The 902,424-nt window shown below is 39.0% G+C and overlaps 76 protein-coding genes, 11 long non-coding RNA genes and 1 other non-coding gene across 238 annotated transcripts in view; 42 read left to right on the top strand and 46 right to left on the bottom strand.

Moving 5' to 3' along the window:
* Nucleotides 1-7,257: 7,257 nt before the first annotated feature.
* LOC127061917 (uncharacterized) lies at nucleotides 7,258-20,850 on the bottom strand. Of its 25 annotated transcripts, none has more exons than XR_007781026.1 (13): nucleotides 18,120-18,282; nucleotides 17,791-17,936; nucleotides 17,523-17,608; nucleotides 17,200-17,350; nucleotides 16,337-16,416; nucleotides 15,433-16,254; nucleotides 14,928-15,079; nucleotides 14,664-14,749; nucleotides 13,517-14,565; nucleotides 9,691-13,423; nucleotides 8,353-8,441; nucleotides 7,579-7,607; nucleotides 7,258-7,500 (listed from the first exon to the last, which is right to left on the bottom strand). It is a non-coding gene; the product is annotated as an uncharacterized LOC127061917 (long non-coding RNA). The 25 variants fall into 25 exon arrangements; XR_007781020.1 differs by having other exon boundaries at nucleotides 8,353-9,081; nucleotides 9,751-13,423; XR_007781007.1 differs by lacking the exon at nucleotides 18,120-18,282 and adding exons at nucleotides 19,931-20,446; nucleotides 20,533-20,850 and having other exon boundaries at nucleotides 7,258-9,081; nucleotides 9,751-13,423.
* Nucleotides 20,851-23,018: 2,168 nt separating this feature from the next.
* Trnam-cau (transfer RNA methionine (anticodon CAU)) lies at nucleotides 23,019-23,090 on the bottom strand. The gene has a single exon. It is a non-coding gene; the product is annotated as a tRNA-Met (tRNA).
* A 724-nt stretch (nucleotides 23,091-23,814) lies between these two features.
* LOC127061519 (protein sickie) lies at nucleotides 23,815-107,342 on the top strand. 10 transcript variants are annotated; one of them, XM_050988493.1, is made up of 24 exons: nucleotides 23,815-24,159; nucleotides 32,413-32,508; nucleotides 52,184-52,301; nucleotides 52,546-52,598; nucleotides 63,244-63,413; nucleotides 69,711-69,874; nucleotides 78,551-78,704; nucleotides 78,782-80,573; nucleotides 80,670-81,082; nucleotides 84,545-84,836; nucleotides 86,935-87,270; nucleotides 87,419-87,700; nucleotides 87,770-88,184; nucleotides 88,329-88,470; nucleotides 88,800-88,826; nucleotides 90,007-90,251; nucleotides 90,400-90,551; nucleotides 101,461-101,544; nucleotides 102,694-103,359; nucleotides 103,442-103,986; nucleotides 104,144-104,674; nucleotides 104,775-104,977; nucleotides 105,049-105,416; nucleotides 105,502-107,342. In XM_050988493.1, the coding sequence occupies exons 2-24, from the start codon at nucleotides 32,443-32,445 to the stop codon at nucleotides 105,658-105,660; spliced, it is 7,377 nt and encodes a 2,458-aa protein (XP_050844450.1). In that variant the 5' UTR covers nucleotides 23,815-24,159; nucleotides 32,413-32,442; the 3' UTR covers nucleotides 105,661-107,342. The 10 variants fall into 10 exon arrangements, with proteins under 10 accessions (XP_050844450.1, XP_050844448.1, XP_050844446.1 ...); XM_050988491.1 differs by lacking the exons at nucleotides 23,815-24,159; nucleotides 32,413-32,508 and adding an exon at nucleotides 43,512-44,587 and having other exon boundaries at nucleotides 78,782-78,833; nucleotides 78,888-80,573; XM_050988489.1 differs by lacking the exons at nucleotides 23,815-24,159; nucleotides 32,413-32,508 and adding an exon at nucleotides 43,512-44,587.
* LOC127061539 (glycosaminoglycan xylosylkinase) lies at nucleotides 106,020-110,685 on the bottom strand. 4 transcript variants are annotated; one of them, XM_050988556.1, is made up of 7 exons: nucleotides 110,425-110,685; nucleotides 110,227-110,345; nucleotides 109,081-109,446; nucleotides 108,664-108,964; nucleotides 108,307-108,575; nucleotides 107,943-108,169; nucleotides 106,020-107,872 (listed from the first exon to the last, which is right to left on the bottom strand). In XM_050988556.1, exons 2-7 carry the CDS (start codon nucleotides 110,311-110,313, stop codon nucleotides 107,644-107,646), a joined length of 1,479 nt encoding a protein of 492 aa, XP_050844513.1. In that variant the 5' UTR covers nucleotides 110,314-110,345; nucleotides 110,425-110,685; the 3' UTR covers nucleotides 106,020-107,643. The 4 variants fall into 4 exon arrangements, with proteins under 4 accessions (XP_050844513.1, XP_050844514.1, XP_050844515.1 ...); XM_050988557.1 differs by lacking the exon at nucleotides 110,425-110,685 and having other exon boundaries at nucleotides 110,227-110,358; XM_050988558.1 differs by lacking the exon at nucleotides 110,425-110,685 and having other exon boundaries at nucleotides 109,843-110,345.
* Nucleotides 110,686-110,711: 26 nt separating this feature from the next.
* Nucleotides 110,712-112,586, top strand: LOC127061558 (60S ribosomal protein L7a). The gene is made up of 6 exons (XM_050988608.1): nucleotides 110,712-110,878; nucleotides 111,119-111,233; nucleotides 111,324-111,473; nucleotides 111,581-111,801; nucleotides 112,016-112,138; nucleotides 112,335-112,586. The coding sequence occupies exons 1-6, from the start codon at nucleotides 110,864-110,866 to the stop codon at nucleotides 112,515-112,517; spliced, it is 807 nt and encodes a 268-aa protein (XP_050844565.1). The 5' UTR covers nucleotides 110,712-110,863; the 3' UTR covers nucleotides 112,518-112,586.
* Nucleotides 112,229-115,775, bottom strand: LOC127061536 (28S rRNA (cytosine-C(5))-methyltransferase). Of its 2 annotated transcripts, none has more exons than XM_050988551.1 (7): nucleotides 115,507-115,775; nucleotides 115,042-115,309; nucleotides 113,882-114,138; nucleotides 113,676-113,791; nucleotides 113,412-113,584; nucleotides 112,647-113,332; nucleotides 112,229-112,557 (listed from the first exon to the last, which is right to left on the bottom strand). In XM_050988551.1, exons 1-6 carry the CDS (start codon nucleotides 115,630-115,632, stop codon nucleotides 112,662-112,664), a joined length of 1,611 nt encoding a protein of 536 aa, XP_050844508.1. In that variant the 5' UTR covers nucleotides 115,633-115,775; the 3' UTR covers nucleotides 112,229-112,557; nucleotides 112,647-112,661. The 2 variants fall into 2 exon arrangements, with proteins under 2 accessions (XP_050844508.1, XP_050844507.1); XM_050988550.1 differs by having other exon boundaries at nucleotides 112,655-113,332.
* Nucleotides 115,776-115,792: 17 nt separating this feature from the next.
* On the top strand, nucleotides 115,793-121,998 carry LOC127061524 (protein RRP5 homolog). 3 transcript variants are annotated; one of them, XM_050988509.1, is made up of 8 exons: nucleotides 115,807-115,914; nucleotides 116,929-117,040; nucleotides 117,121-117,220; nucleotides 117,307-117,369; nucleotides 117,435-117,999; nucleotides 118,105-121,422; nucleotides 121,505-121,670; nucleotides 121,759-121,998. In XM_050988509.1, exons 4-8 carry the CDS (start codon nucleotides 117,307-117,309, stop codon nucleotides 121,928-121,930), a joined length of 4,284 nt encoding a protein of 1,427 aa, XP_050844466.1. In that variant the 5' UTR covers nucleotides 115,807-115,914; nucleotides 116,929-117,040; nucleotides 117,121-117,220; the 3' UTR covers nucleotides 121,931-121,998. The 3 variants fall into 3 exon arrangements, with proteins under 3 accessions (XP_050844465.1, XP_050844466.1, XP_050844464.1); XM_050988508.1 differs by having other exon boundaries at nucleotides 115,793-115,926; nucleotides 116,929-117,220; XM_050988507.1 differs by having other exon boundaries at nucleotides 116,929-117,220.
* Nucleotides 121,999-122,147: 149 nt separating this feature from the next.
* On the top strand, nucleotides 122,148-125,997 carry LOC127061549 (pre-mRNA-splicing factor 38B). Of its 3 annotated transcripts, none has more exons than XM_050988588.1 (6): nucleotides 122,148-122,948; nucleotides 123,179-123,462; nucleotides 123,874-124,037; nucleotides 124,565-124,969; nucleotides 125,273-125,521; nucleotides 125,583-125,997. In XM_050988588.1, the coding sequence occupies exons 1-6, from the start codon at nucleotides 122,924-122,926 to the stop codon at nucleotides 125,644-125,646; spliced, it is 1,191 nt and encodes a 396-aa protein (XP_050844545.1). In that variant the 5' UTR covers nucleotides 122,148-122,923; the 3' UTR covers nucleotides 125,647-125,997. The 3 variants fall into 3 exon arrangements, with proteins under 3 accessions (XP_050844545.1, XP_050844544.1, XP_050844546.1); XM_050988587.1 differs by having other exon boundaries at nucleotides 122,644-122,948; nucleotides 125,580-125,997; XM_050988589.1 differs by having other exon boundaries at nucleotides 122,651-122,948; nucleotides 123,886-124,037; nucleotides 125,580-125,997.
* A 32-nt stretch (nucleotides 125,998-126,029) lies between these two features.
* Nucleotides 126,030-129,712, bottom strand: LOC127061548 (uncharacterized). 6 transcript variants are annotated; one of them, XM_050988586.1, is made up of 9 exons: nucleotides 129,435-129,579; nucleotides 129,259-129,283; nucleotides 128,928-129,186; nucleotides 128,683-128,843; nucleotides 128,403-128,593; nucleotides 128,050-128,308; nucleotides 126,855-127,946; nucleotides 126,397-126,724; nucleotides 126,030-126,329 (listed from the first exon to the last, which is right to left on the bottom strand). In XM_050988586.1, the coding sequence occupies exons 3-7, from the start codon at nucleotides 129,176-129,178 to the stop codon at nucleotides 127,615-127,617; spliced, it is 1,194 nt and encodes a 397-aa protein (XP_050844543.1). In that variant the 5' UTR covers nucleotides 129,179-129,186; nucleotides 129,259-129,283; nucleotides 129,435-129,579; the 3' UTR covers nucleotides 126,030-126,329; nucleotides 126,397-126,724; nucleotides 126,855-127,614. The 6 variants fall into 6 exon arrangements, with proteins under 6 accessions (XP_050844543.1, XP_050844541.1, XP_050844540.1 ...); XM_050988584.1 differs by having other exon boundaries at nucleotides 128,928-129,267; nucleotides 129,341-129,712; XM_050988583.1 differs by lacking the exon at nucleotides 129,259-129,283 and having other exon boundaries at nucleotides 129,435-129,704.
* A 12-nt stretch (nucleotides 129,713-129,724) lies between these two features.
* On the bottom strand, nucleotides 129,725-141,499 carry LOC127061543 (antichymotrypsin-2-like). 9 transcript variants are annotated; one of them, XM_050988567.1, is made up of 9 exons: nucleotides 141,334-141,499; nucleotides 139,531-139,649; nucleotides 139,266-139,445; nucleotides 138,954-139,164; nucleotides 138,662-138,876; nucleotides 138,394-138,579; nucleotides 138,187-138,322; nucleotides 131,507-131,676; nucleotides 129,841-129,990 (listed from the first exon to the last, which is right to left on the bottom strand). In XM_050988567.1, the coding sequence occupies exons 1-8, from the start codon at nucleotides 141,356-141,358 to the stop codon at nucleotides 131,525-131,527; spliced, it is 1,224 nt and encodes a 407-aa protein (XP_050844524.1). In that variant the 5' UTR covers nucleotides 141,359-141,499; the 3' UTR covers nucleotides 129,841-129,990; nucleotides 131,507-131,524. The 9 variants fall into 9 exon arrangements, 8 of the variants coding, with proteins under 8 accessions (XP_050844521.1, XP_050844524.1, XP_050844522.1 ...); XM_050988569.1 differs by lacking the exon at nucleotides 129,841-129,990 and adding an exon at nucleotides 131,028-131,153; XR_007780886.1 differs by lacking the exons at nucleotides 129,841-129,990; nucleotides 131,507-131,676 and adding exons at nucleotides 135,529-135,737; nucleotides 136,951-137,190.
* A 2,768-nt stretch (nucleotides 141,500-144,267) lies between these two features.
* On the bottom strand, nucleotides 144,268-145,912 carry LOC127061557 (serine-aspartate repeat-containing protein I-like). Of its 2 annotated transcripts, XR_007780887.1 has the most exons (5): nucleotides 145,555-145,912; nucleotides 144,874-145,484; nucleotides 144,560-144,768; nucleotides 144,446-144,479; nucleotides 144,268-144,378 (listed from the first exon to the last, which is right to left on the bottom strand). XR_007780887.1 is itself a non-coding variant. In XM_050988607.1 (4 exons), exons 1-3 carry the CDS (start codon nucleotides 145,601-145,603, stop codon nucleotides 144,583-144,585), a joined length of 846 nt encoding a protein of 281 aa, XP_050844564.1. In that variant the 5' UTR covers nucleotides 145,604-145,912; the 3' UTR covers nucleotides 144,268-144,479; nucleotides 144,560-144,582. The 2 variants fall into 2 exon arrangements, 1 of the variants encoding a protein (XP_050844564.1); XM_050988607.1 differs by having other exon boundaries at nucleotides 144,268-144,479.
* A 328-nt stretch (nucleotides 145,913-146,240) lies between these two features.
* On the top strand, nucleotides 146,241-146,814 carry LOC127061560 (EKC/KEOPS complex subunit TPRKB-like). Its single transcript, XM_050988611.1, has one exon. It carries the CDS (start codon nucleotides 146,255-146,257, stop codon nucleotides 146,807-146,809), a length of 555 nt encoding a protein of 184 aa, XP_050844568.1. The 5' UTR covers nucleotides 146,241-146,254; the 3' UTR covers nucleotides 146,810-146,814.
* Nucleotides 146,815-146,898: 84 nt separating this feature from the next.
* Nucleotides 146,899-159,524, bottom strand: LOC127061533 (nuclear protein localization protein 4 homolog). Of its 3 annotated transcripts, none has more exons than XR_007780885.1 (13): nucleotides 159,375-159,524; nucleotides 158,833-158,913; nucleotides 158,533-158,737; nucleotides 158,319-158,472; nucleotides 158,102-158,239; nucleotides 157,734-158,037; nucleotides 157,487-157,624; nucleotides 157,239-157,386; nucleotides 156,959-157,119; nucleotides 148,227-148,378; nucleotides 148,012-148,150; nucleotides 147,286-147,918; nucleotides 146,899-147,210 (listed from the first exon to the last, which is right to left on the bottom strand). XR_007780885.1 is itself a non-coding variant. In XM_050988536.1 (13 exons), exons 1-13 carry the CDS (start codon nucleotides 159,393-159,395, stop codon nucleotides 147,186-147,188), a joined length of 1,986 nt encoding a protein of 661 aa, XP_050844493.1. In that variant the 5' UTR covers nucleotides 159,396-159,446; the 3' UTR covers nucleotides 146,899-147,185. The 3 variants fall into 3 exon arrangements, 2 of the variants coding, with proteins under 2 accessions (XP_050844493.1, XP_050844494.1); XM_050988536.1 differs by having other exon boundaries at nucleotides 147,599-147,918; nucleotides 159,375-159,446; XM_050988537.1 differs by lacking the exon at nucleotides 146,899-147,210 and having other exon boundaries at nucleotides 147,379-147,514; nucleotides 147,599-147,918.
* On the top strand, nucleotides 148,501-156,811 carry LOC127061534 (uncharacterized). 5 transcript variants are annotated; one of them, XM_050988542.1, is made up of 4 exons: nucleotides 148,501-149,488; nucleotides 151,527-151,844; nucleotides 152,300-152,449; nucleotides 152,591-156,811. In XM_050988542.1, the coding sequence occupies exons 2-4, from the start codon at nucleotides 151,527-151,529 to the stop codon at nucleotides 153,953-153,955; spliced, it is 1,833 nt and encodes a 610-aa protein (XP_050844499.1). In that variant the 5' UTR covers nucleotides 148,501-149,488; the 3' UTR covers nucleotides 153,956-156,811. The 5 variants fall into 5 exon arrangements, with proteins under 5 accessions (XP_050844499.1, XP_050844498.1, XP_050844497.1 ...); XM_050988541.1 differs by having other exon boundaries at nucleotides 148,503-149,517; XM_050988540.1 differs by lacking the exon at nucleotides 148,501-149,488 and adding an exon at nucleotides 149,545-150,077.
* A 149-nt stretch (nucleotides 159,525-159,673) lies between the features above and the next one.
* On the top strand, nucleotides 159,674-169,249 carry LOC127061535 (uncharacterized). Of its 5 annotated transcripts, none has more exons than XM_050988544.1 (12): nucleotides 159,674-159,821; nucleotides 161,885-161,990; nucleotides 163,706-163,797; nucleotides 165,359-165,468; nucleotides 165,569-165,691; nucleotides 165,924-166,076; nucleotides 166,143-166,321; nucleotides 166,424-166,720; nucleotides 166,826-167,016; nucleotides 167,112-167,300; nucleotides 167,890-167,946; nucleotides 168,166-169,249. In XM_050988544.1, exons 1-12 carry the CDS (start codon nucleotides 159,804-159,806, stop codon nucleotides 168,397-168,399), a joined length of 1,749 nt encoding a protein of 582 aa, XP_050844501.1. In that variant the 5' UTR covers nucleotides 159,674-159,803; the 3' UTR covers nucleotides 168,400-169,249. The 5 variants fall into 5 exon arrangements, with proteins under 5 accessions (XP_050844501.1, XP_050844505.1, XP_050844504.1 ...); XM_050988546.1 differs by lacking the exon at nucleotides 159,674-159,821 and adding an exon at nucleotides 160,146-160,268; XM_050988545.1 differs by lacking the exon at nucleotides 159,674-159,821 and adding an exon at nucleotides 161,151-161,416.
* A 148-nt stretch (nucleotides 169,250-169,397) lies between these two features.
* On the top strand, nucleotides 169,398-173,279 carry LOC127061531 (sodium-independent sulfate anion transporter-like). 7 transcript variants are annotated; one of them, XM_050988530.1, is made up of 11 exons: nucleotides 169,398-170,264; nucleotides 170,340-170,535; nucleotides 170,665-170,885; nucleotides 170,976-171,138; nucleotides 171,236-171,400; nucleotides 171,474-171,635; nucleotides 171,738-171,878; nucleotides 171,968-172,113; nucleotides 172,298-172,468; nucleotides 172,531-172,705; nucleotides 172,772-173,279. In XM_050988530.1, the coding sequence occupies exons 1-11, from the start codon at nucleotides 170,040-170,042 to the stop codon at nucleotides 172,918-172,920; spliced, it is 1,914 nt and encodes a 637-aa protein (XP_050844487.1). In that variant the 5' UTR covers nucleotides 169,398-170,039; the 3' UTR covers nucleotides 172,921-173,279. The 7 variants fall into 7 exon arrangements, with proteins under 7 accessions (XP_050844487.1, XP_050844484.1, XP_050844485.1 ...); XM_050988527.1 differs by having other exon boundaries at nucleotides 172,199-172,468; XM_050988528.1 differs by having other exon boundaries at nucleotides 169,398-170,535.
* Nucleotides 173,280-173,440: 161 nt separating this feature from the next.
* On the top strand, nucleotides 173,441-181,606 carry LOC127061551 (probable RNA-binding protein CG14230). 3 transcript variants are annotated; one of them, XM_050988596.1, is made up of 9 exons: nucleotides 173,441-173,660; nucleotides 173,804-173,974; nucleotides 174,048-174,250; nucleotides 174,333-174,595; nucleotides 174,688-174,927; nucleotides 174,996-177,737; nucleotides 177,854-178,130; nucleotides 180,838-181,130; nucleotides 181,202-181,606. In XM_050988596.1, the coding sequence occupies exons 1-6, from the start codon at nucleotides 173,553-173,555 to the stop codon at nucleotides 175,148-175,150; spliced, it is 1,140 nt and encodes a 379-aa protein (XP_050844553.1). In that variant the 5' UTR covers nucleotides 173,441-173,552; the 3' UTR covers nucleotides 175,151-177,737; nucleotides 177,854-178,130; nucleotides 180,838-181,130; nucleotides 181,202-181,606. The 3 variants fall into 3 exon arrangements, with proteins under 3 accessions (XP_050844553.1, XP_050844552.1, XP_050844554.1); XM_050988595.1 differs by having other exon boundaries at nucleotides 174,996-178,130; XM_050988597.1 differs by having other exon boundaries at nucleotides 174,996-178,130; nucleotides 180,838-181,134.
* On the bottom strand, nucleotides 175,274-179,275 carry LOC127061544 (farnesyl pyrophosphate synthase). Of its 4 annotated transcripts, XM_050988574.1 has the most exons (9): nucleotides 178,005-178,072; nucleotides 177,292-177,363; nucleotides 176,988-177,159; nucleotides 176,770-176,910; nucleotides 176,466-176,669; nucleotides 176,227-176,391; nucleotides 175,918-176,130; nucleotides 175,588-175,827; nucleotides 175,274-175,420 (listed from the first exon to the last, which is right to left on the bottom strand). In XM_050988574.1, the coding sequence occupies exons 1-8, from the start codon at nucleotides 178,055-178,057 to the stop codon at nucleotides 175,627-175,629; spliced, it is 1,221 nt and encodes a 406-aa protein (XP_050844531.1). In that variant the 5' UTR covers nucleotides 178,058-178,072; the 3' UTR covers nucleotides 175,274-175,420; nucleotides 175,588-175,626. The 4 variants fall into 4 exon arrangements, with proteins under 4 accessions (XP_050844531.1, XP_050844530.1, XP_050844533.1 ...); XM_050988573.1 differs by having other exon boundaries at nucleotides 175,274-175,827; XM_050988576.1 differs by lacking the exon at nucleotides 178,005-178,072 and adding an exon at nucleotides 177,463-177,564 and having other exon boundaries at nucleotides 175,274-175,827.
* Nucleotides 179,431-180,362, bottom strand: LOC127061562 (uncharacterized). The gene is made up of 3 exons (XM_050988613.1): nucleotides 180,154-180,362; nucleotides 179,688-179,805; nucleotides 179,431-179,603 (listed from the first exon to the last, which is right to left on the bottom strand). The coding sequence occupies exons 1-3, from the start codon at nucleotides 180,187-180,189 to the stop codon at nucleotides 179,458-179,460; spliced, it is 300 nt and encodes a 99-aa protein (XP_050844570.1). The 5' UTR covers nucleotides 180,190-180,362; the 3' UTR covers nucleotides 179,431-179,457.
* On the bottom strand, nucleotides 181,391-182,239 carry LOC127061563 (probable protein BRICK1-B). Its single transcript, XM_050988614.1, has 3 exons — nucleotides 181,942-182,239; nucleotides 181,736-181,818; nucleotides 181,391-181,630 (listed from the first exon to the last, which is right to left on the bottom strand). The coding sequence occupies exons 1-3, from the start codon at nucleotides 182,060-182,062 to the stop codon at nucleotides 181,604-181,606; spliced, it is 231 nt and encodes a 76-aa protein (XP_050844571.1). The 5' UTR covers nucleotides 182,063-182,239; the 3' UTR covers nucleotides 181,391-181,603.
* A 251-nt stretch (nucleotides 182,240-182,490) lies between these two features.
* On the top strand, nucleotides 182,491-187,212 carry LOC127061527 (spermatogenesis-associated protein 20). 5 transcript variants are annotated; one of them, XM_050988518.1, is made up of 14 exons: nucleotides 182,491-182,540; nucleotides 182,643-182,738; nucleotides 183,023-183,190; nucleotides 183,322-183,709; nucleotides 183,782-183,925; nucleotides 184,022-184,111; nucleotides 184,192-184,437; nucleotides 184,519-184,698; nucleotides 184,797-185,006; nucleotides 185,101-185,293; nucleotides 185,402-185,570; nucleotides 185,734-185,942; nucleotides 186,237-186,436; nucleotides 186,525-187,212. In XM_050988518.1, the coding sequence occupies exons 3-14, from the start codon at nucleotides 183,048-183,050 to the stop codon at nucleotides 186,783-186,785; spliced, it is 2,433 nt and encodes an 810-aa protein (XP_050844475.1). In that variant the 5' UTR covers nucleotides 182,491-182,540; nucleotides 182,643-182,738; nucleotides 183,023-183,047; the 3' UTR covers nucleotides 186,786-187,212. The 5 variants fall into 5 exon arrangements, with proteins under 5 accessions (XP_050844475.1, XP_050844477.1, XP_050844479.1 ...); XM_050988520.1 differs by lacking the exon at nucleotides 182,491-182,540 and having other exon boundaries at nucleotides 182,563-182,738; nucleotides 182,999-183,190; XM_050988522.1 differs by lacking the exon at nucleotides 182,491-182,540 and having other exon boundaries at nucleotides 182,573-182,738; nucleotides 184,195-184,437.
* Nucleotides 187,213-187,839: 627 nt separating this feature from the next.
* On the top strand, nucleotides 187,840-243,082 carry LOC127061520 (voltage-dependent T-type calcium channel subunit alpha-1H). Of its 6 annotated transcripts, XM_050988499.1 has the most exons (38): nucleotides 188,082-188,579; nucleotides 189,051-190,556; nucleotides 202,087-202,198; nucleotides 202,727-202,860; nucleotides 203,837-203,934; nucleotides 204,744-204,915; nucleotides 207,915-207,953; nucleotides 214,179-214,282; nucleotides 214,772-214,947; nucleotides 215,221-215,313; nucleotides 215,495-215,673; nucleotides 216,143-216,315; nucleotides 216,969-217,324; nucleotides 217,852-218,073; nucleotides 218,340-218,469; nucleotides 218,633-218,937; nucleotides 219,765-219,916; nucleotides 221,025-221,228; nucleotides 229,166-229,322; nucleotides 231,444-231,599; nucleotides 232,198-232,332; nucleotides 232,537-232,827; nucleotides 233,071-233,222; nucleotides 233,310-233,456; nucleotides 233,661-233,826; nucleotides 233,958-234,298; nucleotides 234,364-234,556; nucleotides 234,638-234,787; nucleotides 234,900-235,280; nucleotides 235,369-235,561; nucleotides 235,644-235,905; nucleotides 236,187-236,317; nucleotides 236,389-236,538; nucleotides 236,637-236,929; nucleotides 237,018-237,285; nucleotides 237,398-237,666; nucleotides 237,737-238,043; nucleotides 238,109-243,082. In XM_050988499.1, the coding sequence occupies exons 2-38, from the start codon at nucleotides 190,066-190,068 to the stop codon at nucleotides 238,735-238,737; spliced, it is 7,911 nt and encodes a 2,636-aa protein (XP_050844456.1). In that variant the 5' UTR covers nucleotides 188,082-188,579; nucleotides 189,051-190,065; the 3' UTR covers nucleotides 238,738-243,082. The 6 variants fall into 6 exon arrangements, with proteins under 6 accessions (XP_050844460.1, XP_050844456.1, XP_050844457.1 ...); XM_050988500.1 differs by lacking the exon at nucleotides 229,166-229,322 and adding an exon at nucleotides 224,368-224,488 and having other exon boundaries at nucleotides 188,083-190,556; XM_050988501.1 differs by lacking the exon at nucleotides 207,915-207,953 and having other exon boundaries at nucleotides 188,083-190,556.
* Nucleotides 243,066-250,041, bottom strand: LOC127061564 (tetratricopeptide repeat protein 39C-like). Its single transcript, XM_050988615.1, has 16 exons — nucleotides 248,743-250,041; nucleotides 248,107-248,244; nucleotides 247,829-248,030; nucleotides 247,436-247,643; nucleotides 246,915-247,115; nucleotides 246,661-246,829; nucleotides 246,398-246,596; nucleotides 246,028-246,320; nucleotides 244,849-244,984; nucleotides 244,661-244,764; nucleotides 244,437-244,566; nucleotides 244,235-244,366; nucleotides 244,042-244,157; nucleotides 243,545-243,712; nucleotides 243,375-243,467; nucleotides 243,066-243,310 (listed from the first exon to the last, which is right to left on the bottom strand). The coding sequence occupies exons 1-16, from the start codon at nucleotides 248,905-248,907 to the stop codon at nucleotides 243,197-243,199; spliced, it is 2,568 nt and encodes an 855-aa protein (XP_050844572.1). The 5' UTR covers nucleotides 248,908-250,041; the 3' UTR covers nucleotides 243,066-243,196.
* A 139-nt stretch (nucleotides 250,042-250,180) lies between these two features.
* On the bottom strand, nucleotides 250,181-252,081 carry LOC127061547 (soluble calcium-activated nucleotidase 1). The gene is made up of 4 exons (XM_050988579.1): nucleotides 251,457-252,081; nucleotides 251,187-251,390; nucleotides 250,965-251,122; nucleotides 250,181-250,878 (listed from the first exon to the last, which is right to left on the bottom strand). The coding sequence occupies exons 1-4, from the start codon at nucleotides 252,079-252,081 to the stop codon at nucleotides 250,666-250,668; spliced, it is 1,200 nt and encodes a 399-aa protein (XP_050844536.1). The 3' UTR covers nucleotides 250,181-250,665.
* Nucleotides 252,082-253,585: 1,504 nt separating this feature from the next.
* Nucleotides 253,586-486,354, top strand: LOC127061541 (protein rhomboid). The gene is made up of 10 exons (XM_050988563.1): nucleotides 253,586-253,732; nucleotides 255,684-255,925; nucleotides 256,567-256,590; nucleotides 256,678-256,842; nucleotides 395,817-395,929; nucleotides 420,486-420,603; nucleotides 460,484-460,626; nucleotides 468,506-468,618; nucleotides 476,309-476,464; nucleotides 479,679-486,354. Exons 2-10 carry the CDS (start codon nucleotides 255,746-255,748, stop codon nucleotides 479,924-479,926), a joined length of 1,260 nt encoding a protein of 419 aa, XP_050844520.1. The 5' UTR covers nucleotides 253,586-253,732; nucleotides 255,684-255,745; the 3' UTR covers nucleotides 479,927-486,354.
* On the bottom strand, nucleotides 342,563-345,343 carry LOC127061566 (uncharacterized). Of its 5 annotated transcripts, none has more exons than XR_007780892.1 (5): nucleotides 345,243-345,343; nucleotides 344,343-344,487; nucleotides 343,098-343,787; nucleotides 342,882-342,999; nucleotides 342,563-342,800 (listed from the first exon to the last, which is right to left on the bottom strand). It is a non-coding gene; the product is annotated as an uncharacterized LOC127061566 (long non-coding RNA). The 5 variants fall into 5 exon arrangements; XR_007780893.1 differs by lacking the exon at nucleotides 345,243-345,343 and adding an exon at nucleotides 344,777-344,859; XR_007780891.1 differs by lacking the exon at nucleotides 345,243-345,343 and adding an exon at nucleotides 344,676-344,833.
* On the bottom strand, nucleotides 354,613-397,807 carry LOC127061568 (uncharacterized). Its single transcript, XR_007780895.1, has 7 exons — nucleotides 397,675-397,807; nucleotides 396,897-397,262; nucleotides 395,397-395,952; nucleotides 394,556-394,764; nucleotides 389,699-389,840; nucleotides 360,075-360,171; nucleotides 354,613-354,905 (listed from the first exon to the last, which is right to left on the bottom strand). It is a non-coding gene; the product is annotated as an uncharacterized LOC127061568 (long non-coding RNA).
* A 1,224-nt stretch (nucleotides 486,355-487,578) lies between the features above and the next one.
* Nucleotides 487,579-503,877, bottom strand: LOC127061545 (uncharacterized). Of its 2 annotated transcripts, none has more exons than XM_050988577.1 (6): nucleotides 503,618-503,877; nucleotides 499,277-499,648; nucleotides 496,306-496,772; nucleotides 494,227-494,390; nucleotides 490,067-490,251; nucleotides 487,579-489,726 (listed from the first exon to the last, which is right to left on the bottom strand). In XM_050988577.1, exons 2-6 carry the CDS (start codon nucleotides 499,373-499,375, stop codon nucleotides 489,424-489,426), a joined length of 1,218 nt encoding a protein of 405 aa, XP_050844534.1. In that variant the 5' UTR covers nucleotides 499,376-499,648; nucleotides 503,618-503,877; the 3' UTR covers nucleotides 487,579-489,423. The 2 variants fall into 2 exon arrangements, with proteins under 2 accessions (XP_050844534.1, XP_050844535.1); XM_050988578.1 differs by lacking the exon at nucleotides 503,618-503,877 and adding an exon at nucleotides 503,452-503,593.
* A 1,626-nt stretch (nucleotides 503,878-505,503) lies between these two features.
* Nucleotides 505,504-543,166, bottom strand: LOC127061526 (caskin-2). 3 transcript variants are annotated; one of them, XM_050988517.1, is made up of 7 exons: nucleotides 542,447-543,166; nucleotides 510,948-511,247; nucleotides 510,552-510,875; nucleotides 510,147-510,484; nucleotides 509,526-509,912; nucleotides 508,907-509,380; nucleotides 505,504-508,805 (listed from the first exon to the last, which is right to left on the bottom strand). In XM_050988517.1, the coding sequence occupies exons 2-7, from the start codon at nucleotides 511,237-511,239 to the stop codon at nucleotides 508,536-508,538; spliced, it is 2,085 nt and encodes a 694-aa protein (XP_050844474.1). In that variant the 5' UTR covers nucleotides 511,240-511,247; nucleotides 542,447-543,166; the 3' UTR covers nucleotides 505,504-508,535. The 3 variants fall into 3 exon arrangements, with proteins under 3 accessions (XP_050844474.1, XP_050844473.1, XP_050844472.1); XM_050988516.1 differs by lacking the exon at nucleotides 542,447-543,166 and adding an exon at nucleotides 538,887-540,003; XM_050988515.1 differs by lacking the exon at nucleotides 542,447-543,166 and adding an exon at nucleotides 519,766-521,616.
* LOC127061567 (uncharacterized) lies at nucleotides 513,281-519,759 on the bottom strand. Its single transcript, XR_007780894.1, has 2 exons — nucleotides 515,478-519,759; nucleotides 513,281-515,386 (listed from the first exon to the last, which is right to left on the bottom strand). It is a non-coding gene; the product is annotated as an uncharacterized LOC127061567 (long non-coding RNA).
* LOC127061565 (uncharacterized) lies at nucleotides 540,478-541,208 on the top strand. Its single transcript, XR_007780888.1, has 2 exons — nucleotides 540,478-540,549; nucleotides 540,618-541,208. It is a non-coding gene; the product is annotated as an uncharacterized LOC127061565 (long non-coding RNA).
* Nucleotides 543,167-543,870: 704 nt separating the features above from the next.
* Nucleotides 543,871-547,796, bottom strand: LOC127061537 (NAD-dependent protein deacetylase sirtuin-7). The gene is made up of 5 exons (XM_050988552.1): nucleotides 547,677-547,796; nucleotides 547,421-547,582; nucleotides 547,177-547,274; nucleotides 546,694-546,909; nucleotides 543,871-546,611 (listed from the first exon to the last, which is right to left on the bottom strand). The coding sequence occupies exons 2-5, from the start codon at nucleotides 547,517-547,519 to the stop codon at nucleotides 545,447-545,449; spliced, it is 1,578 nt and encodes a 525-aa protein (XP_050844509.1). The 5' UTR covers nucleotides 547,520-547,582; nucleotides 547,677-547,796; the 3' UTR covers nucleotides 543,871-545,446.
* Nucleotides 547,797-548,100: 304 nt separating this feature from the next.
* LOC127061556 (histone-arginine methyltransferase METTL23) lies at nucleotides 548,101-549,386 on the top strand. 2 transcript variants are annotated; one of them, XM_050988606.1, is made up of 2 exons: nucleotides 548,101-548,407; nucleotides 548,656-549,386. In XM_050988606.1, exons 1-2 carry the CDS (start codon nucleotides 548,243-548,245, stop codon nucleotides 549,238-549,240), a joined length of 750 nt encoding a protein of 249 aa, XP_050844563.1. In that variant the 5' UTR covers nucleotides 548,101-548,242; the 3' UTR covers nucleotides 549,241-549,386. The 2 variants fall into 2 exon arrangements, with proteins under 2 accessions (XP_050844563.1, XP_050844562.1); XM_050988605.1 differs by having other exon boundaries at nucleotides 548,238-548,512.
* A 25-nt stretch (nucleotides 549,387-549,411) lies between these two features.
* LOC127061559 (acyl-CoA-binding domain-containing protein 6) lies at nucleotides 549,412-550,354 on the top strand. Its single transcript, XM_050988610.1, has one exon. It carries the CDS (start codon nucleotides 549,558-549,560, stop codon nucleotides 550,266-550,268), a length of 711 nt encoding a protein of 236 aa, XP_050844567.1. The 5' UTR covers nucleotides 549,412-549,557; the 3' UTR covers nucleotides 550,269-550,354.
* Nucleotides 550,355-550,471: 117 nt separating this feature from the next.
* On the bottom strand, nucleotides 550,472-557,669 carry LOC127061525 (rho GTPase-activating protein 44-like). Of its 5 annotated transcripts, none has more exons than XM_050988513.1 (10): nucleotides 556,244-557,669; nucleotides 555,560-555,713; nucleotides 555,046-555,331; nucleotides 554,634-554,858; nucleotides 554,259-554,556; nucleotides 553,944-554,183; nucleotides 553,022-553,851; nucleotides 552,763-552,938; nucleotides 552,292-552,339; nucleotides 550,472-552,207 (listed from the first exon to the last, which is right to left on the bottom strand). In XM_050988513.1, the coding sequence occupies exons 1-10, from the start codon at nucleotides 556,294-556,296 to the stop codon at nucleotides 551,914-551,916; spliced, it is 2,604 nt and encodes an 867-aa protein (XP_050844470.1). In that variant the 5' UTR covers nucleotides 556,297-557,669; the 3' UTR covers nucleotides 550,472-551,913. The 5 variants fall into 5 exon arrangements, 4 of the variants coding, with proteins under 4 accessions (XP_050844470.1, XP_050844469.1, XP_050844467.1 ...); XM_050988512.1 differs by having other exon boundaries at nucleotides 550,472-552,339; nucleotides 556,244-556,630; nucleotides 556,766-557,669; XM_050988510.1 differs by having other exon boundaries at nucleotides 550,472-552,339; nucleotides 556,244-556,988; nucleotides 557,500-557,669.
* Nucleotides 557,670-559,096: 1,427 nt separating this feature from the next.
* Nucleotides 559,097-565,423, bottom strand: LOC127072396 (uncharacterized). The gene is given in 15 exon segments (XM_051012818.1): nucleotides 559,097-559,383; nucleotides 559,477-559,596; nucleotides 559,679-559,983; nucleotides 560,060-560,324; nucleotides 560,407-560,569; nucleotides 560,711-560,967; nucleotides 561,888-561,962; nucleotides 561,964-562,096; nucleotides 562,452-562,624; nucleotides 562,696-562,815; nucleotides 562,919-563,223; nucleotides 563,280-563,547; nucleotides 563,662-563,824; nucleotides 563,913-564,169; nucleotides 564,306-565,423. Coding segments are annotated over 15 exon segments (2,832 nt in total). The 5' UTR covers nucleotides 564,363-565,423; the 3' UTR covers nucleotides 559,097-559,212.
* A 140-nt stretch (nucleotides 565,424-565,563) lies between these two features.
* On the bottom strand, nucleotides 565,564-569,428 carry LOC127061550 (uncharacterized). 4 transcript variants are annotated; one of them, XM_050988590.1, is made up of 5 exons: nucleotides 569,252-569,428; nucleotides 566,483-567,048; nucleotides 566,231-566,397; nucleotides 565,876-566,059; nucleotides 565,564-565,793 (listed from the first exon to the last, which is right to left on the bottom strand). In XM_050988590.1, the coding sequence occupies exons 1-5, from the start codon at nucleotides 569,286-569,288 to the stop codon at nucleotides 565,602-565,604; spliced, it is 1,146 nt and encodes a 381-aa protein (XP_050844547.1). In that variant the 5' UTR covers nucleotides 569,289-569,428; the 3' UTR covers nucleotides 565,564-565,601. The 4 variants fall into 4 exon arrangements, with proteins under 4 accessions (XP_050844547.1, XP_050844549.1, XP_050844550.1 ...); XM_050988592.1 differs by having other exon boundaries at nucleotides 567,475-569,423; XM_050988593.1 differs by having other exon boundaries at nucleotides 567,507-569,423.
* A 156-nt stretch (nucleotides 569,429-569,584) lies between these two features.
* Nucleotides 569,585-574,643, top strand: LOC127072390 (uncharacterized). Its single transcript, XM_051012804.1, is given in 15 exon segments — nucleotides 569,585-569,886; nucleotides 570,197-570,271; nucleotides 570,351-570,402; nucleotides 570,493-570,698; nucleotides 570,814-570,975; nucleotides 571,253-571,534; nucleotides 571,604-571,902; nucleotides 571,975-572,179; nucleotides 572,252-572,455; nucleotides 572,520-572,735; nucleotides 572,839-572,995; nucleotides 573,087-573,418; nucleotides 573,485-573,646; nucleotides 573,687-573,875; nucleotides 573,953-574,643. Coding segments are annotated over 15 exon segments (2,895 nt in total). The 5' UTR covers nucleotides 569,585-569,790; the 3' UTR covers nucleotides 574,211-574,643.
* A 369-nt stretch (nucleotides 574,644-575,012) lies between these two features.
* Nucleotides 575,013-578,370, bottom strand: LOC127061529 (zinc finger protein 569-like). The gene is made up of 4 exons (XM_050988523.1): nucleotides 576,847-578,370; nucleotides 576,229-576,695; nucleotides 575,944-576,131; nucleotides 575,013-575,845 (listed from the first exon to the last, which is right to left on the bottom strand). Exons 1-4 carry the CDS (start codon nucleotides 578,066-578,068, stop codon nucleotides 575,401-575,403), a joined length of 2,322 nt encoding a protein of 773 aa, XP_050844480.1. The 5' UTR covers nucleotides 578,069-578,370; the 3' UTR covers nucleotides 575,013-575,400.
* Nucleotides 578,371-578,404: 34 nt separating this feature from the next.
* LOC127061552 (ribosome biogenesis regulatory protein homolog) lies at nucleotides 578,405-580,124 on the top strand. Its single transcript, XM_050988598.1, has 5 exons — nucleotides 578,405-578,658; nucleotides 578,831-579,089; nucleotides 579,259-579,560; nucleotides 579,627-579,806; nucleotides 579,886-580,124. Exons 1-5 carry the CDS (start codon nucleotides 578,510-578,512, stop codon nucleotides 579,992-579,994), a joined length of 999 nt encoding a protein of 332 aa, XP_050844555.1. The 5' UTR covers nucleotides 578,405-578,509; the 3' UTR covers nucleotides 579,995-580,124.
* An 849-nt stretch (nucleotides 580,125-580,973) lies between these two features.
* LOC127061555 (ELMO domain-containing protein 2) lies at nucleotides 580,974-583,480 on the top strand. The gene is made up of 2 exons (XM_050988604.1): nucleotides 580,974-581,214; nucleotides 581,295-583,480. Exon 2 carries the CDS (start codon nucleotides 581,376-581,378, stop codon nucleotides 582,315-582,317), a length of 942 nt encoding a protein of 313 aa, XP_050844561.1. The 5' UTR covers nucleotides 580,974-581,214; nucleotides 581,295-581,375; the 3' UTR covers nucleotides 582,318-583,480.
* On the bottom strand, nucleotides 583,084-585,412 carry LOC127061553 (uncharacterized). Its single transcript, XM_050988599.1, has 6 exons — nucleotides 584,541-585,412; nucleotides 584,152-584,337; nucleotides 583,832-583,970; nucleotides 583,582-583,743; nucleotides 583,355-583,480; nucleotides 583,084-583,252 (listed from the first exon to the last, which is right to left on the bottom strand). The coding sequence occupies exons 1-6, from the start codon at nucleotides 584,743-584,745 to the stop codon at nucleotides 583,102-583,104; spliced, it is 969 nt and encodes a 322-aa protein (XP_050844556.1). The 5' UTR covers nucleotides 584,746-585,412; the 3' UTR covers nucleotides 583,084-583,101.
* Nucleotides 585,413-586,039: 627 nt separating this feature from the next.
* Nucleotides 586,040-586,889, top strand: LOC127061561 (succinate dehydrogenase assembly factor 2, mitochondrial-like). The gene is made up of 3 exons (XM_050988612.1): nucleotides 586,040-586,176; nucleotides 586,261-586,409; nucleotides 586,494-586,889. Exons 1-3 carry the CDS (start codon nucleotides 586,144-586,146, stop codon nucleotides 586,762-586,764), a joined length of 453 nt encoding a protein of 150 aa, XP_050844569.1. The 5' UTR covers nucleotides 586,040-586,143; the 3' UTR covers nucleotides 586,765-586,889.
* Nucleotides 586,890-587,452: 563 nt separating this feature from the next.
* Nucleotides 587,453-590,876, bottom strand: LOC127061532 (zinc finger FYVE domain-containing protein 1-like). 2 transcript variants are annotated; one of them, XM_050988533.1, is made up of 6 exons: nucleotides 589,634-590,876; nucleotides 589,248-589,514; nucleotides 588,771-589,143; nucleotides 588,417-588,678; nucleotides 587,907-588,345; nucleotides 587,453-587,774 (listed from the first exon to the last, which is right to left on the bottom strand). In XM_050988533.1, the coding sequence occupies exons 1-6, from the start codon at nucleotides 590,088-590,090 to the stop codon at nucleotides 587,551-587,553; spliced, it is 2,022 nt and encodes a 673-aa protein (XP_050844490.1). In that variant the 5' UTR covers nucleotides 590,091-590,876; the 3' UTR covers nucleotides 587,453-587,550. The 2 variants fall into 2 exon arrangements, with proteins under 2 accessions (XP_050844490.1, XP_050844492.1); XM_050988535.1 differs by having other exon boundaries at nucleotides 589,643-590,876.
* A 358-nt stretch (nucleotides 590,877-591,234) lies between these two features.
* Nucleotides 591,235-596,229, top strand: LOC127061530 (dolichyl-diphosphooligosaccharide--protein glycosyltransferase subunit STT3A). The gene is made up of 12 exons (XM_050988525.1): nucleotides 591,235-591,395; nucleotides 591,856-592,042; nucleotides 592,127-592,294; nucleotides 592,384-592,544; nucleotides 592,659-593,048; nucleotides 593,124-593,277; nucleotides 593,358-593,596; nucleotides 593,669-593,833; nucleotides 593,947-594,135; nucleotides 594,338-594,557; nucleotides 594,645-594,833; nucleotides 594,923-596,229. Exons 2-12 carry the CDS (start codon nucleotides 591,946-591,948, stop codon nucleotides 595,066-595,068), a joined length of 2,118 nt encoding a protein of 705 aa, XP_050844482.1. The 5' UTR covers nucleotides 591,235-591,395; nucleotides 591,856-591,945; the 3' UTR covers nucleotides 595,069-596,229.
* Nucleotides 595,596-603,362, bottom strand: LOC127061522 (tyrosine-protein phosphatase non-receptor type 23). 2 transcript variants are annotated; one of them, XM_050988505.1, is made up of 16 exons: nucleotides 602,950-603,350; nucleotides 602,494-602,696; nucleotides 602,098-602,420; nucleotides 601,889-602,001; nucleotides 601,406-601,812; nucleotides 600,981-601,328; nucleotides 600,664-600,887; nucleotides 600,323-600,552; nucleotides 598,355-600,227; nucleotides 598,116-598,286; nucleotides 597,517-598,049; nucleotides 597,157-597,438; nucleotides 596,904-597,088; nucleotides 596,533-596,834; nucleotides 596,039-596,185; nucleotides 595,596-595,910 (listed from the first exon to the last, which is right to left on the bottom strand). In XM_050988505.1, exons 1-16 carry the CDS (start codon nucleotides 603,034-603,036, stop codon nucleotides 595,792-595,794), a joined length of 5,547 nt encoding a protein of 1,848 aa, XP_050844462.1. In that variant the 5' UTR covers nucleotides 603,037-603,350; the 3' UTR covers nucleotides 595,596-595,791. The 2 variants fall into 2 exon arrangements, with proteins under 2 accessions (XP_050844462.1, XP_050844463.1); XM_050988506.1 differs by lacking the exons at nucleotides 595,596-595,910; nucleotides 596,039-596,185 and adding an exon at nucleotides 596,259-596,366 and having other exon boundaries at nucleotides 602,950-603,362.
* A 2,829-nt stretch (nucleotides 603,363-606,191) lies between these two features.
* LOC127061569 (uncharacterized) lies at nucleotides 606,192-613,137 on the bottom strand. Its single transcript, XR_007780896.1, has 2 exons — nucleotides 612,940-613,137; nucleotides 606,192-606,752 (listed from the first exon to the last, which is right to left on the bottom strand). It is a non-coding gene; the product is annotated as an uncharacterized LOC127061569 (long non-coding RNA).
* LOC127061540 (6-phosphofructo-2-kinase/fructose-2,6-bisphosphatase) lies at nucleotides 606,294-613,272 on the top strand. 3 transcript variants are annotated; one of them, XM_050988560.1, is made up of 7 exons: nucleotides 606,294-606,442; nucleotides 608,849-609,276; nucleotides 609,508-609,879; nucleotides 610,275-610,376; nucleotides 610,546-610,780; nucleotides 611,506-611,633; nucleotides 613,137-613,272. In XM_050988560.1, exons 1-7 carry the CDS (start codon nucleotides 606,370-606,372, stop codon nucleotides 613,191-613,193), a joined length of 1,395 nt encoding a protein of 464 aa, XP_050844517.1. In that variant the 5' UTR covers nucleotides 606,294-606,369; the 3' UTR covers nucleotides 613,194-613,272. The 3 variants fall into 3 exon arrangements, with proteins under 3 accessions (XP_050844517.1, XP_050844518.1, XP_050844519.1); XM_050988561.1 differs by lacking the exon at nucleotides 613,137-613,272 and adding an exon at nucleotides 612,050-612,372; XM_050988562.1 differs by lacking the exon at nucleotides 606,294-606,442 and adding an exon at nucleotides 607,031-607,289.
* Nucleotides 613,273-616,659: 3,387 nt separating this feature from the next.
* On the top strand, nucleotides 616,660-618,710 carry LOC127061554 (solute carrier family 25 member 35-like). Of its 3 annotated transcripts, none has more exons than XM_050988601.1 (5): nucleotides 616,660-616,995; nucleotides 617,345-617,726; nucleotides 617,942-618,160; nucleotides 618,226-618,340; nucleotides 618,418-618,710. In XM_050988601.1, exons 1-5 carry the CDS (start codon nucleotides 616,946-616,948, stop codon nucleotides 618,609-618,611), a joined length of 960 nt encoding a protein of 319 aa, XP_050844558.1. In that variant the 5' UTR covers nucleotides 616,660-616,945; the 3' UTR covers nucleotides 618,612-618,710. The 3 variants fall into 3 exon arrangements, with proteins under 3 accessions (XP_050844558.1, XP_050844560.1, XP_050844559.1); XM_050988603.1 differs by having other exon boundaries at nucleotides 616,660-617,052; XM_050988602.1 differs by having other exon boundaries at nucleotides 616,660-617,088.
* LOC127061538 (solute carrier family 2, facilitated glucose transporter member 1-like) lies at nucleotides 618,618-625,185 on the bottom strand. 2 transcript variants are annotated; one of them, XM_050988553.1, is made up of 8 exons: nucleotides 624,974-625,185; nucleotides 623,784-623,854; nucleotides 620,726-620,857; nucleotides 620,310-620,583; nucleotides 619,952-620,242; nucleotides 619,470-619,876; nucleotides 619,124-619,395; nucleotides 618,618-619,013 (listed from the first exon to the last, which is right to left on the bottom strand). In XM_050988553.1, the coding sequence occupies exons 1-8, from the start codon at nucleotides 624,990-624,992 to the stop codon at nucleotides 618,914-618,916; spliced, it is 1,566 nt and encodes a 521-aa protein (XP_050844510.1). In that variant the 5' UTR covers nucleotides 624,993-625,185; the 3' UTR covers nucleotides 618,618-618,913. The 2 variants fall into 2 exon arrangements, with proteins under 2 accessions (XP_050844510.1, XP_050844512.1); XM_050988555.1 differs by lacking the exon at nucleotides 624,974-625,185 and adding an exon at nucleotides 624,025-624,639.
* A 382-nt stretch (nucleotides 625,186-625,567) lies between these two features.
* Nucleotides 625,568-639,096, bottom strand: LOC127061719 (probable chitinase 10). Its single transcript, XM_050988994.1, has 29 exons — nucleotides 638,763-639,096; nucleotides 636,819-637,156; nucleotides 636,479-636,738; nucleotides 636,346-636,396; nucleotides 635,645-636,261; nucleotides 635,375-635,560; nucleotides 635,148-635,292; nucleotides 634,716-635,081; nucleotides 634,152-634,642; nucleotides 633,845-634,073; nucleotides 633,583-633,771; nucleotides 633,212-633,506; nucleotides 632,884-633,119; nucleotides 631,922-632,304; nucleotides 631,458-631,823; nucleotides 631,202-631,370; nucleotides 630,904-631,115; nucleotides 630,501-630,837; nucleotides 630,015-630,419; nucleotides 629,603-629,929; nucleotides 629,306-629,517; nucleotides 628,946-629,224; nucleotides 628,685-628,870; nucleotides 628,300-628,588; nucleotides 627,826-628,217; nucleotides 627,250-627,690; nucleotides 626,678-627,163; nucleotides 626,379-626,504; nucleotides 625,568-626,282 (listed from the first exon to the last, which is right to left on the bottom strand). The coding sequence occupies exons 1-29, from the start codon at nucleotides 638,784-638,786 to the stop codon at nucleotides 626,124-626,126; spliced, it is 8,196 nt and encodes a 2,731-aa protein (XP_050844951.1). The 5' UTR covers nucleotides 638,787-639,096; the 3' UTR covers nucleotides 625,568-626,123.
* LOC127061726 (uncharacterized) lies at nucleotides 630,318-630,897 on the top strand. Its single transcript, XR_007780940.1, has 3 exons — nucleotides 630,318-630,452; nucleotides 630,519-630,685; nucleotides 630,766-630,897. It is a non-coding gene; the product is annotated as an uncharacterized LOC127061726 (long non-coding RNA).
* Nucleotides 639,097-643,440: 4,344 nt separating the features above from the next.
* On the bottom strand, nucleotides 643,441-648,467 carry LOC127061721 (cyclin-dependent kinase 11B). Of its 3 annotated transcripts, XR_007780938.1 has the most exons (10): nucleotides 648,292-648,467; nucleotides 646,741-647,115; nucleotides 646,160-646,654; nucleotides 645,880-646,071; nucleotides 645,468-645,796; nucleotides 645,058-645,384; nucleotides 644,630-644,894; nucleotides 644,297-644,527; nucleotides 643,786-644,210; nucleotides 643,441-643,697 (listed from the first exon to the last, which is right to left on the bottom strand). XR_007780938.1 is itself a non-coding variant. In XM_050988998.1 (9 exons), the coding sequence occupies exons 1-9, from the start codon at nucleotides 648,381-648,383 to the stop codon at nucleotides 643,916-643,918; spliced, it is 2,601 nt and encodes an 866-aa protein (XP_050844955.1). In that variant the 5' UTR covers nucleotides 648,384-648,467; the 3' UTR covers nucleotides 643,441-643,915. The 3 variants fall into 3 exon arrangements, 2 of the variants coding, with proteins under 2 accessions (XP_050844955.1, XP_050844956.1); XM_050988998.1 differs by having other exon boundaries at nucleotides 643,441-644,210; XM_050988999.1 differs by lacking the exon at nucleotides 648,292-648,467 and adding an exon at nucleotides 647,381-647,647 and having other exon boundaries at nucleotides 643,441-644,210.
* Nucleotides 648,468-648,607: 140 nt separating this feature from the next.
* Nucleotides 648,608-651,363, top strand: LOC127061723 (60S ribosomal export protein NMD3). The gene is made up of 11 exons (XM_050989001.1): nucleotides 648,608-648,920; nucleotides 648,985-649,119; nucleotides 649,197-649,347; nucleotides 649,459-649,593; nucleotides 649,714-649,822; nucleotides 649,986-650,136; nucleotides 650,211-650,353; nucleotides 650,450-650,601; nucleotides 650,673-650,788; nucleotides 650,862-651,044; nucleotides 651,138-651,363. The coding sequence occupies exons 1-11, from the start codon at nucleotides 648,871-648,873 to the stop codon at nucleotides 651,334-651,336; spliced, it is 1,524 nt and encodes a 507-aa protein (XP_050844958.1). The 5' UTR covers nucleotides 648,608-648,870; the 3' UTR covers nucleotides 651,337-651,363.
* A 32-nt stretch (nucleotides 651,364-651,395) lies between these two features.
* On the top strand, nucleotides 651,396-654,442 carry LOC127061722 (sphingomyelin phosphodiesterase 1-like). The gene is made up of 8 exons (XM_050989000.1): nucleotides 651,396-651,777; nucleotides 652,036-652,346; nucleotides 652,442-652,825; nucleotides 652,912-653,084; nucleotides 653,172-653,372; nucleotides 653,457-653,808; nucleotides 653,890-654,080; nucleotides 654,162-654,442. Exons 1-8 carry the CDS (start codon nucleotides 651,705-651,707, stop codon nucleotides 654,259-654,261), a joined length of 1,785 nt encoding a protein of 594 aa, XP_050844957.1. The 5' UTR covers nucleotides 651,396-651,704; the 3' UTR covers nucleotides 654,262-654,442.
* A 128-nt stretch (nucleotides 654,443-654,570) lies between these two features.
* Nucleotides 654,571-656,447, bottom strand: LOC127061725 (ubiquinol-cytochrome-c reductase complex assembly factor 1). Its single transcript, XM_050989009.1, has 6 exons — nucleotides 656,271-656,447; nucleotides 655,843-656,058; nucleotides 655,576-655,648; nucleotides 655,293-655,459; nucleotides 654,888-655,082; nucleotides 654,571-654,706 (listed from the first exon to the last, which is right to left on the bottom strand). The coding sequence occupies exons 1-6, from the start codon at nucleotides 656,301-656,303 to the stop codon at nucleotides 654,608-654,610; spliced, it is 783 nt and encodes a 260-aa protein (XP_050844966.1). The 5' UTR covers nucleotides 656,304-656,447; the 3' UTR covers nucleotides 654,571-654,607.
* On the top strand, nucleotides 656,442-661,260 carry LOC127061720 (zinc finger protein 800). 2 transcript variants are annotated; one of them, XM_050988996.1, is made up of 9 exons: nucleotides 656,442-656,559; nucleotides 657,297-657,647; nucleotides 657,724-658,032; nucleotides 658,237-658,414; nucleotides 658,503-658,643; nucleotides 658,731-658,882; nucleotides 658,987-659,173; nucleotides 659,255-659,527; nucleotides 659,702-661,260. In XM_050988996.1, the coding sequence occupies exons 2-9, from the start codon at nucleotides 657,300-657,302 to the stop codon at nucleotides 660,904-660,906; spliced, it is 2,793 nt and encodes a 930-aa protein (XP_050844953.1). In that variant the 5' UTR covers nucleotides 656,442-656,559; nucleotides 657,297-657,299; the 3' UTR covers nucleotides 660,907-661,260. The 2 variants fall into 2 exon arrangements, with proteins under 2 accessions (XP_050844953.1, XP_050844952.1); XM_050988995.1 differs by having other exon boundaries at nucleotides 658,987-659,527.
* A 306-nt stretch (nucleotides 661,261-661,566) lies between these two features.
* Nucleotides 661,567-690,734, top strand: LOC127061724 (tetraspanin-1). Of its 7 annotated transcripts, none has more exons than XM_050989004.1 (10): nucleotides 661,567-661,910; nucleotides 676,528-676,614; nucleotides 678,068-678,166; nucleotides 686,155-686,283; nucleotides 686,391-686,465; nucleotides 686,747-686,854; nucleotides 686,934-687,098; nucleotides 687,192-687,333; nucleotides 688,423-688,506; nucleotides 689,711-690,734. In XM_050989004.1, exons 2-9 carry the CDS (start codon nucleotides 676,555-676,557, stop codon nucleotides 688,455-688,457), a joined length of 813 nt encoding a protein of 270 aa, XP_050844961.1. In that variant the 5' UTR covers nucleotides 661,567-661,910; nucleotides 676,528-676,554; the 3' UTR covers nucleotides 688,458-688,506; nucleotides 689,711-690,734. The 7 variants fall into 7 exon arrangements, 6 of the variants coding, with proteins under 6 accessions (XP_050844961.1, XP_050844963.1, XP_050844964.1 ...); XR_007780939.1 differs by having other exon boundaries at nucleotides 661,568-661,910; nucleotides 687,467-688,506; XM_050989006.1 differs by having other exon boundaries at nucleotides 661,567-661,831; nucleotides 687,467-690,734.
* Nucleotides 690,735-693,568: 2,834 nt separating this feature from the next.
* On the top strand, nucleotides 693,569-705,945 carry LOC127072588 (uncharacterized). Its single transcript, XR_007785534.1, has 25 exons — nucleotides 693,569-694,321; nucleotides 694,416-694,572; nucleotides 694,633-695,019; nucleotides 695,080-695,223; nucleotides 695,290-695,453; nucleotides 695,514-695,658; nucleotides 695,725-695,888; nucleotides 695,949-696,092; nucleotides 696,159-696,322; nucleotides 696,383-696,527; nucleotides 696,594-696,757; nucleotides 696,818-696,961; nucleotides 697,028-697,191; nucleotides 697,252-697,396; nucleotides 697,463-697,626; nucleotides 697,687-697,830; nucleotides 697,897-698,060; nucleotides 698,121-698,265; nucleotides 698,332-698,495; nucleotides 698,556-698,700; nucleotides 698,767-698,930; nucleotides 698,991-699,140; nucleotides 699,201-699,363; nucleotides 699,460-699,868; nucleotides 705,848-705,945. It is a non-coding gene; the product is annotated as an uncharacterized LOC127072588 (long non-coding RNA).
* Nucleotides 705,946-712,655: 6,710 nt separating this feature from the next.
* On the bottom strand, nucleotides 712,656-721,744 carry LOC127061910 (mediator of RNA polymerase II transcription subunit 14). 5 transcript variants are annotated; one of them, XM_050989413.1, is made up of 26 exons: nucleotides 721,578-721,744; nucleotides 721,072-721,193; nucleotides 720,770-720,925; nucleotides 720,517-720,649; nucleotides 720,264-720,437; nucleotides 720,061-720,186; nucleotides 719,791-719,970; nucleotides 719,531-719,724; nucleotides 719,331-719,448; nucleotides 719,111-719,252; nucleotides 718,820-719,024; nucleotides 718,573-718,732; nucleotides 718,283-718,490; nucleotides 717,395-717,603; nucleotides 716,984-717,230; nucleotides 716,711-716,854; nucleotides 716,471-716,614; nucleotides 716,157-716,329; nucleotides 715,892-716,086; nucleotides 715,556-715,813; nucleotides 715,227-715,473; nucleotides 714,769-715,139; nucleotides 714,512-714,670; nucleotides 714,158-714,427; nucleotides 713,724-713,987; nucleotides 712,656-713,607 (listed from the first exon to the last, which is right to left on the bottom strand). In XM_050989413.1, the coding sequence occupies exons 3-26, from the start codon at nucleotides 720,916-720,918 to the stop codon at nucleotides 713,443-713,445; spliced, it is 4,635 nt and encodes a 1,544-aa protein (XP_050845370.1). In that variant the 5' UTR covers nucleotides 720,919-720,925; nucleotides 721,072-721,193; nucleotides 721,578-721,744; the 3' UTR covers nucleotides 712,656-713,442. The 5 variants fall into 5 exon arrangements, with proteins under 5 accessions (XP_050845370.1, XP_050845368.1, XP_050845372.1 ...); XM_050989411.1 differs by having other exon boundaries at nucleotides 712,657-713,607; nucleotides 720,770-720,961; XM_050989415.1 differs by having other exon boundaries at nucleotides 712,657-713,607; nucleotides 717,395-717,567; nucleotides 720,770-720,961.
* Nucleotides 721,745-721,937: 193 nt separating this feature from the next.
* LOC127061911 (1,4-alpha-glucan-branching enzyme) lies at nucleotides 721,938-725,417 on the top strand. Its single transcript, XM_050989416.1, has 10 exons — nucleotides 721,938-722,154; nucleotides 722,251-722,420; nucleotides 722,577-722,824; nucleotides 722,898-723,107; nucleotides 723,186-723,493; nucleotides 723,571-723,771; nucleotides 723,927-724,279; nucleotides 724,560-724,744; nucleotides 724,816-725,104; nucleotides 725,188-725,417. Exons 1-10 carry the CDS (start codon nucleotides 722,042-722,044, stop codon nucleotides 725,193-725,195), a joined length of 2,085 nt encoding a protein of 694 aa, XP_050845373.1. The 5' UTR covers nucleotides 721,938-722,041; the 3' UTR covers nucleotides 725,196-725,417.
* LOC127061915 (mitochondrial import inner membrane translocase subunit Tim29) lies at nucleotides 725,416-726,654 on the bottom strand. The gene is made up of 3 exons (XM_050989423.1): nucleotides 726,069-726,654; nucleotides 725,882-725,983; nucleotides 725,416-725,817 (listed from the first exon to the last, which is right to left on the bottom strand). Exons 1-3 carry the CDS (start codon nucleotides 726,211-726,213, stop codon nucleotides 725,432-725,434), a joined length of 633 nt encoding a protein of 210 aa, XP_050845380.1. The 5' UTR covers nucleotides 726,214-726,654; the 3' UTR covers nucleotides 725,416-725,431.
* A 667-nt stretch (nucleotides 726,655-727,321) lies between these two features.
* LOC127061914 (dr1-associated corepressor) lies at nucleotides 727,322-728,830 on the bottom strand. Of its 2 annotated transcripts, none has more exons than XM_050989421.1 (5): nucleotides 728,639-728,830; nucleotides 728,316-728,388; nucleotides 728,105-728,198; nucleotides 727,824-728,003; nucleotides 727,322-727,754 (listed from the first exon to the last, which is right to left on the bottom strand). In XM_050989421.1, exons 1-5 carry the CDS (start codon nucleotides 728,678-728,680, stop codon nucleotides 727,457-727,459), a joined length of 687 nt encoding a protein of 228 aa, XP_050845378.1. In that variant the 5' UTR covers nucleotides 728,681-728,830; the 3' UTR covers nucleotides 727,322-727,456. The 2 variants fall into 2 exon arrangements, with proteins under 2 accessions (XP_050845378.1, XP_050845379.1); XM_050989422.1 differs by having other exon boundaries at nucleotides 728,316-728,416; nucleotides 728,639-728,815.
* A 385-nt stretch (nucleotides 728,831-729,215) lies between these two features.
* On the top strand, nucleotides 729,216-730,757 carry LOC127061913 (translin-associated protein X). The gene is made up of 2 exons (XM_050989420.1): nucleotides 729,216-729,560; nucleotides 729,763-730,757. The coding sequence occupies exons 1-2, from the start codon at nucleotides 729,542-729,544 to the stop codon at nucleotides 730,629-730,631; spliced, it is 888 nt and encodes a 295-aa protein (XP_050845377.1). The 5' UTR covers nucleotides 729,216-729,541; the 3' UTR covers nucleotides 730,632-730,757.
* Nucleotides 730,758-730,991: 234 nt separating this feature from the next.
* Nucleotides 730,992-733,449, bottom strand: LOC127061912 (aprataxin and PNK-like factor). 3 transcript variants are annotated; one of them, XM_050989419.1, is made up of 6 exons: nucleotides 733,281-733,449; nucleotides 732,557-732,631; nucleotides 732,170-732,352; nucleotides 731,858-732,057; nucleotides 731,464-731,766; nucleotides 730,992-731,382 (listed from the first exon to the last, which is right to left on the bottom strand). In XM_050989419.1, the coding sequence occupies exons 1-6, from the start codon at nucleotides 733,377-733,379 to the stop codon at nucleotides 731,034-731,036; spliced, it is 1,209 nt and encodes a 402-aa protein (XP_050845376.1). In that variant the 5' UTR covers nucleotides 733,380-733,449; the 3' UTR covers nucleotides 730,992-731,033. The 3 variants fall into 3 exon arrangements, with proteins under 3 accessions (XP_050845376.1, XP_050845375.1, XP_050845374.1); XM_050989418.1 differs by lacking the exon at nucleotides 733,281-733,449 and adding an exon at nucleotides 732,726-732,951 and having other exon boundaries at nucleotides 732,170-732,346; XM_050989417.1 differs by lacking the exon at nucleotides 733,281-733,449 and adding an exon at nucleotides 732,726-732,950.
* A 2,862-nt stretch (nucleotides 733,450-736,311) lies between these two features.
* On the bottom strand, nucleotides 736,312-744,221 carry LOC127062011 (WD repeat-containing protein 20). Of its 6 annotated transcripts, none has more exons than XR_007781045.1 (5): nucleotides 743,139-744,218; nucleotides 742,139-742,321; nucleotides 740,199-741,590; nucleotides 738,275-738,431; nucleotides 736,312-737,995 (listed from the first exon to the last, which is right to left on the bottom strand). XR_007781045.1 is itself a non-coding variant. In XM_050989561.1 (4 exons), the coding sequence occupies exons 1-4, from the start codon at nucleotides 743,406-743,408 to the stop codon at nucleotides 737,929-737,931; spliced, it is 1,908 nt and encodes a 635-aa protein (XP_050845518.1). In that variant the 5' UTR covers nucleotides 743,409-744,221; the 3' UTR covers nucleotides 736,312-737,928. The 6 variants fall into 6 exon arrangements, 4 of the variants coding, with proteins under 4 accessions (XP_050845518.1, XP_050845517.1, XP_050845516.1 ...); XR_007781047.1 differs by having other exon boundaries at nucleotides 736,312-737,991; XM_050989561.1 differs by lacking the exon at nucleotides 738,275-738,431 and having other exon boundaries at nucleotides 736,312-737,991; nucleotides 743,139-744,221.
* A 5,068-nt stretch (nucleotides 744,222-749,289) lies between these two features.
* On the top strand, nucleotides 749,290-767,992 carry LOC127072562 (enolase-phosphatase E1-like). Of its 4 annotated transcripts, XM_051013067.1 has the most exons (12): nucleotides 749,292-749,603; nucleotides 757,053-757,091; nucleotides 757,885-758,112; nucleotides 758,801-758,889; nucleotides 759,022-759,311; nucleotides 763,452-763,490; nucleotides 763,670-763,714; nucleotides 763,909-764,712; nucleotides 765,273-765,342; nucleotides 765,461-765,676; nucleotides 766,088-766,334; nucleotides 766,786-767,992. In XM_051013067.1, the coding sequence occupies exons 1-12, from the start codon at nucleotides 749,529-749,531 to the stop codon at nucleotides 766,933-766,935; spliced, it is 2,292 nt and encodes a 763-aa protein (XP_050869024.1). In that variant the 5' UTR covers nucleotides 749,292-749,528; the 3' UTR covers nucleotides 766,936-767,992. The 4 variants fall into 4 exon arrangements, with proteins under 4 accessions (XP_050869026.1, XP_050869027.1, XP_050869024.1 ...); XM_051013069.1 differs by lacking the exon at nucleotides 757,885-758,112 and having other exon boundaries at nucleotides 749,290-749,603; XM_051013068.1 differs by lacking the exon at nucleotides 763,452-763,490.
* Nucleotides 766,958-775,004, bottom strand: LOC127072584 (uncharacterized). The gene is made up of 2 exons (XR_007785532.1): nucleotides 771,288-775,004; nucleotides 766,958-770,779 (listed from the first exon to the last, which is right to left on the bottom strand). It is a non-coding gene; the product is annotated as an uncharacterized LOC127072584 (long non-coding RNA).
* A 1,760-nt stretch (nucleotides 775,005-776,764) lies between these two features.
* LOC127072581 (uncharacterized) lies at nucleotides 776,765-781,417 on the top strand. The gene is made up of 3 exons (XM_051013098.1): nucleotides 776,765-777,022; nucleotides 778,886-778,946; nucleotides 780,377-781,417. The coding sequence occupies exons 1-3, from the start codon at nucleotides 777,013-777,015 to the stop codon at nucleotides 780,714-780,716; spliced, it is 411 nt and encodes a 136-aa protein (XP_050869055.1). The 5' UTR covers nucleotides 776,765-777,012; the 3' UTR covers nucleotides 780,717-781,417.
* A 1,228-nt stretch (nucleotides 781,418-782,645) lies between these two features.
* Nucleotides 782,646-786,449, bottom strand: LOC127072382 (transmembrane protein 192). The gene is made up of 5 exons (XM_051012796.1): nucleotides 786,434-786,449; nucleotides 785,558-785,574; nucleotides 785,029-785,163; nucleotides 784,517-784,913; nucleotides 782,646-784,439 (listed from the first exon to the last, which is right to left on the bottom strand). Exons 1-5 carry the CDS (start codon nucleotides 786,447-786,449, stop codon nucleotides 784,195-784,197), a joined length of 810 nt encoding a protein of 269 aa, XP_050868753.1. The 3' UTR covers nucleotides 782,646-784,194.
* LOC127072575 (uncharacterized) lies at nucleotides 786,201-791,529 on the top strand. 3 transcript variants are annotated; one of them, XM_051013090.1, is made up of 3 exons: nucleotides 788,975-789,492; nucleotides 790,256-790,596; nucleotides 790,896-791,529. In XM_051013090.1, the coding sequence occupies exons 2-3, from the start codon at nucleotides 790,263-790,265 to the stop codon at nucleotides 791,132-791,134; spliced, it is 573 nt and encodes a 190-aa protein (XP_050869047.1). In that variant the 5' UTR covers nucleotides 788,975-789,492; nucleotides 790,256-790,262; the 3' UTR covers nucleotides 791,135-791,529. The 3 variants fall into 3 exon arrangements, with proteins under 3 accessions (XP_050869045.1, XP_050869047.1, XP_050869046.1); XM_051013089.1 differs by having other exon boundaries at nucleotides 788,977-789,424; XM_051013088.1 differs by lacking the exons at nucleotides 788,975-789,492; nucleotides 790,256-790,596 and adding an exon at nucleotides 786,201-787,258.
* A 70-nt stretch (nucleotides 791,530-791,599) lies between these two features.
* LOC127072561 (U3 small nucleolar RNA-associated protein 25 homolog) lies at nucleotides 791,600-794,201 on the bottom strand. Its single transcript, XM_051013066.1, has one exon. The coding sequence runs from the start codon at nucleotides 794,066-794,068 to the stop codon at nucleotides 791,768-791,770; it is 2,301 nt and encodes a 766-aa protein (XP_050869023.1). The 5' UTR covers nucleotides 794,069-794,201; the 3' UTR covers nucleotides 791,600-791,767.
* A 189-nt stretch (nucleotides 794,202-794,390) lies between these two features.
* Nucleotides 794,391-796,772, top strand: LOC127072574 (ataxin-7-like protein 3). Its single transcript, XM_051013087.1, has 2 exons — nucleotides 794,391-794,894; nucleotides 795,041-796,772. The coding sequence occupies exons 1-2, from the start codon at nucleotides 794,678-794,680 to the stop codon at nucleotides 795,811-795,813; spliced, it is 990 nt and encodes a 329-aa protein (XP_050869044.1). The 5' UTR covers nucleotides 794,391-794,677; the 3' UTR covers nucleotides 795,814-796,772.
* Nucleotides 796,773-796,908: 136 nt separating this feature from the next.
* On the top strand, nucleotides 796,909-800,805 carry LOC127072564 (armadillo repeat-containing protein gudu). 2 transcript variants are annotated; one of them, XM_051013072.1, is made up of 10 exons: nucleotides 796,909-797,035; nucleotides 797,137-797,440; nucleotides 797,577-797,780; nucleotides 797,861-797,947; nucleotides 798,032-798,280; nucleotides 798,343-798,774; nucleotides 798,860-799,264; nucleotides 799,350-799,571; nucleotides 799,637-799,752; nucleotides 800,684-800,805. In XM_051013072.1, the coding sequence occupies exons 1-10, from the start codon at nucleotides 796,983-796,985 to the stop codon at nucleotides 800,706-800,708; spliced, it is 2,097 nt and encodes a 698-aa protein (XP_050869029.1). In that variant the 5' UTR covers nucleotides 796,909-796,982; the 3' UTR covers nucleotides 800,709-800,805. The 2 variants fall into 2 exon arrangements, with proteins under 2 accessions (XP_050869029.1, XP_050869028.1); XM_051013071.1 differs by lacking the exon at nucleotides 800,684-800,805 and adding an exon at nucleotides 799,853-799,999.
* Nucleotides 800,218-802,787, top strand: LOC127072577 (rRNA 2'-O-methyltransferase fibrillarin). The gene is made up of 5 exons (XM_051013092.1): nucleotides 800,218-800,344; nucleotides 800,684-801,027; nucleotides 801,108-801,281; nucleotides 801,545-801,790; nucleotides 801,874-802,787. The coding sequence occupies exons 1-5, from the start codon at nucleotides 800,332-800,334 to the stop codon at nucleotides 802,042-802,044; spliced, it is 948 nt and encodes a 315-aa protein (XP_050869049.1). The 5' UTR covers nucleotides 800,218-800,331; the 3' UTR covers nucleotides 802,045-802,787.
* A 100-nt stretch (nucleotides 802,788-802,887) lies between these two features.
* LOC127072565 (centrosomal protein POC5-like) lies at nucleotides 802,888-805,065 on the top strand. The gene is made up of 6 exons (XM_051013073.1): nucleotides 802,888-803,286; nucleotides 803,357-803,459; nucleotides 803,571-803,834; nucleotides 804,054-804,314; nucleotides 804,412-804,611; nucleotides 804,692-805,065. The coding sequence occupies exons 1-6, from the start codon at nucleotides 802,904-802,906 to the stop codon at nucleotides 805,038-805,040; spliced, it is 1,560 nt and encodes a 519-aa protein (XP_050869030.1). The 5' UTR covers nucleotides 802,888-802,903; the 3' UTR covers nucleotides 805,041-805,065.
* Nucleotides 805,066-805,138: 73 nt separating this feature from the next.
* Nucleotides 805,139-815,575, bottom strand: LOC127072579 (GTP cyclohydrolase 1). Of its 3 annotated transcripts, none has more exons than XM_051013094.1 (6): nucleotides 814,934-815,575; nucleotides 814,465-814,680; nucleotides 812,223-812,432; nucleotides 809,474-809,639; nucleotides 808,737-808,853; nucleotides 805,139-807,471 (listed from the first exon to the last, which is right to left on the bottom strand). In XM_051013094.1, the coding sequence occupies exons 2-6, from the start codon at nucleotides 814,619-814,621 to the stop codon at nucleotides 807,342-807,344; spliced, it is 780 nt and encodes a 259-aa protein (XP_050869051.1). In that variant the 5' UTR covers nucleotides 814,622-814,680; nucleotides 814,934-815,575; the 3' UTR covers nucleotides 805,139-807,341. The 3 variants fall into 3 exon arrangements, with proteins under 3 accessions (XP_050869051.1, XP_050869050.1, XP_050869052.1); XM_051013093.1 differs by having other exon boundaries at nucleotides 814,913-815,573; XM_051013095.1 differs by lacking the exons at nucleotides 814,465-814,680; nucleotides 814,934-815,575 and adding an exon at nucleotides 812,586-812,919.
* A 4,682-nt stretch (nucleotides 815,576-820,257) lies between these two features.
* Nucleotides 820,258-825,857, bottom strand: LOC127072570 (saccharopine dehydrogenase-like oxidoreductase). 6 transcript variants are annotated; one of them, XR_007785527.1, is made up of 9 exons: nucleotides 825,639-825,857; nucleotides 823,580-823,763; nucleotides 823,273-823,448; nucleotides 822,828-823,144; nucleotides 822,567-822,716; nucleotides 822,394-822,481; nucleotides 822,034-822,293; nucleotides 820,796-821,952; nucleotides 820,258-820,420 (listed from the first exon to the last, which is right to left on the bottom strand). XR_007785527.1 is itself a non-coding variant. In XM_051013082.1 (9 exons), the coding sequence occupies exons 2-8, from the start codon at nucleotides 823,749-823,751 to the stop codon at nucleotides 821,847-821,849; spliced, it is 1,269 nt and encodes a 422-aa protein (XP_050869039.1). In that variant the 5' UTR covers nucleotides 823,752-823,763; nucleotides 824,532-825,394; the 3' UTR covers nucleotides 820,258-820,420; nucleotides 821,845-821,846. The 6 variants fall into 6 exon arrangements, 1 of the variants encoding a protein (XP_050869039.1); XR_007785528.1 differs by lacking the exon at nucleotides 825,639-825,857 and adding an exon at nucleotides 824,532-825,401 and having other exon boundaries at nucleotides 822,567-822,713; XR_007785524.1 differs by lacking the exon at nucleotides 825,639-825,857 and adding an exon at nucleotides 824,532-825,392.
* A 345-nt stretch (nucleotides 825,858-826,202) lies between these two features.
* On the bottom strand, nucleotides 826,203-840,744 carry LOC127072559 (chromodomain-helicase-DNA-binding protein 1). 7 transcript variants are annotated; one of them, XM_051013056.1, is made up of 16 exons: nucleotides 840,534-840,744; nucleotides 836,803-836,915; nucleotides 835,803-836,084; nucleotides 834,917-835,105; nucleotides 834,636-834,805; nucleotides 834,383-834,546; nucleotides 834,138-834,297; nucleotides 833,628-833,940; nucleotides 833,334-833,541; nucleotides 830,904-833,198; nucleotides 830,509-830,628; nucleotides 830,173-830,400; nucleotides 829,637-829,966; nucleotides 829,044-829,537; nucleotides 828,842-828,955; nucleotides 826,203-828,743 (listed from the first exon to the last, which is right to left on the bottom strand). In XM_051013056.1, the coding sequence occupies exons 1-16, from the start codon at nucleotides 840,603-840,605 to the stop codon at nucleotides 828,527-828,529; spliced, it is 5,469 nt and encodes a 1,822-aa protein (XP_050869013.1). In that variant the 5' UTR covers nucleotides 840,606-840,744; the 3' UTR covers nucleotides 826,203-828,526. The 7 variants fall into 7 exon arrangements, with proteins under 7 accessions (XP_050869013.1, XP_050869015.1, XP_050869014.1 ...); XM_051013058.1 differs by having other exon boundaries at nucleotides 826,203-828,731; XM_051013057.1 differs by having other exon boundaries at nucleotides 834,639-834,805.
* A 545-nt stretch (nucleotides 840,745-841,289) lies between these two features.
* LOC127072573 (hsp90 co-chaperone Cdc37) lies at nucleotides 841,290-843,479 on the bottom strand. The gene is made up of 5 exons (XM_051013086.1): nucleotides 843,310-843,479; nucleotides 842,737-842,870; nucleotides 842,133-842,577; nucleotides 841,758-842,063; nucleotides 841,290-841,623 (listed from the first exon to the last, which is right to left on the bottom strand). The coding sequence occupies exons 1-5, from the start codon at nucleotides 843,340-843,342 to the stop codon at nucleotides 841,423-841,425; spliced, it is 1,119 nt and encodes a 372-aa protein (XP_050869043.1). The 5' UTR covers nucleotides 843,343-843,479; the 3' UTR covers nucleotides 841,290-841,422.
* A 165-nt stretch (nucleotides 843,480-843,644) lies between these two features.
* Nucleotides 843,645-848,155, top strand: LOC127072560 (integrator complex subunit 7). 2 transcript variants are annotated; one of them, XM_051013064.1, is made up of 14 exons: nucleotides 843,645-843,940; nucleotides 844,137-844,232; nucleotides 844,366-844,685; nucleotides 844,759-844,983; nucleotides 845,062-845,311; nucleotides 845,392-845,465; nucleotides 845,544-845,689; nucleotides 845,767-846,112; nucleotides 846,178-846,437; nucleotides 846,534-846,734; nucleotides 846,816-846,909; nucleotides 847,025-847,128; nucleotides 847,212-847,707; nucleotides 847,785-848,155. In XM_051013064.1, coding segments are annotated over exons 1-14 (2,889 nt in total). In that variant the 5' UTR covers nucleotides 843,645-843,939; the 3' UTR covers nucleotides 848,061-848,155. The 2 variants fall into 2 exon arrangements, with proteins under 2 accessions (XP_050869021.1, XP_050869022.1); XM_051013065.1 differs by having other exon boundaries at nucleotides 843,645-844,232.
* LOC127072582 (uncharacterized) lies at nucleotides 847,892-868,435 on the bottom strand. 2 transcript variants are annotated; one of them, XR_007785530.1, is made up of 4 exons: nucleotides 868,308-868,435; nucleotides 867,304-867,462; nucleotides 857,143-857,466; nucleotides 847,892-848,037 (listed from the first exon to the last, which is right to left on the bottom strand). It is a non-coding gene; the product is annotated as an uncharacterized LOC127072582 (long non-coding RNA). The 2 variants fall into 2 exon arrangements; XR_007785529.1 differs by lacking the exon at nucleotides 857,143-857,466 and having other exon boundaries at nucleotides 847,893-848,037.
* On the top strand, nucleotides 848,285-868,694 carry LOC127072568 (lachesin-like). The gene is made up of 9 exons (XM_051013079.1): nucleotides 848,285-848,641; nucleotides 860,139-860,228; nucleotides 861,856-861,977; nucleotides 864,663-864,848; nucleotides 865,620-865,812; nucleotides 867,095-867,223; nucleotides 867,306-867,425; nucleotides 867,520-867,690; nucleotides 868,098-868,694. Exons 2-9 carry the CDS (start codon nucleotides 860,144-860,146, stop codon nucleotides 868,601-868,603), a joined length of 1,512 nt encoding a protein of 503 aa, XP_050869036.1. The 5' UTR covers nucleotides 848,285-848,641; nucleotides 860,139-860,143; the 3' UTR covers nucleotides 868,604-868,694.
* A 726-nt stretch (nucleotides 868,695-869,420) lies between these two features.
* On the top strand, nucleotides 869,421-870,661 carry LOC127072576 (leucine-rich repeat, immunoglobulin-like domain and transmembrane domain-containing protein 2). The gene is made up of 3 exons (XM_051013091.1): nucleotides 869,421-869,626; nucleotides 869,711-870,067; nucleotides 870,158-870,661. The coding sequence occupies exons 1-3, from the start codon at nucleotides 869,421-869,423 to the stop codon at nucleotides 870,546-870,548; spliced, it is 954 nt and encodes a 317-aa protein (XP_050869048.1). The 3' UTR covers nucleotides 870,549-870,661.
* Nucleotides 870,662-871,425: 764 nt separating this feature from the next.
* LOC127072569 (RNA-binding protein 47-like) lies at nucleotides 871,426-875,865 on the bottom strand. Of its 2 annotated transcripts, none has more exons than XM_051013081.1 (5): nucleotides 875,124-875,865; nucleotides 874,428-874,602; nucleotides 873,915-874,219; nucleotides 872,952-873,081; nucleotides 871,426-871,537 (listed from the first exon to the last, which is right to left on the bottom strand). In XM_051013081.1, exons 1-5 carry the CDS (start codon nucleotides 875,799-875,801, stop codon nucleotides 871,521-871,523), a joined length of 1,305 nt encoding a protein of 434 aa, XP_050869038.1. In that variant the 5' UTR covers nucleotides 875,802-875,865; the 3' UTR covers nucleotides 871,426-871,520. The 2 variants fall into 2 exon arrangements, with proteins under 2 accessions (XP_050869038.1, XP_050869037.1); XM_051013080.1 differs by lacking the exon at nucleotides 871,426-871,537 and adding an exon at nucleotides 872,236-872,806.
* A 451-nt stretch (nucleotides 875,866-876,316) lies between these two features.
* Nucleotides 876,317-880,894, top strand: LOC127072583 (uncharacterized). The gene is made up of 4 exons (XR_007785531.1): nucleotides 876,317-876,457; nucleotides 877,521-877,745; nucleotides 880,009-880,229; nucleotides 880,692-880,894. It is a non-coding gene; the product is annotated as an uncharacterized LOC127072583 (long non-coding RNA).
* Nucleotides 878,443-880,057, bottom strand: LOC127072580 (protein MIS12 homolog). Its single transcript, XM_051013096.1, has 4 exons — nucleotides 879,829-880,057; nucleotides 879,170-879,339; nucleotides 878,962-879,099; nucleotides 878,443-878,882 (listed from the first exon to the last, which is right to left on the bottom strand). Exons 1-4 carry the CDS (start codon nucleotides 879,914-879,916, stop codon nucleotides 878,619-878,621), a joined length of 660 nt encoding a protein of 219 aa, XP_050869053.1. The 5' UTR covers nucleotides 879,917-880,057; the 3' UTR covers nucleotides 878,443-878,618.
* Nucleotides 880,895-882,655: 1,761 nt separating the features above from the next.
* LOC127072567 (protein CEPU-1-like) overlaps nucleotides 882,656-902,424 on the top strand; it is a 67,985-nt gene continuing 48,216 nt past the window's right edge. The window contains exons 1-2 of the mRNA XM_051013078.1: nucleotides 882,656-882,833; nucleotides 883,010-883,094. Of these exons, the coding sequence (XP_050869035.1) occupies nucleotides 883,046-883,094 (49 nt within the window). The 5' untranslated portion in view covers nucleotides 882,656-882,833; nucleotides 883,010-883,045. The remainder of the gene's footprint in view (nucleotides 882,834-883,009; nucleotides 883,095-902,424) is intronic.

The following is a 902,424-nucleotide window of genomic DNA, read 5'->3' as shown; positions in this document are numbered from 1 at the left end:
AGACGCAACCCAGACGCAACCCAGACGCAACCCAGACGCAACCCAGACGCAACCCAGACGCAACCCAGACGCAACCCAGACGCAACCCAGACGCAACCCAGACGCAACCCAGACGCAACCCAGACGCAACCCAGACGCAACCCAGACGCAACCCAGACGCAACCCAGACGCAACCCAGACGCAACCCAGACGCAACCCAGACGCAACCCAGACGCAACCCAGACGCAACCCAGACGCAACCCAGACGCAACCCAGACGCAACCCAGACGCAACCCAGACGCAACCCAGACGCAACCCAGACGCAACCCAGACGCAACCCAGACGCAACCCAGACGCAACCCAGACGCAACCCAGACGCAACCCAGACGCAACCCAGACGCAACCCAGACGCAACCCAGACGCAACCCAGACGCAACCCAGACGCAACCCAGACGCAACCCAGACGCAACCCAGACGCAACCCAGACGCAACCCAGACGCAACCCAGACGCAACCCAGACGCAACCCAGACGCAACCCAGACGCAACCCAGACGCAACCCAGACGCAACCCAGACGCAACCCAGACGCAACCCAGACGCAACCCAGACGCAACCCAGACGCAACCCAGACGCAACCCAGACGCAACCCAGACGCAACCCAGACGCAACCCAGACGCAACCCAGACGCAACCCAGACGCAACCCAGACGCAACCCAGACGCAACCCAGACGCAACCCAGACGCAACCCAGACGCAACCCAGACGCAACCCAGACGCAACCCAGACGCAACCCAGACGCAACCCAGACGCAACCCAGACGCAACCCAGACGCAACCCAGACGCAACCCAGACGCAACCCAGACGCAACCCAGACGCAACCCAGACGCAACCCAGACGCAACCCAGACGCAACCCAGACGCAACCCAGACGCAACCCAGACGCAACCCAGACGCAACCCAGACGCAACCCAGACGCAACCCAGACGCAACCCAGACGCAACCCAGACGCAACCCAGACGCAACCCAGACGCAACCCAGACGCAACCCAGACGCAACCCAGACGCAACCCAGACGCAACCCAGACGCAACCCAGACGCAACCCAGACGCAACCCAGACGCAACCCAGACGCAACCCAGACGCAACCCAGACGCAACCCAGACGCAACCCAGACGCAACCCAGACGCAACCCAGACGCAACCCAGACGCAACCCAGACGCAACCCAGACGCAACCCAGACGCAACCCAGACGCAACCCAGACGCAACCCAGACGCAACCCAGACGCAACCCAGACGCAACCCAGACGCAACCCAGACGCAACCCAGACGCAACCCAGACGCAACCCAGACGCAACCCAGACGCAACCCAGACGCAACCCAGACGCAACCCAGACGCAACCCAGACGCAACCCAGACGCAACCCAGACGCAACCCAGACGCAACCCAGACGCAACCCAGACGCAACCCAGACGCAACCCAGACGCAACCCAGACGCAACCCAGACGCAACCCAGACGCAACCCAGACGCAACCCAGACGCAACCCAGACGCAACCCAGACGCAACCCAGACGCAACCCAGACGCAACCCAGACGCAACCCAGACGCAACCCAGACGCAACCCAGACGCAACCCAGACGCAACCCAGACGCAACCCAGACGCAACCCAGACGCAACCCAGACGCAACCCAGACGCAACCCAGACGCAACCCAGACGCAACCCAGACGCAACCCAGACGCAACCCAGACGCAACCCAGACGCAACCCAGACGCAACCCAGACGCAACCCAGACGCAACCCAGACGCAACCCAGACGCAACCCAGACGCAACCCAGACGCAACCCAGACGCAACCCAGACGCAACCCAGACGCAACCCAGACGCAACCCAGACGCAACCCAGACGCAACCCAGACGCAACCCAGACGCAACCCAGACGCAACCCAGACGCAACCCAGACGCAACCCAGACGCAACCCAGACGCAACCCAGACGCAACCCAGACGCAACCCAGACGCAACCCAGACGCAACCCAGACGCAACCCAGACGCAACCCAGACGCAACCCAGACGCAACCCAGACGCAACCCAGACGCAACCCAGACGCAACCCAGACGCAACCCAGACGCAACCCAGACGCAACCCAGACGCAACCCAGACGCAACCCAGACGCAACCCAGACGCAACCCAGACGCAACCCAGACGCAACCCAGACGCAACCCAGACGCAACCCAGACGCAACCCAGACGCAACCCAGACGCAACCCAGACGCAACCCAGACGCAACCCAGACGCAACCCAGACGCAACCCAGACGCAACCCAGACGCAACCCAGACGCAACCCAGACGCAACCCAGACGCAACCCAGACGCAACCCAGACGCAACCCAGACGCAACCCAGACGCAACCCAGACGCAACCCAGACGCACCCCAGACGCAACCCAGACGCAACCCAGACGCAACCCAGACGCAACCCAGACGCAACCCAGACGCAACCCAGACGCAACCCAGACGCAACCCAGACGCAACCCAGACGCAACCCAGACGCAACCCAGACGCAACCCAGACGCAACCCAGACGCAACCCAGACGCAACCCAGACGCAACCCAGACGCAACCCAGACGCAACCCAGACGCAACCCAGACGCAACCCAGACGCAACCCAGACGCAACCCAGACGCAACCCAGACGCAACCCAGACGCAACCCAGACGCAACCCAGACGCAACCCAGACGCAACCCAGACGCAACCCAGACGCAACCCAGACGCAACCCAGACGCAACCCAGACGCAACCCAGACGCAACCCAGACGCAACCCAGACGCAACCCAGACGCAACCCAGACGCAACCCAGACGCAACCCAGACGCAACCCAGACGCAACCCAGACGCAACCCAGACGCAACCCAGACGCAACCCAGACGCAACCCAGACGCAACCCAGACGCAACCCAGACGCAACCCAGACGCAACCCAGACGCAACCCAGACGCAACCCAGACGCAACCCAGACGCAACCCAGACGCAACCCAGACGCAACCCAGACGCAACCCAGACGCAACCCAGACGCAACCCAGACGCAACCCAGACGCAACCCAGACGCAACCCAGACGCAACCCAGACGCAACCCAGACGCAACCCAGACGCAACCCAGACGCAACCCAGACGCAACCCAGACGCAACCCAGACGCAACCCAGACGCAACCCAGACGCAACCCAGACGCAACCCAGACGCAACCCAGACGCAACCCAGACGCAACCCAGACGCAACCCAGACGCAACCCAGACGCAACCCAGACGCAACCCAGACGCAACCCAGACGCAACCCAGACGCAACCCAGACGCAACCCAGACGCAACCCAGACGCAACCCAGACGCAACCCAGACGCAACCCAGACGCAACCCAGACGCAACCCAGACGCAACCCAGACGCAACCCAGACGCAACCCAGACGCAACCCAGACGCAACCCAGACGCAACCCAGACGCAACCCAGACGCAACCCAGACGCAACCCAGACGCAACCCAGACGCAACCCAGACGCAACCCAGACGCAACCCAGACGCAACCCAGACGCAACCCAGACGCAACCCAGACGCAACCCAGACGCAACCCAGACGCAACCCAGACGCAACCCAGACGCAACCCAGACGCAACCCAGACGCAACCCAGACGCAACCCAGACGCAACCCAGACGCAACCCAGACGCAACCCAGACGCAACCCAGACGCAACCCAGACGCAACCCAGACGCAACCCAGACGCAACCCAGACGCAACCCAGACGCAACCCAGACGCAACCCAGACGCAACCCAGACGCAACCCAGACGCAACCCAGACGCAACCCAGACGCAACCCAGACGCAACCCAGACGCAACCCAGACGCAACCCAGACGCAACCCAGACGCAACCCAGACGCAACCCAGACGCAACCCAGACGCAACCCAGACGCAACCCAGACGCAACCCAGACGCAACCCAGACGCAACCCAGACGCAACCCAGACGCAACCCAGACGCAACCCAGACGCAACCCAGACGCAACCCAGACGCAACCCAGACGCAACCCAGACGCAACCCAGACGCAACCCAGACGCAACCCAGACGCAACCCAGACGCAACCCAGACGCAACCCAGACGCAACCCAGACGCAACCCAGACGCAACCCAGACGCAACCCAGACGCAACCCAGACGCAACCCAGACGCAACCCAGACGCAACCCAGACGCAACCCAGACGCAACCCAGACGCAACCCAGACGCAACCCAGACGCAACCCAGACGCAACCCAGACGCAACCCAGACGCAACCCAGACGCAACCCAGACGCAACCCAGACGCAACCCAGACGCAACCCAGACGCAACCCAGACGCAACCCAGACGCAACCCAGACGCAACCCAGACGCAACCCAGACGCAACCCAGACGCAACCCAGACGCAACCCAGACGCAACCCAGACGCACCCCAGACGCAACCCAGACGCAACCCAGACGCAACCCAGACGCAACCCAGACGCAACCCAGACGCAACCCAGACGCAACCCAGACGCAACCCAGACGCAACCCAGACGCAACCCAGACGCAACCCAGACGCAACCCAGACGCAACCCAGACGCAACCCAGACGCAACCCAGACGCAACCCAGACGCAACCCAGACGCAACCCAGACGCAACCCAGACGCAACCCAGACGCAACCCAGACGCAACCCAGACGCAACCCAGACGCAACCCAGACGCAACCCAGACGCAACCCAGACGCAACCCAGACGCAACCCAGACGCAACCCAGACGCAACCCAGACGCAACCCAGACGCAACCCAGACGCAACCCAGACGCAACCCAGACGCAACCCAGACGCAACCCAGACGCAACCCAGACGCAACCCAGACGCAACCCAGACGCAACCCAGACGCAACCCAGACGCAACCCAGACGCAACCCAGACGCAACCCAGACGCAACCCAGACGCAACCCAGACGCAACCCAGACGCAACCCAGACGCAACCCAGACGCAACCCAGACGCAACCCAGACGCAACCCAGACGCAACCCAGACGCAACCCAGACGCAACCCAGACGCAACCCAGACGCAACCCAGACGCAACCCAGACGCAACCCAGACGCAACCCAGACGCAACCCAGACGCAACCCAGACGCAACCCAGACGCAACCCAGACGCAACCCAGACGCAACCCAGACGCAACCCAGACGCAACCCAGACGCAACCCAGACGCAACCCAGACGCAACCCAGACGCAACCCAGACGCAACCCAGACGCAACCCAGACGCAACCCAGACGCAACCCAGACGCAACCCAGACGCAACCCAGACGCAACCCAGACGCAACCCAGACGCAACCCAGACGCAACCCAGACGCAACCCAGACGCAACCCAGACGCAACCCAGACGCAACCCAGACGCAACCCAGACGCAACCCAGACGCAACCCAGACGCAACCCAGACGCAACCCAGACGCAACCCAGACGCAACCCAGACGCAACCCAGACGCAACCCAGACGCAACCCAGACGCAACCCAGACGCAACCCAGACGCAACCCAGACGCAACCCAGACGCAACCCAGACGCAACCCAGACGCAACCCAGACGCAACCCAGACGCAACCCAGACGCAACCTAATCTGCGGAGAAAATCTTCAGTCACAACCTCAAACACTACCTCGGACACAACCTCGGACACAACCTTCAGACACAACCTCGGACGCAACCTTCAGACACAACCTTCAGACACAACCTTCAGACACAACTTCGGACACAACCTTCAGACACAACTTTCAGACACAACCTTCAGACACAACCTCGGACACAACCTTCAGACACAACCTTCAGACGCAACCTCGGACACAACCTTCAGACCCAACCTTCAGACACAACCTTCAGACGCAACCTCGGACACAACCTTCGGACGCAACCTTCGGACGCAACCTTCAGACGCAACCTCGGACACAACCTTCGGACGCAACCTTCGGACGCAACCTTCGGACACAACCTCAGACCCAACCTTTAGACACTACCTTCAGACACAACCTGCAGACACAACCTCAGACCCAACCTTCGGACGCAACCTTCGGACACAACCTTCAGACTCAACCTCAGACCCAACCTTCAGACACTACCTTCAGACACAACCTGCAGACACAACTTCAGACTCAACCTTCAAACACAACCCTCAGACACAACCTCAGACACAACCTTCAGACAATACTTTTTCTACAACTTTTACAGATTTTTCTCACAAGTTTTACGCACCTGTTACGTAAGTCTCACACAACTTTTACACACATTTTGGACATCTCACACAACTTTTGCACAACTCTCATACAGTTCTTATACGTCTCTTTTACAATCTTTCCACAGCTTATGCCGCATAATTTAACATGAAACAGAAGGAAGTCTGATAGAATACTGAACGCAAATCAGACGTACTGCAGGCGGAATGTCATCGAAGCTCAGTCGTGTCTCTTATTCAATAAAGACGCAAGCTTGATGTAACCGTTTTCTTTTTAGACGATTATTCAAAGGCGTCGTATAAATGATCAATCACAAACATTCAAATTCTGATGTCTACTTATAGTTTCTCCTCTGTTTAATATTATATAATAAAATCACACAAATATCATGCAATAAAATTAAACAAATAGTATATATTAAAATGAGACAAATATTATACAATAAAATCAGGCAAATAGTATACAATAAAATGAAACAAATATTAGACACTAAAATCAGTCTGAGAGTGATTACACGGAAATTACGGAGGCCTGCTACCTGTTTTAGAAAATGGCCGGTAGAGGCACTCTACGCTCTCATTCGTACGTACACACTTACGTTCACACCCATATGGCGGTGCCCCTGGGATTATGCAAATATGTTGTCATTTATCGATTCTACGTAATATTTAGAAAAATAAGCTGGGCATTACAGATAAACAGGAAAAACCAATCGATTACCTAAGAGAGAGGAGCATAAGAAAAATAATTACTTCATATCACTGGATGGTTTTTATGCGATTACTGTGGAATTACGTCGAACCACTCTAAACCACCATAATACGTACTAGAATTTTTGCAAAATTTGTAAGGGTTACATAGAAACGAGCTTTATGGAAATGCTGGTGGTTACGCCGATTTTTCGATAATAACGCAAACGCCCCACGGACTATGCTAATTGCTGTTTATTAAATAACTACGTTAATATCTAGGATTAGTAAGTTGGTGGATGAAGATACCATGGAAATTACACGGACATCTAGGAATTATGCAAAATCGACAAGCATTTTGACAAGTATTAGGTAGAAACAAATTTATTCGCTTATGCGGACACTATGACGTTACGCCTGACGCTCGGAGGCCACCTAAATACGTTCTAGGATTGACGACAAATCTATGAGGATATACAGAAATGCTGCACTTTATGAAGACGCTGGTCGTTACTTGATTCGTAGGAAATAACGAATATGCCCCTGGGATTATGCAACCATGTTGTCGTTTAAGTAACCTCTCTAGAATCTAGGGAAATAAGATGGGTAACCTAAAATTACGTCGGTATATTAGTAATTATTGAAGACAGATATTACATAAGAATAAAAAATAAAGCACAAATACTTACTTCAAATCGCCAGTCGGATAAGCCAAAATCTGTAAGGGTTACCCAGAAACGATGAGCTTTATAAAGATGCTGGTAGTTCGTATAGTCTACGTAAATAATGCAACCGCCTCAGGGACTATTCAAAAATGCTATCGACTAAATAACCTCGTTAATATCTAGAATTAATAAGCTGATCGTTACAGATATCCTGGAAATAACACGGTCATCTAGGAGTTAGGAAAAATCGACATCCATTACGGAAAAACAATATACTTGAGCGAAATCACGAGATGGTAATGCGGAAAAAAATGAGATTACGGAGAAAGCTCGGAGGACAAAAATATCGTTTAAGTAACCTCGCTAGTATCTAAGAAAATAACCTGGGTATTGCTGATAAACCTAGGAACTACGTCGGTACGTTAGGAATTATTGAAAAACCGAGGGATTACCTAAAAAGAAAACGGACAAATACTTCTAATCACCGGATGGTAAAGCGAAGACAGTGGGGTTATGTCCCACGCTGTAGATTGCGTACTTAGATTTTTGTAAAATCTGTAGGTTACGCAGAAATGCCGGACTTTATGAAAATGCTAGTAGTTACGCAAATTCGTCGGATATAACGAGTGCCCCGCGGATTATGCAAAAAAAAAAAATGCAGTCGATAAAATAACCTCGGTAATATCTTCGATTAATAAGCCGACAGTTGTAAATACACGGGAACTACACGGTCATCTACGAGTTATCGAAAACCGACAGGAATTTACACAAGTATTACGTACAAAGGCAAGTACTTACGCGAAATCACAGGGTGGTAATGCGGAAAGAATCAGATTACGCCGCATTCTCGGAGGCCACCTAAATACGCCCTATTACCGACGCCAAATCTACAAGGATTACACAGAAACGCTGCATTTCCTGAAAACCCTAGTATTTACGCAGATTCGTCGGAAATAACGCGAGTGCCCCTCAGATTATGCAAAAAAAAAAAAATGCAGTCGATCATATAACCTCGGTAATATCTTCGATTAATAAGCCGACAGTTGTAAATACACGGGAACTACACGGTCATCTACGAGTTATCGAAAACCGACAGGAATTTACACAAGTATTACGTACAAAGGCAAGTACTTACGCGAAATCACAGGGTGGTAACGCGGAAACAATCGGATTACGCCGCATTCTCGGAGGCTACCTAATACGCCCTATTACCGACGCCAAATCTACAAGGATTACACAGAAACGCTGCATTTCCTGAAAACCCTAGTATTTACGCAGATTCGTCGGAAATAACGCGAGTGCCCCACAGATTATGCAAAAAAAAATGCAGTCGATCATATAACCTCGGTAATATCTTCGATTAATAAGCCGACAGTTGTAAATACACGGGAACTACACGGTCATCCACGAGTTATCGAAAACCGACAGGAATTTACACAAGTATTACGTATAAATGCAAGTACTTACGCGAAATCACAGGGTGGTAACGCGGAAACAATCGGATTACGCCGCATTCTCGGAGGCTACCTAAATACGCCCTATTACCGACGCCAAATCTACAAGGATTACACAGAAACGCTGCATTTCCTGAAAACCCTAGTATTTACGCAGATTCGTCGGAAATAACGCGAGTGCCCCACAGATTACGCAAAAAAAAAATGCAGTCGATCATATAACCTCGGTAATATCTTCGATTAATAAGCCGACAGTTGTAAGTACACGGGAACTACACGGTCATACACGAGTTATCGAAAACCGACAGGAATTTACACAAGTATTACGTATAAATGCAAGTACTTACGCGAAATCACAGGGTGGTAACGCGGAAACAATCGGATTACGCCGCATTCTCGGAGGCTACCTAAATACGCCCTATTACCGACGCCAAATCTACAAGGATTACACAGAAACGCTGCATTTCCTGAAAACCCTAGTATTTACGCAGATTCGTCGGAAATAACGCGAGTGCCCCACAGATTACGCAAAAAAAAAAATGCAGTCGATCATATAACCTCGGTAATATCTTCGATTAATAAGCCGACAGTTGTAAGTACACGGGAACTACACGGTCATACACGAGTTATCGAAAACCGACAGGAATTTACACAAGTATTACGTATAAATGCAAGTACTTACGCGAAATCACAGGGTGGTAACGCGGAAACAATCGGATTACGCCGCATTCTCGGAGGCTACCTAAATACGCCCTATTACCGACGCCAAATCTACAAGGATTACACAGAAACGCTGCATTTCCTGAAAACCCTAGTATTTACGCAGATTCTTCGGAAATAACGCGAGTGCCCCACAGATTATGCAAAAAAAAATGCAGTCGATCATATAACCTCGGTAATATCTTCGATTAATAAGCCGACAGTTGTAAATACACGGGAACTACAAGGTCATCCACGAGTTATCGAAAACCGACAGGAATTTACACAAGTATTACGTATAAATGCAAGTACTTACGCGAAATCACAGGGTGGTAACGCGGAAACAATCGGATTACGCCGCATTCTCGGAGGCTACCTAATACGCCCTATTACCGACGCCAAATCTACAAGGATTACACAGAAACGCTGCATTTCCTGAAAACCCTAGTATTTACGCAGATTCTTCGGAAATAACGCGAGTGCCCCACAGATTATGCAAAATAAATGCAGTCGATCATATAACCTCGGTAATATCTTCGATTAATAAGCTGATAGTTGCAGATACACATGAAAGTACACGGTCATCTACGAGTAAAACCGTAGTATTTACGCAGATTCGTCGGATCTAACGAGTGCCCTACGAATTATAAAAAAGAAAAAAGAAAAAATGCTGTCGTTTCAATAACCTAGCTAGTATCTACGAAAATAAGCTGCTTAGAGTATTCTACGAATAACGCAGCTGTTAAGAATGTCAAGAAGAAAAACCGACAAGCATTATGAAAAAAGAAAAAAGTACTTTCGACAAATCTCGGGATCGTTATGTAAAAATACGCTACGTTACACTAGGGCTTTCAAATCGTGCAAAGGTTTCGCAAAATCGCTTGGCGTTGTAAAGAAGTTTGACATTGCAACGATTCATCGGAAGTACCCCTGGGACTATGCAAATATTCTGTCGGGAAAGTAACCCATCCAGTATCATGGAAAATAAGCTAGGGCTCTAAATACCCTCCAAATTACTATATACGCGAAGAATTACGCGACGAATAGAGATCACGTTAAAAAAAAAAATACGGTCGATAACTAAGTGATAATGTGGAAACGTTAGAGTTAAGTAGACACGCTAAAATGAAGCTAAATACACGCCACGGTTTAAACAGAGACGTTAGGCTATATAAAAACGCGGATTCTTCGGATAAAACGAAAATATCCCGAACTATGAAAAAAAAAATGCCGCAGTTTAAATAACTTCGCTGGTACCTAGGAAAATAAGCTGCGGGTTGCAGATACTATGCAATTTACGCAACACGCGTAAAATTACGGAACGAACATAAAGGCATTAAGTGAGAAAAATACTTACTGCAAATCGTTGGGTCGCGTCTGGATTACACCGAAGTTAGACCACAGAAGTTCGGCTGAATACACGCAAAGGTTTACACAAAATTTGTAAGGATTATATAGATACGCTGGGCTTCATACAAAAAATAAAGAAAAACTACTGATTACGCGCATTCGTTTAAAACGACGCAATGCCCTTAACATTATGCAAAAAAAAATACCATCGCTTCAGTAATCTCGATAGTATGTAGGTAAATAAATAACTCCGAGGTTGCAGATAACCTGAAAAAGACAAAACTCTGGGTGTCCACGTTGGACGTTGCGAAAAATCGATAGGACTTACGTGTAAAAAAACCATACCTTGCCAAATGGATACTTACGCCAAACCACGTAGTCGGCGAAATCGCTGGGTTGCGTCTGGCAGAGCCAGAGAATTTACCTAAATAAGGGTTAGGGGTTTACGCAATATTTCTAAGGGTTACGCCAATCTGTTCGGAATTACGCAATACGCTTAATTACGCACGAATGGATTCACGGTAGTTGAAACGCTCTACCATGCCCTAAAATTTCCGGTACACGCGTTGGACCGCGTTGAACCGCGCTAAACCTAGATCATTTTTATTTTTTGTCGTTTTACAATCATTTAAGCAATGTACGCTACATATGTACGCTCGGTAGTATCAAACTAATATTTACAGAATACAACCCCGCCGCTCAAGCTTTATACCGCTCGTAGTACGTAGAAAATAATTTTAATCGAACGTTTCGCAGAACAGAAATCTGCTTACATACTGCCTTCCTTTTTTTTCGACGCTTTCTTATTACAATGATAAAAATAATATTTTTTCTTTTTTAGTATATGAGCATTTCAATTATTCGCGAAGCTGGGGTCACGCGATATCCTAAGAATTGTCTAAAAAGATGTTTCTTGTTACGGATAAATACTGGACGACGGTTTTCGATACGCCCAACGGTGGTCTAAAATTCTCTTAACGCATCAAATTTATGTATGCTTTCTATCACTTTACAATTATTTAAACAATTTTACAATATACGTTTGTTCGGTATAAAATTATAATTAAACGATAATTCTCTCAACGCATCAGAATTTATGTATACTTTCTATTAGTTTAACTAATTATTTGAACATTCTATACTATACGTTTACTCGAGTTAAAATTATATTTAAATATTTTTCTCAACGCACCATTGTTTATATACGCTTCTTATCACTATACAATTATTTAAACGGTTTACAATATACGTTTGTTCGATATAAAATTATACTTAAATAATAGTTTTCTTAACGCACCCAAGTTTATGTATGCTTTCTATCACTTTACAATTATTTAAAGAATCTATAATATACGATTGGTCGATATAAAATAAGATTTAAACAATAATACAACCGCTTAAACGTTGCACCGCACGTAATATCTTGTGAAGTATAAAACAATTTTATGTTAACATTCCGGAAAGAAAAAATCAACTGATGTACTACCTTCCAATTGAAGTTTCATTTTTTCAACGCTCTATAAACTCCAACAATATTATAACAATGATTCTAACAAATTTGTTTCTATCTTGTAATTTTTCGTAAAACATCGTAATTATGCGCAAGACTAAAGCAGGGGAATCGTTTGAAATGCTGGTGGTTACGCAAAACGCTGAGAATTGAACAGAATACGACGTTAGGGATTGCGCAGGTACGCTGAGGGTGTCGCAGAAACGCTCAGGGTATCATGCAAGATCGCTTAGGGTATCCAAGGTACGCTCAAGGTAGTGTCACAGAAACGCTCGGGGTGTCGCAGAAACGCTCGGGGTGTCGCAGAAACGCTCGGGGTGTCGCAGAAACGCTCGGGGTGTCGCAGAAACGCTCGGGGTGTCGCAGAAACGCTCGGGGTGTCGCAGAAACGCTCGGGGTGTCGCAGAAACGCTCGGGGTGTCGCAGAAACGCTCGGGGTGTCGCAGAAACGCTCGGGGTGTCGCAGAAACGCTCAGGGTGTCGCAGAAACGCTCAGGGTGTCGCAGAAACGCTCAGGGTGTCGCAGAAACGCTCAGGGTGTCGCAGAAACGCTCCAGGTGTCGCAGAAATGCTCAGGGTGTCACGCAGAAACGCTTAGGGGTGCGCAAAATCGCCGAGAATTACGTAGAACGTTGGAGCTTAAGCAGATTTAAAGAAGCAATACGCACGAAGGAGAGGCGAGTCTTCTTTCGGTTCGGTAAAATGAAGGAAGCGTTGTTTTCGTGCTGATTTTAACCCAGTGGAAGATTCTTCAAGATTCCATCCTTCGTTATTGCTTCCATCGCATCTTCCTGGCTCCTTTCCTTTCCTCTCTCATCTTCATATTCATGATAGATCCTAGAGGAAGGAGGCTTTCCTATTTTAGGAAAATAATAAAAATGCAGTATTGAAACCTATAATAAAGTACATGGCGATAAAAAATACTAAAATATCATTAAACAATGCTAACCGTGAGTCGCAATTTTACAAAGACCATTTCCAACTAGAGCGTTGAATTGTTCTTTTATCCGTATCCAAACAGTAGAACGAAATTACAACATAGGCTTCCTAAAAGAAAAAAAAAAAAATTAACAAAGTTAATAAAAATAGTGTTATAATAAAAATATCAAAATGTTAAGTATTCCTCATCAGACAAGAGAATAAAGAACCATCTTGCTCTAACGAGCGTGATACTTAGGAACTGCTATCCGGGAATCCACGACCCAATTAACACATATATTTCGATGTAAGCAGTGTTCGTTCTGTCGTATACTATCGACGAAAAGCCTATCGTTTCTATTTCGCAGCGATATTTCAAGAGAGACCATATGATTCGTTGAAATAGTGTTATTTAAGACGCGTTCGCTTACATAGATTTTTTCATCGATTAAAGGAATGAAGTTACGATAACGTTATCCAACTTGAATAAACTTTGAATTATCAGCTACTCGATGTATATTAAATGAAAAATGTAATCGGAAGAAAAATATACTCCGATGTAAAAGTATCGTTAATAGAACACTGTTTAATCGAAGAATGAATGTGTAAACAGATGTCAATTCTGTTCGACTGTAACTAAATTCACCATGCTTATTTCAAGGAACACGGGCCACGATGCATTGTTAACAATAACGGACGAAATCGCAATGCCTATACCCTGAAAAAATAAATGTAGAATTAGCTAAACGTTATCGTAAAGGGTAACGTGAAAATAAATAATAATATATGTCAACTATTGCTTATCAGTTGTCGTCCTGTGTCCAATACCATTGCTTATCATAGATAAGTAAAACTGATGACGAAAATTTTGAACTTCATACTTCTTTCTTTCTATCATCGAAAATAATGATTCCTTAGCTGGTTGTTAGATCAAGGAACGCTTCCTTCCACGATTTAAGTAGCGTTCGTACTGTCAAGATGTCAATTCTGTTTGAATGTAACTAAATTCGTCTTGCTTATTTTTAAGAAAATTAGCCACGATGTAATGTCAACAATAACGAAAGAAATCACGTCTACATCCTGAAAAAGTAAATATAGAATTAAGTAAACGTTCTAATAAATATTATACTAAATATTATAGTGACAATAAATAACTATTTTTTTCAACTAACGCTTACCAGTCGTTGTTGTGTGTCGAACACCATTTACTATCGTAAATAAGTAAAATTGATGACGAAAATCTGGACGTCCTACCTCTTCCATTCTATAATTGAAAGTAACGATGACTTAGATGGTTATGTTACGTTAAGGAACGTAGTAAAATATGTTATATTTCGTAATTGAGCGTGATCGATGTTAATAAATTTACCAGCGAAAATTGTTTTCGATATTCTAGCGGTATATAAAATAGGAGTGTACGTTAAATAAAATATTCTAATTACCTGCAATCAACGAGAAAAAAGCTTGGTCGTAACACGTGCCAATAATTATTCAAAATGATGGATTCTGAGGCAGCAAGGGGGCTGTGGACCGCCGCGCTTGCGCATTACGTCACCTTTGCAATGGCTTCCCCACGTGCTTGTAACATTTCGATCTATTTGTACGAAAATATCGGAATATTAAAAATATGATATAAATTTTTCAATTTAATATCTCTCAAAATAAAGCTCCTAGGCGTGAAAACTATATTTTTAAGGAAAATGTACATAAGCCTGCATGCAATTACATATTTCTCCTAGATCATTTCTATATAATATCTTGTAGAATTTCTTCTAAGATCATATCTAAGTAGAGCGCAGGTCTGCACTATTAATGGTCGAAAAAAAGAAAAAAAAAGAATGAAATCAAGAAGATCGGTTTTCTGAGAAACCCACAATAAAATAAACTGAAGAATACAAAACGAAATACAGCTGCAGTAAAAGTATGAATAATTCAAAAATATCTTACGGCTAAAGAACTGTCAACCGCATTACAGCAATCAGGAAACGATCCGTCGAATGATACATCCACTCCGTGATTTAAGCAGTATTCGTTCTGTCATGTACTATCGACGAAAAGTCTACAATTTTTATTTCGCAGTGATATTCCAAGACGGACGAGACGACTCGTTAAAATAATGTAGATTAAGCGCGTTCGCGTACATAGATTTTCCCATCGATCGTCCTCGACGTGAGATCAATTAACGACATCTGAAGCAGGTCTAAAAAATAAGGAGGAGAGTAGAATGTCCTCGGTTATTTTATAATGCTGGACGAGGGCAGAGCAACCAGCGTAAATGCACAGAAAATGGTACGAGACAAATCTCGACCATAAACACGTGCTCGATAAAAAGTGGGTTGCGTCTAGAAAGATTCAACTGCGCGGTGACGACCGTGCAAAACTCCTCCCTATCCTGATGATGTCGATTATTAATCACATGACGACGATGAAGGTTGAAAGAATCTATATAAAATCCACTAATGTAAAATTAAAGAAATAATGTTACATCAACGTTATTCAATTTGAATGAACTCCGAATTATCAACTATTCCACGTATATAAAACGCACTTCCCAAAAAATGTACAATCGAACAAAAAATATACTCTGACGGCAAATTACTAAAAGAAGTTTCGCTGAAAGAACACTGCTTAATCGAAGAATGAATGTATAAACTTAAACGGAAGACGTCTACTCTGTTGAACTCTAGTCGAATCCATCTTGCTTCTTTCCAGGAACAGAGGGCACACTGTATCGTTAACGCTGACGAACAAATTCACAGAATTTACATCCTGAAAAGGTAAATATAGAATTAACTAAACGTTCCCGAAAAGATTACAGTGACAATAGCAATATTTTTTAACTACTGCGTACCACTCGTCGTCCTGTATCGAATATCACTTCTTATTGTACGTAAGTAAAATTGATAATCCGAATATCGTACCACTTCCATTCTATAATCGAAAGAACGATGGCTTAGATGATTATGTTAGGTTAAGGAACGCAGTAGAATAAGTTATATTTCGCAATTGAGCGCGATCGTTATTAATAAATTCACTCGCGGAAATCGCATTTTTGGTATTCATCGCTGTATAAAATCTGAGTGAACGTTAGATAAAATATTCTAATTAACTAATAATTCTAATTAACGAGAGGACGAAGCTCGAGTGCAACGCTTGGCACGAAACAATTTAGAATGGCGGATTAAGCGGCAGGAAGGAAGCTATGGACCGTCGCGCGTATGCATACGTCATCTTTCCAATGGCTTCCCCGCGTGTTTGTTGTTTCGATCTATTTGTATGAGAATATCGAAACGTTAAAAATATGATATACGAAATTAAAAACTATCTAAACGGATATCTTGTTACACCAAACTGTAAAAATTATTCGTTTCAATTTGACGCCTGTATAACTAAACGTTCATGTAGAGACTATTGCGACGATAAAAAATAATCTTTTTCAACTAACGCTTACCAGTCGTCGTTGTGTGTCGTACATCATTTATTATTGTAAATAAGTAAAATTGATGAGGAAAATGCGAACGTCGTAGCTCTTCCGTTGTACGATCGTAAATAACGATTGCTTATATGGTTATGTTACGTTAAGGAACGCAGTACAATTTACGATTCGCAGTTGAGCGCGACCGATGTTAACAAATTTTATCGGAAAAATCGCGTTTTCGGCATTCGATCGGTATATAAAATAATGGTGCACGTTAAATAAAATATTTTAATTACCTGCAATTAATGAGAGGACGAAGCTTGGTTGTGACACGTGTCACGAACTAATTCAGAATGGCGGATTAAGCGGCAACAAGGAAGCTGTATCGTCGCGCATGCGCGTTATGTCATCCTTCTAATGGCTTCCCCACGTGCTTGTTGCTTCGATCTATTTGTATGAAAATATCGAAACATTAAAAATATGATATACAAAGTTAAAAACTATTCAAACGGATACCTTACTACATCAAATTATGAAAATTAATCGTTACGACTCGACGAAATGTTCATGTAAAGATTACAGCGATAATAAATAAGAATGTTTTTCAATTAATGCTTACCAGTAATCGTCGTGTGTCCAACACCATTTCTTATTGTAAATAAGTAAAATTGAAGACGAAAATCCAGACGTCGTACCTCTCCCATTCTATAATCAGAAGTAACGATGGCTTGTATGGTTGTTAGGTTAAGGAACGCAGTAGAATAAGTTATATTTCGTAGTTGAGCGTGATCGATGTTAATAAATTTACCCACGGATATCGCTTTTTCGACATTCGATCGGTATGTAAAATAATGGTACACGTTAAATACACTATTCTAATTACCTACAATTAACGAACGGAGGAAGCTTGGTTGCGACGCGTGCCACGAAACGATTTGGAATGGCGGATTAGGCAGCAGGAAGGAAGCTATGAACTGTCGCGCGTACGCCTTACGTCATCTTTCCAATGGCTTCCCCACGTGCTTGTTTCGATCTATTTGAATGAAAATATCACAACATTAAAAATATGATATACGAAGTTAAAAACTATCTAAATGGATATCTTGTTACACCAAACTGTAAAAATTATTCGTTTCAATTTGACGCCTGTATAACTAAACGTTCATGTAATGATAATTGCGACGATAAATAATAATCTTTTTCAACTAACGCTTACCAGTCGTCGTTATATGTCGAACATCATTTATTATTGTAAATAAGTAAAATTGATGACGAAAATCCAGACGTCGTACCTCTCGCATTCTATCATCGAAAATAACGATGGCTTGTATGGTTGTTAGGTTAAGGAACGCAGTAGAATATATTTCGTAGTTGAGCGTGATCGATGTTAATAAATTCACCCGTGAAAATCGCGTTTTCAACGTTCGATCGATATACAAAATTGGAGCGTACGTTAAATAAAATATTCTAATTAACTGCAATTAACGAGAGGACGAAGCTCGGTTGCGACGCGTGCCACGAACTAATTCGGAATGGCGGATTAAGCGGCAGGAAGGAAGCTATGGACCGTCCCGCGTACGCGTTACGTCATTTTTACAATGGCTTCCCCACGTGCTTGTTGTTTCGATCTGTTTGTATAAAAATATGGAAACGTTAAAGATATGATATACGAAATTAAAAACTATCTAAATGGATATCTTGCTGCATCAAACTATGAAAATTAATCATTTCGATTTGATATCTGTAGAGATAAAGCTCGTAAACGTGAAAATATATTTGTAAGGAAAATGTACGTGCGCCCGCGTACGATTATTTTTCATATAAATGTATGTTATTTTCGATGTTAGTACGCGGAAAGTATTAATTTGGAAGTTTCTGCTTTTAGAAAGAGAGAGTAACCATCCCATTCGTTCAAAGGTCCATTTTCGTTGACAGTCCATCGCTCGTTGTTTTATGTTGGTTTACGCCAACGATAAATACAGATATAATTTTTTAACGATTTTCACGAACGAAATCGCTTCAAAGATGAATATTCGAGTGAGAATACGATTCTTCCGAACTTTCGAATACGCGCTTCGTTTTGTTTGAAAAAATCGTGTCAAAAAATGATGTTTTCTCGACGATAATTCGTGCATGAAAGTAAAGGATAAGGTTAATTTTAAAACGTTTAAATCGTCGTTATAGCGAAGTCTCGTTACGCGCACGTAAGTTTGGCTGTTTTTGAATACATACAAGAGGCTCTTCGTAGAAAGAGAAAGATAACATTAGCATACAAATAATAGCTTAAAGGTTCTTCTACCTATTGTTTCCGGCAAACAACGAAAGAAAAACCAGTCGAGCGTGATATATTGTTCTTACTACGTGTATATATTGTTATTACTGTATATATATACATCGTACGATTCGGAGAATTTGGGAAGCTTGTAGAGAATAGTATTTGTAAATAATCAAAGGACGACGGGAGAGATCGACTTTCTTCCATTCGTTATCCTTACTAACGTGTCGTTAATACGCAGTATTCGTTCCTCTAAGCAGCTAGCTGGACGTGTTTTATCTAGACAACGAATGATTCTAACAACGCTTGCATCGTGTAAGTATTATATTTCTTAAGTATTTCTCGTAATTTAATTTACATTGATAATTCAATTGGCACTGGATATAGCTTTACTCAGAATGATAAAGATTATGTTTTTCATTAGTAATGAAATTCAAGTTGCAAGACGTTCGTAACTTGGTAGATTGTCGCATGTGCGCGTACATCGCTAGTGCATTGAAATTCAAAGAGATAGATGGAAACACGATATTGTAATTGTTGAATTTCTTATCGATCTTTAATGTATACATTATAAATAAAAATAAAAAAGCTTTTATAATGAGGATTAATTTAAAAAATACTAAATATGCTCTGTGTAATATACTTAAATTTAATAAAAAAAAAATGAACAGTTTATACACTTAATTGTAATTGTATATTCTGTAAAAAGTAAAGATTAAAATATAATTAGTTTGATATTCATGATTGTTTACCGTGCACATAAATTTCCAACGATGTCCAGATGACAATAGAAGAATTCGTAGTTCTAGGATGCAATATATATGATTATGTAAAACTTAACCTCTTCGATTCTTAGTAAATATCAATGAAAGTCTTAAGCATTATCTTTTAATAAAAGTCTTAAGCATCAATCCTTCTTATCTCGATGATGTCGATTACTAATGAAACGTCAACAATAAGCATTGAAAGAATCTACATTAAATTCATTAATACAAAATTAAAGAAATAAAATTACAAGAATATTATGAAAATAGAATGAATTCAGAATCCTCAGCTATTTGACATATGTACAATACATTCAATAAAAAATATATAACCGAAAGAAAGTTTCGATAAAAGAACACTGTTTAATCGAAGAACGAATGTACAAACTTAAAGAGAAGATATCAATTCTGTTTAACTATAACCAAATCCATCTTCCATATTTCTATGTACATACGTCACATTGTACTGTTAACGATAACAAACCAGATCACGACGCCTACGTCCTGAAAAAATAAATATAGAATTAGCTAAACGTTCTCGTAAAGGGTAAAGGAACAGTAAATAACAATATTTTTCAACTATTCCTTACCAGTCGTCGTCGTGTCGAATACCATTTCTTATTATAGATAAATAAAATTGATGACGAAAATTCCGAACGTCGTACTTCCTTCGTTCCATCATCGAAAATAACGATTGCTTATATGGTTATGTTAGGTTAATGAACGCAATGCAATAAGTTACATTTCGTAGTTGAGCACGATCAATGTTTAGATTTACATATAAATAAATCTTAGCTGGACAGATCAGTGAATAATTTCAATACAACAAATATTTTTTTTTAGCCTTCTCTTTACAGTCACACTTTTGTCCTCCTTTGTCTATTTGTCTTCGTTCTGCAGTTAATAAAACGCCAATTGCAACGTAACCAACTTTTCGCGACAGGTACACCAACACCACAATTCGTAACAGAAAAAGTATGGGTGCGTTCTAATGCGTTCATTTATTCTTGCACAATAAGCATCCTATCTCAGGATGATGTAAAAGGATGCACTGATACAAAATATCACCGCTGGTATAATTTAAAGAATTGTATTTATAGAATAGAATTTCTGTGTACCATCAATACAGGTGACATATTGAAAGGTATATTATTTCGAAATATTAATTATAGATAATATCTAAAATTCCTCATCTTTTGTTAATCGAATTAGTAAAAGCTAAATTATTTTGAAATATAGCAGAACCATTAGTCTACAATATACCAGGACAATTTCCTATCTAATGATAAGCTTGATGTAATGTAAAACTACTACATGTATGTATCTTTTCTGTTGTTTGCTATTATTTTCCAGCACTTATAATTCTTGGAAGCAAAAGAAATTTAGGATTGGATTAATAGGACTTAAAATTAATTGTGTGTGTTTATATAGGGGATAACCTTATACGGAGATATACATAGATATTTGTGTGTCGTGCGTGTGGTATAAAAATCGAATGTTATACGAAATACGATATATGAAGTATAATTAATGGCAAATTATTAATTGATACATCGTTAAACGGTAAAGGAAGTATTGATACTACAAAAATAAGACAAGTTAATTAGAAATAGCCAGCTTAATTAGAAATAGCCACAGAAGACGCCAACTTTAATTTTGCGGATATCTCTTAGATGGAACGATATCACGACTGGCGGATATTTGCGCGCAGAATTCGCATTTTCGACAATCGATTGATATATAAAATAAGGGTGTACGTTCGAAAGAAAGATTCGATTATTATTAGGTTTTATAAATTAATTAATTATCGATTGCGCAACTAATAGACCCTTCGTATCTAACGATGACCGTTCGTTTTTTTTCGAAGCGAAAAGGATTATCATATGCATATACATATATCGTTAGATAGTGATATGATTCAAGTCAAGATTTCAGGTGTGTATCCGAAAGTGTAGTTCGAGCAATTAAATGTGATAAAGGCCAGAAGACGGTTGGGATTACGAATTTGTGTTTTTGTATTGACCGTTCGATCGTAAGTGGCAGGCATCGCGATAGCGCTGTTTACATTCATGTGTAAAAAATTTCAGAGCAATAACTATAATTGTCGTTATGCGCTCGGTTCTATCGGCACGAATCGAAACAAGCGTTGTCGTATTGGTTGTCACTTCCATAAGATTTTTTTAATGACTCGTACCACTCAACGGTTAAACATGTATATGCATATGCACATATATATATATATATATATATATATATATATACACGTGTACTTAATCTTGAAATAAATAATCTTAAATATTGCAAGCGTACAAGTGCGCTTCTTGAAAAGTTTCATAAATTTTCTGCATATTTTTTAGAACGAAATCAATACGGAGAAACAGCAGATAAATATATTATTATATAGTAGTAATAAAAAGTAATGTTTTTATCCAGATATAAAAATCTTAAAAAAGGCGCAAAGTGTGATAAAAGGATTGCGAAGTGAATCTACGTACATAGGAATATAAAAAATATCTTGTTGTTTTTCACGTCCCAAACTGTTTTGAAATTCATTATTTCGCAAAGAGGATGTTTTATTGATATCATCAATAAAATGTATTATACATTTTAAAGACTTTTTTTTTAATATGTTAACTTTGTCTAACCTATACTTATTCAAATTATAAAAATTATGTGCAAGCAATCGACATAAACATTGTATCCATGAAAATGATTTCAGGTATTAAGTATTCTTATTTAAATTTATTTGTACGTTTTTTTAACGTCCGCCTGCCCGACAATAAATTGCTAACGCAATAAAATTTCAAGAGTATAAAAAATTTAGATGAATTAGCAAGTTAATAGAAAACGAAGATAATATCGGAAGTTTGGAAAGATATCGTTTGCCCGAAATAACACTATTCTTCCATATAATCTATACGTATAGAATATTATTTCTTATAGAGAAATTAATTTTTATAAAAAATTGGTTACATAATTATTTAATATATATTAAAGAATAATAAAAGAATAATATATAGCAAAAGAAAAAAATAAATGTTTTAATAAAATAAATAAATGTGTCAAAAAAGAGACATAGCAGAGCATGGTTTCGATCCACGGACCTCTGGGTTATGGGCCCAGCACGCTTCCACTGCGCCACTCTGCTTCTTGCTTCCATGGTTTGCTAATAGGATATATATTTACGTAGTTTGTCAATGCATGACTATATCGTGCAACATGTAAATAAAATCTAATTTTTTATTTACATTCTATATAGATAACGTAATGCTATTAACATTTCGCAATATCGAAAAAACCATTCAGTTAATTTTTTTAAGGATGTCTCATTTATTTTATTTCTGTTATATAAAATGACATATATTCTAAGAAAAGGGTTGGAAAAAATATAATCACGAATGTATTTTTTTCTCTGTTTGTTGCATCAATCGCGTGAGAGGCTCCCCTCCCTTGTTCTTTTGCCCCCTCTCCAACTTCTACGTAGGATAATTCTCTGGCGCTAGAAGGTAAGTACTTACGCGGGTGCGTGGCAGTGGGAGTGCGAGCGTAGCCGCGTCGACGATGCGTACGGACAGTGTGTACGGTACTCGGCCGTCGCCGTTGCCGTTCTCGAGGATGTATTACACCTACGTCGCTCGTAATAACTACAGTGTATGTGCTCTCTATTCTCTCTCTTTCCGATCGTCAATAGTTGGCTCGCGCGGCTGCCGTGAGGGTAGATACTTTTTCTCTTTTTTTGCTTTTCTCTTCTTTTTTCTTTCTCCCTACTTCTAATCTTTTTTCACTTTCTCTCTCTCTCTCTCTCTCTCTCTCTCTCTCTCTCTCTCTCTCTCTCTCTCTCTCTCTCTCTCTCGCACTTTCCCTCTAGACTCTTTTTCCACTTCGATCGTTACTCGCCGGTCATACATATTATCGTTGCTACGACGCTTCAACGACAGAGGAGTGTGTGAAAGTGCTATACTTCTTGTGTAATCCGAGGTAACGAGAAAGAAGAATTGAACATACTTGTTGGAAACATATCGCAACGATAGGCAAAGAGACGGCCACGCACGAGAATTACGTAGATGCATAAATGAACACTCCCGATTGGCCGGCCGGTGATCTATCGAAGAAATCGACGCATATCAAAGTTCGGCTGTTTAAAGAAAGAAAGGAAAAAAGAGGATTTGTAAACGAGATTCGTCGAGGTTGTTTATCAGGTGTCAATTTCTCATCAGGTAAAAGAATTATTGTTTTGTGACTTTTTTTTTTATGTTTTTATTTTTTTTAATAAACGCAAGATCGTTCGAACTAAACCTATAGATTTTGGAGGTTATAAAGTCGCGCGTGTGTGTGGTAACGTATGAACGTACAACTTTTGGCGATTTGCCGATCTATAATTTTCACACGAATTGTCACGTGTTATACACGTGTTGCGAATGAGAATCGCGCTTAAAACTAGATGGATCGTTTCAGAAACTCTTGTCTCATGTATATACAGTCATGAACATACAGTACTGGAAACGTAATCTTTTATCGTAATATTCGCGACGTTTGAATAAATTATACGTTGTAAGTTGGGTAGAACACACACATATATATACACAAAACATATTCTTTTTCTTTATTTTGAGAAAGATATCTAAATAGAGTTTCGACTTATCTTCTTGTTCTTGTTGAGTTTACAATTTTTTTAATTTTCCGAAATTCCAAATTAAAAGAAAAAGTATTAAGCAGTTGAAGTAATTACGTTATTAATATAATCTTGCCACTTTTCTATTTTCCTTATGTAAAAGTACGTTTTTCTTTTACGTTGAATTGATCGATCGTTGAAATCGTCAGAATAATGTTGAGAGAGAAATAATAGAAATCACGATGGAAGTACGCATCATAAGTTTTATTGAGTTTACCATTACGAAACGAAAGTATGTTCGTGTTCATGCGATTGCAGGAAAGAATGATATTAATTTTCTTTATAGCATAAGAGTGAGGGAGAGGGAGAGGGAGAGGGAGAGAGAGAGTGCGTGACGTATCTTCACGTTTCTTTTCGATATCTCCTCCATTTTATTAAAAATTCGAGAACTGGTCGATCTGACCAAATTTGGTGAACTTTTGTCGAAACAAGTGGGACACCGCACGGATATATTGCGTGATAAAATGACTGTATAAAGAAGTACTTAGTTTTTTTCAAATAAACGTCGATAATGACGCGACGTAACTTTGTATGATCCAATCAAATTGTCGTGCATCGATACCTAATAAAAATTAAAATAAAAAAAGTCCAATTTTTCAAACTTATTATCGTCGACATAAAAATCGTGAAATGATGGATTATCGAGCGAATAGCAACGCATCGGTGAATCTTTGATCGCAAAGACGCATACGTTTCAAATATGTACTCCAAACACTTCCGTAAAGCCAGGCGCGTGGCGTGCCGTACCGTGTCGTACCGTTGAATCGCTTGGACCTAGGGCAGATGCTGGGCGGCTGTTTTTACACGTTCTTCAAAATGTAAACACGAAGATCGCTTCGAGGTCTTTCGTCCCTGTGCTTCAGTTTATACGTGCACGCATGTCTCTATGTGCATTCATCTGTAGAAGATATAGAGAACGAAAAAGGCTCATAAAGAAATGCAATGCGTTTGCGGCTAACGGCTAATTTTTTTTTTGGTTTGCGTTTCTTGCACGATAATGAGAAAAAAAGGGAGGAAAGGCAAATATACTCTCTTTTTATTTATGCATATATGTACGTGCCTTCTTATTTTAACTAGGATCCTCCTTTTACGTACATATGTAAATATACCTACTTCATATATTTAACGACCTTCGTATTGCCACGAATTCGCACATTTCACGTTCCCCATGGTAGTTTAATGTTCGGCTGCTCTCTTCATTTTGATTAAATCCCTTGACTAGCATGAACGGTAACGCTACCGTCTCGCCTTGACAAATTGATGCTCATATAAATAACGCGCGGGCGCGCTCGTATCCATATAATCACCCAATAAAAACTCAACAAAAGAAAAGCTATCTGCTATTTTGCGTGATCTATTTCTATTCTTTTTCCTTCTTCGCATTAATATCGACTTTCCTTCCATTCGAGAATGAACAATGCCATTAACCCATCCGACTCTATCACTATCCGATGAAATTTTGGTAGGGTCCCTATTGAAACACGGGAACCGTATCAAATTTCTACAATCTTGTGTACTTAAGATATTCATAATATTAAGAAATAGTGTTTAGTTCAAGATATATCAATTTATTTGATAAAGGAATGGAAGAAATAAAAGCTTTCTCCCTCTCTCTCCCTCTCTCTCTCTCTCTCTCTCTCTCTCTCTCTCTCTCCTTCATCGTTCACAGATTATCTTAAATAGATTTCATCGTTGTGTGGCAATAAAATATGGATAGCATAGTAAGTGGCAACATGATGGGTATGATCTCGACGAGAATGATACACTCAACGAGTTGCGTGAACACGAATCAACTACTTTCTTTGGTCCTTTCTTCATTCGTACGTGATGTATGTATATATGTGCATTTATAGTTGACGTTTTACGTCTTACGTATTTTCCAGATACAGAAGACAGTAGGAGAAAGAGAGTTTATGGTAGACATAAAGCGATAAAGACATAGTAAGTACGAACATATGAGTGTCATCGTACGGCCGAGTATTTTTACGCTATCATTTGGTTGACGTCCTAGTGGTAAAGGAGCATGATAAGAAGGGAGAAGGAGAAAAGAAGTCGGAGAAAAATATCCGTTTGCTCGAGATCGAATCACATTCGGTCTTCTTTAGGGTCAACGTGCTTTCGGTTGAAAGATCTTAGAAGCTTTTAAATCATATCAAAAAGATAGATAGAAAGAGAGGAAAAAAAGAGAGTCCTTCGTTGGTGGCCTATGCTCTCAACTAAAAGTCAACTAAAAATCGTTATTAATGACCGACGTCTGTAAGAACATCTCTCGCGACTTATTACAGTTTACATTCTTGATCGTTTGTCTTCCCATCGTAGCGTTTATTTAACGACGAAAGAAAGAGATGAAGAATGAGTACTAGGCGTTCGAACATTTTTTTGGGCGTCGCACATTCGACGTATATAGGTAAACGTATATGAGATAAAATGTATTTTTTTACCTGCGTATGTATGCTCGATCGGTTGTTTGTTTCTCTTTTTCGTTTTTACGATTGCGACACGTTAACATCATCAAAATATAAATTAAATTACAGTAGCAACAGATATCACGATAACAAACTAGTGGGTTAAATCAAATCAATGATCGTAAGTTTTGTAGTGTGGGTTATTTTGCATACGTACAAAAGTATACATATATATGTATGTACTCATGTATGATAGCTATTTAGAGATCTAACGCGTACATCTCGGCCCACCGTTACCTGTCGTTGCGATGAAAATAGCAAAGCTTTTGCAAGCGATATTTCACTCACGGCGAAACGTAAGGAGTTCTCTCTTAGGTAGTAGAGGGTTTAAAAGAGGATGGGGTGAAAAGGGATCCTCGCGGAACAAACGGTTCTTCGAGACATCGCGTGTTCCGCGACATAATCGTAGAGAGAGTGGACTACAAAAGGCCTAGACAAGATAGAGATAGCTTTAATTTACTCACTCCAAATGCGTTTAATCGTATATCGTCGTATGCGACAAGCGTTTACATTGACCCACGTTCGTCGTTTTCCGTAACAACAACAACGGCAACGTGCAAATACTTCCTTACCCTCTTTCATTCGTCATTATTACATTCGTCCTACATTCAGTAGGATCCAATTTTATCGGGTGTATCACGAAAGAAACTTGTGTCATCTTGTGTTTCAAGTACAAGGGCAAATTCTAAACAAAAAGAAGAAATATCTAATCGCATTTCGTCGCGATGGTCATTAATCACTTAAGGCAGGAACGAGCGATTCGTGAGCCGCATGCGACTCTTCTACTCGCTTATTTCTGTAAGGTGTGAGGAGACGATCTCCGCCAATCGACAGTCCCGTATCGCTCCAAGCTTCGTGAGCTATGCGACTCTTTTTTTCTTTTTTAACAAGATGCATGGAGTAGTGGTTAGTAAACTTAAGTAGTGGGAGAATGGATTGATTGATGGTGAGAACCGCGCGCGCGTTTGTGGCTCCTGTCACCGCTTTCGTACGAAAAAATGTTATTACACAGTCTCGATTTATTTTCTTTAACTGAATTATCCCTTTAGCCAGTGCTATTATGATCGACGGACAATTTTGTATTTTTGTTTCAAATAAACCTTCCGAAGAAAGAAAAACGAAGAAAGAAAGGAAGAATATGAACGAGTGACTTCTGTTAGGGTTCGGCAAAGTCGAAGGTGGTGCAACGAGGCTAGAAAGGGCGTGTTGTGCGTTAGGTAGGTAGATAAATGGCTCGCTTCGCTGAACTTGTCCGATAGAGATATTAATCTTTCTCACGAACGTGCCAACCCACGCTCGCTTCCTCCCTTACGTCCTTCGTCTAGATATCATCTTTGGTAGTCCTTCTTTCCATGTATTTAGCTCTCGTCTTTCCTTTCTCTTCTTGATCTATCTCTCCCTCCTTCATCCACCATCCTCCCCTCTCGTTCTCCCTACTATCACTCTCTCGAGTAGTACGACCGTATGAAAAGTGGAATACCATATGTTCGAAGGGGTGGAATTCGAGTTACGAGTGCTTCAGGAGTGTATAGCCTTTACGGAAATGGCCTTTAATCTTGTTCGATGAAAGTCAAGAACGATTTTTTTCGCTCGTTTTGACGCAACGATAAAATGCGACGGCCACGGCGCGTATGCTTTGTTAGTACGATGTTTTGTCTTTTGAATTTTGGCTAGTCCAAGTTTTATGCAAATTGATAAATCTCTTGTAAACGCGTAGATAAATCATTTGTTAAAAGCATTCGAAAACTGATAGCAGGAATCGGGATTGTACATGTAGATATATATGAAATTATCTATGGTTTTTTTCTCTTTTCTCGTATAACAAATGTATCTATTAAAAACCATAGACATGTATTTTAATGTAAATATTTAATTTTCTCTTTAAAATGAATCATTCATTTGATACGGACGAGAATGTTTTAACGTTTGAATAAAGATTTTTTTTTTTTTAATCCGTCTATTTTCTTTTTTTTTTATCAACACTTTCCTATTAGCTAACGGTCAATAACATAGTACGCTAAAGAGAGAAATTCTTCTAACTTCCAGATTGATTGGAGATCGATACTAGGTCGATTGACTCGTTGAGAAAGAACTTAAAAAAAGTAACTATGCAACGTAAAATCAAAAACTCCCACGCGAATTCGTAGCGAAAGGTAAGCGACACGTTGTTCCATGCCGTTGATGGTGTCATCGAGGGCAGGTGTGAGGTGGCGGCTTGCATAACGTATGTGATAAAAGGGGTATGTAGAGGGGGAGAGTAGATCGGTTGTGCGTGTACTTACACCATGGCGGAAACGGCAGTGGAACGCATCGTGAACGTACACCGGCGCAGCCCTGTACGAGCGCTTAATATAAGCTAGATATACAAGAACGTGGGGACGTGGATGTGTAGGTACTAGTGCGATATGTACGAGAGGGCACGAGCGCACGAGCGCACGAGCGAACGAGAACAATATAGAATGCGCCATGGGGGTGCATGGTGTGGTATAGTGCGTACCGCGCCATATCGTTGAGCAAGGGACAGATCGATAACGTAAGGGGTCTTCCAGACCTTATGGTGCCTCCTCCACCTCTCTCTCTCTCTCTCCGTCCGTCTTTCTCTCTCTTTTACTACACTCACCCTTCCTCTTCCTTTTCCTCTTTCACCCCTCCTCCTATCAACTTCGTTTTATCGCACGAAATTAACGCGCGTTTCCATCCTTGATTTTTTCTCTCAGAATTATCGTTCTTCCTTTGGAATTACCTCCACGCCGCGCCGTCGAGCTTACATGCGTTAGCTCGTGCAAATAAATTTTTCTTTGCTCATTTTTACCCGCTGCACGATCGTAATGATTATCCTGATGGACTATGTAAATGTCCATGTCGGTAGGTCTCTAAGACTTTATAAAAGACCAATGCGTGTGACATCGCGAAAGATTTTTTCGTGAGTCATCATTTTGGAGAGAAAAACAAACTACTAGAAAGGAGGACAACTAGAAGGGAGCAAGGAAGGAGGGTGTAACTTTCTCAGGGTCGTACGTCTCCTCCAAGTTGCATTCTCCGAGTTGTTTTCTGCCGAATCTTAGTCAGGTTCGTATGAAAAACGGTTTTCAGCGGCGTACGAGAACGAACGACTTTCGGATATGGCGATTAAAGCGATACTTCCGGTGCTCGTCATCGAGCTGCAAAGATAACATCGAGCTTCTCAAAGAACGCGAACCCTCGCCTTTCATGAGCGGAAGGCATCATACAGATGCGTACCATTGCGAACCGAGACCAAAGTCTTCGACATTTTGGACTTTCCTACTTTAAGTTTCTTGCTTCTAATTCTAACGTTATTTCTAATTCCAATCGGATAGCAATTGATGCACGATGCTGATAATTTCGGATCGGGGGAAGATCAAAATATATATACAAAAGGAAAGAAAAAGAAAGAGAAAGAGAAACTGGATTAGCAATGGGTCTTATCGTCGATAGGTTCCTCGATTGATTTTCTAATGAAAACGATTAATACGGTTGTTAACCGATTCTCTGGAGCATAGCATAACACTTTGCTCGATCCGATCTATAATTCGTTCAACGCGAACGAGTTGGCTCATTGATATGACGTTGGTTTAATGATGTCGCAACTGGTCCGGCACGGCGGATGGTCGCACGCCGGATTAATTCATATTATGACGGTGTAATGCGCGAGCTTGGTTTGGTATACATAACTTTCCATGGGTAAACGGAGCGTATATAGGAACATTAAAATACGAGACTGTACGCTTTTCACGTATAGTGACGTACAGAGCGCGCTTGTTCACGGCACGTTCAACGACTCGAACGTGGATTTCACGGTGAAAATGTCGAGGGAGGGGGGAGGGAGAAGGCTGGTTATCACGGGAGAGTCGCAGGACGGACGAGTAACCCTAGCTGCGAACGGCCACGGCCGTTCGGGCTCATTAGACGATATGGGAGCCCGTACATCGTCCATTTCCCCCACCCCTTATACCTCGCTCGATCCTCTATCTATCGGTTCCGATCGTGACTTCCAATTTTTCCTTCGAGCGCTGTGTCGCAAATCTCTGACCGAGATCGATTTCGTACGAGATATATTTTCTTATTTCTCTTCTTTATGTTTCAAATCGTACTTATCTAATATATTCAATGTATAATTCAATCTATATTCCCATATTTCTGTATCTGTTACACAAAAACTGTTAAAAATACAGACGCAATGGAAATATCAAAAACTCATTGGCCAGAGCCCGTCGAATGGGAGAGAGTAATTTCCACCGACCATTAAAGGTGTTTATGCTTACCGGTAGTGTCGATAACGCGTTCGTTATTAATCACGATGAATTTGTCTTGATTAATTATGCTTTTCGCTCGATTAGCTTCCCTATATCGGAAACCGTCCCTTTCCATCTCCTTTACTCCTTCATACCGTTCGCGTTTTCTACCCTCGACGGGCTTTGTTTTCTCCACCATCTCCTTGTTCCTCGCGAACGCGAATAATCAAGGTTTTTTTTTTACTTATTATGAATCTCTCGATTCTCTCTTTTCTTCCATCTGGATATCTTCACGAATTCACTCGGAGAGGCACTTTTTTGTTTCGTCGTTTATCCCTTTTTTCATTTTATGATTTAAAAACGTAGTTTGAACTCCAAAAGTTTACGAACTTTGCAAAATCGTCTCTATACTCGTCCAAATACGTACGTTTATTTGAAGGCTATTTGAAATGATACGACGAAGGACATTGCGTACAACGTTCGATTGTGTTGTCGGAAGTTATCGTAGAGAAATGTCGATGGACGACGATCGTTAAGGGTAGGAGAGAGAGGGGGAGGAGGGAGATGGAACGAGAATGTTCGTTCTTTAGTACGAGTTCGTACCGTTCGTTATTTAGTACCTGGGTCACGTACTTGTTCGTATTGACAAGCAGACCACCGCACCGACTCGGCACGATTCGGCTCAGCAGGGCGTCCCCTCTATCCTTCTTGCGAATCTCCGATTTTTGTTCCAGGCTTGGTTTTATTCGAAAACCGCTTGAAACTATCGCTCGTTTACTCTTTTGTTTTTGCTCTTTTTTTAATGCGATTGAAAGAAATATTAACGTTTTCATATTTGAAAAAACTTATCTGTCCTCGTCGACTTATTTGAAACGCTTCGTTGAATGATATAATTCGATTCAATTATACAATACATACAATTGAATTTGTTCTAATAATTGGACAACTAATTACAATCGATTAAAAATCGGAAATTTCTTTGAAAATACTCTATATACTTATTTCTATCTGATGCGTGCTTTATATAAATTTTGTTCCTTTCTTCCTAACATTGAAGTGGAGTTTTTTTTTTTTTTTTAGGGTACTCGGTACTGCAGTTATGAAATAGCAATGAGCCTGCAGGTTCAGGCCCATGTGCAACGCCCCGCGAGGTATACGCCTCAGGAAACCGTCAAGGTAAGGATGATTATTTGATTTTATTTCAACGTCGTTTTCTTCCTATAAAATTTATCTTCTTAGATTTTGGTTGGATCTTTTCAAAGACGAAGAAAAAAAGGAAGGAGGAGCATTTTCTCCGAGGATACTCTTTCCTAAAGATATTTACTTCTTTCAAGCGCTAAACGCTTGTTCGAAAAAGAAAGGAATACGTTTCGTTTATAATTTTTTGTTTGTTGAGTTTGTGCGCACTCGATAATAAATTTAATAATACCTACATACATAAATGTAATAATTTGTTGAAGAAAAGATGGGATGTGACATCGATTACGAGTTGCTCCGTACAAAAATTTCTTTCTATATCTAGAATCGATATTCTTCATAAAAACGTTCGATCACGCGTTGCTCGCTTTTTCTGGAAATTCTCGAAATTGCGGGCTTAAAGCTCTACGAGCTTTGAGCTTGATTTGTAGGCAAGGAGAAAGTAGAAGAGGGGAACCACGCCCCGACGATGAAGGAGGGATAAATAGGGAGGAGCAAATTTTTAAAGACGAAAACTTGAGGGAGTACCCTATATAGCTGGATCGAAAAAGTCGACACGTTTGTTTGCTCACGAGCTCCCTCCTTAGATATTCGTTTCCATTCGTAATTTCATTCACATTCACTACTCGAACGTACGATAATATCATGAAAAACCGAATGGATATTTAATAGTCGTAGAGGAACAGAGAAAGTTGTAAATGTAAGAAATCTGTCTCGACACCGTAGAGGAAAACGCCTTTTTAGCTCGCAAGATGGGCATCCCTCGGAAGGCGCGAGTTTGCGGTCGGCTTTTGGGTTTACGTCCCTTGGCCGCGTAGATATAATTAAAGATACAACGCCTACGCGTCTCGTGGCTATCCGAAGGAGGACGAGACTGTAGACACAGCGGGAGATGAAAGAGGGTGTACCTAGTATAGGTATGCTATATAGTTGGCTTGTATATCGCTATGGGGAGCGAGAAACGGGTCGAGCGAGCACCTTAAATTGGCTTACGTCAACGGATTCTTACTACGGCGTGCGCGCGTTCATTCGACTTCCGAGAGTAGTAGCGTCACCCTTCTTACTCCCACTCTCTCGTCAATAGCTTACTGCATTTTCGGCACCCTACATACTTCCTTCGATCGTCCTCGCAAATTTAGCGGAAGAAACTAGAGCCGTAGCGCCGTGCAGCGTCATTAAGCGTCGAAATCATCGATTCGGATCGATCGACGGAAGATCATTGGAATTTCGTACTAGTTCGCCTTTTAAATAAGTCAGTACGGCTTTTTTTTATCGTGCAACTAGATCCGTATGCGATTATCATCGGAGGATTTCGATCAAAGTCAGAGTGATAAGAAAGATACACCGTGTAGCTCTATTACAGACGTATATCACGAATGCCACAAGTTACATAGCTCCGACCGATACGAGGAGAAAAGAAATGTGAAGCTCTCGAGATAAGGGAGTCCCTAGACTTTTCACGCTGCCGAATTTTCCGCATTTTTGATCAGACAGCACGATAAGCCGTCTAATCGAAGATTAATATTTTTGGGGTCGTTGGACTCACCCTCCGTTAAGGTTCGCCATTAGAAATGTCGACCGACCTTACGTGCCTTCCCGACTGTGGCTATTTTTCTTGCGTTTCGTCCCACTCTCAGAAACTGGAAAATTTTCATTTGAATAAAAGATAACGCGTGACATAGTGACTATTATTGGAAACAACGACCTGAGTATAGTGGCTTATCATTGGAAAATTTATAATTGGAATTTACATAGGTAAATATAATATATAAAGCTATTTTCTAAATATTACGTTATCTTATGATTACGGTTAGAAACGTGTAATGGATACGATAGGCGGTAACGATTTGGACGAAGGAGGGAACAAAACTAAATCAATTCTTTGTTGGAACGATTAATTATCTCGTCTTATTATAACAGCGAATTCATTATCCTTCTCATTTTTTCTTCTTCCTGTCTGTGAATTCTGTGATTTCTTATCATACTGGCGAGGGAAATATCGCGTTCGAAGACTTTCCTTCAATCATAACTAGGTAGCAATGGCGAAACTTGTTTCGTCATAGTCGAGTCGAATCTATCGTCCCACCTCTCCCTCTCATTATCCCCCTTTATCTTTTTCGCTCGCGCAAGAATTGAGAATCGATACCGTGCTGGAAGAGTTTCTGCGACTTTACTCACCAAGTTTGGAAGGGGGCGGCAAGAAGGGATGGAACAGCGGGTTCTCAAAATGTAGGGGTTTCGGGATATTTATGTGACAGGAGCTGTAACATTCCAACCCTTGGCACAAACCCTTGGTTCGGTTAGCACGGGTCATCTCAAACTCTAAATCCTAATACGACTTTCTTTTTCCCGATGACGAACGAAAATCCTGCTCGTCCGTTAATGTCATTAACGAACGACGATGCACGGAGATCCACAGCGAGTAAGAAGCATTACGAACGGTTTCGTAACGAACGTTCGTAATATCGATATCGATCACGTTCACGTGTTATTCGTACCTATGTACGTACGCACCTATGTAGATACGTTTACGTATAATACGTGCGTCGTATACATAGGAACATTCAAAGGTGTATATTTCAAACGAAGTATACACAGCTGTCCACTCGTTTAAGGTAATTATCTCGAGTGGCGTTGGATAGAATTACCTTTCGAAAAGGGTAAAGGGCCGTCGAAAGAGGTACTGGAAAAGGATTCGTTCGGATGATTTTAAAATGCAATACCGAACGTCCGACCACGGTCCCCCTATTTACGACCATCAATTAAGAAACTTCTTAAAGGGTCCCCTCCTCCCGTTTCTCGACTAAATTACTATAAGAATTTACTTAGCATATCTGAGAATCGCAAGGGAGATCTCGATTCTTCGGGCAAACTCGACCGCTCGGACGGTGGTTACGTATGATAAATCTTCGAGGAAGGTGCGTATCGCGTAACTGCGCGTTTGAAAGATTCAACGATTCACCTGTACCTAAAATTTACCTGGCGTTGGATACCATACTGATACAGTATTTCGATAAATCGATGGATAAACAACGGTAGACGCCGAATCATGCGTCGGCCTTCTTCCACGGAAACTATTGTATTTGGCCGTGGCGTTGGCACGGCGCACTTCTCTTTTCATCATTTGGTTTATTTATTTTTTCGCCTTTCCAAAAATATGTCGACACCTGCAAATCGGAACGTTGCGAATCCAAGTTCTAAGAATAATTTAATAACAACGTTCGAGCACAACCAGCATAAATCCTATGCACCTGCGATCGGTAGTACAAGGGTCAACAGGGGCAAAAACCAGTCTGCATGCGAAGGCAGACCGCTCATAGGGAAGCGTGACAGTATACCTGTAGCGTATACAGCGAAAAACAGGAATAGCGTCTGTGAGGATTGCGAAGTCCTTGGCAATGCAGTACGATATAAACTTGGAACGAAACTTCCCACTTCGTTGATCGGGAAGACGAATAGTTAGAAGGAAATAGTCGGAAAAGGGCCGAGATTCGGAAAATTTGGTGATCGGGTGTTTGTATACGGGCGCACGTCGCCGCGCGCGCCCGCAACGTGTTCCCCTTGAAAGTTTAAAGTTAACTTTCGCTTTTCCAACGTCGATTAACCAGCCCCACTCAACTTCTCAGCATCGTTCTCCATTCCCCTATTTCGTAGGAGTCAAGGTAATGCCTGGCCGCAATAAACCTGCCTGCTGCTCGACGGACAGGACAAAACTTTGTCCGACACGTAACGCGCATGATCCAACGGCCACGTGGGAAAATCCACCCCCGCGAACGTGAGACCGTTACGCCAGCGGGTACAGCTCGTTCTGCCCAAAAAGCTTTGCTTCCTCCTTTCACGGACCTCCACGAGTCTTCGCCCGTGGAAGAAATCCGATTTCAAGGAGACGTGTCGTTTCGTAAAGAGATACGCTCGATCCTCCCCGAAGCGCCGCCTCGTTTCCTTTTCCTGTTTAGCCTTCAAGATATTCCATTTCTCTTTCTCATTACGCTCTTTCTCTTATCGAAAATTCCATTTGGTCCCGTTTTCGAGAAAAAATTCCGATCGTAATCCCTCGAGATCTCGTAACTACCTCGTCGATAGATTAAAACGAACGACATTTGTTCTGCGATATATTAATCTGATTTTACATTTACACTTGGATGATATCATTTAAAGTGAATATTATAGGAAAAGTAGTTGTGTCCCTTTTTTACCGAGATATTAAATCGAAAGATAGGTATAATCGTGGGCAACGACGGTACGGCATCGTAGAAAAGAAGTTCGAATACGTTGAATATGGCTGGTTGGCTGTTTATTTTTCCCAGAGGGTAGGGATAAGACCTGTTTCCCGTTGGCTCCCTTTCTTCTCCCTTTTCCGTTTCTTTTTCCTTTCCTTTCGAAAAATCTACAGATAGTTTCAACGCGATGGGAACGCGCCTGAGGGACAATTGTTTCTCGTTCGTTTCGATTAATGGTAAATCCATAGTGGAAGAAGCAGAGCACGCGTAAGCTCGGCTCCGGATATCTACCCCTCGTTCTCATATAACAACCCTCGTACGTTTGGAGAGCTCCATCTATCGAGGAGAAACGGCAAATACCAACGGTAGCGAATCTTCCGACGGACAAGTTTTTATCCGCGGAGATAAAATGTTACTCGGTCGGTAAGAGATTACTGTTTAAACAATAGGAAGGAACTTTGATTCTTCGGCGGTGGCCGTCTTCTCGTAAAGTTCAAGCGCTTTCAAAGAACGTGATTTCCAAATGCATTCTTCCAGTTTCATTTTTAATTGGAGCTTGATCGATCAACGACACGACGATTGCCGGTAATAACTACGTAATATTTCATAGAAAAAATACCGATCCTAAGAAAATCAGAAGGAACGCGCCGTGTTATCGCGCGTTAATGCGAGAATTTACCTGGCGACAGCGTCCTCGTGGAATAAGCTCGATCCGCTTCCCGCTAATCCTGAGCACCGACGGAGTAGCAGAAAATTGGATCTGACGTTTGGAAAATTTGTTCGGCTCGGTGAGACCGAGAGTTATCGTTTCGATCGACCGCAACCACTGTGCGATCCTAGCTGTTTACCCGAATAAGGCATTCTCGAAATGACGGCCTGGGATAAACCGGGGCGACTATCGAGTGTTTCTCGAGAGCCAGGACTCGATGGGGGGATATGAGATATCGCGGACTGTGCGCGTTCACGCACCATCGTGCAAGCGTAATCTGCAAGCTCGAGCCGAGGAGGGGTAATCTATAACGAGATACACCGGGATTATAAGTTGTAAGCCTCGCGATTGCAACCTTCCAAAATACCAAAATCCCACTTACGTTGGCCCGGCAAGGAATTAATATGACCTTAAATCTTTATTAGAACGCGACGAACAAAGGACGTTCATGGTTGTTCAACGCTTTACTCTTAAGATTTCAGAAGGCGTCATTTTCGAAAAATTATTTAGAAGAGAATCGATTCGCGCTATAGCAAGTAATACCGTACTGACAATCGGTAATATTGTATATCGCATCCCGGTATTGTACGCGCGCGTTACCATTACATTAGTATCGAGCATTACACTACTCTACCAGTATATTGTTATATTACTATGTGTTCAAACAGCCACGTTACGTTTTTAGGTACACCCATAGCCGTATTTAGCGGGAGTTAAGCGGGATCGATCATCCGTATTAACGAACGCAAAATCATAATCACATAAGCTGGCCGTCGTAGCGTGACGAGCGGATTTGATTACGTCGCGGTTATCCCTTCCATGACGTAGCCGTCAAAATATTGTATTTCGAAACAACTGCCGTGCGCATCCAAGTCGTCATGCGCGATCATTCCGCTTTCGTACCTAGCATAAAAGCACGCTGGTGTTTCGCGGTAACCATAATAATATAATAGATACGTGGTAGCGACAGTAGGTTGCACTCTACAGAGGGGCTTGAGAGACCCCTTCGGCTGCCATCCAAACGTATGAGATAGGTTTTTATGCAAACACATTGACGCGCGAAAACTCTTCGCACTGGTGCCATTGGATACAGTCTGAGAATTTGATTATATCTCGATGCTAAATCCAATTCTTCTTTTTTCGAAATGATAGATCCGTGGTACGTATCGAACTCGCAAAACTTTACATACGTAGCTCGGTGACAAGTCCGTATCGGCACGTAGGAGGATCAGGAACCCACGCGACCGAATGTAATTAGTTTTTAGCCCCGCAGCCAACTATGATAGGGGGAACGAGAGAGGACGGGGCATTCTCTAGGAGTCGTCGTCGTCGTCGTCGTCGTCGTCGACGAATGTATCTCCCTACGATTGGCGATAGCTCGGTCTCGTGCGCGATCTCATAACGACGGAGGGCTGTTTCTAAGGGTAGTTTCAGTTCGCCCCTGGCACCCCTAGCAAGTGCATCTATTGTTGTCGAGTCGAAGAAACCGAAAATGCGCTTATCGCTCGGCCAAATCGCATCACTGCCCGTTCTCGTCTCTTTCTATCTTATTTATAATAGTTTTACGTTTTTCCGGACATTTTATCATTTATATCGTGATTTCAAGGAAGAACACTTCCCTTTTGCGACGTATCTAAATCTTCGTGCGCATGTAAATCTATTTTTTATCGAGGACGTCTACGTGTTTCAACGCACAACCCTTTCGAGATTTCCAATATACGTGCACGTTTATGCCTAGGCACGCAGTTTGTGTCAACGTTAATGCAAGGAAGAGAGAGAGACAGAAACGCGTCAGAAAGTAAAAGTTGCGATTTAGATTGGAATGACTTCGAGAAGAAGAACGTTTCACGTGGACTGGGACTCGCCCAGCCACGAGACTGGGACAGTGAAAAGACGGCCGGTTTCCATTGGTTTGTCCTTTCCTTGTGCTAAAAAGCACTTGAAAAGTGTGGAATATTACGGCGATGGGAATCCAGGGAATATGAAATCCGTAAGCGTTACCGATAGCTACAGTAAGTATAACTTCGGAACAAGTGAAGGCGATGATCCTGTTGCTCAAGAAGATGGGAGAATTGAAAAAAAAAGAGACAAAGAAAGAATCCTTGTCGAGTGTGAGGCCGATGAACGTCGAGGCACGATAAAAGGAATGAAATGGGTCGACGTAAATGCAAGTCTTGTAAAGACGGGTACAAGAACGGTATTCGATTTGAAATCATTCTCTGGGAAGACTATCGAATCGAGATCAAAGTCTTCCAATATCAGAAATATCGCGAGAACCCGAGGGATCTCGTCGAGAACGAGCTTGATCCCAAAACCGAAAACAGCAAAAGCTTCCTCCGTATACCGAGGACTTGCGAATTCTAGCTCGGACAGTTCGGGAATAGGATCGCCGTTGTCGCCGTTGTCACCGTTGTCACCTCGAAGGGATTCTTCGATCGATTTAAAGGAGATACCGAAAAATATTAAATTCAGTGAAAGCAACAGCTCGGGTCTGGGATCTTCCGATTCCTTCTTATCACCGGAGTGTCAAATCTACATGGCATTTTCCTTGATAGAGCAGCAGCAGCAGCAGCAGCAGCAGCAGAAACAGCAACTTGAGAAGTCGAGAATGCCTTGTACTTGCAAGATACGACAAGTCCAGGTAAACAAAATTACGATAGATGGATATCTATCATTGTTTTTACTCAAACGGATGAACGGTAGATAAGAGGACGTTCGACGCGCAGTTCTTCTTGGAATAATTGGAAAAATCGTTTTGCGTTGAATTTCATTGATATTTTATAATCAGTTTAGAGGATATGGAGGTAATTGGATAGATATCGAGGGAAACGCGCGTAGAGGAGAAAGCGGAAAAAGCGTTATTACCGACATATGTACTTACGCGTTCTAGGCGTTTTACACGCGTATTGCTTTAGGATCAATGAGTTTGGACGAAAGTCATAAATCTTGTGAGTCACGGTGATTCGTGGCCGACCCCATGAGCGTGCAACCACGCACGATGCAAAGGAATTACGCGCACCCCCTTTCTTGGTATAATCGCGTGTCTACGTTAGGATCGCGAACGTGAACGGAGTACGAGTAATACGTAACTATATATATTGCGCGTCAGCTTGGCCCTCCGTTCGTGAAAAAAGGACAACGGCGTTTTCGATAACGGTATATCGAAGTTGAAACGACAACTTGTTCTTTAAATCAAGCTCGAGGGATCAATTTTCGAAGCTTATTACGTTTTCAATGCGTTTTCAATTTTAGCCGAAGCTAAGATCACCTCTACTCGTTCTTACATGACTAATTGCGAAATTTGCATACCTACATAGATATAAATATAAATATTATAATAGTTTGTGCAACGATGTTGCGCGCGCGCAACATCGAGTGAAATTCTCCTTTTAAATTTCTTCAAAGCTGCTGTACGGCGTTACCCCGTTAGAAACGAGCATGGTAGAAATTCCCATGAGACAAGGGTCCTTTTACGGCCTAACACCGACGTACGATTGCGACGGATATCATCCTTCTCGCCCGCTCGTCTTCCTTTATTAAGGGCTCTATTCAAACGCACGCATTAACGAACGATCATTCGTTGATAGGTTCGATGAAAATCGTTTCGATAATTAATTTTGTAAATTCTAACGTACGTCAAAATTCACAGTCTAATTAGTCTGAAAAAGGAAAATATGGTGACAGATATGGTGGTAGAATCTTTGTAGTTGATAGCAAGTAGATACTCGTTGTTGGCGATAAAGTGTCAGAGCGAACGAAAAAGAGAAAAAAGCTCGCGCGACACGCTCGCGGAGGGTCCTTTGTGTACGCGAGGGTCCTTCATTTTCATGTGGAAAAAATGATTCGCTATAATCCTAGAGGCAGTGACATGGCAATAACGTTGCCGTAAGCCACCCTTCGCGACGTAGAAGATTCTGAGAGTGGTTCTTCGGCGATTCGTTCGATTCGTTTCTTTGAATGTTCAATGGAAAATGGCGTCGGAACGAGCCGAGGGAGAACCTCTGAGAGTAAAAAGGGCTAAGCCGCAGGATCGCGAGAGCACGCATTATTATATTGAATTTGTGGAAACGGAGAAGTAACTCGTAAGTCGTGAGGTCGCGATGTATGCATGTATGAAACGAGGAATAACCCGAGCACCGCTTTCTCTCTCTCTCTCCCTCTCTCTCTCTCTCGATGACTTTACCAATAATCAAGCGGATTGCATCGAGGCTGCTTGGTTCGTAAGCGTTTAGATCGAAATCTTTCCTACCGCAAGTTCTTCGATAGAAATCGATTTAAAATCTCACTGAAGGCTATCCTTCCCGCGGACGCGTGAGACGGGCGGAAATTTGATTTTTCGTCGAAAGAATGCGCCTCGTCGAGCGACGCGCATCGATATACCTACATATCGTTCACTTTATATAATGTTCCTCTAGATCCGCATAATTAAATTGTCGCTCGCTTTGTCATTATTAAATTATAAAAAGATAATGACAATCATGAAAATTATCTAGCAACGCGAAGAGACGAACTTGAGAAAATATAAAAAAGTTTCTTCGATAATCAATTCCGCTAATATAAAAAAGGAAAAAACGGTGGCGCGTTCTCGTTTTAGTGCGCCGGGTATGGCGTACCGAGGAAAAGAGAATTTTCGCTACCCTGAGCTACCACCTTCTTCCACCAGCGCACACGTAATCTACTCCTTCCAGTCTTCCACCTCATACTCCTGTTCCTCCTCCCCAATCTCCGCGTAGCTTCATAGGACAGGCCTCGGTTATTTAGCATGCATCCGAAATCTTCTGCTGTGACGAGCATTCCCTATAAATATGTAGATTTCGCTCGCGCCGAGTCTCACTACGAGGGACTTTTTCAAGGGTGCTTTCCTTTCCCGGACGACTTTCATCAGCGATGTCAACCGCATCAACTCGTGTACCATTGCGAGTGACGCGAGCGAGTCCGATGATATCACGCTTACGCGGCTGCGAGAGGGACAAGACGGTGGTACTCTCCGAGATAATGAAACGACGTACTTACATTTTTGGAACGTTTCCTTCCTCGATTCGTCCCGTTAATTTTGATAATCTAAAATTTGGATTCTCTAAAACGCCGACAGCAAACGTCCTTCGACGATAAACTTTGTTCAAACCCCATGCTGTGGAGTTTGGATCAATGCGATTAATAAGCGTAACCGTTTATAACGCTTTTTCTCGAGCGAGGATAATTTAACGAATTTTCGAGATTTTCGTACGGAAGCACTTTCCAGCGAACTACATTCTTTCAACGTCTCCTTTCAGCAAACGTCCGCTTGTCGTTTCAATAGGGATCGAGCCGGTCGTCGATTCTCCCAGAGTGCTTTTATAATATTCACCCCTAATGTACATACACGAGGGCTTGATGATTTTCTCTCGCTCCGACACCGTAAAACGTTTGCGTGACTTGCCGCTTGAAATAAAAGGAATAACGAGAAAAGAGAAAAGAAGAAAGAAAAACTAGAAATTTCACTCCTTTGGGAAAATAGGATAAATTTTCGCATTAACCATTGAATCACGACGAGTATAGACCGCAGATCGAATACTGCGGTACGACGAGGAATAATTGTAAGAACATCGTGAAGCGTATAGCGATCGAGCGTCGACTATAAGCATTTTTGCTCGGTTATTAGGTATATTCGCCGTTTCATGTCTTTCGCCACGTACCTATACACCTCCGAGCGTGTCACTACCACTTGGCTTCCATCCAAACGACTCATTCGTAAAATAGGCGTAAAGTAGGCGATTCGTTAAAACGAGTGGACGCGCTCGAAAGTGATTACGCTAGCTCGTAACTCGAGTACTCGTGGAGGCGGAGGGAAGGAGGGTGAAGAGCGGGAAACGGGGAAATAATTGACCGATTCTCGTCCCTTTTCATTTCACGCTCAGAGAGACTCGGACATACCTGGCTGCGCGTAGATACGTAAGTACGTACGTGGTACGCGCGGCGCGATAGTGCGCGGGCGCACAACGCAGTCTCTTCATCCTGCGGCGCGTTCGACGCTTCGAAGCATCCTCCTCAGTTCTCCCGAGAATCTTTGCGGAGAGCCGTCCGCGCGTTTGCCCTTTTGCCCCTTCTATCCCTCCCGTTCGATCGAGTTTCGACACGAGTTTCGATCAACCGCGATAATCGCTCGTACGATTCGCGTATTTTTTCCTCTCTCTCTCTCTCTCTCTCTCTCTCTCTCTCTCCCATCTCTCTCAGGCCTTTTGTTCAGAAAACTTTAATCCCGTCCTAAGGATCGGCAGTGCTCTTCGACCGGTAGCTAGAATCGAGGAGAACAAAAAATGTGGCTAGAATGTCCGGCGCGTCAGAGATCAAGCTACCTGTGCTTTACGCGAGAAGCAGCAGCAGCAGCAGCAGTAGCAACGGCAGTAGCAGGGGCGGCAACAACAACAACAACAACAACAACAACAACAACAACAACAATATCAACGGTGCAAGAGCCAAGAGCAAGTCGTGCGCCAAGAAGCTGACCGGATCGAAGTCCAGCGTCCAATCGGTAGACGGCGGATGTACGGCGAATGGATCTTTGGAGACGAACGCGGTGGAATCATCTTTTCCAAGTGCTCTAAGATCTCGAAACGCCTTTGGTTCCCCCAGAAAGATCGCGAATCAGAATCTGGATTGTACGACGATCAAGAAGTCACCTAGAAGGTGTCCACAGTCGGACGATCGACAGTGTTCGCAGATTGGTACGAATCGTTCGCCGAGAAGACGAGAATCACCTCTCGCCGAGGACTTTGATCGAGACGAGATGGGTTCGACGTTTGACTTTTATCCGAGAAACGCGGAGAAGAACGAGCCTTGTTTGTCGTTCCTCGAATTCGAATCTCTCTACACTATGGAGAAGCAAATGTTGATGCAACCTCGTCAAACTTTTCCTCGTTTGGAAGGGAAAGACGACTTTCTTGGTAGCAGGAGAGGCTTATACACGGAATTACCGGATACGGATCCGTTGATCCGACAACGATTGCATCACCGACAACAAATTGGTGCGATCGGCCCGGCCAAAAGACTCTCCCAATTTCCCGCGGAAGGCTTCAGTTTCGCGCCAGGCTGGGCCCTGAATGCCGACCATTTTTATCAGTGGCAGCATCGAGGAAAAACGACTCAGCAGGTACTACGAAAAATGCAAATTTTTCCAAAGATTTCGCACGAGGAAGTACTCGGCGCAAATTTATTATCCTCGTATTTCTTCCATCTCTCGGTATCCTGCACCTTGGAGATTTCAGACGTCGAGTTAACTGTCCGTTAGCGCGATAATCTCATTGTCCTCGATCTCGAATATATCAAAATAATGCACGTACCTCGTTCGAGGATAGTAATTTCCACCACGTCGAACGATCGTGCATGGCTTCTTTAATCGAAGGTATATTAAATAATATAAAGTTCAATAAATCGAATGAAATTGTCACAACGATCGTAAAAACATGGAGCTATTAGTACGTATCCACATACGTAGAAAATAATCCTCCGGATATTTTTACGATCTTTCGCGATCGAAGAACCGACGGCAAAGCGTAGAGCGTACGTCGAGCGAGTTTATTCGTTTAATGAAAATGAGCAGCTGCGTCGGTGACACAGGTTACGGATAGTGTAGGTAGGTATTCTCGCTTGTCGCTCGATCGCATCTTCTAGCTGGCTCTCGATCACGTTTGCAAACCGCGTTTCGAATTAATCGAAAAACGGAAGCAATTTCGACTCTCGTTTCCAAACGCTACCTTCGATATGCGTTTAGCGCCACGTTTCTCTCTCTCTCTCTCTCCCTCCGCGTTATTCTCTCTTTGTTGTGCTCTCCGCTGCTTTCCTTCCCGCTTTTACTTTCACCGTTACTCCTCGCGTTTGGGTATCCCGTTTCGTTTTTCGTTTCGAGCTTCGACGCAGTTCGCTCGATATTCTCTCTCTCTGCCTGCTTCTCTCGCTCCAGCCCCCGAGGCAAAATCCTACGAGAGAAGCGATTTTCACATTGGTCCCCTTTCGCCCCGCCTCTGCCCCCCTCGTTGGGATTCCCCTATCCTACTAATTTCGGAAATCGTGCGGCGAGCGTGCGGTAGGACGCTATCGAATTTTACAGCATTTCGTTTCTCCCGCGAGCGATTTACGCGGAACTTTATTTACCTCGCTTTGATAGACGCCATATCATAATACGGTGCCGATCGAAACGCGCGCGAGCGAGCGAGCGATTCTCCGTTAAATTTGAATTCACCGGCTCTTCGCTCTTTTCCTTCCTTTTGGTTTCGTCCGGGCGCTCTCCTGCGTACGTACGTCGATGCGTTTGCTTTGAGAAAAGTAACGTATCGAGGATCCTCGGTGCCGGGAGGATCTCCGTGAAGACTATCAAATAGCTGCTGCCCGAGGGTGCGAAGGTACTTTGATCAATCCCAAGAAAGCGTAGCTACTCCTCTTCCTTCGGTCGGTCTCTTACTCGATGTTTACTTTAAGGGATCCAACCGACTACCAGCATCTCTCGAAAGGAGCCACGCAAAGTGGTTCGTGATCGTGCTTTTTCGTCGCTTATGCATATCGCGGACGAATTATTCCCTGGCTCTCGAAGCTCTCACGATTGATCCTCTCGATCAGAGTTCTCCGGTATTTTCGATTTTTCCTCCTTCGGATGTTGACCCTCACGTTCGGTTTCGATCCTTGTTATTTAAAGCATAGCAAAGTTCTCAGGAGATCTTCGTGGAAGAATGAACGGGTTGGCTTATAAAGCGAACGATTTGAATTTTTGGAAAGTCCCGTATACGCGCGGAAGAGCGGATATCGATTCGCGCGTTTGATACTCCTCCTCTGGGCGATACGGGCTTTCCACGAACGCGACGCTCTGCGCACGATGCGTGAGTCATCGTGGACGAGTCCGACGATTCGATTAAAGATCTATTTTCTTGGTAAGATAGTTCGATGGGCCAAAGATATTTGCTTTGCCTTGGGGTAGGCTCATCCCCGAGCAAACTCGGGGAAGGTCTCCGAGCGAGCGTGCGCACGTACGCGACCTAAATCATTTAGCCTGCAATTGCCAATTCGTAGCCCTCACGAAATCAGCTCGCCCCTCGTACCGTTTCTCTCTTTCCTCTCGTCCCATTTCCTGTTTCTCTTTTCTTTATTCGCGTCGTAGACCGGTCCCCTTTGTTTTCACTCCTTGCTAGCTCGTTCTCGCGAGACTCGCGTTAGTTTGCAGAACGGCGATTTTTCTTCGGGAACGTTTCATTTTCGTCGCTCCTCGTGAAAAGCGACGAAAAGGCAAGCGCCTAAACTCGAGACACGTTGAAACAATGGAACGCGATTGCTCCTTTCTGAAAGCACACGTTTCTCCCCTCTCGCGAACGTCTTTTCGTTGGTTTCCCGTTGAAAGCGGGAGATACGCAGCGAGAGGGAAAGAGAAACGGCCGGGAGAAATCCTTTTTTCGTTTTAGCCAGGCAGGTCGCAGGGAGCACTCGGAATCCAAGGTGGTTTCCTAATACCCGACGTGACTTAATACAACGAAAAAGGGAACGTCGAGGCTCTTTTTTTGGGCGGGTCACCCACGTGGCAAGTTGCGTATACGAAATTGAAACGTGCGACGTTATCGACACGGTAAAACGAAGAGACTACGATCGAGGCGCGATCAGGCTCGATGCGGACTGGCGTGGGCCATCGGTCGGTCGGCGCGTAGAGGAGTCTGGACCAAACGGAACGACGGGTACAATGGAACGCAGGGTTGGGCTCGCTCGCGCTCGCCTCATCGCCATTCGGGACGACTCGTAGGTATTGCTCGTAGGTAGGTATATTTAGCTCGCGTGCGTCGTAACGCGACGCGTAGGTGTAACGCGTCGTAGGTCATTCATAAAACATGTTCCACGTGGCGTCGAGTGCCGTGTGCCGTGTGCCGTGTGCCGTGTGCCGTTCAAGGAGTAAGAAGGAAAGCAACGTCCTCGAATTCGTCGATCGAGCCCGACGAATTCGTAAGATAACAGATCTCTTATCGCGAAGCGACGGCGTTGGGTCTGAGTTCTCCAATCGTAAAGTCCTCCATTCCTCTCGCAGCCAAGTCGAAAAGTAATTTCGTCTGGCACTAGCTGATCGTATCCATGACGACGGTTCTGCTTCCTCGAACTTGTCGAGAGGACGCGAACGCGCGAGACGCGTCTACCGAGCCCTCACGCAGGACACGTACGCTCGCCTTCCCTTTCCGTTCCGTTTCCTTTCGTACCGTTCCGTATCGTTTCCGAGAAAGGACTTCCGTTTCTTCCTGGGGGGACTGTAACTCGGTTACGACCGCTCTCTCAACTTCTAGCCTAAAACCGGCCGCGAGGTTCGATTCCGATCGGATCCTGCGCTTTCTTAGCCTCGCGTTTCTAAATCGGCTAGCCGCGTTTTGTCGCGTAAGGGACGGAAAAGGAGAAGAATTTCGCTCTTCGTTACCATTTCGGTTACGCTCGACGATTTATTTTTCAATCTCGACGAGGACGTATGAATCATGTCTCGGCGATCTCCGAAATTTACTTTTCTTCGAAAAGGTTTGTTTGGGGAACGTTTCTTTTTTTCGTTTTCCTCTTTTTTGTCCCTTCTCGTCCTCGGACCCCTTCTTCCTTATCTTTCCTATGCTCTCCTTCTTTGGCTTCCTCCCATCCTCCCTCTTTCCATATACGTGACTCTTCTGCTCCCGGTCCTTCTTCCTAACCGTCGCGCCTCACCGCGGTAGGACCTCATCACGATGGCACAAGCAAGACAAACCAAATTTCATCTCCCTGTTCTCGGTGCGTTCATCGAGTAGCCCCTTTCGCATTAGACCGACAAAAGGCCGCTCATCCCTTTTGCAGCCCTTTTTGATGGGCAAACGCGTCGGCCCCGCAAAATTGTCGTTGCGAAGGAAAAGCCCCCTTAAATCTCGCACGAATCGCCACGACAGGTCAGAGCAGAAATCCATAGCAGTCCGCCGAACGAATCCTATCCGCCGAGAATCGGGCTCGCATTTACAGACATATGTATCTATGTACGTACGTAGGCGCACGTATCTCGAAGAGGACGCGCGGATCATCGAAAGCCTCGCGTCTCTTTGACGAAACGCGAGCTTCGCTCGGCGATGCTTTATCGTAAATACCTCGGGATATCGATTTTTTCTTCGTCCAACAACGAATAACTCACGGCACCCGACGAAAGTATTTCTTTACCGTAATTAACTTTGTCGTACGATCGTTTCGAACCAAAAGAAGTCAGTCTTGAAGCGAGCAACGACTCCTAAATCGAATCTAATCGATCGATTCTTTGCTCGTTGATTCGTTTTCCTCGTTCGGGCTCACTCGTTCTTGCTAACAAATTTACGAGCAATTTCGATCGGACCTAACGAGGCGACGCGAGCGAACAATTCGTTCCCACTGTTTCTCAAAGTATCGAAATTGAACTCTTTCTTTCGTGGCACGTGGTCTTTCGTCGCCTTTATCGTAACGCGATAACTTTTCTTCGTCTTTGTCAAAAGTATCCGATCCGCGGCTCAACCGACATCTTCGACGGTAGCTTCTGTCTTAGGCCGGAAGTCGAAACGTATCCGTCCTCTCCGCCCGGTTATCTCCGACTAAAATTCTCCCTCTCGAACAAAGTTGGCTCGTCCGCACGCACTCTCTTACCTCGCATCCGTTCGCGTACAGGCATTCCTGCGACCTTCTCCGTATATGCGCTCTTAGAATTTATTCTTGTTTATTTATTCTCGATTCCTACCATAAGCGTATCGCTTTATTCGCTCTTTATCCGCGCCTCACGTGTCACCTTGTTTTGTTGCAATCGTCTCTTTCGCACGCCCTAACAGCACAAATGATAAAAATAATAGTAGCAGTGGAAGTAGTAACGGTAATAATAGCGAGTAGCAATGACGTGTGCAGGAAGCGTGGATGGTAACGACGGGAAAAAAAGGTTTGTTAGCCTATAGGTACATTCGCCCTGTGCTTTATCGTGGTGTAATCTTTGCACGCGGCGCAAGAGAATTCCTCTTCGCCGAACGCGGCCCGCCTGTTCCTCGTTATTGGCCGCCATATTCGAGAGAACAGAAATTTCGTATCGGCTTCTTAGAAAGCGAAGCGATATCTCGCCGCAATATCGATTATCGTTCTCTCGCGCTGTTAAAGAGCGACCGAATCGTCCTTGCGATCTCTCTTGTTCGAGTCTCATCCGGTGTCCTTGAGCGGACGATTAATATTTCTTCGCGCGCTGTCGCTACACGACGCAAGTTCTAATTCTGCTTACGTAATACGAAATTCTAAGAATTTTCACAAAGATTTAAGACAATATCGTATCGTCATTATTATATTTATATCTCATTTCGAAAAGGATAAGCTTTCTCTGTGTTCGTAGAGGTCGTATTTCATTCGCGCACTTCGATTCATTCGTATTACGATTAATATCACACACGCAAGGTGACACACGCGTATACGTACGTAAGTAAGTATGTATCGCGTACGTGTTTACTCGAACCGCCGGATAACGAGTTAACGGAGTTTCGAGGAATTAATTCGAGTCGTCGATGCGTCGTTCGGTTTACACTTGGCTCGTTCTCATGGCCGGGCGCAACGCTTTGTCAGCTGGCATAACGAGCGCGCTTACGCGTTTAGTCGAGAGTCCGTTAAAGGATTCGCGATTTATTCGAAACGTCGCATAGACTTATCTCTCGTATCCTCTCGCATTGTTTGCAAGCTTCTATTCGAGAGAACGAGTTGATGCTCGTTCTCTCGAATACGATAGGCTTAAAAAGGGATAAGATTCTACGCCGGATATATCAGGTGGAAAGAAGGAAGGTAAATAGATCCTCGTGTCTTTCGGAAGACACGTTGGCGCGAAAGGGTAAGAGGATGGAGAAGAGAAGACCGCGCTGACCCGAAAGAGCGAAGAGCCGAAAGTAAAACGAAACGAGTCGTTCGAAGGTAGAGAAAGCCTCAGACTATTACGGGAGCAATTAAACGAGGTATTGTAATAAAGAGAGGAGAGAGAGAGAGAGAGAGAAAGCGAATAAGAGCGAGCGGGAGAGTGGGAGTAAGAGAGAAAGAGAGACGGAAAGGAGGGGATAGGGTACGCACCTACGCGGGGATAAGTAGCCGAGGCGTGTATTCAGTTACGTCCGGTGCGTCGCGCCGTGGGGACGCGTTGCGTCGCGTCGCCTCTCGTCGCGTCGCGTCGCGTCTCGTCGTTTCGGGAGAGCCGCGAAAGAAAAGAAAGGAGAGGAAGAGAGGATAGTCCATCGTGGTCGCGCGCTCACGATGCGCCTCGAGCCATCTCGTTCTTCTCTCCGCGATCGCACGAAGAAGGACGAGGACGCGAACCCGAAGACAAACGCAAAGGCAAACTTTGATCCGAACGATTCGACGAAAAAAAGAGAGGCGAGGGAAGAGAGGAGGTGTCGCCGACGTCACCCGCCGAGGATGAGAAGGAGGAGGAGGAGGAGGAGGAGGAACGACGCGTTACGTTTTTCCGCGTCCCGTCGGAACGATCGAGGAACCGATCAGGGAACGACGAATCACGATCGCCGATTATGATCGCCGAGTATTTCTCCGCCTCCCGGGAGAGCAGTAAGAAGGAAATCGTCTCCTCGTTCTTTCTTTTCTTCTTATCTTCCTCCGTTCTCCTCCAGTTTCCCCTTTCCCCGGGAACGTAAGAAGAAACGCGAGAAGGTTGCGAGTCGCGCGCGCGCGCCAGCGGAACGTCCTTCCTTCGTTCATGCAGCCGAGTTGCCGCGGTTTCTTTCCTTTTCTTATTTTTCTTCTCTCTTGTCTTCTTCTCGTCGGTGTCCCGAGTGCGAAAGAGAAATAGACGAGAAAAGAGGAAGGAAGGAGGTTGGGAGAGACGATGAAACGTTGAATGGGACGAGCGAAGAGAGGACAAGTGTCTCGGTGAAAAAAACAAACGTCGTTCGTTTTCGATCCGAGTGGGATTCCGCAGTGTGCGAGTTCTCGATCGAAGTGCAATTGCGTCTGGGTTGCTCCGAGGGAGCGCGTAGCGCGGATAGATTTGTGGTGTCTCTATGATCGAAGGACTATAATTAGTAAGGTGCGATCGGAATCATGGCTTGTATCAGGGCACCGAGATCCGTGCGCAGTTCCACCGACGATATTAAAGCCGATTCTACTCGCAACATCGTACAGGTATACACGTTCCTTCCGATTTCTCTATCAACGCGCCCAGAGCTTTCTTTTCCTCTTCTTCTCTTTCCTTCGAACGTACGTTAGACTTTGTTTTGTCTTTTTCTTTCTCTTTCCTCTTTCGCTTCTTTCTCCTCTTTTCCTTCTTTTTCTTTCGACGTTCGTTTTCCGACCGTTGGTAATTTATCTTACTCGTTTATCGTCGAGTTGCAAGGGTTATTGCAAGAGTAAGTAGAGCGAAACGTCGGAGGAGGACCGTTTCGATCAGACATTCGGACGTTTACTCCCGACGTTGCGTGGCTCGTCGTCGTTCGACGACGCGAGACCGCGACGCGAACGTGCCTTCGCCTTCGGTGGTTACGTACGTACGGTTAATGATCGTAAGTGCGAGTACGTGATGGGACGTGCGATCGTGCGATCGACGTACCAATGAGATCGCCGGTTACGTTCCTTCCACGAACCTCCCTCGTCTACGCACGGACTACGAACGACTACGAGACAACGCTATGCGTATACTGTATCTATTGCCTAGGTGTATAGGTACACATATATATGCGCGCGCGGGGTTCGATTCGTCACATAAAATTAGATCTCTCTTTATCATCCACAGATCTACACCGACTGGGCGAATTATTATCTCGAGCGAGGCGGTTCGAAGAGACGCGTCTCCGACCTCCAAGCCGATCTCTGCGACGGAGTGCTGCTTGCGGATTTGGTGGAAGCTGTCAGTAAGTGTCTCGTCTCTTTGCTCCGGCTTACTTCGTCGTCGTTGACGATCTCTCTCCTCGAACGACACGTAAACCGATTTGACGCGCACGGACGAACGAGTAACTGTACCTACGTCTACTCGCGCGCGTCGATTCGCTTATGGAATTGGACAGTTACCTACAACGAATGGCTATAAAAATTGCTCTACGTAATCCGTGCACACGTACCTATACGTATTCGCTCGTGCTTTTTTTTCTTTTTCAGCTAATCAAAAGGTGATCGACGTCAACCGGAAGCCCAAGAGCGTTCAACAAATGGTGAGCACGATATCCTCGATAATGTTACAATACGTTACGTTTCCTATCGACTTCCTGACGCGCAGGACGTCCTTACTCGCTTCCTCGGCGAGTCCATTAAAGTGCCGTTCTACGGCGGCTTACGAGTTGTCCTTTAAAAATAGAAGGCGTGCGCGCGCGTTTAGGGCGCTTAAAGAAAGTGTCGCGATCCGTCCTGCCGTCAGCTACGGCAGCCATGTATCTACGTGCGTATACGTATCCTCGTTTTTTACTCGTTCATGCTCGTGGGTACGTCCGATCGAATTTTTCATATCCCGTTGTCCTAAAAGTTCCTCGAGCCCAAATGCATAAAGAAGAGCAAACGCCTCCGGTGCTCGACGTGTTAAGGCGCGCGAACGCATCGCACGGTAAAACCTAGTAAAATCGAATCGTAAATAATGTCCTCGTAAAACTGGTCTCGCGTTAACTCGCGGTTCGTGTTACTCCTCGAGTCTCTCGCAATCGGTATATTTCCATTCGAATTTCGCGGTCTCTGAAAGGGCATCGGTCGATCGAGCGGTAATTAAAATTAGGACGTAGAGAGGAATACCCCAGAGGAGTAGCTGGTACCGAAGGAACCAGTAAACTGCTTGGCAAAAGGAGGATGGGACGGGGAGAGACGCTCGATGGAGATGCGCTAGCGCATGTCTGGGATCGCCGCGTAGCTTCCGGATGAGAATCATAGACGGATTACATTTCCAATTGCGTAGCGTTAACCTACCGTCCGCATTTGCATAATCCGCAGTTGACGTCTGCGCTGGCCTCTTTCACGTTATACAGGGACAAGGGATTGCATTACGAAAGAGATATTTACACTTGTTAGGAATTCCGCTCGCCTTTGGACCCTTTCGTAGAAACGTCGAGCACGTGGGCAACGACCCGTTTTTTTCTTTAGGGAAAAGAAAGCGTTGCTTCCTTGGAATATTCGTAAAAGGAAAAAGGGAGGAATAAGAAGATACCAAATAGACCCGATAGGTCGGATACCGTTCGCTTCGACTTACCAAGCCAGCAGCGTTCGCGATCGGATGTAAGCTGTAATCGGTTAAAAAAGGTCTCTTTCTTGCGCCGAGAAAAGTAGTCTTTGGCGCTCCGGTGCCACCCCGCTCGATCGTCGTACGAAACGAGCGCGTGCTCTCCTCCGCGTGGTAGACCCGCGTCGGTCTGCCTCGCCGATTTCGCGGTGTCGAGGGTGGACGCGAAGATGAGGAAGAAGAGGACCGAGAGAGAAAAGAAGGGCTTGGGTCTATAATTAAAACGCTCGCTCGCTCGCGCACGCGGGTATCGCTACGGTTGAACGCGCGAGCGCGAAAGTTAAATCACGTGTTTTGCCTTCGGGCTAACGCGCAGCACGCGACTTACATGCGGTCCCGTCTCCTCGCTCCCTCCCTCTCTCCGTCCTCTCTCTCTCTCTCTCGTCGTAGAACGACAAACAGCTGTACTCCGCAACGAGAAATTGGCAATTTTATCGACGCTTTCGCAATTTCTTCTGGAATACGAAAGCGCTCGTCAACCCGCCGTATAATCGTCGATCCGTTTTTCGACTCACGGATCCAATATCGATCGGACTTTATTAGAAATTTGAAAAGGTAACGATCCAAGTGGAACTCGAGCAGCGAGGCACAGCGCCGTATATCTTCGACCGCGTCCACTCGGTTCGTCGCGATCTATTTCTATTTCGCAGAGTGGTCCACTCGTTTCGTCGCATGGCTCTGACTCATTCTCCGTATATATTAGTCAACCACCGCTTCGGTTCTAATGAGACTCTACGCGATAATTTTATAAATAAAAGCTCGTCGCACCGTAGGTAAGATCTCTCGATATCTCTAATGGATCTTGCGATTTTTCCTCTTTGTTAATTTTTTGTTTCTTTTTATTTTTCGAGATGAATCCATCGAAGACAAATAGCCCTTGTAGGAACATACGTGCGTACGCGCGTAGGAGCTTCGTCGAGTGTTTGACCAATCGCTAGAAATCTTTCGATCGTAGATCCACGGAAAAGAGTCATTTGTAAATATCCGTCGCGAGTCGACAGAGATTTCAAGGAAGGCTCGTTCTCTCTCGCGTTCGTATAAATGGATTGTAAACGGATTGTTGACAGAGTCGAGATCGACGAATGGAAGAGGTAAGGCACCGAAAGTGGACTTCCTGTCGAACGTTCTCAACTACCGAGCGAGCGATTACCAACGTGCTTGTTATTAATCGTTGCTATTCGCTTCGTAACGCACGGATTTTTCGTACGTTCCGTTATAATTCGTTTTAATTCGTTATAATTATGTAGCTTTAATAACAGTGATCGGACGTTCGATATAACGAAGCAAGCGTCGTAGGGACGCGCGGCATCGAACGAGCGACGTGTAAGTAACGTGCAATTTCCGACGAGACCTCTCTTCGCTCTTCCTTTTCGTAATGATTATCCTTTCGTGGACATGTCCGCGCGTGGATATATTCCAGCGATATGACCGATGCATTCCCTGTTGCATCGGTAATAATTGGTCTAAATACTTTGCGACGTCGCGTGCCAGAAAAATTCCGTGCAAATACAAAGACGCGTTCGCGAAGTAACGTCGTACGGCATCCATAGGCGGACCAATCGCGTGACAGAGTCGGCACGGGAGCCACGTGGATACCTGCTCGGATGTTGCTTTATGGCTCGCACATGAGAACGAATTATTCTCCCGGAGTTCCACCGACACACCGACGCTCGCGTTTCGTTCTTTTCTCTCTCCCTTTTCTTCCGTCCCTCTCTTTTCCGAAGTATCTCTCTCTCTCTCTCTCTCTCTCTCTCTCTCTCTTCTTCGTCCCCCACCCCATCGCCGTGTACCTTACCTCTACCTCGTGCTCCGCGCGTTCTCTCTCTCTCTCTCTCTCTCTCTCGTCGGTCGGTGTCTTACCGTGGGTCCAGTAGTAGCAAGACTGCCGAGCAGCGAATCGGCGAGATCGTTGCTGCTGTTGCCGCTCGACCGGTGATTCCTGTCCGGAAAACGATACTGGAAAAGTTTGCGGAGAGAAGAGGAAAGAGTATTCGTCTCGTTGGAAATACTCGGAAATTTTGCGAGCGCTCGACAAGGTGAGAACGTCTCCTCGATGCCAAGTCGATCCAAGTATCCGAGCTAAGAAGGTTGGAAGACGCGTCGATCAACGAGATGGACACGAAGTAGGAGGAGGAGGAGGAGGAGAAACGATCGTACGTAAGGGAATCTCGCGATAACGAGTCGTTGAACGTTTCTCGCGTGGAAGCGTGTACTTTTGACGAGTCGACGATCCCAGTAAGTACTTGTAAAGGAGAGAACGTATTTCGCAGGAACTAGTTTCTGCCGCGTTTACTTTTTCAATATGAACGACGAAGAAGAGAGAGCCAGAGAGAGAGAGAGAGAGAGAGGTGTCTTCTTTAAGAAGATTATAAATAGGTGCGAGGACGGTTTCGAAGCAACGTTTTCACGCTCGATGAAGCGACGATTAATTGGCTCCCAACGAGGACGAGAGGCAATATTTCTCTTTGTGCGAATATTTCTCTTTGAGCAAGTTCGTGTAGCGAGCGGCGACGACGGTGCGGTCCGCGCGAGCGCGATCACGATAATCGTGGGTACCGATGCTTTATCTCTCGACGATCGACCGATAAAAGGGAATAGCGTGCAAGACCAGTGGCAATCGATATCGTCCAGGTCGTTTAGACGGACCGTCCGAGTGATCTCGCTCAAACGCCCCGCTAGTTTTCGTCGTCGGTGTAGCATAGCGCCGAGTACCACTTGGCGGGAAATAAGTTTTACCTTTCTTTCGCGATCTTTCGAGACAATGCTGGTAGAACGCGAGCAACGACCGATCGAGTCAAATAACGTGTTTCTAGTCGAATCGTTTGGTCGTTCCAATTTGAAAACCGATCTTTTTTCCTCTAGCATACCGATTACTTGATCTTTAACGGTGCCGATTCGAATACTAGACCCTTCTTCTCGTACAATCTTAAAAGAACGTTTTCGTCGTCGTCGTCGTCGACGAGCAAGTTCAATACGAGCGACGATTCTTCCAACGAGATTGGATAATAAGAAAGATTAATCTGCATGCTCGCTCGGTGGAATATTTGTGCGTTAAATGAAGCGAGCATTAATTGGGGACAACGATGGCAACGCCGTGAAGATTCTTCTTCCGACGAGAAGGAATTCGCGATCGCCTCGCCTTCCTCGGCGTATAATTGGATCTTATTCAAGGATCTATTCTTCGAACGATGGAAAAACAATGAGAATTCGATTCCCACGAGCTAGCGTCTCTCTCGCTACGTCGTCTTGTTCGAACGTTTATTATTTCACTCTCGGCGATAGAGACGAATCGAATTCTTGAGTTTTTACTCGAGTCTGATTATCGCGGGAACGTCGTAAATATGAATTTTACGATGAACGATAGGCAAAGTGCTTTCTAAAAGTTCTCGTAAAAGATAAACTCGGCGTATCGTCGAAACGTATAGGGTATCCGTCTCTTTTATAGTTATCGCAAAATGCTACGTTGCGCCGTACGTACGAGCGGTCGTCGAGTACCGTCGTTTCTCGGTTCGTTCGTTCGGTCGCTCGTCCGCTCGCTCGTTCGTTGAGAAAATAAGAGAGGGGAAAAAAAAGAAAAGGAGTCGCATCGAGGCGAATGGTGGCATTAAAAAATGGCAGGCGCGTCATCGCGTCGCGTTGAAACAAATTCCAACGTTTCCGGCCGGAGCGAGGTCTGTCTCCAAGTTGACGTTAGCGCGTTCGTCGAAGCGGCTTGGCATCGGCAGAAGCCGCTTTCTCGCTACGTTTTGAAAAAGCTCTCACGTGCGTTGGAATCGACTCTTTCGCGTCGGTTCGCCGTGCCTCGTTGGTCCGCTACGCGTCGGCATCTATTCGCCTACTCACGTTCGATCGTCGAGCGTGCGAATTGGCCCGACTCCGAGCCGTCGGAGCCGTCTGGGATATCGACGTCTCCTTTCTTTTCTTTCTTACGTTTATAGATAAAACAGGAAATAATGGATCCATTTTAGGCCTTCGGCTCGTCCGATATCGTAACGTATTTATTAGAAAAACCGAACCGTAGGGAAAAGGTTTTGCAACGACGGATGGCCGGAACGAACGAACGAACGAACGAACGAACGAACGAACGAACGAACGAACGAACGAACGAACGAACGAACGAACCAACGAAAATGTGAAATGCGGACGTTAGAGATAGCATTCGCATATCCGGTATGCAAAAGTCACAGCGACTACGAACAGGGGGAAAAACAAAGAGCTGGGATAGGTGAAAGGGCGTTGGGTTCGCTCGTTTGCCACGGTACGTTGTACCTTATTGTGCAACTCGTGCAAATCCTTGACATCCATTTCGCTCGTCTTTTTCCATTTTTCTTCGAATATATAACGTAGCGAGCGTTATTCGCCTCTATTTCCTATTCCCGTTAGCGGAGATAGCTACACCTATGAAATTATTCGATCGCGCGTAAGCGAGCCGAGATATAACGCACGGAGCAACTCGGAAATTGCGACCTCGGAGATGGATTCGACCTAGTCGCGAAGGTTTTGTCGTGACGACTCGTGACGCGCTGCGCCGTCGAGAGAGTTAAACGAGAGATATCCTCGTCTATTACGAGTGACACGATAACGCGTCCAACGAGTCCCCGCTTCTCGCTACTTTTCGTCTCTCTTACGATCGATGCAACGTGCCCGTAATCTCTTCACGGATTTTATCCTACTCGCGTCTTTCCACGGCTCCTTATAGCGCGCGTATCGTCCCTTTCTCCTTTACTTTTTTTCATCTTACTTTTCTCCTCGAACAGGGCGTAGGGACTTGTGCGAATAAATCGCATCGAGAAAGAGAAATTGGATCGAGCTCGGAAATTCGTCAGATATTTTATTCAGCGTTAGCTGGTAGCGCGGAAATTTCTCCTTTCCCGATGGCACGCAACGACCTATTGGAGGAATATACTACGAGCACGAAGGATTTCGAGGCGCATTCCCGGCGCTGCCGCGAAAAAGGAGAATTCCCCGAGCTAAGGCGATTCTCGCTTACCGTCGCGGCGTTGAGCTGCCAGCGAAGAAAGAAAAAAGGAAAAGTTTCTCCGTGCGTTAGCTACGACGTAGGTTCCTTCGTTTCTTCTCTCGCTCGAACGTTCGTCCGGTTGACGTAACGTACGTAATCGAGTAAGTACGTACGCGAGTACGATCTCGCCGCGATCAAGGCCGAAGAAACTGCTCCAACGAAACGGTCATCTAGTTGATTCTATAAAAGAAATCGAGTGGACCGAGCGAGAGCATAGGGGCCAAGGACGGCGCACCTAAGTCTCGAGATACGATCGATCGATTTCCTCTCGATCGTCTTCTTTTCCTTCCCCTCTTGCTCTTCTTTCTTTGAAAACCAGAGCGAACTTTTAAGCGAGCTGGAGGACACAACGGAGCTTTCGACGTTGCTCTCTCGTCATTTTTCCTCGGTCAAAACCGTCGAGAGAGCTTTAAGAGCCTCGAAGCGTCCAAACTAGAAGCAGGACGAGCCACTTAAAATCTCGTTCGCTTGTCCTAGTTCGCGATCGAGTGTCTTTTAGAACGTTAAACGACTCTTAATTGGCAACAATTCGTTATACGTTTATCGGGTCGTTTTTCGATGTTCGATTCGTCGAAAGATTTTCCACAATTCAACGAACGTTTCACGTATTTTCGACTCTCGAGGTACATCCTCGATTCGAAACGATCGCCGACTCATAATTCGATAGACGCGTACGATACGTTCGAACGCGCTCGCGAAGATTTCACCTTTTCTCGTCGCGACACCTCTCTCGCTCCCGAACAAATGTAAACATCCAATGAGAAGAGATAGGATACGCTGAGAAATATATTCCAGTAAAAAAAACTCGGCTTTCTTTCTCTTCGTCTTAATCTTTCGCAACAATTACGTAAAGTTTGGTAGCGTCGTCGCACATGGCCCGAGAGAAGAAAAGTCAGGCAGTGTCTGTCCGTACGCGTGGCCGCTCATGAATCGGATGACTGTAACATCGAGGAAAGTCCGGAAGGCACGAGTCGTCTAAATATAATCCATCCTTACCCTCCTTGTACCGACGCGGCGCCTTGGTCTCGGGATTCTCTTTCCTCTCTCCCTCTCTCCTCGTCTCTCCCGTTTTTCCGTGATAAGGCGTCGGAACGGCCGGAAAGTCTCGAAAGAGAGGACGATTAATTTGACGTGCCTTGCGATTAATTTTAATGCGATGGAAAATGACGTTTAGGACGCCTCGGAAGGTAGCGTGCAAGTGTTCCTCTTAAAAATAGTGTGCGTGTGCGCGCACACAAGGCGCGTGGCCGAGCCCTACATCCGTAAATCGCTTAGAAAGAAAGTTCCTCTAAATATAAATATAGCCATTGGTAGAAACCAACCAGCACGACGTGCGCCGGCGCGCGTACGCGTAAAAGTTTCTTAGCTTTATTGGACGAATAAAGAGATATTGCGACATCGAGCAAGAAGTTGCACTCTCGCGAGGACGGCAACGCGTGTCCGTCTGAAAAGTTTAAAGACGGTTTTTAAGGGAGCAATCGATTTCAGAGGACGGTCCATTTTTATTTCGTTCGGTCGAACGAAGGAAACATTCTCAAATTCGTTCTTTTTCGAAATAACGAAACGTGGGATAGAATCGAGATTACTCGGCGTCGAAGCCGTTGGTAGTCGGTGGTAGGAGTGTGTCTTGGAGTGGATGCTCAATTAGGACCCTCGCGAAGACATTTATCCGCGCAGGCAGGCATCCGCAGGGCAATCATTGCCTTTTCCCAGTGGCTCCGTTTCTATGCCATTCTCGACGGTATATACCAGCTACGTGGTACACGTGGAACGGAGCCGTTCTTCCGGCTCGAAGAACCGAACTCGCTCGTTTAAACGTTTCCACCCGCTAGTGATCTTCGAGTCTCGATGAGGCGTAAAGCTTCTTTTAGCGAGAGTTACATCTCCATTTTATTCTTAGGCACGCTTCTCTCGATAGTCATCGTCTCGTCGTAGGCGTAGCAGCGGCATCGCGGAACGCGTCGGCGTATGAAAGGGAGAGGAAAAATGCAGCTTGCTGATTTATGCGCGATTCTTCTTTTCCCATTTCTCTCTCTCCCTCCCTCTCTCTCTCTCTCTCTGCCTCTCTCTTCTCCTTCCTCCGAGCCGGTCCGCTGGGAGAAGCCAAGACGTTACCATAAGGGGACATCTCTGGCCATCTTTGGATCTCTCTCCGCCGCGCTCTCCTTCTTTTCCCGACTGGTTGCGTGGACTCTCGCGCGTTCTCTCTCGCGCACAGACTTTCTCGCTCGTATCCTCGATCCTTCGTGTAAATCGAGCGCTATTTTTAATCGATCCGTAATAAGGAGAATCGAGAACGTTCCTTCCTCGGCCCTCTTCGGCGACTCTCGGCTTTTGATTTATGGCTTTTAGAGACCAAAGATCGCCGATACCGTCGATCTACGGTAGAGAGATCGACGAGACTTTCGAGTCGTCTCACGATCTCCTCGTTATCAGAATTCACTTCGCGAATTGCTCTTCCCTTTGCGAGTCGCTCTACCTCGGTTCGCTTTTCTCGTTCGCGTGAGATCTCGACAGAGAAGAGCAAGCCGCAGAAAAAGATAGAGATTAAAGAAAAAGGGCCAAGACGTCGATCGACGTCGTCGGATCGAGCCGATGCATTGGAAAGACGGAAGGAACGCGTTAAAAAGATCGCGCCATCGCCATTTACGGCTGTCGTCTCGCGTCGATGTAAGAGATGCGGGGGGAGTCCGCGCTTGAGAAGCCGCAAGCCGATACGAGAGTACTTCTTACGGAGATGTAACGCGAATACGATAATGGCCCTAAGAATCTCGTACATGCGTCTTGCGACAGATACCCGCTGGCATCGAAGAGAGAAAGAATCTTTTTCGCGAGCAAACTCCGAACGCGATATAAACGGAGAAGGCTACGTTTCTTTTCCTCCGACGATCGGTCCTTACGTTTCCATCGCGTATGTAAATATTGCATAATATATGAATCGATGATCTTATTTGCTCTTACACGGATGTACGCAGTACGTATGTGAAAGTATTCTGTAACGCTTAACGCGAGCCTGCAAGTACGTATATGTTTAGAGAGTGGCGCGCGCGCGCGCGCGAGAACGCGTATACAGTTGCGTTATACGAGCCAACGGGCACAGTCCTGGCTCACCTAGCTGTTGCGCGCGAGCGCAGAGCACCCGGGAGGATATCATCGGGTGAGTCATCTCGCTCCCTCCCTTTGCTCTTCGCGTGCGTCCACACTTTCCTTCCCAACAACGGAGAGAGAAGAGAAAGAGGGTCGGTGGTATCGGTACGTCGACGTTCCTCCTCCTCCTCCTCCTCCTCCTCCTCCTCTTATTCGTTGTCGCGTCGCCGTCATCGTGGCCCGTGCGAGCACGCTTCGTTTTCTGGGTAAAAGCCGACACCGACGTGGAGACAAAAGAGTACTCTTTCTCTCTCTCTCTCCCTCCCCCCTATCTATCTAGCTCTTTCTCCGCGTACTACTGGGCGCGCGCGCGTGCATCGGAGTACAAGATGGCACTACCACGATACTGCCCATGACCACCGTGGTCACGTTTCGTGGAAGCTTCTCTCCACGAGAGAGTGTCCCTTTGTGTTACGAGACCACCGAGTATGAGTTTCGAGTGTAACGCTCCTATGCGAGCTACGAATGTACCGCGAGATATTCGGATAGCGATCGTTCGAGACGATCTCGTGTTGCTTTTCTCGTACTCTCGTTGTCTCCGTTGCACGGCCCTTTTCTAACTCTTCTACGTCGTAATTAGTCGACGTTGTGGGTGAACGAGCGAGAAAATGCATAGGTTCGTGCCTACGTTCACACACACACACACACGTGTGTGTATATACGTACGTTTAGGTATGCACGTACGTATGTGGTACCTGTTGCCCGTCCCTATATTACGTGTACCCATCGTCCGTAGCCATTGTTGACACGTCGATAACGATACGATCTTTGGCGTGCAAATATATCGTATTTGTGGAGTGCGAGTACCGTACGAGGGTACTGGCACCGCCTGGACGAAAGATTCTTCTTCGTTTTTCCAGCTGACATCTTTTTCCTTCTTTCGTTCGGCAAACGATTCGATAGCGTAGAAAACGCCTAGGCTCTTCTCTTACGATCAGATTCGAGAAGGACGACGGGTCTGAATCGTACGATTCTCTCGAATTCGATTCGACGGACCGTCGAGGTCGCTCGCGGACCCGAGCTCGAGAGCTTCGGGAACGAGAAGGGAACGATTTGACGTCAACTGCGTTTCGCTCGACGTTCGGAAATAATTATTCTACTTCGTGAATATGGATTACATTAGGGGCTCGAATACACTACGACTCGATCAGTGGTCGTAACGGTAACGTACGTCCATTCGTAAATATGAAATAAACGCGATTAAGACTCAACAGGGCCGCGCTATTGCTCGAGGAACGTTAAAACAATCTCGTTGTCAAAAGTATTCGTGTTCGTACGATATGCGTTCGTACGACGCGACGATAACGTTTCCCATGAGACGGCCACGTGGCAGGTGGCAAAGCTGCTTCGCACAGCTCGCGCTCGCACGTTCATCTTTTCTCATCTTCTCTCATGATCGATCATAAAGGTTCGCTTTTGTGTTGCGCAGGTCGAGAACGTGAACTTGTGCGTGGGAGCGCTCCGAGCGCTCGGGGCGGACGTGGGGGCTGTGAATCCTGGGGAACTAGCGGCAGGATCAACCCTCTGGCCGGTCCTCGCCCTGCTCTTCGCCCTCTCGCGCTACAAGCAGAGAGCGAAACAACTTCAAGACATGCCCAGGTAAACTCGTCGTACACTTTCGAGCCGGCAACGTAGAGATCCGATCCAACGTGGTACCGATAGCGCGGCTCCTTCGAGACCGACGCTCACCGTCGGTACGGAGACGTTCTTCGATATCGACGTCGCTTTATCAACGATCGTTAACGGGCCTAACTCTCCCGATATCCTCTCTTGTCGACGTTCGATACGACGATCCACGGTAGCATACGACGGAATACGATGGAGTCCAAGATCGTTGGGAACGGTCGAGTACGAGGTCTCGTCCATCCGACGAGATACTCCGAAGAGAACGGGTGATCGATAATTATCGTGTCATCGTCGTGTGCACTGTCGCAATGTCTAAAGAAAAGCGCACGATGATCTTTTTTACGAAGGTCCTTGCTCTTTGCGACGCGCGCGAGAAATTGTGATTAAGATTTGACAGAAGATTGATTGGAAAAAGAGTTGGGGAGGAGGTTCCATTTGACGACATAAATTTGAAATACGACGTCTCCTTTAATCTCCAGGCAGGAGAACTACGTTGGCACGGTCGGCGTGGTAATTCAAACGAGTCCTAAACGAATAGAAAGTGGATCGAAGATAGGAGGACTCTCGTTCGACTCTGGTAACAGTCCTCCTTACCTGGTTTCAGAGATGCAACCGTGTTCAAAGATCGCGTCTCTGCAATTACGAAGGAATAGAAAGATTCCGGAGCTTTGCTCTTCGCAAACGAAAGAGCAAAGGCACGGATGCAGAGGCAAAAAGAAGGTTTTCGACCTTTCGCCGGAGTCGATTATCGCGGATATGCTCTGGACGAAGGAGGGGGCGGTAAAGGGTCACCCACGCGACCGAGAGAAAGAGAAGAAAAAGCCGAAGAATCCCTTAATGATCTAAACCAGGCACGATTTTGAAATTCGATTCGTTCGCTCGTTCGCTCGCTCGCTCGCTCGTTCGTCAAAGCGAATCGACTCGACACTTTGCGAATCTTCGTTTCCGCAAACGGAAATATCCCGAGCGAGCTTTAATCGAATGCAACGTCGCGAGCTTTGCTTTTTATCCCAACGGCGGATCGATACTCGCGAGCGTTACTTTGGTCCAACGAGCGAGCGCGTTAATCGAGCCGTGCGTTTCTCGCTCGCGCGTACGATGTGAAAGGAGCTATTTCGCCTTATTTCACGTTTTACGCAAAAATCGATAGGACTTAGGTACGCGCGTGACATGGGTTGTACGTACGGACGTGGACGCAACGGCGTTCGTCCGAAGCGTGCCGTCGATCGGTAAGCTCTCGGATGCGAGCGATCGCCTGGCTCTACTTACCCCCCTCGACGAGGGACACCACGAACGCTCCGAAAGGGAACCTTTCGAAAGGTTTCGAACGAAGGAGAAAACATTGATACGAGCGAGGTGCGCCCACGCTCGTAACAATAGTCTTCTCCTGGAGCGAAGGAAGGAAGGAAGGTCACGTGCGCAGGCGCCCAAGCGAAGGAGCGGTTTGTTGGCATAAAAATGGCTTTAAAATTGCCACGGCGATATCGAAAGAGCGCGGCGCGAGAACGAGGGAAAGGAACGTGGCGCGAGAGGTGCTACTGACCGAAGGAGGACGAAGGAGGACGAAGGAGGGCGAAGGAGGACGAAGGAGAACGAAGGAGGACGAAGGAGTACGAAGCGGTCAGAAGGGCAGAAGGCTGGAGGAGCGAATCCGCCGATCGGCACGGAGATTCGACGATCGAGTCGAGGAAATGGGTAGAAAGGGAAGGACGGACAACGCCGGTCGCGAGAAGAAGAGAGAAAGCTCGCTGCGAAGGTTTGACCGATGCTGCGAGCGAGCGAGCGTGCGGGCAGAGGGGAAGAGAGAGCGAGAGCGAGAGCGAGAGGGAGCTACGGTCGCAGGAGAGAGGACGCAGGATAGCGGTACTAGCGCAAAGGGGACGGTGGGGAAGCCGGCGAAGCTCGAGCTGGAGCGAGAGAGCGAGCGAGAGAGAGTGAGAGAGAGAGAGAGAGAGAGAGAGAGCGCGCGCGGCGGAGGCGGAGACGGTCAAGAGAGAGAGAGAAGCCACGTGCTACGGGGAACGGGAATGGTGTTCTCTCGGGCCTCAGTTTGAAACGGGCCATCAACGATGCCTACGCACCATGGCCGCACCATGAGCAGTCGTACGGAGTCTTCGTGCTCTTCGTAACGTTTCGGTTCTCGTTCTTATGATTTACGACGGATTAACCTTGATTCCTTAACCGCGAAGATGTTCGGTAGTAGGCGAGAGATAATACCTCGTCGTCATCGTCGTCGTCGGACGGTCGCGATCGCTCCGAATCGTCGGTTCGATCGATAGGAAAGATCGTCGATCGTCGCGCGACGCCTTCGAAACGATATTCCGCGAGGGAACAAAGAAAGAGAGAGAGAGAGAGAGAGAGATAAAGTCGTTGGATACTTTTGAATCGTCCGATCGTGCGATGGAACAGCCTCGAGCGTGATCGAATAGCGTGCCGCCTGCGACGCTAGCTCTCGCGTCTGGGTTGCGTTCGCTCGCTCGCTCGCTCGCTCTCCTTAACGCCCCGTCGAATGTGTCTAATCGCGTTTCTTCTCGCGACGCGATCGATCGATCGGTCGATCGATGCTCTCTCGATCTTTCCCTTCGTCCACGAAGACTCGTAGCGTTCGCCGATAAAACGTCTCGAGGCAGGCGTCCTCTCGATATGGGTAACAGCGGAAGCAGCGGCAACAGCAGAAAGGCACGAAGCTTGCCGAACTCGCCGGAAGCTCACAGGTATTCCTTCCTCTCGTATCTCGCGCGTTCGCCTCGAGGATACTCGGAGAAGAGAACTTCTAAGAAGAGAACCGATGTGCGCGTATCGGTCGGTGCGGTGCCCGCCGTTTCTTTCGAACGTCAACGCAATCGCGTTCCGACCAACGTTCTCATTCGCCGTCGTTCCCTCCTATCGCTTTCGATCGTCGCGATAGCAACGAGGCGACCAAGACTCCTACTGGAAATAACAGCTGCGCTCGGCGACGGTAATACAAAAGGCGAGAACGTCCTTTAAAAGCCGAACGACGTGCAGCCGGTGATCCGAGTCGAAGTCCTACTCCCTTCTCCCCGTTTCTTTTTACGAGTAGCTTCGGTACGAGCCGTACCCGCGCGACGACGCTTTTCGTTCCTAACTTCGTTCCTACGAAACCGCTACGAGCGCGTTCCCTTTCCTCGTGTACGTACGGCTTCTTTCTCGCGTCGTACGGTTGCACGAACGAAATGACGTACTTGTTGTCAGCCAAGTATCGTACGTATCGAGCGTTTGTACGAAAGATCCGAGCACGCTCGTCCACGGTTTTTCCTCTTTTCCTCCTCGAAACGTCGTAAGGGAACGAGCGCGAGAGCGCTTTCTCTCCAAATTCGCGTCGTTATCCCGGCTCGCGCCTTCCGATTCTTTGTTACTCGCGCGAGACTCTCTCCAAAGACGGCTCTTTTGTGAGAGACGGTAGGCGATCGCAAGGGGTTGCTGGACGGTGCCGTGGCAAGGGACGCGCGGGCGTGGGCGCGTAATAATCGAGCCACGCAAAGTCCCTCTGCTACGATCTATATCGAGAAGGAAAACCAGATCCCTCCCTTTCTCCCTTGCTTGTCGTTCGCTCGCTAGCTCGTTCGTTCTCTTCTCGTTGGAGGGCCTCGAGAAGACCGGTTAGACCTTGGCCGTCGTCGCCGTCGCCGACGCGCTCGCCACGTTCCTCGAATCTTTACCACCGAGCGCGTGTCGCCCTTCTTTCAAAATTCATCCTTTCCAAATTCCCTTTTAGTTTTTCCTTTGTCTAGCGTTTCTCCCCTTCGACCCCTCGTGCGTCATCAAGAATTTCAAGATGCTCCGGAGCAGGATTCCGATTCCTTCGACCTATAGACCCGTCGAAATTCTCGATTACGATGACGAGCACCGATTTGAATGCTCGGCATGGCAGTTACGTTGGCACGAGTTGTTTGTCCTCGATCTAGTCTCGTTGGAAATTCCAAGGAGATAAAGGAATTCGAGATGAAACATTGGCGAGCCTCGACTACTGCATTTTCGAGTTTTCCGCTCGATCTGCTGGCTCGATCGTGCCCGAGACGAGTTAGAAGAAGAAAGATGGGATAATATCTGTTAGAAAGAAACGAAACTTGATCGATAAGAATATAGAGAGTGAGCGAGCGAGGCGACAAGCGTAACGAGGCATGTATCTTTTTCTACCCTTTCGTGGCCTCCTCCAGCGGCTTTTTGTCACTCGAGACCACTCGATTTCGCTGATTTATGCCCGGGATTCGTGCGATTATTTCACGCTGCTCTTCTCTCTCCGTCTCTCTCGCTCGCTCGCTCTCTCTCTCCCTCTCTCTCTCTCTCGCTCCGTCAGCGCTTCTCTTTATTTAGCGTGCGAGTTCAAAGACATCACCGACTCCGAGAGTGACTCAATGTTTTCAATGTGAATGGTCGCAGAAATAGATCCTTCGCAGAAAAAGAGAGAGAAAAAGAGGTACGAGTGAGAGAGAGAGAGAGAGAGAGAGAGAGATCTTCAAGATCGCACGTTGGACCGTTGTATAGAATCGGTTTATAATGGAGGATCACTCATTCGGGAATTACCCGACGAGTGATCGAGCTTCTTCTGTACTTTTAAAGAGTATCAATCTTTTTTCCTCGATCCTCGACGATGTACCTGCGTTAACGAATCTCGAAAGTACGCTTTTTTCTCTTTAATTCCATTTTCTTCTTTATCGCACTCTCCGGACTAATTGTTTCGTTAAGTTAAACTTCGAAGAGGATGATATACGTGGTACGCGGTCGTTTGCCTGCTTGTAAACGCTTTCGAACGAGATCGCGAATTCGGCTTTAAAGAACGTGAGAATAGTTTTTATAAAACTACCGATGCGTTATAAAGAACGTAGGAGCTCGCGCGAGCATTTTGCGTTTCTGCGTATTAAAACTCGTGGAGGACGGAACGGAAGGGGATTATGACATTGCGAAAAAATTCTTTCTTCGTCGCTCGACAAAGCGGAATTTCATTTCGAAACGTCTCCGCGATCGCTCCTACTCTCGTTGTTAATCCGACTGGAAGAAAACGATAATTGGTACGTCTTCGAGAAAGCGCAATCGAGTATCCGCGCGTTCGTGGAACGTCTTTTCATTCTAAAGTTACAGTAAAGCGTGAACTCGACTAGAGCACAGTTTTCTACGTGTATCCAACGATACCGACTAAGAAGGCTCGTCGTTACGATTATTCGGGTATAAAGGACGCAGAGTCTTAATTCCGTGCGAAAAAGTAACCTCTTTAAGAAAAAGAGCCTCTTTAATAAGAAAAGAGGATTAGGAGGGAACAAAGAACAGTGATCGTTCGAGCCTGGAGTCGATCGTCTCGTCGAAGCAAAGTACGACGAATAGTTATCCGGTGTTGAGGGTGAAAAACAACGACGAAGCGTCGTTATAATAGCATCATCCGGCGTAGGTAGCTAAACGGCTCGGTTTTCCTAGAAGCACTCGGTCCTTTTTTTCTCTCGAGATTATCTAAATTTATCTCTCGAGAGCTGAAACGCAACGTGCAACACCCGCTTTCTCTCTCTCGCTCTCGCTCTCGCTCGCTCGCTGGCTCGCTTCTGCTTCGTGTGCTTTCTCCGTCGTCGTCATTATCGTCTCTTCTCGTCGCAAACTGGACCCGAGAACCGGCCTGACATTCGCTGCTGTCTCCTATCACCAGCAATTATCCCCAATATCTCGCATGGTTTACCGTTGCACCGTTCCGCACCGAGCCGCATTCGACGAATTAGACCGATCGAACGACTCTCTGCGTTCGACAGGGTGTGACGATATACGTCTTCTTACGTAAACGTACCTTTCCTTCCGACAGATTCGGCCAAGCTCGGAGCAACCAACCCTCTTTGGATTTGGCATCGAGTTCGGTATTACCATATAGCGGTGGAATGCCCGTCGATGCGATCCATCGTTCTCGAATATAAATAAGGAAATAATTTCTCGGATCGGTCGTTCGTACGAGGAACGTTCGTACGAGTCCGCAGGGTGTCCACGATGTCTCCGAATAGAAAGAATGCGCAAGGTGTGTCTCCGTCCACGACTCTTTCTCGACTACGTGGGTGTCCGATACGCGTTAGCTTCGTGGTGGCTCGTAAATTAGGCTCGCGCGTAAAACGAGAAACGAGAATGGAAGTTGCGTGTCAAGAACGTACTTACTTGCTCCAAGAGATATCGCGCTGTATGCGTAATCGTGGTGCTACAGGCGCTCTCAAAAAGCACCTCGAGCCATTCTCGTGGATTTTAAAAGTCGATTCTTAAATACTCCCAAATCCTGTGTTTCAGATTACCATCGCCGTACAACAAGCAATCGGGTGTCGGTGGTGGTGCCGGGGTTGGGCCAGGGGGTGCCACGAGCATACCTTTACCCGCGACGGTGGCCGCAACGAGACGATGTCCTCCGGACAAAGTCAGACCTGCCCCGGCTCCCACGCATCAGTCTCCTCTCGGTAAGTTTCTACGTTTCTTCATCCAACTTTCCTCTTGCCCGTCGCTCTGCGACGCAGTACACAAAGGCGATCGTTATTCGCGAGAATCGAAATTATTCCCGTTTGTCGAACGTTCGCTTCCGACTAAATAACGAGACTACGACGTAGGATTCTCGATGGCGAGGGTTGAAACAAAGGCACGTTAGCGCGTTGCCACTTGACTGGTCAGCCGCAAGAAGAGCACCTTAAATATCATCGAGCTCGGAGCAGTAACGGCATGGGCACGGCAAGGTGAAAGCCTGCTACGGAATAAAAGGCACCACGAAAGCCACGCAGAGAGAGGGAGAGAGAGAATGTAGAGAAAAGGGAAGCCCAACGAGATCATATTTTCTTTCTCTTTCTACCCTCCTCTTTTTTTTCGTCGACCCTTCTTCATCCTATTCGCGCAAGCTGCTTTTAATGGAAAGTCATTAGCAGCTGACTCCATCCAACGGTTACTACGGGCGAGAGATATCGTTCGAGCATGCTCTCTTGATGTTGACGGCCCGTCTGGTTGCTCCTCCGACTCGTCTCTTCCGTCAACAGGCTTCTCGTTCGCGATATTCTCTCCCCCTCTCTCTCTCTCTCTTGCTTCATCCTCGTACGTTCCACTCTATCATCTCTTTTGCATTTACTGTCAGTCGATAGAACAGATATTCAGGGACGTTCGCATCGAGCTCGCGTTTTGTCGACTCGACGACTATCGGCTCTCTCTCTCCCTCTCTGTTTATCAAGAAGTCGAGAAAAATAAGTTCGACCGACAGTCGATTGGCGTTAATTAGGTATCGATGTCGAGTTAGAGAAAGTTAGCCGAGTTGAAAAGAGACCATTAACCAGCGAGTCTACGAAGAGGTTGCCTCTAGCAACCCCTTGCGCGTTTCTGGCCGCTGCAGGAAAACGTCCGGACCACCATGGAAACCGGCTATAGGGAGTTACGGGGGGTACGCGAGAGATATTCGTCCTCTTCTTTAAATATATGGACTCTCACGCACTCTGATCGTTTCGCGACTGCTGCCTGCACGTGCTGTATTTTGTGCGCGCGCGCTTGCGTGCTTTGGGTTCGCGTTCCCCCATCTCGCGTTGCTTGGCCCATACGCACGAAGATATTACCTACATCCATTGTGTAGGTGAACGTTCGTAGGTAGTTGGTACTCGCAGGAGAGAGAAATGGGGTGCCACCCCATACTTTATACTTTACCCTCGACTCCCACGTTTCCAGGGCGTCCATGGCCAGATGTGCAGGCCGATTTACAGCGGTACTCAATTCTCTCTTTCTCTCTTCCACGTCCGCGTTCAATCGATTCGTTCGGGATACGTGATCGAGAAACAACCGACAAGAACGAGCCTTTAAGTGGGTACGTTTTGAAGAGGCACGTGGAACAAGACTGCTATTTTTCTATTCCACGTTATTGATTCTGGCAATAAGGAATACGTTAATGTAACCGCGCGAACTGAGAATTCTGCGATTCTCTGTTTACACGGTTGAGCGTCTCTATCAGAGCCGAAGCTTTAAGGGGATGAGCCTGTGCCAAAGTGCGCGTGCCTGGCCCCTTCCAAGAGAAAACTCTGAAAACTATGTGGCACAACGTGGAACGCGTTCGAAGTTGCTTCGAAACGGACCCTTTTTAGCGGCCTTCCTAGCTGGAGAGTAGGGCCGGTCTAATAGAGAGGAGCGCTCGCGTCGCTCGTGCACTTCTCCTTTCTTCCTCGTCTCGTTGCTCGCGATGAATCGCCTTTCGTTCCCGCAACTTTGCCAACGTCCCGAATAGAATCGCGACGGTCTCTCGAATTCGTCGAATTCGAATGTCGAAAGACGATCCGTTGATCTAGTACGTTTGTTAGCTGCAGCTATGACTAATGCCGATGAAATTTGGAAAAACGTTCGTAACGGGCTTTAAGAAAAGTAACGATGGCTGTAAAAGAGAATATCCCCTTAACAGCCAACGCATCGTTCCGGATTCGAAAGCAAGCTATTCGTTGACCTCGAAACGGAGCACGCGACGGACGGAACGAAGATAGGATCTTCTTTGAGGAGCGTTAAAAAGAAGTCGGTTTCCGAGCGAATGCAAACTCATTGCGTGACGGCCGTTTATTTTAATCATACCGACGCCGGACATAAATACACGGATACGTTCGTACTTGTACGAGGTGGCTCGCGCAGGACCCTAAAGATTATTTTTACAAAAATCGTTGCGACTGTTTTGTTTTCGAATAGTCTTTATCGGATACGATAAAGATTATTAAAACATAAAGTAATTTATATCTCGTAAGATATACGGCTAGACCTACTCCCTGCTCTTTGATGCCGATAAAAAGGGTTCGTCCATGGGGGCCACCCCGTTTGGATCAACCCCGTCCAAGTACTCGAGTACATATGCGCGAATGGAAAGGAGGGAGAGAGAGAGAGAGAGAGAGAGAGAGTGAAAGGAAAGAGAGGTCGTTTATATTCGTTGCGATCTTACCTTAAGCTCGGTAATCCTATAGGAATCTACCCCGAAGAAAGAAACGTCAAGGGGAGAAAACGTGCTGTCGTATTCGTCCGCGATATAAACTGTCTTTCGTTGGTTCCTTCTTTCCGCGTAAACGGGGCATGGTGGAAAAAAGGGAGGAAAGAAGGCCAAGAAAGACAACGAGAAAAAATTCAAGCCGTGAAATCACGAACGCGGACACACGTAAGACTCGCAACCGGTCTTTAACCCCAAAAAGCGAACGAGGAGTATCAGTGATTCTCACCTCCTGCGATAGAATCTATCACGGGTGAGTAAGAGTTGAAAAGAGGACAAAGAAGCGATATCCTATTTCGCGTATTTTCTTTCTCTCTTGCGTCATATACGAAAACCGCTCGAAATTGACGCTCTTACGTTTGGACGACGGGATCTCGATCAGAAAATAACGTTCTCCCTCGAAGAATAAAGTACGTTTCGTAATATCATTCGATACGAAATCTAATAAAAATTGAACGTTGGAATGGACACCTTCGATCGACGTTGCACGATGGTTGGTTTTGCGTAAAGATAAAAACAAGAAAGAACCACTGACCGAATGTTCAGCGACCCTTAAATCTCCCTCTCTCTCTCTCTCTCTCTCTCTTTTCCTCCCTCGTTTTCTTCAAACACGAGCGCACGCGCTCATTCTTTTTCTCCCAGGGTGCCCTCTCTTTCCCTCTCTCTCTCCTTCTCTCTCTCTCTCCCTCGCTCTCTCGCATAGGTTAAAAATACTACCCTACACTAATTTTTCCTCTACCGGTTTGGTGCTACAGGTTTCGAGAATCTTACTGGCGATGATTCGTTCTCGCTGGGCGTGCAAAGGAAAAAAGAAAGGAAAGTTGACTCGCGACACGAGAAGAGAGAGAAAAGTCAGGGTCGAAGTAACTTTTAGCGCGAAATACGGGCCGACCGGTTGCCTTGGTTTTACAGGATGATTCAAAAGTACCGCATAAATATCGCGTTTATTATTAGCGATTCGTTTCCTTTTCACGATCTTAGTAACCTTTCTCTCGACTTTTTCCTCCTTCTTATTCAGGATCAAAGGCGTGTGCTGCGCGCAAAAGTCGATTTTTTGTTTACTTGTTTAACGGCGGCGCGAAAGGACATTGAAAATAAATCTCTTTCGTTAAATATTATTAATAACGAAATAAAAGTAACGCGCTTGTATAGGTAGATATATGTCGACGCATATGCTATAAAGAAACAAAAAAAAAGAGTTATCGAATTAACGACGAACAATATGGATGTAGGTATTCCGCGTACGTTATCGGATAGCAGATCTTCGACATCGACGTTCGTATTCGTGGAGTGCAGCGGTGTAAAACGGCGCTGGGGTACGTCGTCGTTGACAGCGAGGACATGGAGACCGCATACGCAATGTAATTTGTGTCTTTAGAAAAGCGCTTTCCACCCCGTCTACTACCCTCGACGCTGCGCTCCTTTGTCCGACCATTGCGCGTTGGAATATCATCGTCGCGCTACTACGTATCGAAGGGTCGCGGAAAGGATAGACGAGAGACGCGCTCGAAAAGAAATTGAGTCGTGTCTATGGAAATTTTATTCGCACCGCGTCTCTCTCTCTCTCTCTAGGCTCTTTCTCAGCGGAGAGTAAGGGAGATAGCTCGTTTCCTCTAGGATGCTTGGAAACAACGCCTTCTTTTGTTTACGTAAAGTTGTTATCACCGTTGCTGAAAATCGCACTACGCGCAGGTAGATCTTTGAAAAATCCTTGAAAAAATGAGAATTTAATACGAATGAGAAATAATGCGAGAGCAAATAATTAATCTCCAATTCCTAAATCAAAGTGAAAGCGTTCGAAATGGCTGAATGAATCGTAAAGACTCTTTGAAGGCCCAGAAGATGAAATACCCGTATCAGTGGACTCGCCGTCGATCGGTTTGGATTTGGAACGTAGGCAGAGCATGCGCGTACTTCCGCGTCTCTTTTCAACCTGGCTCGCGTACCTACCTACCTACCTACCTACCGTAGACGTATCGTACGTCCATAGCTACGCTTAATCTCGTTGGCCGAGATGTGCCGTCGCGACACGCGCACCCACACGTTTCCGCTTTTAAGGACATCGCGTCTCTTTGGTATAACGAACTCTCGCGCGCTCCTCGTGCGAGGATAAACGAGCCGTCGGAAATTATAAAGTCAGTTTCTTCGCGACGCGACGCGCGAGCACAGGTGTGCGCGAGAACCTTTCACGCGTCTACACGCGTACACGTATCTAATTCGAATTTCTTTCTCTACCTCTCACTCGTCTTCTCTTTCTTTCTCTTTTCTTTCGCAGTACCTCGATATCACCCGACGAAACAATTATTGACGACAAGCGCCATCACGCATATCTCAAGTACGTACCCCGATTAAAAATATTATCGCATTAGATGGAAATGTACATGGAGAGAAAACTCTTTCTTTATTATCGTCGTCGTATCGTCGCACGTGTATCGTCATAAGTACGCTTTATTTTACGTTACGCTTAGCATCTACGTTTATATATGATGAATTCATTCGAGAAGAGTAACCCACCGGAGTATCCGCCTTTAATTTTCATTTTTCCTATCAACGTCCGTTCCTGCAATTTGCGAGTTTGCGACCCTCTTGGTCGGTCTACCCAAACGGATCGCAAAGTATATCCTTTCGCGCGGTCCGCAACTATTTAGTTAAGTAGGCGAACAAAGCGGTCGCTCCTTTCGTTAGTCCCTATCACGGATGAGATTGCGGACAGGTGGAGATTTTATCGGAGTAGCGTATACGCGACGTAAAGGCACCTGAATACGCACGCATGGTAAAAGTTATGATACATCCTAGTATAGATATAGCCGGTAGTATATTTGCCAGGCGGACACGGGCGTCGAGCGGCGAGAAACTGCGGAAAATGGAGACGCGAAGAGAAAATAACGGTCGTACGGGGTGAGGGCCAAAAAGAACTGAATCCCTTCCTCGTCTTCTCTCTTGGCATCCCTCTCGGTGTCCCTCTCTCTCTCTCTCTCTCTCTCTCTCTCTCTCTCGTCTACGTACATGCTCTCAGTCTCTATCTCTTTACCTTTTTCCTTTATACACGCGTGTACCGTCGGCCTCTTTCCCTCTCTCTCTTTCTCATCGGCTTTTTTCACCCTCTCGCTTGCTTGCTCGGTCGCATCGAGACACAGGTACTCTCGCAGCGTCGCGTTGCGATTCGCGTCGAGGGCCTCCGCGTGGTTTTTACACGGCTTATAGACGTCGTGCTCGGCTTTCGTCAACGACGACGACTACTACTACTACTACAGGGAGAAACCCGAGCAACATGCTCCCTCTCTCTTGAGAGAGAACCGACGCTTTCGCGATTTCCTCCGTCATCGTAAAATTTCCAAGCAGTCGTTCACCGAACGTCAACTCGTTCATGATCCCACGGGAAAAAGGAAATGTTTTGCGTACGATTCGTACGCGAGAGGAACATTCGCGAGGGTGGTGGTACGTCGACGACGACGAGGACGCTGGCAACGGTTCGCTTTCTTCGACAACGACACGAGCTCGAGCCCGGTGAGCGAGTACCTACATATATGTGCTTTCCTTTTTCTTCCAACGACCGAGACCCTTCTTGTCTCGTTTACCTACCACTAAACTCCCTTTCTCTCTCTCTCTCTCTCTCTCTCTCTATCTCTATCTCTTTGCTCCAGACTCGAGGAAACTCTTTGGCATCGGTGTCGTTATACGGAAACGGGCATCGTCGAAGTAACGAAGGAATTTTTTTGTCTTTTCGACAGAAATACCTACGTACGTTTAGAAGAACTTTATGTAGTTCTTTATTCGATTTATTTATTTCTTATTAAACGCTCCGATATTGATTCTGAAACAAAAAATGCTTGGTTCTAATTTTCTTAATCTTCTTAAAATCTTCTACCTTGAGATGGATCATCTTACTTTGTTTTGGTTGATGCGGAGGAAGATGTGCACTGGATTCGGCTAATCCTTCGAAACGAGTTTGAGTATGTCAACGTAAGAAAGAAGGAAAAAGGGAAGAAAGATGCTGAACTTATAGAATGTGTTCGAGTCGATGGGTGAGTCACGATCGTCGGTGTGACACCCTTCGGGACTTTGCTTCGAATCCCACGGGAGAAAGTGAGAGAGAGAGAGAAAGACAGAGAGAAAGAGAGAGGCGAGAAACGGACGCTTTGTCGAGACAACCCTCGTGCTAATTCCTATTGACGGCCGCACGTGCGTGAGCTTCTCTGACGAGGAGAAGAGAGAAAAAACGCAGCTGACCGAGCCCACATCGAAATTAAATTGATTTTTTGAGGACGACCGAACCGAACGAGGGCTGGACCTGTTGTACGCATCTTCGCGATCGAGAACGTATCTACTTTCTAAGGGAATTGCCGAGTGACATGCGTAGACATATCTATGTATAGACTCTGGAATATTTGGAATGCAGCTTTCACGTTTTTACGGTCGCGTTATCGTAAACGCGTACCCATTAACAATAAGAGAAGCTTTCCAACGGATACTTGTACAACGGATCAGACGGACGATTAGCCGATAATAAGTTCTTCCTCGAAAAAGAGGGCTTAGTCATCGAGTTCTCGAGTCGTTGTCCGAACTGTAGAGAATGCGTAATGTGTCTGTCTGCCTGCGTGTCCGTTGAAGCGAGAGAGAGAGAGAGAGAGAGAGAGAGAGAGAGGGAGAGAACGTCTCGAGCCGTACGGAAAGTATAAGGGCTCTTCTAATCCTTGACACCGGTTCGTTGTAAGATAATCGAGCTAGGGAGTGCGCAGTAGTAGTCGGTGGTAACGCGACTCCCCGGCTGATCGGTCCGTTAAGACCGATAAGACGGACGTGTCTCCTCGATAACGAAAACGGAAGGCGAAGAAGGCTGGGAGGCAATTTGTACGAACGTTTCGTAGCATTTCGAGATACAGTTGCACGAGAGGTGCGAGTTCACTTTCGATGCATTCGCGAGTATACCAAAACGGAATCGTTTTCTTTTTTAAGATTCAAAGTACGAACGCGTAATGGATATCCGATTCGTGGAAAGAGAATCCGGAGAGAAATGTAAATCAAGTATCTCCATGCGCCGTTCGCGATTCGTTTCCTTCATCGAGTGCTTCTCAAACACACCGTTCGTCGGTGAAGAGCCACCGCGCGTCACGAGGCTTTTCACGAGAATCACGGTCGGGATGGCGCGTCGCGTGGACGGGACCGTGTTTTCAATCTCGAGGAAAAAGTTGACGAAAGACTACGAATAATTTTCTCTCCGCGTAGAGCTCGCGGCGCGAACGAAGCGAAAGCTTTGGGAAAATTGTAAAGCGAGAGGAGAGCTCGGTCAAGCCGAGACGATATTCGCGCCGTTGTTACGCTCGAGTGCTTCTCAAACAGAGGCTCGTTAAATCACGATTTCGTATCGCAAGGCTCGCTGATCGGTCGATTAGCCAAATCCGTCTCGCTAATATCACTCGTTGCCGATGTTCGAGATCGATGCTGTTTATTATTTCCCTTTCCGCTTACTCCGCTCGATTGGGACTTTTATAACGGGACGAAGAGTTTATACCAACGACCGCGCGATGTTTACTATCGAACGAAATCTCATCGCGACGGACGCGTAACCCCCGAGCGATCGATAACGTTTGAAATATCTGCATGCGCGGCCGATGGTAGTACCTACGAGGGTGTATAAATATCAACGCGGAGGTTTATTTCGTCTAGCAAGAGTTACCATCGAGATTTACCGTGGAACGCGGGCGGACGAGAGCGTAAAACGAGCTCGAGCGATCCGCTCGACGCGATTTTCAACGGGCAGAGTTAACAGCGTTCGCGCGATATCAATTATTACTCGAATAATTATTTTGCCAGAGACGATAGTCGGAGTAAGTTTCGCAGGAGGAGTTTTAAACTTGGTCGGGAACGGAACAACGGCCGTGTACGATACTTGTCGATATATCGTACCCGGGCGAGGAAGGCCGCGCGTATCGTCGTTTTATCGAGTCGTTTATACGACGGCGACCGGAGAAACAAGCGAGATCGCCGCCGACTCTATGTCGTGTAAACGAATTAATCTTGCGCGCCGAGACTAAACTGGATAATACCGGTAGAGTTGGCGGCTACGAGTCTCGTAAGCGAGGAATAATGGACGCTTATTGGAACGTGGAAAAGGGGATTCGTTGTTATCCTTTATGCGTTTTTAACCTTTCAGGAGGTCTGAAGCAAGGGAACGGTGGTGTGGGGAGCGCGAGCAGTTCGAGGAGTACCAGCCCGAGTCAACAACAAACACCGCAGACCGGTCTGTCCTTCATTCCTCAACCGAGGAGTCAGAACGCGAATCGGCAAGGCACTGGCGGTACCCCAAGGTGACACGGAACGTTTAGAGTTAGGCGACGGGCGAGTAATCGGGGCGAGCGTCTAAATTTCGTCGTCGAATTTTCAGTCCTAGAACGTCGGCCGTGGGCAGACCGAGTGGCATTAGGACGACGACGACGGCGGCGGCGGCGGCGGCGGCGGCGGCGACGGCGACGGCGACGACGACGACGACGCAGCCTTGCCCGTATTCCGGTAGTGGAAGTACCACGGCGCAAAACAAAAACTCGGTTCTCGACAAGTTCAAGCTCTTCAACAACAAAGATAAAAATCAGGAGAGGGGAAAGGCCACGTCGGGCGTATCGAAGCGTACGTCGAGTTCGTCCGGTTTTTCCTCGGCACGCTCGGAACACTCGGACAGTTCTACGTCGCTCTGCGATCAGGGCAGGATCCAAGTAGAACCGCCGAAGAGCCGAGCGTTAAAGTCCAAGTTGCAATCGAGCAAGCAGACGGCGAAGCAAGCTAGTCCGAAGACCATCAGGAAGGAACAGAACAAGACTCAGAGCAGCAAGATCGCCCGTACGAAGGGATCGATACCGGAGAAGCTGACGGGTTATACAAATTTGCCGTTGGACGATGTCAAAAAGGAGGGCGGAAGGATCGCGAACGTCTGCGCCAAACTACCGGCGGACAAAAAGTCCTCGAACTTGCAAGATCTATTGAAAAATCATACTTCTACGCAATCGCAGAAGGGAAATAATACGACGGCGACGACGCCGGCGAAACATATCGGTCAACAGGAGAGCAAAAATATATCGAATTCGAGCAGAAACGAGCTTGCGACGAAACAAACGACGCCTCGGCCGAAGATGGACCTTCCGGGAAAGATAACGGATCCGAAAGTTCACTTGCAGGCGCTCAAGGTACCTCCGAACGGGGTCAACAAGGACGTGCTCCTACAAAAGAGTTTGCTATCCAACGCGAACGGGATCATATCGCGAACGGAGCAGGAAGACGCGAACGTTCCGAACGCGCGAAACAATCCTAGCCCGTTCGATCGGCATACGCAGTGCATGAACCAAGCGAATATGCCGTACGAAAGGGCCGTCGAAAAGGACATCAACGTCGACGTAGGCGAGTCGAACGCCGTACCGAATCGAAAGCAGGACTCTTCGATCTCGGACAACTTAACCGGCACTTCCCCGTGGAAAGCGCAAAACGCGACTCGCGAGGAAGAGAGGATACCTGCGGACTCCCCGGAGGAGGAGGAAGAGGAGGAGGAGGAGGAGGAGGAGGAGGAGGACGAGACGGAGGCTTCGGCGGTGGCGGAAGAGGAGGAGGGGGAGGGGGAGGGGGAGGAGGAGGTCAAGAGGAACGGTTTGCCCGCCTCGAACGTATCGAAGCCGAGCTCCTCGCGGGACGGCCCCGGGACGCGATCCACGTCCGAAAGCAAAGATTCGAGGATCAAGGAAGATAGCACGAATCCCGAGCCACCTACGAATCAAGTGCAAAGCGCGAACGTCCAGACGTTTCCAGGAAAACAGATCCTAGGTGGCCCGTTTCAGGGGCCTACGCTCTCCGTAACCGGTCCCGGTTCTAACATACCGAAGCCCACGGCTTTGGTAAAGGGTACCTCGAAACCGCCTAAAGAAAACAACGGGCCGAGCGTGCCTACCCCGACCAAACCGAAGGGCGACATTTTGCATCGAGCCAAGCTCGATCCGAACACGGTCGCGATGGTCTCGCCGATGCCAAGTATCTCCGATCTCATGTCCGAGAGCTCTCACAGCAATTCCAACAGCACGGGCCAAAGCAATTCGAGCGACAGCAGCGTCATTTACCGACCGAGCAGCGAGAGCGGTAGCGAGATCAAGACGATACCTAATCGGAAGATAGACACGACCTTCGAACAAATGGAAAAGGTACTTTAGCGTTATCAATCTCGATCGTCGGTCGACTTCTCACGGCAATGATCGACGAAGCTTCCCCTCCGTTCTATCTCCTCTGTGTCTCGGCAGGTTTTATCGGAAGGTTCAACGTGCGGCAGCAGCAGCGGCGTCGGCGGCGGTGGCGGCGGCAGCGGCGGGGGAGGTTCGTTGGCCGACGACGAGGCCGAGATGACCGTGAAGCCGATGCAGCCTCTTCTTCGTGGTTACACGCCCGGTGCCAGAGCCCTGCAAACCCTTCCGAGCAGAACGACGGCGCGACAATACACGATTCTTCATTCCTCCTCCCATCATCACGTCTCTCACGATTACGCGGACATCGACATAGCTTCGGGTTATCTCAGCGACGGCGAAGTTCTCCGAGGCGGTGGTATGAGCGTCGGCAGTAGGACTCTGTCCGATCTCTGCGACGGTTACATGTCGGAGGGAGGCGCTTCCTTGTACGCGCGTAGGATCAATCCCGCTTACGGTCACGATCGCGAGAGGTAAGCCGGAGAGGGAGAGTCCACGACCGCCCATGACCGCTTATCGCTCGGCTGCTACTTTTCCTACGCTTTTAGCCGCGTCTTTTAGGAGAACGAAGTAAAATTTACGATGTCTCGACTGGACACTATCTTCGTTTTCTTCGGACGGATCGCGTCTCGTTATATCTCGCTCGCACGTGCTCTCGTCGTCGCATCTTACGGATACGGGGAATGAGTCACGCTCTTCTCACGTGAGAGAGCTTCGAACGTTTGAATCGTCGCTTTTGTCGAGCGTGCGCGCGCGCCTCTTCTCTCATTCGTCTCGTTCCTTCCTCTACTCCGCTACGTCGAAGAGAGATCGCTCGGACGCGTACTAATGGCCTTTAATTAGACGAAATTTTCGCTACTAATCTCGTACCCGCGTTGGACGCTCTCGTCCTCTGCGTGCGCGCGAGAGAGAGAGAGAGAGAAGGGAAAAGGAAAAAGGACATAAAGCGCGTTCGTAAACGCGTACGAATCGCTCGCGAGACGAAACGACGTCCTTTGATCTCGTCCGCGCGATATACCCATTATATGTCCCGTGCTAGACCTCCGTTCTCGATGAGGAAGAAGAATTCCGAGAAATTCCAAGGACAATAGCACCTTGGAATTCTATGCGATCGAAAAGGTCCCGTCCAACGACGGACGGGGAGGGAGAGAGGAAGTTCGAGAAACGCGAAAACTTCTCTCGGGTGTCTCTCGCTCCTCGGCGTCGTCGGCGTCGTCGAAGCCGAAGGACGAGAAGGTACACGTTTATCTACGGAGCGAGTCGCGACGAGGCGCTTGCGCTCAAAGAGTACATCCGCGCGTGAGTTTAAGGAGCGATCGATCGACCGACGGCACGGTCGGTGGCGCGATCTGCCGACGAGATAGCGGAGACTCGGCGAGGACGGTGGAGGCACCACCGTCGCAGGACGGCGAGCCTGTTTTCTTCGGGGGTTGTTCTCTCTCTCTCTCGTAGAAAAGGTCGCGAAACGGGAGCCACCGTAGCAGAGCCGTTCTCCTCCTCGTCGTGCGAGCGAAGTGCTCGAGTGCCTGCGTGCGGGCGTGCGTGCGTGCGAAAGAGAGAGAGAGAGAGAGACACTTTCCTCGAGAAGAAATTTCCAACCGAACGAACCATTTTCCATCTCTTCCTTCTCCTTGCGTCCCTCCGTCGTTTACACGGACGCACACGCACCCGCGCACGCACACGCACGAGTCTCGGACGTATCAATCCTATCTTGGCCCGATCCTTCGCACCCTGCTGCCTGTCGCATCGTCTCGCGATCTTGCTCGCTCTCGGATACGACTTTGGAACGTTTCGTGCGCGTTCTGCGAAACGAGAGGAAGCTGTCTCGAACTAAGAGAGAAAGTGAGGAAAAGGGGGTGGTGCGCGTGTGAGAGACCGATCTCGAGGATAGCGGACGTCTCGCGGCACGCCTTCCTCAGGAGTCACGGTAAATTTCAACGATAACTTTTTACACGGCTCGATTAGAAATTCGCTTAACCTAGACGCGAGATAAATTTAAACGGGTTTACATCTCCGTACGTTCGGGACACGATCCATCGACCTATCGTTTCGTTTCCCCCTTCGTCTTCTTACTTTCGCCGGGCGTTCGCGAACGCGTAGGCGTCGATATACCTCGCTTGTTCCCTCGACGTTTCTCTTCGTCCACCTTTGATCCGTCAACGGCAATATCGATTTTTTTCGACGAAATTCATTTATCGAACCCAGGCTCGAATGTCCTCGTCGTCGTTCTCCTCTTTCTCGCCAAGGATTCCCCTCCTTCGACTAGGCGACCTCCAAAAAAAAGGAACCCGATGCCTTTGACGTCGACGTCGCACTTTCTTTACTCGGCCAACCTACGCTCTCCCCCTTTCTTCCTTGACATCCCCGTTTTATTCCTTCCCTTCGACTTGTCCAGTACCACTACGAACATTAAAATATGTATATTTATCGATTTATCTTTTCTCGCGTCTCTCTTCCTATCCGTTTCCAACTCTCATACCGTTCCGTTCTCATTTATTATGTTCGACGCTCTCCCATACCTTTTGTCTAGACTAGAAGCTTTCCGTCTATTCGTCGTATCTTTCTCCTTCTGTGACAACTCCGAACGTTCTCCGGAGAGAGAGAGAGAGAGAGAGAGAGAGAGAGAGAGACGGAACAAAAGTGGCAACAATTCTAAAAGCCTCGAATAGAAGCCTACTTTCATCGATAAACTTGTCGACGTAAACGTTATTGGTGAACGTCGAGCAGAGTTTGAAAAGTGAACGCTTTTGACGTAAGAGACAAGTTTAGAAATAGTCGAATTACGTCTTATCGCGGAGAAAGAGAGAGATGAGGATTTATGTGCTTCGAGATATCACGTATCTGACATTTCCATGCATCTTTCGGTTCAGCGATCTTTCTTTCGAAGGGACCCGACTGAGAGAGTAATTAAGAAAATTTCGTCAACGGCCGACCTTTCGGGGGGAGGGAGGGTAACCTTTGGTACGAGAATACGCATATATCGTTTACAAGTTACATCATCGAGATGGATCGCTCCTTCGTCTTGGTTCTTCCCCTAACACGCTACGTTCATACTCGTACTCTGTAAACACGTCTACGTGCGATCACGCGCGAGCCGAAGAAGCGATCGATGATGAATTTTTAACGAGAACCATTCTTCGATCGTATTTACGCGGATGGAACGTTACGTTTCCTCGGTATTCCTTCGAAGATACGGCTAGCCTCTGTTGCCCCGATTAATAGAATTTCGTCGCTTTTCATACGTTCGACTATACGCGCATACCTCGCGTATATCGTACGGTGTACGTCGTATGCACCTATATACCTATACACGTGTACAACAGGTAGATACAAGCGCCGCGAGTTATAGTTGCCACTTTAATGGCTTCGCCGTAGCATCCAATGATCGACGTATTTCCCTCCGCTATTATATATGTATCTATTTTCTCGAATATGCAAAGTTGACTGCGCGGCGAGAGCTCTTGTTTACACGGAAACCTTGTTAAGAAGTTTAGCCTGGTATATACCTAGCGCGCGAGCGTGTACCGTCTTTCGATCTGATAAACTTGCGACTGGCGAGTCGTTGAGAGACGAGCTGAGATCTTCTGAAATTACAAAGAAATCGCTCATCCGTCGACGCGAGGTCAACGCGAACACGGTGCGCGGTGTGCCGGTCTACGGAGAGGAGCCTGTCCTATTCGTCGCGACCAAAACTCGGTCCGAAAAATAAATTATTACGAGAGACATGTGCCCGCCTGTGTGTAGCGGACACTTTGACGAATTCGATAGAGACATTTGAACGAGTGCGACGGTAGGAGGAGGCTTATGAAAATGCGGCTTGAAAAACCGCGAAATGCCCGGGAATGGAACAGAGTTTGTTTCTAATAATAGGCGACTTATCGGAAAGCGATAAGATGGGATAATAAAGGAGGGGGTTCTATGTGTTCTCTACCTAGGTACGTTGGTGGCTCGCGACGAGAATTGTCCGGGGTGAAGGAACTGGTGAGCTCGCGAAGGGTGCAGAAGAGGCCGTCGGCGAACGCGGTGAGGTCGGATGGAGCCGGAGGAGGCTGCATCGTCGCCGGTACCGTCGGTGGAGGTAGCCTCGTTGGAGGAGCAGGAGCCCTGTTAGGCGCTTGCAGCGGTGGGACCGACGCATTGGCCGAACTCACCATCGAGGAGCTGGCCTCGATTCCGGCCGGAAATCACACCTCCGCCAATCACACGGGTCATTCCACTCATCACAAGGTCAGCGAACCTCCAACCTCCGCGACCTCCCTCTTCCCTCTTCCGTCTTCCTCCTTCCCTAGAGCAGGAGCATCGTGCCGATCGATATCCTACCACCGAGACGCAACGTCCACCGACGATCCTCAAAAATCGTCGAGTCCCTTCGGACTCTCCGGAATCCAAAGTCCGAATCGGTTCGATCGTCGCTGATGCTATCTTCGCCGTTTGATCGTCCGACTTTGAGTTTCGTCTACCTACCGCGACGAACGATCACTAGGGAACGGGCTAAAGCCAGAGTACGAAGAAAAAAGGGAAAAGAAAGATCGGCCTACGCGAGGCGACTCCGAGTTATGTAGCCGGGTCACGACAGCTCGTCTCGTCGAATGAAATCGATATTTGCCAGGCGAAATCGCAATCGTTCTCCCCGCCTTTTCCTTCTTTCCTACCTCTCGACCATTTTCTTTTTCCCTTTTTCAAATTTTTCTAACCGTACGCTAATAAGAGCGAAAAGTCTTCCGTGCTCGTCGACGATTTCTTTCCGCGTCAGCCTGTAATAAAACGTGGTAGTGGTGTTTGACGTCAGGTACGGTTGGTTAGAAGTGCCGGTATCGTAGCGTAAGCGCGATTATGGTGGGGGCTTGAGAAAAGGGGGTGGCGAGCGATGAATCGTCGAGCGTGCGCGCGCGCGCGCGCTCGTCCACGCTCTCGGCAGTTACGTTAAAACGTTGCTCCCGTACGCGCGTACGCGCATGCCGAACGCGAGACCCGTGAGTCATTCATTTTTCAAGCCCAAAATTTCACACGGTAGATACGCGCGTGTGCGTATACATACGTATATTTGACCGTCTATTCGCGCTACCTCGGACCATTATGCCGCCTCTTTCTCGTCCAATCGAACGTTGAACCGAACCTCGCCGTAGTAACGCTTTCGTCGTGCGACGAGTACGAAGAACACGAAAGACGTTTACGGACCTTCCAGACGATACGACGCCACTTTCATTGTCGATTCAGGTGTCCCCCTCGAGACGGTTGGTCGTCGGGCAAACGAGTGCTTTGCCATAATAATCGTTAAAATCGTTTGAAATTATCCTTGTCGTTATTATCGACCCAGCTATGCGGGGAAAGTAGCGATAGGAGACCTTCGGAGAAAGATCATGGTGAGTTCCTTTGCGATTACGATCGAAAGAGCTCTTGTTTAAATTAATCGAGATTACATCTAAGAGGAAAGTCGTTAAGTCGTCGATCGTCGACGTCGCTATAAAAGTAGGAGATTTTTTGATGAAGAACAACGTAGGCTTTCCACGCGTCAATGTGGATTACAACAAATAAATCCGTAAAATCCAGGTGGAGAATTAAAGAGGGATCGCGTTAGAACCGCCGCCGCCGCCGCCGCCGCGACCGCGTTTCTTACGACCGTAAAGCGTTCTTCGTTTATTTTCACATCAGTGCCAGGGACGTGGTTCAAAGGTACTCGTCGTCCTGCGTTTATTGTTTCTCGGCCGTCTCGGGAGCCCATAAGATCGGGCCGACCGCATACCGTAGCGACGTCGGACGTTGAACGAAATTCAAGCAGTCGTCTCTCGAACGCGCCGCTTTACCACGCGCGCGACCCCCTTTGTTTTCTCTCGACGAGGAATAAAAGAATATTACGATATGGTTGAAAAAGTATTAGATGCAAGATCTAAAACTTGTCATTTTTCTTTTTATTCCTTACCGATTATCGCCGAGTCAAACGGTCTACCACAAAGATATTCGTTTAGCGTCGTTATCTACCCTATCTGTGTCACGTGAGTCACTCGCCGAGTCGTGGATTCACCTAAAGCCAGTTAGCGAAAGCGAAACGTAGTTACGGAAAGGGAGGGGAGAGGATCTAGCGGTCGCTTGATATTCGGCTACCCCTCTGAATCACGTCGAGCCCGGAGCTTCGAGTATTCCCCTGTGCAACGTCGTGTTCGTCGTTATGCGTAGTAAATAATGCAGTACGCGGATGCACGTCGTGCATAATCCGCGCACAACGTACTTTCGCAAGATTCGTCTATTAGCCCTTGAATCTAAATAAAATAGTAAATTTTCGAGTAATTTGGTAAATCAATAAAATGGCTATTTATGTTTGAAACAGAAGGTGCCGGGCGGCGGTGGCGTGATCGTGGGGGGTGGCGGTAATTCGGCCACCCCCCAAGGCGCGCAACAGAGTAATAACCTGGTCTATCGTGTGGTGAGCTCGAGGCATCCCGGCAGTGGTCACCATCCTCACACGAAAAAATCCGATAGCTCCCAGCAGACCGAAAGTTCGGCGTTTAAGCATCAGCAACAACAGCAGGGATCCAACGGTTCGTCCAACAGCAGCTCCAACAGTCAGCAATGGAGAAAGTACATAGAGGCTGGCGCGGCGAGAGACCGAGAGAGAGACAAGGAGGGCGCACCACCGAGCCCTAGTCCCTCCAGAAGATCCCAGGTAAACCGGGGAATATCCTTTCCCTCTTTATCGTTATTTTCATCTCCGTTCGAAAAGTCTAAGAGCGATAGAAAAGTAATAGTGATGGTAAATCGTCGTTCTTCCAATATTCAGTTCGCAGATCGGATATCGTATCTTTCGTTTTCAGGATAAACATCGGAAACAGACCATGGCCGAGTATGCGAATGGCGAGAAGACACAGAAAGTTTCCTCGGGAACGTCGACCGGTAATAGCAGCAGCAGCGGCGGCGGCGGCGGCGGCGGCGGCGGCGGTGGCGGCAGCAGCAACAAAGTCAGAGGAGTGCCTCAGAGTTTCGGATACGTGAAACGACACAGTGCCGGTACCAGTCCTAGTCCGAACGGTGTTCAAAATGGTAGCAAAGACGCGGCGACGAGAACGGCTCAAGTCAGTGCGGTTCCAAGGACGAAGGTATTGTTTCCGATCGAGAGAGATCCGAATCGATTCCAGTACCTCGTTACGGCTCGTGCCTTTTCGCAGGTTAAAGTGTCCGGCGGAACTCAGACGTGCACCACGGAGCTACAGGCAAATTCGTCGAGTTCCAATCAAGGTCATCACTACAAAAGTTACAGTCTCACCGGGCCGAGCGCCAGTCAATTGTCTCAATCCGTTCGAGATCGTTTGTTGCTCGGTTCGCAGAGCCTACCGAAGCCAGGAAGTCCCGAATTCACGGCTCTCTTTGCCGCGGCTCATCACCGCGAAAGAGGAACTGGCGCAGGACCGGTCAGCGCCTCTTTCTCGCCTCGCGTCCTTAAACCTTCCGATGGAAGCCTCAGCGATACCTGTAGCAATTACGCCGCTCCCGATCTTCCAGGTTACTACACCCCTAACAGTCCCTACGCCACATCCTGGATGAGGCACAGCAATACTTATACTCCCAGTGGACGTTCGCAAGGTACATATCTGCCGTAGACGCTCGACCAAGAACGTCGCGACGTATTGTTGGGATATACGCGTTATATTTCGTAAAATTAGTTAAATTAGGATTATTACCGATGTACGCGTGCTTGTAAACGATCGATTCGATGCTTACTCGTAGGTATGGGATTGTGCGAAGCCGACAGCGTAGAATCTCTAGGATCGCATAGAGCGAGCTTAACGCATGCTCGTCTGCTGATGCATCAAAGGGACTCTACGGGATCCCCAGCTCCGCCGAGACTCAATAGGAGTAATTCGATTAGGTGAGCCAACAATATCTTTTTCTTTCCACTCGCGCCTCGTCTTTCTCTTTCGTTATTTTTTATGGTCCGATCCTCTAACGACGAATCGATCGATCGTTCATCTAGTTGCATGCATAGAATACGGCAAGATAAAAAAGTTATTACGAAAGACCGCTCTTGTCTAATCGCGATGTTACGTTTCACTTGTTACGATAGGCTTATATTTTCATGACTTGTCATATGTCGTAATGATCGGTCTTGGCTTTCTTCGAATTATTCAATAATTATTGTCACGAAAGTTAATTGTTCGTTACGATGAAATAACGTTGAAATATTTGATACCGTTTTAGCCATCTACGGGACAGGACATTTCCAAGGTAGTGCGACTATCCAGTACATCATATACATTCGTCCGCCCTGCCTTCGGTGCATAACTTAATCCTCTCCTCATCGTGCGCGCTACTATCGTAGACGCGAGTTTACAAATGGTTTGCCGAGAAAAAAGAAAATATGTGCGCTCGTACCGAGAAAGGATTAAAAAATGCAGAATCGTACGGATCACACACGTTGGATAGATTTACGGATCGGACTACTTGCCTGCATCACTTCAAATAGCTTCGTCGTTTTCATCGTTATACTCTTTCCAAGATCTTCACCTGATATCTTTGTCCAAAATCGAATAATACTCTTTCGTATCTATGTCAGTCGTTGAAAACGGCTCGTAAAGATATTCGTAGTGATCGATGGCAAGAGGTTCGGCTTACATAAGAGACTACACCTGCATCTAACAATGTATATATTATATAGATATTCGTTTTTATCGTTTATCGTATATCGTTTATCGTTTATCGAACGTAACACACGTCGTTCCCAAGTGCAGCGCATTAATGGCCGATTATTGTTAATCCGAGTAGGTATATTCGTCTCGTCTTTTGTATCTCGTATTTGTGCCTCTGTTCTGCGCTTTTTGTGCGAACGCATGTATGAGCTTTCCCCGAGATCTCCACGATGAGGTGAAAGAGAGCGAGAGAGCGAGAGAGCGAGAGAGCGGGAGAGAGAGAGAGAGAGAGAGAGAGAGAGAGAGAGAGAGCAAGAGCCGATCGATCTTGGCACACGCGCGATTTAGTACGTATGTAGATACTCACGGTGGGTGCTCTCGAAGCAAAAAACATTTTCGTATCTAATCGCCTAGCTTCAGACGGAGGTAACACTCACGATTATCGTTCAACTACATAGATATATCTCGGAGAAATTGTTTTCCTTATGTGCAAAGCCCGACGCTATTAGCTATATGGTAACGTTGTATATATATATATATACGTAACGTAGTCAATTTTGGAGAAAGAGCTTCTTTATGTCAGCTGCATTATTGCGATCTCTTCACGAATCTCTTATTTTTCTTCCTTTTCTTTCTATTCCATTATACCTTACCTCCATACGGGGAAGTACGAGGGAATAGGTGTGAATACGGGGGGGGAGGCGGGGAATACGGAGGGTGGGACCATCGACCGTGAGTTTCGTGAAAAAGTTAAAAGGTGCACGGCTTTATTTTCACAGATCCACTAAAAGCGAGAAAATGTATCCATCGATGCTAGCACGAGGGAGCGGTACGTCGTCGTCCGTCGGCGAGGAAGCCGGTATCGGAATTGGTATTGGCGTGGGCGTAGAACCATACTACAGTGTTCCAGTTGGCTCGGCGGGATGCACCGGCCAACATTGGTCTCAACCGACTTCGCCGACACCGACGCATACGTCCCGACAACCACCTAATTTGTATCAACACGTACACAAAGACGACGATAGTTAGTGCCTTTGTATCCTTGTTTCGAGACACCTCAAGTACCCGCTAAATCGATTCGAAATCGATTTTAAAACCGTCCAAATCCTTATTATTCTTCCAAAAGTGATGTCGAAAGAGAATAACTTGCTGAGTACAGTTTTTCATTTCAGTACACGGCTCCTCCGTATCCCTAGTGTCGACAGCAAGCAGTCTCTACAGTTCGGCGGAAGAAAAACAGGCACACGAATTGAGAAAGCTACGTAGAGAGCTGCTGGACGCCCAAGAGAAGGTTCACTCACTGACCAGTCAACTATCGACCAACGTGAGTTAATCCACTATTTGCCACGCGAACGTCCTTATCTCTCGATCGGCTCCCGATAAGGACAATAATCCACTAAAAAATCGAAATCTACGAAGCGTCGACTTTGATATATTTTCTATCGGGTGTAAAGGAAAATGTAGCCGCGAAAATGTAGCGTGTGCGCATATATATGCATACGCGCGCGCAGACACAGAGGTAAGTAGGTATATATCGTGACGAGCGTTAAGATTTCAGAGCTACTTTCTCGTTTCTTTTCTTCGTATATCGCGACCACGCGAAAACACCCACACACCTTGACTCTTCCAACGTGCGCGCTCTTATCCTCATTTTAACTCATATATACCGTTTAACGGCGCGATCTTTCGTATTTTTTTATTCCTCCCCGGCGTGTAGCACACCAAGTTCATCGTGACTCCTTACCGCGTCCGTTACACCGACGAAGCGAGTTGCGTGCCGATACTCGCTCGAAAGGCTCATATTTTTGTCTCTCTCCTTGGCTAATATCTCCTCTTCTAACTAGAACTATGTTCGTTCGTTTAATTCTTCGTTAGTTTGCAAATACATATGCGCGATAAGTCTCGCATGTGCGCGTACATCCATTATCCACGCATCGCCGTTACAATGATATCGCCAATTTATTCATAATTACCAATTATATCTTGATCTTTAATCGCTCTTCTTATTTACTTTAACAATAAAAACATTTATTGTCGTCGTCGTCGTCGTCGTCGTCGTCGTCGTCGCTATTCAGATTATAAAGAATCGGATGTAATTAAGAGCACATAATTAAGAGCACTAGACGTCGTTAAAAGGTTTGTTTTCGGCCAAATAAAATACGGCCGTTGTATTTGGCCATCGACACGTCTCGAAATCCTTTGAAATTTCTATCTACGTAAATAATAAATCGATTCGAGCGACGCTACTAAAAGTAGCAGCAATTCGAATAATGGATAAATAGCTGGCTCTCGTTCGGATGTAACTCGAGCGCGATTGGCCGACGAGTCGGTCGTCGTAAGAGCGCAGGGGGACTGAGATCGACCAATCGAGAAGCCGTACGATCTTCCGCCGCGCCTGCCTGAATCGCCTTCGCGCCGATCGGTTTCTTTAGTTGGTCCCGTGCAACGCGACGCGTTCGTTCCTCGTGCCGTTCTCGTTTCCTTCTAGGCGTCTTCTACGCGTTGCGTCTGTCGCGGCTCCGGACGCCATCCGTTCTCCTCGTCTTCCTACGATCCTTCTTCTCGAAAAGACGAGAGGACAAAGGAGAAACGGAGAAACGTTTCGAGTGGTGATAACCGACGTCGAGGAGAATCTAACGTTCGGTGCTACGTGAAAAACAGTGTGCTACGCGGTTTCTCGATCCATCCTGGATTAGCGGTGACCGAAAAAAAAAAAACACGAACGATCTCTATCGGTATCGTGAAATCGTTCGTCCAAGCTCGTTCCATCGGACGGTTACGATTTTCTCCGCTTATCGAGTTCCTCACCCGTAATCCGTCCCGTTATCGAGCGTCAAAATTGAGACGATAGGTACCCTAGATAAGGTACGCTATCTTCCCTCGGTATATTTAAGAAAACTTGGAGAAACACGAATCTCGGATGAGAGCAACGCGAGACACGGCTGTGCGTTCCTTCCTTTCTCGTAGAAAAGATCATATCTATCTTTCTATCGTATCGATAAAATTCGATACGAAAATAAAAGAAAGGTAAACGATGCTCTCCGATAAGGACTTTGATAAATCTCCGAGTCCGATGAGTATCGTTCGATTCACGAACTCGACGAAAACTGAATATCCATTCTCCGTAACCGAAAGTCCGTTCGAAGTGGCTTACGCTTAGACGCGTGCGAGATAGAAATCTTGTTCGTTTTCAACGGACGAGAGGTTCGCGGCCGTGCGTCATTACGGATAATTAATCGTGCTCTTTAACGATGAAAATCAAGTCATAGAGATCGAATAAAATAATATCGTTGGATAAAGGCAGAAAGAGACGATTCGTTTCTTCCAAGGCGCGACTTCCAAGGCTAACGAAATCTTTTGATTGGACGAGGAGGCTCGACTGTAAGGGTTCTTAGGAGTGCGGCGAAGGAGGAGAGGAAAGAGACGCGCACTGGGCGGCTACTACCGCGTTAGAACCGCGTTTTCCGCTACCTGTTCCTCGTCGGCCGATCGACCGATTTTCTCGAGCACCGTATTTTTCTCGCGTTTCCATATCTCTGCTCGTCGACCGAGGGCAACGACGAGCGCCCGCCACTCCGACAAGCCTACAGTACGTATCGTTCCTCGTCGTCGAGGATGGCCGATGAGATCTTTCTCATTGTATCGGGAAAGAGAATACCTTCTTTTTTCGCAATGTCGACCGATTTACGATTCTTTGAAAAGAATTACGATCCTTCTCGGATAACAAATATCCACGTATAAAGCGTTCGCGTACGTATCGATATAATTTTCTTGCCGGACGTTAAAGGCGATCTTTTACATTGGCTTTAAATTTTTGGTTCTCTTTGTAAAACTTCTGAAACAGATCAACGAAGGGGTTACATAGACATTTTCTCAAAAGCGCGTAGGTATTTCAATTACGGAGACGAGCGTCCATTATCTCGAGTATTATTTTACTCGACTCTCTCGCTTCGACGCCTCCCGAAAGTCTCGCTGCGGTTGCGTTCTATCGAAGGGATGCGCACCCGAGAGCCATGTGGACGTTTTCCTAGCGGGAAAGAGAGAGACGGAGGGTCGCTTAAGGACGAGACAAGATTTACGGTTCCGTCTTACCCTTCGCCTTTACGGCCGTGTTCCTCTTCGAAGAATTTTCCCTTCGTCTTGGGAAAGACGCTTTTCTCCCGATGCTTACGTTCGAAACCTTTAGAAAAGGAGGAGAAAATCGAGAACGAGCGGGTATCGGATAAACGCACGTTTTCTTGCGAAGCGCATTTTCTTCCTATTTTTATTTCTTCTTTTTTTTCGACCCGGATCCTGCGAGAAGTTTTGTGTCACGAGCACGTGCTTTCTTACTCCTTTGTTCGTTCCGTCGAGCTCGTTGCTCGAGCACTCGCCGGCCCCCATCTTCTCTCTCTCTCTCTCTCTCTCTCTCGTCGGTACTCGCTTGCTCCCGATTTCGCGCGTCTATACTTTTCTACTTCTAAAAGCGAAATTCGTTCTCGATGATCGACGGATAAGAGCGAAGAATCATTTTTCGACGAGTCGTCGAGACCTTAAACTCTTCTCTCGAGAATCGAACGAGACGAATAAACAAAAAGGGCAAAAAGTCAGTGTCACGACGACGTATGACAGCGACGATACGTAATGGCAACGATGATAACGATTCGCCGCTCGCGATGGATTTTAATTCTGGTAGGCAAACTTGGTTGCCGCGAGCAAAGACCCTCGGAGACACGACGAAGACCCCGAGACATGATTGAACCAACTATCCAGCCAATCCCGTGGTCTGCCTTATTAAAACACGCGCTGTTGTTTTGCCTTTTGTCTCTCCTTTTAATACCTCGCATTAAGCGTCCGCCTTTACTCGCTTCTCTTATTCGTCCTCTCTTCGAGTCGATCGTTCCTTTCGACAACGTATTTCGCTCGTCCCGAAGATAAATGCGTGTCCGTCCGGCCTTGTCGTAACGCATTCGAAACAGTTCCCGTTTATTACAAAAGCTCTTACTTCGATACACCTATCGCAACATTCAACGGCTGACCGAAGCTTTTCTCTTTTCCAATTCGTCTTTAGCCAGCTCGTAAAGAATACGCCCAAAGTCATCTGGTTGATTCGATTGACCCAGTGCCTCGTAATACCCTACTCTAAGAGTGTTTCAATTTATATTCGAGGATATTACGTGAGAACGGAAGAATTCCGTGCACGAGCACGTCACGCCGCGAGGACGCTTTCAATTACGTTTAGAATGCAAAGAATCGCGAACGTGCACGAGAATATCATCGACGTCGTCATCGTCTTCGCCTTCGGCTTCGCCTTCGCCTTCGCCTTCGTCGTCCATTTCGCATTCTTTGCGCGACGTATTACGACGGAATAAACACGACTTTTTTTCCTCGTCGATGACGTCTTCCGGCAAAATCTTAACCTACCTTTGCATCCGATCGATCTTGGAAGGAACTTTGAAAAATGTTTGGTCGAAAGTTGACTCGCGCGGGCTGGCGCGTAGCGCGAAAAACGTCGATGCGCACGCGTGCTGCTCGTAGGAAAGGCAACGAATGGATATCGTTTTAGATACTTTTCCAGTACGGTGCACGTGGAAGAGGGATTTAAATTGCCGTTAATTAGCGAGGTGCGCCAAGCGTTCTCGTCCGTATCAGACGCGGAGAAAGGTCTTGGATTCGAGTCTCTCTTTCTCTCTCGTTCCATATACCATAGGTACAGACGCTGTACGTAGAATCTACGTGTGGTACGTATAGAAAGCTCGCGCGTGCGATCTATATTCTCTTAATTTGACTCCTCGACTTTAAAAAGACAACGCGTCTACTCGTACACGCATATCGATGCGCGCAGAACGTAGATAAAGTCTTCGCTTCTTCTCGTCGAAGGCGACGCACGCCATTAAAGTCGCATTAAAAATGCGTACGCTTTGACTTGGCGTTGGCTAATCGTTAAATATAGACGCGCTACAATACGATTCTCTCTCCCCCCCCCTCTCTCTCCCTATCCGCGCTGGTTAGTCAAAAAAACGCAACGGGCACCGAGTCGCGTTACCAATCGGCTTGGAAAAGTAGATTCCGTATCGAAGACCTCGTCGTTGACCTTTTTACGAAATACGATTCGAATAGATTCGGACGGACTCGTCTTTCGCGTATCACTCGTCGGATCGAGGAGAGAGTACGATTCTACGACGTTACATCGTAATAAACAGAGCGCAAAAACGAATTCGCGCGGAGAAACAAACGTTCGAATTCCTATGCGACGCGTAAGGCTTTTTGCTACCGGAACGTATCTCGTTACTATCCGTTTCTCTACCGTTTGTTTTCTTCTTCCTCTTCTTCTTCTGTTTTCAAAGAACTCTATGTACGTATCCCTTGAATACGAAAGATAGTTTGCTACTAGAATACGTCAGCAGGTACTATCTTTCACAGGCGATAGACGCACGTTCGTCAAATGTTGAAACGAAGAGACGCGACGGGACGAGGGCGGCGCGCGGTGGATGACGCTTCTAATGAACTCGTTATGTTAATAATCGCCGTCGAGCAAAGAGACGAGCTTTCGTGACGCGACCAAACGCCAACGAAAACGATCTTCGTTACGTCCGAGATCGACTTCCGTTCCACGTAGAGAATATTCGCGACATACTTTTGACGATTCCAAGATCGAGATGCGTTCGGCTACGCGTACGAACGTTCGAACGAAAGGAACGTAGGTGCAGAGGGGAAGACTCCGGACGATGCGAATGCCTCTCTTTCAACCTTTATGTACACTCGTATTCCGAATGAGTCATGCGTATGTACATGCCTGTATTGACGTTATTGGTTTTGTTAAACCGCGCACGCATGCAGACGACACACGTTGCGCGCCGCATCGTCGTGCCGGACACAAGACGCACGTGCAACCGCAGCAGTGTAGTCCTTTCAAAATAGATACGAGCCGTTCGTCGCGAACTTTTCTTCTCTGCCAGCGCCTTCTCCTTTATAATATCTGCGTTCTCTCTTTCGTCGTCCTCCATCGTTCGGCACCGTTAACCGTTCTTAGAACGTATACGGTAGCTGGCTACGCATCTTCCTGATCCCGATCGTACGATCTCGTCGTCGAGGTTGCGTAACGCTATAGTCGCGCGTTGCGAACGATACGAATCCGTGCGAAGAAAAGGGCTCGGCCGACGAATAAGCCCGTATCGATGGCAAGACTAGCCGATCGAGGAATCGACTCGTTCCGAGGGAAGGTCTTTCCGGGCGGGCGCGAGAGCGGTCGACGCACCAAAGTACGCGGCAGGTGCGCCAAATGATGGTCGAGCAGGTAGGATCTTTGGTGTCGTTGCTCCTTCGACGCGATCGCACCTTGCGCCGTGTTCTATCGTTACGTCGCGTCGCTACGTATCGTACATAACGTCGCTCCCGTCCTGTCGTTCGCGCCGCGCCGAACGACGACTCGATCGCCGAAGCCGGAATAAAGCCTGCGATGCAGCGAACGGGGTCGCGTCGCTCGGTTCGGTCCGTTTCGACAATTTATCGGAGAAGTCGTTAGAATTTTCGCGAGAGTCTCTAATAAAGGCATCTGGCGATAGAAGCCGCGAACGGCAGATGGCTTTAATCATTCTCTTCCGATCGCACGCGCGCGCACGCACGCACACCGAGTCGCGTCGTCGTCTTATCGCTGCTCGAGGACTGCTCGCGAGAGGTCGTATCGTATCGTCGTATTGCGTCTACGATCGTTTCTATCCACTCGAGGATCGATTTGGGTCAGGGAGCCTCGTTATATCCAAGACCTCCATCCTCTATACCCTATCCTCTTACAATTTTGACATTACTTACAATTAGCCCGAAACTCGGCCACGGAAGGGAGCTCGAGAGAGAATACGCGACGGAAAGGAAGCGGATCGAGATGTAGATTCCCGATCTTAGATGTTCATTTCTAAGAACAGCCGTGTCCTCCGCGTTGCGTATTTTATCCTAACGAAGTATTCCCTGCAGCTACACGCGTATCTATTGGTTGGACGTGGAGCCGTGGCACGACGACGAGAGTGCGTACTCTTCGTCGGGTTAGAACATTACAGGTACGAGAGGTTTAGGAGAAAATTATGAAAAGGACTTTACTCGTGGCCTTTCGAACGATCTCGATCCATCGACGATGGATTTGAAGGTATGTTCGCGACAAGTTCACGACGGCTACGCGACGATAAGGTCGCGCGGTCGGAGCAGGCCACGTCCGATTACCGATTCGGAGGAAGGCGGCACGGTGGCGGACGGTGGTGGTGATCGTTGCGCGTTGGGCCCGCGCATCGATCGGATTTCGGCTACGAATTTCACCGACGACGAAGTCCGTCGAAGGTCGCGCGAACGATCGGACCTACGTCGGAAAGACGATTGGAGCTGCGTTGGAAAGAACGATGGAAAGACGATTCTCGAGACTTACGGGACTTTACGGATCGCGTCGAAGAGGAACGATGCGAGGCGTACGGGTGAAACGGCTCTGAAAACCTTCCGCAAGGTCTCCCAAGAACGAGAGACTTTGGCCGCTCGGAACGATGGTGCGCGGAAGGAGCCTCGAAACGTACGAAGGAGTCGCTCGTGCGTGATCGTCGATGAGAAGAGGTGCAACGTAAAGAACAACAACGAAGGTTTCGTCGTCGACAAAGCGGAGAAACGGGGGATTGATGGGGATCGTGCCGAGGAGGAGCGGACCTTGAGAACGTTCTCTCCCGTCGACGATAGATCGGCTCGACGCGTTATCGTCGCCCGACCCAACGCCCTTCCGAGATCGAAGATCGTCCAATCCGGTACGAAAAGGTCCGTCGTTGTTGGTACCGTCGATCGGAAGCCCGAGTCGCGCCCACCGAGAGGCGACTTTGGAAGGATGGGTTCGCTCGATAAGGATACCGAGGGGAGCGAACCCATCTACGCCCTGCCTAACAGCGCTTCCACCTCTCGAAGCAGACGCGATCGTCGAGCCGTCGTTGTAGATGGAAATTACGTTCAGAGCGGAGACCTCTATCGTACCACCGTGAAATACATCGAAGACGTGAATAAAAATATAGCTGGGATCGATAAGAGTTACAAAATATCGGACGAGTCGAGCCGCTCGAGCTACGGGGTGATCAACGAGATAGCGAAGGGCGAGACGCTTTGCCTGTCCGACGATCTCTGCGGTTACCTCAGGAACAGAGGTGGCATGGTACCGATGCCACCGATCTCACCGAATTTTGGCGAGAATTTGGCCGAAAATTTCGTCGAGAAGCACGAGAGTAACAACGAGCCGTCCCTCCACGAGCGAAGGATCGAGATAGCGAAATCGATACGACGCTCGTCGTCGTCGTCGTCGTCGGCGGCGGCGGCGGCGGGTACGCGTCGGAAGGTGCCGCCTAGCCCCTCGGTCAGATCCTCCTCCTTGTCGAGTACCTCGAGACACTCGACGGGATCCACCACGACGTCCTCGACCAAGTCGACGGACTCCCTTCACGCCATCGACGAGTCCGCGAACGAGAAGGCCCACCTCCTCGGAGAAAGAAATCCCAGCGAATCGGCATCGGACGGCATCGAGTCGAACGACGACGATCGATTCTTCGAGATCTCCCGGTGCCCGCCTTGTCAAAATACTCTACCACCGCTGGACGCCGCAGGCAATCCAGAAAAGAGAAAGAATCCTCTTAATCCGCTCGATCGTAACGGAACGGGTCTCTCGAATTTCCACGCTCGGGACGACGTCCTCCCGGCGAATTTCGACGAGAACAAATACGGAACTCTTCCGTATAGAAGGTCGAAGGAGAGAACGAACGGCAGATCTCTTCACAAGTCCACCGAGGATGTGCTCGATAGGACGTTTCGCGAAGAGGTCGAGCCCTCGTTCAGAGGTTGCTCCAGCAGTATCGACGTCAGCGACGGATCCTCCTTGACCAGAGATTCTCTTTGTCAGATCGATGCCACCGACGTCATTCTCAGGGGCCAACTCGAGAGATCGCGTCTGAATCTGTCCGCGGGAGATACTTTTTCAACGACGATCTTCGCGGTTAATGCCCGAACCAGACACGATTCTCTCAAGTTGGATCCTCGAAACGAGGATGAATCTGGAAAGTACCGGCACGCACTTTTCGCCACCTTGCCGAGAAGAGGAAGCGTGTCCAGGGATCAGGTTTCTAACGATTCTCCCAGGCGTCTATCCGGGAACGTGACGTTGCTCGAACCGCTTTACGAGCACGCCGTTAGCGATCCGGTTAAGCCACGGAGTACGGATAACGTGATACCCTGGTGGGAACTTGCCACGAGGAAGTACAGACACCGGAGTTGTCCTTCTCTTCAGGTAAACGAGAAAATGACCCATTTACAGTCGGTCGCGTCGATGTCATTTCGTGGGTCCGGGTTTAGACGACGGAGGATTTTACGACGGAAAACTAGAAAAATCTGAGAATGCTCCGATCGGCCGGGATAGTACGGATATCGATGATTCTGATCGATCGACTCGCATCGAAGATAATATTCTTTTCCGAGTCGTTGAGCGAGACTCGCGTGACGTCTCTTCCGCTTCTCGTTTCAAATTTTCCACCGTCGAAAGGGACTGCCTTGTCGTCGTTTCTGAGAAAAACTTTAGGCGAAAGAGGGAGGAGTCGTGCCTTAAAGACCCTTCGACCTCGCTCTCCTCTCGGATTGTCTCCTTCGGAGAGACGAGTAAAAAAGAGTTCCCCATCGATTTCGAAGGATAAGCGACTTTGTTTTCCCTTTCCGACCAGGTATATCGCGTGCGTACAGGTATACGCGTGTACTTTTCTTTTTCAATCAATCTGTACGTTGAGTATCTGCGTTATTCAGTCGCATTCCGCACAAACTTCTTTCGTCGACATCGAAATGTCATTTCCTGCGAATAGTTCCCCCCGCGTGAACTAGAAGGCCCTGTGTACACGAGGAGTATTCCCCTCGTAAACGTATCGCGCTACGAAGGAGAATCGTAGTTCCACGGTCTGGGAACTGTTGGGACTGTAGCAGCAGCAGCAGCGACGGCAGTCAGTTTCTTAGCTCGGCTCGTAACGCTTCAAGGAGTATGCCTCGTTCGCACGATACGCCTCTTCCCGGAGAATCGCTCTGTTTATCGTATTTTCAATCCGAGCGAAATATATTCGACGATAATTCGGCTTTTTGAAAGAACGATTGGCAAAGGATCAGTAAAGCATCTTCGTAAACTCTATCGATTCTAGAAGAAAATGCGTTTCTCCGTGGTACATCGAAGACGAACTAAAATCTCAAAGACTCGTGTCCGAGGGTAATCCCGTAAACGATGCGCGCTCCTCGTTTCTTTTCGCCTCTCCGGGTCGCCCCTCGCTCGCTACGAGCTCTCGCTGCGTTTTAGATGCGAACAAGGCGTCTCACTATGCACCGCCATTCGTTTTGCTCCTATCATCGGCATCTACCGTTTTTGCCGAAGGTTTCCGGTCCAGTTTTTAGTACTATTCGACGACTCGCTCGCGGCTTTCATTAAGCTCCGTATACAATAAGGCAACACACAACTTTCCCCCCACGATCTTGCGAACGCGATAAGCGTTCGAAAGCGAATCTCGAAACGCATAAGAATCTAGCTATTTTTCTTTCTTACGAAAGATCGATCAAGAGTCGACGAACGTTCTTCTAAAATCTAATCTAACCTTTTAACGACAAGTTGGAACCTTACCTGCGCGCGGATTGTTTCTAGTTCAAAAAAAAGAAAAAAAAGCAACTTTGTCAAAATCTATGGACGTCTTAAAATAATGATCTCGGTCGTTTGGTGACTTTTCTGTTCCATCGGATGTGTGTGATTATAATTATATACGTATATCGTATCGTACACGCACACGCAGACCAATGCAATTATTTCTTTCACGTTTACGTCGCCTATCGCCGTATCGCCGTATCGCCGTATCGCCGTATCGCCGCATCGTCGACGATCAATGGCAGTGACAATGGCCGTTTCCTCTTTTCCAAGGTTGTGCGTGCGTAAAATATCGTAGCTTATTGTTATTTTAGTCAGCGAGTGTACGGTACGAACCAACGCGTGCAGGTCGCGACGGTCCTGCGTCTGGGCTTTCCATCGCCACGAGGTAGCAAGATTATCTTTATTCTCTCGATATTGATAGAATAAAATTGAAATGGGGTTATTTTTGTCAGCAACCACATTAATAGCAGGTCGAATATCAATCGATCTCTATCGCGATATGTACCATGACGTAATAATCTCTAGATTCGACACATAGGAAGGATACTTTTAAACGATAATGGTGAATTTTTTGTTTTAGGCACACGTCGTGTCCGCCTTCGAACAATCCCTGTCGAACATGACGCAACGATTGCAGCAACTCACGGCAACGGCCGAAAAAAAGGTAAGCGTCGGTAAATGAAATGTTCCACACAATTTTTGTCACATCTATGTAAATCCGTGCCCGGGGATCTCTCGCCGACGAATTTCAACAAAGACAAAATACGATCGATATCCGAACGTTTAACGCAATTCCGATGTCAAACATGCCAGGCGTCAAAATTTCAAAGTTTTCGTCGCGGACATACCGAAAAGTATGAAACTTGGCGCATCTCCAGTGATGCGTTCATCAAAATGTTAAAAAAAAGAGGTTGCCTTCCTTGCAACCTTGGGTACAAATCTGTGTAGATAGCTCGTTGAACGTCAAGTAACCAAAAAAGTTACAAATCTCTCGCTCCCGGCGACGCGCGATTAAAATTGAAAAGTCACGCCGGCCGATTAATTCGCACCGAGTAGAGTAAGAAAAGAGGAATAAGGAGGAAAGAATTCGAAAGGAAAAAAAATCAGGAATTACGATGCCTCGACGGTCGATTAACCGAATCGACGAATGATCGAATGATGGATCTTAAAGTGCCGCGTTTTAACGCGATCGGCAAAAAATCAAACGCGCTATCCGCGAATAAAAACTCGACTCCGATATCGTCGTCTTCGATCAAATCGAAAGTATTGAAATTGAAGAACAACGGTCGAACGGTCGAAAAGTCTAACAAAGTGTCCGGTAACGAGTTGCGATCGAACAAGTCGAAGGACTCGAAAAGATTGAGCGAAAAGACGTGTGAAAACCGTGTCCCTACGACGACCGTCGATAATTCGTCGCAAAAGGGCTTCCAAGTGGAAAATTTACGAACGAAGAGGAATTTGATTCCTAGCGTAGCGGCAAAGACCTTCTATCGAAATATCAACGTCGGCGAGTCGACGACGATGAGAAGGAAGCCGGCGGCAAAGGAGCTCGACAAATCGGACAAACTCGGGCAGGAAGCGAGTTCCAAATCGATGAGACAATTGTTTAGCGTAGCCGATTCTTGGAGTAGCGATTCCGTGGTCAGCCATTCGGATAGTTGCACCTGTTGTCACAAGAAGGAACAATGTCCCGTTCACGGAACGAACAGTATCGCGGATAAGGGATAATCGACCATTTGATCGTTAAGGATAGGTTACAAAGTGAAAATTTGTCTTACCTTTAATAAGAATTTTTGTCCGTTGCCTCGCACAGGATTCCGAATTACAAGAGTTACGGGAAACGATCGAGAGGCTTCGGAAGCAAAGCGCGGAGGCTGGATTGAACAACGGGCCGGGAGGATCGGGCAACAACAACGGACGTCGACACACTCTTGGCGATTCGGATTCCGGCAATACAGGATGCACGGGCGGCGGTAACGGTGGACATCATCAGGGTGCATCGATGGCGAGACAGCTGTCGGCGGACAGCGTCACTTCGCTCAACTCCTTGAGCAGCGCTTGTTCCGCGAGCAGTAGTCATCAGAAGAAGAAGGGTTGGTTGCGTAGTTCCTTTTCGAAAGCATTCTCCAGGTCGCGAAAGAACAGGCACGGTTCCGTCTCCGATGCCGAGGATTGCAAGGACGGTGCCAGCGGAGAATTGAGCGTCCCGAATAGCCCGAGATTACCGACGGCCTCGAAACACGAAAGCGCGAGGAATCAAAGTGCCGGTAGGAGCAACGGACAAAAATCGCCGGAACCTGAAAATCCACTCACCGGGAGCAAGAGCAGCTCGGCTCTTTACAAGAAGGAAGACGAGGACGTGGACGAATTGAAGAAACAACTCAGGGAAAAGGATCTCGTTCTCACGGATATCAGGCTGGAGGCACTCTCCTCGGCCCATCAATTGGAATCGTTGAAGGACACGGTCATCAAGATGAGAGTAAGTTTTCTTGGAGTTTCGAGCTTGGCGAGAAATCGCTCGAGATCGTTTCCATCAATCGACGATTGTGTCCTTTCTACAGAACGAAATGCTCAATCTGAAGCAAAACAACGAACGCCTGCAGCGGCTGGTCACTTCGAAATCCCTTACGTCCTCGCAGTCGTCTCTCCCGAGCGATCCCGACAGGCGTTTCAGTATGACCGAGGTGGCCTCGAGCGTTGCTGCCCTTTCCAACGGCGACAGCAGTTCGACTGCCGATCAATTGGAAGATCTCAACGTGCCCGAGCACTCCGTCGTACCGTCTTCGGCGACTTCGGCTACGAGCGGCGAGCCGGCGTTAGACCACGACACGGACGGAAAGAGAATCAACGTTGCCGTCTATCTTGGGAGCGAAAAAAATTTCAATTACAATCTAATATCGGGTAACAACTCGGACAGTGGCGTCATCGGCGAGCCTCCGCACTGCGTTATCGCGAACGTTTGCATCAGCAACAAGACCAGCTGGGACGCTTTGGACTCGATCGTACGACGATGCTTCAAGGAATACGTGTCGAGGGTCGATCCCGTCACGAATTTGGGTCTCGGCGTTGACTGTGTCGCCGCTTACCATCTCGGCGAAGCTTCGAGGTTAGCTAAATCTCTTTCGTTTCGTCGGGCATACGGAATTGCCTCGAAGCAATTTCATAATCTTATAATCTGGGTACGCGTGCGTACGCACGTGTGCGCGTGTATACATACATATACATATATATATTTATTTTTCGTTTTTCGTTCCTTTCAACAGGTGTACGACGGACTCTCAGCACCCGGAATTACTACCGTGCGGTTATCTGATAGGACACGTGAAAACTATTTATCTGGTGCTCTCGGGTTACTCCTGGCTCGCGATCGACACTCTGATACCACGCTCCATCGTTCAACGACTAATATCTTTGTTAACGGAACATCGCAGAGTCATCCTTTGCGGACCTAGCGGCACCGGGAAAAGTTACTTGGCAGGAAAATTGGCCCACGCTCTCGTGGATGCCGATACGGACTCGAAAGACGCGGCCGCCGTGGCCACCTTCATAGTCGATCACAAGTCGAGCAAAGAACTCAAGCAATATCTCGCTCATATCGCCGAAAGATGCGACTCTAATGCGGCCGACGAATTGCCGAGAGTGATAATATTGGAGAACCTTCAGCATGCCGCCTCTCTCGGTGAACTTTTCAGTGGTCTTCTCGGTACCAGGCACTCCTCCTGCCCTGCGATCATTGGCACCATGAGTCAGGCTACCTGCAGCACCACGAATCTTCAATTACATCATAACTTCAGGTAAACGAAAGCGTAAGCTTTTCCTATATCGAGTCCTCTTATTTCTCTGAAACACAAGCAGTTTATTGCGCGTATCGCGCCTTTTTACCTTCTACTCCAGGTGGGTACTATGCGCCAATCACATGGAGCCGGTTAAAGGATTTTTGGGCCGTTACCTCAGGCGAAAGCTACTAGAACACGAATTACGTGAATCAGGTGGCACGAGAAACGCAGAAATGGCCGCTGTCGTGGAATGGTTGCCACGCGTCTGGCTGCATCTCAACAAGTTCCTAGAAACGCACAGCAGTTCCGACGTAACGATAGGTAAGATCGCTACTTGTAGGATCGCCGCTAGAAAATTTCTTCGTCGTCACGAGAGACACGAACCTTTTTAGGCCCTCGACTTTTTCTCTCTTGCCCCATGGAAGTGGCAGGTTCTCAAGTTTGGTTCACGGATTTGTGGAACTATTCCGTAATACCGTATCTGGTTGAGGCTGTCAGGGAAGGCCTAACGTTGTATGGAAGACGCGCGAGCGGAAGCGGAAATGGCGAATCCACGTGGGAAGATCCTGCACAATTCATTACCTCCAGTTATCCGTGGATCTCGACGCACGCCGTACACGATGGTAGCGACGCTCTTCTTCGCTTGAGGCCCGAGGACGTTGGTTACGACGTCGTTACCTCGGGACATACCTCGGGCGTAGGTGCGTCCAGCGTAAAGAGCCTCGGCAGTACACACAGCGACACCGAAGGAGATCCTCTTGTTTGTATCGTTGAAACGCTTGCGCTACGTCACCCCTTCCCTCTCCATCGTTATACGTGCCAATTTTGCTTTTTCTCTTTTACAGTTGAACATGCTGATGAGACTTCAGGAAGCCGCCAATTATTCGAGTCCCCATAGCAACGACAGCGATTCCGTCACTTCCCTCGATTCGTCTCATACTCGACATTCGGAGGATCTCAGTTCCTCGACGTCATCCTCGAGGGGCGTAGAATCCGCGCTCTGAAATAAAAAATACGACTCGAGAATATCGTCTAGAAGGGAGAACGTTTAGGAAACAATCGGGATCGTAACAAGATCATGATTACGAAATTACGAGATAATTGTAGGTCAAGCGATCGAGTATAGAACGAGACCCCGGAAGGTGAGCGACGGCCGATCGATAGATAAATGAGCGATGAGAGCGAGCTACGCGATCGAACAAGTTTTTCTACGAAAAAAGTGTCGCATAAACGTATCCTGGTGCGGCATACATTTCCAACGTGAAAATTAATAACGTTAATGTATGTATAATCATACCAATATTATTATTATATATTCTCGGCCATCCAACAACTGTGTATGATACGACTATCGTGCAGGGAGTTTCCTCTTTTTTTTTCTCTTTTTCCTTTTTCTTTTTTCAATTTCTCTTTCTTTCCTTTGTGTCTTCTTTCATCCCTCCAAGTAACTAAATTTAAATCGCATGCAAAGTGATGTCTCATATACATTTAAAAACATCTTTATTACCTGTGGTTGGCCTATATCCAAGTTCTACGTGCATCGAGCACTTTGGTGTGATATTTAATTAAATAAGTAAACGACAACTATGTAAGGGATGATTCCGCCTTTTTTCCGAGGAATAGAGGTGACGCGGAGATAAATCGTACGTCTCCATGCAATAATCAACGCTGCCGTTACCGAAATACGAATTTGTTTCGAATGAATGCATTTCTACGATCGAATTGTTATACGAGAGTCATGCAAATACAGCCTATAAAGAAAAAAAAGTGATATACTCAAAAGTTTTGCTGGTATACAGTATTATCATAGAACGTAGAAATATGGACTAAGCGAAGATGTAGGAATGGCAAAGCCGCTATTCCACTCGTCCAATATTTTCAGGTAATCTATAATCTATGTTTTCTTAGACGGATCTCATGGACGGATGGTTCGATGCAGCATATATGTATTTGTTTCGCACTCGAGAACGCGAAGCAATTCGAGATAATCGTGCGCGCGAGGATAGTCTATTTATACATACTTTGCTACGAAAGCTCTATTTAATTATAAAAGAACAAAAATGTTATTATATATAATATACACACGTACGTCTCGGATATACGCATACGTACACGTACCACACACACACGTAATACGCATGCGCCTGACATATACATATACACGAACATACGCGAATGACGGCGCTAGATATGTATTATGAACAAAAACTGAATAATTATTCGATAAGATATGTGAGTAATTCTGGTCATGTAATGTTGTAAATAAAGTATATAAGGGTTATTGTGCGAAGACGTTGAGGAGGAAGGAGCTAACGTGGAAACTTGACTCAAAGTTTGGTATCATAAGCTTGCGAGAAGTCTTGTGGTAACAGAAAGGAAAGTAGTCGAATGCTGCGACATTACGCTGACTTGTAGCTTGTTTCGCTCCCACAAGTTTCTCTTTACTGCAAATCCCGACGAGTACCACGAGCTACATTCGCTATACATATTGTACATGTTATCGAACTGAGAGTATTCTCAGATCCCAATCTGTGACACGAACTTTAAAGTATGTTAACGATTATACAATCGTATTAACAGGTTTTTTACGTTTGTACCGTATTTATACGCTGTACGGCGCTACATTCAAAATTTATCCAAATAATGGTAATTATTGTGACATAAAATAAACCACATTAAACTCTAACGATCTCTAGCATTAAATCATTTTACGTCTTACACGTTACGTCGTCATCCAAAACAATTGTTTCATCGTCGATTCAAATATATTAAATGTCGTTATATAAGATGTAACATATAAAAAAAATACAACATACATACATATCGTGTGTGTGTGGCTGTGTGCGCGACTGTGTTCACATATCTATCAAATTTATTATTTACACATAGCTGCTGCAAAATTCTTCTACTATTTCAAATCAAATTCTAGTATCATCGGTAATTAACCGGATAATCGATCTATAAAATATCTTATTTCTTACTTCATACTACCGATGATCTAGAATTACATTAGAAACGTATCTCTTTTTCTTTACACAGTATTCAACGACAGCGTAAATGGTAAGAAGCCTTCTATCCATAGCGCTGAGATGTGCATCTGAAATAAGCGGTAGAACATCGGCCATTATCGTCTCGCGAGCAATAAGCTTTTCCAATGACAAGCTCAGTGTACCACCACTGAACATTTTTAAACGATCCCATGTAGTTTTATGTATTCTAAAATGGAAAATGTTAAAATTCATCTTTGATATAATCTAATTTTATATCAAAAAATTCTGATACATACATGCAACATTGATAAAGTGGCGCTAAAATGTCAAGATGATCAACGTCCGGATTACCAAGACTCTTCCCATTGTCTATCAATAATACAGCAGGATTGTGAAAATTATTTTGCGCTAATTCATAATGATGCCGATCACCGTTATCCATCAAAAAGTCAAAAACTGCTGTATCTACCAAATCCAATAGCCTACTTGAAAATTGTGGCGAGTATGCTTTAGACTCTTTGACCTTGTAAAAATATATATTGTTTTACATATAATAACAATGCGTTAAACATATCCATTATACTGGATACATTATAGATCTATTGTTTGTGTACATACAAATATATAGATATATAATATATACAGATAAACAAAATTCACCTTCTTGCAATAATTATCATCCATTTCCCAAGGTGCAAGTTTTTTTTTCTTGTATGTCCTCTGCCATGGATGTCGATGTTTTACGAGATGCAAGTAACGCGGTAACCAAAATATCAATGCACCTTCCAAGATATCGCCTGTTCCACAAACTGGATCGTTCGAAGAACAGTAATGACAAACACCGTACAAACACGTATCATTACCCTCCTGATACATAGTAGTATATAATTCTGGTGTTGCATGCTTACGAATCTCATTGTTAAGATCAACTGAAACGTAACGAATTACTAATCATTAACGCAACCACTCGTTACTAGATTGATATCATAGAAATATATCGCATTTTATTTATCATACGTTTTCGAATAACAGCAAGGGGTACTCTTCGTAAAGCAAGTAACGAGGATAAATGAAATGCTACGATTTCTGCATTATGACGATCTTTTCCGTAATAAACGGGTCCACGAATAACTGTATCTCTAGAATACCATTGCGGTTTAAATACAGCCTTTGCACCATTCTCCAGTGTCAGCATAAGTTTCAATTGTGTACCAAGGACAGCGTTGTCGGCATGTTTTACTTTTGCTTTCCTCAAAGCATTGAGTATAGTCCCTAATTCCGGAGCCGATGGCGGTATTAACTGGTGAGCATCAGGCCACTATACACACGACGTTACGTGTGAGTTATCAGCATCCAATATCTTTATACATGAAAAATTATCGTAAACGTAATGTTAAGCTATAGATAATAAATATAATAACAAATAGAACTAACATTGTTACTAGGAATACTCCATATATCTTCATGCGCGTTGTCCATAATCTTCAATTCGGACAATAACCGTTCGAGTACGATCAAGTAACTCGTATTTTGTTTAAAATATTTTGAAGGTAATATTCGTGTCTCTTCTTTAATTTTTTCATTGATATCTTCACCGACGGACTTTTGAAAATTTCTCCTATTTTCATTCTTGCGTAAAGACGACCCTGGAAGATAATTTTCCTCGACTAAAGGTAAATTTTTGAACTGTGACTTTTGTGAAGAATTCTCTACGATTATGCGAATAAAATAAATGTTTACAGTAATCACAAGGATCAAAAGGATGCCAAGGGCAAGTAGAACACAACGCCTGCCAATCATCTGCAAAAGAAAAAGAAAAACATGATCGAAAATTAATCTTCGATAGATGCTAATTGACAAAGACGATATTTCTTTTCTTACATGGTATAGTAATTTGTCGATATACGATATACGCAACTTCTACAATTTATTTTTCTTTCGTCAATATTTACTATTAAATAATAGTCATTCTGAGCAAACTTTATAAAGATTCTAATATACGTAAAGGCAAAAAAAATTTTTATCAAAAATTACCTATTAATAAATTTTATTAATTTGATTAATAAATTTTATGCTCTTATTTCTAAGATCTTTTGATAGAGGCGTTGTAATACTTCTACGTAGTGAAACAATAAAAATTGTATTAAAAATACTTAATAAGAAAAAAAGAGTGGTTAAGAAAATTTGATGATATACCTCTAATTCTTGAAATGTTCGGATTAAATTCAATTATCCCATGGGAGACTCGTAGTGTGACATTTTTCAAAGAAATTGTTTTTAATGAAATTATCGACTCGGTACAATACTGCAATTATTCACACCTATAGATGATCGATAACATTCGATACTTGAAGAACGGAGACAGGCCATATTTTTCTTTTCTTTCTTTTCTTTTTTTACATTTATTTTCATATTACACTTTATTTTTCATAAATACCGATACTTTCGTGTAATTTTACAAAAGCTGCATTAACGAACGATATCCAACAGTGACGCCTTAGCAATAACGTCATACGACGCTTCATTCAGTACGTCTTTCTTTAATTAGAATAAAGATAGTTTTAATAAAATATTTCATACTTCAACAATTACATACGCGTTAACAGCACTTCTTTGTATTAATCCACTTGATTCATCGATATCACTTCTCGATCGGACATATTCCATTCGATACGTACACCATTATCATAGCCGTACCACTATAATCAAATGAATAACTTATCTCACGACATATTTTTACTATTTAGAATATTAATGAAATATTGAAGTAACAATTACTTAGATATTATTAACATGCTTTTATTTGATAAAAGTCTTAATTATTCTTTTATGAATTAAATAAGAAAGTATAAGAACTATTGAAGACGTAGGAAATACTTTTGTACGATTTGACATTGATTAATAAAAATTGTTATAATGAAAGGTGAAATATGACAGAGGGCTTATCAAACATCTCGTAAATTTATGATTTAAATATTTGCAAATTGCAGAGCGTAAGTATTTTTAATGAAAACGAAAAGCTATTGGATGATCGACCATGACTAGCGTATTCTAAAAGTTAGTATTTACTGTGTAAGTGTGAGCGCGACCCAAAGTGGCGCTATCGTAGCTACGTTCTTTTTACACTTTCGGTATTAGAAAGTGGCATGTTCCTTGTGGACTCTTATTTTATATCCTAAAATATTAAAGGAAATCCGTTCGGTTCTTCGCCAGAAAAATGGTTCAAAAGAAGGTAAAAATATTTTGTCGCCGTAGAATGTTTATATTTTTTGTATATCTCAAAGTAATTCAACTTGTCCATATATTTAACCTTTTTTATGCGTTCGATAAAAGCAAACAAAATTGTTCGTAAGAAAATATTTCAAAAATACCAACACTGTGAAATAATAGTTCTTTGTACGGATAAAGGATAAACATTTTAATTAAATTGCATCGGAACAATTAATATATTTGTTTAATATAAAAATTCTAGCCAAAGAAGAAGGTAGGAAAAAAAGTAGCTGCAGCACCTCTAGCAGTAAAGAAAGTTGAAACGAAGAAAGTAACTAATCCTCTTTTCGAAAAACGTTCCCGAAATTTTGGTATCGGTAAGTTATATCTGATATTATTTTTACAATGCATATTGTTTGCTTAGTGTTTGTCATTTGAATGAGATTTAAGTACGCATTATGATATAGGTCAGGATATTCAACCTGCTCGTGATCTCAGTCGTTTTGTAAAATGGCCCAAATATATACGCATCCAGAGACAAAGGGCTGTTCTTCAAAAGAGATTGAAAGTACCACCTCCGATCAATCAGTTCAGTCAAACTTTAGACAAACAAACGGGTATCGTTATAGTATTAATTTTTTATAGAAAGATCGTTAGAATTTTTCTCTTTTCTCTCTATCCAAATAATTTCAAAAAAAAGAAATACAGTATTATAAAATTATAGCAACGCAGTTGTTCAAGATATTGGAGAAGTATCGTCCTGAATCGGCAGCCATGAAAAAAATGAGACTAAAAGCTAGAGCGGAACAAAAGGTTGCAAAAAAGGAAGACGTGCCCACCAAGAGGCCTAATGTCTTACGCAGTGGAACCAATACTGTTACTACCCTTGTAGAACAAAAGAAAGCTCAATTGGTTGTTATTGCGCACGATGTAGATCCAATTGAGGTATGTTTAAGTATTAAATATATTTTTTATTATGTAAGGTCATATATATATCGCTGTGATGTAAGAATTTCTTCACCTGAGAATAAAACTGACGATGTCAGTTTTTTTAGCAAGATGAAAAGTGACTCTGAGAATTTATTTCTATACGAATCTTAATCTTTACTTTCTAATATAATTCATTGGTACATTAATATTAATTTTTATTTGACAATAGATCGTACTTTTTCTACCTGCCTTGTGCCGTAAAATGGGTGTTCCATATTGTATCGTAAAAGGCAAAGCGAGATTAGGACGTTTAGTTAGACGTAAAACGTGCACTGTCGTAGCTATTACACAGGTATGTATTATATCAGATATAAATCCTATTATGTGATATGAGAAAAGTCTGTGTATGATGATTATAAAAAAGAGCCAATCCCATGAAAGATTATGATATAAAAAACTTAATATTCTGACATTTTATTATGATGAAAATACAGTAATAGATGAATTTGCTATTGCTCGTATAAAATATTTTATTATTTGTTTCATAGGTTGATTCCGGTGATAGAGCAAACTTCTCCAAAATAGTAGAAGCTATTAAAACGAACTTCAATGATCGACAGGACGAGATTAGACGTCACTGGGGAGGTGGTTTGTTGGGTAGCAAATCTGCTGCTCGAATAGCAAAACTGGAGAAAGCCAAGGCTAAAGAACTTGCTCAGAAGCAAGGTTAATCTATGTTTAATGTACATCCTGTATAACATCATATACAGACTAAAACAAAAAATAAATATTAAAATCGATTCAATTTTGTTACTTTATTAATATTTCATACGTTATTTAGCGTTATAGTTTCTACATACGATCTTACAGATTGCTTATGTTTTTGATTTCTTCATCAAAATATCCTTGGAAGTACTTTTACGTTTTCTTTTCGATGATCCTTGAGAAATAATTGCGTCATCTTTATCATCAATTTCTTCGATATCAACGCATTCTTCTTGTCTCTCCGCGGCGCTATCCGCGCGTTTCTTTTTCTTACGTTTTTTTTTCTTTTTAGACGATGAACCATTGTACCGATCTTCATTGTTCTCTTGATTATCCTTTTTTTCCTTTTCGTTCAAACTTTTACATTCCGCTCCTTTGAACATATCATACGTCCGAGGAATATATGCCGGTAAAGGAACATCAAAATTTCTTTTAAATAAAGCAACAAAGAAACCATTACACAGATCTATTTGGGGTTTAGCATAAATACATTTTTTCCCACAACCGCTATCCTCTGAACTGTAATTTATCCAATCTTTTTTCAGTAACTTTTCGATCGATACAAGCTTATACGCATCTCCAACGTTAGTTAGAATTTCATCTATTACGTCTTCGTTTTCTTCTCGATTTATGGAACAAGTACTATAAACAACTCCTTTTACAGATGGAAAATTTAATAGAGCGTGCCGTAAAAGAAATACTTGGAATGCTTGTAAATTTTTTAAACGTCCTAGCTGATATTTACCATCCTTATTACCCACTTTTGGTCTATCAACAATACCTGGTTCGTAAAGTGAACAATTAGAAATCGCACATAAATTACTGTCTTTTTTGAGACTTTAAAAGCTTAAAATTATTACCTGAACCGGAGCAACTAGGATCAACTAAAATATATTCAACGTTTGGACAATGACTTGGATCAATGCTCAAAGCATCATTATTCATAGTCCTAACACACTGAGAATTAGTCGTTGTTAATAATTCGCATAGCGTTTGATATCTTCTCTTTTCAATTTCAATAGCATAAATAGTTCTAGTAACAGTAAATTATTAAATAATCAAATAAAACCCATCGGTTTTCATAAATAACTGCAAATAAATAAGATCGATGTATTAAATTATACCCCCGATTTTGTAATATGGCAGCCAAGTGCGAGGTTTTCATCCCTGGAGCTGCACACATATCCAAAACAACAGACCCAATTGGTGGATTTAGGAGGTATGAGGGAAGACAACTTGCCTAATTTAAATATGAGAAGAAATATACTATTCGGTTGTAGGATAATATGATTTAAAAAAAAAAAAAAAAAAAAAAAAAGAACAGTAATACCTTATCTTGCAATATAACTTCCCCATTTTTGTAACTCGGATGATTAAAAAATGACGTTCCATGTGGAAAAACAAGCAATTCGGGTATGTGATAATCTTTAGTAAAGTACGGTTCTGATAAATTTGATATTAATTTCAAATAAGATGAGTAATCTGTATATTCGAGTACTAAAGACCATCCTTCGTATTCAAAATTTTGTACAACTTCGTTAACTGATAACAGCAAAGTATTTACACGAACATATCTTGGTTTGGATACTGAAAAAAATATAAAAAATATCAACGATTTAATACAACTGATACAGAAGAAATGTTTGCGTCATCGATATTATTTAAATGTTAGATAGGTATCAAACAATACTCGTAATCAATTCTTAATCTACATTTATTTTTATTTTTAGGATTTAACTTTAAACCTTGTTTCTCTATGTGAACATAGCATGTTATAATATTAAAGATATATAATATAAAATATGGTAAATAATATATAAATAATTATTTTTAGTTTTATATATTATAGATATAAATTTAATTAAATAAGTGCATGATTATTATCAATTTTACTTTTACATATCTATTTTTATTCATGTGTCTGTGTGTGTGTGCGCGCGCGCAAGTGTGTGTGTACACATATATATACATATATTATTAATCCTCTTTAGTACTAAGATTTTTTTTTAATGTGTTTATATTGCTAGTGATACTAGTGTCTGATTCATCATCTGGTTCATGAAAAGCTTTATAAATGTAACAAAATATTATTAAATGCACAGTAATGACAGCAGCTGTAACTGATATACAATGAGTGATGAATCTGTCGGTATGAAATTCAGTCGTTATAACGTGCTGTACACCAAAAAATGCTATAAGAGGCAGTGTGAACATAGCAATACTATACAAAGCAAATGTCGTTAATATAGGTAACCGACACATGATTGACATATTGAAATTAAATGAATTATTTAATAACGACTCCTTTCTTGACTTTTGTATACGCAAGAACAAGCTTCTTTTTTTTAAGGTTTCCAATTTTTGATAAAATTATATGAACTTTCCCAACTTGTTTGATAAGGATTTATAATCTCATTGAAGTCAATGTAGACATATTTCCCAATTCTGCAAAAAACGCATTTATAATAATAAAAGATCCAAGTTTTTTACCTGTTTTTTGAGGTATGGCTATGTCAGACGCATTAATATTCTTCAATGCATCGCGTAAACGACTTTCATAATTCAGTACTGTTTCAACAGGTTTAGCATTGCCGGTTAACCGTTGCTTTCCCCAAATAAGTTCTGTTATTAAAATTCTGGCTAACCAAGGATCGAAACGTGGTTCATTTAAAAGTATTTTGGTTTCATTAATAAGCTGATTTAATTGATCACTTTTTTGTAGAGTATTTAATGTTAAAGCATACAATCCAGATACATTCTACAGAAACAAGTTTAAAATCTATATAGTAAGTATATCACGTATATAATATGCTTACATTACTACTTCTCATACAATAATGCGAAGAAAATTTTATTGACTCGAAGCAATGCGAATGAGATAAAATATAAAATTCTTTACTGACGAATGATATTCGTAATAATCTGTTATATTATGTTAAGTATCTATTTACTTACAGGATGCTTTTCGGAAAAAATTAATGTTTTCAAACTGGCTCCATTCTCTTGAACATCTCGTACAATTTTCGAAGCTATTTTATAAAGCCTAGGAACTTTTACAGAATGTACAAATCCTTTAGACATATTACACCTAATACTGTCATAAGACTCCAAGTAATTAAAGCAATAAGGTTGTTCGCTACTTTTTGCTCGTAACGTATAAAATTTCAGCGACAGCTATGGACAAAATATGAACTACAAGCGATAGTGAAGCTTTCCCCCCACTAGGCGCCCATAATATCGGCGTAAGTTGTGTGGGTTACACTCCTCTCACGCGTAATCTCCACAATCGAGTTAGGGTGTGACACAATTTTTGTATATAGTCGAAACATTTGACAAACCATCGTTATACTTCTCTACAGATAGGTTAATTGAAAAGTTAATTGTTCAAACTTTATATTTTTTATTTCTAGTTAAACATAGAAACAACGAAGACATTCGAGCGTTCGTTTTTGACGATATCACTTGCTGGCAACGACCTCGAGTTCGGAATTTAAATATATTGAAATATTAAATTAAAATTATTTTATATTTTATATGTATCGCGTTACGAGTTACACACTTTTTAAACTAATGTACAGGCTGATTGTTATAAATTATTATATCTAACTATAAATAATTAATAGAGCACACTAGAGTGCTATAAATATCTTAAATGAATGTTAAATAATCGAAGAAAAGGTTTATATTGATACACGAGTACGGTATAAGAGACTTGCGACGTTTACTGTAAGAAATTCTACGATAAACTAATTATTTGTCACCGATCTAAGTCGTTCAAACCATTTCTTCTTCGTTATTATTTACATTGCTCACTTCTTCGTTATTGTCTACAATTCTACAGCAATGAAAAGTATCAATTGTTCGAGCTTATACGGAAAAGAGAGCTGACATGTTTACTAATAGAAATACGAAAGATAATTAACTCGAGAATTATCAGCGCGCATACGAGTAAAATTAACGTTACATTTATGAACGTCCTTCGAAACTTTTCACGAAAAATGTCGGAAACAGCGTTCCGGCAACAGCGATTCCAGGCATAATTTTTAGCACGATTTTGATGAAAAACGTCGCGTTTTAAAGATAAAGGTTTAAGCGAGAACGCGTCTTCTTTAAATTAAAACAAAATTTTATGTATAAACTATTCTCGGAAAAATACCATTTTTTGACACGATTTGTTTTCAAAGAAAATACAGCTTTTTCAAAACAATATCCTCGCTTAAATCTTCGTCTTTAAAATGAGATCTTGTTCATCGAAATCGTTCGAGAATTACGTCTGTATTCATCGTTGGCATGAATCGTTATAAAACCAATTTTATTTTCACGCCACGTGATTCGGCTTCGTGTTATTTATAGTTATATATGTATGTGTTATTACAGTTATTATATCTAGCGTTGGATACAGGAGGACGCGAAGGAGAAGGGATAGCGACGACACTGCTAAACTTAACGGTGGTGGATCGACGAATTAAAATTGCGTGCGAGCGAACACGTGGGTAACAAAATTAAGATAGGTTATGTGATCCGGCTTGTGACCTAACTATTTTTTCAAATTAATATTTGCCAATTAAGGTATACAAGTGTGCGAGCTTCGTTCGTCCAATCGAGAATAGAATAGTATATCTGTCTGTTATTCGAAGCGTTATAACAGATTTATAATCTTTTTATCACGGTACGTCATCTCGAGTATTATTCAGATTAATTTCATATAACTCCTATTATTTGTAAAACTTTTCTATTTCCTCGGAAATTTTTCAGATGACTCTGCAAAGTTTTCCAAGAGGAGGTGAAAAACATAAAAATATAGCAACTTCCGCACAAGTGAGTTTTTCTTGTCGTTATTATAATTTTATTACAACTTGAACTAAATAAATGTATTTTGACAGCTGTTTCATAAGAATACTGAACATAAGAAAAAAGGAAAGAAAAAGAACAAAAAGAAACTTGCTAAAGAATCTGATCAGGAATTTAACTTTGTTGCTCATACGGCGGAACGTTTATCTAATGCTACGTTATGTGAAGGTCTAACGATCTTAGGAAGAATTTGCCAAGTCAGAGAATATGAATTAATTGTTTCATTACCAGGTGGATTAAACGGTCAATTGAAAGCACCTAATATTAGCAAATCGTATAACGATTTGTTAGTAAATCTGGTCAGGGGAGAATTAAATCACTTATCTCAATATGAACCTTTAACGGAATTATACAGTGTAGGAGAATACGTCGTATGTTACGTTCAAAGTACTCAAGCGAATGGAAAATGGAACATACAATTGTCTCTAGAATCCCATTTAATAAATCAAAATGTTGATATTAATTATTTGGTTATTGGCACAAGATTAGTTTGTTCTGTAAGCAGCGTAGAGGACCATGGTTATATCGTAGACACAGGCATTCCAAATGTAAGAGCATTCATTTCTAATAAGGATGTAGACGCGGATAAAAAATATTGTAAGTATTATTAATTGCAGAGTTTACGATCTGATGCATTATGCTTGATTAATATTGAATGATATAAATATTGTGATTACACAAGTACATTATAATATGTATTAGTTCTAGGTAAACAGGTCTTTTGTTATATCAAAGAATTACAAACAACAAACAATGTTACAACCATTAACCTATCGACCAAGCAGAAATTAATTTGGAAAGTTATCGATTACGAGATAGAATCGCTAGATGTTCTTACACCCGGAACAAGAGTTCCGCTTCGTGTTACAAACATTTTATCAAATGGATTACAAGTGTCGTATGGCAAAGGACATGTAGGTTATATAAATAGAATTTATATGGATAAAAGTGTGTCGTCTTATACGAAAGATATGATGATAAACGGAACATTAATGTATATTATGCCAACGGTAAAATTTGGATATTTTAGTTTAATTACAAACAAAAAGCCAGAAATGGAAGCGCGAAGTGACAATATGAATAGGGGAGACATCGTTGAAAAAGCCACTGTCCTATTTCGTGAATCTAACGGTATCGTCTTAAGGTTAAACTCGCACTTACGCGGATTCGTATCCTTACACAGAACAGGCATTAGCTTCGACAAAGTGGCAACTAAATTTATTCCTGATTCTGTACATAAATGCAGAGTATTGTTCTATAATTGGATGGAGAAAATGTATACGTGCACGATGCAACACGATGAATTACTGGAAAAACATTTTACGGAATCCGATCTTTCTGTAGGCGATATACTACGTGTACAAATCAGAAATATCAATACTGAAAATAATTATATGACCGTGAACGTAGGAAAAATGATTGGAACCGTTAGTTCTGATCACATATCTGATTTTGGATCAAATATCATGGGAACGTTGAAAGTCGGTCAATGGATCGAAGCCAGAGTTTTAAATATAAACAAGGAAAAAAATAAAATACAGTTTACACTGAAGGAATCATTGTTAAGGAGTAATTTTCCCATATTGTCAGATATTCGTAATGCTAAATGCGGTTCAAGGCATCATGGCACTATCGTTCAGATTAATAAGAATGGTTTATTAGTAAGATTTTTCGGAGAAGTCAAGGGTTGGCTTCCGTGCATATATTTGGAGAAAGGTACTGCTTCTGTAAACTGGAATTACTCGGTAGGTCAAACAATTGCGGTATATATTGAAAGTGTGAATGAAAATGAAAAAAAAATGAAATTGAATTTAATTAGCAACATTGCTAATATCAGGAAAAATGAGTTATTGATTGGACAAGTGGTAGAAGGGAATGTGATAGAAGCTTCCACCGAAGGGATTCGTTTGCAAATTAAAGATAAAGAGGAATATCCTCAAGAAGGATTTTTACCAGCAGGTCATATGGCGCCGTGCATCGAGATTGGCAGACTTCTGGCATCGAAATGTATACCTGGCGATGTTATTTCTGCTTTAGTATTTGCTACCGAACCGTCTTTGTTACTAAGCAGAACGTTCTTATCGGACGAAAAACATCGAGAATTAAAACAACTCAAAGCCGGAGATTCTATACCGAGCTCGGTTAAAGATATCGCACAAGATGGTGTTAGAGTTGTACTACCTATTAACAATTATAAAAAGTATGGATTTGTTCCATATAATAAGATTTCCAATTTTGACATGATACAAGCAAATCAAATGTTATTCGTGAAGATTACTAACATCGATAAAAAGGAAGAACAATTAAATTTAACTATGTCATTGGAAAAACTGTGGATGCAAGAAAGCGACGAAGGTCTGAAGATAATGGGATCGGTGGATCTCCTTAATCTTTACTTCAATAAGATTAAAGAATTGGTAAGTAATAGTTACTACAAAGGGAGACCGATATCAACTGCAAGTATAGGACAAGTGGTCACTGGAAGAATTGATAAAATTACAAATCATGGACTTACGTTAAAATTACAAAACAATTTGGAAGGTACAGTACGCGAAGAACATTACAGTGGAAATGTAAAAGTGGGGGATGAGGTATCGGGAAAAATTTTATGGATCAATTATGTGCATGAATTTGTCGAAGTAACATTATTACCGAGTATCGTATGTAAGATTAATTCTAAACAAAACACTAACGTACCTACTAAAACTTTATTGCGTGGAGAAATCGTAATGGTTTCACAATGGTTCATTTTAGTTCTATTAAAAGGTAAAGGGAAAGGCACATTGGCTGCTTTACCTGCTCGTCGTCATGTGAATGACTTACGACCAGACTTAAGACCATATATATTTTTATCTCGCATCAGATGTTACGCCATTTTAAATAAACAGGAATCTGATATCATGCCCATCTGCATGTTAAAATCAGCATTTGAAATATCAAGAAAAGCTGCTTTATCTAAGGTAATGCAAAAACAACGAGCTACGTTGAAAAGAAGATCAGAAATCGTAAGTATTGATGAAGATGACAAAACTGAAGAGCTGGTAAAAATGCAAAATTATCCAAAGAAAAATGCTTTCAATACGATGGTATCGAACAATGGTATCGAACGATCGAACGAAGATCAATCCCCACGAAAGAGAAAGCTTGAGGAAGAATCTGTTATGTGTAAAAATAAAAAGTTAAAAAAGAAAATTCAAAATCTTAATGCTATAGGTAAAACTGAGGATGAATTCGAAAATGCAAAAAATGCAAAAGATCGTAATAAAAGTGATAGAAATAATCAAGATAAGAGCGATAATAAAAAAAATATAAAAGTAAACGATGGAAATGTACTTGGTATACCTCAATGTGGTTTTTATTGGGACACGATGCCAGACTCAAGATTAACAACTGATATTCGAACGTCTAGCGACAGCGAAGACGATGCCGAGGAACAAAAAAAATCGAAGGTGAAAAAATTAAGCGCGGCCCAACGTAGGGAACAAGAACGACAAAAGGAACGTGAAATTAGAGAACGCGAAGAAGCTTTAGCAAGCAATCAAATGCCAAACTCGGTAGATCAGTTTGATAGATTGGCGTTAGCAAGCCCAGATAGCTCGTTAGTTTGGTTGCAATATATGGCCTATCATTTACAAGCAACGGAAGTAGAAAAAGCAAGAGCAATTGCTAGAAGAGCTATTAAAACGATAAATTTTAGGGAAGAAAATGAAAAATTAAATGTATGGAACGCGTGGTTAAATTTAGAATCCAAGTTTGGTACGCCTGAAGCTCTCAATGACGTCTTTCAAGAAGCTGTAAGAACTAACGACGCTTTAAAAGTCTATACGCATATGTTAACGGTGCATGTTGAAGCAGGGCGACAATTTGAACTAGAGAAATTAGTTAATACTTTTATCGGAAAATTTAAACAAAATCCACAAGTGTGGGTGGAATGCGGCAGTGCGTTGTTAAAACTTGGCTTGAAAGATAAATCTAGACAAGTAATGCAACGTGCTCTACAATCTTTGCCATTGTCAGAACGTAAGTGATCATTAAATACCTTACATTAAATTTGTTTGCAACGTTTAATCTAATGATTTTTTATTTAACATTTTACTATTAGATGTGAGTATAATGTTACGTTTTGCAAATCTTGAAAATCAATTTGGAGAAAAGGAAAGATCGCAAACGTTGTTTGAACAAATTCTAAGTTCATATCCCAAACGTGTTGACATATGGTCATCTTATGTAGACTCTTTGGTAAAGTCGGAAGAAATTTTTATTGCAAGGTAAAAAATTGTTCTCCTTTAAATCATAGAGATCTGAAGAGTATAATAATATTTGTATATTTATATATGTGTATTTATATATTTACAGAAAAGTGTTGGAGAGAGCAATTGTTCAAAATTTACCACCAAAGAAGATGAAAGTACTTTTTAAGAAGTTCATTTCCTTTGAGGAGAAACATGGTACACCAGAAGATGTAGAGCATGTACAACGTATTGCTACCGATTATATAGAGAATCAATGTGGCGAACGCGTAAATTGATTGTTACAATATATTTATAGCATCGTTCTATTGTATTGGAAAAAAAGAGAACACCATTAATAGTAATAGTTTATTGTGTTTTATTACAGTGGTGTCTTTTATATCGTAACTTATAAAAGTTTGTGTTAAAAATTGTGTACTTGTGAAACCAGATATTTTTTCATACGTATGACGAAACCTTTAAACAATATGAAACAATTCGTAACTGTGCTAGTACTTCGTTTCATCATTTTTCAGGAATAAGTAAATAAATTTCTACTGAAATTCTGAATTAAATGAAATTTTGTTAGTAATCGAATTACAATTTAAATTTTTTTAAATTCAAGATAATATAATATTTAAGTTGACGCTTAAAGAAAAAAAAAAAAAAGAAAAAAGAAAAAAAAAGGAAAAACGAGACATTCTTGTTGAAAAATATCTTTCATAGATAGTTCTATCGGAAAACACAAGACGGACGCCATCTTTCATTCCTATTTCGATCATCTCTTTTCTAAAGGCTAATTTACACTTATTGAAACGCGTTATGAGAAAACATCATAGTGAGAAAAAAGACTTTTAAGGTAATTTTTTGTAGGATTAAAATAAATGTTGGGCTAAACATAAACGCTTGAATCTATTTTATAATCATTTCTTTCTTCATAAATAATATAAATTGTAGATTGTCATTAAAAAATAAAATAAAACTAGTGCATGGTAGAAATACGCGATCATGTGCGTATACCTTGTTACTTCTTTTTTCTTTCGTTGCGTTAGCGTTTGCATTTGCGTTGCGTTTGCGTTTGCGTTTGCGTTGACGTTAGTTCCTCTCTCTCTTTAGCACGCTGGATATTTTATTAGAGTTTCTGATAAAGTTTGTTGCGTTGATAATTTGCTGAGAAAAAGTTATTCGTTTATGAAAACCCTAAAAAATTTACATTTATTAGGCATAGATCAACACGCATAAGTCAAGTGCAGTTGTAAAAGTTGAGACTCCAAGAGTCTCACAATCCAAATATGCAAGAAGTGGAAGGTACAGACGGTAAGTGATATTTTCATCGTTTCGATGTAACAGTTTTAAATGCGCATTATATCATTTTCAAATGACTCAACAATGCGATGTTGTTGTATTAACGTGAAAGTCACTTACAAACAGTTTCATGTTTCGTAGCACACTTAACCTCACTTCATTGTACGAATTAGCGAAATCAATCTAGAGTCTATAAGTTAAATATTTGATGAAAGGTAGATTAAAGTTATGTCTATGCGTAGGTTCACCATGGAACAATTCCAGTGGCTGTGAAGAAGAGCGGAGATCGAATCAAAAGGAGGGTAAAAAGTCTAATGTTTTACCATTATGGGGTAATGAAAGAACCATGAATCTGAATCCATTGATATTGACAAACATACAATCTTCGCATTACTTTAAAGTGAATTTATATGAATTGAAGACTTATCACGAAGTAATAGACGAAATTTATTATAAAGTATCACATTTGGAACCATGGGAAAAAGGGAGCAGGAAAACGGCAGGCCAAACTGGCATGTGTGGAGGCGTGAGTATGTTTTTTTCAAAACGTTGTTGTTACTTTATGTTACTAAGGTATTTATTGAATCGAGACAAAAATTACAATTGGATATATTAGCTTTGTACTTTCACTTTATATCATCATCGTTTCAAACTGTCTATGTATCAATTGAAACAAAATCTGACGGTAAAAGCCTGCATTGAAAGATATTCAAAACAGGTTATATCGCGTACAGATTTTTAATATGACATATCAGATACGTTAATATATATACTATATATATTGCATCAGTGCGGAAAAATATTAATAACGAAAAAGTTTAAATCTATACAGTGAAGAGCATTTAATACGACGCCTATTGCAGAGTAGCATGTTCTTGGTTGATATGTTATATTATAATACGAGCGTGATTAACTGACATAGTGGGTGTAAATTTAGCGGTTCATGCAGGTACGAGGCGTAGGTGCTGGCGGTATCGTCTCAACAGCTTATTGCCTTTTGTTTAAACTGTTCACGTTGAGGTTAACCAGGAAACAATTGAATGGTCTAATTAACCATCTGGATTCACCGTATATCCGTGCCTTGGGCTTTATGTATATCAGGTAGGTCATTTTCAACATATAATTGGAATAAAAACTTGATTATCCAGCATGCACGTCTCTGAGGTTTTTTTGCAATCGAGCTGTTATCATCAGTAGGTCGCAATTATTCCTTCTATTATGATACAACTATGACATACTATGCTGAATACAAATGTCAATAGTTATTAAAAGGATGCAAAGGTATCGGTACCGAAGACCTTTTAATATTATGGAAATCATAAAACAGAGCGACTAATAGTTACGTTCCAGCCGAGGACTTAAGAATGGTATGAGCCAAGTTAATTTAAACTTGTTAAGAGAGATATCCTTTTTTTGGAGAAGATTTATTTAAGAAAAGAGTTAATTTTCAAAGTTTCGTCTAAAATTATTAGAAATAAAAAGTTACCTTTTGTCTTATCTACTGTAACCTCGGCAGATTAAATACAGTTCGAATTAGTTTGGATAATCGAGTCGATATTAAACTTATTCATGAATATTATTATTTTTATCTTACGCTTTTTATTTCATTGGAATGTTAATTACAACAGATATACCCAACCGCCAGCAGATTTGTTCAGTTGGTATAGCGATTATTTAGAAGATGAAGAAGAAGTAGACGTAAAGGCGGGTGGTGGTCAAGTGATGAAAATGGGTGATATTTTAAAACAGTTTTTAACAAAATTGGAATGGTTCTCCACGCTCTTTCCAAGAATACCCGTACCTATACAGAAGGAACTGGAACATCGATTAGCAGAAAGATTTCCACAACAGACTATTAACGCTCGCAATGCAAAGCCACCTATTACGTTAAACAGTCATGGCAAATATAGTAATAATAGTACTAGTGGTAGAAGAGATAACGGGAATCTTATGAGAAATCAACAACCACGTCATATCCCAGACAACGAAGCTCAATGGGGAGAGGCAGAAAGAGCAAGCCACTGGCGAGCCAGGTGCGTCTACGTGGTATGAATACAATCACGTTACTAATTATCAGTAGATATATTCAATTAATAAAACTATCTTTGAGATATCTTGATTTATAAATGCGTTACTTACAATGTTGTATTAGTACTTTGATCTTTTATCATTGATTTATTTTACTATCATCTCCTTTCAGTAATGAAAAAGAAAAATAGTCTGTAGTACGTTTTAACTTTCGAAAAGTATTGAATTAGATAAGAGAAACAATATGAAACTTGAAAAATGCTTAGCACGTTGCATCAGTACTTCCCTTCGAACGTATCGTGTTACAGGTCTGATGAAGATCGTAAGGATAAATACAGAAAACGAGAGAGAGAACGGGACGCGGATAGAGACAGAGTTCGAGAACGAGAAAGGGATAGAGCACGCGAACGAGATCGAGAGAGAGAAGGACATTTTAGGCATTCGAGTAGTCGCGATAGAAGTCGAAGATCGAGAGATTACAGAAGTCGTAGTAGAGAGAGATCGTATAGAGACCAGAGTAGGGACCGTCATCGTGACAAGGATCGACACCGAAGCAGGTAATTTTAGAAAAGACCTGTCTTTCTGAATGTCTCTGAATAAATGTTCTTGTTACAGAAGAAGTTCCCCATATGACTATACCGCAGCGCTCGCTTGCGAGAAAGAACGACAACGAAGAGAATGAGATATAAACACAGTTGCAAAAAAATCAATTTATGTGTGTATACGGATATTGGTGGCGTATGTATGTATGTATGATTGCATTGGTGCGTAAGCATGCGCGAGTTATGTACCTATATGCGCATGTACATAAAATGCGTGCTGCTGCCACCATTGCTGTGCGTGCGCGCGCGCACGCTGTGGGGCGCAAATAAAAACGTCTTAATATAACTGTGGAAGTGAACACGATTTAGAGCCGAGCCATTCTTAGAGCGACATCTCCAACAACAAAGTAATATCCAAAATTTGATCCAACTATGTGCAACACATGTAGTTTCCATGTTTTTATAAAATAAATTGTGGAAGACATTTATAACTTGTTATTTTTTAATAAAATTGTCCCCTATATATATGTATATATATATATATATTTGTGTCTATGCATATACACAAGTATATAGGATAAAATAAATGGATAAGCAATACTTTTTGATTACAAAATTGTTTATAGAGTTACATCGTTTGGAACTACGTCCTACGTAAGATTTAAATCGACGAAAAAACCTTGTAGTTGTATATTGTCGGATATCTTGATATCGATATTGATTTATTTTTTCATACGAGTCGAGAGAGATCTTTCACGTTTAAGTAATGAAATTTATCTAAAGCACTGCCAATGGGTCAGCGAGTCTTAGTTTGTGAAATATACTGTAAAAGTTAAAGATACGTTGTCATCGTTATTCGTATATAGGTAGATATTATGCACGCGACATACTTGGTCATTTCGCTGTATCTTTGGCCGTAATTTTTTGTCGACTTGAACCAATTTGCTTCAGATAATAAAGAATCCTTTGTCCAAAATCCGATCTCTTGCGCTCTCGTCGTTGGTATTCTGTACATATCCGTTGGTCCAACCGGTTTCCATAAACCCTTCTTTCTTTGCAAGTACATGCGCTCGTTACTTCCGTATGAGAAGCCATCGGTAGTACCAAGAATCGGATCAAGCTTGTTATAAACTTCGCTAAAACTCCGATTTTTATGACGACGTAAACGTTCTTCTAGAATCTCTTTAATATTCGGCAATATAACTGGTTCTTGATAATCTACAAATTTCGACATATGCATTAATTATTCCATCACCGTGGAGATGGAAAACTTCTCTAATTACGATCGACTTTAATAAATATTAATGATATAATATAGAAGAGAAAAGCGCCAATACGCAGATTTTACCTTTGTTTAACGTTTCGGTGAAATAATTGCCGTAACCGGTCAAAGTAAGCCCAAACATCTCCATGGTTAAGATATTACGCGCGTATATAAGTACGTCGTATAATATAAATAGAAATACAAAAATTAAGGTTGAATTAAATCTATATAGCTTTGTACTACACATACATATATTCACAGTATCAATTTTTCTTAATCACAGAACTAATGTCACTTTCAAATATTTTTCTATACTATACAATGTTACTATACTAATATTATAACCATACGATACATCACATTAATTCAAAAATTAATATATTATGCGAAATGTTGAATGCTAAAGTAATGTCTCATATCTGACTTGTAATGTTACGATAGTGAGATAACATAAAAATATATCTTTATTTTTTATAAATATATAATAACACTGTGATAAATTACTTAATCTAGAAAAACAATTGTATGAAATGAAATTAGCTTAAAATCTACACAAAAGTATAGATCAAAGAAATTAGAGATTATTTAAGAAATTGTGCGTTTATAAAAATTCCATGTTTTTAGTGAAAACAAAATGTCAAATGCAGTTTTGACTATTTATCTATCAACAAAGCGATTTCGAGAAAGTTCATTCAGAAGAATTCTGTGAATCTTAAAAAAGGCATTAAATCTCTAATACAATTATTGTTAATTATTTCACATTTTTTTATCGCTAGTTACACACATACGTTTACTTATAGATGTAGTACTGTCTGCGAACTAAATGTTCATTATTGATATTATATTAATCATAAGCATCTTCGAATCGATCGTCGTGTTCCCATCCTTTGTTCCTACTACTGGGTTTAGGTGACATTGGATTTGCGAAAGGTTTAGAGTTATTTTTAAAGTTTTTCTTTGTATTATTTGCGCCAGGTCCTCGTATCGCTCTTGGAACAGTATTTTCTGTTGTAAAATTCTTTTTATTGGTATTCATTGCCGCATAATCCCTCTGTTCGCAATTTTCATCTTTGACCATCGCTTCCTGTTTGGACTGTAGCATCGAGGTACTACTTGCCTCGGATTCTTGATTTGTATCGTTTTTATTTTCTCTCAAATTTTTTACACTTTTTAAATCTAATAAGATATTAAATTATAACGCTATATCATCTTTACTATCATACACAAAATACGACTGACATGCCTGAGATAAAAAAAGAACAGAGTCATTAAGTACTACCTTCATTATTTTCAGCATTAGTAATATCCCTGTTGTGTCTTTGTAGATATATCAAAACTGTTGTACCAAGATGGGACGTATAATAATCGTATAAATTTACAGGCAGTGAATTAAATTGTTGATTAGCTAAATCAATGATCAGTAACAACATTAACTTGGCTGTGTACGACAGGCTATTATTTGTAAGAGTTTCTCTTACATTTAACATAAATTGATCTAATTCCGGTCTTTTATACATGCCTTTACCATTAATAATAACCTAAAATGAAGTATGCAAATATAGGATTAAAACTTTATTATAAATTAATATAATTTAATGTAACTTTGGTGCAAATAAGACTGAATGATAAAACCTGTGTAGCGACAAGTTCAATGTCTTCCTCGGTTGCAGTTTCTAACAACATGCTCCAATAATCGAGTAATGGTAATTCCAATATTCTTAGAGGTTTACCAGTTATTAGCGTCATTTGATAATAAATTTCTCCAAGTAAAGAAGCAATGTTTTGAAATAATGTAGCACTTTCTTTTCTAATTTCTTCTCTTCCTGCAAAAAAATGTCCGTTATTGCATATTGGGGTTATAGTACTAAGATAAATAAGAAATATAAATTTAAAATTTTAATAAGGGACGCACTCTTGTAATCATTTTGCAAAGTACTCAGCAATAGATATCGCATAGTTTGGTTCTCATTAACCTCGATGGTAAAGAATGTTACGTCGCTGAATAAACTTGCTAACTTTATACCAAAGATTTTATCTTCCAAAGCACGTTTATATAGAGTATCAAACATGGACCTGAAGCGTTCTATCTTTAGTTAAGAGAAAGAGAGAGAGAGAGAGAGAGAGAATATCGTTTTAAATAAAAGACAAAAATAATACTTTAATGTTTCTTCATCCTTTGTAGTACGAACAAGATGAACTATTTCATTTATTTGTTCCGTTGGTATTAATTCATTTATAGCAAGATTATTTATTCCCTCTATAATATCATTGCATACGAATTGATTGTATTTGTTGGATGCATTTCCTCCAGGTCTTCTTAATGGAGCCTCAACTACTTTTACTCTTCCGCGTGATCGGCCTCCGCTCCACGATATCATGTTTGGATTATTGGAGGATGGTAATGCCATACTATATTCTGTATTTCACACAAATGATATTTAAAAAGATACGTCGAATACTTGAACAATCAATCATAATACTTGCGTACACAGGAATCCTACTTTGAATATCAACTGTATTTGTAAAAATAAAAGAAATTTAAAAGATAAATTTTTGTAAAGTATACATACATCGAAATAATAATGTCAATACATATTTATATACACGTTCTAAATCACTCATTATACTTGGAATCGCATGGGCGATTAAACGATTAATACGTACTTATTTCAAATCGATTCGGTTTACAAACAGTAGACTATTCCATATTGATAAAATCATACTTTTATTTCATCGTGTCAACTACCGTCAAAGAGAAGGATATATATCGTGTTTTATTGATGTATAATTATAATTTTACGTGCTACCGGTAGAGTGCGCGGTTGTGTATTGCCGGCAATATAACGAATTCGAACGTCTTCATTTTCATTTTTACGATATTAACGATTACATAATTTCCTTCGCTAATAAAAGATAAATTGTCTTATTTAAATAATTTTCTACTATGCATTCACTTCATTATAAGAGTTTTTTTTATTTATGTTTCTTCAAGCCTTATCTGTACATGTGTTTACAAAGAACTTTGAGATGTTTTAGATAAATTTCATTAATAAAATCAATCAATTATTAGGGTTTGCTAGATGACCGGTAAATAAAGAGATGATGGCTTTCTGTTTGGTTTGATTTGCCGCCGACATTTTCTTTATGATGCTGTAGTAAAATGGACGATCGACCTTAAATGTCATAGGTATGACTAAACTAAATGTAGCTATGACCACTCCTGCAACAGAATTATATGATCATAGTAAATAGATTAAAACTATATTAATTTTATATAAAGTCAATTAAATGAATGATGTAGCTATGAGTGAAAGCGCGATCTATATATCCACAGATAATCGAGTGCCAAAACATTGAGAGATGTGGCAAGTATAATTTGATTTCATGCAATGAGTTTGAAGAGACATACATATGTATATGTGGTTGTGTGCACATACGAATATAGATACTAAACAAATACAAATACACACAGAGAGATAGGACAAGAACTTTTGTCCCGCGACGAAATATTTTGGTTATTTTTAAAGTATGGAAAAATGTACATACAAAGCTTGAATGATATGGAAGGGAACATAATAATTGCGATATAAATATTTTTTATGCAAGTGAAGACTTCAAGAAGAGATTTCAAGGTAATCTCTCTCTTTTTTTTTTTTTTTTATGGAATGCTATATTCTTTTTTGTCATTGTCTGATAGTTGCTGTTGTCACGATATCAGCGTTCTAACATTAAAGGTCATTCAAGGTTAAATGTAATAGTAAAATAAACTTTTTCTACAGATGTTCAAAGTGGTGATAATTTGTATTCATGCAACATTGCAATATTTTTATTGCTGAATCACGAGCATATCCTATGACCTCAGAACTTATTAACGCAGCACATGTCAAGCTTAAAATCTCCGCGTAAAAAGTATTTACATCATATTTTGCTACCCTCCGTATAACTCAAATTTTGTATATAACATTTTTCCATATTATTACGTATAACGGAAATATGTTAGATGGACAAAGTTTTTATCCCATTCCGTATATATAAAATTATATTTATTATTTAATTATAAATATGAATATATATGATATATATGATATAAAGCAAAAAAGATATAAAATGTGAATTTCTATTTTAATAATTGAGATTGGGTAAATGCGAATACATTATTTTATTAATAGGTTACATAATCGCGGACTAATTGGAGTAATCGATATATACATAGCTGTAAGCATTAATTCTTCGGCTCGGCGACATGACCTAAGAATAAGGATATTGGATCATTGGATTCGTTTCCACCGTTTCCGGTTACTTTGATGATAGCATAGAAAAATGGATGATCGACGATAAATTCAAGTTCGGAGACCAGAGCACTCTCCACGAATAACACTGCAACTGAGTCGGAGGAAAACATGTAATCATATTGAAATTGACACTTTCACTAATCTAGTTAGTTATGGTATCGATAGGAAGTATGATCGAACAGAACAAGATGACGAGTTAGTAGGTAAAGATACACGTGCAAATGCAAATACATAGACGTATACGAGATGTCAAGAATGATCGATCGAAAAGATAAATGCGCAACAGAAAAAAGAAAAAAAGAAACAAAAAGAAAAAAGTCGCATGTGATTATGTTAATATTTACATTTGGTTTAATATTATCATTTGATAAATAATTTTCATTTAACTTCTAATCTCATAAAAAAATCATTTGTAAAAAATAATTTCAGAGCTTCTATAGGTACCTATATAATATTAGAAGATCAAGATTTAGGTTCGGTGATATGTCCCTCGAATAATGGCGTCACGTTCATATCGTTTCTTCGATCTTCTAGACGAACGATACTATAGAAAAATGGATGATCGATCATAAAGTCTACTTGGATCGGTATACTCGCTAATGCCACAAATATTCCTGAAACAAATTATTCATTGGCACGATTGAAATTTCGATAGAAATCTTGGATTTTGCAATCTTTCATTAAAATTTGACCATCACAAAAGCTAGCGAGGTGTCGGTGCAGCGGTAAAAAGAATTGACTGGGGAAATTTGTCAAATTGAGGATCTGTACATTGGTATATTGAATTTTGATATGAGATAATATTATCAGAAGAGCGCATTCAATTTAATTTCGCAAAGAAGAGAGAAAAAATTGAAAAAAGAGATAATCCTTATGGATTTAATTAAGCGTGTTTAGTTCAGCCCCTGAACGGCATGTTATTCATTTAGATCGCTCTTTTTCTTCTTTTCAGCGAAGTTTCTTTTTTATTGTTCGGATTGATTGGTTATGCGGCCAGCAAATAATCTTAGCTCTTATCTCGAGATTTTTCTTTATTTATAAGAGAATTTTTCTGATACTCCGGATTGCTCCTAACGATGCTTACACGAAAAGAATGTTCTTACGCGAAAAATTGTCTTCGGTTAAAATAAAGGCGCGGGTCGAAAACTGTCGAAGAACGTTGTAACTAATCATCGATCATAAAGACATACGAGTATTTTTATCACTCTTCAATCTTCTTTTTTCCGAATGATTTTCAAATGACATTATTACTATCATACATTATATAACGATATCATTGCTATCACACATTATTATAGATTTTCTTTTAGATAAGGATAAATCTGCATTCGGAGAGATAATAGTAAACGGATAATAGTAAAGTACTAAAGGATTTTCGGATCTATTGGATGATCAAATCGAAAGGACGATCACAAACATAGATTCTTCTTGCGAAGATTTATTTTCAGTAATTTGCCACTTATAATATTTATTCGATTCAATGTTTTCGGAAGGATTTGATCTCTTTTACAGCAGAATAGAATATACGAGTTATTATCCTCAAGTTGACATTTATAACAAGAATTTTAAACATGACGCAATGTACGATTTAATACTCTATTGGATATATGTTCTATTCGGTAAGGCATTATCAGAGGAGTTGGTTTTAGAGTTGATTTGACGGATCGATCACGTGTGCGGTGAAAGTTCATAATTTTTTTATTCGAGAATCCGCGGTTTTAACGATACTCAAATGAAAGGGATGATCGACATGATAACTCTGTCGCCATTTGTAATACCCGAACGTTTCATCTGCCGACATTTAGTTATTAATTTACCTGTATACCTATATCTCATAACGCTTCATAGATAAACTCGACTCGATTTCTTTCGTTTCTTGTATCAACTCTTGTTGTACTCCATGCGGCAGTGTACTTACAGAGGCGCTTGATCGCGTTCTAACTAATAGATTTCGATTGTAGATCCCTTAGGCTATTGCGTTGGATACATTGATGATTTCAACGTTTCATCTTATTAAAAGTTTATTCGCATAAGTTAGTGTCTAGGTGAGGTATTTCGTGAAAATCAGCACGATAAGCGTTCACATAAGTTAGTGTATACGTGAGGTATTTCGTGAAAGTAAGCACTTAGTAACAATTAGTTTAGCCATTATGCTATAAGTTAGTAATGCGAACGTAACGATTTTACAGAAAAAGGAATGATTAATTAAAATTATCGTAATTGGGAATCGAAAAATCTGGATGGTATTTTCTTTTTTCTCTCTCTCTCTTTTTTTTTTCTTTGTCTTTATTTATAAACCCATTGCCAGCTTATTTCATTTCCCTTTCTTTTATTCTCTTCGATAGCATAAAAAGAGACTCGATGAATGTTTCAATTAATTTTCGAATGGAACAATATGTCTATTTCTTTCCTGGTTTAAGTTCGCTCGCGGTACCAATGAAAAGCAACAAATTGTTGTAAGTGGATCTTATCACAAAGTGGAAAGGCCTGTCCACCTTGAATATAGCCCTCCTGACTGGAAGACCGGGTCTCACTGGTCTCACTATACCACCTAAAATAGCCATTGTTAGTCATATAAAACGTAGTTGAAAAAGTTTTCAAATGCTTCGCACACTTGGAATTAAACGTCGCATCCCAGACGCACCTATCGATGACAAAAGGGAACGAGATGAATGGTCTTTAAGCATCGAACATATGTATAAATGCAAAGGACGTCGAAGGAAATTACTTCTTTTTCTACGTAGCTAGGGAATGCGGTCCAATAGTAAAGATAAGACGCGACGTCCCTTTTTTTGCGTTACCGTAAAACCGTGTCTTAACAATTTGCTTGGCGAAGGGCGATAGAACATCAGGAAATTTTTCGACGATGGAACGAAAGATAGTCTCCAACAAATCGCTGTTTGATAGAAATAGAAACCTATCAAATGAATTTCGATATGATCTTTCAATTTTTCTTCAATTTTACGCTCCGAAAGAGCAACGTCGCGATCATGGATTTTTTGACTTATTGAATTAATAGATATGCGATAAATGTGGTTAGTAATTATTAATGGAGTAAGTGATTTATATTCCGTTTTTTTTTCTCTTTTTAAACAAGTCGTTGCGATAAAATGTCTAATTCTCTCATAGAATTGGTATACCTAGTTTTGCAACTTTTGCTCGATTTGATCTCTGATAGTAAACAAACACTTTTGCAAGCATCTTTTATTTTTACGTAATCTCGATACAATACCAGAGCACTTCTCTTTCCGTGCTTATTGCGACACGATTCGCGCGTGCGCGAGAGAAAGAGGAAGAAAGAGAATTATCTTGAAAAGAGCGGGGGGTGAGATAATCTTTGTCATCTCTGTCTACTTGGCACCGAGACCGGCACTTCTCCCACCTACGTTTCCAGCGAATAAGACAATGTCATTGCGCCTTATCTCAAAGTGGAAAGACCTATTCGCGTTAAATGTTTTCCTGTACAGTGGGTGAGATGCTCCTACTATTTTTATATCTATAACAATCACGGGTAAAATTAATTATTTATTATGACATTGCACCTTTGTAAGAAAGAATTGAAGCGAACGAGTTTTCAAGCATAGTGGATATTTTAAAATTAATGGATACGGAGAAATATGTTTGGATATTCGAAAGCAAAAATAAGTTATCGATTTTCATAGCCGAGAGACAACGTTGAAACAAAAAAGCGACACAGTCATCGAAATCTTAATTATGGATTTTAAAGAATGAAACGAAAGATGAGTTCGACTGTGACAGAATGTTCTACGAGATGTGAATAGAATACGAGGAATGTTAATTAAACATAGCGCATAGAAACGTGTATAATAGTAAAAAGAAATGAATGAATAAATAATGAAAAAAAAACGATTCAACGAATCTTTCGATGATTCCTTCTAAAAGGATCGTTAGCTCGTATTATCGATATACTCGTATTTATTATCGTTCAACGCGCATTCATTCGTATCATGGCTTTTGAACTTTAGCAATAAACAAAGAAACATTGTCTCTCTGTATCATAACTAAGAACGGCCTGTCAATGTAGACTGGATCGACCGTAGATGTTCCTAGTCTCTCTTGAATGTGAACACCTGAAACAGTATTGCAGTTTTCCTAATAACTAAAGAACCAAGGGAAGAAAAAAATCTTCGTTAATCCAGCCGTCACCATCGAAGAAGAATTCAAAGTGCATTGTCCTTAACTATTGTATATACATTCGTATAAATAACCATTAAACATAACCCATCAAACACCAACTAATTGTAAGTACTTTGTCAAGCTAGCATAATAAATCGAGAAGAAAGCGATGACTGCCGAACGATCGTCAATAGCGACATCGTGTAACAGTAGTGACATTCAACTACTGACGTAAGTGTAACTATCGCCAAGATTTTAAAACGTTCCACGGAGGATGACACTTTGGTCGCATACGCATATGTACGTGTGTATTAAAATTTTTGATCGAGTTCGAATATTAAATGATTTATTTATTATCGGTTATACGTCGAGAATAGCTCTATCATTTATTCTAGTTATTTTTAATGAACACTCGGATCCGTAATGTGAGCAGCGAACAGTTGTATGCCTTTGTACGTTATCGTAGCTAAGAATGGTCTGTCAGCTTTCATCAATGGTTTAGGTCTAGGACGTCCTGATTTAATGCCGATATTAACATCTGAAAAGACATGAAATTTTGCTCTAACGCGTTCCTTAACGGAACTACAAGGACGAAGCGAGTTGAGTTAACGCGATCCATCACCATCCATAAATAAAAGAAACTGATCGAGACGACACTATCCTGGATAAAACGAAATCATTCATTTCGACAAAGCATGAACGATGACACTTCCAGCGAATTCGTCGAAATTAATTTGCTTTTTTTTTTCCGATAGCAACACCACAAAAAAGGAATGCGTTACGTCACGTCAAGCTGATCACCAGATAAGAATGTAACGGACAACAATTTTAACGAATACTCCGACATTTTCTATAGCATTTTATGCATACATACGTACCTCTCGATGTCTTCGAAGCAGCATCTACCTCATTTCAATGATACTCTCTATATATACTTTACTTGGTTGATAAATTTAATTTAGGAATGATCGCTCTCCCAAAAGAAGATATTATTTTGCTGTACAATGTATTTTTTATTGAAACTATTCGTTTATGCGTGTGTATAAATAAATGTACGTTCCAACGTGTCATACGAATCTATGCCAATAAATTACACGATATACTAAAAAGATTTTTAAAATATATAGACGTCTAAAAAAAGTTTTGTCTTAGAAAAAAAGAAAGAAGGAACAATTTTTATATCGATAAAATTAAAAAATGTTAGAGAGCGAAACGCGATCTGCGGGAACTGCGAGAGTTGGATGGTTTGCGTCTATCTACATATATGAACGATGACTCATATCGAGCCAGCTTCGCGAGGAATACGCTCCCGTTGGATCAATTAATTAAAGTTTATATTAAATCTACGACAAATTATTAAAACGGCGATAAGAGCGAAATTAACGAGCAAAGAACTACGACTATTAAATAATCGACCAGTGAGCAGCTTATATCGTCGCTCTTAAAGGTTCTACAGTAGCTCCGACATAAACGTACTCTTGTTGAAATGGGAAACGAGAAATGTTTGTGAGATTCTTACGCGACATGTGACGCTTATCGATTGACCGATAAGCTTGAAAAAAAAGAATGACATCTTATCTTTAGAACTATGTGTATATACGCGTGCATGTACTTGTGTGTGTGTAAACAAATGACTTATATAAAAACAAAACAAAAATAAAACAGAACAAAAATTAAAAAATTAAAAAAAAAAAAACAAAATAAAAAGCATTGAAAAGCATGTTAGAAAATGCATGGCACTAAATACATACAAATGCGTGTATCACATGTCCGGTAGATGTTATCTAAAAACGGGGAGAAAAAAAAGAAAAACGGAGAAAGCCGCGTGCTAAATTTGTTGCGTCAAAACGGAGGTCACGATTACGAGTTGATTTTCGCCTGGAACAGGACGAGATCTCCGTATTTAATGATCGCCAGAAACGGTCGATCGACATTGAATTGAACCGGCTGCGGTGGAGACCAGGAGCTCGAAAGAGGCCTGATACTGATACCTGTTAGAAGAATCAATGAAACAGAGTATTATAGACTCGACCGATTCAAGTAAATAATAAATGGGATGGAAGAAAAATAATGTGGGTGAAAGAATATCGAAACGAAATATATTATTTACATATAGACGATATGGAAAGGCCCTGCGAGAGTTTGCATCCGCGTTGATGAATATCGATACGACGAATCTTTCTACGACGTTTTATAACTCTTTTGCTTTACTCGACTTTTCATTTCGATGGGATCGAGTCGCGAGTTAGAGTAAAGAGTTACTCATGAATTTATCAGGGATTCTCCTCGATAAAACGTCGAGAGAACGATACTTTCCTTCGATCGGGAAAATATAAAGATAAAATAAGGTCTTCACCGTTATCGCGTCAAGATACGATCCGACAATGAGACGAGATATAACGTTGTCTGTTGTTTGACGAATCAAGAAATACACATACGATTTTAAGAGAGCGATAGTGATCGGATAAAGTTCTTAAAGAGAAAGCAGAAGGAAAGGAAAAGACGCGGTTCGGTACAAGAAACACGCTCGAAGGATAAACCTCACACTTTGATAGAAAAAAGAAAACATGAAATATTGCAAATACGATTGCAGGATGCATTAACATTTAAAAACATTTAGAATCGCAGAGCTCTCACACGCAGAAGCACATATACATACGTTATACGCGCCATACCTAATAGGTACCGAGGAAATTCTGAGAAAGTGAATGCGATAAGCAAAAAGAAAAGGATATAGAATCGATTGTTCGTTCGTTCGTTTCTTTCAGCGACGATGAATCGTTAAATAATGACAAATGTGAATTTCGACAGATCGTTTCTCAGAACTTTGTGAAAGCGAAAGAAAAAAAAATAAATAAGAGAAGAGACAAAGTCATCGTTGACGATTCATCTCGATAGACTTTGTCCACTTCCATTTCGTTAAAATACAATATAAACAGCAAACAGCACGTAAATACTTGCTTACATACTTGCTTGTAAGTACTTACCACTTGCTCCCGCAGCTTCGCTACCTTCCTCGTTAACTTCGATAAAAGCCTTTTGTACGACGTCGGAGATTTTGAGCTCAACGTCAGAAATACCTTTGAAGTTAGCACTTTGGCTAAAGGCCTCCTTTATTCCCAACTAAACAAAAAGATTATAATGTTTTGATGTTATATGTACGTCACCTTTTCTACGCAACGTCTAATACGCACGTTTTGAAGGTGTCCATTGAGATTGAGAGTGCTTTCGATCTTGAATTTAGGCAGATGCAGCATAACCTCGGTTTTATATGCCTTCTTGAGAAGTTCGCCGATATCATGTTGGGGCAATTTCTCTTCGAGTTGAGGCAATCCGTCGATATCGTTTGGCATGATGATGACCATGCTGAATTCTTCGCCCTGAAGAAATAAGAATTGATTTAAGAAATTATTTTGTCAATTAATCGTAAAATTTGACATCAACGTGCACGCGCCAAATTACTTTGTATGGAAGCTCGAGTAACTTTGCGTTCAATTCGGTAAGTTCAGCGTATTTAAACTTTCCAGACATGTACATGGTGGGTACGTTTATAACTTCGTTCTTGGTGACGTGGAAAGGTTCGTTTTTAGTAAATTTGGGATCAAATTTGGTTTTCCAATTGCCCTTGAAGTATACAGCATTGACGAGCACCATGGCGGTAGCACCATTTATTTTATCTTTAATTGAAATAAACATAGACCTGTTAGAAGTGCGATAAAGAAGGGAGAGAATGGAAGATTACAATTAAACTAACCTGGTTTAATAAGATCTTTGATGCGTTTATTGGTTTGTTCCTCGACCCACTGATTGATGGTACCGGCAGCTTGGAGATTTTGAGAAAAGTCCAAATTTTCCGATGTCGATAAAAAGGCAGATTGAGTCAATTCTTGGAAGCTCGGTTTTACCGTGAATTGCTTGTTAATGAATATTTTGTTGGCGAGACGAAGTTCTACGTCTTTGACGTTCTACGGGTGTAGTTTCGAATAAAAAATTAGATCAATATTATAATCTTAAATAGAAAAAAAAAAAGATTAATAAAAGTAGAAACTAGGTAAAAAGATTTTACATTAAGGGTACCGATGAGATTTGAATATCCACTTCTGGCTACGGACTCCTCTGGAAGGTGAAGTACTTGTTTGAATTCTTTCTCAGTATCTCCGCGCGAGCCATAAGCAGCCATGGAAAGAGCAATCGAGGCGCTAAGAGGAGACGTGATCAGATTGCCACTGTTTCCCTTTCCGACTTCCTAATGACATTTGTTAGACGTATGCGAAGGTGCAATTAATAAAATATAAATTATTTCAAGAAAAAGAGAAAATTATATTTCTTACTCGGAAAAATAACGATGAGAATCGATTGTTTCCATCGGTGATAGTCTGAACAGCCCTGTTTTCAGTTGGCCCTGCCATGCTGCTTGCAAGGCAGACTACCAAAATGGCTAATCCTTGTACTGGAAACGATTCGTTCAAATTTGATTACATTTTCTTTCGATCAAATCAGATTACCTCGATGACGCAACTTTAATCAATTACTTATAATAATTTGTCTATAACCTACGCTACGGACGTTTATGTACGTACATAGAGATATTCTTGGACGACCTAACATAATTTTATCGTAGAGTTAACAGATTCGATCTTAAACGTTTAATGCATAATGTTTCAGCGAACAAATTTTACCGCGGGAAGAATGAAATAAAAAGAAAAAAAAAAACCAAAGGAAAAGAAAAAGAACGGCAGATAAGACGTAATCGAGAATAAAGTGCTACATGAAAATAAGGTCAAGATCGTTCGGTACGAGTACGATATTTTCGAACTTCGAAAGGAATTATCTCTATTTTCTGATTAAGGTCACATTAAATAGTTAGCGAGGAAGGTTAAATGAAAAGATAAATAAAATATAATTATAGAATATTGTAGAAATGATATTGTAATTTATTACGTTATCGCGTCGATAGAAAACTCGGGGATGATAAAAATTGACGAAACGATCGGCATCCCTTATACGCATGCGAATGCACAATTATGAGTTATCGATAGGATTGAAAAATCTTACATTACGATAAGTTCGTCGTATCGAGTACGACGAATGTTATTTTTCGCATATACGCGAAGAAAAGGAAAAAAATATTAAAGCGATTCTAATCGAAATAAAATGTGCAAAAGGACAATGTACAAAATACGTATATGCATAAGAATGTGTGTACATAGTACTATCCAATATTTCCCGAGTCTCATCGGGAAAACCCATCGCGTCGGAGCGAGGAGGGGCAAGAGATTCTAGCATAATAAATAATAAATGCCGTAACGTGCTCTCTCTTACAAGTCTTAATAACTCTAAAGAAACAAGATGATGACGTGTATTTAAGTAAATTACTTGCGTCTACGTATATACGTACACACATACGATCGTCGACTTAACGATGAATCAATCGTCCGTAATCTCTTCCCGCGTATGATTTCTAAAAATCCAAAATTTCTTACGCTCTCTTTATATTTCGATGTATAATATTTTGAATTTTAATTTACTTACTCGAAAAGAAGAAAAATATGACAGAGCAAAGAGGAGAATAGTAAAGTGTCAACAAATGCTATGTATTCGTTCGATGTGTACAAACATGTATCAAGAAAAAACGTACTACATTCGTTCAAATCGATTCATGAATGAAAAGGATCGTGCCCACGAACACGTTCAATTACATGAAGTGTGTTTATAAAAGCAATAAATAAATAATCGTATCGTTATAATTAAGCGTAAAATGAAATATACAGAGTAAATGTCTTCATCGAATTTCGCGTAATAGAGAAAGCTAATCAAGAGGATCGCGGATGATAACAAATCGATGCGGTACAATCAACGTTCACTCTTAAATACTAATGATCCGTGTTGACGTAGGATCCTAACTAGAAATCATTATCGATAATATGTTATTCCGATCGGAAGACGTATAATTGAAACGTCCTCGAAGTGCCCAATGACACGACATTGAGAAGCTCGGCTCGTAAGTTATACGTTAAATCTCTTTTAAAATTCGAAACACGGCTCAAAGTCAAAGTTCGAAGTGGTATATCGAAGGGCATATTCGATTTTAGGAAAGATTCATATTTAAAAAAGTCTACAAGACTCCTACTCACGTGTATACATGTTGATCGGTTTCATCGATCGTCTCGTTTCGAATGCCGAACGTTGACTAAGAAACGAGTACTCGGTACGGTTATATAAAAGAGTGTTGCCCGAGGATCCGCCAAGAGTCTCCCGATGACGGAATCGACGCCGCCATAGAAGCTACGCGAAGATCAAACTCGAAGCACCGATTTCGAGTACGAATAGCCAATCGCGTTGTTCGAACGACAAAAAGATGAAAAGATAAGCGCGCCAGATATTATCTGTTTGAATCTGTTTTGAATCTCCGTTATATCCGATCGACGAGCGCGCAGGGCTGTCAAATGTAATAATCGAATCAGATCGGATCAATGAGAGATCAATGAGAGATCGATAAAAGATCAGCGAGAGATCAATGAGAGATCAATGACAGATCTTTACCTCCTTTCTTCGCGACTCCCTTCGATCGATCGATTCACAACACACATTATAAATAACAACATTCATCGTTTCAACGAATTCGTCTAATGATCCATTCTCCGTTCGACTACAAGAATACTCGTTTATATTTCTCATTATCCGAGATCATTAATTATCATAGTTTAAAAATTGTAAAAAAAGGAGGTAGATTATCCGTGGAAGTTACGATATCAATAATATCATAATGACGATATGACGCCAACAGATTACCTCTCTTTTTCAAGAAATTTTCTTTTTTTTTCTCTTATTTATCGCGTCGAAAGAATTTCAAGTTCGTATTTAAAGATTTTAAATGGAAAAATGGTATCTATTTTAATATTTTTTTACTATATTTTCTATGTTGTTATTTAATAACGCGAAGATTGACGCAGGAGATATAATATTTAAGACGCAATACGTTTCACTTTCTTTTTTTTTTTTTGTCAAATTGACTACCTTTTGATCGAAATCTTTTTATCGGAGTTTGCTGTTGCGAGTTTTGTCAACAAGTTTAGGCTTATGTGGAAAAATTGCAAATCATCGATGCGTACGATTATATCTTTGTAAAGTTAAAAGAATAAGATATACGATCGATATAGAATTTGAAGTGAGATAAAATTGAGTGGTCGATGAAATTGATTCTTGTCTTTTAATCGATCGCATACTTATCCGTACAGAATTATCCAGATTGAGGAGGAAGAGGAGAGAGAGAGGAGGGCGGGGTGAGGGGAGGGAGAGAGAGAAACGACAATTTGTTCGTTTTAAGAAATTTCACTCGATCGATTCGACATCTGACTATCTCAAACGATCTCATCTACAAAAAATATACATTTAATAGAACGTTCGAAACAATATCATTTTGCTTTTGTTAAAAGACGTGTCGGACGATAATAGATATTGAGAATAAGAAAAAAGAAGAGCGTTGGAAAAAATTTTGGATAAAACACGACGAAAAAGTGTGATCGTAGCGATGGTAGATAAGTGAATACGCGATGTGGTATAGAGCTGGCAGGTACACGGTTGCGATACGGAACAAGATAATCGTTTAAATAAGACGCATGAACGCGCGTACAAACATGCACGAACGCCAATGCCGGTAGGAATTCTAGCAAGAAATACGGGCATGCGTGTTGTCCCATGAAAAAGAATAGCGAGAATTCATCAATGACCTCGAGATTGTCCCCCACCCGTTGCCATATCTTATTACCATTGCTATTCTCGTTCTCTCTTAAGAAGAATCATACACCATTTAACGAGGAACCGACAACGCCCATACCATGCTTTCGAAGCAACGCATGCGCCCATGTGTCACCCATGAATCGTTACGAGATCTTGCCTCAACGATAATGCTTTATTTGCTTATTTATTTGTATTCGAAAGTAAGGTATAATAGAAGAATATTTACCCAGACGAGCACTTGAAATTTCTTCTTAAATATAAGTATAATTGTGGAAGGCACACACTAACGAGAAAATAATATTTTTTTCTGCCATATCCGTATAAGCCAACAATGCTCATGAGTCACTCTATATACCAGTGGTAAAAGGCGACAGAATCTCAGACGTTGGTTAAAGCGACGCATCGATACGTCGAGGACGTCGCTAGAATCGTCCCTCGAAATTGGATTAACATTCGAAAAGCGCGAAATTAAAAATATCGATGGGATATGGTTAAAATGTTAGCGACGATCGACGTCGAGTTTGAGATTCGACGTTGTTTCTAAGTATTACGTAAACACGCGTTATCCGACGATTTATCGTCAGAAGAAAAGAATTTGATTAGCTCGAAAGCGAGACACGATAATAGTTTATGTCGTTGTTAATTACATTCGATTTTATATTTGAACTTATAAAAAAGAAAAGATATTTCGTCGACTCTTTTAAAAATAAATCCAAGAGTTCGCCGTAACGATTATATTTCGTAGCGATAAGAAAAGATTATAGGTTTCCTGTACGTTCTACGTTAAAAATTGAGATTTTTCTCGGATATTACCACATCCATATCCGCGGATCTAAATCTCGATAAAAAAAAAAAATGGGTATCGAGTGTTTTTAGTGATTTTCACTTGGTTCGTCTTGATTTTAAGATTGCGCACATCGACGTGATACAATATAAATCGTTCGAATTGCGTCATTTTATTAAACGCAATATAAAGATTTCGATACGATTGATTTTTCGATAATTATTTCAATGGCCGCGTATTAAATAACTCACCAAAAAGAAGAATTACCGTTCGAGTTAAAGAGGCGTATTAAACGATTATATATCGCGCACGAAACTGACTGGAAAATCCAACAAATTCGTATCATCGACGCATGCTCTTCGATAAGATTACTTGCTTTGGAAGGTATTTCAAGCCAATGGAAATAAATACCTAAATTTAACCTTCCGCGATTTTTCAACGGTTGTTCGACGACGAATAACATTTCCGGTAGTCTCTTACCATTCTAACGTATAAACGTAGAGTTCGAGTAAGAGTAATTGGGTTAAAAAAAATATGTTGGCAGTTCTTACTCACAATTAGACTTTATCTTGTATAAAGATTCGATCCAAATAGATATTATGTCAGAAAAAATGTTTCATTATTATCGTTAATTATCGTCGTTATTCGGTGACCACTAAAAGATTAATACGATTTTTAATGAATGATAAGATACATTCCATGAAATAGATAAGCAACGATACCGTCTACGCGTGTTCTCCTCCTATCCTTTGATTCCTACGAAAAGAGTACATCTAATAAGTACAAATAGTTGTAAATTTTACTTTTAAATATGACTAATGCGCGAGGATGCATACATATATGCTGTCCTATCCTCTTGTCAAGCCTTTTCGAAATGTCTCGGTGAAAAGGTTGCCCTCCGAAATTCTTCTCTATGATCGCAGCACTTATCATTAGGATATCCCTTTTTACACAGATCACAGCCGCAAATGGGTTCTCGAGGCTCTTCGTGATAAGGTGGACAAGGAGCAGGTTTCGTCTCGCAACAGCAAGGCGCACAAGGATCCTGTCGTGAGATAAGACTGATTCACAAGAAAATTTCTTTCGAAACGTCTAACAAATAAACGTTGCTGGAAGCTAAATCGTCTTCTAATAGTTAACGCGCATTAACCTGCATTTTAATGAAACAACAAGATGGTTCCTGTGGCGGACACATTCGACTAGGTATTATGTAACCCTGTGGTTGTCGATCTGGATCTTTAAATTTCTCTCTCTCCGCTATATCGGTGCGAGGATCGGTGCGAGGATCGGTACGTGGGTCGGTAGGAGCATCGGTACGAGCATCGGTACGTGGATCGGCACGTGCGTCAACACGTGCATCGGTACGTGAGTCGGTAGGAGCGTCGGTACGTGGATCGGTACGTGCGTCGGTACGCGCGTCGGTACGAGCGTCGATACGTACGTCGGTACGTGCGTCCGTATGTGCGTCGGTACGTGCGTCGGTACGTACGTCGGTACGTACGTCGGTACGAGCGTCGGTACGAGCGTCGGTACGAGCGTCGGTAGGAGCGTCGGTAGGAACGTCGGTAGGAGCGTCTATACGAGCGTCTATACGAGCGTCGGCACGAGCGTCGGTACGAGCCTCGGTATCAGCGTCCGTACGTGGCTCCGTTCGTATATCGGTTTTTCCTTCGGGAATAATTAGCTGACTTTCTTCCTTCTTTCTTCTCCAAGGACACGCCGATTTGATTTGCTCTGTACTCCATTGAATACCTCCATTTACTGACAATTGCAAATATACGATTAAGATACGATACGTTAGCTAGATACGTGACAAAATATTCTTCTTTACCGGTATAAAACATTCGTTCCACGATATTCGATCGCGGTTTGTCTTCCATGCTAATAGACGATGACAATGGTGTCCCTCGAAACTTTGGGACCTGCCGTATCGATCAGAGTCCCATTTTTTTTTTTAAGATGATGCAAAAAATTTAATTTTATACGTTACAGCCGAAAATGTAAATGGTTGAACGGATGATACTCGATATATCGATTATTTCTTACGAGTCGATCTACTCGGAGACACGAAAGATACGAATACATTTTTTTGTAAATTCTATTAATTAAGAACGTTCGTCGATCAACCGATCAAACAAATATCTTCGAAATGATATGTCTCGTGGATCGTTATATATTTTTTATTTTTCTCGCGTTATATGTTGCCGCCAATAATATCAAAGTATCAGCGCCATCGAAATCGACGCACAGATAAGAAATACATGTCGGTTATAAAATTGAAATACGTATAGGGACCCTCTGGCGCGTATCGACGCGAATTGGATCGCAATTGATAGGATCGTGACTCGAAACCAATCGAAGAGCGAACGAAACGTATCTCTCCTCGCTCCGAGAACGTTCGCGGATAAAGAGACTTCCGTCCTATGTAACACGTACTCCGTGACTTTGTCTTATTTCGCGTAGCGTGGCTTCGTTTTTCTTTAACGAGTTCGTGGATTTTGAGGTTAAGCGCGACGTTCACGAGATAAAAGATGACGGATAAAAACGATTACAGTGTACAGCTGGATCCGGAAACAAAAAAGCATTGTACGTTGCATTTGTTCAAAAACGTAGAAAATACTGCGGAAATAAGAAAAAAAGTTATCTCTGGCGATCTCGCATGTTGCATTCTGAAACTTGCATATATAGCGGATCCATTTCAGATCGTAGTAGCCGCCAATAAAGCGGCTATCAATGAAAGTTGTAATCGGTTAATTACAAAAAACAAATCTACAGAGATCCTGTTTTATCTCTCGATAACCAAAAATATATCGAAATCGTTAACGGACTTCGGAGCAAGCGACAACGATAAGAATATATTGGTCGTAACGATTCACGAAGCAGAGGAACGAGACACCGTTTCAAAAATGATCGTCGATAACATAAAAGGGGAAAGACTAGCGTTAGAGGAGCTGAAAGAATTGACGAATTTGGAACTTGCAAAGAGATATTATAAAATCGATAACGAGGAATTAAATGTATCCACTTGTACGGATTCGATAATATCTAGGATCGCTTGCAAAGACTTTTCTTCGTCGAGATCGTAACAGGTTGCATCAGAAGCGAGAAAAGATCTTCGACGATAGATTCGTATAAATTTAAGAAATAACGAAAAGAAAACGCAGAATGCAAAATGTTCTATGCTTACCAAACCAAATTGATATTTTATTTTGTTCCTTCCGTTTAAGGAAGTCGACTAACTCTGATATAAGAACACAATAGAACGTATACAGAACCAAACTCGAATCGCAGTTTATATCTTTAAATCGACTAAAGCGAATATTTCGCTTTCCATCGCGCTCGAGCCAAGTTTTCAACAAAGACTTTAAGTTCTATAGCACGAAACAACGAGAATCCAAGTTGCATCGGTACTACTACGCCAACCGACGTTTCGTAGATCTCATTTCAGAATTTAGAATCCAGCTACGAGAAAACATCTTCGTCGTCTCTGTAAGAACATAAAGATTTAATAAATTTTCATATTTCCTTTGAAATATGTCTTTGGGAAACGGACAATCGGTACATCGGAAACAACTTGCGGGTTTCTTTACAGTCCGGGTGTGAGACGGCTGTAAACGAATGGTCGTTAGGTCAAAGGAAAGCAGGGTAGCTAACGTTAGTCGGAAACATCCTTTGTTTTTTTTATTATTATTATTGTTATTATTATTATTATTTTTATTCACTCATAAATAAGGCCAAAGATGCGTAGAAAACAATCATAATATCCGCGAGGATACAGGACGAGTCAAATCCTGCGGAATTAAACAACGATTTAAAGAGAACACCCTTAAAGAGCACGCGGCGTTTGTAAAATACGGAGACTTTGTTAGGAATACCTTGGTAGACTGCACATTTCGCATATTGAAAATTCTGCGCCGTTGATAAAAGTGCAATGAGGACAAGTCCACAATTCTTGGTCAGCGGACGAATTCGCAGCAGCTTCCGTGCCAACCGCTACGCTGGTACTAGCTGCTGGCAAGGAAGAAGATGGTCTGATCGTGCCGCTATTAAACGGTACTTGCGTAACTTGCGACGTAGACGCTGCGGTCGCCGATATCAACTGTTCCACCGTGGCCCAATGTTCCGAACGCGCCCATTCCATTGCCATTTGTTTATCTTTGTTGCGTACGGCTTCGAGCAACGGTACCATGTGATCCTTAAATTTGTCAAAATAAACGAAAAAAAAAAAAAAAAAGGTTAATTCGCGTTTGGCACGTGACGCAATCGTCGAAGAAACATTGCCGCGTACCTTCATGGGCAACATATCCATGGTAGTAATGAACAAAAGCAAGTGGAAATCTGAAATCGCTTCGAGAAATTGGTCCGAATTAAATTGCTGCATATAGGCGCATAACGAACGAAACTCTTGAACTTGTCCATCGATCAATCTGTAATCAAACGCTCCGTTACTGTCTTTTTCTTTTTTCTTTTCTTTTTTCTAAGCGAGATATTACGACGAATTACCTGTTTTCGATGAGGAACGGAGTAATATCGTCGTTCGCGTAAAAAGTAAATTGTGGAGTGAGAGGCGTGGACGCGGGTACGTCCACTAATAAATATTCCACGGGAAGAGGTCTTGCTAGCCTTGGTACTTCATTACCATAGCTGTCCTTCTCCTAAAAAGAAAGAGAATATCGTAAAACGAATGTCGGAAGAAAAAAAAATGAAGGATGTTGGAAGGAAAAGGGGGAAAGGGCGGGAAAACGTTGCAATCGAATCGAACTTTAAGGCGAGTCCAACGGCGTTGGAGATAAACGAAACGTGCGCGCGCACGACGCATGAGAAAGAAAGATCGAGAGAGGGGAACGACAAAGATTCGAAGAAGGGCCGATGGTGTCGCCGCAATGCGAGGAACCGTCCAAATGACGCACGCGAAATATCACTGTCCGATTGGTCGATGGCAAGAGAAAGGAGAAAGAGAAAGGAAGATGGAAGGATCGAGACAGAGAGAACGAGGGTGAGAAAAGGAGAGAGAGAAAGAGCAACAGCGTAAGCGGAGGAGTGCGCGGCTGTGGTGCGTGTGTCGGTCGGTCGGTCGGTCGTCGCCGCTATGCTAGTGGTTAGTTTAGTGAACCAAACATCATGATGTGGCAAAACGTTCTCACGAGCTAAAAGCTGGAGCAACGCCGCGTTAACCGGCGCGCCGTCGTTATGTTATCCACAATAACTCACGAGGTTCGATAAAAAGCGTAAACATTGTTAAACGCGAAAAGTACAAACAAACAAACACAAGCAAACAAAAAATCTCCGCGACTAGAGTTTCACGGCAAGGAAAACGACGACGACCACGGCGACGGCAACGATAACAGCGACGGCGACGGCGACGGCGACGAGGACAAGGACGACGACAAGGAAAACAACGTACGGTCACCGGTACTATTGCTACGACGACGACGACGACGACGACGACGACGACGACGACGACGACGACGACGACGACGACGACGACGACGAAGACGACGACGACGACGAAGACGACGACGAAGACCACGACGACGACGACGACGACAACGGTGGCAGCGGCGACGGCGACGACGACGACGACGGCGACGACTCGTTCGTGCTTCTATGTTCGCAAGTGGGATTCCGCGCTATGTCAGTCCCGATGTAAATTAAAGTTGTATCGTATGCGTTGGAGTGAGAGAATTACGCGAAGAAGATATAACCACCCTTGCAACGATATATCTCGGAAGTGACGAGTGTCAACGATCAGCCTCCATCGCGCGGTAAGGAGACGATCACGAGCGTATACACGGTACGAAGCATTAAGATGATTCTAATAGAAAACGTTCTTACGAGAGAAAGAGTGTACCTCCCCTTTCTTTTCCTATGCATATTGCGTATAACGAGAACGAGAGAGCGGAGAGAGGAGAAGAGAGACGGGAAGAGCGAGCATGTATGAACATATACGTCTCTACGTAAGCGGGAAGGCAATATGGCGCGCGGGCGCGCGTAAAATAGCGATGGGAGGGGAAGGAGAGGGAGAAGCGAGACGAAGCGCGCGTAAGCGACACGACGGAGGAGAGAAGAGGAGGCGCGTTCCCGCGGATTCCCTCGCTGCTGACACGTAGTAACTACTTTGTGAATCTCTTTGTCGTTCGGGAGAGAGAACGCGTGTGCCGACCGATAAGTCGCGGGAATCCACGCGTCGTCCGATCCGCGATCGTTTATCGGCTTTCTCTCTCTCTCTCTCTCCCCCCTTCTCTGGCTCTCTCCCTCTCCCTCCGGTTTCGTTTCTACTCGTGCGGTGCTCGTCGCCGCGATATGCCTGCCTGCCTGCTTGCCTGCTGCCTGCCTGTCTACGTATACGACGAGGTATTCGAGTAGCGATAGAAAAGTGCGGTATTCGATACGTTCTTCCCTTATCGGATCTCCTCTTCGCCCCTTCTTCTCGCGTCGAGCGTCGTCGCGTTAACGAATGGCGAGTGTACCGAGTGACTTGGGCGATTCGAATCCTACTTGTTTTCCCCCCTCCAAATCCTATTCCTTTCTCTCTTTCGTGGCACACGCATAAGCGCGCGCGCGCGCGCGCACCAACACATTCGCTCGCTCGCTCGCTCGCTGTACTTTCTGGGATAGCACCGTGTAGCTTTTGGCGCGATTTCACGCGCACGCGCCTTCCACGCGCGAAAAAATGTCATTTTTCGATCGTTCGTGTCGATTTGCTTTCGTAATGACTTCGTCGACGAATAGACTGTTCCGTGACGAACGATGACGTCTTCTTCGAACCTACTCGAGAGTATATAGTTTAGTTTGTAAGGCGAACGTGCGACTGGATTCGACGATAGTACCGGAAAACATCCTTTGAAGATGCGCGTTCTCCTTTCTCGGTTTACATCTTCGCCGAAAGAACGGTTCTTCGTTTTGCCGCGGCCGACATGTGTTTACGAGAGCGATGCACGTGGTCGCACGCCGTATTCTTCGATCGTTCGTCCGAGAAGATACACGATCGGAATAGTCTTGCGATCGTAAGAAAATTGTTTTCGATAGTACGATTTACGCAAATGTTTCGAAACGTTCTAAAGAACATGATCGTCCTCGCCGGAGGAGACACGTATAAAACGACTCGAAATACTCATTGGACGCAAAGTTCGAACGAACAAAGAACGGTGATACGCTCTACTTTTTTCTTATTCGTAAAAGATAACAGTAGTAAATAAAAGTGAAATTCGGTGATTCAGCTTGGTGCAAAAAATATGTATAAGAATAAAGTGAAATGTATTGCAACAACGCGTACAAAGTGTTTTATCAAAAGAGCCATTTTTTGGAACTATCTGCCAACTTTTTTATTTCATTGAACGAATTAAAAGAAGAAAGAAATAAGAGTAGTCCTTTTTGGGGCAGATATCCATCTTATAAATGTAACGCGTACATGATGAGTTAGCGATTTAAAAGAATAACAGAGATCGAAGCGCTTTACATTTTATATAAAGAGAGAGAGAGATTCTACGTCGAGCAAGCTGCACTGCCCTTTCTGCGGTTTTGATTATATCTCTCCTTTCTATCCATAGAGCGAATTTTCTAGTCGGTGAAATCGTTTCAAATCGCTTTGGACTCGTCGAAAGGATAAATATCATACTTTTGCTTCGCGATACAAAATCTGATTGATTCGAGTAAAAGAGAAGAAAGTAAATAAGTTTGACGTACAGTCTTCTAACGTTACTCAGTAGTCGACTCTTTTTCCTTTCGATAAGAGAAAAGTTTCCTCGAAACGGTCTTGTCGTTTCTTCGCATAGAAATAATGGAATGCCGTTGTGCTTTCAGATGTTGGATCCAAGCGTATTGACGGATTTGGAGGAGCTGACGCTTTGCAATTACTGCAAGCAGAAGTACAATGATGCAGAGCAATGTCCGAAATATCTTAGCTGCAAACACTACTTCTGCTTGCGTTGCATAGAAAACAATTTGTTAAAGGGGCGTGATCTATTCTGTGCGCACTGTTGGAAGAGGACCGATCTCGGAGATCAAGGACCGGACGCTTTGCCGACTCATTCTCCGCTCCTTGCCCTAGCCAACAACTTGTCTCATTTAAAGATCACATCGAACAGCACGTCTAATAAATGCGTCGACAAAGAGAGAAAGGTATAATGAAGCGCGTAAAGCGAAGATACGTCGCGTCTATCGGAGAGATAGAGAGAGAGAGAGACAGAGAGAGAGTCCGGTTTTCTTTAGAAATCCATCGTTGCATTCGATTTTAGATTATGGCCGCTTGCCTTCGTTAACATTGTTCTTAGATGCTTAAAAACAAAATTCTTGGGCACATACGTGCATTATAAAGAGGAAAGAGTACCGGCGCAAGCTACGAAGCCATATCGAGAAAGATTCTCGTGGTAATAGGATCACGTTATACGACGTTACTTTTTCCTTTGCGTGGTGGCGCACTTTGTCCCTTTGCTACGTTCTCACGCTGTTTTTTCTTTTTTCGACTACGAATTTGACCTTTCTTTACATTTTTTTTCACAGCCTCTTTTACCAAAATTTTATTCGATCGTTAACAACGAAGCAACAAATCTATCATAGGATTAATTTCTTTGCAGAGTGAAAATTGTCACACTCATGGAATGCCTTTGGCTCTTTGGTGCGCAACATGCTGTACGGCACTTTGCAGAGCGTGTGCAACGCCTCAAGAACATCCGGGACATCAGATTAAGTCGCAAACCGATGCCAAAGAACAACTTATATCCGATGTAAGTAGTCTCTCTATCTTCCTCTCTCGTGGAAAAAGATAATATCCGATGTGCGTAAGCCCTATCCGCGCATCGTGGGCCTTAATTTCGAATATCGGAGCCTCGGCGAAAGGTCTTTCAACAACGGCAACTTGTCGATAGGTCCAATTGGAACTAGTCGCCATGGGGAAGCTGTCGAACGAGATACAAAGACTGGCAATGCAACAACGAGAATTCTTAATAAAAGTTTTGGAGGCGTGTGTAACGCTGAAGACGCACGTGGAAACGGATCTACAAAACGGCTGGAGTCATTTCCCAGAAATTACGGATGCCCGTGAAACTTTAGGAAAAGCAAAGGCCAGTCTGTCGATGATCGATAGCCCTAGCGACGTTTACAGCTTGCACTCTCAATTGATCGTCGAGAAGCAAAGGTTGCAATCCAAGTACCAAGAGATGATGTTGCAATGTCAGTTGGACGATCTGATAGGAAATTCCGGAGTCGTTTTCGACTTTGCTCTTTTGAAACAAGCTTTGGCGGGTATACATACAGGAGAATCGATCGTTTCTCAAACCTCTGGCAACGGCGGTAGATTGGCCAATCATCTGACGGCTTCGCAAAATCCTATACTGTTCCTCGCGAATTATTGTATGTCGCAATTGTACTCGAGACACCTCGTTAGCAAGCAACACATGCAAAATGGCTCGATCGAATATCATTCGGGTATGATGGGCCCGCAACAAGCTCCACCTGGGCCGGTTCACGTTCATCAAGGTCCACCACAGCCGTCTCAAAACAATCCTCAGCAACAGCAGCAGTCGCAATCGCAACAGCAGCTTCTTATCCCACCCGGTTCGCCGTCCGTAAAGCCCGTTCCACCTGCACCACCTAACGCCATGTTGCATCCGCAACAACAGTCGACGTTTATGCCAGAAGCAGTCGGCGCTAGCGGGGCAAGTCTGGTAACCGTCCATTCGTCCCCTCAACCACCGTCCACAGGAATGGCGGCGTCTCTTCGTGGCCCATCCAATCCCTATCCGCTTTACTACTTCAATATCGAAGTAAATGGATCTCCTCACGGTCGTATCGTCATCGAAGTGAGACCGGATGTCGCGCCAAAGATGGCGAAGAATTTTAGCGTGTTAGCGACCGGCGAGGTCGGAGTCGGTTACAAAGGATGTACGATATTCCAATGCTGGGAAGGAGAGTCAGTGATCACGGGAGACTTTGAGCTTAATAATGGTCGAGGAGGCAGGAGCATATTCGAAGATGGGTACTTCATGCCAGACGACACAAAGTTTCCAGCGGTCAGAGGAACCGTGGGAATGAGAAGAACGCAGAAGCGTCACGATAATCTCGGCATGGTGGGCTCTCAATTTCGAATCATCCTACAAGAAATGCGAGGATTCACGGGAATCTTTGGCCACGTCGTGGAAGGGCTCGATCTAGTTGAAAAGATATCAACGTTTGGTGATCAGACTGGCAAGCCTACTAAGAATATTCTAATTACGAACTGTGGTAAATTGTAACGGCTTCTCCATTACGTTTGGTACCGAATGGTAACGAATACCTAATCATACCTTACGTTTTTTCCCGTTCTAGGTAAACTAAAGGAAGTGTCGCGACGGTGTCACCGAGAGAAAATCAAAAAGAAAAAAAAAAGAAACGGGCTTCTTATGCATATTCTTTTTTCGTTTTTTTTTTTCCTAGGTGCGGTATAGGAAAGTTATACCGACGATAATATGTATGGAGAATCACGCGCGTATACGTAATATCTAACGAAAAGATATTAAATCTCCATACGTAAATTCTCATTGGAAGACACCGTCGCGACATATAGTTCCAAACAAATCGCGATGCTCCGTATGAAATCACACAACTTAATTAACTATTTACAATAGAATCTAAAGATGTTGAATCTATTTTTAAACGTGGACGCGTTAGAGAAAATGATGCTGCTACTACTAATGATGATGATGATGACGACGACGACGACGACGACGACGACGACGACGACGACGACGACGATGACGACGACGACGACGAGGACGATGACGACGACGACGACGACGACGACGACGACGACGACGATGACGACGACGACGACGTTGATGACGATGATAAAGATATGAAAGAAAGAAGAAAAAAAAATAAATATCCATATTTTGCTATTGATCGGGAATCACGAAGATTCTATGTCTACAATAACGACGATGATCGACACATACGTACCTCAGATCGATCGTGATATCGATACGACTTCTAGCTGTACGGTATTTGTTTTAGAAGAGGTTCGACGTTTATTTTTGGCTATCGGCGTATTGCTACGTATAGTTTATAGAGCGTGTCGCACGCTGCGGAGTGAAAAGTCACGTGGTATGTCAGGAAGAAAGAGAAAGGTGACAGCGAAACTTCGGCGTGCGCTTCTAATGTCTTAGGTCGTAGATAGTATAAATCGTGTAAACGGGAAATAACTAAGAAATCTTTTTTTGTTTTGTTTGTTTTCTTGGGACAGACGTGCTTACGTGTGTATTTTCTGCGTACACACGTATACACGTGAACAAAAGAAAACATATTAAGGTCGGGGATTAAAATAAGGGTCGAAAGACGCGCTTGACTTCGAATTATCCGGTAACTGTGATTCCGTACGCAGGATCGTTTTAGAAGTTTAACAAAAACTATCGAACGATACGTAGGCAAGTAAGAAGACAATTCCGTTTCGTCGTCTTATAAACGATCGCGTATCGTTCCATTCCGGGAGGAAGAGAAAGGAGCCAAAAGGGAAAAAGAAAAGAATTATTTGGGCGTTAAACGTGTACGTTTATCCGAATAGCATAGAAGGAACGATAAAGATATATTTTGGGTCCCACCGAGTGAGGCTCCAAGAGATTATTCCCTTTTTGCTCTTTCTGTCGACTAGTAAAGTCGTCGTAAATTAACTGTATTTAAGGTTAGATCTCAACATGCAAATGTATACAAGGCCTAACTACTACTATGTAGACCGTAAGCCTCATCGTCTGATCCAGAAGACAAAACGAGTGGAATTAATGAATACATACGTACAAACATACACACACACACACACAAGTACGCAGGGATAAATACGTACACGCATATACACGGTCACACACATATACATATTAAACGAAATCATTCCTCGATGCTGTATATCGAAGTATTACGATAATGTAATGCGTTATAGTATTCGTCTAAATCCACGTAAAATCCCATCGTTATATATCGTACTATCTCGTGTACAACGCGTGCGAGTGACGCGTTTCTAAAAGGAAAAAAAAAAAAAAAAAAGAACGTGTAAGAACGAAATGTGCGTTAAAATGACAAGGCACATTACTTTCACACGTATGTAGGTACATATATGCACGCCCTCGTCGTCGCGGTTGCCTTTTTTGAAGAGAGCCTCATTCGATGTTGAACTTGAAAGTTTTAACACTTGTTGATTAGCTGAATAATGCGTCGCGTGCGATAGGAACGCATTATCGCGGCGACGAACGAATGTAAGAGAGAATTGCCGTTAGAATAATTACACGAAAGAAAAAAAAAATTACACGCATACGAAAAAGAAACAAACAAACAGCAAGCACGCACGCAGGCACACACCACACACACACACACACATACACAAGAAATACGTACGACGATAAGGAGGGTGCTCGTGCTCTCGGGTAAATTTTTCTCGTTTCGGTGCAAAGAAACAAAGCGAAAGCCGAATAATAGTATAGTATAATTTTTTTCTCCAGCTGAGAAGAAAAAACATACGTAAACAAAGTTCGTATATATCACCGAAACGAGCGAATGCTACAAGACCCACCTCTATATACACAAAATGAAAAAAAAATATCCCACACGCGCGCGTATATATACTACATATATTTTTATGAACGTGAGATGAGGTAACAACGCATAGCTTGTAATATCGATCTTAAACGACCGACATTGGTTTACCCTCGCCCCTCGCGTTCGAATTAAAAACGATTGAGCGGCTATAACTCTTATTAAGTTTTCCCTTGCGAATCTTCAAATTCCTTTTTCCTACCTCCGTATCCCGTGTCCTTCTATCTATCTCTTTGTTTACAACGACTTTCGTCTATACATCTATCTATCTATTTCTCTCTCTCTCTCTTTCCTCTTCCTTATCCCTACCCCTACCTCTCTCCTTCCTCCTATTACCTTAAGGCGTAATGAGCATTATAAAAAAAATCGAAATATTTTGTTTATAGTCTACGGTAAGCGTATATCCGTAGGGCTCTCGCTTAAACAATTTTATTATTTCATTATACATGCGTACGAGATGAACGTTCGTTACCCAACTTAAATGTACTTTTAATCGATGAATTTTGAGTTATAAACTGTTTCTCCCTTTCAAACTTTGTGAGTAACTCTGAATACATTATCCTTTACCTACCTCCACGAGAACACGTATACAAAGATACGATTGTGCGAGCGAAATAAGTCTTTAAGAGTATATAATTATAATTTAAGAGTATATAAATAACATCAAGTCACACACTCACCTTGTAGAAGACATCTGGAACATATTGTTTATCGGTCGATTCGATTACATAGCCCAGCTCCGGTGCATCTTTCGTAGGGACCAAACATGCATCGCGTACCAGTGCAGAACATTGATTTGATACTTGATAGCCTTCCATGTGAACCTGATTTTTATCATCGCCTGCAAATAGTAACGATAAAAAGTGTTATTACCGATTCGTACATAATACAGTTTTTTCTTCTTTTCCTTTTTTTTTTAATTGCAATACGATAATGATACGATATATTTTCTGAATTTACCTGTAACGCAAACAGTTACGAACTTGGAACCAAAATAACCACTGGGTGAAAAACGACAAGGATTAAGAAATTGATTTTGGAAGTACCCTGCCATAATGCACTCTTGCGCCGATAAGAAATGGCTCTCTATATTTCGGACATGTTTCACCTAATAAACATATAACGTATTATGTATATTATACCGTTTCACTGCGACCAACGATCGTTGGTCGTTATGAAATGTGCTAAGGCTACGTGTAATGTTATACCGTTCCTTTCTTCACATCATCGGCTATGAGATCCGTGAAGATCCATCCTATTCTCTTCAAATTGAGAGATCGAGCTAACTCATCGACTAATGCCTCTTTCTCGTCTGGCAAAAGTTTTATAGAATCCTTTGTACTTTCCTGAAAGAGTCAAAAAGTTCATACGTCGATTATTATATCGTCTTAACGGAATGGATCGGTAAACGATTTAGTCGATATTTTATTTTATTTCATAATACGTCGCACTCACTTGCGGAGGTTCGTATATAGCCGCGACAACTGCTCTAATCCCTAACGGTACATCCGTGTGTATCTCGTATCGTCCGTATAAATATCCAATACGTTGATGACCGGTACTTCTCCAGTAGTTCAAAAAACGTTCGACTAAACTAGCATTCTCGAACATGACGTTGTCTATGTGACGATAAGTTTGACGATTCAAAGTGATAGAGCTAGGTTGACACTTGCTACAAATACCCCTAGGCCATGGAGGATGATCTTTGCAACCAGTCTTTACTCGGCAGCATATGTCGTCTAATTGTATAAATTTGCCCCTAGAAAAATAATTGGAAGAATAGAATTCTATACGATTTTATCTTTTATAACAGAGAGTTTTACCTATCAACGCCGGCAGTGAGTTTCCTGAGATACGAGTGAAAGGATAAATGTTTGATATTTTGTTCCTTCATATAAAGCTCATCGAAGGGTTCCAAAGGAGAGCAGTGTACGCAACATCCATTTACGCCATGACGACAACTGTACAAGAAGTGTATCATATGTGTATACATATATATTTCTTTTTTTTCTCGCTACAGATATATCTCCATTCGCTTACAGTTTTTCATCGCGTTTTCTCTGTATTTTTCCATCCAGTTTCCACAATTGTTCATCTATGTCGTCTTCCGCCACATTTGGCAGGCTACGAAGCGAACCGATCACGTTTGAACTTTGCACGACACGGTTTGTATTGTTTCCTGCATCGGTCGGTCCTATTTGACGTTTCAAACGTTAGTATACATCATCAACATAAAATTATAGACATTACGAACCTGCGAAAGAATTATGTGAATTATTACTGGCAGATGGAGTATTCCAAAGCTGTGCGCCGTTAAATGGCACAAGGTAGAGCATATCGCCGTGCGAAAGACCTATCTCGGAAAGCGTTTTGCTGCGAGTACTTATGATTTCGTCTTGATGATTTCGTTGCTTGTAGAGTCCAAACGTAAAACTCTTCAAATTGAAAGCGTTAAACACCTGAAAGAATATAATCAAACGTAGACTTCGTTACCACGGGGTATAAGAGAGATATAATCAAGGGATTAGGAAGACGTTGGACGAGCAATACCAACTTTTTCAAAGAGCGTAAAGACGACATCGGATAAATACACATCCACGCGCTTCGTCCCTTCCGATGACTGCACTCGTAGCGTCTACAAAGAATGAAACGTGTACACGAGTAGAAAGGTTTTATCGCAGAATAATCGATATTGATTTGTTAGATAATTTGAAATTCTTTGAATAGGTGGAACAGAAATGACAACGCAGACGGATTCCTTTTATATAATTTTTTGGAACTTCTTAACAAGTTTATAGCGAACGGAATAGAATATTTTCAAATAAAAACATTTTATCATTGGTCACGCGTACGTATATTTAAGAGAAATCCGTAAAGAATGGATGCAAAGAAAATTTCGGATCGCGAGATGACACAAGGTTTTGGAATTTCTTGTACGCTACTGCAATAATACCGCGTGGAACGGTCTCCTTTTAATTACATGTGCAGGAAAAAGTAAATCATCGTTTAGTCGGGAAAGTCGGAGAAGCAAAAAAGCAGTTAACGAGTAGCATCCACCTTTTCGGAATCTTAACCGTTTATTCAGGATCAACTTACGATTTGTCTCGATTTTGACATTTCGCCGGTGTTGAGTAAAACATCAGCTGTTCAATCCGTTGTTCCTCTTGCCTGGGCAAACGCAAAGTCAGAAAATTCCCTAAAGAGACGCGAAAAAATTGTCGAGTCAACGTTCGATACCCTAACCTCTTGGCGCTCTCTCGTTTAACGGTATTAGTCGTATTTCGGGGGAGATTCGAGACGTTTTGTCTTTCGAAATAACGCTTCCTTTCTATCGGTCCTTCCCAAATAAATTCACCTTTTGTTTCGAGGAGAAAAGAACGATCCCGCGAGACGCTCCGCGTCGAGCAACAAAAGCCCGCGTTTCGACGCACGTCCCCGTCGAAAGAAACCAAAGGAGCAACGGTCGTCACCAAACGGTTACCGTCCTGCCACTGTCAGCGCTAATCGCACGCAGCAGCCATCACGATGACGGATAGAAAAGAGGTAAGTCTTATGCTTCGCGTTGCTCGCGATTCTTTCTTTTTTTTTTTTCTCTTTTTTCCTTTCTTTCTTCTCGACGACACTCTATCTTTCTCCCTCCTTCACTTTTTCTCGACAGCGAAGCTTCCGAGGTTTCTCGATCTTTATCCGTACTCCCAGACTGCTCCCTTCGATTTATCTTACTTTCTTTGCCGGACCAATTCGTAGCTCCCCTCGACGGTATGCAACCCTCGTTACCGATCGGTAGATATGTTTTCAGGCGGAAGGTGCTCCTCGAAACGTTTATCTCTTTATCTCTTCGTGTCACTCGTTACCTTCGACTTGGGAAGGGGAAATATAAAGTAACGCGTCTATCGCGCTCGCCTCTCCTTTATCGTTCGTTGCCCCATTTCTCGTTTTGTTCCGCGTTTCATTTCACGTAGTTACATTTCTTTCTCGCAGAGAGTCAACGTAAGTAACTAGTTATAACATCGAGGATCTCTATTAGATGGATGCGAGATCGATCTTTCAATCCGCGTGACGTCCTCTCTTTATTCGAGCAAACTCGGATTCGATCTCGCATCGTCGAATCGTTACTTACTGCGTCGAGTTACTTATATGTGTTTAATAAGGAGCATTTGAATCTCAAGCATCGTTCATTCGTAACGAATACGACGACGAGATTACGAAGATATTTCTCTTTTTCATTTATCCGATCGAACGGGCCGTCGATCGAAGGTCGATCGCTCTTCCCATTCGAGAGGAAAGAAAGCTGGCAAAGATGACGCAACGTTCTCCTTTAACTCGGATTAAGCGGCAATGCTCGTGCGTTTCGTAGTTGGTCAAGGCCACGGTAACGTCGCTTGCCAATCACCAGGTGATCGTACGACCTTTGATCGTAAATAAAGCGGACATTGACACGTTATATCCTTGAATTCAATATGTACTCGGGAAAGCGATCGTTTCCCGACGAAACGATGAGAGCTCGAAAACGCAAGGTGGGACGATTTTCTATTACGCAACGTCATGATCGAGAAAATCCAAAGTCGATCGATCGATCGATCGATCGATCGGTCGCACGACGAATGACCGATCGCTCAGCGACCGTGGCATTGACAGCCTTTGAAGCGTTATTCGCATCGTTATTGGCAGAGATAGGTAGGTAGGCAGGTGGGCAGGTGGGTGGGTGGGTGGGTAGGTAGGTAGGTAGGTAAGTAGGTAGATAATAGACAGGCGCTGCCTTCGCGCGATGACCCTCTTACCTCTTTACCGTTTCTTCCTGGCAAGAACGACTATCGCGCCGTAACGCCGTACTCGTACGCCGTGCGAAGAGATTTCAGTTGCGAGGTCAGTTGCATTTGCTAGCACACCAGTAGCCATCTAGCGAGAGCCGGAAATCGTAGGCCCCAACTCGTTCGATCCACCAACTCTCGTTATCGTTTTTATTTTTCTACACTTTGATCTTCCTTCATCCATTTTATCGTTTTATTTCTATACGCGTAAGATTCCGTGTAAGGAGAAATCGTTCGATCGATAATTATTTCCACCCTCGAGGTGGCTTCGAGGGATCGATAGAATCCACCTGTTAACGGATCGACGATCGATCCGAAAACGGAAAGGTAAGGAGACGACGTTCCCCGGGGTTGCTTCGAAAGAACCACCGTAAAAGTCTACCGTCTTCCGATGCCGTCGGCTCGTATCATCGGAACACCGTGCTCGATCCTTAATTCTCTATCCAATTTTCTCAAGGTTTATCCATAGTCAAAATGACCTACGTATATCTCTGCGCACGTGACATTTTTTTACTCGATTTTCATCGTTTCGTCGAAACTCGTTGATCGGTATCGAGAGAGTTCCTCGAAGGGGACGAATCTTCGAATTCCGCGCAAATCTCGCGAACATTTTGAATTGGTTGAAAATCAGGTGTCCGAAGGGTAACTCGGAAGCTAGCTCGAGTCTTGCGGCCGATCGATGCTGCTTCGTCTTTTTAAAGATCGAAGGATTTCGTACCGAGCGATAAACTATTTATCGTCTGGACCAATGACGATAAGAAATGATTAATGGCGAATTTGGATTGTTTAATACAGATCAGCGGCGAAATGGATAACACGGAGGATGTAAGGACAACGGTCGAATTGTATATCTACGATCTGACGAAAGGCATGGCAGCTATGATGTCTCATATGTTGATAGGTAAGCGTAATCGACGAAGGAACTTCCGATCGAGAACATTTTTTTCTTCGATGTATTTTTGTGCTCGCCAGTCGATGCTAGCTCATTCGGATCGTGAATCATACGATGGCATCTTTGTTTCGATTCAATGACGATCGCTTCTTGACGTAGGTGTTGTGTCAAGTTGGATAGGAGAAAGAGACGGACGATGCGATGTAAATACGATGTTAACAAATATTCTCTTTGTGACGTCAGTGCACGCGTGGAATCCAAATTTAGTCGAATCCAATGCGACGTATCGGATTGGAAACGACCAAATTCTATCTTATTTTGAGATTAGATCTCTTCCGTACGGCGATCTCACGTAAATGATCTCGGCTCGGTTGTCATTTTTCTTAGTTAATCTTAATCATCTTCGTTCGTTAAGCTTTGCTCGACAACGATCCAATATGTTACAGGGTCTACGACGATTTTCCTGATATAAAGAATTATTCCTCGTTCCAATTGAAGCCATCGTTGTCGAATAGTTGAATCCTGTTGTTGATTTTATTCGAGGCGAAACTATTCTTTTTTTTTCTAACTAAATAAAAAAATGCTAATAAAAATTCAAAGAAGCTTCGGAAAGGAGTTCTTTATTGCGATCGTTACTCGAGCAGCCATCGCGTAGAGGTTACTGCGTAGAAATGATCCCATTCGTATAATAACGAACACACATTCGTTTGTATAATTCATCGCGAAAGTATATACGTTCGTGCGATCGGAATAGAGCGAATCTTTACAAAAGCGGCATGCAGTCTTTCTTCTCCACGAGAAATTCGCGCGTCACGTGATTCGTTCGCGACGCTTACTCGAAGATCTCGCGAATCTATTTTCGATCGCATTCGCCGTGATTATCCGCGAAGATTCTTTAGTATAACCAGAATTGGCATAGATTCCCGTGCACGTACGTTATTTATACGCGCACGTGCGCATCTCTGCGTTTATCGACGTACGGATAAAGGAAGCTACAAGGTTGATAACCGACGATAAGAAACGCATTGATTTTATCAAAAGATCTTTCTCGCCAACTGTTACGCGTTAACGTTGTTAACGTCGATTGAGCCAATTTGACGTCGGTATCTTTAAATCCATCTAATCTCTTCCGCGCGCGCATTCGTATTTTGCATAATAAGAAACACGAGTGCAGACTCGTACGTTCCTTTGATAAATTTTTCGAACGTAACGTTCGTACGAAACTAATTGGCAGTGATTCATGATTACTTCGCGTGGGAGTCGAAGCGTTCGTTAAAGAAAAAAACAGTCGTTACAGTGATAAAAGGGTCGACGCCTATGAAAAATGAATATTACGTTCGACGAATTTCACTTTTCAAATCCAGCGAAAACGCACTGTAATAAGAATATCGTGAACGCTAACAGCTATTTCCGCGTTAAGAAAGTAGGTCGAAGGAACGACTATTCGTCTCGAGGTTTCCTCTTCGAGCTTCGTACGAGATGATTCTGGTGCATATTTCGTTTTACGAGCGAACACCGGTGGACTTTATTTTCGAGACGAGAACGAAAGCCAGCGTCTCGTAGATCATGCCTTCCGACTTTGAGTCGCGTTCGCGTTCGTTCTACGAGCAACCGATTTTGTTGCTTCTCTTAGCTTCCTTCGGAAGATTCCAATCAAATTCATTGTCCTTGCAAATAAAATATCAAAGTTGATAGATTTTTGTTAATCCTTAACGTATTCGCAGGCAGACATTTGGAGGGAATATGGCATACGGGGATCGTTGCCTATGGCAGAGAATACTTCTTTGGTCCTGTTGGGATACAAAGTGCCAGGCCGGTAAGTGTACCAGCAAAGTATGAACCTAAAAGAAATCTTTATTACGATTACCTCCTTCTACGTACGATATTTCGCGTAGGAAATAATTGGCGAGATGCCCTTAATAAATAAGTATAAATAACTTTTGTTACATGGACAAACGTTTCTTCTCCTTTATACATCTTTATGCGCGATTCTACATTATTGCGCACATTTTTTTCGAAAAACTTCTTGCACACTTTTTTTTTCTTTTAAGATTAAGTACCCGTTTCGAGTTTACAGTTTTATATTCATTTTAATTTTAAAACATCCTAAAAATTGTAGTTAAACCTTCCAATTTATTATTTCAATATATTTTTGTTTATTTGAGAAGAATACTTCATTTCTATTTGAAGATTTTTCTCTCATTCAAATTCGTTTCTTCTACGTTTCTTTTACGTTTGCGGCTTTTCCTAAGAACGAGACGTATTGGCTCGTCGTTGGCACGTAACGTGGCTATCATCGTAGGGCCCGATCGTAGTAACTCGTCGCTCTGGCCATATGATACGCTAGAGACGAGCAGGTACTAAATTTGGTCTGGTCTAATCTAAAAATAATTTTCGCTTTGCTTCACACACGCACACACACATACGAACGTGCGCGCGCGCGTATACTTTCACTCTCATAGCTCTTTCCCGTTCTATGTTTTACCGTCCTGACTCTACGGAGGCGAAAGCATCGCCAAGTTCGTTCATCCACGTCCGTTCAAACTCGTTCCTACGTTGTGTAAAATTTCATTAGTGTTGCGTTTATCGTGTTTCTCGAATCGTATATTTCGAGCATGAACTGCGAGTGCAAACGTACGTAAATATATCTACTTTGAAAAAGAAAAATGAAGGATATCAAGAAAGAACGCTAACGAAGCAGATCAAATTTCGTGCTTTTGTACGTATTAAAGCATCGATGCCTTTCTCTTTCTCTCCCTCTCTTGAAATTCGTTCAATCGGTTGTCCCGAAATTTTTGCGCAATTTTCCAAGGTGTACAATTTTGATCTATACGAACCTTCGGCAAAAAATAGATGTACATTTCATGAGAGTCCTTCGTGCGTTGGTGATAGATTTGAAGAAAATTATCATATCTTTTCTACGTGTCAATGAAATTTATTTATGCAAGAAAAAAACGATATAAAGTATTATGCCGTCTTATCATTTATCTTACATTTTCCATCGCTTTCTTCCGCCTTTTTCTATCCTTCGCTTTTCATGCCACAAACGCTCACGAATCTGACGCGCGCGTTAGCAAATAGTTATTTTGAGCGTTTCACGTAGGGAAGCGTGGATTTGTCGTCGTTCTAAAATTACGTTTGCACTCTCTGGCGTATCTCAGAGCGAGCAAGAGAGAGAGAGAAAGATAGATAGAGAGAGAGAGAGAGAGAGAGAGAGAGAGAGAGAGAGAGAGAGAATAGGAGGGTTGCGAGAAATTCGTGGCGGATGCATCGACAGACGAGAAGCCAGTTCGAGAAATTGACATTGACGGAACCTGGAACGAGTCTTCTTTCTTTTGTCTCGTATATTAAAAAAAAACATTTTCGGATAATTGCAGGGTGGTACCTACTTGCGCGATCCGCAGAAAGTCGAGAAGATTGGTGAGACCTATCTACCTTATTCGGTCTTCCTTGAATACATCAACGGCCTGGGAACATCCACGTTCGCGTGAGTGTCTGGATTACGTCTAGTTGCTTTATGATATTCGTGATAGAATGGTGTCGGTGTAAGAGATTTCAATGAAAAAGAACGAAACGAATCTTTTCAGGCCGGGCACCTACAATCTCTTCAAGCACAACTGCAACACTTTCACGGAAGAAGTAAGCAACTTTCTGGCGGGAAAGGGCATCCCCAAATACATACTCGATCTTCCAGAAGAGATACTGCAAACGTGAGTCAGATCGAAAAGATTTTTAAGCGACACGGACCGCTGGATCGATTTTATATATTAATAATTATACTAATCGCGATGTGGTCATACATCTAATAGAATATTTTCATATATACACACACTCACACACACAGAGAGAGAAAGAAATGTATATAGAGAAATTTCTTTTGTATCTGTAAAGCGATCCTCTCTCTCGAGCTTGAAAATAAATAAATCGCCCGATTACATTTAGGCCCGTCGGACAAGCGCTAGAACCTTTGATAGAAAGCTTAAGTAGCAACGCAAACGCGGGTTTCACGGTAGGCCAAAGATTCGTAGAAGCGAGAATCGAAAGAGAGGCTTCGCCGGAATATCAGCTTTTGAATACGGCAATCGAGGAGGCAAGGTACGCGCTATCTGCTCTTCCATCGTAATCGAATCGAATTTAACTTTAATAATTGTTAAACGCTAGATTGAACTCGATCGCGTTAGAGGAAAGGAGAAACGTGATAAACGAAAAGCTCGCTAAGAAGGATAGAAAGAAGAAAAAGAAAAAGAAGGAGAAGAAGGAGAAGGGAAGCAAAGACGGTACAGGGAGCGACAGTAATAGCACAGGGACGAGCTATTACGCGGACATGGCGGAAAGCGAGGGTGAACCTTTCTATCTCTTTTTCTTTCGCGATCCTATAAAGTTTTCTTTACGTAGGACGTTCGAGTGTTTCGTCGAGAGATAATCGATAAGAATAATCGTAGGTGCAGTGAGCGAGATGCAAGCCGCGAATGGTGCCACGATGGAGATGTTGCCGTCCGATAGGGTGTTGCAAATGGAGGAGGAAGAGAAACGGGAACAGGAAGAGAAGAAACGGCAACGCGATCCTCCTATAGTATTTAAAGACACCGTCGACGTGAAGGCGGAATACGAGGGGTTAGTCAACTGTTTAGAAGGGAAATTAAACGACGAGGAGAGAACGTGCTTGAGCGAACTTCGACAGTACGTTCTAGAGAACGAGGGTTCTTGGGCTTTGGGAGATTATTTTTTAAATTTTGTGGGTAAGCTCTTTTCGAATGATCTTCGATTTCTTTATCGAAACGATAGAATAAATCGAAAAATGTGGACCGTTAATAAATACCTTTCGTCGTCTATTAAATGTGCAGGACGCGTACTTTACGACAAATCGTTAGCAACCGAGACAAGGGTGAAGCTCCTCGATGTACTTTCCGTTGCCGCTTTGAAGGACGACGTAATACTTCTCCTGCATCAGGATAGAAGGGAACACATTCTTATGAACTATGCCTTCGATATAGATCGTCATCCACCGGAAGAACAATTACCGCTCGCCGAGTTTGTAAGCGCATAGAGTTGCATTGTTCTCTTCCTTCCGTTCTTTATCTAAAAAAAGATGATAATGATAATAATTAGAAATAAATTTGTACGTTCTAGTTGGCGAACATGTTCGAGAATTTGAGCAGTTCCGAGTGGTTACTTTATATATCCGAATGGCAACATCAGAATCAGAGTATCAGCAACATAAGGGTGACGACGAAGGTGGCGGTCCACTCCTTGCTGTCCAATTCTTTTGAGTTGCAAACTCGTGGTGCGGCCATCATCCATAACTTAGCCTGCAAGGAGGTAAAAACTGTGGTCTGTATCTTTCCTGTTCGATTAACCATCGTCCAAAAAGACGATGCTTTATGCTCGTGAAATTTCTCCCGATTCCTTTGAAAGAAGTTACATAGGTATATCTCGATGGTCATCGATTTAACCAGCAATAATCTTTATCATTCGATCATCCGATATTTGATTGTTGGATTAAAAATGATTAACGATCGATTCGTTATGGAAAAAGCACTGCTAAAAATACCTACTACTAATATATGGTAATCGGTAGATAAATAGGCGTTAAAGCTACGTCTCGCCGTGCTTCTTTCGACGATTTAATGCTAATTGCTAAATAAACGCTTCTTCGTATCTATCTATATATCCGCACGAGATTTCCTTTTGGTTAGGCCAAAGATATCGAAAAATGTCAAGATCTAACGACTTCCCTTAACTTTGACGTCGACAAATCCGCATAATGTATTATCTATTATACACTTCGCATATTGTGCTTCGTAATACGGGATAACGCTTCGGGACTAGCTCCTTCGTAATATATGCGTTGCTGCGAAACAGTTCAGTTGATGGATATCTTCCCAGAGATCGGCTACTATTTTTTCAGAAAATGAACAAAAGCAAAAATCTACGGAGACTTTTACCAAAAGGCAGCATTTCTAAGGTACCTATATAAAATACGTACGTAAAATATGTGACTCGAGTCTAATTCGAGTTCCCTGCAGTGAATCGTTTATGATTGAAAAAAGAAAAAAAACAAACAAACAAAAAAGAAACGACAAGGTATCCAAACATTTGCACAACGATATTCGGAAATGTTTATGTACTATATAACTGTTCTTATTAACGACATAACGATCATTTTATGGCGTAATAATCGTAGGTATTCGACGACGTGGCCGTTGAACTGACGATGGCTTTGCTACAATATTTCAATGGAAGTCCAGCCGAGGAACAGCTTTACGCGTGCATGAAGTCCTTGGCGCGTTTCACGCAAATCAGTGGACAGGATGTACCGCAATTGATACAGATGATCGGACCAGAGCCAAACAAATTTCGTGGAACTTCCGAGAGAGTTGACAAACTAATCGATCAAGTCAATAAGAAGCTACGTTGAGGTATAACTTGCTAAGTTTTTTTCGGGGTCTAAGTCTTTATATTCCAAATAGGATGAAGCATACGAGTGTTGTTGACTGACAGCTGAATAGGATGAATTTTTACATAGAGATTTTATTTCAAGCATCTATGCTTTTTTAATAATTATCTGTTATTAATTATTATCGATATTATTATTATTATTATTTTTATTATTATTGTTATTATTATTATTATTATTATTATTATTATTATTATTATTATTATTATTATTATTATTAATGTTATCGTATAAATTGTTATCTCTATTATCATTGCAAATTATTAATAATATTGCCATTAAATTATTATTAATATTGCTGCGACTAGTATTGCGATTATTTTTTATGAGATAATTGGCGTTAGTCAAGGTTGCGTTTAACCACGTTTCTCTTCTTTCGCTTTTTTATTAAAAATTTGTAATCGCGTTTGGAATCGTGCGAAAGCCAAGTTGAGAATCACTACTACGTTCTAAAGCTACGATATTCGATGGAGCGTACACGTATGTAAGTTACTACCGTTGGCAGGCACAATAATCTTTTTATAAACCTCTAGCATCTTATCTTTTCCGTAACCACATATATTATTCGTACCGATTAAATCTCGTCGAACGACACACGAGAAGATCTTTCGAATTTATTTCCAGATCTTCTAATCTTGTCAAACAACGGGCATGATATAGAGATTAGATAAATAAGAATATAAAATTTCCGATTAATGCGAAATACACAGAAATGCACAAAGATATAGCCTTTAATATTGAAAACAAAATTATGTATGATATGTAAAAAATTAAGAATCAAACAAACATATTTTTTCCGACAAGACGATCACATGGACGTTGTTTTCTTTTCTGTCATAAATCATTTTCAGTTATTAATCAATGATTCTTTGCAATCGTGATAAAAATAATCGAATATAAAACGATTGTTTGAGAAAGATAAATGACGGACATAAGAAAGACAAAAAAATATAAAAACAAGGAATGATTTTCGGTATATGTCTAAATATATGTTCTTCGGTATTTGTTTAGGAATTTTCCATACATGTTCAATTTGATCTTTAAAAGTTACCGATACTCGAGTGGATAGACAATTGGCACGTATCGTGATAGTGGCTAATTTGATTTTTCGCCTTAAAAAAACGAACAAGTTCATCGATAGAACGATCCGAATCGTTATAATTATCTGTCTCGGTCCAAGGTTTTCTTCCTCATTTTGAAAATGTTTATCAATGTGTCAACAGAAGAGAGTTATTAAGGAAGGAGAAATACGGAGAAAGAGAGTACGTCGGTGCTCGTTAGCGAGAAAAAAAAATAATACGATCCAATAGAAAGAAGAAGATGGCGTTTACTTACAGCTTTAATGAATAGGTTTGATGATAAGGGTTTGGAAGACACGAACGATACCTACTTACAAAATGATATGCAAGCGATTCGTATTTCCGTGCTGGCCAGATAAACCTTGTTCCATTGCGCGTTCTCTCCTTGAACAGAGATCATTCGCAGAATCGCAAGAATCGGATCGCGTCAATTTTGAAATGAGTTAACTCTTGTCGCGAAATCTCTTTCAGTTTATATATCTTCGATAGCCGCCTGTCAGTGCCCGAGAAGGATCGCCAGCAATGTCAGTGCCCAGGAAGGATTCCATCTCGACGGAAGATGCCAAAAGGAAGAAAAAAAAGAGGAACTTTAGTGCAAACTCGAGAAAATATTTGTTGATACTACAATGGCTTCCAAAGTACAATCAATTTCAAGCTATATCCGACGTTATAGCCGGTATTACGATAGGACTCACCATGATACCGCAGAGTATCGCTTACGCTGCACTGGCTGGATTAACTGCTCAGGTATCCTTGCTTTCCCATTTCTATCGGGGGAAAGGAGAAAGAGAATGTGAATTCGACTATTCTGTTAATTCACAGTACGGCCTTTACTCGTCGTTCCTCGGTGGTTTCATATATCTTCTACTCGGAACCACCAAAGAGGTCTCCATCGGTCCTACATCTTTGATGTCTCTCTTAACGATGGAATACACGCATGACATGCCGATAGACTTCGTTGTACTCCTTACATTCTTGGCTGGATGCGTAGAGTTAACAATGGGCTTGTTGAACTTAGGCATGTATCCAAAGTGTATAACATTTATCAAAGAGTTTCGAAAGATAAGAATCTTGTAAAAATCAAAATCCGAACGATCGATACGATTCAACTTTCTGGTTTAATTGACAGAAATATAAATATGTCCAGGTTTTTTGGTGGACTTCATTTCCATCCCTGTTACGTCGGCATTCACTTCGGCAGCGGCAATTATTATAATCGTTGCCCAGATTCAGGGTCTCCTAGGTCTGAGATACAAGTCGTACAACATAATCGATACTATGAATAAAACGTTTAAAAACATAGAGAAGGTTCATTTGCCCGACGTAGCACTCAGTTTTTCTTGCATAGTTTTTCTTTTACTCTTCAGGGTAAGTTATCTCACTCTAGGGGGATATATCTTTTTTAACGAGCTCGTGGCGTTAACGTTCGCGCACTAAATCTCCCACGCATTTTCGTAGAAACTGCAAGACTTTGGAAACAAGACCGGGAACAAGGAAATTACGAGAACGAAAAAGATTTTGTGGTTTCTTTCCATTGGTCGCAATGCTCTTGTCGTCTTAATAACATCAATTATATCGTTTAATTTGACATTGCAGGAATCTTCTCCATTTACTCTTTCAGGTTGTCATGCTTTCTCGAGATTTTGCTAGAAAGTAGAGCGTTTTGTTCCTTAACTTATCCTTTCTTTCTTTCTTTGTTTTACAAATACGCTCTATAGGAAAAGTGAAACCTGGATTACCCGCTGTATCTGTACCGCCGTTTTCGTCCCAAATCGGAAATCGTACATACACATTTTTCGACATGTGCTCCCATTATGGATCTGGCATATTTATGATACCAATCATCGGTGTCTTGACAAACGTGGCGATTGCAAAAGTATTTGGTAGATATAAAGAATTCATTTTCCTATTTATTGTTGTCTTTGAAAAAGAAATAACGAATTTGATCGATTTTAGCAAGCGGTAACTCGTTAAACGCAAAGCAAGAAATGTTAACGCTCGGCATTTGTAATATACTTGGAAGTTTCTTTTCGTCAATGCCAACTTGCGGAGCATTGACAAGAAGTGCAGTAAGTGCTGCGAGCGGTATACAGACGCCTATGGCGGGATTGTATACAGGTACAAGACCATCGTATTGCTTTTCCAATAATTATTATTTTCTTTTTTAACTTACTCGCGACACGATACTTTATTTAATCTCTCCCATAATTTTACTTTTAGGAATCTTAACATTGTTAGCTCTTAGCTTTCTAACGCCTTACTTTTACTATATACCACGTGCGACACTCGCAGCGGTATTAGTAAGCGCCGTTTTCTTTATGATCGATTTACGAATATTCAAAGTCCTTTGGAAAGGATCCAGTGAGCAATTTTTACTCTTTGTAGCTTCGAGTGCTTCGTCTATTATTAATTTTATTAAGCTTACTCAATACCTATTTGAAATCTTGCAGGAAAAGATGCAATAGCAGCTATAGTGACGTTTGTAGTTTGTATAGTTTGTAACATTGAAGTAGGACTTCTCCTTGGTGCAGCGCTTAATATAATTTTTTTACTTCATCCATCGGCTAGACCAAATCTAAGCACCATTGAGTGCAAGGTAAAAATAAATGTACATTTCATTACATAAAAGATTTCAATTGATGAGAATTCTGTACATAATATATCTGTCACACATCATACAGCACACTTACATACCTACATACCTACGCACGACACGCGCACGCACGCACACACACACCATACATACATCATACATACATATATATATATCTCCCTCTCAGACAGATTTGGGAAATGAATACCTGATACTTAAACCTGACACAGGATTTTATTATCCTGCAGTAGATTTTCTTTCCAACAAATTAGAGACAATAGCTACCAAATATGAGGAACAAGTACCGTTGCTCGTAGATTGTGAAAGATTTCAAGGCTTTGATTATACCGCTATAAAGGTATTTAACTATTTTTCGTTATTAAATTTATATTCTCCTGTAGTAATTCTAGCTTTTTATAGAGTATGGAAAGATTATCGAAACAATTGAATACTAAAACGCAAAGATTATGGCTATTAAATGTTAAGCCAGAAGTTATAAAAACTATTTCAATATTAGCAGACAATAAATATTTTCTTTTTATCAATGATCATAAAAGTATTAAGTCCTTTGTAGATGAAGTAAAAAAAAATACCGGTACGTACGGAAACTAATTTCTCTTTAACCATTGGCGTAAATAATATTTCTTATTCTTTTGTAAAGATGAACAAAATCTTGTGGACGAGGAAAATCAACTAATGAAAAATACTGAAAAAGAAAATCTAGAAATGGAAGGCTATGAAGATTCTAATGGAATATTTAAAAAGAGAAATGATGATATGAAAGAATCTGATAAAGTGTCATTGCATTAATAAAACGCTTGATAGAAAGCTTGGATAACTATTATGTGTACAGCTGAATCGTCATAAGAATGAATAAATTATTGATAAATTATACGTAAGATCGTAGTAATATTGTATCAAGAAATGTTTACATAAATTAGTCAATGATATCAAATTTCTATCGAGTGCTTCTTAGTTATATTAATTAATTCAACACACAGAACTTATTGTAATGTATCATAGGAAAGATGGACATTATTACGAAAAAAAAAAGCGTTACACAAGTAAACAGGTACAGAATTGAAGTAGTGTAGTAATAGGTTTTCGAAGCATTAATGTGCCCATGAATTAAACATTGGTTTATTAAAAAATTGAATACAGAGAAAAAATGGAATGTGTTTTTATTTTCCCAATATATGTTAACAACTCGCCATATTCGTGCTCATTTTCTTTCTTTCTTTCTTTTTTTTTTTTTTTGTATTATTCCTGTTTTTCTTGTAAATTTCAACATTATTTTTCTCTTCGTTTCGTAGATGGCGTGGTGGCGTTATTATACGCCACATATTTTAAGACCATAATCGTCCATAACCATAATTTATTTAAAATTTATTAAGAATAGTTGATAGGTTGATATAATAGTGGAAATATATTAATTATTAAAAATGATTGGACATATCGAGGCAGAAAAAAAGCGTTTATTATCATTGAAAAGAAAAAAAGAAGCATTTAAAGTTAAAGAGCAGCTTATTCGTGACGCATTAAAAGGTTTGGTAGGTGATTATTAAATGATGTTCTGCTTTTTTTTCTCTTTTTCTCTTTTTTTTTTTTTTTTTTTTAACAATCACAAGCGCAATATCTATACATTTAAATCATATATTGAGTTTTTAACGAGTGAACTAATTGATTTTAATAGGATAATAAAAAAGCAAATAATAAGATCGTCTTCGACGATAGCATTGAAAAAAATATTGCTACTGAAAAAGAAGAGAAAAAATGTAAGATTTTATTTGATAATGAAGATGACGACGAAGAAGTTACTTGGAACGATGATAAATTCAAAACGAAAAAAGATTTGGACGAAAAGGTATGGTCTTTTTATTGCGCGGAAACTTGAAACTTGTATAAAATTTTATTCGTACGGTTTATATATCTTTCAGTATATAAAATTACAAGCAAGTTTTGGTAATGACTCTCGGTTTACCTTGGACAATCGTTTTATCGAAGAAAATGTACAGAATGAGGAAGGTAAAGAAGTCAATGAATGTGACTTAGAAAATGAAAAAGAATGGCAATTTAATATACTAGAAGACGTTTTGGGTGCACCGATTGCGACAAAGCTTAAAAATGAAGAAACAGTCAAGTATAAATAAAAATGTTAAAAGTTATATAAATTTGAATCATGAATAATAATAATAACAAATATTTTTGTAATGGCTTTGTAGAAAATTTGCAATGATACGATATGATCCAACGGAGGACAAACATAAACAATACGAACTTACAATGGAAGAAAATAAGTCTAGTGCAAAGACTAAAAAGAGAAAGAAAAAAATAGAAATTGGAGTAGAAACCAACAAAGATGAACCGGTTGTAGTATCAAAGGATGTATATTATTCGGTGTCCGATTCATTGACCAAGAGTTTAAATCAACAACAAGGAGAATTTAGTTTATTGAAGACATATGGAAAGGACATAGACGAAACTGGTACATTTTGCTAGTTTGCAGATCGTTCCGTTGAGTCCCAGAATTATTACGTTTAAATAAAAATTTATTTTCTTTTTCTTCTTTTTTCTCAGATAAAAAAAATGTAGCAGCAGTCAGTACAAAAATTAACGAAGAAATGCCCAAAAAGCAAAAATCGTTTTTAAATTTCGACTCGGCAAACCCGTTTAAATACGATTCATCGGATGACGAAAATGGTATTAAATTGGATATTCAACGGTTAAGAGATCACAAAGAAGAGAAAGAATCAAATCATTTATTTGTAAAAGATAGCGATAATTTCTTCTTTTCAAGGAATGATAGACGCTTCGAAGGTACATGAGTAGAACGCATTAAACCTGTTGATCGGTCGATTATACGAATACAACAATATGTGTTTCAGATGCCTTGGATTTCTTTAAAAAGGAATTTGCTCCGAATAACGAATTTAAAAATTTGAGACGTGAATTGAAACAAATCGTACGTGCGAAAGTTCGTAAGAACGTTAAAAGGACTGAAAAATGGGGAAGTAGAAAAAAAATTAAAAAACTATTATAAATTATATAAAGAGAGGAGGAGTTATATATTTTTGCAATGATATTATTTGATAAAGGCAAGTTACTTAAGATATACTGTATAATTGTACAGCTGCAAAGGTTCGTTGTACAAAATTACACGATATTCGGAATCATTTTTCTATTACACATCCACATGCGCACAACCCACAGATGTTTCTACGAGCATGCTTTGTTGTATAATTATCATTTATTTTTTTATCAAACCACATAGTAAAATCGTATAAAATATTATTAATCTATCACCAATATTCTGCAATCAATTTATATAATTATAATCGTACACATATAACGTACATATATTAAGTTTCGATGATAACTATTGCACCTCAAAGGATAGTAGATAGTAGGACGTAGATGAAAGGGAAGGTAGTCTTAATATATAATAATTATCATAACTTAAGTTGATAAATTTCTTACGCAATAATCCCTGTGACAAAATGATTATAAAAAATATATTTAGTTTTTCCTATGATATATCTTTCTCAATATATCAGAAAAGAAATTCTGTGGTAAGCTGTTTGGTAGTTGTTTTATGTGGGCCATAATCAGATTATATGTTTCCTTTTCAAATATGGAATAAGCGTTTGGCAAATCTAAATCATCGTATAGATTTTTCACTCGCCTGACTTTTTCCAAATCTTCAGAGCCATAACATTCCTAGGATATGTTAAAAGCATTAATGGTGACAAAACATTAGGAGTATTTATTTAAAAGATATTGTTAAATAATTGCTTATATCAAGCCTACTTCTAATATTTTTCTTTGTTCAGGAGTGACACGTTGCAAAGCAGAAACTATTAGCCACGTGCATTTTCCCTCCTGTATATCCGTAGAATTTTTACCAATAATTTTTGTATCGCCATAACAATCCAGATAATCATCTTGAATTTGATAAAAGTGGCCCATCTCTAATAAAAGTGCTTCTACTTGTCTGTGCAGTTCTGGATCTTTCACGTTCGCCTATAATTTGTAAAAGTGTATTTTATAAAACAATTGGATAAAACTATTACGGTTAGCTAGCATATGTAATTTTTATCCAATTCGAAGTTTACTTACTGCACACATAGCCAACTTAACTGGTAGCACAAAGGCATAATAGGCCGTTTTGTTCTTGATGATTGAATTATATCGATCCATCGTAAATACATCTAAATTTGCTGTCTTACCAAAATTGGTCGATAATAGATCTAAACATTGTCCTATTGTCGTCTTCAAGATATACTATTTATAATGAAAATAATAAGTTTGTCTAACGGTTTAACGTGCCAAATAAATAAAATAAGACGAGTACATACGTCATGAAATAACTCCACTAAGTCGACATAATATTCTTTTTCTTTGAAATAAAGTTTTAATATTTGATAAATAGTGTTTTCTATCATAAATCCATCGTTAATGGCTGCTAGACCAATATCATCAAAAAGATACCAACAAGGTTGATTTCTTCGTATTTGAGATTTATCTTGAATATCGTCTATTATCAATAGAAATCCTTGAAGCTGTACATACATATATATGTTATTAACGTTAAAATATTAAATTTATCATATATATATATATAACGAGTGTATTCACAATAAGTCAAAAAAATGCACAAACCAATTCCATGCACCAGCCTAGTATACGCACTAGGTGAATATTTTCATTTGTCAGTTTTTCTTGAGGTGTAAGCATTTGATAAGTACGAATCAAGGTCAATGCTCGCCTTTTCCTTCCGTGGAGAACATTATACTGCAATGACTGAAAAAAAATTTCGCTCGCATATTTAAATTTAATTCTGGAGAAACGTCTGTTATTACAAAAGGTTTAAATATTACCTTGACCATCCACTTGGAGACATCAGGTAAATCTAAGTAATGATCTGTATTAATAAGATCGTGAAGGAGAGCGGGCCATACATTCATCAATTCGCTAATTTCGTGTTCGTTTATTGCGTTGGTTGCTTCTGTCATGAAATGCGCCGTCATCCGGGTCTTTGTGTTCGTCATTCTAAAAATAAGTATCAATTTATTCGCACACGTATGGATGAATTTTTTTTTTTTTTCGTACATATAATGTGTGTATATGTATATACAATAACATCGTATATATAATAATGATACAAGAAATATTTGTTTTTACCGTAAAAAGAATTCGACAGTAAACGCTACTCTATATCTCCAAATTCGAACATAGATAGCCTCGGTTGGGCCTCTTGAATTTATACCGGTGTATGAGCATGTAAATTATAATGACAATACAGTAGGTCGTAGAAGAGATCATATTTAGAATTAAAAACGGATAAAGTTTTACATAAATGTAACGCTTCTTTTTCTCATCTCTTTTTGTCATTGCTTCACATCGATAATATCGGAAATATGAATGTCGTAACGTATGACTAGGAGAAGATTTCACGCGTAACATTTGTGATTATAAGATAAATTACGAAACTATGTGATTTCTAATCGAATATATGAAGTTTATTTTGATAGAACGTATATTACGAAAGTATGTCCTTGTTCGAAGAAAGTGCACAAACGAACGCTATTTCCGAAGAAAATATCAAAGAAAAAAGTTTCGGTTACGAGGTACGATCAAATTTATCAACAACAACCGAATTCGAAATTCCTTGCAGTCATCGGTTTCGTTAAATTATATCTCATTTAAATGTAAATTTATTCAAACTCGTTAAACGTATAAATAGAAAGACGAGCTAATTGGAAATATAAGCGATTCTTGGACAGTAATCGTAAAGGCGATAACGCATCGTGGAACACAGACGATAATACAATGTAATCCTAATTTAACAAAGGAGGAGTTTATTGACATGCTCGTTAAGACGAAACTATAAATACCGCACGGAACACAGCAGTATCGAGTCTATTATTTTTTTTTTGTTTCCTAACATTATCGAGATACGCCGCCATCAAGCAAAACGGCACATTTAAACACGCAAGGACAAAAATATATTCTATATATAGGTGAGGTGATATTTCTGTTTAAATTATAGCTTTTTCTGTTATTTCCCTATCTCTTTTCTGATATTTTATGTTTCTACTGAATTATTTACTCATTTTTTTAATGAAATATTAAAAGATATAAATGTTAACATTGTGCAACGCAAATAATGGCGAGTAGATAACACGAAAGATATGAATATATTTTATAATAATTTATTTTACTGTTATTGTCGAATAAATTTAAATAAATGAATAATTCATACTCGATGTCGCGCATCACGAAACAAGATATATTAATATTAATGTTCGGCTCTTATCCGTCGATCGATCGACCGATCGATCGACCGACCGACCGATCGATCGATCGATCGATCGGTCGGTTGATCGACCGACGTGCTTGAAATAATGTAATACCTAATAACGCACGACGCTTATAAGAGCACAAACTTACCCAAACGAAGGTATCTTGGCGAGAGGTGCGAATTTCGTGCCTTTGTGGTAAAATCCATTGCTGCAGAGGACAAACAATCTCCTTCTTATAGCGGAGGAGAACATGTTCAACGTTCTCTTTGAACGTACGATACGCACGTGTACGTGTTGTTCGTAATATTTCCTATTGTTCTAACCTCTTCTCGTCGAGCGTTACACGAGCGTACGACACGCGCAAGCGAACCGAAAGCAGATTGCGTTTTTTCGTTAACGCGTCGTCGCTTTTCTACGGCTAAGATATGGAGAAAAAGAATCTTTACTTTCGATACGAACGGTAGTACGAAGAGAAAAAAATCTCGATGAAAATCCAAAGGGCGTCGTCGTTAGACCTTCTCCTTAAGACAGAGATACGCGCAGTTCTATATGCTCACTTTTCTATGGTAACGTTCGATCACCTTGCTTTATATATATATACACACATACACACGCGCCAAGAAGAGATATACCAGTTGCTTAATATATTTACTGTACGTTGTACGAGCGCATATATTTTTTTTCCTTTTTACCTTCTTATAAATTATCACATTTTTTATTTATTTCTTATTTACAAAAGACGACTCCCATCTAGAAAATATTCAAATGAATTTTATATCGCATTTTGATATAAAATTTATCTATTTAACGAGTTTTTCTATCATCGTTAAAGATTTATACGAGTACGAACGATAATAAAAGAAGCCATGTTTTTTACTCGTTCTTTGAGCATATCTTGCTTATTTGTATTTTTTCTTTTTTCCTTTTCTTTTTTATTAAATACTTCTCATTCTATCACAGTTTTCTAATGGGAACTATAAACTCATTTCCTTCGATTTTTTCTGCCATTAACAATAACATTTCTTTTATAGATTTAAATGGTTATTTATTGCTTGAAAGGTTTTTTATTAGAAGGAGCTGGTAATCTATATTTTTCTAATTCCACTTCTGCTTCTGCGAACGAATCTACGTGGTAAGAAAAGTATTCTGGATTTTTATATTCTTTATCTTTGGATGCACCGGGTCCCACGGCTAAAACAAGACAGGAGTCTTTCATCGGAGCCCTTTTATAAATTACAAATATTGGTCTCGAATTGAAAACGTTTCGTCTCTTACGTGTTGTAGGAAGTTTGTAACATTTTTCGCTAAGGCCTGGTACGTTTGCATCTGGTTGCTTTTGATCGGATAAAGTACGACGTGCGTCGAGTGCTCCCAGATGAACTAATGCGACGTTCTGAAATATAAAATCGTCATGCTTCTATGACAAATATAAACCATAATCGAAAAAGAAACGTTACGTTATAATTACCAAAACGAAGCTTCCCTTTTTGTTCAAGCATGATGTAATATTAATATCTAGGCAATGAGATATCTCTTAAAAGATGAATATCTTCTTAAAATATGCATATAGGATTCATATACGTATTACATCATGTTTAAATTATTTACATTGAAAAATGATAAGTGAAAGATGCAAGTGAAATGAATTGAAATTCGAAAATGTTGCGATTATTATGCCACCTCATTTTAATCAATTTTTGATTCAATTATAAGAAATAAAGAAATCACGTATGATAATTACCTTTGGTAAAGTTCTCTTAACGATCAGATGCAACATTTTACAGTTTGTATTCTTTACGAAATGAAAAAGATAAATAGATTCGTATAAACTTCTCAAGGACTGATCGAAATACTTTCATAAGAGATCAAAATTGATTAAATCGTTGCTTTTTTCTTTAGCCGAGGTAAAGTCATTTTTACTTGACCTGCGTAAATTAGAAAAGCGATTTTATCCGTACATTGCTCCTCATTGGTGGATACTCTTCTAAAGGGAGTATTGGATTGGTCGATGTTATGTAATAATGCTCTATCCTCTCATATGGTGGATCGTGTAGTTTCGGTAACATCAGTGAGAAGACTCGTTGGAATAAGCGGACGCGAGTTTCATTCTAATGTTTTAATTACATAATTTAAATAAAGAAAAGTAAATATATTATTCGGAAATACATGTTCGACGGTTGTTCATTTTATGCGATGAAATGTCGGTTGTTCAATAATTCTTTGGTTACGTCGTATAAACGAGAACAAAATGGTTATGTAGTGTTGAAAAAAAAAGAAAAAAAAAAAAAAAGGATCGAGATATTTTATTTCTCTAAAATAAAATATCAATTTGCGTTCTTTTAATCGTATCTCTTATTAATCGTAATTTAATATTTTTCATTTCAATTTTAAAAAATTTTATTATATATGTATATATGTATTTTAGCAATTCCACGATGTTCATTGATCTGAAACAATATAACTACAATCACCGGACCGAAGGAAAGGAGCCTTTTCAGAAATTGATAGGACTAGGGAAATATGCTTACATCGGAGCTTGCGTGACAGCTGCGTACGAATGTAGCGTAGTACGACAACCGCATAATTTTAGAATGGCCTTTGTTCAGGGTGGAAAACACTTTTTAGTTTGGTTGGGTGCATCTGCAACGTTTACAACCGCAGTACTGTGTTTAACAAATATCAGAAAAAAGGATGATCCATGGAATTATTTTTTTGGCAGTAGGTAATATTTGTTAAAAACATTAAAAATTAGAATATCCATTTTAATCGGTTGATATAACTTCTTGCAGCATTAGCTAGCGGCGGTTTTGTTTACTCCTTTCTTCAGAGGGGTCAGCTCGTATCCTTTCTAACTTTATACGCAGCCGTAGGAGCAGCGGTATGGAAATATAAGCTCATGCATGGTTACAAACCGTTGGATCGCAACTTTAAATTTCGAATTTCTGCGCATTACTTTAATTTTGATAAAACACCAGATGTAAGATACGAGAAACCGTATTAATTTATTCCTTATATGTACAATGAAAAATTATTGGATTACAATAATATCGTTTGACTGGTCTATAAGGTCAGCTCGAAGTAACGTTTATGGGATACATTCGAAGTAGTAAAATGCTGTAATTCCTCCACGCATAAATGTACACCGCGTGAGATCCATAATAAAGATGTCGACGATGGCTTGTTACTGCAGTTTATGTTAACGTTTCTCCTTTCGTTACCTGTTCGAAGGCATAACGGATTGGATAAATTCTATGGACGTTTGTACGAACGTTTGTATGGACACTTGTATATAGAGGAAGGGTGGAAAATAAGCGTTAACTCACGCAAGCTTCGAGATACTCGATCCTACGCTCGAGCGTCGTAAGTTTCTCATTTAGGACAGCTATTCGCGATCTACAGGACATGTCTGAAAGAAAATGAAATTGACAGTGTTTTTAATCGACAACTATTCTCACAAATAATTCTTGTCCATTTCTACAAACGACAATGAAATTTAAAAACTTCTTTAAACAAACCTCTCTCAACCTACCGAAAGAATTAAGAAAATCTGTAATTTTTTTAATATTGCCGGTGATGACCTCTATATATTCCCGATTTGCCCAATCCTGTTGTATTTGTTTCTGGATCGCTTCCCGATGTATCGCTGCCATTGCGTTATGTTTTAGGTTATCGGAAACTTCGTCTACAACTGGAAAAAACACTAGAGAAGTTTTCTTTACGAAAGGTATAAAGTATAAACGTATATTTGATATTTCTTTTAAAGATAACTATTCTCTCATTCGACGAAAGACTCGTTACATCGCGGCGTGAGAATGACAAATACGAGTCTATGTAGGTAAACGAAATGTGGAGACCTCGCGCTGCGCCATCTAAGGATACTTGGGCAACTACTTTAACCGCGGAAATTTCATTGCCGATACTTTGTTATCGTCGTTTCAGCTGATCGGCTTGTCGACAGGTGTTATTTCAATACGTTTCTTCCTTTTTTTCTTTTTCTCCTTTTCTTAATTAACTAGCTTGCTCAGAAAGCATGAAACGAAACGTTGCAATTTGGCCCAAGAGGCTGCTTCGAAGCATCGCCGGCTTCAGACGCCTTGTTTCAGATCACATCGGAGTAGCGAAGCAGAGGCAAGTATCGGTGACTGCGTAGAAGCGAGTCTCCTAGATTTTTTTTCTTCGTTATACCCGATTTTTTAATCCGTATGTCAAATATCATCGTATCTTTCGTAGCATCCGTATCACCAAGAAGCGACGTCCATAGTGCCGTATAATTTTGAGGAAGAGAAATATCAAGATTCGTGTCGATATATCTCGATGTCGTTGCAGGTTAGAAAATTCTGTTACGTACGTACGTATGCTCTTTATACTTTATCGTTCGCACGACGCGATTTATTGGTACGGTTTTGCGTACGAACGAAACTAATTTCGCATTTAAAAATAGAAGACACGAACGTTTCTGTCCTTCGTGACTTGTAAGATCGTACGTGCGTATATGCATCGTCGATGCAGCGCAATTCGGGAACGCGCCATCTTAAATCTCCGCATACCGCGAAAATAATGAAATTTGATCTTACGCTGACACGCAGATTGAAAATAAACAATCGTCGTAGATAAATTTTCTATGCTGCGCCTGTTATGCTTTTGGGAAGAAGCAGCCTGTTATCAGCCGTACGATATTCGCTCGAATTATCCAAGAAGCAGTACGGTCGCAGTCGTTGGAGAAGTAGCCGTTCGATAAAAGTTTATCCTTCGGTAATTGCTGGATCGCAGTTGTGCAGGTAAACTTTACGGACGCATACGTGCGACGTTAAGATACGTAGACGTAAATTAATAACGATTCTTCAAATTATCATATCGACGTACGTATCGCGCGTTGGTCGTATGACAATTTGGAAGCATTTATTTTTAGATCGACTTCTAATTTACGAATACCCTTGTCGTTATCCACGAGAATGGCATCCTCGACGAAAGACGACGCGAAAAGTACGGACGAAACGTTCGTCAACAAGGGAGAAAATCGACTGGCTCTGGAGAAGTCACCTTATTTGTTGCAACACGCCAGGAATCCCGTACAGTGGTATCCTTGGGGAGACGAAGCTCTCGAGAAAGCGAAAGCGGAGGACAAGGTGATTTTCTTGTCGGTCGGATACTCGACGTGTCACTGGTGTCACGTTATGGAGAAGGAGTCCTTCGAGAATCCACAAATCGCCGAGATCATGAATAAGAATTTCGTTAACGTAAAGGTGGACAGAGAAGAGCGGCCGGATATCGATAGGATATACATGGCATTCGTGCAGGTATCGCTCGAAACGAGACGAGCCGTTAATGCGTGTTCCCCGATAAAAGTAATCGATCGATCGGTCTTGTAGGCTATTTCCGGACACGGTGGTTGGCCGATGAGCGTTTTCCTCGCACCGAATTTGTCACCGATCATAGGCGGAACGTATTTTCCGCCGGAGGACAGACACGGATATCCCGGATTTAAGACCGTTCTGCTTGGTATCTCTAAAGAGGTAGCTTCGAAAAGTTTCGAATAATTTTCGATAGCCGCGTATCGTATCGCACCGCATCGCACGGTACAGCTCTATCCTTCGGATTATTCTTTACAGTGGCGAGAGAATAAGAGCGAACTAATGCTACTCGGCGGGAGCATTATCCAGAGATTGAAGAACGCAAGCGAGAACAAAGGCGGGCTGATCGTAAGCGAAAGAAAGACAATGGGTATAGAGTGTAGTCGGGTAGGATCGGCCTTGGCATCGACTCATTCGTCTTTTTCAAGCAGGACCGATACGTGCCTTCGGAGGAGTGCGCCATGATATGCTTTCACCAATTGAAGAACTCCTACGAGCCTAACTTCGGCGGATTTTCGGACGCGCCGAAGTTCCCGCAGCCGGTCAATTTCAATCTTCTCTTTTATATGTACGCACGCGATCCATCCACCGACCTCGCTCGGGAATGCTTGGAGATGTGCGTGCATACGCTGAAAAAAATGGCACTCGGGGGAATACACGATCACATCGGTCAAGTGAGTTTATTGCGTTCGCGCTTACTCTTACGGGTGTCGGCCCTCTCCGTTTTCTCACCATTATCTTGAACCGTGTCTAAGGGTTTCTCAAGATACTCCGTCGACGAGGAATGGCACGTACCACATTTTGAAAAGATGCTCTACGATCAGGGCCAGCTGTTGCAATCGTATACCGATGCGTTTTTGACCACGAAGGATCCGTTATTCGCTGAAATAATCGACGACATAGCTACTTACGTTTCTCGAGATTTGAGACACAAGGTATCGCTGGCGTTAGTCACTAGAGTTATCGCTCTCCTCTCTGAAGCATATACATTTAAAGTATAAATCTAAAGCCTAAACTGGGATCGTTGTCGCAGGAGGGCGGCTTTTACAGCGCCGAGGACGCGGATTCGTATCCTACGAAAACGTCAGGGGAAAAGAAGGAAGGTGCCTTTTACGTTTGGACGTTCGACGAGATCAATGCGCTTTTGGCTAAAGAAGTGGCCGATAAGAAGGGCTTGAAACTGAGCGACGTCTTCTGCTTTCACTTCACGGTCAAGCCGAAGGGAAACGTACCTCCGCGTCGAGTAGGTAGACGCGCGAGACGCCTCGAAGTCCTAGATAGGTCAACGGTCCCGAGTACGTACGAAAGTTCTCGAACTCGAAAATTCCCTCTTTTAGGATCCCCATGGAGAATTGAGCAAGCAGAACGTACTGATCGTTTATGGTAGCGTCGAAGATACGGCCAGGCACTTTGGCATAACGGTCGAGAAAACGCAGATTCTTTTGAAAGAAGCATCGCGAACACTTTTCCAAGCTAGAGAGAAGAGACCGCGGCCTCATTTAGACGATAAGATTTTAACGGCGTGGAACGGTGAGAAATGAGAGGATATTTCGGATATTTTATGTTTCGAGCGATCGCGACAACAATCGATCTCCTACGATTCCTGTAATTCGTTCCCATTTTTGATTCCTAACGCAGGCCTGATGATAAGCGGTTTAGCACGAGCCGGGTCTGCTACCGGCAACAAGCGATACGTCGACTTGGCAACGGACGCTGCCAAGTTCATCGAGCGTTATCTTTACGATAAATCCGAACGTTCGTTACTTCGTAGTTGTTACCGTAGCGACAACGACGCCATCGTATTAACGTAAGTATATTCGCGACTGGCCTCGAACGGCGTCATTGACCCTTTATCGTTCCGCACCCTGTACCGTTTTTTCTTAAGCGTTGTCGGGTCGCGGTCCTTAAAGGGTTAAGCATCACGTTTAAGAATAGACGGGAATATCGATGAAGCGAGCGAAAAATCGTAGGAGCGTGCCTATAAGGGGCTACCACGCGGACTATGCCTTTGTGGTGAAGGGATTGTTAGATCTGTACGAGGCTAATCTAGACCCTCATTGGTTGGAGTTCGCCGAGATACTTCAGGATATCCAGGACGAGCTCTTTTGGGACGCCACGAACGGCGGGTACTACTCAACGACCAAGGACGATCCTACGATAATTCTTCGACTCAGGGACGGTACGGTCAAATGTATTTTTCTATGTAATTTTAGCTCGTCGAGATTAAAGCCTCGTGGTCACGCGAAACGCTCAGCGGTTTTGATTCGAGAAACCTCTCGTTTCTCCAAAGAGAAGAAGCCGTGCTACGCGCTAGCAAAGACCATCACGTCAAAATATTTATAGCGGCGCGTCTGCTCAGTGTTTCGCCGGGGTGTTCGAGTCGTCTTGTATGAGGAGGAGGCATCGTCAAAAAGCCGAGATATAAAATATCCTTGTGCTTGTTATCGTGACTTTTATGATCTCGGGCTTGCAGATCACGATGGAGCGGAACCGTGCAGCAACTCGATTGCCTGCGGAAATCTATTGAGATTAACGGCTTACTTGGAACGCGTCGAATTCAAGGACAAAGCGGAACGTCTTCTTTCCTCGTTCAAGGAACCTTTGTCGAAGGTACCGAGTTCCGTAGCGGAGATGGTGAGGGCGTTGTTGCAATATCACGACAGCTCCACGGAGGTACGTATGTTTCTCTCTTCTACGACGTGGAGAGAACGACGGAGATAGCAGGATCGAACGATAACGAGGAAAGTTCGTCTTCTTTCAGATCTACGTAATAGGAGATTCGGGGGCGGAAAATACGAACGAGCTGCTGCGCGTGGTACGCGAACGTCTGATACCGGGACAGGTTCTAATGTTCGCGGATCAGGATCAATCCGATAATATATTGCTTCGCAAGAACAAGATCTTTGCCAAGATGAAGCAGGACAAAAACGTACCGAGAGCCTACGTCTGTCGGTATCGAACGTGTTCCTTAGCCGTGACGACTCCGGCCGAACTCGCGGATCTATTGAGCACGGAACGATGAAGGGATCCTCGTTCGTTTCGTCTCTGCCTCCTATTGCGAAGGGAAGAGAAACGCATATAGTTGTAAAGTGCTGTTGTACAAATTTTCTAGAACGGTCAAAAAGATCTTTCGAAAAAGTAATACGTGTACGTATGTTATAAAGATAAAGCCGTATAACGGCTACCTAGTAGTTTTCGCGTCTTCCTCGATGCGATCCAGGTTGTTGTTGCGCGTTGGCGAAGCTCGTTCGAACGCAGAGATTAACAAATACGTCTAGATCTTGCTACGGCCGTTGGACGTTGCCGTAATTTTCCTGTAGATCGGAGAATATTATTTTTGAATCTAAGAATATTTATGTAGTTCTTTAGTGCTGCTACGAGAGGACGATATATTCTCGAACGTCCAAGCACTTTTCGCGTTCGAATAAAGTTACGATATAGAAAGACAATCGAGTATCTGTCGCATTTCTCACTGAAACCCTAACACTAATGAAATTCCCAAACGAAGATCCTAACGTTTCCGCTACTTCCTTTCAATCGCATTTTTTTCTTTCCGAGATCGATCGACATTCGATTGAGATTCATCTACCGTGTAATCGAAGTACTTCCCCGCTCTTTGTCGCGCGAATCGAGATTTGTTAGGCGTTGATTATCGAGGGACCTCTGGCATCGTCGAGAATCACGGTACAACGATTCGCGGCTCGAAAAGCCACGTTACGGATTCCAGCCGAAAATAGACGAACACGCATACTCTGACGCGGTGATCGGAGGAGAATCTCTCGCTCTCGCTCGTTGCTCGAGGATACCAGAGGCTCCAGTTTTAATGCGATGCACTCTTGCTAGACGCGGACCATTCCTCGCTTCCGCTTCATCTTTCGATATTACGAGATATGGATAGATAAGTTTTAACATTTCCTCCCCGATGAATACACAAATGATTTCGAAAAGGATTTCAACATTGTTACGTTTTAACGTCATGAAGGAGGGTCTGCGTTTGATCCGCGTAAGAAAAGTATCGAGATCACGATTTCAACGATTTCCCCTTATTTCGAATAAATAATAAGACACGTATATATAAGAGATATCTCATACGTATCTTCTGACGTCCGTTAAATCTAATTCGTTCGACGCTCCGATATTTGGAAGATTTATGTCGAGGTTGTGTCGCACGGAATCTCAATGTACGATAAGCGTAGCGAACAGGTGATTTCAGGTAAAGGCGGAAGGTTACACGCGACGCTTAGTTCTCGAAGAAAGCGAAAGCGAGGATTGGAAGAAGTAGAAAAAGAAAAAGAAGAAGAGAAAGATCTCAAGGACTCGGGGAGATAGTGCTCTCCTCTCTCTCTCCCTCTCTCGAGCACTGTCCAGAGAGAAGGAGGTGTTTTAAGAGAAGAAAAGAGGATGAAGCAGTGGAGGTGATGAAGTATAGAAAGAGACAGAGATACAGAGAGGGGCGAAAGGAAAAGCAGAGGCAGAGGCAGGAGGAGGATCTTTGGATCTTCTCGAGGGAGGAGAAAGAGGAGGTTGGAGGTCACGAGGTGGCGTGCTCGCGCATGCGTTTACGCCTCGACGACGAGGATGTTCGACGTTTTTTTCAGTCACCGGTCGACGCTGCGCCGAGCACTGTCGACACGTACGTTCCCGACGTACCTACACGGGGCACCACCACCAAAAACACCAGCACTACCACCACCAGTGCCGCCGTTACCACCACTGCTACTACTACCAATCACCAACCATCACTACCACCACTACTACCGCAACTACTACCACCGCTACCACCGTCGTGTCGTCGTGAACAAGAACGGCACCACCAGTTGGTATCAATTCCCTTCCAACGTCAAAGTCGATCGTGCGCGGTGGAGAAGAGGAAGGGTAGATGGATGGATGGATTGGATGGATGGATGGATAGATGGATGGACTGATGGATAGATAAATAGATAGATAGATAGATAGATAGATAGATAGATAGATAGATAGATAGATAGATAGATAGATAGATAGATAGATAGATAGACAGATAGATGAATAGATGGATGGATGGATGGATGGATAGAGAGACGGACGAACGGACGGACGGACAGACGGACAGATAGATAGATAGATAGATGCAGCGGTAATTTTGCGAAAAGACGAAGGAGTAGCTCTGCGCGATCCACGCGCGAAACGGCACGCGGTTGGTCGCGCGAAGAACGTCCGAATTTGTCCTTCCTTTCGAAAACTCGTGTACATAGATATATAGCGCAGGTAGATACGAACGCGTATATACGTAGATAGAAAAAATAAGTTTTCAGCGATATATCTGAAAAAGAAGAGGTGAAAGAAGGAATAATCCAGTGAAAGAGGGTAGCAGCGAAAGAGAGGAAAGTGGTAGCGCAGGTGGAGCAAGAAGGGAACCGGGCAGGCGCGTCTCGTGCTGGACGGTCACGCATTTGGATCCTGCTCTGACTCTTCCCGACTTCTACTCTCTACGGCGCAAGATGCGGCAGGCCGATATTCGGCCGCTTCTTCGATCTCGAAAATCCGGAACGACGTGGCCTCGACGTCGACTCGACGTGACTTCTGCCGGTAGAATTACAGAGTGAGGAAGACAGAGATCAGAGAAATAAGAAGAGAATCGTCGTGGTTGTTGCTTTTGCTGCTGGTGTTGGTGCCGCTGCCGTTGCCGAGTCTCTCACAACGGCGTGAAAATAAACCGAGCTCTGCTCGAGCTGGAACATCCTCGATGACGACGTTGCTCGAACGCTCCGGGTGCGAGCACAGTTGACGTAAATTTCGCCTACGGTGCGACGTACCAACGAACGGAGGGTGAAACAAGACTCCTTTCTTCCTCCCTCCCTCTCTCTCTCCCTCTCTCTCTCTCTCTCTTCCTCCGTATATTCTATTTATCTTTCTCTCTCTCTCCCCTCCGTTCTCCTTTTTTCTCTTCCTCTCTTTTTCGAGGGGACGAAGGACCGACGCGAGAGAAGAGAAAGAGGAAGAAGAAGAAGAAGAAGCAGAAGAAGAAGAGGAACGGTCCGTCCTCGATGTCACCCTGGCGACCATTCTTGTCGCTCTCGAGGGAGGCCGTGTTATTACCATCGAAGAGGGCTGCTAACCGCGTCGTCTCGCGTCTGCCGATGAGGAAAGCGTGAGCGAGTCGTAGATAAGAGATCGAGCTACGACGACGTGGACGAAGAGGAGCTGATCGAGGTCGCCTCGACGCTCGTCGGAGTGTCCTTTTGAGAGGACACGAAGCAGCTGAGGAAGAAAGGGGAGGAGAGAGAGAGAGAGAGAGAGAGAGAGAGAGAGAGAGAGAGAAAATGTCCACGCATTATCCACAAGGATATCGGTATCGTTCGCCGACGAAGGCTACGAGTGGCGAGCAAGGATCGGACAGCGACGTGGCGGAGTTGAGCGATCTGGAGGACGACGAGGACGAAGACGGAGCTCATACTACGACCGATCGTCGACCGGTCGTCGGCCGGGAAACGAACGAGCTCGAGGATTTCGAGATCGACGAGCGACAACGTAGGTTCAACGAAAATCGTCGAATACGTAACATGGACGATGAAGAGGACGAGGATGAAGATGAGGAGGACGACGACGACGACGAGGACGACGACGACGACGAGGACGACGACGACGACGACGACGACGACGACGACGACGACGACGAGGATGACGATGACGAAGACGACGAAGAAGAAGACGGCGACGAGCTACCCTATCCAGGTTTTGTGCCCGTTGCTCTTCGTTATCTCGAGCAGACTACACGACCGCGCAACTGGTGTCTCGCGCTCATCACCAATCCATATCCTTTTTGGAAGCTTTTTATATCGATGCCGATAGGGAGAAAGAATACGGAAGTATAAGCGTATGCAAAGGTATTTATTGGTGTTAACGTCACCTTGGAATACGAAATCAAGATCTGATTATGACTTCTCTCGGTGAGTCTGCTTTTCTCTATACAGGAAAGATTTTTTTGTTTTTACATCATCGAAAGTATTTCTTTAAGCGCGGTACCTCGTTACTTCAACGCTTTCGACGTCGTGATCACGCGAAAATAAACTTAACGGTTGGATACGTAGATACGTACGTAAGGATGTAAGGCGATGCTTTATTTTTTAATGGAATTGAGAGAGAAGGAGAGAGAGATAGATAGATAGATAGATAGAGAGAGAGAGAGAGAGAGAGAGAGAGAGAGAGTGTTGCAACTGGAATTCTCGTAGGTGTCGTTCGTTCCTCTTCCGACGTTTGTGATTTTCAAAAAATTCTTATCTCTTTTTCGTTTCCTCTAGGCGCTCGTACTCGTCTCGTTTCGTTGACCAAAGTACCGAATTCCCTCGTGCAAATCCGTAAAAGTTCTTTCGTTCCGAAAGCCGCTCACGCTCCATCGCTTCCCGCGTAATGTGTTTTCCGTGTAAGTCGGCGCGGCGCGAGGGAAAATTCTCTAGCGCGCTAAGAATACGACGGCCGTGCGCGCCTTCTATAACGTTTTTCGCTCGACTATCCGAGATCACGAGGGAGGAGAAACTTTAAGGAAAATTTTTTGAAAATTTACCGCTGATTCTCTAGAAACGTAATTCGCTTCTTCGAGATTACGAAGCACCGCGACGCTTGCGATTTCGCATTCGAGCTTTCGACGTTTCAACTTACGCGCACCGAATTTCTTCGGACTCGTATCTTGTCGCAACATTCAACGTAAATATTCACGTTCCAAGAGTCCTTTTACGAATCGGTCATCGCGAAAGCTCGCCGTTCTTGTTTTATTATCTCTAATTTTAGCGATGCTTACCCATCGCTAAAACGTCCATGACTACTACTATTCCTGCCTATTCGCTTAGATGCTTCAAAGTTTTCCGGATCCGTCCGTCCGTCTCTCTCTCCCCCCTCTCTCTTTCTCTCTCCCTCCCTCTCTCCTTCCTTCTTTATAATACCAACGTATATTTCCTATCCGGCTAAACAAAACGATCGAAAGGCAGGCACGTTAAGAGCAAAGTAGATAGTGTCGATCTAGACAGCCGTTTCTCTCCACTCGGAAACGTATTCGAATATGCAGCCATCTAAGTAGACAATGTCGGTTGATGGATAGACACATCCACGATTCGTGTTGGATTCTTCGCGAGGTATTCTTATAAAATATGTCTAAAGATGGAAAGAAAGAAGGAGAGGGAGGGAGGGAGAGAGAGAGAAAATCGGTAGTGGTTCGTCCTACAATTATTTGCATGAAACTAGCTCGAAAAGGAAATCCAATGAAGTCGAGTCTCTTCGAAGAAAGGGTCTACGTCACGACGACGTTCCGGAAAAGAGGCGAAGCGCAAACCTTTCCATTCCTTTCTCTCTGTATCTCTTGTTGCGCGCGCGAGCGGAAGCTCGATATGCGAAGCTGTACTGACATCGCCTTAAATAGGTCATTGATTGACCTATCCCCAGGCGAACCCTACCATGCGCGCGTGATTACCACCTTCTACTGTTGCACGGTTTCTCCTCTACTTCTCCCACTCTCTCTCTCTCTCTCTTCCTACGTGTCCTCCCACCCCAGAAGCAACCCAGTCTCGGTCCAATTTCTCTTTTCCCCCTTATTTCAGCCCTCTCTTTCTCTACCTTCGCACGTTTCTTCTCTATATCCGTCTGTAGGCAATGGCGCGCGCCTACGTATCCGTTTGTGCGCGAAATTACAGGGTTACGGTGCGGGACGCACGTGGTCCGCGGGCAAAGTTTAGTCAGCTCCAGGATCGGCGCAACAAGCGCTAGTAGAAAGATCCCCATTGTGCGCGGGCGGACAATGGGTGACTGCCGCGAATGCGGGCCAAGCATTTCGCGATTCGTCGCGTCTTTTATTCCCTTTTTGTCTTCGTCCCTCGTCTTCGTCCTTCTCCTTTTTTCACTATTTCCTCCGTTCGACCGATTCGTCGACCGAATCGATCGATTAGATTTTTCCTTCCCGTAGCGAGCAAAGGCGATTGCAAAAACGAAGAAAAATAATTAAAGAACGAGCCGGTCCAATCTTGACGGCGAGTTTCGGATACCGGAAGCTCCACTCGATTGAAACAATTTGCTCGCTCGTCCTCGTCCGCTTGATTGTCTATTAAGCTTCGCGTAAATGAGCGAGGGAGCGGCGTCGTCGATAGGAGACGACTTATCTGTACGTGTACCGCTCGGTTTTGCTTCTTCCGTTTTCCACTTTCTTTTTCTTTTCATTCGCCGTCGAAGAAGAGACCAATAGAAAGTTAGATTCCACGTCGAACTTCTTGGAGAGTAAATTTCGGTAAACTTCCAGGAATCGTAAATCTTCGATCGACCGTTATCTAATCTCTCCTCGTTTTATCGTACAACTTGATACCGTCGCGTTGGCAAGTTTGGCTGTTTTCTAGCGGCAACGATGCGCGAGACAAATCGATCGATCGAAGGTCGTGTAGGATGATAATTAGACGAGTTACAGGAGAACCGTAAATTGGACGTTACGAATATAGCTTGGCTCGTCGCGCGGTTTAGCGGAATTATCGGTATATTGTCTTGCCGAGCTCTCCGAGCCGATAAATTAATTCGATTAAAGTGCTCGGATCGTATCGTCAATTTTCTCCATATGACGTCCTCGTACACGTATATCGATCCTTTTAATCTCCCGTCGTAGAAATGAAAAGCGACTCTTCAAAGAAATCGTCTTGCGGCTAAACGACTACAAACGGTTTATTGCGTATCGGTACGAGTAATACGATCTAGTTTCTACGATGTAAATCGCCTATGGGTCGTGCGCGTTACACAATCGTTAAATATTTGAGAAGCGAGGTCCGAAGCGAAAAAGTCGATAGTACCTATACGTGCTACGTAGAATACGTATATACGTTTCTACGTATCTGTACGTTTGCGTACGAACCAATACGTTTTTTCGAAATACCAATCGGTATTTACCAATCGCCATCTCCGATTTGTCCTTCGAGGAAACGAGCGAATGAGAATGAGAGGGGCGGAGGCTGGAGGGATCGGTAGAAAGGGAAGGCTTACTCGAAATTTCGAGGAAGGGAAGTAGGGCGGATCGTCGCGACGAGCGACGAAACGTTGGAAGACGAGAGGAATATGAAATAACGTCGTATTCAATAGGAGCTCTAGCCTCTATCTACGTATCGTCTGTACGTCTATATCTACGTTCGAAGGATTTGATTCGAGGCCGCCTCTCTTTCGAGATCGTCCTGCGTGATTGATTTCGTTGAACAGGATTTTGACGCGTACCTCTGCGAACGCGCCTCTGTGCGTTATCCTATTCCTTTTTTTTGCTTTCTGTTTTTTCTTTTCCCCTTTTTTATCACGTTGCAGACCGCGTCTCTGTCGGACGGTCGTAGAATTTTCTTCAATCCGGTCGAACTAAATTTCCAACTTGCCTTTTGCACCGTCAAAAATAATCTCATTTCCAAGAGAAGAACGCTTTAAGGTATCTCGATTCTCGCAATGAGAAAATATGAAATCGCTCGTTTCGCTGAAAGAGCTCTATATCTTATTCCAGTGAAAACCGATAAAAGGGATTTCTTTCTTTTTATCCTCGTTTGTCGTCCGTAATGCGTTGATCGCTCGCGCGTATTCTTCCTCCTCGTCGTTTCCATCTAATTATCGAAATTATTACGGCGCGGTTAATCGCCTTGAGACATATTTTATCCCGCTTTCTCGCAATCACCGAGTTACAAGTTTTTCGACAATGGCGAACGAAAAGAAAAGCCGGAATATTTATGCGCGTTCGTCGAGGCTCGTATTTTCGTTTCGTCGCCAATAAATATACAAATTCGATCAAAAGTTCGGAGCACTCCGGTGATTTATTCGATAACGTTTCGCTACGATTTCGTTACGATTTCGCAATGGTTTCGATTGGACATTTTTCGTCCGTTTCTCTCTCCTTCCTTCGGAGTATTTTTATTCGAATAATTGTACTCGCGACAGAGTCCAAATTTTATTTAAAAATTCCTGAACGCAGCACACTTTCGATAGAGATCGTCGTTGACAAGGGTTGAAAGAGAGAGAGAGAGAGAGAGAGAGAGAAAGAGAGCGGGGGGGGGGGGGGAAAGGATATCGAGTGACAAAGGACCGGGGTATCGTATTTCTTCGAATAAGAGACTGAGAGAAAGAGAAATTGGCTCGTCGCGATGTCGTTATAAATTTTCTGCAGGTAACCGAGCGTGGAAAGTATTACCTACTACTTTCTGATTTTCTTCTTTGTTCCTATTTTACGCTTCTCGTCGTGCATGCTTCCGCGTCGAGATATTTCGCGAGAAAAGGAGCAGGCAAGCGCGGAAGATGGACGGAGGGAAAGAAGAGAGGGAAGAGGCGTCAAGAAGGGAGGACTAAAAGGCAATATAAGAGTGGATTTTTACGGCGATTTAGGTCTCCAAGCTCGGTCGCTGCGTTGGATCGATCGTCCATGTCATCAGCCGTCGGTGAATTCCTAAGAGTACGGGCCCTGATCGATTTCCTCGCTACTTTCCGACGATCCTCCTCGTGTTTACAGAATATACAACGACGGCTTATACTCGATTTCCTCTTTCATCATTTTCCTTTATTTCTCTCTCATCTCGCGAAATTTTCCAAACAACGCTTACATTTTCAAGCAACGCCACGAATAATTGCACTTATTTAACGGACAAGTTTCTTAATGGGCAAAGCTGCGGATTGGATCGAGCGAATGAATGATCGTTGTTACTACTTGCGGTTAAGGATACCTCGTTAGTTCTAGCATCGGTATAGCTTCGATGGCGGCTAATTGTAAGTGCTACTATAGCCAAGTGTCTCTATTTCACGGATTCGCTCGCTAACTCCCATCCGTAGCTACGAGCAAGTATTTGCTTTGGAGTACCCCGACTCGCGCCACCCCGGCTTCGTTTGCATTTCGGTCCGAGTGCCTTACATGTGTGCAACCCACGCGCGAGCGTTTGGTCAAAGTAAGAAAGCTTTTCAACTTGTACGCTTCATTCTTTGCTATTACAATTCTTTCAAAATATTCACTTTGACGATCACTAGTTATTTTTCTTTCAATATTTTGCCAATACTCTTTGATAAATGGTCACTTCATTCGTTAGTCGTAGGATGTGTTTCCATGCGACTGAATTTTTGCATATATCTGTTGCTTCGTGCGCGCGTGTTTGGTTCGAGTAAGCACACCGGTTGCTAATATTGAACCCGTCGTGTCTAGCGAAAAAGTTACATCAAGCTGTGTACGCTGGGAGAATCCCGCGCAGTCGCAGATACGTCTATATTTTTTATAATATTCACAATATACTCAATATTTGCAGATATACCAAGCAACAATTTCTTCTTCTTCTTCTTTTTATTTAAACGCATTTTTACGCGGACGAGTAGTATCGCAACGATCCGTCATTTTGTCAAGAAAATTCATTTACTCGTTGCTTTTTCTTCAACCTACCGGTATATTAAGCCAGCGAATATTTTAATCTAGAAACATACGTTTTGTCTAACGTTCGTGCGCGTTGCGAAAGAAACATGAGCTTTTATATTTTATTCAACTCGAGGAAAAAAACGCAGCCCTCGTTCAGAACGGGTCAATTTTTCGTCGCGCGTGTGAAGAAAAGAAAAAGAAGGAATAGATAGGCGGGAAGGAGGAAGGGGGGATTAAAAGAAGAAAAGGAAGAAGAGGGATAAGGAGAAGAAGAATAGGAAAGAACAGCTCGAAGGGAGAAGATATCGATATATCTCGTGGCATTGATCGAATATGATAATGGAGAGAGTCAGCGATGTGAACGATTCTGCGCACGCCTGACCTCTCTCTCTCTCTCTCTTTCTCTCACGAGCCGCTAGATCCATTTTCTCTTTCTCTCATATTCTCCGATATCTAGCCGCGTATCTGCGTTCTCCCATCTTTGGCCAAACATTCCCCACGACATATTCTCGCGCCGAAAAGGCCGAAGGTCTTGCACCCTCGTGTTCTCTCACGTTCGAGCCACACGATCGAGCTACGCTCGGAAGTGGTTCTTTTCGATAAAACGTTCGCTATCGCTTCCGATAGATTGAGAGAAAGTGGATGAAAAGAGTTGGAGGAAAACATAGACCGGTGATGAGAAAGCAAGAGAGAGACAGAGAGAGAGAGAGAGGGAGGGGGAGAGAGAGAGCTTTTTTCCGCCTAGAAGTCACGTCGCATCTCACGTTTTTACGTTTAAAGAGCCGTGACGAGGCGTCCAAGATGCGAGCGAGATGGGACAGAGATGAGAGAGAGAAAGAGAGGAGCCTGGCGGAGGCGAGTCGTTTATTGATCGGACACACTCCGCACGTTTGTAGAAAGTAGATAACGCAGGAGGTTTCTCACGATCTACCTGCTGCCTGCTGGCCACTGGAATCGAGCTATCCTTGTAATATCAAGGGCTTGCCACGACGACTCCTTGGATTAAACCGAGATTTTCTCACGTGGATTCGTGGGAGTCGAGGGTATTGTTCTTTCGGCTTTTATCGACGATATCCCCTCGTGTCCGAGACACGAGGAAGGAAAATGAAATACTCTTTATCGATATTAACGAACGTTCGGCGAGTAAACGTGTCGTCGTGAAATACCTAGGTGAAAATAGAAATGTTCGCGGTGATTTATTTGCGCCGAGATCGGTGATGTAAAAGCGTCGATACCCCTACGAAAACAATTTCAGCTTCTACGATGATAAAAATATGACTGTAAACTTTTCTAGACATATTCCGTTTTCTCGAAAGAACGCAAGTATAAATTCGATAAAAAAGCTCGGCTCATCGAAATTCGATCGTCAAAGTCTTCGGTTCTTCCATCGTCAGATTTTTAGAGACAACGTCGAAAGATAGCGTTCGCGCAGATACGTACTATACCAGCGCGCTCGCACGTTGATGGGGCCATTCTCTGAGATCGACTGGATTCTTAGAAACGAGGAAGATGAGGGGAGAGAGAGAGAGAGAGAGAGAGAGAGAGAAGCGAGAAACAGATGTTCGACGGATAAGAAGGTGGACGGGCGTAGCCACACACGCTTAAGATACGTCGAGATGCATCTCGCGTCGACGCGACCGTGTGCCTTCTTCTATGGCGTCTATCGAAGAGTAATTGATCAGGCACTATATATAAAATCGTGTAGGTTGTAACACGGGAAGCGAGGAAAATCCGATACCAGCTGGCTTCTCTGGTCGCGTTAGGTCAAACGCGCTGTCCACGCGTTACTTTTCACAATGACGCTCTTCTCATTCACACGCACATACGTGCTTACGTATACGTGGGTATACAATACGCGACCGCGTGCGTTTTATCGAACGCAATTTGTATCTACGTACCTAAGTACGTACGTTCGATTTCTCGTCCGAATGCCAGTCGAGAATGCCTTTTCTCCTTCTTCCCCTTTTTTATTTCTTCTCTCGCAACGTTACGTCCAACGTTTTGTTTGGAATTCGTAACCGCTATTCTATTTGCCAGGTTATTTATTTTTCGACGCGAGCAGAAATTGGTATCTTTTTATCTCGGTTTTTATCCATTTCTTCATTTTGTAAATAAAGAGATATTTTGGTAATGTTACTCGTTCGTCTATATCGCCGAAATACTATTATAGCAACTCTCCCAAGCACACGCGATTTCCTTAATAATATAAATAATTCCTTTAACTCTATGCCCGAACGCGCGTAGAACGTAGGTAGATATTTGTATTTCGTGCGTGCTAAAGATGAGGTCCCTGCCGTTTCGTCGTTCGGCCCGTATACCTCGTTTCCTCTGGAACGACGTAATTAATACAAACTTTGGTCGTTTGAAAGTTTTTCTCTCTCTCTCTTTGCCCCGCTGGTCGGTTTGGGTGGATTTAAAGCGAGACTCCTATAACTGTTTGCTGACACACTTGTTCTATTCGTATTTACCCGCTCAAAGACCAGAATTCCCGTACGAAGAGAAGGAATAAGGAGAAAAAAGTAGGAGACAGAGGAGAAGGGAGGGCGAGAGGGAAAGGGGTAAGGGACAAATGGCACGACATTATACGCAACATTGCTACGACACAACTACCAGTTGGTAAGCTTGCCCGACGTATGATTTACCGATGGCGCTTTGAATACAGGCACAGAGTACGTTTTAATGGAGGTTGAAATCATGGTACGGTACGCGCCGTTGGCCTATGAAAAAAGATTGAAATATTTCAAAGATTTGAGACAAAGTGAAAGTGAAACGTCGAAAGACTATGGAAGATGTTTTAAAACGATGATTTTTCTATCATATCGAAAGTGAGAAAGGCGAGGAAATGAGATGGTAGTAACAGCGATGGAACAAACGAACGGTAATTGTCTCTTCTTCCTCCTCCTTCTCTTTTTCTTCTTCTTCTACCGGAGAACAAAGTTCCGCCTATTCCCTCCACAAAAAGAAGGTAGATCCTCAAAGGACAATAATTCTCTAATAGTCTTCCAGCCTGGCAAAGTTTTGCAGGATCTTCGAGAGGAATGGACTTTATAGGCTACCGCGTGAAAGATAAAGGGAGAGAAGTTTCACGGGCTTTTGCTTAAGGAGTGCAGACGCTATTCTCTCTCTCTCTCTCTTGTCCTTCGCCTAACAAACTTTCTCCAATGCGCGTCATTGGATTTAATAGGCGTGTGTTCTTTCGTGGAAATGTCGTATTTCTGGGCTTTGTGCGAATCTACACGTACGTGGCTTCGTTTCATCCAACTTTACCGTCAGCGAGACGTCCTCGCGCGGATTTTTCCGTCTTATCGTAACGTTCCTTGCTCGTAAATAGTTTCGATAACAAAATCCAATTAGAAATCTCGATGGGAGATTGTTCAAAAAAACGAGAAAATTCTTGCGGCGATGAGACTTTCGAAGATGCAACAAAGATCTCTTCTCTAACGAAATGGGGATGGAAAGAAACGAAGAAAGAAGAAAAGAGAAGCGGGGAAAAAAAAAGAGAGAAAAACGTTGATTTCGTTCCTGCGCGTCGAGAAGAGAGATCTACCTTTCTATATCCTCCTTTTTTAAGTAACCGATCGTACGATATCTAATTCGACGACGGAACTCTCATAAATCGCGTACAAACGGGGACTCCAAGTCAAGCGGAAGAAAGCGGAATATTCTTGCTGCAGTAGTTTCAATCTTGCACGTCTCCTCGCGCGTCTCGGTCGCCCATTCTCGTGCTAAAAGTATCACTGACCTAGAAAAAAAATTTCGTCTCGCTGCAAGCGGGGAATACATATCTCGAGCGAAACGCCGCTAAACTTATTTATCGCCTATCGTTCGTTTAACGTTTCGCGGGTAATCGCTTCGTCGAACGAATTATAACAAATTGATCGAAAACAATGCAAAAGGAAGATTTTTTTCGTCCTTTGTCCTTTGAGACGAGTTACTCCATGACGGTAATATAATTTAATATTAATGTCGGGGACATTTCCTTCTCCTTTATAGAGAGAAAGAGGGACGGAGAGAAACAACGTAACACTTTCCAAATTGTTTGCTTAACCCGCGAGCGTATTTGAATTTTCCATCCAATTATGCTAACGCCCCGGGAAACGAGGCGCATTTTTATTACGGGAACAACGAGTTTTAACGGTTTCTAGACGGTGCGCTCGAAAATTCGTTCGGAATAAGTCGCTGGCTTGCGTCTTATAAATTCATCCCGTTCGTACATGCATAGATACGTAAACGTTGGTACGTAGATGTCGTTTTATTAAAATCGTAGCGACGCTCGTCGCGCCCCGAGGGAAGGAATTTACGATCGAGCGTGCACGGTAACGGTCACGCGATCTCCCTTCCAACGTTATATATTGTCGTACCGTAAATCAAGAGGGCCAACTACCTCTTAAAGAGCGTTCCTGCATGCGACATCGATGACGCTTCTATCTCAGCCACGATCTCTTTCCAATCTTCATTTTCTCTCGGCGTTCCGACACGCGCCGCGTTAACGAACGAAATGGCCGTTATTACGACCTTTTACCTTCTCGCTCTCTTTACGAATGCTCACCTTCGACGGAACGTCACCCTTCGAAGCGACCCCTTTCCGTAGATCCTCGAAAGGACAGTCAATTCGGACGATCGAACAAAGCTCCATTAACGGCTTCAACGCCAGATCCGATGGTAATGCATTTGGACGGAGTTAAATCGTCCTATCGCGAGCGAAGTGTTTAGATAATAGTCACTTGGCAACGGCGATCGACCAGAAGATTATGGTCGAACATCGTTTCGTCGATCGATACTCCGCGTAACGAACGTGAATGGGGAACCGGTAAAGGTCCTCGTCGGTTCCTATCCAAACTTTTGCCGGTTTTCGATCGTACAGGACGCGCACTCAAGTTTTAAATTCGGCCATGGCACTGCCAGAGAAATCCTTTTCGAGCTATGGACAGATCGCGCGGATACGTACGTACGTGTGTACCCGCACGTATACGCGCACGGAGGCTAAAAATATGTCGGCTTGCGGAAAGTCAAAAAGTCAATGCTGCAAGTAAGTAAAAAGGACAGCTTGCATTATTCTAACCGACTATTACCTATAATCACCGCGATGCGTGGTCTCTAGACAAACACGTAGCGTGGTCGAAGTAAGTTAAATATAAGACAAATGGAACGAACTTTTGTCCGAAACGTTAGAAAAGAAAAAGAAAGGAAAAGGAAGGAAAAGAAAAATAAAGAAAAACAAATATTATTAACGCGAAGCACATCCGCATAAAAATAATTAATCCGGGGGAGAAAAGAGAGATAGATGTAAAGGAAGATAGGCATCGATTTTGAAAGCGCGCCACCGTCGCGAAGAATGTATCATCGGCTCGACGATAAGAGAGAATACGGAATCGCGTATCGCCGTGAGGCTTCTTCTTACGATGCATTTAAAACTTCTCCTTGGCCACTCTCTTTGTCCATTCATAATCTCTGCTTTCATTCGATGCGACTCCTTTCTAGCAGAACCAGCGAAACAAATTGAAGCATTGTAATATCACGAAATTCTTAACCATTGTTACGCCCATTGTATCACCTACTTGGCTTTCACAATGGCGTAATATTCGTTGTAGGAGGCTAGCTATCGACGATTCGCGATACACGCTTTTCGCACGACAACCGACCAGTTGCAACATTCCGCTCTTTCTCTCTTTAACATAAACAACTTCTCACAATGAATCGTCGTTGTACGCCTAGGTACATATAGGTATGTATACTCTTAACGTCGCTTTAACCTACATTTTATGAAAGCGCTTTTGAACGCTCCTATGTTTTTAATTACGCCCCGTTCGAGCGTTCTTCCATCTTCTAAGTCGAAATAATTTCGTTGCGCGTTACCAAAAAGGGGAGTCTACTCTTGTCCGTCTTACCGTTTACGAAGCTATAACGCGCCCCTAGAATACGTATTCGTCGTGACTCATGTTTTTCCTTAACCGAGATCCACGTGGTTCGAAAGAGTGAGCATGATGGTGATTCTTCTGAACTGCATAACGCTAGGAATGTACCAGCCTTGCGTGGACGACCAGTGCGTGACGAACAGGTGCAAGATATTGCAGGTAAGCACGCGCGACGACGGATCCGCGATCTCAAGCGACGCGAACGCGTTACGTCCTAAACATTTTACGTATTCCTTTCCAAGTGTGCTTCGACGAGCTCGATATCTTAACGAGACGACATTGACCGATTTGTCCCATCCTCGTAACGAGCAACTCGTCGCCCGAAGGGCGATCGAACCCTTTCGAAGGCGCGAGGAACGATCGAGGTAATCAACGATCGACGAATCGAGTCGAATCAACTGATTATCCGTGTCTCCGTCTCCGACGAGGGAGAAAGCTTCTTGCGTCTCCCAAAATTGATACTCGGAATAGAATAAAGGATGGAGAAGATACGAGGAACGCAAACACGATCCATTGTCGTACGATGCTCGTCGATAATCGAATCTCTCGTCGAGTGCTCTCGATCAATCACGTTGGATACCCTCGATGGACCTTCCCGATCCAACCTCTCCTTCTTCCTACATCGAGCGTCAGGCCCTCGTGTTCGAGCTTATTCCCTCGCCGAACTTTTTCCTTTTCTTCTTACAGATGTTCGACGATATAATCTTCGCCTTCTTCTCCTTGGAAATGACGATAAAGATGGTGGCGATGGGTATATACGGTAAAGGGACTTATCTCGCTGACTCCTGGAATAGATTAGACTTCTTTATAGTAGCAGCCGGGTAAGTGGCACTTTGTTATTTCTTGTTTTCGGAGTTCTCTCTATTCGAGGCGAGTACTTTTAAGAAGGCACGATTTCGCGTCTACCCTCTTACGATGTACCGTCCACGATCTTTCTTCTTTCTCTCAACGACTTCGCACGGCCTCGTATCTCGCAATTTCGCTTTTCCTTTTTCCCCGATCTCGTCGAACGGATTCGTCGAAACGATCGGGAATTTGAAAATGAATACGGAGTACGATGATATCGGCTTTATTAACGATGAACGCGATTATACTTCGCACGTTCTAACATATTGATTAATCTCGATTTTGGTGCACGGCCCGAGTGGAGACCGGACGAATAGAAAATCTTAATTGAAACGTCGGCAACGAGAGATTGTAAGGAAGGCTGGAAAGATATTTCTCTCTTTCTCTTCTTTCTTTTTTTATTAGTTTTTTTTTTCTTTTCCCCTTTCGTCGAAACATTCATCTTCGTTCGAATTCGCAGACGTCGCGGTAAGAAAATTCAATTTCATTCCGATTTGCGAGATTTTTAATGAAATTCGTCGTACGCTCGTGAACCTTTGATCTCGCGCTCGAGCATGTAACAACGACGCGTACGAGCGTTCCCTTTTTTGCCCTTCTCTCTAGTCTAAGCCTCGCTTAATTAGAATAGCGAGGAAGAAACTTAATTAGAATAGCGAGAAATTCGCTGAACGGAAGGAACGTCTACGACTGCTTGTTAAGGAAAATTGGAAGGAATGCGATCGAACGAGGTCCGAAAATCGAATAAAAGGAAATTGATGTTGGATCGTTAATAAACGGCCATTGAAAGTCGATTGGTTTCGAAAGTTTTCGAAAGTCTGATCCAATAGCAGTTTGCTTTTAATATCCATTTTTGGAGCTCTCGAGGTTCTTGAATTCGTCGAGGGTTGGAACGTGCCGATGAATATATGTAATTCGAGGGAAGGAGAGAAAAATGATTTCGGTCGTTTGCAGCGCACTAGAATACTGCCTAAACGTGGAGAACATGAATCTATCGGCGATACGGACGATAAGGGTTCTAAGGCCGTTACGAGCGATCAACAGAATACCGAGTAAGTACGAAAGGCGCGAGGTTTCATCGCGCGTCATCGTCGATAGGCGCGTCTTTCGCCTACTCTCTCTGCGAGAGAGTGTGCGAATAATCTCGGTTTACTCTTGCCATCGATCCGTCTGGGCTTATAGTCGCTTTTACGGGCACGCGTGAAAACGGTCGGACGTTTCGTTAAAAGTCTCTCTCTCTTTCTTTGTACGTGCGCGTTATGTAAACGTAAACAAACAAGCTTCGTTATTTATACGCGATTTTCCCATCATCTCGCAAACAAGCATGCGCGCGTGCGATCGATTCCGACTACACAACGACGGCAACGGCAACGACAACAACGGCAGCGATTATATCAATTTATTTAAATTGCTCGTCGTTGGGTCCCTTTGTACGAAAAATCATCTCGCTTGTAACGATCGGTTTTAATGCCTCGTAGCGTATCGTACGTGGAGAAAGCGTTCGTTCGTTCAAAATGAATGCGTTCTTTAATATTGTACGACCGATTCGAATCTTCGATTGGTGAGCTCGCGAAGCGTTTACAGCGCGAAATTTATCGAGGCAATTTAACTGCTCAGAATTTTCCTCCTTGTTATCGAAAGGATTTATGACATTATTACGAAAGAATATTCGTTACGAGCAAATATATACGAGTACGGAGCGCGGAAATGGAATGGATCTCGAACGTGGGAATTTGGAAGAGAACGAGAGAGAGAGAGAGAGAGATACATTTATCGAATCTCGAGGAACGTATACCTCTCTCTCCTTCTTTAAAGCGATAACAAGCCAATATCTAACCTTTCCAAATCGATCGTCCAACAGGTATGCGAATACTCGTGATGCTGCTGCTCGACACTCTTCCGATGCTAGGCAACGTCCTCCTCTTGTGCTTCTTCGTATTTTTCATATTCGGTATCGTCGGCGTCCAGCTCTGGGAGGGAATCCTGCGTCAACGTTGCTTCCTCAAGGCTCTTCCCAACGTCAAGTATCCCGAGTAAGTACAACTAAAGTCGCCGTCTGGCCGACGAACGAAAAGACGAAAGCGGGAAGAGGGGAACAGATAGGAACGATAAAAAACTCCGCATTTGTCCTTCGGCCAGACTTTTCCGTCGGTTTACTTTTCTTCTTTTTCTTCTTCTTCTTCTTCTTCTTCTTCTTCTTCTTCTTCTTCCGCTCCTCCTTCCCTGCCATTTGTTTCGTTCCACATCCATGACCACACTCTCTCCGACGTTCTTTCTTTCTCCATTTCCACTCGTCGTCGTCTCCCTTTTCTAACCTCCTTCTACTTTTCCCTATTCTCTAGTCCATTTTATTTCCTCGACTTTTCCATTCACCGACGATTCGATAGAGTAGCGTCTCGAATTTATCGACATTTTTTTATTTCATTCGTTGATTAAGGATTACGATAGAGGAGATAATAACGATAGAGATGGCTCGCTTCGAGTTTCTCATTATATTATACTAAGTTTAACTCGTGTCTTTATAGTTGCATTATTACGGACGCTCTCTACGTTCAATCGTAATCATTAATCAGAAATTTAATGGAATTCCACGATAGATTGGCGTTCTTCCTCGGCGTCTGGGTGCCTCTACCGGGGCGTCTACGAAGGCCGGCGTCTTATCGACGACGTCTATGTCGGCGAACGTCATTGATTCTCCGCTTCCGGAGAAAAGACGCCGAACGAAATGCGTCGCGATGTCTCGCGATATATCTCTCTAATGAAATGACTTTGGAGATCCGATCGGGCAGCTTCGTTAGACGCGACGCGCGACCAACGAACTAGGGAATAATTATCTCTCGTCTTTGTTCCTTCCCTCTTTCAGCATTTTCGAGCCCGAAAACAATAAGAAGCGACCCGCTTGGCTAGGGCGAACGTTCGATATTCCTTCGATGATATTACCAACGAGCAAAAATTCCTCGACGATAGAGAGAACGGTCGATCAACGCTATCGACCACGTTGATCAAAATTTAACGATTTCGTTAAAACCTCAACGGAATTTCGACGAATATTTTCCCGCGACTACGCGACTCGTTATTTTTTTCTTCCCGCGAATTAACGTACCTCTCTCGACGCTTTAACTTTTCGAGTCCTTCTTCGCGTCGAGGTTATCGTCGATCGTATTTTTATCAAATTTTTTCGTTTCGTCCCTTCCGATATCGAAATTTGGTTTGTCTCGATTAACCGCGATGCGATATCGCCTACCCTAATCAAGACCAGCGATTTCCTCCTTGGTTCTTCTACTCGTCATTTTCACAGACGCTACTCTCTTCGCGACTATGCTCACGAGTAGTCGCGCGTATATCTTGTTTTTCATGAAAATGACAATTTGCTTTCCTCGCGACAGAAATTCGTCCGTACCAAGTTCGGTTTATAATACATCTTATTACACACTTACTGCCACTTGTTTCAATCCGTTCGCATGCACTCGAGAGTCTTTATACTATTATACCTCTATATCCGCCTACATACATACTTCTATTATATACTTATATCTATATATATACATATTTAAGCATGCACGCGTAGAACTTCGCGTATCGAGGCGTAAAACGTTCTCTACGTTCTATACATTTCAACGATTCGCATCACTCTATTGGATGAAATATTTTCTTTGCCTCGCATACGACGGCTCGTCGATCTCTCCTTTTGCAGTAAACTAACTTGCTTCCTTTACGCTTCGCAATTGATGCTTGCCAGTTTGTGATCGTTACTTACATAGGTACGACAGGATGATTTTTGACGAACGAACGAATACGATTTCCAAAGTCGTGCGAGAGAGAAGGTAACGACCGACGATATTTTTCAACCCACTCCTCAAATACAGGATGAACCGTATAAAGCGACTTTTCGAATTGTTGCGATTTCCGAAAAAGGCGATTAAAAGAACGAAAGTCTTTTAAGATTTATCGCTAGCTTCTGGATCGAGTAAATTATGCTAGGAGAAGAGAAGAAATTTCAAAGCCCGTCGAGAAGAGAGAACCTTGCGAGCGTTCGCGTTTGCGGTTCACCCCTCAGATATACTTGCATATACCTACATACGATACATTAATACTACGTTAAATATTGCGCATTTACAGCAAACTAAAGTGCATGAGGGAAAGGCTCGAGTTAGTCGCAAAGCTGTCGCTTGTCGAGACTTTCGCGGCGTATATCTCTCGCTAAGCTACTCTACGCCCATTTTTTCTTCTCTCCGAGTCTCTATCTTGCAAGTTTCTTCGTACGAACGCGTTTCGTCTCTTCGGTTTTTCTCACGGTAGTGCCGGAAGGCGTCCTACGTACGTATGTGTCCCGACACGTATGCGATACACACACGCACATACACAGACATATATATATATATAAACTCTTCTTCCCTCTTTCTCCATTCGAGTCGATTTATTTATTACGATAGTGGGATCAAACTTGATACGCAAGAGCAGATTCGTTTATATCCAAGCGTGGAAAAGGTAACGTCGCGCGATAAATTAACGAACGCAACAATTCCGCGATATAAAACCATCTACGTATTTTCATAGTTTCTATTCTAACGAGCACTAAGCGGTGTCTGGAAAGCCGCACTCAATGCGAGCCGCAGGAGGGAGGAAGAAGGAAAAAAATGCACGCGGAGTTCATTAAATCCAAGGTCGTGCAAAATTCAACCTAGCGTGTTATGCAAGTGTGTGCTCGCGTTTCGTATTCTTGCGCGCGCACAAAAACTCATCGATATCGACCAAGTAAAAAAAAAAAAACAATTTCGAGCAAGCTCCAAATATAATAATAATAACGTGCAAGTATATATTTTTTTATTAGCGAGACGAAAAATGTCTCAACGTTATCGATTTAGAGAGAAAAAGATACGATCTGTTTTCGGCACCTTTCAACCCGACCACCCTCTCTACTATTTTTCGTTTCCTTTACTTCTTTCGTAACTAGAAAGCTAAAAAAACGTAGAAATATAATAAGTATGTAACACTTGGGGAGCAGTGACAGGCTGTTGTTTCGCTGTTGCAGGTTACTCTCGGACGAGTACTCGGTTCGATCACGCATTTAGTAAGCTCTAGTAGAGAACAATGTGCTGTACATACACATACACACAAATAAACGCATACACGCGCGCGCGCGCACACACACACACACATACACACATATATATATATATTAACTTATGTTAATTATACTACATAAATATATCGTCGGATATACATACACGTGCATCCATATGTAAATAATTGTACGATAGAAGCAACTATATATACATAGTATATAGATAGATGAAGCGAGTATATATATATGTATATATACACATACACACATACACACACAGATATATATTATACACACCTATTTGTTTCTTCGCAAGAGCGTTTGCGGCTATGACTGTAGTGTGTTAATCAAGCATGCTGCCTGACAACGGACAACGGGTAGAGTACCCGATTCTGGTTCGTGCGTCGTTCGCTAAATATATTCGAATTTTCGAATTTTCGAACGTCGAGCGGACAGATATGCCGTATCAAGACGTCTAACGTCTATAAATGTACATATATGTATATCGAGGTCGAATGACGACTCTACGCTCGTGTTGAAAACAACGGAGCAATATTTTCTCGATTATCGTTCGAGCTATTTGTTTCGATCCTACCTCTCTGTTCGAAACTAGATAGATATAAACGAAGATTTTACGCATGGCAAAAGTGATTAGGAGAGTTTGGATCGTTGTATAACGCCACGTGAATTTCGTTGATTCGCGCGACGTAAAAGAGTACGTCGACGTAAGAAACGTCCGATTTTTATACAATTTTTTCCAGTTTTTATCAAATTCTTTTTTCAAAAACTAAGCAGCGAAACGGAGAAACTAGGTGATTAACGTCACTATGCCATAGATCGAATAATATTCATTCGAACGATCGTCGCGCGAGAGATTTTAAAGTAAAAATAGTATTTTTTCCTTAAGTCGATCCTTGACCTAACATACTCGTCGTCGTTCGACGAATGGTCGAGTTAGGACGAGACGCGTATCGCTTCTTTACGGTACGGTTCTACGTAATAACACGGCACGCGGATTACGATCTCTGACGTTCGTAGGAAGAAAGGATGAGATTCTGAGCGGATTCGTTCGTGAATCGATCGTCGCTCTTGTCCATTTGGAAAGAAATAAAAAAAAACGGATCGTCTCTTTCGTGCTTTCAATTCTCTCCTTTCGATCGCCGAGTCGATACGACGAATGCCTCCGACAGGTTTTTCGATGCACGAGTCGATGTGTTCTACTTCTTTTCTCTCGATTTATATATCTATATCTATATCTACATCTGTATCTATATCTATATCTCATCTATATCTACATCTATATCTACATCTATATCTATATCTATATCTATATCTATATCTATATCTATATCTATATCTATATCTATATCTATATCTATATCTATATCTATACTTTCCATGAAATATTTTTCTTGATCTTTGAAGATCTAAAGGAACGTTTGATGCTCATCGCATACTTTGTCCCTCGTATTATGCAACTTTATGTTCTCTTCCTATTTGCGATAATAAGAAAGATATTTCAGCTACGAACGTTCGTTGGATAATTTTGTGTGACACACACAAACACACACACACACACACATTCTTGTACGCCGTGTCTGTCACCTCTTTTCTTTGTACGTCTCCGATTGATCTATTTATACATACATACATGTATACATATATTAATAGGACTCAATGCATTGTTTGTTTCTCTGTGCATCCCCTTTCTCAATCTGATCGATGTAACTATCTTCTTTCATCTTTTATGCGTGTTCTCTTCTTGATTGGGATAATCTTTTTCTACCGACTTCGTATCGATCTCGAGTCATTTTCTACTCCCTATCGCAAGATCGTCTAGACTTACTTTTCGTTTACATGGTCGTTTTGCGCTCTCGTTTATGCTCGAGTATTAAAATGTAGAATAAGGACGGGTCGTTAACTCCGTTCTTCGTCGTGCTGACTATCGGACGATCACACAGACGATATTCTCGTTAATTTCGAATGCTTTTTTCTTTTCCTTTTCTCTTTCTCTTGTATTAATACGCGCAGTCACGTTCGAGAGATTCGGGATTCCGTTCGTAATGGCGGATTAATTTCAACGTCGAAGTCGTATTTTCCGATCTCTTATTTCGAGATTCGATCGTCGTCAAAGGTCATTAAGGATTTAACGAGATGACAGAACGAGGACGAAAATATGGACTGCATGGGTTCGGAAGAACCGAAGGAAGGAGCTTGACGATTATGCCGTGCAGATTTCAGATATTTCTGAAGGAGGCTCGAAGGAAAAAAAGTCATCGAAAAATAGTACATTTCCTTTGACTGTGTTGCAATAATCATCAACATATACTATTTTCAATCGGTGCGAGAGAAGACAGGAGGAGAGAGAGAGAGAGGGAGAGAGCGTAGTCGAAGCGATTAGAGTCGATGACAAGTTCGACGACGAGGAGTTTTACGTCGAAAGTAAACGGAGCAGGAAACCTTGGCGGCTTTCCTTGAGACGGTACTGCTCGGTAAGCGTGCTCAAAGATATTTAACTACTCGTAGGTAGCACTCTCCCGTGACTAGGAGACCTTTCGAAGCAACAGGCTATATGGCGTAGCGATTTCACAGGAAGAACGTCGTCTTGAAAGGTGATCTTTCCGATCTTCGGTTGATCGATTAAAGGACGAACGACGCTTATCTCGTGGGCGAGAAAAAATCCCCAAGTTTTTCCTTTCTTCTGACCTTTTCCCCTCTCGGTTAAAAGCACGCATACGTACGCGTATACCTATACGTTATAGTTCCTTCCTACAAATTATCGCGAGCAGTACCGTCTTATAATAGCTTACTAAAAATAACGAAACACGTATTAACCGGATTTGTGATCACGGAAAGCAGCCGAAACGAAAGAAAGGCCGCCGGGAAAAATAAACGCTTCCATTAGCTTCCATCGTCTTTTTCGAATGAAAGTTAGTGGATCGACCAGAACCGAACCGAACCGTCAATGTCAGTTTCGTTTGAAACGCTAAGCCATCTTGGAACTAGAAACGTAAAGATCGACGTTTCCTTGTATCGTTCGATAGTCTAGCGAATAGAATCGGAGCGCGAAATTTGTAAGGCTTCGAGAGCGAGCGCTAATGAAAACTCGGCGATGGAACGCGAAAGCGGAACGTTTCCTATCCGTTCCATCGAGCCAACGCGAATTTATCGATGCTTACCGCTATTTCGAACGGCTATTTTCGAACGTTTATCGACATCTGACCGCGAGCGTCGCGTCGTTCTCTTCTTCTCTTTCTCCCTTTTTCTTCAACGCTGAAGAAATTCGAAGGAAAAGCTTTTCTTTTTCTCCAACACTGGCGCGCTACGCGTATTCGTGCATCTGGGTTGCGCAACGCGCCAGCCGAGATACTCGAATACAAGAGCAAACGCGCGCTATCGCCGGAGTAGAATGCGATGCTGTGCGGTTAAGTCGCTTCGCTGGAGGACACCCTTTTGCTCTCTTTAACTTGAAGGGCTTTCGCGGGATGGCATGTACGCAACTTTGAATTCGAATCCCTTCGCACTCCAATTATTCTTAACGAGTCTGCCTTTGAGACTGTTCCAATTCGTTTCGTCTTCGTTCTTCTCTCTCTCTCTCTCTCTCTCTCTCTCTCTCTCTCTCTCTCTCTCTCTCTCTCTCTCTCGCTCTCGCTCTCGCTCTCGCCCTCTCTCTACTCTTCATTCTTCCCTTCTTTCCCTTTTCAACAGTTTCATTAGCCACGTCCGCGATCGCAAGGAGAATGGACGCATACGTTTCCTTACCCTTCAAGGACCGTTATTATTTGTTTACTTAGTCCCAAGAAGCAAAGGATGGATAAGAGGGTCGGTTATCAAAACGCGAGGGGGTTGATAAACGAAACGGGCCAAAGATGTCAGTGAATTTTTCATGACCGAGAGATAAGATGCCTGTAAAACGATGAGAAGAAAAAGCGGATTAACGCGACGGGTAGATATACCTTGTAAAGATGCGAGAGTGTGTGCGTGTATAAAAGTATTATCACCAGACCTGCATGCGACAACGATAGAATGAATTTAGACGTTATTAGACGACGATAGCGGCACGATAAGTCTACTGTTACCTCGCATTATCTCGATTGCGACGAGAAACTATCTTTCCATGGAATTTAATCGCACTCGACGACCGCGCGAGATAGAAATTACCATGAGAATTCTCAAGATTCTGACCAAAGGTATTTGCATACTTTACGACGGCTCGCGCGCAAAGTTCACTTTTCAAGTGGCTTAAATCGTTTTTATCGAAATATAATATTCATTACCCAGATAGCAGGTTACGTTATCGTACGCATATTTTATTTCAAACGTTATTCTCTCGGAATATTCTTACCACGATCGATTAGTTTTATAGGAAATTCGTAATCTATTCGAAATTCTCGGTTCAAGTCGCTAACGAAACCGGCTATGCTGATATCGTTCGTTTCCTTTATAATTAATTAAATTCGTTTAGTTCTTGCTCGCTCTCGCGCGTTTTCACACGTCGCGTGTACTTTCTCTCATTGGATTTTATTGGGTTCTCTAATTATTGATACGAGTTCGTGGAATTGAAATTCAAACACGTTTTCACGAGTTTTCTTTCTCTCGCGTCTCCTCTCGGTCTTTATAGTTTTATTCTATCGATAAACACGATCGAGTCTTAGATCAACAAATATCAGAGAAATAAACAAATTGGCTAAATTGTTTTCTAGGTTTATAGCCGTTTGTTTTAACGAGAGAAATTTATAATACAATTAGTCTTATAATATGTTAAGTCTTTTGAAAACGACGTCACGTATACAAAGGTATAATTTCAAAGTTTCAAACTAGGAAAAAGTTTTAATGAACACGCGTTTGCAAACTTCCTGTCCCTGAGACGTAACCGCTTTTTTCATCTTTATATAAATGTAGCTTAGAGCGAATATTATCTATTTTGCGCTTCGAGGTACTCGAGTATGCCATTTATCTGTTTCATCGATGTATTTTTGGAATATCGAAATATCCTTGGAAAGTATTGAGAATACTCATAGAACGTAATGGTGCTATTTGGGTATTCATTATCGTTTTGCTACGGAAGATAAAGAAGGGACGTAAGAAAGAAATGGAAGATGGAAAAGGTTAAAACGATTATGATTAATCGACCTACGCAACGTTAAAATGACACGATATGGTTTCACCCTAAGAGATTATTAATTGACCGTGCCGCACTAATAAAATGTGCTAGTTGGCACACGATGCATAATGCAAGTTCGGAAATGTTAAATTAGATTAAAAGACTCTACGTGCCTCTCTTTCTCTCTCTCTCTCTTTCTCTCTCGTTCTCTCTCTGCCGCTAACACACATTTTACTTTCTCGAAAACGTACGTTATCTGATCTTATTTTGAAATTGATTCCACGAGAAAATATCGTTTACATATAATACGTTTACGTATAAGTAGGAGAGAAAGAGAGGCGCGTACATCACTAGCTAGAAATTCACGCTTAAAGACGTAACACGAGCTGTAAAAACGGAGCGAGAAGAACGCTTCTTGCACTTTCGCGATAACGCTCGAATCCTATCGACGCTATTTTCTTCGTTTTCTTTTCTTCGTTGTTTTATGTTTCTCTTCTCTCGCATCTCTCTTGATTTCTTCCGTTCAACGTCGCCACCTGTTCTCGCGTGCACTCTGTCTCGTGTCGACACATGCATTTGGCTTAAACTCTTCGCTACTGACTCGTCTATGTCGTTGTACACAGGTATGTACTTGCACGTGAGCGCGTGCGTACATATACGTATACGTCGCTGTATGCTATGTATGTATATGTATATATCGCTATATAAAAATATTCTACTTACATAAGTACGCGCGCATGTGTGTGTGTGTGTGTATATATATATATATATATATCTACACACACACGCATACACACACATATGCATCGGCAGACAGGCACAAGAGTCCGTTCGATGCGTATGTATACATGGAGGTAAATAAAAAGGAGGATACATGTATATCGGGCCACCCTTACACAATTATACGCATAAATGACAGGGTGTAATTGTGACGCATAAACGAAGCATGCAACGAAAGTGCATCCGTGCATTAGTCCGTGCATAAAGCATAAGTTGCACACGCAAGCCTTTAGATTCGAAGAGACACACATGTATGTACTTACCTATTGTACGTACGTATTTTGTACGAGCGAGAGAGCGTGGCTGAAAGTCGATCGATTTAATTCCGATCCTCCTTGATTTTCCAGCGACCTGGAGAAGTACTTCGAGTATCAGGGTCAGGACTACATTTGTTCGCGTCCCGACGACAGCGGTATGCACTCTTGCAGCAACTTGCCGCCGCTAAAGTTTGGCAAGTATTTTCCTCGGCACATTTTCGTGCCGTTTCCCACTATCTCCATGCGTATAGCTATACACGATCGTGGAATTAGAATCAAAACTTTTCGTTTCGAATGAATTCGATATATCTTGTTTCGAACGTCATTAAATCGTTTAATCGTTGTTTCGTTTACGAGAGGAAAATCTTTTATTCCGTGGCCGATCCCGAGAACGAACGAATCAAATTTTCCTCTCGGAATTGAGACGGCTTTTTTCATTTTCATTTTTCCTTTTTTTTCTTTTTTCAATTTTTTGCTATTCTCTTCCTTTTTTTTTCTTTCTTTCTTTCTTTTTTTTTTTTTTTTTTTAAATAGATCTCTTTTTTCTCGTCCCGTCGAAATGGCCAATCTCGCGATCGCCACTTCGAAAGCAATTTATATTCCTCATCGTCGGCGTGCAGATATGCAGATCGATGCTGGACACGTCGTTTACGCATCGTTAGAACTATCGTATTAATTTTCAGGAAATCTGGTGTGCAATAGTACAGCTTTACCGAACAACAATACGACGTTTATCAGCAACGACACCTGCGTTAACTGGAATTACTATTATACCGAGTGCAAGGGTCAGGGCAATAATCCTTTTCAAGGCACAATTTCGTTCGATAATATCGGCTTGGCCTGGGTAGCCATATTTCTCGTGAGTGACATCATTCATTTTAATCTAACGAATATCGTACGGGTTCGCTCGCAATATCGATCCGTTCCTAACGTCTAGCGTTAATTCTTATAAATTTTGTACTATTGGTAAAGATTATCGTCGTCGCGATACGACCGCACAGAGAACAAAAAGTATAACGTAGAAATACATCAAAATGATCGTTGATCGCGATCGTTCGATAAGCGTTAGTCGCGAGCTATCGAACGAACGATAAACGGTTCGATAGATGATAACGAACAGAGCCTCTCGCAGGTGATCAGTCTGGAAGGATGGACGGATATAATGTACTACGTGCAGGATGCTCATTCTTTTTGGGATTGGATATATTTTGTCCTCTTGATCGTCGTAAGTACATCTTCGTTTAACGCCGCTTTTCTTTTCCTCCCTTATTCCTTTTCTCCTGCTTTTGTTTTTTTTCGTTTCTCTTTTTCGTTTATTTACTCTCGCGCATCGTCTTATATCTATCTATGTACGTTCGTACAGCGATGGTCGATTCATCGTTAAAATCACTTTCTAATTCTCGTAGATCGGCTCCTTTTTTATGATCAATCTTTGCCTGGTCGTGATAGCGACGCAATTTTCCGAGACGAAGAAACGGGAGATGGAAAGAATGAGATTAGAGCGCGCTCGGTTTCATTCGACTTCGACTCTGGCTTCGTCTACGAATACATCCGAACCAACTACCTGTTACGCCGAAATTGTCAAGTAAGCGCTACGTCAACATACGTAGGTTTAACATCCTCCTTCCGTACGAACGTTCAAAACATTTGTAAAAGAATGAGCGACGACTCGTAAAAAAGGGTCACCCGACCGATCTTTTTTTTTTTACTAACGTATGTACGATCGAATGATTTCATTAAAGCACTTTTATTTTCGCTCGATTTACGAAACGTGCACGAGATAAAAAAGTTCATTTTGTTTCGTTCTCAAAACTACTGGCGGTTTAGGTGACCTGCTTTAGATATTCTTTATTATTTAATCGATTATCTCCGAAAGTTGGAGAATGATTCGTCGTAATCTGCCCGTGACTATTTTATTCCGAGTTCTTCCTATTTTTCGAATTTTCGCTAGAGTCACGTATCATAATGGAAATCTTCATTAATGTTCATCCGCGTTGATTACGTCTCGTGCTCGAGGGATTTGAATAAGAAAAATATTCTTCTCGCGGTATCAGATACATAGCTCATCTTTGGAGAAGAGGTAAAAGAAGACTGATGAAGAGGTACAGATTATGGAAGTACAGAAGGCAGCAGAAACGCGAGCAAAATTTGCTTAAGGAACAACAACAAGGTCAGCCGTTCCGGTCGGCTCCCAGCGGAGCAGGCTCGAACAGAGCAGCAGCCGGTGGTGAGTGTTTCTTATCGATCGCTTACCCTATTGTCTCTCTCTCTCCCTCTCTCTTTCATTGGAGAACATTTGCGTTATATCCACTAGGTACGCATGGTGCACTTACGATCGCGACGTTTCGGACAGATTCGTATTAAAGGAAAAGAAAAAGTAAACCGTCGTTCTTTTTCCTTTTTTTTTTTTTTTTTGTCGAAAAGAAAGGGAAAATACGCGATAATCCGATTATGCGGTTTCGAAATGCTCGCTTATTTGAATTTATATCGAATCGTACGAAAGTATAAATCGGATACGTGGGTAGGCTTGTATAAATGTTTCGAATAATAAAATCGGCCTGGGATTGTACGTCGTTAGAATTATTAAGCGTTAAGCAGTAGCTTTAAAGCGCCTAGCTACTTTTCAAGGATGCTTTAATTAGGCCGGCTTACGCTCTTTTATTCAGGGAGATTCGCTTAACCAAAGCTTCCCTTTCTCGCTTTTTTTTTTAATTTTTCGTAATTTCAAATAATCGTTAAATTCGTCTTCGAGCTGTGCCAATGATTTCCGATAGTTTTCATCGGGGTAAAAACTCTTTCTCGCTCGCTCTCTCTATTTCTCTCCTTTGATCGCGATAGACGAGCATTGAGCGACCTCGTTTGTTCTCCGGCAATTTTCAGAGAGAAAAATTCATCACGGAAGGTGCCCCAGACTATTGGCAGCGTTAGAATACGCGGAACAACAGCAGCAGCAGCAGCAGCAGCAGCAGCAGCAGCAGCAGCAGCAACAGCAATCATCCGGGATCTGCGGTAGCGTCGGAGAGTTTGCAACGAATGGGCCGGCCTCGCAGGCTGGAATTACCACTGGCGTTTCCAGTAACGGCGCTGGCAACGGAAACACGGGTATCGCTCCACGCGCGAGTCCTGAAGTTTCCGAGGCTGAAATGTCGAGCAATTCGTACAATCGGCCGGGATTATATCGCGCCGCCTCCGTCTCCTGTAACGGCAGCGACAATATCATTTCCAACGCGACAGACGTGAGTACCGATCCTTGTTGTTACACCTTTTACCCCCATCACCTCGATATACCTTTTATTTTTATCTTTTCATTTAGTTTTATCTCTTTGGTAGATTAACGTAGCTTCGAACATCTCTTCGGAAAGTTTTTACTAGTCCCTATTTTGGAAGCAGTGCTTTGTCGGAATTTCTTCGAGATTGCTCGTCTCTATAGCTTTAATCATTCTCTTACGCGTTTCTATGAAATTCAAAGCGAAGAAAAGACGTTTCCATGATTCCAGTCCATATAGTTTGATGTAATTAAAGCATTTTTAATGAACTCGAGACGTTTCTCGAAACTTTCGGCGAGAGAGACTTGCCGAGTTTTCTTTACATATTTAATGCCGCTCATTGACTTAAAACTTTGAGACGGCGCAAGGATCAAGGGGAGATTTCTAAGAATCATGTAAACCGAGTACTCGAACTTTGACGACGAAAGAATGACTTGGAATGGGGAGCAAGGAGAAGGTGTCAAGGATTCATTTGGTCTATTTCTCACGCGAATTAGACGAATAACGCGTTGCTGAGCCCACCGTGTACTCACTACCGACGAAGGAGCAGCGTTATGTTCAGCGACGTGGTCTTGCTACACGGTAGCAATAGCGTTGGGAACACGGTGCAATCTGGTCCCACGGTCGCTCCTACTGAGCGTAACGTTTGTTCGAGTGAAAAAATGACGCAAACCGGTGACGGCAATGTTTGGTCTAGCCCGCTGTCCGACCGTGCACAGGTATTCTCTCTTCATTTTCCGTACCAATTATACGTAGAATACTTTACTTTAGAGTTGTACCTTTTCCTTTTCTTTTCTTTCTTTTTCTTTTTTTATCAAATAGGAACATTACTTCCTTCTTCTCTCTTATTTACCTTCTTCGATCGACGATCATGTAGCGTTAGATTCATCTCAGTCGTGCTTCGTAGTAGAGTCAAAGTTCGTCGTATCTCTTTTCCAATTGGCTCGATCTCCTATCAACGTTGCGTCCTTTCCATTTGTCCCAGATGCAAGTGGAATTGGGTACGAACGAAGCAATGACGTGTCAAGAATTACTGGCGCTCAGCGGAGCTCTCAGCGCTGCCTTGCCAACCGGTCAATTGGCGCTCGACTCTTTTTTAAATTCCCTTACGAAAGGTAAGAGAAGTATCTTTGCCAATGGAGTCGGAGAGTTTGGAAATTACGAAGCGCTTAATTAGTTCGGATAATCGAAATTTTCTACCGCGTGGGAAGAAACGTCGGATACCACGGCGGTGGCCGCGAGGAAGAACACGAAAGTGAATCTGTCTTGATCGAACAGGTATCACCGAACGGCACATTATTTTGGAGGATCGTGCACAATGGTTGTCTTCCGATTTGGAAAATTGTTCGTGTTGCTGCGACGCGCAAAGCGGGCTCGATCAGTGGCCGGAGAACGGCGAAAGATGGCGAAGGTCCTCGAGAACTCGAAGGTTCTTCAGGACTATCGGAAATCGTTGCATCTGCGGATTACGTTGCATAAGACGTTGGATCAAGAAGCTCGTCGAACACAAGTATTTTCAACAGGGTATACTCTTGGCGATTCTCATAAACACACTGAGCATGGGTATCGAGTACCACAATCAGGTGCGTCTACGCTTTTTTTTTTCCAATTTATCGCGTAGATTTATTCTTCCTTCGTTTCTTCGATCTACGAACATATCGGTTCTTCGTTTCTACGGACATTATCGTAATCACGATCGAGTTTCCTAATCGCTTGTTTCTAAATAAAAGCTTGCTCGAACTTTTCCAAGAAAACTTCGAATTCTATTTTCCTTTACGATCGTTCGTTCTGGACTCGCACAGAGAAACGACCGTGTGCACGTAATTACATAGAAGTAATTACGGAGCGATTGGATTCACTTTACGGCGGCTGCCGCGCCTCGCCGCATCGATGATTAATTTGGAAACGTTCTACGCTTTAATCGCCAGCCGCGACGCGCCCCGTTCGAGGGAAGGAGAATTTTTTGTTTCGTTATTTAGGTACGACGACGTAATCCGGTCAGCGATCGCCTTCTCCTCGTCGCGCATTACGCGTTTTTGATCGTGGCTGAACGGTAACTGCTCGCTGGAAAATATCCCGAAAGCTAATAAAACGGTAAAGACGAGATTATCCCGTCGGAAAATGCGGGTAATAATCGTTTCGGATCGGTAATAGCATCTTCCTCGTCTCGGAGCCTTTTATTCCCAATAGCTTTTCAGCGAATGCCTGCGCGGCGCGTCTAGTATTTACCACCTAAGCGGCAGATCTTTTCTTGATAATCGCTTCGATTTTCAAGTTTTATACTACAATACCTACTTACTCCTACGAATCTCTCTCTCTCTCTCTCTCTCTCTCTCTCTCTCTCTCTCTCTCTCTTATCTCATTGGAGTTTTTCGTCCCTCTCCACCACTCTGCTTTCACCGATTTGTAGCCGGAGCAATTGACTGTGCTCGTCGAGATAAGCAACATCGTCTTCTCTGCCATCTTCGCCGTCGAGATGCTACTCAAGGTAATAGCCGAAGGTCCGTTCGGCTATATCAGCAACGGCTTCAACGTCTTCGACGGCATCGTCGTGATCCTTAGGTAGGTATTTTTTTAATTCTACTCCTTTGCTCTTTTCCATCGCACCGACTGGAACGTATCGTCTTCTAAGTCGCCATAAGAGCGAGCCTTTCTCAAGAGAGAAGCGATCGATACCTTTTGATACATCGATATTTCTATCGCCTCGAGTATTATACTTATCAAAGCGAAAAAGCGATCGAATCATCGATCAACGGGCAAGACAATCGAACGCTTCGATACTTTTCTCGCGTATCCGCGTTTATCCGCGTACGTTAACTTTCGAGGAAATCGACGGATCCGCTTCTTACGAAAAAGTTCGCTCTAAATGTTTCTGAAAAGTAGAAAAAGTAAATAGGTAATATCTCTATTGTTAAATTTTCAATTCGCTCCTTCTTACTCTTGGCGGTGGCGTTTCAATTCCATCTTATCTCGGAATGAGAATTTTTCCTTTCGGATGGAATTTTAGAACGTAATTTTTAAAAGTTTAACAAAGTTGGCGAAGTTTTACATCGCGCGTAACGAAGAAACGAGAAACGGATAGCGCTCTCGTTGTACGTATACTTACACTGGATTCGCGATCCGATGCAGCGCCGAAGACAAATCTTTCCTTTATTTTCTGTCTAAAACACATAAACGAGCCCAAGGGACATTAGTTTCCTTTATATAAATCTTTGCTCCTTACCCGCGAGACATCCATTACAGGCACGCGCGCGCGCGCGCGCGAACACTTTTAGTAGGTCAAATACTAGCTGACCACTGACCTAGAACGTTCGTCTATAACAACGTTATTTGCACGCGACGCGTCGTTTTTCTTTCTCTTATTCGGATCTCATATTTTCCATCGAATCGTAGCGAGATCAAAATGACTGATTTTTTAATAAAAAACTTGTAAAGGAGAGTATAGTTTTTCTCACATTTTCATCGGCGTATCGTCCATTTATGGGTAAAACATTCCGTGAAAAGTTCTGAAAGAAGTTTCCCTATTGAAACTTTGGGAGAAGAGGAACAACTGCAAGAAGCAGAACTTTTCTCGATGGTCTTACCCGACTTTCGTCTCTCTCCCTCTCTCGCGAGAACGAATAAATATAGACTCTAAAATTTCTCTTTAATACGCGTCTACGATACGCAGCATCGTGGAGCTCTGTCAATCCTTCGTGGAGGAACGAGGCGGAAGTTCCGGTCTGAGCGTCCTTAGAACCTTCCGGTTGCTGAGGATTTTGAAGTTGGTTCGCTTCCTGCCAAACTTGAGACGTCAGCTCTTCGTCATGCTACGTACCATGGATAACGTTGCCGTATTCTTTTCCCTTTTAGTACTTTTCATCTTTATATTCAGGTAAGTCCACCCATTTCGATACTTTGCGAGTGATAACTACTTTTTCGTCGTCGTCCTCTCCTTCGACAAGACTAATTTCGATCGATGAGATCTCTCTAATCCGTTACGCCATTCTAGGATTTTTTATCGCCATTTTAGGAGATCGTATTTAACGACAATATTTTATTCGCGACGCGCGAAAATCAATCGACTTTCATTCTTTCATTTAAGCTTCTACCCACCTTCGTTAGATCTTTCTCGTTCACGATTTTTTCTCCTCGAGCGCTCGGATAATTCAGCGAGCCTGATTTTATTCGTTTGTATCACAACGATCGTTCAGATTTTATATCTCAAAAGAGACGTCTCTCTTCACATTATTTCAGTTTCTTTTCCGGAATAAGTACGAGACGGTACGCGTATAAAAGAGAAGAAAAAACCAAACGACTCGCTTTATTATTCCAATGGGGGAAAAGATCGCGAGTACAGGAAGATTATATAGCTACTTAAATTTCGAGGATGGCGTAATCCTTGGAGAAACAAAAGAAGAAAAGTAAAGAAAGCTAAAGGAAGGAAAGATCTTTTGCTTGGAGCAAGAGAAGCATAACGAAGGAACTCGAGACACTCGCAATAATCGGCTTTAAAGGCTTCGCTCGAGAAGGCGCGCTTCCTAAACTCCTATGCGTCCTCGTCTACTAATTTTGTCCTTGAAGAATCGCGATTTCCAAGTCGAAACGATGCCATAACGTCTTCCGACCTTGCAATCGCAATTTCTCACGTACTTATCTCTTATGGATTCTCCCAGATATAATTGGAACGATTCAAAGCTCCCGGATTTCGGATTTCAAACACAGCGACGACTTCTCTCTCTCTCTCTCTCTCTCTTTATCCATCTATCTATCTATCTCTCTAAGGCTCTTGCTTACGAAGCCTTTAGAAAGAGAAACAAATCGGTGTCTAACCGTTCGGTAGACTGGCAAACGATAACGAACCGACTCCATTCTCTTCGCATTCGAATCATTCTCGTAAACAATCGAGCCTTTCCATCATTGTCATCTAAATTTCAAAACGGTTCCATTTCGATTACTGCTAGAACTTTTCGCAAAAGCTGTCTGTCTGTCTGTCTGTCTCTCTCTCTCTCTCTCTCTCTCTCTCTCTCTCTATCGTTCTCTTGTTCTTTTTCTCTTTCTCGTTTATATCTTCGTTCTTCCATCTCTATCTTCATTTCTCTCGTTCAGGAAAATTATCGTTTACTTTTTCGCAATTTCTTTGTTCTCTTCTCTCTTCATTCTCTCTCTCTCTCTCTCTCTCTCTCTCTCTCTCTCTCTCTATTTCTTTCTTTCTTTCTTTATCTCTCTTTCTTTCATCGCGAAAATCATCGCACACATTCGTGACGTGATATAGAAAATATTCGATGGAAAGCGTACCAAATTTATTTTTGCTCACGTGTTTATACACGTTTAGGTAACGGCAATTAAACGTTAGAAAGGGTGTGACGATACGCGTGCCTATCTATATAACGTGTGCACATATCGTATTTTTATATGTGTATATATATATATATATACACACGTATGCTATAGGTGCACATCGTATATATACGTGGCACGTGCTTATTTACGTAAATCTCTGCGCGTGTGTGTTGCGTGCATGCATGGTGCTTTGTGTTCTCTCTCTCTCTTTTCTCTATCTTTGGACGTATCTCTCTCTTCTCTCTCTCTCTCTCTCTCTCTTTCTCTCTCTTTTCGTACAATTAGCGCCGAGTATGAAAGCTACTTTACTTATCGTATAATCTATCGTATGAAAGGTTATTATGCTATGTATATATGTATATATATGTGTGTATATATATATGTATATAATACATACACACACATATATGTTTATTACGAAATAAATCTCTTTCACCGATCTTTCCTACTCTACGCTCTTTTCTATTTACTTTGTGCTTCGTATGATTTGACTGACAAGCGCCTATTTAAGCGACATACGCTCGGTGTGCGCTCGTCGATATTTTAGAAAAGCTTGCGAATGTACGGCGTATCTTTATTTGTCAATTTGTCTATCATTTCTGTTTATTTCTTTTTTTCGTTTAGAACGTAGGTCGAACGAAATCTGTCATGGTCGTTTACCGGTGTGTAGGTATTACCTTACTTACAATTAGTATTCGTTCGAGTAGATAACGATAAATTTCGTAGCTTTCGACGTTGGATCAATGACCTCGTTATCCAATAACGCGTGAGAAGTTACTCGTTCGTAGTATTCGTTATTGTAACACGATTATGAGCAACGAGGTAGAAGAAACGAATGTCCGAAACGTCAGCATTATAAACTACTTGGGATTTCACAAATCACGGATAAAGATACTTGGCGGGCGGTCCAACTCGGCTAATGCGAAAGTTATCCCTTTGAGAATCGTCGTCGTCGTCGTCGTCATCATCGTCGCCGTCGTCGTCGCCGCCGTCGCCGTCGTTCTATAAAGAGGAAACATTAAACGCTTTTGTGACGTATGTATGTACATACGATTTATAGGATATCACGTTTTGTAGATGCTTACGCAGCTACATATATACTTACTTTGAGCCGTTTCCAAAGGTTACGTTCAAGTACGACGAAGGCGTTAGACTCTCTTACGGACGTAAGTACCCGATGAAATCGAAGCGAGGACCGCTTTTAGAGCGCTCTTTCGGATTTGCAAAAACGTTGAGAACTCGAAGTAACGTTAGAGAGTTCTTCTCTCGCCGACACATACGGAGAAACTAACGGGCCTCGGTATTTGCCACTGTGTTTACGATATATGTATATTTAACGCAGAACGAGTATACTTTGGAAGTGGGCATCGAGCGCTCTCGATGCTCGAGTATATACTAATATGTATACGTGGTATATGTGCACGTTACGTCGTCGCCATGCTTTGTAAACTCGTTATGTTAGTTTATCGGACTAAGCTTCTTGCTCTTTATTTTTTTTCTCTCTCTTTCTCATTCTTTCGTTTATTAGTTTCTTAAGTTTTTGTCTTTCCCCATTCCATTCTTTTCTCTCTCTCTCTTTCTCTCCCTCCCACCTATCCTGTCCCTCCCCTCTCTCTTTCACTTTCTCTGTCTCTTCATATTTCTATACTATATGGATAAAGAAGTACATTGCACGTTTCGTTGTGTTGTAGTATTCTCGGGATGAACCTGTTTGGTTGCAAATTCTGTGAAACGATGAAAGGCAGCTCTGACGTCGAGTGTGATAGGAAAAACTTTGACTCGTTACTCTGGGCTATTGTGACGGTGTTTCAGGTACCTACAAAAGGATACTTTCCCACGTATCTCTCAAGGGCTTTCTATCTCTCTCTCTCCCTCTCTCTCTCTCTCTCTCATATTTTCATTCTATCCGTTTCTCTATTTCTCTTTCCCTTCTATTTCTATCTTTTTCTCTTTTACTCTCTCTCTCTCTCTCTCTCTCTCTCTCTCTCTCTCTCTCTCTCTCTCTCTCTCTCTCTCTATCACATACAAACACACGCATAAACACATCCGTATGGGTTGTTATTGGTACTATCAACGTTTTACCACACGTACTTATATGTCAATCACATATATAGATTTATGTATGAATGTAAATGACCACTCTGCTTGATCAAAACAAAAAAAAGAAAAAAAAGAAAAAAAAACGAAAACAAAAAGAAAAAGAAAAGAAAATAGAAAAAAAGAAAGAAGAAAGTAAGAAAGTTAAGAAAAATCACGAAGATGTAAAGAAAACAAAGCACATTGCCGCGAGCCTGTTTATGTTCACCGACATACCACCACTGTTATTATTATTTACTATTACTATTCACTACTATTACTCTGCTACTACTATTATTACTACTATACTACTACTATTACCACTACTACTACTTTATGATTTCGCGAGAGGGCCCATAAGGTAATGTATACACATGAGAGATACGCTTTTTTTTCAATAATGGCATGCCAGCCGTTTTATGTCTACCTTCCAAGCTCGATCGATCGATCGATCGATAACGTTTACTCGCGCACGCGTAAGCGCTTATCACGAATCTTTTGGTCTGCGAGCTGACACGAGCTTGAACGCACCTGCCTTTGCGGTTTCGACGTTCGCCGCTTTGGCATGCTGCCGTTGCTGACTCGTATATATGTACGTATATACGTATATGTATGTGCATACGTATACGTTTTTATATCCGTATAAACGCGTCTATACGTGTCGTTTAGACGGATCTTTGTCTTCTTTGTAAGTTTTGTTTGTCGGTGGACGGACGAAGATGGATTAGTTAGCGGATTTAACTTCGATAATCAGTTTAATAATTTTGTTATCGATCCAAACGTAAAGACGTTTAAAACGCGACAATCCAATTTCTCCGTCCACCCGTGCCGTATCTTTGCTGTGTGGCGAGTATATTTTTCAGGACACTTTGTAGTCACGCGAATGATTTTACGTCTCCCCTTTGCGTTGTTTACAACGTAAACGGGTGAAACCAATTTTTTGGACACCGTTCGACACCTTAATGTGCACGTCAAAAAAAGCATAAAGAACTGCGTCGAGCGTTGACCGTACGAAGAAAGAAGGGGAAAGAAAGGAAACGAAAAAAAGAAAGTCCTCGTTCTCGGTCGTATATTTTTCTTATTTGGTGCTTTGCATGCGTTTTTTCATTGTGTTGTCATTGTCGTTGTCGTCGTCGTCGTCGTTGTTGTTGTTGTTGTTGTTATTGTATTATTGATATCTATTTTTAAAAGTGTTTCTTCTTTCGCTGTTTTACGATCGCTCGCTCTTTCTCGCTTTTGTCGCTCGCTCTCTCTCTCTTTTTTTATCTACCTATGTATATCTCTCTCTTTTTCTCTCTCTGTCTCTCTCTGTCTCTCTCTCTCTCTCTCTCTCTCTCTCTCTCTCTATTTATCTACCTTTTTCTATCTTTCAATATCTTTTCGACACGTATAGTATATCTATGCTATACACTCAATTCATACATATAGATTTTCACGAGGGTATCAACATCTAAAGCAACACTCTAACAGGATCACTAAATTATTCACCCGTAAGTCGAACGAGACTCGAGATACATATATTCACATGCACATATACGTTGTACCAGCGCGTTTTCTTTTCGATCAAGTCGCCGGTGCAGAAAATTTTCGATCGGGCACGATTAGCACCCTTTTGAGAGAGATCAATAGGGTTAACGACGTTACGATGGACAGAAAAAGGAGTCTTGGCTTCGCGCTATTTCCTACATGTTTTTTACAATGTAATCGCTTTCAATTAATCGTACTTACACCGATACTATCTCCTTTCTTAAATTTTTCCTTTTCCTATTACTCTCTCTCTTTCTCTCTCTCTCTCTCTATCTCTCTCTCTCTCTCTATCTCTCTGCCTATCTTTTCCTTTCTCTCTCGAACTACGACTTATCTCAATATTCCTCTTTCCCCGTTTCTCTCTTTTACGTTTAATTCGACCGCGCGAGACAAACCTCTTTCGAAACGCTACATTAACGAGTAAATTGAAGATTTAGAGAAATCGGACGTTATCGCGCTCTTCTCAAACGAAACCACCCGATCATTTTCGTAAATACCAACGTGCCAACTCTTTAATTTCGCGCATCTCGACATGTACGCAAGAACGTACGTACGAGTTTACGTCTTTAGGTAGACTCGTAATCAGGATATCCTCTCATCTCTCCCAATGCTCGTACGAGACACGCCACTAATCAAAGTCCTGGTAAAATTAGTAATTAGCGTTTATCCACTGAAATCTATACAGTTTACAAAAAAAAAAAAATCCATTAAACGATCCGTACCCAATGAATGTTATTTCGTTTATATTTTTACCAAATATATCATTAAAGTATAAATATATAATTATATAATACGTGTAGTAATACGTATATTTATATTACGCTTTGTAGCTTGTCGGCGAACGTTCGTCTTGACGTTCTGCAACGGCGGGTGTCTTTTTGTTTCTTCCCACTTGCATTTGTCGAGTTCCATTGATTCCTGCAAAATCCTTTGAAATGTACGTGTCACGCAAGCAACAAACGCTACGTGTACTTTTAATCGCCATACGAAACAAGCACGAAGTATTATAATCGTTCCTCCCGATCTACGTGCGAAATTTTCTGTGTTGCCGATGTTCGATATCGTAAATATACGTACAACTTTGAAATTGGAATACTCGTTGGACGATCAGTCGTATACGAGTAACACCTGCGTGTTTGTGTGTGTCTTGTTCGGAGCCATGTATTATCCTTACATACCTATATGAAGCAGCTCGACGTTGGCGTATCCTATTACTTTAACTTTTTTATCGTCGGTTCAACGTCTCTCTGTCTGGCGTAAGAAAATGCGAGACGACCGGTCCGATCGATAAGGTACTTGGACTACTGTCAGTAGACACGCTCGTTAATGATCCGACTCGAATCAATGGATCGATTTTATAGTCTCAGCCAGGTTTTTTTTTCTTAAATAATATATGTTTTATTTTATCGAGAGCACGTACATTTCATTTCCTTGACATCGTCGATCACTCATTAAAACGAGCAAAACGTAAAGTCGGACTAACATCCAAACGTTTGAACGTGATCGTCTCGGAATACGATACGCCAATACGAAATACCCCTATGTACAATGTTGCAATGTTGAATATACCAATGTTCGGTCATCGTTGATGTTTCGATATATCTGCATATCATCGTTAAACGCGACATCCTCGAACTGCATACCGCAATCAAACACTGATACATCAATTGGCAATTTTCTCATTCGTTGCTCCATTTTACTCATTTTGCACGCTACCGACGAATCTAACACCTATTATATATACATATACTCGTATTAAATATTATACTCGCTTTCTTTCCACACAGATCACAATCACGTTCACCTCCCGACACGTAATATATAGATAATTGTAGTTTTTATATGGATAGACGCATAATATATCGTAATTGAATCTAAACGCAGACACGTGCTGTACTTGCGGAATGTGACCGTGTCGAGCTTCGCGCGAAATTCCTTTTCACTGTTCGTCCAACGTACTTTGCTTGGATATTGCTGTCGGCGGAGGGTCTTTGCTCCGTTTAAAATTGTTAATCGATAAAGTTTGAATTTTTCTCGTCCGTCTTGTGTTTTTTACGAAGCTACGAACTAGACGAATGCCTCATACTTTCACGAAGTGTGCTCATAGTTTCTAATACTCTGATTCTAATACTCGAGATCTAATTCAGCAGTCTAATTCTGACTCGCGACAACGAGTCGAAATCGTTAGACTCGTTAAAGATTAACAAAGCTTTCTACCGTTGAACGAAACACGGCTGGACGATATTACGCGCTTAACACGCTTACGAACATTACAATTACTAGACAATACTGATACGCTTTTATGTTTCGATCTTTGATCCGTAGAGATATTAGACGAGAGTATGCTATATACCACTGACGCCGTCGAGATTAACTTTTCTTCGAAGAGTACATTACGTAGATACATACTATATATATACATACGACGGGGTGGCCCACGTGTGGTATTGCAAAAGTTTTTTTATCGTGGGCCACGCTGCATATGTAAGTATTATTTACGTTTCGTTATTATCACGCTTCGTAGTAAATCTCTAGTTCCTCGAAGGAGGGAAAGAAGGTCCATCGCTAGACAAGAACGGCGAGCAGGAGCAGAGACGCTTCGCGGCACGTCGGCCGAAGATATTTCAAAGAATCCTTTTTCGTTTCCCCTTGACTCCTCTCTCTCTCTCTCTCTCTCTCTCTCTCTCTCTTGTTTGTTCTTTTTCTGTCTCTTTCACTTTCTCTTTCTCTCTAATCTATCTAATCTCTGTCTCTCTCTCTCTCTCTCTCTCTCTCTCTCTGTCTCTCTCTCTGTCTCTCTCTCTCTCTCTGTCTACATTCTATCCCGATTACCGTCGATTACTGTCACGGTGGTAAATTTAGGCCGGCGGATTGTCTCGGTTGCAGCATCCTAGGAATGTACCTGTTCGGGGGTAAGTTTTGCATGTGGGCGGACCGGAGTCGGCCCTGCACCTGTGCCGAGGTGGTCTCACGGCACCCGATGTGTCGCTGTGATCGCAAGCATTTCAACGACATCGTCTGGGCCCTTGTCACGGTTTTTCAGGTATCACCTTTCAAACCCCCAACAATATTTTTCTCTTTTTCTTCTTCTTCTTTCCCTATTGTAATTATACGGATAGAAATATATTTATATATACACTTGGAGAACTACTTGTATATATACATATATATATATATACACACGAAATACGCCAAACACATGTTTACACGCTTTAAAAACGTGTACGAAAAAAATGTATTATTATTATTATTATCGCTACTAGTTACCTAATATCGTTTACTCTTAGTACGTTCATCGATCGCACATCTTGTTTATTCTCGCTTTTCCTCTATTTCTCTTTCTCTTTCTCTTTCTTTTCTGTCCAATTCACTTCTATCTGAGATTTCTTCGCATTTCTCTTTCTCTATACCTTTTTCTCTTGCTTTCCTTTCTACTCTCTCTCTCTCTCTCTCTCTCTCTCTTTCTCTCTTTCACTTTTATCATACTACCTTGCCTTTTCTGAACTATCTCTTTTCGCGCTGATCGTTTTCACCGACTAATTTCGTTAAAGACCACGAATTTCTCTCGTATCGGTCGATAAAGTAACGATGTATCAAGAAAATAATAGTAAAAAAAAAACGTCATTTTTTTGAAGCTTCGCTCGAGTCTCTCTGCGTTTCTCAAGATCCAATTACGTGCTATTAGACTCACGTTAAAACCAAGAAGATAAAAAGAAAGCCTTCCCTGGCGCTTTTGATCCTTTCGTTTGCACTGAAATTGTTCTCTTCGTCAATGAACACGACGACTAAAAAAAAAAAGAAAGAAAGAAAGAAAGAAAGAAAGAAAAAAACAATAACGCCTCCGTCCACCGCACGGAAAAGCTTTTGTATCGTTCTAAGCGAATGAACCACTCGCAAAAAGTTTGAGAAGCTGCCTGAAAACTCACGTACGTAGAGAAGGGGGAGGGAAGGAGGGGAGAGAGGGGGGGGGGGGGGGGGGGACTGGCGAGCGAACGCGCGTGTACCCGCGGAATTTTCTTTCTTCCACGCACAATGTTTCTAGACAAAAAAAAAGAAAAAGTACGTTTTATTTGGTATCATAGAAAGAAACATCCACGAGTTGTTTATTAAAAGTGCACCCATTTTCATTCTACCTACGGGTTAAAACGAATACAAATTTTTTTCATTTCTATCTTTTTTTCAAAACTTAACGAACGAGTCTCAAAGTTAGAAGGAAACTCGGATTCGAACGCGGAGAAACGCAGAGAAGAGCCGAAGTAAAAATTTTTCAAATATTTTTAACGCACATCCTCTTTCACGGAATATTTGGAAGAAAAAAGAAAAAGAGGAGCGAAATAAAAGCAATTTGTTCGTTCTTTCAACGTTCTCGCGTCAAAAAGGAGAATTTCGTAAGGAAATCGTAAAGAGTAAGACGAATCCATGGAGCAATACGTTGAACTTGTTAAAGCAAAGGAACGGTATATAAGGTAAGTATATGATATACGGAATGCGCAAGAAACGGGCAATCTAAAAATGGAACAAAGAGAGGTGGCTTTGCTTGCTCCGACGGTGGTGTGGTTACAGCGGAGGAGGAGGGAAACGAGGATAAGCGAAAATCTCATAAAGAATGTTCCGTATATACGTGTATAGATATGGATGTATATGTATATATACATACATGTACGTATGCAGAGAGAAAGAGAGAAATTCGTGGTACGCGATACGAAAGTATGTACATACGTATATACGCTGAAAACGAGACGATATCGATTGGCAATACGTTTTTGTAACCGAGGCTAGATATGGAAATATGGACGTGTCGGGACGGTTCCAAAATTTAACAAATTTCTCCATCGTCCTTGCCCCGATTGTCGAAATGACGAATGAAGCTTCTCGGAGCTTTTCAATGGTACTTTGGCATCCGGGTACGCCGATCGTCTTCTTTGGATTCCTCCTTTCCGTGCTCGCCGAAAAGTCGGTCGTACGAAGAAATCGGAACGCAGGGATATCGAGCGCGTGGATATCGTGGTTACGAGGCAAAACGTTTTAACGAGAAAGTATATTCGCTCGTACGGCCAAGGAGATTTCGTTTTGCCAATCGATGGAGTAGCACGATTCGATGAATATTCCAGGACAATTAACGATCTCTAAATTATGTTGCCACTGTTTCCCCACGGCGAAATAGATATTAACGCAAGAAGATTGGAACGTGGTGCTTTTCAACGGTATGCAAAAAACCTCCCACTGGGCTGCCCTCTACTTCGTCGCTCTGATGACGTTTGGAAATTACGTTCTCTTCAACCTTCTCGTGGCCATCCTCGTCGAGGGCTTCTCTTCGGAGGTGAGCGAGAATTATCCGTCGCCGAGAGCGAAGGAGAACGCTAATTCGATCTTTAACCGAAAAAGGCCGATATGTTCTAATTACGAACGTTTGCGATTTCACCCTTAACATTTAGTCGCGATTTTGCGTAAACCCTTTACGATCGATTTGACGAGAAAAGAAAACACCGTGAACGGTACACGTAAGCCCTCGTAAGCGAGGATATTCAACCGTAAGAAGTAGGTAAAGCTATCTAAGGATCGGCCAATGTATTCATTCTATGCTACCCACGCTCTTACGTCGCCGTCGCGTGGCAAAAGTTTACGCTCTCGTGCTAATGCGACATTACGCCATTGGCATCGAAAAACCTTACGCGCGCCCTCCTACTTTAAGTCTTTCTCTATGGAGATTAATAGACTGGAACCGCTTCGTTATCGCTCTCGAAATTGCGCTATATAATTTATTTACGTTCACACGCGAGGAAACTCGAACGAGGCTTCCTCGTTCCATTACATCTTGCTTCTCTCTTTCTTTCGTTGGGAAATCTATCCTACGTGCGGTTAAACGGATTCCTTTAAGGTTAAAGGATGGCTTCTCTGTTGTCGGGACGCGTTCGCAGAGGAACGAGAGGAGGGAACGAGAGCAAAGAGAGATGGCCAAGTTGGCGGCGAAGGAGGCAGGAATGGGTAGCGAGGAAGGATCCTCGAGGGTGTCGAGATCTCACTCGATCACCGACAGCGACACGTATACTCAGGTACGAGACAAATGGAGCCCTTCTCGGTACGTTCGCGAGATCGTGATCGAAACTTCGATCCTTTCCCTCGTCGACGCTATCGACCGTCCCCTCATAAATGTCCTGAAAAATCTCCCGGAAAATCCAAATCTGTCCGGACTAAATCTATCCGGGGATGGGGGAGAAAAGAACGATCGCGTTTCTTACGCATCCGTGTGCCCTTAGGAACGGAAGAACTCGTGGCAAAGCGCGGAGGAGCTTAGAAAGTACAAGGACAACAGTTGTCGGGAAAAGCAAAACAGTGGTTGGAGGCATCGAATGGACGAGCCAAAGTGCAACATTCAAAAGGAAAACAAGATGATGAGCGGCGTCGGTCAGCCACCGATAATCACACACACGGCCGCCACGCCTCAAGACTCGCCGAACACCACGCTCGATGTTGGTTACAGAGACCTTAATTATCGTGCGGTTTTTCCAACGGCTGCCCTCTCCTTTGAGTCGATAGACCGGACCGGTGTACGTACTCTATACGCTCTTTAACCCTCTCGAGCCCGTGTTCCCGCACATTTACCTAACTACGTCGTCCTCGGCAATTCCGCTTGACCCAAGGCCGATCCTCGTTTCCTCGCTAAAGACTCTCTTTTCCCGATCGAACGCGCGTCATCGCGTCTAGTGGCTACCTGAAACCAAAAGCCCCGTTGGACGCATAATTCGTTACAACGTAACGCTTGTAAATTTACCAACGAACGACATTTTCAGAGTCAATGTAGCATACCATCCGGATTATTGAAGCTACCGGACAATGCTAGCAAGTTTTCGACCAACAACTTGATAGCCGGACAATTTCCCAGACGAATAAGCCTCGTTACCGCGGTGGTAAATCCTTCCTCGAGAGAATTCTCAAACTCCAGGTAAATAGGATCGGCGGCGACTCGGTCGGTTATCGTCGCGATTCGTCTTTGTTCTCTTTCTATTATTACCATGTCCCGTTCTCTCAGTCCACCGAGAATACAGAGAGGATACTCCTGGCGTTTGTCTCGGCCATCTCTGCGAAGGAAACGTTGGTCCCAAAGCGACGAGGAGCAAGCCAGTCGAACGATCGTTTTGAACAATGGCAGAAGTGCCTTCGGCGGTTCCAATTACACGTAAGTACGAGAGTAAACTATAGCTCCGAATCGGAGTCTCGCGAAAGCTTTTTTCCCCGATCCAGCTTTCCCGGTTGATGTCGTTGTCCTTCCTTCCTTCCTTCCTTCCGTTCCTTTCTTCCCTTTCTTCCCGTTCTTCCCGTTCCGTCTCTCCTCGATTCGTTCGGAGCAACCCCGAACGCTACGTCAATATTTTTTTTCCAGCTTCAACGGTGGTTACTTGCACGGCTCGATAAGAAACGACACGCAATGCGACGCGCCCAATAATCGAACGACCGTCCTAACGAGCAATAATCGCAGCCTCAGCCCCAACAATTCCATCGAAAGCCACGGTTCATCGATGCGCCGTTACACGGCCACGCCTAACCAGGCGAGTATAAAAAAGAAAAAAAAGAAAGAAAAGACGTTCCTCGTCGATAATCGGATATCAGACCGCGATCGACTTAGCACGGCTTTTCAGGGGTGCAGGTTGATTAAAACGTCGATGTGCGTTTTAAACAGATGCGATGGATCGACGAACTCTCGCGAAGGAACTCCTTAAGAGGGTACGAGAACGTTCAAGGTACGGTTAGAAAGAGTATGCTGTCGGAGGATATGCCGTGCTCGACGCCCCGAACGATAAACAATTTATCGATGGAAACCGGAGCACTGCCGAGAATTAAGCCTCTTCCGGATCAGGAGGACGATCACTCGCGTACGGACGATCAGACGCCTCCATCGAACGGTCACGGTAGCGCCAGTAGCGTCGAGAGGATCAAGAAGATATTTATGTTCTTCGAGCCAAAGGGTTGTCTCAAGGAACGCGACGATTACGCACTGTATATATTTTCGCCTAATAACAGGTACGAGCGTTCCCTTTTCTAAGTAGCTTTTATCGCTTCCAATAACGCGCGAACGACTTTGTCAGATTCCGAGCTCTCTGTCGTTGGTTCGTCGATCAAAAGTGGTTCGACAACGCGGTCCTCTTCTTTATCGGCTTGAACTGCATCACCCTGGCGATGGAGAGACCGAACATACCGTCGCACAGTCGCGAGAGACTCTTCCTCATGACCGCCAATTACATCTTCACCGCGGTATTTGCCGTCGAGATGTTTATCAAGGTACATCGACGCTACAACGTACGAGCACTTGAAGGCTAATATCCATCGTGCCTCGACTATATCCCTTTTATTTCGTTTCAGGTCGTAGCAACGGGTATGCTTTACGGTTCGGACGCTTACTTCACGTCGGGCTGGAATATCATGGATGGGTCCCTAGTCACCATCTCCATCGTCGATTTAATGATGTCCCTGATTTCTTCCAGTAGTCCAAGAATATTTGGAATTTTGAGGGTGAGCTTTTTGATTCTCTTTTCTCTTCTCCTTATTTTCTTTTTTTTATAGATTAAAAAGGAATTCAATAGTCGTCACGTGCCTCGAGCGAATAAAAGCTTTTCTTTCGCAGGTTTTTCGTTTGTTGAGATCGCTGAGGCCATTGCGAGTGATTAATCGTGCTCCGGGATTGAAGTTGGTCGTACAAACGTTGCTGTCGTCTTTACGACCGATCGGCAATATCGTTCTGATATGTTGTACCTTCTTCGTGATATTCGGAATTTTGGGCGTTCAATTGTTCAAGGGTGCGTTTTATTATTGCGACGGTCCAGATATCAAAAATGTTCGCAATAAAACGGACTGCCTGGCGGATAAGCGAAACGTATGGCTCAACAGGAAATATAATTTCGACGATCTCGGCAAGGCGCTCATGTCTTTGTTCGTTTTGTCGTCGCGAGACGGTTGGGTCAACATCATGTATACCGGATTGGATGCGGTTGGCGTGGATCAACAGGTAACCTCTTCGTTCGACATCCTGCGCCCGTTATACGCGTCCTAGTCTCTAATACGTAGGACAGATCGATATCTTAATCTTGTCGCAGCCGATCGAGAATTATTCGGAATGGCGTTTGCTATACTTTATCGCGTTCATCCTTTTGGTCGGATTCTTCGTCTTGAACATGTTCGTCGGCGTCGTCGTGGAAAACTTTCACAGATGTCGAGAGGAACAAGAGAAGGAGGAACGAGCGAGGAGGGCGGAGAAGAGGGCTCAGCAAATGGAGAAAAAACGACGAAGTTTGTCCAATCAAAATTCTCGCGATCGATACCATTTACGTGATCTTTTGGCGGATAAAGCAACGCTTTGTCTTTTTTTCAGAAATGCACGAGCCACCGTACTATACGAATTACTCGAAAACGCGGCTCTTCATTCACAACGTCGTAACTTCCAAGTATTTCGATTTGGCGATAGCTGCCGTAATCGGCTTGAACGTCGTCACGATGGCCATGGAGTTTTACATGATGCCGAAGGCACTCACCTACGCCCTCAAGATATTCAATTACTTTTTCACCGCCGTTTTCATCCTGGAGTCGCTCATGAAGTTGTTGGCCCTTGGTATACATCTTTATCTGAAGGACAAGTACGAGCATTCATATATCCCTTATCGTTGGAAGATTCGTTGTCTCTCTGTAACTTACGAACCATTGGCGATTCGTAAGATTCTATATCTTTATAAATAAAACTCTTGATCGATTTCATCGTAACCTTTTCATTGCCATATTTTCTCTCTCTCTCTCTCTCTCTCTCTCTCTCTCTCTCTCTCTCTCTGTCTGTCTGCCTGTCTTCTTCTCCTCCTTCTTCATTCGACGCTTTGCTCGATTCTCGATTCATCGATCTCATCAAGATCTTTTATCTCCGTAGATGGAACCAATTGGACGTAGGGATCGTTATATTATCAGTAGTCGGCATCGTTTTGGAGGAAGTCGAGTCAAAGATCATACCCATCAATCCGACCATCATTCGCGTTATGCGAGTTCTCCGTATAGCCAGAGGTAAGTCCTCGGAAAAATCGTGTCTACTCGAGGTCGATAAGACCGACAAATCGTTCCTTTATCTGTTTCAGTACTGAAACTTTTAAAAATGGCCAAAGGTATACGCGCCCTCTTGGACACGGTAATGCAGGCGTTACCGCAAGTTGGCAACTTGGGTCTGCTCTTTTTCTTACTGTTCTTTATATTCGCGGCCCTGGGAGTGGAACTATTTGGCCGATTAGGTAGGTCGTCTCGTACGATGATTTTTTTTTTTTATTCGTTGTACGAATCGTTGTCTTTTACAAGTATTACGTAGAGCGTAAGATAATTTGAATCGTAGAGTGCAGCGACGAAACACCTTGCCAAGGCCTCGGCGAGCACGCGCATTTCAGTAACTTTGGTATGGCCTTCCTTACCCTCTTTCGCGTAGCCACCGGTGACAATTGGAACGGCATCATGAAGGATACTCTTCGAGACGACTGCGACGAGTCGACGGATTGCGTGAAGAATTGTTGCGTCAGCACGATCATCGCGCCTATATTTTTCGTCATTTTTGTACTGATGGCGCAATTCGTTCTCGTCAACGTGGTCGTCGCGGTGTTGATGAAACACTTGGAGGAGAGTCATAAGCAGGCACGCGATCTTTGTTCCTTTCGATCTGTAACCTCGATACGGGACGCATAGGACTACGGGGCGTAACTACCAAGATTTACGATTTTAGATGGAGGACGAGTTGGACATGGAGACGCAGCTGGAAAGAGAGCTGGCCGCCGAACGCGAGGAACTTCTCGAGGTCGAGGAGGAGGAGGAAGAGGGTGGCTCGCTCGAAAGACGGAACATCGGTGAAGACCTGGACGAGGACGACGAGAGAGAATTCGAGTCGATGATGGGAACGAGCGAGAAGATTCTCGTTAGACCGGGCCTCGCAAAGGTTCGTTCCTTGCCGGCCAATTTCATTTACAATCCGCCAAAGGAAAAGAGTTTGGACGGTAAGTTGGTCGAACGACGAACAAGTGTCAGGTAGATACCCGTGGTAGATTTATCGGATCGAGACGAGTCGAGGAGAAATTGAAAAATTCCAAAGATAATCCTTTTCGTCAGATACTTCCGTTTCGGTGGCGATCAACGTCAGAGAGAGACGGCGCAGCTCGTGTTTCCGCTCGTACCCGAGACCGTCCAAGTTCAAATCGAAGCGCCGACAGACCTTCCACTCGAGCAACCAACGAAGGTCCTTGCTGCCGATGCACTTCGAAGTCACCGAGGTCTTCGAGAAGCCCGTTTGCAATTTGAGCGTCCCGCGGATCATTCCTCGTCGTATTTACGCGATGGAAGGTCAGGAAGCTATTCCTCCGGAGAGCCAATATCTTCGAGTAAGCGATAAGATTGATCGAAAAGAAAAGATGGCGAAGTAGATGGGGTAACGCTAATTCGATTTCGAAGGTGACAAGCAATAACAAGGAGAACAAGTCGTTCCTCTGCGCGAGCAGACCAACGGCGAGTTCTTCGCCCGTCACGCCCAGCGGCTCGACTTCGACGCTGACCACCGCAGGCGGCCTGAGATATCAGAACGAGCGTTACTTGTTGCCGACCGCCGAGATCTATCCGTCTAAGGCGTGCTTCGCCCGAAGGATCTCGACCGACGCTCAGTCGCAATCGGAGACGAGCACGAGCGTCGCCGCGGGAAGCTGCACGAGGACGCCGAGCAACGCGAGCGAGTACGCTCCGAGTATTCGCGCCAAGGGCGAAGGTGAGCACGATTCTTCCGCCGCGAATCTCTTTTCTAACAGCCGCGTTCTCGTTGCGCGTGTTTAGGACTTACGGAAAATGCGAGATCGTCGAAGGAGAAGGACAAACAACGGGCGACTCAAGCGGAGGAGGAGGATCTCGACGTGCAATCGGTGATCAACGAAAGAAGGCCGTCCAGGCTGAGGAGTGCCACCTCTTCCGGTACATCGACGACCGGGACGAGCGATCAGTGCGCTCAAATCGTGCGCGTCGAGAGCTTCGCCCACATTTACGCGGCGGAGGAGCTGCCGGACGAGCCGCCGGACGAGCCGCCGGACGAGAGTTCGGCCTTTGAAAACGTCAGCGAGACCGACACGAGCGGGAGCATCAACGGGAGTGGAACTGTGAGTGGTAGCGACGGTAGTCGTAGCATTAGCGGCCTCGTTCAGGTCGTCGAGTGTACTACGTGTCCTGCGATCAGCACGGACGTTAGAATATACGTCGACGACACGGACTCGATCAGCAGCAGCGGACACTTTGGGAGAACTTTTGCCGAGGACGACGACGACGACGACGACGACGACGACGAGACGCCTGACATCACTATGTCGATATCGGCGCCGATCGACCTCGTCGACGAAGAAGCGGAGGAAGATAACCTCGGGAAAACGGAAGACGAGCCACCATCCTTGCCCGGCCCTTCCGATCCCTCTTAATGACTAACGTTGCTGCCGTGACATCGTTGCTATTCCACGACGAGGAAGTATGAAAAATCGACGGCGTCGACGACGGGCTCTAAGAAAGACTGTAGTGCATGACAATATAGTCGTTATATTCTAGTCACTTTGCCGCCGTGAACTTGCCAAAGAAAAAACAGACGGGGAAGGGAAGGAACGAAAGAAATAAGCGGGACGAACTCTTAGAAAATTCGTCGTTCGAGTGGTAACAAGTAGAAATAATACAGTAGAAGGAAAGTATATACGAGAGAGAGAGAGAGAGAGACAAGATGTTATATTTTCACGTCGATCTCGAAACTCGAATTACTGTCCGAGGCTAAGAACTAAAGACGGGGATTAGAAGTCGCTATTTTCGGAACTGCTCGATCGACTTCTCGACGAATTACTTTCTCTCTCTTACATTCGATTCTTTGCTCGTAGTCCAAGAGATGTTATTCTTTCATCGAGATCGCGAGTCGGTTTCTCTCATCGGTCATTGTTTGTTATTACTTTTTTACGTTGACAAACGTTGCTCCGACAAAGTTTTGCCTCCTTCGACGTTTTGTCCCGACACGATGATATTCTCCAAACGTTCTTCTCCAAAGTTTTAATGAGAAATCGAACGAAAAGTCGATCGGTCGGATCAATGGCAACTCTATTTTCGTCCTAACGGTCTCGTTACATTTCGTCACGCGAAATACAAAGCAGGCGACATACACAACACGTATAACGCACTGGAAACCTATGACAATCTCTTATTGCCAGCGGTATCGAAACTCGGTTCCCGCTATGAAGCGTCATGGAAATCATTCGTAGGAATTGGTAGAGAAGAAACACGACGTATATAAAGTCGCGTCGTAAAAAAAAAAAAAAAAGATGAAAGAAAATAATAATTTAACAATAATTTAGCGAATTTGTAGCTCTTAGGTAGATTTATCGAGTCTACGTGACAAATTGCAATTTATCGGACCACATTTCCTCGCCTTTCCTTTTCCTCGCGTTGATCGCCGCCAGGAGTCGTAGAATGAAAGGATTAGACGATATCGTTAACGCGCGTTTAAGACGATCGCATAAATGTTCTTCGAAACGCGAGTATATCCTCGTAGGGAAAATTTCTTTCTCCTCGTTAGCTTTCTATTCGGTGGAAAATCCAGCGACGTTCGCTCGATGCACGTTCGATCTAGTCCAATGCGTTTAGATAAAAAGTTCGTTCGAGTATATGTACATACGTTCGTACGTACCCTAGATACATAGCGTCTCTCCTGGGCGATCACGAGTCAAATCGTTCGATCCTCCTCGTTTCGTTCTCTTCGTTTTTCTTTTTCTATCCTAGAACGTTCTTCTCGTTAACATCTGTGATATACTTTAATCGTAGTGTATTTCCTATAACGACAGCAGCAAACATCGGCAAGCGAACGGGTAAAACGTTAAAAGATGGCGCAGAGGAGGAAAAATTTAGAGAGAGAGAGAGAGAGAGAGAGAAACAAGATAGACGCTACGTAGACGAGAGAAGAGAGAATAGCGAGAGAGAATAGCTGAATTTTTCGATAAAACGAAAGAGATTAGAAAACGGAGATGAAAGATCCGATCGAGGAAGAACAAAATGAAAAAAGGAATAGAAATCTTCAATTGTACATACATACATTTATGAAAACTCTATACTCTACATTTGGTGCGATTTATTTTGATACTACCGCGTGCGGTATTATTTAAACGATCGTCGGAGTATAAGTCCAAGAAAAAGAACGGGTGGATAAACGAGCAAAGCAAATGTTTAAGAAAAAAAAAAAAGATAAATTCTATGCCTTTCAACGAACGTCGACGAACGTTAGTACGACGGTGGTGTTTGCCCTCTACAGGTACAACAAAAACAAAAACAATCCCGGTACGTAGAAGCTACTGCTGGCGATTTCAATTGATTTTTCGACAATTTTAATTTCGTCGAAAAATTAACGACAGACTTCGTATAAATTATATTCCGATCAATCGATAACACACTCTTAATTTCTTCGACCAAAAAGCTTGAAAAATCAATCGATGCCCGACTTTAGATTTGACCGGGGAGAGGGGAATGACCGATGTAAGGACAGAGATAGAGGGAGCCACCCTTCGTGCGACCGGCGAAGACGTTTGTTTCTAAAATACACGCACGTACACGCAAACGTAAACTGAAACAATAGAGAGAAACAAGAAAAGCAAAAGAAACAAGAAGAAAACGTAGTAAAAGTTGAAAGCGCCGTGCGCCGTAATCGCTTTGGAAAAGTAGTCCGAGTACCCATGTACGTTTCTTAGACCAAAGTTGCGTAGTGCTCCGTTGGCTATCGAATAATATAGTCCAAGTTTTACCCTGTTCAAAATGTCTGGTGGGTACGCCGACCGACGCGAACCGCTCTAGTCGTTTTTCAAACGGTACGCTATAGCCACGACGAAGTCAATTAGCGCGTATTTTCTATGTACAAAAGACAAATTATAGATGAGATAGAAGGGGAAGAGATATCGAGAGATGGGGGTTAAAGAGGAGGAAGAAGAAGAAGGGAACGTCGATAGAAATATCAAAAAATAAATAAGTACACACGCACGCTCGCAGCCGTACCCGAGGTATGCTCTCGGTACGTTTCTAAAGGGGAAGGGTGACAAAAAACAAAAAGACAAAAAGTGGAAGAGAGAAAAAAAAGGAGAAGAAGAAAATGTCTATTATTAACCTTGACGGGAGCTTTTCTGAAACGTTTTAACGAGGTTTAAATTTAAGACTCTCGTGTGTGTATCGATGTTCGTTAGACGATTTGAACAGAGTATGTATTTAGATACTTATATACTCGTGTATATCGAAATGCAGACGATGGTACGAACGCGCGAAGCGTTCTTTTTTGCTTCTTGTTTTCCCTTTTTCTTCTTCATCGTTGACCGTGGGAAAGAATCGAGTGTCCTTCGACGATTCGCGATCGGTCCACGTAGATCTATATCTCTAGAATATCATTGAGAGAATGGTTGCGTCATCGTCGATCATCTACTCATCCGTTTAGAAACGATACAAAACTCCGACCGACGCGAAGAAAAAATCGCGAGGGTCGAAGGACGTAGAGAGAACTCTTTGCTTCTCGAGCAATCTTTGATTTTTCCTTTTTCTAAGAGAACTTTTTGACGAGAAGAAAATTAAAACGAAGATTAGTCCGATCGTTAGGGTTGCGTCTATTAAAATATTCATCTTCACTCGAGAGTCCCACATTTCCTTCTCGCAATACTCGACAAAGACAATCGACGTTTCTCGTGGGAGGCTCGCGTTCGGTGCTCTCCCTCGGGAACGTAAAATAATTAAAGAAAAAACAAAAAAGAAAAAGAAAAAAAAAGAAAAAAGAAAAAAAGAAAAAAAAAGAAAAAGGTTCGTACCACCGTTGCGTCATCATCGTTTCTCCGGCACCACGACCGAGTCTCGATAGCTCGATAGCGTTATTAGGCGACTGACCTCCGAATTATAGTTATTCTAGTCGCACTGTGGATTAAACGAAAAGAAATCGACATTCGATCCGACGGACGGAAAGGGGGAATCGTAAATGTTTTATCGTTAAAAAAGCAAAACAAACAAAAGAAACTAAAAAAAAAAAAATGAAAAAAAAATAAAAAAGAAAGAAGAAACATAGACAAAGAGAAGAAAGAGAAACGTAACGATGTAAAACTTCTTCGCCACGTGCCTCTCGAGTCTGTTCTTCGCCCGTAGAGAAGGCAGTGCGTAATCGTCGAACTATTAAAGTGTCTAAGCAAAAAAGATTAAGCAAATAAAAAAATAAAAAAATAAAAAAAATAAAAATAAAAAAGTAAGAAAAAAAAATGATGAAGAAGAAGAAAGAAAAGTCACCGGTCGTCGTAGGCCGGGAGATATGTCGTGCTATTTTAATTACAGTACAGGTTAAAACAAAATAAAAAAAAAAAATTGCGTGTAGTCCTGTAGGGCTGCCAATAAAGAAGCGTCCTTTCTTGTCTGCCTGATTCAATAATAATATACGTATCTATGTATGTGTATAAGTTCTCTAGATGTACATACATAAATGCGTATATCAAAGTTATAAATGCCTGAATGACTGAATGCCTGTGCACGCGTGTATGCGATATTTGCGAGAGTTCGCCGTGGAAGGAGAAGGAAGATTCGGCGCGCTTCTTTGGCCTTGGCCTGAATTTCAGAAAAGTAAGGAAAAAGAGAGAGAGAGAGAGAGAGCGTCTTTGAGCGCGAGTGAGTACGTATCTGTGCGCGTGAGAGAAATGCGTGGTATCGAGAGGGTGCGTTAGTTGCGTAGAAGGAAACTAAATATGTACAAATGTAATAAATTAAACGACGATTACGTTGAATCAATTCATTTCGTATTTTTCCATTTTATATTCTTAGCAAAATTAATCTCTTTTTGTATACAAGTATTAAGTGTTAAGAAACGGAGATTCCCCTTTATTCGCGTAGAATATTTCTTTTTTATTGCCTAAGAGTACCGTGAATTCGTATCCTATAAACGCAGGTGTAATCGCGATGACCACTATTCGAATGTATCTTCACCTCTACGATCTCGTATGCTTTCTTCCCATTATGCTATAAAAAATAACAATAACGTCTCCTTATCTTATTAAACAACGATCGAAATGCGTCAATTTACTTGAACTTCAAAGTACTGTATCGAAGGACCGGTATTGTCGTAGACAAATTCGCCGAAAAAGAAACTTTCCGTATCTTCGACGCATTCCAAGCCCTACACAATCGATCGAGATAAATCGTTGAGGAATGAAACATCGTTCGACGCAAAGAACGACGAAAGATACGATTTACCCAAAGAGAAAATTCCTTGGGAGCAGCCATGGTCTCGCCGGTTGGTGATATAGAAGGGGAAATGTGCTCGAGGCTAATACCGGATATGTACACTGATCCTAGTAGTTGTATAACGACGGTGCCACTGGAACCCTTGAAAGCCCAGCATTCTCCAGGAAGGACACCTGTCTAGTGCATACGAAATCAAGAAGCCGTCACGAGGTAAGAGTGTACACACGACGTGCTACACGCGCGCGCGCACGGAGTATTTCGTTCATCTTTACTTGTCATTTGCCGCGATAGAAAAAAAATGCTCCGGGAAAAAGTCCATTCGAGAGAGGGAAATATATATGCACCTTTTATTAAGCCGTGCAGGCGGCTAAGGCGAATAACGCATTTCTACGTTCCCCTTTTCGAACACAACTTTTTATAGGCAGAATTTTCTATCGAGGCCGGTAAACCTAACGGAATCGAGATTTCATTTCGATAAATATAAGAAAAGAAATAATCGCAGCAACCTGTATCACAGCTCGTGGAGTGTTTTGTTGAATACAAATGGGAATACCAAAAAGAGTCAAACCCGGAGAACCCGCGGTATAGTCCTCGGTATTTCTCGTCGAAAGTATAGCACCACCTGTTATATAGACTATCGTCAATTTCAAGATTCGTTTCGATAGAACCTTCCTGGAAGGTTCGATAGTTTCAGAGAACCTGAAGTTTCCAGCGCATAATCGGTCATTCCTGTCTTATCCGCGTCGTAGATTTGCAACTCGCTCCTCACCATCTTTCTCACGCTCTCCGGCGATAAAATCTTAATCATATTCTCCGTATGTATTCCGATCCCTGTAGAACGAAAAATTAGGAGTAACTGAGATAAATGGTAAAAAATAATTTCTCTCGTAGTTTCGCGCACCTTTCTTACCCTCGGTCACCTCGTCTCTCAATTTAAGAATAGCTTCCGATATCTTTGGTATCGCGAACCCGACCTCTTTCAGCTTGTTTTGCAAATTGTCGCGAGTCTCTAGGACGTTCTTCACTTCCATCTCGTTAAATTTAAGAACGACGATAAGCGTTACGACGCACGGGTCGAGTCATATAGTGTTAGAATCGAGATTACCGAAAGAGTTAATCGTTTACCGAAAGAGTGTTCAGATGTCTTCGCAAATTTCCCAAATCAGCCTTGACGACTTTGAAGGACGAACTGGCGGAATACTTATCGCAGATGTGAGACACCGACATAGCTAGGGTTACGTCGAAACGAAGGATCGTTATCGTTACTTCAATAAAAAATTTCGAAAGAGCGACCAACGATGAAATATACGTACCTAAGAGCGAGGTTATGATACAAAAGGCAAGCGGTTTTATGAATTTGTGGTACCAGGAAGGACGTAGGCAGGGATTCGCGACATTGGCTTGACAATTTCCTCCGTTGACGCAACAATAAGCGTTTCGAACGCTCATCTGATAGGCACCATAACAATAATAAATATTACATAATAAATTATACGTGACGGCAGCAAGCTTCGTTGGATGTTTTCAAAGATCGAGCGCAGTCATGGTGTTCTACGCGGCGTGATATGAAATATTCTACGAAATAAGGTACAATCGCTTGATCGAAAACTTTTATAAATTGCTCAAACATAGGTAGACAGAAATAGATACATTTCTTTTTCGACTATACGCAAAACTATATGTATATGTATATGTATATGATAATAAGAATAGGACGAGCGGATACACGTACATCTATATCTATAGCTATATACATTTATCGTATAAACGTAAGGACGCACTTCGACTTTCTTCTCCTGGACGAAGTAACGAGGAGACTTGCTCTCGATTCGAATTCTCCAAATGTTTTTGTAGACGGAATGAAAGAACACTCGTGGCAAGACGGAATTTCGCAGAAGAAAAATATATATCTATGTATAGCCATGCGCGTGGGACGCAACCGGCATCGTTAGAACCGTGCGAATATCTGCGCATTCGTTCATCTTTTTATCTGTGTACGCAAATACGTCAAACGCGCGCGTGTGTCTCTGTGTGTGTGCTGGAATTACGTAAAATTTGAATCTTAGCAAAGTACGACGTAATATCGTCGTTAATTCTTATCCACGCTGTGAATTTTTTATCTCGTATTATTTGTCGTCAATGAAGATCCCTCAAGGCCGAATGTATGCGTACGTTTAACCTACTCTCGAAATCGTAATCTCGATATTGAGTTTGGGCCCTTAGCAAGAAGCTCTTACCTTCCTCGATATTCTGAAACGAAAAATATTACAAGTGGCGGGTATCGGATAGCCAAGGGTACGTTAACGTTTGAAAGATATACTCACGTCAATGGTGCAAAGGCTACTACCTAGCTCGTAAAGAGCAAACGCGCTCACGTGTTGATCGTAAACGTCCTTGTTCGGATTGCGACGTTTCAAACAGCTTCTGTAACTTCTGATGGACGCTTGTCTGTCGCCGAGGTACGAGTAGGCCGCGCCTTCGATCAAATCGGCCAATCCTATCATCGGCTCTTCCGAACGGTTACCCTTGCAATCCAACAAAATCCGTCGGAGTGCCTCGATGGAACACGACGGCATGGCGTTCCAAAGATACAACAGCTCGTAGACGAGTAATTTGTAATACAAGATCGTGTAAGCTCGGCCCGTATCCTGATCGACCAGTTTCGGTGCTCTTCGTAAGATGAAAAGACCGAGTTGCGTTTCCTTCGTCGTGCCAGCGACGAACTGAACGATCTTTCGATACATCGTCATCAATTCTTCGAACTTGCCGTTCGATCCGCAACAGACTGTCGATGAAAAGAAGTTTGGAAACGTTTGCGTTTTCGAGAAAAACTAGGCTATAACGGTTTTAAACGATGATCACCTGCCGCCAAATACGCGTAGAAACTTTTCGACCATCTCGACTGTTGCTGCAACTGTGTCAAAGATCGATAAGCTTCCTCGTAACTCAAACGAATCAGATGACACCAGGCGACCTCGTGTAGACACAACAATCTCACTTCTCTTTGGCTGGACGCATCCACGGCTTTGTCGTAAGCTTCGAGGGCGGCGTTAACGTTCGACTGTAACACACAACGTAACGTTAACCGCCGATCGACGGCTTCTCAATGGTCCTTTAAAAATTACCTCGAGGCGTTCCACTCGGCCCGCGAAGAAGAGAAAAAGAGCGGAATTTTGAAATTCCGTGCGACACTCCTCGATCAATTGTTTCGCTGCGTTCACACCGGCCTTCACGTTGGAACCGTCGAGAGCGAAGAACGGTCGCACTATCGTGTGATACCAGAGTAGCGACAATCTGTCAACAATTATTTAGAGATTTTTATTATGCCCGCATATAGGTCAACGTAGACGCGTCTGTATTATCGCGCTTATGTACTCACGTCGCCAATGGAGCACGCATATCCTCGCTGACCCGAGCGTACATGAGGGCCGTCAGTCCGGCACGTCGATCACCCTCGAAGCCCAGAAAGTGAATGAGTTTTAACAACGAAGGCGGCAACAGACTCACGCAAAGTTGATAAATCCCATAGCCAAAGCTCACGGCCGACATCAATCGGGCCACTTCGGTCGGTTCGACAAAGCTGAGAAGGAATGTAATTCGATCGATCGTTACATTTTTCTTTTCTTTTTTTTTTGTTTTTTTTTTTTTTTTTATCAATTTTCCCTACAATCGCTTCTTCCTCGTAGAGTGGATAGTATTCGTGGTAGTCGTAAAGAAAAAGAAATACTCACAAAAGTTGAAAAACGTGTTCTACGAAAGTGAAAAACGAGAGTAAGATAAATATATGAAATGAAAAATTGATCACAGAGTAAAAAGCGAAAGTGTCGAGTAAAGAGTAAGTACGATCGGGTGTGGTGTAAAAAAAGAAGGATAAATTTTGTAAGAATAAACAACAATTACGGTGTCTGTTGTTCGGACGTGATGCCAGTGATCGAGAAGAACATTGATAGGGAGCTTCGCAGACCTGATGGCGAGGTGATTGGCGTTGAGTTGGCGGGCGAACCGTTGTAGGACGGAATCGACCATTCCGAGGAGCCTGGACTATGCGGACTTTGGAGCGAATAACAAGAACCATTGCTCCCTGCCACGCTACAGTTCACCTCGAAATCTGAGAGAAACGAAATTTCAGACGATTGAAAACGAAACGGGTACTAGCTCGTATTTGACCTTTTCCAAAGGATTAATATGTAACGACGAAAGGTCTGGAAATGGGTCAAAATCGATCTGGTACCTTTACGCGAGCTCTCTCGTTCGAGGCTCATAAATTAGCTAGATTGAAAATAGTTTGTATACCAGATGGCACGGTGCCGAAGGTACGCCTATAAAGCTGCAATATTTGCACGTACGCGTGCTGATAAACGCGCCAAGCTTTACGCAGCATCCAACCGCCACGAACGTAGCCGGTGAGCTCTTGTTGGAGAAGAGTTAATATCGCTGAGCAAACTTGCGAATCCGCTAGTACTATCTGCCTCTCCAGCTTGTTGACATATTCCTTCTAACGATACCGATTCATATTCAATAGTTGAAGGACGATCAACAAAACCATTTCTTTTCTATTTTCTAATACTTACGGAACTCTCTTCCGCCCTAAATACCCTGTTCTTCATTGATTTCAACCAGCCAATGTCGTTAGCGCATTCCCTTTCCATGTCTCTCAACAATAGCATGGCTTGTTGAAGTTTATCATCCTCGAAGCTCATCAACGCGTTCTGTAAAAGAAAATCAGTGCATTCTCCTCGTCGAACGTGACCTAAAACGACACGCTCTCGAAACCGTCGAGTTATCCGTTATTGCCTGACCCACTTAAAACTCACTTATACCGATTCTTTGACACGCGATTTCGATTATCAATCAAACTTACGAAACTAGTATTTTTCTTTACAAAAAGAAAACTACAGGCAAGTCTACGTCCGTGTTATTTGAGATAACGTAATAATAAAAAATCGAGCACCGGGTATGTACGAGATGCGCGCACACATCCACACACACATACCCGGCGAACAAAAGAGAAGCACCGCGTGCGTTTCCTGTCTCTCAGCTAGGCGCGTTAATATAATAAAGCCTTCATCCGTTTATTCGATAAACCTTCGAACGATCAATCTCGTAATTTTTCGAGTGCGAAGACAACCAAGGACTTTGACGAACGCTTGAATATGTAATAAATATGAAAATAAAGAAGTTTTCTATCTTTAGAGGTAATTACGTACCATGAAGAGAACGAAGCAACGACCCGCTTTAACGTGGAAACTATGAGGGTGTCCAGTGAAAAGTGCCTCGGCTTCCTCCGTTTTGTTGTTTAGCAACAAAGATATCCCAGTTCTAGCGATGTTCCATTCCGTCGTTGTTGGTCCTTTGTTCTTTGTCGATGCCATCCTATCTTCCTTTCTTTCTTTTCCTTGTAAGAAAAAGAAGAGGAAAGAGCAGCCCTTATCTACGCTTGCATTCGATCATCGGCCAACGTGATCTTCCTTTTCTGACGTCAAGCACGTGTTCATCGTTCGTGCGAAACATTCCACTGTATTCGATCGAGAATAAGGAGTATGTTTCCGTATAAATCTAGGTGGTATGGACTGGTCGTACTCGCGAACGATACGGTGAGTTGAGTTTTCACTGGCGAAAATGAGGACAAAATGTATAGAACGAGCGATTCTTCCTTACGTTTACGACGTTACGCTCGTTGTGTCATCGTCGTCCGTGTAAGTATTACACGAGTGTGCTCGAATATTAGAATACGGTTTAAAGATATGCAAAGTCAAGGTGCCAGAGGAAAGTGTGTCTTCTCTCGATAAGATAAGCTTGATAAATCGTCGTAGATTCGTTCACCGACTCGCCGATATTCCTTTTAGAACGTTCCTTTTACAGCTGATAAGATTCCGCCAAACTTTTTTCGCTCGTCGAGCTGACAAATAAAAAAGAAATATTTTCGCGACTCCGTCTTCCGTTAATTCTATCTTTTTCAACACCTTTTGTGACTTTATAATCGAATCGTTGAAAGAGCCGAGCCGGTGTCGTTAAACCTCTCGTACACCGAACGTCGATCGAGAGACGATCGAGTTACTTCGATCGTTCCGATGGACCAGCAAAACGTAATCGGAGGAAAGAACGGTCGATTTTCTGTGGGGCGCGAGGACGAGCTCTCGTCGTGGCGCGATGGATAAACTAAACTCTCCGAGCGCAGAACTGCTGCCACCACCTTCTTCAGAATTCATATATAGGTGTTTATTGATTTTATCCTAGAAATACTGCGACCTTGACAACACCAACACGACACGTTTTTACTTTTGGTGTTAGTATCGTTGAATATATAATCCAGAATTTTTGATATTCTTTAAATATGACATGCAAGAACTATATGAATAGTTTAGAAAGTGTGATCGATGATGCATTCGCGTTCCGTTCGTAGCTACGTTCCGTTATGCCCACCAAGAGGAAACGATCGAATTCGTCGACTTTCGGAATTCCACGAAACGACAGGGTGCTGTAACTTTCCAAGAATTCAAATTTATTCGCTGTACTACCGTGCGACGAAACACGACAAGTTATTATCTCTTGCATCGAGGAAATATTTTCGCTTGATCTAATATATTAAGAAATACTATATATATAATATATTAAGATCGTGGCTAAAGTAAGCTTAAAACTCTCTCAAATTCGACGAGTATTTATATTTTCATAACATCGTTAACGTTTGCCCGAGAAAACGATATGCTTATTACGAGTAATTCCATTGGAAACGTACGAATCCATTGGAAAGCGCGACGATGAAAATTTTTCGATGCATATATATATATATGTATATACACATATACATACGTGTGTGTACACACACACACACATATACACACACATACGCACAAGTACGTATGTAAATATTTACAATATTCTTTAGTTACATGTTGATAAATTTGTACGTAAGACGTGACAGACGTAGTATCTCGAATCAACTATTATTATTCTATATAAATGAAAACATAAGTGGTACCTCTGCTCACGCGGTAGGACAATGCTCGAGTATTGTTACAAGTCGAATAGTTTTCTTTTCCTGTCTCGATATAAAATGATTCCCTAAAGAATTTTTACACTTATTTACAATTTGTCCTATAAATAATGTACTACAATCATAGGAGTCGTCATATAAATTCGAGTCCTTCGAATTTCTTATCCATTACTTTCGTTTCTGGCATTATAATAGTACCATCTATCGAGAATGCCATAATATACGTTGCCGTTTTTCCTTGATACTCTTCGGTTTTTAACGCGACTATGATAGTGTCTTCGGATCCTGGTAAGAACTTGAAACTCGAGAAGCCTCTAACAGGAATTAGTTCACCGATTTCTTTAACCTATAAATTAAATTTATTCTTTAAACGAATGTATTACAACTTAACGATTAAAATTTATCTAAATATCATTTAGCTTTAAGCTTAACCTTTATATCTACAAAGTTTTCATCCGCAGTTAGGAGAACGTTACAGCTCATCGTCTCATCTTTGGTTTCATTGTAGCGTTCTTTGGAACATCTTCTCGGTAGAAAGAACCAACTTTTGTGTATATCGCTCCATGCTCCTGATTCGTGTATCATATAACCTGTGGAAAGGACAATCTGTAGTCAATTATTCTTATGCTTTTACGTTATGACAGATTAGCCTACCTGGATACTCGATATTAATCGCTTGCCTCAATCTTTTGTAATTTGAAATCCAATTAATGGAGTGAATTTCCCCTCTAGGGGAAACTATTTTGATCCACTGAGGATTATTGTGTTCGTATTCTCCTGAAGGAGTAGTCCATTCTTTACCCATACTGCCTACGTACAACTGCTCGTCCTTAACCGTTGCCCATTCGGACTTAAAACCTATAAAGCGTAGAGAGAAGGTAAACGTATAATCCATTCGGCATATAGTTTCGCGAGATATCATACCTTTTGGATTTTTTCCATTGCCGTCCAATAAGATAACCCAAGGATAGGCCTGATTGTCTTCGATGTAATAAATCATCCCAGTTCGGTCGTCAAAGGATAACAGATGGCCGTCGAAGGTGATCAACTCCGACAATTCCATACCTCTGGCTTTCATAGCCAAGGACGAAGACAAGACAAGAGTCCTGTCGTCCCAAAGAATCGAAAGAAAATTTGTAGATGGATTCCAGAAGAGACTACCGGTCTTCATAAGACTATACCAAGTATCCTTTTTATCTAAGGCTTTGGAGTCGTGATCTAAATCGCTGACTATAGCTATTCTGTAGGTGATACCTTTAGACGTTCTGACGGGCGAAGTGGCTGGATAAGTTTTATTGTATCTATAATAACGACATTGGGACAAAGGTTGATGCGTGACGGGCGTGCAAATGACGTTTCGGAAAAAGGGATAGACCAATAGGAAGATCGGAACGCACAATAAAACGCATATCAATGCCAAAAATTGTCTTTGAATGTAAAAAGTACTATTCGCCACTCTGTAAACGTGGGGAGCACGCAAAGCTTGCCTCCAGTCGCGCAAATACGACATCGTTTCTCTATTTCCGTTCTTCATTCGCGATCTTTTCATATACCAAGTTGAAGGAAAAAACCCACGTCAAGAGGTGTGCATGCTCGCGTACATATCGGAGAGACACTCGAAAACTTAACCTAACAAGTTAACCTGCTCAAAAAGCCATCGATCTACATAGCGAACGTGGAACGTAACGTGGCGCCGTTTGATAGATAGCGAATTTTTGACAGCTGACATTTGACGCAACTGTGTCAACTGCGCCTCCCACAGTTCAATTTCTCCACGAGATAACAAAAGTAGGTTGGAAATAAAATATGACATTTTTATCTCGTTAACCTTATACGGGGCACACGTAGGACGTATACGATGTAATTATTAACCTAATTACGAGTCTTCGTCGTCTTACGTCGCTGGTCGATCGTATTAATCGTAATAAGTGCAGCAAACGATAACTCAAATCGTCGTCTCGGGATCGACGTCAAAATCGACGAGGAGAAAGAAGCAAGGAAAGAAGGAAGGAAAAAGGAAGGGAAAAAAAGTGGCTCATCGATAAGCACGAGGGAATAGATGCAAAAGCGACGACGCGCGTGCACGAGTTCGAGTTGACGCTTTCGTGGGAGGGTGAAGCGAATTGGTTGGGGTAGGGGGACGTTGTTAGGGGGTGGCGGTGGAGGGTCGAAAGAGGGGACGGTGGGTCAGCGGACGAGGGCGGCAAAGGCCTCGTCAGTCGCGTCACGCGTTTTCCATCGGCGACGTCGCTATAACACTATCGGGGACTCGCCAACTCGAAAGATCAGCGATCCGAACTCGTTTCCTCGTGCTCGCTCCTCTCCTTTTCTCTCGTCGCACTTCGTTCCTCCTTTGGCCGTCGCTGTCGTCTGGTAAACATATTAGACGCGAGGAAAGAAAGAAGGCGCACGTGACGCTTCGCCGTGATCGGTCGAGCACGCCGCGGTAAAACGCGTCTCTTATCGATCGAAATGTGCCGCGCAGCACGTTGCCGCAGTTCCGCATGGCGCCTTCCACCTCCACCTTCACGATTTTCGATGCTATCGCCATCGAAGACACGAGGATCTCGGCTCTAACAGACGACGAGTTAAATTCTTTCAAACGCGTTCTCGCGCCCGAAAGTGGAGTCCCGACAGAACCGATTCGAAAAAGACTTTTATAGTACGAGGATCCTCGATCCTCTTTCGAAGGCCCGATCCTTCCGACTTTTCAAATGTCGCTTTTTATATGAAAAAGATATCTTTATGTTCGGATACGTCCGATACCGGCAAGTCAATTCTCGATTGTCGTTCGACTCGTTTCGTGCCTTTCGCAGATTTTTAATCCTACCAGTTATAACTCTTCAAGCTCTTTTAGAAAATATATACACTCGCGCTTTTATATAACTTCGAACAAACGTCGTTCCAACGACGATCGATGTAACGTTCGCGATAGGTCGACGCCTTTCGAAGGAACTACGGACGGCCAATGGGAATCGCGCTTTCTCCCGCCAAAACCGTGGCGCGTCGAGAATCCGATTCTCGTCTCGGGAGCGAGGTTGCGCGTGCGTTTACCTGCGGCGCTTCAAGATTCTTTCACGAGGTTAATCGAGGAACGAAATAAGATCGAACTCCGTTATCTCGAAATCATGTCGATACGATCAACTTCCGTCTATGCTTCCTGTCGCATTTGTCCCAAGAAGAAAAAATCCTCGTAACAGGTGAGCGAAATCATTTCATTCGTTACGATTAAAAAATGCGATAACTCGACGAAACTTTTTGACTCTGAAATACCTATCGATCTAGCATTGTTTTCTCCGTATAAGCCTTGATAGAGAGATCAGCGAAAACAAGAACAGTCGCACCTCGTCTCTCGCGCAACGCGTTTACTTTATTATTATGTTGCAACCGGTATGTGCCAACGGAGAGCTCGCGTGACGACGCGTTTATTTTTGTTCTCATCGTTTGAGACGAGCTACGTCGCAAATCGATTTTCTTTTGTTTTTCTATTTTTCATTTTTCTTTCTTTTTTGGTTTTGCTTTTTTCTTTTTTACTACAAATCAAAACAGATATCGTAAATCTCTCGCAATGTTTCGTACGAGTTTAGGTCGCGTGCGAGGCGTCCTCGGGTAACGCTCCAGCGCACCGTAGCCTCGTTTTCTTTATCTTGTTCGGTCTGTTGCGTGCGCGCGCGTGTCACGGTTACGGAAGGTTCGCCGTCTTCTTACATATACGCGCGTACGAGTATCTAGTATCTCGAGTAGATACAAACTCGAAGGAGAAGGTTCCGTCCATAAAAAAAAGGCGCTTCACGAGCCGTAACATAACGCTCGTACTAGTAGGGTGGCTCGACGTAGTAGACGTAAGTAGATACAGGCGAGGGTGTTAGGCGAAGCACCTTCCGTAACGATACCTGTCCAACGTTGAACGTTCTTCAAGGTCAACGACCTTAAGACATCTCGGGTGAACGTCCGCTAGATTTTCTTACGTCTCCCCTTGTTCCTTTTCTTCGCGAGAGGATAAACAAACGAAACGAGAAATATACGTAAGTATATAGTCGAACCGCGTCGAAACGATCTCATCGTTTTGTCGGATTATAATACTCTAGTCGACGATCGATCTACAACGGCGAGCTAACGACGCGACCGATCCATGTAGGTAAACGTATACGGGTGCAAGTAGGAGAAAAGTAGACAAAGTCGAAGTAGCGTGAAGGAGAGAAAAGAGAGGGAGAGACGCGGTTGAAACCACCGGTGGGGTGGAGACGACTACGACTACGACGACGTCGAGTCGACGTCGAGGGGTGAGTCTTCGTGGGTCCGCAATGACGTTGCACCGAAATGAAGGGTGCCGAGCGAACGAAAGGAGCAAAGAAAATGGCGCGAAGAGGGGAGACTATTGCGGGATTTAGGAGACTGCGCCGAGTGCATTGCGTGTTAGGGCTCTTGTCGTTTATCCTCCCTCGAAGGATTTTATATCCCTTTTTCGCTTCCGGATCGCTTCGATTACAGAATCCGTTTCTTAGCGACGGTGTCGAGCGCAGTTTCTGAAAAAATTATATCGATCTGTTTGATTTCGACTCGAAACGATTGAACGAGGAGAGAGTGTTTGAAGGGTCTCTCTTTCGTACCGATTTAACGATTTAACGATTTAACGATTTAACGTTTTAAGAAAAGTTGCTCGACATGCGGGGGGTGATACGCTTTTGTCGGTGTCCTTCTTCGATCGTCGACGCAATCCTCGAATTTTATCGGTCGAGATATGGGGCGATCGCAAAAAGGACAGATAGAGAAAGAGAGAGAGAGAGAGAGAGAAAGGAGAGAGGTGGGTAAATAGGCGACGTATCTCGTTCCTTCCCAGACGAGCAGAGTCGATGCATCGCCATGGAAACGGCGCCATCGCACTTACTAGTATAACGCGATGTGCACCCTAGTATATACTAGTAAGTACTTAGTTTGTTTCAAGGGTATTGCTCTAACCAGCCCTAAGAAGAGGACGCGACCGATCGATGTTATCGAGTGAATTGGATACGAGATGCTCGAAGAAACATCTAATTTCTTTCGTTAACCGGGACTCTTTTTAGTTGTTATCGTCGTTTTTTGTTTTTTGTTTTTTTTCTTTTCGCGTCGAGTATTCTCCAAAGAGTAGAGCGTTCTTGCATGACGTTTCAGAAAAGAGACGGAAGAGGGAGGAATGAGGAGATTCGTCCGGTGACGTTGTGCCACGCGTGGTAATGCTACTGGCAAGCGGTGCCTCGATACCGACCATCGCCGGTGCCGTCGAGGAAGAAGAGGAGTATGCGCGTAGCGAGGCTAATAGCGCGCACTACGATGGATACGTCACCGATCATACCGATCTCGCTTCGGAGATCGATATCGACGAGTCCGAGTATAGAAGGGAACTTCTCAACGACGTAAGCACGCACCAAGCTTTTCTTCTTCTTCTTCTTCTTCTTCTTCTTGTTCTTTAGCCTGTCTTTACTATTATTATACGTATTTGCAAACTTACCTTTACCTTTTATATCGTTTGATCGATTTACGCGGTCTCTTAGACCTCTGCGACGTATTCTCGATCGTGAAAGAACGAACCCTGACCCATATAAACTGTCGGAAAATATTTCTTCTTTCTATGGAAAGAGGGAAGAAGAGGGGAGCAAGGTAGGGGCAAAAATCCTTCGTTCTTGCATTTTGGCACGTATTCGAGAGTTTGGAATGCCGGGAAAAAAAAGAATGTTCGCGACAGGTGTCTCCCCAGCCAATTTTTCAGAATCCAGAATGGGATAACTTGGCTTTCTTCTTCCGTGTACGAGCATCAGAACGAACGACCGGATTATCGTTTTCAAAGGCGGATTTCCTTTCAATGAACATTTTTGGGTATAGATACCTCGATATAAAGGGAACCTACCTTTGTACCTTTCGCCTTAGCATTCCGTTCAAGACGATTTTCATAGAATGTTCTAGATGCTTTACATTGCGTATATTCGTGTTCATAAATATTTTTATCGGTTTTTATCGGTTTTTATCTTCGTTCCTTTCTTTTCTTTTCTCTTTTCAGAAATGGCGGATGCTGTTCGACAAGGTACGACGTTAGACAGCTTGATTTCTGAAAAGAAAAATCTCTGAATAGAAAGAAAAAGAATTAAATGTGCTATGCCCTTGTAATTAGTTCGATCCCGAGGGTTTCGGAGAGATACCATTGGAGGACTTTCTGGTAGCATTAAAAAGTGCCGAGTGGAAAGCGGAAATACCAGTGAACAAGAGAGATATCCTGCTCGCGAGGGCAAAAGAATCGAAGGTCGACGCTATTACTTTTCAGGATTTTGTCAATGTGGTGAGTATTCCTGTTCTTATCTTTTTTTTCCTTTTTTTTTCCTCGAGATCGAAACATCGCCATTTTTTGGTTTTCATACGTAAGTCGCAAAACGTACGACAGCAACGGTTCGTAGAGAAATAGTTTTGGAAAAGTTAAATCGTGGCTAACGAACGATATATATTCTTGAAAACCGTGATATCGATTATTCGATTTTACTCTGGAAGATTTTAGTAAGCTAGAAAGCGACGAATTATCCCAAGAGCAATGGCGCTGTCGCGGCACAGACGGTGCTGCGGCCTGCTCGACCGTTCGAGAAAGTTATTTCAGGACTCTGCTGGCTCGATGCTCGGTCGACCGAAGCCAAATCCTTCCTTATCGATGTCTCGCGATACCCCGTACCGTACGCGTCCTCGTTAACAACGTAATCGCTACCCATCCGACGATCTCGTAGATAAAATTTGACAAAAGTAATTTTCTAAAAGATCGACGAGTTATCGAAGTATCCCTTATGGTCAGCGGGACGTCGAAATGTTTCTAAACGAAATAAAGAAATCGTCGGCAAAAGACGCGGACGCGACGTAGCACCGGCGCGCAGCGTTTCAATCGCGATTCACGACTTAACGATTACGACCGACGATAATATCATTATTCCTTGGCGTATCGCGAGCATCTGGCCGAAAAGATCTAGGAACGAAGTGAGTCGTCGAAAAGGGGAAACCGTCGATTTTGTAAAAAGGACCGATCGAGGTGGCCTCGTAGCGGTTAAATGGACCGACTGTAACGTCGGTTGCCTCCGGAGTTTTCCTTTGTTCGCCTATTTGTCAACTACGAAAGTACCGGTATTAGAGGAGGCCAGAGGAGCGGGGTGAAGGGTATGGCTTATTCGTCGTCGTCTGAGAAGCCACGACAATGGTTTTTCGAAAACGAGGGCAGAAACTCGAAGATAAATATCGAGAAAATGATAATCTCGCCGTTTGGGAATGCGATGCGGCGACGGGAGGATCCATTGTCCGAGCTCAAAACTCGCTGACAAGTTCTTCTTTTTCTCCCTCCACTCCCAGTTGCCCATAGAAATTCTCTTAGTCGAACGGAAACGACGTTTGAGTGGCGGAAAATCGAGAAACGATCCGCAATCGCGAGTTAAACGAAGCGCGAAGAAAGGGAAAGGGAGCGGGGAGACCCTTCCGATGACGTTTCGCTTAATTGACGATGCAAGAGCGGCTAGTTGGTTTACCTTCCGCATTATATCCCCGCGAACGAGAGAAAGAGGGAGGCGTCCTTTTTGAATGAAACCCGATCGCTTCGATTCCTCCGCTTAGTCGCGTCTCCGTGAGAGGCTAGGTAAATACTCGTGCACTTACGTCCGACGTAGTCGTGTTGGCTGTTCGGAGAAACGTAATTCGGTTTAGCGATATTTCGAGAACGTTAAAATATCGTCGAAAATTCTCGAAATACCTGTTAGATCTTTCCTCGGACTTCTTTCTCGTGTCTCCTTCTCCCATTCTTCCTTCTCGATGGAGAACCCAACTTGTCAAAGGCTGATCCGTTTATCTGTTTTCCTCGGGCCGCTCGGTTTTACGGGTAAAAGATGAAATCCACTTGGAGATTATCGTCGAATCTCTGACGGCTTTGCAAATGCTTCGAACCAAAGGGGAAAGAAGTAGAAGTAGTAGAGGAGAAGAAGAAACCGTTGAAATCCTTTTCCAAAAGCAAACACGATCTTCTTACGTCGGACGAGAGAGTATACTGTACCTTCGCGTTTCGATTTCGCGCTTTCTACCTTTCCCGTTCGTACTCCCTTACTCGATCGAATAGTCTCTCGTGGTAAGAGCTTCGCGTAGCTACGAAACATAAGAAAGTTCGAGTACGAGTTACTCGAAGCTCGCCATTCGTTCTTGCGATTTCTCTCGCGGATGATCGCTCTCTGCCACGGTCCTGCGATCCTTACTAAACGAGAGGAGAAGAAGAAGAAGAAGCAGAAAACAATTTCCTTTCTTCGGCCTAATTTCGTCGCGCTCCAAAGTTTCCCTTCGTTATCACGGCTTGCGATCGATGTCTCGTCGACCGATCGAAGTAACCCTCTCGTGATTTCTTCGCAATTAGTATCATACAAGGACGGCCCGAGACGATCGATGGAAACGATAACGGATAAACGTTACGAACGTATCGGATAGGAAAATCGTATCACCTTGCGATTTTTTCTTTTCGCAATAATTACTTCCTCGTTCGCAGATCGACCATACAAAAGATAGATATTTCTTTCTTTTTGGTCTTCCGACGGTGTTACCGGCTCGTTGAAAATTTTCATCTATTACCGCGCACGAGCCAGCGTTCAATAATTGGATTAACGCCGCAGGTGGTTGAAGGTAGATGCAATTATTCAAGAGAAACTAGAAAGAGAGAGAGAGAGAGAGAGAGAGAGAGAGGAATTGCAATCGCGCGTTCTCTCTAACTGTAGCATGATTTACGGTCGAACGAGGGTAACCTGGATTTCCTCGTTCCTAGCCGCGATTCGTAGCACCTTACACCCTTCTGCATACTTATTATCTCGTCGCGATAGCGAATAAAACGGTAATCTCGTTTATCACGCTACCTGATCGTACGTGAGCATATTTGACTACGTTTACGTCATCGGAATTGAACGACCGATTACGACTTACGCATGTTACAAATGGAACGCCGCTGACGTTCCCTCGAAGCTGGTTGAAGAAGACGGATCGCTCGATATTCGGAATAAAAATTTTCTTTCGCGAGATGAAGGTCCTATTAGAAAAATCTCTGTGTTAATTTTTAACGAGCGAAAAAGGCGGAGAGATCTAGAAAGAGATATATGAACGGTGTGTGCGGGAGATCGAAAGGAAGGAGAGTGGCGAAGGTCCCTTCGGCGCATCGTACACGACGATTAGCAATTAGCACGGGTCCAGAGGGATGGAGGGGGTGTGGTCAGTCCGTGATGTTTGCACAGGCCGCGGAAGCCGAGGATTAGAGGGAAGGAGACGTTAAAGAGGAAGGAAGGAAGGAAGGAATCGACCGCGTGCACGTTGCCCTGGCGCTTAGCTGGTCATCTTTCTCTCTCCCTCTCCCTGCTTCGCTCGCCCTCTCTCTCTATCGTTTCGTCGGCATTCGAGAAATAAAGCCGACCAGGCGATTCTCGCGCGCGATCGCGGTGGTCCACGGGCCGATCCTTTTTTCTTCTCGCTTCTCTCTCTCTCTCTCTCTCTCTCTCTCTCTCTCTCCTCGATACCGTTAAAGGTCATTTTTCCTCTCCGTCTCTCCCGCTTTTGGACCACCTTTGTCGTCCGTTCTCTCCTCTATGTTCCTTCCCAGATATCAATTATGTCTCCGTGGGCCGCACGTAGGACCCACCGGCGTGTGTCTCACCTTTACGAAAAGGGACCGAGCGAATGAGAGAGTAATAGAGAGTGAGAGAGATGGGGACGGGGAAGGGGGGACGAGAGTGCCTCGTTATCCCTCGCCGTGGGCGTCGAAATCTCTGTGTAAGGTCTCTCAGGAGCTACAAAGTGCAATTTAAGGAAATTCTCTCTTTTCTCATTCTATCTTTCTTCTGCCATTTCTCGTTACTACCTTCCCTCGTTTCTTCCTCTTGTTCCTTCGCGCCAACGATAAATCCCATTCCCCCTTTGCCTAGTCGTCGACGGATCCATTCGCTTTGCACTCTTGTCTTTGTGTGTGTAGACCGCTTTTATGCTCTCCAACTCTTTATCTCTTTTTCGAGTAGAGAAACATAACTTTCCAGTAGCAAAAGATAGCTTCTACGATTCGAAAAATTGCACGATAATATTTCAAACGTAATTTCGCGCGATTCGAGGGTGGTCAAACTTTGCTTCATCGTCCATCCACTTTTTTTTTTTTTTCCTTCGAAAATCGTATCGGCGTCGTATCCGCGCGATGCTTTCGAAAGTTCGTTGGAACGAATCGAGAAACTGGTCTTAAATAAAATTTCGATACTCGACGATTTTGCCGTGGTTGCTTCGTGGTCGATTTAGCATCTTTTTTCTCTCAAACCTTTCTCCTCTCTTTTTACCGAAAGACGGAAAAGGAGCTGCCGCTCTAAGGCTATTACGCGCGACTCGTAATATTAGATCGTCGAAAGTCTGGACCGAGCAACGTTAAGCGACGAGCGCGGACGAGCGCGCGCGTGTATCGTGCGTGAGAGAGCGAGCGCGAAAGGTCCTGGCTGGAACAAGCGAAAGGGCGTCGCACTGGCGGCGAATGCAACACCAACGACAGTCGGGATCCCTCGAGGACGAAACTACGCAGCGTCCACACCCACATCGGTACCTTAAATCTCCATTCCAAAGCGAACATCCTCGTCTTCGCTCTTGTCTCTCTCATCGAAGCAGGCCGGGGGTATCGATAAACGAGCAATTCGTTTTACGCGGAATATTTACGATACTTGGCTCCTTAACTCGAGAAGAAGAGAACGGTATAAATTAACGAGCGACTCGATACATCAGTTCCAAAGGTCCTCGTTGAATTTCTACGAGTCGATAGAGTCTATTATTAGTCATCGACGATCCATCATCCGGCCGGTTTCCGTCACGAACGAGGAGAGAGATTTATTTCCATGGGAGTAACCGATCGTCCGTCAAAATCCCTGTCAATTTTCGTAAATCGCCGTGGTTCGGTTACGGAGGAGATACCTCGTCGAGAGGGGAACAGGGACAGGATTAACCTATTAAGGCTAATTTGGTCTAAGCGACCCATTGAAAGCGTTTCTAAATACGTGGGCTTATCGGGTCGCATCGTTTGCCTTCTTTCGGTCGATGATTCCCTTAAACGTCTCTTTTGCCGGGTCGAACGCTACCGAGAGATTCTACGGATAAGCTAAGAATCGATGTCGGAGTAAGGCAGTTTTCATTCCTTGTCAAAGTTATCGCATTTTCACGGTCGCGACGATAGTCGGTTTGACAAATTTCCTGCCTTCGGATAGTACACACTTTCGAGGATCTGCGAAGAAATATTTAGCCAGAGAATTATCGGAGCTTCGATTGGCTCGTCCTGGAGGCGCTTTCCCTTTCGCTTATCGTCGAGTCCATCTCGTTCGACGAGCTACGATTCGTTTGGAACGAGCCGAGAGTCTAAACGGCTTCTAATTAGGAGAGACACTGGAAATAAAACATGGCCAATCTCGTGAACGTTCGAGATAACGGAGCCTAGTTTAAGAGACGTAGCACTTTCGATGGTCCGAACGGTTAAACGTTATCTTATCCTTTTCTCGTTTTCTTAACGGATCGCGTCTGGGGAACGGAGTTTATCGGTTTGTGCTTCTCGGAAAGAAGGTAAAGGTATTATTTCCTTTACTTGCTCGAACAAGAAGTAAAGTAATGTTTCTCCGAGTTAATGGTAAAGGACGCGAAAGTTCTACCGGTAGAAAGGATAAAAACGTAGGTAGTTAGTTATTGCCAGCCGATGCATTCGTTGCGCTCGAAGATGTGTCTCCACCTGTTGTGCGAAGGAAGAAGGTGCAAATGCGGTTTATCGCAGCGCCGACTATCGGAGACGATGTAAAAACAAATTCTCGAGGGTGTTTGTCCTTTTTTCCCCGCGATCTCGAGCTTACCCTCGACCTTACCACCCTCGACCTCCGTGACTCCACAGGTGTTCGACCGGTAGCCCTATACTCGCACGCTTTTTCCTACGACATCGGCTCTATTAATCTAGTCGCTGGTCTTAAAATTTTTAAGGAGGTCACGGCTTCCTCCCGAACTTTTCCTCGAGCTTATTCGGACCGCTCGATCGAGCCGATCCGAGGGAAGCTCTCGATTCTTTCTCGGTACGCGTGCGAGAAGATTCTTCCAGAGAGACGTAATTCTCTTTGAAGTTCCCCGCGGGAAGAAGATCGACTCTCGGAGAGCGGTAATCGTCGCGATAATAAGAACAAAGAAGCGTGCAAGTTGACTCGGCCATCTGTCGTCGAGTCTCGGGGGCTCGGGCACGGTGCCGGCGCGATGCCGGCGGCTTGCGACAAAACAAGCAGCTCGCCAATTACGACCGCCTGATTTTGAGTCCTCTCGACATAATTTGGCTGCTCGCCGAGGACAAAGGCGGCCTCGGTCTCTTCCCTCCACGCCCATCATCGTTAAGCCTGCCTCTCTCTCTCTCTCTCGTCTCGCAAGGGAACGCTCCTCTCTGCTGTCTCTATTTGCACTCCTCCTCCTCTTTCGTCCCCTTTCGACGGGCTACCCTTTACGCGCCGTTTCCTACCCTTTCACAGACGCGTGCCAATTCTCTTTTCTTGCTTCGCTTTTTGTTTCGACTACTCGTAAAGCTCTTTTTCCCTTGGCAAAGATTCGATTCTCCGATCGAACGACTCGATCGAATCGATCCCCCGCTCGGCATAATTTATCGTTTTTCGCCTATCGACGATTCGCCTCGTACAAAATCTCCTCGCGAGCGTGGGGTGATTTCGTGCGTTTCTATTTACACGAACGCAACATCAATTGCGGAATTTGCGATCATTATCTTTCGACGGTGCCGATTGAATACCGATGATGATCATATTGGCACAACGGCCGGTCAAGCGCACTAGACGATCGTTGCATAAATCATGGACGTGGATCGTTAGTAGTACCGCGATTACGAACGAGCGTAGAGCCATTCTTTTTTCCAACGAAAAAAAAAAAACTCTCGACGAAGAAACTCTTTCGGTTTTTCCACGTGGTTTTCCTTATCGCGTGTAAACGCCGTCGATAACGAGCGATAAATCGGTAGCGATGGCCAAAGAGATACAAGAGGAAAGGAGAGAAGAAAGGGCGCTAACCGTCGGACGAGAGAAAGCCATGGATCAGAGCCGCAAGCACGGTGCACTATCGGCGCGGCGCGTAACAAATTTATTTAGCCTCGTTCTTACATTTTTCTCCAGAGCCAAAGCTCATCTCGATGCTGGCTCACGTACGGCGCGCCTATCCACGTCGTATTTTCGTCGTCACGATTTTTACGCCTTTCCCTTTTCCACTGCCTTCCATCCCCGTACGTACCCGTACCCCTCTTCTACCCTTTCTCCTAGCCTTGGAATCCTAGATTCTCGTGAAAAACGCCATTCACTTCGCGCCAACCATACGTACCTGTCAGTGTAAATAATAGATTTTCGGCCCGCCCTCAGACACGTCGCCTCGGAGATATCTGCCGCGAGAATGCGTTCGCATTTCTTATGACGATGGCGTTCTACGCGCGCGCCCACACACACGCGCGCACACGCTCTAGCGGACAACCTTGCCAAAGCATCCCCTCCTGATCGGTACGTGCAAAACATTCGAAGTCGTCGCCGTACTCTTTCCTCTTATTATTTACTAATACTTTCCTTCGAAGGTGCGTTACACGAAGGGTGATAATATAGTGGCAAAGAGCCATTTAATTCGCTCGAAGGTGTAAAATTATCGAGTCGGTGCCGGTTCGGCACGCCAAGGAGCAAGATTATAACGGGGAGAATTTAGAGACCGTAATACGAAGGACAGTGGTACAAGGGCACCGAGGCCATTGTGTCGCTGTATGGACAACGATCGGCGAGAGAGGGAGAAAACAGGATGCATTGTCGTTGCAGTAAAGTAGTCGTCTAGTCGGCCTTCTTTGCCAGGGGCTAGAAAATCAGTTTAACTTATTCCGAATCACGAATCGGCCATTATGGGTTTATAGAAAAGTCCGACTAACCGCGTAGTTTCTCGAGGACAATCGCATTTGCGGGGGCTAGTTTGTAAATTTATGTTTTTTGAACGGATCGTTGAATGGACCTCGAGTTTTCTCGGAGTGACGGTGAGAGGGAGAACGGGAGAGTGACCATTGAGAACCCATTGAGTTTTCTCTATACGCGGCACAGCCATCGTTTCTACCTACGTATGTTCGAGGACGCTTTGCGGACCCTTAACTCCCTCGCTCTTCTTCTAGACCTTTACCATACGACCCACGGACGTGAACGTGATAGAGATGCGAAAGAGGAAGGTAAGAAGAAAACTCTGCGCCCGAGAGTGGTCATCTCGCATAAAGGTGACTAAAATGGACAGGGGTGAGCTCGCTCACGACGAGGACAACGAGGGGAAGATTCGATCGACGGAGCGAGCGAGTCGTGAGAATTACCAGAACATCGTGCGTGCTCGGTACTCGCTTCCGAGGATTATCGGAGATGCATCCCCGCGGGGTATCTTCCAGCTAGACGCATCGTACACGTACATACTGTCGTACACAGAGCCACGTTCAGCTGGTACCTGCCGATATCGCACGTGTGTTTGTATATATACATACATACACATTCATGTGTATCTAGAAGAGATAAAGGTGCGACACCGAATTTTCCCTCTTTTTTACGATTCTTATTCCGCTCGTACGTCTGCGATTTCTCTTCTCTCTTTCTCCTTCCTTTTCGTGCTTCGAATGAATTTGCTTATTCGAGGGTGGAAAGATCTTTTCGTATTTTGAGAGGAGCGAGTTTATCGTGAGATTATTTTACTATGCCATTACGCCGTATACTCGTCGTACTCCCAGCCAACGAAAGGTAAGAATCGATCAACGATCAATTATCCTTTCGAAGGAACGTTTACCACTGCCTCGTTAAGCCATGACGACGAACGGAAGCAATAAACCTCTTCTCTTTGAATCGCCATTAAAACCGCGTTCCTTTTCCTTGTCCCTTCCCCCGTTGCATTATTAAGAAGCAAATCGATTTTCTCTCTCGATGCAAGAGGATCACGCGAGATCTCGTGTCTCTTTCTTTGTTTCTAGTTCTTCCTTCTTCTCTTTTCTTTATTTCTTTCTGCGCAAACCTCTGTCGACGATTGCACCTCGAAATACAATGCTAGATAATTTTGTAGTATCCTCTTGATCATGAAACGGCTTCGAAGGAAAGTCAAAGCTATCGGGAATTTCCATACGCTCGTCCATCGTGAAAAATCGACATCCGAGCGACAACTCTTTTGTCGCGCGACGAGCTGCAAACGCCGCGTACGTCCAAGTATACAGCTGCGAATGCCATTTCAATAAGCACTAGCCGACTAGAAAGGATTTTCGTGCTCCTCGTCGAGCGTTCTCGTTCTTTGATCGAAAACACGCCCGGTGGGCCCCCTCTTCAAAGTGTTCGAAGAATAAATTCTCTCTTTCTCTCTATTTTCCGTTGCTCTATCGGCCTCCATTCTACTCCAACTGCGGGTATTCTCGCAAAAAGCAGCGACCGCAAATCTTCGTCTCTATTCCTCTCACGCTTTCATTTCCCTTTCTATTTTTTTTTCTTTTTTCTTTTTTTTCATTTCCCACTTTTGATGGCTCGAGGCCGTCGATTTCGTCGCTTACAAGGGAGGAATCAAAAGTGATACCGCTCTTGCGTCGTGCTATTTATATCTCGACGTGGTTCCGTGCTTGGACGTAGACGACTATGAGTTGGAAAAAAAAAAAAAAAGGAAAAAGGACGCGACCCGTGTTCGAACGTTGGTTCTGATCCATGCCTGAGCCTCCCTGACTTCTTAAAACTTTGCGAGATCGCGAACGCGTCCGCGATGGGAAAAAATACCACGATGGCATTGAATTTTTAATTTCGCTCTCGCGCTTCTATCCTCGCTCGTTTATTGCGCGTTACCGACTTCCCCTACTATTGGTGCCCTCTCTCTCTCTCTCTCTTTCTTTCACCCTCTTTCGTCGAATGGGTTCGAAAAACCGGTGAAAAACGCTGAAAAACGATGGAGCACCGATGAAAGAGAATATCGCCTCGTGGCTGCTGCTTAGTGCGAGAGAGAGAAAGAGACAGATGGACGAACAGTTAGGGAAAAAGAGAGAAAGAGAGTAGCTTCTGAGGCCGCTGCAGCGTGCTCCGATCACTGTGAAAAAGAGTGGAGCGGAGGAGCGAGAGGAGGACGTAGAATCCCATCTGTCGGCACTTTTGCATCGACATTGGGCGCCTGTTTATATCAAGAGCGTTGGTGGGGGAACGGGAGTCCACGTTATTGCCATATCGGCATATTGGAACGGACCCGAACCCGCAGCCCGATCAACTTTTATCAGCCTTTTCGACTTGTACGCTCTTTCCTTCTTCCTTCATTTCGTACGCTTCCGTTTCCGTTTTTTTTCTTTTTCTTTTTCTTTTATTTTTTTCTCTTTTCTTTTTTTTTCTAACGCGGAGTCTTTAAGCAAAATGCCTCTCGCGTATCGCCTACAAACCTGGTTGTTGGTTGCGCCAAGCTACTTTATCATAAGCTTGTTCCAATAATTTCTTTGTCGTTTGGAATATCGATTAGAGGAAGTGTATACCCTGGTAGTGATGGATTTCCTTAAAACATTTCTAATCACTTTGAACATGGAAGGAAAGTTTCAAAACGCTTTGGATATTATCGAGACACCGGAATTCTCGAATGTCTCGAAAGTTTGGGTATATTAGCGTCGAAAGTTTCTCTCGAGGATGTTAAGAAGGCGGTAAGAATAGTATCGGTACGTTGAATTAACGAGAGTTTTCGTTTTAAAGAGATTGCGTATCTATCCGAATGATAGAAATAAAAAAAAAAAAAAACGAAAGGAAAAGATACGTTCCTTTCGCGCGGAATGCCGATGAAAAGCGTGATACGCTTCTTCTCGCAAGGAATAGAGCGAGCGGGGCGTGTCCCGCAAGAATGCTACGACGACCGAGTGTTCGCGATATAGGATGATTACGATCGGTGCAAAAAAAGGCGCGCCGGCAAAAAGGGTAGGAAAAAAATAAGACAAGGAGTCGCTCGCGTACGCAACCCTTGTAGTCCAGGTGGTATGCCTCTCGTTCTCTCCTTGGTAACGGGATACGGGGGTGGATCGCGCCCGAGGAGCGACGAGCGAGAGCGAAAGGGCGCGTGCTGCTGCAAGGATAAAGAGGGAAGGAAAGTTTAGGTGAAAAGAAGGAGGAGACGACGCCGTCTGGGTGCGGAGCCAACCTGCCTGCCTGCTTCTTCTTTGCCACTCCTGCCAGATGTTCCATTCTCTCTCTCTCTCTCTCTCTCTCTCTCTCTCTCTCTCTCTCTCTCTGTCGCACTCTCTCGAAACGGAGAGTATCGAAGGGCTAAGAGTCCGTACTTAGCGTTTATAAGTTGGCCGAGAACGCACTCTTTTCCAAAAGTTTTACCAATTTTTGTCGACGAGAAGATTCTTTTTAAAAGCGATTCACAACCGTTTCTTACGAGGGGAGAAAAGTGAAAAGGAGAGAGACGTTGAAAATACGTACAAATTCTTTTTTCTTAGAGCGATCATAGAAGGATAAAAGACCGAAAAGGGAATGACGAACGATTAGAAAATTAAAGGAAGATAGTAGAATATTACTTGGCAACTTCCTTCGTACCGCTGTTTTCGTTCGTCTTATTTGGCTTCGCCAAAGTTTGCAGCCATTCTTTAAAAGGCGTTCCCTTTTCATTGAAATTCTTGTGCTTTGAAATTCATCCGAGAATTTCCATCGAATAATATTGTCCTATAAGTTTTGTAAACTTGTATTTTATCCGAGTAAAGATTTACCGTAAGATTTTTAGTCCGAGTCGTATAGAAGAGTAAACCTACGCGCAAGCGCGTACGTATTTGTTATGGACCGGGCCCCTCCAGATTGGGCCAGGTCGGTACGGGCAGTGGTGCCAACGCGGGAGAATTGACGAGGGTCCAATTGGGTGTTTAGAGCTCCATTAGAGATGTCGGTCCAGATACGAAGGGTTGAAGAGGAAAGCCGCCGCGAGGGCTGTCGGAACAAACCTTTGCCTTTCCGTCCTTTTTCTCGCATTTCTATAGCGATTTTTCTAACCGATTCGTATTTTGCCGAATATAAAACATCCTCGATCTTCTACCGTGCAAAATTCTATCACCCGAGTTTTATTTCGACTCGTTATCGACATTACTCGGAATATTCTGGAAAAAGAATGCTTCGGAGGAAGTTGTAGAAAAAGGAAAAAGACGTTTAAAAACGACATGTCGTCGTTTTGGAATCGCTCGAATATGCGATTGCTCTTTTTAATTTTCTCGTACGAGAGGAAAAATTCTGCTCCGGTACGATGTATCCAACGATGACAGGGAAGTATCTCGTTTCATCGCTATTTCCCGACGGCCTTTCTCTCTGCAAATAAGGATTTGAAGAAGAAAAGAAAGAAAGAAAGAAAAAACGTAGGAAAGAAAGAAGCAAAGACAGTAAAAAAAAAATAAAGAGAGAGAGAGGAGAGGTATTAAAGAGCTTCTCGATCAGCGGAAATACCGTAACAGAGCTGTTGGCAATCGATCTATCGAGCACAGACACATACACGCGGACGAGCTGCGTGGATAGTCAGGGGTGGATAACGAGAATTCGGTTCGATTAAGCGGAGGTAATCGAGCGAACGAGAATGGAACAAAGGAGCTCTCGCACGCAGCTTTGTTTCTTGGACGATAGGACGCAGCAAGGCCAAGGAGAACGTCGTTCTTGTGTCCTACCAGACGCAACCACACACAGAGAGAGAGAGAGAGAGAGAGAGAGAGAGAGAGAGAGAGAGAGAGAGAGAGAGAGAGAGAGAGAGACAGAGATTCGAGATTGCACTCGTTTTCCTTCTAATCATCTCGAAAGTAGTTGCGTCGACCCGAGAACGAATAAAGCGAGCGAACAAACAATGCGCTCCTTCTCCCAGATGCTTCCGGTCTCTTATTTCAGCGGATAGCCGCACAAACACGTGCCCTTCTGCTTCCTCCTTCGCTCATCTATGGCCTCTCCTAGCTCCATCTCTCTTCTTCCTCGATATCCTATTACGATCGTTCGATCATCGATCGCAGAGAAAACGCTCTTTCTCTCTCGTATCAATTTTCGCGTGTCATAGTCGATTCTCCGACCGACGACCCGTTATCGTTGGCCCTCTTTCTCTCTCTCTCTCTCTCTCTTCCCCTCTCTCCCCCTCTCTAGGAGTATAGAAAAGTAAGGCGGAAGCAAATGTTTGCCCCGAGACCCGAACGACTAAACGACTCGTGTCGCGCAGCCATTGTGCTTTCTCTCGAACGGTCTCGCGTACTTACTTACGAAGATCAAGGCTATGCACACTCCGCCGGCGAGCGGACCACCTGGAGGATGTCGCGTGGCACGCGTTTAACGAAGATATCCAGGAGACCGTGCTTTCGGCGATAAAAGGACCCCGTCTTGCGTACGAGTCGAGATACGTCGTTTCCACTTCTTCCTCTTGCCCTCCTCCTTCCGGCGCTTCTCGCTTTTTGGCCGTCCAATAAAATAACGGAGATCGCAGACTGCTGAAGGAGAACCCTACGCTGGATCGTTTCCTGGAGGGCACGCGACTGACCAGCTGCTTCCTGTCTGCTTCCTCTTCTCCTCTTGCGCCGACCCACGCATTAGGGTCTCGGCTGACTGCCTCTCTTTCCCTCCCCCCTTGTAATGGGTACATCAAACGCGTTCGCGAGATATTTCTTCTCTCTCCGGAGAGACAAAGTAAATACGTCCTTCGCGTCCTGCCTTCCCTGTTTGTTCTTACGCGTCTGGGTTTCGTTAACCGCTCTACGATCGTCGAATTTCAGCCGCTGCAGTCTCTCCGCAACCTTTGTCTTTATTCTCGATCGAGAGAGCAAGCGTTTTTGTTGAAAATCCCACCGATGGCTCGCTATTCTCGTAGTCCGCTGTATCTTCATAAAGGAGAAAAGCACGACGAGTCGATCAACGAGGACGGACGTTCGTGCACGCAAGGTAGCGGAACGTCTCGTTGTTGCCTTCGTGTCCCTGGCATTCCTTGTAGGGGGGTAATGCAGGAACGGCCACGGTCTGGTACCAGCAGGTGGCGACACAGGTACGCTCGGCACGCGCCACCCCACTTGATTATATCCTCGTTTCAGTGACGAACCAAGGGCGTAGGTATCCGTCTTTCCACGGCCGCGGTGTTTCGTCTTATCTGCTTTTGTTATAACCCGCAGAAAAGTTACTCGTTGTATTACGGCGTAACAGGGCGGGGACGGCTGAAAGATCTCTCGAAACGCGATACCTTCGAGCAAACAAATTGGATAGATAGAGTACGCGTCTACGTATAGGCGGAGATTAAAGAAATGGGATTTTTTTAATCGATCGGAGGGATCAAAGGTATTAAAACGAGGAGAAACAGGACGGAGGCGTGTACTTCTCGATGAAAAATCCATAGCGATAGAGTTTTAAAGGAACGGCATCAATGAAGCCCATTCACGTTCGGCTTGGTGCACCTGTGGCACCTGCTTTAACATTCTTATACGTCGCTCGGAGCCCAGCAAAGTTCCTACGCAACTGGCATTCGGTATTGCGTTTAGAGGGAAAGAGAGGACGCGCACGCGCTCGTATCGTGCACGCCAAACAATGCACGCGCGTTCTTTTACTTTGTTGTTGCGCGACGCGGAGAGGCGCGCATGCGCGCCAACCCGCGATTCAAACGATATCGATTCTCGCAATTAACTGGCCGCGCACCGAGCGCGGTATTCATTTCCGTTATGCGTGAACCTATCTCCGTACATTCCGCTAGAACGAAGATTCGTCCGCAATCGTTGCTTTTCCTTTTTCCTTTTTCGATATTCTCGATGGTTTTACGCACCATTTCCTTCGAATACTGGAATGCTGTAACGTTTTGAAAAATAACTGCTCGCCTATATATATACTTGCCTTCCGATTTCACGTACATTATTATTTCAAAGTACGATCGAACGTTTTTTCATCTACGTGAATTATTTCTCTTGCGGTACCATTACGATGTGCTCTCGATTACGATCAAATTTATAATTTAAGATGGACGAATTCGGATTTCGTTGGAAACTTACATTTTATATTTGATTAGTCAAATTCTATTACGAGTCGTCGAATCGTAAATAGTTGGAGCGCGACATATCTTTCGGCGAGAAAATAAAATTTCGCTCGGAGGACTTTTCTCGTTCGTTCGTGTAGGTCGCGAGAGCAACATGGTCGCGTTGGCGGATAGAGAACACAATCATAACGAGGGATTTTCGAGTTCGTCGCTTTTCCTTCCTTTCCTCCGCGCGTTATTCTTTGCTGGAGGATAGGTAAGCCTCGATGCTTTTACACGATTGCTATATTTTCTTATGGAGGATAGAAGCGTCTAAATTGTCTGCTTCTCTCTCTCTTTCTGTGTATGTGTGTGCGCGCGCGCGAAGAGGAGGAGGAAGGGAAGGTAGGATGGACTTTCCAGAGTGGAAGTCCCGGCCAAGATAAGAGGATCGAGCGAGAGTATTAGGTGCTCTCTTCTTTCCCATCCTAAGAAGAAGTGGACGTGATAGGTGCCCGTCTACTTCGTCGCACCTATCCGTATTAAGTCGATCTACTGTCTTTGGACGTGCTCCAATAACAAGCTCCACTCAACATTTTTCTCCCGTCTTAACGTCATCGAGGTCGCTAACAAAAATGGACGGTTTTTAACCCTTTTAATCGTATCGCGCGATGACAAAAAATGTAAAACATATAAAGAGGATTAAAAGAGAAACGGGAAGGAAGGAGAACCGGTAAATTCGCACAGACTATTTGTTAAATGCGTATTTCGTTGGCAGAGAGAAAGAGGGGAGAACAACGAGTTCAGTTTGCTGTCTCTAATTCTACGCGATATTCCGTCGAGAGCTCTGGCCACATTATCTCTCTCGGCACCGTTGAATTCTCGAATCGATGCTTACCCGACAGTATACTGTGGTTAATAACAAGGACGATTATATGGATAATATCGTTAACCACATTTCTCTCTAATGTCACGGAAGCATTAATATCCGTATAATTTCTCCGGGCGTTTCGCCGCCGCCGCCGCCGCCGCCGCCGCCGTCGCCGTCGTCATCGCCGCCGCCACCGCCACGAAAGTATTGTATGTTAAAACGCTAACCGCATCAGAAATTTAGTTGGACGTGGAAGCGTCGAAAGAAGGAAGGGCTATGTGGCAAACGACTCACGGAACGAAACTTTCCCTTGAGGATAATTATTTATTTTGTCAGACCTGCGCGCTGCTGCGCGCTCGATTCGTAAAAGAACTTTGGATCGTAAAAGGACAAAGAGATTAAATGATTTATTGTTCTAGCGATGACGAGTATAAAAGTTGAAGAAAGGAAATACGAATAAAATAATATAAAAATAAGTGGGTATAGAAATGGATATATGCATATACATATACATACGTATACATTTGTATGTGTACGCGTACGTAGCAGAAAGACGAAACTAATTGTAAAACTGTAGCAGCTTTAACGAGTAGCGAGGGAAGATGGAAGTTCGAAATTGGAAGAGAGTTTCGAAATCTGTTTTCCCCAAAGTAACGGTGAAAAAAGGAGATAGATAGGCAAGGAAGAGAGTGGCAAAGCGCGTGCCAGCGGGGGCACGGGAAAACGATTAGTTTTTAATTTGGTCCAGGAACGATTCGATCGCGTGAAATTGCGGCAGGAAGGCTCTCTCAATGGATTTCGCTTTGAATTTTTCGCAGCTCCGGCTGCCATTGCGCTCGTCCGTTCGCTTCTTTTTTAGGTGTCTCGCTTCGGCTCGAACGGTTGGCTACCTGCTGTACACGCTGCTATCGGCCATAGAGAATACATCGGAATTGGAATTGGATCTACCCGTAACGCGCGAGAGTCCTCCGCGAATCGTTTCTATTCCTCCTTTTTTCACGCTTCTCAAATTATCTCATTTTTTCTTTTTGCAAAAGGACGAATTCAATCATTTTTCTACTGAAAATATATTCTCTGTTCGGCTTGGGACAAGAAGATCTAAACTTGTAATCATTAAACGTGAAACTTATCGTTTTATGAAATTTGTAGGCGAATTTAATTTCGAGTCGGCGGATAATAATCTATGAGGAAAGGTCGGGAGGATCGTTTTAAGAAGTTCGAACCGTACAGGCTGGTCGACCGGTGTTCTCCGTTTCTTGGACGCGGCTTCGTCGCGTGCAATATGTCGCGTGCAGGCACGTGCTCCGCAATGTATAATCTGATCTGTGCCCGGAGGCGGACTACGGGCTCCGATATAAATTCTAAACGAGAGTTAAGAGGAACGAAAGGGAGAGGAGAGGGAGAGAGAGAGACGAACGGACAGACAACAGAAAAGCAGAAAGAGAGGGAGACGGAAAGAAAGAAAGAAAGTTTCGGGCACGAACGCACGGTGGCCAAGTATCCGAGATACGATCTGGCTCTTCCACGGCTATACATAATATGCGGGTTCGGCTTGTTCGCAGAAAGTCGACTTTCAACGCTTTCGTTGTGGATAACTCGAGTAAAGTGTGTCCGCTGACAAAGGGACGGGAAATCGAAAGAAAACCGAAGGAAATTAGGAAATTGGAGGTGCTACTCGATCCTGACAGATGCTCTCTTTCCTTTCGAATCCGACAGAACGTATTATACTTTGGAGAGTCTTTAAGAAATATTCGACAATTGATTTTAGCCGAAGCTTTCGAGGCAAAGCATGCAGTGGAGTTTTTGCCGGTTAGAAATGGGCTTTCGGCCCGTCCTATCGATTTCTTCGAGCCAATCGGCTTTGCGGTGGTTCGGTGCGTCGGTACCGCGATTATCAAGTTCGTCGATTTTTCTCTCGTCGCGCTCGAAATGTTTCGTCACGAGTTAGGCGCACGTACCTATTACTCGCGGCGCATCGCCGAGACTGTCCTCGCGAGACGGACAAACGCACGGTCTAAATTCTACGACACGGAGGCACCTCTATTCCGAGGGCGTTGCACGCGAGCCACGAGGGAAGAAAAAAGAGGGTAACAACGAACCTTGTCTCTCGCCTTTATAAAAATGCAAACGGCCGATCATTTGAATACGTATAGTCGGTAATTCAGACGGCTACTCGCTCTCCCGCGCTTGTATTTGTGCGCGTGAACACGAAAGGAAAAAGACGATTGCACGCAAAGGAGATCGACGGAGGGAAAGTCGAGAGGGATAGGGAGGACGAATACGTCCGGACCCTCCCACTTTCTTCCTTTCTCCTTAATTTTTTTCCCCCTTTTTTCTCCTTTTTACTTTTCCTCTTCCCCCGTACCGATATAACGCCGCTTTCCTTTTTCTCCGTCGGATTTTCTTGAAATTTCGATCTTCGCATTTTTGCATTTCTCCTTGATACCTTTTCGATGCGACGTTAAATAAATTCTATCCTACTCGTCCATCCAGAGTCGAACCTTTTTAGAAGAATCCTTCGACGTTTCACGAAAGTCGGTTTAAAAATATATCGAGGTGGTTCGGGCCCGAGAGCTATCTTCGTGGAAGCACGGAGCGCGTTCCTTCTTCCTTCTTCGTCTTTGTTTTTCAAATTCTCGTGCAAACGTCCGACGTATTACGTGACCACGGGGACCGAGAGAAAAAACCAGAAGAAGCGAAAAGGCACCTACCTCTTTTACGAACGAGAAGGTCGTCAGGCGTTAGCACCGATCCGTATCTTTCGATAGTCAATGTCGAAGGCAAGGACGCCTCTCTCTCTCTCTCTCTCTCTCTCTCTCTCTCCTTTGTCGGACCTCTTCGCGTAAAGTCTTTCTCGATCTTCTCGCGAAAATGGAGACGCAGAGAGAAATAGCGTATCCTCGCTCACGGCGATGAGAGACGATTTTCTTCTTTCCGATCGCAATCGAGCATCTTCTCTTCCTCCCTAGAGAATCTCGGGAGGGATCGTTTAATTCGATATCCCTTTCGAGTAGTTCGATTCTATATTCGGAAAACGTTGAACCGTCCTTCGAAATCCATTTATTCGGGGATCGTTTTTAGATTCGTGACTCTCGAAAATCGACTTACGATCGATGCCGAGCGTAGCATGGCCGAATAGCAGTTCGATGCGTAGAGAAATTGGTAATTAGAAATCGGATCGATTCTATCGACTTTGTTAGAAATATTTTTCAAACGTTTCTTGGACGCTTTCGTCGGTATTCACGTATACCTACGAATTTTTCATCCGGTTGATGAAACGGAGTAAAAAGATCGCATAAACGAAAGGCATTCTTTTTCGTGCTATTCTTCCTCGCGGTTTAATTAAAATCTTCTCCGTCCATTTGCAATATTGCGCCCATGATAGAGATAGAGAGAAAGAGAGAATCGCGAGAGTCTTCCTAGATATCTAGCTGGCTTCGAGAACGAGCTATCGACGTTTTTACGAAGAATCCGCGTCAAGAATTCCATCGCGGAGGAATACCTTGGGGGATATTCGTTCGTTTACGGACTGTCGGGCGGAAAGCGGTGATACCTCGATCGTTTTTATCGGGCGAAACAGTAGATATTAAAAAATACGATTATATTGTAATATTCGACGTATCGTGTCTTTCGACTCGAGGAGTAGGAAAATAACGCGCGTCCCGAGCGTCTCTATTCTCTCGTGCAGACGATCTCGGATCGCTCGACGGGGAATGATCGCTTTTGGAATCTATTCGCAAAGAAGATAATAACGTCGATATTAGTCATTGGAGAGAGGACGGAGGAATGGACTCGTCGTGGCTCGTACGATAGAGTCGAACCAAAGGGGCTCTCTACTAGGAGAATTACTTTCGGGACTCCTCAAGGGAGGAGAGCGTGCGGATAATGGTGGATCACCATATGGACGCGTTTCTACGTTGTCGAAACTGTAATTTGCATGCGCTCGGCTGATGCGTCTGCCGTTTGCGCATCCCGCTCGCTCTGGAGAAACTCGGCGAAAGAAAGAAAGAGGAAAGGCCGATGCGCGAGCAGAGAACGGTCGGTAGCTCGAATCGGCAACTCGTTGCAACATGTGCAAGACGAACGCACGCGAGCGATCGAGCGAGCGAGCGGCCGAGCGAGCGAGCGAGTGGCCGAGCGCATGGTCCCCGAATTACTGACATTAGCGTCGCTTCGGGCTCGAGGGTTAATCGGCTTCATCTTTTCCATTCGTTTCTCTCTTCGCGACTCGAACTTTTCCTCGACCATTGAATTTCGTCCTAACCCATCGACGAGACGGAATAAATACCCTTCGTTCACCGGACGACGTAATCTTTGCGCCGTCCTAAACAGTCGCGTCGTTATTAGCGTCGGGCTTAGAAATATTTCGCGTTGAAATTTCAGAAACGGAGAAAGATAAAGAAAGGGAGAAACCGTCGTCGACGCTTCTGCTTGTCGTAGCTGAGAACGTAGGAGGAAAAAGCCGACGGAAACAGTCGTCCGAGGAAACGGGCGCGTGCCTTTGTTGGAAACGCGACACGCGGTGGCAGTTACCCAACGTTAGTGCCAAGCTTTCCGAGATATTAAATTCCGCGGAATGCGCGACGGGAAATGTAGCATCGAAAGAACGTTGACTGCGAGGACGCGACGAACTAGTCTTTTCTCTCTCTCTCTCTCTCTGTCCCTCTCTCGCTCCGCGACGAGCGGGATACCGACATTGTTCGCGGCTAGTACTCCTATATGTACATATGTGGTACATATATATGTACATATGTACGAACCTGCTCTTTCGAATAATGCCCTGGAAAGTCGGAATTGGACGAGATCACGCAAAGTAACTCGAGCACGCTTCTCGACAAAGTCCGAGAGGCGTCTTGAATTACCAAGATGGACGATTTTAGGCCTCGAACGACACGATCGTCCTTCTTGCGGGTACGTACGCGTCTGGACGATTAATCGTCTCACCGAGGGAAAACGTTTTTTAAAGATTTAGGTACTAGCCGGTATTCGTTTTGTAATCGATGCTCCGTTTTCGCGGTGATTTCTGACCAAGGGATCTGGCAAATCGTCGCCCCGAGAATACCGTACGTACGTAAAGCTCCGCGAAACGGTGCGCGACATCTCATTTGCCGCTTCGTATCACGGAGAAAGCACAGAGTTCTCGCATTTTCATCTCCATTTCTCTCCGCGTAATTAACTTTAGCCCGGTCCGCTAAGGTTCAGGAGAGATAATACCGGCGTCGTCCATGCGCGGAGAGGACTTTCCGCGGCAGTGCTCGAGAGTTCGCACCGAGATCTCACGGCGCAATTACGAGTTTATGCATTTTTATGGATATGCGAGCGAGCGCGGCCACGGTTCCGCTTTTAAACGTGCGCTGACGGAGAAGGGTAAAGGAGAGGCGAGGAAAGACTCCGAGTTGCGAGTTTCAGCCCGACTCGAGGATAAAATCGTTTATACTCCTTTTTTTCTTCTCGACGCGCGTAAGTACTCGGACGTTGATATCCATCGTCGATCAATTTCAGAGGGATTCCCGCGAAATGAGGAAGGAAGAGCGAGAAACGAGAGAGGGAAAGAATCTATCGCGATCGGCGTTAAAATTCTGAAGCCAAACTCCAAAGGCAATCCCGATAGGGGATCTCGCGAGGATTCGTACGAGACAAAGAACGCGATGTTACCTCGTGTATAACGGGCCAACGAGGAACGAGTCGAAGAACAATCGGCACGAAATTAGCGTAAAGCGATGAGGGGAGAATGAGAGAAGGAGAGAAAGGGCGACGGTCGAGGAGAATTTGAAAGGCGAGTCACGTTTCGTGCTCGCGAACGATCGAGCGTTCAAAGTGCGTCCAAAAAATTTGATCGACGATCGCGATATACCGCTTTCGGAGTGTCCACGGGTGTCGAGGACGATCCTTATCTTCTCCGAGGAAGGAGCTTCCTCTCTTCTCTTTTTTCGTAGGATCGTCGAGAGGAAGAGAAATCCTGCGGCGCGGTCGTGACGATCGTCCTTTCTAAATCGCATACGAAATCGTCAACCGTATTCGTGGGCGTGGACGTATCTTTATTTCGAAGTTAAGTGGCGCACCCCTCACGAGTTCTCATAATCGTGCGTCGTCCGCGCGTGGGGAGAACTGGATTAGGACGTTTCTCGTTCGACCACCGACCGGGCGCCCGATCGTTTTCCTAGAAAAAGGGATGAAATCGTTGATGAAAATCGTATTAATCGGTTACGCCGACTCGGTGCAGGCGGAGCCGTATGGTAAATAGAGGTCACACTCGGTTTACCTTCTTTCGTCTTTGGTACGTCGAAGCGCGTAATTCCGCGCGACCTTCGAAAGTGGATCGACCACGGCGAGAGGGAGAACGGGAGAATGCCGGATCGGAGAGAATAAAGGAAAAAGACGAAGACGAAGACGAAGAAGGACGAACGTCTAGCCACCTATCGTCGTTCACGCACGGCTGCGCTCGGCGCGTCTCGCGCAGCCGGCGCTGACGCGAATATAATGAGCCACGATGGCAATTTGGTGCTCGCCGAGAAGCGAGACGGAAGCTGCGCGAGCGAGCGAGAGAGAGATAGAGATAGAGCCGGACCACCGCCTCGACGATTATCTCCCCTTAGAGGATACGTCCAGCTGGTCCGTCGGACGATGCACCACCGATGCCGGAGGATCGACGATAGAAATTAATAGATCCCGCCAATCGTTCCGCGAATCTGCCGCGCTCTCTCCTCTGCCTCTCGTTACGATCTTTCTTCCTCCTTATTATTTCGCAACTCGCAGTGACGAAACCGCCGGAGTGGAAAAAAAGAAAAGAGTCCGCGCGCGTGCGAGCAGAGATCGTTTCATCGGCGAGCTAGATTTCGGCTTCCGAGGGTATCTCTTGGTCTCTCTCTCCCGGTGGTGGTCCGCTCTTGCCTCCTGCCACGGCGATATTGTAGGTGTGGTCGAGCGGCCAATCCTCCGGAATCCTTCCTTTTCATCTCGCTCTCTCTCTCTCTCTCTCTCTCTCCTCCGCACCCCCTCGAGAGCTCATTTATAACGCTCACCTGGGAAACACAAAGGAACTTCTTTCATCCTCGCGCTTTAATGTTTTCTCTCCCCGTCTCTATACTCGTGCGCCACGCGTTGCCCTTTTTACTCGTTATTTCGTCGTCACCGCTCCAACCCTTCTCTATCGAGCATTCCTTATTCCTTTCTCTCTCTCTCTCTCTCCTCCTTCCACTCTTATTCGTCCTTTTGCAACGACGTCTTGTCTACCGACCTACAGGGTGTGCCCTCGAGACGAAAGCGTGATACTAGATGCTATGGTTCGCTCGTGCGTGCGGGATTAGAAGCGTGAGCAGAGAAATTTCTTTCCTTTCTCTCTCTCTCTCATGCTTTTTAAACTCTATCGCTTTTTTCGTTCTTTCATTCTTATTATGATATTCTCATTCTTATTATAATATTCTCTTGTTCCTACAGCATTTTTCTTTTTATTTTTTCTTCTATGTTCGCAACATACGGTCGTTCGATCGTCAGCTGCCGGCTGGTTAAAGTTTAATGAACCGCTAATGATTCTCGAAGATGGTATTAAAAGAACTCGCTCGTGAATCGATAAAGGTCGTTGACCGACTCCTTGCAAATGAAACATTTTCAAGGGAATACGAACTCGTGTAAAAGCTATATCGACGAAGAATCGACGTTTCCTATGGATCGAAAGATTTTTTGATAACGCCGCTTTAATCGATCGACTCTTGCACGCTTTTGTTTTTCCGACGAATCGATGAAGCGATACTCGAGTGGTTATTTAAAAGACCTTTATTATCGCTTCCGTTCCTTTATTCTTCGGTTTTCCGAATTGCGACCCGAATGAAAGACGGCCGAACCTTTGTAGCAGGCCGCCAATGAACGTTGCGTTACTTATCGGCTTCCTTTGTTTAAGTTTTCTATGAGCGTTCGAGCTTCGACGAAAGCAATGATCGAACAGCGGTTTGGTCGTCGTACGAAGTCGTTCGAGATCGGCGATCGAGTGTCGCGACCCGTTCTACCATGTTTCTTTTAATAAGTTATGCATGCGTTAACACAAAAAAAAAAAAGGGAAAAAATCGAGTCCCACGGGACGTACGTACGTATATATTTCTTTTTAAATTTATCGTAATTTCCAAAATTCATCGGGAATTAGGGCGAGCGCTTTTGTTTTCCGCCGTTCCGAAATTCGGAAATGTCGAATTTCGCGAATGATTTAACGACATTCTTCTTCTATTTTCGAGCCCCTCTAGCGCGAACGGTCAAAGATTTATTCGGTATTCGCTCGTTTTACCACTCCTCCGTGAACATGTGTGATGCACACAAATACGTGCGCGCGTATAGGTATGCGAATGTCGCGTCTATACGTTCGGGCAATGGAATTCGGTAATATTACTGGCGTCGGTAATTAATGCATGTGCCCGTACACATATTTTCCGGCATACTGGAAATCGGTGTGCTAATGTACGGCGTTCTACCGGAATAAATGTCACGTTTTCAGAAACATCGCGCGTCCGAGCACACTTTCGCGTTTAGACGCGCGAACGGTAAACGGACCAACGGCGATACGCTTATCCGAATATCCGAAGAATATGCACTTTTTTATTTCATACGCTCGACCTTTGGCGAGTCAGCGACGAAGCTGCGACAAATCGCTCCTACGTAACCATCTCGTTTACGCTAAAAATCAAAATTCAAGGAAGCGCGAGGAAATCGTGTAGCGAATACCATCCTCGGTTCTTAGGAATCTTCGAACGGTTCTCGAATCTGGATTACGATCTAGAATCCAAAGAAACGATCGAGAGTCCGCTCGGTGATGTTTTCCCTATCCGAGAGAGATCGAAGGTTCCGTCGAGGCGATTTACGTAATTTCTATGGAGGCAAGAGACGAACCCACTGAAAAGTTATGGGACGTCGTTTTGCATACGAGCACGAGGGATCCATCTTAATCGAACGCTTCCTCGAGTTCTTTCCCCGACCACTTATCCATTCGTTTTGCTCAAAGTTCATAACGCGCATGTCTTTGACAAGAAATTTTCTACGATTTTACAATATTTAAAGACAAATTCTTTCGAAAAGTAGCCTATCTCTCCTTCGTTTTACTATCGTTTCGGCTTATATTACCATCCAGCGGTCGTGTTAGCTTTGAAATCGCGGCGAGTATTACAACTTTGGCTTTGAGTATCGGCAAAGAGAATTTTCTATCAGTGTGCAGCCGAACGAACCTTTCGGTGTTCGTTGACTTATCCGTTGCTATTAAATGAAAATAGCCTAGGTAGTCTTCGGAGTTGGACTCGATATGGGCTAAGGCCGACTACGACGCCGCCGCGACGCCGTTGCCGACGACGACGACCAAGAGATACGCATTGCCCGCTTTCCGTGGCTTTAGAACGATGAAAGAGCACTTTCCTAATTCGCGATAAAGCCCCTATGCTCTTACCCTTATACACTCGTACGTTTTCATTATCGCCCGTTACTTTGTGCAATCTTCCGATACTACTTACACGGTTACGAGCGCGATATCGATTTGAATCGTCTGAACAATTTTTTCTCTCGATCATCTTCGCGGTGTTTTTTTTTAGACCCATTCCTCGTTACCATTAAATTTTCGTTTCCAGCTTCGGGAAAAGCGAGAATATCGCAGAAACGGCCATTAAGTATTAAATAATTGCAACTATTTCAAATTCGAGTTAGTAAGAGGGATCGCGGTAATGCGAGAGCAATGATATTTTATTAGTCGAAAAGGAGCGAAAATAGAAATAAACGCGTTATAGATCGTACGATAATTGACAGATCTACATTACCTATCAAGTGTCGCAAATTATTTTCAATGGAAAAGGCTATCGATCGTCGGCTCCACGCTCGCGTCCTTCTCGGAAGAGATGACTGTTAATCGAGAAATCGAACCGAGTAGAACGAAGAACGGAGTGCATGAAAGAATGAGAGACGGAGACAGAGAGAGAGGGACAATGAGGATATTACAGAAGCTATTATCCTATATAGAATAATTTGTTCGCTTCATTGAATAATGTTGTCTTGGCGCCAGGCTTTGACCCGGTTCTTTTTAACGTACGCTTCTTCCATCGTACGTTCGTACAGTCGTACTTGCGCACGTACGAGACGAAAAAGTTCGATCGAAGCGAATTTTCCCTACTCGTATCATCGTTGCTCGTTTTATTAATCACGCGTTTTACGTTCGCTGTACTCGAAGCGTGCACCGTTTTTCCTTCCTCTTTTCGTTGCGCGCGAATGCGCGCGAAAGAGAAAGAAAAGAAACGAGGTATTAAATATTACAGAAGGAAGACCGTTATCGATGCTCGTTATTTGATCTTTCCTTGCAAGTCGCGTGCAACATCCTATATCTCTTTCTCTCTTTCTCTCTTTCTTTATACCGTACTACTTTTCAAGGAGCAAACTCGTTCCAAAGACCATTTCTTTTTCTAATCGCAATGTTAAATAGCTACCGCATTTTTCTGCCACGAACCAGGAAGAGTAGCAGCGATCTTTTCTACTATTTTCTTCGTGTGGTCGTCGGCTCGTCACGTTTCGCACGGTAAATTGCCGAGCAAAGGTCTGGCACGCCACGAAAAATAGGGTTCGCTCGGAAACATCATAGATGAGTCTCCGAGCTTGCACGGTGAAATGGCACGAGGCACGTTCGACGTTTCTCGATGTGAAACTACCTCCGTGTTGTGTGCGTGTAAACGCGCGCGGTAACTGCGTTGCTACCGTTCCACGAATTTCGACGATTTTTGCCTCGTCATCTCGTTAGAAAAATCTGACGCGTTGAGCGACGGCACCGTGCAATTCTTCTGGAATTGTTACCATTTAATTGATAAGAATTCTCTCTCTCTCTCTCTCTCTTTCTGTTTCACGCGAAAACGACGGGATCGATAGAAAATTGTATCTCTGAGATAAATCGGAAATTCGGTGCGGAACGAACGCTGAGGAAGAGAGAAAATGTCGATAAGGGGACGTCGTTCCTTCGTCAAAATCCATCGTCGTTGCCTCTACCGACTTTACGTCCAATTTATGTAAAGAGAAAAGGAGAGGGGAAAAAGATAGACAAGTCGATCGTTCCATAAAAATCTGACGTTCAGTGAGCGCAAAAGAGAGAGAGGGAGGGAGAGGGAGAGGGAGACGGAGAGAGAGAGAGAGAGAGTGAGGACAAACTCGTCGAATCGATAACAAATTTCAGTAAATCTATTGAAATTTATGCGCAATCTATGCGAAGTGCTGACAAGACGGTAACGGATTTTTATAAAACCGACGGAATAAAGAAAAGTAGGCTTGTACAGGATGGTTCGGGAGATAGGACGGGAAAAAATTATTTTTCCCGAAGGACGTATGCTCTAGCAAAGTAACGACACGAGCGAACGAAGAGGGGTTTGTGTCCGCTTGCGAATCAGCAGAGTAAATTTACAAAGCTGCAAAGAGAGCTGTTGCACAACTTCAAACGGATATGCTTAACGTTGTCTCAGAGAATCGCCCCCCGGTCTTACATTTTTTTTCTCGTTTTAATTCTTTGTGTCAAGAAAGTCATCGAAGCCGGACGATCGCGAGAAGACAGCTCGTAAGAATTATTTCGAGTTCGATCGAATAGCGTAACGGAGCCATGTGGACGAATGAACGAATGGTTGGCGCAAAAAGGATTAATATTACGTAGCTCGTTCCCCTCCTCCTTCTCTCTTCCCCTCTTCCCCCTCCCACTCTCTCTCTTTCTCCGCTACCTAAACTCGCCTCGTCATTCTCCGACGATTTTTGTTCGACGAGATGAACCAGAAGAGGGAGAGGACCACCATCGGTGTGAGTTTCGAACAGAACCCTCGTTTCCAAGTAAAACTTCCTCTCTTTATCTCTCTCTCTCTCTTTACCAACACTTTCAAAAACTAGTCTCTTTACGAGAAAAGCGAGCCAAACGTGGTCTCTTTCGAAATTTCGCACGACAAAGCTGAGAGATCGTCATGCTACTCTCTCTCTCTCTCTCTCTCTGTATTTGTGTTTGGTCAACGTTAATTGGCAATTTGTAGGCTCGACCGCAACACCTTCGTGTGTGTTTGAGAGGGAGAGAGAAAGAGAACGAGGACTTCTCGGAGAGAAAATTAAACGAATCGCTGCTCGTCGTTGATAGGAACGACACTTTGAAAAAAGGATCGGTGACGATGTCGTGCCTTGTAAAGCGTTCGTTCCGATGTCCATAGATACGAATCGAAATGACGCAAACTCTCTGCGGTTTGATTGAAGTCAACCTTCAAAATGGCAAATCAATCGAAAACACGCTCGTTCATTTCCATCCAATAGCGAACGCGTTTAGTATGTATTCTATGTAGTAGGTATCGCATCCATCGTAAGTGCTTCGACGCGTGGCTCACCAATTTCAGTATTTTTAACGATTCTTCACGAATCAATCGAACGATCCAATTTTGCAATCACTATTTAATTTTTATAATCTGCTCGCAACAACGATATCAAGTGGAATTATTTTTCGTTAAAACGGTGTCGGAATTCATAAAATCTTCAAGCTATTGTTCGCGCAAGTTGTTTTTCTTCCGCCGCGAGTTCCATTTTCATATATAAAATGTCACTCGGGATGACATTTCTTAAATTTAATTTAGAAATATCATGCTCTCTTACGGATAACCACAAGTAAGCACCATCGAATAATCTCGTTAATTGCAACGAACGTGGAGAAAAAGAAAAAGAAAAGAAAAGAGAAGAAAGTCGATTCGTTTATCGTTATCTTCGTCGAAAAGTCAAAATTCAGAATTAAGAGTAATCTCTGGATTAAACGGCGGTGATCCTGCAGTAAGCATTTGCGGCAAAGCGATCTAGATCCGATAACGTTATCGTTTTCGAGTCGGCAACTTTCACCGACCCGTGTTCAGATAAGTAGTTTACTACCTTCACCCGAAGGGTTTTACGCAAGTTCTCGTCCCGTAGAAACTGTGTTTCCCAACTAAGGAGCGTCATACGTCTAAGAAACTCCGCTTCCTAGAACCTTTCCATCGCTTACTCTCTGTTTTCCAGAGAGAAAGATAGACCCGCCGTAATTTCGGTTGCATCTATAATTAACGAGGTTACGGTGCTCGACGAGAGCTACGAAAGTGAAGGCAAGTATTTTAATAATAGAAATATTTATTACATAATATTTCACCCGATGGATGTCTCACGAACGATTTTCAAACGAACCGAATCTGTCCTTGGAGGCGTCCTGCGGCGGTAAATAACAAACGATATATATATGTGTGTGTGTGTATCGTAAAAGAAAAGTTTTGTCGCGTTCGAAAGGAAGCGAACAGAACGTTAATTACATTGTTTAATCTTGGACGAGAGACTTTGCTCGATCCTCTTCGATGACAGTAATCGTTCGAGCGAGAATTCCCGCAGGGAAGGTTAAAAAAGTACGATTCGAAGAGCCACGGGAACGTGGGAACTGAAAACACTCCTCTCTTCCTCCCTTTCGTCCACTCTTTGCTAACGACGATTTCGCAATTTCAAGCACTTGTCGATTTTTCGAAAGGTCGATAAAAACGTCGATGGGAAAGAGAGAACTCGACGAAATCAAAGTATCGTCCTCGCGTTTTCCAACCTATTCGAATTTCTCGATTGCGTGCGAACGTCAAAGGTCAAAGAAGTTTTCTGTATCTAGTATCTATGTTATTAAAGCCGCGATAGATAGACGAAAGGACGGAGAGAGTCGAGGAGATAAAAAAATGCTCGATAAATGGAACGTAGGATTACACGCAGTGCCGACTCTCTCCTTCTTCCCTTTTCTTTTTCCGCTTTTGTTTCTTCTTTCTCTTCCCGCAGTTCTTCTCGCAGAGTGTTCTCCTTCGTTTATTCCATAGCAACGTTCTCGTGGATGGGGCTCGTTGTATAAGCCGTGCTACGGCTTCTCGAAACTCGTGAACTCCCTGCAGCGAGTCAGAAAAGATAGAATTGTGAGAGTAGAACGGACCGCGATAGCTCGACGAAAAAGTGCATTACTTATCTCCGTTGGCGTGCCGCGCGTCAGGAGCGGGAAAGGAAAGGGGATGTTTGCGAAGGATATACGTATATACGCGTTTACACCCGTGCACGTACTTACGTGTTTATGTACGCGAGTAGTACGGTATACACGTACGTAGGCGCGGCCCGAATTCGATGAAAACATTTTCTACCTTTTCTTTTTTCCTCGCTTCGAGTTCGATCGACGCGAGTAGATTATTTTTCGTGTAGGTGCGACGAATCCATCGACACGATATTTCGATTATAATCAAGAAGGAATGCAAGTAATTCCACTTCGGTAGCTGCACCTGCCGATTCGAGTGTGACAGCGTGGGAGGTCCAACGAACTCTCCGACTCTCAAGACCACCCTCCTCTTCCACCTCGTTCGATCATCTTCTTTCTCTTCTTTCTCTTCTTTTTCTTCTCGCGAATGAATAAGACACGCCGGATTCCTATGGCTCGCTCGAGCGCGCGAGAAGGAACGTCACTTTAACCGTTCGAAAATACCTAATGCAACGCGGTTCGGTAAAATGACCTATCTTGGGTATGCTAGTAAGAGAAATCCTACCGATAAGTATCGATTTTACGAGAAGAAGGCGAAAATGAAAGATACAAAGTCTACGCTTTTAGATCAGGTCGGTCCTATCTTTCGCGTCCAACTCTTCTCGTCCGTCGTCCGCGGTCAGGAGAGGGAGGGAGGGGGAGAGGGAGAGAGGAGAAAAATAAAAACGAAAAAGAGCGATTCTTGGAAGTCTCCTCGAAGGACGCTGTAGCAGCGCGTGCTGATTTTGCTCGTTCGGGTGCGCCGGACGAATGGATAATTAGCTCGTTAACCGCCATTCAAGTCACCCGAAGATGCAATAAAACACAATTTCTAAATACTCGATACGTTTCCAAAGAGCGGACCAGGGCGCGGACGCCAACAATAAATAGAAAAGCAAGGTAGAGCCTCGTGGAAAACTTTGGTAAAAGTCAGAGGACGTCGCGACGCTTCGACTGCTATTAAATATTTCATTTTCTAAAAGCGATTAGACGTCGCTTCTAATAATTTCGCTAATTGCTTGCTGAACTTTCGAGTCTCCGGATATATTCCGTTCTTTGAGCAAAGATAAGGCCACGCGTTGCAGCTAGTTGCTATGCGGAGACGGTACTAGGGTTAATCCGTCCGCTTCTTTTGGCGGGTCCCCTTTGCGACGGAATTATAGAAAGGACGCGGACCGTGAAAGAGAAGGATGCAGAAGACGAAAACGTGTCGGGAGAAAAGCTTCGAGTAATAAGATCAAGTCGAGCGATTCGATTTGTAACGAAACGTTTCTTAGAATCGCAGTCGGCCCTCATTGAAATAGGATTGTATTTACGGACGAAATATTTCCGATCGACAGAAATTTAATATCGAGTTTGATACGCGAAACCCGCGAAAGCACGTCATTTTATAAATAGGTACGATCCGATTATCGTACGAAAGATCAAAGATTCGATCTGATACGATATTATTATTTTCTCGAATCTATTTTCTTTCGAAAGGCAAACTCGTCAAAGGTTTAGACGCGTTTTCGGAAATCGGACCGCTCCCTTCTGGCCGTTTTTCCCTTATTTCGTTCGTTCTGCTCCGTGCCGCGTTCTCTTTCATCTCTACGCGCTGCTGCCAACGGTACGTACCGGATGTTTTTAACGAGATCGGCCTACTCGTTTATACGCGTACCTACGGTTAGGCTTACGACACGATCCGGGAAAAATAAAGCCGCGGTATATGTCCCGTATCAACTCATTCCTCTCTATCGAATCATCCCTTCGTTTGAAGGGATACTACGAAATATTGATAAACGATACGAAAGAATAGAAATAATAGCAATGAACGAGGCATTGGTATTTACCGGATATTTCGAAAGATCGTGGACGTCGGAGCGTGGCGTCTCGCGCAAGTTGCCGCCTGCCCAGGAGACAACATCGTAGAACAAAGGAATCGGGACGGAGAGACTCGATCGAGGGTATCGAGATTGGACGGATCGCCGAGCGTTCTCGATCGATTTCGAATGTTATTTTTTGGAGCTCGGAGAGAGACACGCTCGAGGAAGTCGTTCGATCGTCCTCGAAAAAGCGCTCGTTCCCGTCGGCGAAAAGCACGCAGGAGGCAGCTGCCGCGCGAAGTAGAAGAGCGTGTCGCATCTCCCGGGAGGCAAACGCGTTGGAACCTGTCGGGAACGCGTCGCGAAAGAATTTATTCGATGATTCACTCCGTGAACGAGACCGTTCGTCCGGTGATGCGTGCGTGCAATCACGCGCACACATAGCCGTGCACGCACAGCCGAAGCGCGGATGGATGCGCGTAGGTGAAACTAAAAGGCAGACTCGTGAATGAACGCGAGGAGCGGAAGCGAATGGACGCGATCGTTGCAGCTACGCTTCGTACATACCTGTCCGTAGCTATCACAGGCGCACGCACAGGCACACGCACGGGCACGGGCACACGCACACGCGGATACTCTTCTCTTCCCGTGAAAGCCTGCTCGTGGATACACCGTGGCTACCTTTCTCGATCGACGAGACGCGTTTTCCTGTGCCGACGCCGGACATCCGGCGCGTTCACCGGAATAGTTAATACTAAGCCCTACGAAAGAGAAAGAGAGGTAGACGAATCCCTGTGCGCGTACGAGAGCCAGACGAGCCAGCAATCGAGCCGCGTTCGAACGCTTTTACGAGTTCGTTTTCATCGATCCGTTTCCGGAAGTGCATCTGGAACGTACCGACGACTCGAGACAACGAAATCCACGACTCGGAGTCTCTCTGGTCTCGATCGGACGAACCCATTTCCCTCGGACTCTTCCTCTTTCCAACCTTCATTCGTATTTTTTTCGACTTCCGCCGATGTCCCATTCGATCCGCGGGAAAGTTCTCGTTAGAAAAAACCGACGGCCAGAACTCGTCGATGCGAGAAGCGACGACCTTCCAGTTTGCCAGCAGTACTCGCCGACACAAAATTGTTTAATAACGGATGAAACTTCCGGCGTCGCTTCTACCAAACCGGATGATCCGCAGTCCCGTTTCCGTGCCGAAACGAGGGAGAGAACGAACGTACGCGGCCGATCCGCTCAGCCGGTGACATTGTGCAAAATATCATTGTTTGATACGGTTTCCTACCAACATCGACCTGGGGAGAGCTACAACGGCGCTGACGTTTCCGCGCGAACGGAATCAAAATCATTGGAACGTTAAGTCTATTGTTTTTCTTTTCTTTTTACGAATAATGGAAGAGCCAGTTTTCCCCGTTCGAAAGCTCCGAAGCGTTCCACTTTTTTAGCCGACGGATCGGATTATGACGCGTGCGCCTGTCTCTAAATGTTAAATTCGTTTAAACGTTAACATTGATTTCCCTTCGGTATCCTTTTCCTCTCCTTTGTTAACTTTGACAAATATTTTTTAAAATCCTTTCGCGATAAAAAATACCCTCTCGTAACGCCGACGCGGACTTTCGTCAGCGATTCGTTTGAAAATGAGCCAAAGTCGGCGGCTCTTGTTCCTTTGCGCTTTAAATTTACAATTAGCCGCGAGAAAGGAAAGGGATCGCTTCGTATCTCGTAAATACGTTATGTCTTTCGAACGTTACCCTTTTTTTCCCGAGAACTTCTACTTTCTTAGCCTTGACGAGCTTCTCTCTCCTTCCTTCTCGGCTCTTCTACTCCTTCGGACGCTTTCTTTGCTTTCCCTGTCTTTCCCTCCTTCCCCCTCCCCCCTCTCTCTCTTCTAGTTTCAAGAGTTATCAGTGGAACTTTTATGCTCGAGACGAAAGAACCGATCGCTCTTGGGAAATCTAAGAGAGCATCCGAAAGTAGAGTCGAAAAGAAATAAGAGAGGGGGAGAGACAGAGAGAAAGGGAGAGGGAGAGGTCAATTAAGCGATTCGATATGGTAGCTCCATTGCACGCGATCGTTATCCATTAACCATTGATACCCATCGCAACGGCAACGAAAAGAAGGAAGCGTCGAATATTAAAAAGTACCGTCATGATATCGAAGAAAAGGAAAGTAATATAGATGCAAATACGTTTCTCGAGCGGTCGAGTATTTACTCGTCCTTGAGGATGATCGATCGGTATAGAAGCGATACGATGTAGATATATATAGTACATATAGTTGCTTTCACGATCGAGGATAATTGGCGAGCGGTTATGTCGAGAGTGCTTTTCATTATATACGCGCATTAAGCTGACTGGTACGATCATGGTGCCTCGTCGAAAAGGTTGATAAACGCTGAAAAGTCGGCTTGGTCAACGAGCTCTATCGTTCGTTAATTGAATTATATATGTTAAATGCGGAAAATATGAAAGAGAGAGTCGGAAGGAGGGAGAGAGAGAGAGAGAGAGAGAGAGAGAAAGGAGGGGGAGAGCGGCTAAAGTACCGGCGGACATAGAAACGCTGGACGAACAGAGAGATATCTACGCGGCGTACTCCGTATCCATCCATTTCATTTGAAACCCAATTTCCAGAGCACCGACAAACAGAGAAAGCTCTACGCGCACCCTCTCCGACGTCCTCCCCGATATCCACGCCAACATTCTGCCAAAGCTGTACCGTTGCATATTCGGGCCCGCAAGCATTCGACGCATCCCGATCCTGAATTCTAATTACCGGCGCTGAGCCCGTTAATTAGCGCCGGTGCCCATCCGACCACCACCACTACCACCGTCTCCGCCATCGCCATCATTTCCACCTTCCTCGCCATCTACGACCTAACGTTGATTACAATTGGAAAGTCCTTCTCTACGATTTTGTCTCCTCCGAGTCGCGTATAACGAGCTTCGTGGATGAGAGCACGTACCGGCGTGACTAGAACAGAGGAATACCTAACTAGCGCGTGCGCGTGCGTGTGCGTGTGCGTTTGCGTGCGCTTCTATGCGACAAAGAGACGTAGAATGCCTGATTAGGCGAATAGAGTTCCGACTTTGCGATTTTTTCCCAATTAGTCGCTTAGACGGACCTACTTTCGCCGTTCAAACGAAAACGTCTTGTTAACGTTTTCGATGAATTTCTTCGACTCGCGACGTCGGATAAACGCTACTACTTATCCAAACGGCATGCGATCGTTTACCTTTGTAGAAATTTTATCGTCGAAAACAAAATTCCTTCTAGGCGCTCGTCTCTTCGTGGAATCGACAAAGTTTCGTACGCACCATCTGTTTCGTCTGGAGTAGCCTGAAACCTGCGAGCGCGCGCGCGCGAGAGGGAGAGAGAGGGAGAGAGAGAGAGAGAGAGAATCAATATACCGACATTATATATATTATGGTAATGTCCGATATTATCGTCCAAGTCATCGAACCGTACAAAATTCGTATAACTCGCAACGTATACGCTTTACCTCCCCTCTCCTAAAATAATGGAAACGTGTTCTTTCTCGGTCTATTTCCCTGGCTCACCAAGCAGACGAGAGAAGAAAAAGAGAATCGAAATAAAAATAAGGAAGAAAAAAAGAAGGAAAGGAAAAAAAATAGAGGGAGAGGGCAAGAGTTTTTCGTCGAAACAGTTTAGTATAATTTCCGATGGCCGGTGCCGGACATCGAGCAATTTTCAAGCGACCGTATTCCCGCTTCGTTTCCCGCTCCGTTACCCGCTTCGTTTCCCGCTCTTTTTCCCTCTGGTATTCCAGGGACCTAGTGCTCTCTCGGTGAAACTGGCGTCGAAATCAACTGCAAGCTTGGCTATCGGCCAGCCGTGATCGTTCGTCGATTCGACTTGCTTTTACCTTCTCTTTTTAAGCCTTTCTCACTCCGTCCCTCTTTCTCTTCGATTCTTCAAATACGAGAAACGCACGGATTATTTCTATCTCTGGCCTTTTTTCTTTCTCCTCTTCTTCCTCTATCATCGCTGCTTATTCCTTCCTCTTTCCTTCTTCGGTAATTTATCCAATACGGTCGGGGGTCGATACACGCGATGGAAGGATACATCTTTGTATGAAATCTCAAGCGAAATATTTGATTCGTTGCTCGGTGTGGCAATTATGGTAATGCAGAACGTGGTTACCACGCTTTGCCGGTGGTCGTGCGGTGTAATATCTCGTTTCGCGATAATACATTGCAGAATACATCGCAGGATACATCGTATGTACGGTCCGCGTATTGTACGTACCGGTTCGACTATTACCCTGATTACAACGGCTCGTTCCTTAATTGGAATACGCATCGGATTACAAAGAGTTAAAAGTATCGAGCGTACAACCGAGTTGTCCTTTTCCATTTTCCAGACGGGGAGGAGAATAATCTAAACGCGCGTTTTTAATAAGCGTCGGACGAGTGACGTATCAGGTTTGTCGATCGTTTGATTAATTAACGTCGGCCCGTTAAGTAGACGACGCTACGTTATTGACACTTGCTTAGGCGGTAGCCCGTTAATCATCGTACTCGTTGATTACGAGGAAGGAACGCTAATTGCGAGACCGATTAGGATCCGGAATTCTATTTCGAGAAGGCCTGTTCCCTTCTATTTCGAACAAAAAATTTCTCCTCTTCGAGGATTTCTAGGTAGGAGGATTAGTAGGTGCTTTTATGTTCGTGCGCGCTCGTCCCTGTTTTGCCCTGTTTCGCTCGCGAATCGTAGGAAAATCGAATAAAGGTCGAAAAGATTCTCACCGACGATACCAAAAATGTTTAGAATTTACGTGCATTCAACTTTTAACCTAGGAATATAGTGTTACCTCTGAGCTTTTCTCGGAACTTTTCAAATTCTAAGGGAGTACAAAGTAATTTTCGGTTAATTCCAGCGCGCTGACTAAAGCGCACCTTTAACGAATTTCCGCGGATAGTTGGTAGTTGTTCAGGGTTGCATTCTTTCACGCGTACGTCGATTTCGAACGACCGCTCTGAGCACGAGAGACTTACTTTCGCGATATTTCGAGATTCCTGAGAGCTCCGAAACGGTGCGAGCTTTTCTGGTTGCCCTCGCGAATCGCGCGAGAAACTTTCTCAGCGTGAAATTCTACGCTCTAGCCTCGATAGGGTGTTGCTCGTCCGACGGGGTACACTTTTATCGTACTTTTTCACCGCTTTATCGCGTATTTCACTATTTTCCTTCTTCCCTTTTCTCTCTCCCACGGACAAGTTTTATCTTTGACGCGCGATGCCTTCGACGCGGAATCTCGTTACTTTCTTTCGCATCGCGGAACGTTAAAAGTCGTCGGAATGAACTTTTCGAGAAAGGGGAAAGAGATATCGATGTTCCCGAAGAATCGCGCAATCGCTAATATCTCGTGCAGCGCTGGCTCGTGAATCTATCACATGCTAACAAAAACAAAGAATAAATAAAAAGAACAACGAATGAAACAAGAAAAAACTCGAAAAAGGAAAAAAGACGAACGGTAGGCCGAGACTCGATCTTTCTCTCCAGCCTGGCATTATTATATTCGCAGCGAGCGATTCTCGTAAGCAAGACGGATGATATCCGGATCCTAGAGGAAATCTTATCGATGGTATTCCATCGGGGATCATCGCGCGGACGAGAAAGAGAGGGAGAGATCATCCCTATGGAAGTACGTGAAAGTCGCCTTCCCTAACCAACCACGGAATCACGCCCGTAATTTTTCTTCGACGCAGCTTTTACGATTCTTGCGGGACGCGAAAGGCGAAAGAAACGAAGGTGAATGAGTGGAAGAGGGTAATAAAGCATCGTTTTAGCCTTCTCCTTCCCCGTCCCATCTCCAGCCATCCTCGCTTACTTACTTCCAATCCCTTCTCTGTTCTCGCCCTTCCCTTCGTTCGTTTCCGTATTTTCTTCTTTCCTCTGCCCCCCTTATAGCCCTGGGAAGGTACTCGCAGCACGAGTTACCGTGGATGCTGCCAGCTGGACGTGAGAATTGATGGAGCTCATAATTTAAAAGAAATCACAATTTTTTGAAGAAGCTCTTCGTACAATTTTTTTTACTTTCTCTCGCTTCGTTATTCCTCTGTACGGCCCTTCTTCCTGCTTCCTCTCTTCCTCTTCCTTTTCTTCCCCCATCCCTCCCCCTCCCTCCCTCTCTCTCTCTCGCTTTCCACTCTTTCTTCAGACCCGGCTCGAAGAGATAGGATAAAAGAGGAAGATAGGAATAAAATAGCGATAAATTTGCATTACACCATAAATCCAAGCGCACGAGAAAGAGAGATATACTCTGTGTGCTCATCTTCTCCTTTCTTTTTCTCGTACTTTTTCCTTCTAGACGAAAAACGAGAAAATACCTTTAGAAAGAGTTTCGAAGAACTTTGACGGTTGTGACTATCTCGACAAGGTGGAAGGAAGAGAACGAAAGAGAGATATAAGGAGAGACGAGAGAGAGAGAGAGAGAGAGAGAGAGAGAGAGATCCGTCTTTTTGCCGTCGAAACCATGCCGCAACGGTGAACTCGTGTTTGGGATCCACGAATCGATATGCATATAGACTTCCGACTGAAAAATATTCGTATAAAAGCTTTTTATGATTCTCCATCGAAGATACGAGCCCGACTCGTCGTTCCAATTTTATATTTGCTGATGTTGGAAACGTATTCGTATCGTTTCGTGCGGGCACCACGGTATAGGGTAATATTTTACGAAATAACCGCATAGGAATATATGCGCGTGACTCGGAGACACGTCGTACCTTCGGACTCGGAGACTCTCGTCGAGGTTTTCTTCTCGAGTAGTCGTCGTCCTTGATCCCTTCCCTCTTAATTACCGCTTCGGTAATTGTCCTTAATCGAAGTGGAAGTCGACGGGGATTGTTGCTATTTAATTACGGTAAAGGAGTCATTAACGAAGAGGAAGGCACCTATCGAGAATAACACGGCAGCGACACCACGCGACACCTGCTGCGAGGGAAATCGAGACGGAGTCTCGGGATAACGAGAGGAACGAGAAAGACGGGAGAGGAGGGAGTCGAGCACTCCGCATGCCGACAGGGAAAGAGGACAGGCGCTGGATCCTTTCTTCTCCTGCCCACCCTCTCTCTTTTCGCCGTGTATATTTTCACGATTCTCTTTGAAAAAGAGCGTTGAAAGTAAGAGATACAGCTCGTTACGTTTGCTCCGGCATTGTGTCGTCTTTGTGTCACTCGAGATCGTTTGCATGCAACTACCCGGCGCACGAAGCCGCGCGATAAAAGAAGAACGTTCCTGGATGGGGAAGGGTAAATGGGAGGAGGTCTTGAGTTTCGTTCGTCTCTCTGCGTGCCCCTTCGTTTCGTCACAATTAATGCTCCCTCTTCTTCCTTTTTCCTTCCTTCCTTCTTCAGGATCGTTCGTTAGTAGAACGTAATTTAAACGAGCGCGACTCGGAAAATTAGCCTCGCGTTTTCCTCCTTTTTCGATAATCGCTCGAAACGTCTCGAAACGTTCTCGTTCGATCGCTCGAGAGGTGCAATGCTCGCGCGCGAGCGAGCTAAAGTCGTCCTTCTAAAAACGATTCACGATTCTTCGAGGATAAAACTGGAGCAGAACCGTTCGCTCGGAGCAAAGAAACGATCGATTTTCGTTATCGCGGGATATTTTCGTAAAGCGAAGATACGGGAAACGTAACCCGCAGAGAAAAATATCGAAATCGGAGAGAATTTAATCGGATCCGCGGGACGGGAAGAGAGCCGAAAATAATAATAATAGCCGAATTCGAGATGGAACTAGAAAGTCCCGCGCGAGATAAACGCTCGCCCAGTTGGCCAGCGGGGGGAAGCCGTCCGGTGGAAAAAGAATGGCGAGAAATATTTTGAATATCCCCGGCTCGAAGGTTTCGTCGGTAAAACGTCCTTTCGTGGGTTCGTGCGTTTCGAGTCGCACGAATTCGACGTTCCAAGGCCATTTGTTCACCCTCCTCCCAGGCTCTCGAAACGAGCGAAACGAGCGTGCGCGATATCGTCCGCGCGGTACTCCTTTCGCTTTTTTCGCTTTTTTTCTCATCCTCTCTTTTTCCCCGGCCACTGGGAAAAAGCGCTGACGAAGACGGAGAACCGACGCGCGGCGAGCAACGCGATAGAGCGTGAAGCCGCGATAACGTTTTTAACTCGCCTCGCATGCCTCACGCACCTATCCTTCCAATTTCGTCTCCTCCCTTCAACGGCCCCTCCTCGCACTTTTATCGATTCGCCTATCCTCTTCTTTCCTCCTTTCGACGGCCCGTCCTCGCCGATCGTACGCGACTACGCGCAGCTCCACTCCATCGCCTTTCATCCAAAAATTTCGTTAGAAACAAATGAAAAGGTAATATCGTTTGTTACGCTCGGCGTATCTGCATACGTTATCGCGCGAGGGAGAGGTCAAATCTCCGAGCAGGTGCCTCGACGAGGACGCGGATACTGAAACGGGATTTTACGAGAGACCGTCGAAATACGACGTGTTTCGCTTCGTCGCGTCAAACAGCTGCACATGGCGCTTAGGTACCTACAAAGGATCCAACTTAGCGGGATGTGTTCTTCGCACAAAGGCTTCGTTATACCTTCCGGAATGGCATCAGCATACAAACTATATCGAATTATCCGATACAAATCCTGCCAAACGATGTCCGGTTTGCTACGGGCGACTACGAGTACACGAGACCTTCCAACGTTGACTTTGGAGTATCAAGGGGTACGACGACAAAGCGACGAACGAAATTTTTTACCTCGTTGAAACGTGTCTTGCGGTTCTTCCGACGTTTCGAAGTAACTATCGTCGCGCGTTTCGAGGAACGAATTACGAGTTATTCGAGAAGAGTCGGTCTTTGCTCGAAGAGAAAACAAAAAAGAGAAGAAGAAAAGAAAAAAGATTAAAGGAGAAAAAGAAAGGAAAGGAGAGAGAAACGTACTCGATAGGGTTGTAGTCGTCGGGGGAGGAAACGTCTGGCAACTTCCGTGGCAAAGAAAAATTCTTCGGCAGAAGGCGAAGGAGAGAGGAAGGAGGCGGTCCAGGATCGTCGAGAGAAGGGGAACGTTTATAACGGGGTACGCGTGCACTTCGATCGAGTGGGTATCGCAAGGCGAACTCGCACAAAAGAAAATGCCTGGACCTGCCCCTTTGGTACTTCCAAGTGGAACGCGCGTTACGCATCGGCGTACCGCCTAACGGTCGATTTTCGCGTCGGGATATCGTACAATGGTTTCCGAGGGACTCGAGCTCCGCGCGTCACCGTTCTTCGCTCCGAATAAGAACACCTTTATCGGCTCTTGGTCGATTATTATTTGACCCATACCTGTGTTGCAAAGGCTAGACAGAAGGGAATTGTCTAATAAAGGAACTCGTTCGAGATAAGCTCCCGACGTTCGACTTATACATCGAATTATCGTCGAAAGTGAGATTATTTCTAAATGATGATAATCGATGCTACGACGAGATCGTCCGTGGCACCGAAAGGATTTCTCGAGTTAATTTCACTCGCGGCGTTAGCGTCTCTCTCGGCCTTCCATCGAAGTTAACGTCTTGATTCCCGCGTAGTCACGTAGGTTGCGATTAAATGACGCTTACGCGGCGAGCACGAGAGTCGCCCGTAATTGGATGGTACGTACCATCTCCGTTCCGCGCGAGAAATGGCTAGCGTGAGAATTAATCCGTTTGCTACCTCGCTCTTTCCCCTCGATCCTCTCCATTACGCGCGAGCAACGCGAGTGCTCGCTTTTATAAAATTTTATCTATTCCGTTTTAACGAAGAGGAATGTTCAATATCATTAAGAGAAGGAGAGAGAGAGAGAGAGAGGAATCGGGAAAGATATCGTTCTCGAGCTAAAGCATTATCTTGTTTCAGAAAGAAGTCGGACTGATTGGAGCAAAACTGAAATTTAATTAAGACCGCTGTACAACGAGTGTTTTAATAATAAGCTTCCTAATTATACGAAGCGTAAAACGGCAGAGAAAGAGAGATAACCTTTCTTCTCGCGCGATCGAAAGATTAAGAAAAGAGAAGTCGGTCGCGTATTTCGATCGAAAACGGAGATGGCGGAGGGTCGGAATCGCGACGGACGTCGTCGGGACGCGGCCGAGACGCGGCCGAGACCGACGCGCCTCTTTTCAGGGACACGTTCGCGTGGGTCGGACCGGAACTGGTATGATTCACGTCGTGGCGTTAGCCGTGAGACTGGCGGAATACCACCGACTCCACACACGTGCACCGGCATCGTTCGACCGAGAGCTCGATCTTCTCATCTCCCTTTAGTTTCTCTCTCTCTCTCTCTCTCGATCTCTCGAGAGATCAACGTTCGCGCGTGCACGCAACGACGGCGACGGCGACGACGACGACGACGACGACGACGACGACGACGACGACGACGAGGAGGCGCCTGCTGTCGTTCTTGGAACGTCTCGATGACTTCTTCTTTTGCTTGTTCTCTTTCTTTAATTCGCAGCGAAAAATTTTTCGGTTACCCCACTCGTCCTTTGAACGACGAAAAGCAACGAAACGAGGAGTAACGTTTTTAGCGAGAAAATCGTCCGACTCGCGTCAAAATGGAGCGAGGATAAGGGAGATAGGAGGTCGTATCTTTTAGCGGGACGCGCTTTCTAATTCGAGCACTTGCCGGGAAAGGAATCCGAACCGCGCAAAACGAGTAGCTAGCAGCGTACGGAATTCGATCGGTAGATAAACGGGACGGAACTATCGTCGAAAGGAATCAGCATCGAGCCAAGTTTCACTTTGATCCGATGAAGTTCGAGTAAATGGGCGAAATCGAGATCTTCTCGGAATGGAACTTAAATTCGGATCGAGTCCTAATCAGATCCGAGCTATCCCAAGAGTTCGACGTCGAGCTCCAACTTTTTAGACGATCGCGAATCCGTTCTCTCGGTCCTACTTTCCAACGAAATTATTTCTTACGAATCGAACGAGATCGACCTATTACCTACGTCGGAGTTTACGCGAGTCGCGCCTTAGGACTATTCTATTCTATCTTCGTTTTCAACGTTGCCCTTCGTTCTATCTCGTTTTGCGCAAATACAAAATTGCTGAATATTTGCTCGTAACGTTAATAGCTTCTATTAATCGGCAGACGTATTTACGTACTATTCGTCGATATTCGAAGGTACATTTACATCGCGTCGAGAACGGTAGAATCCTCTGGAACGGAACGAAACGAAACTCCCGAGGAGTCTTTCTATCAATGAAATCGAGTATCTGCGAGCGTATATCTCCCCGTCCCTCTCTCTCCCTCTCTCCGTTAAAGACTTTCCTTACGTCAGGCAACGTCTCCGAAAAGGAAGACAATGGCGCGTGGGTCGATGGTTACGTGTCCGGTCGTGTATGCGTGCCACGTAGGTAGTCGTAGGGCGTAGTACGACCGTACTGTAGCCGTAGCACGATCATAGACTGACGTAACGCGAGGCCCGCGGTACTTAACGATCGCTGCCATTGCGCGTTAAAACGATTACTTCCGCTCTAGCCCGAAGCTAGAGAGAGAGAGAGAGGGAGAGAGAGAGAGACACACTTAGGTTCGCCCTACTAGCTCCTACTCGGTCGTACTCTACGTGCTTACGAGCCATCCAAACAACATCCTGCTTCCCCCTTTACCTTCTCGATGGATGGTACCCTCGCACCGATAACGCTGTCCAAGGCGTGCCTCTCTAAACGATTCATGCGATCTCCTTCGAATCCGGATCGAGTCTAATGTGACCTGAAATCGTAACGTCGGAACCAATTCGAATTTTGACCTTTATAACGTGCACCGAGCAAAGTTAGTCGTTTCGACGAAGGTACGTGACGAGTACTCGTAATGACTCCAGTTAATTAACTTATATTATTTTTACTCTTTCGATCGTTTAGTAGCGACGATAAATCGCTGCATAAAGTCGGGATTTACGAGCGAGTCGATGCATAGATCAGATTCGAGTATTCGCGTGGGACGTGAATCGTGCTTTCGAATTGTACGAAACGCGAGTGCCGTACGAATAAACGACCGGAATAATCGACGAAAATTTGGAGAAAGATATTTAAAATATCGTAGACGGATCGTGATCTACGTTTTCTACGTTCCCTTCGACGTTACATTTTAGCCTTACGACCTTATCTTCGCGTTAAGTCAAAACGAGCAACACCTTGAGACGAGCAGCTCACCTTATTCCGATAGTTCGGAGCGAGTTAAACGCGCCCAAGTATTTCGCTCTTGTATACCGCTCATAATCGAGAACACGGACGGTTGCGGTTTAGCGAAACTGCAAAACGTTTAGACGCATAACCCGGTCGGTAGCCCAGCGAGAGTAAGAGAGGGAGAGCGATAAAGGGGAAGAGAGAGGGTGGAGCACTTTGGGAAGAACGGCCGAAGGGTGATGATGGTGTTACGCCGATACGAGTCGAGCGTCGAGCGTGTATCCGTTATGGTGTACACGTGTAACTATTACCGAATGGCCGACGAGCGATATACGCGCCGGTATTCCGGCATTCCGCATTCCGCGAGCAGCTTGATTTCCGATCCGCCCTTTGACCGACGCCCTTCGTCCGTTCTCTCTCTTTCTCTCTCCCTCGTTGCCACTCTAGTAAATGAGGATAGCATTAGCCCGTTTCCAACGTCTCGTTAGTCTACTATATTTATGCCGGTGCGAATGGAGAGAGTGAGAGAGAGAGAGAGAGAGAGAGAGAGAGATCGCACTCCGATAACCTCCGACGACCGATCCTATTCCTATTTCGCGCGATACGCAAAATCATATTACAGTTTTTCTCGCGTAAGCTCCGACGGAGGATTTGACGTCTCCGTCGTGCGCATCGACGTTGTTATCGCTAGATCGCTGCTTCGAGTACGCGAGTTTCGCACGGACTCACCTTGAAAAGCGGCAAGTATGAATAGGCAGTTATATTCGAGTTAAGAAGGCGCGCTTTACTCCTCCGCGCTGCATTACGTGGTGAGAATAGCATTCCGATGCGAGCGTCGGCATTGTTCTCTCGCATCGAACCACTCGCTACTTCCTCCATCGGATATCTCTTACGCAACGCGAGAATTATCCGAATCGATCCGTGCACTTGGTCGAGGAGGATGAACTTTTCTCTCAAAGTCGCATGAATCATCGCGAGTTATTAAAAATACCGCGCGTTCTTCTTAGTTTCAACGACTGCGGAATTACGAACGAACGAAATCCGGCCAATCGTCGTTCATCGCTTCGCGACAACCCGACATGATTTTATCCGGATCGAAGACGAAAGATCAAGTCGGTCGATAGAAAAAAATCGTCTTTTAAGGCGATCCTATTCGGCGTTCGACATTCGTCGCGAGTCATACGACGAAAATAGTCGTGATTCGCGAAGACATATATACTCCAGTTGTCAAGAATTCCGTAATATTATTTGTGCTGGAGCGACGATCGTCGGGCGTGCCGATCGCAACGCCTACTTTTACGTTTCTCAAGTGTCCTTCCTTTTACGAGAGAGATTCGTAGAAAAAGGAAAATACAAAAGGAATCTGCCTCGACAAGCAAAGGCGGCGCCTCGATGGGCAAGATAGGAGTAAGGCAAACTCGACGAACGACATGATGCGGTCAACGACGTGTCCTCCGACGCGTTTGCGCGCGAACCCAACATTCCGTGCGATGATTCGATCATCGATACGAGCGCCCCGAGAGAGCGAACGGCCGAGCGACCGAGAGAGAGAGAGAGAGAGAGAGAAAGAGAGAGAGTGACCTTCGCGCGATCACCAACCCTTCCGTTCTTAACTCGTAGTTCAAGTACGACCAGATCTACGAGACGAGCAACATACAGGGTGTATCACAATACGTCGACGCGACTGTAGGGGTTGTTGCACAAGACTCCCATTATTGCTCCATAAAAATCGGTATGGCCTCGTTAAACCAACCAACGAACATTCTCTCTCTCTCTCTCTCCTTATCTCTTTGTATCCTCTAATCTTATCCAGCAAACGAAACGGTCGCCGACGAGCTTAACTGGCGCGACATTAAACGGTATCGCCAAGGATTCCTCGGTGTAATTCGAACTTTCGATATAATTCCTAGAGAAGCGTTTCGTCGCATTGCGCTAGTTCGAGAACGACTATCGTACGGATAGAGGCAACTCAGAAAACGAAGCAGTTGGATATGCAAATGGCGATGGGGAAACTTGCGTACGAGTTTCTCTCGAAAAAGTGCGTAGGTATAACGGAAGTCGGTCTCGCGTCGTCGTCATTAGAGATGACGCTCGTCCCGTTCATTTCTCTCTTCCTGTATCCTATGGGAAATCGTCGGGAGTCGTGGAAACTGCCTTCCATCGTCGAGAAACCGTACGGATGCTAATGCATCTCGCGCATCTCAACTTTCGAGATGGATTTTAATACGGGTAATGTTCTATCAGCACGCGTTCGTTCGATACTTTGGTCAGCTTGGACTCTAAATGTATTTCATTCGCGCATGTTTTCTCTGTACGACGAACGTACAAGTTGATCCTGTTAACATTACAATTGGCATTTAAAATAAATCTCCGTCCATCTCTCTACCGGTCTCTTTCTCTCGCTAGCGAGGGATACGCGTCCGGTGGTCCGAAGAATGATCGATCCTATAGGCTCTCCGCTCTTCGTCCTTCCATTCGATTCGTTTCGACGGGGCGTGGATGGATAGGAAGTAAAATATGTATGTGCAAATTTTATTCGAAGCCCGACCTCGATACGCTTCGTGATCGATCTCGCTTGAAATAAGTAGAAGAAGGGCGAGGAAGGGAAGGAGGGTCGAAGTAAACTCGTCGAGTCGATCCTTGCCGCTTGTCGTTTACTTAGCGCGACAGGAGAGAGAGGGAGAGAGAGAGAGAGCGCCAGCGGCTTGTTCCAAAGTAAAGATTCTCTTTGACACGAAACATTATCAACATTCTCAATCGTTATCGAATGAAAAATATAACGACGCGCGCCTTCGAAATCAATCGTAAAAGACTCTCGAAAGTATTATACTACGTTTCTCCGAGTTTCGCGACGTTCGTCTTTCATTCGTTATAGATAGAAGTTAGCGGCGATGCGGACGTATAACGGGCAACAAGAAGCATCCCAGGAGCGTTTTATTCTCAGGAAAGGCCGGAGATAGTTCTCTCGTAATCGAGAGCAACGGAGAGAAAGAGAGTGCGAGAGAGAGAGAGAGAGAGAGAGAGAGGGAAAGCAGACTGTGAGCTAGAGACAGCCGTTTAATTCCCACGCGTACGATCACCCTTATCGAAGCATTCTCCTTTCTCCATCCTTTTCCTTTCTCTTTCGTTTCTCCAACGTTTTTCCAAAGAGTTCCACAACCCTCTTGCTCCGTCTTTCTATTTCTGCGAATTATACGCACGATCGAGCGTGGAAGAACAGAGTATCGCTCTTAAAGAAGAGCGATCCTCGTTTGCCGCTCTTATCGAAGCGAGTACGTTCGCGATAACGAGAATATCGCGAGAATTCTCTTCTCCCTCTCCCTCCCCCAACCCGCCCACTTTGGCTTATCGACGATTTCTCTTTTGTCGTGTATGCGCGCGCGTGTGAAAAAGTCGAGAGTCTTTCCCGAATTTCTCTTTTCTTTTTTCTCTTTTTTTAACGGCTTCGCCTACTCGCGCTAACGGTGCCAACGGGAAAAGAGCTCGAGGTGAGTCTCTCGAGACTCGGAACGCCGTACGATACAGGTACACGCGCGACACGGACGACGAAACGAATTTCTTATCTCGTAGAATTCGTGCGTCTCGATAGCGAGTTTCCCACGCGAGGATCTACCGATCTCAAATATTTGAAATCGAAACGCTGTTGCTAGTCTGTCTCCCCACCCCCGCTAGCTCTCACTTTCTTTTACGACGGACGTATCGCGGAGCTGGCTGGAAAGATTAACTAATTCCACGTTCTCCTTTGATTTCTCCTTCCGAGATCTCGCAAACGAAAAACTCTTTCATAACCACGGACATGCAACTATTTAAGGTCGCGTATTTGCATGAAAATTCTTGCCAAGATTGCCGGTGCCAGTTTGCATGTCAATGCGAACGAGCGAGTAAAAAAGATCCGTCTGCTGATGGCGCGGATATATTAGAAGAACGCCCCGGCATTTTAGAGTGGCTTAGTAATTTTCTAGATTTAGATCGCGGACCGCGATGTTGTCGTACACACGCTGAAAGCTCCGAGCGGATTTCCTTTTAGTATAATAAAGCCAGGAATAGAGCGGCGAGAGGGCAGAAGACAATAAAATATTCGAGCGAAACGCGTAAACCCAACGAACGTACATAAGTTTGGAATAAAGAAGCTTGTTCGTGCTTCGTAGTAGCGATAATAACAACAATAATAATAATAATAACTATAATAATAGATATAATGGTGATACAAAGGATCATCTCTCCTGCCGTTTTACACCACGATTCAATCCTCCCAGTCCCGCCCTTCTTTCTTTCTTTCTATTTTCCAATAATACCGGAGATCTCGCGATAAATATATATACGTGTGGATACGTACGTACATATATATATGTATATATTGTGTGTATATACATATACTCATATATATATATATATATGTCGGGTAGAGTAGCTTTAGCGAAAGGCCGATCGTTGCTGGAACGATCGCGGCAGGCATACGCGAAGGATCGTTGGTACGTGAAGGCTCGCCGGTGTATCCGGAAACGATAAGTCGTCGTCGGGCCCTTTTCTTCGAAAGCTTCGCTTCGCAGGAAAACACCGATTGGGAATCCAATCGAAGCGGTTAACGTATGAAAATCGGTGATGCTTATTGCACGTTCGAAAACAAAGAAGAGAACCGAGGAGCTATTTTCTTTCGAGATAGAAAGGGAGAAAGGATTCTTCGAGTTTAATTTCGAGTTAGAGAATCGAGGCATCTCTGGTAGGAGGTCCACCTTTCGTTGGCCCTTTTCTCTCGTGTCTTTTCCTCGCTTCTCGTTTTACGAACGACCAGTTGCACGCGAGGTAATCGTAGCGCGCAACGAGATTTCGAGCGTGTTGCGCTTCTGCCTCTTGCACATTTATACCTCTCTACGCTCGAAAATATTTACCGTTTAGCCAATAACCGAACGGCTCGGCGCAGGACGAAAGGATTCTCGATATGGAAAAGAAGATATCTCCTCGATGCTCGAAAATTCATTCGATCTCGTAACGGCCGTTTTGCGAATCACGCGGCAAATTTAAGAAATTTCTTCGAGATTGGATCACGTTGATACGATTTTTATTATCGCACTGCGTTCCTTTTACCGCGCGTTTTCTACCGTTTAACGAAAGAAAACGTTCTTCCCATTTTCGGTGATATCGCGTTTCGCGCGATCGATATACGCGCGACGTTCACGAAGCACGGACTATTCAACGTTCTTGTTCAAAGGTCTCCACGAAAGCGTCTCTTTATCTCAAGTACGAGAACCGAACGATTAAACGAGGAGAGACCGTATTATATTACGCCATAAAGGGTACGTCCGAGCTTTCGCGTGCGTTTCGAAGGTACCATTCCCACAATCCAGCTTTCCCTCTCACCTTTCCTATCCTCGAGCGTTATTTAACCGTGTCGTTCGTTAACGAGCTTGGTCAACGTGCATGCGCGCGCGCGCAAACACCTTCTATCCGATATTCTTATCGTCGTAAACTCGACGACGTCGGTTTATTACTCCGACGCGTAACATTTAATTAAAATATCTAATTAGTTCGTTGCGCGTTCGTTGCCAAGAAACTGCAAATGTTGACTAAAGTTCGACGATAAAAAAACGGATCGTTTATCAAAATAATAAATTTACTTTTTCTCATCGATCGCAGCTCGTAGCTGTAAAAGGGATAACAGCGAGTTTAGAAGGCAACCCTTGTAATCTCTGGGTTCGTGCTCGCGATCGATAATCAGGCACTTTGGGTTCTTGCTATCGATTATCCGGACGGACGTTAACGAGCGACTCGATCTCTCTTTCGTTAGCAGCGTACTCGCGGTATTCGTTCCCTCTCCCTCTCCCCCCCTCTCTCTCTATCTCTATCTCTCTCTCGTGGCGCACGGCGTTGCGTAAATCTTGGCGAGTCTGAGAGCCCCGAGGACCCGGGAGTAACACCTCTTGCTCGTAGGTCGAAGCGCCGGCCATAAATATTTGAGAGTTCGAAGCGATCCTGCCCACCCGGGACGCGATGGTACTTTTCTCTCGCTCTCGCAGAGACACGCGCCCACTCCGGACCCACGCCCACGCCCGCATACCAAAGGCCCTTTAACTCTTTCTCTTCCTTACCTTTTCTTCTCTCCTTCGCACCGCGACAACAGACTCCCTCCGCGACAACGGACTCCCTCTCTCTTTCCCTCTCCCTCCCGCTCTCTCTCTCTCTCCCTCTCTCTCCCTCTCTCTCCCTCTCTCTCCTCGATCGCGAACGTCCTCGTGTTTCGGACGCGCCGACGTAACACCTTCATCTGCTTCGGCTCCGAATATCTTAGCTCGTCGTGACTGAGAAAGAGAGAGGAGTCTGGGAGGCCGTCGATGCCGAGCCTGGGAAAAACGCCCACGCATGCGAACGCCACGAGATAGAGACAGATTCAAAAGGACGAGACACGCCTGACGTCATCTTCGCGAAACTCGTCAATTACAGCGAAATATCTCTCGGCTTCCACATCATCGATGGTGAAACGGCACGAGATAAGGACGTTACGTGGACTAGCGAGTAATCGAGATCGCTTGTTCCATCCAAAGTCGGGAAAAGAGAAAGAGAGAAAACTACTCGTGGAAAGTTTTCGCGAAGTCTTAGCCCAAGTTTCGAAGGTAATCTCGTGGCCGAGTCTCGCGGGAAGCTAGCCTTCTCTGGAATCTCTCTCTCTCTCTCTCTCTTATTTATCTACCGTCGCGTGGAAACGGGGGAAGGAAAGAAAGAGAAAGAGAGAAGGACTAAATTTAATTTAGGAGTTGATTTGCATTCGACGAACCGTAACGTTCGTCGCCGTTACGCTCGACGGACCCGTTTTCTCGTTCGTTCCTCTCCTTCGAATCAAACTTTCGCGCGGTCTTGTATTCCGAACGAAAAGTGAGATCGATCGCGTACTCGTTTCCTTCTAATAAACCTTAACTTAATCTTTTAGATATCGAACGCGTCTCTCGGAGCGACGTTACGCCATTCTCTTTCTCTCTTCCTCCCTCTCGAGTTCGTCTTTCGAGTTCAAGGCGATATTTCGCGAAAATCGAGACTATCGAGCACGCTGGCAAAGTACCCGTCTAGATCGCTTTTTCCTTTAAAAGGGTTTTTCTTCTCTCTCGCTTTCTTTATAGTCCCTCTAGGAAAGGCTATCTTTACTTTCGCGTTTCCTATGCCGTCGACCACGAACAGGACAGGAGACATTCGCTGGAATCGATTTCGTGCGAACGACAGAACAAATGCACTTGGCCGTGACACTTCCATTACTTTGCGTCGTTGTGTATCTCCTGTCCGTTTAGCTTCGTTTCCCGACACCTGTCTCTCTTATTCAATCCTTTTATCCGTATGATTCCCCAAAACGGTCTTGGATCGAGAGAGAACGTTTTCTAATTGAACGCTACTCGTCCAACGAAACCTAGATGATCGAGCCTTTCGAAAAAACGAAAGATCGTAAGTTCCAGTTAGTATTTATAGTCGGACTCATTCGCCATCGTTATAGGTAATCTCTGGTGGGAGGAAGTTGGAAAGAGGAATAAAAGATAGGAAAGTGGAAGTAACGTTGGCTATTTCCTGGTAATGGGAATAAATATCGGTGGAAATCTTACGCTTACGTATATGTATGGGGAAAGAGGGAGAAGAGAATCATAGATATACCAACGCACGTTCGTTCGGAGTTCCTCGAAGCTACGAAGAAAGTTTTTCACTTTATACGAGCAGTCAGCCTTGAAATCGTGTCCAATGAAACGATCCACGGGGGACGGACCTTCCGTCGTGCCCGTAGATTCGTTTCCTCTTTCCGACATACGTTTCTCTCTCTCTCTCTCTCTCCCTCTTTTTCTATCTTTTACCCTCGATTCACCGTACACCACGTACCCGCGCGATAATAATGAAAATAGAGGGCAAAAGGTAGCTCCCTTTATACGTCCGGGACTAACTGCGATACCTCTCCTTCGAATCGTCCCACTGCGATATTGGATCCTGTCGTTTCTCAAGGAAAGCCGCGTCGTCTTTTTGCGAAGGTCTACTACGTTCTCTCTCTCTCTCTCTCTCTCACACACACACACACACACCGAGGCGCGCGACGACGCATATAGGGGAACACACAATTTCTAGCTTTCTCCTTCCCATCGCGACCATTATTCTTATTCGGTCGATGGAACGCGGATACGTGTACCTAGAGAGGAGAGAGAGAGAGAGAGGTTCAAAGATCGGTAACGTTGTTCCCTGCTTTTAACGAAAATCGAAAAGCTTTCTCCGCGAGCTATAACCGTCTCGACCGATTAAATGGAATTTTTGTCCCAGCTGACTTCGCAAGCTATTCGTATTTCGAGCTAGTACGAGAAGCTAATGCGGTTAATTCTATTCACCGGACGGACGGACTGTGTTTGCTTTAAACGTCGGTCATTAGGGAAAAGATCGAACGGCACTTCTCCGTTGTTTAAAGTTCCTACACGAGAATCCTCCAGGAGAATGGATTCCGGCGATGCTTTGCGGATAAGCCGAAGCTCTCGGTGGTTACTACTAGTTGAGCTTAGAGCTATCTAGTTTCGCCATAATGTGGGAGATAGAATCACGAGTTTCGTAAAATATGAAGACGGTTATACGATTTATCCGGTGGTACCACTTTCGCACACACGCCCTATCCTCTAGATAACGACGATGTAGCGGTGAGGTTGCTTCGTGAGATAAAGAACGAGCACGAGAGACACCGAGAGAATCGGAGAAAGAGATAGAGATAGATAGAGAGAGAGAGAGGAGGAAGTGGACCGTGGAATAGACATTTTTCACGAGTCAAAGATCGCGACGATCTTTTTCGGTCGTAGATGAACGACTAAAATGCTTTCGAACGTAACCAAGGAAAGTGCAATAATACGGTAATCGATGTAGCGGAACTTTTATTATCCACGATCCAAAGATTCTAGAGACGCATTCCAGAATATATGTGTACCTATCTATAACGACGCTAACGCAATTTTTCCTTCTCCGTGTTTCAGGTGAGTCGCTTTCGATGACTTTGACCGTTGATCCGAAAGAGGAGGACCTGAAAAAGCCTACGAGTATTCAGACACGGATGCGTTATTAAATAATGGAATAGTTTTTGTATGAAAGCGCAACGAATTTATAGGGATACTCGTAAAGGATTTAATAGACATCCTTGCCTTATGACATTTCTCGGTCGAGAAAAAAAACAGAGAGCGAGAGAGAGAGAGACCGAGAGAGGACGTAATCCTCGGTATTATCGTAAAGAGAATTTTACAAGTGTCTTAGAGGAATATCGCGAGAATGTCGAGTGGAATTCCAAGGAGTGTAGTTTTGCCGCGAGTAAAGTTAATTTCACGTACGCGAATGTACTAACTCGGTTTCCCCTTCCGGAGCTCATCGTCCAGCTCTCGTAGGTCCGAGTTAGCCGCGTCTCGAAAGAACTCTCTCTCTCTCTCTCTCTCTCTCTCTCTCTCTCTTCCTCATGCGCCTGAAGTACGGACAATTGGTGGGGATGAAAATAAGTAGGGAGGATAGCGATGGAGGGGAGAGGTGGCGCACGGCAGGCGCGTGGCTCCCACGGGTCGCCTTTGCCTCTCTATCCTTTTTCCTCTCTCCGCGAGTGCTTCCTCGAGACGAATAAAAAGAGAAAAAGAGAGAGAGAGAGAGAGCGATAGGTCGACGCTACGTTCGACCGCTAGATTCCTCCTCTTTGATAAGCCACGAGCTACGATTCTCGGATTATTGCATCGTCCATCGATTTGGTTACCCACTCGCTACCGTATTATTCGCGATTCGATCGAACCGTTATTGAGACGTACTTTTGTAGAAAATTAAAGAACGGCCTTATGGGCGGCCTTTTTTCATCGAGATAGATTTCAGAAGACGAGGTAGAGGTCGCGAAGGTCGAGAAAATAACGAGCCGGTCGATTGGATCGGTACCGTGCCGAGAGCGTGGAAGGAGCCGAGGCTAATTGCCAAATTGGCAGAGGCAGCAACGAAAGAATCTTTCGCAGCGCCGTGGTTGCCCGGCACCGAACGGAAAAGGTTCAAGAACCGAGCTCCGAAGGTCGAAGCTAATTACTTTATTTCGCCGTATAAGTGGCCTTCCGCGAGTAAGGTTCGTGCTCGCCGTGTATACCGAATTAAATGACCCCTTCTTTGACTCTCCATTAGAGTCGATTCGTTCACGAATTCGCGTGAGTCCTTCTTATTAAATATCGTACTTTTATCGATTCCTTTTTATTTCTCCGTTCCACTTGGACGGAAAAGAGGAGCGCCCTTGGAGCTTCTCTATTCCTTCGTTTATCTTACCCGAATGGAACCTTTCCCGGCTTTTCTCCTAATAATCTTTTATGCTACGAACATCCATTAGTCTAATTAAAGGTTAAAGAGCTTACGTTCGTTGGTCGAACCAATTAGCGATTCCCTTCTCTCATCGACGACGAGAGTCGTTCGTACCGAAAACAAGATTCTGAAAACTATCCTATTTATCCGCCCTTCTACGAACGAAGAAAGAAAAGAACGTTCGAAAGAATAAAACGACGACGATCCAACGTCGGCTCGCTCCTTTTTCTTAACGTTGAATCTCCCCTGCCTATTGGCGATCTACTCGATTCCTTTTCCGCCTCCCTGCACGGCCAACCATCCCTTTGTCCTCTCACGAATCTATTCTTTAAGGACGATTCGCAGAGCAGTCTCTTTTATCCTAGAATCGACGAGAGCTGACTTACCGGTAAAGTCGGATCTCTCGACGGTTCAATTTTAACGTCTCACCTTTTAACGCGTATATGTTCCTCGAATGCGTCGATCGATCCTCTTCCAGCGCGGGCCTTCTCTCTCTCTCTCTTTCTCTCTCTCTCTCCCCCTTGTCCCTCTCTCATTTTAGGAGAACTAACGTGGAAGCAGCTTTATCTAACGCGTCCATAACTCTTAGCCGGTCGCGGAACTACGGCTGACCAGGTCTCTCCCAATAACGCGTCCGCAGTCGTAACGGACCAGGACGGTGCGGAGAGGGAAAGAGGCGAACCGGAGGGCCCCCTTCTTGGCTCTTATGGAATCGGGAAAACTTACGACTCTGCAAATGAAATCCAAAATGCGACGTCCCAATAGCGGCGCCGACCTGAAATTGTTCACCAGCCTGAAATACGAGTGGCTCCGCTCTCCCGAATCTTGCCCACATATTGGACGAAATCTCTCGATCGGGACTGTCCAACTTTCGACTTTAATTTCGGAAAGCTCTCTTTCTCTCTCTCTCTCTCTCTCTCTCTCTCTCCCTTTCGGTCATGATCCTGCCGGTGTTTTCGTAAAAAGCTCGACTTGGTACCATTCACCGATTCGAACTCTTCCGTCGATCTTTCGCGTTAATCGTTCTCTTACCGTAAACGAATAGAGATATATCCGTATTTTTTGGCATCGCGTCGGTAATACCGCGCGCATAATCGTCCAGTCCGCCGAGTATTCGCATTATCGATTTATTTCATAATCCTAATATTCGCATACATCAAAAGCTTAGGTAATTTGGTAGAAAACGGCGAGTAACTTTGGAGAGCTTCGCCTACGCTGGTATCCTCGCGGTATTCCAGCGTCACACGTGCAAAACCGATTAATTGGCTCGTATTTAATCCGCTATATCGTTCGAACGAACCTGTTACGCGAAAGTCGGCGATACGTGCCTTATCTCTTTTCGTACGTCGTTGAATTCGTCCTTTCGCCATTTTCACGCGGCATTTTATTCAGCGCGAAACGAAACGTAACGCGCTCGGCAGCATCGCACGATCTACCTTTTATTATTATTTTACGCGTGTTTGTAAAAAAAAAACAAAAAAAAGTTAACGAAGCTTTTTAACTTTGCATACAGGTATTAAATAAATTCGTCCTTTTTGGAAATTTGGCCGATCTCGCGGTCGTGGTACGGTCGAGGTCGCGAACTCGAACTACTCGTCGTCCTCTCCTCGAGATAGATACAGAAATAGAGATAGACGCGAAGGGAGGACGTTTCGGGCAGCGTGGGTGGTCAATGGGCGATTCAAAGCGAACGTTGCGGTACCGCGTGCGAGAGAGAGAGAGAGAGAGAGAGAGAGATCTTTATGGTTTATGGTCATATCTACCTACCCATATGGACGCGCATGCCCGCGGTACGTTTGCCTACGTGCCTTATAAAGTCGCGATCCGGACTCGTTCTAACAATAAGAGCGATGGCTCGCTTAGAAGTTTATCATTATTCGCTTTCGCTGCTCGCTTCTTTTCTCTTCCTTTCTGTTCGCCCGACGACGAGAATAAAAAATAAATTCGTTCGACCAAAGAAGGTGGAAACGAGATTCGCAAAGTCGAATCCGTTGTAAGCTCGACGACGAGAGCCGAGCGTAGGAGAATATTTGATCGTCGGTGCTTGGGAACTGTTATTAAAAGTTTAACCGCGGCTTAAAGCGACGACAGAGAGGCGCGTCGGGGTGGGCAGAAATCTCGGCGCGCTTGTCTGCGAGTGTATTCGCTGTAACCTTCGACCCTCCCTCCTTGTATCTCTCGCTCTCCGTCGTCCCTTCTCTCTCTCTCTCTCTCTCTCTTCTCTTTCTTTCCGAGCCTCCTCGCCTTTCTCCTAGCTCGCTCGAAGACGATGCGCGTTTCTGCCAACGATCGCGCTGCCGATATCGGTAATTACAGCTTGCGTGCCACTCGCGTGCGCCTCTTCTTCCACTTTGTCTCCTCTTCTCTCTCGCTCGGCTTGTCGCGTCCTACGGCTTCACGGCCGTAGACCGAACTACAGATTCCTCGCTCATTAAATTATCTCTCGGCTGCGCCCGCCGAGGAGAGACTCCCTACGCGACTTTCCTCGACGCGATGCGCGAAGACGAACAGAGAGAGAGAGAGAGGCGTCCGAAATACTTTGAATAATTCATCGTAACGAAAGTGAAGTTTTACGAGCACGTGCGTGGGCATAGGCCGAAACTATAAATCGATTATTAAGCGCTATTTGTATGGAAAAAGAACGTCGGCTATCCTCTCGGTCTTTCCAGACGTTTCGAAAGCTCTTTGTGTTCGTTGGCAGACGCAATTACGAGAACCGCGACGCGTTCGGATCGCGTCCGGATCGCGCGTCGCTCTTATCCGCGATCGCGCGAGCTCGAACGATCGTACGATCGGACCATCTCCGGCAAGGTCTCCTCTCGTCGGCCCTTTTCTTAGTCGCTCTCCCTTTGATGCTTCTCGAAGCGTCCCGCGGTGTTGCCTCGGTTAATTGCTTCTCGTTTGTCCCACCTAAGGGACACCTTCCCTTCGTTTCCACTTTTACCGTGCTAATTACGGACGACGTAACGACGCCGCCCGTATACTTGCCTTTACGAGGGGGAACGTCGCCCGGGCAAAAGGGTTTCGTTCTCCTCCCGCTCCTCGACCTTTCTTTACAACGCCGAGATATCGTCGTTATTAAGCAATTAGCGAACTCGGGATTCGTATCTCCTCGCGTTTCTTGCGTATCTTATCGTCCGCCAAAAGGAAAAACCACGGATCCTTGATTTATGATTTACGATCGGTCTCGCGCGTTCTTACCTTTTTGTTCGTCCAGAAGAGCCGTTCGAGCTCACCGATAATATTCACGTCCATTGCCATTGAAATTGTATGGACGGCGAACACTGCGACGAGTAATCCAGGCTTTAACCGTCAATCAAGGAAATCGCGGCTCAACGAATCACGTCTCGTTGGGGATTTAATCGTTTCTCCGTGGCCTCTCCTCTCTTTCCTTCGATCTATCCATCTCTTTTTCCCTTCGCCCATTGCCTCGTAGGAAGAAAAATGCGGGCTTTCCCTTTATCGGGATTTATCGTAGAAAGAAAGGCAAGTTTCTGCGATCCTATCTTTTTTCTTTTTTCTTTTTTCTTTTTCTTTTTCTTTTTTTTTACGATCGAAGGTACGTCTCTCCCTCGCGAGATACGACAAATCGAAAGTGTCGCCACTAAACCGTGATTTAAATACGAGAAACTTCATATTTCTCGACTATTAATCATGCGATTAAGGTTGGCAATCCTTCTTGTCGTTTCGTATACAATATCTTCCCGTCATCTCCCTTTTCTCTCCCTTTTCAGGATCATCTTTTCACAACGAACTTGGGCTTCCTTACGATTAATTTCTTTCCACGTCGTTCACCTTCCCCTCTTTATTTCTTTCTTTTGTCGTTAATTTAGTCCGTCCCTTTTCCCTTCTTGCACCTCGTCTCGTCGTCCTCGTCGTCGTCGTCGTCGTCGTCGTCGTCGTCGTCGTCGTCGTCTTCGTCGTCGTCGTTTCGCCGTAGCACCGTCAGACTTAATAACAATCGCAATTTTTACCATTCCCTCGCTCCAAGCTCCTCGTCGTCAGGATAGATACGGATCTTAACGAAGTACCTCCAAATGAAGCGTCCTAAATCTATACGCTTTCGTCGTAAGAAAAGGACAATTATCGAAATAGGAATCTCATTTCTTCTTCGACGTTCGTGGGGATTACCGAAATGGCACGGTCAGAAGAAGAATACGACAATCAGCGTCGTTATGTTGATTAGCTAACGGGACGTCGATCAAATAGTTTCCTGGGGGATTCGGTAAATTTATCCCGGTCGTGTCGCGGATGTTTCTTGCAACTCTGACGCACGACATCCGACACCGCCTCTCTCTCTCTCTCTCTCGCTCTTTCGCTCGCTCGCTCGCTCCTCGTAAGAGTCGTAACAATCGAGGAGCCATTGTCCAGCCATTGACATTGTTACCAGTCGATCAAACAACACGGTCCAACGACTCCGAGAGCCGAGGCTAGAGGCGAGAGATATCATTTCGGAAAGTAGTTCGTACGTCGCACAGGTGATGCTCTACGTAGCGTTCTCTCGCTCGCTCTCTTACCAGCCTTTTATTTTCTTCGTTCTCCGTCGCTCCTCGGCGACCGACTGTGTTTCTGACTCCGACTCTACCGGCCGTGGTCGTTCTCACCATTGTCTAGGGCAGAGGTTCCCAAAGTTATCGTTTTTTCTTTTCTTTTTTTTCTTCTGGCGAGACAAAAAGCGATATTATTTTAATCAATCTCGTTTGGAACGTCGCTCCTATCGCGTCTCGCATTAAATCGCGTTAAATCGCGTGGCTCGCGATTACTCCTTGTATTTTACGTTCGTATCGTTCGGCATCGCTCGACCGCAGCCAAGTTCCTATCTCCGAGGAAGGATTCGAACCACCGAGCCATTAGCAAAGTTCAAACGAGCCGTTCGATGGAATTAAATCGACAAAGGGCCTTCATCAACGATTGGCAACCGCTGCTTTAGGGACTTGCCTCGTCCCTCTCGACCATCCACCATAGACGTAACGATCCAACCACGGTGGTTTACGGTTTTATAATGCCCAGTTGCTCGTCCTCGGTTTTCGTCTTTCTTCGGTCTAAGTCGATCGAGCGCCGTCCGGGTGGTCGACCAAGGGATTCCTCATACTCGACGATTCTCCTCCTCGATAATTTTTCCCTCTTCCTCGCTCGTCGTTAAATCGTCGTTCTTTAAGGACTTTCATCGAAACGACGCACGAGCGAAGCCTGCTCGCGTACGATTTAAACGCAACGGTAAAGAGAATGCGCGTATAAAAGAGACGGAGAAGCAAAGGTAGCCGATTTATCCTTTGGAGATATCTCTCTCGCCAAGCCACAAAGTCGTTTCAGTCGAGCCAAGTTTCGAGTCGGCCGTTCCACGTAGCTTCGTAACCGCGTAGCGACCTCCGCGGTACGACCAAGTCTAACGCGATATCGTCCCGGTCGCCGCGTTTAACAGCGAACCGAGCGAGGCTCTCCTTTCGACTAGTACCCTCTTCGCATTAACTTATTAACGATACGTATCCAGAAACAAAAACAACTCGGAGATCTTTCCCAAGAGCGTCCGCTATTTCCAGGAATATTTCAAAGGACAAATATTTACTTTAGATCCGAGGGAAGAATGCGTAGGATAATCGAGCGAAATAGTAAAGTGTAAATAAACGTCGTAAAATGTAAATAAACGAGTAACATGGAATTTTATTTGATGACCGGAGAAACGAAACGCGTCGACTTGAAGGATCGATCGAATATATCGGATCGAAGTTTGCTCCTGTTTCGAGATTAATTCCAACTTGACCGTGGAGTAATCGGCGTCAAAGAGAAAACGAGAAAGAGAGAGATATTTCAACAACGATCTCGCTCACCGAAATATCGTTTACCTTTTCTAATGGCTCTCACTCCGCGGTGGTAACGCTCGCCGATCGAGAAAATTACACACGAAACGTACGAAAGCGGCCTGCTCGATTCTTATCTAAAAAGAAAGGGTGATGGTGGTGGTGGTAGTGATGTAGCATCGGCGGGAAGAAGGGGAGGTTTAAAATCCGCTCCTCTCTTTCTTTCTATACTCGTGTCTTTTTCTCTTCGCAGTTGAAGAAGAAAAACGCGATACGATCTCGTTCCGGCCAGCGGCAGGTCGCTCAACGAAGAGAAACCGTCTCGTGTTCTCTCTCTCTCTCTCTCCCTCTCCCTCCTCCTCCTCCTCCTCCTCCTCGTAATTACGAAATTGCCTCTTTGAAAGATCCGCTCCGCGCTCGATTCTCTCTATTTTCTTTTCCACAACGGGCGTCGTTACACCCGTCTTTCTTCTCTTCTTCCTTTTTTTCCCTTCTACTATCTTTCCTTCTTCTTCGGGTCTTACACATTGGCCGAAGCAGAAGCGGCACGGTCCTTCTCTTCGCAGTCTTCTTTTCTGCTCGCCGTCATCGCGAAATCGGCAACGCATTATCTCATCCTCCCTCTCGATTATGCGCCTCCTCTCTTTCTTTCCCTATCTCGCTCTCGCTCTCTTCCTTCCTCTTTTTCTCATCCTTCTTCAGCCCCTTCTTCGGTTTCGTTTTCTCGAAACGGGTCCACCGTTTCGCTCAAGTTACCGCGATAGGTAATTTTAACGGGCGAGCAGCTTCTCGTCGAACGACTTCATCCAGCGGAACGGCTGTCGCGCCGTGCACGATCGATGTCCAAAGTATCCTCTCTCTCTCTCTCTCTCTCTCTCTCTCTCTCTCTCTCCCGCTCTCTTCCTCCTCTACGCTTTCACGGGCCTTCGTTCGTTCCTCTCGTAACCAAAGTCCCCCCCTACCGAGTCGATCGACTGTGAGAACTTTGGCCGGAGATCGATCGAGGATCGAAAAAAATTTGTCTTCGTCGAAAACGAAGAATCGTCTCGTCGTTCGACGTTGTTTCGACGTTGTTCCGACGTTGTTTTGTCCTAGTGGACAGACACCCGAGTGGGGGTAGATACGAGGGAAAGGACGAATCATTAACCTGCGTGCGCAGCCTCGCGAGAATTCCCTTGCCGACGACGAACTTTGCACCTGTTTCGAGTCTCTTCCTGCCAAGCTACGAGAAACGTCACGCTTCGTGCTTTTTCTTTCCAGTCTTCTTCTTTCGTCTATCTCTAGCCCCCTCCTCTCTCTCTCTCTCTCTCTCCCTCTCTCGCCGATCGTTTCGTTAAATATCTTTCTTCCTCCGCGATCACGGACGAGTTCGAGGTCGTTCAACGTCCGCGATAATCCGACTAATTTCGTTGAGCAAGGACGAGGCAAGGAAATTGGCAAGGATCGTGAGCAGCGTGCATGCGTGGAGACGGAGGAGCGAAAACAGAGATGGACCGATCGAAACGTGCCCCTATCGAGGGATGCACTCGTCGCTCGAAACGATTGAAAACTTTCGAAAGGACTTTCGATCGAACGCTTGACAAGGCTGAAAAACTTTTTTAATAATCATGACGTTTCGTCTCGATCGAGGATATTTTTCTTTTCTCTTCCTTTTACTTCGCCATCGAGCTCGGATACTTATTATGTTTACCGAGATAGATATTAGCTTTACAGTTTATAAGTTATACACCGACGTTTTTAAGGCTAATAAAACTCATTGACTCGTTCGACGCTAACGTACGAATCGATTTACGACGCTAAACGATTCAGTCAGCCGGTAAAAAGCTCGCATTATTTACTTTGTAGATATATCGGTCTCGACGATGTTACTCGTTACGAGATAGATATTGAAAAAAGCGTAGGTGGAGCGTTTGAGGGGGAAAAAAGGATGCAAAAGGGAAAGGTAGTAATCGATTTTACGTAGCGCTACGAATACGATACTCGTCGCTCGATAATGGCTGTGGTTGCCTTCGAAGCTTGCGCGCGAGCTCGACACGTTCTCTTGCGTTTCTGAAAGGCGAAGCAAACGACGATGTTGACAGGAGACAGCGACCGCCTGGCATGGGGCTTCGAGTGTCGAATATCTTGGGAGGGTTCGCCAGGACGCTCGGTTTGCTTCGCGAGTTTAACTTTTCACTATATTTTCTCTTCTTCCCTCCCTCTTTTTACCTTCCTCGCGGATCCTCTACCATATCTCTCAAAGAAACTTGGAATCGTTCGCTTTATATCACGTCGTCTCGTAAAGTTTCTCAGCGCGACGACCAACATCGTTTTCCTCTTTATCGGGAAAATTAAATATACATCGGAAACGATCGTTATTAAAGAAGAATCGCCGAATGGCTGGAATCGTTACTACACATATATATATATATATATGTGTGTGTGTGTATCTCAAGACAGAGAGAAAGAGAGAGAAAGAACTTTGCGATAGTCTCGAACTCCTCGATAATCTCGTTACGCGATTTCACTAACGTTCGCGTACATCGATCCGTTGCTATCTTAAAAGATCGATCGAACCGAGCTCCGACCGTCCCAACAGATTTATTATCGCTTGCGGCCTCGACTTTGTGTCTCTAAAGATAGGAATGCAAAAAAGGGTACATAACCGGAGTAAAAATAAGAGCAAAGGGAGAAGAAGAGGAGAGCGGAGAAGAGAGAAGGGAAGGTCGATCGGGTGCGGCGCGTCCATGCAAATAATCGTCGTCGGAGGCGCGTTTCCGTAGCTTCCAGGTGATTAATCGGCCTCTCGTAGGCCTCGTGGCCTGCCCCAAGCTTTGACCGGCTTGTATATCGGTGTGAAGAAAACAGGACCGACGGGACAGACGGGTGATTATTTCGCGGAGATCGCTCCGTCATCGCATAAGTCGGCACCTCTGATCTGCTCTCCTCTCGTCCTCCTCCTGGTCGGGAGGGACCATAATCACCTACTATCCTTCTCTCTCTCTCTCTCGCTCGCTCGCTCTCTGTCTACGGTAGAAAAGGATCCTTTAGCGAGCGGCGAACCACCACGACGATGACGACGTCGACGATGTCGACGACGACGACGACGACGACGAGAGAACGCTCCGATGGAATCCGCGGCCTCCGAGCTGAACCACGGCAAGGTCGCTAACTATTTTGCCGCGAGATCCTCTTTCTCCTTTTCCGACTACCCCCTACTACTCTCCTTTCCTTCCTTTCTTCCTCCCTACCTACCAACCTACCAACCTACCTACCTACCTACCTACCAACCTATCTACCTACCGACCGACCGACCGACCGACCGACCAACGACGCCTTGCTTACCGCTTTGTTTCGTGGTCGGCCTTTCGCGTATTATTTATCTTGCCGACGGAACCTGTATCGCAGAACGTTCGAAATTTAACTTTCCAGTCGTTAGCAACGTTTATCGCGTTTAATTGCCCCCGTCCATTGTTACTATCGGTATTACGAACTTTACGTTTGAATCTTTTATTTCTCTCGTATCTTTTCGATACCGACAAGTAAAGCGAAGAAAAGAAAGAAAGGAAGAAACGGGAAAGTCTCTCCTTTGCGAGAGACTCCTCCGCGTATCTTTCAGCTATCAAGTTTTTTGTAGTCAACGCAAAAGGTCTCATTATCCGGAGGAGGGCTTTGAAGATGTATACATATGTATGTACGACGGATCGAAAAGCACGGATGGTTTAAAGGTCGTTTACGAGCTGTCGTCGTTGTCGTAGATTCGACGAGGGGGAGAGAGAGAGAGAAAATAAGAGAAAAATGGAGTACCGGTGGCGATTTTCCGGTCGAAGAGTTCAGACTCCTCGGAGCCATCTCGGATGGTTAAAAGGACGAACGAAGGGAGGCAAGCGGGTTAACGAGTCCTCTTTGAAAGGAGAATCGAATGCACACTCTCGATCTTCGCTCGGCGAGCTCTCCACGCGTAATACCAACTTTGATTGCCAATCGTTTCTCATCGCTGCAAGAAGGTTATTACCTATCCACTTTGCTGAAAGTTCTATTTCTCTCTCTCTCTCTCTCTTTCTCTAGTTCTTACAGTCCGCCGCTACGATTCATTTTCTCTCTTTCTCTCTGTGCCTTTCGAGAAAAATATCGAGACTCCTCCTCGGGAAGTTTGCAAAAATATTAGTTCCGTGCAAAGCGTTATCTCTCCATCTCCTTTAGCCGCTCGCTCGACTTTGAGATTTTTCAGTTTGTCTTGTCCCTACGAATCTTACGATCCTCCCGGGGAGCACCGTTTCTTTCGAGGCACCGTGGAAATTTTAACGCTTCGAACGATCGCAAAGAGGAAACGCTTTTTATTTCTCTCTCTCTCTCCCTCTGCGTAAAGGATTATTATTTTACAGCGCAGAATTTCGAACAAATTCTCACGGCACGCTGAGAAGAAACGAAGGAACGCGCCAAAGTTGAAGCTTCTCTTTTTTCTTCGTGGCCGATCGTTCGATCATCGAGCATCGCGAAGCACTCTCGAGTTTTTTTGATAAGGAAGAATTGAAAGCTCGGCTCTCGCTTCTCCTTCCCTTGGTTCGGCCTTCGGGGATAACCTATTAAAATTTGAATAATCCTTCGCTCGAGTTAACGGCCTTAATTAAAAAGTTTCCTATTTGCATCGAGGAAACGTAGGAGAATGGGCTTTTGTAGCTTTCCCGCAGGTTCGCCGCGAGCTAGCGAATCTTCTTTTTCCCCTTTCTCCTTCTTCCTGTTGTACGAGGCTCGCGGTCGTCGATAGTTCGGCGCTTAATGTCCCTTTTTATCATTGTTACTTTTGGAATTCTTTCCGCGTAGGAACGATCGAGGAGAGAACGCGCCGAAGGTAATTAACGAAAGATACTAGCTCCCTTCTTTCGCGTTTCTTACTTTCTCCGACGTCGAGAAGAACGGAATCGTCCGATAAAATTTATCTCTCCTCGACTATTTCGTTTTTCCACTTTCTCACGCGAGAGAGACATCGTCGACCTGCCGAAGAATGCGAGTCCTTGGAATCTCTTCGGCTTTATAATTTTCTTCTCTCTCTCCTCTATACTTAAAAGGCGCGGGCAATTAAGTAGCGTCAAAGAATTCGCCTCTGTCGTGACCCTACGACGTGTATTCCTATATTTCCACGCGCTTTTATCTCACGGTAAAACGAGCGAGAACGCCGAGTCCTCCTTCGCACCGTCTATTCTTTAGTAACTCCTTTCATTTTCATTTCCCTTTCTGACCCTTTTATTTCTCTCCAAGGCGCATCTTGGTTAGCGCGAAGGAATTAAAAGTTTCTCCGACGTAACTCGTAGCCTATTCATTCGCAGAAGGGTCTCTTTGGATCTCGGAGGTACACAAGTTCTTAACGGTAACTTTCGTTCCCGTCCTTCTCGAGGGTCGTTGGTTATACGTACGGCGACTGGAACGCGGCGAGCCTAAAACAGGCCACATAAATAACCGCTTTATTTTTCAAGACGAAACAACGATCCTTTTAATCCGAGGATCCATTTTTTACCTTTAATAAAGTTCTACGATCCTTATCGAGTTTGAATTCCTTCGTTTTAAAGCCGTTAAATCTCGTAGCATGCATTTTTCATTTCGCGCGTCGACTTTGCGCGGCGACGATGAAACGAAAGAAAAGGAATAAAAAGAACGCACCTTTCCGTCGTTTACTTCGCTTCATGCGGAAAACGCATTCGGACTCGAATTCTCGGTAAACCAACGTGACATTTGGAAGTAAATTCTACGCTCGGTATGCTCGAGAAGCGCGGCCCCTTTCTCCGATAGGAGATGAGGAGGAGGAAAGACGTTGCAAGAAAGCAAGAAAGGAAGAGCGAAGGAAGGAAGGAGGGAGGGAGGGACGGAGGGAGGAAAGAAAGAGAGAAAGAAAGAGAGAGAGAAAGAGAGAAAGAGAGAAAGAGAGAAAGAGAGAAAGAGAGAGGAAGGAGAACGAGAAGATGGAGGTGCCAGCAGCTACTGGCGCGGCGTTCTCAGGCGAACCATTAAACCGTGTCGTCCTCTGCGAAGGAGTCATGGGATCATCCAAAGTAAACCTCGCGGCTTACGACCTCCTTCTCCTTCGCTCGCTTGCATCGGCCGCCCACTCGCCTGTTCTTCTTTTCCTCTTTCTCTCCGCGTTCGTCCGTCTCTTTTCTCTCGTCTCCTCCTCGTCTTCCTCTTTCACGCTCGAACGGTCTCGTCTTTCCTCTCTGCAACATCCCTCGTGCTTCGCGCGCTATCGCGTCGCTTTATCGGTACCTAGAGCTTTGTCCGCCGGTAGCTGCCGATAGGAGACACCTTCCCTGATAAACGATCGCCTCCTCTTAACCACCGTGGATACATGCGTCGAGTTTAATTAAGAACGAACGATCCTACCGTCCCTACCGGGCTATCGAAGGATTCCATGGCTCGATGGAAAAGCATCGCGCGGAGATAGCTCGAGAAGGTAATCGCTACGTAAATCGGTACTCTTTTACGCGACTCGTTATTTTATCTCGAACGCCGCGCTCGTTAATTCGCGATCGCCGTGCCGAATCGTTCGAGCTCGAGTAATCTTATTCGTTGACCCTTGTCTCTCCGTCGATGTAACGCGCATAACAAAGAATAATATAATTAATGGAACGATAAATTCATTGTAGACGAATTTTTACGAGATAGCGCATATCGTTTATACCGTAGTTACGTGCGATATAAAAATCTGATATCGCATCGAAGACCCGTTCTAATCGTAAATCAAAAGTAAATATAACCTTTGGCCGTGCGATAAAACTGCGAGCAAGACTTCGCCTATGAGGTATTTTATATCCTTTATTTCCCATCGTTTTGTAGACGGTTGGACCGTTAGAACGAATTCGATCGTCTCGAGTGTCCTAACTTGTATCACGTGAGCATTCACACTTTTTGTATCCTTCAACTATCCGTAAAGAAAGCACGAGGAAAGCAGAGAGAGAGAGAGAGAGAGAGAGACGAGGAATGGCTCCGTTAAGGAGGGTCAAACATCGAGCATTACGAGCTTCGCCTCGCGACGGGAAACAAGCCCGTACGAGCTCGTTCCTTGCTCGATCATTTCCTCTCGTTTTTTTTTATTTTCGAAAGAGAGCCCATACCATTCGGTAAGCTTTTACGCGACCATTTTCTAACGCCGTTACGAGTGTGGTATTACAACGCGTATACCGTGTCTTGGAACGAGTGGAATACGGCTTAGATCTTACGATTCCCGGATGCTACTAAGGAGAGACCATCAAACCGCCTTCTATGCGATGCCCTTTCTAAAGCCGGCTCTTACTCTTTTTCTCTTTTCCTCCATCGATGCGATATGCATTCGCACAAAGTGAAGCTATTCCGTCCTTCTTCGACTATATATTCTTACCTTGTACCATCTTCCTATCTTTCTATCAAACGTTTATTTTCTTTCGAGAACAAGGAAATTTGCATAGAGACGCGGCAAACTCTCTCGAACGTCGAACGGCGGAACGGATTAAAAGTTTGCCGCCCAGCGATCGAAAAAGACACTTTATTGCGTAATTTTCTTACCTTTTACAACGAAAGATTTCGAAACGAACCATCGAGAAACCCAATTTCGTCGAAGCGAGTAAGAAAGGATTAACGTCGACTTGGCGATCGACGATCGAAATCGTTGAGACAAACGTACGTTTTTCGCGTATTTGTTGAAAGGTTTATTGAAAATTTATAGCGCGTCTCGTTCGGGATTCGCGCTAATCCATTTTACTTTCTCACTCGGACAACATCGTTATTGCCGGCGCTAATGGATTTCAAAGGTTTATGAAATTTGAAATAATTATTAATATCTCGCGTCGAACGTCCGATTTATAGGAATTCGACTGTACCGTTTGGTTACGTTAATACGCTTACCGGGAGCATTTAGGAAGATCGGAGTAAGCTACATAAACGATTCGACGATTCGAATTTAATGGATTTATCCGATAATCGGTATACCGTCGTAAATTCGACTACCGTTTATCGCAGATTATTATTTCAAATTCCCGATTCGAAATTAGATTTTAGCTCCATGTACTTATTCGAATAAAAAAGACGAATCGATCGGTATCGTCGTGCGACCGCGTATACTCGTGCCCGGCCAGAACTCGTGAGAAACCTATGGCGATCGTAAAGGCGCGAGTTCGAAGTTTTATGTTCGGAGATAAGTCGCTTATATTTCAATGCGGCGAAACGAGAGAAACCGCGAAGCGTCTTGAAAAGGTTTTCCTGTTCTCCCCAAGCGACGATAAATAATCCACGGAAGAGAGCAAAATTAACTCGAATGTAAGGTCCATCGCGTTTCACCGTTCTCGCGAGAAACAACTGGATTCGAGCTTTTAGCATCCCTTAAGGAAATTCCCCGAGACATTAATATCGTTTTATACTCGATAATCGTATTACGTAGGTACCGTGTACCTACGGGCACACGGTACCGATGAAACAAAGGACTTGAAAAATTTTTGAATATTTTTTATCTCCCTCCCCTCTCTACGGAATGAAAAATGCGTAATCATTTTTAACGCGATATTAAAAATTCATAAAAAAGAGAAACCCGAACGTTCAATCGCGAGCGACGTTACACCGTGTATTTTTTCTCTCGCTCTCTCGCTCTCTCGGTCACTGTTTGATGCAACTTTTTCTTTTTTTAGCACCGTCCGCACATTTTCGCCCGCGTAGATCGATGCATCGATGTAATCTCGTGTTTATCAACTCTCTATATCCCTCTTCTCTCCCTTCCTCGTTCTCCCGCGAATCCACTAGCGAAGCTCTTTCCATTTTACAACCGATGGAAAAAGAACGTGCGGAAGTACGAATGAAAATTTGATTCGCGCTAGGGCGCCCGCGCGCTCTCTCTCTCTCTCTCTCTCTCTCTCTTTCTATTTTTTTTCTCGCGGAAGTTCTTTCGACCAGGAAGTGAGATCGACCAAGCGCGAGTGTAGTTTCGTTTCGGTCTGCTTTCAGGATTAATTAAAAAAAAGAAAGAAAAACAAGAAGGAGAAAATAAAGAGGAAAGAGGAAGGATGTTGAAAATGCGCGAGCGAGAAAGATATAAAAAAAAAATAAAAGGAAAAAGAAAATAAATAAGAAGAGAGAGAAAGAGGGAGAGACGTAAAACTACTTGATGCGTATCCAGACGCAGGAGTGGAAGGGAAAGGATAGAATAAAGCGTTAGGAGGCGGAGGAAGACTAATTACGTTATTTATAAGCAGCGTAGGCGCGATTCTCGTCTTTAAATCGTGCTCGAGCTTGCCACGAAAAAATACAAAGTCCGCCAACGTGCGTCCGAGTCTATCGACTACGAACACGAATCGCGGCAACAAAATAAAATATGAAATTCTATATTGAGGTTGGGAGAAAAATCGATTCAAGGAAAAACTCATTATCTCCGTATCACGCTACGTTTTGTGATTCTTCGAGTTTCGTTAAATAAAGAATCGATGGATGGTTCGATTGCTCGTTCCCCTTGGAACGATGACCATGTACATCGGATAATTGCGTTTATTAAAACGTTACGCGTTCTAGTTCTCGCGTGCGCGTTCTCCTTTCACCCTCCCGCAGAATCGGCCTTTTATAGAAAATGCGTGCAGTCTACCGTGCGAATGCGGAGGTTAAGTCGCTGCCGAGACTCGCGCGACGGGAGAGAGAGAGAGGCGGAAACGACCTTTCCGAATTCGAAAAGTTTCGTTCGTTTACGTTATACCATTCAATATCTTTCGTTTCTTGATACTCATTCGCGATATCCGTCGAGCATACTATTTTGAAGTAATTCGCTCGTTATCGATAACCCATTAAGAAGCATAGAATAATTATCTAGTTATAAGAGCGCGAACGAGGTAGGTCGATTCACGTTCCGCCTTCTTTCGGCACTTCTCTCTTCCTTCCACGAGCATCGTACGAGGTCTCTTAATTAAATTACGACCCTCGGCCTCGATTTAATTAACATTAACTCGGTCTCGCGCGTTCACCTTCTCGCACGTGTCTCGAACTCTTCCTTCCTTCTTTACTGCGGGATGCTCTCCTTTCAAGGACACGGACCTATAGGTGCTTCCCGTTAATTAACGACGCGCAAATTGAAATTCGCGAAATCTTATTACACTCGCTCTCGAAGGAAGCGTGGACAACGGAGTATCAGTTTTTGATCGACTATTTTTGAAAATATTTCTCTAGGCGTCGTAAAAGGTGCGCCAGCGACCGAATTACACTCTCGTCCGTAACGAAGAGGGCGAACACGCGTCACAATTTTTCATATCACGTGGCTGTGCTTGCATTATGTCGTTACGCTTCGCCGTCCCGCGTGCGGCCTCGCAGAAAGGGGTACATGCATATGTATGGACATACTATGTACGTAAATATGTATACGTACGAGTATATAGGAGAAAAAGAGTATAAGTAATGGAGCACTCTCTTATTGTTGTCGGCTACCGCGCATCTGCATAAGGTTTTTAAAATTCAACGAAGATGTCCACGCCTCGATACCGGCCGCAAAAATGTACTGCGAATTAACTCGCTAGGAATGCACGTGTGTGCCGAGGAATTACAATTTTTCACGTTTTCTAACGTAATCGCATTCGCTGAGAAATATTTTCTCTCTCTTTCTCCCTCTCTCTCTCTCTCTCTCTCTCTCTCTCTCTCTCTCTCTACCTCTCTCTCCATCCCTCTTTTCCTCGTTTCTCATAAATCTATAGATAAATCTATAAAGGAGGTAAGATGGAACGCTACCGGTCGCTGCGGATCTCAATGACAGTAGACAACACGCGTATCCATAAATTATATTTTCGAGAGTTATCCCGTAGGACGAAAAAAGGAGACAAAGAAACAGGATTCAAGAGAATAGATTACAAGGAGATGGATCTAAAAAGAGAAGGAAGGATGGAACAAAAACGGGGGAGGGAGAGAGGGAGAGAAAGAGTCGTACAGGGTAGGGAGAGAAAAAGAGATTAGACTACGTGTCCTGGCGAAATCCTCGGCCATTATTTCATTTGGTGGACCCCTCTGTGTGTACGTCCGCTGCTAGAAATGAATATGCAAGAACCTACCGGGGTGAATATTTACGAGCAGCTCATGCGCGCGCGCGCACATGCGAGCCACAGCGAGCGAGTTTGAAAAGACGAAGCCGAGCAGAACCAACGGGAGACGGCGCTTCTCTCGTTCTGGTTCGCTCCGCACCGAACCATGTTGTTCCTTTCACCCATTTTTCGTTCTCTCTTTAAACACGCGAGTCCCTTGTAAATCGACGTACAGAGTAGAAAAATGATACGTCGCCGTTTTACTATCCGCTTTTTCTATTCTTTCTTATTTTTGTTTTTGTTTTTATTCCATCCTTGGTCGACGTCCTTTTTCCCGTCGTTGTAATAAACACGCGATACGTCGCTTTTCGAAATTTTTATTCCAATACGCTTTACGAGCGTACGAGAATCTCGAAAATTTTGATCCGCGATCGTCCTTTGCGAACAATAACGTCGAGAACGTAAGAGCTTGCTCCTGGAATAATAGAAAAAGACCAATTAGGGACGTTGTCAAAGGGCCACGTCGTCGTCGAAGAAAAGCAACGTAGCTCGGTCGGACTCATTATCCGTCCGTCTTATTTCGGTTACTTCCGGAACTTCTTTTCTCGAGTATATTTCGCGGAGTTCCCCTCTAACGAGAAGAAAGCGTACCCTACGTATATACACCTCCACTTGTCGTTGAAGGCTCATCGTCGAGAAGGACGATGGCTAAGAAAACGTACAGACTCGTTTTGCCGTTCGAGCACACTCATCCACCTCGTTCCGACAAATTCCGTTTCTCTTCCGTTCCTTTTCCGTTTCGCCTTCTTTTTCTTCGGTAACCTCCGACGATCCTCCGTAATCGCCAACATAAATTCTTTTCGCGTAGTATCATGGCTTTCTTTGGTCTTTATCGAACGAACGTAATTGCTCGATCTTTGTACTCGACCAAATCGAGATACGTAGGTCGGATATAATCGTTTCTTTTTTCAATCGGAAAAGTGTTATATCTTACGAATGGGCTTACAGATGTACCTATTAATCGCGTGTACCGTTGCGCCCCGTACGAAATGACTCGTAGTTTTTATCAAATGCAGAGAGGTTTCGTAAGCGCGAACGTTTGAACAGGAAAGTCGGGACGAGGAGCGACCGGAAACATACTTATTTCTGTTCTTCAAGAAGTCTCGCGCGATGGCAAGGAGGGAAAAGGAAAGAGAGAAAGAAGGAGAGCGAGAGAGAGAAGGAGCTAGAACCTTCGACGCTTTTATCTCGAGTAGCCGCGATCGAAAGGTGCTGGGCACGCGCGAGCTTTCTAAACATAGTAATGTCACTTCTTTCCCGCTCCGGGAAAGAACCGACTTGGTCGTTCCTCTTACAGGAAAAAGAGAAAGAGAGATAAGTAGATAAATAGTAGAAGAGTAAGAAAGAGAAGTGGGCTGAAAAAAGCTGAGAAAGAAAAACGAAGAGTCCTCTCTTCTTCTTTCTTCCTTCTTCCTTTCCCCCTTTTCAACCTTCTTTCAACTCTACGAATTCGATTAAGCACCACCTACGAAGGGATGATCTAATTAACGCTCGGTCTCGTTAGCCGTTGCTTCCTCCTAGTCTTTCATCATTACTCAAAAGCTCGTGCAGCGTTTCCGCCTTTGCTCGTGCGAACGAACGTATCAAAGAAAGTCAGGAAATTTCGATCTCGCTCGCCGGTGATAAAGGAACAAAGTGCATTCGCGTATATCCCCACTCGCTTCTTTCTCTCTCTCTCTCTCGCTCTCTTTCTCCCTTTCTATTTCGTTCCAAAATAAAACGCGACGAAAGAATGAGACGAATTACGTGGCACCCCGCTTTCGGCGAAAACGAGCGAAAGGACTAAGACGAGCGTCGCGTTATCGCACGGCTGACATACCTGCGAGTGTAGGCTGAGAGAGAAAGAGAGAGAGAGAGAGAGAGAGAGAAAGTGCGTAAGAGCAAAGAGAACATAATTAGCGAGCCGAGTTGTGAATGTTTCTATTTATACGAGCGCGACGATTTATTTTCTCGTGCAAGAGAATTGTTTCAGTGGTTCTCACAGTCATTAACTGGCCCCTTCGTTCCTCCAATTACATGTATGTACTAAAGTACTGTATCAGTATGCGCAATGTGTACTGTACTTTCTAAACGTTTTAAATATCAATGGATCCTATCGTTGAATCGGACGGAAAGAATACAGAGGAATGAAAAGGATAAGACGATTTCAAAGACAAGGAGCGTGTACCGCGAAAAGATCGAAGAATGGTAAATGAAGCGAGAATATCTTCGTTTTGGAACGTTTAACGTTTCAATGGTACTCCAACTCGAAGTGCTCTTGCGAAGTAACGAACGAACGAAATGGAAAGAGGGAGAGGGCAAAGACGTGTAGCCGTAGAGAAAGAGGAAAGGGTGTAGCTGTCATTAATCGCGGCGGTCTATTACACGAGTACTCTCGGAGTAACGAACCATCGTTGTTGTCGACGAGTCTCGAATTTTTCCTCGCGTTTGCTTTTCGAGCTCCTACTCCGACTACGCGTTTCGTCGTTCGTTCTCGATTCGCGGCCTTACGAGAAAAATATTTCGCGGTATGATTAACTTTGCCCGTTCCACTTTTTTCCTTTTTCTTACTCGACTCTCCCACGAGGCGTTGTCACGTAGAACTCGAATCGAAGGGAGGAATATATAGTTGGTCGATAACCACCGTGAATATTAACCGGGGAATATCGTGCTCGCGCATGCAAAATTGCAACTAGAAATTTCTTTTTTTTTCCAAGTTGCTCCCTCGGGAAAAATCATCGCTCTCGCACTTTTTTTTTCGAAATCCCGCGATCGTTACTCGACGAGATATTCTTTGACGTTTTGACTCCGTTTCGGAAAAGAGAATAGAGAGCGAGCGAGCGAACGACGGCTCGTTGGACGTTGGATAGTTAAGAACGATTCGTCGTTAGAGGATAAAATTAAATGGTACGACGTACGATGCCGCGTCGACGATGAGATCATTTTTTAAATACGCGGTACACGGTTAAACGTGCAACGTTGTTTATCTTTCCCTCGTCCGAAAGTCCATTTACCGCGACATTGGCGTCTTTCTATTAGTTCGAATAACGGATTTAGCGGCGCAATTTGAAAAGTCGAAGGGAAGAAACGTCACGACCTACTTTTCAAACGGCAAACGTCTTTTCAATTTGCGGAAAGAGACGGTCGGAGATAAGCGGAGCGTGTTTCGAGAGAAACGCGTCAAATAAGAGGGCGCGAGGCCCTGCACACTTCTCCTTCTAGGGCGAGGCCTTGGATCTTCGCTTAAACGTCGTGACGGGAAAAATTTGACTTGGCAAGCCTTACCTTTCGCCCGGTGGTGGTTCTCTTCGCGAAGTCGCGTTCGAGACGTCTTTCCTCTTACGAAGGCTCTCTAGTAGTCTCTCGCAAGGAGGCACGTCATATTTACGCGACGTATTTGCCTCCGTTGATTACTGTTTGACATGCTCGGCCACCTTCCTCCGCATTCCTTTCCATTTCTCTTTCCTTATTTTATCTCTTTTCCCTTCTCTGGATTAGGAAATTCGTAGGGAAATTGAAGTGGAAAAGAAAGAGAGGCTCGCTGAAACGTCGAACTTTGACTTTGCACGGATAACACGATTATGGTTCGCTTCGCGATTACTGGATCGCGAGTTGCATGGTAGTCGCTTTATCGGAGGAGGGATTATCGCAGTGCGGAGAGCTTGGAATCTGACTTTCCGCGCTTCGTGTAATTAGAATTTACAGCTTAACGAGATTATATGCGGTTAGAGACAGTTATTTGCCAGTTGGAAACGACCGACGGAGGACGGGCCGTCTACGGTCTAATTGATTCGGGTTTCGTGAACTTTCGAACTCGCTACAAATCCTATAGCGTGTCATTATACGTCGATTCGATTACGTTACACGAGGAATTGGTGATATAGTTGGAAAAGAACGTAATTTCCTGTCTTTAAATCGAGTAACAAAATATTTGCAGATCTTTCACTTCGAATCTTGCCTACCGTTCTTCGTTGTCGCTAACGATGCTGCTCGGCATTTCTTCTCTATCCGTCGCTCTCTCTCTCTCTCTCTCTCTCTTCCGTTTTGTCTTTAGAAAGGAGGAAAAGGATGGAGTAAGAAAACGGAAAGGAATAAAGAAGATAGATGTTAAGTAAGAAAACTTGGGAAGGGAGAACGGAAAGTGGAGGGAAGGGCACCTCGGAGGCACGAGCCAGTGCAGCAGACAGATTCGAATACGATATGCAAGCTTCTTGAAAAGATTCTGAAAGAGGAAGGTAAGAGGAAGGAGACTGAAAGGCATTCTGTGGGCGCGCTCGTTGCGAGAGTAAAGGAACCCGTGGAAAAAGAAGAAAGAAGGAAGCAGTGTAGCCTTCCGTGAGTTCTGCCTTTGTCTCTCTCTCTCTCTCTCTCTCTCTCTCTCTCTCTATTCTGCACAAAAGAACGCACGCATTTGTTAATTTTTCCCGTCTCGCTTATTTTCGTTATCCGTGATAGCTTCGTACCGCTGTTATTTCTGCAGAGATATCAAACGAATGGTAGATTACTAACCTTAGGAGCAAATGTAACGAGTCTTGCGATTCGTTGTGCTCGAACGAGAAACATTGAGATACTTTCGATATTTCGTCTTTCCAAACATTTAACTTTAATCATAATCTAGAGACGATACGACCGTCGTTTTTATAGTACGTGTTATTAATTCGCATGGTTTCGTTTGGGTCGAATCGAATGGAAGGTTGTTGCAGTTGGCGTGGAAGGTGGGGTGAGATGGAAGCGACGGAGAAGAAAAATTTTCATTCTACCTCGAGCAACAAGGACGACGACGACGACTAGCGGGGGCTTCAAAGGCGCGCCACGCGATGTATTCTCGATTCGAGCTCGTAAATATTTACGCGGAACGTGCGCGCCCGATTACATTTGCATTTCGGATTCACGGCGATTTCTAAACGGCCGCTTTGCGATACCACGGCGCAGTGCTAGTAGCTACCCTACCTCGACGCCGTCCCACTATTCCCTTTGCGATTATGCGTCGCTCGTTCCATTTAAATAGGCACAAGTAGGTTAGTCCGTTCACGCACGCCTCCGCACACACACACACATACGCGCGCGCGTGCTATGCGTGCTATCCGTCAATCTCCTCCGTTAAGAAAAACGCGAAACAACGCTTGCCATTTCACCTTCCAAGAATTGATTTTCGATCGAATTTTAGATTATTATTTAAACGACCTTGCTGCAAGTACGAAGTTTCCTTTTTATCGTTATTTTCACGGTGCGGAGCGATGCTTTTCCGAAAATAAGTTCGAGCTTTAACGCAGAGACGAGCTTTGCTATACGCTCGTCGGTGGTCGACGGTGGTCTGTATCTCGGTGGTCGGTGGTCAGAGTTGAAGGTTCCACACTGAGTAGAGAGTAACTCGCAAGAGTAGCCGTTAGTTCTCGAGTAGCCAACGAGTAAGTAGTCACCCGAGTACTACCGTGAAAATCTGTACAGCTAGGTTCACCTTCTTGCGGTAACCAACCACGATTTTGTACCTGTCTCTGTTCAATATTTCTCTCTCTCTCTCTCTCGTCTTTAACTACGGTATGCTCTTTGAAAGAGTGCCATAATCACAGTGGCCTCACGAAACCGCGTCAAAACATTTACCTTTCGTTAGATACTCGCACACCTTCGTCTCTTAATACGATTTTCTCCGAACAGTCGGTGATATCGTCCTACAAGGTTCGTTTTCGATCTTTCAAACTCGGCGAAGACGTCATTTTCCTAGCGGATTGCCTATGCAATAATACCCGTGCAGTTACGGTAGAAGGTATATGTCATCGAATATGACGCTTTGGAAAGGACGGTAGCAAACGACGGCCCGTCTACGCTCGCTCGCGTACGCGCTCGAGCGTAAAAGTAAAGCCGCGCGAAGGCCGTTCTCATGAATGAGTGTTCAATGGGCGCCGGTCATTACTTTTCCCGTCGCGAGAACGAGTCGGACTCGGCGCGCGCCAACCTACGTTCGGCGTGCGACGAGCAAAGGTGCATTCGTACGTACGTTAACTTTTACGTAGGAACGTTCTCTCCTCGAGACGATGAGGGAACAGAGAGAGAGAGAGGAGGGGAGGGAGCGAGGGAGGGAGAGAGGGATAGGGAGAAACAGCACGCCTTTGGACGACCGTAAGGAGAAGCAGCGTGACTCACCGCAGAAAGACGCTATTATATCGCATGGCCGTCTTGAGTCCGTGCCTCGTGCCTATCTACACAGTGTCATCTTATAAATGATACTTCAAAAATGGTATAATAAGGGAAATTAATTCTGAAAGGGAAAATATATATATATAAAACTCGTGGCACGAAGGGTGGCCTTATTTGGTCTTAATTGGACGATAATGATGTTACGAAGGACGATAACAAGATGTCTTGTAAGATAAATAGTAATAGCCATTATCTACTCGAAAGCTTATCGCTCGAATATTATTACGGTCGAGATTCGATCGGATCTCGTCATACGTCGCGACGCTTGTTTCTTTTCGTCGAAAGTTATCCTAGGCGTATCGTTTCTTTTAACGAATAACTCAATCGTCGTGTAGTATTTTTTATAAGCATCGAAAGTCGACTGAAAACACTATGCCCACCTTGTATAAGTTTACGCGTCAACGTTACTCCACCTACGTGCTTTGCGAACTGGGTGTCGATCCGGACCGTTGTAGTTTTATAGAAAAATCTACGATGACGTTATCTTGAAATAGGATACGCCATTCGATTTAAACTCCTCCGTTGATTGTAGAGAGAGAAAGGTATACGATATACCTACGCGATGTTAATTATTGCGAAGTGATTGCGCGGATAATTGGAAATCGAGATGGATTCGAAATAATATCTAAACGTATTCGACAAACAATAGCAGAATGCGTAGTTCGATCGATCGAGGTGAAGCATCGATTATGAAAATTTTCTCCGTTAACAGCTACGTTAAGTTCGTCGATAAATATTTTCTCTAATCCCGTACGTACAACGTCGAATCTTGAAATAAAAAAAGAAACGAAGAGTGCGACGAAAATGATCGTGCACAGCCTCGCCTCGTAGGACATACATATGTACGTACGAGCAAGCATAAGTATGCCAGTGACGATGTCATCCGTTTCCGGAGAATCAAGTCTTTTTTTTCTTTACGTGGAAATAGCGTGGGTACGACGAGTCGCGTACGGTACTTCGAGAAGTAGAAGAAGAAGAAGAAGAAGAAGAAGAAGAAGAAGAAGAAGTGGAAGAGAAGGGAGAGGAAGAAAGGAAGGATTCGACGCCACACCTCGTCGCACCCCGATTCTCTCTTCCCTCTCGCCCTTCCACGAGTTATGGCTTTACGGTTGGTTGCGTCCAAGATTTATGAAGCAAACGATCATGCCAGTAGATCGGAAGAAAGAAGAGGTAAGGAAAGCGGAGGAAGAGGATAAGAAGAGAAGACGGAGGACGGTAAAAAGCGTAGCGACGAGACAGCGAAAGTGACGAACCTTTCGGCCCTTGGACCTGTCTACGTACTTTCCAAGAGCGACGGTTACGTCTCTCTTTCTCTCTCGTTCAAAGTCGATTCGCCCGATTCTCGTCGTTCCGTCGATGATTATTTTTCGCTCTGAAAATAGAAGGTATTGAACGGCGAACGTGCGCTACTCGTATTTCCGAGTTCTATCGAACTAACGACTACATCAGCGAGCCATTATACGGTACTTTGATTATTTTTCACCAAATCACATTTCGCCCGCAACACATTCGTTTACTTCGAAACTACCTTGTGTATAGAGCCGAACTTTACGCGCTAAATTCGAAATAATTCTTTTACGGTAGTAAAGTCACATTAGCGACCCCGACCAAAAGGAATGGCTGTGGGTTTGTTAATTATAGTAAAAGCAAGGTAGACTCGGACGCTATACTTTTCTTTATCGTAGCGGACGTAATGGGCCACGAGGAAAAGAAGTAAGACCGTTATTTATCGCGTCCGGTGTAATACTCGCGTATCATAATTGAAGTATCGAACGAGAATAATTAACGCGAGGCCATATGTCGCCATACGTCGAGCAGATCGATGAACGAACGCGTACGACTGCGCGTCGAACGCGAGATTCGACGACGTTCCCACGTATACGTTATTTAACGTATTTCCATGCATCGTGATAATGTCGCGACCGATTTCTTATTCCAATGCGAAAAGAGAAAACGAGTTTAACCCGAAACCATGCGACTAACCGTCCGGCCCTTAATCTCCATTATCCAAAGATCGATAAGCAAATCCGCCATGCATCTGCGTTTACGTATAGGTACCCTCTACCTACTCGTTGCCAACCTGTGTATTCTCCTGCTTACGATCGTAAATAACGATTAGCATAGGCAAGATTAAACAGGTCCATCGGTTCGAAAGCGCGTTACAAAAACGAGATAATCGGTCGATACGTCATCCCTCGCTAATATCGCCATTCCTAATGAACCATCGACGATAATAGAGGAGGACGGATACGAGGCAAACGAGATATCGTTATTTCAACGGAACGTTGCCTTCGACAATAACTTCCTTCGCCGTTGTCGAATGAAAGATCGTCGATTCGATTAATAATTCTCGCCGGCGAATTAATCATTATTCTTTTCCTCGGATACCGAGCATTTTTTGCGAGAACATTATACCTCATCGATAATCGTAAATATTGAATAACCGTTAAATTTTCAAGAGGATTACAAGAGAACTCGATATCTCGCGGGTTCCTAGATCGATAAACAAATAGGGCCACGGAGGAGCCCTACGCGCGATATACGTCTACATAGGGGTCGTAAATAACGATTAGCTTGGCAGCAGACGGTCGAAGACCGCTGAAATTGGTCTTTCCAACGGCATGAAAAACGAAACACGATGTATCTTCGTTTGCACGCTAGATCGGGTAGGAGTCTGCGGAAGGTCCACGCTTCTTCCTCTTTCTCTTGCTTCCTTCGACTCGGTATCGGAGTAGCTCGCCTTAGCCGGAGGTCAATGTCGACTTTGCTGATACCGGGGAGTCGAATTGCTTCGAGGAAACGACAAATTAAGTCTAAAGATGCGCATGCTCCTCTCTCTCTCTCTCTCTCTCTCTCGAGGTCCGCGAACGACGACCACGACGCGTTACCGTCCCTTAAATCGTTATCGTCTTCGATCGAGAGGACACGAATTACCGATCGTTGCGTGACAAAATTTAATACGACACTCGGAAGAAGAACTTTGCAAATTCGTCGACGTTAAACGAATTATAATTACTAACGAGGAAGGATAGAAGTAATTAATTCATTCATTCAATATTTCTCGTCGCCAGAGGGGATGATGTTGTCCCAACACCTTTCAGCTATTACCACGTGCCGTAATTCTAAATTATCCCGCTCGTTTTACGCCTTAATAATAGGATGCGGAGGTGGATGCGAGCTGTAACGGGACCGAGAGAAAGGCGAGACGGTGGGAGAGAGTGAATGAAATAGAGAGAGGGAGAGAAGGAGAGAGGGGGTGGGTGGAGGAGAGAAAGGGGACAATAAGAGATTCCTTTAGCTCGCGCAACGTGCTTTAATTAAACAGGATACGTTAGACGATGTAACTGTTGCGAGCCACCGCACTTACGTACGCTTATTAAGATAAAACAAGCAATTACCGGGGCAAGAAGGTCAATACACCTTCTTCTTCTTCTTCTTCTCCTTCTTCTTCTTCTTCTTCTTCTTTTTCTTCTTATTCTTCTTCTTCCCGCCTTACTTACTTATATCCTCCTTCCAGCAACCGTATACGGGTTTCTTACGACCGTACGCACGTACACGCTTGCGTTCAGAAATATTTTCTTCGCGTTCCACGAGTGGAAAGGAAAGCTCATTAACGATCGAGTATTCAAAGGATTTTTTCCTAAAAGTCAAAAATATAGTATCCGATTTAGCAACTGGAAGCGTTGCGCGTCGTTGCGAAGGAACGCGCGATATTGGTTATCAATTGTGTCAAGGAATAATCTAGGAAGTTTCCGAACGTATGCAGAGCTATGTAAGCTATACGTTATGCTATCCGAGTCATTCAATCGCATTTACTCGACGACCGCTTTATCCTTAACGAGAACCGGAAGAGCGTAGGTGTCGCGCGTGTTTCTCGCGTGGAACGAGACGCGAGCGCGTCCTGATTCGCCGATAATTCCACAGGAAAGAGAGAGAGAGAGAGAGGGAGAGCGAGAGAAATATTTCTTTATCTCCGAGAGAAATATTTCTTCGTCCCTCGAAGAGAAACTTTCGATTTCGCGATATTTCGAACGATCGTATCGTAACGATCGGATTCAGGATTTGTCTGTCCCCATAAAATCCCCATGGAGCACCTAATTTTATTGCTCGTCTATCGCGAGAGATACGTCTACTATGAAATAGAAACACGTTGAAGATCCGACGCAATCGCAAACTAGGTACATCTAAGGTTAATCGTAGAACGACGGAGGGGATAGCGAGGGTTAGATGGTAGTTTAATGCGAGTCTGACGCGAATCGGAGAATTCCGAAATTCCGCGCATCGAATTTCGAGACTCCGTTTCGGCACTGTACGCGGGGTATTATCGACGCACACGCGTGCGTTCCGCATTCGACGAAAACGTGCCTTCCATACCATCGAGATATTTCGAATTATCCTGCCCTAAAATAAGATGGACAAGGAAAGGACCGACGTGATGTTCGAGCTTCGCCCTTTTCGTCTTTCTACGTTCTCGTCTGTCCGCGAACGTGGAAGGAGGTTACGTGGAAGATAACGTGGAAGGTAACGTAGAAGGAAATTGGCTGCAGTCACGTGGCCGACGTTTCCGCCCTTGGAAATTCTAGAAATCTCTCGTCGAGACGACGTCTGCCTTGGGGAAACGCCCGACAACCGTCGCTCCCTAATTTGCATCGCACGTCCATGTAGTACATACGTCGTTTTACGATATTTTCTACCAGCACGTGGATATACGTAGATACGTTGCAGGTATAGGCGGGGCTGGACCACGTAATCCGTTAGGACTTTATCAAACGGACAAAAAATTTCGCTATAGCGTAAGTTCTTGACAGTAGAGGGAAGGAGACGGAGGAGAAGAGTCGTGATCCACGACTTCCATTCGCGCACGCGCTACGTCGAAGAAGCAAGAGCATTTCGAAGAGGAAGGGAAGAGAAAGATGAATAAAGAGTTTGTAAGCAAGAAAGAGAGAAGGAGACGGAGACGTCTCGAAGCCGGTCAAAAATAGCGAGAAAGAACAAAGCGCTGCCGCGATCGTCCGTCTTCCTTCGCATCTCTTCTCGGTTTGTGCTTTCTCTACTTTTTTCGTTTCCAAACTACCGTTCGGATATTTTCTTTTCGTACGTACGTCCTCTGGTTCGGTGCTTTTCTCGGAGTTTCGTCGATTCGCGCGTACACGCGACAACGGAAAATTAATTCGAGAATGGAATCGATCGTAGCGCTAATTCTTTGCGTACGCGTTTCGCTCGCTCGTGTTTCTATACGACCGATCGCGAAAGATGAAAAACGATAACATTATGGAAAGGAAATAAAGTATCTCGATTCCATCTCGATCCACTCGATAACGAGATAGAAGCGACGAACAAAAGGAAGAAGCACGCGCGGCGATATCGGGTAAAAGGTAAAGCCTATTGCCCGTTTGTATTCTTTCCGAACGATCCCAAACAGTTCCTCGATTTTCGGTCGGATACCGCAAGCCCTCGGGCCATGCGCAAGGTAAACGAGATAGTCGACCGTTCGACGAGCCAACGGCGAACCTAATGCGACCGGAAGTATCGACGATTTCAAAGAATTACTCTGCCAAAGAAAATTGGAAAGGCACGGAGTTGTATCGAAAGAAAATACGTGACAAATATTTTTCACCTCTTTTTCGGATCGCCGTCGGAATTAATTTACTACGAATTCGTACGTTCTTTTCGACATTTGGGAGAGTGCATCGTTTCGATCGAACCTTTCTCTCATCGATATCCACTTGCTAATTCGTCCGAAGCAACGAACAATTCTTCGATTTGAAAAGAGAGAGAGAGAGAGAGAGAGAGAGAGACGGGGAGGGGGAGGGGACGAATAAAAGAGAAAGAAAAAAGAGTCGAGTTTCGACAATTTTAAATGGCTCCCGTTTATTCTCCCTCCTCCGATGCGCGCGCGGAAATAAAATCAAAGTGGTCGGGATAGGGGTTGGGAGAGGGGGGAGAGAATCAGCGCGAGTTTTATTTGCCCGCTGCGACGTGAATTCATCGGTTTTCCGGTTACACGCCGATCCGAATGCATTTATGTAATCGATGAAATAATATTTAACGGGTAAACCGACATGGCAACCGATTATTCGTTCGGCTCGTTGAAAATAGACTCTCCCTTTTTCGAAAATAAAAGAATCGAATGGAATAGTTAGATGAGGGAAGGAGGATGGTAAAGCAGTTCGATGCTTCCATCCGTGAGCTTTCTTTATTTATCGTTTTTGCATTCGATAAACCAAAGGACTCGATCGATTTCGCCTCCTTTTATTTTTCAATCGACCCTCCTCCATCTCTTTCGAGCACTCGCACAAGCACCATCTTCGCGTTAAAGCGAGATTTAAATCGTCCGGATTCATCGAAGCCATCTCGCGTTAATAGCTTCGCTGTAATTCACTCGTATTCGCGAGGCAATCGTTTAGAGATTCGGAGAGGCATCCACGATGGCCATTTCCATCGATATCTTCCTCTCCCCCCCCCCTCTCTTTCAACAATACGACCGATCGTTCGATTAAAAATAATATCAAGCTTCCAGAAGAGTGGCATAAGGGATACGTTGCCGTTATTTTTACGATACACGATACGGCGTAACGATAACTGGTATCCTCGATTAACCCTTTACGTACGTATGCGTGTGAATTTAGACGACATCGAGGGGGTAAGTGATAATGCCGATAGTCGGCTGCGGCTTAAATATATCGTTAGCGTGCAACTACCTTTGGCAATATTGCCGGATAAAGTAATTGAAGCCCATCGAAATCACGTGGGATAATGGAATAAGCGTTGGAATGCATCGTTTCACAGATACCCGCCGTTTCGATCGCAGTTCGATTGAATATTGCCAATGGATAAGAGCTGCGTCGTAAGTTCATTAACCTTGCCTATGAAACCGTAGATGAAGTCGGAAAAGCTACAAAGAAAGAAAAAAAGAGAAAAAGAAACGGTAACAGATCGATATACAAATCTCCGTTGAGTATTCTTGACGCAACGTGTAGAAAAAGTCGGAGGAGAAAAAAGGTGTTTGCAGAATCCGCTGGGAACGTCTTTCTTTCCATGTTAGATCTATCTTGTAAAATACGTAGGACAGGACGCTATAAATAAACATTGGCCGCACGACGCGTGTGTGTCGTTGGTGAAGCTCCGCCAAATGAAAATACTAACTACTACGAAGAATTTACGTTTTCCCCTTGACCTCCTAGCGTTGTTTGGAAGCGGAGCGAGATAGAAAGGAGACCGAACCGTGCTCAATGACGTTTCGTGTAACATCGACCTTCCGTTCTTCTAATCTGCGTGAGCCACGGCCAAAGACGCAAACTACCTAAAAATAGTTTCCTCGCTCTTGGTCACGCGAAACGCGATTAAACGCGAGACGAGAAAATTCACGAGACGCGTCTCGTCCTATTTTGCGACGACCTCGATCGAGTCTGGAAGATATAATTTATCTACTCTACGGTCAGAAGCGGCAGGTTTACAAAACTAACAACGATTAATAACCTATAATAATTTCTTGATTTCTATTCGTGCTAGAACTCTAATTATTTGTACCAATAGAAATATTCTGCATATTTTCCATACGTTTCTCAAGGATACACACACACATATATATATATATATATATATATATATATATATATATATCATAGTATACGTTTAGGTATGATCAAGCACAAACAATTTTGAAAAGGCATTAAAATATGCTGCCCATTACCACGCCATTATTCGCGCTACACAATTGAATTGGATCGCAAGCAATACCGATTCACCGTGCGAAGGTTACTGCATACCGCGCTCCCGGGCTAAGATCAAACATTCGAATTAATTGCGTTTAATAAGTCTTTCGATTTAATTTATAAAAGGTTCATCGACCACAATTTTGACATATGAATTTTTTCACGAAGGTCCAACTTGCCTTTCCGCCGTTATTCCAAATTTAAATTCAAATATAATTTGTAGTTTCCCAACGTGTAATATACCTCGTAATAATGCTACTTTAATATGCCATTATTAACAAACTTTCAATTATTCTCACGACATTTCTCTATTGTCAAATTAAAAGTTGAAAATCATTAACTCGACATTAAAAAGTTAAGAAACGCAATTGGAGCAGGAGGAAGATACGTTGAAATGGACTCGTCTTTCTTAAATCGATTATTGCGCTACACTTGTCTATACTGTCGACCACGCTGTCTATTATAAATATCAAAATTGTATGTTTTACTTTATTAAAAATTCTCAGGCGACTCTATTCTAGAAGCGGCTAATCTAATTTATTAACGCGACTGTATCTTGTCCCTTGTAGCCTAGGATCTACTTAGCGCGAATATCTTCTTGTTCGTTTTCTATCAGTATCTAATCAGATGGCACGTATGTCTAAGGTGTTAAACTTTACATAGATTTTTTACGGTTTGTTAATTTCTTAATTTCATGGGAAAGAAATGAAAAATAACATAATTACGTACAGTTAATTATCAATATCATCGGTTGAAATGCTATAAATAAGCATGCAAAATTATGAAAAAGCAAACTTATCGCTCACGAGTAAACTCACGAAAGAATTTACTCGTGGTCGTGCTGATCAATAATCGATATAAAAAATTACAACCAGTAACCCGTGTCGATTAGGTCTTTTCATCCTCGACACGATGGGCACTAGAGGGACTTTAATCTTTTCACTCACTACTTTGGAAGTTCTCCGATGGCTCCAAAACACTCGTCCGCCGTGTAAGTGGATATCGAGATGGGTTGATCCGTAGTAGGTTGAAAATAAGCTAGATCAACGTCGAGTCCGGCTGAAGGTGTTGTAGATTGATACGAAGCAATTGCAATGATCCGAAAAGAAAGCAAAACCCCTATCCGTGTTATAATGAAACATTGCAAACTTATATATAACATTTTAAAATCTACTTGCCGATAATCCTCGGAAAGATATCTTCAATAATCTTCTTCGATGCACTGACTCTAATTTGATGAAATAAAACACTGACTCTAGTAGGCGTTAATTACGTTCTTTTACTACGAGACGGACATTAAATCTATGATCGCATTGCGCGCAATCATTTATTCTTTAATTCAAAAATCGCGGAACGCGGAAGAATCTAAATTCTCGAGCAAGCACCGAATTTATATCGTTGCCTCGCGCGCCGTTGCAATGAACTGAAAAAGACAAAAACAAAATAACTATTATCTACGTTATGATTTAAAGTTATAACATAATTAATTGCAAATATTATTTACTAGAGATTTTGTAGATCCTCGCACGATTAATCAGCTTCAAGATGATTCAATTACTGACTTATCTTCTAATTACTAGATCACAACAGTAAAATTACACTGAATCACTATCGCTGCTTTACTTAAAAGAAAAAAATAAAATAAAGACATAATCGTTATTAATGATATTGCAATTAAAATTGATAAAATTATAAAATTAAAATCTTGAAATTTACTTACTCGAGACTTCGTAGATCCTTGCTTGAGTAATCAGCTTCGAAATGACGTAAGATGATCGAGCTCGAGCATCATGTAGGATGATTGATTAACTATCGTTTCAACTGTTTGGCCGATAATAAAAATTTATCATATAACAAGAAATATAAAATTCTACAAAATACATTTTTCGAAATCATTTTCGATGGCAGAGCAACGAGATAACACAAAGTTTCGTTTTTTTACAAATTTGTAAATATTTTAATTCTTCGATATACTATTATTATAAAAAAAAAAAACATATATTTTTGAAACGTGTACCAAAGTACAAAGTCACTAGCACGGTAATATTTACGTTGTATCGTTGAATACATTGCAAACAATATCACTTTTTCAGATCGTATATAACTTACATATGGAAACTCAATTGTTTACGAACAAGTAACAACAAATAAATAAAACTGAATTGAATACTCTACGAAGAGTACACGAATTTATCTCTCTTCCTTTCTGTATATCGCATTATTGAATAATAAAAGAATTAAAATGTTTGATTAATTATAATGGAATCATTATTAAAGTAAATTAAAATATTATACTTATCTTTGTCACCGAAGTCCATTTTAACACGAATATTTGACCATTCTATAGCAACGAAGGTGGATTTATAAATTCTGTTTCGTTGATATTCCCGCACAGATGAATTTCCCAAACCTATAAAATAAAATAGTCAGAAGTACATTTTTATATCATTTAATACTTATTACTCTAATCCGAGCGCTGTTTTAAATTTTATAAATGTTAAAATATAATACGATATAGAGAATAGAACTGCATGAAAGATAATTTCTGTGCTGCGTACTGGTAATAAGCTGTACCAATTTATGGCACAAAGTGAAATCCGAAAAATACAAAATTCTTTTGATAGTATTAAATAAAATTATATATAACATTTGAACAGAAAAAAGTATTTTTAGTTCGATCGATCGCAGTTAGTGAATTATTGATTATTTTTGCTAGCACATTTAAGACGTAGAAAAAACATATACATATATCGCGAAGATAAGAGCGAAGAGTTTGAAAAAAAGTTATTACGCAATACCATTCAGAGGGACGTCGAGACGTCGCTTATTTTCGCAAATATCTCTTAAACGCAACGTATCACCGATTTGCGAATAACGAGTCGAATAATAAGAAAATGTTGCGTTCGGGAATCGATTGTCATATTGCAAGAGACTACACGAAACATACAAAAAAATGCTAATTTACCTGTCATTACGAGGAGACGTAATTCCGTTACAATTCGAAAGTGTTCGCAAAACAAGTATGGCTCTTATTCGGAACACTGTAGGGGATCGGTGATGCCAGTGATGTCGATAGTGCTTTCAAGGGTACCACTTTACCAATGGCCATCCTGAAAATTCGTTATTTTACGATAGGTTCTACGAAAATATTGAAAGTTAATAAATATGACGTATAAACGTAAAAACCCTCGAAACGAATACTTCGTCGGACCAAACTGCGAAAATAAATCGTTATAATTTGATATCTATAGAAATGAGACCCGAAAACGCGAAAAAAATTCTAAAGACACGTACGTACATGAGAATATTTCTTATTCGCGACATTACCGACACTCGCGCGTAACGCGCCATAAAAATCACATATTCGACAATCGATTGAGACACCGAAAGAAAGCGTACCGTTGGAAAAATATGGCAATTGCCTTTAACCAAATCAACGTAGAAAAATTCCGTATTATTTCGATACAGTTTAACGAACGAAGTCGAGCCACACTGCTATTGGTTAATCGGTAATACCGAATCTCTGCATAGTGCGCCACTTCGCGTATACGGCCGTCTACGAAATTACGTAAATTTTCGATCCATTGTTCAAAAATATGAAAAGTTTTGAAACGCGATACGCGAGCGTGAAAAGCATCAAAACGAGAGAGATATATAAACTCAGCCTATGAAAATTAATAACAATCGTGCGATATTTGTAAAAATAAAGGATGAAAAATACGAAGAGAAAATACGACGTAAAACGATTTTCATCGCGAATATCTTTTATTCGCGTCGTCGCTATCACTTACGAAAAGCACGTTATAAAAATATAATCGATTAATATATTGAAAATGATATACGAAAAAATATCGCAATTACGTACCCGTCGTAATCGCGACGGAGAGATCGTTTCCATGGCGTCTGCCGAACGAAGGCGTCGTAATAAAGACGAATTCTCGAACGCCGACGAACGTAGTCGACCGTTGACGATTCCTACCGAACGTGTATATCGCGCTACCTTGCGTATGTCCATTCTACGACTACGTAATGTCGCGGTCTATTGTTCGAAATATGGTGTACGAGGAGGTAAACCATCGAAACGAGTACTCCCTTGGCCTTAAGCAGAAAACTAAGTGAGTAAATAAAGCAGTAATAACAATAGAAATAAGGAAACAAGAAAATAATGAAAAACGCGACGTATATGTGTGTACGTGCGTATATATCGCGAAAGGATCAAAAGAGGTTATGAAAAGTAGAAAAGAAATACGCGTATCAACGAGAATCTCTCTTCCTTTCCAAAAGTCGAAAAGTTTCGAAGGAACTCGTCGATGAACTTACAAACGAGAAAATCGTACTTGGTTTATCGACGAGAGCACGTAGAGCGATTGCGTTATATATTATAGAAAGAGATCTAAACTGCGAAACTCGGAGTAGTTCATTTCCTTTGTACGGAATAAAAGAATCGACCTTTGTACTATCTCTCTCTCTCTCTCTCTCTCTCGCTTTTTCTCTCACTTATCTTAAAAATCTTTCATCTCTGGACAAATCGATTTAAATCCGTCGAATGAAAACTTTCTTTCTCGACGGATTTAACCTTTCTCTTTCTCTCTCTAGCTCCCTCCGTCCGACTATCTTTCCGATTCGTTTCGCGATTCGTTAACGAATTAATTAGCCTTCGTTTTTCTACTTCAATTTGTCCTAGACTCGTTCCCCTTTCTATAACGTTATTGCGATACCACCCAAATTGGAACTTCGATAAAACGTCATTCGCGAGGATAGCTGCTCGAAGGACGTCCGTGCGTTGCTAACACGATTTGTGATCAATTGGAGGAGTAGGTATATTATCGACTTTATTTAGCTGCGAACAACAAACGTGTGTTCCGAACGTAGATCGTCGACGCTGCGACGACGTTTCTCTCTTTTCTTCGTCGCATAGGTACATCGTAGTATGTAAAATAATATTGCAAGTTTCTTGTTTCTCTTTGGCTCTCTCGCATTGATTAATTAAGCAAGTAGATGGTTAAGAACGATACGATCGAATTTTTTTCTCTTTCGCGCGAGTTCGAAGAGCAAAGATATTCGAGAAGACAGAGACAAGCTAACTCTATGATTATTTTATGATTCGGTCGATCTACTCTCGAGGTATTCGCAAGGAGGAAACTTGCACGGCAATGCTCGTATCGTTCTATCTATGATTGGGTTGTAAGCGTATGCATGGTTCGTGCCTGCATTTCTTGGTTTCCGAGTCTCGCGAAATAGTTCCTATCATATCCCAGTGAAATCGTCTTTTGGGATCGTTCGGATAATTCTGGATATTGTTCGCGTAGGACAAAGTAGTCGTTGAATAACGCCGCCTCTTCTTCAATGGCATTCTTTTCTCATGGATATTTTACAATGAGTACCTACGTATGTAGAAACCTACACACACGCACACACACATATATATATAAAATGTGTGTATGTACCTAGAGGGACACACGTACGTACCTATGTCGTTTGTTTCACCCACGTTACTTTTGCATGATTTTCTGAAATACTTGCGATCGCTTATTCACATCCTCCTTTTGTTAAGAAATTCTACGACGCAGACACGAGAAATATTACCTCGGTCTCGGTTTAACGTGCTTGCTGCATGCCGTCGTTCCTAGAGTTATTTCAATCTTCCATCTATTCCCGATAGAATATTCCAACAAAATGAAAATCTATTAAAAGAGTCGAAAGTATGGGTAATTTTTGATTTACATTATCCTTTTCTTATCTCGGTATTAAATCTATGAAACATCGTTACATGTCGCGAACGCGAAACATCGGGGATCTCTCTCTCCCTTTCCTCGTTTCAGTCGAGGGATCATTCGTTAACATCAAAAAACTCTGAAAACTTCGGTACGGATCGTTGTTCTACGCCGTACCGAAATTCCTTCCCCGATGGAGATCGAGCGAAATATTTAATCGTTGAATATTTTCTGAGTTGCAACGCGAGTCGCGAATAAAAAAGCGAAAGATCGGAAACGGCTCGAGAAGAAAAATGTACGCGCGAGATGGATCTTTGACTCTTTCGATAATCGTTCGATAGAATGGGAATGTCTGATGGAAAAAAAAGAAATAATGAAAAAAGAAAGAGAGAGAAAAAGTTTGATATAACGTTGTCATCTCGATGATGAAAATCGGTCGGTAGATCGAACGTTGAATTCGGTCGTCGATTCGGTCGAAGAGAGTCCTCATCGAAGTCGACGTTCGAAAGTCTCTTTTCAAAGTTGATTCTCGACGCGACACGCGATATCGTTGGGTGCCTTCGAGCCGTCGGCTTTTCGAGCGAACGCTCTCGGATTATTAGATCGACGAAAAATGCGCGAATCGGAAGGGTGCTTGCTTGAAAAACGAGCTTTCGGAACGCGTCCCGTATTGATCGTTACAAATAGCCGGCGGCGAGAGCTCCTTCGCCCGCGCCCAGGGATTATCCCCTTTATATCGAGCTATTAATATTACTTTCTGCAAATCTTCCTCCGGTCCCTCATCGACCATATCCGAATTCTACCGTACGTGCTAAAAATCCATCGCTATACCATTTATATCGAACGACTCGCAAAGATTTGTCATTTTCCAAAGCGAGTCTCTTCGCGCTCTTCTCCCGTACGATTCCTTCGAAAGAAAAATTCGATCAACGAGTCGGTTCGTAGATCGATAATTCGACGAGTCAACGACGATTAAAAGGAAAACCGTATCGCGAGGGATAATATATGACGCGTTCTGTTTCGGTGCGAGTGTCACGTGGTTACGCTTCGCGCACGCGTTCTCTTTATAATTCCATTAAAAGGAAACTTGGAAATTTCCCCGGGGACTCGTCACTCTCGGTAACTTTCCGTTTCGCGCTCTCTCGGATGAGAAACGGGAGAGGGCTGGTCGTCCAAGGGTAGACCTCATGGCCTCCGCAAGGCGTGCCGTGGCATTACGTCCGACCCCTACAGTCGCTACTACGTATCGAACGATACAGCTCGATACGCTCTTCCTAAGATCGGAGATGCAATACCGAGAACATTGCTTTCTCGATGGGACGTGTATAGAGTGTATCGTAATATTATACGGGAATGAGTTTGCGAAAATAATTCAAAGAATTTCCGTCGGTGTTTACTCGACGTAAAGAGATAGAAAGGATTCTCTACGCACGGGTCATTGTTGGAAATAGAACGCAAAGGGTAGGGAAATGTTCGTTTGGAAAATTTTAATGACTTGGTTAAGTCGATCGACCGACTTATCTCGCTCTCGAGTCTGTATAATTCGATGCGTCTCTTTGCTCGGGAGGAAAGGAAGTGGGAAGGGAATTGGTAAGGACGGAGACTTGTTCTTGGCTTAGGTTAAGTAAACTTGGAATCCGAACTGTCTGCTTGGAGAACCGGAAGGAGAAAGAGAGAGGTCGAACACGCTGGTGGTGCCAGAGTTCCGTGTCGCTACCACCGCAAAAGGATTTGCACTTTGTAGTCGGCGCACCAGTTACGGACGCGACACGTGCGAACGAAGGTCTTCGTAACACGTGCCTCGCGAATTTCTACTCGAACGTCGATTAAAGAAAATCGACCTCGACCGGTCCTCGAATGCTCTGCGAGATCCCTCGACGAGGTTGGATCGTTCGGGACGATCGCGTTTCCGTTCGCGTCGAGCGTACCTTCGAACAACGAAATCGACGAACGCCTGCAAATAGAACTTTACCTTTCGTTATTACGTAAAGCAAGTTGTCTAAAATTAGAGAGAAGGATGGGTTAGGGTTAGAGATCGAAGAGACAGGAAAAGGAGAATCGCGTGCGTCCTCGCTAACTATAGCGCAGCGAACGTGCGAGAGGAGATTGTCTCGAGGATAAGTCGAGACCATTAACGGGACGTCCGTTGCTCTTTCATTAGGTGCCTTCTCTTGACAGGTAGCCACGAAAGCTCCTCCCTGACCGCGACTACGGTTTACTGGCATCGCACGGCCAAAGTATCGGAGGAGAGAGGGTAGGTATATAAAGGGGAGAGAGAGAGAGAGAGAAGACTCGTCCGAGGGTGGAGCGAAGGAAGAGCTTTGTTCCGGGCAAGCCGCATTGCGGAGACATCGGCCGAGCGAGGCGGACGAAAAAGATAGAGATAGAGAAACAAAGTCGGCGCGAGCGAGAGAGAGAGAGAGGAAAGGGTGAGGTACGTCGAAGGTCTTCCCTCCTTTTTCTTTTTTCCGTACCTTCCGACCACCGCGACTCTACCGAGAATTTAATTGGAACGCGTTCGGCCCATCGACGGATCGTTTCGTGATCTTCGACGGTATCTTTTCCTCCCACGATCGATCGATCCACTCCTCTTTAATTTTGCCGATATTAATTAGAACTTCCTCTCCGAATACATTCTTCCGTGTACTTTCCGCTTTCTTCTCGAATCCGAGGAAAGATTCGCGAATATCTTTACCTCGATCGTACATGCTCGGCCGAGGAAAGAGGTTCGACGGCGATGCACGGTGATGGTAATAAAATCTTTGGGAAATCGATCGTTTAAAGAGTAAAGAGTCGGTTTTCTTCGGTACGATCGAATTTCTTATTATTCGAAATCGTCGTAAGAAAAATTCTCGAGTACGCGACGGTAGTACCCACCGTAAAGGGTAATCCGCACGAAGTGATTTGCAAGATGCGCGTCCCTCTCGAAGGTCTCTGTCTCTCGAGGAGAGACAGAAACGGAGATAAAGCTAAATAGAGAAGTTGTCGAGGGAAACGAGCTGGAGTGGGTAGAGAGAGGTAAAACGCGGCAGAGCGTGTGTGCGACACGACCAGGGACACAATGGTAACGGCACTCGGCTTGACAATGAACGTAAGTGGATGTGGGTGCTCCCATTGGAGACCGTCTTAACATACTACGAATCACCGAGTCTCTCCCTCTCTCTCTCTCTCGCACACACGCTTACACGCGCGCCTAGCATTCACGGAGGAACGGGTTAATGCGCTATTGTCCTTCGTGAACGCGCCTTCCTACGTGTGCGTGCGTAGCTGCGAGGATTACACGTACTGCGACACCTTATTCGCTATGTAAGGTGTTTACGTAATATATGTAGATATATGTATATATAGGAACGTAGGTATTGGTGTACACGCGCGTATAGCGCGTGTGTAAATATGTGTATATATCTAATACGTAAGTTGTATATAGAGGGAAGCGTATAAGCAGGATGACGGAGTATAACGCGAACCGTGACATGTGTTACCTGTATCCGCTGCGTACTCGGTCCTAGAGATGCCTCTGGAGCGGAGAGGAGGAGATACGCGTGCGACTTACCAACGGAAATTCACTCGGAAAGTGCTTGTCTCGTGGTATTAGACGAACGTACCCACGAGCCTCTATCTCTCTCTCTCTCTCTCTCGTCTCGATCGATCCGTTCCCGTGAAATTATTACCGACGACGAAATAACGTGATTTTTTTCGTTAAAAAAAAAAGAAGAACGGAATGATCGAAATAGAATATCGCTCATAGATAAAGGTTTCCCATTCGCCCCACGCGAATGATCGTAATACGAGTCGTGTAACGAGATTCTCCGAAGCATTTATTATTTGTTATCGTTCCCGAGTTACGGTTATCGTTTTCGAAACGGAGTCGTCTTCTTTCGGTTTCTCTTTTTGTTCTTCTTTCCAATTGACACACATACGCGCGTGTACGTCGCACGAGCATACGTTCGCGAGAAAAGTTCTCCGTTTTACAGTCGGATGAATTAAAATTCGAAATAGACGCGTCGAACGTGTACGTGCGGAGGTACTCGCGTACGCGAGGGATAAGAGAGACGATACTTACGAGTTCAGGTACCTACGTACCTATATCCGTTTGTGAGCCATGACAATCTGAAAGATTAACGATCGTATTTATCGGTGCAAAAAAGAGAAAAGGAAAAACACGAGAAAAAGAAAAATATCGAGCACGCTCGTTGGTAAAATTGAAAGGAGAATTTTTACCGTGATACAATGGAATATTGCCAGGCGGTAAAAGCGGCACGAAAATATCGAGAGATTTCTGCGTACTCGACGGGTGATTATATCGTAGAACATTAATAACTTTCGCGAGGCATTTCCACCCGTTCGAAAAAAACAACGCACTCCGTTACCTTCTCCTCTTCTTCATCCACCCGGGCGCAAACCATTTTTCCATTTTTCTCGTTTGGTAACGGCCGTCGAGCGAAGATATTATCTTACTTGGTAATAATTAAAACGCAAAACAATGTGGACATGTATGTACGGTAGATACGATGTATCAAATCCGACCGTATCGGATTGTCCCCCTTTCCTTCGGTATCATTCGCTTTTTTTCGTTTTGACGAATCTCGCGGGCTCCATTCGACGAAAATGAAAAAGTCAATCGATCAAACGCATCGCGATAAAGATCGTGACGTTCTTTTAAAATAATATCGTCGCTTCGTCGAGTTTTAAACTCGTGCAAAGTCTTACGAATAGCGAATATAGATCTATTATTTATAAACCATGTTCGTTCATTCGTCATATCCGCGCGGAAAGAAGGAGATTTTTTCAAATGAGCTCGTATGCGTACTCGACGTAACGTCCACGTACGCAACGGCACGGCGTTTTATTGATAAATCCATATGATAATGGGTGAGATATTTTGATGTCTAGTAATGTCATTAAACTTTCATAATTTACATCGATGTAGAGCATTCGCTGAAACCTTTGACGGTACGATTAACTTCCACTTTGATTGAATTTCGACGTACTTTAAAGTAAACGCGGAAAGCGAATATGATTAATTACATTCTTTTTGACGATTATTAATAATTACGATCGACAGCGTTCTATCTCATTAAGGTTATTAACGTTAATATTCGGTCGTCGTTGTTTACGCGTAGGTACGTTTACGCGTTCGAGTATACGAAAGAAACGTAGAAAACTGAGCAGCATAGGTATGCGTCGAATAAATATTTAGAAAAGATAGGAAGAGAGAAAGATTTCGCTGTCGAATATTTACTTCCTCGGTTACCACTCGGTTAAGAGGACGACGATGGAGTATCAACGAACGATGTCCTAATTATCGGTTTCCATCGTCGAACTCTATTAAGCTGACTTCGATTATAACTTTGGTAGAAGTTGGCGGAAAGTTTTACAGAAGGGGAGCGAGAGATTCGACGAGTGAGAGGGAAAGAGGAAAAGGGAGAGACCGATTATACCTGCGATCGGTCTTCGAGCAGCTTGCCGGAGTACATCGAACCATCTGCCATCGTGATTGCTCCTCTCTCGAGTAGTTATCTACGATTAATTCGAGCCCTTTTACTTCGAACAAAACTTGCAATAATTAGCACGTCTTTCGTAATTCGTCGTATTCTTTGACGATTCTCAAACCTCGTTTATAAATCATTACAGATTACCTAAATAAAAATCAATCGGCCTAGTTCCTAAACGACCGTCCTTCTCGTGCTCTCTTGCTCTCGGTATCGCAGTATCGTCTTGGACAAGGGCTTCTTCGAGCAGCAGCAGCAGCATCAACGAAGAGCCGAGAGAGTTTAGCAACGAGAACACCTAATTCAAGCTCTATATGAACGGGTGCCGGTGCACCGACGACCGCGCTTTCTCGTAATATGTGGCATTGCGGTAGTCTGCCCTATTAAATGCCCGACATTTATAATACCGAAAATCTACCTAGCACCACGGAAGCTGTCTACCTCGATCTTACTCCTCCTCTTCTCCTCTTTGTATCTCCATCTTCCTTTCTCTCTCTCTCTCTCTCTCTCCCTCTCTTTACTCTCCTTCCTTCCTACACTCCATTATGATTCGCATCTCCTCCTACGTGTTTCCTCTCTCTATCTCTTTCTCCTTCCTTTTCTTTCCACCGGTTGGTATACCGCAGATATATACACAGCAAGGGGTTGCGAGCTCGCCTCATTTAATTCCACGCCGTGGATATTCCGCAGCGTATTTGTTCTATGGCACGAAGAGGACAGGAAATGGGGAAGAGGAGAAGAGAGGGAGAGAGAGAGCGAGGGAGAAAGAGAAAGAGGAGAATAGAGGAAAGGGATTGGCGTCGGGGAAAAGAGTAAGTTGCCTTAATGAAGGAGATAATGGATAGTAATGCTGATGAGGTTTAACATTCCGTCGTGGCAGAGCACGATATCTCCCTCTCCGCTTCCTTGCCACGCTAAGCGCGAAACTTTGATCGATTTTAACGAGATAGGACCATTAATGAATTTCGTCGAGGCACTTTTGCCGAGCCGTTAAAATTACCGGGCAAACGTTTAACCTTCTCGACGATCGGTCGAATAAATCGATCGTCGATTCTCTCGTCGCATATCGCGCGTAGAGATCAGGATGCCCGTAATCGACACGATTGACAACATTTTTTCTTCGTCCATAAATCCCCGTTCTCGAAATGGTAATCGACTCGTATAAGCAAACGAATCTCCCTCCCTCCCACTTTTGTTCTCTCTATAGTTTCTCGACGAGAATGCTCTTCCCCGTTGCGCTACGTGCCGTGAGATCCAAATATCCTGACACCGCGCCGCTGTTGGATCATCGGAATTCATTGCTTAGACCTTTAAAACGCTTCTGGAAGGAAGGAAGGAAGGAAGGAAGGAAGGAAGGAAAGGAGGGAGGAAGGAAGAAAAGGAGTAAAGGAAGTCCATCCATTTCGAACGACTCTTTCCTTACGTATACACGTAGTCGCACACAGACTTACACGCTTCTCGCGATTCATAATACGGAAGACTCGTAGAGGAAACGACTTTGGGTTTGAATAATCGAACGGGATCCTTCGCATTTATTTCATCGCCGGAATAATTCGAACGATGCGACCGGAATATGGAAACGATGAATTCTATCGGTTGCTTGGAAATGAGACGCTTTGTTTCTATCCACGATCGGGTGGTCTCATTTTTATTCGACTATATTTCGTCTCTTGCCTCCCGTCGGAAACGGAATAACAACGAGGCGTGCGATAACGATGAAATATATTAATAACCATCTTGATTCTTTTGTATATCCGCTCGAAACTCGACTATTACCTAATATCCGAGAGAAATTTTCCATCGATGAAGTCGTTATTTTTTTTTTTTCCCCCCCCCCCCCCCCCTCTCTCTCTTTCGGGTTAAGCGAGAAAGACGCGACGCGATCTCGAAAGTAGAATGCGAAAGAAGAGGACCGATCAATGGGCTTTGGGGTATAAATAGATAGGGGAGTCGAAACACGATGTAGTCGTATACGTGTGTTCTCTCGAGAGGAGATGACGAAGGAGGAGAAGGAGAAGAAGAAGGAGGATGTAGAGATGGAGGCGTCGAGGGAGAGGACCGGTGCTGAGTTAAAAGGGTTTAGCTAGGCATTTATTTATTTATTGCGTCTGGCCGCAGAAAGGCGAGAGACGCGTGGCAAAGGTACATTGCTCTTTTCTCCTCTTCCCCGTCTCGCTCTTTCCCCTCTCCTCCTTCCTCATTTTCCTTCGTTACTGGTACGAGACCGAACGCCAATGCCGCGTCTCTCTTTTTCTCTTCACACCTTGGACGCGTTAACCACAGCTTTCGTCACAATCGTTGAGATTCTCGTTCTCGGTTTCTCTGCCAAAAACAGGATTTTATTATTAAACGTTTCCGTCTGTCTAATCGATCAGCTTCCGTCGACGATCGATTTATTCTCTACGTCGAGGAAAGAAGCATCTACGCGATCCATATGCCATATGTATTTCCATCGATTGACAACGGTATTATTGCTTTTTCATTCCGTTCTGTTTTATTTTTCTGTGTTTTAAGCTTCCTACGCATATTTTAGATTTCTCAAATTAGTTTGCCGAAAGAGAAAGGCGAAAGAGTATTTGTTCCCTTTCACCCTCTTCGTATCGTTCCGGCCGAAGCGAAAATAAAGGACAGCAGGAAGGGTGGTGGAGAAAATAGAAGAGTCGTAGCTTTCCGTGAACAAACGAGAGGAATGGAGAGAGAGAGAGAGAGAGAGAGAGGAGAAGGGGAGAGGGAGAGAGCCGTTACCAGGCAAGATTCCACTACAAACCACGCATTTCAGCATTCGCTGAAATTAGAGGGGTTGATACGCGTAAAAAGCTGGCGCGAGAGAGAAAAGCTCGCGGGGTTGAAACGAGTATCGAGTTCCCCCCTCCTTGGCCCTTTCCATTTACTCCACTCCACTAGCTTTCGTTCATCAGCCATCCGTATCACGGTGCTTTAAATGCTTTCGGGAAAATTAATTCGAGATAATTATCGCGATGAAAAGTTGCTGGCAAATTAATCGTGTGATTGCCGGAGCGACCACATTAACCTCCTTTTGTCACGTACCGCCACAAGCAACACGGGGATTGGCGTTGCGGCTATGATGGCGGACGATAACCGGCCGGCTGAATAACTGGACAATGGTTCGCGTGTGCGTGCAAATGGGTGAGCCTATCGAAAACTATAATGCGACTTTTGTAACTCGCAGTAAATCTCCCCGCGTCGTGAAATTCATTGTCCTTTTGAAGAGCCGTCAACGCTACTCGATGAGATACGAGACCGGCCTTGTTGTCGCGCCGCTAATAATTATTGCGAAATATCTTTAATATTTCCGACCGAGTTAATTAAAAGCGACATTTTCAGCTGACACGATGAAACACGAGATCCGTAATCCAGCCTTAATACGCGACATCAAAGCGATTCCATTTTTCATATTTCTTTTTCAATGGAAAAGTTTACACGGTAATTCAACGATCGCGCTACAACTCCAAGTTGTAAAGGGAACGTTTCTTCGTCGAGAAAAGTAATTATGTCGAACGTCGTCCATACGCGATTCTAATCTATATTCGAATTGGTAAATCTGATTTTCTGAAAAGAGTAACCTCGACTGGGAAACGAACAGCCTTAATTATTCCACCTATTTTTCGGAGAAGTAATTGATGACGCGAGATCGGCTATCGATTTAACGGAACGAGATAACGTCGGGCGAGCGTATTTTCGGGATATACCCGAATGGAATTTAGTGGAGTAAGTAACCCCTAGCTTTTGCCCCTCGTGTCGTACATATTAGGCCGTCAGGGGTAGCGATTCATCGCTTTCGAGGGACGCGTGGCTGACTCCGAGGGTCTTGAAAAGCGAGGACTGCTACGCTAGGAGGGATTTTTGCCCGTGATATTGCGGGTCTTCCGCGACAACGGATTATGCAAGCACGTCCGACCCAACGGCGCGCGCGCGCACACACACACACACCTCGCTCCGTCTTCTTCTAATTCACTTACGACCCTTTAGTCCCCGCAACTTCGTTGTCTATTTTTCTCACTCTCGCCGGAACACGATATCCGTCTTGTTTTCGACGAATCGATCGTAACAGCCCCTTCGTGTTGTTCTTATAAACCGCTAAATCATTACGTTTTTTTTACGATCGTCATTTCCCTTTCTTGTCTCGCAGAAATAAATTTTCATATAAACGATAAAGTTGGACAGAATAGAAAGAAAAAAGTTGGAATATTTTCCATTGACGTTACTCGTCGCGTCGTTCTCCTTTCTCGATTCGTTTCGCTTACGTGACAACGGTACGGGAGATACTAAGGGTTATTGTACCTAAAACACGGCCCAAGGCCAATGAAATTTTCATAAGCTTCAACAACGCGATGGCTTTCGCGGAGGTATGTCGTCGATAATCGATTTTATAAAGAATCGCTTTGCCTTTTCGACGTCGTACGTATTTAGGTATACGCCGATAGTTTATCTTTATTATAATCTTTTCGAAAGACGCGCGATCGTAAACAGGAGTAATTCGAGAATCACGACGTTACCTATACAAACATCGTAAATGTTGCGTTTATATTATTTAGAAAAAAAAAGAAGAAAAGAAAAAGAAAAACGAGATATCTCGTCCGTATCAATGAACACGGGAAAAAGTCGGTCGGTACGAAAGGACGAAGAGTATTTTCCTCTTTTACACTCTCCTCTAACGAGCTAAGAACGCAACTAAGTTTATATCCGTGGCTCGTAATACCGGCGTTTTATCTCTCTTTAATTTTGTGCGCGTACGCAGGTAATTTAGTCGTAAATACCGTGGGAATTCCATATCGCGCGATTTAGCCCGGGCAACTACCGTGCGGCGATTCGGTTTCATTGCGACGATAAAACATGGCCGGCCGTGCGCGCTTTTACCATGCCGCAAGTGCGCGTAAACAATTACGCGCCGGTCGCTCGCGATGCAGGTAATAAAATGCTAAGGCAAAATATATGACGCAACAAGTGAGCGACGTCCTCGCCGTTTAGTTGCTAGTCGTCCACCGTCTATCGCGTTAATTACGCGATTATTGTGCGAACCAATCGAATATCTTTATATGCTCGGCCATGTTTCATCGACGTTATGTAAAACCTATTGTATCTTCAAACGCGACGAGTTTTCAAAGACGAAGCTTGATCATACAGCTACATAATCCAGAGAAACCTACGAGTACGATCTTACCGAGAAGATGTTTGATTAAAAAAATTCCAAAAACATAGAAACGCGTGATATTGTTTCGTTGCTCGAATCTTATCGCACTAGACGATACATTCGTCTTTTGGTACTCGGAGCGTTTGATACGAGAGAGACACGGAATACGTTCGAATTTGATTTGAAACGTATTTACGTCGACGTTGTTTTCTCGACGATTTTATATCTCGTTAGGAATCACGGCCGAGAGAAAAGTGCAACCTCATGTTCGTCCATTTTTCTGGAAATTGTCGAACATAATGGAGATATAATCGCCGTTAACGTCGTCGCGGTTCCATTCTGTCAGAGCTCTCCTTTCTCTCTCCTCTTTATTTTCGAGGATGACATCTTTCACGGAAGACAAACGATGGATGGTCACGAGAATCTGGCCAAAGGGTCGCTCCGCGGAAATGAGAAAACGTCCATCTTACCCCGGTGCTATCGGGAATATTGGTCTCGCGAGCCGGCTCTGTCTTTTCTCGGCTTCTCCTCTTCTCTCGGTCCTCTCTCGGTCGTTTGAATTTATTTTCGGCTGCGACCCCGTACGTGAGACGAAATTTTCAATGGCCCGTCGTCCTACGCTAAGAGAAGATAAAAAAAAAAAGAAAAGAGACGGAACGAGAAGAAGAGAGAAAAAGGAGAAAAGGGACCGAGACGATCGTTCACGTCGAATCCACTTCGACGTACGAACTAATAATAAAGGTACTGGATGATAAAGTGCGCTATATATTATCTTAAATAAATATTTTACATGTACGTAACATTCCGCGCAAAGAACGATATTTATCGTTAATTTTAACGTTAAATATATAATTACGTTGCAATTGGTTCTCGAGTAAACGAATGGAATTTAATATTTTTGGAAAATCCAGGTTGTAGGCAAAGCGATCGATCGATTGTGTTAAATAAACGATATCGCGTTATGCATCAAACGTTTATATATTTATTAAAGGATTCGATTTTACGGAAAATGAAAAAAAAAGGTAAAAAAAGAAGAATTTACTCCATTTCCGATAAAACGCAAGTTATTACGAAGGTAAAGCAAGCTTTCGTCGGTTTATCAAATTTTGCGTAACCGAGGTAAAAGTTAGTCGGGTCGGATCGCGGGAGAGTATAATCGAGAATAATAGGTTGCATAGCAAGCTCGAGGAGCACTACTGAATACGTAAGTTAGAGGAAAGAAGGAATAAGGAAAGGTGAAACGCATTCGTACCAGAGAGCCTTAAAAAAGGATTGCCCAGGGAGGCTACCGTTTATCAGCTGCAAGCTCGGTGCGGCTGACAAGCTATTACTGCACGTGAGATCGCCTTTGCATCGAGATTGAATAGATCGAAGCTCCTGGAAAATAGCTAACCGAATGGAGAAAGAGATGGAAAAGAAGGAAGAGATAGATAGAATCGAAGAAAAGAAAAAGGAGAAGCGCTTGGAACGAGGTCATGTTAAATTCGACCAACGTGAATTAAAGGACAAGTTATACGTTTCTTTTCATCTTCTTACATCTCTATTGGACTAGGGTTTTCTCTCTCTCTCAATTTGACCAATCGATAAACGGAACTCTCCTAGTCTCGAATCTAATAATTCTTTCGATCGGTCGGTTTCTTCGTTCTTCGAACGGAGAAGCAATTTTCGAGATAACTCGACGGCACTTTCGTTTCGATATCGTTTAACCTCCTACGAAGATGGCTCGTTCACTTAATTATCGTCGAGTAAACTTCCGCGTGATCGAGCTCGACTTGGAGCTTCTCTCCTTCTTCCTTCTTGTTACACATTACAGCGTTCAATAAACAGGATATCGGGCTGGGTTTATGTCTCCTATTAAACTTCGACTCTCCGGCCATCTCTCTCTCTCTCTCTCTCTCTCTCTCTCTTTCTCTCTTTCTCTGCCCTTTCCTTTATCTTTCCTACTTATACTTTCTATCTCTCTTATGTCGTATCACCAAGCTGTCTTTTCTAGAACGATTAATCTCGAAATGCAATCAGCTATCCTCACGAAGCTATCCAGTTATATCGCGTTGTAGTTTTATAGCAAAGTAGAAAAGAATGTAAAAGGGGATGGGTGTACCTAAGTGTCGTTGTAGTCTGCCCTTTCTCGAATATACTCGTATGTAGTATAGCCGAGAACTGTTACACCAGCTAGCAGCACGTCGTCTTGCACGTTAAACTCGTTTCGAAAGATGCTCGACGCGAGAGAAGCAAAGTGAAGAGAGGAGAAGCACGTGCCAGCGGTTTACGAGCGAGAAGGGTCGTACGCCGGTCTTCGTGCTTTTACGGCCGTTAGTTACTCACGGTTCGTTACTTACCTACCACGGCAACCTTCGACGAAGCTGACCGAAGACTTTACGTCTCATCCTCGAGCACATCGACAACTTCGAACTCTCCTTTTATTACTAGATGCACCTGCAACGTGAATTTTACGAATTTACACCCGCATTCGAAGTCATACGGAAATAAGGAAGTCCTTTCCTAACTTTGCTCTTTCTTCCTACGAGTTCTTCCTCTCTTCGGCTTACGTATCGGCGATTCGTTAACGAAACGACGAGTAACGTGGGATGTATTCGTATCGGTTTCGAATTTTACATTTTCGTTTATATTAAAAGATATCTATGGTAACGAACTTTGGAAAAAAAAAAGTAATATCGCGTTGGTCATCCGTTAGAGTTAGCGATCGTTACGCGGCCCGATTCCATTATCGATATCTCATCGATCGGACTTTCCGAACATCGTTACTCGTAAATCAAGAAAAGTATCACTTCGCGCGAAAGTGGAGCTTCTCTTCGCGTTCGAAAGGCACTGATTTCGCGCGTCATATACCTCTTTTTCTTTTTTGCCTCTCTCCCTCTTTCTCTCTTTTCCTCTCCCTCTTTCAAATAAACGCTTTGGTAACACAAAATGGCTAAGAGAAATCCTCGACGATTTATCATTCGCTTCGCTTTCGAAAAGCATATCGCAGTTTCACGATCGATTCTACATCGAGCGCGCACCCTGTTCTTGTATCTACACGTAGCTATGGTGAGAGGGGGTGGAAGAGAGGGAGATGGAGAGAGCGAGAGCGAGAGAGAGAGAGAGAGAACAAAAGTGTAGGCACGCTCGACACACGCGCATACATACGTCTCCAACGTGTTCCGCACGAACGCACATTCGTTTTTCTCCTCTCGATAGCATTGCATTTTTCACGAACCCTCTTCCACCTCCATTTACCACCCTCTCTTTTCTCCTTTCCTTCCTTTTTATACTTCCATCCTCGCGTTCGTTCTTTCGATTAGATCTTGAATATTTCGTAAATTTTGCGTTCAAGCGAAACGTCGTTCTACGAACGTTTTGCACGCGCTCTAGAAAACCTTATACTCTCTATAGATTTTACGGTATAATTAACTATTTCGTTACAATAAAAAAAAAAAAAAAGAAAATTAATAATAGGTGAGAATAAACAAATAAAATTTTATTGGTATTCTCTAAAGTTTTGATAAACCGTCAAGATCGATTATAATTATAAACTTTAGCTCGATCGTAATTTGAAGAAGCGAGCCAAGAAGGATCGAATCGCTTTTATTTTCCTTCCATCAAAGATCCACCGTCCTTCCTTTTTTCGTACGTTCGACTTATTCTCTTTCTTTTTTTTCTTTCGACCGCCGAGCTTAACGATAACGAGCGAAGAGGATAAGAAGGGAGGAAAAGGCGGTAGCGAGGGAGGAGATAAATTCGGCGCGTGACTGTGAAACGGAATTTCGAGCTTCCGAATCCGGCATTGCCTTCGAAAAGGAAACCTCCGTTCCCGATGCAGAAAAGAAATTCCCAAGCAGTTGTGAGCCGGAAGATGTACCCTCCTCTTTTTCCTCTTCTCTTTCCTCTCTACGTATATATGTGTACACCCACCCACCCACACACACACACACACACACACTCTCTCTCTCTCTCTCTCTATCTCTTTCGAAGCTCCTTGACTATCCTCCTTCGTAACGTCACGAATTCGCACACTCGTAGCGACAGATTTTCTAAAGAATTTTCTTTTGCGAAGAGTCCCAAGAACGCCTGGAAATCGTTTTAAAGACACTCGTATAAGAAAATTTTTATACTCGCTGACGTTCATATTTTTTTATTCCGAGTCGAAGATCATCCAAGGTGAGACGAAAGCGAGTAGCGAGGAGCGAAGATCGAAGAAACTTTAATAAGCTTAGCGCCTGGTAAAAGCGATACGACCGCAACGAACTTCGAAAGAAGTCTTCGACCCATCGTCGTAAATAACAGCGGACTACCGGTAAAAATTTATGCGCTCGTCGAAAAGTCGTTCTCGCGACCATCTTCACGCTGACCTTCTTAGAAAGACGACCAGAGTACACGGAAATAGACTTACTCGCGGACAAAGACTACGGCAAAAATTATTAAAAATCTTGCGATTTTTCTTCTTCTTTTTTCTATGACATCGATTTATAGCGTATCGGCCATCGTTACCATTATTTTCTAGAAACGAACGTAGCACGAGTTAAAACAAATGAACGTTATCTTGCGATTAATTAAACGTGCCTAGGATTAAATTCAATTTTCAAAACTTGGACCGAAGAATCGTTCTATTTTTAAGGACGGCCTTTACAGATTGACTCGGGTAAATTATTCCCATAAATGGCTTGCTGCGTGCCAGAGAGGTAGAGAGGAAGGAAGGGAGAGAACGTTTACGTGGTTCGCAAAAAGGTACGTCGTAGCACGGAATAGAGTGAAGTAAGTAAAGAGGAGAAGAGAAAAGAGAGGAGAGAGGTTTGTTCCGCAAGCGAGCGCCGAAATACTTTATGCTAAACTGAGTTTATGCCGCGAGCGTTATTGAAACTCCGAGTGGGGTTCCGCTAGCAGCTCGGCTAGAGGCTAAGGGGGTGAGCTGCCTTAAAGGTCAGAAGCGAAACACAATATCCGCGGACTTATTTATCACGTCGCGGCCCTACCCTTTTTTCCTCCTTTTGCCTCGCCTTCCCCACGGTAAACACTATTTCGCCTTTCGAAACTTAAGCTCCGCGTCGTTTCCGCATATCGCGACACCGATTACTTATCGCTCCTCAACGTTTCTTCTTTATCTAATATTTTCTATATGGATCGTTGTTTCTTAAATTTTTAAATTAAACGCATTTGTCAAGTCGAGGGACGGAACGATACCGATCCATCGAAGGAGAATAGGAACAAGAGAGGAGAACAGAAACAATGCCGGGCTCGAAGAAGCTTATGCAGTGCGAGATAAAAAGGCGCTTCCTTCCGGGCAGGAGCTATTAAAATCGTACCATTACGGCGGTATATGCGAGGTGTATCCTCGTCGACGGTTTTATTTCATTACGTCGTTTGCACGGTTAACGAAATTACCGCAATTTCGCGGCGTGCCGGCCGCATGAGCGGAGCGGAGACGCTACCAACACGGGCCGAGCTTGTTTTACCGTTTCTGCCCTCCTGCAACCGTGTAAAGCGCGTATGTATGTATCTCTATCTCGCCCGGAGGATCTCGTCCTTCCGTTTCCGCTTACACTGCTTTCGAGTTCCTTTACTCCCTCGCGCGCTCTCTCTCTCTCTCTCTCTCTCTCTCTTCCCTCGCGCACTCGCTATCGCTCCTTCCTCTCTTTTCATCGATCCGTAAGAACAACTACCAGCAAAACAGATGATTAGACCTTGAAAGGAGATACGATCTCGAGCAAGGATTCCTTTTGATTTCTACCGATTAAAAATTCAAAAGTTCTCTCTCTCTCTCTCTCTCCATTTCTTATGGAATTCACTTTATTTATCTCATACAATCTAATATCCCGTCCAAGACGCGGAGAGCTCGGGAAAAGAATAAAAATGAAAGAATAGGCGGAAACCGAGCGAATTCCTGTGCCATTCCGTCGGAGTTAGGCGCAGCTAGGTCGCGATGCAAGCCGATTTACGTGGCCGTAACTCGTAAGGGGTTGCTTGAATATGAAAGAGTATAAATTATAGCGGCTACTAGGACCCTCTTGCCACTGGAGAAGCTGAAAGAAGAGGAAGAGGAGGAGGAAGAAGAAGAAGAAGAAGAAGAAGAAAACGAGCTGCTTGACGGTGGAACGAATCACCGAAAAGGTTTTGCTGACTCGTGCCCGAAAGGGCGCACAAGCCCTCCGGGCTTTTAATACGGCATCGTTGCACCTAAAGGCTCCCCGGGAAATTAGTTTTTCCCTGACACTCTCTCGTCCGTTCCCTTCTCTTCTCTCTCCACCCGATCGCACCATCATCGCCCGTCTTCAGTCGAGCTTCGCTTCTTCCTACCAACCTCTTCTCCATTGACCTGACGTATTACCCTTCGACCTTTTGTCGCGCGACCTCCTTCTCTTTTTCCACACGGTGAATGTCAAAATACCAGGAGCATTATCGTCTCTTTTCATCCCTCGTTCTGCCTTTCCCGTCAGCGAGCCTCTATCTTTCTTCCTTCCTTTTTCGGTTTATTGAATCCCGCGAACGCGAATCTTTCTGTACAAGTTCGACGAGTGCTCCGTTTTTCATTCGTGCATATTTCCACGTGGCTTTGTCGAATCCGGTTCCTGGAACATGGATCTTTTCTCTTCCTTTCTTTTTCTTCTTTCTCTTCTTCCCTCTCCCAAACGACTAAGAATTTGGAGGGTCGGGCCACTCGATCGGAGCTCGAGCGACTATCATATTTTTGCACTAACTTTTTAAGGAGCGACTTATCGTACCTGAACACGTTTTTTAAATTTAGATGACTTTTTACGGTGTATTATCATTCGAGAGGGTATATTGCGATATCACAGGCATTGACGTCGTCGATATCATTGACGCACGGCGTTCATTTCATCGGAGATAAGTTTAAATATAGATGGAATTTTTTTTTTCGACAGGACGGCGCTCGCGCGCGAACGCGAATATAGATAGTTTTCTATTCGTAGTAGATGCGTTGCTTATTTTCAGTAGAACATTTATCGACGTCGTTCCGTTGATGCGTCGTTAACGTCATCGTCAACGTTCGTTTATTCTCGTTTGGTTTCACGCAGGTGGGTTCATGGGCGGATATATTTGGGTAATGTATTTCAAAGAATCCGCAAAAGCGATCGAACGTAGCTAACTACCGTAAAATCGTTGAAACTATATTTACGAAGCGTTCAAATTGCTGGAAAACGACACCGCGAATGCAATGACCGTCGACGACGAACGAAGTAGGCATACGGATAACGAAACCGAGACCACGCACGAATATTTTGATTTTTCAAACGTACAAAATCGCGCGACCAATGGCGTCGTCCCACGAGTATCGACGTCTACGTTCGCAAGAGAACTCGACGGTGCTAGGAGCGAAACGATTTCTCGCTCGAGTCGCGAAGGGGAAAAGACAGGGAGAAAATATTTTCCAAGCTTCTTACGGCTTCTTTCTCGGCCGATCGACTTTGCAACCCCCTAAGGACAAAATTGTGGTCCTTTAACCGATGTCACCCTCGCACGGGAGGGTAGTTGCATACGGCGTCTTCCGCATCGTCCCCTTTTTCGCCCTCGCCCTCGCCCTCGCCCTCGACCTCGCCCTCTCCCTAGCGCATATATCCGATGGTGACCCCAATTTCGATCGAGCTCCGGAGCCACTCGGCGCCACATTGTCCTCGCATCTCGAGAACCCTTTGTACTCTCCGCTCTCTATCAACGACGATGTCGTCGTTGTCGTCGTAGTCGTAGTCGTCCACCATCTTCTCCTACTCATCGTCCTGCTCGTAATAATAACGGCCGAGTCCTGTTCGTAGTTAAGCTGGATTGGTCGTCGGACTACTAGGCAAGACTCTCCTAGTGCAATCATCCTGGATTACTGCGAGACCTTTTGACCGACGTATTTGAAGCTTATCGTCTGGTACATTTCTCTTATATTCTTGTCTCTTGGAATTTAGTCGAAAAATTGTGTTCCGCGAATTTTGGATTTAAAGGTACGTACGTAGAAAAGAAAAAAAAAAAAGAAAACAAAAAGGAAAAGAGACGTCCAACGATGGAGCTCTTCAACGGTATCTCGAGCCGAGAAACATATTTCGTGTTCGAATCGCGATCGGAAAATGCGTTATCCCAAAGGTCGAGTCGAGTTTAATTCCGCTCGTGTAGAAAAAGGATGAACGGACTTGTGTGCGGCTCGAAAACGCAGAGAGACTTCTTTTCTCCTTCGAAGTCGGGGAAAGCGTTATCGCGAATTAAAAGCGATTAAAACGAAAGGTATTTTTGCCTTTGACGGAGCCGTCGAGTTCGAGGCGCGAAAATCGAAAAACGATTCGGGATCATTGGCGAAGAAAGGCCGTTAATCTTCCCGCAGGAGGAGGGAGACTAGACGCGGTACTCTCTCGTGCCTCGTCTCGAGACGAGGCAGAGGCGCCTCGTCATTAATCACCGAGGGCGGCCGCTCTTCTTATCGAACGCGCGGCTACGCTCGAATTCAATAAGCGCAAAGCGTAATTTTGCGCGGGGGTTATTAGGGGCACCTCCAAGGCGAACCTTCTACCTCAAGATCGTTAATCGAATTGCGCCTCTTGGCTGCTGGAAATGCGCCGCTACGATGCTTCTTGCTTCGAAGAAGAGCCGAGTCGGGTCGAGCCACGTTACGTCGGTCCTTTTTCCTTCGAAAGGACTTCCGAGAGGATCGTCAACAGGTTCCTAAGAAACTCTCCGTTCTAAGACGAGAGTCTCGTCGAGTAGAGCATTACGAAAGAACAAAAATAGAGGAATGTATCTATATACGGCGGAATAAGAATTGCCCGCACGCAATTCCCCTCTTTAACCCGTCCGACCGTTTATCTTTCCCTTCTTATATTTTCACATTTTCCATTTAAATAAGAAAAGCAAAATGACGCGCGTGAACTTGAGTTATTCCTAGTATATACGTATGTAACTAAATTCAAGGGAGTGAGCAACAGGCAGCGTGGCTTTATATGATAACTTATCAGCATGCACATATTTATATGTCATTTACTTGAAAGGGTATGAATACATATAACAAGAAGCATATGTACCTAGGTGCGTTAAAGCGATAGCTTTGATTTATGGAGCGTATAATGTCCTCAAATTTTTTTCGATTCTAAAGTATTTCGATTGAAAATCATAAATAAGAAAGGGACCCCTTTAAAGTATGATAAATGCCGTGAAATGCGCGAGTAGATTTTCTAATATCCACGATCTACCTTACTTAATCGAATGCCTCCTTTTATATAATCGACGGGAAGAGACGAACGATCGAAGTCACGGACCTAAGCCACTCTTATTCTCGGCGGCAGGATCGACGGAAAAATGAACTTGGCTTCTTTTCGCTTAAAAATAATCTTTAAGAATCATTAACCTAAATCCCGAAGAAGGTTCAGCCACGAGGCTTAACTCTCTCTCTCTCTCTCTCTCTCTCTCTCTCTCTCTCTCTCTCTTTCTCTGTCTCTGGCTCATACTCATTTTCCTTCTCTCTTCCCTTATCGCTTTCCCTCGACAGGAAATTTCGAACTTCCTTACGGGGGTAGTTTCATCTTGCGCTCCGATCGAGCTGAAAATTGCAGACCCGCTGCATTTTGTCAGGTAATCGAGAGCATCGGATTTCGAATCGTTCACGCGATTAAGTACGGATTAGCTGAGAGAAAAGAAGAGAAAAGGGTAAAACTTTTCCTCTTGCATTTGTCGTATACTTTGAACGAGACAGTGACGTATCGGTCGGCGTTTGATACCGCGCGTCCTGGCGAATGACTCGCAATGTCCGTTAGATAATATCATCTTTTTTAATTTTTGTTTTTTGAACAGGCGCGTAGTCTAAATGAATTTCATCGTTCGCCGAGCTTCTTCAAATTCTCTTGCACGCTTTCAAAAGAATTAAATCGTCGTACATAGGTACGTACGTGCCATGTGCATATGTACTGGAAGAGAAATCGACGATAAATGGACGAGTTGAAAAGCAGGAATTATTCGTGCGTATGATAAAATAAAGAATGAGAGTTGGCATTGTTCGTTTATCTTTGATGCGTCGAGCCAGAAGGGTATGCGCATGAAAAGAGAGAGAGAGAGAGAGATGGAAGGAGAGACAGAGACAGAGAAAGACGGAGACAGAGAGAGAGAGAGAGAGAGAGAGAGAAATTGCCTTCGGAGATGTATTCTCTCTGTAATTTGTTCAAGTCTATTCGCACTAAAGAAATTTGTAATATAGTTTTAACCAATGGCAAACGTTGAATGTTCAATTAAGTTTTCGTTCCGCGTAGAACAATGCCGCGCATTTAAACGCGAGAGCAACCGGGCGATCCTCAAAGTCGATCTTCGTTCTCGAAAATGACGACTCGAATGCAAAACGAAATAACGTTTCTCTCGTTCGTTTCTTCCTTTTTTATCGGGAAGGAATTTTTCACGTTTCTGTTCGTCGACACTTTAAAAATTCGCTCGGAGTATGGACGTTGAAGAGAAAGATAGAAATCCCGTAGGAGGCTAGGGGAAAAATCGAGAAGAGGCAGATTGCGCTTGAAGGTTTCCATGGAAAAAACGGAGAACGCATATCGGTAAGAACCAAGTTCTAAACGGCCGCGCGAGAAATGCGGTCGACGATCGCGAACGCGATGTTCTATTCCTGTGGAAAATGCGACAGGAAATAGCCAAGACGAAAGCGGCCTCGCTTAGCTATGCAAAATCGAGAAAAACGCTTTGTTCGACGGCGAGCCGTCTTTCGCGGAGATCGCCAACTCGCAAAAGCGGCCAGACGAGACGAAACGAGAGTGGACCAGACGAGGGCCAATGCCAAATCTTTGCCAACCCTGGCTGCCCACGGTCGACGGTATTTTTGTTCCTTCTTTTAAAGGACAGAAACGTTCTGTCTCGAAACGTTGCGTCCTTTCGTTCGCATCTTTTTTATCCAGTTGCGTTCGATCGCGCGAGCTTATTCGATCGGAAAGAACGAGTATAGGTACGCGCGATCTGTCGCGCTTCGATTCGCGCAGCTTGCTCCTCTCCGAAGAAAGATAGAAATATGAAAGGCGAGAAGGAGAGGAGGAGGAGGAGGACGGGGACGAGGGCCAATGCCAAATCTTCGACACGGTTGACAACCCCAAACGCAAGAGACTACGCGAGAGACGACGATAGAGGGAGAAGAACTAACGATAAAACGAACGAACGGAGAAAGTTTTAAGCCACGTTCATCCCGAAACATCGCGAAGCGAACGGATCGAGAGAGGAAGGAGAGGCTAGAGAGAGAGAGAGAGAGAGAGAGAGAGAGAGAGAGAGGGAGAGGGAACGAAAGAAGAAAGAGGAGAGAATTCTGGACCGACTTTGACTACGATTCCGAAGAAAACCGGTGCTTCGCGTAGAAACGCTACGAAAAAGAGGGATAGAGAAAGAAAGAGAGTAGGATTCGTCGACGAAACGACGTTCTTGAAAAACTTTCCTGACGCTTCTACGCTCGCGGTTGTTAAAATAAAAGAAGAGGAATCCGTTTTCTCTGTCTCCCTTTCTACTGAAAGAAGAACGGAGAAAGGACGAAAGATAGAAAGAGCTTCGACCGTTTGGGAAATGAAATGCCACGGAATTGGAAAAGTTTAAATGCGAGCAAAAAGAAGGAAAAGGAGGAGGCAGAGAAGAAGAGCGTTTTACGGAAATCGTCGCGCTCGTCGCGAGAGCAACCTACTCGCTCCAAGGAAGAAGGTAGATCCTTGGCGCGGAGATGTCTCGAAAAGTAAGAGCTTTGCGAGTAGTTTCGCGAACGACGAAACGCGTGTGATTAAGATCCGCGCGAAGCCAAATTTCTAATCCTCCTTTCGCTTCGGGCTAACAGCCGTCATCGATGCACTCGCGAAAGCATTTCGCAAAAGACGTTTCGCGTCTGATCGGTTGGTTGCGCTACGGTGTGAACGTAACTTAATGCGAAAAGGAGAAGAAAAGTGATGGAAGGTAGAGGAGGACGGTCGATGAGTGCGACGGGTCAACGAGAGCCAACACCAAGCCGGGATCCTCGCGCCTGACTCAGTCGACGACTAAAAGCCGACTATAAGCATGGCCAGCGTGCAGAGCTTTCTATTCCTGGCGAAGATCCACAGAGTCGTGGACCCCCACGAACTCGAGCTCGCTCTCTTTCTTCTCCCTCTCTCCTTATGCACCGGTCCAGACTTAGAAGAGCATCTTTCCACTCCTAGCTGAGACGACCATACTCGATCTTAACGAGGAGACCTTCGTTCCATTTCCGGGCGAACAAAAACCGATCTACCAGTTCATCAAGGACCGCGGCTATCGATTTTTTATTATTAGCGCGCGAATGGATCGCATCTTTTTTCGGACGCTGACCGCGCAAACTTTTTTAGATTTTTAAAAGCATTTTGGCATTACGTTTCGACGTTAAGAGAGACGAATTAATCAGCTGTAACATTCTCCGACACCCGGCGCAAACAAGGCTCCGTCGTCCACTTGAAAACTCCGTACGAGTGCCGTACGTTTGGAAACGCGCATCGACGGTTCGAACTCGGGGTGATGTTCGATTGGAAAACGACGGAATGTTACATTGAGCGTTATCGTATAAATAATAGGATAAGACAAAGTAATTTGCGTCAATTCCCTCCTCCGCGAAAAAAAAGAGGTATTCGCGATAATATCGAAACGATGCTCCTCGACGAGAGAATGTTTGGTTAACCGACTTTTGATTTAAAAATAGTTCATCTCTCCGTTTATACCTGCATTCATTCAAGCTCGTATTTTCCATTGAACTCGAGCATGCCACGCGTCTCCCCTTGTGCGGTGCCGTCGGAGGCACTAACGACGCGTCCTCTTTCAATAATTTCTACGTCAAAGCGATCCGCCTTGAAACGTCGTACTTCGAAAAAACGAAATCCTTGGCTTTTGTCGGATCTACCGCGATCTAGAACGACAGAGCCGAGTAGTTCGACTTTTCCAGAACTTATCGCGTAAATAACTTTCCGCGACGCGAATCGATACCAACGAAAAATATTCTCGAGGCAAATAGTAAATGTTGCAGGAGCGTTTGAAAAAAATTGTTGACTCGTTGAAATTATTCGTAAATATATCCGTGTACAGCTACGATAAAACTTCTTGTTACTTTTTTAGCTCGATTATTATCGGACGAATCGAATCGTTGTCGCCTGGAATAACTCTTTATTCGCTTATTTCGACCGAAGATATCTAATTTTCGTAAACCGTTATTTACCGTTTCAATATCGATAAATTATTACTCCTCCGTTCTATATTTATTTTTTAAACATCTTTTCAGAAATAGGATTACCTACTCGTAACAATTGTTTCAAACAATCGGTAGAATTATTCGAGCTAAGCGAAGCGGCGTAATTCGTACTTAAAATTTCTTGATAATTCATTATAATTCTCGTAGTTGGAATGAAACGATCAAAGTTTCTTCGAACTTGGATGTTCCTTCTGTCTTCGATGCTCACAGCACCGAAGAAAAGGAAATCTCTCGGACGAAAATTTTTGTTCCCGGTATTAAACGCGTCTGCCGTCCAAACTTCGCGGCCGTTCTCTTCGCTGCATATTTCATTCGGTGTCGACGAATTCTTAACCAAATAATCCGGGCCACGCGATGAAACGTGCTTTTCGGTTTAAAGTTAGTCTTAGTCTTAAGCCCGCTCGTCTCTCGTCGGAAAAAGACGGAGATGAGGTATATCTGGCGATTTTTCTACCGGAGCTAATAACGTACGTATTAATAGATTAGAGAATAACTAGACCGAAATATCAGCTATAGCATTTTCCTCCGCGAGAGGAATCCGACTCGATCGAGGGGACTATGCCGCTCTCGATCGTATATTTACCATAAAGGGGGGTATGATTTGATTGGGCGAGCGAAAGCAACGCGGTAGGACGTTCCCGATCGATGCGAGATTAAATCGAAACTGTCACGGTTCGAGGGAGCTTTCGAAGCTTTCGCCCGAAGCGACCAGCCACGCACGCACGCACGCACGCACGCACGCTCGCTCGCGGTAAAACATCATCGATGTATGTTCCGTGCGTAGCAGAGATGCGTTTCGCGTCCCATTCGAAATGGCCGATGCCGTGACGAAGAACTCCGAGAAAGCTTAGCGCCGCGTTACCGATTGTTGGTTTCATAGGGAACCCGTACCGCCACCGGGGATAGTCCACGCAACGTTTCCCATATTCGAACCGATCGATCGGTTTGCTAGCAAACGAAGCAATGTCCAATTCGCCTGCTCTATTTGACGGATACGTATTAGCGATTGGCCTCCGGCTACTCTCCCGCCCTCTCCCTGCCTCCTCTCATCCCATCTTCTGAACATCTTCTCCTCTCTCGCTCGCTGTCTCTTTCTCGCTCGCGCGCATACATATATGCGGAAGATATTCGTATGTATATCAGCTTCTCTGTACGTTCTCTTAACTGCCTACGGGCATTGCAGGAAATTCGAGCTACCTTACGAGCGATGCAAACGAGGTCTCTTTTGGCGATGCTCCATTATTAGTCGATCCCTTTACTCGCTTCTTCGATACTTTGTAGAATCAACCGACTAACGAATTAATTAACAACAAAGAGGTTTACGCGCGCGGTCTACGCTCGCGGTCGAATTTTCCCTCACGAAGATTTTAGCGATAGAATGTTTTACGAGGACGAACCGATAGAACGGGAGGAACTAGCGTCTGCTTTCTCGCGGCTTCCACACATCTTTGACTTGATTTACGTATCTCGAGTTCGACGCGAACCTTCAGAGGGGGAGAAGTTTGGTTCGCTCGCGACTATATCGGATAAGCGCGATACATATTTCTCCGAAACTTCGCCGCGGAAAGCCGGCAAGAGGGAGGAGGCTACTCCTTCGTTTCCTCTTTTTCTTTCTCTCCTTTCTTCTTCCGCGTTATGGATGACTGATCGAAGAAACGGAGCTTGATGCGGACTTCCGCGAAAAGATAAAGTGGCGAGTCATCGTTTTAGCGGGTTCAAAGGATGGCACGGATAGAGATAGAGAGGAGGGAGAGGGAGAAGAGCACTCCCGTCGGTTCGGGAGAAAAGAAAAAAGGGCAAGGCCGATTCTGCTTATTGTGCTCTAATGCGCTTGCCAGGAATAGGGTTGGTCGTTCTTCTTCTCTCGTACGCGTTTTAAGTCCGTGCCGCGAGTGTCAAGGTGGATGCGATACGTGAGTTCTAGAGAGAGGAAGGGAGAGGGAGAACGACGTCTTTCTTCTCGTTGACCTTTTCACGTACGAAACGTCGTGGTATACGTAGGTACGCGTACGTTGGCTAGTTTGCCATTTAATTTCCCTGAGGCATTCGATATTCGCCTTTGTGCTTATGGTATGACTTCTCGCGAGTCGTGCGTATGAACTTTCAAAAGCGATGGTTTATCGATCCATGAAAATACTTGTTAAATTATACCATTCGAATATGCGATATATCAAACCTTTTCTCTCGTAGAATCGTTATTCGCGAGTCGTCGGTTCGAAACGAGAGGAAATGAAAAAGGAAAACGTATACGTACGTGTGATATTAAACTTAAGCACTTTGAAGAGAGATTCGTGGAAAAAGGAATAGTCCGTGTTCGACAAACATCGTTCTCTCGTCTTTCCCGCGTTTCTTGGCGGGAAACATAATTTCATTTCCTCCTCGTCGCTGAAAGTCGCCCGCTGAAAGCCGCTAAAGAAATTGTCGTCGGTAAAACGTTCGATAAGGAGAGGGAGAGAAGAAAGAAGTGGAAGCAGTAGGTAGTAAGTGTGGGCGACGTTTAATCCAGTTAAATCGCAGCCGCCGCCATCGCCAAGACCGACACCAACGAGAACACCGAGAGCACGTCCACGTCCGAACGAGAATGGTTAAGTCGAGTGGATCCCACGAAGGTGACGAGAGACTCGGGAAAACGTTCCTCTTAAGCGCCACGAATTTCACGGGGTTTGACTCTCGAGTGCTTCCTTCACGAGGAGACTTCTCGCATTATCGCTTCGAGAACGGTGACGATCCTCTTGCCGCGACAACGACCTTCCAACTTGGACTACGTCTCTTTCTCTCTCGCTCTCGCTCTCGCTCTCGCTCCCTCGATCTTGGAAATAACTATATATTCTCCTCGCTTACTTTCTCGCCGATAGAACGTCGATTCGAATTTTAGGTCGACACAAGCTTCGCCTCATTTTTATTACAAATATAAAAGTTTCGACCGTCTCCTAATCGAATTACCGTCCTATCGAACTCGTGATTTTAATTGAGATAGAAAACACTCGATACGTAATTATGGATGACACGCGGCGATCCTTTGGGAAACAACGAAGGAGTTCTCCCTCGAGCTTCTCCAGAGAGTTTCTTTCGGTTTTCGCGACCCTCCGAGTCGGAGGGTTCACGACCACTTAAGAAACGTTCTCATTAACGTTCGCTTATCGAAGGACGACATCGGGATGGGTCTTAAAGAAGGCTCGAGAACCTCGCGACGTGACCTGTCGAGCGTTCGAATATGGCCGCTCCTCGATTTATTTCCTTCGAACGTGCTCGCATTTACCTACTTAAAGATCGTACTTAAGAGCATCCTCTCGACCGTTCCTTCTAATATTCTACCAAGAGAGACGTATTATACGAGTCTTTGGAAATAAATATTACATATCTCGAGGCTAATCTCGTCGCACTTAACGTCGATATCTTCGGATGAATTACGTCGCGATAAAGTAAATATTCTCTGTCGTAAATAACGAATCGATTTCTTTTTAAGGATCGTCGAAACGTCGGGACGGAAAGTTTTATCGCTCGATTTAACGAGTGCTAATCAATTTTATAATCTTTGAGAAAGTACGTAGATATAAATACGTGGTTATATGCAAGTGTTTACGCAGCGATAGGCGCGCCGTTGATGCATCTTATTACAGAAGCTCGAAGGAAAAGCCGAACCGTGACTTCCAAGTGTTTGCCAAAGGTTCGTCACTTAAGGTAGCTATTAATTAATTTCGCAGTTGCCTAGGGCATACCCTGCTACTACTCTCTTCGTAAAGCATCCGCCTCGGTAAATTCGGCAAGAGTTTTCTCTCTCTCTCGCTCGCTCCCCCTTTCTCGTTCTCTTCTTGGCTCTGTGAACTACGCGTCGAAACTACAATCGCGTTGGTTTACATCGTACGCGTTTAGACGCCGTTAATAGCTTGCACGGAGGAAGGAGATTCGAAAGACGACGTAATGAACGCTTTGTCTCTTTCCGTCTATCAATCTGTCTCCGTCTCTATTTGTCTACTTTCCTGGCAAATCGTTCTATTAGAATTTTCAAATCAAGGTCGATCCGGCAGTCTATCGTTTAACTCTCCGTCAGGATACAAGTTCGAAGCTAAACTAGTTGCGAGGATAACCGTCCTTCTACTTTTTTAGCCGTCCGTTCTTTTTCGATTCGTCGACGGAAGGTCAAAGTTCCGGTACCGTCTTTCCGGACGCTCCATCAATGCCAAAAAGTTTCGGAGCTAAAGATTCAAAGCTTCCCGAAAGAGAGAAATCTTTAGAACGGTTGGAGCCACTTGAAATCGGACGCTATGCAGCGTCCTGAGAGTTTCTTTGGAAGCAACATTGTTGATCGATGAAGTCGAGAAATAAAGAAAGGGGAGAGGAAAAGCGTTTTTGGTCGTTGGCCCGTTTAAAAGCGAGGGAAATTTATGGATCGCCATGAAATTTCATAAACACCGAGTTTAATAAAAGTATATTAGGAAAGTAAGGATGGGACTCGTCGCAATGGTAGAAATCATTTTTCACTTCGGGTAAGCGAAGATATATGCGCTCGTTGGGGGATATAAAGCGCTAGTGGAATATTTAAAGCGTCGCAATGCGGGATCGGATCTATCACTCGGGATATATAAAGTCGACTTTGCCGTCCCTTCGTTAGAAATTATTTTCTCGATTTCCGCTAAATCACGCGTAGCTAAACCATCGAGAGATACGCACTCGTCGAAGAAGTCGTACCGGAAGAGTCGTACTTTCGATTCCTTCGGTAACACGAACGAGTGATTCTTTTTCTTTTTCTCCTTTCTTTTGTTTTTTGTTTGTCGCGAATCTCGAAAATAGGCAAAGCGCGTTAATCCCTCGAGCGAGGGGAACGAACGATCTCGTCGAGCGATTCTCGATGCAGCTGCTTCCCGATGCAGAATCACGGATACGCGTGGCGACGATCGTTAGGCGTGTCTCGCGAACCGTATCGCAAGAGGCGCCTCGTAGACTCCCGCTAGACGGGAAAAGAGAAACGCGCGTAAAAGACTTTATCCTTTGCGCTTCATCGCGAATAATTCAACGGGTCCTCGTACCTATCATAGTCCCTTGGAGATCTTTTCTGAAATTTTTACGAAGCTCGTATCGTTCGGGTTGCGTACGAGTTTACTTCCTCCCTTCGAATTCTCGATGACGCGGAACGTTCCATCGTAGTTTCTGAAACAACACGAATTCGGGCCTCTGACTCGAGCTCGTATCGAATGAAATTTGTTCGTTAGGTTCTCAGCTTCGAAGTCGAAGGTATGGAACGTGACGTAGGAAAATGTGCGCGGAGTACGGTCTTTCCGTAGCAACAAATCTTCGTTCGCAGGCGGTCTCTCACCGCGCGCTCTCCCATCGGAGTACATGAACTAGATTCGAACGAGCTTCGGTTATTCCGAAAGTTCGCGGAACGTTGACGGAACTGGGAAAGGCGTTATGGAAAATGGTAAAGGGACGTAAAGTGCGAGTATCCACGACGGGTCTCATCGTTGTAGTTCGCGCGATATCTCTTGGTCACGGCTCCCGTGGGATCGACGCTGAGCCCGAAGTCGTATAAGTAGTACATTTGTCATACAGCAGCCAGTAGATTCGAGCCACCTAGATGGTAGACCTTTACATACCCGCGTACGAGCGTATACGTCTGGGAAGCTCTCGGCTTCGCGCCAACATTTTTCGTCATTTTTCGCTATCGTTTCCACTTCTCTCCGATACCGACGGAGCCGATACATCGATTCGATCGGAGAATTAGATTTTTCCAAAAGCGATCCGGTAAGTTAAAGCGACATCGATCGGGAAACGACGCTGGTACGGTCGAACGAAAGCCTAACTAATGCGTCTAGACGAGATCCGTGGAACGATGTTTCGCTTTAACCACATCGAAGGTATGGATACCACCTGCGTTAGAATTACCGGAGAGCTCGTTGTAACTTCCGAAGAGCGCGCCCGCGGATTGGCTCCTTGCCATCGTGCGACTTTTTATCGTCTCCGCTTCGAAGAACCTTCCGTTCTTGGCTAAGTCCATTTCGCGATCATATAAAAGAGCTACTACGGCTTTATATAGCTTTACCGCGAGGAGCAATAACAGCGAATGCGAAAGTACCTTCGCCGCTTTTCCCTTTCTTCCGTACGTCGAAGTTAGCGACGGACGATGGATCGATTATCAATTTTTTTGCCGAGCTCGATCGAATCAACGCGCGGTTTTCCTACCATTCCTCATCTCCGAGATCACTTTTAAATCTCGATTATTTCGATAGAAGAAGTACCGGTCGAGCTACGGGACGTCCCTGTAGACGGGGAACTCGCATTTCGCGACATTGCAGACACATAGTCAGACGGTCCTCGCTATTTATAGGCCCGGATCTTTAGTGAGACCGCGTGCGCGAGACGGTACGAGCGCGAGTCTAGCGAAAGGAAGAGAAAGATATCCGGCGCTGCTGCTCGTTCGCTAGCTCGCTCTTTAAGCCTGATTCATCTTTCGTTCCGGCGTATCTTTCGTCGAACCGTGAAATAATCCTCTTGATTATCGTCGCTCGTTACGAGAAAAGACATTTTCAACAGGCGACAAATCGACCGAATAAACCATACGCGTACGTATACAAGGTATACCGCGTCGTTTTCTCGTTCTTTCGGCGACTCTTTCATAAATTCCAATAGAAAAAGGTAAAGAAGAGAGGAGAGAAGATTTGCTGAAGTCTACGCCATGGTCGCCATGGAAATTCCAAAGGACGAAGCTTGTCGAATAAGCTCGTCGAAAACGATTCCAGAGCTGTGAAACGAGCTTTAGGGGAGAAGCGTAGCGTAGCAATCGGGGCGCCAAGTGACGGACCCCCGACGTTGCCGGCGTCGAAACCGACGCTCCGCCGTCGCGATGCCGCCGACGACGTTGCTGCCAAGACGCTGGCGCTAACCCAAATCGTATACCCAAGTATTCTCCTCCTTTTCTACTTTCCGCTCTCCTACGACGGCGCTTCTTCATCCTAACGCGCATTTCGAATCGGTCGAGCACGGTGCGTTACGTTATAAAATTAGTGTCTACGATTATTGCCTGCGTAATTACGATCTCCGACGAAGTATTTCGAAAAGTCACGTTTCTTCGGATTATAAGGGACGTACGTTCGTTCCTTGTACGAGGAATTTCGCAAAAGTCACCGAGCAACCAAGCTCCGTGGGATTCGCATTGATTTCAATTCTTCTCTTCGGAATATTTTTTTCGACGAATCTTCTGCCGACTCGCGCGACGTCGTAAATCATATGGGATCGTGAATCGTCCGTTCGAGAGGGGAAATATCGGAAATGTCACGAAGCTTCTATCCTCGTCTTCTCCGTCTCCTCGATGGAGAAAAAACTCCTCATTAGCTTGGATTTCGAAACGCAAGCTGATCCAGTCGAATGATTTTTCCGTTCAAAAGACGCGCATTGCGGTGGTAATTAAACGGAAAGCAAGTAGGAGGGTACGCACTGCGGAGGTTACAAGAAAGCTGACTTCCGTGGTACATTGGACACGGAGACGTCATTATGATTACGTCATTATTAGTCGACGTTTTTCTGATCACGAGCGAACGAACGGTGATTCATCTCTCCTTGACTAATTACGATTGCATAAGATGCGATTGAAACGCCAGACGAGCGAGCTACCTACTCCGAGCTACCTATTCCGAGGGAAAAGATCGACCGACGATCGCGCAAAAAGCACGCTGCTCCACGTTATGGGGAAAAGGTCCTCGAGAGCAAAGATAAAAATGTCTACTTGCTAGTAACAATCATTTCTTTTTACTCTCGTCTCACTGTAATTCGAGTCGTCGAATTCGTTCGTTCGACCCTCGACGGAGTGGCACGGTTGGAAAGCGAGCGGAACGACGCTCGCGAGAAAAGGACGGGGGGGCAGGAGGAGGATGCGATGGACGGAACGGTGGCAAAAAGCGCTCGCCTCATGATTTTTCAGGACGATGCTCGCGTCGTTTACCAAACAATTCCCAATTGCCTTGTCAAAAAGTTCCGTCCAAAAATGGCCGCTGATTTATAGGCCGCGGATTTGTCGCTCTCTCTTTCTCTCTCTCTCTCTCTCTCTCTCTCTCACTCTCTCTGTCGTGCTCGAGAACGAACCGAATAAAAGAGGGCAAATAATAAAGAGGAAGAGAGACAGCAGGACAGAGAGGTTTGGTTCGTTTTCGAGAGTATTTTAAACTCTCATCGGTCATTAATACACATCCGGTCGATGTACGAGCGAAGACCGGACGGGTCACCCGTTATACGAACAGGAGTGCGCGTCCGCGAATGAATTATAGGGAGACGATGCAACGAGCACGAAATCACTCGGAATCGCTTGTCCTCCATATACCGCCGCATACAGCTAGGTAGGATATGCATGTACCGTATACGAGCGTACACCGATCCTATCTCGCGTCATTTCACTTTCATATTGGACGCGTACGGCCGCGTACTCCGGAAATGAGCCGGCCCTCGATCGAAAAAAAGGTGGGGCTTCGCGATCTTTCGGATCTATCGGGCGATCTTTGCTTTATTTGTCCCCTTAGAACGATATTAATCGGGAAATCGATGCCGTAATCGTATCGATTGGAATATCCGGATGGGATACATCTTTCGACGAAACTCTTTCATCGGGACCGAATGGAACATTTTCATCGACGATCGTTCGATTAAATAAAGTAACGTTCGAAGGAAAACGTTGAAAGATCGAAGGCGAACATCAACTAACGATCGGCACTCATCAATCTCGCCTTTCGTTGAAAAAGATTCTTCGAAATGAAACGGAACCTCGTATTCATATCCAGAAACCTACTCATCCATTCGATGATGGGTAAAGGGCGGGGATGAGCGAAACTCGATAGAGGGGATGATAGAGAACGGAGAAAATATTCTCGAGCGTGCGAGCCGTGTCAGACGCGTCCGATATATCATCACCGCGGATCATCGACGATATATTCACCATCGACTGCCATACTTTATTCCGTCTCGCTGGCTCGTAAATCTGAAAAGATGTTCGAAAAAAGCGACCTCCATCGATTTGCCGAGTCCGACGCGTTCTCCCCCCCTCTCTCTCTCTCTTTCTCTTTCCCTCTCCTTATCGCACTGACTTTTAAAATTTAACAAGGAGAAGGAAAATGTCGAAAGAAACGCAAACGTTGGACAGCCTCGAGAGTGACTCTGGGAAAGGAGCGGACAACGTCGAGGGTACGGATAATTTATGCGCGTAATTAGGCGGCGGCGGGGACCTGTGAATTAATTGGGAAGATGGTAGTAAAAGTTAATTTGGTAGATAGCCAGAGCCCTGGCAGTCGTTTGGCTCAGGTGGCGCGAGCGGAGTGCCTCGTCGACCGGAGTGGAATTCGTGGGAGTCGAGGACCGAAGAGGAGTGAGGGAGAGCGAGAGCGAGAGCGAGAGAGAGAGAGAGAGAGAGGGAGGAGCAACGGACACATGGAATGCCGTTGCAAAGTGCAGAAGATGCAACTAGCGCCGTAGAGAATGGAGGGAAGAAACGTAGGGAGTAAGTGTGTGAGAGAGAGAGAGAGAGAAAGGGACGATATTGAATGTGCTAGGTGCGCGGTAGGAGGATATTACTTTGCTCTTAGTATCCGAGTCTCTGTCAAGGCTCGAGGACACGTTCGTAACGTTTATAAGCTCTAACGCTCGATGCAGCTCCCAAATACGCGTCGATACACATAACGCTTGGATCTCTATGCCGTATCTTCGTCGTTAGAGAGAAGATCCTTCCTCGTTCGTATCACGAAACGATACCGTTGCCTTCTAAAGTACTTTCTAAAAGGAATCGTTCCTAAATAATTTTTTTATATCGTGATACTCGATATATATATATATATATATATATATATATATATCCATAAAAATATCGTTTAGTCGAACGGTTACACTCGACGCGTGAAAATCGTTCGTTTCCACAGCATTCTTCGGAAGAATTTAGTAACTGTATATGCAAACACGTACCCATATATATCAACTCGACCGCATATATTCCGACACTGTCCGCGCTTTTCGTTTGAAGCACCGATCGGATCATTTTAACGCGAAAGTTCAGCAACATGAATAGGCAGAGGGCAACGGTCGGGCTGTATAATCGATCGCACGGACCTCGTCGCGAGTCGTTAGATATATCGAAACGTGCAAACTCGTAGCTCACTCGGCGTAGCCTCGTAAAGCGAGACCGAACGGAATTAGCGTCAACCGCTCGGGGCAATCGGGAAAGTTTGACTTTACTTCACGTTGCGATTTACCGAAATTAACTCCAACAGAACGCTCCTTTCGTCTCCTTTCCTCTCTCTCTCTCTCTCTCTCTCTCTCTCTCTCTCTCTCTCTCTCTCTCTCTCTCTCTCTCTCTCTCTCTCTCTACCCGCCTGTCCATCTCGAGCTGTCGTCCTTTTTGCCTCTAGCAACTTTTACACCGATGCGTCGACACGTAGCGCCGGCTTGAATATGTTAAAGAAGCGTCAAACGGATTTTAATTGATTGAAATTACGCGGCGTCTTCGTCTAACCAACGTCGAAGCTCGGATACGTCGACGTCATCTACGCGAGTAAATGTCCACGTGCAGAAATATAATCGGACCTATGTCGTGTTATCACTTTGTCAACTGCATACATTAGTTCGCCCGAAGATTAAATACCGCTCAAATTAGATTTGATGTACCAATATAATACATAGGTATATATTTGTTATTTATAATGAACATTATAAATGGTGAGCATATCGAATGCCTGTAATGAATATTCATATATCGTGTTTATTAACAAACACGTAGGTATGCCATACGTGAACGTTATAATCCAGTATCGCGGGTAACTGTGAACGAGCGCTCGCAAAAACGGAAAGGCGCCGGCCAATGGGGATGTTTTAACTTATTGACTGGCGCCATTGGATGCCGATAGGCTCGAGAAACTCGAAGATACGGTCGGAAGTGGGGGGTAAAGAACCGACATAAATTTCGTGGGAATCCTTTCCTTTCGTTCCGGCTGTAATTTTCAGTTACGTCGAAACGAGCTTCTTTATGAGCGTCGGATATCGAATCCCTCAGCGAGATTTCCGAACTGGCTAGTTCGAACGACAGCTTACCTTCTCGACGATTTCGCGGCTCCCTTTCGGTCTGGAGGATTTTTCAACCTTCCCGAAGAATCGTAAATTTGTCCATCTTGCTCTTTCTTTCCTTCTGTCTCTTTCGCGGAGTTATTCCTCCAACTTTCTCCATTCGTTCTTGGTCGTCGTCGAGTAAGACTCGAAGGAAAGCAAAGAAACGATTACTCGCAGGAGAAGACGTTCGGTCGAAGAATTCGCTCTGGTGATTCTCGAAATCAGATTGTACTTATCGGCCGTGGAAACAATTTCGTGGCTCTAATTGAAAAGTCTGGAAAAAGACGCGTGCCAGAGCGAAATTTAAATCGAATCTATGTATCGCTAATTAATATGACGATGCATACGATACGTTCGGGCAAATAGATTTGTTAATTAAATTTCATGCTCGATGTTCAATTTAGCCTCGAAACCCCTCGACAGAAAGGTTCGTTTTATTTCGAACGAACTAAGAGAACGTATCAAATATAATTGATATTTTCCGTCAGCTTCATAAAGCCTGTTTGAAAAAATGCCAACTTTAATAACTCGAAAATGATTTTTGGTTTTTGCCAAAAATCGTTCATACGCGTAAAAAGCGTACGAAAAGCGAGTTTGGTTCTCGATCGATGTCGGGGAATCCGATTAACGGCCCCGATCGAGAGGATGCACTTTGTATTATAAATTGGCGCTGAAAGAGGAACGCCGTACCCGTAAAGACGGGAATCGAACGAATCCGTGATTCTCACGCGATTTCCGTAATTTCAACGTTTGCCGTTCGAGGAACTCAACGACTCGCGGCGCCGCGCCGGAAGCGAAGAGTATTAAAATACCCAATTAAGAGTTTGCTCGCGACCAACGAAGTAGCCAGATACTAGATACCGTAAATACCGTTATTCTCTCGTTTGTTTACGCGTTTTCTGTTTCACAGATATTGTCTTTTTATTTTTTTGCTTTTTTCCCCTCTTTTCCTTTTTTTTCAATATTTCCTGTCGAGTATCCCCTTTCACAAAAAAAAAAAAGATTCAACGGGAATATCCGTTTAATATCTCCGTCCATAAATTTCACCGATGAATCCCTTCATCCGCCATTTATTTTATATACGTCAAGCTTTACGCCGAGAGCGATCGGAAATCATTTCCAGTTTCGAAAATATTTGAGAAACGCCCCAATAGCACGCGCGCCTGCGCCTGCGCCTCCACGATCCCCACTTCGACGATCCTATATATTTTTTTATGTGCGCTTCGAAGAACGATCACGCTGTTCGGAACGGACGATATTGCATTTCTTTTTTTTTTATTTTTTTTTTTTTTTTGTTTATCATAAGAGAACTCAAACGTTAAAAGTACATATATGAACGATTCTTTGAAATCATTTTCCAGGTCTTGATAATTCGAAGAAACGTTAGAACGTTAATTTTATTTTTTAAGCAAGAACACGTGCACTTACTCGAACTTACGAATTGCTAACAAGGATAAAACATTGGTGCCGTAAGCGTCGAAAAAGATTCGGTAGATTCTTTGAAACATCAAAACCGACAAATTTGACGCAAAAGTTAGACTAAAGCACTCGCACGGAGCATACACGTGACATAGAAATTACAACGTAAGACATTTGACTCTTCCTCGCTTTTGGTAGCGTTCCACGCGCACGTAAACTTTCAAGTTATCCGAGCTCTCGCGTCTTCGCGGTCGTAACTTTCACGAATCTACCTGAAACTTCGAAAAGGGTGGTTTACTTTGACTTCGTTTCCGTCATTTACCGTCATCCTCGTCTTCTTCGTCGTCGTCGTCGTCGTCGTCGTCATCGTCGCCATCGTCGTCGTCGTAGTCGTCGACGCCGTCGTTGTCTCCTCCGTAAGGGTAGAAAGAAATTTCTCAAAGATTTTTATATTCAACAGGATGCCAGTAAAAAGTTTTTCAAAGAAAGAAATAGCAATTTGTACAATGTTTGTACGTTAAAATGCAAGTATACCAAAGAGCCTTCGAAATTTATTTTGCAGTAAAATTGGACGCACCGTACGGCACGTAGTTCGTTTGGACACTGTATACATACATTTATGTACCTATGTACCTACCTATGTAACTTTCTACGTATGCACGTAGGTACGTACGTACATACGTACGTAGGTATTCACGTGACCATCTTGATAGCGGCGATTTCCAAACTTGTACAACTTCTAACGCGTTCCGTAGAGACGACTTTTGCAAAGTTGCAATAAAGTTTGAAAGGGTATTACGTGAAAGGGACGAAATCCGACGGACGTTTGACGGTACCACTGCCTCGTAGACGTGCGTTCTGTTTCATCGATTACATATTAGCGTGTTAGCCAAGACATTTCGAGAAAGTTCGTTCCTCGTTGAAACGATTTCGTGATATCTCCGTGAATGGAAGCGATTTAGGAAAGTAGTCGATGTTCGAGTCACGAGAATCAGAGCGACCCCTACTTTTTTCCTATTGTCGTGAGATTCGATCTCGAAATTCGAAATTCGACGAAAATAAAGAAAGTCTCGTCTCCGTCGATCCTTCTTAGACACCTAGAGTGCACGTAATAAGGGATGAAGATTTAAAGTAACGTCGGACGCGTCGAAAGATCGTGTATCGTAGGACCAAAGGGTTAACAGCCGATAATTATTATCGGACGATCGGCTAAACTCGAGCAAAAAGAGGACGTACAAGCTCGCCGTCCCACCTCAGCACCGGACTTATTTCGATAGAATTTTTGGCATAATCGTTGTAAGGTGCTGTCGAGCCTCGAGCCATGCCGCGATATCCATTATAACTTTATAACAATTTAATGTAACAATATAATTTTATTACCGGCCCGGTAAATACCCGTACCGTTTCATCTCCTCCTTCTGTTCTCTTTTTCTTTCTTTCTTTCATCTTCGTCCTCCGTTCCTTATCCTCCTTTTTCCTTTTCTTCGCATTGTTTTCGTTCTCCCAAGTAAATTAGGGCAGCTCACCAATTTTATTTCTTGGCCAAAGCTTCGTCCGATCCTTCTTATCGAAATTACTAATATCCGGCTACGTACAAGATAGGGATTACTCCTCCGTTCGACCAATCAATTTGCCGAGCTCCTTGCTCTTCCTTTTTATTCAGATCGGGAAGCCGGTGAGTCGGTGGAGAGACAGAGAGAGAGAGAGAGAGAGAGAGAGAGAGCGTGTGCACGCGTACAGGTGTTCGTAGAGTAAGTACAACGACGAGAAAATAAAATTGGAATCGGTGGAAAGATTACGATGACAAAAAGAAATACGGTAACGTTATTCGATTATTGAAAGGAAAAAAATCTACTTCGGAGAAAAATTTCTCTCGTTCTTTTTCTTTGCACTTATATGCCATGGCGCCGCGCCTCGCGTTTTCTTTTTCCTCCCTCGATTCCTTCTCTTTTTTCTCTCCTTCTCCTTCTTTTTTCTCCTCGAAGAACAAGCTATCGTGAGTCCTTGCCGGCAACGGAGAGGAGTTTCTTGCCGAGGTGAATTAAGTCGTAATGAAGTAAGGAGTAAGAGCTTCTCCTCCCTTTTTCTTCCTCGTTCTCTCTTTTCAAGTCTCTCAGCAAAAGTGGATGGATAGACGCGTTGCCACGCGAAAGAGGTAAAGGAGAGAGGGGAAGAGTGGGGAGGCGAGGAAGAAACACAGAGAGAAAAAAGAAAAAGCTTTGCTTTGCGACGGGAAATAAAATGGACCAAGAAAGTGGAGCGGAACGAGAAAGGAAAAGAATGCTCTCCTCTTTTCTCTTATTTCTCTCGCGCGATGCTTTACCGTGTCATTAAATCGCGAGTCCGTTTAGGATCCTTTTTTCAAGAAAAATTTGTCTCGATCGATTCTTCGCGATTAATGCCGGATACCGCACCGTCGTGACAACGCGCGATTCCTTTTTTATTCGTCGAATAACAGCAAAGGTAATAGCGCTTCCCAACTAAATCCAATTAACTCGGAAACACGACTCTCTTTCCTTATTTATAATATACTTTTAAGCGGTACAATTGTGGCTCCTGCGTAATATCGTACTGACGAATACTCGTGATGAATAATTATTATCTCCGGCGAGCGTTGCGAAAATTGTTAACCACGCTAGCGGGCACCTCGCAAGGTAACTATATACGAGCGTGTACATGCATATACGTACATGTTTGCTGGGAGAAAATGTGTATACACTTTAATCAGGCCGCGGCGGTGCTACTTCGCCACTACCAACCCTGCTTCGTCTCGTTACGGGCCGGTGTTAAATATGTTTACCGTTATTCGATGCTTTTATCATTGTTATATTTCTTTCTTTTCTCTTTTCTTTTCTCCTTCTTTGTTTCTCTCTTTTTTTTTTTATCTCTCTTTGACACAAATTTACGTCGGCGAGTAAAACGTATGTACACGCATATAATACGAATGAAAATCTTTTTTTTTCTGCGAATGAAAGCGTCGATACGTCTAATAACGCGAGTTCCTATCGTTTCGTTTGTCGGTAGGTGATTTTTTATCAAACGATCGATCATCTTTCGCCGATACAAATCGGTCTCGTCCGGTCCAAGTGCAGCGTGTTCGTCTTGATTAAACCAATAATGGAATTACAACGTTTCCATTCGACGTCTCCTCTCTCCGCTCTCCTCCATCCCCCCCCCCCCCCCCCCTCCTCTTACCCTCTCAGCTTTCGATACAGCACGCCGTGTTACGATCATTGTATCCGTAATTCACTTTGACGTATAGCCCGAACCACGCGTCGACGGCTTTGCCATTATCGAAACTCGTGCCAATCGGTAGAACGATGGTGTCGCGCGTTTTCGAGAGCATAAATTTAGAAACGAGCGAGGCTAGTAAACCTCCACGTCGCGTTCCTTTTGAAGCGGCTTCCTCGTACTCTAATCTACGCTAAACTACACTAAACTCGTTGAAACGACGTTATCGTCGATCCTTGGAAAATACGACTGGTACTTTCTGTCGGCTTAACTTTTATCGCTACATAAGTAATTCTCCTTTCGATTCGCCGAGTGACGGGAACGTAAACGTCGATTTCACGTCGGATAAATTTTATCTAACGTGTGTAAGAGGCTATGAAAGAAGGTTCGATAATTTTACTTGTTCCGAAAATATTCTCCCTCTCCCTTTCTCTCTCTCGTAAATCTACATCTTCCACGTTTGATGTATCCACGCGCAACCATCGCGCAGGATATACGACGAAATGAAATTTTCATCCGTGCGCTCCTTGGTCTCGGACTACGGCCTCTTTCCGCCTCCTTTGTCCATCCTTCGCGTTTATCGGATAACCTCGACCCGTTCGAAATTCTTTCGTTATCGATTCCGAGGCTCGTCCTTCGTGTTCGTCCCGTCGTATCCCAAAGATCTATCCGTCGGTTCGCTCGTTCGCCCGCTTCGTTGGCATTTTGGATAGAACGTCGGGTAATCATAGTAAGACGTCGGACGAGACTTTAATCTTGGTGTATCGTCGTCCATCGAAAAATGACGGTTCTTTGTCGAGACTTTTCCGAGACAAACCTTTTTCAGCGAGCACAATGTTCGGTACGATATCGAAATACCTACTTTGAGTTTCTACTTGATTTAACGCGTCGATGATTCATTAAAGCGAACTTTGGCTCGTTTATTATCGTACCCTTCTTCGTGATTTCTGAAAGAGAAGAGAACGGAACGGTGGGAGAACGGAATTTTTATTTCGCAGCGGTAATCGACCGCAGCTTTATGCCTTCTTTAAGAGATGGCTAAAAATACATATTCGCCCGTTATGCCTTCGACCTTCTTTATTCGATCCATTTTACCCTTCGCCATTCTCTCTCTCTCTCTCTCTCACACACACACACACACACGCCCCGTTCTTTCTATCTCACCAGTCTTTTGTCCAAGTTTGAGCGACTTCACAATACCTCGCCAACTCCCTACCACTTCCTTCCTTTTCTTCGACCTTTCTTCTTCCTTCGCTATCGATCCGGAACTCTCTCTAATTTATACGACTGTCAAAGTACTTAATTAATTGGTACTTCATCGGTAATAAACCTCGATGCAACCGAGGGTCGTATCTTGATTTATTTCATACAAATACCCGTCTACTCGGGATGTCCTATTTTAATTGCTATATGTTATCGGTGCAAACAATAATTAACTTTCTATAGAGGAAGATTGATCTATCCAAGATATGTCTTTTTCCAAACCATTTCACTTCTATATAGAATGTTAATTTCTTGGCATAGCTATTAAATTGTGAAAGATATTTGCATGGATCTATTGAAATTGGATATCGGATACTGTATACGGACTGCAGTTTATCTATATTCAAAATACCATCGTAGCGTACGATGAACGTTCGTCGAATGAGAGTCAATTAATAGCAACGCGATCGATGCGTTCGAAAAAAAAAAAAAAACAGAAGGGGAGGCGTCAAAGCGTTAAACGAAACGAAGGCGATCGTCGAACGAGAAGAATCGATCGATCGTTCGCGTCAACGAAGATCGACGATACTCTCTGCTTCGAAACGTGAAATTTATTCGTTTCGTTGTTTTCCACCTCTATTCCCCTTTCTATACCTCTTTTTCGCTCATGGCCTTTCCGTTTTCAAATTCCCCTTTTAACTCATTCGTCACAATTAGCATGGCCGGTTATCCCAACGTCAAGGCCGTGCGAATATTTATTTGTAACCCTTTGACGTGCATCTCCTCAAGAGCGTACACGGTGTATATATGCATATAATGGACGCACCAATATGTGTGTGGGTGTATATATATATATATATGTATGTATGTATGTATGTACATGTATATAATGGACGCATTAACGATAAGCTCTAATACCAACGTACTCGTACATTCAACGTTATGAGAAACCAGGCATGGTTAAGCTAACGTCGCAAATTAGTTTGCCGAAATGCTTTCAAAGTGGAAACTTGAATAACGCGTCTAATTGCTCTTTCCGGATAAAATGTAGCGCAACTTTTGGAGCTGGCAAAAAATGGTACATAATTTCTTTACATATCGAAGTCCTTCGCTTAAGCAATTCGTAGTTGGCATAGAAAATAAAGCAACGATCAACGGGAGAAACGTTTGTACGAATATTGCAACGTCCGCGTCCGTTCGCTCGTTACCAGAGCCGCCGAGCCAGAGAGTTCTAGCTGATAATAATAAGGCACTTTCATAATTACCGATGTAATTAGAGGGAAAAAAGGAGGTGCAGGAAGAAGAGAAGGCGAAGGAAGAAGAGCGGAGAAGGAAAAAGGATGCAACGCATTTCCTTCGACGATGACTACTATACTTCGTTCCGGCTATGTAACGTTGTTTTCGCAAGCGTCGGCTTTCGTTACATCCTTTCTCTTCTATCGCCTACCTTCACGGTTCGATACTTTTCCACCACGGTATGTCTCCCGTTAACTCGATTTGCACGCATCTACCGCGCTCCTATTTAATTGACAAGTAATATATACGATGTCGAATATTGCGTCGAACCTCACGCGTAAAATTCGCCTCTAAAATCCTCGTACAGTGGCTCTCTCGGAGATAGGCAAAGAACTCGATCGTTTCCTATTTCGTTGGAGCAGAAGTTCGAACGATCGTTCTCTTAATAATTTTATCGTGTCCGCGTGTAAAGCGTTACGAAAACATTGGGAAGGCCAAGAGGATATATCGATCTGGACGTTCTCGAGACGCTCTCGTCTCTATTCGGTGGAACGCGCGATTCCTAAAATATTTACATGTCCGAGAGGAAGACCTAGAACTTACTCGGACGAGGAGTCGGGAAGGGTGGCGTCGATCTCGTTCTCCTCGGGCCGAAGCAACCAGCCGAGAGTCACGAAGCTTCCTGCCGTCGGGCGTACTCCCGAATCCTCGCTCGTGACAAATCCCGATCTCCTTTCTCAACCACCTGTGGAAGAGAAAAGCGTAGATCTTGAAAGTACAGTCGAGAGCGATTCTTTTCGTTACCATAATATCAAATTTTCGAGAATGAAGTTTACGGCGGGTGAAGGAGTCTAATCGATCGAAAGAGTCTCGACTCCCCAGGACTAGCCAGGAAATTTGCTAGATCGTGCACGATCGATATTTGAATCAGTTTCGCAACGACATAATATCCGCTATCGAATCCGGCTTTCAATGTCCCGCAATGCGTCGGTATTCGAGCCGCACGACGGGAACTACTAACTGGATTCTCTATCCAGAGACAAACGTAGAGGGGAGGCAATCGGACAGTTTCTAGCGTCGAAACAGTGTGTGCCAATTAGATGTACTTATCGGAACAAGTAACTAGCTACGTTGCAACTTGACACGCAGCCATGTCAAAGTGCTTTGCACGTTCGTAGCGATGCAGTAGCGCATGCCATAATCCTTACTAACGAGGGATTAGTGTTCTCGCGGAATCCCTGCCGCCGTACGCCCGCATCCTCCTTCTACCTATTTGCTTTTGTTCTCGCTCCTATATCGCTTCTTCTCGGGGTTCCATCTCGACGTACTCTCTGACGTATTCACCGACAATAAGACTCCTCTCTATTCGTTCTTTTCATCGGTTCGTGCGATATGAACGTTCATTAAACGTTTGCGAGAGCTTACACGCGAGCGATCTCAATTTTCGATCGTTCCGTGTATCAGCGATATTACGGAAAATGCCGAATATTACGATCGACGCGTAATAATTCGACGAGAAAGGAATTTTCCTCGTACAAAGGACCGATAACGGGAACGTAGTTGTAACGGGTAATGGATAAGTAGGTATATCCGGACCGACGGATATAACGGGAGGATCTTCCTATTGGCCGGCTAATAAACACGTAGATCGTTCGCGTTCCCGTGCGTCCCACGGCGCTTATAACTTCGGAGCTTATTTTCGCGGCGGTACGTGTTCTTTCCTCGAGCGAGCGAGAGCACGAAACGCCGTCTAACGGTGCCATCTTGACCCCGGTCACGCATCGGGAGGGAGTGGGTGGGTGGGTTCGTCGTTAGGAGATAGAATCTCGAGTTGCTCGCGAGCCGTAAAGGAACCTTTTCTTTCTCGCTTAAAACGCCCTTCCTCCTCGGAAACGGATTAAGACAACGTCCAATTACTTCGCGTTCAGGGAATTAACGAAAGAAAAATGGTCTTCGTTTCGTTCGCGAGCGATTAATGTTTCTTGTTTTCCTTCTTCCTTCCTTTATGTTCCTCTCCTTTCTTCGTTTCCTTTTTCTTCTTCTCTTTTTCTTTTCTCTCCTCCCAAGGTAGGCTCAATCAATGATCCCAGTCCATCTCGCGCAAGGTGACATCCGTTTGGCTCGTGGCAACGGGCGAGCTAGGAGTTTCGATCGTACTCTAGAAAAAAGTGCTGGCGGGGCGGAGGGGAGTAGAGGTAGGGGCGAAGGGATGCAAGGCGACGGCGAGAAATTTACAAGCGAATATGCGGTGAGGCGTCGCGCGGAAAGCGGCTTTTCACGCGCGTAACGCGCTTCGATTTCCATAACGGAGCTTCTCGATGTTTACCGCGCTTTAAAGCGAAGCCCACGGCTCTTACCTTCCGGATCCTCCGCTCGCTCCTGTTCATCGATCCGAACGACTACCCCGTCGAGCTAGATCTCGGAGATTTCATCGAGACACTCGATAATTATGCAGATTGACGTGCAAACAAAACGCCGCTTCTCCGCTCTTGCTATCGCCCCTCTCGTTATTGGAGCGTACATTTATGATATTTTATCGTTGCCAGCTACGACGACGTAGGAGCAACGATGGCTTTACGATCATCGATCGTTTGATAGCTTCCTTAACGTTCGGTAACCGAAAGGGCGCTGCGTTTTCTCGCGAAATTAGAGAGAGAGGGGGGGGGGGAGGATGAATCCAGAGTCGGAGGGCAGCAAATTTGCTCGGACAACAATTTAGCATACCGAATCGTCCGGCCTGACGGCGACTCGTTGGATAACCCTTGCGTTCTCCCGCGCGTCCGTGTAAACGCAACATAATGAAATCCGTGCCATTAGGCCCGGCACGAAGGGTAAACGCGATGCACCCTCCTCTCCCACCGCCCGTACAAACGTCGGTTTCCGACTCGCTCGTCGCTCGACTCGATTCGATCGAAATCGGATGGATTCGCGGTTCCTGATAAAAAATTGGGAAAATTCACGCTCGACGCATCGACGAGGCGAAGCAGCGTCGAGTAAACCCGCGCAAACATACTTAGGAGACGTGGATGGGTAAATATCAAAGCGCTCGTCGCGATAAGCGCCCCACGTAGAGAGATCGATGTTGTCACGAAGGATTCGATTGTCGATCGTTGACGCATTCGTCGTTCGATAAGTAAGTACAACGTTTGAAAATGAATACGTAACTCGCACGAGCGAGATTATCCATCGTAAGGAGCATTAGTCGGGGAAGCGTGCGGATCGTGCAGTTGCCGAGAGAATGGAATAGAAACGGCGAACTCAGGATGCCGGACGATCGAGCAATCCGATGATCGCGCCCTAATCGAATTAAACTCGGCGCGTGTACTCTCCTGTATTTACGACGGGCTGACTCGTCGCTTCGGATTTGCTACGTTCGCGCGATAATGGCCGAGCTTGGTGGCGCGTCGCCGTACGACCACCGAACCGACCTCGATCTCTCCTCCGCCACTCTTCCGAGCCTTCGGCGAGTGCACGTCTCGCGCTGATCTCGAAAGGATTACGTCGGATGTCCGGCTGGTTCGCCGCGAGGATCTCGAAAATCGGCAAAATTCCTTCCAAGTGTGTATCCGCGTCTACGCGCGCGCACCCACCGTCGCGAGGTCGTCCGAGTATCGATTCCTCTCGATCTTTCGCCGATAAAATGCCTCGACGATGTTTTCCAAATCGCTAATCACGATTTTCATCGATTATCGCGCGAGACGAGTATTTCGATGTACGAGCGCAGGTCCATATTTATAGCAGGCATTTACCTAACGAATGCGTCGTACGTATATAACGCGTAAAATGGATATACCGTAGATACATGCATACTAAATGTACCACGTGTAAATACGTATCTCTTGATAATAGTTACATGTACGTGGATAATATAAGCGTAGGTACGTACCTACGTATATATTATACGGGACAAGCCGTATTAACGTATTCAATCGTATTACATCGATGAAACGATCGAGCAAAGAGAAACAAATGTCGGCTCGATTCTCCGCGTTCGACTGACACCGTTCGTTTATCCACGTACGACGCGTACAACCACGAGCGTCTGTCTATCCACGAGTTTTTTCGTCGATGAGAGATGGACGAAAAAAAACAAAGGGAAACAAAAGAAAAAGGAAAAAGCAAAGAATCGTCGAAATTCGAGAAGGCAGTGCTCGTCGAGACGTAAAACTCCTCCTCTGTTCTACGATATTCAAAGCCGAAAGATCGATATAGGCGAGAACTCCCGAAACGAATTTCTTCCGAACGAAATGATCTCGAACGGAGACTCGAAACAGGAAAGCGCGTTCAAAGGAAGAATATTCCCTCTGTTTGCTCGAATATACGCGGTTAAAACGATGCGCTTTGGAATATTCATAGATCGGTGTAGCTACCGATAAACCGAACGCGCGAGCCTTTGCGAGGACGTTCCATTTTGACGCTTAAAAGATGCAACGTTAATTGAATTAATGAATCATTCGTCCTACAGAGGGAAAGAGGAATGAAGCGAACGTAGGCGCGCGCAGTAACAGAATACTTATTTGGATTACGAGATAATGGTACCGTTTGGTATTATGTAACTATCGTTAAACATTTCAACGGGAGTTAGTAAACGGCTGGATAATCTCGTTCGAACGAAGATCGACAAAGTAATGCATGATTAAATAATGGATATTGGATAGCGAAGCAACGCGAAGGAAAAATCGCCTTCCGTATTTGCGTTACTTAATCCGATAAATGATGCATTTTCACGTTTGTGCTAGAGGCTGATTAATTAATTATATAATGATCGCATTACGAGCTGACATTAATTTTTCGAGCTACCGTACTCTTTGCTCCTTTTCGAGGGATGATTTTTTACACCGACGTATCTATTTGTTGCAAAATTCGGAGGGAAATGTGGGCAAGGGCTTCGCGATAGGCAGCGTATTAAAATGCATCAGGTTGCATATAGCTAGCGAGAAGGATCGATCCTCGAGCATCCCTTAGTGACTGTCAAGTTAGTAGAGTGGCACGGTGAGGCAGACTTTTCGTAATCGAAGAGCCTCGAGAAAGTAGACGGAGAGAACGCTCGGTAGATGGAAGGAGGAGCAGGGAGAAACTCAGCTGCAAGGTGGAAGCGCCTAATACCACTATTATAGACAGCCGAGTAATCCCGCAGATGGGTCCTCCTATGACCGTGATTGCTCGTTCGAGACGACCAACCTACATACAAGCTGTACCGACGTTCTACGTGTTTTCGCGGAGACAACTTTCTTCGAAAATCTACCTTCTTCCTTTTCCTTCGGCCGTCGTTGCTGTTTAGCGAGAGAGAGAGAGAGAGAGAGAGAGAGAGAGGTAAGTAGGGAGAATCGTTAAACGTTCTCGAACGAGCAGAAAGAATGAAAAATCGACGAAGCGGAGAGGAAGAAGGCCAAAGTAGCTCTCTCTCTCTCTCCGCCCTGACGAGAGAGGAAGGACGATTTGAAAGCAAATTAAATTTACCTCCTGTCACGAGCTTTCCTCTCCTTCTTCTTCCTCCTCCTCCTCCTCTTCTTTTCTCGGCCTTCTTTTTGGCAATCAAACGTGCAAGCAAGGAGCAAGCGCATGCGCGGTCCTACCGAGCCACCCCCGGCAGGCCCCGTCCTGGCGCATCCCCCTCGTGGTAGCCGCAGCGAGACCGAAACTCGATCCTCGTCCTCCTTCGCCTTCGTCTAGAGCCATAAGGAAGTTCAGTGGCGTCGTAATCAGAGGGATACGAGCGACCCTGCCGAGACGGCGTTTCGAATTATAACGATAATACTCGTAGGTATGTACGAAATAAGAGAGTCTCGCGTTCCCTCGCGTCGAAAGGCGAAACTCCTGGGGGAGAACGCCGGAGGGAATATTCCGTGCTGCGGATAGGACGGCTATTTTGCGAATCGCGCCGGGATCGATCTCCGTTCGTTCGTTCGTTCGTTAGTTCGTTCGTTCGTTCGTCCGTCGAACGTTAGCCGGTCGATTACTTCGGTACGTAATCGAGCCCGGCTCGTTCGTACCGATAATTCGATATCTTAGCGGTAATTTCCAGGACGTTACCGCGAAACGTTCCGATATAAATTTAGGATTCGAGGAGCGAGGCTCCCGGATCAGAACGAATTTCGACAAATTTTCCTTACGCGTTACTCTCCTAGGAGATTCTACGCTACTGGTCCGCGTACTTAGCTTTGTATACACGAACGCAAAGTACCGGTATAAGAGGACGTTCTTGTGTTTGACCAGAGTGCGCGCGCGCGCAATCACCTGCTTGCTCTCGACGTTAAGAGAAGGAATACATACATACGTATGTACTTACTTGCATACATACCTAACCGAGAAGAGCGCACACCTACGTAACTTAACGTCTCGGAGTTTGCTGCGAGCGTTCTTGCTTACATTTGCCTAACAGCGTTAACGGATCCTGATCCAAATATCAGACTTCGTGCTTCGAGGAAGACCGCAAGCGGCCTTACTCAAAATGATCTTGCCAAAGCTCCGGGAAACCGCCTCGTTTAGCAGCCTCTTCGGACTCCCTCGACTCGCGTCTTCTTTGATAGCAGCCGTCGGATCGTTTGATCTAGAGAAATTTTATGCGAGGGCAGCGTGCCAAACTTTTCTTGCCCCCGAGCCTCTCGATTTTCTTTTTTAGAGAACATTCTCGAACGCTGCTTTCATTGTGAGATTCCTCCAAACTCGGACTACATTTTCTTATTCTACACGTTTTTGTTTCTTTTTTGTTTGCTTCCAGATGAGCGGCAAACGGACGAGGAGCTTCAAATGCGCGGTCCACCATCGGGACCGCGAGGTGTGCTCCGAGAACGACTTTCATCTGCTCGTGCGCGAGCCGCCGTTGTTTCGCAGGTAACGTCCGATCCCTGATCGACCTTTTTATCACGAAGCGAATCGGTTACTCCTTTTCTCCGTTCGACTGGAATTAAAAAGGAGAAAGAAAAGAGAAGAAAGAACGCGGCTAAGGGCGCGGTATAAAGGGCCGAGTTTGGATAAATCGATACTATCTCTCTCTCTCTCTCTCGCGCGCGCGACATCGAAACGGTAAAGGAGTTCGCTGGAGGGTAGAAAGGGAGAGAGGGTTCCTCTTTGGGGTGGAAGTGGAAGAAAGATGCGCAAGGTGAACGGATAAAATGAGAAAAGAAGAAGAAAACCTCGAGGTCCTGTGTTTTACTATTCCACTGGAATATCTTACCGTAGGATAGGACTGGAGAACAGAAAAGGGTGGGGGACGACCGTTCTTACTGTGTTTCTGCTCTGCATTTTATACGCCGCATCGTTACCCATGCGAAGGAATCTTGAGCGTGGGAGATGGAGGAGGAGGAGGAGGAGGAGGAGGAAGAGCGGCGACGTAGCTTGTATCTCGTACGACCCGCGAAGCATCAACGTCTTCCTGCTCCTCTTGGCTCAACGACGAGAACGATCTCCCGTTCTTTATTCCTTCTTACCCTCCTCTCCCCTCCTCTCTTCTTTTTTGCTCTTTTAGCTTTTCCTCTCTTTTTCTTTTTTTACCCGTCTTTCTTCGATTCGCGAGCGAATTGGGAGGAACGTCTGGCGCGTTATTTAAAGATTTAACTTCGCTCCGGAAGAATATGACCGGGGACGAACGGATGCCCGTTCGAAGACGACGGGCAGTCGGTCTAGAGAGACGTTAGACGGAACAACCGCGTTAACGCGATATCGTCCCGAATCGCAAGAAAGAGAGTATAATCGATCGGCCGATGAAGCGTTTTGCTCGCACGTTTATTTTCGACATTTATCTTTGGATCTTTTTCCTCTTTTTTCTTTCTTTTTTTTTCTTTTTTTTTTATTTACTTACTCTTCTTTCCACGGGGAAGACCGAATCCTCTTTTAACCTTTAACGAAACTACCCCGAGAAAAGATGCTCCTCTTATCGTTCTTACTCGCTTCGCAAACGATAGCCTGCCGGAGGAAGCTCCTTGGTGTTCTTCTTCATTTTCCAAGACTAATTACGACTTAAGCCAAGGCTAAGAAACTAATTGTATGTAACGTCCGATCCTTAAAGCTCGTTATCTTCGTGATTAATGATGCAGAGCTTCTCTTTTCTCTCTCGAATAGAAGTTGGAAACAACGTGGGTGCCTCTCTCGCGCGTTCGCGCTTCCCTCGAGTTTCGCGACTTTCGAGTGCTCCTCGTACTTTCTCCTACTTTTCCGGAACGAAATGCTTTAGAAAAGAGAGCCGTTTTCTTATAAAATTGCGTTCTCGACAAATGCCGGAATTTACTTCCTTTCGTTAAAAAGGAAACGGACGAGATGGTTGAAGTATAATTAGGAAAAAGAAAGGAAAAGGAGGGGGCTTTCGGCTTTGAATAAGGAAATATTTTTGGCTAGAAATCGAGTTGCTACCGCGATACTCGTATAGTCTTAACCGGAGTCTTTTTCATAAACTCGAAACCATGAAAGGGAAGAGAAAGAAGAAGAAACGGAGGTGGGGTGGCGGTGGTGGTGGTGCGTTAGTGGTTATAGCGGCGGTAGTGGTAGTCGATGGAGAATGGGAGGACGTAAGAGGACGAGGGTGTACGGGCGAGAATAACCGCGCGAGTACGCTAGTGCCGAGACTTAAGGCTTCTACTCACAACGAATTTCAAGCGCACGACTCGGAACCTGCTCGGAATATCCTCTCTTCATATTTCCGTCGAAACTCTTCTCTTTCTCTCTCGCTCGTTCTCGTTCGTTCTTAACGCCGCTACAACGATTTCCTCGGCCCTTCTGCCTCGACACGAGACGATATTTTATTTGCGAGGAACCTGCCTGCAGGTTGCCGTGCTTCTCTCTTATCTTGTGTACACAGGAATTTCATCGCGGCACGGAGATTTCGTGTTGTTAAAGTCGGAGAGATAGACCGTGAGAGAGCGAGCGAGCGAGAGAGAGAGAGAGAGAGAAGGGGGGATACTCTGTCTCTTTCCTCGATCCTTCTCCCCCCACGCTTCTCCTATCTTTCATTAACTCTCTCGTAGGTTTCTTCGACTATCTCGCGCGCGCTCTCTCTCTCTCTCTCCTTTCGCGCAGACGATACGATGAATTATTTATGAATAGCAGCCGGGAACAAGTCGAATCGAGCACGCTCGAGAAACCCTGGCACTGCTCGATGTTTGATACGCATCCACCTTCCACATCGTGGTTGAGTTTTACTCGACGAAGAGACACGAATTTTCTCTCGAATTCTGCCTGGACCCACCACCACCTTGCCACTTTATAAAATTCCAAGAAACGTATCCGAGAATATTTATAATCGATAAGATCGAAAACAAGGAGGTACGTTCGTTAGAAATTCTTTTTCCTGGTCCTTCGAGATACGTCAACAACGTAGGATTTTCTCTCGTTCGAAAGAAAGACGACGACTTTGTAACGAGTTACGTGACTTCTCTTGTATACTCTCTCGATCGTCGAAAGATTTTCCTCCAAAAAAAAAGAAAAAAAAATGAAGAAAGGAGAAGAAAGAGAAAAATGTACCTCGAATAATGCGAAACGCGTATATTTTCAGATCTCGAAGAAAATCCTAGCGATAAAAGCAGATATTCCTTGAAAAATAGCGTGAAAAGGCGACGCGATAGCTCGTTTCCTCGTTCGTCGCATTTCGTTCTCCGTTTCTTTCGCCGAATGGATAGGAAATTTTCTTTGACAAATATAACCAAACGCCTTTACGTAGTCCATCGCCAAGGACAAAGAAGCGATTTCGCACCCTATAAAATATTACAAACAGCGGCTATTATATCGCTGGAGAGCGTTTGCGAGAATTTCGTGCGTTTTCTTTTTTTTCTCTCTTGCTCACTTTTTCTCGCGTAAAGCATAAAAGGAAGATCGCTCAAATAGTTGTTGCTCCTTCAAGAAGATTTCGTCGGCGACGAAGCAAAATCGCTGCGAAGGGATTTGAAGGAAAGGAGGAGAAGTTTCAAAGGGGTACGCAGAATGACGATGATCGAGTAATATATTGCAAATGTATTTATTGAGTTTTTCAAACAAAAAAAAAACAAAACAAAACGTTTCGTACAAAGCAAAACGAAAAACCTTTTACAAAAAAAAAAAAAACTGTCACAAACAGAAAGAAAAAGAAAAGAACGATCGGTCTTTTACGTCGATCTCCGATCGTTGATAAAATCCTTAAAGGGCACGTTTTCGGAGGGTAGATTATCCGTGGCAGGTCCGAGTGGTCACGCAACGAACGTGTCTCGAGTTAATAGAGGGATAACGTGAAAGGTGGCGTGGCCAAGTGGCCCACTGGTTCGTGAAAAATACGCGAGAGACTCGTCGAGGGTGGCGAAAACATCTTGCACCTGGTTTTCGTTGCCACCGTCGTCGCGTCGGTCTCGCGCTCGAAAAACATCTTGCGTTCGGGACACGAAATATTTTATCGAGCTCGTCGCCCCTCCGAGATGACCGAGGAACAACGAGGAAACTCGCGTATATCTTTTTCCACCCATGCGTTACTTCACCCACGTGTTCGACGGTTCGGTTTACATCGAAACGAGACGACACTTTGTAGTTTTCGACACGGAATTTCTACCGATCGAATTCGAACGCGCACTGGCTCGACGACGAAACGACGACTCGCGAAACACTTGCGCGACGCAAATAAATATTCTCTCTTCCTCTCTCTTCCTCTCCCTCCCCCCCTCCCATCCTCTCTCCCTCCCCGTCCCCCTCTCCCTTCGGTCGTTTGGTTCTGACAGGAATATAGAGAGGGCGAGGGAACGGGGAAAAAAAGTCGAAGAAAATAACGTCGGTGAAAAGTCGACGACGTGCACCGCGCGAGGTGCGCCGAGCGAATGCCGTCCGTGCTCGGAGTCGCGGGGGTCGAGCGGCGGCGCGTACGAGCGGCGTGGCTCGCGATTGGCGCGTCGAGGTCCCCACCAAGGTGAGAGACCGGCGGGGGCCTATCGGCTGCGCGGTCTCCCCACCCAGCGCGTAGGACCGCGTGTGCACCCACGCAGGGCGGCTCGTGGCCGCTCGTCGCTCGAGGCTCCAAGCAGTCAGTCAGTCAGTCAGTCACTCAGTAGGCCCGCGGCGCGCCACGAGGTGGGACCTGCGAACGTACGGCATCGTACGCGCGACGACACGTTTCTTGCCCGCGACATATATCGCGCGCGCGCGCGAGAGAAAGAGAGAGAGAGAGAGAGCGCGCGCTCCTACACCTGTCACCGAAGCTTCCTTCCGTCTTCGTCCATCGGCCGAACGATCGAATTCTACGAATCGTTCTCTTTCTCTCGTTCGACGATAAAGAGAAAAGTCGTGCACGTCGAGTAGTTAACGAGGAACGGGCCGGAATAGGCGCGTAATCGAATTCCTCGTTTCGTCGAAGAAGAACGTACGAGAGAGCTCGCGCGCCCGATCCCGAAAGGACGTTTTTGACGAGGATCGGCAGAAGCGGCCTCAGAAAATTACGTTACGATCCGCCGAAGGCGTCGTTACTCTTTCGTCTGCCACGAGAGGTGGCTCGACGAGTCTTCGTCGCGTCGTAGCACCGTATCGCTCGAGAGGAGCGCGTGACCTTCGCGCTATCGGAAAGTGTCGCCGACTCCTCGCGCCGGTGGTACTCTTTCGAGAGGTGCCGCCGGAGGTGCAGCCGCTCCTCGAGAATTCCTTGGTGACTTCTAACGATCGCGGTGGTGTGCTCGTCCGCGATCGTACCTCCTCGCCGGCAACGTGGAAACAAGACGTCGGTGGGACAATGTGCTTGACCGCTACGCCACTGAGCGCGACCAAAATTGTGAAGAACGATGCTAGAGAGGCAGCCGCTACCAACGCTACCAACGCTACTGCTATCACCATTCCCGTCGCCCCCGCCAACGGGCAGGTGCAAGGATCTCACGACACCTCCAACCATGTCGTTGCCGAAGCGGGCAAGCCGCAAAACAAGACGACCACGTAAATAACTCACGTCTTCTTTAAACTTTGTCGAGTGACGATAACTACGCGATATTCGATAGACGACGATACCTTCCCCATTCTCCTTCGCGGGCTAACGTCGAGACATTTTTACGTCGGCCGTCGTCCACTGCTCTCGTTTCCGCGACGTTCGTTTCTTCTTGCGAAACCAGGATGTTGGAGTTTCGAAACGAGAAGCTAAAGACTCCCGAAATATAGGAATCGAAAATAGAAACGTCTCCGAGAAACCTTCTCCGAACGAGTCGCCTGATAACAATGATAACGATAATAATAATAATAATTTGATCAATCGGATATGTTTACGAGTCCGTAACCGTCGCAAACTATTCGATATTCGTTAACCGTTCTCGTCGTTCTCTTCGAGAGCTTCGTCTCGAAGAAAAATGCAGGATCGCCCGACTATCGCGACGCCGCGACGTCTGCTTACTCCGTTAACGTTCCAACGCGTTACCGAACGATCTATCAAATAAATCCCTCTTCGTTTGGAAACCCGGTTAGGAAAGACGACTCGTTGACTCGGTATTTACGTTTAATTCCATCGGTATAATTTATTTGTATTGCGAGACCGAGGAGAAGCATTGTTTTCGTAGAAGAGCCCATAGAAATCGAACGACGTAAGACGAAATAAAGGAGACGGCAACGTGGATAAACAACGTACGATCTTTTCAAAGTCGTTCGTTCTTTGTCGGTCTTCTCGTTCGGCCGCTACGGTTACGTCGATCGCGCGCTTTGTCTCACTTTTTCAACGGCGACCCAAAGTGTAAATCTTACTTTCTTCTTTTTGTCCTTCCGTCTAAACGGAAGAAGGCGCTATCTTATCGTTCGGCGGTATAGCGTCTTTTTTTTCCCTTTTTTCTTTCTTTCTTTTTTTTTTCTTTTCTTTTCTTTTCTTTTCTTTTCTTCTTTCGCCGAATCTTCCGTCGCAGACGGAAAATATGAACGATAGAGGAACGAAATATTGACGGGGCATATGTAGAAATAATTTAATGTCTCTCTCTCTCTCTCTCTCTCTCTCTCGTGTAACGCGCAGAATGTATCGCTCTTTAATCGATTCGGAATGAACACTTTCTGTTGGTGTAATCACGTTTTAACATTTATTCGATAACTCGAACGTTATTTATTCGAATCGATAAAGGTATTATATGTACACATAGGGTAGTACGCTACTGTGTACACTCGCGTATATCCAAACTAATTGTTTGCGAAGCATTTGTCAGGCAACAAACATCTTTCTCCTCTCCATCCATCTCGATGGAATGTTAACGCGAACGCGTTCGGGAGGCGTCGAAGAAAGATAGTCGCGGAAAAATGGCGCGGAATCGCTTCTAGATGGGTTTAGGGTAGGTAGATTCGTGAAAAAAAACGCGGAGTTTTCCTCGAGTCGATGCGTCTCAACGGACTTCATCGTCCGTCGGCACCATCTGTCGAACGAGATCTCTCTTCCTCTTTTTTCTCCGTGACATGGAAAAGCGAGACGCACGAAAGAGGCCTGCCGACTCTCTTTTCTTTTTTTTTTTATTTCGCTCTTTTCTCTCCTCTCCCGCGCACACTCGTTCGCTTTTCACGTCGCGCTTTCTCTCTCTCTCGTCCATCCGATCGAACCATTAGTTCCGCGTTATAAAATAGTATCGTGCTATAAATTGGAATCGCTCGGCGAAACTTTTCGGCCGATAAAAATCCTTTTCCGTTTGTTGTTGCGTCCGTTCATTCGTCGTCGCCGAGAAACGTTTTCGAGAACGATGGAGCGAGAGCACGTTCTCTCTTCTTCCGAACTTATTTTGTTTTCTCTTTGTAAAGCTTCGAGATACGAAATGTCTTCGAATTATAACGCGCGCGCTCGCTCGCTCGCTCGCTCGTGTTACGTCAGAAAATAATGTCTCCCGACGACGATTCATGCCGGGTAGAAAATTGCAGAAAATGCGCGAAGGAATTTAAAACCGACGAAACGTCGGGTTGCTCCTTTTTTCTTTCATTTTCTTTTTTATTTTTTTAAAAAATTTTTTTCTCTTTTCTTTTTTTTATTCTTATGACGTGTCCGCGTACCAACGGGTTTGAATTTCCTTTCAAAATCCATTCTTTGTTATCGCAAAAAAATATGGAATTTAACAATTCATTTTTCCGCGTTGCAACGTTCGTCTTTCCGAGAAAAGCGTATCTCTCGTAGAGATTTTTTCCTATCGGTAAAAACGATGGAAACGTAAAGATTTGTATTAAAAGGTTCAAAATGGTTATCGAAAATATGCGAATATACCTTAGTAACAAGACTCCGTAATGGTTAGTATTTTCATGAAACGATTCGAATAGAACGTCAGTTAGAAAAGGAGAACGATTTTCATTACGCGTTTACATATATCGCGTAGGAATAATGAAATGAAACAAAAGAATTTCCAAATAAAAATGCAAATGCAAATAACTTGCAATTCGCTTACCGTATCGTAATTTATTTGATTCGACAAAACAAAATGTATAAATTGTATTCCTCAATTTCGCGATATATTATCGACTTTTCAAATTACATTATATTTATTATATCGACGAGAGTCGTCTCTTTGTCGTAAAAAATCGATCTTATCGTTGGATCGGAAGAGATAATCGTAGTGCCCGATCGATCGATCATTGCTTTTCACTTCGCTCTCGTGTAAACGGATAATAAAAAAAGACGGAAAGAAAACTGAACGAAAGCAAGCACGCGACAGGTTGGTGCGTCACTCTATTATCCTGACTAAGGAGAAAGGTAAATAAGGAGGACGATGCTTGTGTTTCGTTAGTGTCTCGGAAGCGGACGAGAAGAACGAAGCCCCCTCTGTCTCTCTCTCTCTCTCTCTCGTGTCCAATGCGAAACAAAAACATGCGACGGACAAAAAGTTCAGCTCGATATACACACGGTGGGGGAAATAGACGATAGATATTACGTTCTAAAGGACGAATAAGGTAGGCGTTTAATCCTTCGCTGTTTTATTCATTCTCTTACCGTCCCTCGTGCGATAAGCTCTTTCCGAAAGATTTCAAATATTAATAAGTTCTCTTCCGAACGGATCTTGGACAAAATCTTGTTGAAAAGCGACGAATGACACCCGGTAGCGTTTGTTTCAACGCACGTAGGATATATAACCGAGCGCAATGTCGATCACGACCAGACACTCAAATATCACAAAAGTGATTCTCTTGGAAGATTTTAGCGATTATTTTTATCCAGTACGTAAAGAATTAATACTTTTAATCTCGCAAAAAAGAGAGAGAGAGGGTAAGTGGGGGGATTTCGCAACATTTTTAATTTGCTCGTAAAATCGCTCTCATCGTCGTCAAAGGTTTATTAAGGAGGATCGTCTAGCGGCTCGGACGATCGACGGGTGCGACGGAAGGGCGAGAGTTTTTCTCTCGGAAATCAGCGAGCCGCGCGTAAAACTCGCGAACTAACTCCAGATGAAAATCCTCTTACGATCGTTTATCCCGATGGAAATAATCTCTTCCTCTTCTCCGATGGGAGCTACCTACGGCGACGTGGACCTTCGTGGTATTCAAAAATACAGGATTTACATACTTAAATGTAAAATAGGGTAAGAATTATCGAACTACTTGAAAAATGTATGCTAATACCGTCGATTATCCGAACCGACTTTGAAAAAGACTTAGGTTTCGTTAAACGTAATTGCCAAGTTAAATTCGCCTCGAGGTTAGATTCGATGAGAGTAAAAGCGATTTTTAACTCTTTTCTCGCTCCCGTTATTATCCCCGACGTTATATTCGAAGAAGTTTACGTTCTATTTCTCCTGTCTATCGCAGAAACGCGCGGAGATTATCGGTTTTACGAAATCGTAGGCGCGTGTTTTCGGAACGTCATTCTTCGTTCGTCCCGTCGACACTTTTTCATTTATAATACGCGAGCGATCGCATATATACGTATGGTGGTGGCCAATGCACGAAATATTTTCCCTATAGGAACGTTTTAAGAGAAACATAAAATAACGATAAGCGGCCAAACGTGTATCCGATCTGCTACCATTTATCATACGAGATTTACAAACGAAAGCTTATCCGTTTTTCTTTTTTTTTTTTTCTTTTTTTTGGATTTGAGAGCCGACGTATAAAGCGAATTTTTACGTTTAAATACGTATCTATGTGGCGTGCACACGTACGCGAAAAGCTACAACGAAATAAGGCGGACTAGCGGCGATCCCTTTAATATCTCGCTTTACATTTTTACAATGGTGGAAAAATAATCTTCCCATTGGCTACAAAGGAAAATGAAATATAATCTCCGCGAAACTTTAGCGGAAAGAACTAGCGTACTTAACCAACACACCAACCTAACGCGTCGACTTTCTAGGAAGATTAAGAATGGTCACATATTATTATTACGTGGATCGATGTACGAGGCGAAATACGGACGTATAAACGCGACTTTTTAAAATTCCTCGTAGAGCGCACCCTCCTGAAACAAGTAAGTACTTGCTCGTAGCGTTGTAGATCCGTAGGACAACGGATGGGAACGGAAGGATAACGTGTAGGCTTTAAATTGATAAATCGCGATGTCGTCCGGTCAGGGTTGCGATGCGGTTTGTCGTTAGGCAGCCGTTGATAGAGTTACTACGATCGCGTTCGCGCTAATGATCAATTACGTTCGTACGCATCGATTTGTCATTACTACCGATCTGTTTTGCGGATTGCGCGGCGTGTTTAGCACAGCCGGTCGTTACAAACAACGTCTCTGAAACCATCGCGACTATCCACGAAGCCTATTTTGCACGATCCCGACAAAACGACCATTAAATCGTCGGCGTTTAGTCGAATCGAGCCATCGGCCGTTCCGTTCGCGTTGATCGATTACGAAAGGATCCTTCGTCCGTCGCTCGTGGAAAAGCAAATTCGTCGCTAGTTCGACCAAATTTCGTTATCGACGAAAACTCCCCTTCGAAGATATTTCTTTTTTTCTCCATCGACTCTTCGACAAATTCGATGATTACGTTCGTCGAACAAGGACGCTTCGTTCGAACGCTTTTGTCGATATTTTTCAATTCAGCGATTTTTCGTATCTTCGCGCGCAACGTTCTTCGCTCTCGCGGTGCAAAGTGCTCTTATAATTACTAAGAATACGAATTAGCGGGGCAGACCTGCGGAAATCGAAATAACAATTTCGAGTTAAAAGATTTAATAGCTTGGCTGCAATTTGCCAAGTAGAACGACAGCGTAGGGGTTTATAACGAGTGAAAATTAATTGCAGTTTTTGATGCTCGCGTGTGTCTTTCGAGTGGGAAGGAACGAATGGGTGCGGATAAAATCGAGAGAGAGAGAGAGAGAGAAGCAGTCTTCCAAACTACTTTGCGTGCCGTTGTGTTTCTTTTCCACTTACGCCTACGCGTCGAATATTATATTTGTAGGTCGTGACATACGGAGGCGACGACTAATGTAGTACGATAATGGTAAATTTTGCTTGGCAGGTCCCGAAAACGAGGGTACGGGGTAATAATCCAAAGCTCATGCGAAAACTCTCTTTCCATCCCGTTGCACGCTCGTGAATTCGCAAATTTAATATACTCCCGCCGCGTATTTACTTAGCCGTCCTCCGTCGAGTATTTTACTTGGACGCGAATCGCTCTTGGGACTGCGTTTGGCGTTGTTACCTTCGAGAGAGAAACCAAGAGAATCCTGAGAGACTAAAGCACGAAATTGTGTACCATTTCTCTTTATCTTTCCTCTCTCTCTCTCTCTGTCGCACGCGCTTTCTATCTATCTCTAGTTCTTATCAAAATATTGCAACGCACGGTACGATAATGTAATCGATTTTATTCACGCGGAACAAATCGAAAAAATGGAGGAAACTGCGAAACACTCATCCTACGGTACTGCGTCGAGCTTTAACGTATCCTGAAGGTACGAGGTACAAATACGCGCGATGGTCGATCGAACATCGGCACAGAGAAAAAGAGAGGGAGAATACAGCGTCAAAAATCGTAGAACGTTGGGAAATAAATCGGACGGAGTTGGTCGAAGCGAACCAAAAGCGCTGGCGCTGGCTTCCGGACGAACGATTTTATTTGCATTTCGGTTCTCGATCGTTGGGACATACTACTGTTTCTCTTTCTCTCTTTCCTCCTCCTCCTCCTCCTCCCTTTCACTCGCTTGCTCTAATCGCCAAAATAATTTGCTTCGTAACACTCCCACGGCGTTAAGCCTAGCGTATTTAATTATCTACCTCGTCACGCGATACGCATATATATGCCGATGATAAAGCGTACCTACGGTGAATGGCCTTTCCTAGCGCTGTCGTGTTCTCTTTTAATCTTTTTATCTTTGTCTTTCTCTCTCTCTCTCTCTCTCTCTCTCTCTCTCTCTCTCTCTCTCTCTCTCTCGACCGTTCTATCTCCATTTCTATCGCCGTTCCCTTTCGACGACCGGCAAACTCGAAAATCCCAAAGTGTTGTCACAAACCAGTGCGTGAAATAAAATGACATTTTATCGTCGAGCCATTAATAAAATCCGTTAAGCATGGGCCCATTGTTTTCACGAACAAATCCTATTTATTGAGCTTGTCGGACGAATCTTGAAAAACTCTGCTATGGCTGCCGATTCGTAGAGACTCGATCGTTATACCTATATATATATATATCTCGCTCGCTCGCTCGCTCGCACGCTTGGAAGAGTAATTTCGCAGAAGCATGTGTTGGCGATACACACGAGCGAGAGGGGTGAGCGCGTCGACGAAATCGTGCGAAACTAGCCAAACACGGTGCCGTTTTAGGAGCGCATGTTCGCGTAAGTGCCCCGAACGACAATGGCGCGATTTAGAGTTTGCACAGGCCGCTGCCCCGTACCTATCGTTTGCCCGTGTCCCTGACTCCCATCCTCTCCTCTTCTATTTCTATCTCCCTCTCCCTCACCCTCGCTTCACTCCTCTTCCTCTTACTCCGTCTCTAATGAAGCAGTCTCGCAATCGCGAGTCTTCGCTTTCCCGATTAACTCTCTGCGATGCGATTGTGCTTTTGCGAATATCTAGGGAATAGCAGTTCGAAGCAACCGTTTAAAATAAAAATGATAAAACTGAAAGAAATTTTGCTTCAATGATATCAGCGCGCATGTATCTCTAATGGACGTACTTTTCGCGAAATGACTTTACTGAAATTTAGAGAATACGGATCGATTCCAGAGGAAGAAAATAGACAGTTAACCGTTTCTCGTACTGCATACGTGTAAAATACGCGCGCGCGATGTGTAGATAGTGGCATTGCGAATGGCAGCGACGACTCTATGAATATTCCTGTATATATTCGTACGTGGTCACGCTACATATAAAGAAAGAAAAATAGAAAGAGAGAAGAGATAGTTGCGCGTTCGCGAGAGCGAGAGAGAGAGAGAAGTTGGTTGTAAATTTCCCGCTTGCAACTGAATAAGTAAAAGCTATCTCTAGCCGGATCAAATTTTTCTCCCGGTTTATACGATCTCGTTCCGAAGGAAAAATACCGACGGTTTCTTTCGCTTTTTTATCATTCCACAAAATTTTAACAAACAGGTATATCTACTTATTTCTGAGAGAGTCGCGTCTGAAATACGATTGACCCGAACCACTAGTTACTCGGGTCTATCCTTTCTTTCGGGATCGAATCGAATTTAGAAAAGGAAAAGTCCGAGCGAACGCACAAGCAACTTTTTCATCCGTCCTGATCTCTGGACGATAAGGGTCTTCCAAAGAATGTGGACGGAGCGGAAAGTCGTTATCTTTCTCGTGCCTTAATAATATTTTACGGGACTCTACCGATGGCGAGGGAGAAAGAGGGGAAAGAGCGAGTAAATAAAAGGACTCGTCGACGGGAGAGGACCGGTCGAGCTTTCGACGTTGAAGTGCCTTTCGAAAAAGCTCTCGTCCGTTGGCAAGGCTTTTCGAGAGGAAGAGAAAGAGAGAAAGATGGAAGGACAAGCTGCCGTGGATAAACCGGGCAACGGGACAACCAACAAGACGGACTTGGAGGGGTTAGGGCAAAGGGAAGCAGGCTGCTACCAAGCTGGCACCTAACAAGTGACAATTACCGGCGCTAACGAGCACCAGGATTCGTGGTGTATAACATCCGCTCGGCTTCGCGTTCGAGCTCTCGCTAGCCCGTCCAACCGGCTCTCCTCGAGCCCTTTGCGTCTTTCCTATTTTCACCGCTATCCTTGCTCTCGTTGGTCGCTTCCCGTCGAGTGTCTCGTCGTCTATCGAACGTTCGACCAACCTACGACCGAGAACGCCTTCTCGTCTCATTTTCTTTTTTCTCTTCTCTCCTCTTTTCCCCCATTCTTTCTTCTTTCCCTTCCTCATCAATCTCTTACGCTCACGTCATAATCTTCGCATGGAATCATTTTTAAAGAGAATTAGCTAGAGGGTAATTTTAGATATCGCAAAGGTGTATATACGTTTGATCTAAGATTGGATTACGCTATCCTAAATTACGCTTTCGGGGAATCACTCGAACGAAGGCGTCTACTCTCCTTTCCTCCCCCTTCCCATTTCTTCCCTTTCACGAATCCTCCTCGTTATCGCGATTCATGCAAATTTCTACATTTTCGTCACCCGTTTCTGTCTCTGTCTTCTCGAGCGACACCGGAGTATTCGCTTTCGTAGGAGGAAGAGCCCCTTTAGAAATTCAACGAGAATTACCTACCGGGCGTATTTGTGCCGGGCGACATGAATTCGGAACACGATTCGTTCTCGCGCAATGAAATGTATCTACCTACTGTTGCGCTCGATAAGAAAGAAGAATAATACGCGTGATCGATAGGAAGCGGAGTAGTTTAGCTCGGATCGATCGAAGGTGTCGAGAGGATTAATCGACGATAGAGAGCTGTTCGAAATTTCCGAAAATTATCGGATGCCGCGAGTGTAGGCGCCCGATGGAATATGAAATCGCGAGATGGTGAGAATACACTTCGCCGCGAGGAACAATGGCTCGTTTGGGGTCGCGTAGCTATGCGTACCTATGACGCATGGCCCAATATCCTTGGTACACGACGGTACGGGCGTACGGCTCTGGCCTCACCCACACCCTCGTCCTCTCACCCCTGCCGCTTTCTCCTCTTCTCCTCTTCTCGTCTATCGCGAAGCCAGACAAGGCCTGCCCGTTTACGTTCCTCTCGCAGAAATTCTCATCGTGCTAGCGACCCTAGTGCTCGGACCTCGACGCCGAGCGCGGACCCGATCAAAGTTGCGCGACGACGATCGTCGCACGTGTATGAGCCCAAGGGCTACTCGATATACCCCGCTTGCCCTCGAAAAAACCTTTTCTCCTTTTTCTTTTCCGCCTCGCTTCTATTCGATTCTTCCATTTCGAGAGTCTCTCTGTGTGTATCGCCCGTGACGGATCTAATGTGCGAAAGAATAAATCGTTTGCTTTAGAATAACCTGGACGGTATATAATCTATATATAGATATAACTGTCGGAACGCGTTGGAAAAAGACGCTGGATAACGAATGGGACGTGGCTGGAAATTAGACGCTTATAGAGCTTTCACAACATCTGATTTGTCTGTACGAGACGTACCAAAGTTCTACGTCGTTCACGGATTATGATTTATTGGCTTCTCGCGCGACGTAGATTTATCGCTCGGTCTTTTCTCCTTAATCTTTCTTACTTATCGAGAAGGTCGCAGTAGTATCTCGAAATTCAAAAGATCTTTGTAGGGTCGGCTCTAGATCTGACCGTACCGTAGGGTTATATACCACTTTGCAGCTACGGTTTCTCAACGTTCGACGATCGCGTCGATGAGTCCTCCTCGGGGCCAAAGGATCGACTTGAGTAAACGTTCCTTGCAACAGCCCCTCTTTCGCTATATTCGTAACGACTCCGACTGAAAGATAATAGCCGACGTTTCGTGGAAATAAGAGACAAAAGCCAGCTATTATTTGCTTGTCGTTAATTGGAAAAAAAAGAAAAAAAAAAAAGAGAGAGAGAGAAAACAGTTGTCTGTGCACCGGTAACTGCGATTGGTATATTTGTAAGCCGCATGAAAAGAAGAGGACCGAGAAAAAAATTTCTCGTGATATTAAATCTCCATGGTAGTGCGTGCGGGGATCTCTCTCGAAAAGAAATCTACATGAAAGGGAGGAAAATTCCTCTCGAGCGTTGCTTTCTCTTAACGGAATCCCTCTGAAAAAGGTTTTCTCTTCCCCTTTCATTATTTTCTATCGAGATACCAGTGCATATATATCTCTACGTGTACGTGGACGTAGGCACGTATCGGTCCGGCGAACGAAAACGATTTAATCCCAACAGAAACACTTTTTCGAGCCGCAACGAGCCGTCGTTACGACGAATGGTTCGCGGCTACGATTTTCAAAAAACATTCCGCCGATCGTTTATCAGTCGCTACTGAAAGAGTATAAAAAGAAAAGCATCGTTGTAGGTACGTATCGTGTACCGCACGCGACCGATTTTCCGACCGATAGTCGCTATCTGTATGATTCGTTCTACGGCATCGAGGAAGAATGGAAGAGCACGTTTGTGCCTGGCGGTTTTGGTGGATCGAGATGCGCGAGAGGGGTATAAAAGGATCAAGATAGTTCGATCCATCGCGATGAATCACAAACGAAGGGATGAAAAACTCGATAAAGAGCTTTCGGTGTCGCGCATCTTTGGTGCGCCGACAATTAGCGTGGATTGCCGGGCTTGGAATGCGGTCTGTGGAAAGGGCCATGGATATATACGTGTACTATTATATAGAGTACGTAGGAGGAAGAGAAGGACTACCGGCGAAGGGTAAGGGACGGTCGTAGATTCTGCTTCGCTCTCGTACGTCCCCACGTATTTACGCGAGTGCGTCTGTGTTCGTGTTCTACGTCTATGTAAGCGCGAGGGTGGGTGCTGTTGGTGGTGGCGGCGGTGATGGTTTACCGTACGGTCGTACATCATCGGCCGAGTTTGCGCCGATTTAACCGCCCCATCCGCAACTGCGACATACCGTCGGCTATGCGACCGACTATGCGAGCGACTATGCGAACGATCGCGCGAGCCAGCCGAGCTACTACTACGTTCTATCTCGAATCGCCCTCGGCCAAGTTCCTCCGACCAATAGCTCTCTTATTATTTACATTAGAACGCGACTAAAGTGGAACTCTATCGAAAGGAACTCACCGTCTGACCCTTTCTTTGTCTTCGAAACTGATATTTTTCGCTTAAGAAATAGATATCCGTATGTAATATTTGTACGATATCGATGGTATAGCGGTTTCTTATATATCTGTCTATATTCGCGTATGCAAGCAAGATATAACTTTCAAAACGAAACGAAAGAAGTAGGAAAATATATCGAAATCTTGGTTTACTTTATCGATCCAGCTGTTAACAAGTAGTCATAACTATCGAGGCTCGATCGATCTAGCTCGCTCGCTCGCTCGCTCGCTCGATCGACTCGTCAAGCGCGAGGTGTGTTTATTTTAAAGACGAGAGAACGGTATGTACAAGGAAAATTGTAATTATCGTATCTAATTATTTCTACCGAATGTTTCAAGAGTATAACGAGAAAAGAATGGTGGACGAGAATAGGGACGAGATCGAGAAGAAGCTAAGAAAAGAGAGAAAAAAAAATTATAAGAATTTCCGGTACAATCGTTTCAATGAGATAGAGATCTCTCTGGCTCGACGGTACTCCCCCGATACATCGAATTTTTGTACGTAGCAAAAGCTACGCCGGAGGGATATGAGATTGGATGGATGGAACTATTTCTCAAAGGCATCCTTCGGGATTTCGTCCTTCTTACGAGGCAGTTCCGTACGCTCGAGTGCACCTTCGTGTCCAGAAAGTATCTGAATATTCTGATATTTCGAGCCGATCTTGCGCGCAACGGTAAGAGAGTGCGCGGTGTGACAGTAGGAAGGAGAAGAAGAAGAAAATGCCGAAGGGAGAAACGCAAGGCGATCCTTTGATCCGTTCCTTCGGCAATTTACTGGCTAACTTGGTTCTTTCTCTTTCCATGTGTCTCAGAAACGAAAGAGTATGAAGAATTTTACTACGTTTCTTGCGTTTGTTTGTCTCTCTCCGTTTCTCGTTTTCGCTCTCTCGTCCCTTTGGTTCCGTTGGTACTTTTCATTCTCTCTCTCTCTCTCTCTCTCTCTCTCTGTCTCTCCGTAGCGAAAGATCACTCGATCCTTAAACGTGATCCATATTGGATCGTTACTCATCTGCCTCTCCCCCTACCTCTCTCTTTCTCTCTCTCTTTCTGTCATTAGATTTATATTTTTATATTTGGATAAAAGGAAAACGCGGAAAGGGATGTAAAAGTATAACGTGGCTTGACAAATCCGCGGCTCGATTCAATTTGCCTATGAAGGATTGCATTTTCGGAGGGGAAAAAAATAAAAGTAAAAAAAAATATTGCCATACCTCGCGTCTGTCTCCGACGGCTAGACAAATTGACGTTCGACGCGATGACGAAGTATTTTCGGTAAAAACTCAAGGGAGCAAGAGAGAGGGGAAGCTATTTCGCCTCGGGATAAAAGTGCTGTGTTCATTAAAAAGAACGAGACAGAGGGACAGAGAGGGAGAGAGAGAGAGAGAGAGAACGATGCACAAGGCAAGGAAGGGACAAAGAGGAAAGAATAATCGGATCGTTAACGGGAGTGGAATGACCGGTTGATCGTGCGAATTTGCAAGAATCGCAGGATTCTCTTCTCTCTTTGTTTCTCTCGCTGTATCGTTGTTGCTGCTGTTGCTACTTTTCAATAGGATGCTGTCAAAGGCATCGTTCGGACAACTAGACGAAACGCTTTTCACAAAATTCCTAATAAAGCGAAAGCGTGAGATACATGCGGATCAGTATTCTACGTGCTACGACCGATTGTTTCCTATCAATGCCGATGAACGCGTTCTTATCGGACGTTCTCAATTTGTTTGATCAAACGTTATTCGCAAGCTTTTCTATCGAATTCTCTCTGTTTTCGCTTTTACAAGTAAAGATATCAGCTTTCATTTGACCTCTCTCTCTTTCGAGAAAAAGGAAAGAGGGAGGAGAGCGGCGTTGCAGAGGGGTCGATACGAAAGGACGAGCGTGCTTTTCATCGAATGCGAGAGAGTCGAGGCGAGATTAGGAGGTAAGCAGCTATCGTTGATTTCGGCAAAGTGTTTGCAGGTGTACGAGCGTCGAGTAGCCGTGTGTGTGTGTGTGAGAAAGAGAGCTTTTTACGTGGGGCTCGAAAGCGAAGTACGTTTACGAACTTATGGCACGACGTGCAACAGCGGTACAGACAGCATTATCGTCGCCGTATGTAGTCCGAGCACGCGTCCCTACCTGCCAGAAGTCAATTTCCTCTATCTCGAGAAAACTCTCGCCCCCTCCTCTTCTCTCTCTTCTTCTCCTCCTCTCGTAGCACGATTGTCCTACTGGCAAATGTGTCACTCGGTAAAAACTCCGTGCTTCCGATGATTTCGACATTTCTGCTTTTAAAAGTCGATTTTCACAAACTCGAGAAAAAACGATTGATATCGTAGATATCGTCGGACGAAAGGGATTCGAGATCGTTGCATCGTGAAACTCAATCGGAACATTAAAGGGTCTTCTGATCGGCCAAGCGAAAATCTTGTTTCCCTCGAAGGACACGATCGGAAGAGAGCTTCGAAACGCGTTTGATTTATCGCGCGAATCCCTCGCATAATTCTCTATAAGGGAATGGCCGTATAGAGGGCGTCGAGAGACGGCGAAGGAGCCAAGGGAGGAAGTGTCGAGCAAGAAGGAAGAGGGTTTCACGTCCGTATATACGCTGGAGGAGTTCTAATAATCTAATACGGCACGATCTAGCCGCAATTTCATGCATTCTCGGGCACACACACGGCGTGGTCGAACGATGCGATCGAGACGCCACGCATTCTTAGCATGTCCCCTTACGTGTATGTACGTCCTCTTGTGCGCGAGTATGCGCGCTTGTGTGTGTGTGTGTGTGTGTGTGTGTGTGTGTGTGTGTGTGTGTGTGAGAAAGAAAACTCGATATCACGATAAGACGTCTCGGCGATCATCGTCGCTAAAATTCACACCGAGGACAATTTTCATGCTCATATAGACACCTGCTCTCGCCTCGTCATCCCGCGTTTTCTTTCTTTCTACAAAATCGATTCCGAGTTTTTCTATTATCTCAAATACGGCGACGCGATGAGCATAACATTGCACTCCGTTATTAAGCGACGTATTAAAAATTGATCGGAGCTAGTCGAGAAACGTGTATTGCTACGTTCTTCGAAACAAGATTTATTAGAACCCATCGATTTCCTCCGTTCGATAAAGAGAAGATCGTTTCCGAACGGTGATAGAAACGGTATTACTACGTTTTATCGTAAATCTTACATTTGCCGCGATCGTTTGTTTTAGCATCGATAATTCGAACAGTTATATACCGTAGCATTCATCGCATCCTTCACGCGGAAACTATCTATCTTATAATCTTTCCCTCTTTCGTTCTTCCATCCATCTATCGTCGAACCTATTTCTACGTTTCGTTCGATAGACGCGATATGGAATACGTCCAACGATCACGCGTAATACGAGAAACCGAGTCGCGTTTTTTCCTTCCGATTTAGCGCTCGCGTGCACGTTAAAAGCTGGTATATACGTATTTTACGTGCGTTTGTATATCGACACACACACGCGCCGTAGCAGAGGGCAAGAGCACCTTGCGTATTCTATTCCGACGATCTACACTCGATCCGCACGCGACGATTTTCGACGATCACGAGGGGTTTCACAATTACTTTTGATCGTACCTCGGTGAAATAGGGTTTAAGGGCTTCTTACCTTTCTCGGATATTTTTCTACGAGGACGTTGCCATATTCCTCACTTCGGGCGAAGTAAAAACCCATAAAAAAACCCAATAAAAAGACTTGAACAAATTTAGAGAATGTTGAGTTAATAAAAGGGGATATTTGGGATTTGAATTTTTAAATCATAATTAACTCTACCGGCGAACGTAACGGTACAGGAAACGAAATAAATCATGTATTTTAGTGTTTTACGATGAAAACGTTTTTCGTATTCCGTAGAAATGTTATATTTTTCTTGAAATAAAAAAAATCTAGTCCGATTATGGTACGATAGCGGTGATAATAATTAATAATTACCGTTCTTCTCTTTCTCATCTCTTTTGTCAAGGATAAATACGAAACATAATCTTTGATGATTACCAGAAGGATCCAAAGGAATAAACGTAAGGGGCGGGAAGACAGAGATGGGAAAAAAGAGGGTCAAAGTTGGCTACTCTAGCGGTAATCGCGAGAAGGGTCTCGCGATGACGCAAGCCCTTTTCCAACTCGGATTAATTAGACGCGATAGGTCGAGTAGGTAGCTAAAGTCGTTGCCGACTCGGTTACTCCTCGCTACGGTCAATTTCTTACTTTCCTCTTGCGGATCATAGAATGAAAGAGAGAGAAAGAGAGAAAGAGAAGGAAGGAAGGAAAGAGAGAATGCGCTAGTCTCCTAAGTTTCTAGAGACGCTTCACGGAAAACTCGCGTGGAACCAATTTGATAATATCGTTGCTGTCGTCTTTCGTGGTTGTACCTCTTAGAGAACTGTGAAAAGAGAAGGAGGAAGAAGATAGAGAGAAAAATGAAAGGAAAAAGGAACGCCTCGGGAAGTTCCGGAGACAATAGAGTTATGTATATATCTCTCTAGGAGACGCATCCATGTACATGGTAGAGAAAGAAGACTCGCTACAAATGCGAACGCCATTGTCCTTCACCTCTACCTTCCGTCCTTCCTTCCTTCCTTCCTTCCTTCCTTCATTCGTTTCTTCCTTCCTTTTCCTTTCGTCCTGCACACCAGAGATAAGGATAGAAGACGTTGTGAGAAATGAAGAAACTCTCTTTCCAACGTGGCTCTCTTATATGTACGAGACAGAACGGTTAGAGAGGGATTCGATGCAGTTCGACGCTCGAAGGTTTTCTTCCTCTTCGTCCTCTTTCGACCGACCGTACCTATCGAAGAAATTTCATCCGTATTCGAGGAACGTGTCTTTCGATTTCTCGAATATGATCGAGAGAACATTTTTAACGGGACGGGAAGAAAAGAAGCAAGTCGCCTTTTCGCAGTCAATGCTCGCGGTATTTCGAAGGTTCCTTCGAACGCTCCTACATGAAAATTCTCCGAGAACGAGACATTTAGTAGACATTTTTAAGAGATAGGAATTGTTCGTCGATAGATCAAAAAAGAGAGAGAAGAAGAAGAAGAAGAGAAGAGAAGAGAAGAGAAGAGAAGAGAAGAGAAGAGAAGAGAAGAGAAGAGAAGAGAAGAGAAGAGAAAAGAAAAAGAGAAAAATCGGACAGACATAACGTTGCCGAACGTAATAATATGAAAAGGAGAATTGAAATGACAGTTTAAATTGATAGCACGATCGTTGGCAGTGATCGAGGTACCGGGTATAGTCAGACACAGGGTTTGACACTCCGGATCTTCCATATTCAATAGCCGTACGTGCAAAAGGAAACACGTCTATAACGAATAAATTCGAAATAGCAGTAGGAAGAAGGAAAAGGTTGAATCTTTCGTGGATCGGGACTCGAAGGAAGAAGGATGCGAGAGTACGTTTCTCTACGTAGATGCGGAAGGGCCCCGAAGCTTCGTCTCCGACGCGGTAATTCGATGGCTTCTGTTTCGCGACTAATTACGCCCTTGAGAGCTATCCGATCACCCCCGTACGGCGCACGGACGCTCGTTATCGTGTTTCGTGACACGTAGACGTATAAATTCCGAAGTAAGCTATATCGTATATTATTACGCTAGTAGTACGCGGTCTCCTCCTAGACGAGCTTCGTTCAGGTTGTAGAACCGCGGAGGAATCGAAACGTATGTAATACATAGATATATACATTTACTATATTGCATTACACACATACGCGCGCGCGCGCGGTAGCGTATATACGGACGTATACAGATACATACGTATGGATATTTGAAAGCAAAGTCGTTCCCGAGGGTGACGCCTTTGGTATAGTAAAGGCTTGGAAGGAGAATGGAGAGGACGAAAGGGAGAAGAGGGAAGGACAGTTTATCTCCGGCACCATAAACGTGCTAGATATTATGGATAGTGGACTGAGTTACGGGCCAATATTTCTTCGTAATTATTCTACGTTCCTCGGTAGTAGATAGCATCGGGGATAACGGCTATACGGCTTGTACGAGTCGACTCGCGCGCGAGCGATCCCCTTCTCTTCTTCTGCTCCTTTGCTAACTTCCTCTTCTCCCTCCTCCTAGAATTTACCTTCCAATTTTTTTATTACCCCGATGAGACAGACTTTCGAACGCGATATTGGACTTCTTTTTTCATGGCTTCGATCCAAAGGATTTATTGCCGGCATTTATATCCTCGCACCGAAATGAACGATATGAGCTCCTTTCACCCCGTCTCCCTCTTCTCCCCTCCGCTCTTTCTCTCTTTTTTGCTCGAACGAAGTAGACTTTATCGTTTCGATCAAAGTTCATTTCGATTCGAGCTCGTATCGATGATTTTTTTCAAATAACAAGTGGCAATTACCTATAGTAAAAAAATTTCAAGACGCGGGATAAAAAAGAGATGAAAGTTTTTGACGAATGGAAGGGAAGTGAAAGACAAAAAATAAAGGGAAATAAAAAATAGGGGGAAAAAAAAAAACCTTTTGATATTTAACGAAATATCTGTAGATGGTAGATACGCGAGGTGATTCAACGAACGAGCATTGAATTCGTTATGATCGCGGTCGATTAAAAATGAGCGAGCATCGAGCCGGTGAATCGACATTTTTGCAGCGCGCGAAAGCGCTCCTTGTTCAGCGCGCTTACGAGTGGCGCTAGCTGTTACTAGTAGCGCTTGCGAGGTGCTATTCTAAGCGTACGTGAAACCGATTTAATAGAAATGGCTTTTTACATAACGAGATTTTCATGTACGCCAGGAAGCGCGCTAGGTCGTGCTTTGACCCGTTTTTATCGCGCGAGTACCCGTCTCTCTATGTGTGTGAGCGCGCGGGGGTGGGTATGTAGGTATTATCGATGTTCGTCGTCGCTTCGCTCGCAAGATCGATGGTGTTTTATCGAGGAGCGAGACGTTGGCTGACCGCGGCTTATGCCGCGTCGAAGCGAGTAAATAAGCGTGCGGATGACGGCGATACTCGACAGAGGAAATCGAAAAACGAAGAGACGAACCAACGAGAAGAAAGCTGCGAAAGCCGTGCGAAACTTATTTCCTTAGCGAGGCGTTCGAGACGCCGTAAAAGAGAGAATCCTACGCTCTTCCTTTTTCTCTTCTGATCCATCCCCATCCATCCAATCCATCCATATATTATATATGTATTTTCGATCGTTCGATCCAACAGATCCGTCATTTTCAAAAAGAGTTTTTTTATTGTTACCCGTCCATTTTCTTTCAGCTTTATCTTACCGTCATTTTTTTCTTCTTTGTCTCTTCCTCTCTCTCTCCTTTCATTCATATCATAAATCGACCGAAAGTAAAAAAAAAGTCCCTCGAGCACTTCTTTACTTTTAAGACAATGCTTTTCAAAGAGAAGCCTGATCCAAGAACTATTCGTTCCATTGTATATTTATATTCTTTGAATTCGCACAATACAAAGCGAGTTATGTAACTTTTGGCGGATGTTTTGATAACATTATGCGAGATACCAACAGCAAAATTGAAGGAACTATTTTCTAACTGGTATAATTTAGTTCCCTTATCAAAAGTACCGAGGCCAATTTATGAGAAATTACGTGAATATTTTATACAAAGTTATGTACCCGTATTTTCTCTTTTTATTCGAGATAATTTTTATTATTACGTTGTTCGTATCCGTTATACATCATATATGGAAAGGCGGTGATATCTGGAAAAAATTATTTTCATACGCGTAAAAAAAATATCTTCTTTTTTCCTTCTTTTTTCTTCTTTTCGATATATTAATTAAAATGCAGATACGAGAGTGAAAAGAGGAGAAAAATTTCGCGATTTCAATGAACTCGCAAACGCAGACGTGTCGACCCCTTCCGCGATCGTTTTCACTGGCCGTAGGGCAAAAGGAAAGGTATACTACTCGAGTATTGGAAGGAGAAGGTAATGGAAACGATCGATGGCAAAAGTTGCGCGTAATTGTTCGAAAATGTTTTCCCTTTCTTCTTCGTTCGGTCGCGTACCGTGGAACGTAAAGAGAGAGGGTGGGTGGATGGAGGTGTACCGGGAGACGCACGAGAAAGTTAATTCCTCGTTATTTCGCTACCCCTGGCAACGATTAACGAGAAAAGAGGTGGAGAGCGGATGATGCCTTTTCGTGCGAAAATCCTTGGAACGCCGGCGATTAGTCGAAGAAAAGCCCCTTCGGGCTAAGGATTAATTTTGGAAGTTCGACTCTCGTTTCCGAAGCAAGACAATTATGTCGAGATCCGAACGATGATAATGATCCAATCCAATTTTGGAATTGCTCTCTTTCTAGGGGTTTTACTTGTCCCGATAAAAAAAAAGGAAATGAAAAATAAAAAAATGGGCGACGTGTCGCAAGAGCAAATTTTAATCAGAATGTTTTCGTTTCAGAATGGTCCGGATGATCGGCGACGAATTCTTGACGAAGGAACGGGACCGAAAATACTACGCCGACCATTATACGTGCTGTCCACCGCCTCTCTTCATCATTCTCATCACCCTCGTGGAGGTGAGTGGGTAGAAGCGAGTAGAGTAATCCGTAGTCTGTAACGAGCGTTCCATGCTGTACAGAGGCTAGAGCACCGTGTTTATATAGACGGACTGCTCTTTGATCTTGGACCGTGCACGCGCGAGCCTTGATTAGTAAAATTTTAACGAGACTAATTTATACACGGATGGACCACCGTCTCGCCTACGCGTCCACGAATTCACGTAGTGCCGTCAACGTGGCTGCTTTGAAGGTTGTAGACCTTCGTCTATACGCGAAAAGAAGACCTGACATTAGGTACTTGCTTTTTCTTTCTTTCTTTTTTTTTTTACCCTACCTTTTTTATACCCTTCTGTTCGTTTATTTATTTACTTTTATATTCGCGCACTGTATTATTTTCGCTTATAAATTATTATGCGAGACGTAAGAGTTAAAATCCAGCTTTTCTTTTTTTTCTTTTCTTTTCTTTTTTTTTTAAATTGGCAAACGACGAAGGTTTCAACGGTCGGACCCTATCGGAGCGCTCACAATCGGCAAAAGAACGTCGTTGGTATACCGTATCAATTTACCAATTAATGGAGATTTCGTTCTTCCTATTATTTGGTTGAACTTTTTTTTCCCTTTGCTCGGAAGGGAAGAACTTCTCCGAGCGAACCAATTAGCAGATTGTCGTTCGAGCGTGCAACGTGTTAACGTTCCAGTCACGATCGATCCGAACGCGAATACGGATATTCGAGGTTTGGAATGCCAAAGGAAAAAAACTGGCTTTGGGATTGGAATCTAGATGCACCTGGAGGAAGAAAGGAGAAACGACGACTAAGACGACCGGAAGAACGTTGACCGGTAGTAATTAAATTCGAGATTTAATATTGATGAACGAGCGTGTATATTCGACGCAAATATCTTGCGCGTTTACTTTCGAAAGCGCTCTCTACCTTTTTCTTCGATCTTCTTTTCTCGGTTTTATATTACCTCCGTTTCGTATTACGCGTTCGAGGAAAAAGTTGCTGTAAATATACGTTTAGTCGTATTATTATAAAATGCGAAGGGAAAGTAGTAAAAGGTTATATTTCATCTATTCTAAGAAACAGATATACCGAACAGTAACGCAGCCACGTTAACAAATCTGCTAATAGCGCCGAGAATATTTGCCTCGGTGGTAACGCGAATACGTAGCAGGAAGACGACTACGTGTACATAGGTGTCCTAGCTCGCACACGTACTCTGTAGAATATATTGTTTATACGATAACTAGCGCTGTCCGCTTCTCGAGTATCCCTTGCCACCATATTTCGCGGCAATGAGCGGCGGCAAACTTTTATCTCGACCGAGGGCTGATGTATCGTTTCTCGCGCGCACCGTTTTCCAACGAGCGTGTGGGTCGAAGGTGCCACGGTGCCTTTCGCTCGTCCTTTTCCTTTCTTCCTTTTCGTGCCAACGCGAACAACGGAGAGAAAGAAGGAGAGACGAACGAGTTGGAAGGACTCTCGCTCAAGGGTATACATATCGGTAAAGGGAGAAAGCCGGTAATCTTTCGTGCGGAACAGACCTTTATTTCTGGCTGTCGCATATTTTCTTTCTGTCGGCCGGTGTTCGCTGGTAACAGAGGGCAAGAGAGAGAGAGAGTCTCTTTTGCTCGTTTCGAGAATCGATAATCTTGATCCTACTTCTTTCTAGCCGTCCTATCTCTATCTTTCTCTTACCCGCCTTTTCTTCTATCTTTTCTACTTCAATTTTTCTTTCCTTTCTTCCTGCATCTTTTTCTCTTTCTCTCTGTTTACATCGTATCGATATCGTAGCGAATACACGGTTATCTAAACAACCGTGAGGCTTTATCGATCGATACATATTCCTCTTCCTCTTTCCTCCCATCTTCATCCACCTTCCGCTTCCGCGCTCTACAACTCGTTCCTCACCGTCGGCGTAGTTTACATCGTCTCGTCGTACGTTGAACGTTAGCCTCGAGGCTACGTCCACGTGACGATGTTCTACTTTATTCATCCACATTTTTTCGATTTCTTTTCCTTTCCTTTTTATTTTTCTTTTTTTTTTTTCATTTTCGCTCACTTTGAAAAATTTTCTCGAATTGATACGGCGGCGATGAAACAATTATTCGAGGAAAATTTTATCTGGAACGATCGAATCGGTTGTTATCAGTTGTTCTCGTTTCTTTACCACGGCTCGAAGAGCGTCGATCATTAATCCTTTAGAAGGTCAAAGAGTCCTTTGAATTCGCTCTTTCTATTCTAAAGCTTGAAACGAACTTCGCTCAAAGGTATAAAGTTCTTCGATAGATAGAAATCAAGCGAGGACAGACGGATTTCTGGTTTGTAGCGAAAGGACGACCTTGAGATAAGGATGCCGGATATTACGTAGGGACGGAACCAACCGTTCCCATCTCTCTTCCTCCTTCCCTATCGCTAGTTCTCTGCTCCCTTTCCGAAGCAAGCTGCGACCCTATCTATACTCCGACCTCCCTTGCTCCTCCCCTCCTCTCTCCCTCTCTCTTTGCCACCCTCGACAACCCCTTCACCGTCATCCGACTACTCCCCGACTAAACTAACCTCGTTACAGAGGAACGATATTACAGGAGCGAACGTCGTAGTCGCGCTTAACTGCAAACCGTTGGAAGGACGGATATTAAGGGCTCGTTTACCGTTGCGAGAAAAATATGGCTTTACCTAGTGGAAAAAGCTTCGGCTGGTCGGGCGATTAGAAATTTGCTCGATCGGCGTTAATCGATAAGAGAAAAGGAAATGCGATCGAAATCGTTCCCCCTTCCGCCTCTCTAACAATATACTTTAGTTTTTATGCGTGTAGTGTTTTCGACGAAAAGTTAAAAGAAGGATCGAAGATACTTAACTACGTGGAAAACGTTATATATAGAGAGTCACGCGCGGCAGAAGCGTTTGTCGTGATCTCCTTGACGCCGTAGGGTCTATGGAAATCCACGACAATCCCTCGCGGACACGTCTATTCCATTGTCCCTGTGATGTTCCATGGGATCCGAACGTATAGATTCGCTAACAAAAGAAGGGCAACAAGAGAGAGGGACGAAAAAGATAAAACGAGTCTCTCCCCATCGACAGGAACTAAATTATATCAGTAATACTAATTTATTCGATAGGTAACATCGAAGAAAAGCTAATCAAGAGGGTCGTTAAGATATTTGTTCGCGAAGAAAAATCGCAAAGAGTCTTTTGAATCTCTTAATAAGATTATAAAGAAATAACATCGCGAAAAAATATCGCGAAAGGAGCATTCGTAGAAGGAGAAATTCATTTGGCAGGTTGAACGTAGTTATACAAATATTCATTTAATCCATGGCAGCACAGCCTATTAGGAGAAAAGTCAATAACAGCTAGACGAGTATTACAATATTACTCTTAAAGTTCTCTTCGCTTTCTAAATACAAAGGCCGCAGAGGTAGTAATTAAGTATTCTTAAAGTTTGAACACTTTCTATGAAGCTTTGAATATTTCTTTCTCTTTCTCTTTTATTCCTTTTAACAACGAGTTAACCCAATTCGATTTTAAATGCGCATCGTCGCGTTCTAGCCTCGGAACAGTTGCTCCGAGGAAACGGACTTGTTCCTTCGAGGAGCTCGACGTTGCTCGTTTAATCCATCGAAGAATAATCGAAATTGGCGAAGCAGGAAGAATCCGCAACGCGTTCTACAACCCCGTTATGTCCGTGAAAATAGTAATTTCGCCGTGCTCTCGGCCGTGGCCACGGGAGAGATAATATTTTACTCAAAACTTCTTTTTTCTACTCCGTTAGGGAAAAGTCGTTACTTCGAAAGTAGCATACTGCCACCGATTGTAACAAACAAATCGCAGTAAATTTTCACGGTCTAAAAGTACCATTAACGATGATAAAAAGTACGTATTATTCTACACCCCCCTCCCTTTCTCTTTTTCTCTCAATCTTTTTCGCGAGCAAGAGTCGCGATGCCAGAACGTGCACGGTTTTTTTCTCTCCTGCAACTGCAACTTTATAATTTACTACGACGGGGTAATAACTGTAACGAGAGTGGAAAGAAGTAGGAGGTGAGAGAGGAAAAGGGAAACAGAACAATATACGGTAAAGAAAACGGTATACTTTGTTCCTAGCGATTCGAGTTATTACGGAGACGAGGAAAGAAATGCAGGTTGATGCACGATCGGCCTTGTTCCGCTAAGAGCGCATTTTTTCTAGCGAAACAATTATTATTCCGCGATAGTGCGTGTTTTACGTAGGAATAGTACGCGCGTATGCGTATCGTGGATACGCGTCTCGTCGTTTGTGCATAATCCGTGACCGTGCACTCGCCGTGTCGTCGTAGTCCGTAGATAGGAATTTGACTGGAAGCGTGTCGAGTATAGAGGTCTCGTTCGACGCAACGCGAAGATCGGATCCTCCTATCCGTTACCTATACGGATCGTTTGCCTCTTTTCCCTCTTTTCTTGCGTCCGGCTCTCCCTCCTTCCCCCTACTCCTCTTCTCTCTTTCTCGTCGCGCTTTCTTAACTTCTTCGTATCAGAAAATCTACTAGGACGGTACGGTTCGTTCTAGGAGTCTCTCTTCTTATTCGGATCGTCATAACATGGAAATTGAAAAAAAAAGCGTAAAGCGCGATATCGCGAATAGCCTATAATACGATATTCGTGATAATAGATCATTACGTATTCGCAATTCTGAGGATTAATTTCGAACACCTCTAACTAAGCTGACTTTACACAAATCCGTACGCCAGTAATACCACGCGTTACGTAAAGCAAACTTTCCCGCGTGTTCTCTCGAGTCAATGAAATCTCAAAGGAGCTTCCCGAGTTCTCTCTATCCTTCCTTACTGTGTACGCCCATCCAGTACCTACGTTGAGAATTTACGAGAAATTTTAGAACACCGAAAACGGCTCTGGAAACTATCTTCATATCTTTCTCTCTCTCGGTTCTCCGTGCGTAGAAGTTAATGATGCCAAGAATACGTGCGCTTAGAAAATAGTGAAAAAAAGAAAAATTCCTGTTTGCCTTCATTTCTTGTTTCATTCTCGGTAGAAGAAATCGTGCGTATATGTCATTAACGAAGCGAAAAATAGTGTCTAACATCGATCCTTCTTTTTTCTTTCCATCGATAAGAGAAGTCAAATCGAAGCAAAGCAACGTGTTTAAAGGTATCCCTAAAATTGGTTAACCTCGATTATAGAACTAGGAACGTACTAGCGTGCCTTTGGCGAGGCGGAAGTTTCGTGATAGTGGCAAAGAGGCGCGCGTTTACTTTTGACAGTTCCACTCCCCGCGGCGCATCTTTAGTCTCGAGGCGGACGGTGCGCTCTGCGTGTTACCGTCGGTTCGCATACCTGCGTCTCTCTTCTCTCTCTCCCTGCCTTGAAAGCGTGCAAAGGGAAGTGTGGCAACATACGGTGGCGAGGGACGTTGACAGTGACTGAGAAGCTGCTGGAGGAGGTATAGGAAGGGACTGGTTGCATCGTGAACGACGGCTTTGCAACCGTACGTATGCATCCACCCACATGCCCGCGCGCATACTTACACAAATGCACACACAGGCGAACGGAGACGGAGTATACGCAAGCCTATGCGTAATGCTCGTAGGACGGCACCCTCGTCGTTTATGTGTCGCAGCCACTTGAATAAACATCAATTTGATATCGTTGGATATTGTGTCATCCGCGTGCATTCGCCTCTGACGCTGCACAACGCTCATAAATACAAAGGGGCGTGCGCCTGTCTACACCTGTGCTCGCTTTACTCTCTCTCTCTCTCGCTCTCTCTATCTCTATCTATCTCTCTCTCGCATACACGCACACGCGCGCATACACACTTATCACCATAATGACAACAACGACAAGGATGGACACACGCGCCTGCGTTTCCATGCTCGAACGAGCCAGGACCGTGAGAGAGTCGTCCGTTGTACTAAGAGAGCTTCGGCGGCCATTCTCTCGTCCTCCGGTGCTTTCAAGTTTGTTCCGAAACTTAATTAGTCGCGTAAATCCTGCGTCGTAACGACCGTTCTTTATTTATAATCGACCGATGTTTCGCTCGTAGGAAAGAAAACGTCAAATCGAGAATAACTTTGTATCGCGACGGAGGTGGTTGGTTGTAACGAAGCGACGTAAGAATCAATATTGGAAATCTCGGTCGAAATCTTAATAGATATGAAAATTTGGGTTGTCGCGCGCGTGCGCGTGCGTCAACGTCTCGCCCTTAGGTTGCGCGCTAGCGTTTCCTCGCCTTTCCTCGCCTCGCGAGCCACTTGAATAAACATCAATTTGACGAGGCGCGATATGCACCGGTACAATGGGACGAGCTCTCGTGATTGTGCGGCTATGTTTGTTCTCTTTCTCTCTCTCTCGCTCGCTCGCTCGCTCGCTCGCTCCAATAGATATACGACTACGTGTACGCGTAGAGTAGTTAGATATCCCAGCCTTCTAAACTCGACAGGGATGTATTGTAGTAACGCGTTTCACCGTCCCGTGGCGCATTTGTGAAATTCTGCCAATTCGAAATTCGGATTACGTGGCTCGTTCGGATCATTGGATTCGAATAGCGCCGATCGAGATTATGCGATTGATTTTCTAGCCGAAAGTTTGGCAATTCGAATATTTGACCGTCGTGTTGATGGGTCGTGGAAAGGGAAATACGTAGGTGCCGAAAAGAGAGCGGAGCAGACCTTTCCGAGTTTTTTTTCACTTTTTCTTTTTATCCCCGTTTGTTTTCATGGCTTTTACGAGCTTTCGTCAAAAAGCACAATACGCGGCAAGTACACAAAGGGAACGATCGGGTTGCGTAAAATACGAGGTGGAAAGAGAAAAAGAGATGTGGGGGATCCTTCCCTCTCGAGAGGACACAAATTCGGTTGGACGGGAAAAAGAGGGTTCTATGGGGTCGGCCCTTTGGCGTCTTTCCAATTTCGATAATCTCATCGCGACGATCATTATTATGCCCATTATTGGTCTCGTTATTTAGTACTCGGTAAATCCCAGGAAACCGCATCCGGGTGCTTCGCCCATTGAACGGTTAAACGCTGGATCGAAGAGAAGCTCCGACTCGAACGAGTTTATTGTTCGTGCGAGGAATATATTTTCTCGAGAACTATAACTCGCGGCTCGTGTATAGAGGTAGATAGGTAGGTAGGTACTCGTACGTACGTGCGACATGGGCGACGAAAAGTGTCTCTTAAAATTGCACGACTTTCAAGCGTGGACATTTTTCAAACGTCTCCCTTTTTTTTCTTCCGTAACCCGTCTAGGTATCCCAGAAAGAAGAAGAGGAAGAGGAAGGAGAAGGAGAAGGAAAAAGAGAGAAGCGCAGAGAGGAAGGGCCTCCGAGGAATATATAACTTTTCTAACGAGCGACATGTAAAGTCAAAGGATTCCGTACCGCGGTACAAAGCTCTATAAACATAAACTTTTTCCATTGCAAGGCACTCGAAAGTCTTCGGGAAATAACTTTCTATGAAGAGTCGTAAAAATAGTTCGACCTCTTTTAATAAATTTTCCAAGCGTGACGCGCCCCACTCGAGATAGTTTCGTGTTCGTCGAGAGAGTGCTTTCCAATGTTGTTTTTACCCCTGTTCCTTTTCTCTTTCAAATAATCGAGAAGATCGAGTGCTTTCCACTCGAACGTATCTCGCTCGCTAGAGAAATCCATTTTTTCAAGACACCGTTCGAGCTTTTCTTTTTTTTTTTAACGTTCACGAAGAATACGACATTTTCTGTCGCGTTAAATGCCATTTTGAATGGCATCGTCCTTATTACGAATGATATCCAACGATGTTTTTGCACGCGATTTAGAAAATTAATCGTCCGCACTGTTTCGCGCACGAGTTTTTCTTCTGACATTTTCATCGAAATCTTCCGCATTTGACAGAATCGTGAGCGCGTTTAATTATTATTATTATTCGACCTTTTTGTAATATAATATCATTGTTCTTCCTATTTTTGCATAACAACTCATCCACGCGTTGCACGCAATGCGCAAGAATTCCAGCGGATATATAAATTCGGCGATAATCCGAAATTACGCGCGTCCATAACTATGTTCATGCAAATCGCGGCGTTTATAAAATGTTTTCCACGATCGGAGATCGTAATTCGAACGGTCGAAATAACGACCGGTCTGCCGCGCTTTATTTTATCGTACCTTGCGTAATTTCTATTATTCGCTCGTGCTTTTAGAACGTGCCATCTCATGTGCGACTAATATTTCGATGATAAATATCTCGTGGGCGCGTGCAACGCAAGATACTGGCTTGGAAATTCCGTTATCGATATCGATTACATCTGTCGCAACGCGTGGGCGCTTAAATACCGTGTATGTATATATCTCGCAATAGAATTATTAATATTGTTAATTAACGATAACAATAACGTTTTATAGCGTCGCGTAGTTGGCAAATAGTGGATACTGTTACGAAATTCTGTTCGAAGAAAAAGCGTCGAGGAAAACTCGTTTCTTTCATCGACTCGTTCCTTCTATTCTCTCGTTAAAAGGAAAACTATTTTACGAGAGAATTGTTGCGAGAAAGGACGGAAAATTCCATTTAAGGGAGTCGTTTGACGATTAATAATTTTTATCAAACCGTTACTAACGAACGGTTAAATAATCTTAGGGGACTCTGATTAATCGACGGATAATGAAAACGCTCGAGTACCGAAAATAGATATCTAAAAGCACGGATCCTCCCGATGGAAGATGGACAGGGGATATCAGGTGACGTCGAAATTTCTCGGTAATTGATATGATGATTATACCGGACGTTCTCCGCTCCCGCGAAAGTTTGCTAGATATTCCAGGGATATCACCATCGGTAACTGGGGACATAATCGTAACGATATTAAGAGAATCCTATTTCCTTTGGGAGTAAAACTGTAATACGCTCGGCTGAATTCCTCTCGTGAAATGCGGCAAAAGGATGAGTGTGCGTGCGCTTATGCATATATATATATATATATATATATATATATATATATATATAATTATGCGGGAAACGTAGAGCGATTAGTAAAAAAAGATGATTGGAATTAAGCGAGTTAAAAGTGTCGAGGTACGATTTAAAGGAGTATATCGCGTTGTACGCGTCGACGAGTAGACGATAGTCGAAAGAAAAAGAAACCAACTCCGAAGGTGTTTTGCTTTTCCTCGAGTTCTTTCAAAAAAAGAGGACACCCTCTTTGGGTGAAAGAGAGAGAGAGAGAGAGAGAGAGTAACGTGAAACCTCGTTGATACACGAATGTAAACACATTAGGAGCGCGTGTCCTCGGGAGAAAGAGACCAGAAGCCCATTCTCCGAATTTAGAGAGTGCGAGGTACAAGTGCCGGAGAGAAGGTTTTTATCGGCCGACGAGAAAGCTCGTGAAAGTACGCGCCGAGAGATCTATCGTCGCCGTAGGGCGCCTCGCGCCCTTAAAAGTCGATCGGCTTATCGGAAGACCGCGTTTATCTCTTCGCGACTCGAATACGATGCTCTCTAGCATCGATCGCGCGAACATCGATATCAACCTACACGCTTCCGCGTGCCGGAATCGATTCGATCAACGATAAACCGTCTTCCACGTTTGTACGTCGCGTCGCTCGATTATCACCTTGATGTTTCTACTACAACGAATAGCTCGTATCGCACTCTTTTACGTGGATGTTTCATTTACAAGCTCGTTCGTTATTTAACCTTCTTCTCGTCGCAATCGATCTAATCGAGAAATTGTCAAATGTACGTTCGTTTCCGAGTGAAGGAATTTCTTTCGATTCAATATTATCTTTAATTACTATCTACCAAACAGTTCGGTGAAATTCAAGCAAAGCGAGATATTTAAAGAAACAGATATCGTAGTCCATCGAGGTAAACGTTTACGTCGACCGAATTTAATTATACGATCGAGAGAACAGAGAGAGAAATTTTCGAGCGTTAGCAACCATTTCGTCGCTAATTTATTTCATATAGCATTAAATCCTCATGAATACCGATAAAAAATGTATTAATTTCCTTTTTCTTTTTTTTTTTTTGACGTCAGTAGTAATTTTCTAAAAATTAGATTCGACGTTTCATCATACTTGTTATTCGCGGTTCCATTAACTCCCACATTGAATATCTGCACTTCTAATTGGAATACGCTTTCGTTTCATCTATTTCGGATTCAAACGAAATGGAATCGCGAAAACGTAGATACTCGAAATTACTCGTTGCTAATATACTCGCGTTTTAAATAAACACGCGTGTGATTTTATACATTTATATTTTTTCGAGAGATTAGATCGATGAAAACGATGGGAACGTAGTTAGGTCCGTGGCAATAAGATTCCGTCGTTGGATAGGTCGATTTATAGGAAATAATACTTACAACGCGTACTTGTACGGAAGTTTTATCGAGCGAACGTTCTTCTTCTCGTGAAAATCGCCTCTTCTCTCAACCTGTCGCCTAGAGACACTCGTTCGTTTTACGATAGGTGATCGTTCGCGATTAACTCGTAAAAAAGTACAACGTACCTGGACCCCGACCGTATAGCAGCGTTACTCGGGCAACGGCTCATCGTATTCCAGCTCGTCATAGAATTCGAAACGTCGATTTAATATTCTATAAAGTCGTCGGAGGAGGTATCGATACCCGATCAAACTACACGTATCACGCACGGAATGACATCGAGCGTTCCCGTTACCTCGTTACTCGAATTGCACTTGAAAAATGCACGACGATGGCTTACGTACGGACGATAAATTAAAGAAAAGAGAGAAAGAAAATGTTTAGCTGGATATCTTTCTCTTCGCGATCTTTACGTCACTCGAATAGTATCGAAGAAAACGGTACGATCGTCGATAGGATATGTCGCGATCGAGGGCACGCACACGACGCGACGAACAGGAATGTGTTTGCTTGCGCGCGTGTCGCCTGACAGGATAAAAGAGGAGAGAGAGAGAGAGAGTCTGTTTTCCTTATCTTTCTCTGAATTTTTCTTCTTGTCGTTTCTTCTACAAAGAAACTCGCAGACTCGTCGTTTCGCGTCGAAGTAAACGCTTAGAACGATCTACCGATATCTTTGACGAGCGAAAAATAAAATGAATAATTAGAAGAAAAAATAAAGATGGAAAGTCTTGCAGGAAGCTAAAGGTAATATTTCGCTTTCGTTTAATTAAAAAATAGCAGCAGTGTCGAGTAGAGAGCGAGGTCGCCCGAGTTGTAATTTTGAGCGTAGTTACGTATAGCCGGTTGATTATTTAATATTGTATAATCCACGACTGCCTATTATTCTTCATGAAAAACGGTTGCTCCTCCGTTCGAGACAGCAATTTCCTGAGCGATTAGCGCAACGAGCATTAAGTATGGAGAAGCCGGAAGGCGTTTCTTTTTAAAGATTCACGACGCGCCACGTCGGGGATGATGGTGGCAGCGTCGACGGTGGCGGCGGCGACGGCGACGGCAGTGGTGGTGGTGGTGATGGTGGCGACGGCGGCGGTCGAGAGGCACGTACTAAGTGCGTGATGCGTCGAGACGACGACGACGACGACGACGACGACGAGGAGGTCGGTGGTACCAAGCAACCCCCCTTGGTGGCATTCGCCGCGTCGACGTCGACGACGACGTCGAGCTTGGTGCCGTCGCCACTTGCCGTTGAAAAAGAATCGATGTCGTCGTTTTTATCGAGCGACATTCCACCTGCACCCTCTCCCCGCCTCCGCTTCTTCGTGCTTCTCATTCTCCTTTTAATACACCCCATCGGCCTCGCCTTAGGTAGATTCCTCTTTCTACTCTTTCTACTTTTTTTTACTCGCTTTTTATTCCTTCCGTTCGACCCTCCTCCGTTCGTCTAATTAAGGTGCCAAGCCTGCCTCCCCCCAACGCACCGCACAACCCTCTTCCTTCTTCTCTCGGACTCTCCCGGAGTCCTTCTCTCTTCTTATCGCGTTTCCTCTCCTCGTCTCTTTTCAACCAGACCACTCTTTCTTTTCCTTTCTTTTCTTCTTCTTCCTCTTCTTTTTTTTCTTTTCCCTCTCTTCTTTTTCTCCTTTTTTCCCTCCTTTCTCCACTTGCACTTTTTTTCCTTTCTTCCCTCGCACGCCGCTACTTCTGTCCTCGTCATCCTCCACTCAAGCCGCCTTACGTTTTTTCTACTTTTTACTCCTTTCTACAACCCCCGCCTTTCGCCTCTCTTTCCTTTCGACCACTCTTGCGACCTGCTTCCTCGGACTTATTCCCGAGTCTGGTTATCGTTTTAAACCAATTTACACGGAAATTCGATTGTTCGCGAAATACTCGCTTCCCTGCGAGACCGCAGGTGTATATCCATATTAGCGAAGGAAATTCGAGCATTCGGAAAATAGCAGCCGCGTGTCGCGCTTAAGAAATCTTTCTCGCTCGATTTCATTCCTCTTGCGCGATCCTTCGAAATCGCGTGTTCCTCGGCGACGCGATTTCTTTTCTAAGAAATTATCAAGCTATTTCCCGAACTTTATTTCAAAATCTTTCGTCCTTTCCATCGCTGTAGCATCTTATTATTCAACTTGTTATCGGACTTCCGCACAGAATTCACAGGCTGACTTCTCCGAGTCTCGGCACATTTCCGGCGTATATATTCAGCGATTCTTGAATCTTGTCATAACTCGTTACTCTTTCTTACAGGCTATCGTCGTCGTTGCCGTTTCTCCTCCTTTTCCTCCTCCTCCCTCTTTCTCTCTCCGCTTCGACGATTTCCTCTTCTACCAGTCCGACGTTCACCACCCTCGTCGTCGTTCAATTATACACGACTCCGCCAAGTTAATTTCAACACTTGGACTCTTCTCGTTCCTTTCCTCGCGAATAATCTACTCTTTCCACTAGGTAGGCGATCACGCCCACGTTATAAGGAACGACAACGAATTTCATTTTCCCCGCGAAACTACATAAATTTGTGGAAAGTCTCTCTTTCTCTCGTTCTCTTCATTTTCGATCGAATCTCTCCCACGAGTAGTTAGTTTCTTTATTCCTCGCGTTGCGTTTCTCGAGAAGACGAGACTAGTGGTTGAAATCCCAAGGATTAATCGCGTTCGAATAGAGCACGCGAATCAACCGTTCGATCGATATCGTTATTATCCCGCACTTACTCTGGATTTTCTTTAAAAAGCTTCCTTCTACTTTCCACCGTGGCTTTACGCTCGAATTCCTGTTTTCGGCTAAAATATATGTACAACTTTCGGTCGAGAGAAAACGAGAAAGGCTGGAAAGAAGTTCTAGCCTTTAACCAATGAAAAAGTAAAAAGGAGGAGAGTGAGAATAATCTATAAAAGTTTTTTGTTCCACGGCGAGCTTTTCGATAACCAGACTTTTCCGCCGGAAAGATTATCGGCCATGACGATCGGCCAGAGAGTCCTCGGCCAGTTTAAAAAGAAACGTATGGAACGATACCTTCTTCGATCGTGAGTTCGGTCGATCGACCGAAAGGAAACTTTCGAGCTTTCCTTCTCGCGTTCGCGTTAATCGCTTCTAAGACTGCCAAGTTCCTCGGACCCACTGGCGTCGGATACGCCGGGAAACTTTTTTGTTGTCGTCTACATACTACGTACTTTCGAAGAAATCGAAAGGAAGCAAAGTATAATGCGAAAGAGGAGAAAAGGAGGATCGAATTTACCGAAAGCGAGTTATCGATCAAAACTTTTCGTCGTTTCGAAGGACATTGATACTATATAGATTTTTATATAGATGTATTCGTTTTTATTTCTCCGTAATAGAGTTTGATGTAATTCAGGAGTAAAAGTTTCTCTCGAGCTTTTGATATTTCCGGAAAGAAATGTCGAGAAACCAAAGGGGTATAATCTTCGAAGGAGCAAAGTAGCTACGCCATTGCGGCCGGCGGGCTCCTCTCTTTCTCTCTTGCACTCTCTTACGTAGGAATTACTCGGTTTACACTATCTTGTAGCCCCGGCGCTCTACTCGACTCTTCTTGCCTCTCTCTCTCTCTCTCTCTCTCTCTCTCTCCCTCCTTTTCTTGTCGAGACTTGGTAGTGTAAACTACGCAGGTCCAATAAGCTTTCGGAAAGCGGTAAGCGCCGAACCGTGGCCTAGGATATACTCTGGCGCACCTCGTTTGATCCTGCTATACTCCGTTGGGGCTTTCGAGATCACGGAGCTACCGCAGAGAGAATACGGGATATGGTGCTGCGGCAAAGGAAACGAGCAGCTTTCGAGAAGGGAGTCAAACAGGAGCAGGAAGAGAGAGAGAGAGAGAGAGAGAGAGAGAGAGAGAGAGAGATAAAAAGAGTTTAGTCGGCGTTAGGATACCTCCACGATTTGTATTTCGAAGAAAGTAAAAGAAAAGAAGAAAAGCAAGCAAACCGAGTTCACGAAAAGTTTTTCCAATTAAGCGCGACCGTTAAGTCCAACTCGTTCGCCTTTATTAACGCGAACGTCGATTAGAAAAACGATCGGTCCACGTTGCTGTACAAGTACACGAGTCAGAAACTTTCTTTAATCTCTTTTGCAAATGTTAACTACTACGCTCTGCGTCGATCGGTGCGAACGCTGATACCTTAGCTTTTATTCTTTTTGTCCTTTTCTCCGTTACGCCAAATAAAAGGAACGAAGGCAAGAGAGTCGACGTAGCAGCGATGCTAGCTACTCTCATTAGTATTTTCTTCGACTAATCTAGAAGATATCGTCCGAAGGACATTCCGAAACACAACGGTAGGATCGAATTAAACGGAGATGGTGGAAAGGCGAAGGAAAAAGAGGAGAGATACGACGGCGCGAAATCGTGGAAAAATCGAGAAAACAGGATCGCTCTCTTCCCTCCGGACGTAAGGAGGAAGAGGACCGCCCTTGGATATCGCTCGAATACACCACTTAACCCCCGTGTCCCGTCTTAGCCTCGAATAAGAGAAATTCGAGGGTGTAAGGGCCGGAGAAAGGTTGGATAGCTCCACATCGAGGGAGACCTTGTTCTAATCTCGCGACCTCTTAGCAGTCACCCGTGCGTGTACCAGCTTGAGAATCACCCTCGTATCCGAGTCGATGGAAGAGGAGCGAAAACGTCTTCTAGGGACTCTTTACCTAAGGACTGGAAGCCCTGCGCGTGGATGTTTCCTGTTTTTGATGAAAACGCGAGTAGTAAATTTAGGAAACCTCTCGTGAGGGAGAAACGAGAGGCAGAGGGATAAGATGGCCGGAAAAGAAGATCTTAGGGGGTAGACGACTTAAGAGGATACCGAAGGAGATCGAATGGTCCGCTGTCAATTTTTCTCTTTTTTCTCTCTCTCTCTCTCTTTCCCTCTCCCTCTCTTTCTCTCCCCTCTAAAAAGATCGTGAGTATCACCTTCGTACGCTTTCGTTGTCTCCTAAGATCAAGACTTTTCTTTACGCGCTAAAGATAGCCCCCTTGCGGAGATAGTAGTTTCGTTAAGTAACTTTCAGAGACTTCTCCGAGCTTTTCCTTCCTACCTTTTGCACGTAAAAGCAATTTTTCTGCTACGTCCCTTCGTTTTTACCCGGCCACGAAATTTTCGCGATTTTCTTCGTTAAGTGTCCAAAGTGATTCACTTTAAGAGATAACGTCTTTTCCTGTCGAATTATGTTTTTTTTTCCTCAAGTCGTCCAAGTAGAGAAACTTTTCTGCGGTCTCGGAGAGCACTCGTCTTTTTGTCACGAGATCTGTGCAATAACAGGAACCGGGCGTTAAGTATCCAAATACATAGGACGCATTGTAGCTCCAAAATAGCCGCACTCGAGCGACACCAAAATTCTCGCTGTGTGTAGTCATAACTGCGTTATCGATTAACCCTTTAAACACCGAACGGTCGCGTTTGCAAGGGCTAGAGGAGGGATTTACCGAATGCCGTTGACGTTTTTGCGCTTTAACGAGAACGAAGAGAAGCACGGATCGGTGTAAATTTTCATCGGTGGCTATGCTACAAATACGTTGCTTCGAACCATCAAGTTCTCTCTCTCTCTCTCTCTCTCTCTCTCTCTCTCTCTCTCTCTCTCTTTTTCGCTTCGTGGCGCGTTTCGGCCATTGCCGGGCATAAACGATGCCCGGGACTATTCTATCGGCGGATTAATCATACTCGCGTTATCGCGCGAATCATTTCCCCAGCTACCGATGGAGCATCGTTAGTCGCAAGTGTTGTTAACTTGGATATCTCGATGGGACCAAAATTCGATCTCAACGATCTCCGAGAGTTACGAATTCGATAGATAGAGATTCTGACGATTTGATTCTAAATGTAATATTAGATGCGTATAGACTAGAAATTTATATTTATTGCACATTCAACGATTCTAAAGTTAATTACATTATTCATTAAATTGGGGTAAATTTGTTATCCAGGGATTTATGAAAGATTTGTTTTTTTCGTTCGATCCCGCTGGGAATAAAAAAGAAATCGAAGGAAATTTGTCGTCGCGCGAAAAGATTTCGTTGGAGCGCAATTATGTGTCGTAGAAGTCCCAAGGTGAGCCAGAAGTCCACCTCAGACGTCGTAAATTTCGACTTTTCATGAATTTTGGTCACGCATCTTGAATTATTAAGATCGGTCTTCCGACGTGTATGTATGTATGTACGACGTGTGTATATATATATATATATATATTTCCGATGCCAGTCGATCTGACCGCTCCATCGTAAATCCTCGATGAAACGTACGTTTCTAAAGACGATTCGTATCTTGGTTTCTTTTTCGTTAAGCGTTTCGATAAAAACGTTCTACGAAAGATTTCGTTGAAACACGAAAACCATAAGGCACGACGAAAGATAGAAGGAAAGAAAGAAAGAAGGAAGGAAAGGAAGAAAGAAAGAAAGAAAGAAAGAAAGAGCGTACTCGGCCGTGAATTTTCGTGGATTTTGTTCCCCACAGATTTTTGGTCGGTCGTCTCGAATTTACGGCCCAAAATTAGACGAGTCAGGAAGCTGCGTACACGCGGTCCACATGCCGGTAATTCGTTTTCGAAATCGCCACGTGCCACGCGTTCTCGTGAGAGAGAAAGAAAGAGAGGCGAAGAGAAGGAGAGAGAGAGAGAGAGAGAAAGAGAAAGAGAGACAGAGTGAAACGTCCCACCGCTTTACATGTGAAACGCCATATGGCAGTTCCGTGGCGCGTCCGACCCACGTGCCGACGACTTTCCATACCCATGTATTCGAGGTATGCACGCGACAAAATTCGACATGCTGCCATGATATGCAAGCGATTTTTGTGTCCACCATTCCACAGCCCTCATTTCCAATTATCGTCATCCTATACGCGTTCGTTCTCCTATTTCTATCTCTCATAAACGTATTGTCTTTGAGAGGAAAATTTGTTAGCTTTTGAAGCTACGATCGATCAGACTTGTCCCAAGCAATTATTGGGATAATCCGTTCGCGAGGACGCTCGCTAGAATATGGCCGAAAAATCCTTTTCGTCTCTCTCTTTCTCTCTCTCTCTCTCTCTCACTCTTTTTCGACCGCACACTCGGAAGATTAGTTTAAAATATTACTGCGCGAGCCATTTGTCGAGCTCGTCTATATCCGTGTGCGTCGTTAAAGAGAGATAGCGCTAAAGTATAAATTTGATCTTACGTTTAGATAAAGCTCTCTCTTTCTCTTTTCTCTTACCACCGTGAGCCCGCGATATAGAGAGAGGATGAGAGAAAAGAAGAAAAGAGTAGAGGAAAAGAGAGAAAGAAAAAGAGAAAAAAGTGGGAGGGAAAAGTGTAAAAGAGCCGGCTTGGTCGCCCCTGTTTTCGTACTTGCTTTATGAATCCGTACGTTTCACCTCTCTCTCTCTCTCTCTCTCTCTCTCTCTCTCTTTCTCTCTCTCTCTCTCTATCTCTATCTCTCTTTCTCTCTCTCTTTTTCAAGACCAAAGGAAAGATAAAAGGCTGGATAGACGAGCGTCGAGAGATAAACGAACGCTTCGAAAACTCCGAAAGGAGGGTGGAATTGTAACGGGAAAGATAAAAAGGGTGGTCTATATCGCTCTCGACGATTCGATCGAGACGAGAAGAGAAGAGAAGAGAAGAAAGGGGGAGGTTAGAGAAGGAAGAAGAGAACGATGACGAAATAGAAGGTTTAAAGTTCGCGAAAGAAACAAAAACTCGGACCGGCTTAATTCTTTCCTTTTTACGATACCTACTATTTTCCGCGAGCGAGAGGAAAAGAAAAACAAAGAGAGAGAAAGAGATGGAGAGAGGGAGAGAGAAAATGCGATACAGGCTTTTACCGATCGTTGGAAATCTTGGTTCAGGGTGCTTTCTCCGAAACCCTTCCGGCTATTTCGAGACTTTATTTTCTCGACGAATTAAAAGTACTCTCAGCAGTTTCGCACAACGACGACGTCACCCATTCTTTCTCTCCCAATCCATCCATCCATCCAGCCATCCATCTATACTTTATTTTATTAACTCTCTTTTACGCGACGTTCGCTTTCTTTTTCTATTTTCCTTCTTTTTTTTTTATTTTACAACTCGTACCACGGAAACACAACATTCGTTTTCTCGCTAATACGAAAAGCCGAGGGTGCGCGTGAACAAACTCGTTAAACCATATTCGCGATCGATAAGCGAAAATTTGTTACTCGTCGAACGTTGTTATCGTTCATTATTTCGCACGGGAAAGATCGATCGATTACCTTTTTCGCTGGAAAGAAGGAAAGGAAAATGTAATATCGTTAATTAGATAATATTACACGTTGAAAGAGTTCACGAGCAGAGCTACTTTCGAAAAAAACTTGGCGAAAGATAAAGAAAGCTGGTTTGTTGTTTCGACCTTAGAATTCCGACCGTAGCGAGCACGTCGAATTCTAGCTTGGAACCACTACTCTCTTAGTGCTTCGGATTCTCTCCGTTGGAAATTCGATTCGACTCCATTTTACCGTTTGTAATGCAAGAACGCTTTCGAACGAGGAACCGGAGAACGATGCCTTATTCGGTGTACGACGCGTACGCTTTTAGAAAAGTAACGCTGTAAGCAACTACGATCGAACGAAATGGATGGATAGATGCGGAGAAAAGTAATGAAGAACAAAGAAAAAAGAAAGAAACGACGGATTTAAAATCCGTCTCGTTTTAATTATCCTCTTCTTTAATTTCGCTTCTTTTCATTCCATTTTCGTCACACTGAGATCTCACCGATTTCTTTCTCTTTTTCTTTCTTTCTCTCGTCAACGCGACAACGCATCGCGATTATCACGATGCTCCTGAAAAGTCCTTCGAGTTTCGAGTCATCGAGGTTTCCTTTGTTTTTTCTTGTTTCTCTCGAGGCAAAGATACTAGCCGCGCCGGCAGAGACTTTCTCGCGAGTCATACCTCCCGAGATGAGCACAAAAGTTGGAAAGCATGACTAGATATGGCGGAGAGAGGGGTGAGATGAGGTCTGGATAAAAGTGAGATAGCGTTCTCTGGATTATGCAAAATCAACGAGTCAGACCCGTGTCAGCAAAACGACCGTTCCGAACAGTCGTCCTTGTCCTCTCTCTCTCTCTCTCTCTCTCTCTCTCTCGCCCTCTCCTCAACCCCTTTTCTTTTCCTTTTCTCGCAGACACCGACTACGTCTACGTCTTCCTGTTTTAAACTCGCTACACCTTTATCGGGAATAAGATTTTTCAAATTCGATGAAAAGAGCAAAGGAGGTTACCGAGAGAAATCGATAAGGTCGAACGTTTTGGAATTAATGGAGAACGATAAAGATAACGATAATTCTCATATCTGTATGCGCATAATGGAAATCATTAAAAAGTACCTAAACGGTGGGGGTGTACGATCGATTACGAAAAATGTTATTTCAGAGATCCTTTACCGTTTCTATTCTTCTTTTCCCGTTGAATACCTCAAGAATTTATCTTCTCCCGTTTTCCGAGTATCTCCGACGTATCTCCGTTTCTTTTTCGCCCTTACGACTTGTCGTAAGAAATATTCAAAACGATGGCATTCTTCCCCTTTTCATCTTATCTCCATATTTCCGGAAGTTAAATCCGAGCTCTCGAGTCCGGCCCGAATAGCGGCCGAGCGATTTAAAGTTGCGTAAAACTCTTGGACCGAGCAAGGATCTCTTCGCGAATTTCCATCGTCAGTTGCATTTTTGAAAATCTTTTGAGATCGTCGTACTTACCAGCGTATACAACGAGACGTACATACTTATCTGTAACAAGAGGATATACTATATTACATAAAAGGTACGCGCACACGTAGTTAGTGCGTAACATAAGCGATAACTCAACGAGCGAAAACCGAGATGGTAAAGTTTCGAGTATACGTTGGTTGGTTGGCTTCAGCGATAAGGGACCACCAAAAAAAAGGAAAGTCTACTTTTGTCTCTCTCCCCTTTTCTTTCTATCCGTTCTTTTCTCTTCGGATACATGAACCAAGGAACGGCTTTATCCGCGCATTCGATTCTTATCGTTCTCGTTCTCGTTCTCGATGCGAAAAGAAAAATGTTACAGAACAAACCAGACTTTTTTCTTCTACCTTTTCTCTCTCTCTCTCTCTCTCTCTCTCTCTCTCTCTCTCTCCGTCTTTCTTCTTTTTTTAACCTTTTTACTTGGTCGTAGATTGCATTTCTCCGCTAAAACCGGAAGGTACCTTCATTTGGACTTTGCCCTTTAAGCCGGCATAAAGCTCCCGAGAAGGTTCCCTCGGATTTCATCCTCCTGTTCCTCCTCCTTCGTTCGCCTGGATGCTATTACATAAATTCGAGTAAGACTAAGATCCGTGTAAACGTCAATCTCGTCGAACGAGGGCGAGTCCTCGTAAAGGGTCTATGGCGGCGTTCTCTCGGCCATCTGACCGAAGTCGTAAAATAAAAAATGAATGTTGGACGAGAATAGCGACAAAACGTTGCGACTATTATTTTTTCAGTTTATTCGTTCTTTTCTTTTTCTTTTTTTTTGTTTTCTCCCTCTATGCCTTTTATATTAATCCTTATCATAGTGTTTTGCATCGTTGTTTGCGTTCGCGGCTCGACGTTATTACTTTGTCGCTATGAAATCGATGTGATAATACAAGGGAGCCCTTATTTCCTCTTCGAAAATTGCTTTTTCGTTTTTCTTTGTTTCGTAATACACGTACGTCGACGCAAAGGATATTCAAATTTCTCATTTTTATCTTAAAATGCTTTCTGTACAATGTTTCGCGTACATTTTCCGATCGATTTAGGTAATTATTTTAAGGGAACGTTAATAGCGCGATGACTGAAAACGGAGAACGCTGAGAAACACTACTGGCATCCGCGTTTTAATGATTTATTAAGATTTTAAGCATGTAATCATATTTGCGAACGATGGAACGTTAAACTTGCCTCGTATAAGTAACACCTATTCGTTATAAGAGTTCTTCTACGTACAGGGAAAAGGATGTTATATACCTTCATAACGACGTAACGAAGCTTAAGAACAAGCAAGAGTCCTTAGGGACTTGGGTCTCTCTCTCTATCTCTATCTCTCTCTACCTCTCTCTCTCTCTCTCTCCTCTCCTCCGAGAGGAGGAGAAAAGTACGAAAGAGAGACGCCTCGCTTAATCGGAGAGACGATAATAATTTCGTGAACCCGCACTCGGGGTATTAAGGGATAATTCCATTCTGGACTTTTTCTAGATAACACAAATACGGGTCCTTTTACTCCCACCACCGTTCGTTTAATCCTTTTCTCGTTTCCCTCCTATCCTCCGATATGTGTCTCCTACCTCTCGAAACGACACAAATAACTTTTTTGTTTTCTTCGTTGCCGGGCAATCCCGGTCTTGTCTCTAGCAAATGCTCCGAGACCATCTTCTCATTAAAATATACGGGTGTAAAGTTATATAATTTAAAGTAAATACTCGAGAGAGAAAAGAAAATAGAAAAATTTTCAACGAAACTTTGTCACCGTTAAATCCCAACGTGGTTCTCGTAATACGTACTCGTGGTGGAAGGAAAGTTATTAATCTCGATTAACCGGATATAATATCCCCATTCCCGAAAATCGTCGATTTAATAAGCGAAATTTTGTCTTCGCTCGTCCGATCGATCATTCTTTTCTAGGAACGCATAATTGCATATAGTGCTGCAATAATAAGAACTAGCGTTTCCACGAATCGACTTCGCGCTGACTTCGTTCCGAGCAAACTCGACGTGACTATTTCGAACGAACGTAAATATCGTTCTTCCTAAGATTTTCTACCTCTCTTTCGCTGATCCATCATTTTCCAAGCTTTCCACGCGCCCATCCTCGTCTTCGTAAGGTGCGAGTATAGCGGAAAGCGAAGCATTACGTTTCACGCTCGAGTCGATTCCGAAAGTTAATCGAACTTTTTACTCGCTAACGTGGAAACGTTTGGAATCTACTGTGTTTAGGTTTCAGCAACGTACGCGCCTTTCAGTACGAATTATATTCCTTTATACAATTCTTTGATATTCCTTGCGTACGCAAGAGGGAAGGTTTCGATGAAACGATACGATTTCGCTCACGCGAAAGTTGCATTCGCGATTGACGTGCGTAAAGAAAGCCGAAGTCGCGTGTCCCACGGCTATTCCGTCGCATTCTTTATTACCATTTCGTAGGGGCCAGTAGCACCAGACGAGGGAGAATTCGTCGACCTCTTTCTCTCTTTCTAACCCTTTCCTCTTCCATTGTAGAAAATTATGTGGATCGTAGACGTGAACGTCCAGGGAAATCCACGGAAAGCGTGTGTATCGCTGGCACATCGTCTTTGCAATTCCGAGTGGACACGTAAGGCTCGTGTACAATGGAACGAAGCGTCGTAATCAACTCTCCGCTAGCGAAGAGATCCGATCGATCGTAAAACTCGTGAAATAAAATATCTACCGATGTATTTATGTCCGGTCTTTCGTGATATTTTCTTTTCTTTTTTGTTCTCTCTATCTTTTATTTTTCTTTTCTCTTTCTCTCTCTTTTTTTTTTTTTTCAGAAAGCTTTTTCACGAGAAGAAAAATTCGTAGGACAATATGGAAATGTCGTATCTATAATTTTTAGCGAGAGTACCATCTGCGAATGCGCCAGTAGTATAGAGAGTAATACGGAGACGGCTCGAGGGAGAAAGCGTAATTTGATTTTCCTGTTTTTTTTTCCTTTCTTTCTTTTCTTTTTTTCATGCACGTCTCGAGCGCGTAGCACACATTAAGTATATTCTTTCTTTCTTCGTTCGATTAATCTTTCATAAACGATAAAGCTTTCTTTAAGATACGTACTTTTTTTCTTCTTTCTTCTTTTTTTTCTCTTTCTTTTTTTTCCCTTTAGATAATAAATTCCTTCCATCGGTTTTTCTTTGTAACATAAAGCACTTTCGTTAATAGTTCAGCATGATTTGCGACGAAAAGGACTTGGTCTACGTAAAATCTTGGAGAAAGCCAGCCTTTTCGCTCTCTTTCTTATTTCTTTGGACTTCGTCAAAGATCACGTATTTTCGTCTGCTCCTTTGTATAAATAGTTTGGCATCACAGTCTCCGTAGAGAAAAGAAGCTTATAAAAAGATGACGGGAGGCATAGCAACGAGAAAGGACAATACGCGCGAGAGCTTTGTTTGTATGTATAACGGAAGATTATTTATCTCGAATGAATCTTACAACAGCGACAATCCTCCTTCTCCATCCTATCTCTCTTTCTCTCTCGACTTTCCTTTCAGCGAACAGACTAGCATGAAAAGCAGCGGGAGATAGATAGAACGAGAGAGAAAGAGAGAGAGAAGGAGACTTTGAGCTCGGATTGTGATTATAATACGTTCGAAGGCTTTCCGTTGTTTCAACGAGTCGTGCCACCATAAAATAGACGGGGCGATATTTCATCGAACGTCCGATTCTATCCACTCTTGTTCTCCTTTCCTCCATTTCCTCTTACCGTGCCTTGCCTTGCCTTGCCTTGCCTTGCTTGCCTTGCTTGCCTTGCTTGCCTTGCCTTGCCTTGCCTTACCTTGCCTTGCCTTACCTTACCTTACCTTACCTTACCTTCTTTTCTTTACTTTTTCCCAGTTTTTACAAACGAAGAGTTACACAATCACAGAGGTATAAGCAGGATAAACAATTTCTTTGCTTTCTTTTCCCTTCTTCGAGTATCGATCCACCTCTCGTCGTATCCATCCGTGCGATTGAAAAAGCTATACTTTTTATAACTACTAAGTACACACATACATACCAATGTCGAATCATCGAAGCAACGATATATAAAGAACTCAAAGTTATTAAAGTCTGTTTTTGTCGATAAAATCGAATCCCATCCCGAGTTTTTGTTCCATCGAAAGAAAAGAAAGTTAGAAAATAAAAATGATATCGATACAACTTGACAGTAAATTAGGAGAATTTCTGCGACGACGTAATATTTGTTCCGATCATCCGCAAATCTTTCCTCTATCGTCGATCGCGTCTTATTTTTGTATGTTTTTAAAAGTTAGATGCGTGCGCACCTAGAACATATTCGACGCGTGTCGTTTTCAAAACCAATCGCAGTAAAACTCTCCGTCGCGGCCTCTTCCAGTTTTTCTTATTTCAAAATGTTCCTTCGTCGAGCCATTTTCTACTCTTGCATCACTACCAACACGTTCGAACTTTTATATTTTTCTATATGTTTCCTCTCTTTTTATCCTTCTTATTTCGTTTTCATTTTTTTCTCTTCTTCCACTTTCGATCTTTCTCTTTACGATCTACCCGCGGCAATATTTTCGTATTTCGCACCGCCCAGAGAAAAAGATACGTTCGTCCTCGTTTCACAGGGAGCTCTGTAATAGTAATCTCGTAACCGACGTTTCATTTCATGTTTTCAAAATGATGAAATGGGATCGTTATATTTCCATCTACCTATGTATCTCTTATTTTTTATTACTCCCGTTTACTAATTACAATCGTTCGAATAACATACGGCACCCGAGTTGCGCTTTTAATCGATAAACCAACGGTTCGGAGTAACTCGGGCAATATTTTCGATCGCACAGATATTTTAATTGATTAAATAAATTGAATGGTAGCAGAACTAATAATGCCCGATCAAAGGACCGAGATATCATTTATCTATTCGATGATACCGTAACAGAGAGCGATGATAGATAGAGAGAGAGAGAGAGAGAAGAGGGAGGAGGGAAAACGGAATAGCTGGAGAGGGAAAAGCAGGAACGAACACTCAAAGCGTCATTGTATTTCGTTGATGCACGGTGCCTTCGTACGACCACGGTATGATACACGCTGGATCCGCACAAAATTAGTAGCTCGTGCGGTGTGTTTGGTCGGAATAACGTTATTACTTTCTACGAATGGCGTGTTCTCGCGTAACGAAGTGACAGAGGGATCGGAAAGGGGTGGGAGAGGAATTGATATTCGCAGATCAAATCAAAATCCTAGTTACGTGCAAAATACCCGTTGCTTCTACGTCTCTCTATTAATATCGTCGGTACACATTGTAATAATATAATGGAACAAGCGATTAAGTGATACGTTTTGCGTCGACTCATTATTATCGACGATAGCCGCAATAATGGATATCGTTACGCGGTAACGATGTTAATTGTACCGATTGGGGGAGCGAGAAATTGGTAATTAATTCATTATGCCAAAGAGAGTCTCGATCGCATCATTTTTGTAATACTTTTCCTTGCGAAAATCTTTAGTTTCCGTTGTAAACGATTGACACTGTTGTCGAAACATCCTCAAACGATTATTCTTTTAATATCATCGGTACTTGTCAAAGCGTTCTTTGAAAAAGGATTAAAAAGAGAGAGAAAGAGAGAGAGAGAGAGAGAGAGAGAGAGGAATGAAATAAAATATTTCCCTCTTTCCTTGTATCACTCGCAAAGAAATAAATAAACCTTATATTCCGTGCGCTTTTTGATACGACGTAAAAGGAAAAAGCGAGTATTAGAATCCTTTAATAAAGTCGAGCCCGTCTGGTAGAAGGGATCAAACAAACTAGCAGTCGGCAAGCAAGCCTTCCATGTCCTCCTTTTCCTTTCACCGAAATTAATTTTTCGTAGGGGCCTTTTAAAGAAAGAAACATCTCTGAATGAAAATGTAGCAGCGGTGCGTCGCGTTGCGTTGCCTATTTTTTCCGGGCACGCGCGCGAGCCTCGAGGTAAGAGCCTAATTGAAAAAATCGTAGTAGCAAAGAAGAAGCCGGAGGGCGATGACAAAGTTAGCGAGAGCCCGCGACAACGTCGAAATGGCTTTTCATTCGTAAACGCAAAATCATCCAGATATACCATCGTCGTCGTTTCTCTCTTTCTCTCCTCCCTTTCTCCGGCCTTTCTCCGGCCTTTCTCCTTTTACCCGACTGAAGCCGCTTCCCTCGTTTGGCATTATACGAAGTTGAATATTTCGAAGGACGCGTGGAAGTCGCGTTTGTAGATCGTAAAATTAGCATGGAGCGCGGCGGCTTTTCCTACGAAATTTAACCTTTTGAACGATGCTCCAGAGCGGGCATGCGCTTGTGTTAATAATGTGGGAGAAGGCGCGCGCGCTCGATGTAGAGAGAAAGAGAAAGATATAGAGAGCAGTGTGTCGCGTGCGTCTAGTACCGCCATGTACCATGCAACTTTGTGCGTTGCATCGTTGGCGCAAGCGTTCGTCGTGTTTAAGCGCTCGTACGTCCGCTAATGTATATCCATACGTATGTACGTACCTACCTAGCTACCTGTATCCTCTCCACATAGACATAAAACACACGTATACGCGTTGCCAAGCAACGTTAAGGAATCGCACAGACAATATGCACCCGCGCGCATCGTAAGATAGATGCGTCGTGGTTGGCTCGTACGTAGGCGTGTGTATATACTACGTATACACGTATATACGACAGTACGCGTAGATTTCGTTAGGTTGCGCGTACGTGTAAATTCGTGCGGGACAAACGCACGTGTACACCTTTATACGTTCTCTTTTGGACTGTGTTGACCTAGCAAGGGGTAAACGGGAGGCGAATACGAGTCCGGGGGAGAAACTAACGCTCGGCCGGGGTACCATATAAACTTGGCCGCATACAAATTTGCACGGGATCGCGTTAAACCGTTGCCGGTGGCCTCGAATGCGAACGACGCTGCGAATACCGCGGTCGTGGAAAGACCGGTGAGAAAGGGAAAGAGAGATATAACGGTAGGCGTGTCTACTGTATTTCGCGTTCGTTCTGTTCAAGACCTTTTCTCGGTGACCCGTTATTGCTTTTGATCCAAACGAAACCATTCTCTCGTAGGAGTAACCCAGCAGCCGTCCATCTCGCAGCACGAAACGGCGAAACTCTATCGAGCGATCGATGTAAGAGAAAGGGAGGAGGAGGAAGGGGAGGAGGAGGCTGTCAAATGGGAAATGGCATTTTTAAATAATAACATTGTTTCAGCGAGATGATAGAATTTTAAAACGAAAATTCCTAGTTGAATTAACAAACAGCGAGCTTTCGACAGCGGAAAAGTGAAAAAAAAAGAAGAGTGAAAGAAAAAAATATAGAGTTTGATAATATTTCTTACGTGCGTGCATTTCGTTAAAAAGAAAAAAAAAAAAGAGGAAAGGAAAAGGGAAAAGTAAAGACTTTTTAACGCTCAGCGATTTTAGTTGGTTTTGCAGATAAATCAATAGAGAAGCTTTACAGAGGGAGATAGGGCGCTCCATGGTAATTTTGTTCCCGGTGTAACGACAAGAACGTCTCCGGCTACTTCCCCTAGATTAAACGTTCCGCCTGAAAAGATGAAGTAAACAAAACGTAAGTCTAGAGGGCTCGGACCCCGTGGCTGGGCTCGCCGATAACGAATTTCTCTTCGTTACCGAAACTCGTCGAACTACGCGCACTCTGCCACGTTCGATAACGGCTGACTCCCTCTAGTCTCTGCCTACTCGTCGTTACGCGACTCATTACCGGAGACAGTAATTAATTGTCCGAGGCAAAGCCTGTTGACGCGTGCCACCGACGGTATCCGCTTCTCCTAGTTTAATCCTGCCACTGTTAAATATGTCTATACAGGCGTTTCGTTCGACCGTCTTAGGACCGTTCGGTTAATTACGATTTTACGTTTGTAAGCTAATTAAGAGAACCGAAGCACGGATTCCCTACAAGATCGATACGATTACTGGTGCTGATATCGCTCCTGTCCTACCAAACTCCGACTCGTACCACTCGATCGATCGATCGCTCTATCAACGACTTTGAAGATTATTCGACGAACGGTCGATAAAAGGAAACGTCGTTTTTCCTCAGCGACGACCTAAGTGAATTATTTATGAAAAATACTTGCATTAACGTCGCTCGACTAGCAGTAACTTTTTGATTCGAAATTCGCGGTTTGCGAATAAACGAATACGAGGAGTGACGCGAGTGAAAAAAGAGATATCGACTACTCCGGAAAATTTGCGGCCCGACAAAAATTTGCATGCAACGCGCAGGACAAAAATAGTACCGTTACACGGTCATCCATCGATTTTCATCCGGTGCGAAGAGACTGAAAACAAAATTTGAACTCGCGCGTCTCGTGCAACAAAATACCGGCGAAAAAACCGAGAGAGAGAGAGAGAGAGAGAGAGAGAAGAAAAAGAGCTGCGGAAAAAAGTTTGGGAGCGTGCGCGCTCGCGTTTGTACCATACCACGCTAGTTTATGCCGAGCAAATATTTTTTTATTCTACAAGAACGGCGGCAAGCGCGGACAGATTAATTTTCGATACGCGACTCGTTGCCGATATGCATTCCAACACACGGCCAACTTTGCAACAAATACACGAGTAGACGTGTACGCTTTCTCCTTGTGTGTTTCGTCGCTCTTGTAAACAAGATCGTCCAATATTTTTTCTGCATATCGATTCCTCTTCGTGATCCGGTATCCGACTGCCGTGCCATAGTGCAATGAAGTACGTTCGGATCAAAAGTAAATAATCAGATAATTGCTGCTGTCGTTCGCTGGCTGGCACACGATGCTTACAACGATGACCGATTATATCGCGACCTTTACTACTTCGGAGCGCTCTCCGACGTTCGGTAGTCACGCCAGGGCATAAATCAGACACGGTAAAACGCTCCTCGACGATCTTTCTAACGATTCACCGGCAAACGCTAATTACAAAAGTTTATTCCTCACGATACGACGTCGTCTCGCGCGATGTCTCGCGATAAAATTTTTCTCATCGATTCTCGATAAAAGCGCGGAGGAAAAGACCTCCGATGAACCGAGGAGAGGAAAGTGCCGGAGTTTGCGAAAGGTGTAAAGTCTGGAATTATCGTTTCCAGCGAATAACGATCTTTATATGGGCGATATATATGGAATATGTACGCGGTACTATTGTTAATCATCATCGTCATCGTCGTCGTCGTCGTCGTCGTCGTCATCGTCATCATCGTCAACCATTCTTATGAGATATAAATATAATTTTAAACGAATCGTCGTGCAATTCGATCGAATCGTTCGGCACGTTCGACGATGATGTATCGGCGATACTTTACTCTTAATATTTTCGACATCGGATACGAAAATACGAAACGCGAGGCAGGACGAAAGCCGCAGTTACAGTAAATCGTCGAACGTTTCGGACTAGTTTACGAGGTGCGCGGAACGTTTGGAGAAAAACGAATATGCGAAAGAGAGTAGGAGGCGGGGGTCGGGGTAGAACGAACTACGAGAATACCCAAGAAGGCGCAGAAATAATTTTCGTGCCCTCCACCCCGCGACTAGTTCTCTCTCTTTCTCACCCTCCATCGGGGTTTAAGCTTTGCGAATATGGCCCGGGGTAGTCGAAATAGTCGTGGAAAAACGGCTAGGAATTCGAATCGATATTTTCGCTCGTCGCGACACTCCGAATACGAGCGAACGAGCGTAGGTTTCTCCACGACAGGGATTTCGAAACTCGAAGGAAACTCGTGGAGGAAAACATGGAGACGTAGTTTCTTCGCTTACCTCGCTCCCTCCCTTCTCCTTCCCACCTACTCCTTCCTTCCTTTTATACAGATTAATCATAGAGAAAGAGAAAGACGGAATGTTCGATATTCGGAAGGCAATCGGTATGTAATCAAAGGGTGGATTTATGAGCCGATATTTTTATCATTCACCTCGGATTCCACGCTAGAACTTTTGCCATCGAATTCTAAAGGCGATTCCTTCCTTCCTTCCTTCCTTCCTTCCTTTCTTCCTTCCTTCCTTTCTTACTTTCCTTCCTTCCTTCCTTTCCTGTCCGCTCTTCATCTCCGTTATTCTCTTTCGACGTGGATAAAATTTTCGTTTCCGTGTCTTCTCTCAATCGAGAGACCACAGTCAAGAAGACGGTGTCCTTAGCTATCGCCTTAGTCGCTCCTCGCCAACTTCTTTATTCTTTTTTTCCCTTTCTTTCTTTCTTTCTTTCTTTCTTTCTCTCTTTTCTTTCTTTTTTTTCTAAAGTCCGTTACAACTCCCGGAAGTTCATTAGAGCCTTTCAATGCTTTCATTTGCATACCTAATAATATTATAGCGCATACCCGACGACGATAGATCTCCCCGTAGCTTTTACGTTCTGTTTTCTTGTTCGGTGTAGTAAGTTGAAAGCGAGAAGAAGGAATGGTAGGAAATGGGAGAAGGAGGTAACAGGATGGTAGCGGGTGAATCGTACCTCTCGCAGAGCGACGTTTTCGCGTGAAAAATAATAAAAAGAAATATCTCGGGTGGGAGGAGAAAGAGGAGTTAAGAGGGAAAGAAAAGTAGTGGGATGCTTACACGAAGATAAGAATGATACATTTTGGTGGATTCTATCGATATTACGGACAACGTCGATGGAACTTCCCTCGACTTATTCGCAAAGGAGAATAGATCCACATAGGTTTTCGTATTATCGGAGTCCATCCGTTTTCTCCAGCGAGCAGGCGACAAAAAGCACCTAAGCCGGGAAAGATGGCGAAGGATCGTAGAGCGTGAAAGAGGCTTTTTGCTATCGACGACGACGACGAGAAGGTGGATGAAAGGGAAGAGGAAGAGGACGGCGAAGACGACGCGTTAAGAGTAAAGCAAAAAATGGATTAAAGTTTGATTCGCTCGCGCGTAGGTACAGATACTGCTTCGATAAGTATGATACGCGTTTGTAGACAATTTTTCTTATATGAACTCTCTGCGTATTCGTACGAAACGATCCTAAATTCGTATCAAAATTCATTCCACTAAAATACATCTGGCATCTTAAAAGAGAAAAATTTTTCTTCTATTTCACATTTCGTATTCATTTAAAGAACACGATACTCGGACATGATTTATTTTTAACTCGCTCCTTCCCCCCTTCTCCTCCTCCTCCTCCTCCTCCTCCTCCTTCTCTTGCGTAAAAAGCGTAATGTCTCTTAACGTTTTTTTCTCTCTCTCTCTCTCTCCTTCGTCTCTCTGAATTTCGCTTCTACTTAATAGCGAGGAAAAAAGAGAAAAGGGGAGAAAGAGAAAATTCTTTCTATTGTAGAGATAATATAATGAAAATAATCATTTAAATCCCGCATTAGCATCCAAAAGTGATTAAAATCTGGCTTAGCTTAACGGAAAGACGGTATCTCCGTTAAAAGAATGTTTAAAGGTCCGAGGAGGATAGACTCACCGTCCAGTTTTAGAGGACACCGGGGACAATTAAATCGAACGAGTACTTCCACTATCATACGCGAGAGGCCTTTCTTAATTACAATGCAGGAAATAAAGTACTCCCCGTTAAAGCTCTCCGTTCTTTTTCCTACACTTGACATCCTTTCGCGTCTCCTCTTTCGTCATCGAATTAAAAGATTTTTCAAACGAATGGATACTCGAGAATATCTCCCAACGCCTTGGAACGAAGCGTTTCGCAATGAAAATTGTCGATTAATTAAACGTAATTTTAATTGTTTTCGAGCCCTTTTATTAAACAATCGAGGTGTGTCGTACGTTTAGAAACCTTTAAAATAGACGATCCATTCGAGATATCGTGCTTCTGTGTTTTCAATCAGAGTCATCTCCCCAAAGTGTGCTTCTCTTTTCCTTTCAAAGTAAATACAAAATAGTCGCAAGGGAAAGGAGTCCCTCTCTCGATATCGCGATGCTTCGATACTTAAATCTAGCGTCGTCTCGGCCGGTAAATACACGGAACTTCACTTAAAAGATGCCACTCCACGTCCCGTCTCCCTTATCATCGTCCCTTTCGCCCTTCGTCCTATCTTCCGTTTCTCGATGCTCTCTTTCACCGCGGCTGCCCTCTTTCAAGAGTCCTCGTTCGCTCGCTCTTTTAGCCAACGATCGTCGTAGTTAACTAATTAGTTACATAATTAATTAATCATCCTCTTTAATCTCGCTGGAGGCACCGCGAGCACCTTTTTTCTCTCTACCTTCTAAAAACGATCTCGCTCTTTGTCCTTTGTTAACTCTCCGAGTTATATATTTGTAAAATCGTTTTTATAAAATTAAGTAAGAAGATGTATGAAATTTAATTATAAAATCGTAAATTTTTATATCACGTATTTATTAATCGAATAATTAAAATTATTTCATTCAACTTTTCTTCCATCGGAGTATCTCTACGAATATTTTATTAGAGAAAAACTCTTTTAACTTTTATTCGATGCACGTTTGATCGTACTTGCTTGTTCGTGGATTTCTTTTTTATATTTTTTCAACGATTGTTTGTACGTCTATTGTCTTAATACACAGGCATGTTAAAACTTTCTCTCTCTCTCTCTCTCTCTCTCTCTCTCTCTCACTGGTTACATTACTATCTTTACTCGTACGCGTATGCAACGTTACCATCCTGCCACGAGTTCGTTCTGATTTGTATCCAAAATGGAAACGAATGAATTGAATTATTTTACTAAACTAGATAGGAAGTTTATGAGTACTCCGCATAATTCAGTTTCCCGATGGTGAATAGCAGATTCCCTTTTTGCAAGCTTCTCTCGATGCGTATATCATCTCTCGAAATAATTGGACTCAACGGATTCAACGATATCGAAGAGTATTTATTATTCGATCGTCCGGCGGCTACCGGATCGCTACCCCTGATTAAAATTCATCGAGAGCACGGCCAAACTTTAATGTAATTCCGAGATAGGTCTTTAGTTACGTCATCGTCGTTCCGCGTTAAAATTCATTAAACTTCGTCGGGGACTTAAGGCGATCGTAAGATTGTGGAGTTATTCGTTATTCGAGTATCTTCCCTCTCTCTCTCTCTCTCTCTCTCTCTTCTCTCTCTTGCAACGTGTCAAGCGGATCCATCGAGGGTGTATTTAATTCCTTGGTAAATGAAACATTAATTCGATTAAACGTTTCCGAGGTGTTCTCATGTTTCTCTATACTCGAGAGACTCGCACCGACGCACCGACGCACGCATGGACGACGCAACCACGTTCTTTTTATCGACAAAATTTCAAGCACGTACCCCAACGACGACACGACTACGGGCACCCACAAAAAGCTCCTCCTCTCCCCCTTTTTTGCTTTAGTTGCCGTCACGTCGCGATGAGACTTTTCCCTCCACGCGATTTTTATCCGCGTCGTGGCAAGCATTGTAACGCTATTTCGGCCCATTCGTTCATTTTCAAAGTACCTTCAACCGCACGAACCGTCTAATTAATTAATCTTCCTTTTAATCTCGCCTGGCCCATTATTTCGTCTCTTTCTTCCCTCTTTCGATGATCCTGCCTTTGCTTTCTCTCTCACCCTCTCGTTTTGTTTCATTCGGTTCTAAAGAGCTTTAATAAATTAGTTCTCTGTGCCCTCTTCCTCCCTCCCTCTCTCCCTCTCTCATTCGTTCGTATCTCGCTCTTTCATTTTATTCGCGGCTTACAAATCTACGCAAAGATTCTCGCAACACCGTCGAGAGAGCAGACTACTCCACTACCCATAGCGCGATAGCGATCGCGAATGCGACGGGTGATCTGTATTTTCTTTTCTCCCTCTCCCCTTCCCACCCCTCCCCTCTTCCCTCCTCCCTCCTCCCTTTCCCTCTCGCGCCTCGCTTAAACAGCTTTTAGTATAATTTCTAATATTGTGATTAAAAGTCTACAAAAGAATAGACCGACGAGATTAACAATAATAATAATTATTATTATGATGATAATGGTAATGCAAACGTTCGTTGGGAAAAAAATTGGTTGATGCGATAGCAAATTCCAGTTTTCCATTTAAAATTGGTAATGTTGCAAAATTGTCTGGGTGTAAGAGGTTTTGAAATAAGGGGAAAGAAAGAGAGGAAAAAATGCGAGTAGAAATAATATTTTTTACGTCGAAAATGACCTGTCCTTTATTATTTCTTTTTATATCCCTTTCTCTCTCGCTCTCTCTCTCTCTCCCTCTCTCTCTGTCTCTCTCTCTTATCTATTATTCTTTTTTTCTCAGACGTAATGGAACAAGAAGAGAAAAGTAGATAATAAAAAAAGGAAATAGTATAAGAAAAAAAGAAAATAAATAGAATAAAGAGAGATAGAGATAGAGAAAGAGAGAGAATGCGATTTCTAAAGCATTAGAGATATACACTGCTTATAATTTGCATTTTCACGTGTACGCGTAGGATGGAACAAGAAAATCTATATATAACCTTTCTCCCATTCTTTCTCTAGTTCTTGGGTATAGTACGAGTAAACGAAAAATAAATGAAGTATGAGGAAAACAAATTTGTTTTTAACAGTCTTTTGCCGAGAAGAGCGCATTGAAAGGAGGACATGCCACCGGAATTCTCCGTCGTGCTTTCCGCGCGTAAAAGCCAGCAACAATAAGCAAATGCTGTAGAGAGAGATGCGGTCCGAACGCGATTCCGTCGGAGAGTTAAGCCGCCGGATAAAAGAAATCCCATCGCGGTTTCTTGACAAAGCGAACGCGTTCTAAGAACAAAGAGTAAACAGAAGAACGCCTTCGTGCGATGTGTCGTTCTGTTTGTGTTTGTACGCGTAGAGTTAGTAACACACAACATTTTACGATTTTAGTTTTTCACTTTTGCCGAGCTTTATATTAGAATTCTTTGAGTTTATACCGGCTTTTAAAATTTCTATAGGAGCGTGACGGATTTCGTAAAGGAAAAGAAATAGGTATAAAAAAATAGAAGTTAAACATTTTCTCCTTTTTATTAAATTACGATCAGTATTTTCTCTCTTTTTTCTTTTTTTTTCTTTTTTTTTTTTCGTTGGTATTTTGTTCTCCCATTCGCGCTACGCTTCTGCATTTGATTCGTCGTAAAGTCTGAATTGAAAGCGTACATCGTGGACTATCCGCGTTTACGGTTAAGATAGATAATCGTTATGCCATGAATTGTATCGAATTATTATGCTCGACGAACTGAATATGCAGATATAGCTATGTATATACGATAGTATACGAAGAGAAATTGTAACGCGGTGTTCTAACACAACGCACGCGTGTTCGATACTTATTAAAGTACCTCTCTTGTTCTCTCTCTCCCCCCTCCCCTCTCTTTCTCTTTCGTTCTCTCATTCTCTTCAAACTGATTCAAGGCGCAATTATAATCGTTATTTAATCGTTCTAATGCGCGAAATCGCGCGACATAATATCGTCCCGTCCTCGCGTTCTAGCTTACACCCTCCCACATTATAGAGAAGTTTTCGAGGTCCCGAATCACGACGGAGAGGTAGTCGTTCGGGTCGTGCTCGAAATTCAGAAATACTTGGCTGTTTTGTTTCGGAGTAGCGCGCAAGCAGCAATGTCTTTACTCGAAAGTTTCAAATTCTCTGTAGCGTTGGAACATCGTCGTCGTCGTCGGCGTCGTCATCGTCGTCTTTCTCTTTCTCTTTCTCTTTCTCTTTCTCGTTCTCTTTCTCTCGTGGAAAACGGGTGCACACTCTTCGCAAGAGAAAGAGAAAGAGAGAGGGAGAGAGAGATGAACGCAGACTCAGATTCGGGTTAATTACTCTAGGCGGACGAATCGTGACTCGGAACATGTGTTTCGAGATAGGAGAATGTGCGAGAGCACCCGCGACGACCGTAATCCCTGCATTCTATACGCTGCGCGGCTACACGCTCGCTCGTCGCACGCACGCACACCACGCTATTTACAAGGAAGAAGAGAGAATGGAGTCTACGATGGAATTCTCAAATCCAGATACGACCAATTCTACTCTCCGTGAATCGACTTTCAGCCGTTTCTTTTCTCGTCCTCGAAAATTCCTCGACGAAGAGACTACGAGAGAACTAACGATCCATCGGCGCTCGCTTCTTACCTTTCAGAGAGAATTCAAAGAGAGGGAGAGAAAATGAAAACTCTATCGAGCGAAACTCTGTTTGGATTAATCGAATCGTTAAAATTAATCCGCATGCGAGCTTCAACGATCTACACTGGGCTATCGGAATATGTAATATGTTATTCGGTTAAAACGAATTCGTTAATTATTTCCATCGCGAAAGTTTTTTTTAAATGCAAACGTGCCTTTCAGGTAGGTAAGTCATTTATGTTTTCCGCTCGACGGTCAACGAGACTCCGTTCCTCTCTTCAACTCGGAAAAGTTTTCAATGACATACGTAATTCGTTGAAATTATAAAGTGTCGATAGAAGTCCTCCGTTGAATAGACGTTTATTGCACGCTGGAATGAGGAAATTAGGGAAGCCAAGCCAAGAGGAAAACGAAGTAATTAGTCAAAGTACACTAGTGCTAATAGTAGTAACGTAAGACGTTAGAATTCATTCGTCATTTCAGTTAAGAAAAAGGTCAAATGAAATACCTTATGCCGGCAGAAATTAACTCGTCATTGTGAAATCATTTTTCCTTACGAAGTTACTTCGTCGAAAAAATTGATTTTGACAATTTTTAATTATTGATACGGCAGTGGAAATAATATCGAAAGAAACTGAAATGTCGAGCGAATGTGTGGATAACAAATACGTATCGTTCGTATCTACGAACGAAGTACATGCCTTCCGTCGTGCTACGTACGTTCTCTATTTAGAAATTCAGAAAAGATGGCTGCTCGTTCCGAAGGAAACTGTATGGGAAGAGAAGTTGATGCGAAAGAAATGAAGCAATTAGCCAAAGTACCAGCAAATGAAGCTTAATAAGGGTACGCTCGTCCTCTCATGGTTAAAATACACTTACCACTACGCGACCGGCGACTAAAAAAGAAAGACGAAGGTAGAAGAGCAAATATAACGAGAGGGAGGCAGAGAGGGAGAATTATGGAAGGAAAAATGTAAATTTTTTAAAAACCTTGACAGACTTTCAAATATTATTTAAAAAAAAAAAAAATATTAAATCGTTTGCTGCGACAGTCTTGCATACTTAAATATTATGCATAAATAATCTTTAAAAAGGAAATAAATGTCCATTTCTTTCGATAGATATGCATAAACGTATATATTCATGCACGTATGAAACAAATGGACTGAAATAAAAAGAAGAAAAGAAAAGAAAAGAAAAGAAAAAGAAGAGACAGAAAGAAAGAAAATCATAAATTACCTTTGTGAGTTCTATATAATCCAAAGAATCGTACATCGAACTATCTTAGGTACGTCAAAGGGAATGGTTGACCTCGTTATTTCGAGCTCCGTGAAATACAACAGATTCTTTTTCTTCTACGTTTAGAAGCAACGTAGAAAAGAAAAGAGTAACTCGGTGATGGCCAAGGATGTTTATTACGTCATAATGATCCCGATTGTTAAGCGAACGTAATGTACCAGTGTCGTACGAGATTTCTCCAACCTCTTTTCCCTACCTCTCTCTTGTACGCGCTCGTTCCCTCGCTCTTTGTCTGTCTCTCTCCTTCCTCTCTCTCTCTCTCTCTCTTCCTTTTTTCTTAGACGAGCCCAAATGACCGATATAAATCAACGCTCGCAATATCGTCGCGTCGTAGACATCGCCTTCTGCTAAAAGTAGTAGCGAAGCAAGGATAGGCGTATTGTTTTTCCGCGTGATAAAATATATCCACGTGGATGGCACCGTTTAAATGCCTCATCCTCCTTCTCTTCCATCGGCACACTCCATCACAGGTACAGCACTAAATTTGGTGGTCTCTTTAATGTCGCCTCCATGATTCTACTAGATTTAACGCGAGTTATATCGTCGACGGTTTTTTCCTCTTTTTTTCTTTTCGATTATTTCACTTATCGCCAATGTATCCTTCCGTTAATCTCGCACGCTATTATTTTTCGAATCGAAGCGGATTGTCGTTGTTTTATACGATCGAAACACACATACGGCACCACATTCGTAAAAAAATGAATTATTTGCAGCTTATTGCTGATTCCAAAGATAATTCTACAAAACCAAACAAAAAACAAAACAAAAGAAAAAAAGAAGAAAGCATAGGCGAACTATCACGAACGTGCATTTACCTCTGCGTTTATATCAAAGGGATAAATAATTTCCTGCGCTCAAATGCGATAAAGGCAGAAAAATTTGCGAGATATCGTTACGGGACAGGTTTCGTGTCGCTGGATGGATAACAAGAAGAAGAAAAAGTAGAAGAAGAAAAAGCAGAAGAAGAAAAAAGAAGGTAACGCTTCGAATCGAGCGAAGGCACGTAACTCCTCGAGAATGGAAACATCTTCTATCGAAGAAAGAAAAAGATGGCGATAAAGGAGGGAAGAGGGGAAAGAGTTGAAAGAAACGGAAAAAGAAGGAAAGGGTGGAAGACACAGAGGAATGCAAATGGTCGTGCACGCTTCCTCGCTCGCTCGCTCGATATGCAAAAGAAGAAATATTTGTGCCGTACCTAGAGAGGGAAAGAGAGAGAGAGAGAGAGAGAGAGAAAGAGAGAACGCTGTGTTCGAGAGCCGAGGGTGTGCGTTCTTCTCTACTTCGTGCAATGGAAGACTGGAAAGAGTAGAGGAAGGAAGAAGAGGAAGGTGAATAAGGAAATAAGGCTGCTCGTCTTCGATCGTTCGAATTTCTCGTGAAAAAGAAGGAGACGCAATCCAGAGAGCGAGGATATGCATAGCTATGTCGCCTGCGCGCGCTCGTGAGCGAGCAGGAACGTGCGCCGTTTTATTTTCACGGAAGACGTACTCGCGAATGTCAATTAACAGTCCTCGTCCTCGGTCCCTTTCCTCTTTTTTCCTTTTTTATCCCCCCTTCTTTTTTTCTTCTTTTTTCTTCTTTTTTCTTCTTTTTTTTTCTTTTTTTCTCTTTTTTTTTTTTTAGATTACAAAGGACGCCCGAATGAAATTTCGTTCGGCTCACGTTTCATTGGCGATCCGCGTCACGTTCCCTTGGTAAACGCACCGCGCTTAATCGTGCGTTCCACCGGCACGTTTTTCCGCCGAGCGGAATGTCCTAATTAACATGGCAATTTCGTTCGTCGCTGCACATTGGATTTCCACGGGAAGAAAAGAGGGAGTGGAGTGGAGTGGAGAGAAGACGAGAGGAGAGGAGAAGAGAAGTTCGACGCTCTGTCGTCGACGTATTCTTCTTTAAAGGCAAGAGAGAGAGAGAAAGAGGGAGGGAGAGGAACTGACGAGTATTGGACAATGATTTCAAACGGAAGAAAAAAGAGAGCGCAGCGTAGTGAATAATTTTCTTTCGATTTCGCACACAAAACCCACGTGCAGTTACGTAATTTTTGTATTCGCTCCTTTCGCGACCAGATGCGTAGACGCAATAAAAGTTTCTCTTTCCGTCTAACGCAAAAAGACAATTTCGTTTATTATAATAAAAGCAGGAACGGCGGGGCGGGGCGGATGCATATTTATGAAACTGGGCGGGGAAATTTAGTGCCGAGCGCAAGCGTACGAGTTTTCACGCAAGGAACGCGTGTTCACGCACGAGAACGGAAACGTTTATAGCTCGTGCAGGTACAATCCTATGAAAGACACGATGGAGGTAAAGGGAGAGGGGAGAGTCGAGTCGAGCTGGAGTTACGACACGAGTTTTATTACAATATCGTATATCGGTCGCTCGAAAATATTGATTCTCGAATCGATACTCGATACTTTTGTACAAGACATTCCGAAAATGAGGACGCGTCGAGCCGAGAAATTGTAACTTTTGAGTCACGCATATCGGTGCTATCAGGAACGGTGAGATCAAATTTTATAGTCGTTTAAAACGGGGGAAAGCTTTTGAAAAGTTCCATCGAAATCATCCAACGCGTTCTCCATTTTTTTCTCTCTCTATTTTCAGTTGTGCTTCTTCACTTATTACACCGTGATAAAGGGCGAGGTGAATCCCTCGGGTCCGGTACCGATCGACAGCGTCTTCATCTACAGGCCGGACAAACGCCTCGAGCTTTGGAGGTTCGCCTTCTATATGTTCCTTCATGCTGGGTAAGTCTTTTAAAACCTTTCTCGAATCGACCCTACATCTTTCTCTTTCTCCCTCAAAAGTACTATAACGTAACGAGAACGTACTCGAGCGTTCGCAAAAAGCATTAAGAGAGAAAGAAAGAGAGAGAGAGAGAGAAAGAACGATAGTTTAAAACGTAGGATGGCATTACAAGAGCGACATTCAACGAGAGATACTCGTTCATGAAAACGCTTTAAAGGGCCCTCCTGGAGATCGGGTAATTTATTTAACATCGATACGATTCCCTGACACTCGAGATTGGCTCGCTCGTAAAAGTTTCGCATCGAAAATATTTCGTTCGAAATTTATTCCTATCGCGGTTCTCCTCCTTGACGATATCAACTTCGATAGATAAAAGATAAATATTTTTCGATATATCGTTAATTATTGTCCCTTTGTTTCCTCGCAATTTCATTTTATTCATCGGACATTAATCAGAGAAACGCGATACTCGTGTCGTTTTCAAACCTTTCTCTCCTTTCTCCTTTCTCTCTCTCTCTCTCTCTCTCTCTCTCTCTCTTTCTCTCTTTCTCTCTGTGCGTCGCGAAGCTGGCGTTGCAGAATCGATTGAATTTCCCCGAACAAGGGGAATGACATTACATAAGTGTACCGGCACGCTCACCTTCTCTGACAATAGAAAATGGCCGGTCTCTCCCATTTTCCCTATTTTTTCTCTCTTTCTCTCTTTCTCTCATTCTTTCTGGTGTATATGTCTGTGTACGCGCGCGCGCGCGCGCCGTACCGTAGTACCTATTTTCTCGCGAAGCGTTTTCCTTCTTTCGTTCGCATTTCGCTTCTCCTCGCACGACTTGCCATGCTACGTCGGTGGTTTTTCCTCTTTTGTATCTCCTCTCTCTTTCTCTCTCTCTCTCTCTTTCTCTCTTTCTCTCTTTCTCGTTTTCTCGCGTTCTCTTGCATACTCGCGCGAAGAGTGCGAGACCGGTACAAAAGTTTTCAGCACGAAGCTCTCTAAATTATTCATGGAAACGCCAGATAAGGCGACCGTTTTCCCTACGTGCGTATGGAAGCAGCGATAAGAGTGACCCAGCATTTTCCACGCGGCGCGAGAGCACCTTTCCGCTTTTCTCTCTTCAGCCCTTTCACGACTTCCTTCTCTTTCTCCCCTGTCTATCCCTCCTGATATAAAATCATTATGTAACCCTTTGGTACTCCATGTCAAGTCGAACTCGACGTCTCGTTTGACGAAGCGTGTCACGATCAACTCTAACGTATATCTTCTCTGTAGAATATAACGAAAGATATATCGATCAGCGATATTCTATAGCCATAATGTTAAATAAAGGATACGCTGTATAATGATATTTATAACGAATGAATGATCAATCGATGGAGAGTGCTGTGACGAAGCATTGAGAATAAAACGGAGACCGAAAAGAATTAATTATCTCTCGACGCGCGTGTGTATGTACGCGCGCGCGTCTTTCGTTAGCCAATTAATAAGATGAAACGAATTTTAAAACGTTGTAACATATCGGCGAACGAAATGTCCGGTGCTTCTCGGTAACAAAGGGAAGGGAACGAAGTAGGTAGTAGGCAGTGGCTGTGAGAAAGGCAGAAGTAAAGGAAAAATCGAGACAATCGCGGTAATTGCAGGAAGCCAACGTGGCACATAGAATCCAGATCGGACAATGGTATCGCCGAGTTCACGCTACGAGAGCAATGTCGAAAAAGGACGTCTCCCATTTTCTCTTTTTTCCTCTCGTTTTCTCTCTTTGCAATCTCTATGTCCCTCTTCGTCCTCTATCGATCGACCCAAGATCTCGAAAAGAACGCTTTGTAATTCTACCGTGGAATATCGGCTCGCAGGAATTTTGGATTGCACAAAATTGATCTCTTTTCTTATCGCGAAAAATCGACTTTCGTATAATATTAATTCAGCGGTAGCGAGCGTTCTTTACTTTGACCAAGAAGCCAGAAGTTGTATTTGATTAACCCGTTAATTTTCTGATAACGTAGCATAACGTTGCCATTAACAGAAGTTAACGTCGACATGCTTAACTTTACCGAGTAGCTACCGATAACTCATTTCCCTTTAATCATCATATCACGAGTTTTTAATTAGATGCATATTAGTATCAACCGAATTTCCGATACAACGTTGAAGTCAAAGAAAGGATCTGAGAGATGCGGGGATGGTAGAGTAAAGAGGGGGATAAGAGTAAAGAGATACGCTTTACAGATATTTTGAAAGCGCGCTTTGGTAATGTTGAAAAGTTTGTCCAAAGTCCTCCACCTCTAGGCGCTTGACTTTAATGTTTGTCGTAAATTTCGCGGAAGGTATAACGCTTCTTCTTCCTCTTGCTCTTCTCCTCTCTGTTTGGAGGTCACGCGCGCACACATGTACGAAAACCAAAGAGCCTGGTAGAACGAGATCGTTCTTCCCATCTCCGACGACTCGATTAGACGCTTTTCTAAAGTTTGTTTCTAATACGGTGCTAAGAAATTTATCCGAAAGGTAGGTAATATGAGAGACAGAGAGAGAGAGAGAGAGAAAGAAATTGATAATAAGTTTATTGCGAGTTATTCGTCCCTCATTTTTCCTCCTTGTCCTGATACGAGTCTTGAGCATTATGCATGCGCGACAAGGGCTGCTCACCGTCGTCGTCGTTGTCTTCCCCCCTCCCCCTCCGCCTCGTCTCTCGTCGCCATTATACGAAAGTCTCTAATGTCGCATAAATGGAGCCAGGGGCTTGCCTTTAATATCGTCTAGTCCACGTTTACCGCGTATATATAAGCGAGTCTCTCTCGACCACCGGTAGCAACGAGGACGAAAATGACGTAGCGAGTCTCGCGCATCGGACGAAAACTTTCTTCGTCTACTAAGACCGAGCGTACAAATTATAGCGAGGGTGAGTAAGAGCGTAGAGCTTGTGAAAGTAGCAGTTCGAGGGTGGAACGCGCGTTACTCGTCGAAGGAAGGGCTCCTTCTCGGGCTTACCACCGTCTAGAACCGAGAGAGGAAAGGAGGAAAAGCTTGGATTTAGTCGGCATGCTTTGCAATTAGCCGTCAGGTTGTGGCGAACTTACCGTGCTTCTATCGGTTACGACGCGGTTTCAAGAATTAATGCCTTTCACTCGAGCTTTCCGCGAGTACTATGTCTTATTCGATCTTTTTCTTTTAATACTTGGGTACTTTTCCATCGACCCTTTCTCAACTTGTTTAACTTTCTCATATCACAATGGAAAACCATCCTTTTCCTCCTCTTATCGACAACGATTTCAACGAAACTTAAGATATATCGTTATTTTTATTATTTCTTCGACGTAAAAAGAAAAAAAAAAGGAAAAGAGAAACAAACGTGTCCAAAAATAAATCGCGAGGAGGAACCTCTCGAAGCTAATTCGTTGAAATAACAACTTGTTACGCATGTACGAGGAAAAAAGTTAATGGGCAGACGATATCCGATTCGCACTTTTCGATTCGAGTCCGCGCATACGTCGAAAATACATCGATATCGAAAACTCGAGCGTTGTTCGACGAATGGAAAGTTTTCGATACCTTAATTAATTATCGTTGCGTGCGATTAAATTCGCCTAGGCCACTTGACTCTTCGGACCGTCGATACAAACTTTCGACAAAGCTTTGTTTATCTCATATTCGATCCGATCGGATTTCTAAAAATCTCTCTCCAATTCGGTTACGTAATATCTCCGACCTCGATCGTATCACGCAGAACGTATAACCGATAAATTCGAGAGAAAGTAACATAATTCCTACAATCTATTTCTCCTCGAATATCTTCATTTTCTAATTACTTTAAATGTCAGGATTAGGCTGATTTCAATGTCGAGGGTAACTCGAGAAAATTCACGAGGGCATCGAGAACAAACGCGTTCGAGTCACGCGAAGATTCTCGATCGACTACGTCGATTACATTTTAATTGGACGTTAATTAATAGCCGGAGCAGTCGCGTTGTTCTCCAACGCGAGTTATCCCAAATTCCCTGAATTTAAAACCGATCGACATCGTCGATATGAAAATAAATGATGATTTTTTTCTATCGATCGCATTACCATTCCCTTACTATTTTACGTTCTCGTTTACTTTGTTTATATACTATGTAATATACAGGGGTACTATATATATACATTTATATTATATGGGGATGACCAAAGAAAGGGAGGAATCGGTAACATCGGTCCGACCCTTCTTGCCACGCTCCATTTCGACGATTGCGTAGTTACTACAAATCGATACCGATATATCTTGGACGTCTTCGAACTGGTAAAATTATTTCATGGAAAGTGGGCGACCCTTCTTATACCCCCGGCCGCCCGTCCTTCTGTTTTCGTTTCTTTTTTCTTTTCTTTTTCTTCCCTTAATCCGCACCATTTTCCGGTAGTCGCTTATTTACATTAATTGTTGATAAATTGTGCTCCAAGCTAGACTTTTATTATGATCCGACGCGTAATTCCGCATGAATTAACGATTAAATTTTAGCCCGAGCCAAATGAAATAAATGATAATACCTCGTTTGCTCGATAGATATATTATGCACGCGTATGTATCATTGGTACGCGAGTGAGTATTCCTAAACGAGAGAAAGAGAGACGCGTACTCATATATTATGTAAGATCGTATTTGAGTATATAATACTTAGGTATAATCTATCATCTATAAAGAAAGTCAGAGTATTAATACCAACTATAAGTTGCGGTAAGCTCGTAAATGAGACTAACGAAAGCTGGTTCTTTCGTCGCGATATGAATATACGTATAAGAAATATAGAGACGCTTTTTCAAAGCGTATAAATCTTTTATTTTTATTTCTTTTTTTTTCGAGCGAATGAAATGTTTCGAATTTGTGAGTACGCTTAAAGAAATTAATCGGCTGTATGAGGTATATTAAAATCGAAACATAAAATTCTTCAGCGACGATTGATTGCAAGAGCGATAAAAAATAAAAGATATCGGATATTTTGCGCAGGTAAACGATTTGTTCCTCTAAAAGTAAAATTAACCAGTGCGTAATCTATGAGGATCGTATGTTCGTTCGGACGCGCTCGTTGAACGCGTTCGAGCGGACTTTGAGTTTCATATGATTACCGATTTATTTGCGCGATAATGGATGGACGGTGTATGCGACCATTTTCACGGGTAGCACGCGACGCTCGAGCGATTTAACGTTGCCTTTTTTCGTGCGCGCGCGCTCCATTTCAACGATTGCGTACCTTCGTCGAATCGATTCGGAATTTGTAGAGTCTCCATACTTTTCTCTTTTTTTTTCTGTTTCCTTTAATAAAATATGACGAACTAAATTTTTCCGATTTCCCTAGCGCATTTTGTTTGCAAATCTAGATTATCCCGATATCAATTGAACGTATGAATTCCTTCGTTAACGATAAAATTATAATTGTTTGATTTATTCAAAGTCCATTTTATTTTATATGAAGTCATATTATTGAAAGTATACTTGGCTTCTGCTACGATGAAAAATCTCGCAAGAAAGAAGAAAGTTCGATTCAATTGGGAAACGACGAGAGACCTTAAGAGTGATTGCTTTCTCGTTGACCGCATTTTACAAATAGCAGCGACACTACACTTTAAACTCATAGCCAATGCAAATTGCCTATTTCCTAGGGCCTCGTTTCAACAAACGGACTTTGAGAGAAACAGAAAGAGAGAAAGAGAGGGAGAGAGAGAGAGAGAGAAAGGAAGAAAGAAAAAGTAGAGATCTGTATTTTCAACTGGATCCTAGGAATAAACTTTATTTTCATTTTCCGTAAAAGATAAAAAAAATGAGAAAAAGGTTGGAAAACTTCTAACAAGTTGCACATCGAAAGTCAACCATGCGATTGAATTTAGAAAGAAGAAGGTAGTAGCCGTCGTACCAGTGGTTACTGAAAGTAATTACACGTTTGAATTAGTCGAAGTAAAAGTATACGAACGAAAGAATTTTCTCTGTAACTTTGCAAATTGCTTCGACACTTACTTCTTTTATACTTTCACATGCTCTCTTGTATTTATTACTATGTAAAATCTCCATGAATACAAAGTAATTTTAAAGTAGCGAAATCAGTATCAAATTGAAACGATATATAGAATAAATGGCGTAATAATGTTACAAATAAATGACTAATATTTAATATCGATTTACGTAATGCGTTCGTGAATTATTTAGAATTTCGTTCTATCAAAATTTAGTAGTTGGAAATAATCGAAATTTATTCTCGTTGAATTTTATTCATTTCTGACGAATTTCATTCGAGTATTCGATAGTAAGACGAGAATATGCATGGTATAGTAGATCTTTGTGATTTTCCACGCTCCCGAGTGTACGACATGCCGGATAAGTAGTTAGGATCTCTTCTACATATCCAACTCTCTCTCTCTCTCTCTCTCTCTCTCTCTCTCTCTCTCTCTCTCTCTCTCTCTCTCTCTCTCTCTCTCTCTCTCTCTTTCTCTCTCGTTCTCTTGGGAAAGAAACTTTCTCTAGCTCACTCGCGAGATAAGATGCATAATTGCTCGGATTTTCCTCTCACGCGTTTCCAAGCCACTATCCACTTTTCGTTCTCTCGCTCGATAGACACGGTTCGTCTGACTGAACCTCGGACTAACGGCGTCGCCCTTTCAACTTTTCACTACTCTCTCTGTTTTCTATCTTCGTCCGCTTGACGACTACATTCCCTATTCATTTTATACTTCTCTCTTTTACCATTGCAATCGTTTCGAATGTATCTACCTAAGATACGCCAAGTCGAGTTGAGTTTTATAAAATGATTTAACGCTATAAACGTCCCTCGGAAAGAAAATACGTCTATCCGAATATGATTTAATTGATTCGATAAATCAATGCTTCTATAATCGGTGCAAGCATATTGCTTCACTAAAATTCTGAAATAAAATCAATCGATCGTGAGTGCTTTTTCCTCTTTTTTTTTTTTTTTCGTTTTTTTTCCCTTTTTTAATTTCTGTTTTATTCCATCTTCGATATTTTATAAAATTATAAATATGTGCGTGTGTGTATGCGTGCGTATATATCTTTAGACATAGATATAAATTATATTATACTTTAGAGAGTTATTCTTTTCTCCATTACTATACTTAATCCTTAAAGTATCGTCATTTTTCAGGGTGAAATGTTCGAGTATTCTCATTTAAATGAGCCATCCTTTATAGACACACGAACACATACATATGTATGCTCTAACGACGGCAAACGAGGATGATGAGCAAGGGTATCTTGTCGACTATCGCTAAGAAATTGAAGATCTCCGCTTTCGGAGTGCGAAAAAAGTATATTACATCTCGTTTATCGCGTTGTCTCGTTCCGCAAAAGCGTCGCCTTTTAATTCTTTCATCCACCTTAATCCTTCTTCCGTGTCAAGCGGTAACTCTTTTAATCTTCCCTGGGGCTAATGTACGACCCCTTGACATCTTTTTGCTAAATGTTCCTAGCTCTGTTTTCATTTTTCTCGTCTAACATAGAGAAAAACACCGCAAAGTCGGCCACTTTACCCATCCACCATCTTTTCTCTCTCTCTTTCTCTCTCTCTCTCTCTCTCTCTCTCCCTCCGTCTGTCCCTCTGCCTCTGTCTCTCTATCTCATCTTTTCCGGTACTTATTTTTCAGCTTCCTCATTTCCGTCTCGTAATCTTACTATGTGTACACTATTCTATTCCTTTTTTTCTCTCCAACTCACTCTCTTCTACTTTTCTTCATTCTCCTTTGAAAGCGTTCAAAAACGCGTGCCACTCCGTGATATTATTAAAATTATGGTTGACATCGTTATTGTTGGTCAATCTCCTCCTTTTCCTTATGCAGAAAAAATAATAAACTAAAGGATAAAACAAATAAGAGGAAAGCAGCCTCTCTCTAATGCGTTGAAATTTTTTTAGATGGCTTCACCTGTTGTTTAATCTGGGAGTGCAAGTAATCGTGGGACTTCCACTCGAGATGGTACACGGAAGTTTGAGGATCGCCGCAGTATATATGGCTGGAGTCCTGGCTGGTAAGTTAATAATTATGATTATATATCGCGACAATAATTATATTCTCTATTAATTTAATACCTCTCTCTCTCCCTCTGTGCTTGTTCAATTTTTTCATCAATTTCTTTCTTTTTCCTTCTCTCTTTATTTATTTATCTATATATCTATCTCTCTCTTTATTCCAATAACGAAAGAACGCGTATTCATACCATGCCGCGGTATATTAATTTCAAAATAACACCGCGTTAATTAGAAGGCCTTGTAATTGGAGAATAACATTTGTTTCAAGCGTCAGTATAGTGTGTTGATTTAAGTTTGCATTATTTGTAATTATATTAATTATGGAATAGCATCGCGTGCGTTTCCCGAAAGAACAATTTTCTCTCTCTCTCTCTCTCTCTCTCTCTCTCTCTCTTTCTCTCTTTCTTTTACATACATATAGGTGTACATTTAGGTAAACGCACTATTGTGTTCACTGCGACACGACCGTTTCATACTCTCTATTTCGTGCCCGACCCTGTTTCGGGATTTTCAGCAGAGGTGGTACACCTCCTCCTCCTCCTCCTCTTCCTCCATCTCCTCCTCCACCATCTCTTCTTCCTCCTGTCCCATCTCTCTCTCTCTCTCTCTCTCTCTCTCTCTCTCTCTCTCTCTCTCTCTCTCTCTCTACACGAAGAGACAGTAACGTGGTCCTGCTCTCTCGTCGTCTATATGTATATTCGTGTACACCTAATTGCCATTTGCATAAATTCGATTAGACGCAGATCCCTGGTTATTAGCAGTCATGAAAGTAAAACGTTGCAAAATAGGGCACATGAATAATAAACCTGACCGGGAGATTCGAGAGTAGACATTGGACGTTCCCGGGAAAAGGCAGGAATGTTCAAGGGTAAAGACGAAGGGTAAAACTTTAGGAACGAAACGATCGGCTTATCGCCTTGTCGTTTTAGATAATGCCGAGTCTGTTATTAGAGAAATCGTTAACCGATTTACTCGATATGCGTTACGGCACTACCTTTTCTACTTGTCGACGATTGCGTATTAAAAACGATATTTCCCTTGCTCGCGCTTTTCGAATTTGCTTCCATTATCGCGAATAAATTTAATCCGGTAAAAAATCCATTAAACGAATAGATATTTCAAGGACTTGGCGTGGGCGAATATCAAAATCTAATAGAGACGATAAATGGACATTTCAACGGGACGATCGTTCGATGCGATATCTTAGTCCAAACATTTTCGAAATGGGTCTCTATTGTTAAAATATTAAAATCTTTCGGATATTAAAGAGCGCGTATTTTTTTTCTCTTTTCGTTCGGTTCTATCCCGTTATTTCTATTATATCCTTTATGACCATTATATAAGGCGATTTTGCTTCTTCCATTCGTACATCTATTTTATTTAATCAATTTTTCCTTATTAATTATAATTAATTCGTGGAATCGATATTTGCAATTTGAAACGCTAGTTTCGTAAACATGGTAAATATTGTCTTTGGTCTCTGTTTCTCTCCCCTCTCTTCAGAAAGGGCGACAGCTTGTCTGGGGCCACCGCGACAAGATTACTTCGTATGCATCGCGGTCGCGACGATGTAATGCGATTGCTGTGACGCAAGTGCAACGACATCTACCCTCCACAAGCCTTCTCTATATCTTCCACGTTGTTTCCCTCGCCGTCGCTATTCCCCTATCCTTGCTACGCGTTTCAACCCTTCCATCACTTTGAATTTCTTCTTTCTATACTTCGCGTAGCTTTTTCCTCTTTCGTTTCTTTTTTCTCCTTTTGTTTCTTTCTCTCTTCTTTCTCTATTTTTTTTTTTCCTACTTTTCCGTCTCTTCTCCTAAATATCTCGCATTTTCTATTCGTCGTCGGAAAGGAAGCGCCGAGTCTGCCAGAAGAACGGCCTTGAAGACAATACCAGAATGTTTGATTAATCGACGTTTATCGATTAGCTTTCTTACCGGAACGTGTACGTACGTACCTTTGTCCTTTAGGTTTCGTTCTTTACGATCCGATTCTCTCTCATCGTCCTCTTCCCTTTCTCGCAAACGTTAAGCAAAACGTTAAACTCGTCAAGGAATTACATTCTTCTCTCTTCCTTCGCAGTAATTCACGATTAGAGAGACGCGACGCATATTCCATAAATTTACTCGCGTCGAAGTAAACGTATCGATCGGCCTACGTACATGTCTCTCTACTGTGCATTACGTGCGTATTTTATGTGTATTCGTGATAGAGCGCGCTTTCCGTTCCACCCGAGACCATTTATAATAATATAATCCGTGAAATAACGCTTATTTCGTGATAACAGGATTTTGTAAATTCAGCAAAGTGGTCACTCGATTCGTTCGACGCGACGTCGGAACATTGAGAGGGATATTACGAGAAGGGCTAGGAAGGGAAGGGATAGAAAAGAGGCAATTCGCGTTCGATCGGTCGCGTGTTCGTCGGAGATATTCGCTCGTGGACCACTGCCGTCGCGCTCGTTATCGCTTCTACTACTCGACCGTGCATAGGCCGACCATTTCTACTTGATAATTCGGTACGCCAGAGCTCTATTGTGAAACGTTTACGTATAACGCGAAGGTAGCTATTCGGTACGAAATGAACGACTGAAATATGAATGGCCATTGCTCGAAAGTATTAATTGCGCTCCGATACCGACGTGGATACGTTCAAATCGTGTTCCTACAACTTTCATGTAATTACCTTCGATTCACCGTTTGTGAACGATAGATACATACGTATTCAGTATCCACTGGGAATTTGTCAAAAATGTATGTGCTTGGAAGTGTCTCTTTGCTTTCGCCTCCATTTAAATTAGCTTTTTATTCCGCTTTTTCCTTTTTACCCTCTTTTTCGTTTCGTGCGTGTGCGCGTTTGTGTACGTACGTATAGGTGGTACGTGTATATCAACCGATCGTAACTGGATACAACGCTTTAATCGACTACGTTGCAACGTAATTTTGAAAACTTATCACGGTCGAGAAGTAACGTCGTTTTTTCTTTACGAAGAAAAAAGAAAAAGAAAAGAAAGCTAACGGTAAGGGACGATAGTAAAATAAAATCGAAAGGGAGAGGAGAGGACGCAACAATTTCAATCGTATGCTTCGGGATTCAAACTCGCTTTTGTATTCCATCGATGCCCCGACATTTTTCCCTTTCCTTCTGTCTGGTTTAATATTTCCATCGAAAAAATGTCGAGGGCATTTCGAGCACCAAAAGGATATTAAACTCGCGTGTTGGTGAGAAAGGAGGAACGGCGAAGGGAGAATCATTCGAACCGTGGAAACTTTGCACGTTACACGTTTGCGCTCGCGTTTCGTGCGGGAAACCGAGAACATTGCTACGGACGATCGCGTCTACGATAGGAAAAAGGTTCGATGCAAAAAGAAGAGAGGGAAAGAGAGCGCGAAAAGATAAAAGAGCCGGATGGAGGCCGATTCTCTCTCTCTCTCTCTCTCTCTCTCTCTCTGCCTATCTATCTCTTTCTCTTTCTATCTATCTCTCTCTAGCTCTATCGACGAGTGAGATAGCGAGATGCGCCAACTGATAAACCAAGAATTGTAAAGGATGTGAAGCAACGACGCGTAAATGCGGCTCGTACGCGCGTTCTGCTTTAAAAATAAAACCGAAAAGAAAAAGAGAAAAAACGCAGGGAAAACAAACAAGAAAAAACGACGGAGTGCGAGTTCTCCTTTGCCGTCGCGATAATGGTAGAAAAAGGCTCGTAATGAAGAACGGCGGAAGGAAAAGAAAGGCGGGGAAAAAAGTCGGACGAAAAAGGGAGGAAATGATTCATCGATGATAATGTTGAAATAATTCAATAGCCGACGCGACAAAAGAGGAAGGGTGTGTAACGTAATAACGACACGGCAGGGATCGAGTTCGATCGGAGTTCGATTTGAGAGCGAATATTTTTCGGCGATACCGCAGCAAATCCACTCACTTTTCCAACACTTTCGGGGGCTCGAACTGTATTTTTTTGTGCGTTCGTATCTCGATTTCGGCCCGCGTATGTAGTTTTCAAAGTATAGCCAAAATCGAACTGTCGTTACAAAGAGACAAAAAGGGAAAAGCGTTTTATCCTACGCGTACCGCGCGTAGCATATTTTAAACCGACTGCAAACGTCTGCTTGATAAGGGACGCTGGATTCCCATCGTGGATTACATACATTTATCGAGCGGGAATTAAGGGAGCTTCGTGTCACGAATGAAAGCGAGAGATAGCATCGCAATCCCATAACCCTACATTTTCCAATATTTTTCTTTTTTTTTTTTTTTTTACCTTTTTTTTCGTTTTCTTCTTAAAAGACCATCGATCTATCCGCATCGATTGGATATTCTCACCGACGTACCGCGCGTATATGTGCGCGATTTTTATATCAAGTAAAAAATCAAATTTATAAAAAGCATATTACTCTAACCGTAGATTCTATCAACGATTTATCAATCGATTTATCGCTCGTTACAACCAAGTAAGTACCTACTCCATTTACCTGTTTCATTGGGGGCAAAAAAAGGAGTAACGAAGAAGCGGGATAATGTTGACTCGCTGCGAACGTATTGTGTAAAGCGAAAATAGCGTCTGCCGTAACACGTTGGTACTGTTTCTTTCGCGATGGTGACACGCAGGCGATTCGCAGAGACACGAAGGGTCCCCGGAGAGAAGCGTGGAGAAAATACAGGAATAGTAAGCAACCATGGCTAGCAGTGGACAGTATTCACGGTGCATCGTGCCGTAGCCTCGATCCGCCGGTAACGACGTAACGACGTCGAGACTCGTCCTTCCCTTGCGCTCCCTCTTTCTCTCTCTCTCTCTCTCTCCCCCATACATTCGTCTATCCATCCAACTACGTTTCTCCCTCGCTCACCCGGGCACATCGTACACCGTTTGCACGAGAACGATGCAGCTTAGAATTTCGCCTCGCGTCGCGCCAGGACGAACACGTAATGGCGGTCGATGTACGGAAATAGGAAAGAGAGGCCCTATCCTCTCTCTCTCTCTCTCTTTCTCTCTTTCCCTTTCCTCTCCATGATACACGAGCTTCACGCCATACTCCTCTTTACGGATGCATCGTTGTACTACTTGCACTCACCGACTTCTAACTACACGCTCAATTTTCTCGGTTGTACATAGTCTAGAGACTCGAGATACATCGTACCTCCTCGTTTCGCATTTCTTTAGAATTTTTCTTTCCTCGCGATATCTCCTTCGATGATCGTCTACGTCCTTTCTTCTCTCTCTCTCTTCATCTTTTGCGAATACACCCTCACGCACACTTTCTTCGCTGCGCTCGCTATCTTCTTTTTACCTCGATATTATTCGAGAAACGAATTTCCGCGTTTTCCCCTCGAAAATCGAATGTAATTCATGTAAAAATATTTCGTGAAATATTCAGCTGGAAAGGGAGAAGAGAGAGAGAAGTTTCTCTCGATCATGGTTCGCTTAGAAGTCCGCCTTCCGATCACCTCTCCTTCCTACTTTATGTCGAATAATATCCTGCAAGGATACACGTATATGTATGTATGATACGTGTATGATATATATATATATATATATATATATATATGTATGTAGATAGATAGATATTTTTCTTTCGTTCGTTCCTTCGACCGCGCCAACGTTCCTCTTCAACTCGACTTCGTTTTCTCATCGTACCTTCTCCTCGCGTGCCTGCTACTTTCTTTTTCCCTTTTCGCTTCCCCTCGTGCACGGTAGCTCGCGCCTTTACACCGAGATAAGCTATGCGCGTTCAATTTTCTCATCATATATACCTCGGATCGCAATCTTCATCTCTTTTCCTTATTATCCGCTTTTTTCTCTTTCTATTTCTCTTTTTCTCTCTTCTTAAAAAAAAAAAGAAAAGAAAAAATAGAAGGAGAGCATAAATTTTTACGATCGCGTATTCTCTCCTAAGGGACTCCCCGTGGCTATATCGAAGAGAAAGAGAAAAATCAACAAGATAGTTCAATTTAATTTGAAATTTCGAAATAATCAAAGAAGCTCTCAAACGCCTATGTTTACGAACCCCTTTAGAGAGATCATCGAAATATATGCGTTTGACCGCTTTCGTGCTACCTTCCCCTCCTCCCTTCTTTCCTTTTCCCTTCCCTTTTTTCTTTCTTTTTTTCTTTTTCCCCTTTTCTTATTTTTTCCTTTTTTTTTTTATACAATCGATTCCGACAGTGGCACACGATCCGCTGCACCTGTTGCTCGCATCGTCGTAGCCCGGATACGTTGTATCCGGAACTACTACCGCGGAAGTCGCTACCTCGTTAAACTTCGTTTCGTTTCAAGAACGCGAATGTGTCCGCCGTTATAATAGTATTTTGTTATTTTCAGTCGAGTCCAGTTCGGTGCAATGTTTTGAAGCATTAAGATCGAATCTAATGGGACACGACATTGTCCTCGTTCCATCGATCTTAACATTCCCCGACAATTTGTCTTTATTTTAAAATCGTCGACAGATCTCTCGTAGGATTTTCTAAAGGAACATTAGTAGAGTATATATACGTAGTTGTTCATAAAGAACACGGCTGTAAGAAGTAAGCGAGGACTACGGGAAACGTGCATGTAAAAGTCGTACAAGTCGGGAGTAGGTCGTTGAAATATTAGTTCGCGTCGTCGCACCAGGCCGGTACTTTGCACCGACCCACTTCCCTTTTCTTCTTTTCATCCTTTCTTTCCTTCTTGGCGCTAAAGGCAAAGGCGCACCTAACGAGGATTCAAATGAATTTCATAATCCCGGAGAAAGAGGGAAAATCGAGAAAGGGAGAGAGAGAGAAAAAGGAGGGTTGACGAGACGGAGGAGCTGGGCAACGTCGAGTTACTCGAGTTTATTAGAGGATTTTTACTTCTCTATCATCATCGCGAATGCGACTTCTTTTCCTTATCCAATAAATACCGCCTCGTCGACTTTACTTTATTCGATTTCTTTTTATTACTTAATTAAACGGGAAAAGTACCTATATCGAATTATAAAGAACGTTCGAGTGAAAATCAATCGGTCAATTTATATGTACGTACATTCAGTCACTCAATTTAATCGAATCGCGAGTATGGACGGACGCTCGCGTAATTTAATTTATTTGCCTTCTCGAAACTTGGTCGTCTTAAACCAATATCTCGAAAACCAAGTCAATCCTAGTTAGGCAGCTCTCGGATGGACGAGCTCGAGAAGTAACGTTGAGGGAGGTAGAGAGAGAGACAGGGAGAGGGAGAGAAAAAGGTAGGATGGATCTAAATTTCGAGGCTACATAAGAATCTACGTAAAAACTATCGGTAAAAGAGAAATAAATCATCTCTCTTCCCTTCGCGCAAAGAAAAAAGAAAAATGGTATAAAAATGAAGCTCTTATTATCTTTCTTTGATATCGCTCCACAACCTATATATATGTATACATGCACATATATATGTGTGTATGTATATGTATAAGAAGGATCGATTCGCAAGTTGTTCGACAAGTTCTTAGAACTACGTAAAACTATAATATCTAATTTAAAGTCTTAAAAGGAAATAGTTATGTCAGGTGTCGGGTTGCGAAAGAAGAGAACCAAGTAAATTCCCTTTACAATTTTCTGTCTTTCGAAAGTACCAGCGGGTTAAGGAAGTTCGACTGGGGCGAAGCGACCGCGTCGACTCGCAAAACAGCGTGCTTAAACTAAAGGTACTTTCAACTAAGTTATACCTTGCTCGACTGTCTGCAGGTTCCCTGGGTACCTCGGTGTTCGACGCCGAAGTCTATCTGGTTGGAGCGAGCGGCGGCGTTTATGCTCTTCTAGCGGCCCACCTCGCCAACGTTCTTCTAAACTACAACAATATGGAGTTTGGCATAGTTCGACTTATCGGCATCTTCGTCATCGGTAAGTGAAGTAGTATCGCGGGATCGGCCGAAAGCCAGTGAACCACGATCTTCCCTTTCTCCTCCACTTGGTCCGCCAGGACATTCACGGTGATTCACCCTACCTCCTTATCTCTCCCTTCGCTCTCTTCCTCCCTCTCTCTCTCTCTCTCCCCCACCCATTTTCTTCTCCAACGGGAAAACGTTGCTTTTACTCCGATAGAAACTTTTGACATCCGTCGAGAAGATTCGCCGAAACTTCTTCGAGCACGAAGTGATTTAGACAACGTTGAAATTTAATTTCGCGATATATTCGATTCGAAGAGACGCCCGAAAGAAACAGTCGGTTACTTTCGCGAGAGCACGTTTTATTCTCGTGATAATTTTATTCAATGTCGTGCACGTTTTCAATTAAAATTTATATCAAAATGCTCGTTATAAATATATCATCAATGAGCGCGATCGGGCATATAGAGGTCGGGCCGCGAGTGATACGCGTAACGTTAATTGAAATATTTTCATTGGGCAGCTCGTTTTTCTTTATTTTCCTTTCTTTTTTTAGTTTTATTTTTATATCGTTTATCGTACAGGATGCAAAATCCTTGCTGTCATCGCGCCAACGCGAGGGATACCGGTACGTCGCAAAATATACGCTTGATTTATTTCTGGGACAAATTTAATCCGTCGGATTAATCGACTTGGGAAATGATATCGATTCTTTGCGGAATTTTTTTTCTTGCTCTCGCGCTCTCTATAGAGATTCCACTAAATCATAGGAAATGTTTCTCGTTAATCAAGCTTTCTTTAGTTCTTTTTCTTGTCTACTGTCAGCGATTCTTCTCCGAGTGATGGATACTACGGTTGAAAGTCTGAAACAACAATGTCGATTGTCCTACGACTGGTACGCAGCGAGTTCACGAGCAGAACGTGCACGTGATGGAAGCGAAAAAGTAGAGCAGGAAATTAGTGGCGAGTCCGCGGAAGTTTTAATTAAAAGATAGCTGGCTCGGATTTTCTCCGACCGTTGCTAAAATCATCGTTTTGGTCGCGATTGGTTCTGACATTTATGATATTAGTTCGGTAATACCTTATATATAAAATCTTTTACCGGTGACAGGGTATCCCGACGTGAAATAAAAATAATTATTGGAAACGTTGAGTTATAAATGTAAATGGATAGATGTACTGGATATCGCGAGAAATTACGAATAATTTCGTTTATTTATAGTATCCTATTAAAATACACATTTATAACGAAGTACCTAGAGCGTAATAATATGTTTACGTTTAATTCATTTAATCCGCCGTTTCCAAACATTTCGTAAACGCGCGCGTTCTCTCTCTCTCTCTCTCGCGCGCGCGCGCGCGCCCCGCAATGCTTATCGCCTTGTCGTTAATCCAGAGTCCAGTTAGAACGAGATAAATAAAGGAAAGAAGAAATGGAGGAAAGCAGCTTGTAGAGCATACCGATCGCGATTGGAAAGTTTTAATTAAAAGATAGACACCGGGTGTAAGAGTAGCGCGTTTCCACCGACATTGCGATCAACGTAAATTCGCAAACCTTTGTTCGTTCATCTTTTTACCAACGAAACTTCAAATTGGATTTAGCCCGTCGTCCGATAACGAAATCAGCTTGTCCTTTCGAGGATGGTACGCAAGTTGTACGACGCTTAATCGACGTAATCTCCTTACGATGTACTTAATCGACAACGATATCGATTATCCAATTAATCCCACTTTTAGACATTCTCGTCGAATATAAGTTTCATTTTAAATCGCTTCGACGGATTAAGCGATAAAAGTTGAAATCTTCCAAGCGCCTTATATTAAAGGAAAAAAAATATATATGTGTACGTATATATATATATATATATCGATGGGAAAAGCGATAGTTTATTTTTATACGTCGAAAATAAATAACTGATCGTTAGAAGCTTAAAAATACATTCGTTCGCATGAGTCTCGTGTCGGCGTCCAGCATCGGTATCCTCTATCGGGCCGATTTCAATGGAAGGGACGAGAGAAAGGGTCAAATGGGTGGAAACAAAAGCGGAAAGCGCGAGGCTCGGCACTATTCGGAAGTTTTAATTAAAAGATAGACGATGACCGTCGCGATCGGTGGCACCGTAGGCGGTGCGCCGCGCCAGTTCTCTCGCTTGATGAAAAGCACCGACAATGAGAATACCCGAAAGAGAAAGAGAGAGAGAGAGAGAGAGAGAGAACGAGAACGAGAACGAGAGCGTATAGTCAAACAGAGCGAAAAGCTTTTTGGCCTCTCGATTACGAGGCAACGACGCGTGAACCCACATACGCGCGCTCCAAGTTAGGACAACGTCGGTGTGTCTCCTCTTCGCAAGCGGCCTGGTCTTCTTTTCAAATTGGCCAACCGCTATTACGACTCGAGTACTCACCTCGAAAGCGCCTAAAAATGGTGGAACGTGTCGCAACGCGATGTCGTCGCGCGTTCGTCCAACGGTAATAAGAAAAGATAGGATCTACGACTTGATCTTATGGATTCAAAAGAGAGGGAGAATGCGTACGTGTCTTCTTCGAAAGAGAAAGAAAGACGTGTGTGCGTGTGCATGTGTCGCTGCTACGTGGACGGACGGCGTGCGAGAGGGAAAAGACAAGAAAAGAGACGAGATCCCAGAGTCTGAACGGTTCTCGTGTGGTGGGACCTTTTGTGTGTACGCGACGCGCGTGTGTCGTGACGATGACGACGACAACACACACTACCATGACGATGGCAGCACGAAGGAGCAAGCTGTTTGCTATTTACACCCCTGAGACCACGACCATCCGGCACCTGTAAAAAAGAAAGATGCTGAAAAGCTCTTCCCTCGACTACGCTTTGAGAGCTTTCCATGAAATAGCCACCGGCTGTGATACCCTCCGGCAACCCTCCTCCTCCTCCTTTTACTTGGACTCCGTCCTCCTTCGCGTCTTCCTTTATCTCGCAGCACCTTCGAACCACGACGCTGGCCGCGCTCTCCATTCGCGTTTTCACTACTGCCACTCTCGCGACGTTTAATAATTCCTCTTTTATCCCTACTCGGCACTCTTTTTTCAAAGATCAGATTTACTCGCAAATCGTGGGTACGTTCGATCGAACGCGGCGCGATAATCATTTACTCCTGGAGAATTCCAAAGAAAAAGGGGTATTTGGAAAAGAAAGAAAAGCGACGATCGATCGATTCGTTTATCACCCGACTAATCTTGAAACGATTGTTTTTCAGCGAGCGCCGACGTGGGCTTTGCCATATACGACAGGTATGCTGCAGGAGAGATCTACGCGGGTCTACCGGTCTCTTACGTTGCCCATCTGACGGGTGCCCTGGCCGGGCTGACGATCGGTCTTTTGGTCTTGAAGAATTTCGAGCAGCGATTGCACGAGCAATTGCTCTGGTGGGTGGCCCTTGGCGTTTACGCAGCCTGTACGATCTTCGCGGTCATGTACAATCTAATGCATCCGAACCATCCATGACGCGAGGGCGGCTTCGCGCACAATCAACCGAGAAACGTAACGCGAAGCTGGTAGCCCTTGGAAGAGAAAACGAATAAAGGAAAAGGAGGAAAGGAGGATCATGCGAAAAAATTGCGTCGGAAGAAGAATACGTCGAATTGTTTTAACGGAACAACAAGTTTCCTCGTCGTCGAAACGATCTCGACACGAACACGCTGCGAATCATCGAAGAACGAGAAGAAGGAGGAAGATGAGAAAGAGGATGGATGGGTGAAGTAGGGGAGGAACGGCGGCCGGGTCACACGTTCGTCGACGCGTCTCGATCTCTTCGTAGTTTTCCTGCGTTAAACCAAAGAATAGAGTATATACACACAGGGAGATATATTTTTGCAGAACGACAAGGAAGACGATGCGCGAGGTTTGCCCTTTGCGCACTTCGACTATAAGCGGAAGATGCGAAAGCCAAAGAACCATAGTCCGTACGCAGGAAGATATTCGAAAAGTTTCACGTCGACCACGATCTCTCTCCGGCTTTTTACTCGTTAACGCGATCCCTTCGAACCAAATCAAGAACGAAAAGAAACGAAAAGCGAAGGACGCCTAACGACATTCTTTTCTTACTGCTCTTGTATGTTATTAAGTATCGACGTCGATCTCGATGACGTGTTACCCGCGCAGTCGTTCATTGTATACCGATGTAAATAGTCTTGTAAATATTAACGAAAGAAAGATGAAAGAGAACGTTACGCGTATATAGAACGCGAGAGAGCAAGGGGAATCGGAGTGAGTGAGCGAACGAGAGAACAAAATAGTGCGTAGAGCGTGGACGAAACAAGCAAAAATAAAAGAACGAAAATTTCGGAAACGAGAGAAGAGGATGGCGGGAAAAGATTCGTCGACGAGAAGCAAATATTTTCCTTCGCGATTTTTCCTACTATCTCGTCCTTATTCCTTCTTTGATATACTTTTTAAGAACGATGTTGGAAAGAAACAAGAAAATGGCTATTGCGTTACCAAATTTCTTTCCTCTCGATACTGCCAGATCTTTTCTTATTTTTTTCTTTTTTCTTTCTTTCTTTCGTTCCTTCGTTCGTCGATTCGTCCGTTCGTCTCAATGAAAATTCCTCACGCGTAATACATAACTCGTTACCAATCCGTATTGTATCATAATCGTATTACGCGTAAGTTTTCTTTTTCGTTTTGTCGTATTTGTCCATTTGTACAGAGCAACGACATATATCTGTGTATGCGGAAACGAATCGTTAGATAATCTTCAAACGCATCGATACGCCGTTTATTCGCTCGATCCTCTTACTCCCTTCCTCCTTCTCTCTGACACAGCGACTCTTCGATATTCTCAAAAGAACGATTCTCTTCTTTGGTGATTTCAAAGTCACGGCTCTTACGTATTATTTAATATATAAATATATAATATATATATATGTATATGTATATTATATGTGTATATCTTCTGTATAGTTTCTAAGTACGTTGATCAGGGTACAACTAGATTCTTCTTTTATTTGCTATTTATACATCAGACAAATTTCTTTTTTTTCTCTTTTTTACGGAAGGCAAATGGCCACGGTAAGAAAATTTGATTGTCGATTATAATCGTATATGTATATATATATATATATATGATATACGATATATGATATATGATATATATTATATATATTATATATATGTATTGTTCTAGGTTCACACGTTTACGCGATGCGCTCATCTCATTGTTACAGACTTTTTTTCTGTCTCACCAAACGAAGCAGTTTCTCTCTCTTTCTCTTTCTTTCTCTCTCTCTATATATATATGTGTGTGTGTGTGTATATATATATATATGTCTCTTTCTTCCCTTAATTTCGTTCTTAATTTCATACAAGAAAACAAGTCTTATTTATTTTTACCAAGTGGTATTTTCTTATTAGAAATTAGTATGTCTTGGAACGACTGAAGAAAAATAGATACGAAAGGAAGGAAGGAAGAAGGAAGCAAAGAAGGAAAGAAGGAAGGAAGAAAGGAAGGAAGGAAGGAAGGAAGGAAAAAAGAAAAAAGCGAGATCAAAAACGAGAGTGATGAACGATGCTAGTCAATTAGTACCCACGAGAAAGCTACGTCGGGTTGTAGCTTAAGGTACTGCTATGTTGTAACTCGCAGAAACGTCGAGAAAAACGGTGGGAGAAATAGAGTGAAAAGCGACTCGACTGTGAAAGGGTTGTGTAAGAAGAAAAGGAAAGAGAAAGAAAGAGAGATAAAAAGAAATGGTCGGTGACGAAGGTATCCACTTTAAATAGCTACAATGTTCTGTTACAATGCAAAGAGAAAAGAGAAAAGAGTGTGTGTGATAGAGACAGAGAAAGAGAGAGAGAGAGAGAGAGAGAGAGAAAGGGAGAAAAACAGTACTACAAGGAGATGCTGAAAATTGCAGAGACGATGACACGATTGTCTTGTCCTACGTTGCTGCTGAGATAGTACCAATACTCGAATAATTAAATTCGCATGAGTTCGAAAGGGAAGAGACGAGAAAAAGAGCTACATCGAACCATCGTTTGAGGTCGTGGTAACACTCTTTTACTCTCTTCCTCTCTCTCTCTCTCTCTCTGTCTCTTTCCGTCTCCCTCCCTCTTTCCCTACCCACCTCTCTCTTTTTCTCTCATCTACGAAATTCGATTCTCCATGCGGCTTTATTTAACAGAGAGACTGTAAATGATTACCAACGTCGTTTTTGACGTACTTGTGAGTTTCTCCGTTATCTCATTAATAAATGGTAGTTCCATTAAAGGACTCCTTTTCTCGTGAATATATATATATATATATATATATATATATATATATATATATACATATATATATTATAGTGATATCGAATGTAAAGATTCTTCGATACACGGGATGTTTCGTTTTTGACGAATGTATTACAGAAATGATTAATATCGTAATAGTTCGCGTTAATCATTTCGTATCCTACAAAAATGGAATATACGATTGGTGCTCTTCAATATTCTATGCAAATGAGCTTAGGAAGATAATGATTGGAAAACCGTACGATCCTTTTTCAACGTCATTTGCATGTTATTGAAAAGCGGCGCGGCGCTTTGGTATTACATTTCGGCCGATTTATATCATCGTAGGCTCATTGATATGTACTTTTTACGAGCGATATCACTTGTATAAATGAATGAGAGAAAAAAAAGCAGCGGAAGAACAATGAATGAAAACGTGGCTTGTCGTATTGTTTCTATATTTCTACGGCCGGTAAAGAGCATTTAAAGAGTTTCGTTCTCGAGCAGACAACACTGCCCTTCAAAAGGAAAAAGAAGAAAAATGAGGAAGGAAGGGAGAATTTCGTCCAAGTATCCGAGCGATTATTCCCTTCCCTTTGTTTCGTCTTGTCCGTTTTTTTTTCTTTTCTTTTTTTTTTTTCTTTCTCCTTGCTGTTCTTTTTATATATCGTCCACTCATCGTCACCGTCATTAAATTAATATTATTATTTATTTCCGCGCGAAATCAATGGGGAGAGGGAGGTTTTCCTCCGTTCGACCTCGATGCACCAATTCATCGCTTTATGTTCGTTGGTTTTTAATTATCACGTTCCATTAACCGATATCCGTAGGACGACAGTATTGTTCCCGGAACTACTTTCCATTTAATTATCGCGATCATCGTGAAAGTTTCTTCGAAAAAAATAATCGAGAGTACTTTCCTTCGGATATATTTTGTTCGTTCTTTTTTTTTTCTTTTTCTTATGTCGTTTTTAAAATGTTTTCTTTTCGTTTTTTCTCCTTTTTTTTATCATCGTCGTCGTCGTCGTCGTGGAAGCCGATAGGAAAAAAAAAATTCGATCGATCGTCTTTTCCGCCGTTTATTTCGACGACGCATCGGGAATCTCGATTTTTCGCGAGGTTAAAAAAAATTTTTAATTAGTTTAATTAGTTCCCGTTGCGTCGCCTACACCTCCTGCGTGTTTATTTTAAATGTCAGAAAATATGGTTTATAACACTGCCACAACACACAATTTTCAGTTAAAACCCACGGAAAACGAATTTTCCCTCTTCCCCGCCATCGCCGTCATCCCTATCGCACGATCATCGACTTTACGAAGCTAATTAACGGGACACGATCATCCAGGTTGAAAGTCTAAACCGATAGCGGGAATATGTGTGTGTCGTGCTTGTGTTATGCCTGTGCGTGTATTACGCCTGATGCGCGCTAAAATACGATAGCGATATATATATACATATATATATATACATTGTGTGTATATATATATATATATATATATATATATATGTATATATATATGTATATATATATGTATATATACATATCAGAGTAAATACACGCTGCGATATCAGCACGAGAAGAGTTGCGACTAATGTTAATAATAATTTATACTGCTTACGGTTAGTCACGAGTATCCACAAGCCAAAGAGGTGGAGCTAGTAACAAAATTTCAAGCGATTACTAATTATTATTATTATTATTATATTATTATTATTATTAATATTATTATTATATAATTATTTTTATTATTATTATTGTATTATTGTCCTCACCATCGTCATAGAAAATCGTTTTTATTATCGTCGAAAGAATCGACGTTGCTCAGCCGAAGCCGAGCCGTTTATATTCGTTCATCTCCTGTTATTGAGCGTTCGAGACAATTAATCATTCTGCTCCGTACAAAACGTGATAACGTCAAGTCCTCGCCTAGAATATTTCGCATAGTATTTCTGTACGCGTTCGCCGCCAAAGGAGGTGCGTTTTAAAGATAGAAGAAAGTCTGAAGAAGAAGAGTAGGCGGAAGGAAAGGGAAACGACGGTATTTAATCGATAGATCGAAATATCTTGTACGTGCATATAGTATATATACGTCTATTAAAATATATAAGGGTCTCCTCAGAAACATTTTAGTCGACTCGATTAATCTAAACTTACTATCTTATTGCTATATGTATGTTTATATATGCATACATATATATATATATAAATATATATATATATGTGTATAAAAAATAATTATACTATATATCGCCGAGCGTACGTAATAAAAAAGATAAAACATAAAAAAGAAAAAAAAAAAAGAAAAAATAGAAATAATTTTATTAAAATCGAGTCGATCTAAACGAGGTACTTTCTATATACGTCTTATGTAAGTACGTATGCACACGCATATATTTTTTTGAAAATTCAGTGAAAAACAATGTGTTATTTATTATTTTTTATTAATTCCAACGTCGATATCGTAAGAAAGAGCGACGAAACGTCTGCAAGAAAAAAGCGTCGTACGTTTTCGAACGTTTCGATCGTCCACGTCGGACAATAACGAAAACATGGACGAAAAAATGTACTTTCGTTGTTCTTTCGAGTTGGAACGCGTTAAGATTTCCCGATCGGTGGTGATCGTAACTCGCGAGGACACGAACACTCCACTCTCTCGATGTCCTCTTCTTCGGATTTAGAAATATCGACCAAAAAAAAAAAAGAAAAAAAGAAAATGATACTTTGTTCGGTCCTAATGCGTCGAACGAGAATGAATTCGAGCTGGGTATCATTGTTTTCTCACTCGATAAATCGATGGAACATAGTAAGGTAATCGATACAATTATTACTTATTAAATATTGCTTAGCGATTTGTTCTGCATATCTCAAATTTTTTCCAATGATCGTGTCGCTATGCGATAAGTAGATAATTGTATCGTCGAGCCTGTAATATAATTTTTCATTCCAAAGATTAATAGCAAAGCGTTGTTTTAGTCGGGCCTTTTTTTTCTATAATACCACTTCGCGAATGAGATGTAATAACGACGATCGATGCCGCGTTAAAAGAGAACGTACTATTTTATCGATAGGAGGACGAGCTTTTTTTACCGTTAATGAAAAATAATATCTACCGTGAAAACGTTGTCGCGGGGATCGGATAATGAAAACATTTTTCGAAAGGAGAAACATTTTAAGCAGATTGTTTATCAGAGAATACTCAAAGCGAGAAATCGATTACCGTCGATAAAGGGGATGATTTTGATTTGAAGAGCGACCCCGTTTTGGACCAGTCCTCTTTACGAAAAAAAAAAAAAAGAAAAAGAAAAAAAAAACGTCGCGGTTAGGTAAAGGCACTTACCAAATGCGCGTATCGATAACGCGCAAGATACACGTTCCTTAGGTTTTAAACGATATTATCTGCCCGATACCGTCTCTACTATGAGAATGTTTGAAAGAGAAAGAGCGATCGATTTATCTTTAATCGCCAGGGATACGTATGACCAACATTCGATAAAGGTATGCGTCCGTGAGAATGAAAATGAGAGAGAGTGAGTGAAAGAGAGAATAAGAGATCAAACTTAAAGAAAAAGTATGATAAGAAAAGTAAGAGAAAAATACCGTCAAGTCGGTATCGCAGCATTTATTTCTGTCTGAAATAAATCCATTAAAATAATTACTGTAATTATATCGTTCGTCGTTGTCAATTATTTTCCACACATCATTGTCCCTTATTATTGCAGATATTTTCTACGATACGACGCATCGATACGACGCGTGTCAGGTGTAGCAGGTAATACGTTCGTAACGGGAATGAATGATCGTTGAATCTTTTATTAATTTCTTTCTTTTTTTTTTTTTTTTTTTACAATACGCATGAATACACAAGACACTTTTTAATACGTTTCAATTATGTATTTCATGTTAAATTCCTGTTCTTATAATCGATAAACGCATCTCTACGATCTCGGAAAATGTTAATCGTCTACGAAAGGACCTTATGTAAATCTACGAAGCCCCTTTTGCGAAAATAACGGCACAAGAAATACATAATCGATTAAACGGTAATCACATTACGACACGACAAGAAAATCTCGAGTATAAATGTTTGATCGCGGATTATCGTGCTTTTCGTTTCAGCGTATCATCGCAATTATATGCGCACGATAAGTTCGTAGGATTAAACGCAATTCCATTTGATCAAATCCTCTCTGAAAAGTATAACTTGAAAATAGAACAAAGTTTTCCAATTAAATTCTCACGAACGAATCGTTTCACGGATTATTCTCTCGAAAGGAGAAAACGAATGAATGCGAGAGCGCGATCCTCGTTCCTCGTCTCTTCGTTCGTCGTCCATCGAAAGCCAACAAATGTTCCTCCTCGAGAAGAGAGGACGGGGAACATTGAACACCGAAAGATTATAGCGTTTTGCAACGTGCACGAATACGGAGAGTCGTCGAAAGGAAGATATAAAGGTGTCCGATGATAAATATATATTTGATATATTTGCTTCTGTGCGATCGGATATACAAATTGGCCTATATATATCGTTATGAAGGAACTCGTACGATTTTCTACAACGTGACCCTCTCTCCTCCCCTCCCTCCCCCTCTCTCTCCTCGTCTATCACGAATCATTGCGAGTTTTTTTAACGAGTGCATAAGGCCGCCCGTTCTTTTTAATAAAAAGTACATATCACGCGATTGCACGCTAGTATTCTGAGCTAGTATAAATCGAAGCTTTTTCTTGATCATACCGAGCGATCCGCGATTCTCTCTAACGATACAAGAGAGACGATTACAAAAATATTGATATATTGTACACGAGTATCCTAGCGTTATCTTCTTCGGCCAGCAATCATACCGTTCTATCATCGAAGCTACGACGCGTTGGCAATGGTTAGAATATCCAACGTCGTCACGCGACACCGAAGCGTTTTCTATCTTTTTTTTTTCTTTTTTTCTTCTTTTATAGTGTCGTTTAACTTTCAAAGCGATAGGTACGTTTCTGCGATACACGAATGCACAACGACGTTAATAATTATAAAATAACGCGACTCGCGCGTTAGTTATTATATCAAGTCGACGAAAATATCAAATCTATATTCGAATGACGCGACGCTTTCGTCCTACGTGATTTTTTGTGAAACGTTCGTTAGAAAAACGGTGCCCTTTTCTTCCCTCTTCGCTATCTTTCTAAACGTTCTTGAGATTACATTCGTTCGATTGTACCGAAAGAAATCGATCGATAAACGTTGCTACGTGATTTAGTCTCGAAAAGATCGTGTAACCGGCTAATACATCGAAATAGAGATTCAAATTCACAAATTCTACGTTCGTAACTTTCATCGTAAAGACTATTAAAATTCGAATCGCGAAAAGCGAACCGTCTCGAAAAGTAGAATCGTCGTAAGATCTCGCTAATCGAGTAAAATTTCATTGATCGACGTTCGAGTCGTGTTTCGAGTCGAACAGGCAACAAGTCGAAGAAAAATCTATGGAGAAATCGTTTTCGAATCGATCGATCTATAGTACGTTTAAGTGATTAACTGCGTTGTACATCCTCGCGCTACTACATCTAGTCACCGTCCATCTAGACTCTCCTAGTTCTCGATAAAAAGATCATACAAGGATAACTGGTGCGACGCACAATCGTTGATAAAACGTGTACGCGTATCGATAAAATATAAATAATACGATAATAATACATCGGGCGTCGCTCGATCAGCGAACAGCCGATCGCCCCTTTTATCGCGCTTTACGCGTCGTACCGATCTAATACCAAGCTAGGCTCGATCCTGCCAAGTGTGAAAATATATAATATTTCGCGATATCGCGATAAACTGGGCTATCATCACATAAAATATTTTCACGCGTCCGAAGTAAAGTTCTATTACGCAAGATCTATCCCTTAGGAAAAAATGTACGTTCGTATATTTTGTCAACTCGATTAGAGATTTAATCAACGCAGCGCGGTGTCTGTGAAATTTTCAGACCCAGACGAAATTATAAAACGAGACGTAGTAGAACTTTACGAGGAACTCGCGATTAGAACGAATCTAAGACCCGACGTACGTGATTACACATATATTCAAAATATACAATTCTCTATCTTGTCGGGTCAGCGACGACCGTCATGGCGCAGTATAACTACATCTATGAAAAATCGAGATCGTTCGTTGACGTCGAGAGCTTGGGGGCTCTTGTCGTCTCCGATACGTTCGATACGACGCATTTCGGCATTGCGGAACAACGCAAGACGATCAAAATATACATACGCGTATATCCCTTTTCGCAAAGAATTTTTCGGAAAAAGATTGATTTTCGGAAGAAGACGCATCCGCTTTCGTACCGGCGGCAAATACTGTCGGGAAAAAGAAACTCCTGACGCGCGCGGAGAAAAAGGGACAACTTATAAAACTAACGATACAAACGTCTAACATCGAACGACAGTATTATGGCTTAGAATCGATTCCCTTCGCGCGACGAATCGCCGACTACATTAGGCCATGATTATATCGTTTGGCATCGGAGCGTCGTTATCTCTATACCTTTCCGTCGGAACGGGGTGAACGTTGATAGGCGAAAATTAATCGAAGGTCAAGTATCTCGTTCGCCAATCATTCTCCGTTAAGCGACGAATCGAAGCGACGATCGGAACGCTCCGACGACCAACGATAGTAATCGAGAATCCTCGAGGAGTGTAGCGAAGCAGGGTCCTTCGAAAAGAGAGACGATAGATCAAGGAGCTCGAAGGGCTAGAGGTGCGCGAGCACCTCGACCGCAGCTATCGGTGGCGTTTGATCGCCGCTGAGGATTACGGGATCGGCCTCCGTTTGAACGATCCTGACGAGATTCGCGTCCTTCTTCGAGGGCACCAGATTCGCGTTCGGCGTAGCGTTGCCTCGCGCGCAATAACTCGGTGGTCTACTTTCTCGAACAGTACCACCAGCAGCCGCCACGATGCTACTGGCATTCGACCTGTAGGTGGGTGGCGGAGACGAAGTTGGCTGTAGCCGGTCTAGCAACAACAGCCGTAACCTGTACTCCTGCATGCTCGCCTGAAATTAAAGAGAAAAGTTTAGTATCGAACTTGGAAGAGAACTTTCTAAGCGAAGCGACGGCACGTATTCGAACAGAGGTCTCAACCGTACGAATCGCGAGTCGATCGCGAAACGCATCGTGTATACCAGAACGGTTTGCTCTTTCGCAATGCAAATCGCGATCGACCAGAGAGCTACGTAACGATCGGCGTCGACGCGAAGAGAGAAAAGAGAAGGCGTCGTAACGCGCTCGTATCGATTTCGTCTGGATTTGCAACGACCGCGACTCTGGAGAGATCGTTTTGCCCGGTCGTAACGTCGAATCTTCTTCGCAGAGTCGAAACGATAACAAAGTTACCTGGTAACTCGGTGGTGGCGTTCTAAATTGGAATTCCGGATAAATCATGGCAGCGTACGGGTGTATCGGCCTCGCCGGTGGAATCCGACCGGTGATCCCCGTGAAACCGAAGAAGCTGCCGCAATTTTCTCGGCTGGTCACTCGCCACGCCACTGCGCTAACGCTCACCAGGACCACTCCTATTCCTGCAAACGTCGGACGATATGCTCGTGTACAGTGAAAAATAATGATTTATGACGGATAAACGCATTCTCTCTTCGGATTTACCTCACTTTCGTACGATATTTATTACGCGTTGATCATCGCGCGCGATAGAACAAACGAAAAAGAAGAAAATAAAAAGGAAAGAGGAAAAAGAAAATGAAAAGAAATTTTTTAACTTTCTTAATCGAATAGATAAGAGAGATCGTTATTCTTTCGAACGTATCACGTACGCTCGTTGCGACTGGGTTGCGTTCCGCGCATTAAAATTAAAATCGGTGAAATCCATCCCGCGTTTTTCGAGAGAAAATCCCATCGACCGACGAGCGACGAGATAGCGAGCGATGAGAAAAAAGGCGGCGCTCTTCGTCGCCGCGACCGACCGACCGACGGATTCTCGCGAAGATCGTAGCTCGCTGTGAGAAAACACTTTCGACCGTCTCTCTGAGGCTCGACCGATAGAGAAACTCGATTGATTTTAACGGAGAGATTCCAGGGGAAATTTTAAAGCGTGCGAGCTACCCTTTCATTTCCGCGATTAGATAGACCTAGCTCCGACATTATACAACTAAGTAGCAATGTTGGGCAACACCCGATCCAATTAACGATTTTAACGCCATCGCGATCTAAATATTTGTTTCGTTATCAATCGGAATTATACCCAATAAAATTGTTCGAGTTGGATTCGTGCGAACGGAGAAATCGAAAATTGTGAGGACTCTTTTAATTAATTAATTAATTAGAAACGTAGAGTCGTCGTCTAATCTTCGTCTCGCTCTCGCGATCTCACGGTGGGTGAACGCGCGCGTGTGTAGGCGTACGACATCGATCTCTGTAGGTTAGAGCAGCAGCGTTCTCCCATTGTGAGAGAGGCATTCTGAGCGGGTCGCAGGTTACATGCCCACGTTTAGAAAGTAACTGTTGCGAGTGTTCGCTCTCGGCCCCCTCCTCTTCTCACTATCTCGCGCATTCGTACGGTGTTTTCATCGGCGCCGGACTTTGTCTATTTTTCTTATCTCTTTCTCGCTCTCTCTCTCTCTCTCTCTATCTCTCGGGCGTACTACGATGACGTATTATTACCCACTTATATTTTATTTCATTTTTTCCCTCGTACTCAGTCCCATAACTCTGTATCTACAAACGTCGTGAAAAAAAAACCATAGATATATGCAAACAAATGACGTATCGAAGGCACTATCTCTCATCGACCGATTTGTAGCACCTCCCGTCTACCCTCCATCCCCTCTCTTCGACCCCACTCTCTCTTTACTCTGAATGAATCCGGTCTACTCTGCCTAGCCTCGCTTTTATCTCGCTACCGGCTGCGCTTATGGAAGAGATCTGCTGCTCTTTCGTTAATTCGTGCGAAAGAAGCGGACGGAGTAGTCGTGAATGCTCGCGAGCGAAACAGGTTTCCGATCGGCCTCTTCTCCTCCACCCTCTACCCCACTCCTCGACCGACCCACCTCGAAACCAAGCAGAGGAGGCTAGTCTCCTACCTCTCTGCATCGTCTTTCTTCGTGCATCTTCTTGACTCAACGTTGCCGTGTATCTTTCTTCTTTCCTTCGATCGTTCGTACGTTTTTCTTTTACATTTCCAGTATATGTTAACAACGACAAGAAAAAAAAAAGAAAGTACAAGACGAGTTTTTTTCGCATGATAGAGTTTGGTTGCAAAATGGCATATACATATATATATGTATGCATGTACGTATGTACGTAGGTAGGTAGGTATATCAGCGTTCTTTCACACTTTTTCGCGTTTACTTCGTCAAGGAATGGATCGTAGGACGATCGAGCGAAATAAAAGCAAAAGAAAAATCTAAGCGTTCGTCGAAACTCGTTTCGAATGTTAACGACGTAACTTCTTTATAAACCATAGGGAGTAGACGATGAATTATCCGGTACCATTCATATTACCCGTATCGAATTCTACGAGCGTACAAGAGTTCCGTTATATTCGGTAACGTCTAGCCTTTACGATCGTCCTTGTAAATACCCTGTTGTCCCGTCCCGACCAGAGGCCGAATCTTATCGTTCGACAAGGACCAAGGAACGACGAGCAATTGAGAATGAAAAAAAAAAGAGAGAGAGGGGGGAAAAACGAAGAAACGCGAAAAGAACGAATCGAATAACAAAAATAAAAAGCGAGTACGCGCGTGGACATTTTCTTTCTTTCCCTTTTTCTTTTTGCTTTTTTTTCTTTCTTTTTTCTCCTCTTTTTCTTTTCTTTTCTTTATAGATATTATATGAAATGCCGAGCGAGCGTGGGAGCAAACGATTTAAATTTCAAGAGGACGGCATCCTGCATATTTCATGGTCTTACGAGATTTTACTTTTTGCAGCTTCGACGAGGACGGACATTTCTGCGTTTGTATAAATCGAACTCGCGAGAGAATAGAAATGAAATGTCCCTCGGAGGACGGGGAAAAAGTAAAAAATAAAAAATAAATAAATAAATAAATGAATAAAAAGAAAAGAGAAAAATAAACAAAACAAAAGTAAAAACGAAGATTTTCATCTTCTCTCGGACGTTGTACCGACGCGACGATTATTTTCGCTTATTAAAAAAAAAAAAAGAAAAAAGAAAAAGAAGTACTTTGGTTAAATTTTTCTTCTAGGCTTCTTTGAACAGAGGCGAAACGATCTATTCTAACCGGTCGGCACGCCGTATTTGGAGGCGTAGCGAGGCGTTGCGAGAAGAACACGGCGTAATTACGTACAATCTCGAGCGATCACGATCGTCTCTCGATCGATCGTTATAATTCTTTCGAGCATATATAGGCGTCTCTCCGATTTGCATTCGCATCCTGCAATTCGCTTCGCAAGGTTATCCTTTTGTGAAACGAAACGACGCAATTCGCCGCCAACGCCGGCGAAGGCCGCTACGTGTTCTAATTAATAAGAGATCGGGTCTTAGCATCTAATCTTGGTTCCGTCGATCGAACGATAGTTATCGTGATTCGTTACGGGCTGCATTTTTGATATTATATAGAACGGACGGTCGAGAACCGAGTGAAAATGAAATCGCTTTTGGATTATTTCCTTTTTTATATAAAATATATAATTATGGCCGAGGCTAGACACGAAACGACGATAGGAACGAGAGCGCCGAGCGTAAACGTTACGTAAGTTCGCACGAGTTTCTCCGATTCGTAGCGAAGACACCCAACCACTAAGAATCGAGAGGAAGAACGCGCGAGCGAGAAAGACGAGCGAGCAGTCGTGTCGGGTTCTCATGATTTTCCACGGTACGAGACACGTTCTTTCGTTCGAGCTTAGAGTATCGAAGCAAGGTGATTTCTCGTTATCCTAAACGATTCATTAACGCGACCCTGATCGTTCCTCCGTCGTCGTAAAATCGATTGGATACTCTCGTGAAATGCCATTGCCGAGCGAAATGGCATAACTCGTTCGCTAAACCGGAAATCGCTGGGCCCCCGTAGGCGAACAAAGATCTCCGAGGATTACGACCTGGAAACGTAGGAACGGCTCGAGCGTATTCTCCGCTGGCGTCCGTCGTTTAACCGTTAACAGTATAATTCGATCGGTTCGTTCGGACTTTGAACGAATATACGAGGACGTCGCGCGAGCTTTCTTTCTCTTTTCTTCTGCCTCCTCGAAAACGTAAATCTTCGTCGAAATAAGCCATCATCGAAATTGCCTCGTAATTAGCGATAATGGCCAACCCGTTCTTTTGTTCTTTTCAAGAGAAAAAAGAGAGAAGAGGAGGAAGAAGAACTATCGTCGGACAGACCGTGCGACGTTTTCTGCGAACTACAAATAACGTAGTGTCCATTGTCTTTCTTCGAAAACGGTTCTTCGACGGTCTTACAAACGCTCGCGCGCATTATCTCGCGCGGTGGTATCATTCGTAGCTTACGATATCTCTTGAAAGAAACTCTTCGAGCGTCGCGTAAGATCGCAGAGACGAGGTTTCTCCTCTTACGCGAACTTACCGATCATGAGTAGGGCCACGGCGATGTGATCGCGTCCCGAGGCCCTGAGAGCGCCCAAAAGGGCACCGGCACCGGCACAAACCAGACCCACCACTCCCACGCCGAGTATGGACCAACGCACCGGTGGCGAACCTAAGCCGCAACATTGCTTCGGTACTGCGTCCCTGAAAGACAAGAAGCGATCGTCAGAGAACTGACCCACTGACACACACTCCTTTTCCTCCTCTCCCGGTTGCTCGGTGGCCGCTAAGGCGACGAGACGACGAAGAATCGTGAGAGGCCAGCCGTTACACGCCACCTTCGAGGAAGGCACGGACGCGCTCCAAAAGGGTGTCCATTCCTTCCTCTTCTCGCTCGCTCCCTCCCATCGATCTCTTCGAGTTCGATCGAATCGTTCGTAAAACGTAACGCGTCGTTTCTTGCTTCCTGTAAATTATCCGACTCTGCCACGCCGATACTCTCCGCTGATAAGTCTATAAAACGGAATTACGACTCTTGAACGATCCAAGAAGCAGTTACCAAGTATGAGAAAAAGCATCGTTTTTCTTCGAGATCGACAGTAACACGGGCTTAATGGTCTTCCCTTCTCTCTTTCTCTTCATCCTCCTTATTCCCCCAACTTTAATGGGACTAATCCCTTGCGTAAGATGCATCGGTCAACGCGACGTATCGTCCCCCTTTCTACGTTTCCACCGCCACTCGTACGACGAAACCTCGTTAAACCTATCTCCTACAAAGCGACATTGAAAAGTTCATCTCGGTATGAAAAAAAAATCGTACGATCTAATCTTCTCGATATTTGGCCGCGAGATGCTTTACGAACGTGGGACGAACGGACGGACCATCGCCAAGACTATTGGGCGATGGAAATGGGAGGAAGGGTGCCAAACGATGGAACAAAGTAGCGACTTTGAGAGATCACAAAGCTCGAATCGACTCTTCGCGGTGCGGAATGGTGGATTTACGAGTCTCCTTGTAACCGGTGCTGGCCGTAACCGAGCCAGTGCGGCTCGGCCCTATTTCGCTTGGCTCGGAGAACGGTTCTCGATCTCTCGGCATGCGTTGAACTTTACTCGGCCGGATAATTGACGCCATTCGCCGGCTCATGGTCCGTTGCACGGATCACACGCACACGAACGCGTGTAACACGCTACCTTCCTACCTCTCCTCTTCCCCCCTACCGCTACCTTTCCTCTCGCGGCTCAAACTTCATGGGACGTGATATCCACGTTAAAACTTCGACCCCGGCGGGCATTTGCGCGTCTATAATCCAATTATCTCGCGCGTTTCCGCTCTCTTGTCCGTCCGAAGATAATCGTCATTACGTTCGCCTCGACGCCATGGTCGCGATACTCGACGCGACTTCCCGAGTGAATTTGAAAAAGAAGTACCCTGATAACTTCTACTTACGTAGCGTAGCGGAGAATGAAAAAAATATATATATATATATATGGAGGAAGAGAATGAAGGAATATAATTGAAAGAAGAGCTACGAGCGGATCGATAGACGCTCGTCCCTACGATCGTAGTCCCCCTCGGTGTCTATAGCATGGCCTAAATATGAAAATCAACTACGGAGACGCGAGAAAGGGATAGAGAAGGATCGGACGACGCATAGGACGAAGGACGGGCTCGTTTTCGAACCCCTCGAGTACGACGCGACGCTCTACTCCCAGCTCGAAGGCTTCCGTTAATAGGCCAGACGCGCGTAGAAAAAAGAAGAGGACCCATAGAAAACGACCAAGGGGAAAGATTCGGGACGAAACTCGTAGTTATCGATCCTATCTTACTTGGGACGCGCGTAGGTCCTACCTATATGGCGGACCCTTCGCGTTCCTTCACGGCTCGCCGATTGGATAAGGAATCTTTTCGGAAATGGTCACGCTCGACTACCGATCTTGGGGGAGAGCCTTTCCTCGCTCTATTCCATCTTACCGTAGTCCGTAATAAATCCTTTGGGCTTGAGAGATTAAAGATTATAGGACGTATCGATACGGTATGCGTGTCGCAAATACAAAGTGTATCGCGTACTCGCGTAAAAGGAAAAAGGAAGAGATCGATAAACGAAAACGAACCGACCTGCCGAATGCCGAAACGCTGGTAGGTACGGGAAAGGGTAAGCCCAAACTGAGTCCCCTGAGTCCGAGATGAGGTGGCGGCGGGTGAAGAAAACCCCTCGCAGGTGGCACCAAAGGCACTCCGGGAGCGTTCGCGGACGCGGGGCAAGCACCGACCGCGACGGCCGCGTTCGCGGCACCCGGATAAGTCGGTGGGAGCGAGCAACTCCTCAGGGCCCGGCGATGCTGTCTCCGCATTCGCCTCTCGCGGCGACGCGCGCCACGTGACTCGCTCGCCAGCTCCTCGAGGACCTCGGGCCCATTCTGAAGCGCCACCTCCGTTTGTGCTTCCGTCGAGGTGAACGACCGAACGTTGTTGCCGTTGGCACTGCCGTTGCCGTTGCCGCTCCCGTTGTTGGGATTATCGTTGGGATTACTGTTGTTGTTGCTGTGCCGATTGTTGTTATTGTTGTTGTCCCCCCGCGGTTCCTGCGAACAATCAACATTTTTGCGGGATCAACGATCGAAGCACGTTCTTCTTGCGAAATATCACGGATTCTCGATTACTGACCAAACCATCGCCGTCGCCATAGATCGTCTACCTCCCTCCCACCCGTGTGTCCCTTTCTCCGTGCCATGTGCTTCCCACACGGAACGCGAGCCACCGACCGACAGTGGTTCCCAAACGTTTTACGCATTCTTCGACGAGCTACCTCTACGCTATTATATCGTCCTTTTAACTTTGATTCGCGCCCGTACCAAACGCCTCCCACTCGCGAGATCTCTTGCGTTTACTTATTCTATAGGAAAAAGGAAAGTACGTTTTACGCTCGAAATTACGGAGGAGCGTCGTAATTAATCATGAGAAGAGATAAGACTGAGACCCACGCGATCCCGCATTAACGAGAAATTCAATTCTCGGTGCTTTCCTAATTGTGCGAAGAAAAAATGGAGTTAGGAACGAGGGATCCTCTCTCTGTCTTTTCCTTTTTCATCCTACTGGGCCTTGGGCACATGAGAAACCAACTGTCTCTCTCTCTCTCTCTCTCGAGGTTTTCCTATTTTTCTCTTTTTCCTCTTCGGTGTTAGATAGACCGAGCCCTGCCATTGTTATGGATGCAATTACGTTATTTACGACGCAACCGCGAAGATCGCTCGTTGATAAAGAGTTTAAAGACCCGAAGCGCTATGCGAGTCCCGTATTTCAACGGACCGACATTGTGTATAGCAAATGCAGGCAGCGGTACTTGGACCAAAAAAAGGAAAAGAAGAGAAAAGAAAAAAAAAAGAAAGATCGTAAAATCTTCCCTAGCATCGCGTTATACCGTGACCACGCGCGCGCCGTGATCAACGATACGCTATCGTTCCTGGCGTGTTATCAATCCTGGTGCATCGAGCTATCCACCGACGAAGCGAGGTCGTGCATCGCTTCTCTAGCCAGATCGCTCTACTCGATATCAGAACGCACCGAAGGAAGGATGCGGAACAAACCTGTCGAACATTCTAATCCAAGTTTCACGAAATTAGAAGGACGGAAATCGCGTGGAAAATATTTTTTCATTTCCTTTCAACATCGTCACACTTACTTAATGAAAAATCTTTTCACATAGCATACTTTTCCTTATACACGCAACGTAAAACACACTGGCAATGTTTACTCGAAAGGAAAGCTTATACACAGGCTGCGTATACAGGCATCTGTCTATCCATCTATCTATCTACATATACATACATACATACATCCATACATACATACATATATATATATATAGAGGTATAAAACCCTTCGGAATCCGGAACGAACGAAAAGAACCGCAATCGTTTTCGCGCTGCGAAACGCTCGACTTATCTCTTTGCGAAGATTCTAAGGAAAAATAAGAGAAGAAGAAGACGAAGGGGTAGACGAGGATGAACGGAAAAAGAAAATGAAAAAGAACAAGAAAAGAGAAAAAAAATCCGCGTAAGAAGAAAAAGTGGGTCGCGACCGTAAGCAGTCTTATAGAAATATCTGCATGGGCGAATCGTCCTTAAAGCAAAGGCTTCGCCGAGAGAGAACTCGGGCTTTCGTTCGAACGAAGCGAGTGGATGAAAGTCAGCGTGAAATCGGGACGCCTCTTTCTCTCCTCCTCCCTCCCTCCTCTCTCCTCTTTCCACCATTCCTCTTCCTCCTTTACGAGGGGTGGCGGAAAATTTAATAGCGAGCATCCAAGCACGATCGCGATTCCTCCCGCGCGATGTATACTACGAGAGAAGGAACGCGGTTCCATCCTGTGCGTGCAGCTATTAGGGCTGCGACGATTTAAAAGGGGGAGCCTGCTTTGATCGAGGAAATAAATTACGTTCGTGTCGGCGCATACTCGTGTACGTCGTGCGCGCTTCTACACGTTCGGCAGTATACCTACGTAACGCATACGCCCGTAAGCGAGCGAAGTTAATTAAGGTTCAACGAGAAAAAAAAGAAAGAAAGAAAGAATGAAAGAAAGAAAGAAAAGGAAAAGGGCCGTCGTTAAACGTATACGACCGATTATGATTATAACGAAAATTCACTCGTGACGTACCCTTTCTACGTATATGTCATTACCATAATACACCGTTAGAGCGTCCGGGAAATTTCTTTGTTTTCTTTTTCCATTTCAAGAGGCAACGCATTACACGGCGGCTACTCAAATTCGAACGACTAATCGACCTGGCGAAACTCGCGATATCGAACCTCGGTAAAGGCATTGGATCGAGCGATCGAGACTCGGAGGAGGAGGAGGAGGAAGAGAAGGAGCAAGAACGCTCGAACGAATCATACGGTCTTTTATCTTTTCGTAAAACCAGAATCCTTCGAGGACGTCGAATCCTCCGGTCGCGTTCCCAAGGAGAAACGAGTTTTCAGTCGCGGAAAAACAGCTTAATTGCGGTGATCGAGGCATCCCTTTCGTCGGAAGCCGTAGATCCGCCTAGAGAAAAAAAGGAGAAGAAGAAAGAAAAAAGAAGGCGCGTCTTACCTGATCGTCCGCGTTGCTCCTGACAATTACCACGGTACTACCGTCGACGCCAACGACGCTCACGGGCCTCGGGGCATTCTCAGACAGGGCCCCGGCCATCGTACGGTCCTGCAGCACACATCGGGGATCTCTTCTTTCTCTTATAACCCTTTATCCTTTCTTCGTCGCGTTCGCCACGTTTCGCCACCGTTTCATCCGCTCTCCTTTTCCAGCAGACACGATCAACCACCGCTCTTTCTTTCTTTCTTTCTTTATTTCTCTTCCCTCTCGCAAAACGAGATCACCCTTCTGTTCTTCACCCTCGTCTATCCCTTTCCTTCCCACTTATTCCCAATGTCGTGGTCCTTCCTCCTTCGCGTCCTTCTCCCTCCTCTGTATAAGCGAAATACATGGATAGATACATTGGTATAGAATAGAACTATAAATATATATACGTATGGCGCTTACGCGCGCGTGTCCCTATATATATATGCGTATATATATATATATATATATATATATATATATATATATATATATATGTATATATATCCCTCTTCCCCTGTCCTACTCCGTTTTCATTTCTCCGACAAAACTCGCATCGCTCCCCCACGACTCTCTCTCTCTCTCTCTCTCTCTTAGCTCGTACCGCTCGACCTCTTTCACTCTTCCTTCTCGCGCGCGCGTTTCTCTTTCACTCGCACAAAGTGCGGCCTCGCGAGCGGAGCCTCTCCTTTGTTCCGGACGAATCGCCGGAGAGTAGGACGGCGGCCGTCGTCGTCGTGGTGGCTCCAAGACCCAAGCATATCCCTTTAACGAGCAGCCATCTAATCGAGCACGGAATTACCAGCACCATCGCCAATGAGAAATGGAAGCCGAGCCCTCCTCCTTCTTCCGTTTTTCCTTCTACTCGCCCTCCTACTCTTTTTCTTTCTACTTCCAGCCAGTACTACTCGTAATGACCAAAGAGAATCGTGCACGGAGATAAGAGCTCGCTTTCGTAGCTCGTTTGGAGAAAATCAAACATACCCCCTCCTCCCCCCGTGTTCGATCTCAGGCTATCCGATCCAAATCGCTGCCATACCACGCTACTCTCGTTCTACCATCCGTTTCTCTCCCTTTCTTTTCGATTCGAGCATCGACTACGCTACTCTGCTCCAACGATCGGTTTATCAACGACTCGGCCATGTTCGGCCGCCATCGGCCGATGCTGAAAATCAATCTGATGCTCCACCGACTCGTTTACGTACCTAGGAACGATTTCCAACGAAAAGTCGGTATTATTGTTAACTCGTTCGTCCTTCCTCCAATTCTTTCTATCGACGATCGAGAATTTTGATAGAAATATATCGGCGAAACATCGGAGAAATCGAATTTGAATAAGAACGCTCCGGATCCCAAGGTCCGGGTAAGCATCGATTATTTTCGATAAAAATTCTCCCCCTTCGTACGTGGACGTTTGTCGGACGTTTAAAGCGTTAATAACGTACGAGTCGCAATCGTATGGACGAGGAAAATAAAGGAGAGAGAGAGAGAGAGAGAGAGAGTCCTGTCGCGATTCCGTCCGTTTTAGCGTCGGCCAAACGATTTACCGTAACGATAAAATACGCGTCGCGCGATTAAAATAATAACGACGATAACGAGCTATCGGAGAAGGAGAAATAATTCCTTGGGATCCTACGTAGACTCGAGTCGAGTCTAGACGTCTTATTACGGTCACGCTGACGATAACCGTTCGGTGTCTTTTTTCTTAGGGGAAACGAAAAAAAAAAAAAGTCAAGTGGATATAACGATGCGGAGTACCACGAAAAAAATGAATAAAGAAATTCATGCAAAGATTACTCGTAAAACTACTCTAAACTAATAAAAGACCGTACAAACTATTTGAAATAATACATCGACCGCAAAGACGTAATAAGATAGATTTTTCTTTCTTTATGCTTGGAAAGTAACTAAACCACGAAGGTGTCGCTGCAAGCTCGGTACACTTGTCTGCGGAGCACTCGTCTGAGAAAAATGGGCTCTCCCTCTCTCTCTCTCTTTCTCTCTCTCCACGTCTCTAGGGCAGTGACAGCGATACGATTTGGTATTTTCTCAGCGAGCCATGCGTCCGAGCGCGACGCTCGGTAGGCGCGAGGAGCGTGTACTACGTACGAACGTATACGCCTGTTACAAGACTAACTGTATGGCGACGTTTACGTTGCAAATTACAGTCGCGCTCGTTCACGACCGTTTTGAGAAACGGTACTTCTCGCGCTTGTCTCTCTACGTTCTCCACCGGGACCGATGACAACCGATCGTTGCTTTTTCGGTTACCCCATGAGAATACTCCAATTATATTCGTCGTAAACTCTCGAATCTTGGAAAAACAAAGTCCGGAAAATCTAGAAGCTCCGCTGCGCGACGCGCGACGCGGAATTGATAGACGACCCTCTTCGATATTTTATCGAGACGAATTTATATCGAGAACGTTACAAATATATCTCTAGGCGATATATTTATGATCGGACCTTCTTTGCCATCTTCTTGGAACGGTGAAAGACATTCCAGAGAAACAGATTATTAGTGGCTCGTTGAAAAAAGGAAGTAAAAGAAAAAGAAAAAAAAAAGAAATAGCGACGAACATAACAGTTTTCACACACAACAACATTCACTCGGCCCAGATTCGTAAGATCGCGTCCGCGCGACCATCGACGCGAACGATCGTTCGGCTTGAATAATCGCACCAACAATTTCTCGGCTAACGGTTCTACGCCAATAATTATTCGCCCAGGAAACGTTCGAGCATAACTATCCCTCTTTCTCCAACCCTTTTAGACGGGTCTCCGCTTGATCATTATATTTAGAACGTTTTTTATTATTATTATTATTATTATTACTATTAACGCTTAAACGTAACGCTTTATTTCTCTTTCCACGAATCTCACTTCCCGTTAACGTTTGACATTTAGTCGAAAAGATTTACGATCGGCTTCGTTATCCGGGATTTAAAGTCGACCAAATGTACGAACGACGTCGTCGTTTCTTTTCTTTTCGCGCGAAACGTATTTTCAGAGGTTCCAATCAATCCGACCTTCTTTACGTCTGAAAATAACGTTTACATTCGTATATCGATACCTTGCCTAGAGTAAACTATAAAAGACGACAATGTTCTCTCCGGGGTATACGAATATATTTCGATTTCATCTCGAAAAAAAAAAGTTTCCAACCGCTTCGTAAGCCGTTCGAACTTAACAGGAAGTCGCGCCTAAAGCATAAATGCTGACCGTACTACTTTTCGGGCGAGCCTATCCTCGAAAAGATCGACGAGCGCGCTCGTGAAAGAGATAGAAAGAGAGAGAAAGAGAAACTGAAAAAGAAAGAAAAAGAGAGCGCTTGGATTTCGGAGGGGAAACCACTCCTCTATTATTTTCTTTTCACAGAGGAACGAGCACGAAACGTCGAAGCACAGAAATCCACGGCGCGCAACGTCCTCGTCGTCGTTTCGAGGGAAAGCGTGCGAGTTTCGAACCGAAAATCATCCTCCATTTCTCTCTCCGTCTCTCTCTCTCTCTCTCTCTCTCTCTCTCTATCTCGCTCTTCTATTCCGTCTGTCTCTTTTACTCCTCTGAAATTCGATCGAACGTCGAACCGATCGAGCAAGTACAGCGATTTCCAACATCGCGCGCTTTCGAATCATCGAGATCTAAATGTTTATTACAAGGATTCGTAATTTGACATTGACGAGAATACGAAAAAAACAAAAAAGAAAAATCACAGACGAACGGAATTAATGAATTAAATCGAAGGTATCAACGATCTCCATTGCGTCCTTTTTCTTCTTCTTCTCCTCTGAAAACTATACGATACAGACGATCGTAGTCGTTGAATCTTTTCGATTGTCAAATAAGTAAGCTTAGTAATCGATTGCGACTATGGATTCGCTCGCGAGTACACGACGGAGGCCGAGAGAACGAAGAATAAACGTATTCGTTCTCGATACGACGAATATGGAAAACCGTGATCGTGATTTTCAATTACGTAGGAAAATCTGTTCGATACACGTTCCTAATTATCTTAACGAATCTACCAACGCGACGTTGTAATCGCTGAACTGTCTAGAGTAACAGGGTGACTCGATGTGAGTGAGAGAGAGAGAGAGAGAGAGGTAAAGTAAGAGATAGAAAGAGAAGGCTACGATTGAAAGAGAAAAACACCTGAAATCTCATCGGCAGTGGTTAGGCTTCTTCGAACACTGGAATAAGGACGAATAGTGCGTCGGCATCCGTGAGAGGAGAAAAGGAGAAGAGAGAAGGAGAAAAGAACGGGGAGAGAGAGAGAGAGAGAGAGAGAGAGAACCGTCAGTCGATGGCTGTGCAGTACCTCCGCTTTCTCGGCTACATTCTCTCGTACGTCCACACTTTTCTCAGGTTTCTTCGCACTCGCGAGATCTGGCAAAAGCACTAACACGTAGAAACGAAAAAAAAAGAAAAGAAAGAAAAAGAAATAAAGGACGAGAATGGCAGGCGAGTGGTGGCGCGCGCGCGCGCGAGCCAACACGCGCGACGCGGACCCGTTAAAAAGAAAGAAACTACGAAACGACGCTACCCGTACCGAGGCAACGAGTCGACTGACTTCTCGCGACATGGCGCGCCGTGCAAACGCTCACCGACGCCATCTTGCGACCGAGCGCGGAACCACGTGACGCTCGCGAGCCAATCGGATCGACCCGTGGAAAGCGTCGCGCTCTCCAAATGAGAGAGAGAGAGAGAGAGGGATAGGACGACGTAGGTCAGAGCGAAAAGAAAGACACGATTGTTTGAGAAAATACTTTTGCTTTTCCTTCGCGTCTCGATATTCGATATTATCTCGCGTTTTAATCCCGTCGATACTCGTAAAACGATGCTCGTTGAATATCTGTTACTTAAGTAGCTCGGAAATCACTACGAGTAATTGCGAAAAATGGTTGAACGTGACGGAAGACAAAAATGAACGAGAAGTAAATATCAAAAGATTCAAAGAGACAAAAGAGCTTACCAAATCCCGGTAAACGAGCGAACATCATGCTCCGTCGAATGCGTATAAAGGAGCGCGTTGAAGTTCCCCGCTTGGTAGAGATCGACTCGTTCCGTGTGTGCGCGTACGAGTCTCTCTGCTGGAGCCGTTTCAAAGAGCGTCGTGAAACAAAGGGAAAAAATGCGGAAGTTGGATTGTGGATATAAAGAACGGGGATAAAGTACACGTTTTCAGAGACGTATCGGACCTTAACGCGTCGTACATTTTTACAAAAATACGGAAGCAACGGCGGTAAAGGGGGTTGAGTAAGAAAGAAAACGAGAGGGACAGAAGCGTGACAAGTAATAGGACTGCGAAAGAGGAAATGCATCGGCTCGTTTTTCCATCTATTTATCTTTTTTTAAACGAACGAACTCGCGTGACACGGTGGTTTCTCGGAAACGCTGAGAAAAGCAAATCTGCGATTGAAAGTCGTCGTCGTCGTCGTCTTTTTTTTTCGAATCCTGTTTACGAACGACGTTTAATTTCATCCGAATTGGACGATCGAAAATCGATCGCGTTTTCGTTTCGCTCTGCAACGCAAATTGCTTTTGCGAATTGCCCATCGATAAGCTCGATCTTTCGTTTTTGTCTATTCCGAATCACTCTCGTTTCGATATCGAGCGCTCGATGGATCTCGTTTCTTCTGCGTTACTGAAAGTTGAACTTTTTTTTTTTTTCACGAACCAAATAAAGTAGTACGAGGGAAAAAGAAAGAAGAAGAAATTAGCGAAATTAAAAACGCTTCGGATTAGATACGAAACTCGCGTTATCTTACGATCCTTTACATTCGCTTTAATAAAAGATATACGAAATCTCATGCGATACTCCTTCGTTAATTTATCCCACGTACGCTTATACACTTTTCTACTCGTACACGTATCTACCACGCATCACTTTCTCTCGATGCAAGATAGACGCAAGGCCGTTGCATGCGAGATTGCATTTTTTATCGACGCACGATGGAAGAACTTCGATATCGTAATAAATGCACACGGAGAGTCGATAAAAATTTTCTCTATTGGCATATCATAAAAAATAGACGAGCCAATAATTTTCTTATACCCTTGACGTAATACGCCGTTCGAAGCCTCCCCTCGTAAAGGATGATTCATCGCAGCACTACTATCGCAGCACTAAATATCTCGTAACAAGTAGAATGATGCAAGGAATATTGGAATACGATTCGGATAAAAGATCCGGCAAATAGCAAGTAGGTGCGTCAATTGGCTTTATTTAAAGAGCAATCACCTTTCGTTCGTAATCGTTAAACCAAATAATATATTTAACGCGCTTTTAAACCAACATGGAAGGGAGAGGGGGTTGTACAATGCAGCTTAGGCGGGCATCGTGCTCGCTCGAGCGAGACCGTGGCAACGCATACGTTTGTACAAAATCTATAACTCTAATTTAATATATATATATATATATATATATATATATATATATATGTATGTATGTATATATATATATATATTTATATGTCTATAATATGTATACACCATGCAGAAGCAATGCTTTCAGGAAACTCTTCGTTAGCTGCCTATGTTTCCGTCATCGAACACCGTCCTACCAAATCGCTTGTTAAACGGCGTGGACATTAAAAAAAAAAAACGCAGATCTAATAACGTTCTCTCTTTCTCTCTAATCATGATTAACTAACTACGAGGAAGTACGACTGATCGATCGTTTATAAAGTATACGATATGGAAGATGCGTTCTTTCCTTACGGAAGAAATCCTACAAATATTTGTAACGAGAGGAACGAATGAAAAATTAAGGGGAGGAAAGATCGACGTTCCGTCGATCGTTGTATACAATCAATCAATTACTCAAACACGAGTTTTACAGAGCGTGTTGGACGCGCGCGCGTATAGTCGATGTCCATTTTTCTTCGGACATCGTGATAAACGTACGTTTGACTCGAACGAACATCGTTTCGAAAATCCAGATGAAAAAGCAAAAGAAACAGAGTCGCTCGTAATCCTCTAGCACCGCAAAACACGACCCCCTCCCCCAAAATTCACTGCTCGCCAATGGTATATATATATATATGTATATATAAATATGTATGTATAGAACTATATAACTACAGTAGTTAACAAGACAAGTCTGCGGACTGCGCTTGGTCGGCGGGCCCGATTTTTTAATCCATTAATTCTAAGTTTAAGTGTATCTCATGTTTTCTGTGTATGTTCTACCGTGTGTTTCTTGTCATGTCGGTGGAACGTAATTGGATCCAATTAAGAGCAATGACCTGCGTCGAGGCAAAAGAATGGAGAGTGCATCGGAGGAGCGATTACAATGGTACATCAAACGTGTTCACTCGCGGAATCACGCCTTTTTCTTTTCTTTCGTTCTGTTCCGTTTTCCTTGTTAGTCGATAGGGAGGACTGGTCCATACGGAGACCTCGACAGGCATTTCTTACGATTCGCCGAGTACGCGCGAGATCGTTTCTCATATTTTTACCATCGTTCCTTTCAAACATGACAATGAATACTTAGTCGACGGTTCTCTCTAAAATTCACGTTCTATAATACGTTTATTCCTTTAACTTGTTAATTATTTATTTATTTTTTTTTCCTTATTAAATTTCATGCTTCTTAAATCCTACATAGAAGTCTCAGTACGCACCAGCATTCGGAGCAAGAAGCACCTGGACACTGTGTCTTACATAACGTCTCACTGCTACGATTACGATTTGATTTGATACGCATGGATACTCTACGCACCACACGGCCGCACCACACGGTAATAGTGAATTACGTACGTCACTATGTTTATTAGTACAGACAATAAATATAAAAGGTTAATTGGCATACAGTAATCACGCGTCGTCGCTAAACCGTATTGCCTTGAAAAATTCGATCGCCGGCTAAAGCCTTCTCTTCGTCGGTCGGCTTTCTTTTTTCTCGATATTATTATAAAGTGTCGTCGTGGAACTTCGTCGAAGGAATTCGAGACGAATGGAGATGCAAAATTCGTTTTCGAGTTGTGTCGTTCCTCGCACAGATATCGCGATTACGTCGTGTGACGATTCGTGAATACGTATGTCGCGTAGCATCGAAATGTTGGTAACTACATTTTCGTATCGCACAGCTGTAACGAGAACGAATGATTTACGATGGACCCGAGTACGGGACGCGAAACTTTCTTTCCTTACAAATAGTATATTTGAGTGTCAACGGTCATCGAAGGTCCCGGTCACGCTATATAGTTCTACGGAAGGACGGAAGTGAAAAAGGAAAAGTCGATGGTTGGAATGTACGTGATATCTGTTGCAATGAAATTCCCAGAGAACACACGCGCGTCAGTCTTTATACGACGAAAAGGTGCAAAGCTTCGAGTATTAACTTCGTAAGAATAAAATTCGCGAGGAATTAAGATCGTTCTTCGCGTCGCCGACGCTTTCTCGCACGTACATACGTTTCTCTTATTCTTAACAAAATGCTTTCGCGAACAATAGAATGCAATGTGCGCGACGAACCTATCGTACGGATCGATTCAAAGTACGTCTCGATCGTGTCTCGTGCTTGACCCGAAAAAGAAAAAACAAAAATGAGAAAGCAATAAAAATGACGCGGAATACGATACGACCGCTTTCGAGTCAAAGAAAAAAAAGAAGTTGTGCAACGGTGCTGCGACACCAGCTTATATCTCTGGAAACTTCGAAGGAAGTCCGCGATATTTCCATAGAAAAATAAAGATCTTCCCCCTCCCTAACGAAAAAGGATAAACCAATCGAAGAATACGAACGCGCGGGAAAAAGGCATCGGAAAGTTTCGCCGCATCGACTTACGAGAAGTTTTCGCGCGTAGAAATATCCTTACCCCGTGACATAGTTTACTACCTGCCGTTAAGTCGATGTAGCGTAAACGCGTTAAACAACGTCCGTCGCCAGCACGTCGGGAACGGACGTTCTCTTCTATCCGCGAAAAGTTTCGACGGCGCAAGGGACTCGCGTCGGCCCCGTGGATCTTTCTTTTCATCTTTTTTTCCAGTTTCCTTCTCTCTCTCTCTCTCTCTCTCTCTCTCTCTCTCTCTCTCTATCTATCTTTTCCGTTCGGCTCGTTCCCAGCCGCATTCCGTCTGCTCTCAAAACGGCTAGTTGTTTCGCTTCCGGTATCTTTGCCAAGTTTCTACTCGCGTATCTAGGTATTTGTCGCGATTCGAAAGAGCCCGCCGTCGTTTATGGCAACGCTAGTAAATAGTAAATTGAAAAAGTGCAAAGAAAGGCAGTGACGATTATGAGTTCAGGCCCTGACGCTTCTCCTCTTCGAGCATCGCGTCGAGTTCGTCGGTCAGAGTGGCAAGCATATTTCCAATGTCGTTGAGAACGTCGGCAGGTTCGCCAACGCCACCGCCGCTGCCGGAATGATGTCCAACGATGTGAGCACCGATACCACCACCGGCACCGCTCGTCGCGTATTCTTGAGCCCGAGCAGCTCTCTGCTTTATCGTCCCGGCATTCTCGTTCGCGAATGGTAACGAGTCCGATTCTGTACTGGAACTCGACTGCAAGGATATTCGAACGACACGGACGTTAATCGATAAGACAAACCATAAAGACGAGATAACGTATCTCGTGGTAGGTAGCAAGCGTTGAACCGGAGTACCTTGAAGCTGGCATCGGATCCATTTCGATGTTGCAGAGCGAGCGAGGCAATTAATTCGTGTTCCTCGTTAACGTTGACGCTGACGCTGCCCCAGGAACGTGACATCGAGGACGGCGGCCGATTGGCTTGTTGAGGAGTGGAGGACGCCGGCGCCGGTGCTGGCGGCGGAGGCGGAGTGTGATGAAGATGATGATGGTGCTGAAGATGATGATGCTGCTGATGCTGATGAATGTGATGATCCTCGCAGGAAGCGGTAGGCACGGGGCCGCTGCAATCTATAACGACGTCACCGACGGTCGAGCCACCGACGGTCACGACGGTCGGGCCAGCCGTGTCTCTCGAACTTTGTCGCCTCGGTGGCGAGGGTGGACAACGCTTAGGAAGATGGGGACTACTCTCCAGTCCGTACGTCAATTGATACTTGTTGTCGAAATCTCGGGGCAGCGACTTGAACTGCCCTGGCGTCGCGGTGACCTACATCGCAAAAACGGCGTTCGTCCGATCAGTTCGTTACGCCTTTTCATCCGCCTCTGCCATTACCATCGTCGAGACGTCCTCTCGGAGGAACGGTCCGACGACGGAGGGGCAGAGAGGGAGAGAGCAATAAAATAAATAATACCTTTGCAACCGGCCGCGGACGAACCAGGCAATGTCTGGGACGTGGAAGAGTTCCCCCACCAGCGTCCACCGCGGAAGCGTCGTTCGTAGGAGTGAGATCGCCGTCCTCGAAGCTCCGCGGACGCCAATCCAAAGGCTGAGGATGCGACTGTGGCGCCGGCGAGGGCGGATAGCCCAGCGGCGCGTCTTCCAAGCTTTCCAGAGACTTTCCTCGGGATCCGCCTCTTCCCACCGTATTGTAATCGCTCGGTAGAGCCGCGTACATGCTCCTCCAAGCGGCACCGGTGTTCGCTTCGCTTCCACCCCTCTGGAAGGATCTCAGAACGGGCGAGGAGCAGTCCTCGTCGGGCGACGGCAAGTCGGGACCGCCTCGTTGAATAACGACGTCCTGAGAACCGATCAAAATGCAAATTTTACGTTACCTTCCGTTCCGTCGAAGGCAAACCGTAGCCTCGAATAAAATCGAGGGGCTGCGGCTCTTCCAGAATCGGAAAGATCCCGATGTCTCTACGACGTTAACGCTTTAAATAGTTTTCTTAAAGGAGAACTTTCCAAAAGTTTCAGACATTTCTCGACGGCTCCGAGCGTAGAACGAAATTTTCATCGACGTCGTTTCAATCACCTGCGTGTGTCCAGGATGAGGAGGCAGACGCGCCAGATCCAGAGGCTGTATGCGCTTGCCCGCACGAATATCCTTGACTCTCTTAATCGCCAAGAGCAACTTCTTCTGATGACCCAAGCGCACGATACCGATGTCTTCGAGATCCTCCCAAGTCAAAGTCGTGACGTCCTCGACCGAACGCATGCCCTGTTGATGAAGCGCGCCGAGATATTCCTCCAGTCTGAGAAGTCTCAGCCACTCCTCGAGCGAGCCAGGCACGTGCTCCGGTAATCCATCTCCGATGTTCAAATTATCTATCTCCGCTTTCAAACGCTTCCTGTGATTGGGCTTCTTAATACCTGCGGAACAAACGGGTCCGACCTCGTAAGCTTGCAAAGTATCTCGCGACGACCGCGTGGTACGTACCTATAGCCGTGAGGTCCTCCGGCGTCATGCGCGTTATGGTAGCAAGGTCGTAACCCGCCGAAGCGAAGAGGGGAAAGTATTCTTCGAATTGTAGCTCGGTCAGCCAAGCGTGAACGACGTCGAGATCCGCCGGTCTGTCGGGATGGCTCCCAAGGGAGCTGATGGAACACCTCGGCGATGACGCGAGAGCACCGGGTCCGCGCGGACCCAAATGATATCCAGACGCTCTTCCAGAATCCAAAGAGGCGGTTGAATGTCTCGAACCCGAACCAGATCCCGAACTGCCGGGACTATCTCTTCCGGGACTTTGCGTCATGTCGATGCCTTCGAATTGAATAGATATTTTTCGGTCAAACGAGTCTCGTTCGAGAAATCTATCGGTCGAACGGTAGGTACCTTGATCCTCCGCGTGGGCGTATTTGCCGACGACCGGTGGGAAGGCAAATCCTGGGTGCGTAAAAATAGGTCCCGGACTTTTTCCAGACGGCATCCCATAAGAAGCATCGTCGGTGGCCGGGCCGCCGCCGCCGCCACCGCCGCCGCCGCCGCTTCCAGGGAGGAAGCAGCTATCCTCGCTGCTCGCATATCCGGCCGATCCGAAGGAAGAGCCAGAATGTCGAAAGACGTCAGGTACGGCCGGCGGCGCTACTTTCTTCGCCTGAGTGACGGCTTTCGATGGCCGGCTCATACCGCCAACTGGAACACGATCCACGAATGAAATAATATCAAAATCGCTCCCAATTCTCCCTAACGAAGAAAGAAGAGAGAAGAAAAAAAGAAACAAATTAGACTTTGATATTCGACGGTCTCGTCCTTTATCTTGCGATCGACCGCGTACGTAAATTTGCATGATCGATGAGGCCTCGAAATTTTGCATCGAACTCTCAAATAAACGAGACCTTAATGATCGCGCTCGTTGAGAAGTAGACTCGATTGGCCAGGATCGGCAAAGACCGTTCCAAGAATGGCGCATCATTTTCACCAGCAGAAGCACATTACGTTAAGTCGTTTAAGAATGCGCCGTAATGAGAAAATCGATAAAAGTTTTTACTGCAGCCCATTGGATCACCGCCAATGCATGTGCATATACTGCCTACTACCTACTACCTACCTACCTACCTACCTACCTACCTTCCTCCCTCTCTTTTTCTATAAAGATAACGAGGCAACGATTCGTTGCAGTTCGCTGATTAACGCGACTCTTCCAGTGATGGAAAGGACGAGAGAGAGAGAGAGAGAGAGAGAGAGAAAGAGAAAGAGAGAAAAAGAGGTAGAAGGAGATGCAATCTCGATGAATCACGTCTTCCATTGTGTTTCGCCGATGTTGCGTCCTCGCGCGCGTAATATAAAATTCAACGACACGTCGCGCCGAGAAGAAATTTCGTCTCTTTGAATCGTTACGACGCTCCCCTTTTCTCTCTTTTCTTTCCTTTGCGTCACTCTTGATGTAACGCGACGGTGACGACGACGACGACGACGACGACGACGACGACGACGGAGACACCCGTTCTAATTATCTCAATACCAGAATGTCGTGTCGTTCGTCGCGCCGACGAAAGAGGCCGAGTGCGCGCGCGAACGCTACATCTCTTTCTCTTTCCCCCTAATCATTTCTTTTCGCGGATATAACCTACAGTCGTGGCTCGTCGACAATGACTACCTTTCTCGTTTCTCGAAAGACGAGGATGCGAGGGTGGTTTTGTACAAAGAGAGGAAAAAGAAAAGGAAAGGAGTAAGGGAAGGGGGAAGAGAGAGAAACACAGAGAGAGAGAGAGATACCGAGCGTCTAAATTCAGCCTTGCTTCTCCGTCTCTTTCTCTCTTTCTTTCTATTTCTCTACACTTGGCCTCAGGGTATTCCGGAAACTCGAAGGTTTATTGCTCCAAGCGTTTCTTGGCTGACCAAACCCGTTGCCTTACGTCAGTCGCGATAAGGGAACGGAAACGCGGCGTAAAATTTTACAATGCCAAACATCCTCGGACCTTTCATCTCCGTAACTAGAAAAGAAAAAAAAAGGAAAAGAGAAAAAGAAAAGAGAGCAGAAATTCGCACGACCGACTCTCATTCCGAGGTCGCTATTATAGCTCCGCCTTGAGAAATATAAATCAATTGAAACGAACGAGTTGGTCGAATCAGCGAGAAAGGATTAGAAGCGCGAAGAAAATAATAGATAAGTTTCGGGAAACGAGGGGCCATTTTACGAGCCGATTAACATTATTCTTTCACAAGATTCCACGGCTCGTAGGTGGACGAGAAAGACTCTCTCTCTCTCTCTTTCTCGTAGGTGCGAAAGGAACCTGACTCGAGGGGATATATAGGACGACGAAGAAGAAGTGGAGGTGCTGGAGGTGGAGGTGGAGGAGGAGGAGGAAGAAGTGGTATAAGAGGAGGAGGAGGTCAAAGTCAACGGGCTGTGTCAATTGGTTGCGCAAACACAGAAAAACTGATGCCTTTGGACGGGACAAAGAGACGAGGAGGAGCCATCGTGTTTCTTTGATACTCTTCCGAGAACCATCTCTTTCTCTCTTTCTCTATATCCATCTCTCCGCATAGTTACGTGGCGGAATAATGAAGAAGACGAGAATGATAGAAGGAAGAGAGAAATACGGAGGAGGACTTTGGGGACACCAGGGAACCACCGAGCTTGCTCAGAAAATTTAAATACTTTGCCTCTCGTGTCTCCCGAAGAAGAAACTTCTTTTTCTTTTTTTTTCTTCTTCTTCTTCTTCTTCTTTTTCACTCTTTTCGCTTCTCTAGCCGACATCGCGTTCTCTTTTGATGGGATTGAAAGAACTCGACTGGAAATGACAGTTCGCCCATCCTATTCTTTTTCTCTTTTCTTACTTGTAAAATAACGACTGCGTTCTCTATCTCTCTTTTTCTCACAAATCGTTCAAGGTAGTTCTTTTCTCGTGAAAATTTTCTTCCATTATTTCTCTTTTTCTTTTCTTTTCTTTTTTCTTTCTCTCTTTCTTACCCATCACCCGTCCGACTTAATTACCAGACGATATAATACTTTTTATCAGGGACGACAAAGCGAAGATAAAAGCGGATCTAAAATGTAGATCCTTAATGTGCTAAGCGCATTTTATACATACATAGACTACGGAGGCAAAAACGAATGAAATGAAATCCGAGCAGCGTGCTATCTTCGGCATAGATAGACGTGGTATGCGAGACGATGATGGGCGGTACGTCGTTGCATTGTGAGAGACCGACCCACATCTAGCTCGTGCATCTCTTGCAAAATTGCATTAATCTTCTTGCGCGCTTTATTTCTTTGTGCCGATTTTGTCGGTTTAGTGGAATGTATCTGCATACAGAAAACGATACGCTCGCAATTCTTATCATTATCGTTACCATTATCGTTATGGATTCCAGATGTTAATAAAAAAAAACAAGCGAGAGAGAGAGAGAGAAGGAAAGAAAGAAATACAATGTATCGAATAAAAAAATACGATAAAAAGGAGAAAGAAACGAAGGAGGACTCGAAAGCGAGATAAAGTTGCAGTATTTTCGCGAAATGCAGGATACTTTGGTACGTCCGTACCAACGTACGTACAAAGTCGAACGTGAACGGATCGGCCGTGGCACGAACGCGAGCGTTTACAAAAGTAGGATAGAGAAACCGCGCTCGTTTCGACACGCTCCTCTTATGTCTTTTATGTATTACTCGTGGACTTTTCGTCGTCGATGAACGATCGTCCAGAGAAGTAGTCTCCCAAGCTCGTCTTCTTGCGTGCGTACGACGTACACACATCATATATACATACATACGTACATATATACATCATCATGCATGCATATCCTCTACGCTAAGCGTTTAACTTGCCACGTGTTCTCGATATGGACCTACCAAAATACGAAAGACATTACATTATGGTATTCTCATCTCCATGCACGCGTACACGCCTACGTATCTACGTAGATAGTAACACCGATGTCTTATTTTGAAAAAGCTTTTAAAGGCAGCACGTACGTTTGTATCCACATCGAGAGGATCCTCCGGTCACGTAAATATAGACGCGTGTAGATCTCCGCACGACTTACTTAAAAAGAAATACGATAAGCGTTCGTAAATAATCTTTCCACGAACGTGCCGTATATACCATCATCCTCGATCTTCCTCGAACGATGATTACTATTCCTCGAAATAAACTCGCTAATTAAAGTAACCAGTCCACTTGGAATCAAACTTTCCAAAAGGTCTCGTGCTTCTATTTTCTCTCTTTCTCTCTTTCCCCCTCTTCTCGACATTGCTTTCCCCAAAGACATTTTCAATAACTTTCGAAGAAATAAACTCTATCGGAAAATGAAAGCGAATCGATTCGGTTTCTTTTCGAAAAATTATTTTAATTTACGATCGAAAAGACACGAAAAGAACATTTGTATTTTTTCTCTCTTTTATACTCTCTTTTTCTCTCCGCCCCCCCCCCCTCTCTCTGCTCTATCTCTCTCTTTCTAAAACACGAATAGATAAACATAGAAAAATATCAATTACCATGTGAATTAGTCCTATTTCTTTGACAGGCCATGAGCGAAAGAGTACTCCCTAAAGGCAATACAACGGCTTGAAAGTTAATCGAAAAGTCGCTTGGTTTATATTCTGCTTCTGCTTCGTTTACGACGGGATACAAGGAAGAGGAGAAGAAGGAGGAGGAGGAAGAGGAGGTGGAGGAGGTGGTGGAGGAGAGGGTGCAGCGTGCGATCTAGTTCACAAAGTTCACTCGAGTCCTCGCATCGGCATCGAACGTGCCAGTTTCCAGATCGTTTCTGCGAAGGTCCCTCCTTACTTACGTGCGCGCACATACGTATACCTACGTATGTATATTTACCTACAAAGCACACATACATACATACATACACACACACACGACCGCGTCTACACAGTCGGATACGTGGCGCACGTAACGAAGGTTTACTTACAATGCGCGTACTGTGCCGATCGCCTTGCTTCTTTTCCACGCGATACTGGCCGATGGACCGAGCGTAATTTACGAGCAACCTAGGGACGGAATTACAGTATGGAAAGAGCGCGCGCGCGTTCGATCGATCGAGAACGAAAGTCTCGTTATTTCGATCCTGCGTTTCACTTACTCGACGTTTCCAATTGGACGAGTTACAAAACGAAAACGATTAGAATCGATTTCGACACATATTTTTTTCCGATATTTCTTTTTTTTTTTTTTTTGAAAAAAGAAGAAAAGGAATAAAAAAGTAATAAACTGACCGTTCCGACGAAACGAAGTAAAATAAATTGTTGCTTTTATACTCAGCTGAGTCGCATCGTTCTCATTCCATACATGCACATATATATATATATATGTGTGTTGTATGTATGTACAATCGCATACCTACTACTACGTTTATACTCTACTCGAAGAAAATACAAAAAGGAAACGAAAAAATCGATTTTTTTTCTCTTTTTTTTCGAAGAATAGAGTAGATACTCTCTTAAGGCACTTTCCATAGAGTAAAGTCGAAGAGACGTCGTCGTTGAAGAGTTAAAGTCGTCATGCAAATGACTAGGCTCTACTTCAAATATTGAATCGTCTATTTCGCCTTCTTCTTCCTTTTTCTCTTTTTTTTTTCTTCTCTTTTTTCTCTCTCTCTTTCTTTTCTTCGAGTTATAACGACGGTCAGGCGGTAAACGCAACTGGAAATAGTTATGACAATTCAAAGGCTATCATTAGAGAATTACGGCGTAGGCGTGTTAGCACGTGTCAACGTGGCACATGTGTCATTCCGTGTACGACACATCGTCATGGCGTCACTCCGAACACAAGACAAGACTTATCGCGTTCGCAGTCATGCCGCGTTCGCTTTTCCGTCGCGGAACGTGCACCGTTTAATTAACACGACGAACATACGCCTTTTTTGTGTATCCTATCAACGCTCGGATCGATATACATAGAAGCTATACGACGATCGATAGAAAATCTTAAAGCGTCGTTTATCGTACGTTTTTTTTTTATCTTTTCATTTTTTCCATGTATCTAAATTACGTTTCAGTTATTTAAAACAAAACATACGATAATTATTATTATATGATATCACTTACGTATATGTATAGAGAGAGAGAGAGAGAGAGAGAGAGAGAGAGAGAGAGAGAGAGAGAAAGATACGTATATAAGTCGGCGTCGATCGACCCTTTTCCAAGAATCTTCTCCGACTCGCTCGCTAATTAATTCGGGGAGATAATCGTTGAAGAAAAATCATCCCATGAACGATTCGGGAATAAACGATAGGGGAATAAACGAAATAAATTCATAATCGAATAAAAGCCAGTACACACACTTCGTGCCGATCGAGCCATGGCAAACGTCATTAACCACGATAAGAGCCAATATACTACTTGAATGTCAATTTAGCGAAACAACAGCCGGTGTTCTGCAACAGGAACACACGGCCATGCTAGTTTAGCCGGACGGATATTGCTCCCTATTATTATCGAGGAAGAGTGGAGAGAACGAGACGGAATAAAGAGAGAGAGAGAAACAGAAACGAAGGGACTCTCGTACGTCTCGTCCCTTTTCTCCCTTACCTTTTCCTCTCTCTCTCTCTCTCTCTCCCTCCTTTTCTATGCCATTTTCTTACTCTTTTTATCGCGCACACGTAGTCGCGTGTATATAGGGAGGAACGATAAAACCGACATCGCTCGTACGAACGGGTTTCTCTCGATTCTCAGAATTGGGCAGACAAGACCGAGCAAGAAATAAAAGGACGCGTCGATGTGCTCGAACGCGTCTAAAGGAACCATATAACTAACTTCCTACTCCTCCACCGAAGAAAAGAAGAACCGTAGGTTCGTGACCTCCCGACGACTATCCCTCGACGATTACGTTTGAAATGGATCAATCGAAATGGAACATCCTATATATGGTCGATCGATTTTCCGCGATCGGATCGTGCGAATCCAAAAAAGGCCAACGAAGTTACGGAAAAAGAAGACGATGGAGTAGATGGAGGTGGTGGAGGAGGACGCTCTCGTTTCGTGCGTCGTTGAGATCGGTCAAGCTCGGTTACGAAATCTGAAAAGAAGGTAGGTAAGCCAAGAAGCCGGTCGACGAAGGTGCTGGCACGAATAGAGAAGGGACGCCACTCGAAACGGGTTCGTAAACTCGCTTCGAGAACGGAGCGAACGATCGTCATCGTTGTCGTCGTTTCGCTAACCAAAGTCGGCCGATTTCATTGCCGTTCTCCTTTTCTCTCTCTCTCTCTCTCTCTCTCTCATTATTTTCCGCTTTTTTCTATCGCCACAATGCAGAACAAATACCTACCAAGTATACCTTTGTAGGAATAGTAACAGCTACCTCGTAAAACTCGTTACTAATTGAACGCTAGAAATAGTAGCGATTTAACAGTGATATGTGAAATATGTATATGTAATTCGAAATGAATGCAAAGTGAAGTATCTTGATCCTTGTATTGATTCTCCATATATATTATATATATATATATATATATATATATATATATGCTATAATTTTCTACCTGCAGGACTCGATCTCTTACTACAATAAATATTCTTCCCTTTCTCTCTGTCTCTGTCTCTCTCGCACACACAGCACGTTTACTCCCCCTCTTTTACCGTGCTTGCAAAATGATTCGATCGAACGATAATCGACAAAGTTACGTCCCTCCTCATAGACCTCTCTCATCGTTGTCGTCGCATGGTCTAAGCTCGGCCTGTCTCCTGGCAGCTGGCTTTGCCGATATATGTATAGGTTCGCGAGAAAATGCGCCTTATCGAGTAATGCCACCGAGAGCAGCCAGCTTGGAAGCCGCTGCCGGCAGTACCGCCGTCGTCGACGACGACGTAACGATGCCCTCTCGTTCTGCCTTCCCATTGGTTCTCTCTCTCTCTCTCTCTCTCTCTTTCTCTCTCGATCGCCAGAGTTCAGGTTCCGTTCGCGCGTACACATGCATACATGTACCGCGAGATATATACGGTCGAGAGAAAAGAGAAAGAGAGAGAGAGAGAGGGGGGGGGGCATGAGAGCGCAATCGCGTTCCTCGTCGACGCCCACCGTACTCGTCGAACGATGCATAAAATGTGACGATAAATGAAAAAGGATCGCCGATAAAACCAACCGATTCGGACGAAGACTCGGATATTATCTGTATTTCGCTATTACCTACTCCCCTTTTCCTCGATTAAAAGCGAGTCTCCGTCAATCCACGTTTTTATTCCATTCTGTAAAAGCCGTTAAACGCAACCTTTCAGGTTGCGCCAAGCGTGTTCGCGAATCGGACATACGTACGTATGATACGTTGGAAAACGTTTTAATGCTTTATCGACGAATGGCGGCGGCGGCGGTGACACGATCGTTGGACATTCGGATCAAAAGTTTTCTCTTATTAATGCGATAGTGCGTCAAATGAGACCTTGATCATTCGTTTTTATCATTTTCCATTCTTTAGCGTTTATACGAGTATCGAATCGGTAGATATTACGACGAAGAGAAATAGTACGTTTTACAAATGGATGAAAAGATATTAATCAAAATTCAGTCATAGTCCATCAGATTCGCGTAATCTCTAGCTATGTAAATACATATATTCCGATGTCATCGAAGAAAACAAAAGATTCTTCTCATATGGAAAAAAGAGAGGAAAAGGAAAGTCTTGAACGGGCATCTCTCTCTCTCTCTCTCTCTCTCTCTCTCTCTCTCTCTCTCTCTCTCTCTCTCTCTCTCCCTCCCTCTCCCTCTCTCTCTCGTCTTTCATCTCCCCCACGCTGATTCTACGAAGAAGTCGCAATCTCGTCGGTTGTACTTTATCGATAGACCAACGAACAGTGAGCAATTAGTCGCGCAAGGAAAATAATAAAGAAGCGACTATCCATCTCCGAGTCGTCGTGGGTTCTCCGAGCGTTACGCGTATCGGAGACACGCTATCGGGACAGCTATCGGGACAGCTATCGGGACAAGGAGGGTCAGGGTTCGTCATCTCTCGTCGTTCCATAACCATAAACAGGCTCGTCGAACGGCTTTCCATCGATCTCGAGTCCAAGCGAGACGGCAGAGGCAAGCAGACGGCTCTGGCTAGCTGGCTGAGCGAGCTGAACAAGCTGAGCTAGCTAGTCAGCCAGCCAGTCAGTCACTCGTGCCGTATGTGAGTACTTACTCTTAAGAAAAAGAAGACAGGGCCGAAGCGAGAGCGAGAGAGAGAGAGAGAGAGAGAGAGAGAGAGAGAGAGAGGAGACACTTACGGTGCATGAGGTTCCGCCAGCTGCCGTAAATCGCTTTGATGCACTTGTCGAGCGGAGTAGCGACCAAATTCGTGCCGGTTTTGCGAGTACCGAGATTCCCCTCGGAACGACTCCTGAAGAGTTTACCGCTAGCGAACGTTCCGATCGTGGGTGTTCGTGGTTCCCGAGGGCACAGCTTCGTTTCGGCTTTCTCGATTATTCCGTTCGGTAGCCAAGATTCCATCGCTGGGTCGCGAAAGCTTCGATACGTGGACGAGAGTTTCTTCGAAGATTTTTGAAGGAAACGTTTGCCTGGTGGCAAAGGTGGTGGCCCTAGGCAACTCGTAACCGCCGTGATAGCCATACTCGGAATTTTATTTTTTTTCTTCGATGATTTGCTTGCTTGCTTGCTTGCTTTCTTTCTCTTTCTCTCTCTCTCTCTCTCTCTCCAACGGAGAGAACCTTTCTTTTTTATCGCAACACTTTCTACCAAGTTCTTGCCGTCACCCCGATCGACTCCCGATGACTTTATTGTCGTCGTCCGTCATTTCCTTATCGAACGTCTATCCTTTTACGGAAACAACGAAATCTTTGCAAGCACTATCACCGGTAGACCGGAAACCTGTCTCTCCTTGCGTGATACGATCTCCGCGCTAACGTCCAAGAGTCAATAAGTTTCTCTACTCGCGTCTGCCACCGGACTACAGGGAGTTTAAGTTTATTGGTCGCCGCAGTTAACGCGGCACCTAATGATTCACCAACCAGTTTCCGAGAGGCATACGGAAGAAGAGATCTTTACGGATGCAACGTACTCGAGATATATATTGCTTCTCTTCTCGCACCTTTCGAAGAAGAAGATCTCTCGAGACGATCGAAAACGTACGACGACGCGTTTTCCCTCGAGTAGTTTGTCTTCCTTTACTAAATCGTCGCGCGAAGATAGATCGTCGGAGCGAATTAGCAGAAGCTACGAATTCACGGGATAGGGTACACTAGTCACGATGAAGTAATAGCTAATGATTCACGAATACACAAGAAATTCTCGCTCACTGCCAAGTTTCTTACGGCGAGGCTGAAATCTGAACAGAATCTAAAATGTAATCCGAGGCCGAGGCAAACGTATTACTTTCGTTCGTAGCGCGATCGATCGAACGTGAAAGAGACGCTCGAATCTTTGGAAACGTCGCTGGTAACCGGATAAGAAAGACTGTCAGAAATGTTCGCCGAATAGCCACGGCTATCTCGCTTTCTTTCTTTTTCTTTCACTCTCTCGCGCTCTCTCTCTCTCTCTCTCCTCTCTCTCTCTCTCTCTCTCTCTCTATTCGAGCCTTTAGTCAAGTAGTGGTGGCGAATGCAAAGGGGCGAGGTCGAAGGTGGGTGAACGAGTTCCCGGAGAGAGACCGGCGGCGTGGGCCGCCCCTGCATTTGGTCGCGTGGGTTTCAAAAAGCGCGACATGTGAATCGAGACTCGCAGCGTATGGAAATATCGAGAGGAGGACGGAAAAAGGCGGACCGAGGAGAGGGAAAGAGAAAGAGAAAGAGAGAGAAAGAGAGAGAGAGAACGTTATGCAGCAGGAAAAGTCCAGACGACGAGATTTCATTGATCGAACGACCGGCGGCAGCGAACGATTTCGCAAGAAAGTCGTTTACAGAAAACTGCCTGACGTTTTCGTTATTAATAAAGGTCGTCGATAACGATTTAAGCGCCTCCTTTCTATATCGCCAACATTGGCGCATGGCTACTCGATATGTTAAACGCGAGTCGTTCGTTCGCAGAACCGTTTTACGAATGTTGTTTCGCCTCGTTCTTTTTTACTTTTTTCTTTCTTCCTTTTTTTTATTTTCCTCTTAGCTAATTCATATTTATATTCAATATTTCTAGTCATTTAGTAAAAGAAATAAAGAGATAAAAGCTTCTTCAAATTTTATCCTACTTTTATAAAGGAACGTTTAATAATAGGCGGTAATAAAGGAAGGATTAAAATCAATGACGTAATTCCTAATGACTTTATCGCGCTAATTCAAAGATCGAGAACGACCAGAGAAGGATTCCATCTATCCTCTATCTCGCTTTCCTACATAGACTAGTCCCGATTAATACTACTTCAATTTGAAGAGTCTCTCGTTCCCATTTCCACAGGCGACGGGCGATATAAGCTAACCGGTTGAAAGCTACAACAAGAACGTCTCCAGTATATATCGCATACCGTATTGTGTTCCTGAAATATTCGCAATGCCGTATTGTAAGAATTTCATTCTCCTCAGGCTATCGTAGATCCTCGACGTCGTCTAAAGACCATCCGTTTCACCGTTTCGTCGCTCGGTTCGATTTCCGTTGTAAACGAAAGCTCGAGAAAGAAGTTCTGTTCGCGGACAGCAAGTTGCCAAGAGAAAGAAAAAGAAAAAAGAAAGAAAGAGAGAGAGAGAGAAAGAAAGTTTGGAGGGGGGAAAGAGGAGAAGCAAACACAACGACGGCGACGGCGACGGCGACGACGACGACGACGACTAGCACGAGGGCGAGAACGACGTGTGTAGGGTCTCTTTAAAAGAAAAGTAAGAAAGATCGAGAGAGCTCTCGCGAGGAGTCAAAGAGAAGAGAAGAGAAGAGAAGAAAAGGAAAGAGAAGGAAGAAGGAAGAAACGCAACGCGGCTACGAATAAAGGATAGAAACGGGTAGAAAACGATGAGCGAAGAGAGGAGAGGAGCGAAGAAAGGTGAAGGGAGGAGATGCATGGGGAAGGGAGGGGGATTAGTCTGCCAAGGGATGTTCCCGCTCGATATGCATTGTCTGCCCTGTCCCCCTTTTCAGTTTCCACTCCTCTCTTCCAACGGCCTAGCCCTCTCTCTCTCTCTCTCTCTCCTCATCCCTCTCGCCCTCCTGCTTTCACCTCCGCCCTCGCACGCACACACAAGCCAAAGCAACCAGTCTGTGCCAGCTAGGATTCTCGCGGAACGAAGCAGTAACGATCTCGTACACGAGGGCACGCGGCATCGTAGCACATAGGTATATACATATGTACGTACACGTAAGCACCGTAGATACTATATGCTTTCTCGCTCTCTCTCTCTCTCTCGCTCGCTCGTGACACACGTACGTTCGTTAAGAGTTACACGCGAGAGAGAGACACCCGCGGCTATTTCTGCATTATTACGACCTGCAGAGCCTTTGTCCCTGTGCTAAAACACGAAATTACCTTGTAAGCTGCTCGCGGATGCGACTGCTCTGCGGTGACTTCCATATCGAACGACTACGCGACGCGACAAAGAACGACAAGTCGCGTATTGTAGTCCAGTTCTCCTTTAACTTCCAAAGACTTTTCTTCCGTTTGATCTCGGACCGCGAGAAGATCATTCCGACGTCGTTTAACGCCGCTGCTACAAATTTCCTACCCGTGTAACCCAACGTAACCATTTTTTTCACTTTCCCACGACGCCTTTGACAAACCGTGCGAAAGAACGATTTAAGCGAAAAGGAAATCACGCAACTCGGTACTTTCGTTGTTAATACGAATTTAAAAGATATTGACACACGCGCGCGCGCGCATACGTATACGCGTGAAAGCCGACGAACTATCGTTTTAATTACTCGCATTCGCTTCTTTTATCTTTTAAAGACTTGCAGAGGTAAAAAGTAAAACGCTTCGTCGAGTAAAATTTCCTTTCTGTATAAAAAAAACTCGACGATCTTGTTACGCGTATATTCCCTTTCCCAATTGACATGCGATTGCAAGCGTATGCAATTAAGTATTTACACTCCGTACGGTCTCAAGAATCAAACACGTTTAATTAAGAAATAAAGCATTGCGCGGAAGATTCGAAAGGGAACTTTGTTAAGTGCGATTATCCTTGGATATTTCAACGATACTCTTTCGATCTCCCTTCGAAAAATGAAACTTCGTTGCGATTTGTGAGGGATTAAGCGAACCACCCGGTATGTTACTCGTGTAAGGCGCGTCACGCTTGCAAGACAATTACCCGATGCAAATGTTAATCCGACTAATATAGAGACGCGCGTGACCAATCATAATAAAGCCCGTTCGTGAAACGGTTTCGATGCTTTTCCTTTGATTAATTGAGCGCGATGTTGCATATCGTCGATTAACAACGCCGTCCGTTAATGCTTCCTTTTTCGAATGTGCTTTGACGCAATGCCGCAAACCCGATCTATAAACGTATGTACACTTCCTAACGCGTAATTACTGCAGGACGATCTGTTATTCATTAGATCGTAACGAATAAGTAATTTGTCATATTTTCGATAAATTTCTATTGCGTTACATTTGCATCATCTTTCAATTCGATCGCAAAGATACCATTGAAATTAGTAGACACACGCACACGTTGTACAAACACACGTGTATATGTACGTACATAGATATTCGCTTAAAAAGTGTAAACTTTCGGGAGAATCGTTCCATATGCAAAAGAAGTATATGCGTACGTATATACATTCGTCGAGCGTCGCTATTTCGTTGGTATTTATATGGATTAATTAAAAGATGGGATCGAATCGTACGTGTACGTCTATAGACAAAATTAATAACGATATAACGTAATCGATAGGAAGCCAACGTTTTTAATTAAAATCGAATACCCTCTGTACGTGCTTTTAATTGTTTTCCCCGGCTTCTTCCAAAATAAAAAATAAAAAAAAAAAAAAGAAAGGAAATGGAAAAAGATGAGAGAAATAGAGAGACCGAGTCCGTCGAGTAGACTGTTTTCCATCGGACCGTTCCTGCTACTCTTCTTCGTGTTTTCGCTGTCATCGCGAACAAAAAAAAAAGAGAGAGAAAAAAAAATAAGAGAGATAGAAGAACGCACGTTTAAGAGTTTGTTAAGAATTACAGGCGAGTGCCTGCGCCTGGAGCATTTTCCGCGTTATTGTCTCGCGTGGCCTTTGTCACGATTGCAAAAAAAGGAAAAAAAAAGGAAAATATACTGGCGGAGAAGTAAGATCGCTCTATTCGAGGAAAAAAATGCCCAAGGCGATACTCCGCAGGGATGATAAGCAAGGAAAGCGCGAAAGAGCCGAGCGGACGCGGTGGCCAATTAAAGCGCCGCGATCATCCTCATTACGAGGAGTTAACATCAACGACTTTATGATCCTTCAGAAGGGTGAAGTGGAGAAGCAAAGAAGGGAACGAAGAAGGGAACGAAAAGGAAGAAAAAAAAAGAGAAGGGAAGGAAAGAAAAGAAAAAAGTCGGCGAAGGAAGCCAAGTGGAATTAGAACGATTCGTCGTATCGAAGAAACGAGCGAGCGAGCGAGCGAGCTCTTTTTAAATGAACTTTTTCCAAGCCAGTTACGTTTGCTATCTTTCTCTATCTTCTCTCCCTCTCTTTCTTCCTCATTTTCTCTATGTCTGCCTCGCGTCTATCTCTTTTTCTCTCTTTTTCTTTGGCTCTCCTCATACACGAGGCCGATTCAATTGCCTCGGCTTCTCTTGCAATTTACTTCTCCGTCCGTCGAAACGCTCATCGCCGTTCGTACTTCTCGATATATTTTTAAACCGACCGAATCGTTACATCGCTGACGACAACGACGACGATGACGACGACAACGATCACGACGACGATACCGATCGTGATATAAAATAACGAATCTCTTTGTTAATCGAGATACCGCCTTCGAAAAACGAAGCTAAGGAACAGGTTTACCTCGTTTCGATAAAGAAAGGAAGAAAGGAGAGAGAAAAAAATATACATACATACACACACACACATATATATATTTATATAAACCGTCACGATACGCGTCGATCCTTCCTCCGCATTTTCTGCTACGACTCTTATGTAAATGACGGTGAATTCTGTGCAGAAAAAGAGAGTGCGAAAGAGAAAGAGAGAGAAGTCACCCGTAGTTACGAACTCGTGCTCTTATTGCTTGCTCGAGTTAAACGCGTATGTGGTTTTCTCCCTCCCTCCCTTTCCTCTTTTCTTTCTTCCTCCTTCGAAATTATTTTCTCCATCACGTTCACGCAAGTCGAACCACTCCAACCCTCTTGTCCACATACCTTGTCGTTCTCGTTTCGAAATGGCCGGAATATTTTTTTCTTTTCTTTTTGTTTTGTTTTTGTTTTTGTTTTTTTTCATTTCCTACGTTTCATGTCCTTCCATGTCACAATCGCGTGTCTACTAATCTTTAGCTCTTCTCTCTTCCTTTCGCTAACGTTAAACAGAAATGAAAAATTTCACACTTAGGTATTAGACGTACCTTCGTTCGAGAGTACAAATGCGAAACGGATCAAAAGGAAGTCTTCTTATGACAAGAACAAGATTATTAATTTTGTTCTTGTGGATCGCACGAAATAAGGAAGTAACGTGATAAATTATATGAAATTTGTGGCGAAGGAGAGTCAAAAGCTCGCGTTGAGCTCTTTGCTTAAGTGGCGTTCGCATCATCCCTTCCCCTCCTCCGTCTCTCTTTCTCTCTCTCTCTCTCTCTATGATTGTCTTTTCGATTTATCGCAAAATCGAATCAAAACCGGAATGAAAGATCGATCGAGAGAGACGCTACCTACCGTCGAACGTTCGAATTATTATTCAACGCGACTATCGCGAACTCGCGTCCGCGTTCGAGCGGAACGCACGCTCTTCCTTACTCCGTAAGGCTAACTAACTCTCGATGAAGAGAAAATCGAACGCCTACGACGCCGACGCCCCGAGAAACTCGTTTACAAGGAGCAACGAGGAAGAAGTTCTCTCTACCGAGAACGTGTACGCCGAACCTTGATACGCCCAAGCTTTGGCAAAACGTTGAAGTCTTCTCTGCTATTACTAAACAAAGCGTGAAAAGCCTCAACGCTTTTTTTTTTTTTTTTAATTTCAGTCTTCCTCTCGTTGCACGAGAGAGCGAGAGAGAGAGAGACTTCTGGATACCGTGGGAGGAATCGAAAAGAAATAAGATAAAGCTTGAAAAGAGATAAAAAGAGATGAAGGAGAGAGCGAGGAAGAAGCTGTGTTTTTGTTCGCGAAAGAAACACAGAGAAAGAGGGGCCGAAGCACGTGCCCTCGTGAGAAGTGGGTATACGGTTTTTGTTTTCGAAGCTGCTGCAGCCAGTCTCTCTGTGGCCGAGACGCGCGAGCACTACGAACGCTCGACGAGCCAAAGAAGAAGAAAAAGAGAAACGGTGGAGCTCTCGGAGCCGGACCAGAGAAATTTGCATAATGCATCGGGGTGGACGATCGTCGAGGTAGATCCTCGTCAAGGACGAACCACGACGGCTCTTCTCTCCTCTCCCTTCCCCTCCCCTCCTCTACTTCGCCGCAATTATGATCGATAATTTCCCTCTTTCCCTCTCCACCCTCCGAGAAGCAAGAGTCTTCACGTTTAACAGATTACCAACGATAATTTTGCTCTAGCCTCTACAAAATATTATCGATCCGATCGATTTTTCACGTTAATTTTCCTTGCGTCTAATGATACCTACATACTCGACGACGACGACGCTCTCTTTCCATATAACACAACAGGCCCTTTGAATTTTATTTTCCGATTGAATTCAACGATTACAGATAATTAACCGAATAATAAACTAATTCAGTCCATTCGTCGCGGCCCCTAACGACCACAATAATATCGCCAAGTCCGGCTTTACATTGTTGCATGAAACCGGTTCGGGGTCCAGTTCGAGCAGGAATTTCGTTTTTTTCGGTTTCCGGTTTAGGTTCCGTTCGATGAGCCGATTGACAACAACCTTGAAGGACCCGGCTCCTAAGTGGTAGCCACTGACATCTCAGTCAGCGCATTCTACCGACGATCCTCGAGTGCGACGATCGGTATAGTATCGCGTCGATGAGAAGAAAAAGAAAAACAACGAAGAAGAGAAAATAGAATTTGGCGATTATTTTTAGAAAATGCAATTCGATGGGATTAGGGAGATAATTTATACTTATTTATAAAATCGCAGTGCGTAGGTACTACGAGTTGCGAATACGCTCTTTCTTTTTACTCTCGTGAATACACACACACACACGTATTACGATTATTACTGAAAATCCTGCTGTGCTCCAATTGAATGGGCAACCTAGACGCAGCGTGTCTCGGCCTTAAACGTGAGAAATAACGACGAGCTCGTCAGATCGGTAATCACCGCTAACGGAGAGATAATCGGGAATAACGGCCTCGCGTCCACGAAACGCTTACGAGACAAGGGAAAAGTATGTCAGCTTGTAACTCGTCACCTTCATCGCGATGGCGTAAACCGATCGTCCGCTTTAGCTCGTATTGCGCTCGATCTGATTTTTATCGACACCACCAACGACAGGAGGGACACGACGACGAGGGAAAGAGGAATCGGACGATCGTTTACACGAACCATCGATTTATCGTTTATCGTAAAAGAACTTTCATGAGTTATCGCGAAATCGTACGGTTTCATCGTTTCATCGTAATACTGGAAAATACCGGCCAAGAGAGAATGCACGTTTCTAATCATCAAAATACCGAGTAGAATAGAAAAATATTTCCGTGTAATTAGGGAGAGCGGCAACACGACCAAATATGGAGGCGGAGAACGCGGTCCAATCTGAAAATCGATATATCTAGCACAGCTGGCATCGACGAGCGTGCATATTCTATACCAACATGGGTAGGTATACATATTACTACATACCGCTGGCTTTGCCCGGTATACGGCGGAAAATGAACCATGACGAACGGGCACAATGGCGAGAGAATTACTGCCACGCGAATCTTTCAACGGATCGGCGGATTAGCCGTCTCTCTCTCTCTCTCTCTCCCTCCCTTCCTCTCTCTTTCATCCATACCTCCTCGATAACAGCTACGCTGGAAACACATCGAGCGATTACGCCAGCGACGACGATGCATCGGCGCTTATCGGCATGAGCGACGCTTCGATTCTACTCCCGAGAATCTCTCGAGGATAATCGCGCTAATGGATATCTTACAGAATATCTCCTCTAACGGGAGAAGAGAAAAAGTTTAATTAACGATGCGTTTCTTTCACGAACGAGCGAAAGAATTTTATGGCGAGTCTAAGCGTTAACCCCTTCACACGTTCATATGTGTATATATATATATATATTTATCTACATATATATTTTCTCGTAGATGGTTAATTGACCAGTTTAGTCGGAAAGAAGGAAGCCGCGCGAAGGAGTAATTTGCCGAGCTTCTCTCCTCGGCGCGTTTTAAACCTGCAAAAGACGACGGTGGCGTGAGAGAAATACGACACCGCCTTCTCCCTCCCTCTTCTCACTCTTCTCTCTCTCTCTCTCTCTCTCTTTCTCCCTTTCCTTATGTCGTCTATGGCGAGTATTAAACGTCTCACGATATGAGGTAAAATCTACCAGCGACATCGTAATTAGACATCGATTCTCTCTCTTATTTATATTCCCGAGGAGATGATTAACAATAACAAGCTTCCTCTCGAATAATTATAGGGAGATACTGACGCGCAAGTACGAAGCATCAAAAGTGTTTCTAAAATAATTTGCAAAAAAAACAGAAGAAATATCGCGATCTCTTTTTTCCTCTTTCGATCTTTCTTCTAACGAACTTAAACCGTAACGATTAATTAAGAGGTCCGTTTATCGTTTACCTTACATATGATAATTAAGAATTATTCGGCTCGTAGAAAGTTCGTGCAAAGCACGCATTTATCGCCTACATCGACAACAAATAATTCGCGTTAATCAGTGCTCTTAATTACTAATCCACATTTACCAGAGTCCATCAAACGACTAATTAACGGCCACTAGCGGCGACGCTTAATTACTAGCCAGCGACTCGCAATGATTCGCGATCGACAATAAAACGTTTCACGTTAACGTGCCGTTTCTAGCGATCGAATCTCTTAGAACGGTCTACTTCGAAATACGAGATATAAAAAGAGAAAGAAATAGAATCGAGATTCTACGAAAGCGAGAAACATCTCTTCTACCTGAGACTCGAAATCCTCGGAAGCTATCTTGGTTATAGGACTATCTTTCAAAACGATCGATTCTTTAAAATCTACCTGCCAGGAGAGCAGGTAAGATTCTTAAGAAACAAAAACAATGGGATAGAATATCTCTACGTCTTTTAAGAATGACAAAATTATACAAATTAGATAATCCGGTGATTCGGTATATTTATCAATCGCTTGGCAATAGTTTATTCAGTCAATAATGAACTAAAAAAACAAACTGAAGAGAAGAAGTAATGGTGGTGGTGGTGGTGGTAGTAGTAGTAGTAGTAGTAGTAGTAGTAGTAGTAGTAGTAATAGTAGTAGTAGTAGTAGTAGTAAAGCAGTAGTAGTAATAATAGTAGTAGTAGTAGGCAAAGAGACACAACGTCTTATCTTTTTTCGTCCGCCATTTCTCGATTCGCCCCTCTGTACGAACGGAGTTCCCGGCGCGGAGAGACACGTGGATAAAGAGAGGAACGCATAGTACGGGCTTTGGAAGGGTGGGGATAGGGTCGAGCGATGGACGAACGAACGAACGAGAGAGCGAGCGAGCGAACGAACGAACGAACGAACGAGGGAACGAACGAGGGAATGAGAGAACGAACGAGAGAAGAGAAGAGAGAAGAGAAGAGGGAAGAGGAGCAATGCTCTTCGAACGGTTCGTAGCCTAGGGCGCAGCGAGAGACGCGAAGGGCGGAGGACGCGAGGGTGAAGAAGGTGGTGGAGGAGGAGGAGGAGGAATGGAAGGGCGGAGGGCGAGGTCGAGAGGGAGATTCAACGTTGCCGCTCACGCGGACCGGCTCTCGTGTAAACAAGAGAGAACGTGGCAACGTCGCGAGCACGTTTCGGGTAACGTGGCGAACTCTCGGATTACCTGGACCAACCCACGCTAGCCATCCGGCTCTTTCTCTCTCTTTTTCTCCTTCTCTCGCTCTCTTCCTCGTCTGTTTTCGTTTTTATTGTTGTTGTTGTTGTTGTTGTTGCAAGTGTTAAGCACTGTTAGCGCTGACATCGCTACTATCGCTTCCCTCTCCAGCTGTGAGCTTTTCCAAAGAAATTCTCAACAAAGAGAGAAGAAAGAATGAAGAAGAAAAAGACCAAACCGCGAAGCCAATGGCTTTACGAATCCCACCACCCTAGTCGTGTTACTACGTGTGTAACCGTGCACCAAACCACCGTCGATCAGCATCGATGGCGGCAGCGGCAACGGCGGCGGCGGCGGCGGCGGCGGTGGCGGCGGCGGTGGCGGCGACGGAACGACGATGCCGATGGAAGGAAGCAATGGCGTAGGTCAATTTTACGTTACACGCTAGCTCTTCAATCGTTTTAAGCCTATTCCAACAACGGAGTCAGCTGCGATAAGAGAACGTCGCGTGATCGGAAGGAAGCCAATACAGAGCGAAATGGTCTCATCACCTAGCATGAGAAAAATTCAGAGAGAGAGAGAGAGAGAGAGAGAGAGAGAGAGGATGATAGGACGCGCGCAAAAGCGTAAGACTACGAATTGCTTTAAACGACGAGCTACTTTAGCATACATGTGCGTCATAAACAAGCACCTAAAGTATGAGTTATTCAATTACATCAAATCGATCGTTTCCTTTTGAGCCTCCGAGTACACGACGCGAATTATCTTGCTGAACGAAAGTTGACACCCTTAACGCTTTGGATATCGTTCGGTCCTAGCCGGTATCTTCGTATCAAAAACGTCGACGTTGATAAGACCTTGTCTGAAAAATCGATTACAGAGTGTCTCGCGTAAATACATAAAAAGGGGGGGAGGGGAAAGAAAGAAAAGGAAAGAATATACGCTTTATTTATGAGGCCAGTTAAATAGTTGAATCATAGGATATGACGATAGAAATCGTTATGCGATATACGTAGGAGATACGAACGATGATGCGTGTAACATATGCAAATAGAAATTCCTACAAGATCGCTTATCGTTGAAGGACGCCTGGAAACAAAGTTCCGTGAAAATTAATTACCGTGAGATCTTGGTTACTCGCTCGTAACACGACTCGCGAATTCTTTCGCGACCTTTTCCTCTGACGTTAAAGGATCCTGCAAACTACGCGTAGACCGTTTCAAACCGACTTTGTTAATGTCGGTGACTACATTTACCCGGAACTCTCTCCCTCTCTTTCTCTCTCTCTCTTTCTCACACACACGCGCGTGCGCACGCACAAACACTATTTTCTCCGTTTTCCTCTGAAAATAGTTTCGCGGTATCGCGGTAACTAATACGGATCGACGGAATCGCGCGGCGGCAGGTATAATATTTGATGAAAAAATCCAAAAGAAAAATAAACCTTTCACATAGTACAGTACATAAGCAGCTACCACCACCAACTTGTATTACTTTCAAGCCTGACCTATCGGAAATTGAAATAAGCTGCTAATCTTATTTGCATCCAAGTTCCTAAGGTAGACACTAAGTTTAATCTGTATTTTCAAAGAAATTAAAAACTACGACGTTATAGCTACGTCGTACTTTGATTTAATTTCGAACATTAACAAACGTAAGCACGTCGGAGAATGATATTCCATCGCACACGTGCATTTCGTATTGACGTGTAGTACACGTACGTATCTAACAAGCCTTTTATATATGCAATGCATTTAAAATCTGATTTCACGTAATATTGGCATTAACGTTCCCATCGTATACAGCTTCTATTAGCTGTTCATTACTTTCAAAATAATATTACTTTCGTTTGACTTATTTGACTTGATATTCTTCCCCGTTTCCGCGCTATTATATAAAATATGCACTTTTTCGTTCGCAGCGTTCGTTTGAAACGACGTTTTCGTTATTCTCTATACTTGAAATTTGATGCGATTCTATTTCATTGCGAAACGTCACGAGTGATAAGTGCCGAAGGAGCGAACTAACGAACGTTTCTCGTTCGTATACAATTTCGCGCGAAGAGGGAAAGAAGAAGAGATAGTTGAGCGAAATGATGAAAAGTTGTCTCGTCGTCTAAAGAAATCGAAAAGAAAAATAATACCGACTCCGACATGGGACTATCGTCACGCGCGTGCTAAGAGAATAAGCGCGAGAATATATAAGCGCGTTTCAAAAGAGAACGCCACGCGATAAACTGCACCGCGTCGACAAAGGATCCGCGGAATTTCAAGGATTCTTGGCTTCCCGGCTAGTTTGACTGCAGGAACGAGAGAGAATTATCCGTAGAATCCGGACAATCTAAATAGAAGCTCGAAGAGACTCGGAGTATGTTCTCGTCGAGGACAACGCATGTATATATGCATTTGTATATATATATATAATATATATGTGTATACGTATCTACAATATGTCTAGCGTATAAGTATGAAAAGGGGGGAAAAAAGAAGAATAGGGAACGACGAGGAAGACGAGGACGGCTTCCCGATGTAACGTGGCACTCTTTGAGTTTCGTGCCAAATGCCAGTGTCAGCCGGCGTTCACCTACAACGTAGCTCGTTCTTTCTCTCTCTCTCTCTCTCTCTCTCTCTCCGTCTCTCTCCCTCCCTTCTTTCTAGCCTAGACGTCAACGTCGATAAAGCGAAACTCGCGAGATAACGTCTGTGTGCATAGCCGATGAAATTTATTTGATATACAAGCTGATAAAAATACGACTCGTCATAGAGTACGTATGTAAGTACGTATGAGCTACCAACGGTACTTGTATGACCCCCGAGTAGTCCCCCTCTTTAAGTCTCGACTTTATGAGACTAAACACGAAAGTACGTAGATAATATATACACGGGTATGTATGTAGATAATAAAAAATGTGACGTAAGATTTTAGATCCAGTCGAGAATTAATAAAAACAATGTTAGTTATGGAGGAATCGCATTGCGGAGAATACGCAAGAATATATGCGATATGCGATTAACGAGGATTAGTACTTTGGTACATACGTTCGCGTTACATTCGAGCGTACGCAGCAAAGGAGATAATGAGAGACTCTCGAGCCTAAACTAGGAAATAGAGTCAGGTCTTGTGGTCGATCGTCGAGCAACTAAGTTAGCAGTAAACGCATCGATTACACGCTCATTTAATCGCGACCGCAAAAATGAACCGCACATTGCCGGTTAGTAGTCGGTTTAGTAGCGGCGGCAACAACAGCAGCAGCTTCGGCAGTAGCCATGCTAATCTATGATCGCTTTCGATCGAGTACAAAAGCTGTAATTCCATTGGCCGATCTTGTATCTAACGAGAGGGCTCGTTCGAAGATCGGCGATAGGCCGGACGAAGGAAAGAAACGAAACGAAACGGAACGGAATGGAATGGAACGGAACGGAACGAATGGTGACCTTGAACCGGTGACTCCGAGCGTGCATATACACACCGGAGGAGGTACTCTCTCGCATAATGATCTTTTTTCTCCTTTTATTTTTTCCACGAAAACTCGACAAGTTGATGTATTCCTGTTTGTTTCAACGACGAGACTGCTAGCAACAGGTGCCTTCCTTCGACGTCTTTTGCAAAGTGCAAGAGCCGCGCACCGACTCGCGACGTGAATGATACTCCAAGCTTTATTCCGTTTTCTCAAAAACCTTTTTATATACCCTGTACAACGCGAAGAAAGGAAAGAAAGAAAAAAAGAAAAAAGATTGAAAAAGAACATGAACAGGGAGAAAATAAAGGGAGGGAAAAAGGAAAAGGTAAGATAGAAGAGACGCAAGGAGAGTACAAATGGTCGTATTACGAAAGGTAGCTTGAAATTCTGTTAAGCCGAGTACACACGTACTTCACGGTAGGGAAGCGGCGCGGCATACGTGACCACGAATTCTCTCGACGTACCACTACTCGCGCGCGCATAGTTTGTGCGTGAGTAAGTACGTAAGTAAACGAACGACCGAGTGAGTAGCGAGTCGTGCGTGCATGCGTGCGTGCGTCGTCGTCGTCGTCGTCGTCGTCGTCGTCGAGCGTGCAGAGAGCTGTGGCGTCGCCGTAGTCCTGCACGCCGCCATACGTTCTGACGCCGTCCCTTTTTCCACACGACTCCTTTGTCCCATAGATCGAACAAAGGACTAGGCCGTTCCAAGGACGCGCCTATAGGAGCCCCGCGACCGTTTAGGGTCACAAGTTCCGAGGTCTATAGGACGAAATAAAAATCGAACTGGCGAATCGAACGTGCGTGCTTCTCTCTTGTACACGCTTACACGTACACTGCATGCGATATTCGCCCTCTGGTGCGAGTTTAGAAATGCAAATGAAACGGAGACCATGCAATTATTATATAAAAAGTACGATGACGACGACACGAACATTATGGTATATAAAATTTGTAGATCGATAAGGATAATACGTGCGACGTCGGAAATAAAACAATGTTATTTTCTCGATATTCTCCTTTAAGAATTTTTTTACCCTCGTCTATTATCGATACTGGGTAAACAATGAGGTAAAAAATGAGGTCATTAGTTCGAGATAAATCGCACGTACGCTCTCCGTGAATTAATCATTATTAAGGGTGTACTACGCGTGTTCGCTCTCAAAGAAAGCGATGGAACGTCTATTTGTAAAAGGGACCTAAAGTAGACTACCTGTAACAAGGAAAATCGTCCCTAGTTCGCTCGATTTTCCTCGAGATAAGGAACGAAGAAAATGGACTCGGATGGAATATACGTATATATACGTACGTATGTGTACGAACGTGCTTTCCATCAGATAAAATCAAATGAAAGAAGTCGGTGTGAATTTATGATAACGATTAGTTAAACGCGGACTTTGACACACGAAATACACGGAACGATCTTGTATCGTTAAGGATCTTACTTCTCTCGGTCTTTTTATCTTTCTAATGCTTCCAAGCATCTTTCTGCTCCTCCTCTTACTCTCAACTCGGTAATTAACCTGTTAATAACAGGGGAAATGTTTGATCGGTAAACGTGGATGTGTTATTTATTCCGATTGAAAATAAAACGTTGCGAACGAAGACGCGAAACTTTCGATAAATTATTGAATCCCGAAATAAAGTATAATCCTTTCTTAAAACCAATGATTCATTTATCCTTTTATCAAGGAAGACGTCGGACTTTCGCGACGCCATTCACCCCGGTTAATGGATCAATGGTTTTCTTTTTATCGTTCTCGTTAACACCCGAATGTTCGATGCGTCGAATTTTTATAAAAAAAAAAAAAAAATAACATATTAAGTGTATAAGTTTACGTAATAAATTCGTTATTGCGTATATCCCTCGGCTTCCTCACCCTACCACCGCCATTCGATGATAACAAACTTTAATCTTTTTTTTATTCGTCCACTTTCGTTAAACGGTCTCAATAACGTTATCGTCGAAAAATCGATCGACTAATGGAGTTGCAGATTAAGTACGGCAGAGTATATAATGTGGCATCGAAGTGTAAACTCGTATCGTCGCGAACGTTATATAAATCAAACAATGCGCATAATTCGATAGCCCGAGAGAGAAAGAGAGAGAGAGAGAGAGAGCAAGCGAGAGATCGTTTCCATTCCACATTCGAGAGAACGTGAGCTGCAAACACGTCGAGTTCATCAGTGGATTTCAAGCAATTCAACGCTGGGCTCGATCCAAGAGAGGTACTCGTATATCAGACTCCGCTGATTTTGCACCGGTGAATGCGGCGAAAAGAGAGAATGGAAGAAGAGCGGGATTGGAGGAAGTAAAAAAGGGGGGAAAAAGAAAAAAGAAGAAGAGAGTATGAAAAATAGGATGCCAGATAAACGGAGAGAGAAAAGGGAAAACGATCTTGAAAGCGCGAAAACGAAGTCGATATTGCTTTTTCGTTTTTCATCCTTCTCTCTTTACCCTTTTTCTTTTTTCTTTCTCCTTTTTTGCGCGATTTGATTTGAATCCCGAATCGAAAGTAAGTAACTATTGCATTTACCTAACAAGAATACGAGAGTTATTATCCAACGAAACCTTTCCAAGCTCGTAGAGTTTACGATGTTGCGTTAGGAAAAAGAGAGAGAGAGAGAGAGAGAGAGAAAAGATTCGTTCTAATTTACGACTTCGACTCGAACGACAACACTAAGCAGTTTACGAGCAAATGAACGAGGGAGAGGGATATCGCTGTCATTGTCATTGTTACGATCATGAGAAAAATAGGAGAGAGAGAGAAGGATAAGTGGATAGAAAAACGATTCGTAGAACGATTCGTAAAACGATTCGTAGAACGAGAATATCGTACGGAGGAATTCTCTCAAGGCTGTTGCACGGCGCGCTTGTTGGCTGCAGATGCCGATTTCGCGAGTGCACGAGCTTTTGCGAATTTTCTTAAATGTCACAGCGAACGTCGTTGCGACCGAGCAACAGCGGCGTATCGATAATATCGAAAGGATAATATCGAAGGAGCATTTGCGAAATTGCGAGTGGTCATTGTTGGGTTTGGTACGGCCGAAGCGATTGGAACGATTCATTGTTCCTGCGGTTCGCGATATTGTCGCGATTTAAAAGCGGTCAGGAAGTCGAGAGGGGAAGGAGAAAAGAAAAACAAAACAGAGCAAAACAAAAGAAAAAGAACGAGAAAAAGGAACGAAGCAAACTGGCTCTCTCACTGGGCGATAGTAGTAAAAGAGGATATACGAGCGACACACGAGCTTTCGCGTAATCGAGAATGGAATGTCGCGAGGGAATGCTACGTCGTAGACTCCTCGACCTTCGTTTCTGTTTTTTTTTTCTTTTCTTTTCTTTCTCTCTCTCTTCTCTTTTCCTCTTTTCCTTTTTTCCCCTTCATGCATCTTTTAACTCGTTCCTATATATAGAGAAAACTACGTGCACCGATTTCAAAACTCCGAGTGACAAAATACTATGTATACGACGGAGAAACGAAAATAAACAAGTTATATTATGAAATAATTTCCCGTTGGACGAGAAAGTAGAGCTCGATATCAGCTGAGAGCGAATTAACATTCGATATTGGTACGAGAGGATTTAATAAAATATGTACCACCGAGTGAAAGAGCGAGAGAAAGAGGGAGAAAGAGAGAAACGGACTTTTGTTTCTCCCATCTCGCTTTTCCTCCTTCTTCTTCCTCCTTAGTTTCTTCCTTCTTTGGCAGAGCTTTTTAACGGCGAGTCGCCCACCAGCGGATAATCCGAAGGCGAGCACGCCTCTCTGTTTCTGCCCGATGAAAAGCGCGTTGAGGGTCATTGAAGAAAAGGATTTGCATTCGGAAGTAGTGACGCGTATATAATTTCTTATTCTTCTCTCTGTCTCTCTCCGTCGAGAGGAAAGGAAAGAGAAAAAAAATAATAATAAAAAAACACGCAGCACCTCGGTCAAAGCGAGCTGTTTTCTTAATTGCTGCGATGGAAAAAGAAAGAAAAAGAAAGGGGAAAGAAAAACGAATAAAAAGAAAATAGAAAGAGGAAATATAAGTGGCAGCGGCGTTTAAGCGACGAAAAGGAAGATCTCCGTGACTGAGAACCACTGTAGTGGGACTCGACGAGTCGTTGATATTCAAAGCGCTTTTAACAACAAGCCGGTAAGAAAGAAGAACGTTTCGTTCGCAATCGCGCTCGAGTTTCTCAGTCTCGAGAGAGTCACGTACACTGCTCCTAGAGTCGTATCGTGACGTTGATGCGGGTAAACGAAAAGAAGGATACTTGAAATCGAAAAGAGAGGAAAGAGAGAGACGGAGAACGCGGCGCCGCCGTTTCGAAAGAGAAAGAAGGAGAGAGAGAGAGAGAGAGAGAGAAAGAGAGAGGACCAAAAAGCGACGGATCGATGCGCTGGGAAAAATAAGGTTAATGCAGGATAAAGTCCTAAAGTTTGTGCAAAGTTTTCGAGAATGAAAAAGGATCTACCGTAGCGGAGAAAACTCTTAGCTATCGCGCGATATCCGAGTGACTCGTCTCGAAGTCAACGGCAACGATAATAGCAGCAACGCTGAAAGTCGAAGGACGAGTGACAGTTCGAGTTGGAGCTCGAGCGCGTTTTTCGCTCGAAACCGTCTCTCTCGTTTATCCTTCGAACACGCTCGAACTAGAAAGCCGATTTCACCGGCCGTCTTCTAAACGCCGTTCCCCTCCCTCTCCTTTCGAGCAGTTCTACGTTAAAGCGTCGACCGCTATACCTTCCCGAAAAAGGGAAGCTGCGCCGCAACGCACCGGGCTGATCGTTCGAAGATCGTTCGAAGATCGAAGATCCAAACGATCGTGGAAAAAAAGAAGTTGCTTGTTCTTCTTCTTCTCCTCCTCCTCCTTTTCGTTCTCGAGACTCGCGGTTTCTCGTCCGTAGTGAAATCGAATCGGCTTACCGCTGATACGTCTCATGACGGCTTCACCACGACACCACGGCTCGTATCCAAGAACAACAACCGTCGTAGCTGCTGCCACCGTTGCCGCCTCCGTCACCGTCGTCTCCGCCTCCGCCGCCGCCGTCGCAGCCGCCGCCGCCGCCGCCGCCGCCGCCGCCGCCGCCGCCGTCGTCGTCGTCGTCGTCACCGTCGTCCTCGTCGTCCTCGTACTCGTTCTTCCGCAGACGTTTGTAACACTGCTGGTGATAGGCTGATCTACGCTGACGCTCCTGCTGTCGCTGCTGTTGCTGCCAGTGATGACAGCGATGACGAGGAGGAGGATGATGCTCGTCCGACCGGCGGTGTTCTTCCGCGCGAATCTTTTCCCTCGTCGCTAACACCATACCAAAGGAGAAGGAAGAGGAGAAGATTTTTTCGTCAACGACGACCGATCACCGACGATAATCGACATCCGATAAGCGCGCACACGTCGTCGTCTCTTCGCGGCAGCTAAAGCCCCGCGCCATTGCTCCGTCGAGCAAAGAGAGAAAGAGAGATCCGAACGCGCGATGATTCCGCTTCGACAGCGATTACTCCTCTCTTCTCTCCTTTCCTCCTGCCTCTAGGATTATATTATACCAGCGGCTACTGCTACTACTACTACTCTACTACTACTACTGCTATTGCTACACGACGACGACGACGACGCCGCCGCCGCCGAGTGTCCTCGCGAAGGACGTCGCTCGAGACGCGTCGTCACCACCACCGACTCGTACCTTCCCTTTCCTCTTCTTCGTGGTATAGCGCGCGCGCGCGCGCGCGTGATTCTCCGACCTCTCTTCCTCGTTTCCGTTATTGTATCTTTCTTTCTCTTTCTCTCTTTATCTCCTCCTCTCTCTCTCTCTCTCTCTCTCTCTCGCGCGCTCCCTTTCCTCTCAGACTTCACTTCACCTCGATCGCTACGTCGAACGTTGAAATATCTTTATCGATCGCGAGGACGATAAGGGAAACGCGATTATCGGCGAAAACAATAACGACGACGACGAAGAAGACATACTCGCGGTTAACGACCGCGACTACTCCGCCAACACGTACTCTCTTCCTCGTTTCGGTTTCGCGTCTGTGCCTCTTGCTTGCTTGCTTGCGGCGCGCTACGGACGCGGAAGAAACTCGTGAGCACTCTTCTTTCACGAGCACGAACGACGAACGCAGACGCGAAGCCGCCGACTGCGGCTATCGTAGACCGAGCGTCGAGCTACCAGTCGCCGCCGCTAGTCGCGCTCGCATCTACCCCAACGAACGCTTGCGCCCTCTTCGCCAGCCGCGCGTTCTTTCAAATTCTTCTTTCGTTTCTTCCTTCGATCCTCTTACGTCGTACGAAAATTGTTTCCTTTTTAGAAACGTTTTCTTCCAGGTGCAAAATTGTCTGTCGACTTTTCGCTTTTCCGTTCGTTTCCTTTCGAAGATGAAATCGGAGATCCGTTACGAAACGCGTAATCTACGAGTGCGTGCACTGTACCGAACCAACAATGGAGTGTCCCTCAAGGATTTGTACGGCCGAGATACGAAGAGTAAATAGAGCAGATTAGATAACGCTGTACGGAATCAAGAAAAAGAATACGGATTCTCCGCTTCTCTCTCTCTCTCTCTCTCTCTCCGCCTTCTCCCCCGTAATACGTAGCAAGTACGTCGCTCTAAATATTTCGACGCGATACCGTGCTTTTAATTTTTCACAAATTACGCCCTTCTTAGCGATAAAAAACCGGCTCGTCGATCTTCTCATATATTTTTACCATCGGGTCTCTGTTTAACTTCTTCGAGATGGAGGAGGCTGCAATATCCAGTGACTACACGTGCGACTACCTACGCCTGCATCGAGAATACGTAATGAGGAAACCGTTCGATGACTTTAAGATGGCCTATCGTGATACACGATTCTTGTATCGTTAAGTATTCTAAGCTTGAGTTACCAACGAACAAAGGATACGTCGTATTGCTAAAAGTACGATTCGCAGATCTCTCCTCTAGCTCCTCCAACGCGTGTGTATTAGATTTTAACTTGATTCTGTTAAAGGAAAGCGAAACTTATCAAGGGAAACGATCGAGAGGAGAGAAAAATCGACGATCGCTTTTACTTATATCGATCAAAGTCGAATTATCTCAATAAGTAAAACAAGTATATTCGGTAATCGTCGACAAGCTTCTTCGAATAAACTATCGAAAAGATAAAAAACAAAACTTGTATCGATAAAATATGAAACGTAAACTTTCGAAAGCTTTCTATGGCATCTGTATTTTTTCTCAAGCGTTTTAAAAATAGAGTATTCACCCTGCTGTTACGTTTTCAAGTGTTCGAGATAAGCTTGATTAATCTAACCTACTGACATGTAACGGCGACTGCTAACGCGTATCTTCTTTTTCTCCGACCTTTTCATAGTATCGAACGAGAAACTCTAACCGAGAGATGTACGCGGTAATTTATGCGAGTTAAAGGAGTGCTCTTGAACGCGCGGAGAGGTTAACCTAAACTCGTCCGCGTACGTTTCTCGGTCGACTCTGTAGGAGCCAAACGATACAACTAATTATCATCAATTATATTCAAAGGAAAGAATAACAGAGAGAGAGTATAAAAACAAATAACAACAAGACGACGTTCGAACAAAGATCGCAATCGTTCGTAATTACTTTTCCGATGGTAAACTAGAACGTCGCAACAAACGAAATAAAAAAAAAAAAGAAACATCATACGAGTCCTCGTCGTTCTTTGAATATCGATCGCGTAGGATAAAATTCGTTCCGAAATCCGTAACAATATTTTCGAGGTTAGAATCGAAAAACGAACAAATCTCGTTGGACGAAGCCAGTAAGAGCGGATTCAGAAGGATGTACCGGTTTATTTTCCTCGTAAAATAACTCAACGTCGTAATATCGACGTTCCGGTATTCCTTTTAGACTTAGAAAAATACTTTGTTCGCGAATCCGGATCGCGTTTCGAAAGAAGAAAGCGCCGAAAAATCCAGGTAAAAACCGTTGGACCCTTCCGCGGCTTTTCATATTCTCCCTCTTTCCTTGATGCACGCCCTCCTGTATGACGGGACGAGCAAAAGGGAAGGCAAATCGAGAAGCAGCCGTTGGCGAGATAGAAAGACGGACGACTGGTATCGGCAGCATCCAACATCGACGATCCCGTTTCGTTGCTCGACTCGTCGAACCCAAAGGTTCGCGTACAATGTCGTCCAAGTGGCGTCGAGTTCGCGTACTAAAGCGTAGGGTGACGTTGCGGATGATCACCATGGAAACGAAACGTGGACCTTCCCTCGAACCTATCTTTCCTACTCTTATTCCTCTCTCTCTCTTTCTCTTTGTCCCTCTGTGTCAGTACTCCTCGCACACAAAGGACACCACATCGTCTCGAACGACCCTGCGTCCTCTTCGCTTTTCCATCTTTCATTCCCTTTCTCTCTCTCTCTCTCTCTCTCTCTCTCTCTCTCTCTCTCTCTCTCTCTCTCTCTCTCTCTTTCCCTTTCTCATATACACGCACATAAAAACCAAAGCGTTACGCTAGACGCAAGTTCACTCACCGGTACGATCCTCGTTCCTTCACGTCGACGTTCTTCCTTCCTTCGAGCTTCGTTCCTCCGAGCTTCCTCGTTCTTTTCTCCTCCTCCTCCACCTCGTCCAACTTTGTTTCTTCTTCTTCTTCCTCTTCTTCTTCCTCGGCGTCGCAGCCACCGCTGCTCCCGCCGTTTTCCTCTTCAACTTCGTCTTCGTCGTCTTTGTCGTCGTCGTCGTCGTCGTCGTTTTCGTCTTCGTCTTCGTCTTCGTCGACGTCAACGTCGTCGTCTTCGTCTTCGTCTTCGTGGCTGTCGTCGTCGTCGTCGTCGTCGTCGTCGTTACCGTTGTCGTCGGTCGTCTCCACGTTTAAAGCCAGATTTGCAGCGCGCGACAACGTCCCGTGCGGGGGCGCCGCACCTTAGTAAACCTTATACTACCTTGCATGCGACTTATTTCCTACTGTTTTTTTCTTATTTTCTTACTTTCTTTCTTACTAATCAACTTACTCGAGAGTTTACATTTTCGAGAATGTCGATTGTACGAGACTCCCTTAGATGACGACAATGGCGACGGAAATTAGTCTCCCGGGTGGATCTCGTTCCTCGCACGAGATTCGTCGAGGGCAAAGCACGATAAAGGTGAGAGGGAGAGAAGGCATACGCGAAAGAGTGTGCGTGTGCACGCGTCCATATACTTGCGTGTATGTATCAACCACTTTCTCAGTCTCTTTTTTTACATCGACCTCTCCTCTCTCTCTCTCTCTCTCTCTCTCTCTTACGAGATCGCATGCATTTATCCGCGCTTCGTATTTGCTCTCTTTCTCTCTTCTCCCCTTCGTGGTATTTTCTTCTCCTTTACTCAGTGCCGGAGTAATGATTTTAAAGCTCCCAAGCCCCTTATACACGCTCCTGATGCGAGGGGTTTTCAAAGTTCCAATATGGCGACCTGCGTATACGTTACCTTACCAATCATCTTTGTTTCCGATGAAAAGAATGTAAATATATATACATTCGTTTACATTCTTTTGTTTCCATTCACCTAAAGCATAGCTACGAGCAATATAGGCATACAAAGAAGAAATAAAGATCTTGTTTATTTCGGATATTCAAAGATGAGTCAGAATTCGACTCGAGCAAGGTCACCGACTGACGTCTCGTCTCTCGTAAAACCCAAATGTTTCGTTCGTAGCAGTCTATTAATCTCTCTCTCCCCTTGCAGACCACTCCTCGCTTACCGACGACTCCGTACGTATATCGATTGTCTCGTGGCACGACGCAACATGCGGGACCACCATCCCACATCGTATCGTTGCCGTAGTCTTCCAAAAGCGCGTAATCTGTCCCTCTTATTTCGCTTGAGATCGATCGAGTCAAGAGAGGATAGATCGCACTTGCTATTATAAAGCTTATCGTCGGAAGCCTTATCTGACTAAGAGTTAGACGCGATCCCCTTTAGATTTTCTTATATTTTATATCTGTAATCGAGTGATAATTATACACATAAGAGACAAAAATGTTATATATATATTAAAATATACACAAAATGTACAACGTAAATCGCATGCTTGCCGTCACGCAATTTGATCGTGCGAGCTCAGCGGTAAAAAAATAGGATTTTGAGAAATTGAGAAGTTTAAAATCTAATGCGGAACTCTCTTGATATATGCTCCGTGTTTCGACAACGAAGTACAAAGATAGGAAATGGCTTATCGCCACAATCTTATTGCGCAATACATGTTCGCGAATATCATAGAGCGTAAAATCAAAATAAATTAAATTCATTGAAAGAAAGAAAAAAGAAAAACATACTAAAAAAAAGTATTTACAATACATACGCTGCTTTCCCTTGCCCCTCGATGGTATCTTTATAAATTACGTATGTAAATATACTAATAATACTTCGTATCGACGGAACTATGCTGACGCGATATGTGCTTTTTAATGCACGACGATATCGAGGAACGATTAAAAAAGATAATTTCTTTTGAACGAACAAAAAATTTTTAAAATTCATCGAAAATTCATCGAGATGGACGACGAGATAAATACTGATTTTTATACAATGTAAAATACACAACGATCATTCTCTTATAAATAACAATAATAATTTAAATTACATGTGATATAAAGTAGATATAAAATCAATCTGAAAAGAACGATATATATCGTATTATATGCTCCAATGTAAAATTACTCTTTTACATTGGAATTAGTCCGGTGTGTGTATATATATATATATATATACACAACACATACGTATACACACACGCACACACATATATATATATATTCGAGGAGTAGCGCTTTTGTTTCTTTTATCAAAGTAAATTAATTCGCGTTTTATGCTTTCGAAATTCGTTCGATCCTCATCCAAAGATCCATTTTGATTTGTGTTATTTGAATTTCTAAATATTCTTTATGCAGTACGAAAAATAATTTAAAAATAACATAAAATGCATCGAGGACTAGTTCAACAAATTCTTGCCGTTTCTCAATGTGTCGCTAATGAAAAATTATACTATATAACATTGAACTTGAAACAATGATAATCATATTTTCGTTTTCTTATCTTGTAGTAAAAAATAAAATTGTAAAATAAAAATATAAATAATAATACAGTGCTTGGAAATAGTTGTCAAATTCGATTGATAAAATAGAATTCGTTATTCAAAATCTCTACTTAACGCGAAAGAATCAAATAACCGATATCGATAATAAAATGATTTCTCGGCATCGATTTCGATCATCTATAGATGACTACGATTTCTTATTAATAAGAACATGAAAAGCAATCTCAAAGATTGCGTCTATCTATGATTTTAAAACTGACTGATAATCTCGACAAATCTATTCATGCGTTGAACATACGAACGGAATTGCTACATTGAAAAATTTCTATAAGTATATTTTTTTACGATATGAAGACTTTAAATACTTAAGTACGCCATTGTAATATTCATTATCTGATTAGCGTACAATAATAATAAAAAGGGGAACCGTTACGTGCCGTTCTGTTACGAGTGGATGCTACCGCTTCTTTTTCATACCTTTGCGATACCCTTTCCCAAACCATCCAGGATTTTTTGCAGATGCCAATGGTGCGTCGGCGATAACTAATTGCTCCGCTTCCTGTATATGTTCATTTTCCGTCTCTAACGATACGGGATCGTCTCCGTCGCGCTGATAGTAGAGGCAAGTGAGGGAGCCTTCGTGTTCCATACAAAATGAACAAGCTGGTTTGGGTTTTGGTGTCTCTGTCGTAACATTGGGTATTTGTATGAATGGATAATAGAATAAAGGAGTTAACTGAGGATACATGTACATAGGGGGGAAAGGTAATCCCATAGATAAAAAAGGTAATGCAGTAAAGAAAGGTGCGGAGTAGGCAGTCATAGAATCGGTTACGCTTATAGGAGAGATACAGTCTTCTGTTTCTTTAGTTTCTGGTACGGCATCCTCGATAGATTGTTCGGTACTTTGGCGCGGGGACTTTTTCACAGTCGCTGCTACGGGCTCCTCCAAGCAAGGCTGGGTCGTCGTCGGTAATTCACTGGTCTGCAGTCTTATAGCATGAAAAAATATCGGGTCTTTTGCACGATTGTATTGTGGTATATCCAATCCTAAGTGAGTCATGATTTTTTTCATAACTTCGTCACACTTTCCATTTATCTTCAAAACAGCGTTTTCGTCTTTCGGAGTCCATTGTAAATTTACGATGTACAATGAAGGACGTTTGTGTACTGGTCTATCCATCTGCCATAGCCACGGATATTTTTTCAAAACTTTAAGACTAGAACCCAAACATAATATCACGTCGGCTTGTTTGGCAGCTCGTGTAGCACCGTTCCAATTAATTGGCCATGGCAAATTTCCTCTTTCGCCGAAGTGAACTATAGAATCTTGCAAAATGGAATTACATTTGTGGCATGATCTACCTGTTCCATGCGAATATCTAGCTGTTCTTTCCGTAACATCGAAAATCCTCCAATATTCTCTAGACGGTTTACAAGTTCTACAAACTTCGACGTACATATTCCCATGAACTTCGGATAAGAGGGTACGTGGTATACCACTACGCAAATGAAGTCCGTCGCAATTCTGTGATACTATGTGTTTCAACACACGTGCCTTATATAAGGCATACAGAGCCATATGGGTTAACGTTGGCTCGGCTTGACTCAAGTCGTGGTTCCTACAAACGATCGATCGTCATGAAACGAACCATGATCGTTATACAGTCTATTGTTTAGTATATCGTTTGGAAATAACTTTACCCAATATCCTTTCCCTGTTGCATCCTGGTCCATACGCCGTTCGTTCCTCTGTAATCAGGTATAGACGCCGCTGTACTAATACCAGCACCGGTATAAACAGCAAGAGAAGTAGCTCTGCTAATGGCAGCAGCCAACCTAATACATTTTTCTTCCAAAATCTCCGGTACGTCTTCAATTTCTTCCAATCTTGCTTTAACCCTATCCCTTTTCTCTTGTCTACAAAATTACATAGAAATTCTATAAAAAATTGTATGATCATAAATATATCCATTTTACGAATATATCTATACTATATTTTCGCTATATACCTCCTTTTGTCATTTATTTCATTTGAATTTAGACTCTTTACTCGATATAAAACTACGCTAAAATACAACAAAAACGTGCTTATAATTGCGTCATAACGTCGTGTAATTGGAAGAAGATATTTTATGCCATAATTAGATATATCAACGCAATCGAGATTTTACAAAATGGCCATACCTTAAATTAACCTCCTTGACTACGTCACTACAAGAGACGAGTATATCCACCTCCTCCGCCGTTCTGTCAATTTCAGGTTTTTGCAGAATCGCAGCCACCTAAAATTGACGCCTGTCATTCTTTACAGTGATTTGTTTACAACACTTCGATTTGAAAGGAGCAGCCGGGCGAATGAATAATATTCGAAAAACAATTTTAAGAAATAATGCAATGCACGATACACGATGTAAAGTATAAAATGTACCTTTTTGAAAGTTGCGACTCGTTCATCCTTCACTTTAAAAGATTTAATTACAGCGGAACGTCTTCTCGACAAGAACTTCTCGTTACTCGCCTCCTCCATCTTTAATCAAAAGGTGCGTAACAGTGCTGTATCGAGGTATCGAGGCCCATGTAACCAGACACACTAATTGTTCAAAAATAAATTAATCACATCGTTATCGAAATTTTAATAGTTATCATTATTAAATCAATGATATATATCAAGACGAAGTACTAACAATAAAATTCGCAACGAGCAAAATCGTTACTTCATAAAAATGTCCCCAAATGAAGATCCGATTAAATGTATTTTTACTATGATTTACGGTACATGAAACTCGTATGAAAATTAATTTCCAATATAAATGTCATTTCGATTTCTAAATGATCGCTAAGCACTACATTTAAAAGCAAAGAATTTAAGCTTCGAGTGGCGAGCATCGTGACTTAAATGCGGATACGTAATTGTCTGTCAAATATCGTAAGATTAATATATCGATTAATATAAGTATCTAATAACGTCTGTTAAAAATTAAATAATAATAATAATAATAAAGCCGATGAGAAGGAAGAGAATAAAGGAAAAGAGAAAAACATGAGGCACGATAAAATTTAAATTTCCTACTCGTATGGTTTAGTCAACGTTGCCTCACAAACGAAAACAACTCTCGACAAGAGAGAGACTATATTTATTGTACCGACTACGTCCCTTTCTGTGCATCGCATTAAAAATTGGATGTACACTGATCACTCGATAATTATGTTGAAAATAAAATATAATTAATTCGAATTTAGTTTGTTAGTAATGCCAGGTTTAGAAGGAAGTATTTCGCTCGATACGAGTCCACCCACGCACGGCCTAATGTCCGATGGAATCGCTTCTGAACAAGTAAAAAAATTTCTCTTCCGATCGCGAAAAATACACGAGAGTGTACAGAACGACGAAAGTTTAGAAATTTATATACCGGAGGTAAGAAATTCCTTTCCCAATGAGAATTTCTATCGATATTATATCGATGATATTAATAAATTTCTTTTTCGCTACCGGTATTACGTACTTTGTTTGGTTAGAACGGTACGATGGTAACTTTATGTAATCCCTTTTTAAATCAATTTAATTGAAATAATATCCAAATAAATATGAAATAATATAATCGTTCTAATATGTCTTCAACGTGTTTAGATTCTATAATTACATGTCATTTTATTTCGTTATAGTTACTGCAAGCAAATTACAGTTATTACACTTGGCCCTCTGCACCAGTTCTTGCCTGGTTTTTGTGGGAGCATAGAGAGGAGCTCATCGGAAAGAGAGTTTTGGAATTGGGTTCTGGTACTGCTCTTCCCGGTATTTTGGCCAGTAAATGCGGCGCTGTTGTAACTTTAAGCGACTCTGCTAATTTGCCAAGAAGCTTGCAACACATTAAAAGAAGCTGCGAATTAAATGGCATTTTATCTCAAGTTAGAATAGTCGGAATTACGTGGGGTTTATTTCTCTCTAGTTTATTTACCATCGGTCCATTAGATTTAATTCTTGGATCTGACTGTTTTTATGAACCTACGCTATTTGAAGATATAGTTGTCACCGTAGCTTTTCTGTTAGAAAAGAATCCAAATGCAAAATTTCTATGTACTTATCAAGAGCGTAGCGCCGACTGGTCTATCGAACATTTATTAACTAAGTGGGGTCTTACATGTAATCAAATATCACTTTCTACTCTTGGAACAGATTCGGATATTAATATACATGAATTGATGCAAGATCACACTATCCACTTGCTAGATATACAAAAAGCTACTTGAGTTATTTTTTAATATCATGGGTAATGTACGTAAAATATATAAGATATTTGTTTTTAACTTGCCATGGACTGTAAGTCAACATGAACTTAAAGCGTATTTTAATAAATATGGGTATACGTATAATGCGGTTGTAACTTTTAGCAAGAAAACAGGGCTTAGTAAAGGATTCGGCTTTGTCGAATTTGTTGATAAAAAAGTGTATGATACAGTGTTGCAACAACCATTCCATGTAATAGATAATTACAATATAAGAGTAAGAGAATTCAAATTTTGATTAAAAGAAATTGAAGGAATTCATTATTACATATCTATCGATCATGGCTGAAAATAATGATTTCGATATAACTGATCTAGAAAAAACATTTGACAAAGCAACAAAGTATGTACAAACCGTAGCATCAGAACTAGATTCTGAACAACTACTTAATTTATATAGTCTATACAAACAAGCTACCGTTGGACCTTGTAACATTCCCAAACCGAATTGGTATCAAGTGCAAGCGAAGCAAAAATGGGAAGCATGGAAAAGTCTTGGTGAAATGGATCAGGAAACTGCAATGAATAATTATATATGTGCGTTAACCAAAATAAATCCTACTTGGGAAACAGATGTGGCAACGGAATCCCGTGCGTGGACCACAGTTAGTAGATTGCCTAATACAGAGAAAGAGTTACTTGATACAGATAAAACATTTCTTGATTGGGTAAAAGAAGGTCATAAAGAGAAAGTACAAGAAATTTTACTAAAAAATTCTACATTGACAAATATATTGGATGAAGATGGTTTGTTACCGATACACTGGGCAGCAGATCGCGGACACGTTGCAATCATTGAATACTTAATTCAACACGGTGCAAATGTTAACTCCAGAGATATTGATGGTCAAACACCTTTACATTATGCAGCATCATGCGGACATGTAGATGTAATCAGATATTTACTTTCCATGGGGGCTGAATCTATGGAAGATAACGATGGTATGAAACCAAAAGATGTTGCAGATGAAAAAGTGGTAGCTATTCTTTAATAAAATGATTATGTGTATAAGTAAATTGTGCTGTAGTGATGATAATATTCTTTAACTACGTGAATAAATTTAACGTGTTAATAATATTTTGGTAACATTTATATTGTTTAGCAATTGTTATTACTCTTATTCTTGTTCTTGTTCTTCTTCTTATTATTATTATTACTATTGCGATCATCATCATCATCATCATTATACTCAGATTATTTTGATAAGGAAACTTTTTATTTATATACAAATAAATCCTTTAATAATCCATTACATTCACAGCCTAAGCACTCCTTAGGTAAATGCATGATTTGTCATTTGCGTTACTTCCATAACAATCTTATAATAAAAAACTGATTACATATTGCGTTTGAAACTTAGAAGTATACCTTTTACATAATAAGGATTCAAATGTGTCTTTGAGAGAATACAAGACCAGCTGCCGTTCGCGTTAATGCATTAAATACCATTTAATTGTAAAAGCAATATTTTTGTTTGTGATATAAAAAATATTACGTATACTCTCACAATTATTTGAAATAGTCAATTGATAATTGCACGACATTAGAATGGAATAATTCTAGAAAACAAGAAATATAAGAATTGAACTTTTTACAAGATTTTAACATAATCTTTCTAGTAATTTAAATAACATAAAAACATGTTACAATTTATAACAAATAATACTTATATCATTGTCAAATGTACATTATCACATTTGCTGAATAATTATTTACCGTATATGATATAATGCGATATAACAACATAAAAATTTTTTAATAAAAGAGCATATATATTTAAACATATGTACTATATCCAATTGCACTTAAGTTTTATATACGTTTCTCAAAATAAAGCTAATAGTGATTTTCAATATTTTTGAAAGAATACATATCTTTTGTGCACAGATATTAAATTTTTCTGTGAAACGACAAGAAAATATCTGACCGTTTACAATACTCTCCGAGAAAATCTAATTTTCTCTCATACCTTATTGAAAAAATAGAATATTGTACAATACAACTATCCATCGTTTTTTTAATCATTCCATGATCATCTAAAAATGCAAATAAGTTAAGGTACAAGATGTTACTGTATATATGCTTAACTCAAGTATAACTTATACGTACTTTTAACGTACATATGTATACTTTAAACACGGTCATTTCGTTACGCATATCACTCAAAGGCTCAATTCCAATGGAAACATTCAAAGGTTTGTCAAACTTCCTTTTTATATGGACGTATCGTTCGTAAAATTGTATTAAAAGTAATAATATTATCAAATAGCTATAACTTTAATATTTTACCTAAAATGCACACTGCATTTTGTGCGCTTGGATACGCGCGTTTAAAAGGAGATCGAATTTTAAATTATTTTCCTTATATTTACGCTAATTTTCAGATTATATTTGACTTCTTAACAAAATGTATAAAATTTGATAAGCCATAAAAAAATATCAGCTTAGATATGCAAATCAGGTATAATATTTTTAAAGAGTTATGCGTTACATAAACATTTCGTTTAAAGTTCATAGAAAGTTTTTTAATCACATACAACATAGTGTTATGTGAAAACACCTTTCATTACGTACAAAGTATCGATGACGCAGTGATGGCTTATCGATAATTACAAAGACCATTTTATGTCGAGTTTTTAGAGATTAGTACTCTCCTGTTCGGATTTAGGCCGAGTCGAGGGAGGCGGAGGTGGTGGCGGTTGTGGCCTAGGAGGCCTTTGATGAAATCTTGGGGATGCTGGAACAGGTTGTTGTGGTGACTTAAGCACAACTACAGTCTCTGTTTGTGTTTGAACATCAATAATGTTGCCTTCAGATTTAGTCCTTGCATGTGCCTTTGCCTGGTCTGGGACATCTGGTCTTGCAGGTTTCTCTGGTCGTTCACCATACAAAGACATAGACGAAGGTCGACTACCCACACTAGGACTTCTCTGCAAGTTCGAAGCTGTGTTGCCATTGCTCTCTCCTGGATTGCAGAACACATTGCCATTTCCACGCACTTGTATTATACTGACCTGTTGCTTGTCCACAGAGTACATGTGTGCCCTTTCCAAAGTAAGGGGCTGCAGATTTATTAAAATTAAGTTTTAATGTTATTAGACACGTTTATCACATCCAAACACAAGATAAATGTCATATATTGTAAAAAATAATACTCATAGCTCATATTCAATTTAATACTCATTCATTACAAATTGTAAAAAACTGAAAGCAATATTATTTATATAGCTTACATATTCCTATTTCACAATATCCAGGTCGTAATACTTGTTTTGGATTCGCGTAGTAAGTACATTATTACAGAAAAATGGCAAATTTTGTCCACCAAATTAACCACTCTATCTAAGGAATTTAAATAATATATTTGACTTAAAATACACCTATACCTGCTTTATCTTTATCGCATACAAATACATATCGTCAGTCAAATCTGTTCCCTGTTAATAAGTGTACAGGAATAATATATGTCACGTTTAAATACTTACTCCTGACTCGGTGTCTAAATTTTCATTACTTTGACGCGGCTGTTGTCTTATAAGGCTTGATGGACGAACCAACCCAGCAGGTCGTTCTGGAATTGCTGGTTTACTACCTCTGTCTCCTACATTTAAATTCGTTATACTGTTGCTATCAGACTTCTTACGTAATTCGACTGTATCATCTATAAGAATTTTATCTGTTAAATGACACTGTTCTAATAAAAAAGAAAATATATAAGTATTAATCTTTTGCAAATAATCGAACCTGTATTATGCGTTATGTTTGTAATATTTCTAGGAGCAGCAACTGGCCTTCTCCTTTCTAACGTGGATGGAGCAGGTTTTTCTGTTGGTAATGGCTTAGGTCTTGATGAAGAAACATCCGAATTGTCAATATCTACAGATGACTTGTTTTGAATGTTTTCTACGCTACTTATAGTTTTATCAAGAGAAACAGGAACATTTCTTTTTTCAGACTTTTGCAACTCTGCATTTAACGTATCTAGTTTATACTTTTCTGTATCAATATTATTCTTAGCCAATTCAGACTGTGAAGTATTAATTTCAGAAACGTTTTCGCAGTTGTCTGCAGGTTGAATATCAACCTGAGCTATTATTCCTTCAAAACCTATATGTTTTATTTCTATTTCTGAATTTTTTTCAGCTTTTTCTACGTTATTTTCATGTCTGGTCAGTAACTCTGTATTTACTTCGTGCTTTTGTGCCTTGTATGTTGCCCGGTTAAGTGTAGCTGACATTAAAGGTCTAGGTGGTTTATCTGGAGCTGGAGGTGGTTTATCATCGCACCTTTTATCATTTTTATCCGGTGTTGTACCACTTGGCGGTGTTGGTGCTGGCTTGTTTTTTCGACGAGCCGCAGGCTTTGGACTGCCCTGTGGTGGACTTTCACCGTGATCACTCAAACTACTGTTTGAAACACAACGACGCATACCAATCACCTGCGGTTCCAAGCCATTGACTATTCCAATTTCTAAGTCACGATCAAAATCTATTTCACCTGGGAAGAACCAATCTGCATATGTTATCAACTGATCCACGATAAGACTAGAGATACTTGTAGTACTCATATTCATTCTGAAATAATACGATTGTATATATATATAACAATGTAATAGATTGATTATAAATTAAAAGACACATGAAAAATATAACAAAAGGATACTTACACTATTGTATTTACATCCTCTTGTGGGCTCCAAATCAAGTTAGGACCAATTACGATTGCTATGTTTTGAGGTGACATTTTATTGATATCCTGGTTTTTGCTCAATACTGCTAAGAATTTAATTAGAAATCGCAAATTTTCTAAGTTTGCAGATGGGAGCTTGTGCAGCACTTCCCAGAGCGCACGTAATCTAACTTCATTTTGTGTTATTTTAGCAGCAGCCATCCATTCAGGATACAACCTTTTAAGAAAATAATAAAATAACAATTATAATAAACTGTTATGAAACATCCTATATTACAAAAATTATACTTACTTAAATGTTAATAAAGGTTCTGGAAGTTCACGTAAATAAGACTTCAATGCACCAGCTATAACGTGAGGATCTTTGTATTCTAAAGCTGTTGATAAAGTCAAACAGCATGCATCTAAACTCAGCTTAATTCTACGAGATTTAGATGCAGCACCAGCTACTCTAAATAAACCTTCTTCTTCCATACCTAAACGCAGTAATGCAGATACGCACAATTGTATAGGTAATGCTATTTTCCTATTCGTTACTCTAAGATGTTCTTCAAGAGGATAACCATAAACTGGTTTCATTTCATTATTATCTGCAAAATGTATACACATATTAATACAAAAGAGTCAAATATATTAGTAATCCTAAATTCAAAAACTATATACTAACTGATATAACTTTCTAATCCAGGAATAAGATCTTCAAGACAGTGTAAAGCACTTTCATGATATGCTCTTTGCAGTTTGACATATTGTATGATAGTCTGTGCTAATTCTGTTTCTCTTGACATTAATTGAAACATTTCTGCAGCTAGCTGATCCCTACATTGTTCAACTTTAGATTCTGCCTCTTCTAAATCTTCTCTTAAACTGTCTGCTTTTGTTGCACCAGTTCCTATACATATGTAATACAAACATACATGTAATATAATGTAATATGAAGTAAATATTCTTTTTCTTTTTTCATTTATTACTACTTTGGGATTATAGAAAAACTTTCTTTTTTAAGTTTCGCAACTATCTGAACGACTTGCTATTTTATTGATATTTGAACGCTGTTATTTAAAAAATATATTCATTACCAGCATTATGCTTGCTAGCTTGTTGATAGCGCGTTCTTGCACTGTCCATGTCCAAAATTAATCGTGCCAAATTTCTCTTATGTTTCAATATATTTGGAATGTCAGTATCTAAAATATGTTGTAATGGAGCTGCAACATATTGTTCTACCTTTGCTTCGTGTTCTACCGTTTCATTAGCTAATGACATCTGTGCCCTTCCACATTCTAAAAGAGTAAAACCCATAAGGCCATCCTCTGTTGCATTTTCCAACATCGTTTGTCCGAGTATATACTCGGGACATTTTTTCTAAAATAAATATATATTTTTATATACAATTACATAATTATTCAAAATATTATTATATTAATAATTTTGTATTTTTACGTAATTATAAATTAGCATAAATAATAAATAAATTCTATATTACATGCTTTCCGTTTTGTAATATGTCATAATATATTAAAGTAATACATATAACTTGGCGCATAATTAAATGCAGTAAAATTTTCTCGAAATTAATCAATCAATATTTACCAAACGTTTCTCCTTAAATGCAGGTTCCTGTGCGAATGCTTGATTAGGTGGATTACCAAGTCTTTTACTTAACCCAGTAAGAGCTGCTCTAATCTGTTCTACATGTTTGTCTGCAGCTTGCAAATCATCCGTAAGCACTTCTGTTTTGCCAGCTCTATTTAAAAGAAAAAAATTAATAAAAGAATAAATGGAAGATGATATCAGAAATGATCAATATATATGAAGTTAAAACATTAGTCTGTCTAAAGAGAAGAAGCTTAAACAGGAATAACTACTTTTGGGATATCCTGACTCATGGTTTATTTTAGTGCATGCTCTTCGATTTTCCTTTTCTTGTCTGTCAATAACCTTTGAACGTACAATATCAATAAGATAATACAACGCATCTTATTGATCACTACTATGAAGTTAAAAAAAAAAAAGAAAAGAAAAAAAGAACAAATGCATAATATTACTGTACCATTAGTTTTCAATAATTGGTTTTTAACAAATACTGTTAAATACTATCAGTAGATTACATTTTTTATTGAAAGAAAAAAATAAATAATAAAATTTGAAAACACCTTCTCGTTCAAAGAAGAAAAGAAAGAAAAAAAAAAACAGGAGAAAAAAAATAAATCGATTTAAAGATAAATCAATCAAGAGAGGTTATCCTTTTAAATATAATCGTAAAGAACGATTTACCTAGAAAAAGTTTGATCGGCGAGCTGTTTCACCCTAAAAAACTGTTTCTTCATGGTCGCTGATCGGTCGACACTCGAGGTGAAATCGTAGTGAGAACTTCCGTCGAAAAAGTGATAGACTGTCTAAAACCTTTTCACTTTTGAACCAAGGATAATGTTTTTGAATCTAGCTCGGTTCACGTACGTTCATCTCTTGTTTTCTTATCCTCCGATACGCGGGACGATAGCGTTTGAAGACAAGGAAAAAGGAAGGGACGATCCTTCGTATCGTAGCAAGGGCGACTGTCCGTCATAATGTTTCGACTATGATCTCACACCCTGTGCGGAAGGCGCACACAATTTTGATCGGTCTATTCTTACGCAGCATCGACGCGATAACCTCGCCGCACTATGAACGTAGACAAACGTATCACAATAGAATTACACACGACCATGCACTTTCTTACGTTTACGAACTCTATCGTATAACTCGCGCTCTTGTTATAGCGAGAACTTGTTACGAATGACTACAAGACAAACGCACCGCATTGTGAATCCTTCTCACTCTTACAGACTTCTCTTGTCGACGATGAACAGCGACGACGACGACGACGACGACGACGACGACGGCGGCGGCGACGGCGACGACGACGACAACGCACGCAAGTAATCGACTGAACATTGCCGCGCCCTGTGTGCCTCTTCACGATTGCCACCAATTGCCATTAATACGCGTTGAATGCCGCTTTCTTCTACGACTTCAGACTCTTCCAAGAATCGAAATAACAAAGTGGCGGAAAATTCAATTTTTCCATACTATCTTAAGAACGACAGTATCGCTACTTTAAAAATCTCATTATTTTCATTTAATTTTTGAATTATATATATTTCATATTTTCCTTCATTATACACACATACACGTGGTACAAGTAAATTGTTAAAAATATTACTAACCTATTCACAAAAATTAACTTCTTTTGAAATTTGAATATTTCATTGTTCACAAAGATCAACGGTAGAAGAAAGAAAATATACGTTGAAGAAAAATGATACGAGAGACATTATTACAGATGAAGAAGAGAATAAGTGATAATAAATAAAACGTTTCCGGCAATTTAGCTAAATCAAAGCTGTCTACGTATAAAGAGATAATAGGGAGTAGGAGAGAATAATAATATACATGAGAATTCACCAAAGCGAAAAATTCTTCGTTGCGAATGTCTCGTTGAATATGTTTTCACAATGTTCTATTAATTTATGATTCTAATTAAAACGTACCAAGTATGATGTCAATAACGCAATAAGTATCAGAAGGGATAATCTTATGTAAGATATACTGCGAAGCTCCGTAACCATTTTGTTAGGTTTGATTTTATCGACATGTCAAGTTAAATCATACACATACAAAATAAGTTGTATATACCAACCGAGTTGAAGTTAAAAAAAAGAACATAAGAAAAGTTTTAATTCTGTATCTGTAAAGTTAGATGGCGTAGTAATACGTTACGTGTGTAAGTTTGAACTTTCATATACTAATCCACACTTCTTACCCATATTCAAATTAATCACAAAATTCAATTATAAACAAATTGATCTCATTTTTTAATTAATCTTCCTATAATTATATTTTGCTTGAATATTATCATAATAAACTATTTGCCGTATTTCTTAGATGCATGCATATATATATGTGTGTGTGTGTGTGTGTGTGTGTATACCCACAAAATTCGTAATTAATACACAATAATTTTCTATCAAAATAAAATATGAAGAAAAACAACTTACATGTTTATACAAATTTACATTCTTACCATCAATTTAATATAATTGTGTATATCATTACAATATAACCGATTAAAATTATGTTAACTTCGTACATTTTAAACAGGCATTAGGCAGTATGTTATATTATATACATATGTGTGTATATAATTCAATAAAAGTAATATATTCTACAACTATTTGACGTATTTATTTTGACGAATTTATTTCTTTAATATCACACGCATTTGTAATAGAAAAACTATTATCTTGTGGTTTTATATCAAATGAGACATTTTAACATTGTTCTTTCTATCAAATTAGTATTATTAACTTTCAATAACATCTACACATAAATAAAATGAATAAGTAAGCAACATATGATGTACACTGCGCGTATTTTTGTGAAAAATGGACAAACTGTACTATTTCGAAAATATGTATAACAGATGTAAAAAAATAAATTCAATATATATGTAAAATATATATAACTATTATTTCACACGTTCTATTATATTGTAGTATAAGAAATTATTCGTAAAAATAATTTCATAAATCATAAAAAGAACTAAAACATAACGTAAAATAATAAAGAAATTTGTACACTTGATCGTGCACGTGCGTATATGTAATATATGCAACGCACATGTTAATATATATATATATACATATATATTTTCTAATGGTATGTTTTGAATTTAATCTTCAGATAAATAACCATGCGCTACATTTTTCATAGAACAATTCGATATATACCACACGAGTAAGTTCATATATCTACGCGTGAGTGACACATAACTTAACTTTTAATACTGAATCACAGAACCCTGTCAAAGGGTAAGCAATAAATTATATTCATACTTATCTTCATATGTTAATCTATTAGAGAAATTGTGCCTGTCTTAAAAAAGAAAAGATAAAGTTCGCCATTTATAAAATAGAACACGTCATTAAATAAAAATCTCTTCAAAGTAATAAATGTTCTTTTCTCTTTTCGAGTTGTTTCAAAATGATTTTATAAAATTATTTAATAAACTGATTTAATGTAATTGCTTAAAGTGTCACTTTTTAAATAGCATATAATAAAAGTGATGAGAAGTTATTACTACAGATATTACTTTCAAACGTTCTTTGAAACCATTTGACAATATTTGAACAAATATCAGTAATAATTTGCTGATATATAAATTTTATATTCATTACTAAAATTATTCATTATTCATTAAAAAATTATGAAATTGCGGGTATCTCAAAATTGACACTAAGATTTTCGGACTGTGCTAGTTTAACAATGGTTGATAATTTTACTGCGACACGAGCAGCTTCATCAAGGTCATCAATTGGAACAATTTTTAATCCTGCATTTGCAATCAAAGCTTTAGCCTCATCAACGTTGGTTCCCTGTAATTATACACATTTATATTGTACATAATTAAGAAATATTTAAGTGAAAAAGATTATAATACATAAATATTAAACGTTACAATGTTGTACCTGCAATCGAACAACAACAGGAATTTTAAGACTAAGTTCCTTGGTTGCAGCAATAATACCCTCTGCGATAACATCACATCTCATAATACCACCAAAGATATTAACTAAAAGAGCATGCACCTGTAAATTATAAAAGAATAGTATATTGAATACTATCTGAAAATAAAAATAATGCTATTACATATAAATTATGTTAGTTTACTCTTGAATCAGAAGTGATAATTTTAAATGCCTCTTTCACGGCACTGGTTGTTGCGCCGCCACCAACGTCAAGAAAATTAGCAGGTTCGCCTCCATGTAATTTAATAATATCCATAGTAGCCATAGCTAATCCAGCTCCATTAACCATACAACCAATATTTCCATCGAGTGCAATGTAATTCAAGTCAAATTTGGCTGCTTCTACTTCTTTAGAATCCTCCTGAGTCCAATCTCTTAATCCAAATAGTTCTTTTTGTCTGAATTCGGCATTATCATCGAATCTACATTTGCAATCTAATGCAAAATCTAAAATTTAAAAATAAACTGATGTTAATATAATCAATAATAATATGATGGTAATACTATCAATAAAATTACTTACAATTTCCATTGATATCTTCAGCAAGAGGATTTACTTCTAAAAGAAGGGCATCTTTCTTAAGGAACATTTGATAAAGATTCATGATAATTTTTGAAATATAATCTTTTACATTTTCAAGACCAAGTTTTGTGATAATACGGTCTGCCTGTTCTTTGGTTATACCTTTATTGATATCAATAGGTTCGTACATTATGGCACTAGGATTTGTTGCAGCTACTTCCTCAATATTTACTCCACCTTGGCTAGATGCAATTATAACAGGACCCTGAATCGTAATAAAATGTAATTTGTTAATAGAAATTTATATATGTGAATATAAGTAATACTTTAAAACTTTGATTACTTACGCCAAAGGCACGTTCCATCATTACCGCTAAATAATATTCTTTACGCGGAAACATACGTTGTGTTACCATGACGGCATTACATATTCTACCACCTTCACCAGTTTGTTTTGTAATTAGTAATTTACCTAACATTTGACTTGCTAGTGTTTTTGCTTCTTCTGGTCTATCAATGAAACAAAAATATTTGAAATGTAAAAATAATAATGATGATGATAATAATAATAATAATAATAATAATAATAATAATAATAATAATAGTAATATTATTGTGTTACTAGAATTAAAGATAAAATAAAGAACTTACGTTTCACACATCTTTACACCACTAATACTGGAATCTTTAAAGTGCCCTTTTCCTCTACCTCCTGCAAGAACTTGAGCTTTTAAGACAATATCTTTTGTCTTCAAGTTAGCTGCAAGTTTTGCTGCTTCGTCTGGTGTTTTTGCAACACCAAACTTGGGAGTAGGTACACCAGCTTCATTAAGTAAACTATAACTGATATGTTCATGTACATTTAGATTTCTTATTGTTTGTTTTAAGTTACTTTTGCAGGCTAAAATCTGAAAAATAAAAAAATATTTAAAAAATATTAAATGATATATTATCTGACATATTAATAATAATTACAAATATTAATAATAATTACAAAAAGTATTATGTTAAACCTGTTTTCTTTAAGAGGATTAGACCATTTCATGGATTATATGAGTAATTATTAATGATTTTAAGGTAAGTTATAAATATATTATGCAACATTTAAATATAAATCTATAGATAATTGACATTGAACTACATTATTTTCCTTTTGCATAATTTGGCACAGATCTTCTGTTGTTTAGTACAAATAAAATATTATCATATTACATTTATAAAATAAAATATATAAATTTTTTTTCATCTACAACTCATGTCAAAAGTCATATATATATATTATATAATTATATATATATAATTATATAATATTTATATATAATTTTTATATATTCATATATAATATATATATATATATGTGTGTGTTAAAAAAATTATACTATAATAATACGTAAAAATAAATAAACATCAATATATCGAAATGATACAATTTTTATGTTCGAAATTTAAATAAGAAATGTAGAAAATCGTGAACTATTATTCTATCGCAAGTAATTCAATTACGTTTAATCAAATGCGCAGAAAACTTGACCTCGATAATGAAGAGATAAAAAGAAGAATGCGGAAAATAGTATAAGATAATTATATAACTGTCATCATAGTTTTTTCAAGAAAATCAGATTTTACGTGAGACCGACACCCTTGGCTTTAAATCGGTTGACCCTGGCGCCTAATTTAGCAGACTACATCACTTAATATGGACGATCGTCCCTCTTTTACATAGTCCTTATAATCTTTACACGTAAGAAAATGTTAAAGCTTTAACTATTCTCGAATATACTGTATCTTCCGAAACGATATTAATCTTTTCTTTTTCGTTTTAACGTACCTTGGAACCATTTAATCGGGTAAGACACTCTGCGAGTGAAATCGTCCGAGACAACATTGTAGCCATCTTGGTAAAGTGTTGGCAATAGACTGCCACCAAATGCTGGTTTCGCCATTATGTCCCCGCCTTTCTTGACGTTTCTTTCTGAAACGTGACGTAAACCAATATATATGATCACTGCAAGAATATAATGTACTGTTAATAACATACATTTTCAATGAATTGCACTGACTCGTGATTACATTAACATTTCAAGAATAATTAAATTTCTATAACTAAATTAATATTTAGTTTTTACCTTACTCTATAGGTAAATAAATAAATAACTTTTCATATACTTTTGATTACAAAATAATCTCCATTTTATTAAATTTTTACATTGATAATACAGATTACTTTATTTGATAAAAATTTAATTTTTGTTTTCAACAAAATATGACATTTTGTTTATAATTTTCATCGCCATAAGTAGTTGTATGAAGCAAATTTATATTTTGTGTAGAAACTTTATATTTTGTGTTGATAATTTATTTCCTTCTTTTTTATTCTTATTGTTTAATTTACTTTATTCCACCTGGTTTTAATACAAAATTGACATCTAAATTTAAAGATTTTGCAAGTTGCGCAATAGTTGCAAATTTGGCAATTACTTCTCCTGCTTTTAAAAAATCATCTATAAAGATAAGTTTCAATTTTGAATCTAATATTATTTTTTTTGCTTTTTCTACATTAGTCCCCTAAATAAAACAATTTCATTAGTATTTATATTTTATTTATCTTCTCATTCATATTTATTATTTATCATTACCTCCAATCTAATGATTACAGGAATATTTGTTTTCAATTCTTTAGTAGCTGCAATGATTCCTTCTGCAATGATATCACATCTCATAATACCACCAAATATATTAACAAAAATGGCTAAAACCTGAGGATAAAAAATTTTGGTAATTTATTATGCTTATTTATTATCTATTTTTTAGTTATATGCAATATAACATCTTATAAGATGTATTATTATTTTTCCATACCTTTGGATCTGTAGTTATTATTGTAAATGCTTCTGTAATAGTTTCCTTTGTAGCACCACCACCTACATCTAAAAAATTAGCTGGTCTAACACCATGCAAATTTATAAGATCCATTGTTGCCATTGCTAAACCTGCACCATTTACCATACAACCAACAATCCCTTCTAACTGAATATAATTTAAGTCAAACTTTTTTGCACGTGCTTCATTGGGATCTTTTTGAGACCAATCTTGCAGAGCAAATAATTCTTTCTGTCTAAATTCAGCACTATCATCAAAATTACATTTACAATCTAAAGCATAATCTGAAAAAATATTAAATTAAATATTAATTTGTTTACAATTTGTTATCATTACTTACATTCGCCGCAAATATCTTCTGCAAGTGGGTTAATTTCAATTAGTAGAGCATCTGTTTCAATAAATAATTCATAAAGATTATGAACAATTTCTGTTATAATATCTTTGCCTTGTCCTTTAACACCCAATTTTAGAACAATACGTTTTATCTGTTCTTCTGTTATGCCTTTATTTATGTCAACTGGTTCATAATGAAGAGCACCAGGATCAGTAGCAGCAATTTCTTCAATATTTACTCCACCTCGACTAGATGCTATTACAACAATTCCCTACGTATAATTTTTGTATGAATTAATAATAAATAAAAGTAGACAATTTATTTTATTCAAGTAATGTCTTCTTTTAATCATTTATTTTTACATTTAACTTAATCGTATACTTACTTTGAAACTAGTTTCCAACATGATTGAAAGATAATATTCTTTTCGTGGATACATGCGTGTTGTCACCATTACTGAATTACAAATTCTTCCAGCAGCTCCTGTTTGTCTAGTAATCAATAATTTTCCAATCATAACTTCTGATACCTGCTTTACTTGTTCTACACTAAAGATAAAAAGATATCAATGGAATAATAAAGTAATTATTATTAATTATTTAAATGTTTTGGTATTGTAATTGGAGAAATACTTACGATTCACACATAACAACTCCACTAACATCGGTATTTTGGAAATGACCCATCCCTCTGCCACCGGTAAGTACTTGTGCTTTTACGACCAAATCTTGTGACTTTAGGTCGTTAGCTATTTTAGCAGCTTCATCAGGAGTTTTAGCTACTCCAAATGGTGGTGTTGGAATTCCAGCTTCTTTTAGGAGAGTGTATGCAATATTTTCATGAACATTCAAATATCGTAATTGTTGTTTTATTAGCTGGTTTTTTTTTAGGAACTAAAATAATAAATTTTTCTATAAATAAAATAACAAATGTATAACTGTTTAATTTTAAGAAATAGTTTAATATATGTATTTGATTTTGTGAAATAATTATAGAATAATATAGATATTTTTATAAAAAATAATGTACCTGATTACAGTGATTTAAAATTTGTCGTCCTACTAATAAAGATGATGGACGTAACATGATATAAATTATTATTACAATCGAACCAATTTATTAAATTTATATTTAAATTTATCAAAATAAATGCCGTTTGTAAAAGTTAATGTTTATAAAAAAGTAACGAATGTTATACGATTGATATCACACTTATTCTCATGTGTACTTTTGTCACACTTCCAAGTTACTTGTATAGATATTCTTTGTTTGCATCAAAAAAATAACAAAACAGTAGGCATTGACTTCTGGACATATGACGTATATATCTAGTTTTATTGTAAATTATAAATACACTGTTTCATGCAGTGTAATTGATAAGGTCAGAAAACAGATACGTAAAAAAATATATGTATGGTCATATCACGCAAAAAAGGCAAAAATAGATTATAGACTTTCGAACTTCATAATCTATTTTTTTAGATACACATTAGACTTTCTCTTTATTAGATTTCTGTTTGTTATCTTATTTTTTTATGCATGTAGATTAGTAACAGGAGAGCTGATGTCAACATTTAAGGAATTATCTTTAGAATTGTACGTATAAACCACTTTTAATAGAGTATTGAACGTGTTTATTTCATTTTGTCAATATTTGTTAAACTAATAACAAAATTCTTATTTAATTTGTTTTTTTTTGCAGTAAGGTCAAAAAACTGTATAAATAAAAAAAAAAAGAGAGTAGATACATTTATGACTTATTAAGCAGATATTTGTGAAACAAAAAATTAATTTGCAAAATAATATAAATATGTATCTATATGAATACACATTGTTATGTAATAAAAAGCAAATAACATATCTTATGTTTTGTAGAAGAAAAAATCCAATTTTGTAATTTATCGAGTTTCGTATATGTGTACATATTCGTGTGTGATGTGTACATACATATCATACATACGTAAATACATATATATATATACACGCACGAAACGTATAATCAAATAATAATAGAGGGGAAATTATGCTTAAATATATTACAGTAACAATTCTTTTATAACAAATGCTGTCTTTTTTATAAAAAAGCATAATAAAAGACATTATATTACTGGAGACAAAATAAGACTAAATATAACAGAGTTATTTCAATTAACTCTGAATCGATATTATAGACATTTATTCAATATTAGATGATGTTTATACTTCTAAATTGCAAAAAACAGCACATCTCCCCATCTATAATTAAAATTGAAAATCTTATAACTCATGTGCACTGAATTTGCCAGTCTTTAATTCTGAATGTAAGATGAATTTGTTTTATTGCATTTAAAAACTAAATCTATCATTAAGGGTTCGTCCTGTGACGCCAAGACTTGCAGATATACTATACATAATTTTACTAAAAGTACGATCATCTAAATCAGTTCCTGAATCAGACATAGGAACATTACGTGTGCGTGAACGGGAGCGTGATCTTGATCGAGAACGCTGTCGACCAAATACAGGAGATCGACCAATCTGAAAGAAATTAGTAAATAATTAAAACAATTTGAAAATTGCATTAATTTTGGATTATCAAGAATAAATTATTAATTTATACCATGTTTAAGTTTTGTATAGTTTGTGTAATTGGTGAACGCCCTCTTAACAGTTGGTGAAGACCACTCATACTTCTTTCATTTCTGTTCTGTGCAAGGCTTATGGAATGTTCATGTGTATTTGGTGTATAATCATTACCTAGTGTGCACATGAAATTGACATTTGAGGGTGTGATTCGTGCAGAGCTGAAATACACATAACATAACATATACGTTTTATTAATTAAAAAGATGGAATTAAAAAAAATATTTTTTTATATGAATATATAAATAAACAAACAAATATTAATGAGAGATATAGTAACGCGCACCATAATTTACTAATTTAGTTTAATAAATAAAAAATAATAATCTTACTTGATCCTCATAAGTTTCTGTTCATATTGAGCTCTTCTTTGAGCACGTGCAATTTGATCTGAACGTAATCCACCAGTAGTAAATCTTCGTTGAGATGTTAAAATTTGTTGACGCCGTTCCAATGGTCTTTGCTGTAGTGAAATCGAAGATTTTCCTGCTTGTAACATCTAATAAGATATTTTTTTAGAGTAACATTTAAAATTACACAACTGCATGAAATAATTGAATAAAATATTAAATACAGTAACATACTCTAAATTGATTCTGGAAGTTAAGCCGTTGATTTTGTCTCTGAAGGAGAAGTTGCTTAGCTCTTTTAACGTGATTTCGATAAGCGATTTGTGCTGGACTTTGATATCCTAGTCGATTGTGAACAGAAGTTGGGTCTCGCACACTACTCACGCTGTTTGTTCTTTTCAGTGTAGTTTTATTAGCAGTAAAAAATCCAGCTTTTGTGAAAGTCAAATTCGTTCTACTTCGACTACGAGTTAAACCATAGCGATTTCCACGACCACGGCGTACATTTAAATTTCCTCTTATATTAGCTTTTTGATTCGAAGCTAGTATATTTTGTGAAGCAACTCCACCATTCTTGTTATAACGTTTTTTGGTAAAACTACCACGTAGATTAGCATTTTGGCCACGTTGCCATTTTTGTTCTTTCTTCAATGTGCCAATATTACGCTTAGTTCTTGCACCTCTGCCTCTAAGTCCATTTCGTCCTCGTGCATTCCCTCGATTGCGTTTAGGACCAGCTTTTCCATTTGTTGTATTAGCCTTTTTCTTTTTTTCCTTTTTCTCCATCTTAATGATCTCATCTTAAAAGGAAGAAAATTCACAAGTTTTAGTGAGCATACAATTCTAGCTGCAGGATTTAATTGTTTTATTATTTTTAATTTCAACTAGTCAAAATTTCCAATTAAAAATTCCTAAAGTATGATGCAACATAACAAACAATATTTATTTTATTTTATTTTTCTAAAAGTGTTCTCTTCTTCCTTTGCATTTATTTGTAATTGTGACTACAAGCTTCTAATTATGGCTACAAGTTTTCAAATATTTAGTTTTTGTAAAATCATATATTCAATATATCTGTAATTTTTTGTAGTGAATCTATTCATAGATTTCAATCACTATAAATAGATAAGTTAAAAATGGAAAAGAGAAAAATATTTAATATTATAAATTTGCTCAAGATATATTGCTTTGCATATCTACAGTTAAAATAAAGAAACTAGTAGTACAATTTTCATCTCTTTTAAAATAACACAGCTACAATGATCGGTATTTATAATCCATGTCCAATATATGATGGAAAGTCCTAGCGATCCATATCATCTCTTCTTTCTTTCTTTATATATTATTATTATCATCTTTTTTTCAAGATTTATATGTATGGGATATATTATAATTCATAATATGATTTTGATCTATAATATTGTTCCCAATATTTAACTCTTCAATTTATTCTTCGTATATTTCACAAAATATTTCTTCGTAAATGGTTCATATTGGTTTATCTTCAATTTATTCACTGCGTAATATAACTTTGTTTCTGCGTATATAACTTTGGCAATTTAAAGACACATGATCGTCTGTTTCCCACGAAGAATATTCCAGTCATCGACTCTTTTTGTATCTTTTAATTTTCTTATATATTGCAGTAAACACCAAGGATTCAGTTGCATAGTATTTCATTCTTACTTTTTTCCAGAGATGTATCGGCTTAATGTGAAGGCTATTTAAACATGTTGCAATGCATGATTTAAATTCATAGTTTGTATATTGTAGGTTGTTTCCACTTTTCTACTCTCTATTTCAGACAACATTCGACACTTTTTTTGATAAATTATCTGTGCACCGAGATTCACTCTTATCAGAAACTTTTTATAAAATTGTATCTAGATTGATACTTTAATTGTCCATGTTATCTGATATTAAAGAACACAGACGGTCATTATATGGAAGAATATTACAAAATGATAATATGACAAAATGCTTGACATCCATCAGTTATTATAACTATGTAGTACAAACCACTATGGATATTTTTTTTTTTTTTTAATTATTATTATTTAGTTGCAAGTAAAGTTGACAAAACCTTTATTTATTTATTTATTTTTTTTTTTTTTTTTTCAAAATATATCATCCTTTAGATAGAGACCCTGTTGGTTATATTGTGAAATTTCATATTATTTGGATACTCGAAAAAAATATAGAATTCATTATTTCTTCTTTCTTCTGGTCACAAAAGATTACAAAGAAGTTAATATGATACTTCATTGGTGAATTGTGCGCCCCTTCTAGTATGTGTAGCATTGAACAAAATTGGATTTATATTGCATAGATAAAATTATCTTGTTGCATGATTTTCCAATTTTGCGTTAGTTCGATATATCGATATTTCGTTGATGAGAAGATGCTTTGTCTTTAAGAAATCATTGTAATGAACTTTCACTAATAATGGTTTTTTTTTTTTTTTTTTTTTTAATACACCTCGTGTATGACCTTCACAAAAAATGACCATATTTGTTATCTCGTATATCAATACATAAACTATGCTCCTGGTAGAAGTGATAATTCAAAATAATAGTAGATATGGAATATCCACGAAAATAGAATTTTTATTACGCAAACACGACAGAAAATTGCTTTTTATAGAGGCTGAGTCATTCGTGCATTCTCGGTGAGTTGCCCAGTAGATCAGAAATGATCTGATTTCACTCTCTCTCACACCTTTCTGTTGCGCAATGTTTCCCAGTATTGGATTAAATAATTAAGTCATATTTTTAATGCGAAAAGAATCAATCTGCTTCGTGTTCGCTCAGAAATTGTCTCGTTCTCGTAGGTCGTATTTTTTCGATTTTGCATTCGATTGGAAAGAAATGGAAAGAAACATTACGTAGTTACGTCCGGGCAATTTCACCGCCATTTTGTGTAGTGCAAAGGAAAGAATGCAGCCATACGCTCACCCAGGAATATCAGCAAAATCTGTAGATTTTCGGGACTCTAGCCACTTACCGAGCGACATATTAACTTTTGCGTCAATTTCTGACATTTTCGATGTGTTCTTTGTTCTCTTATTATATTTTCTTTCACGATATCTCGCGAGCCACAGTTTTAAACGAACCTAACCAACGCAACGTTTTCTCTAACACCACACTAGCACAAAGCATTCACAGGACTACTACCATTGACAATGGAATGTCGACTTTAATGTGAAATTGTTTTTACTACCAGAGGGCGCAAGCACATAACCAATTAGAGCGAATCTACAATCAATGTCTGCATCATGGCGTTTCCATTGCTCGATGTTATTTGCTGATTGGTTCGCGATTGATAAAAGAAGTGAATTTTTGAGAATATAATAGTAGTGGTATAGTAATGATAGTAATGATATAAAATAGACTACTTCTAAGTCTTTATCTTTAAAATGAGATCTTTTTCGTCAAAATCGATCAAAAATAATACCTAGACTCATTATTGGCATATAAACTAGGAGGCATGGCAGATCTAATATTCTAGTCCAAATATCACACAATGAGTAAGATTAATAGCGTATGGATAACTATAAAAATACTAAGTCTAGAGAGATTTTACCAATAGCATGTCCTGATGTCACTTTAAGTACGCGATTTTCAAATGTAGGAACAATGGTATTTAGAAGTATAATAATGTACTTATCAATATGACATGATAAGAGATATATATACATACTTGGATATGTTTAAAAATATTTAAAACGCTAATTTTTGATCATATAAGAAAACATTTAAAAAAGTAATAATTAACAGTCTTTTTCTTTAAATTTGTTTTATTGAAGAATCTAATTCCTTTCTTAAAATTAGGAATTTTTTTTTTTTTAATTCTATTTTTACTTTGCCATAAAAAACAATCTATTATTGGTAAAACATTATTTTATAGTCTTATTTTTTAATTATAATAAATATGAAGAATCTATTTTAGGAACTAAATATGGATAAAGTAGAAATACGTGAAGCTAAACGTGAAGATTGTTTTGCTATAAGAACTTTAATACAAGTAAATAAAATATAAAATTTATATTTTATATTACTTTTTAAATGCATTATGATAATATAATTATTTTTATATGTTATAGGAACTAGCTGATTATGAGAAGATGCCTAATGAACCAAAGATCGATTATAAAAGTAAAATTAATAATTATACAATATATTCTTTTTAAATATATATATATATTATATATTATATATTATATATTATATATTATATATTTTCAGCTTTAGAACGAGATGGGTTTGATACAAAGCATCCTTTATTTATTTGCTATGTAGCAACAGTTGATCAACAAATAATAGGTTATGCATTAGCATATTATACTTATTCAACATGGGGTGGAAGAGCTATGTATTTGGAAGATCTTTATATTACACCTAATTTTCGAAGAAAACGTATTGGCATTAAACTTTTAAAGACTATTGCAAAAGTATGTGTAATTAAATAAATTTATTTGAAGTATATTCGAATATTTATATTATTTTATTATAAAGAAGATGTACGTATAATTTTAATGAAAATTTAATAAAATTTCTCTATTGTAGAAAGCAAAAAATAATGATTGCTGCAGGTTAGATTTTGCAGTGCTCAAATGGAACCCAGCACAAGAGTTTTATAAAAGTATTGGCGCTATTAATTTAACAGAAGAAACGGGATGGCATCAATATCGTTTAACAAAAGCAGTTCTGGAAAAATTGGCAACTAATTAAGTATAAGAGTTATTATAAGAAATAGATAATATAAAAAAATAGATAATATATGATTTTATATTTATATATATAGTTTTATATTTTATAAACTTATTAACATACTTGAAGCTGTATATAATGTGATGTTCATTTGATTTACATTATTGATTAAAAAAAAAATCTTTATATTTTTAAACTAGTAATGATAAATAACTGTTATATTTTATAAACATATGTGATTTAAATAAAAAATAGGAGCTATATCTTTATCAATAAATGAAAAATATAATTAATAATGGATAATTCAAATTATTCACGAAAAGAAGATTTCAAATTATTGACAAAAAAGAAAAGCATTGCTAGAAGTAATTGGGGTGGATATGCTTTAGACATACAATTATGGGAAGATGAGGAATCACCTGTCATCAAAATGAGATATATGGATGATGTTTCATTTGATAACTTAGAAAAGGATGGTATTTTCTCTGATAGATTAATAGGACTTGGATCTTCATTCTTAACAAAATCACCAGAATGTGGACTTTATATTTTAGCAAAATGCGTTATGAGAAGGATGGTAATAATAACATTAAACTAAATTACATGAATACATTATAATATATTAATTCAGCAAATATTTTTTTAGTCACTTACAGATATCACTGTTTTATATTATCATCGGTATCTGCAATACATTGATTTGGCATATAACAATCTTACAAATTTAATGCCACTAAGTGGGATTCCTTATTTGATGTATTTAAATGCATCACATAATAAACTCATAGATGTATTAAACTTTACACCACCTTGGTACTTAACTTATGTAAATTTATCTAATAATCATATAACTGAAATGTGTGATCTAAGTAGTTTCTGGAGTATTGTTAGATTAGATTTGTCTTACAATGAAATTGAAGTTATTTTTGGACTACACAATTTAAAGTTAGTATATAATATAAAGAATGTCTTTATTATTAAATATGTGATATAATTATTATTGTGTCATTTTTTTAGATATTTGCAATACTTGAATATGTCTTATAATTTAATAAAATATATTGAAAATTTGGATAATTTGAACATTAAAGAGTTAAATTTAGAAGGAAATTGTATAACATCGTATAGATATACAAAATTGGGTAGTAATATGAAAAGTTTAATCAATTTAAGGACTATTATATTAGGATATAATAAATTATCTAGCTTAAATTTCTTAAAAGTAAAAATTGTTTTCTCTCTTAATCAGATTCTATTACATGTATAAATAATTATTTGAGTGTTATATGTGCAGGATGCATGCAGTTTGCGTTTCGTAGATTTGAAATTTAATAAAATTATGGATCTTTTAGAAGTATCAAAGTTAAAAGGATCGATATTTGAAATAGACCTTAGAGGTAATGCATGTACAAAGTGGCCCAATTACAGAAATGTAATTTTATTTTCTATTCCAAGTATTATGTTCATTGATGGTGTCGAAGCATCTATTACAGAAAAGGTACAAAAAAGATAGAAAAGTATCCTGGCATTAAATATAACTAACCATTTTTGATTTTGTATAGATATCTGCAGCGACTATATTTGCTCCATCATTAAGTTTGATGACTTCACGTAATATCACCAAACTGACTTTATTAGAGTATTTGAGTACTCCTAAGATAGATTCACATGTAATTGCATATGATAAAATCAGGCCACCACTATTAATATTGACCGGTCCATCTGGAGTAAAAAAGAGAAAATTATCTTTACATATATCACGTGTAATTCCTAATAAGGTAATATTCATTATTTAATTTCATAAATCATATATATGTAAATTAGTTTGATATTAGAACAAAGTGACTGATTTTTTCATATGCATCTTTATATTTTCATAAGATAAAATATTGCAAATGGTATACTACTAAACAATCAAAAACTGGTGAAGATGAAGATAAGTCATTTATTTTCGTAAAACGAGAAGATTTTAATGAAATAGCTTGTTCTGGTAACTTTTTAGGAATCCAAGATCTGCTAGGAAATAGCTATGGATTTCGTTAGTTATAAAATATATTTTATATCTAATTACTTCTATTTTTTCATTTTTCATTATCCTGCTAAATATTTTTATTATAATTCTTACATAGATATGAATGAAATTGCTTCTTTGATAACAGAACAAAAAATTGGTATAACTCCAGCAGACTTGCATACAACTATGCAAATATGCAATCGTTATTTAAATGTTAAACCTATTTTGGTAATTATAAATGATATTACTCAACACCAAAGTCAGATAGAGAATAAATTTGATATTTATACTTGGATCCAAGATAGTATAGGGGATTTACTTGCTATTAACATAGGCAAACATACATTTGTAAAGGAAGAATCCAGAAATAGTATATTGAATTTTGTCGTAACTATTATAGACGAGGTAAAAAAAAAAATTATATATTATTTACTAATTATATATTATTAACACAATTATATATTACTTCGAATATGCCTTTACTATAAATACACATACATACATATTATACAGATAATAAATAGTTTAGAATTACCTGGATATAGTATGTTTGTTAGACCTCAAGATTATGGAGCAACAACAACTGATATAATATATGAAAGTAAACTTATATTACCAAAACTCATAAAAATTCAAGAACAAAATGACATATATCGACAATTCAATGACTTAAAAGTAATACACACACTTATATTCATATACACATTATACTTAGTATGAAAATTTATAGATCTTGTTAGATGAGGAATCAAATATAATTATAAACAATAAAAAACGAAGAACTTTGCTCTGCCATTACAAAAAATATGACAAGATTTTTACTGATGATGATTCCAACGATACTATTTCTAGTGAAGATACATTACTAATTTCAGTAATTCTACATTCTTTAAAAATAATTAATTAGCTGTAATAATATGGAAAAAGAATTTTTTTTATGTCATGTATTTTTTGTTCACGTTGGACCAAACAATATTTTAATTTGCAAGTAATAATTTTTGTTTATGTATGCAGCAATGTGAAGATAATAACATTGAAAAATCAGAAAACTTAAAACGTATGTTTGTTGAACTTGTTTTACAAACAAGGAAGATATATTTAGAACATCATGAAAAAAATCCTGGTTTTTTTTCTCTTGTGGTAATATATATATATATTCATCCTATACAATATGTACCAGTATTGAAATATTTAATTTCGTCTAACATTCTGCAAAGGACACTGATATTATTATATTAATTAATATAATATTAATATAATTTATTATATATTTCAGTTATTAACAGATAATTATAATGAAGCATTTAATGTCTTGAAAAATTTTATTCAAAAAGCATGTCCAAAGAAATTATTTCAAAATCTGGAACAAATGCCAGAAATTAAGTATCTTCTACAAGTGGCTATTCCTGATCATATTCAATGCATTATTGATAAAATGAAAGAGTATGATGCATGCTTCCTAATCAAATGTTCTATTAAATTTTTACTAGTATTTTAAAATAGTATTTTAAACTAATATTAAAATAATTAAGAAATAAAAATAATTAAGATTATAATTAATATTAATTTTAAATTAATCTCTTTAACTTTCAAAATTTATTATTTATGATTTTACAGATCTTTATCTATTGACAATATAAGGAGAAAAAAGATATTAGAAATAGATAGCAAAACAGTATGATAAAAAGGACACTAATATGTATTTTACTTGCAATTAAAAGGAATATTAAAATTCAGTTTTGTTAATTTATTTGTACACTATAATTATACATAATGATTGGTATAACTATATTTTGTATAAATACCATTTTTATTAAATATTAAATTACTGTTAAGAACTAAAGAATCAATTAAAATTAAATAAGAAACCTTACATTGTAAAATTATATATTTTGTACTTATACATCACAAAAACCAGAATATATATAATTTTTAAAAATATATTAAGACATTTAATACTGATAATATGATTTCACACAATAAAACATATTCTCATAAAATAAAAAATATACGTGTTTTTTTTTAATAATATACAATTGTACAAATCAAAAATACATAATTTAAATATATATATGTTTTTGGGCAATAAGTTGTTTATCTTCATTATTTTTTTTTATTAAATATTTCATATATTTAAATATATTATCTTCATTTTTCTTTAAAATATAGTAAAAATGCAAGAAGATAAAATTTGTAAAATATACTCTACAAGGTTGTATATTTGTATGTTTTTATCATTACAGAATTTTATAAAATTATAAAACTCTTCTTTTTATAAAATTATACATATTTTCAGAATATATAACAATTTATATGTGTCTCATATTACATCTTTGTACGATAGTTCTATTTTCAATTTAAAAAATTTTAGTATCTATAAAAACGTAAAATTCAAATTTCAATATTAATGACATAAATATAGTCATGAATTATGTATGTGTGTCATCTATTATAACTTGATTATTAATTGGAATGGAAACATTGGAAGATTCTATTATGATTTTTAAACTTGTATTATAATTTTTATTTCCCACAGACATTTTATGGTCATTAAATGTAATAGTTACAGGAGTTGTGTCACCTTGTGATGAAGAATCTTGCAATAATACGAATTCTGTTTCGTTACTAGTACAATTTAACTTTGATTGATTTATTTCTACCCAAGTTTTATTATTATCAGAACTAGTATTCTTTAAATTCTGTTGATTTTTATTATGTAATTTATAAAGTTTTGATTGTTCAAACGATTGTAAATCACAATTATAATTACTTACTTTTTCTGTAGTTGTAATATTGTTATCTGAATTGCATTGTACTTTTGTATGCTCATTACATGTATGTCCTTTCTGATATAATGAGTTACATTGATTGCACCTATACATAAATAGCAGTGAGAAACAATATGTAATATTTATTTATAAATAAATACAAAATTAAAAGATTTAAAGGATACTTAAAAATGTTAAACTGACATGTTTTGTAATTTTACAATATCTTTTGCCGTTGTTTCTGATGTATTATGTATTTTTTGGTGAGCTAGTAAATTGTATCGCTCTGCGAAACGTTTTCCACATAACATACAGCTATATGGTTTTTCGCCTGTATGTACTCGCATGTGTCTTTTTAAATGTGATGTAGAAAGTAGTGATAAATCACATACCTTAAAAGAATACATTAAATTTCACTTTGCATAATTTCTTTAAGCTTCACATTGCAAGCTATATACACATACATGATTAATATCGATGATCACTTACATGACATTGATAAGATTTTTTTCCAGTATGAGACAAAGCATGCATGTTGTATGATGTATGATGTACAAATCTTTTACCACATAATTCACATTGATATGGTGTTTCCCCAGTATGCATTGGTAAATGTCTCATTAATGCGCCTTTTTGAGTAAAACATTTTTTACAAAAGCTACATTGAAATGGATTTATTCCATTGTGCATACCAATATGTATTTCTAAAGCATGTTTGTGTTTGTATGCTTGACCACATTTTTCACACATATATGGTCTTATATTTGAATGAGATTTAATATGTGTCTTTAATTCTGCAGATGTTCTCCACTTTTTATTACACGTAGGACATGTATATTTTAATGGTTTTAAACTATATTTTGATATTCTTCCTGACTTCCAAGAGGCAGAATTTAAATTGATTTTGGTTTTCTCATCCATGGAATTAATTTCATTACTTTCAGCAAATTTATTTTCTAAAAAATAAAATTTTTATATTTATAATAAAAAATTAAATTGAATACATTTCCTTTTGACAGTTTAATAATATATTACAATTACATTATAATATATTAATATAATGATTATTAAAAATATTAATGTGACAAATTATTAATTTTAACTTACCTGTAATACATGCTGAATTATCCTTTATTTCTGATATATTTTTATTGATCTCTGTATGTTCAAAAGTATTTGGCTTTAATGTCTCTACATTATTTTGTGGAAAAAAGGAGACATCATTAAGGAAGTGTCCTATTTCATTTTTATATGAGACTGGCAAAATGTTAACATAATCTTGATCTTCAATATGTACTTTTGATGCATGTGTATTTGCAAGTGAAATATTAGTAAATACTTCTTTACATTTAGAACACTGATATAATTGTATATCATTATGTTTCAATAAATGTACATTTAATTCATCATTTGTCTTGAATGATTCGGTACAGAATTTACATTGATTATAAGATGTTTCTTGTTCTGTAATATTTCGTTCTTCTATACTATTATTAGTTAAAATAGATTTATGAAAATCATTTTCTAAGATTTTTACATTTAAATCTATAGTTTTATTATGTATTTCAGTCTTTATATTTTTATTTACATCATTACTATTTTTATATTCCATATTACAATTGTTATTGCTTCTAATATTTGAGTGTATATTATCCAAATTTTTGCTATCAATATCTATTTCTTCTTTAAAAATATCTTTTGTATCTATCAGATCAATATTTTTAATATTATTTGTAGTCATATTTGCATTAAATGTCTGTGAAATTTGTTCAAGTGAAACATCTTGCATAAATGAAGTAGAAGTTATATCTGCAATATTTTTCAATCCATTTATTGTCTGATCTATATCTCGTTTAGTTGTTTGAATACCTTCCAAAATTTGAGTATTATGTAAAAGATAATCAGTATTATTTGTTAACATGCGTCTAACAAATTTTTTCTTCTCACCAGATTGATAAACTTTTAAAATCTCACAACGAATATTTGTAACAGTCCATTGTGCTTGTTCTAACATTTGAAATAATTTATAACAGCGAGGACAGATATAAGAGCTATGTAAATTAGAGGTCGTTGGTCTGAGTTCACGTAATGCAAAGCTCGCTAGCAATTCACCGTTATGAGGAAGAGATGTATAAAAAATATTTACACAGGAAGACACATCAACATTTGTATTACAAATTACACAATATGCATCTGGCATTCCCATCGTTATCATCTCACTTTGCACGAAATCAGTTTTTATTGCTTTTTTTCTTGACAAATAAGATGTCGTTTTTGTGTATGTAGGAATATGTATAAATATGTAATAATGTACACTAAACATGTACATTATTTTTTTCTACTATTGAAAAATGCATTTTCAAAGAATTTAACAAATATTTCAAAATTTAAGAATTGCATTAAGACTACATTACTTATGAAATGCGCCGCATACATAACCTTCATCCAGTTCGATTGAACAACGCATATCATGAAATTTCAATTACATAATTAAAGTATTAGAATATAAACACGAAGAGTATTTTATTAATAAAAAGAATCAGAGCAATGTGTTATGTTTATAAAAAAACATTGCCCATATATTTATTAATAGAAAATAAAAAATATATAGAATTTAATAGTATCCACTTTTTTTATACTAGTCGGTAATGTAGATTCAATGAGTATGGAATAGTGAACTTTAGCAAGTTGGTAAGGAAATCATTCATGTTCGTGCATTGAAAGTTGTAACAACTAATACTTGAATAAAAAAGAAAATTTATTTATTATCATGGACGTTGTTAATACAATATTAGAAAATGAAGAGGTGAAATCAGATTCTAAAAAATATACGACATTTCATAAAGATGTTGAGCCTGAAATCGATCTAGGTTCGCTCCTCGTGTCTGATTCTAATACTTTAGATGTAAAAAGATTAAGGTAATTAGGCTCATAAAATAAATGTATAATACTAATTTAATTCTTATATATGTTCTAATTTTTTAGCATTTATAAATATATCTTTTATAAAATATTTAACTTTTAAATACACGAGTGTAAGATTTAGAATATTTACATTAACCTATATTATGTTTGTACACAAATGTTATAGATCGAATTCAAGTACTTATCTGCAGCAGTTAACAAGAGACAATGTACAACTTCTAATTAATGCTGTATGGAATCTTCCTACCGAACGTGTGGAAGAGGCAATAGTTGCTCAATTGCCAAAGCCTCAATATGTACTTCCACGAACTCGTTGTATCCCAAAACCTAAACCTTTAACAAAATGGCAACAATTTGCCAAAGAAAAGGGAATAAGAACTAATAAGAAAAATAGGACAAAATTGAAATGGGATGAAGAACTACAAGTATGTCTTTCTTATCCTCTGATATTTGAGATTAAAAGAGACTTATCATAAGAATAATATTGAAACTACTTCCTTTCATTTATTAGATAAATTTATGTTTTCTTTTATATATATATATTGTTGATTATGTTTTAATTAAATATTACAACATTAATAATTACTATTGTAGAAATGGATGCCAAGGTATGGTTATCAACGGACTAAAGCAGCAGAACAAAAAGAATGGCTTGTGGAAGTCGGAAATGATAATAATCCAAAAGAAGATCCATTTACTGCTATGAGTGCAAGTAAACGTGAAAGACAATCTAAAAATGAATTACAACGATTACGTAATATAGCTAAGTCAAAAAAAGTGAAGTTACCACGAGTAGGTATTCCTACTATAGAACATTTTCCCAAACCAAGTCAGCTTTCTACAGCTGTAACAGTAGCACATCAATCAACAGCATCTCTAGGAAAATTTCAAGAGAGGTAAATTTTTATTAGAGGAAAAATATTATTTGAACATATTATTTAAATATATTTTTATACTTATAGATTGCCAAAAGAAAAAGATGCAAAGGGAATTTTAACAAAATTGCCAAGTTTGAAGAGAAAGGCTAAAGAAATTCCATTAAATTTAAAAGATGAAAAAGAAAAAAATAAGGATTTAGTAAATAAAATTCTTAGTCATAAAAATACCATTTTAAATACAGATTCATCTCCAGTATCTACAATGTAAGATATAAAAAAAAAAGTTTTTACAATATATTAGAGTATCCTAAAATTTAATGAATAAACATATATTTATTTGTAGGAAAAGAAAGAAAGTAACAAGTAAAAAAAGCAAAGGTTCAAAGAAACCAAAAGCTGGCAAAGGCAAAAGAGATATGCATATGAAAGTAGGTGGTAGAAAACGCAGATAAAAAAAATAAAGCAACATATATATAACACTTTTAAATTAAACAAAATATGGTAATAAATTTTGTTATATTATTCACGTTACTTAGATAATATTACGCCTTTATATATAAATATATAGAAAATGTACACATATACTATGTATCTCTTTTATTAAAATCCATACATGAAATTAAACTATTATTTATGATTTTAGTAGTTTGTTAGAGTTGAACATTTGTCCATGATATTTATATATTATGTATAGCTGAGGAGTTTGCCCTGGAAGAAATGAAAACTTAATTGTCTGGAATAGTCAATTGCTGTTCAATTTTGCTTAGAATGACTACCCATTTTCCTTATTGAAAAAAAGGATCACTTTTACTAAGAAGGAAAGGAAAGGATATGTGATAATGAGCAAGTGATTTCAAATCAATGACACTTTTTTTTTTCTTTTTTTTTTTAAATATAATTCTACGAGATATATAAAAAAATTATTCTTTCTCATTATTTCTATGAAATGTTATTTTTTATTAATCAATCGATTATGTTGATTGTGAGTTTATCTAATTACGATTATCAATGTTTGTGGTATGTGACTTGAAAATTGAACAGAATTTAAAATAGTCATAGATAGTTGTAACAGATGAGGATTGTCCTTTATTTTTCTTGTTATCACATTTTTGTACTAATCTTTTGATTATGTTATAAGACATACTGTATATAGTTTGATTCTTTTACATGATTCCATAATGTTTATACATAATATTATCTAATTTAATATTTCTATTAATATTAACATTTTAACTATAGTTCTAAAAATTTGTGTATAAAATATCTCTAATAATAAAGTAGATAAATTAAACTATATAGTATCAATATTAAAATAAAAATGATATATTAAATATTAAATTAAATTATTAAAAACTTTAAAATCGCTTTGAAATTGTTCAATATTATGTTGTTTGCTTCAAAGAAATTTATTCTGAACACAACAATGATTTAGAAAAAATCATTTGTTTTTCCGTTTTGTTGATATTATAATTTGATAATGCAAGAGACGCGGTCGCTGCAAAGTTGTTTACTGATTTATAAAGTCGATAAGTTTCCGTAGTTTAAAATATATAAGTACGTATAACACATTTCTTATGTTCACTGCGTACGTCAAGTTGATAGAAGTGGGGGTAGCAAAAACGATGGATACTATGAACGAAAAGTAGCTTGTACTTAGTTATTCAATTTAAAGGTTATGTATTACTTCAATCAATTATTGTTGATAAGTGAATGTTAAATGAAAGACTCACAAAAAATAAAAATTCTTTATAGAATGTAAAGAAATATTTCGAAAAGAATCAATACTAACATACATACCTTATCCTTGAATGGTGTTGACAAACGATGTAAAACATGTTTCTTCAGCATATATTGTCACTGATATATTGGTATTTTAGACCGTTTATAAAATGGTTTTTAAGACAAACGACACAAATGTGTGAACTTCAAAGAATTTGTTATGGACAACCTTCTGGAGCTCCTAGAACACTTGCAATCGAGGAATCTCTACAGCAATCAAAAAATGCTAATATCAAGACTTTGATAATTTATTTAAATGATATTGCAAATCATCGTGGTATAACGATTAAAAGTGAACGTAAAATCCTAGAAGAGGCAATTAGAACAGTATTGGTGGCTAAGAATGTAAATCCTACAGCCCATCCTGATTTTGCCAAATCATTTGGCAAGTGCATAGAATTAATTTGGGGTTACCGTCAACTATGTGTAGAATGTGAAGAACTTAGGAAAACACCCTATGATGCTGATAATCCAGAACACGAACTATTGTTATTGAAATTATGGAATTTACTTATGCCTTATGATCCTTTGGATGCTAGAGTAACAAAACAATGGCAGAATATTGGCTTTCAGGGAGATGATCCAAAAACAGATTTTCGTGGAATGGGAATATTGGGATTAGAAAATCTTGTTTATTTTGCTCAAGAATATCCTAGTGCAGCAACTCATGTTTTATCTCATTCTACCCATCCACATTATGGTTATGCATTTGCTATTGTAGGTATAAACCTTACCAGTATGGCATTAAAATTATTGAAAGATGGTACTGCTAAGACACATATCTATAATTCATCAAAGACTTTGCCAACTATCCGTGCTTTTCATCAGTTTTATTGTTATCTTTTTTATGAGTTTGATGGATTTTGGATCGAATCTAAACCGAGTAATATGATGGAATTTTCCTCTATACAAGAAAAATTTGAAAACAGCATTAGAATGGCATTATCCAATTCATCAACCACATTTAGGATAAATGTATCAGTTGATAATATTTAGTACAAATCTCAAAAACTATGCTTCATGTTCATAGATATCTTAAATATTATCAATGGTAGTGTGCACGGACCATTCCTTATCGTTATATACAAAACAATGCATTCAAACATTTGATAGTTAAGATTACATTGACCTGTTCGTGGTTGTTACTATAACTCATTTTAAGGAAGAGAATGATTTTACAAAATATAATGTACAAATACTTCAATACAATCTGTAATTGAAAATTTTTAAGAATTTAACTAATTTTTAAACTAATTTTAACACTTTTAAATTAATTGGTAATTTAAAATACTGGTATTAATATTTTTGACTATAATTAATTAATATACACAAGAAAATATGTGTATAGGAATATTTATTGAGAAAATGTAGAAAAAAAACATAATAATAGATCAAACATGTTCTGTCTTTGTGACAGTGAGACAGGCATTCAGCATAACAGATTATGGCTATAGAAAAACTGAAAAAATCATGTTTATCAAAAATTTTTAATATGCATTATATATTGTGGGTAATTTTAGGATATCATTTAAATATTATTGTATATTTTTTCTCCTATTATTACCATACACATATACCATAATTATCATTTATACTATGTAGACACTTTTTTATATGTAGTATATATGCAATCTATTATATTTTATTTTAAAAGAAGTTACTATCTCAACACTTTCATTATTTCTATTATGTAATAAACTATCTAGTCATTTTTGTATAAAATATTTTTTTCCATATATTACCCATAACATATATATATTAATAAAAAAAATAAGTGTGTTTATTGTTCCTTCTTCTGTGGTACATCTGTCTTATGTCTAAGCTTGGAAGCTACAGAAATGATAACTAATATACCAATAGTAATACTGCCTATTTTCATAACCCATGGATTTTCACGAAGAAAATCTGCTATCTTTTGTGTGAGATCATCACTGGAAAAAATATACACTACTAAATTACATGCTCACATGACACTAATTTCAATAAAGTTATATGAAATTTATTAGAAAATCTGTTTTAATTAATGAACTTACAATGGGGTCTGTGGAACTGGAACCTTTTCAGCATGAGCATTTTTATACCAATCCCTTGCAAAGGAAACTAATGAATTAACATCATATTTTGGGATTTGATAACGATACATTTTACCATGTCTAAAGCTGAAAATAGAAAATTATAAATATATAAAGAAAAATCATTAATAACGATAAATAATTTATTACATTTGATAAATTGATTAAGGCTATTTTTATAGGCTTACAAAATAAATTCAGGAACATTATAAACATTGAACCTTCTGGCTGTAGCAGCACCAGAAGTATATTTATCAATACGTGCAACATTAACACTATGTTTAAGTTTTGCACCAACCGTTTCCCATCTTGCACCTATTCTTAATGAATTTACATCATCAGTAGCATAACTAAAATATAAAATTCAAAATGACATTAATTTATTATTAATTTATTATAAAATAAAAATGCTGAAAAAAAATTAATTGTATGACATACAACATAATAAACCAATCACCAGTTGTAGCTCCACTACTTGCTTGAGTCAAATGCTCAAAAGTATCATCTGTAAGAGTTTTTACTGCAAGTTCTTTGTTTTCAGTAAGTACAGTTAGAATCTCTTCATCGTTTACAGCACCTTATATAGAAATAAAATAAACATTTAGCATACTCTTTTTGTCATAATGTTTTAACTTCCTAATCAACTACCTGATCGATTGTAACTATTTATAACATATTAATTAAAATTGAAACATTAAATTACATTTATACTATATCTTTTTTTGTTATCATATAGCTTTTTAGATTCATATTCTTACCAGTATATAACAAAGGATTTCCATGCCTGAAAAATACAAGTACTGGTTCCTTTTCCGGACTAAAAAGATGTAAAAGTTGACTGTTTGTCGCCTTAACAACCCATGCAGATAGACTGTCAACTAAATCTTCTCGCACATGGAATAATTCTTTTTCAAAATCATCACATTCTTTACAATTTGATTTTGCTATAGGAAAGACGAATTAATTGATAAATTTATTACATTAGATTAAAGTATATTGGTTATGTTAGAAATTTATTAAAAACAATATATAATCAATATTAATTCTAGTGAAAATTCCTATAGTGAATAATACTTTATATCATAATCGTTTTCATAATTTGTTTCTGTAATAACTTTATTTATAACAAACAAATAGTAAAACTTACTAAAAAGTACGACAACATATTTTTCAGTTTTTATTAAATTCAAAAGATCTTGATCTGTAACTTTTTCGAGACCGGTATTTTGAGTCGCACAAAGAATACATGTTGCAATAATGAATAATAATCGTAACATTTTGAATCGAATGGAAATTGATATTGATAATTGCGAAATACTATCACAGTAACTGTGACACGTCAACCATAACATAGTTTTCGTTGTCTGGTTCTGTCTAGCATTTCAATCCTTCGTGTTATCCAACTGTAGAGATCGAATAAACGAATTTCTATTCAACTGATGATTAGTTGGACTTATTGGAGAACAGATTGAATACGAATTCATATAAAAAAGTATACACAATATATCGAATGTGTACTGCTGAAATAGTAAATTTATACATTAAACTTGTATATATGTCTATATACGTGTGTGTGTGTGTGTGTGTGTGTGTGTGTGTGTGTGTGTATATTTGTGGCCTCTAGTTCTGTTGGTAGAATGGAAATAGAGCGTGTTTGTTTCTGTGAAATAAATGATTGACGTAAAACTTTTACTTTCCAAACGACTCCACTTAAATAATTAATACTTTCGCTTATTATACATTTAAATAATCTAAAATATTTGTTTTTTAAGTCATGAAACGCAAACGAACAAACGCTATTGTTACTTCGCGATATTTTCTGAAAATAAAAAATAATAATAATATAATAATATAATTCTGAAACAAAAAATATAAATTAAAAAATACAAATGAAATAATTAGTATCATTCTTATAATAAAAACTTGTATAAATTATTCAAAAAATATATGATATAAGAATATACTTAAACTTTTTGTTGATATTTGCAGGAAAGATATTCCGAGGAACTTTCGATGCTCACTCGTCGAAATACAAAGATAGACTAATCCAGTAGCAATTAAAGTTAGTCAAAGATTTATTTTTGTTGACGTTACACGTAGCCAACGACCGTCAGTTCAAAATTTTAATCTAAGAGAATATTTTAAAATTGTTATATTTAACGCGTCTTCCGAGCCGTGTAATGTTTAATAAAATTAACTGTTGTTTAAATATTAGTTTATTTAACACCGCATACTTTTATATAGTTTAAATAAATCTACAAATACCAAAAGTATTAATTTGAAGTTGTCACGTTTACAAAAAGCGTTTGAACGCTTCGTTTCGAACGATTATTTTTAAAGAAAATAAAGTTTTTTCAAAGAGAGAGAAAAGCTATGTCCTTGTTTAAACCTTTATTTTTAAAATGAGATTTTGTTTGTCAAAATCGTTGGACAATTTCGCTTTTACTCATCGTTGACGTAAACTATTATAAAAACAGGTGTGATGAACAGCCTTAAGTACGAATTATATACTCGTTATTTTACTGATCGACGACATAAATATTAACGAAAAAAAAAATGATTCCAACGACTTAGAGTACTTTAAATAAAAATTAAATTAATCGGAAAGAAAATTAGTTGGTATAGTTATATTCTGACGTATTTTTAAATGACAAAACTTTCCAAGTTTACTACTAAGTGGCGCTCTCATCGTCGTATATTTCGATTCTTATACGCAGTTTTTTGTAAACTGTTATAAGTACGATATAACAATGAATATTACTACGAGACCAGTAATATCTTTAGTATGTATAATGAAATGTTTAAATAAATAAACATAATTTCATATCATTTATAACATATGTCATTGCATCACATTATTGCTGAAGGTTAGACGTACGACTGTAGCGAGATACATATCAACCAGCTATATCGATTATAAAGATTTTGGAGATATATTTCATTTGGAAGGTCACGAACCAAATATACCTCCTTATATAGAGCGAGAAGGAGAAAATGTTGATCTTAAAAGAGCACGGTAATATTTTTTTAATTATACAGTTCGGTATAACAAAAAATTTGTCAATAATTTTTGAATTGAAATATCAACTTTATTTTTCAGATTGACTTACCAATCTCGTAAACGTGGTATGCTAGAAAACGGTCTTCTACTCAGTACTTTTGCTAAAAAATATTTGAATAATTTTAATGATTCTCAATTAAAATTGTATGATCGTCTTATTAATTTACCATCAAATGACTGGGATATATTTTATTGGGCTACAAATGCTAAACCTACACCACCTGAATTTGATAATGAAGTTATGGATTTATTGAAAAAACATATAAAAAATGAAAATAAGCAAGCTAGGATAATGCAGCCTGACTTATAAAAATGTATTGTCATTGATATATAGTCAATTTATAAGCTTAAAACTTCTAGTACTTAATTTAGGTTATCATAATTTTTTTTGACAAAATAAAAATAAATGTGAAAAATAAATATATTTAAACTATTTTGGTATGGAAAGTTCTTATTTCATAAAATTTCTTTTCAACTGAAATTTATTTTGTTCTACAGTAAACCACAAATTTGTTTTAATTACATTTATATAATTATTGTATATGTAACTATAACTCTTTACAGAAACCATCCTTTGAATTTCTTTTTTAACTTTCTGTTTTAAATATAGTCAAGATTTGATATAATACAAATATAGCTAAAGCTGATATGTAGCCAATTTCATGCTATTTCAGTTCATAGGTGAAGTATAATTTTATATTTTATATCCTATGTTGGCGACTGTAATGCTCAGCATTAGAATTTTCTGTACATATTTTGACTGCTTATTAAAATTTGTATGTACATTTGTGGATACTTACAAATACAATTTCTTTTTTATAAATAAAAGAAATCTCAATAAAATTAATAAAATACACTAAATATTGCGCTAAATAATGATTTAGAGCACAAGAGAGGTAGTACATAGAATGTAATTTATAAGAGAATGTAAAATTTGTAGAGTATACTAATTATATGTAAAATTTTAACTCATTTTTAAAAATATATAAAAGCACATCTAAGAAAAATAATTACTGACCAATTTATTTGGTTTGACTGCATACATTTTCGAAACTGATTTTTTTTTGTACTTTGTATTTATGAAGAACAAATATGCTTAATCAATTTTAATGCAAGAATCACATACACGCACAGGTTTATCCCATCCTCTGTGAGGTACTGGTTTACGATGTTGCGAACATTCTTGACATACGCCACGTCCGCAATCTCTGCAGTGATGTAAAGAAAGTATAGGAGAAAATTTCTGATTACAGATACAACATCCAATAACTTCTGAATCAGGTACCCAATAGGACGGTCTAACAGTGTCTTTTATGAAAGCTGTGTAAATTAAAAATATTGAAGAAAAATTAAATATTTTCATATAAATTTCATATAAACATATAAAAATAGAAATGGATCTATTTTCGATAAACTAGATATATAAATTTAGAGAAAGTATAAATTACGTACATTTGGAATAATTTAGAACTGTTCCAACTGCACTTAAGGTAGACACTACATGCTCTGTCACTTTCCTAGCATTTACATCTTCTACAGATTGAGTGACTTCGTTATTAGAGCTGGTATAACATGCATCACAGACACGTACAGGTGTATACCAGTTTCTGAAGGGCACACATTTCGTCTGAGAGGAACACTGTGCACAAAAACCTTCTCCACAAGCTCGACAATGATGTTTTGTATCTGTTGCACCAAAAGGTGTTTTACATTTATAGCAACATTTAATTTCATTGTTAGGACGCCAATATGAAGGTGCTATTTGATCCGTTACCCAAGCAGATATTGCCTTAGTAGGTTGTAAAGAAACATTAGTAACTGCTTCAGTTATATAAGACATACCATCAACTACACGCTGAGCTGTATTCTGTGGTACATTAGAAGCTGTTGGCTGAAACCAAATTATAATCTTAATAATCATATTTTTAACATTTTTTTGCAGTTATGATCGATATAATGTACCATAATCCAGACATGAGTGATTTCAGTACAAACAGCAACTTCTTCCGGATCCTTATTTCCATACCAATATTGTCGACTTCTATAAATTTCACCACAGTGAGGACATTCTATTATGGAACCATACCATGCATATACGGCTAAGCCATACCAACTTTTATCATTATGAGTTTGTATCCGACTTGTTACTTTAACTTCTTTCCCATTGCTATAACATTTTTTACATATATATATCAAATTATCATATTGATTTTGGTATCTGCACCTGTGTAAATAAAATTGCTCTGTTCATGAAAGTAGCTATTACAAGCATATTATGTAAATAAATGTAATAATACAATAAGAAATAAATATTACCTAGCATTATTACTGTGGGGTTTTCCATCTCTAAGATGACCCATACTATTATTACATCTACAACCACAACTAAGACATTTTACTGGGCAACTAAAATATTGGTCTGGGAATATGATATTGGAGAAATTTCCAGTTTCTCCAGAAAATTTATCATTTAAGTGTCTCAGAGTACTGTATACAAGTTGTGGATGTCTTGCAAATCGTACCGATGTATTATCAAGTTCATTTTTTATAACCAAGTATAAAGGCTCGTAATTGGTAGATGAGTTCAATGTTTGAAGTCCAACATATTTCAATTTACTAAATGATTCTATTTCGAGTCTCATTTGACCAAATTTAGTTCTCAACATATCCTCTGCAGTTTCTGAACCATCTGAAATAAATAAAAATTTTTAGGATTTTTCCAGTAATACGTCGTATATTTCTAATCAAAAATTCTTCTTTGAAATTACTGTCATTCTGAGAGATTATATGTACTGTTGCTCAGAGGTTTGGTGTGTCTGGTTTCCTGTAGAATTATTAGACAAGGGCCTAGCGAATTTAATGAACTTGGCATTCCTGCTCGTTGTCCCATTGCTTGTAAGGCTATCCGAAAATGATGACTATATGCTTTGGAAGCAGTTGACAAAAACATAAACAAATCCTTATTCAATCTTTCGGAACGTGTTCGATATATAACAATATCAGATATTGCCAAAACTTTAAGAAGAAGCCTTATTCTTTCGTTTTCATAAATAGTAACACCTGTTTAGAAAACAAGCAATACAATGTGTTTATAAACGTAGTTTCCTTAATAGAATTTATTAAATTAACGGATAATACAAAATGAAATAAAATCATTTGTAAGACAAAAACAATAATACCTAACAGACCTTCTGTATCTAGGCATATTACGTTAAGATTTGGATTAAATGCTGCCCAAACACCAAATGTACAAGAAGTCTGATCATTCGAAGTTTTGAAAACTTCTCGTCCTTTAAAGAACGTCTGATTCAATGTATGACTTTTTCCATCACCTGTATTTCCAAAAATGGATACAACTTTAACTTTTTGATCTTTGTTGATACAATTCAACTTCCTAATAAATTGTTCAGCATTAGAAACTTTTAATCTTTCTTGTTTATCGATCAATAAGAAGCTTTCGATCTTATTAGTTTTGTTCTTCGTCGATAAGTCTTCCATTGAAGTATTTGCATTAATAGCAATTGAAGAATGATTCATATTGTACATATCTCTGTTGCAAATAGACAAACTGTCTAAACTCTGCATAATTGCTGGATTAGTTTCTTCTGTTTCACTTCTCCCCCATATTGCACTCATAATGTGAACTTAAAACTTAACAGCACCAAAGACGTATCAAATATATGTATAAGAATTTATTGGAACAGATGATCCTATCTCTTTTTTTTACCAAATTCAAAAGATGACAAATAAATATAGAGATAATTAATGCACCATAAAATTCGCGATATTATCTATTTACATGAACAGTGCAACGTAGATAAATTACTGCGCATATTAGTCGACGGTGATATGGCGTCGTCAAATGTAGTTATTTAACAACATAAATATACTTGTTCATATTTTTCACGAATTCAAATACATGTATAATCATATATATACAATGCTGTAATCCCGTTCATAGAAAGTATCATTCGTTCTTATATAAAACGGGTGTTTATCGTAAACGGAAATTTTTAATATCGACACATATTACATGAATTTTTAACAAAAAAAAAGTACTTCATGACAGATAGAAAAGAGCTAACCGCATGCTTGTGTGTTCGTTGATGCGTAATGCTTCCAATCACTTTGGTTGTCTGACAGTACAATTTACTACGTCACGTAGCATGCAACAGTATGACGTAATATAATGCATGTACAAACACACGTACCATGTTTTCTTCTACACTCACGCTAAATAGTTACCCAAATCATATTTCACTACTAAATATATATGTACATTTTAGTTCAGTTAATTTTTCTTAATATAAAAATGCATCGAGAAGAATAAAAAATTTTAATTATAAGAACAGAGCAAATTTGTGTATTCGAGAGATACTGCACATTGCACTTAAATAAATACAGCAAATCCCTACGTGTTGGCACACATAAGAATTCAAAAGACCCTGTTCTTCTTCCATTAACTTCCTTTTTTAATTTATGATCATACGCAACATCTTATATTTCTACATAATTTAATTGATTTTCATTATTTTTTTCATCTTTTAACTATATCTTAAAATCGATCCACGTAGATTAATTAACAATATATTGATCATCGAAGATCCAATTAAAATTTCGAATATTTTACTTAAGTATCCTTTTACGTATTTACATTAAAATTTCTTTTTCACTGATAATGGTATTATAATATTAAATATTAAAATACAATTTTACAATAATAGAATCGTGAAGATTATGCTTCTAGGGACGATGTTTTTATGCTTCTAGGGAGAAACTATGCAATTGTCACATATTGATAGATTCTAGATTACAATTTCCGTTACATATATGACCGTAGCCACGAAGATTGTAGATCGTGCTAAACGCTTTTTCTTTCGAACTGTGACAGATTTTTTTGTTAATTAAATGGTTCCAATATTTCGTTGATACTGATCATTCGTAAGTTGACATTATTATTTATATAATATTGTCGATAATATTACAGTAAACTAAAAGTTTATTACGTTAATCAAAATATTTAACATGCGGATATCGCCGGCCGGTAATTTTGTGTACGTGGTCACTTTTGTACAAAACAATACGGTTTAAACTTTATAAAAATTGAAATATACATATGATTATTGTTACGACAATAATTAATTTGACAAATCTATAATGTGCATTAATTTATCTTTTCGTCAAAAATTATTTTTCATATATCATAACCTCTTATCATTTAACATATTATAGTTATTGGTTTGGTGGATAGGTAATGTTGGAATAACAAGTAAAAAATATTAAATAGAATGTAGTTTAATTAGATATTAAATACTAAACATTCTGATATTACTTATTGGTCAATCTAATGTGTGTGTGTATGTGTGTATGCATATAGTTGATATCATTATTTTATTTACAGCAGGAAGAATATGACACGATTAAATTTTGTAATCTTTAAAGAATAATTATAAATTAAATTTTAACTTAAGAATATAAATTAAGTTTAAAAATGGTATCTCTTATCAAAGCAAGAGGGCTACGTATGTCAGCCCAGAAACAAGAGACATTGTTAAAGCTGACTATACTTTCCTTTGCAGCAGTTTTATGTAAGTATATTAATTTTTAAATATATCAAAAATATCTTCTTTAAATATGCAAATGAAAACTACATGTTTTTAATATTTTTGCAGCTTTTGCTACACGTTTATTCTCTGTATTAAGATTTGAAAGTGTTATACATGAATTTGATCCATATTTTAATTATCGCACAACTAAATATTTAGCAGAGAATGGATTCTATAGCTTTCATAATTGGTTTGATGATCGTGTATGGTATCCATTAGGAAGAATTATCGGAGGTAAAATTATTATGATAATATTTTATTATTTTTATTTTGTTATTAATTTATAAGAATATACATATATATTCTTATAATTCTATTTACAGGAACAATATATCCTGGTTTAATGATTACTTCAGCAGCACTTTATCACTTAGCATGGCTACTGAATATCACATTAGATATACGCAATATATGTGTATTTCTAGCACCTCTATTTTCAAGTTTTACTACAGTTATTACTTATTTGTTAACTAAAGAATTAAAGGTAAGAAAAACATTTTATATTATAAATATTTTCACATTATAAATAAAAAATTAAATTATATGATTAAAAAAATTTGGTATATATATGTGAATATATCAATATGTTTTCCTTAAGGATTCTGCATCCGGGTTATTTGCTGCAGCTATGATTGCTGTTGTACCGGGTTATATATCTCGTTCTGTAGCAGGATCATACGATAACGAAGGCATAGCTATTTTTTGTATGTTATTCACATATTATATGTGGATCAAAGCAGTAAAAACTGGAGCAATCTGTTGGGCAACATGTGCTGCAGTTGCATATTTTTATATGGTGTCCTCGTGGGGTGGTTATGTTTTTCTAATCAATTTAATTCCACTACACGTATTGACTCTCATGGTTACTGGTAGATTTTCACATAGGATATATACAGCTTATAGCATTTTATATTGTCTTGGTACTATTTTGTCTATGCAAATATCTTTCGTTGGTTTTCAACCTGTACAAAGTTCTGAACATATGCTAGTAAGTATTCAGATTATTATTATAATTCATCATTTATCTTTCATATATTTTAATCGCCTACATATAATTTTTTAGGCATTGGGAGTTTTTGGATTGTGTCAGATTCATGCATTAGTAGATTATTTACGTAGTAAATTATCACAAAATGATTTTGAAATGCTCTTTCGAGGTCTTCTTATTTTTACTATAGTCACATCTTCCGTAGTAGGTGGCATTTTGACGATAACAGGTATTTTTTATTTGAAATATGTTAGAATATTTTATTCTAGAAATAATGAGATAAAATAAACGACTTTCTCTTTTTCGAAGGAAAAATATCTCCATGGACTGGCCGTTTTTATTCTCTTTTGGATCCATCTTATGCAAAGAATCATATACCAATAATTGCATCTGTTTCCGAACATCAACCTACGGCATGGAGTTCATTTTATTTTGATCTTCAAATATTAGTATTTCTATTTCCATCAGGGTTATATTTCTGTTTCTCAAAATTAACTGACTCCAACATTTTCCTCATTTTGTATGGTATAACTAGCTTGTATTTTGCTGTAAGTATAAACTTATATCTTTTATTTGTATCAACTTTAATAAGCGACTTCATACATTTACATGTTTAATAGGGTGTCATGGTACGTTTGATGTTAGTACTTGCACCAGTTATGTGCATTTTGGGTGGAATAGGTGCATCTTCTTTGCTACTTACATATATGAAGCAAATTGATAGTGGAAAAATTGTTGACAAAAGAGCAAAGAAGTTTGAAAGTAACTATGTACTAAGGAGTGAGGTACTTATTAATTATATTAAACTAAATAATATATACTCGAATAAGTAGTATATTGCTGTTATTCTTTGAAAAATATATTCAAGATTTTTTAATGAAACCATTTTTGTTTGCAGATTGCAACTATTTTTGTGGTAATAATGTGTATACTTTTTTTCTCATATACCATTCATTGTACTTGGGTTACAGCAGAAGCTTATAGTTCTCCAAGTATTGTATTGTCTGCACGTTCTCCGGATGGTGGTCGTATGATCTTCGATGATTTTAGAGAAGCGTATTATTGGTTACGTATGAATACTCCGGAGGTATGCTTTTGAAAAACACAATAATATAATGGAACGTACACATTTAAGATTTAATTAATTTAATTCTCATTAAATCAGTTATCAAATAAAATATATTCTCCAAGTTCGTTAAAGAATAGAATAATTGAATATTAATATAAAGTAGCTATATTTGAAGCTCGTATTTTGTATTACGTTTGTATAAGATTATATTTTATTTCAGAATGCCAAAGTAATGTCATGGTGGGATTATGGATATCAGATAACTGCTATGGCCAATCGTACCATTTTAGTAGACAATAATACGTGGAATAATACGCACATATCAAGGATTGGTCAGGCAATGGCAAGTTCAGAAGATAAAGCATATGAAATAATGAGAGAACTAGATGTAAATTACGTCCTTGTGATCTTTGGAGGACTTACGGGTTACTCATCAGATGGTACTTATCAAACTAATTAAATATACGGAACTAATATTTAAACTTATTTTTTTTTAAGTTAATATGTATTATATAATTTTTATATAGATATTAACAAGTTCCTATGGATGGTCCGTATTGGCGGTAGTACGGAAAAAGGAAAGTCTATAACAGAATGGGATTATTATAATGGTGCAGGAGAATTTAGAGTTGATAAGGAAGGTTCTCCTGTTTTACTTAATTGCCTCATGTATAAAATGTGTTATTATAGATTTGGACAAGTTTATACAGAAGGAGGTAAAATTTAATATGTATTTTTTATTTATCCATTACATGGATTTTTTTATTATTAACTCGAGTTTTATATTTTTTTTATGTTTAATTAGGTAAACCTTCAGGTTATGATAGAGTCAGAAATATGGAGATAGGAAATAAAGATTTTGAACTAGACACATTAGAAGAAGCATACACAACGGAACATTGGCTAGTACGAATTTATAAAGTAAAAGATTTATGGAACAGAGGAGCTTGATTAGTTGTATCAAAGACAGTCAAAATAATGCAAATTCTACTTACTATTATATTTGTTCATGGATTTTTCAGTTATCAGTGATATCAGGCAGTAAATATATACTCAATATCGTTATATAACTGAATTTTCTAGAAAATAATATTCTTGAAAAGTGCTTGAGAACAAATTTTGATGAGTATTTACATGTGCTTTGGATCAAAGAACTAAGTTCTTGAACTCTTAAAATGAAAACAAGTTACAAGTTTGTATCGTGCAGATGAAAATATTTTTTCATGTTCTGCAAATTGTTGAATAGTCATATTTCTTTTTAAAGAAATATTCTATTATGCAAGAATAAATGCATTGTCTACTAGAAATCTTACATCTGTCTAGCATTTGTACAAATGTCATCATTGAATATATAAAACTATACTGCTTATTCATTTATTATGTATAATGTTTATATAAAATATGAAACACACACAAAATGGTTAAATCATCGATTTGTACTTTGTATATTTTTTAGATTATGTATGATAAAGAAATACTTGAACAATAAATGTCTTTTATTTCAGGTATGTTGATTTCGTTATACAATTATTTTGTAACTGCTTTATGATCACAGTATTGAAACAAATGTCTCTAGGATTAACATGTTGCTTTCCATTATTGTGATAAACATGTAAATTAATCGTTTTAGTATAATCTCGTCCTTACAAATAAAAATTTTTAAGATTTCATACGTTATCTTCTAATAGACCACAACGGATCTAACTGGCTTAAAGGATCGACAAATGCTTCGTTCGTTTTATCTGTTGCAATTGATTGAATAGTATTGCTATGTGTTGATACTACAGCATCAGCTGGAAGAGATATATATGTATATATTTATAAATAATGAACTTTTGATGAACTTGTATAGAAAGAAATTAAATTGCAGACAGAGATATACCACCTTTATCTAAAAATTTATATAAATAAAAATACACACCTCTTTGTTTGGTTTCGGAATGTCCGCCAACACTAAGATTATGTAAAAAATCATCTGAAGGATGTGTTTTTCTAATGGTTTTTTCCTTATTTAATTTAAGACTTTCAAATCCTTCGAACGTAGATCGAGTAGAAGATAAAATGCCTCCTGTATATAAAAAAAAAAAAAAAAAAAAAAAAAGGAAATATAAATATTTATTAGTATAATAATAATAATAGTAGTAGTAGTAGTAGTAGTAGTAGTAGTAAGATAGAAATATACGATTTGCAAACTTTCGAAAGGAACAAAATTCATATAATTATGCGCTGACCTGTCATATATCCATGCTCTGGCATAAATAAAAGAAATAAAATCTGACGAAAATCATTATTCGAGAATGTACTCAAATTAATATTGGTCAGTATCATTTGACAAAATATTATAATAATTATTGTTACATATTATCTATTTTTCTAATGCTACATATTTTTAATCTTTGTAGATACATAACTTACGTTTCATTAAAATATCTTGTGCATGATAAAGTACCATTCGATACGCGAACAGCAATGACTCCTTGTTTACTACTTGCTTGCGACATTTTACAAGACCTTTAAATACAAGTGGTACATCAGCTATTCCACGACCTGCACGTATATGGCATACGGTCGAAGCTGCTACTAGAAACAAGCCACTTAATGATCCACCGCTAACACAGTGTACCACAATTGGCTTTGGAGAACAACGTCTTAGCGCTTGCTCTGTCATCACGTCAGTTGCGAATGTTAGCAAAGCTCCAGGACTACTTGGAAAACCACTACAAAAGGATTACAAAATACAAATAAATTTTGATTATAAATTAATTAACATAGAATTTTTAACTTACTTGGAAGGCCATACAAGAAACTGCATGTGTACTACTGTTTTTTCAGATTTTGTTTTGGTATTACATAAAGATAAAACTCTTTGAATATAAAAAGTATGAGTCACGATTTTTTTCGACTTAATTACGAAGTTACCAATAGTAAAATCATTATCTGCGTCGGTTGACCAATATAATTCCTGTTTCAACTATAAAGAAATACATTGATTATTGCTTATATATTTTTAAACTGTTTATCAAAATGTATATTACATACTTGAGCATCTGATGCTAAACACGCTATTACTTCGCATTCTTGTTCCCAAATCATTGTCCAAAATACATGAATTTTATCAGGCAATGGTGCTTGAGTAATAATAAATGCTGTTGGAGTCCATTGTGTTATTTCTACTACGTGTGAAGCATTGATGTACGATGACGATACATCTGGCGATGATATTTGTACTCGTGTGACATCGTAAGGAATGCAATCAGTAACACGATTATCCAGGGAATTAGCCAATGCGATTGTGCATGATTGTTTTACACTTTCACGTTCCTGAAATGAAATAATTATAGTAATCGATGTCACAAAGATCTACTTAAAAAATTGTTCTATAAATTGTTTCAACATTACTTCAAAATCTTGAACTTCCTTCCATTTGATATCGAGATTCGTTGCTCCACTGAGTGTTTTCACTAGTAAACTATCTACAAATTTCTCGTACTTTTCTACGTCATTAATAAATTTTTGCATTATCTCTGGATTTCCCAATGGATCTTTCTTTGGTTGTACATCTGTATACCATGTATCCCAAACAATTTGTAGATTTTCATTCTCTTCTTTATTTTCTACATAAGTAGATGTTTTCTCAGAGATATATGTGTCTTGTTTTGGCTCATTCTCTTTTTCCTCCTTTTTATCTGTGCTTTTAACTGAAGCAGCATCTTCATTGTCATCTTGTATTTTATTAAGAGGTCGTACTTCAGGCACGAGTGGTGCATGATTTATCGTAATATCAAGATCAGATAAAAGATCTACATTAGATTTTTGCTCATCAGATTTGGTTGTAGGTTTGACAGGATTTGAGCTTGTCGTGTTTGTCCCATTATTAGCTGCTTGCATGTATGTCTGATTGTAATTGTTCTCTACTCTCGTCGAAGTCCCTCCTAAATGATCGCAATTAGATATACGTTTATATAATTAATACAATGTACATTTATTACATTATTTACCTTGACCTTGCATTTGTAGACCATAAGGAGTTGTGTAATATATCTCATTTGAAAGTTCAGATTGATAATCTTGATTTGAATATTGAGAAGAAGGAGTATGGGTCATAGTGTTATTACTTGCATTGGTGTATCGAGCGTTACTTTCTTGCGATTGATAAACATTGTTAAGTGCTGTAATAAATTTAATACATTAGCATGTATAATTCTGATGTAATTACGAAAATTCGATGTATACTCACATTCGGCTTGATACGATACAGAAGCTGCATTAACGGAATGAGTACCATGCATGTAAGAATAACCCTGATTGTAATGTTGTACATAATTTGGATTTTGTGAATAATCCGTGTAATGTCCTTGACGTGAGTAATCATATGGCTGCGAATAACTCTGTACGGTCGTTGCTTTTGTATGGCTTTGAATTAATTCTGAAGAGGAAGTGTAATTCATATAAGGATAATTGTTTGATATTGTAGATACTGCATGATTTTGTGGATATGATAATCCAGTGGTAACGTGATATAAATTTTGATAATTATTTGGATAATTAAGTGTAGCATTTAATGGTATTTGTTGGCTCGTATAATTTTGCTGATTGTATTGAACTGTAGCGGAATTTTGCAAGTCTGATGGATATGAAACAGGAACTTCGCTTATATTTGATGCTGGTGTTACTGATGTAGAAGACTGTGTGGATTGTACAGCTGTGTTTGATTGCTGCACTTGTACATACGGCATTGAAGCCGCATAATCCGTTGTTCCACACGCACTATGACTAGGAGTTTGTTGATTATATCCAACACTGGGATAATTCTGGACATATGGCATGTTATTTTGATTAACTTGTGAATATGCGTAATTTTGCATAGCTGCATTACTTTGGGCGGATAATACATTCTGACTCTGTCTGTATATACCGTGACTCGATTCTGAGACAATAACAGATTTAGCTTCGTCTTTTGGTACATATTGTTGTTCAGGATGTACAATGTTCTGAGGAATTTGTGACTGTATATTAAGTGTCCTTGTATTACTGATTGCTGTACTAGATACAGGATGTCCTGTGAGTGACACTGATTGCATTTGTGATACTATAGCACCTTCTGATGGAACTATTATACCAGCTTTATCTTGATTAGGCCCATAACGATTAATTAAATTGGGATCCTGTGATGTCATAGGTTCACCATGTTCTACAGAAATTGGATAGGCATTGTAATGCAATGCATTATTCTGACTATAATGCGACACAGAAGTAGAAGAAAACTTATTTTGTACATCTGGAAGTTGTGTACAATATCCTTGTTCATTTGGTAAAAAGGTCGTAGAGTATGGTACGTTACTTGTTACATCTGCAGTCGTGCCTACTTGATGATATATTTTTGGTGTTTCCTCTTTTTTACTTGGTACGTAATTCTGACTTATCGCTGTGCTCATGTCCTGGTTTTCGGTAGAAGTGCGAGGTTTATATGCATAATGAGAAGCTGTTCTTGGATCTACATACACAGAAGGATGATACTGCTGAGTTAATTTCATATTAGACGTTTGTATTTCTTGCACTGGTACTGAACTTATAGGTTGGCTATGATTATCAATTGTACTGTTTAAATACGATTTTGTTGTTGGAAGTATATCCATTTGTGATGGACCTGCAATTCCTTTATGGGGATTGTAATACTGATTCGAAAGAGTAGAAATATTATCCGTTCTATTGTTTAAATAATCTTTTAATTTCAAGCCACTAGTATTTCGCGTTTGACCTTGTTCATAATTCGTCAATGTTGAAGTTTCAGTCTTGTTGTACACATTCTTATTGTCTTGTGCAAGTATTTGTTCTCGTTCTTCTTCTTGAACTTTGCACGTACTCTTTACTCTCTGCAGCAATTTTGAAACATTTATTTCTAATTTTCTATAAAATTCAAGTCCTTTATTAGCTTTTGTTAATAAATCTTCATAAGCGTCATACGATGCAATTAGAGAAGAAATCATAAATTCTCTCCGTTTTAATACATCCTCCACAATTTTTCTTACATCTCCAGTTTGTGCATATGCATCTGTCAAAGCTGCCAAAATATTATCCTGTGCAGTAAGATTTTGTTCTATAAGACTTACCTAAAATTACAAATACATATATTTACATCTTTTTATATTTTTTACGATAATATAGTTTAAATATTACGAATATACCAAGCCACGTGGATACTAACTAATGATTGATGTTTACCAAGTTGTTCGGAAAAAAGACGATCGAGAGAACCTGATTCAGTTGTGGCTGTAACTAATAAACGTGTTAGATCATCCTGTGCAATCGAATCTCTTAACTTAGTATGTAGATCACTTCTTTGTCTTCGCATTTCGTCGACTTTATTTAAAATACGTTTCAGTTCTTGAACATGCAATTTATCTGCGATCTTTATACTTTTATCGCTGCTTTGATCTGTACACAAAATTAATAATTTATTATACAAAAATATATCATTGTAAATTTCTCTATTGACAAAAAATACTTAAATAATTAATAAATAATACTTAAACATTTAATAATTACCTGATAAATGTGTACTTAAGGATGGTACATTAGCAATTAAATCTGCTAATGGTTGAGCAAGTGTTTTGAGATTTTTTACATGTGTTGTTATTGCTTTGTGAAGTGCTTGATTACTTTCTAATGCTTTATTATGAGCTTCTTCATATTTCTTACATTCTCTTGTTAAGTCGGTTGCTACAATGGTTGGTGGTCTTTTGCCAACAGCATCTTGATATTGCTTTTCCCTATGAAATGTGTATGGTTATAATAGTTGTATCATTAAATATTCGTTTCATCGGATAATCTGATTTATACTTATAATCTCAAATTTGACTCACTTTGACTCTTCTTCAAGTAGTAGCTTTTTTATTTCCTTCAATACAGTTTCAACATCCTGACTGGTATCAGTCAATTTTCCCATAATATCAAGTAAATCTTGAATGATTTCTTTCTTTGCATTAAGAGCGGCACATCTTTCGATTAACTCTTCGGGAAGGGGCAATAGTTCCCATTCTGAAACTTGAACATCAGGATCCCATAAATCTAAGTGATCTAATTTAAATGAAGACAAAAAAGTATTCAACTGTAGATCTTTTTCTTCAATCTTTGATCCAACATTACGCAATATCTTAGCCTTTTCTTCAGAGTAAAGAGAACTTGCCTCGTGTACTTTCATTGGTACTAATCTGTAAAAATATTCGAATATAAAATCTTGACAAAAATAATAGAATCATAAATTATTAACATTCATCCAGGTATTAACCTGGCAAATATATCTGGTCCTGAAACTTCTGGATCATTTATACTAAAAGATATTCCTTTAACCAGAGATGCTCCCTTGATGACAGTGAGTGTTTCTTTTTCTGGTATTTCTTCATGGTAAATGAATTCATTTTCATTTTTTGCAGCTTTCCTTTTACCTTCGATCACATCGTTTGTGAATGTAAGCGCTTCTTCAACTACAGCTTTCTCGTCAGGAACACCTGTTACGTCTACAGATCCTTTAGCAATACTATAAATCAAATGTGCTTCGTTAAGAGAAGCTAACGCGGTATTGTAAAAAGCAACTCTTTCTCCCATTTTCCTTTGCTCTTCTGCAGCAAGACCTTGATACAGATGTGTAACTGCTAAATGATATGCTCTTTTAAATTTGACATATCGTTTCCAGCTCTGAAATATTATTTTTATCAAGCAGCAATCTCCAAGTGCTATTGTATGAAATAATTCATAAATAATATATCGATACCTTATAAATTTTTGTCCCAACTGTGTCTGAGATAGTACCATCGTCACTACCTCCTTGCTCTAAGGTATTCAATGTTGATGTATAGTAATCTACAATTTGTCTTGCAATTTTAGCTATATAAAATATTAAATTTTATTAGAATAAATTAAACGTTCTCGCAGATATCTTCGATCATCAATATATCCTTCTGAAAAAATATTCTCTCTTACCTACAATAGTTGGTTTTCGATTATCAAGCATACTTTTTTCTAATATACACTCTTGAGCTTGAGCCAAGCAAAGCTGATACATAAATGTCATTAGCTCTGGCGCTAAATCAACGCCAGATGGTTGTGGATAACTATTTTTTAAATGTTCGAATGCCCATGCTGCACATTGAAAGTGTGTACATGCCATTTTCATTCCATCTGCAGTAGTTCGTTCAGTACGTGCACCCAACTGTGTATGCATGGCACCGATATTATATAAAACTGATATTATTTCAAAACGTATACTAGCCAATGAGCATACCATATTTGCGTACGTATCTCTCCTAATTAAACAATATTAGAAAAATATTATTTTTTGATATAAGTAGGTGATCGATTATTTATATTTTTTCTTACCATGTAAATGTTACAGCAGCAGTACCGTCCTTTCCCATTGGAAATCTACTTTGTAGAAAATGTAATTGACAATAATACTTTTTTAATAACAAACAACCTGCCATATCAAGAGGAGGTCTAACTGCCATAGTACGTAAACTTTCCAATTGATGTATTTCATTTGTGTATGATTCAGGATCTTCATTATAAAAATCTCGTATATACTGAAATTTGATAAAACGAAGTTTTGAATACTTTCTAGTATGTTAGGATTAAAAATTGTCGTTAACAATTCAATTAATTGATAAATAAAGATATCAGTAATCTCTATATACAACTTTTAAAATATATTAACTGTAATGGACAATAACAATAACAATAAATTTTTTTTTGTTATCAGATGAATATTTTATAAATGACAGTTAGTACAGAAGTATCTAGAAAGGTTGTATAATTTAAATTATAAACAAATCGTACCTGTTTTAACTTCGGTCCAAAAGTAGTAGGCTCTGGGCTTACTTTTAAATAGAAAGAAATCATCGGCAATCTTGGTACTGCTTCCATATTTTATTATTTTTAAGTCACTACACAGTTCTTAAAATTTGACAGTTGATCGTATGTCAAACATGTCAAAATGGAATTCTATCATGGATTAACAAGCATAGACTGTGTACGTATGTAATATTATACTCGGTTATACTACATAGAAAGAAATTATTCAAGATCGTTCTAAAACGCAATCAGAATACATAGTTTTTCTTGTGGATCAACAATAGTTCTCAAACGAAACATACGATGGCGCTACGACAATAAAATCCCAATTTCATTGCATAAAACAAATTATTCCTGAATAATATATATTATTATATATAGATATATTTTATTATCAACAAATAATTAAACTTTCTTTCATTAAAAAATATCTCAATAACCATCCTATTTGTTTTACATAAAAAAAAATAATAACAATACTTGCAAGTAATAATATAATAGCACTTTGTAGGAAGACTTATGACCCATACAAATAATTTAATTAGTAGAGTTGTTTCTTAGATTAGATAAGCTCTTTTTATTTCATCAACGATATTTGAAATAATAATGATTAAAGAACAAATAGAAAAAATAAATACCTAGATATTTTTTAAATTTTTATGATACTTGTAATATTAAATTCAATTTACTTGGATAAAACAATATTGTTTTATGTAAATATTATTCATATATATGTGTATACAGGCATACCAATTCTCAAAATTATTTTAACCTATTTATTGAATAAAATAAATCGATTACCATAAAGCACCTTTTAAACACTGTTTGTAGTCGTGGCAGTATATAGACGATAACAGGTACTAAACTTCATTACTTTGAAACATTAAAAAATTTAAGCTATTCATTTAAAAAATAATATCTTGTAATAATAAAATATATATTTGTAACAATTGTAAAAGTAAACATTATATTATTTCGTAATTTTAAAGGTTGCACGATGAATTTTTAAAGATTTTTTCAAGATATTAAAAAATTCTTAATTTATAATGACATTCAGTGTACGAATTCTATTAACATGAATTCATATAAACGTGAAATATCTGAATGACATTATCAAATGTAATTTCAATTTTTTTACGAACGTATAAAATTTATTGGGAAAATTTCGTCACGTTAATATTAGTTTTCAAAGAAAGAGTGAGAAATTTTTTATTTTTATTATTTATTGCAGTTGTTATTTTACGTAAATCAGTATAATTTTTAATAGACATGGATTGCCGAATTTTTGGTAGTTTGAAGACAACAGTTGCTATATATAAATCTTTTAAATACAATACAGGTAATTTGTATCTTGTATTGCAAAGGAGTATATATAGTAAAGTGGAACCTATAGATAAGGATGTTAGTAATGTAGAAATTGTAGTACCCTGGGGTAAAGTAGCAGGTAAGTTTTTAATAGATTAAATATAAGTAGACATGTGATAGGTTATCTTGTTTAAAGGAAAGCTATGGGGAAATGATAAGAATAAGCAACCTATTTTGGCACTTCATGGATGGCAAGATAATGCTGCTTCCTTTGATAATTTAATACCATTGATTAAACAACATGGACCCATACTTGCAATTGATTTACCTGGTCATGGTTTATCCACTTGGTTACCTCGAGGACAAATGTATTTTGAGATCAATTACATATTGTTAATTTGTAGGTTAAAAAAATATTTTGGTTGGGGAAAAGTAAAATTGTTGTCACATTCATTAGGTTCTCACATATGTTTCTGTTACGCTTCATTATATTCGGATGAAACAGATTATGTAATAAGCATTGATCATTTAAAACCTCCTTCTAGGACTATTAAATATTATAATAAAATATTTTCAAAAGCCATTGCACAATTTCTTATGATAGAGGAAATGGAAAATAAACCACCTATTTATAAAAAAGAAGAACTTATAAAAAAATGGATTAAAAATTCTTATAATTCTTTAACTGCAGATGCATGCAAAATATTAATGACTAGAGGTGTCACAGAAATGTCTGATGGAACAGTCTTTATAAACAGAGATCCAAGATTAAGAATTCTTCCAGTTCATACTTGTTGGTCCCATGAACAATTACTAGAAATGGCTAGAGATATAAAATGTCCATATTTAGTTATACAATCTGACAAAAAAATATATATGGAAGATTTAAAATATTATTATGATATTTTAGATATTTTAAAAGAAAGTAGCAATGATTGTCGATATCATTTTATACCAGGTACACATCATATTCATCTTGTTGATGCACAAGCATTGGTAAAAGTTATTGATCCTTTTCTCGAAAAATATAACAGATAACAATTTTCATGTAAAAAATAATATGTGTAATATTAATACTTATTTAAAACTAGCTTGATTTATAAAGAGTTCATACTGCAATGATAATAATCTATAATGTATTATATATGTATACTTTGTATATATATATATATAAACATATATTGTAAAACTATTTATAAAACTATAAATTGGAAATAAAAAAGTTAAATGCAAAGTAAAAGTACATCATCTATTAGCAGTTATGAATTAATAAACCATCGAAAATAAAAGTTTTTTTCAACACACATTATTAAGTTTCAAAATAAATTGTTACATTAAAACACCTTTTAAAGATCTTATTGAAATAATCACGAAAATTAATTAATTAACCTTTAGAACATAATTCTGCAAGGGAAGAATACTGTCGTTGTTGGTTAAGCATCGTTTGAATGTACCGCTCATCAATCGTTTTAAGCAACGGCAAAGTCACCATATATGCTAATCGACATAATCGAATAATATTCGTAAATAGAGCGAAGTCCATGGCTTATTTTTCGTTTCTAATAGAGTTCACTTCACACTGAATTTCTTTTCGATTCTATATTCGATTCGATTCGATAAATTATGCAAAATATACACGACGAAGATACATGCTTTTGCATTTAGTCGTCCGTAAGGAATACGGTTAAGCTTTAATTTTCAGTCAGGTGCGCCAGTCGCTTGATAAAAAAATAAGGTGATCGCGTGACTAAACGGTACCTCGATGATCCGAAAAGACGCGGGATAGTGGACGTTACGTCGAAATGGAAAACAGTACGGATATGACAGTCCGACGATACGGTAGTCGTGAGTCGGTGTGACAGCTTCACACAACCCTGAACTTCTTTTCTCTTCCCTCCTCTCTCTTTCTCTCTCTCCCTCTCTTTTCTCTCTCTCTCTCTCTCTCTCTGCCTCTTTCTCGTTGTCTATCTACCCGTGTTTTCTGTTTCTATTCCACATCGTTCTGTACCGCGTAGCCGGACGGATGAGCCGAGAGTAGTATAGTCCCTTTGTTCGAAAAGCATTTACGTTTTGTGACATAGGAAACATTGGAAATCTAGGATGACCGATCCGAAAAATGAGATGCACTACACGCCACCGACGTCGAAACAGACGAAACCTTTTCCGATTCGAGGTATCCCGCTTTTTCTCATTATTTCTTACGTCTTTCTTTCTTTCTTTCTTTCCGTTAATAAGACGATATCTGTCTTAAAGAACGCAATTTAAGCATTTTAGAAAAGTATATGATAGAAAATTTATAAGAAAGAAGGAAAAGAGTTACGATATCTTGTTTTAATCACAAATCTGATCATACGAACATGTTGAACTGCCCTTTTTCTCACGCTCTTACCTATCTTCCTTTTCTTTACTTTTTTTCCATCCGCTTCTTTCGTTCCCTTTTCGCTTTGACAGTTCGATCTTGCCTCTTCCGTGCGGAACATAACCTGCAAAAGGTACACGTTCAATTCATATCCGTTCTTTTTCTGTTGTTTTTTTGTCTTTCTCTCTTTCTGTCTTTTATTCTCTTCCTTTTTATTTTTTTTGTTTTGTTTGATTCATTCAATTTTCTTCGGTCACCAAGTAAAATCGATATACGTTTCGCGAGCGCGCACATTTTACAAGATATTCGTCGAAAGAAACGATGAGATTTTAAGACGCAAATACGCAAGGACAGAAGGAAGTATAACGACGTAACGTAAATCATACGTATGTATTTACATAGGTCGTGTCGTAGAGAATAATAAAAGTTTGAAGGAGAGAAAGAGAGAAAGAGAGGGAGGAAGGGTGGGAGAGAGATAGAGAGAGAAACAGAGAGAGAGAGAGAGAGAGAGAGGAGAGAAAAATAAAGGATAGCAAAGGAACAAGGTACGATCGACTAAGACGATCGGCGAGAGGGGATAAAAGAAGAATCGTTGGCACGACCTACGAAAACCCGATCGAATTCACCTCTAATCTCGTTTATTAAGTTACGAGACGAGAAGGTAGGAAGTAGCGTTTAAAATAGACGCGCTTTCGCGCCATGCGCCCATCAAGTTCAACGAGACGATATTCCCGCAAATTGTCGCTCGTAAATTAAATCTTATTTCTTTTTCTTCCCATCGTTTTGGCTGACCGTGTAAATGTCAACGATAAAAGTATTTGAATGTTGTATATCGCTTATCTATTGTTATGCCTTTGAACGATTAGTAGTAAATGCTTGATGATCGCTCTTCCCGTTTTATAAATCCCTTTGTAGCTCTTGTTAAGAAAGTCGTAAGCAAAAGCCGAAAATTGGTGAACGTTGACGAACGCTGACGAATGTTGTCGAATATTGTCGAATATTGTCGAATACTGTCGAATGTCTTCGTCAAGACGTTTCGATAGACGTCGGCTATAAAATAATGTGATATTATTTTTTATGATTAAAAATTATAAATATTAAATTATTCATATAAAAAATAAAAAGAAAAGAAAAAACTGCAAGATTTTAATAAAACGACGCTATTAGTATCTGAAATTTTATATCAAGTTTCTTTCTTTCTCTATCTTGATCTCAAGTATCCTTCAAGTATATCTGGTATTACGTCAACGATATGGTGTTAATTCGATCAATATTGTTTTATCAACCTATTCAATGCGATAAGTAGCTGTATGGTATTTACTAATTATTGGTATTATTTTATATACCTATGTCACTGTGATATACATTAAAACGATTACGATAATCAATAAGAATTTTAAAGTTCATTGATCAAGGCACTTGAAATTGGTGTCTCACAATGATATAAATTCCGTTATATTTGATCAGCCGATGATTTAATAAACGTTTTTTTTTCACGGATAAAATATATTTGACTAAATATTTATTAAATATTATTTATACCACTTTAATCAACTTTCATCACATCATATAAAAACGAAAAATAAATAATTGTTCTGTTTTTCTAAGAATCTTTGTAAGTTTCTCCATATATTTAAAGTTAATATTACTGCTACATATCGCTCGTAAATTTGTCGGCGATACTTTTGTAAACATTTGCTCTGTAGGTTGTGATAAGTATCAACTAATAAAAACAAATTATTCTAACGGACTTCTTGAGACATTTTCTTTACGTTATTAGGATAAATGTAATCTGTTTAAAAATAAATGTAATCGTTGTTAAAAAAAAAAAAAAAAAAAGTGTCCATCAGACTATATATTTTACTGTGTTCGTAATACGAATAAACCTATGATAAATTATGCTAGCGTAGTTCGGATGCAGTGAGCCATGTATATTGAACATGATAACATTGACGTCTCGCTTGACCGGGCAAGCCTTGGAAAATTTATATCGTCGTTATTATTATCATCCGTTTTGTTGACTCACGAATATGATCGTGTTGTAAAAAGATAAGCAAGGAATTTATTTTGTATGAGACTTTTGAAGTTTGTTTTTTCCTTATGCTTTTCTTTTTTTTTCCCCCGAAGTGACTCATGAAACATCAGAGACGACTATCAAAGTGCAATAAATTACGAAATAGAAAAATTCCACCCGTTTCTTGTTTGTTTAATCTTTTATAGGGGAACGGGCTAATTTCGTAAACAAGCCCCATGTAATCGCCATGGTGGGTTTGCCAGCTCGAGGCAAGACCTATATTTCGAAGAAGCTCTGCAGGTATCTCAATTGGATCGGAATAAACACGAAGGTCTTCAATCTCGGCGAGTATAGAAGGCATGCGACGACTGCCTATCAATGCCATGAATTTTTCCGTGCGGATAACATAAAAGCCATGGCGATAAGAACGCAATGTGCCATGGATGCACTGAACGACGTTTGTCGTTGGCTCGAGAGTGGCGACGGAGAAGTTGCCGTTTTCGATGCTACTAATTCTACCGTCGATCGACGTAGGATGATACGCGATATCGTTGTAGGAAAGATGGATTACAAGCTCTTCTTCGTCGAATCTGTTTGTAACGATCCTGAAATAGTCGAGCAAAATATTATGGAGGTAAAACTTTTCTTTTTCAATTTGTTGAAATTGATCCATGTATGTGATACGCGCATAGAGAGATTGTTTTTCATTTAAATGCGAAGAAAAATAACTATGTACATATAATAAAAAACACGGTATTATAGTCATAAAAAGATTTAAAAGATAAGATAACTTTTTTTAATACCAAAATAACATTTCTAATCTGCTACAATTCTTTTCTATCTTTTATATGTATCTCTTCGTTAGGTCAAAGTCAGCAGTCCAGATTATGCGAATATGAACAAGGAAGAAGTATTGGCCGACTTTATGTTACGGATCGAACATTATAGGGAAAGATATGAGCCATTAGATGAGGATTATGAGACTGATCTGTCCTTCATGAAAATCTATAACACCGGCGAAAAAGTTATAGTGCACAAACACGAGGGACACATACAGAGCAGAATCGTCTACTATTTGATGAACATTCATATTGTACCTCGTACGATATATCTAACCAGGCATGGCGAGAGTATGATGAATCTGGAAGGTAGAATAGGAGGTGACTCGGATCTTAGTGAAAGAGGTTGGGAGTACGCCAGGGCATTAGCTACCTTCATTACCAGTCAGGATATTCAGGTCTATGTTATTTCAACATTCAATTCATTATGTATTAGAGTCACTCTGAGCGACGCTTCGATCGAGTTATGCCACACCCATGTTTAAAGCCTTCTTTTCAATTTTTCTTTTCTTTTTCTTTTTTTTTATCGGATCAGAAAAATTATCATGGAAATGGGTGGAGATTGCTTAAAGACTCGTATTTTAAAGTATTTTTTCTATGAAGAAGTCTCAAACGAAGGAAAATTTGCTAGGTACTGAAGTCAGAGAAATAATCGAGTAGCAGATTCAAAGGGTTGGGAGGGGGGGAGTATCGAAAGTCAACGTCAACTCGTATCCGTGACATTTCCTTTTCTAACTTTTAATCCCATAGATGATTCGTCATCTCATATACGATTTTAACTTGGTGTCTACAGGGTCTTAGAGTGTGGACAAGCTGGTTAAAAAGGACCATACAGACGGCAGGGGACGTGGAAGCACCTCAGGAAAGATGGAAGGCCCTCAATGAGATCGATGCCGTATGTTCAGGACGTATAATCATTTGGTATCGCACTGACGATTCCGTATTATTCTCTAACCCTTTTTCTTAGCGATTATGCGAAAACGGTCGCTTAAATCTGTGCCATTCGTTTATCATTCCTTTTTCTTTTGTTTTTCTTTTCCCGTTCTCTATCTCTACCTAATCAGGGCATTTGCGAGGAGATGACTTATGCAGAGATCGCCGAGAAGTACCCTACGGATTTTGCTGCAAGGGACCAAAATAAATTCCCCTATCGTTATCCACGAGGTGAGAGCTATGAAGATTTGGTAGCACGGTTGGAACCTGTGATAATGGAATTGGAAAGGCAGGGCAATGTTTTGGTCGTCAGTCATCAAGCAGTAATACGTTGTCTGCTCGCTTATTTCTTGGATAAGACTTCAGGTACGATTCTCCTTTTTGTACTTTCGCATTTGATTTATTTTTCTTTACTCGTTTTTTTTTTTCTTAATCTTTAAAATTTTTTTTCTTAATATTTCTAGCGTCACAATTAACGCGCATTTCTTTCGATAATTCAAAAGCGAACAAAACATTTTATTTTTTGCATTTGCTCTATTCGCAAATACGCAATTAGATTGCATAATATATTTTTAGTGGAAAAATTTGTTTTCTTTTGATAATAATTTGTTTTTTGACTTCTGATCCTTGTGTTTAGCAAAAAAATTATATCAATGGATAATCTGTTTAATGTCATTTTACTGTATTAGCAAGAAGTATCTTTCCGTATACATCGTGACCTTACGCTGATAGATAAATAATTATACGTATTTGTTTATTTACATAACTAAATATTTTGCGTTTTTCTTTTTCTTTTTTTTTTTTTTTTTTTTTAAGAGCTTGAATTTTTTTTTGAAGTTAAGCCGATAATGGAGTTCTTCCATTGGTTACGGATGATTTATCGTACATGAGCAAATGTTTCGCAAATTTTGATATGAGAGCCCGAACTTTTTTTCAAAAGTTGACGAGAATAATGGAATTTTTCCATTGATTACAGAGGAACTACTGTATATAAAAAAATGTTTTGATATGAAACACAAATTTTGATATGAAAGAGCCTAAACTTTTTTTCAAAGATTGAAGAAATAATGGAGTTCTTCCATTGATTACAGAGGAACTACCGTACCTCCAGGTACCATTGCATACCATCATTAAACTGACACCCGTTGCATATGGTTGTAAAGTGGAACACATACGACTACCAATTGATGCGGTGGATACTCATCGACCAAAACCAAAGGTAGACCCGATCATAATAAAATTGTAAAATGAATGTGTCGTTTGTGTATTTATAAGAGAGAGAAAGAGAGAGAGAGAGAGAGAGAGAGAGAGAGAGAGAGAGAGAGAGAGAGAGAGACAGAGAGATAAACAGACAGAAAGAGAGTGAGTGAGAAAGGGAGGGGGGAGAGAGAGAGAGAGAGAGAGAGAGAGAGAGAGAGAGAGAGAGAGAGAGAGGTGAGTGAAAGTGAAAGCGCCGAGTGTTTTGATTTTCATGATTGACGAAAAAGTCTAAGTTATAATATTTGTTCGCTATAATATTTTTTTTTATTTTTCTTTTTTTATTTTTTCTTTTTGAATACTGCACCAATAAAAATACCTTTATATTTATATATATATATATCTCCCTTTATATGGCTTATGTTTTAATATTCCCAGAGTGCCTGCCTGACTGTTGTTTAGCGGTAGCGATACAGAACGATTTATCAGTTTCCGATCGGAAACCCTACGCTGGAGATCGTCCACATTCCCCCGAACCCCTTTATCTCTTTTTTTTGTCTTTTCAATCTAAGCCCAATACCTTCTGATATTCGAATGGCTTTTTTCAAGAACTAAACTCTCTTTCGTCGCATGCATTTTATTCAATTTAAATGGCGTACTTTTTAGGGCTTAAGCGTTTTATTGTGATCGTACATACCTTACGATTGTACTGTACACTAATGTAAAATATATCCAAAGATAATGATTGTTTTATCAAATAAGTAGTATGTGATGACCCCATTGACCCCTTTCAATCATCACCCCCTTACCACGCTCCAACAGATTTGACCCACCCCTACACTGCCCCCCCCCCATGATATGCATAATTAAAAACGTAATCGGTGCAGTTTCATATTTTCTCTTTTATAGCGTTATCTATCGCCAGCTACTATATTACCATAGCATTCTTCGATCATCGAGTATCATTTTTAGCAAGAGAGCGTAGCAAGAACGTAGAAAGTTTCTTAGAACGTCTATCTAAATCAACGTCACGATAATAACGTTTCTACATTAGATAAATGGCAGATAGAGCGCTTTGCTTTGAATACGAATGCTTAAGAAAAGCTTTTGATATGACGAAAAGGAGCCTCTTTCAATGCGTGATGATATTGTATCGCCGATGTAATATGAAAAGATTCTTTTTTTCTTCAAATATGCACGATGCATGTTATTAAATATGCACTCCACACTTTCTACGACGATGCCAATGATGCCGAGGGAGACATATTTCCATATATTATTAAACTTTTATAAATAATCATTAGATAATTTTATTATCTACTACTCACTCGCTAGCTAGTACAGCTACTCCAGATAAAAACAAAGATTAGGATTATGACGATAACGTTGATAATAATAAAGTGATAACGTGATTTTTTTCTTACGACCGTATGAAATCTATGTTGGAGCCATAGATGGTCCATGTCTTATTTATCCACCCCACCGACATGACGCCCTGTAATCCCCGATGTAAAATTATTTTCAGATCCCAGGATATTTGGAAGATCGATTCAGAAGAAAAGGGAAAGTTCTACGCACGTGATAACGACCATTTTATAATGCAGCAAGATCCTAACTGCTCTACAATCGGTAATGACAAACAGGGACACAGAGAAAGAGAGGGGGAGAAAAAGAAAGAGAGAGAAAGAGAGAAAGAGAGGGAGGGAGGGAGACGTTTAGGCGACACATTGTATACGGCAGCTGGCTGCCCATCATTGATGATGACTATCGTCTCAACTGACTAATTTTTTTCCTACTATTTCTTCTTCGGACGATGTACATCAAAGAATTTCGGCGAATATATCTAACGGTAATCGATGATTATCTTCATAACGTATCTAACACACACGTGCGCACATCTATACACGTACGTACACGGAACAAATATTCAAACTCTCGACTCATAGACATGTACACAAGCTATGCGAAATCTATAAAAGAAGGTCTGCTCAGTCGATAATATTATCAAGACTCGCGACACTTGGCCTTCGTTCTAGGCATTTTTCGTGAGTTTAATCCTATTTAATGATATTTACTACTGAGGAGTTCCTAGTAAATTCCTACATAGGGTTTTAGCACTACGTTTTTTATGAATATATTATATATTATATATGGTTAACGTTCTTTCATCGTGTTATTAACATAATATCATCTTAATGAATATTTCTTGGTAATGAATATTCTCTGGTAATAGTCAGCACTTCAGTAACGACTATAATCATTCAAGAATCCTAAATCGTGTCTTGCCAAGACATGAACGGTAAATTATTCGAATAAATCACTGGCTACTGGTGGCGTTACGTGGTTGCTGAATTAAAATAGGATCTAAATTTATTTACGACGAAATGTTGACAATATCTGAAAGAACGTTTATCTAAACCTCCTCTTTTACATTTTATGCAAATGTGTCAGAGAAAGTTGATAAAAATATGCCTTATATATTAGCATTCCTTTAAATAATAATAATAATAAGTCACGTGATAATGCGAAAGTACTTAGAAAGATATTTGAAGTGAACAAAAAAACAAAAAGATAATAATGGTGTGATGTAAAGTTCGAATGTAAGCGAGGGGTATGGTGCTTCCAAAAATTTATGATTGGGCAGGTCGGTTATATAAAAAAATGTATATATACGTACATACATGCATACATAGATACATACATACATACATACGTACATACATACATATATATATATGTATATGTGAATGATCGTGAAACGCTTTAGAAAAATTCGTTGCATATAATAATGTAGAAAAGGATGATATATTTAACGTTTTTATCTCAAACATCTTTCTTCTTTGGGAAGATAGCGAAAATTGTTTAATTCTTGCAAGAATTTAATAATGTACGAAAAGAAGAACTTTTCGAAAGATAATTTTTATTTTGATATCGCAGTTTCCTTCTCCTTTTATATCAATTTTTATCTGTTATCTTGGAAATTAAGAAAGATGTTTAATGTCTTAACATTAAATCACTCACCCTCCACCCCTCTTGTTATATCTCTGTACAAACATATATATGCATGAATCGTGAGAAATACTAGGGCATTTTTACACAATCTTACTGTACATTCATCACTACATACATAAAAATGTGAAAGCGTAAAGAGACAGTGTCTTACGCGAACTGAGAAGCAACAAACTTTAAGTTTTTATCATGAAACTCAAAGAATGAACATATACATAGCGCGAGTTATGTATTTTACGGGTATTGCAAATTTGAAATGTCGAAATATTATTTTACAAATACGTACGTACGTATATACATACATATATAAATACACAAATACATACATATATGCATATGTAAGTATACATATGAAGCAATGCAGCGCTTTTAATCTAACACAGGCATAATAATTTTCTTAGATTTATATAAGAAAACTTATAGGCCAAAGAAAATACATAAACGATCAATAGACATTTTTTTCGTCTTTTACACAAAATGCAAGAGCCCTTTAATTTATATTATTAAAAAAATATGTTTTATCTGTCGCTTTTCACGAGTATTTTTTCTACGTATCACTGTAAATCATATATTTGCGTTATATCTCGCTAAGTATATATTTACTCACCCTTTCAAGCTATATTATTTTTTTCGTCGGAAGTAGTGCATTTCACAAAAAAAAAGAATATAAAAAAATAAAACAGTTTCAAAGGGTGTAAGGTATAGTATACTCGAATCCTACATGTAATTATATACATGTAATTTTTATCGATATTAAACAGTGACAATCGGTCCATCATTTTTATTTCTTTTTTTTAAGTTGCAAGTAATTAGATGTTAGTTTTAAATGAGCTTTTGTATCGTTTTAATCCTATTATGTGTAATCTGTCACATATTATTCGTCTTAAGTATTAAAATTGTAATCGATATATATATACATACATATATATATGTATATATGTGTGTATATATATATGTATATATATATATAGCATATCATAAAATAATTGTAGAAGAGAACAAATAAAAATTCGAATTGTTACTTTCTGAATATGATTTAATATGTGAATGTAATGATATCACGTCATTGACCTTATATGATCGATGATCGATCGATCGATCAATCTTCACTATTTAAATTTTAAATTATTTCGAAATGAATAATAAAATAAAAATAAAAAAGATGTGACGATCAAGGATAAGATGATATTTGCGAGATTTATATTCGAGCGTTGATCGTGTCGAGGAACGTGTATATTTTTTTTAAATTATTCCCATAGAACATGAAAAAAAATACATATCTTCGAAAAGGACATGTGTACTGTTTCCATTTATTATTATTTCTTTTTATATATTTATCCTTTACATCACCAAATTGTTATGCTTTTTGAATATTTATCGATATGTCGAAGAAGAACAAATGATAATTGGAATAATTGATGTTACGAGCAAATAAAATATTAACATAGATATAAGCAATGTTTAATCTTTTAACTACGAATATTATGGCACAATACATTAAAAGCAGATGATTTTTTTATTTATGTAAATATTCTATGGAAGTTTCAGTTTATATTATTAAAATATTATATATAAAATATTCTAATAATATAAACTATATATATGTATATATATATATATCAAATATTCTAATAAAATAAAAAAAGAACTATTTAAATGATTAATAATTATTCAAACGTAGAAAAAAATTTTATCACATTTATAGATAAACAAATAAGGAATACTATTATATATTCGTTCGCAACAGAATGATTTAACGAATTTTCAGATTAGATAAAATGTGTTGAAACATATAGTTCAACACACATTTTATAGATGTGTGTATACACACACACATATATATATATATATCTATGACTATGAAATTATAAGATTTTCTAAATTTTTATATTGTTGGATTGCTCAATTCAATTGAATTACCTTACGTGGGCCTTTATAATTGAATATCAAAAAAAAAAAAAATTAAAAAAATGATCATTGTTTAAAAATTATATAAAATAATATAAACGATTGTTGCATGGAATACTTTCCGTAACGAATGAATATGCATAGAATATACATAGATATAAAAATAAATTCCTTCTTAATGATTGCCTAAGTAAATAGTAATCAATATCTACTATGAGAATGACGCAAATATAAAGCGCTATACGATTGAGTTTAGTGACTGCCGCAATAAGTGGCATCACAGGGCGTGTTCAGTTCGTCATCTAAATATTTCTTCTTTTAGTCTCTCTCCGCTTTAGTTTCCTTTCTGAACGCGTGCGTTTGGCTTACAGATACTATCCACGTCTTCTTAGTGAACTTAACTTTTTGTTCTTCAACATGGCTACCGCCGAAAATCTCACTGTACCAAGTATGGAAGCGGAGAAACCGTGAGCGATTTACAAAAATATACTTCTTCGCGTTTGGCAAGACTAGAAACTGCGAGAGTACGACACTCGTGGCTTTGCTATTCGATCTAAAACGTATGCCGGTTATGCAATAACAAACTGATTTCATTTTCAATTCGATTCTGTCGTTGTATTTCGTTCAATATCGAGCATACCTTTCGACCAATCGGAATAGAATACACGAGAGATCCGCTATCTTTTCATTGGTCGCGTTAAAAAGCGGGTTTTCGATCGTTTGAATTAATTTTCGACCGGCTTACTGTACGAACAGTTTTTATTTATTTATTTATTTATTTTTTTTTACTTAGTTATTATCATTTTATTTTTCTAGACTCGGAGCGGAATTTGTAATAGGAGCAATGGCGGCTGCGGGTGCTGGATTATTTACTAATCCAGCAGATGTTATTAAGATACGATTGCAGCTCCAAGGAGAACTCGAAGCGAGAGGAGCTTACAAAAAGATATATAAAAATACGTTTCATGCTGCCTATCTCATAGCTAAACACGAAGGAATTTTAGCTTTACAATCTGGTATTGCACCAGCGTTATATTTTCAGATTGTTCTCAACGGTATACGATTAGGTGTTTATAACACTGCAACAAAGTATGGTTTCATACAGGACAGTAAAGGAAATACGGATATCCTGAAAACTGTGGTCATCACAGGATTGTCTGGTTGCTTAGGGGGCGTTCTCGGTAGTCCATTTTATTTGGTAATATATTGGAAATATGTGCAAAATTCAGCTCCTATATTTCTACGCTTATCACATTAAAGTTAGTTGATGATCAGTAATAAGAACTAATCATTTTGAGATCACAATTGCTTCCAATTGAAATATTCTTCTTTTATTTCATCACCAATCATCACACGTCCATAACGATATATTACCAAAGAATTTATTTTAATCAATCAAATTCTTCATGTCAGGTCAAGACACAGATTCAAGCTCAATCTGCGCAATCCATTGCCGTTGGTTATCAACACGGTCATACAGGAACGTTGTCAGCATTTATAAAACTATGGAAGCAAGGTGGTATAGCTGCGTTATATCGTGGCTGGTATGCCAATATACCTAGATTATTTATTGGCTCGTCTACGCAGTTGACTACGTTCGGTTTGGTCTCAGATTTGTTACGTTCTTTGAATGTAAGTGTATTAGATAGGTAATTGTATGATAAAATCAAGTATGATTTTTTCTTTTGGTTTTTCAGATACTTACAGATTATCCTATAACTTTGACTTTCGTTTCTTCGTTAATCGGTGGATCATGTGTAGCTGTCACTATGCAACCTTTTGACGTATTGGCAACAAGATTGTATAATCAAAGTAAGCAATACATGAATACTCTTCCATTCTATTACCATTATGCTTGATCATTCTTGAATTTTATTGGATATACGTAGGAGCAACGAAAGGTGGGAAAGGTATGCTCTATAATGGGCTCTATGATGCTTTGGTTAAGATAATACGAACAGAAGGTTTGTATGGCTTATATAAAGGAACTTTCCCAACGTGGATGAGAATAGCACCACACACAGTTTTATGTTTAGTATTCTATCAGAAATTAGATCAATTGTATGACGATATAAGAACGTAAAACGTATTAACTTCATATAAATATAATCCATTGTATCCAATATAATGGAAATGTAGATTGTGTACATGTTTATGTAAATATATACAACATTAATAATAAGTTAATTTTTTCGTTAAAAATAAAACAAATGTTGCTTTAAAAATGATACAACACATAAGCAAATCATGATCCCATTGCTTTCATGGTTGCTTTTTATAACATTTAACTTTATCCATAACATCATTGCTTATGGAGTAAAGCATTTATATAGGCCATTTTTTTTTTATTAATCATCACATTTAAATATCCTAAAGATTTATTATCTAAGTCGCGGGCTTTGCATTTGGTCTTGACTTCAATCCTTGTGTAATGGATGCTGCAACTTCCATAGTACTTTTACCTCTTGTTTCTGGCAAATAGAATCTAAAAACAATCAAATAAATTTAATTAATATTATATGCGACCGTGGCTTAAATATTTACTTATATCAAAATGATAATATTGTAAAAGACAAAAATTTTTTATCTATGTACCCAACAAATTGTGCTAGAAGTATAATACATCCTGTAAAGATAAGAAAAGTGTACGGGCCGAGTAATTCTTGCATCGTTGGAAATAACATTCCAACAATAAAATTACCACCCCAATTACAAACACTTCCAAGAGACATTGCAACAGGTCTGGGCCCAACATCAAATAATTCTGACCCAATAAAAAATGGAATTGGACCAAGGCCAATACCATAAAAGATGACATAAACGATTACTGTCACTATACACACCCATGGCATAAATGAAACTGTATGCTGTAACAATCAAGCAAATAATAGAAATCCACTTTTTTTTCACAAAGGTGTAAATAGTTTCATGATAAACTTACAATTAAAGCTATGGAAGTACATAAAATAATGAGACATCCAATACATAAATAACAACTACTTAATAACACAATTCGTCTATGGAATAATGACATAACAGGAACAGATACCACAGCCATAGCAATATTAGCAAAGCCAGTTCCAAGAGTAGCATATTGTGATCCAGTACTTCCTAATCCTGCATCTTTAAATATCGAACTCGAGTAATAAAATACTGCACTTATACCGGTTAGTTGCTGGCCGAATTGAAGAGAGCATACTAGGAGTAAAGGTAATCTAAGAGTAGGCTCTTTTAATATACGACCTATCGTCCAATTATCTGTCGATGATTTGGTCACGAATTCGTGTTGCAAACCAGCAACTTCGTTTTGTAATAACATAATATCCATATTACGTAAACGACTTAACTCTGAAATATAGTTTTATATTACTAATTTATAACTATTTTTTTAATCTTATTGTTAATATTAATTAAATTATTAACCTTTAAGAGCTTTACTTTGCTGTTCCTTAATTATATATAAATATTTTGGACTTTCTGGCAGTGCAAAGGTAAGAAGCAGCGCAGTTGCGCATAAAAGTGAACATGCTGCTAACATGATATGCCAACTTTCTTTAGTACCTAACACTGTATCAAGTCCTGCAATTTGTCCAAGAAACACACCAGACGTGATACCTAATTGACATAATACTCCAACAGCACCTCTTAATTTAAGAGGTGCTATTTCTGTCATATACATTGGTAACAAACTAGTAGCTAATCCTCCTGACAGACCTGATGTAAAAAAATATCTTTTATTGACTGTTAAATATTTCTAGATATCATGTAAAAATTTCCTTACCAACAATTAGTCTGCCTGCGAGTAATAATTCAACAGAATTTAATGCTGGTACAAGGAGAAAGAGAATAGCACCTAAGATTCCAAAGATATTTCCAATCATTAAAGCTCCCTTTCTTCCGAATCTATCTGCTAACCAACTTGCTATCAAAGATCCAGTCACTCCGCCAATTAAAAAAATTGATACTATGGTAGCCCATAATATCATCAGCTCATTGTGAGTAAATTGTATGTCATATCTTTCAATAATACTTTCATTGCAAAAGTTCTGGATTAACTAAAATACGAAAATAATGATTATTTCCTTATTATTTCTATAATGTTTTACTTATAATTCAAACCTATTATAAATAGTTTATCAGATTAAGTAATAATTAAAAAATAAATAGATAATAATTTTTAACAATAATAATGCTGACCTCTGCAGGATTGTTTAATACACCTAAGCTGTATCCTGCTGGTAGTGCGGAACCCAAACAACACGTAGCTCCTGCCAAGACCAATAAAGTGGTCCATCTACCTGATCCAGGGTCAATTTCATTTTCTTTTTTCTAAAAGCAATAATTAAGATCTTAAAATTACAAAAACAAATTATCATGGATAATTTTACTTAAACTATATTTAAATAGAAAAAATATTTATTACTGCGATTTATTAAATACCAAACACATTAAATGTTTATTTTCCATTTTAAGAACATAACATAAAATCATAATTTTTTCTATTCTTTGTATAGATCCTGTTTATTTATTTTATGTATTTTCATTTTAATATAAAATCAAATAACATTTCTCATAAGAATTATGTAAAAAAATATATATATATAAAAATAAAGTAAATAAAGTAAAGTAAAGAAACTATAATATAATGGCAAAAATATTTTATTAAATATTTTACTAAGGGATTTTGCATTGAGAATACTTAAATATTTTCATTACTTAGGAATATATGAAAATGCATTTTTAAAGATTCTAATAATTTTTTTCATGAATTCACAGATAACAAACATATTCAAGTATTCCCATTAAAATTTCCCATTTTGTATATATATATATATTTTAAATAATACGAAAGGACTGGTGAATTTTAGAAGTTTTTTTTTTGTTAGCAATATTATATCATAATATTATTAGCAACATTTCATTAAAAAATTACAATCTTAAGATATGAACTCCACAAAAAAAAAGGAACCAGATCAACAAAAGGTTATGAGAAATTTATGACAATGTTCAAAAATGGACATAACTTATATTATAAACTAATTAATAATTAAAAATGAGTATATATATATATTACATTTATAATTACTAATTAGTTTGAAGCTTATTATGAATTACTTTTATAATTTCATGTAAGACAAACATATATACATATATTAACGAGACACACGTACAGTACGACACACAATATTTATCAGGGAGACAAAAAAATAAGGTAACTAAATACAATGTTTTACAAGTTATGAAGATGATTTTTTACATTAAAGGATTTCAATATCATTAGGGTGATATAAAATTATAAAACAATTGAAATCGATGAAAATTGCCAGAATTTTTTTTTCAATTACCTCGTATATCATATAGCAACAGAAAACAGAAAAATAACATTACATAAAAATAGAAAAATATATAGATGAAAAATTTGACATGAATCAATATTTATTTACAAATGGAAATAACAATTAGTTGATTGATGAATTATAAAAGTAATTGCGATAGCCCATCTCTGACAGAGATTATGCAATGTACTTTAACAGCAAATTTTTCTGGTTAAAACCTTCACCGTTCCTTCTGCTTATAAAACTATGATGATATGAGAAACCAATAACCATACCGCTGGAATAAATAAGTATCACAAGCAATATGCAGAGCAATATGTTGCACTCTTGAAGACCAATCAGTGAGAGAAAATAGATAAGCCAAGGACAGTACGATGGAACAAAACTCAAAAATACCACACATCGTAGAAATACCTGGAAACTAGTCAGATAGCCAATCACGTATTATCATCATTATAATTCAAATGATATTAATTAAATCCTTTCTATTATACGTACCTTTCCAATTTATTAATATCTAATCGTATAAATGACTAAATCACATTAAGTAATTATAAATAAAATTATAATGGCAAGAAACATACTTCATATACAACATATTTTTCACTAATAAATACAAATAAATTTTCTACAAAATAAATATCTACGATGTAAATAATTAAAATTGTTTGGATTTAATTAGTTTCATGTTTTAACATGAAGACAGCTATAGAGGATTCATTAATCATATTATTAATGATCTATTTATTTCAATTTCATACTTTTTAGCATTAATTAGTATGTTACATAAAAAAGGAGACTTTTCAATAATATTATCAATAATATCACTTATATCCAGATACATGTTACCGATCGATTATAATAATTCTTTAAGGATAGAACAGATGAAACTGTTTACGAAGACCATATCAATTTTATTCTTGAATTCTTATAAATGTAATAAATAGGCGTGTGTTCTAAACGCGAATGATTGGATATTTTCAGATTACTATGAAATGAATGAAAGCTTTCAAGAAAGGTTTCAAGAACAATATTGTTTTAATTATTCCTAATAGTGTAATTTATTTACTGTTTAATACTAAAATGTCAAAGTTCAAAAGAGATAAAGAAAGGCAATGATATACATATATAAAACATATTACAGTAACATTTATCCCAGTTTTATAAAAGCAAGACGAGTGAATATGGTTATATAAAGCATTTGATTTTAAAGGCAACATTAGAAAAAGAATAAATCTAAATTATCAGTGTAAAGGTCAAAAGATTGGCCATGGAATTCAATGAAAGAAGAAAAGTCAGAAAAGATAATTATTGTATCATAATAAAGCATCTAAACAAAAAAATAAATTTGTTACTACATATATTTATCTAAGATATTTACATAACATATTTATGCATTTATCAATACGACATTTCTAGATTACAAAAAATAATAAATGACGTAGCAGAATTATCAAAGCATTTTTTATACAGCTGTATATTAAAAATTAAAGTTGTATTCTAAACAAAAATCAACAATATGAGATATATCGTTTATAAGATGTTACTATAATTAATAGTAAAGAATTTTCATAGAAAAAGTATAAAGAATTTTAAAAGCAATGAGCAAGCAAAGATGACAATAAATTAATATTTAAAAATAAATAAAGTAATAATTAATAAATTTAAGTAATAATTCAAAGTTAGATATCTCATCATTCAAGAAACTTCTGCTTTGCTTATATAAAATAAAAAGATTATAAATATGTTGTACTATAAACAAAGTTTGTATATACGAATAATAGTAAATAGAATATAACTGGAATGTCTGTACTAGATCGTAATTCACAAGAATATATACAATAAAAAAAAATATTGCAAGCTTATATACTATAAATATTAAAAATCATAATAAAAGTATAATAAAGATTTTAACTTACGGTTGTTTTTGATTCACCGGTAACTGGCGTGGTTTTCGACACATCGATGCATAATGCAGAAACGTCAGATTCTATAATTGATTGTGTAAAATCATAAATTAAATCTCACCCGATAAATTAAATTCAACAGATAATACATAATTCCATTTCTAAAATATAATTATCTCTCAACAATAATAATAATAATATAATAATAAATAATAATTTGTAATAAAGTTAATTTGTAGAATTCAAAAGCTACCTGGTAGCATGTTTAGAAAATATGAAATGCTAAAAGTGCCGGGTTAAACAAAAAGTCGAGAAAGAAAGGTTAATGTTCTCGAAATGCTATATGTGGCGCTACGATCTAAAATTAGTCGAAACACACAGGTATGCACCTTTAAGGTTAGATCATTTGTGTGTATATATACGAATAAATTTCTTTATATATTTGGTGTTCTTTATAAATTTTTATAGAATATGAATGGAAAATCTAGCTGATAATGGTTTTATGATTTCTAATGATTTCAATTTACCTTTACGCAGGTAAATACGTACGTATTGTAGAATAATGCCACGATAAATCAATCAGAAATGTTCGCGAGTATTAATTGTATTAAGATTTTTCGTTTATAAAGAAAATTTCATATGACATCTTATCTTATCTAATTGTTAAACAAGGAAATGTCGTATGAGTATTTGACGAAGCAGGATATAATTCAACAGGATATGTCATATTAATGCTACTTATCGTTCTTTCTATAAATCTGTCATTTTTTAAACCTTCACCTTTGTACCGTGATACTACTTTATTCAATAATGTTAATTGATCAGCATTATAACGGATTAATTAACTATAAACGAAATAAAGTTATGAAAAAAAATAAAATTATTATTCAACACAATTTTTATGATTCGTTATAACTAAACGTTTGAAAAAAGATTGTACAAATATAAAATATTTTCTATTATACGTGTAGCATTCTCGCTTTACTTCCGAGTTATTTTCGTAACCGATAAGAATGCACGTGCGGAAATTTAAAAATTGCAGAATTTCATTTGCATATATAATGAAGATAAGAAGAGGAATATTAAAAAGAAGGAAATGATCGGAAGTTAAGAATAATTTCTTGACACGTCAATCTTGTTAAAACAAATGAACAAGGAAAGAAAAAGAAAGAAAGGAAAAGAATAGAATCGATTGAACTTACCTTGATTTTCCTCCGTCATTTCAATCGTCGAAGAATTATGATATTTCAATTAATACGATTAGAAAAACGAAAAAAGAAGAAAAGATATGTTTTCAGAAGATGATTCGCTGACAGCTAGCTTTCGTTTAAACATCCAGACGCGTACTAAATCGAACGGAACGTGAGCTGGTGAACGTCCTTCGACGACAAAAGTACAAATACGACAGGCAACAACGCTTAGTTGTGCTACTTTAGTCAAGTTATATCAACATACTCTATCAATTATAATATAAAAGTTTTGTCATTACAAAACCACTTCTTTCAACAAAGCTTATTTCTATTTACGATTTGTTATTATCTACGTTTATGTCTACGTAATACAAAATATACAAATATTTTAAATGTACGATATTTACGACATTTTCCAATAACCATGATATAAATAATAAATATATGTAAAAATATTTTGTATCATCTAAAATATTTGTATACATATACAAATATATACAAAGATCTGTATTGTACGTATACGTATAGTGTGTACTGCATCGTCATAAGTTCGTTTATTGTTTATCTCTTTATTCGATTATTTCGCTATTTACGAATCAATACAGATTTATTTTCTATCACTTTTTATTTATTTTTGCTTTTTTCTTTTTTTGAGAAAAAGTATATACTTACAGAAATATGTCAGATTATAATCTAGCAGCCTTGAACGAATTTAATAATTTTTTTTTGTTTACACACCATTGAGCGAACTTAACGTAACGTTTTAATTACACTTTACATATCACAAATACTTATACTGACACATTTTTGAAAGAAGATATTATGATGGGTCATATACAATTTGTTTTGTATTATTAATGTCAAAGTTTTCTCAAACGACACAATTAAAAGATAAAGACATTGAACGAATGAATGAACGATGAATGAATGAAATGAACGAATAATTAACTTCGAAATGTGTCCCTTGGAAAAGTTTGCCAAATCATTTACTTCTTATAATATCGAATATTAGTTCATTATGAGAACGTGCAATCTGGATAAGACAACATGAAAGACGACAAGAAAAACACAGAAAGACGAATAATGCTTTGTTCTACTGTTACTACCGTTGTACGCTATACGAATTATCGTAGAAATATATGGTGCATCTAAGATTTTATTTTCATGTACAATCCGCCATTCGTAGTTTCTCTTGAACGAGCCCACGATTTAATGCAGTCAATAGAGGATATTTTCCACAGCCACAATTTCCAGAGAAATCGTCCAAGTCAAGCGACCATATTGATCCTCCGCCGAGATTTAATTCTTTTATAAGATCGGCCTGTAAAAACAAGTCGAAAAAGCAGAAAATAAATTTAAACATTTCCATATGTTAATATTAATATTTAAATTATGTAAATACATTATTTTGCTATACCTTTTTGAATACATTTGATACATCATCATAACTAACCCATTGATCATCCTTCATTGCATACGATCCAACACAACGTTCTGGATCTTTGGTTACGTTCCATCTAGTATTTCTTACGTTATCGCATATCTACAAACATAAAAAAACATTTTATAATATATAAAACTTGTTTTTTATAGACCAGTGATGAAAAAATTATATCAGTCAATATTACTATGTATAGGATTAATATCAAGTATTATTTTATCCATACCAAGCATTATTGTGGAGTCTCAATGATACCGAGTTTATGTTATACCTACTTCGTAATAAGAAAGGAATCCTGGTACTTTCGTGAATTTCCCAGCTTGTCCAGGTCCGGAAGACTTCAAAGGAAAGAAATTGGAACCTCTCCCAGTTAATGGTAACGCGTCTTTGGACAAAGTGAATGATTGTCCGTATGCTGGGATACCTAGGATAAGTTTTTCCGAAGATGCACCCTTTTCAATCCAATATTTCAAACTGGATTTTACATTCAGATATTGATCTTTGTTAGCCGAACAATGATACAATGGTGCCACGTGGCCAGTTTGACCTTCCCAATAACCATGATAGTCATAGGACATAACATCGATCCAATCGAGATATTCAGAAAGTAATGGAACTTGATAAGCAAGATCGATCACTTTTTTACTTGACGAAACTGCGGCTGACAAAAGTAATTGACGAGATTTCAAGGCCGTTTTAAGATCTCGAAGAAGATGGATGTAGGCTAATTTATCACTCTTAGGTCCGCTGCTACAGTTTACCTGTGATTTATATCCGTTTTAATTCATGCCCGTTCTTTTTTGTTCAATCTGGTTTAGGATTTATTGTTCATATTAGAAGGAATTACCTGCCAACATACTGGATATTCCCAAATGAGATTAAGACCATCGAATTTATATTTGTTCAAGAATTTAATTGCGCTATCGACAAATTTCCTTCTGTTAGCCGAATCACTCGCCATTTTACTATATTTGTCGCCATGAGAATCTTTCCAACCTCCTAAAGCGATCGATATTTTAGCAGGATTCAAAGATTGAGCGTTCAACAATATCATATCTCTCAAGAATTTTTCATCCTTCATGTCCCAAGAGTCCGGCATTTTTATCGTTAAACTTTCGTCATCTAATATCGCGAAACCGTAGACGACGTGTGTGCAGAGATCTAAATCTAAGTCCTGTGCAATAAATCTTTCCACACTTTGTCTTTTCTGAGCCCAACTCGTTACGTAACAAATGATTTTCTTAGAGTTTTTCTTTCTAAGGGATAAAGCCATGAACGCGTCACTTGTCTGGAAAAAAAATATGCATAATATGATTGCATAACTATTAAAAATTGGAACCTGATATAACATGTATATATCGATTGATTATACAATGCTTTCCTAGTTTTATGTGAATTGGAATTAATAAATTCATGTGTGTACCTGACGTTGCCTCTGTTCCTTTTTACATTTGCTATTTTCCGGCCAGTCGCATCGATTCTCATTCCAATAAAGTCCATTAGGACAAGAACGTTCGGAAAGTTTACCAAAATTGCAGAGATAATACTTCGCACAATCATTCTTGTGTGGTATAAATAATTTCTCACCACAATCACCTAAAGGTGCAATACCTATCGGAGGTGGACCAGCTATTATTTCAACAGTATCATTTTCTTCGGATGACGTATCTAATTCTTCCGTAGTTGTTGTCATTGTTGTTGTTGTTGCAGGTGGCAAATAGCTTGGCCGCGATGTAGATGCCGTTGACTCGGTTGTCGGCCACCAAGTACTTATCGTTTGCGTTGTGGATTGATCAATATCAATGGAAGTGGATTCTACATCAATGAAAAACAAAAAATATCGTCCTTAAACAATTATTATATTTTAAGATGAAAGAACAAGAGAGAACACACGAACCTGATACTACTGGACAAAGTGGTCCTTCAGGATAGTTTCTCAAAACTCTATTCATTGTCCTTAACAAAGGACTAGGTTCGCAGCCACATCTATTCTTGAAATCGTCTAGATCCAATGCCCAAATCATGCCACCTCCAAGATTAAGTTTTTTTATTAATTCCGCTTTAATTCTGATTTGTTTCGCATCGTCAAAGCTAACCCATTGATCCCCGTAATAAGCATAGGGACCAATACGTCTCTGACTGTCTTGGACTACCGACCAACCTTTCTTTAAAGTTCTTTCACAGATCTGAAAAGATAGAAAATAAAAAATTATATACTTGTAAGATGTAATCACGAAGATTGCGATGATGTAATATATAAGGAACGAAAGGATCATACGTACTTCATAATAAGATAAGAAACCTCTTGCTCTAGTAGCTTCGCCGGCTTCTCCACCACCATATGTTGGTGCATTTAATCCCCTTTGAGTCCTTTCTGCTAAAGAGAAGGATTGACCGTACATAGGTGCACCCATCACTAATTTTTTTGGGGGTACACCTTGTTCTAGCCAATAATGAACTGAAAAGTTCTATAAATAAAAATGCTTGAGTTTCATAAAAATTTAAGATAATTATTAGAAATTAATAGAAGCTAGAAAACATACGGCATTGAAAGTAGGTTCCCAATCATTGGGAAGTGCATACAGCGGAGCTACATGTCCGGTTTTCTTATCCCACTGACCATGATAATCATACGTCATCACGGATATCCAGTCTAAATATTTTGCTAAGGAAACCACGTCATAGCCAGCATCGATAACCCGTTTACTTGGTGAAACAGCTGCGGATAACAATAGACCCTTTGGTTTAAAGACTTCACTTAAATGTTGTACTAAAAGTGCGAAGCTTTCTTTATCAGATTTTGGACCTTTTTTACAATCCACCTAGAGAATATAACATCACCTTATTTAGAACGATTATTTATTAAATTAGATCAAAAAATATTCGTTTATGCGAGGAAGTACCTGCCAACAAACAGGATATTCCCAATCTAAATCGAGTCCTTCGAAACCGTATTTTTCAAGGAATTGTAAAACATGTGATGTGAATCTTTGTCTAGCACTAGGTGAATTTACTAGACGACTGTATTTGTCACCTGCCGAATCATTCCATCCTCCGATAGCTAACAATACTTTAATACCTTTCGATTTATAAGCGACTACCCTTTCATAAAATTCTATAATAAAGAAGGAATTATTGCGAAATTAAAAAAATAATTTTTTTTTTATAAAAACTCCATTATTTGAATAGATTATATTTACTGTTATCTATATCGGCCCAACTGTCGTGAGTCTTTATTGTTAAGCTGGAACCATCGAGAACAGCAAAGCCGTAAATGATGTGTGTACAAAGATCACCGTCTATATCTTCTGGAAGGAATTTTCCACCTTCTTGTCGATACCATGCCCAATTAGTGAAGTAACAAACAACTTTAAATCCTTTTCCACCATCAGGTTTTATCGAAGTGGTGTGCACAGGTGCAATAGTTTCAACTTCCATCAATGTTGTAGAAATTGGCGTTGAAGTAATCTCCGAAGCAGTAGGTATTTTCCATTCTAGTTCACTTCCAACAGCTGGTGGCTTAATTGCTGTATAAACGTCGAAATAAAAATATAACGAAGAAGATAATATCAGCAAATAATGAAATAAAAATAATAGCGTAAAAAGACGTACGTTTGTCGTACTGATTCGGAGGTTCAGAGAGTACTTGTTGTAGCGTATGCATGAGTGGATGAGGCCCTTCTTCGCATCGTCCTCTAAAATCATCAAGATCCAATGCCCAGACCATTCCTCCTCCAAGATTCATGTTTCTGACAAACTGAGCTTTTCGTCGTATCGAATCAGCATCATCGAAACTAACCCATTGACTTCCCTTATAAGCATATGGTCCCATTCTTTTTTCAGGATCTTGAACAACGGTCCAGCCGTGATTACGAATTCGATTACAAATTTCGTAATACGCTAAAAATCCTGCTGCTCTTGTGAATTCACCAGCATTACCAGCACTTGCTGGCACATTCAAGCCAACTCCAGCTTTTGGATCGTTTATTGTGAAAGATTGTCCGTACAATGGCATTCCTAATTGACGAAGAAAAAGTTTTAAAGCGAATTGTATAATACATTTAATATACATGTATATATATTAATAAGTATCCTTACCCATGACTATACTTCTAGATGGGGCACCTTTTGCGATCCAGTAATTTATCGAATAATTCGCATTAAAATAATAAAATTCATCATCTGGATGAGAATACATCGGAGCGACATGTCCAGTCCTCTTATCCCACTGTCCATGATAATCATACGTCATGACTGCAATCCAATCCAAATATTTTGCTAAGGTAGGTACATCGTACCCGTTGTCAATTACTTTTTTACTAGGAGAGACAGCAGCTGTTAATAATAGTCCTTTCTGTTTCAGGTTAATACTTAATTCCTTTACTAATGCTGCGAAACTTTCTTTATCCGAGGCTGGTCCTTTCTTGCAATCCACCTAATTAATCGATTATATATTAATTAGTTATATAAGTTTACTATTGATGATATAATCCCGACATACCTGCCAGCATACTGGATACTCCCAGTCCAAGTCCAAACCATCAAAACCGTATTTTTCGATAAATTTAATAGCATGATCAATAAATTTCTGTCTTGCTGCAGGATTATTTACCAAACGACTATATTTGTCACCAGCCGAATCATTCCATCCTCCCAGAGCCAACAATACTTTCAAGCCGCGTTTCTTATAAGCTATGACACGTTCATAGAATCCTAGAGAAAACAACAAATGAATTGCAATTAACTCAGCAATGATATTTATCATACTATATTTATATAAGAGATATTCGTGGACATACGATTATCATAGTCGGCCCAAGAATCATGAGCTTTAATTATTAAATCAGAGTAATCCAATACAGCAAATCCATAAACAATATGAGTGCAAAGAGTATGGTCTATGTGCTCGGGTAAATATCGTCCTACACCTCTGCGATACCATGCCCAATTTGTGAAATAGCAAACAACCTATATTAAAATGAAAACAATCGAAAAATGCTAATATATTCTACTTATAATAAATGATAAGAAGATGAAAAGAATTCTAAACGTTACCTTAAAATATCCTGAAAGAGGTGAAACCTTATCAGGATCTATTTCAGCAGGAGATAAAGTCGCGGATTGAGTCGTACTCTGAGTCGTCGGAGCTTTTTTTGTAGTAGTCATTATAGGCCTCTCAGTAATCAATGTAGTAGCAAACCCAATTTCGAGAGGAGGTTTTGTGCTAGGCTTTTCAGTTACATCCTCCTTATCGTCAATATCTTCTTCACAATTAGCTCTCGATGGCCAATCACAAATACGACTACGCTTATTGAAGTGCAACCCTGGAGCGCAACGGAAGATTTCTTGACGGCCCCATAAACAAGCTCGGTAACTTCCACAATCACCAGGTACGTGACTATAACTACCAGAGATACAGGTCTGCAATAAGAATTAAACGGATTAGTTATAATCGATGTTAAATTTATTAGACGTTTTAGAAAAAACCTAGACCAACGTGTATACGTTGTATAATCCACCTTCGAAACTGTATCCTTTGTGACGAGCAAAGCATTCTTCATTGGTTTCTCATTACATGGTTTTTTGTATGCCCAATCACACATATTTTTTTCCTCGTTCCAATTTAATCCTGGACCGCATTGTTGAGACACCAGATTCCCATTAACGCAGACTAAAAAGTTTATACAGGAATTTGGATAGGGATAATATTGACCATGCTCGCATTCTTTCATCGGTTTTTCTGTTGTTATCATGACAACGGTGGGCTTTTTAGTCGTACTTGGACGATATGTATTAGAAGTAGTCCATGTTGATGTGGTCCATGTTAATGTCGGCTTTTGCGTTGAAGAGATCGTTGTCTTTCTCGAGGAGTTCCAGATAGGTCTATGCGTTGATGTAGTACCTGGAAAAAGAGTATAAATAAATTAACGATACAATAGTTTCTTCTTCATCAACTCATGATCAATACCACGTTGGAAGATTATGTAGGGTAGCGATGTGTTTGTCGAGAATATGATGAAAAAAATACATGCAAAGCCGATATGAATTTTCATTTTTTCCTCAGTTACTGATAGAATACACACACAGAATAAAAAACGTGGTAAAACTACAAAAGATATGAAACCTAATGAAATACTAAATGGTTAGAAAATGCTAAGGACACCACGATGTTCTTTGCTCGAGGCTATAGTTGTAACACCAGTATAAAAAATTATACATAGTGAACATGTTTACTCGCTTTGGCATGCAAAACGCAAACAGGTTTGCGAGTTGTGCTTGCATGGTAATAGATGAGAAATTCTGCGGGTGGTCCATTGAAAGATTGCATCATTTTATGTAAGTAGGAAGAAGATAGATAGTAATAAATTAGAAAGCCACCAATCATGTTTTTAATTCATGTTTTCTGTTGTGTTTTGATTCATGTGTTATTATTTTTAATTCAAGGTAATCTGTAATAAGGATTATGAAAATAAAAACTTACTAATATCTGCTTGGCATTTTGAAATTGATGGCCAGTCGCATATACTACGTGATTTGTCCCAGTGTAATCCAGGTGCACAGCGTTCTCGTTTTAACTCTTTAAGAACGCATCGATAATAACTTCCGCAATCAACAGGATCAGGAGTATATTGACCTTCACTGCACGATACAGGAGATATTGGAATATTCTCTGTTGTACTAGAGGCAGTAGTAACGGGTGGTAAATAACTTGGAGCCCTGAATACAATAAATAATGCAGAATAATAAAATTAACAATTCGATCGTGACATGCATTATTAAAGTTCTTATTGAATTTTAATAAATTCTACCATGTAACTGTCGAGGTGCGTATTGTTGATGTCTCATGATGATGGTGGTGATGATGACTCGACGATATGGTAGGTTTCTGAGTCCAACTGGGTTGTATCGTTGTACTTGGTTTTTCTGTCCATGTTGGCCACGTAGTAGCTTTAGTCGTTAACGTTGACATTGGCTTTGTTGAAGCTGGGCCACCCTCGATGGCATCGCTATGAGTCGTCATTGTTGGTTCTGGTGGCGTCACAGGTTCCTCTGGTCTCTGACAATCTTCTTTCATATCGTTTGGTGTCGGTGTACGAGAACGGCCTACGGATAAAGAAATGAAGAAGCTTTCTTTCTTTAATACAAAATATAATTTTTAATAAATTATTTTATTACCGACCTAATGCACGATTTATAGCTTTAAGAAGCGGGAAACTCTCCACGCAGCAACGATTTAAGAAATCGTCCAGATCGACGGTCCACATTGAGGCTCCACCATAATTATTTCGTAATATATATTCACCCTTCTGAAATACGCTCTTTCGATCTTCATAGCCTACCCATTGATCTTTATGATAAGCACTTGGTCCTAAAATAATGTAAGTAGTAAAAGAATACAAAATAACAAGGATGATCGATCAAATCTGAACATTAACTTTTACCTGATCCTACAGTCCAATCATGTCTCTTAATTCTGTCACATATTTCATAGTAAGCTAACATTCCTGGTTGTTTTGTAAATTCTCCAGGTAGACCAGGGCCTGTAGCTGGATCGCCAAGCCCCGTTCTACGAGTATCAGAGAGATGATAGGCTTGGCCATATAATGGTATTCCAATTAACAATTTTGATTTGTCCGCTCCAAGACGAACAAGATATTCCATTGTAAAGTTCTGAAAATATGTTTTAACTATACACTTATCAGTATTTCATTTCGTAATAATTTATCAATTGAATGAAAAATTTCATACAACGTTATAATATGTTCGGCCATTGTTATTCATTTCATATAAAGGTGCCAAATGACCTGTTTTCGATTCCCAAGCACCATGATAATCATATGTCATTACTGAAGCAAAATCTACTTCACGTGAAATCTCTCCAACTTCATAAGCCTGATCGATAACTTCTTTATATCCTGACAAAGCTACTGCTAATGTGAGTCTGGGTGTTTGTTTGTCAAACTCCTTTCTTAATTCTTGAAGAAGCTTCGTGAAATTAGGTTTGTCAGAATCTGGACCTTTCTTACAATCGCTCTGCCAACATTTCGGATAATTCCATTCGAGTGACAAACCATCGAAGTTATGTTTCTTTAAGAAACTTATCGTAGCTGAAATGAATTTTCGACGAGAAACACCATTGCTTATCAATCGAGAATATTTGTCGCCAGAACTGTCGGTCCAACCACCAAGAGCTAAAAGGATCCTGGTTCCTTTAATCGATGTCACTCGTTCGTATAAACCTACAAAGCGCAAAGATATTTATAAAACTGTCATTTTGTTACATAATTTATGTAAAATAATAATACGACTGACCATTTTCTATATCGGCCCAAGGATCAAAAGTCTGTATCAGTAAATTATCTGGATTTAAACTGGCGAACGCATAAATAATGTCAGTACATAAACGAGAATCCAAACGTTCTGGTACAAACTTTCCATCTGCTTTTCGGTAAATTGCCCACGAAGTGACGTAGCAAACAACTCGTGGACCTTTTTGTGTCAATTCTTCCACATAATTCTCCTTCTTTATCCCGTTTTGATTAACGACAGAGTCCACTTCATGTAAAACAATTTGATCGGAATAACCAGGTTTACAAATCTCTGGATCAGTCTTAATACAACGTCCTAGTACAGGATCGAACAGCCGTTTGGGCCCACAATAACCATGATACATTTTACCTTATAAAAGTTAGCAAAAGAAACTGTTAGATAGTTAATCTTATCAGTGAGTAAATTAATCAGTACCTTTAACGCAAGAATAAAATCCAGAACAGTTCCCTGGATCAGCGAAAAGACCCTTTTCAAAACATTTTTTAATGGATGTACTTTCATAAAGTCCTAGTGCATTCGTTGCAGTATTCAACATTGGCCATGGATTACCACAAATACCCTGTATAATTCATGTAATATACAAAAATATGTTTACAAAATTTTTCATTACATTTATTTCCGCTTGATGTAATTATAAATACCTGAAAATCATCCAAATCCAGGGACCATAAAGAGATACCAGCAAGTCCGTTTGATCGAATATATGCTGCTTTTATCTTCATTGATATAGGATCTTCGTATCCAATCCATTGATCTCCACGTTTCACATATGGACCATCTTCGTCTCTCCCAGATATCCATGAACCTTCTTCCAATCGTTCGCATATCTAATTATAAACGTTAATGTGAATAAATCAAATTGCATAAAAAGTGAAGAAAAATGTGATTTTTAAAATAGGAAAAGGTCTTACTTCGTAATAAGCGAGTCTTCCATTAGATGCTCTGGTATATGGACCAGGGATTCCAGGTCCTAAAATTGGAGCACCAGCATCAGTGAAGTTTCCAAATTTAAGTGTGTATCCATCACCGAAAATTGGCAAGCCTAATACAGTTTTAGATGCTTGTTCCATGCCAGCTCGTTCGAACCACTTATTAACTGTACGAATCACGGTTTTAAGTGGTGCAGGATGAAGAGCAAACTTGTCTCTTCTTAAATTGAATTCGCTTCGCCAAGGCTTCAGTATCACTAAATCAAAATTCGAAATGGTTTCTCGATGGACACGATCTTCAGCATGGAGAGCAATAGCTGAGGACAATTCCTCGTCTGCTAAATTCTTTTTTAAGATTTTCGAGAAAATCTTTAATTCTGTCATAGCATTCGTTTGCCACGCGTCTTCTATTTGCCAATCTATCAGAACACCATCGAAATCTTGTTGACGGATAAAACTCAGTATAGACTGAGAAATTTGTTCATAATCAGCTTCATTCAATTTACTGGATTTAAATCTTTCGCTAGGAAACATGATCGAGATAAGAATACGTAATGCTGGATCTCTTGAACGAAGATCTATAGCTGTCTTATAACCACCTATCAAATGGACAATGATTAATTAATTTTGAGAACCTAACACAAATTTTCACAATTTTTACTATAAAGTATTATGTCGATTACCTTTAATTTCATCATATTCATAATTCCAGGATATCACTTTGAAATCTGAATCTATAACGAAAGGACAAAGTTTAATTGAAAAAAAAAAAAAAAAAAGTATCGTTCGTACTTTATTATCGATGTTCTTATTTACCCAAATTAGCTCCAGCATATATCAAGTGAGTACATTTGTAATCCGGCAAAGATCCAGATAATAAAGAGAACGGTTCCATCCTATAAGCTGCTCGGGAATCAAAACGACAGACAACTTTTGGATCGAGAATTCGTTGAATTCTACCTAAAGTAGGTGGTGCAAGCGGTTCGATCCATATAGATTCATGTTCTACTCCCCCGAAGAAGGGTGCCTCTCGATGTTCAACGGCATCCCTAAGTGGTAATCTCTGTTCCATGATTCTGAAATTTAGTGTACGATGAAAAAACTGATTTATTGTTAATAAAACAATAAAATGTTTAATTTAATTCAACAAGCCAACCTTGCTGAAGCTGAATAGTCTTCGTTTTTTGGATCTTTACAAAGTTTCATACTACTCGAAGGTAAAGCTTCGACAGCATCGCGAAGTGGAATCCTATGTGATCCAAATTCAATATTTTCTTTCGATTGATCTTGAAAACGATCGAATTCAATAGATCTAGGCGGGCTTTCAACCGCATCACGTTGAAAGCCATATTCATTTAAGATCTCAGAACTGTCTTGTGTTGTTCGAGATTTCCAAGGTGGTGGTGGTAAGATTTCTCGCGCTGGTACATCGTGTAATGGTCCCGCATAAGAAGAGCAGAACAGCAAAAAGACGATTCCGATCAGCATCGTACCCTGAAATCGATCTTTTTTATTTGGAACAATTTGTATCGACGATCGACGATATTGACATCGACTGATACACAGTAAGCAGAAGCAAAGTGTAAATTGAAAAAAACACGCACGCGAAAAGCTAGTTATAAGCGTGGAAGCATGCATTCCCGATGCCAGCCAAACCTGTCTTCGTTTCGAGCTACGAGAAAACAAACAAGAAAAAAAGATCTCTGGTAATGGGAAACCGGTGATCGAGTTCGATCTGAGGCCATGAAAGATTTCTATATGTATGTAATTTCTTTTGTTATTTGCCATTCTCTTTTTTCCTTTTTTAATTATCACTAGGATTAATAAGAGCGATAAGGGTTGTAAGTTGCATCGAATGACTTAGTAATTCAGACCAAGTATATAATAACACGAATAACATATAAATGTTATAAATTATAAATTATAAAATAATTAACATAAATCCTTTCTCCAATTTCTTTCTAATATTTATGAATAAATAATCACAAAAGGTGTGCCGATCTTATTCATCACAGTGAGTCACTGTGAATGGTACATGTATTACGAATCACGTATTCGGAATATAAAAGATAGTATCCCTTTTCGTTGACCTTGACGAGGAACGACCATGGCAATTACACTGACCGATATTGCTACCTCGAATAAGTTGAGTACAATGACCGGTTAGGATACGATCGAGAATCAGAACTCTCGTTGTTTTGTGGTAGTATTCGAAGTATGATCGATGATGCGTGAAATTTATGATCGGATATATTTCACCATGTTATACGACAGCTGTATAATCAATTATAATATTGTTTTGATTCGATGATCTCATAAATATTTATATTATTATGTAGCTTAATCCGATTAGGTCGCACGTCTAACATTCGTGTTTTTTTTTTTCTTTTTTCTTATGATCGATGAAGACTATTTTTTATATGATAAAGTTTCGTAAAACTTCGTACGAAGGATCTATCATTCCGAGTTCTCTCTTCTTTCTTTTTTTTTTTAACTCAAGTAGAACGAAATTCATTTGCTCGTCACGATGGCTTTCGAGTAAGTAAATCTCTTTCCGATCTATTGTACGATGGTAATACAAGGACATATGCACGAAGAAGACCTCTGGCATAATGCAAGTCGCATCTTTTCTTTCGTTCTATCAATGTCAAGATTCCTTGTATGGAAATCAACGTTTACCTCAATGCTAACAGTTTAATAATAAACTTTAAATATTCATTGAAGGAAAAAGAGAAAAGATAAAAGCGAGCGACAAGATAAAGAGAAAGACGAAACAGCATAAAAGACGAAAACAGCATGCAAAGTTCAGTGATCGTTATGAATGATGCATTGTTCAAAAAAAAAGAAAAGAAGAGAAAAAAGATAACGATTCATTAAAAAAGCATAAACATATTACAATTCCGAGTGAAAAATCTAATTAATGGAACCTGTCAATAGGATAACATTATATATTTTAGTCCGACTAATATCTGATGGTCAGTCATTCGTATATGTGTATGTCTGTACGAAATGAATTGTTCAATTCCATAACGAAAGATTTGTCAAAAAATTGAAATAACATTAAAATATCAGAATCTCGAATTTATCTAGTATTACATACGGGAGTAAGACTTTGAAAAGTCATTCTCCGGGAAACGTCGAGTCGTTCTGCTTTGTCGATTCTGCCGATCAACCCTTAAAATGTTGAGACTGAAAAGGTTTGAAACGATCGAACGGTAGCACGCGGTTTGACAACACTGATCAAAAGAATCACTGAAAGTGATCGGTCTCTTCCTCTTCTTCTTCTTCGATGTCCGTTGTTAGTCGTTTGCGATGAATTTTAAAAGGCACCACACAGAGGTCTCGATAGAGAGGACTAATCTGGACGCACGAATCTGGTATTCCGAACGCGAGAGGACGACCATATATACCTACGCCATCGATAGCCCCTCAACCCGCACCCTTCTCTCTTTCTCTCTCTCTTTCTTTCTGTGCCATTGCTTCTTTGCTGTGTCCTTGACCACAAGAACGTGATCGTGTAGAGACAGAGACCATTGGTGCCAACGACACCAAGCCGCTTCCTTGCAAGCCAAAGGGGTGCGAGAACTCCATTTGGAATTTGCTTGTTTGATTTGGAGGTGCTGTCTCACTTCGAAGAAAAGACAACTAAGAAGCCGTTCTCTTATGGAATATTAGATCCGTTCGACAAATATGTTGTTAAGAGGGTGTGTCGGAAAACATCTAAAGCCGATGAGTGTACTAGGAAGAAATGATGAAATTGATCAGAGACAAAATAAACAATTAAGCGTAGAACGATACTTTGTAAAATGATATTTTAGGGCTGAAAGAAGTGAACCAGTAGTTGATGAGAACTTCGTTCATACATCCACTGACTTTTGGATTTTTGGAGGATTTTCAGGAAATTGGATTGTTAATTTGATGTTATGAGAAATTATGTAACAATTTGTTGTGTAAGAATTCAACAACTCTTCTTGATCTTTCATTATATTATTCCATTTTCTACTCTCTTCTTCTATTTCCCTGCAAATTTTTATATTGTTGATTACACCGTGAGTAGATCCAATATGATTTTACAGAAATATAAAGAGTCATAAGTACAATGGGACGAGGATTGGGGATCGTTGCAATTTCATTTTCATATATCAAATATCAAATGAAATTTTCTCCCTTTTCTTAACCGACGGATCGTTCGGTTCTTCTCATTTGCATCTGAGTTTTGTCTTTATTTTTTCTTCCCACTTTCGTCAACCTGATAGGGACTAAGAAAAGTAATAGACTTAGACCGGGCAATAACGAATCTCTTCGAAAGATAAAGTATTTGAAAGAATGTCAACGAATCCCCTTGAACTTGTATATGGCCAAACAGAGTCAATTTTCACCGAAACCAGAAAACTGCAGAAAGTTATTAATAGCATGAGAATGCGCGAGGGGCTGCGAGAATGGTCCTGTTATCTTCTCGTTTTATATACAGTTGAAAACAAAGATCTACCTTAAACGAATACATATTGGTTTCCTTGTAGATTCTTTTCATTTTCCTCAAGATAAATTAGAACTTTAATTATTTAAACCTATTAAAAGCCAAATAAATATTTCTAAATATATATGTATGTAACAACAAATTAAATAGAAATAATAGAATAAATACATTTACAATATTAAGAAGTGTACATACTCGCAATAAGAAAAAACGTAATCAATATTTTGAAAAAGCTTTGGAATAACTTTTGTATATAGTTGATGAGTCCATTTGATTCGTGTAGGCAGTTACAAAACTATACTTAATATGTCGATAACGAATTAATATGCATCGAGATCAGTGACCTCCGTTACTGAAATCCACTTTGCGTTTTGACGTGTCGCATCTTATTATAAAGCATTAGTAATGCGGTCCATTAACTATTATAAGATACTGTGTGTCCAGAGATTATCTTTCAATTTTTTTAAGACGGACAAGAGAATGCTATTAATCCAAGGACGAATAGGAATGCTAATACGTAATTTAAATGATTGTATTGTATAATCGCTTTAAGATTTCGGCAATACATTTGACATGTAAAAAATCTTTCTATTTTTCTATTCTGTTGTAAATTAAGCACTTCGCTCCTTTAAAAGCTGTATCTTCACCTACTAATGATATGCAGATGAAAAGATATAAAAAAGGAAAAATGAGTTAGAAGATTAAATCGATGTTTTAGAACGTTTGAAAAATCGACCCATTAGAAAGCTATAATTAATAACTTGTATTTTTTAAGGAATTATTTTCCATTTCTCATTCTTCCAAGAAATATTTCCAGAGTTCAATGAAATTGAACAAAAGACTGTTGATGAGATACATTCGCCACACTTCGACGTGGCAAAGATCTAATCCTCGCTATGATCCGATCGTTTCTTCCACTTCCACTTTGGAGGGTTTTAAGAACGGTTCAAGGACAGGATGTCGAGCTAAGCAACTTTTCTGGTTCGTGGGTTAGTGACCCAGGTCCCCAACCCACGTTTCAGGATTTCTATCTCGCACATGGACTCTTGTGGCGTATGGATTCTCTTCTTTCTATTTCTCTATTTTTTCTGTCCTCGCCCTTTCTAAGATAGTTTTTCATTTTATTTATTTTTTTATTTCTCATTCTTTCTTTATTATTTGTTCTTTTCATACATTTCAGAATATATATTATGGTCCTTAGAAAAGAGGAGCATCGTCATGAGACGAAGTGTCTCTATCTCTGCTTACTGATCAATCATGGATCTTCTTCCTATATTTCTTCATCATGAATAACATATATACTAATGAATCCAATAGATAATCGAAAAGTTAACGATCTCAATAACAAATATTTCTACGCTCGTAAAAATATAAGATTAGGTCGTCAATGGTCTTTGTTAATTTATCATTTATCCTACTAATATACATATAACGTTATCTATGTTAACTAAATACTTTTAACGAAATAGTTTTAAATATTGGAAAAAATCCAAAAGTTAATAGATTTTCATTATTTTTTTTTCATTTCTTATTCTTATATCTGATTTTTCTATGCATTGAAAACTAACAAGGATAAATCTGCATATGATAATTAAAAAACTGCAATTATATATGTATTATACAAAATGTTTACATCAATGAGTAAGTTAATTTAGTTACCTCATCGAAATAATAAATCTATTTCTATAATCTGTCATATTTATCTTCTGCATACGAAAGAAAGAAATTAAAAGCGCTTTAACGCATTCGCGCATTCACGTAAAAAGACGTCTTCGTTGTTCAGAAACAGGAGACTTGTCTGTAACAGAGAACAGTCAGCTGTCACAAACAGAGGAAATCCAATGGAGCTTGAACAAATCAGTTTAGTATAAAAGAAGCGCGTTTTCCGATAACCGATAACATTACCTTCTTATTCCTTGAGCAATGTACTTGCGGCAGTTCTAGATTTGCAGTAGAAAATTCTAAGTTTCTAAGAATATAAAAAGGTAAGGATCAATTTTAATATTTTATATGAAGCTTCTAAAGTGTTATTCCGAAAAGTCTTTGAATTATTAAAATCATTTCATTTAATGGATATTATCTAGAAGATTATTATTTTTATCTTTTTTTTTTTTTTTTTTTTTTTAACTGATTAACACCTTATACGCGGTATAATTTATGTGGCATGGACTATTTTTGGTGATTTCCTACAGTACACTTGACACCAATAAAAATTACATAATATTTGAAGTCGCATTTAATTCAGGAAGTTTTATGAGTCTAAAATTGTCTTAACTTCCAGAAATATGGATGAAATAAAACGGGATTTTCCGTCTTCCGCATTATAGCGTTAAAAAAGAAATAAAAATTTTGCGAAAATCTTCGTTTATCCTATAAATGTACATAAATACAAATTCTTCTTGTTTTTTGCAGTAGAAAGATCGAAGTCAACATCAAAATGAAGTTCTTATACATTCTCATTCTTATGGTTGGAATTATCTATCAGATATTTGCCAGTATGGATGATACAGATAGGAACGTTTTCTCGATGAACGTTCCTTATGGAAGAGGATTGGTAAAATTTTTTTCTCTTCGATTATATACTTAATTAATTAACAAATTACGTCAGAATATCAGTTCTATAGAATGAATTTAAATTACTGATATTAAGGAACAATACATAAACATGATTTATGAATAGTAATGAATTATAAAATCGTATGTCTTAATAAAAAATAATACTTAAAATCGACTTTTTTTCCAGGACAACGAATTGCAACTTGCTAGACTGCTAATGGCATCGCCACGGCTTTGCTATCCAAAACGTAATTCCGAGATTATTAACACTTTATTGGGTCTTCCAAAAAATATGAACAATGCTGGAAAATGAAATATTTATGATAGAATTGATACGGATAATTATTTATAAAAATGTGTATCTGCTATTAATAAGTTTTAATTTGCAATTGTAAAGACTGCTTTTTTCTTGAATAACATGATGAAAATCAAAGATGTAACAGCATAAAATTCTTTCTATATTTTATTTCTATCATGTAATTAAATTATACGCATATAAATTTAAAAAATATAAATAAAAGAATGCAAAAAAATATTTGATTTTATATTTTTCCATTATATACCTATTAATTTAATTTTATTTTATACTTACACATATATTTCTAAGGGATATCTTCTTAAATAGGATGAGAATAATAAAAACGAAATTGTATGAGCAGATAATTTATCATAAATATTGCGTGATTGATTTTGTGATCATAGACAAGTTCATATTAGTTTCTAATCTAATAAAAATATGAAAAACTTCGCGTGTAAAATTTATATATTTCACTTATATCTCCTAAGACTACATAGAATAAAGAATTCATTAAAAACTATATACAGTATAATGTTTTTCACATAATTATATATTACAAATAAAAGTTACCTTGCAATAAACAGAAGTCTTAAATGCGTATAAACGGCTGTGTTGTATAAAACAATTATATAAAAATAATCATTTCGAATCGTCGATCATAGACGGACACAGCATTGTCTATTGCGCCATTATGTAAAAAAACTCTGCACAGTAAATAGTTAACGCTATAAATCAATTTAAATAACTTTATCGATTATTTCATTATGTTAATTAAATGTTTGAAAAACTCACAAAAATGCAGTGCCTCCTTTTTTATAAATTACCCTCTGATGTCTTGACGAATTTATTTGTATATATATGTACATATATATACCCAAAAATGATATTTACTTTTGTACCAACAAAGAATTTGTTACAATTGTTAGAACTTTAAATGAAAACCACCTCCAACAGGTGGTTGTCTACCACCATCCATCAATCCCATGTGAAAGCCTGAATTACTTAGATCAGCATCGTCATCATCTCCCAACTGTTTGTATTCTTTTCCACCACTAGGTGGTTTAGGTGATGCATTTGCTGTTCTTTGCCCTAATTCTGATTTGGCAGGCCAGGTGGGAAACATTTCTGGTGCAATTGGTAAGGGTGCTTCCGTGAAATAGGAGTGTTTCAATGCATCATCGGCTGTTATACGTTGTTGTGGATCGTACGTTAAGAATCTGAAAAATATATTAAAATAGTTAAGATTAATTATTTCATTGTATGATTATTTATTCAGAAAAAATATATTTAATGTTTTAATTACTTGTTCAATAATTCAATGCCTAAATCCGAGAGTGATAAACTAAATCTCTGTCTTAAATTATTTACAGGATAGTGAGCAAATGGAATTTTTTGAACCATTGGTAATTTACTGTATCCTGGCCAAATACGATCACTTGGTGTACCCAATTCCTTAAATATCCTGTTCAATTGATCAATATCTGATTTTCCTGGAAAGAGAGCTTCCATCCTAAGTAATTCCGCAAAAATACATCTGAAAGAATATTTTAATATAATTAACATTGCATGCCTTTTTTTTAAATAATATTTATATATCTATTATAATTAATATCACGAATATTAATATGCTACATACCCTACGGACCACATATCAATGGGTGTGCTATATTCGTTGCCACCTAACAATAATTCTGGTGCTCTGTACCAACGTGTAACTACAACTGGCGTGTATTGTCGCAGTGGAGAACCATATTCACGAGCTAAACCGAAATCACCTACTTTTAGAATACCTCGATGACTTAATAATAAATTTGATGTTTTTAAATCGCGATGAAGAATCCAATTATTGTGTAAGTGAGCTACCGCACGTAATAATTGTTGCATAAGACACTTTACTTCACCTGAAATAATAAAAATTTTTTTCATCAGTATCTAGTAATAAAAAACATATAAAATTAAAAATATATAATATATAAAATATAAAATTAAACATGTATAAAAATATATTAAAAAAATATATAAAGTTCTTACATAAAGATAGTAAAAAAGTTAATAAAATCTTACCAGGTATAAAAACTTGCTTCTTCTGTTTTATTGTTTCTATCAATGACTTCAAATCATGTTCTACATAATCCATAACTATAAATATCTTGTCCATGTTACTACCAACAACTATTTCTCGAACAGTTACGATATTAGGATGCTGTGCCTTCAATAGAGTATTAATTTCTCTTAAACTGGTAATAGGAAATCCTTCTTTTTCTTTCTCCATTTTTAATCTTTTTAATGCAACGATTTCATCCGTTCGTTTATCGCGTGCTCTGTATACAACACCATATGTACCTTCTTCAATACGATTTAAGCACTGAAATTCCTCAACGCTTCTGCAACCTAAAAATAATTTTCATTTTTTTTTGTGGCATGTAACATTAAATTATTGTTTTGTTTTTAAAAATAAGTAATATAAAAGAAACCTTGAATGGCTGGTAAATATGGAGGTAATTCAGGCTCCTCGTTTTTCTTTTCTTCTTCTTCTTCTTCTTCCTCTGCATTCTTGACAGTACCATTTGGATCCACATGACCAGGTGAATCTCCATCCGAATGATCAGACTTTGCTAACCGCTCTACGGATAACGGACTCGGATTGTTATAATCAGATCCATCGTTAGAATCACCGTTAGAACCCTTGTTTGATTCGTTTGATTCGTCGTCCTCATCACTACTAGAATCCGAAGAATCGGAAGAATATTTCTCTGATGATCTCTGATGTATACTTCTTTGTCCGTCCGAGGAATGCTTGGATCTACAAAAAAAATTTAGTTAAATGTCAAATTATTTGTGTAATTTTTGATATGACACGATGTATAATTTACAACATGAACTTACTCGACCGATTTCGAACGTCCTTCATCGGATTGTACTGGACTAGGACTTTCATCCGATAACTCAACAATAGATGGGTCTTGATTAGTTTCAGGACTCAGTGGTCGCTTTTCACCTCGTTTCAATCGTCTAGCTTCTAGTTCTAAACGCGAAACTTCTTTTCTTCTAGCCATTTCTCTATCCGCTTCCAATAATCTATAATTTCGAAAATAAATTATTAATACTTTAAGAAAAAAGATGAAAGAAAAAAAAACGAACGATATTTATAATTTGCTCTTATCACCTTTCTTTTCTAAGTTCTTGCTCTGTCATTTCTTTTGGTTCTTTTGGATGTATTTGAATTTCATTGACTTCCATTTCATCGACTTCCATCTCTGTATTTACAATTTCCATTGCTTCTCGTAATTGTTTCTCTCTATGTTCTTTTTCTCGTTCAACTTTTTCTCTTTCTCTGTCACGGAATCTATCATGTTTATGAGATCTCTTGTGTCGCTTCTCACTCCTCTCTGTTCTTTCCATCAAATCTGCTTCAGAATATTGCTCTTCTAAAACTCGAATTTGCCTGCGTTCTTCCATTCGAATATCACGACGACTACTGCCATCATCGATAGTTCGCATTTCACGACGTTCACGTATGTCTTCTATTCGTACTTCTCTGCGATCTCGCGAATCACGAATTTCACGGGGATCCTCTAAACGTATTTCTCGTCGGGATTCAACTTTATATTCACGCAATTCTCGAGGATCCTCTCTTCTTTCCCTTCTCTTATCCAACAATCTTAAAAAAAGATAAGAAGAATTAATATCTACTATATAAGAATAATGAAATACAATACATAAAGAAAAAAAAAAAAAAAAAAATACCTTTCCCTTAAATCTTCCAATACTCTATCACCCGTTGAACGTTCCTTTCGCTCATGTCTTGATTCTCTATCTCTAGAATGGCTCTCCATTCTCTCTAATCGTTCCATTCTTTCTCTTTCTCTTTTAGAACCTTCCGATCTCTCTGATCTATCCAATGGATCCATACCATGTCTACGATGTCTATGTTTGTCTCTATGTCTATCTTCTCCACGATCATGATGACGTGATTTACGTTCTTTTTCTTCACGACGATCTCTTCTTTCATTGTGTTTCTCTCTTCTATGAGAAGATCCTGATTTTCTATGTCGAATTACAGCCTGTGGTGGTTTTATATCTAAGGAATCAGCTGTATCTCCGCCATCTTCTTCGGAAAAACTAAAACATATATTTTAATATATAAATACATATTAACTATATATGCCTTACTCTTAGAAGCTTTATTTTATTGGTTACTATAATTAACATTAATAAACTATAAAAATAAACGAATATTTTATGAACACTGATATAGAAATAATATAAATAATCTATATATATGGTTTAAAATATGAAAAAAAAACAATCGACTGAATATTTCAATTAGCAATTAACGCCATACTAATTTCATTTTATGTACGTTTGATATCTCGAAATGTAGTACCTATAGAATCTTGGTAACATGAGCATTCCTCGGCATTATGTACATACGTAACGCAATACGTTATCACTTAACACACTTTTCGAACCCTTTTATCAAGGAATGTACGTAAGTTATCAAAAAACTTAACATTCCAGAAATATAAAAAAGTTCGATTAAATCCTATAATTAGTAATTAAACATAATAATATCCCTCCTTTTCACGGAAATTTAATGCACTTGTATCAATCGCATATATTACGCGCGTCTTTACCGATTGATTACTCAAACTAGACTACAGCGACTCTATCGGAAAAACTTTGAACTAGAAAGTATCAATAAAAACTTTTAACGTGATATAAATTATACGAAAAAGTTAGCCACATTTTGTAATGTTATTTCTTTCATTTTATTATATTACTGTTTTATTTATTTTTAGTTAAATGAACAAAATATATGATTTCATTTAACATTCAACATATTTACATAAACATTCATCAAATATCCTAATATGGCACGATCATATTTTCTTATATAGATAATAAAATTTGAAATAAGATAGATAGGAAATAGGTTAAGTTGAAATTATTATTTTGTTGCACAAATATAAAATATATAATTTTCTAAAATAATGAAGTTTAAATTGTTCGCAGAATCGCGATCATTATGCATTTCTATTCTAAAGTAATAAATAAATGGGAATTAATAGAAATGAATACTATTCATTTTAACACGAGCACGTGTGCGTGTGTATACAACTATAAAATCAAGGTGTGTAAATATATATATATATATATATATATGTATACAAATTTCTAAAAGCATGACTAACAAAGTAAATCGTAAATAAAACGTAATAAACATGTGATATATCTAAATATGCAAGTCTATCAGACAAGCGACATAACCTTACTTTATTATTTTGTTTACAATACCTGAAGTCATCCATATCTTTTGATGGACTTTTCTTGATTTCTCCGTCTTCGCTTTGATTATCAATATCCATATCCGCTCCGTCTTCTGACATATTTTTAAACTAAAATCTTCGATCTCGCAACCCACTGGAACTACCGACGCCACTTCACGGTATAAAAGCGGTTAAAACTAGTCTTCCGCTCGAAGCATGTGTGACTTCAGCGCAAGTATGGACAAAATATGAACTACAAATACAAACGGGGAACTCCTCCCCACTATGCGTCTATCATATCGGTATATAAGCTTGTCCTTTCTCCGCAACATAACAATTGGTTTTGTGTGTGAGTAAGTAGGTTAGTATTGTAAACATATACTTTTCAGTTTCTCATATGTATATCCTTTTTGATAGTAGCGATATAGCCCTCTACCGGAGAACTGATGAATTTTTCTTGAAACTGAGACATTGAAATTTTACGAATGGGATTTACAACTTGTTCGACACGTGGTGCAGTAAGGTTAATCAAGATTATCTAAATTTTCCAACCTATTTTTATACTCAAGAAATTCATATATTATAAATAGAAAAAAAATATTACAAAATGGAATATGTTGAGAACTTCGATACAACAACACAAAGTAAAGCAATGATGTGAGTATATCTAATTTTCTACTTTAAAATAAAAAAATAATTTAACAATACATTAATTTTATAGTTTGTGTTGCGAATGTGGTGCTCAAATTGAACCAAACCCTGCTAACATGTGTGTAGCATGTCTGCGTACAAAAGTTGATATTACAGAAGGTATACCTAAACAGGTAACTCTTCAATTTTGCAAAGGATGTGAAAGGTACATATTCAGTTTTGAATTCCATATTTTATAAATATACCTAGCATATGTAAACTTATGTATATATTTTGGCATAGATATTTACAGCCACCTATGGAATGGATACACGCAGCTTTAGAATCTAGAGAATTATTAGCATTATGTTTAAAAAAATTAAAAGGATTAAATCGTGTAAAATTAATTGACGCTGGCTTTGTGTGGACAGAACCTCATTCAAAAAGATTAAAGGTAATTTCTTTATCAATATTTTAATATAATTAAAAAATTTTTTTATTAAAACTTTATATACAAAATTTTGTTTTTATATATAAAATTTTTTCATATATAAAATTTTTTTAGGTTAAATTAACAGTACATGCAGAAGTAATAGGAGGAACTGTTCTGCAACAAATATTTGTTGTTGAATACATTGTAAATCATCAAATGTGTGATGATTGTCATCGTACTGAAGCAAAAGATTATTGGCGTGCATCTGTAAGTATTATGAGATATTTTTTTTCAAAAATTAACTATTATATAATGATTATATAATAAAATCAATAGTTTTGCATTACTGTTATTTATAAATTAATAAAGAAAAAACGCTTTATTTAGGTACAAATTAGGCAGAAGGGTATAAATAAGAAGACATTTTTTTATTTAGAGCAGCTTATTTTAAAACATAGAGCTCATGAGCAAACTTTGGGTATAAAACCTATTCATGGTAATTGAAAAATCACCTTCTCTAATTAATAGATAAAAACTAATTATTTCATAGATTATAGATTATAACTAATAATAAAAATATTTTGCCAATGATATAACAAAACAAGATATATTATTTAATTTTCAGGTTAATTATTAATATAAACTCATAATAATTTCAGATGGATTAGATTTTTTTTATGCTAATGAAGCAGCAGCTAGGAAAATGGTTGATTTTTTGGTAACAGTTATACCTTGCCGTTATCAACATTCCAAAAAATTAATTTCACATGATATACATAGCAATATTTATAATTATAAATTTACATACAGGTATATTTATATTATTATTGTTTATATATTTATTATATGAGTTTATATATTTATTATTAATAACAATTTTTCAGTGTGGAAATTGTTCCAGTTTCCAAAGATAGCGTAGTATGCTTACCAAAAAAGTTAACGCATCAACTAGGAGGATTGAGTTCTGTTTGTCTTATTCATAGAATTACAAATTCTGTACATCTTATAGATGTATCATCTGGGCAAAGTATGTGATAGAAAAGTATTTTTTGTCACTATATATATATATATATATATATTTGTAATATAACTCTAATATAGCGATATAAATATTTATCTTCAGTTGCAGAAGTAAGTGCTACTGTATTTTGGAGGTATCCTTTTAACAGTATTTGCAATCCAAAGCAGTTGATTGAGTATATAGTAATGGATATAGAACCTGTGAAAGATAAACATAAGAAAGTTTTTCCAGGTCAAGGAAGTATTTCAACCAAGGTATATAAAATTCATTTCATTTTTACATAATAGATCAATTTCTTTATCTATTTATATATTTTTTGTATTAGCATGTTATATCCGATGTCTGGTTGGTCAAAGCTGCAGAACTAGGAATAGTTGATAGTCCAATTCATACTCGTACGCATTTAGGTCATGTACTTAAGCCAGGAGATTCAGCACTCGGGTAAATTCTTTTTCACAATTACAGATAATTTATTGTTATATTGCAAAAATATCAATCTGTATTCTTATTTCAGATATGCCCTTGGTAATAGCAACATTAATGATGATAATTTTGATAAATTAGATGGAGATACAGTACCTGATGTCATCTTAGTAAAGAAATTTTATGGAGTTGATAAAGCTGCACGTCGTAGAGCCAGAATATGGAAATTGAAACACATTGCTGATGACATTGTTAGCATGAGTACAGACAATAAGTATGTAATTTTTATTATAAATATAAAACATAAGTATATTTTTATAAGGACATACTTTTGTTTTATATTTAAGTCTCATTTTTGATGTTTCAGTGCGTATAACGATTTCCTGGATGAATTAGAGGAAGATCCAGAAATGCGACAAAATATTAACATCTTTAGAGATTCTAAAAAACATATACCTGTCGATACTAATGAGATCGATCCAAGTATTCCACAAATTACACTTGAGGAAATGCTTGATGATCTTGTGATTGATGATGATAACAAAATATGTCAGGTTTTAGAATAAAATAATAAAGATGTATTGTTTTGTTTATTTTTTTTATTTATGACAAAGTAATATTAATCTAAAACTTTGTAAAAAATTTTTAGTTGTAAAATCGTATAATTGTATCGAATTATTTCGTCATGTTGATTTAATTCCAAATAGAGTCGATCTTGATATAAGTGGGAAGATTAAACTTGTCAAGTACTCCATATATTTATATTTAGAAAAACAACTTTTATCACGTATCGAAGTATGCCACGTATAAGATCATGTTACTAAAAAGTAGGGGTGATAAGTTAATGTAGAATTAGCTGAATAAAACGAATTATTTCTATCAGTATATGAATAACTGTACTACTCTTAAATTAAACTGTTTAAGGTAGATCAATATGCGATTTAACATCATATTACTTATTTTTTCTATATTCTCACTTGTAAATGGATTTAATAATGATATACAAGGTAATATAAATTCGAATTAATATATCTTTTCGTGCATTTTAATGAATGTTTTATTCTTCCAATGCAGTATTTAATATTTTCTATTTAAAATTCTTTGATATAACATTAATTGAAATTGTATTTATATACATACATAAAATTAAAAAAATTATAAGTAAAATATTAATAAATAATATTAAAAATAAAAAATTAAAAAAAAGCAAAAATGTTATAAAGAAAAAATTTATCATTTTTTAAATATCTTACTAAAAATGACAGATATCAATGTTACATCAGTGATGGATGAAATTACTAAATGGGTAAACTCAGGAGAAGAAACAAAAATGTTTAAAGAATCAATTCAAGTTTTGACTTTGCCAAATGAATTACAACTTATTAATTGGAGAACTTTTACTGCCTTAAATAGTATGGGTATTTGTACTATATGTAAATCAATTCTTCAAACTTTTATTAAATTTCGACAACAAGGCATGTCTGAAAATGATATTGCAAAGAACGTAATTAAATTATGTGTATTATTGAATTTTCAAACTGAAAGAGTTTGTACTGGTATTGTCAAATTGAATTTGGTATGTATGCGCTTTTTTATATTTTATAAGATAAATACCAATACTTGTAATTATATTTACATTTATAATATATTAGGTCATCTATTTGTTTATAGCCAATAATTCTTCATATAATAGATTCAAAATCAAATATACATGCATCTGATATTTGTGGAATTGTTTTGGAATCTAAATCTTGTCCTTTCAATGTTAAAAAATATGAATGGACAGTTCCCATCGATCATATATCTACTGAAAAAATTTCAATGAAAGAAAGTAATGATACAATAAAAATTATACAAATAACTGATATTCATTATGATCCTAAATATGAGCCATATGGCAACTCATTCTGTAATGAACCTACCTGTTGTCGCAAAGGACAGAATATTACAAACTCAAGTAACAAAACAGCTGGTTATTGGGCAGATTATAATAAGTGTGATACTCCATGGCATTCAGTAATAAATGCATTATCTCATATCAAAGTAACACATCAGGTATGATTAGATAAAAGTATATCCTGGTGAAAACAATTTAACTCTTATATACAATAAATCTCTGCTGAAAAAATTTTTATTTTCAGAACATTGATTATATTTACTTTACTGGAGATGTAATAGATCATGGTGTTTGGGAAACTTCAATGAAGGGAAATATAGAAATTCTTCATAAAACCTACAGTGAGATTTATAAACATTTTAAAGATATACCAGTTTATCCTATACTTGGTAATCATGAATCACATCCTATGAATCAGTGAGTTATTTGTAGAATTGATATTATTTTAAATTTAATATCAAATCATCAAAGAAAAATGTAAACAATAAACATTTATTTGTCCAGATTTGCACCTCAAAATATTACAGATGATAATTTAAGTACAGATTGGCTGTATAGCTTGGTAGCAGATTTATGGATTAGTTTTGGATGGTTACCAGAATCTACTCGTGCTACTATTTTACAAGGAGGATTTTATACATTATCACCTAGAAAAGGATTTAGAATCATAGCTCTGAATAGCAATGTTTGTTACTGTTATAACTGGTATGTAATGGGGAAAAAAAAAGAAAAGAACAAAGTTCTTTCTTTTGTTAATACCATTGTTAACACAGGAAATTATTTTTTTAGGTGGTTATTACATCAACACCAAGACCCTGATGGACAATTACAGTGGTTAGTGGAAACACTTACACAAGCTCAAAAAAATAAAGAACTTGTACATATTTTAAGTCATATTCCACCTGGTGATCACGATTGTCAATATATATGGAAAAGGGAATATCTCAAAATTATTAACAAATTTTCTCACATTATTGTTGCTCAATTCAATGGTCATACACATAATGACGAATTACGGATTGTTTACAAAGATAAAAATGCAAAAAATGTTAGTCATATAGCATGGAATGGAGGTAGCATTACAACTTATATAAATTTGAATCCAAATTATAAGCTATATACCATTGATAATAATACGCTCGTAAGTTTATCTATTAAAAAAAATAGATTAATTATAGGATATAATTCACAATAATATTTGTAAATTATTTCATGTTTACAGACTGTTAAAGATTTTGAAAATTGGATCTATAATATAACACTAGCAAATGAACATCCAACTCAGCAGCCGCAATGGTACAAATCATATTCGTTTAAGAATGAATATAATCTTACAGATTTGTCACTAGACTCTTTAAATAATTGGTTTTTAGATATGAAAAATAATAAGGATACCTTAAATCGATATTATAAGTAAGACTATGAAATAGTTATATTTAATGATTCTTCTTTTTCTAATCTCTAATATTCAATGTATTGTTTTTTTTTTTTCAGAAACTTTTTCAAACATGCTGATGCAGCTTTGCAAAAAAACTGTGATTTAAAGTGCAAGGAAAAATACATAAATAGTATTATTGTTACTGTACCACACTAATTATGATAATTTAAGTATTATAAATATTTTATTGCTAATGCTTACTTATTTTTGTATAAAAAAGTGAAGAGTACTCTGCAAAGAAGATTAATGACATATCTTAATTATAATCCATGATATAGATTGTCTGCTATTTACTTTGTCATAATTAAGAAGAATTTTATTATATATTATTCATTATCCTTAATTAATTAAAATAAAAATAAAAATTATTCCTACTACATTATAAATTTATAATCATTTAATTTCAAAAATATTATATAATACTATAAACAAAATTACATAATTACAAAATTACATACAGTACAGTCTCTATGAATTTTTTTTTTATTGCATATTTTTTTATTTACAAACTATTATCTATATTTATATTTTTTAGTTCTAACCATTTTATCTGTGGATGTCGTAATATTTCCTGTGATGATATTTTATCTAAGAGATTAATCTGTAAAACAAAATTTGATAGTATCATTTAATTTATATAATTAAGATATCATTATAAAATGATAAAAAACCTTCATTCTCAAATATTATTTAAGAATTTTTAAATAAATTGAACTTCTTCACTACATTAAATAAAAAATTATTTGATAGTTAGAGAAATAAATAATATATTTTAAATTTACCTGCTTTCTAACATAAATCAATAGTTTTTCTATAAGCTCTGGATTATTGCATTCTAAATTAAAAAATGTTTCCCATAATGCACGTGCTAGTACTTTGTCATCAGACATTATACCTTCATCATAAGAAAGTATAGCTGCATTGAATTGGTATGATAATTCCAGTTTTTGTTTTCTTCTAATACTTGGATTCATTTTCTAAAAATTGAACTTATTTGAATATTCAATTTAAAATAGATATTGTGACTTATATTTTATAAGTAAAGCAAATAATAATTGAGCAAAAATATTGATATTATATAATTCAAATATTTTTGACATAAAAAGTGATAGATTAAATCTTTACAGAAGGAATTTATTGTTTTGAAATATATAAATGATTAAAAGGATATGTGCATACACACTTACTCCCAACTTTTTTGATCTCACTTCTACATCATCCCACAATGCTTCTACTAAGGCATTTCTAGCTATTTTACCATATTTCCCTTCTGCCATAAAACGTACCATCAACATCCATACATGTAATTCCGTTATTAAGAACCATGAAAAAAATGTGTCAGCCATGTTAAAGTCTGTTTAACAAATAACAGATTTGTCATACATCATTGTAGAAGATTTCAAAGTTTATATACGCACATACAGAACACACACACAGATATATGTTGATAATTAAAGATAATAAACATACCTTTGTAAAATGTAGAATAATCAATTTTATCTACAATATATTCATACTCTGAATAGGCATATGTCTTTATTTTCTAGGAATAGTAAAATTTACAATTCACATAAATATCATTTAACAGTAAATAATTTTTCTGTAATAATCATAATTTTAATATACTACAATTTTATAAACGTTTATTAATTCATAAATGTTATGAATCTTGATATAAGATATTAGATTTATAAGAATTTAAATATATTAATGTTATTAATGAAAATTGTTACTTACAGCTCCTTCAAAATCAATGAATTTTAATTTTTGTATTATCCATTTTAATGTACTAGTTGATTTCACTTTTTCAATGGCAGAAGTTTCAGTAGTAGTCGTTGTATGAATAATTCTAACTGCGGGCCATTGCAATGTCCGTGCAAATGATCCATGATACCAAAGTTTAACATTACCACATTGTATACACTTTCTGTTTGTCAGTAGAGGTACTATGCACTAATCATTTGTTTTTTTAATATAATTATATATTTATACATATTTACGTATAAATACATATACATACACACACGCACACTATTAAATATACATAACTGGCATGATGTAATTTAAAATACTCATATAATGTACTTACTATAAATTCCGTAAATAAAAATTGTAAATTCTACTAAGGTTAGACTGAAACCTATTAATAATAAATAATAACTCACCTTTATAGACGAAAACGTTCTACTATATTGCATTTTATTTTATTTATTCCAATGAAAAAACTTTAAAATGATTTACTTGTCTTCTCATTGAAAAGTAATCAAACTCGTAGAATTTGCACATACGTATAACTAAAGTGCTGCCCGTAAAAGTTTTGCCAAACGGTGAACACAAGAACTTCTACCGAAAATGGAGGTCATCCGATGATCGAATCTACAGATCGCGAGACCACATTTAGATATAATTTCTTTGCTATTTTCGCACGGAGCCGGTTGTTAGTCCTCAAAACAGGTAAATGTGTTTCTTCTTTCACTAAACGAAGCGAAAATCACCGAGTGGAAATCGATTTTCTTGTTGTAAAATGCAGGAGAGACACTACACATTAGCTATTCTTCTTCATCCTAATATCAATGAGAGACAATCATGTTTTTCGGTCTTTTTTCTTGGTACTTAATTATTAATTGCAAAAAGATACATTATATCAAGAAAATTGTAATTATATGTTATCTTTTAATTAGATAACTTTTATAATGTGCATTTTTGATATGTTTTGTACTCTTTAAATATCATTGATTAAATATTTATAATATATAACAAATTTTAATGCATTCAAGTTGTAAATATGTATTATAAATTATAATATATCATTATAAACATATATGAATTATCTTTATCATTAACTTTCATGTATAATAGGATTTATGTTAATTAGAATATTCTTAAAAGAAGCTTATATATTATCCCTAGCTTGTATTGAAGTAATCAAGATAAATCATATATCTCTTAGTAGCTTATTATATTACATAAATATATTAAATCCAAATATAAGATATTTTTATGAGATTATATATTATTATTTGCAAACTTTGATTAAAAATTATAAAAATATTTTTCCCTTTTTCTGTAAACTTTCATAACGTATTAATTTGAATAAAAATATTTTTTTTCACGTTGATACAAGTATTAACTTTTATCATTAGAAAGCCTCGTTTTAATAATTTCATTTCATTTAATAAATTTATTTTCAGAAAATGAAGACCATGAAAGCAAAATCTAAAAATAAAAAAAATAGTACGAAATTTGGAAAAATAAAATTTGGTACAAAAGAAACAAGTAATGTGATTACTCCAGATTTATCAGCTTTAAGAAAACCAATTGACATAAGTGTTTCAAGATTGTCTCAAGTTAGCAAACTTCTTGAAAATGGTAGTGATGAGGTTAAAGCAATTTTAGCTTATGAATGCGATATTGTGTATGAGTGCCGTGTTTGTCGTAGTTTATTTAGAAGCCTCGTTAATTTCATTTCTCACAAAAGAGTATACTGTAAAGAAAAATTTAATATTACTTTAAATAAAAATGCTCTTACTGATGATGATGAGGTTAGTGCATTATTAATATATCTGTCTGTTTACTAATAATTAAAGTCAGTATCAATTTATCCAATGATACTTATAGGCATATACCAAAGGTTCGTTTATACGTTTACATATACCAGAACAAGAGGTAGTGAAGGAAAATTGTAATAACGATAGAATTCTTAGAAGTCATGTACCTAAAGAAGAAAACAAGAAAGATCTCACTACTATAATAGATATGCTTCAAAAGAAGCAAAGATTACGTGGTAATCATAATTCACAAGAAATGAAACTTAATAACAATCATAACAATTTTAATATCCTGGATTTAAATAATGTTAGTACATGCGATGAAATTGATAAATCAGAAATTTCTATTATTTATCAAACTGATTTAAATGAAGCAAAGGTAAATTTAATGCAATCATAATTAAATATATTTTGTTTTATTAATAATAAATTACTTTTTTCTTGCTTATATGAAAAATACAGCAGATGTAGATTCTACATACTAAATAAGAGAAACAAAGTTCATATAAATATATGCTCAATGTGACCTTATATTTGTATTAAGTTATAAATATACTGTTATTACTAATTGCTTCCGTTTTAGGCACCAAACTTACAAACTATGATAAACCAAAGTACTGGAATATTAGGACCCAATGGTCAACTTTTAGAAAAAAAGGATATATACGAAGATAATAATTTGATCCCAACTTTAGCAAACGATGAATATAATGAATTTTGCATTGACCAACTGTCTACTACAAATTTGATTTGTTCTATATGTGAGTAAATTTTTTATTCACTAGTCATTTATGTTTTTACTTAATTAAAGTTTATTTATCAGATATTAATATATGTAATTATATATAGGCAATGCTAAGTTTTCCACCAAAAAGACCTTAACGTTTCATATGAAAACATTACATACATCTCATCGTATGTGTTATCCGTGTCCTTGCTGTACAAGTACATTCGTGAATACATGGAGTGTATATCGCCATCTCTTTAAAAGTATTTAAAACACGATATATTTATAACATTTTATTTTTTCTGGTAAATTTATAATTAATAAACTGCACGTGTGAACATTTTTTGCAGTTCACAGAATGTCAAACGAACAAGTACGGAAGTTGAGAATACAAATTCAAGAGAAAGCATTTCGTAAGGAAATAACACAAGCAGATGATACAGAGCAAGATAATTACAAATCTATTGAAATTATAGACTTACACGCGTCTAACGAAACTCGCGTACGTAATTTTATAATCTAGTATTTTTCTATATTTTGTAAATATTTATGAAAATATTTGAATCTTTAGATTTTTATATTTACTGAAATATTATTATATTTTAGGAATGGATGAATCATTTGGAAACAGATTCAGAGCTTCAAAGATGTGGTGGATGTGGCAAAAAATTTGATAGGAAGGCTGCTTTATTTTCACACTCGCAACATTGTCAGAGACGAATTGCTGCATATAGCGAAGCTATAACTAAAGAAAAGAAGACTGCAAAAAATTCTGCAGAAACAACAACGAATAGTAATACCATATTTAACGTACCGGGCACTGCAGAAATTTCTCCTGAAATAACTGAATTAAATGAAACATCTATTCGTGTAGAAAACATCACTACCCTAACAGATGCAGACTGGGATATGATTGGCAATGAGCATTCTAATGGAAGTATCGATGTAGTTAGTGTTTCATCAAACATAGGTGTTTCTCAAAGTCAAGAACTATCTAATAACACGAGTAAAGATTCGTCTCCGTCCAATAATACTTTGGATTTTCCTGAAATTGTATATACATCTGAAACAGTTGCTGTAAAGCATGGAAGTAAAAAAAGAAAAGTAGTGGTAGATAATCAGCTGAAAATATTAAATGATATTATAGGTGAGTATATTTTCTTTTATCCATAAATTTTTATGTGTAAACTTTAAGTTTATTGTAGAATATTGTGTGTAAATTATATTATTTAATTATAGCTACAATTAAAATTATTACAATAGTTTATTATTATTTATTAAATATATATTATATATATAATATATATTATTATTATTATAGGAACAAATTTAAATTCAGGCAATAATATTAACTCAAATTTAAATTCATCATCTTCTGAAGTAAGAAGCCAACTTGATCATACAACAATAATGGAAAATAAAATAGCTACCATTGCAAATCTTCGAAAGTTACAGTGCCTTCCATGTAAAAGGAAATTTACATCAATGACGAATTTACGTAGACATATGGCCATTCATATTGGTTGGAATCGATATCGTTGCAAGTTATGTAACTTTAAGTGTTTTGTAAAATATGATTGTGTCGCTCATTGTAATAAAATGCATAATGCTCAAAATAATCGTACAATTATAACAGATATGGTTGTAGAAATACCACAGAATCAATATACATGTAATGAAGACATTGTCATTGATGTAACTAGTACGGAAGAAAATGTAAATGAATCTAGATCGATTAATTCTTCCAATTCTGCAGATCACTATAAAATAAAGAATGCGACTGTGGATAAAAATCATAAAAATGTAGTAAATGCGAATGTTGACAATACAAAAGCTGATAGTAAAGAAGTATCTTGCTCCAGTGATAACGGCGATAACGTTTCTATTACAGTCAACAATGAAAACAACAACACTTCAAATTTTAGTAAAAACAGTGAGAACTATCATACCCGAACACTGGACAGTGATCCTGATCTTAAAAGAATGGTTATGGAAGTCATTTTTGGCACGCCTGATGAATGTTCTCCAAAACAGCTAGAATCAGAAAAACCAAGCTTTACGATTGATACGAATTCTGATAAAAAAATGGATAGCAATGAAAATAAAACGGACTGTCAAAATAAAGATTGGAAGGATTCTAATTCTTCAGTATCAACAGATACTTTAAAACCTCAACGTCCTATACGGAATCGTGTAAAACCAGTGAATAAAGATTTTATTTATGATCTAAAAGAAGCGGCTTTTCGTAAAGAAACTGTACTTGCTAAGGGGACGTCGTGTAAAACATTAAATAAAAAATCTTTCGTTCGTTTACACAATGGAGAAGAAAATTCAGACATTCCAGTAGAACAACTATCATCAAAAGATTCTGTTGTGCCACTGGTAGTACCATTAGGACAAGATAATAATGCAGATAAAATAGAGGTTAAAACAAAGTCAACAAATTTAAAACCTACTGCAATGAAAATTTCACGTGTGCCACATTTTACACAGCAAGCTGAAATCACAATAATAGAAGAAAAGTAAAACTGAAGAAGTTCTATATTTATACATATTTCATTAAAATTGTGTTTTAATTTGGAGTTATATTTTCGTTATTTGTTTACGGATATTAAATTTATGTACATTAAAATATTAATTTGTGAGATATAATATACATGGCACATAGTGACATGTATAATAATACAAGCATTGCAAAAAGTACTGTTTTATGATTAAGTATTGTAAATCTCAATGTATAACATTAAATAATTGTGTCTATTAATAATATTGCATAATATTATATTTAATGAAAGCAATTTTAAATTTTGGTAACGTACTAAAATTATATATAAAGTATATTCGTACTTTACATATAGTATCTAGGCTTTTTGTAAAAAGAAAGCAAAGATTACGTACAAATGTAAAAGAAAATAAAATTATGTTATATGATATATATAACTCTTATTATATTGAACTTTTATATATGTATATATATATATGTATATATTTTTTTCCGATATTTATTTTCGTTAAAATTTAAGGCTAAGAGCATAAAGTTTTTAATTCCCGATAAACTCCGCGAGAATGCGTGCGCATTCGCGCCTGCGCATAACGATGACGTGACGAGTCTTCTGATTGGTCGAAGAAACGAGTAGAAGGGATAGCGGCCGCGTCGCGAAGGGGAACGCTTGCCGGTCGGCGGATTGGCACAAATGCGCGACGAACGGCGCCGAACGCGGATTGGGTTTTCTGACGCATTAAACGAGATTGAACGCGCGGGGTTATAGTGTAATACCAAACGCGGCACAAATGCCGCTTGCAAACCATATACGTCCGTGATATTTTTAAGTGAATAATCATCGAAAATAGCGATAGTGTATCGGTAGTGTATACGACAAGTGTATTATCGTGATTGGTGTAAGAAAGAACGCAGAGAAGGACACATCAAGAAAGAGCTGGACCAAACCTCGTAGATTTTTACGTCTCTCCCTCTTTCTTTCTCTCTTTCTCTCTCTGTTTCTCTCTCTCTCTCTCTCTACTTTCTTAACGTAAGTATAGACAATATTTTTTTTTCTATTATTATATGTATGTAAGTTATTTTTCGATTATACTCTACACATTAATTTATTGTCCAAAAAATGAACGCTCTACGTCGAAAGCATTCGTTGATTTACCTAAGCTAATATTGTTTTTTTTTCTATCATAGAAAAATACGATTTCTTAATATCAAAATTATCGATAGGAATAATCACCAAATTTTACAAAAAAACTTTCGTTATCTGGTCAGATAATTTGGTATATAACAAAACAATTCCATAGGTATCCTCTTTATTTCTTAAAACGTTTATAATTCGAACGTTTACTAGAATTATCGAACATCACCATATTGTACGCTACTTGTAATTCGACATAATTCAGAGATATTAGATACAACATTATTATTAGAAAATAAAAGACGTATAACTACGAAATAGAGATTCGTTCGCGCGAGTATGTGTGCGTGTGTGTTTGGTCCGGAAACAAAATAAATAGTTACGGTACTGTGATTCAAGATGTGAACAACGGCGTCATTCCATTTTGGGCGATGTCGTACGCCTTCTTTTGTGTTTTTTTTTGTTTTGAGTTTTCTTATAAGAAATGATATTATACGTATACACATCGATTCGTTGAAGTAGTAGAATAACGTGCTCACGTTCACGTAGTTATTGATACGGCAAAAAAGGCGGGAGAATGTTTACGAATGTGAGACACATTTGAATCTTTTTTCTTTTCGTTATTATTTTTTCATTTGAATTTTTTTCTTTTTTTTTTTTTTTCTTTTTAGACATTAAAATAAATTCCTTTTATAAAATTATTATATTGTTTCCAAGAGATCGTCCAAAGAAAAATCTTTTCTATTAGAACAAATTGAATTTTATGTAAGTAAGCATTCTACGCCCTTGACAAACGGAATGCTGTGTAGGCTTAGGTATGCGTAACCTATCTTTTTACACGATCGGAAGGTGGATTTCATCCAAAGACGTAGCAAATCTTTGAAAACCGACTATAATCTGATTAAAGATTCTAATTAATACGTTTTTCACAGAATGCCATTTATTTATTTATTTTTTTTCCAGTCGGACGAGATTCTTATTCATAATTATGATATATAACATATCTTTGAATTCGATTAATTATTTGTTGCGTTTTACAACAAATTTGGAATTAAAGCCGTATTAAATTTAAATATGTATCGTACATCGTTTTTAAGTTTATATATATATATATATATATATATATATATATATATATAAAAGCCCTATTTACCGTATTTTTATATTTTCTCTACTTCGAAGGATGAAGAAGGGAGGAAGTAGGTAATAAAAAATTATTTCGTAATTACAATACATACATGCTCGTACTAACATTCGATATGGCCCTTACAATACGATCTACGATGCAACCTGTTTCTCATGCATCAGAATTGAAACTAACACGCGACACGGAAGGCGTTCTTTAAGGCTTGACGAATGAAGAAAGGTCGAGGCATGATTGCGGTATCACACTGTGGTTAACTTGTTGCATTTATAGATTACTGGATCTTATATCTTTGCAATTTTTATATAATTTTATAATCAAATACTGAATAGTGTGATATACTTTTTTTATTCTTTTAAATTCGTAACATTCATTAAAACTAATCAAATTGATTTTCTTTATTTTGAATTTTTCTTTTTTTTTTTTTTTAATTTGAAAATAGATTTTGTGAAAAAAAAAGAAAAGGAATATAATTACGTTCGAAAATATTTTCATATAGATCGAATTATTTTAATTATTAAATTTCTGTGCAGATTGCACAGTTACTATCTAACAAGTACCAGTACTGTGTATCAATATCGAATTAGTAAACGTACGTAATCATGTATTAGTGACCGTTTGAAAAAGAACGGTTTATATTTTCTAGTTGACCACTTCAAGTAAATGTAGCTTACTACATGGTTTAGAACGTTGCCTGAACGCGACCGTAATAAGTAGGCTCATTTACTCATCACACGATTTGTCCTCTCCCCTCCCCCCTCTTTCTCTTATGTAGGTTATATTAATATTATTAGTTTTATGGATGAATTAGTCGTATTAAAGGAAATTGTTATTAGACTTAAATCGTTAAATTCTTCATTTCTCTCTCTCTCTCTCTCTCTCTCTCTCTCTCTTTCTCTCTCTCTCTCTCTCTCTCTCTGTATCTCTTTGTTTTGTTTTTCGTTTTTACGCGAGACATTCGTGAATACACGGGATAACACGTAATATCGATTTACTTTTTTCTTACGGAATATATTTCATCGTTGATTCATAGCACGTGTCTTACAAATGTTTATACCTAAATATTACCATATAATTAACTAGTGAATGTTTTGTTTAACTATTAGAAAACATTTTGTACAGTAAGTTTTTACGCTGAGTAAAGTATACGTTATAAGATATTTTCTCTGGTAAACATAAAATTATTGGAAATCTAGGATAGAGAAATGTTGTAGAACACTCGTCAGCAGATTTAATGACAAATCTTATTCGTCTTTTTGGAAATTATATTCAACGGGATGATTGCATAGATGATAACGGTGAGAACGTTGTTATAATTTCTCTTCTTTTTTTTTTATTTTATTTTCATATTCTAATGTCGTCTTGTAAATAATGATATTACTTTATTTATAATACGTGTAAATATATGACTAATACATATCATATCCTTCGAAGAAGAGAATATAAATATTTATAGAAATAGCTACGTCGAGAGAATATAATATGTATACATTAATTTCGAAGTACTAGACAGACTGGATAAGGTCTAGGTTCATCTGATCGTCGTAACTTGAAGGTAGTAGTCAAATAAGCTTTGCATGTTTGAGCTCGTGCAGCCAAGTACATGCAGCATTCTCTTTCGATCGATCTAATCCCCTGTAAATATCGCATTATACTGCTTTCCAGTGTTCTATTACAATCACGCTAGTGCAATTATACACACACAGACACGAGTAAGACTCACTATACAAATATATATGAAACTTTCTACACGTACATACACACACACACAGCTTTGATCGTATCGGGTTCATGATTTTATCTCATGGACGTATCTACGATGACGTTTATTTGAAATTTATTCTTTTTTTTTTCCATTTGAAACGTCATTTTAATAAGTAAAAAGATAATTCAATGTACTGGACACTTGTCGTTCGACGTCGTAGAGAAGTACCTGTTCGTTCTTTTGTTTGTTTGTTTTTTCTTTTTCCTTTCTCATTTTCCCAGAGCACGCATATTTTTGTAAATAATACGATATTGAAATACCCTTTCACCAGTGGCATGGGGTGCGAAACGCCGTCCAACGGTCTGTCTTCCAATGTCCAGTTCACCCTAATAGAACACACAAACCAACCCTCATAGTCTCTGAATGTTCACGAACGTATGTAGAAGGACACGTAATACACGAGGGCAATGGCATCGTACAGAGCGCATAGCGTACATATTGTCGTTATGGAAACGCCTGTTCACATCACACGAGTTACTTTCCTTCCTCCAAAGAGATGACTTATCGCGCATAATAACTCTTTACTATTGTATTTTCTATTTTCTTTTCTGTTTTTTCTGCTTTCTGTTTTTCCTCGCGTGCGATAAGCTACTTGTTAAGTCATATTACTTGGACTTTTTATTATTTTTCTTCTTCTTTTTTTTTTTACCTGAAACAAATTCTTTTATTTCATTTTTCTTTTTTAACCAACGAAGTAACCATGCATCTCTTATAATACCGAAAATATTCCAGCATCCATTTATCGAAAAGAGATCGACGTTTTCCTCTGTTGTGTGAATGAACTCTAAGCTCCCCTGTAAACTCTGGCTTGGTAGAGTCGCACGTGCGCGGATGCACGCGCAATGGCTGAAGCAGTAAGCTATTATATACGCTCATGGAAACGTTTCTCGTTCTCTACTCTTGAAGAAGATTTAAGCGAGCCAAGGGACAAAAGCAAAATGCTTCTCTTCGTGTTCGGCGCAAACGCGAGAGGAGAATTGCTTTTTCTACTTCTTTTTCTTCTCTTCTCTTCTTCTTCTTCTTCTTCTTCTACTTCTTTTTTTCTTCTTTCTTTTTCGCCTTTTCTTTCTCCTCTTTTTCTTCTTTCTTTTTTACACCCCTATCACACTCTACCGTTTAAAAATTAGTAGAAACACGAGGATGAAAGTCACGATATATCGTATATTTTTTCTTTTGTCTTGTTTTTCTTATTCAGGTATGATCAGAACGTAGATGCATCCATTCGTCCGACGATCAACGATTGAAATTGAATAGTTGGAATATTTACGAGCAATCGTGCTCAGGCATTATCGATCGACTGGTACACACTAATCGAAAGGAGGAACATTGTTCTTCGCTTTTAGAAAGTCACCCGTCGTCCGATTCCACTTAAACCTGCGGTTGTACTATAATAAGGAGCTATAGACAGAGAGAAAGGGGGAAAATAGAAAGATAGAGATAGAAGGAATACTCTCTATCCTCTTTCTCTTTTACCAGGCGTAACTCGTGAAAGGGGGATCGGAATGATCGGTACGGCTGCATGAGCCGAAGAAGAGAAGGCCGATGGGAAAGTCCCGTTAAATGAGGCGCGACGAAGATCCCCATACTACACCGTAAAAAAGAACAAAAAAGAAACAAAAAATTAAAAAAAAAAAGAGAGCGAAAGAGAGAGAAGTCGAACGTTCCTTCGGATGTGCCTTCGATCTAATGTTTCCTCCGTAGGGTCTATTTTTGAGCGATAAGTAATTCGACCATCACTCGGGAACTACAACGAGTGTGATTCACGTTCGTCGACAAGAACAAACATTTCTTGGGAATAAGATCCGTCTTTGCATCGAAACGAGTTTCGATGCTTCGTCACATAGAAACGACCAGCATGAATTCTCATGAGTATCGCGTATAGGAAGTTTTCGAATCCGCGGCCTTTTTCTCGATCCTCTTCTTCTTTATGGTTAAATGCGTGCCAGCGCGAGATCTGCTTTCGCTCGAGACCTCTCTTTCTACTTCTACGTTTACATCTACGCGTCTACTTATTCTCGGTCACCTTACACTTCGCTTGTTTAGCCCGTTTAGGTAACTCGGATAAACGGAAGTACACTACTTCCAAGTCGACTGGACTTGTTAATCGTTTTAAAGGAGAGAAAGAGAGAAAGAGACGTCCTGTTTTCTTTGCATTACACTTCGTCTTCCATTTGTCTCTCTCTCTCTCTTCTCTTTCTCTTGCTCTCGATCACAAAAGAAAAAAAAAGAGGCCGACTTCTCTTATCCCGACATCTGCATCACGACCACATTCCTACTGCTGCTGCAGTCAGTAGTCAGCAGCCAGCAGCAGGCAGGCATTGCCTCGGGCATCTCCCGTAAGACTTATTTTCTTTTTTTTTCCCCCTTTTTTCTCTTTCCTTTTTCTTTTATTTTCATCTCTCCCATTGCACCTGCTTGCATGGACTTGTATTTGTTCAGCACCGCATCCTTATTATCTTACCTCACGAAAGTATCCACCGTTTAACTTAAGAGATAGGGGATGCCAGAAGATACCTTCGAAGAAATTTTACCAAAGCTTTCCTCGATATCACATGAGAAATCAGATAACATGTGAATCCCGTTTGACATATGTAAAATATTCTTTCATTCTTACGATATCGCGATAAATCGTTTACTCTGTAATTGTAATAGCGATGAAAATGAGAGATTGCTTTTTTTGTCTTGTTTTTCTTTTCTCGTTGTGGTTGTTTTTTTTTTCCATCGATTTGCTATGCAATACACGATGACGAATACATTATGCAAGGGTGAGGGGAGAGGGCAAATTCGCATACTAAATTTCATTAATTATAGACCATGATCTCTAATGCCATTGTGTTGTGAGAACCAGTGCCATAACTTGGCATGTGCGAGGCGTACGAGTTATCCCCACCTCCTTCTCTAAACAACCTACTACTCTCCCATATAAACATATACTATAGGAATATAAAGCCATCTTCTTTCTCTCTCTTTTTCTCTATCCACCTCCTTCAATCCCTCCCTCCCCCATCTAATCGTTAACGCTCTAACGATACACGAAGTCGACCGTCTTTATCGTCGTCCATTATTTTCAACTACATTTCTTCTACGTATTAACTCACTTTCTCTCTTTTATTTATCATCTCGCCAAGACTATTCTCGAAGGGAAACGAGCCGATCAACGAGAGGTCCCATTCGCGAACGATCATCGCGGGAACCCAAGAGGATAGCAAATTGGCTCGTGCACAACGGCATCGATCAACGCGAACAAACTAAAAAAAAAAAAGAAAAAGAGAAAAAAGAAAGATAAAAACCTAATAATATGATCGAGAAAAGTAGAAAAACGATCTTCGATAACATGGAAGAGACGATGATCTATCTATCTCTGTGTTCTCACAGTTTTCTTCATCTTTCTCAATATCTTTCTCTCTATCTCTTTTCTTAGTTCTTACTATGTTTTCTACGGCAAATTCACGATGTAACACTCGAGTTTTACCTGCGATGTTAACCCCGCGACACGGGTTAACGTCATGAATTTTCTCACTCTTATCCGTTGTAACTCAAGTTCTTTCTCTCTTTACAGAGAGAAATGAGTAGAGTCAGCCAGCCAGCCAAGGGCCTTTAGATGTCTATGTTCGTTCTTATGCCACGCATGAGAGAGCAGCTTGTCCTATGTATAACACATACACACACGAGTAGTTGCATTTACTCGATGAAAAATTCTATTTAATAACATATATATATTACATACACATACAGACACACACACATATATATATATATATATATACACCCATACATATACTATGTCTGTCTAGAAAAATTCTGACTACGAAATTCCAGAGATTCTTATAACGCAGTGTTGTAGAACTATTTGCAAAGTATAGACATTATAGAAACTAATAACTATATGTATATACTTATAGAATCATTTTTCCTTTTTTACATTACGTAACTTTTTACATGAATTGTAATGAAAAACGTGCAATGTGAACGATATGTAAAAAAAGAAGAAAAAGAAAATTAATCAATCAGTATGAAAGCGAGCACGAATCTGTTCAATGGAAAATGAGACTTTGTATGGGAGGAGTATAAGACGAAATGTGATTTTTACGATAATGGGACACACCTGTTGTTGGCAACGATCGTCGTCGTCGTCGTCGTCGTCGTCGTTTGAGGAAAGGGAAAGAGATACAACTCGTTTTCGAGGCTCGTTCTCCGTTACTTTCGAAGTAGGGGAAATTTGGCGCGATAACGTGATCTCCTCGTCGAAAAGAAGAGGCGGTATATATGTATAACGTGAAAGAGGGACGTCGTCCTTTCTCGTTCTGGAACGTCGAACGTACGAAGAGAAAGTCTCTCTCTCTTTAAGAGAAAATGAATAAGTTTGGTGGCGTGAGCTCTGCTCGTGATTTCCGTCTCGTTGAGCTTTAGCGCGACGGAAGTTTCATTATAATTCTTTAGATCCTCTAGATCTTTTATTTTATCTTTTTCTTTCTTTCTTTCTTTCTTTCTTTCCCTTTTTCTTTTCTTTTTTCTTCTTTTTTCTATCTTTATCCTTTATCCAGGTAAATTCTAACCACGTACATACGTATGTGAGCGAATAATAATCGAAAGTTCTTTGCTATAAGGCCATAGACGGTCTCTTATTTGTAAATAAAAAGATTCTCCGAGCTGATATGTGAATAAGAAATCATCGAACGTATACACACGCATATATGGACTTTCGCAGACATATAAAACGTCCTTTTTATTCGATGTTAAAGTCTGTTGACTCTAGACATGTATCGCTAGATTTCTTTGAGGAAACAGTGCCGAGTTGTGTAACAAATTAGTAGGTAATATGTTTTTCGACACGGTTTCACGGGCAGAACCACCTGCAACAACGGTATACTCTATACGTTAAAGATATACGCGATCGTAACGGTGACGCATAAGGCTTAGGACATATCAATAAGTTTTTATAATTATACAACGGTACTTTCAAAGAGTATAAAGTATATACGATTATTAAAATGTGTGTGTGTGTGATATGTCATATATTATATATCAAACTTTGGTATATAATGTGTTTCAGACTTTGATGTATATTAAATATCAAACTTTGGTATATTCTACATCAAATGTCGGTACATATCATGTACACATATCTTGTTATTGCTTTTCGTATTTCCATAAAAATAATCACCGTTATTAAATATATATATATATATATAGGTATATGAAGATATTAAAATATGAGATTTATATCGTGAGGATAATAACAGGTTGATTATTAATATTCTCGTGATAAGTATCGTATTATAGATTGACATATTGCTATAAATATCTTTGATTATGCTAATATAGGTTTCATCAACGCGATTACAATGTAATAGAATATTTTTGAAATGAAACACTTCTTATCTTATCTTTTTACAACAATGATAAACAATAACACGAATATGCGTCATGTCGTATTTTTAATATGTTGCTATTAACCTGGGGTGCCTATAGATCTCGGAGACGATGTTCATTCAAAACTTACACGTGAACGAACGCACGTGTATTATTACGTAACGTACGACGAGACCATTGGCTGGTTAAAGACCGAGGACGTTGTACCTTCATTGAGTTTGCTTGTTGCTTGCAATCCATATACATGTATATTTATGTAGAGATATACATACATATGTGTATATATATATACTGACTATAATACGATTACTAAAAGAATTGTAAATACTTGGAATCACTTTCACAATAGATTTTAAAAGATTTAATAAATGATAGGACAATGCAAATATTATCAAATATTGTCTGATATTTAATCTGATTCTTTTTTAATTATTTTATTTTATTTTGTTTTGTTTTATTCTTTCTTTTTGTAACAATAAGAATAGGATAAAATTCGATTATTTGAATAAAAGTTAGAAAGATTTTTTCCTCCCGTTTACACCGAGAACACACAAGAAGCTCTACGGTCTTTAATCAAAATCAAAAAAGTTCTTTTGATCGTGTTGCGAGAGACGCTTCTACCAAAAAGGGTTTAACATCAAAGGCGTCAGGTTCATCCGAGAAGGGTCAACGTTCGATCCCTCAAAGTTACTAAATTCTCGTCAGGGGAAACCCTATCATTTGCGACGTCCCTTCTTCGAATTTCTTTTTTTTTTCTCTTCTCTTTTTCTCTCTCTTTTATTTCTTTGTCTTTTCACTTCGTCTACGTGTAAGCCAGTATTTTATTTTATTTTATTTTATTTTATTCTTTTTTATTTCTTTTTTTCTTCGTTTTAAAGAAGAAATTCTCGATTAGTTTAATGTAAAACTGGTGTAAGTCTATTTTTTGCCTATTTCGTTTAACATCATATCTCGAAAGTTTAACTTTCATTCTGTTTTGTACAGGTATGGTCTAAGTCTAGTTTTATTAGTTTTTCGCTAGATAGTTTTCGACAAGTATTCCTCGAAAAGTTTTATGGAAAAGTTGTGTAAGTTTAAAACAAGATATGATGTTAGAGTGAAAACGACACTACTATTTTAATACTTATTTATACTTAATATTTATTCAGTAAACATTTACTTTTATTAATTAATTGTACTTAATAAAATAAATGGTTAATAATTAACCGTTTATTTAAAATACTAATTAAATATTTAAAATTACTTATCCAATAAATAACAGCCTTGTTTAAAGGTATAACTTTAAAGTAGGTTACATAGTAGGTATGTAGCATTTTTCGATATTATTGCATTTTATAAAACTTTTATTTCATTCCTTTCATTATCCAATAATCAACTTTTTTTTTGAATTACATAACTTTTCAATTAAACGGGTTATACGTATGTAGATGTGATCGAAGAAATTGGAAATTTTTCAACTTGAGTTTTGCATTTTCTTTTTATGCCGTCCTAATTAAAGTTGACCCACTGGATGAGATGTAGGTACTCTTAACTATTAGAGTCACGTAATGACACGGATGAACGATTGGTTTCCGCCACATTGGTGAAATCCGGAAAGGAACAACAGGATATGAAATATTTAGTATCTGATCTTTTTTCTTTTCCTTTTTTTTTCATTATTTGTTTTTTTTTCGCAAATTACAACGAAAAAAAAATATTGTAAAATATTTATTATATCGATAACGTTGGTTTATTAATTTTTGTTATTATATACATCTCTGTTTGTTGAAAGCAGCTCAAGCAGCTCAATTTGATCAGATTCTAATAGAGAAAAAAAAAATCATGTAAAATTGGTACACTTGATATAGTTGATCTAAAAGTAATAGATGCGATCACTCGTATATAAAAAATATGAATAGTACCGTTCAGTAATCAATGAAAATAAGTCTACAACTTACTATTTAAATCACGAAAGAAGATCTTCGTTTTGGGTGTTTAAGTAAGGGAACAGCTGGAATTATTTTCTTTTGTGAATAATGTGGACTATTTTGAGAAATTTCTAAACTTTCGAAAGAATTTTTTCTCGATTTAATCCAGCAGTCTATCTGACATTCTAATTTATTAGGTTAATTATATAAATTATTGTGATATTTTTAAATAAAATAACGAGTATGTATCTCTTGTTAGGAGCGATCTCCGATTATTTTGAGGAATTGTTGAAATTCGAATGCAGGATCTTCGATATATCATATTTGTTCATTATCAATATATTCGATATGCGGCATCTTCTATTACTTATCGAAATATGGTGGGTGAATGTGTCGTGATCGTATAACTTTCATAGCCAGGCTTTCATATAACTTTCACTTTTACAAAGTGGCTATACATATATGTACGTCACGTTAAAAGGATAAATGTTAAAAGTAGACGGGACTTCTCCAACGAGAGTAAAATTATATAGTTATTTATTCGTTATACATATATATATATATATATATATATATATATATATATATAACGCGCGCTTTATATATATATATATATTTATATTAGTTTGATTTTCTTCCTGACTAGTGGTATCCAGCAATCAAGATCAATGAAAAACGAACGAGGAAGGGGAGATGAAACTAGCTAGATCGACCCGGTGACCCCAACTCCCGTCCGGCGGCCGGCATCGTCCGGTGATCTGATTTTCAATGCACCGCTGACTCTTTTTATTTGGTCCAGGAATACGTTATCTGCGTATAGATTGTATATATGTATAGACTATTTGGAGTTGAAAAGATAGAGGAGAATCGGTCGAGGGTTGTCGGTATTGACTTTTTCAACGTTCGACGATTAGGTCCAACTGATGGAAAGGTTCAACGAAGCGTTAGATAAAACTTTAGAGAAAGAGAGAAAGAAAGGGAGAGGGAGAGAGCTAGAGAGAGTGAGAAAGAGAGAAAAAGAGAGAGAGAGATTCGGCTCACGTGAGATTGGTTCGATCGAACCCCACGATCCGTTGTCGAACGGAACGGGTTCCCGAAACGGGTCGCGTTTGCTCGGTTAACGATCGTGGCCTGACTGCTTCGAGAACGGAGTAGAATATTTCAGATAGTCAGCCGGTAGTAGTCCGTGTCGACTCTCTGCTCTTGCTGTTGCTGCTGTTGCGGCTGCTACAGGGTTGTCGGAGTAGAGCCAGATGGATTCTTGGTAGAGTAATGAGAACCGTGAGCTGGATATCCGATACTAGGTCGTCCAATCGAGGTTTTCCTGTGGCTCTTCTTTGCCTTGCATTTCTTCCTCTCGCTCTCTCTCCCCTATCTTTCTCTATTCTACCTATTCTCTTACTCTCTCTCTCTCTCTCTTTCTCTCTCTTTTGGTTTCATTACTAGATGCGCTTTTAACGTAACATACCTCGGAACTTAGGTCCTATCGGTTCTCTCGTTGAATCATTTAATGAACGTCTAGAAAGTGTACTCATATATCTTTTCTGGATCGCCCGTAATATAAATCCACTTGGTAAATTCATTTTACGATTCTAACTGGATATTACTTGGACACCTGTCTGTCCTTCAACATCAAAATCGTTTTCTACGTTCGTTGCAATCGAATTAGTAGGAATATAAAATATCTTATGAAAGTAAATTGCTCGGGGAGAATAGACCAAAGGAGAATCGTGAATTATCTAGGAGCTCGGTGAAATCCGCGAGATCATGGATATCGTGGCGTTAAATCATTTTCTATTTCTTCCTTTCTTTCTTTCTTTCTTTCTTTCTTTCTTTCTTTCTTTTTTCTTCTTCATTTTCTTTTTCGACAGAAAAAGAGAAAGGGATTTAAATCAATGACTTCTTTCAATTGACCACACGCATACTTTCTTTTTACATTTTTATCCTTTTATTTTTTTTATCTTCGTGCATATACCCCTCGTATGTGAAATTACGTTCGATAACTTGTATAAAACTTCATATTTCTTTAAAGCGTACGAACAGGTTCGAATCAAAAGTCGTGTAGTAGCTTATTGCGTAAACTTTGTTGAAAGTTGCCAAACGTGTTGCAGGGTGACGTTTCGATGCCGCATTTAAAAACGTTATTGCAGATCATATCCCAATTTATAACGTTAACGTATCTTATAGTAACTTATCCTAGTCTTTTGATATTTGCAACGTTCTTGGAAAAAGATTGAAAATGTTCGTATTACCTTTTTAATCGCTTGATAAAAATCGATATAATTATATCGATAGTATTTTCTACCTAGAACATTCTTTCTTCGTAGAACTTCTCTTTCGAAGATTAAACGACGCAATTTATACTCTCGTATTTAACAATCGTTAGTACGAACGTGTCAGATTGATAATCATTTAATAATGGAAATGAAAAAAATGACGTCATGAGATTGCAAATTGAATGCAATTATCAACAGCGAAACGAATGATTTTAATTTCAATATATCTCTTCCATCATAGAAGAGATAATATAACAGCAATAGTCATCGACGCTTCTTAGACTAAGTTTATTACAGGAAACTTATGTCAGATATTCAAGGTCTCAACGTAGCAGCATGCTAAGGCATGCTGTTCGTGCTTTTACGGTGTTCTTATACTCATTTGTATTATCCGATTACTATTAACAACATCACCCTCGCGTACTATTACGTACTTTGGAAATCAATATTTGATTACATTATTGTTTCATCCATTGTGTATCTATGTGTATTCTTATTTCCGTAACCTTTATAATTATTGCTCATCTATTGTCGATACGTTTGATAATTTACTAGCGTTATTATTACTTCAATACACGTTTATGTTATAATAACGCAATAATTTGTAATATTATGTTATTTATTATTTATTATTAACTTATTATGGATAATATTATAATTATAAATTATGAAATAATTATCGCACTGTTTATATATAATATAATATAAATAATATTTATGCATAATATTATAATTATATATATATAATATAATACATAACATTATCTGTAAATAATTTATCTATTATACATAACAATGATTCGTATATATTAAATACGTTTAAACGAGTAAGATGATCAGCTTTGTCTTTCATACAAGATCTTAATCTTCTAGAAATATTTCCCATGATCTAATCATAGATATTTAGCAAATATTTCTCAATGAACTATTGTCTTCGTCTCAGAACGAAAAATAACATCTCACAAGGTACAAAGATAATTTTCGTTCTCTTTTTTTATATATATATATATATATATATATATATATATATATATATATATATATATATAGATGCTTTTATAAACACGTTATTATACGTATTCGAGAAACAACGTCTTCTTTGAAAACCATTGCTAGCAGACAGCCTTCATCAATTTGACCAATTTATTCTTCTTTGTCTCTCGCGCCCATTCTGCATGGAAATCAGAAGTAGAGCTAATTCACTAATAAATACGTCGAAATTTTTTGCACGTTGACGACCAACACCGATATACGTCCAAATATTATAAAAATATTTGCACAATAAATATAGAATTTGTTCACATCAAGAAATCGTATAAAAAAAAAATCGTATTTATATTTTTAATGTATTACGAAAAAAAATAAAATTTAATGAGATTGTTTGAAAAAGATGACAGATACTTTATCGTAAAAACGAATTGGAAAATTTTTAATTCATTATATCACAAATTTCGTTTTTTCTCTTTTTTTTGTTTTTGTTCTTTTTTCTTTGGTTAATTCGATAAAAAACTTTGGTATGATTTCTTATAAATTTTTACGAGTTTTGATAATTTTCACTTGTTCAATGAAATAACAAAGACTGTCAAGTGTGTATTCATTCTTATCGTTATTATATATCAACGAACTTTTTTTATGTTTACAATGTAATTGTTTGTCCAGGTTTGCTTCGTAATCTTTATAAATATATAAGTGAAATTAAAAAAAAAGTGTGAAAGAGAGAGAAAGAGAAAACGTGGGTGTGTAATTTATTAGGTTACTACGTTCTATCCGCTTCGAGAACGCAATAAATAAGTGGCACTTGGATGAAAGCCAAGTTTTCGATAGGCGTTCATCAGGTGCACCTTTTTTATTATAAATATATATATATATATATATATATATATTTACACGAAAGTAAGATTTTAAGGAAAAGATGCTTGTTCAAGTCACTATCTTAAAAAAAAGAATCTCAATCTATAACACTTTTAAAAAGACACGTTTCTCCTCGTAATTGATTAGTTTGTATAAAAAGATATTATATATACATATATCTTTTTTCTTTTTACAGACAAAGTTCTAGAAAACCAAATCAAAAATGGGTTGCGCCTCGCAGTGTGCCAAGTACTTTCTGTGCTTCTTCAACTTCGTATTTTTCGTGAGTATCGCTTCGTTTTCTTTTCTTCTTTTTTTCTCTTCTTTTTTGCACGAAATGCTCGAAATTTATTGCAAAAAGTTTATTTAATCGACTATTGGAAAACCATCGTTTTTCGTTTAAAAAGAAAAAAAGAAAGAAAACGATAAACTTGTACGACTTGTTTGCAACTTTGAGGAAAAAAAAATGTTCCTAATATTTTCTATTCCATTTGATTTGAGTTTATCGAAACGAAAGTTCTAATTAAAATAAAAAGAGGAAAAGCTTACTTCCACCAGAAAGGGAGAAGAAAACTTTTCATTTCCCTTTTAAAATTCCTTTTCTGCGAGAAAACTTTGACGGGGATTGATTCTTCTTTCGTATTACTCGTTCTTCTTCCCTTAGAAAATCAGAAGAAACGTCGTCGTGAACAATCGGTAATTTTAACGGCTTCTCTGTCGATCCTCGACGATAAGAAAAAAGGTACATTTCGCGTAGTTTTCATCCTTCTTGCGGAATAATACGGAAGGAACATATGTCAAACGTCGAGACAAACCCGTCGACGGATATAAAGTATATATCTACAGATATACTTAGAGTATCTTATGTAGAAAAGATGGTAACGATTGATCGATGATAAATCGTGTCTACGAAGAAAGAAAATCGTTTATAGGAAAATGGTAAAATGGTTTTAACTCTCTGTAATTCAATATTTGATACGGGTTTAGACAAAAAATTATATATATATATATATATATATATATATATATATATATATATATATATATAATGAAGCAGTTATACTATTAATTTAAATAAAGAACAAGTTATATTATTATTTATATTAGTACAAGTATATATTATAATAGTATATAGAGAATTTTATACATTAATATATATAAATAATACAATAAAAAAAATATATATAATATCACTGGTATAGTAGTACAATTAATATAATATTATATTAGAGAATATTATAAAATAATATATTATCATATTAATACTAATATGATATAATATATTCATTCTGCAATATAACTGATATATAAAAATTAAAGTAATTAATTTCGTTTCGATGATAAAAAGAAATAAAATTGCAAAAATTTCAAAACTTCAAAATATATCGTTACAATGGGTTAAATCGTTTTCCTCGGTTTCAGTTCAGCGAATAATCGACGTTTATCCTTTACATTTTTTTTCCCCACTCCCTCGAGGAATATTATTTTTCGTAGAATTCTCAATGTGAAAATGTAGCTCGAACAATGAAAGCAAACCAATCCCATGGAGATAGATACTACCGACACGAAAGAGGGGAATCGAAACGGTCGTAAAACCGCACGCGAATTAGGAAGTCCTTTTGCTTCGTGTTATTGTAGAATATCCATAGGAATGCTCGCTTCTCCTTTTCTTCACAAGTGGCCTTGAGCTCCTCGAAGCAGAACGAAATCTTACATCGGGCATGTCTTTTATACAGGTCGCTGGCGGAGCAGCATTGACCGTTGGTATCTGGTTATTCGCCGACAGGAACTCCTTCACGAACCTCATCGCCAAACTCGACCAGTCCGATATTCTGGTAAGAAATTGAAATTTTATTTCAACGGTCTATCGCTATCGAAAGTATTTTTTCTCTTTTCCTTTCGCTTTTTCATTTTCAAAATACTCTCTCGAAGAAACTAGTTCAACGATTTATTTGCATCGATAATTATTTGAAACAGTGGAAATCGTTGACTTTGAATCGGTAATTATCTTAGAAACTAAGTAAAAAAATATTATCAATAAATATACATAAATATACATATAACTCTAATTTACTTGGTTCGGTGATTTATTACAAAAATATAATAAATAAATATAACACCGTTTTAATTTTAATTCGATAATAAATTAAGAGTCGTATGACGGGAATGTAAAAGAAGAGAAAAAAGATATACTAATAATAACGTTGTATAGACGACTACTACTACACTTTGGATACAAAAAATGAAATATGATTCCTCATGGAATATGTGAATCAGATTACTCTTGATGAATCAACACTTTGTAAAAAGAAAAAAAGACAAAAAAAAGGAACAAAAAAGAATCTAGATGATTATTATGATACGCATTAAATAATGACGAAGAAAATGACGACTTTCATAGAAGAGATTCAAAGTGAAGATTTATACCGTACTTTCTTTAACCCGTTATTCCGGCCACCTGTTTGCGTTCATTGTTACAGTCTAGCTATATCTACCTTTCTACCTTCGAGACTTTTGGCGAAATACCAAAACTCCGTTAAGATACTCCAAGAGAATCGATATCTGCTTGGATAAGCTGAAGCTTATACATATTATATGCGCATATGTATTTGGAAAATCGAACGATCATCGATAAAAAGATAAGGGATGAACATAACCCACAGTTTGTTCTTACGTTCGAACCATACTGCAGCAACTCTACGACGTTTTTCTTTAAACGTGCATATTTCCGATATCTTATTAGACTTTTAAATTAGAAAGAGGAAGAAGAAGGAAAAATAAAGAAAAAAGAAATCGTAGAAACGTCAAAACGTTGCTATCGAGCAAACGTAAAATCAAGAATTCGCGACGTCCCTTCATTTTTATCTCGCAAATACAACGAGTCTTGTCACGCTTCTATCATCGATTAAATCTTTATTTCCATAATATATGTACGTAGATGTACGTAACATATCATACGTATAGTTACGTAATTTCTAATACGACAGATTTCAAATAGTATGCTTACCACTTTCATGTCGATAATCGATAACGAAAAAAGAATTTTTTTAATAAATCTACGTGAACAGTTAACTTTGGATTAAAATTTCAAGTAAATCTTCGAAACGGTTTAAAATAAGTTATATATGAGCCGTTTAATGAAAAAGTGGTGTAAGTCAAAAAATAAATAGAAAAAAGGTAGATTAATGAGTAACGAGGAGGGAACGTAGTAAATGTTATGTAAAATGAAGTAATATCGAAGAATATTACATATATTTTATGTAATCCCACTTTGAAGTTATATCTTAAGATAATAATATCGTTTTCACTGGAATATCATGATACCTAGTCATTTCATTCGATATACTTTTCCCTGGACGGTTCTTACTTGTCCAAAACTATCTTAGCGTGACACTAATGGAACTAAAATTATATCATTACCACAGAGAAACGGAATTAGATAGATTAAGGATTCGAGATGTCGCAGTAAACGAAGTAATCGAAACGTTGACATACATGAATTTCGCATAGAATCTTTTTTCTTTTTTTTTTTTCTTTTTCTTATTTCTTTTTTTAATTCGTTTAAAGAAAACGAATTTAAAGTTGGCATTTATCATTTAAAAACAAAAAAAAAAAAGGATAGTACAAGAAGATTATATCGTAATATCTCGTGAACTTTTCATCTGTCCATTCCGTAGAATCGATAACGATGCGGGACCAAGAGAATTTCTTTTCTCGCTTTCGATCGTTCGTTGCAACATTTGCTCCGAAACGACCTTGGAACTTTCGAGGATGAAATCATGACAAAGTAGATACATATGTACACACATACACAATGTGATACACAACGCGATAAATGTGCATGTATCTATGTATTATATATGCCGCACGTAGTTTTGTTCGAAAGATGAGATTAACTCACTGTACCGGTGAGGGTCTGGCAAACATGAATGTAACGCAATTTGTCCGATTATCACAACCAGTCATTCTAAGAAACCGAAGGAAAGACAGCACCTGGGTTTGTGTTGTCTTGTCTTGTGTGCTCCTCTCGAAACGAAAAATACCGGTTCGCAAACGAGTTTCGCTATCTTACACCTTTTTGGCGTGAGAAGTGGAAGGAGGTGAAGATGGAGGAGGAGGAGGAGGAGGAAGAGAGTGTTTATAAAGAATCTTGAGGGATTTTTAAATCGAGAAAGTATATCAAAAGCATCTTCATAGATTTTGTTCGTTCTTTCACCAAATACGTTTCTATTATTATCTCGTAAGAAAGTCTACACTTTTCTAAGCAAGCAATAGAAGAATAGTTAAAAAATGAATCGTATAAGTAAAAGTAACGTGAAACTTTCCCTTTCAAGAATCCATATGAAGCTCTTTTAATCCGAACATGATAATAATGGAAAAATTGTAAAAGAATTTTTATTCGTTCTCCATCTTCCTCCGCTTCTTAAGTGATCGTTTCTTCAAAGTAAATTTGTCAAAATTGTCCACGTGCGTGTGTAAGAGAGATGAAAGAAAAAAGAAGAGCTTTTGAGATAGCCGGTTATCATTAATACAAAGTTCCAAGTTTGTATAGAGAGAGAAAAGTAGGTCGTTTTGTTAGCTCTTTCCTTCCACTCCTCTCCCCTTCTTAAGAAGGTTACAAGTGTTAAGGGTACAGCCAGACAGATACAAAGAGGGAGAGAGAAAGAGAGACGCGTGATTCATTAACGTCATTTTGTGAAACGAGCGAAAGAGTACATCTAATTAGCATATTCTGTATTAAGTCAATTTGAAGGAAAATATTAAGGTCGTATACGTGCCGAGACTCTTACCGTTACGATTTCTAGCTAACACGATACGTTAAGATGGCGTAGGGTTAGACGACAACGACGACGACGTTTAACGAGGTCCTTTTCTGTGCAAACTCTAGAGACAAAGAGAAAGAGAGAGAATAAAAAAAGGAACTTGCACTTATGACTGACCTAATTTTATATTGAAACAATAGCACGAGTAGTCACTTTTTTAATATTTTATGAGAATCGCAAGTCAAATATCTTGTTTTACGTATTATCTTTATAATCTTATTATGCAATACGTTAAATTAGGTAAATGTATCAGGGGATTATCTTTTAATTATAAAGTAAAAGTAGAAATAAACGAGTATATTATAGATATAAACGAATATGCTATAAGTAATAATAAATGTAGACGTACGTATAAATATTATTATATAAATATACACGAGTATATCATATATATTCGTAGAGGCATACATTTCTAATTGATCGTCTGATCGTTTTCAATTTATAAGTGAAAGTACGAAACGAGTATCATACACACACACACATATTAATTATTTCTAATCAACTTGTTTTTATATCTTTGAATTTTAGAAAACGCTTCATAATACGCGACCTTCGTAAATACTTGCACGATTTATCTCGACTTACACTATAATACTGTTAGAGAAGTGAGAGGGTATTACACGCACGAAGTGATGACTGTAATTTAATCATTCCCGTGGTCATCTAGTATAACATCACGAGAGCAACGAGAATAATTAAAAGGCTACTACTTTTCCAACGTCGAGAAGATCCCAAGTGAACGAATAAAAAAATAACTCACGTGTATCTAATTTACTTATCTGATAAGAAAAGTGCTGCGAAGAAGAACGTATGTTTTTATACGTACGTATGTATTCTACGAATAAGAAAAAAAGAGGAAAGAAAGAAAGGAAAGGAAACAAAAATTAATTTTCGCAATACCTAACAATGAAATTATGTTTCGTGTTATATCTTTCGTTACGGAGAAAACATCGAAGTTGTAATCTGTAAAAAAGGGGATAAAAGAATGAATGTTCGAGCGGTGTTTAATCGTGTGGAATCTAATATCTAATATCCTTAGTTTAGAGATCGGAGGGTCACACGCGAATCGCCGGATATCCGTCACGCCGTGACGCGCCCAATGGCGTTTGCGTCGCGTGTCTAGTTAGAATACTTTGAGAAGATTAAAAAGAAAAAAAAAAGAAAGAAGAAGAAAAGGAAGAAAGGATCTACGAAATTTCCATTTGAGATTTTAGTGATTTTAATCTATATGTGTTTTATGCTACATAAGATAAATGCTAATTGTCAGGAAGAATATATATATGTATATATGTATATTATACGTGAGGATATATCGTGGATAGTAGAATGAATTTTTATTCGAAAAACTTATGCAAAATTATCCAAACTCAATTATCTGAACGCCGATAAATATTAATAGAAGTTGCTTGAAATTCTTTGTTGTCGTATCTATATATCTATAATCAAAAATTAATAAGGAACGATAAAATGATAAAGCTAAGAATAAGGAATAATTTTCAAAGAACGTAAACAGAATTAATTAAATGCATCGACGATAAATTTGATTAGAAGTTTATTGAAACGTTGCTATACGTGAAAAATGAAAAATGAACAGAGATAAATAAAATAAATCGACGAAGAGCAGAAATAATTTTCGAGGAACGTATCAATAAAATTGACTGTGAACGTGTTGATAATAAATACCAATAAAAATTTCTTGAAAATTCTCTGGGCGTGCGTGCATCCATAAACCTACACACATAAGGAATTTCAAAGATGAAGTTAAAAATGGAAAAAAAATATATATATACATATAAAATATACAAGTGAATAAACGAAGTAAAGAAAAATGTTTTTTCTTTCCTCTCGCGTATTTTTATGAAAATGTTATTTCTCTTTTCACCCTTTGGCATAATGTGTTAAAGTGTAACCTATGTACACACACACATATACATACCTGTATATATACATGGTATATACAAAATGAATGATGCACCAAGCATAATATATACGTCGCGTTTCACAAAGTAGAACGCGTCTTTGTTTCGTACGACATTCCGTCGTTCGTACGGCACGTCGTAGAATTGGAAGAAGCGCATTATGCATCTGGGAATTGGGAGCATTGCGTTCCTGCATTAGAGTTTTTCGCATGTCTTCTTATCCGTCGTCGTAGTCGTCGTCGTCGTCGTCGTCGTCGTACCGTACTGTCGTATAAACGAACTCCATTTCCATGTGTATATGTACGTATATATGTATTTTGGTATACACCCTACGTAGAGATATACACGTGTATCTATACTCATGTTTTAACTCGGTTGAATGTGTGTGTGTGTCAGTGTTGGAAGCATCTGCTAGCACTTTTTTTTACGTAACAACTCCTCTTTCCGGTTTTCCTGAGAAGATTCGTATGTATTTACCTATATAGTATGCGTGTGTGTTTGTGTGTGTCTATATATATGTATGTATATATATATATATATAGGAGAAGAGAGAGAGAGAGAGAGAGAGAGAGAAAGAAAGGGAGAAAGGGAGGGAAGGAGAAGATAACAAGAAATTGTAAAAGTCATTGTTCGTGACATCCACATTCGTGCAAAAGTTTTCCTATCGGCGGACAGAACGTTGTCATTTATGCATTAAGGAAATAATAACAGAAAAAAGGAATATAATAATAAAGAAAAAAGGAATATATGGTGTTTAACGAAAACGCGAATGATGTACCGACTAAGTACGTTAAACCGAGTTCATAATTGAACGATCGTTTCCCAGGTCAAAGGTTAATTGGACATTCGGTTGAAAATGAACTTTATCAACGGAATACCGAGAGATCACGTAGAGTTAGCTCCATCGAGAGAGTTTATTCGCAACACGAACGACGCAACGGGTGGGATGTGGATGGGTGAATAAAAATGGTGACTAAAAGAGACGACGAGCGAGAGAGAGTCCTCGTAATTATCGGTACTTCGAAGTTGATGAGATGATTGGTTGTCACATTAAAACGATGCGTGGGAGGATCAGAGTGCCCCTGCACCGGGGATCGCAACATAGATACACCGGGGCCAAAGCCCTCCATCGAGCTTTTATTTTCTTTTTTTTTCTCTTTTTTATTTACTTATTTATTTATTTATGTATTAAATCCGCGACAATGCTGCTTTCGATATTTGACTCGGTTGCACCTTCCAATGTGTTCTGTTTTTTTTTTATTTTTATTTTTATTTTTAGATACATTTGTAAAGAAGTAATAGAACACTTTCAACGTGTTTAGACGATACGTGTAAATAGATCCAGATTCTCGTAACTAATCTAAATAAAAAGTTTTGCGTAAGATGGTCTACTTGTTTAAACCAGACGTCAGTGTGTGAAGATTCGTTCTAATGCAATTAAAAGTGGCGTATAATGAAAGCACTTAATCGCACGTTCCATTTTGAAGAACGATGTTCCCCGTCCAAGCGCGTTTTCTTTTATACGCGGTGTTAAGATGCATTTTCAATGTGACGTATTGCGTATGTATATATGTATATATGTACATAGGTAAGTATGTATGTACCTACATATGTACTTAAGTAGAAAGTGCCGATGTGAATTTTTGTACCTTTTTTGCCATTCGTAGAGTCGAAAGATACTCTGGTAAAGTGTTTTCCTTTGAAAAGAACGTGTCGTTAGTACTCAACGCATTGCGACGAGGACTCATGTCATCCAAAATAGATGCCTACATGCACATACATAGGTATACATATGTTACGTCATATTCTTGACGACTACGTAGCAATCACGTCTCCGTCTCACCTTCATTATCGCCGAGAGAGATGCATCCCGGGGTGCACCTATTCATCGTGTACGCGTAATTAGAAAAGCGTTGACGAGATTAGACTATACTTCCGTGCTCCTCTTCATTCTTTTTTTTTTTTTACTCTTTTGCAATAGCCATGTCACGGCACGTGATTATGAAACTTCGTTCATCCCCGTGTCTCATTTCGAAGGATAAGGATGATGGATTGAAGATTTTTTTTTGCGTACAATAATAGACGTATCGATAAATTTGACCTAAACATAATTCCAATTTAATCGTAGTTGGTTGCAAAATCACGTTGAAAACGAATTTAATGCAGACTCGGTTGATCCTTTCACTCGGTGTCCTGAATAATGTAGTATCGCGATAACGGATAATTTCAAATATTGACACCTTTTTTCGGTGCTCATTTCAATGTTAAATGAAAGCTACCCAAAAATTCTCCGACAGGTGTTCATTTTCTTTTTTGTTCAGGACAATTATACGAGGCAACGAAGTTGATAAATATATAGCTAAAGAGAAGAAGGCTCCTCTTATACGTTGTTGTCTCGTCGGTGCTGGAATATGTAAATTTTATAGATACCCTTGAAGAAATAACGGCGAGGTATGCTATTACTTATTTTGATACGAGCTTGCTACTCCTGCTGCTGCTACTTCTACTGCTGCTGCTGTTGCTGTTGCTGCTGATGCCCCATTATATGGAATAGATGAAAAAAATTATTCGCAAGCTACGCAGACAGATTCCTGAGAGTAAATTTGTTATACCGAGCAACCGAAGGAGTGTGAGCCCAAGATACAATATTTAACGTTCACATGCTGTTGGATGAAATGTGTCTTATATATCGTTCGCATAAAGGAGGGACTATGTCGTCTATGTCTGCTGTTGCTGCTGTTGCTTCGTGAAACTCGATAGGGATCACATATGACAGGGACAGTTCGTACATAGCGACCTTATAAGTGTTCTCTAAGTGCCATTTGTGAAACCATTATGTCATCCTCTCTTACATACGCATCAAGTGCGCTGTCGTAATGACGACAATACTTTATTCGTAAATGTTTTGCAATAAGAAAAGGAAAATCGACAAAATATATTTGGAACTTTAAAAAAATATCGTTCAATGATTTTGGATAGACTCGAGTACCGGAAAATATTATTACATACGTATTATATTTGTTATTAATCAAATTGTATCGATGGATCGAGATGAAAGAACCATTTATTTTTTTGTTACAGACCAAAACGGATACCGATGTCATAAAAATGATGTCTTACATCCTGATCATTGCCGGTGCCCTCACGTTCATCGTTAGCTTTTTGGGATATTGCGGAGCAATGTTCGAATCTAGATGTCTCCTCTGTGTCGTAAGTCCGTAATGCATAATTCGATTGAAATAATACGTATTATATTGTATATTTAGATAATTCGTTGAGATGCCGATAATAAGAGAAATATCTTTCTCTGATTGCAGTACGGCGTCCTTCTTTTATTGGTTTTGGTTCTGGAATGTGTGGTGGTTGGCCTTGCGTTTGGACTAAAAGGAGACGTGCGTATATATGTATATGGAAAACTTCCACGATAGAAAACAGTTATATTTGCTTAAAGCGATTCCGATGTTGGACAGTTTGTAGAGTCGTGAAAGTTCTTTGTAGAGATGTGCTCTCTATTTTGAATATCGTTCTCTTTAAAATTCATTGAATCGATGAAATTTAAAAAATGTTAAAAATTATTGAACATTGTTGTTCATTTTATACGATAGAATAGTTTATCGCAATGATAATGTATGTAGCGACGATTATTAACGCCGAGATATAACACAATGTGTAGGCGGAAAAGGGTACACAAAGCTTCCTGAAGTCAACGATCAAGTATTACGCAGCTAGCGTGGACCAGACCGAAACCGTGACAGTCGCATGGGATGGCATTATGACCCAGGTATTTGTTTTCTCATTTAGATCGCAAAGTGGAATGACTATCGTCCAAAACGAATATTATTTATTCGATCGTTTTGCAGCTCCATTGTTGCGGTGTTGAAAGTTATTTGGATTTTCACGAAAGCACAAATTGGACGAAGACCAACAAAGTGGTCCCGGAATCTTGTTGCATAAAAGAGAACGGCGAGCTGAAAGATCGCTCGTGTCCTCTCAATCCTACGTCATCGAACTCTTATTATCAAACGGTAAACGGAATAACACCGCATTGAATAAATGTTGACAATTAGATTTTATCTGTGTGACGAGTAAATGCAAGAAAAGAAATATCGTTCTTTCAGGGTTGTTACAAAGCGATAATAACCGCGGTAGAAGAAAACGCCGCAATAGTTATAGGAGTTGCAGCTGGTTTAGCCTTGGTCGAAATCCTGGTTATTATATTGGCCCTATACCTGGCATGTATCTACTGGCGTCCGCAACATGGTAGGCTCGATGTTTAACTTCAATTTTTAATCGTTAGTATTAACGAACTTGATGTTCGTTGAACGACATCGGCCATGCGGAAGTGCAGTTCTATCGATTGCCGGTAAAACGTGATCACTTTAACGCTTTGCAGTTTATCGATGCGTAGAACCGTCTGGCAAGGAGTAACTTCGGCAGCAGAACGTTAAGCTTTCCTTTTTCCTTTGAGGAGCTCATGATTGCCTCCTGTGTATATACATGGCTTTTGTTTCCCATGCGGTGGTAATACAATTCTACCATCGACTACCATCGTGTTACATCTTGCACCGCTGTGTTGCAATGTGCATCGAATATATTTAATGCAACGAAAATTCTCCGACGATCGCATGACGAGATGTATATTTGCTACATTGGTTATTTCAATGTGGGAGAATATTGAATATGATATATTTCTATCATTATACCTGTATGCCAAATTAATCGCGCGACTTTCTCCATAAAAATCGTTTATGCATTCTCTATGGAATATCCATAAATGATTTCAATATTTTTACACGAGTAAAAATCTCTCTCTCTCTTTCTCTCTTTCTCTCTCTCTCTCTCTCTCTCTCTCTCTCTCTCTCTATTATTCACGATAGGCAATATACTCCATACAGTTACTACTCCATTCTATACGTGATATTATTCGTCGAGAGATTTTTGTGAATTAAAAAACAATTTATACAAATTTTTTCTATAACTCCTTTTCAAGAACATTAGATGCTTTGAGCGCCAACGTAGAGAACCTAAGTATTACGCGATTATTTTATATGTATTTTTTTAAATAAATAATATACTTTTATATATAAAATGTCAAAGAGAAATAATCTTAAATTGATACGTGACCATCCATTTTTGCATGAACCACTTTTACAATAAAAAAAAGCATTGCAACGATATTCCTTAAATATATTTTTATGATACACGTGGGTATAATATGATTAATAAATTGATGCCGCTATGTTATTATGTTGTGCATCATAAATTAACAGTTAACAAAATTGCTCTGTGATTTTATATATAGAGTTTAATGCGGTAGTAAACATTTACAGAAAACAAACATTCTTTTAGCTTGCGTAGATGTATCATCAAGACAAGCCTGGTGAGAGAAGTGGTGAGATGGGGATGTGATGGTTTGGTGAAATTTGGTTTCAAGTAAGAAGTGGTGAAGATATTGATTAAACAATTGACTTCTTTCCATGCCTCTTCTCTAAACAATGCCGAATCTGTTGCCAATTTTCTAATTCTTACATCATTTTTCTATGTATATTTTTCTTAAGGCATGATATAGCTTTGCTTCATATCTTTGCATGATCATGCTATAATCAACTATACCAAAGTGGTGATAGAGGCCTGATTGCATTGAGAAAATAATTAGACGAATGACTATTTCCTTTCATGTGCTTAGTCACATTTAATGATAATTATGCCAATTAAGAAATCATGCAATCATGCCTTCGGTTTCAGTTATGGTTCAAATGTAATTTAGTATTTTTCATTTGATATGTATTTGATATTTCTTAGCACAAATTACCAAGTAACTACGTATGTATAATATCTGATTAAATAATTCTTATAATAGATAATTATTGCAAAGAAAATAACATTTCATTAATTGTGCATATGTTTAGATATTCACAATATAGTTTATATATTTTATTATTCACGATCTTTCTTTTCAAAGTAAAATATCGTTTTTTATCAGAGATTATGCTTAAATATAGCGAATACATATAAATGCTAAACGACGTATTAAATACAATATAGAGGATACATGAAAAAGAAATATGTACATATATATTCTTTTTGAAATTATTATTATTATAGTAGGTAATAGTTTTAATTGTATTAAGAAAATAACAAAAGTTACTGCCTATTTTTCTATCTATTAAAATGTTACATGATAATTCAACCAAAGTGATCAATTTCAGCCGTTCAGATATATCTATTTCAAAAATGAATATAGTCTATACTTTTTGTATTGATAATTTGTGCTAGTATATCCGTATTATTTTAACCATATTATATAAATTATATGTATGTATACTATAAAAAGTTATAAATACATAAAGGGATCAGTGGAAAAAAAAGGAATCATAAGTTAAATTATTAAGACAAATGCACACTTTGATTTGTAATAATCTAACAAAAATTTGTGCGAATTTACGTAAATATTATAATTAATTATAATTCAGTTTTTTGTTATATTCATGATTTCAATGGCATGTTAATGTATTTTATAAAATGAGTATACGTACATAAAATTATGATACTAAGTCAACATAAATCTTTCAAAAAATGCACTTTCTACATACTAATAATAGTTCATACCGCACACTCTAAGCATTTTCGTTTCCAGTGTTAACTTGTTGGTGCTGCTGCTGACGAGGCATTAAGGGCATGGAACTGTTGAGTAGTGCCTCCTAGCATACGCACGTTGAGCCATTAGAAGTCCTGTGCCTTGCTTGCTTGAAACGTTAGGTGCTAGCCAGATTTAGGCTAGTCTAAACGTCGGCTGACAGAAATGAATCCTGATTGTAGAATGACCACAGATATTTGTCAAATCATACTTAACAGTGATGTAGGAAGTTGATTATAATATATTCGTTTTTTAAAGTTTTTTTTCATAATGCAAGAAAAAAAAGTAAAACATCAAATGTTAGATTTTATAAATTCTAGTAAATTTGTTTCAAAGATCAATTGTGAAGTATAAAATATTATATTATTTCTGAAAATACTACTTATAAAAAATCAATGTGTATATATATATATATATATATATATATATATATATATATATATATATATATACACATACATATATATACATATATTTTTCTTTTTTATTGAAAAACTCCTATATTACTGTATATTATTATCATTTTATGATATGTTGTTAATTGTTTAATAATTATTAGTATACAAACATTTAAAATCATTTATCAAGAAATATAATATAATAATGCGATCATAGCAATATACTTTTAATTCTGTATTCTATTTGTGCTATTGATATATCAGTATGCACACATATTTAAAGATATAAAATTTTTTATCATTTGTCCTGATGCAGAATATTATTGGATTATGTTGTTTCTAAAGAGAAGAAAAAAAAACAATTTATATGAAGATTTTAAGTGTATGTATCTAAAACGTGTAGCCTTTATTATGTTGCTTTGCCTATTTTGAGATTATTTCAAATGTTCATGTATTGAAAAAAATGTTTAAGTGTACAGTAGCCAGTTCATTGCATTTAGGCAGGTCTTTTCATTTCATCCGTACTAATTTTTCATCGCTAACAATTTGAACACGTTTCCGAAAAAAAAAAAAAAATAGTATCAAAAAGTTATTGAAAACATTATAATCTATCTATGTAGTGCTTATATCTCTATACCTCCTGCCAAACTTCCATAAAAAATAAATATATAAATAAATAAATAAATGTACATCTTATCTGAAGGTAAGCACCAAGAAAAATAAAAAGAAAGGAGATTATAGATACACTTATGTGGAAACAATTTATAAATATTACTATTCACATTAACTTCAAGAAAAGTATAGGCATACTTTGATGTATTTAAAAGTGTGTATGCTTACTTCAGAAGTATTTACAAATTTATATAATTACAGGGCAATGATCTGTATTCAATTAGTGAATAGTAGTACCTGGTAGAAACATTAGAGAATAGATATATAATATTTGATTGATTTTATTATACATCTCATTTAATTCTAATATCTTTGACAAAAGTAAGTTACTAATGTTCTTAAAAAAGAAATAAGAACAATATGCGATCTTCTTTTTATACTTAATATTAGAACCTTCCTTTTATGTTTTAAATATATATATATATATATATATATATATATATATATATACATATATATTTTAAATATATAATATATATATATATCCTATATATTTAACAAAATTACTTGCAAAGAAGATATTTTGAATTTCTTGATAAAAAATATTGAGTATAATAGGAGGACTATTTTTATGTTGATAGTATAAATCGTATTATTTAGTATACAGCTTTTGTTTTTATAATGTATAGCTGATTTAAATAATTGAAAACACACATTTCCTGCATGTTGTAAACTATAAATATTTTTATTTATTTCTATATACATTTCATTGTATTTGTTCAATCTTTTTATAAGTATGTAAAAAAATATATTACTATTTCGTTATTTTACACATCAAATATAATAATTTATAGTCTCAGAATAACACTAAATTTTTATCTTTCTTGTTTATATAAAGGAGAGAAAGCAAAACTTAATAAGATGAATACTTAAATGAGCGTTGAATGTTATATTCTTTCATATAAAATTATATGTCTATATTTGTCAAATTAAAATTATTATTATATATAAACATTTTCAAAATAATATAAAGAAAGAATCATTTAAAGTAGAAAATAAATTTCTGATTATGAAAGAATAAAATCAGAATATTAATATTTTTGTTAGGCAGATTATAATTTTTTTATATATATATATAAATTTTTTAATATATATCAATTTTTTTATTCTTGTTTAAAAGAGCGTTGAAAAGATCTTGATACTATCAAAATAAGGAGAAATATGGTCTAAAAAGAAATCTATATACAATGAAATGCATTCAAATTTTCTATACTGAGACTGATACCTGATATCTAAAATTGTATATATACTTGAAAAGCAGTAATTGATATAAATGTATTATCATGCGTAATTATATAATATCTTATTAATACTATATTGTTATGTGCAATTATAATAAAATGATTGATTTATTAAATATAATAAACGTTTTTGTATAAAAAAAAAAAAAAACTGTATACATAATATTAAAATAAAATTTTTATATCATTTATAAATGTGAGATAAAAATATTTGATTGGCCAAAAGAAATTATTGTGTTTTTGAATACATGTGTGGTGTTCCCAATTTTTTTACAAATTTACTATTACAGCATTCCATATTGTGACACTCAAAACTGGATGAAACATTTAAGGCTATTTATCATTTCAGGTTTTATAATAATTAACATTGAAGACATCAATTTCTTAAATTTTTAAGAATGCTTTGTTTACTTTGTAAAAAATCGTCTCAAAAATAATGTATTTTTAAGAATAATTTATGCATAAAAATAAAGTTTTTTCAGAGATTCGAAAAAGTTATGTCCTCGCTCAAACCTTTGCCTTTAAAATGAGATCCTGTTCATTAAAATCGTTCAAGAATTACGGTTGGAATTGCTGTTACGTAAACACTATTTTCGACATTTTTTGTAAACAAAAATTTTGTACAATGGCGCCTCTTGAATTTTACGATAAAAGAGAAGAAGCTCGTACACCCCCACTATTGGTTTTCATTTAAACGCTTCAACGTTTTCTTTCCGTGAAGTAAACGATTGCATCTTTGTGTAAGTAAACCGATCCTCAGATTTTTTGATCCATTCCAAACACAATGAAACGCGTTTTGCGATGTTCTTGCGGAGAAGCGGTTCGATAAATCATTCGGACATTTTAATGAGCTTTCGACAGATGATTCTATGGTAAAATAAGCAAATAAGTCTTCAGCCATTTATACCAGTAAGTCTTAGTATCTGATATATTGTTAAATTTAAAAAAATGTCTAATTTCCTTTATATTTTGAAAAATTAGAAATTTTGAATTATTTTCTCTTAGATTTAAATTTTAAACTAACGGTCATGTAATTAGTTACATGTAACGTAAAGAAAAACATCTTTGATCGATTTGACAATTATCGGATTAGTCTTATTTTATACACCAACGAGTCAATATCGAAAAACTTTCTTTCTAAACGTGAAAATTAAAAATTAATACTTTTGCTAATTTTAGAATTATTTAAAGGACATAAAAGTATGCGTAGTTAAATAAATTAATATTTAAACGATAGTCAATTAGTTAAATATAAAATAATTTTTAATTATTTTTTCTTAGGCTTAAATTTTGAACCGACATTAGTAATTTGAAACATAAATAAAAAGATATCTTTGAATGACTTTGGCAATAATTGAATCAGTCTGCTTCTGTATTTCGACGAGTACACATCGCAGTGCTTATAGGAAGCATTCTTCACAAATAATAATAAAGAATTAATTCAAGTACATAATTATATCACTCATTCTTTTAATATTCTATGCGAATTATTTTCTTTTAGAATTAAATTGCGAAGTGGGAATACTTGGCCTCGTGAGACGACAACAAAGTCGGACCTTTGACCGACTTTGTCAATAACTAGTTCAGTTTTGCTTTGAATTTCGACGAGTACACATCGCAGTTCTCACAGTACGTGTTCTCCGCAAGTAATAACGAAGAGTTAATGAAAGTACACACTTATATTATTCATTCTTTTAATATTCTATGCGAATTATTTTATTTTAGCATTACTTTGCGAAGTAGGGATATTCGGCCTCGTGAGATGACAACAAAGTCAGACCTTTGACCGACTTTGTCAATAACTAGTTCAGTTTTGCTTTGAATTTCGACGAGTACACATCGCAGTTCTCACAGTACCTATTCTCCGCAAATAATAACGGAGAGTTAATGCAAGTATATACTTATATTACTCATTCTTATAATATTCTATGCGAATTATTTTATTTTAGAATTAAATTGCGAAGTGGGGATACTCTCCCACCCGTGATGACAACAAAATCGGAACTCTGATCGACTTTGACAGTTACTGGTTCAGTTGTGTTTTGTACTTCGACGAGTACACATCGTAGTTCTTACAGGAGGCATCCGGGACAAATAATAATGAAGAGTTGATAAAATACATGACTATATCGCATATTCTTTCAATATTCTTTGCGAATTATTTTAGTTTAAAATTAAATTACGGAATGGGGATACTCTCCCACCCGTGACGACAACAAAATCGGAATTCTGATCGACTTTGACAGTTACTGATTCAGTCTTGCTTTTTATTTCGACGAGTACACATCACCGTTCTCGCGGTACGCATTCTCCGCAAATAATAACAAAGAATTAGTGTGAGTATATTATTATCACTCATTCTTTCAATATTCTATACGATTTGTTTTGTTTTAGAATGAAATGGTGTAGCGGGGATATTCCCCCACTCGTGACGACAATATAGTTGGACCGACTTTGACAGCTACTGGTTTAGTCTTGCCTTCCATTTCGACTAGTACACATCGCTGTTCTCCCAGTATGCGTTCTCCGCAAGTAATAGAGAAGGGGTAATGTAAGTATATTATTATATCACTCATTCTTTCAATATTCTATATGAATTGTTTTATTTTAGATTCAAATTGAGAGTAGGGATACTTGGGCTCGTGAGACGACAACAAAGTGGGACCTTTGACCGACTATTACAGTTACTAGTTCACTTGTGTTTTGAATTTCGACGAGTACACATCGCAGTTCTCCCAGTACCTATTCTTCGCATGTAATAACAGAGAGTTAGTGCAAGTACATATTTATATTATTCATTCTTATAATATTCTATGCGAATTATTTTATTTTAGAATTAAATTGCGAAGTGGGGATACCCTCCCACCTGTGACAACAACAAAATCGGATCTTCGACCGACTTTGACAGTTACTGATTCAGTCTTGCCTTCCATTTCGACTAGTACACATCGCAGTTCTCGCAGTAAACATTCTCCGCAAGTAATAGAGAAGAGCTAATGTAAGTTTATTATTATATCACTCATTCTCCCAATATTCTCTACGATTTGTTTTGTTTTAGAATGAAATGGAATAGTGGGGATATTCTCCCACTCTTGACGACAATATAAGCGACCAACAGTTACTGATTCAGTCTTGCTTCGAATTTCGACGAGTACGCATCGTAGTTCTCCCAGTACCTATTCTCCGCATGTAATAACAGAGAGTTAGTGCAAGTACATATTTATATTATTCATTCTTATAATATTCTATGCGAATTAGTTTATTTTAGAATTAAATTGCGAAGTGGGGATACCCTCCCACCTGTGACAACAACAAAATCGGATCTTCGACCGACTTTGACAGTTACTGATTCAGTCTTGCCTTCCATTTCGACTAGTACACATCGCAGTTCTCGCAGTAAGCGTTCTCCGCAAGTAATAGAGAAGAGCTAATGTAAGTTTATTATTATATCACTCATTCTTTCAATATTCTCTACGATTTGTTTTGTTTTAGAATGGAACGGAATAGTGGGGATATTCTCCCACTCTTGACGACAATATAAGCGGACCAACAGTTACTGATTCAGTCTTGCTTCGAATTTCGACGAGTACGCATCGTAGTTCTCCCAGTACCTATTCTCCGCATGTAATAACAGAGAGTTGGTGCAAGTACATATTTATATTATTCATTCTTATAATATTCTATGCGAATTATTTTATTTTAGAATTAAATTGCGAAGTGGGGATACCCTCCCACCTGTGACAACAACAAAATCGGATCTTCGACCGACTTTGACAGTTACTGATTCAGTCTTGCCTTCCATTTCGACTAGTACACATCGCAGTTCTCGCAGTAAGCGTTCTCCGCAAGTAATAGAGAAGAGCTAATGTAAGTTTATTATTATATCACTCATTCTTCCAATATTCTCTACGATTTGTTTTGTTTTAGGATGAAATGGAATAGTGGGGATATTCTCCCACTCTTGACGACAATATAAGCGACCAACAGTTACTGATTCAGTCTTGCTTCGAATTTCGACGAGTACGCATCGTAGTTCTCCCAGTACCTATTCTCCGCATGTAATAACAGAGAGTTAGTGCAAGTACATATTTATATTATTCATTCTTATAATATTCTATGCGAATTAGTTTATTTTAGAATTAAATTGCGAAGTGGGGATACCCTCCCACCTGTGACAACAACAAAATCGGATCTTCGACCGACTTTGACAGTTACTGATTCAGTCTTGCCTTCCATTTCGACTAGTACACATCGCAGTTCTCGCAGTAAGCGTTCTCCGCAAGTAATAGAGAAGAGCTAATGTAAGTTTATTATTATATCACTCATTCTTCCAATATTCTCTACGATTTGTTTTGTTTTAGAATGGAACGGAATAGTGGGGATATTCTCCCACTCTTGACGACAATATAAGCGGACCAACAGTTACTGATTCAGTCTTGCTTCGAATTTCGACGACTACGCATCGTAGTTCTCCCAGTACTTATTCTCCGCATGTAATAACAGAGAGTTAGTGCAAGTACATATTTATATTATTCATTCTTATAATATTCTATGCGAATTATTTTATTTTAGAATTAAATTGCGAAGTGGGGATACCCTCCCACCTGTGACAACAACAAAATCGGATCTTCGACCGACTTTGACAGTTACTGATTCAGTCTTGCCTTCCATTTCGACTAGTACACATCGCAGTTCTCGCAGTAAGCGTTCTCCGCAAGTAATAGAGAAGAGCTAATGTAAGTTTATTATTATATCACTCATTCTTCCAATATTCTCTACGATTTGTTTTGTTTTAGGATGAAATGGAATAGTGGGGATATTCTCCCACTCTTGACGACAATATAAGCGACCAACAGTTACTGATTCAGTCTTGCTTCGAATTTCGACGAGTACGCATCGTAGTTCTCCCAGTACCTATTCTCCGCATGTAATAACAGAGAGTTAGTGCAAGTACATATTTATATTATTCATTCTTATAATATTCTATGCGAATTAGTTTATTTTAGAATTAAATTGCGAAGTGGGGATACCCTCCCACCTGTGACAACAACAAAATCGGATCTTCGACCGACTTTGACAGTTACTGATTCAGTCTTGCCTTCCATTTCGACTAGTACACATCGCAGTTCTCGCAGTAAGCGTTCTCCGCAAGTAATAGAGAAGAGCTAATGTAAGTTTATTATTATATCACTCATTCTTCCAATATTCTCTACGATTTGTTTTGTTTTAGAATGGAACGGAATAGTGGGGATATTCTCCCACTCTTGACGACAATATAAGCGGACCAACAGTTACTGATTCAGTCTTGCTTCGAATTTCGACGACTACGCATCGTAGTTCTCCCAGTACTTATTCTCCGCATGTAATAACAGAGAGTTAGTGCAAGTACATATTTATATTATTCATTCTTATAATATTCTATGCGAATTATTTTATTTTAGAATTAAATTGCGAAGTGGGGATACCCTCCCACCTGTGACAACAACAAAATCGGATCTTCGACCGACTTTGACAGTTACTGATTCAGTCTTGCCTTCCATTTCGACTAGTACACATCGCAGTTCTCGCAGTAAGCGTTCTCCGCAAGTAATAGAGAAGAGCTAATGTAAGTTTATTATTATATCACTCATTCTTCCAATATTCTCTACGATTTGTTTTGTTTTAGGATGAAATGGAATAGTGGGGATATTCTCCCACTCTTGACGACAATATAAGCGACCAACAGTTACTGATTCAGTCTTGCTTCGAATTTCGACGAGTACGCATCGTAGTTCTCCCAGTACCTATTCTCCGCATGTAATAACAGAGAGTTAGTGCAAGTACATATTTATATTATTCATTCTTATAATATTCTATGCGAATTAGTTTATTTTAGAATTAAATTGCGAAGTGGGGATACCCTCCCACCTGTGACAACAACAAAATCGGATCTTCGACCGACTTTGACAGTTACTGATTCAGTCTTGCCTTCCATTTCGACTAGTACACATCGCAGTTCTCGCAGTAAGCGTTCTCCGCAAGTAATAGAGAAGAGCTAATGTAAGTTTATTATTATATCACTCATTCTTCCAATATTCTCTACGATTTGTTTTGTTTTAGAATGGAACGGAATAGTGGGGATATTCTCCCACTCTTGACGACAATATAAGCGGACCAACAGTTACTGATTCAGTCTTGCTTCGAATTTCGACGACTACGCATCGTAGTTCTCCCAGTACTTATTCTCCGCATGTAATAACAGAGAGTTAGTGCAAGTACATATTTATATTATTCATTCTTATAATATTCTATGCGAATTATTTTATTTTAGAATTAAATTGCGAAGTGGGGATACCCTCCCACCTGTGACAACAACAAAATCGGATCTTCGACCGACTTTGACAGTTACTGATTCAGTCTTGCCTTCCATTTCGACTAGTACACATCGCAGTTCTCGCAGTAAGCGTTCTCCGCAAGTAATAGAGAAGAGCTAATGTAAGTTTATTATTATATCACTCATTCTTTCAATATTCTCTACGATTTGTTTTGTTTTAGAATGGAACGGAATAGTGGGGATATTCTCCCACTCTTGACGACAATATAAGCGGACCAACAGTTACTGATTCAGTCTTGCTTCGAATTTCGACGAGTACGCATCGTAGTTCTCCCAGTACCTATTCTCCGCATGTAATAACAGAGAGTTAGTGCAAGTACATATTTATATTATTCATTCTTATAATATTCTATGCGAATTATTTTATTTTAGAATTAAATTGCGAAGTGGGGATACCCTCCCACCTGTGACAACAACAAAATCGGATCTTCGACCGACTTTGACAGTTACTGATTCAGTCTTGCCTTCCATTTCGACTAGTACACATCGCAGTTCTCGCAGTAAGCGTTCTCCGCAAGTAATAGAGAAGAGCTAATGTAAGTTTATTATTATATCACTCATTCTTCCAATATTCTCTACGATTTGTTTTGTTTTAGGATGAAATGGAATAGTGGGGATATTCTCCCACTCTTGACGACAATATAAGCGACCAACAGTTACTGATTCAGTCTTGCTTCAAATTTCGACGAGTACGCATCGCAGTTCTCCCAGTATGTGTTCTCCGCAAGTAATAGAGAAGGGGTAATGTAAGTATATTATTATATCACTCATTCTTTCAATATTCTATACGAATTGTTTTATTTTAGATTCAAATTGAGAGTAGGGATACTTGGCCTCGTGAGACGACAACAAAGTTGGACCTTTGACCGACTATTACAGTTACTAGTTCAGTTGTGTTTTGGACTTCGACGAGAGAACTTAGAAATTTTCGCTGAATGCCGTTTCTACAAGTTTGAACGGAGACTTAAAGTAAATATATTTCTCTATTACATATTTCTTGAATAATTTTTAGTTTCATATTATAACTGTGATATAAATTATTTTATTTCTATCTTTTTGTTTCAGAACCTCGTTGCAATGTTGTAATCGAGTGTTTGTACCGCTAAAATAAAAATATCGTGAAGTAGAAGCAGTGTTTGTTCGTTCGCGGTTCGCGATTTAAACTCTAAGTGTTTTTGCATAGACTGCGTGCAATGCAGTCTTTAGAGTCAGTGTTTGTTCGCGTAGTTTTTTGATTTTTTAACAGTCGCGCAGACTGTACTTATAAAAGATAGTAGAGTTTCGCGAAATAAATTCAGTGATCGTTCGTTAATAAATAACTACCGCGAATTAGAGTCAGTGCATCACCGAAGAGGATCTCAACCAACTTCGATGTCGACCTACCTCATTTTCAACCAACTACAAATCATCCACCCTCAATTTCGACCTAAATCGCGGTCCAGTGTTTTGGAGCCATCGCAGAACTTCTTAAGTAGTGAGTTAATTTTTAAATCCCTCCGATCATTCAATCATGTCGAGGACGAAAGGTCCGAATCGGCACGAGTGATTGGTTGTAATTAATTAGTAGAAGAGCAATGAGTGACCACGAGTAAATTTCTTCGGAGATTCACTCGTGAACGGTTTATTTTTTGATTTATTTATTAGATCAGGATAGAGTCTTCTTGCTGAAACGCGTTAATTATAATTATTTGAAGTTGTGAATATTTGAATGCATTTTTAAATAATGTTCTCTCGCGGAAATAGTAAAGAATCGCGATATTTGCGAATTTTAATAAGTAAGCAAGAAGACATTCGCGATGGATTGTCTCTCGATTACAAGCGAAATTGTATAATTTATTTTCTAATGATTAGAATAAATGCTTGTAAGAAGGAGCGTCCAATGATTTTTCAGTACATTTTTATATAAAGATTAATCAATTTTATTAATAAAAGAAAAGTCTCAATAAAGTCATTGCTTTTGAAAGAATAAAGTAGAGTAGAGTCGTTGATAAAAGATAAAGAGACTTGTAGAATCACAACGCGTAGAACATAGAATAAGTTAATCAATTTTTAGCTTAGGATTTTCAGCAATTAATATATTAATTCTCGTTTCTCTTCCGATGCTTTCTCGATTTTTCGTTTCAGGTTTGGTTTAGAGTTGCGTTAAATGTATTAGTTTACTTCCACATCTTAGAATCAGGGTTGGTTTTAGTTTTTGACGGTAGTGACGATAGTTATTAAATGTGTTCTATAGTTGTGATTAGGGCATGAAGCAAAGAAGAGGCTATATGCCGAAGAGGCCCCCACAAATTGTGGCTCAAGAGGGCAACTATTAGATTATTGAGTTATTTTCGAAGGTTCGACAGAACACTTCGAGAATGACTCTTAATCATATTTTCATTATACCATGTTGTCACTCAAAATGCTCTTATATAATGATAATCTAATTTTCAGAAACTGAGAAAACGTAATATTCCGTCTCCTATCTCGCATTGCCACGCGTCCGCGAATAGAATTTTTACGTATTTTATACATTTTTATTATTGAAGTCAAGTAATAAATTTTTCACATTTTTTCTTCCTAAAGTTCAATTAAATCCGTAATTTTAGTTTTATAAAGTCAAGTTTTGTATTAAAGTAATAATTTCGAAACGTATAAATTATGGCAATTGCGAGGATCACTGAAAGTGCACACGGGGATGAGATAAGAACATTTAAATACATAGCACATTCTCCACTCACTTTTACAGGAAGGATACCTAACAGGATTCCAGTTTCACCCAGCGCATAGCTGCACAGTTTAAATTAAACAATTATTTTAAATAGTTGATTAAATTGTTGATTAACTCCTCTATCTTCTCTCGGGTGGGACCCTTGGGTGGGGCCCAAGGGTGTGGGCCTTTGTGCGGGTTACTGTCTCAGTATCTTTCAGAGTTCTTTTTCTCTTTCTTTCTTCCTCTCCTCTTCTATACTTATCTATTTCCTTTTCGTTTCCTCTCTTATTCTTTTTCTGTTTCAGATTAGATCGTCATTTCGAGGAGTGGACTTAGAAATTTTTGCAACGTGCTATTAGAGCGAGTATTAACGAAGAGTCGACGAAAATATATTTTCTATCACTCATATTTTCATAATTCTATACTATTTCTTTTATTTTAGACCTAGATTCTGCATTTTCGCGGGACCTGGATAATCTATCTCCAAGAGTGGACTTAGAAATTTTCGCAAGATGCCATTCGAGCAAGTATTAACGAAGACTTAAAGTAAGTATATTTCTCTATCACATATTTGTTGAATCATTTACACAATCTTTTATTATAACAGTGATACCGATTATTTTGTTTCTATTTTTATGTTTCAGAACCTCATTGCAGTCGCGCGCGTTGCAATGTTGTCATCGAGTGTTAATATCGCTAAAATAAAAATATCGCGAAGTAGAAGCAGTGTTTGTTCGTTCGCGGTTCGCGATTTAAACTCTAAGTGTTTTTGCATAGACTGCGTGCAATGCAGTCTTTAGAGTCAGTGTTTGTTCGCGTAGTTTTTTGATTTTTTAACAGTCGCGCAGACTGTAGTTATAAAAGACAGTAGAGTTTCGCGAAATAAATTCAATGATCGTTCGTTAATAAATAACTACCGCGAATTAGAGTCAGTTCATCACCGAAGAGGATCTCAACCAACTTCGATGTCGACCTACCTCATTTTCAACCAACTACAAATCATCCACCCTCAATTTCGACCTAAATCGCGGTCCAGTGTTTTGGAGCCATCGCAGAACTTCTTAAGTAGTGAGTTAATTTTTAAATCCCTCCGATCACTCAATCATGTCGAGGACGAAAGGTTCGAATCGGCACGAGTGATTGGTTGTAATTAATTAGTAGAAGAGCAATGAGTGACCACGAGTAAATTTCTTTCGATTTTTCGTTAGATTTATCAATTTTCTTCTACGTTTTAGAATAAGGGTAGTTAATGATAATTTTCGAATATTCTATAGTAGTTGTTTGGATATGAAGCAAAGAAGAGGCTATATGCCGAAGAAGCCCCCACAAATTGTGGCTCAAGAGGGCAACTATTAGACTATTGAGTTATTTTCGAAGGTTCGACGGAACGCTTCGAAAATGGCTCTTAGTCATATTTTAATTTTACTATGTGGTCACTCAAAACGCTCTTATGTAATAATAATGTTGATTTCAGAAACTCGGACGAAGTAACACGTTCGCAAATGGAATTATTACGTATTTTATTCATTATTATTAATATTAAAGTGGGGTTGTAAATTCTTCTTTTCTTTACATTTCCTTTTCTAAAGTTTTCTTTCTAAAGTGCACTGAATAAAAAGACATGGAATTAAAATAAATGCACAGAGATATGAGGCAAGTTCTTTCTTTTGCGCGTTACGGGAAAAGAATATATAAATATATAAATTAGAATGTGATAGATTATGATCGAGAATTTTTCATTTTGATTTTATCTTATAAATTTAATTTGAATTACATTCAAAATTTTATTTTTCGTAAGTAATGTATATACATATATATATATACATATATATATATATATATATATATATATATATATATATATATATATGATGCTGAAATGACTGCATATATTACGAATGGCTGAAAAATGAAGAACTGTATATGATAGTTTCAACAATTATTCTAGATTAATTGTTCCAATTTAATTAATTTAGTTTCTCTCGGGTGGGACCTTTGGGAGGGGCCCTTGGGTGTGGGCCTTTGAGCGGGTTACTGTCTCAATATCTTGCAAAGTTCATTTTTCTTCTCTTTTTCTTTTTATCCTTTATTTTCTTTTTCTTTTCTTTTAATGTTTTTCTGTTTCAGGTTAGATCATCGAGCGATGGATCATCCAGAGATGGATCATCGTGGGAATGGTCATCGTGAAATTTATATCTTGAATTATTATACATTTTTATTTATTCTATACATTTTTATTTATTATATGCATTTCTATCGATTATATATATTTCTATTTATTGAAACGCATAGGTATGTAATAATTTAAACAATTATCCGAGATTAATTATTATACTTTCTCTTGATTTTGGTACTTTGATTTTCTCCGGTAATGCGATCTTTCATGATGCGAAATATTTCACTCATCGTTCTAAGTTCAATCTTTCTTCTCTCGCGCACTCGCACACATATTCTCAGTTTCTTTTCTCCTTTTTCTCTTCTTCTGTTGCTCTCCTCTTTTCTTTGTTTCTTTCTCATCGTCTCATCTTCTTTTACTCTTTTACTCTTCCTCTTTTCCTGTTTCTAAATCATCGAGGGATCGATCATCGTGAGATTTTTATACGGAAGTTAATGGAACCTCTCTGCATATAATTCATATTATATTCAAAGAGGGTATGTCTCCTTGCTTCCGTACGCGAATGATAGGGAAAACACTCACGCGCGTGTTGGTCGCCACGCGCGTGAGTGTTCGCGGTCGCGAAATTAAGTCCTGCCGAGGACTACGTTTTGATTTTTGAAATATAGACACGACCGGTCGTGTCTCGAGATGTCTGAAGCCGAAGGTGTGGACGGTGGAGCTTTTCTTCAGCAGGATCTCGTCCATCTCCAGTTTTCCGAAAAACCTGAAACTCCCGAAGCGGAAAGACATCTCGAACGCGAATGTAAAGTAGAGTCCCCGTTAGCCCCTGGGTCCTCAGATGCAGCAACCTCCAAGTGGTGGGAACTGGATCGGTAATACTTGCGATATATGGAAATCTATGTCTAAATTATATCTACAATCTATAACTAAATTATATATGTATATATATATAATTATATAACGCAAGCATTACCGGGCAAATGGCTGCATATTACAGTTTAAACAAATTATGTTAAATTATTGATTAAATCGTTGATTAATTACTCTGTCTTCTTTCGGGTGGGACCCTTGGGTGGGGCCCTCGGGTGTGGGCCTTAGGCGGGTTTCGTTCTTTCACTAAGGAAAAATCAAACTCAATTATGGTACTCTGATTTTCCTCGAATAAAACGATCTTCGAGATGCATATCAATCGTTCAGAATTCTATTTTTCTCACGCGAACATACGCAAATACTCTTTTTCACTTCTTCTCTTCTTCATTTCTTCTTTCCTTTACTCTTTTCTATTTATCTTTTTTTAATCATTTTTTAAATCTTTTTCTGTTTCAGGTTAGATCATCGAGGGAGCGATCATCGAGCGAGGGATCATCCAGGGATCGATCATCATGGAATTAAATTTTTACAGAGAAATTTTTGAATTAAATATCTTTTTGTATATAATTTTTACTCTGATATTTAAGTTTTCTAATCTTTTTAATTTTTGCTTTTATAATTAATTTTTGCTTTTATATTTAATTTATGTTACCTGTTTAATTTTTGCTTTTATATTTAATTTTTATTATATCTAATTTTTGCTTTTATATTTAGTTTGTTACCTATTTAATTTTTACTTGTATATTTAGTTTATGTTATCATTTTTGCTTTTATATTTAATTTTTGTTATATCTAATTTTTGCTTTTATATTTAGTTTATGTTACCTGTTTAATTTTTGCTTTTATATTCATCTCTTGTTTTATTCTTTGTCAGTTTCAGATTAGGTAATCGAGGAACCAATCATCGTGGGATTTTTACACGGAAGTTAATGGAACCTCTCTGCATATAACTTTTGTTATATGCAGGAAGGGTATGTCTCCTTGCTTCCGTACGCGAATAATAGGGAAAACACTCACGCGCGTGACGGCCGGCACGCTCGTGGGTGTTCGCGATCGCGAGATTTAGTCCTACCGAGGACTACGTTTTGATTTTTGAAATCGAAATATAGACACGACCGGTCGTGTCTCGAGATGTCTGAAGCTGACGGTGTGGACGGTGGAGCATTCTGTAAGCGGGGTTTTATACATCTCCAGTTTGCTGAGAAGCTCGAAGCTCCCGAAGCGGAAAGGCATCTCGGATCGTGGATTTTAGAGTAGAATCCCCGTTAGCCCGTGGGTCCCCAGATGCAGCAACCTCCAAGTGGTGGGACCTGGGTCGGTAATACTTGCGATATATGGAAATCTATGTCTAAATTATATCTACAATCTATAACTAAATTATATATGTATATATATATAATTATATAACGCAAGCATTACCGGGCAAATGGCTGCATATTACAGTTTAAACAAATTATGTTAAATTATTGATTAAATCGTTGATTAATTACTCTGTCTTCTTTCGGGTGGGACCCTTGGGAGGGGCCCTCGGGTGTGGGCCTTAGGCGGGTTTCGTTCTTTCACTAAGGAAAAATCAAACTCAATTATGGTACTCTGATTTTCCTCGAATAAAACGATCTTCGAGATGCATATCAATCGTTCAGAATTCTATTTTTCTCACGCGAACATACGCAAATACTCTTTTTCACTTCTTCTCTTCTTCATTTCTTCTTTCCTTTACTCTTTTCTATTTATCTTTTTTTAATCATTTTTTAAATCTTTTTCTGTTTCAGGTTAGATCATCGAGGGAGCGATCATCGAGCGAGGGATCATCCAGGGATCGATCATCATGGAATTAAATTTTTACAGAGAAATTTTTGAATTAAATGTCTTTTTGTATATAATTTTTACTCTTATATTTAAGTTTTCTAATCTTTTTAATTTTTGCTTTTATAATTAATTTTTGCTTTTATATTTAGTTTATGTTACCTGTTTAATTTTTGCTTTTATATTTAATTTTTATTATATCTAATTTTTGCTTTTATATTTAGTTTGTTACCTATTTAATTTTTACTTGTATATTTAGTTTATGTTATCATTTTTGCTTTTATATTCATCTCTTGTTTTATTCTTTGTCAGTTTCAGATTAGGTAATCGAGGAACCAATCATCGTGGGATTTTTACACGGAAGTTAATGGAACCTCTCTGCATATAACTTTTGTTATATGCAGGAAGGGTATGTCTCCTTGCTTCCGTACGCGAATGATAGGGAAAACACTCACGCGCGTGACGGCCGGCACACGCGTGGGTGTTCGCGAGCGCGAGATTAAGTCCTACCGAGGACTACGCTTTGATTTTTGAAATCGAAATAGACACGACCGGTCGTGTCTCGAGATGTCTGAAGCCGACGGTGTGGACGGTGGAGCATTCTGTAAGCGGGGTTTTATACATCTCCAGTTTGCTGAGAAGCTCGAATCTCCCGAAGCGGAAAGGCATCTCGGATCGTGGATTTTAGAGTAGAATCCCCGTTAGCCCGTGGGTTCCCAGATGCAGCAACCTCCAAGTGGTGGGACCTGGGTCGGTAATACTTGCGATATATGGAAATCTATGTCTAAATTATATCTAAAATCTATAACTTAACTCTAAATTATATATATAATTATATAGCGCAAGTACTACCGGGCGAATGGCTGCATATTTCAATGGTTTTCCAAAATCTCCTTTCTGTTTAATTTCAATGAGACGTTATATTAATTATATTTTCAATTGTTAGTTATATTTCGACAGATAAATAAATTCAATATATCAAAATTCTAAGTTTATTTTCTAAGAAAATTCATAGAAAACTCTTCTGTCGCACTTATGTTCTCTTTCGTTCCTATTTATTCTTATTTACTTTTATTAATTACATACTTTCTTTAATAATATTAATTATATTCTATTATTCATTATATTAATTTTATTAATGATTAGTCTCGGGTGGGACCCTTGGGAGGGGCCCTCGGGTGTGGGCCTTTTGGCGGGTTGCCGTCTCGGCATCTTTTGAAATTCTTTGTCTCTTTTTCTTTTCTTTTCCTGCTTTCTTTTTTCTCTTTCTTCTTTGCTTTTCTTCTTTTATTCTTCTTCTGTTTCAAGTTAGATCATTGAGGGACCGATTATCGAAGAATCTATAATCGTGAAATTAGATTTTTACAGGGAAGTTATTGAATATAAATATATAATTTTGCATATTATTCTTGCATATAATTATCTCTTCTTCTTTAACTTTTCTGTTTCAGGTTAGATCATCGGGGAATCGATCATCGTGAAATTAAATTTTTACAGGAAAGTTTTAATCGTATATTTGTTTTTTATTTTATTTTATTTAATCATTAACTTATTTTTTAATTATTAATATTATTGTTTAATTGCATTTTCATTTTAAATATATATTTATATATAAATGGCTGTTTGCATATAATATTGCATGTTATTTTTGCATATAATTACCTTTTTCTTTTTTCTTTTTCTGTTTCAAGTTAGATGATCGCTGGACCTATCATCGTGGGATTTTTACACGGAAGTTAAAGGAACCTCTCTGCATATAATCTTTATTATATGCAGGAAGGGTATGTCTCCTTGCTTCCGTACGCGAACGATAGGGAAAACACTCACGCGCGTGACGGCCGGCACGCACTTGGGTGTTCGCGGTCGCGAGATTTAGTCCTATCGAGGACTACGTTTTGATTTTTGAAATCGAAATATAGACACGACCGGTCGTGTCTCGAGATGTTTGAAGCCGACGGTGTGGACGGTGGAGCAATCTGTAAGCGGGGTTTTATACATCTCCAGTTTGCTGAGAAGCTCGAAGCTCCCGAAGCGGAAAGGCATCTCGGTTCACGGATTTTAGAGTAGAATCCTCGTTAGACCGTTTCTTTCCAGATGCAGCCATCGTTTCGTCGCCCAAGGACCATAGAGGGATTTAGATTTTTATACGGGAGTTTAAAGAATCTTTCTACCTCAGGCGTAGAAGGATTTCTTTTCTCCCGTTCGGGCAAGATAGAAGGACACTCGCTTACGTCGGCTGGCATAGGCGTTGGTGTTCTCGGGCGCGATTAAGTCCTAAATTGGCTCCAACGTACTCAACATACTCGCGTGAGTGTTTCCGGAATACTCGCGTAAGTATCTATGAGTGCGGTAGGATTCAATTTTGGATTCCGGCGTTTGTCGCGAAAGCACGACCGGTTGTGCTCAAGTGGTGATCGAAGCTTCCGATGTTGGATAGTTGAGCTATGCGTAAGTCGGTTCCCAAATGCGGAGACGCATGGGGCTGCAATTTTAGCGTTTGGAGGCTTGAATTCGTCGGGAGTGGAGGTCGCCCCGTTGCTTTGCTTTCTTGATAGTAGTAGAAGTAGTAAGAAGTAGAGTCACCGTTAGTCCGCGGGTCTCCAGAAGCAGCAACCTCCACGCGGTGGGACCTGGGTCGGCAGTACTTGTGATGTATCGAAATCTTATAAGCTGCAAGTATCTCCGAGCGAATGGCTGCACATTTAAACATTTTTCCAAGTTCTTTCCCATCGAATTCTAACTAAATTTCGGAGTACGTGCAATTTACATTCTTACATCTTCTGTGTATTCAGCAATATATGCACAGTCACTTCTATTTATTGAAAGGCATACCTACATGATAATTATTGGAGATTAATTATTATAGTTTCTCTCGGGTGGGTCCCTTGGGATGGGCCCTTGGGCGTGGGCTTCTGTGCGGGTCTTCTTCTTTCAGTACCGAAAAATTCAGCTCGATTTTCGTACTCTCTGATTTCGGTCGAATTCATTTTCTCTTTTCTTTTCTTTTCTTTTCTATGTCCATCTTTTCATTTTAATTTCATTTCATTTTCACAGGTGCATGTGTTCGTTATAACTTCCGGATATGCTTTCTGTCTATTCTTCCGAGTTTTATCGTTTTCACGTGCGCGCATGTTCCGGTTTTCTTTTCCTCTTTCTCCTCTTCGTGGTTTTCGATATATCGGCGAAGTTCCGATATATCGTCTAAAGGTTCGTTTCATAATCGATTGCTAAACGCGAATACGGGTAGGATAGGAAGAACACTTACGCCTGTGTCGGCGGGCACAGGCGTAGTGTTCTCGGGCGCGATTAAAGTCCTACGCAAATGGACTTCGTTTGATTGCTGAAACGAATAAATGACCGGTCGTGTGTCGGTTTATGTGCTGCCGAGTGGTATGGATTGCTATCCGTAAGCGTGGACTGACCCTCCTCCAGTTAGCCGCCTGAATTCTCGGTTAGTGCGTGGAACGTCGCGAACGCGAATTTAGAGTAGTCACCCCGTTATTATAACACTCACGGGAGTGTTCGGGCGCGATTAAGTCCTACCGGGGACTTCGTTTTATAGAACGCCGATAATTTGATCACGTCGGTCACGCGAATTTTAGAGTAGAGTCCCCGTTAGCTCGTGGGTCCCCAGATGCAGCAACCTCCACGCGGTGGGACCTGGGTCGGTAGTACTTGCGAAATATCGAAATCTATATCTTAATTATATTTAACATCTGTAATTGAATTATACATTTAATTATAAAACGCAAGTATTTCCGGGCGAATGGCTGCATATTTCTATATTTTTACAATATCTCTCGTCTGTCTAAGTTCAATTAAACGTTAAATTGAGTACATTTTGAATTGTTAGTTATATTTCCACAGATAAATAAATTTGAATATAACTAAATTGTTGATGAATTTTTTAACAGAACGCACAGAAAGCTTTTCCGTCGCAGTTATGTTAGCTATCATTCGTATTTATCCTTATTCAATTTTATTACTTATATACTTTTGATAATTACATTAATTATATACTTTTATTTACTATATGAATCACTTTTATTAATCATTAGTTTCGGGTGGGACCCTTGGGAGGGGCCCTCGGGTGTGGGCCTTAGGCGGGTTTCGTTCCTTCACTGAGGAAAGATCCAATTCAATTATGGTATTCTGATTTTCGTCGAGTAAACCGATCTTCGAGGTGCACACCCATCGTTCCAAATTCCATTTTTCTCACGCTCACTTACACAAATACTTTCGATTTTTCCTTTTCATTCTTTTCTTCTTTTCTTTTCCTCTTTTCTTTTTATTTTTTTCGTTCTTTTTATCTTTTTTTACTCTTTTTTTGTTTCAGGTTAGATCATCGAGAGAGCGATCATCGAGGAATTAATATCTTACAGGAAAATCTTAAGGAATTAATTTTTACAGGAAAATCTTTGATTAATATAATTATAAATAATAAAATAAATGTCTTTTTGCATTTAATTTTGTATATAATTTTTGCTCTTATATTTCATTTCTATCTTTTTAATTTTTGCTTTTATATTTAATTTGTGTTATCTTTTTAATTTTTACTCATGTTTTATTCATATTCTTTTGTTCTTTTTCTGTTTCAAGTTAGGTGATCGCTGGACCTATCATCGTGGGACTTTTACACGGAAGTTAAAGGAACCTCTCTGCATATAATCTTTATTATATGCAGGAAGGGTATGTCTCCTTGCTTCCGTACGCGAACGATAGGGAAAACACTCACGCGCGTGACGGCCGGCACACGCGTGGGTGTTAGCGGTCGCGAGATTTAGTCCTACCGAGGACTACGTTTTGATTTTTGAAATCGAAATATAGACACGACCGGTCGTGTCTCGAGATGTTTGAAGCCGACGGTGTGGACGGTGGAGCAATCTGTAAGCGGGGTTTTATACATCTCCAGTTTGCTGAGAAGCTCGAAGCTCCCGAAGCGGAAAGGCATCTCGGTTCGCGGATTTTAGAGTAGAATCCTCGTTAGACCGTTTCTTTCCAGATGCAGCCATCGTTTCGTCGCCCAAGGACCATAGAGGGATTTAGATTTTTATACGGGAGTTTAAAGAATCTTTCTACCTCAGGCGTAGAAGGATTTCTTTTCTCCCGTTCGGGCAAGATAGAAGGACACTCGCTTACGTCGGCTGGCATAGGCGTTGGTGTTCTCGGGCGCGATTAAGTCCTAAATTGGCTCCAACGTACTCAACATACTCGCGTGAGTGTTTCCGGAATACTCGCGTAAGTATCTATGAGTGCGGTAGGATTCAATTTTGGATTCCGGCGTTTGTCGCGAAAGCACGACCGGTTGTGCTCAAGTGGTGATCGAAGCTTCCGATGTTGGATAGTTGAGCTATGCGTAAGTCGGTTCCCAAATGCGGAGACGCATGGGGCTGCAATTTTAGCGTTTGGAGGCTTGAATTCGTCGGGAGTGGAGGTCGCCCCGTTGCTTTGCTTTCTTGATAGTAGTAGAAGTAGTAAGAAGTAGAGTCACCGTTAGTCCGCGGGTCTCCAGAAGCAGCAACCTCCACGCGGTGGGACCTGGGTCGGCAGTACTTGTTATATATCGAAATCTTATAAGCTGCAAGTATTACCGTGCAAATGGCTGCGTTCTTGAAGATTTTTCCAAGATCTTTTCTATCAAATTCCAACTAAGTTTCGAAGTACGTGCAATTTACGTTCATTCGTACATCTTCTATATACTTTGCAATAAATACGCTCTTTCATTTTTATTTACTCAAAAATATAATTCTATAATAATTAGTTATTATAGTTTCTGTCGGGTGGGTCCCTTGGGATGGGCCCTTGGGCGTGGGCTTCTGTGCGGGTCTCCTTCCTTCAGTACCGAATAATCGAGCTGAATTTTCGTACTTTGGTTTTGCTCGGGTCTGTCTTTTCTTTTCTTTTCTTTTCCATGTCCATCTTTTCTTTCAAATTTCATCTTTTTCTCGTGCGTATGTTCCATTGCATCTTACGGATATTTTTTTCTTTCTTTCCTTTTCTGCTTCCTCCATCTCACGTGTGCGCACACTCTTGCTTTCTTCTCTTCTCATTTACTTCTTCTCTTCTTTTCTTTCTCTTCTTCTATTCTTCTCTTTCTCTTCATCTTTTCCTCTTCTTCGCGATTCTCGACATATCCGCGCGGAATACGGGTAGGATAGGAAGAACACTCGCGCGTGTGTCGGCGGGCACAGGCGTGGTATTCTCGGGCGCGATTAAAAGTCCTACGCAAATGGACTTCGTTTGATTGCTGAAACGAATAAATGACCGGTCGTGTGTCGGTTTATGTGCTGCCGAGTAGTATGGTTTGCTATCCGTAAGCGTGGACTGACCCTCCTCCAGTTAGCTGCCTGAATTCTCGGTTAGTGCGTGAAACGTTGCGAACGCGAATTTAGAGTAGAGTCACCGTTATTATAACACTCACGGGAGTGTTCGGGCGCGATTAAAAGTCCTACCGGGGACTTCGTTTTATAGAATATCGATTATTTGATCACGTCGGTCACGCGAATTTTAGAGTAGAGTCCCCGTTAGCTCGTGGGTCTCCAGATGCAGCAACCTCCACGCGGTGGGACCTGGGTCGGTAGTACTTGCGATAATATAAAAATAAATGATATGCAAATATATGTTATATCGCAAGTTCGATCGAGCGAATGGCTGCATATTTTTATACGTTTCCAATATGTTTTCTTTTTATATCTAACTGGATATTAAAGTATTTACATCTTATGTTTTATAATTCTATTTTTTAATTCGATGTTACGGAAGCATTATAAGGAGCGATAAAAGATTAAAACTTTTTCATTTTTCGATAAAAATAATTCAATGTAAATTAGGGATATATGAAAATTACATTTAGAGTAACAACTCTCATTAGATCTTTCTCTTATTTAGTGTCTTTTATTTACAAACGTCTCGTATTATTTACTCGTATATCTACATTTTTCTATAGCTTGAGTAAAACATACAAAAAATGCATATTATATTAATTAATTTGTATTTTAAGACACTTGCATTGGTCTAATCTTTAGAAATAGTATTGTTACATAAAATATAACAGTTATTAATATAAACATATCTTTCCTAACAAACATTTTTTTATATATATATATAATTACTGTTTCCTTATCATTTAATAAGTATACATTATAATAATGCACTTATATGATACAATACTTTATACATTTATTATATAATTGATGTCATGTCAATTTTCAATAATTTAAATTATTCTCCATCATTTAAATATATATGTGTGTGCATACATACATATATATACATATTTTTGTGAAATTAGTGAATAGGATGTATTATTTCAAACGTTTAACAAAATATTAAATACGTCTGATTAACAGCCAGTTTTTTATAAACTTTTACAAATGAATTGGCTCTCCTAAAACTCTTCAGAAATGTTAAATCTCGACGACTTAAATATATTCATGTCGCTCTTAAATAATGAATTTTTTTTGTAAGAGAATAGTTAATAATCGAAAACGCGAACATATTTTTAATTTATCCATGGCGTAGAATTAGATAAACAAGCGAGGTTAGGAGAGTATAGTAAATCCTATTGCGAAGGTCCGCTCATCATTCCCATAGGTGGCATACCTTGAATACCATATGGTCCTTGTGGTGGTCCTTGTGTTCCAGCCATTGGAGAATGTAATTGCATAGCTGGACTTTGTATTTGTTGAGTTCCAGTTACTTGACTTCCAGCTGGAGATGCAACAACCTGTAAAATAATATAAATGAAATATTAGCAGAATTTTAGATAAATATACTAAGAACATATTAAGGATAATGATTCTATTTTATAATAATTATACTGCATTTTATAATAATATATACCTGTGATATTACCGGAGGTTCAGAAGGAAGCGTCAAATTTGTTAAAAGATCTCTTACAGCTGGAAACAAGGAGCACTCTGATTGATTTGCACCATATTCAGCAAATCGTTTTAATTGTAATGACGCTGCTGCAGTTGCAGAAGCAGGACTAGGATCTCTTTTCTCTGCTAATTGAGTTAAGTTAGTACTGACATCATATACAAGTGGTAATACAAGAGACGGTGTTTCTCCTTGATATGGTATACCTATTCTTGTTATTTGTAACTATAATTAAAAAATTTCTTAATTATGTAAGTCCCTAAAGAATTGAAAGTGAAGATATAATATAAGGTGTTAATATAATTATATAATACATAATTATATTGTATGATAAAATAATATAGTTAATAAAATCATTTTGTATAATTGTAAAATTAATATAAAAATATCCTTACAAAAAATAGAATTTTGTTTCTGCACACAAGAACAGCTGCCATACCAGTTGGCACAATTGGTGTTGCAGATGGTGGAATACGTAAACACCATTGTACAGACCATTTTAATTGTTGCTGTTGTGCGAGACCAGGTACAAGTTCTAATTTCATTATTTGAACAAAATCTTTTAAAACGTTGAAAGGAACGTTAAGCATCTTTCCAAAGCCAGATATTGTATTTGGTTTGTAAGGTGGAACGGCAACACGAGTGTCGAAAAATTTTTCTATGATCTATAGAAAATTGTGAATAAGAAGTATTAATAAAATTTACCATTAAAAAAAAAAATGTATACCTGTATAATTCATTAATCTTACTTGTAATTCTTCAGAAGTCCATTGATCTTTGTGTTCCGGAAGCGGTTGTACTTTTATATGAAGAGATTGAAGATGTTGTGGATTTAATCCTACTCTACATTGTAAACTTTCCACTTTAAAGTGTACAACGCCTGGTTCTGTGATGTTAATGCTAGTTAACTGAAATTATAATAAGATGTATTTCATTTTTCATATCTTATTTTTTATATTATAAAGCAAAATTATACAAGTTATAAATATGTTAATGTTATTCTTACACATTCATCTTTTTGAATAAAACGTGTCAATTGCCGCCTCATATAGATACAACCCAAAAATCTTTCTAGCGGTGATAAATCTGGTCCAGGTAATCCAGAAGGATGAGAAGAAGGACAAGAAAGTAGTTCCAACGCTTCATGAGTGAGAAGAGTTGGTACAGCTCCAGCCCATGATCTTTGAGGTAATACTCTGGATATATGACTGCCACTTTTATGATCTGTTGCTTGAGGACTGTGTAAGGCTGCATGGCCAGGACTTTGACCGGGTCTTACTGGAGACGGTCGCGGAACACTAGGAGAACCTGGCCAATTCGAAGCAGCAGGAGAGGCCATACTTTGTGAAGAAGGAAATGGGCTACCATCAATATGACCTGGTATAAACAAATCAATTTCTAGTTTTAAAACATTCAAATTCATAATATATATTAATTTACCACTAACTATTTCAATATTTGTACCTGTTTGCATAAACGATCCTGCAGGCGAATGTCCTACTTGCACATTATTGCAAGGCCCTGGAGAAGATGTTGGCATAAGTCCAACAGGACTTGATACATGCATTGGATTTAAGGGACTGTTGGCAACAAGACTCGAACCAGGTGATGGATGTGGTAACATATTTGGAGTATTAGGAGGTAACGAAGGCGGTGATGCTAAATTAAACGAAGTTGCAGGACTACTACCAAAACTTTGATGTTGACTGGCCTAAAATTATATCATTTTATTAGTTTATTGTATCAATAAAAATATAAACAGCTATTTAATGATATTGCAACTGAAAAAATACCTGTGATATATTTGCAGTATGTGGACTAGCAGGAGTATGTGGATTACTACCAGATGGTGGAGTTAATGGTGGATGAAATCTTAAACCATCTCGTTGTTGGGCTGGAGATTGTGGACCGCTTCTATGATGACTTAAAAAACCAACTCCACTTCCTCCACCATCGCTATCCATAGTAACTGGCGATGGTGGATTATCATCCTCTGACTGTGATCTTCTTCTAAAAAGTGCGCTCTCATCCACATACTTGGAAAGAAATGCCTATAAAAATAATAATATAATTAATTAATAACAATATAAAATATAAAAGAATATTTATATCTATATTAAATCTATTACCTTAAGACCTTGCATAGGTGTAAATTCATTAACGATATAACTTCTATCGAAACAACTATATGCACCATCACGTAAACTAACAAGTCCATTTCCTCTCATTCTTAATTCCAAACAATACAATCCTTGGTACGCTATTCTCACCAATGTTACACATTGTGGCATTATTGTAAATGTTTGTACTGGTACTTGTGGCCTCTGTGCAAAATACATTTCAATAAAATTATACAATAGTAAAATACTGTTAATGTTATATAGTGAGACTTACGGAATTATATACACAAAGTTGAGGAATAGTTGGTAATTTACTAATTGACGTAAGTGGTTGTATAGTTTCATGAAGTATAATAATTAATTGAGCTAAATTTCTGTGCCTATTTAAATGTGCTTCAAGCTGTTCTTTCATGATAGAATGAGCATTGGCAACCGTATTTGTTGGACCTGCAATATATAAATAACTAAAATTAAACGTAAATCATATATATAACATATGATTTAATACTATATCATATAAAAATTTATTTAATACTGTATAATATAAAAATAATAATAAATAAAACTGAGTAATTGAAATCAACTTACTTTTTCCAAATATTAATTTAAATGCTTTATCATCTGTATTCCAATATACAGTTACAGTTGCTCCCCGATTAGGACCATATGCAAGGATTAGTTTGCTATAACTATATGATTTAACTGTGACCAGATTTCGTAAATTATATTTTTCTATAAAAAAAAAGAAGAAAGAAAATAATAAATGTTGTCAATAAACACATCATTTGCATACGTTTTAACATAGGTATATTATTTCACGTAACTTACCAATTTTAAAATATTCAGCTAAATCTTGAACTATTGAATACAAATGAACGATTTGTGCCCAATCATTCAATAATGAATCTACAGTGCGTGATACATTTTCCGCCGTTAACATATCATATGAAAAATATACTGGTCTACGTAAACCTTAAATATAAATATTTATGTATATATATATATCAAAGATAATTTGCATAAAATTTTCAAATCTTCTATAGAAAAATTAATTACCAAATAATTATACTCCTTAACTTTATATATTTAAATAAACAATACCTTGTTCTTTAGTATGATTACTAGTAAGAGGACTACTGTAAAAAACAAATTCAGCCATCCAAGACTTTCCTATCCCTTTTCCATGAACTCTGATAGAAACACTAAGAAGTCTTTTTAAAAGAGAATGCCACGCACTACTTGTTGCAATATTTGGTGATGGAGGAAGTAACTGTACAAGTTTCAATACTAAAGCCGTGGCATTTGCTTCTACTTGAAGCCCTTGATGTGCTATATCCCGTCTACTAAGCTGTAAAAATGTTCAATAATAATTTAATATTATTAATATTGAGATAATACAATATATATATATATATATATATATATATATATATATATATACACATATAATATACATTAATTATTTTAATTACTCTTCCACTAAACAATAAATTATAAAATATTTTATTTTACCTCTTGAGCTAAAGTCACAAATGGTATTCTTTCATCGCATAAAGCTACAACATGGGCCAATTCAGGAATAAAATATGCTGGATGTTTTGATCTTCTATTCTGTGCTATACCCACTGCATCTGTTCTTCCCCCAGTTCCCGTACTTCTGCGCTTGTTGCTCATTGGCTCCATTGCTTCTGTAATGTACCCCCCATCTTGATCATTACTCCCTAAAAAATCCTCCCATTAATCCCCCTAAAGTAGTAAGATGCCAACATCACATTCATTGTTGCCAGATGTTAATACTTGTAGTTACAACACGTAAACAATTAAACGATTAGTAAAAAATTTGGGACATATTAATCATTATTTAGGAAATAATTAATAACACAGAAATCTTTGGTAAAGATAAAACTTCCAATGATAAAGCTTACTTGTATATATAGAAATACATGTTGAAAATAACAGGACACAGTGAACTGTTATACTTTGTATCTTCTAGTCTGACACTGATGCTGGTTGCTTACATTTTTACAATACTAGTGCAAAGATAAAATATATGACAAAGCAAAACAATAGCCACTTACAAAAATAAAAAGTATGAAACAATAAGATTATTTTAGTCCTATATTATTTACATACCTGTACTTCTGGCAATAACAAATATTAGAAATTTATATTCTTTCTACAGATAATTACAGACTTTAAAAAGTTCCATATTACTAAGTCATGCATAATTTTACATGTTAAATAATACACGTATATGTTATGTAATAACGTAAAAAAAATTATGAAAAAATTATACATACATAGCAACTTACAATAATATAACAGATGTTAACATTTTGACATGCCTACTATATAACTGATAACATATATTTTTGATCATTTATTTACGTATATACTTACCACTATCAACGCTAGTGAATGGTCCATGAGTAATCACAAATGTATCAAATTCAATAAGAGTTTGGACTTTTAAATACATCTTAGGAATTTCTGCTTCTATACTATCATCATGTGGATCATCTTCAATGGAACTATGTTTTACTACTGCAAGATAAAATGAACATTCAATTTCACACGGAGAATTTTCTTTTTCCTTGAATGCCACAATCTAAAATGAAATAAACATTTTAAATATTCCCATTGCTTTATTTATTGTTATGCTGTTAGAAATGATGATACTCCGTATATACCAAAATAACTGACGGATGCCTATGTAATTGAACAAACATGCGATGTCTACTAATTTTTGACATTGGGTGTTCTGGATGGTGCAAAACTGGTAAGCGTTCATAAGATGTGGCAGGTAGATGTTGCAACGTTTTTTCACATCTTCTTTGTGTTATCCAAAATCTATAATATCAAAGTTTATATATATAATTTGATACGTTCTTTTGAAGAAATATGATTTCAATTAATATTAAATTAATAAAACTTTACCGTAATTCTGATATAAGTGTAGTAAGCCTAGAGTGATCACCATTCAACGCAGCAGTTAATTCAGGCACTAAAGGAGCATCATATTGTGGTACATGACATTGAAGCATTCCTGTATGAGTATCTACTGTAACTAAGAGAAGTTCTGCTCTTAAGCACGGCTGTAATACTGGAACTGATAAAATAGCTGGGGATCCTGCTAATGTACCTATAATAAAACATAATTTATGTGAAAAAAAATCTGTATATTTTCAATTTTTTGTTTTTGAAATATTATCTTGAGTATATACTTACATTCAACATCTTTCAATATTGCTTGCAACTCTTGTTTTAATTCGGAAAGGCGACTTCTTGTTCGTATGTAAATAGTGTGCACAAGTAAACACTCCATTGATAACTGATCTGATCTTATAGCCCTATCTGCTATTTCACTCTCCTAATTAATCATAAAGAATATATAAAATAAAGCAATTATAATAACTTATATGATAAGACATAATTGTTTAATTCCAACCTTGCTACCTAATGATGGTACATGTACTACAGCAAGAGGTCTTGCAGGGTCATGTTGGTCAACTTGTACAGTTAATCTGTATCCAAGTTCTGATCTAGGATCTTTACTAGTTAACTCTCTGAAATGTTATTTATATTATATAATAAACAGAATTGCACTATAAAAAAGATTCAAGTAACCTTTCAATTTCAAACACATACCTCCAATAAGATATAGATAAACATTTTCCAGGTGTATATTCATCTACATGTATATGTTCATCTAATCTATCACGAATTAATCTTAATGTTTGTGAATAAAGTACTTCCAATTGTAATGATTGACAAAAATAATGAAGAATATGGTATACTTCAGACAATGGATTAGAACTTTCTGCTAATCTAGATTGCACAACCTTTCATAAAAAAATAACACATAATATATTAATCATACATAATATAATAGTATTATATTTACTTACCTGATGAACATATCGCGTTTGTAAGGGATGTACTAATGCTTTTCCATCTCCCGTTTCTCTATCAGAAACTAAAATCTCTAATTCCAATAATCTCCATGGTACTGCTGGACCATCTCCCATAACAGTAAGCGAGACTGAAAATTCTTGTTCGACTAAAAATGTTACTCTACCAGCCTCGATCTATAAAAACGAAAAATAAAATAAATCAGAAAGTAACAATATAAAATTAAAACTGATATTTCTCTGATTATAAATCATTTTAAAACATACCTTCAAATTACGCATTTGTGGAAGCAAATTTCCAGTAACTAATCTATGTTGTATCACTTGATTTAATCTCTGTAATGTACTTCTTTTCTCTGCTGGAGTAATAGGGTCAGGCGGTACTATTCTTTCCTGTATAAATAAAATTCTCTGAATAGTTATTTGTTATAATTCGTATTTTTAAAAATTATTACATATCATCTGCATACTCTGATACAAGCTGGTAAACGACCATATGTGCCAGTAGTAAGGACTTCTACTGCTGCAGGGATATGAAAATTAGGTAATCTAGCATGGACAAGTGTCTTTCGTGCCATTCTTGCCAACATGTCAGCGGTATCAACAAAAAGTAATGACTGTTTATCTAAAAATGCCATAATATGCTGTAACATATAAAAAAATTATATTTATATTGCTTCAGTCAAAAAGATCAATACAATATAAATAAATATATGTACTTACTGCTGATTTATCGACTTTAGATGCACTGTTGGCCCATTTTACTAATGCTAATAAACGAACGTATAATTGTCTAGTTCTAGCAGAAAAATTATAAATTTCAATTTTACGTTCCATATCAGTCTTACGAGGTAACCTAAACGAATAAGTTATATATTATCATTCATATCTTATTTACATATTTAAATTTCTAATTTCAGAAAGTAAAATATTTTTAAATAATCATTAAATGTATATGTGAAAGATATAGACTTACAATTCTGCTAGAACAGTAAGTTCGTGATAAGTACGTTGTATAATGAAATCTATGAGCAAGCCAAGAGAAATAGAACCACCACGATTACCCTCTTGTGGTATATTATTTGTTACCGGTGTTTGATGTCCTTCTAATGGTACAGGTGCCATTTTTATTCTTTATTTTAAACGATAAAATGTATCTTCTTTCAATCTTGGTAAATAATATAAATATGTAATATTTAATAATTATATTATATATAAAATAATTTATATCGTTTAATAATATTAAAACTTTTTATTATATAAATTTGATATACGTACTGAATGTATTTTTAAATGTGATCATAGATGTATAACTTTGGATCACAAAACTCCTAGACACTTTCTGTATCATTAGACCAGAAAAGTCGGCTGAAGTAACGAAGTTATATTCAATGCAATCACTGTGAAAAATATATCGCATTAAAATAATTTAATCTTTCATTTTATACATCTTTATAAGAGATAAATATAAATTTAATAGTTGAAAATGTAAAGATTACTTTAAGAAAAACGTTTAATTACAGATTGCTTTTTTAAATGAAAAAGAGAACATTTAAAAATTTAATGAGAAAATATATATTTTTCCAAATCATCATCAATAATTTACGCGATATAATTCTTATAATAATGAAATTATTAAGTAAAACAAATATACAACAATAATTTCATAGATTAAAACATTATGTACACATTCCCATAAAAAAATCTAAGTGACATGGAACATTTCACTTTATAGCGTTTTCAAATCAACAATATGTAAATTACTATGTAAAAAAATAACCTACTTCTCACCAAAGGACATCACTTTCATTTATATAGTTACATTAGCTAAACGACACATCGGAAACTGATTCCAGTCAACTTCAACCAAATACTTAAAGCAACTGAAAGAAAAGTGTGATGAGTTGATTCATGTTAATTACGTTAATGTTACGCACGACTACTAGGGTGGCGTTAGTGTCAACATATTTATAACGACCAATAGGGAATAGTTATTATAGCGGGTTTTTCAAATATCTTTCGTCAAATCAACGCTTCATGAATGACTCAATTAATGAAGAAAAGTTACAGAAATATTGAGAAGATGTCACTGTAATCGCGTTTTCTTATTGGTCGTCTTATAGCTTATATATCAGCTGTATATGCACTCCGGGTTCACCTTGGCACGTCATTCACGCCCGCTTACGCGCGGGTTCTGTGAGGGTATTTTAATTTAAGTGAATTGTATCTGCCGCATGAATTTCTTAAAATGGGAGGAAAATGGTCAAGTATGGACCCTCTGCAAGTAGAGGTTCCAGAATTACAAGCCTTTCTAGAAAGAGATCCATATTTGAAACCTTATGAAAAGGATATACGCCGGAGGTATCTTTATAAATTTAATCGTATTTTCGATCTATCTTTCAGTTGCTTTTATCTCCTTTATTTTATATAATATATATGTTATTTCATTATTTTTAGATATGCTTTATTTAAAGATTATATAGAAAAAATAGAAGCGGGAGATGGTAATTTAAAGAACTTTTCAACGGCTTACAATATATACGGAATACACATTAATAAGGATAATAGTGTAACAGCAAGAGAATGGGCACCTGGGGCTCAAGAATTATTTTTAACAGGAGATTTTAGTAAGTAATTTATCTTCGTTTCTAAATTTTCTAAATTTATATATATATATATATGTGTGTGTATGTGTGTGTATATAGATATAGATATAGATATAGATATAGATATATTTTTTATCTATACTATCCTTAATTAACATCAACTTTTCTATTTTAAAGATGGTTGGGATAAAACTAAAACGCCATACAAAAAACTGGAGTATGGGAAATGGGAATTACATTTACCTCCAAATCCAGATGGAAGCTCACCATTAAAACATCTTTCTGAAGTTAAAATTATTGTTAAGGATCATAATAATGAATTATTGGAAAGGCTTAGTCCTTGGGCCACGTATGTAACTCAGCCAGCAGATCGAAGTGAAGGCACAACATTTAAACAACGTATTTGGCATCCCAATCCTGAAAATGTTAGATTTACAGATAGAATATGTATTGTAATTAAAATATATTGTATTTATATATATTCTACTTTTTCTATAGGTTTACAAATTTCATCACCCGAAACCAAAGAAACCGGAAAGTCTTAGAATATATGAATGTCATGTTGGTATTGCTACACAGGAATTACGAGTTGGTACATATCTAGAATTCGCTAAGAAGACAATTCCACGTATAGTAAAACAAGGCTATAATGCTATACAATTAATGGCTATTATGGAACATGCTTATTACGCCAGTTTTGGATATCAAGTAGCTATACATCTTCTTCTCCATTTAATTTAAATATTTATATATTTCTATACAGCTTTTCGCATTAAAATTAATTAGGTGACTTCATTTTATGCGGCTTCATCTCGATATGGTACACCAGAGGAATTAAAAGAATTGGTAGATGAAGCTCATGCTCATGGTCTTTATGTATTATTAGATATGGTGCATTCGCATGCTTCAAAAAATACTTTAGATGGGTTAAACATGTTTGATGGTACAGACAGTTGTTTCTTTCATACTGGTGGTCGTGGACAACATCCACTTTGGGATAGTAGATTATTTAATTATGCAGAATATGAAGTACTACGCTTTTTACTTTCTAATTTACGTTGGTACATAAGCGAATATGGTTTTGATGGATTTAGGTCAGAAAAATTGATTTTGTTTCATTATACATGTTAATTACATGATGTCAAATATTTATGACTTACAATTAACACAGATTTGATGGAGTCACATCAATGCTATATCACTCAAGAGGTTTTGGGCAAGGTTTCAGTGGCCATTATGATGAATATTATAGTTTGAACGTTGATGTTGAGGGTGTGGTTTACTTAATGTTAGCTAATCATATGTTACATGATATATATCCTGAAATTGCTACAATAGCTGAAGATGTTAGTGGAATGCCAGGTGTATGCAGGTATTAACTCAAATAAAATTGGATATTTACACTATATTATTATATGTTCTTCGCATAAATAAGAAGTTAATGAAAGTAAATGATAAAGAAAGTCTACTATTTATAAGCATGACTATAATAATGTATTAAAGATATATTTATACATAATTTTTAAGACCAGTCGCTGAAGGTGGTGTTGGATTTGATTATCGACTAGGAATGGCTATACCTGACAAATGGATTAAATTACTAAAAGAAACCAAAGACGAAGATTGGAATGTAGGAGACATATGTTGGACATTAAGTAACCGCAGATGGATGGAAAAGACAGTTGCATACTGTGAATCTCACGATCAAGCTCTTGTAGGTGATAAAACAATAGCATTTTGGCTCATGGATAAAGAAATGTATACACACATGAGTTCATTGAGTCCACCAAGTAACATTATTAATCGTGGTATAGCTCTTCATAACATGATCATGCTTATCACGCATTCTTTGGGTGGAGAAGCTTATCTAAATTTCATGGGTGAGAGTTCTTCTGATAAGTGCTTCGTATAATTATCTTTACAAAGTAGGTTCTTTATAACATAATTTACATTTTCATTTTTCATCTTTATTCTTATTATAGCATATATATCACAAAAAAATGCTTATAATTAATTTATTTTTTTTTAATAAAATACTAAAATTTTTAATTTAATTTAATTTAATTTAATTTAATTTAATTTAATTTAATGTATAAATACAATTAATAATTTCATTTACTATTTCATTTACTATTTAAAAATTAATTCATTTGCACATAGGAAATGAATTTGGACATCCAGAATGGCTAGATTTTCCTCGAGCTGGTAATGCAGATAGTTATCATTACGCAAGAAGACAATGGAATTTAGTGGATGACGAATTATTGAAATACAAGTTTATGAATAATTGGGATCGTGATGTGAATAATTTAGAAGAAAAATATGGATGGTTACATGCTAATCCTGTATGTGTTATAAAATTCTCTTGTTATAAAAATTTGTTTTAAAAAATAACAAATATTTGTAATGATTTCAGGGATATGTTAGTTGGAAGCACGAAGATGATAAATTGATAGTTTTTGATCGTGCTGGACTTACATTTGTTTTCAATTTTCATCCCACAAAGTCTTTTGCTGATTATACGATAGGAGTGAGACAGCTAGGAGCACATAAAATTGTATTATGCAGTGATAATACAGAATATGGAGGTGAAAATCGAGTTGATAATAATGTAAAACATTTTGTAAATCCTGAACCATATTCTGGTCTGCCACATAGAATGATGATATATATTCCTTGTCGTACGGCTATAGTATATGCTCAAGGTACATATAATGATAACTTATCTAACAATATATATATATATGTATATAATACTATATTATTAATAATTGTAATTTATTTGTAGAAACCTAATATGAAGTATGAAGAAAATATATTGCATGGATTACAATCCTATAAATTTCAATGATGTAGTTAACATAAAATTGTATTTTTATAAAATATTATCTTTTATTATATAATATTATTCTATGAAATAATATTCTGTAATTTATATTATATTTTATGGGAAACAGAAATAAGAAAAGAGAAATTTTTAAATCAAAATTGATTAATAAAGTTATATTTACTGTAAAAGCTAGTATATTTAATTAGTATATAACATCAAATTCTTTGGTATTTATATCATAATCGATCATTTTTCTGTCTAATATCCACCATCTATCTAAAAATCCTATATCTATTATTCTTTCATAAAAATTTAAATAGCGTGGTTTTAAATAAGGACAGACAGCTTTATAAAGAGAACATTCTTTGTCATAATTATCTAACCAAATTATAGATAATATACCGATACTAAGTCTTCGTATAATACCTTCATTATAATACTTTTCTAATATTTCTACATGTTGTACCGATATTTCATTACGAATAGTTTCACCTACTTGCATTAATTTAATAGCATTTTCTAATAAATGTTCTCGAAAAGAATCTTCATCAGGGTTATGTTTATATAAATAATATGTAGATCCTAAAACTTAAATAAGAAACAAATGTTATATTTATTATATGATCAATATAAAATATATACATTAACATACCTGTACTATATATCGATGTGCGTATAGGGTGTGATTTACAGTCTTTTATAGTCTCAATAGTAACTTCTTTATAATCTATATATAAATTTTTCCAATAATTTCCTGTAAACAGCAATATAAATTCATGATTTAAAATAAAGAAACATATTGATTTAGAGAGTGATTAAAAATCATTATAAATTCTTACCCCAACGTTCTAATATAGTTCCTTTAAATTTTTCGGGCATTCCATAATTCTTTACTGTACTAATAACTTTATTAATTTTTAAGTAGAATGGATTAAAAATTAATCTAACTTTTTCACCTAATTGAATAGAACTTCGAAAATTCATGTTAAATATTATTTAAATAATACATTTAATTAAAAAATAATTTAAAATGTATTTTATCAAATATTAAACTTTTTTTAACAGATAAGTATTTTTGTATTATTTATAAAAATGTCAGATTATAGGAACACTAATTTTAGGTTATTTTCAATATTAACCTTTATTCAATCTTTGGCACATGTTATGTCCCTCTCTCTCTCTCTCTCTCATTTTCTCTCTCCCTCTCTCTTGTTCTTTCTCCCCTCTCTTTTGCTACGGTCACAGTTAACGAATAACATTATAAATGGATATTTCTTACAATGTGGAACTTATTATGAATTTTACGGATTAACGAGGAAAATAAATCTAAATATTTATTAAAGAAAATCTAAAAAATGAAACGATGAAAAAAGGATAATACAATGATTATCATATAAAATTGCTTTGTAATATTGAATTGAATAATAGATATAGTATATGGTTAATTATAAATTATTTATATAAAAATTGAGAAAAAATAGAATTCGATAATAATTTTTTTTATTAACTAGATTAATTAATTCGTAATAAAATCAGACCAACAATTTTATGTTTTATATTTAATGAATAGAGCTCTATTGAAATACATTGCATATGTTGGTAATTAATGACATTGGAATTTTATAAAATATCTTAATTGCAAAAAAGAAATAGATGAGACAATTGACTTATTTCTATTATATCTAAACATTTATTACTGTTCTTTCATTCAAAACAGACAAAGATTTTACAATATTGAATGGGAAATAAAAAATTATGATAGATGAAAATATTCCTTTTAAGTGAATATAATAGAAGCAAAAAAAAAACTAAAGAAATTGGTAAATATACGATATTAAAATGACTAACTGAAAAAAAAAAAAAATGGCAAAACAAAAACTTCGAAGAATTTTAGAAAGGAATTAATCAAACAAATTCATGAAGTGCAGCATTTTTTAAGAGATTTAAAGATCTTTTAAAAATTATTATATTAAAAAATATTTAGATTTAAATAAATAGTAAGATGAGTAAACAAGTATGTTCAAAATATTCTCAAGATGTAATTAGAGCTGAATATAAAAATGTATAACCCTACTTCAATCAGAAACCACAATCACTTGATGGACTTAACATATTATTAACAATTTAAAAATATGTATGTGACATGTGTTACGTACGTATACTTAAATTTTTTAAATATACTAAAGTTAGTATTACAGTTTATACTGTAAATTGCTAAACAAAATAACTATGTATCATAATCTTCATCGATACTGGCAGTATGAGTAAAGTTAGATATCGGATGATTTGTTGTACTTGTGTCAGAATTGCTACTTGAATTCATAGGATTGACCTCTGTATAAAAATTAGGTTGATTAATCTGAAATGATGCAGGTACAGAAATTTGGAACTCTGGAGCTTGAGGTGTAGCTTGACTGACTTTAGATATTTCGCTTGAAACACTGATATTTGAATTTGCTATTCTTCCATCATTTCTCCAGTTTTTATTTTCTGCATTTGTATCATTTGATACCAAGCTTTGAGAGCTAGAAAAAAGAATATTGTTAAAAAATTATTGAAATAAAAAAAAAGTATATTATTATAAAAGATTATACCCTTGATCTGAATAACACGCTGCAGATGGACATGTAATTGGATTAGAAACATTTATATTTATTGGGGCAGGAGTTAAAGGTGGTGTAGGAACTTCTTCGTCAGGTCCTACTACATCTGGTAAACCTTTCACTAAATCTTTAAGAAAATCAAACCGACTTTCCGATAGAATACATTGTTTCCTAGAAAGTATAAAATAACGATGCAAGTTAGTTAAAATATATAATAAAATAAATATATAATTTTATCTAATACGATATTAATAATTATTTAACTTACTTACATATGGGATGGACTTAAGGTCTTAGCATTCTTGGCACTTGTAATTTGCATAGTTTTTGTAAGTAGCGAATGTACAAATAGTTCTAATGTTCTAGGTATATACATGGTTAAGGTGAAAGTTAAAATTGTAAAAATGTATATTCATAAAAAAAAATTAAATCGCTAATATCATTAAAACATATTATAATAATATTATATATGAAAAAGGATATAGATTATAATTGGTACTGCTTGAGCAACTTTTCCTACTTCTTCGTCGGTCTGCATAATTTTTTTAATACGACCCTGAGATGCATTTTTTAGGTTAAGTTATCTGTACAATTTTGCAAGATAGCATGTAAAATTATACTCGATGGATAAATAAATTAAACATTAATCTTCGTTTCAAACATTAACTTATATCATCTAAACATTCGTGTTATTTTAATCCGTAATATAACTCTTAAATGTGTGTTTTAAGTAAAAAATAATTCTTCTATTGTTTTTATACTTTATTGTCAAACAATACCACAATATAAAAAGATTTTATACTTACCGCTGGGAAACGTGCATTATATTTTTTCTTTTTACTTGGCATTATAACTGAGAATGTTATTTATTTGACGATTTTTCACAAAACCAAAAGGAAATACACAATTGATGAAAATAATCGTTTATATATTGCTTGCACCAATCGACGCGTTCCAAACCTTGATAAGCATCTCTATTTTCGATAACTTATAAAACAATTCGTGCTCGTAATATTACCGTTTCTTCCATCGATATTATATTTATATAATATAATGTGTTCAAAAATTGTTCATTCTTAATAAATGTTTTTTATATCGAAATTTTGTAAGTATCATGCAATAATTTTCTTCCCGAAGAAAAGTTTTTCTGTTTCAATAATTTTTAAATTTAATTCAATTATTTCTATTATCAAATTTTTCAAATTTTGATCTAGTCGCTTTTGTATAGTATCAATAACGGTATTAATTTAATAAATAAATGAACTGATAATCATTTTTGTGTAAAGTACATTAATGATAATTCATATAAATGTCAAAAAACTATAATTTTAATTATCAAAATAAATATTTGACAAACTTGTTCTTGGTTCGTTCTAATTGGCTATACAAGTCGCGCCAATGGCACAGTTACTGCTTGTATGTGCTCATATGTATTTACGCATATTTAAAAATCATTAATTTGTTTATTAATTCTATCATATGTGTATATTGAAATTTTAAGAAATTCAAACATTTAATCGAATTTTTTGTTTAATCAATCCTAGTTAATCTCATAGCGAAGAATTAATTACATTATTAAAGATGTGTATATTATAAACTGTGATCAGCTAACATTGATGTTTTATTAGTAAGATAAAATTTGGCGGCACGATTCATTACTTTTTATGATTTATTCTTGAATTTATCGCAATAGAAAATTTGAAATATTTATGATGTCTCAAGGAAAAGGTATGATAAAAATATGAGTATATACATAACCTCTTTAACCTCTTTACGATGTAAACGTAAAGTTAATTTTTATAAAGTAGAATTTTTTTTTTTTCTTTTTTTAGTCAATTTTATAAAGACAGTTTATGTTATATTACTTAAAGAAAATATCTTTGTATATAGTATACTCATCAAATAATTGTTTTTATATGATTCTACGTAGCGGGTAGGAGAACTCGTGGATATCACTGTAATAAAAACAAAATCAATGTCGGAGATAAAGGAAGAGAAATTTTGGAAAGTATAGATGAGAATAATTTGGTCATACAACAGTTTCGATTATATTCCAATGAACTAGATACAAAACATGATAAATTTGAAAAACTTGTTAAACTTAGTCGAGATATTACAATAGAGAGTAAGAGAATAATATTCCTTTTACATACCCTTGACAAAGAAAGTAAACGAGAATCTGTATTGGGAGAAGCTAAGCTAAGACTTGATAATATGGGGAAAACCCTCTTTAAAAATATTGCATACGAGTTAGATGGTCAAGATATTTATCAATATCTTAAAGCATATAGAGTTGGACTTGAAGAATACATAGAAGCAGTTACATTCTTTCAATATTTACAATCTGGTTCTATGCAAGACTGGATTGAGTTAGAAAAGTCATTGATTTATCCAGATTCAGATAAATCTACATCCGCTTTGCAGAATTGTGAATCACCAACAAAAATAACAAAAATAGTAATCACTCCGAACGAATACATTATGGGTATAGCAGATTTAACTGGAGAACTTATGCGAAAGTGCATTAATAATTTAGCAACAGGAGATATAGCTAGTTGTTATCAAACTTGTAATTTTGTTAGAAATATGCACAAGGGATTTCTAGGATGTACAAGTACTTTCAATAAAGATATGGGTAAAAAACTATATACGTTAAAACAAAGTTTAACTAAAATGGAAAACGTATGCTATACAATAAAAGTAAGAGGATCTGAAATACCTAAACATATGTTGGCGGATGTTGCCATTATAGCTGCAGAGGATTACATGGGTGACGAAGACGAAGGATATCAGGTCTAATGAAAACTAACAAAAAAGTAATATAATTATAAATAACTACACACGTATTTAAATAATAATAACAATTATAACTGTGTAATATTTTATATCTATATTTACATAAAATAAACATTATTTCGATGGTAAGTGACAATATTAATTTTTTAAATTTAAACAAATAAAAACGATTCACCAAATAAAGGTATTTCTGTTGTTCTTCATAGATCTAAATAATGACAGTTTAATGTCATATCATATACCAAATTTCTAGATTGAAATGATTATAATATCACTGATAAATTTGACGTACGTAATATTCTTTCAAACTGAATTAATATATAGTAGTTATTACATAAATAAATAATTTGTCTGTACACTATATGTAGTCAACGTTTCACCATTTCCTTTATTATCTTAATCAGTTCAAGATTTAGAATCTTCAATATCACTTTCATTCCAATCACTTTCTATACTTTCTACATCTTCTACATCACTGTTGGTTTCTGAAGTGTACTCAGATGGTTCATATTCAGATTCATCAACAGATTCATCTCCTGAAGATACTTCTATCACAGATTCATTGTCACATCTTGGTGATCGTACAGGGGTTGGCGCTCGACGTTTTCGCATAGTGGAATGCTTAAATTGAGCTTTGTGTCGTAGATTTTTGCGATAGCAATGTATACCATAAGGACACTCGGGCCGTTCATCGACTTCTTCGAAATCGGGATCACCTGGATGACTGAACTGAACTTTGTGATGTGGATTCTTTCTAAAAATAGAATTTAGATATATAATAAAACAACAAAAATTTTTTATAAAAAATATAATGATATCGACAAAATCTATGTACCTATAACATTTATCCTTATAAATACATTTATTTCTTTTTGTTTCTACTTGCTCAGCACCTGATACACTTGCTTTGTTTTGTTCGAATGTTGGTGAAGAATGCACATCCTGTTGTATTAAAGTATGTGAGTCACCGCAATCACTAGAATGCATAACATGATCCTGTTTAACATTTGCTTCAACTTTCTTTGACTCCTCTTCCTGAATATTTGAATTTTCTTTAACAAGTGTAGATTCTTTAGGTAAATCTGGATTCTCTGCCATCGATATTGAATCGAGAATAGTTTGATTATTCTCTGGCGAACTATCATTCAAAGGGAACATTAATAAAACTATATTGCCTTCTATAATTAAACTTTTGCTTTCTTTACAAATATTTATAAAAAAAAAGGAACCTAGCATCCATATCCTTGGAAAATGTAGACACAATGATACTGCTCTCTTTGCTTAAGATAGGCATCTCTACTGCTATAGGTTTAGAATCTTTATTATCTTGAGATTCGTTACAACCATCGCCATGCGAAGCTATAGACTTTGGAGATGTGTCGAAACATATCTTTTTATCCATTGGTTCGAATGGTATGTCGTCTGTACACTATGCCATAAGTAATATATATCTGTGTATATTTTATCTAATTTAACCACTTACAATATCTATGAAATTTGATAGTATAAGCAAATCAAAGAAACAATCAAGAGGTAATAACCTTTCTTTTTAGTAGATGATTATGTTTTTCCACCGTTTCAGACATTGTTATAATTTTAAACCAACATTTATCTGATAACAAGGAACAAATATCTCCTGGCTTAATAGGAACAGCTGTACCTAATTTAAGAAGATGCCATCGAGACGATCCAGTAGATTTTATATAACAAGGTGAGACCTGATACTAATAACAATTTTCTAAGAAATCCTTATTATTATTAATATTATTATATATCTTGTAACAGTAAATAATAAAAATTAAATATATCATACTTTTTTTATCAATTTACTTGTGAAAGTATATTCGTTAAGTGTATTTGAAATATATTACGAGTATATTTTGGTAAATATTTGAAATTTTGGTAATATCTACGTAATTGAATCTTACCGGTGTCAAGGTCATATCACCACTTGGAGATAAATTGATTGTTACAGCATGTTTAATGGTCTGTCCATTATTTGACTATAATCATAAAACAATAGAAAACTATAAATATACTATACTAAAAAATATATGTACATATTAATAGTATTTTAATAAATAATATAAACCTAACCTATTACAAGCAGTGTTTATAGATATCAAACACTATTCCAACCTCTTCATACAAGTGAATTTATATACAACACACGCATGTATAACGTCTAAAATAAAAATAAAAAGAAAAGAAAAAATATATAAAAATAAACAGATAATAAAAAAGAATTCAGGAATACACAAAATTGTATGGTCCGTACAGCGTAGATTAATGCGTATGAACACAACGCGTGACGTAAATTGGTCAAGTGCTGCCACCATCGAAATTTAGTGAAACTAATTTTGACTATATCACGATACACTTACTATAATAATGCATTTCCACTTTTCTCTCATCATGCGTACACGTACACAACAAAATCACCAGTTTTGTAAGCAACTCGATAAAAAGTAATTATAAATAAAAATAAAAAATAATTTGATGCGATAAGAAATTACGATAATAGAACTATTTGAAAAATTGTAAAAAAAAAAAGAGAGAGAAAAAAAGATGAAAGAAAAATCGACGCAATAAAAAATATTATCAAAATATTATAATAGAAGAAATGAAAACAACATAAATTCGTGTACTCACTCCTGTAATACCATTACGACCAATAATATTATTTCCTATTTGTAAATTTGCTATTTGAAAGAGATCGTTTTCGAATCGGATTATTTGCAGTTTTCTCATCCTTATTGCCCATCGGTTTTCTTTGTTATATATAGTCGGCTTTTAATAAGCGACTAATCAATTTTTTTATACCGCAAAATAATACTACGTGACATTTTTCTTGACATTTTGTTTACTATGTGAAACAAAAAAAATACTCAATGAAGTTCTCGAAAGTTGTTTTAAGACAGCTACGAAATGCATGAATATGCGTATGTGTATGCGTATATGAGTTGAGTATGCGTATGTGTACATGTAAATGTATATTTCGTATACTACATATAGGTATAATATATATATTTTCTTCATTTCTCCTGAAAGGAAAGAGGAAAGAGATAGTAGGAAAAAAAGCAATAAGGTAAAAGATAAGGCTTTCTATGATAACAATGAAATGTTTTTCATTTATACTTACAAAGAATGTACACTTTTATAAACAAGGAGAAACACGTTGAGAGAAGTACTAAACAGTACAGATTTGATGCCCGATCTAATCGTATCGAATTTTTTAGCGTGAAAAAATGACATAGAAAAATTGGCCAAATTCAAATATTCACATTTATTAATAATACGATATATAGATAATGTAACCAGCCAGATGTGTCTTATAGATTTGTTGATCGGAACTTCATAATTGCATCGAGAAATTTTCCTATTGTGTATTTTTCGAAGCATAAAACCGCGCATTTTGTTTTAGTTTTATTTATTATTTTTCTTTCTCTTTTTCATTTCCTTTCGTGTTGTCAGGGAGTAGAATATATTCGAATAATAATTTCAAATTAATTCTGGTCATCTAGGTACATATATATAAAAATTATCATAAAATATTGCGCATCTATTTGTCAAAGATATTTTAATTACAAAGAAAAGCGTATAAAGATATTTATTAAAAAAACAAAAAAGAAAATTTTAAATAAATGTATCTTGATCGATCATTAGTCTTTGAAAAATAAAAAGTAAAATAATTAAACTGATTAATGTATATGTTCGTTTGTATGTATAACAATATCCATATATATATATATATATATATATATATATATATATATATATATATATATATATATATATATATATAGGATATCTCTAATGAAACGTCCAAATTTCATTATAAAAAACAAAAAATGTCAGGACATTTCATTGCAGACACCTTGTATATTTATATATATCATATATACATACATACATACATACATACATACATACATACATATATATATATATATATATCGTATGGATTTTGCGTTGAAATTTATTATTTTAAAATCACACGGATGATTTTAATATATTGTTGAAAAAATCATATTTAAATCGATTGAAAAAATCGATTGAAAAAAAAAACATATATATCGATAAAGCCCTATAATTTTTATTAAAGTAGGAACATTATATATATATATATATATATATATATATATACATATATATATAAATAGATATATCGCAATTTTCTTTCTAAATCAAATACAGTCTAATATCTCCCCATATAAATCTCATTTCAGGTTAGTCCTCTTCAGTCATTGCTAATCGATTGCACTCTTAAGTTTAATGTTTTGGTTTGGTCTGCGCGCGACACAATACTTTTTAAATCGTTTATCTCTCTTTGTCATTTTGGTATAATTATTGTTTCTTTTCTCTTTTTTCCCCTTATCTCGCATGTTTCTTTTTAACTCCCCCCACCCCTTTTTTTGTAGGTAATTCGTATACCTCTTATTCGTTTTTTCTCGTACGCTTATCGTGCGTACACATACGTACACATATGCACGTACATACAGCAGGCACACATATACATTCTTCTATTTCAAGAGCAATCGTCTAGCGTTAGAAAAAAAAAACGAAAACTATAACGAGAAGAATACTAATTTATTTTCTTCGCAAAGTTTAGATCTAATTGCATATATATATATATATATATATATATATATATATATATATATGTAATCATATGAATGTAAAATATGGAAGAAAAGATATTCAAATCTATTAGGTTTTGAATATATACCCCGTAGATAAAATTATATTTTGTTCCATAAAAAATGTTTGTATTTGTTTTCTTTCTCTTCGTAAATCTCTCCTCACTCATTCATTCATTCCTATTCACACGCAGCATCGAGAATTTCTATGCATGTACACATATCTGGATTGCACAAAAATTGACCTTTTTTTGAATAATTTGTAAATGACTATAGATAAAGCTTAAACGCATTTTCTACATACATGTAAAAAACGTAGAATATTTTTGGAAAAAAGAAAAAAAAAAAGGAAAAATTCTTGAATAATTCATATACACATACGTGAAAGTATAAACCATATTTTTTTTTGAATTAGAATTTGAGAAACAATATAAATTATTGCATGTAGTTGAATAAAAAATCATTCTTTCTCTCTCTCTTTCTCTCTCCTTTTGCGATATGGAATGCAATATGCATAACGCGTAATCGTTCATATATGCGAGATACACATTTGAATCCTCTGTGTGTGTTCCACGTCCCTGAAAGCAATTATGAAACTTGTTTGGTCCAGTAATATTTAAAATCTCTTGTCAATTCGCAAATAAATAATGTTAAACATCGAAGCTTAACATTTCTTTACGCGTTATAGCAAATACTTATTGGTTTAGGTACTATTTTAATCGGAAACGAAAAAAAAAAAAAAAGTATTATAACACATTTTTTTTCAGCAATTATTAACGATATTTCCTCTCTTTCTTTCTTAAATGTAAATACGCTAGAAAAAATGCCTCCCACTCTTGATAAAAGTCGACATATTGTTTTATATGTCGTCATGTTCAAGCTATAAAAAGGAATCATTGTTAACAATGCGGATAATCGCTATATGTTACTATAAATATTTTTTGTTTGTTTGTAATTATTAATTATTATTAATATTAATTATTAATATTATTATTTATTATATTACTTATTAAACATTATTATTATTATTATTATTATTTAAATTAATAAATATAACATTCGCTCTATAGAACGTTCAGTTCGAAATACTGTTTATTCTTGAAATTTTCCATACACCTATCGGTCTCTAGCATTCAGAATTTTTCTTCTCATCTTGGTACACTTCTGCACCTGAGAACTATATGGTAGCACTTATAAAAGCTATCCCCGAGTTATGAAAAATAAAACAGTAATATTGTGTCGTAGTAGCTTTTTTTAAATAATCCATATATACTTTGTATTTCCAATAAATCTTTCAGTAATAATGCTACATAGGAGTTTAAACGACAACGGATGCGAGCTCAACATAAAATAATATGTTTGAAAAATGAATGACGTTATGTAACAATTCGATGCACTTGCAATACGCGTTATGACAGAGTATAAACGTATTAAATTATTATCTTAATATCAAATCGTTAATGATAATAGGAAAGCAAAGAAAAATGTTTATTCGGTATAATATCACTGCAATAAACATTGACGCTCTATTGATCTAATTAATTTTGCATAAAAGTATTACCTGGCATGTAATATTAAGGCCATAGATGAAATAAACTTCATTATGTTGTTTCTATAACGCGTAATTCTCAACAACGTTTGTTTTTGGAATGATCGTATTATATGCAATCTATGTATGTATATCTTATAGCTCTCAGGTACAAAATTATTTTTCATGTATAATCTTTTTTTATTAACTGTACATGTATGCACGTTGCTATGCAGTAGGCATATTCCTTATAGAACTTGAAACGGAAGGAGCCTTCTCAAAAATTTTCTTGATTATCCAAATTTGTCGAAGTTATTACATTTTATTCGTTTACTTTGTCGATAAACTAATTTCAAAGAAAAACATTGAGTTAATGCAGGCATTAGATTCAAGTTCAATGTACAATATTATATCTTGTACTCGTTTATGTCAATGTATAGGAAAAGAATGTATGCCGATGTTTGACAAAGAAGATACCTAAATCAAGATATTCTATTTCAATGTAGTTTTTCAGTTTCGTCTTATTTACACATTATTCTGACTGATTACAATAACTTTCTATTCGATTCTTTTTTATTCTTCTTAAATATATATTTTCAAACTGTACTGCAGTATATCTTCAATGAACGGTAAAAGTACAAACGTTCTCACAGACACGGAACTTTCTTCTTATTGAAAGAGTTCTCTCGATAGAAACTCTTATAGATAAATAAACTTCTATTGGTGGAATGACACAACGGTATAAGTCTGCAGTATAAGACACGAAATATGCATACATATATACATGTATACACAGTTTGATTCTTCCATTTTCCAATTAATATGTTCTTATAAAGGTTTTTATCAATATAAATTTGATGTTAATCATTTGTCTTACGAGTAAAGGAGATAAAGAAAATGAGAAATAATGCACGACTTTTAGCATACTAAATGAAGAGGAGGTGCATCAAGCCGTATAACGATTTTCTCTATGATCATTGAACTATACTAGAATAATTTTCACTTGGCCACACGTAATACAAATGACGATAATGAGTGTGTGGTTGTAATTCTGGAAATTGCAATGTATAAGACGATGGGACGTATTCGTCATGATGATTTGATACTACATTTGTATCAGACTGTGGCTATACTATAGTACCTCCACCTTCTGCTGGACTGACAACGTGTAGGGCATTACCAACCTGTCCAATGCCTGGCTGGAATAAAGCAAAGCATAGATTATTTAAAAACGTATTGTTACATTCTAAAATTGTTTCGATAAATTAAGCTAACTATCTCCTATTCTAATAAATGAATTGGTGCAACAATAGCATCGAAAAAGGTTTTCAAAGCTCAAGTTTGTAAAATATAAGATGCCTCGTATAGGCACATTGAAATAAATTCTAAGCTTATACTATGCTCTATTTATCATCATATTATGCTCTATGATCTAATTAAGCAATAAACGAATGAAAGAAATGATAAGTCATACGTACCATGCGATAACTCAGGGAAGTCTCATCCATGATTCTCTTGCATCAGCCAAAGCATTGGTACAGAACATTAATCTTTCCGATCAAAGTAAAAAATTAATGCCCCACCGGCTTTAAGAAACAAGCGCAAGCATCTTCCGATTAAATTATAAGACTGTCACTATAAAAAAAGCAACGCACTCTATATGAAATTTATTTTCAAAAACTGTGACTGGTTAAATATTTGTAAAAAGATGAGTGAGCACAGGGTACTTTCAAGACACAAATGCCGTGTGCAAAGTATCAGGAAACTTAATTTGCTACATAATTCATAAATTCATAAATTTAACATTCCTATAGCAATAATGTGATCATGCGAGATATAAGAATGCAAAGATAAGGAGAATCGTAAGCGAACGCCCTTTTATTTCTTTCTTTTTGTTTCTTCACGAAACAAAAGTTTCCTGTATAACTTTTGCATTGCACTTGGTAACAAAATTCAAGCAGGAAGCAAGCAGCAATTTTTCATTCAACTTTTTTGCTTTATTGTACAACAAGAAGGCAATTCATTGTTTTCAACAAAGGATTAAATGTCACATTATCATAGTTTGGGACAATAGTTCAGCTAAATAATTCGTTGGTTCTCTATGATTGGCTAAGCTAAGCTAATAACAAACATTTTATAGAAGAAAAAGAAGGGTTTAAGGGGCCTGCCCTGTTACTAGACCTCATAGAGCGCAAATAGCGTTATGCATCTCGACGATGCAAATTAAACATAAATATATTTTATTTATAATTCATCTAATGCAATTTTGCTTCGATATTCATTTTGAATATATTTTGACCAGACGATCATTAGGCACAGATATAAATGGAGGTCCATACTATGAATGAACAGACCTTGATGATATGCAAAATCTACTTTGTATTATGTTACCATTCGTAACATCCAACTTTGTATGAATATAGAAAGAAGTAGTTACCGTTAGTATGAAATTTAAATTACATAACTTCATTGTTTCCTTATAGTAAATATATTACTGCATGAATAAATCTGGGCATAGCTACTAACGTGATTGCTAACATTCTCATTCTCATTCTCATTCTCATTATCGTTATCATTAACATTATCATTTTCATACTCTCATTACTAATTTAATGACGATTACACGTATTGCAAGCAATTAAAAATATCGGATATCGTTTTAAAGCTTGGAAGCAAAAATTTAAATATAACTTTTCACATTATAAAACCAACAACACAAAAAATATATAATATCAAAGAACTCTATTCTTTTTGACAATGCTTCTTCTTCTTCTTCTTCTTCAAAATTTTCCAACTTAATATTTATCGACATAAAAATTTGTTGTTCACTCATAGTAATATTCGCCTCTATGTTTCTGTAATTCATATATACGTACGTATAATACAGATTTAGAGAAAATATTAATTTTTTAATGCTTCCTCTAATGGCACCTTCTAACACTTATTAACTACAGTGAACGAGGTGCGGTAAATAATTGGCCTAAACACGCAATCCCATCTATTTACGCGTATGTCATATACAAAGAACACGGAAACGTGAAAATGTTGACCTATGACCTTCAACTATAACATTACTCTCTTGGAATCAATTCTATATTTACATTGAATTTTATAGATCTCTCCCCTGCTTTAACAATCCTCTTAGTGAGACTGGTGGATAAGACGAAATAAAGTATTAGGGATCTTTAATGGTTCTTTCAAGGTAAAGAACCTAAAATTATTTCTATTTACATAGAAATTGACATATCGATAATTAATAAATTCTACTTTATGGAGTTATCTCAACAATTGGGAACAAGTTACACATCAGAGATCGTTAGATCGCAAGGAATTGATATTGGTGTAAGGGATACTATGATGGTGTGGCCTGTGCAGAGTGTTGTTTATGGTAAGAGGACCTACCATGTGACCCGGTCTTGCCCATGTATATACGTATCCATCTTGACACGCAGTTACGAAGCAATCTTTCCTAAACACTAATTCAGTCAATCTCTCATGCGCCAGCTTTTTGCACACCAAGGGCTGAAGGACTGGGCACTCGTCGAACCTTGGACAATAGGCAGTTCCTATTAATCTCATTGGATCGTCCATCACCGAACTGACCTTCTTATTTGCACCTACTAAACTTGCACCGACACTGTTCATATTACTACTCGCATTCGAGTTGGTGCTCGTTTTTTCGCCACTATTGTTTTGCACGATCGTGCTATTAGATGCACCACTACCTCTCATAGTGAGGCTAAAGTTCCTCTTGTGATTATCACCCTTACGTTCACCAAAACCAAGACCTGCTAGCCTCTGTGTCAACGAATTTACAGTAGACACTGCTGTGTTGGTACTCGCGCTATTGTTACTACTTTCATTATTACCACTCACGTTTTCCTTATAATTTATATTATTTGTATTATTGAGTTTAGAATTGTTCAAATGATGATTAGCCATTGAGCCGTTACCGCTATTGTGTGTCCCCGACGAAGAGAAGGTAGTAGAACCTGCGGCGGAAGGTCTCTGCTTAGGACATACCGGCTGCCTTAATATATCTTCCGTGATGTCCCACAAACACAATTGGGTGTCTTGCGATACGCTACCAAGCCTGTAACACGTACCACCTGGCACTCTCAGTTCTGACCCACTAGAGTTCCTATTAGAATGAACTCCTTGCGAAGTTGTCGACAAACGATTTGACTTTTCATGAAAATGATTATGGTTATTATGAGGCATCGTTTCATCATCCGATCCGCTAAAGTCAGGGTCTTGATCTCCGTACGACGTGGTATATGGATCAAACGCAACAACGCTCACCCAACTATGATGACCTTGTCCGCGGGCTACCACTCGTTTTTCATGAAAGCTCCAGATCGTTACAAGATCGTCTTCTCCTCCAACAACCACGTACCTCCCGTCCGGCGACCAACATACGCACAAAAATCCACCAAAGTAACTTCTAGCGGATCCTAAAAGTTCCATTTTATTATATTGGAATACTCGAAGAAATCCATCTTGAGAAACAACTGCCAAATTTGAGCCGCAAGGGCTGAAGGCAAATTCATTTATGCAACATCCCTCTGCACCTATCACCCATCTGTATAGAGGGTTCCTGGTAGATTTTGCCTTACAAACGTATACGGCGTAACCATCGCCAGACATAAACGATTGATAGTGAGGAGCTGTCGTTCCGCAAATAAGTTCCTCATTATACAGATATAGCTGACCAGAACTATGAGAGACCAAGAACAGATTATTTGAACCAGGAACCCATTTTATGCAAGTTACCTTACTTTTGTCTATAAGTCTCTGAAACAGAAATTATTACATATTTATAACGATTATTCATATAAATTATTAAGATAGAATAGACTCTTTCTTAGTAACATATCATTTTTATCTTTAGATCATTTACATGATCATATTATTTGTTTATAAGAAAAATGAGATAATATCAGCAAAAGAAATGCAAGCAAAGTATTCTATATTTGTGTACAGTTATTACAGCAGGACAACGTAACATTACATAATAATGCCTATCAAGCTTAATTATTTAATTGGATTCTAATCGCATCGATACAGAGCAACTCGGATCATTTCATGAAATAATTTTAGCTATGATCATCCACATCGGCACATCGAAAAATTTTATAAACCGCTCGACTGTTATTAATTCTCCCATTTATTATAGAGATATCTTTTAGCTAATGGTAAACGAAGTAAAAGAAATGCTCAGAATTAAAGCAAACGAAACATTCATAATTGCTGATTTATCAAAATTTTCTTATAATAACGTATTAATTTGTACGATCTAATGTAATAAAAAATATTTCAAATTGAGAAGAAACAATACATACATCTTCGTTATACAATTTACTGAATTCTTGTTTTATAGGGTCTATCAATTGTATTTGTCCTGTAGAAAATCCTACTAATAACGGTGCACTATCTGCCGTCGCCGTAGTTTGATTAAAATTGTGGCAAGTCGGATTAGTTCCTTTGTATGTTTTCTTTTCCACGGGATTGTTCAAATCCACAGCCTGAAACATTGAACTTTGCATCAATTTACTTTGAGCTTATCAGGAGACAATGTCAAACAACAGAATATAAAAACATTTCTTCTATAAACGATTAATTCGACGACTTTATCAGAAGGAATATGAAAGAGTTCAAGATTCATAGACATAACTCTGTACTTCAAACACGAAAAACAACATAAATTGCAGATGAAATCTACTTAGACATATATTTGTCTCGGTTAGGTCTTGCATCAGGCTGGAAAAAAATAAGAAAATGAAAAATTGACAACGATAGATAAGTGATCTGGCAAATAGGAATTATATTATAAAAAAGGCGATTAACAAAGCGATATTAAAGATTAAACATTGAAATTCTTAAGGCACGGAGACTTCGAGTAAATTGGTTTGTTCGGATCGACAAAAGAGGATGCGGCTGCGGCGGTGGAGGAGGAGGAGGAGGAGGAGGAGGAGGAGGAGGAGGAGGAGAGGAGGAGGAGGAGGAGAAGGAAGAGGAGGAGGAGAAGGAGGAGGAGGAGAAGGAGGAGAAGGAGAAGGAGGAGGAAATGCGAAAGTACATAAGAAGATTAACATACGAGAAATAAAAATAAAAAAAGACAAAAAAGAACGAAGAACGAAATAGCCTGGAAGGAGAAGGTACGAGCGTTGACGAGAGACGCAAAAATGGAGCCGATTCCGCGACTCTCGTGCCAAATAGACTTTTTCGAGGTTAGGTCGGAACGGTCACTTGTCTTGTTTGGTCCTCGACGAGAAAAATGATCGGGTGTTGAAGCAGGATGATAAACAGGATAAAATCAATGTGGCAATGGGAACGGCTTACCTTTTTGACACCACGATAAACGTAGACATAGAGCTCCTTTCCGAAATTAAAACACATTCGGTCGTCGTGCTCTTGCGTACCCGAGGGATTCGAAGAGTCTGGCAAAGTGACGAAGGATACCCTGACGGACGCACTCCCTTGGCTGTTGGTGTAGCCGACCCTGTTCGGCCTCGAGTATTCCGACAAGGTCATCAGCTTGTACGTTCCTTCCCGCGTGGCGAATTGTGTTTTCAAGACCTCCTTCCCTCCTCCATCCAGCTGCACAGCCATCTTACCACCAACGGTACGACGGAGGAGCTCATCAGACACAGGGAAGAAGCGTTCCTCGGTTTTTCTTGCCTTGGTCCCACGCGACGTCCAGCGACGTCCGTCGCGACGGTCTCCCTCTCCTTCCTTCTATACTTGCTTATCCACTCCCCTTCGCACCTCTCCTCTCTCCTTATATTCTTTACTCCTTATTCTTGCTACAGATAGCACACCTCCTGTATTCGGGGTGTCAGCCCCGTCGACACTGTGGACACGTTTTTCGAAGCTCCTCTATCACGCACTCTCTCTCTCTCTCTCTTTCTCTTTCTCTGTCTTTCTCTCTCTCTCTCTCTCTCTCTCTCTCTCTTTCTTCCTCTCTCTCTCTCTCTTCCTCTCTCTCTCTCTCTATCTATCTATCTCTATCCCTATCTCTATCTCTATCTCTATCTCTATCTCTATCTCTCTTCCTCTCTCTTTTTCTTTCTCTTTCTCTTCCCTTCCTTCTTTTTTGAAAATCCGTCTCTTGAATACACGACTCGCCGGTTGGAGCCTGCTTCTATGTACATATATGAACACTGCACTAAGGGCGCTCCAGCTACGACTTTTCTACGACGACGACGACGACGGCGACGGCGACGGCGACGACGACGACGACGACGACACCATACATAACTGCCTCTCTGCGTTTACGAGCCGCAGCTCGCACTTCAACCCCGTATCAAAACGACCAAGTGCCACCGAGCTAACCTCCCGAATATTTATTTATCTTTATCGTCAATATTTTTTATTTTCTTCGATATGAAAGATATAAGATTCTTCATTGAGAAAAGAATATTATACATAAAGGGGAAAAAGAATGAAAAAAAAGATACAATTGTTATTTCACCTTTGAAAACTTTGATAAATAAACGATATTGCGTAGCGGCGCTACCTCCGAGAATCTAGCCACTATCCGCTCGTCTACTATCCACAATATTTCGTTTCTCGTGTCAAAGCTTTCATTCATAAAATCAGCATCGTCCTTTCGCGCTACGGGTACTTATATGTACTTTCACGAAAAATGATCATTTTCAAGAGATCATCGTCTTATGACGATTGTTAACTCTTTGTGGACCGAACTCCGATACGTTTTATTTTGGACTTTTTCTTACTTTAACGAATGCTTATTATTTTCCTTTAAAATTATTTTTCGAGTCATAAAACATAATATATATATATATATGTATTGACACGTATCTATGATATATGTAGATAGATAGCATCGTTTTTAAGATAAACTCTCTTCTTACTTGTATCAATCTTTCTTCGAGCAATTATACGAATGTATGTGCGTAAACATTTTATTACGACAGAGTAGAAATTGTTGTACAAATGTGTGTGTGTGTGTGTGTGTGTATATATATATATATATATATATATATATATATATATATATCTATATATATAATTATGTACATACATGTATATTATGAAAGAAAGGAGAGAAGGAGAGAGAAAAAGCAAGCACATTATTTCCTTTCAATAATGATTGTACCAATAAATTATGACAATTTTCCTTAAAGATTTTATCTATATCTCAGATTAATCTATAATCGCACATTACGAAAGCGATTCCATTGCATCAGCAACAGCATTGTCGTCATCTTCTTTGGCAGCTGTCGAACATTAAAAGAAGATAGATAGAGAGATAGAGATAGAGATAAAGATAAAAAGAGAGAGAGAGAGGTAGACAGACAAACAGAAACAGAGACAGAGACAGAGAGAGAGAGAGAGAGAGAGAGAGAAAGAGAGAAACGATAAATGATCGTCAGTTTAGGAGCGTATCTTCTCGTACAGTTACCATTTATTATCGTTTCCATGACTTTCACTGATTCTAAATCATTCGCAACCCGTTTTATACGTTACTGGTGGCGCCTTGATAATATTAAATGCGCGCGCAACAACTTCGTTCGTTCGTTCGTTCGTTCGTTTCGAGACCGAGAGCTTTTCAGCCCTGTCAGGAAGCGGATATTTTGTAAACAAACGATACCGAAGGATTAATTAATTTTACCGTTCTTTCCTGTTTCCCCTCTTTCCTTCGCTGTAACCCCCAACCTCTCTTGCGTATTCATTAACATTCTCGCTTATCTTCTTTTCCTCTTTACATTCGCTGTTTACGTATTAATTATTACCAACCTGTTTTTCCACGTGTACTTTGAAGTATACGAACTTTTTTCTTTTCTTTTCTTTTCTTTTTTTTTTCTTTCTTCTTCCTCGTGCTATATATTGTTATTCTATATCTTTTTTTGTCTCTCTCTCTCTCTCTCTTTTTCTTTTTTTTCAATTACGACGATGTTCGTAGAAATTATTATTATTTTTTTTTTTTTTTAATAATACTAATCATCAAAAGGAAAGGATCGATTCGTTTATTTCTTATCAAGTGATTCACGATCATCGGAGAAATATACTAGATAAGCACGACAGAAGGTGGTGAAGAAATAGAGGAAAAAATGTTTGACTGCGATAATTTATCTCTCTTGTATAATACGCTCTCTCTCTCTCTCTCTTTCTCTCGATTACGCGGTCAAACTAGAACTATGCACCGAGAGAAGGCTGCCTTTAAATACAACTTCCGCTTTCTAAATGATGATCAACTTCCGTAACGGTAGTTACTCTTATTATCGATAAAAAGTCAAATGGCGGCATGGCAGGCTGGGTCTGCTTAGATGATCATTTTAATACGTTAGGGGAGATCAATAATATTTTGATCTAAAGTTCCTGATGATCGTGAATGATCTATTATACTTCGTTGATCCCAATAAATTAAAACCACCCTCCTCTCTTCACCCCTAGAAAAAATATTGAAATACAAATTAAAAAGAAAGAAAAAAATAACATTGTTACATAATTTTTATAAAAGTTAATAACAATAATAACTTCAACAACTATTATTATTATTATTATCACTACTACTACAATAGCAACAATAATAGAAACAATAATTAAATTGATAATGTAATCAATAGGATATTAATCGAAATGGTTTCGATAAAACGAATCGTTTCTAAACTCTAAACGATACGATTAGAATCACGAAAATAGTAATGCTCGTATATTATTACACAAACAAGTGTACGATATTAGTGTGAGCTCTATACACACATACACACATATATACATCTGCGTGCGTATAAATGATCATGGTCACGACACGATGCCATGAGCCATGAGAAAGAGAATAGATTAGAATGAATGTGTCTTTGTAGAAGAACGTATTAGCTAAAGCGAAAACCAAAGTGTCTTCTTATCGTGAGGCATCGAGTTTGCTGACTACTAACTTTGTCTGTTTCAGAAACGAAGATAACATTTTTTCTTTTTTTTTTTCTTTCCTTTTTTATTTTTTTCTTTTTTTGGAATATATCATAATTTTTCGAAAACGTGTTGACAATCTCTTAATTAATCTTAATTAATATTATGGCTTATATTCGATCAATCATACGATTATTAATATACATTTTCTTCCTCTTGCGTATTGTTGATCTATAAATCAAGATATAAAATTATCTTTTTTTTTTGTTTATTTTACGTCAAAAGTTCCGAATGATTCGATCATCATTCGAAAATTGAAATCTAATGTAAATATATTAACAAATTGATAAGAACTCCGTATTTCTAAATAGAACGGTGGAGATTATATCTATGTAAAATTTCCATTAGATAGTAAAAGTATATTTACTACGACGGAATACCAAACGTGTAAGTATGTGCGTTTTATTGCAATCGAGGTTAACGTGCATTAGAGAGGAGAACGCATTTTATAATCACTCTGTTTTATGATATGGAATCTAACTAGGATAAAAGAACGTCATCTCTTAGAACTAAGTTGAACCATCTAGTTGTTTTAGCAAGGATTCGAACCTTTTCATTGTTTTTTTTTTTAATTATTAGCCTGATTCTAAATCAATTGTAAACAATTTCAATGTTTAATCTTATCGATGTTTCTATCGAATATATTAAATATTTTCGAAGTTCAAATATATATATTAAAAATATATTTTGTTATTTGTAATATTTGGAACAATAAAAATATATTACGTACATACGCTCGCGCATATATACGCTCACGCTTAATGTACATACTTTGTAGAAAATAACACAGAAAAATTTCATATAGATTTATTTTTTAATAAATGTTCGTTCGTTCGTAGTATTATAAGCAATATTTCATGATAAACTTTGATCATTTATAATTTCTAAAAATTTCCAACGGTAGATACCATATATTCTAATTTCGTGCTCGGTTGAAAGATGGCAATGCCTTCACCCTTAAAGAATACATTGAGGATTTATCTTTCGAATGAAATATTGTCCCTTGTATAACTTATAGTTGAATTAAAATTTATATGACGTTCTAATCGTCGAGATAAGACATATGTCAGATATTTAACTGGTAAATTTATTGCTTCGGTTTGTTTCAGAACAAAAAAATTTATATTTTTTATATTACTAACCTCACAATTCAGCTGTAATTCCTGGCTTGACCCATACGTACGTGTATAAATAACTTCATGTGTGTGTGTGTGTGTGTATAAACTTATATACATACGTAGATTCATATCGTTATTTTTATTACTGTTTGGAATTTTTCCAATTTTATTTTCCTTTGTTGCTAGTAATTAATGACTGGAATTATTTTATTGTCCGTCATTATTCATTTTGAATAGATATGTGATGGGTGGAATTATTGCGTTACTCAATTTTCACAAATATTTTGTAATAAAATTACAGTCGACTGGAAACTCAATGATATGAAAATTCGGACGGAATTTTGGACAATTGCCTGAGATATAATATTTGATGTAAGAAGTAAGTACATATGTCTTCCATTCAACATATATGCGTTTATTACGTGTCCTACATAAACATAAGTGAATATGTAATATCCTTACTTCAAATGTTACAGCAGAATTTATTTTCTAACTATTTTTCTGAGATTTCTTTTTATTACAATTAATCAAATAATTTAATATTATAATCATATTATTAAATATTATAATATCTAATAATAAATATCTAATAAATGATATATTAATTATTATAATCATTATATATTAATATAATAATTGAATAAATCTCACTTTTCTCTCTTTCTCTCTCTTTAAAATTGATAAAAGTCGAGCAATTATTTTATATACATTTTTATGATAGATTTTCCATGCTTTTTTTTTTCCTTCGTCATTCTATTATTTACAAATATTAATAATAGGTTTTCTAATTTTGCAGCTTTTATTACGGAACATAAAGAAAACAAATTACATCGCTTTCTCTCTCTATTTTCTGGATTGCGTATTTAAAATATTGTAATCGTACAAACATAAAAGAAAAATCATAAAAGAAATCATAAAACAAACATAAAAGAAAGATGCTCGAAAAAGCTCGATCCCTGAGAGTTTTATAAAGTTAGAAGACCTTCGTGAATCAGAGTCTAGGTCTTCCGAATGTCATTCAAGGTTTGCATATTAGCGTGTTCAATGCACAAAGATGCGTTCTGTGTCACGTTGCATATTGCATATCTCTCATATACTCCTTCAAAAAGAAACAAAAAAGAAATAGAAAAAGAACAAGAAAGAATCGGTAAAAGAAAAAAGCAGCCGACTCAGAATTTCGAGAACTCGAGAAAGGGGTGGAGGAGGTTGAGGTGAAAGAGACGCAACCTTAACACGATTCTATTTTTTTCGATGCATCGTTCAAGCTTTACGCATCGAAAGGCGAAGCAATAATTTTAAACTCGGTGACTCTTTCTCTCTCTCTGTTTCGTGGGGTTGCGACGTGCAAAGACGTTGCGTGTGGGCGCACAGACGCGTCACGAATAAAAAGATGAAGAGGAGGAGGAAGAGGAGGAGGAGGAGGAAGAGGAGGAGGAAGAGGTAAGAAAAGCCGATCACAGCTTCACACAGAAGGGTCCGAATCAGAACCGTAAGAACCTCCATCGCGAACGCAGAGTCTCTTTTAGTCGATTCGTACGACGCACAACTCATCAACTCGTTCGTAAACGATAAAAACATATCGACCGATCGAAATCAATCATTTCTATCGAGATAATATCTTAGTTGATATTAACGAAATAAATTAAAAGAAAGAACGAAAGAAAGAAGAGGAGGCAAAATGGTTTACGAGAGCGACTTTTACACGACCCGACGACCCTATTCAAGGCCCCTTGCATCGTCCTACAGCATCACGGTCAGTATAATATGATCCTCTCTCTGTATATATATATGTGTATATATAGATATATATATATATGCATACAATTATATATATATATGTCCTAATACATGGGATTTTACCGATCGAGCGGGATCGAGTATGACTTAATAATGTTTTCCTGTATGCCAAACTAACTTTTTGTTTAAAGTATAGCGCGATTACACACTTAACCGGCCTAGTTGTCGCCAGCCTATACGATTCAAAAATCCGATTATTACTGTTACATACGTCTGTGTATATGTATATACATACCTATTTATACTCATTTACAATACAATGGTATGTAGACCCGGGTCAACGTTTTGCGCGATAATATAATATATTCCCCTTTTTTCTTAACGATTATTATCATGTATTAGAGTATTTCTTAGATGAAGTTTTATTTGCAAAAGTAAGCCTTGCGAATTTAATACACTTTTCCTTTTTCCTTCTTCTTATGTCGTCGTCGTCGTCGTCGTCGAGTCAATTTTATAGGAAATATTTTAATGATCGAAACTCGTTCGTTCCACGTGTACATTGTTGAATGATTAAGAGAAAGAAAACGTAATAAAACTTATAATAATGATTACGAGTTATAATAGAAATTAATATTCTAAATAACGAATTCAATTAGCGCGAAACGTTGATCCTTTTTCTGCTTCGGATTCAAATCAAAAACGATTCACGAGATATCGATCAACGTGACGATAAACGTAAACGATAATAATCGTTGACCGATCGAATTCGATGCATATCTCGAAGTCTCAACTTCCACACTTTACTCCGTAACTAAAAAAATAAAAAAAAAGAATAAAAAAAAAACAAACAAACAAACAAAAAATACAAAGACTTTTTATACTACTATTCACCGCTACTTTACCTTACCGCCACTACTATTTACTTATTACCACTTATTACTGTAACTACTACTTCCACGATCACTACTATCATTGCTATTTGTTACTACAAGACTTCCTCCCTCACTATCATCCCCTCCACCCCCTTTTTCACCTTATCCTCAACCTCTCTTTCAACTCGATGCGTGCACTTGGTGTCTCGAAATATGATTGTTTTATTCGGGCTTATCGATGGCCACAATCGAACGAATATCTTGTTAAAAAGAGACGAAACGATTTGGCCGAAACAACAGCCTGACAGAAAACATCCAGTTTACGGATTTGATGTTAATAATCTTGATGAGCTATACGATACATTCATTGAATTTACTTTCTTGTATATTGTCGATAGCACCACTTCTTACAGTGTCTGCTTGTTTGTCTCTTTCTATTTCACTCTTGTTTTCTTTCTGTTTCTTTTTTCTCTCCTTTCGTTTTTGTTTCTGTACATACACGTCTACATACCTTGAAATTCGTGAAATTGAAAAGGTAGAAACTTACGTGTTTTTACTTTTTTTTTTTCCTTGATTTATTTGTAAAGTCAGAGTGTGTGTTATTGTATAAACATTTATTGATTTTATTTGTCATATAATCGTTTCCTTTTTTTTCTCCGATTAAGGATGCTTCTTCGCGTAAGAATCATCAATGATTTGATCGGATCTAATAAAATGTATTTTCGATCGAACGATCGCAGAGATTTTCTCATAGCGTAGAATTATCTCGGCAAATCGTAATATTTTAAAACATTATAAATAGCGTATTAGAGAGCAAGAGAGTCACACAAGAGAATCTAATTATAGTGTCGCAGCCATTTTCCGGGACTTTCAAGCGTTAAACTTAGATATCTCGATGACCCGGCAAATCTTGGACGAGTCGGTAGAAAAAATGAATTTGGCCGACGAGTTTAAGAGGGAGAGACTCTTAGTTTTAGATTCTTTCGAGAAAAGAGAAAGAAAGAATATGAAAAAATAAAAAAGGAAAAAAAAGAGAAGAAAAATGTTTATGAAACAGCAAATATCGGACCGTTGGGACCGACGAAATTTCTCAAAAAAAAAAAGAAAGAAAGAAAAAAGAGAAGAGAAGAAGAAGAAACGATTATTATCGGAAGAAGAAAAAAATTCGTTAGTTTTTTAAATATCAATCGTTCATTCATTTTTTTTATTTTTTTTTACATATATACATATGTATACATATCTTTTTTAATCAATTTGTTATTGTTTGTCACGAGACCGATCGATTAGAAATTCGAACGTGTCTAGAGATTCGAACTGGCACGAGTATTCGACCTAAATTCCTCGACGTCTTTGACGATTTCGACGATGTTATTCTCTTCTCTTTCTATCTCTCTTTCTCTCTCTCTCTCTCTCTCTCTCTCTCTCTCTCTCTCTCTTCGTCGTTTATTCGCAAAGACGATAATCATGATCTAAGTAAAAAATCTCGAACGCGAGTACGAATTTTCCGAAGAAGATTTCCATCGTTTCATCATCGTTTTCGCTGTTTTCGGTGACTCTCTTTTAAACCGGCTCGTTCCTTCCGCAGAGTAGAGGGGATTCGTGGATCGGTGTTGCGTTACCGTGCCCTAATTTAGACACCGACGATGTTAGCCTCGACGTCGACGGTTGACTCCCACCATGGACTCTGCTTCGCGATTTCATCCTCACGGAAATTTACGAATGCCTCTTTCTTAACTGGAACTTTTAGCTACAACGTATTTTCTTTGTATATAGTACATATAATACATATGTACATACACGTTCGTTTTTCTCTTCACTCATATCTAAACTATATTGATCCAATCCTCTTCTACAATTTATAAGATTAGAACAATTCTCCATTTTTCTTCTTTCTCTTTGTTTATAGAGTAACAATCTTCTTTTTTTTTTATTTTTTCTTTTCTTTTTCTTTATTTCTTATGTTTTATTAAAACTTTGTTGATCTATGCTTCTTCCTTATCTAAAAAAAAGTTCGTGCAAATTTGTTTTTGCGAAATAATTTTCTAGATTAGAAAACAAAGATTCTTTTCTTTTTTTTTTATTCTTTTATTTCTTAATGATAATATTTTCTTTTTATCTTTCGTTTATTACTTCTTTTATCTATATATGTGTATATTTCTTTTTTACTTTCAACATTTTACTCTAGGCATTTCCTTTTTTTTTCTCTCTCTTTAATCTCTCATCCTTTCGAAATATTCTTAATTTTTTATCTTTAATTTTTTATTTAATTTTATATTTATCTTATAATTATTTCAATATTTTTCCTCCACCCCTTTTATTTTTATCGCCTCGCCAATTTATCTATTCTTTGAGAAACATTGTTTTGGAGCTTATAAAAAAATCACATGTATCGATTCAGCCGTAAAGTTCGAGCATTATGAAATTATATATACAAATACAATAACTATAATAATAATAATAATAATAATAAAATAAGAAATACTATCCTTCACCATGAAAAAAAAAATAATAAAATTGAATGCAATAAAAAGAAAAAAAATCAATATAATCGCCGACGTCAATGACGATTTCAAGGAAGATCATAGTTGGATTTAGAAAATTTCTCCTTCCGACAATAAATGATGTAATGAATAACGGAGGAAAGTGTTATGGAAGTGGAGACATCGAAGGAAGTTCAGGAAACCTTTCCAAAGGTACAAGAGTAAAAGAACGAAGAGAAGATAAAAAAAAAATAGAAGAAGAAGTAAAAAAAGGAAAAAGGAAAAGGAAGGTTTTGCGAGGCTTGAAAGATAGAGAAAGAGAGAGGGAGGGAGAAAAACTGAAAAAAATGAGAGAAAGAAAGAAAGAAAGAAAGAAAGATCCGCCATTGCAGAAGCCGGATTTGTTCCCTTGGGAGAAGGTACCGTTCGTACCAAGGCCATCCCTTGTACCGGAACCGTTCACCGTTTGGGGCCGCAAGAAGCAGGATCCACGTAAGGAGTTTTATCAGTACGTAACCCTCAAGGAGAAGGAGGGTGTCGTTCGAGGAAAAAATCTAGCCAAGGAGGAACACACGAGACAACTTTTAGAAGGTGGTACAGTTTCGAAGGTCAACTTGGATGCAGCTGCAGAATTGGCGACAAAAGGGCATGTATTTGAGAAGGGAGTGCTCTCGAGACCGGCTGGTTCGCATAGACATGCGTTTGCACCGGCTACTGGTCGTACTAGGATACTAATGGCTCTGCAGACGCCATCTTGGTATCGCTTTTGAATGCGCCAATTCGAATATCTTTATACTTTAATAACGATTTTACCTATCCGATATATATGTGTATATATATATATATATATATATATATATATATATATATATATATATATATATACACACATATGTATTTACTTATATTTCGATTTATAATACTTTTTTTAGTACTTGCCATAAAAGCTCGCGTTTTACTTTGATAATGACTAGAATTGACTCCTCTACTTCTTTTTATTTTCCTTTAAATGCATTTTACCAATCTTATTTGTCTGTTTGTACTTAAAAGATAGACGACGTTCCTCTTTTATTTTTCATTCCCTCGATATTGACTATGGCTTTTCACACTTTAATATATATCTATATATGTATTACACTGTGATAGAAAAATAAAATAATAGAAATTGGAGAAAGTTCATCTATTTCGAATTCGTTTCTCATAAATGTGTACCCAACGAGAAAAAAATAACGAGTACGAATTCGATTAAGAAAACAAATATACGATGTAAAGTTGATTGATATTTAATCTGGCTTTGAAATTTTGCCCTCGCATCGTGCAAAACTGCTTTTGCTTTTTTTTAAAAAGAAACCGAGACACCGAGTTTGCATCGGGTTGCGTTGCACACGCAAATATACACGGTCACGGTAAAACGACACTCATACGCTTATTTCTAATCGTAAGCGTCGTATAACAAACGCGTCTGTGTATTTCTTGGCAAGGACACGTAACGTTACTCAACGTTAACGTTTAGAGAGCATAGCATGCCCTGAATGTTTTTCGGCAAGGAGACATTATTAATGCATACATACATATATGTATATATATATATATATATATATATATATATATATATGTATATATCTCGACGAGCGTTTATAATTGGCCCCTACGTTGTGTGTCTATAGATAGATCTCTCGTTTCGACTATAGAAATCGATCAAACACCCTGACCGATCTATACTTTTCCATTAACCTAACGTAACACCTGCGAACATTTCTACGAGTCTTAACAATCGATCGGTTCAATCGGTTCGAGTATAAAAATGTAGAAAATATAGAGACGATAAAGAAACAAAAATAAAAAAAAAGAAGAATAAAAAAGAGAGAAAAAAGTCGATCTGTTAAACCTCGTCGGGGCAGGGATATCGAAGAAGAAAAAATTGGGTTCTTCGCTCTTGGAATCGCGCTCGATCGTTTTCGAGGAAAAGAGACAAAGAGATAATAAAAGAGAAAATAAAAGGGTAGGGGGAAAAAGAGGGTGTATAGAAGGGATTAGGGGGATGGGTGATAGGGGGCGGGATCACGATAGAGGACAGGAAGAGGGGTAGAAAAAAGATAAAGGGGGCTAAAATCCGTTGGTTCTAGCTTGTTGACCTTGTCTAACCCAAATCTATAGACGCCTCGGCACTACGTGGTTCGTGACTATCCCGAAGTCGGCGTGAGGTCTGCCCAAGAGCAGTACAGTTACGCGTACACCAACACCAGCTCGTCGAGTTCCTCCTCCTTGGCGGATCCGTACACTCGTCGTCCCCAGAGGTCTTCTTATACCGAGGAGAACGTCGTCAAGAGAGAAAGCGGACCGTATGGATCTTACTCGACCGAGAGATCCTCTAGATCATCGACCGGCGGCGGCCCTGGAAGCTATCATTCCTCTTACGAGTCCCATTCATCCGGACGTTTACCCGGTGGTACCACTTACCGCCATTTTTCCTATCGCGTTTAAATCGATGCTCCTTCCCAAAGAAAAAACTTCCATCCCCTTTTATCCATTTTTAATAACTAAGCAAATCTTTTAATAACACTCCCTTCTTACTCACACCCCTCCCCCTTTTTCTTTTTCGTCTTTGGCTCACCCAGTATATTGTTTACATTCTTGTTTTTTTCTTTGTCTTTTCTCTTTTGTCTTCTTCGTTTGCAAAATCCATATATCTATGCGTACTGTTACTATACCGTAGGCATTTTTTTTTAAAAGAAAAAGAACGGATATTTGTCAATCCGACAATCGCTATTTACGCTAAAATGTAGATTCCTAAAGTGGGACCTTAGTGTTTTGTTTATATTATATTGCTGCATTTAGAAATATTAAATAATAATAGTTTGCTAAATATCGTGTGTTTTTTTCATGCGTGCATTATTAACCGTTTAAACAAGTAGGTGTCGTAATATATACGTATATAGATATATGTACATATATCTATATCTATATCTATGTAACGAATGTATCGAAATAATGAGAAATACGAAAAAGCGCATATATATATATATCTATATTTATATATATATATATATATATACATATATACAAGTATATAAGAAGTGTAGAAATATGCAGATGCGTTATTTTACATTGTTTGCCAAAAATTTACAATCTCTTAGGGGAATAATTCTAAATCTGTTTTTTACTAAAATATATATGAATATACTCTTTTTTGTCATTGATCAAAAATTTATCGCGAGTATAACTATGTATAAGAAATAAAATGAATAAACGTATTATAATACCAACTAATAATAGAAACGATTCTAATAAATCACGACTCATCGATCTCGTTGGACACACAACGCGAGAATCGGCCAAATTACGTAGATACATTTTTAGATACACGACGCGAAGCGACATGCCTCCTCGCTGCTCTACTTTTCATCCTCCATATCTCCCCCTCACTCTCTCTCTCTCTCTCTCTCTCCCTCTCTCTCTTTGCTTTTCTTTCTGATCCCTCTTCTCTCTTTCTCTTTCTCTCTCTCTCTCTTTCTCTCTCTCTCTCTTTCTCTTTTACTCGACAATTAGCACGTGCGATCGCATTCACAAGAATAGACAAGAAATCTGAGAGCGAACAAAAGTTAAAAAAGAAAAAAAAAAGAAAGAAAAAAGAAGAAAAGGAAGAAAAAGCAATCAAAAAAAAAAAAAGAAAAGATGAAAAGAAATGAAAGAAAGAAAAAAAACAAAAAGAAAAATACAAAAGAAAAAAAATATATATACACACATACACACATATATATATATGTTTATATATATATATATATATCTATATTTTATATAAAGGGAAAAATCAGCAACCCCTGAAGCACGCGTTATTATGCCAAAGCACAATCGCTGCCAAAGTCACTAACCGAGTGTCGTTCTTCTTATTTTTATTTATTCTGCCTCCCATGTGACTCCTCGTCCCCATGCCGCCGCCGTCGCCGTCGTCGCTACCACCATCACCATCACCACCACTACCAACATCACCATTGCCACTATGACCATCGACATCGTAATCGGCGCTACCACTTCCGTTTCTGGAAATCGTCGATAAATCTATAAATTACAACCGACACTATCGTATCGAACTTATGCTTGTACGGACGAAAGACTACCCCTGTTGTCCTACCACTCTCTGCTGTCATTCAGGTAAGTGTCGTTGTGCAAAAAATGATTCCAGCACAATTTCCTAGGATCTTTCCTAATTTCAAAAAAAAAGAAAAGAAAAGAAAAAAACATATCGAAAAATATTTTCAGAACGAAAAATATTTTACGAACGTAAATGTTTTTCTACGAGTCTCTTGAAATCAATACCTCTTTATTTTGTTCGGATATAATTAAACAATCCAAAGGATACACTGTTTCATTGATTCGACTTTGTAAATATGTACCTATATTTAACTTTATTATTAGACAAAGAATTTCAAATTCGATAGAGGAAAAAGACGCTTGTGAATTTGAAGAGGCTCAGTATGCGATATATCCCATTGCCAATGTCTAATTATATACGAGCTTACATATAGGCTTCTATTGATAACTACGCAACGCAAATAATGCCGAATGTTAATCAAACGATCGCAAATAACGACGCTTTTTCGCTCGCACTCATCGACGTTTCATGCTCGTATCATCATCGATTGATGTATCAATTTTTTAACCGATTATCATCGATCATTTAATTGCTGGCTTTTAAACGTAATACCATATGTACAGCACAGCGAATGGTTTACAACGATGTGTATGTACGCGCTTTCATGCTTACATATATTTGTATAAATACATAGGTAGCTCCTACGTAACATCTTATCGTTAGATAAATACATTGCTAATGGCAAGAAAGAAAATTCGTAAAAAAAAAAGAAGAAAAAAAAAAGAATATATAAGAGATGTCGTGGATCGATGTAGATCGATCAGTAAAGAAGACAAATTGGTGTATATTTAGTTGAGGGGTTATCTTCCTCGAATGCCCTACATTGCGCACAAGAGGCTCGTCACCGTAATCCATTCACCGGTCCATAATGTTTACTACTCTGGCTCGATGATACCGATAAGAATACATTCTCGCGTACGTCCAAGTGTGATAGCTGCCGAACTCAAGAGGATACGCGATCTACCAAGGCCCTCTACCGAGTCTTACACCGAGCACTATTTAAATTCCAAGGATCACATCGTAAGTGAATAAAAGAAAGAGAGGGAGAGAGAGAGGGGGAAGAACAGTATCTCTCTCTCTATCTTTATCTTTCTCTTTCTTTCTCTCATCTTCCATATATCATCGATCATCGATCATCGATCATCTATCGTCATCCTCGTCGTCATCGTCGTCGTCGTCGTCGTCGTCGTCGTCGTCATCGTCGTCGTCGTCGTCGTCGTCGTCGTCGTCGTTATCATCGTCATCTTCGCATATTGGAATACATATCATCAAGTCATCTCACAATTCATCCAGATTGCGGAATCGCGTCGTTAGATCGCGTGTCATTTTTCGACGATGAATCTTATTACAAAATGGCAATTACATAAAAAAGATTGATTATCAGAAAAAGTTGTTCGATTAACACATGACTGTATAACTTTTTTCTCCTTTGGATCTATCCAATTTCTGTCAAGAATGATTTAATATCTATATAATTTATATTCATAAATAAATAAGTAAATAAATTGGAGAGATGAAAAAATCAAGTATATATGTGTATATCAATATATTTTTTTAACGAGTCAATAGAATTTATCGTTTTTTGAATATCCACAAATTTACGATGTTAATTTGAAAGACGTCGAAAGTCGAATAATAATATTAAAATAAATCTATATTCGTGTATCATATCGATTTCACGATATTATATATATCTATCTATTCGCAGTACTTCGACGACGAGGCCAAAGAAATACGTGCAAGGGTGGATTCTCTTCTACGACGAGTTCACGTCTACATACCGCGAGCATGTCCCAGGTATTTGACGAATTCTATAGAATGCTAAATGATAAAGGAAATTCTTTATCGGAAGATGGAAATTAAAAAAATAAAATAAAAAGAAACAATAAATAAATAAATAAATAAATAACGTCTTTTTCGAAATTTTAGCGACTTCGCCGAAGAAATAGTACCAGAGCGTATGCGTAGTGGTGATTATATTCGCCGACTGATATCCGGTAAGAACAATACAAAGAAGGATGCAGAAGCGGTTTCATGGTATGACGTACCGGAAAGAGGACATTTTGGAAATCTGGCATGCGTAAAGTACGTCGCTGGAAAACCTCAATCCATCAGGAGACCCTACTACAAAGTCGCTGATCTTCGTCCCTCCGACATCAAGAACGACGTTAAGTTTTTGAGCTACTACCAAAAAAATCGGCAGGCTGCTGCCGACGCTTGTGAGTAATCGATCTTTGACCTATGTAAATGCAGCAGCTAGATTTCTAAAGGAAAGTCGTGACGAGTTTGTCCTGTTTATGATATATAAATTCTCCATTTATTTATATATCTATCTGTCTTGTCTAACCCTACTTATATACAGGATATCCGATTCGAATCGGTTGATCGAGATAAAAAGCATAAATTTTGATAAAAATTCGTAATACTCGAGATGGTAAATATAAATGGGATACTGTATCACGTATTTGATTTGTCTATATCTAAAAGAACGTACTCGTTGTTTATAAAGTTCAAAGAAAAAAGTCTAAATGGCAGGACGATCTTATCGACGATCCTTATAGTTTTTGCGGTCTGACTTTAACGAGCGACGAATAAAAAAGCAGCGATCTCGATTAAAAAAAAAAAAAAAAGAAAGAAAGAAAGAAAAAAAAATTATTTGAAACGAGTAAAAAAAGAAAGAACGTTCGTACTTTCTTTCGTAACTCGTTAAAGATCAGAAAAGTGTCTCGGCTAGATGATTTTTGAGTAGAAAAAAGAAAGGAAAAGAAAAAGACGGCCGCGGGACGCCGTCCGTGTGAACCTTTTTTCATTTTATTTATTTTTTCTATCTTGTCTCCCCCAAAGCTCGTGTCTCCATTTTCATTTCTTTTTGTATATGTATTTATTTTATATGTATTTTTTTATTTTCTTTTTGGACTGAGATTGGCACCGTATATTAAATTGTCTGAGAAATTTGTCGTTTCTGCTGTGCCTGGCGATAATAATGATGATGATGATGATAATGATGATGATGATGATGATGATAATGATGATGATGATGATGATAATAATGATGATGATGATGACGAATATGCGTTCATTTGATTTTTCTTATCTTTTTTGGTTTTTTCCCTCCTCGTTATTTTTCCTCGCTCGTTTTTTACATTCATATATATTTCTCACATGTATGTATTCTATTTGTCACTGTTTTATACATTTTAATTTTTCTTCCATTTTTTTTTGTTTCCTTTTTTCTTTACATTTTTCTATTACCATCTCGTTTCTTTAATTTTTGATTTTACCGCCTTTTTTTTTCTTTATATATGTGTCTAATAATCGTAAAATAGCGAACGACGGTGTGAGACATTATAATTATATAATATGTATATTTTACGTTATTGTTGTTGTCGTAGTAGTAGTGGTAGTAGTAATATACATATATACTGCACACGTTACACGAGTAAAGCTTTCTTTTTTTTTTGTTTTCACTTCGATGTACCGTTTCGATCGGGAAATTAAGAGAGAAAAAATAGAAAGTATAAAAAATAACGATAAGAATAAAAATGGAAATTAGTAAAAAATTTAGATAAAGAAAAAAAAAAACTTGCGAAACGAAAGCGTACCTTTCTCGAAAGGAAGCCGATGGAATTACTACTGTGGGAATTCGTGTTTCGTTAGACTTTATGTATATTTGTGTATTGAAAAGAAAACGAGCGATCGGTGGAAGCGGTAAAGAAAACGAGATCGAGATCGAGAACGAGAACGAGATCGAGAGGAGAGTTTTTCCCAATGATGGGGACGCCGATGATGGTTGCGATGACAACGCAGCTTAAGAGAAAAGAGAGAGAGAGAGAGAGACAAAGACAGAAACAGAAACCGAGCACAGACAAACTGTAGATCCAACTGGAACACGCATCTGAGCATTTTTTTCATGCGATAATCCGTGATCGCATCGAAGCAGCATTTGCAGAAGAACAAGCAGAGCGATTTTTTGAACGTTTCAGGCAAGGGCTGGAGGGATCGTGTTCCAGAACTATACGAGGATCCAACTAAAGCCAGAAAGAAGGAGAAGGATAATGAGGATGAGGAGGAGGAAGAGAAGGAGGAGTAGGAAAATCGAAACGAAGAATGATCGACCTTTTACGAAAACTATTAATACTATTAAAACCGTCCTATATTTCTTTCTTTCATGATATATCGTATTATATATAGACGTATGTATGTATGCATGTATATACATATGTTTGATAGAGAATAATTTATCGAATTAATTGTCACGATTAGAAAAATGTTCTCTACGCGATTATGATAACAAGAGATAGATATATTTGATAAAATATATATATAGATATATGTTAATATTATTATTATTATTATTATTATTATTATTGTTATTGTTATTATTATTTATTTATTTATTTATTTATTTATTTGTGTAACTCCTCGATATCGAGTTACATTCTTCTATAGGTCCGTGATCATTTTCATTTATTTATTATTCATATCGTATTTATTATTATTAATCTAAGAAATAGAGAGGGCAAAGTATATTATAGTGAAAGAAATATTATTAAATTATCGCACGAAACCTGTAACATCGCAAATCGTTAATACACATGATTACGCATATCGGAGACACGTTTCATTTCTTTTCTTTTCTTTTTTTTTTCTTTTTCTTTTTCTTCAAGCGTATCATCGCACGAAATCAACAAAAAAAAAGAAAACAGTTCTATTATTTAATAGTTTTTGTTAGAGAAGAAAGCGTGGGATAACAAAAGAAAAATAAAAAAATGTGTCGATCACTTATTTTCTCTGGATATATCTAATTCGAAAGAAATTTAATTTCGATTTAATGTCGCCTAATGAAACGAATCCGATCCAATAATTCGAGGTAAGCGTTCTATAAACATGCTTCGCAAATTTTAATATAGATTTAATATCGATATCGTAAGAGCCCAAGGAAAAAGCTAGCTATCGAGAGTGTCTTGAGTGATCATTGTGGTGATCATTATATCTGCAAATGGAGGAACAATTTGTCAGTTGTTACAGTTAATTCTAACACGATGATACGTTTAAATAAATTTGCGTGTATGTATTGAGTCTTTCAAATGCGAACGGAAAAGAAAGCAGCTCATTAAAGAGAGATCGACGAACGTTATCGACGATTTTTTTTATTATTATCGCATTATCTTTTCTTTATAGGAAATGAACGAGTAACAAAAAGAAGTAAGAAAAATGTTTGTAAACGTAATCGAGCTGCTCTCGCGTCCGTAACTTTTTTTTTTCTCATCCTGACCGACGCGACACAAAAAAAAAACACAGGTTTAAATGCATTCTATTGATTCATCTGATTATGTCATTACGCATAAAGCTTTCGTTTCTACATACACACATATATATATGTGCTTATATTATTTTACATTATTTCAATTGATCTTCTGGCACACGTCGAGTGTCGCGTGAATTTTCACCACGATCGTTATTAATTCTTAATTACTATAATTATGACGAGAAAAAAGAAAACGGAGAACATAAACAAAAAGATCATACAGGAAGTCATTCGATCAATGATCTTCCGATCAAGACGATCTACGATTTAAATTAACGATTGGTTTTTGCGAATAAAAAAGCTAATACGTAATCGAATAAAAATCATACGTAATCTCGCGAGATTCCGAGACCTTTATAGCAATTAATTCATTTGCAATCCGATTCATTTGTCACACACCATCGTACACACGCATATAGAGTATATCACGAGAGTTTGTGTGCTGTTATTGCTGCACGCTTGAAATTACCTATCAAATTTCTTATATACAGGGTTGTTTTGACGACTCAGTGCACAAACTGTGAGGAGTAGTCAAGAGCAAACATTTTTTTGTCGGACGATATGAGATCGATGAGAACCAAGTTGTCAACGTAGAAACTGAAATTTATCAAGGAATATTTGCTCTGGGGCAACAACAGTTTGTACATTACATTACAGAATGATTTTCAAAAGTCAGTCGTGAAGTTTGTGTGAACATGTTCCTGTATGAACATAGTTCCTTTCCGGTCTCCATGTTGTTCGACGACCAATATTTACTTTGGTCTACCTAACAATTCCTCAACAATTTCTTTATTGAGTTTTTTAACGTCCTGTTATAAATCTAGTCCTGTATACATCCTGGAGAATTTGAATTGTCTGTTATTGCTCATCGATGCATTAATTAAATCGAAACATTTTAGCTTATATATGAATTTGTGTTCCACAGCCAATTTGTCGCAGCTTTTATCTATCGGTAGGCTCGGCTTTCGCTATTAAAACTGATTCATTCATTGAACTATCATTCGAGCTTTCTCCCGTTAAACGATCATTTATGTTTCATGTACCACCCCAGCACCGGATCAACCGATGACTGAGAGAGAACTCAGAAAGGGTTAGTAACTGGATATACGTATATGAGATAATTATTGCGTTCGTTCGTTCGTTCGTTCGTTCATCGGTGCCAACTTATTGTCCAAGAAATCTCAATAATGCTTCCATTCCAATAATCGAAATTATTACACTAATCGTATATCTACGTATCTGTGTCTGACATTCTACACAAAATTCTAGCCCGTGCCCTAGAAACCGAATGGAGCGAATCGATTGTGAAAAGAGGTAAGCTCAAATCTTATCAAAAGTGATTTACTTTAGTAATGTTTCTCTCTCTTTCTCTCTCTCTTTCTCTTTCTCTCTCTCTCTCTCTCTCTCTCTCTGAAATATATATATATATATATATTTCATACCTGATAATATCCCTTTAATACATATATACCTACGTTTTCCTACGCGGACTCCCTGTATACTCGTAGAAGTGAAACCAATACTGGAAGAGAAGACAAATGTCGCAGAAAAGAAGACGAATTTACCCGAAGAAAAGATAACCGTACCGGAAGAGAAGAAAACTGTAGCAGAAGAGACGAAAGCCGTAGCAGAAGAGAAAGTAACTGTGGTAGAAGAGAAGAAAGTTATAGCAGAAGAGAAAGAAACTCTGATAGAAGAGAAGAAAGCTTTAGTAGAAGAACCGATAAAGGAGGAAGTTAAACCAAAAGCTAAACTGGCCAAGGAATCAAAGATTAAGAAATCAAAGCAAGTGGAAGTAGAGAAGAAAGTTGAAACCAAAGTGGAAACACCCAAAGTAAAGGAAATACCGGTGAAGGAACCTTCAAAAGAGTCTGAAGAATTGTTAGCAGAACCCGCGAAGGAAAAAGAAGAAAAAGTAGAGGAGGAGGTAGCTACTACAGAATCTTTGGAATCTACTCAAAAGCAACTAGAAATCGTAGAGGAACCTCCTAAAGAGGAACCATCGAAAGAGGTGCCAGTCGAAATAGAAGTTGCAAAGGTTCAAGAATCAGAAAATCTTTCTGAAGAAAAAACAGAAGAGAAAGCAACGATAGAACCGAAAGTAGAGTCAACGGTAGAATCAAAAATAGAACCAACGGTAGAAACTGCTGCGATAGATACAGCAGAGATTGTAGAAGAATCGAAACCGGAAATTGCACAAGAAGTTGAAACAAAATCTGTTGAAGAAGCAGAGATTATCGAAGCTACTCCTACGACAGAGAATACCGAACTTGTAAGTGAAAAGGATCAACCAGAGGGTGAAACGGAAGAGGGTAGGTTATAAATCTCTCGATTTGGTCTATAAATAAATATCATTAGATATCGAAAAACACAAGAATTCAAACAATTTTTTTATTCTATGTTAACTTTTGCACGATTCGATATGTCTTGCATACTATTGATATTGATACATATATATATATATAATATAATATAATCAATGTCTCGAGTCTACCAAAAGTAAGATAATATCCTTTGTTGTGTTTGAAATTGCATCTTTGAGATGATTTATTATCTTTCGTCACGTCGAATTTTGAGATATGTTTGTACCTATGTGTCTAAGACCTAATATATGTATAGTCATATAATATATATTATTTATTATATACAAAAAATTTTATTTTGTATAAAATTGATAAAAATATATATGTATAAAAGTTAATAAAAATCAATGTACAAATTATATATACATATATATATATATATTTTATAATTATGAAAGTTTTATAAAAAAATATACGTATATATTTTTATATATAAATAATAAGATTTTTAGTTAGACCAAAAAAAAAGAAAAAGAAAAAATTGAGTACAATCAAGAAAATTCTTTCAGTGAAACAAAACAGACAAGATGCTGCAAAAAGAGCCGAAGAATATTTGTTGAAAGTTGCCGAAGAATCCAGGTAATAGACTATTACTGGCGAATCTTACAAAAAAATAAAAAAAAATTCAACGATACATAACAAATAAAAAAAAAAAACTTCTAACATATCTATTCATTTAATTTTTAATATTCTATAGAACCGAAGAAGAGAAGAAACAGGCTGTGGAGATACAACTAACAAAGTATGAGATGGAGGAAGAAAAAGCATGGGAGGCTTTGCAGATTGATTTGGATCGAAAAGCTCATCTTGATGAGATCCTTGAGGTAGAGAGGGCAGAAGCAGAAAGGAAAATTGAGGAAGAAAAATTAGAAAAGGAACGTACTGAGATCATTCGTTTGGAAGAAGCTGAAAGGTGAGAAAGAGAAAGACAAAGAAAAAGAGAAAGAAAAACAGAAAGAGAAAGAAAAAGAAAAGCAGAGGCGTATCTAAGATGAGGCAAATAAAACGTGCAATGCCAAGAGACCACGATGAAAAAGAGCTGAAAGCAATAGTACCTTCTTTCTTTCTTTTTTTCTTTTTTTTCGAAGAAAATTAATTAATTTGGAGAAAACGTGATAAGACTTGTAATTGAGGAGAACGAAGTCCTAACAAAAAAGGAAAAATAACGATTGGTATGAAGTGAATGCGGAGAAGGGAGAAGGGTCTACGTTTGCCCTAGGCACTCTTTACGCTAGATACGTCTCTGAAGAACTGGACATAGAAATTGCATCGGATTGAATTTTTTTTTTCTTCCTATTTTTCACGAACTTTTCCTCTTGTTCAGACAAATCAATGCTGAAAAGCTTCGTGCCCTAATGGAGGAAGAAGAGAGGATGCTTATCGAGGAACGCGCAGAGGAGGTTCGTCAGAGGCAGGAAAGAGAAGAACGATTGGCTGAAGTGTCGCTTGGCATTAGCGATGATAAAAAGGATGCCGATTATTCACGCGAGGATCAACTTTTTACCGAGATAACTGATCAAGAGATGGAGGAGAAACCGTACGAGCTTCCGCCGACGGACGAGGATACGAAGGTAAAAAAGATAAAATAAAAAGAAAAAAATGGAAAAGAAAAAAAGTACTAAGAACTTTTTTCTACGATCTAAACCGACGTGTCCTAAATTTTTTATACGGACATTATAATGATCTATGACGCATGTCAATATAATAATGAAATATAATCATGAAATATATATATATATATATATATATATATATATATATAAAATAATATATATATATTTTATTTTAATTTTTCTGTCATAATATGTTTTATAATAAATAATCAATTTTCTTTTTTTTTTTATTAAGATTCATAAAAATTTTTGTTTATTTTTTACATCATGATATATCATCATATCGTATCATCGGTCGAGTTGAACCGTCATAAATTAACAACAACAAAATATTTCTCTTGCTATAGATCAATTATAGATCTATTAGATTATATTTAATTTACTCGTATCGTTTCTACTTATTTTTTAGATCGAAGAAGAAAATGTGGTAGAGTACGAAGTCGAAGATATTTCCATGGATCCTTTCGTCGAGGAACCAGATGGACAATCTCGACCTGTACCCAGTGGAGGTACTGCCATCGTCGAGGAGAACTTTGAATGGCCTGACGAAGAAGCCTAATTTTTCTCTTTCTTCTATTCCCTCTCTCTCTCTTTCTCTCTCTCTCTCTCTCTGTCGTTTCCTATCTTCTATCGCGAATAACACCCTGTACGCCGGATCATGTTCCTTTATTACCGTAATATTCACTTTTTATTTTGTGCTACGATTAACATATTTTCTCTCAGCATATATCATCGTTCTTCCTGACATAATTAATAAGACTTTACGATACGATTTTAATCGATTCAAACGTGTTAAGTAATCGAATATATTATATATACATATATGCATATACATACATACATACATATATATATATATATATATATATATAAATCAATTGAACAAATTATTCGAAAAAAGATGCAACAAAAAATGACAAAATATAATTTATTGTTATTATTATTATTATTATTATTATCATTTCAAATCGTATCGTCAATTCGAAAACATACATACATATCATTCGCATATCTATTTATTTCATATCCGATACATTACATACATATGTACGTGTGCGTGCGTGTAATAAGAATGTTAGAGGGGGAACGCGCAGGATACATCTAATGCAACGTTCGACCGATCGTAATTATAATAATCGACCTGAATCACTGGTGTCAGCAACATCAATGATATCGGCGGTCCTTGGCATCGATTTGGAAGGAAAAATTTGTACGATAAAATTAAATTGTTAAATAATATCGTCGAACGTGGCAACTTAACGACGAAAGTGGGGAATATCATTGTGGGATTTTTATTATATTAAAATTTCAACTTTTTTTTTTCTTTTTTATATTCCCTTATTTATTTATCCTCGCGTTTTCTATACACTCGTTAGAGGATCGTGGACGAGTCAAAAATATTTTTCATTGGACGTTTAATCGAAATATTACATTTTTGACCTGTCGCTAATATATAAGGCAATTTTTAGTATTAATTTATTATACGAATATACATATATAAAAAGAAAAAACGTAAAAAAAAAGAAGAAGAAGAAAAAACAAAATGCTGCACGTCGTGGCAACGATTACAATTAGTTTTTCATATAGATTAATCGAAAGATGTAACAACGACAAAAGGGATATACATAATATTAGAAATATTTAGAAATATGTTTAAAAACATATACTTACATACCAAACACAAAAATGTTTTATTCTCATAAATATATTATAATTGGACTCGCGCGTTAAAGAAGCATAGAATGCGACATAACGACACGCTGCATTATAGGTACTCAAGTACGAATAAACAAGATGTAATAGAAATAACGAATATAGATTGAAATTCTTACAAATAGTTTTTTTTATAGCAAAATTTATATAACCGCTCGACGATCTATGTACAATGCTAAATATTTCATACTTATTGTCAGATAACGTTTATGTTATTTATAATAATGTTAATAAATATCTTATTATGAATCAAATAATTAAACGACTTTGCCTTCTTTTCTATTCTTTTCTAATGCATGTAAAAATTAAGATAGAAAATAATTAATTGAATAAAAAAAAGAAAGGAAAGAAAAATTTTGACACAATATATATTACGACACATATTTCATAACATTTACTGCATATACATCTATAATAAAGTTAAAATAATATTTCTAAAAAAAAAAAAAACCATAACTTTATATTAAAATCGCCATTGTCCTTTTTACGTAATTTTAAAGATTCGTCGATTTTTTTTCGTTAGAAAAAAAAAATGAAGAAAAAGGAAGAGAAAAAAAATGAGATACATAATTTGCATTAAAATAATTGCATATATGAGAGAGGAAAAGGAGACCTTCCGATTGCAAAGAGCTCTCGTTGTTTTACCCTTCGACCTTGGTTTAGACCAGTTACGTAATCTTCCTCGACTCTAGCTAAACGTCGTCGGCTTCGTTCGAATCGATAAAGGAAACTTTGGTACGATGACGCTTCTAACGTTGCAACGCTATGTGCTTCAACCCGTTACGACCCATTAGGGTTTGCGTCATTAAAAAAAAAAATTCGAAACGGATGACGCAAGTAATAACATTACAAATTAATTTATATTAAGTTAGTAGAGAGTGTACACACGCATACACACACACACACACACACTTTCATTTCATTTCCTTCGTTCAATTTTTATTATTTTGATTTATTTCGATATAACAATGTAAATATTATTACGATTTTTTATCGATCGTCGTCAGAGCTCTCCGGGCAATCGCTTTTGTTCATATTTGAGACGTAGCCAAGAGATTCGTCGGACAACGTCTCGAGAAATCGAGGATTATGCAATAGTAGATCCAATCTGAATAAGATCTACGTACATATGTACATACATATATACATCTAATCAATGTGGACGAACGAAAAGTAAATATATCGTAAACAAAGAGATAAATAAGAAAATAATATTATTAACGTCACATGGAAGATATCTGACTAAATATAACGTTTGAATACTCGTATCTTAGAGGATATAAGTAAAAGAAGGGTCTCCTCTTCCAATCGGCATAGTAACATTGAAAGACATAATATTTCCTTCTTTCAAAAGCTCGTTGATATCTCGAGAGCAAACTAATACCAGAAAATTCCCTTTTGAATATTTAGATATAGATACGTATATCTACATATGTATATATCCACACACACGTGTACAAAAATGTGTATATATATGTATGTACGTATGTATATAGATAGATATATGTATATAAAATATGGAACGGTCGTATCACTCGAAAAAGATGTGAGGGTCGAAATCAGGAAACGAATAATCATTCAGAAGCAGAGCCGATGAACATCGCAGAGGCCACACCGATGCGGGCATTATAATTTTCGGAAGTGAGTGCCAAGATTAGAGAGCATTGACGTCATTCTCGCGACAATAAAAAGAGAGATCCGTCCATAAGCTCGTTGCTACGCATCGCTGACAATGAATCGTATAGATAACGGCCTGTGGACGTAAGCCCAACGTAGAGACGTAAACGAGAACAGATATACGTGTGTATACGTGTGTATGTGTGTATATAATAAGTTTATACATCTATGTACTCTAATAAGTATGTAAATATGTATACAGGAAAAGTTTTAAAGTTATTGTTATAACTTATGATGTAGTATCGGAAATTCCAATAAATTTGATTTACAAGTTGAACACATTCATTTAGAGTGTTTGTAATAGCGAACACGTGTCGTTATCGAAGAAGAAGTATATTAAAAATATCTCTTTTATCTTAGTTCTTGGCTCTTTTTTTTTCGATTAATTTGTGTGAAAAATTTATGCCCATTAAACCGTCACGATATATTTGACATATTTTTATAATAAATGATATTCGTTCTTTCTCTCTCTCTCTCTCTCTCTCTAATTTTTTTCTTACTTCTATATATTTTTATATAATATTTTATATAATCTACACGAAAACAGAGCTGCCATGAAAATTATCTATGATAAAATTATATAATAAATAATAATAAAAGATTTCGGCATAAAGTTCATTCTTAAAATCAAACAATTTTTTTCTCAAAATTCGATAAAGAGAGCGAATAGAATGAAAATGACGATGAAAAGAAAATATTCAAAAGAGGAAAAAGAAAGGATGGAATCGAACGAATCGATCGTTACAACGCGACAAAATTATTCGAGCACGATTTAAGTAATTGCCATTGTCTACGCTTTATCCATTATTATCCACCTATTTTCTATATATTATGTAATAGTAATAGTGTACACAGATAAACATACGAAGGAAAGTTTGCGAAAGTTGCCGGGCCAACGGGCTTCGTTTCGTAGCTAGCAGAGAATAGTAGTAGAATCGGTGCGAGTTGACGTCAGTCCGAGGGCTGCGCTGGCGCCACGCCGTTTTCCTATGACGTCATTCGGGGGTGTACTTCTGGGGGGTGAGAAAAAAAGGAAGGAGAGACGAAGATAGAGATAGAGATAAAGAGAAAGAGAGAAGGACAGAGAGAGAGAGAGAGAAGTTGCGGGTTCAAAGTGGCAAGGTTCAAAGGCGTAGGTAATCAATAAATTTCCAACCACTTCATATTCAGATTTACATTTCAAAAAACACGTCGATTTATCGACCTCGTGATCGACTTGTTCTTTAAATTAAATATTTTTTTTTTACAAGAAAAGCATGATCATTACGAGCATTTATTTCTGGCAGATTCCAATTTTTTAATCTCATCGCGAATCAAAATCTTTAAAGGGGATTATAAGAAAAGAAAGAAATGTATTTGGAAAGGATTACAAAATTTGTTTAATTTTAAATCGATCGAAGAAGAAAGATAAATTATTATTTTGTTTTTTGCTTTTGTCTCGCGACAAATACGACGTCGAAGAGATCGTTTTACGCCACTGGTTCTAGCCGTGAAACGCGTGCCACCTTCGACCCTCTATACCTCCGCCATTTTGGTGCCAAGTTGCCGTTAGGTTCTTCATTCTCAAAGTGTAATCTTCACTTTGCGAGACGCTCCCCCCTTCGATCTCGGGATGACTGAATAGCGATAGATATTATATTTTATCGATCATTCGACGATTAAACTAAAAAAAAAAAAAGAAAAAATGATATAGGTACCAAGGAAAAAATAAAATATTCTTCGACGACGATTCATATTGATATCGAGTTCTCCGCACGATAATCCTCTTTCTGTGATAACTAAAAAAAAATAGATCTGGAAAAAAGATCCGATAATCCTTTTTATTTTGACTGTCGATGGACGACGCTTTTAGCAACTATTAGGATCAAAGCTGAAAGCTTAAAGCTTTTAAAGATTTTCAAATGAGAACTTAGAAGACGAGCTAAGAAAAGAAAGAGAAAGAATTTTTATCGAACTATACGAAGAATAGAAATTTTTATTTATGTCTATGTTCATGGATTAACAGCAAAAAGATATATATATATATGTATGTATATATATACATACATCTATATATGAATCATCAGCAAGTATTTTAAACGAAAACACCTTAAATAAATATCGAATCCCATCAATAAATAACAAATCCAATAAAAGAACCAATATAGATCTAGAAAACCATTCAACCATTATAACAATTAAACAATAGGTATTCAAAATACAATTTATCCTTCGTATACGATTCAATCACAGAGTCAACGAAACGAATTTTTGCGGTTAGCTAACCATCTCATTGAGAAACTATCTCTGAATTAGTTCGTTGCAATGGAATGAGAAAGGAACTAAAAGTCGACTCGGTAGGTTTGGTAGAGAGGGGAGGATTAAAGGGAAGATCGATAGGCATTGACGTAATTTTGAACATCGATAGAAGCTGCGGTAGGAGTTGGAAGGGAAGTGTTAAGAGAGAAGATGAGGAAGAGAAGAAGGTGGAAGAAGAGATGGAAAAAGAAGAGGAGGAGGAGGAGGAGGAAAAAGAGGAGGGCTCTCGATCGGCGTCGATCGCAATTTGAAAGTACGACGTAAGGTTGAAAGGTGCTATTTATTTATGTCCACGTGTGCAATCCGGTATGCGAGAGGGTCACGTGATTATTTCGACTATTTATAGGTCGGCGATGCGGTCAAGTAGCAACGAATCGCTGAAATTCCAGTGGATCTTCCTCTAAAGAAGCTTTTACTCTCTTCTGCCTGGAATATCCAAGTATTATCTTTTGAACAGGCACAAAAAGGAGGACAGGGCTGCCGTCTTTTCGTACGACGCTTGATACCGAGCCAACGAGAGATCGTCGCCTCTTCCGACCGATTTCGATCAACGGGAATCGGTCATACCGATATCGCTTTATCGACATTGCATGATCGATCGATATTTTATAATTATAATTCTTTCTTTCTGACCTTCATGATTTTTCATTCATGAAAAACGATAAATGTGCGTTTTGCGTGCGCCTGTGCGTCGTGTGCGCGTGTAAGTTCTTTGCGTTTGTTATTCTTTGATTCGTATCAGTCGATTCGTTTACATAAACGAATTTACGTAAATCGAGGAATGTGAAGAATTTTTCTTTTTTTTTTTTTTCTTTTTTTAATTTTTGCCTTTGTTTTCTCTCCCTCCTCTCTTTCTATCTATCTATCTTTCTATCTTTCTATTTTTATTTCTCTCTCATAAATATATAATTATTTCGTATAGATTAAATGAAAGCATATGGTAATGCTAAGAAATTATGAAACGCACATGTTATCTTTGAAACTAAAGAGAGTAAGTACGTCGATCGGTCTGTCTTGGAGCCTGTCTTGGAGGCCTGTATACAAAGCGTGGAAAAGAAAGAAAAAAAGTCGGAGAGGAAAAGACGTGGGTGGGAGAGAAAGAGAGAGAGAAAGAGAGAGAAAGAGAGAAAGAGAGAGAGTGGAGCAGCAGGGTATATGCAATCGATAATATCCACGGACAAAAATACTCTTCGGCGGCTTATAGACTTTCAGGGCTCACAAGCGCACTGCTATCGCATAGAAAATGTCGCTATCGAAATAATTTTCCAAAAATTTCATTTTATAATAGATACTATCATATTCAGATATTATCCATACTTGAAAAAAAAAAGAAAAAAAAAGAAATATCAATAATTATTCTTTTTCGAAACCTTACGAGCATTCAGTCAGGCTTGTAGTTCGAAAGAGAAAAGAAAAATTAAAAATTTTCTGAAAAAAAAAAAAGAAAAGAAAATAGTGCGATTGATTTTTGTCTAAGAACTTTTTTACCACTCGTAGTCCGAAATTTTTATTTAAAAAAATTTTTTCTCTTTTCTTTCATTCGAAATACGACCTTGATGTATGAATCGTTTCTTTAACCTCGATATCGAATACCCAATGTGTGTTGGTTGCTCCGCTAGAAAAACTTCTCAAGCGTCTCAAGGCTGTTTGGATATCTTCGTCGCGAGAAGTCAATGGAAAATTTGTATTTTGCTTGTTAGTTGACACTAACGCGTCTTCATTTTTCAAGATTTATGCGTAAATCACTTTAAAGATTTCTATTATATCACGACAAAACCCATACTCTCGTGTTCCTAAAGTTTCGAAACGGTATATATATACATATGCATGAAACGACTTCTACGAGATATGTATAAGCAAGATTTTAAGTATTCTTTGGCGTTAAAATATTTTCTTTACGATAGTTTAGTTATTCTATGAACGAGTAAGAAAGTTAGCCAATTAATATTTTTTTTTATTTCTCATATATACTTCGGTTTGTCGTCGTCGATTAAAAATGTTCTATTTCAACGATAACACCAATACTCTCTCGTTTTAATTATTCATTATTAATATTTATACGTATCTGATATAATTTTAAAAAACTCAATTGTCGGGTGTAATGTAATTTAATTTACATATAATATTCTTTCGCCTACGACAACAGAACTCAATTCAATGATTAATTATGAATATCTAAAAATATGTAATGAATTAATGTAGTTGCACGATACATATATCTATATAAATATGTAAATTTTTTTACAATTATTATTACTTATACTATGCGAGATAATTTCTCTAAAAGTACAATGCATACGTATTAATAAAATATATTAATAAAATAATATATATATATATATTATATACATATCACTTATCTTAGTAAAATTTATTTCGACCTAAACAAACGTAAACCAATTTGTCTAGAATCTGATCCGTCTCAGGCATCTTTTATTCCTAAACCGTACCTAGAGTCTGTACGTTAAAGCAGGTCAAGCGCATCGTTTTATACTATCGAGTTTTGAAACTTCGAACTAGCCTCTAGTAGCTTATTAACTATTGTCTATGAAGGTATCTATTGTTTGAAGTAGGTATTGTGTCATCGGTTAGAACAAATCGAGAAAAGGGCAATTATTTATTCCTTTTTCTTTTCTCTTAAAACATACATCTCCATTTCGTAACCCCAGTTCTAAAGGAAAAAGAAAAAAGAGGAGAAAAGAAAAGAGAGAACGCAAAAATAAAATATAAGAAAATCAAAAAATACAAAAATAACATTATTCTTCATTGGAAAAGTCGTCACGAAGTTACGTTTCATAGTTGATCATTGAACTCTTGTGTAAAAGATAAAACAGCTTCCTTCTTCGTTTTCTTTTTCTTCCTTCTTCTTAGAACATGCTTTAAGAGAGATGTATTATTTACGAGATGCGATTATGATCGAGAAATCGTATGACGATAGATAGATAGATAAAGATAGATAGAAGTATATATATATATATATATATATATATATATATATATATATATAGAAAGAAATAGACAGAAACGGAGACAGAGGAGAAATCGATAAGATATGAGAGCGATATCACCTTTGACGCACGTTCTTATCTACGTATCAGATAATGAAAGAACAAGATGATTTCATCTTCCTTCCAGGCACGTTAAAGAAAAGAGAGAGAGAGAGAGAGAGAGAGAGAGAGAGAGAGAGAGAGAGAGAGAAACGTTCTTTCAATTCGACAAGTAAGTACTATATCATCGTTGTGACGCACGAGATTTAATCGAACGGTTTTTCTCTCTCTCTTTCTCTCTCCCTCTCTCTCTTTCTCATAGATCTTCGTAGATATTCCGATAAATCGATAAATTCATGAGCTTGATCGATCTTACGAAAGATCCCTAAAGCAAAATACGATTTATGACTTCTAAGATTTGATTTCTTATACTTATGTCTTCTCTCAACAAAATATTTACTTGATATATGTAGATATGTATATATTTATATACAGGCTAAACAAAAAGTTTGTATACGTGATTTTTGAAATCATCTAGGAATTTTTGCTCCATATTATATATGTAATATACTATATTTATTGTATATACAGTATGAAAAAATGTTTTATATATACAATAAATAATTATAATATATAATTATATAATATTCAATATATATTTGAGGTAAGAATTCATTGTTTCTTTTAAGATTTGGTTTATCATTTAAAATGGAAAGTCTATCGAAAGAAAGAATAAGAGAAAGACAAAGAATGACATATAATAAAACGAATGCGTCTCTCTTCGTGCAGAGTCATGGCGAACGCCATGAAATACCACGACGAAATTAGCAAGGAACCGAAATAATTTAGCGGCCGACTCCTGAAACCGTGTGACCCTGAATCCATTGAATCTCTATCGTCGTTCATCCAACCACGCTCCTTGCGATCGTTACAATTATATATAATTGAATTTACTTCATTTTTGATACCAATATTTGTTTTCTATTTCATAACAAAGAGTATTATTTATATGATAATCGATCGATCTTTGTAGTATAGAATTGTGAAAAGATAAAATAGAAAAAAATCGAAAACGATAACATAAATGACGAATAAAAAAAAATGACAAATAAGAAAAATCTTTACTAACTTATTGTTGAATTAACTTTCGTTAAGGTCCAAAAAAATAAAAATCTACGAACTAAAAATCGTATTTACTACTTTTACTACTATTATAATTAAATACTATACTAAATATAATTATAAACTATCATTACGGTTATATTAAAGTTTCGAAATTGATGTAACAATTAATTTTCAGTCGGGAACAAAAAGATCGACGATATGAAAATTTCTCAAAAAGCCATGAAAAATACGCGATATAAATAAATACGCGAGTTCAAAGTTACACGACATTATAAAGGATTTATACATAATTATTATTTTCCTTTTTTTCGTTCTATTCTGAAAGAAGGAGGTTTGGCAGATGGAATGAGGGTGGCGTGAGGTGTGGGGGTTGAAAGGGTAAAGAAGGGGAAATTTCCACGGTCCCTGACGTGAGCCACTTTCCTCTCACTCTCTCTCTCTCTCTCTAACTCTCTATCTATCTCTATCTATCTCATCCATCTATCTATCTATTCCGTCCTGTCCTCCTCCTGTCCTTCTCCTGTCCTACTCTTACCCCCTCTTTACCCCCTCTCTACCCCTTTGTACGGGTCACGTCGCGCGCGCAGCGCCAGAGTTCGACGATCAGTCCGCGCGAGACGCTTCAAGCGCAAAGATCGCTCTCTTTTGCGATCGCGATCGCGATTCTTTATCTTTTTATTTTATCTTCGTGAGAGTTCACCGGCGTTTCATCGGATTTTGTGTCTTACGAGTAATCATTAATACGAAAGAAAAGACAGAGAAGCAGGCAAACAAAGAGATAGAGAGAAAGAGAACAACGTTAATCACGCTGCTACAATTAAGTTGAAACTCGTGAAATGGTGATAGGTGAGTCGATTTTTGTGTTCTACTTTTTCTTTCCTTCCGATTCAAATCGAACAAAGAATTCCTATCCGATCTTTTCTCGACTGTAAATAATAGTAAATAATAATAAATCGCGTTCTAAACAAACGAATAATTTATAATTGATATTTAGTAAAATATCGATTGATTGTACAGACAGAAAGAAATGTTTCGAAATAAATTGTAGAATAATTAAAGTATATTAAGAAATGAGAATGACCGCGAATTATGCAAATGTTATTGTCAAGAAAAAGTAATTGAAATCGTAGGGACGGATTCAAATGAAAGACGATCTTAAATAAAACGATTAATTGCCAATGTCGATAAGCATTAAACGATGGATATATATGTATATGCATGGATCCTAAAGTTTATACGAGGCCAAGGTTCCGATCGAATCGGAACTCCAACTACAAGATACTATTTTTAAAAGACTCTATGTCTAACACGCTAATGATCGATCTTAAAACGAACAACTTGCAATTAACAATGACTTATCAATTTGTTTATCTCGTTGAAAGTGACTTCAGAATCCGAGTAAAAAAAACTTTATATATGTATATATATACATATGTTTCATCTTGTCTTATCGAAAGTTTTCAAGTTTTAGTGATAAAGTATAAGTATATATATGTATATATGCATATGTACGTATACATATATATATATACACATGCACAGATGTAATAAGGGATATACAATATCAAAAGTTCTGCCAAGCCGTAAATAATGAAAAAGATCCCTCTTAACACACACGTCTCTTTGATCACATACTTACGTATTTTTACAATATATATGTATATATATGTAGGTATATATGTTCTTTGTTCGTTCAAGTTTAATCGTATCAACGTCGAGATACACTCTCATTCTATTTCTTACCTTCGATTTGTAACGTCTAAGATCTGAATAAAATTAATAAATAATTATGGAAAAATCTTTCTTCTTCCTTTTTTTTTTTTTTTTACAATTTTAACAGAAATAAAAATTGTTGATATAAATAATATATATAATTGATATTATATATACATATATAAAATCGTTATATACTCGTATTAATTCGTTTATTTTTATTATATACATAATTTGTATACGTATAAATATTTGTAGAACATATATACATACATAATTAACAAATCGAGTATATTATGACTATATACATGAATGATACTATTCATTGATCTAAAATCGAAATTTGGAGAAAGGGAGAATCGTTTTGACATGCGCCATTTCTATTCTGCACAAACGTACGTGTATATGTGTGTGTATATATATATATAAAATATAATATAATATATGTAGGATGCTCTAGGCATACGTATGGTGTACTAACGTCAGAGTTATCTTAAATTAATGAGCGCCTAGTTGGCCAAGAAGAGAGGGAGAGAGAGAGAGAGAATCGTTCCTTTAATCGTACCTACTTTATTTATTACCTACTTTCTATTTAGCGGAACACCGTCATACGATTTTATATACCATTTAATTTTTCTTTATATATTGTTCTAATTATTCTAATTTATCTATATATATTGTTCGAGAAAGAAAATATTAAAGAAAATATTTTTTTCGCTATTCTCAAGCAGAATTGTAATAAATGAATATTTATATAAGTATATATGTATTTATATATATATATGATTATACATATATAATATATAATAATAAGAAATAATATAATATATATTTTTCTATTATATAAAAATATCTACAAAAACAAAACGATATCAAACGACTACAAATTATTTATAAATACCATTTCGAGCAGATATAAATTATGTAAAAAAAAAAAAATTGTAAATATTATTTAACTGTTTCTTTTTTTCTTTTTCTTTTTTTTTTCTTTTTTAGGAACGTTACCTAACATATCATTGACCATGCCGTCGGGAAGGAAAATCCCACGAGTCTGTAGGTAAGAGAAATTTTTTCAAAAATATTTCATTATATTAGAGATAATATAGAGGAAAGATGCATACATATATATATATATATATATATATATATATATATATATATATATAAACGATAATGAATCACAACTTTCCCTCCATCATCTCGATCGTAAAACGAATTTAGCCTATGTACTTGGCCATCTAATGACGTAACCGACACTGACGCAAATGACAATTGTTATACGTCGTCCCTCCAACGATCGATCCGATCCGAGAAACCACATATATATATATGTATATATATAAATATGTATGTGTGTGTATATATATATATATATATTATATATTTACGTACACAAAAATTTATTTAGTAAACAAATTTTTTTTGATTATCGATTTAAAAATCAATTAAAACGCCACCTATGTTACTAAATACCCCTAAAGTTCCTAGATTATATTAAAAATCAATTACTCCTTTTCAAAGTTTATTAAGCTAATGTTTTTCTTTTTTTCTTCTTATCGAAAAATTACAAGTCAAATTATAGATGTAAAAAAGATCTGAAAAGAGTAATTGGTTTTTTAAAAACATTTAGGAACTTTTGGTCTATCTTTCTCTTGCTTTTAGACGACGATAGCGTACGTCACGACTTCTTCGTTAAAATTCTATTACGATCGATAAACGATTAGAGACATCGAGAAAAATTAGATAAAGATTCTTCTCATCGATCTTCTCATATCCCTATATTTTTATCCCTGAGCATGTATCAACATAGAGACGTGAACTAATCGAATTTAAGAAAGCTCAGCTAAATCCGTTTATTGTATAAACTCGATTCAATCCTAAATCATCCTTTCGATTTATCAATGGTACATTTCCTAAAGTTTATTGTTATGTAATTTATTATTATCAGAGATCAATTATTCTTATCAGAAACAATAAAAAAAAAGAACTATAGTTTCTATGGTATTTAATGAATTATATACGAATTCATAAAAAAATTAATTATACGGTTAAAAAGGAAAAAGAAAAGAAGGATAACTTATCATCGAATAATTATAAGCTGTCGTTAAAAAAGATTTTGCAAAAACGAATAGAAAGAAACGTCTTTATAAATAAATATATATATATATATATATACATATATATATCGAATATTAATATGTATCTAGATATATCGAACGTGATGTTCTTTTTTTGTTCTCTTAACTATCCCGACATCTATAACCTTAACTATTCCGTCTTAATATAACCTAACCTATCTTACCCAAACCCATAAATAACTGATTCATTGCATTAACATAAGAAAAAAGTATATATATATATATGTATATATTACAAAAAAAGAAAAAAGTAAAATATATATACCTACATATATCTCTTATGTAATATAACAAAATATATATATATATCTTTCTCTCTCTCTATGTTAATTTCTTTTGAATATTTCAGCTTGACGGTTTATGACGTCGATTCTCGTGTATCGCAAATAGAAGAAAATCCTGGCCTGATCGATGGCACGTCATCATCGAATGAAAACAGCAGTACGGAAAATTCTTCCTCAGGACACTCGCCATTGGACAGTCCCGGTGGTATTAGAGAAAGAATTAAACAAATGCAAGTCGAAGCCGAAATTCGACGAGACGAGTTTGCTAGGTTGTTGGAAGAACATGCTCAAGTCGTAAGAAAATTAAAAATGATGGAAGCGGAAGAACAACTATCTTCGACGCACGTCGATGGTACTGCTACTGGAACTGGAACTGGGACCGTAGTTGCTAGTACGCATGCGTGATTCCACCCGATTCCTCCCGATTCCGCCCGACTCAGCGCGATTCCGCCCGATTCCGCGCGTCGACAAATTCTCTTTTTATACTCACAATTATTAGATATATATATATATATGTGTACATGCGTACATCATACATCATACAACATATACATACATATATGTATATATCTAGGTGTATATACGAATCTTTTCTTTCTTTTTTTTTTTCTTTTTTTCTTTTTTTGCTTTATTTTTATTTCGTTTCGTTTTGTGTTTTTTTTCTTCGAACAGATATAAAGAATTTTTCAGTCTGCGGCGCACATACAAAGTAATAAATACAATAAATAATCGATCGATTTTGTCGAGTAAATGTCAAATAATTGACGACTTCATCCACCGTTTCCATCTATAGTTATGGCCGATTATAGAGAACGTATATAACCTTCGAATCACGAGGTTGCTAGAGCAAAAATATCTACATATGTATATATACGTATTCACATATGTATATGTATGTAATGTCTTCTCTCTCCACGATATTTTCTTTTCTCTTCTCTTATTCTCCAATGGAAAAATAACTTTGATAGTAAAATCGCATCGTAATGGAAAAAGGATTGTATCGAGGAAAAAAAAAAGAAGAAGTACGAAGATTGTTTCGTTTAGACGCAATCCTACGAGGAGAAAAAAAAAAGAAAAATAATTTAGTGTAATAATTGTGACAATAATGAGCGATTACTTACGATGCGTAGTATAGAAAGAAAGAAAGAAAATAATAGGAAAAGTAAATAAATGAATAAATAAATAATAACAAAAATATATATATAAATATATACATAATACATATTCACAGAGAGTAGTGAGAATTATTGAAGAAAAACTCCAATCCGTTAAACGCGTAGCTAACAAAGTGGAAACGGTTGGCCTAAGCGTAGTACAAATTTTTCAATTAGAAAAAAATCTTATAAAAAGAAAAGAGGCTGATATATAAAACAAGGATGAGAGAATATTTCTTTTACCGTTCGAGGTATTTAAGAAAAATATTTGAGATCTGTAGAAGAAGAAAAAGAAGAAGAAAATGATGAATGCCCTTTCGATGTCGAATCGAACGAGATGCATCGGCTCTCGTATGTAGAATTTCATGATGCGCAATACGACCGCATATCTATCTATGCATCTGCGGTATTTAGTAACGTAGAAAATTCAGTGTTCCAAAGTGTAAATTAGTTTTCTATATTGATATCTACGTAATATTAATTAATGAACTACAGGCCTATCGCTATAAATAGGAACAAATATTTGCGATACTCTTGTACATATTTAGATTCCTTTGTACGATATACTTTACATATACATATATATATATATATATATATATATATATGTATATGTGTGTATATATACATATATATACACATAGATGTATTATAAATAATGTAAAATAATATTATCGCGCGAGAAACGAAAGAATTAATGGAAAGTGATATATATATATATATATATATATATATATATATATATATGTCGCTTGTCTAATAATAAAATACGAAGTGAAGAGTCGTCATTTATCCTGATCATTTGTATATATGTATGTATATATATTATACATTACATATATACGAGTTGAATCTATTATCCTTGGCTGCAACATACATAGGTATTAATAAAAGTGTTTGCGCATTAGAAAACCTCAAGTGTAATGATAAAAAAAATAAAAAAATAAAAAAAAATAAATACATAAAAAAAGTACAGAGATTAGATTCGCATCTAATAATAAGTAAAGGCAACGAGATGTAATTGTATAAAAAAAAATTGTAATTACGATATTACATGCTAAGTAATTAGTTACCATTGCCTACAATTATGTTACAAATATTATGAATACTACTTGCAGAGCTTAAGGTTTGATAAAATTTCGAAATTTGTATCTTCTTATCGAGAGATAAGATCATGGAGCTCGTGCTCTTTTTCTTTTCTGCTTTTTTTAATACACTACATCTTTTCAGTATGCTATGATATTCTTATAATTTGTAATAATAAGAAATATAAAAAATTATGCTAACGCATGACATGAATAATAATAATCTTCAGATTTGATTGTAGAAAATTGTTAAAACTTAAGTATCATTGCCAAGTACATTTATAATATTGTAAGTAGTAGCAAGTATCCTGGCTGGCATGATACATATGTATGTATGTATTTAGATGAGAATACATTTTATAATCTATGAAGACAAATAACCAAGGATATCTACAAAAAAAAGAAAAAAGAAAAAAAAAAACAAATAATTGTTTAATAAAATAATATAATTCAATGGAAAAGCATGAATATCTGGAATTTAAGAAAGTGACATTGTAAGGCAATAATCTTGTAAAGATGTTCAGAAAGACTGTAGAGAATAAACTAAATAACGAGCATAAAAATAATTTAACTAATCTGTTTTTACTATATTGTAATTTTCTTAACAAGATAATAATTGAAAGGAGACAAATATGTATATATACACACATGAACCACCAATTTTCTAACGAAATTATCATATTTTTAAGAAGTATATGAAAATGTAACATCTTTCCGTTCGTCGATTACATTAATAAACAGTCAGCAAAACAAACGCTACAAATATATTCATTAGGTGAAACCTTCTCTTTTTTTCTTTTTTTCTTTGCAATTTCTGCAAGGCAAGAGATCATTACTACAAAATATATAATTATTAGATATTAAGTATATGTTAAAAAATATTATATCATTAAATTGAGAAAAGAAGTATTTTTTCCTCCTTTAGAACAATTCGAATGCAATATAAAACTTGTTTTATGTAAAGTCAATATTATGTGTTCTATATTTCAAAATATACTTATATTTTATTCGTTTAAACAATGCATACATCACTTTCTATCACAGTATTCCAGTATAATTATTTTATACTTAGAGAGTTATGTATATTAACAAATCCACGCAAAACACTACAAAATGTTAAGTTTTATCGAATTTGTAACTACATAATTTTCATAATTAGCGTATAAAAAATCATTTTAATCTTCAATATTACCCAAAAGCAGCTTATACATATCTCTATATTTTTTCACAAGTTTGTTAATGAATGTATTAATAATTTACGCAAGAATTGCATGTAAGCAAGATGTTTCTAAGAATGATAATAAAATAAAAATATAAGCAACATAAGAAACCTATTATATAATCGCTCTAGATGTATCTGCATGAAACATTGCTAATGAGTAAGTATGCAGATACATTTTAAACATATTAATAAAACCTTTGCAAAAAGGTAACGAAAAAAAAAAACGAAATTTCGATTATTATTCTAATAAATAAATTTAACGCAACACCAGATAGATAAAAAAAATAAAGTAAAATATCTTCAACATTCAATAATTTAAATGAGTATATTCAATTGTGCGTGCGCCTAAATTTACATACTTACAAGCTATGTTTTAATTTCCTAGTTATCTCATTTTGATTTCAATGTTGATTATCTATCATCTAAACTTCTCGAGTTCTTTGGCGAGATGCTAATATCATTATTCTATGACTCAATTGGACATTATGGTCTCGTAAATATCTTATTAAGTCTGCTTGTTTTTCAAGCAATTCTTCTAAATTTGAGCCCCTGTGATGGTATCCAATTTCACCACTGCTTGCATAAGAATCTTGGGTAAAAGACGACAACCATTCCTCTCTTTTAACATCAGGTAATGGGCGTAACCTATTGAATCTTATAACTCTTTCTGTCAAAAAGAAATATTTGAGAAATATAGATAAGATTTATAAGTGACTTTTATCAATGAAATAAAAATATACTTACTAATGTAATTCACATAAACTGGTACAATTACCATAAACTCTAAGGTAGTTAAGATAACAATGTAATTCACAGGGGTTAACCATTCCGATGCCCTGCAGTATTCTTCATAATTCATTTTATGAGTATGATGTAAAATTACAGCTAACAACAAATAGCACGTATTCCACAGTGATGCTACGAAAAGAGGTGTTCTTATATGTTGATAAGTTGATTGATAAAAATCAAGATATCCCCAAATTCTTAAGGTATGGTGCTTGGCTTTTATAACATAATCGGTCACCATAACTATCAACCAATATAAACAATGAAGATATAAATATATGAAATAAGTATCACATTTGTTTTCTTCTTCTGGCCATACCGAAACGAACACAATTCCAATGATTTCTAAAGCTACCTAGAAAATTCCAAATTCTGTATTAATCAATGCATTTTATTATATTATATAAGATATATATTATATACTTATATATTATTTATTTTTTTAATCCGATCATATATTGCATACTTACGCCATAGAGAAGTGATATCGACACAATAGGTACGGTATCCAATTTTTGAAAGTTATCTTCTTCTTGAGAAGTTAAAACAGGTTGAAGATATTCTTCGTCGTCCATATTTATAGATACATCAAGGTAAACCGCAGACTATAAACAAACGTAACGATATTATTAACTTAATCTCAACAACGTCATTCAAGTATAAGGTTATGTTTACGTTCCATCGCACATTGACAGTTAAAAAATAATAAAAATTATCTGATCGAATGAATTGATTAACATAATAAAAATATGTGTACACAAGTATGGAAAGGTTATACTGCACCGAACGAATTATTCCATCGAGTGATTTAACTTTTTTCGAAGGAACATGTCACGATCGAATAATCACTAACTGTTCACATTTTCACGAATTTAATATGGAAGAAAATCATTCGTATTAGAAAAATATCTATTATATCGGTGCATGTCTTGTTTATATGCATGTATCTATGAAAGATATTCGATATCTTGTCCCAGCGTAAAGTTTATATGTACTTACAGAGAGAGAGACGATCGCTTCCAAACACGTGACGTAAGATCAAGATGGCTGGTAAGCAAAGGACGCGGGTATCGACCATTTAAACCTGTGTACACACACAATGTAGATTAGAGAAATACTATTGATACAGTGTGTGTATATGGAACAAATTTTTATAAATCAAGAAATGTGTAGGGGAGAAAATGTTTATAACTGTATATATATATATATATATATATATATATATACATGTGTGTATGTATGTATGTATATATGTATGTATGTATATATGTATGTATGTAGGTACGTATGTATGTACATATATATGAGTGAACGGAATAATGCGTATTATCAATCAGCGATACGTTTTGTATAATATACACAGGAAGCAGTAAAGGCCGATCGTCGTGGATGAAAGAAATTTTTAATCTCGCTTTAATCTAAGCTATATGTCTCGCTATAATATTACTGTTACATTCTACCGTTTGTATCAATAGATGAATTATGAAATTAAACGGTAGAAGGGGAAAATGTGGCAGCGTGTCACGAAAGGGAAAGAGAGGGAAAGAGAGAGAGAGAGAGAGAGAGTGAGAGAGAGAGAAAGAGAGAGGGGGAACGCGTGCGCAACCCTCGAGAACACGTGCCGATGGAATGAGCTTTTCCACGATTATTCCTCGAGAAGTTGCAGTAGCGCGCGCGCTTTCGCTTCCAAAAGACGACGACCCGTTGTTCTTTCTCTTTATTATTCTTTCATTTATCTTAAAGATAATGTAAAGAGAAAATTTAGGAAGAAGTACGCGCTGTTTCAAAACAAAACAAAACAAAAAAAAAAGAAGCAAAAAATATTTAATCTTCCAATTTATGCTCTTAAAGTTTTATATATACATACATATGTACGCAGAAAAACACACATATCCATATACATAATTATATAAAATATAATTTGGATCATGGTTACCAGAGAATCAACAAATCGTTGCATTGAAAAAATCTAAATAAAAATGAGCAAAGACTGTAGTAGTGGAGAATCAGGCGGCCAAGACTCATCCACTGGCGGTAGTCCAGGGGATGGTGCCGTGAAAGATGTAAACGCGAGTATTTACGAGAGTAAAGAACCAAAAAAAATAGTGCGCATTATCACAGTCATGGCATACATGTTTTCCGTAAGTTTCGTCGCGATCGTATTAAGCGCTTATTATATATTTCTTTGGGAACCACCGAATCCACGACTGATGCATGCCAATGCGATTCGTTTAAGGGCTGATCCACAATTAAATTTTCTTCGTGTCGAATTACCGTCCAAATCTAATTTAAAAGAAACAATCTCTCGGGATTCATCGTCGAGAAATAATAATTCTATCGAAAGAACACGGGAACGCGTGCAAGAACGTACTCACGATTACGATGCTTTCGAGGAATCTCTAACGTCCTTGAAAACTACCCTGGCCGAACTTATACGCGAGAGAAGCAACGATAACGATTCTTCTTCGATCGGACAATATTTCGTTACACGTACTAACAATGAAAATTACGAGAAGATAAACGAGAAAATTAATTCACGCTGGAAAAATCTTCGAACAAGTTATAATTCAACGAGAAATCTACCGGATCGACGAGAGACAAAGGACGAATTGGTGGATACGACTTTGACGGAGAAAATTATTTATAATAATTCGATGGATGATCAAGGACGAAACGAAGAGGAGGAGAATGATAAAGAAAGTAAGTAAATAAGTAAAAAGGGTAAGAGAATTTTCTTTCTTTTCTTTTTTCTTCTTTCTTTACGAAAAACGATCGATTATTAGATTTGTAAACATCGTATCATAAATCGTATAAATGGATAACGAAATTTATTTCGATTGGAAATATCTCGTATCTCGTAAAATAATTTCCAACATGGTTGTCGTATAAAACAGTCACCAATCTGGGAAGCTTAGAGAATTTAGTTAAAATTTATAGAACGCTCTTCGTAATCGCATAAACAGGCTGTGCTCGTATGGTTCGGTTTATTATACAACGAGTTGCGTCAGCTTCGTTCACTTTGCAACGATCCAGAAATCTCTCTCCTTTTAGATCCTACTCGTGTATTCATTTCATCCATTCGTTATAATAAAATAACAGCGACAACGATGACGACGACGACGACGACGACGATTATTATTAATTAATCTAACTAAAAATTCTCTAATTTCCTATATGGATTTAAATGGACGTTTGAATTGATTAGGAGTCAAAAAGGAAAAAAACATTTCGAGTCTTATAATTTATGTTTAGTTATATACATATATATATATATAGAACAGTTAAAACATGATTATTAGAGAATCAACAAATTGCGAAAGGATATCTAACAGTAAAAATAAATAAAGGAAAAATCAATGGTACATCATATCGACTTTTACATATATTACAGCTCGATGTACTATGTATCAAGAATATTCATATTAATTTAAAAGTTCGTAAAGCAATATACTTTACTTTGTACGTAATTGAAAGTATTCCTTAATCAAATAATGTAAAGTTACGTTCGGTTAAATATGATTATCCGTTTAAGTATTTCGTTATGGAACGATCGGTGAAAGAAGAAGAAAGAAAAGGAAATGGTATAAGAACGTTGAAGAAAAATGGACGAGGGTGGGAGTAAGAGACGATTAAAGCCTTAGAAATAAGGGTCGCGATATGGATGAACGAACGTTCTAGGATAATCATACCCGTGAACGTAATAAGTGTAACAGGGTCACTTCGATTCCATTATGGCTTCTTTTAGTCTTAGTTGCATCAGCTGACAAATGAGTTGCATAAAACATAAGAAGTTTCTTTCAAAAATCGCATTTCGTTCGTAATAATATACATCGATCAAATTCTAATTTCGATTAAATACGATTAATTCTACTATATCATCTAATCCTTCTAACATTTAACTGAATAAAATAATACAGGTTTGATCGAACGATTCGTGTTTGCCAAAGTAAAGAACGTTATATTCATTCTGACGTACATTTTGACAGAAACAAAGGTGTGTCGTCATAATCATTCAAGATACATTGGGGATTTCAAAAAGAATAGTTTTTTTATCGATCTTCGAAAAAAAGATAAGAAAAAGAAACAAAAAGATCGTGATCTTTTTACGAAAAATATTTTATATAAAATATAATTTACCACTCCTTCAAGATCAGAGATTACCAAAGCTAAAGGATATGCGCATTAAATTCGCTTTATATAACATAAAACAGAATATTTCGACAATCATAAAGATTAAAAAAAAATTTTTAAGTTAAAAATAAAGAGGAATGGAAACAGGAGAAATCGCAAATGATTTCTTCTTTATTATTTCTCTCTTTTCCTTTTTTATTCTTTTTTTTTTTATCTTCTAATAGATTATTTTGAAAAGAACTTTACGAGGATGGATAAAAGCACGAAATCAAATTTTATTTGTATATATTCGAGTGTGAAGTACGAGTATCAGAGATCTATCGATGTTTGCCAGAAACGTTCGAAAATAAAATAAAATAAAATAAAAAAAAGAAAAGAAGAAAAAAAAAGAAAGAAAGCAATAATAACAAATCACATAAAAACAGATAGAAAAAATCAAATCAAATCAAATGAAATAAAAAAAAAGGAAGCTTGTGAAAAAATGTTTCGAAGATTCGAAGAAAGAAAATGCGAAGAAACAAAAATGAAATATAAAAGTTACATATATAGAATGTATGTGTGTGTGTGTATATATACCGCGTGAAAGCTTCTCTCTCTTTCTCTCTCTTTCTCTTTCGTCCTGGGTTTCGAGTTTGCGCATTACGAGAGCTTGGAACACGCATATTCTGATATTTTCTGAGCTGGATGTGCTTTTAGTAGTAAAAACGGCAAAGCGATATAAGGTCGATTTGAAAGGCAAGTAAAGAAAGAAGAATAATCGAACGATAGAAAAAGAAAAAGAAAAAAGGAAAGAGAGGAAGAAGGTGTCGTGCTTTTAATATGTTAGAAAACTAACACAATGTACAAACTACTCACATATACACACATACACAAAGAACATACAAAGATACTTCTTTTTCTTTATTATTTTTTATTTCTTTCTTGCTACCGATCCGTCGAGCAATTCGTATAAAATATACGTTCGCTTCGTCATTCTTGTCAAAATAACGACCGTGTGTATACGTGTATATGTATACGTGTGTTTGTGTGTTTATTTGTGTAGAGTAAGATCACGATGAGAAGGGCTTCACTAGGTTAGAATCCACGTGGACATTTATCATATTACATACATGTATGATTTTCTACTCTTACGAGAGTGCATCGAACACGATGTATAAAGTGATACGATCGCATGCGCCAAGTCTTGATAATAAATACAGAAAATTAATTAACATGTTACGTGCTATATGTGATGTGTATATATATATATATATATATATATATATATATATATATAATGTGTGTGTATGTACGTGTATAAATATGTATGATGACTGCGTGCATAAAACACACCGCCGACTTAGCAATTCGTTTAACTAGAATTTTAGAAATTAGAAAAAAAATAATTAGAAATGAATGAATGAATTAAAATAGAAAAAGAGAAAAAAGAAAAATGGATTTGAAATCGACGTCATTAGGTCTACTTGTTTTTTTTTTTTTTTTTTTTAATGACGAATCTGCGTTTGAATTGCGAATCGAGCAAGAATTTCTGAAAAAAATAAAAAGTCTACGTTCTCATGAATTTAGATCGAAGATGCAGCTTCCAAGAAAAATGAGCGCACAAAACGTAGTGGCAAGCATCACTCGTACTTTGGGTACTCGAGAAAAAGTACAAGCAAACGAAATTCGTTTCGCTGGCGAAGAAAGAAAGGATAAATTGTATGAACCTAAGCACAAGAAAAAATTAGTACGCGTATTGACTGTAATAGCGTACATTATATTCGTTAGTATGGCTGCTATACTTCTTTCCTTGTACTATACTTATATTTGGGACCCGGAGAATCAAGCTGTTAGAACGAGGGCGCATAAACCTGATTGCGCAACTATTAAAACTTCTGACTCTCTAACGATTGCATCGGTTTCTTATGGTAATATATCTAACAATCAGATATAAGATTTTTATATATATATATATAACATTTTTGTTTTATATATATATAAAACATATACATATAAAACAAATTTGTTTTATATATATGTTTATATTTATATTATATAAATATATATAATGTAATATAAATATATATATGTATATAAGACAAAAAAAAAGAAAAGAAAACTCGACATATTTAATCTCATATTACATTACACATTTTTTTTCTACCACCCCTTTTTATATTTTTTATCAACCTTTTTAGCACTTTTTTTTTTTATTTAATATTTACAGAAACTCAGATCGAGAAGGTGACTGCTAAATCAACGACGACGAATGATACCACGAACGACACAACAGAAATGTCTATTACTACCCTACGAGATAAAAGTCTTTTACAAATATTAACTGAAACTATCAAATCCAAAGAAGTATTACCTTATGCATCTTCCTCAGTTGCGTCTACGGATCTTCAAATGGTCGACGTTGTTACGATTACCGAACCGTATGACGAGAATATAAGTCGGAATTAATTGTAAATTATTATTCTTTTTTTTTTGCATGCGACAGAGTCGAAATTTGAATCATTGTACAGTGTTCGTTCTTTAATCAATGTTCTTAATTTTATTAATGTGTACATATGTCGTTTTTTGGATCGATTGAATCGATATATGCAAAATATATTCTTCCATTTTTTAATAATTATTAATGTTGTTGTATAGATAAGTAATATCGTTTCTAGGATTTAAAATATTGACAATTATTTTGATTATTCGTATGATTTAGTAAAAAGACAATTTCTTTTTATGTATTATATAAACTATAAAATAAGATGATGTGTATCGTCATTATACTTGAGAAATTTAAAATAAATTTTAATTCTGTATGTAGTTCTAGGGTAATAATAAAATTCTATGGTTAAAGATTATATCTTTCGTTATTCAACGTAATATTATATTATATTTTTTAATAGAGTCTTGTATATATGTATATGTTTTATATAATATGTGAAGTAATTTCAAAAATACTTATATATTTATACAAGTGTCCGTATATAATATACATAGAAAAATATATTTATTCTTTATACATTAATATGCTTGTTACTTTGTAAGAAAAAAAGAAAAAAAAAAAAAAAGATCGATAGTCGATCAATCGTTTAAAAATTATTCACTCGTAATAAGCATATGCACTGATTTCTCTGACGCGATCATTTTGCTCGCTTTTTCTGTACCAACTATAGCAGCCAATGTAAGAACATCGTATTTACAATATATACTAGTTACAGTCATATTACTTTCAGAACCTGCTTTAGGGTTTTGATTAGCTTCTTGCATCAAATTACAGATTTCGCTATAGAAATGTGGAATTGTTGGTAAAGCATAAAATATAATATGTCGAATTCCTTTTACGCGTATTCTTCGAAAAAAATGAAAACGCTCTGAATAGAGTAGAAAATGTGCATCGCTGTGAAAGAACATATCCCTTGCTCGCGCTATTTTTGCTTCTTTAGAATATTCACAAATTTGTACAAAACTAAAGTCTTCTTTTTTTAAATAATTTCGAAGCTTTACAAAATCAAAATAGGAAGATACAAAAATCAATGTGTGATTCATTACGCTATCCTTGTATTGTGGCAATATTTTGTTTATGAAAAACTCCATTCTATTTTCTAAAGATTGAGTATGACTAGTTGTACTGAATTTATGAAAAATTTGTGGTACTTGAGTAATTATTTGAGAAATAGAACCAGGGAATATTGGATTTACTACTTTCACTTTTCCTGCATAATTAAAACATTTTTTATTAAAGATGCTATGAATTTCTGGTAGTTGAATACTAGAAAATATTAATGTCTGTCGATAATACTTTGTCCAACCATTTATACACCAACTTCTTACGCGAGAAAAATCTATGCCATGAGATTCCTTAGGCTGTAAGTGCAAATGATTTAAAATATGTATCATGTGATCCCAATTTTGCATAAAAAACAATTCAGATTGATCCATGATCAATAATTCTATAGATGCTAAAAAATCATACTCTCTTTCTACTTCACCTTCCGCACCTATTAACATTCTTAAACCTAATAAAGAAGAAATGATAATATCGGACGAATAAAACTCTGAATATAGTTTTAAAGTTTTCTTTGTGATCGATATGCCGATCTTAAAAGTATCATCTGTATTTCCTTGAAATATTAATTCATAATCCTCTGGTTTAGGATTTCTCTTGGGCATGGCCAATTCATTCCCACTAAAATCTTCCATAAATCTGTTTTTGTTCATCACTGAACCTCCTTTATCTTCGCCAATTAATATCGAAATTAATAATTCCACAATTTTTAAACACGAATGTCTGAAAGGTACGATTATAAGGACTTTTGGCCTGACCAATCCTTGATCTCTATATTCATCTGGGATATCAGCACTGGCTAAACTTTTAGATTTGGCTATTTTTGCATTATGATGTAATATTTTGGTTCTAGTTTTTAATATATGATTAATTGTATGTAAACAATATACAAATCTAATTTGTTCAGCATTCGTAAAAGTTCTTTCCGGATAATATAAATCCTGATAATTATTTATTATCGAAAACAATTCTTTTTGCAGTTTAGTTAATGGAACTAGATTAGAATTTACATTATTTTTTATATTACTAGAATTCGCATTTATGATATTATCCTGAATTTGCGATTTTATATATAAATTATTCCAATCTATGCTTTCAATTAAAGTAGGAACTTTGCCTTGTCGAGCAAACTGTTTTGTTTCTAAAACAGAGATTTTACATTTTTTACCAGCGTTGTCTGAACTTTCTGACTTTGGTATTTCACAGATTATATTCCCAAGTACCGGCCAGTTTAATCTTGAGATCTCTGTAACTTGTGGTATACATGAAATGACTTTATAAAGGCCATCGTCTAAATCATGATTTAAATGTATAGAAAAAGGATCTTTCAAGTGGCCAGCATCTTCTTCGGCAGTTTCCATATCCTCTTCTGCATCTTCTTTAATTACTATATCGTCATTGTCACTATCATCATCTATCTCCTTATTGCTTTCTCCTGTTAACGTGCTTTCATTGTCATGTTCATTCCGAACACTTTCATCGTCGCTGCCTGAACTTTCTGTGTCGGTTAATTCATCGGATTGTTCATTCTCAGAGTCAGATTCGATAGCAGAATTCTTAAGCTCTTTTCTATCCGATAACGTTGCTAATAATATTGTCATAGAATCTTCCTGTTCTTCCTCAGAACTATCAGTTTCATGTTTCTTTCGTTGTGCCTTTTCCTCCTCTAATAACCTCCTACGATTTTCAATCTGCTCATTTTTCAATTCTCGTTCTTTGACATACGATGCTTCTCTGAAATTAAACTTTCCCTTCTTCTCTTTCCGCCGTGGCTCGTATTGTCTGTCATATCTTCGTTTTCCACCACGAACAGGTCTCTTACCACGTGCCATTATACGAATTTAACTGATTCGAGACCTCCAAGTAATATAATTAATCTTCGTAGTAGTTCTACGATTCGCCGCTTCGCGTCGCTGAAATCGCCTACCGATTCGCGCTCATTTGTTTGAATCACAGATTTTTATTACTTTTACTTCATCACAGATACAGCAGCGACGTTTAAGAGAGCGGACTGTTAAGAATTACTTTGTTCTGAAAATTTCAAAGTATTGCAAAATGTTTAACTTACCGACTGTAGATAACGTATCTGTAGATAAGAATGATAATTCAAGAAATTCTTAGGATGAGAGAGAGAGAGAGAGAGAGAGAGAAATGCATATATAGATCATATTAATTTGTATAATACTATTGATATTTTTTAACTAATTTGCTTATCATTAATTACAAAGACATATATTATATATCCGTCCATTTTTTAATTTGAAACATTAGCCAAAAATCTGCTATCAGACTTGTATCTGACAAGTATCTTTATGACACGGTACAACTCGAAGATCACGCACATTGTTATGGGTTAGAACTGTCATTCGTTGAGTATATAAACACGGTGGGAAGTTTGGAGTCTCATTACTTCGCTTTTCTCAAATGTCACAACCTGTAAAATGTCTGTTACCGAAGAAAGAATCCAAGAATTAAATAGAAGATTTTTGGAATTTATGAACAAGTCTGAAAACGTGGAAAACGCTACTAAAGAGATCTACGAGGACCTCTTAGACGAAGTTTTAATGGGTTTTGTTTTTGATGTACACAGAACCACAAAAACGGGAAGTTCTGATGTTGAAGAAGGTATCCCCGATGACGAATCGTACGCTATTGTAGGTGAGTTCAAACTTTTAATATATAAAGCTATAGATAGATATAAACTATACAAATTGTTTATTTACATGATAATACAATATAAATAAAACAATGATTAGAGTTATTAAAAACGATATAAATAAATGAAATAAATTTGTATATTTTAGATTCGCCAGGATTAGATGTCTTTGGGCAACATCCAGTGAAAAAATCGCAAGAATGTAATTGTCCGAATTGTGATAGAGGTGTAGCAGCTTGTAGATTTGCAACACATTTAGAAAAGTGTATGGGTATGGGACGTAATAGTTCGCGTATTGCATCGAGAAGAATAGCTAATAATTCTAAAGATCTTAGTACATTCAGTGGAGTAATAAGTGACGACGACGACGATGTCGATTGGAGTTTAAATAATGATAAACGTAAGAGAAGAAAAGATCGTAATGGAATGAAGAGGACGAAACAACAAAAAAACAATCAAAGAAATGGTGATAATCTTAATGAACATATCCATAGCAGTAATGAAAATTCACCATCTAATTACGAAAATATGTCTTTGGAAGATAAGAGAGCGCTATTGACGCAAATATGTGGTGTAATATCTGAACATACAAAAAAGCTTTGTACAAGGTCTATGCGTTGTCCGCAGCATACGGAAGATCAGAGGAAAGAAATGCGTGCTAATTTAGAATCTGAAAAAAGTGGACAGAGTGGTCAAGACAATCTTCATGTAGATGTAGATACTTATGAAGACAATGACGGACAAAATTTAAGAGATGCCTTGGCACGATGGGACCGAGAAGGATCTAGCCATTCGAGTCCTGCTGACTCTACTTCAACCACTTCTACATCTTCCTTAAGTAGAAAAAGAGAAACAAAATCAAAGGGGAAGGGTAAAGGTTCTAAACGAGATCGTGGTTCTCCTATTTCGCAAGGGGATTGAGATAGTGTATTTAATTTATTTTTTAGTGACATGAACATTTTGACAACAAAAATTATATAATAATGTTCCTACGCATTGTGCAAAGCTTCAAGGACCTAAAAAACATTGTAAAGAAAGAGTGTAAAATTAGAAATTCCTTTGACTCAATGACCTTTAGATATTTATAAAATAAATTAAATTATTTCATCTCTCTTCTCTCTCTCTCTCTCTCTCTCTCTCTTTCTCTCTCTTTCTCTCTCTCTTTCTCTCTCTCTCTTTCTCTCTTTCTCTTTCTCTTTCTCTATCTCTACTCTATCTCTATCTCTATCTCTATCTTTTTTTTCTCTCTATCTTTTTCTCTCAGTTCTTTATTTTTGTATTAAAGTAATGTTTTGTTAATGCATTAACAATTCGCGAAACTGAAAATCTGAGAGTGAAACAAACTTTGACAAAAACATACAATAAATTATTATTATTATAATTTTTTAATTATCTCATTATTTTTTCATAATTTTTAACCAACACAGGTGCGTAGGATATCGTTAAAAAGCTTAACAACTGCTTTTCCGTTATTTTTAATTATTCTTCAAATTTTTAAGTAAAAATTCATCTTACAAATAAATCTTGCAATCAATAAAATGTAAATACACACCAGCAAACATTACAAGTTAATCCGTATTGATAATATACATATATCATTTAATGTTCAATTTTGCAACAAAAATCTTAATTTTATAAACTGTGTTAGATCTTTATTAATTAATCAAGGTATTCTAATTTGCGAATTAAATGGTCGAGGAAGTCTTTAATAAAGCACAAGTTATATAAATAAGAATTCTTCATGACCGTCTTGAACGTCATCGAATATTGTTCGAAAAAAAAAAAAGAAAAAAAGAAAGAAAGAAATAAACAGATTTTTACACATCGTGTCATATAAAGATTGATAAATAAATGCATTTTTAAAAAAATAAAAAATTGAACTTTTATTCGACTTTTGTTTGGATACCGACCATTTATGTAAATCGTCTATCGAACGATTGTTTGATCAATAATTCGTTTATACTTATCGTTAATAATGTGTCATGCTCTTTAAAAACTTTTTAAACATCATTGCTTTTCAATATGACAGTGACACAATTATATTGTAATTATTTAATTTATTAAGAAAAAATATCACACAGTACAACAAAATGCCACCAAAAAAACAAAAAGATGAAACTGCAGCAAACACATTTATACCTGAGTAATGTTTTTAATAACATGCATATTCTCTACTCTTTATATATAATATTTTTTATATAAATTAATATTTTTAATTAACATAATTTATTTGAATTTTAATAGATTTGAACCAGATGTATCAGAGATAACAGAAATTGATCCACAGAAACCATTAATATCTATAGTCACTGGAGAGCCCTTTGGTCCAAAAATTTGTTATGTTACGGAAAAGGAGGAGGATGAGAGTTCAGACGACGAACCAGAATCTGAAGGAGATGACGACGTGAGATTTTTGAAAACTGAAGTGTCGGATGTTTCCTCTGAATTCTGGATTATGCAAAAGCTAATAAAATATATGAAAGCTGGAAATCAAACGGCTACCATAATAAGTTTATGTCTACTTAAAGATTATGATCTTACAAATAGAGTTAGTTTTTAATCTTATTAATTTTTTATTATTAAATGTTACAATTTTATATATATATATATATGTATGTATGTATGTACACACATGCACACACACACACACACACACACACTTGTATTTCCTTGTATAAATGTAGGCAATCCAAAAGACTATAGAAAAAATAGGAGGATTGGAAATTTTGGTTAATCTTTTGGAAACAAAAGATATGAAATGTCAAAATGGATCTTTATCAGTCTTACTACTAATAGTCACTTCAGGTGAAATGCGTCGTGCTCTTATTGATTATGGTATTGTGTCATCACTCATTCAATTACTAAAACATCCTGTTAGAGACATTCAAGTTAGTTTTATTCATTTGTAGAAACTATTCTAGAAATTTATTTACACTAATTTTATCAACAAATTTTTTTTCTTTACTAGATACTAGCTGCTGAAATTATGGCTATTATTGCACGAGTAAGAAAAGCTAGAAAACAGATTAGAATTCGTGGTGGTGTACCTCTAATAGTAATTTTAATCTATTGTATATTTTAGCCTTAATTATGCGTGTGTATATGTTTATATATATATATATAATTTGCATGTTAATAGCTAGACATTATGGATATACCAGATAACGTCCTTCTTCATTCTTTTGATGAATTAAATAATGTTCAAAAGGAGTTAATTAGCGTTGCTATAGGTGGTGCTAAAGTATTAAACTCTATAGCAAAGAGCCCAAAAATTAAAGCAGAACTTCATAAGCATGGAGTTGTCCAACTTATGGCACGTTTCTTAAAGAGCGTTCACACTAATTTAATAATTCCTATCATGGGAACGGTGCAACAGTGTGCAGATCTGGTAATATATATTAATATCATAATCATAAATCTTTTCATTTTTTAATACTTTTAAAATATTAGGCAGTGTGCAGATTCTCCTTTGAACAAATGGATATTATTGCGGATATAGTATATCATTTGAAAAATGAAGATATGAAATTGAAAGAAAACTGTGCCTTAGCTATATTCAAATGTGCAGTAAATAAAATAACTAGCAATATGGTTAGAGAGGCTGGTGGTTTAGATCCTTTATGTAAACTTATACGAGATGAGAATGTTCACGCGAATAAACATTTATTAGTCGCCGTAACAGGTGCTATTTGGAAATGTGCTGTATGTCCAGAGAATGTAAAACGATTTAATCAAAACAACTTAGTAGCATCTCTAGTTCCTCTTCTTCAAGAAAACGAAGAAGAAGATGTTTTATCGAATGTAGTTGGCGCATTAGCTGAATGTTGCAAAGATCCCGTAAATAGAGATATCTTAAGAACGCACGAGGGATTACCAAAGTTAGTAAGTATTGTCTTTATATGTATAGTATTGCAAATTACAAAGTTATAAGATTACTTAGAAGTTAAAAGTTTATAATTTTAAACAGATTAAACTATTGAGTTCTACTTATGAACCATTGTTACAAAATATACCGTTAGTAATGAAAGAATGTGCAGAAAATACACAATGTATGGATATTATTAATGATCCTGGACATAAATTAGACGGGGTTCGTTTAATATGGTCTCTGTTAAAACATCCCAACGATATTATCAAGACAAATGCTTGTCTTGCTTTAGTCCCATGCATCAAATACGCTAAAGATTCTCCTGAAATGGTGCGAGCTTTTGTAGGTGGATTGGAACTCACAGTCAGTCTCTTGGATAGTACTAATCCTAAAGTACTCAGTGCCGTTTGCGCTACAATTGCTGTAATAGCGTTAGATCCTGAAAATCTTGGTATATTAACAGATCATGGAGTGGTATCAAAATTAGCCTGTCTTGCAAAAACAGTTAATATTAATTTACAATTATTAAAAATTTATACTTTTTAATATTTATAAACTTCATTGTTTTTTATCTTTTATTTTTTTATAGGAAAATGAAGATTTGCGCGCTAACCTAACTTTAGCTATTGCTTATTGTTGCGAATGGGGTGATAATAGTTCTGAGTTCGGTAAACTTAAAACCGTTGCCCCTCTTGTTGGTTATATGAATAGTAAGAACAAGGCTGTCCTTAAAGGAGTTTGTATAGCGATGTATCATTTAAGTAAAGATCCTATAAACTGTGTAACCATGCATAATTGTGGTATTATAAAGGTATACATATAATTTGGAATCATTAAGCACAATCAATATATACATGTAATGTTTATATTTCATAGCACATGTTACGATTGATCGGTTCGGAGGATCCAGAAGTACAAATTGCTGCTGCAAGTACAATTAGGCATATTAGAAAGCTTGCATTAACAGCAGAAAAATTACACTTCAGAGAAATGTGAGTGTCAATTTGTTATTCTCAAATATGATTTTTATATTCTTGCAGTAAATATTCTAATACTATTTGTGTGTGTTTGTGTGTATGATTTAATTTGCAGAAACTTACTTGAAGATACAGATTACCAATTATAAAACCGAAAGAAGTTAAAGTATAGCGATATATAATTTGAATATATAATAAATATAAAATTAAAATAAACGTACTGTCTATTCTGTAATTCTGATAATTCTAAATTGACTTATAAGAATAACTTCATATACAATAAATAAAATAATAATACTAATTTGATCAGTAGTGTATGTATGTGTGTGTGTGTATGTTATGTATGTTATATAATTTCTAATATATATATATATATATAATTTACGTGTACAATCAGGATAAAATATATGCTATAACGTCGTCTCGATAGTAGTTACATAGTATCGATAATCGAATTGGTTTGTCCCGGAAGTTAGTTTTCGATATAAAAATTAACTTCCGTACCGGATCGGCGTCAGTGACGCACGTGTGCAAGAAAGTATTTAGAACGAGTTTTTAGGTTCGATAATAAGTGATAATAAAGACATAACTCATATGGGGAAACCAGGTAAATTACAATTGATGCTGCAATTTTATTATGTTATTTCTTTTTTTTCGAAAATCTAGTTAAGTAATGAAATTATTTTGAACGTTGTATTCGGTAACCTCAAATTTACGAATGTTGTTTTTGATTGCAATCATTATTATTCTAACTAATATATTTATTATTTGATGCATTAATAATATTCAATGAAATAACTGTAAATTATAAGTAATCAATATCTAATGTACGTTATATAATTTATTAAATATAAAGTAATTACTTGAGAAAATATATTTCTTAGAAATTTTTCACAATGAATTACTCTTTCATATTTTTATTTTATTTTAATATTTATAATTTTAGGATTTTCACCAGGGGGTGGTTTTAGAGGTAGAGGAGGTGGTCGTGGAGGTGGTAGAGGTGGTGGTGGTGGTGGTGGAAGAGGTGGTGGCCGCGGAGGCAGTAGTTTTGGAAGAGGAGGTGGCCGGGGAGGAGGTAGAGGAGGTGGAAGAGGCGGAGGTACTCCACGAGGACGCGGTGGAAGAGGTGGTCGTGGTGGAGGAGGTTTTAAAGGAGGCAAGACTGTTATTATAGAACCTCATCGTCATGAAGGAGTGTTTATTGCTAGAGGAAAAGAAGACGCGTTAGTTACTTTAAATCTGGTACCTGGCTCAGAAGTTTATGGCGAAAAAAGAATTAGCGTAGAGGTAATAATTTACTAAATATTTAGTAAAAGTTCGATATGAATGTATGATTAAAAATATATTTAAATATATATAAATTATAGGGAGAAAATGGGGAAAAAATTGAGTACAGAGTATGGAATCCCTTCAGATCTAAATTGGCTGCTGCTATTCTTGGAGGTGTCGATCAGATTCATATGCCTCCTGGAAGCAAAGTGTTGTATTTAGGTGCTGCATCGGGAACTACTGTTTCACACGTTGCTGATGTCGTAGGACCTGTAAGAACTTTTTCTTGTATATTAAAAAAAAATCATTTAAATAGAATATCGATATATGCATACATTAGAGCCAAATTGATTTGTAATCATTGATTTGGTGTCGAAGTTATGCTAGAATAATTACATACATATTTTTTTAGTAAAGTAAAGTATTCCTTTATTTTAGAAAAAATATGCATACAATGTTCATATTTGTATGCATATGCTTTCTCTCACAAAATTGGATTGATTATATGAATTATTTTTATGGTTTTTATATTTAGGAAGGACTTGTATATGCAGTAGAATTTTCACACAGATCTGGAAGAGATCTTATAAATGTAGCCAAGAAAAGGACGAATATTATACCTATAATAGAAGATGCTAGGCATCCTCACAAGTACAGAATGCTTATGGGAATGGTAGATACGATATTTGCAGATGTAGCACAGCCAGATCAAGCTAGAATAGTAGCCTTAAATGCTCAGTATTTTCTTAAAAATGGAGGTCATTTTGTTATTTCAATTAAGGTTTGTTTTTGTGTATACATATACTGTTTCATCCGTCCGTAATTTATTTATTTATTTATTTATTTATTTTAATATGATTTTAGGCAAGTTGCATAGATTCGACTGCTCAACCAGAAGCAGTATTTGCATCGGAAGTGAAGAAACTTATAGCTGACAAATTAAAACCGCAAGAACAAATCACGTTAGAACCTTATGAAAGGGACCATGCTGTAGTAGTTGGCGTGTTTAGGCCACCACCTAAAAAGTCCATTTAAATTTATGTATAAATGCATCTTATGTTTACAGTTATTCTTAAGTTCAATGGAAACTTCTTCCACGAATTTTTTATTACATCAAATTGAAAAATCAATCATACAGATGGTGTGCAATTTGTACACAAAAGAAAATAGTTTTATAATGTTATTTTACGATATTGGATAAAGTTTGTTACTAGTATAAAAATGGTGCACTAAGAAAAATATTCGTTACTATAGATAAATCTTTCCTACTTTTATTTTTGTCAAGAATTCGAATGACGATGTGTAATATAATGTACAAATAAGCTGAATTATTCTCATGGTTCGATATAAAAAAAACTTTTTATATCAAAATACAATTCTTTTGGCTACAGTGTACAGTTGAGTGATTAAACCTAAGATTAATATATGAATCATCTAAGATAACAATATTAACATTTTACATCTGGAAGAATAATTTTGACTTAGATATATCTTTCTTAAGAAGTATATAAAGTAGATAAGAATTTCGATGATATATTATTTGCTTTACATATAAAAATATCTCTGTTATTCCATGTAAAATCGTTAATAAATTTAATTAAAATTTTGTAAGCAAGAAAAACAAAAAACAAATGCTGTAACTTTCTGAACAGTTAATGTAATCTTTTTTGTTTATAACCTCGTAAGGTAAAATGTTCTAGATAAATTTGCGCAAAAATTAACAAGTTTTGTAAATCATTCGTAACGCATTGATTTTTCTACGATTATTAAAAAATAAAAATGCCATTAAGATTATGTAAAAACAGTAAGTTCTATACTTGTAGAGATATTTAATACATGGTATATGTACGTGTTATACTTTGAAATATGATATAATTTATTTAATAACATAGCTATGTATTCGATCAGTGACGATGGTAAAATATCGAATGATTTGTCTACTAATTCCAAGTCAATAAACAGATTTAATTGCAAATCTAATTACATGAAAATTATAAAACGAGAACGTCTTTCCGGTGGAGCGGATAATAACGATATCAAAGAAAGTGTAGAAAATTCGGTAGAAAATAATAGTGTAGAAGCAACAGCTTCCATAGAACCTACACATACCACAGAACCACCTACAGCTTCCATAGAACCTGTCGTAGAATCAACCATAGAAAATTCTAAAAGCAATCACGAAGAACATTCTAAGCAATACCCTAAACAAAAATCTGATTTAAATGACATTGATTTGCCAAGTGGTCCATGCTGCATTTGTGCATCACATTTAATAAGGTAATTTGAATATTATTCATACTTTCTGTGGGCTCTATACAAAAAAAAATAATAATAACGATAATTACAGCGATAATAAAATCAATGAAATAATTGATTATGCTCATCAAAATCTTCAAGATGCAGGCAAAGCATTAGCAACGTTAGGAGAGAACTTCGAACACGGTTTAAAGGTTGAATCCTGTAGGCATAAAGAAATCAGACATAGAGATATAAATAAAATACTTTTAATTAGGATAAATATTAAGTAAAACGATTTTTTGTTTGTTTGTATATAACAAAAGTTGGCGATCGTCGACGTACTAGGAAGAATTCAACAATGGAGTATCACAGTACAAAATAAATTAGATATTTGCAAAGGAGATATAGAACGTTTACAAGCAGAACTGTTATCACAGATATGTGCAATTAATGATAAGGAGAATAAAATAAGGGAGCTTAATAAACAGATCGCAGATCTTATGGCTGAAATTAATCGACTTAAGCAAGAGCTAGCTGAATGCATGGCTACAAAAAATCGTATTGTACAAGAAAACCATTCGGCACAAGTAAGTTATTATTTTCTATGTTACCATTTCAATAATTATATATATATATATAATATTTTAATCATATTAAATATTATTATAATAATATAAATATCTTTACTGTACACTTTAAATATATTTTACTATAAAACAAAGATGTAAATATATATAATTATACGTAATAGTTGAAATACTACTATATTCATGCTTCATATAAAAATTTATTAATTTATAATAAAGCAAAAACACGTTGCACAAGAAAAAGAGAAACCTCATGAAAAAATAACGGAAGATACCCCAACAGTAAAAAGACCAAGAGAACAGTTAACAGAAAAACCGGTCGAAAAAACGATCGAAAAAACAATCGAAAAAACGATCGAAAAACCATTTGAAAAACCGTTTGAAAAACCGATCGAAAGAATCGCAAAGGTTGAAGAAATGAGGGCTACAAAGATACAATCTCGTGAAAAGGATAAGGAAAGAAAGAGACGTGAAATGGAGGTATATATAAGTCTAAATCATATTTGCAAATTCGTATTAATTCATTTCTATTATATAATAAAATATAATCTCGATATGTTTTATTAATTCAACGCAGATGGAATGTGAGATTGATTGTCTTAAAAAGGAAAATGAAAGACTGATGAAGGAAAAAATTGATTATGAGAATGCTATACAGCGAGCATTATTACGTGGAGTATCGTCTCTTAATGTAGAAGCTTTAAGAGTATTACGTTGTCCTCCAATACCATGTTGTAGTCCTTGTGCTCCTTGTCCACTGTCTTTTATACCTCCGTGGTATAGTTTTTATTATTCGATTCAATTTATTTATTAAATTATTTTTCTATTATTGATATATTTGTTTCTCATGAATTTAGCGAAGAAACTGTTCCATGTCCTACAAAAGTGAAAAGGCCTTGTCCAGCACGTTCAGCGAACAAAGAACATTGTAATAGATGTAGAAATGAAAATGGAAATGGAAATGAAAATGAAAATGGAAAAAGTTGGAAATATGATCAGTGCGATTCTATGATCAAACAACTCTGTGCCAGTTCTTGTTGTCCTTCAGGAAAAAGTCGACAAAATTCCGACAATAGCATGTACTTCCTCTTGCATCAGGGTGACGCCGAAAATGTATGTAGATCAAACGAAAGACCATCTCCACGTCCATGTGGTTCACCGATTATGAAGAAGATCGAAATACCTCCTAGTTCAAGATATAGATAGACTATGATAATATATCATAGACTATGATATTATATAATAATATATTGTCTTATTATTACTGTACAATAATGGAAAGGATTGAGATTGACGAGCGACAATCGATTTAAAATATAAATATAATTTTATATAATATATATATATATATCACCAGAAAAATATTATAAATATTAAACGTTCGTTTTTTTTTCATAAATAATCGATAATATGTCCCTTCTTTTCGATTCTACATCGATTAGAAATAAAATAGACGCTTAAGGTTTACCAAACTTTAATTGGTCGAGTCTTAATAACAACAACATCCAATCTATTATTGCAAGATATTGAAAGATCGATAATTGCGTGCATATATTGTTAAAATTAAAAATTATTTTTTTGTATTTGGCTAGAAAAAAGTTATGAAATTCTACCTTATACATTGAATCGATTTGTGTATTTATCGATCTTACAAATTTTGCAACGATTTATAAAATTAGCTTATATAAATATAAATATATATATATATATATGTATGTATATATATAATATATATATATATTTTTTTCTGCGAATAAAGCAGCCATCGAATTTGTTAATTCTTTTCTATCGAAACTACTATCATCATTGATCAACATTATTATATAAAAATAAATTATGGATAATTTGCATAAAAAATATGACTACGTAAACCGGCTCGGCACCAAATATCCCTTTAATGCTGTTTATAGCTTTTTCATTTTTCCATATGTTTTCAAAGCGATTTTTCTTCACACACGAACAAAAATATACTCGCCATCAATTTTTAATATACATGTTCTTTTTCCTTTCACGCTTTATTTTTTAATGAGTCAAGAGATAAAATGATAATTTTCAGAAAAAATTCATGGAAACTTTGTAGTCACTGCAGAACTCGATAACGATGCATGGCTGAGCATCGTATATCGACTAATGCATTATACAATATTTTGGTCTTTTAAATGTATTATTATTATTATTTCATTATTATTATTATTATTATTATTATTATTATTATTGTTATTAATATTATTATTAGTAGTAGTATTATTATTGTTGTTGTTGTTATTGTTACATTTTCCTAAAGTATATTTAAGAAATATTATGTCAAGATACTATCATGACATTACATGTACTCACATACGATGTCATGACTCTGAATAGCAAAACATTTGATCTTAATGTTTTACAATAATCATACGAATCAATGACATTTACAAGAAATAATATTGCAACATGTACCCTTTCATTATTGTGAATGCGATATATAAGTTAGATTCTCTATCTATTGAAAAAATTATTGTCATTAAGTATTCTTTCAGTTTGTTTGTTTTTTTTCTTTTTTTTTTTTTCAATGATACCGTTGCGTAATTGAAAAAATAAACTACACGTGAAAACAACGAAAATTATGTCGAGTATGCAAATCGTTGATATTATTATTATTATTATTAAAAAAAAGGCATAAAATAAAATTAAAAAAAAAAAAAAAGAAATTAACAAATCAACGATATATAAAATAACTACAAAACGTCGAACAAAAATTTGCTGTACCAGCAGCATATTATCGTTACTAATATGTGTATACATATATATATATATATATATATATATATATATATATATACACACACATATATATATATCAATCTATGTATTATTGTTCTGTTTATTATTCGATTTCGATCAAAATTTCTTTTCTTTTCCTCTCTCTCTCTCTCTCTCTCTCTCTCTCTCTCTCTCTCTCCTCTCTCTCTCTCTCTCTCATTCGTTCATGCATTAATTATTTGCAAATTCGAACGATTAGAAGAAAATATTAGGCTTCTTATTAAACATCTGACAACACAGACCATAAACCATGTTTCTCTTATTCGATCGATTGCAAATGCTATTACAAACATCATATTGTATTTTTTATTTGTCCTTATTTTTTTTTTTTTCGAACACGTTGGGTTTTAAACTCGCGAACTCTCAAATGAATTTCGTTGAGAGAAGAAGAAACCGACATTTTTTTTTGTAAACGTGTCAACGTCATCTTCTTTTTTCTTTTTTTTTTTTTTTCTTGTATGTACATCTTCGATTAAATCTTGAGAATAATATTCCACTTTGGAAGATCTGTTATGTAGATCTTTAGAACGATCATTATTCATCGCAAACGTTTCGATTGAACTTGAGCAAAGAAACTTTGGAAGGAGAGTTTAGAGTTAGCAAAGAAGATATTAAAAAAGAATGCTACGACACCACATAAATAGGAAGACCGATATAATGATCATGAAGGAACGCCAAATAAGAGTTCCCTAAAGATATTCGCGTTTATTTGCTATGGACAAGATTGAGGAATTCCTCGCGAGTCTTTGGATCGTCACGGAAAACGCCGAGCATCGTTGAAGTAACGGTCTTACTATTGATTTTCTGTACGCCTCTCATTACCATGCACATATGCCTGAAATTTAAAAAGACAAAGTTACGTTTTTATCATTATTCGATAATAATTATTATTGTATCATTTTTATCTTTATAGAATACTAATGATAATAATAATATAAAATATATAATATATATATAATATTTAAAAAAATATATTAATAAGTTTATAATTATAAATATCTATTAATAATAATATATCCATAACTCTCTTTTCCTATTTCTTTCCTTTTATAAAAAATATTGAATTTTAGTCTTAATTTCTTGAATATAATTATTTCATTATATTCCAATCGATACGTCACATTATCTCGTTTTTCAAACAAACAATTTCATTAATATTTTTTTCTATTATATCTTTGTTCGTAAAAAAAAAAAAGAGAGAAAAAGAACAAGTTTACACTCTTTTCTTTTTTCTAATCTTCTAACATTACCTAACTAATGTACCGGATGTTGCTCAACCTTCAACTTTTTTCACGAGAGTATAGTAATATATATTAGTCGGTGTATATAAGTGAATCCGGTAATCGCGAATGCATAATTAGAACGATATCGTACGACCGTACAATCGAATGAATACTTTATATAAAGGAAGATATCGGTATATGATTATCGATGAATAATTAAACGTGATCGTACAGATAATTAATCGCTTCCGCACCCTAGAAAAATAAAAAATGAGGAGAAGGCGTATTCAAAGATATTATTAATCTGATAATTAAAAATTGTTGCTTCCATGTAACATCAGTTGGATAAATATTAATAATCTTTACGTAAATATTCTATTAATCGTATAAATATAAATAGGTATTATTATTACTACTAATGTTAATACTATCATCAATAAGCAAAGGTAACGCGTTTAGGTGTACGAGAAGGTATAAAATTCTTTCACGATAATATAAATAATTAGTCCAAGGTTGAACTCGTACGTGAGATTAATCCTTGCGAAAACTATTGCCCAAGCCTCGAGTGCGTTGAAATGGAACCAGAATTAAACATAGAGCGATTCGACCTGGTTCATTTTTTATTACAACTTAACGCTTAGAATCGATTCCGCGTTGTGAAATATTCAAATACAATTAAGTATTTTTATAAAATCCGAAGGTCGAGTTTCAAACATATGACACAACGTGAAAGCTATTCTTATATTCGATAATGAAGAAATAAAAAAGTAATTAGAATAGATCAAAGTTATGTCTGCTTGCATATATATACGTGGGCGTATATGTGTTTACGTGTACATACATATATACATATATACGAGAGATATACAATACATACACTCCTTCGATCACAACGGCCACTCCTGCAGGTTCCACAGCTTTCGTAACTGCTATTGCAATTTGTTTTGTGAGACGTTCCTGAACTTGAAGACGCCTGCTAAAGATTTCTACGATTCTGTGAACAATTGAACGATTGAACAAAATTATATATCATTATCTAATTGCGGCGAAGATAAGAACTAATAAAATAAAATGTGAAGAAGAAGTGCAATCAAAAATTATAGAAAGTTATTTGAAATTTGTTATTGAAATTGAAGCATGATATGATCTTCTAAAATATCTAGCAAAAATAATGATCCCTCGTTGATCGTAAATATTTATTTTAATTAGGATAAACTTCTGTTCGATTGTTTACTCAAGATTGAATTTAATGAGTAAATCAACTACTCGCTCGAGCGATCACCATAACGTGAAAGTATTTACGGTATCTCAACGTGTGTTGTTCGACAATGTTCCAGATCAATAGGGAGGAACATCATTAACCCTTTTAAGATAATTAATCCATTCGAGAGGAGAGAAAAAAGCAAACAAGCAAAAAACATTTATATATAATAATACGTGTTGACGTCTGTCATTGACTAATGTTTATTAAATAACGATGACCTCAAATATCTAGGATATTAGATTCTTAACTTGTATTTTTTTTGTTTTGTTCTTTATCTTTTTCCTATCTTTACTTTTTCTTCTAATTTTTTTTTCTTTTTTTTTAATGTCATTTCTTTTATTTTTATTTACCTGGCTAATTTGCTGAGACCAAGAATCTTCTTACAGGGAAGATAACCGATGGATACTTTTCCATAGAAGGGAACCAAATGATGTTCACACATAGAGAACATTTCTATATCCTTAACTACGACCATCTCGTCGTGATCTTCGTCGAATACGGCATCGTTAATAACATCTGTGAGAAGATAAAAAAGATATAAATTTATTCGTGCATTAAAAGTGTAATATCTTTTTTAAGTAAATTTTTTGTCATTTCTCTCCCTCTCCCCCCCCCCCCCCCCCCCCTTCTCATAAATTTATTTTTCTGAAAGAAAAAGAGAGAACATGTTTCATTCAAAGAATTGAAAGAAAAGATTCTAGTATAAGCGACGTGGGTTAAGGTCCTCGTGTTTCTAGTCTGTGATTTAGCCGATATTGACCTACTTACTGTATAACGTGGGAATCGGTGGTGGTGAATAGGTGTGTCAGTGGTTAGTATGTATTGGGAGGTAGGTAATGGAGGGTGCTCTCTCTCTCCATGGTTTCCACGGCAACCTTAACAAGAAACACCTTCGCAATGACCGACAACGATGGACGTATTCGCCCTCTGTTCAACCAAGTAGAGAATCCCTTTACAAAAGATATCTTGAATAATTGCATTCGGTAATTGTATTAGAAACAATAAAAATCGTTAAGTATTAACAATGGAAGATAACGAAATTCAAACGATCGTATTTTCATTGAAAATCGTTTATATTAATCTCGTTAATATTTACGTGACGTTAATATATTTATTATCGATTTAACAAAATTCAATTACCTTTCTCTTGTTTTCATTTTTTGTTTTACTTTATTTTATTTTATTTTTTTTTTTTAATTCCCTTTTTTGTCATCTTTTTCCTCTTTTCGATGTCAAACGCGAGAACGTGCAATCTCCGATCGACGTCACACGCGTAAAATTCGATTTTAATGAAAAAGGATCGAATGTTTAGGGGAAATTACGCTATCAGAGATGAGATCGAACAAAGACTTTCATATTAAAAAATAATCTAACGTGTCTCTCTCCTTTAATATTTATCAAATCGTAAGAAGATAACTTTAACTTGAGAAGATAACTTATCTTGGGAATGGAACTGGTAGAAGAGCATCCTCGTAAAGATTCATAGAAGAGGTACTCGAATCGTAAAATGAATTAAACTCTCTCTCTCTCTCTCTCAGTATCTATATCTACTCAAGAGAAAGAGAGAGAGAGAGAGAGAGACAGAGAGAGAGAGAGAAGAGAACTTAACTCGATCGATGGCCATACTAATTTGTCTGACGTTTGTTAGGAAAGTGTCGAGTCTCTTTCACCCAATCAAAACATTAATTCGTGAAATCAGTGAAGATAAATTGAAACATTACTTTCTATTAAAAACTTTCTCGAAGAAAATTTTTTTTAAATCTTGACAAAATTTTGTTCATTTACAAAATTACACGAAGTTGTAGGAATCGAACGAGATTATAGGATCAAAGAAAAAAAAATTAAGTTAATTGCAAGTATAAAAGCAAAATGTTTCTTTTTCTTTCTCTCTCTCTCTCTCTCTCTCTTTCTTCCTCTCTTTTTCTTTTTCGCAACTGTAACTACGTCCCTGAAAAGCATTTATATCAAAAGCTTTATGTTCCCTTCTTTCTCCAAGGCGCACTTAGGTACGCGCACCCTCTTTTCTCGTTCTCCCTTTTTCTCCTTCCTCTTTCATCCGACGGGGTAACGTCAGCGAGATAAAGGTAAGAAAAGAAAAGAAAAAGAAATACAATACTTTATTGCAAGATAAAAGTGCACGCTGTTCGATATCTCGTTCTTTTTGTTCTTGTAATGATTCTTGTAAGAAGAGAGAAAGGATTAAGAAAAAAATGGAGAAACCAAAAAAAAAAAGAAAATATGCAAGTCAATCTCTAATCGTTATCATTTCGTTATATGGATGTTGAATATTTCATTTCGTTTCGAGTCCTTCCTTTTATTTTATTCGCTAATAATTATTCAAGCTAAAGAAAAGATAACAGTGTAAAGGAACAGAAAGGAATCTTCTTAAAAAAATATTTTAAATTCCGTTAACCACTTTCACCGAAGTAGATGATGAATGTCAAAGTCGGCCGAGCAGTTGTATCATTTCAGAAGTGAACGTATTTCCAACATTCTTGTTGGCCGTGAATCTAAATGGCGATATGTTTCGTAATGATTTTTAAAATTAAAAAAAAAAGAAGATACTCGGAAGTTAAAACGATTCCTGCAACGATTGCCGATAAACCAGAGATTTCTAATAAGGTACGGAATTCTGTGAACGAATGTTAAGCAATGCATAGTGCATACATACATACATACATACATACATACATACATACATATATACATATATATATATATATATATATATAAAATATCTGATTCTAAGAAAACATCGTTTATCCTTCCTATAATTCTTTGACAGAGGAGCAAAAAAGCATAAGTCATGCGAAATTATTTGTTTTTTAGTGATAAAATTAAAATGCAATATAAAATCCAATATTAGATTTTAATAATGAAAATATTTGATAACATATGCGTGCGTGCGTGCGTGTGTGCGTCTGTCGTTCGATGTGAACTCATGTCAACTTAAAAAAAAAAAATATATATATATACACGATATAAGTAAAATAAGACAATGTTTTTATCAAAATTTCACTTATATATATATTCTTTTGCTCGTTCGCCATAGAATATATTCTATGTTCGTATCATTGAAAAATAAAACGTTTTTCTTACCGTCGAGAGATTGATCATATCCTTTCGTGAAAAAGAGCATCGCTTTGGCTGCTCTTTCTGGTGTCTTTAAAAGTCCTTGCCGATCAGGATCCTCGCCTAGTGAACTTAGAAGTAATCTGTAACTCCTTGACATTTCTGGTAGCAAAGCTTCTCGCGTAGGTGGTCTATGATCCAATTCAAGATCATGATGGAAGGTACAGTTTTCGTGACCTGCAAGCAAAATTTAATGTCGTTGCGTCAGAAATTTATCACGGAACTCCGTCAAAATACATATCACTCTGATAATAATATATTCAAGAGAGCAAGATAAAACGGACAAGAAGCTTGACAATAAATGTTTTTCCAAAACATATTGGATCGTACTTTCTAGGAAGTCATTTGATACTTTCGAGACATTCAATGACATGACCGACATAACAATCGATTAAACGATCGATAAGATGATCGACGCGAGAATCGATTTAATTCATTTATCTAGAGACTCTTGGACAGTTCACTTTGACCAAATGAAAGTATAACGTGTGTGTACGCTTGTACGTGTGCGCGTGTGTGCGTATTGATTTTTGTTATTTGACATTGAAGAAAATTTTAGGTTGATCTTTCACACACTAGAATATAGATTACATCAGAATTAAGATTCGATTTGGTCGGTTGCATTATATCGAAGTATATCGTTGTTTTCTTTATGATTTCGTACGACGAAAGCGTAAAAACGGAACGTGAAATCTGATTGTACACAACCTTCTCTCGATAGTTCCCTTTCTCTAGTCTTACGAAACGACCATCTTCGGATTTTTTTTCAATTGGCAATGTCGTATAAGCGCATAAATATCGGCTCTATATCGCATGTCACGACCTATGACGACGACTCACGGGTTCACAATGACGCTCTTCGATCTACGGGTGGTTAGAACGATTAAATATTGACTTTTTTTTTATCATGGAAAAAATGTTGTCTCATTATATAGGAAAACGATCATTTGCTTTCGTAAGATCAGTTCATTATTTATTTTTCTTTTTTTACATTCTCTTTTATTTTTATTTTTATTTATTCATTTTATTTTATTTTTATTTTATTTTTTTTTTTCTTAACGCTTGTGAATCGAATGTCAACAATTCACTGTCTGCTCGAAGAAAATGCAATTTGTTATTCGAGGTCAAGTTTCGTTTATTTATCAGCGATAAAAGATAAAAAGAATGTAAATCATCTTTCGCGATTAATTGTTGCTTTGTTAATGATTCATTAGAGTCATTGATATATTCGTTCGTTCGATTGAACGATCATAGATCGAAGACGATATATTAAAGTATAAAAATACGAAATAATTATTTTTTATACGTGTAAAGAAACGATGAAGAATTAAAGTAATTCAGAATATTCTTACAATTAGATATCGAAGATACGAGATTGTATCGAGAAACGAATTTAAATTGTTGAATCGAATCGCGAACAGTATTATAAACGAATTATCGATTCGTTCTTATTTCCATGAATACTAGTCATTACTTTCTTATTCCACTAGATCCAGCTTCTTTGATAGATATCATTTGATCGTACTTCATCCACGAGAAATCAATTATCTATAATTATTTAATCGATTATCTTAAACATCGTTTCATCTACGAATAGAAAACAAATTTAATGATAATGTTAAATTGACGTTGTTAGATACTTGGTCTAATCATTTATTAAAGATATAATTATTCTTTAAAGATTTAAAATCGATTAAAGGGATCAAATGATTATAACATTCGGATTGATAATTGTTAAGACCAACGTATAAACTAAAAAAATAATGTAAAAGAGAGAGAGACAAAGAGAAGTCATAGTCACGTTGTTTTCAAAATCGGCTATGAAATTATTATTTAAACATTATATTGCTATTATTTAACAATTGCATAATTTAATACAAATTTCCTTGCATGGAATTGTTCCGTTTAAGAAGAAAAAAACAAGATAGAAAAAAAAAGAAAAAGAAAATAAACATTTCAATCATTTGCACTTTATGATACACAGTTTGAGCGCAATTGAATATTAATTATGGTAATTTAACTGCACGCGCAACAGGTCGAGAAATATCTTTCGATTTACACAGGAAACATTAACGATACAAAAAAGAAAAAAACGACAGATTGAAAAAACAAAAGATTCGATTTCCTCGAGTGTGAAGAGAGAAGGAGGATGATTTTGATTTTAACGTTGACATAAAATCGTTTTAAAAATCCAGGAAAGTAGATATACCTGGCGTTGTCGAGGTTCGAGGTGTTCTTGGCGTTCCAGGAACATCTAAATCTCCTTCCTCGATATTCTTATTCCAAGAAATGGACCTCAGTGGATGGGGTTTCTTCAATTTGATCGACTTCTCATCGGTGATACATTGTTTAGATAATCCATTCATGATCGTTCCTTTATTTTCTTCTTTAGAATTGGGACGAACGTTCTTGCTGGCTGAGTTTTCTTTAGTAAAGAAAAATAAAAGAAGAATATCGGATAGGATCTATCGCAGGACGATGAAGAAATTTTGTTTCGGCCGAAATCCGATTATAAAGAAAATTTGACACTCAGACGTGTCAAAACATAAGGGACAACGCAAAACGAAAATACTATCTTAAAAGTTCTCCATCTAAAAACTTTCTCTAACAATTTCTCGAAAATAATCAGAACTTATCGAAGTTAAGTTAAAACTTACTCTATATACTTTTCAGCTCACCCTTTTAACATCAGTTTACACGCACGAAGTCAAATCAATGGGAGAATCGGAAACGTCAAAATTATCGAAGGGACGAGAAAGGAAGATGTTACTTTCGGAAAGATGTCAAATGAAACGTCAAATCGAAAAGATCTTTTCACGTTAAAATGGTCCGATAAGCGAAATGTAGAAAATAAAAAATTCGAGTTAAAAACACTGTTCTGTGTGTGCGTATTTGTGTCTATGGTATATATGTGTGTGTGTGTGTGTGTGTATTAATAACAAGTGCCGAAAACCGAAAGTGAGAATAAAGATGAAGGAAAATTAGCAGCCGAGTTAAAAACGCAAAGAGGAGAACGATTACGCTCACCGGAGTGATGCGGTGTGACTGAACCGGATGAACGGAATCACGGCGAACGCTAACGTCCCCTGGAACATTCTCTCTCTCTCTCTTTCTCCCTTCTCCTACCCTGCAACTCACTCTTCGCCTTTCTCCCACCTTTGTTTCTCTCCTACTCGTTTTTTCTGACACCTCTCTCTCTCTCTTTCTCTCTCTTTTTCTCTCTTTCTCTCTTTCTCTCTTTCTCCCACCTTTGTTTCCCTCCTACTCTCTTTTTCTAACATTTCTCTCTCTCTCTCTCTCCCTCTCCCTCTATCTCACTCTCTCACTCTCTCACTCTCTCGCTCTCACTCTTTCTTTCTCTTTCGCTTTCTCTTTCTCTCTCTCTCTCTCTCTCTATTTCTTTAGCTCTTTCTCTTTATTTCTTTCTGTCTCTCTCTCTCTCTCTCTCTCTCTTTCTCTCTTTACGTTCCTTTTATCTCTACATTCTCTGCTCTCCACGTTTTCCTCCTCTCCTGGAGATCTCTTCGCAAAAGTCATTGACACCAAGTCAAATACAAGATAAAATATACAAAATCATCTATCGACGTTCTTATCTTTCCATTCTGATCGAAAAATTATAAAAATTGTCTGATTTTTCATTCACTAATCGATATTCAGCTACTCGTTCTGATCTATCGGAAAGAATGATTCAATATTAAAAATTAATATATCTACGGACGAAAATCTTACGTAATCGTCATCTATCGATTATTCATCGTCAGAAAATGATAAATTTTTCCAATTTCTTTTCTTATCTACGATTTTTTCGAGTCTACTTTAATTGAAGAAAAAAAAGAAATGATTTGATTTTAATTCTCAATCATTAAATTGTATATCGTAGAATTTTATAAGAGATTAGAGAGATCATATACAGGAAAATTTTTGACAAATTCTAATCGATCGTTCCTTCGTTCGTTGAAATACATAAAATAAATCATTTGCAACAGAGTTAGCGTCACAGTAAATCCTACCTGAAAAGACCGGTTCGCTCACTTTCCTCTTTTACGAAGGAAAATAAAGGTAAACATTTCCTTATAATCCTAAATCATTATCTTCGAGTCAGTAACGAATTATTGAAAGAGTAGAGCCTATCAACGTTCTTTTTCCTATATACAAATATCATTTCTATTCATAAAAAAAAAATATATATATGTATATATACACAATATACATACATATAATGTTATTTATATAAAAAATTGTGTATAAATAAATTTTTATTTAGCGATTGAAAAATTATAAAAATTGTATCTTATTTATCTTTTATACGTATTATCAAATTTCTTATATTGTTTATCTTTTGCAATAGTTAGATGAAGATTTTACGATATGAAAGAAAAATAAAATACAATAAATATATAAGAAAATAAAAGATAAATAAATATATAAAATAATGTTTGACCGAAATGATTATTTTTCGCAAGATTATTATCGTTTTGAGAAAATATCATCGTTTTCCGAAATGTTACAAAAGTATCCTATTATCGTCTGTTATCATCGATAATTACTCGTTCTAATGATTAAAAGCGTTCGGTCCCTTTCGTCGATAACGAAATTTAGTTCGTCCCTTTCTCTGTTAGACGTCCCAATAATGATATTCTAGGAAGGTCCCATTAGACAAGAAAGATAGTGTGTGCATTGAATAAATTAGAAGCGTTTAGAGGTACGATTTGTTTTTCCCTAGCAAAAATCGTAAAGTTTTTCAAAAATTTAATGAGAAATAAATGAGAGAATAAGTTGAAATCAGATAAAAGTAATTAGATTAGCCTTATCTCTTGTAGTAGCGTATATATATATCGAATAGCAAAAAGGAACAATGAGATATCGAGTGCTCGTCTCCGCATTCATAGTCGCACTACTGAAAGTTGGCCGAGCACGATTGACCTTAGCTACTTACAATCGATAGAGGGTTTGTAAACTCGCACACGTGTTACGAAAAATTCGGTAAGTCAATCTTTTCGGTGTATCAATAATAACATTGTCATTACATTTCTTGATTTCGATATGTATGTACCATGCGTATGCGTATAAATAGAACGATAAGAGGAAGTAAGAGATATTTGAAAAATAAACACGATATATTATTAATCTTTGAATTCTTCTTGTTAAAAATGATGACAATCGTTTGAAAAATTAAATCAGCTAAAGTCTTTAAAAAGAGATTAAGACTATTTATGTATGTCTGTGTACGTATGTATATATCGTAATACATTTTTCACAGAGTATTCAGCATGTTAATAATACCAACTAACGGCGCGACAAGCATGTCGACAAAACGATTAAAAAGAAAAAAAAAAGAAAACATAAAAATGAAAGAAGAATCATCGCGCGAAATACAATGATTCACAAGTAGTCCGAGGTTGATCTCACGCAACTACGTGAACATATTAATAATACATTTGTTGAATGACAAATTACCCACACACGGAATACACCCCGCAATATTTGCTTGAAGCAAGTTTTTTGTTGTTGTTGTATAGCATAACCGGGAGTCCTTCGATAAGAACGACAGAGAAAAGAATTTTTTATGTTATATAAAAGTAACTTTTCGCTTTATAGTAATGACAGACTTAATAGTATGTAATTATCGAATAAACAAGAAAAAAAGAAAAGAAAAAAAAATCGATAAGATTCTATTGGGGTAAAATATTTCTATTTATATAAAACGCTTATTTATTTATTTATTTATTTATTAAAAATAGCATGTGAATAGCATGTGAAAAATATCGTTTCTCGACGACGATAACACAGCTTTCATTTCTTCTTTAATCATAATCCATTTACGTAATTATCTATTGCAATTCGATATATAAATCTTCTAAGTTAATTATTATTCCCCGTTGAAGAACGATATGCGGAGACTATAAAACAACTCGCTTCTTCATTATATAATTCTTTTATAGCTTATTTATATAGAACTTTATGCATGAGATAAAAATTAATATTAACACATTGTTAACACGATCGTACTATGAAATGAATATTTTTGAAAAATATATCAAATATTTCGTATTTATGTAAAAACAATATATATGATAAGAATGAAATTTTTTATTAAAAATTGACGAAACGGAACAATTAATGATAGTAGCATTTTTTCAATGGTCATAAGAAACGTCTATAAAATTTATTTCTTATAAAAATATACCAACCAAAATATACTTTCAATTTTAACGATTTAACAAATGCAAATTTAAAACATTCTGTTTTCCTTTTTTTTTCTTGTTTAAAATTCGACAGAAGAAAAGATTGTAATCTTATATCTCTAACTTTAACTCGACTAGATCCGACTTCGACAAGAAGGGAGAGAAACGATATCGGAAGTAAGATCGAAAGCCTAGATCGAATCTATCGAAAGTAAGATAATTCATAGCTTTCATTTGACTTACATCAAAGAAACGAAGGCGACTCTATCGATGTCACGATTCCCGTGTCACGAGTAAGTATGTAATTCGTTACGTTCACCTGTCATACCTGACTTGGCACGAGGCCAGTTAGTATTGTATATCGCTTTTATTCTCACCCTCAATAGCAAAAACAGTCGTTACCAACGGCCTCGATAAAAGTCACGAGCTATCGATCTCTGAAGTGTCGAGATGTCTCTTTTCTTTGTTTTATTTCGTTTTTTCTTTTTTTTTCAAAAAAAAGTAAATAAATAAAAAAAGATTCAAAAGAATAAATTTTTCAACAACAACCAAATTATATAATATAGAGAACAAATGTATAATATAGGGCGGGTCAAAAGTTGCCAGATGATCTTCGAAAATCAATAATTTTACAAGTTGCAGCTGCTACCCCGTGAATCGAAGTTTTTCATTAGTTGAAAAAAAGAAAAAAGAAGAGAAAAAAGAAAGAAAGAAAAAATAGTCCAAACACATATATCGTTTGATAAGATTTTCGATAAAAATTAGTATCTTTCTAGTATCGTTGAAAAAAAAAATTGCAGATTTTATAGAAAAAATGTTTACCATTCATCATGCTCTTCTCCTTCCGCTTAACCGCATAGGTTTCGCTGTTTCTTTGAATTTTAACGTTCTCCATATTTTCAAGAGATATCTTTTGAAAATCTATAAAAGAAGAAAAAGAAAACTAAGAAGTGATTTACAATACGTTCTTTTCACGACGAAGCGCGCAAACCAACTTGCTTTGGTTTCGGACAAGAGAGTTTATATATCAGAGACGTGTAAAGTTGACTCGCGGAACAAATTGCCCCTTATCCCCCTCTTTTTCTTTTGTTTCTCCTTAGCGGATTCTCGCTCTCTCCCACCACCATACTAACATACTGGTTAGTGTTGTACACAGTTGTTACATATAATATAAAGAATTATTTCTATGTATGTATTGCTCGTTTCAATTATAATATTTGAAAATGTTGAAATATATATATTTTTTTAATATGTTAACTCAACAATTGGGATTAACAGTGAAAGAATCATTTTTTCTTCAACAAAAGATTTACATGTCTCTGTTATATATCACCGTCTAGGAAAAACCTTTGCGAAACGAAACTGTATTCCCCTATATCTTTTCTCTCTCTCTCTCTCTCTCTCTCTCTCTCCGTCTATCTATTTATCTATCTATTTATCTCGTTCTAGGTTCTGTCTCGTGCTAGGTTCTGTCTCGTTCACTTCCGTCTCTCCTTCTCTCTCTTTCTTCTCGCTGACTCGTTCAAAGATTGTACAAAAAATCACCGACTTTAAATCATTTCGGATAAAACAGCAATTCGTTAATCCACTTATTAATTGATTGAATTCTTTGTAACATCGGTCGATTGTTAGTTGTTTCTAAAAATATAATATAATGAAATATTAATAAATATAATTCAAATCATAATGAATAGCTAAAGTTTGAATAGAAATATAACTTATTAAAGTAAGTATATAAATAGTCTGGATATGAATTAACAATGAAAATAGCGGCAAAAACATGAAGTAAGACTTAAAAATGAGTAAAGTAAATTACCATGTGTTACATGGCTTTATCCATGATTTTAACGTTTAATGAAGATTGATTAAATAACAATCGTTGCGTGATCATTGCCATTATCATTTATCAATCGATCGTTATGTTAACAAGTTTGAGAAGAAATACGAATTAACATATTCATTAATATAATCTTTGCTTAGCTGCGAAAAAGAAATTATGAAACGGTTATGAAACAGTTAATAAAAAGGAAGATATATATATATGCGAATGATACATGTAAATGTACACCATAATTTTTTCTTTTCATATAAATATATATATGCATATATTAACATATATATTTGTAAATTTACTATAGTAACTATAAAGTCATTAAAACGATACAGACTGTGTTTCTAAATACAACAACGTAATTAATGTGACAAGGTTAATAGAATATAAAATGTACTTTCGAGATAATAAATTTGAATTGGTCGATTCGAAGGTTGATTTAAATTCGAAAGACCGCCATTACGAAGCGATTGGCCTTCCGTTAAAAAAAAGCAATCTATTTTATTACAAAAAATGATTCATACTTCCTCAAGCGAGTCTCCTTTCAAAGAAAATACGTAAGATACGATTCGCACGATTCTGAAAAACCGATGTTATTTATCTGGGATTTCATCTTGGAATATCCAGTAATTACGTGCCCACCTGGCATATCACATACGTAAAATACTACAGAAACATCGGGTTTCCAGTTTTGCCAACTTATTGATCATGCTTTATACTCGACGTCATGAGCAACGAGGATAACGATATCATGACGTCATGAGTAACGAAGATAACGATTTTATGACGTCTGTAGATAATAATTTACGAAGAAAGTATACTTTTCCTTTGTATATTTACACCTTTCATCGATCTCTCTTCTCTTTATATTTTATACACATCAAGCTATTTCATTCAATTTTGACTAAAAAGGTAATATTCTTTGAGAACTTTATTCGCGATGATACAAGCCAATAGTAAAAATTTGTAATTGGTTAAAAATAGTAAATTGAATGAAACAAACTAATCGAATTAAGATATTAACAGAAATATATATATATATATATATATATATATATATATATATATATTTGAACGATAATTTTTCTCGGAATATGTTATCTTAATCCAATGAAAAGTATATATTTTTCTTTTCGTATAATTGAACAAAGAGAGAATAATTTCTTCTTACAATTATTATTCTTAATTCGCAATTTTCTATTATATAATTATAATAAAATAAAACAAAAAATTCTATATTTTATTCAAAATAATAAATACAACAATGTAAATGTGAACATATACAAAATACCATAAATGAAAATTATTGTGAAAAACCAAATACCTTCGAGAAAAACGTGTAAATAGATAACTCTCATTTTTGTTAGAAATAATAGTAACCAAGTAAATAGTAGTAACAATAGTAATAAGTAAATAATATTATAGATCTATGTTTATAACATTATTAATATTAAAAGCAAAGTATAGTAGTTAATTCTATAATAATATAGATAATACAGAAAAATAAGTAACAAATAATAAGTAATAAGATAAAAATATTGGAATACTTGATGTTAGTACGTGTTAATAATACCTTCATTTTTCAATGGATGAAACAACTTCAAATTTAACACCCTCTTTATTTAGTTCATCAATAAGAGAAGTCTTACTAAATGCAGCACCAGTAGTAAAAACACCGCCACTAAAATAAATAAAACATCATATATTATTTAACGTAAATAAGATTATGAAACTCAAATAACAGGAAACAAAAATAATTTACCTTTCAGGCATTTTATCAGAATCTTTAAAAATAGTAAGAGCACATAAGATTACAATAATAGCAGTAACTTTGTAAGGATTGCAACAAGTAACTTTTGCAATCATCTCCTTATTTGGAAGATCAGAATGAACATCAGAAGGTTCACTTAATTTTTCAGTCCAACCACGTGCTGAGAAAATAAGAGATATTTCTAATTGGTTCAATGTTTTTTCGCTTGGTTCTTCATGAGTTATTAAACCCAAAGTAAATAGTTTAGGGTACTGAAAATTAATAATACTTTTCTCATTTCGTGTTAAAATAAACATTTTTTATAGAGATGTATCTCATTCATCATCTCTTTTCATTGTAACATTTATTTACCTTTAATATTAAACTGCGTCCATATGAAAATTTCAATAAAATAATATTTATGATCATAAAAAATAATAAAAATATATAAAATATAGATCTAGCAAAGAAAAATGTTCGATTAATTGGATTAAATTATATATTAATAAATTACTTAAGTTATTATAATAATAAAAAATACCAACTCGACTGAAACATATATGCTAGTCTGAATAGGTCTCTGCTTATATTTGTCAAAGAAATATCTTTGTGAACGATTAATTATTGCATGATCTCCAGATGGAAATAATACGGACCATTTATTTGTAAAAGCGCATCTATGTGGAAGCCAACTTCTAGTATAAAAAAAATGACAATACAATATTTAATAAATCAGTTTGAATATAGTCTACATACAATTTTTTTATAATATATTTAAATATCAATTATATGAAAAATCAACCAACCTGAATTTTAATTTAGGCTTCAAGTCGGGTAGTTTTTCCAAAAATAATTTTTTACGAACATCACGTATTTTATTTATGTTAATTAATCCATAAATAAGACTTTCCAAGGTTGCAAAGTTAGCTATTGGTTTGTTAATCTTTCCATTGTTGAAAATATTAAAGTATATTTCGGTACTATTAACTTCCCCGCCAAACTTTTGTTGTGTAAAAACCGTGCCAAGGTCCGCAGGAACGCTATCAAAGCCACAAGCATTTACAATGTAGATACCAGCGTCTTGTGCCGCTTTGTTATACTTCAATTGCATATCTTCTATGAACTATAAATAGTCAAACATAGAAAAAGAATTATTTTTATGAAAGATTTATGTATTTTATGTTGTATATAACTTATCTATTTCCTAGAATATATTAGATTATCCAATATCAGAATGAAATTATTAGATACCAGAGTTTCTCCAGTAACATCAACATAATGAACTTTGGCAGCTATACAAGCTTTGATAACAGGTTCACCATAATATACAAATGGACCGCAACAGTTTACAAGCACTCTTGCCTTTTCTACCATTTTTTTAAGAGATTCTTCATTCTTGATATCCGCGATAATAATGGGAACATTTTCTAAATATCATTTAAATATATCAATATCACATATCTGATTCTATAAATATTTATCATCAATATTTGTATGTTAAATTAATAAAACTTATATACTTAAGAAATAAAGTATAATTTGAATATATAAATCTTACCAATATCCGGTGCATATGTTTTAACAGCAGATTCTAATGCCTCTTTTCTACGCCCAGCTACACCAAAATTAAATTCTTTTTCTTTAGCCAAACGTGCTGCTTCTTTAATAACATACCGTCCAGTAAATCCAGTACCACCAAATATTACTATATCTAACTTATTATTCTCCATTTTGATGAAATTCTATAAAACATATATTATGTAAGATTTTAATTGTATCTAAATAAAAAGATCTTTATAATACATAAAAGATTAAGCAAAAGAATCATGAAAAAAAAGGAAAAATAATAATTTAAAAATTGGACTTAAAAAATCTTCAATCTCATTAAGAAAAAATACTTACAATTTACAAGTTATATAGTACAATAAATTTATCACAATACGATTTCTTTCGTTGTCTTTATAAGACTGATATGTACAACGATTATAACGTTTATATTATACAATAATATGATAAAAACATGCATGCATTTATTATAATAATAACAAAAAATACCAACTTGACATACGTCATGCTGCAAGGTAATTTAGTTTTATTTATGAAGTAAACACTTGTTTCAATAAAAATAATTTTTCTTGGTATCTACTATATTGATTTATAAATTGAATACTATTAAATATCCATACTATTGTTTTAATTCATATAATTTTTACTATTGATTACAAAAATAACTTACTCATATATATTCACATATGCATAATTTCTTGTAATTGTCCAGTTTTATTCATGTAGAAATATTTCTTAATTAATTTAATTATTTTAAACCGAATTAATCAATATAAATATACAACGAATAACACTATTTTTATTTCGCACAGTAGTAATAAGAAAAATGACTTATTTATTACTTCAGAATATACAAGAAGAAAAAACTAGGACATAGAATTGTTAATTTTTTTGGACTTTCTTATTTTTATAAATTAACTGATTACAAAATATTTTTTACTTACTTCTTACAAACGTATTAACATAAATATTTATAAACTACTTATAATATAAATCTAACACGTCATATCAATGCCTCTAATCTTCAACTTTCACGACCTTCTAGATATATACATATATAGGGTGTCTCACATAACTGGAACAGGCTGTATTTTTTAAATGATGGAAAATAAAAAAAAAAGTGTAGAGACAATAAGAAATAGAATAAAGGAATAAAAAGTAATGCAAAAAATAAGAAAAAGGCCGTGATATAGAAGTAAAAATAGATCAAAGTTAAATGATATTATACGCTATATAATATGCAAATAATTTTATATATCTTTGCGCATTGAAAAAATGCGACTACTTTTTTTTAACGAAAACTTATATTTTTGACTGCACCTTATTTATACTACTTCAATTATTACAATATTACTATTACTGATAACAACAACAACAACAACAACAACAATAATATAATAATAAAAACTTAAATATTATACATATTATGTATATTTTATATTGTAATAGTAAAGACAATGGCGATATGTTATTGTTTGAAGATCCACCAATTCTCGAATCAGAAGATTACACGACCTTTAAAACAATGAACAATTTCGAGCAAGAAATACTAAACGTAATAAATAAAAATATATTCTTTTTAACCTTTTTTTTATTATTATATTGTTACATTGTATGTTATTATTATAGTAAGAATAGTAGCAACAGTCAATAGCAAATCCTATAAAAGAAACCATAAACAACGCTAGTAAAAAAAACATTCGATATTTCCAAATAATGTGGAAACAAATTTGTGTTTTGATTTTTATAAAAATAATATACAATGTATAAGTATATATTCATTAATTATTATTTTTGAAAGAATAATCAACAAATGTATATACCTTATATACATTTATATTACATTTGTATACTTTACGTACCTTTGTTGTGTCCTATCTAGTACGAATTATCACGAAACTCACCTTAATCATCAGTAGAGTAAATAAATATAAGAGATTGAATAGTAAAATTTTACTGTATTATTAAATAAGAAAAGAAAAGAGATAATACATTTAAATATTACATTTAAAAATTCAAAAAAAAAAAAAAAGAATATATTAGTTGATTACATTGCATTCAAAAATTGGAAAAAGCGAAGACTTAATTAAATCTTGGTTACGATGTTCGTCAAAATCGTTCAAGAATTACGTTTGTCTCGTTGTAGCGTAAAATATTATAAAACCAGGGATGATGAACGGTCTTAAGAAGTGGACGTAAATGTTTAGACTGCAACGGAAAATCGTCTGAATATTTTTTGTAACGTAAGTATTCCAGAACACTTGCCGATAGATCTAAACAATTTAGAAAAAATTTAGCTACGATAACTTCATAACGTATAAGTTCAAGTTACATAAGTATGTTAATACTTTTATGTAGAGCGTAAAAAATTGCATCAATTGACGCAACCAGAAATATAGTTTTCTATTAAAGAAAACAAGTGCAGTTACATTTTTCTAATGCACCAATGCAGAAAAGTGCATGAAATTATTCGTATATTATGCACCATCTGATACCATTTAATTTTGATTTACAACGTTTTTCTCTACTTTCAAACGTTTAGAAGATATAGTCTAAGTTCCACTTGCATGGGACATCCTATGTATACATATATAATAGATACTTTTGTCAAAACATAAATGACATTAATTATTTATTGTATAATTAATAATTATTTTATTCTCTTATTTTATATTTACATGTTTGTTTGTCTTCTTAATGTTCATGACTTGTACACGGCTAATAATAAATTAAAAATAGCTCGCTGTGTTTTGAGAACATCACTTTGCAATTAAAAAATTAAACTAGCTGATTTCTATCACGGTGTGGCGCACATGTATGTATTTTTCTTTTCACAAATATGTATGTCGGACACAAAATATGGTTAACACATTAGCAAGATTCTATATATATCGTTCTGGCCAGATTCTTATATGTTAATATATATTCTAATATTTATACAAATGCACACTAAAATTGCAAAATGTTATCTATCAAGTAATTAGTTTTTATGAATAAAATAATCTACAAAATAATTTATATATATATTTTTTTGTACAATCTAATAAAGGCATAGTATTTAGTATTGAAGATAAGTTTAATCGTAAAATATAATTCATACCGTTGTAATAAAGCTTTTTCGTCGTGTAAACGTGAATTCATTTTCGACAAATCAATAAATCTATTCGATCACTTTCGTTTTTTTATGTGATTACAAAATTTCAACATATATATATACATACATTTATATATATATTTATGTGTGTATATATATATATATATATATATATAGAGAGAGAGAGAGAGAGAGAGAAAGAGAGACAGATGGATAAGACATACGAAAAATGGAATACTTTACAAAACACCAGAACATGATAAATGGTGCATTCGGTATTCCTACTGAAAAGTGCTATATAAATGTCATGATTATCAAGAGTTGGATTAAAAAATATTTCGATAGATCAATGTTCTTTCAGAGTGTCTTACAATTATATAATTAAAATTTTTTTTTCTTCTTACGCATATCTCTAATTATATCCCTCTATCTTTTATTGAAGCAGGGCTGAGAGATAACAGTCTTCCTGTTATTTTAATCAAGTTTAAAGGAAACTGTTGTACAATCTCTCTTGTAGGCCCTACAGTTAAATAGAATACAACCATTAATCTTATCCTAATATTTACATTATTTCACACTCTTATTTTCAGGTAGGATACAAACTTGTATTTTAAAGGAGTTAACTCAAACATAGAGAATAGTTATCTATATCTTATATCAAGATATACGGTTTTATAAAAATCAATAGAAAAAAAAGTGATCAAAATTGAGTTATCGCTTTGAATAGTATGTATATGATTAGTTTCTGTTCAACGACACAATAACTTATAATAAATTTTAGATTTGTCTATAGCACAAGATATATTGTTAGCTGCAATGCTTCAATTTTAATCAAAATATTAAACTTCATATTTTTCTTTTACCAACGTATTTCCGAATCCAGGTTATAACGTAATAAAAAATGCAAAAATTTATGTATGACAGAAGTCGATAAAATTTTCTCATAATATTATATAGACTGTCAGCCAACTGGCAATGAAATCATGCCTTAATACAAATTTATTTAATTACAAACTAATCTCTTAAAATATCAAAGAAGTAATCTTGAAATGAAATGAGTTTTGGATGGTGAATGATACTACCTAAGTAACACACCCAAAATGAACCTATACACGTAGAGAATTGAAAATGCAAGATATATGAGAGATGAAATGGATGGGAAGGCATTTTGTTTGTTTCAAACAACTGGTTCGTTAATTGGAGCGATATATGACAATATAAACTATATCTATATCCACTGTTGTATAACTCAGTTCCAGAGAATTATTCGCGATAAACGATTGTTATACGTATAAATAACAGTAGATATTAGACGTGTCTTCTAAATTAAAGAAGACTTGAACGTAATTTGCATTTGATAGAAATCACTGGCGTATTATCTCTGTTACGAATATCTCTCATAAAAGCTCTAACATATAAAAAAATTATAATTATGTTTTAATGATATATCTGATATATACGTATGTGTTTGCGTATAATATATATATATATATACATATATATATATATATACATACACACATGCCTACACACACACACATATATATCAGTACATCATTTTTTGCACAATCTATCTTTGAGATTTTCCTGAAACGATCATCTGTTGATCATCGTAAAATTATTTTGTTGCGTGTTAAGTAAGCAGTGGAATCGACTTTTTACATAGCTACAAGTCATAAGTGGTGCTAAATCACAGAAAGGATTATATATTGAATTTAATACATTTAACACACTTTTCCTTTCTGTTAATTAGCACTACCGTGAGTGCTGTGTCGTGTAAAATTATATGACGTTTCAACGGAATTATAACCGTTTTAGAATACATAAGAGTGCCCGAAAGGAGCACTAGGAATTGGCATTTGGTGGTGGCGGCCTCCTATCATAATCTCTTCTATAATCCTTACTAGGTCGCCATTCATTCGAATAACTATCTCCTGGATATCCTCGACCTCTAAAATGGCTTGGTGGCATGTCATTTGGTGCGTAGCCGCCACCTCCACTTCCATAGCTACCTGGACCGTATCCATAGCTTGGTGGTCCAGATGGATACCTATAAAAATTACTAAAATCCAGTTTACTGAGAATAATTTAAATTGACCTTAGGGAGAAAGGCCAGAATATATATTGTACATATATAAAATCAACGAACAAAATACGTACCTTCTTTTATCGTTTATATGCATACCACGATCTCTATCTCTTTCTCTGTCTCGATGATATCCACCAGACAAACGTCCGTAAGATTCAAATCTATCACGTTTGTGATCCGTAAATCTATAAGGGTATATATTAAACGTTAATAGATTCATAAATCCATAAATAATTATATTCCATTTGATACGATTAAAAATTAAAAGCATACCTTCCATCTCTCATATCTCTTGTGTCCCTAGGTAAAATCCAATGATCGTCTTCTCTACTCCCACTATAATGTCCACCCATATTATAACTACCACTATCCCTTCTGATCCGTTCATCTTTTCCACAATTTAATCTGTCCATGCCTCTATCATTGTGACTTCTGTCTCTATCTCTGTCTCGTTCTCGATCCCGTTTCATATCTTTCGACTTTGAATCTTTTTGTTCTTTGTGCCTTGACGTATCCGTTGTATTAGTTGTACTCGACGTAGAGTTTGCAGTTGATGTTATAGGAGTAATTGTAATAGCACCGATAGTAACAGCTGAGGTGTTGCTAATATTGCTCATCGCATTAATAGCTGTAACATGTTTCTTACTTGGGATACTGCTGTTAGAACTATCTTCTATGTCATCGATTCTACGCTTAATTTGGCGATCTTTATTACTGGAATCCGCTAATTGTTTGTCGTTATGTTTGTCATATGATTTTTCATGTTTCTATATGGACAAATAATATTTTGTTACAATGGATATTCGTTGTAGAATATTATCTATATAGAATAATGTCTATATGTATACACAAAGATGAAAACATACCTTTGAATTACTCGTGTCTTCCTTCTTTTCAGGACTAGATGTTACACTTACATTACTATCACCGCCACCTTTTCTCGTTGCATGCTTATATAATTTATATAGCTTTTTAGCATCAAATTCTGTAAATTTTGATACAAAATACCATAAGTTACTTCGCCATTCTTTAATTTGCTCAGGATCCTTGTATTCTGCAAGACAAGTATTAATTTGATTTCCGATTTGAACTAGACAGTGGCGTGTATGGGCTACTTGCTCTGCTTCGCTCAACGATTGATCTGGTCTATCCAAAGCTTTTAATGCTTTTTTCACCGGACGCATCTTCTCCTTGCACTAATGAAATATACGAAAAATTTATATATCGATATATTTCTAATATTATTATATATAATATGATTCTATATAATATATATATATATAAAACATAAATAAATAAATTCAGATATTAATATATATATATTTTTTTTTCTCCTTAAACTTTTTAACGATACAAAAAGGCTAGATAAATCTAAAGATTCGAATGGGAAGCATTTACTTACCTCATTGAATATAGATGGATCTAAATCACCAAGAACGTCAAGAGCTCGTGGTTCGTTGTTTGCTGTGAAATGCATCGGTCCTGCAGTTTGTTTATTTTTTTTAGTCTTCTTATTTTCCTTTTTATCCTTCTTAACTTTTTTCTCCTTCTTTTTCTCTTCAGACGCCTCCTCGGGTTCTTCTTTAATCTCTTTTTTAACAATAACGTCTTCCTCTTTCTTTACGAGTATCTGCAAACAAAATCAAAATTTAAATAGATGGAACGTTTTTTTTCTCTATCTCTCTCTCTCTCTTTCTCTCTCGATATTTATTCTGCCTATTCTCAACGATTAACTTACTTTATCAATTTTTGTCTTAAGCTTTTTACTCTCTTCTCCTGAACTCTCATTTTCTTCTATTATTTCTTTAGTAATTGCTGTTTTTACTTCTTTTGGTTTTCTAGGTTTCCTTGCACGGGTCTGAAAAACGGAGATTGAAAGTACACTCAACAAAACCGAAGGCCATGAATTTGGAGGAAACAAAAAAAAAAGAAAAAAAAAACGAAACGAAACTAGACGAAAAAGAAAACAAGAGAAAACGAACAAAGAATGACAATATCAAAAAAAGGGAATATATGTTCTTAATATTAAGCGATTCGCTTGAGAGAGAAGAGAAAGGATTGAGAAATCTTTGAGAGAAAAAAAGAGGAAAAAAAAAACAAAAAAAAAACTAGAAAGAAATTGCTAGAACTTACCACGCCATGCTTGAAATCCATTTGCTTTTTAAGAACTTTTAACAAGTACTCAGCACGAGCGCTCACCCGTTTAGATTGAACTTTACTACCATTAGGAAGAATTTTATCACCGAGTTTTAAACTAGCATCTGTTTTAATGGCTTCCCAAGAACCCATGCCATGCTGATATATGCCTCTCAAAAGTCTAGAGTCATCTTCGGAATTCCAATCGCAGTCAAAGTTCGCCGGTTTTACTTTGATGTCAAGGTGCCAATTGGCTCTTTGTTCGGCATCTGACGGAAGTGCTTGATCCAATGGTTCCAATTCTTTGACGGCGGCAGAAAATGATTTTGCATTTACCATAACACCGCCCATTTTAAATGTAGGACCTCTTCCTCTCTTACGACCAGGTCCTTTACCCTCTTCCTCGCCTTTATTCTCTTTCGCGGTACTTTCAAATTCGGATAAGCAAGCCTCGCAACGAGATTGCAGCTGTTCACCCAAATAACGCAATTCCGACATTGGTTTCTCTTGCAATTCTGCGTCCGCGGCGATATCGTCCAGTCTTTTTAAAGGCGCTGTAAATTTCTTATAACTTTTGACGAATCTACGAATTTCTACATCCGTGAAACTCTTGATGTTCTCGCGAGGCGTGACCCTTGGTCTACCTCTCTTTTTAGGTCTGTCGTCGTCGCTACCTTCTACTTCGCTTCCAGACTCTTCACCTTCCTCGCTGTCATCCGGCGTCTTTTTCCTCTTTCTACCTCTTCCATCGCCAGTTTGATTAATTTGTTGAAGAGTCTTACGACTTCTTGGCGGAAGGTAAAGATCTTCCATTTCCTTAGACTTTTCTTCTTCTTCGACTTTTTTTCGAAAATTTTCTGGTATTATCTCAGCCCAGTCTTTACTTTCGTCGTCATTGTCGTTAGGTTGATTGACTGGCTCCGATTCCTCCTCAAATGCAGCGAAACTGGCAACTTTGAATGCCGATAACAGTTCGTCTCCTACGGTGGTAGGTCCTTCGTCTCTAGTTTCGGCTCTTCTTAAAATTTCATCGATGTCGCACGTAGGCTCCTCGTCTCCGTCCTCCTCGTCTTTGAATAATTCCTCTGCTCCAAATTTTAATATAGCATTTAAGTCTTCTTTATTAAATGGGTTATTGTTGGTCCCAGCATTTTTTTTATCCAAGACCGTTCTTCCAGTTGTATCCATTCTTTGAATGACCAAATGATCGAGAACCATTTTTTGTTTCGCTCGTTCAACGATTTCCTCCTCTACAGAATTTTTTGTCACCAATCGATATATGTTAACTTGATTTTTTTGTCCAATTCGATGGGCTCTCGCTTGTGCTTGTAAATCGTTTTGCGGGTTCCAATCCGAGTCGAAGATTATCACGGTGTCAGCAGTGGCAAGATTTATGCCGAGTCCGCCAGCTCTGGTCGATAACAAGAAACAAAAATCTGGCGAACCTTCGGCATTAAAATGATCTAACGCCTGCTTTCTCAATTCTCCTTTTATACTTCCATCTAATCGTTGGAAAGGGAAGTGTCGTTTTTGTAAATATTCTCCAAGAATATCCAACATTCTTACCATCTGACTAAATATCAATACTCTGTGTCCAGTCTCACGAAGTCGCACTAACAATTTATCCAAAAGGACCAATTTTCCTGAACCTCTGATCAGTTGTTGTAGATAATCGTCGTTATTATCTTTTCTTTCGCTTTCGGTAGGTTTTGTTAAAAAAGCGTGATTACAACATTTCTTAAGTTCTATCACTATGTTGAGAAACGTCATAGTAGATCCTTTAACTCCTTTACGCAAGGCGTTATAGTTTTTTGTCAATATCCACTTGTAATATTGTTTTTGCAAAGAAGTCATTTCTACGCGTAAGATTTGCTCGACTTTTGCAGGTAATGATTTTTCTACGTCCTTTTTAACACGCCTTAAGATAAAAGGTTCTAACTGTTTGTGTAACTTAGAATAACCTTTCTGGGCAGCATTGTCGTGTTCTTTTTCAAATTCTTCCCAAGAATTAAATTTGGCAGGCATTATGAAATGAAGTAACGCCCATAACTCCTTTAAACTGTTCTGTAATGGAGTACCTGTTATTAAAAGACGATGATTGGTATGAAATTCGGATAAAGCTTTATAAAGGAGAGAATCATCGTTTTTTAATCTATGAGCTTCGTCCACTAAAAGCACTGCCCAATTTAAGGCACCCAAAAATGCTTTATCTTTAAGTACTATCTCATATGTTGTAAGTATTGCATTAAATTTTAATCTTTTTGAACTATAACACCATTCGTATTCTCTTATCTGAAAAAAAAAGAAAAAGAAAAAATAGACAACATTAGTTTTAGAGAAAAACATTTCTATGTATAATATTAATAAACTGTGTGTTCTAAGATGTAATTGTATAAGTGTAACGTCAAAAAGAAAAAGATTACGTACGACATTTCGAGATGTTACGTCACCCAAATACGTAACAAAGTTCATGTCGGGTGCCCATTGGGCCATTTCTCTTTGCCAGGAAGTCATTGTTGAAAGAGGTACTACTAATAAAAACGGTCCGTGAAGTTGATGAGTATGAAATAGGTAATAAAGGAAGCATATAGTTTGTATGGTTTTTCCAAGACCCATTTCGTCTGCCAGGATAACGCTAAATAAAGAAATATATATTAAATATCATTAGAACGGAAGAATTATAAATGACGATAAATTATCGAAAATTTTATAAATATTCACCTATTTTCTTTGCACCATGAATGGATCATCCAATTTAATCCGTCCATTTGATAATCTCTCAGGACTAAATCTTTTCCTTTACCCATATATTCTGGCTGTCCTTTTAGCTGATGAAACTTGGGCCTGATTTTAAGGACTTTGCAATGTTTACTCGGTGTCCTTTTGGAATCTTCTCTGTCCCGAAATTCTTTTATTTTTACTGGCCATTTTTTAACTATTAAAGCTCCATCTTCCCACGTTGCCTCGGCATATGGCAAACTTTCCCATTTACAATAATAATCGGGATGTTCAGAATCTGGCTTTTCATATTCAGCTACAGATATGAGGAAAGAATTATATGTATGTATATATATATATATATATAATTGTGGTGTACATGATTAAATGAAAAATATATAATATATGTAATTGTTGTATACATAATTAATGAAAAATATATATATATGTAATTGTTGTATATATAATTAAATAAAAACAAAAATTATACAGATACATCCCCTTACAACTTACCAATAATTCTTTCCACATTATTATAACTTTTCAAAAGTTCTTGTTGCAACTCTAACTGACATTCAAAATAATCTATATCCTCAGGTCCTGCATACTCTCTCCATTGTTTAATTTCTCGTTCTCGTTTTATAAAATTATCTAATTTTTTTAATCCTTTAACCTACAATCATATCAATACGATAAAATTATGAGTTAATTTTACCTTTATCAGAATGATGTAAACAATAATTAAATAACAAATATACTTTTTGTGCTTTTAAAGATTCTTCTGACTCCCACGTATTGTGTATATGCGACCATCCTTTCCATTTAATTAAATATTGTGTTTCAGTCTCCTCGGTATTTAAATCCTTTGGATTAGGATCACCATTTTCTTCTACTGCATAAATTGTGGTGACATTTCCTGTAACTGTATTAACAACGTGTTCAAAAACAATATTACTAAATACTTCTCTATAAACATATCGATCTAATATATATTACTACAATCAAACTGACCACCCTTCTTTCCTCTTCTTTGTCCCAAAATTCTTTCAACCGTTTCCGCGTTATCAGGTTCTGTATTTGTAGTTGTTGTTTCATCGATTTCAACCAAATCTTCGCTATCAGTACCTTCTTCACTCTCTTCTTTATAACTAACTGCAGTACCCGTTCTCCTTGTAACTTGCCTAAATTTTGTTTTATAAATGTTTAATATTCACGTCTTCAATAATGCAATAATAAATTATTTATTATTAGTAATAAAACTATATTGTGTATGTGTGTGTGTGTGTGAATACCTTCTGTTATCATCGCTATCAAACGAAGAATTGTCAGAAGATTCGGAAATACGCTTTTTTCGTGCTCTAGCTTTTTCTTTAGCCTTTTGTGCCGCACGTCTGTTCAAGGACTTGCTAGGTGGTGGCCGTCTATTTTCTGATTCATCAGATTCAGATTCTGAACTTTCTGAATTCCATGAATTGTGTGAACTAAAATAAATAAATAGTAATTAGTTATAGTGGATTTTTTAAATGTTCGTATTGTTGCATAATATTTAAAAAATCATATAGATTGTACTGAATTTATTTGTATGAATAGATATTTAACGAAAATAATAGATTTATCCAAATTTTTTTTTTTTTACATATCTCAGTGATAAAAAATGAAATCAATATAATTATCGTTTGTTTAAATTTCACAAGTTTTTATATGTATGTTAAATATAATCGATATATGTTTATATGCTTACTTATGATTACATATTATACAAATATAAAATAGTGCCAATCTGTGCATTTCTTTAAAGTTATCACGATTCACAAATACATTAGTGATTAAATCACACATATGTTAACCATACAATTATGATGTAAAAAAACTGATTAAAGCATCAACAATTTAAACATAAACTTAAGAAAATAGATTGTGTTAGAATTGACACACTGATATATATGATTGCCACATAGTATACAATGATCTACATGACATGATGTGAGTATCCAATGCGGAAAAGCACAAAGAAAAATAAGCATAGAATTGTAACCATATGTGTACATCTATAAATTTATATAATTTAAGTTATCCATTTGTTCTTTATTTCCCACAAATTAAGTATGTAGATTAGCTCATAAACTCCTTACGTAGAATTCGATCAATCAAAATTGTTCCATTGTTATCTCTACTTACCCCTTTTTCTTATATCTCTTGCGACCCTCACTATCACTTTCGCGTTGTGTTGCAAGTCTTTCAGGTTCTTTTCTAGAACGTCCGGATCTCCTAATGCCATATATATCAGGATTCTCATCCCATTCACGACTAGACTCATTTTTAAGCCTAAGTTTTGCATCTGTGCTGTGATTAGAGGATTTGCTTTGTAAACTATCACTTTGTGCAGGTGCATCCAACTGCTCTGATTTATCAGATTCAGAACCAGATCCAGAACCAGAACCGCTCGAAGAGCTAGAGTCACTGAATGAGCAGCCAAGCAATTTTTTGTCACTACTTTGAATGATTATTATTTTATACCTTGAAATATATTTTGTATAAAATTAATATTTTATTAAGAAAAAGAAAATTTAATTTAAAAGTATATTTAAATGTGTATTTACTAATATATTTTTCATTAAAATCTTTTTCCATTATCATTCATTTCATTTAGAAAAAATGTCTCATAAAGTGCTTATTGAAATAATATTAATTGTCCAACTAAAAATATATTTCAAGGTATTATGAAGGATCAACTGATTTGCTTTTATTTCTACTGAAACATATCGCTAATGTTCCTATGTAACAAAAATCAATACGAAAGATAATGACTGACATAATATAAATACAATTAAGAAAAAGAAAAATGTGTGATCACAAAAACTCAATGGAATACACATAGTTAGCAATACCATGAAGGCAAATGTTAGTGCTATATCAAGCTATAGCAATACACAATTAACTGAATGGCATATAATTGTTTTCACACACATATATATATATAAAGTACATGTTATGACAAAATCTGTACAAACAATAAATATTGTAATATCCGAGAAAAAAAATACTCGTAGAAACCTTTGTTGGATCAAAAGAAAATTACATATGTCATATATCATTCAGTTATCTTGGCAGAAATAAAAAATGTATCATACCATACTTTCTGATTTCATAAGGAATATATACCTAATTAAATACGCACCTATCTGTAGCAGAGGCAGATCCCGAATTACTCCCGGATGAGGAACTGTCACTTTTGCTCTCGTTTTCAGAGTCAGATCCGGATTCCTTACCAGATTCCGATTCAACTGTTTTCTGTAATATAATAATACCTAATACTATTTGGCTTTAAATCAAAATGATTCAACCCTAATGTTGTTTGGAATAAAAAACATATATTTTCATATTGTTTCCTTTTTATCAATGTTGGATAATTGTCAGAAGGTATATCTATACAATTAAAATGTACTCTTTACTTCTCTTTATAAATCTATTACTTCATACTACTGCCACCTATGTGGAAGATAAATTGTCTTCCATTTTATGGAATATGTCCACCATTTTATGAACAGAAGATTAAATATGAAGATTAAGAAACTTAAATCCTTTTCAGTCAAAAAATTAAAAAATATGAAACACACATTATAAACTGGAATAAATAAAAATAATGAATAATTCGTTTAATACCTTAAAATAGTAATTGTAAGATTAAAGAGAAGTGGTTTTTATAAACTACCCCAACACTCAATCACCATACTTAAAAATATTTTAATCTCATAGTATATATTAGGTTTATCCGAATCTAATAATTTTTCTATACTATAATGAAAGGTACAGTGGGTTCCATAAAAAATGATATACTTCATTATTTGAATACTGTACATTTTTATTAAATAATTCAGGAAGTACATCAGCAACTTAGTTTACCCTGAATTTTAAGATAAAAATGTGTGTGTGTGTGTATATATATATATTTGATAAGAAATTAAAATTACTGATAATGCAGTAATTGCATATCTAAATATACTGTTTCTTAAAAGATCATTAGTACGATATTCAAATTAATATTACACAATAATTATTTAATTTCTCTAGATAGGTAATGCTAATCCATTTAAAATCAAATAGAATAACATATTGTATTTGATAATAAAGTTTTCTTATAGCATTTTACAAATATTCTCTATCTAAAATTGGATTGTATAATATTGGTATACACAGAATATAATAATAATAGTAATCAAGGATAAATTCATCCTATTACAAACACTATATATATATAAAATTTTCCATAACATAATAAAAAATTTTTCAGATTCTTTATCTTGACAGATTTCGTATTGGAATCAGACAATAATGTAAATATAAAACTACTTTAATGAAAGTAAAAAATCCTGGAAATTTTGCAAAAACTTTATCATGAAATGGAAAGTATATTTCATTAATCGCTTCTTTCATTTCAAAATTATTATTCAGTACTTTCATTTCTTATTTAATTACTAAAGATTTTATGCATAGAAGCATCATCAACTATTGACGATTAAAAATATATAAAGTTTGCAAAATACTTAATTCTCAAGGACAATATATATTGTTAAATCCAATGTGTATACCGTATATACATTTTCCATAATCTTTTGAACATAACAATAAGAATAATATAAATAGTTTTAGTTTTACTTTCAATATATAGTTTCGCGCTTCGTCAAATAGATTCTAAATGATTAATTTTTTCAGATGATACATAAAATTCGTTTACACACATTATCTTTTATATTTTATGAATGAGATGAAAAAGAAAAAGCACGATAGAAATAATATCTTTTACAGAAGAAAGGAAGATCTTTATAACTAGGTTTACATTTGTAAAGATTGATAAAAGAAATACGATATGTATCATTAAACTCACTAATAATTCAAAAATGGGTATAAAACTTTATAATAAGAAAATGCATGGCGTATTTTTCAATATTTCTACGATGAAATTAACGAAGTTAGTCTACTTCGTGAGAGTGACAATGGTATACAACAGCGGCTATTATAGACAAACCATACATGAAGATCTTTAAGCTTAATTTGCAAAAATGGGTCTGTTTTAAATTTTTGAATAACCATGGTATCTGGTTGAAGGACAATACAAGGAATCATTTTTAACGAAAATTGGGGTGGAACACGAATATTTTCAGTGATAAATGTCATCTTGAAGCAATGTAAACAAACTTATAGGTTATTAAGAGGCTGGAAAACTATGTAAAGTTGTGGAAAAGTGTGGCTGTAAAGAATCAAGTCCCTGAGCTCCCGAGGTCCTTTGGACCCCGCCCTACGCGGAAAAATGATTTAAATGAACGCGAAATTATTTTTTACATTTTTACAAGCTTTTTATTAGCGGCAATACTTCTAAACGCGCGTCACAATGTGATTTTTCCTCTTATTCCAAACAACATCGTGGTCGTATATCGTTAATTGTTTTCTCACTATGACACCGAAGCTCGTTTCGGCGCCAAAAACAAATAATTATCGGTGAAAAAATCCGAAGGGATGCCCAAAATTGAACAATTTTCGAATCCCGTCCACTCACCTGCATCGTTTCGTCTACGCGTCGCATTGAACTTCGAATAACTGACGCACCACGCACAAATCCACGTTAATTTAACAAAAAAACTAATCCGTGCACACGTGTTCGCAATATTAATCGACTAATGATGTAGAGCGTCGTGACATCGTGCAAAATTATTGAATTTTCACGTACTATATGTTCGCAGGCCTGTGCTTGGCCTCCATTTTGTGAACTCCGCTCGTTCTTTCGCCCTCCCCCATCCGTCTTCCCATCATGCAACGCTCGGCCTGTCCCCTACCAGTCGACTACAGCGCGACCATTCCCGCCCCCCTTCCTCTTTCTTCCCAATAAATTTGACATATCAAAAAATATGATTTTTTGCAAGAAAATTTGCGGAGAACGTCGTGAGATTTACATAATATTACTTTTCAAACTAGATCCAAGATTTTTCATTTATAATCGAAGTCGAAAAAGCAATATGCGAAACGGAAATCGTCGTTAGACAGCCATTTTTATTACTCACGGAAATTTTACCCAGAATGCACAGCGTCAGTTTTTCGATTATTCAGTCAAATGCGCAATTAACATAAAATCTTACGACGCAGCAGTCAGGTATTATACTACGTAGAGTTTCGATATATGGACGAGATTTTTTGATACGATTCTTAATAATTTAGTTTGGCGTATGAAATTTGACGAAAAAGAACAAAATATATGTATATACGTACGTAGGACAGATGCGTACATTAAAAAAAAGAATAGAGAGAGAGAGAGAGAGAGAGAAAAAATCCCCATAAATTTGAACTTAGTTACAAAGAGTCGTAAAGCTAATAAAAAATATTACGTCAGATCTCTGTATCGTTGGCGTTTCGATCGAAGAAATTAATATTACATCTCTCAAATATCGACTTGACACAAACTTATAATTCGAACCTCGTTTTAACGATATCACAGAAAATTCTTGCGAAATGCTACACTAATATTTTATCGACATGATGGCACAATATTTAACGAGCTCAGAGACCTTATTTCTATAGCTCACAATTTACGAAACAATGCACACTCGGAACGAGGCAATCTTAGTTTACGAATACTAACTTATACGAATAGCCGTATGATGACACCATGCAAAGTGAGCGAGGCCTCTTTGAACGCAATGCGAATAGAAAAGTTGCCGTTTTCCATCGGATTGGGTAGTGTTCGTAAGGCACATACTGTCCTAACGATAATTCTCTTATATCTAAGATAGAAAATAGAAAAAAAAAATGTAGTTCTAATGAAGCTAAGCGTTACCCGTTCCAATGAAAATCAGCCTGCGCTTTCGGAGGATATGGAACTAACGTATAATGACCAGAATGAAAGACGAAAAATATTACCCAAAGACCCGTGGCACATCGCACCGGAAAAGGAAGGGCCGCCCGAGGTTTCGAGACGCGATGCTTCGTCATTTCCAGTCGATAGTAACGCCTCTCTCGAATAATCGAAACTCTATACTCGCATATTTGAACTCGTCAAACGTGTATATCGATCGATCACGGAAACTAACTCGAGTAAATTTCAAATACTCTTTGTTTCTTTTAATTACGTTTATCCTCGACGATTGAGATAAAATATTTGGTCAATAAAGATTTATTTATTTACACAATTCATATGCAACGATATACATTGTGTAATGTACATATTACATATTGGTCAGAAAGTCATAAAATGCAGAAATGATGAAACACGATAGCATAAAGAATATATGTACATATATTCTATACACTTTAAGATTAGTATATACATATAGAACGCTCTTTTCTTAATACTGTTTTTTTTTTCTTTTTTCTTTCTTTTTTTTTACGAATTACATTCAAAGTACAATGACGAATATACCGCGAAAGGAAAGTACTGCTGCATGTGATATATTGGACTAATAATCGTAATTTTGCACTTTTACCACCTTGTATCGACTGAAAGAATTCCAATAAAAAGTTTTAAGTAGTCTTCAGATAAAAATTTTTAATTGTAAGAAACAAATCTCACTCTCCGATATTAATCGGCTGAATTTTTAGCTAGGTTTTAGTTAGCTATGAAAATGATTCGTATGATTCTTTTTTAGATAAATCATATAGAGGATAGAATTATCCTCGTTTTATCTGCTGCAAATAATTTTATTTTAATTAATCTATTGTAAATCTATAAAATATGACTTAAGTCAAGCAGTATCTTAACAAAGAGAAAAACAAAAAATATAGATGCAAAAGCGGAGCTCAGTTCAAAGTGTTATTCTGGATCGGGTGTACCCGTGGTTTCTTCATTTTCTTTCTGTTCTTGTTCTTCTTTTTCTTTAGCTTTAGCATCTGGTACCCAAAGACCACTATCGATACAACGTTTCATATGATATCTGGCTTCTTCTTCTGGCATGGCAGCTATTGTTTGTTGCAGTAACGGTATGTCTTGTGCTTCGAAACATTTTTGTAAGGGCTAAAAATAAAAGCATTACTTCATTGACATTACATTACGATTTATCAAATATGCATTTTTTTTTTTTTTATATTACTTTACGATACTCTCCGCGTATCTCCTAATACAGAATAATTGATTTTTGTCTCCTATACCTTTGGAAGACTTTCAAAAACTTCAATCGGATCAAGACCACCGGGCCCAAGCCTTGCTTTTCTTTCTTCTTCTTCTGCTTCCCTAAGTGCATCTGCAACTTTCTCGGCAGCACGTTTGCATATTCTATCCTTAAATGCTCTAAGTTCGTCGTCGAAAGAATTTTTGTATTCTACTTCTGCAATTTGTATACGGCTGAAAAAGGAACTAACGCAAGCTCTAGGGTCAACATCTAGTTGTTTCGATAATTCCAATATATATTGCATGCATATGCATTGATGAGCCACGTGTTCCATTAAGTCGTGTTTCTGTAATTATATAAAAATGCTATTTAGGATGACGTCCATTCTCATAGAACTAAGTAATAACTGACTTACTTCTTCCATTTCTAGATTAATACACCAAATAACTAAATAATTTGCCGTATTCTCACAAACTATTTGCGGATTATCCAACAAAAATTTCTTACTATCGTCGTATCTTCTAAGCATACCGAATTCTTTTAACTTTTTTTCATTTTCTTTTACGAATTGCTTCATTCTTTTCTCCTTCTCTTCATCTGAGAAACCAGAATCGTCGTCACTTCGTGCTGGTTTTGTGTTTATTACAGTTTTTGTAAACCCATCTTGACCAATCGTATCTACGTTCCATGGTGTCAACTTTTCCTTTTTATTCATTTCATCTTCTCTCGCTTTAATTTGTTTCTCTTCTTCTTCAAGGTCTTGCAAAACTTTTTTTAACGCGGTTAAATCGGCGGAATCCTTTTGCTCGCTCTCTAACCTCGCAAGCTTTTCTTTTGTATCTTTAAGTTTTTGCTTATGTCTAAAACAGATTATGCATATTTATATATAATTAATGCTTTATTAATACGTCGATTATATCATTTATATCGAGAGCATAACTAAACTATTTTATAGAATTTATATATTTAATAGAATTTTTATATCTGAGAATATAAAATGTACACGCTTATTTACGTACTCTGCCTTTTTCCTTTCATGTTCCTCATGTTCCCGTTTTCTTTCTTCCATTCGTTCCAATCTTGCTTGATGACGCCATCTAAACAAGGATGGTGTATCAATGTTAGGATGAGTATCATCTTCGTCGTCTGAAATCTAAATATTATATTTTTCTGTATTAATAAAAAAAATTTCATAAAGATAATAGCAAAAAATATTGAGTTAATCAAACAACAAGGCATAATACTTAGATTCAAGCAACGTCTCTAACGAATCGTCACGATTGTTGAAACTTTTTGTGTTATTGAAGTATTTGTGACTTTGATAACAAAAATAAACAAAAAAAAAAAAAAAAAAAAAACCAAAACAAATATGTATATTACAAAATAAACGGACTAAAACAGGCTGGGAAAGAATATACAAATTGTCTACGAACGATTTGAAAAAAAAAAAAATAAAAAATAAATAAAAAGGACAGAAATATTAACATTCAATATCAAGGTGAAGAAAATTCAATGGCAATGTTTTGTAAGAAAAATTGTTATCATTCTAGAATATTCTACAAGTATTCAGGACTAATGATTAATATCCTTACTTCAATATCCTTCCACTTGCTGTAATCGACCATTATTTGAGTATGGTATGTTTACACCCACGCTTTTTAAATTTGTTTTCAAATCGATCGTGAAAATTAAACTTCTGTTTAAACAAACACTCGATCTTGTACTGGATTCGCCGAAGTTGGTTGACAACTACTGCAACGATGTGAACACTGAGCTAAGTTCTTGCGATATGAACTTTCGATATACGACAATTCGATCCAATCATAAGCAACACAAAGTATTATCAATACAAAACAATTTTCTTATTTAATTAATATTTCATAACAAAATAAAAAGCTTTTCATATCTTTCTGTGTCTTATAATCTGATCTTTAAATTAAAAAATTTTTTCAAGTTTCGATCCTTCTTACAGTGTATTTCTCACACATAAATAAAAAAATCTATGTGTTAGATATTTTTGTATATGGATGTGTTTGTGCGAGTGTGTGGATGAAAATTATTATAAGAAATTTCAATGATGCTTTGCTAATGAAATATTAACTATCTTGTTAATTAAAGCTTGAGTTATAGTAGTATATATATATATAGTGTTAAAGGAGGAGCTTTCTTTTAAAGCATTGCTATTTTAAAGATACAAGACGAACAAAAATTGATAAAAAATAAGTATGTACATATACCTGCAGCTAAGTATATATATATGTGTGTATATATATATATATATGCACATATAAATAAGACTTTTTCATATATATGACCATTTACGATATAATACAGTAGTAAACATGTGGAATAGCATAGCATAAGTAGTTAAGAAGCCGGTTAAGTAAATCATTCTGTAATAAATTATTTTTATATTTAGTGAATATGATAGGAATGAGAATGAACGCATTTAATGATACTGGACTTGGAGAACCCGAACAAGATGCTAATAGTGCACTTATTGAACTAGACAAAGGTATACATTTCTAACCTTAAAATATTGTGATGAAAGTTTAGTCTCATTTATATAAACAAACGTGTTGGATTAAGTTTCCATGTACAGCATGAGCAAATTAAATAAAAATACCAATGTTTTTTATTTTTTTCAGGTTTACGATCTAACAAAATAGGTGAACAATGCGAAGCAATAGTTCGGTTTCCTCGATTATTCGAAAAGTATCCATTTCCTATATTGATAAATTCATCTTTGCTGAAACTAGCAGAAGTATTTCGCATGGGTACTAATTTTTTAAGAGTTTGGGTTCTTAGAGTATGTCAACAAAGTGAAAAACATTTAGATAAGATATTAAACGTGGATGAGTTTGTCAGACGTATCTACAGTGTAATTCATTCAAACGATCCTGTTGCTAGAGCTCTTACTTTACGTACTTTAGGTAGTGTTGCAGGTATAATACCTGAAAGGCAACAGGTAATATTTCTCATATAATCTATTTTCTTATATAGAGTTTCTTTTATTGAATTATCGTGTTATTTATTCGAAGGTTCATCATAGTATAAGGAGATCTTTGGATTCTCATGATTCGGTCGAAGTAGAAGCTGCTATATACGCTGCTCAAATGTTTGCAGCACAATCCAAATTATTTGCTGTATCCATGTGCAGCAAAATCTCTGATATGATAAGAGGTCAAGCAACGCCAGCTTCTATGAAGTTACAACTTATACCTATTCTGCAATACATGCACCATGACACATTCACGGCATCAATGGTATTACAAACGTGTAAAGTTCGTTAGTTAAACAAACGTGATGTATAGATCATTCATTGAAATTTATATTTATTAAAGGTAAATGAATTATGTATGGAACTTCTCGCTAGTTACCCAGCGGTTGAATTTGTAAGAGTAACGCTGAGCGCATTAAGCACTTTAGCCTCCGCTACATTGATAGATATTCCAGAACAAGTTGTACTACTCTTACGATATCTTCAAGACGATCCAAGGTTATCTATTAAACGTCATGCTTTACATTTACTCCATTCTCTTGCAAGACGTGGTGCACATTTATGGCCGCAAGGTGCTCTTAATAATTTGATTGGTACGTTTTCTCAGTGTTCTTCTCATTAACATACCTTGTTATTCTTTATTTAATTTTGTAATACATTCATATACATTTAGAAAGTACTACAAAATTATTACAAGACGGTACCGGAAATACGGATCTGTTGATTCGCACATTAGATGTAATAGAGGTAGAGTACTGTTTTCAATATAATCGATATTATATGTTTGTATGTGCGAATAATGATTAAAGTACTGTTTAAATATAGGTATTAAGTCAAAGCGCTATTACATGCGACGCCAATATGGACGAAGGAAGCCCACTTTTATCTCTTTGCGTGAATGCTTGCTATTCTCCAGATCCATTTGTTGCTGTCAAAGCTGTAACTATACTCGCAAGAGTTGTATGTTATTGGTATGAAGAGAAAAATTATTTAAATGTCAAGTTAAATCACAGTTCAGTAAAATTATTTTACTTTACTTGATTGACAGCTACGAAGAGGGATTACCTACGTACGCCACTCAAGATCTTGTATCTTGTCTGGAATCATTGATTATATTATTAGCTTTAGATGACAAGCATTTGCATCAACTAAAAGCTTGTTTACGTTCAACGGTAAAACTATGTCATGCACAGCCGAGTCATTGTTCTGTTTTTGTCGATGCTATTGGATCTACGCTTATTAGCACTAGTGCAGAGAATGGACAAAGTGAGAAACAAGCGGTTGCATTATGCGAAGCTTTGGGAGCGATTGGAAGTTTAGGAGAAAATATACTACTTCCTCTTTTACCGGACGTATTAATAAAACTTAAACAAACTTCGCATATGCATACTAAGGTTTGTAAATCTTATCGATAATCATTAACTTATCATACCTTTATTTTGTCCACTTGTTGTTGTAGGTAATGTTATGCACATTGCTTTTCCAAATGATAGCAGGTGGATACGAGTGGAATTCCGAGTGTTTAAAAGCTATAGAAGAAACGACGAAAAGTGTGGATGGTTGGGCTAAGTATCGAATCGCGAGAGGTGCTGCTAGATACGGTCATCATGTAGTTGCAACGCAAATATTTAAGAGTTTAAAGGAAGCCGTTGCATCCGAACAACTTCACTTTTGGTTATCAGGATTGGAATTGGTTACCAAAGCAGAAAGCTTTCTCATGTAAGTAATTGCATTTAATAATGGCATATACTGAGTTTACAATAAACTATATGTTTCTTTTTCGTCCGTTTTTGATTATATATTGAAATTATAAAGGGACAATGTCGACATAATTGATAGCTTAAAAAAAGTGGACATAGTTGAAAAATTAAACGCGGCAATCGCACACTATGCAAGTGCTTGCGCGTCATTAAAAGCCGCTAGTACACCTTTGCGTAGTCTACAATTTGCCAGTGAATATGCAAAATTACGTTGCGAATTTTTACAAGCTGCGGTACAACTTTTACATTCCTGCAGGTAAGTTAAAAATGTTTTAATAAATTATGATCGTTTGGTAATAATTACGTTTGCATCTAAATATATATTTTTCTTTTTCAGATCGTTATGTACCGCTCCACCACCTGCTATCGCGTGCACAGTAGTTCTTGCGACGAAAGATGATCTTCAACGATACGGCCGTGTAACGCAACAGGTATACACAACTTAAAAAAAAAATATATATATATATACATAGAATGTACGACCGAAGAGCATTATATGTAATAGATGAATTTAATCATTCTGATTTAAATTTAAATATCGTATAGCTAAGAAAATCCGTCCAAGAATTAAAAATGTGTGCTGAGAATTATCAGAAATTATATCAATCTGCTTTCGATGCGGATCCTGGTTCCTTGGCGAATATCAGAGCGTATCCTTCGAATATGAATATATTAGTAGAAAGAATAATATTCAATCTTGTGATAATATTTGCCTTACAAAATATTTGTATAGTTTACAAGAAATGTGTTGTTTGATGGGAAATAGCGTAGAAAGAGTTTGCGGAGGTTCTACCATATGTATGTATCAACAGAACGAAGTGAATTTTGATTTTGGAGGAACGGTAGAAATGCGTCAGTTAGCTCGTTATTGTACGGAATTGCGTCGTCTTGCACCACCATGGGTTGGAGAAGGAAAAGTGGGTGGTATCAGTCACGTAAGAGTCGGCTGTATAATTTCGCAAGTTATGTTACTTGGTGCTGGAAACATGAGGTTACCAATTCCACGTTACTTCTTCCAAGCTTTGCAAGCAACGAGCGTTAAACTTTCGGTTTCACCGCAACCTCGAGTACTAGGTGAACCAGTTTCCGTACCTCAGGGTAGTCAACTAGCATTAAAGGTCGAAGGTGTGTTGAGGCATGGTCGACGTGCATCGTTATATCGTTCGGTATCAGCTGTGTGCATTTCTATATCCACTACACCTCCCTCCAAGATCAATTCGGATCAAAAGGTAAATGAAGGAACAAAAAAATTACGAAGAAAGAATCGTATAAAAGAATTCTTTATATAAAAAGTTTCTATGTACAGGATACAAACATGAACGAGTTGCATCAAACGGTAACACCCCATCGCGATTTCTTCGCCTGCGAATTTTTACTTTCCCTTGGAAGCGTGGCAGCTTCGGCCGTAGGATGTGCGAGTACATCGACTAATACCGGCAATTCGACCACCGGTGGTGGTCAATATCAAGTAACTGCAAGTGCTAGTATACTCGACAAAGATGGTAACGTTTGGAAATGCGGACCACGTTCTACCCTTCAAGTGCGAGTACACGAAGAACCTATGAAGAGAAAATTACCTTAACAATATTTTTAATCATTTATAAGTAACAAAGTAAATTATGTAATATTTACAATTTGTATACTTTGCAATACGATTTTAATTACGTTACACTATAAGGATGTTACTCTTTACATCCCCATCTAAGTCATCGATAATCCTGTAATTTTGTCCGAATGATCTTTTCTTTATTTTTTTTCTTTTTATTCTTACTTTGAAAAAAAAAAAAGAAAAAGAAAAATTCGCACGCGCGCGTTAGAGTCGCGCGAAGAGCGTGCCAATGCAAAAGATAGCTTGTACTTTAACGAATCGCATGATATTCATTGTGTGGCGAGAGAGTAGACAAGTAGTCAGAGTCGGCGTGCGAGTAGAAGAGCGTCGAGGGAGGACCATAAAAGGGAGATCGCGAGGGTGCACGGCGCACAGTCGCGCATCGTCTGCCCGCCTGAACGTTGCGTGTTCAATCTTCGAGAAATCGTTGAACGAATCGTTGAACAAGTATTCGTCGAAAGGAGAGAAGCAACAATTATGTATTTCGAGATAATCGCTCCAAGATAATTGCCTCGTCTATTGTATTATTGAACTTCGTCACGCGTTTGCGTGCGGTGAGTAAAACTTTTGCAAATGATTTTTTTCTTTTTTTTAATGTCATTGTTATCTAAATTTTATTTTGATATTGGCACACACGCGTACACGATTCACATGATAGATAATTCACCTGCCGCGAAATTTTGTCCGTATTACAAACGAATATCATAAGTTATATTTTCATTAAATTTCCACGCGAGCGATGATTGTTTTTAATTGCAACAATTTCCTCTTAACGAATAATTATTTATAATCGTTGTAATGAAAGAAAATTTGTATTAACATATAAATTAACGATTAATGCAAATGTAATTGATGAAAATCATTGAGCTTGTATTCGATATTTAGCTACTAGTTATTACGAGCATCGGTTACTTCTAATTCCAGTTTACAATTAGTTTTGCATGTATTATTAGAAAAGCCCTTATATTCCTTAAAAAGATACGAGAAGACTCATAGGAGCTTAATGTACAATGACTGTACCGAGACTACTACTGTGGCACTAAGCGTTGCGGTTTAAGCTGTTCTACAATATATGCAATGCGATTCGAACTGTTCTTCCAAAGAGTAGTTGTGCCAAATGGTTCACGAACTAATGCTCAAAATTCGAGTACTTCGATGTTAGAGCGATGGTTAGGCACACGTGTGCGCGCGAAAAAAAATATTATCAAAGAAGACTTTCTCTTTTAATATTCTATTTCCCCCCTCCCTCTTTTTTTTATTTTTTCTCTCGACAAAGATTATAAGTTTTTCAATCGAAAATTTTTCAAGAATTTGTAACGTAAAAAATGTTGGAATAGTTTCCCTTTTACCCCTTCACATTCCTTCATATAAGAAATCTCTTTTATTCCACTAAAATTCATTTCGTTACCCCGTCACTTTTATTCGATTTGATAAAATTGAAAGGGAATAACACAAAGTACGGTTCGGTTTCTCTAAGATTCTCATGCATAGAAAATCATATCGGCTTCGTCTATACGCACAATTGCAGATATATTATTTCTTTCTGCTCGATCGAACTGCTGAGAGGACTTGAAGGAAAAGCACCCTTATGCTATATATTTACAATTCCTATGTAACGTGGTACTCACTAAAGTGAATTTTCTACGGTCGTAAAAGCGAGTCAAACATTTTATTCTATTAATTACTTTACATATTTCTTATTTATCATATATAAATATATATATGTATATATATATAAAAAAAAATAAAAAAAAAGTATTTACAACTCGTATATAGTCCTTGCTTGTATGATTGATATTCGAAGGACGATAAAATCTCCGGTTCTTTTAGAAAATTCAATCGATTAATCTTTCCCCGAGCTTTGTTCACGAAACATTCGATTTTGCAGTCATGCGTTATTTGCTCTTTTCGTTTATCGTTCTTCGTTCGTCACAGTTTATTGGTCATCTATCAGAACTGTTATTCGCGTTGCTAATTAATATTGAAAATATTACGTTTAATCGAGACGACATAAAGTTCATTCTTCAAATTATATCAGATTTTTTTCCGCGTATAAACGAATATATATATATATATATATATATATATATATATATTCTCTCTATTTCCTTCTTCTTTTTTTTCTTTCCATCGTTGATAAGAAATAAACAACAATTTTTCATCAAAGTATCGAAATTGACATTTTATCGTCAAGGATTGCTTTCACGTTCGCGCATGATCACCCATGAAAGTTCGAATTAAGCGCGGCTAATACGTTGGCACGTCTCTCGAAGGGGGTGTGAGAGTAAACGGGTTGGTGAGTTGAGAGGGTGAAGGAGCGAGAGAGATAGATAGACAGATAGATAGATAGATAGATATATATATACATGTAGGGAGAGAGAGAGAGAGAGAGAGAGAGAGAGGGAATGTTTGCTCGAAGCGACGAAAGTGAACGGCAGAAATAATGGACGACGGGTTCGGGAGTAGAGTGGCTTTGCGCTCCGTACAGGCATTTGTTTGAAAGCGACGGTAACGTGCACTGGTAATAAACATGCCGAGCTAGCGGATTGACTGATGATACCATCCACACCGTCGGATGTTATTGGTTGTTCACGGCCAACCGTTGAGCAGTTAGCACCGAGACGATGTCAGATATAGTGTATGTATATATATAGATATATAGATATACAATGTATCGACGTCGAGCGAACAATAATCGTTCGTCCGTTTCCTTTCTCTTTGTCTACATTTACTGTTAAAATTGCTTGATTGCGAGAGAAGGAAGATTTCAGGAATATAATTGGTTATCGTACTTCCTTTTCTAAATGGATCTTAATACCTTTGTTAAGATACAATAGTAGGATCCTATTATAGTCACGATTTTCAATAGACATTTTGCAAAGGATTATGGATCATAAAGGATCACTAATTTTCATATAAATTTTCTAAGATAGATAAATTTTTCATTTCAACATTTTCTAGCAACTTTTTACGAAAAGTCTAGAATAGAAAGAGATCGCTAGAGTGAGATAGATAGATACATAGTTAGATAGATAGATAGATAGATAGATAAATAGATAGATAGATAGATACATACATACATACATACAAAGAGAGAAAGAGAAAGAGAAAGAGAGAGAAAGAAAGTAGTGTGATGAAGAAGTAGATTTCGAGGAAACGCGACGCGGAACGATTCCCTCGGGCGCGATCGTCATTATCATAATTTTTTCTCAATGTCGCCTAACGAACGCGACACCGAATGCGTAGAAGATGCGCTATGCGTGCCAAGAGAGACAAGAGCGTAGAGTAAAATAGTTGTGAGCGAGTAGACGGGTGTGGGGATTGGGTAGGGGTGAGTATAGGTAGGGTGTCTGTAGGGGGTGGGATTTGGAACCGAGAGGTGGCTTCCATAGTATATCTCTACGTGTATGTGTATATATGTGCGCGCACCTCAGCCCGCGGGGTGCAACTTAATGAGCTTCCTGTGTTGGTTCCGCTTTTAGCGCGTAACTTGGCGTCCCTCTTGCACTGCCTGCTTCCCAATCCTCTTCCTCTCTCTCTTTCTCACTCATCCTCTCTCTCTCTCTCTCTCTCTCTCTCTCTCTCTCTTTCTCTCTTTCTCTATCTATACGATCTTCCATAGAAAGACTCTTTCCTCCTTCGGTAACTCGGCAACGATCTGCCAAGCAACGGCAACGATTTGTGCACGCGTTTCGCGAACGCTTGAAAACGATCCCCTTCTGTATGGCCTCTGAAAGGCTTGTCAAAGCTAGACAGAAATTAGTCGAGATGCGTCAACGTTCTGACGTCTTCAACGTTCTCTCTTTCGTATTCGACCTATGCTCAAGATATATGTGCACGAGCCATCTACGTACGTTCGCTTTCGCGAACTACGATAGTTGTATCAGAAGGAGCTTCGCAATACATTTTGCACCGTATTAAGTTATAGGAATACGTTCCCGTATTCTGAAGCACCGCGAGAGATATAGAGTTTAATAGTGAATCTTTACGAGAGTTTAAGAGAGATGAGAAAATCTAAGGATCATCTATCTTGATAAACTCGTTCAAATCGAAGAAGAAAAAGATAAACGGAAGAAACGGAGAAATGCGTACTTTCGAGAAAGAAAGTGAGAAGAAATCGCGAAAACAAAAAGATGAACGAAGAGAGCTTTTAGGATTTCCAAGGAAGAAAAGATGAGAGAGAAAGGCCGCGCTCATTAAACTTTATTAATCACACCGGAGTGTTCTTCTTCAGCGGGGTAACGCTGCCTTTTTATTTCGCTTCTAATTCCACGAGAGCGAATCTCCCATCGACTCGTCGACGTCGACGTCGACATCGACGACGACGACGACGACGACGACGACGACGATGCTGCTCGAGCATGATTTCATCGGCTCGTATTTCTGTCGGATCATGTGACAAACACACACCTATACGTTGACACACACAGATGGACGTACTCGCGCACACAATACGATCGCATACTTCACGTCCTGAATCCCTCGACACTGCTCTTTTCACCGAGTGGCGAAACGAGGATTTTGCGGTCTTGTAGAAGTGCTGCTCTCCCTGGAAATGTGCTAAGTTATCGCCGTTTAAGCCTCTTTACGAATCTACCCCCTTTTTTCTTTTTTTTTCTCTCTCTTCCTTTTCTTTCTCTTCTTCGTCATCATCCGCTTTATCTATCTTTTATCACCTCGATACTACTCACTCTACTTCCTTCCTTCCTTCCTTCCTGCTCTTCTCTTTTGTTTTCCCATCTTTCACCCCCGATCTACCCCCGATCTACCACCGATCTACCCTCTACCCTTTTCTCCACTTCCTCTTTTTCTCACACCACCCTTCCTTCACGTTCAACCACTGACCCGATTACTTCTTCTTCGCCATCTGATTCCTAATCATCGAATACAGACATCGTACTCTTCTCCCGAAGGATTAACTGTTACTGCCAAGGATTCTTGTTCCCGACCATTTCTGTAACGCGCATCCTCGATTAGAACACGCCATTCCTACAGCTGTTACTCCATTTCGTGGTAAGCTAATTGGATTATACGATTGCCAAACTAACGCACGAATCAATATACTTCGATAAATCGGAGTACGATTGATAATGTTCTCTCTCTATCTATCTATCTATCTATCTACCTATCTATCTATCTATCTATCTATTTATCTTCTTTGAAGAATCCTCTCCCTTCGTATTCATTAAGAAATCGTTAAAGAAAAATTTCGTTTTCACGTCTACATCGCGAAATCGTTCGAGGAGTTAACCCACCTCTTCGCTCACTACGAGAGTACGTATATACACCGATCATGATTCGAAACTCTTTTATCCTTCCTCTTTCCTTCCTATCCCGCTTCCCATTCTTTTCCCCGCGATAAATTTCGGGAAACTCAATATTTGATTTGATAGCGGATTTATGGAGATTCTCCAAAGTCAAATATTTACTCGCACGAATATCTGGACGTTCGATGCCTGGATGAAAAAAATCACTGGGATATATTTATAGATAGGTATGTATATTATAATGATCGGGGTAAAGGAAAAAAAAATAGAAAATAAAAAATAATAAGAATAATAAAAAAAAAAAGATGAAAGGATAAACGAGTTTGTTTGTTTTAAACGACGACTCGACATTCTTCTCATTTCGATAAAAGACCTTCGAAATCTTGAAAATTTCTCATCGTTCACATCGTTCTAACGATTTATGGAATTTATGAATATTATTGCAAAGTTCCTTTGACTTTAAAACGTACTTGGTATTTATGAAATATGAAATATGAAAGGGAATAGAGACGTCTCGAAGAAAGGAACGAATGAATGAACGAACGAACTAACGAAGGAACTAACGTAAGAGAGGATACTGCTTGTATTGCTATTACTACTACTACTACTACTACTACTACTACTACTACTACTACTACTACTACTACTGCTGCTGCTGCTGCTGCTGCTACTGCTGCTACTAATACTAATACTACTACTATTACTAGCCAAAGAGCAACCCCGATCGTTCCCGTTTTGAACGTTGTGCCAACTTTACAGACAGTTTCAACCACAATCCTTAAGTTTCATCGTAGCTCGGACGAGCCGAGAAGCGAACCCTAACTGTGGGTCGTTACTTCTGTCAGAATACGTCCATCGGTCATCGGCATTCTATCGCTATTTTGAATCCATTTTCCTGTGCTTCTTCGTCATGCTCGTGGTTTAAGAGACATATAGAAATGGATGATACTTGCTCGAGGTTTGACGCCGAACTTCAAGGAGTTTGAGTTCGTCAAACTTTACTTCCCGTAGGATTTCAAGCGTAAAGAGAGAGAGAGAGAGAGAGAGAGAGAGAGAGAGAGAGAGAGAGGCTGTGGGATGAGTCTCTTTTCAATTAATTTCAATCCACTTGAAAACACAATCAGATATCAAAGACTTGATTTTCCCCGTTACCGAAATAGATGTATAAATGATTTAAAAGAAAAAGAAAAACAGAAAGAAAGAGAAAAATATATATACATGAAAAGTATTAGTGGACTTTTACTTCTTGTCTAGTATAATCTCTCGCGTTGGACACACACAACTACATTGAGAAAGAATTTAGAAAAGATCTATTCAAAGTATTTCCATTACGAATTAGTCTCGAAAGCTTCTCGGGTGCTTTCTCTCCACATAGAACTCGACTGGAAGTGACTTCTACAGAAGTTACGATGTTCTCGACATTCATTTCTCGTTTCTACTTTGAATTCTCGGTCGAATTTTTTCTTTTTTTCTTTCTTCCTTTTTCTTTTTCTTTTTCTTTTTTTCTAATTTCTCGACGTTACGAAGCGATTAAAAAAGTCATGTAAAACGTTATGTTTCCACACTTTGGTGGCATAAGTAATTGAGTTTCGATTCAAAAGTTTAAGAGAGAGAGAGAGACAGAGAGAGACAGAGAGAGACAGAGAGAGAGAGAGAGAGAGAGAGAGAGAGAGAGAGAGAGAGAGAGAGAGAGAGAGAGAGAGAGAGAGAGAGAGAGAGCATACGATAAGATGAATTCTATCGAAACTTTGGAAAGTCGTTACTTTTATCGGTTGCTGACTTTCGGCTCATCGATAGTCAATCGCTATTTCGCCGCACTCTCCGTTACGTTAACGAGAGGCGCATAGACCCTCAACGTAATACGAGATAGGGATAGATAGATAGAGAGAAAGAGAGAGAAAGAGAGAGAGGGAGAGAGAGGGTTGGAAAACGGAAGGGCGATAAGAACGAACGGCCGAGAGGGTGCTTGCACTTTCCGAGATCACTCGAAGCGTATACGAATGAATATACATATACAGAATGAAGGAAAAAGTTTCTCTTCGAAGAGTGAAATTTTACGAAATGTGAAAACTTTTTTCTATATATATATATATATATATATATATATATATATATATATATAATAGAAAGAGAGAGATGTATGTGTTTGTGTGTATATATATATATATATATGTATATATATATCCATCGATCCATCTATCTCTTTCCTTGCTAAACGATACATATCGAGGCGTCATTTTTGATATAAGAGAGCAGAAAAATCGAATATTCTTATTCTTTCTCTTTCTCTCTTTCTTTTTCTCTTTCAACAGAACTAGCATGCGATAGGATTATGATCGATCGATGGAAAAGCGTCTATCCTTGAAACGAATCGGACAATAATTTCGAGCAACGTGTTGCACTTAAAAGTTCTCTTCAATATTTTACCATATATATTTTATTTTATTATACATATATATGTATATATATATATATATACTTGCCCTCCCAAATACATATACATACGTATATGTGGAATTTGTTTGTAAAATCAATTTAATGCTTTCGATTCGAGCGGCAAAGAAGATATTTGGATCCTTGAAACACCCCAGGTACGTATTAAAGGTAGATCAATGATCAAAGGAAATTCGAATGCCTATAAGGGATCCCCGATGGTATTTAGCTCGTGGCGTACCAAACGCGCCACATAAGCTACACTAATCGGACCTTCTGATAACGCGACACACAATATACATAGATGCCATCTATCGAAGTACTCCTTGAACTCGAATCGAATCGGTTCTATGCTTGTGTAATGTCAAGTATCGTTATCGTTTCGTTTGCTTTGAGAAGTGTGTCGTATATCGTATCCTATAGTATCGCATTCGTATATATCGTATATCGTATCGTGTAAAAAAGTTTCTTTTTCCTTTCTCCTTTTTCCACAGTTTTCTTTTCTTTTCTTTTCTTTTTTTTTCAAAACGCAAATGTGCAAGAGCGTGAAAGTTAAAAGGGTAGAAAGCGTTGTGTTCGTTATAGGAGAGATTTAAGATTTTGAATATTTACAAGGACTCGAAGGCTTGTTCTTGGCAAACGCAAAAACGACGTAAGATTCGCGAGTAAATCCGTCGAGAAGCGATTAGCCAAATGCAAAGGAGGTGCTTCGACGACTACGAGTATTCTCTTTCTTTAGCTTTGCCAAAAGAGGCAGGTGGAAGTGTCGTATTTGTTTAAGTGCACGCGAAAGAATCACCTGGGAGATGTAAGAAGCGAGGGAAAGTGAATGAGAAAAATACAAGTAAAAAGTGAAATAGAGAAAACTCGTAAGTAATAGCAGCAAAGCAAGCAAGCAAGCAAGCAAGCAAGCAAGCAAGCAAAGCAAGCAAACAAGTAAAGCAAGCAAGTAAGCAAGCAAGCAAGCAAGCAAGGAAGCAAGAAAGCAAGAAAGCAAGCAAGCTGGGTAAAATGAACGGATATATGATGCCGCGGAGTAACTTTTATTTCCTCTCAAGCTACAGGAGAGTCAGAAGAGCGAAAGAAGAAAAAGGAGTCTTTGGGTTGGCGAGTGATCCAAGGGAAAAGAGCTTGGTAGCAAGAGCAAGAGAAGGGGTACCTTCCAACCCCTTCGAGTTCCTTCGAGCGAGTGAGCGTAGAGAGAGAGAGAGAGAGAGAGAGAGAGAGAGAGAGAACCGAACTTACTTTCCACCTCTTCCCCCTCCACTTCTCTCTCTCTCTCTCTCTTCCATCTTCTTCGCCTTCTACTTAGAGTCTTCACGCTGTTAGAGCGGCACTCTACCTTTCCGATGTACCTTTGGTTAAGCTCCAACGTTTAAGACTCTTCGAGCTTTCTGTGAATGCACTCCTGGTTGCTGCTACTTTCTACGAATGGAACTCCGCCTCCGTTTAAAATATTTTTTTTTCCTTTTCCCTCTTCCCTCTCTCTCTATTTTTTTTCTTTTTTACTTTTCTCTTTCTTTCTCTCTTTCTTTCTTTCTTTTTTTCCTTTTCTTCTCTTGCTTTCTCTTTTTTTCTTTTTTTTCTTTTTTTTTTTTTTAATGCTATCTTCCGCTAAGTTCAAAGTTTACTTTCACAGCTCTCACAACTCTCGAGATCCTTCGAGTCTGGAATTATTCCTATAAATGAGAAGAATTAATTATTGCGAAACGTATACATTTATTTCATTCTGGTATTGTTATAAATATTTTCTAGTTCTCATCATAGTTTTAACGTATTTTTCTAAACTAAATCGAAACTGATCCAATCTAATCTAATTACCGACAATTTCACTTTTTTCTCATACTTATTTATTTAGTTCTTTTTTTTTTGTTTTTTGGAATATTTCAATGTCAAAGCGTCTCTTAGCGGAGTCTGTAAACGTAATCACGGTCCCATAGACCGATTAAATTATAATTTGCAAGAATCGGAATCGGCACACAAGTGCATTTTGATTGAAAGGAACCTTCGGTAAACCAACCACGTTCGTCGATTTTCAAGGGAGCAGAGCCTAACGGAACGTTTCATTCGAAGGGAGATACATTCATCGACGCAACGTGTACATATCTACGATTCGTGTTTCCACAATGTACATACGTATGTATATATGTACAATACATACGTACATATGCGAGTTTACATCGTAGTCCTCTCTTATGCTTTCGAAATGATTCAAATAACAAAAGTTAGTGAAACGTAGTGGCTTATGAATGTACAATAATTTCTAATTGATGAAATATTATAGTAAATTATTTTCGAAAGATTAAAAAAAACTCGATGAAAATCTTTTTTCAAGATAATTAAACAACGTAAGTAATTAATTGTTAAACTATTTATATTTTATATACGTCGAATTTGTTTAACTTTGTTTGTTCATCAAATTTTCTCATATATCTGTATTATAATTATATAAACAAATAAATTATTATTCATGAACTCTATCTCGTAAACATTAACTCTCATGGAAAATATGGAAAAATTGGGAAAATTGCTGTACAATGGTATAATTTAAAAATAGAAAGAGAGACTCGATTTTCCATTCGTAAGAGAGAGAGAGAGAGAGAGAGAGAGAGATAAAGAGGGGTTGAAAAGAGAGACAGAGACAGTCATGACAATTTCTCGGACGATATAAACACGGTTACCGGTACACAAAGGAGACGTAAGCTTAACTAAAAAAGGTGACAGCTATTCTTACTTCGTTCTCCGTCGCCTAAGGAGCAATTACCTTGTTGTCCAAACGAGACACCTTTTTTATAGTTGTACGATTGAAATCCTTTGTACCGTAGCTCTTTAAAACATCTCGGTAGTTGGTGAGATTCCTTGCAAACGTTTTTTCTTTTTTCCTGTTTTCCTTTTTCACATTTTTATGAGAATATTCAATGAACAAAAGGAATTTGATTTACTGCTTTCACAGCGTTCGAGAAATGATCGATAAACTTGCCTTTGGATTATACCAATTACTTTTGATTGATGACTAAACGTAACGTTTCGTAAGATATAGAGAGAGAGAGAGAGAGAGAGAGAGAGAGAGAGATGGGGAGAGAGAGAAAATAAGCATGTTAAACCTTGTTTTCCATCCTTTTTTTAGGAGAGAAAAAAGAAAGAACACCCAACGTGTATTCTGAATTTTGATTAAAAAGCATAAAAGAAATGTAAGATAACAAAAATAAATAGATGAAGGAAGAGAAAGAAATACAATAAAAAGTAGAAAAAGAAAAGAAAAAAAAAAAGAATTATATAAAAACAAAACAAAATAATACTCAGGAGGAATAAAACGAATTGACAAAATTCCAGGCCGCACGCGTCCTCGTTCAGATTAAACACGTAAGCGAGAATAGAATTTCGGTGAAGGAGCAAAAGAGGGTACCTTAACTCCAGCGAAGTCACATAAAAGGGGTAGAGCGCAGTTGTAAGAGCAAAAGCGGGAGTAAAATTTTCATTCGACTGTTTCTCTCTCTCTCTCTCTCTCTCTCTCTCTCTCTCTCTCTCTCTCTCTCTCTCTCTCTCTCTCTCTCTCTCTCTCTCGTTTTCTCTTTGGCGGGCAGCAAGCAACGCTCGTAGTACTCGCACACATGTGTGCAAACCGTCTCGATAAGAGTGTGCGTGTTGAAGAGAAGAGAAGGTAGGTATGGATGGGTGGGTGACTAGTTGCCTCACTGGAGGGGTAGGAATAGCTACCATTCGAGTATTATTGCGGTACTGGCTGGTAGAGAGTGAGGGTAGCGAGGGTGGGATATATCAACGGTTGGCGTTTATGTGGCGACCAACTGTCGAGTTAATATTCACGCGATTCGGAGCTGACCCCTTCTTGCTCCCTCCCTCTTCCTCCTGTTTCTCTCTTCCTCTTCTTCTCGCTCCAACTCATTCATTCACTCACTCACTCACTCACTCACTCGCTCACTCACTCACTCACTTACTCTCTCTCTTTACGAGGGAAGTCACGTCGACAGCATAGAGAAATTCTCGATTTCCACTTTCATCTCTCTCTCTCTCTCTGTCTCTTTTTTTTCTGTGAAATTGATCTTCATCATTTTAACATCTTTTTCTATTTTTTTTTTCTTTCTTTCTTTCTTGTGGTCCAGACATAGGTTCGACGAATTTCCAAACATTGGCTAACTACGTCGTGACGTTTCAAAAGCACTAATTTAAAAATTAATCTTGATTATACGTTGTTCAATAGAAATGAAAAGTGATGTTTACCTTGGATTGTCTATGGCATTTATGATGAAACAAACAGGGATATATCGGCGTAAAGCAATATTGTCTCTTCGTGACTCGACATGAAATTATTTTTTTTTTATTTTGGTTACAGCACGCATGGCGCATGGCCCACTCTATGGCATGGCATCACGGGACCTCGTTACTTGTTTCCTTCTCACAGCCTTTCTCTACTCTAGTTTCGGTAAGAGACAAATGATACGTAAGTACCGATGCCGCAAACTCGCTTTACTATCTCTCTCTCTCTTTCTCTTCCTTTTTCCATCCTCTCTCCTTTTTATCTCTCTGTTATTTATACGATACTTCCTCCTTTTTTTACTCGACCGAAAATAAAGTAAGCAAAAATTGAAAACTATAGTAACAAACCTAGTAAAGTTTTTCTTTGAGTGACTAGAGATGATAGAAATAAATCTGAATGTCCATGCTTCTTTCTCTCTCTCTCTATCTACCTATATCTATTTATCTATCTATCTATCTATCTATCTCCAATTATCTTTTCTCTTGGTTTGTTCCACTTTCGAGATAAATCGAACGAAATCTTCTTAAAGGCACCATCGAAAGTTTTTGGAGCTTCAGTAAAAGTACATCGATACCCGTACAAATCGATATAAGTCGTGGGAATTAACGGAAAGAAAACAAAAAAAAAAGAAAAAGGAAAAAAGGGGAGCAAATGTTATGAATTTTTTTCTTCGACTCGAATCGAGATTGAGCTGCCTAAAAGAATCGATCTTTTAACTTTGGAAACATGTTCAAAAGGTACAAGGAGTCTATTCTTCATTATTTAATCGATCTCCAAGCAACTTGCGAGAAAGATCCAACTGACGAGTTTAACTTTTCAAAGAGACCAAAGAATGGATCGATTTTCTTCCTAATTAAAAAGCAACGTAGAACCACCGAGGAATATATTATTAGTTTTTGTTTTGTCACTGATTTCTAATTGTAAGCAATTCAACTGTACGTGATCAAACCACGCAATGTGGTTAATAAACTATTTTGAACAATCACGTCCACTCTTTAACATAAGTACACAAGACAGGGGTGGAAAATAGGAGTGATAGAGAATGAGAGAGAAAGAGAGAGAAAGAGAGAGAGAGAGAGAGAGAGAGAGAGAGAGAGAAATCTGGATGGAATTCGAATAGTCGACGGTAAATCGTTATTAATCCGAGCCACGATGGATATTCAACGAAGGATATTAATATGTACGCTGGCACGTGTGACGGATCAGATTAAATTAGACGACGAAGAGAAGTAGGTTCGGATTGCGAACACGTCGCTAGTTTATACATACTTCGATTTAAGAGAGTATTTTGTTATACTTCTAATCGAAAGATACAAATTTTTTTCTCCATCCCCTTTGTAAATTAACTTTGTCGGAGTATACGATATTTTAGCAACTATTAATGTTAAAAATATAAATATATTAAGTCGTCTGGTTCAGTTTCTCTCCCGATAGAATTTCAACAAGACATTTTCACAAATATGGAATATTTGAATTCTGTGAATAACGATAATGATTTTTTGTTCGAATATAAAAAATAAAAGCGATTTGAAAGTAATTATTAGATTTAGCTCGTATATCAACACGATTTTGCAAATACATTTTTACAAAATACTTCATATTTTTTAATACCGTAAACAACAACAACAACAACAATAATAATAATAATTAACAATTTCCATTAACAATTCCATTAATTATGGAATAAAAGTAAAAATGATAACGAGATTAGCGTTATTATCGTAATGCATTAAGATAGAGGGATCAAGTTCCAGGTCGATATCGTCTAACACAAGCTAATCGCATGATGCAGGTCAAACGTTGCCAAAGTCGGAGATACAGCCGCAGTTTCTGGCACCTTTGGAGAACCATACGGTCACTCAAGGCCGTGACGTCTCCTTCACCTGCGTCGTTAATCATCTTCAATCTTACAAGGTAATTGCATCTGGGCGTAGGTTTAATTAGTTAGTCGATTAAGGCCGGCAAGGCCTAAATCGTATAAGTGCTGGCCTAAATCGCGTTTCCGTAAATACACGACGTGCTTCAGACGGATCGCGCATTATCCATAATAGCTATCCACACAGATTGATTGTGTGTGTGTGTGTGTATGTGTATACGTAGTATAGTAATAGTAGTAGTAATAGTAATAGTAAAGACACAGACACTCTAACACTAAATCTAATCTGATCTATGGATGTGGATGGATAGTTACCATACTAGGAAGATATGCATGAGAGAGAGAGAGAGAGAGAGAGAGAGAGAGAGAGAAGAAAGTAAACAATAAAGAAAGAGAGAAATAGAAAACGATTCGTTTTTATGATATGGACGATTTATAAATATAAATATAAATATATATATATATATATATATGTATATGTATAAAAAGAAGCAAAGATCGAAAAAGCTCGAAAAGTAATTCACTTTGGAGAAGAAGTCCGAGTTTGATTGCACGTTCGAATCGACAATTGCTTCTCAAAGTATACGCGATCGCAAAAGGAAAGGTGGTAGTGGCAGTAGGTAGAGATTGAAGAGGTAGTCGGGGCCAAACTGTACTTTCGAGTAACGTAAAGAATACGAGAACGTGGGGAGGGAGAGAGGGGAGGGGGAGGGAGAGAGGGGAGGGGGAGGGAGAGAGGGGTGGGGGAGGGGGAGGAAAAAAGAAGCTTGAAAGAAAAGACATAAATCAGGAGCCACTAATATAAGATTCTAAGGTTACACAAGTTGAATGAGCTTGATTTTTCTCAGCCGATTCAAATTTTACTTATTTTCTTTCTTAACCTTCCCCCTCCCTTTCATCTTTCGCTCTCCTTCTGTCTCTCTCTTGTTTTACTATACCTTTGTAAAATATTTCTTTTCTCGTATGCCTTATCGTTCGTAACAAATAAACTAGCTATCGTTGTCGTATCTTATTATTTATTAATTACGTTCTTTTTGCTTTTCGTACGGTTTCTAATTTTGAAAATTGAAATAGTCAATATTCTAGGTCTCTATTACGAGTTTACTTTTGCTGTATAGAAATAGTAGACAGAGAGAGAAAGAGAGAGAGGGGAGAGAGAGAAAGAGAGGGAAAGAAAGAGAGAACATTCCAACTTATAACGAGGTAGCATTCTACATCAATTGGATTTATTAAAAATTTGTAAGATTCCGGACTCTCGAAAGCGTTTTCAAGTTTTATCGGAGAGAGGATATTAACGAATCGATGTGACATCGAGGAAAAGCAACGTTGGACGTACGTAGACGAGAAGAATCGTCGTATCGTTATATATATTATCCTCTTTTTTACGCCTTTGTATATATTTCTTTTTTTTTTTTCGAAAGAGGAAAAGTTTTAATTAAAAAATGGTTATTTGTTTGCACGGTGTATATCGCGAACGCGTACACCTTTTTCGCGGATTCTATTTGAACGAAATATAACGTGTGACAAACGGCAAGGAATATTTGAAATTTAAAACGAGCGTGCACAGGAATATATCCTGTTGGATATTTACCTTCAAATTTGTCGTTATAATCCGATAAAACGGATCAAAATTAAAGGATAAAATTTGCTTTTCGATCGGGTCTATTTTTTGAAAAAAAAAGAAAGAAAAAAGAGAGAGAGAGAGAAACAAAAAGAATTTCCTAACTCATATGAATCGTTTCATTATTCATATACAAGCACACACGTCGTTAGGATAGTCGAAATTTTAACCCACTATCATTTTTATATACATTTTTTCTTATATCTATATAATCAAAAATTATATAACGTGAAATTTCTGATATAACATATATTAATACGATTCTATTGCACTAATAACAATAAATATAATATACTATTTGTTAGCATTAACTTTTGTTATATAAACTAATAGTTTTTTGACGAAAAAATAAAAATTTTTTTAAAAATATATACATATATATGAGTGTGTGTATGTATGTGATTTGAAAGTTAGATGATGGTATAATAAGGATTAAAAATTCGTTCGAATTTTGGCGATGCGACGAGTGTTACTTGATTAACATTGATAAATACCTTTTACGAGAACCCTGACGCGATATTTGGTTCACGGTTACCTCTGTTTTCTGTGTTTGCTCCATTAAAAAAAAAGGGGGAAAAAATAACCCTTTAACTAGCGCTGGTTCCATTTTTCTGGCGTTTGCTAAGTAGAAGCCAAAAACCATGCGATTGTTCACACTTTTTCCCTCTCTCTCTCTCTCTCTTTCTTTCTCTCTCGACTCCCTTTTTTAACTATTCGGCTTTTAGCAGCAATATGCGGCACGCTTTACACCATTTATCCTGAATGGCTCTCGTTACGGTTGGTACGAAGTAACGAGTCATACAATTTGCTTTTCGTTCGAGTGTTTTAAGAGAAGAGAGAAGAGTGTTTGCTTGAAAAAAAAAAAAAAAAAAAAAAAAAATCTCCATGACCTCTATTCCCATTACATATATATAATTTTTTGTTTATTTAAATTTTTAAATAATAAATATATATATATATACATATTGTATCGACGTAGTGAAAGTCACTTTGAAATTTAATTAACGTTTAGAACGTTTCTCCATATCAGATAACGCCGTAAAGATTTATCTCTAAAGTTCTGAGAACACATCAACGAATCGTAATCTTTTTCATCCTACAGATTGCCTGGATAAAATCAGATTCGAGGGCTATCCTAGCTATTCACACTCACATGGTCGCTCATAACCCACGGCTCTCGGTCACTCATAACGGACATAACACCTGGAAACTTCACGTGAGCAACGTTCAACCAAACGATTCTGGAACTTATATGTGTCAGATTAATACGGATCCCATGGAGAGTCAGGTTGGTTGGAAACCGATCAAAATCTCAAACACTTGCAACTGAATAAAACGTTTTTTCTTTTTCTTTTTCTTTTTCTTAGACCGTAAACTATCTCGTATTTTCCTCGCATTTTCTTCGCGTATCGCTTGAAACTTTTTCTTTGGAATATGCGTATACAAAAGAGAATGTCGAGATAAAGTACGGTATGTTATGCTATGCTCGCTCGATATTTTCTTTATAAAAATTCCAAGATATAAATAGGACTGTTAGAAAGAATCGAATAAATTTTAAAAAGCTCCAATCGTTTTACCATTTCCTTCTATAAGAATTATATATATATATATATATATATATATATATATATATATATATATATTGAATATTTAGCTTTCGATCGTTTACCAAGAGATAAAAAGAAAAAAATATCAAGAGAGATAGAGAGAGAATCCCTTATTCCTTTTACAAATCATTTGAATCATTAATGATCTAGCATTTTGAAAAATTTCTAAAGAACTGTCACACACATATACACATATACAAATTCTACTAGATCCTTCACCGGTCCTATTATATTTATATTCAGATTTAGCTAGACTGTGCTTTCTCTTCGACTCTAAAACCGAGCTTAATGGTAAATCTCGACCGAGCAATCGCAAGAGTCGAGTCTGAATAGAACGTATGTATAATACGAGAGGGGGAAGAGTAGACACGTAGGATAGTAGACAGACCCTTTTACTAGCTATCACATAAGTAGTAGTATACGGTAGTCAGTCAGTAACGAACGTTACACAGACGGGCTACATGAAAGTAGTGATACCACCTGATATCATGGATCTCGACGACTCGGCCGACCTTTTAACGACTAAGGAGAGCAACGATCTGCGATTACGATGTCGTGCCACAGGGACACCGAAACCTACAGTCACCTGGCGAAGGGAGGACGGACGAGAAATTACTCTGAGGAGCGAGTTAGGTGTTAAACGAGGTATCCCTCTTGCTTTCCCTCTATCCATCGATATACAAATGTATATAGATACAGGCTATACGTTGATTATAGATGACGTACACGCTTTACAAGATCGAACAAATTTACTGAAAAAAGAGAGAGAGAGAGAGAGAGAAAGAGAAAGAGAGAGAACGTTGAACACATCCATCGTTGATCAATGTTGTATACAAAATTATATAGAAAAAGTAATACGTTCCGAACCGGCCATGTTCGTTATTGAATTAAAATCTTCACTGGCATTTTAACTAGTAATTGTCAATTTAAATGGATACATATTAATGGACCTACCTGGTTTCGTTTATCGTCGCGCGCGAATGTGTGAAATAAAAGAATAAAAAATAAAAGAAATGAAAAAAAGAGGAAATGTTAATACAAGTACATACGGAAATCGATCGAATTTGAATCATTAATAAATTGTACTTCTTTTTTATGTAACGCGATACGTATTTTGTACGTTGGAAATTTCCTATACGCTTTTCATGAAAAAGAGAAAGGAAAAATAAAAAAGATTTAAATAAAAAGGAACAAGCCAACGACGTGATAGATTTGCGACGACAATATATTTTCCATGTAGTCATCATCGTCGAGACTTTTTCAAGTAGCGATGAAAAGGCCGACTTCAGTAGGTTCACGATGTCCCGCAGAAAAGCAGCCATCCGATTAGCCTTTCTAACAGTGAGTGATGGATGTTGACTTTACATATATTTCCTCTCTGCCAAGCCCATCGACTCTTCGCCTATCCGATTGCAATATTCAGTGTGTACATTGCGTCGCGAGAGTGTATACCAGCCGGTATCTCCATCGTACCAGCGATTCCGCGATTTTCCTTTAAAATCTATCGACAGTACCGTGTAATGTCTTTATTAGTTTGTGCATCGTTCCGAGTACTTTCCAATTTTTTCTCACTTTTCTCATGGACTGGAAAATATATTGGATCTTTTCATTACGCGCATCGCGGAGAGTAATCAATCTGAATAGTCGCATTATTTCTACAAATTTCTTTCTTTCTTTCTTTCTTTTTTTTTATATATACCTATACATAGATATATACATAAATTTCAAATAAAAAATAAAAAAAGATAACGATCAAAAATTTTGCAAATTTTCGCAAGTTTTGTAAGCATTAATTTTCTTTTCTTTTCTTTTTTTTTTTTGTTTTACAAGTGCACGTTAAATCGTTCGAAGATATCTTTCGTCGTAACCTACATTTTTACTCATACCTAAGACAACTCTTAACATCGAATAAAATTATATTCGCAAGTACAATCCTACGAGGGTGAACAACTGCACTTAGTGGGGATATTGCGGCAGGAGATGGGCTCGTATTTGTGCATAGCCTCGAATGGTGTACCGCCAACAGTTAGCAAAAGATATCACGTCAATGTCCGATGTAAGTCGTAGATATAAAAAGAACACGAACAGGTTTGAAAATGTAGTTGAACGATTAATAGAAAAAGTCTTCTTACTTACAGTTAAGCCCTTGATCAAAGTGACGAATCAATTGGTAGCTGCTCCAACGAATAGCAACGTCATTCTGCAATGTTACGTCGAATCTTCGCCTAGAGCTTCGAACACGTGGTACAAGGACAACGGTGAGTTTCGTTCAAGAAATAAACATCGAACGTCCATCTGTAAAAAAAAAAAAAGAAAAAAAAATAAAAAAGAAAAAAAAATACGTTCTTGTAGGAATCAAACTTTTGGCCAACGACAAGCACAATGTATCAGAGTTCACAGTAAACGATTACGCGTATCAATTGAATCTCACGATCAAACAGCTAAGTCGAAACGATTTTGGTAGTTATATTTGTTCAGCGGAAAATCCATACGGGAAGGCAGAGGGTACGATAAGACTTCAAGGTAAGGTAACGTAAGCCATATATATATATGTGTATATATATTATATATATATATAATATATATATATGTTTGTCGGAGATAGAAGGGAGAGAACAAATACTCTCATTTCTAATAAATAGGTATTCGTGAGAACGTTGGCCCAAGGGCCTGGATAGCTAGCTTATTGGTCTAAAACAATCGCACGGATTCGAATCTTGATCCAGATGACCCAAAGGCCCAACTTTTTTCGCGAATCCTACATATGTGTTCTTTGAAACTCAAGGAAACAAAAAGAAAGAGAAAGAGATAGAGCTAGATAAATAGATACATACATACATACATACATACATACATACATACATACGTAGGTAGATAGATAGATAGATAGATAGATAGAGAGAGAGAGATTTTCCATAAAACGCTTACAGAGTTGCATCTGTCGAGGACGACAGTGCCGACAATTCGCAATACCGAGTCCGTCGAGAGGCAAAACTGGAGAAAGCAAATCGAGAGGAAGGGAGGCAAGAAGCATTCGTACGCGTTAGGACGAGAGGTCGGTAGCACGAATTCGACGCAGAGAAATGTCGTAAGTTGGACGCAGACCACGCCGATCTCAAGAAGAAATAACTCCAACTCACTGCCAAGTGTCGTCCTCGCGAAGAATTCTAAAGTTTCATCCTCAGCCTCCTCATCCTCTTCATCCTCCTCCTCCTCCTCCTCCTCATCCTCGTCGTCTTCTTCTTCTTCTTCTTCTTCTTCTTCTTCTTCTTCTTCCTCTTCCTCTTATCCAGCGCCGGCACCTGCGCCCGCACATTCCGCACCGACCCAGCTGGACGCACAGAGCGATGCAACGAGCACGCGTTATTTTCGATCGGTTCATCAGCTTCATCTGACGGTCGTTGTTCTCCTCTTTGCAATGACCTCGTCTTATTGAATTTACTATTACTAATAAAAAAAGATTTCATTGATTTTCGGTTAAAACATCTTTGTAGTTTTAAGATAATCGAACAGGTTACTTGATTTTTCTTCTTTTTTTTTCCTCTCTCCTTTCTTTTCTTTCTTCCTTATGAGAACATTATAACGCACGAAAGTAACAAAGATTCGTGCCGTGGTGTATATAAAAATAAAATGAAAAAAGGAACATTTTTATGACAATAACGATAACTCCAACGTGTGGTCAGTCTTATTTTCTTCCAGTAAAAAAAAACTCCCCTTTCCTTCGTTTTGATACAAAATTCTTGATACTCTTGTCGTCTGTAAAAAAAAAAGAAAAAAAAAGAAAAGAAATAGAAAAGAATTTAGCTGTCTGTTTCTGATTATTACAATGTCTGGCTATCTGTCTCTAATTATTTCTTTCATTTCGTCAGATTAACTGATAACCAAGTACTTGCGAATTAAAATCTCTGTCAATTTTCCCAAGATGAATTATCCACTTTTATGTATATACGCATGACAATAAATGTTGTTTGTATTATATAACGTAATTCGTACGATTTTTCCCTGCCTCGTTTGAAAAAAAATTACGCTAGAAAATTTAGGAGGATCGTGAAAATGATAAAGTGTCCGGAAGTTTAAGACAGATAATAAAATGCTATCTATCCATTGAAGAGAGGAACGAGAAAGAGCACACCCACTCTATGCGACTATATATAACTGATAAATATGATAAAAATATTCAGTTAGTCGTGAGATTTGTTTAGCGTGACAAAGTTTTCTACGTAAAGAAAAAAAAAAAAAAGAAAAGCAAAAAAATGAGGTGTTGCTTCTTCTTCCTCGTCTTCTATTTATTTGGATACGTTTGCTCGGAAGAATCTTGTCGAACGATAACGTCGAAAATGACGAAGACAGTGACCTTCGATTGTACGGAATTGAACACGTTACAAAAACATTTGGATACGGCACAAAGTAATACAACGAACATAATGATCTATGGATCTAATCTGAATAATATAGCGGGGTGAGCACAATAATCTTGAGATAACAATATCATAATTAAGACGCAAATAACTATCGTAATATTTTTCTTATTCTATTTTCGAAGGCATGCCTTCGTCAGATTCGGTGCAACCTTACGAGTTTTGGATCTCCACGAAAATAACATAGAAGTTTTGGATCGTCAAGTTTTTGTAGGATTAATAAATTTAAATGAACTGATACTATGGGGTAATCGATTGACATGGATATCCAGTGATTGGTTCATAAACCTGTACAATCTCCGAACTCTTGACTTATCGTTCAATCTAATACAAAGTATAGATTATAACGTCTTCCCGTTGCTTTCTCGCGTGGAAAACTTTTACCTGGATTACAACGACTTGAAAGTCATCGATTTTAACTTCTTCGTTTACATGGCGAGTCTGAAAAAAATTAAATTCGGTAAAAATCCTTGGAATTGGGGGTAAGTGGAAGAGAAGACAACAAAAATTCTATTATTTCGAGAAACAAATTACAAAAAGAGAAAACTTGATGTTTACCAATATAATTATAGATATCGTGCTTTGCTAACCTGGCAAATGGAGAATCAAAACGTTGATTACTCTAGCGAATGGGATGATTGGAATTGGATGAGCAACGTGATAAAAGATTGCACGGAAAGTGGCGAGGGTGAAATTCCAAGTGATAGTGTAATCGATTGCGCTGTCAGGAAACTGTTGGACTTTACGTACGATACTTTGCACTTCTCTCCTATTGGATGGGCAAACGATGTTGGATGCGCTCCGGAAGCCAGGAGATTGATCAGCTGCGCAAGACCAAGGAATGTTACTGGAAACACGGATTATCAAACAATACGTATGATCCTTCAAGATTATAGTAGAATTTTACTTCCCATGATACGAGCTCATAGTCCATTAAGTTATACCTCTAATCCCGAATTGTAATATTTTATACATATACGAATATCAACGAATATAAAAATGTAATTATATATAGTTAACAAATGTATTATACGAATATATAAACGCAAATATATATATTGATAATCGTTATAAAATATTTATTATTGTTATAAATATAATGAATCGATTTTCCTATTGTGTAAATATATACACACACACACACACACACACAATGGAAAAAAATTATATACATGAACATTTGCAAACAAATACGATACGTGTGTATATTCTCGATACGTTAGAATCCATTGACTAATGGGTAATATAGCACGCGAGTAAATTTGTATCGTTTTGCTTGTCGTTTTCTATCGTTTTACCCCCACTATCATTACATTCTCATTTTGTTGTCACAAAGGCGAGAGAAGCTCTCTTCTCCGCGCATGTTCTGTTCTTTTCATCGTTCGCCCATTAGTGAAAGACAAATGAACGCAATACGTAAACTTAGAGAGAAGGAGGGAGGAAGAAAGACACAAAGAGAGAAAGAGAGAGAGAGGGAGAGAGGGAGCTAGGCGAGAATAAACACGTTTGCTAGAAGCACGTACCGTTTGAAATGTTTTGTTAACAGTGTCACGGAAATGTCAATCTAATTGTACTAACCTTTAAACTAGTTTCATCATTTGCAATTATATAACTTCATAAATTCTTCATACTTGACGTTTTTAATATAAATTATATCTCACAGAGTCCTTGTTCATCAATGTCCTGCAGTAAAGGTAGTAGAAATTAATACATCTTATATCATCATTACATAGCTGAATTTCTAAACACGCAAAATGGATCTTACGTGAATTAGGATGTAAATGTCATCCTTTGATTATCACAATTCGGACTCTCGATGGACGTCCAACGAAGATTCGTACGCATTATTCCAAGACAGTTGAATCTTTGAAGCAACAAATTGCTTGTATTTATCAATCCCAAAGAAATCAAGATTGGCCACCAGAGAGAATAAATTTATGGTTCAATGGTTACTATTTAGAAAACAATCGTACCTTGTCCGATTATAATTTAACATCCAAAGATAAAATCACTATGCAATTAAGTTTTGTTAATAACGATTACGCATATGATTGATTGATAATGACATTTATTATTCAAGAATGTCTATTAAAAAGAAATTAACATGAAAAGTGAGATTATATCTCTCCGTTTCCATTATTCTTATTGATTTATAACATGTAACGTAAATGTCAAGTATAAAGAAATTAAATTAACGTCTTGAGTGTGCTTACACAAACATTGTAAGTAAATTAAAGACTTATTAGTTATTCGAAGATAAAGCGATTAGATACTTTTCATTTATAATCTTGGTTCTTTAAACTATATATAATTAAATGCAAGATAAAAGTTCATTGAGAAAAAAAAACATAGATAAAAAAGTGAAAAATTATTAAAAAAAAAAAAAAAGCAGATACTTTCTCTAGTTGAAGATTCAGCAATCTCGCACATACATATATATATATATATATATTTTTTTTATAATGATCTATTTCTTATATGATGAACTTCTTACGTTAAGAATGAATTTTATATATATATATATACATATCATATAAAACAACGATAGAACATTGGCATTTCAGTATAAATCTAACTTAAGAACATTCTATGTAGATGATTAGTGATTCTGCAAATACATTTTGTGATCAACATTAATAATAAAACACATTTATCATGGCACACCACCGGAGTAAATAATGATTCACCTATATATTTATAAAAATTCAAGTAGATTCTTTCTAAAGCGACGCCAATCAATCAATTTGTCTTTAAATAGATTATTATAAACCACCAAAACCTTATAAAAAGTTTTTATCCTATAGAATTTGACGTTCAATTTGATAAAAATCAAGATATTATCATTATTTTGACATTTCATCGGAGAGTAAAAAAAATGTGATATAATGTAAATGTAAAATTCAAGATCACATGGAGATTCGTGCGAGTATATTTGATCAATTTAGAATCTAATGATCGAGTAGCCAATTAAAAGAGAAGAAAAAAAAAGGAAAAAAAAAGAAAAGAAAAGAATAATAACTTTCATTTGAAAAATACTTTTGGCTATCGTTAATTCTTCGTAGATGTCTACGACGCACATTACCGATTATGAATAAGAAATTAAAAACTTCCGTTATTAAAAGTATTATACAATTGTTTTTCCAACGTAAAAAACGGCTTTCTTTGCATCCCATCAAATTCCATATTTTGTTTCGTGTAATCTTGCCCTATATCCTGAATGGCTGTGTGATCGAAAAGAGAGAAAAAAAAAAAGAAAAAAAAAAATAGATAATAATGATGAATAATTAAACGATTAATTGAAAATAGCATTATACAAAATTTTACGACAAAATCAAGATCGTTATGTCGAGTCATTTGAAATCTTACCGGAATTGTTCAATGATTTGGACAAGTAATGATACATTTTTAACGACGTCGTGCTGATTGCTTTATGTTTCGTAGACATTATATCTCCGTGATACTCAAAAAGCGTAGCATGTGCTTTGAAAACGGTTATCTGCAAAAAATCACCAAGTAGTATAAACATAACAGTAATAAATATAACAAAACAATAATAATAATAATAATAATTATTATTATTATTATTAATATTGCAAAGGAATACGCGTATGACCCGACACGAGAGAATTTTCGTTACTTTCACGAACGATCTAGACAGCAACTGTATATTCTCTCTGAACCTTTCTCATTTCTCCCCACCTTCGCGAAAAGTTTCTCGAATTACTATACTTGGAAAACGCGACGAAATCCTCTCAAGAAATTGGAAACGTATTAGCCGTCACAACGTTTCAGTCAAAGAATAAAATCTCAAGAAGAAGAAGAAGAAGAAGAAGAAGAAGAAGAAGAAGAAGAAGAAGAAGAAGAAGACGTAGAACTAAATATTCTTTTCTTTTCATGGTCAGACGTAACTAAATACATACGTACGTATGCATTGATAAAAAAAAGAGAGAGAGAGAGAGAGAAAGAAGTCCATTGGTGACTTTTCTTTTTTCTTTTTTGTTCTACCAGATGGTCACAAAAAAAAAACAGTGACGTGCTCGTTAAGAAAAAAAAAATGTAAGAGTAACAATTACGCAACGACGTTCTTACGTTTTGTTTTCTTTTTCTTTTGTCATAAGTTTCGACATTCAACTTTTACGATTATAATTTGTAAAGTTTTTCGTATGGACAGAATACGTATGTTAAATTCGATTTGTCAATCGGTAATATTCTTCTATATATATATATATATATATATATATATATATATATATATATATATATATACATCTAAGTTTCAAAGGAAACATGATTATAATTTTGTATTAATTAATTTATTTCTCTGCTCACCTTACAAATGAAGCCTGGAGCGTCAAGAGCTCTCCAACATTCGAAGGAGCACATTGCACCTAACTTTTCCTTAACCAAACTTTGTAAGGCGATGACGTGAGCGGTACCCTTATTACTATTTTCTTCGTATACTTCTGGAAGCGCTTGGAGATAATAATTCTTTGACAATAATGGCTTGAAACGAGCATTTCTACCAGTCGTCGCAGCTTCATTTATACATTTCTGCCTTTCTAAGAGTTTCGACGCACAAATCGGTTTCGCCCAACGAATTTCCCAACCTTCTTGCTCGACGATGCTATTGTGTTCTGTTGCCAAAAATAACGTATGTACGTAGAAGAAACGTGAGGACTTAAAGAGATTTTACGCAGAGTGAAGAAAATATTTAACAATAATAAAAAAAATATAAATAAATAAATAAATATATATATATTTATACAAATATGTACGTGTATGTATATGCGTTTATATTATATACTTGTATTTAAAAGAAAACCTATAGAGAATGTGACTCACGCGACATTATGTCCATTACTTTCTGTGCGGCCTGTCGTGATTCGTAATGTATAAAGGCAAAATGATTTATTTTTTTCAGCTTCAATATAGGTATACTCGTTGACTTTTGAAAGATCTCCTTGACCTTTTGCTGCGGCATGTTTAACGATAGATTCCTTACGAATAACGCCGTTACCTATATACGTGCGTCAATTAATTCGTTAAACACAAACGTACGACATAAATATTTTTCAATTCGCTCGTTCGCTTCATTCGACTCGTTCATATACCGATTTCGAATATACGTACATAGAGAGCAATAATGCGCGTCATACTTTTACCGTACATAAAATGGCGGACGATCGTCCGGAGAGAACGTTTTTAACGATCGTATTAAATTCTAGTCGCGATAAAAGAGAGAAAGAGAGAGAGAGAGAGAGAGAGAGAAAAAAAGAAAAGAAAAGAAAGGAAAAAAAAATCAATGTCGAAAGACAAATACGACGATTTAAAAACATTTCTTCGACGAAGAAGGAATATTCTTATTTGCGAAGCAGAAATAGATCACGGGAAGTTACAAATTGCCGCGAAATTCAAAACGTTTACGCGTAAACTTCGTTCTTCGTGATTTTCTAGTGCATGCTCGATTAAAATTACATACGTAATAAATGTAAAGAAAATATATAAAAAGACAGAGTAAAAAAAAAAAAATAAACTCACGGTTTGCATGATGTCTTCGTCGATCGGATCACCTGGTTCAGGATCGGCCCAATCAACGGCGATTTCGTGTTCCCAAAGCATCACTCGTCCTGGAATAAGTTTTCTTCGGGCCATTGCAGCGGCTCTGTGATCCTTGAACTCGACGAATATGAATCCACGATTCAATGACTTGTCCTGCGCGTTCGGATACAAATAAATATCTATTATCCCTTCGAGAAGTTTCGTCAGTTCTTCCATAAATTCCGCTTTTGTTTTGTTCTTCGGTACACCGCCAAAGAAAAGACGACAATTGTCAATCGACTTGACAACGCCGATACGATGTCCCGGTCTTATTTCGTAACCGTCGAGCTCCATGCAAGCCCTCTTAGCTGTTTTGGAGTTTTCGTAAAGGGCGAAAGCATAACCACGCGTAGATCCAGAAAAATCGAGCATCAATCTAAGTTCCATCAATCGACCAGCCTTACCGAGTACCGGCATTAATTCGTCCTCGTAACAATCGCGTGGAAGACGACCGACGAATACCTCGGCACCTTTTGCACGTTCTCTTCCATCACGATAGATTTCAGGAGCGGACAAACGTCTTTGACCGTTTTCCTGTACCAATTCGTAATTGGTGGTTTTCAACATTTCCAACAGCTTAGCGGTCAATCGACATTCGCAATCAATTATATCCTCCATCTTTTTTGTTTTGTTTTTTTTTTTTGATATTTGGCCAATGATTTGATTTTTCTTTTTTTCTTTCTTTTTTGTTTACGTTTCGTTTAAAAAATTTTCTGTGATAACGAGAGAAAGAAAAAAAAACAAAAAAATATATATATATATATAAAAGAAGAAATATAGTTTACAATATATATATATATATATATTATAGATATATATATACACACACATATATGTATATATAATTAACACAAGCGACCGAGAACTCGCAAAACCGAACGCTACTCGATTACTGGTCACTTCTTCGACGTTTTCTTCTCCCCCCATTCCCCCTACCCCCCGCTCGCCCCTCCTCGACCCTCACCCCTCCTAATCATCACCCCCCTCCCCGTTTTCTTCCAATAAACCTATATCTACGAAACGAAACGACGAAGTCCAACGATTCCGCGAAAAACTTGTTATCCTTTTCTATCTCTAACGACCAATCAAAACAAAGGTAGGACGTTCGTACGTACGTACGTTCGTTCGTTCGTTCTTTCTTTCTTTCGTTCGTATTCGTCGTGCGTATTTGACCGAATAAAGGTGAAGAAGAAGAAGAAGAAGAAGAAGAGGAAGAAGAGGAAGCGAGAAAGATTGCACCTGACGTAGAAATATTTTATATGGAAATATATACCGTATGTATATGTATCTATCTATATATATATATATATGTATGTATGTATGTACGCATGTATGTATGATGTGTGTATGTAGTGAGGAACAGAGAAATCTGTAACGGTTGCGTCGACCGTTTTTCTTCGAGTATCCCAGACGTAAGTAAGTTCGGCTATTTTCGGACGATAATCAAAGTTTTCGTCAGTGTTCACTTGCCTCGTAACAAAACGGACCTAATCTCGCTCCGATTATTTATTTAATTCATATAATTGTATACATATTATTACGTCGAAATAATTACTATTAAGACGGTAAACACATTTTATTTTTCGTTTGATATATCTCATTTCGCTTGTATAATCGTCGAAGAAAATTAGTAAAAATTGTAAATAAATATGAATCATCGGAAATATATATATATATATATATGCTGCGTGTATATGTGTGTGTATATGTATATATTTTTTTTGTAAGGCTTGATTATTCGTTTTGTAACGTCGAACGCGATTGGTTCCTTTACGATGATCGTTATTTTAACGTCTTTTTTTCTTTCTTTTTTAATGACGTCTTCATTCGATCGCTATTAATAATTTTAATGAAATACGTATTTATTACGTTTTAATAAATCTAAAGAAGCTTTGTTACGAAGCTACTACTTTTTATTTCCTTTCGATTAATCATCGAATTTTATCGGATATTTCTATTAAAACGAATGAGACTTTTTGCATAATTATCGTTACATTCATTCACTTTAGATATATAATCACGTTTTCTTACATATACGTGTGCTCGCAAAAGGGAACATAATTTTTTCCTAATATTTTTCCAATTAAACATTACAAAAAAAAAGAAAAGAAAGAGAAAAGAAAACAAGTACTTGTAAAATTTTCATTAATATACGATTAAGTATGAAAAAAATAGATATCGATACGTTTGTAAAATCATTATAATTTTTTTCTAACTAGATATTTAAAAAAGAAAAGAAATGTTTGTACGTGTAAAATCGTCATCGTTTTTTAAACGTTTTCATATAAGATCGTTTTCTAACGTGATTAACAACTCATCGGACAATGTGATGTGCAGATAAGAAACGGTCCGACGGAGGTCCAGCCACAGGGTGTCATGGTTGGAACGTTGGTTTGTGGTGATGGGTTAAATAGCGTGTAAGGCGTAGGACAATTCACTTTAGGACAAGCAGGCTCGACGACGATACCAGGAAATTTGGTGTCTATTGGAATGTACCATTGGATGGGTGTACATCCTCCTGACCTTTTCGGACAAACAGCCATCTTCGAGAATATTGTAATGGTATATATTTATATATTTATTTAAAATTATCGTTATTTTTATATCGTTGTCGATATCAATTTATAAATAATTCACCTTTACGTTCGCGCGATTAATTATTGATTTCTTAAAACGTGATTAGCTAAATCCGTTAGGTCGATTTTAATCCAAAAAATGTACGACTTTGTTTTTATTTTTTATTTAAATATTTTTCAAAGATCATTCCTTTTTAAAAAGTTTCTACTTGAAGAAATCTTATTTATCTTCCATGGATTAAAAGTTTATTATTCTTGAAAAGATTTCTATGTGAACTCCATTTTATGTTACGTTCGTAATGGCGGATAGACTGAAGTTGTATACACGCGTATATACGGAGATACGATTTTTTTGCAATATTCTTAACAGCAGTTCTTTTAAGAATGCTTTTACGAGTATAAATTTTTAAATTTCACGAAATGTAAAGCGAAGGTTGATTTTTTTTTTAGGAAAAATAAAGGTTTGGATTTTTTAAGTTTCGATGGAATAGGTAGCAGCACTTGTTTGCCGAATAGCGAATGCAAGTCGGTTAAATAGGACGGTTATGTCGGTAAAAGAGAAATTGAAAATACTCGTCGTCGATGCGTGTCTACGAAAAAACAAATTTTTGGTCGCATTGGATCAGAGGTTTGATATTTCTTGCAATGTTCTTTTGTTTGTTTTGGTTGTAAGAAACGAAATGTAGATAATATGAGCTTTATTGCGATAGTAAAAATATGTATGTATAAAATTCGTTAATTTATGAGATCTAACGAAGAGTTACAAATGAAAACTTCTTACGTACTATATACAAACATTTCATATACACATTTTGCACATTGAGGAAGTTGTTTTAATAATCTGAGGATAAAACAATCGTCAAAGATTATCAAAATCATAATCGTTACCTTTGAAATCTTCAAACGGATTATATTTTACTTTTTCTGTTTTAGGTACCAAACGGAGTAACTTTTTATAAAGTTCTTGGTAATGTTTAAGTACTTTAAGCATGTCACTGTTGGTATTTTGATCCACAGAACTATTTTCGATTATATTACACATTTCATTACTCTTACTTATGTAGTTTTGTAATTTATCTATCGTAGCTAGTTCTTCTTTTAACGCTGCATTCAATATAGTGGCCTAGAAAGATTGGTTCGAATCAAAGATTGTGTACAGCGACGCAAAGTTTGTGAATTGCACAATTATTACTTTCTCATACCCTCTTGGCTCTGTGCTGTAAATTTTCCAAATGTTCTTCCAATCGTTCGTATTCTTCCTGAGTATATCGAATACTCTGGCATTTGTCTTCTTCTAATAAAACGTTTTTTGGTATGGAAATGTATTTCTTTACGGTTTTCTAAAACAAATCAAATATGTAGTCTTTGTAAGAGCACGAGCAAAGATGCAAGCGATGTAACTCGGATTACCTCTATAATTTTTAAATGCGGCATTGCACGTGTACAATAAGTTTGTATTAGTTGTTTTTCATTTTCCTTTAGTTCTCTCAATTCTTCCGTATCATAATTGTATTTTGTTTGTAACGATTTACATAACTTTTTACAGGTCGATTCGATAGTTTCACGAGTTATACTTTCCACTAGAAAGAAAGAAGGACGTTAGAAGCTAGTCATCGACAGTGATAAGTATTTAGCAAAAAGCCAAGAGGGTGTAAGTGATAAAATTGCAATCGTAAAAAAAAAATCATCTACATTGGATCATGCTGGATATGGTACAATAGTAAAGTGTATCAGGCATATTTGTATCAAGGGAATAACGAAATACGTTTTTATTTGAAAACAAAGCTCGGTTTGAAAACGAGAAAGAAAGGTTAGTCTTTGTGATAAAAAAAAAAAAAAAAAAAATAAAGAAAGAAACTTGGTCGACGGTAATGCGGTGAAAGTGATTTCAAGCGATGGACGAGTGTGACTCTAGTCATGATCAAAACCACATGAAACCAGAGTTCACCCGCCCAACGACTGAAATTCATACCCTAAATGGTTGAAACGTCTTGTATACAATTTGCGAGTCGTTTAAATGCGAAATCAAAGCAGCGGCAGTGGCGGCGGTGTCGGCGTCGTCGTCTTACGTGTCGCGTATACGGCTCTCGAGTGAAAGCCCAACAGCTGCATTTCGTATTCTTCCTCTTTGCGTTTTTCAAAATCGGTAGACGCCATGTCATTGTGTAGTCGGAAATACACGTTACGAGTATACGTGATTATCTTTACGAGCACTTGTTATCCCTCATGACTTTTTTTTCTTTCTTCAGAACAACCTCCCGACCTCTCGACCAGAACACCTTGACGTCCGTTGACAAACGAAGATGGCGTCCTTTCTGCCTGCGTACAAAAGCGTCCTTTGTTCCTCGTCGTTCGTCGACGCATCCGGTTTCATCCAACGCCCGTGGTGGGGTTTAGGACCGCTACGAGATGGCGACCAATCGTTTCCGAGCAAAAGCAACCTATGGAACGTGTCGATATACGTAACAACGTAAGATAGATATGCAAAGTTAACAAGAACAAATCTAATTCACACACGCACACGAATATATACAAGCTCAATTTAACGTATTCTTAGATATTCGTTCGTTTGATTCGTCGTTAGATTCTTTGGAACCAAAAGAGAAATTTCATGATCGATTTTCAAGGAACTTTAAACGATTATAGCGAAATTATCGATCAGTGGTTATACCGTGAGCTTTGCTTAGCAAACAGTTCAACAGTTTTCTCGCTAGATGTCGACAGTCGAAGTTTGTTTATGACACATATTTCTCGGTACGAAACGCGTTGTCTCGGTCGATAGGTCGAGGTAATGATATTAAACCAAACAAATACTTTTTTACGGTACGGTTGAGCGTGAGATAATTAAACATTTCTGATACTTATATTCGTATCTTCGAGCGATTCATAAAATTACGATATACTTTTAAATGAAGGCCTCGTCTGTATTTAGTAGATACAAGGAGTAGAATACTAAGCATTCACCTGGCGGATATACGAAATTCAAATATTTCTGTTGCCTTGGCTTATCAACTTCAAACACAAACGTTTCCTGGGTTGGAACTTTGTTCTTGTACCCTCATCCGTTCGTCGACGTTCGTGAGCGGATTTGTCTGGCACTCTAATAGAAAAAATATATATATAATAGTCGCATAAGCCGTCGTATAATCCTATTACTTACAAAACTCGACACAAAATATCATTTTTATCATCTCTCGTATCAATAATTACAAAATTCGTCAATTTCTGAGTCACTCGTTTTTAACGAATTCGCAACCGCGAATATACTCTTCTATTTAGATAGAAACGTTCTTTTTTAGTCGTCGATTACGTACAGCGTTATTTAGAAAAACGATTACGTAGAAAAAGCGATATGTGGAGAAACGCTCGAGGAAAAGATGCTGGGTAGATCTCGGAATAGCTTTTACTTCGATCTTAACAATAATTTTAATTCGTATAAAAAATATCTCTGGAATTTTTCGAGTAATCGGATGCATGGTTACGAGTGACATCAGTCTTTTTTTGAAGCACGATTAGTCACATTCGTTAGTCAAACTATACCGTTGAATGTCGATGACGAGGGCGTACATTTCTGACAACGGAAGTAAGACTAGTATTTCATATCGTATTTACTAATAAGAAAGCAATACGTTCGCTTTGTATACGTACATACGTTAAGTACGTTCGATACAAATCGTAAAGATTCTAAAGGATGGCTCAAAAGTTTTTCTATGATATCCGAAATCGATTCATTTCTTTTTCTCCAGAATTTTTTTAAGTAATTTTTCTTTTCTTTCCTGTTTTCTTTTTTTCTTTTGCACAGATTGTTAAGAAAGTCACGAAAAGGAATATAATTTTGATTTTTGAGATCACCTAGAAACTTTTGACTCAATTGGGAACTTTCGATCCTCATCTAGGAACCTTTGGCACGGTTTGTGCTTAAAAAATGTTCTCGTCTTGGCACGAGATCACAAACGAGCCGATAATTCTTCTTCTTCTTCTTCTTCTTCTTCTTCTTGTTTGTTGTCTTCTTTCTCTTCATCGAAACTCTAACGGAAACAGTTAAATTTAACGAAGTAAATTTACACCAAAGGAAATATCATTTTCACCTTTATTCATTTAACACGTTCGAACGGTTAGAAACGTTGGCGAAGTGAATGGATGAAAGAAATGAAGAAGCTTGTGCTTAGGTGAGAGCGTGCAACGAATGAGTGTACGCATGTCACGTGCGTTCGTTCGTTCGTGGATATAACTCCACATTCATAATGCGAAGTCGGTGTTAGATAGCATCGTCTAATCGTGTTATACTACGTCGATCATGCGATAAAAAATCGATTCATAAAGTCATAGTCGGACAAAGGACTCGTTTATCAATGAATTTCGTTTTACGAAAAGAAAAGAACAGATTATTATTTATTAAAATTATACATTATTAATTGCTATCTTAATTTAATAATATCTTAATTTTATTGAAAATTTATTCTATAAACTACCACTATATATATAATTATAATACATATATGAAAGAAGAATTTTCATACAACATTTAATTATAATATAACATTTTATCATTCGCACTAACGATATATTTTTCTTACATAAATTTTATTTAAAATTTATTCGAATTTTCAAATACATTGTATATATTGCCTACTTATTTATATTCGTAACACATACACGCACACATAACGATAGTCATAAATATATATAATATATATTTACAATGATATATTATAATAACGATAGTAATAAACGTTGGAGGAATATAGTTGGATAGGTTATAAAAGACGGATAAAGGGAAATTCAATTTTCGCGGTTATACGCATGGCGGCGCGCTTGATCGGCGCGTCCGACGCGCATTCGCATTGCGCAGGTCCCCGTAAAAAGCCGGGGGCGCGATTCCGCCGTCGTTCTTCGGATACCACGCGCGCCCGTTCTCTCAGTTTCTATTTAGTATCCACCTCGAATCGGTGGATAAGTTCGATTCCCCTGTTTCAGTGTAATAACCTTCGCGACGCGATTTTAAGATATAGATACTCTTCCACGTTCGCGAAAGTCAACGATTAACGATTGAAAATCGTATAACGAGACGAACGTAGGCTTGAGTTTTGTGAAACGTTCTTTTTTTTTTTTAAATTTTATTTTTCATCTTTTTTCCCTCAAGTGCCACTGTGTCGGTTCTCTTTGTTGTATAAATATATATATATATATATACATATATACATATATATATAATTTTTAACATTTTAATTAATTCCTCATCGATCACAGTGATCCTTCATCTCGAGGAAAATTAAGATTAAAAGGATGCACGTCAGAGCGATCGCGTTGGTTACTTTACTCCTCATCGTTCAAGGTCAGTTCATATAAACATTATTATATAGAAGAGAGAAAAGAAAAAAACGATATACTCGAGTTTATAACGTCTAACGATTACACAATGTCAGAGACAGGAAATATTCGTTTTATAATCGTAACCTTTCGAGGAGGTCAGTTCTAAAAGGAGGGAGGGATAATTGGGTTAAAAAATTTGCAAAAAAGTTTCTTTCATCCGTTCGTATTGTTTCTCCTATTTATCGTACTTATATATATATATACATACATATGTAACATGTATCTCATTAAGTCCACCGCGTATTCACGTAGTTCGAAGTTTGTTTGAAATGCATAGCGCACGATAATCAACGCGATGGTTAGCTCATCGTTCGTTCGATATGTGCTGTATATCGTTTTCTCGATGGTTTAACATCGCGGAAGGAACAATTACTTATAGGAAGAAAAAAAAAAAGGAAAGAAAAGCTTAATTGCTCTTCCGCGTGCGCTTACATACGCTTTTTATTATCATCATCATCATCATCATCATCGTCGTCGTCGTCGTCGTCGTCATCTATGTGCACACCTACGCGGAAGAGAGTAGGTGGGACACGCACGTTGAATTTCTTTACGATCAAAGTAACCGTGACCATCGTAAAATCATTTCTGTTTGAATTCGATCAATCCTTATGGATCTTTTCCTGTGTGTTATTTTAACGAACAAGGAGAGGACCACACCGAAGAAGAGAAGACTTTACGATTTCTTTGATTTTTCTTTCATTTTTCTCTCTACTCCTCCTACTCTCTATCGCTCCCGCTCTCTTTTTCCCTTTCCGAAGGATGGAAGAGACTGAAGGGGAAAGAGAATGTAGAAGAAGTATGAAAAAGGAACGAAAAAGTAAGAGCGATTCATCGTCAGTGTGCCATTCATGTTTAAGGGAATTGCGATGAGTAAGAGAGACAGAGAGAAAGAAAAAGATCAAGATCGAAAAAAAGAAAGAAAGAAAGAAAGAAAGAAAGAAAGAAAGAGAGGTTCGCGCGATTGACAAAAGGTAGAAAGGTATGAGAGTGTGTGTGTGAGAGAGAGAGAAAGAGAAAGAGAAGTACTGGCCGATAGCCGGCTCGCTGAATGGACCGAAAAATAAGATAAAGGAAAATAATGGAGTTGGTACGTGAAGAGGTAGAAGGAGGCCAGGTGAGGAGAGAATACCTCGTCCCATCTCTCTCTCTCTCTCTCTCTCTCTCGATCGGTCTCAGGTAGAAGAGAAGGATGCTGCAATGTACCACGTTTCGGGAGTCCGCAGATGCTTTGATGGGATGAGGTGAAGGTGAAGCTGATGGTCGATGACTGGCCAGCTAGCCAGCAGCATCAGAGCAGGGATATCCTCGCTAAACTCTTCTCTTCTCTTCTTTTCTCGTTTCTTTCTCGTTTCTTTCGGTGAAAAGAGAAAGGGATTATATACGTCGTCGTCTCAACGCTAAGCCAAGAAGAACGTTATATATATTTCATCTTTTTTTTTTTTTGGATTTTTTTTTCTTCTATTTTTTTTCCTTTTTTATTTTCTTTTTTTTCTCCCTTTAATAATAGGAGCGGCTCTTCTCCTTATAATGTCGGGCCATCGGAGGCCCAACTCGTTTCTTACGTGACGATCATCCTAAACAGGCTTCTATTCTAAACGTAACCGTTCAAAGCCTAGATTAGAAACGAACAAATCTTACGAAGCCCTTGTCCTCTAACAGATAAGTTCTCATCAACGCGCTAGATAGAACATTTGTGATGGTGGTTGTGCTTGTGTGTCGCGTTAGCTTTAATCTGTGTATTTTTTCTTTTTTTTTTCTCTTTATATAATTGGATCATTCATGGTCTTTCTTTTCATTTTTTTCTTTTTCGCTTTTTTTTTTTGAAAAAATTCTTATTCGATAAAACTTGTCATATTCTCTCATGAATTTCAATCATGAATTTTTATGATCCACGAAAGAGTGATCCTTTTTCTTCTTTTTCTGTTTTTTTTTTTTTTTTATATACATATATATATATACACACATGTATATATGTATTTTTTAATCGGATCGCATGTATTTATTTCGTCGATATAATTTTTACTAGAAAGCTTCGTTATATTCTCATGAATTTCAATAGTGAATTTCATGATTCATGAAAAAGTGATCTCTTTTTATAATTGAGTCATGTGTATTCATTTGTTTTTTGATAAAACTTTGATCCACATACAGGATAGAATTTGAATTTGATTAATCAATAAGAATTTTATCGTGGAAAGAAATCATCGATCGTAATAAAAATCTCGTAATTAAACGTGATAAAATATCAGTTTATGTAGGATTCTCGAGTTCAATGTACAATATATCGATAAGCTCTGATAAAAGTAAGAGCAATGCCACGGAAACTTTTATCGAGGAGTCGTTTATACTTACCTCTATACTCGTGATAGTTTTCAACGTATTCACGATCGATTTGACTTGGTGATTCGAGAGTGTGATATCATATAGCGAGACTCTTCGTGATTTTGATAGGACTGTTCAATGTATATGTATTAGTGTCGTTATCGTGACGAAAATATATACCAAATTTCTTCTGATCGATCACGTCGTTCACATAAACATTTGTTCCAACATATTTTTATTTTATTTAAATTCAAAAAAAAAAATATATATATATATATATATCTCAAGTAAAAAAAAAGAAAGAACAAAACAATATATCAAATACATCGACAACTTTTATTTTTTATTTTATTTATTGAACTTGAGAATCATGGGATTCATGGTGGTTTGTTTCGAGCGAATTATCCGTAATATATTTATTTTAATATATCCAATGGATAGATCGATTCTACGGATTTTGATTTCTGATTTCTTCTTGATTGTCAATGGGAAGGAAAGGAAAAAGAAAGAGAAAAAAAGTGAGAAGACATAATCAGGCGTGCGAGATACCTCGTATATGTGCTCGTACTAGTGTTAGTTGCTTTTAACATCCATCGTCGTGTTGCGTAACGCGATAGGCATTACAAGGACCCCCGTCTTTTCCCTTGAAACGTTTGTTTTTCGCTTCGGCTTTCGCGTCGAACAAACCCGTTGAAAATTCGTATGCAAATGAACGTTTTAAAACTACTCGCGCTTTCGATATACGCCGAGCTGAATTATTTATTGACCACGAGGGAAATTATTTTTCAATGGAAAATGTTTATCGTATAACTTGGACGTTACCAAGCTACGAGAAATCATAGCTTTTTTATTAGAAAATTGGATCGGTCTTCTCTTCTTTCAAATCCAAAAATAATTAAGAAGAATACAAATACGATATAATGTTACACGTATAAAAATCGCAACTATTTTTGCACCGATCGGATACAACACACACACACATATATATATATATATCATACCAACAAAGTACAAATATAATATCTTTATAATAAAAAAGCGTGAGTAACAGAGTACAATTTTATTAATATTAATATTATTATGCGAGCGGTAGGAAGAAAAGAAAGGAAATATTAAAGATAATAATAACAAAAACCAGTTGATTACTTCAAGCATGGCAATAAATACATACATCCATACATACATATGTATATATATACATACATACATGCATACATACATATTCATAAGTGTGAAGGACGAGCGCGTAAAAAGGAGGTCAAGTTTTTCTCGATAACTAACATTTCGTAGGGGGTCCCGCGATTCATCATTCAGGTCTTTCCAATTTTTAGGTCGAATACATACATACATACATATATACATATATACATACATACATACATACATACATACATATTGTGTATACATATATGTATGTATGCATGCATACATACATAGATATATATACATAGATAGGTAGATAGATTTCATCAAGCAGGATAAAATTATCATAGACTCGGACACACATAAAATGTTATACGTAACTTTTAGGAATATTTTATCTATGGTTGCGTCACGTTTGTATCCTCGCTTTAACCCATTAATTAAGTAATTGAGCTTTATTAGCAGAAGAGTGGGGAGAAAATGTCGGCATATGGGAGATCAACCCGCATGAGAAAAACTTTTTGAAAGAAGATTCATTCTCTTTCTTTCTATCTATTTATCTATCTATCTATCTATCTATTTATATCTCTCTCTTCCTCTCTCTTTCTCTTTCTTTCTTTTCTAAGAATTTTCTAAGATTGTCTCTCGAACGACGAATCGGTCTGTATCTATGTATATATATATATATATATATATATATATATATATATATATGTATATATATATATGTACCTGCATCGCACGGTCAGTCACGATGTTAGAAACGACGTTAGAAACGACGTTAGAAACGCGACACCACTCGTCTCGTCGAGCTAAGTCGTAGTACACCGTTAACTGATTTCGAAGCTCTCGAGCTCTGGATATTTTGAACATGGATATATATTTGACGTGCAAGCTTTGGCACTTCGGTCCATTCGTGCATCATCTTTCAAATTTTCTTTTTTTCTTTCCTTCTTTCTTGTTTCATTTTTATATATATATATTTTTTTAAATTCGGATCTTCTCATCTTTTTTAATGTAATTTTCTTTTATTTTTTATCATTTCTTTCATACATGTTATAAAGAAAAAAAAAAGAAATTGGACGATCCTTCATCGATCTCTTGATTCTTCGATCTCTCTATTTCTTTCTTATTTCTTCCTCTCTCTCTCTTTCTCTCTTTTTCTTTTTGCTACATTGAATGAAGTATGTACGAGATAAAACCATTGCCAGAGCATGTTACGTATTTACATAAGAATCTTATCTCCCCTCCGGTAGTAAAACGCGAGAGCTCTAAAGTGTGCCGAAGTTCAGAAGTAAAATTAGCGAACGATTAATCTCTAATTACATGTACCACTCTCTCTCTTTCTCTCTCTCTCTTTTTCGTGACTAAATAAAATGTTATAAGGATGATAGAGAAAAAGAGAGAGAGAGAGAGAGAGAGAGAGAGAGAGAGAGAGAGAGAGAGAGAGAGAGAGAGAGAGAGAGCAAACTCACGATTATTGCTCGTTGTCCTCTTTTTCATTTCCAGATAATCTTCTCTCTTGTATTACTCGAAACCGACGCGTCGCCGCCTTTGACTTTTGCCATGGAACGTTGAACGATAAAGACTCTTACGAAATCCATGTCGTATCGTCCGACTTTTACCGTCTTCTCACTCACTTTTCTATTTCTTTTTTTTTCTTTTCTTGTTTCTCCTCTTTTTATTTACGTAAAATCGTATAAACTTCCGCATGATTATTATATCTTATAAGAAAATAAAAAGTAGTTAAAAAACGAAGGAAAAGAAAAAACAAAAAAATAGAGAAAAAGTAACACAGAAAGACTAATAATAAAAAAGAAAGAAACAAAGAAAGTGAAATAAATAAAAGCGAAGAAAACAACAAAACAAAAAGAAGAAAGAAAGAAAGAAAAAGACGAAACGTTGCGTTTTGACCTCTCTCTCTCTCTCTCTCTCAATCTCTTTAGAACATATCTATCTTTTAAAAGTTAGGATGAGATAATCGCGAAAGTTTTTTTATTTTTGCGATATATCCATCACCGATTCGCAACGATTCGATTTCGCGACATGATTCTTGAAGGGAGAGGTCTTAGAAAAGACAAAGAAGACTGCGATGTGCGTGTTAAGAGTCGTCTTCGTCGTCTTCGAAGACGACGACGAAGACCACGACGACAAAGTCTTGCGCGTTTATTCCGAGCAGAACCGCAACATGGAATAAGAAAAAGAGGAGGAAGAAAAAGAGGAAGAAGAAGAAGAAAAAGAGAAGAAGTAGAGGACAGCAGTCCAAGACACGATTCTGCTTGCGGCGTTCCCAATTCGTATTTAGGCCGAGCGTGTGTGTCCGCGGCTGTCGTAACTCTTACGTTTCCAACCGAGAAAGACGTTCATAGCTCATCGTTGATTCTTTCTCTTTATTTATTTTATTCTTTTTTCTTTTTTCTTTTCTCTCTCTCTCTATTCTTTGTCTCTCCTGTCTATCTCTATTCCTTTTTATTAGACTTAGATATCTCGTCGATTTGCACAGCTGCGATCGTTTCTCCATCTTAATTTCCAACTATCACTTTTGTATTCCTTACTGGTGACATACTTCTTCTTCTTCTTCTTCTTCTTTATTTTTTTTCTTCTCTCTCTCTCTCTCTCTTTTTTTTATTCTTGTTTTATGGCTACTATGTTCCGGATATACTTTGGACTCATACGTTAGAAAAATTCTAAAGATATCTAAGTAATAATTCGCGAGTTTCTTCTTCTTTTTTCTATTTCCTTATTTCTTTCTTTTCTTGTTGTTGTTTACGGGGTTTTTTGTTTTGTTTGTTTGTTTTTATAAATATCAGTTATTGTACAATTAGATGTATTTTATAAATATCTGTCTGATACATACACGTATATATGATCTGGATTTTATCTAACGATTAATTCGAACAATTTTATCAATAATTAATTATAATACAAATATAATAGTATATATATATAATTTATTGCTCAAAGAAAAAAAAAATGAGGAAAAAAAAAACCAAAGGAGATATCAAATCTTCTACAAAAACATTTTTACTACGTATCTGTACTAATCTCGAACGAATTACTGTAATCATTGGTGGATTTTATAAATATGATTTATATAATTAATATTTAATTGAACATATAATCGTAAGACATAAAATGATATTTATATTTAATCGATCAGGTAATATCTAATAATAATAATAATAATAACAACAACAACAACGATTTTCATTCGAGCTAATAGATATTTTACGTGCATATTTCGTTGGAGGTTTCTTTTTTTTATTGTTCTTTCGGTCTTAAAACTATTTTATTATCGATCGTTGATACAACATTTGTATTAGAAAAATACATAGGGCGGTGTAATTTAAGAATCATTAACCGTCTCGTCCAGCTGTCGTCCCGGAATTTTAATAGACACCGGACTCGCTGAAAAGACTCCATCCGACCGAGGATTTACGAGCATCGGTTTATTTGCGAGGAGCTGAGCATATGAGGGAATGCTTTCAATATATACCATATATATATATGTACAATATATGTATATTATATGTATATATATGGTTCGAAGTAGCGAACGTGATATCGAGACTCTTCAAACAAACATTTACGTAAATCTAATAATAATGATAATAATGATATTTTATGCCCTCGCTCGTTCGTTTATTTGTAAGAGGTTGAACCAGATCGTCGATTTATTTCTCTTGAAAATTTTTAATCTAATTTTTTACAATTTTTTTTTTTCTATTTTTCTTTTTTTCTATTGTTTCTTGTTTCTTTTTACATATGTATATATGTATATATTATATCCTCGCACGATAAAAGGGAACATCGGATTGAATTGAATTGAATTGAATTGGATTGGATTAGAATCTGGTCGAACTAGGTCGAACTCCATTTTATTCCTATTTCTTTTCTATTTTTTTTTCTCGCTTTTTTTTTTTTTCTTTTTCTCTTTGTATAACAATTTTAGTGGAATGTTCATATCGTGAAGATAATAGTATTTGCAAGGAGAAAAAATCGTGTAAAATTGAATTGAATGGACTCGAATCGGATCTAATGTAATTTCATTTAGAACGAATTAGATGGGTCCATCTTTTTTTATTAATCCTTTTTTTTTATATAAATGTTATCTTTATAATAGAGGAAGGGAGATAGAGATAAAGATAGATAGATAGATAGATAGAGAAAGAGAGAGAGAGAGAGAGAGAGAAAGAGGGGTGGGAGTACCATCTTTAATACTTTTTAGATCGACCGTATAGTTCAAGATCTATAACATGCACGCCTACGATCATTTTGATTTCTAGTAATACTAACTCCATTAATAAACCGCCCACCAGAACACCGTCCTTTCGAGTTTCGGACTTATCTCGGTAGTTGAAGATATTTTTAGAGCGAGTTAACGCCGTTGATGCTCGACTCGTTGGACGATCATCGATGTGTATTGTTTTACGCCTGTTGCAACGCATGTGTGCTTTCTTTATATCCCTTTCTTCTCTCTCTCTCTCTCTCTCTCTATTATCTGTCTATTCATCTATCTCTTTCACCCATTTTCGTGTTTGTTCGTTGATCGAAATATCGCATGACTTATAAATAAGAATGAACTTAAAGCATTAACGTTTAATCCTTACTTACGTAATTTCTAAATCATTCGATATGTACGATTGATCATAGAGAAAGAGAGAGAGAGAGAGAGAGAGAGAGAGAGAGAGAGAGAGAGAGAGAGAGAGAGAAAAGAAAAGAAAAAGTAATCTTTATCGAATAGATAAACAAATTTTTGAGTCAGTAAAAAATCGTTTATCAATGATATATAGTACTTACATGATATACGCAAGTAAATATGCGTTATTTTACATTAGTCATACGCCAAAGTAATAGAAATGATTATCACACAGTAGAAATGATTAATGCGTTAAATATGTTCGTTTTTAACGATGAGACTCGTATTGCATTTAACGGAGATTAAATATTGTTTTCGGAGATTAACTAAAAGGGATAAGAATGTTGAATGGGGGAGAATTACATCGTAATGGAAAAAATAAAAATCCTATATTATATTTGACAAAAAGAGAGAACATTTCCGATCGTTATTCGCTTGGTTTATTGGTATTTAGTAAAATATTATAAAAAAAAAAATGTAGGAAAGAAAGTGCGAGAGAGATAGAATAACATCGATTAACTAGCCCACGCACCTTTCTCTCTCTCTCTCCCTCTCTCTTATCTTTAATATATAAACATATACGATACATAAACATATACAAATACTATATGAATAGGCTATAGTAGTTATATTACTCACTCGCTTACCCTACTCTTCGTAGACGTGTATCACGTAAATACTACGTAGTACTTTACCTTCGTTATTAAGGGCAGAGAGACGAAAGTTTAACCGAAGGTAGATACTCGGACGGAATGATCGGTCCGCATCCGGTCACGCATCCGGTACTTTCGAAGAACCAATCCTTCGTGCTACATCGATTTTTGTCTGAGTTATGTGTCCCTTAACGATCGCCATAGCCATAGCCATTGCCATTGCCATCGCCATTGCCATTGGCATCGCCAACGCCATCGACTTTACCCAGCCCACATCGTCGGATTCGTCCGAAGTCGATTCGTTCAAGTTCGAGTCGTAATTCGAGTTAAGTGCACGCGAGAATCTCGGATAACCGTAAACCAAAATAAAAGAGGAGAAAAAATGTAATCTTCCGTGTTATTGTCTTGCCAATTTCTTTTTTCCTTTTCTTTTTGTTTCTTTTTGTTTTTTCTTTGTCTCGTCGAAATTAAATTTTATTGGATATGGCGAATATGTATATGTATTATTTTAGGAATATATATATATATTATAAAATTGATGAAATCATGAAAAAAGATATATGATTGAAAGTAAAATATTTTTTAAAAACATGTAGTCTTAAAATGGTGATTATCTTTTTTCTTTTTTTTTTTTTTTTAGATTAGACATATCGAGTTATTGAACGAATTCATAGAATTTATTTCTTCCTTTCTCACTTTTCTTTTTTTTTTATTTCCTTTCCTTCTTCTTCTTCTTATTCTTTTTTTTGGCTTTGGTTTCGGCCTACCTACACATTCCATTTTTGTTCGCCATCTGTCCTTTCGGAAAAATCTTCCTGAAGATCTCGTTCGATCTACGTCTAGTTCGTATTTTCTTCGTCTTTTTTCTCTCTTTTCTTTTCCCTTTTTTTTTTTTTTTTTAATTTACTGCGCATAACAGACTTCCTACTAAATAGAAGGACACCTGGACTGAAGACCATATATTTTCAAAGATATCAACTGTTTCTATTATTAAAAAAAAAAAAAAAAATTTACGAGACAAATATTTGAACGTGAGTCATATGTACGCACACGTACACAATGAAATTTCATTTTATATTATTTTTTGTTCTTCGTTGATACTGTCGAAGCTCATGTTTTTCTTTTATCTTTTCCTTGTTCTTGTTCTTTCTTGTCCTTTTTTTTTTTTTTAATGCGATTACATATCAATGATCGATGAGTATTTTAGCGTTACGTAAATCTATTATTACGAATATTGAATTGTGTCAGTGTCAGTTACTATAGATGAATTATTATTGCGGAAGGAAGTAATACTTTTGTATTATAAAACCTACCGTCGATACATTTTTATTTCTTTTCATATCCATTATTTATTTCTTATCATATCGTAACAATACATTCAATAAGACAGATCATGGATCACAAATATCCAAAAAGAAAAAGAAAAGAAATATATATATATAGGTATATATACTAGAAACGAGTTAAATTAATCGATCAGTAGAACAAAAATACGATATGTAAGATTATTAAAATAGCATCTACGTGTCGTAATCATCGATTATTTAATAGACCGTCATATCATATTAATTTAACGAAAATTAAAAAAAAAAGAATTGAAGAAAAAGGAAAACAAATTAAAACTAAAAATTACAAAATGAGAGAATACAAGGTCGTAATAATATAATGAATAAAAGTAATAATTAAATTAGTTTTAAAATTAATTAATTGTAATAATTAAATGAGTAAGAGGATGTTGAAGGGGTAAAAAGAGAATAAAGTAAAAAAAAAAAAAAATTAAAAACGAATGAGATCGATCGATTAATGACTTATTATCCAAACAAAAGAATATATAAAATCATTGAAAGTTCCTTTTCAAAAACTAAAACTTTTCTCTCTCTCTCTTTCTTTCTCTCTTTCTCTAAATATTTATTTTGTGGAAATGTGGAAAAAAAGATTCGAACTGTAGAGCGTGGGTGGTTGAGAGAACGAAGAGAAGAAGGAATGGCTTACCAGATAGGTTTCAAGAGAAATAGAGAGAGAGATAGATAAAGATAGATAGATAGATAGATAGATAGATAGATAAATACAGAAACAGAGAAAGAGAGAGAGAGAGAGAGAGAGAGAGAGAGAATTTCGAGAAACGAAAAAGGTTCGAGAAAAAAGGTTCTCTATATAATTAGCCGTGGTCGTATGCATTCGAGGTGATATAAGAGGTAAAAGTGTTGTCGCCTCAGCGGGTAATCGTTATCCATCCCTTGTTTCTTTTTTCTCTCTCTATTTTTTAATGATAGCATAAAAGGGTGAACCGAAAATTAGTCCGTTTTTCTTCTCTTCGTGACTATCTCTCTATGTGAAAGTTAGAAAGAGGATTTGTGAAGAGGAAAAGAGAGAAAGAGAGAGAAAGAAAGAGAAAGAGAGAGAAAGAGAAGAGTGGATGAGGGTGGTGGGAGGTGGGAGGTGGGGTGGGGTTAGAGGGGGACGTTTTACCAAGGAGGAGGAATGCCAGTCACCGAGGCAAGTCGTCGGACTACTAACGACCGCTCTCTCTCTCTCTCTCTCTCTCTCTCTCTCTCTCACTCTTTCTTGTTTTATCTGCCGGCACAAGTACATCTCCCTTCATTGAGTATTCAGTCGCCGTGTTCTCATTCTAATTACAAGGAGCGCATAAGCAGCTAACGCCGACCTCGAGAATTGCCCCTACGTCACGGTGACAACGATGCAGTTGAGTTTCTCTGAATGTAACAGATTCCTTCTTCGGCGTCAGAATCAAAAGAGAAAGACGGAAAGAAAGAGAGAGAGTGAGAGGGAGAGGGAGAGGGAGAGGGTAAGAGGGGTTAGAGAGACAGAGAGAAGAGCAAAAGCCGGTTTGTGTTATCGAGCAACACAACACGACTCGAATGATTACTTACAATATACTTTATCTCTCTCTCTCTCTCTCTTTCTTTCTTTCTTTTCTTTTTTCATTCATTCATTCTTTGTTTGTTTGTTTGTTTCTTTCTTTCTCTCTCTTTTTTCTCTTTACATATGCAAAATTTTGCATATATGGTTTAGTAATATACAACGCCAATCCTTTTTTCCCGTCATTGCGTTAAATGCAATAAATTCTTTCATCTGCTTGGCTCGTCAAGGACAAATATTTGTGTTCCCACAGTCTTCGAGAGTCTTATGAAAACAATTAAACGTTTATTGCGATATTAGCCTTCTCTTCGAGATTACCAAAGAGTCGATTGCTATTAATTCCAATGTTTTTTTTTTTCAATTCGATCGATGAGAATAAATGTATGCATGTAACGTATCCATTTATCGAAATTTACGAGACTAGATTTATTTTTCGATAATTTTCTCTCTTTTCTTGTTTGTACATTCAAATTCTTCGATATATCCTTCGATATATACGTAACCGTGTCTCCGTGTATATGTGTGTGTGTTTCAAAACGTTAATAGTTAACGTTCTCCAGAGAAAGTTCACCAAGTTGTAGGAAGAGTGAATGATAGATTAGGATGATTTTAGGTCGAAGGAGAATGTTCTCGTTTAGTTATTCGAGTTTGATTGAACGTACATATCTCTCGAGCATGCTCTTCAATTATTTTCACGCTAAGTTTGTACAATTAATAATCGATGGTGCCATTTCTCTGGTGTCCTTGAAATTTGTACGATCTTGAATTATGTAATACTTCTTATAAGATATCTAAGTGATATTATCATTTTAGATAATAAAGTTTTAATATCTTGGAATGTTTGCGAATGATTTAAATGCGCGTTAGAAAACTTTATGGAGTTTTGATATGATAGTTTTGATATGACGTACTATATATATATATATATATATATATATATATATATATATATATATATACAATATGTGTATATATGTGTATGTATGTACGTATGAATATATAGTAGATTTATTTTCGATTGACGAAAGTTTCTGATCGTATCACTCATCGATCAAATATTTAGACAAAGTTTATACAGTGTCCAAGAAAAAACTTTTACATATCGAGCGTTGCAAAGGGTTGGGGAGAAATTTCATTTATCAGGAACGTCTGAAACGTCGGACATACGTATTACTGGGTCACAATTTGCCCTTTCATAACGTCTTTGCCTGCTAACATTTGCCACGAACTCCTCAGCTCTTACTCAATTTACGTTTGTGTAATTACATATATACAAGGTCACGATCTCTCTTTGCTAGCTTGCTTTTTACTCCGTGAAATGTGAGAATTTAAGTTCGAACGCATAAAACTCATATACGTATATTATATACATATGTGAACTCTATTTCGTCATTCGTAAACGTAAAACACAGAAGGACGATAACTTATTTCCATGTATTCCATTTTTCTTATCGCTCGACTCGCTCTTTTATTTTTTTTGTTTTTCACTTTTTTTTCTTTTTTTCCTTCGACATAAATTACGAGCCTTGAGTTTGCATAATGCGTTCTTTTTTTTTCTCTCTTTTTTTTTTGTAATTCGTTTCTTCATTTATTTCTCTTTTTTCTTCTTCTTCTTCTTCCTTCGTTTCCTTCGATAAAGTAAATATGAGCGTCCTTGCGGACTTTCCGACAAAGCTTAATCGCACGATGATTCATCGGTTGATAATTGAAAGAATTTATCGCTCTATTTTGGTCACCTTAGGAGAAATTATTACTATCCTGTTGTGTTTTACACACACACACACACGCACACACACACATTCGCTATCCTACAATACTCGTATACATTTAAACGAGATTAGAATTAATGTAGATCGCGAGAGAAGTCAGAGAGAAGAGTTGTTAGAAGTAATCCAATTGAAACAAAGCAATTACCTTTTAGTTAGTTATTTTTCTCTATCGAAATGGTGTGAAAATAGAGCGTTGGCAAGAGATTAAAGAGGAATCGAATAGATCGAACGAGGTATCGAATCTACGAGCTATCCTTTGTCAGTTGCTTTCTCGTTCCCTTTTCCTCTCTCTTTCTCGCGCACACACACATACATTTAAGTTACTTTACTTTCTAGTGTACAGTACTACCAAACAATCAGTTATCCGTGTGCTTTGAAATCGTTAGGTATTACTTACGTCTTTCCGATAGTAGTACCATTATTAAAGGAGACACCGAAATGGTTCTATCTCACTGTCTTCGTCGTTACCTTTAACAGACACGGTATCTCTCACCCTCTCATCTCGGAGAGATAGAGATAGACATAGACATAGAGATAGAGAGAAAGAGAGAGAGAGAGAGAGAGAGAGAGAGAGAGCAGACTGCTCGATCCTTCTCGTTTCTTCTTTAGAACACGTCGTCTGATAAATGGATGACACTCCGCGAGCATAATTCGTTTAATTAAGACTACTACGAGGATGACGTTTTCATCGACTTGTCAAAAGAACCGACCCGTTATATTTTCGAGTAATATAATATGTATATATGTACTCTAAGAGTGCTCATGTTCGAATTTCGTAATAACATCTTAAACACGTCTATATAATAAGAATATTTCTACTATCGAGACGATAGATTAATATCTCTTGATATTTCAAGGGAGACATATTATCTCGTTTTTCTTTTTTGTTTTTTTTTTTATTTTTTCAAATGAAATTTTATGTTAATATTAATCGTAGAATTATACGAGCGAATAAGATGCAAAATTGTGGTATAACCCGTTATAATTTCAAGCAGCATATAAATTAAATTTTCACGTATAACATCTTGTAACGTCGGTTTTTGAAAAACGATTCAATTATTCTAGGTTTTAATAATCGTAAGATCTATCAAACGAACAAGATGCAAGATCGTGAAATAGAATGTACGGTATGTCGTGTTACGTTACGATATGTGAAAGTCTCGAAAGAGATTGCGAGGTGTTAGATTAACAAGCCTTAGAGTAAAAAATTGCGTTGCCAAGAAAAAACAGAGACGAGTAGTTAGTTGTCGGTTAAATTATCTCTCTTTCTCTCTCTTTCTCTTAACGCGTAATTGCGGAAGGTCCAACAGGGTTAAATACGGCAACACGTTGAAACGATCAACGATCGAGGATCGAGGATCGAGGATCGAGGATCGACGATCGAGAGAGGTGTTTTCGCTTGCGTTCCTTTTACATTCCTACCGTTAATGCTCGTGCCTCGTAATCATTTAATAGACGATTTAAAAGCCGACTCTTAGCTATACCAGAGACGAGGAAAAATATATATGTCGTTAAATCGTCGTTTCAAAAACGTTCGATATTATTATTATTGTTATTATTATTATTATTATTATTATTATTATTATTATTATTATTATTATTACTATTATTATAACTCGAATATTTTCTTAGCTTAGTAAATAGATAAGTAATTAAATTCTAATGTATCGTAGATCAACGTTCGCGGATTGAATAAATTCTTTATCGGCATTTTTAAAAGTTTGTTTAAAAGTTACGATCAAGGAATAACTATGATAATCGGTGCTGGTGCTACCGCTTTGCTTTTTTCTTTTTTCTTGTTTTATCTTATTTTATCTTATTTGATTTTTTTTTGTTTTTGTGATTATGATCAGATAGGTCAATACGTTTTCAGATAAAATTATTAATATGTATTACTTGATTGTGTGTGTACGTATGTTGCATTTATCATTAGAAATACTACGGTAATTAATATACCTATCTATTATATTTACTTGGTATATATAAAATAAATAAAAAAGAAAGGGGATTTCTTTTCTTTACTTTTTTTCTTTCTTTTCATAGTTATCGTTAATGAAATAATGTGAACATTTGTCACCGTGTTTTCGAATCATAGCGTGACGGCCATGAAACGTCCAGGAATAAAAAGAGTGTACCAGGGTGATGAGACTATGACAATGATCGTTGATGATTTCATGATGCGCATTTTTATCATCCGAGATTGTTACGTCAGAGGGGAATTGACGAATAAGAAAGGACGGAAGCGTGAAGCGAAGCGTTTCGTATTAGTTTACGATAATTTACAATTGACCTAGATACCACGGGTTTATCTTATATTCGTTTAATTAGCTTTTTCAAAGAGCAAAAAGAGAAAACAAAACGACATTAAAATTACATATTTAAATATATATAAAGTATATACAGGGTGGACCAAAAATTCCTAAATGACGAGAGTCAAAATTTCTTAAACGATTTTAAATATCAGTTATTGCTTTTCGAATACATTTCGGACTAATTTCTTTTTAGATTATATAAAAAAAAAGAAAAAAAAACTATTAAGCTTGTAATAAAAAAAAAATCTTTAATGTCTCGAAAAAGAATAGATAATACGATTTTTAATATCACCTAGATACTTTTATTAAATTATTTACAAGAAAAATATATAGTGATCGATATGTAAATTTCGATCGTTTATACATAAAATTCGTTGATTAAATATTAAAATATTTAAAAGATCGTGTAAAGATTATTAGAAAGAAAGAAAGAAAAAAAGAAAGAAGAACAGAGAGAGAGAGAGAGAGAGAGAGAGAAAAAGAGAAAAAGATAATCTGAGAAAAAGTAAGGGTAAAAAAAAAATAAATTAGATCGACTGGGTCTTCTTAGTCTAGAGAAAAATGAAAAACTTATAATGCTCTTTAGAGTTGGGGCGAACGTAGAGTAAATGTCGCGTTGTCGTCAGGTCTTATATAGAAGATGACGCCACTCGTTAGTACCATCTGCAAGACAGCGTTCATAAGCATGAGGTTCCTTTTTTTTTTTTTGTCCGAAATCCTATCGTTCCTACGGGCTAAGTTAAATCGGTATATAGAACCATTTACATACATACATAAATACATACATACATATATCTTTCCATTTCTTTTTCTTTCGTACATATATAGTTAGTGACCTCATTGAAAAACGAAATTTTGTTCCTGTTTTTTTTTTTTTTTTTTTTTTTTCTATTCGATAGACATTCCCATTGCTTTAGCAAATAGAAGGAAATAAAGCTTCCTTTATTAGCGATGATCGACGAAACGAAATTCACTTTCGAATGTCGGCTTGCCTTTCTCGTTACAGCTCGTAAAAACAAATCTATTTTCGAAGGCCACGATGTTGAGCGATCAAATGGAACATACGAATCTTCTCTCTCTCTCTCTCTCTCTCTCTCTCTTTCTCTTCTCTTTCACTATGTAGATCGATGATGTCACGTAGGCCGAGGATATCGACGTCCGTAGAGTTGGACGAATGTTGTACGTACGGAGTATTGGAAGGATGATATCATCGTTGATCGTTGTCCAATAGAAAAGCTAAACTAGACGCAACCCAAAATTATTCGATAACGCGTAGGCCTGCGTTTCGAAATTTTTTTCCTCGTCTTTTTTTATCTTTTTTGTCAGAACAATCTCTTAAAAGTAGGTGTTTCTGAATCGGTGTTCTCACGCTGATTTATATCAATCGCGTCACGTTTCTTTTTTTTTTTCTTTTACAAAGTAAATGTACTACTGAATAGAAATAAGATTCACTAAGACGACTTTTACAAATTCCCTTCGTACTCGTAGGAATTACGAATGGTAACGTGCCTTTTTATCTTTTTCTTTTTCTTTTATTTTTCTCTTGCCTCTCGTTCACCAAGAAATTTCTCCTTAAATTCCCTCAAAGATAAGTAGCGGCAAATTTAATGTTTGACGACGTCCGTTTCCTAATTTCATATTAAAATTAAAATGGCTATAAAACTCCAGTCTACTCGCGGAAGATGAAAACTGAAAATAGTTTTGGAACGAGTAATAAGATAAAAAAAAAAGAAAGAAAAAAAAAGAAAGCAAGTAAACTAATAAAACATATTAAGTTTGGAGTCATCTGGTATCATCATGTACAGGGTAGTGTAATCTCATCTCGTACGTGTGTTCGTAAACAGACATATCTTTTGATAAATTCTTTCCTCTCTCTCTCTCTCTCTCTTTCTCTTTTTATACTGAAACGACGAACGATTATAATCCTAGTCCGATTATCGTGTAATATATATTTGAAATTGTGACGAATCTCGTGAATATGACGAGAAAGAAAAAAAGAAAGAGAAAAGAGAAAGATGACTAGTATCGAGTTTTTCTTTCGTTTGCTGATAATATTAAACGATGAAACGCGGAAAGAATGGTTAAAATATCTCATATCGTTTGTTTACCGATGGATAAAGTCGAGAAAGAAAACAGGAGGCATTTGTGGGATGGAAAAAGAGATATATCTTTTCTCGACGACTATGCTTAAACCTCATCGTATTCTCTAATAAAGAGACGACGATGATGACGACGATGACGACGACGACGACGACGACGACGACGACGACGACTATGATGCTAACGAATCAATATCGCAATAAACACTGGCATTATCCGAAGAGACAAGAGCAGTCAACCGTTCGATGCCCCGCAAAGCGTGCGAGACGTGGCTTAATTAATATCCACCGGTTAATAAATGCGAGTTTCCATGTATCGTTTTTCATAGATCTTTACTTATCAATAATTATTATTTGCTCTTTTACGATCGTCTCATTGTATATATTATATTAATTATTTTTAGTGTTGTTGTTGTTGTTGTTATCGTTATTATTGTTGTTTATGAATAAAAGTGTTTATTAATTTGTCACTTCTTGGACGTTTCGAATATTTCAGATGGTAATGTTAGAATTATACACGTTGACACGATTAATATTTTAATAGTATTATATTTAATTATATATTAATATTTTGTATTATAATATATTATACTATTATAGATTGATATATTGCTACTGTTATATTTAAATATTTTAAATACATATTTTACTCGATTTCTTTTTCTCTTTCTCTTTTTTTTTCTTCTTCTTCTTTCTCAGAAATGCCTCGATGCATATACGTAATAAAATTTCTCTGATGATTATTAATATTATTAATTATTATTTATTATTATCTATTATTATTTGTTATTGCGTTTGTATAGATATCTTAAAAATGTTATCATAAATTTGTCTCTTTCGACGATTCCAACATTTTAAGATAGAATTGTTTTAAAATTTTTATATAATTTTATTAAATACTATACCGTCTTTTTTTTTATTGTTTTTTTTTGTTTTGTTTGTTTTGGAAACCTTCTTACCGATACATCATCATGCCACTTGCATTTACTTTCTTTTCGTGGTAGAACGAACGGAATGGAATGTTCGATAGTACTTACTTGGTTGTTACTTTATGGAATTGCACAATGCCGTGTCATTTCACGTTTTCTCTTGTGAGCGTTCGAGCGTGCTCAAGATCTTAACGTTCGATCGTGCTTTGGAAACTTTGAAAGGGGGCATAGTTTCCACACACTCTCTCTCTCTCTCTCTCTCTCTCTCTCTCTCTTTCTCTCCCTCTCTCTTTCTTTCTCTTTCACCGAGCAAAACGATGGCAATAACTGTTTATATATGTGCACTAATAATAATAATAATAATAATAACAATAATAATAATAATAATATTAATTAAGAAGTAAAATTTAACACATTAAACTGCCAAACTAATCTTACATAAGTCGATTTATTCACCTAATAACATTTCCTTGATCATAAATTTTTCTTCGATATAAAAACTAAATATATAGGTTACATTTACGTTACGTTCGTACATTGAAAAGT

This window comes from Vespula vulgaris, chromosome 2 (genome assembly GCF_905475345.1).
Source record: "Vespula vulgaris chromosome 2, iyVesVulg1.1, whole genome shotgun sequence".
In the NCBI taxonomy this organism is placed as follows: domain Eukaryota; kingdom Metazoa; phylum Arthropoda; class Insecta; order Hymenoptera; family Vespidae; genus Vespula; species Vespula vulgaris.
Note: the sequence above shows the minus strand (reverse complement) of the source record. Positions and strands in the feature narration are given on the sequence as shown.

Coding starts and splice junctions, on each gene's coding strand:
- LOC127061519 (XM_050988489.1), top strand. CDS start 43,766: ATGTCCGGCGCGTCAGAGATCAAGCTACCTGTGCTTTACGCGAGAAGC. Junction 88,827..90,006: donor CGGGACAGGACATTTCCAAG/GTAGTGCGACTA, acceptor TTATTTTCACAG/ATCCACTAAAAGCGAGAAAA. Junction 90,552..101,460: donor CCAGTCAACTATCGACCAAC/GTGAGTTAATCC, acceptor TTTTTGTTTTAG/GCACACGTCGTGTCCGCCTT.
- LOC127061539 (XM_050988556.1), bottom strand. CDS start 110,313: ATGGAATATGTCCGATCGAGAAGTGATATCGATGAATCAAGTGGATTA. Junction 108,170..108,306: donor ATGATAATTATTGCAAGAAG/GTGAATTTTGTT, acceptor TATTTTTACAAG/GTCAAAGAGTCTAAAGCATA. Junction 107,873..107,942: donor CCACTTTATCAATGTTGCAT/GTATGTATCAGA, acceptor TTTCCATTTTAG/AATACATAAAACTACATGGG.
- LOC127061558 (XM_050988608.1), top strand. Junction 111,234..111,323: donor TTCCCGAAATTTTGGTATCG/GTAAGTTATATC, acceptor ATTATGATATAG/GTCAGGATATTCAACCTGCT. Junction 111,474..111,580: donor AACTTTAGACAAACAAACGG/GTATCGTTATAG, acceptor ATAAAATTATAG/CAACGCAGTTGTTCAAGATA.
- LOC127061536 (XM_050988551.1), bottom strand. CDS start 115,632: ATGTCTAAAGGATTTGTACATTCTGTAAAAGTTCCTAGGCTTTATAAA. Junction 114,139..115,041: donor AGCCATACCTCAAAAAACAG/GTAAAAAACTTG, acceptor TATTTTTTTCAG/TATCCAAACCAAGATATGTT. Junction 113,585..113,675: donor GCCATATTACAAAATCGGGG/GTATAATTTAAT, acceptor TACTGTTACTAG/AACTATTTATGCTATTGAAA.
- LOC127061524 (XM_050988508.1), top strand. CDS start 117,307: ATGACTCTGCAAAGTTTTCCAAGAGGAGGTGAAAAACATAAAAATATA. Junction 117,370..117,434: donor ATATAGCAACTTCCGCACAA/GTGAGTTTTTCT, acceptor GTATTTTGACAG/CTGTTTCATAAGAATACTGA. Junction 118,000..118,104: donor AGACGCGGATAAAAAATATT/GTAAGTATTATT, acceptor AATATGTATTAG/TTCTAGGTAAACAGGTCTTT.
- LOC127061549 (XM_050988587.1), top strand. CDS start 122,924: ATGCAAGAAGTGGAAGGTACAGACG. Junction 124,038..124,564: donor TTGGGCTTTATGTATATCAG/GTAGGTCATTTT, acceptor TAATTACAACAG/ATATACCCAACCGCCAGCAG. Junction 124,970..125,272: donor GCAAGCCACTGGCGAGCCAG/GTGCGTCTACGT, acceptor ATCGTGTTACAG/GTCTGATGAAGATCGTAAGG.
- LOC127061548 (XM_050988584.1), bottom strand. CDS start 129,178: ATGGCATTACCATCCTCCAATAATCCAAACATGATATCGTGGAGCGGA. Junction 128,594..128,682: donor TTTGCAAAATGATTACAAGA/GTGCGTCCCTTA, acceptor ATTTTTTTGCAG/GAAGAGAAGAAATTAGAAAA. Junction 127,947..128,049: donor TAATGCTGAAAATAATGAAG/GTAGTACTTAAT, acceptor ATATCTTATTAG/ATTTAAAAAGTGTAAAAAAT.
- LOC127061543 (XM_050988564.1), bottom strand. CDS start 141,358: ATGAAACCGATCAACATGTATACAC. Junction 138,580..138,661: donor TACTCGAGCTTCCATACAAA/GTAATTTGGCGC, acceptor TTATTTCTTCAG/GGCGAAGAATTCAGCATGGT. Junction 129,991..138,186: donor CGAAGCTGCGGGAGCAAGTG/GTAAGTACTTAC, acceptor ATTCTGTTGCAG/GAGTGGTCATAGCTACATTT.
- LOC127061557 (XM_050988607.1), bottom strand. CDS start 145,603: ATGGAAGACAAACCGCGATCGAATATCGTGGAACGAATGTTTTATACC. Junction 145,485..145,554: donor GGAACGAATGTTTTATACCG/GTAAAGAAGAAT, acceptor TGCAATTGTCAG/TAAATGGAGGTATTCAATGG. Junction 144,769..144,873: donor GTTGTTTCATTAAAATGCAG/GTTAATGCGCGT, acceptor ATCTCACGACAG/GATCCTTGTGCGCCTTGCTG.
- LOC127061560 (XM_050988611.1), top strand. CDS start 146,255: ATGACGGATAAAAACGATTACAGTGTACAGCTGGATCCGGAAACAAAA.
- LOC127061534 (XM_050988538.1), top strand. CDS start 150,767: ATGTTTCGAAACGTTCTAAAGAACATGATCGTCCTCGCCGGAGGAGAC. Junction 150,872..151,526: donor GTTCGAACGAACAAAGAACG/GTGATACGCTCT, acceptor TTGTGCTTTCAG/ATGTTGGATCCAAGCGTATT. Junction 152,450..152,590: donor AAGAACAACTTATATCCGAT/GTAAGTAGTCTC, acceptor ACTTGTCGATAG/GTCCAATTGGAACTAGTCGC.
- LOC127061533 (XM_050988536.1), bottom strand. CDS start 159,395: ATGTCAAAATCGAGACAAATC. Junction 158,240..158,318: donor AGAAAACGCGATGAAAAACT/GTAAGCGAATGG, acceptor CTTCTTGTACAG/TTGTCGTCATGGCGTAAATG. Junction 157,625..157,733: donor CTATATACGAACCTCCGCAA/GTGAGTGCGACG, acceptor TGACTCTTTCAG/GAAAGTACAAAGGATTCTAT.
- LOC127061535 (XM_050988544.1), top strand. Junction 165,692..165,923: donor CCAGAAGAGATACTGCAAAC/GTGAGTCAGATC, acceptor GATTACATTTAG/GCCCGTCGGACAAGCGCTAG. Junction 166,322..166,423: donor GGACATGGCGGAAAGCGAGG/GTGAACCTTTCT, acceptor GAATAATCGTAG/GTGCAGTGAGCGAGATGCAA.
- LOC127061531 (XM_050988526.1), top strand. CDS start 170,040: ATGTCAGTGCCCAGGAAGGATTCCATCTCGACGGAAGATGCCAAAAGG. Junction 170,536..170,664: donor AATGGGCTTGTTGAACTTAG/GCATGTATCCAA, acceptor AAATATGTCCAG/GTTTTTTGGTGGACTTCATT. Junction 171,401..171,473: donor GGCGATTGCAAAAGTATTTG/GTAGATATAAAG, acceptor GATCGATTTTAG/CAAGCGGTAACTCGTTAAAC.
- LOC127061551 (XM_050988596.1), top strand. CDS start 173,553: ATGATTGGACATATCGAGGCAGAAAAAAAGCGTTTATTATCATTGAAA. Junction 173,661..173,803: donor GTGACGCATTAAAAGGTTTG/GTAGGTGATTAT, acceptor TGATTTTAATAG/GATAATAAAAAAGCAAATAA. Junction 173,975..174,047: donor AAAAAGATTTGGACGAAAAG/GTATGGTCTTTT, acceptor TATATCTTTCAG/TATATAAAATTACAAGCAAG.
- LOC127061544 (XM_050988573.1), bottom strand. CDS start 178,057: ATGTTAGGAAACAAAAAAAAAATAATAGACTCGATACTGCTGTGTTCC. Junction 176,392..176,465: donor TAGTGGAGTTATTTCATGAC/GTATGTACTCGT, acceptor CATTATAAATAG/TATATCTTGAAGACGACAAT. Junction 175,828..175,917: donor AACAAAGAAAAATATTAGAA/GTAGGCTTGATA, acceptor AACATATCCTAG/GAATGTTATGGCTCTGAAGA.
- LOC127061562 (XM_050988613.1), bottom strand. CDS start 180,189: ATGTTGCATCTGATCGTTAAGAGAACTTTACCAAAG. Junction 179,806..180,153: donor TTAAGAGAACTTTACCAAAG/GTAATTATCATA, acceptor TTTATATTTCAG/AACGTCGCATTAGTTCATCT. Junction 179,604..179,687: donor TTACAAACTTCCTACAACAC/GTAAGAGACGAA, acceptor GTCTTGTTTTAG/CCGTGGGACCCGGTGCATCC.
- LOC127061563 (XM_050988614.1), bottom strand. CDS start 182,062: ATGGCAGCGATACATCGGGAAGCGATCCAGAAACAAATACAACAGGAT. Junction 181,819..181,941: donor AGATTTTCTTAATTCTTTCG/GTAGGTTGAGAG, acceptor ATTTTCTTTCAG/ACATGTCCTGTAGATCGCGA. Junction 181,631..181,735: donor TCGAGTATCTCGAAGCTTGC/GTGAGTTAACGC, acceptor GCCTTCGAACAG/GTAACGAAAGGAGAAACGTT.
- LOC127061527 (XM_050988518.1), top strand. CDS start 183,048: ATGCTTTTGGGAAGAAGCAGCCTGTTATCAGCCGTACGATATTCGCTC. Junction 183,710..183,781: donor TATACATGGCATTCGTGCAG/GTATCGCTCGAA, acceptor TCGGTCTTGTAG/GCTATTTCCGGACACGGTGG. Junction 186,437..186,524: donor ATCACGACAGCTCCACGGAG/GTACGTATGTTT, acceptor GTCTTCTTTCAG/ATCTACGTAATAGGAGATTC.
- LOC127061520 (XM_050988499.1), top strand. CDS start 190,066: ATGTCCACGCATTATCCACAAGGATATCGGTATCGTTCGCCGACGAAG. Junction 202,199..202,726: donor ACAGGTGCAAGATATTGCAG/GTAAGCACGCGC, acceptor TTCTTCTTACAG/ATGTTCGACGATATAATCTT. Junction 214,283..214,771: donor CTTGCCGCCGCTAAAGTTTG/GCAAGTATTTTC, acceptor ATTAATTTTCAG/GAAATCTGGTGTGCAATAGT.
- LOC127061564 (XM_050988615.1), bottom strand. CDS start 248,907: ATGGCATCGACAAAGAACAAAGGACCAACAACGACGGAATGGAACATC. Junction 247,116..247,435: donor ACGTCCGAACAACAGACACC/GTAATTGTTGTT, acceptor ATTCCTTCTCAG/CTTTGTCGAACCGACCGAAG. Junction 243,713..244,041: donor CTCCACGAGCTGTGATACAG/GTTGCTGCGATT, acceptor CGTATGCACTAG/ACAGGTGTCCTTCCTGGAGA.
- LOC127061547 (XM_050988579.1), bottom strand. CDS start 252,081: ATGAAAAGATCGCGAATGAAGAACGGAAATAGAGAAACGATGTCGTAT. Junction 251,123..251,186: donor GATTAATATCGAGTATCCAG/GTAGGCTAATCT, acceptor TCCTTTCCACAG/GTTATATGATACACGAATCA. Junction 250,879..250,964: donor AAAACTTTGTAGATATAAAG/GTTAAGCTTAAA, acceptor TTTAATTTATAG/GTTAAAGAAATCGGTGAACT.
- LOC127061541 (XM_050988563.1), top strand. CDS start 255,746: ATGCTACTGGCAAGCGGTGCCTCGATACCGACCATCGCCGGTGCCGTC. Junction 420,604..460,483: donor TTCTCATCACCCTCGTGGAG/GTGAGTGGGTAG, acceptor CTCTATTTTCAG/TTGTGCTTCTTCACTTATTA. Junction 468,619..476,308: donor TATGGCTGGAGTCCTGGCTG/GTAAGTTAATAA, acceptor GACTGTCTGCAG/GTTCCCTGGGTACCTCGGTG.
- LOC127061545 (XM_050988577.1), bottom strand. CDS start 499,375: ATGGCCGGGGCCCTGTCTGAGAATGCCCCGAGGCCCGTGAGCGTCGTT. Junction 490,252..494,226: donor CGTGGCCCTACTCATGATCG/GTAAGTTCGCGT, acceptor CGACGTTTGCAG/GAATAGGAGTGGTCCTGGTG. Junction 489,727..490,066: donor CGCCACCACCGAGTTACCAG/GTAACTTTGTTA, acceptor CTTTAATTTCAG/GCGAGCATGCAGGAGTACAG.
- LOC127061526 (XM_050988515.1), bottom strand. CDS start 520,108: ATGGCTATCACGGCGGTTACGAGTTGCCTAGGGCCACCACCTTTGCCA. Junction 511,248..519,765: donor CTGGCGGAACCTCATGCACC/GTAAGTGTCTCC, acceptor ATCGTGTTCCAG/TTGGCGGTATGAGCCGGCCA. Junction 510,876..510,947: donor CGCCCACGCGGAGGATCAAG/GTACCTACCGTT, acceptor TTCAATTCGAAG/GCATCGACATGACGCAAAGT.
- LOC127061537 (XM_050988552.1), bottom strand. CDS start 547,519: ATGGAGGAGGCGAGTAACGAGAAGTTCTTGTCGAGAAGACGTTCCGCT. Junction 547,275..547,420: donor GAGTCGCAACTTTCAAAAAG/GTACATTTTATA, acceptor CGTCAATTTTAG/GTGGCTGCGATTCTGCAAAA. Junction 546,910..547,176: donor GTCAAGGAGGTTAATTTAAG/GTATGGCCATTT, acceptor GTAATTTTGTAG/ACAAGAGAAAAGGGATAGGG.
- LOC127061556 (XM_050988605.1), top strand. CDS start 548,243: ATGCCAGGTTTAGAAGGAAGTATTTCGCTCGATACGAGTCCACCCACG. Junction 548,513..548,655: donor TACTTTGTTTGGTTAGAACG/GTACGATGGTAA, acceptor ATTTCGTTATAG/TTACTGCAAGCAAATTACAG.
- LOC127061559 (XM_050988610.1), top strand. CDS start 549,558: ATGGCTGAAAATAATGATTTCGATATAACTGATCTAGAAAAAACATTT.
- LOC127061525 (XM_050988512.1), bottom strand. CDS start 556,296: ATGAAGAAACAGTTTTTTAGGGTGAAACAGCTCGCCGATCAAACTTTT. Junction 552,939..553,021: donor AAACATAACGCATAATACAG/GTTCGATTATTT, acceptor AAATTCTTATAG/ATGATACAGTCGAATTACGT. Junction 552,340..552,762: donor ATTTAGACACCGAGTCAGGA/GTAAGTATTTAA, acceptor ATAAATCTGCAG/CCCCTTACTTTGGAAAGGGC.
- LOC127061550 (XM_050988590.1), bottom strand. CDS start 569,288: ATGTCAGAAATTGACGCAAAAGTTAATATGTCGCTCG. Junction 567,049..569,251: donor AAAAGTTAATATGTCGCTCG/GTAAGTGGCTAG, acceptor CTTCCTTTTAAG/ATGAGATCATTAAGATGGAG. Junction 565,794..565,875: donor CTATACAAAACTTAAACATG/GTATAAATTAAT, acceptor AATTTCTTTCAG/ATTGGTCGATCTCCTGTATT.
- LOC127061529 (XM_050988523.1), bottom strand. CDS start 578,068: ATGTACATGTTTAGTGTACATTATTACATATTTATACATATTCCTACA. Junction 576,696..576,846: donor TAATTCAGCATGTATTACAG/GTAAGTTAAAAT, acceptor TTTATTTTTTAG/AAAATAAATTTGCTGAAAGT. Junction 576,132..576,228: donor AAAAATCTTATCAATGTCAT/GTAAGTGATCAT, acceptor TATTCTTTTAAG/GTATGTGATTTATCACTACT.
- LOC127061552 (XM_050988598.1), top strand. CDS start 578,510: ATGGACGTTGTTAATACAATATTAGAAAATGAAGAGGTGAAATCAGAT. Junction 579,090..579,258: donor AATGGGATGAAGAACTACAA/GTATGTCTTTCT, acceptor TTACTATTGTAG/AAATGGATGCCAAGGTATGG. Junction 579,561..579,626: donor CTAGGAAAATTTCAAGAGAG/GTAAATTTTTAT, acceptor TTATACTTATAG/ATTGCCAAAAGAAAAAGATG.
- LOC127061555 (XM_050988604.1), top strand. CDS start 581,376: ATGTTTCTTCAGCATATATTGTCACTGATATATTGGTATTTTAGACCG.
- LOC127061553 (XM_050988599.1), bottom strand. CDS start 584,745: ATGTTATGGTTGACGTGTCACAGTTACTGTGATAGTATTTCGCAATTA. Junction 584,338..584,540: donor ATATGTTGTCGTACTTTTTA/GTAAGTTTTACT, acceptor TCTTTCCTATAG/CAAAATCAAATTGTAAAGAA. Junction 583,744..583,831: donor GGTGATTGGTTTATTATGTT/GTATGTCATACA, acceptor TTTATATTTTAG/TTATGCTACTGATGATGTAA.
- LOC127061561 (XM_050988612.1), top strand. CDS start 586,144: ATGAATATTACTACGAGACCAGTAATATCTTTA. Junction 586,177..586,260: donor CGAGACCAGTAATATCTTTA/GTATGTATAATG, acceptor TTATTGCTGAAG/GTTAGACGTACGACTGTAGC. Junction 586,410..586,493: donor GTTGATCTTAAAAGAGCACG/GTAATATTTTTT, acceptor TTTATTTTTCAG/ATTGACTTACCAATCTCGTA.
- LOC127061532 (XM_050988533.1), bottom strand. CDS start 590,090: ATGAGTGCAATATGGGGGAGAAGTGAAACAGAAGAAACTAATCCAGCA. Junction 589,515..589,633: donor AGATACAGAAGGTCTGTTAG/GTATTATTGTTT, acceptor TTTTCTAAACAG/GTGTTACTATTTATGAAAAC. Junction 588,346..588,416: donor TCACTCATGTCTGGATTATG/GTACATTATATC, acceptor ATTTGGTTTCAG/CCAACAGCTTCTAATGTACC.
- LOC127061530 (XM_050988525.1), top strand. CDS start 591,946: ATGGTATCTCTTATCAAAGCAAGAGGGCTACGTATGTCAGCCCAGAAA. Junction 593,049..593,123: donor AAAGTTCTGAACATATGCTA/GTAAGTATTCAG, acceptor ATAATTTTTTAG/GCATTGGGAGTTTTTGGATT. Junction 593,278..593,357: donor TGGCATTTTGACGATAACAG/GTATTTTTTATT, acceptor TCTTTTTCGAAG/GAAAAATATCTCCATGGACT.
- LOC127061522 (XM_050988505.1), bottom strand. CDS start 603,036: ATGGAAGCAGTACCAAGATTGCCGATGATTTCTTTCTATTTAAAAGTA. Junction 602,002..602,097: donor TCGAAAACCAACTATTGTAG/GTAAGAGAGAAT, acceptor TATTTTATATAG/CTAAAATTGCAAGACAAATT. Junction 596,835..596,903: donor TTTCTTGTATGGCCTTCCAA/GTAAGTTAAAAA, acceptor ATCCTTTTGTAG/TGGTTTTCCAAGTAGTCCTG.
- LOC127061540 (XM_050988560.1), top strand. CDS start 606,370: ATGACCGATCCGAAAAATGAGATGCACTACACGCCACCGACGTCGAAA. Junction 609,277..609,507: donor TCGAGCAAAATATTATGGAG/GTAAAACTTTTC, acceptor TCTCTTCGTTAG/GTCAAAGTCAGCAGTCCAGA. Junction 611,634..613,136: donor CTCATCGACCAAAACCAAAG/GTAGACCCGATC, acceptor AATTATTTTCAG/ATCCCAGGATATTTGGAAGA.
- LOC127061554 (XM_050988601.1), top strand. CDS start 616,946: ATGGCTACCGCCGAAAATCTCACTGTACCAAGTATGGAAGCGGAGAAA. Junction 617,727..617,941: donor TCGGTAGTCCATTTTATTTG/GTAATATATTGG, acceptor TCTTCATGTCAG/GTCAAGACACAGATTCAAGC. Junction 618,161..618,225: donor ATTTGTTACGTTCTTTGAAT/GTAAGTGTATTA, acceptor TTGGTTTTTCAG/ATACTTACAGATTATCCTAT.
- LOC127061538 (XM_050988553.1), bottom strand. Junction 620,858..623,783: donor CCGGTGAATCAAAAACAACC/GTAAGTTAAAAT, acceptor TATTGCTTTTAG/AAAAAAGAAAATGAAATTGA. Junction 620,243..620,309: donor CGCAGGCAGACTAATTGTTG/GTAAGGAAATTT, acceptor TTTTTACATCAG/GTCTGTCAGGAGGATTAGCT.
- LOC127061719 (XM_050988994.1), bottom strand. CDS start 638,786: ATGACTTTTCAAAGTCTTACTCCC. Junction 633,772..633,844: donor TGATTGGACTGTAGGATCAG/GTAAAAGTTAAT, acceptor ACATTATTTTAG/GACCAAGTGCTTATCATAAA. Junction 628,871..628,945: donor GGGAACCTACTTTCAATGCC/GTATGTTTTCTA, acceptor TTTTATTTATAG/AACTTTTCAGTTCATTATTG.
- LOC127061721 (XM_050988998.1), bottom strand. CDS start 648,383: ATGTCAGAAGACGGAGCGGATATGGATATTGATAATCAAAGCGAAGAC. Junction 646,655..646,740: donor TTGGAAGATTTAAGGGAAAG/GTATTTTTTTTT, acceptor TCTTTTTTTAAG/ATTGTTGGATAAGAGAAGGG. Junction 646,072..646,159: donor CAAGAACTTAGAAAAGAAAG/GTGATAAGAGCA, acceptor TCGAAATTATAG/ATTATTGGAAGCGGATAGAG.
- LOC127061723 (XM_050989001.1), top strand. CDS start 648,871: ATGGAATATGTTGAGAACTTCGATACAACAACACAAAGTAAAGCAATG. Junction 650,137..650,210: donor AATTATAAATTTACATACAG/GTATATTTATAT, acceptor ACAATTTTTCAG/TGTGGAAATTGTTCCAGTTT. Junction 650,354..650,449: donor AGATGTATCATCTGGGCAAA/GTATGTGATAGA, acceptor ATTTATCTTCAG/TTGCAGAAGTAAGTGCTACT.
- LOC127061722 (XM_050989000.1), top strand. CDS start 651,705: ATGCGATTTAACATCATATTACTTATTTTTTCTATATTCTCACTTGTA. Junction 651,778..652,035: donor ATTTAATAATGATATACAAG/GTAATATAAATT, acceptor TAAAAATGACAG/ATATCAATGTTACATCAGTG. Junction 654,081..654,161: donor ACCTTAAATCGATATTATAA/GTAAGACTATGA, acceptor TTTTTTTTTCAG/AAACTTTTTCAAACATGCTG.
- LOC127061725 (XM_050989009.1), bottom strand. CDS start 656,303: ATGCAATATAGTAGAACGTTTTCGTCTATAAAG. Junction 655,649..655,842: donor TCATTGATTTTGAAGGAGCT/GTAAGTAACAAT, acceptor TACTATTCCTAG/AAAATAAAGACATATGCCTA. Junction 654,707..654,887: donor TGATTTATGTTAGAAAGCAG/GTAAATTTAAAA, acceptor TTTGTTTTACAG/ATTAATCTCTTAGATAAAAT.
- LOC127061720 (XM_050988995.1), top strand. CDS start 657,300: ATGAAGACCATGAAAGCAAAATCTAAAAATAAAAAAAATAGTACGAAA. Junction 658,033..658,236: donor CTGATTTAAATGAAGCAAAG/GTAAATTTAATG, acceptor CTTCCGTTTTAG/GCACCAAACTTACAAACTAT. Junction 659,528..659,701: donor AATATTAAATGATATTATAG/GTGAGTATATTT, acceptor TTATTATTATAG/GAACAAATTTAAATTCAGGC.
- LOC127061724 (XM_050989006.1), top strand. CDS start 676,555: ATGGGTTGCGCCTCGCAGTGTGCCAAGTACTTTCTGTGCTTCTTCAAC. Junction 686,284..686,390: donor CTAGATGTCTCCTCTGTGTC/GTAAGTCCGTAA, acceptor CTCTGATTGCAG/TACGGCGTCCTTCTTTTATT. Junction 687,099..687,191: donor CGAACTCTTATTATCAAACG/GTAAACGGAATA, acceptor TCGTTCTTTCAG/GGTTGTTACAAAGCGATAAT.
- LOC127061910 (XM_050989413.1), bottom strand. CDS start 720,918: ATGGCACCTGTACCATTAGAAGGACATCAAACACCGGTAACAAATAAT. Junction 720,187..720,263: donor GTTTACCAGCTTGTATCAGA/GTATGCAGATGA, acceptor TTATTTATACAG/GAAAGAATAGTACCGCCTGA. Junction 719,025..719,110: donor AATATTGAAAGATGTTGAAT/GTAAGTATATAC, acceptor GTTTTATTATAG/GTACATTAGCAGGATCCCCA.
- LOC127061911 (XM_050989416.1), top strand. CDS start 722,042: ATGGGAGGAAAATGGTCAAGTATGGACCCTCTGCAAGTAGAGGTTCCA. Junction 722,421..722,576: donor ATTTTTAACAGGAGATTTTA/GTAAGTAATTTA, acceptor TCTATTTTAAAG/ATGGTTGGGATAAAACTAAA. Junction 724,280..724,559: donor AGCTTATCTAAATTTCATGG/GTGAGAGTTCTT, acceptor ATTTGCACATAG/GAAATGAATTTGGACATCCA.
- LOC127061915 (XM_050989423.1), bottom strand. CDS start 726,213: ATGAATTTTCGAAGTTCTATTCAATTAGGTGAAAAAGTTAGATTAATT. Junction 725,984..726,068: donor AACTATATTAGAACGTTGGG/GTAAGAATTTAT, acceptor TGCTGTTTACAG/GAAATTATTGGAAAAATTTA. Junction 725,818..725,881: donor CACATCGATATATAGTACAG/GTATGTTAATGT, acceptor TTCTTATTTAAG/TTTTAGGATCTACATATTAT.
- LOC127061914 (XM_050989421.1), bottom strand. CDS start 728,680: ATGCCAAGTAAAAAGAAAAAATATAATGCACGTTTCCCAGCG. Junction 728,389..728,638: donor ATAATGCACGTTTCCCAGCG/GTAAGTATAAAA, acceptor AATGCATCTCAG/GGTCGTATTAAAAAAATTAT. Junction 728,199..728,315: donor AGCAGTACCAATTATAATCT/ATATCCTTTTTC, acceptor CCATGTATATAC/CTAGAACATTAGAACTATTT.
- LOC127061912 (XM_050989419.1), bottom strand. CDS start 733,379: ATGAGAAAACTGCAAATAATCCGATTCGAAAACGATCTCTTTCAAATA. Junction 732,632..733,280: donor GTCGTAATGGTATTACAGGA/GTGAGTACACGA, acceptor TTATGATTATAG/TCAAATAATGGACAGACCAT. Junction 731,383..731,463: donor TATAAGGATAAATGTTATAG/GTACATAGATTT, acceptor TTCTATTTTTAG/AAAGAATCCACATCACAAAG.
- LOC127062011 (XM_050989559.1), bottom strand. CDS start 743,408: ATGGCTGTGCAGCTGGATGGAGGAGGGAAGGAGGTCTTGAAAACACAA. Junction 742,322..743,138: donor TTTATCGTGGTGTCAAAAAG/GTAAGCCGTTCC, acceptor TCAATGTTTCAG/GCTGTGGATTTGAACAATCC. Junction 741,591..742,138: donor GTAAATTGTATAACGAAGAT/GTATGTATTGTT, acceptor TTTCTGTTTCAG/AGACTTATAGACAAAAGTAA.
- LOC127072562 (XM_051013067.1), top strand. CDS start 749,529: ATGGTTTACGAGAGCGACTTTTACACGACCCGACGACCCTATTCAAGG. Junction 757,092..757,884: donor CACTCTCTGCTGTCATTCAG/GTAAGTGTCGTT, acceptor GTGTATATTTAG/TTGAGGGGTTATCTTCCTCG. Junction 763,715..763,908: donor CGAATCGATTGTGAAAAGAG/GTAAGCTCAAAT, acceptor GTATACTCGTAG/AAGTGAAACCAATACTGGAA.
- LOC127072581 (XM_051013098.1), top strand. Junction 778,947..780,376: donor AAAATCCCACGAGTCTGTAG/GTAAGAGAAATT, acceptor TGAATATTTCAG/CTTGACGGTTTATGACGTCG.
- LOC127072382 (XM_051012796.1), bottom strand. Junction 784,914..785,028: donor CGATATCACTTCTCTATGGC/GTAAGTATGCAA, acceptor GGAATTTTCTAG/GTAGCTTTAGAAATCATTGG. Junction 784,440..784,516: donor AGTTTATGTGAATTACATTA/GTAAGTATATTT, acceptor TCTTTTTGACAG/AAAGAGTTATAAGATTCAAT.
- LOC127072575 (XM_051013088.1), top strand. CDS start 786,538: ATGAGCAAAGACTGTAGTAGTGGAGAATCAGGCGGCCAAGACTCATCC. Junction 787,259..790,895: donor GGAGGAGAATGATAAAGAAA/GTAAGTAAATAA, acceptor TAATATTTACAG/AAACTCAGATCGAGAAGGTG.
- LOC127072561 (XM_051013066.1), bottom strand. CDS start 794,068: ATGGCACGTGGTAAGAGACCTGTTCGTGGTGGAAAACGAAGATATGAC.
- LOC127072574 (XM_051013087.1), top strand. CDS start 794,678: ATGTCTGTTACCGAAGAAAGAATCCAAGAATTAAATAGAAGATTTTTG. Junction 794,895..795,040: donor CGAATCGTACGCTATTGTAG/GTGAGTTCAAAC, acceptor TGTATATTTTAG/ATTCGCCAGGATTAGATGTC.
- LOC127072564 (XM_051013071.1), top strand. CDS start 796,983: ATGCCACCAAAAAAACAAAAAGATGAAACTGCAGCAAACACATTTATA. Junction 797,036..797,136: donor GCAAACACATTTATACCTGA/GTAATGTTTTTA, acceptor GAATTTTAATAG/ATTTGAACCAGATGTATCAG. Junction 797,948..798,031: donor GTGGTGGTGTACCTCTAATA/GTAATTTTAATC, acceptor GCATGTTAATAG/CTAGACATTATGGATATACC.
- LOC127072577 (XM_051013092.1), top strand. Junction 801,282..801,544: donor TTGCTGATGTCGTAGGACCT/GTAAGAACTTTT, acceptor TTTTATATTTAG/GAAGGACTTGTATATGCAGT. Junction 801,791..801,873: donor ATTTTGTTATTTCAATTAAG/GTTTGTTTTTGT, acceptor ATATGATTTTAG/GCAAGTTGCATAGATTCGAC.
- LOC127072565 (XM_051013073.1), top strand. CDS start 802,904: ATGTATTCGATCAGTGACGATGGTAAAATATCGAATGATTTGTCTACT. Junction 803,287..803,356: donor TGTGCATCACATTTAATAAG/GTAATTTGAATA, acceptor CGATAATTACAG/CGATAATAAAATCAATGAAA. Junction 803,460..803,570: donor ACTTCGAACACGGTTTAAAG/GTTGAATCCTGT, acceptor ATATAACAAAAG/TTGGCGATCGTCGACGTACT.
- LOC127072579 (XM_051013094.1), bottom strand. CDS start 814,621: ATGAATGGATTATCTAAACAATGTATCACCGATGAGAAGTCGATCAAA. Junction 809,640..812,222: donor ATATGATCAATCTCTCGACG/GTAAGAAAAACG, acceptor ATCTTCTCACAG/ATGTTATTAACGATGCCGTA. Junction 807,472..808,736: donor GCCGTTGTGATCGAAGGAGT/GTATGTATTGTA, acceptor TTTAAATTTCAG/GCATATGTGCATGGTAATGA.
- LOC127072570 (XM_051013082.1), bottom strand. CDS start 823,751: ATGGAGAATAATAAGTTAGATATAGTAATATTTGGTGGTACTGGATTT. Junction 823,145..823,272: donor ATGTTACTGGAGAAACTCTG/GTATCTAATAAT, acceptor GACTATTTATAG/TTCATAGAAGATATGCAATT. Junction 822,717..822,827: donor AAGCCTAAATTAAAATTCAG/GTTGGTTGATTT, acceptor TTTTTATACTAG/AAGTTGGCTTCCACATAGAT.
- LOC127072559 (XM_051013056.1), bottom strand. CDS start 840,605: ATGACGAAGCATCGCGTCTCGAAACCTCGGGCGGCCCTTCCTTTTCCG. Junction 835,106..835,802: donor AAGAGATATAAGAAAAAGGG/GTAAGTAGAGAT, acceptor TATTTATTTTAG/TTCACACAATTCATGGAATT. Junction 833,542..833,627: donor TCATGGTGCAAAGAAAATAG/GTGAATATTTAT, acceptor TTCTTTATTTAG/CGTTATCCTGGCAGACGAAA.
- LOC127072573 (XM_051013086.1), bottom strand. CDS start 843,342: ATGGTCGATTACAGCAAGTGGAAGGATATTGAA. Junction 842,578..842,736: donor CATGAAAGGAAAAAGGCAGA/GTACGTAAATAA, acceptor AATCTGTTTTAG/ACATAAGCAAAAACTTAAAG. Junction 841,624..841,757: donor TTTTTGAAAGTCTTCCAAAG/GTATAGGAGACA, acceptor TTTTATTTTTAG/CCCTTACAAAAATGTTTCGA.
- LOC127072560 (XM_051013064.1), top strand. Junction 845,466..845,543: donor GCACATTAGATGTAATAGAG/GTAGAGTACTGT, acceptor GTTTAAATATAG/GTATTAAGTCAAAGCGCTAT. Junction 846,438..846,533: donor AAAGCAGAAAGCTTTCTCAT/GTAAGTAATTGC, acceptor GAAATTATAAAG/GGACAATGTCGACATAATTG.
- LOC127072568 (XM_051013079.1), top strand. CDS start 860,144: ATGGCGCATGGCCCACTCTATGGCATGGCATCACGGGACCTCGTTACT. Junction 865,813..867,094: donor CGAGTTAGGTGTTAAACGAG/GTATCCCTCTTG, acceptor TATATTCGCAAG/TACAATCCTACGAGGGTGAA. Junction 867,691..868,097: donor GGGTACGATAAGACTTCAAG/GTAAGGTAACGT, acceptor AAACGCTTACAG/AGTTGCATCTGTCGAGGACG.
- LOC127072576 (XM_051013091.1), top strand. CDS start 869,421: ATGAGGTGTTGCTTCTTCTTCCTCGTCTTCTATTTATTTGGATACGTT. Junction 869,627..869,710: donor AATCTGAATAATATAGCGGG/GTGAGCACAATA, acceptor CTATTTTCGAAG/GCATGCCTTCGTCAGATTCG. Junction 870,068..870,157: donor AAAAATCCTTGGAATTGGGG/GTAAGTGGAAGA, acceptor ATATAATTATAG/ATATCGTGCTTTGCTAACCT.
- LOC127072569 (XM_051013080.1), bottom strand. CDS start 875,801: ATGGAGGATATAATTGATTGCGAATGTCGATTGACCGCTAAGCTGTTG. Junction 873,082..873,914: donor CTCCAGGCTTCATTTGTAAG/GTGAGCAGAGAA, acceptor GATTTTTTGCAG/ATAACCGTTTTCAAAGCACA. Junction 872,807..872,951: donor CAAATCATTGAACAATTCCG/GTAAGATTTCAA, acceptor TCGATCACACAG/CCATTCAGGATATAGGGCAA.
- LOC127072580 (XM_051013096.1), bottom strand. CDS start 879,916: ATGGCGTCTACCGATTTTGAAAAACGCAAAGAGGAAGAATACGAAATG. Junction 879,340..879,828: donor GAGAGCCGTATACGCGACAC/GTAAGACGACGA, acceptor CTTTCTTTCTAG/TGGAAAGTATAACTCGTGAA. Junction 878,883..878,961: donor TACAGCACAGAGCCAAGAGG/GTATGAGAAAGT, acceptor CAATCTTTCTAG/GCCACTATATTGAATGCAGC.